Source organism: Dendrobates tinctorius, unplaced genomic scaffold, assembly GCF_039654945.1.
Source record: "Dendrobates tinctorius isolate UK_male_01 unplaced genomic scaffold, ASM3965494v1 ptg000003l, whole genome shotgun sequence".
Classification (NCBI taxonomy): Eukaryota; Metazoa; Chordata; class Amphibia; order Anura; family Dendrobatidae; genus Dendrobates; species Dendrobates tinctorius.
The window spans coordinates 50,167,342-51,138,587 of NW_027361671.1; the positions used below are offsets into that span (position 1 = coordinate 50,167,342).

Here is a 971,246-nt window from a genome sequence, read left to right on the forward strand (position 1 = left end):
AGGATTAATAATGGATAGGTGTCTTATTGACACCTCTTTGACACCTCTCCAATATTAACCTGGACTAATGTCACATTCCAATAGCAAGGGGACATTAACCCTTTATTAACCCATGAGCCACCTCTAAAGGCAATGGGACTAGACGGGCTAAGTGCCAGAAAAGGCGCATTTTATAGATGTGCCTTTTCTTGGGTGGCTGGGGGCAGATATTTTTTTAGCCGGGGGGGCACAAAAGCAATGGTCCCTCTCATGGCTATTAAAATATGCCCTCATTCACTGGCTTTCCCTCTCTGGTGGTGAAAATACGGCGGGAGCCCATGCAATTTTTTTTCAACGAATTAACCTGTTAAGTGAACACCTACATGTACAAAATTTTACACACAAACCCTAATCTAATTATTAGTCAAAGACCTATAAAAAAAAAACCTAAATGAAATGGTTTACTGTATGTAAACCATGTGTCATTTCATGTTGGGTTTTGTAATATTTTTACAGAAGCCGGCAATTGATTTAGCGGCTATTATGCTATGTAGAACTCTGAGATATAAATATATATATGTGTCTCAATGATGTGTGTGTGTATATATATATATATATATATGTATGTATGTATGTATATGTATGTATTTTATGTGTATATATCCTTTCGTTTGTGTTTTAAAACCTGTCATTGGGATCCATTATATGTCCATTTTGCAAGCCGGCGAGAAAATCTCGGCATAGGGATGCAATACGGATGCTTACATGCGCAAAAATCGCATCCTAGCCTTGCCAACGGATGACATACGGATCACTGTTCAGAGAACGTTTCTGCATATTTCAACCATAAAATACGGACCATATTTTTATATGTTTTGTCTGTAATCAGAGTGCCTGAGCCCTGGAGCACGAACATATCATTAACTGAAAACTACAAATAAAGATAAAACAACCACCACAAGATGGATTTCATCAACCCAGGTATCATTGTAATCAGTATAACGGTACCGATCTGACACTGTGTGTAGATCACTGTGCACAATCCTGCTGACAGGTTCCCTTTAACTTGTAGCTGTTGGCTCCACCCATGTTTTTTTTAAATCTTCAATATATAATTTTGTTTTGATTACAGAATGGTCATGCCTTAAGCCTGCCATTATGGATTGCTGTGCCTCATTAGAAGAATCTGTACCTACCGGTTACAGATTTCTCTGCACTGAATACAACCCCTGGCAAAAATTATGGAATCACCGGCCTTGGAGGCTGTTCATTCAGTTGCTTAATTTTGGAGAAAAAAAGCAGAGCACAGACATGGCACAAAACTAAATTCAGTTCAAATGGCAACTTTCTGGCTTTAAGGGCAGTTTCACACATCAGTGTCTCCGGTATGTGTAGTGACAGTTTTCTCACGTACCGGAGACACTGACACACGTTCTATGCAGATGTCAGCGTGTTTTCACGGACCGTGTGTCCGTGTGCAAAACACGCTGACATGTCCGTTTTTGTGCAACAGCATGGATCACACGGACTCATACAAGTCAATGGGTCCGTGTAAACACGTACCGCACAAGGATGCTGTCCGTGTTCGATCCGTGTGCGTTTTTAAAAGTCAAAGGGTTAACATTAAAAATAATTTTTCAAAAACACGGACAGCACACGGATGGTACACACAGACATACGGATAGCACACGGATGTCACACGGACACGGATGGCTCCAGTACCGTTTTTTCCGGTATCTGAATTATCTGGACATGTGAAACTTCCCTAAGAAACACAAAAAGAAATCGAGAACAAAAAATGTGGTAGTCAGTAATGGTTACTTTTTTAAACAGAGCAGTGGGGAAAATTATGGAATCGCTCAATTCTGAGGAAAAAGTTCTGAAATCACCCTGTAAATTTTCATTCCCAAAACTAACACCTGCATCAAATTACATCTGCTTGTTAGTCTGCATCTAAAAAAGAGTGATCACACCTTGGAGAGCTGTTGCACCAAGTGGACTGACATGAATCATGGCTCCAACACGAGAGATGTCAACTGAAACAAAGGAGAGGATTATCAAACTCTAAAGAGGGTAAATCATCACAAAATGTTGCAAAAGATGTTGGTTGTTCACAGTCAAATGTGTCTAAAATCTGGGCCAAATACAAACAACATGGGAAGGTTGATAAAGGCAAACATAGTAGTAGACCAAGGAAGACATCAAAGCGTCAAGACCGGAAACGTAAAGACATATGTCTCCAAAACAGGAAATGCACAACAAAACAAATGAGGAACGAATGGGAGGATACTGGAGTCAACATCTGTGTCCGAACTGTAAGAAACCGCCTAAAGGAAATGAGATTTACATACAAAAAAAGCTAAACAAAAGCCATCATTAACACCTAAACAGAAAAAAGCAAGGTTACAATGGGCTTAGGAAAAGCAATCGTGGACTATGGATGACTGGATGAAAGTCATATTCAGTGATGAGTCGCGAATCTGCATTGGGCAAGGTGATGATGCCGGAACTTTTGTTTGGTGCCATTCCAATGAGATTTATAAAGATGACTGTCTGAAGAGAACATGCAAATTTCCACAGTCATTGATGATATGGGGCTGCATCTCAGGTAAAGGGAATGGGGAGATGGCTGTAATTACATCTTCAATAAATGCACAAGTTTATGTTGATATTTTTTACACTTTTCTTATATCATCAATTGAAAGGATGTTTGGGGATGATGAAATCATTTTTCAAGATGAGAATGCATCCTGCCATAGAGCAAAAACTGTGAAAACATTCCTTGAAAAAAGACACATAAGGTCAATGTCATGGCCTGCAAATAGTCCGGATCTCAATCCAATTGAAAATCTTTGGTGGAAGTTGAAGAAAATGGTCCATGACAAGGCTCCAACCTGCAAAGCTGATCTGGCAACAGCAATCAGAGAAAGTTGGAGCCAGATTGATGAAGAGTGGTGTTTGACCCTCATTATTAATAGTCCATGCCTCAGAGACTGCAAGCTGTTAGAAAAGCCAGAGGGGGTGCAACAAAATACTAATGATGTGTTGGAGTGTTATTTTGTTGGTTTGTTTCTCATGATTCCAGAATTTTTTCCTCAGAATTGAGTAATTCCATAATTTTTCCCCTGTGCTTGGTTTAAAAAAGTAACCATTACTGACAACCACATTTTTTGTTCTTGATTTCTTTTAGTGTTTCTTAAAGCCAGAAAGTTTCCATATGAATTGGCCTTAGTTTTGTGCCATGTCTGATCTGCATTTTTTCAACAAAATTAAACAACTGAATGAACATCCTCCAAGGCCGGTGATTCCATAATTTTTGCCAGGGGTGGTACTAATCAATGTGGTGAGCTCTCAAACTCCCCTTTTGTTTCAGCACTCAAGTCATTGTGCAATAAGCCGAAATACCACACATGACCTGTGGACCAATGTGGAGCTGCTGTTAAGGCCCCGTCACACTAAGTGACTTACCAGCGATCCCGACACCGATATGAAGGTGTCAGGATCGCTAGTAAGTCGCTATGTGATCGCTGGTGAGCTGTCACACAGACAGCTTCACCAGCGATCAGCACAGTGATGCCGAGCGCCCGGCATCGCTGGCCATCGCTGTAAAAAATAGAATCAAAATAAAAAATATTGTTATATTCTCACCTTCTGACGTCCCGTTCAGCCATCCGGCCTCTCTCCACGCTCCGGTCCCAGTGATCCTTTGTGAGAATGACTGCGAGATGTCACGGTCTCGAGGGATAACAAAGTCTCGCGGTCATTTGTGCAAAGGATCACTGGGACCGGAGCGTGGAGAGAGGCCGGATGGCTGAACGGGACATCGGAAGGTGAGAATAACTATATTTATTTTATTTATTATTATTTTTTACACCTGATCGCTGGTCTCTCGCCTGTCACACACAGCGATGCGTGCTGGCCAGCGGGAGACCAGCGACCAAAGAAATGTCCGGAGGTTTCTTGCAGCGATCGATACCGGCAGGGGGGCCGCTCGCTGATCGCTGTCACACACAGCGATCTCGCTGGTGAGATCGCTGTTACATCACAAAAGTTGTGACTCAGCAGCGATCTCGCTGGTGAGATCGCTTAGTGAGACGGGGCCTTTAGAAGAACGCAGCCATGGCTTTTTCATTTAATGCAGATTTATCGTTTAAAAATGTGAAAATGTGTTAAACGCTTTGTAACAATGCCTGAGCTCTTCTGATTCTGCGCTGCCTCGTTCCATTGCAGAGATACTCGCATTTTTGCATTTGAAGTACAATATGTGAAATCTCTGTTTCTATTGCAACTAAGCGATTTTTCAGCTATCTCTGGAGGTGGCTTTGGTGATTTTCTCATATCAGTCGCTGTCAATTACTGCTTAACAGTGACTGCTGGATCTGCTACTGAGCTGTGAGTGGTAGTGTAAAGGAGAGTGAGGTGAAGGCATGCTCCCAGAGCAGACTGAAGAAACAACCAGTTGCACTTCAAGCTGAGATTTCACATACTGCACTATAAAAGAAACAAATGTGAATATCTCTGCAATGGAATGACGCAGTGCGAAACGGAAAGGGGCCCCTTTCTGGTACAATGTCCCTATCCTGGGCCCTTTCCCTTTTCTCCAGATTTAAAAAAAAAAAAAAAATGATTATTCTGACCCTCTCCCACGGCGGGCAGCGTCCTCTTCTGTAGCCAGAGCTGACAGCGGATGACGTCACTGGCATGTCGTCTTTGGCTGGCCTCTGATTGGCTGACAGTATGCATAGCTGCACAGGGGCCTGAGGGTCTCTACATCACATTACATGTCACCTGTGTGGCCTGGGACACAGTGACTGTTACCCCCTCCGCTGTGTGCAGGAGCCCCACCCCCTCTCCATCCTGTCACTTTCTTCCTTGTATATATTTTGTATGGCAGCCTTTGTCACATGTACACCGTGCTGGGGCTTTATACACAATAATACCGGGACTGCATACAGAGACACAGGTGACCGCACTATCATAGCCGCTCCATACCCGGCGGCCCTAGGACCGCGCGATATACACTCCCCCCCCCCCCGTTCCTATTGGTCGTCTCTTATATACAATCAGCCAATCTACAATGACTTATTGCGCGATGCTCATATCGAGGCGTGAAGCGCAGGCGTGCTCCCATTGGCTGTAGCCAGATGCAGGGGATGTGTTTCCGCTTCCTAGCCCTGACTGCCCGGAAACGCCAGTCAGCAGCAGCTGCCCAAGAGAAGGTACGGTGCGGTTTGCGGGTTACGTTATTGACGAGGAGCCGGCGTAGCAGCCGCTTGGTACCGTACACATTGGCCTTATGGCGCCTGCAGTGAGCTCCGGCTTCTCACAAAGCTGCGGGGTTGGAGCTCCAGTGCTGGCAGACAGCTGTTCTGTAGTAGGTTCCATGGGAATCATTAGGCAGTGACTGGACTAGTGGTCTCCGAACTACAGACCCCAGCGTGCCAGCCTCAGTAGGCCGGTGCTGCAGCATGTGCCCCGAGTGCGGCTCCTGCCCCAGGATGTCCCGGTCAGTGCCAGCTCTAATATGGCGCTGGCTTGTCTTGCCTTTCCAAGGACTCTGTCAGTGAGCTCCAGTCCTGGTTGTGCGGATCCGACACGGGTGCAGGGAAGAACTGATGAGCGGTGCTCCATGGATACAGCCCCATTAGTATAGAAATGTAATGTGAATGCTGCCGGCCACAAGGGTTTCCCATAAATGATATTTCCACAGCACAGATAACTGTCTGATCGATGCCCCCCCCAATCATTAGCACAGTGACCCCCACCACCATTCATTAGCACGGTGACACCCCCCCCCACCATTCATTAGCACGGTGACACCCCCCCCACCATTCATTAGCACGGTGACCCCCCCACCACCACCATTCATTAGCACGGTGACCCCCCCACCACCACCATTCATTAGCACGGTGACACCCCCCCCACCATTCATTAGCACGGTGACACCCCCCCCACCATTCATTAGCACGGTGACCCCCCCACCACCACCATTCATTAGCACGGTGACCCCACCACCACCACCATTCATTAGCACGGTGACCCCCCCACCACCACCATTCATTAGCACGGTGACCCCCCCCACCACCACCATTCATTAGCACGGTGACCCCCCCCACCACCACCATTCATTAGCACGGTGACCCCCCCCCCACCACCACCATTCATTAGCACGGTGACCCCCCCGCCCCCACCACCATTCATTAGCACGGTGACCTCCCACCACCATTCATTAGCACGGTGACCCCCCCACCACCACCATTCATTAGCACGGTGACCTCCCACCACCATTCATTAGCACGGTGACCCCCCCACCACCACCATTCATTAGCACGGTGACCCCCCCACCACCATTCATTAGCACGGTGACCCCCCCCCACCATTCATTAGCACGGTGACTCCCCCCCCCACCACCATTCATTAGCACGGTGACTTCCCCCCCCCCCCACCACCACCACCACCACCATTCATTAGCACGGTGACCGACCCCCACCACCACTATTAATTAGCACGGTGACCCCCCCCCCCCCACCACCACCACCATTCATTAGCACGGTGACCGACCCCCACCACCACCATTCATTAGCACAGTGACCCCCCACCGCCACCATTAGCACGGGGGCCCCACCTCTTCAGTCTCCTTTGAACTAACTGTCATGGTCACACATGCAATGTCATGAGCCTTGGCTGAACACACGGGTGGCTGTTTCTGTTAAGTCTCATGGACATTGTTAGACACGGGACTGGTGACCGCCAGTGATATCACTATAACTTTGGCGCCAGGGTATTAATCCGGCATCCGGTGATTTGACCAATCCAGCACTTACCGACACTGCTAAAATGTAATGTACAAGATGTCACCCTCATGCTTTACTGTGACCGTGCCGTCATCCAGGATGCCCCCTCCCCAGCTCTCCTAACATTTCACTGGTGATTGACTGCTTTGTTCTATTGCAGGTTTCCAACTGTAATGTGACCCGAGCCCACCATGGCCGCCCTGAGGAAGCCACACACAGATCCGGATAGGTAACTTCAGATAATTGGTAAAATGTGTGGTGGGTAAATCTGTGACAACACTGTATGTAATCAGATACAGACCGGTGCGTCAGCGCACTGTGGTTCATGAATTCATGAACTCCAATATTGCTGTAGATATTAAATTGGGGGGGGGGGGATCAATAGATCTTGGAATAATAATAATTCCCACAATTGGATGTCTTTAATAAAAATGTTCCTGTGCTGAGATAATCTTATAAATGTGCCCCTGCTGTGTACTGTGTAATGGCTGTGTCTGACCGTACAGGAACACGGTCTGATCATACCACAGCTTCTGGGTAGAAGAGGAAGCAAAAGATTATACATACATTATAGCAGGAGATCACAGATGATTCTTTCTGTGAGGTAAAATATTTCCTTTCCTGCTTAAAACAATGTTTTACCTCAGAAAGAATCATCTGAAACATCAGAAAACTGTGATAGGAGAGCAGCCCACCGTGTCCGCAGCCACCACACACATCCGCCAGCAGGGAGCCGACATAAAGGCACTTGCCACATATGAAACCTAATGAGAGTTCCCATGTGACCGACATCTCTTGCATCCAGTCAAACCAAGCACAAAAGCTTCTTTTACTAAAACTGACCTTAATTAAGCTACCCGTGGCTGCCTGACCTAGTGTCATCTGCAGAGTGCTCCATAAAGCTCATGATGGTGGCTGTTAATAATCGAGTACATTACAGATATTGCCTCCATATAACAGGACTGTCCTTTCTGGCATCTATATCGAGTGGTTCTGCAAATCCGTATGTGCACTTCAATATGGAAACATCACAGCTCCCTGTCTCCAGCACTGTGACCACGAAAATCAGAACCACGTCTAATGTCCAAACCAACTTATCGTTCTTCTCGCCTAATATGTTGCCAAACTACCTCACCATGTGCCAGACCAGCCTCATCTGAACGAGGAGTGAAAAGGAAACCGGGCATAGACCGCAACTAAAATTTTGTCTGGGAAGGATGCGTGGATAAGGGGGCTGAGCCCTGAAGGGGGCCACATGCCCCGATATCTACTACAAAAAAGACAAAATAGGGCCCACACACCTGTTAGTATAACATTTATGTACAGATGAACAAATAAGCTATGTGGCAAATATACAAGCACATACACGATGCATGAACTCCAATATTGCTGTATATGTTACAATATGTATGTAGTAGCCATTGATGCGACCAGCATATGGCTGCCGTGGTTATGGACACAGAAGCCCTGATTCATCAAAGAGTTTCATCCACAAATCTGGTGTAAAACAGTTTGATTAGTCTCAAAAAAATTGCACAGCTCAAGGCTGCACAATATTTATTTTTTTACTGTTTTTCCACACCAGTTTCACCTAGTTCTGATAAAATGAGCAGAATTGGAGCGCGATGCCATAGTCTAATTCATGACGAGCTGTGGTGTACCTTACTTCAGTCACTGACTGGAGTAAGATCTGTACCGAGGCGTACACTACTTACCATGCGTGCTGGATTCAGTAAGAGGCGTGCACCTATTAATGAATTAGGAGTGTCCAACGAACCCCATCATCAGGGCTGGCGATGGTCACACCGGTCTTGATGAATTGGGGCCAGAATTCTAAGGTGTAGCTTGATATTCTTGCTGGAGAACTGGCAGAATTGCATGGTTTTTTCCTCACTATTTTACCCTGCATTGACTTTTCTCATTAATTATTACATTTATGGTGACATAAATGGTGTGAAGACTCTACAAAGACCCTACTGCAGTTACTTAACCCTTTTTAATGGCTTATATCATGGCACATTTTTCAATCTATTCATTGTTATGATGCAAAGTTTGAAAACTTCCATCTTACCAATTCTTCTTTTTATCTAGATTTATCTGCATTTATCCTGCTTACATCAATAGTAAGAAGACGATTGCTGAAGGAAGGAGGATACCAGTTGAAAAGGTCTGTACCTGCAGGGAACCATATAGTAACTGCAGATCTGTCCTCTTTGGTCATATATGATTGTATACAGTATAATGTTGTGTAATCAGGTGAAAGATTGTAAAAGCTCCTTCATAATGCTGCTACTGTACTATTGGTGGACTTCACAGCAAATCTGCTGCTTATGAGCCCCATGTGGATTTACCCTTAACATGCCTTGTCAAACTGTAAAGCGTTGCGAAATATGTTGGCGCTATATAAATAAAGATGATTATTATTAGTCTTTTTCAGGGTAAGCCTTTTGCTCTCGGACAACTTTCACTGCTGTTTTTTATTATTTTGTATAAACTCTAAATATCCATGGTCAAAATCATCAATTTCTTCCTGATTCTGGGACCAGGCCTGACCAGCTGTATCCCTCAACCACGTCTGCAGGATTGGTTCTAATAAAGTAGCATTATTGGCTGTCCACTCTCTCCAGTCCCACAAGCTCGCTGCCTCGGGGTAATCCTTGACTCTGATCTCTCCTTCAAACCACATATCCGAACCCTTTCCACTTCCTGCCGACTTCAACTCAAAAAGACGCTAGTCCATGCCCTCATCTCCCGCCTTGACTCCTGCAACCTCCTGCTCTGTGGCCTCCCCTCTAACACTCTTTTTCTTCAATCTATCCTAAGCGCCACTGCCCAATTAATCCACCTGTCCCCCCGCTATTGTCCAGAGACTCCAGTTCAAAACCCTAACCATAGCATACAAAGCCATCCACAACCTGCGTCCTCCATACATCTGTGACCTCGTCTCCCGGTACTTACCTGCACACAACCTCCGATCCTCACAAGATCTCCTTCTCTACTCCCCTTTTATCTCCTCTTCCCACAATCGCATGCAAGATTTCTCCCGTGCATCCCCCTACTCAGGAACTCTGTACCCCAAAATATCAGACTCTCGCCTACCATGGAAACCTTCAAAAAGAACCTACCTCTTCTGACAAGCCTACAATCTGCAGTAACCACCGATCCACCAAACCAGCGCACAACCAGTTCTATCCTCACCTACTGTATCCTCACCCATCCCTTGTAGATTTTGAGCCCTCGGAGGCAGGGTCCTCTCTCCTGTACCAGTCGTGACATGAAATAAGTAATAATTATTATTATTGAGCGGGGTGTTCCAGTAATCTCCTGTTACCTGTAGGAGAACTCAAGAATATTTCTCCTGCAGCGCCTCCACCATGGAAATGAAGCATTGCAAAGTGTCCGTTGATGTCAATGGTTTGTGTGTGTAATGTACTCACAAGTTCCAGTCGCCCGGAGGGACAGAGCAATCTTTGTAATGCTTTCCTTCTGTATTACTAAATGGTAAACCTCCTGTAATTGCAGAATTTTATAATGCGGTATTTGGAAATGGGTTTTCTAAATTGTCAATCTCCATTTTTCAGTTAATCCTTTCCAGCATTGGGGCGCTAATAAATGGTCTGCAAGTGTGGAGGGGGATCAGGAGGTTAGCTCACGTGGCAGATGCCAGCTATGTTACATGGCCAGCATCTGTGCCTGATGGCTGTTAACCATTTACATGCTGCTGTAATTCTACATAGCTGCATTTAAAAGGAGTAGCATTTGCGCACACAGTGTAACTTTGCAGCGCTGTGGTCCTGGCTCAAATCCCACCAAGGACAACAGCTGCAATGTGTTTCTATGTTCTCCCTTGTGCTTGCGTGGGTTTCCTCCCACACTCCATGGACCTAGTGATTGGGAGTTCAGATTGTGAACCTCAATGGGGACTGCAATGTCAATATCTGTAAAGTGCTGTGGAATATAATGGCACTATTTAAGTAAACATAACATATTAAATTTAAGCCCCCACTCCCTGTTCAAAGTAAAGGGGTCAATATATTTTTTTTTTTTATCACTGTGCACATAAAAGTCTAATTTATAGAAACAGAAAATTGATTAACCCTTATAACAACCACTGTAAAGTCAGAATTACAATTTTGCTTCACACAACCTCCTTTAAAAAAAAAAGACAGGTTTACATATGATACTACAGTAAAGGAGAAACAACGAGTATATGTAGCCAAAAATGCAATGAAAATCATTATATTTATCCAAAGATTAGACTTTAATAAATATTTATAGTATAAACATCATATATTAAACAACATACATGGGCATATATCAGTGTCATGTGACTAAATCCATGGGTCAATATAATGACCAAGAGAAGTGGAACCCAAAATATGAATAACACATGTACTATTCAAAAAGAATTCATTTGAAAGAGTTATAGTATATTTAGCAACACATGTTATCCAATAATAGGGATTTAAATAACAATAAATACCCTAAAGCTCATAATTCCTATACCGCTAGGTAAACAACTTCCCATAGACACAAAAGAGCGCATTTAAAGTCCAGTGCACGGTAAAGAAAAAGTATATAATGAGATTAGTGTAAAGTAATTACCCATAGTGGTGTATGCGGGGTCCCGTCTGGACCTTGGGGTACATGACCAAGGTCCAGACGGGACCCCGCATACACCACTATGGGTAATTACTTTACACTAATCTCATTATATACTTTTTCTTTACCGTGCACTGGACTTTAAAGGCGCTCTTTTGTGTCTATGGGAAGTTGTTTACCTAGCGGTATAGGAATTATGAGCTTTAGGGTATTTATTGTTATTTAAATCCCTATTATTGGATAACATGTGTTGCTAAATATACTATAACTCTTTCAAATGAATTCTTTTTGAATAGTACATGTGTTATTCATATTTTGGGTTCCGCTTCTCTTGGTCATTATATTGACCCATGGATTTAGTCACATGACACTGATATATGCCCATGTATGTTGTTTAATATATGATGTTTATACTATAAATATTTATTAAAGTCTAATCTTTGGATAAATATAATGATTTTCATTGCATTTTTGGCTACATGTACTCGTTGTTTCTCCTTTACTGTAGTATTATATTGAGTCGCCTTGTAGCATGGGCATTTGTTTTTTTTGCTGGTATTCTCCGTTTACAAAGGTTTACATATGATGTTTAATTGATATCAATAAAAAAATGTCCGCTTGCCACGCAGCTCCCTCACTCGGCTCAATCGACAGAAACGTAAAAGCATTCCAGGTAACCATAAAATGGTGACACAAAGTACAAACATCATTTTTATACAAACTTGGAATATTTATCTATCACCTCAATAGAAACATAATTGGTGCAAGCTTGTTAACACCGTAATTGCACTGACTTTGAATATCATGTCTACAGGTCATTTTTACTGCCATTACACTTTTATTTTTTTTTTAACAATTTCATCCCTCTCAACTTTTTTTTGTTTTTTTTAACCTGCTTTCTACTTAACTGTATGACAAAATGAATGGGATGATTCAATTCTGCAGCTCATCCCTCCAAAAAGGAGCCTCATACCGATGTCAACAGGAAAGTAAAAAAGGAATGGTTCTTGGAAGAAGGGGTGGAAAAAAAGGTGAAAATCCTTAGTCATTAAAGGGTTAATAAACGTCTCCATTTCTCCCTTTGTTCTTAGGCTGTACCGAATCCAACATGTGTGGAAATTGCCGAGATATGCCGCGCCAACAAGTTAAACGTCGTTATTGAGGTGATACGTGGTTTCATGGTGGTTAGGGGGTTTTTTTTTGTCTGTTTCACAAGGAGTTTTTCTTATCCAAATTTTCTTTTCTACCTAGGGGGATAAGATGTACACACGTGAATGGAACCGGGATGCGCAGTACAGGGGCCGCGTGCGTGTGCAGCTCCGGAACGAGGACGGCTCGCCCTGCGTGGAGAAGCTTCTGTCCAGTAATTATGGCTTCGGCTTTCTTGCTAGTTCTGTGTTCTCCAAGGTTTCCTTTCCATGCAGTATAAGCACAATGATTTGCTTGCTAGAAGAGCCGATTTCCAACCCTCAATGGATGGCCTAATCTATCAGCACCCATTACCTCTAATATGACTTAGGGTCCCGTCACACCAAACGATGCACCAGCGATCCCGACAACGATACGACCTGGTCAGGATCGCTGGTGCATCGCTACATGATCGCTGGTGGGCTATCAAACAGGCAGATCTCACCAGCGATCAGGAACAGAGAGGACGCTGGTATGCAAGGTAAATATCGGGTAACTAAGCGCACGCGTTGCTTAGTTACCCGCTGTTTACCTTGGATACCAGCTCCCAGCACAAGCACACTGGTATCCAAGGTACACACCGGGTCACTAAGCGTTTCCTAGCAGCTATTTTACCATGAAGACCTGCTGCACAAAGTCTCCTCTTTACAGTTGTTGTAGAGATGTGTCTGCTGCGAGAACTCTGTGTGGCATTGACCTGGTCTCTATTCTGAGCTGCTGTTAACCTGCAATTTCTGAGGCTGGTGACTCGGATTAACTTATCCTCCGCAGCAGAGGTGACTCTTGGTCTTCCTTTCCTGGGGCGGTCCTCATGTGAGACAGTTTCTTTGTAGCTCTTGATGGTTTTTGCCACTGCACTTGGGGACACTTTCAAAGTTTTCCCAATTTTTCGGACTGACTGACCTTCATTTCTTAAAGTAATGATGGCCACTCGTTTTTCTTTACTTAGCTGCTTTTTTCTTGCCATAATACAAATTCTAACAGTCTATTCAGTAGGACTATCAGCTGTGTATCCACCAGACTTCTGCACAACACAACTGATGGTCCTAACCCCATTTATAAGGCAAGAAATCCCACTTATTAAACCTGAGAGGGCACACCTGTGAAGTGAAAACCATTTCCGGTGACTACCTCTTGAAGCTCATCAAGAGAATGCCAAGAGTGTGCAAAGCAGTAATCAAAGCAAAAGGTGGCTCCTTTGAAGAACCTAGAATATAAGACATATTTTCAGTTGTTTCACACTTTTCACATGTTAATTCATAGTTTTGATGCCATCAGAGTGAATCTACAATTTTCATAGTCATAAAAATAAAGAAAACTCTTTGAATGAGAAGGTGTGTCCAAACTTTTGGTCTGTACTGTAGCTCTACTGAGAATTGTGACTTTTGTGTCATGAGAACTTGTGGTCTGTGCCCATCTCTCGCTCCTCCATTGAACTTTGAAAGCACCAACTGCCATCTATATCAGTAATGGGAAAGCTGTGTTCACTGAATATAGATTTTTCCCATCAATTGAGAGTTAAAGATCAGTCCAGGCAAGGAAAGAAGCACATTTTTATGGGATATATAATGATTATTCATCATGTACCCCATTCGTTTATGAAATAAGTACTAATCATTGCTTTAAATTTTAAGTACCATATTTTGCTGGCTGTAAGACTCATTTTTTTTCCCAAAAATTTTTTGGAGGAAAGTGTGGGGGTGCATCTTGTAGTCTGGATGTCCCTCGCTGTCGGGGTAGAGGAGTGGGTTACAGCAGGCAGGACTGGCGCTAACATGTGTGCCTGCTATTAAAGACAATGAATATGCACTGCTCCCCGCGCCCAGAATCTCCTGTTGATATTATCCGTGTCAATAGCAGCCCTAAAGTCCGATAACAGCATCATGACAGTTTTTGCTTCAAATTTTTCTTTATTTTCCTCCTCTAACACCTAGGTTTATCTTATAATCTGCAAAATATGATGTCTTTTATTTTTCTTTGTCATATTGTTGAATATGTTTTGGTTTCTGTCTTTCTCTTATTGAATTCAGTGGAGTTAAAAAGCAAATGACCTGTGTTCTCCTCCCCCCCCCCCAATCCCAACCTCTTTAAATGACTAAAGTGGTTCTCTAGGTTGTAGCCAAATTTCTGCCATCTCTACGTGTGAGTGTAGATTAGGCCTGTTTCACACTTCCGTTTTTGTGTCCGCCAAACGGATCCGTTTCCGTTTTTTTGACGGAAACTGATGCAAACGGATCCGTTTTTTTGACGGATCCGCGGTAACCGTAATGGAAGTCTATGGGACAAAAAAAGGATCCTGCAAAAAATGGCGGATCCGTTTTTTTACGGAAAACAACGGATTTTGACGGATTTGAAAAAACGGAAGTGTGAAACAGGCCTTACCGAATCGTGCCTGCTGCAGCCTGCACACCCAATATCTTCCTGTATTCCTGGGTAGTGATGTGACCACAAGTATATGACTTCCCGACTAGATTATCCACGTCTCTCACTGTTCTATACAGTGATGGCAGAAATTTGTTTGTAGTATATATAATGTATGTGTCTATCAAGTTCAACCTGTAGCCTAAGATATCGATCCAGAGGAAGGTAATCACAGAATCTAGTTCCCTTAACCCGTAATATTGTTTTTTTTTTAAGGAAGGCATCGAGGCCCTTCTTGAATTTTAGTAGTAAACCAACCATTACGCATCATACGGCCGAGAGTTCCATAATGTCACTGCTCTTACGGTCTGGGATTATGAGTAAACCTTCTTCCTCTAGATGTAGAGGATGCCCCTCGTCACTGAGTCAGGCCAAGTAGTAAAAAGATCATTAGAAAGGTCTCTGTTCTGTCCCTTCATGTGTTTGTGCATTGTAATAAGATCATCCCTACGCCTCTGCTTTTCCAAACTGGCCTCGTTATTGAATGTACAGTTTGGCAGCACAATACAAGGTTTCTGTTCTTAGGCTTACTGGTAAGCTCCTTTGGCTGTGAATTGATACAAATCTTTTTTTCCCCCTGTAGGGAAGGCTGTGATGCTTCGTGTGGCAGAAGATATCCCCAAACTGAAGACTAGGACACAGAAAACTGGAGGTGGCGACCAAACTGTCCAGGTGGGAGAAGGAGGGAAGAAAAGCAAGAAAAAGAAGAAGTGATAAACTCGAAGTGATGAAGATGAACCAGAGATTTGGTTGATGGTGCCGGTTACCAGTCAAAATGAATGCATGAAGCATCTCTGGGCTCTCTCAGTAAATGACTTTGAAATGTAGTAACTCCAAACACAATGCTGAGAGATGATCAGTCACTGCTGGACGCATCCAAACAAGAGAAGAATTTTTCTCAATGTTATTTCTTCAATTATTAGTAAGAACTTGGCTACTTCTGTTTTTTTGTGTTGAATAATTGTTGGTTTAGTTTTTATTTTAATCTATTAAAGCTCCAGCATCTGACAAAATTCCATAGTCTGATCTTCCTGTTATTCCCTTCTCTGTGATGGATGATACAAGGTTACAATTAAACACTTGTTTGCTTTAATAAACTACACTAAAAATTTAAGAACCTTAACCAAGCTGTCTGTCATGCAGGGCTGTGGAGTCGGAGTCGTGGAGTCGGAGTCGGTATAAAATGGACCGACTCCGACTCCTAAAATATATAATAAATTGGGTACAGTAATTCAATGCAGGATGTGCTGAATATTTTTTTATAGGAGTTTGGGAAAGTTATGAAATGTCCTATAAATGACTGTTCTATTCCTGATCTAAGGCTACATTCACACACAGCGTTTTTCCTGTGTTGTTTGAGGATACGTTTTTCAGCTGCAAAAGCTGATCATCTTTTTAAAAAACTGCATCACCTGAAAGGTTTTTGAGCTCATAGATAATGTTTTCAATAGCAAAAGCAGATTAGAAATCTGCTCTATCCATCCATTTATCCATATCTGTCTATCCATATCGTATCTGTACCAAAAAGAATGAAAACCGGGTAGTACACCAATATATATTCTGTTCTAAATATCTTGATTATTGGATCATAAAAATGATTAAATGTCTGATGTTCACATTGTACTACAATAAATTTTTCACTTAAATATAAGCAATATGTGTGGGAGTCGGAGTAAGGGAAATTGAGGAGTCGGAGTCGCAGGTTTGGCTTACCGACTCCACAGCCCTGCTGTCATGTACAGTAGTTGGCATCACCGGTGTCTACAAACTTTAAATAGGCAGACTGCCTGATTATGAGGGTAATGTGTAAATCTAGAAGTGGGGGGGAGTGCGCAATAGGGTGACAACCCTATTGAGGTAAAGTATGACAGTGCTGGTTACACTGACAGGCACAACTCCTATGTAGGCATGAAGAAAAACAGCTGCTGCTGCCCTGTGACTGACTGGTGGATAAATCCTCCAGGAGATACTGGATCCAGTTGGATGAACATACAGGTGGGCTGCACTGCTGAAGTGAATACATTCTTCAAAAATGATGTTGTGAACAAAAAACCTGTTCATGTTTCAACTCCATACCGGCATCTTTGGCAAGTGGAAAAAAAAAACAAATGTTATTTATTTAGCTCTCCATTCTGCTGATGACCTGAGGATGGCATCCTCAATCAGAACCTCCCACTCCCATCTCCAAGACTATACACGTGCTGCGCCAATTCTTTGGAATGCACTTCCCAGGTCAATACGATTAGTCCCCAATCCCCACAAGTTTAAGCGTGCCCTGAAAACGCATTTATTCAGACTGGCCTATCGCCTCAACACAACCTTAATCTATCCCTGTGTGGCACAGCCAAAAGTTTTACCATAATCAGGTTCCCCGCATCATGTTCCCACATGCTTTATGCATGCATTAGCCCTCTGTGTCTGTACTGTTGCACACTTATTATGGCTGGTCCATACAATCAGGGCAACTGTTACCACCCACCTTTCATGTCTCCCTTTTTTTCCTCATAGATTGTAAGCTTGCGAGCAGGGCCCTCATTCCTCTTGGTATCTGTTATGATCTATGTGATTATTGTTATGCTGTAATGTCCATTGTCTGTACAAATCCCCTCCGAAATGTAAAGTGCTGCGGAATATGTCGGCGCTATAGAAATAAAATTTCTTATTATAAAAGTAGTCACTGTGCTGTTTGGCATCAAGGTGTGTACCACACTGCTCATGGACCAAAGAAACCAATGTAAAGGGTTGTTTCAAGATATTAATAGGAAAATAATTGACTAACACATTAAAGGTAAAGGCTATAAGACCATCTCTGAACATCTTGATGTTCCTATTACTACAGTTGCATATATTATTCTTTTTAGTGTTTAGGTCTATGTCCGTGTCTCCCTGGACGTGGCTGAAAGAGGAAAATTGATGACAAATTGTAGGAACGGATAACATGGCTGGGAACCGAAAAGCCTATATCTTCCAAAGAGATTAAGGGTATGTGCACATGTTGCAGATTTGCCGCGCAGATTGGCTGGTGATTTACAGTACAGTGTTATTCTAAAATAAACGCTGTGCACTTGCTACGGAAACACATCGGTTTATTTTCTGCAGCATGTCAGTTCTTTGTGCAGATTCCTCAGCGTTTTTACACCCATTCCATTATATAAATCCACATAAAAAAGAAAAACACAGATTTTGAACTGCAGGTTCTGCCAAAATAAGCAGATTCCACACAGCAATCCGCAACTTGTGCACATACCCTAAAGATGAACTCCCAAGCCGAAGTACATCAGTGTCAGATCGCACTATCTGTTGCTGTGCTGGTCAACCTGGAGCAAATCAAAAAAGTAAGACTGATATATGCCAAAATGCACATTGATAAAATTGGTTTTTATATTTGAGAAAGATGCTATAGTGAGCGGTGACTGTTCCCGGTATTCACACTAAGTAAACAGCATTTTCTGAGGTCTCCGCTTCCATATAAACTGTGGATCGAGCAGAATATTATTCCATGCTCCAGTTCAAAATTAGATTTTCAGTCAATTAATCCACTGGCATCAAGGAAAGAAAAACATTTCTAAGGGTATGTGCACACTTTGCGGTTTCTGCTGCGTTTCCACAGCGTTTTTGGCTCTGCAGAAACGCAGCAGATTCTGCTGCGTTGTACAGTACCTTTATTTCCTATGGAAATCAAAAAAAGCTGTGCACATGCTGCGTTTTTTTCCGCGCGGTTTTGCTGCGGTTTACAATCCGCAGCATGTCAATTGTTTGGTGCAGAAACGCTGCAGTTTTACACCTCATCCATTATGAGCGCAGGGCAAAACCGCAGGGCAAAACCGCAGAAAAAACGCAGCACTTTGTCCTGCGGATTTCCTGCGGTTTTCTCTACAAAATCCGCAGAGACTAAAAACTACGTGTGCACATAGCCTAACAAAATTAGGACGTGGCTTACAATCTGCTCGGATTACTTCTCTGTGCTAAACCTCAGTCTACATTATTTATATATGTCATCAATTAGTTGTAAGCAGCAGAAATGGCACATGAGGATTTGCTCAAAGTTTCCTGTTTCCTTGTATTATTGGAAGTGTTCACACTCTGCACAGCTGTATTTTCAGATACAAATAACACTTGATCCTGCAAAAGTGAACACTTAAATTTAAAAAACAAGTTTACATTAGTTAATTTAGAAAGGAAGAAGCATTATGGAGCGAAAAACACTCAAGCTCCTAAGCGTAGGATCACACAAAAGTAACAGGGTTTTTTATGGATACACTGCAATTTTTTAATATATGAAATGATCTAGAAGCATATTTCATATGAGGAAAAAAATCATCCAAATTTTTTGGAGGAAGTTCTGTTGACATAGACGGGCCGCTGCTCTCCTGACCTGACGGCTTCATATATTTCTAGATTTTACATTGACCTGTAAAATTACTCATCAGATCTCTCATGTTACCAGAAGAAAAATTTCCAATGTCACTGGGATCTATTAGCCATACACAGTATATGGACAGAAGTATTGGGACTGAATGTAAGACCCGAATTCACAGGTGTACTATTATCCAGCCCCCATCCATGCAGATCATTGTATTACAGGGCTAAGCTAAAATTCAGTGATGCCACCATTGTAACAAGCCAGTTTGTGAAATTCCTTCCCTCCCTAATTTTTTTAGCAATTTTTCAGGTGTTCTAGGCAGAATCCACCTGAAAAAAAAGTTTATCTGCAAATAGTCTAAGGCTATGTTCACACTTTGATTTTTAAGCAATTGAAAGCCTCTTTCTATAGTACCAGCAAAAACTAAGATTTCAGAAAACTTATGCATATGCTTCTTTGTTTTTTTTTTTTCTTGACTGAAATGGAAAAAACTGAGGCATTTCACTTCTTTCAGCTGTAGAAAGCAACGATCTACTTACTGCAAACAAACAGCAACAATGTTGACATCAGTATTTCCAGCTTTTTTAGGTGGGTGAAATGGGGGCAGGTTCAGCCGGATGCAAAACCCATTTAATTTTGTGATTTTCTCAAGTTTAAACCAAAATGTCTTGGTCTCCTCACCTGAGAATAGTAGTTCAGATTAACACAGTTTAAATAAGTGATGAGATTCTATTAAACAATGCCTGTCCATTTCAATGCCCGAGTCAAGTGTGAAAGTAAGCAATGTCCGACCAACTCAATGCACTGCCAATGTGTTAGGTAAACTATGCCTGACCAATTCAACCCTCCCCGCTACTTTTACATTTGCAATTGTGTATTTTTTTAAATCAATGCATTGTTATTCTTTAGAACAGTCACTATTTTTCAGACATATAAAGCTTTTTAAATTAAATTTGATCAAATTGCCCTTTTTTCCCCACAGACGTCTTGCATTGCTGACATAACACCTATTGTTTACACTTTGCCTCTTCATGCTTGCATGGTAGACACAAATATGAACGCTTGGATCCTTAAAAATGCCGCAAAAAAGCCAGCGAAACTTGTTTTGTTTTTTCTGCCAAGAGATGAGGTTTTGGCTGCAGAAAAAAGCAACATGTGAACATAGCCTAAGAGTTTAGAAATCACAGCTACAAAGTGGCAGACTATATAGTTATGGTATTCTAGTAAAAGGATCCAGCTCAACGGATATAAAATGTGTCTTTATTGGTAAAGTTTTAAAAGCATCTTCACATCCAGAACTGAGTCGATCAGCAACATCACCACATAGCACTCTGCCCAGTGTTATTCTATGGGGCAGCTCAGATCTGCAATTATTTGTTCATGCCGATACGGTGATTGGCAGCGAGACTCGGCTCACTCGCACCCATGCAAGTCTATGGGTGCGTTTGAAACATTGGATGGCACTCAGATATCACCCCAGTCCAGTCCGATATACGCCGTGACAGGCAATGAAGATGATGGAGAAAGTGCCTGTGTGGTGAATCATGAGAGAGGATTGGAGCACTGACACTTGTCTCCCACTGGCAGCAGAGCAGCAGCCAAGGGTCATTAGTTTATGGCAACCGATGTTTTGAGCTGCTGGGCTCGGCGCGCTTAACACAGCGGGAGAGCGGCTGGGTTCGGCGCGCGGTCCACAGCGGGAGAGCGGCTGAGCTCGGCGCGCGGTCTACAGCGGGAGAGCGGCTGGGTTCGGCGCGAGGTCCACAGCGGGAGAGCGGCTGGGTTCGGCGCGCGGTCCACAGCGGGAGAGCGGCTGGGTTCGGCGCGCGGTCCACAGCGGGAGAGCGGCTGGGTTCGGCGCGCGGTCCACAGCGGGAGAGCGGCTGGGTTCGGCGCGCGGTCCACAGCGGGAGAGCGGCTGGGTTCGGCGCGCGGTCCACAGCGGGAGAGCGGCTGGGCTCGGCACGCGGTCCACAGCGGGAGAGCGGCTGGGCTCGGCGCGCGGTCCACAGCGGGAGAGCGGCTGGGCTCGGCGCGCGGTCCACAGCGGGAGAGCGGCTGGGCTCGGCGCGCGGTGCACAGCGGGAGAGCGGCTGAGCTCGGCGCGCGGTCCACAGCAGGAGAGCCGCTGAGCTCAGTGAATAGATACAAGCTGTCGAAGTGACATCACCGCTGCAGCCAAAACAGAGAGGAGCAGTGGAGAAGAGCAGTCACTGGACCGAGTGAGGGAAGAGTATTATTTTTATCTCGTATCAGATGCCATAAGCTGAGGTCATTCCGGCCATAGAGTAAACCACCATGGTTACTTACCGGTAGCCGGTTTTTCCAGTACCCATGACAGCACCACATGAGAGAGAGGGATCCGCCCCGCCAGGACAGGAACCTACTGAAATATAAGGGGCGGCACCTCTCCCCCGCTTCAGTTGGTTACAGAGCATTGAGAGGACTTCCCGGTTAGTTACATGTTTATCCAACACCACATCACACAAATACACCCCGTTAACGTGCTCACCCATACAGTGAAAAAGGGGGGGTGATATACGGGTGCTGTCAAGGGTTCCAGAAAAACCGGCTACCGGTAAGTAACCATGGTGGTTTTCCCTTCACCCATGACAGGACCACATGATAGATTTTTGGAGACTTCGAATAGGGAGGGACCACCACTTGCAGCACCCTTCTACCAAAGGTTAAGTCAGCAGAGGAGGATAGATTTAATCTATAGGGTGAGGCCCAGGTAGCGGCCATACAAATTTGCTCAATGGATACCTCTGCTTTTTCAGCCCAGGAGGTCGCCACGGCTCTGGTGGAATGAGCCTTGATGCCGTCCGGAATTGGAACACCACTAGCTGAGTAGGCTATACTAATGGCCTCCCTAATCCATCTGGCAATAGTCCCATTCGATACTCCATAACCCTTCCTGGCACCCTGGAAGGCTACAAATAGGGACTGGGACCTCCTCCACTGGCTAGTTACTGATATATACTCAAAGAGGGCTCTTTTAACGTCTAGATTATGGAATTTCTCCTCTCCTGGGTTTTTTGGATTGTCACAGAAGGAGGGGAGGACAATTTCCTGGCTTCGGTGAAAATCTGATACAACTTTCGGTAAATAAGCAGGGTCTGTTTTGAGGACAACCCTGTCCTGGTACACCTGGGTATAAGGTGGATTAACTGAGAGGGCCTGTAAGTCACTCACTCTACGTGCCGATGTAAGGGCCACTAAAATAATGGTTTTTAGGGTAAGATATTTTACTGGTAGTTGTTGCACTGGTTCAAATGGCTCCTTCGTGAGAGCTTCTAACACAAGGTTTAAATCCCAGGGAGCTATTTTTGGCAAAGGGATTGGTCTAGACTTCTGGCAGGATTTAATGAACCTGGCTACCCATCTGTTTGGTGCTATATTGCAGTTATATAGAGCGCCTAGTGCTGAAACTTGTACTTTGAGTGTATTTACCACTAGGCCTAGCTGTAGTCCTGCTTGTAAGAACTCTAAGATGGCCTTGATCAGGGGTTCTTCGGTCTTCCTAGGAACTGCAGAAACTTATTCCATGTCCTACCTTATATATTAGTTGTTACTGGCTTTCTACTTTTCATCAGTGTAGCCACCAACCCAGGGGAGAACCCTCTATTTCTTAAAAGTGACCTCTCAAATTCCACACCGTCAGATGGAACCCCTTGACTTGCGTGTGGAATACCGGACCCTGAGCTAGCAGGTCTGGAATGTCTGGCAGCACCCATGGATCTGAGAGGGACATCATCTGTAGTAGTGAGAACCAGGGCCTTTTTGGCCAGAACGGGGCTATTAAGATCACTCTGGCCTGATCTTCTCTTATTTTCTTCACTACTGCAGGGATTAGAGCTACCAGAGGAAAGGCGTAACCCAGTTTGAAATTCCACGGAATTTGCAATGCGTCCACTGCCCATGGGTCTTCTTTTGGGTTCAATGAACAGAATCTTTTTACCTGCCTATTGTTTTTGTTGGCAAAGAGGTCTATTACTGGCTCTCCCCAAAGTTGTACTATCTTCTGGAACACAGTGATTTAGGGCCCATTCTCCAAATCAGATTTTATGTTCTCCACCCCTCTGATGTGTAAGGCCATTAGCGAGTGTAGGTGTCGTTCTGCTCTGCGAAAGATCTCGTTGGTTTCAGTCATTAGGGAGTGTGACCTTGTCACTCCCTGGTGGTTGATATAAGCCACTGTCACTTTGTTGTTCGACATGATCCGGACATTGCGGCCCTCTAGACTGGGGATGAATATCCTTAGGGCTTTGTTTACTGCCCTTAATTCTCTTAGGATGGAAGATGCGTTTTGTTCTTGGTGTCCCCAGGGCCCCTGGGCCTTCCGTCCCCTCAGGTGTGCTCCCCACCCCGAGGAACTTGCGTCCGTCAGAATCACATCGGATACTGGCCTGTGCCATAATGTCCCTGCTACTAGGTTTGTTCTGTCTAGCCACCATCTGAGAGAGGTTTTGACTTTTAAGGAAAGTTCAAGCCTTCCTTCTAAACGCCCTTTTAGCAATTTCTGTGCTGATAGGATTTCTGCTTGCAGTTGACGGGTATGAAATTGTGCCCATCTGACCGCTGGAATACAGGCTGTCAAAGTGCCTAGTAAGGACATCGCACCCTCTCAGGGTCGTGTGAGGTTGGTCTATTGCTGCCAGGGTCATATTCCTCACCTTTTCCACCTTGGCCTCTGGTAAAAGACATCTTTGCTGTTCTGAGTCCAAGATGAACCCTAAAAACGTTTGCTTTTTTAGGGGTTATAGCCTTGACTTTTAGACATTCACCATCCAGCCCAGTCTTTGTAGGGTATTTGTTACCCTTTCCACCTGTTCTGTGCAGTGGCGTTCCGAGTTGCCCACAATTAGAAAATCGTCTAAGTAGGGTATTATAATTGTGTTGTGGATTCGGAGGAAGGCTGTCATTTCTGCTACTACCTTCGTGAACACCCTCGGGGCTATGGATATGCCGAATGGAAGGGCTCTGAACTGAAAATGTCTTGAGGTTGACCTGGATGTAGAGAGCTACCCTTAAGTATTTTTGGTACTCTGGATGGATCGGGATGTGGTACTAGGCATCCATTAAGTCGACTACGGCCATAAAACAATTGTGGTGTAAGTTTTATGGCCGAAGTCACTGACTCCATTTTGAAGGTCTGGTTTTCTATCCATTGGTTGAGGCCTCTGAGGTTTATAATCGTCCTGAATGAATGGTCTGGCTTTTTTATTAGGAAGAGGGGTGAGTAGAAACCCCTTCCTTCCTGTTCGCTTGGAACCTCGATCAGAATATGTTTGTCCAGCAGACTTAGGATCTCTGCCTCTTGGGCCAACTGCTCTTCTAACCCTTTCCTGACGGGGGTCACCACAAACGATGCTTTCAGCCATTGGAAAAAAGGAAATTTTAGGCCTTTTTTTATGATGTTTAAAATCCAAGTGTTGGAAGATATATTTTCCCAGGCCTGATAAAAGAGCATCAGTCTCCCCCCTACAGGGATACCGGCGTCATTGTGGGGACTTCTTTGCGGATGAAGCGGCTCCCCCAAACATGAATCCAGACTCCTTTTTTGTCCTCTCATCTTTTCCGATCCCCCGGAGCACGGCCCCTATTGAATTTTCCCCTCCAAAAGGGCGGTCTTCTTTGATCTCCCGTAAATCTGGGGAAGCCCTTTTTCCTGTCGCCTGCTTTTTCCAGGATGTCGTCTAAATTTTTCCCAAAAAGAAATTGTCCATCACATGGAAGAGAGCATAATTTAGCTTTTGATTGTAGGTCTCCAGGACAGCCTTTAAGCCATAACGCACGCCTTGCAGCGTTTGATAATCCCGCTGCCCTTGCCGTCAATCTCATGGAATCGGCAGAGGTGTCGGCCAAAAAGGCGGCTGCTCCATGTAGAAGATACATATCTCCTAAAAAATTTTTCCTTTGACACCTTGGATGCGAGTTTTTCTTCTAGCTGCTGTAACCAGATCACTAAGGAGCGGGCTTTGCAGGTGCCGGCTAGCTATTGCTGGTTTCAGTCCCCCTGCCGCTGCTTCCCATGCATGTCTTAGGTAGGAGTCTGCTTTTTTATCTAGCGGATCTCTCAGCACTCCTGAGTCTTCTAGGGGCAGGGCCGACCTTTTGGATGATCTTGTCCCATATTTCCGTTTCTTTAGGCTCAAAGGGGTATCTCCTTTTTCTTTCGCTAGGGGGCTCTGGCATATAGCACACTCTATTATTCCTTTTGCTCCCTGCTTTTTTGCTTTTTCCCTAAGGAAAACAAAAATAACACACAAGAAGGACCCTATTAATATTGGTCTAACATTCTCGAAGATCACTCACCACCCACAAAGTCGGATACCCGACTCTGAGGCTGCGTTGGAGCATGCTGTCTGCGTTCTCTCGACCTCGAGGAATCCCTCGATCTGTGGCGCGGGCGGCTGCTGCTCTTGCCGTTTGAACGGCTCCAATGTTTACGTGCAGAGGTCTGCGCCGGGGGCGGAGACGGTGAACGCTCCTGCTGTGACCCCATTGTAACACCTGGCCGTCCTGCGCCTTGCCCTCCTTTTTGTAGGTGTTTCCGGTGAGTGGTCGGTACCCCTCCCCCCTGCAACCGCCGGCCGCTCTTCCTCTTGCTGCGGTCGGCGCCACACCAGGCACCATGTTGCCGTCGCGTCTGACGTCAGCCGGGGCACTCCCAGGGTGCCTCGCGGCCGCTGACGTCAGAAGCCGGAAGCTGCTCCGGCTTCCCCTGTCGTCCCCAGGAGAAGGATCGGGCGCGCGCAGGGGGAGGGAGGCACGGAGGAGAGCCCCGCTGCTGAGGCCGCCATTCCGTACCCGCACGAACCCGGGGCCTGCAGGAGGGTCCCCGGGGACTGCGCTTCCAGGCCACCGACGACCGGCGCTGCAGGTAAGCTGACCTGCTCTTCCCGCGCCAGGACGCCCCTGGGTCCATTTTCCCTGACAGGCACCGCCGCTGTCGGACTGGGATCCCGTTCCAGGACAGGAACCCAACTGAAGCGGGGCAGAGATGCCGCCCCTTATATTTCAGTGGGTTCCTGTCCTGGCGGGGCGGATCCCTCTCTCTCATGTGGTGCTGTCATGGGTGAAGGGAAAATTCTGGATGTTAAACCAAAAAACACCAAAGGGGGTAAAATATGAAAGCACAGCAATTTTACATATCAATGGATATAACCAAATTCCATGTATCAAGAACCCAGTGGTATCTTTGCTGGCCAACTAAATGGATAAGTTGAAGACAACAGGACAGTTGGCAAATTAAACAACAAAGCAAGGAAAGGACAAAACCGACCATAAGTCCAATGTTAAATAGGTGACACAAAATGTATTAGTATAGCAGGAAATTAATAATGAATGAAGAAAAATCAATGTGCACATAAAATCTTTATATGCTAATAAGAGCGCTAATATCCAGGAAAAAAGTAAAAATTCAATATTAAGATGTACTAAAAATCATGAAAATCACAATAATATGCATACAATATCATGTGAACAAAAAAAAATTGTAACCAACAAGTATATAAAATGTGCATATATGAACAAATGTGCAATGTAATCACTAATAAGGTAAAGAGTAAAGTGCAAGTGCTGAGGACACCAGTAGGTGTCAGTATGTATCAGGGCTGTGGAGTCGGTAAGCCACAGTTGCGACTCCGACTCCGGCTCCGACTCCTTCATAAATGGCCAATTCATAACAAATTTACTGTTGTAAAATATTAAACATCGTGCTTATTCAGTTTCTCACCATCATATAAGTAATCAGACCACTTAGAGCAAAAACTACATTTATTAGAATACAATTAGAATATAGCAAATAACTTTTACAAACTTTTCTAAACTGTAAGTAAATATGCAATAAATACTTTTATGCAGTTAATAAGAAGAAATCTATAAATTTGTCCTCAGAAAAAGTATTGCCTCTGTCAGATCCTCCTTCATGGATGCCCTCAAATCTGATCTAATTATTTTGAGAGCAGAGAACAACCTCTCTACACTAACTTGTGTTGGTGGCAAAGCAGTAACCACTCGGGCAACATCTCTGACAATGTCAGGATACAGAGGAATCGCTTGTTGCACTGTTATTTTTGATGAACGGTCAAATTTCTCAATTTCTTTTAGTGCACATGAAAAATTCTGCTGAAATGTACTGGCTGTGTTCCTTGATGGGGATGACTCTTCTTCTATGCGGGAACGCTTTGCACGGTCTTTGTGATCCAAATATTTTTCGAAATTAAATTCTTCATCAGTTGATGATGAGGGTGAAGATGTGGCAGGACGACCAAATTCTTCTTGTTCCTCCTGACTGTTCTGCAACCCTTTCATCCTTACTGCTATTTCAAACAGAGCTTCTTTTCCTTTACTTAGCTGTTGATCATCTAGAAGAATCCGATGCATTGGGTCTACATAAACAGCTGCCAAAAGAATGTTATTTTGTAATAGTAGCTCCTCTCTCCGTTTCATTGATGTAGCAATGCCACTTGCAATTAACCCTCCTCTTTGGGACAGGCGAAACATCAGGTTCTTCCACTCCTTTAAGAAAATACCTGGAGTTAAGTCCTCTGCTTGTAATTTTTTAGTCACTGTAAATGGGTGCTCTAGCAATTTTTCCAGCTCAGTCACCTGATTCCACTGACTTTCATTTAGCGTCAGTTGAGGGTTAGCCATGTCTACAAGAAAGGTTTTCAGTTCAACCAAGCGCTGAATCATTAAGTAAGTACTGCCCCATCGTGTGGCTTGATCAATAATTGCCCCTTTTCCAGCACGTCTCTTCAAAATTGAGTCAACTTTAGGGGTTCTGGCAACAGTAGCCAATTTTCTCACCTTGCCAATCAGTGCAGCAGCATGTCCTTCATGCAGACTGTCTCAGCCAGCTGTAGCGTATGCACAACACAGCGCATGTGATGAATGAAAGAACATATTGACACAGTTTCAACAAGATCATCTAAACTATCATGTTGCTGTTCATCTGAAGCAACTTCAGTTTGCTCCTCAGTTACAATACTGTCTTCCTCTATTTCAAACATTTCTGTGTCTGTGGACCCAGAATGTTCTTCTAGCTGCTGGTCACCATCATTACTCTCATTCATTAGCTTAATAGTACTTATCATATTTGAAGTATTGTCAGTTACGAGAGAAAGAACTTGCTCTTTTTTAAGTTCATAGTCTTGCAGAACCTTTTCCACCAAGACCTGGAGAAACTCACTGGTGTGATGAGCTTTGGTGTCTTTTACTGCCAATGTCTTGGTAACTATTTCATTTTTGTCACAAACAAATCGAACATTGATGGCAAAATAGTTCACTCTCACGTGTGCAGGCATCCATTTTAAGAAACAGAAAGCGTCCCTTGAGAGTTTTTTTAAGTTCTTCCTTTTGTTTAAAAGCTTCTTCGATTACTAATTTTCTAATACTCTCTCTCTCTCCAGAGAAACACCAAGCTTGCGGGCCATTTCCCCATTCAGACACATAAAAGCTGGTCGTGAAAATGATGAAATAGGCACACTATCCTTTACAAGCTCTATGATCTGTTTTTTAAATGTATCTACTGTCATTGTCACAGTAACTTTGTCACTGACAAAATATCTTGCAACTGATGGCTGCAAAGTTCTCTGCTCCTTTGTTTGGCTGGAAGAGCTGGGCACTGGTTCATTGGTTTGGATGCAGTCTCTCATCCACTGCTTTCAGTACTTCTGGATGAAAGCACTGTAAATGTCTCTTTAGATTAGAAGCTCTGGTAGGAGCATTTTTATCTTTGCCTGAATATGCACTCATCTTGGCTTCACAGCATTTGTTTTCGTCTGGATCATTTGTCATACACTGACAGACATAATGTTTTCTATCTTGAGTGATGGTGAAATGTTCAAATACAGCTGATTTAATGTGATGCTTCTTTGACATTCTCAGGTTTTTAATTCTGCATTCACAATCCAAATGACAATTGTTTTTCCTAAAAACAATTGTACAAAATTATTGCCAGGTCGTACAACTGATATAGTGGTCAGTAATACTGTTATTATTCCTCATGTACTCACAGTTAACTGATGCAAAGTTTGTTGAAAGGATAATACTTCTTACAGTCTTCCTCTTCTGAGTAGCAGGCAGCTGTGAGATGCTTGGAAGACACACACCTAGTATGATCTAGTCTAGAGGAGGAGCTTTACTACTAAGAATTTGCAACACATTTTCACTTTCAGTTTCATACATTGTAAGTAGGGGGGTTGGGGCAGCATGAGGTTAACCAAGTATAAGATTAGATAAGGGCAGTGGAGAACAGTGACACACAAGAAGTAAGAAATGTCTATCTCCAGCAGAACTGCTTATCACTGTTGTTCATAGTTTGATAGAACATATATATTTGAGTAACATTTATAAAATTCTTATGAAAGTTCAATTATGAAATATTAATACATTTTTTTTAAAAGCTGGAGTCGGTACATTTCTACCGACTCCGACCAAAACTAACTCCGACTCCACCTCCACAGCCCTGGTATGTATACATCATACACCTCAAGACCAAAGCAAAATCCACGTAATGAGACTAAAGAATATATAAATCCAAAATTATGAGATAACTTACAGTGTAAAATGCTCCTGGTCTCCTGGATGGGCGCCCCCACAACGCGCGTTTTGGCACGCTGCCTTCGTCAGCATGCCGCGTTTTGGTCTTCTCATCCAACATCAGTTCTGGACGTCACAAATGTTTTTTCCAACGTACACACTCCAAAATTTTGTGAAAGATTGGAAACTATTATAGCTGAAAAGGTGACAACCTGTTTGACTCTATATTAATACTTATAGATGTAGAATGGGAGGACAATCTGCAGGTGTAATGTGCGGTTGTCCAATACTTTTCTCTATAGTGCAGCTTCTTGACATATACTTTACAATGGCTCTGTGGCTGAAGCAGTAAGCCTTCGTTCTGCACATCTGAACAGGCCCTATGAATAATCATCAGCCACTAGTAATAATCTAGTATAAGACTCATGATGACAGGAAGAACAAATACAAACAGTTAAGGGGTGTTTAGTATGGCGACTGTTTATTCAGGTCCATTCAATGCGGGACAATACAATACATTAAAAGCCTTTCCCCCACTGATTTATTTCTGAAGCTTTGGACACTTAAATAAAAACGCCAACCTCTTCTACAGACAACAGCAAAATAGTACAGCAACGTTAACATATTTTTGTCTTCATATCAAAACAGGTTTTCAAGGCAACAATATTAATGCTCCTCAGCACCAGCGAGGACTGGAACACAGAACATCCCATGTGTCCCAGACCCCTGGGCAAAGGAGAAGTATAAAGGAGACCATTGTCCCCGAATAACACCAATGTGTTTAGAAGGGACTGAATCCATCCATATCTCCGGGATTAGGTGCTCTTCTTCTCATCACCCAGCAAATTCACTGTGGCCCGTTTAGCTAAAAAAAAAAAAAATAATAATGCTGTAGATTTTGTAAAGCAAGACATTTCTCCCATAGAGGAATATGCAAATTGTCTCTTCAGACAGGAAGAGGACTAGAACTTTAGTGCCACCTATTAGAAGTAGCAATCCTAAAAGTCAATGTCGACCCTTAAACACAGGGTTTCCCAACTCCAGTCCTCAAGGCACACCAACAGATCATGTTTTCAGGATTTCCTTAGTATTGCTCAGGTGATAATTGCTTCACCTGTGCAATACAAAGGAAATCCTGAAAACATGATCTGTTGGTGTGCCTTGAGGACTGGAGTTGGGAAACCCTGCTTTAACAAGCCTAGTTACATGACTTAGGATAAAAGCCAAAACCAGAATTTCAATTTGCAGACACTGTGTTTCGGGGTACTGCCCCTCGTCAGTGTAAAGTGTGAGATCTGGTTTGGCTGTGTGAGAGGCGTCTGACCGATATCCAACAAGTATTGTTTCTCCTTGCGGAGATTGACATGCTAAACATGCCGAGATGAGGAGACTTAAAGCCGCAATGCTCCTCTGGGAAATATGCAAATTGTCTCTTCAGAGAAGAAGAGGACTAGAACTCTAGTGCCACCTATTGGAAGTAGCAATCCTAAAAGTCAATGTCGACCCTTTAATGAGCTTCTCGTCACACACAGCCAAACCAGATCTCACACTTTGCACTGACAAGGGGCAGTACCCTGAAACACAGTGTCTGCAAATGGAGATTCTGATTTGGCTTGTTGGAAATCTCTCATAGAGGAGTAAGGGTTTGCGATGAGGGAACAAGACTGTCTACATTGGTAAGGCTCAACTCACAGCAAGCTGCACAATCAACAAATTACCTTCTTTGCCAATGGTGTCTGCAGTCTCTGAAGCCTTGTCTTTAATGTCCTTCACCAGGCGGTCCATCTGCATCTCATGTTTCAGGAAGAAGGGGCGGATGATTTTCTTGTACAGCAGCTCAGCACCATTGGATGGGCTGGGAGCCATACACCACAGGAGGAATGCACACTGCAATAAAGAAAAGGAAAATATTATGTACTGAAGCCAGTCTGGCACTGCCACTACTCATTGTGGTGGATCCATCATGCTGATCCTTGTGACCCATCATACCCACAGAGAACTTATGCGTTTCTTGTAATGTGGAGGTCTGCACCCCATGTGCAGTTTGACAATGACCCCACACTAAGCAGACAAACGCCAGGGACCAGAACCTACATTACTCATTCTGGCTATTTGAGACAACCTGTAAATACAGAAAGCATCTAGGGGAGAAATAGCCATCATGTCCGCCTTATATCTACCCGTGAGCAAGCTATAAAAACCATCCGTCTTGGTGTTTCACCACCACAGGGTGTGTATGGGCACTTGCGTTTAGCTTTTTGTACTACTGCAGCGGAGACATTACATTGACTGCAGTGGTAATACGCGTGGAGATCGGCGATGTCCGTAGCAGGAGAGCCGCTGAGCTCAGCGCGCGGTCCGTAGCAGGAGAGCCGCTGAGCTCAGCGCGCGGTCCGTAGCAGGAGAGCCGCTGAGCTCAGCGCCCCGTCCGTAGCAGGAGAGCCGCTGAGCTCAGCGCCCCGTCCGTAGCAGGAGAGCCGCTGAGCTCAGCGCCCGGTCCGTAGCAGGAGAGCCGCTGAGCTCAGCGCCCGGTCTGTAGCAGGAGAGGTGGTTAGATACAAGCTGTCGAAGTTGCATCACCGCTGCAACCAGAACAGAGAGGAGCAGCGGAAAAGAATAGTCACTGGACCAAGGTCCAGATTTGCAGAACACTAGCACATTTCCTTTAAAGAAAACTACCAATAGAGTATTTAGGAGTGCACATAAAAAAAATTGGAAAAGAAGCACTGCAACCTTTTTTTTTCCCTTAGCAGATATACTTACATCACTTATTCATAATTCTCTTCCCTCAGTTATTTCTATACACCCCCCTTCATTGTAGGAAGTTGGGTCTTGTGGTCTAAAGTCTAACAGCCAGTCCAGTACATGCGCTAATTTGTCGGCAGGATGTCAGCCTCTGAATTCCTGTGGCTGCGGCAGCTCTCGGACTCCTCCACCCAGCGTCATATAGGATACAAGGAGACTCTGCTGTATATACACATCACTCGGGGTACACCCAGACTTCGCTGGCTATATATCAGACAGGATACAGGAAAACTAAATATATCAGGTGACAGCAGCACTGTGTCACTGATCTATCAATTGCCACTGATAGACAGGAGCAAGAGAAATATGACAAAAATATTGTATCATAGGTCACTTAGTCTAAATGAAATGGAACCAGAGGGGTGAAGAAAGAATTAAGACGGCAGATAACCCAAATGGGACACTGAAACAGGGGTACACAAGACAAAATCCTCTAAATTATTCTTCCATAAGTATGCTGCACTACATACATGTATATATACAGGTTAAAAAGGGTCTTTAACTCACATATTATTCCCACAGCTCCTGAGTATTCTTTTTTCCCCGCTATATGGTCCTTTTTATCTACTGCTCACAGGATAATATTGCAGAGTAGCCTAAAGACCCGCCCCAGAGGATCCTGTGAGCCACAGCCCTTTATTAAGACCATAAAAAAATAAAACACTAAACACAAAAGGCCCAAATTCTTGGAAACATATGGTGGATTTTCTAAACAAAAAAAAAAACAATTGAATAGTAAGGAGAACAGGTGGAATAAAATAAGAGCAGAAAATTAAAATTGCAACTTTTGAGCTGGTAACAAGTCCTCTATACATTGTGTGCAGAATTATTAGGCAAATGAGTATTTTGATCACATCATCCTTCTTATACATGTTGTCCTACTGCAAGCTGTATAGGCTTGAAATTCAACTGCCAATTATGTAAATCAGGTGATTTGCATCTCTGTAATGAGGAGGGGTGTGGTCTAATGACATCAACACCCTATATAAGGGCAACTTCCTTTCCTTTGGCAAAATGGGTCAGAAGAGAGATTTGACGGACTCTGAAAAGTCAAAAATTGTGAGATGTCTTGCAGAGGAATGCAGCAGTCTTGAAATTGCCAAACTTTTGAAGCGTGATCACCGAACAATCAAGCGTTTCATGGCAAATAGCCAACAGGGTCGCAAGAAGCGTGTTGATAAAAAAAGGCGCTCACTAACTGCCCATGAATTGAGGAAAATCAAGCGTCAAGCTGCCAAGATGCCATTTGCCACCAGTTTTGCCATATTTCAGAGCTGCAACGTTACTGGAGTATCAAAAAGCACAAGGTGTACCATACTCAGGGACATGCCCAAGCTAAGGAAGGCTGAAAAATGACCACCTGTGAACAAGAAACATAAGATAAAACGTCAAGACTGGGCCAAGAAATATATTAAGACTGATTTTTCTAAGGTTTTATGGACTGATGAAATGAGAGTGACTCTTGATGGACAGATGGATGGACCCGAGGCTGGATCAGTAAAGGGCAGAGAGCTCCACTCCGACACAGACGCCAGCAAGGTGGAGGTGGGGGTACTGGTACGGGCTGGTATCATCAAAGATGAACTTGTGGGACCTTTTCGGGTTGACGATGGAGTGAAGCTCAACTCCCAGACCTACTGCCAGTTTCTGGAAGACACCTTCTTCAAGCAGTGGTACAGGAAGATGTCGGTATCGTTCAAGAAAAACATGATTTTCATGCAGGACAATGCTCCATCTAAAAGAAGAAAAAATAATGACATGGCCCCCTTGTTCACCTGATCTGAACCCCATAGAGAACCTGTGGTCCCTCATAAAATGTGAGATCTAGAAGGAGGGAAAACAGTACACCTCTCGGAACAGTGTCAGGGAGGCTGTGGTGGCTGCGGCACGCAATGTTGATAGTGAACAGATCAAGCAACTGACAATCTATGGATGGAAGGCTTTTGTGTGTCATCGTAAAGAAAGGTGGCTATATAGGTCACTGATTTTTTTTTTTTTTTGAATGTCAGAAATGTTTATTTCTAAATTGTGTGTTGTTATATTGGTTTACCTGGTGAAAACAAACAAGTGAGATGGGTATATATTTCGTTTTTATTAAGTTGCGTAATAATTCTGCACAGTAATAGTTAACTGAAAAAACATATCCTCCTAAGATAGCCAAATCTAAAAATAACCACTCCAACTTCCAAAAATATTAAGCTTTGATATTTATGATTCTTTTGGGTTGATTGAGAACATAGTTGTTCAATAATAAAAAAAATCCTCTCAAATACAACTAGCCTAATAATTCTGCATGCAGTGTACATACTCTTATGTAAGAACACTGTTTGGCTGTATATGGACGTCAAACAGCGGGGTACCTCCTAACATGGAGGGTGGGTAACAGATCGTTGCACTGTATGAGTGGCTCCTGTTCTCACCCACTCATACCATCTTTTTATAACAAGGTAATTGGACCGAATGGTTGCCATGTAAATTGTACAGTGCCTGGCTGCTCACACTTTCCTCTGGCTCGGGTTTCCAGGGCCGCTGAGCGGAGATGGAAGAGAACCCATTCTACTGAGCATTTCAGTGTAGGGAAGGTGACCTGACGGACGGACGGACTAGTCAGAGTGAAGAAAGATAGGTTTGCACAGTGTAGGTAGGAGACAGTGATTACAGTGGGGAAACAACTAGAAAAGTGTAGTGGACGTGCAGTACCTTGGGATGACCATTAGATGGCAGGGTGGAGTGTGAGCAAAGGACTTTACAGCAGCTTAGGGCTTTAGAAACCGTTGGTCATGGGGGGCGTGGTGACAGTTAGTGACAGTTTCAAGGAACCGGGGAAGTTATAAATTCTGAGGGAGGGTTCCAGAAGATTCCAGTCCCCAGGGGGAGCCCAGGTGACAGGAGGACTTCGCCAGTCTGTGTGCCCTGAGGAGAATCCGACCAAGGGGACTGAGGAGAGGGAAACGTCAGGGGGAGGTCCTGACAGAAAGATACCGCAGAAGAGACGAGGCAGTGAGTGCCGTATACCGTATTTGACACGACGACTGACCAGTGAAAGCGCTGTTGGTTATTGGGCCTAGGGCGGCCACAGTGGCGGACCTGGCAGGAGCGTCGAATAAGTGAAGGAGGGACAGTACGCATATGTACCTCCCTATTGTATAAGTACGGTGTGCAAACGGCTCTGGAAACGGAGGGCCGATAAGTGAAGAAACGTGCGGTGTGCTGCGGAGGCCGTCAGGCGGACGGCAAGCAAAGAAATAAACTTGGACCTGTTGCACCCAGAATCTGCCTCATCGTGTCTCTGTTATCATCGCTGCGCGGTTCAAAAGTAGGACCACCCCCCCCCCAGCTCGGCACCCCACCACCGACACTACATCAGCACATACAAGCAGTCCGTTGCCAGCTTTAAGTCCACGCTCTCTGCCGCAAAACAAACTTACTTCGCATCTCTCATATCCTCCCTGTCTCTCAACCCTAAACAGCTCAACACTTTCAATTCTCTACTCCGTCCCACAGCACCTCCTCCCCCTCCTCTCATTTCTGCTGAAGACTTTGCCTCCTTCTTTAAGCAGAAGATCGACACGATCAGACAAAACTTTGTCCCGCAGACCCCAATGCCCCTCTTAGCCACTCAGCCCTGATCTGCAAAAGCCAGCTTCTCCACCATGACAGAAGATCAGCTCTCCACCCTTCTGTCAAGATCACACCTCACCACTTGTGCCCTCGACCCACTCCCGTCTCACCTCATCCCTAACTTGGCCACAGTCTTCATCCCATCTCTAACACACCTCTTCAACCTTTCACTTACAAATGGTGTCTTTCCCTCATCCTTCAAACATGCCTCAATCACACCCATCCTCAAAAAGCCCTCCCTTGACCCATCCTCTAGGTCTATCGCCCGATATCTCTTCTCCCTTACGCCTCAAAACTACTGAAACAGCATGTATATCTTGAACTGTCCTCCCACCTCTTCTCCTGTTCCCTCTTTGACCGGTTACAATCTGGCTTCCGACCGCATCACTCAATTGAAACTGCCCTAACTAAAGTCACTAACGACTTACTAACCGCCAAGAGCAAGCAACACTACTCTGTCCTCCTTCTCCTGGACCTGTCCTCTGCCTTTGACACCGTAGACCATTCCCTCCTGCTACAGACTCTCTCATGTCTTGGCATCACAGACTTGGGCCCCATCATGGATCTCATCATACCTAACAGATCGAACATTTAGTGTCTCCCTCTCACACACCACCTCCTCACCTCGCCCCGTCTGTCGGTGTTTCTCAAGGCTCTGTCCTAGGACCCCTACTATTTTCAATCTACACCTTTGGCTTGGGACAGCTCATAGAATCCCACAGTTTGCAGTACCACCTCTATGCCGATGACCCGCAGATCTACCCATCTGGACCCAACCTCCCCTCCTTACTGACTGAAATCCCACAATGTCTGTCTGCTATCTCAGCCTTCTTCTCTGCTTGCTTTCTCAAACTGAACATGGACAAAACAGAATTACCGTAATCATCTTTCCCCCATCTCACTCTACCCCTCTACCAGACCTATCCATCAATGTCAATGGCTGCTCTCTTTCCCCAGTCTCGCACGCTCGGTGCCTTGGGGTGATCCTCGACTCTGCGCTCTTTCAAACCACATATCCAAGCCCTCGCCTCCTCCTGCCGCCTCAAACTCAAAAATATTTCCCGGATCCGCTCATTCCTCAACCACGAAACCACAAAAACACTCGTGCATGCTCTTATCTCCCACCTTGACTACTGCAACCTCCTACTCTCTGGCCTCCCCTCTAGCACTCTGGCACCACTCCGGTCCATCCTACATTCTGCTGCCTGACTAATCCACCTGTCTCCCCGCTATTCCCCAGCCTCCCCCCTATGCCAGGCCCTTCACTGGCTTCCTATTGCCCAGAGGCTCCAATTCAAAACCCTAACCATGACATACAAAGCCATCCACAACCTGTCCCCTCCATACATCTGTGACATGGTCTCTAGGTACCTATCCGCACGCAACCTTCGATCATCTCAAGATCTCCTTCTCTACTCCCTCCTTATCTATTCTTCCCACAACCGCATACAAGACTTCTCCCGTGCTTCCCCCATACTCTGGAACTCTCTGCCGCAACACATCAGACTCTCACCATCAACGGAAACCTTCAAGAAGAACCTGAAGACTCACCTGTTCCGACAAGCCTACAGCCTGCAATGATTCTCGGTCTACTGAACCACCGCACGACCTGCTCGACCCTCTCCTAGTGTATCCTCACCCATCCCTGTAGACTGTGAGCCCTCGCAGGCAGGGTCCCCTCTCCTTATGCACTTGTGTGTCCCTTGTCTTACACATGTTTATTATACTTGTCTATATTTCCCCTTTTCACATGTAAAGCGCCATGGAATAAATGGCGCTATATAAATGCATAATAATAATTCTGAGCCATCCATGTCAAGATTTTTATTTTTTATTTTACAGAACAACTAAAACCTTTAAAAAACACAGACTCACTGCTGAATGTGTGAGGTATGCAAATAATGAGACAACTGATCTAAACCAAGACTGGATTCTGAACCGAGAGGTCGCACCCAGCTGCCGGCTTTACAATACATACATATTTACAGAAGCTATGGGTGTGGGAGCAGTCTGTGGTCACAAAGGATTCCTGATTGAGCCACAAGGCCAGAATCTAATAAAGGTACATTCACAAAATCTCAGCGCATTCTTAGTGGTATGTAAAAGATAATACATTAATGATATATTGACTCTGCGTGGAGGGGGAATTAGTGGTAGTATTGGGGAGCCTGGCTTAGGGCCCCATCACACATAGCGACTCACCAGCGATCCCAACAACGATATGACCTTGTCAGAATCGCTGGTGTGTCGCTACATCATCGCTGGTGAGCTGCCAAACAGGCAGATCTCAGCAGCGATCAGGACAGCGACGGCGCGGGTAACAAGCGCGCACGGTGCTTAGAAACCCGCTGTTTACCTTGGTTACCAGCTCCCTGCACCAGCGCGCTGGTATCTAAGATACACAGCGGGTAACTAAGTGACGTGCGCCCTTAGTTACCCGCGGTTTACATTGGAAACCAGCGTCCAGCTCGCTGATTGCTGGTTTCCCGCCTGCCACATGCAGCGATGCGTGCTGGCCAGCGGGAGACCAACGTTCAAAAAAGGTCCATGGCATTCGGGCACGATCAGCGATACCCGGCGGGGGGGGGGGGGGGGGTCGCTGATCCCTGTCACACCCAGCGATATCGCTGGTGAGATCGCTGTTGCGTCACAAAAGTTGTGACTCAGCAGCGATCTCGCTGTGTGTGACAGGGGCTTAAGTCTCCACTGTAGACAGAAGTAGGGACAGATAAAACCATAGGAAAAAAAAAAAAAAAAAACTGTATGAACTCCAATCATTCAAAGTAAACTACACTACTCCCTAACTTCAGGCAGAACTTTTCTTCTGTTCTAAAATCAGACATCAGAACAGAATTTATCTAAACTGGACAAAATAACTACAAAATGGCAAAAATTCAACTACTCAAAATAAGTCTGGTCCTAAAGTCATCCCTTAAAGCTCGGATTCAGCAATGCATTTATTTTATAAAAGGAAACATGGGAGACCCTGCAACTTGTCTAGTCAAAAAAATGCTATAAACCTGCAGATATGGGGTTAATCTGCTGGTTACTAGTGTTCTGAAGCTGTGTGGCTGCCACAGAGCCCAGCAACTGGAAATAAATTAACCTTATTCCTGCCGACAGCCTCCAGCTTTCAGTCACAGAGGTGCAGCTTTCAGTCACTAATAGTATATAGTGAGTGGTGGCTGTGATCACACAGGCTCAGCAGTGCATTAGTACAGAGGTGGCTGTCCGTCAGTGCCGGGGCGTGGTACAGCTGCCGATTACTATGTACTGAGCAGAGACTTTACTGACAAAGCCGGAGGCTGTTGAGAGGAATAAAATTAATTTCCTTCTGGCAGTCGGGCTCTCGGTACAGTGGCTGAACAACTTTAGAACATTATTAACACACACAAACACACCAACCAATTAATTTTAGCGTAGAATTTATAAGTAGTGATTTATATGTGCTCATGGAAAAATCACAGAGCATTCAGATAAAAGGTGGGAACCAACAAGAAAACACCAAATAAAGGCCATGAATCCTTTACCTCCAAACATGTATTATTTTTGGTGCTAATCTTATTTTATTTGTACTCTAAAGGGGGCTTTCACATAGCGATATCGCTAAAGCGTCACCGATTTTGTGACGCAGCAGCGATATCGCTACATGTGATACTTACCTCCGACATGCTCACCCGCTGGCTATCGCTGATCGCGCTAGATCGTCCACGTCCATTTCTCGTCAGCTTCCCGCTGGCGCCGACGAGCGAGCTATGGACGCGGACGGAAGACGGCGGTCATCGCTTCGTCTGAAAGGTAAGTACGACCGCCGAGCATCGCTACATCGCTGGTGAGATCTGCCTGTGTGGCAGCTGACTAGCGACCATTTAGTGATGCACCAGCGATCCTGACCGGGTCGTATCGTTGTTGGGATCGCTGGTGCATCGCTAAATGTAAAGGGGCCTTAACACTCTTGCACTTTATGATATGTTTTCTGAATTCTTTAGCTTGTGCTCCTCTATTCTACTACCATTTTAGGTCTCCATAATATACCACCTTATATACACACCTCATTCCATTGTTTGAATTCTGGCATCCCTTATTATTTTGTCTTAGGCTGGGGTCACACTGCGTTAAGGAAGTCAGTTTAACGGATTGCATTACACCGCGGCATAGCGCTGTGTAACGCAATCTGTTAACGCTGCCATTAACCCCCATTGTCGGGCGCATCGCCAACGCATGCCATAATCGGCATGTGCTAGCGATGTGCCGTCATTCTGTGACGGACCCTCGGACGCAGGCTGCAGCGTCCAAGGGTCCATCACTGCTAGCGCAGATGAAGCATCTGCGCTAGCGGTATAGCATAACGCGATCACGTTATGCGATAGCGTTAACGCAGCCCGTCAATGCTATGCGTTGAACGGACTGCTTTAACGCAGTATGAACCTGGCCTAACTTACCTGATTTCTTGTTTTATTTCTTGTACTTTCAAACAATTTTAATCCTTTCTGTTTATATGCTCAGGCACCCCTTGCTTTCAGTGTCACCATTTCACCATGTATTTATAATAAAGATGTTCTAATATACTTAGCAACCTAGTAACAGCAAGGCCGAAAAAAGACATTTGTCCATCCAGTTCGGCCTATATTCCGTCAGAATAAATCCCCAGATCTACGTCCTTCTAAAGAACCTAACAATAACTGTAAGATACAATATTGTTAGGCTCCAGGAAGACATCCAGGCCTCTCTTGAACCCTTCGACTGAGTTCGCCATCACCACCTCCTCAGGCAGGGAATTTCAGATTCTCACTGCCCTAACAGTAAAGAATCTTGTTCTATGTTGGTGGAAAAACCTTCTCTCCTCCAGACGCAGAGAATGCCCCCTTGTGACCGTCACCTTCCTTGGTATAAACAGATCCTCGGAGAGATATACAACATCCTGGTTCACCTCTCTTAATTTATTCATGCCTTTCCTTTTGGCCTTTATTCAGTGTTTTCTTGTTGGTTTCCAACATTATTAACCTGCAGAGTAACCTCATACCAGGTTCCCTTTAACTATCTGATCTAAATGTAAATTACAATTACTGTGTGAAACAAAAAAAGTAAATTGTGAAACATAATATACATTAACCCACCTTGATAATGTAATAGAAGGGAAACCAGGACAGGAAGATATCAGAGAAGAACTCAATGATGCTGAATACTCCATACACCACCCAGTACGTCAGCCACTGGGTGTCATCATCCTTGCTGGGACTTTCAATGGCTTTAATTCTAGAGGGAAGAACAAGCTGTGGTTACAGGAGAGACACTTGCACAGATAATGCTGGCAGCTTACAGAGCCATGGGTGGGAAGAATAGATTGCACTGTGTCCGCATTGCTACACTGCTATTGTGCCCAGAAATGATACCTACCAGTTACCATTCTGCAGCTCCTGCTACATTGTGCAAAAGACCAAAAGGGAGGATCTCTGTTCTGACTTGTCTCTAAATGTCAGAAGACCATTTCTTATGCACTTTTAGATGTGCTCCCCATTAGTGGAAATACCAAGACGCCAGCACAACTATAACAAAGTGCTGGCAGAATGGGCTGCATTTTCATGGCTCCTTTAACTCGTTTTCCCAGACATTCATTGCTACTGAATTCCTCCCATTGCTGCTATGTTGGGGAGCTCTGCAGCACAGAAGTGCACAGGTTGGGCCACTAGCGTAACAATGCCGCTGGTCCAAACTGTCAATCAAGCAGGAGCCATGCAGAAGCCAGGAGAAAGATGAAAAAGAGATAGCACACACACTTTAAGGGCTTTTTCTTAATCAGATTGGCCAAGAGAAGTCACATGATCCATTTCAGGTCAGCTGTATAGCCATAAGCTTCAGAGAATAAAAATAGAAAAAGCACCTGAATACTTTTTGGCTTTCATCATAAGTCATATGGCAAGGCTCATTAAAGGGTGACTTGTAAAATCTCCACTCCCAATAGGTGGCGCTAGAGTTTAAGTCTTCTTCCTCGTTAAAGTGGCAATTTGCAGATTTAATTTCCCAGAGGAGCATGCAAGGCTTACAAGTCTCCTCACCATGGCATGCTGTGCATGTCACTCTCCACTAGGAGAGACGTTACCTTAGGTCAGCTGTATGACATAACAGCAATTCAGAGGGTGAAAAAGACAATGATTTTTCGTCTTTCACAACACCCAGCATCCAGCGCAACACTTTCCGCTAACATTAATAGTTGTTCTATTTACTGCTGCCATATGGTGATGTAAATCAGATCAGATGTATAATTCACATTAATGTCTAAGCTGTTTTTATTCCTTTTAATTACACTGGAATTGAAAATATGATTTATCATATGTTCACATGGCAGCATTTTATATCAACCCTTATGAAATCTGATGTGCAAGTTAGAAGTCCAGGTACGGAAATGGACAGTCGGAGCTTAAACTCTACAATAGGACAAACCACACAGACACAAAGCGATCTGCACTGCTACAGCACCTGTAACACAATGTCCAGAGTAAGGCTACTTACAGACTTGCGTTCTGAGTCACAGCACAGGACCGTGGCTAAGCTCTGCCCCCTGCCACGCCCCCTCCTGTCAGCTCCTCCTATGGGTGCATGACGTTACATGCGACCTGCGTCCCCTATATTTAGAGTTGGGTACGCAGGCTGTGCGCTGGTATGTTTTTGCGCGCCCTTTTGGCGCTGCGCCGAGCGCACCAAAATGCAACACGGTGCGTTTGGCGCACGCCAGCGCATGCGCCTGCAAAAACATACCAGTGCACAGCCTGCGTACCCAACGCTAAATATAGGGGATGCAGCGTCATGCGCCCATAAGAGGAGCTGACCAGAGGGGGCGCGGAGCTTAGCCGCGGCCCTGCGCTGCGCCTCAGAACGCAAGTATGAAAGTAGCCTTAGGGTGTGTGAACAAACTGCACATGCTGCGAAATGCTCTGCGGATTTAGTAAAATCCGCAGGTAAATCAGGTCAGAAGACCTGCGGTTTATCTGCGGATTAGCCTGCAGTTTATCATCTCTACAATGGAGCAGATGGCAAACAGCAGCGGAATCCGCAGAAAGAATTGACATGTCAATTCTTTCTGCGGTTTTGAAACCGCAGCAAATCCGTGCGGAAAATTCTGCAGCATCTGCACTGCGGTTTTCATTTTGCATAGAAAATAAGGAGGTACTGTACAACGCAGCAGAAACTGATGCGGATCCGCAGGGCCACATCCGCTGCGGATTCGCAGCAGAATCCGCAACGTGTGCACACACAGCCTTAGGCCTCTTTCACACTTCCGTTTTTGACCATCGGTCAAAATCCGCCAGGTTTTGAAAAAAACGGATCCGCCATTTTTTTTTGCGGATCCGTTTTTTTCACCATTGAGTTGCATTACTGGCGGATCTTGACGGATGGCCATCCGTTGGATCTCTTTTTGTGAGGATCCGCCAAATTTTTTTCATCCGCCGGCATGCCTGGACGGACCTTGCAACTTTTTTTTGTTGTTGGATCCGCATTTTCCATTGCGCATGCCTGGAGAAAGGAAGTCAGGGAGAAAATTAACCCTGAATTCCTTTCTGGCGGCCGATTCTCTCTCTCTCTCCTTTTCCCGGCCAGCGGTTCCTTTAAGATTCTTCATTCTGCGGATCCTGTGCCATCCGTTCACATCAGTTAGGAACGGTTCAGCTTTTCCGCCTTTTTGGCGGATTTTAACTGAAACGAAAAACTGAAGTGTGAAAGAGGCCTTAAGAGACCAAAAACGCTGCAGGCATGTATACCTGGACTCTCGGGTGCCCACCCAGAACAAAACAGTACTGGTAATCCAAGAAGAGGAGAAAAAGGGTGACACTCACCGGTCTGTAAAATCAAAAGTTTAGTGCAAATCTTAACATCTTCAGCAGGAAAATAGAGAGCGGAGTGTGAGGACGACGGCCGTTTCTCGCTATTGCGCGCAAAACGGCCATCATCCTCACACCCTGCTCTCCATTTCCCTGCTGAAGAGGTTTTAAAGATTTGCAATAAACTTTGGATTGTACAATAGGACAGCAAAATTACTATGCGACTCTCCTGCAGACTGATAAGACTGTAAACTAGCTGCACTTAAGCACATTTTGCTCCAAAAACTATTTTCCCCACACTGCCGGCCACTGTGGTCGCCCTGAGATGTCAAGCAATATCAGGTTTTAACACTAGAAAAGTTTAAATGCTAAAACCTATTTTTTTTTTTTTTTTTTTTTTTACATCTCTGTCTAAATTCTCATTAAAACTGTGTAAAGTTTTCAGAAATAAAAGTTATTCAGCATATAAATTGCAGAAATTTCTAACATGCTGAAAATACCTCAACTACTAATAAAAACACTTCACCCGTGGCGACCCCTTTATATGGTTATGCATTTAACCATGACGGATAACCCTAAGTGATGTTTATAGGTTCAGACAGTCAGGTTTTTAACTTTAATGGATAGTAAATTTGATGACATTACTAGTCATGTGATCAAAGCGGTCATCTGGTACAGGGGTGTAGTGTCCTCAACAGCAGATCAAACAGCACTTGCGCTATTAGAACAAATTGTTACCTCAGCTAATGAAATGGAGATTACCAGCCAGCACTGCCTCGGGCCAACACTTCCAGCCATAAAAACATGGAATATGGTATGGTCTGGAGCAACAGCGTGTCTGGTATAACAAGGCATCCATATACAGAAGATAACAGTTGTGATTGAAGCTCTCATTCACAATTTAGCATTCTGTCCAGATACAATGCAAAAACAGAATTTAAAAGGGGTTGTATAGTTTGAGAAACCCATGCTAAATACCCCTGTAGGGCATTCTGCGTGAATAGAAAGGAACCTCTCATTTAGGAATCTCCTCCACCAAAGAGCTGCAGTGAAGAGCAGCTACAATTGTCCATCACTCAGGAGGATCCGGCCAGTCCACACTCCAGGAAAACGGATCGTTTCCTAATAAATGCCTCTGCAGATTACAGCAGCAGGGCTCCCATCACCTTATTTTAGGGGGAAACTTCTAATGAATACAGAGTACCCAAAAGAGAACAATACTTAACCCTTTCACTGACAAAGTATCTAAAGAGTCACCTATAGTTTACTCTTTTCTGGTGAATATGTGAACATATGGGCATGTAGAATAGATACAGGAGTAGGAATTAAGTGGCATGAATAAATTCTGCATTTCTTAGACATTTAGTTTTTGGTGGAACTTGTCTATTTGGGTCAGGATTTTAACCACAAGAATTAGTTTGTATGCATTTCTTGCAAACTCTTACATCAGGATACAAAACTGACCGTGCCAATGAGTGTTAAAGCTTCATTCATACAGTGGTAACATCAGTGTGGAGTCCATGTGCACAGCGGACAGCACACCGATACTGAAGGCATTGTCTAGTCTTATTATATTAATGATCTATTCTTGGGATAGGACATTAATATCAGATTGGTGGGGTCCGACCATCAGCACCCTCACCGATCACCTGTCATTAGCTTTGGCAGCAGATCGACAAAAACAGCTCAACTCAAAGTGTCCACACTCACTGCAGCAAAATAAACCGATTTCCCATCTCTCATATCCTCCATGTCTTACAACCCTAAACAGCTATTCAACACTGAATTCTCTTCTCCGTCCCCCAGAACCTCCTCACTCTCCTCTCAGCTGAGGACTTTACATCAGAGAAAACTTTAAACTACAGTCCCCACAGCCTCTCCTCAACTATTCAACTCTCCTCCTCCAAAACAGCTTCCCCACCAGTACGGAAGATCAACGTTCCTCTCTACTCTCCAGATCACATCTCACAACCTGTGCACTTGATCTGATCCAATCCCACCTCATTCCAGCCCTAACCCGTCTCTTCAACCTCTCACTGACAATTGGAGTCTTCCCCTCTTGCTTCAAATATACCTCAATCACACTCATCCTCAAACTGCCCTCTTTTGACCCATCGTCTGTGTCTGCTATCACTCCATATGACTTCTCCTTTATGCTCTAAATTACTGGACGTTCATCTTGAACTGTCCTCCCACCTCTCCTCCCATCACGGACGGCTTACAATCTGGCTTCTGACAGCACCATTCCATTGAAACTGCACTGACTATAATCGCCAGTGACCTACTAACTGCCAAACACAAGCGACACTACTGTGTCTTCCTCCTCCTGGACCTGTCCTCAGCAGGGCTGTGGAGTCGGAGTCGTGGAGTCGGAGTCGGTGCTCATTTTGGTGGAGTCGGAGTCGGAGTTGGAGTCGGTATAAAATGGACCGACTCCGACTCCTAAAATATATAATAAATTGGGTACAGTAATTCAATGCAGAATATGCTGAATATTTTTTCATAGGAGTTTGGGAAAGTTATGAAATGTCCTATAAATGGCTGTTCTATTCCTGATCTAAGGCTATATTCACACACAGCGTTTTTCCTGTGTTTTTTGAGGATACGTTTTTCAGCTGCAAAAGCTGATCATCTTTTTAAAAAACTGCATCACCTGAAAGGTTTTTGAGCTCATAGATAATGTTTTCAATAGCAAAAGCAGATTAGAAATCTGCTCTATCCATTTATTCATATCTGTCTATCCATATCGTATCTGTACCAAAAAGAATGAAAACCGGGTAGTACACCAATATATATTCTGTTCTATCTAAATATCTTGATTATTGGATCATAAAAATGATTAAATGTCTGAGGTTCACATTGTACTACAATAAATTTTTCACTTAAATATAAGCAATATGTGTGGGAGTCGGAGTCGGAGTCGTGGAGTCGGAGTCGGTGTAAGGGAAATTGAGGAGTCGGAGTCGCAGGTTTGGCTTACCGACTCCACAGCCCTGGTCCTCAGCATTCGACACAGTGGACAAAATTCCCTTTTATTACAGATTCTCTCATCTCTTGGCATCACAGACTTCGTTCTTAGATCTCTTCATACCTTACAGACAATCAATGTCTCCCACTCACACACCACCTCCTCATCTCACCCAGGCAGTGTTCCCTACGGTTCAGTTCTAGGACCCCTGCTGTTCTCCATCTTTACTTTCGACAGCTCATAGAGTCCCACGGCTTTCAGTATCATCTCTATGCTGATGACACACAGATCTACCTCTATGGTCCCGATATCCCCTCCTTACTAACCAGAAACCCACAATGTCTGTCCACCATTTCATCTTTCTTCTCTGCTAGATTTCTAAAACTTAACATGGATTAAACAGAATTCATCATCTTTCCCCATCTCACTCAACCCCCCCCCCCCCCCCAACAGACCTATCCATCAAAGTCAATGGCTGTTCACTCTCTCTAGTCCTGCAAGCTCGCTGCCTCGAGATAACCCTTGATTCTCATCTCTTCTTCAAACCACATATCCAAACCCTTTCTACTTCCTGCCGACTCAAGACTAAAAAATATTTCCTGGATTCGTACATTCCTTAATCAAGATTCTGCAGAAACACTAGTGCATGCCCTCATCTCCTGCCTCCACTACTGCAACCCATTGCTATGTGGCCTCCCTTCTAACACTCTTGCACTCCTCCAATCTATCCAAAACTCTGCTGCCCAGCTAATCCACCTGTCCCCCCGCAATTCCCCGGCCTCTCATCTGTCAATTCTTTCACTGCCTCCCCATTAACCAGAGACTCCAGTTCAAACCCCTGACCACGGCATACAAAGCCACCCACAACCCGTGTGCAAGTGCACACAAGTGATTTTCCATAAAGAACCATGGGCCGTGTGAGAAGAGACATAGCATGCACCAGTCTGGTAACTTTTATGGGCCAGATGAATGCCTGTAATAGCAGATCGCTCCTGCCCTTAAAGATGTATTCACACATCCATGATCCATGGACTAGCTGTGGTTTTACTGACCTGAATTCAGCTGACTCATATGCATATACACAAGGCTGTCAAGACTCAAGACCAGTCCATGAATGGCGGTCACATGAGTGTGCGAATCTGGCTGGACCATAATGGGAACGAGCACATGGAACCAATAACGTCTGCAATATGTGAACATGACTGGTCTGATTTCAACAACGATAATCTGTTCTTGGAATAATAATAATAATCATCTTTATTTTTATATAGCGCTAACATATTCCGCAGCGCTTTACAGTTTGCACATATTTTCATCACTGTCCCTCATGGGGCTCACAATCTAAATTCCCTATCAGTATGTCTATAAAGCACTGGGTGGCACTCTCTACTGGCCGCTAAAGGATTCTGTAAAGGGAATTACTGTATATCAGTGTTACGTGTTACAGAACCACTCAGCACCCAGAATATGTTGTACAGTTATATGTATGTATAATAGGTTCCATGTGAGATGCATGTCCCTAATGCATCAGTTCATAGGCTGCGCCCCTGGGCAGAGGGGACACGATATTCTCCTTTTGTCCGCCCACCCCCCACCTTTGTAATTCCCACAGTAAACATCGGCAGGCTCCGGCCACCTGCGGCTTTTGTAATGTATGTCTGGCCTGCCGCTTTTCTATTGGCCGGCCCTCTGTATCTGTGTGATATATTCTGTGTCCTGTGAGTAAAGTGTTGTCAGACTGGAAATACATGGAGAAGCAGTGATCTTTTATATGCGCCCATGTAACCAAGGAATTCCAGCCAGCGTCATTCATTCAGACTCCAGCCAACGCAGAGCGGACCTCTGAAAACACGGGGTGGTACTGAAAGAGGTAACCCAGCTTGGTAGACCCCGTTACAATCAGTATACCTGAAAAGCTAGAGCGTCCAATGTAGCATGTCACCATTTGTTTTCTCTCATTAGGAATTCAGTTTTGAAAGAACCTGACCTTTCCTCCATATTAAGTCAGAGAAACTGACACGCTATGGGACTTATTGTAGCTCTATACAGAACTAAGCTGAAATGTGCTGGTATGCATAAGACCATACAATTTACATAACAGAGGCTGAAAAACTGGTTTAGGAATTGCAAAATTTATATTCACCTCAGGAGAAAAAAAATCCACACCTTTAAATCCCCAATTATACCATGGCAGGTCTGTCCTCCTATTAGAGAGCTGACCATGATGTAACAATGCAGGAGGCAGACGTTCACCGCAGCACATATGTCAGGACAGACTGAGGACGAAGGACTATGGGGGGGGGGGGGGGGCTCAGTGACTCACATGCACACCCAATGTACACAGATCATGGGACATTTACTGTTTGGGAGTGAGGAGACTTTAAAAGAAAAACAACAACTGCACACAATGTAGAGCATGACTCAGAAAACAGCCAGCCTCATTAACATGTGGAAATAGGCTGTGATATCTGCAGATTACAAAACATGACTGGAGGCACCATTTCATAATGGACTTCCCTGTAAGTCATTACAATTACGTTTTTCATCAATCTAATGAAGGAACATAAGCTGCATAGGATTCATGGTTTTCTATTTATTTGCAAAATATAAATATGAAAATGATGTGTATTTGTATTCAACCCCCTGTAGTCAGATACCCCTAAACAAAATACAGAGTAGCCAATTGTCCACAAAAGGCACATAATTAGTAGATTGACTCCACCTGTATGTAATTTATTCTCGGTATAACTACAGCTCATATTTGTTTGAGAACATTAGAGATCAAACAGCATTATGAAAACCAAGGAGCACCCCAATCAGGTCAGGGATAAAGTTGAGGAGATGAGTAAAGTAGGGTTAGGTTATTAAAAAAAAAAAAAAAAAAAATAGCCAAAGCTCTGAACATCCCACAGAGCACTGTTCAATCCATCATCTCAAAATGGAAGGCGTATGGCACAACTGCAGATCTTCCAAGACATGGCCGTCTACCTAAACTGACTTCTCAATCAAGCAGGAGAGGACTAATCAGAGGAGCAGCCAAAAGGCCCAAGGTAGAGATCCAGAGCTCAACCGTCAGAGAACCTCTCCACAGGAAGCCATGTATGGGACACAGCTAGTATGTAGAACGCAGTGTAGTCAGATGAGAACAAACTACATTTGGGGCTAAATGCAAAACAATAAAAAAAAAAAAATAAAAAAAAATTAACACTGCACATCACACTGAAAACACTACCGTTAAACATGACTGTCATAGAATCATGCTGTGGGGATGCTTTTCTTCACCAGGGAAAAACTGGTCAGAGTGGATGAGACGATGGATTAGTTAAATGCCGGGCAATCCTGAAGGAAAATCGCAGTTACTTACCGATAATGGTATTTCTCTGATCCCATGACGGAACCACGGAGAGAGGGATCCGCCCTCAGGGACAGGAAACCTACAGATGAAAAAGGCGGTACCTCTCTCCCACATCAGTTGGTTTACAGAGCATTACACAGAACTTTCAGCTGCAACTCAAATGGTTATTAAAAATCCAAAAGTTAATCAACTTAAGCTTAATAGAGGCACCGTGTGGCTAAGTACTAAAGCTAACCAACTCTAATGTGCACACCTGTGTGTGAAAAGGAGGGGATGTACGGGTGCTGTCATGGGATCAGAGAAATACCGTTATCGGTAAGTAACTACGAGTTTCTCTTTCCCCCATGACGGCACCACGGAGAGAATTACAAAGATTGTACATCTAGGGAGGGACCACCGCCTCCAGAACCCTTTTCCCAAAGGTAAGATCTGAAGAAGAGGTCAAGTCTAGAAGGTAATGTTTGAAAAATGTAACGGGGGAAGACCAAGTGGCAGCTCTACATATCTGGTCTATTGAAGCGCTGGCTTTCTCCGCCCAGGATGATGCCACTGTCCTGGTTGAATGGGCCCTTACGTCCTCCGGGATGGCTGCCCCACAGGAGGAGTAGGATAGGGTGATGGCCCCTCTTATCCATCTCGCCAGTGTGGCCTTTGATGCTTTTTGACCCTTCCGAGGACCCTGAAAACAGACAAACAGAGCCCTATCCTTCCTAATCTCCCTCGTGGTTGTCAAGTATTGGACCAGGCACCTAAAGTGTGTAATACCTCTTCTGTTTTGTTCTTGGGTTTGGGACAGAAGGAGGGTAGGGAGATTTCATGGGTCCTATGAAACTGTGATGATATCTTGGGGAGATATGCTGGGTCGGTTCTAAGAATTACCCCATCATCCAGTACTTGTGTGAAGGGTGAGTGGGCAGACAAGGCTTGCATATCACTAATGCGGCGGGCAGAAGTTAAGGCTACGAGGAGGGAGGTCTTAAGGGACAATATTCTTAAGGGAACCTCCGCTAGAGGTTCGAAGGGAGATTTGGTTAGTGCGTTTAGTACTAGGTTTAGATCCCAGGGGGATCGGCCTGGATCTACTTGAGGCTCTAATGAATCTCATAACCCATCTATTTTTGGCTAGGTCATGGTTATACAAAGCTCCCAAGGCCGCCACCTGTACTTTTAAAGGTGCTGGTAGCTAACCCCCTTTTCCAACCCCATCTGTAGGAATTCCAGAATTTTGTCTATTGGGATTTCTCCCGTTGGGTCGGAGCCTGACACTGACATGAATTTTTTCCACACCTTGCCATACGCTTTAGTAGTTACTGGCTTTCTGCTTTGTAGTAGCGTGGATATCAAGTTTGACGAGAAGCCCCTGTTGCTTAGGAGTTCCCTCTCAAAAGCTAAGCTGTCATGTGTAAGTTTTTTATGTGGGGGTGATACACTGGTCCCTAGCAGGTCTGGAGTTTCTGGTAGAACCCAGGGATCTGTTACGGACATTTTTCTCAGCCAGGGGAACCATATTCTCCGTGGCCAGAAAAGCGCTATTACCACTACCGTCGCCTTGTCCCCCCGTATTTTCCTCAGTACTAAGGGGATGTGAGATATTGGAGGGAAAGCGTAGGCCAGATGATAATCCCAGGGTATCATGAAAGCGTCTAGAGCTACTGGGCCCCCCCGGGGATCGATTGAGCAGAAGGTTTCCAACTTCCGGTTCTGACTGTTGCAAATAAGTCTATTTCTGGCCAGCCCCAGAGTTTCACAACTTGGTTGAAGACTGACTGGCTTAGCTCCCACTCCCCCTGTTTTAGACGTGTCCTGCTTAAGAAGTCCGCCGTTCGATTTTCCGAACCTTTATGTGAAGGGCTGTCAGGGATTCTAGATTGTGTTCTGCCAGGTGGAAGATGGACTTTGTTACCTCCATCAGAGCTCGAGATCTGGAGCCCCCTGGTGGTTTAGATATGCTACCACTACCTGGTTGTCTGAGAAGACCCTTGTGTGATGGGAGTGAAGTGAATCTAGAAAATGAATGAGAGCTAGTTTTACTGCCAGCAGCTCATTCATATTTGAGGAAGCTAACTCTCTTCCCTGGGTCCAGGGCCCTTGCGCCACCTGGTGGCCTAGATGTGCACCCCACCCCCAGGGGCTTGCGTCCATAGTTATGATCTTTGTCGCAGGCAATGCCCAAGGAACCCCCTTGGTTAGGTTGGCTGGATCTGTCCATCACGTTAAGGAATGTATTGTCTCTGGTGAGATGTCTAATTGCATGTCTAAATTCAGGTGTAGGGAAACGTCTGCGCCTAATATTTCCCACTGTAAGTCTCGAGTATGGCTCTGTTCCCACTGAACTGCTGGCCTGCAGGCTGTCATTGACCCCAATAGTGACATTGCTTTTCTCAGGGTAGTGGTTGGGGAAACTATCATTTGTGCCACCATCTGTGCCATTTTTTGAACCTTAATCGAACAGAAATGTTAACTTCTGCAGACGGAGTCCAGTATTATCCCCAAGTACTCCTGCACCTGACTTAGTACGAGTCTGGACTTGGGCAAATTCAGCATCCCTCCTAGTAGAGACCTAATGACCATGTCCAATTGTTGTTTGCAGTGGTGAAAGGTGACACCTATTATTAAGAGATCGTCCAGGTATAGGACTATCAGGATGTTTTGCTCTCTTATGTGGGCCATTACCTCTGACATTACCTTTGTAAATACTCTTGGAGCAATAGCTAGCCCGAAGGGGAGGGCTCTGAACTGATAATGTTTTATCTCCCCCTGGATTGTCACCGCCACCCTGAGGTATTTCCTGTGGTCTCTGTGAATAGGCACATGGTAATATGGGTCTCTCAAGTCTAATACAGCCATGAAGAAAGATGGGGGAAGCATTTCTATACAAGATTTTGTCTCCATTTTGATCCGTCTGGTTTCCTGCGAAGGAAGAGAGGGGAGTAGAAGCCTTTGCCTCTGTCTTGGTAGGGGACTTCTTGTAATACGCTTTTCTCTCTTAGATTCGTTCTTTCTTGTTGCAGAGCCAGCTGCTCGTGTGATGTCCTTTGGGGCGTTATCACAAAAGAGTTGTTTGGAAGGGTAAGGAATTTTAGCCTCAGACCTTCCTTTATTATGTTTAGTATCCATGAACTCGTGGATATTTTTTCCCAGGCTTGGAGAAAGTAGGATAATCTTCCTCCAACCCGGGGAGTACCTTCATTGTGGCTTCTTATGGTTGGGGGTTTTTTTTTAAACATAAAGATTTATTTTTGTTCCTTCTATCCTCCCATCCTTCTTTGTTCCCTTTTGGGGGCTTCCGTCGCATAAACCTTCTGTTCCGAAAAGGCCGTTTGTATGACTGGCTAGGGAACCCGGGAAAGGATTTTTTCTTGTCCCCTGCCTTGTCCAAGATGTCTTCTAGCGTTGGGCCAAATAAGAATTCCCCCTTGCACGGGATTGCGCACAATTTGGTTTTTGTTTGCAAATCTCCCGGCCAGCATTTCAGCCATAAGGCGCGTCTTGCGGCATTCGAGAAGGCCGCTGTCCTGGCTGCCAGCCTGGTTAAGTCTACTGACGCATCCGCAAGGAAAGCTGCTGCCCCCTTCATTACAGGAACTGATCTCTGTATTGTTTCTCTTGGGACTTTTTCCTTTATCTGAGAATCCAAGTGGTCCAGCCAGACCATTAGGGCACGTGCCATACATGTGGCTGCTATGGCTGGCTTTAGACCCCCTCCTGCCGCCTCCCAAGCATTTTTTTAAAAAGTTTCTGCTTTTTTATCCATTGGGTCCTTCAGGGTACCCATGTCTTCGAAGGGCAGGGCAAATTTTTTAAAAGCTTTTGCGGCCGCTACATAAGGAGAAGGCCGGGTCGTCAAAGGGGTATTTCCTCTTTGGAGTTAGGACTTTTTTGTCTGGCTTTTTCCACTCTCATTTGATTAAGGAGTGGATCTTCTCATTGATCGGAAAAGCCCTCCGTATTTTTTGCTTAAGCCCTCCGAACATTAGATCTTGGGCCGTTTTCTTAGGGCGTTCGTCTACCAGCCCCATGGTTGTCCTCACAGCTTTTACCAGGACGTCCGTCTCTTCAATGGGAAAGCAGCTGCGTTCCCCTTCTGAGAACGACGAAGAGGATTCGGAGGATGATGAATTACTTGAGTCTGATAGTTCACTTCCTGACACACTAACGCTGGACTCTGGGGATCTATGCCTGGACCTGCGTTTTTTCTTTGAGGTTCTGGCGCCCTTAAGGGCGTCTTCGACCTGGGTTTTTATTAGTGTTTTGAGGTCTAAAGCAAACCTCGGGGATTCCTCCTGTATTGTCTGTTCTATGCAAGCCGCACAGAGCTTTTTCTCCCATGTAGGGGGTAACTCCTCCATGCATATAGCACATACCATGTGTTTAGATTTGGTCGTGCATTTACGCCCCTGCAAAAGAAAAAATAATCGCACATTAGCGAGCGGGCATTCACAGAGATCACTCACCCTCCTGTGGAACGAGCGATACCGTCTCGGGTGTAGGGATTATCTCCACTGCTGAATCCACTTCTGGCTGTGCCGCCATGGTGGAGCTTTGGCTGCGCCGCGATCCCGTATGACCGCTGCTGCGCTGCTGGGAAGAGTCGCGCTGGCGCTGTTCCTGCGTTTGCTGTGTTCCCTGCTTCGGGGACCGCCGCCGTGTTTCCTTCTCCCTCTGCGGTTTCCCACTCATGGTGACCGCGTCTTTCTCCTTCAGCGGGGCTTTAAACATGATCTCATCATTTATTTTTTTTGCCGCCGCCCTCTTCCCAGGGATCCCTGCGCCCCACTGGAAGTACCGATGCATGCGCACCGCAAGATTACCCAGCGGTGCACCGCACCTCCCTTCTTCAAGGGAGCTGTGATAGCGTGCGCCCGCCTTACAGGCGTCCCGCGTGTGTCCGGCGCCGGTATCCTGCGCCCTCCTCTCGGCGCTCGATGTGCCCTGTTGCTCGCGGCTTCCGGTGGCTGATGCCGCCCCCACTCCGAGCTGCAGAGACCTGTGCGCCTCGCGGCTCCCGGTGGCCGCCGCTCCGAGGTCTGGCAGGCTCTGACTTGTGGCTCCCAGTGACCGCCGCCACCTCCACAGGCTGCCTCGTCCGGCGGGGCTCTCCTATAGTGACCGCCGTCACTATACTGCAGGAGGCAACCCCCCCTTTTTTTTCCTTTTTGGGATCGGCAGACTTCTCCTGCTCTTCACTGCCTCTCCCCACTCACCCTCAAGGACCGCCGACCCCGGTGGTGGTGCTTCGGGGGAAGTCCGTCCAAGGCCTCGACCCAGCCGAGGCAGGGAGCCCCGCTGCCTATTACAAGACTGGATCGGTCCCCGGAATCACGCGTCAACTGCAGGTACGTGTTGTAGGTTCCCCGTCAGGGACAGGAAACCAACTGATGTGGGAGAGAGGTACCGCTTTTTTCATCTGTAGGTTTCCTGTCCCTGAGGGCGGATCCCTCTCTCTCCGTGGTGCAGTCATGGGGGAAAGAGAAACCTCTTCGAGGCTGCAAACAACTTGAAACAGGGGCATAGATTCACCTTTCAGCAGTACAACAACAATAAATATGCTGCCAGAGCAACAAGCATCTATGGAAAGATTGGAAAATTGCTATTCACAGCAGGGCTGAGGAGTCGGTAAGCCAAACCTCAGACGCCTCAATTTCCCTGACTTCTGACTCCTCATTACTGCGCAAGTGCACAAAATGCAGCACAGATTCATCTCATCTAAAAGCCCAGATCCTCAGATCAGGAACAGAACAGAACAGACATTTATAGGACATTTCATAACTTTCCCAAATTCTTATGTAAACATTTACAGCACATCCTGCACTGAGCCACTGTACCCAATGTATTATATATTTTAGGAATCTGTCCATTTCAAACCGACTCCACAGGTCTGGTTCACAGATGCCTCCATCCATTCTCCCGCAGCAACAGATAGTTTGCAAAGAAGAATGGCCACAAATCTCACCTTTACATGTGCAAAGCAGAGACATATCCAAAAAGATTTGCAGGAGTAATTGCAGTGAAAATTGGTCCCATCGACTCAGGGGCTGAATACAAATGCACGTCACAATTTTCAGATTTAGATTTTTAAAATATTTGGAAGACCATGTATCATTTCCTTTATACTTCACAAATACTTGCTACTTTGTGTTGGTGTGTCAAATAAAATCTCACTGAAACACATTTAAGTTTGCAGGTATAATGTGAAAAAAATGTGGAAAATGTCATAGGGTATGAATAATTTTTCAAGGCACTGTATGTCACTATTGCTAGCTACAAGCAGGAAATACCTGTTACTTCCTTGCTCCAAGTCTTTACAGGTGTACATGAAGTGGCAGAGACTAATAATGACCTTTTACAATCAAAGAAAACGGAAATTGCAAAAAAAAAAAAAAATGTGCTAGTTTCAGGAAGTGAGAGAACCTATGCCAACGTCCTGTGGTCAGTAATGGCAGATCATCTCTATATATGCCAGCACACACTGGAGGCGGCATCTATCTAGACTCTAGATACAGGGATGTCAAACACAGAAGGCCACAATTAAAAGGACAACCGTGATATTAACAAAAAGGTCTACAGATGAGGAAGTTTTTCCATATTTAATAAGGAAACAAACTTAGAAGGGGTTGGCCACAAACAAACATTTTAATTAATAGATCTTAGAGATTAAAATATTGGAATATTATGTTATTTAAGAGCAGTAAAAAGCATATGACCCAATGGCCTAACTTAATCCCTTAATGACAGAGCAAATTTTGACCTTAAACCCCTTAACAACCGCAGATACACCTTTTAACGGCGGCAGTTAAAAGGTACTTTTGCCTCAGCGCCACTTTTTAACGGCGCTAAGTGTATAGCGCCCCCCAGAGTCGGAATTTCTCCGGGGTCTTGGATACCCCTGGTAGCCGAGACCCCAGAGAACATGATTCAGGTTTCAATCAATGATGGTTTGGGGAGCCATGTCATCTGCTGGTGTAGGCAGGGCTGTGGAGTCGGTAAGCCACAGTTGCGACTCCGACTCTTGGATTTTATCAGGCTCCGACTCCGGCTCCGACTCCTTCATAAATGGCCAATTCATAACAACAAATTTACTGTTGTAAAATATTAAACATCGTGCTTATTCAGTTTCTCACCATCATATAAGTAATCAGACCACTTAGAGCAAAAACTACATTTATTAGAATACAATTAGAATATAGCAAATAACTTTTATAAACTTTTCTAAACTGTAAGTAAATATGCAATAAACACTTTTATGCAGTTAATAAGAAGAAATCTATAAATTTGTCCTCAGAAAAAGTATTGCCTCTGTCAGATCCTCCTTCATGGATGCCCTCAAATCTGATCTAATTATTTTGAGAGCAGAGAACAACCTCTCTACACTAACTTGTGTTGGTGGCAAAGCAGTAACCACTCGGGCAACATCTCTGACAATGTCAGGATACAGAGGAATCGCTTGTTGCACTGTTATTTTTGATGAACGGTCAAATTTCTCAATTTCTTTTAGTGCACATGAAAAATTCTGCTGAAATGTACTGGCTGTGTTCCTTGATGGGGATGACTCTTCTTCTATGCGGGAACGCTTTGCACGGTCCTTGTGATCCAAATATTTTTCGAAATTAAATTCTTCATCAGTTGATGACGAGGGTGAAGATGTGGCAGGACGACCAAATTCTTCTTGTTCCTCCTGACTGTTCTGCAACCCTTTCATCCTTACTGCTATTTCAAACAGAGCTTCTTTTCCTTTACTTAGTTGTTGATCATCTAGAAGAATCCGATGCATTGGGTCTACATAAACAGCTGCCAAAAGAATGTTATTTTGTAATAGTAGCTCCTCTCTCCGTTTCATTGATGTAGCAATGCCACTTGCAATTAACCCTCCTCTTTGGGACAGGCGAAACATCAGGTTCTTCCACTCCTTTAAGAAAATACCTGGAGTTAAGTCCTCTGCTTGTAATTTTTTAGTCACTGTAAATGGGTGCTCTAGCAATTTTTCCAGCTCAGTCACCTGATTCCACTGACTTTCATTTAGCGTCAGTTGAGGGTTAGCCATGTCTACAAGAAAGGTTTTCAGTTCAACCAAGCGCTGAATCATTAAGTAAGTACTGCCCCATCGTGTGGCTTGATCAATAATTGCCCCTTTTCCAGCACGTCTCTTCAAAATTGAGTCAACTTTAGGGGTTCTGGCAACAGTAGCCAATTTTCTCACCTTGCCAATCAGTGCAGCAGCATGTCCTTCTTGCAGACTGTCTCTTATAGCCAGCTGTAGCGTATGCACAACACAGCGCATGTGATGAATGAAAGAACATATTGACACAGTTTCAACAAGATCATCTAAACTATCATGTTGCTGTTCATCTGAAGCAACTTCAGTTTGCTCCTCAGTTACAATACTGTGCTCCTCTATTTCAAACATTTCTGTGTCTGTGGACCCAGAATGTTCTTCTAGCTGCTGGTCACCATCATTACTCTCATTCATTAGCTTAATAGTACTTATCATATTTGAAGCATTGTCAGTTACGACAGAAAGAACTTGCTCTTTTTTAAGTTCATAGTCTTGCAGAACCTTTTCCACCAAGACCTGGAGAAACTCACTGGTGTGATGAGCTTTGGTGTCTTTTACTGCCAATGTCTTGGTAACTATTTCATTTTTGTCACAAACAAATCGGACATTGATGGCAAAATAGTTCACTCTGTGACGTGTGCAGGCATCCATTTTAAGAAACAGAAAGCTTCCCTTGAGAGTTTTTTTAAGTTCTTCCTTTTGCTTAAAAGCTTCTTCGATAACTAATTTTCTAATACTCTCTCTCTCTCCAGAGAAACACCAAGCTTGCGGGCCATTTCCCCATTCAGACACATAAAAGCTGGTCGTGAAAATAATGAAATGGGCACACTATCCTTTACAACAAGCTCTATGATCTGTTTTTTAAATGTATCTACTGTCATTGTCACAGTAACTTTGTCACTGACAAAATATCTTGCAACTGATGGCTGCAAAGTTCTCTGCTCCTTTGTTTGGCTGGAAGAGCTGGGCACTGGTTTATTGGTTTGGATGCAGTCTTTCTCATCCACTGCTTTCAGTACTTCTGGATGAAAGCGCTGTAAATGTCTCTTTAGATTAGAAGCTCTGGTAGGAGCATTTTTATCTTTGCCTGAATATGCACTCATCTTGGCTTCACAGCATTTGTTTTCGTCTGGATCATTTGTCATACACTGACAGACATAATGTTTTCTATCTTGATTGATGGTGAAATGTTCAAATACAGCTGATTTAATGTGATGCTTCTTTGACATTCTCAGGTTTTTAATTCTGCATTCACAATCCAAATGACAATTGTTTTTCCTAAAAACAATTGTACAAAATTATTGCCAGGTCGTACAACTGATATAGTGGTCAGTAATACTGTTATTATTCCTCATGTACTCACAGTTAACTGATGCAAAGTTTGTTGAAAGGATAATACTTCTTACAGTCTTCCTCTTCTGAGTAGCAGGCAGCTGTGAGATGCTTGGAAGACACACACCTAGTATGATCTAGTCTAGAGGAGGAGCTTTACTACTAAGAATTTGCAACACATTTCCACTTTCAGTTTCATACATTGTAAGTAGGGGGGTTGGGGCAGCATGAGGTTAACCAAGTATAAGATTAGATAAGGGCAGTGGAGAACAGTGACACACAAGAAGTAAGAAATGTCTCTATCTCCAGCAGAACTGCTTATCACTGTTGTTCATAGTTTGATAGAACATATATATTTGAGTAACATTTATAAAATTCATATGAAAGTTCAATTATGAAATATTAATACATTTTTTTTAAAGCTGGAGTCGGAGTAGGTACATTTCTACCGACTCCAACCAAAACTAACTCCGACTCCACGACTCCGACTCCACAGCCCTGGGTGTAGGTCCACTGTGTTTTACCAAGACCAAAGTCACAGCAGCCGTCTACCAGGACATATTAGAGCACTTCATGCTTCCCTCTATCGATAAGCTTTTGGAGATGGAAATTTCATTCTCCAGCAGGACTTGGCACCTGTCCACACTACCAAAAGTACCAATACCTGGTTTAACCCCCTTCCACCCCTTTTGACCTTAATGACCAGGCCATTTTTTGCAATTCTGACCAGTGTCCCTTTATGAGGTAATAACTCAGGAACACTTCAACGGATCCTAGCGATTCTGAGATTGTTTTTCGTGACATATTGGGCTTCATGTTAGTGGTAAATTTAGGTCGACAATTTTTGAGCTTATTTGTGAAAAAAAAAATTCAGAAATTTGGCGAAAATTTTGCAATTTTCAAATTTTGATGAATTTTTAATTTGTGAGTTATGTGACACAATATGGTTACTAAATAACATTTCCCACATGTCTACTTTACATCAACACAAATTTGGGAACAATTTTTTTTGTTAGGACGTTATAAGGGTTAAAAATTATTTTTTTTTTTTTTTTAGGGACCACCTCACATTTGAGGTCACTTTGAGGGGTCTTATTTGGCAGAAAATACCCAAAAGTGACACCATTCTAAAAATTGCACTCCTCAAGCTACTCAAAACTACATTCAAGAAGATTATTAACCCTTCTGGTGCTTCACAAACTAAAGCAACGTGGAAGGAAAAAATGGACATTTTAATTTTTCCAACAAAAATATTCTATTAGCATCAATTTTTTCATTTTCACATGAGCAACAGGATAAAATGGATCCTAACGTTTGTTGGGCCATTTCCTCTGAGTACTCCGATACCTCATATGTGGTCATAAACCACTGTTTGGGCGCACGGCAGGGCTCGGAAGGGAAGGAGCACCATTTGACTTTTTGAATGGAAAATTCGCTCCAATCGTTAGCGGACACCATGTCGCGTATGGAGAGCCCCTAAACATTGGAGCCCCCCCGCAAGTGAACCCATTTTGGAAACTAGACTCCCCCCCCCCCCCCCCCCAAGGAACTTAACTAGATGCATAGTGAGCACTTTGAACCCCCAGGTGCTTCACAAATTGATCCGTAAAAATGAAAAAGTACTTTTTTCACAAAAATTCTCTTTTAGCATCAGTTTTTTTCATTTTCACAAGGGTAACAGGATAAAAAGGATACTAAAATTTGTTGGGCAATTTATCCTGAGTACTCCGATACCTCATATGTGGTCATAAACCACTGTTTGGGCGCACGGCAGGGCTCAGAAGGGAAAGAGCGCCATTTGACTTTTTGAATAGAAAATTAGCTCCATGTTGAGTATTTAGAGCCCCCTGTGTGCCTGAACATTGATGCTCCCCCACAAGTGTCCCCACCTTGGAAACTAGACCCTACAAGGAATTTATCTAGAATTTTGAACCCCCAAGAGTTTCACTAAAGTTTATAGCGCAGAGCCATGAAAATAATCTTTTTTTTTTTTTTTTCCACAAAAATGATTTTTTTAGCAAGCAAATTTTTAATTTTCACAAGGGTAACAGGAAAAATTGGACCCCAAAAGTTGTTGTCTAATTTGTCCTGAGTACGCTGGTACCCCATATGTGTGGGGGGGGGGGAAAACACTGTTTGGGCACACGTCGAGGCTCGAAAGGGAATTAGTGCCGGTTTGGAATGCAGACTTTGATGGAATGGTCTGCAAGCGTCATGTTGCGTTTGCAGGGCCTCTGATGTGCCCAAACAGTAGAAACCCCCCACAAGTGACCCTATTTTGGAAACTAGACCCCCCTAAGGAGCTTATCTAGATGTGTGGTGAGCACTTTGAACCTTTAAGTACTACACAGAAGTTTACAACGCAGAGCTGTGAAAATAAAAAAAATCATTTTTTTTTTTGCACAAAAATTATTTTTTAGCCCCCAATTTTTTATTTTCCCCAAGGGTAACAGGAGAAATTAGACCCCCACAGTTGTTGTGCAATTTTTCCCGAGTACGCTAATGCCCCATATGTTTGGGTAAACCACTGTTTGGGCACACGTCGGGGCTCGAAAGGGAGGGAGCACTGTGACTTTTTGAATGCACAATTGGCTGGAATCAATGGTGGCACCATGTCGCGTTTGGAGAGCCCCTGATGTGCCTAAACAGTGGAAACCCCTCAATTCTAATTCCAACCCTAACACACCACTAACCCCAACCCTAAGCCTAACCGTAATCCCAACCCTAACCCCAACATACCTCTAACCCCAACACACCTCTAACCCCAACGAAAATAAATACTTTTATTTTTCCCTATCTATGGGAGTGATAAAGGGGGGGGTTATTTACTATTTTTTTTATTTTGATCACTGTGATAGGGTCTACCACAGTGATCAAAATGTACCTGGAATGAATGGGTGGCAGATCTTGGTGGGCACACTGCGCATGCGCCCACCATTTTTTTTTAACCGGAAGAAGATGGCGGCGCCCATGGGGGAAGGCCTGGAGACGGAGGGACATCAGGAGAGACACCGGGAGGGTGGTGGAATCGGATGGCGGGGGAGCGGAGGACAGGACGGAAGGGGAGGAAAGACTGACGGCGGCAGCAGCAGATCGCGGCAGTCAGTCGGTGGGGGCCGCAGATCGTGGTCTCCAGCCTTGGCCGATGATATTGCAGCATCGGACATGGTTGGATTGTAATATTTCACCAAGTTTCCTTGGTGAAATATTACAATTGCTCTGATTGGCTGTTGAAAGTGAAACAGCCAGTCAGTGCGAATGTAGCCACGGGGGGGCCTTTGGGGCAAAGCCACCCCCGGGGTCAAGTACAGGTCCTCCTGTACCTGCGGGTCAGGTGACATTTCAGTGACCTTGGTCAACCGACCCGCGGGAAGACGATCTCGCCATGACACCACACAGGAGTCACAGGTCGTATTGGCACTGACTTTCATGACGCCTACATGGCGTCACAGGTCAGGAAGGGGTTAAAAACAGAATCTATGCGGTATTGTCAAGAGGAAGATGAGAGTCACCAGACCCAACAATGCAGTCGAGCTGAAGACTTATCAAAGCAACCTGGACTTCCATAGCACCTCAGCAGTATCACAGACTGATCGCCTCCATGTCATGCCGCATTGAAGCAAAAGGAGCCCTGACCAAGTACTGAGTGCATTCACTGAACATACATTTCAGTAGGCCAACATTTTGGATTTTAAAATCATTTTTCAAGCTGGTGTTATAAAGTATTCTAATTTACTGAGAATGACTTTTGGGTTTTCATTGGCTGTAAGACATAATCAACATTAACAGAAATAAACACTTGAAATATATCTCTCTGTTTGTAATGACTATATAATATATGAGTTTCACTTTTTGTATTGAAGAACTGAAATAAATTAACTTTTTGATGATATTCTAATTTTGGGAGATGAACCTGTAAAAGTAATAAAAACTTTGTATCACATCCATCCATACAATTACAGTACCTTCATTAACATACAGTACAAACCAAAAGTTTTGACACACCTTCTCATTCAAAGAGTTCTCTATTTTCATGACTATGAAAATTGTAGATTCACTCTGAAGGCATCAAAACTATGAATTAACAGATGTGGAATTATATAATTAATTAACAAAAAAGCGTGAAACAACTGAAAATTATTCTAGGTTCTTCAAAGTAGCTACCTTTTTTGGGGGCGTGGCTATGTAGCGACGGAGTGAGGACGTGCTTTTCGGGAGCTCCTGCCATCCTGAAAATATCCGGCCATCAGACCCTCACTCCTGCAGCGTATTTACCTGTCCTCTGACCCCTCTGGACTTGGGGGCGCTCCTGGATCCCCGCGGGAGAGCGGGGCTAAATTCCTGAGTGCCTGCGGCTGTGGACATTCGGGCGGCCGGCGGGGCCTGCACGGGGCAGAGGCCATCTTGGAGGCACGCGCTCTGCCTGTGAGAGATGCAGCGCCGGGCTCCCTCGCTGCAGCGCTGGAGGAGCAGCAGGACGGTGAGCAGACATTCTGATTGAGAGGAACAGGCGGTGTGTGCCCTGGAAGATTGGGCCCCGCGTTCCCCTCTTTATTATATCGCCTGCCCTGCCAGCACCATCATTATAGGGACTCGGATCCCTCTCTGGCTGTTGTCCCTGTGGGGTCCTGGAGGTCTCTCCCTGGGCTATAGGAGCCCTCGTCTGCCGCCTGGAGCTGGACGCTGCCTCCCTCTGTGACGCTGCGGGTCTGTGCTGCTTCTGAGACCCTGCAGCCACCGTCTGATTATTATACCCCGTCTGTAACTCTGATTCAGGGGGCTTCAGAGTGCACTGTTTCTAATACCTGGCTGTGCCCTATTGTTACTAAAATGAGTCGCTCCAAGGGGTCTGGAACAGCGGCTGAAAAGCTAAAGGAATATGCCAGAGTACACCATGCTGAGGGCTCAAGATCTATTAAAAACAATCCCTCACAGGCTCAGCGTAAGAGCCGCCCCTCTGAGGGTGGGGAGGAGAGCGAGCAGGAGGAATTAACCCTTAAGCAGGCGTCTGAACAACTCATACAGGCCATCTCCTTAACCAGGACGTCTCTGTCGGGGAAGATAGAGAACGTGTACACCGAGGTGAGACGCCTCCGACAAGATATGCAAGCCATGAAGGGTCGCATTACGGAGGTGGAGACGCGGGTATCCCAGGTAGAAGACACCATCACACCCATGGAAGCTAAACTAACGAAAGTGGCAGGCTCCATGAACGCGTGGAGGCAAAAAGCAAATGACCTGGAGAATAGGACGCGTCGGAATAACATCCGAATTATTGGCCTACCGGAGCGATCGGAAGGACAATACCTGGAGCAATTCCTAGAAGATTGGCTTAAAACCACTTTGGGCGATGAATTCTCCCCAATCTTTGCAGTGGAAAGGGCTCACAGAGTCCCTACTAGGCCTCTTCCTCCTGGAGCCCCACCTAGACCCTTTCTGGCGCGCCTACTCAACTGCAGGGATAGAGATGTGGCTCTACGTTTGGCGTGGCAAAAGAGTCCTATCAAGTTTAACAATGCCACGATCTCGATTTTCCCAGATTTCTCAATGGAACTCCAGAAGCAGCGGGCGCAGTTTACGGAGGTCAGGTGATTTACCCGGCCCGGCTCCGGGTGGTCCATGATGGTTCTACTCTGTTTTTCACGAACCCAGCGGAGGCGGCGGAGTGGCTGCGATCCCATGGAAGGGATGCTGAAAAAGAATCCTAATGCATCTACTGCTAGTTGGTACTTTTCTATTAATCGGCTGACTGGAGCTTTACACGAAGGCGTCCAAGTTACCAACAATACCGGACACTGGGCTCAGTGATGGTATCCCCTTGTTTGTTTTGTGATGGGAGTACAGGACTCTGCTCCCACGTTGTTTGCTGTTTATTCACTTTGTTTTTTTTCCGTAGTGTTTTTTGGTATTTTTTAGGTAATAATCGCAGTCGACAGCAATTTCAGTCTCTAGGTGATGTCTCTAAATTTTGCCCGGGTAATAATATGCACCATGTTCAGCGGAGTAAAATATGGGGTCGGAGTTAATATGTATGACATGGAATGTGAGGGGAATAAAAACTCCTCGAAAAAAGATCAAGGTCTTCTCACAGGTCAGACATTATCGCCCTCACATTGCGGCCTTAGTGGAGACGCACCTGACTAGAGATACAGCGCGGTGCGTGCAGAAGCCCTGGGTACAATGGTCTGCCCATACCAGCTACTCGAGAGGGGTCTCGCTGTTGGTACACAAAGACGTCAGATGGGAAGCGATGGAGACTCAGAGGGATCCTGAGGGTCACTTTATTTTTGTCCATGCATTGATAAACACCAGGAAATATGTGGTCTTATGTATTTATAACCCCCTCCCCCCGGCTCGTATATCCATTCTGCAGAAGGCAATGAGTTTTGCCCTTAACTACCCAGACGCAGATGTTATTTGTATGGGAGACTTTAATATGGTCATGAACAACTGCCTTGATAAATTGAGGTTGGATGATGGAGTGACTGGGGGGTCCTCTCCGCCAACTACAACCCCGCTATCATCGTTTATAGGGGGTGGCGGGTGGTTGGATTTGTGGAGGGTGCGTCACCCTGAGTTAAGGAAGTACATTTGCCACTCATCCACTAAACGCTCTCTATCACGCATAGACTATATATTTGGTTCTAGCGGTCTGGCAATGTGGGTGGCTGATATAGAGCATGGAAGTAGGGGAATCTCAGACCATAGTCCGGTCATCCTTAAACTCAAATATGGGCAAGTAAACAGTGGAATAGCTTGGAAGTTAAATCCTTTCTGGTTAAAACTGATAGGGTCTCCAAACAGGACGATCGATCAGTTGAATTGCTTCATCGCATCCCACCTGAAACCTCAAGATATTAATTTATTTTGGGATGCCCTTAAGGCATACCTGAGGGGCTGTTTGTCCTCCACGATCTCTTATATTAAGCGGGTAACCGCAAGAAAGGATGATGAGGTGGAGCAACGACTGAAAGGCGCAGAGGCAACATATGTATCTAACCAAACTAGCGGGAACAGGACTGAGTGGCTGGCTGCCCAGAGGTTATATACTCAACATGTGGATACTAAATCTAAGCGCAAACTATTCTTCACCCGACAATCCTATTTCGAATTGGGGAACCAGACGGGCAAATTCTTGGCCTATCTGGTCCGTCAACATAGCACCTCTAATACGATATTACAGATTCGCAGGGTGGACGGTACATTGGTGTCTTCGACCGAGGAGATTCTTGGCTGTTTTCAGGACTACTACAGGTCACTATACGAATCTAAAAGTGACTGACACTTTGGGGTGTTTAGACTATTTGTCAGATATTTCATTCCCCACATTAGATCCTGAGCTGCGGGCCCTTATGGAAGCTGTGTTCACTGCAGAGGAGATAGATAATGCTATAGCAGACATGGCCTCTGGGAAGGCCCCTGGACCTGATGGGTTCCCTGTTGAACTATATAGGAAGTATCGAGATTTATTGACGCCACTTTTGGTGAAGATATTTCAGGGAATATGGGAAGGGAATTCTATGCCTGAGTCCTTTTATGGGGCTAATATAGTGCTTCGGAAGGAGGGGAAGGACCCTTTAGAATGTGGATCCCATCGTCCCATTTCGTTAGTAAATGTGGACTAAAAAATTTTCACCAAGATTCTAGCTACCAGACTGAATTCAATTATATTGAATCTCATACATCCAGATCAAACGGGCTTTATGCCTCGTAAAAGTAATTCTATTAACATCAGAAGAGTCCAGTCAATTGTCCAATATAGCTCCCTGGTGCCAGACAACAGTTGGGCATTAGCATCGTTAGATGCTGCCAAGGCTTTTGACTCTCTTGAATGGCCTTTTCTCTCCGCATGTTTGCAAAGGTATGGCTTTGGCAATAAATTTATAACATGGATCAAAATATTATATATGAAACCTAAGGCCCGTATTATAATAAATAACTCTATATCTGAGTCTTTCGCACTGCGTAGGGGAACTCGTCAGGGTTGCCCTCTTTCCCCGGCCCTCTTCGCCCTTGCGATTGAGGCACTAGCAATACGCATAAGGTCCTTCCCTAATATCCGAGGTATAGATATAGCAGGTAGGGTAGATACCATAGGCCTATATGCCGATGACATGGTGATATGCTTGAATGATGTGGAAGAAACTTTGCCACAGGTGATATCCCTTATAGATAGATTCAGTAAATATTCAGGTTTACATATAAATTGGGAAAAGTCTGCCCTGTTACCCCTTTCCCATGCCCCAGCTGGAGGCTCTCTCTTCACTGTCTATTGTATCTAGTTTTAAATATTTGGGCATCCACATCTCTAACAATAGTACGCTTGATCTACAACTTAATGTCCACCCATTGCTGGAACTAGTTAAAGCTAAATTTGCGTCTTGGAGTAGGCTACCATTATCTGTGGCTGGACGTATTAACCTGATTGAAATATTACTCCCTAAATTTGGCTACTCGCTCCAGCACAGTGCGGTAGTGGTGCCCAAGTCCTTTTTTGCTAATCTTAATTCTCTGGTCACGTCCTTTATTTGGGGGAAAACTAGGCCCAAACTTAAATTGTCCACTTTACAAAAACCAAAGAAGGGAGGTGGGGTGGCGTTGCCAGATTTTTTTCTATATTACTTAGCTGGGCAGGCTAAAGCTTTAAATAAATGGATGCCAGGTAATTGCCTCCCTAAATCTGAAAGCCACCTGCTTCACGCTGCACAAGCGGATTGCCCATTAGGTTTCCTTGAGTTGGAAAAACTAATGTTCCGCGTCTGCTACCCCTGCTCCGGCTGGCACGATTAATATGGAGACAAATCAAGAACGTAATAGGGTTTAAGGATGTTATAGTTGAAATGCCCCTGTGGAGTAATAACTATTCTCCGGAGTTACTGAATCACCCATCCACCGTTTTTTGGACTCAGTGTGGCATTTCTTCAGTGGGAGACTTGTACGACCAGGGTACCTTAAAGTCTTTTGAACAAGTACAGGTCACACATAATATTCCGAGATCTCAATTTTTTCGCTATCTGCAGCTGAGATCGGCTCTTCAATCACATATGAGGGATAGGGGTGTGGACCGTACTATTTCGTCTTTACCTCTGATTGGAATTCTTAACTCGCAAGGTCCCCAGGGTCTCATATCCTCTTTGTACACATACATGCTGTCAGTAGGGGCAGAATCGGCCATAAGCTCTATTAAGAAGAAGTGGGAACGACTCCTCCCTGATAAGCAAAGAGAGGAGTGGGAGGAGATTCTGGAGTCTCCAATTGGAGTATCACCATCTATTAATAACAGAATGTTACAATTGTATATAATAAATCAATCATATTTGACTCCGTTGCGACTTTTTAGGATGGGTCGGCTTCAATCATCAGAATGTATGCGATGTCACTCGCCAGATGCTGATTTTATTCATATGGTGTGGCAGTGTCCCATTATCCTACATTACTGGAAAGAGGTGAGTACACTACCGACATCCCTGGTGCAGGCCCCTGTCCCTCTAGAGCCATTGGTCTGCTTGTTTGGGGTATGGGAGGAGGAGATTTGGGATCGCTATACTGGGGTCTTCTTGCGCGAGACGCTGTTTATGGCACGGAAGGTGCTGGCATTGCAGTGGATGGGGGGCTCATGTCCTTCCCTTAGATTTTTGATCAAGTTGGTAAATTCGATTTTTCCATATTTTCGTTATACCAAAATAGGGGTTGCCCGGGTAAATTTGAAAAGATCTGGGAGAGGTGGAATTCCTCTCAACTCACTTTGCAAGGCTGAGGCATCACACGCGACAATACGATATAGGAAACCAGGCTGCGGAAATAGTAGTTACTAGTTGATATAGTTGTAGTTTAGGAATTTTAGTTAGATTTTACTGCTGCATGATATGACAAGGCTTGTGAAATTGCATAAGCAATTATCCTTTACATATGCTTGGAAGGAAATATACATATTACCTTGTCTATCTATAAGAGCAATTTCTTTGTATTATATTTTACAATGGACGGAAACATGTGTGCTATGTATAATGCCTGTTATCATAAGCCATTGTGTATGTTGTACATTCTTTGTGTCCTGATGTTTAATAAACGAATTAAAAAAAAAAAAAAAAGTAGCCACCTTTTGCTTTACTACTTTGCACACTCTTGGCATTCTCTTGATGAGCTTCAAGAGGTAGTCACTGGAAATGGTCTTCCAACAGTCTTGAAGGAGTTCCCAGAGATGCTTAGCACTTGTTGGCCCTTTTGCCTTCACTCTGCGGTCCAGCTCACCCCAAACCATCTCGAGTGGGTTCAGGTCTGGTGACTGTGGAGGCCAGGTCATCTGGCGTAGCACCCCATCACTCTCCTTCTTGGTCAAATAGCCCTTACACAGCCTGGAGGTGTGTTTGGGGTCATTGTCCTGTTGAAAAATAAATGATGGTCCAACTAATCGAAAACCGGATGCAATAGCATGCCGCTGCAAGATGCTGTGGTAACCATGCTGATTCAGTATGCCTTCAATTTTGAATAAATCCCCAAAAGTGTCACCAGCAAAGCACCCCCACACCATCACACCTCCTCCTCCATGCTTCACGGTGGGAACCAGGCATGTAGAGTCCATCTGTTCACCTTTTCTGTGTCGCACAAAGATACGGTGGTTGGAACCAAAGCTCTCAAATTTGGACTCATCAGACCAAAGCACAGATTTCCACTGGTCTAATGTCCATTTCTTGTGTTCTTTAGCCAAAACAAGTCTCTTCTGCGTGTTGCCTCTCATTAGCAGTGGTTTCCTAGCAGCTATTTTACCATGAAGGCTTGCTGCACAAAGTCTCCTCTTAGCAGTTGTTGTAGAGATGTGTCTGCTGCTAGAACTCTATGTGGCATTGACCTGGTCTCTAATCTGAGCTGCTGTTAACCTGCGATTTCTGATACTGGTGACTCGGATGAACTTATCCTCCGCAGCAGAGGTGACTCTTGGTCTTCCTTTCCTGGGGCGGTCCTCATGTGAGCCAGTTTCTTTGTAGAACTTGATGGTTTTTGCCACTGCACCTGGGGACACTTTCAAAGTTTTCCCAATTTTCCGAACTGACTGACCTTCATTTCGTAAAGTAATGATGGCCACTCGTTTTTCTTTACTTAGAATTTGTATTATGGCAAGAAAAAAAGCAGCTAACAGTCTATTCAGTAGGACTATCAGCTGTGTATCCACCAGACTTCTGCACAACACAACTGATGGTCCCAACCCCATTTATAAGGCAAGAAATCCCACTTATTAAACCTGACAGGGCACACCTGTTAAGTGAAAACCATTTCCGGTGACTACCTCTTGAAGCTCATCGAGAGAATGCCAAGAGTGTGCAAAGCAGTAATCAAAGCAAAAGGTGGCTACTTTGAAGAACCTAGAATATAAGACATATTTTCAGTTGTTTCACACTTTTTTTTGTTAATTATATAATTCCACATGTGTTAATTCATAGTTTTGATGCCTTCAGAGTGAATCTACAATTTTCATAGTCATGAAAATAAAGAAAACTCTTTTAATAAGAAGGTGTGTCCAAACTTCTGGTCAGTACTGCATGTATAAGAAAAAACTGTACGTCAGCTCAAGTGCAATAAAAATCTAGTACACCAGATGGAAGCTTAAAAAGTAACAAACAAGGAATGTTTCGGGTTGTAAAAAAGTAGTTTAACTCCTTAATGTCCAATGACAGACACAGTCCGTCATTGGACTTCTCCTCTGGTTTGATGAGGGCTCTGGCGCTGAGCCCGTATCAAAGCCGGGACATATCTGCTGTTTTGAACAGCTGACATGCGCCCGCAATAGGCGCAGGTGGAATCGCGATCCACCTGCACCTATTAACCCGTTAAACGCCGCTGTCAAACGCTGACAACGGCGTTTAACCGGCGCTTCTGGCCGCCGGGCCGGAAATGGGGTCATCGCTGACCCCCGTCACGTGATCAGGGGTCAGTGATGCTTTGACATAAACAGAGGGTTCTTGGAGACCTCTATGATTGTTGATGCCGCTTTGCTATGAGCGCCACCCGGTGGCTATGCAGCTATAGCTATGCAGTAATTCTGCTACATATAGGTAATCTGCTCATCGCCTATAGGTAGCAGAGCCCATCAAGTATGGCATGCTTCTAGCCTCCCATGTAAAATGTATTTTAAAAAATATGAAAGATAAAAAAAAATATAAAAGTTCAAATCAACCCCCTTTCACCCTATTCAAAATAAAACAAAATCACACACACACACACATATTTGGTATCGCCGCATTCAGAATCGCCCGATCAATAAAAAAAAAAACAAAAAAAAACGCATTAACCCGATCGCTAAACGGCGTAGCGAGAAAAAAAAATCAAAACCCCAGAATTATGTTTTGGTTTTTTTTTAATCTCTGTGACAATGCATTAAAATGCAATAACGGGCGATCAAAAGAACGTGTCTGCATAAAAGTGGTATCATTAAAAATGTCAGCTCGGCATGCAAAAAAATAGAATTAGACTTACCGGTAATTCGGTTTCTAGAAACCTTCCATGACAGCATAGGAGGTTGTCTCCACGCCCTAATGGGGGACAGGAAGCACGAGAGGTTAAAAGGTCCCTCCGACCTGTGACATAACTGATTACCATAGCACCGGTTACCTTAAGATTCTCAGAATTTGTCCAAGAATGCAGGGAGGGAAATAGTGGTGTCGTGGAAGGTTTCTAGAAACCGAATTACCGGTAAGTCTAATTCTATTTTCTCTAGCAACCTTCCACGACAGCATAGGAGGCATAACAACCTATACTGCACTAGGGGGGGGGGGGGGGACAACGGCCTGAAGAACTTTTCAGCCAAAGACTAAATCCCTCTTGGACATAAGGTCCAACCTGTAGTGTTTAGAAAAAGTATGTAAGGAGGACCAGGTTGCTGCCTTACAAATCTGCTCTGAAGATGCGCCTGCCCTCTCAGCCCATGAAGTAGAGGTAGATCGTGTTGAATGCGCTTTGATCCCTGTAGGGGGAGTGATGCTTTGCGCCAGGTATGCTTCAGAGATAGCCTTTTTAATCCAATTGTCAATGGTGTTTTTTTGCCACCTTCTTTCCTCTGTTTGGACCAGAGGTATGGATGAATAGGTTGTGGTCGATTCTATAAGGTTTGGTACATTCTAATTAGTGGAAAATTATTCGCCTTACGTCCAGCGTATGAAACACCTCTTCTTTAGGTTTTGCTGGGTTTTGACAAAATGAGGGGAGAATTATATTCTGTGATCTATGAAAGTCCGACACAACCTTTGGTCGAAAAGACGGATCAAGAGAGAGAACTATGGAGTCATCTCTGACTGTTAGGTAGGGTTCTCTGATTGAGAGGGCCTGTAGCTCTCCTATTCGCCTTGCTGAGGTTATTGTTATAAGGAAGGCCACCTTACAGGAGAGCAGCTAAGTACAGGATGGCAGGGGCTCCAAGGGTGGTTGAGTGAGTCCCGTAAGAACCACGTTCAAGTCCCATGGTGGAACCGCAACTAGCTTTTTTGGATGTAGCCTAGTGGCTGATGTAATGAATCTTCTTATCCACCTGTGGTTGGCCAAGTCACAGTCAAACATGGAGCTTAATGCTGATATCTGTACTTTCAGTGTGCTAGGCTTTAGACCTAGCTCAAGCTCCCTCTGTAGGAAATCCAGGATACGGGAAATGTTAGGGTTTCCTGGGTCAGGCAAATCTGGAAGACACCATGAGGAAAACTTTTTCCATATTTTGTTATATATAGCAATGGTGACCAGCTTCCGGGATTTCTGGAGGGTGTTTATTACTGCCTCTGATAGACCCTTGGCCCTCAAGATCTGGGTCTCAGTAACCAGGCCGCTAACCTCATTCCCCGGAGGTTTGGTGATGTAGCGGGCCCTGTAAGAGAAGGTCGTTTTCCAGGGGTAGGAGGACTGGCCCCTCTACCTGTAGCTCTGTAATTAGAGAATACCAGCTCCTTTTTGGTCATAGTGGAGCTACTAGGATGGTCTGGGTTCGATCCTCCCGGATCTTCCTCAGGGTTGCGGCAAGGATTGGAACTGGCGGGAAGGCATATGCCAGACAAAACCTCCACTTGTGGGCGAAGGCATCTACCCCCAGGGATCTGTCCCTGGGGTTCAGGGAAAAACAGTTTCTCACCCGAGCATTTTCTCTTGAGGCCAGTATATCCACCTCCGGGAGGCCCCACCTGTTGACCAGCTTCTGAAAGATTTTTTCGTTTAGGCTCCACTCGCCAGGCTGGATGCATTTTCGGCTCAGGAAATCTGCCAGAAGATTGGAGGTACCCTTTAGGTGGACTGCTGTTAGATACCGGAGGTGTCTTTCGGCCCAGCAAAATATTCGGCCCGACAGGCCCTCTAGACTGCTGGATCTTGTACCACCTTGGTGTCTGAGATGGGCCACTGTTGTTACATTGTCCAAGTAGACTCTGATATGATGGCCCTGAACTAGGTGTCTTGCCGCCAGGAGACCTTCCTCCACAGCCTTCAGTTCCCTAAAGTTTGAGGACTTTGTACTCACTCTCTGGCTCCACAACCCCTGGAATGGTTGTTGGGACACTACGGCTCTCCAGCCTTTTTTGCTGGCATCCGATGTTACCGTGACCAAGGGGATTTGGGACCAGTTGATTCCACTGCACAGATTTTTGTGGTCCATCCACCATGCTAGCGAAGCTTTCACTCTTCCTAGGGTCTGGACTCTTTTGTTCAGGCAGGTGTGATCTCTGTTCCAGTTTCCCAAGATATGGGACTAGAGTATTCTGGAGTGAGCCTGCGCCCAAGGTACCGACTGGATGCAGGAGGTCATTGACCCTAGTATGGACATAGCTGACCTGAGGGTCAGGGACCTCTGTTTCCTGAAGCTCGAGATTCTTGAAATTATGGACCTCTGATGTTCCTCCGGGAGGAAGGACATTTGTTTCCTTGAATCTAGGAGGATTCCCAAGAATTTTATCTGCTGGGAGGGTTGGATCTGCGACTTTTTATATTCGAGATCCACCCCAGTGATTGGAGAATACCCAGAGTTTGAGTCACCTGGTTTACCAGAGTCGCATCCTTCAGATCTATGGTTGCCATGAAGTAAGACGGCCCTATCAGAGGAATGGCGGTCTTTACCGACTCCATCTTGAATCTGCGACTGAGATATGTCGGTTGAGGCCCTTGAGATTTATTATTATTCTTGCCTCTCCTGTGGGTTTCTTCACTAGGAACAGCCTGGAATAATGCCCCCTTCCTTGTTCCTCCACAGGGACCTGAGAAATGGCGTTTGATTGCAGAAGGAGTCGAATGCCGGATTTTAGTGCTGTAGTCTCCCGAGGTGGTAGGGAGGTAACTCTTATACCCCGTGGGGGGGGGGGGGGGAGGATTCGAATTCTAGTAGTAGGCCCTCTTTGATGACACTGAGGATCCAGGGGCTGTCAACCGCCAAGAGTGAAAGAACCTCGAAAGCCTTCCCCCCACCGGGGTCGAGTCATTGCTTTTCTTGTGGCTGTTGCTGCTGCTGGGGGACCAGGATATTCCTGCCTCTCCCCTTAGCATAACTCCATCTTCCCGACTTTCCCTCCCCTCTCGGCTGGGATGGCTGAATCTGGGGGGCTCGAAAAAGCCGCTTTTTTGGAGTCCTCTGCTCAGGAAGTACCTTCTTTTTGTCTGTGGCCTTTTCAAGAATTTCATCTACGGCCGGGCCGAAGACATGTTCACCCTTGAAGGGCCCCACTTCATCCCCGCTCCACGTTTTAAGCCAGAAGGCACGTCTGGCAGAATTGGACTGTACCATAGCCCTAGCAGAGGTGCGGATCATCTCCATCTATGCATCCGCCAAGAAGCCTGTAGCTCTTTGTAGTATAGGAAGGGAGTTCAGGAGGTCACCACTTGAGGTTACCCGAGAAATATGACTCTCTAGTTCCTCTATCCATTGGAAGAGAGACCTAGACACGCATGTGGACGCAATCCCTGACTTTAAGGAAAAAGCAGAGGTTTCCCAGGCTTTCCTTAGGCGGCTCTCTGCTTTACGGTCCATCGGGTCTCTAAGCTGGTGGGACGCGTCATCAAAAGAAAGGACCGTTTTCTTCACCACCTGGACATCAACTTTCAGGATGTCCCATTTAAACTCCTCTCCCTCCAGGGGGAATCTATGCCCGAGTTCCGAAGGGGCTGAGTAGCGCTTCTCTGGGTACTCCCATTCCTGGGAGATCATATCTACTATGCTCCTATGTACTGGGAAACCTGTTCGCTTGGGTCCCTCGAATCCCCCGAACATGCGGTCTTGTGCGGACTGAGTAACAGGCTCATCCTCTAGGCCCATAGTGGCCCGTACTGCGCCGACCAGCTCCTCCACATATTCCGTGGAAAGGAGGTATTTCCTAGATTCGGCTGAATTAGAGGTTGCCGGTTGTTCCCAATTTTCGGAGCCTATATTATATGATTTTTCTGATTCAGACTCTGAGTCTTCCATCTGAATTTTCTGTTTTTTTGGGGGTGGTGAGCCCAAAATCAGAGGGAGTGGAGGGGGGAGGGGGGGGACACAGTGCGGCCAGGGAAGTCTGAACCTGGTGAGTAACCAGGCTGCGGATTTCGTCAATTAGTGACGGGTGTTCAGCCTTGACCACCCTGTCTATGCAAGCGTGACAATTTTTTCGCCCAATTTGAGGGGAGTTTTGCACTGCATATGGCACATTTGGCCGACTTGCTGGTGGTATTGGTGCTTTTGTGGGCAGACTTTTCTCCCTATAAAAAAAAAGGGGGAGAAGTATTTTGAGGACCTCTATCCCAAGATCGCACCACTAGGACCCACCCCAGTTACACTTACTGTGGCTGGGGCAGCGCTGGGCTCTGCAGACGCAGGGCAGGAAGAACCGTCCATACTGACAGGGGATTTGCCTTACCTGTCGGCGTCTTCCGTCGGGTTAATAAAGGGTTAACCCCACCCTCAGCGCAGTATTTTCATATCCCCCCCCCCCCCCCTCCTCCCTCGGTCCCAGGGCAGGCACAGCGAGTGCTGGCGAGCTCCACACGCTGGCAGCTAAATGGGGGCCGCCATGACAGGAAGTTGTCATACATACCCCGGAAGTGACTACACGAGACATCACTTCCGGGTGACCGCGCGTGACGTCACTTCCGGGTCACCGCACGGCGTGCAACAGGAGGAGGAGAGACCGGAGATCTGCGGGAGGCCTCCGGTCGGGGATTACTGGCCTGCTTTACTCCCCATAGGGGAGAGCGGGTGGGCCAGGAAGGTCCCGTGTTCTAATGAAGACGGGAGCAGTACGGAGGAGGGGAGGCAGCGCCGCCGACCACCACTGCCCGGCTTAAGAATTACAGGTACGCTGCAGCAACCGGCCACACAGCATACCGCACCTCTCCATGCCCCATGGGGGACAGGAAAGACACTGGTGAGAGGGAGGTGGGAGGGACCTTTTAACCTCTCGTGCTTCCTGTCCCCCATTAGGGCGTGGAGACATCCTCCTATGCTGTCGTGGAAGGTTGCTAGAGAAAATAAGCCCTCACCCGACCTCAGATCATGAAAAATGGAGACGCTACGGGTCTCGGAAAATGGTGGGTTTTTTTGGTTTTGTTTTTTTTTAGCAAACTTTGGAATTTTTTTTCACCACTTAGATAAAAAAGAACCTAGACATGTTTGGTGTCTATGAACTCGTAATGACCTGGCAAATCATAATGGTGGGTCAGTTTTAGCATTTAGTGAACCTAGCAAAAAAGCCAAGCAAAAAACAAGAGTGGGATTGCACTTTTTTTGCACTTTCACCGCACTTGGAATTTTTTTCCTGTTTTGCAGTACACGACATGGTAAAGTCAATGGTGTTGTTCAAAAGTACAACTCGTCCCGCAAAAAATAAGCCCTTACATGGCCATATTGACGGAAAAATTAAAAAAATTATGGCTCTGGGAAGAAAGGGAGCGAAAAACAAAAACGCAAAAACGAAAATAACCCCGGTCCTTAAGGGGTTAAAGAAGCAAATCGAATATAAAGTGTGACAAAAGCAGAAGTTGACAATAGAAGGACCTTGGTACCATACTGTACCTGCCCGGATAGATGACAGATTAAATGACATACAGAACAGACTCAGCATTGTGCTGTATGCAAAACACTTGGCCTCAGGAGCATCGGATCACACCGATATTACTGCCTCCAACACCACACATCAGGCAGATGCAAAGAACAGACTTATAGACAGTGAAATCGCTTCTACAATTATTTACATTCTTTTGTATTGCTCTTAACCCCTTAGTGACGGAGCAAATTTTTTAAATTCTGACCAATGTCACTTTATGTGGTCATAACTCTGGAATGCGTCAACAAATCCCATTGATGTTGAGATTGTTTTTTCGTGGCACATTATAATTTATGATAATGGTAAATTTAGGTGTATAAGTTTTGTGTTTATTTCTAAAAAGTTTCAGAAATTTGACAAAAATGTAAAAAAAAAATTGCAATTTTCAAAAGTTGAATGATTATCCCTTTAATCCAGATAGTCATACCACAGCAAAACATTAACAACATTTACGACATGTCTGCCTTACATCGGCACCATTTTTAAAACGCTAATTTATTTTATTAGCCTTTTAGGAGAAGCAATTTTTCATTTTTTCAAGGAAATTTACAAAAATTCTTTGAGGGACCTATCCAGGTTTGAAGTGACTTTGGGGAGTGCTATATATTGGAAAACCCCAAATATGATACCATTTTAAAAACATCACCCTCGACATATTGAAAACTTCTGTCAAATAGTTTATCCCTTCAGGTGATTTTCAGGAATTAATGCAAAGTGGTATAGCAGGAATGTTAAAGTGTTTGTTTACCACCTAAATGTCACTGACCGCTATAGCCGGGAGACTCTAAAGGCCATTTTACATTTAGCGATGCACCAGCGATCCGACCCGGTCAGGATCGCTGGTGCATCGCTAAATGATCGCTAGTGACTGCCAAACCGGCAGATCTCACAGCGATGCAGCAGCGACGCAGCGCACGATACTCACCTTTCACACACAGCGATCCTGACGTCCTCCCGCCTCCACGCGTCGCCACAACAGGAAGCCCCAGCAGGAAGCGGATGACGAGAAATGGAGCCGGACATTCTCACGCGATCAGCGATAACCAGCGGGGTAGCCGGTCGGAGGTAAGTATCAGACACAGCGATATCGCTATAACGTCACAAAATCGTTGAAGTTATAGCGATATCGCTATGTGTAAAACCCCCTTAAGGCCGCTATTTGGCCATGAACTGCTATGGCAAACATCAGGACCACACAATCATGATCTTAGTGTGCTAATTAAAGCAGAAGCCCCTACAATCTATTAACCATTTATTAGATGTAGTCACTTTTGACAGCAGCAACTAAGGGGTTAAACAGATCTGGATGGTGCCAACACTAATTATTTGTGATACAGCAAGCTGTCAGCTATGGTGTACAGCTATCAGCTGCTGGATTGTCACCTGTATGGGGATGCTATTTTCTTATATTTCAGGTGAGTAAAAAGACGTATTGGCTGTCATTAAGGGGTTAAAAGGGACTATGTCAGCAGGTTTTTTCAGCATAATCTGACAGTAGCATGATGTAGGGACACAGACCCTGATTCACAGTTTTCTCTATAGATCTGAGTTGTTGAGCTGTGTATAACCCTATCCACATCACAGCTTTCTGTGTACATTGTATAGTGACAGAGAGCTGCTAATCAGTGCTGGGGACAAGGTGAGACTAGCACCCATACAGCCAGATGTCCTGTAGTGATAATCTCCTGCTGATAAAACACTAATTGTATTATAATAGCAAAACATGGCCCAGTAAGTGACATCACTGTAATCAGGGTCTCTGCTCCTGCACTATGCTGGTCTTAGATTATATAGCAAAAATCTGCTGACAGATTCCTTTTAAGGACAGCCGTTATTGAGAAGGAAAGACCCGAAACATGCTGCATCCCAGCGGGCTTTGTTAGTTTTATGGGAAGTACAGACAGGAGGCAGCACAGTCTGCTCCTCTGTTTCTGTAATCTTAATAAAGGCCGGATTCCCTTTTCAGAATGCAAGTTTCCCTATCCGAAAGATGAAAAAAAAAAAAAAAAAGTGAGGCTACAATGGATGACGTCTGAAGCTACGAGCAGCGTAATGGAGAAAGCCTGTGCATTGTGCATAACATTCACACTTATGTGACCTCAAGAAATTACCCAACCCGAAAGTCTGGTTCTGTTTCTCAATCTCCTGCCACTGACAGTGTGTCTGAATTCCTTGCGCCAGTTGATACGTCTAGCTGCTACTGTGTGTCAGCTCTTTTGGACATACTGGAAATCGCTAAACTGTTTTGCCATGAAAATGTATGTAATATGGAAACAAAGACATGTTAACCCCATATAATATATTGATGAAGAATTGTGTTGAAAATTCAGGAAAATTGATTTTTTTTTTCCAGCTCAGCCGTGATGTGCAGGCTTAGAATATCTCTCAAAGTTGGAATACTTTAGGCATAAATTTAGTAGCATGACAATTTGGAGTAGACGAGCAGATAAGGCCGTTATAACACACACACAGACACTTACGAGATGTAGGCCGGATAGGCAAATCCAATCAAGTTGCAAAGCAGAGACGCCCCATAACCGAACACCAAGTAAACGGCCAAGATGCCAATGATTGCTGTTTGGGAAATAAAACAAATGAAGCATTAATATCAGTAGATATACAGAGTCTATGCAGAACAAAAGGCTGTTACATATCCAGGAAGAAAAAAAAAAATATCATTTACTCAACTTTTCCATTCCTTTTGGTGCCTGGAAGTGCGTGAGCTGCATGAAATCACTTCAATCTGGAGAGTTTATGGTAGTCTCTCAGTTTCCGATTAAGACCAGGGCACAACACAAAGGAAACAGAAACTTTTCTGTCTTGCAGCACTCAATGCTACAGGCGTATGGAAGTTTTACTGTGAAAACTCCGCTCCGCTGCTTACCTGCTGCAAGGAACCGAATCATCTTCCAGGGTGTTTGGCTGCAGCTTCCTATAGTGCACGTCAATGCTCCGGCTGCCAAGTCTGCCTCCTTCTCTCCCTCCTACACATGCAAATAACACGCATTCACATACGGCTCCAGCTGTCGCTGTGCGATTACTACATGGCCGCTCTCATTTTACACACGAGGCAGGATTTCATACCAGGACTGATCAGTATATAGTGAAAAGGGAGCAACATAGTATAGCATGGGTGAAAATAACGCCACTTAAACGCTATACAGCTTCCCGGAAGCGTTACTTCTATAAAAGTTATTTTAGGAGTTTCACAATACAAAACAACTAGGAGGATATAGGAAAGCGTTACTAGCCTATGAGGCCAATGGGGAACTGCCAGTATGTAGTCAACCCCATCTCCAATACAGCCCTACACAAAAATGGTCATCCATGGGGGTAACAATTGACTATTACAGATGGACAAAACTAAAAACGGAGGGATTGCATACAAGACCATATTCTATCTTCTGATATGATCCTACCTGACAGTGCATGGCCTATGGCCGTAGTGTACGGCTATACAGGCTTCATCCAGTGCCATGTGCAAGTGCTTCTCCCTATATTACAATATCATCAAAAAACTAATTTATTTCGGTTCTTCAAAATAAGAAGTGAAACTCATATTATATAGAGTCATTACAGTGTGATCTATCTCAAGAGTTTATTTCTGTTATTGTTGATGATTATGGTTTACAGTCAATGAAAACCCAAAAGTCATTATCTCAGTAAGTTAGAATAATTAACAAAAACACCCGCAAAGGCTTCCTAAGTGTTTAAAAAAGTCCCTTAGTCTGTTTGATTAGGCTCCACAATCATGGGGAAGATTGCTGACTTGACAGATGTCCAGAAGGCAGTCACTGACACACTCCACAAGGAGGGCAAGCCACAAAAGCTCATTGCTAAAGAAGCTGGCTGTTCACAGAGTGCTGTACCCAAGTATATTAATGGAAAGTTGAAGGGAAGGAAAAAGTGTGGTAGAAAAAGGTGAACAAGCAACCGGGATAACTGTAGCCTTGAAAGGATTGTTAAGAAAAGGCCATTCAAAAATTTGGGGGAAATACACAAGGAGTGGACTGCTGCTGGAGTCATTGCTTCAAGAGCCACCGCACATAGACGTATCCAGGACATGGGCTACAAGTGTCGCATTCCTTGTGTCAAGCCACTCATGACCAATAGACAACGCCAGAAGCGTCTTACCTGAGCCAAGGAGAAAGAGAACATGGACTGTTGCTCAGTGGTCCAAGGTGTTGTTTTCAGATGAAAGTAAATTTTTAATTTCTTTTGGAAATCAAGGCCCTAGAGTCTGGAGGAAGAGTGGAGAGGCCACAATCCAAGCTGCTTGAGGTCTAGTGTGAAATTTCCACAATCAGTGATGGTTTGGGGAGCCATGTCATCTGCTGGTGTAGGTCCACTGTGTTTTATCAAGACCAAAGTCAGCGCAGCCATATACCACGAAATTGTAGAGCACTTCATGCTTCCTTCTGCCAACAATCATTTTGGAAATGGAAACTTCATTCTCCAGCAGGATTGGCACCTGTCCACACTGCCAAAAGTACCAATACCTGGTTTAAAAACAACAGCATCACTGTGCTTGATTGGCCAGAAAACTCATCTGACCTTAACCCTATAGAGAATCTATGGCGTATTGTCAAGAGGGAGATGAGAGACACCAGTCCTAACAATGCAGACGAGCTGAAGGCTGCTATCAAAGCAACCTGGGCTTCCATAACAGCTCAGCAGTGCCAGAGGTTGATCGCCTCCATGCCACACTGCATTGATGCAGTAATTGATGCAAAAGGAGCCCTGACCAAGTATTGAGTGCATTAACTGAACATACATTTCAGTAGGCCAACATTTTGGACTTTAAAATCATTTTTCAAGCTGGTGTTATAAAGTATTCTAATTTACTGAGATAATGACTTTTGGGTTTTCATTGGCTGCAAGCCATAATCATCAACATTAACAGAAATAAATCACTCTGTTTGTAATGACTATATATTTTTCACTTTTTGTACAGAAGAACTGAAATAAACTTTTTGATGATATTCTAATTTAGTGAGAAGCACCTGTATTTGGAGACATTCTCCTTTGCCTCTAGTGGAGACTGTCAGTACTACATCCTCAGTCGCGTACGCGGATAGAGAATCATCTAGATACGAAGCAATAAAGTTGACATTTTCCTTCATTTTTATCTCTCCAAGGGGGTTGTCAGTCTGAAAAAAAAATATTTGTCGAGAAAAAGCAAGCCAACAATTTGTAGCTTCCTACAGTATTAAGGGCTCTAACCACTATAAAAGTATTGGGCTGACTAATGTCTCAATCCTGCTACTAGTCTAGCTGAACCAATATACTTACTTATATATACACACATATCAGAGCCCTTGTATTCTTGCCACATTCACTTGTCCCTTTGGGGCTTCTGTCCAAACCTCCCAAAAGCTACAAAGAGTGGAAAGCCGACAGATTTACCTATATTCCATGCTTGCACAACCTTACATTCATGTTGTTTCTCCACTTCCTTCCCTCTGACATAGTGAATAGTCTTGCGCTTTCTCATTGACTTGTTTTGGACACTGTATAGCATCTTCCAATGTTAATGTCAGAAGGATGCAAAGTCACTTCTTTTGGAGTCTTTAAACATTTTTGTTTCTTACTGTGTGCTGTCTATTTTTATAACTTTTTCACAGACCTACAGTAATCATTTGAATGGGCGATTTTCATCTGCAAATCAAATATTGTCCCATAGATTCCTAGACTGGGAACATGCAAAAATCACTAAACACCCTGGCATGTAAAAAGGAGAAAAAGAGTTGAACATTTACGCAACATTCACAATTTTACTAATGCAAAGTTAATTGTATTAATGAAAATATGAACTTTGTGGACAGTTTGAATGTTTTTTGTCCGTTTTTTGGGGTACTACTGAATTTAACATTTATGCTTTTAGTTTGTGAACCCTTTATTTCTTGATAAATGGTTTCCATTTCTTTGGTACATCCTTATAAAGATCGTTTCTATATAATGGGTACACGTTCTGTCTATGAAATTCACAGATATAGCTTGCATATGTAATAGGGATGTCAGAATAAGATATATAAGCTGAGTAGAGCAGGGAGTAGTTTACGATCTAGGAGTATATATGGGTGCGATGCCATCGTAAAGAGAGAAAGGCAATTACACCCTGCGCGACCTGATCAGGCACCAGCCAGCACAAGGCTGTATGGGTGTGAGGGAGATACTGAACTACACAGGCATCCTCTGCCCATTTTCATTATTCTCACGACTCTGCCCAGCTGAGGGTTTGCCATGCCCATATCATTGGCACTGCCATGTTACAATACAGCAGAGAAGAAAATATTAGTAAGATGTTGTGTCCTCATTATCTCTCCTGCGATTTGTTACCCCGCTGTGCAGGGTTTAATGTCAATGGGTAAACCATGATGAACAGAAGAGAGCAGAGTGGCCATATTCCTGCCTCCATGTGGGAGCCATGTACAAAGAGGGTTTTGAAGTTGAAGTCATACAACGGCCTTGTAGTGCAAATCCTCAGTCACACTTGCGTAATTTGGTCAGTAAGCGCTTGCCAAATCCACGAGAGGAACAGAAACACTGAAAATAGCAATAAGTGTAAAGATCTGAAGTTCTTCGGTGCATTTTGGACTCAATCTGGCTTTTCTTACAAAATCTGATGCAAGATGCAGAGCAATATACACGTGTAGCTGTACGAGGGCACAGGAATACCCGACACCAGCACCTCTGTACAGAAAGAAGCGGATCACCATGGTTTCCACGAGGATGTGAGGATACAACATGGTCACTTTTTAGTAGTTTTTAGGGAAGGAAAATGTAAGAGTTTTTCAAAAATTACCAGTCAGGGAGAAGTCAACTGGTGACCAGCTTTAGGACCCCACCACATCTCAGCTCGCTGGACCCTGGAATTGCCATACTGGAGGAACAGGTTATAACGGAGTACTCTGATAAGAGGATTTCTGAGTAACTTTGTGCAGTAGGAGATTTTTTTTAAATACTGTGCACCATGCTGACACCGAAAAATACTGTGGTTTGTCTACAAGCGAACATACTGTGGAAAATACAATGCATTTTCACCACCTGAATACGGATCCCGATAGACCTGCAAGTTTTCCTCCTCTTTGGACCGGATATGAACGTTACCCAGTAGTTCTACCGGGCCGTGAACAGAACATTTCTACTTTAGGTTATGTTCATACATCCGTCTCCATTTTTATAGCCATAAAAATAATGGTCCTTTTGTTCTGTCATCTACTTTACATCACTTTTTTCCTCCCTTATGTTTAGTAAGGTACACTGCGAGAACTTATTTCTCCATTGATGCTTAGTGATGGATTAGTTGGAAGCAAATGAAAAACTAATGGTAAAATGGGTGTATTCAGTTTTTCATCTATTTTTCTTGGATTCCCATAGACTTGAATGGCTGAGTCTGAGCTGAGGACAAGTGGACATGTGATGAGTTTAACAGGCTGGACGCACGGACCTGTTAGGTAAGTGGATGTGCGAATGGTTCCACAAAACTCTAGGGTCAGTGTGCTGCACATGAATGAGCAACACATTTGTGAGGGAGCCTATGCGTCCTAACACACCCACGAAACCGGACATGCGGCGGCGTCTTTATAGACCGCAGCATGTCTGTTTACCTTGCGGAGACACTCAGTCTCCGCAAGGTAAACTGCCTACTCTAAGTATACGATGCGGCAATTTCAGATGTGTTCAATGAGCACATCCAGAATCACCGCGCGTACAGAAGGGGGCGGCACTTTGGGAAGAGCGCAAGGAATGCGCTATGTGGAAACATACCCTTAAAGCGTATTTTTTGGTTAAGGAGAAATTGCAGCAGAATGTGTCTGCCTCTAGTTCCTCCCTCCATAAATTTTTATGAGCAGCAACTGTCATCTCCTCAGTAACAGAGAAAATCCGTATTCACTGAAGACAGATTTTACCACTGAATAGAATGCATGATGGGTCCAGGAGAAAGCAGTGGATTTCTCTGATCAGATATATTATAAAGTTGCTTATTTTCACATGTACTAATTATATATATTATTGTCAGTTATATATATGTTTTTGTAGAGGCTTTTTATGATGCATGGCTGACACATCATCCAGCCAGGCTGTTACCGAGCTGTCAGGCTCAGATTCAGATGACAGATATCCCTATGATGGGTTAAACGAAGAAATCACCTAGAAGAACTGATGTGCACTGCTCACCCTACCAGGACTTTAGAGCACATGCCAAATTCTGGCTCACAGGGCAAGTATTGTATATTTGGCCCGCAACGCCGCATAGGTCCCTCAACCAGCATTGCACTTTCAGCTATATAAGCATCCTGGATGACTGAACTGGATGGTTGAAAGCAATGATGCAGGAAGGAGCGTCAGCTGATGATCCCTCTCCCATCATTCCCCCTCTGTCTGATGTCTCAGCGCAGCGGCATGATGACGTCATTACAATGCGCCCACTGTGCCAAAGATCGGAAGACACCATGAAGACAGTGGGGGAAACTGGGAGAGGTTGTGGGGCCCTTTACTGTATGGAGCACTACGTGGGGCCCTTATGCTGTACGGAGCACTATGTGGGGTACAGTAGGGTTATGATGAAGTGCATATAGAGGGTACTGTAGAGGAATCCACTGTGGGGGGCACTTGTTGGCATTACACTTTATAATCTGTATTATTCAAAGTTTTTTATCCTTTGTTATTACACATATGCTTTTACTGCTCTTGCATAACATATTATTCCAATATTTTATTCTAAGATCTAGCCATTAAAATCTACTTTATTCGTGGGACAACCCCTTTAAGCTTGTTTCCATATGAAAAGGTTCATTGTTACATTTGATGAGAAGGAAAACTTCCACAATTGTAGACATTTTTATAAATATAAGGTCGACCAGCAACTTTGTCCTAGCTTTTCATTTTGGCCCTCTGTGTCATGGAGTTTGACATCCCTGCTCTAAAAGGCATGGATTTTAAAAAGGCAAGCTAAAAAAAAAAAAAAAAAAAAAAAAAAAAAGCTTCCGGGGAAATTCCTATTTTTCAGCAGCAGTCAGTGTATGTAGGAGCCGCCATGTTTCGTACATGTCGCCATGGAGAGCACTGGCTGTGAGAATTCGCTTTGTACTGTGTTCTTTATAAACGTCTCCTTACATTTCTGCATCACAACCTTATGTAGTTGGATGAGGGGAGCCCCATTCATTGCCTGACGAGGACGCTGCCATATGGTAGCTGGCAGCCGGGCGACCACATGGATCGGAGCAGGTGTTACACTGTTATTCCCTCCCACTGTACAAAAAGACAGCAGCACCTGGCAGGTAGAGATCAGCCGCCCGTCACTGCCTGTATACCACCAGCTCCAGTCGCCATCACTGCCTCCAGCCACCCGTATACCACCAGTTCCAGCCACCTGTTACTGCCTCCAGCAGCCCATATACCACCAGCTCCAGATGCCCATCACTGCCTCCAGCCACCTTTATACCACCAGCTCCAGATGCCCATCACTGCCTCCAGCCACACGTATACCACCAGCTCCAGCCGCCCGTCATTGCCTCCAGCCACCCGTATACCAGCTCCAGCCGCCCGTCATTGCCTCCAGCCACCCGTATACCAGCTCCAGCCGCCCGTCATTGCCTCCAGCCACCCGTATACCACCAGCTCCAGCCACCCGTCATTGCCTACAGCCACCTGTATGGCACCAGCTTCAGCCGCCCATCACTGCCTCCATCCACCCGTATACCACCAGCTCCAGCCACCTGTCATTGCCTCCAGCCACCCGTATACCACCAGCTCCAGCCACTCGTACACCACCTATAACGTGGGCTCTTATCACGGGGCCACAGATCCAGATGACAGTGACATCAGATAGGACAGCTGCCAGTGATCGTATTGGTTATCATCAGACATTTTCTTAGACATATTCCCACTAGTGTCTGGCACCGATGCGTGCAGGATCCCACCCTGTTTGCCCAGCACTCCTTGTGTTGTCAGCACTCGGCACACAATGGCAGTGCCTCCTGCGACAACACAGGGGTCTCATCACACAGGACTAACCACTGAGCTGCGACATTTCCCTGCACGGAGCCCCGTGTACAAAGGCGGTGACGGCAGAGAGCAGCAGCGCCCCCCAGCAGCTGCCTGCCCGCTCCTTTGTATGGGGCGCTGCCACAGCGGGTACAGACGCCGGCGGGCACGGCTTACCCAGGGCTATGTAGCGCCGGTTCACCCCGGTCTTGGCCTCGATCTTCTCCAGCAGGTCGGTGCACACATTCTTGTGGCTGAGGAACTTCTCGAAGCCGTCCTTCAGTGCAGCAGCCATGCCGAGTCCGGGCCGTGTGATGGCTGATGTGTGACACCCGCAGCAGAGCTCGGCCTGAAGATGGAGGAGGGAGGAGCCGCGGGCGGAGCTCAGCGCGGACAGCACTGCTCGTCAGCATAAGCCCGAGTCCCGAGACACGAGCCGTCAGCCCGCCCTCCCCTGCCTGCTGCGCCCTGCAGCCACACCCGGGGCTCACTGCAGTGTGTGCCCCAGCGCGGCCAGTGGGTGCGGGACTGGCGTGTACCGGAGTGCCGGGCGCAGCCAATCACATGATGGCTTACACAACTAGCACAGGGTCAACGGATGATAGAAAGGACACGATTGGTGGACAGGGTTACATGTGCAGGGAGAGTGCATGTGTCAAGAGACAGTTCTGAAGACCCCACCACCCCCACCTGCAGGGAACCCTGACCCTGACGTGTCCCTTTATGGCTTATTTTAGTCGGGGAGCCAGTTATTTTTGTTTCTATTATTAACCATTTAAGAACCAGGCCATTTTTGTTTTTCCATCTCTTGAAAGCTGTAACTTGAATTTTATTTCTGAAGGACACCATTAACCTCACCATATGTATATATATATATATATATAATATATACACCGGATTTCAAGTGGAGTAACACGGTGTAAAAGCTGCACACAAATCTGCCATTTTTCTGGGGGGAGGGGAGTTGCTTCTACCCCATTTCTTGTGCTGCAGCAGACGGTGTTCTCATATTTTAATGTTTATGAAATATTCAGCACCTTGTAGAGATAATGTTGTCGCCATTTTCTGAGAGACGAGAGTCTCTGTCCATGAGGCCTCAGTTTTGGGCTGAGCTGTACCTGTCGCCTTTTATTGATATCATGATGGGGATGTAAGTTAGAAACATTCAGTGAACGAAAAATGGCAGTGCTGACATTTCATTTTTTTTCCTGTCTTGTCAGCATTTAATGTTTGGTTTCAACAATTTTATACTTGACGTTTATGGACACAACACCAATTATGTTTTTTTCATATTTTAATATCTTTATACTTGAACGTGAAAAAGGGGGCGATTTAAATTTGTGTATATATTTTATATTTATTTAAGAAAAAAAACAACTAATTTTACTTTATTAGTCTGTAGGGCCCTTGAATCTTTGATCATTTGATCACATGGTATATTGCAGTATATACAGTAACTGCGGTCTTCTAGCAAGCACAGCTCCTAGATAAGCTTCACAGGAGGACTATGATGGCAGTCATGAGAGTCATTCAGCAGTCCGCAGCGTCAGCCGGGATCACACATGCGAGAAACTCGGACGAGTCTCTCATCTTAATACCCAGCACTGCCGCTGGCACTCGGGAGCGGAGCGTGTGGCTTCATGTATTTCTATGCAGCTGCACGCTCTGCTCTCAGAGAGATGGCCGGGCTCATTGTAAAGTCTATGAGCCCATACAGCTCTGTGCGCACTCATGCAGGAGTGATTGGTGTAGGTCTCAGAATCTGGACCCCATCTATCCGCAACGGGTTTTAGCACATTTAAGGGAACCGGTCATATCTACAAATGCTATTTACATATATATATATTCTGGAGGTTAATAGCGTTATAATGCTGTCCTTTTGCCTTAGTGAAAACTTTGATACTGGAAGAAAATTAACTTTATACTCGCCCATTAAGAGTGATGAATTTGGTCACTCCGCCCACTGGAGTCCAAAACCGAAAATTAACAGGATTTCAAGACTGTCTATAGACTGGACAACATTTTCCTGGTGACAGATAATCTTTAAATTAATGAAAGTAGAATGAAGTCCACTATACATTACCCTTATTACAACTTGGAGAGTAGCCTTTTAATAGAAGAGGAATTATGGATATATACAAGTGTTCTCTGCAGATTTGATTTTCCTCAGGGAGCCTATGTGGAATAATCTCTGCTTATAAGAACACTTTGAAGTCATATTGTTTGCACTAAGTTGGCTTCTGCCCAATGTCAATATCCGCATCTGTGTGCCTTTGTTCACCGGTTACATAGACTTGACTTCTAGTGTTACCTCCATCAGATGTCTTGGCTGCTGACCTACAGCTCTTCTCATTCTAAAGCACAAGTTCATCATGTCATAATATTTTGCAGTTAAGGCCACGTTCACACGTTCAGTATGTGGTCAGTATTTTACATCAGTATTTGTAAGCCAAAACCATGAGAGGAACAATCAGTGGAAAAGTATCATAGAAACACGTCACCACTTCTGTATTTATCACCCACTCCTGATTTTGGCTTACAAATACTGATGTGAAATACTGACCAAATAATGAAAGTGTGACCCTAACCTTATTGTATGAATTTCTTTTCAATGATTTTGATATGTTTACCTCAGTAAGGCCTGTTTCACACTTCAGTTTTTCGACATCAGTCAAAATCTGCCAATTTTTGAAAATGGCGGATCCGCTGTTTTTTTCCCATTGAATTACTTTAGTTTCGGATTTTGGCGGATGGTCTGCGTCAAAATGGCGGATCACGGCGGATCCACCGGGATCCGCCATTTAGCGGAATCCGCTTTTTCGCACTGAGAATGCTCAGAAAAAAAGATACTTTTCCAGACAGTCCAAAAACTATATAAGGTGGGCTAATTTCTCATTGTGCCCAGACATCCGGCACCAGCAGCAAGATACAAGAAGACAGAAGAGACAAAGTCTGTCATCACCTGCCCAGCACCAACAGCCTGCCAGCAAAGAGGCCTGCAATTGTGAGTATAAAACCTATTTGTGTGTGGCCTGCCTGTGTGTGTGTGGCCTCCCAGTGTTGCATGTCTGTGGTGTGTATGTATTTTTAGTATGCATTTTTTTTCATACTTTACTTGTTTTTCTGTTGCATGTGTACTGCATTTTATTTTCATACTACTGTAATTTTATTTGAATAATTTCAAGTGTGCTGTGATTGTGTGTTATGTGTGTATTGTATGTGGTGTGACTGTGGTATTGTATGTGGTGTCACTGTAGCATGTGTTAAGCAATTTTTTTTTCCATGTACTGTGGTATTTAAAATAAAGATCATAGTAGCTCCTACTTGTAAAAAAAAAAAAAATATATAATAAAAACTGTCTCCAAAAACTGTCCGTAGTATCATTGTAAAACCAGGTCACTTTAAGTGTGGGTATACGTACAATACCTAAACCAGGTCACTTTAAGTGTGGAATATGCTCACTGATCTGCTCTCAGTTAACTCTGCAGCAGGGAATTACTCACATGCAATACCAAAAACAGGTCACTTTAAAGTGTGGGTATACATACAATACTAAGGTTTTTTTTTCAGTTTTTTCTTTTTTAAAAGGGGAACACGAGATGTAGGGTTGGGAAGGTTGTGCATATCAACATTCAATGTTAACCGTTAAATTAAACAGGAGGGGGAAACATTCAATTAGTTAATATTTTTCTGTGTTTTTGGTAATTTTTTGGGGTGGTTTTTCAATCAAAACATATCTGAACCTGGGGGCGTGGCTATGTAGCGAGTGAGAGAGGACACTTGATGGGAGAGCTCCTCAGAATCCTGTTTTATCCTGGACTCTGGACCCTTTTTTTGCGATACATCTTGGATTGTCTGGACCCCCCCTGGACCCCCCGCAGGAGGACGTGAGCGGCTTTTGCGAGCAGGTGGCCGGGGAGACTGGAGCGGGCGGCTGATCCTCCACGAGGCGGCGGCCATCTTGGACGCGCGGCTCTGCCACTGAGAGCTGCAGCGTCGGCTCATACCGCTGCTCGGGCGGTGAAGACATCTGCTGACAAAACAGAGGGGAAACGCGGTGAGTGTCCTTAAAGATTGGGCCCTGCGTGCTCCTTCCCCTCCATTAATCACCGCACCGGCTGGTGCCATCACTGTGGGAGGCTCTGTACACCTCCCCCCCACTGCTGCTGTCTCTGTGGGGAGCCCCTCTCCCTCCCCTGGCCGCAAGGAACTCTATTGGCATAGTGCGGGTCATCGAACTCACAACTTCATGTGGCCCCCCCTTTCTGTGGCCTGAGCTATAATATCTATTAATAGTCCTGCTGTGCTCACCGTGCGCGGTGGGGCATTTCCGGAGCATATACCTTTAGCTGTCTTACTGAATCATACTGCAGCTAACCATGAGTCGATTTAAAGGGTCAGGAGCAGCAGCAGAAAAACTAAAGGAGTATGCAAGACCCGATCCCTCTGAAAGTGCACAGCCTCTTAGAAACACTTCCTCCCAAGTTCAACGTAAAAATCGTCCTTCTGGGGGTGAGGTAGAGACTGAGCAGGAGGAATTGACCCTTAAACAGGCATCTGAGCAATTGATGCAGGCTATCTCCCTAACCAGGACATCCCTGACTGAGAAAATTGAGGATGTTTACACGGATGTGGGGAGACTTCGTCAAGATATGCAGACCATGAGGGGACGCATTACAGAGGTGGAGACGAGGGTGTCCCAGGTAGAAGATATCATTACACCTATGGAGGCCAAATTAACGAAAGTGGCGGGCTCTATGAATGCTTGGAAACAGAACGCGGATGACTTGGAGAACAGAATGCGCCGGAATAATATCAGCATCATTGGTCTTCCTGAGTGCTCGGAAGGTCAGCATCCTGAGCAGTTTCTGGAAGACTGGCTTAAGGCCTCCCTGGGGGATGAATTCTCTTCAGTGTTCGCATTTGAAAGAGCACATAGGGTCCCTACTAAACCCCTGCCTCCGGGGGCCCCGCCTCGGCCTTTCCTGGCACGCCTCCTCAATTGTAAAGACAGATACCATTCTGCGTCTTGCACGACAAAAAGTCCCGTCAAGTTCAACAATGCTGCGATCTCCATCTTCCCGGACTTTTCCATGGAACTGCAGATGCAGCGGGCACAATTTATCGAAGTCAAGAAACGGCTCAGGGAAAGGAACATTGTGTATTCAATGATATATCCGGCCCGGCTTTGGGTTGTCCACGGAGGTACCTCCGTGTTCTTCACGGATCCAATGGAGGCGACTGAATGGCTGCCGTCCCATAGGGGATCCCCTGCAAAGGAATCCTAATGTGACGGCTGTTAATCTGGATCCTTTCAGTCAAAGGTCTAATTGGAGCTCTCTCGGCGAGTATCCATTTACCAACAATACCGGACACTGTACTCAGTGATGGTATCCCCTTGCTTATTTTTTGATGGGGGCGCGAGACTGTGCTCCTATATTATTAGGTTTTTGTTCTGTTCTTTTTCAAAGGTTTTATTATTTAGGTAAATGCCGCAGCCGATGCCAACTTTGTTATCTGGGTGATATCTCTGCATTCTGCTCGGGCACCACTATGCGATATATTCGGATAGGCGGGAATGGGTACTGAGTTGATATGTATGACCTGGAATGTAAGAGGTATAAAAACCCCCAGAAAGAAAATTAAGGTGTTCTCACAAATTAGACAATATCGTCCTCACATTGTGGCTCTGGTTGAGACGCACCTGACCAGAGATACAGTTCGGTGTGCAAAAACCGTGGGTACAATGTTTTATACACTGTGTTCCAAATTATTATGCAAATTATATTTTTCTCTGATTTTCCTAAATAGTCGGTACAAATGACAGTCTAATAAAAGTCATCACCCGTTAGAGTATACATCAAATTTTATTGAAGAAACCTCCCAATGATAACAGTATAATCTCCAAAATGACTAAAAACTCAAATTGCACTGTTCCAAATTATTATGCACAGTAGAATTTCTAAACATTTGATGTTTTAAAGAACTGAAAATGCTCATTTGTGGAATTTGCAGCATTAGGAGGTCACATTCACCGAACAAAAAAGCTATTTAACTCCAAAACATCCTAACAGGCCAAGTTACATGTTAACATAGGAACCCTTCTTTGATGTCACCTTCACAATTCTTGCATCCATTGAACTTGTGAGTTTTTTGGAGAGTTTCTGCTTGTATTTCTTTGCATGAAGTCAGAATAGCCTCCCAGAGCAGCTGTTTTGATGTGAACTGCCTTCCACCATCATATATCTTTTGTTTGATGATACTCTATAGGGTTGAGGTCAGGGAAAGATGGTGGCCAAACCATGAGTTTATCTCCTTTTATGCCCATAGCAGTCAATGACTCAGAGGTATTCTTTGCAGCATGAGATGGTGCAGTGTCATGCATGAAGAGGATTTTGCTCCTGAAGGCACATTTCTGCTTTTTATACCATGGAAGACAGCTGTCAGTCAGAAACTCTATATACTTTGCAGAGGTCATTTTCACACCTTCAGGAACCTTAAAGAGCCCTACCAGCTGTTTCCCTATGATTCAGGCCCAAAACATGACTCCTCCACCTCCTTGCTGACGTCGCAGCCTTGATGGGACATAGTGGCCATCCACCAACCATCCACTACTCCATCCATCTGGACCATCCAGTGTTGCTCGACACTCATCAGTAAACAAGACTGTTTGAAAATTAGTCTTCATGTATGTCTGGGCCCGCTGCAACCATTTCTGCTTGTGAACACTGTTTAGGAGTGGTCGAATAGTAGGTTTATGCACCACAGCATGCCTTTGAAGGATCCTACACCTTGAGGTTCGATGGACTCCAGAGGCACCAGCAGCTTTAAATATCTGTTTGCTGGTTTGTAATGGCTTTTTAGCAGCTGCTCTCTTAATTCGATGAACTTGCCTGGCAGAAACCTTCCTCATTCTGCCTTTATCAGCACAAACATGTCTGTGCTCAGAATCAACCATAAATCTCTTAACAGTACGATGATCACGTTTAAGTTTTGGGGAAATATCTAATGTTTTCATCTCTTGACCAAGGCATTGCACTATTTGATGCTTTTCAGCAGCAGCAGAGAGATCATTTTTCTTTCCTAAATTCCTTGAAACCTGTGCCCTGCTTAATAATGTGGAACATCATTCTTAAGTAGTTTTCCTTTAATTGGGCTCACCTGGTAAACTAATTATCACAGGTGTTTGAGATTGATTTCAGTGATCCAAAGAGCCATGATACACAATAGCATCTATGAGTTTATTTGAAAAACAAAAAATTACATCTTTATGACACTTAAATCCAATTTGCATAATAATTTGGAACACAGTGTACTTGCTTTTCACACCAGCTATTCAAGGGGGGTTTCACTGTTAATACATAAAGATGTTTGGTGGGAAACCAGGGAAGCCCGGAAAGATCCTGAGGGACGGTTTGTGTTTGTACATGCACTGATCAACTCTAAGAAATGTTATTCTGTGTATCTATAACCCCCCTCCGGCCAATATGTCAATTATTCAGAAAGCATTGAGTTTCGCCCTAAATTATCCAGATGCACACGTCATTTGTATGGGAGATTTTAATTTGGTCATGAATAATCATCTTGATAAATTGAGATTGGGTGATGGAGTACAGAGTGGGGCCCCCCCTTCGGGTACATCCCAGCTGTCAAAATTCATGGCGGGTAGCGGGTGGCTGGATCTATGGAGAATGCGCCATCCTGAGACGAGGGCGTATACTTGCCATTCCTCCACTAAATGCTCCCTATCTCACATAGATTACATTTTTGGATCAAGCAGCCTAGCGACATGGGTGGATGATATTGAACATGGCAGTAGGGGGATTTCAGCCCACAGTCCGGTTATTCTTAAACTTAAATACGGACCACTGAATAATAGGATAACATGGAAATTGAACCCTTTTTGGCTGAAGTTGATAAAACCGCCTGAAAGAACGATAGATCAGTTACGTTGCTTCGCCTCGCCCCACCCTGAACCACGAAATACGCCTGAAAGAACGATAGATCAGTTACGTTGCTTCGTCTCGCCCCACCCTGAACCACGAAATACGCCTGAAAGAATGATAGATCAGTTACGTTGCTTCGTCTCGCCCCACCCTGAACCATGAAATATTAATTTATTTTGGAACACTCTTAAAGCTTATCTGAGGGGTTGTTTATCCTCTACGATCTCTTACATTAAACGGGTGACATCGGAGGAGGATGGCGAGATGGAGCGACGTCTGAAAGATTCGGAGGCTGCCTACATATCTGACCAAACTAATAGTAATAGGGTGGAATGGTTGACTGCTCAAAGGTTATATACTCAGCATATTGACACTAAAACTAAACGTAAATTATTTTTGCCCGACAATCTTATTTTGAGATGGGGAATCAGGCAAGCAAATTTTTGGCTTACTTAGTGCGTCAACATAATACAAAAAAAGTGGTTTGGTACCGTGTTAGCCAGTAGAAAAAAATATATAAAGTGCTCTCAGTGAGAGAAACAAAATAGGAATCTTGTGGGTATGATACCTTTTAATGGCTAACAAATAATAGTGAATGTTGTTACAAAGCAAGCTTTCGGGACTGCTTATGTCCCTTCATCAGGCTGATATGACAAAATTTTTGAAGAAACCTTATTTATATACAGTTTAAAGCACAACATTTCAATAAACAAAAATTCAAGCTCATTGTTTGTTTATTGAAATGTTGTGCTTTAAACTGTATATAAATAAGGTTTCTTCAAAAATTTTGTCATATCAGCCTGATGAAGGGACATAAGCAGTCCCGAAAGCTTGCTTTGTAACAACATTCACTATTATTTGTTAGCCATTAAAAGGTATCATACCCACAAGAAACATAATACAACTAACAGAATCTTACAGATTCGCAGTTCGGATGGTACTCTGGCTTCTTCAACTGAGGAAATATTGAAATGCTTTTATGATTATTATAGCTCATTGTACAATTCTAAGACTGATGTTGATAGCCCGGGGTGTCTAAATTATCTGTCAGATATAGAGTTTCCCACACTAAGTCCTTCCCAGCGGGCTTTTATGGATGCTAAGTTTACTCTGGAGGAGGTAGAGGATGCCATAAAGGATATGGCCTCTGGGAAAGCCCCTGGACCAGATGGATTTCCTGTCGAATTGTATAGGAAATATCAGGAGATATTGGCGCCCCTTTTGTTGACGGTGTTTCGTGGGATTTGGGAAGGGGGATGCATGCCGGAATCCTTCTATGAGGCTAATGTAATAGTTCTAAAAAAGGAGGGAAAGGAACCTTTAGATTGTGGATCTTATCGGCCTATATCATTAGTAAATGTGGATTATAAGATCTTTACGAAAATTTTGGCCAACAGATTGAACTCAGTTACAGTTGTGGCCAAAAGTATTGACACCCCTGCAATTCTGTCAGATAATACTCAGTTTCTTCCTGAAAATGATTGCAAACACAAATTCTTTGGTATTATTATCTTCATTTAATTTGTCTTAAATGAAAAAACACAAAAGAGAATGAAGCAAAAAGCAAAACATTGATCATTTCACACAAAACTCCAAAAATGGGCCAGACAAAAGTATTGGCACCCTCAGGCTAATACTTGGTTGCACAACCTTTAGCCAAAATAACTGCGACCAACCGCTTCTGATAACTAACCATCAATGAGTTTCTTACAATGCTCTGCTGGAATTTTAGACCATTCTTCTTTGGAAAACTGCTCCAGGTCCCTGATATTTGAAAGGTGCCTTCTCCAAACTGCCATTTTTAGATCTCTCCACAGGTGTTCTATAGGATTCAGGTCTGGGACTCATTGCTGGCCACCTTAGAAGTCTCCAGTGCTTTCTCTCAACCATTTTCTAGTGCTTTTTGAAGTGTGTTTTGGTTCATTGTCCTGCTGGAAGACCCATGACCTCTGAGGGAGACCCAGCTTTCTCACACTGGGCCCTACATTATGCTGCAAAATTTGTTGGTAGTCTTCTGACTTCATAATGCCATGCACACGGTCAAGCAGTCCAGTGCCAGAGGCAGCAAAGCATCCCCAAAACATCAGGGAACCTACGCCATGTTTGACTGTAGGGACCAAGTTCTTTTCTTTGAATGCCTCTTTTTTTCTCCTGTAAACTCTATGTTGATGCCTTTGCCCAAAAAGCTCTACTTTTGTCTCATCTGACCAGAGAACATTCTTACAAAACGTTTTAGGCTTTTTCAGGTAAGTTTTGGCAAACTCCAGCCTGGCTTTTTTATGTCTCGGGGTAAGAAGTGGGGTCTTCCTGGGTCTCCTACCATACAGTCCCTTTTCATTCAGACGCCGACGGATAGTACGGGTTGACACTGTTGTACCCTCGGACTGCAGGGCAGCTTGAACTTGTTTGGATGTTAGTCGGGGTTCTTTATCCAACATCCGCACAATCTTGCGCTGAAATCTCTTGTCAATTTTTCTTTTCCGTTCACATTTAGGGAGGTTAGCCACAGTACCATGGGCTTTAAACTTCTTGATGACACTGCGCACGGTAGACACAGGAACATTCAGGTCTTTGGAGATGGACTTGTAGCCTTGAGATTGCTCATGCTTCCTCACAATTTGGTTACACAACTTAGAGAAGCATCACATGATTTTTCGAACAGTGCCAATACTTTTGTCCACCATCTTTTTTATGTTTGGTGTGGAATTATATCCAATTTGGCTTTAGGACAATTCTTTTTGTGTTTTTCCATTTAAGACAAATTAAATGAGGATAATAATACCAAAGAATTTGTGTTTGCTATCATTTTCAGGAAGAAACTGACTATTATCTGACAGAATTACAGGGGTGTCAATACTTTTGGCCACAACTGTATATTAGACCTCATACACTCTGACCAAACTGGCTTTATGCCTGGTAAGAGCACCTCCATCAATATTAGATGAGTCCAGTCAGTGGTCCAATATAGCTCTCTGGTGCCGGACAACGAATGGGCATTGGCATTGCTTGATGCGGCCAAGGCCTTTGACTCTCTTGAATGGCCTTTTCTCCGTGCATGTTTGCAGAGGTATGGATTCGGTGATAGATTCCAAAAGTGGGTAAGTATATTATACATGAAGCCTAAGACCCGGGTCATCGTAAATAGTTCCATATCTGAGCCCTTTTCATTGCAAAGGGGAACTCGTCAGGGGTGTCCCCTTTCCCAGGCCCTTTTTGCTCTTGCTATCGAGGCACTGGCAATTCGTATAAGATCTTCCCCTAATATTGCTGGTATAGAAATAGTGGGCCGGACAGACACCATAGGCCTATATGCTGATGATATGGTGATATTTATGGACAAAGCGGGGGGAAGCCCTGACAAGAGTGATTACTACTATAAATAAATTCGGTAAATACTCTGGCCTATATATAAATTGGGAGAAGTCTGCTTTGATGCCTCTCTCCCATGCTCCAATGCCACGACTTGAGACTCTCTCCTCACTACCCATTGTAACCAGTTTCAAATATCTGGGTGTCCATATTTCTCAAGGCTGTAAGTTTGATTTGCAACTTAACATACATCCACTGATGGAGATGGTTAAAGCCAAATTCGCGATCTGGGGTAAACTTCCACTGTCTGTGGCCGGACGTATTAATTTAATTAAAATGATATTACTCCCCAAGCTTAACTATTCTCTCCAAAATAGTACTGTCGTGGTGCCCAGATCCTTTTTTGCTAATCTGAATTCCCAGATCACATCTTTTATATGGGGGAAAACCAGGCCCAAACTTAAACTATCCACTTTGCAGAGACCCAAAAAGGGAGGGGGGGCTGCATTACCCGATTTCTTTCTGTATTATCTGGCCCGATAGGCCTAAGCCATAAGTACATGGATGCCCGGTGGTCATCTCCCTAATTCTAAAGGTCATCTGCTTCATGCCGCACAAGTTAGTTGCCCGCTCAGATTTTTGGAAATTAAAATAAATGTCCCACGGCTGTTGCCCCTGCTTCGTCTGGCACGATCAGTTTGGAAGCAGATAAAAAAGGTGGTTGGATTTGAGGATATTATAGCTGAAATGCCCTTATGGAATAATGGTTACCTTCCAGCGTTACTTGAACACCCATCCGCTGAGTTTTGGGCTCAGTATAATATTTTTACGATAGGTGATCTATATGATGATGGAACTCTGATATCTTTTGAACAATTACAAGTTCACCGCAATGTCCCGAGATCCCAGTTCTTTCGTTATCTACAACTAAGGTCAGCTTTTCAATCGCATATGAGATGTATAGGTATAGATAATGCTATTTCGTCTCTACCCTTGATAAGGATCCTTAAATCACAAGGCCCCCAAGGTCTCATCTCCTCTCTGTACACATATATGCTGTCAGTAGGGACAGAATCTACAATAGACTCCGTTAAGAAGAAATGGGAAAGGCTCATCCCAGACACACAGGGAGAGGAGTGGGAAGAAATCCTGGAGTCCTCAATCAGGGTATCTCCGTCTGTTAATAACAGGATGATGCAATTATATATTATAAATCAATCATATTTGACTCCCACTCGACTCTTTAAGATGGGCCGATACCAATCATCGGAATGTTTGAGATGCCATTCAACAGATGCAGACTTTATTCACATGATCTGGTACTGTCCTATTGTTGCACAATATTGGAAGGTGGTGACATCAGTATTAACATCTCTGGTACAAATTCCTGTTCCCCTTGAACCACTGGTCTGTCTGTTTGGAGTATGGGATGAAGAGACATGGGGTCAATATGTTGGGATTTTCCTACGGGAGATGCTGTTTATGGCACGAAAGGTACTGGCATTGCGGTGGATGGGAGGTTCATCTCCCTCTCACGGGTCCTGGATCAACTTAGTGATTCGATTATCCCATATGAACGCACCTTATATCAAAACAGAGGGTGCCCGGGTAAATTTGAAAAGATTTGGGAGAGGTGGAATTCCTCTCACCTCACCTTGTAGAGTGGAGATGTCACATAATAAATAGTTAATTGGGTTTTAGGAAGTTTCGCCCCCAGCAATTTGCCCCCAGCAGTTCGCCCCCAGGTACATTTCGCCCCCGCACATTTTGCCCCCAGGAGGATTCGCCCCGCACATTTCGCCCCCTACTGTTCGCCCCCGGATGTTTCGCCCCCAGATTTTTTGCCCCCAGCAGTTCGCCCCGGGATGTTTCGGCCCCAGCAGTTCACCCCCGGATGTTTCGCCCCCAGCAGTTCGCCCCCGGATGCTTTGCCCGCAGCAGTTCGCCCCCCGGATGTTTCGCCCCCAGCAGTTCACCCCCGGATTTTTCGCCCCCAGCAGTTCGCCCCCGGATGTTTCGCCCCCCAGATGCTTCACCCCTGGATTTTTCGCCCCCGGATGTTTCGCCCCCAGCAGTTCACCCTTTGGTAGTTTGCTCCCGGATGTGTGCACCCTGTTTTGCCCCCAGAATTTTGTGTTTGGATGTTTCACCAGTTTGTCCTTGTGGTTCATGAATTCCTGTCCGTCATCAATTCACATGTCACAAAGTACTGTACAGAGTGCTGTACTTTTGTGACATTTTAAATCAACTATTTCCATCTGTAAACCTCACAACTGATTGCATTTTGCCCGCAATTTTAACAAGACATTTTCCAAAAGGTTTCTAAAACGTTTTTGTGTTACAAAAACATACCACGAAAAAAATAAACGGATTCAAAAAATGTTGTGTGAATGAGGCCTGATTTAGGTGGGGAATGTAAACCACTCTAAACGCAAAACATTTTGTTGTGAACTTTTACCTGACTCAGCACGGTCAGTGCTTGCTTTTCTGCAAGTTTTGTTGCAGATGTAAAAATTTTCATGTCAGGTGTCCTGCAAGTTACATTAGACTAGCTTTTATTCCATCTTTACATCAGAATATAGCAGTGTCTAAAATCTCTACAAAGAGAGAGGTGTACAAAACCAGAGAAAAAGAGGAGCCAAACGATGATTACAAAAAATCAATAATTTTTATTTTTAAATAACATATGAAAAGTGCACAAAGTCATATTAAAGTGCCAATGTCAAGCAGATGAACGCACACCCGACACCTCATCCACCCAAGATGGAAATATTATCCTCATATACATGTTCTAGATATAATGCATAAAAAGTGAGAGCCCAAAAGTATGATGCCACCCCACAAAAGGTTAATAGCCATGTGGCTCAAATCGCTCCAAAAGCATTCCCTGAGCACAGCTCAAAACAGTAAAGGGAAACCTTGATAAAGCAGCCGTTCAGCGCCGTGAAATGCGCGTCGGGGGTCACTGCCCATCCTCTGGTAAGATCTTGAATCAACAATTATCTTTGTCTTTTACTGGTGATCGCCTTTTCTTGTGTTTAGATCCTCTGTACCCCAAGGACGCCTAGGTTTCCCTTTACTGTTTTGAGCTCTGCTCAGGGAATGCTTTTGGAGCGACTTGAGCCACATGGCTATTAACCTTTTGTGTGGTGGCATCATACTTTTGGGCTCTCACTTTTTATGCATTATGTCTGGAACATGTATATGAGGATAATATTTCCATCTTGGGTGGATGAGGTGTCGGGTGTGCGTTCATCTGCTTGACATTGGCACTTTAATATGACTTTGTGCACTTTTCATATGTTATTTAAAAATAAAAATTATTGATTTTTTGTAATCATCGTTTGGCTCCTATTTTTCTCTGGTTTTGTAACTAACTATTGGAGCTGATGTGGCTTACACCGTGGGTGAACAAATTGTTTTGACATCACCCATTGGCAATCTAGCAATTTACATGGGACTCCCTTCCACAGTAATTCACTTTCTACAAGTATGAATTCAGTTCTATCCAAACGTGGGAAGAAGTTGGTCTACGAGAATCACATTTACGTATTTTCCAAATGAACGGCTGATGATGTCTATTCCATCTGGGTGTGTGAAAAACGGTTGACTTGCAAGGGACGTGTTTAGACCAATGAAGCATCTGGTGAAGTGGTGAAAGTAACCAATCACCACAACCATGCAGCACAAGCAGCAAGACCTGAAGCAATCCGACTTGTCAATGAGGCGCTCACCAGGGCAAGGACAACACAGGAGACACAACAGCTTCTCCTAGAAGTCATTTCAGAAGCCCATTCTAATGTTGCAGCACTTCTCCCAAAGAAAGCATCACTGAAGAGAACAATAGGATTATCAAGGCAACTTGGCAATATTCCAAGGTTGCCCCAAACCCTTGATCAACTTGTTATTCCCCAGGACTTCCAGGGGATCAATATTGATGGTATCCAGCAGCAGTTCCTTCTGCATGACTCTGGTGAGCATTTAACATTTCCATTATATAGAATTATTGCAAAGTTTATGTTGCACAAATGTGAAAAATTATCTATTACAAAGTGCTGATATAGAATACTATGTGATTATTTTACCTTAAAGGGAAACTTTGAGGATAGTATAATGTAGGGTAAGGCCTACTGATTCCAACTATGCCTCACTTGTTTAGTTGCAGTCTGATTCTCTGCTCAGCTTCAAAGTAGAGGTCCTGCCTTTGAGATACAGTGGTCTGCCATGTTCATAAGCAGAGTGGTAACCTTGTCCACCAACCATGATTTGCAGGTATCCAGCCATTGTCAATCACAGCCAGAGGACAAAGTTGTTGCATCAAAATCGTATCACTAGATGTTAATTTTAGTGTAGAATTTTCTGCTATAAATTAGCTGCAGACTGTTTGCTGCAACTACTTAGTGCATGTGAATGGACCTTAAGGATTCATTAACGTCTCCTAACCTCTGCCCTGCCCATTTAGCCATGCCCCCTGCCAACAGCCTGAAATGAAGTTCCAATGCTGAATTAGTACTGGGAAGAGGGTACACCATGCCCCGGTAGGTGCCGGTCACTTACCGGAGCATGGCAGGGGGTTAATTAATATTCACCACCTGCTGCCACACGCTGCTTTGATACAGGACCTGGAATGAAGTATGCAATCATGTGATCACTCATGTCTCAGGATCTGCATCGAAGCAGAGTCAGGAAAGCAGCGCAGCAGCAGGCGGTATTAGTTTATCCTTGCCATGCTCCGGGAGGAGACAGGCACCTACTAGAGCATGATAGATCCAGGGGGCCCGCTATTCATGGGTGCATTACACCCCTTGGCGGCAGGCCCCTGACGGCCCGGGGGCAGTGACTTCCCCTGCCTACATGGTAGGTACGCCACTGCTGCACTGCATGTCATTTTTTTTAACTGTGCATTTTTTCATGAGCATGTGGATGGGATTTAGACATTTACGCTGCATATGACCCCGACCTAATGAACCGTTGAGTTAGTATGCTTTTTTCACAAATACTTCTTACACGTTTGCTCGTTTTTCCTGATGTAAACCTTTTATTATCATGGAGTTCTGCATTTTGCTAGTTTCTGCTGCCGTTATTCCTTTCACGAATTTAAAAATGTGACATTTTTGAAGCTTGGAAGCAGTTTTAAACTGGAATATATCATTTTTCACTGGGACAATACATGTCGTAGAAAAAACTATTGTTTAGCTCCTTCACACCAGATTTTGCTTCAATTTAACGTTTCTGTTATAAAATCAGAAAATCTGAAGCAAAATGTGAGTTTTTAATATGAGATATGAACAACGGATGCTTCTGATTAGGAAAATTTATTGTGAATTCATCCCAAAATTCTCTGTTGCGCATTCGCCCTTTTTGCGCTGCACCGAGCGCACAAAAATGCAACACTGCGTTTGGCACACGTCGGCGCAGTGCAAAAAGGGCGGATGCACTGGTAAAAGTGTACCAGCGCACGACCAGCGTACCCAACGATAAGTATAGGGTATGCTGATCGCATGCAGCATCATGCGATCGGTCGAGGAGCTGACCGGAGGAGGCACGGCCGGGGACAGAGCTTAGCGGCGGCCCTGCGCTGCGCCCAGTAACGCTAGTGTGAAACTAGCCTAAGTGTCCAAGAAAAAATATGCAACTCCAGGTAGAGAAAAGTTAATCCATGTGGCAGAAATGACCAGAGTACATATTAGAGATTTGAAGGCTAAGGTATAAGGAAGATCTATAAAAGAAAAAGTGTTGCTACATTACCTTAAGTAGTGGCGGTACCCCATCGCGCGTTTCGCATTTGCTTTTTCAAGGGGAGTGTGTTTTTTAATATAATCAGGTAAAATTACCTTTGGGTATCTCTTATACAGGGTGCCGCTACCTCCTGGACTAGCGTGTCTGCCCCGACGCGCGTTTCGGCTCCTTTCTCAAAGGGCCTGCTACCAACCATGTGTCTCCATTATTTATAGAAAGAACACTGTGAGCACAACTCAAGATGGTGCTAAGGTTAGGTTCCCAAACCGTTAAAGCAACAAATATGAACCTAGCACTCAACTTAAAGGTATTTGTAAGGCGGTTTATTGTAGTACACGAAAAAAGACGTTTCGGTCAATGTGACCTTCTTCAGTTACGTGTGGTATATAGATTGTGTAGAGCTTATAGGCATCTATCAGAAAGGATGGTGCTTTAGGCATTGAGGAGAATGATCTCTCTAAGGTAATGAGCTTGTCAGTATATAGGAGTGGGGCAAACGTGCCTCAAGATGCGGTGTCCACCGGCCGGTTATTGCCAGGCAAGCGGCATTGTTTTATGGTTGACATCTAGATCATAATCTGTGATATGGCCTATACAGCTTGCGATATAATTATTGCTATATTAATATTTGTAGTAGTTTATTATTAGGGCTTTTTCAGTTCTGCCCCTTGTAGCTGCAATTTATTGCTGGCAGTCCCTATGTCTATCCGTTTTCGTGGTAGCTGTCTCTTCCTGGATTTGCGCGTTTAATGAGTGACTGTGAGCAGTGAGTGTATCTGTACTCTCCTACTTACCCACTTTTGGCAGTATGGTTTTAATGAATTTGTTTCAATAAAAATTATATTTTTATACACACAAATAATTGCCTTGTGATCATCCTTTTTCCTATGGTTCTATGAGGTACCGACAGACGCGGAGGGTCCTCTTCAATCCTCTTCCATATTGTGTGAATATGTCATCGTACCCAGGGGAATCCCTTTCATTATTCCTAGCTAGGGATTCCCTTGGTTAAGAAGACTCTCCACACAGGTAGGGACCTCGACAAAGAGGAGAGAAGTGATTTTTATTTTCTGATGAGCAAACTCCAAACATTGCCTGTTTTGGGTCGGTGTGGTTGAACCCGAGCAGGCAATGTTCGATACGAAACCTGAACTTTCCAGATCACTAGATATAGTATGATATGTAATGGATGACAAAAAGAAGCCATTAAGTGTAACACCATTAGTACATGACAGTAAAATGATGGTCACTTGTCTTAGATCAGGGGTGTCAAACTCATATTCACCAAGGACCACACCAATTTAATGGTTGTCCCCAAATGGCCGTTTGTTACTGAAAGACCAGATGCACACAATCGAGTCCCGTCCAGAACATGCATTTCTCTGCACAGAGCAGTGCATGCCCCTGTATAAGGCATGTCACAGTGGATCAGCTCTTTACCAAGCGCTGTCACATCTTCCCTGGATCTCACTGAAATCATGGTGAGCTATGGCTGCAGCTTCCAGTCACTTGTCCTTGTCGTTGGTGCTCAAAGCTGCTGATAAACAGCTGGTTCAATGCAGAATACAACTGGACCCTATTCTTGGCCTAATCTGAGGAATGGGCATCAACAGAAAAAGGGATCCTGAAGTGAGAATACCACTTTTATCTGCTGCTTCATTCTTTGGTATACTGGCAGAGTGTTCTATGAGGGCTAATCCCAAAACCCCCCTTCTGAAGACCTGATAAAGAGGTTCTGTAGAAGCTGGTTAACCACCACTTTAGTTCAGCAAAGCCAATATCTCAGTTCTGCCGAGATGGTTGGTGGGATTAACCCTGTAGTCAGTCAACAATCCAGCTGCTTCCATACATAGCCTGCATTAAAGGGGTAGTCTCATGCCGAACAGCAAAATAAGGCAGCATGCTTTCAGCAATCATGTTGTAAGCATGCTGCCGATCTTCCCCTCCTGGTACTTACCTAGAGGTCTTCTGCTCATCTTTGCCTGATCTTCTCCTGACTGTGTGGGCTGGCGATCGCCATGCTGGATCCGGAGGCCACCACGAGTCCTCTCCTTCTTCCGCTTGATCTCATCATGGCACTGCGCATGTGCAGCAGTGTTTTGGTGACAGGAGAGGCATCCTGCCCCCTGGATTGACTGATGAATGGGGCAGGAGTGACGTCATGTCAGTGAGCGGCCAGGAGACATTCGGGCCCCACTGCCGCGGCATTCTTCATGCTTCATGGATCAGTGATCCAGGCAAGATGAAAAGACAGCCAGAAGCAGGAGAAGACATCACGGGGAACCACTAGACTGCACTCCGGGACCAAGAGCTGCAGCTGTGACAGGTAAGTATGTCAGTTTTTTTGTGTTCTAGGGTGAGAATACTCCTTTAAGGCCAGCCAATAGAGCTGCTGAAAAGGCAGCCACAAGAATCCCCAGCAATTGGGGTCCTGTATATTTTACCCCCAGGTATGTTCAGCCCTAGATGTTGACCCCAAAAGCTGAGGGTGAAACATCTGGGGTCAAAATGCTAGGGGCAAAACATCAGATGGTGACACTTCAAGGGACAAAATGCTGTAGGTGAAACATCCGGGGGCTAAATGCTGGGGGCGAAACATCCGGGGGCGAACTGTGGGGGCGAAACATCCGGGGGAGAACTGCTGGGGGCGAAACATCAGGGGGCGAAACATCAGGGGGCGAAATGTGCGGGGGCGAAACCTCCTGGGGGCCAAATGCTGGGTCGAAATGTGCGGGGGCGAACTGTACCCGGGGGCGAACTGCTGGGTGCGAAACATCCAAATCCCAGTTGTGTGGAAGTAGCCTGCAGAATAGTCTATGTTTATGTTCTTGTAGATGTAGGTAGTTTAGAGGTTAGGCATATCTCATCACTCAAGTAATAACACAAGACCATTATGATTTAATTGATATTGTATTTTGCTTTATTCTGTATACAACTGGTATGCACATTTTGCCTTATATTTCAATGTCGTATGAAACATATGTACACTTTGTATTATGTTTAACATTATATACCAGTATGTATATTGTACACCTGTTTATGGTTTAATAAACTAATTTAAAAAATATATATATATCTGTACATACATTTTATTTTTTTTTAATTATCTTTTGTATAGTAGCATTACAAGTGTGTTTTTATACTTGCAGATCCGTTCAGGAAGGACCCGCAAGCCAGGCCGCAGCAGAGAGAAAACACTTCAATTTTCCCAGTAAGTATAAAGGCCTGAAAGCTTTTTTTATCCTTTGTATAGTAGCTTTACAAGTGTCTTTTTATACTTGCAGATCCGTTCAGGAAGGACCCGCCAGCCAGGCCGCAGCAGACCCGCCAGCCAGGCCACAGCAGAGAGAGAAAACACTTCAATTTTCCCAGTAAGTATAAAGGCCTGAAAGCTTTTTTTATCCTTTGTATAGTAGCTTTACAAGTGTCTTTTTATACTTGCAGATCTGTTCAGGAAGGACCCGCCAGCCAGGCCGCAGCAGAGAGAGAAAACACTTCAATTTTCCCAGTAAGTATAAAGGCCTGAAAGGGGTTGTCCGGGCTTTTCACATAATCTCAGGGCAAATCTGGGCTGCAGAATTGTGACAATAAGTAATTTACTTTATGTCACTAGTTTGCACGGTTTTGTAGATATTCTTAACAGAACGTCCAAGGGGGGGTGTTATGGCATTGAAATGACAACTGGTCGTTTCCTCCTACTCTACTAAAAACATGCCCTCTGTAGCAACAACCCCACCCTCCATAGCTACAGGCCCTCCCCATCCACATAAAAAAGCCCTCCTCACACAGTAACAAATAATCCCCGCTGCTCCATTCCGCCCCATCCCCACGGTCCATTCCGCCCCATTCCCCCCGGCGCCATTCCCCCCACCACCACGCCGGTCCGTCTCACCCGGTCTTCACATTGCCGGTGAAAGTGCAGCAGGGAAGGAGCGGGTCATGTGACAGGCAGGCTGAAGTGACGTGCACAGAGCCTGTCACATGACCCGCCCCTTCCCTGCTGCACTTTCACCGGCAATGTAAAGACCGGGTGAGACGGACCGGCGTGGTGGGGGGGAATGGAGCGGCAGGGAGGATTTGTTACTGTGTGAGGAGCGCTTCTTTATGTGGACGGGGAGGGCCTGTAGCTATGGAGGGTGGGGTTGTTGCTACAGAGGGCATGATTTTAGTAGCGTACGAGGAAACAACCAGTTGTCATTTCAATGCCATAACACACCCCGCCTTGGACGATCTGTTAAGAATATCTACAAAACCATGCAAACTAGTGACAAAGTAAATTACTTATTGTCACAATTCTGCAGCCCAGATATACCCTGAGATTATGTGAAAAGCCCAGACAACCCCTTGAAAGCTTTTTTTTATCCTTTGTATAGTAGGCTTTACAAGTGTCTTTTTATACTTGCAGATCCGTTCAGGAAGGACCCGCCAGCCAGGCCGCAGCAGATCCGCAAGCCAGGCCGCTGCAATAATGTCTTCTTCTGAGAGCCCCCCCTCACAGCATCAGCGAACTGAGGTAATATAAATAAATTTTGTTTTTACTGTTATTTTCCAATTTTTTTTTTTTTAACCCTATATGCATGTATTCTGTTTTCACAGGAAGCTGAATCTGAGGAGCTTCCAGGAGGAGACATGCAGGGTGGAGAAGTGCAAGGAGGGGGCGTGCAGAGTGTAAGTTTAGAAGATACAAATATTGACATACATAATGCTACACTCACCACAAACATTCATCACAGCACAAACAATAACTATGCATCCATCCAAGCACATAATCATGTATTTTTTATAGTCTTCACAATCCGGTGCCCGCACTAGAGCGACTCCCAGGACATCCCAGCATCGTCGAGGTGATGCTTCCGGCGGTCGGTGAACAGTAAGTAACCCTTTATTTGGGTGATTGATTAATGAACCTGATGTGTCTGAATTTAATATTACATTTTTTTTTTTCACAGGTTTCACAGCGTGCTCCCGACAGACCAGTTGAAGAGGGGATCATAGATGTGGACACCCTCATCGAGGCTGTGCAACACCTGGAGCTGCTGTGGAACATGGCGGACCACCACCAGGGGTGGACTGGGACTAAAATTCAGCCCTGGCATTTGAAGTTACACAGGCCCACTAGTCACATGGTGACTATATAATATTTTTGTACACTTGAAGGTTACAAGAAGTGAGAGGAGATTAACACGACTATATAACATGTAGTCAGAGCTGTGCCCAGTATTTCAGCTCAGTCCTATTTATTGCTTTTAGGTACAGTACTCCTCCCAAAGCTCTGTCCCCTTTTGTACGCACGGTGACGGAATTCCTGGCAGAACTGCTATCCATTGGGCAACCAGACCCCCTGGTCATAGCTGCCCCTATCATACCTCCCAAGTTTTGAAGAAGGGAAAGAGGGACAAATACTTTAGGCCACGCCCCAGCCACACCCATTTTACAACTGGTCACACCCATGTCCACGCCCAACCACACCAATTTAGCACTGCTGATCACACTGACTGGTACTGAGGGCACAGTGGCTGGCATTATGGGCACACTGACTGGCACTAAGGAAGAGAGAAAACAGAGAGAGAGAGAGAAAAAAGAAAACAGAGAGAGAAAGAAAGGAGAGCGAGAGAGAAAGAAGAAAGAACAGAGAAAGAAAGAACAGAGAGACAGAAAGAAAGAAAGAAAGAAAGAAAGAGAAGTAAAGAAAGAAAGAACAGAGAGAAAGAGAGGAAAGAAAAAGAAAGAAAGAGGGGAAAGAAAGAACAGAGAGAGAGAAAGAAAAAAGAAAGATTAGAGAGAGAAAGAAAGAACAGAGAGAGAAAGAAAATGAGGGAAAGACAGAACAGAGAATGAGAAAGAACAGAGAAAAAAGGAGAGAGAAAGAAATATTCTATAAAGATACTATAGCAGCCCGGCTCCCATTGTAGTGCCCACCTGAGCCTCCCGATGCAAGACATATCATGATCCACTCACATGGCCGGAATCCCCGATTCCAAGGCGATCCTGCTGTCTGCGCTGTCGGAGGAGGACATGGTGATGGATCTGAAGCATTCCTAGTTCCGTCACAATCTCCTCATGAAATTACCTAATTTCCAGTCAGCTTCCAGCACATCACTACAGGTGGAACGTCATGTGCGAGTTTTAAAATGCTCCTCGGGGCTCCGCCGTGTACTCCTGTGTCCGCGGGAAAAGCCCACTTTGTATGCTTCGTACACACTTGGCTCCGCTCCACTCATCCTGTACACATATGGCTCCACTCCGTACACACACGGCTCCACTCCGTACACCTCGTACACGCGCGGCTCCGCTCCGTACACCTCGTACACGCGCGGCTCCGCTCCGTACACCTCGTACATGCGCGGCTCCTTTCCTTACACATACGGCTCTGCTCCGTACACATCGTACACACACGGCTCCGCTCCGTACACCTCGTACACATCCGGTTCCCCTCCGTACACCTCGTACACACACAGCTCTGCTACATCTATCCTGTAAACTCCTCCTGACCCCACACATACTTCCCTCATCCAGCACCATAACAACCAGCACAGCCGAGTCCTGCAGACACCAAGAGGCAGGGCTGTACGCACAGGACCTGTGATGAGGTCACAGGAGGGGCGGCGTCAGGGGTCACATGATCAGGGGTCTGGACAAAGGCTCCTGATCATGTGACCCCTGACTCCTCCCCTCCTGTGACCTCAAAGGTCCTGTGTACAGACAAGAGAGCAGGCAAGCGACGCTGTGAGTGGCTGCGGGGGGGGGAGGTCTCATGCTAGGGCGTGGATAGAGTGCGTGGGGGGAGCGTGGTGGCTCATCTCCCTGCAGTGCGGGATAGAAAAATCCCTGGAGGGTTGGAAACTATAACCGCCGTGCCCGCAGAGGGCCGGCGGTAGGAACAACAGCCAGGCCAGTGGCCGCATTAGCTGGCAAGCGACCAGATGATCAGGCGCTGCCACCCGCGGCCACATGACAGCGGCCCAGCGGGAAAATGCCCGGTTGGGTATATTACCAATCCGGGCCTGACTGCCACCATGCCGACCAACCAACCACCCGACGGCTTTGGGATGAAGTGTGCTTGGAGGTTATAGAGAACTGGGAGGAGCTCTATGCGAATGACAAGGATTTAGTGCGTAAGTATTCCAATGTCAGTAAGTTATATTACAGCGTGAAGTGTTGAATACTAACCCTTTGTTTTTTCTGCTTCACAGGTGACAGGGTTATCATATGGTGGCGGTCACTCAGGGATCGCTTCAAGAGGGACTTCAACAAGGAGATGCAGGCCCCGAGTGGGTCAAGAGGACGCAGGAGCAGCCGTTATAAATACTACAGAGCCATGTCGTTCCTCCGATCGATGATGGTGAGCAGAAGGTAATATTCCACACACCATTTCTGTAGTACAAATGTTTACATGTTTAACCTAATTTTTTTTTTCAGCAAGGCCAATGAAATATCAATATATTAATATTTTTTTTAATCTTTTATAGCACCATCTGCAGCACTCGGGAGCCTGCTTCTGAGTTGCCTCCCTCTGGAGGGATCCCTTCGGAGACCGCCACCGGGGACCACATCGAGGTATCCGACCCCTCTGTACCTTCCCTCTAGTGTCATCCCTCTGTCCCATCCACCAGCACTGGAGCAGCAGGGCAGTCTTCATCACATGAAGCTGCAGGTGACGATTTACAGTACCCTTTACCCCATCCCTCTGACACAACATCTCTACAACTTTTGGTTCTGGACGGCAGCGTCTGAGAGGTCAGGAAAGGATGACTTTGTCTGACTGTTTGAATCTGAAATCAACCGTCCAGAATGCATTCCGACTTTTAGGACAGCAGATAACTTCTGGGTTGAACATGATAAATCAAAATATCATGGAACTCAGAAGTTATATGGAGAGGATGAATTCAGAGTCAAACCAGGGGCCGAGACATATTTTTTTTCAATCAGTTGTCCGGCACATGGAAGATTTAAATCCTCACCTGCAGATGCATGTGATGCAAGCCTGTCACAATGCTCTAGTGCAGTCTCCCAGGCCTCCCAATCTACCTATTCCATCACCTTCTCATTCCACCGTCCATCCTTCCTCCGTCCATCCTTCCACCGTCCATCCTCTCACCACTCCTTCTCCTTTCTCTAATTCCCCATTCCAATCTTCCCAGTACCTTCCTTCCCCACTGCATTATACCCCAATGACCTCACCGTACCCACCCCCAGCCACACCTTCAATGTTCCCACAAACCTCCTCTGTCCATCAACTCCCGTCCCAACCTCATGTTTTAAACCCCCCTTCCACTTCTGATCCTCACCAACTCCGTTCCCAGTCCCCCCCCTTGATGTGGTCAGCCCTGTTAACCCCTCCGATGATATCTCCACCCAACAATACCGGCATCTGTAAAGAATTTGTTAAAAATTGTCAAAAAAAATAATTTTTTTTTTTTTGTTCAAAACAATTTTATTGTGTCGTTTAATTTTTTTCTTTAGTGTTAAGTAAAAAAAAAAAAAAAAAAAACACCGGTGGTGTTGAGGTTAAATACACAACACTTCGGTAAAGGTGGTAAAGGTACAAAAAGGTTCAAGGTACACCGGTGGTGTACAGGTAATACACAACACTTCGGTAAAGGTACAAAAATGTTCAAGGTACACCGGTGGTGTACATGGAAAAAACTCCACACTTATTATACAAAATTGGTGTAAAGGTACCATAACTCTGAAATAAAAAAAGGAAAAATTACAAAAAAAGTTTTTCTTATACAAAAAAGGAACCTTGGTATAAAATTTAAAAAAAAAAAAAATTATACCTTGTCATCTTACCAGTCAACTCTTCCTTCCGGTGACACAAAATAATCAACAAATGTGTCCCTCATTCTTGTCACTGACACAGTACTCCGAACACTTGTCTGCTGATAATCCCACAAGGTGGTTTCACAAGCACTTTCTTTAATGTAAACAGGTTCCTTTGAAATTACAAAATTGTGCAGGATGACACATGCCTTCACCACCTCATCCACAGTCTCAGTTTTCATTTTTATGGCAGTTAACCGTACTCTCCATTTTGATGTTAAAATCCCAAAAGCACACTCCACCACTCTTCGCGCTCTTGTCAATCGATAAAGATTTTTTCGTGTGTGTCAATCCGTGACTACCATATGGCTTCAGAAGATGTTTAGACAGTTGAAATGCGTCGTCACCAGCACACACAAATGGCATTGGTGGGCCTGTTGTTCCAGGGAGTGATCTTGGAGATGGGAATTCAAAATTTTCTCCATACATACGATGGCCCATTGCGGACATCTTGAATACCTGAGAATCATTGGATCGACCATACGCACCAATGTTGACCGCAATAAATTTGCATTTTGAGTCTGCAATGGCCATCAATACAATTGAGAAGAATTTCTTATAGTTGAAATATTCAGATCCGGATCCAACGGGTTTCACAATCCTTATGTGCTTCCCATCCACTGCACCAACACAATTAGGAAACTGCCATATTTCTTGAAAGTTTTCTGCGATCTCAAGCCACCTTTCCAGTGTTGGCTATGGGATGTACTCCTCCTTTAGACAATCCCACAATGCCCGGCAGGTCTGTTGTACTATTCCAGTGATTGTAGATATCCCAAGCCGGAACTAGTAATGGAGGGAGGTGAAGGATTCTCCAGTTGCCAGGAATCTGTTAAAAAAAGGGGAAAAAAGAAATTTAATACAAAATACAAGCAAGAACATGACAATAAAAGTCTGCAGAGTCAGAAAACTTTAAAAAAAAAGATAACTTACAGAAGGGTCACCATCAGACGCTCCGCCGGTGATATAGAAAAGCACATGTAGGTGTCCCTTCTCCGGATTTGCGCTCCGACACGCTCCACCAAAATCTCAAACAGGTCCTGTCTCAGCCGCACATAATTGAAGAAGTTTTCCGGGTTATCCCTCATTTCCAGATAAAGTGTAGAAAAAACTCCAAGGGTAAACCTCTGTGCATTTATAGGATGAATCCACTGCCGTCTCTTCTTTCGCCAACGCAGGATGTGCAGTCTTGTTTCCTCCCTCTGCCGAGCAATAATTGCCAAACAATTGCACTCAAAATCCACACAGATGCTATTAATATTCGCTATTACTCCTTCCATCTCTGCCACTAGCTCTACAACCTTTCAAAGATATTGTGTTAAAACACCCTAGATATAGTTTTCCCCTAGTTTCCAGGATCCAATTACGTTTGGGAGCAGTTTCCAAGAGCAAATCATATCTGGGAGCATCCCATTTTGGAGGTGTGGAAAAACGGATCCGTCAAAAAACGGACCCAACGGATGGCAAAAACGGATGCCAGCGGATGTTACGGATCCGTTTTTTGACGGATCTGTATAAACCCCCTGCATAGCGGATCCGTCAAAAAACGGATCCGTATCATCCGCTTGCATCCGTTTTGACACATTTATAGCGGATCTGTCAATCCGCCACGATGCCGGATCTTGACTGACGTCGAAAAACTGAAGTGTGAAACAGGCCTAAAGGGTAAGTTTAGAGAAAACTAGAGTTTCCAGGTGGAGTTATTTATAAATAATTTCTTTGGAATTGTAAAGCATGGGGGGTTGTCAGTAATTTGTAAATTCCTGGACTTTCTGTAAAAATAAGAGCGCTGTTTCCCACAGTTTGCTGAAAAAATTAGATGCATCTGTGATTTTTTTTTTTTTTTAACGCTAGAGCAGAGGTCCACAACCTTTCTTACTTTGAGAGTCACATTCAACTCTGAGAGAAGGTCGTGAACCACATCCAGGTCCACCCCCCATAGTAGTGACCATCAGAGTACACCATTACCAGTATGACAATAATGAAAGCTTCCCCACAGATAGCACATGGAGAACTTGTGCTCATGTAGGCAGAATAATTACATCCAGGAGTTCCCACTTTACCGTAGTTTGGTACTCTCGTATCAAGCACACCCTCCACACAGGGCCGTATCTAGGGGGGGGCAGCCGGGGCAGTTGCCCCGGGCGCAGCCAGCAGGGGGGCGCAGTCGGGCCGCCTAATGCAGCGGTCCGCAGTGTCTCCCCCCGGTGGCTGCGTTCTGCCGCCCCCCGGCCTGGGAGTCGGCGGTTCTCTGTGTCGGCTATCAAGCTGACAGCCGGCGCAGAGAAGGAGCGCGTGCCGGCTCCCAGGGAACAATTGTACTGGCGTCTATACAGACGCCAGTACAAATGAAGCTCTGACCGCCGGGCCAGAGCGACGTCAGCAGCGTGATCAGGTCATGTGATCACGCTGCTGACGTCACTCCCCGGCGCCCATAGCAAACGTTGGTGGTAAGTGTGCTCCACTGTGGAGCTGAAGAACCACCGAAGATGGGCGATGAGGGGGAGTTAATGAGTGGAGATGGGGGGGATTTGTAGAGGGGATGGCGGTTAAAGTGTGGGGGTATTTAGAGTGGGGATGGGGGTTAATGTGTGTGGGGGTTAATGAGTGGGGATGCCATGGGGTTAATGTGTGGGGGGATTTGGAGTGGAGATGGGGGTTATTTAATGTGATGGGGGTTAATGAGTGGGGATTGGGTTAATGTGTGCGGGGGTTAATGAATGGGGATGGGGATTAATGTGTGGGGGCGTTAATGAGTGGGGATGGGGGTTAATGAGTGGGGATGGGGGTTAATGAGTGGGGATGGGGGTCAGTGTGTGTGGGGGTTAATGAATGGGGATGGGGGTTAATGTGTGGGGGCGTTAATGTGGGGATGGGGGTTAATGTGTGGGGGTATTTGGGGTGGGGGGATTTGGAGTGCTGATGGGGGTTAATGAGTGGGGATTGGGTTAATGTGTGGGGGGATTTGGAGTGGGGATGGGGGGTTATTTAATGTGTGGCGGGATTTGGAGTGGCGATGGGGGGTACTCAATGTGTGTGGGGGATTGAGGATGGGGGGATTTAATGTGTGGGGAGATTTGAGGACACAAAATAAAGAGTATGTATGAGGAAACAGTATGGGGGATTGGTGCAGACAGTATGGGGAGCGAATGGGTTAATGTAAGTGGACACAGTATGGGCAGTCAGGGATATGTGTGAGCAGACAGTATAGAGAGTGAGGGGGTAAATATATGAGGAGACAGTATGGTGAACAGGTGGGATGCTAGAGGGGAATAGTGTGAGGCGACAGTATATTGCAGATATTTTTATTTAGGGGCATTATAATGACACTTCTATCTTTAAGGGCGTCGTGTGGAGATTTGCTGCAGAAGACCGGAGAAGATGGAAGTCTGCAGAGACGAGATGTGGATGAGAAAACTCATCATGGGGTCTGGACAAGAAGAAGAAAAGGAGACCGACTGCAGAGACGACGTCATATATAAGGTACCTGGATGTAAATGTTATTTGTGATACTGACTAATTCTCATGTTTTTATTTGTTAGGAACATTACAGGGGTTGTCCAGGTTTGTGCTGAGTCTGCAGTCATTCTATGTGACTGCAGACTTCTGAATTCTCACAGTGCTCACTGAACGCTGTTAGGATTCTCTCGTGCCGGTAATTTACATACATGTGGTCACATGCTGACTAGACGTGTGGCCTCACTCAATGAAAATGAACAGAGCGAGGCCGGGCACGTCTAGTCGGAATGTGGCCAGAAGTATAAAAATCACATACTTGTGCTGACATGACTGTACATCGGCAAGGGAGAATCCTAAAAGTGTGCAGTGCATTCGTTGTGAGAATTCAGAAGCTGCAATGTCAGAATTCAGCTCTGAAAGTTCCAGTGTCATCAGATAGACACTTCACTCATATGCGATTTTCATAGGTATGGTCCTGTGACAACGAGCTTCTCTTCCTGCTTCTCTCAGTTTTTTACTGAACATTGAGAGCATTAGGAAGAGCAGCTCGCAGGTACATGGCTAAGTGTGCAAGTCGCATATGTACTTGGCGGGGGGGGGGGGGGCGCAGAACCGAATTCTTGCCCCGGGTGCCAGAAAGCCTAGATACGCCTCTGCCTCCACAATATTACATCCTGCTTCAAGCTCCCCTCTATCTAACGGCATCATCCAATCTCCAGCAGAGGCCGGAGTCACACTATAGTATGAAAAATCGGTCCGAGTCTCCCTGCCGAGAGTCGCACGAGTGTAATGCAAGTGTCATGCGAATCTGATTTTTCACACCTAGCATCCGATTTACATCCGAATGCAGTGTAATTGCTGTCTGATTGCAATGCGACTTTAAAGGGAATCTGTCACCCCTTAATTAAAATATGAGCTGCTGGCAGTGACATCAGGGGCTTATCTACTGCATTCTGTAATGTTGTAGATAAGCCCCCAATGTAACCTGAAAGATAAGAAAAAAAAGAGTTAGATTCTACTCACCGGGGGAGGGGGGCGGTCCGGTCCTATGGGTGTGGCGGTCCGGTCTAGCGCCTCCCATCTTGCAGCGATGACATCCTCTTCTTTCCTTCCTGTCGTGGCTCCGGCGCAAGCGCACTGCTCTGCCCTGTTGAGGGCAGAGCAGAATACTGCAGTGCGCAGGCGCCGGACCTCTCCTGGCGCCTGCGTCCTGCAGGACTCTGCTCTGCCCTCAACAGGGCAGAGCAGTGCGCCTGCGCAGGAGCCACGACAGGAAGGAAAGAAGAGGACGGCATCGTATGAAGATGGGAGGCGCCGGACCGCGACACCCATCGGACTGGACCGCCCCCCGGCGAGTATAATCTCTTTTTTCTTCTCTTTCAAGTTACATCGGGGGCTTATCTACAGCATTACAGAATGCTGTAGATAAGCCCCTGATGTCGGTGCCGGCAGGGGTGACAGATTCCCTTTAATATGAGCTTTTACATACAGCAATTCTCTAGATCATTTACACATCATTTTCAAAGGAAATATTCATCATAACTCACACACATATATACAGTATATATATATATATATACTATAATAATAAATGCCCTAAGCAGCTTCCGGTTGTAACAACTTCCGTCCAGTTGTAACCGGTGACGTCACCACACACACGCACATGTTAACCCTCAACACACCACACCGCCTCAACACACACTCCTCTCACCTTTCACCTCCACTCACTCTTTCACTCCACATACGTTCCTTTCTCTCTCACTCCGTTTCTCATACTCACACCGTCATCGTTGCTGCCCCGACATCTTCCTCCGCCGCCGCGATCCTGGATCCAGACGTTCTCCAGGCCGCCGACATGTTCTTGCGGCGACGCCATCTTGGATTTCGTGAAATCCTGCGATATTCAAGATGGCGTCGCCGCAAGAACATGTCGCTGGCGTGGACGACTCGGGATCCAAAAAGATGGCGTCGGCGAAATCTCGCGAGATTACGCCGACGCCATTTTGGATCCCGATGTCGTCCACGCCAGCGACATGTTCTTGCGGCGACGCCATCTTGAATATCGCAGGATCTCACGAAATCCAAGATGGCGTCGCCGCAAGAACATGTCGGCGGCCTGGAGAACGTCTGGATCCAGGATCGCGGCGGCGGAGGAAGATGTCGGGGCAGCGACGATGACGGTGTGAGTATGAGAGATGGAGTGAGAGAGAAAGGGTCGTATGTGGAGTGAAAGAGTGAGTGGACGTGAGTGGAGATGGTGAAAGGTGAGAGGAGTGTGTGTTGAGGAGGTGTGTGTGTATTGAGGGTTAACATGGCAAGAGGTGTGTCACTATCCTCTCGATGCGATAGCATCGGGCCTTAATCTAGTATATATATATTAGAATAAAAGCCAGCAATTCATGTGCCGCGTGCAGTAATATCACAGAGTGACAGGTTAGAATAGATAGAATGTATACACATAGAATACATAGATATATAGATGTCAGTTACACACACACACATATACTGTATATATGTTGTATACATAGAAGAAAAGCCGGCAATTCAGCAGCCGCTTAGTATAAAATCACAGCAGGAGCCGAAAGGATAGAAGAGATGGATTACACACAGTAAAAGCAAATAGAATAAGTACATATACAGATATCTGTGACAAAATAAAATTAGTGCAGTGTGTGCAGCTTACTGTACATGTATTTAAAGATTATTTTTCCGAAAAAATGGCGTGGGCTCCCGCACAATTTTCGGAACCAGCAGAGGGAAAGCCGACGGCTGGCAGCCGATGTTTATAGCCTGGGAAGAGGGTAATACCCATGGAGCTTCCCAGGCTATTAATATACGCTTACAACTGTATACTTATTGTAACGCTGGTGTGTTTGTGCCTTGTTTCCCCGGTGTTACTCTGCATGTCTATGCTCTTACGCTTTGCTCCTTCCCCCTAATCAGCTGGGATACTGTTGTCTGTTACCTGTATGGATGCTGCTCAGTTCCCTGCTCTGCTGCTTAGCCGTACATGTGTTGTAGTCTTTGCTCCGCTGCATGACCATCCATGTGTGCGGTCCCTGGCTGCGCTGTGGAAGCTATCCGCGGGTTGCCAGGTCCTCTGCAGCTGGTGCATGACTTTCTACGTGTGTCCAGGCTTGCAGCCGCTGCCAGGTGCCCTAAGCCTCAGTTCCTATGCTGGCTATGCGGTATTGGTTTCTGTCTGCACTTAGGGTGTGCGCAGCTACACCTTCCCTGCTTTTATTAAGGGCAGTGTGTGTGCTTGAATAGCTGTCCCCAGCCTATTGCTGAGTGGCAGCTCCTATTTAAAGTTTGTCTTTCCTGTTGGGCATGGCCAGAACCTCTCATTAGGTTGCAGAACCTAGCCATGTTTGTTTGGGCTGCCATGTTGCTCTAGGTCTGCCTGGTCTTCAGCTCCTGTTCTGCCTGCTATCAGTTCTGGGAAAGCTGATGTCTTTGTCCCTGGACCCATCCTGTCTATGTGTTGGTACTATAGTCCTTGCTCTTGAATGTGAATTCCTGCTGTGTGATATTCCTGAAGTCCATTTGTGTCTTGAACCATGTAGCCAGTGACTGAGTTTCTTGACACCTGTGTCTTGAAAGTAAACCTGTGTTCATCTTTTGAAGATGGAGTCCAGTGTTCCTGCTAAGCGTCTACCACGCTGTGCTCAGCTTATTATGCGGGCTAGCTCCGTCCAGCTCCGGTCTAATCTTGCGGTGCTTGCAGCATACCGCTTGAGTTCCTTTCTAGGTCGTGTCTGGTGCCTGTAGGTCGTGTCTGGAGTCTGGCGACCGCTGTCTGGTGCCTGGAGGTCGAATCCGATGCCCGAAGTCTGGTGACCTCTGTCTGGTGCCTGGAGCTTGACAGCCGCTCTCTGGTGCCTGGAGGTCGTGTCCGGTGTCCAGAGTCTGGCGACCGCTGTCTGGTGCCTGGAGCTTGATTACCACTGTCTGGTGCCTGGAGGTTGTGTCCGATGTAGAGCCTGGAGACCGCTGTCTGGTGCCTTGAGCCTGGCGACCGCTGCTCAATGTTCTGGCAATGTCCTGATGTCTGGAGCCGTGTCTGTTGTCCGGAGTCCAGATGTTTTGCCTGTTTCCCTGGGGTCAATCCTGTGATGATGTCTGTTCGAGGGCAGTGTCTGCGGTCCTGAAATGTTCATCCTTGCCTGATGTGCAGAATCGGGAGCCTGGCATTATTATGTCTTGTTACTGTATGTGACTTTGTTTAAGTAAACTTTGTTTCTTCATACCTGAAGTTGTGCGGTGTCATCTAGTCCTGCATGCTACTACCTTGCTCACATGCTCAGCTGCCACAGATCCCGGTCGCTGTCCTTCCCTAGTCCGGGTACTCCCGGGTTCCCCCTCTGTGGTCCAATGGGTCCCCATTCTTTTAGCACCTGAGACGCACGCCCCACGTTGTCGTGGCCTGGCGACGTGGAAGCGTTGGCTTAGTAAGTTAAGCCGCGGCCGTCGTGACAGTTAGCCTTTACTGGCTATTAAAATGGGGGACCCTAAAAAAAATGACGTAACGTCCCCCTATAATTTATAACCAGAAAAGGCTAGGAAGGAAAAATTGTGGTAGACAAAGGTGCACAAGCAACTAGGATACCCTTGAAAGGATTGCTGAAAAAAGGCCATTCAAAAATTTTTGTGGGAAATTCACAAGGAGTGGACTGCTGCTGGAGTCATTGCTTCAAGAGCAACCACACACTGACGTATACAGGACATGGGCTACAAGTGTCGCATTCCTTGTGTCGAACTACTCATGACCAATAGACAACGCCAGAAGCGTCTTATCTGGGCCAAGTAGAAAAAGAACTGGACAATTGCTCAGTGGTCCAAGGTGTTGTATTCAGATGAAAGTAAATTTAGGATTTCATTTGGAAATCAAGGTCCCAGAATCTGGAGGAAGAGTGGAGAGGCCACAATCCAAGCTGCTTGAGGTCTAGTGTGAAGTAGCCAAAATCAGTGATGGTTTGGGGAGCCATGTCATCTGCTGGTGTAGGTCCACTGTGTTTTATCAAGACCAAAGTCAGCGCAGCGGTTTACCAAGAAATTTTAAAGCACTTCATGCTTCCCTCTGCCGAATACATCACAGTTTTGCCATCTTTATTGTTCTGCTAATCCAGGCGACACCCTCGTTCTCCTGTAATAAATAAAAAATGACAAACCAACAATATACCATACCTGTCCGCCGTTCTGTCCCTCGCCGTAATCCATATCTGGGGGATTAACAGTTTGCAACCGGAGCGGTGCTAAGATGCGACCGCCCCGGCTGCAAACTACTGGTGAATGAATGAGATGATCCCAGCGCTTGCTTCAGAGACAGGCGCTGACGACCTTGAGTCTGCCCTCCCTGCCGGCCTGACCCACGCTGAACTCTGGAGCGTGGGAGAATAAACTGGCATTTTCCCACGCTCAAGAGTTCAGTGCCGGTCAGGCTGTGAGGCAGCACAGCATCAATGAAGTCACCGCTAGTCACTGATGCTGCGCCGGCAGCATCTCATGCATTCACCAGTAGTTTACAGCCGGGGCGGTCGCTTCTTGGCACCATTCTGGTTGTAAACTATATATGGCCCAGATATGGAGTATGGCATGGAACTGAATGCCGGACAGGTATGGTATATTGTTGGTTTGTTATTTTTTATTTATTACAGGAGAACGAGGGCGTCGCATGGATTAGCAGAACAATAAAGATGGGAAAATGTGTGGTGTATGATTTCATTAAAAGACTTTATTCTGGATGTGTGTTTAACCCTTTAACAACTATAGGATTAGTAATGGATAGGTGTCTTATTGATTAATGTCACCTTACAATACAAAGGTGGCATCAACCCCCAACTATTCCCCCATATGCCACCGCTGCAGGGCAGTGGGAAGAGAGAGGCTAAGTGCCGGAATTGGCGCATCTCAGAGATGCACCATTTCTGGGGCGGCTGGGGGCAGATGTTTGCAGCGGGAGGGGGGGCAATAACCATGGTCCCTTCCTAGGCTATGAATATCTGCCCCCAGTCACTGGCATTCCCTCTCCGGCTTGGAAAATTTTGCGAGAGCCCACACCAATTTTTCCCCCGAAAAGATTCTTTTATTACATACATATATGTCCCATAATTTGTACACACACTATACTAATTATATCGGTCACTGACATCTACATATCTAACTATTCTGCACAGATTTACTGTATGTAAACCATGTCTTCTATCCTGTCGGCTCCTGCATTGATTTTACAGAAGCCGACAAATGAATTAAAGGCTTTTCTTCTATGTATCCGTCTATGAAATATAAAGACATATATATGTGTCACTGACATATATGCCCCCATAGAAGAAGCACTCTGCGAAACGGCGCTGTCGGGGTTGGAGGATATTCACTGGGAGCCCGAGCACACATGCACTTTAGGTATATCTCTATATGCCATTTTTTCTTTATGCTTGCTAAACATGCAGACTATTATAGCACACTGAAGCTCTTTATATTCATGCACTTGTCACTTTGAAATAATTTTTTTAAAGAGTTTTACAGACATATGCTTCATACTTATTAGTCTTTACAGCGCACTAAGGTTCTTTATATTCATGCATTTGTCACTCTGAATTTACTCTACCGGCACATAAATATGTGCCTAATTTAATCATTTAACTGCACGCAGTTGTTGCATTTGTGCACTGGACACCTTAGTATTTCATGATACATCATTTCACACCCCTTTTTTTTATGCAACAGGTTGCATGCAATTATACTCTGTTGTATATCAATGAAGAGTTTTTTTCAGTGTTTTTTTTTTTTGATTTTTTTTTTTGCATGATTTTTTCTTCACAAGTATGTGGTGGACACATCCATCATTACTGATATAATTTTTACAATTTTTATATCATTTAGATCATGTATTTTCACATGCAATATGCGCTTTTGCATTAAAATTTAAAAGAAAAAAAAAATGTTTTCATATACTTACCTTACATTTTGCCAGTGTTGTTCTTCATCATGTTCCATTAGCTTGATGTGTAAAAATATTTTTTACCTTTTTATTACACTTTATGAATAAAGATTTTTTTAATCTTGTATATACTTTTTGGCAATTTTTTCGTCTTACCTCCTAGTAATTTTCAGGAGGTTGTGTGTATATATATGCAAATTACTGACGTTTGTTTGCTTTATCCATTAATTATAAGACTGTGTTTATTAATTTATGAAATATAAAGACCTATACACTTGTGGCCAAAAGTATTGACACCCCATGCAATTCTGTCAGATAATACTCAGTTTCTTCCTGAAAATGATTGCAAACACAAATTCTTTGTTATCTTCATTTAATTTGTCTTAAATGAAAAAACACAAAAAGAATTGTCCTAAAGCCAAATTTGATATAATTTCACACCAAACATAAAAAAGAGGGTGGACAAAAGTATTGGCACTGTTCGAAAAATCATGTGATGCTTCTCTAATTTGTGTAATTAACAGCACCTGTAACTTACCTGTGGCACCTAACAGGTGTTGGCAATAACTAAATCACACTTGCAGCCAGTTGACATGGATTAAAGTTGACTCAACCTCTGTCCTGTGTCCTTGTGTGTACCACATTGAGCATGGAGAAAAGAAAGGAGACCAAAGAACTGTCTGAGGACTTGAGAAACCAAATTGTGAGGAAGCACGAGCAATCTCAAGGCTACAAGTCCATCTCCAAGACCTGAATGTTCCTGTGTCTACCGTGTGCAGTGTCATCAAGAAGTTTAAAGCCCATGGCACTGTGGCTAACCTCCCTAGATGTGGACGGAAAAGAAAAATTGACAAGAGATTTCAACGCAAGATTGTGCGGATGTTGGATAAAGAACCTCGACTAACATCCAATCAAGTTCAAGCTGCCCTGCAGTCCGAGGGTACAACAGTGTCAACCCGTAATATCCGTCGGCGTCTGAATGAAAAGGGACTGTATGGTAGGAGACCCAGGAAGTCCCCACTTCTTACCCCGAGACATAAAAAAGCCAGGCTGGAGTTTGCCAAAACTTACCTGAAAAAGCCTAAAACGTTTTGGAAAAATGGTCTCTGGTCAGATGAGACAAAAGTAGAGCTTTTTGGGCAAAGGCATCAACATAGAGTTTACAGGAGAAAAAAAGAGGCATTCAAAGAAAAAAACACGGTCCCTACAGTCACACATGGCGGAGGTTCCCTGGTGTTTTGGGGTTGCTTTGCTGCCTCTGGCACTGGACTGCTTGACCGTGTGCATGGCATTATGAAGTCAGAAGACTACCAACAAATTTTGCAGCATAATGTAGGGCCCAGTGTGAGAAAGCTGGGTCTCCCCTCAGAGGTCATGGGTCTTCCAGCAGGACAATGACCCAAAACACACTTTAAAAAGCACTAGAAAATGGTTTGAGAGAAAGCACTGGAGACATCTAAGGTGGCCAGCAATGAGTCCAGACCTGAATCCCATAGAACACCTGTGGAGAGATCTAAAAATGGTAGTTTGGAGAAGGCACCCTTCAAATATCAGGGACCTGGAGCAGTTTGCCAAAGAAGAATGGTCTAAAATTCCAGCAGAGCATTGTAAAAAACTCATTGATGGTTACTGGAAGCGGTTGGTCGCAGTTATTTTGGCTAAAGGTTGTGCAACCAAGCATTAGGCCGAGGGTGCCAATACTTTTGTCTGGCCCATTTTTGGAGTTTTGTGTGAAATGATCAATGTTTTGCTTTTTGCTTCATTCTCTTTTGTGTTTTTTCATTTAAGACAAATTGAATTAAGATAATAATACCAAAGAATTTGTGATTGCAATCATTTTCAGGAAGAAACTGTGTATTATCTGACAGAATTGCAGGGGTGTCAATACTTTTGGCCACAACTGTATATATGTGTCACTGACATATATATATACACATACATACACACCTATTCTATATGTATCTATCTATTCTATCCTATTCTATACTGTACGCGGCAGATCATTTGCCGGCTTTTAATCTATCTATTATATATGTTTTGATGAATATTTCATTTTAAAAAGATGTGTAACTAGCAGAGAATTGCTGTATGTAAAAGCTCATGTTAAAATCGCATTGCAGTCTGATAGCAATCGCACTGCATTCGGATGTAAATCGGATGCTAGGTGTGAAAAATGGCATTGTACTCGCAAAAAAAACGCATGACACTCGCATTACACTTGTCCAACTCTCCTGCATCAAAATCAGACCGATTTTTAAATTGCTATTGTGTCTTCAGCCTATGAATGAATTTTATATGTAGCACCAGCTCCACCTAGTGGACAAAGGTGTAAAAACAGCAAACATCATTAAAGAGCAGATATAAGATACGGCGACTGCCTTTCAGGGCTTATTTACAGTATTCTATAATGCTATATATAAGCCCCTGATCCGACCTGAAAGATAAGAAAAATAACTTATTATACTCACCCGGGGGAGGGTGGCGGTCCGATCCTATGGTGTCACAGGTCCGGGTCCTGCGCCTCCCATCTTATTGCGATGCCGCCCTCCTGTAGCTTCATTGCTCCCTGGCATTGCACTCCTGCGCAGGTGTACTTATCTGCCCTGTTGAGGACAGAGCAAAGTACTGCAGGGCTCAGGCATTGGGCCTCTCTGACCTTTCCCGGCGCCTGCGCACTGCAGTACTTTTGCTCTGCCCTCAACAGGACAGAGAAGTACACCTGCGCAGGAGCGCGATGTCGGGGAGTGATGAAGCAACAGGAGGGCGGCATCGCAAGAAGATGGGAGGCGCAGGACCCGGACCTGTGACACCCATAGGACGGACCGCCCCCTGGGTGAGTATAATAAAACTTATTTTTCTTATCTTCCAGGTCGGATCGGGGTCTTATCTACAGCATTACAGAATATAATAGCATTATAGAATGCTGTAGATAATCCCTGAAAGGCAGAGGCAGCATCTTACAGTGGCCAAAACTGCTGACAGGTTCCCTTTAAACCGTGGGATTCAGAATAAGCTCTCGGTACTAACTCTTAAGGTACTGTCACACTTAGCGATGTACCAGCGATCCCGACCAGCGATATGACACAGTCAGGATCGCTGGTACATCGCTAAGTGGTCACTAGTGAGCTGCCACACAGGCAGATCTCACCAGCGACATCGCTGGGGACGGGGGTCGCTACTTACCTGTCAGACTAGGCGATCCTGCGTCCTCCCGCCCGGCTCCACGCTCGTCTCTCCACAGGAAACGCCGCAGGAATATGACGACGAGAAACAGTCCAGGACGTTCTCGTGCAATCAGCGATAACCAGCGGGGGAGCGGGATGTTGGTAAGTATCAGACACAGCGATATCGCTTAGTGTGACAGGCCCTTTAGGCTATGTGTACACCAGGGCTGTGGAGTCGGTAAGCCACAGTTGCGACTCCGACTCCTGGATTTTATCAGGCTCCGACTCCGGCTCCTTCATAAATGGCCAATTCATAACAACAAATTTACTGTTGTAAAATATTAAACATCGTGCTTATTCAGTTTCTCACCATCATATAAGTAATCAGACCACTTAGAGCAAAAACTACATTTATTAGAATACAATTAGAATATAGCAAATAACTTTTATAAACTTTTCTAAACTGTAAGTAAATATGCAATAAACACTTTTATGCAGTTAATAAGAAGAAATCTATAAATTTGTCCTCAGAAAAAGTATTGCCTCTGTCAGATCCTCCTTCATGGATGCCCTCAAATCTGATCTAATTATTTTGAGAGCAGAGAACAACCTCTCTACACTAACTTGTGTTGGTGGCAAAGCAGTAACCACTCGGGCAACATCTCTGACAATGTCAGGATACAGAGGAATCGCTTGTTGCACTGTTATTTTTGATGAACGGTCAAATTTCTCAATTTCTTTTAGTGCACATGAAAAATTCTGCTGAAATGTACTGGCTGTGTTCCTTGATGGGGATGACTCTTCTTCTATGCGGGAACGCTTTGCACGGTCCTTGTGATCCAAATATTTTTCGAAATTAAATTCTTCATCATTTGATGATGAGGGTGAAGATGTGGCAGGACGACCAAATTCTTCTTGTTCCTCCTGACTGTTCTGCAACCCTTTCATCCTTAGGCTGTGTGCACACGCTGCGGATTTTGCTGCGGTTCCGCAGCGGTTTTGGCCGCTGCGGCCCCGCAGCAGTTTCTGCTGCGGTGTACAGTACCATGATTCCCTATGGGAATCAAAAACCGCAATGCAGACGGTGCGGAATTTTCCGCGCGGATTATCTGCGGTTTTCAATCCGCAGAAAGAATTGACATGTCAATTCTTTCTGCGGATTCTCCTGCGGTTTGCCATCTCCTCCATTTGAGGAGATGGAAAACCGCAGGGCAAAACCGCAGAGCAATCCGCAGGTAAAACCGCAGGTCTTTTGACCTGCGGTTTCACCTGCGGATTTTACAAAATCCGCGCAGATGAATCCGCACCTAATCCGCAGCGTGTGCACACAGCCTTACTGCTATTTCAAACAGAGCTTCTTTTCCTTTACTTAGCTGTTGATCATCTAGAAGAATCCGATGCATTGGGTCTACATAAACAGCTGCCAAAAGAATGTTATTTTGTAATAGTAGCTCCTCTCTCCGTTTCATTGATGTAGCAATGCCACTTGCAATTAACCCTCCTCTTTGGGACAGGCGAAACATCAGGTTCTTCCACTCCTTTAAGAAAATACCTGGAGTTAAAGGGAAGGTGCCGCAATTTTATATAATTTGCAAAAAAATAGTAAGTTACAAAACATGTTGTTTCAGCAAATGTTGTACTAACCAGGATTTACGGTTTGTTTGTAATAATGTTTTCATGTAGCCACTGGGCGCTGCCATCTTGATTTGCAGATCTGTGGAGGACTCATACAGTCTGCAAATATGGCCGTCCCTGGACATAGAAGACTGTGGTCGGCTCCCGACCCCACATTGCAGCCTCATTAGCAGTGAACTGGGCACGCCCCTGTGGGCTGCACTATTCACTGCTGTAGGTGTGGCTGGGCGCCATTTTACTGTAGCCCAGTGCTATCTGCTGAGCTCCACTTACCCTCTATCACAGGACCACTTGTGGCATAACAGGTCCTGTGTTGTGAGGAGAGGCTGAAGATATGGAGAAGGTGGTCAGCAGAGGAGAGAAGCGCTCACTGGAGCCGGAGGATGGAGAGTGGTGAGTGCGGGTGACTTTCCTCTATGCTCCTCTGTCCTGCTTACTCCAGGCTCGGCCCTGTGCTTCCTGCTCTACTGTGTTATTCTGCTCTGTCTCCTCACTCACAGCTCCAGTGATCTCCGGTAATCTGACACCTTTGCTTTTATGGCTGTCTGAGGAGGACAGTGACTTATACAGCCCATAGTCTTGTGTATAATTGGGGGGGGCTGGAAGTTTCACCAGTGTGGGCATATCTGTAATACAGTCTGCTGAGCCGTGTATCTAATCCTCTCCTGTGTGATACTGCCTGCTGAGCCGTGTATCTAATCCTATCCTGTGTGATACTGCCTGCTGAGCCGTGTATCTAATCCTCTCCTGTGTGATACTGCCTGCTGAGCCGTGTATCTAATCCTATCCCGTGTGATGCTCTCCTGAAATACTCTGTGCTGCTGTCACTCTGCTCCCAGAATCCTTGCTGCCTGCCATCCTCGGTGACCGAAGACCCCATTCCTCTCCTCAGATCCTGTCCTGGCGATGTGTGAAACCGAGGGGACAGGGGCCTGATGTATGGTGGAAGGAGCAGGGAGACAGCAGCACAGAGTATTTCAGGAGAGCAGTGTGCTGGTCTATGGGGGGCGCCCTGTTCGGTGCCAGGGATTGTACAAAGAGCGCTGTGTTTTATTCACATGGATGGACCGTCTGCTTGTCTGCTCCACAGAAATCCAGGAAACATGTCTGCTGATTGATGGCCTGTTCTGATCCAGACTTTACATGCAAAGACAGTCAGTAACTTTGCAAGCCCCATCAAAATGGCTGCTCACTGTGTCTATAGATGTCATAGGTTTTTGTGCCAGATTTCAGTAGCTGCTCCCCCTAGTGTTAACAAGTGGAAATGCCAAACTTTTTAAAATTATTTTTCATATTTTGCAAAATTAAAAACAAACGATAATATTTTTTAAGAAAATGTAAACATTAATTCTTTACATTTTTTCAATTGCTGAAAAAAAATTTTTTGGATGGCACCTTAAGCCTCTTTCACACATCAGTTTTTTGCCTTCAGGCGCGATCCGGCTTTTTTTTGTAAAACCGGATCCGGCAAAATGCAATGCCGGATCCAGTTTTTCCCCATTGACTTGCATTAGCGACGGATCGTGCCGGATGGCATTGCGTTTCATCCGTTTTTTGCCGGATCCGGCAACTTGTCTCATTCCGGCGTCTGGAAAAAACGGCTACTGTAACGTTTTTTGTCTCCGGCGAAAAAGCCGGATCCGGCGCTTCCAGCTTTTTGCTACAATGAAAGTCTATGGGCGCCGGAATGCGCCGGATCCAGAAAAAGACGGATCCAGCCACCGGATCCGGTTTTTTAAAGTCTGCGCATGCTCAGATCCAATTGGCCAGCCCCCAGGAACAGATATAACCTGCTAGACGGATCCAGCAAAAAAACGGATCCGTTTCTACAGTTCTCCAAAATTTATGCCGGATCCGTTTTTTCTAAAAATAGCCGGATCCTGCCTGACGGCAAAAAACTGATGTGTGAAAGTAGCCAAGTCCTCTGCTTGTAATTTTTTAGTCACTGTAAATGGGTGCTCTAGCAATTTTTCCAGCTCAGTCACCTGATTCCACTGACTTTCACTTAGCGTCAGTTGAGGGTTAGCCATGTCTACAAGAAAGGTTTTCAGTTCAACCAAGCGCTGAATTATTAAGTAAGTACTGCCCCATCGTGTGGCTTGATCAATAATTGCCCCTTTTCCAGCACGTCTCTTCAAAATTGAGTCAACTTTAGGGGTTCTGGCAACAGTAGCCAATTTTCTCACCTTGCCAATCAGTGCAGCAGCATGTCCTTCTTGCAGACTGTCTCTTATAGCCAGCTGTAGCGTATGCACAACACAGCGCATGTGATGAATGAAAGAACATATTGACACAGTTTCAACAAGATCATCTAAACTATCATGTTGCTGTTCATCTGAAGCAACTTCAGTTTGCTCCTCAGTTACAATACTGTCTTCCTCTATTTCAAACATTTCTGTGTCTGTGGACCCAGAATGTTCTTCTAGCTGCTGGTCACCATCATTACTCTCATTCATTAGCTTAATAGTACTTATTATATTTGAAGCATTGTCAGTTACGACAGAAAGAACTTGCTCTTTTTTAAGTTCATAGTCTTGCAGAACCTTTTCCACCAAGACCTGGAGAAACTCACTGGTGTGATGAGCTTTGGTGTCTTTTACTGCCAATGTCTTGGTAACTATTTCATTTTTGTCACAAACAAATCGGACATTGATGGCAAAATAGTTCACTCTGTGACGTGTGCAGGCATCCATTTTAAGAAACAGAAAGCGTCCCTTGAGAGTTTTTTTAAGTTCTTCCTTTTGTTTAAAAGCTTCTTCGATTACTAATTTTCTAATACTCTCTCTCTCTCCAGAGAAACACCAAGCTTGCGGGCCATTTCCCCATTCAGACACATAAAAGCTGGTCGTGAAAATAATGAAATAGGCACACTATCCTTTACAACAAGCTCTATGATCTGTTTTTTAAATGTATCTACTGTCATTGTCACAGTAACTTTGTCACTGACAAAATATCTTGCAACTGATGGCTGCAAAGTTCTCTGCTCCTTTGTTTGGCTGGAAGAGCTGGGCACTGGTTCATTGGTTTGGATGCAGTCTTTCTCATCCACTGCTTTCAGTACTTCTGGATGAAAGCGCTGTAAATGTCTCTTTAGATTAGAAGCTCTGGTAGGAGCATTTTTATCTTTGCCTGAATATGCACTCATCTTGGCTTCACAGCATTTGTTTTCGTCTGGATCATTTGTCATACACTGACAGACATAATGTTTTCTATCTTGAGTGATGGTGAAATGTTCAAATACAGCTGATTTAATGTGATGCTTCTTTGACATTCTCAGGTTTTTAATTCTGCATTCACAATCCAAATGACAATTGTTTTTCCTAAAAACAATTGTACAAAATTATTGCCAGGTCGTACAACTGATATAGTGGTCAGTAATACTGTTATTATTCCTCATGTACTCACAGTTAACTGATGCAAAGTTTGTTGAAAGAAGGATAATACTACTGAGCTATAATCAGAATTGCATGTAATAATGCAAAAAATACCATTAACCCTGCACTATTTCGTCCATGTGACCTGGGACGGAATAGTACGTAATATCCTTTAATGCGACACTGCGACTTAAGTCGCAGTGATCGCATTAAAATTTCAACACCATCTTATTTGTAGGAAGATGGTGTTGGCATTCCAGGCTGGGTCCCCGCCCACCCGGCTTCCCGATTTGCTGTGATTGGCTGTTCAATTCTGACACTGAAATAGCACAGAAAGAGGACTTAAAAATCCTCCAATAATAGAAAACAGCAAAAGAGCAAAAAGGTTAACCCGTCCAGGCCTCCAGACAAATGCACCATCAGGATGCAGTGGACTCATATAATTAAGATGGCAACACAGGTGCAAGAATACCGATGAAACAACCACTCACAGCCTACCAATACATGGAGGGGGCGGTTGCCTGGTATGTTAATGCACAATAAAAAACTTGCATGCGGCGCTGTTCACACTATGGCCATGCACAGCATCCAGGCCAGCCTAGTAGTGACACCCTTCTATTAGCTCAGGTGGGCTGGCCCAGCGCTATCAAAATGCATGCCATGTGAACAGACACCGCAGTTTACAAGACCAAATGGGCCCAACTGCACCCTGAATAAAAAGTGCAAAAAACACATTAAAAAATGTGGAGTATTAGCTGATATTTTGGCCAAAATACGTGAGCCCGTAACCTGCGCCAAAGGTCTCCACGTTTACGGGGTACCTAAAACTAAATCCTAACACTGAAATAGCACAATTCTGAACAGCCAATCGCAGCCTTTCTCAGGCAGCACGGTGGCTCAGTGGTTAGCCACTGAGTCCTGGGTTCGAATCCCACCAAGGACAACATCTGCAAGGAGTTTGTATGTTCTCCCCATGTTTGCGTGGGTTTCCTCCGGGTACTCCGGTTTCCTCCCACATTCCAAAAACATACTGATAGGGAATTTAGATTGTGAGCCCCATCGGGGACAGTGATGATAATGTGTGCAAACTGTAAAGCGCTGCGGAATATGTTAGCGCTATATAAAAATAAAGATTATTATTATTATTGTTTCAGTCAATCAGATTGGCTGGAACATTGAGGTCCCAGGATAGGATGGAGCACCGATGTGACCTCGCTGTGCCCTGCTGGTGACCTGCCTAGGATCGGAGTTGTGAGCTCCAATCCTAGGCTGTTGCCAGGATCACCAGGGAAAGCTCTGATTGGTGGGATCAATGTGATCTTCGATCTCCCTAATAACAGGTCACAGCAGCGGTATGACCGCTCTGTGACCTGTCTGTCACCTGTCTCTGACTATGTGTGACTGCTCTGCAGGTCCTCACACTAGGTGAGGATTCCTGCAGAAAAGTCACACTGCCAGATCTCCTCCTGTGCTGGGCCTTGTGGTGCTACAGAAGCCTTTAACACCACAATCCCTGCTGAAGACAGAAGAAAGAAGACCGAAGAAAGAAGAGAGACTACAACCATAAGTGTTGGTCCCTGATTGATCTCTCTTCATCCACTCCAATCCCCCCTTCCCTCCTATTTTTACCCCCCTACACCCCCCTTTGCGCCGCCTTCGCCACATTTAGCAGCTACCGAGCGTTGATTGGTGACGCAGTTCACCGATCAACACTTGTGCTCGCTTTTCTCTAACCCCCCTTTGCACTACCTCCGTACCCACATTTAGCAACAGCCGAGCATTGATTGGTGACGCAGGTTACCGATCAACATATATGCTCGCTTTTCTCTCACCCCCCCTTTGCACCACCGCCGTGCGCACATTTAGCAACCGCCGAGCGTTGATTGGTGAAGCAGTTCACCGATCAACAATTGTGCTCGCGTCCCCCCCCCTTTTGCGACACCTCCGTGCACACATCCAGCAGCTGCCAAACTTTGATAAGTGACGCCGTTCATTTATCAGAGAATGTGCCTGCTGTTTTACACTTTTCTTTTCACAGGCATGTTTTTCTCTTTTAGCTTTTTCTTTTCAGATAAAAGTTTACAACAATCACTACCTCCCCCACACATACACAGTTATAAATAAAGTATGCACAAAGCGCCATATTCACAAAAAAAGTCCATCTCGTCATGTTCGTTCCAACAGCGCTATTCATTGGATGAGGCATATGCTTTCCCAAAGATGAAGCTGAACCAGCGCACCCCACTGCGGACCCCGTATGGACCTCGCCCCCCCTGAAAATTACGAGCCACTGATTCCTGATTTTGTGGCAGAATTAGGAATCAAGTTTGACACCACCGGCCTCACAGAAATAGACTTTTTCAAAGTCTTTTTCTCTGAGGATTTTGTTAACCTCATGGTAGAGCAAACTAATTTTTATGATTTATATGATCGTCAATTTTTGGCACAAAAATTTTATACAACACTCCAGTGTTCCGAATGGTCATGGTCCGGACGCGTTTTGAGGCCATCCACAAATTCCTGCATTATACCGATAAAGCACAGTGTCCCCCAAGAGATGACCCCAACTTTGACCGTCAGTCAGTCATCGAACACTTCAACAAAAAGTTTGCTGAAGTGTACGTGCCCCAAAGGTACATCTGCGTGGATGAGTCCTTAGTTTATTTTAAGAGAAGGCTCGGATTCTGTCAGTACCTGCCCAGCAAGAGGGCCAGGTACGGAATTAAACTCTATAAGCTGTGTGACAGTACCTCAGGGTACACCCACAGGTTTAGAGCTTATGAAGGAAAGGACACCAGGAATGAAACTCCTGAATGTCCTGCTGTCCTGGGAGTGAGTGGGAAAATTGTGTGGGATTTGGCGTACCCACTGCTGGATAAAGGTTATCACCTCTACACCGATAACTTTTATACCAGCATCCCACTCTACAAATCCCTCTCTGCGCGAAGTACCGCAGCCTGTGGTACTGTCTGCAAAAATCACAGAGACCTCCCGAAAATGCTACTAGCAGATGCTCAGAAGTGGTGACAGCAGAGCCCAATGTAGCGACCACCTGCTGGTGGTCAAGCACAAGGACAAGAGGGATGTCCTTCTCTTGACCACCATACACGGTGATGGTAGCGCCCTCAGCACTGTACGAGGTACCACTACACAGGTCTGCAAACTGGACTGTGTACTGGGGTACAACAAAAACATGGGGGGCATTGATCTCTCTGATCAACTCCTCCAACCGTACAGTGCTTTGAGAAAGGCCAGGGTGTGATACAAAAAGCTGGCAGTGCCCATCGTACAAATGGCAATGCTCCACTCTTTCCTGCTGTCATAATGTGCACGCCACACCAATATGTCGTACCTTCAGTTCCAGGAGGTAGTGGTTAAGGCCCTGATATTTGGCAGAAGGAGCGGGCCCCGGTTCCTCCGGAACTGAAGGTGCTCGTATCATACCAGGTCAGCATTTCCCTGGGGAGGTCCCGCAAACTGGAGAAAGAGGTAAGTCGCAAAAAAGGTGCCGAGAGTGTTACAAAAGGGGAATACGCAAGGACACCATTTATCAATGCGATATTTGCCCCGAGAAACCTGGCCTGTGTATGAAAGATTAATAAAAAATAAATAAGAAACTGCTGATCAACTTTTAACCCTTATAATTTTGTAACAAAAAAAACATTATGTCGGGAAAATATGAGTTATTTCCTAATATCCTAGGTACACATCCAGGGCTGCATGTTGCCCTCTCCCCATTGGTTTGTGAAAGACCAAGCTTCACAAGAGATCCCCCTCGCTGCTGCAGCCCCCTCGGTCTGCCTCTGTGAAATTCTATCCACTCTCCCCTCCCTTCAGCAAAATGGTTACTTTTATTGCATCGGGCCGAGTTAGGCTAAGTGCACACGTAGCGGAACTCTCGCGGAAATTACCGCGAGAATTCCGGAATTCCAGTCCGCGGGAAAATCGCATTTTAAATTCCCGCGATTTTCCCGCGGAAAACTAGCATTTTGCAAGCGTAATTAGCTTGCAAAATGCTAGCGTTTTCCAAGCGATCTGTAGCATCGCTTGGAGAACTGATTGACAGGTTGGTCACACTCGTCAAACATAGTGTTTGACGAGTGTGACCAACTTTTTACTACTGAGGCTGCCTATGCGGCATCAGTAGTAAAAGATAGAATGTAAAAAAAAATAAATAAAAAACGGTGTTATTCTCACCCTCCGACGTCCAGCGCATCCGTTCCCAGTAATCCTTTGCGAAAATGCCCGCGATTACGTCAGTTCTCGCGGGATCGCGACGTCTCGCGGTCATTCGCGATGACGTCGCGCGAATGACCGCGAGACTTCGTGATCCCGCGAGAAGGGACGTCATCGCGAACATTTTCGCAAAGGACTACTGGGAACGAGAGCGTGAAGAGAAGCGGGAAGGCTGCGCGGGACGTCGGAGGGTGAGAATAACAATATTTTTTATTTTAAATTCTATTTTTTACAGGGATATGGTACCCAAAGCCCGGAGGACAGTCTCCTCTCCTCCGGACCATGGGTACCATCCGCAATTGTTCTGCTTACTTTCCGCATGGTGTGCACAGCCACATGCGGGAAATAAGCGGAACAATGCATTCCTATGGGTGCGGGATCGCCGCGATTCCGCAAATTAATGAGCATGCTGCGGTTTTTACCGCGAAGCGATTCCGCCGCGGTAAAAACCGCAGCATTAGCACAGCATTGCGGAATCCCATAGGAATGCATGGGATGCTTATTTTTCGCGTTTTCGCGGCAAAATCGCGCGGTTAAAACCGCCGCGGAAACGCGAAAAAAACGCCACGTGTGAACTCAGCCTTAAGGGTGGATTTTTTTTTTCCCCAAAAAACTTCCTTTGCCTACTCCAGGTCAAATGTAATAACTCAGTGTACCTAGAAACATGAAACTTGGGATCCCAGGAGCTGGGCACGTAGGCTACGCATGGCAGTGGATTGCGGCCTGTACAGCCATCAGAAACCTGGCAAATGAGTTTATACCCCCCTGTAACACGCAGACATGCCGTGTTTAGTCTCAAAAGAAAGGTATATTCGCAGGGGAAAATATAATGCCCCTGTCATCACCCTGTGAGCTCCCCAGCCGCAGATATGGAAAATAGAAGTGTTTTATAATTTTCCAAAAGAGGTGTTCCTACGGGAACAGCCCATATGTGAGGTCAACAGAAGTGGGAGTTCCTAAGTTTGTGGGCAAACCATAAAACAGAAACAACCCGTCCTCCGTGCTCCCTCCTGTCCTCCTCCGTGCTCCCACCCCGTCCCATCGCTGAACGTCCCTGCATTCTCCGTTGTCCCAGGGCTGGCAGCTTTTTCCTGTGTTGAGCGGTCACATGGCACTGCTCAATAAGGTAATGAATATGGACGCCACGCCTATGGGAGTGGAGTTGCATCCATATTCATTACCTTAATGAGCAGTACCATGTGACCGCTCAACACAGGAAGAAGCTGCCAGCCCTGGGACAACAGGGGATGCAGGAACGTTCAGCGATGGCACAGGAGGGTGAGTATGATGTCCCAGCCACAGGCTCCTGCTGCCGCTCCCCCTCCCCCGCTGGTTTCTGCACAATGACTCTGGATAAGCCAAGGGGGCATTTTCAGCACAAAAAAATGTGCTCAAAATCTCGGCTTACAAACGAGTATATACGGTAATCACCGTTTTATCAGCAGGGGATTATTATTAGAGGACTAGTAAACTTGCTGCCAGGTAGTCCTCCATATTCATGAGCTCTGTATAACCCCACCACTGACTCTGTGTGCACTGTACATGAGCAAAAAGCTGCCAATCAGTGGTGTGGGTGGGGTTATACAGAGATCAGCATTTAGAGAACTAATAGATCTGCAGGAATGCAAACAATTAGTTTATCAAAATGATAGCAAATAGCCAAGTAATACATAGCTGGAATCAAGGATTCTGCCCCTACAGTTTTCTGCTCTCAGATGGGTTTGCAAAAAACGCATATTTTATATAACAACTGCCAAAAAAAATCCTCTAAAATTGTGCCTTTTTGGTCACTTTGCCTCTGCAGGAAAAAACTGCTAAAAAGTGATCAAAAGTTGTAGTTTCCCCATTTTTAACAATAAAAACAAAAGTTTGCCCCACAAAAGAATAAACAGAACCTCATATGGTCCGATCGAAGTAAAAACAAAAACGTTATGGTCTTCAGAACATGGCAAACAAACCATTTTTTTTTAGAAGTTTTCTTTTTTGTTTTAAAGGAGTAAAATGTAAAAATACATGAATTTGGTATCGCCACAAAAAAATACATCAATTTAAAATCACTACATCTTGCAGAATCAATGACTGTAAAAGAAAACCTGAGCAATTCTATAAATTAAAAAAAGTATATAAATGACAAACACCAATTACAATATAAAAACCTGAGGGGACTCATTCTATCCCTGTTCAGTCTCTCACTCTTTTTCCGGAGGTTGGCACCCTAGACCTGCGCAGATGGCGCCCGCGCTCACCGGTGGCTGACCCTTCTTTCCCTGTTATACCCTGTCAGTGGGAGGGATCAGAAAGGTTGGTCAGAGGTGCTAATGCTGTTCATCAATATGTTCTATTAATATATGAAAAAGCGGAGAAGTATAATACCAAGAGATATACAGTTGAAACCAGAAGTTTACATACACTATATAAAGAGACATATATACATGTTTTTCTCAATATCTGACATGAAATCAGAAAAAAATCTTTCCCATTTTAGGTCAATTAGGATTACCATCTATATATATATAATCGTCTTATCATGTCTGTCTGTAACCGAAATCGCGGGTCGCTGATTGGTTGCGGCCGCCAGGCCCCCGCCAGGCTGCAACCAATCAGCGACAGGCGCAGCTGTTTGTAACGGTAAGCTGCGCCTGCCGCTGATTAGTCGCGGCCGACCAATCAGAGGCAGGCGCAGTCGGGCGCAGCGCTCAATCGGGCGCAGGCCTTAATCTGTAAAAAAGAGAATTAAAATAAAAAAAAAGGTTATTCTCACCTTCCGACGGCCTCCTGTCTTCTTTCCATGCGCCCGTCCTCGCGTTCCCAGTAATGCTTTGCGGCTTAGACCGCTGATGACGTCATTCTCGCGAGAGCGAGAAAGACGACAGACGTCACTCTCGCGAGAGCGAGAAAGAAGACCGACGTCATCAGCGGTCTAAGCCGCAAAGCATTACTGGGAACGCGAGGCAGGGCGCGTGGAAAGAAGATAGGAGGCTGTCGGAAGGTGAGAATAACTTTTTTATATTTTTTTACATGCTAGAGGGCCGCGGCAGTGATTGGTCGCGGCTACAGGGTCGCGTGTCTGATTGGTCGCGGACAGAGGCCGCAACGCTGATTGGTCGCGGCTACACGGAAAGGGGGGTGAGGGGACCATGCATACCAGGAAAGGGGGGGTGAGGGGACCATGCATACCAGGATTGGGGGGGGGGACCATGCATACCAGGAAAGGGGGGTGAGGGGACCATGCATACCAGGATTGGGGGGGGGAGGGGACCATGCATACCAGGATTGGGGGGGGAGGGGACCATGCATACCAGGATTGGGAGGGGAGGGGACCATGCATACCAGGAAAGGGGGGTGAGGGGACCATGCATACCAGGATTGGGGGGTGAGGGGACCATGCACACCAGGATTGGGGGGTGAGGGGACCATGCATACCAGGATTGGGGGGTGAGGGGACCATGCATACCAGGATTGGGGGGTGAGGGGACCATGCATACCAGGATTGGGGGGGGGAGGGGACCATGCATACCAGGATTGGGGGGGGGGAGGGGACCATGCATACCAGGATTGGGGGGGGGGAGGGGACCATGCATACCAGGATTGGGGGGGAGGGGACCATGCATACCAGGAAAGGGGGGTGAGGGGACCATGCATACCAGGATTGGGGGGGGGGACCATGCATACCAGGAAAGGGGGGTGAGGGGACCATGCATACCAGGAAAGGGGGGTGAGGGGACCATGCATACCAGGATTGGGGGGGGGAGGGGACCATGCATACCAGGATTGGGGGGGGGGGAGGGGACCATGCATACCAGGATTGGGGGGGGGAGGGGACCATGCATACCAGGAAAGGGGGGTGAGGGGACCATGCATACCAGGATTGGGGGGTGAGGGGACCATGCATACCAGGATTGGGGGGTGAGGGGACCATGCACACCAGGATTGGGGGGTGAGGGGACCATGCATACCAGGATTGGGGGGTGAGGGGACCATGCATACCAGGATTGGGGGGGGAGGGGACCATGCATACCAGGAAAGGGGGGTGAGGGGACCATGCATACCAGGAAAGGGGGGTGAGGGGACCATGCATACCAGGATTGGGGGTGAGAGAACCATACATATCAGGATTGGGGGTGAGAGAACCATACATATCAAGATTGGGGGTGAGAGAACCATACATATCAGGATTGGGGGTGCATTATTGCATTATTATTAAATCTGCAAAAATAAACTGCATACGTATTCTAGAATACCCCATGTGCTAGAATTGGGCCACCATCTAGTAATCTATAAATATAACCGGCTAAGCGTCACTGTCCGAAGCCGTTATAAACTGCGCAGTCTGGCTCCAGACAGAATGAGGCAGCGCGGTGAGGAGTGTGTATGGCGTCGGAGATGGTGGTACGCATACACACTGCATACCGCTATGTCCGGCGCCAGACTTACCTGACTGGGAGGAGCGTTGCCGCGGCGCTTCTTTTCAGCCGGAGACCGGGGCAGGAGTGCAGCCGGAATCGCGCATGCGCATAGCGCGATCCGGCGCCATTTTACTGAAGACACATTTGCAGTGTGTCTTCAGCAATATGGCGCCGGATAGTGCTATGGGCATGTGCGTACTCCGGCGCCAGACTCCTCCCCCGGCCTCCAGCAGAAAGTGACAGGCAGTGCTGGAGCACAGGGAAGAAGGGTGAGGTTTTTTTTGTATGTGTGAAGTTTAATAGGGGTGAGGGGGACCATATATATCAGGATAAGGGGAGTGAGGGGACCACGCATACCACGAAAGGAGGGTGAGGGGACCACGCATACCACGAAAGGAGGGTGACGGGACCATGCATACCACGAAAGGAGGGTGAGGGGACCATGCATACCACGAAAAGGGGGGTGAGGGAACCATGCATACCACGAAAAGGGGGGTGAGGGAACCATGTATACCAGGATTGGGGGGCGAGGGGACATGCATACCACGAAAGGGGAGTGAGGGGACCACGCATACCACGAAAGGGGGGTGAGGGGACCATGCATACCATGAAAGGGGGGTGAGGGGACCACGCATACCACGAAAGGGGGTGAGGGGACCATGCATACCACGAAAAGGGGGGGGTGAGGGGACCATGTATACCAGGATTGGGGGGCGAGGGGAAAATGCATACCAGGATTGGGAGGGCGAGAGGACCATGCATACCAGGATAGGGGGGTGAGAGGACCATGCATACCAGGATAGGGGTATGAGAGGACCATGCATACTAGGATAGGGGGGTGAGGGGACCATGCATATGAGGATTGGTGGTGAGGGGGCCATGCATACCAGGATAGGGGGGATGAGAGAACCATGCATACCAGGATGAGGAATAGGGTGCCATGCTTACCAGGATTGGGGGGGGGGTGAGGGTACCATGCATACCAAAATAGGGATGAGGGGTGCCATGCACACCAGGATAGGAGGGGGGCAGTACATACCAGGATGGGAGACCATATACCAATAAATATGCCCGCCACCCGGGCGTAGAATGGGTTCATAGCTAGTTATTAATATTTGCCAAATGCCAGAATAATGAGAGAGTTAATGTTTAAGGCATTTTTATTACTTACTGCAAAGTCAAAAGTTTACATACATTTCATTAGTATTTGGTACCAATACCCTTAAACTGAATGACTTGGATCAAACATTTGGGATATCCTTCCACAAGCCTCTAACAATAGAGAAATAAAGACTAACCCCATTACTACAATGTTCATCACCAATAACTATCAACCAAGTGTGTGTGTGTGTGTATATATATATATATATATATATATGTATATATATATATACACACACTGTATATATATATGGTCATGTATTAACACTTGGACTCCTGTAAGGATACAATTCAGCGCTAAAGAGGAGAAATGTAAGCATATAAAAGATAAACGCACACTAGGAACTATTAAATTACAAAAAAACTTTATTGACACATAAATCACAATTTATTGCATAAAACCAATTAAAAGGCAGCTGGGCCAATCTGCTCGGTAGCGAGCCAAAACCGTGGCACCACAGCCTGACAGAAAAAGTTATAATAATAGCAGCAAACAGCGTATGTCATGTGATAACTAGACAGCACAAAGATATCCTAGACCAAATGCATAGTATAGGGAAACCGTGCTGGCTAAAGGCTAAAGTGCATAGTGCATATAATCTCTATACAAGGAAGAGACCTATAAGAGTTGCCAATATATCATAGTGCAAAACGCTGTGCTGCAAGTTTTAAAGCATAATTTATCTGTACAACAGCGATGGTGCTACTTCCCCTACGCGCGTTTTGCCGGCGTGCCTTTGTCAGGAGCAGTGGCATCATGGCATCCACAATCTCATTAAAAGCACATCACAACCAATCACAGTCAGTATCCCAAAATGTGTCATGGGAGAGAGATTGGTTGCCGTTTGCTGCCATCAGCTGTAGAGGTGTGTATGGCTCACAATGTGGGATTGGCGCATGAAGTGCCGACGTCATCCAGATATACAGCGCAGCCAAGGGCGTCAACGGAGGCAGGCCGGCCACGTCACCCAGCGCCACCCACATCATGTGAGTGGAGCAGGGGATTCATGTACAGACCGCCAGCGTAGGGAGACACAGGAATAAGATAAGGATTTCAAAAATTCTGGGCTTCGTATACCATACTACATGTCACCATATACATGTCAGTCAGCATGGAACAGCGTTACAATTGAAAGTCATAATGTACAATAATTAAGAAGTGAGACATACAGTGGGTACGGAAAGTATTCAGAACCCTTTAAATTTTTCACTGTGTTTCATTGCAGCCATTTGGTAAATTCAAAAAAGTTCATTTTTTTTTCTCATTAATGTACACTCTGCACCCCATCTTGACTGAAAAAAAAAATTTGAAATTTTTGCAAATTATTAAAAAAAAAAAAAAACTGAAACTGTATAAGTAATGATGGAAATGATGAAATATGAACAGAGTAATCACTAACTTGCTGCAATGAGATTATAAAAAGTAATAACAAAGAGTACATATGAATAAGACAACAAACGAAAAAAAAATGAAATACAGTTGTGCTCAAAAGTTTACATACCCCGGCAGAATTTTTGCTTTCTTGGCCTTTTTTCAGAGAATAAGAATAACACCAAAACTTTTTCTCCAGTCATGGCTAGTGATTGGGTGAAGCCATTTATTGTCAAACTACTGTGTTTTCTCTTTTTAAATCATAATGGCAACCCAAAACATCCAAGTGACCCTGATGAAAAGTTCAGATACCCCATTTCTTAATAATACTGTGTATTGCCCCCTCTAGTTTCAATGACAGCTTGAAGTATTTTGTGGTAGTTGGGAGGGGTTCTTTATTTTCTCTGATGGTAAAGCTGCCCAAAAAGGCTAAGACTGTAGATAATAAATGTAAATAATACTAATAAAGGAATAATAGTATAATGTATAATATGAGATTGTAAATACAAATACATACAAAAAAATAATAATACCAAATAAAGAATATATACTGTATATAGTATAAAAAGTAAAAATTAAAAATAAAGAATAAGACATAAGTAAATAATCTCTATATATAAAAATGAATGTGTGTGTGTGTGTGTGTGTGTGTGTGTGTGTGTGTGTGTGTGTGTGTGTGTGTGTGTGTGTGTGTGTATATCACCAACCAATCACGAATCATCTTTCATTTCACCAGAGCTGGTTAAAAGAAGCTGAGCTGTGATTGGTTGCTATGACCAACAGTTTTCCCACTTGACAATACCTCAGCAGACACTGACATGGTGGGAGAAACATAGCATCTTCGGGAACATAAGCTCCCAGCCATTGTCTGCCCCCCTGAAAGGAGCACAGAGCATATGACAGAAATGAATCCCCCCTCCTGTGTCCATATACCATCACACATCCTCCATCCTATAGGTACATCTTCCCTCTTAAAGGGATCATTGGTATGGAAGTCAGAGCAAATCCATCCAGCGCTTTGATTTTGACCCCAGGCCTCTCTTAAAGGGATCCCAGGTATGGAACTTAGGACCGTTCCACTCAGCTCTGTGGTTCTGACCCCAGGGTCTCTTAAAGGGATCATTGGTATGGAATTTAGGGCAAATCCACTCTGCGCATTGGTACTGACCCCAGGCCTCTCTTAAAGGGATCCCCGGTGTGGAAGTCAGGGCAATTGCCTTCAAATGCTCTGGTACTGACCTCAGGCTCTCTTAAAGGGATCTCCTGTATGGAAGTTAGGGCAAATCCCTCGGCACTCTGATTCTGACCCCAGGGTTCTATTAAAGGGGTCATTGGTATGCAAGTCAGGGCAAATCCACTCAGCGCTCTGGTTCTGATCCCAGGCTCTCTTAAAGGGATCCCCGGTATGGAAGTTAGGACCGTTCCACTCAGCGCTCTGGTTCTGACCCCAGGCTGACGGGATGATGTGAGATATTAGGGGTAGTAGTCCGGTGGCTATGGCTGATGGGACGATGTGGGATAATATGGGTAGTAGTCCGGTAGCTCTGGCTGACGGGATGATGTGGGATATTATTGGTAGTTGTCCGGTGGCTCTGGCTGAAGGGATGATGTGGGATATTATTGGTAGTTGTCCGGTGGCTCTGGCTGATGGGATGATGTGGGATATTAGGGGTAGTAGTCCAGTGGCTCTGGCTGACGGGATGATGTGGGATATTATGGGTAGTAGACCGGTAGCTCTGGCTGACGGGATGATGTGAGATATTATAGTGAATGTGGCTATGCGGAGTGGGCGGGGCTCTACACTCAGCTATATATATACTGTATATATATATATATATATATATATATATATATATATATATATATATATATATATATATATATATATTCATTATAATTTGTTATAACTAACCGTAGTTACTATGCCAGGGCAGCGCCGGGCTCTTCAGCTAGTCTCTATATACTTTATACAAATGAATGTGTGTGTGTGTATCACCAACCAATCACAAAGCATCTTTCATTTCAACAGAGCTGTTCAAAAGAAGCTGAGCTATGATTGGTTGCTATGACCAACAGTTTTCCTTGCAACTAATCACTAAGCATCTCTCTTTTCACCAGAGCTGGTTAAAAGAAGCTGAGCTGTGATTGGTTGCTATGAGCAAGTTTTTAATAATTCATTAAAACCTGAGACATCACATAAACAACACATAAACAGACATAATAGTGCTCGTGCGTATCAGTGCTCATTTAAAAAATGGTTCGGTCTCACCATTACTCATGGACATAGACGCCCCGGCGTATTTTTCAGAGGTCCCCTGCCGGGTGTTCGGGTCCATATAGCAGCACAAGACAGCGTGTGGAAAAGGAGGTTAAAGGGTTACAGGTGTGCAGTTTTCCCTGTCCTCTGTCGTGCCCAAGTATTACTCCTGCCCTTACAAGGACAGGCCCCAAATGGACCCTATAGTGTCACCCCGAGTCGTCAGAAGGGGTATTTGCCAGGGCTGTGGAGTCGGAGTCGTGGAGTCGGAGTTAGTTTTGGTTGGAGTCGGAGTCGGTAGAAATGTACCGACTCCGACTCCAGCTTTAAAAAAAATGTATTAATATTTCATAATTGAACTTCCATATGAATTTTATAAATGTTACTCAAATATATATGTTCTATCAAACTATGAACAACAGTGATAAGCAGTTCTGCTGGAGATAGAGACATTTCTTACTTCTTGTATGTCACTGTTCTCCACTGCCCTTATCTAATCTTATACTTGGTTAACCTCATGCTGCCCCAACCCCCCTACTTACAATGTATGAAACTGAAAGTGAAAATGTGTTGCAAATTCTTAGTAAAGCTCCTCCTCTAGACTAGATCATACTATGTGTGCGTCTTCCAAGCATCTCACAGCTGCCTGCTACTCAGAAGAGGAAGACTGTAAGAAGTATTATCCTTTCAACAAACTTTGCATCATTTAACTGTGAGTACATGAGGAATAATAACAGTATTACTGACCACTATATCAGTTGTACGACCTGGCAATAATTTTGTACAATTGTTTTTAGGAAAAACAATTGTCATTTGGATTGTGAATGCAGAATTAAAAACCTGAGAATGTCAAAGAAGCATCACATTAAATCAGCTGTATTTGAACATTTCACCATCACTCAAGATAGAAAACATTATGTCTGTCAGTGTATGACAAATGATCCAGACGAAAACAAATGCTGTGAAGCCAAGAAGAGTGCATATTCAGGCAAAGATAAAAATGCTCCTACCAGAGCTTCTAATCTAAAGAGACATTTACAGCGCTTTCATCCAGAAGTACTGAAAGCAGTGGATGAGAAAGACTGCATCCAAACCAATGAACCAGTGCCCAGCTCTTCCAGCCAAACAAAGGAGCAGAGAACTTTGCAGCCATCAGTTGCAAGATATTTTGTCAGTGACAAAGTTACTGTGACAATGACAGTAGATACATTTAAAAAACAGATCATAGAGCTTGTTGTAAAGGATAGTGTGCCTATTTCATTATTTTCACGACCAGCTTTTATGTGTCTGAAAGGGGAAATGGCCCGCAAGCTTGGTGTTTCTCTGGAGAGAGAGAGTATTAGAAAATTAGTAATCGAAGAAGCTTTTAAACAAAAGGAAGAACTTAAAAAAACTCTCAAGGGACGCTTTCTGTTTCTTAAAATGGATGCCTGCACACGTCACAGAGTGAACTATTTTGCCATCAATGTCCGATTTGTTTGTGACAAAAATGAAATAGTTACCAAGACATTGGCAGTAAAAGACACCAAAGCTTATAAGCTTATCACACCAGTGAGTTTCTCCAGGTCTTGGTGGAAAAGGTTCTGCAAGACTATGAACTTAAAAAAGAGCAAGTTCTTTCTGTCGTAACTGACAATGCTTCAAATATGATAAGTACTATTAAGCTAATGAATGAGAGTAATGATGGTGACCAGCAGCTAGAAGAACATTCTGGGTCCACAGACACAGAAATGTTTGAAATAGAGGAACACAGTATTGTAACTGAGGAGCAAACTGAAGTTGCTTCAGATGAACAGCAACATGATAGTTTAGATGATCTTGTTGAAACTGTGTCAATATGTTCTTTCATTCATCACATGCGCTGTGTTGTGCATACGCTACAGCTGGCTATAAGAGACAGTCTGCAAGAAGGACATGCTGCTGCACTGATTGGCAAGGTGAGAAAATTGGCTACTGTTGCCAGAACCCCTAAAGTTGACTCAATTTTGAAGAGACGTGCTGGAAAAGGGGCAATTATTGATCAAGCCACACGATGGGGCAGTACTTACTTAATGATTCAGCGCTTGGTTGAACTGAAAACCTTTCTTGTAGACATGGCTAACCCTCAACTGACGCTAAATGAAAGTCAGTGGAATCAGGTGACTGAGCTGGAAAAATTGCTAGAGCACCCATTTACAAGCAGAGGACTTAACTCCAGGTATTTTCTTAAAGGAGTGGAAGAACCTGATGTTTCGCCTGTCCCAAAGAGGAGGGTTAATTGCAAGAGGCATTGCTACATCAATGAAACGGAGAGAGGAGCTACTATTACAAAATAACATTCTTTTGGCAGCTGTTTATGTAGACCCAATGCATCGGATTCTTCTAGATGATCAACAGCTAAGTAAAGGAAAAGAAGCTCTGTTTGAAATAGCAGTAAGGATGAAAGGGTTGCAGAACAGTCAGGAGGAACAAGAAGAATTTGGTCGTCCTGCCACATCTTCACCCTCATCATCAACTGATGAAGAATTTAATTTCGAAAAATATTTGGATCACAAGGACCGTGCAAAGCGTTCCCGTATAGAAGAAGAGTCATCCCCATCAAGGAACACAGCCAGTACATTTCAGCAGAATTTTTCATGTGCACTAAAAGAAATTGAGAAATTTGACCGTTCATCAAAAATAACAGTGCAACAAGCGATTCCTCTGTATCCTGACATTGTCAGAGATGTTGCCCGAGTGGTTACTGCTTTGCCACCAACACAAGTTAGTGTAGAGAGGTTGTTCTCTGCTCTCAAAATAATTAGATCAGATTTGAGGGCATCCATGAAGGAGGATCTGACAGAGGCAATACTTTTTCTGAGGACAAATTTATAGATTTCTTCTTATTAACTGCATAAAAGTGTTTATTGCATATTTACTTACAGTTTATAAAAGTTTATAAAAGTTATTTGCTATATTCTAATTGTATTCTAATAAATGTAGTTTTTGCTCTAAGTGGTCTGATTACTTATATGATGGTGAGAAACTGAATAAGCACGATGTTTAATATTTTACAACAGTAAATTTGTTGTTATGAATTGGCCATTTATGAAGGAGTCGGAGCCGGAGTCGGAGCCTGATAAAATCCAGGAGTCGGAGTCGCAACTGTGGCTTACCGACTCCACAGCCCTGGTATTTGCTCCCTATGCGTTTCCTCCCCAATAACGGGGATTCATCAGGGGAGTTAAACAAATAGATATAAGGGGGTTTAAATATATATGTCCATAAAGAAAAAGAGAAGGCCCCGCAATGGCTGGGTGCCACAACTAGCAGAGTGACTGTCCATATCACTGCCAAAAAGTAACCCCAGGCCTCTCTTAAAGGGATCTCCGGTATGTAAGTTATGGTAAATCCCTCAGCGCTCTGATTCTCACCCCAGGCTTCTATTAAAGGGATCATTGGCAGAGAAGTCAGGGCAAATCCACTCAGCGCTCTGGTTCTGACACCAAGCCTCTCTTAAAGGGATCCCCGATATGGAAGTTAGGACTGTTCCACTTAGCACTCTGGTTCTGACCCCAGGCTGACGGGATGATGTGGGATATTAGGGGTAGTTGTCCGGTGGCTCTGGCTGACGGGATGATGTGGGATATTAGGGGTAGTTGTCCGGTGGCTCTGGCTGACGGGATGATGTGGGATATTAGGGGTAGTTGTCCGGTGGCTCTGGCTGACGGGATGATGTGGGATATTAGGGGTAGTTGTCCGGTGGCTCTGGCTGACGGGATGATGTGGGATATTAGGGGTAGTTGTCCGGTGGCTCTGGCTGACGGGATGATGTGGGATATTAGGGGTTGTAGTCCGGTGGCTCTGGCTGACGGGATGATGTGGGATATTAGGGGTAGTAGTCCGATGGCTCTGGCTGACAGGATGATGTGGGATAATAGGGGTAGTAGTCTGGTGGCTCTGGCTGACGGGATGATGTGGGATATTAGAGGTAGTAGTCTGGTTGCTCTGGCTGATGGGACGATGTGGGATATTAGGGGTTGTTGTCCGGTAGCTCTGGCTGACGGGATGATGTGAATGTGGCTATGCAGAGTGGGCGGGGCTCTAAACTCAGCTTTATATATATATATATATATATATATATATATTCATTATAAATTGTTATAACTAACCATAGTTAGTTACTATGCCCGGGCTGCGCCGGGCTCTTCAGCAAGTAAAAAATAAAGAAGTAAAAAGTGCATATAATATAAATAATACAGCCTAAGGAGAAGGGGAGCAGTAGGCATTTGCCAAATGTGGGCCTGCATGAGAGGTATAGACCAAATAGTGTGGTGAACATGAAACTATATAAATAGTTATACAGATACTTTATTATGATTGTGAAAACATATATATGTCCAAAAAAGTATCACAAGACATGTGAAATAAATATGGGTATGTATGCATTAAGTGAGTAAAAAAGAACCAATGTGTGTGGTAGAGAAATAGGGTGCTTAGTACAAGTGTACATAAAGGGAAGAGCAAGATACCAGATGGGTCCCTATATGAGACAAAAATATAAACATTAAAAGAATACCTATAGTGGTATAAGAGTGCATAAGTGACCTGAGAGGTCTATACTAATATAAAATACGGAAATAGTGTAGACGAATATCCTCACTGGGGGTGAGAATATATGTAAGGTGTGATCCTTGTTACCACAAAAAGACCCTATTCAAAGTTACATTGGCAATTTATAAGCATATATATTTTTTTAGAATATATGTACATTGATATATCTGTTTCTAGGTGCACCCCCATCAAAAAGTTACGCCGTAATGTTTCTATATCTCAAATTCATATAAATATAAGATGTATTTTCATAAATATGGCTGTGATCAGAGACGGAAGTTGAGATAAGTCCATACTGACATCCAACATGAATTCTTAGTATGATTATATATATGATGGTAGCCACCATAGTGCTGTTCCATACACAAATGGCAATCCACAGGATGGAGAAGATGGATAAAAACTATGAGCAAGTGGTAATGGAAAACAATTAGAATCAATAACAAGTAAAAACACAAATTGAAAGCAAAATACCGTAAAATAAATACAGCATATATTATTAAAATGCTGAAAGAAGCCTTAGCCGATGTCTAAAGGAAATGAGCAAATCCCAAAGATTCGTTGAGGCCATGTGGTTGTAACCTTCGCAAGGTTCATATCCATCTAGACTCCTCCTTAGCTAGTAAACAACTAAGGTTTCCTCCACAGAGATCAAAGGAAGCCTGATGGATCACATGAATGAAACAATTTAAAATGTTTGGGGATCGTCTTTAACACGTCAATATTATCTTCTGTGGCAGCTGTGATAATGTAACGTACATGTTCATGTGCTCTAGTTTTTAACGCAAGTGTCGTCATGCCTATGAGAGCAATGAGCACAGGCATGTGGAATGGTAAATAACTGTACGCGTAGAGCATGTGATTGCATGCGTGGTCACAAAGGTCATTTCATCTGATGATGTGAACTCTTTGGTCCTTTCGATATTAGGGCAGGCAATACAGGAGCCACATGGTCTGCATCCCCAATTGTTAAAGTTGTTTTTTATTGTAATTAAATGCAATCATAGGTTGATTTGTGGGCGTATAGTAGCTCTTAACCAATTTTTCACGGAAGTTGCTACAACGCCAGGATGCAATGGCCGGTTTTTGGTGTTAAGTATTGCTCTGATCCGCCAGAAGAATTGGCTAATGTTAGTTGACAATATGGTACATTTTGTTCCACTGGGAATGGTATTGAGTGAACAATCTTAACACATTGGTTTTTGGGTTTTTCCTATCCGGGTGTACCAAATTCTGGCGGCTGAGATTTTTCGCTCTATTGTAAGCATGCTTGATACTGCGCCTACTATAGCCCTGATCTTTGAATCTGTTTTTCATATCCTGCGCCCGATCTTCAAAATCTGTATCTGTTGAACATATACGGCGAAGTCTTATAAATTGACTAGTGAGGACAGACTTAATGACATGACCTGGGTGTGACGCTGTCACATGTAAAATTTAATTGACGGACATGTCCTTCCAAAAGATATCCATTTGAAAGAAGCCCCCTGCATCCCTCTTAATGAGGACATCCAAAAAAATCAATTTGTTTGTAGTCAAATTTTTAAATTAGCCAAATGTTTATATCAATGGGGTTAATTTCCTGAAAACAATGACAGTACTTCCGATGTATGGTAACTTGCCAGATCATGAAGTCATCGTCAATGTACCGGGTCCAGAACATGACCTGGTCCATCGACGAGTGTTGATCCAACCAGAATAGGTCCCTCTCCCACAGCCACAGGAACAGATTGGCATAGGAGGGTGCGCGTGCCGCTCCCATGGCTGTATCCTGGAGCTGTAGGTAGAAGGACTCAACAAAACAAAAAAATTGTGCGAAAGGAATACCAAAAGCTGAAGGATAAATTGTTTTTCTTCAATTGTGAACTGCATCATAGATAGAAATTGGGATACCGCTAGTATCCCGTCTCAGTGACGAATGCTCATATATAGTGATTCCACGTAATAAGTGACGAGGATCATATCCTCGTCAATTTGCATGGAATCCACTTTTTGTAAGAGTTCTGGTGTGTCGCACAAGAAAGACAGGATAGTCTCAACCAAGGGTTTTAGGAAGGAATCAATATATTTGCTGATATTTTCCATGAGACTCCCAATCCCAGAGAAGATGGGCCTACCTGGTCGTGTATGGATATTCTTATGCACTTTCGGCAGTAGATATAGTGTTGACATTGTCAGTCCTTTAATCCATAAGAGATCCCGTATTTCCTGCGTGCCACGGCTTTTGGCTCACTACCGAGCAGATTGACGCACCTGCCTTTTAATTGATTATATGCAATAAATTGTGTTTATGTGTCCAACTTTTTTTGGTAATTTAGTAGTTCCTGGTGTGCTTTTTCCTTTCATATGCTTACATTAAGCTTCTCACAATAGTTGGTCAGAATTTGGGCCCATTTTTCCTGACAAAACTGGTGTAACTGATCCAGGTTTGTAGGTCGCCTTCCTCGCACGTGCCTTTTCAGCTTTGCTTATTTTCAATAGGATTGAGATGAGGACACTCCAAAACATTGATTTTGTTATCTTTAAGCCACTTTACCATTTTGGCAGTATGCTTCGGGTCATTGTCCATTTGGAAGACTCATTTCCGTCCAAGCTTTAACTTCATGGCTGATGTCTTGAGAGGTTGGTTCAGTATTGCCACAATCTTATTTTTTCATGATTACATCTATTTTGTGAAGTACACCAGTCCCTCCTGCAGCAAAACAACCCCACAACATGATGCTACCACCCCCGTGTTTAACAGTTGGGATGGTGTTCTTAAGTTTCCAAGCGTTTCCCTTTTTCTTGCAAACGTACCGATGGTCACTATGACCTAAAAGTTTCATCAGACCACAGGACATGTCTCCAAAAATTAAGGTCTTTGTTCCTGTATGCATTTGCAAACATTATCCTGGCTTTTTATGTTTCTCTTGGAGTAATGGCTTCTTCCTGGCAGAGTGGCATTTAAGCCCATGTTGATACAGTACTCGTTCACTGTGGCTATTGACACAATCTTACCAGCTTCCGCTATCATCTCACAAAATCTTTTGCTTTTGTCTTTCGGTTGATATGCACATGTCGGACCAAAGCACGTTCATCTCTGGGACACAGAACCTTCTTCCTGAGCGGTAAGATGGCTGGACATTGCCATCTTGTTTGTACTTGCGTATAATTGTTTGTACAGATGAATGAGGCAACTTCAGGTGTCCTGAAATTGTACTCAAGGGACTTAATAGTGAGCTACGTTAGGGTATGTTTCCACGGTCAGTAAATGCTGCGGGTTGGACACTGCGTACAGCCACAGCATCCAGATATTACAGCATAGTGGATGGGATTTCATGAAATCCCATCTCCACTATGCGTGGAGGGAGAACATCATAAATACTTTGTAAGAAGCCAGTAGAAGAGAGGGATTATTCCTTTTACTCAAACGCCCACGATGTTTACACAAGAATTGACTATTCTGAGACACCAGAACTTATCCCTGTTTCAAAAAGCAAATATAGATAAAATTTTCTTTTCAGATCACGCGTTGGTAAGTGGCACAGTCGCTATTCCGGCCTTTAGAGTAAAACATTGCCATTGATGTCTGAATGCATCTCTTTTAGACAACCCTATTGTGAGAACCAAACTACAGGAATCCTTGACATATACTTTGCGCTTAATGCTGTGGAAGGAGCGGACCCCTGTATTGTGTGGGAGGTGCACAAGTGTGTGATTGGGGGAATCCTCATTAAGCATGGCGCTCGTAAAAAGCGAGAACGTGCTCAGGAGATCACTGCTCTTTTGTGAGAAATTGAAAACCTTGAAAGATCACAAACAGCACACGTCAGACGATATCAGAAAGTCATTAATAATAAAACGTGAATCGTTATGCTCCCTACTCATAGATAAAGCAAAAGCCGATCTCACCAGCTGTCATCCTCATTATTATGAACATGGCAACAAAAATGGGAAGTCCTTAGCTAGAGCTCAGAGAACACAGGGAGCTAACACCTATATCCCATCCATCATCAATCACAACAACGCAAACACCTGCTACCCGACATTGCGGATAGGTTTAAAACCTTCTACGCGTCTCTGTACTCTGTAGACTCAACAAACCCCGCCACACAAAATTATAACTTCAAATTGCGTATCCAGAAATACATAAAAGTCTGGCCTTTCCTCCCTGTCTGGCACTGACATACTGTAACTTCCTAAGAGTTAACTGTGGGCCGCTGTAAAAGAAACAGTCAGGAAAGGCCACGGGCCCAGACAGATTTTCACAGCCCTACTATAAATTGTTCTTGGGATCTCTCTCTCCTCATCTGATCACTAGCCTTAATGCGATATCTAAAGGCACTGCTCTCCCAGGAGACTCCCTGCGAGCCCACATATCAATGATACATAAGGAGGGGAAAGACCCAGCACAATGTGCAAGTTATAGGCCTATATCCCTGCTCAACGTGGATATTAAGCTGTTTGCAAAAATGCTTGCGTCCAGATTGTCTCCACTTTTGACAGGGATTATCCACCCAGATCAGGTGGGTTTCATGAGGGGGAGAGAGGCCAGGGACAACACAACCAAGGCATTGAATCTAATACATAGAGCCAGAATTAAATATCAACCTCTTATGCTACTATCTACCGATGCGGAGAAGGCATCCGATAGAGTGAACTGGGTTTTTATGAATGAGACTCCGAGACTAGGCCTAAAATCCAACATGTTACACTGGATATCAGCATTATGCTCAAAGCCAATTGCCAATGTAAAAGTGAATGGGGCACTCTCCAAGGAGTTTGCTATACGCAATGGTACGCGGCAGGGATGTCCATTATCTCCTCTGATCTTCATATTTACACTAGGACCATTTCTGAGGAAAATCAGGTCTAATAAGAACATTGAGGGTCCTTGTGTTCAGGGTTCTCCATGTAAAATTGCGGCCTATTCATATGATCTGCTTTTTTTCATTAACAAACCAGCCAAATCTTTGCCTACTCTAATGGCAGAGTTCAGTACATATAACGACCACTCTAATTTTAAAATCAATTTAGCCAAATCGGAAGCCCTGAACATCAATAACCCTCAGTCTACACAGAATCTATGGATGGAAGGCTTTTGAGTGTCATCATAAAGAAAGGTGGCTATATTGGTCACTAATTGTTTTTGGGTTTTGTTCTTGCATGTCAGAAATGTTTATTTCTACTTTTTGTGTAGTTATATTGGGTTTCCTTGTGAAAATAAACAAGTGAGATGGGTATATATTTTGATTTTATTAAGTTGCCTAATAATTCTGCACAGTAACAGTTACCTGCTCAAACAGATATCCTCCTAAGATAGCCAAATCTAAAACAAACACTCCAACTTCCAAAAATATTAAGCTTTGATATTTATGATTCTTTGGGGTTGATTGAGAACATAGTTGTTGATCAATAATAAAAAAAACATCAAAAATACAACTTGCCTAATAATTATGCACACAGTAGCACCCCTAAAAGCAGCTTTTAGTTTTAAATGGGCCAAGTCCGCGATAAAGTATCTAGGGATATTACTACCAAGTGATACAAAATTGACTTATTACCTTAATTTCCCTAAATTTCCCTAAATTGCTCAAATCAGTAGAAGAGAATTGTTCAAGATGGACGACAAGTGCCTTTACATGGTTTGAAGACCAAAAAAAGAAAGCTGAATGTAGTCAGAAAGAGATAGAAACAATCAAATACTGTATATATTTGTGTATAAGCCGAGATTTTCAGCACTTTTTTGTGCTGAAAACGCCCCCCTCTCCTTACACACGAGTCATTGTCCAGAAAGCCAGCGGAGGAGGGGGAGCGGTGGAGCAGAAGCAGCAGTTGTAACTGAGAAAGAGAAATGAATACTCTTTTCTCTTATGGTCCCGATACACTAAACGATGCACCAGAGATCCCGACAACGATACAACCTGGTCATGATCGCTGGTGCGTCGCTACATGATCGCTGGTGCGTCGCTACATGATCGCTGGTGAGCTCTCAAACAGGCAGACTCACCAGCACTCAGGACCAGCGAGGACGCTGGTAAGCAGGGTAAATAGCAGGTAACTAAAAGCACGCGCTTAGTTACCCGCTGTTTACCTTGAATACCAGCTCCCAGCGCGAGCACGCTGGTATCCAGGGTACACAGCGGGTAACTAAGGGACGTGCGCGCTTAGTTACCCGCTATTTACCTTGGATACCAGCTCTCAGCGTCGGCTTACAGCGCTGGGAGCTCGCTGATCGTTCGTCTCCTGCTGCCACAAGCAGCGATGTATGCTGGCCAGCAGGAGACCAACAATCAAAAAATGACCCAGAATGTTCCTGCACGATCAGCGATACCCGGGGGGGCGGTCGCTGATGCGTGCCACACACAGCGAGATCGCTGATGCGTCGGTGACGCATCAGCGATTTCATTAGCGATCTCGCTTAGTGTGAAGTACCCCTTATAGCAGTGACAGCTGCAGCCAGAAGACTGATACTCACCCTCCTTGCGCCATCGCTGCATCTCCATTGTTCCCGCCGCCAGCTGCTCTTCCTGTGCTGAGGGATCATGTGGCACTGCTCATTAAGGTAATGAATATGCACGCATCTCCACTACCATAGGCGTGGAGCGCATATTCATTACCTTAATGAGCGGTGCCACGTGATCGCTCAGCACAGGAAGCGCTGCTGGAAGCTAGAATGAGGTGCTGCGCCTGCGATGGCATGCTGGAGGGTGAGTAGGATGTTTGTTTTTTTTTTGAAGCATGCATATCAGGAAAGTAGGGGGTGAGCCATGCATACGACGGGAGCGGGGGAGCCATGCCTACAACGACGGGAGCGGGGGAGCCATGCCTACAACGACGGGAGCGGGGGAGCCATGCCTACAACGACGGGAGCAGCGACGGGGGAAGCCACGCATACCAAGACAGGGCTGAGGGGACAATGCACACCTGGCTTATACACGAGTCAATAAGCTTACCCAGTGTTCCGTAGCAAAATTAGGTGCCTTGGCTTATACTCGGGTCGGCTCATACTCGAGTATATACGGTAAGTAAAATACCTTTATTATTGTATATCGTTGTAAGTTGTAGCAGCTTACACACAAGTACACACACGATTAAAATATGCATATGTGTCTTTATATAGTGAATGTAAACTTCTGGTTTCAGCTGTATGATACCTAGTGCAGCTCATCTGAAAAACCAATGAACAACAATTACATCATATTGATATCAATGCACAATAGTATACCATATAATGAATTGGTGGAGAAAAAAAAAAAAAAAAAAGAGTGATTCAGTATATCAGACCTTAGCAAACCTAGTTTGGTCAGCCAAACCTAAGATTGTAGTTTGCAGTTTTTAGTTTTTTGTATAATGGGTCAATTACACTCAGGGCTTCTTCTTTTTTTTTAAACCAGTTATTTTTATTTAGGTTTCAAAAGATTTTAAACAATAAACAGTGGATATCAATATACATGTAACAATTCACATATCTTGTAGTAATACAATCAAAGCCATCCCCCCTCCCCCAATACTCCTTATGCCGGGTATACTTGAGAGTCTTAGCAATCATATCACCGCCATCCAGGCGGACCATATTTTTTCGAAAGTGCTTTCACCATGCCTTCGCCTGTAAATGCTTGCCTCTAAATGCATTACCGTACGTGTCTGAGCAATAAATTCCCTCCTACACTCAGGGCTTCTTCACATGTACCGTAGTTCTAAATGAAGCCGATTCTCATAATTCTAAGGCTCATGCTCATATACAGTGCCTTGTGAAAGTATTCGGCCCCTTGGAACTTTTCAACCTTTTCCCACATATCATGCTTCAAAAATAAAGATACCAAATGTAAATTTTTGGTGAAGAATCAACAACAAGCGGGACACAATTATGAAGTTGAACGAAATTTATTGGTTATTTGAAAATTTTTGTGGAAATTCAAAAACTCAAAAGTGGAGCGTGCAATATTATTCAGCCCCTTTACTTTCAGTGCAGCAAACTCACTCCAGAAGTTCATTGTGGATCTCTGAATGATCCAATGTTGTTCCAAATGACTAATGATGATAAATAGACTGTAGACTGTGAGCCCTTGTGGGCAGGGTCCCCTCTCCTTATGTACTTGTGTGTCCCTTGTCTTACACATGTTTATTATACTTGTCTATATTTCCCCTTTTTCACATGTAAAGCGCCATGGAATAAATGGCGCTATATAAATGCATAATTATAATAATATAATCCACCTGTATGTAATCAAGTCTCCGTCTAAATGCACCTGCTCTGTGATAGTCTCAGGGTTATGTTTTTAAGCACAGAGAGCATCATGAAGACCAAGGAACACAACAGGCAGGTCCGTGATACTGTTGTGGAGAGGTTTAAAGCCGGATTTGGATACAAAATGATTTCCAAAACTTTAAACATCCCAAGGAGCACTGTGCAAGAGATCATATTGAAATAGAAGGAGTATCATACCACTGCAAATCTACCAAGACCCGGCCGTCCCTCTAAACTTTCATCTCAAACAAGGAGAAGACTGATCTGAGATGCAGCCAAGAGGCCCATGATCACTCTGGATGAACTGCAGAGATCTACAGCTGAGGTGGGACAGTCTGTCCATAGGACAACAATCAGTCGTACACTGCACAAATCTGGCCTTTATGGAAGACTGGCAAGAAGAAAGCCATTTCTCAAAGATATCCACAAAAAGCGTTGTTTAAAGTTTGCAGCAAGCCACCTGGGAGACACACCAAACATGTGGAAGAAGGTGCTCTGGTCAGATGAAAACAAAATCAAACTTTTTGGCAACAATGCCAAACGATATGTTTGGTGTAAAGGCAACACAGCTCATCACCCTGAACACACCATCTCCACTGTCAAACATGATGGTGGCAGCATCATGGTTTGGACCTGCTTTTCTTCAGCAGGGACAGGGAAGATGGTTAAAATTGATGGGAAGATGGATGGAGCCAAATACAGGACTATTATTGAAGAAAACCTGTTGGCGTCTGCAAAAGACCTGAGCCTGGGATGGAGATTTGTCTTCCAACAAGACAATGAGCTCAAACATAAAGCAAAATCTACAATGGAATGGTTCACAAATAAACGTATCCAGGTGTTAGAATGGCCAAGTCAAAGTCCAGACCTGAATCCAATCGAGAATCTGTGGAAAGAGCTGAAAACTGCAGTTCACAAGCGATCTCCATCAGACATCATTGAGCTCGAGCTGTTTGCCAAGGAAGAATGGGCAAGAATTTCAGTCTCTCGATGTACTAAACTGATAGAGACATACCCCAAGCGACTTGCAGCTGTAATCGCAGCAAAAGGTGGCGCAACAAAGTATTAACCCCTTTCCTACATTGGACGTAATATTCCGTCCATGTGACCTGGGCCCTAAGTCCCATGGACGGAATATTACGTCATGACATTCAATGCAACATCGCGACTTAAGTCGCGGTGATCGCATTAAAATGCCGACGCCATCTTACCTCAGGATAGATGGCCTCGGCATCCCGGGCAGTCTCCGCCCTGGCCCGCCCCGCTGTGAGCTGTGATTGGCTGTTCAATTCAGAACAGCCAGTCACAGTGCTTCTCTTTGTTTCAGCCAATCAGATTGGCTGAAACAACAGGAACCTAGGCTAGGATCGAGTACCGATGTACTTGATCCTAGGACCGATGCCTGGCAACGCCAGGCACCGGAGAAAAGCCCCCAGATTGGCGCGATCGCCGATCTAATCGATCGCGCCAATCGCAGTGCACAGCGGCGCAATATCGCCACTGTGCCCTGATGACCTGGCCATGACCTGCCTAGGAATTGGAGCTGTGAGCTTCGATCCTAGGCAGTTACCATGGTCACCAGGCAGAGCAGGGATTGGTGGGATCGATGTAATCATTCGATCCCACCAATGACAGGTCACAGCAGCATGTGACCGCTCTGTGACCTGCCCCTGACCTGTCTGCAGGGGTCCTCACTAGGGTGACCGGATCTCATATGGGGGGGGAAAAAATGTCAGAATCTTGTTCGTCTGGACCCCAAAAAACGATTCCCCTTTCCAGATATTGAGAGAGCCAAAATTTGAGCTCGATCAAACGACGTTAACCCGTGCCGCTCGTCGCTCAAAGTTTGAAAAAATCCAAATTGCTCAGTAGCACAGATGAACCATCAGAGCATGCTAACCTACATGAGTTGATAATTTTACATAGTTATCTAATCTATTCTAGAGCTTTTGTTAAAGTAGTTTTTGAAACGTCAGAATATAATGCTCGGCATTTGCTTACAACTTGCAGGACATATTGCTTTTGTTCTTCATCTTTTGTCAGAAGGTCGTTAAAGTCGGTTACTTCCTACCTCTTTTAATTTTTCTTTCCTAACTTATGGATTTACAACCCTAGCGTGCTCTGATGGTTCATCTGTGCTACTGAGCAATTTATTAGCCATTAACAACTTTTCATTGTCTGTAATGGTGGGATCAAAAAACGATAATACCACCAACTCTGCATTCAAATACCACAAATGGTTCAAAAATGTGGTCAGGGCTATTTCTGCAATGTTGTTGTCACATTCTTTATAGTCTAACAGACTATGCAAAATACCTAAATCTTAAAATACCTCAATTTGGATTTTTTCAAACTTTGAGCGACGAGCGGCACGGGTTAACGTCGTTTGATCGAGCTCAAATTTTGGCTATCTCAATATCTGGAAAGGGGAATCGTTTTGTGGGGTCCAGACGGACAAAATTCCGACATCGATTTTTTGCGGTCACCCTAGTCCTCACGCTAGCTGAGGATTCCTGCAGAGAGGTCGGACGCAGCAAGAGCTCCTGTGCTGGGTATTGTGGTGTCACAGCTTGTAGCATCACAATCCCTGCAGAAGAAAGAACACTACAACCGTAAGTGTTAATTGATCCCTGATCCCCTGCCCAATCTATCTTCATCCCCCCTCCACCCCCCCTTTTGCGCCGCCTCTGTGCGCAGCCGCCAAGCCTTGATCGGTGACGCAGTTCACCGATCAACACTCGTGCTCGCTTTTTTTTCCTTAGCCCCCTTTGCGCCACCTCCATACACACATCCCGCAGCCGCAAAACTTGGATAAGTGACACACGTCACTTATCCAAGCTTGTGCCTGCCGTTTTTCATTTTTTCACCCCCCCTTTGTGCCACCTAACTACAACCCTAACTGTTGATCCCTGCCCGATCTCTATTCATCCACCCCAATCCCCCCAGCCCCCTCTTTTTACCCCCCTTTGCACCGTTTCCGTGTGCACAATTAGCAGCCGCCGAATTTTGATAAGTGACGCAATTCACTTATCAAAGTTCGTGCCGGCTGTTTTCCATTTTTCTTTTTCACTTCCCCCCCCCATTGCGCCACCCCTGTGCACACATCCAGCAGCCACTAAATTTTGATAAGTGACGCCGTTCACTTATCATATCTAGGACCTGCTGTTTTAGACTTTTTTTCACAGGTATTTTGCTCCCCATTTCCTTTTAGCTTTTTCTTACAGGAGAGTGTGCATCAATCACTAGCCCCCCCCACCACATACACAGTTATAAATAAAGTACACCCAAGCACCATATTTACACAGAAAACTGTCCCGCCCATCACGTTCCTCCCAACAGCGCTATACAATGGAGGAGGCATATTCTTACCTTGCCTCCGACACTGATAGCGAGGATGACGATCCGACTTTTCTTTATTTTTCGGATTCTTCATCCTCTTCCTCTTCCCCCTCCTCATCTTTCTCCTCGGGTCCTGCGGAACCGCCACTCAGACGCTCCAGGACAGAAGATGAGGCAGCGCCCACCATGCCCGCAGCTGATTCAGCAGACCCTGTGTGGACCTCGCCCCCCAAAAATTACGAGCCACTGATTCCTCATTTTGTGGCAGAATCAGGAATCAAGTTTGACACCACTGGCCTCACAGAAATTGACTTTTTCAAAGTCTTTTTCGCTGAGGATTTTGTTAACCTCATGGTGGAGCAAACTAATTTGTACGCTCGGCAATTTTTGGAGCAAAACCCACGTTCATCCTATACTAACTGGTCTCCTGTGGACGCAGTTGAAATGACGAAGTTTTGGGGCCTGGTCCTCCACATGGGTATCCTGAAGAAGCCTGAAATTCGGCAATATTGGAGTGCTGATATTTTATACAACAATCCAGTGTTCCAAATGGTCATGGTCCGGACGCGTTTTCAGGCCATCCACAAGTTTCTGCATTATAACGATAATGCACAGTGTCCCGCACGAGATGACCCCAACTTTGACCGTCTGTTCAAAGTTCGGCCTGTCATCGAACACTTCAACAAAAAGTTTGCTGAAGTGTACGTGCCCCAAAGGAACATCTGCGTGGATGAGTCCTTGGTCCATTTTAAGGGCAGGCTCAGATTCCGTCAATACCTGCCCAGTAAGAGGGCCAGGTACAGAATCAAACTCTATAAGCTGTGTGAGAGTACCTCAGGGTACACCCACAGGTTTAGAGTGTACGAAGGAAAGGACACCAGGATTGAACCCCGAGTGTCCTCCTGACCTGGGAGTGAGTGGGAAAATTGTGTGGGATTTGGTGCACCCACTGCTGGATAAAGGTTATCACCTCTACACTGATAACTTTTATACCAGTGTCCCACTCTACAAATCCCTCTCTGAGCGAGGTACCGCAGCTTGCGGTACTGTCCGCAAAAATCAGAGAGGTCTCCCGAAGACGCTACTTGGGCAGATGCTCCGAAAAGGTGAGAGCAGGGCCCAATGTAGCGACAAGAGGGATGTCCTTCTCTTGACCACCATACACGATGATGGCAGCGCCCTCAGCACTGTACGGGGTACCTCTGCACAGGTCTGCAAACCTGAATGCGTGCTGGGGTACAATAAAAACAACTCCTCCAACCGTACAATGCTTTGAGAAAGGCCAAGGTGTGGTACAAAAAGCTGGCCGTTCACATCGTCCAATTGGCAATGCTCAATGCATTCCTGCTGTCACAATGTGCATGCCCCAGCGATACGTCGTACCTTGAGTTCCAGGAGGTAGTTGTTAAGGCCCTGATGTTTGGCAATCTGGAAGAAGCGGGCCCCAGAACTTCCGGAACTGAAGGTGCTCGTATTGTACCAGGTCAGCATTTCCCAGGGGAGGTCCCGCAAACTGGAAAAAGAGGTAAATCACAAAAAAAGGTGCCAAGTGTGTTACAAAAACGGAATACGCAAGGACACCATTCATCAATGCGACACCTGCCCCGAAAAACCTGGCCTGTGTATGAAGGATTGCTTCAAATTGTACCACACCTCAATGCACTACTAAATTACTTTACCGGAAACATTAGATTAGTTGGGGCACATCTAGATAAGTTCCTTGGGGGTCTAGTTTCCAAAACAATGTCACTTGTGGGGGTTTTTTTTTTTACTGTTTAGGCACATCAGGGGCTCTGCAAATGGAAAATGACACCCACAGACCATTCCATCTAAGGCTATGTGCCCACGTAGCGATTTTTAAGCGTTTTTGCCGCGATTTTCGGCGCGAAAACGCTTAAAAATCGTGTACAAAACGCCCCCCATGTATTCCTATGGCATTCTGCACATGCTGTGCTAATGCTGCGCTTTTTTCCGCGGCGGAATCGCATCGCGGAAAAAATCGCAGCATGCTCATTCTTTTGTGCGGAATCGCAAAGAATTGCCGCGATTCCGCACCCATAGGAATGCATGAGAATCGCTTACTTCCCGCATGTGGCTATGCCTACCATGCGGGAAGTTAAGCGTCTCATGTGCGGTTGGCACCCACGGTGTGGAGGAGAGGAGACTGTCCTCCAGGCCCTGGGTATCATACCCCTGTAAAAAAAGAAAAAAAAGAATAAAAAATAAAAAATCGGGGTATATTTACCTTCCGATGTCCCGCGCTGCATTCCCGGCCTAAGCGTTCCCAGTAATGCCTTGCGGCAAGGCCCTGTAATGACGTGGTCTCGCGAGATCGCTATAGCAACGCGAGACTACGTCATCACAGGTCTCGCAAGGCATTACTGGGAACGCTGAGGCCCGGGAATGCAGCGCGGGACGCCGGAAGGTAAATATACCCCGATTTTTTTATTTTTTTTGGCATTTTAACATCCTATCTTTTACTATTGAGGCCGCATAGGCGGCCTCAATAGTAAAAACCTGGTCACACTTGTCAAACACTATGTTTGACGAGTGTGACCAACCTGTCAATCACTTTCCAAGCGATGCTTCAAATCGCTTGGAAAGTGCTTGAATATCGCACGCGAAAATCGCGGCAAAATCGCGATCATAATCGCGGTGAAATCGCGCAGAAAAAAACGAGCGATTTCTGGGAAGGAGTCCGGTTTTTAGTGAGCGTTTTAAAACGCTACGTGGGCCCACAGCCTAAGTCTGCATTCCAAAACGTCACTCCCTTCCGATCCCCGACGTGTGCCTAAACAGTTTTTTTCCCCACATATGGGGTACCAGCGTACTCAGGACAAACTGGACAACAACTTTTGGGGTCCAATTTCTCCTGCTACCTTTGGGAGAATAAAAAATTGTGGACTAAACGATCATGTTTGTGGAAAAAATATGATTTTTTATTTTCACACCCGGGCGTTATAAACTCCTGTGAAGCCCTAGGGGGTTCAAGGTGCTCACCACACATCTAGATAAGTTCCTTAGGGGGTCTAGTTTACAAAATGGGGTCACTTGTGGGGGGTTTCCACTGTTTGAGCACATTGGGGGCTCGTCAAACGCAACATGGCGTCCAATCTCAATTCCAGCCAATTTTAGGTTGAAAAAGTCAAACGGCGCTGCTTCCCTTCCGAGCCCTGCCGTGCGCCCAAACAGTGGTCCCCCCCCACATCTAGGGTATCAGCATACTCAGGACAAATTGAACTACAACTTTTGTGGTACAAATTCTCCTGTTACCCTTGGGAAAATTAAAAAATTGTTGCTAACAGATCATTTTTGTGACTAAAAAGTTAAATGTTAATTTTTTCCTTCCATGTTGCTTCTGCTCCTGTGAAGCGCCTGAATGGTTAATAATCTTCTTGAATGTAGTTTTGAGAAGCTTGAGGGGTGCAGTTTTTAGAATGGTGTCACTTTTGGGTATTTTCTGCCATATAGACCCCTCAAAGTGACTTCAAATGTGAGGTGGTCCTTAAAAAAAAATCGGTTTTGTAAATTTTGTTGTAAAAATGAGAAATCGATGGTCAACTTTTAACCCTTATAACTTCCTAACAAAAAAAAATTTTGTTTCCAAAATTGTGCTGATGTAAAGTAGACATGTGGAAAATGTTATTTATTAACTATTTTGTGTCACGTAACTCTCTGGTTTAAGGGCATAAAAATTTAAAGTATGAAAATCGCAAAATTTTCTAAATTTTCGCCATATTTCCGTTTTTTTCATAAATAAACGCAAGTTATAGCAAAGAAATGTTATCACTAAAGTGAAGTACAATATGTCATGAGAAAACAATGTCAGAATCGCCTAGATCTGTTGAAGCGTTCCAGAGTTATTACCTCATAAAGGGACAGTGGTCAGAATTGTAAAAATTGGCTCGGGAATTAACGTGCAAACCACCCTTGGGAGTGAAGGGGTTAAGTTAAAGGGGCAGAATAATATTGCACGCCCCACTTTTCAGTTTTTGACTTTCCACAAAAATCTAAAATAACCAATAAATTTTGTTCAAATTCACAATTGTGTCACACTTGTTTTTGGTTCTTCACCAAAAATTTACATTTGGTATCTTTATGTTTGAAACATGATATGTGGGAAAAGGATGAAACGTTCCAGGGGGCCGAATACTTTCGCAAGGCACTGTATATAAAAAAATATATATATCAAAGCTCATTATCATACATTAAACTCAATGCATTTCCCTTTTTCACAAGGTTAATCAGGAGTGATACAACCTATAGAGCCCAGTCTCTATACTATGTCCCCTCGCCACACTCCCCCCTCCCTGCCTGTGACCTTACACTGTCCCCACATGCTGCGCCCCACACTACTCAGTCTTTATTCTGTGCCTCCTCACACTTTTCTTCCCCCATACTGTCTCCTCAGATTATTTCCCTCGATAGTCTCCTCACACATTTCTTTCCCTCCTCATGCTGTCTTCTTTCACATCCCCCCGCTAATCCCTTTCCATCTCCATACTGTGTTTGCACCCATACTCCCCATTCTGTGTCTGCACCAATCCACCCACTCACCATACTGTGTTGTTTGAACCCATCTCTCCCAATCACCATACTGTGAAGGAACCCATCCCCTTCATACTGTTTCCTCATACATACCCCCCATCTCCCCACTTGCTTCTCATGCTGTGGCTTCAAATCTTTCCCGCTCTCCATATTGTGTCTGCTGCACATGTCCCTCCTTTGCTTGCTCCCCAAACTTGTGACCTCAAATCTTCTCCCATTACACTGTCTCCCCCCCCCACAGAATCCTTCCCAACACAGAATAAATCCTCCCTCCCTCCACAGAATAAATCCTCCCCCATGACATCTTCGGTGTCTTCAGCTCCAGTGTGGAGCACTTACCACTGATGTTCTTTGCACTTTTAGGCACCGGTGAGTGACGTCACCAGTGTGATCTCGTGACCTGATCACGCTGCTGGGGTCGCTCTGACCCGGCGGACAGAGCCACAATTGTACTTGTGTTTGAACAAAAAAAGGTGGTTTTCTTTTGGTGCAGGCCGGACTGGGGGCATATACGCTGCATACGAGGGCTGAAATCTGCTGGCCGTATCGCATTCCTGCCAAATCTGGTGACCGGTTCCTTTTAATGCAAGATAAATTGACATGCGGGTTTTATAGGCCACGTTCACACCTTCAGTATTTGGTCAGTATTTTACCTCAGTATTTATAAGCCAAAACCAGGAGTGGAGCAATAATAGGAAAAGTATAATGGAGACCCGTCACCACTTCTGGATTCGTCACCCAGTCCTGGTTTAGGCTTACAGATACTGAGGTAAAATCCTGACCGTGGCCATATACAGCGCACCCACTTTGCTGAAACTGTAAGGCTTTGTTCACATGCAGCATTCTTGCAGGTTTTTATCTGCAGACAAAATTTGTTTTCTTGACGTTAAAAACGCTGAGTTCAAAGCAGCCGGGGTTCAGCACTCCCTGCAGCGCTTTTCTCTGGTGTTTGGGGTGCAGATTGCGTGTGCTTTATATAATATTCCTTTAATAAAGTTACTGTAGTTTTATTCATCGAAATCACTTGGTAAAAATGCCGCTGTTTTTAGGCTGAGTGCAGATGGAGTTTTGAGCCCTGCGGATTTTTCCGTGCAGAATGGAAGAAAACCGCAGGTCAAATGACCTGCATTTTTCCTGCGGATTTCTTCCATTTTTCACGCGATTTTCTTGCGGTTTTTGTGCGGTTTTCCATTGCGGTTCTCCCCCTGCGGATTTGGTGACAGGGGAGATGGAAAACCGCACAAAGAAGTAACATGCTGCGGATTTTGTACCGCAGGAAAACCGCGCGGAAAAATCCGCAGCGTCTGCACAGCGGTTTTTTTTTTTCATTCATTTTAAAGGTACTGTACATCACAATGCGGATATGCAACGTTTCTGCGCGGTAAAATCCGCTGCGGAAACGCTGCAAATCTGCATCGTGTGCACATGGCCTTACTGTGTGTTTTTTTCACTTGCTCATCGCTTCCTCCGGGTGAAACAACGTGTGCTGCAAAACACTGAAAGAACGGAGATGCTGCAGACCACTGAGGTGCTGAAAATCAGAACCCATGTGCGGGCGGTCTCTGACCCCTCACCGCTGCGGCTACTACTGGAGAAAGCAGCTTTTCATTAGCATATAGAAAAGTAGCAAAATAATGCTGCATGTGAACAGAGCCTTAGGCTAAGTGCACACACTGCGGATTCTGCTGCGGTTTTGGCCCTGCGGAACCGCAGCAGTTCTCCTGACATGGTACAGTACCATGTAACCCTATGGGTTTTAAAAACCGCTGTGCTCACGCTGCAGTTTTTTCCGTGCAGTTTTGCTGCGGTTTATAAACCGCAGCATGTCACTTGTTTGTGCGGATTCCACTGCGGTTTCACACCTTTAAGTAGAGGTGTGAAACCGCAGGTCACTTTACCTGCGGTTCCACACGGAAAAATCCGCAGACGATTCCGCAGTGTGTGCACAGAGCCTTAGCTGTTGTGTGTGGGGGGCGCCTGAAAACATACTGCGTTTTTAGTAACTTACCTCAGAAATGAAAACTGCAAGGAAACAGGGCTGAGCTGGGACAGGCTGCGGTCAGCTGCAGCACTAGGGAGTACAGTAGGGATATAACAGTGAACGCCCTGTCTCACTCGCCACTCGTGTAGTGCACTATACTGACATCACCCAGTCAAATAACGTAAACGTATAGCAACACTCCTCAACCAATCAGCTTACGCCTTGTTGCCAAGGGCAGCAACGGGATCTACTGAATGCCGAGCCCCGATTGGTCCAACACTTTCCCGTGACGTCTTCCCAGGTGGGCGTGGAGACACATGGGCGAGCTCCGTCGCTGATTGGTGGAACCTGTCCCGGTGACCGGGGGCCGTGCAGTTGGCGGCGGAGGTGACGCAGGGCCAGTGACTGGCGAGGAGCGGCGCTCTGCTTGTTATTGTTTCCTCTCCTCGCTCCGCCCCGCAGCTCCCGCTTATTTCAGGCTCCTGGATCGTTCTGTCTCCGGGATGTGCCTGTGGCCACCATGGAAGGCAAGCGAGTGGAGGTTCCCGATGGCGTCCTCGACGACCTGTGCAGGTGACTTCAGTGGTCCTGTACTAAACTTCCCCTTGTCTCAGCATGCACTGTCCCCCTGCTGGGACTCGTAGTGCACTGTGTGCTCTGAGCCATGGCTCGCCTCCATCCTTGCTGTGTGCCATGTACATCAGCCCCTGACGCTTTTATGGCAATGTTGATATTTGTGCAGTTGTCAGAGTATCATCTCCCCTCCCGGAGTGTGAGGCTTGTGCCCCTCTCCTGTCTGCTGGGGCGGCTGCCGGTGGGGTCTGACGCCATCCGAGGGGTCTGACACTCTGGACCCCAATACTGGCTAGGGCACAGTCTGACCCTGTGGGTGACAGGTGGTGGCCTCCTGCGCTGTTCTTTCCATGGCTTCAGCCTTCTGTACCCGGAGACCCCCTCGGCTGTCGCTGCTCATCGTCCGGACCCGTCCTATTCATGGCGACGCTTTATTTGATTAAATTATAGAACACAATGGGCAAAAGAAGCAAACAATCCTTTCCACATGAATCTCACACCACTATGGAGCGGGGCCCTGTGACCGCTGCTGTACACCGACCACGGCGCTCACCTTACACCAGTTACCCAGCGGCCATTTGTCAGGAGGTCATCACTGACGCAGAAAACATCTGAGGGTCTGTGACCGCTGAGCTCTGCGCCTTCTATTTTTATTTCTGGGGCTTTTTTTCATAAAATGTTTACTTGCCAGGCAGCACCTGTATACAGGAAGCCACACACAGTAGATCAATGTCGGCCATTTTTTTTTTTTTTTTTTTGCGGATCAGATGATGTATGGGGGTTGTGACTTCCTCGCCTGATTCCTGGGTAAGAAAGGGTTAGGTGTGATCAATATCATAGGAACAAATCAGTGTGGCCTCAGCTCCCCCCTCTTTGGAGACGGGTGTATCCAGCGCTCGTCCCCAGGGCCAGCCAAGCATTGCCGTCTATTAGATATATAACATATACAGGTGTGCAGTCGCACGTGTTACAAGCCCGAGTCCCAGGGTTCTTCATCAGAAGTGGCCAATTGTTGAGGCAGGATCACACATCATGTGGGATAAATCCGATGTGCAGTGACGTGCGCCATTGTTTTCTTAAAGAACCACACTGAGGTTTTTTTTTTCTATAATTCCAAATGAATCCATGAAGACAAATATCCCCCTCCATTGTATCTCATATTGCAGAGCGTCGCCTTGTGGTTTTCTCCTTTTTCAGTATTTTTTTTTTTTGTGTGTATCCCTGTATAATATCACAAGGCTGGCAACAATACATGCAGCGGCACTGACAGTCTGAGGCCGCCTTTACGTGTATGTGTGGTATCTGTTTTTTTTCACGTATGACTCATGAACCTGTTATAATCTATGGTGTTCACACAGTCCACACCACACAGAGACATGTCTGTCTTTTTTTTTTTTTTTCTTCCTGACAGCACGGATGACCAGGGCCAATACAAGGCTATGGGTCTGTGCAAAACACGTACAGCTCACGCGTCAGTGTGCTGTCCATGTTTAACACTGCACAGTATAGGAGAAGCTTTTAATTTCATTCTCTCTTTATCCATACCAGAAAAACACTGACACGCTGATCTGAAACACTGATGACACCGGTGCTAGGTTGTTCCGGTACCCAACAGAGGTGTCAATACAGACTGCAGACCCCCACCCTCCGGAGTGGTCAGCGGAGAGGTGGTCCCGTGCTTATTGCTCAGATCCTCTAGTGCTGGGGCGGCCGCCGTTCCTCTGACTAGAGCATGAGGTTTTGTGTCTTTTTGACTCCACTGTGATATAGTAACGACCTGTTTTTTCTCTTTTTCCACAGCCGATTTATCTTACACATTCCCAGCGAAGAAAGAGATAACGCCATCAGAGTTTGCTTCCAGATCGAGCTGGCCCACTGGTTTTACCTGGACTTCTGCATGCAGAACTTTCCAGGCCTGCCTCAGTGTGGGATAAGGGACTTTGCTAAAGCCGATATCCTTCTCAGTGTTTGCTGCTCGTCGTCTTACACACAGCACTAATATGCAGTTTGCTGGAAATTTTAGAAATCTTTTTTAGTCTAATTTTTTTATATGTCTGTATGAAGAACCACAGCAAAAATGTTCAGTGTCATATGGGGTGTCTTCTCCAGTGACGCGGGTTTACATTGGTCTGGCATGACATGATGGCTACTCCGATGATGGGCCAGACAGTGGGCTTACCTGCTGTGCCATTACTGAAAGATTCACATTTTGTGGGCCGAGTACAAACTCTGAAGTCTGGATGGGGAGACCCTCGGCTGGTCCATGCATCTCAGTCCGTTCTCGGCCCGCGAATCACGGATGTGGAGATCCGACCTTACACATATAATGCTAAGAAGCTACAAGACTGTTGATGATTTGCAAATACATATCCAAAGCCTGAAAATTGTGCTGGACAGCTGCTGCCTTCCATAAAAGAAAACTGTTATTAGATGTTCATCCTTTAGGTTTTACAGCATGAGGGCGTCATTAGATGCCTGGCGGATAATGTGTTGGAGGGGAAAGCTCTCCAGTCCTGGGGCCACTCCTAGTGAATGACTCCACTCTGGCGTATACAGGAGGTTACTAAATGGGAGACTGTTGGACATCCACACGAACAGGAGTTGTGTGTACAGACAACCCCTTTAAGAGATCTATGTTGTTAGTTTTCCTGTTGGATCTAGTTCTGCTCCCCTGTGATCCATTAGTTGTATGCGGGTGACTGCTCGCCCGTTAGTCAATCCTCCTCAATAACTCTTCAGAGGTGGTCAGTACACACTGCTCCTGCAGATATGAGGTGCCTGGGCCCTACTGATCATCGCTGACTGGCTCTCATTATATAGCACAATGATAGTTATCCAACACAATGGTTCATTTCCCAGCCCAAATGTGTATACACTAATTGTACAACTCATGGAAGTTCTTCTTCACCAGTGGAATTTCCAAGCCTTGTCCCACACTTTCCTTTACAATCCTTGCACTTTTCCAGCATTGCCCATTCTTACTTCCCAATGGTGAAGATGTACAAAGGGTCTTGGATGAATGGAAGGAATATAAGATGGGAGTACCCACCTATGGTGCCATTATTCTGGATGAGACGCTTGAAAATGTGAGTGCCAGAGCTAATTAGTTATACTGTAGATGGAAATGTGTTTTAATTTTTTTGGGGTGTATATTGGTAGATAATATTTCCCGTCTGTGTGGAATAGCGGACTCCACTGCTCCGCAGACTACAGTTAATATATAGGGAGCATGCCTCCAAAAACGACCTATATATTATAGAAATATATAAAAAAAAAAAAAAAAAAAATTTTTTTTTTTTTTAAAGCATGGTAACATATGGCCATACAGTGGCACTCAACAGAGACCTCCACCCCGGCTTATAACGTCCACATATCGGGACCTGCCCTTACTCTGGAAGCTCTGCAGTGTTCCGGCAGCTAGATACAACCTGACCCTATAATTCTACCCCATAATATGGATGTGTGGACACAGCCGCCCTCTCTTTATCTACTTCTTTCTTTCCAGGTGCTTCTTGTTCAGGGTTATTTAGCAAAGTCTGGATGGGGTTTTCCAAAAGGAAAAGTGAATAAAGAAGAAGCTCCTCACGATTGTGCCGCCAGAGAGGTGAGGCGCTGCTCCTTCTCGTAGACTTTATTCTCATCATTTCTCAATCTAGATATAAAGTCATACAGTCTGGCTTAGGCGAGGGATTCCCACATGGGTTAGCTATGGGGTGCATTTTGCAATGTAATTCGGGGAAAAAAATGTTTATTTTTAATTTTAGTTTTTGTTAAACATTTCTGTATTCTGTGTGCTACCATATCTGTATATGCCTTAGGTTACACCATCAGTATTGATCTGCTATCAGCGGTGTGTGGCATTAGTGGTGTTCTCACCATCTATCTTCAGGGGTGCACCGCTTGCCTGTCTCCTGGCATCCTGCTTGCCAGGTGCGTTGCTCCCCTGAAGATTGGTAATGGTTGCACCTTGGTCCAATCCAAACTGCACTCTCCCGTGCCGCCAGCATCAGATGACGAAAACCGGCCAGATCCCGTGATCCAACCAGCCTCACAGCAGCCGTTGCAAGTGCGTGCTCCTTGCCTAGGAGTCCGGCCACTGCTGCTAGATAGCAGAGTAGTAAACTATAAGATTTAGAAATATCTTTGTTCTTGAGAAGAGAGATCACTTTTGACGAGAGGTAAATTTGACCCATTACTTGTTTTTACAAGCACTTTTCGATTTTCCTCATTTAGCATGATGAGATCTCCTTTTAAGGATCCTTAACAATTGTGTATCCAGTACTAAACTGAAGACCTCTGCTAACATCGGTGTAGGGAGGTGTTGGTAAATGTAATGGGTGGTGATAACATCAGGCTGTGTTATAAGGCGTTACTTTCCATGTCATCTTCTTTTCCGCACATGCTGATCTGATTCTTCTATTTCAGGTACTTGAAGAGACCGGCTTTGATATCAAAGATCGTATCTGCAGTAATGATTACATTGAGCTGAGAATCAATGATCAGTTAGCGCGTCTGTATATCATTCCTGGGGTGTCGAAGGACACAAAATTTAATCCAAAAACAAGAAGAGAAATCCGAGTAAGTGTACTCTGCTCGGAAGGTGTACTGACTTTACTACTAAGGCCTCCTTCAGATTTTGATTATTTTTCTCATATGTAAAAAGAAAAATGTTTTGGAAATTTTCATCAGTGTTAACTTTACTCCATGTGTCAGTTGGTAAAAAAAATTACAAAAGATCTCGTGTGTATGACAGTATTAATCACAGACCGCACACACTGTATTCTGATGTTATCCGGGATTTTCCACAGATCCATAGACTTGTATGGTTAATTTAGATTTGTTGCACGGATCAAAAATGAATATATATATATATATATATATATATATATATATATATATATATATATAATATAATTTTTTTTTTTTTTTGTGTGCACCACTCAGTCTGGAAAAAACCATGGACACATAAAGTCCCACAGACTGATTGGCTCGTGTTCTAGTCATCAGAAACTCACAACACGTATGTCTGAATGAGGCCTAACTTCAAATTCCTTGTTAACCTATATTTCAGAATATGCCGCTGAAGTCTGAATTCTTGATCTTAATTTCTTTTTTTATGATTAATAAAATGAATTCACGAAACTGTGATTGCAGAAAACGGCATCTGACCTTCTTGTGTGTTTGTTTGTTTTTGGGGTTTTTTTTTGTCTTAGAACATTGAGTGGTTTCCAATTGAAAAGCTGCCATGCCATAAAAATGATATGACGCCCAAGTCAAAGCTAGGGCTGGCTCCGAACAAGTTTTTCATGGTGATACCTTTCATAAGGTAAGCAAAATGAGAAGCATGCCAGTAATAGAGCATTCGTGACTTGTCAATCAGACATGGGGATTGAAGGGATACAGGCGGGAGATGGTTGTACAGGGACTCAACCATGTCACTCGAGCACCCCCAGAACTCGCTGCATATCCTAACGCCCTCAGTAAACTCGAGTAACAAGCACTTGCGCTCATCACTAATTAATATAGCCGTGTCAAATGATTTTCTGTGTTGTGATGCAAGTATCTGCAAAAATGCAGACCTAATGGATTTTTGTGTAGGTCGCATGCGACCACTTACCTCGATTGTAAATCGCTTTGTGACCAAGCTGTAATTTAATTTTTTATTTTTTTTTTTTTCCGTTTTATATGTAGTCAAATGTACACTCTGGAATAGTCCCAACAGTTATCAAAGTTGCCATGAAGCCTTGGTCTTTCCCAGATTGCTCTAATCGCTTGTTTACGGTGTCCGCCTGCCCACATGTTTGGGATAGCACAATGGTTGTCATATTGGTTTTGGCTGTGCCATTGCTTCAATCCTTTCCTCTCTCTGAGAAAAGCAGCCTCTTTTCCCTCCACTACCTATGGAAGTAAACCTCAATTGAGTCGTTGTTTTCAATAAAAAAAAAACTTACACTGATTTCCTTCATGTTTCATATTCTCTCGGCTTGTCCTTAGACCATTGCGGGATTGGCTCCAGCGGAGACTGGGCGACTCGTCGGATAGTGATAATGGATTGCTCTCCGCCGGAAGTACACCATTAAAGCCAAACGCAGAAAAATCCAGGTAAGGTGCGATTCGTGGGGTGGTTTTTGTGTCTTTGCTGGGAGGAAGATGTGTGTACGTTAGTGATCTAGGCTATGATAGTGTACTTGTATGCTTTCTGGAATGATGGCTAATTTCTGAGCTCTGTATGTATCGGTGCCGAACAGAAACCACAAGCCTATTTTTGTAGAGCAGATGAAAGTGTGACTCCTTAAAACTTTGGTTCCTAATAGATGACAGGATGGTTACAAATCTTACAGTGATTCCTCTTCTGGACTACTCACCAAAATTTCATCAAAAATGGTCCTTTAGGGCCAACTATGCAAAGAATGGGATGGAACTGAAAGTCTGTCAAGGGAAATATGGTCTGAAAAAGCAGTGATTCTTTAACCCCTTAACACAAATTGATGTACATGTATGTCATTTGCGGAAGTGGGGTGATGCCCATGTGCAGAGAGGACTCCTGGAGCTGAGCTCTTTCCACGTGTGATAAATGTTGGCTAACCGCAGCGGCTGGAGTTCAGCTCTGAGTACTGCTGTTAACCATTTAAATACCGCTGTCATTCTTTGACAGTGGCATTTAAAGGGAATCTGTCAGTTGGATCAATTCTCCTAATCTGTCCATATGGGCATGTAGGCCATAGGAAGCTGAATAAAATTTATGACATCCAATGACTTTGTGAAGGATTAATACTAAAATCAGAGCTGAAGTTTCGTTTTATCCATTCTCTGTAAGGTTTCGTTTCTCCGTTTTTGTTGTTGCAAGATAAATTTTTATAATTGGCATGGGCTGTCATGAAACCAGACTGTTCCCATCTGTATAAGATAAGGGAGGTGGGAATGTAAAACTCTGAAGAATATGCCATTATACTACTTACTCTGTCGCCTTATTGGGGGACACAGAACCGTGGGTGTTATGCTGCTGTCCACTAGGAGGCGACACTATGCATAATCTGAAAAAGATTAACTTTGGTTCCTCCTCTGCAGTATACACCCCTGGACGGCGTCAGCCTTCTCCAGTTTTTGCTTAGTGTCGCAAGGAGGCACACCTTTTTTTCTTTTTTTCCTTTCGTCGGAACAGATGAAGAAAAGTGGGTCTCCAGCGAGACTCCCGGCATGGCTCCTTCCTTGGCCCCCTTTTTAGGGGTGCCCAGTTGAAGTAGAGATGGCGGTCCCCCATGTCGCTCCTTCCCCAGTCCCTCGGGTACTGGTCCGAAGTTGAGACCCCCCCCCCTCCTTCCCCAACCCCCTTCAGGGTCTGGGTTGAGGTTGAGGCAAGGATGAAGACCCCCTGACGGTGACAGACGCACCCTCCCTAATCCCCCGCAGGGGGCATTAGGTTGAGATGCTGCAGGTAGGGTCGGAGTACAGACAGCATTCTGCACCAGGGACCCCAGCCCAGCTGTGGGATCCTGCTGGGGCCGGGGGAGGGTGCAGGCAGACGTGGCACAGCAGAGACAGGGCTTTCTGCGCCCCTGCCTCTGCAGCAGCAGTGGCTCCATGGCGCTCCAGGGACCCCCCACACAGGAACCGCTAGCACTGCTGCCCCCACCGCTAGCCAGTCGCCCATTCTGGGGGGGTCCGGTGCAAATCCGACCCCCTCCCGGACTACTGCGCCGCTCTGGAGCCCTCCTGGGCATCAGGCCTCTAATTTAGACCGCGGCTTCGGCCTAGCCGAAGCCGCCGCCTTTTCCCCGCCCCCCCCCCCCCCCCCCCCCCCGATGACGAAAATGACACTGCAGTGTCATAGAAGGGGCGGATCGAGGCAGGAAGGGCGCGCTTTTACATGGCCCAGCGCGCCCTTTGCCAGCTCTCCGCCCCCTTCCCTCTCCACCTCAGAATCCGGTGGCCATCTTGCTGCACCTGGAGGAAGGCAGCACAGAGTCTCCGGGGGGCACAGGACATGGGGCTTATCAGCGCTGGACCTAAGGGGAGCACCGGTGGGGTAAGATCACAGCTGGGTCCTTGGTACTCAGCTGTGAATTCCTATAACCTATAGCGCTCTCCTACTCCTTTTTCCTCTGCGTAGATACCCCTGTAGGGTCTCTATTAATCAGCCTAGGTACTATGTCGGGCTCAAAGAAAAGAACCAGGCAAGACTGCTTTTATGCAGTCTGCACAGCCTGCAAGGCCACTCTCCCCAGCGGCAGCACGTATCCGCACTGCCGGGACTGTACCCAAAAAAACGGAGCAGAACCCCAAGAAGTCCCTACCAACGCTTCTGCGACCGCTACTGCGCTGGAATGGGCAACTCAGATGTCGCAGTCTATGACACAGTCTATAGATAACCTGACCTCCACATTACTGCAGGGTCATGTCTCCGCAATGAACGTTACCCAGCAAAGGTACGTCCGGTCTCATGATCAGGGCGCTTCCGACAGTTCGAGGCGTAAGCGGACCCACAGGTCGCGTTCAGCTGTGTCCTCACATAGCAATAGGTCTTCCCCCTCCAGGGAAAGACACAGTGGCCTCAGGTCACCGAGGCCGTCCCCTGATAGAGAAGGACAATGCGGATCTCCACAATGATCCCAGACTACGGGAAACCTCCGCTCTAGTTCGCCCGCTAGGGAGCTCCTTAGCGATGCGCAGGACTCAGAGGGCATATGTGACTCCAATTCAGATAACGAAACAGAGAACGCTTTGCTCCCTAGTCCCCCTAGCAATACTGCGATAGTTGAGGATATCGTCTCTTCCATCCTTCGGGTGCTGGACATTTCAGATCCAACCCCGGAAGCACCAGAACACAACATTTCCTTTGAAAGTGTTCAGAAACCATCGAAGGTCTTCCCTAATCACCCGGAATTCCAAAAAATCCTTTCTAAGCATTTTTCGCAGCCTGAGAAAAAATTCGCCAATCGCAAGTATTTGGAAGCAAAATACCCCTTTCCACAGAAAGACACCAAGGATTGGACAGATCCGCCTGAAGTGGACCCTCCAGTCTCTGGGCTGGCAGCACAAACGCTTCTCTCGCTGCCGGACAGATCAACCCTCAAGGACACGGCAGACAGACAAGTCGAACGCATGGCTCGTTCAATCTTTGAAGCGGCAGGTGCCTCTTTGGCTCCCGCATTTGCTTTAGTCTGGGCAGCCAAGGCCATCATGGCTTGGGCTGCTCTATTGCAAAAGGGCCTTCAAGCTTCAAATCCTCAGATGGCGGACCAGGCGGTGCAAATTGCAGTGGTGGCAGATTACATGGTCCTTGCAGCGTTGGACTCTGCTAGAGGAATAGCGGGAATAGCATCAAACGCCATTACAATCCGGCGTATTCTCTGGCTAAGAGAATGGAAAGCGGATGCGGCCTCAAAAAAGTCCCTAACAAATCTCCCGTACTTCAGTGGCCGTCTTTTCGGTGAAAAGCTGGATACAATGATATCCAATGCTACCGGGGGCAAAAGTACTTCCCTCCCTCAACTAAGACCAAAACGCACGTTTAAAAGGCGTAATCAATCTCGTTTCCGATCCTTTCGGAATTTCTTCGGGCTGGTCCGTCTCACGCCCAGCACAAAACCGTAATCGTTCCCCCCGCAGGGACAACACACGGCGGCACAGAGGCCGGACAGGAACTGGCAATCAAAGGCAAGCCAGGCAAAACCTAAAGGAGGAAAACCTCAGACTTTTCCCTCGTCCTGACTCATGCCCTCTCGAAGACACCCCACTTGTTGGTGGACGACTGCTACTCTTTCAGCAGGTCTGGCTGCCTATTACAGAAGACAAGTGGGTCAAGGAAATAGTGTCTTCAGGATACAAAATCGAGTTTACTACCAGCCCACCGCACAGGTTTTTTCCATCTGTCCCTCCAAAATCCCCGCTCAAAGCTCAGGCCTTCCGTCAAGCGGTTTCTTCCCTCCTGCGAGCAGGAGTCATAGTGCCAGTCCCAGCAGAAGAGCGCTTCCGAGGGTTCTACTCCAACCTGTTCGTGGTGCCCAAGAAGGGAGGCAGCATCCGACCCATACTAGACCTCAAGCAACTCAACAAGTACGTTCGAGTTCGTCACTTCCGCATGGAATCCCTCCGGTCAATCGTTGCGTCTATGGAAAAAGGAGAATATCTTGCCTCCATAGACATACAGGACGCATACCTGCATATACCAATTGCTCCCGCCCATCAGAGGTTTCTCAGATTCGCAATCAACCAAGACCATTATCAGTTTGTGGCCCTCCCGTTCGGTCTGGCCACGGCCCCCAGAACATTTACAAAGGTCATGGCAGCTACCATGGATGTTCTGCACTCCAGAGGCATAGTAGTCGTTCCATACCTGGACGACCTTCTCATCAAGGCCTCCACCCTCAAGGACTGCGAGGTCAACGTCTCAATCACGATCGACACTCTGACGCGCCTGGGATGGTTAGTCAATTTACAGAAGTCCTCGACTACCCCGAGTCAGTCTCTGACCTTCCTGGGGATGCTATTCGACACCTCCAAGGGTCTGGTGATCCTCCCCAGGGACAAGGCACTGGCTCTCCGTCTGGGAGTTCACACACTCCTCCGCAAGTCCCCCAGATCTCTCCGGTATACCATGAGAGTACTTGGCAGGATGGCAGCAGCAATGGAGGCGGTACCATTTGCCCAGTTTCACCTCAGACCCCTTCAACTGGCCATCCTCAAGTCCTGGGACAGGAATCCGTTCTCCCTCGACAGGGAGTTCCGGTTATCAGCAAACACCAGGAGGTCCCTGCACTGGTGGCTCAAGCCAACCTCGCTTGCAAGGGGAAAATCCTTTCCGGTCAATGGAAGGTTTTGACCACCAACGCAAGCCTTATGGGTTGGGGCGCGGTGCACCTACATCACAGAGCGCAAGGCAGGTGGTCACCAAGGGAATCGACCATGCCCATCAACATCCTGGAAATTCGGGCCATCTTCCTGGCGTTGCAAGCCTTCCATCACTTGCTGGCAGACTTTCATATCAGAGCCACGGCAGTGGCATACGTGAACCATCAAGGCGGCACCCGCAGCATCCAGGCGATGACCGAAGTAACGCGTATCCTACAGTGGGCGGAGGATGCAAGGTCGGTACTCTCCGCGGTCCACATTCCAGGCGTGGACAACTGGGAAGCCGACTATCTCAGCCGACAAGGAATGGACTCTGGGGAATGGTCTCTCCATCCCGAAGTCTTCGGTCAGATCTGTCATCGTTGGGGGACCCCGGACGTGGATCTGATGGCATCCCATCTCAATGCCAAGGTTCCCAATTTCATGGCCAGGACGCGCGATTCGCGATCGCTCGGAGCAGATGCCCTGGTTCAGGACTGGACCCAGTTCCAGCTTCTGTACATTTTTCCACCCCTCCCCCTGATCTCCAGTCCTGAGGAAGATCAAACAAGAGGGTGTTCCCACCATTCTGATCGCTCCAGACTGGCCCAGGCGTACATGGTACGCCGACGTCGTGCAACTCACAGCAGACGCTCCCTGGCGTCTCCCCACACGTCCCGACCTCCTGTCACAAGGCCCGTTCTTCCACCAGAACTCAGGGGCTCTCAATTTGACGGAGTGGCCATTGAGACCTGGGTTTTGACCCAAGCAGGTTTTTCACCGGACGTTGTTAAAACCATGATCAGGGCTCGAAAGCCAACTTCAGCCAGGATTTACTATCGTACCTGGAAGGTTTTTCTTCACATGGTGCGACTCTCGTGGGCAGATTCCACTTCCCTATTCTCTTCCAAAGGCCCTCGGGTTCCTTCAGTCAGGCCTGGACGCCGGGCTATCCCTGGGCTCGCTGAAGAGCCAGGTCTCAGCGCTTTCAGTGCTCTTTCAGAGGCGTATTGCTAACAAGCCGCAAGTGTAGACTTTTCTCCAAGGGGTTTCCCGATTGGTTCCCCCCTACAAACGTCCGTTGGAGACGTGGGACCTCAACCTGGTCTTGACAGCACTACAGTCACCTCCTTTTGAACCCCTTAGGGTGGTCTCACTCCGCTTTCTATCGCAGAAAGTGGTTTTCCTGGTGGCAATCACCTCGCTACGCAGGGTGTCTGAACTTTCAGCTCTTTCCTGCAGACAACCCTTCCTGGTTTTTCATCAGGACAAGGTGGTTCTCCGTACAGTACCATCCTTCCTTCCGAAGATCGGGTCCAGCTTCCACCTCAATGAGGAAATATCACTACCGTCTCTTTGCCCGGCTCCCGTTCATAGGGTAGAGAAGGCTCTGCATACGCTTGACCTTGTCAGGGCATTGCGTGTTTACGTGTCTAGGACTGCTCCTTTCCGGAAGTCTGATTCACTTTTCCTTCTTCCAGAAGGCGTTCGCACGGGCCTACCGGCTTCCAAAGCCACCCTTGCTAGGTGGATCAAGTCCACCATTCAAGAGGCTTACCGCCTCAACAATTCTCTTCCGGCCGGTATCACGGCACACTCTACGCGGGCGGTAGGGGCCTCTTGGGCCATTCGGCATCAAGCCTCAGCACATCAAGTGTGTAAGGCAGCCACTTGGACTAACCTGCACACATTTACAAAACACTACAGAGTGCATACCCAGTCCTCAGCGGATGCGAGCCTGGGTAGACGGGTCCTGCAGGCGGCAGTACTCCAAGTCTAGGGGACTGTCGGCACAATATTCGTCCACTGCTTCCCACCCAGGGACTGCTTTAGGACGTCCCACGGTTCTGTGTCCCCCAATAAGGCGACAGAGTAAAGGAGATTTTTGTGTACTCACCGTAAAATCTCTTTCTCTTAGCCTTTAATTGGGGGACACAGCTCCCACCCTGTAGCCCTTGCGGGCCGTTGTTACGGTTGGGTTCTCATATTGTTGTTTGAGCCTGTTTATAGTAGCCTTTTTTTTTTTACAGGCATGGTTATGTTTCTGGTATATTCCTCCTAATGCTTTTGCACAAAACTGGAGAAAGCTGACGCCGTCCAGGGGTGTATACTGCAGAGGAGGAGCCAAAGTTAATCTTTTTCAGATTATGCATAGTGTCGCCTCCTAGTGGACAGCAGCATAACACCCACGGTTCTGTGTCCCCCAATTAAAGGCTAAGAGAAAGAGATTTTACGGTGAGTACACAAAAATCTCCTTTTCTACGCTATCTAGGTACGGACATATATGTAGTTTCCGGTTTTCTTGCAATATTATTGGCTTATAAAGTGAAATTATGCTATTGGTACTTGAGAACCTTGCATAATTAAGCAAAAGATTATAAAAGATGTGACTAAAATAAAGGGGCTTAGCGATCTGCCTCGATCCTCCCGTACAGAGACCCCAGTCTCCGTGTGGTCATTTGAGTTGTTAGCAACACTGGAATAATTTGGAAATCATTGGCTCAACCGTGAAGGGTTAATTTAGCCCTCCCTAAATAGCTACCTCGACAACTTGTTCTAGAGAAATCCATGTTTTCCTTTATATATACACACGAGCTGTTAACCCCTTTCTGTCATGTGACGTACTATCCCGTCCATGTGCCCTGGGACTTAATTTCCAGCGACGGGATAGTACATCACAGCGATCAGCGGCGCCAACGTGGTGAGCGCCGCTGATCGCGGCCGGGTGTCAGCTGATTATCACAGCTGACACCCGGCACAGTGTGTCAGGGGCGGTCACGGACCGCCCCCGACACGTTAACCCCTTGCACACCGCGATCAAACACGATCGCGGTGTACCGGGGGTTAAAGGGAAGCATCGGCAGGGAGGGGGCTCCCTCCATGCTTCCCTGAGCCCCCCCACAGCAGCACAATGTGCTGCTGCAGGGGGCTTTTTTTTTTTCCCTGCAGGTCCCCGGATCCAAGATGGCGACGGGGACCTTCGGGGGCCTGCAGGGAGCTGGCTTCCTCAGTGCCTGCAAAGCACAGGCATGAGGAAAGCCTGTGCAGTGCCTGTGACAGATCAGTGATCTGTGATGTGACAGATCAGCGATCTGTCACATGACAGCTATGTCCCCCCTGGGACAATGTAATAAAGTTAAAGGTGTAAAAATAATTTTTAAAAAATCGCTAAATAAATTAAAAAAAAAAAAAAAAAATTCCCTAATTCATTTTTTGGAAATAAAAAAAAACAAAAAACAAAAGTACGCATTTGGTATCGCCGCGTCCGTAGCGAACCCCTTAAAAAATAAAAAACGATTTATCATACCGCCAAACAAAAAGTACAATAGCGCGCAATCAAAAAGACGCATATAAATATCCATGGTACCGCTGAAAACGTCATCTTGTCCTGCAAAAAACGAGCCACCACACAGCATCATCAGAAAAAAAATAAAGTTACAGCTCGCAGAATAAAGCAATGCAAAAATAATTTTTAATATAAAATTGTTTTCATTGCATAAAAGCGCCAAAACATAAAAAAAATCTAAATGAGGTATCGCTGTAACCGTACTGACCCGAAGAATAAAACCGCTTTATCAATTTTACTGCAGGCGGAACGGTGTAAACGCACCCCCCCCAAAAGAAATTCATGAAACGCTTGTTTTTGATCATTCTGCGTCCCAAAAATCGGAATAAAAAGCGATCAAAAGATGTCACGTGCCAGAAAATGATACCAATAAAAACGACAACTCGTCCCGCAAAAAATAAGACCTCACATGACTCTGGTTCAAAATATGGAAAAATTATAGCTCTCAATATATGGTTATGCAAAAGCTATTTTTACAATAAAAAGCGTCTTTTAGCGTGTGACAGCTGCCAAAAATAAAAACCCGCTATAAATAGTAAATCAAACCCCCCCCCCCGTTATCACCCCCTTAGTTAGGGAAAAATAATAAAATTAAAAGAAAATGTATTTACCGTATTTTCCGCTTTGTAAGACGCACTTTTTTTTCCCCCAAACTTGGGGGGGAAAATGGGGGTGCGTCTTACAAAGAGGATATACCTTATCGGGTGTAGGCAGCAGGGGTGTACGGGAGTCTGTCGGCGCTGTGGGTGTCGCCGGGTGCCCAGCCGTGTCTCCACGTGCCCAGCGGTGTCTCCGGTTCCCATCCCGGGGCTCTGCCGACATTTTGCGACAGGCCAGAGCCCCGGGGCTCCCTCTCGGTTCCCTCTGTATTGGCTGGCTCTGGAAATATGGCTGCCGCCGCCGGGGACGGCGCATGCTCTGATGGTGATCTCGGGACGAGATTTCAGCGCTGAAATCTCATCCCTCGAGATCTCAGTCCCGAGATCACCATCAGCGCATGCGCCGTCCCTGGCAGCGGCCGCCATATTGCCGGAGCCAGCCAATACAGAGGGAACCGAGAGGGAGCCCGGGGCTCTGGCCTGTCGCAAAATGTCGGCAGAGCCCCGGGATGGGAACCGGAGCCACCGCTGGGCACATGGAGACACTGCTGGACACCCGGAGACGCCTGGACACCCCTGCGGCCTACACCCGGTAAGTGTCGGCAGAACCCCGAGCTGCTGCACAAGCCCCCCTGCTAGCAGCACAGACCCCTGGCAGCAGGACAAACCCCCCCTGCTAGCAGCACAGACCCCTGGCAGCAGCATGAGCCCCCCCTGATAGCATCACGAGCCCCCCTGGCAGCGCGCTGCACATCGGAGCACCCTCTCATCCCTTCCTGCGGCCTGCAGTATCACCCCACTCCTGCCTCCTCCAGCAGAGACCCTGGGACCCCGCTTCACCGCAGCCACCACCCCCGGTAAGCAATAAGACACCTGGATTATAAGAGGCACCACCATTTTATTAAAAAAAAGTTTTTTCCTGATTTTCTCCTCAATTTGTGGTGCGTCTTATAATCCGGAGCGTCTTATAAAGTGAAAAATATTTCCATTTTCCCATTAGGGTTAGGGCTGAGATTAGGGTTGGGGGAGTCTTGGGGTTAGGGCTGGAGTTAGAATTTGGGATTTCCACTGTTTAGGCACATAAGGTGCTCTCCAAACGCAACATGGCATCTGATCTCAATTCCAGCCAATTCTGCGTTGAAAAAGTCAAACGGCGCTCCTTCCCTTCCAGGTTCTGCCATGCGCACAAACAGTGTTTTACCCCCACATATGGGGTATCGGCCTACTCAGGACAAACTGCAGAACAACTTTTGGGGTCCAATTTCTCCTGTTACCCTTAGGAAAATAAAAAATTGGGGGCAAAAATATCACTTTTGTGGAAAAAAATGATTTTTTTTTTTTATTTTCACGCCCGGGCGTTATAAACTTCTGTGAAGCACTTGGGTGTTCAAAGTGCTCACCACACATCTAGATAAGTTCCTTAGGGGATCTATTTTCCAAAATGGTGTCATTTGTGGGGGGTTCCACTGTTTAGGTACATTAGGGGGTCTCCAAATGCAACATGACACCCGCAGACCATTCCATCAAAGTCTGCATTCCAAAACGTCACTATTTCCCTTCCGAGCCCTGACGTGTGCCCATACAGTAGTTTTCTCCCACATATGGGGTATCGGCGTACTCGGGACCAATTGGACAACAACTTTAGGGGTCCAATTTCTCCTGGTACCCTTGGGAAAATAAAAAAATTAACTAAAAGATCATGTTTGTGGAAAAAATACGATTTTTTTTTTTTTTTATTTTATTTTCACGCCCGGGCGTTATAAACTTCTGTGAAGCCCTTGGGGGTTCAAAGTTCTCGCCACACATCTAGATAAGTTCCTGGGGGGTCTAATTTCCAAAATGGTCAATTTGTCGGGGGTTTCCACTGTTTTGGTACATCGTGTCCGATCTCAATTCCAGCCAAAAAAGTCAAATGGCACTGCTTCCCTTCCGAGCTCTGCCATGCGCCCAAATAGTCGTTTACACCCACAGATGGGGTATCAGCGTACTCAGGACAAATTGCACAATAACTTTTAGGGTCCTGTTACCCTTGGAAAAATAAAAACTGGGGGTGAAAAGATCATTTTTGTGGAAAAAATGATTTTTTTTTTTTAATTGTACCGCTGTACGTTATAAACTTCTGTGAAGCCCTTGTGGGTTCAAAGTTCTCACCACACATCTAGACAAGATCCTTGGGGGGTCTAGTTTCCAAAATGGGGTCACTTGTGGGGGGTTTCCACTGTTTAGGTACATCAGGGGCTCTCCAAACGTGACATGGCGTCCGATCTGAATTCCAGCCAATTTTGCATTGAAAAAGTCAAATGGTGCTCCTTCTCTTCTGAGCTCTGCCATGCGCCGAAACAGTGGTTCCCCCCCACAAGTCAGGTATCAGCGTACTCAGGACAAACTGCACAATAACTTTTGCAGTCCAATTTCTCCTGTTAACAAAGGAGGGAAAAAAAAATAATTTTTTTCGAAACATCAAAAAAAACCACCACTTGAAAGGTAACTCACCAAACCCTGACTTAAGCACTGGCAGGATGCAGCAGAGCCCCATTGATAAAGGCTGGGGCAGCACAGGTGCATTCCACTGATAAGGACAGCCAGTAACCCTATAAGGTCCGGCTGCCCAGTGGAAAAAGGCACACTAATAAGGCTTGCTTAAGACATAAGTCACACTGATAGGTGTGATGCAATGTGTCAGAGCATCCTATTGATGACGCCCAATCATCAATAGGCTGCTCTGACACATTGCATCACACCTATCAGTGTGACTTATGTCTTAAGCAAGCCTTATTAGTGTGCCTTTTTCCACTGGGCAGCCGGACCTTATAGGGTTACTGGCTGTCCTTATCAGTGGAATGCACCTGTGCTGCCCCAGCCTTTATCAATGGGGCTCTGCTGCATCCTGCCAGTGTTTCAGTCAGGGTTTGGTGAGTTACCTTTCAAGTGGTGTTTCCAATTTCTCCTGTTACCCTTGGTAAAAAAAAAAAATTGAATCTGAAGTATTTTTTTTGTGAAAAAAAGTTAAATGTTCAATTTTTTTTTTTTTTTTAAATATTCTAAAAATTCCTGTGACGCACCTGAAGGGTTAATAAACTTCTTGAATGTGGTTTTGAGCACCTTAAGGGGTGCAGTTTTTAGAATGGTGTCACTTTTGGGTATTTTCTATCATATAGACCCCTCAAAGTGGCTTCAAATGTGATGTGGTCCGTAAAAATAAAATGGTGTTGCAAAAATGAGAAATCGCTGGTCAACTTTTAACCCTTATAACTTCCTAACAAAAAAAAAAAACTTTGGTTCCAAAATTGTGCTGATGTAAAGTAAACATGTGGGAAATGTTACTATTAAGTTTTTTGTGTGCCGTATCTCTGTGATTTAAGGGCATAAAAATTCAAAGTTGGAAAATTGCAAAATTTTAAAAATTTTCGCCAAATTTCCGTTTTTTTTTTCACAAATAAACGCAAGTTATTTGAAATTTTACCACTAACATGAAGTACAATATGTCATGAGAAAACAATATCACAATCACCAGGATCCATGGAAGCGTTTCAGAGTTATTACCTCATAAAGGGACAATAGTCAGAATTGTAAAAATTGGCCTGGTCATGAACGTGCAAACCACCCTTGGGGGTTAAGGGGTTAAGATCTCTGGATCGGACAACGATCTTCTCCAGAATCTGCCTCTAGAGCGTATTCTAAATAAAAGGGGCGTTCCCAGTGTGAGACATGTAATGACTGACAGTCTGCTCTCCTGATCTCACTGCAGAGCTGTGTGTGATTATAACTATGCTGTGTAACCACCTTGACTATAATTCTGAGAACTAGTACAGTTTTACTTTATGACCATGGAGAATAATGACCTGACGGACAGTTGCAATCTGCTCTAAATTGTAAGTGAACATAAGAGGAGATATTTTCCTGTGTCCTCATGTAACCCATGTGTAATAATGGAGTCAGTAGTGAAGGTAACTTGTATGTCTATTAGGTCTATAAAATATTCAAAACCTAACATAAAAACAACGTAAGCAAATAACCTGCAGTAAATAAATAGCAATATTACATGAAAATATCATTGGGTGCTTTAGTTAACCTAATATTGCTCAAAAAACAGTAAAAGCCATCCCACCACCAGATCAAGGTGACCCTATTCGGGATGGTCATAATCTCTAGTATTAAAACCTTACCATATGTCAAATGACGTACCATGTGAATGAAGGCCAAGCAGGACCGAAACCCCGACTAATGGACACTCAGACATGGGGAGCTATATAAAAGTAATGTCCAGCTCAAAGATAAGGAAGGCCACATCCTTATTTGCACAGAGTGCAAAAGCCTGAATCAAAAACCTAAAGGAGATGAACTGGAATATAAATTGGTAAAAGGTTTTTTAAGCAAAATTATGTTAACTGAGCACCCTGTTATTTTCATGCACTGTTGCTGTTTATTTACTGCAGGATATTTGCTCATTTTGTCTGTTTAGTCGCCAGTGTGAACATGCGCCTACACATTGCATGGATATCAACTTATATTCCAGTTCATCTCTTTAGGTTTTTGTTTCTATAACACATTCAGTAGGGGTGTGTGCGTGATCGTTCACAGTCATCTATTCAATATCCCTTCTAACATTCATTCCCTTGTAGGCCCAGAATGCGTTGTATGCCTCAGTTTTCTGAACTTTCTCCAGGAGAATATTGGACAAAGCCGAAGGTACAACAATAGTCACGTAGTTACTTATATAATCTTCCATTGTCTGTTATAGTAGTGAGCTTTTATTATGTAGAGAACGGTGCACTACTCACTTATAAGAAAAGATTCTCAAGATTAGAGTTGAGCAAATTTGTTCGGGTTCCCTCTTATTCGGCAAGCTACAGTGCTTCCCGAATAAGCTGCAGAGGGAACCCGGCTTCCTGGATCGTGCCAGCTGATCAGCACCGCAGCTGCATGTGTCACCACTGTGTCACAGCACATGCATGGAGAACCTGTGTGTTGGGCTCTCCACGCATGTGTTGTGACTGTCACAAACCCGGGACACATGCGGCGCCAATCAGCCGGCGTGATCCAGGAAGCCGGGTTCCCTCTGCAGCTTATTCGGTAAGCACTATAGCTTGCAGAATAAGAGGGAACCTGAACAGATTCATCCAACTCTACTCAAGATCCAGACATATCAAGATTGGGGATCGCTTTGGACAAAAAGTTTTAATCATAATTGTCCCTCTATGATCAACTGATCTCATGGTTTCCTGCAGTTAGGCCGGGGTCACACTTATGATTGCAACTCGAAAAACTCGCGCATTAATACCTGGCACTGCCGCCGGCACTCAGGACAGGAGTGTGCGGCTGCATGTATTTCTGTATAGCTGAGCTCTGCGGTCCCGAGTGCCGGATAATGATGCGAGAGACTGGCACTACACTCGCAAGTGTGTCCCCGACCTTGGGGTTAATCTCTGGAGAAATCTTGTAGCAAGTTGTCAGTGTTTTGCAGGTCAAATGATGCATTACACAAATGCCATTGAAATTAATCTACTGTACATAGACATAAGGGTCTCATGACATGAGGGTTCGGAGCGGACTCTTGTAAGTGCCGGATACTCTCTTAGGGTATATGAAATTGTCTCTTCTAAACTGGTCAACCCCTGTGGAAAGCAGGAGGTTGCTAATATCTTAGTAATAAGGCGTGTGTGCGCTGTACATTAATTTTAGTGCATTGGGCGTATGTTAAAGTTTGTGTGTGTGGGGGGGTTTTTTTCCCTTTGGGGGGGTTTAGAATCAAAATCTTAAGACCAACGGTAAGAAGCAACATCAAGATTCTCAGAACCAAAAGAAAAAGTCAAATGGCATCAACAGTCCACAAGTCAAGCAACAGCCGCAGCAAAATACTATTCTGGTAGGTGCGACACCTATGAGCCGATCTTGTAGCCATCTTGACCTGTATCTTTAGGGCACATTTCACAGTAGAAAGACAGTGACCATGTTGTTTTTTTTTTGTCTTTGTAGAAATCTGAGCGAAAAATAAATCCTAGAAGTCTGAATGACACTTTTGATGAGGGTTTGTATATTTCTTATGATTTTAATATTTTGAATTTTTTTTTTCCCATTCTTTTAGAAATTGCTTAAAGGGAATCTGTGAGCAGGATTTCACCTCACAAACTATTTATTTGCACCTGTAGCTTTTTCAAGGACATTCGGCAATCAGTTTACATGACCAGTCCGTTCCTCTCCTACTGAGAAATCAATGTTTCTGTTGACATGCAAATTGGGCTTAAGAGCCATTTGCAGATCTGAAGCCTCTGTCACTCCGGCAAAGTGCAGCCTCCTCCTGCTTGACTGACTGCTCCATTGTCTGACATCACACAGCATAGCGGCTGACGGTCAAGCAGGAAGAGGCGGTGCTGGGCGACGAATAGAGCTGGAGTGACGGAGGCTTAAAATCTACAAGTAGTTCTTCAGTCTCACTTGCTTATCTATTGAAAAGCTGATTTGGCAGTTACAGTAGAACAGACTGGCCATGTAAAGGTATTGCTGGACTTGTCTTTGAAAGTACTACAAGTGCATATAAATAGTTTGGGGGAGTTAAATCCTGTTGACAGATTCCCTTTAACAAAAATGATTATTAACATTGAATGTTATGGTTCCTTTTACAAAGTGTTCTAGATCTACATGGCAGTCATGGAGTTGGAAGGTTTAGATCAGAGTCCCTATAAGTGCGGTAAAACTGTGAAACAGATTTCCCTCCCTCCAGCTTTGGGTTACCTTTTCAGACCACCTGCGCCAGTGACCCCATGGCTGCAAGGAAGCACCTTATGATCACTGCCCTGCTTTACAGTGATAGTTATTAATTAGGATACATTTTCTTTCCAGACTCAGTGTATGGTGTCCCCTCTGAAGGACAGCAGTATGACCACGCTGTAGCTGAAGCTTACAATGGTGCCCTAGAGTATCCCTTCTCTTCTAAAGCCTTCCTGGGATTCCGATTTGACAAGGACGCCATCATGAAATCCTTGGATTTCTGAGCCACCAGCAGCTGCACATGGTTCTGGAGCACTGCAGCGCCACCGCCAAGAGCGTGTTTTAATCAAGCCTTACCTTCCTCAGGTTTTTACAAGGATGTGCAGGGATTTACTGGGGGTGAGGAGAAGGTCTGTCCTATGGACAGGACTCGAGTCTGTTCATTCTATGTAATTGTTTGTGGGGGGTTCTTTCCGTCTTGCACTGTTTTTTTTTTTTTTTTGCAATATCGTCTTTTTTTTTTTTTTCTTTATTCTACACACAAGAACCTTTCAGTGTTGAAATCTCCTGTCCTACATATTCAGCGGGCATTGCCTAGATGTGGTTTATCTTCACAAACTGTCCTTGGTCGTCTCCTCCCTGAGTTAGTTGTGATACTTGGTTTACTTTTTGGCGTATCTCGAATGTAATATGAATGCATTGTTAATGGTGACGTCAGCCTTGCTGCACACCACTTGTTGGGGTTGGGGGTCTCTAGTTTTGTTGCCTTGTATTATATGCACTGCACATTACACAACATTAACCTCTTCAAGTCTGAAGTGGGCTCAGTTTTCAGGGTGGAAAGGTCTGCATTAGTGCATTTTTCTTTTTACTGTCTGTCCCTATAAATGCAGCATATATCTACTGTAGCATGTCTATGGTGACTGTGCGGATCCACACCTATAGCTGGAAAGGACACAATGGATATTCCTTTTAGCTTTGAATGTTATTTGGAAGCTTCACATTAATGTGAAAAGACACAAGCTTGCCCTGGATTTCCATCTTATGCCATTTTTTGCTGCTGCTCATTCATTTATAAATTAGCCTGAGATGTGAAGAACATTGAGGAATGTATTTACTAGGGGATCATGTACCTGTCTTTGGCATTAAGCAGCTGTAATGTAGCCCCCAATTATTTTGATGGTCCTTTAAACTGACTGTGAGCCGGTTCTCTGCCCCACCACCTCTCATGTTTTAATTTTTTTTTTTTTTTTTTTTCTTCACACCTTGTTTCCTTCATCACTATTTGTCCAATATAAATGCCACATCTTATGTATCCAGATCCCCAGCAAGGGTGGCAGGACCACTTTTTATTGCAGATCAGGACATTAGTTTACTGTACATCATTGTCTCTTATATTGGACATATGTGGAAGTTCTGCACTGATACACCATGTGCTTTCTGTAAGGAAAGTACTAGGAGAGCGTCATGCCCTTGAGGTCCCCTGGGCCGGCAGCGCTGGTTGTTGCCACGGGCCTGATCGATTTCTCCCCTCCACTCAAGAACAAATGTAAGGATTTTAAATACATGGCTGCTTTCTTCCAAAAACAATGCCCCATGCGTCTACCAGTTGTATTGCTGTTTATGGCAGTATCATGCGTAATGTATAGACAGGGGTGGCGCTGTCTTGGGGGGGGGGGGGGAGTGGCCAGTGTGTTTTTTTTTTTTTTTTTTTTTTATTTTTTTTTTTATTTTGGACAACCAATTTAATCATGTTTGGACTTGGTTGCGATACAAAGGTATAACATGTTATTTTCTGGTCCTACCGTGTGTGATGTATGCAAGCGAAAGCTGTAGTAGGGGCATGGCCTCAATGAACATGTCCATCTACCTAGCTAGTTTTGCAATCTGACTGGCCTATTATGCCAAAATCTAGCTTGATACTAGAAAAGTAATAATTAATCTTAATATGCAAAAGGACTAGGTAAGATCCTGGTGGGGTGGCGGGAGAGTTCTAGGACACAGGACTTCCCAGATGCCACCCGTCGAGCAGAAAGATCATTATTATAAAGACATGCAGCGACTTTTTTGTAACATTTTATAATGAATACGACAAGTTCCCTGTTCTTTACCCATTGTATGGCTTCTCACTGCTGTGAAATTGGGTTCAAAATATTTATTTTTTTAAACATATACTGTTTAATCATGAAGTAAAGTCCTCTTGTAATATTACCCTAATTTCTGCTGTGTAAATCAAGATCTTTTCATTCGGGTTAATGGGACTATGTCCGGGGCTTTGTGTATATGGAGTCGGCACAAATCCTCCTTGTATATAGACATACTGGATTACATGTGTGATGGCTGGTAACCTGGCTTGCTATACTCTTGCCAGTTTTTTTCCACCATCTTTGCCAATTATTGGCTTGGGACCTATCGTTTCTACAACGTCGGATTAGTGGCCCCAGATGGTGCTGCATTTACAAGGCACAAAGACACCTATGCTTCTAGAGCTAAGATAAAGATTAGATTAACTGTGTAGATGGTTTTGATATTTTTATTTTATCCCCATTTGTGTGATCAGCTCCTATACAGATGTATGTGTTTCCATGGTTGCAGACTACAAACCTACCTTGTGTTTCTCTTCTATTACTGTAGATAAGCAGAGGAACTCATGACTGCAGAATCGGACTAATCATTGTGCATTCCATTTATCAAAAATGTTCAAAAAGAAAGAAAAACATCTAATCTCAGCTATGTATTTTCCCAGAGCACTGAAAGCTGATCGCTGATTGGTTGCTGTGCGCAACTAGGCCAGTTTTGCGTAATAACCTTTGGTGTTTGGCTGTTACTATAGTGACACATGGGTCTGCATAGAATTTCTAGAATGATAATTGTATGATATTTTTAATTGAGTATTTGCAGTTCTTTAGGTTTTTTATTTTATGTGCACAGAGCCATTACCGAGAAGCCGTCACCTCTATGTATCTGGAGTAGATGTTTCTCTACTTTCGCTTTTTGTGTTCTGGACATGAATAAGCCGAGGCTGCGCGTGGAGAACGGACTGATCTTTCTGCCTCCATGAGCACGATGTTAGAGGACATATCTCCAGGTTTCAATACAAAAATGGTGGGGGGAACAAGAGGCGCAATAGTGCCCTATCACTAGTGACACTAGAAGTATGAGCGGTATAATACAGTTCCACTCACCTATTCCAGTTGTGTAACCCACAACTGGCTTGAGAGCATATCACAGAATCAGCTGCTGCAGGACCTCCACCAACCACTCGCACGTGGAAAAACCTTCAGAAAGTTGTGGGAAGCAGGGTGTGTTGCAGTCCGCGCTGCCGAGATTCACAAATCACCTGGATATTCCCTGAGGAAGGTGCCAGGAAGGGCGCCGAAACGCGTAGGAGGAAATAAAGGAGTACACTGCTACAACATCTTGCATCCCAGGTGATTTGTGAATCTCGGCAGCGCGGACTGCAACACACCCTGCTTCCCACAACTTTCTGAAGATATCTCCAGGTTTAGGACTCTCCATTAATGTGTGTGAATAATATCAGCAGCGCTTTACTGTTCACTGAATGAAAACCTCTATGGTTTGTCTGCATCCAGGGAACGGTGACATTAAGGCTGTGTGCCCATGTAGCGTTTTTAAACGCACGATTCTGCCGCGGAAATGCTTAAAAAAAGCATTCCATGCATTTGTAATAGAAAACGCACGTTGTGCCAATGGTGCGTTTTTTACCGCTGCGGAATCGCTTAGCGGTAAAAAAACGCAGCATGTTCATTAACTTTGCGAAATCGCCCGCGATTCCGCATACCATCAATTATATGGACAAAAACGCATATCAAAAACGCTTGACAGTCGCGTCAAAAACGCGTGTCAAAAGGCGCATGCGTTTTCCCTGGCAAGGGCATGCGTTTCTGCTCAGGAAAAAATCGCTTGAAAAACGCGACGTGGGCACATGGCCTTAGGGTTTAAGTAATGTAACTGAACAGTAAAAGAGCCTAATGACCGGCGGTGCTTGTCCGAGTGGCTGGAGGGCTTGAAAGTTTCCTTTCAATTTCATTCACCCTAAAGATGTGGGGTCCGGCTATGGGTCTGTGCACACCTCTTACAGACACTAGCACACATGCAGAAGACCGTTTAGGAAAACACCGGTGTCTTTCTAAGGCATCTTTGGCATATTCTCTGACTTTCTTGCGCCGACTTTGCCGTCGGATAGTTCCCCCCCCCCCCCCCCCCTATTTTAATTATTTTATTTCCTATACAAAATAGTGGCGGCTTCCAAGCAGAAGGTCCTGGAAGAGTGGAGCAGTCACAACTTAAAAGAAGGAACATGTGCACATGTTCATAATTTTTAATATTTCTGGCAGCAGGGCCGTATCTAGGCTTTCTGGCACCCAGAGCAAGAATTTGGTTCGGCGCCCCCGCTTTTCATTTGGGTTGATGGGACTATGTCCGGGGCTTTGTGTATATGGAGTCGGCACAAATCCTCCTTGTATATAGACATACTGGATTACATGTGTGATGGCTGGTAACCTGGCTTGCTATACTCTTGCCAGTTTTTTTCCACAATCTTTGCCAATTATTGGCTTGGAACCTATCGTTTCTACAACGTCGGATTAGTGACCCCAGATGGTGCTGCATTTACAAGGCACAAAGACACCTATGCTTCTAGGGCTAAGATAAAGATTAAGGCTGTGTGCCCACGTAGCGTTTTTTAAGCATTTCTGCAGCGCTTTTAGACAAGCGATTCTGCTGCAGAAATGCTTAAGAAAAGCATCCAATTGTTTTTTGTTTTTTTTTATGAAAAACGCACATGTTGTGCCAATGGTGTGTTTTTAACCGCTGCGGAAACGCTTAGCGATTAAAAACGCAGCATGTTCATTAATTTTGCGGAATCGCACGCGATTCCGCATACCATCAATTATATTGGCAAAACCGCTTAGGAAAACGTATGCAAAAACTCGTCAAACGCATGCGTTTTCCCAGGAGCAGGGTGTGCGGTTCTCCTCAGGTTTATTGTGCTTCAGAATTGCTACGTGGGCACATAGCCTTACTGTGTAGATGGTTTTGATATTTTTATTTTATCCCCATTTGTGTGATCAGCTCCTATACAGATGTATGTGTTTCCATGGTTGCAGACTACAAACCTACCTTGTGTTTCTCTTCTATAACTATAAGTAGAGGAACTCATGACTGCAGAATCGGACTAATCATTGTGCATTACATTTATCAAAAATGTTCAAAAAGAAAGAAAAACAATCTAATCTCAGCTATGTATTTTCAATTTCATTCACCCTAAAGATGTGGGGTCCGGCTATGGGTCCGTGCACACCTCTTACAGACACCAGCACACATGCTGAAGACCGTTTAGGAAAACACCGGTGGTGTCTTTCTAAGGCATCTTTGGCGTGTTCTCTGACTTTCTTGCGCCGACTTTGCCGTCGGATCATTCCCCCCCCCCGTTTAATTATTTTATTTCCTATACAAAATAGTGGCGGCTTCCAAGCAGAAGGCCCTGGAAGAGTGGAGCAGTCACAACTTAAAAGAAGGAACATGTGCACATGCTCATAATTTTTAATATTTCTGGCAGCAGAGGCATATCTAGGCTTTCTGGCACCCGGGGCAAGAATTTGGTTTGAGGCCCCCCCCCACCCCCCAAGTACATATGCGACTTGCACAGTTAGCCATGTACCCACGAGCTGCTCTCCCTAATGCGCTCAATGTTCAGTAAAAAACTGAAAGCAGGATGAGAAGCTCGTAGTCACAGGACATAACTATGAAAATCGCATATGAGTGAAGCGTCTGTGATGACACTGGAACCTGCAGAGCTGAATCCTGACATTGCAGGCTTCTGAATTCTCACAACTAATGCACTGCACACTTTTAGGATTCTCCCTTGCCGATATACAGTCATGTCAGCACAGGTATGTGATTTGTATACTTCTGGCCACATTCCGACTAGATGTGCCCGACCTCGCTCTGTTCATTTTCATTGAGTGAGGCCACACATGTCTAGTCAGCATGTGACCGCCTGTATGTAAATTACCGGCAAGAGAATCCTGACAGCGTTCAGTGAGCACTGTGAGAATTCAGAAGTCTGCAGTCACATAGAATGACTGCAGACTCAGCACAAACCTGGACAACCCCTTTAATGTTCCTAACAAATAAAAACATGAGAATTAGTATCACAAATAATATTTACATCCAGATACCTCATAGATGACGTCGTCTCTGGAGTCGGTCTCCTTTTCTTGTCCAGACCCCATGATGAGTTTTCTCATCCACATCTCGTCTCTGCAGACTTCCATCTTCTTCGGTCTTCTGCAGCAAATCTCCACATGATCCCCTTAAAGATAGAAGTGTCATTGTAATGCTCCTAAATAAAAATGTCTGCACTATACTGTCGCCTCACGCTATTCCACTCCCTCTTCATACTGTCTCCTCTAACATCCCCTCTGTTCACCATACTGTCTCCTCATATTTACCCCCTCACTCTCTATACTGTCTGCTCACACATACCCGACTCCCTATACTGTCTGCTCACATCCCATCACCCTCACTCGCCATACTGTCCACATACATTAACCCGTTCGCTCCTCATACTGTCTGCACCCATCCCCCATACTGTTTTCTCATACATACTCTTCATTTTGTGACCTCAAATCTCCCCACACACATTAACACCCCATCCCCAGTCCAAATCCCCCCACACGCACATTAAATCCCCCATCCCCACTCCAAATCCCTCACACACATTAAATATCCCCCCACACACATTAAATAACCCCCCATCCCCACTCCAAATCTCTCACACACATTATGTACCCCCCACTCCAAATCCCCACACACATTAAGTATCCCCCATCCCCACTCATTAACCCCCTTCCCCACATTAACATCCCCCATCTTCGGTGTCTTCAGCTCCACAGTGGAGCACTTACCACCAGCGTTCGCTCTGGGCAACGTGGAAATAACGTCAGCAGGGAGCTCACATGACATGTCACGCTGCTGACGTCGCTCTGGCCCTGCGGTCAGAGCTGCAATTGTACTGGCGTCTGTATAGACGCCAGTACAATTTGTTCCCTGGGAGCCGGCACGCGCACCTTCTTTGCGCCAGCTGTCAGCTTCACAGCTGACACAGAGGACTGCCGACTATCAGGCCGGGGGGGGGGCGGCAGAACGCAGCCGCTAGGGAGGACACTGCGGACCGTTGCATTAGGCGGCCCGACTGCGCCTCCTGCCGGCTGCGCCCGTGGCAACTGCCCTGGATGCCCCCCCCCCCCAGATACGCCCCTGCCTGGTTAAGGCTATGTGCCCACGTCGCGTTTTTCCAAGCGATTTTCCCCCCCCCCCCCGAGCAGAAACGCATGCCCTTGACAGGGAAAACGCATGCGCTTTTTGACGCGATTGTCAAGCGTTTTGACATGCGTTTTCCCATGCGTTTTTGCCCATATAATTGATAGTATGCGGAATCTCGGGCGATTCCACAAAATTAATGAACATGCTGCGTCTTTTACCGCTAAGCGGTTCCGCAGCGGTAAAAAACGCACCATTGGCACAACATGTGCGTTTTCTATTACGCTTTTTTTTTTTAGCGTTTCCGCGGCAGAATCGCGCGTTTAAAAACGCCGCGGAAACGCTTAAAAATCGCTACGTGGGAACACAGCCTTAATGTTTTATGAAAAGTTACATATCACTCCGGTGTGTGTGTGTGTGTGTGTGTGTGTGTGTGTGTGTGTGTGTGTGTGTGGGTGTGTGGGTGGTGAGTACATAGGGCCCTAGGGCTGCGTTCCCACCTTGAGCTTTTCATGTTGCAGATTGTCTGCACTTAAGTAAATGTTACTTATTTTTATTCATTGTATATTCTTACATGTGCTTTTGTCTCTTGTTGGGGAGTCATGTTTTAACCCCTTATTGACCAGGCTATATTTATAAAATCTGACCAGAGCCACTTTGTAGCAATAGCTATGGAATGTGTCAACATATCCCAGCTAGTCTGAGAATGTGTTTTGTTTTTTTTTTTTTTGTTTTTTTGTGGCACATTATAATTTATGATAATGGTAAATTTAGGTCAATATATTTTGTTTTATTTATAAAAAAAAAAATCAGAAATTTGACAAATGGCAATATTCAAACTTTGAATGATTATCCCTTTAATCTAGATAGTCATACATAGAAAAACATTAATAACATTTCCCACATGTCTGCTTTACATCAGCATTATTTGTAAAATGTTCTTTTATTTTGTTAGCCTTTTAGGAGGCTTAAAAATGTAGCAGTAATATTTTTTTTTTTTTTTTTTTTTCCCAAGGAAATTTACAAAATTTATTTTCTTGAGGGGCCTATTCAGGTTTGAAGTGACTTTGGGCGTCCTATATATTGGAAAACCCCCAAAAGTGATACCATTTTAAAAACCGCACCCCTCGACATATTGAAAACTGCATTAATTCCTGAAAAGCATCTGAATGGTTAATGAACTACCTGACAGCAAAGTGACATGACAGGAATGAAAAAGTTTGTTTTTACCACCTAAAGGCTGGTTTTACAATTACCGTGATTTTTGCGGTCAGTTTTTGCGGGCCATATCGCCGTATTTTTTTGTGTTGTACCGCAAAAATGTTTGCAGATCACCCTTTTTTTTTTTTTTTTTTTTTTTTTTTTTTTCTCTCAATACTATGGAAATTGTATTGGAGAAAAAAAACGGCGTTCCGCAAAACCGGAAGTGACGGCGCCACAAAAACAAACTTCTGGTTTGTTTTTGCGGCTCCATTGATTTAAATGGGCGCTGTGTCCGTACGCCGTGAAAAATATCGAGCAAGCTCAATATTTTTTCACAGGCCTCATGGCCGTAAGGCGCACCATTGAATTTTTGCGGGCCGATTTTTGCGGCCCCATAGAAAGCTATTGGGGCCGCAAAATTGGCCCGCAAAAATACGGTAAGTGTAAAAGCAGCCTAAATGTCGCTAACATCTGAACAGGTCACTGTAGCCGGCAGACTCTAACGCCGCTATTTGGTTGTGAACTGCCATGGCAAACATCAGGACCACACAATCAGAATCTCAGGGTGCTGATGGGGATAAAGAGGAAGCTTCCAAACTTGTTAACCATTTATATGTAGTCATTATTGACCGCAGCAACTAAGGGGTTAAACAGGTGTAGACAGTGCCAGCACTGATCGTTTGTGATACAGCAAGTTGTCAGCTATAGTGGACAGCCGACAGCTGCTGGATTGTCAACTGAATAGGGATGCCATTTTCTTATATCTCAGGTCAGTAAATGGACGTATTGGTGGTCATTAAGGGGTGAAACAGAACTGCATTGTTTCTCTAGCAACCTTCCACGACAGCATAGGAGGATGTCTCCACGCCCTAATGGGGGACAGGAAGCACGAGAGGTTAAAAGGTCCCTCCAACCTCCCTCTCACCAGTGACTTTCCTGTCCCCCATGGGGTATGGAGAGGTCTGGTGTGCTGTGTGGCCGGCTGCTGCAGCATACCTGAGGAAAGAAAAAGCCGGGCAGTGGTGGTCAGTGATGCTGCCTCCCCTCCTCCGAGCTGCTCCTGTCTCCTCCTGGATTCGGGACCGTTCCTGGCCCTCCCGCGCTCCCCTATGGGGAGTAAAGCGGGCCAGTGATCCCTGGCCGGAGGCCTCCTGTAGCTCTCCAGTCTCTCCTCCTCCCCCTGCGTGCAGTACGATACCTGGAAGTGACGTCACACGCGCTGGTCACTTCCGGGTTATGTGGAGGTTGCGCTGTCATGGCAGCCCCCATGCTGTTGCCGGCGCTTGGAGCTCGCCAGCGCTTGCTGTGCCTGCTCCGGGACCCAGGGAGGAGGAGGGGGAAATCGAATACTGCGCTGAGGGCGGGGTTAATCTGTTATTAACCCGCCGGAAGACGCCGACAGGTAAGATGAGAATCCCCTGTTAGCATGGACGGGTCTTCCTGTCCTGCGTCTGCAGAGCCCAGTGCTGCCCCAGCCACAGTAAGTGTCCGGGGATGGGTCCTAGTGGTGCCGTCTCTGGGTATAGGTTCTCAAAATACTTCTCCCCCTTTGTTTCATAGGGAGAAAAGTCTGCCCATAAGAGCACCAATACATCCAGCAATTCAGCTAAATGTGTGATATGCAGCACGAAACTTCCCTCAAATTGGGAGAAAAAGCTATGCCAGGCTTGCACAGATAAGGTGGTTAGGGCTGAGCACCCGTCATTAATCGACTAGATCCGCAGCTTGGTTACCCATCAGGTTCAAACCTCTTTAGCTGTCCTGCTCCACCACCTCCACTCCCCCCGATTGTGAGCTCACCACCCCCAAAAAAAACGGAAAATTCAAATAGAGGATTCGGAGTCTGAATCAGAGGGATCATACAAATCGGGATCCGAGAATTGGGAACAACCGGGAACCTCTGGGTCAGCAGACACTAGAAGGTACCTCCTCTCCACAGAATATGTGGAGGAGCTGGTTAGTGCAGTACGTGCCACTATGGGCCTAGAGGACGAACCTGTCACGCAGACAGCACAGGATCGCATGTTTGGTGGATACGAGGGGCCTAAACGAACAGGCTTTCCAGTCCACAGGAGTATAGCAGATATGATTTCCCAGGAATGGGAGTATCCAGAAAAACGCTACTCGGCCCCCTCAGAAATCCGACATGGATTTCCCCTGGAGGGAGAGGAATTTAAATGGGACATCCCGAAGGTTGACGTCCAGGTGGCAAGAGTGGTAAAAAAGATGGTTCTGTCGTTTGATGATGCATCCCAGCTTAGAGATCCGATGGACCGTAAAGCAGAAAGCCTCCTAAGGAAGGCCTGGGAAACCTCTGCCTTTACCTTAAAATCAGGAATCGCGTCCACTTGTGTCTCTAGGTCCCGCTTCCAATGGATTGAGGAGCTAGAGAGCCATATTTCTCGTGGTACCTCAAGAAGTGACCTTAACTCCCTCCCTATCTTGCAGAGAGCTACGGGTTTCCTGGCAGATGCCAGGGCTATGGTCCAGTCAAATTCCGCCAGGCGAGCCCTCTGGCTTAAAACATGGAGCGGGGATGTTACTTCCAAAGTTAAACTCTGCTCTTTACCCTTCAAAGGCGAACATGTCTTCGGCCCTGCCTTAGACGAAATTTTAGAAAAGGCCACAGATAAAAAGAAGGTGCTTCCAGAGCAGAGGACCTCAAGAAAGCGTCTTTTTCGAGCCCCCCAGAGTCAGTCATCCCAACTGCGAGGAAAGGGAAAGACTGGAAGATGGAGCTACGCTAAAGGGAGAGGCAGGAACATCCTGGTCCCCCAGCAGCAGCAGCAACCACCACAAGAAAAACAATGACTCGACCCCGGTCGGGGGGAGGCTTTCGAGGTTTTTTCCTGCCTGGCAGTTGATCTCCAAAAGCCCCTGGGTCCTCAGTGTGATCAGAGAGGGCCTACTGCTAGAGCTCGAATCCTCCCCCCCCCCCGCGGGGTATAAGAGTTGCCTCCCTACCACCTCGGGAGTCCCCAGCACTAAAATCCGGCATTCGGCTTCTTCTACACTCAAATGCCATCTCTCGAGTCCCTGTGGAGGAGCAAGGAAGGGGGCATTATTCCAGATTGTTCCTAGTGAAAAAGCCCACAGGGGAGGCAAGGATAATAATAAATCTGAAGGGCCTCAACCGACACATTGCATACCGCAAATTCAAGATGGAGTCAGTAAAGACCGCCATTCCTCTGATAGGGCCATCTTACTTCATGGCAACTATAGATCTGAAGGATGCTTATTTCCACATCCCCATACATCCTTCGCACAGGAAGTATCTAAGGTTTGCGATCCGTCAGGGTCCGGAAGTCAAGCACTTTCAATACAATGTGCTTCCCTTTGGAATATCCTCTGCCCCTCGAGTGTTTTCCAAAATTATGACAGAGGCCGTGTCCTACATCAGAAGCCAGGGAATATGTATTGTACCTTACCTGGACGACCTACTGGTAATGGGGTCATCCTACCAGGCCCTGGAAGACCAGGTAGCCCAGACTCTAGACATTCTCAAATCATTAGAGTGGATCCCGAATATAAAGAAGTCGCAAATCCAACCCTCTCAGGAGATAAAATTTTTAGGAATCCTACTAGATTCAAAGAATCAAATGTCCTTCCTCCCGGAGGAACATCAGACGTCTATAATGTCAAGAGTCTCATATTTCAGAGGACAGAGATCCCCGACCCTCAGGGCAGCCATGTCCATACTAGGGTTAATGACCTCCTGCATCCAGTCGGTGCCTTGGGCGCAGGCCCACTCCAGAACACTCCAGTGTCATATCTTAAGAAACTGGAACAGGGATCACACCTGCCTGAACAAGAGTCCAAACCCCGGGAACAGTGAAAGCTTCACTAGCATGGTGGATGGACCGCAAAAACCTGTGCAGGGGAGTCAACTGGTCCCAGATCCCCCTGGTTACGGTAACAACAGACGCCAGCAAAAAAGGTTGGGGAGCTGTAGTATCTCGTCAGCCATTCCAAGGGTTATGGAGCCAGAAAATGAGTGCAAGATCCTCAAACTTCAGGGAGCTGAAAGCAGTGGAGGAAGCTCTCCTGGCAGCAAGACACCTGGTCCAAGACCAACATATCAGAGTCTACTCGGACAACATAACAGTGGCACATCTCAGGCACCAGGGTGGCACAAGATCAGCAACCTGGAGGGCCTCTCAGGCTGAATATTTTGCTGGGCCGAAAGACACCTTCGTTCCCTGACAGCAGTCCACCTGAGGGGTACGGACAATCTTCAGGCAGATTTCCTGAGCAGAAAAAGCATCCAGCCTGGCGAGTGGGCCCTGAATGGAAGAGTCTTTCGAACACTAGTCAGCAGGTGGGGCCTCCCGGAGGTGGACCTACTAGCCTCAGGAGAGAATGCTCAAGTGAGAAACTACTTCTCCCTGAACCCCAGGGACAGATCCCTGGGAGTGGACGCCTTCGCCCACAGGTGGAGTTTCCATCTGGCATATGCCTTCCCGCCAGTTCCAATCCTTGCTGCAACCCTGAGGAAAATCCAGGAGGATCACACCCCAACAATTCTAGTAGCTCCGCTATGGCCAAAGAGGAGCTGGTACTCTTTAATAACAGAACTACAAGTAGACGGGCCATCCATCCTACCCATAAAAGACTATCTTCTCTTACAGGGCCCTCTGCATCACCCGAACCTCAGGGGAATGAAGTTAGCGGCCTGGTTTCTGAAGCCCAGATCTTGAGGGCCAGGGGGCTATCAGAGGCGGTAATTAATACCCTCCAGAAATCTCGGAAGCCAGTCACCATTGCCATATATAATAAAACATGGAAGAGATTCTCCTCATGGTGTCTGCCAGACATGCCCGACCCAGACAACCCTAACATTTCCCGTATCCTAGATTTCTTACAGAGGGGGCTGGAACTAGGTCTAAAACCTAGCACACTAAAAGTACAAGTATCAGCATTAAGCTCTATGTTTGACTGTGACTTGGCTAACCACAGGTGGATAAAAAAGATTCATGACATCGGCCGCTAGGCTACATCCAAAAAAACTAGTCTCTGTCCCACCATGGGACTTGAATATGGTGCTTACGGGACTCACTCACTCAATCACCCTTTGAGCCTCTGTCATCCTGTACTTCTCAGCTCCTCACCTACAAATTAGCCTTTCTTATAGCAATAACCTCAGCAAGGTGAGTAGGAGAGCTCCAGGCTCTCTCAATCAAGGAACCCTACTTAACAGAGACGATTCCATAGTTCTCTCCCTTGATCCATCTTTCCTACCAAAGGTTGTGTCTGACTTTCATAGGTCTCAGAATATAATTCTTCCTTCATTCTGTCAAAACCCAGCAAACCCCAAAGAGGAGGTGTTTCACACGCTGGACGTAAGACGAATAATTCTCCACTACTTGGAGTACACCAAACCATATAGAATCGACCACAACCCATTTATCCATACCTCTGGTCCAAACAGAGGAAAGAAGGTGGCAAAAAACACCATTGCCAATTGGATTAAAAAGGCTATCTCTGAAGCATACCTGGCGCAAAACATCACTCCCCCTGCAGGGATCAAAGCGCATTCAACACTATCTACCTCCACTTCATGGGCTGAGAGGGCAGGCGCATCTTCAGAGCAGATTTGTAAGGCAGCAACCTGGTCCTCCTTACATACTTTCACTAAATACTATAGATTAGACCTTGTGTCCAACAGGGATTTAGTCTTTGGCCGAAAAGTTCTTCAGGCCGTTGTCTCCCCCCCCCCCCTAGTGCAGTATAGGTTGTTATGCCTCCTATGCTGTCGTGGAAGGTTGCTAGAGAAAATAGAATTAGACTTACCGGTAATTCGGTTTCTAGAAACCTTCCACGACACCACTATTTCCCTCCCTGCTTTCTTGGACAAATTCTGAGAATCTTAAGGTAACCGATGCTATGGTAATCAGTTATAAGTCACTGGTGAGAGGGAGGTGGGAGGGACCTTTTAACCTCTCGTGCTTCCTGTCCCCCATTAGGGCGTGGAGACATCCTCCTATGCTGTAGTGGAAGGTTTCTAGAAACCGAATTACCGGTAAGTCTAATTCTATTTTTTGATATATCGGATATTTGGCTTAGACAAAATATATATATATATATATATATATATATATATATAATCTATCCTTGTGTTTTTTATGCATTTCCACAGTGTAAACGCACTAGATTCATGTGCGCATTTTACGCTTGGATTTTCCCCCTGTAATGTAAGTCTATGGGAAAAAATGTGCACATAAAGCTCAGCGCATGCACAAGAGAAATTGGCATGTTGCAGACTTGATACACGCACCGCAGGTCAGTTTACGCAGAGTGGGAAAAAAAAAAAAAAAAAAGCGCAGTGGGCCTGAGGTTTTCATTAATCCCATCCACTTTGCTGGCACTGTAACCTGCTGCGTTTGACACACTGTAAATATTCAGTGGCAAAAACTTATGGTGGGAACACTGCCTTATACAAGTTTTGCTTGGTGCTTTCCCTTTTTCCAGATGGTGAACCCAACATGCAGGCAGCTTTTGGAAACCACGGCTGAATGATCTGACTTTGGGAAAAGGAGTCGGGTGGCTGCTGTAAATTGTAGAGGCCACAGCAGGTTTTATGCCACAGTTAGTTCAGTGCAAGATTTTGTGGCACTAAGGCCACGGTCACACCTTCAATATTTGGTCAGTATTTTACCTCCGTATTTGTAAGTAAAATCCAGAAGTGGTGACATGTTTCTGTTATACTTTTCCTCTGATTGTTCCTCTCATTGTTTTGGCTCACAAATACTGAGGTAAAAAAACTCACCAAATACTCGACGTGTGAAGGTGGCCTAAGGGTTTGCTCCCTGTGCAGTGTTCCTGCGTTGATCAGTGCCTAAACCATCCTGGTCTTATCTTATGTAGAATTGCCTTTAACCATGTGATGTGATCTGTACTGTTGACGCTCCGTTCCGGCAGCTCTAACCATTGGAGTGTTTCTCTTGACTATAGTTCTACTGTGAAGTCCCTTTTACCCCATGGAGTGAAATCCCCTCTAAACATTTCTATGTGAACACTTCCGTGAGAAAGCTGCTCCGCACTGACATTGGTAGGCCAGCACAAGTATGGAAACCAGTTGACTTTTTTTTTTCTTTGGGATCCATGGTTGATTTTTATTAAATGGCCCCAATTACTCATTTATGCTTTTATTAAAATCGCTTTTTCTTGTCTTGTGATATTCAATGATGTTTTACACCAAATGCTGCATGTAATTCATGAATTGAGGGGAAAAAAGTTCTCCTTAATCAGGCCTTGCGACTCTTTAGCACCAAAAGTCACTATTCCTATGAACAGTCATTTGTCTAATTACTCTCCAAATTTAAAACTGCAACATAAATCTGACTCCAGGCCGGGACTGGAGTCAGAGACTGCAAAAAATGCACCATTTATTAAGTCACATTTCATGAATTGGTAAGGAAAACCAAATCTGGACAAGTTAAAGTGCACCTGTCAGCAGGTTTGGACGATCTAAGATGCGGCCATCATCTTTCAGGGCTTATATACAGCATTCTATAACACTGTATATAAATCCCGAACCTGACTGGGAAGAACTGAAAAATACGTTTATTATACTCACCCGCGGGGCGCTCCGGTCCGATGTGTGTCGCAGGTCCGGATCTGGCGCCTCCCATGTTCTTACGATCGCCGCCCTCCTGCTTGCTTGCTTCGTGTGAATGACTCGACCCTGCATTTTCCACACAGGCTCCCCGGCATCGCGCTCCTGCGCAGGTGTACTTATCTGCCCTGTTGAGGGTAGAGCAAAGTACTGCAGTGTGTAGGTGCCGGAAAAGGTCACTGAGCCTCGGCACCTGCGCACTGCAGTACTTTGTTCTTCCCTCAACAGGGCAGATCATTGCGCCTGCGCAGGAGCCGCGATGTCGGTGAGCCTGTGTGGATGATGCAGTGTTGCATCATCCACAAGAAGCAAGCAGGAGGGCGGTGATCATAAGAAGATAGGAGGCATCGGACCGGACCGCCCTGCTGGTGAGTATAATAAAACTTATTTTTCAGTTCTTCCAGGTTGGGGGGGCTTATATACTGCATTATAGAATGCTGTATATAAGGCCTGAAAGTTGATGGCTGCATCTTATATCGGCCAAAACTGGTGACAGGTTCACTTTATAGTGTCGTCCAATATAGAGAGAAGAAGGTGTAAATACTAAAGTAACGAAAAAAGAACAAATCAGAATCCAGAAAATTGGAGAAACCACAACAATGATGAATCTGGGCCAATGTATTAAGATAAAAAGGCCCTCTGACCGACACTTGCAATATTGGTGTAAATTGAGCCTTAAAGGGATGTCACACAACGTTTTCCTCATTTAGATGACAATGGGTGAAGTCACTGAAACAACTGACATGCTATGTTATACACAACAGGTAAAAAAAAAAGTGTGAGTGAGATTCTCATTCAATTGCTATTTGGTGTAAAAAGCTGCGTTTTTCCATGTGAAAAACATCATAAAAAAAATGCAACGTGTGACCAAGCCCTTAACATATATGAAGTCATATTGATTACTCATTGTGGTTTAGTTTGACTTGTGATGACACACTTTTATGCCATTTTTACTGTATTTGTCTTTCTGAAAGCTTATTTAAGTGGCATCTGCCCTTGAGGAGGTTTTACATGCTAAGACCTAAGGTTTTATTGCTGTAGATTTGTTTGTTGTATTCTGTCTAGAAATAACATATTGCTGGACAACAATAAACCAAACTTGTAAAAAAATGTTTCTATTTTGGAGTCTCTGTATTATTTTCCGTTGAATATGTGTAACCCATGTCAGACGTTCCTTGGTATAGTCACTGGACTTATATAGTGACCGACTCACCATGGATTGGCACTGTCCTGTCACGCCATGTAAAGCCAAACAAAGAATGGTCCGGATCAACCAATGTACAGTACAGACCAAAAGTTTGGACACACCTCATTCAAAGCGTTTTCTTTATTTTCATGACTATGAAAATTGTAGATTCACTCTGAACGCATCAAAACTATGAATTAACACATGTGGAAATATATAATTAACAAAAAAAGTGTGAAACAACTGAAAATATGTCGTATATTCTAGGTTCTTCAAAGTAGCCACCTTTTGCTTTGATTACTGCTTTGCACACTCTTGGCATTCTCTAGATGAGCTTCAGGAGTTAGTCACCAGAAATTGTTTTCACTTCACAGGTGTTCCCTGCCAGGTTTAATAAGTGGGATTTCTTGCCTTATAAATGGGATTGGGACCATCAGTTGTGTTGTGCAGAAGTCTGGTGGATACACAGCTGATAGTCCTAATGAATAGACTGTTAGCTGCTTTTTTCTTGCCATAATACAAATTCTAAGTAAAGAAAAACGAGCGGCCATCATTACTTTAAGAAATGAAGGTCAGTCAGTCCGAAAAATTGGGAAAACTTTGAAAGTGTCCCCAAGTGCAGTGGCAAAAACCACCAAGCGCTACAAAGAAACTGGCTCACATGAGGACCGCCCCAGGAAAGGAAGATTAAGAGTGACCTCTGCTGCGGAGGATAAGTTCATCCGAGTCACCAGCCTCAGAAATCGCAGGTTAACAGCAGCTCAGATTAGAGACCAGATCAATGCCACACAGAGCTCTAGCAGCAGACACATCTCTACAACAACTGCTAAGAGGAGGCTTTGTGCAGCAAGCCTTCATGGTAAAATAGCTGCTAGGAAACCACTGCTAAGGACAGGCAACAAGCAGAAGAGACTTGTTTGGGCTAAAGAACACAAGGAATGGACATTAGACCAGTGGAAATCTGTGCTTTGGTCTGATGAGTCCATATTTGAGATCTTTTGTTCCAACGACCGTGTCTTTGCGCGACGCAGAAAAGGTGAACGGATGGACTCTACATGCCTGGTTCCCACCGTGAAGCATGGAGGAGGAGGTGTGATGGTGTGGGGGTGCTTTGCTGGTGACACTGTTGGGGATTTATTCAAAATTGAAGGCATACTGAACCGGCATGGCTACCAGAGCATCTTGCAGCGGCATGCTATTTTATCCAGTTTGCGTTTAGTTGGACCATCATTTTATTTTTCAACAGGACAATGACCCCAAACACACCTCCAGGCTGTGTAAGGGCTATTTGACAAAGAAGGAGAGTGATGGGGTGCTACGTCAGATGACCTGGCCTCCACAGTCACCAGACCTGAACCCAATCGAGATGGTTTGGGGTGAGCTGGACCACAGCGTAAAGGCAAAAGGACCAACAAGTGCTAAGCATCTCTGGGAACTCCTTCAATACTGTTGGAAGACCATTTCCGGTGACTACCTCTTGAAAAGAATGCCAAGAGTGTGCAAAGCAGTAATCAAAGCAAAAGGTGGCTACTTTGAAGAACCTAGAATATAAGACATATTTTCAGTTGTTTCACACTTTTTTGTTAATTATATAACTCCATGTGTTAGTTCATAGTTTTGATGCCTTCAGAGTGAATCTACAATTTTCATAGTCGTGAAAATAAAGAAAACTCTTTGAATGAGGTGTGTCCAATCTTTTAGTCTGTACTGTACCTATCTGTGTTCATCAGCACATGAAATGCATTTATATTTGAGCAGCTTGAATTCTTGAAATTGCCTGCACCCCTGACGACCAATGTGCGAAAATATCGCACGAGCCAAGCTAGTATATAATAAAATACTGGCAAAACATCAAGAAAAAAATGAGAATTTAAATCCCTCCAAAGAGGTACACTATATAAAATGGTATAAAGTAATATAAACACGTCCTGTTAAATATAAAAAAAAAAATCACTTTATTAAATATTAATTTTTTTGACTAACAGGACATGACAAAATATGATGCAAAGTTACAAAAAATACAATACATGTAAACGGCAGCAACAGGCAAATAGTAATGCAGCCATGGAGGTAGCGCATCGTCCCCCCACCTCGATGCGCGTTTCACACCTCGCTTCCTCGGGGGGGGGGGGAACGATGTAATCCTTTATGATCAGCTCGTTTAAATAGGCCACTGTGTGTTGTGACATCCAAACAGCCACATTGTGTGTAAGGAGCGCACGGGGGCGGGGTATCCGGCGCCACATTGTCACTTCCAGTGTCGCGGACGCGATGCGTTCCAGGAGTAAAAACTCCAATGATGTAATTGGAACGCATCACACCGTGCCGACACCTTCCGGGGTGAGGGTCACCCAGGAGACACAGACAGCGTGCGCAGCACAAAGCGGCAAATTTAGAAAGAAAGCATAGCATATATAAACCCATACAGTGCCATATCATCCAGGGACATGTATATAGCCTGTGACAAAATAAAGCCATAACTAGACCATCCTGGTACTAATATATACTGATTTCAATGCACTGGCCAATTAAGTCCCAGGCTAATACCCACAAAGGTATTTATATAATGAGGGGAATTAAATAATGAAAAAAGGGGAATACATAATAAATATAAGGAATAATAAAAACAACATAACAAAACAATATAAATACATTTTTTGGATAGAAATATACATAAAAAATAAATGATAAGAAATAAAAACTAAACATTAAATTCTTTTGCTTGTTATTTATTTTTTATTTTGAAAAAAAACTAATAAAGCAATAAACATATAAATAACAATGGTGGCTCTAGATGTAGGCACTGCGGTGTGAAGATGGCATCTATCCAGAACAGCAAAGGCACTATAAACACAAAAAATATACATATTAAAATAAAAAGAATAAAAACCTCCAAGGAACATGATGAGATGTAAGGCTAGAAGTGAAGAAAATGGATTTTCTTAAATATTTTTTTAATAAAAAAACAAAGCACAGAGAGAATGCAATGTATAGTGGATCACAAAAAAGATGAGAAACTAAGTTTGTCATTTAATCCAGTGGGGGTCATTGTGCCCAGCTTTATGATCCATTTGCATTCGTGCTGAAACCATCTCTGTTTTAAATTGCCACCCTGATACCCCCATGGATACGGTCAATACCCCATACCCTGAGTAGATTGGGTTTTGCTTGCGTGTCTCAGCTTGAAATGGCGTGGAATAGTCTTCATGGAGGTCCAAAATGTCCCTCGCGTGCTCTCTTACACGTATATAATAAAATATTTACAAAAATGTGAGGGGTGTACTCACTTTTGTGATTTACTATATCCCCAAAGATCAGCTGTTATAAGCTGCTCTAGGGCCTGATCTGCATTGTCTGGTGATGACCGCTATACGTTGACTGGGATGACATATTTGAACTCTATTCAATATGTTTATATCAAACAGGAACTTATAATAGCTGATCAGTGGCGATGTACTCCCAAAATCATAATATGTATGTACAAAATTAAGATCATATTTTTGTGCATGCCAATGCAACTCATATTTAAATCTGCCTCTTTTAGCAAATCCCCCTCTTGTTGCCATCCCATAGCTCCAAGGCTGTCAGACAAGCATGCGCCCTGTTTTCTCTTTATTTCTCCATAGGCTTTTTGGCCAAGTATGAATGGTGACCTGACCTGAAGCACCAAGGAGAAGCTGTGTGCTTCTGGGAAATTAAACACTGGAAGAATAGGATGGTCCACTCAGCCCTGTTAAGCTGGATACAGAGGGACTGAAGGAGAATTAAAAGATGCAAAACAGAATTACCATGATGTTGGGTTGGTCTGTACAGGGTGGGCCATTTATATGGATACACCTGGGTGGGCCATGTATATGGATACACCTAAATAAAATGGGAATGGTTGGTGATATCAACTTCCTGTTTGTGGCACATTAGTATATGGGAGGGAGAAAACTTTTCAAGATGGGTGGTGAACCATGGTGGCCATTTTGAAGTTGGCCATTTTGGATCCAGCTTTATAAATGGCCCACCCAGGTGTATCCATATAAATGGCCCAACCTGTATATTAACAGTAATTATACAGACTTGCAGCTTTGTGTATAACATTGCCATTGGGGGAATGATGTCTTAAATGCCCAAACGCAGACAGACAACAGCAGATATATAAAACTGTTTCAGAGTCCATATTGACTACCATGAATTGTACCAGCTAGCAATAAGTTAGTAAAAATTTGCCGTACTAGAAATTTCAATTTTTAATATATTGCAGAATGAAGGTAAGACCCGGGGGTGACATGTAAAGAAAGAATCTTGTATACTCACTGTTTTAGATTTTGAAGCAAGAGAACAGGGAAACAATGAACTGATGCCTAAAAAATTAGATAAAAATAAGGTAACATGAGTGCTAAGAAAACCATCCTCCATTTCCAGAGATCTTATGATGAGTACACTCTACAAATATGTCCAGAAGACTCATGAAATATGAGTGATCTATTAAACTCCAGGGACAGTAGGCAAGTAGCACAGTTTATAGTCTGTCCTGGTCACTGACGGAATGAATGAAAGTGCCAGGTACTGCAGCTCGCACCATTCAAATGAATAAAACCGCCATTGATTATCTCTTTACCGACATTCACTATATATGTACGCTGCAAGTCGGTAGCTGCGGGTGCATGGAGCGGGTCCACGGGGTGAGCCCACCGCGTATCTGGCAAATAATGGCTGTGACACACAGCCAGAACCTACCTCTAACAGCCAAGACTGTTAACCTATTAAATGCCTCAGTCACACTCTGAGAGCTACAATAAAAATCAGCAATGGGGCGTATCACTATATGTGCCCATGTAAACTGATAGCAGGATGCCAATGAAGATCTCCATGCCTGTCATCAAGGAGATCCTTTGCGACACAGCTAGTGGCCGAGCTTCAAAGGTAATTCTGAGTATAGTACAAGTGATCAGACTATCACATGTTCAAGTCCCCTTAGTGGACTAACAAATACACTAAAATATAAAAAAAAAAGTTTTAAGGAAACATGGAAATACTAAAAAAAATGTTTGCATCTCTGCCTTTATCCTCCATTTAAAATGAAAGATAATGGAAAAAATATACACTGCACAAAAAAATAAAGGGAACACTCAAATAACACATCCTAGATCTAAATGAATGAAATATTCTCATTGAATACTTTGTTCTGTACAAAGTTGAATGTGCTCTCAACATAATCACACAAAAATCATCAATGGAAATTAAATTTTTGAACCAATAGAGGCCTGGATTTGGAGAGACCCCCAAAATGAAAGTGGAAACAAGTCAAGATGAAAATCAAAACAAGACAAAATTAAAGTGGAAACAAGTCAAAATGATGCTCAGTATTGTGTGTGGCCTCCACGTGCCTGTATGACCTCCCTACGACACCTGGGCATGCTCCTGATGAGGTTGCGGATGTTCTCCCGAGGGATCTCCTCCCAGACCTGGACTAAAGCGCATCCGTCAACTCCTGGACAGTCTGTGGTGCAATGTGACGTTGGTGGATGGAGTGAGACATGCTGTCCCAGATGTGCTCAATCGGATTCAGGTCTGGGGAACGGGCAGGCAAGTCCATAGCTTCAATGCCTTCATCTTACAGGAACTGCTGACACACTGCAACCACATGAGGTCTGGCATTGTCCTGCATTAGAGGAACCCAGGGCCAACCGCACAAGCATATGGTCTCACAAGGGGTCTGAGGATCTCATCTCAGTACATAATGGCAGTCAGGCTACCTCTGGCAAGCACATGGAGGGCTGTGTGGCCCTCCAAAGAAATGCCACCCCACACCATTACTGACCCACTGCCAAATCGGTCATGCTGAAGGATGTTGCAGGCAGCAGGTTCACACTCAGCACTTGTGACAGACGTGTCAGTGTCTGGAGACACCATGGAGAGCGATCTGCTGAATGCAATAATAAATGGCCGCTATCTGTGGAGTCAGATATGCACAGTTTTGCTCAGTACAGGTATACAAAATACAGGTTTACTCAGGATTCTCTGCGCTTACCTGCTCTTGGCGGTGGTCTTCTTTGCTTTGTTTTCGATGGTTTCTTCCCTAAAGTACATGAAACATATATTCCTGTAAGAGGTTTATTTTCAGGAGCAGGAAAGACAGAGGAAATTACCCAGTTTCTCACTTCAACCCAAATACTTTCTTAGCAAAATTTGTCCATTTCCTACATCAGGCAGATAAAGGGGTTTCCCAGGATTAGAATACTGATGATCAATCATTAGGATATTCCCCAATACCAGAAGGGGCCAGTGTTAGGTGCAAGCAAACTAGGTATTTTCTTAGTCACTGGCATCATAGATGGCGACACACTAAAAAGCAATGATGGAAGCTGCCTTTTACTGTATGTGGCTGCATTATACTCTATGGGAGTGGCATTATACTTTAAGGGGGCTGCATTATATTCTATGGGGCTGCATTATTCTCTGAGGGCTGCATTATAGTCTATGGGAGCTGCATTGTTCTCTAAGGGGTTGCATTATACTCTATAGGGGTTGCATTATACTATTTGAGGCTGCATTATATTATATGAGGATGCATTATATTTTATGGGGGCTGCATTATACTATATTGAGGGCTGCATTATAATCTATGTGGCTGCATTATACTCTATGGGTACTTTGGCATCACATTCCATCTCTTGTAATATAGTTTATTATGTACTCACTATAAATGTATGCATATCCTCAGTGTGCTTTATATCATGCCCTGATTTGGGAGTATGTCTTCAGATAGGATACTGGCTGAATGAATTACTTAGTTTCACTCTATTTTACTATTTCTATAATTGTACACCTTGGACTTTGCTATTGTCATGATCCAGACTGGTTTTTGAGTCCTGGTTTCCCTTTTTCCTGGTCTGGTCATGTCAAGAGTTAATCTTTCCCAGCCTCAGTCTGGGTTCAGGTTGGCTATTTATCGCTGCTGCTTCCTGGAGCCGTTGTCAGGTATAGTTTTTGCCTAGGGCTGCTGTAGCGGACTCTGATTGCTCTGATTTGTCCTGCTGCGTTTGCTGTCTGAACCCTTGTCTCTGTTTCCCTATTCCCGTCTTGACTCAGTGTTTTCTTTCAGTGTGCTGACTTCCTGATTTTAACGTGTATCCTGACTTGCTTTTGTCTCTTCTTAGGTATATCCGCTCCTGACCGTTACTGATCCCCTGGCTTGTATCTAAACCTGAGTTTGCTTATTCCTTTGGTACTGCGCTACAGTCTAGGATTTGACCGGATTTGTTTGACTTCTCTGCTGCCACCTGGTGGTAGTTTCACTGCTGCATTGCAGGCCTGTTTGTTTAGGTGCAGTCCTGCTTCCACTCCACTGCCATCCAGTGGAGCCTGCACCTACCTGCATTGCATCAGCGTGATAGCGATTTGATCTTTGATCAATGGAGTGCCATTCTATTATATATTATATACACACACGGTCAAAATTCTTGGTACCCCCTTGTTCAATGACAGAAAAACCCACAATAGTGACAGAAATAACTCGAATCTAACAAAAGTAATAAAAAATCAGAATGCTATGAAAATGAACAAATGAAAGTCAAACATTGCTTTTCAACCATGCTTCCACACTTTTTTTTTTAAAAAAAAACAAAACTCATGAAATATGCCTAGACAGAAATGATGGTACCCCTGAAAATAATGTGACAAAAGGGACATGTTATATCAATGTGTGTCCACCAATTAGCATCAAAGGTGTCTAAAATCTTGGAGTCAGTGAGTGGGCCTGTATAGAAGGATACAGATACTCAATGTGCTGTTTGGTGACATGTTGTGTATCACACTCAACATGGACCAGAGGAAGCAAAGGAAAGAGTTGTCTCAGGATATTAGACAGAAAATTATAGACAAACATGTTAAAGGTAAAAGTTATAAGACCATCTCCAAGCAGCTAGATGTTCCTGTGATTACAGTTGCACATATTATTCCGAAATTTAAGCTCCATAGGACTGTAGCCAACCTCCCTTAATGTGGCCGTAGAAGGAAAATTGATGACAAATCAAAGAGACGGATAATACGGATGGTAACAGAAGAGCCCAGAAAAACTTCTAACAGATTAAAGGTGAACTTCAAGCTAAAGGAGCATCAGTGTCAGATCGCACCACCCGTCATATGAGCCAACGTGAACTTCATGGGAGATGACCAAGGAGGACACCACTGTTGAAAAAAAAAATCATAAAAAAGCCAGATTGGAATTTGCCAAACTACATGTTGAAAAGCCACAAAGCTTCTGGGAGAAGCTTGGACAGATGAGACAAAAATGGAAGTTTTTGGCAAGGCACATCAGCTATATGTTCACAGATGGAAAAATGAAGCATATCAAGAAAAAAAACACTGTCCCTACTGTGAAACATGGAGGAGGCTCTGTTATGTTCTGGGGCTGCTTTGCTGCATCTGGCACAGGGTGTCTAGATTCTGTGCAGGGTACAATGAAATCTCAAGACTATCAAGGGATTCTAGAGAGAAATGTGCCCAGTGTCAGAAAGCTTGGTCTCAGTCGCAGGTCATGGGACTTGCAACAGGATAATGACCCAAAACACACAGCTAAAAACACCCAAAAATGGCCAAGAGGAAAACGTTGGACTATTCTGAAGTGGCCTTCTATGATCCCTGACCTAAATCCTATTAAGAATCTTTGGAAAGAGCTGAAACATGCCATCTGGAAAAGGTAACCTTCAAACATGAGACAACTGGAACAGTTTGCTCTTGAGGAGTGGGCAAAAATACCTGTCGAGAGGTGCAGAATTCTCATTGACAGTTACAGGAATCGTTTGATTGCAGTGATTGCCTCAAAAGGTTGTGCAGCAAAATATTAAGTTAAGGTTTCCATCATTTCTGTCCAGGCCTATTTCATGAGTTTTATTTTTGTAAGTCTGTAAAACGTGGTCCGAGTACAGACATCGATCACTGACTTCCCCAAACTTGACAGCCGTATAAGCAAGCATAAGACTGTTGAGACTGTGACATTTTCAGGAGAATATGTATAATTGCACCAAAATGGAGAAAATGGTGTAAAATAATAAAAGAGCCATTGTTCACATGATAAATTCTGCACTGCATCAATGAAGTCAGTGGCCACCCACATGACCATTGCAGCTAATCACTGTCCTTTTGCCATTTCCCATTTTTGGACAAATATTTTTATATTGGAAAACCACTGAAATGTAACTGATATGGGTTATGGAAGCGATGATCATTAGTGATGTGGGAAACTACGTTTCATTTCTTTTATAGGAACACATTTACTGTATTTTTCGCTTTATAAGACGCTCCGGATTATAAGACGCACCCCAAATTTTGAGGAGAAAAATAGGATAAAACTTTTTTTAATAAAATGGTGGTGCTTCTTATAATCCAGGCGTCTTATTGCTTACCGCTCTGTCCCCGGGGTGCTGTTGCCCACTCTGTCCCCGGGTTGCTGCCGCCCACTCTGTACCTGGTGCTGCCGCCACCGCGCTGGTTCCTCCGGATGCTGCCGCCGCGCTGGGTCCCTCTGGTGCTGCCGCCGCCACTCTGGCTCTCCCGGTGCCTGACACCGCTGGGCTCTGTCCTGTGCTGCGTGGGGGGCTCTGCCGTTCCATCCATGCCTGTGCGGTAGCTTGCTTCCTGGAAAATGGCCACCGTGCAAGTGCAGAAATCTCGTCTCCCGAGATTTCAGTTCCGAGATCTCCATCTGCGCTTGCGCGGCGGCCATTTTCCAGGAAGCAAGCCACCGCACAGGCATGGATGGAACGGCAGAGCCCCCCACGCAGCAAGGGACAGAGCCCGGCGGCGGCAGGCATCGGGGGACCTAGCTCAGCACCCGAGGGACCCAGCGCGGCGGCGGCAAGTAACGGACACCCGCAGCGGCAGCACAATAAAAGGTATGTTTGCATTGTAAGACGCACCTCTATTTTCCCCCCAAATTTTGGGGAAAAAAATTGCGTCTTACAAAGCGAAAAATACGGTATATCTTCTTATATTAACAGTAAATATCTGCACTTACCTAACTGCGATGTTATCATTCACTGTACCCTCCTCCTCCTCCATTATTTGTTCAGCAGTCTCCTCCCTATAGTACATGAAACAGATATCATCCTATATGTTAGGCGAGGGTTACATTGAGACTTTTTGTAATACTAATGATTGATTTTAAAGTGCTCCTGTCACCTGTTTTGGCCACTATAAGATGCGACCACTGCCTTTCAGGGATTATCTACAGCATTCTATATTGCTATTCTATTCTATATTGCTGTAGATAAGCCCCCGGTCTGATCTGCAAGATAAGAAAAATAAGTTTTATTATACTCACCCGGAAAGCGGGCCGAAGCGGTCCAGTCCGTTGGGTGGCACAGGTCCGGGTCTCATCTTCTTACGATGCCGGCTTGCTGTAGCTTCATCGCTCCCGGAATCATGCTCCTGCGCAGGTGTACTTATCTGTCCTGTTGAGGGCAGAGGACAGTACTGCAGTGCACAGGCACTGGGACTCTCTGACCTTTCCCGGTGCCTGCATACTGCAGTACTTTGCTCTGCCCTCAACAGGGTTGATAAGAACGCCTGCGCAGGAGCGCGATGCCGGGAGTGAAGAAGCAAGCAGGATGATGGCATCACAAGTAGATGGGAGGAGCCGGACCTGCGACATCCATCGGACTGCACCACTTCGGACCGCCCCCCGGGTGAGTATAATAAAACTTATTTTTCTTATCTTTCAGGTCGGATCTGGGGCTTATCTACAGCATTATAGAATATAATAGCATTATAGAATGCTGTAGATAAGCCCTGATAGGCAGTGGCAGCATCTTATAGCGGCCAAAACAGCTGACAGGTTCCCTTTAACTATATACTGTAAAATACACACTATATACAGTACTGTATACATATATACACACTATATACTGTATACATACACACTCTATACATATACACACTATATACTACATATATATATACACACAATATATACTGTATGCATAATTACTCTACATCCTGTTTATATACACACACTAATATACTGTATACATACACACACTATATACTGTGTACATACATATACACACCCTATATATATGCACACTATATACTATATATATAGAAACACTCTATATACTGTATACATACGTACACTACATGCCGTATACAAATACACACTAATATACTATATACTGTACATATACACACTGTATACATACACATATTGTATACATATAAATATACACACACTCTATACTACATATATACATATGCATTCTATATACTGTATGGCTAAGCACTCTACACATTGTATACACATTATATACTAGAGTACACACACAATATATGGGCCACATATATACATACACACTATATATTTTGTGTATACTGTGTGCACACTCATTTATTAGTCTTTGTTATATCTGCCGCTCTTCACTTCCAAGATCCTTCTGTATACACACTCATTGCAGGACAGTCGTGGAGGCGATGCCATCATGAAGAGGATGGGACGCAGTTCAGATAGGACTGAAGGCTGCTTTCTCTGTCTTGTCTACACACTGCTGTGTTGTGGACCCTTCCCCTCAGCCCACTTTTAGCTTCTGACACAATGTTGGTAGGAAGTTGAGAATGATGTGACAAGACAATGGAGGATGCACAAACTGTAAGTAATGCTGTGCATCCTCTGTTCTCTTCTTGGAGCAGACGCAGATTTTTGACACCCTTAACGCTGACTCTAAATAATAATAACTCCTGGAAAATTGTATTGTCCACCCCTATCAAAATGATTGATATAGAAGAGTATTTATTCCATATGAATAATATATATCAGTCATCTCTACTTACAGTTGGAAGTGGCTTTTTACAAAGCAGGCCCTTAATATAAATTCCCGAGAGAACGGATATGCTATTATTAAGTTGAGCCACTAGAAATAACCAGGGGGATCGCCTGTGGTGGTGACACTAGTGACTAACTAGAGAGTAATAGAAAGCACTGGACCATCGGGTGTTAGCAGTAAATAGCCGTACTCCACCAGTGAGTCAAGTGAAATCACAATCATATTTCCAGGAATAACATACGTACCGGATGGTTTTCAGGGATGGACACCAGATACACTTTGGATACTTGTATGGCCTGAAAGCTGATGGTGTCGTCTTAATTTTGTATAGCCATCTTCTGGAGAAGAAAAGAAAAGTAGTGACAAAGATTACACAGCAGCGAATGGATCACAGCGACCTCAGACCCACAATGATCCGACAAAGGTGACATATCGGAGAGACCGCCCCAATCAGGGTGTAGTGTGACTTCAGGGGAGCCACGATCTAATAGCAGCTTCCTCTACCTGCAGCTGTATTTTTACTGGACCATTTAATTTTCTATAGAATCTAAGGCTAAAATTTATCAAAGTAATGTAACCAGATTTTTGGCATAAATTGCCTTGAAAAGTTGCAAAATTTTGGCACAACTTGGAGTTGCTCCAAAATTTTGCAACTTTTGGCATTTTCTCATCAGTTTCTCCCAGCTCTGCCAAAATAGACATCGCTGTGACCAGATAGCGGTGCAGCGGGGACGTAACATCACAGCTTTGCTAATACATAACATGCTGTGGAATTCCCTACTCCAGAAATCTTACTCCGGTCTGAGACAAAAGTGCACGCCTCTTGGCAGATGCCCCTGATTCATGAAGAGTATGACCCCACCACGTCCCCTCATCAAGACCAGCTAGATGTATCAGGGCCTTAGTTTTTCTTTCCTAATATAACTGATAGAGTTTTTGTTGTATTAACACAAGTAACTGTTTCTTAAAGTTAAACCTAGTCACATGATTAAGGGGTTAAAATGCACTTAAGGCCCCAGAGTGATGCGCCCCCTATGTATACCGTGCATAGCTTCAAAGTCTACAATAAAAAGTGGCATTTGGGGTTTTCTTTTCCACTTTAATATTTGGAGTAAAGTAGAGCTGAGAATGGTTTTAGGCAATGACTGACTGTGTCATCTGCACTGGAGATTACATGTGGGGTCCGGGGCTCTTATCGGATCACAGTCCTATATCGTACCCCCAACTTTGAAAGACAGAAGAGAAGGTCATGTGTTGTTAGTGCACGTAGAGTCCTATCACAGGAGAATGCCCCCGTATATAACCCACCCCACAGTATAAAACCATATCCATATCAAAGAGTCAAATAAATAAAATCCATCTAAATCATGTGTCCTCTAAACCTAAACGGAGAAATGACGATCACACACTGACAACTATCGGTGTAGATATATAATATGTGCAGACAGGTTTATATCATCTATACCTGAAAAAAACACTTACAAAATGTCATCCATTGCCTCCAGTTCTTGGTTCTTCTCTTCCAGTGTGTTTTCATATGATTTTTTGTTTTCCTTCCTGTTGTACATGGAACATATATCATCATCTCATATGTAAGTGTATAATTATCGCAGTTTGTGGACCATTAGTGAACAATTTCCCCCTTGGGCTATATCCAAAATACTTTGCCAATATTTTTCATCTACATCACACAAATGATACAATTTTTTCTACATGGAGCTACCACTAGAGGGCGATCACTGTACATGGACGGAAGAAACCTAGAAGGCTGGCGGCATAAGTAGACCTCATGGTCCATGTGCCCAAATGATTTACTTTTCATATACACCTATCCCAGAGTAATTTCATGATATAATGACTGGTAAACTTTCTATTTTTGAGCCTTTATTTTTTTACTCCCCGTCTTCCAAGAGCCACGTCCTTTTATTTTATTGGTCTACATAGTCATTTGAGGACTTGATTTTTTGATGGCTCGAGCTGTAGTTTTAATTTACACCGTTCACTTTACCCCATAATACAGAGAAAAAGGCGAACAAATTCCAAAAGTGGCAAAATGGTGAAAGAAAACCACAATTCATTCCAGCATTCATTATTTGGTAAAAATGGCCGGCGGTATTCTTCTTTAGGTCAGTTAGATCACGGTGACAGCAAAATTATAAGGAGTTTTATTAAGTTTAGTGGTTAAAAATAATTTAAAACTTTATAAATAAAAAATTCGGCTAGTGCCCCCATGTTCTGAGACCTGAGCTTTCTTTTTCATGGATACCATTTTGGCGCACATGCGACGTTTCAGTTTATTTTTACTGCGCTTTTATGGGAGGTCCAACCACTGCTGGGAGGAAATTAACTTTATTCCCCCCGGCAGCTTTCAGAGATGGAGTAGCGCCGGCGGGGGTTCAGTCACTGCTCTGTGTTAAGAAATTTGTGTCTGTAACCACACCCCTGGCACTGATTGACGCTGGCGCAGGATTGGGGCCGGTTGTCAGTCAGGGCCAGGGCCTCGGTTACACCCTCCGCTCACTCTACACAGAGAGGGGACTTAAAACACGATGGCGCCGCCCCTATGAATGGAAGCTGATGCCAAGGGGAATAAAGTTAATGTCTTCTCAGCAGTTGAGCCCCAAGTGCCGGCGCCAGTTGGGTTCATAACGCTAGTAATCTGCAGATTAAAGAATACATTATAGGACCCAAATTAAACTGCTTGTTCCTCTCCTCCCTCATTTCTATCAGCCTACCCGCTCTCTACACTCCGCAAATGACTTTCCACTACCATCCACACTAATTCATACCTCCCACTCTCTGGTCAGAGACTTCTCTCGAGTTGCACCAATCCTCTGGAATGCTCTACCCCAAGAAATTAGTACTAACCACAATTTGCACAGTTTTAGGTGCTCCTTAAAACCACGTCCGTTTAGGGCGGCCTATCACATTCCCTAATTGAAGTCCTTTTATATATAGTCCATTCACTAATTTTCTGAGCACAATTCTCCTTCAAACTCCACCGCACCAAAAAGCTCCACACATCCTGGCTGTTGACTATCTCATGCAGCCTTTATCTGTCCTCCATTCCCTCAAGATGGCTGGCTTTAATTATTGCATTCTCTTTAACTGTGTTACAAAACACCGTTGTATATGAACCTCTGAATTGTAAAGCGCTGCGGAATATGTTGGCACTATATAAAGAAAGATTCTTATTATTATATTATTAGATTAACCCTGTATATATATATATATATATATATATCTGTCCTGAATACAGTGATCACACATTGGAGTAACCTCTACATCATGATGTCATCTACAAGGATTACTTATATTAGATCAGTCATTCTCTGCACTTACATTTTCTCTATCGAATTCTTTGTGAATTCTGCTTTCTTGGAGGCTCGACGCAAGCTGAACTGTCTGAACCATCTCAATATTTTAGATTTTCTTGTTCTGTAATAGAAAACAGCTTTAATACATGAGGCCTCGTATCATGAATCTCCCATTATACTCTATATTACAATATATCCATCTGATTTTCATTGTTGCATTGGTGGAAAAAACACCCAGGTCCATCAAGTTCAGCCTTTCTCCTCCAATTATATATTTTTTGTCACTAAATTATCCATAATCCACAATGTTCTGTGTACTGAGGAAATCGTCCGGCCTTTTTATAAAAGCTGTTATAGTGCCTGCCATTATCAACTCTTGGGGTTGGGCATTCCACAGTCTGACTGCTCTAACTGTGAAGACCCCTTTCCTATTTAGCTGCCACGTTACCACGTCAGCCATCCTCCACTCCTGTGGCACCAACCCTGTTACCAGAGAGTCTGAGAAGATGGGACACATCTACCAGTGCTCCCCCCACAGCTCCTGAGAGTGAGGGTCCGCAGTTCTGGTTTAGTGTCGCATCACCGTTATTATTCCAGGATTTCTCAGCCATGTCTGGATTGGGGGCAGCACTGCCTCATTCTCCTACATGGAGCGCTGTTGTAGCCCCCTGTATAGTCATTGAATCTTGCTGGTAACTATGGTTCTCCCCAGTCAGATTCTCGATGTAACTCAGTGTAAAGTGTAACGAAGCCCCCAGTATGTCACAGTCCAGAGTGGGAGGGGAGTGCAGACACTGGAATAATATAGATCATTTCTCATTTATAACGCTTGGTGTAATTAGCGCAATAAGTCTCAGCACTTACTGAGTCACTTCTAGGTTTTCCAGCTCGATTGTCCTCTTTTCAATTTTCTTTTGCAGGAAGTTTATGTTCTTCTCCCTATTGTACATGGAAAATAAATCTCATATTGAAATATACAAATACCAGTAATTATTAAGATGTTCCCAGTATTAGTGACCATGGCAAATGTGGTCAATTCCTCCCCTTCTCCCTCCATTCTAGGTGCTTTCTTTGCCAACAGTTTTACATTTTCTTTATTAAACTGTCAAAGAGAATCTGTCAGCAGGATTTTTGCTACTTAATATAGAAGCAGAATGATATAGGGTCAGAGACCCTGATTCCAGCGATGTCACTTACCGGACTGCTTGCTGTGGGTTCAATAAAATCACAGTTTTATCAACAGGAGATTATCAATAAAAGACCAGTAAACCTGCTGCCATGTAGTCCTCCAAACTCATGTGCTCTGTGTAACTCTGTACCCACCCCTGTTTAGCAGTCTTTTGCCTATGCACAATGTACACAGAAAGCGGACAATCAGTGGTGTGAACGAGGTTATACAGAGCTCAGCATTCAGAGAACTGCTAGATCTGCAGCAGATAAAAGTGATTGTATTAAAACTGCAGCAAGCAGGCCAGTAAGTGACAAATTGCTGGAATAGTTGCTTTTAGATGGGGTATCAAACACCTGGTGATATAGTCCCATTAATGCCATGGCCACATGGGAATCGGGATGATTATGCTAATGACACTCTGATTAAACTCTGATCTGAATGTCAGCATAGTGTTATCTGACTATCTTGAATGAAACAATTGGATTACACTGTGAGCAGAAGATGGAGAACAAGATTTTTCCATCTTTTCTATTGTGTCTGAAAATCGGACTGCACTCAGCTGTCATCCAAGTGCAGTCACATGATTTTCCATGCACCCATAGACTTGAATGGGTGAGTGGCATCTGATTTCAGACTGGAATCGTGGCATACTTATTATACATGACTGGGATCTGATAAATGGCAGCTACATGTATAGACAGATAATTGTGTGCAGACAGGTGACATTGTATCATCTCTACCTGAACAACATGAATCAGCCGTCAGAGATACGGAAACATCTCTATCATTATGGCATCTAGAAGGTTTTCTTAGATTAGATCATTAAATTTTTTCACTTACAATGTTGTGATCTCGTCAAGAAGTTTGCACGCCTGAGATATAAATCCAGTGTGCTCCCTATAGAAAAGGAAACATCAATGTGTATATTAGGACGGGTTACACTAGAACTTTTCCCAAAACCAGGAATTGATTTGAGCTATTAAAATAGACGTCCCAACTGAGTTCTCCCCTGTCCACAGTATAGGGAATAAGCTGCTGATCCCGGGGATCGGACCCTCCAGCTCTGAGACGCCCCCTATAGGATGGAGCAAGGTGGCGCACGCACACCGCACGCTGTACAATGAGAAGAAAGACTCTTACCTGTGATTGTCACCTGCAGCTGAAAAACAAACAACAGTTTAGGATTAGATTGACTTTTCGTCAATGCGCGGCCTCCGATTTTTACATTTTATTAGTCCATTTTTACCATCATTGTGTCATTCAATTCTCTTGTAGGCAAAAAAAAAAGCTGATGGAAACTTCCCAGGTGTTTCCCAGTAGTCAGTCAGTGGTGAGTGTGATCCACAATTCCCCCAATGCTGACATGTTACCAGCTCCATAGAATATGTGGCCAGTGATAAAGCTGGGACATCCCCAAACATGTGACTGAGCCCTTCCTTTACCCCCTGATTGTACAGAGACTTCCTTACACAATATCGGATCTGATCTGACTGTCAGGTTTGGGCTCTCCGGTCACGACAGGCAAGCAGGGGTCCTGGAGACCACACGGGCCGTGAGTCCTGGGAAGTGCTGGCTCTGATCCGCCATCACAATGTTACTATCGGCTTCCTGTACCACCATTGAGCCCCTGTGAGACTGAGACTCAGCGCAGCAGGCGCCATTACGTTACTAGATAGCGCCTGCTGTGGAAAGCCTCAGGCCCCACACTGCACAGACCGGAGGACGGCACTGGGGGGGACACGGCCGGGATAAATGCTATAAATGCCTGTGAGAAAGTCCATACTTACATGTGATGTTACTGTGTGCAGGCTGAAAGAGGAAAACAGAGAAGTGTAAAAGGTCCATGAAATAGTTCAGCTTCTTACATTGTAGTGTGCATCATATACTCAGGCTTCCATTACACTGGATAATGAATGGGTTTATAAGGTAAAGGGGTATTCTTATCTCCGAGATGCTATCCCAATATATAGTAGTTGCAATAATACTAATATTAGCAAATACCTCCAATTAGAAATTAGTATAGTTCTTCTGATTCGCTATGTCGCTTACCTCGTGTGCAGGGCATTGCAGTCCATAGTTACAACCACTAACAACTGTCACTATATGAGTGGTCATAACCATGGATACCTAAGCTACAGCAATGTCCTACAAATGGGGAAAGCGGCATAGCGAATCGGAAGAACTATACTACATTTCTAAATACAAGTATTAGTTAATTTTATTATTATAACTACTATATATTGGATGCATCTTGGATATGAGAATGCCCCTCTAATGTACAAGATAAATTTAATAATATGAGGGCAATCTATGAGCAGAGCGCCAGTCCGTACCCCATGCAGCATTCATGGATCATTACCATCACGCCTGGTATGTGACCCCTGCATCTCCTGACAACTGAGGGCGGCATCTCCTGACAACTGAGGGTGGCATCTCCTGACAACTGAGGGGCAGCCATCTGCTGATAACTCAGGGCGGCGTCTCCTGACAACTCAGGGCGGCATCTCCTGACAACTCAGGGCGGCATCTCCTGACAACTCAGGGCGGAGTCTGCTGACAACTGAGGGCGGAGTCTGCTGACAACTGAGGGCGGCGTCTCCTGACAACTGAGGACTGTGTATTGTGAATCTCCATTTTCTCCATGATTCCTTCTGGTAAAGATCGGGGGTAAACTGGCAGTTGGTGACAGCGGCATTGAAGCCTGACATGACCTCAGGAGTCGGGGGGCCATTATGACAGTTGGGGGCCGGGTAAACACCCCCGTCTCTGTCCTGTTTTCTCTCCTGTGACGTTCTGCCTGTGGTTGGCGCCATAGAAGTCAGTGATTTCTGCTATATACCGCAATATTGCTGTAATTATATGGCGTCAGGTAAGAGATCAGACGGCCGCAGATTCAAGTCCCCACATCATCAGACAACAGAAATTCCTTGCTATATACATGTATAGAGAGAACATTAGCCACTCCTCTGAATTACAGGACTTTTCATATTTCGGACTTACATGCATTCCTCTCCGATATTTGCTCATCATTTTTCAAATGTAAATAAGCGCAAAATCCTGAATTGGAGAAAGAGAGAAGTTTCCTTATACAGATCCTGATCTTAAATACCAACTGTATCAATAGTAAATATTGCCATAACGAGCTAATTAACAAATAGAAGGTTTTGTCATTAAAAATGTATGGAATATGAGAATTGGGAAATATCAGAAGCTTGTCATAAGAAATGAGAAACTTATATAGATATGAAATGGGAAATAATAAGGACAGACCAGGAGTGGAAGAAACGCATACTCACTCTCAACTCCTTCACTATAACCCTCAGAGGAGTTCCAGGTGAGCAGCCGCTTATATAGTTTTCATGATGTCATAATATCCCTGCAGAGCTCCGATTCTGTGATGTCACAGTGTTATAGAATGAGCTTAGAACAAGCCCTGCAGCCAATGATATTCAATATAATCACATGATAAAATATATACACCACATACATATAATATATTCATATAATATAGTTTTATAATGATTACAATATAATATTATTATAATCATATAATATAATTAGTGATGGGCGAACGTGCTCGCCACTACTCATTACTCGCCCGAGTATCACTGTATTGAGTGTAGTTGGCGAGCACTGAGCATTTCCGGTATTATTCGGAGAGAGCTCAGGTCTCTGCCCTGCGATTTTGGCAGTCTTTAGAGTGCCAATGAACATGCAGGGATTGTCTAGCATGCACTGTAATGCTGCAGACATCTTTGTTGTGGTGTTATAGTAATTGGCTGGCCGCACAGCGTCATCAGGTCTATAAGTGACCGGATGCCGCCCTGCTCGGCCCAGTCGCCTCCGGAATCAGATAGTGTAGGGAGAGCTGCTGCTGAGACAGGGAGAGATTTGTGCTTTTATTAGTTTTTTTTAATCAGATAAATTTTTATTAATGATAACAATTATAACATATATGACATCAAGCAATTGTTCACATATAATCATATATTTTTATGAACAAAACTGCCCCCCTTCCCCCCCTCCGAGACCCCTTCAGTGTCTTCCTCATTTCTTTTTTTTGTAAATTCTTTATTTTAGAATTTTTTAAGTTTTTGAACATCACCATTAAACACAACACCAATTCTCAGGTACAGTTGGCGACATATTAAATAGTGTCTGGTTTAGGGCGGGAAGGGAGGAGAAAATAAGGAAAAAATAGGTAGGGGAGGAAAGGAAAAAAGAAAGGGAAGGGGAAAAGGGAACATATTCATATACAATATCAACAACATTAACAATAACAACATGTGGTTGACAACATGAGCACAATCATTGCATGGGTGCACTTCAAAAAATAACGCTTCTCCATGTATTACAATTGAGCTATCTAATATGGGGTAGTAAGGCCAGGAGCCCCAAAGCAGAAGCCACCCAATTCAGTAGAGCCTAACAAAACAAAAAACTCCAGAATGTTCCTAAAGAGGATTGTCTTCTAAGTACCTATTCCAAGGGGCCCAAGTCGACACGAAAGCTTTATGATTATAAATTTCCCAGCTAGACAGCTCCTCTAAACGATAAATCTGATTTATTTTCGTATACCATTCTCCCAACGTGGGAGGAGCTACATCCTTCCAATGGGTAGCTATCAACTGTCTCGCCGCACTCAACATCAGTGGAAGAAGCCCATGTTTTTTTGGTAAAAAATCTTTTGACGGGCATGAAAGGAGAGCTTCCGTGGCTCCAAGATCCACCTTTATTAATCCTAATTTTTTGAGAACTAACTCAACTCCCTCCCAAAAAATTCGCAATCTAGGACATTCCCAGAATATATGCGTATGATGTCCTCTAGGATTGAGGCATCGCCAGCAATCATCATTATCCACGAGGCCTAACTGGAACAACTTAGCTGGAGTTAAATGCCACCTAGTTAATATTTTATAAGAATTCTCCTGCAAAAGTACACATCTAGAAAAACCCCTAGCATTTGACAGCATTTTAGATATTTGATCTTCTGTAAACGTGATATTAAGTTCAATTTCCCACGAGTGTATAAATGAGGGTTTAGAATGTACATTCGGAGAGATGAGATGTGAGTAAATGCGGGATATAATTTTCTGCCGTGGGGATGGAAGTTTAATCATAATATCTAGCCAGGACCAATTAGATTTAGACGGGAATCTCCTTCCAAACTGTAAAAGTATGCGTTTGATGTGTTGTTTCTGGAGAAAATTTGTTGGTTGGACCGATGCCCCCTGTGGCCAAGATCCCTCCCGCAAAGTGTTATTACTATAAAAACTATTTAACGTTTCTCTAGGGAGGTTGGACCATAAATTGTATGGATCCTGAAAGTCTTGCTCTAACAAATAGGGAATTGAGCCAATCGGTGTCAATGTGGAGGGGAAAGTATCTTCCGGGAACTCTCCCATTACCAATCTTTTAATACGCAACGTAGTTGTAGTTACATCATCCAACCTAAGAGAGGCCGGCGGCTTAGCCCTAGTCCAGAGATACGGCAAACCTCTCGGGCCCAGTAAAGCCCAGTCAACACTATCCCCCTCCTCCCTTTCAGCACAGGACACCACCTTTAACCATCTACTGAGATGGATAGCCTTATAATATAAAAGAAGGTCTGGAACCCCTAACCCTCCAAAAGAGAGAGGACGAGAAAGAAACTTATAAGGTAACCTAGCCCTTTTATTTTTCCATATAAATTTTCCAATAAGGGATTTTAATGTTCCAAAAAATGTCAGGGGAATCCGAATCGGAACCATGTTCATGGTATATAGTATAATGGGCATTATATATGCCTTAAACACATTAATACGACCCATCCAGGATAAAGTGGGTAAGCTATACTTCTGCATCAGGTTTTTGACCTTTTGAATTAAAGGAGTGTAATTGTCATGGAATAGGTTAGTGGGGTCTCTAGTTATCATTATTCCCAAATATCTAATAGAATTAGTGGCCCAAGAGAATGGAATCTGCGTACGAATGGTGGAGGTCTGAGAGTGAGGGAGACCAATGTTTAACACTTCAGATTTTGACAAATTGATTTTGAAATTAGAAAGGAGACCAAAATGATGAAAGGCTTGAAGAATAATTGGAAAGGCCTGGGATGGATTGGAGATAAGGAAAAGCAAATCGTCTGCGAAAGCTAGAGTCTTAAGTGACCTCTGACCCACCGTCAACCCCTCTATACGTTGATCTTGTCTGATGCTTTGTATCAAAGTTTCTATAACTAAAATGAACAAAGAAGGCGACAAGGGGCAACCCTGTCTAGTCCCGTTGCTAATCCCAAAACTATCTGACAGGGTGCCGTTGACTCTGACCTTGGCCGTCGGTTGTGAATAAAGCGAGAGGACTGCTGTTATATATTGAGGAGGGAAGCCAAACTTAATCATTACTTGTTCCATAAACCTCCAGCTCACTCTATCGAAAGCCTTCTCAGCATCCGTCGACAAGAGCATCAAGGGCATACCCCGAGTCTTAGCAAACATTATAGACTGAATGACTTTAGTAGAATTATCCTTCCCCTCCCTGCCTCTTACAAAGCCTACTTGGTCTGCATAAATTAGCTTAGGTAAGAAATTGCTTAATCTGCCCGCTAATATTTTAGCCCACATCTTGATATCTGCATTAAGCAGTGATATTGGTCTGTAGCTAGTGCACAGATTGGGATCTTTACCCTCCTTAGGGAGGACTGTGATGTATGCCTCCAAGGATTGTCTAGGGGGGAGCTGGCCTGCTAAATAGGAATTAAACAAAGACACTAGGTGAGGTAACAGTGGTTTTATAAACTTTTTATAATAGATAATGGGAAGACCATCTGGGCCCGGTGCCTTTCCGTTCGGAATAGTAGAAAGAATGTCTAAAATCTCTGTAGGGGTAACTGGGGCAGTCAATAAGGACTGACCTTCAAGAGTTATTTTAGGGAGATGTAACGAGGTCAAAAATTCTTTCATTTTTGCTAAGGCTGTGACTGGCTCCTGCATGCTATCAGGTGTATTTAAATTGTATAAATTTTCATAAAAGTCTTTAAACTCCCTGGCAATATCTGCAGTCCCGAGAATTGAAGAGCCATCTAAAGCTCTAAGTTGTCTAATAAACGTCTTTTCCTTTTGTTTCTTAAGTAGGGATGTCATAAGCTTACTACTCTTATTGCCATGGAGATAAAACTTCTGTCTACTTCTCATATAAATTTTTGCTGATTTAATGTTTAAAAGGTTTTTTAATGAGGTTCTCAGATCTGTCAGTTCTGACAATATTTTATTTACCTGAGATCTCTTATGTAACCTCTCGAAGGAACTGATTTGATGTAGAATAGACACAACCTTTTTTGATCGCTCCTTTTTCAAATATGAGCCTAGGGCTATAAATTCCCCTCTCATTACTGCTTTATGAGATTCCCACACCATAGGCAAGGGCGGGCCTGAGTGCAAATTATTCTGAAAAAAGAAGTCAAGAGTACTTGTCAGTTTTTCAATGTGAGAATCCGAGTCCAAAAGAGTTTCATTCAGTGACCACGACCCAGCCGGCCGTGGTAGAGTTTTTATCTCTATGTCAAGAAAAATGGGAGCGTGATCTGAGAGAGAAATGATATCTATATTAGCTTTTCTAACTAATTGGAGATTAGCTGTTTGTACCAGTAGGTAATCAATTCTGTGATAGCTATTATTCGGATGGGAATAAAAAGTGTAATCTCTGCCCGAAGGAAAAAGCGTTCTCCAAGGGTCTATCAGATGCAATTTTTGTAATGAAAGGTGTAATCGTCTCAGCGCCCTCTGAGAAAGAGCCGATCTGCCCGTTGAAGTATCTAAGGCTGGGTTCAAAGATACATTAAAATCCCCTCCCACCAACAACAGACCCTCAGTAAAAAGTTCCAGAACATTCAATGTTTTACACAGCCAACCTATCTGGTTCCTATTTGGGGCATATAAGTTACACAAGGTAATCTTAGTGTTAGCCAAAAAGCCCTTAATTATAATGTACCTGCCTTCTGAATCAGATAAACAATCGCTCAAAATAAAAGGAACATTTTTCTTTATAGCAATACTCACTCCACCCGACGCTGAACCGCCCGTACTGTGATACCAGGTCGGGTAGCGAGATCTAGACATATCTCGGACTCTCCCTTTTTTAAAATGTGTCTCCTGCAGGAAAACTATACTAGATTTCTTTGAGTGCAAAAGATTCATCACTTGGCTTCTCTTATTCGGAGAGCGTAAGCCCTTTACATTATACGAGGCCACAGTTATAGTGGCTAAGTTCACCTTATCACCCATAATTTGTTAAAGAAGGTAATAAAAAGGATTCCTCCGTCATCAAACCACAGAAATTAAAAGAAAAAAACAAAGAGATAAGAAAAATAACAAAAAACCTAAAAATTATTAAGATAAAACATGAGAAATACAACAAGAACCAACTACCTGTCTGTGGCAGAGGCAGGGGGTCAAAAATACCTCCCATAACAGAACAGGAAAAAACATTTCTGACACACGAGTGGCATATGTTAACTTATACGGCAATTGAATGATATCAACACCTGAATAAATGTCAAACTTAGCAAGCTAAAATAGGATAAAGCATGTCCGAACGGGCCGAGGGGTCCGGCTCCAGTGTGGAAAAAACAAATACAACCGGGAGAAGCACAAGAAAGTTCAGGGGGGTATCTCCTTTTCCGTTCCAGATTTCCCTCTTTTGGGAGTCGAGCGTCTCTTTCCCAAGACCCAGTCCCCCTGTCCTCCAGTAAAAGCATGAACAGGGGGAGGCGTACGATGATCCATGTCTAGAGGAAGCCAGGAAGGAATGTCCATAGGGGCAATGCCAAAAGCGTCCCATATTTTGGGTAAATCTTCAGGGGTCCGAACCATTATTTGCCTACCATCTCCTTGTATAGATATACCAAACGGAAACAGCCATTTATATAAGATTTTACGCGAGCGTAACACCTCCAGGAGGGGCCTTAGGACTCTTCTTTTTGCAAGGGTCGACGGCGCAACATCCTGATAAAGATGAATAGCAGATCCCTCATAAGAAAGATTTTTAATGTCTCTTGAAGCGGACAAAATAGCATTGGTATCCAAATAGCTCAGTAGGCCGCAAATCACATCCCTCGGAGGTTCCGTTGGTTTCGGCTTTGGTCTAAGAGATCTATGCACCCTTTCTATTACAATTCGGTCACATGTTTCTTGTGGAATTAAGAGGGCAAAGATCTCCTTAGTAGCTTTTTCCAATATCTCTGTGGAAACACTTTCAGGCAAGCCTTTTATCCGTATGTTCTTTCTGCGACTCCGATTTTCCTGATCCTCAAGGGCCAGAAAAGAGTTGTTAAGCTGTATTCTGTGATAATCTAGATGTTCTCTCATAGCATTGGAGTGGCTAATGATAGAGGACTGAGAGGACTCCAAAGACGCCACTCTATTACCAATGTGTAACAAGTCCGCTCTCATACCAGATATTTCATTAACCAATGGTTTCATAGCCTGTGCTAATAATTTTTTAAAAAACGATCTAGAAAGTTTCCCAGAGTCTGATTGAGTGACATCGCTGCCAGAAGCATCGTCACTGGAATCTGAGTCCTCGGCATGCTCCTCCTCCACAACTTCTACAGGGAGCCTTTTAGCATTAGGCTTAGACGTAGCAGATTTGTTTTTCAAAAATGTATCCATTTCACCTTGTTTGCTTCGATGCGCCTCCGCAGTCAGCGGTTTTGCACGCTCTTTATTAGTTTTGACCATTTTGCTCAATTGAAGCGTGCCTAAAATTTACCACCCGTGCGTCAAGAAAAGTCTAGTACAGCATTTTGCTATATAAAAATAACCCCATGTAACTTGGAGGGTGAGGGGTTAAAAATTGGAAACATCCGCGGGGATCCGCTGGAGCTGGCAGAGACAGGGTAGCGCCAACTCTCCACTGCTGCGTTTATATCAGCAGACAGCAGCACTTCTATGTGGGGGGAGCGATATCCCCCGCTCAGGCCTTGCAGAAAGTCTCAGCAACGCCGGGGGCCGTCAACAACCTGTCTGGCCCAGAGCCAGCACCCTCCTCCCCCTCATGCAGCTCATGCAGCGACAGCAATCCCCGCAGGCCACACAGACAGCACACCGGGGGTTTCCTCTCACCGCCTTGTGCTCCAACAGGCGAGACCGCTCCCTGCTCTGCGGTCTCACACCTCCACCAAGGGCCTCCTGCGGTCCGGATCTCCGGGTCTTGTACTCAGGGGGATATATAAAGATGGCGCCCGTCTTCCTCCAGCGCCGCAGCACTCTCCACGAGGCCGCTCAGCGCTCCGGTGCCGCGTCTACACACCACCCCTCATCTTCTTCCCCAAGCCCGGGGCACTCTAAAAATCTTTTTTGTCGCTTTTATGCCGCTTTTATCTGGGCCAAATAAGGCAATTTTGTGGCTAGGAGCGGGAGCTGCCATAAAACACGTCCTCCCTGTGTGAGATCCAGGCCACGCCCCCGTGTCTTCCTCATTTCTATTCCTACTCTTTCCCACATCCATATACAGTCATATGTTAAAGTTTGGGCACCCCTATTAATGTTAACCTTTTTTCTTTATAACAATTTTGGTTTTTGCAACAGCTTTTTCAGTTTCATATATCTAATAACTGATGGACTCAGTTATATTTCTGGATTCAAATGAGGTTTATTGTACTAACAGAAAATGTGCAATCTGCATTTAAGCAAAATTTGACCGGTGCAAAAGTATGGGCACCTCAACATAAAAGTGACATTAATATTTCGTAGATCCTCCTTTTGCAAAAATAACAGCCTCTAGTCTCTTCCTGTAGCTATTAATGAGTTCCTGGATCCTGGATGAAGGTATTTGTGACCATTCCTGTTTACAAAACAATTCCAGTTCAGTTAAGTTTGATGGTCGGCGAGCATGGACAGCCCGCTTCAAATCATCCCACAAATGTTCAATGATATTCAGGTCTGGGGACTGGGATGGCCATTCCAGAACATTGTAATTTTTCCTCTGCATGAATGCCTGAGTAGATTTGGAGCGGTGTTTTGGATCATTGTCTTGCTGAAATATTCATCCCCTGCGTAACTTCAACTTCGTCACTGATTCTTGCACATTATTGTCAAGAATCTGCTGATACTGAGTTGAATCCATGCGACCCTCAACTTTAACAAGATTCTCGGTGCCGGCATTGGCCACACAGCCCCAAAGCATGATGGAACCTCCACCAAATTTTACTGTGGGTAGCAAGTGTTTTTCTTGGAATGCTGTGTTTTTTAGCCTCCATGCATAACGCCTTTTTGTATGACCAAACAACTCAATCTTTGTTTCATCAGTCCACAGGACCTTCCTCCAAAATGTAACTGGCTTGTCCAAATGTGCTTTTGCATACCTCAGGCGACTCTGTTTGTGGCGTGCTTGCAGAAATGGCTTCTCTCGCATCACTCTCCCATACAGCTTCTCCTTGTGCAAAGTGCGCTGTATTGTTGACCGAAGCACAGTGACACCATCTGCAGCAAGATGATGCTGCAGGTCTTTGGAGGTGGTCTGTGGATTGTCCTTGACTGTTCTCACCATTCTTCTTCTCTGCCTTTCTGATATTTTTCTTGGCCTGCCACTTCTGGGCTTAACAAGAACTGTACCTGTGTTCTTCCATTTCCTTACTATGTTCCTCACAGTGGAAACTGACAGGTTAAATCTCTGAGACAACTTTTTGTACCCTTCCCCTGAAAAGCTATGTTGAATAATCTTTGTTTTCAGATCATTTGAGAGTTGTTTTGAGGAGCCCATGATGCCACTCTTCATAGGAGAATCAAATAGGAGAACTACTTGCAAGTGGCCGCCTTAAATACCTTTTCTCATGATTTGATACACCTGGCTATGAAGTTCAAAGCTCAATGAGGTTACAAAACCAATTTAGTGCTTCAGGAAGTCAGTAAAAAGTAGTTAGGAGTGTTCAAATCAAGAAAATGATAAGGGTGCCCATACTTTTGCACCTGTCAAATTTTGTTTAAATGCAGATTGAACATTTTCTGTTAGTACAATAAACCTCATTTGAATCCAGAAATATAACTGAGTCCATCAGTTATTAGATATATGAAACTGAAATAGCTGCTGCAAATACCAAAATTGTTATAAAGAAAAAAGGTTAACATTAATAGGGGTGCCCAAACTTTAACATATGACTGTATAATTGTTTATTATGAACATCATCTATATCATAATACATCCTCCCCACCAATCTAACTCCATTCTACCCATGGCTGCCATATCTTATGAAATACATCGAGTTTATTTTTCTTAGTATAAATACTTTTTTCCAATGAAATTATATGCTCCACCTGCGTAAGAAAGTCTCGTCTAGTCGGAGGCTCTTCTCTGATCCAGAACCGAGCGATCAACTTCCTTGCTATGAACAACAGTCTAGCAATCGCCAGTTTGACCATGGATACCGCTACTAATTCTTCCACATAATCTAATATACAGACCAAAGGGTCTCTGGGGATTGCACACCTATATATCAATTCAATCCGACTCAATACAACTGTCCAGTATGTAGACAATCTAGGGCAATGCCACAGCATGTGCAGCATGTCTGCCCGTTCCTGCGAACATCGTGGACACTCGGAATCGGACCTCAAACCCATCTTGAACATTCTATCTGGAGTTCTGTAAGCTCTATGAATTATGTATAGCTGAGACATCCTCCCAGGTTCGCTCATAGAGATCTTAGACACATATTCTAAAATAGATTCCCATCTATCGTCATTTATCTCTTCCAATTCAGCTTCCCATTTCACTCTAGACTTGATGGGATGTTTGACCAGAAAAGTGAATAATAAATCTCTATACACTTCTGAGATTGCCCCCCTTGTCACGCTGTTCTCCAAAATGGAGGCCAGCGTGATATCAAACTGGATCTCAATAAGTTTTTTCCGACATTGCGACCGATACGCATGCTGAATTCTTATTGTCAAGAATCTGCAGATACTGAGTTGAATCCATGCGACCCTCAACTTTAACAAGATTCCCGGTGCCGGCATTGGCCACACAGCCCCAAAGCATGATGGAACCTCCACCAAATTTTACTGTGGGTAGCAAGTGTTTTTCTTGGAATGCTGTGTTTTTTAGCCTCCATGCATAACGCCTTTTTGTATGACCAAACAACTCAATCTTTGTTTCATCAGTCCACAGGACCTTCCTCCAAAATGTAACTGGCTTGTCCAAATGTGCTTTTGCATACCTCAGGCGACTCTGTTTGTGGCGTGCTTGCAGAAATGGCTTCTCTCGCATCACTCTCCCATACAGCTTCTCCTTGTGCAAAGTGCGCTGTATTGTTGACCGAAGCACAGTGACACCATCTGCAGCAAGATGATGCTGCAGGTCTTTGGAGGTGGTCTGTGGATTGTCCTTGACTGTTCTCACCATTCTTCTTCTCTGCCTTTCTGATATTTTTCTTGGCCTGCCACTTCTGGGCTTAACAAGAACTGTACCTGTGTTCTTCCATTTCCTTACTATGTTCCTCACAGTGGAAACTGACAGGTTAAATCTCTGAGACAACTTTTTGTACCCTTCCCCTGAAAAGCTATGTTGAATAATCTTTGTTTTCAGATCATTTGAGAGTTGTTTTGAGGAGCCCATGATGCCACTCTTCATAGGAGAATCAAATAGGAGAACTACTTGCAAGTGGCCGCCTTAAATACCTTTTCTCATGATTTGATACACCTGGCTATGAAGTTCAAAGCTCAATGAGGTTACAAAACCAATTTAGTGCTTCAGGAAGTCAGTAAAAAGTAGTTAGGAGTGTTCAAATCAAGAAAATGATAAGGGTGCCCATACTTTTGCACCTGTCAAATTTTGTTTAAATGCAGATTGAACATTTTCTGTTAGTACAATAAACCTCATTTGAATCCAGAAATATAACTGAGTCCATCAGTTATTAGATATATGAAACTGAAATAGCTGCTGCAAATACCAAAATTGTTATAAAGAAAAAAGGTTAACATTAATAGGGGTGCCCAAACTTTAACATATGACTGTATAATTGTTTATTATGAACATCATCTATATCATAATACATCCTCCCCACCAATCTAACTCCATTCTACCCATGGCTGCCATATCTTATGAAATACATCGAGTTTATTTTTCTTAGTATAAATACTTTTTTCCAATGAAATTATATGCTCCACCTGCGTAAGAAAGTCTCGTCTAGTCGGAGGCTCTTCTCTGATCCAGAACCGAGCGATCAACTTCCTTGCTATGAACAACAGTCTAGCAATCGCCAGTTTGACCATGGATACCGCTACTAATTCTTCCACATAATCTAATATACAGACCAAAGGGTCTCTGGGGATTGCACACCTATATATCAATTCAATCCGACTCAATACAACTGTCCAGTATGTAGACAATCTAGGGCAATGCCACAGCATGTGCAGCATGTCTGCCCATTCCTGCGAACATCGTGGACACTCGGAATCGGACCTCAAACCCATCTTGAACATTCTATCTGGAGTTCTGTAAGCTCTATGAATTACGTATAGCTGAGACATCCTCCCAGGTTCGCTCATAGAGATCTTAGACACATATTCTAAAATAGATTCCCATCTATCGTCATTTATCTCTCCCAATTCAGCTTCCCATTTCACTCTAGACTTGATGGGATGTTTGACCAGAAAAGTGAATAATAAATCTCTATACACTTCTGAGATTGCCCCCCTTGTCACGCTGTTCTCCAAAATGGAGGCCAGCGTGATATCAAACTGGATCTCAATAAGTTTTTTCCGACATTGCGACCGATACGCATGCTGAATTCTTTTATAATGAAATAAATTTGAATGCGGTAACTGGAATTCTGTTTGCAGCTCCACAAATGACTTAAGTCTCCCCTGACCCATTAGCTGTCCCATCCTTCTGATTCCTGCCTCTCTCCAGGGCCCAAATCCTTTCATTTGCTCGAATTCTTGCAAATTTATATTATCCCATACAGGAGAGTATTTGGTAAGGCCCGTGACACCCCTAATCTGTTTAACTTTTTCCCATACCTTATGAATTAGGAGAACAGTAGGAAACCGAGAGCCTAATTTTAAAAACTGCCCCCCTTCCAAACTCTCTCCCAGAGGCCATTTTCCAAACAAATATCTCAAACTACTAGGCGATTGTCCCTGTCCCGTCTCCACCCCCCATCCTCCAATATGCTGGCATTGTGCTGATAAAAAATAAACCCAGGGGTTGGGAAGCGCCAAACCTCCTTCCTCCTTTGGCCTCTGCAAAGTTTCTTGTTTAAACCGCGGGCTTTCCCCCCCCCCATATTAGTTCACCAAACAGCGATTTAATTTTGCGGACCCTACTCTGCGAGATCCAAATTGGAGAATTATGCAGTACATATAAAAGCTGTGGCATCACAATCATTTTTAAAAGGTTCACCCTTCCAATTACCGAAAGATGTAATTTATTCCATGCCGATATTTTGGAACAAATTTTTTGTAGCAAAGGGCTAGATTAAGTTCTTCAAACCTAGTCAAAGGAAGGGCGATTTGTATCCCCAAATATTTAAATCCCGAAACTACCTTCAATTTTGCTGACCTTTCCACCTCCCCCATATCCCTATCTACCTCATCAATGGGCATTATGCACGATTTGTCCCAATTGATTTTGAGTCCGGAAAATTCCCCGAATTCCTTAATTAATGCCACCACGATATCCAAATTCTCCCCTGAGTCCTCCAAAAATAAAAAAATATCGTCGGCATACAAAGACACCCTTTCCGCCTTCACTCCATAGACAAATCCTTTTACTGTATCTCTTGTGCATCCCTTATTTTAGTGGCCAGAGGCTCCACGGCGAGGGCAAACAGCAACGGAGACAACGGGCATCCCTGCCTCGTACCCCTATGTAATGAGAAACTATCAGATAATTCATTATTCACTCTAATTTTTGCCGTTGGAGAGGAGTATAGCAACCCCACCCAAGATATAAACTTGGGCCCGAACCCAAGGCCCATCAAAACCGACCACAAGTACTTCCATTCTACACAATCAAAGGCCTTATGGGCATCCAAAGACACTACTACTCTCTTTCCAGCATTTTCGTCTGGAATTTGCATATTTAAATATAGCCTCCTTAAATTGATTGCTGTACATTTATTGGGCATAAATCCCGATTGATCTGGGTGGATTACTTTATCAATCACGTGGGTCAGTCTGTTGGCCAAGGCCTTCGCCAGAATCTTTACATCTGCCGTAAGGAGTGAAATTGGTCTGTAGGACTCCGGATTCAATGGGTCCTTATCAGCTTTAGGAATGACCACAACAATGGCCTCTCTCATAGATGTAGGTAACATTCCCCTCTCCAAAGACTCATTAAATACCTTCTCCAATTTAGTTATTACTTCTTCACTAAAAATTTTATACACCTTTGCCGGAATGCCATCCGCCCCCGGGGCCTTATTTCCCACCATGTCCGCCAGTGCCACCCTCAACTCCTCCGCTGCAAGCGGCCTATCCATCCATTCTCTGTCTTCCTCCCCTAATCTAGGAAGCTTAATCGCCCTCAGATACCTGTCCATCTCCTCTTGACCTTTATGTATCATTGAGGAGTATAGCTCACTATAAAATTGTTTAAATACATCCAAAATTTGATCCCCCTGTGTAACCACATTACCTTCCTTAGTTTTAATTGCATATACATGTGAGGATTCCTGTTGTGCCGAAGCTATCACTGAGAGCAGGTGCCCCACTTTTTCACCCTCCGCATAGAATACCTCGTTCTGAAATGCCCGCCGTCTCTCCGCCTTACGGATGTGAAGTTTATTAACTTCCGACTGGGCCACTCTCATGCGGGTCTGCGTAGCTTTAGTACACTGCGCACCCAATGCTTCCTCAGCCGCCCTTAATTCCTCCATCACTGCTTTGTCTAGATTTTGAGACCTAGTCTTATATCGAGACACTTCTCTGAATAAAATCCCTCTCAAAAACGCCTTCATAGTATCCCAGACTACATGACCCTCTGCACTACCTTCGTTTATCCTAAAGAATTCTCCCAGTTCCTCTCCTATCTTTCCCATATCCAGCAACCGTAACCAAAAGGGATGAATTTTCCATCCCATACCTGTCAACCTCCCCCGTTCTCCCAATTGTAGAGATATCACCAGTGGACAATGATCCGATAGGACTCTGGGCAAATATTCCACTTCCTGAACCAAGTTATCCATCCCCTCATTTCCCAAAGCCACATCAATGCGAGACAGGGATCCATACGTCGCCGAGTAGCACGAGTAAGTGTAGCTCTCCATATTCTGAACTCTCCACAAGTCTATCCAACCAATTTCCCTCATGTAGTTTCCAAAAGGTGTCACATTCCCTCCCTCTCTGCTCCCCGCATGTTTACCCTTATCCCAATGATCATTTGCAATATTATTCACATCACCTATTACAAGCAACGGGACCCCAGTCCATTTCCCGGATAAGTCCAGAATTTCCTGTATCTTTTTTCCAGAAAATGGTGGAGGGATATACAAAGACACAATACATAATAATCTATTCAATATCCTACATACAATAAACACGTATTGCCCATCCTTGTCTATTATAGCCTCCACTTCTTCATATGGAGTAGAAGTGTGGATCAACACCGACACTCCCCTAGCATAGGCTGAGTACGTCGAGTGATAAGCCTTCCTCACCCACCTTTTTTGTAACATAGCTACTTTGTCTTTTACCAGATGTGTTTCTTGGAGGCAAATCACTGAGGGCCTCAGCTTCAGCAGATATTGTAAAATTGCGGCCCGTTTTGTGACGTTAGCGAGACCCCTAACGTTCCAGCTTAGAATTTTAATTCTACCCCCCATGATATGTTGCAATACCAAACATTTGACACGTTATAACTGAAATCTCGGTCCTGAATAGCACACATCCATGTCTCGTAGTCGTCTTTTAACTTCTCCAAACGTCATCCGGAGCTTTTGAACCGCTGCAGAATAGTCTGGGTAGATGGAGATGCGATTGCCATCTATGGTAAGTTCCGCACAGGTCCTGGCTTTCCTAAGCAGAGTATCCCGGTCCCGATAATTCAGAACTTTGGCCAAGATGACTCTTGGGGCTGATCCTGGGGGCAGGGGTCTAGTGGGCACACGATGTGCTCTTTCAACGGAAAACATTTTAGTGAGACCATCCCCTCCTACAGTATTTTTCAGCCATGACTCAATGTACTCAGTGGGGTTATTTGTGCTTTTATTAGTTAGTGTGGGTCTACCATTGTTCAATCCACAAATCTAGCTAAACCAACAGTCCTTTTTAGGGATAATTAGGGGGTATATAGATAGGTTGCAGTGCTAGGTAGGCAGGGGAGTCTATGTGTGCATATCCACATTAGTGCAAGGCATGCAGGCACTGTATGTGAGTATATAGATCTCACTGCATACATCAAAAGGGTCCATTACTGTCTGCTGCTGCCTATCTAATATATAAAGCTCAAAGTGTGTATGTATGTGTATATGTATGTATGTGTGTGTGTGTGTGTGTGTGTGTGTGTATGTGTGTATGTCCGGGATAGACATCTGCACCGTCGCAGCTACAGCCACAAAATTTGGCACAGTCACTGTCTGGACCCCGAGAGCGTCCTAAGCTATGTTGGGAGGCGAAATTTTAACCCCGCGCGTTCCAATTCACCAAACAATTTTGCCCCCGTCTACATACTGGGGAAAAAGTGTGTGCGCGTCAAACCCCGCCCCTCATTATGATGTCATAATGCCCCTATTTGCATACTGGGGAAGGAGTGTGTGCGTATCAAGCCCCGCCCCTCATTATGATGTCACAATGGTTGCCATGGCGACGCTGATGTCATCAAAGGTTGCAAGCCCTGCCACCGCTCATTATGATGTCATAATGGTTGACTATGGAAAGGAGGATGTGTGATGGGTATATGGGCACGGGACTATGGGATGGAGGATATGTATGATGGGTATATGGGCACGGGACTATGGGATGGAGGATGTGTGATGGGTATATGGGCACGGGACTATGGGATGGAGGACATGTATAATGGGCATATGGGCATTGGACTATGAGATGAAGGATGTGTGATGGGTATATGGGCACTCGACTATGGGATGGAGGATATGTATGATGGGTATATGGGCACGGGACTATGGGATGGAGGATATGTATGATGGGTATATGGGCACGGGCCTATGGGATGGAGGATATGTATGACGGGTATATGGGCACTCGACTATGGGATGGAGGATATGTATGATGGGTATATGGGCACTCAACTATGGGATGGTGGATATGTATGATGGGTATATGGGCATGGGACTATGGGATGGAGGCTATGTATGATGGGTATATGGGCATGGGACTATGGGATGGAGGATATGTATAATGGGTATATGGGCATTGGACTATGAGATGAAGGATGTGTGATGGGTATATGGGCACTCGGCTATGGGATGGAGGATATGTATGATGGGTATATGGGCACGGGCCTATGGGATGGAGGATATGTATGACGGGTATATGGGCACTCGACTATGGGATGGAGGATATGTATGATGGGTATATGGGCACTCAACTATGGGATGGAGGATATGTATGATGGGTATATGGGCACGGGACTATGGGATGGAGGATATGTATGATGGGTATATGGGCACTCAACTATGGGATGGTGGATATGTATGAAGGGTATATGGGCATGGGACTATGGGATGGAGAATAATTATAATTTGCTATAACTAACCACAGTTAGTTACTATGCCCGGACAGCGCCGGGCTCTTCAGCTAGTTATATATATATATATACACCTAGCTGCGAGTATCCGTGGCTAGGATTAAAAATTTTTGCATCTGAACCTGCTAATTTAATTACAAAGTAATCCAGAGCCCCTTTTTTTTCTACATTTATTTGCTTGGTCACCCTGCAGACTACAGCCAGGTCATTTTAATACAACAGTGTGAAAAGCTAGCAATTTAAAACGGCTTTTTTTGTCCCAGGCATCAGATCTGAGTGCGCAGAAAATTCTGACCTGACTTAAGGATATGGGACGGACCCCCACTCCATCTTAAAACCACCATAACTACAGTAAACCAAGGCACTAGAATAAATACACAACACATTATTTTGGTTGTCAAAATGGCCACAGCTTTATTTAAATCACAGGATTAAAACAATCACAGTAGGAGTCAGGTGAAGTGCTAGTACATTGGGATTCACAAGTACTGTGATATCCCCAGCTGTCTGACATACAGAACCAGAACAGACGGCCATAAAGGGGCGGCACGCACTGGCTTGCCATTCAAGCAGAGCCAGTAAACTTTCAGGGCACTAATGACCCTATTATCCTCACTCCTGTGCTTAACCACTGTGCCTGCCCCTGATTGACGTTACCATTACAACGTCCTTGAGGCTGGCCACCAAAGCCAAGCCTGTTCACCACCATGAGGTTTTACATCCTCTATTAGTTAAAATGAGTCCACCTTAACTTGCCTGCAACTTCCACCTGACTCCTAAACCGCCACCAGAGAGGCCATTTGACACCTTAAATGGACTCGACCCCCATCAACCATGCCTAACAAAGCCATCTACCATTTCTACATGCTATGGAAAGTCTGTGCACACAAGTAATAAAATTAAAATTCCAGAGCTCCGACAGATTAATTTTATCAATGCCATGCTACCAAGTTATGATCGATAATACGGTAACTACAGCAAAATAGCAGTTGCTAAACATCCTGCAAGGAGGATCCCATAATGGGGAATGTGGAAAGTAAACCATAATTAAGGTTGTAGCCACAATCTGAATACCTGTATAATGACATCTGTCATGCCTCAAAAAACTATTATACCGCACGTATTGTAGCCAGCTCTAATAATTCACCAAATCACAGATTTTAGTTCTAGAAACCACCATTATTTACAGTAGCTGTGCAGTAAAATTTCTTAAACCCACTTACTACCACTACCCGAAAAGTGATGATCATATCAATAGAAAGATATTATAAATAGGGAGTAATTAAAAACTATACACAATATAACAACATTATAACCGACCATAAAATAACGTTCAGAATATCTGGAAGTAGTAATTTAAATAAACCTAAAGCAGAAAAAGTCTACAAAGGCATTATTAATAACTCTACCACGCCATTGTTAATTGTTTTTCATGCGCTTGATAACATTTACCTCTCCAACTGGGTCAAAGGCATTGGGAATAGGCATATTGCCCTTTGTGTTAATGCACTTGATTACTTTACCCTTAGTCACTCCCACTGACTCAAGGGCACACAGATTAGGTACATTGCTCTTCAGTTTCATGCACTAGATAACTGCATTGTCCAGACGACAACCTTGTTCTCTTCTCCCCTCCAGCTGCTGTTCCTGGCTCAGAGGAGCCAATTTCTTCTGTAGGCATGCAAAATATGATTGCCATGACCCCAGGGACTTTACCCTAAAATGGTCCTATAAATATAAATGCTTCTGGAGACCAGGGGGCCATACCGTGATGGTCACCCCTCCATACCAGGGGGCCATACCCGAAATGGTTACCCCCTCCACACCAGGGGCCATACACGAGATGGTTACCCTCCACACCAGGGGGCAATACCTGAGATGATTACCCCTCAAAACCAGGGTGCTATACCTGAAATGGTTACCCTTCCAAACCCAGTGGGGGTCAGCGGCCAGTTTATTAACAAATAACATAAACATTTACAATAAGTATTAAATACACAATCTTATACAACATGAGGGGAAGGTTCTTGGAGCCCCAACAATTCTGGCTAAATATTTGGCAAAAACACAAGAACTTAAAAATCCACGTTACCCTCAGCCGTAAACCACCAGCTCGAGGGCACCAAACATTCCATTCTGGGAAGTCCAACCACCAAAAGCTCCCGGGTAACACCCCGTCCAGAGTTACCCGTCCAGAGCCGTAACCAAAAGCCAGATCCAGAATTTTAACTTCCAATTCCTTTTCGCTGATTCAGCGTCAACTGCAAGAACCCCACCCCAGAGGCCCATACTTAATATGGTTACCCCTACTGACCAATTTATAAATAACTTCCAAGGACCCACTAAAAGGAAAACAAATAACTGGGTTTTTTTTAATTTTAAATTCATGTTCTTATTAAAATAAACATAAAATAAACATCAAAGCATAAATAACATTAACACGCTGGGGGGAGTCCTTGAAGTTCCCAAATCTGGTGATTACCAAACATAAAATGTACCAACAATTACTCCCAGCCGTTACCCCACTAGATCGGGAGCACCATAGCCACAAGGGTTCCAATGTTCACTTGAATTTCCTGGGGATCCGACAAACTCTTGCCGAAACTCCCCTCCACCTTTCACTAGGTCCAAACCATATTAACTTCCAAAAAGAGGAATCCATATCCCAATGTATCCCCCAGACCTATTTCTAACCAACTTCAAGGACCCCCCCAACCACCAGGCTCCAGGTAATCCACTCAGGCCTGTGCTATCCGCCATCTTAAGTAATATAAAATAAGCACCTGGTGGGTATACACTGATCCCTTTTTTTTTTTTATATAATTATTATTCACACCTTTATTAAAACAAACATACCATAAAACATCAAAGCATAAATAGTAACACGCTGGTAGGAGTCCTTGAAGCTCCCAAAAATCTCGTGATTACCAAACAAACATAAAATGTACCAACAATTACTCCCAGCCATTACCCCACCAGCTCGGGAGCACCATAACCACAAGGGTTCCAATGTTCACTCGAATTTCCTGGGGATCCGACAAATCCTTGCCGAAACTCCCCTCCACCTTTCACCAGATCCAGAACCATATTGAATTCCAAAAGGAGGAAACCATATCCCAATGGATCCCCCAGACCATATTTAACCAACTTCAAGGACCCCTCCAACCGCACAAGATATGGGATAAGTGAGGGTGAAAACCATGCAGGTTTACAACCAAGGTATACAACAGGTTAATAATGGAAAATATCCCATCGTAAGGTCCAGACATAGACAGAGATGCTGTGTTATATGCTGCAACAATAAATTAGAAGCCGCCTGCTCCTCTACAGCAGTTACAGACAGACTCTAATCACCAGCTGCCCATAAATGGTAAGAAATATGTAGGTCTAATATAAGCTGCCTGCAGCCATAGGTGTGTGAGCAGAAAACTGCAAGTTCTGTATCCCAGTCACTCTACTACATACAATTACAATAGACGAGAGACAGGGCTGAAAACTGGGCCCATGATGTGTCCTCCAGAGCAGTGTGCAGCCTCACACTAGGAGTGCCCACTCACTGCCCGCCATGTGCTGAGTTATTAGTGCCCACTCACTGCCCGCCATGTGCTGAGTTATTAGTGCACACTCAAATGTGCTGAGTTACTCCCCGATTATTTATTTTACACATGATAAAACATAATCCATTCAGGCCTGTGCTATCCACCATCTTAGGTAATATAAAATAAGCTCTTGGTAGGTATACTCTGATCATGCAATATACGAGGGGGAGGACTAAAGGCAGCAATAGCTACAGAAATCAAGCACTAAGCTGGAAGTCATGTCCAGATTATATGTACAGCCTGAAAAATAACCTGGAGACACAGGATGTCTATACCCAGCATGATCCGTATATAGCAGAGTGAGGAGTGATATCATGTATACAGACCTGTGGTACAGGTTAAATATACAGCACAGGAATAGAGCCTTTACACATATACCACATATAGTGAGTAACCTGGTTACACTGGATCTGCACACCCAGCCTCACAGTGTGTAACAGAGATGAGGTCACATACAGATCATCAGACTCCATACAGTAACTGGGAAGGGGGATAATCCGCACACAGCAGGGTCAGTATACAGTGCACTGACATGAAGTGCAGCCTCTCATCATCATACATATACCATCCCCGACTGCTCCTCTCACCAGTGTCTCTAATACATGTGGCTGCCCAGCTCCACCATAGTAATGGCAGACACTGTATGTGTCCCTGGCCTGTCCTATCATACATAAACCCAGAACTCATGAAGACTCTGTATAATACAGCAGTAATGTGGTATATCAGAAACGTCTGCTGGGAGGTCACACAAAAGCTGCCTCTGCAATAAGTGAGGGAACATGGCAGCTACATGAATTTCTGAGGTAATCTTGATCCCAGATATGATGTAGGAGCTGATACTACCCTAGTACACACTACATAATGTCTGAGGTGAATGCAGAGTAGTATATGAAACACGTCTGCAGGGAGGTCACACGGAAGCTCCAAGTCTGTGAGGAAAATGTAGCATGCACACGAGGGACATGGCAGCTACATGAATCGCTGAGGTAATATTGATTCCATACATAATGTAGGAGCTGATACTACACTAGTACATGATGTCTGAGGTGAATGTGCTCCTATCATCTGTAATGTGAGGTGATAACCCCAGTATTATACTCCCTGAAACTGCAGACATGCTTCCTCCTGTTCATACTGTGCAAGAAAGAGGGAGAGACACAGATTTCCTGTTCTATATAATCCCACCCTCCTCACAGTGACCCCCCAGGCACAGACATACTGGGCTTCTTCCTCTGAAAGCAACATCCCTCGTGCTTAAAATCTACACCACTATACCAAAAAAGCTGCAGGAGTAAAGGTCCACCCATCCCCAAGTCATGTCCTCCTCCGCCTATGGCTCCAGTGGTTTCTTTTTTTTTGGTACTGTAGTATTTTTTGGAGTGTCTTACAATATTTTTGGACACCGTTTTGCTGACCAAAAAATCTCTAGCTGGCCAAAAAATATTTAGTTACAGTTCTTATATTTATCACTGTGTTTTGTACACGCATCGCGTATCATTGCGCTAAATATTTTACAATTTTAGTACTCCAACAATTTATTTTAGTGTCATAGCCTACTTATTGACACAATTTTGGTGGGCCTAAAAAATTCAGGCCACATATTTAACAGTGTTCTATCTCCGTCAGACGCCAGATCTATCTACTTTTATTATGCTTTTATTAAAATCGCTTTTTCTTGTCTTGTGATATTCAATGATGTTTTACACCAAATGCTGCATGTAATTCATGAATAGAGGGGAAAAAAAGTTCTCCTTAATCAGGCCTTGCGACTCTTTAGCACCAAAAGTCACTGTTCCTATGAACAGTCATTTGTCTAATTACTCTCCAAATTTAAAACTGCAACATAAATCTGACTCCAGGCCGGGACTGGAGTCAGAGACTGCAAAAAATGCACCATTTATTAAGTCACATTTCATGAATTGGTAAGGAAAACCAAATCTGGACAAGTTAAAGTGCACCTGTCAGCAGGTTTGGACAATATAAGATGCGGCCATCATCTTTCAGGGCTTATCTACAGCATTCTATAACACTGTATATAAACCCCGAACCTGACCGGGAAGAACTGAAAAATAAGTTTATTAAACTCACCAGAATGCTGTATATAAGGCCTGAAAGTTGATGGCTGCATCTTATATCGGCCAAAACTGGTGACAGGTTCACTTTATAGCGTCGTCCAATATAGAGAGAAGAAGGTGTAAATACTAAAGTAACGAAAAAAGAACAAATCAGAATCCAGAAAATTGGAGAAACCACAACAATGATGAATCTGGGCCAATGTATTAAGATAAGAAGGCCCTCTGACCGACACTTGCAATGTTGGTGTAAATTGAGCCTTAAAGGGATGTCACACAACGTTTTCCTCATTTAGATGACAATGGGTGAAGTCACTGAAACAACTGACATGCTATGTTATACACAACAGGTCAAAACGAGTGTGAGTGAGATTCTCATTCAATTGCTGTTGGTGTAAAACGCTGCGTTTTTCCATGTGAAAAACATCATAAAAAAATGCAACGTGTGACCAAGCCCTTAACATATATGAAGTCATATTGATTACTCATTGTGGTTTAGTTTGACTTGTGATGACACACTTTTATGCCATTTTTACTGTATTTGTCTTGCTGAAAGCTTATTTAAGTGGCATCTGCCCTTGACGAGGTTTTACATGCTAAGACCTAAGGTTTTATTGCTGTAGATTTGTTTGTTGTATTCTGTCTAGAAATAACATATTACTGGACAACAATAAACCAAACTTGTAAAAAATGTTTCTATTTTGGAGTCTCTGTATTATTTTCCGTTGAATATGTGTAACCCATGTCAGACGTTCCTTGGTATAGTCACTGGACTTATATAGTGACCGGCTCACCATGGATTGGCACTGTCCTGGCACGCCATGTAAAGCCAAACAAAGAATGGTCCGGATCAACCAATGTACAGTACAGACCAAAAGTTTGGACACACCTTCTCATTCAAAGAGTTTTCTTTATTTTCATGACTATGAAAATTGTAGATTCACTCTGAAGGCATCAAAACTATGAATTAACACATGTGGAATTATATAATTAACAAAAATGTGTGAAACAACTAAAAATATGTCTTATATTCTAGGTTTTTCAAAGTAGCCACCTTTCGCTTTGATTACTGCTTTGCACACTCTTGGCATTCTGTTGATGAGCTTCAAGAGGTAGTCACCGGAAATGGTTTTCACTTCACAGGTGTTCCCTGCCAGGTTTAATAAGTGGGATTTCTTGCCTTATAAATGGGATTGGGACCATCAGTTGTGTTGTGCAGAAGTCTGGTGGATACACAGCTGATAGTCCTAATGAATAGACTGTTAGCTGCTTTTTCTTGCCATAAAACAAATTCTAAGTAAAGAAAAACGAGCGGCCATCATTACTTTAAGAAATGAAGGTCAGTCAGTCCGAAAAATTGGGAAAACTTTGAAAGTGTCCCCAAGTGCAGTGGCAAAAACCACCAAGCGCTACAAAGAAACTGGCTCACATGAGGACTGCCCCAGGAAAGGAAGATTAAGAGTGACCTCTGCTGCGGAGGATAAGTTCATCCGAGTCACCAGCCTCAGAAATAGCAGGTTAACAGCAGCTCAGATTAGAAACCAGGTCAATGCCACACAAAGTTCTAGCAGCAGACACATCTCTACAACAAGTGCTAAGAGGAGACTTTGTGCAGCAGGCCTTCATGGTAAAATAGCTGCTAGGAAACCACTGCTAAGGACAGGCAACAAGCAGAAGAGACTTGTTTGGGCTAAAGAACACAAGGAATGGACATTAGACCAGTCGAAATCTGTGCTTTGGTCTGATGAGTCCAAATTTGAGATCTTTTGTTCCAGCGACCGTGTCTTTGTGTGACGCAGAAAAGGTGAAAGGATGGACTCTACATGCCTGGTTCCCACCGTGAAGCATGGAGGAGGAGGTGTGATGGTGTGGGGGTGCTTTGCTGGTGACACTGTTGGGGATTTATTCAAAATTGAAGGCATACTGAACCAGCATGGCTACCAGAGCATCTTGAAGCGGCATGCTATTTTATCCGGTTTGCGTTTAGTTGGACCACCATTTATTTTTCAACAGGACAATGACCCCAAACACACCTCCAGGCTGTGTAAGGGCTATTTGACAAAGAAGGAGAGTGATTGGGTGCTACGTCAGATGACCTGGCCTCCACAGTCACCAGACCTGAACCCAATCGAGATGGTTTGGGGTGAGATGGACCGCAGCGTGAAGGCACAAGGACCAACAAGTGCTAAGCATCTCTGGAACTCCTTCAAGACTGTTGGAAGACCATTTCCGGTGACTACCTCTTGAAGAGAATGCCAATAGTGTACAAAGCAGTAATCAAAGCAAAAGGTGGCTACTTTGAAGAACCTAGAATATAAGACATATTTTCAGTTGTTTCACACTTTTTTGTTAATTATATAATTCCACATGTGTTAGTTCATAGTTTTGATGCCTTCAGAGTGAATCTACAATTTTCATAGTCATGAAAATAAAGAAAACTCTTTGAATGAGAAGGTGTGTCCAAACTTTTGGTCTGTACTGTACCTATCTGTGTTCATCAGCACATGAAATGCATTTATATTTGACCAGCTTGCTATTCTTGAAATTGCCTGCACCCCTGACAACCAATGTGCGAAAATATCGCACGAGCCAAGCTAAATACTGGCAAATACTGCCAAATACTGGCAAAACATCAAGAAAAAAATGAGAGTTTTAATCCCTCCAAAGAGGTACACTATATAAGATGATATAAAGTAATATAAACACGTCCTGTTAAACCTAAAAATTTCACTTTATTAAATAGTCAAAAAAATTAATAACAGGATATGACAAAATGTGATGCAAAGTTACAAAAAATACAATACATGTAAACCGCAACAACAGGCAAACAGTAATGCAGCCATGGCAGTAAAGTAGGGACTTTATAAACAAATAGGCACCAGAAACTTCCGTATAAATATATTAGAAGGTGGATATATTCTCAATCCAAGAGAGCGCCACCCATACAATGATAGTGGACAACACAATCAAGCCAGGACATAAATGTCCAATCTTCATCAATAGTTACAACCACCTTGGAAATAAGAAACAGGAGTCCCCTTACCCATAGGGAAGGTGTCCCCGCGCCACACAGACACCCCGATGCGCGTTTCACACCTCGCTTCCTCGGAGGGTGATATAATCTTTTATGATCAGCTCGTTTAAATAGGCCACCGTGTGTTGTGTCATCCAATCAGCCACATTGTGTGTAAGGAGGGCACGGGGTGGGGTATCTGACGCCACATCGTCACTTCCGGCGTCGCGGACGCGATGCGTTCCAGGAGTAAAAACTCCAATGATGTCATTGGAACACATCATACCGTGCCGACACCTTCCGTGGTGAGGGTCACCCAGGAGACAAAGACAGTGTGCGCAACACAAAGCGGCAAATTTAGAAAGAAAGCATAGCATATATAAACCCATACAGTGCCATATCATCCAGGGACATGTATATAGCCTGTGACAAAATAAAGTCATAACTAGACCATCCTGGTACAAATATATAATATATACTGATTTCAATGCACTGGCCAATTAAGTCCCAGGCTAACACCCACAAAGGTAAATAAGCCAACCAGTACACAAAAAATTTTTATATAATGAGGGGAATTAAATAATGAAAAATGGGGAATACATAATAAATATAAGGAACAATAAAAACAACATAACAAAACAATATAAATACATTTTTTGGAAAGAAATATACCTAAAAAATAAAGAATAAGAAATAAAAACTAAACATTAAAAAATAAATAACAAGCAAAAGAATTTATTTTGAAACAAAACTAATAAAGCAATAAACATATAAATAATAATGGTGGCTCTAGATGTAGAGACTGCAGGCACTGCGGTGTGAAGATGGCATCTATCCAGAAAAGCAAAGGCACTACAAACACAAAAAATATACATATTAAAATCAAAAAGGATAAAAACCTCCAAGGAACATGATGAGATGCAAGGCTAGAAGCGAAGAAAATGGATTTTCTTAAATATTTTTTAATAAAAAACAATAAAGCACAGAGAGAATGCAATGTATAGTGGATCACAAAAAAGATGAGAAACTAAGTTTGTCATTTAATCCAGTGGGGGTCATTGTGCCCAACTTTACGATCCATTTGAATTCGAGCTGAAACACTCTCTGTTTTAAATTGCCAACCCGATACCCCCATGGATATGGACAATATCCCGTACCCTGAGTAGATTGGGGTTGCATGCGTGTCTCAGCTTGGAATGGTGTGGAATACTCTTCATGGAGGTCCATGTCATCAATGGTTGAAGCTGCCAAAATGTCCCTCGCGTGCTCTCTTACACGTATATAATAAAATATTTACAAAAATGTGAGGGGTGTACTCACTTTTGTGATTTACTATATCCCCAAAGATCAGCTGTTATAAGCTGCTCTAGGGCCTGATCTGCATTGTCTGGTGATGACCGCTATACGTTGACTGGGATGACATATTTGAACTCTATTCAATATGTTTATATCAAACAGGAACTTATAATAGCTGATCAGTGGCGATGCACTCCCAAAATCATAATATGTATGTACAAACTAAGATCATATTTATTTGTGCATGCCAATGCAATTCATATTTAAATCTGCCTCTTTTAGCAAATCCCCCTCTTGTTGCCATCCCATAGCTCCAAGGCTGTCAGACAAGCAAGCGCCCTGTTTTCTCTTTATTTCTCCATAGGCTTTTTGGCCAAGTATGAATGGTCGCCTGACCTGAAGCACCAAGGAGAAGCCGTGTGCTTCTGGGAAATTAAACATTGGAAGAATAGGATGGTCCACTCAGCCCTGTTAAGCTGGATACAGAGGGACTGAAGGAGAATTAAAAAATGCAAAAAGATGCAAAACAGAATTACCATCATGTTGGGCTGGTCTCTACAGGGTGGGCCATTTATATGGATACTCCTGGGTGGGCCATGTATATGGATACACCTTGGGAATGGTTGGTGATATCAACTTCCTGTTTGTGGCACATTAGTATATGGGAGGGGGAAAACTTTTCAAGATGGGTGGTGAACCAAGGTGGCCATTTTGAAGTTGGCCATTTTGGATCCAGCTTTATAAATGGCCCACCCAGGTGTATCCATATAAATGGCCCAACCTGTATATTAACAGTAATTATACAGACTTGCAGCTTTGTGTATAACATTGCCATTGGGGGAATGATGTCTTAAATGCCCAAACGCAGACAGACAACAGCAGATATATAAAACTGTTTCAGAGTCCATATTGACTACCATGAATTGTACCAGCTAGCAATAAGTTAGTAAAAATTTGCCGTACTAGAAATTTCAATCTTTAATATATTACAGAATGAAGGTAAGACCCGGGGGTGACATGTAAAGAAAGAATCTTGTATACTCACTGTTTTAGATTTTGAAGCAAGAGAACAGGGAAACAATGAACTGATGCCTAAAAAATTAGATAAAAATAAGGTAACATGAGTGCTAAGAAAACCATCCTCCATTTCCAGAGATCTTATGATGAGTACACTCTACAAATATGTCCAGAAGACTCATGAAATATGAGGGATCTACTAAACTCCAGGGACAGTAGGCAAGTAGCACAGTTTATAGTCTGTCCTGGTCACTGACGGAATGAATGAAAGTGCCAGGTACTGCAGCTCGCACCATTCAAATGAATAAAACTGCCATTGATTATCTCTTTACCGACATTCACTATATATGTACGCTGCAAATCGGTAGCTGCGGGTGCATGGAGCGGGTCCACGGGGTGAGCCCACCGCGTATCTGGCAAATAATGGCTGTGGCTCACAGCCAGAACCTACCTCTAACAGCCAAGACTGTTAACCTATTAAATGCCTCAGTCACACTCTGAGAGCTACAATAAAAATCAGCAATGGGGTGTATCATTATATGTGCCCATGTAAAGTGACAGCAGGATGCCAATGAAGATCTCCATGCCTGTCATCATGGAGATCCTTTGCGACACAGCTAGTGGCCGAGCTTCAAAGGTAATTCTGAGTATTGTACAAGTGATCAGACTATCACATGTTCAAGTCCCCTTAGTGGACTAACAAATACACTAAAATATAAAAAAAAGTTTTAAGGAAACATGGAAATACTAAAAAAAAGTTTGAATCTTTGCCTTTATCCTCCATTTAAAATGAAAGATAATGGAAAAAATACATGGATTTTTGTGAGTACTCACCGTAAAATCCTTTTCTCCGAGACGCTCATTGGGGGACACAGAGACTGTGTGTGGGGTGTGTGCTACTGCCGTCTGGAGGCTGACACTAGGCATACAAAAAACAAGTTAGCTCCTCCTCCACCGCATACACCCTCGTCCCTATAGCGGGCGGAAACCAGTTTAGTGCAAAAGCAGTAGGAGGATATACAAAAATTAGCCTTAATGCAATAAATCATATGTCTGAAAAAGGAATAACCCTGTCTTAAACTAGAAAATATGTTAAATAATAAGTATGAGCCAACCGGCTATCAGGGTGGGTGCTGTGTCCCCCAATGAGCGTCTCAGAGAAAAGGATTTTACGGTGAGTACTCACAAAAATCCATGTTTCTCCTTCGTCTCATTGGGGGACACAGAGACTGTGGGACGTCCTAAAGCAGTCCCTGGGTGGGATAACACTCACCGATCCAAGCCGCATGCTTTCCTGTTTAAAGGTGTGCCACTGCTGCTTGGAGAATTTTTCTGCCCAGGCTCGCATCTGACGAAGCCTGAGTATGCACACTGTAATGTTTACAAAAAGTGTGCAGGCTGGCCCAGGTTGCTGCCTTGCATACCTGTTCTGCCGAAGCCTGGTGCCGAAGCGCCCACGAGGCGCCCACTGCCCGAGTAGAGTGCGCCCTTACTCCAGCTGGAACTGGCGTGCCTCTAATACGGTAAGCCTCCTGAATGGTTAGGCGAATCCATCTGGCTATGGTTGACCGTGAGGCTGCGAGGCCCTTCCTGCGCCCTTCGGGGATCACAAACAACGAATCCGTCTGGCAGAAAGGTGCTGTCCTCGACACGTATCTCCTGAGAGCTCTTACCAGATCCAATGTGTGGAGCGCCTTTTCCACCCTGTGAACTGGCGCTGGACAGAAAGAAGGCAGCACAATGTCCTCATTAATATGGAACGAGGACACCACCTTTGGTAAAAAAGGTGGCGGAGGCCTAAGGACTACCTTGTCCTTAAAAAAGGTCAGGAAAGGGGCTCTACAAGATAACGCTCCCAACTCCGATACTCGCCTAATGGATGTTATGGCTACCAGGAACACAACCTTTCTGGATAGATATGCCAATGAAACATCCTGTAGTGGCTCAAACGGAGCCTCCTGTAGTACAGACAGGACCAGATTAAGATCCCAAGCCTCCAATGGTGCTCTGAAGGGGGGTACTAAATGAACGACCCCCTGCAGGAACGTTCTGACCTGCAAATTGGTAGCGATCTTTTGCTGAAACAGGACCGACAGGGCCGATATCTGTCTTCTAAGGGAACTTGGCGCCAAACCTGCGTCTAGGCCAGACTGAAGGAAAGCCAGTATGTTGGGCACAGAGAAGGACAATGGCGGAACCCCGTGTTCCTGACACCACTGGAAGAAAACCTTCCAAGTGTTATAACAGATCCTTGCCGAGGCTGGCTTTCGGGCCCTTACCATTGTCGCGACTACCTCGCGCCCAAACCCCGCCTGGGTCAGCACCCAAGATTCAATGGCCACGCCGTCAAACGCAGGGCCCCTAAGTTCGGGTGGCAGATCGGTCCCTGGGACAGTAAATCTGGTCGTTCCCTGGGACAGTAAATCTGGTCGTTCCGGTAGCCGCCATGGTACGTCTGCGATGAGCTGTACCAGATCCGCGTACCATTCCCGTCGGGGCCAATCCGGGGCCAGCAGAATTGCCGGAACCCCCTCTGTCTTGATCTTCCTGATAACCCTGGGGAGAAGTGGCAGCGGCGGGAACAAGTATGGGAGCCGAAATTGGTTCCAGGGTATCACCAATGCGTCCGCTGCGATTGCTTGCGGATCCTGAGACCGGGCGACAAACACGCCCACTTTGGCGTTCTTCCTGGAGGCCATCAAGTCCACGTCTGGTGTTTCCCAGCGCTGGCAAATCTGCTGGAACACCTCGGGATGTAGTGACCACTCCCCGGCCGTGATGTCCTGGCGGCTTAGGAAATCCGCTGCCCAATTCTCGACGCCTGGAATGTGAACCGCTGAGATCATCGAGTGGCTCCTCTCGGCCCAGCGGAGCACATGTCCCACCTCGCGCATGGTTGCCCTGCTGCGTGTGCCCCCCTGGTGATTCACGTACGCCACTGCCGTGGCGTTGTCCGACTGAATCCGAATCGGGTATCCTGCTAGCACGTGTTGGAACTGCTGCAAGGCCAACCGTATTGCTCGAATCTCCAACAGATTGATAGGGAGATGAGCTTCCTGAGGCGACCACTACCCCTGTGCCGTGTGGTGGCGGAAGATTGCCCCCCAACCGGAGAGACTCGCATCGGTCGTGATCACTAACCAATGATCCGGAGGAAAGGGCTTTCCCTGCAGAAGCGACCGATCGCGTGTCCACCATTGAAGAGTCTGTCGGACCTGAGAGGACAACCTGCACGGGTGATCGAGTGAGAACGGGCTCCTGTCCCAAGCCGCTAACAGAGCATGCTGCAGGGGGCGGAGATGAAACTGAGCAAACGGGATTGCTTCCATCGCTGCCACCATCCTGCCCAGGACCCCCATAACGAATCGGATAGTATGGAGGCCTGGCTGTTGAAGTCTTCGAGCTCCCTGTCGGAGTGCCCGAGCCTTGTCCTGAGGGAGAATTACCAATCCCTGGGAGGTATCGAATATCATCCTCTGGGCCGGTGTGAGGAATGATTTCTTCCTGTTGATCATCCATCCTAGACGAGACAAGGTATCCAGTGTGATGGTGACACTCTCCTCGCACTCTGGACGGGACGGGCCCTTTACCAGAAGGTCGTCCAGGTATGGCAACACCACAATGCCCCGGGAATGAAGAGTGGCCATGGCGACCGCCATCACCTTCGTGAATATTCTGGGGGCCGTGGCCAAACCGAAAGGCAGAGCCACAAACTGGAATTGCCGTCCCTCGACCGCAAACCGTAGGAATCTCTGATGCGGGGGAAAAATAGGGATGTGTAAATAAGCATCCTGAACATCGATTGAGGCCAGGTATTCTCCCTTCTCCATGGAGGATATAACCGACCGGAGGGACTCCATGCGAAAATGCCTGACCCTGATGAACCTGTTTAGTAGCTTTAGGTCCAGAACCGGCCTTACCGCTCCATCCTTTTTGGGCACTGCGAACAGGTTGGAATAAAACCCTTGGGTTCTTTCGCTCCTTGGCACCGGAACGATGACCCCTTTGTGCTGCAGCACTTCGATGGCCCCCCGTAATGCCTCTGCCCGAGACCTTGACTTGGGAAGCTGGGAGGGAAAAAATCATGTTGGCGGACGTTTTATAAACTCTATCTTGTACCCGGAAGATACCAGCTCCGTCACCCATGCGTCGCGTGCCACCGCAGCCCATATGTGACAGAACCGGCGCAGACGACCGCCAATCCTGCTGTCCTCGGGTACCGCACTTCTCGAGTCATTTTGTAGAGGGCCTCTGGGACCTGGCCCCCCTTGATCTGGGCGGACGCCCTCGCATCCTACCCAGCGGGTTGGTCCTGTAGGTGACCTGACGCTCTTTGTCATGGTTATAGCGCGCAGGAGCGGGGGTACTGGCCGTTGCCGTCCACGCGGGGGCGCGAAATGCCCGAAAACGCGCCTGAGGCTGACGAAATGGCGTCCTTGTTTTCTGTTGTGGGAGAAAACTACTTTTACCCCCTGTTGTGTCCGAAATGAGTCTATCCAATTCTTCCCCAAATAGTCGGTTACCCTGAAAGGGCAGGGAAGTCAAGGATTTTTTAGACACCGAATCAGCCCGCCACAGCCTTAACCACAAGGCTCTCCTAATGGCGATTGCGTTTGCTGCTGCAAGTGCTGCGCTATTAGCTGCATCCAAGGATGCATTAATTAGATAGTCACCCGCCATTGCAATCTGACTTGTTATCTCGGCCACCTCTGCTGGCAACTCTCTATCCTGCAGGATCTCATTTAAAGAGTCCGACCAGGACATCATGGCTTTGGCTACCCATGTTGCCGCAAAGGAAGGGAAGAGCGCTGATCCTGATGCTTCGTACACCGAGCGCGCTAATCCCTCTATGAGCCGATCCGTGGGGTCCTTGATGGCCGAACCACTAGGCACTGATAACAGGGATCTTGAGGCCAGGCGGGATACCGGGGGATCCACCGCCGGAGACTCTGCCCATTTTTTACAGAGCTCTGGCGCAAATGGATATCTTGATCCTAGCGTCCTCTGTCCTGAAAAACGCTTGTCTGGCCGTTCCCGGTGCCGCTGCACTATATCCTCGAACTCAGGATGAGTGCTGAACACTCTCCGCGGCTTCCGGGCCTTTTTAAAAGACACCTTATGCCCTGCGGTTAGGGTGACCTCATCATCAATACCCAGAGTCTGGTTGACAGCCTCAATGAGACTGTCTACCGTCTCCCGGCACCCTGGGGTGTCCAGGTCCAAGGATTCTTCCACATCCTCTACTGAGCTTTGCTCGCTCCCTGAAAGGGGTGACGGCGAGTGTGATGCCACACTCGCAGATGCTGAGGCACCGGAGGGGCCTGGCGACACAGTATGGGTTCTCTTCCTATGTGCCTGCCTAGAGAGAGTGCGGCCCCTGCAGGCCGGTGGCTCATGTGAGGAGGCAGAACCCTCCCAACCAGGCGAGCCGTCATCTCTACCCCTATCCGGGGCCTGAAGGGTCTCAATTGCCTTTGTTAATGATACCATAGACCGAGAGAGGGATACCGCCCACTCTGGGGGTTCCGGACCCCTGGGCTCTGCTGCGGGGGAGGGCTCCTGGGCGCGTTCGGTGTCACAGGTTTCACAAAATTTACTGGTCTGCGCTCGTGGAAATCTAACCCCACAGGAAACGCATGCGACATAGAAGGATGTGTGCGCTTTACCTTTTCCAGACATACTGCTGGAATAGGCCAGAAAAATAAATAGATAAATAGATTCTCCTATATATATATATATATTTTTTTTTTTAAGGAGGGCGAATGCGGAGGAGAGGGGAGCCCTATATGCCCTAGCGTGGCCTTCAGGCCGGGGTCACACTTACCCCTCTGTAAGTCCTTTCCCGGCTCCTGCCGTGGGAGGCCCCTCCAGCTGCGTTGGTGGCGGTCTCCGGGGACTGCCGCGCTTTGTGCGGTAAGCTGCGCTTCCTGCGGCCTACCCCGGACTTCCGTCGGGGACTCCATTTTATCCGGCGGCCTAAATTACGATACCCCCCGCCCCGGATCCTGTAACGCTGATACCGGGGACAGGGGGCGCCGAAGCGACGCCGCCTAAGACGCGGCCGGAGCGCTGCCGCCCACTTCCGCCCGCGGCCTAGGCCGAAGCCGCGGGCTAAATTAATGGCGCTACCCACCTGGGGTCCAAACGCCGGGCTCCAGCGACGTCCTCTCCTCCACCTCCTGTGCAGCCACTGCCGCTCTGCCCCAGGTATGGGGGGGTGGTGGTGGTTGTTCCACCTGACTCTGCGCCCAGGGCCCTCCGCACCTGCTAGTCTCCTTCTTGGATGGTGCAGGCACCCTAACTCCGTCTGCCCTGTAGGGGCGAGGAGAGGGACCGTCCGCCGCCGTGTAGCACCGCCGTCAAGCGTTGGTAGAGCAGTGGGGGCGCACAGACTAGTCTTGTGCCCGTGTGCAAGCCCATGGTTTCCATACCTAGGGGTTGACAGGGCTAAGTCTGGCATAGTGTCCCACGTCGCGGGAGAGGAGACGTGGAGGGACTCTCGCACGTAGTCGCCCGTTGCTGGTTTGGGGAAATCGGATCCTTTCTATAGGATGCGTTACCCCTTCTCGTCTTCAAAAAATAACAAACACGAAAAATAGATGTCTGGGAAAAAGTCCCAGAGGTGTCCCTCGGTGCGGGAAAGGATACGCGGAGCGATGCTCAACGCGTGCTCGTCCGTTGATGGTTTGGGGAGATCGGACCCTTTCTATAGGATCCGTCGCCCCTATCTCCTCTTCATAGTGAGAACCGAAAAAGAAACCTAGTCTGGAGAAACCAGACTGCGTGTGCCTCCAAAGACACTAAGCAAAAAACTGGTTTCCGCCCGCTATAGGGGCGAGGGTGTATGCGGTGGAGGAGCTAACTTGTTTTTTGTATGCCTAGTGTCAGCCTCCAGACGGCAGTAGCACACACCCCACACACAGTCTCTGTGTCCCCCAATGAGACGAAGGAGAAATACACTGCTCAAAAAAATAAAGGGAACACTCAAATAACACATCCTAGATCTAAATGAATGAAATATTCTCATTGAATACTTTGTTCTGTACAAAGTTGAATGTGCTCTCAACATAATCACACAAAAATCATTAATGGAAATTAAATTTTTGAACCAATAGAGGCCTGGATTTGGAGAGACCCCCAAAATTAATGTGGAAACAAGTCAAGATGAAAATCAAAACAAGACAAAATTAAAGTGGAAACAAGTCAAAATGATGCTCAGTATTGTGTGTGGCCTTCACGTGCCTGTATGACCTCCCTACGACGCCTGGGCATGCTCCTGATGAGGTTGCAGATGTTCTTCTGCGGGATCTCCTCCCAGACCTGGACTAAAGCGCATCCGTCAACTCCTGGACAGTCTGTGGTGCAATGTGACGTTGGTGGATGGAGCAAGACATGCTGTCCCAGATGTGCTCAATCGGATTCAGGTCTGGGGAACGGACAGGCAAGTCCATAGCTTCAATGCCTTCATCTTACAGGAACTGCTGACACACTCCAACCACATGAGGTCTGGCATTGTCCTGCATTAGGAGGAACCCAGGGCCAACCACACCAGCATATGTTCTCACAAGGGGTCTGAGGATCTCATCTCGGTACCTAATGGCAGTCAGGCTACCTCTGGCAAGCACATGGAGGGCTGTGTGGCCCTCCAAAGAAATGCCACCCCACACCATTACTGACCCACTGCCAAATCGGTCATGCTGAAGGATGTTGCAGGCAGCAGGTTCACACTCAGCACTTGTGACAGATGTCTGGAGACACCATGGAGAGTGATCTGCTGAATGCAATAATAAATGGCTGCTATCTGTGGAGTCAGATATGCACAGTTTTGCTCAGTACAGGTATACAAAATACAGGTTTACTCAGGATTCACTGCGCTTACCTGCTCTTGGTGGTGGTCTTCTTTGCTTTGTTTTCAATGGTTTCTTCCCTAAAGTACATGAAACGTATATTTTTGTAAGAGGTTTATTTTCAGGAGCAGGAAAGACAGAAGACATTCACCAGTTTCTCACTTCAACCCAAATACTTTCTTAGCAAAATTTGTCCATTTCCTACATCAGGCAGGTAAAGGGGTTTCCCAGGATTAGAATACTGATGATCAATCATTAGGATATTCCCCAATACCAGAAGGGCCAGTGTTGGGTGCAAGCAAACTAGGCATTTTCCTAGTCATTGGCATCATAGATGGCGACACAATAAAAAGCAATGATGGAAGCTGCCTTTTACTGTATGTGGCTGCATTATACTCTATGGGAGTGGCATTATACTTTGAGGGGGCTGCATTATATTCTATGGGGCTGCATTATTCTCTGAGGGCTGCATTATAGTCTATGGGAGCTGCATTGTTCTCTAAGGGGTTGCATTATACTCTATAGGGATTGCATTATACTATTTGAGGCTGCATTATATTATATGAGGATGCATTATATTTTATGGGGGCAGCATTATGCTATATTGAGGGCTGCAGTATACTCTATGTGGCTGCATTACACTCTATGGGTACTTTGGCATCACATTCCAGCTCTTGTAATATAGTTTATTATGTAGTCACTATAAATCTATGCATATCCTCAGTGTGCTTTATATCATGCCCTGATTTGGGAGTATGTCTTCAGATAGGATACTGGCTGAATGAATTACTTAGTGTCACTCTATTTTACTATTTCTATAATTGTACACCTTGGACTTTGCTATTGTCATGATCCAGACTGGTTTTTGAGTCCTGGTTTCCCTTTTTCCCGATCTGGTCATGTCAAGAGTTAATCTTTCCCAGCCTCAGTCTGGGTTCAGGTTGGCTATTTATCGCTGCTGCTTCCTGCAAGCGTTGTCAGGTATAGTTTTTGCCTAAGGCTGCTGTAGCGGACTCTGATTGCTCTGATTTGTCCTGCTGCGTTTGCTGTCTGAACCCTAGTCTCTGTTTTCCCTATTCCCGTCTTGACTCAGTGTTTTCTTTCAGTGTGCTGACTTCCTGATTTTAACATGTATCCTGACTTGCTTTTGTCTCTTCTTAGGTATATCCGCTCCTGACCGTTACTGATCCCCTGGCTTGTCTCTGAACCTGAGTTTGCTTATTCCTTTGGTACTGCGCTACAGTCTAGGATTTGACCGGACTTGTTTGACTTCTCTGCTGCCACCTGGTGGTAGTCTCACTGCTGCATTGCAGGCCTGCTCTGTTTAGGTGCAGTCCTGCTTCCACTCCACTGCCATCCAGTGGAGCCTGCACCTACCTGCATTGCATCAGCGTGATAGCTATTTGATCTTTGATAAATGGAGTGCCATTCTATCATATATTATATATACACACGTGGTCAAAATTCTTGGTACCCCTCGTTCAATGACAGAAAAACCCACAATAGTGACAGAAGTAACTCGAATTTGACAAAAGTAATAATAAATCAGAATTCTATGAAAATTAACAAATGAAAGTCAAACATTGCTTTTCAACAATGCTTCCACACATTTTTTAAAAAAACAAAACTCATGAAATATGCCTGGACAGAAATGATGGTACCCTTGAAAATAATGTGACAAAAGGGACATGTTATATCAATGTGTGTCCACTAATTAGCATCAAAGGTGTCTAAAATCTTGGAGTCAGTGAGTGGGCCTGTATGGAAGGATACAGATACTCACTGTCCTGTTTGGTGACATGTTGTGTATCACACTCAACATGGACCAGAGGAAGCAAAGGAAAGAATTGTCTCAGGAGATTAGACAGAAAATTATAGACAAACATGTTAAAGGTAAAAGTAATAAGACCATCTCCAAGCACCTTGATGTTCCTGTGATTACAGTTGCACATATTATTCCAAAATTTAAGCTCCATAGGACTGTAGCCAACCTCCCTTAATGTGGCCGTAGGAGGAAAATTGATGACAAATCAAAGAGACGGATAATATGGATGGTAACAGAAGAGCCCAGAAAAACTTCTAACAGATTAAAGGTGAACTTCAAGCTCAAGGAACATCAGTGTCAGATCGCACCATCCGTCATATGAGCCAACATGAACTTTATGGGAGACGACCAAGGAGGACACCATTGTTGAAAAAAAAATCATGAAAAAGCCAGACTGGAATTTGCCAAACTACATGTTGACAAGCCACAAAGCTTCTGGGAGAAGCTTGGACAGATGAGACAAAAATGGAACATTTTGGCAAGGCACATCAGCTATATGTTCACAAATGGAAAAATGAAGCATATCAAGAAAAAAATACTGTCCCTACTGTGAAACATGGAGGAGGCTCTGTTATGTTCTGGGGCTGCTTTGCTGCATCTGGCACAGGGTGTCTAGATTCTGTGCAGGATACAATGAAATCTCAAGACTATCAAGGGATTCTAGAGAGAAATGTGCCCAGTGTCAGAAAGCTAGGTCTCAGTTGCAGTTCATGGGACTTGCAACAGGATAATTACCCAAAACACACAGCTAAAAGCACCCAATTATGGCCAAGAGGAAAACGGACTATTCTGAAGTGGCCTTCTATGATCCCTGACCTAAATCCTATTGAGAATCTTTGGAAAGAGCTGAAACATGCCATCTAGAAAAGGCGACCTTCAAACATGAGACAACTGGAGCAATTTGCTCTTGAGGAGTGGGCAAAAATACCTGTCGAGAGGTGCAGAATTCTCATTGACAGTTACAGGAATCGTTTGATTGCAGTGATTGCCTCAAAAGGTGGTGCAACAAAATATTAAGTTAAGGCTAGCATCACTTCTGTCCAGGCCTATTTCATGAGTTTTATTTTTGTAAGTCTGTAAAACGTAGTCCGAGTACAGACATCGATCACTGACTTACCCAAACTTGACAGCCGTATAAGCAAACATAAGACTGTTGAGACTGTGACATTTCAGGAGAATATGTATAATTGCAACAAAATGGAGAAAATGGTGTAAAATAATATACGAGCCATTGTTCACATGATAAATCCTGCACTGCATCAATGAAGTCAGTGGCCACCCACGTGACCATTGCAGCTAATCACTGTCCTTTTGCCATTTCCCATTTTTGGACAAACATTTTGATATTGGAAAACCACCGAAATGTAACTGGGAGCGATGATCATTAGTGATGTGGGAAACTACGTTTCATTTCTCTTATAGGAACACATTTACCGTATTTTTCGCCTTATAAGACACTCCGGATTATAAGACGCACCCCAAATTTTGAGGCGAAAAATAGGAAAAAACGTTTTTTTCAATAAAATGGTGGTGCTTCTTATAATCCAGGCGTCTTATTGCTTACCGCTCTGTCCCCGGGGTGCTGTCGCCCACTCTGTCCCCGGGGTGCTGTCGCCCACTCTGTCCCCGGGGTGCTGCCGCCCACTCTGTACCTGGCTCTGTCCTGTGCTGCGTGGGGGGCTCTGATGTTCCATCCATGCCTGTGCGGTAGCTTGCTTCCTCCTGGAAAATGGCCGCCACACAAGCGCAGATATCTCATCTCCCGAGATTTCAGTTCCGAGATCTCCATCTGCGCTTGTGCGGCGGCCATTTTCCAGGAAGCAAGCCACCGCACAGGCATGGATGGAACATCAGAGCCCCCCACACAGCACGGGACAGAGCCCGGCGGCGGCAGGCACCGGGGGACCCAGCGTGGCGGCGGCAGCACCGAGGGACCCAGCGCGGCGGCAAGTAACGGACAACCGCAGCGGCAGCACAATAAAAGGTATGTTTGCATTGTAAGACGCACCCCTGTTTAGCCCCCAAATTTGGGGGAAAAAAGTGCGTCTTACAAAGCGAAAAATATGGTATATCTTCTTATATTAACAGTAAATATCTGCACTTACCTAACTGCGATGTTATCATTCACTGTACCCTCCTCCTCCTCCATTATTTGTTCAGCAGTCTCCTCCCTATAGTACATGAAACAGATATCATCCTAAATGTTAGGCGAGAGTTACATTGAGACTTTTTCTAATACTAATGATTGATTTTAAAGTGCACCTGTCACTTGTTTTGGCCACTATAAGATGCGACCACTGCCTTTCAGGGCTTATCTACAGCATTCTATATTGCTATTATATTCTATAATGCTGTAGATAAGCCCCCGGTCTGATCTGCAAGATAAGAAAAATAAGTTTTATTATACTCACACGGAAAGCGGGCCGAAGCGGTCCAGTCCGTTGGGTGGCACAGGTCCGGGTCCGGCGCCTCTCATCTTGCGATGCCGGCCTACTGTAGCTTCATCGCTCCTGGAATCACGCTCCTGCGCAGGTGTACTTATCTGCCCTGTTGAGGGCAGAGTAAAGTACTGCAGTGCGCAGGCACTGGGCCTCTCAGACCTTTCCCGGTGCCTGCATACTGCAGTACTTTGTTCTGCCCTCAACAGGGCAGATAAGAACGCCTGCGCAGGAGCGCGATGCCGGGAGCGAAGAAGCAAGCAGGATGACGGCATCGCAAGTAGATTGGAGGTGCCGGACCTGCGACATCCATCGGACTGCACCGCTTCGGACCACCCCCCGGGTGAGTATAATAAAACTTATTTTTCTTATCTTTCAGGTCGGATCTGGGGCTTATCTACAGCATTATAGAATATAATAGCATTATAGAATGCTGTAGATAAGCCCTGATAGGCAGTGGCAGCATCTTATAGCGGCGAAAACAGCTGACAAGTTCCCTTTAACTATATACTGTAAAATACACACTATATACAGTACTGTATACATATATACACACTATATACTGTATACATATACACACTATATACTACATATATACATACACACTCTACTGTATACATAATTGCTCTACATACTGTATACATACACACACTAATATTGTATACATACAAACAATATATACATATACACAATATATACTACATATATACACACAATATATACTGTATGCATAAGTACTCTACATCCTGTTTATATACACACATATGCACACACTTTATATACTATATATATAGAAACACTCTATATACTGTATACATACGTACAATACATGCGTATACAAATACACACTAATATACTATATACTGTACATATACACACTGTATACATACACATATTGTATACATATAAATATACACACTATATACTACATATATACATACGCATTCTATATACTGTATGGCTAAGCACTCTACACATTGTATACACATTATATACTAGAGTACACACACACAATATATGGGACACATATATACATACACACTATATATTTTGTGTATACTGTGTGCACACTCATTTATTAGTCTTTGTTATATCTGCTGCTCTTCACTTCCAAGATCCTTCTGTATACACACTCATTGCAGGACAGTCGTGGAGGCGATGCCATCATGAAGAGGATGGGACGCAGTTCAGATAGGACTGAATGCTGCTTTCTCTGTCTTGTCTACACACTGCTGTGTAGTGAACCCTTCCCCTCAGCCCACTTTTAGCTTCTGACACAATGTTGGTAGGAAGTTGAGAATGATGTGACAAGACAATGGAGGATGCACAAACTGTAAGTAATGCTGTGCATCCTCTGTTCTCTTCTTGGAGCAGACGCAGATTTTTGACACCCTTAACGCTGACTCTAAATAATAATAACTCCTGGAAAATTGTATTGTCCACCCCTATCAAAATGATTGATATAGAAGAGTATTTATTCCATATGAATAATATATATCAGTCATCTCTACTTACAGTTGGAAGTGTTTTTTTACAAAGCAGGCCCTTAATATAAATTCCCGAGAAAACGGATATGCTATTATTAAGTTGAGCCACTACAAATAACCAGGGGGATCACCTGTGGTGGTGACACTAGTGACTAAGGCTTGTTTCACACTTCAGTTTTTCCTGTCAGTCCAGATCCGCCAAAATAGCGGAAAACGGATCCGCATGTGGACTGACAGGAACGTGTGTGAGTGGATCGGCGGATGAACGAATCCGCCGATGGTTAAAATTTGAAGGAACCGCGCCTGGGAAAAAAAAATGAAAAAAATGAATACTGTGGGATGTAGGGGTATCCGTGTGCGGGCATCTGCGGTGAGTAGCGATCTCGGGAAGAGAGTGGGCATCATCACGTGATATGGCAGCGATCGCGCGATGAGATCCGAGATGTCGCACGAGGTTGGAGGTAATGGCGCGATGCAGGGGGAGATCGGGCAAGGTGATCGCAGGCGGGCAGGAGATCGCGCAGGGATTGGAGGCTATCAGGAGGGAAGTCGTGTATGAATTTAATTCGGCACCCAAAGAGAATTGCGGGTTAAATCAGTGAATGGCGGATCCGCGGTCAAAAAAAACGTTGCATGGTCCGTCCAGTGATGTCAGCGGAGGCCAAAATCTTGGCGGATACAATGACATGCGGATACAATGGACGACCATCAGTCAAAATCCGCCAATAATGCTAGTCAATGGGGAAAAAAACGGATCCGCCAAGAAAAATGGAGGATCCGTTTTTTCTCCAAAACGGCGGATTTTGACTGATGGTCAAAAACGGATGTGTGAAACAGGCCCAACTAGAGAGTAATAGAAAGCACTGGACCATCGGGTGTTAGCAGTAAACAGCCGTACTCCACCAGTGAGTCAAGTGAAATCACAATCATATTTCCAGGAATAACATACGTACCGGATGGTTTTCAGGGATGGACACCAGATACACTTTGGATACTTGTATGGCCTGAAAGCTGATGGTGTCGTCTTAATTTTGTATAGCCATCTTCTGTAGAAGAAAAGAAAAGTAGTGACAAAGATTACACAGCAGCGAATGGATCACGGTGACCTCAGACCCACAATGATCCGACAAAGGTGACATATTGGAGAGACTGCCCCAATCAGGGTGTAGTGTGACTTCAGGGGCGCCACGATCTAATAGCAGCTTCCTCTACCTGCAGCTGTATTTTTACTGGACCATTTAATTGTCTAGAGTCTAAGGCTAAAATTTATAAAAGTAATGTAACCAGATTTCTGGCATAAATTGCCTTGAAAAGTTGCAAAATTTTGGCACAACTTGGAGTTGCGCCAAAATTTTGCAACTTTTGGCATTTTCACAACAGTTTCTCCTTGCTCCGCCAAAATAGACATCGCTGTGACCAGATAGCGGTGCAGCGGGGACGTAACATCACAGCTTTGCTAATACATAACATGCTGTGGATTTCTCTACTCCAGAAATCTTACTCCGGTCTGAGACTGGGGTAATTTTTCTGGGGTGGTGCACAGAAGTGAACGCCTCTTGGCAGATGCTCCTGATTCATGAAGAGGCAGACACCTCTTCATGAAGAGTCTGACCCCACCACGTCCCCTCATCAAGACCAGCTAGATGTATCAGGGCCTTAGTTTTTCTTTCCTAATATAACTGATAGAGTTTTTGTTCTATTAACACAAGTAACTGTTTCTTAAAGTTAAACCTAGTCACATGATTAAGGGGTTAAAATGCACTTAAGGCCCCAGAGTGATGCGCCCCCTATGTATACCGTGCAAAACTTCAAAGTCTACAATAAAAAGTGACATTTTGGGTTTTCTTTTCCACTTTAATATTTGGAGTAAAGTAGAGCTGAGAATGGTTTTAGGCAATGACTGACTGTGTCATCTGCACTGGAGATTACATGTGGGGTCCGGGGCTCTTATCGGATCACAGTCCTATATCGTACCCCCAACTTTGAAAGACAGAAGAGAAGGTCATGTGTTGTGAGTGCACGTAGTGTCCTATCACAGGAGAATGCCCCCGTATATAACCCACCCCACAGTATAAAACCATATCCATATCAAAGAGTCAAATAAATAAAATCCATCTAAATCATGTGTCCTCTAAACCTAAACGGAGAAATGACGATCACACACTGACAACTATCGGTGTAGATATATAATATGTGCAGAGAGGTTTATATCATCTATACCTGAAAAAAACACTTACAAAATGTCATCCATTGCCTCCAGTTCTTGGTTCTTCTCTTCCAGTGTGTTTTCATATGATTTTTTGTTTTCCTTCCTGTTGTACATGGAACATATATCATCATCTCATATGTAAGCGTATAATTATCGCAGTTTGTGGAGCATTAGTGAACAATTTCCCCCTTGGGCTATATCCAAAATACTTTGCCAATATTTTTCATCTACATCACACAAATGATACAATTTTTTCTACGTGGAGCTACCACCAGAGGGCGCTCACTGTACATGGACGGAAGAAACCTAGAAGGCTGGCGGCATAAATAGACCTCATGGTCCATCTGCCCAAATGATTTACTTTTCATATACACCTATCCCAGAGTAATTTCATGATATAATGACTGGGAAACTTTCTATTTTTGAGCCTTTATTTTTTTACTCCCCGTCTTCCAAGAGCCACGTCCTTTTATTTTATTGGTCTACATAGTCATTTGAGGACTTGATTTTTTGATGGCTCGAGCTGTAGTTTTAATTTACACCGTTCACTTTACCCCATAATACAGAGAAAAAGGCGAACAAATTCCAAAAGTGGCAAAATGGTGAAAGAAAACCACAATTCATTCCAGCATTCATTATTTGGTAAAAATGGCCGGCGGTATTCTTCTTTAGGTCAGTTAGATCACGGTGACAGCAAAATTATAAGGAGTTTTTTTAAATTTTGTGGTTAAAAATAATTTAAAACTTTATAAATAAAAAATTCGGTTAGTGCCCCCATGTTCTGAGACCTGAGCTTTGTTTTTCATGGATACCATTTTGGCGCACATGCGACGTTTCAGTTTATTTTTACTGCGCTTTTATGGGAGGTCCAACCACTGAAAAAAATATATTCTTGTGTTTTCGGTGTGGTGATAGCAAATGTGTTTTTTTTAATTCTCTTTTTTTAAATAGGAAAAGGTGACTATTCAAACATTTTATTTTTTATAAATATGTTTTAAAAAGTGACTTCGAAAATGGCGAAAAGCAGAATTTTTTTTTCAAAATTTACATTTTTTTTTCTACTACTTAAATAAAATAAAAACTATGTCATCTGGTCAGTGTGCTTGGGAAGTCTGAGACACTCCCCCTGCTCTGGGCTGGTCCATCTACGAGCAGGGGGGATTATCTCACTGCTGGGAGGAAATTAACTTTATTCCCCCTGGCAGCTTTCAGAGATGGAGTAGCGCCGGCGGGGGATCAGTCACTGCTCTGTGTTAAGAAATTTGTGTCTGTAACCACACCCCTGGCACTGATTGACGCTGGCGCAGGATTGGGGCCGGTTGTCAGTCAGGGCCAGGGCCTCGGTTACACCCTCCGCTCACTCTACACAGAGAGGGGACTTAAAACACGATGGCGCCGCCCCTATGAATGGAAGCTGATGCCAAGGGGAATAAAGTTAATGTCTTCTCAGCAGTTGAGCCCCAAGTGCCGGCGCCAGTTGGGTTCATAACGCTAGTAATCTGCAGATTAAAGAATACATTATAGGACCCAAATTAAACTGCTTGTTCCTCTCCTCCCTCATTTCTATCAGCCTACCCGCTCTCTACACTCCGCAAATGACTTTCCACTACCATCCACACTAATTCATACCTCCCACTCTCTGGTCAGAGACTTCTCTCGAGTTGCACCAATCCTCTGGAATGCTCTACCCCAAGAAATTAGTACTAACCACAATTTGCACAGTTTTAGGTGCTCCTTAAAACCACGTCCGTTTAGGGTGGCCTATCACATTCCCTAATTGAAGTCCTATTATATATAGTCCACTCACTAATTTTCTGAGCATAATTCTCCTTCAAACTCCACCGCACCAAAAAGCTCCACACATCCTGGCTGGTGACTATCTCATGCAGCCTTTATCTGTCCTCCATTCCCTCAAGATGGCTGGCTTTAATTATTGCATTCTCTTTAACTGTGTTACAAAACACCGTTGTATATGAACCTCTGAATTGTAAAGCGCTGCGGAATATGTTGGCGCTATATAAAGAAAGATTCTTATTATTATATTATTAGATTAACCCTGTATATATATATATATATATATATATATATATATATATATATCTGTCCTGAATACAGTGATCACACATTGGAGTAACCTCTACATCATGATGTCATCTACAAGGATTACTTATATTAGATCAGTCATTCTCTGCACTTACATTTTCTCTATCGAATTCTTTGTGAATTCTGCTTTCTTGGAGGCTTGACGCAAGCTGAACTGTCTGAACCTTCTCATTATTTTAGGTTTTCTTGGTCTGTAATAGAAAACAGCTTTAATACATGAGGCCTCGTATGATGAATCTCCCATTATACTCTATATTACAATATATCCATCTGATTTACATTGTTGCATTGGTGGAAAAAACACCCAGGTCCATCAAGTTCAGCCTTTCTCCTCCAATTATATATTTTTTGTCACTAAATTATCCATAATCCACAATGTTCTGTGTACTGAGGAAATCGTCCGGCCTTTTTATAAAAGCTGTTATAGTGCCTGCCATTATCAACTCTTGGGGTCGGGCATTCCACAGTCTGACTGCTCTAACTGTGAAGACCCCTTTCCTATTTAGCTGCCACGTTACCACGTCAGCCATCCTCCACTCCTGTGGCACCAACCCTGTTACCAGAGTCTGAGAAGATGGGACACATCTACCAGTGCTCCCCCCACAGCTCCTGAGAGTGAGGGTCCGCAGTGCTGGTTTAGTGTCACATCCCCGCTATTTTTCAAGGATTTCTCAGCCATGTCTGGATTGGGGGCAGCACTGCCTCATTCTCCTACATGGAGCGCTGTTGTAGCCCCCTGTATAGTCATTGAATCTTGCTGGTAACTATGGTTCTCCCCAGTCAGATTCGCCATGTAACTCAGTGTAAAGTGTAACGAAGCCCCCAGTATTTCACAGTCCACAGTGGGAGGGGAGTGCAGACACTGGAATAATATAGATCATTTCTCATTTATAACGCTTGGTGTAATTAGCGCAATAAGTCTCAGCACTTACTGAGTCACTTCTAGGTTTTCCAGCTCGATTGTCCTCTTTTCAATTTTCTTTTGCAGGAAGTTTATGTTCTTCTCCCTATTGTACATGGAAAATAAATCTCATATTGAAATATACAAATACCAGTAATTATTAAGATGTTCCCAGTATTAGTGACCATGGCAAATGTGGTCAATTCCTCCCCTTCTCCCTCCATTCTAGGTGCTTTCTTTGCCAACAGTTTTACATTTTCTTTAATAAACTGTCAAAGAGAATCTGTCAGCAGGACTTTTGCTATTTAATATGGAAGCAGAATGATATAGGGTCCGAGACCCTGATTCCAGCGATGTCAGTTACCGGACTGCTTGCTGTGGGTTCAATAAAATCACGGTTTTATCAGCAGGAGATTATCAATAAAAGACCAGTAAACCTGCTGCCATGTAGTCCTCCAAACTCAGGTGCTCTGTGTAACTCTGTACCCACCCCTGTTTAGCAGTCTTTTGCCTATGCACAATGTACACAGAAAGCGGACAATCAGTGGTGTGAACAAGGTTATACAGAGCTCAGCATTCAGAGAACTGCTAGATCTGCAGCAGATAAAAGTGATTGTATTAAAACTGCAGCAAGCAGGCCAGTAAGTGACAAATTGCTGGAATAGTTGCTTTTAGATGGGGTATCAAACACCTGGTGATATAGTCCCATTAATGCCATGGCCACATGGGAATCGGGATGATTATGCTAATGACACTCTGATTAAACTCTGATCTGAATGTCAGCATAGTGTTATCTGACTCTCTTGAATGAAACAATTGGATTACACTGTGAGCAGAAGATGGAGAACAAGATTTTTCCATCTTTTCTATTGTGAGTTTGAAAAGCGGACTGCACTCAGCTGTCATCCAAGTGCAGTCCCAGGTTTTCCATGCACCCATAGACTTGAATGGGTGAGTGGCATCTGATTTCAGACTGGAATCGTGGCATACTTATTATACATGACTGGGATCTGATAAATGGCAGCTACATGTATAGACAGATAATTGTGTGCAGACAGGTGACATTGTATCATCTCTACCTGAAGAACATGAATCAGCCGTCAGAGAAACGGAAACATCTCTATCATTATGGCATCTAGAAGGTTTTCTTAGATTAGATCATTAAATTTTTTCACTTACAATGTTGTGATCTCGTCAAGAAGTTTGCACGCCTGAGATATAAATCCAGTGTGCTCCCTATAGAAAAGGAAACATCAGTGTGTATATTAGGACGGGTTACACTAGGACTTTTCCCAAAACCAGGAATTGATTTGAACTATTAAAATAGACGTCCCAACTGAGTTCTCCCCTCTCCACAGTATAGGGAATAAGCTGCTGATCCCGGGGATCGGACCCTCCAGCTCTGAGACGCCCCCTGTAGGATGGAGCGAGGTGGCGCACGCACACCGCACGCTGTACAATGAGAAGAAAGACTCTTACCTGTGATTGTCACATGCAGCTGAAAAACAAACAACAGTTTAGGATTAGATTGACTTTTCCTCAGTGCACTGCATCCGATTTTTATATTTTATTAGTCCATTTTTACCATCATTGTGTCATTCAATTCTCTTGTAGGCAAAAAACTTCCCAGGTGTTTCCCAGTAGTCAGTCAGTGGTGAGTGTGATCCACAATTCCCCCAATGCTGACATGTTACCAGCTCCATAGAATATGTGGCCAGTGATAAAGCTGACGGCTGGGACATCCCCAAACATGTGACTGAGCCCTTCCTTTACCCCCTGATTGTACAGAGACTTCCTTATACAATATCGGATCTGATCTGACTGTCAGGTTTGGGCTCTCCGGTCACGACAGGCAAGCAGGGGTCCTGGAGACCACACGGGCGGTGAGTCCTGGGAAGTGCTGGCTCTGATCCCCCATCACCCCGACCTCCATCACAATGTTACTATCGGCTTCCTGTACCACCATTGAGCCCCTGTGAGACTGAGACTCAGCGCAGCAGGCGCCATTACGTTACTAGATAGCGCCTGCTGTGGAAAGCCTCAGGCCCCACACTGCACAGACCGGAGGACGGCACTGGGGGGGACACGGCCGGGATAAATGCTATAAATGCCTGTAAGAAAGTCCATACTTACATGTGATGTTACTGTGTGCAGGCTGAAAGAGGAAAACAGAGAAGTGTAAAAGGTCCATGAAATAGTTCAGCTTCTTACATTGTAGTGTGCATCATATACTCAGGCTTCCATTACACTTGATAATTAATGGGTTTATAATGTAAAGGGGTATTCTTATCTCCAAGATGCTATCCCAATATATAGTAGTTGCAATAATACTAATATTAGCAAATACCTCCAATTAGAAATTAGTATAGTTCTTCTGATTTGCTATGTCGCTTACCTCGTGTGCAGGGCATTGCAGTCCATAGTTACAACCACTAACAACTGTCACTATATGAGTGGTCATAACCATGGATACCTATACTACAGCAATGTCCTACAAATGGGGAAAGCGGCATAGCGAATCGGAAGAACTATACTACATTTCTAAATACAAGTATTAGTTAATTTTATTATTATAACTACTATATATTGGATGCATCTTGGATATGAGAATGCCCTCTAATGTACAAGATAAATTTAATAATATGAGGGCAATATGAGGGCAATCTATGAGCAGAGCGCCAGTCCGTACCCCATGCAGCATTCATGGATCATTACCATCACGCCTGGTATGTGACCCCTGCATCTCCTGACAACTGAGGGCGGCATCTCCTGACAACTGAGGGCGGCATCTCCTGACAACTGAGGGCGGCATCTCCTGACAACTGAGGGGCAGCCATCTGCTGATAACTCAGGGCGGCGTCCCCTGACAACTCAGGGCGGCATCTCCTGACAACTCAGGGCGGCATCTCCTGACAACTGAGGACTGTGTATTGTGAATCTCCATTTTCTCCATGATTCCTTCTGGTAAAGATCGGGGGTAAACTGGCAGTTGGTGACAGCGGCATTGAAGCATGACGTGACCTCAGGAGTCGGGGGGCCATTATGACAGTTGGGGGCCGGGTAAACACCCCCGTCTCTGTCCTGTTATCTCTCCTGTGACGTTCTGCCTGTGGTTGGCACCATAGAAGTCAGTGATTTCTGCTATATACCGCAATATTGCTGTAATTATATGGCGTCAGGTAAGAGATCAGACGGCCGCAGATTCAAGTCCCCACATCATCAGACAACAGAAATTCCTTGCTATATACATGTATAGAGAGAACATTAGCCACTCCTCTGAATTACAGGACTTTTCATATTTCGGACTTACATGCATTCCTCTCCGATATTTGCTCATCATTTTCCAAATGTAAATAAACGCAAAATCCTGAATTGGAGAAAGAGAGAAGTTTCCTTATACAGATCCTGATCTTAAATACCAAGTGTATCAATAGTAAATATTGCCATAACGAGCTAATTAACAAATAGAAGGTTTTGTCATTAAAAATGTATGGAATATGAGAATTGGGAAATATCAGAAGCTTGTCATAAGAAATCAGAAACTTATATAGATAGGAAATGGGAAATAATAAGGACAGACCAGGAGTGGAAGAAACACATACTCACTCTCAGCTCCTTCATTTTAACCCTCAAAGGAGTTCCAGGTGAGCAGCCGCTTATATAGTTTTCATGATGTCATAATATCCCTGCAGAGCTCCGATTCTGTGATGTCACAGTGTTATAGAATGAGCTTAGAACAAGCCCTGCAGCCAATGATATTCAATATATTCATATAATCACATGATAAAATATATACACCACATACATATATATTCATATAATATAGTTTTATAATGATTATAATATAATATTATTATAATCATATAATTAGTGATGGGCGAACGTGCTCGCCACTACTCATTACTCGCCCGAGTATCACTGTATTGAGTGTAGTTGGCGAGCACTGAGCACTTCAGGTATTATTCGGACGGAGCTCAGGTCTCTGCCCTGCGATTTTGGCGGTCTTTAGAGCGCCAATGAACATGCAGGGATTGTCTAGCATGCGCTGTAATGCTGCAGCCATCTTTGTTGTTGTGTTATAGTAATTGGCTGGCCGCACAGTGTCATCAGGTCTATAAGTGACCGGATGCCGCCCTGCTCGGCCCAGTAGCCTCCGGAATCAGATAGTGTAGGGAGAGCTGCTGCTGAGACAGGGAGAGATTTGTGCTTTTATTAGCTTTTTTTTAATCAGATAAATTTTTATTAATGATAACAATTATAACATATATGACATCAAGCAATTGTTCACATATAATCATATATTTTTATGAACAAAACTCCCCCCCCCTTTCCCCCCCTCCGAGACCCCTTCAGTGTCTTCCTCATTTCTATTCCGGTACTCTTTCACACATCCATATATAATTGTTTATTATGAACATCATCTATATCATAATACATCCTCCCCACCAATCTAACTCCATTCTACCCATGGCTGCCATATCTTATGAAATACATCTGTAAAATAATGCTTATCCTGTAAAATACTCAGGACTAGTTACCAGATAAAAATATAGTGGTTTATTTGGATTCTTCCATCAAAGAAAGGTTATTACAGAAAAACAGGTGAATAAAAATAGGTGAGAGATTGTCCATCAGTTCATAGCAAAGCAACGTGTATTCTTCTTTCTCTCCGGGATCTCACATGGCAAATGGCGTCTGTCTCTCAGTTCGGCTTCTTCGTAGTAAAGTAACATACCAGCTGTTATGTCATGTCATGGCCCAGAACAGATGACATCTTCGTGTCTGTCTCTCATGATGGTGAGGGAAGAAGAGCGACCTCTACAGTTAGCCATGAATTATATACATCTCCTAAAGCACGTGGTCTCTACATATATGGAGCTGTCTTTCTACCATGAGCCAAGCTTAAAAATAGCCTATGTCGTGTAAGCTAAAGCAATGTACAGAACTGAGTCTTATAAGAAATTAACGGATTATTAATATTTAACAATTCCCCCTTTTGAGGGAGACAGACATTAATTGGAACCCTCAAATATAACAAGATCTTTTTTCTTCTTTTCTTCTTCTTTGACAAAATAATTTAATATCAATAACAATAATAATATCAGATTACCGTTATAAGTACTCAATGACATAATTGATGTGAATTCATGTTATGGTAAGCCGTGAACAATATTCATATAAAATATGTATAATTATACTTCCCTAAGTCTAAATTGAAGCATCTCAGGTCCAGTCATCATCATCTGATGTCATCTGGTCTTCATTTTGATGTCTTCTGTCTTCTTCTTGGTTCTTTTAAAAACACAGTTTTTCTATAGCATATAGATGTTGTAGAAATTGTGTTGTGTATCAAATCAAAGTCCATAAATTCAAATGTTAATACGAAAACAAAGTCTATGCAGCTTTAATATCTGTGTAGTGTCACCTTTAAAAACCTGGGCTTACATTGGCTCGCCTTGGATATTCTGGAATCCTCCATCGGCACTGGTCTTTGAACAGGTGTGACGTCTTTGGTCAGCAAAGCAAGGGTTAAAATGACTCTTCCTTGCTAAACATAGCACCATAACCAGTCCTTGTCCTAATGCACAGGACATATGTCAGGGTTAATTACCTTCATTGTTCACCAGCTTTACATTGAAGCTTTACAGGTGATTGAAAACCTCTGGAACTTGATAAGAACGTGATAACACAGTTCACATCAGCATCATAGGATCATCGTCCTCTGGTTGTCAGGTTAGACACTTTAATCGTGACCGTCAGTGGTGGATACTGCACTTGTGACTGTCAGTGGTGAATACTGCATTTGTAATTAACACAGTCTATTTCTCAGAAGTCATAGCTTTGTTACCTTCTGGGACTTCTGGATAGCGACATTCTTCTTCTTGCAACTGATAAGAATCAATGAAGTTTAGAAATGTGAAAAGTCTTTATTAACATAATTTCAGTATCTTGCTTGAAGTCTTCATTCCCTATTCTATACCAAATCTGGTAATTTTCCTATCCTATAATATCACAGCGTACCATAGCAATCAGTAATATCCATATAATTATTATCAGAATTTGTACCATATATGGATTTCAATATTTGAAATAATAAACCAATAATAAGTGATAATACATTATTATCCATTTTTTTCATGTGATAGAACATTTTTATGTCATAGGTGTAATTACCTTTTTCAACCCATAGGTGTCACTGTGTTTTATGTAACCAGTGTTTTCATCTTTATTAATAAGGAATATATTTATTATACTAATAATATGTAGGAATGTAAAGCCATGAACCAAAATAAGAATATATGAGTGAGCGAATGAATGAATAAAAGAATTGTTGCATATAACTCAGAAGTGAAACATTTCCTTAGTAATAGAACCATATAATTGCTATATTTAATGAAGCAATATTCTCAGTAGATATTACTTTACTAAATATTGGTGAAAGAATTAAAAATAATGAAAAATAAGAATAAAAATAAAAATAAGAATAAGGCCTTTATGTTGATGCAGAGTAGTTATGTCTTCAGTAACATATACCCTTAATATTTCCATGATCTGGATTATTTCATAATTGTCATAAACTTGTGTTACCAAAATATTCAAATTATGCAACTTTGCATGTAATTCCTCTTAGTGTAAAGAAATGACTCTTTATAATACTTGTTATTATACCCAATACTTATACCATTGTACCTTATTAATATTTTTTCCTATTAAAATGTGTGAAGAAGAGGTATTAATCAAATGTGATGATGTAGTCAGGATCAAAAACATATTTTCCCCCTTAATACCAAAAAATATTGTTCTATGAAATAATTCATTTATCAAAACCAAAATTAAAAATAATTAATGTATAAATTATGTGAATTTATACTTGCTTATACCATTATTTGTCTGAAGATGTGTAACCATCAAAATTAATTTGAATATCATAAAATTATCATTTGGAAAAATTAATTTAAATGTAGATTTTCTTCATAAACCATTTTGATGTGCGATTGCACTTTGCACTTATCCACAATTAACTAAATCAAGAAATAATAATTACTATAGAAATATAGAAATATATGTTGTATAGATAATATTTCATTATATATCCTAATATTCTAATAATTTAACTGATCTGCATATTTCTCCTAAAGATAAAGGCTTTTGGGTTTTTTTTTTTCCTTTTTTTTTCTCTCATTCAGAATCCTGAGGCCTCACAAACATATCACATTACTCGCTCAGCAGCTGCTCATCCACTCAGTCACTGTCATTCAGACTGTGTCACATATTTAAGTTTAAACCAAATACCTCACATACGAAGGTGTGATGAATACACGTATTTTAACCCAAATTATCCTAATTATCAATGCATTGTAAACTATTTCAATTTAGTCTCTTAATATTTCTTTGAATATTCCCCAAATACACATGACATAAATATATGTTGTATAGCTATACTTGACATTTAGGCCTGGAAAAAAAAATTCCATTGCTTTGCAAAAGCTGAGACCCCTTTAAAAATTCTTTCCCTAAGGAACAGGGACATAGTATACTGGTCTGGTATACTTATTATTAGAACAAGGTACAAATTACACATGCTGTGGTAGTCATTCGAACCATGCAGTGAAGGCACACATACAGAACATATTTTAAAATGCAATTAGTTATTTCCTTTCAAGGGTTAGATATATGAAATCATGCAATTATTGCAACTTCCTGTGTAAATAAAGGCATAAATCCTTGGAAGAGAATTTTTCCCGATTAAGTCCTGCTTTGAAATGAAAATTCTAAGGAAACATAAAAGAGAAGGTTAATATCATATTCATATTCTAAATATTATTACTGATGTAGATTTTAATTTTCATTAAAAAATACAGTTCTACTATTTCTACTTCTACAAACACTCTATATATACTGTATGACTATGTATATATCCACAAACCATAAAACTACAGGATTATACTCTATAAAATAATTACATATAACTCACTAATTGTATAACACTGTTACACAAAATATATATATATAATTACTTTTTCTAGCCAATTCCTAAACCCATACTTATTTCTCTGCAAAAAATATCCTGAAAGGTTCTTGCCATTTTAAAGCTGATAGATTCTTGGAGCAGAGTATTCAGTTTACAGGCCATGATGTCACTCACCACCTGTTTCTGTCTGTCAAATTCGGCCATCTTGGTTACAGAAAGAAGATCAAAACTCATCATTTTTCTTAATTCAATTTGTGTCTTTTCGGTGTTCCTTTGCATCATTCCATATGGCTTATAACAAACATGTGATCTCCTTTGTTCTTCATAAATTTGATTTTGGGGAAAACTCATTTTAGAAGGTTTTGCTAATACAGGCTTCTGATAAGATTTTACTCTGCCTGTCTTTACAAAATTAGCACAATTTACTTTCCTTTCACGATTCTCGTGTTTTCTGGCAAAATCAAGGGATTGCGCACATTCAAACAATGAATCTTTTTGTGACGCAATAACACGAGATGCAGGATTTAAAAACCAAAATTTGCTTACAAAACTCCTTATGAGGGACGGTGTTTTGACATTCTCACTCAGCATTCTATACAAACGTTCATATATGGACATGAACGTAAAAATACATTCCTTCCGACCAATCCTTAATTTTTGAAGAATATCAATATCTGGATGATTTTCATTTGATGAACAAAAAATGAGAATTTTTAATCTGTCTTTATCAGTTAAATTCTCATGTATTTCACCAGATAACTTTAAAGACAATATCCTAGCAAAATTTACAGGGATCCACATTTTGAACAACTGATTCTACTCCTCGTTAGATAAATCAAATTTATCAACACAACTTTCAAAAACCTCAGAGTTTCTACAAACATGGATTTTGCTGTCATATGCAGGAATTATTTTGCATATCGTTAGCAAAGTTTTTCTTCGGATTTGGGCCTGTGAGTCGTCTATTTTTAGTGGTACGTCTTTCCCTTGTACGTCCTCTACGTCAGTTCTGAAGTCTCCTCCTACTTCTCCATCTTGTTCCACGTCTGCAAGGTCACCTTCAATGGCCGCTACAGACACTTGATTACAGTCAATCTCCCTAACTTTACAGCCAATCTCGAGAACATCACAACAATCATTTTTGGATTTCTCTGACACAGATCTATGAAATATATCTACCATCTGTAGAATATTTTTTAATCTCTCTCTTTCTCTATTGAAAAACTTAGAATCTAACCTCTGATTCTCGAGTTCACACTCGGCATATAAACTTAACCATAAAACTTCTGAATTAGAATTGTCTACAGACTTAAATTTCAATTTACTCTGCTTAGCAAGACAATTAATGACATCCATTTTATCTTACCTTGAAATGTCTCAGCTTGTTCCTTTGATGGACAACGCTGGGCTCCTGTCTTCACACGTCTTGGCTTCAGCACGTCTGGCACTTTGGCACTTGTAGTACTTCTCAATCCATCTGGCAATTCTTACTTCTAGGTTCTGTGTGATTCTTGTAAGTAGTGGAATTCCCGATAACTTGCACATATGATTTGACGTTAGCAAAGTCCAATCCCCCTTGTGGGCAAGTTGAGGGAAATCCGCAAAAAAGTACAAAAATTCAGATCTGGCTGGCTCTCCAATGTAAAATAATGCTTATCCTGTAAAATACTCAGGACTAGTTACCAGATAAAAATATAGTGGTTTATTTGGATTCTTCCATCAAAGAAAGGTTATTACAGAAAAACAGGTGAATAAAAATAGGTGAGAGATTGTCCATCAGTTCATAGCAAAGCAACGTGTATTCTTCTTTCTCTCCGGGATCTCACATGGCAAATGGCGTCTGTCTCTCAGTTCGGCTTCTTCGTAGTAAAGTAACATACCAGCTGTTATGTCATGTCATGGCCCAGAACAGATGACATCTTCGTGTCTGTCTCTCATGATGGTGAGGGAAGAAGAGCGACCTCTACAGTTAGCCATGAATTATATACATCTCCTAAAGCACGTGGTCTCTACATATATGGAGCTGTCTTTCTACCATGAGCCAAGCTTAAAAATAGCCTATGTCGTGTAAGCTAAAGCAATGTACAGAACTGAGTCTTATAAGAAATTAACGGATTATTAATATTTAACAACATCGAGTTTATTTTTCTTAGTATAAATACTTTTTTCCAATGAAATTATATGCTCCACCTGCGTAAGAAAGTCTCGTCAAGTCGGAGGCTCTTCTCTGATCCAGAACCGAGCGATCGACTTCCTTGCTATGAACAACAGTCTAGCAATCGCCAGTTTGACCATGGATACCGCTACTAATTCTTCCACATAATCTAATATACAGACCAAAGGGTCTCTGGGGATTGCACACCTATATATCAATTCAATCCGACTCAATACAACTGTCCAGTATGTAGACAATCTAGGGCAATGCCACAGCATGTCTGCCCATTCCTGCGAACATCGTGGACACTCGGAATCGGACCTCAAACCCATCTTGAACATTCTATCTGGAGTTCTGTAAGCTCTATGAATTACGTATAGCTGAGACATCCTCCCAGGTTCGCTCATAGAGATCTTAGACACATATTCTAAAATAGATTCCCATCTATCGTCATTTATCTCTCCCAATTCAGCTTCCCATTTCACTCTAGACTTGATGGGATGTTTGACCAGAAAAGTGAATAATAAATCTCTATACACTTCTGAGATTGCCCCCCTTGTCACGCTGTTCTCCAAAATGGAGGCCAGCGTGATATCAAACTGGATCTCAATAAGTTTTTTCCGACATTGCGACCGATACGCATGCTGAATTCTTTTATAATGAAATAAATTTGAATGCGGTAACTGGAATTCTGTTTGCAGCTCCACAAATGAATTAAGTCTCCCCTGACCCATTAGCTGTCCCATCCTTCTGATTCCTGCCTCTCTCCAGGGCCCAAATCCTTCCATTTGCTCGAATTTTTGCAAATTTATATTATCCCATACAGGAGAGTATTTGGTAAGGCCCGTGACACCCCTAATCTGTTTAACTTTTTCCCATACCTTATGAATTAGGAGAACAGTAGGAAACCGAGAGCCTAATTTTAAAAACTGCCCCCCTTCCAAACTCTCTCCCAGAGGCCATTTTCCAAACAAATATCTCAAACTACTAGGCGATTGTCCCTGTCCCGTCTCCACCCCCCATCCTCCAATATGCTGGCATTGTGCTGATAAAAAATAAACCCAGGGGTTGGGAAGCGCCAAACCTCCTTCCTCCTTTAGCCTCTGCAAAGTTTCTTGTTTAAACCGTGGGCTTCCCCCCCCCCATATTAGTTCGCCAAACAGCGATTTAATTTTGCGGACCCTACTCTGCGAGATCCAAATTGGAGAATTATGCAGTACATATAAAAGCTGTGGCATCACAATCATTTTTAAAAGGTTCACCCTTCCAATTACCGAAAGATGTAATTTATTCCATGCCGATATTTTGGAACAAATTTTTTGTAGCAAAGGGCTAGATTAAGTTCTTCAAACCTAGTCAAAGGAAGGGCAATTTGTATCCCCAAATATTTAAATCCCGAAACTACCTTCAATATTGCTGACCTTTCCACCTCCCCCATATCCCTATCTACCTCATCAATGGGCATTATGCACGATTTGTCCCAATTGATTTTGAGTCCGGAAAATTCCCCGAATTCCTCAATTAATGCCACCATGATATCCAAATTCTCCCGAGTCCTCCAAAAATAACAAAATATCGTCGGCATACAAAGACACCCTCTCCTCCTTCACTCCATAGACAAATCCTTTTATCTCTTGTGCATCCCTTATTTTAGTGGCCAGAGGCTCCACGGCGAGGGCAAACAGCAACGGAGACAACGGGCATCCCTGCCTCGTACCCCTATGTAATGAGAAACTATCAGATAATTCATTATTCACTCTAATTTTTGCCGTTGGAGAGGAGTATAGCAACCCCACCCAAGATATAAACTTGGGCCCGAACCCAAGGCCCATCAAAACCGACCACAAGTACTTCCATTCTACACAATCAAAGGCCTTATGGGCATCCAAAGACACTACTACTCTCTTTCCAGCATTTTCGGCTGGAATTTGCATATTTAAATATAGCCTCCTTAAATTGATTGCTGTAGATTTATTGGGCATAAATCCCGATTGATCGGGGTGGATTACTTTATCAATCACGTGGGTCAGTCTGTTGGCCAAGGCCTTCGCCAGAATCTTTACATCTGCCGTAAGGAGTGAAATTGGTCTGTAGGACTCCGGATTCAATGGGTCCTTATCAGCTTTAGGAATGACCACAACAATGGCCTCTCTCATAGATGTAGGTAACATTCCCCTCTCCAAAGACTCATTAAATACCTTCTCCAATTTAGTTATTACTTCTTCATTAAAAATTTTATACACCTTTGCCGGAATGCCATCCGCCCCCGGGGCCTTATTTCCCGCCATGTCCGCCAGTGCCACCCTCAACTCCTCCGCTGCAAGCGGCCTATCCATCCATTCTCTGTCTTCCTCCCCTAATCTAGGAAGCTTAATCGCCCTCAGATACCTGTCCATCTCCTCTTGACCTTTATGTATCTTTGAGGAGTATAGCTCACTATAAAATTGTTTAAATACATCCAAAATTTGATCCCCCTGTGTAACCACATTACCTTCCTTAGTTTTAATTGCATATACATGTGAGGATTCCCGTTGTGCCGAAGCTATCACTGAGAGCAGGTGCCCCACTTTTTCACCCTCCGCATAGAATGCCTCGTTCTGAAATGCCCGCCGTCTCTCCGCCTTACGGATGTGAAGTTTATTAACTTCCGACTGGGCCACTCTCATGCGGGTCTGCGTAGCTTTAGTACACTGCGCACCCAATGCTTCCTCAGCCGCCCTTAATTCCTCCATCACTGCTTTGTCTAGATTTTGAGACCTAGTCTTATATCGAGACACTTCTCTGAATAAAATCCCTCTCAAAAACGCCTTCATAATATCCCAGACTACATGACCCTCTGCACTACCTTCGTTTATCCTAAAGAATTCTCCCAGTTCCTCTCCTATCTTTCCCATATCCAGCAACCGTAACCAAAAGGGATGAATTTTCCATCCCATACCTGTCAACCTCCCCCGTTCTCCCAATTGTAGAGATATCACCAGTGGACAATGATCCGATAGGACTCTGGGCAAATATTCCACTTCCTGAACCAAGTTATCCATCCCCTCATTTCCCAAAGCCACATCAATGCGAGACAGGGATCCATACGTCGCCGAGTAGCACGAGTAAGTGTAGCTCTCCATATTCCGAACTCTCCACAAGTCTATCCAACCAATTTCCCTCATGTAGTTTCCAAAAGGTGTCACATTCCCTCCCTCTCTGCTCCCCGCATGTTTACCCTTATCCCAATGATCATTTGCAATATTATTCACATCACCTATTACAAGCAACAGGACCCCAGTCCATTTCCCGGATAAGTCCAGAATTTCCTGTATCTTTTTTCCAGAAAATGGTGGAGGGATATACAAAGACACAATACATAATAATCTATTCAATATCCTACATACAATAAACACGTATTGCCCATCCTTGTCTATTATAGCCTCCACTTCTTCATATGGAGTAGAAGTGTGGATCAACACCGACACTCCCCTAGCATAGGCTGAGTACGTCGAGTGATAAGCCTTCCTCACCCACCTTTTTTGTAACATAGCTACTTTGTCTTTTACCAGATGTGTTTCTTGGAGGCAAATCACTGAGGGCCTCAGCTTCAGCAGATATTGTAAAATTGCGGCCCGTTTTGTGACGTTAGCGAGACCCCTAACGTTCCAGCTTAGAATTTTAATTCTACCCCCCATGATATGTTGCAATACCAAACATTTGACACGTTATAACTGAAATCTCGGTCCTGAATAGCGCACATCCATGTCTCGTAGTCGTCTTTTAACTTCTCCAAAGTCATCCGGAGCTTTTGAACCGCTGCAGAATAGTCTGGGTAGATGGAGATGCGATTGCCATCTATGGTAAGTTCCGCACAGGTCCTGGCTTTCCTCAGCAGAGTATCCCGGTCCCAATAATTCAGAACTTTGGCCAAGATGACTCTTGGGGCTGATCCTGGGGGCAGGGGTCTAGTGGGCACATGATGTGCTCTTTCAACGGAAAACATTTTAGTGAGACCATCCCCTCCTACAGTATTTTTCAGCCATGACTCAATGTACTCAGTGGGGTTATTTGTGCTTTTATTAGTTAGTGTGGGTCTACCATTGTTCAATCCACAAATCTAGCTAAACCAACAGTCCTTTTTAGGGATAATTAGGGGGTATATAGATAGATTGCAGTGCTAGGTAGGCAGGGGAGTCTATGTGTGCATATCCACATTAGTGCAAGGCATGCAGGCACTGTATGTGAGTATATAGATCTCACTGCATACATCAAAAGGGTCCATTACTGTCTGCTGCTGCCTATCTAATATATAAAGCTCAAAGTGTGTATGTATGTGTGTATGTATGTATGTGTGTGTGTGTGTGTGTATGTCCGGGATAGACATCTGCACCGTCGCAGCTACAGCCACAAAATTTGGCACAGTCACTGTCTGGACCCCGAGAGCGTCCTAAGCTATGTTGTGAGGCGAAATTTTAACCCCGCGCGTTCCAATTCACCAAACAATTTTGCCCCCGTCTACATACTGGGGAAAAAGTGTGTGCGCGTCAAGCCCCGCCCCTCATTATGATGTCATAATGCCACTATTTGCATACTGGGGAAGGAGTGTGTGCGTATCAAGCCCCGCCCCTCATTATGATGTCCCAATGGTTGCCATGGCGACGCTGATGTCATCAAAGGTTGCAAGCCCTGCCGCCGCTCATTATGATGTCATAATGGTTGACTATGGAAAGGAGGATGTGTGATGGGTATATGGGCACGGGACTATGGGATGGAGGATATGGATGATGGGTGTATGGGCACGGGACTATGGGATGGAGGATGTGTGATGGGTATATGGGCACGGGACTATGGGATGGAGGATATGTATAATGGGTATATGGGCATTGGACTATGAGATAAAGGATGTGTGATGGGTATATGGGCACTCGACTATGGGATGGAGGATATGTATGATGGGTATATGGGCAGGGGACTATGGGATGGAGGATATGTATGATAGGTATATGGGCACAGGCCTATGGGATGGAGGATATGTATGACGGGTATATGGGCACTCGACTATGGGATGGAGGATATGTATGATGGGTATATGGGCACTCAACTATGGGATGGTGGATATGTATGATGGGTATATGGGCATGGGACTATGGGATGGAGGCTATGTATGATGGGTATATGGGCATGGGACTATGGGATGGAGGATATGTACAATGGGTATATGGGCATTGGACTATGAGATGAAGGATGTGTGATGGGTATATGGGCACTCGGCTATGGGATGGAGGATATGTATGATGGGTATATGGGAACGGGACTATGGGATGGAGGATATGTATGATGGGTATATGGGCACGGGCCTATGGGATGGAGGATATGTATGACGGGTATATGGGCACTCGACTATGGGATGGAGGATATGTATGATGGGTATATGGACACTCAACTATGGGATGGAGGATATGTATGATGGGTATATGGGCACGGGACTATGGGATGGAGGATATGTATGATGGGTATATGGGCACTCAACTATGGGATGGTGGATATGTATGAAGGGTATATGGGCATGGGACTATGGGATGGAGAATAATTATAATTTGCTATAACTAACCACAGTTAGTTACTATGCCCGGACAGCGCCGGGCTCTTCAGCTAGTTATATATATATATATATATATATATATATATATACACCTAGCTGCAAGTATCCGTGGCTAGGATTAAAAATTTTTGCATCTGAACCCTGCTAATTTTATTACAAAGTAATCCAGAGCCCCTTTTTTTCCTACATTTATTTGCTTGGTCACCCTGCAGACTACAGCCAGGTCATTTTAATACAACAGTGTGAAAAGCTAGCAATTTAAAACGGCTTTTTTTGTCCCAGGCATCAGATCTGAGTGCGCAGAAAATTCTGACCTGACTTAAGGATATGGGCCGGACCCCCACTCCATCTTAAAACCACCATAACTACAGTAAACCAAGGCACTAGAATAAATACACAACACATTATTTTGGTTGTCAAAATGGCCACAGCTTTATTTAAATCACAGGATTAAAACAATCACAGTAGGAGTCAGGTGAAGTGCTAGTACATTGGGATTCACAAGTACTGTGATATCCCCAGCTGTCTGACATACAGAACCAGGACAGACAGCCATAAAGGGGCGGCACGCACTGGCTTGCCATTCAAGCAGAGTCAGTAAACTTTCAGGGCACTAATGACCCTATTATCCTCACTCCTGTGCTTAACCACTGTGCCTGCCCCTGATTGACGTTACCATTACAACGTCCTTGAGGCTGGCCACCAAAGCCGAGCCTGTTCACCACCATGAGGTTTTACATCCTCTATTAGTTAAAATGAGTCCACCTTAACTTGCCTGCAACTTCCACCTGACTCCTAAACCGCCACCAGAGAGGCCATTTGACACCTTAAATGGACTCGACCCCCATCAACCATGCCTAACAAAGCCATCTACCATTTCTACATGCTATGGAAAGTCTGTGCACACAAGTAATAAAATTAAAATTCCAGAGCTCCGACAGATTAATTTTATCAATGCCATGCTACCAAGTTATGATCGATAATACGGTAACTACAGCAAAATAGCAGTTGCTAAACATCCTGCAAGGAGGATCCCATAATGGGGAATGTGGAAAGTAAACCATAATTAAGGTTGTAGCCACAATCTGAATACCTGTATAATGACATCTGTCATGCCTCAAAAAACTATTATACCGCACGTATTGTAGCCAGCTCTAATAATTCACCAAATCACAGATTTTAGTTCTAGAAACCACCATTATTTACAGTAGCTGTGCAGTAAAATTTCTTAAACCCACTTACTACCACTACCCGAAAAGTGATGATCATATCAATAGATAGATATTATAAATAGGGAGTAATTAAAAACTATACACAATATAACAACATTATAACCGACCATAAAATAACGTTCAGAATATCTGGAAGTAGTAATTTAAATAAACCTAAAGCAGAAAAAGTCTACAAAGGCATTATTAATAACTCTACCACGCCATTGTTAATTGTTTTTCATGTTTTCATGCGCTTGATAACATTTACCTCTCCAACTGGGTCAAAGGCATTGGGAATAGGCATATTGCCCTTTGTGTTAATGCACTTGATTACTTTACCCTTAGTCACTCCCAATGACTCAAGGGCACACAGATTAGGTACATTGCTCTTCAGTTTCATGCACTAGATAACTGCATTGTCCAGACGACAACCTTGTTCTCTTCTCCCCTCCAGCTGCTGTTCCTGGCTCAGAGGAGCCAATTTCTTCTGTAGGCATGCAAAATATGATTGCCATGACCCCAGGGACTTTACCCTAAAATGGTCCTATAAATATAAATGCTTCAGGAGACCAGGGGGCCATACCGTGATGGTCACCCCTCCATACCAGGGGGCCATACCCGAAATGGTTACCCCCTCCACACCAGGGGCCATACACGAGATGGTTACCCTCCACACCAGGGGGCAATACCTGAGATGATTACCCCTCAAAACCAGGGTGCCATACCTGAAATGGTTACCCTTCCAAACCCAGTGGGGGTCAGCGGCCAGTTTATTAACAAATAACATAAACATTTACAATAAGTATTAAATACACAATCTTATACAACATGAGGGGAAGGTACTTGGAGCCCCAACAATTCTGGCTAAATATTTGGCAAAAACACAAGAACTTAAAAATCCACGTTACCTTCAGCCGTAAACCACCAGCTCGAGGGCACCAAACATTCCATTCTGGGAAGTCCAACCACCAAAAGCTCCCAGGTAACACCCCGTCCAGAGTTACCCGTCCAGAGCCGTAACCAAAAGCCAGATCCAGAATTTTAACTTCCAATTCCTTTTCGCTGATTCAGCGTCAACTGCAAGAACCCCACCCCAGAGGCCCATACTTAATATGGTTACCCCTACTGACCAATTTATAAATAACTTCCAAGGACCCACTAAAAGGAAAACAAATAACTGTTGTTTTTTTTTATTTTAAATTCATGTTCTTATTAAAATAAACATAAAATAAACATCAAAGCATAAATAACATTAACACGCTGGGGGGAGTCCTTGAAGTTCCCAAATCTGGTGATTACCAAACATAAAATGTACCAACAATTACTCCCAGCCGTTACCCCACTAGATCGGGAGCACCATAGCCACAAGGGTTCCAATGTTCACTTGAATTTCCTGGGGATCCGACAAACTCTTGCCGAAACTCCCCCCCACCTTTCACCAGGTCCAAACCATATTAACTTCCAAAAAGAGGAATCCATATCCCAATGGATCCCCCAGACCTATTTCTAACCAACTTCAAGGACCCCCCCAACCACCAGGCTCCAGGTAATCCACTCAGGCCTGTGTTATCCGCCATCTTAAGTAATATAAAATAAGCACTTGGTGGGTATACACTGATCCCTTTTTTTTTTTTATATATATAATTATTATTCACACCTTTATTAAAACAAACATACCATAAACCATCAAAGCATAAATAATAACACGCTGGTAGGAGTCCTTGAAGCTCCCAAAAATCTCGTGATTACCAAACAAACATAAAATGTACCAACAATTACTCCCAGCCATTACCCCACCAGCTCGGGAGCACCATAACCACAAAGGTTCCAATGTTCACTTGAATTTCCTGGGGATCCGACAAACCCTTGCCGAAACTCCCCTCCACCTTTCGCCAGATCCAGAACCATATTGAATTCCAAAAGGAGGAAACCATATCCCAATGGATCCCCCAGACCATATTTAACCAACTTCAAGGACCCCTCCAAGCACACAAGATATGGGATAAGTGAGGGTGAAAACCATGCAGGTTTACAACCAAGGTATGCTGTGTTATATGCTGCAACAATAAATTAGAAGCCGCCTGCTCCTCTACAGCAGTTACAGACAGACTCTAATCACCAGCTGCCCATAAATGGTAAGAAATATGTAGGTCTAATATAAGCTGCCTGCAGCCATAGGTGTGTGAGCAGAAAACTGCAAGTTCTGTATCCCAGTCACTCTACTACATACAATTACAATAGACGAGAGACAGGGCTGAAAACTGGGCCCATGATGTGTCCTCCAGAGCAGTGTGCAGCCTCACACTAGGAGTGCCCACTCACTGCCCGCCATGTGCTGAGTTATTAGTGCCCACTCACTGCCCGCCATGTGCTGAGTTATTAGTGCACACTCAAATGTGCTGAGTTACTCCCCGATTATTTATTTTACACATGATAAAACATAATCCATTCAGGCCTGTGCTATCCACCATCTTAGGTAATATAAAATAAGCTCTTGGTAGGTATACTCTGATCATGCAATATATGAGGGGGAGGACTAAAGGCAGCAATAGCTACAGAAATCAAGCACTAAGCTGGAAGTCATGTCCAGATTACATGTACAGCCTGAAAAATAACCTGGAGACACAGGATGTCTATACCCAGCATGATCCGTATATAGCAGAGTGAGGAGTGATATCATGCATACAGACCTGTGGTACAGGTTAAGTATACAGCACAGGAATAGAGCCTTTACACATATACCACATATAGTGAGTAACCTGGTTACACTGGATCTGCACACCCAGCCTCACAGTGTGTAACAGAGATGAGGTCACATACAGATTATCAGACTCCATAACTGGGAAGGGGGATAATCCGCACACAGCAGGGTCAGTATACAGTGCACTGACATGAAGTGCAGCCTCTCATCATCATACATATACCATCCCCGACTGCTCCTCTCACCAGTGTCTCTAATACATGTGGCTGCCCAGCTCCACCATAGTAATGGCAGACACTGTATGTGTCCCTGCCCTGTCCTATCATACATAAACCCAGAACTCATGAAGACTCTGTATAATACAGCAGTAATGTGGTATATCAGAAATGTCTGCAGGGTGGTCACACAAAAGCTGCCTCTGCAATAAGTGAGGGAACATGGCAGCTACATGAATTTCTGAGGTAATCTTGATCCCAGATATGATGTAGGAGCTGATAGTACCCTAGTACACACTACACAATGTCTGAGGAGAATGCAGAGTATTATATCAAACATGTCTGCAGGGAGGTTACACGGAAGCTCCAAGTCTGTGAGGAAAATGTAGCATGCACACGAGGGACATGGCAGCTACATGAATCGCTGAGGTAATATTGATCCCATACATAATGTAGGAGCTGATACTACACTAGTACATGATGTCTGAGGTGAATGTGCTCCTATCATCTGTAATGTGAGGTGATAACCCCAGTATTATACTCCCTAACACTGCAGACATGCTTCCTCCTGTTCATCCTGTGCAAGAAAGAGGGAGAGACACAGATTTCCTGTTCTATATAATCCCACCCTCCTCACAGTGACCCCCCAGGCACAGACATACTGGGCTTCTTTCTCTGAAAGCAACATCCCTCGTGCTTAAATTCTATACCACTATACCAAAAAAGCTGCAGGAGTAAAGGTCCACCCATCCCCAAGTCATGTCCTCCTCCGCCTATGGCTCCAGTGGTTTCTTTTTTTTTGGTACTGTAGTATTTTTTGGAGTGTCTTACAATATTTTTGGACACCGTTTTGCTGACCAAAAAATCTCTAGCTGGCCAAAAAATATTTAGCTACAGTTCTTATATTTATCACTGTGTTTTGTACACGCATCGCGTATCATTGCGCTAAATATTTTACAATTTTAGTACTCCAACAATTTTTTTTAGTGTCATAGCCTACTTATTGACACAATTTTGGTGGGCCTAAAAAATTCAGGCCACATATTTAACAGTGTTCTATCTCCGTCAGACGCCAGATCTATCTACTTTTATTATGCTTTTATTAAAATCGCTTTTTCTTGTCTTGTGATATTCAATGATGTTTTACACCAAATGCTGCATGTAATTCATGAATAGAGGGGAAAAAAAGTTCTCCTTAATCAGGCCTTGCGACTCTTTAGCACCAAAAGTCACTGTTCCTATGAACAGTCATTTGTCTAATTACTCTCCAAATTTAAAACTGCAACATAAATCTGACTCCAGGCCGGGATTGGAGTCAGAGACTGCAAAAAATGCACCATTTATTAAGTCACATTTCATCAATTGGTGAGGAAAACCAAATCTGGACAAGTTAAAGTGCACCTGTCAGCAGGTTTGGACAATATAAGATGCGGCCATCATCTTTCAGGGCTTATATACAGCATTCTATAACACTGTATATAAACCCCGAACCTGACCGGGAAGAACTGAAAAATAAGTTTATTAAACTCACCCGCGGGGCGGCCCGGTCCGATGTGTGTCGCAGGTCCGGATCTGGCGCCTCCCATCTTCTTAAGATCGCCGCCCTCCTGCTTGCTTGCTTTGTGTGAATGACTCGACCCTGCATCATCCACACAGGCTCCCCGGCATCGCGCTCCTGCGCAGGCGTACTTATCTGCCCTGTTGAGGGTAGAGCAAAGTACCGCAGTGTGTAGGTGCCGGAAAAGGTCACTGATCATTGCGCCTGCGCAGGAGCCGCGATGATCATAAGAAGATAGGAGGCGTCGGACCGGACCGCCCTGCTGGTGAGTATAATAAAACTTATTTTTCAGTTCTTCCAGGTTGGGGGGCTTATATACTGCATTATAGAATGCTGTATATAAGGCCTGAAAGTTGATGGCTGCATCTTATATCGGCCAAAACTGGTGACAGGTTCACTTTATAGCGTCGTCCAATATAGAGAGAAGAAGGTGCAAATACTAAAGTAACGAAAAAAGAACAAATCAGAATCCAGAAAATTGGAGAAACCACAACAATGATGAATCTGGGCCAATGTATTAAGATAAGAAGGCCCTCTGACCGACACTTGCAATGTTGGTGTAAATTGAGCCTTAAAGGGATGTCACACAACGTTTTCCTCATTTAGATGACAATGGGTGAAGTCACTGAAACAACTGACATGCTATGTTATACACAACAGGTCAAAACGAGTGTGAGTGAGATTCTCATTCAATTGCTGTTGGTGTAAAACGCTGCGTTTTTCCATGTGAAAAACATCATAGAATCATAGAATCATAGAATCATAGAATCGTAGAGTTGGAAGGGACCTCCTGGGCCATCTGGTCCAACCCCCTGCTCAAAGCAGGATTCGCTAAATCATCCCAGTTAGATGTCTGTCCAGCCTCTGTTTGAAGACTTCCATTGAAGGAGAACTCACCACTTCTCGTGGCAGCCTGTTCCACTCATTGATCACTCTAACTGTCAAAAAGTTTTTTCTAATATCTAATCTGTGTCTCCTCCCATTCAGCTTCATCCCATTGCTTCTAGTCTTTCCTTGTGCAAATGAGAATAAAGTTGATCCTTCTACGATATGACAGCCCTTTAGATATTTGTAGACAGCTATTAAGTCTCCTCTCAGTCTTCTCTTTTGCAAACTAAACATTCCCAAATCCTGCAACCTTTCCTCATAAGACAGGGTTTGCAGACCGGTCACCATTCTGGTCGCTCTTTTCTGAACTTGCTCCAGTTTGTTGATGTCTTTTTTAAAATGTGGTGCCCAAAATTGGACACAATATTCCAGATGAGGTCTGACCAAAGAGGAGTAGAGGGAAATAATTACTTCACGTGATCTAGACTGTATGCTTCTGTTAATACATCCTAGAATTGCATTTGCCTTTTTTGCTGCTGCATCACACTGTTGACTCATATTCAGTCTGTGATCTATTAGTATACCCAAGTCTTTTTCACATGTGCTGTCACTTAGCCCTATTCCTCCCATTCTATATATGCTTTTTTCATTTTTATTGCCCAGATGTAGTACTTTGCATTTCTCCCTGTTAAAAACCATTCTGTTAGTTGCTGCCCACTTCTCCAGTTTATTTAAATCTTTTTGAATCCTCTCTCTCTCTTCTCTAGTATTAGCTATCCCTCCTAGCTTTGTGTCATCAGCAAATTTAATCAGTTTACCCTCAATTCCTTCATCTAAATCGTTGATAAAGATGTTGAACAATACAGGGCCCAGGACAGAGCCCTGTGGTACCCCACTTGAGACATTCTTCCAACTGGATGTGCAGCCATTTACGACCACTCTTTGGGTCCGATCACTAAGCCAGTTATGAATCCACCTAACAGTTGCCTTGTCCATTCCATACTTAGTCATTTTTTCAATAAGGATTGTATGAGAGACTTTGTCAAATGCTTTGCTGAAGTCAAGATATACTATATCTACAGCATTTCCTTGATCCACCCAATCAGTAATACCATCATAGAAGGAAATTAAATTAGTCTGACATGACTTATTAGTTACAAACCCATGCTGACTCTGTTTAATCACTTCATTCATAAAAAAATGCAACGTGTGACCAAGCCATTAACATATATGAAGTCATATTGATTACTCATTGTGGTTTAGTTTGACTTGTGATGACACACTTTTATGCCATTTTTACTGTATTTGTCTTGCTGAAAGCTTATTTAAGTGGCATCTGCCCTTGAGGAGGTTTTACATGCTAAGACCTAAGGTTTTATTGCTGTAGATTTGTTTGTTGTATTCTGTCTAGAAATAACATATTACTGGACAACAATAAACCAAACTTGTAAAAAATGTTTCTATTTTGGAGTCTCTGTATTATTTTCCGTTGAATATGTGTAACCCATGTCAGACGTTCCTTGGTATAGTCACTGGACTTATATAGTGACCGGCTCACCATGGATTGGCACTGTCCTGGCACGCCATGTAAAGCCAAACAAAGAATGGTCCGGATCAACCAATGTACAGTACAGACCAAAAGTTTGGACACACCTTCTCATTCAAAGCGTTTTCTTTATTTTCATGACTATGAAAATTGTAGATTCACTCTGAAGGCATGAAAACTATGAATTAACACATGTGGAATTATATAATTAACAAAAATGTGTGAAACAACTGAAAATATGTCTTATATTCTAGGTTTTTCAAAGTAGCCACCTTTTGCTTTGATTACTGCATAGTGTGAACTGCATCATATAGTGTGAACTGCATCATATATTGCCAGATATTTTTATGGTAATTCATTCCATCATCCATGTGTGCTGTCTGACAAGTGTGAACTGCATCATATATTGCCAGATATTTTTATGGTAATTCATTCCATCACTCCTGTGGTGGGTCTTTCTTTTTTTATCTATTTGGTTTGTGCTTTGAAGTGTAGAAAGGTGTTTTTTTGTTTGGTTTTTTTTTTTCCCTTTCTCTGTTTGATGGCCTTGTCCAGCATTAGTTATTTACCCTGCATAGTAATGCCTGCTCTGGCCTTGTGCTAATTGGTTAATTACTGATTGTGGCCTTTTGGTGGCTGAAGCTAGCAGACATTTCATTTCATATATATTTAGCTCTGGCTGGGATAGCACGCGTGCAACAGATATTAAGTGCAACAGGATCAAGTGTTTTGCAGTTAGACAATGCAAGACAATGCAATGGACAGGGTAGGAGACAGGTAAGGTGCATAAATTTTTCATGCACGCATGCTTCTTGGTCAGTCGTACTACATATGCATTGATCATATCAACCTGCTGCTTTTTTGTCTTCACCTCTGCTTTCTAAAAACTCGCCTGCCCTTTTACACATTCTGTGCACTCTCTGCATATCCACCCCTCCCTTTTCCCCTCTCCCATGTATAACTCTGAGGCTCTATTGACATTTCTTACCCACACCAAACCATCCAAAACCACCATGCAGCACTCCAAACGTGCATACAAATCATCCCACCACCTGCTTTTTCTGTTTTTTCTCCTTTTAATAGCTGCAGGTGACATCTCCCCCAACCCTGGGCCTCCCTCCACCAGCATACGTTACTCTCCTCCAGCTGCATATAGAAACCCTGCTAATCTTATTAACATTCAGTGCATGCCTTCTCCTCTCACTTTCCAATGTGCTCTCTGGAATGCACGGTCTGTGTGTAACAAACTGACTTACATTCACGATCTTTTTCTCTCTAATTCCCTTAACCTTCTGGCTATTACTGAAACCTGGATCCAGCATTCAGACACCACCGCTGCTGCCGCTCTCTCGTTTGGTTGGCTGAAATTTTCACATACCTCCAGACCTGAGAACAGACAGGGTGGAGGTGTTGGTTTGCTGCTTTCATCACAATGTGCTTTCCAGGTCATCCCCCCGGTTCCCTCACTTACATTTCCTTCCTTTGAAGTACATGCCGTCAGACTCTTTAAGCCTTTCTCCTTATGAGTGGCGGTTGTTTATCGCCCTCCAGGCTCCTCCCGCCAGTTTCTAGACCACTTCACCACCTGGCTTATTCACTTTCTATCCTGTGACATTCCCACCCTCATCATGGGAGACTTTAACATCCCCATCAATGATCCGCTCTCCCAGTCTGCCTCTCATCTTCTTTCTCTAACTTCTTCATTCGGCCTCTCACAGTTTACTAATTCTCCTACACATGAGGACGGGAATACTCTGGACCTGGTTTTCTCCCGTCCCGGCTCGCTGCACGACTTTACTAACTCACCTCTCCCGCTCTCGGACCACAACCTTCTTTCCTTCTCTGTCAAGAATTGTCTCCTCACCCGGGACACCCCCACTTACCACACTTATCGGAATACACGTACCATTAATACCCAACAGCTTATGGACAATCTCCACACATCTTTAGCCCCCATCTCCACCCTCTCCTGTCCAGACATAGCATTGTCACACTTCAATAATACACTGAAGAATGCCCTAGATGAAGCAGCACCTTCTATACACAGAAAGACCCGACACAGACAACGGCAGCCCTGGCACACAACGCAAACACGCTTTCTTCAGCGCTGCTCGAGGTGTGCAGAGAGGCAGTGGAGAAAATCTCTCTTAGCAGAAGACTTCATCCACTATAAGTTCATGCGCAAAACCTATAACTCTGCCCTTCATCTGGCCAAACAATCCTACTTCACCACCCTCATCACCTCACTATCCAACAACCCAAGACGACTTTTTGAAACCTTAAATTCCCTCCTGAAACCTAAAGTACAGGCCCCCATCACCAACCTCAGCGGTGAGGATCTGGCCACTTATTTCCTAGAAAAAATCAACTACATACATCAGGATATCTCAGCCCTATCTCCTCAGTGCCTGGATCCCCTTCCCTGCCGCACCTCAAGCTCACTAGACATCTTTGAGCCTGTTTCAGAAGAAGAAGTTTCCAAGCTCCTCGCTTCTGCTCGGCCTACAACCTGCAACAGTGACCCTATTCCTTCACAGCTCCTGCAGTCTCTCTCACCAGTGGTCACCACTCACCTGACTAAAATATTTAACCTCTCTCTTTCTTCAGGTATATTTCCCTCCTCATTTAAACATGCCATCATAACCCCTTTACTTAAAAAGCCATCCCTGGACCAGAACTGCACTGCTAACTACAGACCTGTCTCTAACCTTCCCTTCATCTCTAAACTCCTGGAACGCCTGGTCCACTCCCGTCTAATCCGCTATCTCTCGGATAACTCTCTTCTCGACCCCTTACAATCTGGTTTCCGCTCTTTACACTCTACTGAAACTGCCCTCACTAAAGTCTCTAATGATTTAATAACAGCTAAATCGAAAGGTCATTGCTCCCTGCTGATTCTACTGGATCTCTCTGCCGCATTTGACACTGTGGATCACCAGCTCCTCCTCACTATGCTCCGCTCTATAGGCCTCAAGGACACAGCCCTCTCCTGGTTCTCCTCCTACCTCTCTGACCGCTCCTTCACTGTATCTTTTTCCGGCTCCTCTTCCTCTTCTCATCCCCTTACTATCGGGGTCCCGCAGGGCTCAGTCCTAGGCCCCCTCCTCTTCTCTTTATACACTGCCCCTATTGGACAAACAATCAGCAGATTTGGGTTCCAGTATCATCTCTATGCTGATGACACCCAATTATACACTTCTTCCCCTGACATCACCCCTACCCTAATTCAAAATACCAAGGATTGTCTGTCTGCTGTCTCTAGCATCATGTCCTCCCTCTATCTGAAACTAAATCTCTCTAAAACTGAACTTCTTGTGTTTCTCCCCTCTACTAACCTCACTCTACCTAACATCGAAATAACCCTGGAGGGTTCAACCATAACTCCCAAGCAGCATGCCTGCTGTCTTGGGGTCATATTCGACACTGAACTTTCCTTTACTCCGTACATCCGATCACTCAGTCGCTCTTGTCACCTGCATCTTAAAAACATCTCCAGAAACCGACCTTTTCTCACCTTTGAAACTGCTAAGACTCTTACTGTCGCTCTTATTCATTCTCGTCTGGACTACTGCAACTCTCTTCTGATCGGTCTCCCTCTTACCAAACTTTCTCCTCTCCAATCCATCTTGAATGCGGCAGCCAGGGTCATATTTCTGTCCAGCCGCTTCACCGATGCCTCCATCTTGTGCCAGTCATTACACTGGCTACCTATTCGCTACAGGGTCCAGTATAAACTCATCTCTCTCACCCACAAAGCTCTCCACTGTTCTGCACCGCCTTATATCTCCTCTCTCGTCTCTGTCTATCGCCCTACACGTGCCCTCCGTTCTACAAATGACCTAAGACTAACATCCCCCGTAATCCGAACCTCGCACCTCCGTCTCCAAGACTTCTCTCGTGCTGCTCCAGCTCTCTGGAATGCACTTCCCCAGACGATCAGACTGATACCTAGCCCTGACCTATTCAAGCGCGCTTTGAAAACCCATCTCTTCAAACAAGCCTACCACATCAACTACTCAGCAAGCTAACTTTGCCCTGTTCCCTCCTTCCAAATATTATTCTGAATCTGCACCCTACTATTCATCTGTCTCCACACCCTTCATGCACATGATAACTGCATTTGATACTTGTCTATTGCACTTAAACACACGGGCTGATGACCGGATCATGCAGCTTTATATGAAAATCCCTATTATAATTGCCAGACCTGAATTAACAAGCATTTCTCACCTACTGTGTCCCCCCATTTCCTTGTAGATTGTAAGCTTGCGAGCAGGGACCTCACTCCTAATGTCACTGTTTGAATTGTCTTAACTTGTATTGAATTTATTGTCTGTACATGTCCCCGCTTAATTGTAAAGTGCTGCGGAATATGTTGGCGCTATATAAATAAAAATTATTATTATTATTATTATTACTGCTTTGCACACTCTTGGCATTCTCTTGATGAGCTTCAAGAGGTAGTCACCGGAAATGGTTTTCACTTCACAGGTGTTCCCTGCCAGGTTTAATAAGTGGGATTTCTTGCCTTATAAATGGGATTGGGACCATCAGTTGTGTTGTGCAGAAGTCTGGTGGATACACAGCTGATAGTCCTAATGAATAGACTGTTAGCTGCTTTTTCTTGCCATAAAACAAATTCTAGGTAAAGAAAAATGAGCGGCCATCATTACTTTAAGAAATGAAGGTCAGTCAGTCCGAAAAATTGGGAAAACTTTGAAAGTGTCCCCAAGTGCAGTGGCAAAAACCACCAAGCGCTACAAAGAAACTGGCTCACATGAGGACTGCCCCAGGAAAGGAAGATTAAGAGTGACCTCTGCTGCGGAGGATAAGTTCGTCCGAGTCACCAGCCTCAGAAATAGCAGGTTAACAGCAGCTCAGATTAGAAACCAGGTCAATGCCACACAAAGTTCTAGCAGCAGACACATCTCTACAACAAGTGCTAAGAGGAGACTTTGTGCAGCAGGCCTTCATGGTAAAATAGCTGCTAGGAAACCACTGCTAAGGACAGGCAACAAGCAGAAGAGACTTGTTTGGGCTAAAGAACACAAGGAATGGACATTAGACCAGTCGAAATCTGTGCTTTGGTCTGATGAGTCCAAATTTGAGATCTTTTGTTCCAGCGACCGTGTCTTTGTGTGACGCAGAAAAGGTGAACGGATGGACTCTACATGCCTGGTTCCCACCGTGAAGCATGGAGGAGGAGGTGTGATGGTGTGGGGGTGCTTTGCTGGTGACACTGTTGGGGATTTATTCAAAATTGAAGGCATACTGAACCAGCATGGCTACCAGAGCATCTTGAAGCGGCATGCTATTTTATCCGGTTTGCGTTTAGTTGGACCATCATTTATTTTTCAACAGGACAATGACCCCAAACACACCTTCAGGCTGTGTAAGGGCTATTTGACAAAGAAGGAGAGTGATTGGGTGCTACGTCAGATGACCTGGCCTCCACAGTCACCAGACCTGAACCCAATCGAGATGGTTTGGGGTGAGCTGGACCGCAGCGTGAAGGCAAAAGGACCAACAAGTGCTAAGCATCTCTGGAACTCCTTCAAGACTGTTGGAAGACCATTTCCGGTGACTACCTCTTGAAGAGAATGCCAATAGTGTGCAAAGCAGTAATCAAAGCAAAAGGTGGCTACTTTGAAGAACCTAGAATATAAGACATATTTTCAGTTGTTTCACACTTTTTTGTTAATTATATAATTCCACATGTGTTAGTTCATAGTTTTGATGCCTTCAGAGTGAATCTACAATTTTCATAGTCATGAAAATAAAGAAAACTCTTTGAATGAGAAGGTGTGTCCAAACTTTTGGTCTGTACTGTACCTATCTGTGTTCATCAGCACATGAAATGCATTTATATTTGACCAGCTTGCTATTCTTGAAATTGCCTGCACCCCTGACAACCAATGTGCGAAAATATCGCACGAGCCAAGCTAAATACTGGCAAATACTGCCAAATACTGGCAAAACATCAAGAAAAAAATGAGAGTTTTAATCCCTCCAAAGAGGTACACTATATAAGATGATATAAAGTAATATAAACACGTCCTGTTAAACATAAAAATTTCACTTTATTAAATAGTCAAAAAAATTAATAACAGGATATGACAAAATGTGATGCAAGGTTATAAAAAATACAATACATGTAAACCGCAACAACAGGCAAACAGTAATGCAGCCATGGCAGTAGAGCAGGGACTTTATAAACAAATAGGCACCAGAAACTTCCGTATAAATATATTAGAAGGTGGATATATTCTCAATCCAAGAGAGCGCCATCCATACAATGATAGTGGACAACACAATCAAGCCAGGACATAAATGTCCAATCTTCATCAATAGTTACAACCACCTTGGAAATAAGAAACAGGAGTCCCCTTACCCATAGGGAAGGTGTCCCCGCGCCACACAGACACCCCGATGCGCGTTTCACACCTCGCTTCCTCGGAGGGCGATGTAATCTTTTATGATCAGCTCGTTTAAATAGGCCACCGTGTGTTGTGACATCCAATCAGCCACATTGTGTGTAAGGAGGGCACGGGGTGGGGTATCTGACGCCACAACGTCACTTCCGGCGTCGCGGACGCGATGCGTTCCAGGAGTAAAAACTCCAATGATGTCATTGGAACACATCATACCGTGCCGACACCTTCCGTGGTGAGGGTCACCCAGGAGACAAAGACAGTGTGCGCAACACAAAGCGGCAAATTTAGAAAGAAAGCATAGCATATATAAACCCATACAGTGCCATATCATCCAGGGACATGTATATAGCCTGTGACAAAATAAAGTCATAACTAGACCATCCTGGTACAAATATATAATATATACTGATTTCAATGCACTGGCCAATTAAGTCCCAGGCTAACACCCACAAAGGTAAATAAGCCAACCAGTACACAAAAATTTTTTATATAATGAGGGGAATTAAATAATGAAAAAAGGGGAATACATAATAAATATAAGGAATAATAAAAACAACATAACAAAACAGTATAAATACATTTTTTGGAAAGAAATATACCTAAAAAATAAAGAATAAGAAATAAAAACTAAACATTAAAAAATAAATAACAAGCAAAAGAATTTATTTTGAAACAAAACTAATAAAGCAATAAACATATAAATAATAATGGCTCTAGATGTAGAGACTGCAGGCACTGCGGTGTGAAGATGGCATCTATCCAGAAAAGCAAAGGCACTACAAACACAAAAAATATACATATTAAAATCAAAAAGGATAAAAACCTCCAAGGAACATGATGAGATGCAAGGCTAGAAGCGAAGAAAATGGATTTTCTTAAATATTTTTTAATAAAAAACAATGAAGCACAGAGAGAATGCAATGTATAGTGGATCACAAAAAAGATGAGAAACTAAGTTTGTCATTTAATCCAGTGGGGGTCATTGTGCCCAACTTTACGATCCATTTGCATTCGAGCTGAAACACTCTCTGTTTTAAATTGCCACCCCGATACCCCCATAGATACGGTCAATATCCCGTACCCTGAGTAGATTGGGGTTGCATGCGTGTCTCAGCTTGGAATGGTGTGGAATACTCTTCATGGAGGTCCATGTCATCAATGGTTGAAGCTGCCAAAATGTCCCTCGCGTGCTCTCTTACACGTATATAATAAAATATTTACAAAAATGTGAGGGGTGTACTCACTTTTGTGATTTACTATATCCCCAAAGATCAGCTGTTATAAGCTGCTCTAGGGCCTGATCTGCATTGTCTGGTGATGACCGCTATACGTTGACTGGGATGACATATTTGAACTCTATTCAATATGTTTATATCAAACAGGAACTTATAATAGCTGATCAGTGGCGATGCACTCCCAAAATCATAATATGTATGTACAAACTAAGATCATATTTATTTGTGCATGCCAATGCAACTCATATTTAAATCTGCCTCTTTTAGCAAATCCCCCTCTTGTTGGCATCCCATAGCTCCAAGGCTGTCAGACAAGCAAGCGCCCTGTTTTCTCTTTATTTCTCCATAGGCTTTTTGGCCAAGTATGAATGGTGACCTGACCTGAAGCACCAAGGAGAAGCCGTGTGCTTCTGGGAAATTAAACACTGGAAGAATAGGATGGTCCACTCAGCCCTGTTAAGCTGGATACAGAGGGACTGAAGGAGAATTAATAAATGCAAAAAGATGCAAAACAGAATTACCATCATGTTGGGCTGGTCTCTACAGGGTGGGCCATTTATATGGATACTCCTGGGTGGGCCATGTATATGGATACACCTTGGGAATGGTTGGTGATATCAACTTCCTGTTTGTGGCACATTAATATATGGGAGGGGGAAAACTTTTCAAGATGGGTGGTGAACCATGGTGGCCATTTTGAAGTTGGCCATTTTGGATCCAGCTTTATAAATGGCCCACCCAGGTGTATCCATATAAATGGCCCAACCTGTATATTAACAGTAATTATACAGACTTGCAGCTTTGTGTATAACATTGCCATTGGGGGAATGATGTCTTAAATGCCCAAACGCAGACAGACAACAGCAGATATATAAAACTGTTTCAGAGTCCATATTGACTACCATGAATTGTACCAGCTAGCAATAAGTTAGTAAAAATATGCCGTACTAGAAATTTCAATTTTTAATATATTGCAGAATGAAGGTAAGACCCGGGGGTGACATGTAAAGAAAGAATCTTGTATACTCACTGTTTTAGATTTTGAAGCAAGAGAACAGGGAAACAATGAACTGATGCCTAAAAAATTAGATAAAAATAAGGTAACATGAGTGCTAAGAAAACCATCCTCCATTTCCAGAGATCTTATGATGAGTACACTCTACAAATATGTCCAGAAGACTCATGAAATATGAGGGATCTACTAAACTCCAGGGACAGTAGGCAAGTAGCACAGTTTATAGTCTGTCCTGGTCACTGACGGAATGAATGAAAGTGCCAGGTACTGCAGCTCGCATCATTCAAATGAATAAAACCGCCATTGATTATCTCTTTACCGACATTCACTATATATGTACGCTGCAAATCGGTAGCTGCGGGTGCATGGAGCGGGTCCACGGGGTGAGCCCACCGCGTATCTGGCAAATAATGGCTGTGACACACAGCCAGAACCTACCTCTAACAGCCAAGACTGTTAACCTATTAAACGCCTCAGTCAGACTCTGAGAGCTACAATAAAAATCAGCAATGGGGCGTATCATTATATGTGCCCATGTAAAGTGACAGCAGGATGCCAATGAAGATCTCCATGCCTGTCATCATGGAGATCCTTTGCGACACAGCTAGTGGCCGAGCTTCAAAGGTAATTCTGAGTATAGTACAAGTGATCAGACTATCACATGTTCAAGTCCCCTTAGTGGACTAACAAATACACTAAAATATAAAAAAAAGTGAAACATGGAAATACTAAAAAAAAGTTTGAATCTTTGCCTTTATCCTCCATTTAAAATGAAAGATAATGGAAAAAATATACACTGCTCAAAAAAATAAAGGGAACACTCAAATAACACATCCTAGATCTAAATGAATGAAATATTCTCATTGAATACTTTGTTCTGTACAAAGTTGAATGTGCTTTCAACATAATCACACAAAAATCATTAATGGAAATTAAATTTTTGAACCAATAGAGGCCTGGATTTGGAGAGACCCCCAAAATGAAAGTGGAAACAAGTCAAGATGAAAATCAAAACAAGACAAAATTAAAGTGGAAACAAGTCAAAATGATGCTCAGTAGTGTGTGTGGCCTTCACGTGCCTGTATGACCTCCCTACGACGCCTGGGCATGCTCCTGATGAGGTTGCAGATGTTCTTCTGCGGGATCTCCTCCCAGACCTGGACTAAAGCGCATCCGTCAACTCCTGGACAGTCTGTGGTGCAATGTGACGTTGGTGGATGGAGCAAGACATGCTGTCCCAGATGTGCTCAATCGGATTCAGGTCTGGGGAACGGACAGGCAAGTCCATAGCTTCAATGCCTTCATCTTACAGGAACTGCTGACACACTCCAACCACATGAGGTCTGGCATTGTCCTGCATTAGGAGGAACCCAGGGCCAACCACACCAGCATATGTTCTCACAAGGGGTCTGAGGATCTCATCTCAGTACCTAATGGCAGTCAGGCTACCTCTGGCAAGCACATGGAGGGCTGTGTGGCCCTCCAAAGAAATGCCACCCCACACCATTACTGACCCACTGCCAAATCGGTCATGCTGAAGGATGTTGCAGGCAGCAGGTTCACACTCAGCACTTGTGACAGACGTGTCAGAGTCTGGAGACACCATGGAGAGTGATCTGCTGAATGCAATAATAAATGGCCGCTATCTGTGGAGTCAGATATGCACAGTTTTGCTCAGTACAGGTATACAAAATACAGGTTTACTCAGGATTCACTGCGCTTACCTGCTCTTGGTGGTGGTCTTCTTTGCTTTGTTTTCAATGGTTTCTTCCCTAAAGTACATGAAACATATATTTTTGTAAGAGGTTTATTTTCAGGAGCAGGAAAGACAGAAGAAATTCACCAGTTTCTCACTTCAACCCAAACACTTTCTTAACAAAATTTGTCCATTTCCTACATCAGGCAGGTAAAGGGGTTTCCCAGGATTAGAATACTGATGATCAATCATTAGGATATTCCCCAATACCAGAAGGGCCAGTGTTGGGTGCAAGCAAACTAGGCATTTTCCTAGTCATTGGCATCATAGATGGCGACACAATAAAAAGCAATGATGGAAGCTGCCTTTTACTGTATGTGGCTGCATTATACTCTATGGGAGTGGCATTATACTTTGAGGGGGCTGCATTATATTCTATGGGGCTGCATTATTCTCTGAGGGCTGCATTATAGTCTATGGGAGCTGCATTGTTCTCTAAGGGGTTGCATTATACTCTATAGGGGTTGCATTATACTATTTGAGGCTGCATTATATTATATGAGGATGCATTATATTTTATGGGGGCAGCATTATGCTATATTGAGGGCTGCAGTATACTCTATGTGGCTGCATTACACTCTATGGGTACTTTGGCATCACATTCCAGCTCTTGTAATATAGTTTATTATGTAGTCACTATAAATCTATGCATATCCTCAGTGTGCTTTATATCATGCCCTGATTTGGGAGTATGTCTTCAGATAGGATACTGGCTGAATGAATTACTTAGTGTCACTCTATTTTACTATTTCTATAATTGTACACCTTGGACTTTGCTATTGTCATGATCCAGACTGGTTTTTGAGTCCTGGTTTCCCTTTTTCCCAGTCTGGTCATGTCAAGAGTTAATCTTTCCCAGCCTCAGTCTGGGTTCAGGTTGGCTATTTATCGCTGCTGCTTCCTGCAAGCGTTGTCAGGTATAGTTTTTGCCTAGGGCTGCTGTAGCGGACTCTGATTGCTCTGATTTGTCCTGCTGCGTTTGCTGTCTGAACCCTTGTCTCTGTTTTCCCTATTCCCGTCTTGACTCAGTGTTTTCTTTCAGTGTGCTGACTTCCTGATTTTAACATGTATCCTGACTTGCTTTTGTCTCTTCTTAGGTATATCCGCTCCTGACCGTTACTGATCCCCTGGCTTGTCTCTGAACCTGAGTTTGCTTATTCCTTTGGTACTGCGCTACAGTCTAGGATTTGACCGGACTTGTTTGACTTCTCTGCTGCCACCTGGTGGTAGTCTCACTGCTGCATTGCAGGCCTGCTCTGTTTAGGTGCAGTCCTGCTTCCACTCCACTGCCATCCAGTGGAGCCTGCACCTACCTGCATTGCATCAGCGTGATAGCTATTTGATCTTTGATAAATGGAGTGCCATTCTATCATATATTATATACACACACGTGGTCAAAATTCTTGGTACCCCTCGTTCAATGACAGAAAAACCCACAATAGTGACAGAAGTAACTCGAATCTGACAAAAGTAATAATAAATCAGAATTCTATGAAAATTAACAAATGAAAGTCAAACATTGCTTTTCAACAATGCTTCCACACATTTTTAAAAAAAACAAAACTCATGAAATATGCCTGGACAGAAATGATGGTACCCTTGAAAATAATGTGACAAAAGGGACATGTTATATCAATGTGTGTCCACTAATTAGCATCAAAGGTGTCTAAAATCTTGGAGTCAGTGAGTGGGCCTGTATGGAAGGATACAGATACTCACTGTCCTGTTTGGTGACATGTTGTGTATCACACTCAACATGGACCAGAGGAAGCAAAGGAAAGAATTGTCTCAGGAGATTAGACAGAAAATTATAGACAAACATGTTAAAGGTAAAAGTAATAAGACCATCTCCAAGCACCTTGATGTTCCTGTGATTACAGTTTCACATATTATTCCAAAATTTAAGCTCCATAGGACTGTAGCCAACCTCCCTTAATGTGGCCGTAGGAGGAAAATTGATGACAAATCAAAGAGACGGATAATATGGATGGTAACAGAAGAGCCCAGAAAAACTTCTAACAGATTAAAGGTGAACTTCAAGCTCAAGGAACATCAGTGTCAGATCGCACCATCCGTCGTATGAGCCAACATGAACTTTATGGGAGACAACCAAGGAGGACACCATTGTTGAAAAAAAAAATCATGAAAAAGCCAGACTGGAATTTGCCAAACTACATGTTGACAAGCCACAAAGCTTCTGGGAGAAGCTTGGACAGATGAGACAAAAATGGAACATTTTGGCAAGGCACATCAGCTATATGTTCACAAATGGAAAAATGAAGCATATCAAGAAAAAAATACTGTCCCTACTGTGAAACATGGAGGAGGCTCTGTTATGTTCTGGGGCTGCTTTGCTGCATCTAGCACAGGGTGTCTAGATTCTGTGCAGGGTACAATGAAATCTCAAGACTATCAAGGGATTCTAGAGAGAAATGTGCCCAGTGTCAGAAAGCTAGGTCTCAGTTGCAGTTCATGGGACTTGCAACAGGATAATTACCCAAAACACACAGCTAAAAGCACCCAATTATGGCCAAGAGGAAAACGGACTATTCTGAAGTGGCCTTCTATGATCCCTGACCTAAATCCTATTGAGAATCTTTGGAAAGAGCTGAAACATGCCATCTAGAAAAGGCAACCTTCAAACATGAGACAACTGGAGCAGTTTGCTCTTGAGGAGTGGGCAAAAATACCTGTCGAGAGGTGCAGAATTCTCATTGACAGTTACAGGAATCGTTTGATTGCAGTGATTGCCTCAAAAGGTGGCGCAACAAAATATTAAGTTAAGGCTAGCATCACTTCTGTCCAGGCCTATTTCATGAGTTTTATTTTTGTAAGTCTGTAAAACGTGGTCCGAGTACAGACATCGATCACTGACTTGCCCAAACTTGACAGCCGTATAAGCAAACATAAGACTGTTGAGACTGTGACATTTTCAGGAGAATATGTATAATTGCAACAAAATGGAGAAAATGGTGTAAAATAATATACGAGCCATTGTTCACATGATAAATCCTGCACTGCATCAATGAAGTCAGTGGCCACCCACGTGACCATTGCAGCTAATCACTGTCCTTTTGCCATTTCCCATTTTTGGACAAATATTTTGATATTGGAAAACCACCGAAATGTAACTGGGAGCGATGATCATTAGTGATGTGGGAAACTACGTTTCATTTCTCTTATAGGAACACATTTACCGTATTTTTCGCTTTATAAGACGCTCCGGATTATAAGACACACCCCAAATTTTGAGGCGAAAAATAGGAAAAAACGTTTTTTTAATAAAATGGTGGTGCTTCTTATAATCCAGGCGTCTTATTGCTTACCGCTCTGTCCCCGGGGTGCTGTCGCCCACTCTGTCCCCGGGGTGCTGTCGCCCACTCTGTCCCCGGGGTGCTGCCGCCCACTCTGTACCTGGCTCTGTCCTGTGCTGCGTGGGGGTTCTGATGTTCCATCCATACCTGTGCGGTAGCTTGCTTCCTCCTGGAAAATGGCCGCCGCACAAGCGCAGATATCTCATCTCCCGAGATTTCAGATCCGAGATCTCCATCTGCGCTTGTGCGGCGGCCATTTTCCAGGAAGCAAGCCACCGCACAGGCATGGATGGAACATCAGAGCCCCCCACACAGCACGGGACAGAGCCCGGCGGCGGCAGGCACCGGGGGACCCAGCGTGGCAGCGGCAGCACCGAGGGACCCAGCGCGGCGGCAAGTAACGGACAACCGCAGCGGCAGCACAATAAAAGGTATGTTTGCATTGTAAGACGCACCCCTGTTTAGCCCCCAAATTTGGGGGAAAAAGTGCGTCTTACAAAGCGAAAAATATGGTATATCTTTTTATATTAACAGTAAATTTCTGCACTTACCTAACTGCGATGTTATCATTCACTGTACCCTCCTCCTCCATTATTTGTTCAGCAGTCTCCTCCCTATAGTACATGAAACAGATATCATCCTAAATGTTAGGCGAGAGTTACATTGAGACTTTTTCTAATACTAATGATTGATTTTAAAGTGCACCTGTCACTTGTTTTGGCCACTATAAGATGCGACCACTGCCTTTCAGGGCTTATCTACAGCATTCTATATTGCTATTATATTCTATAATGCTGTAGATAAGCCCCCGGTCTGATCTGCAAGATAAGAAAAATAAGTTTTATTATAATCACCCGGAAAGCGGGCCGAAGCGGTCCAGTCCGTTGGGTGGCACAGGTCCGGGTCCGGCGCCTCTCATCTTGCGATGCCGGCCTACTGTAGCTTCATCGCTCCTGGAATCACGCTCCTGCGCAGGTGTACTTATCTGCCCTGTTGAGGGCAGAGTAAAGTACTGCAGTGCGCAGGCACTGGGCCTCTCTGACCTTTCCCGGTGCCTGCATACTGCAGTACTTTGCTCTGCCCTCAACAGGGTTGATAAGAACGCCTGCGCAGGAGCGCGATGCCGGGAGCGAAGAAGCAAGCAGGATGACGGCATCGCAAGTAGATTGGAGGCGCCGGACCTGCGACATCCATCGGACTGCACCGCTTCGGACCACCCCCCGGGTGAATATAATAAAACTTATTTTTCTTATCTTTCAGGTCGGATCTGGGGCTTATCTACAGCATTATAGAATATAATAGCATTATAGAATGCTGTAGATAAGCCCTGATAGGCAGTGGCAGCATCTTATAGCGGCGAAAACAGCTGACAAGTTCCCTTTAACTATATACTGTAAAATACACACTATATACAGTACTGTATACATACAGTCATATGTAAAAGTTTGGGCACCCCTATTAATGTTAACCTTTTTTCTTTATAACAATTTTGGTTTTTGCAACAGGTATTTCAGTTTCATATAGCTAATAACTGATGGACTCAGTTATATTTCTGGATTCAAATGAGGTTTATTGTACTAACAGAAAATGTGCAATCTGCATTTAAACAAAATTTGACCGGTGCAAAAGTATGGGCACCCTTATCATTTTCTTGATTTGAACACTCCTAACTACTTTTTACTGACTTCCTGAAGCACTAAATTGGTTTTGTAACCTCATTGAGCTTTGAACTTCATAGCCAGGTGTATCAAATCATGAGAAAAGGTATTTAAGGTGGCCACTTGCAAGTAGTTCTCCTCTTTGATTCTCCTATGAAGAGTGGCATCATGGGCTCCTCAAAACAACTCTCAAATGATCTGAAAACAAAGATTATTCAACATAGCTTTTCAGGGGAAGGATACAAAAAGTTGTCTCAGAGATTTAACCAGTCAGTTTCCACTGTGAGGAACATAGTAAGGAAATGGAAGAACACAGGTACAGTTCTTGTTAAGCCCAGAAGTGGCAGGCCAAGAAAAATATCAGAAAGGCAGAGAAGAAGAATGGTGAGAACAGTCAAGGACAATCCACAGACCACCTCCAAAGACCTGCAGCATCATCTTGCTGCAGATGGTGTCACTGTGCATCGGTCAACAATACAGCGCATGCATAACGCCTTTTTGTATGACCAAACAACTCAATCTTTGTTTCATCAGTCCACAGGACCTTCTTCCAAAATGTAACTGGCTTGTCCAAATGTGCTTTTGCAGACCTCAGGCGACTCTGTTTGTGGCGTGCTTGCAGAAACGGCTTCTTTCGCATCACTCTCCCATACAGCTTCTCCTTGTGCAAAGTGCGCTGTATTGTTGACCGATGCAGAGTGACACCATCTGCAGCAAGATGATGCTGCAGGTCTTTGGAGGTGGTCTGTGGATTGTCCTTGACTGTTCTCACCATTCTTCTTCTCTGCCTTTCTGATATTTTTCTTTGCCTGCCACTTCTGGGCTTAACAAGAACTGAACCTGTGTTCTTCCATTTCCTTACTATGTTCCTCACAGTGGAAACTGACTGGTTAAATCTCTGAGACAACTTTTTGTATCCTTCCCCTGAAAAGCTATGTTGAATAATCTTTGTTTTCAGATCATTTGAGAGTTGTTTTGAGGAGCCCATGATGCCACTCTTCATAGGAGAATCAAATAGGAGAACTACTTGCAAGAGGCCACTTTAAATACCTTTTCTCATGATTTGATACACCTGGCTATGAAGCTCAAAGCTCAATGAGGTTACAAAACCAATTTAGTGCTTCAGGAAGTCAGTAAAAAGTAGGAGTGTTCAAATCAAGAAAATGATAAGGGTGCCCATACTTTTGCACCGGTCAAATTTTGTTTAAATGCAGATTGCACATTTTCTGTTAGTACAATAAACCTCATTTGAATCCAGAAATATAACTGAGTCCATCAGTTATTAGATATATGAAACTGAAATACCTGTTGCAAAAACCAAAATTGTTATAAAGAAAAAAGGTTAACATTAATAGGGGTGCCCAAACTTTTACATATGACTGTATATACACACTATATACTGTATACATATACACACTATATACTACATATATACATACACACTCTACTGTATACATAATTGCTCTACATACTGTATACATACACACACTAATATTGTATACATACAAACAATATATACATATACACAATATATACTACATATATACACACAATATATACTGTATGCATAAGTACTCTACATCCTGTTTATATACACACACTAATATACTGTATACATACACACACTATATACTGTGTACATACATATACACACCCTATATGCATATGCACACACTTTATATACTATATATATAGAAACACTCTATATACTGTATACATACGTACAATACATGCGTATACAAATACACACTAATATACTATATACTGTACATATACACACTGTATACATACACATATTGTATACATATAAATATACACACTATATACTACATATATACATACGCATTCTATATACTGTATGGCTAAGCACTCTACACATTGTATACACATTATATACTAGAGTACACACACACAATATGGGCCACATATATACATACACACTATATATTTTGTGTATACTGTGTGCACACTCATTTATTAGTCTTTGTTATATCTGCCGCTCTTCACTTCCAAGATCCTTCTGTATACACACTCATTGCAGGACAGTCGTGGAGGCGATGCCATCATGAAGAGGATGGGACGCAGTACAGATAGGACTGAATGCTGCTTTCTCTGTCTTGTCTACACACTGCTGTGTTGTGGACCCTTCCCCTCAGCCCACTTTTAGCTTCTGACACAATGTTGGTAGGAAGTTGAGAATGATGTGACAAGACAATGGAGGATGCACAAACTGTAAGTAATGCTGTGCATCCTCTGTTCTCTTAACGCTGACTCTAAATAATAATAACTCCTGGAAAATTGTATTATCCACCCCTATCAAAATGATTGATATAGAAGAGTATTTATTCCATATGAATAATATATATCAGTCATCTCTACTTACAGTTGGAAGTGGTTTTTTACAAAGCAGGCCCTTAATATAAATTCCCGAGAAAACGGATATGCTATTATTAAGTTGAGCCACTAGAAATAACCAGGGGGATCACCTGTGGTGGTGACACTAGTGACTAAGGCTTGTTTCACACTTCAGTTTTTCCTGTCAGTCCAGATCCGCCAAAACAGCGGAAAACGGATCCGCATGTGGACTGACAGGAACGTGTGTGAGCGGATCGGCGGATGAACGGATCCGCCGATGGTTAAAATTTGAAGGAACCGCGCCTGGGAAAAAAAAGAAAAAAATGAATACTGTGGGATGTAGGGGTATCCGTGTGCGGGCATCTGCGGTGAGTAGCGATCTCGGGAAGAGAGCGGGCATCATCACGTGATATGGCAGCGATCGCGCGATGAGATCCGAGATGTCACACGAGGAATGGAGGTGATCGCGCGATGCAGGGGGAGATCGGGCAAGGTGATCGCAGGCGGGCAGGAGATCGCGCAGGGATTGGAGGCCAACAGGAGGGAAGTCGGGTATGAATTTAATTCGGCACCCAAAGAGAATTGAGGGTTAAATCAGTGAATGGCGGATCCGCGGTCAAAAAAAACGTTGCATGGTCCGTCCAGTGATGTCAGCGGAGGCCAAAATCTTGGCGGATACAATGACATGCGGATACAATGGACGACCATCAGTCAAAATCCGCCAATAATGCTAGTCAATGGGGAAAAAAACGGATCCGCCAAGAAAAATGGAGGATCCGTTTTTTCTCCAAAACGGCGGATTTTGACTGATGGTCAAAAACGGATGTGTGAAACAGGCCCAACTAGAGAGTAATAGAAAGCACTGGACCATCGGGTGTTAGCACTAAACAGCCGTACTCCACCAGTGAGTCAAGTGAAATCACAATCATATTTCCAGGAATAACATACGTACCGGATGGTTTTCAGGGATGGACACCAGATACACTTTGGATACTTGTATGGCCTGAAAGCTGATGGTGTCGTCTTAATTTTGTATAGCCATCTTCTGTAGAAGAAAAGAAAAGTAGTGACAAAGATTACACAGCAGCGAATGGATCACGGTGACCACAGACCGACAATGATCCGACAAAGGTGACATATCGGAGAGACCGCCCCAATCAGGGTGTAGTGTGAAGCCACGATCTAATAGCAGCTTCCTCTACCTGCAGCTGTATTTTTACTGGACCATTTAATTGTCTATAGAGTCTAAGGCTAAAATTTATAAAAGTAATGTAACCAGATTTCTGGCATAAATTGCCTTGAAAAGTTGCAAAATTTTGGCACAACTTGGAGTTGCGCCAAAATTTTGCAACTTTTGGCATTTTCATATCAGTTTCTCCCAGCTCCGCCAAAATAGACATCGCTGTGACCAGATAGCGTTGCAGCGGGGACGTAACATCACAGCTTTGCTAATACATAACATGCTGTGGAATTCCCTACTCCAGAAATCTTACTCCGGTCTGAGACTGGGGTAATTTTTCTGGGGTGGAGCACAGAAGTGAACGCCTCTTGGCTGATGCTCCTGATTCATGAAGAGGCAGACACCTCTTCACGGAGAGTCTGACCCCACCACGTCCCCTCATCAAGACCAGCTAGATGTATCAGGGCCTTAGTTTTTCTTTCCTAATATAACTGATAGAGTTTTTGTTGTATTAACACAAGTAACTGTTTCTTAAAGTTAAACCTAGTCACATGATTAAGGGGTTAAAATGCACTTAAGGCCCAAGAGTGATGCGCCCCCTATGTATACCGTGCATAGCTTCAAAGTCTACAATAAAAAGTGGCATTTGGGGTTTTCTTTTCCACTTTAATATTTGGAGTAAAGTAGAGCTGAGAATGGTTTTAGGCAATGACTGACTGTGTCATCTGCACTGGAGATTACATGTGGGGTCCGGGGCTCTTATCGGATCACAGTCCTATATCGTACCCCCAACTTTGAAAGACAGAAGAGAAGGTCATGTGTTGTGAGTGCACGTAGTGTCCTATCACAGGAGAATGCCCCCGTATATAACCCACCCCACAGTATAAAACCATATCCATATCAAAGAGTCAAATAAATAAAATCCATCTAAATCATGTGTCCTCTAAACCTAAACGGAGAAATGACGATCACACACTGACAACTATCGGTGTAGATATATAATATGTGCAGAGAGGTTTATATCATCTATACCTGAAAAAAACACTTACAAAATGTCATCCATTGCCTCCAGTTCTTGGTTCTTCTCTTCCAGTGTGTTTTCATATGATTTTTTGTTTTCCTTCCTGTTGTACATGGAACATATATCATCATCTCATATGTAAGCGTATAATTATCGCAGTTTGTGGAGCATTAGTGAACAATTTCCCCCTTGGGCTATATCCAAAATACTTTGCCAATATTTTTCATCTACATCACACAAATGATACAATTTTTTCTACGTGGAGCTACCACCAGAGGGCGCTCACTGTACATGGACGGAAGAAACCTAGAAGGCTGGCGGCATAAATAGACCTCATGGTCCATCTGCCCAAATGATTTACTTTTCATATACACCTATCCCAGAGTAATTTCATGATATAATGACTGGGAAACTTTCTATTTTTGAGCCTTTATTTTTTTACTCCCCGTCTTCCAAGAGCCACGTCCTTTTATTTTATTGGTCTACATAGTCATTTGAGGACTTGATTTTTTGATGGCTCGAGTTGTAGTTTTAATTTACACCGTTCACTTTACCCCATAATACAGAGAAAAAGGCGAACAAATTCCAAAAGTGGCAAAATGGTGAAAGAAAACCACAATTCATTCCAGCATTCATTATTTGGTAAAAATGGCCGGCGGTATTCTTCTTTAGGTCAGTTAGATCACGGTGACAGCAAAATTATAAGGAGTTTTTTTAAATTTTGTGGTTAAAAATAATTTAAAACTTTATAAATAAAAAATTCGGCTAGTGCCCCCATGTTCTGAGACCTGAGCTTTGTTTTTCATGGATACCATTTTGGCGCACATGCGACGTTTCAGTTTATTTTTACTGCGCTTTTATGGGAGGTCCAACCACTGAAAAAAATATATTCTTGTGTTTTCGGTGTGGTGATAGCAAATGTGTTTTTTTTAATTCTCTTTTTTTAAATAGGAAAAGGGGACTATTGAAACATTTTATTTTTTATAAATATGTTTTAAAAAGTGACTTCGAAAATGGCGAAAAGCAGAATTTTTTTTTTCAATATTTACATTTTTTTTTCTACTACTTAAATAAAATAAAAACTATGTCATCTGGTCAGTGTGCTTGGGAAGTCTGAGACACTCCCCCTGCTCTGGGCTGGTCCATCTACGAGCAGGGGGGATTATCTCACTGCTGGGAGGAAATTAACTTTATTCCCCCCGGCAGCTTTTAGATATGGAGCAGCGCCGGCGGGGGATCAGTCACTGCTCTGTGTTAAGAAATTTGTGTCTGTAACCACACCCCTGGCACTGATTGACGCTGGCGCAGGATTGGGGCCGGCTGTCAGTCAGGGCCAGGGCCTCGGTTACACCCTCCGCTCACTCTACACAGAGAGGGGACTTAAAACACGATGGCGCCGCCCCTATGAATGGAAGCTGATGCCAAGGGGAATAAAGTTAATGTCTTCTCAGCAGTTGAGCCCCAAGTGCCGGCGCCAGTTGGGTTCATAACGCTATTAATCTGCAGATTAAAGAATACATTATAGGATCCAAATTAAACTGCTTGTTCCTCTCCTCCCTCATTTCTATCAGCCTACCCGCTCTCTACACTCTGCAAGCGACTTTCCACTACTATCCACACTAATTCATACCTCCCACTCTCTGGTCAGAGACTTCTCTCGAGTTGCACCAATCCTCTAGAATGCTCTACCCCAAGAAATTAGAACTAACCACAACTTGCACAGTTTTAGGTGCTCCTTAAAACCACGTCCGTTTAGGGCGGCCTATCACATTCCCTAATTGAAGTCCTTTTATATATAGTCCATTCACTAATTTTCTGAACATGATTCTCCTTCAAACTCCACCGCACCAAAAAGCTCCACACATCCTGGCTGGTGACTATCTCATGCAGCCTTTATCTGTCCTCCATTCCCTCAAGATGGCTGGCTTTAATTATTGCATTCTCTTTAACTGTTTTACAAAACACCGTTGTATATGAACCTCTGAATTGTAAAGCGCTGCGGAATATGTTGGCGCTATATAAAGAAAGATTCTTATTATTAGATTAACCCTGTATATATATATTTATATATATCTGTCCTGAATACAGTGATCACACATTGGAGTAACCTCTACATCATGATGTCATCTACAAGGATTACTTCTATTAGATCAGTCATTCTCTGCACTTACATTTTCTCTATCAAATTCTTTGTGAATTCTGCTTTCTTGGAGGCTTGACGCAAGCTGAACCGTCTGAACCTTCTCATTATTTTAGGTTTTCTTGGTCTGTAATAGAAAACAGCTTTAATACATGAGGCCTCGTATCATGAATCTCCCATTATACTCTATATTACAATATATCCATCTGATTTACATCGTTGCATTGGTGGAAAAAACACCCAGGTCCATCAAGTTCAGCCTTTCTCCTCCAATTATATATTTTTTGACCCTAAATTATCCATAATCCACAATGTTCTGTGTACTGAGGAAATCGTCCGGCCTTTTTATAAAAGCTGTTATAGTGCCTGCCATTATCAACTCTTGGGGTCGGGCATTCCACAGTCTGACTGCTCTAACTGTGAAGACCCCTTTCCTATCTAGCTGCCACGTTGCCACGCCAGCCATCCTCCACTCCTGTGGCACCAACCCTGTTACCAGAGAGTCTGAGAAGATGGGACACATCTACCAGTGCTCCCCCCACAGCTCCTGAGAGTGAGGGTCCGCAGTTCTGGTTTAGTGTCGCATCACCGTTATTATTCCAGGATTTCTCAGCCATGTCTGGATTGGGGGCAGCACTGCCTCATTCTCCTACATGGAGCGCTGTTGTAGCCCCCTGTATAGTCATTGAATCTTGCTGGTAACTATGGTTCTCCCCAGTCAGATTCTCCATGTAACTCAGTGTAACGAAGCCCCCAGTATGTCACAGTCCACAGTGGGAGGGGAGTGCAGACACTGGAATAATATAGATCATTTCTCATTTATAACGCTTGGTGTAATTAGCGCAATAAATCTCAGCACTTACTGAGTCACTTCTAGGTTTTCCAGCTCGATTGTCCTCTTTTCAATTTTCTTTTGCAGGAAGTTTATGTTCTTCTCCCTATTGTACATGGAAAATAAATCTCATATTGAAATATACAAATACCAGTAATTATTAAGATGTTCCCAGTATTAGTGACCATGGCAAATGTGGTCAATTCCTCCCCTTCTCCCTCCATTCTAGGTGCTTTCTTTGCCAACAGTTTTACATTTTCTTTAATAAACTGTCAAAGAGAATCTGTCAGAAGGATTTTTGCTATTTAATATGGAAGCAGAATGATATAGGGTCAGAGACCCTGATTCCAGCGATGTCACTTACCGGACTGCTTGCTGTGGGTTCAATAAAATCACGGTTTTATCAACAGGAGATTATCAATAAAAGACCAGTAAACCTGCTGCCATGTAGTCCTCCAAACTCATGTGCTCTGTGTAACTCTGTACCCACCCCTGTTTAGCAGTCTTTTGCCTATGCAAAATGTACACAGAAAGCGGACAATCAGTGGTGTGAACGAGGTTATACAGAGCTCAGCATTCAGAGAACTGCTAGATCTGCAGCAGATAAAAGTTATTGTATTAAAACTGCAGCAAGCAGGCCAGTAAGTAACAAATTGCTGGAATAGTTGCTTTTAGATGGGGTATCAAACACCTGGTGATATAGTCCCATTAATGCCATGGCCACATGGGAATCGGGATGATTATGCTAATGACACTCTGATTAAACTCTGATCTGAATGTCAGCATAGTGTTATCTGACTCTCTTGAATCAAACAATTGGATTACACTGTGAGCAGAAGATGGAGAACAAGATTTTTCCATCTTTTCTATTGTGAGTCTGAAAATCAGACTGCACTCAGCTGTCATCCAAGTGCAGTCCCATGTTTTCCATGCACCCATAGACTTGAATGGGTGAGTGGCATCTGATTTCAGACTGGAATCGTGGCATACTTATTATACATGACTGGGATCTGATAAATGGCAGCTACATGTATAGACAGATAATTGTGTGCAGACAGGTGACATTGTATCATCTCTACCTGAAGAACATGAATCAGCCGTCAGAGAAACGGAAACATCTCTATCATTATGGCATCTAGAAGGTTTTCTTAGATTAGATCATTAAATTTTTTCACTTACAATGTTGTGATCTCGTCAAGAAGTTTGCACGCCTGAGATATAAATCCAGTGTGCTCCCTATAGAAAAGGAAACATCAATGTGTATATTAGGACGGGTTACACTAGGACTTTTCCCAAAACCAGGAATTGATTTGAGCTATTAAAATAGACGTCCCAACTGAGTTCTCCCCTCTCCACAGTATAGGGAATAAGCTGCTGATCCCGGGGATCGGACCCTCCAGCTCTGAGACGCCCCCTGTAGGATGGAGCGAGGTGGCGCACGCACACCGCACACTGTACAATGAGAAGAAAGACTCTTACCTGTGATTGTCACCTGCAGCTGAAAAACAAACAACAGTTTAGGATTAGATTGACTTTTCCTCAGTGCACTGCATCCGATTTTTATATTTTATTAGTCCATTTTTACCATCATTGTGTCATTCAATTCTCTTGTAGGCAAAAAAAAAGCTGATGGAAACTTCCCAGGTGTTTCCCAGTAGTCAGTCAGTGGTGAGTGTGATCCACAATTCCCCCAATGCTGACATGTTACCAGCTCCATAGAATATGTGGCCAGTGATAAAGCTGACGGCTGGGACATCCCCAAACATGTGACTGAGCCCTTCCTTTACCCCCTGATTGTACAGAGACTTCCTTACACAATATCGGATCTGATCTGACTGTCAGGTTTGGGCTCTCCGGTCACGACAGGCAAGCAGGGGTCCTGGAGACCACACGGGCGGTGAGTCCTGGGAAGTGCTGGCTCTGATCCCCCATCACCCCGACCTCCATCACAATGTTACTATCGGCTTCCTGTACCACCATTGAGCCCCTGTGAGACTGAGACTCAGCGCAGCAGGCGCCATTACGTTACTAGATAGCGCCTGCTGTGGAAAGCCTCAGGCCCCACACTGCACAGACCGGAGGACGGCACTGGGGGGACACGGCCGGGATAAATGCTATAAATGCCTGTAAGAAAGTCCATACTTACATGTGATGTTACTGTGTGCAGGCTGAAAGAGGAAAACAGAGAAGTGTAAAAGGTCCATGAAATAGTTCAGCTTCTTACATTGTAGTGTGCATCATATACTCAGGCTTCCATTACACTGGATAATGAATGGGTTTATAAGGTAAAGGGGTATTCTTATCTCCGAGATGCTATCCCAATATATAGTAGTTACAATAATACTAATATTAGCAAATACCTCCAATTAGAAATTAGTATAGTTCTTCTGATTCGCTATGTCGCTTACCTCGTGTGCAGGGCATTGCAGTCCATAGTTACAACCACTAACAACTGTCACTATATGAGTGGTCATAACCATGGATACCTAAGCTACAGCAATGTCCTACAAATGGGGAAAGCGGCATAGCGAATCGGAAGAACTATACTACATTTCTAAATACAAGTATTAGTTAATTTTATTATTATAACTACTATATATTGGATGCATCTTGGAGATGAGAATGCCCTCTAATGTACAAGATAAATTTAATAATATGAGGGCAATCTATGAGCAGAACGCCAGTCCGTACCCCATGCAGCATTCATGGATCATTACCATCACGCCTGGTATGTGACCCCTGCATCTGCTGACAACTGAGGGGCAGCATCTGCTGACAACTGAGGGGAGCATCTGCTGATAACTGAGGGTGGCGTCTGCTGACAACTGAGGGGCGGCATCTCCTGACAACTCAGGGCGGCGTCTGCTGACAACTCAGGGCGGCATCTCCTGACAACTCAGGGCGGCATCTCCTGACAACTGATGGGAGCATCTGCTGACAACTGATGGGAGCATCTGCTGATAACAGAGGGCGGCGTCTGCTGACAACTCAGGGCGGCATCTCCTGACAACTGAGGGCAGCATCTGCTGATAACTGAGGGCGGCATCTCCTGACAACTGAGGGCGGCATCTGCTGATAACTGAGGGCGGCATCTGCTGACAACTCAGGGCGGCATCTCCTGACAACTGAGGGCGGCATCTGCTGATAACTGAGGGCGGCATCTCCTGACAACTGAGGGTGGCATCTCCTGACAACTGAGGGCGGCATCTGCTGATAACTGAGGGCGGCATCTCCTGACAACTCAGGGCGGCATCTCCTGACAACTGAGGGCGGCATCTGCTGACAACTCAGGGCGGCATCTCCTGACAACTCAGGGCGGCATCTCCTGACAACTGAGGGCGGCATCTCCTGACAACTGAGGGCGGCATCTCCTGACAACTGAGGGTGGCATCTCCTGACAACTGAGGGCGGCATCTGCTGATAACTGAGGGCGGCATCTCCTGACAACTCAGGGCGGCATCTCCTGACAACTGAGGGCGGCATCTGCTGACAACTCAGGGCGGCATCTCCTGACAACTGAGGGCGGCATCTGCTGATAACTGAGGGCGGCATCTGCTGATAACTGAGGGCGGCATCTCCTGACAACTGAGGGTGGCATCTGCTGATAACTGAGGGCGGCATCTGCTGATAACTGAGGGCGGCATCTCCTGACAACTGAGGGTGGCATCTGCTGACAACTCAGGGCGGCATCTCCTGACAACTGAGGGTGGCATCTCCTGACAACTCAGGGCGGCATCTCCTGACAACTCAGGGCGGCATCTGCTGACAACTGAGGGTGGCATCTCCTGACAACTGAGGGCAGCATCTCCTGACAACTGAGGGCGGCATCTCCTGACAACTCAGGGCGGCATCTCCTGACAACTGAGGGTGGCATCTGCTGATAACTGAGGGTGGCATCTCCTGACAACTGAGGGCGGCATCTCCTGACAACTGAGGGTGGCATCTCCTGACAACTCAGGGCGGCATCTGCTGATAACTGAGGGCGGCATCTGCTGACAACTGAGGGCGGCATCTCCTGACAACTCAGGGCGGCATCTGCTGATAACTGAGGGCGGCATCTCCTGACAACTGAGGGTGGCATCTCCTGACAACTCAGGGCGGCATCTCCTGACAACTGAGGGCGGCATCTGCTGACAACTGAGGGCGGCATCTCCTGACAACTCAGGGCGGCATCTGCTGATAACTGAGGGCGGCATCTCCTGACAACTGAGGGTGGCATCTCCTGACAACTCAGGGCGGCGTCTGCTGACAATTCAGGGCGGCATTCATGGTTCATTACCATCACGCCTGGAATGTGACCCCTGCATCTGCTGATAACTGAGGGCGGCATCTGCTGACAACTGAGGGCGGCATCTGCTGATAACTGAGGGCGGCATCTGCTGATAACTGAGGGCGGCATCTCCTGACAACTGAGGGCGGCATCTCCTGACAACTTAGGGCGGCATCTCCTGATAACTGAGGGGCGGCATCTGCTGATAACTGAGGGCGGCGTCTGCTGACAACTGAGGGGCAGCATCTCCTGATAACTCAGGGCGGCATCTCCTGATAACTCAGGGCGGCATCTCCTGACAACTCAGGGCGGCATCTCCTGACAACTCAGGGCGGCATCTCCTGACAACTCAGGGCGGAGTCTGCTGACAACTGAGGGCGGCGTCTCCTGACAACTGAGGGGCTGCATCTCCTGACAACTCAGGGCGGCATCTCCTGACAACTCAGGGCGGCATCTCCTGACAACTCAGGGCGGAGTCTGCTGACAACTGAGGGCGGAGTCTGCTGACAACTGAGGGCGGCGTCTCCTGACAACTGAGGACTGTGTATTGTGAATCTCCATTTTCTCCATGATTCCTTCTGGTAAAGATCGGGGGTAAACTGGCAGTTGGTGACAGCGGCATTGAAGCCTGACGTGACCTCAGGAGTCGGGGGGCCATTATGACAGTTGGGGGCCGGGTAAACACCCCCGTCTCTGTCCTGTTATCTTTCCTGTGACGTTCTGCCTGTGGTTGGCGCCATAGAAGTCAGTGATTTCTGCTATATACCGCAATATTGCCGTAATTATATGGCGTCAGGTAAGAGATCAGACGGCCGCAGATTCAAGTCCCCACATCATCAGACAACAGAAATTCCTTGCTATATACATGTATAGAGAGAACATTAGCCACTCCTCTGAATTACAGGACTTTTCATATTTCGGACTTACATGCATTCCTCTCCGATATTTGCTCATCATTTTTCAAATGTAAATAAACGCAAAATCCTGAATTGGAGAAAGAGAGAAGTTTCCTTATACAGATCCTGATCTTAAATACCAACTGTATCAATAGTAAATATTGCCATAACGAGCTAATTATCAAATAGAAGGTTTTGTCATTAAAAATGTATGGAATATGAGAATTGGGAAATATCAGAAGCTTGTCATAAGAAATCAGAAACTTATATAGATAGGAAATGGGAAATAATAAGGACAGACCAGGAGTGGAAGAAACACATACTCACTCTCAGCTCCTTCACTTTAACCCTCAAAGGAGTTCCAGGTGAGCAGCCGCTTATATAGTTTTCATGATGTCATAATATCCCTGCAGAGCTCCGATTCTGTGATGTCACAGAGTTATAGAATGAGCTTAGAACAAGCCCTGCAGCCAATGATATTCAATATAATCATATAATCACATGATAAAATATATACACCACATACATATAATATATTCATATAATATAGTTTTATAATGATTCTAATATAATATTATAATCATATAATATAATTAGTGATGAGCGAACGTGCTCGCCACTACTCATTACTCGCCCGAGTATCACTGTATTGAGTGTACTTGGCGAGCACCGAGCATTTCCGGTATTATTCGGAGGGAGCTCAGGTCTCTGCCCTGCAATTTTGGCGGTCTTTAGAGCGCCAATGAACATGCAGGGATTGTCTACCATGCACTTTAATGCTGCAGCCATCTTTGTTGTGGTGTTATAGTAATTGGCTGGCCGCACAGCGTCATCAGGTCTATAAGTGACCGGATGCCGCCCTGCTCGGCCCAGTCGCCTCCGGAATCAGACAGTGTCGGGAGAGCTGCTGCTGAGACAGGGAGAGATTTGTGCTTTTATTAGTTAGTGTGGGTCTACCATTGTTCAATCCACAAATCTAGCTAAACCAACAGTCCTTTTTAGGGATAATTAGGGGGTATATAGATAGGTTGCAGTGCTAGGTAGGCAGGGGAGTCTATGTGTGCATATCCACATTAGTGCAAGGCATGCAAGCACTGTATGTGAGTATATAGATCTCACTGCATACATCAAAAGGGTCCATTACTGTCTGCTGCTGCCTATTATATATATACAGTCATATGTTAAAGTTTGGGCACCCCTATTAATGTTAACCAATTTTCTTTATAACAATTTTGGTTTTTGCAACAGCTATTTCAGTTTCATATATCTAATAACTGATGGACTCAGTTATATTTCTGGATTCAAATGAGGTTTATTGTACTAACAGAAAATGTGCAATCTGCATTTTAACAAAATTTGACCGGTGCAAAAGTATAGGCACCTCAACATAAAAGTGACATTAATATTTCGTAGATCCTCCTTTTGCAAAAATAACAGCCTCTAGTCGCTTCCTGTAGCTATTAATGAGTTCCTGGATCCTGGATGAAGGTATTTGTGACCATTCCTATCTACAAAACAATTCCAGTTCAGTTAAGTTTGATGGTCTCCGAGCATGGACAGCCCGCTTCAAATCATCCCACAGATGTTCAATGATATTCAGGTCTGGGGACTGGGATGGCCAATCCAGAACAATGTAATTGTTCCTCTTCATGAATGCCTGAGTAGATTTGGAGCGGTGTTTTGGATCATTGTCTTGCTGAAATATCCATCCCCTGCGTAACTTCAACTTCGTCACTGATTCTTGCACATTATTGTCAAGAATCTGCTGATACTGAGTTTAATCCATATGACCCTCAACTTTAACAAGATTCCCAGTGCCGGCATTGGCCACACAGCCCCAAAGCATGATGGAGCCTCCACCAAATTTTACTGTGGGTAGCAAGTGTTTTTCTTGGAATGATGTATTTTTTAGCCTCCATGCATAACGCCTTTTTGTATGACCAAACAACTCAATCTTTGTTTTATCAGTCCACAGGACCTTCTTCCAAAATGTAACTGCCTTGTCCAAATGTGCTTTTGCATACCTCAGGCGACTCTGTTTGTGGCGTGCTTGCAGAAACGGCTTCTTTCGCATCACTCTCCCATACAGCTTCTCCTTGTGCAAAGTGCGCTGAATTGTTGACCGATGCACAGTGACACCATCTGCAGCAAGATGATGCTGCAGGTCTTTGGAGGTGGTCTGTGGATTGTCCTTGACTGTTCTCACCATTCTTCTTCTCTGCCTTTCTGATATTTTTCTTGGCCTGCCACTTCTGGGCTTAACAAGAACTGTACCTGTGTTCTTCCATTTCCTTACTATGTTCCTCACAGTGGAAACTGACAGGTTAAATCTCTGAGACAACTTTTTATATCCTTCCCCTGAAAAGCTATGTTGAATAACCTTTGTTTTCAGATCATTTGAGAGTTGTTTTGAGGAGACCATGATGCCACTCTTCATAGGGGAATCAAATAGGAGAACTACTTGCAAGTCTCCACCTTAAATACCTTTTCTCATGATTTGATACACCTGGCTATGAAGTTCAAAGCTCAATGAGGTTACAAAACCAATTTAGTGCTTCAGGAAGTCAGTAAAAAGTAGTTAGGAGTGTTCAAATCAAGAAAATGATAAGGGTGCCCATACTTTTGCACCGGTCAAATTTTGTTTAAATGCAGATTGCACATTTTCTGTTAGTACAATAAACCTCATTTGAATCCAGAAATATAATTGAGTTCATCAGTTATTAGATATATGAAACTGAAATAGCTGTTGCAAAAACCAAAATTGTTATAAAGAAAATAGGTTAACATTAATAGGGGTGCCCAAACTTTAACATATGACTGTATACACACCTAGCTGCGAGTATCCGTGGCTAGGATTAAAAATTTTTGCATCTGAACCCTGCTAATTTTATTACAAAGTAATCCAGAGCCCCTTTTTTTTCTACATTTATTGGCTTGGTCACCCTGCAGACTACAGCCAGGTCATTTTAATACAACAGTGTGAAAAGTTAGCAATTTAAAACGGCTTTTTTTTGTCCCAGGCATCAGATCTGAGTGTGCAGAAAATTCTGACCTTTTTTGGTACTGTAGTATTTTTTGGAGTGTCTTACAATATTTTTGGACACCGTTTTGCTGACCATAAAATCTCTAGCTGGCCAAAAAATATTTAGCTACAGTTCTTATATTTATCACTGTGTTTTGTACACGCATCGCGTATCATTGCGCTAAATATTTTACAATTTTAGCACTCCAACAATTTTTTTTTAGTGTCATAGCCTACTTATTGACACAATTTTGGTGGGCCTAAAAAATCCAGGCCACATATTTAACAGTGTTCTATCTCCGTCAGACGCCAGATCTATCTGTGCTCTACAAATTGTTACTTTTCAGGCCTACATTCCACTTTTTTGTCTCTCTGCTACCCTAGGTCTATACAGTATTTTGGTGTAAAAAAAGAATAAAAAAAAACTCCAGGCCACATATTGAACAGTCTGTTATCTCCGTCAGACGCCTGGTGTATCTGTGCTCAGTGGCGTAACTACAAAGTTATGGGCCCCGATGCGAACTTTCAAATGGGGCCCACCCATGCCAAAATAAATGGGTGAATTAGAAATGGAGACACGTGAAAGCGTCCTCTGTGTTAGTAATGCATGCATCATTACAGAATTAGTTGTAGGCTGGGTTCACAAGAGAATAATTATCATTTATATTTGCAAATTTATTTTTTCAAACTTTTTGGTTATGCTACTAGCATGTGAATCTACTTTTTAATTTATGATACTAAACCTATTTAAGGCCATGTAGATCCAGAGGAAGGCAAAAACCCCCTATGAGGAATGGGCCAATTGTCCTTATATTGAGGGGAAAATTCCTTCCTGACCCCAAATATGGCGATCAGATTAAATCCCAGGAACAAAAGCTGATCTGTGTACTATATCTATGTGCTGAAAGGTGCTATGTGTGGGGGCCTATACAGTTACTGATCATGTAGTGTGGGTGATGTGATGTGTGATGGGTGCAGAACTTACCAGGCCTGTGTTAAGGTGGTTTCAGGGATAATGGTCGCTCTGGTACATTTTGCTGCTCGGCAGCCCCAGGACTATTGTTCCTGAACTCACCAGATGGAAACTTAACACAGGCCGCTCCTGAGGGTAGAAGACCTTCGGGCTGCAGGGATGTCAGATACCAGCCCAGGATTGGAGGAGACCAAGTCAATGGTCTGGGGCAGCAAAACAATGGCAGTGGTCCGGCATGAAGATGGTATAGAGAGGTGATGTTGAAGGGCAGCCAAGGTGACATACAGCAGCAGAGACGAGGCACGTGTTAGGAGGCAATTAGTTCTGGGCAGTTGGCACGGGCTCATCCTGCAAGATAGAAGAGGAAGATGTGAATTCTTCTATCTACCGGATCTTCTGTTATACCAGGGGAATGGTCTTTATAATGAACCATTCCACTATGTAACAACACATACATTGTACTGATATAATAGGTGGTATGTGTGTACAGCGGTTTCTCACCAGATGGTCGTGGATTCTTTCACAGTCCATATCTTTTCATCCACCTAAAAAAACACCAGAGTCATTGTCAGAAATAGTGAAAAAAGACAAGATGATTGATGACGATTAAAACAATGTAAGAACAACAATCCTTACCGGCCCAGCTAGGTGACACATACGTAAATCTGACCACGGAGTGAAGGAATTTTTGCTCCAGCCCCTGCAGATGTTGGTTCTCCAGAACTGGCCTGAATGGTGTAAACGGTGGCTCTGCTCTCCTTTCCTCCAGATCCTCCCAGCCGATGTTGGTAAAGAATGGATGCTCTCGGATGTTCCCGTACGCACCCAACCGAATCTGAGGGAGTTTGCGCAGCAGTTTCTTGATTAGATGTTTCACGTCAGCATCAAGCCAAGATGGAAATTTTGGCTTTTCGTTGACGATGACTTTGAAAGCTTGATGGGTAAAAGAGAAATGCAGGATTCTACATCTAGGCAAGAAAAATTAAAAATACATCTACAATATGTGAGGAATAGAACTAAGCAACAGCACATGTGAAAAAGACTTGGGTATACTAATAGATCACAGACTGCACATGAGTCAACAGCGTGAAGTAATTATCCCCCTCTACTTTTCCAGGCCTCATCTGGAATACTATGCCCACTTCAGAGCAGCACATTTAAAAAAAAATTGAAAAACGAGCAAGTTCAGAGAAGCGCTATCTGCGTACTGCAAAGTATGTCCTACAAGGGACAGTTAAAGGATCTGGGAATGTTTAGCTTGAAAAAAAGAAGGCTAAGCGGGGACTTAATAGCGGTTTCCAAATATCTGAAGGTATGTCACATGTAGAGCGATCATCCTTATTCTCATTTGTACATGGAAACATGAGAAGCAATGGAATGAAACTGAGGTATGCAAATTTTCCTGCTATAGTAATTTTGCTAATTTTTTTTCAGCAGGGTAATATTATACGGCATTTATGCTGCGCCAGTTGTGCATCAAAAACATACAGCCAGACTTGGTTGGTTAGCAATAGCATCGCTATTTTGCTACTGCTGTGTGACAAGTCCATCTGAGGTGGGAAAGTTTTCCTGCGATACTAATCCTGCAAAGTTATTTTTAGCAGGGAAATATTATATAGCATTTAAACTGCACCATGTAGTGTGTCAAAAGCATACAGCCAGACTTGGTCGGTTGCAATAGCATTGCTATATAGTGCAAGTAGTAAATCAAGTCCATCTGAGATGGGCAAGTTTTTCTGTGATGCGATCCTAATCTTGCAAATTTTTCAGCAGGGAAATATTACACGGTATTTATACTGTGCCAGTTGTGCAACAAAAGCATACAGCCAGACTTGGTTGGTTAGCAATAGCATCGCTATATTGCTACTGCAGTGTAACAAGTCCATATGAGGTGGGCAAATTTTCCTGCAATACTAATCTTGCAAACATTTCTGAACAGGGATATATCATTGTAAATTATGTGGGCGTAACAGAAGATATGCTCCAAACAATTTCATATTCGGATTTAGCCTGCTGTATCAGGTTTTAAACCCCCCATTTATATTTTATGTGCAAATGCTCTGCACCCACAACAATTTCACCACCACAAAATTGCAACATGGGATATGGCGGGCTGTATCATGTTTAGCAACAGAAAAATATATTTTTTTTAATGTGTGTCAGGTCTGTAGACAGCTTAATTTCATCCCCAAAATATTACAACGGGGAATATGGCAGGCTGTATCACGGCTAGCAACAAATTTTTTTTTTATCTGTATGATCTATACAGACAGTGGAATTTCACCACCACTAAATAACAAGGTTAGATATGGTGGTGAATCACGGTAGCAATTGCCCCCCAAAAAATTTTTCATGCACAACAGTAGCTCTCTAAACTCTCTGATTAATAAACAACCGCCTAGCTAACTAGGTAAAATCTAGCATCAAACAGTCCCACTATCAGGAGCAGCCTCTCTGCGCTATTATACTGTCAAAATTGATCTAAAATAAGTTGTCCGCTCTATGTATGGAGCGGGACATGTGATTTCAGACGCCAATGACACAAGATGTTGTGTCAGGACATTGTGGGTGTTTCCTGCACCCTGATCAGCTAGTTGCAATGTGCACACACAAAGTTTCAAAAAAAAAAAAAAAATTACAGTTTTCAAGCACGCCGCGCCTCTGAGCTCTGCAAACCCCCAACCACGTGCCCCACGCTCATCAGACACCACCATTATCATAGCCAAAGTGCATAAAATACTTCACTGGCAACGCAAATATTTTCCCGCATTTTTTACCAAATGTCTCCAATTGTTTGAGATTTTATAAAATTTTGCTCATGTTTCCGATCACAAATTTGAATGTGCCATATTTGTGCCGAATTTATGTTTGGCACTCATTTTTTGAAGAAATTCGCTCATCACTACTCAAAATGCCTCACTTGGGGTCACATGTGAAGATCAGCTCTACTTCTGATGACGTTCTGTCTTTCACAGGTGCCTTGTTGCCGACTATACAGCACATCATCTATGATATTACCTACAGTAGCTTGCAAACGTATTCACCCCCTTGTTATTGTCATTTTTCATGTTTTGTTACCTATCAACTTGGAATTTCACAGTTTTTATTGAGGCTTTGCAACCTACAAAAGACAAAATGAGAAAAACCCTGCTGTAATAAAATAAATAAAAAGCAAATGTGCATTTAAGTAATACAGAGTTCTTAGTAATACTGTATTTGATCAAGTATAGCATAAAAGCTGTCCCCACCATCGACAAGGTGACTCTGTGATCGGGGTGCTCCCACACTAATATTAAAATCCTTATCATGTGTCAAAGCTGACGTCAGTGTGTGAGTAAGGGCAGACAAAAGGAGCGGGGTCCCAACCAGTGAACACCAGTCAGGGGAAGCCTTTAAATACAATTTCCAGCTCAGTAGAGGGAGGCCACACAAACACAAAAATTGAGCTTGCTTTGAGTTGGTATACATGCAGCACATAAACGCATGTTCACATTGGCCATAAAGCATACAAAACCTACAAAAGACAAAATGAGAAAAACCCTGCTGTAATTAAATAAAAAGCAAATGTGCATTTAAGTAATACAGAGTTCTTAGTAATACAGTATTTGATCAAGTATAGCATAAAAGCCGTCCCCACCATCGACAAGGTGACTCTGTGGTCGGGGCCGTCCTACACTGTCTAATATTAAAAACCTTATCATGTGTCAAAGTTGACATCAGTGTGTGAATAAGGGCAGACAAAAGGATCGGGTCCCAACCAGTGGACACCAGTCAGGGGAAGCAGACTATGCAGCACATCATCTATGATATTACCTACAGTGGCTTACAAAAGTATTCACCCTCTTGTCATTTTTCATGTTTTGCTACCTACCAACCTGGAATTTCAGTTTTTTTGAGGCTTTGCATCAGTTTATGTAAAAAAGACATAGAAGACAGTGCGGTGCTGGCAATTTGACTGGAAGCATTATGTGCTATCCATCCAACAACCTTTATACACTACAAAGTGGGACAGGAAGCTAGGTCGACATTATGTGTGTTTGTTTTGTTCCCACAGCAAGCATAGTTCTAGTTTGCGCATTGCCTCTGCTCTCACCATCTGCATCACGTCCACTTCCCTGTACCTTACCAGGCGCCTTGCCCATTTTAAATTACGTATGATATATCCCTGTTGAGAAAACTTTGCAGGATTAGTATTGCAGGAAAATTTGCCCACCTCAGATGGACTTGTTACACTGCAGTAGCAATATAGCATTGCTATTGCTAACCAAGTCTGGCTATATGCTTTTGTCGCACAACTTGAAAAAAGGTGAAGTGTCTAAATCTGCGCTGCTGAAGAATCCAGGATATCAACGGCTTCTTTAAAAGTTTTATTCAAAACAGGGTTAAAAGTCAATACTAGAGTTGAGCGAAACGGGTCGAAAAATTTCAAAAGTCGCTGACTTTTGGCAAAGTCGGGTTTCATGAAACGAAACCCGACCCTAGGATGAGGTCGGCCACGAGGTCGGCGACTTACGCGCCAAAGTCGCGTTTCAAAAGTTTGTTTTGCGCTCTTTTTCAGCCAATCAGGATCCACGGACACTGTGGGCAACGTGATGACATAGGCAGGGGTCACCACCATCTTTCAGAAGGGCATGCAAGTGATTGGCTTGCTTTGGTGGGCGTCACAGGGGGTATAAAAGGGCGTGCACGCCGACCGCCATCTTACTTCTGCCGATCTCAGTATAGGGAGAGGTTGCTGCTGATTCTGTAGGGAGAGCGTTAGGCAGGGAAGAAGACAAAAAAACTGCTTCTGCTGCTAGCGATTTGGCCTGCACAACACACCAGTCACTGTGTGTGCAGTGCAAGGGGAGGCTATATAGTGGTGTATCAGTGGTGTTGGTTGTTGGGCTGCCTTCTAAGGCTTCCTGACATTCCTGCATTGCTGTTTACCCACTGCTCCGCAAACTACTTTTTTAAAAGCAATCCCAATTTTTTATTTTTGGCCTCCTGAGAAGAAAAAAAACTGCTTCTGCTGCTAGCAATTTGGCCTGCACAACACACCAGTCACTGTGTGTGCAGTGCAAGGGGAGGCTATATTGTGGTGTATAAGTGGTGTTGGTTGTTGGGCTGCCTTTTAAGGCTTCCTGACAGGCTGGCATTGCTGTTTACCCACTGCTCTGCAAACTGCTTTTTTAAAAGCAATCCAATCTCCCTTATCCTCTAGTCACTTTTGTCACAGCTGTGCCATCGAGCCTGTCACATAGCGCTCAGATATTCATTGGGCCTCACACAATCCAAAAGTGTCCAGTGTCCAAAAGTGTGTGCAGAGATTCAAAATCTCCCTTATCCTCTAGTCACTTTTGTCACAGCTGTGCCATCGAGCCTGTCACATAGCGCTCAGATATTCATTGGGCCTCACACAATCCAAAAGTGTCCAGTGTCCAAAAGTGTGTGCAGAGATTCAAAATCTCCCTTATCCTCTAGTCACTTTTGTCACAGGCAGCTGTGCCATCGAGCCTGTCACATAGCGCTCAGATATTCATTGGGCCTCACACAATCCAAAAGTGTCCAGTGTCCAAAAGTGTGTGCAGAGATTCAAAATCTCCCTTATCCTCTAGTCACTTTTGTCACAGCTGTGCCATCGAGCCTGTCACATAGCGCTCAGATATTCATTGGGCCTCACACAATCCAAAAGTGTCCAGTGTCCAAAAGTGTGTGCAGAGATTCAAAATCTCCCTTATCCTCTAGTCACTTTTGTCACAGCTGTGCCATCGATCCTGTAACATAGCGCTCAGATATTCATTGGGCCTCACACAATCCAAAAGTGTCCAGTGTCCAAAAGTGTGTGCAGAGATTCAAAATCTCCCTTATCCTCTAGTCACTTTTGTCACAGCTGTGCCATCGAGCCTGTCACATAGCGCTCAGATATTCATTGGGCCTCACACAATCCAAAAGTGTCCAGTGTCCAAAAGTGTGTGCAGAGATTCAAAATCTCCCTTATCCTCTAGTCACTTTTGTCACAGCTGTGCCATCGAGCCTGTCACATAGCGCTCAGATATTCATTGGGCCTCACACAATCCAAAAGTGTCCAGTGTCCAAAAGTGTGTGCAGAGATTCAAAATCTCCCTTATCCTCTAGTCACTTTTGTCACAGCTGTGCCATCGAGCCTGTCACATAGCGCTCAGAAATTCATTGGGCCTCACACAATCCAAAAGTGTCCAGTGTCCAAAAGTGTGTGCAGAGATTCAAAATCTCCCTTATCCTCTAGTCACTTTTGTCACAGCTGTGCCATCGAGCCTGTCACATAGCGCTCAGATATTCATTGGGCCTCACACAATACAAAAGTGTCCAGTGTCCAAAAGTGTGTGCAGAGATTCAAAATCTCCCTTATCCTCTAGTCACTTTTGTCACAGCTGTGCCATCGAGCCTGTCACATAGCGCTCAGATATTCATTGGGCCTCACACAATCCAAAAGTGTCCAGTGTCCAAAAGTGTGTGCAGAGATTCAAAATCTCCCTTATCCTCTAGTCACTTTTGTCACAGGCAGCTGTGCCATCGAGCCTGTCACATAGCGCTCAGATATTCATTGGGCCTCACACAATCCAAAATTGTCCAGTGTCCAAAAGTGTGTGCAGAGATTCAAAATCTCCCTTATCCTCTAGTCACTATTGTCACAGCTGTGCCATCGAGCCTGTCACATAGCGCTCAGATATTCATTGGGCCTCACACAATACAAAAGTGTCCAGTGTCCAAAAGTGTGTGCAGAGATTCAAAATCTCCCTTATCCTCTAGTCACTTTTGTCACAGCTGTGCCATCGAGCCTGTCACATAGCGCTCAGATATTCATTGGGCCTCACACAATCCAAAAGTGTCCAGTGTCCAAAAGTGTGTGCAGAGATTCAAAATCTCCCTTATCCTCTAGTCACTTTTGTCACAGGCAGCTGTGCCATCGAGCCTGTCACATAGCGCTCAGATATTCATTGGGCCTCACACAATCCAAAAGTGTCCAGTGTCCAAAAGTGTGTGCAGAGATTCAAAATCTCCCTTATCCTCTAGTCACTTTGGTCACAGCTGTGCCATCGAGCCTGTCACATAGCGCTCAGATATTCATTGGGCCTCACACAATCCAAAAGTGTCCAGTGTCCAAAAGTGTGTGCAGAGATTCAAAATCTCCCTTATCCTCTAGTCACTTTTGTCACAGGCAGCTGTGACATCGAGCCTGTCACATAGCGCTCAGATATTCATTGGGCCTCACACAATCCAAAAGTGTCCAGTGTCCAAAAGTGTGTGCAGAGATTCAAAATCTCCCTTATCCTCTAGTCACTTTTGTCACAGCTGTGCCATCGAGCCTGTCACATAGCGCTCAGATATTCATTGGGCCTCACACAATCCAAAAGTGTCCAGTGTCCAAAAGTGTGTGCAGAGATTCAAAATCTCCCTTATCCTCTAGTCACTTTTGTCACAGCTGTGCCATCGAGCCTGTCACATAGCGCTCAGATATTCATTGGGCCTCACACAATCCAAAAGTGTCCAGTGTCCAAAAGTGTGTGCAGAGATTCAAAATCTCCCTTATCCTCTAGTCACTTTTGTCACAGCTGTGCCATCGAGCCTGTCACATAGCGCTCAGATATTCATTGGGCCTCACACAATCCAAAAGTGTCCAGTGTCCAAAAGTGTGTGCAGAGATTCAAAATCTCCCTTATCCTCTAGTCACTTTTGTCACAGGCAGCTGTGCCATCGAACCTGTCACATAGCGCTCAGATATTCATTGGGCCTCACACAATCCAAAAGTGTCCAGTGTCCAAAAGTGTGTGCAGAGATTCAAAATCTCCCTTATCCTCTAGTCACTTTTGTCACAGCTGTGCCATCGAGCCTGTCACATAGCGCTCAGATATTCATTGGGCCTCACACAATCCAAAAGTGTCCAGTGTCCAAAAGTGTGTGCAGAGATTCAAAATCTCCCTTATCCTCTAGTCACTTTTGTCACAGCTGTGCCATCGAGCCTGTCACATAGTGATCAGATATTCATTGGGCCTCACACAATCCAAAAGTGTCCAGTGTCCAAAAGTGTGTGCAGAGATTCAAAATCTCTCTTATCCTCTAGTCACTTTTGTCACAGGCAGCTGTGCCATCGAGCCTGTCACATAGCGCTCAGATATTCATTGGGCCTCACACAATCCAAAAGTGTCCAGTGTCCAAAAGTGTGTGCAGAGATTCAAAATCTCCCTTATCCTCTAGTCACTTTTGTCACAGGCAGCTGTGACATCGAGCCTGTCACATAGCGCTCAGATATTCATTGGGCCTCACACAATCCAAAAGTGTCCAGTGTCCAAAAGTGTGTGCAGAGATTCAAAATCTCCCTTATCCTCTAGTCACTTTTGTCACAGCTGTGCCATCGAGCCTGTCACATTGCGCTCAGATATTCATTGGGCCTCACACAATCCAAAAGTGTCCAGTGTCCAAAAGTGTGTGCAGAGATTCAAAATCTCCCTTATCCTCTAGTCACTTTTGTCACAGCTGTGCCATCGAGCCTGTCACATAGCGCTCAGATATTCATTGGGCCTCACACAATCCAAAAGTGTCGAGTGTCCAAAAGTGTGTGCAGAGATTCAAAATCTCCCTTATCCTCTAGTCACTTTGGTCACAGCTGTGCCATCGAGCCTGTCACATAGCGCTCAGATATTCATTGGGCCTCACACAATCCAAAAGTGTCCAGTGTCCAAAAGTGTGTGCAGATTCAAAATCTCCCTTATCCTCTAGTCACTTTGGTCACAGCTGTGCCATCGAGCCTGTCACATAGCGCTCAGATATTCATTGGGCCTCACACAATCCAAAAGTGTCCAGTGTCCAAAAGTGTGTGCAGAGATTCAAAATCTCCCTTATCCTCTAGTCACTTTTGTCACAGGCAGCTGTGCCATCGAGCCTGTCACATAGCGCTCAGATATTCATTGGGCCTCACACAATCCAAAAGTGTCCAGTGTCCAAAAGTGTGTGCAGAGATTCAAAATCTCCCTTATCCTCTAGTCACTTTTGTCACAGGCAGCTGTGACATCGAGCCTGTCACATAGCGCTCAGATATTCATTGGGCCTCACACAATCCAAAAGTGTCCAGTGTCCAAAAGTGTGTGCAGAGATTCAAAATCTCCCTTATCCTCTAGTCACTTTTGTCACAGCTGTGCCATCGAGCCTGTCACATAGCGCTCAGATATTCATTGGGCCTCACACAATCCAAAAGTGTCCAGTGTCCAAAAGTGTGTGCAGAGATTCAAAATCTCCCTTATCCTCTAGTCACTTTTGTCACAGCTGTGCCATCGAGCCTGTCACATAGCGCTCAGATATTCATTGGGCCTCACACAATCCAAAAGTGTCCAGTGTCCAAAAGTGTGTGCAGAGATTCAAAATCTCCCTTATCCTCTAGTCACTTTTGTCACAGCTGTGCCATCGAGCCTGTCACATAGCGCTCAGATATTCATTGGGCCTCACACAATCCAAAAGTGTCCAGTGTCCAAAAGTGTGTGCAGAGATTCAAAATCTCCCTTATCCTCTAGTCACTTTGGTCACAGCTGTGCCATCGAGCCTGTCACATAGCGCCTAGATATTCATTGGGCCTCACACAATCCAAAAGTGTCCAGTGTCCAAAAGTGTGTGCAGAGATTCAAAATCTCCCTTATCATCTAGTCACTTTTGTCACAGGCAGCTGTGCCATCGAGCCTGTCACATAGCGCTCAGATATTCATTGGGCCTCACACAAACCAAAAGTGTCCAGTGTCCAAAAGTGTGTGCAGATTCAAAATCTCCCTTATCCTCTAGTCACTTTGGTCACAGCTGTGCCATCGAGCCTGTCACATAGCGCTCAGATATTCATTGGGCCTCACACAATCCAAAAGTGTCCAGTGTCCAAAAGTGTGTGCAGAGATTCAAAATCTCCCTTATCCTCTAGTCACTTTTGTCACAGCTGTGCCATCGAGCCTGTCACATAGCGCTCAGATATTCATTGGGCCTCACACAATCCAAAAGTGTCCAGTGTCCAAAAGTGTGTGCAGAGATTCAAAATCTCCCTTATCCTCTAGTCACTTTTGTCACAGCTGTGCCATCGAGCCTGTCACATAGCGCTCAGATATTCATTGGGCCTCACACAATCCAAAAGTGTCCAGTGTCCAAAAGTGTGTGCAGAGATTCAAAATCTCCCTTATCCTCTAGTCACTTTTGTCACAGCTGTGCCATCGAGCCTGTCACATAGCGCTCAGATATTCATTGGGCCTCACACAATCCAAAAGTGTCCAGTGTCCAAAAGTGTGTGCAGAGATTCAAAATCTCCCTTATCCTCTAGTCACTTTGGTCACAGCTGTGCCATCGAGCCTGTCACATAGCGCTCAGATATTCATTGGGCCTCACACAATCCAAAAGTGTCCAGTGTCCAAAAGTGTGTGCAGAGATTCAAAATCTCCCTTATCCTCTAGTCACTTTTGTCACAGGCAGCTGGGCCATCGAGCCTGTCACATAGCGCTCAGATATTCATTGGGCCTCACACAATCCAAAAGTGTCCAGTGTCCAAAAGTGTGTGCAGAGATTCAAAATCTCCCTTATCCTCTAGTCACTTTTGTCACAGCTGTGCCATCGATCCTGTCACATAGCGCTCAGATATTCATTGGGCCTCACACAATCCAAAAGTGTCCAGTGTCCAAAAGTGTGTGCAGAGATTCAAAATCTCCCTTATCCTCTAGTCACTTTTGTCACAGGCAGCTGTGCCATCGAGCCTGTCACATAGCGCTCAGATATTCATTGGGCCTCACACAATCCAAAAGTGTCCAGTGTCCAAAAGTGTCTGCAGAAATTCAAAATCTCCCCTGTCCTATAGACACCTTGTACCTTGTTTTACATTACTATATAGTTTGTTGGATTTTGTCTACATTTCTACCAAAAATGAGGAAGGCTGGTGGAAGAGGCCGAGGAATTGGGCGGGGGTTGGCAGCTGGTAATGATGGTGTTGGTGGTGGATCTGATGGTAGTGGCAAGAGCAAAATAGGACCGAATGCAGGAGGTGTTGAGCCTGCGTCATAGTCTGGCTACATAAGGCCTCGAACGCTTAGTTTTCTAGGAGTTGGCAAACCACTTTTAAAGCCAGAGCATCAGGAAAAAGTTTTGTCTTACATTGCTGACTCAGCCTCCAGCTCTATCGCCTCCTCTTCTTCAGTTGTAAAAAGTAAAAGCACTGAGTCGTCATTGGAGGCTCATGTTCATGAACCACACCTTTCCTTGTGTCCTTCACCCCAACCAAGATTGAAGGATGACGCAGGCCATACTACTGATTACTCCATGGAGCTGTTTTCACATACCATGCCTGGATTATCAAGTCAAATGGTGAATTACCCAGGCCAAGATGAATCTGACATGGAGTGCACTGATGCACAGCCGCTGATGGATGATTCTGCTGGTACATTCACTCAGAGCACTACATTGTCCTCGCAGTGTACAGAGCCAGATTCTGACCCTGATGAGACTCAGGTGCCCCTTCCCGCACACTATACCACCATACACGGTGACACAGAGGAAGGTGCACATGACATAGAAGAGGAGGTGATGGATGACCCAGTTGTTGACCCAGATTGGCATCCATTGGGGGAAGAGGGTGCTGCTTCCAATAGCTCAGATGAGGAGCATCCACAGCAGACATCGACATCGCAACAGCTGTTATCTGGCAGGCCCGGAGCACTCCAAAGACAGGTTCCAAACATCAAAAGAGTTGCTGGACAGCTTGTCCAGAGGGTCAAAAGATCACAGCGTGCTAGGCCGCAAAATGTCTGCCAAAGTAGGAAGAGTGCAGTGTGGCACTTTTTTGAACAAAATCCTCATGATCAGGCCAAGGTTATCTGTAAGAAGTGCGCAAAGACCTTTAGCCGAGGGAAAAATCTGAAAAATTTGAATACCAGTTGCATGCTTAGACATTTAACCAGCATGCACTTGCAAGCGTGGACACAACACCAAACCTCAAGTGCCACATGTGCAACTGATCACAACGAAGGTAGTCAGCAACGCTACATTGTTTCCCCCACTGTAAGCCCACCGGTTAGCACAGCAGCAAATGTTGAGGTGTCGTTGCAAGGCCACAGCAGTCAGGGAATCCCACTGTTATATCAACGAAAGACTGATTCTAGGCCATCAGAAAGAACACCAACTCCATCACCATCATCAACCCTCTCTCATTCCGCCCTGTCCACCGCTACTTCCACCATATGCAGCTCTCAAGTCCAGCTCACCCTCCCAGACACTATGAGTAGGTCAAGAAAGTACTCAGTCTCTCATCCGCGTACACTGGGTTTGAACGCCCACATTGCCAAACTAATCTCGTTTGAGATGATGCCCTTTCGGTTGGTGGAAAGCACAGCTTTCCGCGAACTCATGGCCTATGCAGTACCACGCTATGACCTACCCAGTCGCCACTTCTTCTCTCGCAAAGCCATCCCAGCCCTCCACCATCATGTGAAAGACCGCATTGTCCATGCACTCAAGCAGTCAGTGAGCGGAAAGGTGCACCTCACAACTGATGCATGGTCCAGTCGGCATGGCCAGGGCCTTTACGTGTCCATCATTGCGCACTGGGTTAATGTGGTGGATGCAGGGTCCACAGGGGACAGCGGTGGTGGGACAGTGCTGCCTAGCCCACGGTATAGGAAACAGTTGGCTGTAGGCGTTCGACCCTCCTCCTCCTCCTCCTCCAGAAGCGAAAGCTCGTCCACAGAGCGCAGTCGTACGAGCACTCCATCTGCAGCTGCCACTGTTGCACACGATGTGTCCCCCTATCGAGCAGCTAGTGGAAAGCGTCAGCAGGCTGTGTTGCAGATGATGTGTTTGGGCAACAGACACACCGCCGAGGTGCTGGCCGAGTACTTGAAGCGACAAACTGAGTCATGGCTGGGCAGTGTACATCTTGAGGCAGGCAAGGTAGTTAGTGATAACGGCCGTAATTTTGTGGCAGCCATAGCCCTTTCAAAACTCAGCCACATACCTTGCTTGGCTCACACCTTGAACCTGGTGGTGCAGTGCTTCCTCAAAAATTATCCGGAGTTAACAGCCCTGCTCCAGAAGGTGCGAAGACTGTGCGCGCACATCCGCCGGTCGCCTGTACACTCCGTTCGTATGCAGAAGCTGCAGCAATTGCTTCACCTTCCCAACCACCGCCTCATTATCGACATTGCAACAAGGTGGAACTCCACCCTGCACATGGTGGAGCGGCTGTGCGAGCAGAGGCAGGCCATAATGCATTTGTGGGAGGATACACGGCCAGGCACTTTGAGAGCAGACATGGAGTTGACAGGTGTGCAGTGGTCGAAGCTGAAAGACCTCTGTAAAGTCCTTCAGTGTTTTGAGGAATGCACACGGCTGGTAAGCGCAGACGACGCCATCCTAAGCATGAGCATCCCACTTATGCGTCTGCTCATGCAAACTTTGACGCACCTTAAGGAGCAGGCGTCTGCAGCCAATGTTGATGAGGAGGAAGAGGAGGAGGGAATCCTTGATGACATTCAGCCATTGTCTGCTCAGGGACCTCTCCTGGACGAGGTGGAGGAAGAAGAGGAGGAGGAGGAGGAGGATGATGGGGATGATTACTTAGGGGAGGAGGATGCATCTCGTGGGGCAAGTGAAAATGTTGGCGTGGCAAGGTCTGGTACAGGGTTTGTGCGTGACTGGAGGGATGTGGATTTGCCAGAAAGTGCTCCTCCACCCAGCACTCGCAGTGCATCATTGACACCGGGAACATTGGCCCACATGTCAGATTATGCCTTGCAGATCCTAAAAAGGGACCCACGCATTGCCAAAATGATGAACGATGACGACTACTGGTTGGCCAGCATCCTGGATCCACGCTATAAAGGCAAATTACAAAACATCATGCCACAGGAGAACCTTGAAGTAATATTGGCTAATAAACAAGCAACTCTGGTAAATCGGTTGCTTGAGGCATTCCCAGCACACAGCAGCGGTGATGGTTCTCACACGAGCCGTACGGGCCGGGGGCAACTTGGCAGAGGTGTTCGTGGTGCACACAGCAGAAGTGGCGTTGGAGACAGGGGTTTCATGACAATGTTGTGGACTGATTTTTCAAATACCGCTCACACAACTGGTAATACTGCATCGATGGAAAGTGACAGGAGACAGCAGTTGTCAACTATGGTTACAAACTACTTTTCCTCCCATATCGATGTTCTCCCACACAGGTCATTCCCCTTTGACTATTGGGCCGCTAAACTGGACACCTGGCCTGAATTGGCACAATATGCCTTACAGGAGCTTGCTTGCCCAGCTGCAAGTGTGCTATCGGAAAGAGTCTTCAGTGCAGCTGGATCAATCCTGACAGAAAAAAGGACCCGTCTGTCAACCCAAAATGTGGATGATCTAACCTTCATTAAAATGAACCATGCATGGGTTTCCAAGGATTTTGTCCCACCTTCCCCTGATGACACATAGGGTGACAGAAAAATGGCTTGCTTTGGTCCACCTCTTCCTGAGACTTCACCTATTTCGCCTTTTGCATCAGCTGAATGTCCAACATCAACATATGCCACTTTCTAAAACTCCCTAACTGTGCTGCCTCCCCCCCATGGCCGGGGTCACCACCTAGCGCACGACACCGTGCGAGTGCCGTTGCCCTGGACAGGTGGGTAGGCCGACTCTTGGGCGCGGGCACTGGCACAGGGTCCCTCATAGTGCAATCAAGTGTCTCTGACGGTGGTGGTGCACACCCGCCGTCAGACACACCGCTGTACTATGAGGGTCCCAGTGCCAGTACCGATGCCCACAAGTGGGCCCCCCTTGCTTGGGCAGGGCCCCAGCATTTGCAATCTTTACCTCTCCCTGCTCCTCCGCTGTGTAATCTGGGCCGTCAAATCCATACTGTGCCTGACACCGTCTGAGCCTGCCTCCTGATGTATAGACATATATTTTGAATGTGTACGCTATCCATACATGTTATCCGGGGATACGGTACCCTTTCTAACCTTTGTGCAATCACGTGCAATCCATACTGGGCCTAACACCGTCTGAGCCTGCCTCCTGAGACATATTTTGAATGTGTACGCTATCCATACATGTTATCTGGGGATACGGTACCCTTTCTAACCTTTGTGCAATCACGTGCAATCCATACTGGGCCTAACACCGTCTGAGCCTGCCTCCTGAGACATATATTTTGAATGTGTACGCTATCCATACATGTTATCTGGGGATACGGTACCCTTTCTAACCTTTGTGCAATCACGTGCAATCCATACTGGGCCTAACACCGTCTGAGCCTGCCTCCTGAGACATATATTTTGAATGTGTACGCTATCCATACATGTTATCTGGGGATACGGTACCCTTTCTAACCTTTGTGCAATCACGTGCAATCCATACTGGGCCTAACACCGTCTGAGCCTGCCTCCTGAGACATATATTTTGAATGTGTACGCTATCCATACATGTTATCTGGGGATACGGTACCCTTTCTAACCTTTGTGCAATCACGTGCAATCCATACTGGGCCTAACACCGTCTGAGCCTGCCTCCTGAGACATATATTTTGAATGTGTACGCTATCCATACATGTTATCTGGGGATACGGTACCCTTTCTAACCTTTGTGCAATCACGTGCAATCCATACTGGGCCTAACACCGTCTGAGCCTGCCTCCTGAGACATATATTTTGAATGTGTACGCTATCCATACATGTTATCCGGGGATACGGTACCCTTTCTAACCTTTGTGCAATCACGTGCAATCCATACTGGGCCTAACACCGTCTGAGCCTGCCTCCTGAGACATATATTTTGAATGTGTACGCTATCCATACATGTTATCCGGGGATACGGTACCCTTTCTCACCTTTGTGCAATCACGTGTAATCCATACTGGGCGTGAGAACGGCTGGCGAGCTGTTAAGCAAGCTACAGCACCTGTGGTTTGCACACGTAAGTTTTTCATTTTTTCAGGAATGACGGTTAGGCCTAATTCCGGAACTGCGGTTGACCTGCACTTACTGGGAAATCATTGTTCGCGGGTAATAATTGTAATCAGTGATCCCCATCACTAACGTTGTTCAGCGGGTTATCTGCACCTGTAAGCGACAAACGCTGGCCTTTTCAGTGTAGCGCACATGCAGCCACGGACATGTAAGGGCATGACACACCAGTTATTGGCCAATCTCATGTGCCAGAGCCTCACGTGTCCCTCTAGTAAGCCGGACTCGGACCGCGGGGCATGACGGAGTCTCGTTCGTTAACGGAATTAAGCTTGCAATGTGTGCATCTGTTCTGTAGCTGGCATGGTTGAGGTTTCCCAGGTGGAGTCGAATTTAACCGTAGGCTCCACTCCTGGTGGTGCCCTTCTGGACATTCCTTTAAGGTTCAGCTTTGCAACCATACTGCCCACGTAAAACAAACACTTTGCCTTCATGAACGCTGTTTGGAGGGTCATGACTCGTGGGAATAACGCCGCCCAATCAGTTAACCTGCTAGAGAGATCCTTCGTTGCTCCCAAGCATGACATCACACTCCCTAGGAAGAAGGTAATGCCACTGTGGCGACCATACTCCTGGGGGCGACACAAGTGCACTGATGCCCAGCCACTGCTCGATGAATCTGCTGGTACATTGACCCAGACCACTACATTACCCTCGCACGCTACCCGGCCTGAATCTGACCCTGATGAAACTCAGGTTACCTTTCCCATATACAGTTCCATCTTACACGGTGACAAAGAGGAAGCTGCAGATGAAAGTGCAGGTTCGGCCCACCCGCCATCAGACACACCACCGTACTATCAGTGGCCCTGTGCCAGTGCCGTCGCCAACGAGTGGGCCCCCCCTGCTTGCCCAGGATCACAGCACTTGCAAAGTTGAAATACTGTGCAGTGAGATGGAAGATGGGGACGACGAGGAGTCTAGACTAGTACAGGGATTCCCTAGCGAGGAGACTTATTTGATTGTTTTCAATGTTGGGACAGCAATTTTTGGGGAGCACTATACTCTGGAGAATGATAGATGGGGCCCACCATACACTGGAACATTCCAAAGGTGGACATCAGACACTGGAGCAGCATTTACAGGGCCCATTATACACTAGAGCATTAGAAATGGGGCCCATTATGTTTGGAGCATTATTTGGGCCCATAAGACAGTGGAGCTTCATCCATGGGGACCAACATATACTGTAGCATTATGTGGAGCTCATCATATACTGTTTCAAACATTATATGGGACCAATGATTTTGTATGGAGAAATAGATGGGCCTCGTCATGAGATGTAAAAAGTGAAGTATTTTTCATTGTACTATACCGCTATTTCTCTGCCGTATCGGAGCATGATGAGTTGTGGCATGTGTTAAAGGGGCGCTCTTTCGCCCAGGGCACATGAAAACCTGCAGCCAGCCCTCCCCCCCCCACAACTTTAGCCAAATAACCCCCATTTTTCAGTGCGTAACTTGTATTATGAAGTTAATTAAGGTTGACAAGCTTAAGTAAGAAGAATTGATGCTTTTGGCATTCGAATGGGCACTGTAGGTGTGTTTCCTGTCCTCCTCTCACTGCCAACTTTTATTCCCCATTGACTTACATTGGGTTTCGTGACGACCCCGACTTTTCCCTATAATCGGACGATCTTGCTCGACCCGACTTTTGGAAAAGTCGGGTTTCACGAAACGAAACGCGACCCTAAAAAACCAAAAGTCGCTCAACTCTAGTCAATACGTTTCAAAGTCATTCCAGACTTCTTCCTCAGGTCACAAACCACATATACAGAAAGTGGAACGTGAACATATTTATACACATGATTTAGCAAAAAAAAAAAAAGGGTACTAGAGAGACACCTCACATGTCAAGTTATTTTTTTTCTTTTACTTTATTTAACCCCTTAACCCCCAAGGGTGGCTTGCACATTAATGACCAGGCCAATTTTTACAATTCTGACCACTGTCCCTTTATGAGGTAATAACTCTGGAATGCTTCCATGGATCCTGGTGGTTCTGACAATGTTTTCCCATGACATATTGTACTTCATGGTAGTGGTAAAATTTCTTTGATATGACTTGCATTTATTTGTGAGAAAAATGGAAATTTGGCAAAAATTTTGAAATTTTCCAACTTTGAATTTTCATGCCCTTAAATCAGAGATATGTCACACAAAATACTTAAAAAGTAACAATTCCCACATGTTTACTTTACACTGTGTTCCAAATTATTATGCAAATGATATTTTTCTCTGATTTTCCTAAATAGTCGGTACAAATGACAGACAGTCTAATAAAAGTCATCACTCGTTAGAGTATACATCGAATTTTATTGAAGAAACCTCCCAATGATAACAGTATAATCTCCAAAATGAATAAAAACTCAAATTGCACTGTTCCAAATTATTAGGCACAGTAGAATTTCTAAACATTTGATGTTTTAAAGAACTGAAAATGGTCATTTCTGGAATTTGCAGCATTAGGAGGTCAGATTCACTGAACAAAAAAGCTATTTAACTCCAAAACATCCTAACAGGCCCAGTTACATGTTAACATAGGAACCCTTCTTTGATGTCACCTTCACAATTCTTGCATCTGTTAAACTTGTGAGTATTTGGAGAGTTTCTGCTTGTATTTTTTTGCAGGATGTCAGAATAGCCTCCCAGAGCTGCTGTTTTGATGTGAACTGCCTCCCAGCCTCATAGATCTTTTGCTTGATGATACTCCAAAGGTTCTCTATAGGGTTGAGGTCAGGGGAAGATGGTGGCCACACCATGAGTTTATCTCCTTTTATGCCCATAGCAGCCAATGACTCAGAGGTATTCTTTGCAGCATGAGATGGTGCATTGTCATGCATGAAGATGATTTTGCTCCTGAAGGCACATTTCTGCTTTTTATACCATGTAAGACAGCTGTCAGTCAGAAACTCTATATACTTTGCAGAGGTCATTTTCACACCTTCAGGAACCTTAAAGAGCCCTACCAGCTGTTTCCCCATGATTCCGGCCCAAAACATGACTCCTCCACCTCCATGCTGACATCGCAGCCTTGTTGGAACATGGTGGCCATCCACCAACCATCCACTACTCCATCCATCTGGACCATTCAGGGTTGCTCGACACTCATCAGTAAACAAGACTGCTTGAAAATTAGTCTTCATGTGTGTCTGGGCCCACTGCAAGTTTCTGCTTGTGAACACTGTTTAGGGGTGGCCAAATAGTAGGTTTATGCACCACTGCAGCCTTTGAAGGATCCTAGACCTTGAGGTTCAAGGGACTCCAGAGGCACCAGCAGCTTTAAATATCTGTTTGCTGGTTTGTAATGGCTTTTTAGCAGCTACTCTCTTAATCCGATGAACTTGCCTGGCAGAAACCTTCCTCATTCTGCCTTTATCAGCATAAACATGTCTGTGCTCAGAATCAGCCACAAATCTCTTAACAGTACGATGATCACATTTAAGTTTTTGGGAAATATCTAATGTTTTCATTTCTTGACCAAGGCATTGCACTATTTGATGCTTTTCAGCAGCAGAGAGATCCTTTTTCTTTCCTAAATTCCTTGAAACCTGTGACCTGCTTAATAATGTGGAACATCATTCTTAAGTAGTTTTCCTTTAATTGGGCTCACCTGGTAAACTAATTATCACAGGCGATTGAGATTGATTTCAGTGATCCAAAGAGCCCTGATACACAATACCATCTATGAGTTTATTTGAAAAAAAAAAATTACATCTTTATGACAAATCCAATTTGCATAATAATTTGGAACGCAGTGTACATCAGCACAATTTTGGAACCAATTTTTTTTTTTGTTAGTAAGTAAGAACCCAGATTATATCTTAATTACCCAGAAGACTGTGTTTTTGCAAGCCAAGGGGAGTTGTTTTTTTTAATCTGTATATTGGCTTGTGGATTTAAGTGTTTATGTCTGGTGGGTCAAGAATATAGTCCTGCAAGCTGATATACTATTTATCATACTGTGTAAGTCTGTAATAGTGACTTGTACATAGTGCGTGTGTATCTGTGTTTATTGTGAGCTGATATGCTAATTGTGTATTGTATTCTACAACCAGTTTCTTGAGTATAGATAGGGAAAGACTGTGAAGGGCATGTCACACTAAGTGATATCGCTAGCAATATCGCTATAACATCACTGGTTTTTGTGACGTTATAGCGATATCGCTGTCTGATACTTACCTCCGACCGCTCCCCTGCTGGTTATCGCTGACCGCGCGAGAACGTCCTGGACCGTTTTTCGTCGTTAGCTTCCTGCTGTGATGACGAGCGACGCTTGGATGCGGGCGGGAGGACGTCAGGATTGCCTCGTCTGACAGGTATGTAGCGACCCCCGACCCCTGCGATGTCGCTGGTGAGATCTGCCTGTGTGGCAGCTCACTAGCGACCACTTAGCGATGTACCAGCGATCCTGACCGCGTCATATCGCTGGTCGGGATCGCTGGTACATCGCTAAGTGTGACAGTACCCTGAGGGTGTACTGAAGGACACTGGGTAATTGTAAAAATAGCTTACCTTTCTGGAGTATAAAAAGACCCTGAGATGGAGAGACCAGGGCTGACCTCATCTCATCACACAGAGAAGCTACCAGTCTGCACAACACTCAACGGACGAGAGACAGGACTGCAGCCAATTCATCATGGCATCATCACGAGGGACACAGATCTGATTCTAAGGGAAACAACCTAGGAGTGATCGGCTCCGGTTGGAAGGACACAGATCTGATCCAGTTATCTCTGAACCATGGATGCGTTTGGAGAAAGTCAGGTTATGGGACCCGCTGGTCGCCTGGTTCCATGGAGATGGGCGGATAAGCCAGGTGGTGATTCTCGTGTCAACTGGCTTTGGACCTTGTATGGACAGTATGGACTGTCACCTCCATACGCTTGTTGTTATCTCTTCTCTGTGTGTATATCATAGGTGGAATAGCGATCCTGGGAGCTCTGACATTGTGTCAACTGGCTTCAGACCTTGCATGGATTCTGTGGACTGTTCTCGGTCATTTCCCTACGCGTGTCAATATCTCTTCTCTGTGTGTATATCACAGGCGAAATATTGACCCTGGGAGCTCTGACGTAACATCTACCGTTATCCAGGCGAGTCAGCGGAAGGGTTAGGCCCTGTAATGTGCACCATGTTGGGGGTAATTGCTGGGATTGTTCTGTTTGCTATTGGGTGTTGTGGTTCAATAAAGCATTGCCACATTGTTTTACCCTAACCCTGCGTTGTCTGTGTAGTATGTTGCCCACAGGGAGATAGAGCGGGCGTTCAGTGGTATGAGCCCTGGTCCATGCAGTCTTGCTAAAGACAGCCGGGCCAGCGAACGAGAGCACCCACTGACCCCGTTTCTCCACACTAGGGTTAAAAGTTGACCAGTGATTTCTCATTTTTACACCATTTTTTTTTTTAGGGACCACATCACATTTGAAGTCACTTTGAGGGGTCTATATGATAGAAAATACCCAAAAGTGACACCATTATAAAAACTGCACCCCCTCAAGGTGCTCAAGACCACATTCAAGAAGTTTATTAACTCTTCAGCTGCTTCACAGGAATTTTTTGAATGTTTACAAAAAATGAACATTTAACTTTTTTTTGCAAAAAAATCACTTCAGGTTGAATTTTTTTTATTTCCCCAAGGGCAACATGAGAAATTGGACCCTAAAAGTTATTGTGCAATTTTGTCCTGAGTATGCTGATACCCCATATGTGGGGGTAAACCACTGTTTGGGAGCATGGCAGAGCACAGAAGGGAAGGAGCACCGTTTGACTCTTCAAAGCAAAATTGGCTGGAATTGAGATCGGACGCCAAGTCGCGTTTGGAGAGCCCCTGATGTGCCTGAACAGGGGAAACCCCCCCACAAGTTACCCCATTTTGGAAACTAGAGCCACCAAGGAACTTAACTAGATGTGTGGTGTGAAGTTTGAACCCACAAGTGTTTCAATAAAGTTTATAACGCCCGAGCATGAAAATAAAAAAATCATTTTTTCCACAAACATGATCTTTTAGTCCCCAAAAGTTGTCCAATTTGTCCTGAGTGCGCTGATACCCAATATGTGGGAGAAAACTACTGTATGGGCACACATCGGGGCTTGGAATGGAAGTAGTGACTTTTTGGATTGCAGACTTTGATGGAATGGTCTGCGGGCATCATGTTGCGTTTGGAGAGCCCCTGATGTGCCTAAACAGTGGAAACCACAAGTGACCCCATTTTGGAAACTAGACCCCCAAGGAACTTATCTAGATGTGTGGTGAGAACTCTGAACCCCCAAGTGCTTCACAGAAGTTTATAACGTAGAGCCATAAAAATAAAAAAATCATTTTTTTCCACAAAAATGATCTTTTTGCCCCCAATTTTTTGTTTTCCCAAGAGTAACAGAAGACATTGGACCTCAAAAGTTATTCAGCAATTTGTACTGAGTATGCCGATACCCCATATATGGGGGTAAACCACTGTTTTGGCGCATGGCAGAGCTCGGAAGGGAAGGACCACAGTTTGACTTTTTCAACGCAGAATTTGCTGGAATTGAGATCAGACGCCATGTCGCCTTTGGAGAGCCCCTGATGTGCCTAAACAGTGGAAACCCCCAATAGTAACTCCAACCCTAACCCCAACACACCCCTAATCCTAACTTTAACCTCAACCCTAACCCTAACTTTAGCCCCAACCCTAATGAGAAAATGGAAATAATTTTTTTACTTTATTATTTTCCCCTAACTAAGGGGGTGATAATGGGGGGTTTGAATTACTATTTATAGCGGGTTTTTATGTTTGGCAGCTGTCACATGCTAAAAGACACTTTTTATTGCAAAAATTAGTTTTTGCATCACATTTTGAGAGCTATAATTTTTCCATATTTTGGCCCACAGAGTCATGTAAGGTCTTGTTTTTTTGCGGGACGAGTTGACATTTTATTGGCACCATTTTCGGGCACATGACATTTTTTAATCGCTTTTTATTCCGATTTTTGGGACGCAGAGTGAACAAAAACCAGCAATTTATGAATTTCTTTTGAATAGTTATGACCATGTGATTTTTCAATTTTTCTTTTTAATACATTTTGCAAAAATGTCTACATTTCTGGATTTTTTTTCAGTCAATATGGGGTGCAGAGTGTACCACTAATGAGAAAAAAAAGAACTTTTTTGAATTTACCAAATGGCTGCAATGAAACAAAGAGTGAAAAATTTTAAGGGGTCTGAATACTTTCCGGACCCACTGTATACTGTGAGCTTTCAGGAATAAGGTTTGTTATAGGCATAGCAGACACAAGGGTCCCTTTTGATGCCTTGTATATACTTTTTTGCTCACTAGGTGGAGCTGTTGTACAAGTGGTTTACATGCTAATTCTATCATAATCATTTCAAAATAGTATGAACTTGTTACTGTGTCTTCTCATACAATATCAAGTAAACTGATATTTTATCATGATTGAAATTTTCTATCTAATGGATTATACATTCACTATTACTCACTATTATTCACTACTACTACTATTCATTACTACACTATTATTCACTGTACAAACTTACTCCCCCCCTTTTCTAATTTTAGTCTGTATGTGTTTAAATTGTTATATTTTATAAAGATTTTTATTCTCAATTTATTTTGGGTAGTTTAATCTCTGCTGGACCATGGAGAATCTGGTAAGTCACATACCAAAAGAACAAATTGCACCAGTATGCAATATCCCTGACCTATTTGGTGTGCTCCTTGGTTTTCATGATGCCACTTGATCCCTAATGTTCTCAAACAAACCTCTGAGGCCATCACAGAACAGCTGTAGTTATACGGAGAATAACTTTTTAAAAAATAATTAGAAAACCATTTATCATTACCTTTACACTTCACCAATACTTGCTACGTTGTATTGGTATATCACATAAAATCACAATAAAATACATACAAGTTTGTGGGTGTAATGTGGAAAAATGTGGAAAGGTTCATGGGGTGTGAATACTTTTTCAAGGCACAGAATCTTTCCAATGGATTTGTAAAATGTGTAGAGGATTATATGCTGTAAATGGTATAATTTTCCTATGAGTCAACTGTAGTTATGTAAAGTTGTTGTATACCCCTCATATGATTCTGCAGTCTGTTAAAGGGATTTTTATACCTTCCCCCTTGTTTACGGTTTAATAAAGAGAGACTGTATCTATCTCCTATTTTGATAACACTCCGATTTTCCTCTACATTAAAAAGGAAAAAAAAAGCATAAATCTAATTTAACCAAAGAATAATTCAGACTCCTTGTTTCCACGTATGAAGTATTTATTTTGAATATAAGAACATTTGTAAAATAAACGTATTATAAATTGCTCTGTATAAATAAATGGAGTTTCATTTTTTACATTTTTGTATCAAATTAACATAAAATGACAATCTGACAGAAGCAGGAGTTTCTGGAAAGACATTAAAACATGGTGGGTGGCAATGGTTGAGGAGTGGACAATATCATTTACAAAAACTACACAAAATGCCTGATACATTCTGACACTGGATTGAGTGAAAATTTGGTAGAAAAATGGCAAATGACAGAAGTCTTGTACAGAATAAATCCATGCAGTACCCCATGACACAAACAGCTCAATGATCAGATCCCACATAGACACAACACAGTGAGGATCTCAGTGATGGAAATTAATAAGTACATTAGCGGGTTCCTTCAAATTCTACAAGAAACAGTGAATAATCATAGCTGCAGACCTCATGTAATGGCGCCAGTCCTGCACCGAGACAATAATGCACGCGCATCATATCTTGAAGTTGCAGGAGTTTACTTGGTATACAGCTTAGACAGCTGGACTTTCACTCGCCATATCAGCAGCGGCTAGCAGAGGTAGGCAGGGGTTACATGGACAACTTTTGTTGCCAGACTGATGCTACATGTTTTCTCCCATTACTGGTGGAAATGGCTGCATATAGAAATATCCCCTTTAAAATGCCGGTCCTCGGGTTTACTCAATGTAAATTAAAAGCATCACCTTTAATGCCTCTTTTCCAGGAGTCTAGTAACCTGTATAGTAGTCCCCAATCTCTTCTGCATATCCCACAGAATACCTTTTATAATCTCACCGTAGAGCAGTTCGGTCCTTCTATATTGCCACAATCATCGTCCTTCTGCCTTACTTCATGCGAATCACGCGTCCTTTATCATCCACAGAACGCCCCCAATCTCCATTCTGTGTAGCACTGGTAATTAGCATGTGCCAGGAGAGGTCTAAGAGCGTCGATCACCCGGAAGTAAAGCTGAAGCATCTGCACTGCAGGACAGTGGGGAGTACGCGAGTGCAGGAGAGAGGAGAATACGCGAGTGCAGGAGAGAGGAGAGTACGCCTGTGCAGGAGAGAGGAGAGTACGCCTGTGCAGGAGAGAGGGGAGTACGCCTGTGCAGGAGAGAGGAGAGTACGCCTGTGCAGGAGAGAGGAGAGTACGCCTGTGCAGGAGAGAGGAGAGCACGCCTGTGCAGGAGAGAGGAGAGCACGCCTGTGCAGGAGAGAGGAGAGTACGCCTGTGCAGGAGAGAGGAGAGCACGCCTGTGCAGGAGAGAGGAGAGCACGCCTGTGCAGGACAGAGGAGAGTACGCCTGTGCAGGACAGAGGAGAGTACGCCTGTGCAGGACAGAGGAGAGTACGCCTGTGCAGGACAGAGGAGAGTACGCCTGTGCAGGAGAGAGGAGAGTACGCCTGTGCAGGAGAGAGGAGAGTACGCCTGTGCAGGAGAGAGGAGAGTACGCCTGTGCAGGAGAGAGGAGAGTACGCCTGTGCAGGAGAGAGGAGAGTACGCCTGTGCAGGAGAGAGGAGAGTACGCCTGTGCAGGAGAGAGGAGAGTACGCCTGTGCAGGACAGAGGAGAGTACGCCTGTGCAGGACAGAGGAGAGCACGCCTGTGCAGGACAGAGGAGAGCACGCCTGTGCAGGACAGAGGAGAGCACGCCTGTGCAGGACAGAGGAGAGTACGCCTGTGCAGGAGAGCACGCCTGTGCAGGACAGAGGAGAGTACGCCTGTGCAGGAGAGTACACCTGTGCAGGAGAGAGGAGAGTACGCCTGTGCAGGAGAGAGGAGAGTACGCCTGTGCAGGAGAGAGGAGAGTACGCCTGTGCAGGACAGAGGAAAGTACGCCTGTGCAGGACAGAGGAAAGTACGCCTGTGCAGGACAGAGGAGAGTACGCCTGTGCAGGACAGAGGAGAGTACGCCTGTGCAGGACAGAGGAGAGCACGCCTGTGCAGGACAGAGGAGAGCACGCCTGTGCAGGACAGAGGAGAGCACGCCTGTGCAGGACAGAGGAGAGCACGCCTGTGCAGGGCAGAGGAGAGCACGCCTGTGCAGGACAGAGGAGAGCACGCCTGTGCAGGACAGAGGAGAGCACGCCTGTGCAGGACAGAGGAGAGCACGCCGGTGCAGGACAGAGGAGAGTACGCCTGTGCAGGAGAGCACGCCTGTGCAGGAGAGCACGCCTGTGCAGGAGAGCACGCCTGTGCAGGAGAGCACGCCTGTGCAGGACAGAGGAGAGTACGCCTGTGCAGGACAGAGGAGAGTACGCCTGTGCAGGACAGAGGAGAGTACGCCTGTGCAGGACAGAGGAGAGTACGCCTGTGCAGAACAGAGGAGAGCACGCCTGTGCAGGACAGAGGAGAGCACGCCTGTGCAGGACAGAGGAGAGTACGCCTGTGCAGGAGAGCACGCCTGTGCAGGAGAGTACGCCTGTGCAGGACAGAGGAGAGTACGCCTGTGCAGGACAGAGGAGAGTACGCCTGTGCAGGACAGAGGAGACTACGCCTGTGCAGGACAGAGGAGAGTACGCCTGTGCAGGACAGAGGAGAGTACGCCTGTGCAGGACAGAGGAGAGTACGCCTGTGCAGGAGAGAAGAGACTACGCCTGTGCAGGAGAGAGGAGACTACGCCTGTGCAGGAGAGGAGAGTACGCCTGTGCAGGAGAGAGGAGAGTACGCCTGTGCAGGAGAGAGGAGAGTACGCCTGTGCAGGAGAGAGGAGAGTACGCCTGTGCAGGAGAGAGGAGAGTACACCTGTGCAGGACAGAGGAAAGTACGGCTGTGCAGGAGAGAGGAGAGTACGCCTGTGCAGGACAGAGGAGAGTACGCCTGTGCAGGACAGAGGAGAGTACGCCTGTGCAGGACAGAGGAGAGTACGCCTGTGCAGGAGAGCATGCCTGTGCAGGACAGAGGAGAGTACGCCTGTGCAGGAGAGAGGAGAGCACGCCTGCAGGAAAGAGGAGAATATGCCTGTGCAGGAGAGAGGAGAGCACGCCTGCAGGAAAGAGGAGAATACGCCTGTGCAGGAGAGAGGAGAGTACGCCTGTGCAGGACAGAGGAGAGTACGCCTGTGCAGGACAGAGGAGAGTACGCCTGTGCAGGACAGAGGAGAGTACGCCTGTGCAGGACAGAAGAGAGTACGCCTGTGCAGGAGAGAGGAGAGCACGCCTGCAGGAAAGAGGAGAATATGCCTGTGCAGGAGAGCATGCCTGTGCAGGAGAGCACGCCTGTGCAGGAGCGCGATGGGGACAGAGTGTGGGTGACGTAGGACTCCATATCCCCATCAAGCAAGAAGGAGAATGGCGATGCGGATACAGAGACAGTGCCAAGGCCGGTGATCACCATTGGATCATACAGCACCATACTGTAACAGGTATTTGTGGGATATACAGAGGGGGTTGGAGATTTATATACTAATGGCTCGACTACTGTAAAAGAGGCATAAAGGTGGTGGCTTTGGTTTATATTGAGAAAACCTGGTGACGGATTCCCTTTAAAGCTTAACAGTGGCTTTAGTTGTTATTTTATAAATCATTAGTAGAAATGAAAATAAGCAACTCTAATACATATTATTAGAGAAATCTGCCTAAATTGACCAATCAAAATTCTCAATTTTGGGGTGAAATCTGTATTCAGTGAAGAATGATTGTTACACTACTGTGAGAGGAGATGGCAGTGGCAGCTACTGATGAGATTCTATGTAGATAGAACTGAGATGAGGAGGAGCTCTGTCTCTGGCTATTCCTCATTCTATATACATAGAATTGATCATATACATATTTTTGCATATCTCATAACATTTCTGAGAAACCAAAAATTAATTGAAGTGACAAAATATATATATTTTTTTAAACTGAAAGGCCTTCCAGTCAGCACTAAGCATACCATAGCGGCACTAAGGTATTTCATCACATTTTATAAGATATTATAAGCTGAATCACTTGAGCTATACTCTCTTACTTTCTATCCCTGTCACCTTCTGCTAAATATTTAATAGGCATCTTGAAAATATATATGGTCATATAATGCCATTTTCAATTGCAGCAATACAGGGTTCAATGGAATATATAGTGTGACAATGTAGAAAAACAATTTATTTCTGAACTGTTGTATATGATATAAAGCTTAGCTTCTATGTGAACACCCTACTGTGAGGCAATAACACCATCTGATGGTTAATTAAGAATATAGTAATAGCTATACTTATACGCACCCTTGGAGATAGGATTGTAGCACCATTTTTCTGCATCAAGCACTTTAAAATCAGTTGATAATTAGTATAAAATTATATTACTATTATTACTATTTTTTGCACATGCACTTTAGATTGAGATCAATCTATACAATTTGATTAAATTGTAATAATAATTTTTGCATTCTCATTGCCGTCATAAGTCAATTTGTGGACTTTAGAAACAGCCTCCACTTTCCAGTACCTTTTGTTCCTGTATTTTTGAACATTTTCTTGATGAATTAATACATTTCAGTATTTTAAAATGATTTTTTTTTTTGTCACTTCAATTAATTTTTGGTTTTTCAGAAATTTTATGAGATATACAAAAATATGAGTACATAAGTCAGTTCGAAGAAGTGCAGCCTGTGAATAATGGGCAATTATTACATGTAAGGACTATTTGTTGCATTGAATTGTATTTGTAGCAGCCGCCATCTCCTCTCTCCGTGATGGGAAAGTGTCTGCACTGAATCCAGATTTTACCCCAGAATTGAGAATTTTGATAATGGCTGATCAATTCTGGCAGATTTCACTGATAATATGTATTACAGAGTTGCTTATTTTCATGGATGTTACTGATTTAGGCAATAAAACCGATGGCGGTTGGGCTTTAACGTTATGGACATCTTTTGAGGACATTTACTTTCTTACACTCACAAACAATAAATAATTGTAACTATTAGGTTTCATTAGAATGTTTGAACCGTTTGCCTGCTACAGCCGCTCTGCTGTACTGTCTATTGCTGGCTTCAGAATGAGTTACCTGAGAATCCATCAGTGAACTCATTCTCTTTTCTGTCTTTTTCTGAGCTCCTCTGTTCTGATTTATCAGGATTGACCACATCAAAGTTCAGCGCATCTCTGAGAGCCAAGAGAAGCTCAGAAAAACACAGATAAAGCAATGACAAACTTTCCTGACAGAACAAGACTACGGATAGATCGATAACCCATGGTGCAGCCAGAAATGTGCAGGAAACCGGAGAGCCTGGAAAAGCCAAAAGGTGTATACGTTTTAATGAAACCCAATTGTAAAACTGCTTTTTAACCCAAATTACATGTATATAAGTAAACAAGTGACCCCAAAGGTGCCCATATCTTCTACGTGAATCTTACAGTTAAGTCCCCGCTACACACAGCGAGATCGCTAGCAATATCGCTATAACGTCACTGGTTTTGTGACGCAGCAGCGATATCGCTATGTCTGATACTTACCTGCGACCGCTCCCCCGCTGGTTATCGCTGATCGCGCGAGAAGGTTCTGGATCATTTCTCGTCGTCAGCTTCCTGCTGGGCTTCCTGTGGCGTGGACGCGGGCGGGAGGACGTCAGGATCGCCTCGTCTGACAGGTAAGTAGCGACCCCCGACCCCTGCGATGTCGCTGGTGAGATCTGCCTGTGTGGCAGCTCACTAGCGACCACTTAGCGATGCACCAGCAATCCATATTGTTGTTGGGATTGCTGGTGTATCGCTTAGTGTACCGGTACCCTTAATGAACATGTTTAATCATCAGGTTTCATGCCGAGACAGTACAATATTATCCATTATCCAAGCACAGATTTCCAGTTTCCCTCAATACAATGTGCACACTGGATATTTGGGACACTTTAGAATAATCCTATTGCAGAACTCGCTCTCGTCCCTCTACCACAGATCTAATCATGGAGTCACTGGCCGGGGAGGCAGCGTGCAGTGTAGGCATGGATTGGGGACATAACTGAGCATCTGATAACACTTCATCTGTAAAACGTACTAAAATAAGGACCTTAATAAAGAACTTTTAAAGTGCATCTTAATTTTACAGATGAGCGCTCCTCGACACAGGAGCGGCCGAATAGGGAGTCCTATTATACAAACAGCTGCATTCACATTTCCACACAAGTCCCAACCTACCGCGAGCGACTGACCGGAAAGAGAGGATGATACTACTGTAGATTTATCCATGACGGGGAACAGGAAAAATAAAAGTGAACTCTGTGGTCCCTACTAACCATAACCAAAGCTGTTGTGTTATGTGTGTATATATAGATGGAAAGATAGATGCCTAAATAGATATACCAATCGATATTTATATATATATATATATATATATATATATCTCTCTCGATATTGAGATATGTATGTATGTATATATATATATATATATATATATATATATATATATATATATATATATATATATATATATATATATATATACACACACACACACAACACATATTTTGAAGAGAAGAGCCGGTCTTTCTGTAAATTCTGCGTTCCTCCTCTGACCCGGTCCATGTAAAGGCTGGCTGAGCTGGCTGTGTATAGCAGAGGATGATTATAAGAGAAGTGCTTGGTTTACACTTTAGCAAATACAATATAAGGTAGGTATAAGAAAGCAACACATAAAAAAATAGGCTATGGGTATATTTTGACAGCTCCCAAAAGAAAGAAAATCAAAGCACTTTAACTCACAGTGTACTAAGAAAAACAGCCTCTGCATCAGTTTATGTGAGCGGATTAAAGCTGTGGGGCGAGCATCCATCTGGCGGAGCAGATGCAGCGTGTCCATGTATTGGTTGAAGATACCGGTAACTGAATCTTATAGTTTTTGCTGGTAGTGACAGCACCTCGGAGTGCACAAGAATATGGTGAAAGTTTTCATACTCGATACAATAAAGGTGCCACTTGGCTCAGAGCATTCAGTTTTTTTCTGCACATCACACGGTGCGACGTGTATGAGCGTGGACATACATTTGGCACACTCTAATGTCTTACAACCGAGAGTATCTGAACCATCACAAGGATGACGCGTTTCCATGTCTTCTTGCCAGCAGTACGTGGCGAGCGAGTGTACAGTACATCCCATCACACCAGGGAGCACCTGAAGATGCCGAAGGTTCAGGAAAGAGGCCATCAGTGTGTATCACGGGCGGCTCACAGTGAGGTCTCATTAGTGTGAGGTCTAGAGTTTTCCTCCTCTAGTAAAGCTATCCTCTGCTTCAGCATCCGCACTTGTGTCTCATGTCTCTCCACCATTGCCATCATCTGGGACTCCAGCTTTTTCAGCTTATTCTGATGCTTCTTCTTTGCCTTTTCATAAGCTGCCACAAGATTGCTGCTCATGAGAGAAAAAAAACAGCACAAAAATTAAGAGGATCACAACGGTAACGGTAATTAGAGGAACTCTGCAAAAAAGGTGTTTGTGAGGAGAAAAAGTTCAGTTCTACTGTTCTGTGTTAGTTCTATGTCTCACACTGGAAACTCTCCTGTCATTTATAATAATCTCTGGAGGCAGATTCTCAGCGAGATCAGTGTCTGCCCACAGTTCTAAACAGCTCATTTACATATAAGAAAAACCTTGGTATCTCTAGAATAAAACATTGGATTGCAGATTTCAGGGTATCATTTTATTCAGCTTCCTATGACCTGCATGCTCAGACGGCTTAGGGGAGGGTTGAGCATACTAACAGATTCCCCTTTAGATGGATTTCATATTCATGTATGTGTAACAAGAGCCACTGTTAAGTCCCATTCACACGTCAGTGTTTTTCACATACGTAAAAAAACGGTCCGAGTGTCATCAGTGTTTTGGATCCGTTTGTCATCAGTGTTTTTCACATATGGATAAATACATTACAAAGCTTCTCCTAACCTTTGCAGTGTTAATCACCATTGCACATGGATGGCGCATCAATTCTATCCGTGTGCTGTGATTTTCACATACCCATAACCTTGTTTGTATGATTTTCATCAGTGCTTTCGGTAAAAAACAGACATGTCTATGTGATATTTGCCCAGACAAACAGTCCGTGAAAAAACACAGACATGTGAACTGCCCTACAGACTATAACGAATATGTATTATATCCGTGAAACCATGGATAGAAGACATATGATGTCTGAATGAGGCCTTATGCGATGTTCACATACAGCGGGGGTTTTTTTTTTTTTTTTTTCAGCATTTTATTCTGCCGCTAAAAACTGCTCTTTTGGCAGTAAAAATGCTTGTGCTTATTTTGCAGTGATTTTTGTGTGTGGATTACATGTGTGCTTTTCCTACAGTACATGTTTATTAAAGTTAGTTTTACTCACCAAAAATGTTCAAAAACTATACGAAAAACACCTAAAAAATATTTGTTGCATTTTTTTGCAGTATTTTTCACTTTCTCTATGGGTAAAAAAAAATTAACATGCTGCTGATCTAACAAATGATTTAGTTCTCAAAATCAGTAAGGAAAAAAACAAACTAGCCTGTTCATGAGATTGTGGAAATCTCAAAGCTTTCACCCCTACTGTAAAAAGCAGCTTTCAAATTTGCATAAAAAACAGTGCAAAACCGCTGCATGTGACCATGGCCTTAGGCACTGGTCACAGGCTCAATCTCATACAGACACTGAAAAAGCTTTTCCAGAATGGAGTGTTAAACAGAGGACAAAAAAGCAATGCGAACCCTGCCAAAAAAAGATCATTTACAGCAGCGATTGTGTTGAAAAGATTGTCTGCAGTGGCTCTCCATGTGGGACCCAGCACATCTGATCATGAGAGGTGCAGGACTATGTTGGCATCTCTCATGGTAATAAAGGATTGCTGGAAGTCCTGTCATCAGGATATGTTCCCTGATATATTACTAGCATACTTATTTCTCACCTATTCGCTCTCTTCAAGTCATTGACAAACTCTGCTGACTGCTGATGCCGGATTTCACTGCTCTTGGTGAGTCTTTCTAGGGCGCTCACCAGCTCTTGTGCCCGGGACTTTAACTTCTTTTCCCTGCAGAAGATAACAAATAATGAGAAGTTCTGTGCGATCATCAATAGTACTGGAATACAATCAGCAAATACCATCAATTCATGCAAATCACAAATTATATACATGACAAGTGACTAAGGAGCTGGACCAGGACTGGGGGCACAAGTGAATATTAATATACTATCTCTAGGTCTTTGCCCTGTACGATTGCAGTAAGGGACCCGCAGATTGGCACCATAAGTGTAATGTACAATACGGCCAGCAGGTGTCACCATCTCCATAGAGACTGCAGAACTGCTCATTTTACTACCAGCCATGATTTACAAAGTCACTGGGGTTGTGAAGATCAGAAAATAACAGAACTTCATATCCTCCAAAAATAAAAAAAAAGTGTTGCAATTGTATTTATTGGGCTAATTCAGACTCATTTACACAATTACATTGCCCATCATCTGATGGAACTTGTAGACAGCGAGGCCTGGCATGAACCAGAGATGCAAAAAAAAGGCAGCATTAATAAAGCAAGCATATTATAAAGTTTGGCCACTTATGAGTCAGCCTTTTAATACTACAAAAAATAACCACAGGGAAGACTGCAGTGTCGGAATTGTACTTTAGGGAGTATAGGGCTATGTTTCCACACAATGAAAATACAGCAGATTTTCTACCATAGATTGTAAGCCTGCTAGGGCAGGGTTCTCTCCCCCTCTGTACCCGTCTGACAGTCTTTTTACTTAAAATTTGTTACATGTTATGAATGCAATACATTTTTTACCCTGGGATTAGGGGGTGCTTTAAAAATAAATAAAATAATAATACTGTGTATTATCTTGGTGAAAATCCAGAGCATTTTATAATGCATAGTAAAATAGCAAGGCCGAAAAAAACATTTGTCCATCCAGTTCGGCCTATATTCCTTCAGAATAAATCCCCAGATCTACGTCCTTCTAAAGAACCTAACAGTAACTGTAAGATACAATATTGTTACGCTCCAGGAAGACATCCAGGCCTCTCTTGAACCCCTCAACTGAGTTCGCCATCACCACCTCATCAGGCAAGGAATTCCAGATTCTCACTGCCCTAACAGTAAAGAATCCTCTTCTATGTTCTTCTATGTAAAGAATCCTCTTCTAATCCTCTTCACTGCTATCAGAGAAGTGAATGAGAAGCTAATCCGCATGTGACTGCAAGTAAACAGTTCGCATACTGACCTTCGCGTCACGACCGCTCGAACTGGCAAGAAGTGTTGAACCTAACAGCGAGAATATTACCGTACTTCTGTTAGTAATCAGCAAGTCCTGGGGTGGAAAACCCCTTTAAAATCTGCACCATGTCAATTTATGCTGTGGATGTTCGTGCGAATTTGTAGATTGTTAAAGTTCAAGTAAAGTGAATCAGATTTACATAAATCTCATACCCACTAAGAGCGGAAATTGACTTACGATGCAATTTTGAAATCGGAAGCAGGTCAATTCCTCTTGTGGTTAATATGCATTTTTGAGTGTGGTTTTCTCTCATTGACTTGAATGAGATGTGGAAAATTCAAATATAAAAAACATACCGTATTCGTTTTGATTGTTTCTGAAACTAATTCAAAACGAATGTATTCTGCACCTGCCTAGCAATAAATTTTTAGGAAAGTCAGGTAACTGCGCATACCGGAATTATCCAAAATATAACCATTATAGCTAAAATAGTTAAATTTTTCACTCTTTGTTTCATTTCAGCCATTTGGTAAATTCAAAAAAGTTCATTTTTTTCTCATTAATGTACACTCTGCACCCCATCTTGACTGAAAAAAAAAACAAATGTCGAAATTTTTGCAAATTTATTAAAAAAGAAAAACTGACATATCACATGGTCATAAGTATTCAGACCCTTTGCTCAGTATTGAGTAGAAGCACCCTTTTAAGCAAGTACACAGCCATGAGTCTTCTTGGGAATGATGCAACAAGTTTTTCACACCTGGATTTGGGGATCCTCTGCCATTCTTCCTTGCAGATCCTCTCCAGTTCCATCAGGATGGATGATGAACGTTGGTGGACACAATTCTGTCTCTGAGCTCCCTGGCCAGTTCCTTTGACTTCATGATTCTCATTTGGTCTGACATGCACTGTGAGCTGTGAGGTCTTATATACACAGGTGTGTGTCTTTCCAAATCAAGACCTATCAGTTGAACCCCTTTACCTCAAGGGTGGTTTGCACGTTCATGACCGGGCCAATTTTTTACAATTCTGACCACTGTCCCTTTATGAGGTAATAACTCTGAAACGCTTCCATGGATCACACTGATTCTGACATTGTTTTCTCGTGACATATTGTACTTCATGTTAGTGTTAGTGGTAAAATTTAATTAAAATAACTTGCGTTTATTTGTGAAAAAAAACGGAAATTTGGCGAAAATTTAGAAAATTTCGCAATTTTCCAACTTTGAATTTTTATGTCCTTAAATCACAGAGATATGGCACACAAAAAACTTAGGTAACATTTCACATATGTTTACTTTACATCAGCACAATTTTGGAACCAAAATTTTTTTTTGTTAGGAAGTTATAAGGGTTAAAAGTTGACCAGCGATTTCTCATTTTTGCAACACCATTTTATTTTTACGGACCACATCACATTTGAAGTCACTTTGAGGGGTCTATATGACAGAAAATACCCAAAAGTGACACCATTCTAAAAACTGCACCCCTCAAGGTGCTCAAAACCACATTATTAACCCTTCAGGTGCTTCACAGGAATTTTTTGAATGTTTAAAAAAAACAAAAAAATGAACATTTAACTTTAATCACAAAACAATTACGTCAGGTCCAATTTTTTTTATTTTACCAAGGGTAACAGGAGAAATTAGACTGCAAAAGTTATTGTGCAATTTCTCCTGAGTATGCTGATACCCGACTTGTGGGAGGGAACCACTGTTTCGGCGCATGGCAGAGCTCAGAATGGAAGGAGCGCCGTTTGACTTTTTCAATGCAAAATTGGCTAGAATTCAGATCGGACGCCATGTCACGTTTGGAAAGACCCTGATGTGCCTATACAGTGGAACCCCCCAACAAGTGACCCCATTTTGGAAACTAGACCCCACAGGGAACTTATCTAGCTATGTGGTGAGAACTTTGAACCCACAAGGGCTTCACAGAACGTACAGCCATACAATTAAAAAATCATATTTTTTCCACAAAAATGATCTTTTCACCCCCCAATTTTTATTTTCTCAAGGGTAACAGGACCCTATAATTTATTGTGCAATTTGTCCTGAGTACGCTGATACCCCACATGTGGGGGTAAACGACTATTTGGGCGCATGGCAGAGCTCGGAAGGGAAGCAGCGCCATTTGACTTTTTTGGCTGGAATTGGGATTGGACGCCATGCCGCGTTTGGAAAGCCTCTGAGGTGCCTAAACAGTGGAAACCCCCCACAAATGACACCAGATGGAAACTATACCCCCCAAGGGACTTATCTAGATGTGTGGTCAGCACTTTGAAGCACCATTTGACTTTTTCAACGCAGAATTGGCTGGAATTGAGATCAGATGCCATGTTGCATTTGGAGAGCACCTGATGTGCCCAAACAGTGGAAACCGCCCAATTCTAACTCCAACCCTAACCCCAACACACCGCTAACTCTAGCCATAACCCTAATGGGAAAATGGAAATAAATACAATATTTAATTTTATTATTTTTCCCTAACTAAGGGGGTGATAAAGGGGGGTTTGATTTACTATTTATAGTGGGTTTTTATATTTGGCAGCTGTCGCAATCTAAATATATTGTAAAAATAGTTTTTGCATCACCACATTTTGAGAGCTATAATTTTTCCATATTTTGACCCACCGAGTCAAGTGAGGTCTTATTTTTTGCGAGAGGAGTTGACGTTTTTATTGGTACCATTTTCGGGCACGTGCCATTTTTTGATCGCTTTAATCCGATTTTTGCAACGCAGAATGAAGAAAACCAGCGTTTCATGAATTTCTTTTAGGGGGTGCGTTTAGACCGTTCCGCGTGCGGTAAAATTGATAAGGCGGTTTTATTCTTCAGGTCAGTACGATTATAGTGATACCTCATTTGTGTCGTTTTTCTATGTTTTAGCACTTTTATGCACTGAAAACAATTTTATATAAAAAATAATTATTTTTGCATCGCTTTATTCTGCGAGCTATAACTTTTATTTTTTTGCTGATGACGCTGTGTGGCGGCTCGTTTTTTGCGGGACAAGATGACGTTTTCAGCGGTACCATGCATATTTATATGCGTCTTTATTATCGCGCGTTATTGTACTTTTTGTTAGGCGGTATGATAATAAAGCATTATTTTTTGCTTTGCTTTTTTATTTTTTAAGGGGTTCGCTAAAGGAGTTAACTAATGAGACAGTTTTATAGGGCGGGTCGTTACGGACGCGGCGATACTAAATGTGTACTTTTATTGTTTTGCTTTTTTTATTTCCAAAAAATGAATTTATTAGGGAATATTTTTTTTTTTTTTTAATTTATTTAGCGATTTTTTTTTTATAAATTATTTTTACACTTTTTTTTTTTTTTTTTAAACTTTATTACACTGTCCCAGGGGGGACATCACTGTCATGTGTGAGATCGCTGATCTGTCACATCACAGATCGCTGTGACAGATCAGCGATCTGACACAGGCACTGCTGGAGGCTTCCTCATGCCGGCGCTTTGCAGGCAGTGAGGAAGCCGCCTCCCTGCAGGCCCCCGAAGGTCCCCGCTGCCCTATTGGATCCGGGGACCTGCAGGGAAGGAGGTCACCGCAGCATCGCTGCACATCGTGCTGCTGCGGGGGTCTCAGGGAAGCAAGGAGGGAGCCCCCTCCCTGCCGATGCTTCCCTAAACCCCCGGTACACTGCGATCGTGTTTGATCGCAGTGTGCCAGGGGTTAACGTGTCGGGGACGGTCCGTGACCGCCCCTGACACATAGTGCCGGGTGTCAGCTGTGATAATCAGCTGACACCCGGCCGCGACCAGCGGCGCTCCCCCCGTGAGCGCCGCTGATCGCGCTAGACGTCCTATCCCATCCATGGGCATAGGGGCCCGGGTCCCATGGACGGGATAGTACGTCAGATGGCAGAAAGGGGTTAATTAAACACAGCTGGACTCCAATGAAGGAGTAGAACCATCTCAATGAGGATCACAAGGAAATGGACAGCATGTGACTTAAATATGAGTGTGAGCAAAGGGTATGAATACTTATGACCATGTAATATTTCAGTTTTTCTTTAATAAATTTGCAAAAATTTCTACATTTCTGGGGTTTTTTTCCCCAGTCAATATGAGGTGCAGAGTGTACATTAATGAGAAAAAAATGAATTTCTTTGAATTTACCAAATGGATGCAATGAAACAGAGTGAAAAATTTAAAGGAGTCTGAATATTTTCCGTACGCACTGTACAAATACACACACATGTAGAAGCTTGGACACCCTTAGTCAAAATTACTGTTATTGTGAACAGTTAAGCAAGTTGAAGATGAATGATCTCTAAAAGGGCTAAAGTGAAAGAATACACATTTCCTTTTTTTTTTAGGCATAAAATATATATATTTTAATTTTTTACATTTTAAAAATTACAAAAAGTAAAATGGGCTGATGCAAAAGTTTGGGCACCCGTGGAGATTTATGTGGTCAGATAACTTTGACCAAGGTTTCAGATCTTAATTAGCCTCTGTTAGTGTTTTGGCTTGTTTACCATAATTGTTAGAAAAGGCAAGGTGATCACAATTTCCCAGCTTTATAAATTCCAGCGTTCTCCAACTTTGTGCCAAAAACCAGCAGCTATAGGTTCACCAAAGCAGCTGCCTAGCACTCTGAAAACGAAAATGGTAGAGGTCCACAAAGCAGGAGAAGGCCATAAGAATATAGCAAAGTGTCTTCAACTCGCCCTTTCCGCAGTTCAAAATGTAATTAAGAAATGGCAGTTAACAGGAACAGCTGAGGTCAAGATAATGTATGTAAGACCAAGCAAAATTTCATTGAGAGCAGCTCGTAGGATTGCTAGAGAGGCAAATTAGAACCCCTGCTTGATTGGAGTTTTGGTACATTGCTCGACTATTCAGAGACACTGGCACAAATATGGCCTTCACAGAAGAGTCATCAGAAGAAAACCTCTCCTGTGTCCTTACCATAAAATTCATTATCAGAAGTATGCAAAATAACATTTAAACAAGCATGATGCAATTTGGAAACAAGTCGTGTTGACTGATGAGGTTAAAACAGAACGCTTTGGCCACAATGATTGAAGTTTTGTGCGGAGAAAAAAAATGACAATTTCAGGAAAAGAACTTCTCGTCTGCAAACTTAACACCATATGTAAAAAAGCTGAAGTTGCAATAAGATGGCTTTTACAAATGAATAATGATCCTACACACAAGTCAAAATCCACAATAGACGACCTCAAAAAGGCTAAGTTGAAAGTTTTACAATGGCCCTCACAGTCCCTAAATCGGAACTTCATTGAAAATCTGTGGCTAGACCTCAAAGTAGCAGAGGATGCAAGACGACACAGGAATATCACAGTACTGGAAGAATGGATGAAAATCCATGAAACATGAATGGAAAGACTCTTGTCTGTCTGCAAAATTGTTTACAAGCTGTGATACTTTCAAAAAGGGGGTGCTACTAGGTACTAATAACGCAAGGTGCCCAAACTTTTGCATTGGTCCATTTTCCTTTTTGCAATTTCAAAAATGTAAAAGAGGACAATGGCCTAAAAAGTTACTAATAGTCGCTGAATTCCTTCTGCTACAAGCAAGGCTGATGCTTCAGCCAGTGAAGACCAGCTCTGGGGTAATCAAATTCCCTTCGATCACCCATGAAGCAAGATGACAAATGATAAAGCCACAGACTATGGAGTGCAGGTACCGGTGTAGTCTTTTAACCAGCTGTAGAGCAGCCACTGGGAATTGTTCCGCTGCAACAAATCTCTATAGTGTGTTTCATAGGGTTACAAAGAAAAACATCATGCAATCAATCTAAGAGCGGTGTCTAGCGTGCTCATATTCATAATCTGAACTATGTTATTACAAAGATCCAGTGTAAAGAAGATACAAAGCATGGCTGCTTTTATGACTCAATTTATCAAGAAGTAAAGGCATTTATTATTCCCTCCCAATGATGGCTATTTAATGACACCTATGAATATTAACCTCTATTAAAGCGTGGCGTTAGACACATTAAAGTGCCAACCGTAAGACCTAAACGATCACTCCATGCCCTGTGACCCCTTCCTGCTGGAGATCAGGACCAGCTTGCCTGCTACGGAGCAGACTCCACACAGCAGAAGTGATGGCGCCTGGGCTTACGTGGCAGATGTGTGCAGGGCGCAGCGTGCAGACATTGTCGTCGTATTAATTACACAAATTATTACTGAAGCAGCATGTGGGAGAGTTCATCACATTTACAGATGACACTCATTGTGCTGCAATGCCAGACGGCATTTATTTCATGCAGGCGGCTGCTGTGCTGATACACAAACTAAGAGATGTAGTGTGAACCATTACCAAGTCAGACAGAATAGAAACCGTTCACTGTATAAATCCACCCAACAAAAGCACAGAAGGCATTGGGTATTGTCACGAGCTCAGGCTTGTTCTACATGTGGCGCCAGTAAATGTATTGCTATATACCACTGTATATTAATCATCACACTGTACCACGTCCAAAAACTAATCTACCACTTCATTGTGGCCAATTTCCTATGACAATGAGAAGGGTCTAAACCCATGGACCACTATTCTGTCCCAGAAAGAAGTCCTGGTACACGGCAGATATACGTAGGGCAGATGAGGACAAGATCTGATGATGGCAGCAGGAGGCGAATAGGACGCCTGAAAATGTTATTTCCGCTTGGGGGATAAAATATTATACAGAAGCAATAAAACAGTGGACGCAGCAAGTTGTGGAATTGAGGTACAACATATTTCATGATAAGTATGCCACGTCTCCCCGTCACTGGATACAACGCTTACTACAAGCAAGCAAAGTACTGTAATCTACAATTCATTGGAGAGGAAGAGCGTCCAGCGACAGGAACAAGATTTCACATTACATTTCATCGAGAGAAAGAAAAATGGGATTTCGGTCTCCAAATAAGAACCTGAAACTCCGCAACAACTTTTCTCAGAAGCCCACCACAGGACTCCGGACTGGGGGCGTCCAGTGTGTGAACTGTCAAATTGCTTCCATCAGAAAAAAAAAGTGGAGGTACCATCGATGTAGTATAATGACAGAGCTTTTCTTCATCAGCGGTTATGTTAGATACCATCAGGTACAGTGAGGTGCACAAAAACGTTACTTTTATTTGGGTCAATAAGGGTATGTCCCACGGTCAGGTTTGGCTCAGTATTTGCTCAGGGTTTGACGCAGGTGAAAGCTGCACCAAATCTGCATCTGAGGTCACTGGCAGGTCAACGGCGTTTTTGATGCGTTTTTTCACTGCATGCGTTTTTTTTTGTCACTTGAAATAAAGCTAATTGAAAGTTGGCTCCTGGGAAGGAAAAAAAAAAAGAGTGATTTCCTGTTTGCAGATAGATTGGGGTATGTTCCCACGGTCAGCTGGATGCTGCATACATCTGCAATGTCCTACCTCCAGCGTCCAGCTGTTACAGCATAGTGGATGGGATATCAAGAAATCTCATGCCCACTATGCGTGCACCGATGCCCGCGGCTCACCCGCAGAGACGGACATGCGGTGCATCTTTCCAGACCGCAGCATGTAAATTTATGCAGCGGAGACGCTCCGTCTCTGCAGCATAAATTACCCATACACTTTCATTATAGATGCGGTATAACCGCATTATCTTTCGAGTCACATGTGTATTAAGTGTATGAAAGCAGCTTACACTTACATGTGTACTAATTTAAATAATGGTGAATCTTGTGACACAGCCATGACACACGAAGTGGAGGAAAGCACAGAGATAAATAAATAATTGAAAAAAAATAGTGTGGGGTCCCCCTATATTTGTTAACCAGCTTGAGTAAAGCAGACTACTGGGACTGGTATTTCAAACTGGTAAGGATCCAATTTACATGAACCTTACCTGCCTGATAATACCAGGCCACAGCAGTCTGCTTACCTTGGATGGTTAGCAAAAATAGTGGGATCCCTCCAAAAAAAACCAGCGTGGGGTCCTCCAATTTTTGTTAACTAGCCAAGGAAAAAGCAGACAGCTGCAGCCTGGTATTATCAGGCATGGATTTTGGCCCTCACCAGCCTAACAATAGCAGCCCGCAGCCGCCCCACGATTGGCGCATCCAAAGATGAGCCAGTTGTGGCACTTTACCTGGCTCTTCCCTTGCCCTGTAGTAGGTGGAAAGTGGGGTAATATTTGTGGGGTTGATGTCACCTTTGTATTGTCCGGTGACATCAAGCCCACGGCTTAGTAATGGAGAGGCGTCTGTAAAGCCCCCGTCTCACAAAGTGAGAGCGCTAGCGAGATCGCTGAAGCGTCACCGAATTTGTCGACCTCGCTACATGTGACACGCAGCGGCGACCAGCCCCCCTGCTGGATATCGCTGATCGTGCTCGAATGTCCTCGGCCATTTTTTCATCATTGGTGTGCCGCTGGCCAGGGCGCATAGCTGTGTTTGACCCGACGAGTGACCTCGTTGGCGACACAGAACTCAGGGATGCAGGCTGGAATCGTTCAGAAAAGCTGCTGTGTGACAAGGTACCAACGACAGCCAAGGATCGCTGGATGGTTGCTGCATCGCTGAAGAGATCTGCCTGTTTGGCAGCGTACTAGCGACCATTTAGCGACGCACCAGCAATCCTTACCAGGTCGTATCGTTGCCGGGATCGCTGGTGCGTCGCTAAGTGAAACGGGACTCTAACCTTTACTAATTCAATAGTTGTATTGTAAATAAAGACACAGCCAGAATAAAGTCCTTAATTTAAAATAATGACACAGACTCCTTTAATAATCTTAATTGAACCATACTTACTGAACGCCTAATTCCATCGAAGCCCTCGATTTCCTGTGAGAGAAAAAAAAAGCAACAATATACCAAACCTGTCCGCCGAGCAGATATACATACTGTCCCACGACGAGTCCAGCTCTGCTACATCTGGATGCCTTTGGCTGAATGGTGGCATTATGCCACCATTCAACATGAGATCCAGACACAGCGGAGCTTGTAGATGACCACCGGAGATAACTCGGTCTCCAGCGGTCACCTGCACTGCAGTTCTCATGAACAGCTGACTGTGAGAACTTGCCTAGTGACCGGAGATAAATAACCCTGGCGGTCATGTGCACAGCAGTTCACGCGATCAGCTGAGCTCATGGCGAGAACTGCAGTGGACGCAAACTTCTGGCTGTGGCACAAGGTAAGACATTATTTAAATTAGTTTGCATGCGTAGTAAGCTGCTTTCCTGCACTTAGTACGCATGTGACTATAAAGATAATGCGGTTTAACCGCATGTAATGATAGTCTCCGCAGAGTAAATTTCCCATAGACTGAGCGTCTCCACAACATAAATAGACATGCTGTGGTCTGAAAAGACGTGCCACATGTCCGTTTACATAGGGATGCCGCGGGCGTCTCTGAACGCATAGTAGAGATTGGATTTCTTGAAATCCCATCCACTATGCTGTAACATCTGGTAGCTGTGGATGTATGCAGCATCCAACCCGCAGCGTTGGGAACATACCCTTAAAGCCCACAACAAAACCAAACACCGCTCCTGTGCTGGAAATAAGAGGTGAGCTGCAGGAATCCGAGCCTTCCACTCTCCTGCCCCACCATCGCTGGCAAATGGCTTACAGCAATGATAGAGCGCACAACCGGTCACAGACCACTCTTTCCTGCCCCATCAATAGCGATTATCAGCACTTAAAACTATACAGCTGTTCTCAACTTGTTCTTTTAGAAGAACTAATGTTTTGCTCCTGTGACTATTAGAATCAATATTCTCTCCCTCTGTGTTATTAAGCACAGTTACAGCATTACTGAAATATCTGGATACCCTTACAATATCCTCCCTGTAAAATCCTAGCTATGGAGGAAACAATTGAGGGTGCATTTGGTGAGGCGGCAAAAGGGGCAACGGTTGGTCTTTCCAGGACCGGTACGACAGACAGGACAGAGGAAGATTTTCAGTTAAAAAGTTATTCCCAAATCACAATGTGGTCTTATAATAATGTACACCTATATTCATATGTGCCAATCTAATGCAATTTCAAATCTCCCCCATTTTGCACATATCACCCTCCACAGGAAGCCTCTCCTGGTAGCCCTCCCCCGAATCATATGTAGGGGGGGATCTCGTGGGAACACGGACCCAGGTTGTTTCGTTATTTATATCTAATTTTCAGTCATGCTCATACTTAGAATGGCGGTCAGTTGCTTTTCTTTAAGGTCCAAAGGTCGCCTGTGGCAAGCTGTGAGGTCACGAGCCGGTTGGTACTGGATTTTTACAGTTGTCTTGGCGCCTTTTTTGTTAAATTTGATTGGCCCGTTCTAAAAAGACCAGAAATATTTTATGTATATTATATACCCCAGTTATCTGGTCATCTCCTTCATTCATTAAAGAAGAAAGACGTTCCCGCCCTCCTTGAAATTAATTTCCGTTGTTGTGCTGTTATATTTGAGGGGAAAATCGCTCAGTTATCTGGGCGGATTGGTTGGTTTACATTTATTGTTATATGGCTTTGAATTTATATAATTTATTAAGAATAACTTTTAAGTTACCCTGAATAAAAACACCATGACCATTGTTTTCCACACTTACATGTGTCCGTGTATTATATATTTAACCAATGGGTTTTGTGTTCCCATGGCCCTATTTGCCCTCCAGTTGCCAGTGGAATCGTCCTGCTGTAGTTCCACAGCTCCTAGATGATCATGCACGGTGCCGGTTTTCTCATCTGGCTTCCTGCCAGCATAGTTCTGCTCTGGGACCTTCCTTGAACTGAATTGTTCCTGAGAGATGAGGTCACGACCAAAGCCTCCTTCATCACAGAGCGGAGAGCTCATACTAGGAAGCAGCAGTGTGCGATTGTAACTAGGAGGAAAGATACACTGCAGTATAGGGCTCTATACAGGGGACTGTACACTGCAGTATGGGGCTCTATACAGGGGGATGATACACTGCAGTATGGGGCTCTATACAGGGGGATGATACACTGCAGTATGGGGCTCTATACAGGGGGATGATACACTGCAGTATGGGGCTCTATACAGGGGGATGATACACTGCAGTATGGGGCTCTATACAGGGGGATGATACACTGCAGTATGGGGCTCTATACAGGGGGATGATACACTGCAGTACGGGGCTCTATACAGGGGGATGATACACTGCAGTATGGGGCTCTATACAGGGGGCTGTACACTGCAGTATGGGGCTCTATACAGGGGGATGATACACTGCAGTATGGGGCTCTATACAGGGGGATGATACACTGCAGTACGGGGCTCTATACAGGGGGATGATACACTGCAGTACGGGGCTCTATACAGGGGGATGATACACTGCAGTATGGGGCTCTATACAGGGGGATGATACACTGCAGTATGGGGCTCTATACAGGGGGATGATACACTGCAGTATGGGGCTCTATACAGGGGGATGATACACTGCAGTATGGGGCTCTATACAGGGGGATGATACACTGCAGTAAGGGGCTCTATACAGGGGGATGATACACTGCAGTACGGGGCTCTATACAGGGGGATGATACACTGCAGTACGGGGCTCTATACAGGGGGATGATACACTGCAGTATGGGGCTCTATACAGGGGGATGATACACTGCAGTATGGGGCTCTATACAGGGGGATGATACACTGCAGTATGGGGCTCTATACAGGGGGCTGTACACTGCAGTATGGGGCTCTATACAGGGGGATGATACACTGCAGTATGGGGCTCTATACAGGGGGATGATACACTGCAGTATGGGGCTCTATACAGGGGGATGATACACTGCAGTATGGGGCTCTATACAGGGGGATGATACACTGCAGTATGGGGCTCTATACAGGGGGCTGTACACTGCAGTATGGGGCTCTATACAGGGGGCTGTACACTGCAGTATGGGGCTCTATACAGGGGGATGATACACTGCAGTATGGGGCTCTATACAGGGGGATGATAAACTGCAGTATGGGGCTCTATACAGGGGGATGATACACTGCAGTATGGGGCTCTATACAGGGGGCTGTACACTGCAGTATGGGGCTCTATACAGGGGGCTGTACACTGCAGTATGGGGCTCTATACAGGGGGATGATACACTGCAGTATGGGGCTCTATACAGGGGGATGATACACTGCAGTATGGGGCTCTATACAGGGGGATGATACACTGCAGTATGGGGCTCTATACAGGGGGATGATACACTGCAGTATGGGGCTCTATACAGGGGGATGATACACTGCAGTATGGGGCTCTATACAGGGGGATGATACACTGCAGTATGGGGCTCTATACAGGGGGATGATACACTGCAGTACGGGGCTCTATACAGGGGGATGATACACTGCAGTATGGGGCTCTATACAGGGGGATGATACACTGCAGTATGGGGCTCTATACAGGGGGATGATACACTGCAGTATGGGGCTCTATACAGGGGGCTGTACACTGCAGTATGGGGCTCTATACAGGGGGATGATACACTGCAGTATGGGGCTCTATACAGGGGGATGATACACTGCAGTATGGGGCTCTATACAGGGGGATGATACACTGCAGTATGGGGCTCTATACAGGGGGATGATACACTGCAGTATGGGGCTCTATACAGGGGGATGATACACTGCAGTACGGGGCTCTATACAGGGGGATGATACACTGCAGTATGGGGCTCTATACAGGGGGATGATACACTGCAGTATGGGGCTCTATACAGGGGGATGATACACTGCAGTATGGGGCTCTATACAGGGGGCTGTACACTGCAGTATGGGGCTCTATACAGGGGGATGATACACTGCAGTATGGGGATCTATACAGGGGGATGATACACTGCAGTATGGGGCTCTATACAGGGGGCTGATACACTGCAGTATGGGGCTCTATACAGGGGGCTGTACACTGCAGTATGGGGCTCTATACAGGGGGCTGATACACTGCAGTATGGGGCTCTATACAGGGGGCTGATACACTGCAGTATGGGGCTCTATACAGGCGGCTGTACACTGCAGTATGGGGCTCTATACAGGGGGCTGATACACTGCAGTATGGGGCTCTATACAGGGGGATGATACACTGCAGTATGGGGCTCTATACAGGGGGCTGTACACTACAGTATGGGGCTCTATACAGGGGGATGATACACTGCAGTATGGGGCTCTATACAGGGGGATGATACACTGCAGTATGGGGCTCTATACAGGGGGATGATACACTGCAGTATGGGGCTCTATACAGGGGGCTGATACACTGCAGTATGGGGCTCTATACAGGGGGATGATACACTGCAGTATGGGGCTCTATACAGGGGGATGATACACTGCAGTATGGGGCTCTATACAGGGGGATGATACACTGCAGTACAGGGGGCTGTACACTGCAGTATGGGGCTCTATAAAGAGCTGATACACTGCAGTATGGGGCTCTATACAGGGGGCTGTACAATGCAGTATGGGGCTCTATAAAGGGAGCTGATACACTGCAGTATGGGGCTCTATACAGGGGGCTGTACACTGCAGCATGGGGCTCTATACAGGCGGCTGATACACTGCAGTATGGGGCTCTATACAGGCGGCTGATACACTGCAGTATGGGGCTCTATACAGGGGGATGATACACTGCAGTATGGGGCTCTATACAGGGGGCTGTACACTGCAGTATGGGGCTCTATATAGGGAGCTGATACCCTGCAGTATGGGGCTCTATACAGGGAGCTGATACACTGCAGTATGGGGCTCTATACAGGGGGATGATACACTGCAGTATGGGGATCTATACAGGCGGCTGTACACTGCAGTATGGGGCTCTATACAGGGGGCTGTACACTGCAGTATGGGGCTCTATACAGGGGGCTGATACACTGCAGTATGGGGCTCTATACAGGCGGCTGTACACTGCAGTATGGGGCTCTATACAGGGGGCTGATACACTGCAGTATGGGGCTCTATACAGGGGGATGATACACTGCAGTATGGGGCTCTATACAGGGGGCTGTACACTGCAGTATGGGGCTCTATACAGGGGGCTGATACACTGCAGTATGGGGCTCTATACAGGGGGATGATACACTGCAGTATGGGGCTCTATACAGGGGGATGATACACTGCAGTATGGGGCTCTATACAGGGGGATGATACACTGCAGTATGGGGCTCTATACAGGCGGCTGTACACTGCAGTATGGGGCTCTATACAGGGGGATGATACACTGCAGTATGGGGCTCTATACAGGGAGCTGATACACTGCAGTATGGGGCTCTATACAGGGAGCTGATACACTGCAGTATGGGGCTCTATACAGGGAGCTGATACACTGCAGTATGGGGCTCTATACAGGGGGATGATACACTGCAGTATGGGGCTCTATACAGGGGGCTGTACACTGCAGTATGGGGCTCTATACAGGGGGATGATACACTGCAGTATGGGGCTCTATACAGGGGGATGATACACTGCAGTATGGGGCTCTATACAGGCGGCTGTACACTGCAGTATGGGGCTCTATACAGGGGGATGATACACTGCAGTATGGGGCTCTATACAGGGAGCTGATACACTGCAGTATGGGGCTCTATACAGGGAGCTGATACACTGCAGTATGGGGCTCTATACAGGGAGCTGATACACTGCAGTATGGGGCTCTATACAGGGGGATGATACACTGCAGTATGGGGCTCTATACAGGGGGCTGTACACTGCAGTATGGGGCTCTATACAGGGGGATGATACACTGCAGTATGGGGCTCTATACAGGCGGCTGATACACTGCAGTATGGGGCTCTATACAGGGGGATGATACACTGCAGTACAGGGGGCTGTACACTGCAGTATGGGGCTCTATAAAGGGAGCTGATACACTGCAGTATGGGGCTCTATACAGGGGGCTGATACACTAAAGTATGGGGCTCTATACAGGCAGCTGATACACTGCAGTATGGGGCTCTATACAGGCGGCTGATACACTGCAGTATGGGGCTCTATACAGGGGGGTGATACACTGCAGTATGGGGCTCTATACAGGCGGCTGATACACTGCAGTATGGGGCTCTATACAGGGGGATGATACACTGCAGTACAGGGGGCTGTACACTGCAGTATGGGGCTCTATAAAGGGAGCTGATACACTGCAGTATGGGGCTCTATACAGGGGGCTGATACACTAAAGTATGGGGCTCTATACAGGCAGCTGATACACTGCAGTATGGGGCTCTATACAGGCGGCTGATACACTGCAGTATGGGGCTCTATACAGGGGGATGATACACTGCAGTATGGGGCTCTATACAGGGAGCTGATACACTGCAGTATGGGGCTCTATACAGGGAGCTGATACACTGCAGTATGGGGCTCTATACAGGGGGATGATACACTGCAGTATGGGGCTCTATACAGGGGGCTGTACACTGCAGTATGGGGCTCTATACAGGGGGCTGATACACTGCAGTATGGGGCTCTATACAGGGGGCTGATACACTGCAGTATGGGGCTCTATACAGGGGGATGATACACTGCAGTATGGGGCTCTATACAGGGGGCTGTACATTGCAGTATGGGGCTCTATACAGGGGGCTGATACACTAAAGTATGGGGCTCTATACAGGGGGCTGATACACTGCAGTATGGGGCTCTATACAGGGGGATGATACACTGCAGTATGGGGCTCTATACAGGGGGCTGTACACTGCAGTATGGGGCTCTATAAAGGCGGCTGATACACTGCAGTATGGGGCTCTATACAGGCGGCTGATACACTGCAGTATGGGGCTCTATACAGGCGGCTGATACACTGCAGTATGGGGCTCTATAAAGGCGGCTGATACACTGCAGTATGGGGCTCTATACAGGCGGCTGATACACTGCAGTATGGGGGTCTATACAGGCGGCTGATACACTGCAGTATGGGGCTCTATACAGGGGGATGATACACTGCAGTATGGGGCTCTATACAGGGGATGATACACTGCAGTATGGGGCTCTATACAGGGGGATGATACACTGCAGTACGGGGCTCTATACAGGGGGATGATACACTGCAGTATGGGGCTCTATACAGGGGGATGATACACTGCAGTATGGGGCTCTATACAGGCGGCTGTACACTGCAGTATGGGGCTCTATACAGGGGGCTGATACACTGCAGTATGGGGCTCTATACAGGGGGATGATACACTGCAGTATGGGGCTCTATACAGGGGGCTGTACACTGCAGTATGGGGCTCTATACAGGGGGATGATACACTGCAGTATGGGGCTCTATACAGGGGGATGATACACTGCAGTATGGGGCTCTATACAGGGGGCTGATACACTGCAGTATGGGGCTCTATACAGGGGGATGATACACTGCAGTATGGGGCTCTATACAGGGGGATGATACACTGCAGTATGGGGCTCTATACAGGGGGATGATACACTGCAGTATGGGGCTCTATACAGGGGGATGATACACTGCAGTATGGGGCTCTATACAGGGGGCTGATACACTGCAGTATGGGGCTCTATACAGGCGGCTGTACACTGCAGTATGGGGCTCTATACAGGGGGATGATACACTGCAGTATGGGGCTCTATACAGGGAGCTGATACACTGCAGTATGGGGCTCTATACAGGGGGATGATACACTGCAGTATGGGGCTCTATACAGGGGGATGATACACTGCAGTATGGGGCTCTATACAGGGGGCTGTACACTGCAGTATGGGGCTCTATACAGGGGGCTGATACACTGCAGTATGGGGCTCTATACAGGGGGCTGTACACTGCAGTATGGGGCTCTATACAGGGAGCTGATACACTGCAGTATGGGGCTCTATACAGGGGGATGATACACTGCAGTATGGGGCTCTATACAGGCGGCTGATACACTGCAGTATGGGGCTCTATACAGGGGGATGATACACTGCAGTACAGGGGGCTGTACACTGCAGTATGGGGCTCTATAAAGGGAGCTGATACACTGCAGTATGGGGCTCTATACAGGGGGCTGTACACTGCAGTATGGGGCTCTATAAAGGGAGCTGATACACTGCAGTATGGGGCTCTATACAGGGGGCTGTACACTTCAGTATGGGGCTCTATACAGGCGGCTGATACACTGCAGTATGGGGCTCTATACAGGCGGCTGATACACTGCAGTATGGGGCTCTATACAGGGGGATGATACACTGCAGTATGGGGCTCTATACAGGGAGCTGATACACTGCAGTATGGGGCTCTATACAGGGAGCTGATACACTGCAGTATGGGGCTCTATACAGGGGGATGATACACTGCAGTATGGGGCTCTATACAGGGGGCTGTACACTGCAGTATGGGGCTCTATACAGGGGGCTGATACACTGCAGTATGGGGCTCTATACAGGGGGCTGATACACTGCAGTATGGGGCTCTATACAGGGGGATGATACACTGCAGTATGGGTCTCTATACAGGGGGCTGTACATTGCAGTATGGGGCTCTATACAGGGGGCTGATACACTAAAGTATGGGGCTCTATACAGGGGGCTGATACACTGCAGTATGGGGCTCTATACAGGGGGATGATACACTGCAGTATGGGGCTCTATACAGGGGGCTGTACACTGCAGTATGGGGCTCTATACAGGGGGCTGATACACTAAAGTATGGGGCTCTATACAGGCGGCTGATACACTGCAGTATGGGGCTCTACACAGGCGGCTGATACACTGCAGTATGGGGCTCTATACAGGCGGCTGATACACTGCAGTATGGGGCTCTATACAGGCGGCTGATACACTGCAGTATGGGGCTCTATACAGGGGGCTGTACACTGCAGTATGGGGCTCTATACAGGGGGCTGATACACTGCAGTATGGGGCTCTATACAGGGGGCTGATACACTGCAGTATGGGGCTCTATACAGGGGGATGATACACTGCAGTATGGGGCTCTATACAGGGGGATGATACACTGCAGTATGCGGCTCTATACAGGGGGCTGATACACTGCAGTATGGGGCTCTATACAGGGGGATGATACACTGCAGTATGGGGCTCTATACAGGCGGCTGATACACTGCAGTATGGGGCTCTATACAGGCGGCTGATACACTGCAGTATGGGGCTCTATACAGGCGGCTGATACACTGCAGTATGGGGCTCTATACAGGCGGCTGATACACTGCAGTATGGGGCTCTATACAGGGGGCTGTACACTGCAGTATGGGGCTCTATACAGGGGGCTGATACACTGCAGTATGGGGCTCTATACAGGGGGCTGATACACTGCAGTATGGGGCTCTATACAGGGGGATGATACACTGCAGTATGCGGCTCTATACAGGGGGCTGTACACTGCAGTACTGGGCTCTATACAGGGGGCTGTACACTGCAATACGGGGCTCTATACAGTGGGCTGATACACTGCAGTATGGGGCTCTATACAGGGGGCTGTACACTGCAGTATGGGGCTCTATACAGGGGGCTGTACACTGCAGTATGGGGCTCTATACAGGGGGCTGTACACTGCAGTATGGGGCTCTATACAGGGGGGTGATAAACTGCAGTACGGGGCTCTATACAGGGGGCTGTACACTGCAGTATGGGGCTCTATACAGGGGGCTGATACACTGCAATACGGGGCTCTATACAGGGGGCTGTACACTGCAGTACGGGGCTCTATACAGGGGGATGATACACTGCAGTATGGGGCTCTATACAGGGGGCTGTACACTGCAGTATGGGGCTCTATACAAGGAGCGGATACACTGCAGTATGGGGCTCTATACAAGGAGCGGATACACTGCAGTGTGGTGCTCTATACAGGGGGCTGACAAGAGTGATATACGGCATGATGGAGCACTTTAAAGGAGTGATGTAGGAGTGATATATAGCAGTATGTTTTATATAATGGGTAAAAGAAGTGATATACTACATGGTATGGTTGTGCACAGAGGGTATGAAATGAATGAGCTGCTGGATGGCACTGTATAAAGGGGCTAAGAGGAGTGATATTCTGGAGGATGCTTCTGTATATAGAGGGGCTGTGAAGAGTGATATTATGCGGGATGGGGCTGTATATAGGGAATGGAGAGAAGTGATATAAAGTAGGATGAGGCTCTATACAGAGGCCTGAGGGGAGTGTTATACTGCAGAATGGGGCACCATAGAGGGGGATGAGATGAATGATATATTGCAGGATGGGACTATGTTACAAAATGATTTAAAAAAAAAAGAAAAAGAAAAAATATTCAGCTCTCCCTCTTATTTGCTTGCATTCACAAGAAACGGTGAACAGAAGATTGCAAGGTGGTAACAGATACAGCACATGGGAATACGGTAGATTAAAATATTGTCTATTCCAAAACTGTTAAAAACATCTTATCAGTGTATATTTCGTAAAAAGATTATGCAAGAAGGCTATAAGACATGGGAGTTGTTATTCGTTTTGAACCTTTGAACTCACTGATTCTTAGCCAGAACTCGTCACTGTAAGTGAAAAATTGTGGTTTTATAGCATCCGGGATATAAGTGTGGTTCATCAACCCCACGTATTCAAGAATGAGACACATTTCACTTGACTTTTTAGATCACACATTTAAAAACAAAATGGTCATAGTAAAAAAAAAAAAAATTTATACACAATATATGCCAATACCCTTAAAAGGGTTTTCCCATGAACAAAAGTTCATTTTAATCAATACATCTTGGACTAATGATGACTTCTACAATTGGATGCGTTTACATTTTTTTTCCTGTGCTGAGATAATGTTAGAACTGTGTTATTACTCTGTTATGTACTGTGTAATGGCTGTGTCTGACCATACCACAGCTCCTGGGCAGGTGGGGCTGGTGGAACAAGAGAGCGTATACAGACATTAGGGGGTCGCAGCTGATTCTTTTTGAGGGGTAAAACATTTCACTGCCTGTTTTCAAACAATGTTTTACTTCAAAGAAATAATTATTTGCGATCCCATGATGTAATGTCTGTGCCGCCAATCACTGTGTATCATTGTAGTAGCTGCACCGGGTAGACCACTATAACGCAGTCACTGGGTGCTAGGATGAAGAAAGTTCTCGCAGCAACCACACTTTCAGTAAGGCCGGACCAATGTAACACTGGTAACCTGCAGATTAACTCTATACATGAAGGTTAATAGCATTTGGGGAGATGACAGGTTTCCATTGAGTTGATTCTTTCTCTCTGACAGACCCCTTATTTCTCTGTAATTTTCTTTACACTTTAGAAGAACACCCCCTCTATTCCACAGTAAAATCTATTAGAAAGACAAGTTCCACTGGAAAAGTATCTAAAAGAATAATATCCAAGATTCTCTACAACTACAGCCACTGTTTATTCCTGTATTTCTATCTACGGACAACACAAACATATTAAGCCGGCTTTACATTTGCGGCTGGGCGAGCTGCGCACGTCCTCCGTGAAGCTCCGCCCACTGCTGCACCTCCTTTGGTCAGTTCCACCTACGTCTGCATGCGGCCTGAGTACATATCTTTATCATTGGGTAGGCAGGCCGTGCGGATGTATGCGGATGCCTCCACATGTGCCGTTTTGACGATGTGGCGACCCGCGTTGAACGCAACCTGTTGTAATTTGATGCGGTCGCCGCATCGTCAAAACGACGCATGCGGAGGCATCCGCATGGCCTGCGTACCCAATGTTAGAAATAGGTACGCAGGCCGCAAGCAGATGTAGGCGGAGCTGACCGGAGGAGGTGCAGCAGTGAGCGGAGCTTCACGGAGGAAGTCCGCAGCTCTGCCATCCGCAAATGAGAACCTAGCCTTAACTGTGTTACAGTAGATGAGAACAAGACGTGCTCAGTATTTTACAAATGCATGTCAGAAAAACTTTATATGCTTTTAACTTCACATTTAATTTTTGGTTTAAAATTATCACCTTTATTCCCCATTACTGATAAGCGAGTGTACTCATTTCTGGGGTTTCCCCGAGCATGCTCGGGTGTCCTCAGAGATTTAGTTTGTGTCGAAGCAGCTGCATGATTTATGGCTGCTGGACAGGCTGAATACATGTGGGGATTGCCTGTTTATTAGGAAATCCCCACGTATATTCGGGCTGTCTAGCAGCCTTGTAAATCATGCAGCTGCTTCGACAAAAACTAAATCTCCGAGCACTTCCAAATACTCGGGAGGACACCAGAGCATGCTCGGGAAAACCCGAGCAACGAGTATACTCGCTCATCACTATTCCCTATCTATTTAGGCAGAAACAGTGGGTATGATTTTATTATGGTACAGGGACCAAAACCCCCACACTTCACACATGTAGGATTCCCTTTGACAACGATGCACTATAAATAACTCAAGACAATGTAAGAATTCACTCCGTCTATTGAGGACACTTTGCTCCCACATGTTGATACCAAGCCAGGATTGTGAATGTGGTAACTTCGCTCGGCATGAAGCAGACATCGGAGAGACATAGAAGCCAAATGAAACATCTCTATACGACCTGCCAACTTCTCACTGAGCTCAACTGCAGAAGCAGATGTTGCGATTCCTTCCCAATGGCCCAGTGTATTACCGCACACGTTTAGCAGACAATGCAGCGGTGGACACATTCTGATTAAAGGTTTTCTCTCGTAATATGCAATTGTTCAGCTGTCATTGCTGGCAAATCGCTGTTAAATGTCCACATAAAACAATAACTGTAGCAGCAAATGGAGGAGATAAAGCAGTAATCTGAAACATGTGCTCTGCTCATTACATATGTGCTGATGAGGGAAAAAAAATTTCATGGAATCCAGCTGCGATCTCCAAGCCCCTCATTCAAATGTAAACTTTGTTCCGTAGAATACTACCACCTTTATTCCTCACTTATAACCTTCGCAAGGTCTTCTCGTGAGAAACTCAAAATTGCCTGAAATAAGGAGTGAGGGTGTAAATCTGGTCATACACATTAGATGGCTGTTGGCTGAACGATGCTTGGGCCGACGGCCATCTCAGCCGGCTCTCCCATAGACAGGAGCGCACCACGTTCCACCAAGCAATCCTGTGTTATCTAAAAGAAAGCCAAGACGCTAAGACATACAGGTGCATCTGACAAAATTACTTTATCATCACAAAGTTAATTTATTTCAGTTCTTCAATACAAAAAGTGAAACTCATATATTATATAGAGTAATTATAAACAGAGTGATCTATTTCAAGTGTATATTTCTGTTAATGTTGATTATGGCTTACAGCCAATGAAAACCCAAAAGTAATTATCTCAGTAAATTAGAATACTTTATAACACCAGCTTGAAAAATGATTTTAAAATCCAAAATGTTGGCCTACTGAAATGTCTGTTCAGTAAATGCACTCAATACTTGGTTGGGGCTCCTTTGGCATCAATGCGGCGTGGCATGGAGGCGATCAGCCCGTGGCACTGCTGAGGTGTTATGGAAGCCCAGGTTGCTTTGACAGCAGCCTTCACCTTGTCTGCTTTATTGAATCTGGTGTCTCTCATCTTCCTCTTGACAATACCCCATAGAATCTCTATGGGGTTAAGGTCAGGCGAGTTTGCTGGTCAATCAAGCACAGTGATACTGCTATTTTTAAACCAGGTATTGATACTTTTGGCAGTGTGGACAGGTGCCAGGTCCTGATGGAGAATGAAATTTCCAACTCCAAAAAGCTTGTCGGCAAAGGGAAGCATGAAGTGCTCCAAAATTTCCTGGTAGACGGCTGTGCTGACTTTAGTCTTGATAAAACACAGTGGACCTATAACAGCAGATGACACGGCTCCCCAAACCATCACTGATTATGGAAATTTCACACTAGACCTCAAGTAGCTTGGATTGTGTCCTCTCCACTCTTCCTCCAGACTCTGGGACATTGATTTCCAAAGTCTAGTGTGAATTTTCCCCAATCAGTGATGGTTTCGGGAGCCATGGCATCTGCTGGTGTAGGTCCACTGTGTTTTATCAAGACCAAACTCAGCGCAGCAGTCTACAAGGAAATTTTAGAGCACTTAATGATTCCCTCTGCCGACATGCTTATTGGAAATGGAAATGTCATTCTCCATCAGGACTTGGCACCTGTTTACACTGCCAAAAGTACCAATACCTGGTTTAAAAACAACAGTATCACTGTGCTTGATTGGCCAGCAAACTCGCCTGACCTTAACCTCATAGAGAATGTCTGGGGTATTGTAAAGAGGAAGATGAGAGACACCAGACCTAACAATGCAGACGAGCTGAAGGCTGCTATCAAAGTAACCTGGGATTTCATAACTCCTCAGCAGTGCCACAGGCTGATCGCCTCCATGCCACGCTGCATTGATGCAGTAATTAATACCAAAGGAGCCCCAATAAAGTATTGAGTGCTTTTACTGAACATACATTTCAGTAGGCCAAAATTTCAGATTTTAAAATCATTTTTTGAAGCTGGTGTTATAAAGTATTCTAATTTACAAAGATAATGAATTTTGGATTTTCATTGGCTGTACGCCATAATCATCAACATTAACAGAAATAAACACTTGGAATAGGTCACTCTGTAATGACTCTATATTTAGATTGTGAGCCCCATCGGGGACAGTGCCAATAATGTCGGTAAAACACTGTGGAATTAATGGCGCTATATAAATGAGTAAAGTAAAATAAACATATAATATACGAGTTTCACTTTTTGTACTGAAGAACTGAAATAAATTAACGTTTTGACGATATTCTAATTTTGTGAGATGCATCTGTACCTATGTATGTAAATGTAGGCTGGGAAGTATTCCAATGCCATTATACCTGATTAAATTATATCACATTGCCCTCTTAGTGCAGGTAAGATGTTGCATGACATTACCATCATACAGAGTTACAGTACTCTCATCACAGGCACATTTATTACTATTCTTTAATAACTCATGCTGGATCTTACCTTTTCAGTGCACTTGTGAGCTCTGTTGCTAGTTCACCATCGTTGTAAGTTCTCAGCTCACTCAAGGATGTTCCATCTATGGAATCCTATGGGGTAAAATTTATAAGGATTTACAAGGATTTTTCTTCGTTTGTTCTTTAGTTATGATAAACCCTAAGTATAACTAAGGCCTCATTCACACACCCGTGCTGCACGTATGTGTTATATCCGTTTTTTTTTTTCCCAACACATATCCATTTTAATCTACAGTGCTACTCATACGTCCAAGTTTATCACGGAGACATGTCAGGTTTTTTTCAGCAGCATAGATGACCAGGGCCAACAAGTTTATGGGTTCGTAAAAAACACGTATCGTTCACGGATTGAATCTGTGTGCCATCCATGTTTAACATTGCAAAATATAGGAGAAGATTTGTAATGAATTTATTGGTCCATCAAAGAAAAACACATGATAAAAATGGACACGCAGATATCACACCGATGCAAAACACTGATGACACCAGCACCGATTTTTCATGTACATGTTTAAACATGGACGTGTGAATGAGGGATAAAGAGATACACACATCAATCACTAACACCCCAATCCGTCAGCATGTAACTGAAGTCTATAAAACACGACTAAATGAAAATGTTAAAAGCTCATGTGGACTGCATATATGTGAAAAATATATGATAATGAATATACAGTTGTGGCCAAAAGTATTGACACCCCTGCAATTTTGTCAGATAATACTCGGTTTCTTCCTGAAAATGATTGCAAACACAAATTCTTTGGTATTATTATCTTCATTTATTTGTCTTAAATGAAAAAACACAAAAAGAATTGTCCTAAAGCCAAATTGGATATAATTCCACACCAAATATAAAAAAGAGGGTGGACAAAAGTATTGGCACTGTTCGAAAGATCATGTGATGCTTCTCTAATTTGTGTAATTAACAGCACCTGTAACTTACCTGTGGCACCTAACAGGTGTTGGCAATAACTAAATCACACTTGCAGCCAGTTGACATGGATTAAAGTTGACTCAACCTCTGTCCTGTGTCCTTGTGTGTACCACATTGAGGCATGGAGAAAAGAAAGAAGACCAAAGAACTGTCTGAGGACTTGAGAAACCAAATTGTGAGGAAGCGTGAGCAATCTCAAGGCTACAAGTCCATCTCCAAGACCTGAATGTTCCTGTGTCTACCGTGTGCAGTGTCATCAAGAAGTTTAAAGCCCATGGCACTGTGGCTAACCTCCGTAGATGTGGACGGAAAAGAAAAATCGACAAGAGATTTCAGCGCAAGATTGTGCGGATGTTGGATAAAGAACCTCGACTAACATCCAAACAAGTTCTTGCTGCCCTGCAGTCTGAGGGTACAACAGTGTCAACCCGTACTATCCGTCGGCGTCTGAATGAAAAGGGACTGTATGGTAGGAGACCCAGGAAGACCCCACTTCTTACCCCAAGACATAAAAAAGCCAGGTTGGAGTTTGCCAAAACTTACCTGAAAAAGCCTAAAGCGTTTTGGAAGAATGGTCTCTGGTCAGATGAGACAAAAGTAGAGCTTTTTGGGCAAAGGTATCAACATAGAGTTTACGGGAGAAAAAAAAGAGGCATTCATAGAAAAAAAACACGGTCCCTACAGTCAAACATGGCGGAGGTTCCCTGATGTTTTGGGGTTGCTTTGCTGCCTCTGGCACTGGACTGCTTGACCGTGTGTATGGCATTACGAAGTCTGAAGACTACCAACAAATTTTGCAGCATAATGTAGGGCCCAGTGTGAGAAAGCTGGGTCTCCTTCAGAGGTCATGGGTCTTCCAGCAGGACAATGACCCAAAACACACTTCAAAAAGCACTAGAAAATGGTTTGAGAGAAAGCCCTGGAGACTTCTAAGGTGGCCAGCAATGAGTCCAGACCTGAATCCCATAGAACACCTGTGGAGAGATCTAAAAATGGCAGTTTGGAGAAGGCACCCTTCTAATATCAGGGACCTGGAGCAGTTTGCCAAAGAAGAATGGTCTAAAATTCCAGCAGAGCACTGTAAGAAACTCATTGATGGTTACCGGAAGCGGTTGCTCGCAGTTATTTTGGCTAAAGGTTGTGCAACCAAGTATTAGGTTGAGGGTGCCAATACTTTTGTCTGGCCCATTTTTGGAGTTTTGTGTGAAATGATCAATGTTTTGCTTCATTCTCTTTTGTGTTTTTTCATTTAAGACAAATTAAATGAAGATAATAATACCAAAGAATTTGGGTTGGCAATCATTTTCAGGAAGAAACTGAGTATTATCTGACAAAATTGCAGGGGTGTCAATACTTTTGGCCACAACTGTAGCACAGTGCACTATGTCCCTGTCACCTGTAAACCATTTAAAGGGAACTGGTCACTAGGTATTTCCCATACACAGTATGGCCAGCACCTGTAAGCCCTATGTGACTGCATTCTAGAATGCTCTATACATGTCCCCAATGTGCTCTACATAAGACAAAAAATAACTTAATATACTCGCCTACGGGACGGTCCAGGTCCAATGGGCATTGCAGTTCTTGATCCAGCGCCTCCTCTCTTCTGCCTTCGGCAGGGCAGAGAACTGCGTCTGCACAGGGGAGCACTGCACAGAACACTGTGTGGATGACGTAGAACGCGTCAACAACAAGACGCAAGAAGAGAGGAGCAGCCAAATCAAGAACAGCGACGCCCATCTGACTGAACTGCCCATTAGGCAGGTATAATAAAAGCTTTTTTTTGTTTTAAGGAGAAAGCATTAGGGACATATAGCCAACATTCCAGTAAGCTGTAAATGAGAGCTGGCTATTTGGGAAAAACCTGGTGACAGGATCCCTTTAAAATATTCTAATTACAGTACTGTGCAAAAGATTTAGGCATGAAAAGATGCCGCTACAAAAGAATGATTTAAAAAAATCTTGTGTTTATCAACTAACAAAAGGCAAAGTGAATGACCAAGAGAAAAATCTAAATCAAAATGAACCCCTTCACCCCAAGCCTGTTTTCACCTTCATGACCAGGGCACATTTTACAATTCTGCCCACTGTCACCTTATGAGGTTATAGCTCTGAAACGCTTCCACGGATCCCACTGATTGTGAGATGGTTTTTTCGTGACATATTGTACTTCATGATATTGGTAGAATTTGCTTGATATAACTTGTTTGTGAAAAAAAAATAAATTGGAAATTTGGCGAAAATTTAGCAATTTTCAAAAGTTGAATTTTTATGCCCTTGAAGCAGAGAATTATGTCACATAAAATAGTTAATACATAACATTTCCCACATGTCAACTTTACATCAGCCACAATTTTCCAACGCTGAATGTAGAAATATCCCATATGTGGCTGTACAGTACTGCTTAGCCACACGGCGAGACTCGGGAGGGACGGAGCGCTGGGTTGAAGCTTTTCGAAGTAACACTTCTTACTCATAATATGGAGTTTCAGAACCTGATTATGAGTAAGAAGTGTTATTTCCAAACACATCAACCCAGACCTTAATTCTTCTTGGGACTTTTTCCTCGGATGCTTTAGCTGTACAATTGATAATTTGGACTCCTTTTTCACACACGATTTTAATGTTGGAATAAAAATGTTGCATTTTATCTGAAGTGTTGGATCAACCTCTATTTGTGGAATGTCATCTGACTGCTGCCCCAATTAGAGGCTACTGTTCAGCTCCAGCATTCACGCTTATGCTCAATGCTATTCTTCTGCTTGGACAGACTTGAGAAGGCTGCAGTCAATTATCAGCCACATAATTGGTGGCAGCAGTATTAATTTGACATGGTTTAAGTCGGGAGAATGGTGGGAACATCGGGTTAAGAGCCGGTGGAGTGGCACCGGATCAGGAGGCAAGACTCTTTTTTTTTAAAATTTAAGCAGCCTTCCCCTAGTTCATTAATACAAAGACGTTCATTAATGGACAACCCCTTTAACATTTTGTGAGCGTGGCACGACATTAGTTACAGACTTGCATAATTTTTGGCACAGCCACAAGTTGTTGTGTCTCGTATAGTATTAGTCGTGCCTAACCGCCATATTTTACGGTTATATGTGCTTTGATTGGAAGGCTAAAGTGAGCCTGATGACATCCCCACCTTTCCCATCTTGTCCTTGCCACTGCTGCTGGTTGAACTCAGCGACCGCATCCTCTGCTCTTTTTGCTCTTCCACCTCAGATTTGAGGTGCTCAATGTGTACAAGGTAGGCTTGTTCCTGGGCGTCTCGAGTACTTAATTTAAGTTCCATTGCTTTCTTCTCTTTCTCCAGCAGGTACAACTGGGCCTTCAGCTCAGCCATTTCTTCCTGACAACAAAACACAATCACAAGGTTAACTTCACAGCAATAAGTGAGCCATTCGTACTTTAATGGAAAGAGTTTGGGAATCAGCCATGTTAGTAAGGCCGAGATGGGGGCCAGCTGCTCCATAGGTCACATGCAGCACTGGATGTGCAATATTCTCAGGAACCTCACATGGTTTATATTCAGTGTATGATAGGCGTCATAGTCCGTGTCAATAAAAATCACTGCTGACATACACATCCATAGAATTAGTGCATGCTTGGGAAAACCAGCACACAACGGTTAATACCCAGCGCTCCTCAGGATCTTGGATCAGGGACTGAATTGATATGAAGTGAATTATCACAAGTCCCGCTTGTCTTTATTAAAATAGAAAACAGTCTTTTGAAGAAGTAAATGTCTGCTTCCAAGCTGCGAACCATTAGATTAGCATTACAGATATTGCATTGTGCGCACGCTTCGTGTTCGGTTTATATGTAAAGAGCGATTGTGATGGACCAGGTCGGCTAAATGGATCCCTGAAAAAGCGAGATCTCAGTGAATGAAAGCAATCGTTCAGATTAGATATTACATGGTAATTAATGACGAGCCGAGCCTACCAATGTATATCTGAAGTGCCTCTTTCTGTACCTTTAGTCATTCTTCTCCCATCTCTCTCAGACTTGTGAACTAACCTTTCTCTCTACCGATGAGATTCTTTTTTTTTTTTATTGTCAGTGCTCCACATCCTTTGATAATAATACCGGGGAGCTTGGAGATCAGCGCCTGTCCCCCCTAGCTATTGTCACACAGACCTCAGAGGTAAAGTAATGATACAGCTTACCCTACATGTTAGAAGCAGCTGCTAAGCAAATGTGGGAAGCTGCCATTGGCTTTTCTAGCATGGCATCATGACTGGCAGCTGCCGCTCCACTGAGGACCATCCATTTCCCAGACTAGTGTTTGCAGCTGGACGTCAGGCTTTGCAGCAGCTGTGAACGGCACTGCTTTAACGCTTTGTCTGAGTGCTTCTTGTTCTGCCTATATCTGCAGAATTAAAAGCGGTGCTCAGAAGACGACGCATGGCCACTTATTAAATGCTATTGAATAAACATCACTTACACGATGTGCTTCTAATAAAGACTCTATTAGGTAGGGGAGGCTTGCTAGAACAAATGAGATAGACAGCTGTGCTCAGGAAGTATGGCAGCTGCCATAAATTTTCATTTCATGTTACAGGATAGGAAGGAAGGCCATCTCCGAGATGTACTGTGCCTTTTATAGTGCATTATGCTATAAAGAGCCCTGTGAATCAGATACGGACAATGCTACAAGGTCTATGTCACTTGTAAATAACATCCCGCTAATGCTGAGCTACATCTCCTCCATTCCTATTGTTAACATAGATCTGGACGGAGAAGTCACTAAATACTAATGCTTATGTGGACACACATGAATTCTAATTAATGTGTGTTCAAGCGCATATATACAGTATATTTCACAAACAAAGGATCAGTACCGGGCTGAGATGTAGTAACAGCTGCCAGCATTTCTTACACTCTCAGGACTATCTGGTGGCTGCAGTTAATGCAGTCTAGATAGTATCTGCAATCAGAAAGCATCAGATTATATACTGCAAATTCTGCCTACTTCCAAAATGACTACAGACGTTTACTATTGCCCACTTTCCTTTTATATCTATACTTGGGTATTTGCATTTGTTTCCTATATTGTACCGTTTGTATTTTAATAACATAGCTGTAGTTTTCCAAAGCAACTAGTGTCCTGAAAAAACATTGGTCACTTTCATGCATTTTGCTTGCCATGTTTGATTATATTCTTTATATTATTACATAGAATTATTATTACATACTGCATAGTGAGTGCTGCTCATAGAACCAGAAAAATGGGTTCAGATTTCTGATGGCAGCTTGTACTATAATTTAACACCGCTTACGAGAAATCCACAATCTTCTCCAACCCCATCTGCCTCTCTACTAATATAACAGTCATGATACATTGCCAGATACCGAGCAGCCCAAAACCATCTAAATTCCTTCAACCACAATATAAATCCAACTAGGCATTTGTAAAAGGTACATAAGATACGTGACTACAATACTGTGTAAATGTTTTAGGCGGACGAGGAAAAATGCTGAAAGGAAGAATAATTTCAACAATAGAAGTGTTAATAGTTCATTTTTATCAATTAACAAAGTGTAAAGTGAATGAACAAAATCTAAATCAAGGCAATATTTGGTGTGACCACCCTTTTCCTTCAAAACCGAACTTACAATTGATGTATAAACACAAACAGGGGACTATAATCTGTTTCAAACTACATATGAAAATCAGTCATTAGTGAAACTAGCAGCTGCATGGACCACCTAAAATGGGTGAGGAATAGCTACATTCTGCTACAAAGGTGATGCTGTGGAAGACAGCTTCATGGCTCAGGTCATACGCCATAGCAAAAATAAGCACAGCAGCAAAACACAAGGCAGTTATACTGCATCGGCAAAGCTCTCAGAGACAAATAATTTTAAATAACACTAGGATTTCAAGATGTGCTTTTCAATCTCTTGAAGAAGTACCAAGAAAAGAACAATAATGATGACCATAGATGCAGTGATCAACCAACAAAACTTAGTGCAGCATCCATGCTTCTCTTTGAATTAGGAAAATGTCCAGCAGTGCCATCAGCTCAGAATAGGTAGTAACCAGTGGGACCAGGCTACACTTATCTAATGTTAGGAGAAATGTGACCATAATTCATCTTCATGGAAAAATTAAAGCCAAAAAGCAATTCCTTGGGGATTTGGTCAAGATTAAAGGGTTTATTCAGGGTTAATATGAAAGTCTGCATTTTTTCTATGTGACCGCAAACTTTTGTGCATCTTTCATGGTGATATCAATGCAGAGAAATACAGGCAGATACTTATCCATCATGCAATACAATCAGAGAGAAATAGAAGAAGGATGGCTTATTCTCCCCCTCCCTGCTCTCCCCACACAGGCCAGAATGTCAGTTACGCTGCTGTGGGTGTGATTCCGCTGCACAGTGGTACTGATTAACGAAGGTAAATAGCAAAGGGACAATTAAACTTAGTTTTAAACACATATATTTAGCATTTAGGGCTAATACTTGCATCATTAAGGAGGGTATTTGGAGGCTGCTAAAGTATTACTAATACTTTTACTTTCTGGGGTATATAAGGAAGTGGAGGTGCTGCCTCCGATGAAGATAGTAAGTTGGTATATAATGGATTGCATAGTTTTTAATGTCATTTTGTCTGTTAAGTAATATGTATTTACTCAGTTGTGTACAGATAGAGTTAATAGTTGGGGACTAACCCAGAATAGAAGGGTCTATGTGAGAATACAGGAGACAACTTCCTGGTAATGACTGAGAAAGGGCCTAGTAATGAAAGAGCTAAGGCTAGTTTCACACTAGCGTTCTCGGGCACCGCTTAGCTCCGCCCCTGGCCGCGCCTTCTCCGGTCAGCTCCTCCGTGGGCTGGTATGATTTTGCTGGCGCTGCGCCTTTTTGGCGCTGGGCCCAGCGCACAAAAATGCGCTGTGTTGCATTTTTGTGTGCTGGGCGCAGCGCCAGCAAAATCATACCAGCGCACGGTCAGCGTACCCAACACTAAATATACGGTTTGCTGATCGCATGCAGCATCATGCGATCCTAGGAGGAGCTGACCAGAGGGGGCTTGTTAGTATTGCCCCAGCTGCACTGACCTGAAGAACCATCTTGCCAGGTTATTAGCACTACTGAGTGAACACGGTAAAAACAAAACCCAAAAAAGAGCAGCAGAATTGCGTGTTTTTTGTTTTTTATTTTTCAATTTCACAGCACTTAGATTTTTTTTCCTTGTTTTCCTATGGTAAAATAAATGATGTCAATCAAAACTACAACTAATCTAGCAACAAACAGGCTCTCATATGGCTAGATCAATGGAGCAGAGACATGGTGAACCCGCTTACACTTTTCTCTATCAGGTCTTTATGAATACCATTTATTTAATTGTATAGGGAAAGAATGCACCTATAGAAAAGTTTTTTTTGTTGGTTTTCTCGAAAGACAAACTAAGATAAAGACAACTAAGCGTCAAATAAAAAAAAAGAATCACTACAGAACTGACAAATGTGGACAACTCGGGCTGCCATTCAGGAGAGATACTGGTAAGTAATGCCATGTTTTTTCAGCTTCTACAGCGGTGTCAGACCTGATGGATCAAGAACTCTGAGCTTTCAAAGAGCAGACAGGAACATCATCAAACTGACAGAGCGGCAGCGCTGGGGACTAATACGGCTGATGCACTCCACATGCTAATGAAGCAGAGAGGGAATAATGCTGGAAATGCCCGCTCCACCTCAGGTGTACTGCACGTGCCAAATGAAGACACATAACACCTATACGCACGTCTCAGGGTAACTCAGGCAGTTTACTTCTGTAATTAGTATATAAACCTGTCAGGACCCTGGGGCACAAAATGTTTAGTTCTATAACCTGGTATTCATGATAAAGTGGTGTTTAGCATTATACCAGGCACGCTCTCCTGTCTTACAGGGGTTTTCCAGGAAAATGAAATTGTTTTAAAGGGTTATTTCTTAACAAGTTATCATGCATCCACAGGACAGATATTTTCTTATAGGACTGCCCTTAGACAGTACGCCAGCATGGCCATCGCGCCACTTCACACTCTGCACATAAGTGCTATATTGAGAAATAAAGGCATCGGAAGTCTTTGAACAATACATTCCAGGAATTCCCTAGTCCCTGCTAGTCGTTGCTTCCTACTTCCATCCTTGAGACTTTGGAAATAGCCAGAAATTGCAAATCCGGCAAATATTGGCCACAGCAATGTCTCAGCTCAGCCAGTGATTGGCTTAATGGGAACTTCAGGTCTGGCGAAAATAGGAGCTGGAAGCAGAAACTAGTAGGTACCAGGTAAGCATATTAGAATGGGAGCTGCAAACAGCAATAACACAATATAAACGGAGCCTTAGAAAATTACGTCACAAACCAACATTTTTATTTACTTTTTTAAAACCTTCCAAATTTTCTTTCACTACTTAAAAAAAAAAATAAAAATATAAAAATAAAAATGCAAGTTTGATATTGCCATAATTGTACTGACCTAGAGAATCAGGTTTGCAGGTCATTTTTACCAGACAATGCATACCATAAAAAGAAAACCTAAACACTGCGGTGGCTTAGTGATTAACACTGTTGCTTTGCAGCAGCCACTAACAACAACATTTTCAAGTATGTTCTCCCCATGTTTGAGTCGGTTTCCTCCAGGTACTGCAGTTTCCTCTCACCCTCCAAAGATATATTGAAAGGGAATTTAATTGTGAGCCCCAATGGGGACAGCAATGTTAGTGTCTGTAATGCGCTGTGGAATTGATGGTGCTGTATAAGTAAGCTAAATAAATAATATATAAAAATGGTGGGATTTCTTTCTTTTCATGATTTCATCCCATTTATTTTTCCGATTTTTTAATACATTTTATGGAATAATTAATGGTGACCTTCAAAACTACAACTCGCTTTTTACCGCAGGTCACAGTAACAACACGATCCCGCAGCGCTCTGACTGACAGTCTTACCGGTGGTAGTGTTACCGCTGATAAGAACCTCCTTGCCGATGGCAGATGACAGTGTGGGAAACACCATAGGAAGCCGGTAAAACGCAAAACGAAAACTCAGCAAATCTGCAAACATTTTTACACCTCCATTTTTACTGCGGATTTGACTGACTCAATTCAAGTCAATGAGTGAAAAACACTGCAGAAACGCACAAAATATTGACATGCTGCAGAAAAAAACCGCACTGCAAACACTCTCAAAGGAAATTTACTGATCATATGCACAACACTTCAGGATTGTCACTCGATTAGCCTGCATAAGGATTCCATAGCGGTTTTGACCCATTTCCGCGCAGAAAAACTGCCGCAAAAACATGCACTGTGTGCACACAGCCTATCTGTTCTTTACCCTTATGTGCGCTCATTCTGACATGTAAAAAGTGAAAGACTTGACCAATAGGCTGGTAGCGAAAATGTATAATCCTTGCATAAGAATCCAACCTTCTGCAGCTGTGATATTGGTCAAATGTTACAACTAATAATGCAATGGATGAAAATGTTCAAAAATTGTCTAATTTTCAACACGCTAAATGTATGTATAAAATGACTTTACTTTATTTTAGCATTAATACAGTATTACTATTAATAGTGAGCAGATTGTTACAGGCCAGAGAAGCAGAGGATCGGAGTGTGAGCAATACGTTTAACTATCAATAGCAGCAGCAAATTGCAAAGTGGAAGAATATTTGGCTGCTTATTTTACCTTCATGGCCATAAGCTCTTGCATCAAGACCGCGTTCTCCAAATCTAGTCTCTGGTTGTCTCCTCGTGGCTTTACATCATAGCTCAGAGGATCAATGTGGATGCTTTCCAGTTCCAGCATAGTGAGTTTCACTGCAGCCCGATCATTCTTCAGCTGCTGAATGTAATCCTTCAACCTCTGCTCATCCTCTTTCGTAAACTCTGTGTCACAGCTACTGGCTGTAGAACTTGTGGTGCTGCAAAGACAATGGAAGAAAACAGGAGAGTGTAAAATACTGTTCAGTAACAGTATACACCATATATCAGCCATAACATTAAAGCCAGCAGAAGTACTTAAAGGGAATCTGTCGGCAGGTTCTTGCTATTTAATCTGAGAGCAGCATAATATAGGGCAAATAAGCCTGATTTCAAGGATGTGACACTTACTAGGCTGTACTGTAGTTTCAATACAACCACTGTTTAATTAGCAGGAGATTATCACCACAGGACTAGGTCTCACATGCATAGCAGTCAAGCTAATCTGTGTAACCCCACCCCCACCATTGATTGTCAGCTTGCTCACAAAGTACAATGTACACATGAAGATGCCAATCAGATATGCGAGTGCAAAACTGTGTATATCCTGTGTATATCCCCAATCTGAGCACTGCTACATCTACAGCAGTGAAAACAAGGATTCGAACAAAACTGCACCAAGAAGTCCAGTAAGTGATAAATCGCTGGCATTAGGTTCTCAGATAACATAGCAAAAACCTGCTTACAGATTCCCTTTAATATTAACTATCCTGTGAAAATGGCACCTGTCCGGGGGTGGGGTGTATTAGGCATCAAGTGCAGTAAGTTAATGAATTTCATGTGTTAAAAATAAGGCTAGTTTCACGCTAGCGTTTTGAGGCGCAGCGGACGCCTGCAATGAAGCTCCGCCCCTTGCCACGCCTCCTCCGGTCAGCTCCGCCTATGGGCGCATGACGCTGCATGTGACCTGCGTACCCTATCTTTAGCATTGGGTACGCAGAGCTGCGCAGGTATGCTTTTACCGGCGTATGCGTCCTGTTGATGGTGCGCCGGCCGCACCAAAATGCAACACAATGTGTTTGGCGCACCATTTTTAATTTTAATTATTTATTTTACAGGGTTATGGTACCCAGGGCCTGGAGTAGAATCTCCTCTCCTCCAGACCCTGGGTACCATCCGCAGTTTTTCCGCTTACTTTGCGCATGGTGGGCATAGCCACATGCGGAAAGTAAGTGGAATCCCCGCGATTCCGCACAAAAAATGAGCCTGCTGTGTATTTGTACGCGAGGCGATTTTGCCGCGAAAAAATACGCATCATTAGCACAGCATGTGTGGAATGCCATTGAATACAATGGCTTGCTTATTTTATGCGGCAAAAACGCATAAAATACACGGAAATTCCGGACAGGTGCACACAGCCTTACAGTTACTTGTGCTACCAAAAAAAAAATTGTTGAAAGACAAATAGCAGTATTTCTCTCAGAAAATTATTGCAATTGCATATGTTGTGCTATACACATGTTTCTTTCCTTTGTGTGTATTGGAACACAAAAAAACGAAGAAAAAAAGGAAAATTGGACATAAATCTCACAAAACCCCCAATATTGTTGGCACCCTCAACTTAATATTTAGATGCACAGCCTTTGGAATAAATAACTGCAATCATTCGCTTCATATAACCATCAACAAGCTTCTTACACCTCTCAGCTGGAATTTTGGACCACACTTCTTTTCAGTGGCATAACTAGAGACTGAAGGGCCCTGGTGCAAGATTTGGACTGGGCCCGCCCCCATCCCGATTATAGATATGCCCCCCCATCCTGGTATATATATCCCTCAACCTGGCCCCATTCTGGTATATATAAAACCCATCCTGGTACATGTCCCCCATTATGCTGCTATTCTTTAATGTATAGAAAAAAAAATAACCCATTATACTCACCAGGGGCACACATAGAAGGCACGGGGCCCCATAGCAGAAGTATAATGCACTCCCCATAGTCCCCCATATAATATAAAGCACAGCCCATAGTCTTTCATACAGTATAATGCACAGCACGTAGTCCTCCATGCAGTAAAATGCACCCCATCGTCCTACATAAAATATAATGAACTCTCCATAGTTCTTCATATAGTGTAATGCACTCCTCACAGTCCCCAATATAGTATGATGCAGCTCCAAATTAGTATAATACACAGCCCATGTTATATATATATATATATATATATATATATATATATATATATATATATATATATATATATAATTGAATGTATGTGTGTATCACCAACCAATCAAGAAGCATCTTTCATTTCACCAGAGCTGTTCAAAAGAAGCTGAGCTGTGATTGGTTGCTATGAGCAACAGTTTTCCCACTCCACAACACCTCAGCAGACACTGACATGGTGGCGGAAATCTAGCATCCCCGGGAACATAAGCTCCCAGCCATTGTCTGCCCCCCAGAAAGGAGCAGAGAGCACATGACAAAAATGACTCCCCCTCCTGTGCCCGTATACCCATCACACATCCTCCATCCCATAGGCACATCTTCCCTCTTAAAGGGATCCCTGGTAAGGAAGTTAGGGCAATTCCACTCAGCGTTCTGGTTCTGACCCCAGGTGTAGTTAAAGGGATCCCAGTATGGAAGTCAGGGCAATTGCCTTCAAATGCTCCGATAGTGACCCCAGGTTCTCTTAAAGGGATCTCCTGTATGGAAGTTAGGGCAAATCCCTCAGCACTCTGATTCTGACCCCAGGATACTATTAAAGGGATCATTGGTATGGAAGTTGGGGCAATCCCACTCAGCGCTCTCGTTCTGACCCCAGGCCCCTCTTAAAGGGATCCCCGGTATGGAAGTGAGGCAAATCCACTCTGCGCTCTGATTCTGACCCAGGCCCCTCTTAAAGGGGTCCCCAGTATGCAAGTGAGGGCAAATCCACTCTGCGCTTTGGTACTGACCCCAGGCCTCTCTTAAAGGGATCTCCAGTATGGAAGTTAGGGTAAATCCCTCAGCGCTCTGATTCTCACCCCAGGCTTCTATTAAAGGGATTATTGGTATGGAAGTCAGGGCAAATCCACTCAGCACTCTAGTTCTGATGCCAGGCCTCTCTTAAAGGGATCCCCGGTATGGAAGTTAGGACCGTTCCACTCAGCGCTCTGGTTCTGACCCCAGGTTGATGGGATGATGTGGGATATTAGGGGTAGTAGTCCGGTGGCTCTGGCTGATGTGGGATATTAGGGGTAGTAGTCCGGTGGCTCTGGCTGATGGGATGATGTGGGATATTAGGGGTAGTAGTCCGGGGGCTCTGACGGAATTATGTGGGATATTAGTTGTAGTAGTCCGGCGGCTGTGACGGGATGATGTGGGATATTAGTGGTAGTTGTCCGGTGGCTCTGGCTGACGGGATATGGGATATTAGGGGTAGTAGTGTAGTGGCTCTGACGGAATGATGTGGGATATTAGTGGTTGTAGTCCGGTGGCTCTGGCTGACGGGACGATGTGGGATATTAGGGGTATTAGTCCGGTAGCTCTGGCTGACGGGATGATGTGGGATATTATAGTGAATGTGGCTATGCGGACTGGGCGTGGCACTACACAGCTGTATATACAGGGTGGTCCAAAAGTATGTGGACAGTATGTGTAATAGGGTTATGAAGGGGGAGATTTATCAAACATGGTGTAAAGGGAAACTGACTCAGTTGCCCTTAGCAACCCAAAACAGCTTGTACAGAAAATAATAAACAACTTGCTGCTGAAACATTTGTTCATAGTCCAAAAAAGTCCACCAGAAGAGTCTCTTTAGAATTGGGAATTTCACGAGCTTCCATCATGCGAATCCTGAAATCTATTGGGTTTAAAGCTTATCGTCCACAACTAATTCATGGTTTATTGGAGGATGATCCAGACAGGCGGCTGCAATTTAGTGAGATTATGCTTAATGAAATTGAAGAAAATCCAGTAATTTTAGATAACATTATGTGGAGTGATAAAGCTTCTTTCAAATTATCTGGCCATATTAACAGACATAATTGTATTTACTGGTATAATGAGAACATGCATTTAACATTAGAGCAACAACTAAATGAGCCTGGTGTCAATGTTTGGGGTGGTATTTTCAAGTTTTGTTGTTTTTGGCCCATTTTTTTTTTTTTTTTATGGAATAGTCACAGGAGATAAGCATCTCGAAATTCTAACGAATCAAGTTGTTCCCCAGTTACAGCAACAGCCTAATTCAAATGACCTTTATTTTCCATCATATGGGGCCCCTCCACATTATTCAAGAGTAGTCCGCGAGTATCTTGATGAAACATTTGCTAATAAATGGATTGGCCGAAGAGGCCCACTTGATTGGCCAGCACGTTCACCAGACTTGACCCCAATGGATTTTTTCTTTTGGGGAGTACTCAAGGACAAAGTTTATAGTCGAAAACCAAAAAGTGTCAGCGATTTGAAAAATTCTATAAGAGATGCATTTCAAGAAATTAATACCCAAAGAGACTTGTGCAAAAATGTTTGTCAAAGCGTAAGGCTAGTTTCACACTAGCTTATTTTCCACGCAGCCCCGCCCCCTGCCCGCCCCATCCGGTTATCGCCGCCTACTATCGCACACGGCTGCATGCGATCTGCGCACCCTATCTTTAGCATAGGGTATACAGACCGTGCGCTAGTAGGATTTTAGCGTCCGCTGCGCACTTTTGAAGGTGCACCGAACGTACCATGTTGCATTTTGGCGCGCACGGCGCACCTTCAAAAGTGCGCAGCGCACGCTAAAATCCTACTAGCGCAGGCCAGCGCACCCTATGCTAAAGATAGGGTGCGCAGATCGCATGCAGCCGTGTGCGAACGGCGATGACTGGATGGGGCGGGCAGGGAGCCGGCGGGGGGGGGCTTAGCGGCGCCGAGCGCTGCGTGGAAAATAAGCTAGTGTGAATCTAGCCTAAGAGGCAGACTTCAAAGCCATGCAAATTGTGATGGAAAACAGTTTGAGCTCCTGCACTGATAACATTTAAGGGCTTTTGTATTATTGTTCAGAATAAAATTTAATTGTCAATGTTATGCTTGTGTTAGTAAATATAATTTTATATATAAATCAAAATAAATATTATTTTCTGTCCACCTACTTTTGGACCACCCTGCATATATAGATATAATCATTATAGTTTGTTATAACTAACCATAACCAGTTAGCTATTATGCCCAGGCAACGCCAGGCTCTTCAGCTAGTATAATATAGTGCTCAGCCATAGTCATCCATGTAGTATAATGCACAGTCCATAGTCATCCATGTAGTATAATGCACAGCCCATAGTCATCCATGTAGTATAATGCACAGCCCATAGTCATCTATGTAGTATAATGCACAGCCCATAGTCATTCATGTAGTATGGTGCACATCCCATAGTCATCTATGTAGTATAATGCACAGCCCATAGTCATTCATGTAGTATGGTGCACATCCCATAGTCATCCACGTAGTATAATGCACAGCCCATAGTCATCCTTGTAATATAATGCACAGCCCATAGTCATCCTGTAATATAATGCACAGTCCATAGTCATTCATGTAGTAATAGGGCAATTGTCTAACTCACTTAAAAAAAAAAAAAAAACAAAAAAAAAAACACCCTCCCCTCTGCTCCCTGCCGCGTGGCATCCTCTTCTGGAGCCGGCAGCTGACATTAGCGTGCAATTGACTGGAGTGCATGATGTCACTGCCATGCTCCCCTCCTCCGATGTCAGCTGCTGGTCTCTGACTGGCCGCCAGCCAGTATTGCTGCGGGTCTGTGCACCGTAGTAAACTTCAGCTGATTGTGCTTCCGAGGATGCATATCCAGTTGAAGCATTTGTTGGCTTCGGCAGGTCTCTTACCCGCCATGCCTAATTGCTGCAGCGACCACGGTAGTTACGCCCCCGCTTTTTGCAAACTGATACAGGTCTCTCTTATTTGAAGGGTGCCTTCTCACAACAGTAATTTTAAGATCTCTCCACAGGTGTTCAATGGGATTTAGAACCGGAATCATTGCTGGCCACTTCAGAACAAGTGAACAAAGCTAGAAAATAAAAAACTAAAAATATTCTTTATTTAAAAAATCGTTAAACTTATTAGGAATAAATAGACAACATGAATAAGCATACACAAATTATGGCTGAGGTTAAAGAGTAAAAAATATGCTCTAAAGTTCCTAATGGAACTCTAGTTTTACCCCTACCTGTCTGCGGAGGTTGGCATAATATAAGCAATATGACACCCCCGCTCAATGTGGACTGACCCTATTGGTCCCTATAAAATCCGAATTCTAAATTGAGCAACCAAACATGTATCAAGAAATTCACATCCATTGGATCCATTACTGCAGGTTATGATGCACCTCTGTACCTTACCCCTATTCCCTGATGAATCCTTAGAATGGAGAGGGGGGGGGAAACCAGTTGGGAATTGCTTCTTATTGAGTATGCAGATAAGCAGATAACTTTATATTAATGTCACTGTGCATCAACTGATATTAAGGGATATTGTGTGTGATCAAAGAACAGCTGTTATTGCCATTGTGTGATAGAGGGATTAATATTAGTCCTTTTTCTGACTCTCAAATTTAGCATCGTTAAGATTACTGTATATGGGGTATCTTTAGCTATTGCTCCTGTTTTTCATAGTTTGAAAATTTTACATGTACCGTACTTGGTGTAGTAACATTATTGGGATAATTTTTAATTTATTTACTACTAGCTGAAGAGCCCGGCGCTGCCCGGGCATAGTAACTAACTGTGGTTGGTTATAACAAATTATAATTATCCTCCATCCCATAGTCCCGTGCTCATATACCCATCATACATATCCACCATCCCATAGGCCCGTGCCCATATACCCATCATACATATCCCTCCATCCCACAGTCGAGTGCCCATATACCCATCACACATCCTCCTTCCCATAGTCCAATGCCCATATACCCATCATACATATCCTCCACCCCATAGTCCCATGCCCATATACCCATCATACATATCCTCCACCCCATAGTCCCATGCCCATATACCCATCATACATATTCTCCATGCCATAGTCCCATGCCCATATACCCATCATACATATTCGCCATCCCATAGTCGAGTGCCCATATACCCATCACACATCCTTTGTCTCAGTCTCATGCCCATATACCCATCATACATATCCACCATCCAATAGTCCCGTGCCCATATACCCGTCATACATATCCGCCATCCAATAGTCCCGTGCCCATATACCAGTCATACATATTCTCCATCCCATAGTCCAGTGCCCATATACCCATCACACATCCTCCATCCCATATTCCCGTGCCCATATACCCATTATGACATCATCATCACCATGGCAACCGTTATAACATAACCGTCACCATTGCAACCTATTAAGACATCATTGTCACCATGACAACCATTGTGACAGCATCTTCACCATTGCATCCTATTATGACATTAGCGTCGCCATAGCAACCATTATGACATCATAATTAGGGGCGGGGCTTGCAACATATGATGACATCAGTGTCGCCATGGCAACCATTATGAAATCATAATGAGGGGCGAGGCTTGACACACACACACACTTTTTCCCCATTATGTAGATAGGGGCAAAATTGTTTGGTGAACTGGAACGCGCGGGGTTAAAATTTCGCCTCACAACATAGCCTATGACGCTCTCGGGATCCAGACGTGTGACTGTGTCAAATTTTGTGGCTGCAGCTGCGACGGTGCAGATGCCAATCCCGGACATACATATACACACACACACACACACACACACACATACACACCCACACATACACACCCACACTGAGCTTTATATATTAGACTAGCTGAAGACCCCGGCGCTGCCCGGGCATAGTAACTAACTGTGGTTAGTTATAACAAATTATAATTATCCTCCATCCCATAGTCCCGTGCCCATATACCCATCATACATATCCACCATCCCATAGGCCCGTGCCCATATACCCATCATACATATTCTCCATCCCATAGTCCCATGCCCATATACCCATCATACATATTCTCCATCCCATAGTCCCATGCCCATATACCCATCATACATATTCGCCATCCCATAGTCGAATGCCCATATACCCATCACACATCCTTCATCTCATAGTCCCATGCCCATATACCCCTCATACATATCCTCCATCCCATAGTCCAGTGCCCATATACCCATCACACATCCTCCATCCCATAGTCCCGCGCCCATATACCCATCATACATATTCTCCATCCCATAGTCCCGTCATACATATCCTCCATCCCATAGTCTCGTGCCCATATACCCATCATACATATCCTCCATCTCATAGTCCCGTGCCCATATACCCGTCATACATATCCTCCATCCCATAGTCCAGTGCCCATATACCCATCACACATCCTCCATCCCATAGTCCCGTGCCCATATACCCGTCATACATATCCACCATCCCATAGGCCCGTGCCCATATACCCGTCATACATATCCTCCATCCCACAGTCCAGTGCCCATATACCCATCACACATCCTCCATCCCATAGTCAACCATTATGACATCATAATGAGCGGCGGGGCTTGATGACATCATAATGAGCGGCGGGGCTTGATGACATCAGCTCGCCATGGCAACCATTGTGACATCATAATGAGGGGCGGGGCTTGACACGAACACACTTTTCCCCATTATGTAGATGGGGCAAAATTATTTGGTGAATTGGAGCACGCAGGGTTAAAGTTTCGCCTCACAACATAGCTTAGGATGCTCTCGGGGTCCAGACGTGTGACTGACAAATTTTGTGGCTGTAGCTGCGACGGTGCTGATGCCTATCCCGGACATATACACACACACACACACATACACACTTTGAGCTTTATATATTAGATTAGCTGATACATGGTTGGGTGCTCAACGTAGAATTAGGGTTCTATAGAGATCAATAGGGTCAGTCCACGTTGAGCGGGAACGCCATATTGCTTATATTAGGGTGCCAACCTCTGCTGACAGGAAGGGGTAAAAATAGGGTCCCATTAGGAACTTTAGAGTAGATTTTTTTACCCCTTAACCTTAGTAATTATCTGTGTATAGAAATTTATGTTGTCTATTTATTCCTAATAATTTTAACAATTGTTTAAATAAATAATATTTTTAGAAGAATATTTTTTTTCTAGCTTTGTTTACCACTTCAGAACTCTCCAGCGCTTTGTTTCCATCCATTTCTGGGTGCTTCTTGAAGTATGTTTGGGGTCATTGTCCTGCTGGAAGACCCATGACCTAGGATGCAAACCTAGTTTTCTGACACTGGGCACTACATTGCAATCCAAAATCTTTTATTAATTTTCAGATTTCATGATGCCATAAATACACAGTCAAGGCACCCAGTGTGTCAGAGGCAGCAAAACATCTTTGAACCTCCACTATATTTAACCATAGGTATTGTGTTCTTTTCTTTACAGGCCTCACTCACTGTTTTCGGTTAACAGTAGAACAATGCCCTTTACCAAAAAGCTCTATCTTGGTCTCATCTGTCCACAAAACCCTTTATCAGAAGGATTTTGGCTTGCTTACATACATTTTGGCAAACTGCAGTCTAGCTTTTTTATGTCTCTGTCACTAGTGAGGGTCTTCCTGGGGGGGTCATAGCATTTTTTTTCACTTAAATGTTGACAGATAGCATCAAAATGGCATTAGTGATTGTAAGCCAGCATATGCTATTACTCTAATGCCCTTTCCATAACATTCATGAAGATATGCCTCTCCTGTACGTCGGTACACGCTCAACAGCTGTTGGCGAATACTCGATGGGCCAACAGCTATTGCTCCAGACCCCATACACTAGCATGCTTAGAATAGCAGAGTGTACATGTATTTTTAATATGGTGACTCTCGAGGAAGAACAAAAGGTTCAGATACTGAAATTCACTATGCTTCCTTTCCCTGACTTCATCTGTTGGGGAGGGGAATTATTGTGTGCCCCAATACACATTAGATGGTCAGCTGTTTTTTTTGTTAAGGATTGTATCCACTTTCACTTATTTTTTTTCACGTTCAGTCATCGAATTATCCTCAATCTTCTATTGAGCAAACGCGTAATAAAACGGTCTAAGAGTGATCAAGAAACACTTAGGTAGCTAAACGTTGAGAGAACTTTTTATTTAAACATTTATTTAATTGAAATGTTTCTAAAATCTTCATAATGGTGCATATACAGGGATCCTTTCCTGGCATTACTACCTCTACACCAAAAATCCTGTAGTTACAATAATCGCTTAATGCCAGTTATGGACAGTCCTTAGTTTCCCGCTGATCCTGACCTAAGCGCATTGTTCTCCAACCTTCACACTTTTCAGAGACGCTTATCACATTACCTTGATGCATTGTTATCTGTCTTTTGCACCTTTTCTCCACACTGTAGCACACTACCATTCACTGGATAATCCAATACATCTTCCACGTGGTGTCTCTAAACCGCTTAATTCTAATCTATTCATATTCTTGCTAATATTAACTGAAAGACATAATTCCGGAAATGAAGGTGCATTGCATATGAAGCTGTAGACCACTACACTGGAATATGAACCCTGGGACAGACTTTTGTCTGTGACAGAATTGTTTAATAATAATTCCATTCTGAATTTTAGAAACTGTTCCCTGTCCTAATTATTGCAGCGTTCACAGAAAAGCATCCCTTACCAAAGATGCCAGCAAAGCCTCCTGAGAGTCCTGACACAAGGCGGGAAAAAAGAAACTTCTGCTCCGCTCCGAGCTAGGCCAATGGCTGTCAATCTGTCAACAAGGAGAACCAAGAAACATGTGGAGAATAGAATTAACAAAGCCCTGAATCACGGGGAAGAATATAATTGTGTACGGTCACATGCAGATCTCTGCAGACGCTTTCCCTGCTGAATATGCAACGCTCTGCCAACCAAAGAACCGCTGGGGCATAAATCAGCAGAATGGGCAAACTGGCTGTAGGGTATCCGTCTCGTCTGCCGCGTGTTCACACTGGCTGCAGGTCCCCTGCTCTCACGCTCATCCACAATGGCAGGCTTCGCTCCAGATTTCAATCTGCTAGCTGTGCCTGACTGATATTGAGCGCTACTAAAATATGAGGCTGTTACTAATTATTTGGCGTCAAGCATCTAATAGCACCCGCCAAGGTGAATGGCTGTGTAAAACCTTTAGGATAGGGCTTCTGACAACATAATATTATGGGTTTTCTGATAAAATTAGGAAAGACATATCTTTGCACCGTGTTAGCCAGTAGAAAGAAAAATATTTAGAATTGAGAGTCCTCAGTGGTTGATACCAGTCACTGAGGACTCTCAATTCTAAATATTTTTCAGATATAATTCAGTAATTTCCAACCAAATCACACACAGGTTTGGGCTATTAAAGAGTCATTGCTGTTTTACTTCTACATTTAGAGGAAATGTTACATCTCTCTTATAAAGGCATTAAAAGGACAAACAGATTTAATTGTACACACAGGATCAAAAAAGTTGCATGAAAATACTGGAGATGTGCAGAAAAAAGAACAGAATACTCACTGATACCCCGACGCTCCTACTGGGCCTCCTGCACGACGCACGTGTCCGAGCTTTCTCTGCTGCTGGGGACGCGCATGTTCTGGCTGCAGCCAATCACTGACCACAGCAATTATGCATTGTACACTGCTGCAGCCAATGATTGGCCGCAGTAGTCGCATGCCCATCCCCACCAGCAGAGGACGCTGACAGACCGGTGTGATGTGGGTATCACTACAAGTCTCTAAGTTTACTCTGTCATCGCGGTCCCCATTGGGTCTCACAATCTAAATTCCCTATCAGTATGTCTTCGGAGAGTGGGAGGAAACCAGAGGACCTGGAAGAAACCCACGCAAACAAGGGGAGAACATACAAACTCCGTGTTTTCTTTGGTGATTTGAACCCAGGACCACTGCAAAGCCACAGTGTTAACCCCTGAGCCACCGTGCTGCCCAATTGTCCCCATTGACATTGTTATAGTTTTTGTGGGAGTGAGACAGATCTCAAAAACCTGAGCGACATGTGATGGTAATGTGTCATCAGAAAATTACCTGTTTAAATCAATTTTACATATAGTATATCCAAGAAGTATCGTTTCTCCTTGCGGAGAATGACATGCTGAGCATGCCGAGATGAGGAGACTTAAAGCCGCAATGTTCCTCTGGGAAATATGCCAATTGTCTCTTCAGAGAGGAAAAGGACTAGAACTCTAGTGCCAACTATTGGAAGTAGCAATCCTAAAAGTCAATGTCGACCCTTTAACAAGCCTTGTTACATGACTTAGGATAAAAGCCAAAACCAGAATCTCAATTTGCAGACACTGTTTCGGGGTACTGTCCCTCGTCAGTGCAAAGCGTGAGATCTGGTTTGGCTGGGTGAGAGGCGTCTGATATCCAACAAGTATAGTTTCTCCTTGCGGAGAATGACATGCTAAACATGCCGAGATGAGGAGACTTAAAGCCGCAATGCTCCTCTGGGAAATATGCAAATTGTTTCTTTAGAGAGAAAGAGGAATAGAACTCTAGTGTCACCTATTGGAAGTAGCAATCCTAGAAGTCACATACAGTATATATAACTTATTAACAACTGTTAGCAGAATTGTTATTATTTTCCATAGTAGTCATAGAGAGAAAGAGAGAGAGAACATACTACTATTGCAACTACTGGGAATTTACGTTTCCAAAGCTAACCTGTTTAGTCATCAAAATTTCTTGTATCTACTAAAGGCAGTAATTCTAACATTACATTTAGGCTAGGGAATACATGTAAAAGCAATTCCAAAGTACATAACCATAAATTCCCCAAGGTGAACCTCTGCTCATTAAAGTAGGAAATTAAATTGTAATCTCCATAGCAACTGTGTATATATTAGGAATCTGAAACTAAAATCAACATTTCCAGTTTACATACAGTATATATTATAGAGCACATGGAAATTAAAGGGGACTTTCAGACTAAGGCCGGAGTCACACTAGTGTATAGCATCAGATGCGATATGCCAAAGACCCTCGGCTCCTGCTCTGCTGCGAGCGTGATCCAGTGTCAGTGCTCTGGGCTCCGAGCCTCTCGCATGAGAGAACAGAAGGAGCACATCACGTGTGAAGGAGCCGGAGGAAGTAATTGCTTTCTCTCCTCTGCTGTCGGCATGGGAATCGCACTGCACTCGGGTGACATCCGAGTGCTCTGAGATGTTTCACTCAAACTTGTAGACTTATATGTGTGTGAATGAGCAGAGTCTCGCTGCCGATCACAGCATGCTGCCATTGTTCTCTCAGGCTGAATCGGCATACCCTCCTGGATACCCACTGTTTACCTTGGAAACCGGCGTACACGCTGGTTTCCAAGGTAAACATCGGGTATCTAGGAGCTGCTCGACTCCTGGATACCCGATGTTTACCTTGGAAACCAGCGTGTACGCCGGTTTCCAAGGTAAACAGCGGGTATCCAGTAGCCGCGGCTCCTGGATACCCGATGTTTACATTAGAAACCAGCGTCGCTGATCTCTCGCTGGCCAGCGGGAGACCAGCGATCGAAAAACGGCCCTGGCCAATGCTGCACGATCAGCGATAACTGGCAGGGGGGCCGGTCGCTGATCCCCGTCACACACGATTTTGTGATGTGTCACAAAATCAGCGAGATCGCTGTGTGTGACGGGGCCTTAACACAGATTACACAACAACCACAAGTTGGATTTCTTCACCCCATGTATCATTTTAATCAGTTTAACATTGCCTACCTGACAGTGTCTGTAGTTTCCTTAGCAAAATCCTGCTGACAGACTAACTTTAAGCTTACTGGCTTACTTCTTTTTACTAGCACAGGTTGAAGAAAGATCAGTTGCCAATACCGACAAAATAGTGCAGATGATGCAACAAATTTATCTTACTCAGTCATAGAATTGGTACATGATTGTAAGTTAGTAACTTATTTTTGAAAGTTTAACACCCCCCACCAAAAAAATAAATAAATAAATATATATATATATATATATATATATATATATATATATATATATATATATATATATATATATATATACCACATGTAAAACAATTAACATGGTACATGTCATGCACCCAAATTTTTACATCTTTTGAAACTAACATCAGTGTTTGTGCTGGGCCTAAGTAACAAAAAGGTTTTAGGCATCACAACAAATGAGATCCCATCCTAGGAGTTATCAGATATATTGCAATGTAATACTAAGAAGCCCGTGTCGGCAGTGAAGGGGTTACAAGAGCAGCTTATATTTCTCTATATGTATTGCATTAGAAAACAGCCTCCTGGATCTCAGGAGGACAGCTAATCATCTGCTGGTTGAGGGTTAGGTCATCCATTAACATGTCTGCCTGGAATGTTGTATGATCTCAGTTATCAGCCAGGGAATAACATCCCATCATGTATTGTATTAAGTTGCACAGCTCGTCAAGCATTAATCAGCAGCCGCTGTACTGCTAAAGACAAAAAAGCCTAATTCTTCCACTTGGCATGAAGTTACCATTATGAAATATTGATGACGACTATTTGCTAACTTAAGATGGTGAAACAAATAATTTTCGCATAAACTTTTTACCCAACATAAAACTACATCTCCCATTTAAGTAACTGTTTAATAACCTGCATCATTTCTGAATATGAAAAAGAATAAGCACCGCCAGTTATTCACAAAAAGTAACTAAAATATACAAAATACCGTACTTCTCTTTTTTTTGTTGTAAATAATGCCATTGGGGCTGCAAGGATTCCAGGTTTTTAATAGAAATAAAGAGCAAACCCAAAGTACATGTGTCGGCTACTATGCAAAAGAAAAAGTAATCAACTTAAGAGCCTCATTAACTAATTAGTAATTCTTCATATCTTTCTGATAACGCACTCCAGAAATTAGATCAGTGACTCGGCTAAAAGGCAATTAAATAAAATGGCATTGTGATCTGAATGGTACGCTATTGGATAGTATAACAATTATACAATTTCTCCATTGCATGTTATTACTGGTCTAGTGAACCATTTTTATTTTGTTTTTCAAAAATTTTTATTATATTTTTAAAGGGTATAGTAGGGGGAGAGGGAACAGAAAAACAAGGAGGAAGGGGGCAGGAGGGGGGTAGGGAGAGGGAAGGATGGGGAGGGAGAATTAGAGAATTGCATAAGTACAAGGGATAATATGACAATATTAACTCAAGTAAAGTAACAACGTCGTCATATGCAATAGGAGATATGATTAAACCTGGAAAAACATAAGAACAGCTGATACCAGAGTATAATCTAAACAAACTTAATAAATTGGGGTCTTCAATATCAAGGAGCAATAAAAAGACCGGTATAAAATAACAAGAGTAGTGAACCATTTTTTATAATGTCTTCAGAGAAGTCCCGGCCCTGCGCCTGACAGCATCACAAAACAGTCATATAATCTAGTATAAGACACTAAACTGTACCTATATATTACTGTAAGGTGCCTTCAATGCAAACCAATAAAATGACTATGAGGATGACGTGTCATCTTTCCTGTCTCAGTAGTTGGTGTACATATCCTTTAACAAATCAGAACCCCAGCTGAAGTGGTAGCAGCACTGGTAGGCATCATGCCTCTATGGTTCTGACCAAGGGATGCTGGATGCCCTATTATTGTTGAGACCAACTGAAAAAATAGAAGTAGTGCCATTACGAACCAAAGGGTTACAGCAGTATGGGACAGTTATGGCAGATCCCTGAATTATCAGTGGAAAGATTTCATGATTGACATCATTGATCTGATACTATTAAAGATCTATCATTCCCTTTTATTCTCTCCTATCACAACCTCAGGAAACGGACTGGAACAGTGGCTAAAACAGATGAAAATGCAGGAATGAATCAGACAGGGTGCTTAGATTTTAAGCACCACTCTAGCGGTAAAAAAAAACAAACAAAAAAAATGCTGGAATGGCGCTTTATGTACCTGGTTGCCAGTCTGTTAGACGGCTTTGTCTGTTGCCTACTGGTTAGCTGATTGATAGAACATATTTCTCTATTTATACATACAACCAGTGATCAAGATCCTTAGACTTCTGTCCTGTGTTTGCTCTATCAAGCCACAGTAATTCTTTACCACTGGAAGGCACGAATACCACAAACAGTGGCGACATTTATAGGACAAGTCAATCTTCTAATCAGGTTCAAGAAATGTGTGAAGGTCAACCAAGAAAGGAGTGTTTTATATTACTAGGACTCCCATATTTCATTAAAGGGAACCTGTCACCCCCCAGGCGTTTTTAAGTAAAAGAGCCACCTTGTCCAGCACTAATGCTGCATTCTGTCAAGGTGGCTCTTATTTAGCGTCTCTTCCACTGCAGAAATAAGCGTTTTTAAAACTGGTCAGACATACCTGAAGTTTGACCGGGGGGCAGGTCTTTCCCCCTCGGACACAGACGCTTCACATCCATCAGTTATGTCCTCCTTCAGTCTTTGCTCCGCCTCCTCAGTGTTCATTTCAAATTCTGGCGCCTGCGCTGTACTATATTTTCTTGGGCATGCGCAGTTAGCGCCGCCAGTGCTGTGACATCACATCATATCCTTCCTATCGCGCCTGCGTGGACACGCGGCCAGAGATCCCGCCCCGCAGTCTCTTCTGATTTATTCACACTGCGGGGCGGGATCTCGGGCCGCGCGTCCACGCAGGCGCGATAGGAAGGATATGATGTGGTGTCAGAGCACGGGCAGCGCTAACTGCGCATGCCCAAGAAAATATAGTACAGCGCAGGCGCCAGAATTTGAAATGAACGCTGAGGAGTCGGAGCAAAGACTGAAGGAGGACATGACTGATGGATGTGAGGCGTGTGTGTCCGAGGGGGAAAGACCTGCCCCCCGGTCAAACTTCAGGTATGTCTTACCAATTTTAAAAACGCTTATTTCTGCGGTGGAAGGGACGCTAAATTAAAGAGCCACCTTGACAGAATGGAGCATTAGTGCTGCATAAGGTGGCTCTTTTACTTAAAAACGCCTGGGGGGGGTGACAGGTTCCCTTTAATATCCTTGTGATGCTATATTTGGGGGAAAAGCTAATTTCTTTTAGGCGCCAGTAAATTCTTTAAAGAAAAAAAAAGGGTGTGAAACTATCAGCAGAGTCACTGAAATCTCATTTTCCACACTGTTAAGATTTGAGACATATCCATACAAACATGTAATTGAGATAAGCATTGAGAGAGTGTATATTAAATCCTACCTTGTATGGCTATTGGACGACAGACTTTCCCATGGCTGGACACTACATCCAGTGACCGCGAAGGCACCGCCACAGCTGCCATCCAGCTTCATCAGAAGAGCTTTTGCAGCATTCTCTGCGGTTTTCCTACAATCGTGTGCCCTTTTCAGCATCTGGGTGATGTTCTCATCCCCGGTTTGTTCAGCTTCATCATATAATCAGAAATATTAATTGGATAAATAACCATATTGCTATACCAGGTGATCAAATTGCATTACATTATACCTCCATGCTCATAACTGTTTGGCTGGGTGAAGGACCTGTTGGAAACTGGGCAACTTTGCAAGTGATTGATTGGGCCTGCGAAGCCTGGGCCTGGATGGCAGGTGTATGGACATTTCTGCTTGTTTCTTTTTCCGTTACATGGAGTTTTTTCTAAGTTAAATAAAACTTACTTTGAACGAAGAAGTTTCATGACTGTGTGAACTCTACCCAGCTACCAGTGAAAGAATCCCTACTGTATATATACACACACACACGTAATATATAGAAACAGGATGCCTATCTGGATGTAACTGTAATGAGTCCGAGTCCCCAAGCCTCAGTAACCTTTATTTTCCACTTTAGCTCTCTTTCAGCCCCCTGGAGTCATCCTTGTGCTTGGTTATTATCCTAAACTTCCTGCCAGCTCTTCCTGAGTCTTTAAACTACATTTCCCAAGAGGCAAACCTGTATGTGTCGCATAGTTGACACTCCCACTTCTCAGTACTCATCCACTATAAATAGGAAGCACCATCTTGAGACTCCTATACCGTTTGAAGATGGATAACTTACTGCACACAGTGATTTTTCATTTCAATATCCCTCCCACTTCATGTAGTGTGTGCTATCCCGCGAGTCTCCTGTATAGTAAGTAATGTTACAGGTGCTTTCACTGGTACCACACAGAGTCGGTGTGCTGTAGGGGATCAATGAGACATAATGTAGTAATTTATTCTACTGTAATCCAGCATTCTGGACGCCTAGCGCCATTGCCTCTGGATAAAGTTACAAGCTGATAAGGTTACTTATTCTGTGTGGCGCCTGCAATGTCTGTGTCCTCTTTTTGCGCACATCTCCAGTCACTCACAGCTTGCTGAGTATCACAGTCCACGCCAAGAAATAAGCATTCAGAGCGAATGGCTGAGCCATTCAAAGCACAGACAGGAAATTATGTGTTTCCAACTACTGCAGCAGAAGTATGGCAATAACACATAAGACTGCTGAGAAAAACAGCAAAATTTTAACAGCATGTAAATTTTGAAGCTTCTTCATTTCTGGATTTACAATGTTTTAATAATCCATGTGCCCAGAAAATCACTTGGATAATCAAATATTCATAAACATATATTAATTTTAGATATAAGGATAGAAAACCTCCAAGAAGACAACACAAAAGATCGTTTAAACAAATACTAAAAAAAAATAAAACTATTTTTAATTAGAAGAGTATTATAAATGCTCAGATTTTAACCATAGGAGCTGCAGACGTGTTTGACCATGACACGGTTGATTAAAATAATTGTGATGTAGATGCAACACTAGTGAGCTGACACATCAATATGCATTTTACAAAAACGACCAAAAGAAAAACTATTTCAATATTTTGGGTTTTTTTCACAGATAATTCTTTGTAATGACAGTGGGTGTATGTTATATAGTTTGTGGTAGGCTTTACAAGCTGCAGTTAACATTACAATTTTAATTCAATGGTACAAGATTTCTGCAACATCGTATTGCTGGATTATAGTTAACATATGATTCTGCAGCAAAGAATACTCAAGTGTGGCCTTCCTCGTTTCACTACCACTATGTGTATGGGGACTATGGATCAGGTCCCATTAGAAAGCATGAACCCACTGGACCTTTTTTTATTCCAGGCATATGCCACTTCATTTATTGAGCTGTACAATGAATGCAAATTGGTAATCCCAAGGCTATACATTTACATGCCTATGTATAAAGGATATAAAGACCCAACCCAATGGGACACCTTTATTTCTGTCAATTGGAGCATGAATTATAACATGTCAATGCTTTGGCTGGCTGCCATATGTCAGATTCAGACAGAAAGTGAGTCACAGCCAAGGAAATGTTGTGCAATAGGCCATAAATGTTGGAGCATGAAGGTGCACAATAAATAGTATGTTATCTGACAATAATTTCAGGTTTGTGATGGAGAATAATTCTTACCCACAGTTCCAACTCCAGCAGCTCTGAACTGTCCCAGAATGAGAGACTGCTCACTTTCTGCAAGCGCCAGCAATAATTCATACGCCTCGATACACTGCTCACTAAACCATAGGAAGAAGGGAAATACCAGATCAATATCTTAGACCAGCTACTGTACATCATCTTAAGACAAACACGGAGGATCTTGACATCTCAAAGGTAGCACTTAATTCTCTGACCCATTGCCGACCTTAAATCTCTGCTGCGTTATAAAAGTTGATCGGTATTACATGTCATATGTGATTAAACTTGAGAATAAAGGAGATATAAAAAGAAAAGGACCTGTAACGAAAAGGATAAGCTTGCGTGTTCTCTACGTCGAAGAAAATAAACAAAATCCCTGTGACATAGATCACCGACGTTAGATTTCAGAAAACATGACATATGCTAGCTGGGGCATCATTCTCCTCTTGGATTATTATACAACGTCAAAAAGGTGAATGGAAAAATTAATCAGACAAAGGTTATCTTCAGGCCAAGGGCAAAATAAAGGCACATATATTAATGAATTTAAAAATCTTGGGGCTTCTGAAGAGAATGTGCAGAGTTGTAAAGACACCTGCACACAACATGGCTTCTAACATAGCGGAGTGGCCATAGCTACCCAGAGTGTCAACTGAAAAAACGTCCTCAGATACATCAAAAAGATAAATATCTAATAAAACATTAATAACATTTGATGCTATCACAACCAACTATCAAAAATCTAAATTGGTTTGTGAATGCAGGCCTGTCCCCTTATAGCCTTGGTTGTTCAAGATACCAATCTATTTTTCCAATTATCAACACTATAAACTTTAGATGGCTGTCAGATGAGGTTGCTTGGTAGGCATCTCCCATAAACAGGACAGCTCACTTTGCCGAGGCGGTGGCTTAGGGGTACCTCACACATAGCGAGCTCGTTAGCGAGATCACTGAAACGTCACAGGTTTTGTGATGCAACAGCGACCTCGCCAGCACATGTGACACATAGTGGCGACCGGCCCCCCACTACGATATCGCTGATCGTGCTCGAATGTCCTAGGCCATTTTTTGATCATTGGCATCAAGCTGGCCAGCATGCATCGCTGTGTTTGACACCATAACGACGAGCGACCTCGCTGAAGCACACCTATCGAGGTCTGAGTTGTCAGAATAGCTGCTGTGTGACAAGGTCCCAACGACCGCCGAGGTCGTTATACGGATCGCCGTATCGTTGCTGCGTCGTTGAGCAGATCTGCCTGTTTGACAGCTTACTAGCGACGTACCAGTGATCCTTACCAGGTCGTATTGTTGTCGGGATCGCTGGAGCGTCGCTATGTGTAACGGGACCCTTAGATGAAGAGATCCTCAGGATCGGCAGCATAAAACCAGACATGCTGGCTCCTTATCTCTCAGACAATCATCTGTTGGGAGCCCCATAAACATAAAGGTACTGTCACACTTAGCGATGTACCAGCGATCCTGACCAGCGATATGACGCGGTCAGGATCGCTGGTACATCGCTAAGTGGTCGCTAGTGAGCTGCCACACAGGCAGATCTCACCAGAGACATCGCAGCGGTAGGGGGTCGCTACTTATGTGTCAGACGAGGCGATCCTGACGTCCTCCCGCCAGCGTCCACGCGTCGCTCGTCGTTACAGCAGGAAGCCCCAGCAGGAAGCTGACGACGAGAAACAGTACAGGAAGTTCTCGTGCAAACAGCGATAACCAGCGGGGGAGCGGTCGGAGGTAAGTATCACACATAGCGATATCGCTATAACGTCACAAAAACCAGTGACGTTATAGCGATATTGCTAGCGATATCACTTTGTGTGACAGGCCCTTTAGACTGTCAGCCAAACACATTGATAACATTGAATTTGGCCAGTGTTAATCTCATGTGTATGGAGGAACTTAACAGCTGACATCTGAAGTACTGAGGATTGTATGATATCAGGGTATATCGCTCACATATCATACTGGTTACACTAGTAATCTAGAGTAATAGGTAGTATTACACCGTTCTCCACCCCATAGTGGCTCAGTCTTCCATTAACAGGTTATCTCCTATACATAGTTTAGTGCAGGGGTCTCCAACAAGTGGCTCGGGGGCCTCAGATGTGTTGCTCGCGGCTATCTGCAGCTTGGTGAATTAGCACTAGGTCAAAGAGCAGATCTCCAAATGTTTTGTGAGTTGTCCCACACAGAAGAGCAAATCTGAATGCACATATTGGGGGTTTAGCGATAAATATAGTAATCTAGGGATAGCATGATGCTTTCAGTAGAAGGCGGTGCTTAAATTGGATGTGATAGTGTTATGGGAGTGCTTGATGTGAGAATACTGAATCGTGGTAAGGTAAGGACCCCTGGATGCAAGTATACTGCTCAGTGTGATTTTTGTGGGAAAGTTTTGGCTGTTGTCATAATGGCAAAGGGGACTTTGGGTACATCTACTTTAGGTGGTCGGAAGCAAGGGGTCTGGATGTGGCTCACGACCCTTTCTGAGAGCTGAATGTGGCTCTCTGGGTAATAAAGGTGGGGGAGGGTCACTTGTATAGTGAGTAGTTTAGAAATCGCTGTGAGCCAGGCTCTGTAGAGCCCTATCTTGGACAGAGTGGAGGTGCACATACTCCAAGTACAGCGCTGTTTCAGGCAATCCCATAGACAATTAATGAAGCGGAAGTTTAGCATATTCACCTCCATTTTATTAAAGACAGGGTTGTGCAGAACCCAGTTCTGGGTTTCAAAGCCCTGTTTTCTGGACAGGAGGAATAAGAGATAAGTTACACATTTGTGAATAACCATTTCAATGACACAGCCAAAAACCATGGATGGAACCAAATGCCAGCTTGGATTCAGTAAAATATAGTAGTTCAGATATATGTTACATGGTCCTAAATGGACTTGTGTACAATCCAAGATATAAAGTGACTTTTTTTAAATACCACAAAATGGACTCTAGTTTGCACCTTTTAAATCCTGATCTGTTTGCTTTAGAGATCTAATATAAACTTGACTTTTAAAGCCCTGCAAACATAGTTATATTTCTACCCGAGTGACATAGGAACAGGGTAATTGGTGTGCGGTACGTACCTGTACTGTAGAGCCAGCCTCAGGGCCGTAGCGTTTGACTCGTACTTCCCCACCAGCATGCTCATTCTTTCGGCATTGCTCTTACACTCCTCCAGTGTTATCGTCAACAAATCATTCTGGGATTTTAAGTGCTCAATTCGACTGCAGAGAAAAGATCAATATTTTTATCCTGCCATGTAAATCACAGCTTGTTTTTCTACTTTTCCAGAAGACTGCACTGCACTGAGAGCAATAAATATAGCCGAGTATGCTGAACCTGAGATCAATAAGCACTTAGGTGCAATAATCATAATTATATTGGCCTATTGTTGAGGCGCACAGTTTAACAAAATCTCTGGAAAAAGAATGCTTTGCTATTGTACATTTTCTCCTCTCATATAATATTGTGTTATGATTAATGTTAATGTGTGGTTTTTTTTAGCATAAACCATCTAAAAACAATAACTGGAACTCGGGAGATCTTGTTCTGGAGTTAAATACCCAACAACAGGTCATACGTTACACAAGAAAGCCTGGGGATACCAGTTACAGTCATTAGTCAACGATCTTACAATAGATGTTTCTCAATAGCTCCATCTAAATAAAAGAAAAGTGACCGGCATATTTACTGATGAGCGCCACATAGTAAATACGCTATTGTGTACTGTAGTCTATGGCTGGCGCATCATGACTGGCTGCCACGACTTCTTTAGCGCTGCAGCTCCGTCGTGAAAGAAAGCACAAAAAAACAGCTAAATTCCAAATACGTGGCATGCAACGTGCACTGAAGTCTGTGATAAGCGAGTCAGGTGCAACTTGCAACCAGCAAATCAAGCAGATTTGGAAAAATATGATTTCCTGTGTTGCAACGCAGTCGCAACTCAGGAACTACTTAGATGCAATGTCACAAATTCAACACCAAAATCTCAATTTTGCGTGACATACATTGCCAAGTAGCCCAAGCATAATTGTTGTTTGAAAAATATCCAACAAAAAATTGCCTGTAAAAAAAAAAAAAAAAGTTGAATTCCATCCCAGCTCAACACATGCAGAAATGTCAGTGTAAAGAGCCAAAGTTGCCTTACCCAATGCCATCTGACCCTAGTTAATATATGGGTCATGTTCTTACTCATCCCTCAATTCAGCTTCTTACACCAGACAGTGTGGATACAATAAAATCTGAGGTCTCTAGCTCCCCCAAATCTAGTATGTATGCGGGGTACTGGGCAGTGTGGTCTGTCACTGTGACATTACCAATATGGCGATCACTGGTGGCTAAGGGGTCACGTAAATGTTCATCAGATTTGTTCAGGTCATTAATTGATTTCTAGTTACTGCCGGGGTTTCTACCGGTATTTCCCTTTTGGGGGTTTTGGTTACATAATTAGTATTATTATCTTTAGTAAGAGTTCTATTAACTTTCCATGAATCTATTTTATTTAGCAACTTATTTTGTGTTAAGATGACCCTTTTCCCCCTTGTTTATTGGGGTTCACTTTTCATGAAATGTGCATTATTTGTAGCTAATTGTTTTGTATGCCACAATGAGACTCTATATTGGCTACACTGTCCCCGTTTTGGGGTGTTTTTATTGGTTTTGTGTTCTTGAAATTCAATTTATTTTTTTTTTACTTTGATAAGTTATTTATAAGTTCGTAATATTTATATGGGTAAGGATATAATGGCTTGTCACTTGCAATAGGTTTGGTCATGATTTTTCAAGAAAATTTATGAAAGCCCAGACTGACATTTAATTCCAGTTTTACTGTAGCTTTTACTAGAACATGGAATAAATTCAAGGTGCCGTTTACACTAACTGGAAAAACAAGATGGCACTACCCAAGTGAGCAGACACCTGCCAACGTTTCCGTCTCTTCTGCAGTTGGCATGGTTTGGGGCACTGCTCAATATGTTCTCCTTATAAGAACCCTGCCATATCAATTATACAAGCTGTGCAGGAGTTAGAGCTCGCCCAACTCCTACAAATAATGCAATAGCCGCACACACTCTGTATAGTCATTAGCTCTCTTCTGAGGATAAACCTTTAAATCTTCTCATTTCTTCTCACCGGTAACCCAGATGGTAAGAGTGATATGCTTCTCACTGACAGATTAGGGGCAGATTTATTGCTGCTCAAGAGAGCTTTTCGGATGTTCTCTACCTGTATATTAATGATTGCTAGACATAATAGCTTGTTGCAAACGGTTCCATCTGGAATGCGTGCAAAGGTTTCCAAAGAAGCGGCTCTCTGGGAATAAGGGCGCAGTGTTTTTCCCTTTACAGTTACATTTTCTCTCTCCAGTAAACTGAAGTGATATTACTCCTACCGCAGAAAGCAACAGACCTTCTCGGCAATCACTGGTCATATTTCTGCAGTATAAGGGAAAATCTGTGCTCGCTAAATGTCATTCGAGAATGTATTTTTTTTTTTCCAAACAAACAAATATTTTCAGGTTGACATTCTTTCCAATATTGCAATTTATTAAAGCACATACGCCCAGGCCAGGAATAAAGAGATATTGCTGTATTCTCTTAAGAATGTAATTTGCCAACAGATTGAAAAAATGTATTAAGGTGATTTTTCCAGTTTACGACCAGGGGTCTTAAGCCCTCCTGGCACTTATACTGGCACAATTGTTATGTTTGTTCCAGTCGTAGGAGAAGAAGTATTACAGCCGCACACAATTTCAGTGAACATCACCAGGTACATCCAACAGAGCACATATTCCCCATAAGGTGAGTGCGAAACTGCCTTGTATGTTTCGCTGTTCTTCTCGCACACCAGCATTTCTACTGTCATACTAAGGACCAGGGTAGACATTTTATTATAAGTGTAATTGTCATTACATATTAATACCCAACAGCTTAGGGACAATCTCCACACATCTTTAGCCCCCATCTCCACCCTCTCCTGTCCAGACATAGCATTGTCACACTTCAATAATACACTGAAGAATGCCCTAGATGAAGCAGCACCTTCTATACGCAGAAAGACCCGACACAGACAAAAGCAGCCCTGGCACACAACACAAACACGCTCTCTTCAGCGCTGCTCGAGGTGTGCAGAGCGGCAGTGGAGAAAATCTCTCTTAGCAGAAGACTTCATCCACTATAAGTTCATGCTCAAAACCTATAACTCTGCCCTTCATCTGGCCAAACAATCCTACTTCACCACCCTCATCACCTCACTATCCAACAACCCAAGACGACTTTTTGAAACCTTAAACTCCCTCCTGAAACCTAAAGTACAGGCCCCCATCACCAACCTCAGCGGTGAGGATCTGGCCACTTATTTCCTAGAAAAAATCAACCACATACATCAGGATATCTCAGCCCTATCTCCTCAGTGCCTGGATCCCCTTCCCTGCCGCACCTCAAGCTCACTAGACATCTTTGAGCCTGTTTCAGAAGAAGAAGTTTCCAAGCTCCTCGCTTCTGCTCGGCCTACAACCTGCAACAGTGACCCTATTCCTTCACAGCTCCTGCAGTCTCTCTCACCAGTGGTCACCACTCACCTGACTAAAATATTTAACCTCTCTCTTTCTTCAGGTATATTTCCCTCCTCATTTAAACATGCCATCATAACCCCTTTACTTAAAAAGCCATCCCTGGACCAGAACTGCACTGCTAACTACAGACCTGTCTCTAACCTTCCCTTCATCTCTAAACTCCTGGAACGCCTGGTCCACTCCCGTCTAATCCGCTATCTCTCGGATAACTCTCTTCTCGACCCCTTACAATCTGGTTTCCGCTCTTTACACTCTACTGAAACTGCCCTCACTAAAGTCTCTAATGATTTAATAACAGCTAAATCGAAAGGTCATTGCTCCCTGCTGATTCTCCTGGATCTCTCTGCCGCATTTGACACTGTGGATCACCAGCTCCTCCTCACTATGCTCCGCTCTATAGGCCTCAAGGACACAGCCCTCTCCTGGTTCTCCTCCTACCTCTCTGACCGCTCCTTCACTGTATCTTTTTCCGGCTCCTCTTCCTCTTCTCGTCCCCTTACTATCGGGGTCCCGCAGGGCTCGGTCCTAGGCCCCCTCCTCTTCTCTTTATACACTGCCCCTATTGGACAAACAATCAGCAGATTTGGGTTCCAGTATCATCTCTATGCTGATGACACCCAATTATACACTTCTTCCCCTGACATCACCCCTACCCTAATTCAAAATACCAAGGATTGTCTGTCTGCTGTCTCTAGCATCATGTCCTCCCTCTATCTGAAACTAAATCTCTCTAAAACTGAACTTCTTGTGTTTCTCCCCTCTACTAACCTCACTCTACCTAACATCGAAATAACCCTGGAGGGTTCAACCATAACTCCCAAGCAGCATGCCCGCTGTCTTGGGGTCATATTCGACACTGAACTTTCCTTTACTCCGTACATCCGATCACTCAGTCGCTCTTGTCACCTGCATCTTAAAAACATCTCCAGAATCCGACCTTTTCTCACCTTTGAAACTGCTAAGACTCTTACTGTCGCTCTTATTCATTCTCGTCTGGACTACTGCAACTCTCTTCTGATCGGTCTCCCTCTTACCAAACTTTCTCCTCTCCAATCCATCTTGAATGCGGCAGCCAGGGTCATATTTCTGTCCAGCCGCTTCACCGATGCCTCCATCTTGTGCCAGTCATTACACTGGCTACCTATTCGCTACAGGGTCCAGTATAAACTCATCTCTCTCACCCACAAAGCTCTCCACTGTTCTGCACCGCCTTATATCTCCTCTCTCATCTCTGTCTATCGCCCTACACGTGCCCTCCGTTCTACAAATGACCTAAGACTAACATCCCCCGTAATCCGAACCTCGCACCTCCGTCTCCAAGACTTCTCTCGTGCTGCTCCAGCTCTCTGGAATGCACTTCCCCAGACGATCAGACTGATACCTAGCCCTGACCTATTCAAGCGCGCTTTGAAAACCCATCTCTTCAAAGAAGCCTATCACATCAACTACTCAGCAAGCTAACTTTGCCCTGTTCCCTCCTTCCAAATATTATTCTGAATCTGCACCCTACTATTCATCTGTCTCCACACCCTTCATGCACATGATAACTGCACTTGATACTTGTCTATTGCGCTTAAACACACGGGCTGATGACCGGATCATGCAGCTTTATATGAAAATCCCTATTATAATTGCCAGACCTGAATTAACAAGCATTTCTCACCTACTGTGTCCCCCCATTTCCTTGTAGATTGTAAGCTTGCGAGCAGGGACCTCACTCCTAATGTCATTGTTTGAATTGTCTTAACTTGTATTGAATTTATTGTCTGTACATGTCCCCGCTTAATTGTAAAGTGCTGCGGAATATGTTGGCGCTATATAAATAAAAATTATTATTATTATTATTATATCTATTACACATTCATAGGTACACACACACATATAATAATATATTATAAACACTGCAATTAGTGGACCAGTAGGAGGTCCGGATCCCGAGCTCCCAACCATTAGTGGAGTACTGGATCAATAGTAGGTCTACGTTACGGTACATATAAATAAATATACACACATTTATATCTTTAATGACAGTCCCACTTCAAGGCTACGTTCACACGACCGTATTTTCCGATCCAGGGCTCTCCGTGACAAAATGGACAGCACTCGGACCAATGTTATTCATTAATGCAGTGCAGATGAGCGATTTTTTTTTTTTTTTTTCAATGACCGAATCTGTGTTTGAAAAATATGGCCGCATGTTCTAGTTCCTCCCAGGTGTCTGATGAGACTCACCCATTCAAGTCTATGGGTGCGCAAAAAAAAATCTGATTGCACATGGATGAAAAATGAGAAAAAAATAATTTTTTATATAGTCGTGTGAACCTGGCTTACGACTCGTACAAAGAACTGGCGTAAAGTAAAAACTAAGATATAGAGCTGCTAGTATGTCTGAATTCTTAAAAGGTGGCACAATTCTAATCAGGTCTTACAGGTTCATCGGTACTTTGAGCTTGGTACACGTTTGCTTTACTTTTCTTGTTATATATTTGGGTTGCATGATATATTTGACTCATAGGCAGAAAAGTGCGGACACACACACTTATCTCCTATAAATGTAGTGTATGCTGTATGGTACTGAGGGACAGGCACATAGAACCAAAGCGTGGCGTGTGGAAACTGTTTACTCAGCTACCCCACTTTAAGACTATTGTGATCTCTGAGGAATAAAGATGTGGGGTCTAAGCTACGGGAGGGTGTTCAGTAAAGTTGCCCTATGCAGTGGCAGAGAGAAGTCCATTAGGAAAAAAACAAGTAAGAGGAGATATAGTATTACTTACAGCAGGAGGCAACGGGAAGAAGTGACCAGGCAGAACACTGTCCTTTAGACTAAAAGACGCAGAACGTCCCATCCTCACACCTTCCCTCCTGCTTTTCTCTCTGTATCTCTTCTGGTTTTCTCTTTCTCCTTCTAAACTTACTCATATGTTGATGTTGGATCACTCTGACTATGAGATTATATTTGTGGACATAATATTCTATATTCTGCCTTTAGTATACGTTTTATGTAAGGTCCAAGACTGTGTGCAGGATTCTTGGAACTGATAACACGGTCTAGGGTTACTACTTTCTCAAGGTAATTGTTTTTAATTTTGGCCTTGTGATTTCAGGGCTCGATCACATTGCCGTTGATTCTCACATGGCAGATTATGCTAAGGCGATTACGCAAGTATCATTTTAGTGCGATCAGATTCTCTTGCATGAGAAGTTTGTCTTCTCCTCACCTGTGCTTCAATTCTAATTTCTCCATTGTCTATGTCCGCGGTTGTCGGACTGCACGTTGATGATATCAGAGTGCAGTCCGATGTTTCACAGGCACCCATAGACTTGTATGAGTGTGCGTGATCTGAATATCAGAGTTAGGCTGGAGTCACACTAACCTGCGCAAAATACGGTCAGTATTTTACATGCGTAATACGGATGACAGACCCCTAAACAGTGCTCCGTATGTCATCCGTAATCAAGGTGTGGTCGCGTATTTTGCGCATGTCAGCATCCGTATGTAATCCGTATGGCATCCGTATGGTGAGATTTTCTCGCAGGCTTGCAAAATGGACATATAATGGAGCCCTATGACAGTTTTAATAAAGAAATGAAAGAATAGATATAGACACATAGAATGCATATATATATTATATATATATATATATATGTATTCTATGTGTCTATATCTATTCTTTCTATCTTTATTAAACCTGTCAGTGTGAGTTTACTGTATCGCGCACTGAATTGCCGGCTTTGCTCAAAGACACCTGGTGCGTATTTCTCGCAAGTCACATGTGTGGTCCGTGTGTAATCCGTATTTTTTGCGCACCCATAGACTTGCATTGGCGTATTACGGGCGTAGTACGCTGACAATCGCAGCATGCTGCGAGTGGCACGGAGCGTAGAATACGGATGAGAAATATACGGCTGGTGCGAGGGACCCCATAGAGAATCATTTGCCCGTGTCTAATGCGTGCTTTTTGCGCCTCTCACTCTCCCGTATTCCTCGCCAGTGTGACCCCGGCCTTACTCGCAGTATGCTGCGATTGATTTCTAATGCCAAATTAGTATGAGAAAATAAACACAGATTTGCATTGCGCCATAGTGTAACATTGGGCAGAGTGCGATCTGATAAAACATTGGATAGCATTCGGCTGCATAATACGCTAGTGTAAGTGGGCCCTTGAACTGTAATTACACAGTGTGGTCAAGGTATTTCTTTTTTTATTCAAAAACTCTGTTTAGCTGCAAATATGTCTCCCCCTCTCTCTCTCTCTCTATATACATACATATACACACACACACACACACACACACACACACAGTATGTCAGTATGTCCGTAAAGTCATAGTGCACTTTTGCCCAGTTACTGGAAAGCAACAAGAGACGATAGAAATGTGAAATTTGCGCTAAATAAAAGAAAAACTCTCCCAGCTTCATACCTATTCAGTGCAGTTTGATGTGGGCTCCATTTGTTGCCCTACACACATCCAAATGATAGTGAAATTCTTGCCACACACGGGTAAGGACGTCTGTGTAACAGAGTGAATAACGTCTGGGATTCTCTGTATACACGGTGATAGGTCTTCATCTGCGCATGTGCACATGCTGCCACATCATCCTACAGAAACTGGGAGGGTTTTCCTTTTTATTTGGTGCAGATTTCACATTTCTATCGTCTTTTGTTGCTTTCCTGTGACTTGTCAAAAGTGCACCAAGACTTTACGGACGCAATGTGTACATGTGTGTGTAAGTATGTGTGTATATATATATATATATATATATATATATATATATATATATATATATATATATATATACACACACACACACATACATATAGGCACACAAACACATACACTGCGGCTGCTTCTTTCCTGTGCATGAACGAGCATATAGACATTTAATTGCGCTCTTTTTTGCTTCTTACCTGTTTAGCCTCTCAGTTTCTACCTCAAACTCTCTAATTTTGCTCTCAGATATGGCAGAACCATGTGAGTAAAGTGTCTGGAAGATCTCTTGGATATTGGAGCAATCTTGCAAGGAATGGGCCAGGTGTTCAGCCACACTGCTTGACACCTGCAATACATAAGATTTTATAGAAATGGTTATATAAGCAGATGTACTATGTAGTAGAAAGAACAGCATTGATTTTGGGGGATACTGTCACCCTATACTCACCCCTATGCTGCTGATCTCTGAGCCAAGAATCGGTCTCTCTGATGAGGAAGATTCTGACCTGGTCTTTGACAACTTCACACGCTCTGCAATCTTCAAGAGAAATTGACATATACCATTATTACATACACAGCAATGTACCTAAATGGTAAACAGATTGTTCTCAAACGTGTGGTGCATACACCTGAGATAACTCTTGTCCAAGTGAATTGTATTTTCAATGGAGAAAGTGGAGTAAGCCATTGTCAGATGATCCTGGCAGTGGCTCATCTATCGTAGGAACACAATGGCCCTAAATTCATCAAAACCGGTGTTGTTCACGCCACTCTTGATGAGGGGGTGTACTGGAGTCATTAAGAGGTATATGTCACTTCATGAATCAGAAGCGTCAGACGAGTGGTGTGCACCTCTGTGTATGCCTCGACAAAGAACCTACTCCAGCCCTTCCTGGGGTCCAGAGTTAAAATGCCACCTAGGACAACATCTGCAAGGCGTTTGTATGTTCTCCCATGTTTCACTAGGGTTCCTCAGGGTTCTCTGGTTTTCACCCACACTCCAAAGACATACTGATAGGGGATTTAGATTGTGAACCCCAATGTGAACAGTGGATGATGATCATGTCTGTAATGCGCTGTGGAATATGATGGCGCTATATACGCAAAGCATAATAATAAGGTACACAATATCTATACATTACATAGGCATTTAAAATAAATGTGCATGGAGCAGTCCCAAGTTATCTCTAAATATGACTCTGCGCCATAAGAGAACATTTTAATTTCTCAGATATCTACGAGTGTTTTTCAAAGTAGAGTAGAAGGAAAAGAGAAAAGACGGAAGACGGAAAAAGAGAGGGTGGAGGGTGACAATACTTCTCTTTGTGACGAAGATCTAATATCTAATTAAGATTATAGTCAATTAGGATGGGGAAGTCAGATCAGATTTGAGCAAGCAACAAAAACTTTAGTTCACCTTTGTTCTCTTCAGCAATTACATTTTGCATGCACATTCATTTACTTTTTCTGCTCAGACCCAGTGTCTCATTTGTTTCATTGTGCATTCTGTGCATATAAGGGTGTGACCGCCCTGTTTCTGAGTTGGAAAATCCATCCTGTCTGGCCTATACTATTACTGGTGGTTCAGTCCCTCTGTCCTTGTTCACATTCACGTCACTTGACAAGTGGAAAGGTTTTAAATACAAGAGTTAGGACTGTCCCACAAGGGTTGCCGTGACGTGGCGGGATGGCTTCTACATTATTTTGATCAAAATTATGTTAACTAAATACCCTTATTATTACTATTATTACTACCTTCATGCAATTTTTGCAACATATTTTTTTACTTTTTTTTACTTTTTTATTCCAGGATATTTGTTTTGTGTTTTGCTTTTGGTTTTCTCTGTGTAAAGGTCATGTGTTCATATGCAATTACATTTTGCATGCACATTCATTTACTTTTTCTGCTCAGACCCAGTGTCTCATTACATAGGCATTTAAAATAAATGTGCATGGAGCAGTCCCAAGTTATCTCTAAATATGACTCTGCGCCATAAGAGAACATTTTAATTTCTCAGATATCTACGAGTGTTTTTCAAAGTAGAGTAGAAGGAAAAGAGAAAAGACGGAAGACGGAAAAAGAGAGGGTGGAGGGTGACAATACTTCTCTTTGTGACGAAGATCTAATATCTAATTAAGATTATAGTCAATTAGGATGGGGAAGTCAGATCAGATTTGAGCAAGCAACAAAAACTTTAGTTCACCTTTGTTCTCTTCAGCCACATGAGTTTCCATGCACATGACAATCTATTCCCTCGATTTTCAATGACGTGAGATTACTGTTGTGTACTTGCCAAAATTGTCTCGAACTCCGTATTTTTTTAAACTACTATTGGAGTCGATCCAGGAATCAGGGATAAAGGAGCAACTTGATGAGTGGGTGTGATGCAAGCACTAGAGACCTGGGGGTAAGTTTTAAACTGATCCTGCCAGTGGACGCAAAGCTGAACACTAGTCTCCACATTGCAACTCGAGTTTATGTGCAATACATTTGGAAAGAATTTGGGCATCTGTATCATCTAAAGAGCATTTTAACATTTTCCATGCAGTTTGGCAAAAACTCTAAGTAAATTCAGAAGGAATGGAAAATATAAAATGGAAGAACCTCCTCCTACTACTGGATCCACTTCTGGCATTTGCAACAAATCCGCACTAAAAACTACAATGATTTTTTTGTGGCTTATTTTTCACCAAAAAACTGACACACACACTATATACTGTGTAATGTATGTAATTAGGACAACTGAAAAATTCCTGTCTTATCTAGTAACAATAGCTCTGCACAAGAGACCGACGTACAGGCTTTTGCTGTCTCAGGGTATGTGCGCATGTTGAGTATTTGCTTGAAGAAATTTGCAAGGTCTCTGCATCTCTTCGCAGCAAAAATTCAGCAGCAAAAATGCGTGTTTGCTGCTTTTTTGTGAGTTTTGCGGACAGAAGAGTATATTATTTTTGATTGTTTACAGGAGACAAGGGCATCGGGGATTTGGTGTTAGGTGAGTATAATGTGTTCTATATTTTATTTGCATATGTATTTAATTATTTTACATGTGTGTTTTTTTTTTTTTTTTTAAGTTTGAGCACATGCGCCAGCTGACAAGAGACTACTTCTCCCATCAGCGGCTCCTGCTATCACTTATCATTGACAGTAGACATAGCATGATGGGAGGAGTAGTCTCTTGTCAGCTGGCGCATGTGCTCAAACTTAAAAAAAAAAAAAAATACTACCATTAGCAGCATAGGTTGCTGGGAGTAGAACTCCCATCAGCTAACGCCTCTGTGACCGATGGTAAACTGCTTTTTACCGCTGGTTAGGGATGTTGGCTCATGCGGTCATCTGACAGCATGGGAACCGCAGTTCTCTGACCGACAGTAATAATCTCACTGCTGATCAGAGCCACTGGTGTTTCTCATGCTGTCATGCAGAGGATAGTATGGGAAACACCTGATCAGTAACACTGACTTACTGGAGAAGTCAGTGTTTGGGGTCTGTGCCCGAACAGTAGGCGTTCAGTACGGACCCTGAACTTTTGAACTTTACCGCTCGAGTTCGGCCATCACTAGTTATAACGAGTAAGAAATAAAAAATTCCAAAAGGTAAAAACTTATTTTTAACACAAAGTGAATGTCATAAAATCAAAACCTAAAAATATTCAACAGTGGAACTATACAATGAACTTTCTTACATTTTCCAATACATAATATGGTTGAATAAAACTTGTCCCACAAACAACAAGCTCTCATTTGGCTGTCAACCAAACAAATAAAAATAGTTATGGTTCTTGTAAAGCAAGAATGAAAAAACTAGAGCACTAAATTGAAAAAAGCTGTTTAACCAGTTCATGACAGGGACATTTAACCCCCCTTCCAGACCAATCACATTTTTGGCTTTTATAGCACATGTCCTAATAATGACTTTTTTTCATTCGAATATTAAAAATAATTTTTGACTCTTTATCCTGCAACACATGGGGCCTAATTTTTATGGGATTTTTATATTCCTTTTTGCTGATATTGAGGGGAAATGTAAAGAAAAATAGGAGACCTGTCTATTTTCACTTTTTTATGGCCACAAAGGACCACTAAAAACATTTCAAGTTGCATCCACCTTTATATAGAAATTATATATATATATATATATATATATATATATATATATATATACACATACACACATACACACACATACATATACATTGTCTGGGTTTCCTAGGACTAAGCAGATCCTGTTCCCGTCCTACACCCATTGATTACATGTTCACTGGGTCCAGAAAAGGAAGCAGGGTAAGTAGATCCTAATCTATATAAACAGAGCTAGTACAGTGCTGTGTATACATACATGGGAAAGGTAAACATGGTAATAAGCTGGTTATCTTTTGAATGGAAAGTATAGCGGAGTTTAACAGCGGCTTTCCTACCTTTCAATTTTGTGAAAGCTGCTTAGACTACATTAACTGTTTATATAATGTCAATTCAGGGACTGCTTGGATGTATAGTCTATAGTCCGTCCAGAAGCAGTTAAAAGGCTATCGGTTGACATACAGATATTCAAATATTAATTAGGCTTAATAATATACTTTAAACTGTGAAATTTTTGAGTGCTGGTCCAATGGTACCAGAAGCTCCACATCAAAATTCCCCCTATATGTATATCAGTTATATACTTACATAGGGGGTATCTGGCTTTGTTCATTAGCCAAGCCTGACCCCCATTTCCATCACCTTTAAACCCCCCCTCCTGCCCCATGACATACTATTATGTCATGGAGCAGGTATATAGAGCTCCACATAGGGCAGATGCTGGCTGTGTTTTACAGTCAGCCCCTGCCTCTAACAGGAGCAATCGGAGCTAGGTATGATCACTGCATTTAACTACTGTCAAATTATGATGAAAACTGGAAAGATAATGAGTGCAATAGGGTATTATCCTGGTTAAAAATGAGAAATAAAAGCAAATAATATGCTAACCTTCAAGGGTTATGAAAGGCACAACCCCTGTAATTGCTAAAGAATCTGGTTGCTGCAAATCCACAGAAGGGGATGCCATGTGGAACTGGAGAAAGTGAAGCGAAAGCCACGCTGCCAGTAGTATAAGATGCAGTAGAAAAGCTATGATGGTACAAATGTGTTTTTTTTTTTATTTATCAATGCGTTTCGAACCACACCTCTTTCTTCCTCAGGTTAAACCACAGAAGTACTTCTCCCCTGCTTAAAATATCACTGTAGCATAAACTTTTTCTTTTTTCCTTAAATTTTGCCTGAAATCCAAATAACCCTAACTTTTTGTGAGTAGTGTATATTAATGAATATATAATAGTAGACTTACTTTAACACACTAAAGTTATGGAGATGCAGAAAATTATCAATTTAATAGAAGCCATTGAATAGTTACACTTTTTTGCATTGTGGAATCTGTCATTTTAATAAAGGCTACAATCTATCATCAGAAATGCTACTTTATCTGCAGCTTTAATCCCACAGAGCAGGTATGGTAATGGCAGACACACAGGCTCTCACCTTAGCTATAGGAATGTCATTACTGCTGCTGCTTGTGCTGAGCTCCCCAGTGCTTGGGTTGACTGGTCTATTCGCAGACGTGAGCCGACCAGGACTGGAGGGACCTGTTGCTTGAACACTCTGTAGTCGCGTCTGTAGCTCCCGAACCTAAAACACAAGTTTATATTGTGTCACATTCATGCAACTCGCATTTCCCTTTAATAACTTAACAACGAGGTCTTTTCATGGGTTACATTTGTCCATTACAAAACTCTATAATTTCTTTAATTTCAGTCTGTATACATCCATGTAATATACTGGAATAGTAATTTCTGGAAGATATTTTAGAGAGCGAGAGGCGCGTATGGTATAAATGTCCTTTTTTTGTCCATGCCAAATAGTGGTTGCTGCACACTGTACCTTCATTAGGGTCACTAGGTTTCAATCCAGCAACACAAATTGACATTCAAAAAATAATTAAAAACCTATGTTGAAAAAAATAGAAAGGAAAAACATGGAAGGAGAGAGGGTGATAAAATCACATGATGAGGTGACGAGTTTGGGACTGCATGGTTCCCTTCATCAGAGTGTATGATTAAGAAACCATGTGGATCGAAACTTGTAACCTACTCGTGTGATTTTAACACCTTCTCTCCTTTCCCATTTTTCCTTCAACATTGCTTTTAATTATTTTTTAAATAACGCTGTAATTTTTTTCCCTGTAATTGCTGGATTGAAACCTTGTTACCCTAATTATTGCCACCACCTGGAAACCAGATGGGATTTGTCATCTGTGCATTTTCTTTTGCTCCAAAATATTGGCAACATTGGATCAAAAAGTCAGCAAAACGTAGAGTGAGCGGATAAGTTTACTTTTTCTTTACATTTTTTCAAGCTACGCCTTTCTAGTACAGCCCAGCTAGATTCTGTACATCAAGTTTCGGTACTGGGAAGGATACAGTTTGTTTGTTCTTTACGTCATTTTCTAGCATAATCCTAGAAGTGGCGTTGTCCAGGATTTGTGTCAAAATCTAATTAGTCGGTTTCGGTCTAGTCCTGGAGGGCAGTATATATACGCTAGTGTAATACATAATCCTCTCTCCTCATTAGACAGGTACTCATTACATTTTATATGCATATATTTGGTTTCTGTATCGCTCCCTGTGTGCAATCATAAAAGGTCTATGCATTATGTATAGTTTCGCCTGCCTAGCTTTCACATTTATATCATTTTATTTCCCAGACCCCAATTGACTCTTAATTATTCATTAGTTTGCACAGTAAATTTCCAGTTGTGGCATAATAAGAAAATATGATTGCATTTGTAGTCATGTGTTTGCCAAGGACAGAAAATCAGTATCCACACTGAATGAGTATGCTGCAGATACCCACTGACATAATACAGATAAGGAGGCAGAAACAAAAGACTGAGGCAGTACCCGGAGCAATTAGCCGGCTTCAGATGCTGATTAGAATTACCGCTCCTGACTTTGCACTTGTGTGTACCTTCACCTCTCATCAGTCACAGGAGCCCCTGTGATAAGAGACTGGCAGGCAACCAGAAAGCCCAGCCTGAGGAGATGTGATTGATGACAAGCAGAATGGACGCTAATCTTATAAGTAATGGATCACAGCCAAGAAACAGAAAAGGGAGTCTTAAAAAGATGCTAACAGACAGATGGAAGAAATTCTGGTCTCCTAGTAGTACACACCAAAAATTAAAAAAAGAGCTCTCTTGATATTTCGGCTTTTCTTAATTTACGAAATACAAGCCGTATAAATTGCATTTTCATGTAATTAGTATAATAAATCCCCCCATTCAACAGATCTTAATTTTAGAAGTATTTTCCAACCGGTGGCTTATGGGTTCCTGAATGTGACTCTCTAGCTGCTGTCGGTTACAGGTACGAGGTGATTTTGGACTCTACTCCTGCAAAGATCACTCCAGAATATTCATGTCTCAGGTACAAGGAAAAGACGTTCGAGTTGGCTCAGTTCCCCCGGGAATACAGATGTAGCAAAGGGTTTTAATCCATTTATTTATTTATACTATACAATACATGTCTGACAAAATAAAAAACACAAACACACCAACAGGTTTCAAGCCTACAATCCACATTTATGACACACTAGATAGCTAAATCACTGCCTTTAGCGCAGGGCAAATAAGGGAGGGACATTCCAACACTAAATATGGTAGCAATTAAAAATCAGAAAAAATATGACTCACTGTTAAGACTGTTTTCAATCTGAGCAAACGCAAAGTGTTTGACGGTGGATGTTTTACTGTATTGTATAAATAACAAAATTAAAACCTTTCAACAATCCCGAAAGATACCGGAGTACACAGGTATATGTCCTCTTAAATAAACACAGTAAATCCTGATGCAACATATTAAATGCTAAACTCACCACTATGTGACAAAGGATGATCACTAATCCTAAATATTCCCAAATAATATAAAAGTAACAATTCTTACGAGGTTGGGAGGACGTTTGGGAACTATTAAAATAACTAATTAAAATAAGCTCTGATACTTTAATGCAACTTGCAACAAAATAGTCTAGGGGAAAAAGGGGCATATCAATAAAATTCAAAACTTTTCAATGAAAATAGGCCAATTAGTTATTCAGAGCTAATCTGCAGGAAAACGGGCATCAAATGATAGAATCCAAAAATATCTCCAATTCTAACAGTCTCCCTCTCTGATCACCATATCTTATTGAGGTCTAGGATGATTTGTCTTGGTGAACTCTGTCTGCATTAATATTTTACGGGTCTTTTGACCACCAACTGATACCGCTCCAACCTACTCTGTTCTTGGGAATAACATGATTCCCTCATTTATTTGCAATGCCAAGAGTTTATCTGAATGCCTAAATAGGCACTAATCCGACTGCCAGCCTGCTTACTTTAATGATAGGGTTGCATGGTGAGTTGAAGTTGCGCAACATAAGATGGCAATAAATTATTACATCGCAACTAATGATTGTCAATGTGATCACTGCGCCTCCAAACACAAGGGAAGGATTAAGTAGCAATCAGAGGAGAAAGTCCAGGACGTTTCACAGTCTGAAAACTCCTGTGGCATACTTGGCATAGCACCACATACAGGACTAAAAATTCACCTTGTCCGCTTTGTGGATACTAAGAACATGCATAAAGGTATGTTTAAACAGGTTTCCAGAACTTTTATCCAGTGCTGTCTGCAGATTTGCAAGGTGGTAACTGGTGACAGACTCCCTTTAAACTGGTCTGTATAATAACATTATAAATTATGCATATGGTATTCTTGGACAAGACATTGCTTGCAGGCAAAAATGGGTAAGCATAATCGTTATCATGTCTTTACAACCCATTTGTTCTGTATCTGCTTTTTAAACTACCAACTTCTTCAGTTTGACTCCATAAATAAGGGTCAATTGAATTCCTTATTGGTTCTTCATTCAGCAAATATTCTTCAGGAACATTCTGCACCCTGATTTTTAACGTCACTTTTTTAGGGTGCCACAATGCTACGATCAGATAGGTTTTCGACATTGAAGATGAATGACCCTCTGCAGATTATTGGTTCACCCCTCCGCTTAATTTGTCAGGTTGATATATTCAATAGGTCATCTGGCTTCCACATCTTTGTTTCGTGTCTCATTCGTCCTCATTCTCCCTATATCCCTAAACTTTCTACTTTCAATAACATCAGTGTTTGTTCACACGTGGCATTTTTCCTGCATAATTTATGCAGCGTATTTGGTGCAGAAAATACGTAGCGTCTTATAACAGCAAAATCAATTAAATCTCTGAAATCATGCTGCTTTTTTTCATTCAGCGCATACAGGTGCTTCTCACAAAATTAGAATATCATCAAAAAGTTAATTTATTTCAGTTCTTCAATACAAAAAGTGAAACTCATTATATAGAGTCATTACAAACAGAGTGATCTATTTCAAGTGTTTATTTCTGTTAATGTTGATTATGGCTTACAGCCAATGAAAACCAAAAAATCATTGAAATCAATTGTAAACTCCAATAATAAAGTGGGTTTGTCCAGCTCGATTCCAATAGGTTAAAATTAGTACTTTATTTCAATCATTTAAAATCCATATAACAGTGGTGAGTAGAGATGAACGGACGATTCAAGAAACTTCTGTTCTAGTGTCTAGGTCAGTGGTACCCAACGGCTAGACTGGAGACTTGCAATTCCTGGAAAAGTCCCAGAAGATTGGAGAAGGGCAAATGTTGTCCCTATATTCAAAAAAAAGGAAAGAAGATGGAGGCAGGAAATTACAGGTCAGCGGAGTCTTACTTCTATACCAGGAAAAATCTTTGAACAAATTATTAAACAGCACATAGTAAGTACTTGTATAAGAATACAGTAATTAACCAGAGCCAGCATGGGTTTGTAGCAAACAAGTCATGCCAGACTAATCTAATTTCCTTCTATAATGAAATGACTAACTGGGTGGATCAGAGAAATGCGGTAGATACAGTATATCTTGAGTTCAGTAAAGAATTTGATAAAGTATCTCATACTATCCTTATTGAACAAATTACCAAGTGTGGTATCGACAAGGCTACGGTTAGGTGGATTCATAACTGGCTCAGTGATTGCACTCAAAGAGTGGTAATAAATGGTTGCACATCCAACTGGAAGAGTGTTTCAAATGAGATACCAAAGGGCTCTGTCTTGGCCCCAGTGTTGTTCAACATTTTTATATATGATCTAGATAAGGTAGCAAAGTTAACTAATCAAATTTGAAGACGATGCAAATTCAGGAGGGAAAACTAACACTAGAGAAAGACAGAAAAAGGATTCAGAAGGATCTAGATTGAACAATGGGCAGAGACTAACAGAATGGTATGGTTAACAGGGAGAAATGCAAGATTCTCCATCTGGGCAAGAAAAATAAAAATTAAATCTACAGAATGGGAGGAATAGAACTATGCAACAGCACTTGTGAAAAAGACTTGGGTATACTAATAGATCACAGACTGCACATGAGTCAACAGTGTGACAGCAGTAAAAATAAGGCAAACCCAGTTCTGGGATTTATACAAAAAGAATAGAGTCTAGATCACGTAGATTAATTATCCCCATCTACACCTCCTTGGTGAGGCCTCATCTGGTATACTGTGTCCAGTTCTGGGAACCACAATTTAAAAAAGACTTTGAAAAACTGGAGCAAATTCAGAGAAGTGCTACCAGGATTGTTATGAATGAGTCACCGTAGGAGGCAAAAACAGGAATACTAACTAAGTCCAGACAACCAGAGAAGTTGGCAGCTATCGGATTGCAGACCCCTGAACCTATCAACAACAACTAGCAGTAGCCGTGGGGGGTTCCTACGGTGCCCTAGACCCCTCGATCAAAGCCGGAGAACTAAATAGCCTAAAGACAGAAAGGGAAATCTAAACTGCTCCAGAGCAGACCCCAAAGCAATAAGCAGCCCCCAACATATAATGACGGTGAAGCAAGATGAAAAAACACACACAGATAGAAAGATAGGCTGAGCAAATGATGGGGCCCAAGCTAACTAAATAGGACAGGACAGAAAAGCTGCTGTCTGCAATCCGCCAAAACCCTATCAAAACAAGAGCCAACAGACTGATAGAGAAAAAAGCCCTGAAGACGCTAGGCTTCAAAAAGACTATATCAGTACTCAGGTATTTTCTGAAGACAGAGCAAAAAGGAATTCAGCTCACCCCAGCAGGGAATGGCAGAAATCCAGAGAAACAAGGCAAAACAAAACCAAAACACAAATGCAAAAAGCAGAGCAGAAAACTTAGCTTTTGAGGAGCAGGAATCAGACTGGTCTCCTAGAATCCCTCGGAGAAATCACCAGCAAGGCAGAAGGGCGTCGGCTTCCTTATATCCAGTCAGCAATTCCAGTCACCCAGTCATCATCATCCTGCTCAGGTGCTTGGTAATCAGCCTCACTACCTTCCTTCACCAGAAGAGGGAGTTCATCAGAGCTCAATGGTGAAGGGGAAAATGAACTCAAAACACAGGATGGTGAGCGGACTGCAAACTATGTCCTACAAGGAATGGTTAAAGGATCTAGATGTCATGATCCATGCTGGATTATGACAGATAAAAGCACTAGTAACCTTTTTTTTTTTCCTTAAGCTGGTGGTTTCAGTTCTAGTTTTGCCCCCGGTGGCCGTTAGGGTCATTACACTTGATGTTTTCTTTGCTTTACCTTTTGCCCCCGGAGGGGATTATAGCAGCTTTTGGCCCCTGATCATATGACCATTGCCTTTTCCTATATAGGGTCACATGGTCTATGAGCAGGTGTTGGTGATATTGCTCATTTCCAACCAAGACTGGTGAAGGAAGGAACTACAGAGAGCAGCTCAGGGGAGGTCTGGTGTAAAGTCTGGTGAAAGAAGGAATTACAGAGAGGTGTTCCTTGCAGCTCTGACAAAGCTTGGAGAAGTAGCAGCTATTCTGGAGGAAAGCTGCTTTCTGGTTGTGGACTCTGTTGCTGGGAGCAATAGCAACAGAGCAAAGCTAAGTGGTGTTTCCCGGTTTGTATTTTTCCCTGGTGTGTATTAGTACAGCGGTGGGGCCAGTGCCTGCACCACCCAGCTTCCTAGCAAGGGATAGGTGTAGGGTGTGCTAGGGTGACAGGTTCCAGCTCAGCGACACGTGAGGAGCCTGTAAAGGGAACGTTAGGAGTGTGAGGGACACTGACTCAGGGGAGTGTAGGAGGTCTCCACGTCCTCGTTCCCTATCGCAGGGCCCACTGCTGTAGCTGTTCCCCTTCCCCGTGCCTTGTTGTGTTAGTTACCGGCCTGCGGGTCGTGTCACACAGGACAGTTACACGTGCCATGTCTTGTTGTCTTAGTTACCGGCCTGCGGGTCGTGTCACACTGGACGGGTCCACGTGACATTATCACCAACCTTACATTTTTGTACTGCTGAGCCATGGACCCAATGCAGACCTTTGCCCAAATGCTGCAAATCTTTACGGATGAGATTAGGGGGCTGCACGTTGAGTTGGTGCAGCAACTGCAGCTGTTGGTGGGCTTTGGGGGCTTGGTTCAGAGACAGGCTCAGCCAGAAACCAAGATATCCCTCCCTGACAGATTTTCTGGAGGGAGAGATCAATTCTTGGTGTTTCAACAAGCCTGTAAATTGTATTTCAGGCTGCGCCCTTGTACATAAGGGTGTGAAGAGCAATGGGTGGGAATCATTATGTCCCTTCTTAAGGGGGATCCCCAATCCTGGGCCTTCTCCCTGCCGGACGATTTGCCATCATTAGAGTCTGTGGACGAGTTTTTTGCAGTTTTGGCGCTTGTGTATGGGGATCCTGATGGCGTCTCCCTTTGCGGAATCTCGACTCCGTAGGTGTAAACAGGGAGCCCGGGTTGCTGAGGAGTACTGCTCAGAGTTTAGGAGGTGGGCCACTGACACTCAGTGGAATGACCCTGCACTTAGGAGTCAATTTGTGCTGGGTCTGTCTCCAAAGTTGCAGGATACTCTGGTGCAGTACGCCGCCCCCAGGTCGCTGGAGGCCGCCATGTCCCTTGCCATCCGGGTGGATAGACGCCTTAGGGAGAGACATACACAAAATGTGCCCCCTGTTGTCCTCGCTAGGGAGGAGGACCCATCAGTGCGGACAGAGGAACCGAGACAGCCCGGTGTTGGAACAAAAAAGGGGGTGTCTGCGGCTCGTGGTGGTGGTGGGGTATGCTTTTCCTGTGGGAAGCCGGGCCATTTCATGAGAGTCTGCCCAGTGCGTGCCAAGTCTCCAGATGAACCTATGCAAGTAGGAGGAGCTAGTTTGTGTTCAGGCCTGCCTACGGTTCAGGGAGTGGTGGAGGCATGTTTTTACTGTGGGCAGACTGGTCATGTCCTTAAGGCTTGCCCAATGCGCGCCAAATTATCTGTGCCATCTTAGAAGCCGCATTCCCCTGGTCGCTCAGAGGGAGGCGACCAGGGAGTGTATATTTTCACCATTTTGCCCTCCCAAGGTACTATGTCAGCAGAGGTGTTGGCTGGCGGGGTACGGGAGGTGATACCGGTGCTTGTGGACAGTGGAGCAGGAGTCAGTCTGGTGGATGCTCGCTTTATCCAGACTCATGGCCTGAGGTGTAGGACGCTAGCCCAACCTATAAGCATCCAGGCCATAAACTCTATTCCACTGAACCAGGGGAGCTTGACCCAAGTCGTAGAAAATATCTGTCTACGTATAAGACATCATGAGGAGTCCTTGTCATGCTACGTCTTGGAGGGAATGCCAGTACTTATCGTTTTAGGCCTCCCTTGGCTTAAAAAACACAACCCGGCAATAGATTGGCGGGCGAGGGAAGTGGTCAGCTGGGGGCAGTCGTGTGAGGGCTGCTGCCTAGGGACTACTGTCTCTGCCGTCTCTCTTCAACCAACCCCTTTCTCTCCAGTGAGAGCAGCAGATGTGTTGCAGGAGAGTAGGGGCAAGTATCAACCCTCGCTATTAGCCAACCCTGGGAGGCGCAGACCTCGTGGTGGAAGGGGTTGGAGGGTGGTGTACCCCGTGGTGAATTGCAGGGGTGTGAGTGTGGTGACACAGGGGGACGCCTCTGTTGTCAATCCCAGAAAGAGTTCACCGAATTGTGACAAACGAATGTGTGGCAATAAACGTTCAGGTCCGGACCTGTGTGTGAACGAGCATGTATGGGTGGCCACCAAAAAACATCCAGTGGAAGTGTGATGCGGAGTCTTAGCAGCACAAGTTACCCCCAAACACACACATACACAACTCGTTCCCCAGGGCGGCACTTCGGAGATGTGTGGTGCCTCCAGAACATACATTGCCAGCGGTGCTCGTTTGTCATAAACCTGAAGTGCAGGTAGTTGCTGGGGTGAACTCTGGACCTGGGCGTCGCCGCTGTAGGTGGTTCCCTTATGAGGAGCGGTCTTGAGGGTCCGGAGGCCCCTCATTAAGGGAGGGTACTGTCATGATCCATGCTGGATTATGACAGATAAAAGCACTAGTAACCTTTTTTTTTCCATAAGCTCCTGGTTTCAGTTCTAGTTTTGCCCCCGGTGGCCGTTAGGGTCATTGCACTTGATGTTTTCTTTGCTTTGCCTTTTGCCCCCGGTGGTCACTGGGATTATAGCAGCTTTTGGCCCCTGATCATTTGACCATTCCGTTTTCCTATATAGGGTCACATGGTCTATGAGCAGGTGTTGGTGATATTGCTCATTTCCAACCAAGACTGGTGAAGGAAGGAACTACAGAGAGCAGCTCAGGGGAGCTCTGGTGTAAAGTCTGGTGAAGGAAGGAATTACAGAGAGGTGTTCCTTGCAGCTCTGACATAGCTTGGAGAAGTAGCAGCTATTCGGGAGGAAAGCTGCATTCTGGTGGTGGACTCTGTTACTGGGAGCAATAGCAACAGAGCAAAGCTATGTGGTGCTTCCCTGTTTGTACTTTTCCCTGGTGTATTAGTACAGCGGTGGGGCCAGTGCCTGCACCACCCAGCTCCCTAGCAAGGGATAGGTGTAGGGTGTGCTAGGGTGACAGGTTCCTGCTCGGCGACAGGTGAGGAGCCTGTATAGTGAACATTAGGAGTGTGAGGGACACTGACTCAGGGGAGTGCAGGAGGTCTCCACGTCCCCGTTCCCTATCGCAGGGCCCACCGTTGCAACTGTTTCCCCTTCCCCCGTGTCTTGATGTGTTAGTTACCGGCCTGCGGGTCGTGTCACACAGGACAGGCCCACGTGACACTAGGAATGTTTAGCTTACAAAAAAAAAGACTAAGAGGAGACTTAATAGCGGTTGTAAGGTAGCCCCCAGTGTTCATGTTGAGGGACACTCACTCGGCAGTGGATTAACCACGTCAGGCACGGGTTGTTCACATAAATCAGTCTATCTGGTTTATTGTGCAGCATAAACCATGTAGCAGCAACAGTCTTAAATCAGACCAAATGAAGATTCAATGTAGCGCTCCGCTCTCTTAGCCCTGTGGTCACACGGGCTGCACTTTGTCCAGTAAACAGGCTCTACAGTCTCTCAGGTAATTCCCCCTGTCCGGGGTTACCTCTTAGCTGCTTCTCAGCCCTGACGTCCCTTCCCTCCTGGGGACTGTCCAGTACTCACAGGCTATTACACACAGGTCACACACAGTCAGCGGTGTCCACATGTGCGCTTCAGGAAGGCAGCACACCTTCTAGCACGCCGGCCCTCCTGGACCTTCCACACGGACCAATCAGATCCAGGCATTCACTCATGTGACCTACCCTGGTCACCTTATATGGTCCGTAGCCACACCCACAGCATCACATGGCTATGACCTCATTGCAGGTCCTTCAGATTCACAACCACACACATAGGCTTTACTTCAGACACACGTCCCTGGGTGGGTTTGTAGGTGACTGGTTCCACCCGTCTCACAGCCACCTGAAAGCCTTCCCTGATACACTGTACCAAAAACCTCAGCAGTACCTCTGCTGATTAACACACATTCAAGCTTCCATCCCAGGGCCACCCACCCTGGGATACATAACAGTCATTTACCATCCTGCCGTTCATCCTATTTCCATTACTACAATGGACATGCCTGTATGCCTATCCTAGGGCACCCACACAGCGCCCCCTAGTGGACACAGTGGTTACTGAACCACACGGTCTACAAATATACGAAGGAATGTCACAGTGTAGAGGGATCATCATTATTATCATTTGCACATGGAAACGAGAAGCAATGGAATAGAAGTGAAAGGGAGAAGATACAGATTAAATATTAGAAAAATCTTTTTGACAGTGAGGGTGATCAATGAGTGGAACAGGTTTGCCATGAGAAGTTGCAAGTTCTCCTTCCATGAAAGTCTTCAAACAGAGGCTGGACAGACATCTGTCTGAGATGGTTTAGTGAATCCTACATTGAGCAGGGGGCTGGGCACGATGACCCCGGAGGCCCTTTCCAAATCTAACACACGATGATTCTAAAATCTCTTAATTCCGACGTCACCAAAGTGGCATTTGATTTGTCATGGTTGGTGCAACGTAACGTCTAACACGTGAAGTCGCACCAGCCCTCAGTCATCAAAAGCTGTGTCAGGGACATCAGATGTTAAGACATTCGCAGGCCTCTCATCTAGCCGCCAGGCACCACAGTCCTGGAGGCTGAACCAGAGTCCGGTGTACCGACCCACTCAATTATAGTAGTGAGTGGATACTGATCATCAACACGTTTCAAATACCATCATGAGTAAGAATGTATATAGCATTTGAAACGCGTTGAGATTGGTATCCACACATCACTCTTCTATGGATTTTAAATGCTTGAAATAAAGTTATAATTTTAAACTAATTGGATCGAAACAGACAAACGCATCTCCTTTTTCCAATTGATCGACTTCTTCTACTCCAGGCTCTCCAAAATCTAAAGCTGGAAATAGGTGAGCAGGTGATTTCCTTTTTCACATTATAAAAGTGTAAAAATGCTTACAAAATGCAATATAAACCTTTGTGCAGCATTTTTAAGAATATTTGCAGTGGAACGCGGATCCTAATGTTTTTTTTTTTACTAATTATTTAACATATTCTGCAGACAAAAGGACAAATGAAATCCATCAGGAAAATGCACAAAAAACATGTAAAAAGCTACAAATTTTAGAGTTTAGTAAGCAGCATTTTTCCTGCCATGAGGGAAGGTTTGTCGTACAGAAAATAATGTAGCCAAAGCGCCACATGTGAACATAGCGTAACAGGACAAATATGCCTTTCTTTATAACGTGATACCTGGTTTTTACTATGCTACAAATGCCCCGCAATAGTTAGGTGTGATTATTACCGTCATATGTAGCACTGGCAATACTGTGTCCGTAATGACAGCTGTAGATATAGTTGCATACATTTATATCCATTCTGAAAGCAGACTTTTCAGAAAATGTGGACTAGATGGCTCCTATCGGACGTGAACTTCACCTAACCTCATTAATTTGGCAAAGTGCCTCACAGCGACTGCATGAAAAAAAACCCTAAAGTTTATAATTTCTTTGTGGATTATTCTATTACTAAACAGCTGAAATATTTTGGTTTATTCCTATGATCTAAGATATTTCTTCACAATTGGTTCCTGGAGAAATTGTTCCTTAAGGCCCCTTTACATTTAGCGATGCACCAGCGATCCCGACCAGCGATATGACCCAGGATCGCTGGTGCATCGCTAAATGATCGCTAGTGAGCTTTCACACCTGAAGATCTCACAGCGATGCAGCAGCGATCTAGCGGTCGTTACTTACCTTTCACACGCAGCGATCCTGACGTCCTCCCGCCCGCGTCCACGCATCGCTCGTCGACGCCAGCAGGAAGCCCAGCAGGAAGCAGAAGACGAGAAATGGAGCTGCGCGATCAGCAATAGCCAGCGGGGGAGCCAGTCGGAGGTAAGTATCACACATAGCGATATTGCTAGCGATATTGCTGCTGCGTCACCAAATCGGTGATGCTTTAGCGATATTGTTAGCGATATTGCTATGTGTGAAACCCCCTTTAGGGTATGTGCACACTTTGCGGTTTCTGCTGCGTTTCCGCAGCGTTTTTGGCTCTGCAGAAACGCAGCAGATTCTGCTGCGTTGTACAGTACCTTGATTTCCTATGGAAATAAAAAAAAGCTGTGCACATGCTGCGTTTTTTTCCACGCGGTTTTGCTGCGGTTTTCAAAACGCAGCATGTCAATTGTTTGGTGCAGAAACGCTGCAGTTTTACACCTCATCCATTATGAGCGCAGGGCAAAACCGCAGATAAACCGCAGCACTTTGTCCTGCGGATTTCCTGCAGTTTTCTCTACAAAATCCGCAGAGACAAAAAACTATGTGTGCACATACCCTGAGTGTACAAGTTTACATAGTCAACCATAACACACCGCTCTCCTTCACATAATCCGGCGGGAGGGGGGTGCACGCAAGAAAAAGCAATCAGCCTGACCATTTACCATTTAATTATCCTTCCAGACAGCACTGCTGGTTTGGAGCTGGATGGAGGATCACATTTCTTTATACTGTGACCAAGTGTTTCTGTCAGCTGTAATTCATTATAGTATCTGCCTAATTCAATAATGCCTTAAAGGGAATCTGTCACCCCTTTTTTGAGATATCATATAATGATATCATTCAATTGTGTGTCACATAAGGATTCTCTTAGTACTTTTGCTTCCCCCTGACCCCGCACCTTTCATGCATAAATACCTTGTTTATATCGGTTCAGATGTATGTAAGCTGCCGCAGTCCGGTCCGCTGGGCGGGGCTTATTCACCTGCTCCCCCCTTCCTGTCTTGCTCTACACAAGAAGAAATGCGTAGAGGAAGACAGAAAGGGGGGAGCAGTTGAATAAGCCCCGCCCAGCGGACCAGACAGCGGCAGTTTACATACATCTGAACCGATATAAACAAGGTATTTATGCATGAAAGGTGCGGGGTCAGGGGGAAGCAAAAGTACTAAGAGAATCCTTATGTGACACACAATTGAATGATATCCATTATATGATATCTCAAAAAAGGGGTGAAAGATTCCCTTTAAGTGTCCCTTGCCTCAGGACAAGTTCACACGGGAGAATTTTTCTTACAGAAAAAAAAAAAAAAAAAAAGCAGACGTTTCAATACATGCATTCAGATTTTGTAACTAGTGTCATATTTTAAAATCTTATATATGTCATTCTATGCGTTAAGAAAGTCCTGACATTGAATCTGCTTAAAGGGAATCTGTCACCAACTATTAATATTATTGCAAAAAAAGGGGGAGACAAAAAAGCGCAATAGGGTCTTATCCACGTTACAAAAGACAGTATATCATGAAATATGCTCACCTGGTTAGGATGAGATAAGAGCGTGTAGGTAGCGGCTGCTGCAGATCCACAGGTCTTCAGTGACCAAAGAAATGATGAATCCAAAGGGAGTTTGTAGCTATATTCCGCGCTGCCGCTTTAGACAAATTCCAGGAGAATGCTGTATGATTGCAGTGGTTTTATTCTACGCGTTTCAGGGGTCTCATGCCCCCTTCATCAGGAAATACCACCGTAAACGCGTAGAATAAAACCACTGCAATCATACAGCATTCTCCTGGAATTTGTCTAAAGCGGCAGCGCGGAATATAGCTACAAACTCCCTTTGGATTCATCAACTATTAATATTGGCATACAGGTTACAGACTGCTGAGGAGAGTGATACCGGTGTGTCTCATATCCAATGCCTTGTTATTGAAAAATCATCTTTTATCACTTTGTATAAATAATCTCTTCCAGGTGAGGATGACACTGCCTGGAGAAAACTCTGCCCCAAGAGATTATTATTAGTGATGAGAGAATGTGGTGGGATAAGGTGTTATCCAACATGCTCATGTGTAAGGCTACTTTCACACTTGCGTTCCTTGGAGCTGCATCGGGCTGTGCACAGCCGCCACTAAGCTCCGCCCACGGCCGTGCCTCCACTGGTCAGCTACGCCTATGGGCCCATGACGCTGCATGCGGCCTGCATACACACTGCCAAAAGTACCAATACCTGGATTAAAAACAACAGTATCACTGTGCTTGATTGGCCAGCAAACTCGCCTGATCTTAAAGCCCCCGTCACACTGAGTCACAAATTTTGTGATGCAACAGCGATCTCACCAGCGAGATTGCTGTTTGTGACACTGACCAGCGACCTGCCGGTTATCGCTGATCGTCCTGGAATGGCCAGGACATTTTTTTGATCGCTAGTCTCCCGCTGGCCAGCACGCATCGCTGCGTGTGACAGGCGGAAGACCAGCAATCAGCGAGCAGGAGCTGGTAACTAAACTAAACAGAGGGTTTCTAAGCGGCGCGCAGCGCTTAGAAACCCGATGTGTACCTTAGTTACCAGCGCACTGATGCAGGGAGCTGGTAACCAAGGTACACATCGGGTTTCTAAGTGCCGCGCGCCGCTTAGAAACCCGATGTGTACCTTGGTTACCAGCTCCCTGTACCAGCGCACTGGTAACTAAGCTACACAGTGGGCAACTAAGCGACATGCGTCGCTTGTTACCCCCGTGTCGCTGGTGCTGATCGCTGGTGAAGCTGCCTGTTTGGCAGCTGACCAGCGATCATGACACCAGCGATCCTGACAAGGTCATATTGTTGTCGGGATCGCTGGTGCGTCGCTATGTGTAATGGGGCCCTAACCCCATAGAGAATCTATGGGGTATTGTCAGGAGGAAGATGAGAGACACCAGACCCAACAATGCAGACGAGCTGAAGGCTATCAAAGCAACCTGGGCTTCCATAGCACCTCAGCAGTGCCACAGGCTGATCGCCTCCATGCCACGCCGTATTGATGCAGTAATTGATGCAAAAGGAGCCCCAACCAAGTATTGAGAGCATTTACTGAATATACATTTCAGTAGGCCAACGTTTCGGATTTTAAAATCGTTTTTTCAAGTAGGTGTTATAAAGTATTCTAATTTACTGAGATAATGACTTTTGGGTTTTCATTGGCTGTAAGCCATAATCATCAACATTAACAGAAATAAACACTTGAAATAGATCACTATGTTTGTAATGACTCTATATAATATAAGGTTTTCACTTTTTGCATTGAAGAACTGAAATAAATTAACTTTTTGATGATATTCTAATTTTGTGATAAGCACCTGTAGGTCTTATGCACACAAGGATGTATGAAGGCAAAAACTACAGACTACAGAGCTATGAGCACTGAGTGTTGGATTCACATAAAATCCAAGCCCAAAGAATAACATACAAGGAGAGTTCAGCCCATAAACGGGCAACTTTGGACTCTATACAAGTCTATCACTAATCCAATCTTTCTCCGTACAGAATGCAGGTTGTCGGCAGCACATCTTCTATTACACAGGGCGATGTGCTGCCAAAACTAATTATTATTTAAAGGCCATATGAAAGATTCAGTCAGGCCACAAATTAACATTTTGTTTCTTTGTCAGATGATAGGCAACTTGTCTATACAGCTCGATGATTAAAATTAAACGTTTTTATGAATGCTCCTTTGCCGATCATGCAAATAGGCTTTTGTTCTAAAAGGCTGCATGCACTTACATGAATGCTGTAATATTGAAAACCAGTGTATGGCGCTGTAACACAACCATATGCAATGGCTTTTTTGGAAAACAAATCCCAATTTGACCTATAACGCTGTAGACTATATGACAGAATATATGTAATATTACAAGTAATTGTTAAGGATTAAAAGTTTACATTTGGATTATCTAATAAAAATTGGAATATCTTCTAGTGTGATGAATGCTATTAGTGACAATATGGTTGAATCATAGTCAGTATCATTACATATCATATTACTCAAAATCATTGCACCATGTTCAAGACTGACCAAGGCTACATTCAAACATAAGTATTCACTGCTGATGATGTATACGCCTAATACAAGGCTCAATCATATACAGTTAGGTCTTGAAATATTTTGACAGTGACACAAGTTTTGACATTTTAGCTGTTTACCAAAACACATTGAAGATACAGATATAATTAATATGGGCTTTAAGTGCAGACTCTCAGCTTCAATTTGAGGGTATTCACATCCTAAATACAGTAAGGGTTTAGGAATTACAGCTCTTTAATACGTAGCTGTCTCTCTTTAACGGTACCAAAAGTTACTTGACAATGATCTCAAAGCTCTTTAATAGGCTGCATGGGCCAATCCCTCATTAATACAACATCAATTAAGCAGGTAAAAGGTCTGGAGCCGATTTCAGATGTGAACTGACAATATGTTGTGAAAGAAGCTTTCAATGGAAGAGAAAACAGACCACAATGATGGTAACAAGACAATAGTCTTGGAACGGGTCATAATCAAAGCACACCACATCCCTCTGTAAAACATGGTGGAGGTAGTGTGAAGGCATGGGCAAGCGTAACTCCCAATGACACTGGGTCACTAGTGTTTTTTTGATGATGCGACTGAAGTCAGAAGAAGCTGGATGAAATCTGAAGTGTACAGGGCAAAACTATCTGCTCAGATTCAACCAAATACAGCAAGGTTGATTTGACAGTTCTTCCCAGTACAGATGGACAATAACCCAAGACTGAGAAAGCAACCCTGGAGTTTAAGGCAAAGAGTTAGAATATTCTGCAATGACGAAGTCAATCACCAGTTCTCAACCCCCATCGAGCAGCAATTCACATTCCTAGGCCGGGATCACACATGCGAGAAACACGCATGTTAATACCCGGCACCTCCGTCGGCACTTGGGAACGGAGCGTGTGGCTCCATGTATTGCTATGCGGCCGCACGCTCCGATCCGAGTGCCGGGTATTAACATGCGAGACTCGGCCGTGTTTCTCGCATGTGTGATCCCGGTCTTAAAGTGGTTGTCCCATGAACAAAGTTCATTTTAATCAATAGATCTTGTAATAATTATCACAATTGAATGTCTTTAAAATAAATGTTCCGGTGTTGAGAAAATCTTATAGATGCTATTTACTGTGTAATGGCTGTATCTGATCATACCAAATCTCTTGGCCAGGGGATGAAGGAAAAAAAGTGTACACACATTACAGCATGGGATCGTAAATAATTCTTTGAGGTAAAACTTTAAAAAAAAAAAAAAAAAAAAAAAAAAAAAAAAAAAAAACAGGCTAAGGCTGGTTTCACATTTGCGTTTTTTTGCGCTGGAAAAAAACGCATACCTGCGCATGCGTTTTTTCCCCTATATTTAACATGGGTGCGCATACCTGCGCGCTGGTAAGCGCACGTATGCGATTTTCATGCGCTGCGTTTTTTTGGGGTGTGCGTTTGTATTTTCCAGACGCAGCATGTTGCATTTTTTGGCCCTGCAAAAAAGCGCATGCGCACGTATGCGCACGTTTTGCGCTAAAAATGGCCATTATAGCCTATGGATGCGCATACGTGCGCACTGGCATGCTCATGTATGCGTTTTTTTGCACATGCGTTTTTTTTTGTTAACCATGGAATTTAGGGGTTTGGGTTAGAGTCAGGCCGGTTTCACATTAGCGCTTTTTAAGCGCACGCACGGCCGGGGGTAGCTCCGCCCCCGAGCCGGCTCTCTGCCCGGCGTGCCCGCCCCTTGCTTGTAGCGCCGCCTCCTAGCGGACAGCGGCGCCTGCGATCGGCGCACCCTATCTTTAGCATAGGGTGCGCAGATCGTGCGCAGGCCGTGCGCTAGTTGCGCTTTGACCTGCGCTGCGCACTTCTGACGGTGCGCCGTGCGCGCCAAAATCCGAAAAGTTCGATTTTTGCGCGCACGGCGCACCGTCAAAAGTGCGCAGCGCAGGTCAAAGCGCAACTAGCGCACGGCCTGCGCACGATCTGCACACCCTATGCTAAAGATAGGGTGCGCCGATCGCAGGCGCCGCTGTCCGCTAGTAGGCGGCGCTACAAGCAAGGGGCGGGCACGCCGGGCAGAGAGCCGGCTCGGGGGCGGAGCTACCCCCGGCCGTGCGTGCGCTTAAAAAGCGCTAATGTGAAACCGGCCTCAGGGTTAGTTAAGGGGGTTTAGGGTTAGGGTCAGGGTTAGGGTTAAGTATGGTTTGGTTAAGGGTTAGGGTTAGGGTTAAGTATGGTTTGGTTAAGGGTTAGGGTTTTAGGGTCAGGGTTAGGGTCAGGGTTAGGGTTAAGTATGGTTTGGTTAAGGGTTAGGGTCAGGGTTAAGTATGGTTTGGTTAAGGGTTAGGGTCAGGGTTAAGGTCAGGGTTAGGGTTAGTTAGGGTTTGGGTTAGGGTTAAGTATAGTTTGGTTAAGGGTTAGGGTCAGGGTTAGGGTTAAGTATGGTTTGGTTAAGGGTTAGGGTCAGGGTTAAGGTCAGGGTTAGTTAGGGTTTAGGGTTTGGGTTAAGTATGGTTTGGTTAAGGGTTAGGGTCAGGGTTAGGGTCAGGGTTAAGGTCAGGGTTAGTTAGGGTTTAGGGTTTGGGTTAGGGTTAAGTATGGTTTGGTTAAGGTTTAGGGTCAGGGTTAGGGTTAAGGGTTAGGGTTAGTAAAGTCATGGTTTGGGTTAGTGTGAGGGGCCACCTAATGTTGGAAAAAAACGCAAACGCTGTAAAAACGCACTAAAAACGCATACAAACGCTGCGTTTTTTTCATGCATGCTCATAAAAATGCTTGAAAAAAACGCAGCAGTTGTATGCTTTTGTATGCGTTTTTTCAATGCTTTTTTTGCGGGAAAAACGCGCTGCAAAAAAAAGCAAGTGTGAAACTAGCCAAAGAAATGCTTTGTCACCCCAAAAAACAGCTGTAATGTCTGCATCCTCTTTTGCCTTCCCCCCCTGCCCAGGAGCTGTGGTATGATCAGACCATGTCCCTGCATGGTCAGACACACAGTACACAGCAGGGACACATTTATAAGATTATCTCAACACAGGAACATTTTAGTTAAACACATCCAATTGTGGAAATTCTTACTATTCCAATATGTATTGATTAAAATCAACTTTGTTCGTGGGGAAACCCCTTTAAGAGAAAACTTAAAGGGAATCTGTCACCACATTTGACTAATCTAAACTATTTACGTGGGCATACCGGTTATAGGCAAACGAAAAAAAATCCTATCTGTGTGTTTGATATCAGATGTGTTGCTGAAAAATCATCTTTTATCACTTTATATAAGCGACCATTTCCAGGCTCTGGGGAGGACGCTGCATGGAAGATAACTCTGCCTCCAGAGCTTGTTTTACATGAAGGGGAGTTACCAGTGAGGTAAGAAACGAACAAGAACAGGGGAAGGTAAATTTGTCTTCCTGCATAAATACTTTTTGCTCCTCTCTCAGCTCTGCTGTATTACAACAATATTGCTGCCCTGTCTGCCTGTGAGCTGCAACCTGCAGATGTACCAGGTATAATCACACACAGCTCTGCAGAGAGATCTGTAGAGCAGAGAGCGGCCATTACACACCACACTGATAACAGTGGTAACCTTTAAACATCACACTGGTAACAGTGGTAACCATTACACACCACAGTGGTAACCATTACACACCACACTGGTAACCTTTACATATCACACTGGTAACAGTGGTAACCTTCACACATCACACTGGAAACTCCCCTTCATGTAAAATAAGCTCTGGAGGCAGAGTTATCTTCCAGGGGTCCTCCCTGGAGCCTGGAAGAGGTAATTAACAAAGTGATAAAAGAGGATTTCTCAGCAACAATCTGATATGAGACGCACAGGAAGGACAGTTTTCGGCATTCTATAACCTGTATGTCCATATTAATAGTTTAGATAGGTCAAATGTGAATACACATTCCATTTAGGGCAGAAAGAGCCACAAATAAGCAACAACTGATGTCAGCTGCAGTAAAGGCTTGTAAAGCTTCACAAAGGAACCCAAGGCTTCCATACTTCAGGCAGTCATTGCCTGCAAAGGATTCTCTACAAAGTATTAAAAATGAACTTTTTATTTATTGTAAAGTTAATTTGTCCAATTACTTTTGAGACCCTGATATGACTTTGTAGAAAATTGGATTCAATTACTAAATGGTTTCACAGGATATTTTGGTTCAACCCCTTTAAATGTGAAATTCTGGACTTCAAATGCATCGCGTTTGTTTCATTCTAAATCAAAAATAGTGGCCTGCAGAGCTGAAATCGCAAAAATTCGGTCACTGCCCAAATACTTCTGGATCTAACTGTACAGTACATACAGCAAAACAGATGCCAAAAAGACTGGAATAGAGCCCTTTGGACACATCTAATGCACAGATACTGCTTTAATGTAATCTGAACTGAGCCTCAACTTACTGCTTTAATGCACAGGTAAAACTTTTTTACTTTCTACTTTTTGCAATCCTCTTAACGCCACCGAGAATACTTCTCTTTAGCTTTACATTAATGCTGGGGTCCCACTTGAGAGTGCAATGCGAGGAACTCGTCTCAATACCCTGCACTCGGGACCGGAGTGTGCGGCTGTATGTCTTTCTATGCAGCTGAGAGGCTCGTGTGAGTTTCTCGCATTGCACTCGCAAGTGTGACCCCGGCCTAAGGATTGGTTGTCAAGAAAAATTTGTCGGAAGCACAGGTTGCACAACCAATAAATTGCTCTATTCCGCTACAACACAGCATAATGCAAATGAATGGGGTCGCGTTGTGACCCACGACTAGTAAAATCACAAAGAATCCAGCTTGGTCCTACTTTTTGAGGCTTCACCTGCAATGTAGCCGCATAGAGTGATCTGTGGCCGCATGAGATGGGTTATGGCCGCAGTGACCCTGCAGCCCCAGCCTAAACCATGCAAACAATATGTAGCACATAAAACCATTGCTACACAAAATACTCTCTGCAGTATAGCTATAGCAATTATTACTACTTATATAGCACCATTGATTCCATGGTGCTGCACATGACATTTAGCTAACAAGTTTGACAAGGAAGGTTTATAAATCTAGTAGGTGAATTACTAGTTACCACTAGCTGAAATGTGTGAATCTAAACCATTTAATATTCACAATTTAACATCAAATGGTTTATTTAAAAAAAAAAAAAAAATAATAATAGTAATTTGCGACTCACTATATGGTGACAATGATAAAGGTGTTCAGCAGTAAATGAACTCCAGTCAATGAGGAGGCTCCTCAGGGGGTTGCACATTACTGGGTATGTCAGCATTTACCCAATGCCACCATCACGTGTGCTCTATGAAGGAGCGCCGCCGTCACTAAATCACTGTCGCTGCGTATCACTGCTCCCACTGAGCAAGCAGACTGGCACAGGCAATATACGCAGCTAAAAATGGATAATTAACAAAACTCCCATGTTTCCAAAATGTTCTACTTTGGTGGATTTGAACATCAAAGAGAAAGGCGACCGCATGAGAAAAGCACTTAATGAGAACAGTTATATTTTCATTCATATCAAAGATCTTAATCATAATCTTTCCACAATCGTACTGTGCCGATCATTATTCATACGGGCTGTGCGCCATAATCAAGTAGTTACTGCTATTATGCGCTGTCCTAATGCAACCAGCATACAGGCACACAAGAAATACTCATTATATCTGTACAAAAGAAAAAATGCAGACAGGAAAGGATTTCATGGAAAGGGAGTCTATGCAAAAATAGATTGTAATCATTTCAATGTTCAAGAGGTCTATTCTGTGCATTCCCTGCATTATATTTCACCTGTGCCATCTGTGGGACATTAGGGCGACTGATCTCTTACGCATTTCTTCTGGATAAACTAGCCAATCATTAGAGCTGCCGACATGGAATAGCTGATTTCTGCCGCTACAGCTTTCCTGCGGCAATCAGCTGAAGTGCGCCGCCTTCACCTCAAATACAGTGTTCAGAAGAGACAAGCTTTTTATAAGTACCCTATAGGCCGCGTTCACACATCAGTATTTTACATCAGTATTTATAAGCCAAAACCAAGAGAGGAACAATCAGAGGAAAAGTATAATAGAAACCACTTCTGTATTATCACCCACTGCTGATGCAGACTTACAAATACTGACGTAAAATCATGGCCAAAGGTTGTATTCACACAATGCAATTTGTTATAGGGTTTCCCAAACTTATGAGAAAAATTCAACTTTTGGCCGGGGTCACACTTGCAACTGCAATGCTAGAAACTCGCACGAGTCTCGCGCCTCGATACCCGGCACTGACGCCGACAGTTCAGACCGGAGCATTCAGCTGTATAGAAATAGATGCAGCTGCACACTCCGGTCTCGAGTGCCGGAGGCAGTGCCGGGTATTGAGGCGCGAGTTTCACGCATTGCACGTGTGACCACGGCCTTTGTCATAATTTTTCAAAATCATAGCAAAAAACCCTGCAACATTTTCAGAAAACTGCAGCAAAAAAAAAAAATCACATTGCAGCCGAAATTGTTGAACACAGCCTAAAGATATCTTATGTGGTGGCCGGCATCCTTACATGAAATTGCACAGAGCATCGGCAACTGCTGGTTACATAAACATCTAGATCTATGGAAGAGTGCTAAAACTGATCCAATGGAAAACTGCATCATGATTGATTGGGCGCTTTAGTCTGCAAAAAAAATAATAATAATAATAACTAGATGTGTATTTCCTGAAGGAAGTACAGATAGTGCTTTGAAATGGTGCCCGGGCTGCCCCTTTAAGAGACTTGCCTGCTGCCCCTGCAAGACTTTCAAATCAGGATCCGTTTTAACTGTGGGTGCTTCTCAGGGGCCACTTTGGCCTCAGGGTCTGATTTGGTGGGTGGGGCCCCTCAGGATCAGACTCGGTGGCCTGGGCTCCTCAGGGCTTGAATTGGTGGCCGGGATCCCTCAGGGTCCGATTTTGTGGGTGGGGCCCATCAGGGTCCGATTTTGTGGGTGGGGCCCCTCAGGGTCCGATTTTGTGGGTGGGGCCCCTCAGGGTCCGATTTTGTCAGCGGGGCCCCTCATGGTCCGATTTGGTGGGCGGGGCCACTCTGGGTCCGATTTTGTGGGTGGGGCCCCTCAGGGTCCAATTTGGTGGGCGGGGCCCCTCAGGGTCTGATTCGGTGGGCGGGGCCACTCGGTCAGATTCGGTGAGCGGAGCCATTCTGGGTCCGATTTGGAGGCCAGGGTGGCTCAGCCTCCGATTTGTAGGCAAGGGTCGATCAGCCTCCGATTTGGAGGCCGGGGTGGCTCAGCCTTCGATTTGGAGCCTGGGGTCACCCAGCTTTCGATTTGGCGCGCCGGCCCTTTAAGACTGATTTCGGTGTGCCGGCCCTTTAAGAATCACTTTGGCGCATCTGCCCTTTAAGAGCCAGTTTGGCTCACTGGGCTTCTAAATCCACTTTGGCGCACATTCTCTCTCAGGGGCATGCGTCATGTGATGAAGCTAGATTTGTATTTGTGCTGTGGGTTTCGCTTTAAGAGCTGATATTATCTGCCAGAAACTCTGTCCTGGGGGGTCATGTGAAGTTCGTAGGCGTTGGCATAGTAACTGGGTGTGCCTGCGCATATCAATGAGCTTAACTGTCATTTGAATCGCCTCAGGGCATGTTTTCTCTGTGGCAACATTTTCCCATTGAAATGCATTGAGGAAAATGTTATTTCAAACGCAAATTGCGCAAAAACTACAAATCCAATCGACACGAAAATTACTTAGCACACCACTCGTGGACGCTGGCTTCGAAACGACACCTCAACGGAGTCTGTGCGTGTAGCGGTTTGGGCCGCATTAATTGCGGAAAATCAACTGAATAACAACAAGAAGAAGCAGAAGAAGAAAAAGAAGAGGTTAGCAGCGTTCAGATTACAAGATTTTTTCAAGCACTATAATTACATTTTCAGACGTGGTAGCCAAACTGTGGTTTCTCCATCTGTTGTGAAACAGTCATCTCCCAGTATAGCTTGTCAGAGAAGGTCATGCCATGCTGGGAGTTGTAGTTTTCCAAGAGCTGGGACATCACCAATCTTGAGTGACAATGCAGTAAATTACAACGTTAAGAAGTGTAATTAGAACAGGTACATGTGAAAGAACAATAAAAAGTTGTAGTGTAGTGTTCTCTTGGATACTGAAAAAAATAATTTAAAAAGATTAAAGTAGCTCACTTAATATAGAAATCACTCAATTAGCTGCAAGTTGGAGAAATTACCATGTGAATACAAGAAGTCAACAAACCCTGCAAGCTAAAGGCCCCTTTACATTTAGCGATGCACCAGCGATCCCGACAACGATACGACCCGGTGAGGATCGCTGGTGCATCGCTAAATGGTCGCTAGTGAGCTGCCACACAGGCAGATCTCACAGCGATGCACCAGCGATACAGTGGTCGTTACTTACCATTCAGACGCGGCGATCCTGACGTCCTCCCGCCTGCGCCCACGCGTCGCTCGTCGGCGCCAGCAGGAATCGCCCGACGAGAAATGGAGCTGCGCAATCTCGCGTGATCAACGACAGACAGCGGGGGAGCCGGTCGGAGGTAAGTATCACACATAGCGATATCGCTAGCAATATCGCTGCTGCGTCACCAAATCGGTGATGCTTTAGCGATATTGCTAGCGATATCGCTATGTGTAAAACCCCCTTTAACCCCTTCATGACCCAGCCTATTTTGACCTTAATGACCTGGCCATTTTTTGCATTTCTGACCAGTGTCCCTTTATGAGGTAATAACTCAGTAATGCTTCAATGAATCCTAGCGATTCTGAGTATGTTTTTTCGTGACATATTGGGCTTCATGTTAGTGGTAAATTGAGGTCGATAATTTTTGCGTTTATTTGTGAAAAAATGGAAATTTGGCAAAAATTTTGAAAATTTCACAATTTTCAAATTTTGAATTTTTATTCTGTTAAACCAGAGTTATGTGACACAAAATAGTTAATACATAACATTTCCCACATGTCTACTTTACATCATCACAATTTCGGAAACATTTTTTTTTGTTAGGAAGTTATAAGGGTTAAAAGTTGACCAGCGATTTCTCATTTTTACAACAAAATTTACAAAACCATTTTTTTTTAATGTTAGGGACCACCTTACATTTGAAGTCACTTTGAGGGGTCTATATGGCAGAAAAAAACCAAAAGTGACACCATTCTAAAATCTGCACCCCTCAAGCTACTCAAAACTACATTCAAGAAGATTATTAACCCTTCAGGTACTTCACAGGGACTAAAGCAACATGGAAGGAAAAAATGGACATTTTAATTTTTCCAACAAAAATTTTCTTTTAGCATCATTTTTTTCATTTTCACATGGGTAATAGGATAAAATGGATCCAAAAATGTGTTGGGCAATTTCTTCTGAGTACACCGATACCTCATATGTGGTCATAAACCACTGTTTTGGCGCACGGCAGGGCTCAGAAGGGAAGGAGCGCCATTTGACTTTTTGAATAGAAAATATGCTGGAATATTTATCGGTTGCCATGTCGCGTTTGGAAAGTCCCGGTGTGCCTAAACATTGGAGCTCCCCCACAAAAGACCCCATTTTGGAAACTAGACCCTCCAGGGAACTTATCTAGATGCATAGTGAGTAGTTTGAACCCCCATGTGCTTCACAAATTGATCCTTAAAAAAAAAAAAAAAAAAAAGTACTTTTTTTTCACAAAAATTTTCTTTTAGACTCAGTTTTTTCATTTTCACATGGGCAACAGGGTAAAATGGATCCTAATATTTGTTGGGCAATTTCTCATGAGTACACCAATACCTCATATGTGGTCATAAACCACTGTTTGGACGCACGGCAGGGCCCAGAAGGAAAGGAGCGCCATTTGACTTCTTGAATGGAAAATTAGCTCCAATCGTTAGCGGACACCATGTCGCGTTTGGAGAGCCCCTGTGTGCCTAAACATTGGAGCTCCCCCACAAGTGACCCCATTTTGGAAATCATACCCCCAAAGGAACTTATCTAGATGTGTGGTGAGCACTTTGAACCCCCAAGTGCTTCACAGAAGATTATAACGCAGAGCAGAGAAAATAAAAAAATATTTTTTTTTCCACAAAAATGATTTTTTAGCCCGCTATTTTTTATTTTCACAATGGTAACAGGAGAAATTGGACTCCAAAAGTTGATATCCAGTTTGTCCTGAGTATGCTGGTACCCCATATGTGGGGGAAACCACTGTTTGGGCGCACGGCAGGGCTCAGAAGGGAAGGAGAGCCATTTGACTTTTTGAATGAAAAATTAGCTCCAATCGTTAGCGGACACCATGTCGTGTTTGGAGAGCCCCTGTGTGCCTAAACTTTGGAGCTCCCCCACAAATACCCCCATTTTGGAAACTAGACACCCCAAGGAACTTATCTAGATGCATAGTGAGCACTTTGAACCCTCAGTTGCTTCACAGATGTTTATAACGCAGAGCCGTGAAAATAAAAATATTTTTTTCCCATCAAAAAATGATTTTTTTTAGCCCGCTAATTTTTATTTTCACAATGGTAACAGGAGAAATTGGACTCCTAAAGTTGTTGTCCAGTTTCTCCTGAGTATGCTGGTACCCCGTATGTGGGGGGGACCACTGTTTGGGCACACGTCAGGGCTCGGAAGGGAAGTAGTGACGTTTTGAAATGTCGACTTGATGGAATGGTCTGCGGGCGTCATGTTACGTTTGCAGAGCCCCTGATGCGCCTAAACAGTGGAAACCCCCCACAAGTGACCCCATTTTGGAAACTATACCCCCCAAGGAACTTATATAGATGTCTGGTGAGCATTTCGAACCCCCAAGTGCTTCACAGAAGTTTATAACGCAGAGCCATGAAAATAAAAAATCTTTTTTTTTCCACAAAAATAATTATTTTAGCCCCTAATTTTTTATTTTCCCAAGGGTAACAGGAGAAATTAGACCCCAAAAGTTGTTGTGCAATTTTTACTAAGTACGCTGATACCCCATATGTGGGGGAAAACCACTGTTTGGGCACACGTCGGAGCTCGGAATGGAGGGAGCACTGTTTGACTTTTTAAACGCAAAATTGGCTGGAATAAATGGTGGCGCCATGTCGTGTTTGGAGACCCCCTGATGTGCCTAAACAGTGGAAACCCCTCAATTCTAACTCCAACCCTAACCCCAACACACCCCTAACCCTAACTACAAGCCTAACCCTAATCCCAACCCACCCCTAACCGTAATCTTAACCCTAATTCCAACTCTAACCCTAATTCCAACCCTAACCCTAATGGAAAAATAAAAATATTTTCTTTATTTTATTATATGTCCCTACCTATGGGGTGATAAAGGGGGAGTTTATTTACTTTTTTTTATTTTGATCACTGTGAGAGTTTCTCACAGTGATCAAAATAAATGAATGAATCTGCAGCCGGCGCACTGCGCCCGCCATTTTCCAAGATGGCGGCGCCCATGACGCAGGACACCGGGACGGCCAGAGGGACAGGAGGTACCGGGGCCGGTGGGGGGGGGGGAGCGGAGAGAAGGGGGAGGGGACCTGATGATGACTGCGGCGTCCGATCGCTGCCGTCAGTCGGTGGCGGCAGCTGATCGGCGCCATCAGTCGGTGGGTGAGGGGTCTGATTGCTGTCTCCAGCCATGGCCGATGCTATTGCAGCATCGGCCATGGACCAATTGTAATATTTCACCAAATTTAATTGGTGAAATATTACAATCGTACTGCGCATGCGCCCGCCATTTTCAAAGATGGCAGCGCCCATGCAGGAGGGACGGCGGGACACCGGGAGCCGGAGCGGGACGTGACAGGTACCGGGGAGGGTGAGGGGGGGATCGGAGGGAAGGGGAGGGGGGGCAGATGGTGACAGCAGCGGCCCATCGCTGCTGTCAGTGCATGGCGGGGGCCGATCGCCCCCGCCAGCCGGTGTGTGGGGGGGGGGTTTAAATTAGTGTCTCCAGCCATGTCCGATGCTACTGCAGCATCGGCCATGGCTGGATTGTAATATTTCATCAAATTTCATTGATGAAATATTACTATCGCTCTGATTGGCTGTTTCACTTTCAACAGCCAATCAGAGCGATCGCAACCACGTGGGGGCTAAGCCACCCCCCTGTGGTGAAACATAAAGGGTCCTTTGTGTGCGGGTCGGGTGACCTTTCATTGACCCCGGTCACCCGACCCGCAGAAGCGCTATTTATAGCATGACGCCTACGGGGGCATCATGGGTCGTTTGGGCACGACTTTTCATGACGCCTACGTAGGCGTCATGGGTTGGGAAGGGATTAAGCAGGGTTTCCCAACTCCAGTCCTCAAGGCCCACCAACAGATCATGGTTTCAGGATTTCCTTAGTATTGCTCAGGTGATATTCACCTGTGCAATACAAAGGAAATCCTGAAACCATGATCTGTTGGTGGGCCTTGAGGACTGGAGTTGGGGAACCCTAATCTAAAGGACTCAAAAATCCAAACCATTTTAGTCTTTTTGCTGCGTTTTCAGAGTAGAAACTGTGCAGAAACTTCAATTTTTGCATTGTTTTGAGATTGAGAATTTCTGCTCAGTTTCTGAGTCATAAACTTCTGAGCTGCCAATATGAGGAGACTTGTAAGCCTTGCAACGCTCCTCTTGGAAATGAAATATGCAACTTACCTCTTCAGAGATGAAGAGGACTAGAACTCTAGTGCCACTTACTGGAAATAACAATCCTAAAAGTTAATATTGACCCTTTAACAAGCCTTGCCACATGACTTGATAAAAGCCAAACCAGAATCTTAGTTTGCAGACACTGTTTCGAGGTGCTGCCACTCATCAGTGCAAAGTGTGAGATCCGGTTTGGCTGAGTAAGAGGCATTCAAAACCAAAGAAAAAAAAATGTGTGGATATACCCTAATGAAAATAAATAAGTAAAAAATCAAATGCATTAAATAACATAGGGTACTTGGTAAACACTGTTTTGGTCAAAAAAGTATAAAGCTGTCCCATGACAGCAAGGCGTACCCATTTAAGACAGTAACTACACTAACGGTAAAACCTACCTAGTGTGAATAGTGGCAGAGTGAGAGGCATTGCAAGGCTTAAAAGTCTCCTCATATTGGCATGCCAGGCTTGACATCTCACTCTCCATAAAGAGAACTGTTACCCCTTAGACTTCAATCAGACGCCTCTTACCCAGCCAAACCAGATCTCACACTTTGCAACGATGAGGGGAAGCACCCAGAAACACTGTGTCTGCAAATTGATATTCTGGTTTGGCTTTTACCCTATGTCATGTTGCAAGGCTCGTTAAAGGGTCAATATTAACTTAGGATTGCTACCTTCAATAGGCAGCGCAAGACTTCAAGTCCTCTTCCCCTCTGAAGAGGTAAAATATCTGTATGCACATAGCCTAAAGGGCCTGTCACACTAAGCGATATCGCTATAACTTGTGACGTTATAGCGATATTAATAGCGATATCGCTGTGTGTGATACTTACCTACAACCCGCTCCCCCGCTGCTTATCGCTGATCGCACGAGAACGTCCTGGACTGTTTCTCATCGTCAGCTTCCTGAGGCGCTTCCTGTGGAGAGACGAGCGACGAGCGTGGAGCCGGGCGGGAGGACGTCAGGATCGCCTGGTGTGACAGGTAAGTAGCGACCCCCGACCCCTGCGATGTCGCTGGTGAGATCTGCCTGTGTGGCAGCTCACTAGCGACCACTTAGCGATGCACCAGCGATCCTGACCGCGTCATATCGCTGGTCGGGATCGCTGGTACATCGCTAAGTGTGACAGTACCTTATGAATACTGACGGCTGGGGTGAATTATCCAAGTGAACCTCGGTGATTCAAGTCCGTAGTGCTAATGTAATGATCCAAAATTAGAGGCAGAATATGGTTTAAATACATTTATTTTTTATGGGTTAAGTTTCATTTTTTATTAAAAAAAAAAGCTTGATTTAATTTGAATACTGCATTTTAGGAACATTCTTCATACTGTAAAAGCCTAATAAGTCAATAACAATCCTCCCACGATACCATTTCATACTGAACGACTGTTTTTATCCTAACAAATAAAACACAAATAATCTGAGAGTGCTTGGAATTCGGATACTACCAGATATGATTATCTCGGTGACTAATGAGCCATGAGAAACACAGAATCAGTATCGGGCGCGCAGGTTCTTAGCCACCACTCCTAAAACCTTCACAATCTGTTAACGGAATACATTAAACACCTAATTTAATTACATCTGCAAGAAGAAGAGAACCTATTGAGAGCACTTTGTATGATTACAGACATAAGTGAAAGGAACAGACCTATTGATCCGATCAACTCCCAATTTACCTCCACACTGCTGATGGATGCCGCCTCAAATATATATTTAGCTGCAGCTTTTTCCTCGTTGAATTCTTAAAATGGTAAAATTATTGCAAAAGGTTTTCAGCTCTTTAAAGGAAGCCATCAACAAAAAAAGACTAATTATTTAAATCAGCTTTTTGTGTTACATGTATTATCTGAGAGCAGCGTAATGTAGGCAAACAGCCCCCTACTCCAATGATGTATCACTTAGATTACTGGGTGCAGCGGTTCTGACACAATCATAGCTTTTAAAGTTAGAATGAAGCAGAGCTGAGAAAGCTAACTCTGCCCACACCACATCTAACCCGGTCCACACCAGACTCTGCATGTACAAAGTCTATAGACAGTGAGCTGCTCATCACAGGAAGGAGCGTTGCTGGACTATTCCGGCAATTTAAACATCTTAGTGATAAATCCTTCACAGTTTGTAAACTACAGCAGCACTTTGAAAAGTGACACATTCCTGAATTCTGTGTTTCGGCCTCTATCTCCTGCGGACTTCAGATTACACAGAAAAATCCTGCCGATAAATTCCCTTTAATACAGATTGCGATATGAAGGTATAAAAATATTGCCAAAACTTAAAAGGAGTGGTCAGAAACTAACACTGATTTAATCCTAAATATCTATTTAATGTAACAATCTAATCGCTTTTCTAATGAGCTTTGATTAAAGTCCATATCGTTCCCTCTCTGCTTTATTCATTCTTTTTTTTACCTACGACCGGGTTTGATGACATTTCATTTGAGAATCCCCAGTGAGTACTGGGTTACTTAAATGAGTGTATTACCAAAAAACAAACCCTTTAAAACTAGATATTTTTTCAGATTATGATAATAATTAAGACATTCTCCCGCACAAGTGAGTGCTTAGTATCTCACTTAGTACCAATTAGATCCATAGAAGATATCACTAATATCTATAACAAACATGAGGAACACTTTCCCTGTTAATCCACTAACAAACTTTTCCTACCTGGCTGAGCAGGTTGGTGCAATAATCAAAGCGATAAACGAATGCAATATGCGATATGGCGCTCCCGCTCACTGATGGCATGAAGTAGCTTAGGCATCCATGGTTACGACCACTCATATAAAGAGTTAGTTGTTTGTGGTCATAACCATGGGTACGTATACTACTGCAATGCCCTGCACATGGGGTAAGAGACATTGCGAATTAGAACTATACATTTCTATCTGGAGGTATTTGCTAATATTATTACACCTACTACATATTGGGATAGGATTTTGGAGATGGGAATACCCCTGTAATGGCACCTAGTACATGACTGATACAGGTAAGGCTGGTTGCGGACAAGCGTACAAAAAAATCATCCAATTCTCATTGAAAAAACTTGTATGACTTTTTCGTAACTTACATCCAATTTTCATCCGTGTGTCCGCTTTTTGCGCCCGTGTGATGACTGTGCAAACTGTTTTCATACAACCACCCTCACTGTACATGATCAAATAGAGTTTACAATGTTTATAATAGAAATGTATCCATAAAAATCGTATCTTCAGAGAGGGATTTCTTTTTATGCACCCATAGCCTTAAATGAGTGAGATTCGCAAGAACGTAGTGCACGTAGCGGGTTTTTTTTTTTCTCTCACCGACAGTGGGGCTGAGAAAAAAAAATTGTTCATTTGATTAGCTCTATTGATTAATGTCGGTCAGTGTGCTAAAAATTAGATAGCCTATGTCTGATTTACACGCTCGTCTGCGCGAGCTTTAACACATATGTGTGTTTTCAATTTTTTCTCTTTCTTAAGATATAAAAGTTATATTTTATATTCACTTTTGCTTTTTCTAAAGGGGGCTTTACACACAGCGATATTGCTAGCGATATCGCTAAAGCGTCACCAATTTGGTGACGCAGCAGTGACATCGCTATATGTGATACTTGCCTCCGACCGGCTCCCCCGCTGGTTATCGGTGATCGCGTGAGATCGGCCTGGTCCATTTCTCGGCAGCGGCTTCCTGCTGGCACCGACGAGCGACGCGTGGACGTAAGACGACATCATTGCCGCGTCTGAAAGGTAAGTAACGACCGCTGCTACGTCGCTGCATCACTGTGAGATCTGCCTGTTTAGCAGCTCACTAACGATCACTTAGCAATGCACCAGCGATCCTGACCAGGTCGTATCGTGGTCGGGATCGCTGGTGCATTACTAAATGTAAAGGGGCCTTAACACTAAGGCTATGTGCGCACGTTGCGTATTTGATGCATTTTCGCTGCGGTTTTTGTCACGCGTAAATAGTACAAAAACGCAATGGAATGCTTATGCAAGATTGTTCAATGATCAGTAAATTTCTATCTGTAGTGCGTTTTTTTCTGCAGCATGTCAATTCTTTTTGCCCCATTGAATGCACAAGAAAAAAATGCATGCAAAAACGCACCAAAAATGCAGCGTATTGTTCCGCAGCGTTTTTGCTGCCAAGAGATGCAGAAACCTTGCAGAAATTTCTACAAGCAAATACGCAACATGAGCACATAGCCTAAAGTTTTGCCATACTTTGGAAGGGGTGCACATCAAATGCGAGTAGTGTAAGAAAGAGAGAACAGAGCGCCTCTTAATAAACAATCTCGCAATCTCAGATGCTCTTCTGCAGCAATAGATGAACCTTTCGGACACGCTCCTAAGGGCCTTTCTCATATAGCGAGATCGTTAGCGATATCACTAAGGCGCCACCGATTTTGTGACGCGCCAGCGATCTCGCTTTGTGTGACACGTACCTGCAACTGCCCCCCCCCGCTGGATATCGCTGATTGCGCTCGAATGTCCCAGGCCATTTTCTGATCGTTGGCGTCCCGCTGGCCGGAATGCATTGCTGTGTTCGGTGCTGACCAGCGACGTCGCAGAACTCATGGACGCAGGTGGAAGTCGTCAGAATCGCTGCGGTGTGACAGGTAACAGCGACCCCCGAGGGATCGCTTATTGCTGCTGCGTCGCTGGAGAGATCTGCCTGTTTGGCAGCTCACTTGCGACCATTTAGCGATGCACCAGCGATCCTGACCGGGTCTTATGGTTGCCGGGATCGCTGGTGCCTCGCTAAATGTAACGGGACCTTAACACAGCAGATACATTGCGCATTTCCTGCAATAAATGTTGTTATAGTAGCAGTAGTTTGGGTGACATTGTACCAAACCTATCCATAAGATGGATGGAAATTCTGCAGAGTAAATGTAGGCGTTGTGCAGATTTTACAATTGTTTGATATAACTTTTATGCTGCAGATTTATGATCTGGTGCAGATTGTCCCCTTGTGGAAAGTATACAGTGAATCAGTGATGAGGGAATAGACACCATGTCAAACAACGGGGTTTTGTTCCTACATCTAGTAGTCATATATCCATAGCATGGACAGCATTCAGGAAACTAATCAAGGTCAATAGTGTCTGAAGCAACTGTAGAGGTAAGTTCCCACAATTAGTTTATTCACGCTGCTTATGTTTGCTGCTCAAAAAACGCAGCGCCTTACATTACCAGCAAAGTGGATGGGACTTATAGAGATATCACGCTCACGGACCCGAGACTGGGCCTCCGCAGTCCCGCAATGAACTGACCGGAGATCTGCTCCATTCATTGTCTACGGGTCTGATGGAAACAGCAGATGTCTGTGTCTGGCAGTGCCATAGACAATTAGGAGGGTGCCCCACAGCACTACATTCAGAATGGAGTTGCAGCGCACCATTTTCAGGATTGCTGGGGGTCCCAGCATTCGGACCCCAAATGATCTGCATGCTATCCCCTATTAGCCCCGCCCATGGATCGGTGATAGCTTGTATTTTTGGGATAACCCTGAAAACATAAATGATATGCTGAATTATTATGTTGCTAAGCTGGTCCAAGGTACCCGTCCAAGTGTTAGACCAGGAAAGTGATATGTGAACTGGTTCCTGTGGCTAAGCAGAAATCTAAGAGGTTGCTATGGAAAATGTCTCCACTTTTCCTTTACCCCTGTTTTCATCGATAGGCCCCCGTCCATTTTCCTATAGTGGCAAATCTCCAGCACAGTGTGACACAATGAGATGAAGTGTTAAGGTGCAGTGAATATCGAAGCCGAGGGTGATCCGCCGAGACGAGCTTTGCTGCCAAGGTATAAACGACCTGATGTAATACAGACGGCAACAACAATCTGTCTGCTGGAGAACGCCAATCACAACTACTGTACCATCATGCAATGAAACATTCTGCATTCAGGCAGCAAATTAACTGATAGCAGCCGAGGGGCAATCAATATCCCTGGCAGGGACACAACCTGCTACAAGTGCCAGAGCCCATGCTACAAGCAGCTGGAGAATTCTACAATTTGTGGTTATTTATGAGCAGTTTTACAAGGAAATGTGCCGCACATTTTAGCACCAAAAAGGAAGAAAATTGTTGCTTACGGGAAAAGCCAATTTACAGATGTAACCCAGCGGGCGATGGCATGACTGGTGGCATGGGCAAATCTACTTGAAGGTCAGTCAGCAGTTTTACTAATTCAGCATGAAAAGAAATGGCTGCGGTAGGGCTCTACAATGGAGCACAGCAGCGTCCACGCTGAACACAACCATCCGACTTTTGTACAGTATATGGATTCACAACAGGTCTTCACTGTAAGCTATGTTGGGACTTTCAGAGATTTTTAGAAATTTTCTGAAGAAAGTGGAATGGTTATAAAAAAAAAAATTAACTACTATTCATCTGTTAAAAAGGTTTTCCCACGAACAAAGTACACTGTAATCAATAAATCTTGGATTAAAAATAATTCCACAATTGGATGTGATTAAAAAAATGTTCCTGTGCTGAGATAATCTTATAAATGTGCCCCTGCTGTGTACTGTGTAATGGCTGTGTCTGACCGTACAGGAACATGGTCTGATCACACCACATCTCCTGGGCAGGGGAGGAAGGAAAAGAGAGGATACAGACAGGACAGTACAGGATCACAGCTGATTCTTTTTGTGAGGTAAAACATCTCCCTGCCTGTTTTTAAACAATATTTTACCTCAAAGAAAGAATGAGCTATGATCCCATGCTGTAATGTCTGTATACTCTCTTTTGAATCCTCCCCTGACTATGAGCTGTGGTATGATCAGACCATGTTCCTGTACGGTCAGACACAGCCATTACACAGTACACAGCAGGGGCACATTTATAAGATTACCTCAGCACAGGAACATTTTTTTAACATATCCAATTGGGAATTCATTTTATTCAAAGATCTATTGATTAAAAAGTACTTTGTTCGGGGGAAAATCCCTTTAAATTCTCTGGAATTTCTGGGATGCTTCATTGATCGGTTTTCAGAAATGACTTCTCGTATATCATTGATGTGACTGCTGCAGCCAATCACTGGCTTCCACTGTCACATGCAAGTGTCACTGACGCTATAGGGAACTTTAAAAAAAAACCAAAAAACCTCTGACCCCGCCAAAATAATTGTTAGGACACTATATGTGGAATCTGTACAAAAAAACCCCCTCTATGCCTCAGCATGAAATTGTACAGTGGGGTCTCACAGAAGCCTATTGCTGTGTGGTTATTGCTCTGAACAAGCTTCTCTTGCTACCAAAAATTCTGAAACCGAAATGAACCAGACAACACGATCCCACGATGTCGCAGAAGGGTCTACCGTGACACTGGTCGAGACACTGAAGACGGACAGAAGAACCAGCTGTTCAACAAGCTGCAGCTCATAGAAACCAGCTCCATTTATCTGTATGTTCAGCAGTGGCGTACCACCAGTGACAGCAGGCCACGCAACTGCTATGAGGCCTGTAAGCCAGGGGAACCCGGTGTCAGCGCCTGCAATTTGTCCGTCAGCTCTGGCACCGGGCCATCCCTCCAACCGTCAGAGCCCGCATTCCGCCAGTTAGCACCCAGAGCGGGCTCCCCCTCCGGTCATCAGCGAGAAAAATGATGATGATGGAGGAAGCATCAGCAGATGCTTTCACCCCCATCTTTCTTCCTCAGCGTGTGATGTGTCAAAGCAGCGGTCTTGATTACGTCATTACAGCGCGCCCGCTGTTCTAAAATGTGCGGCGCTTCACACCACACGCTCAAGAGACCAGAGTATCGGGTGAAATAAGGAGAGGTGAGTATTGTATTTATTTTTTTTAAATCAATGACTAGTGGTCATAATAGAGTATGGAGGACCATGGGCAATATATTATATTGTATGGAGAACCATGGGCGATGCATTATATTGTATAGCGGACAATGGGCGATGCATTATATTGTATAGTGGAAAATGGGCAATGTATTATATTGTATGGAGAACCATGGGCGATGCATTACATTGTATAGCGGACAATGGGCGATGCATTATATTGTATAGTGGAAAATGGGCAATGTATTATATTGTATGGAGAACCATGGGCGATGCATTATATTGTATAGTGGAAAATGGGCGATGCATTATATTGTATGGAGGATCATGGGCGATGCATTATATTGTATGGAGAACCATGGGCGATGCATTATATTGTATAGCGGACAATGGGCGATGCATTATATTGTACAGCGGACAATGGGCGATGCATTATATTGTATGGAGGACCATGAGCGATACATTATATTGTATGAAGGATTATGGGAGGTGCATTAAATTGTATGGAGAGGACCATGAGGAGTACATTATACTATATGGAAGGCTATGAGGGGCCATTATAATATTTGAAGGTCCTTGTGGGGGGCATTACACTGTATGCAAGCAATTATACAGTAAGAAGGTTTGTGTGGGATTCATCATACTGTGTGGAGGGCTGTATGGGAGTCATTATAAGGTGTACTGCATTATACTGCATGGAGGGCTCTGTGAGGACCACAGCTGGGTATCATACCGTGTTGGGGTCACCATACTTTGCCTTGGGAGTTTAGGTGGGATACAGTGGGGTCATTATACTGTACATGTGGAGACTAATGTAGAGGAATTCACCATGGATGTAACATACTGTGTTTGGGGGGCACTTTTGTTGGCATCATATTTTATGGGGGCAATGAAAAAGGAATCTAGGACTTCAGCAGGAGGAAAATTACTATGTAAAGGCTGGAAAGTTGTGAGATATGCTCTTCTGTGACCCCAAGTATTTATTTTTTTTTTGGGGGGAGGGGGGGGCCTAGTGAGAACTCCTACCCCCTGATGTTCAGCACTGGTGGTCACCGGTTTCACAGACCAGTATTGTGCTGAAGCTGTTGATGATCACGCAGATGCTGCCATGTGTGATCATTGTACGTCGAGTTGAGGGAACCTAGTCACACTTTAGCAGCAGACAGTAAAAAACATGGAACTAAAAGCAGTCATACCCTTCGGCGCAGTCTATCCCTTTCTTCTCGGATGGCATTCATAGTAGACTTAGTCCTATTAAGATCTTCCTCTTTGCTGCAGAGCATGGCAGTCAGGCTTTCATTTTCTTCCCGCAGACCAGCCAGCTCTTTCTCCCATCGCGACCTTTCTTCTGCCAAATTAGGATATAATTCACGACCCAGAACACCCTCTATTTCTTCAACCGTCTGGCAAACAAAAAGCACACAGTATTATTACAACAGACAATACGAGCTCAAGCAGTTTATACAGATACACATTATATTCAGTAGACATGTGGACTAAAAAGCCAAAAGCTGGAAAAAGGGAGGTTTATGCCTGATCCTTTTGTCCTTAAAGGGAACCTGTTAAATTAAAAATAGTATCTGATCTGTAGGAAGGATATTAAAGAGCTGGAGAAGCTGATATATCATTTGTGGGAAAAGTTTCAATAAAAATTGCATTGTATTCATTGAAATCCCTGGTGTTTGTATGCCTGTGAGTCCAGTGGGCGGTCCCTGCATGATTCTACATAGAGATAGCGGTCAATGACTGTGCAGGACCACCCACTGGACTCATAAGCATACAAACACCAGGGATTTCAATGAATAAATAACAAGTTAACCTGAATCCTTTCAGACAAACCTGTACAATCATTCAGCTCAACTTTTCTTTGTCTATATGTTACTAGCTGAAGAGCCTGGCGCTGCCCGGGCATAGTAACTAACTGTGGTTAGTTATAGCAAATTATAATTATCCTCCATCCCATAGTCCCGTGCCCATATACCCATCATACATATCCACGATCCCATAGGCCCATGCCCATATACCCATCATACATATCCTCCATCCCATAGGCCCGTGCCCATATACCCATCGCACATCCGCCATCCCATAGTCCTGTGCCCATATACCCATCATACATATCCTCCATCCCATAGGCCCGTGCCCATATACCCATCACACATCCGCCATCCCATAGTCCTGTGCCCATATACCCATCACACATATCCCTCCATCCCATAGTCGAGTGCCCATATACCCATCATACATATCCAGTGACTTACTTCCCCTCACCCTATGGAGAACACATGCACGCCTGACTGAGCTGAGGATGCATGAAGGCTCGGGAGGAGCAGCCGTAGACTGAACACGTGCTCAATTACCGTGTATAGCCACATTTACATTCATCATGTCAGCCCCTGATGTATGAAAACATTTCCTGTAAAATTCTATAAAGTATTTTTTCACAGTGTGTAGACATATAAGCGTGTTACCTTAATAGCCAGGTCACAGTGTTCACTAGCTGTTGTGAGCTGCTCGATGTGCCTATCGACGTCCACCACTGACAGATTGCAGCTACTCTTTTTCCTCCCACAGACGACATTTTCTAGGCCTGTCAGTACTCTCTGCAGCTCAGAGTTCAGGTCACTGCAGGTGTCTACAATGAAAAAAATAAAAAACAGATTAAAATAAAATGAAATCTGAAGTTCCAATGTAACACTGATCTAGAAGAGTCTGGCTCAAACCCCTGTACGACCGAGACAAATTTTGCAATTCTGACCACTGTCACTTTATGAGGTTATAAGTCTAGAACGCTTCAACAGATCCCGGTGATTCTGAGACTGTTTTCTGTGACATGTTGTACTTCATGATAGTGGCAAAATTTATTCCAGATGAATTGCGTTTGTGAAAAAAAAAAAAAGAAATTTGGCCAAAATTTTTCAATTGTCAAACTTTTCATTTTTATGCCCTTAAATTAGAGCATTATGTCACACAAAATAGTTAACATTTCCCACATGTCTACTTTACATCAGCACAATTTTTTAAATTTTATTTTTGGTTAGGAAGTTATAAGGGTTAAAATTTGATCAGCAATTTCTCATTTTTCCAACAAAATTTACAAAACCATTTTTTTTAGGGACCACCTCACATTTGAAATAACTTTGAGGGGTCTTATAATCAATCAATCAATCAATCAAATTTATTATCGCCAAGTACATATTACATATATACAAGGAATTCTTTGTGGCAAAGAGGCAACATAATATATAACAACAGATACAACAAGTAACATCTAACAAGACAGATACAGTATATAGTCTACACATGACGATTTAATTGTTGAAGTCTTTTCTCTTGTGCTGAGACGTTACTCTTTCCCATCATGCCTGATCCCGCCAAGTCTGCTCCAGCTCCCAAGAAGGGCTCGAAGAAAGCCGTGACCAAGACTCAGAAGAAGGACGGCAAGAAGCGGAGGAAGAGCAGGAAGGAGAGCTACGCCATCTACGTGTACAAGGTGCTGAAGCAGGTCCACCCCGACACCGGCATCTCCTCCAAGGCCATGGGCATCATGAACTCCTTCGTCAACGACATCTTCGAGCGCATCGCAGGGGAAGCCTCCCGCCTGGCTCACTACAACAAGCGCTCCACCATCACCTCCCGGGAGATCCAGACCGCCGTGCGCCTGCTGCTGCCCGGAGAGCTGGCCAAGCACGCCGTGTCCGAGGGCACCAAGGCCGTCACCAAGTACACCAGCGCCAAGTGAGATCTGCTCCGCCAAAAATACCCCAAAATGACACCATTCTAAAAATTGCACCCCCTCAATGTACTCAAAACCACATTCAAGAAGTTTATTAACTCTTCAGATGCTTCACAGGAACTAAAGCAATGTGGAAGGAAAAAAATGAACATTTATTTTTTTTCACAAAAAATTTTACTTTAGTGTATGTGCAGACGATCCGGAATTGGCAGCGCTTTGGACACAGTGTATGTTCGTTGCGTCAAAAGCGCTGCCGTCTATTGAATGAAGGTGAATCCGCATGTGTTCACTGAACTGTGCGGATTCAGCACATCCAGTACATTGTATGGTTGAAATTTCTCTTGCGGAGAAGTTGACATGCTACCGTCTGGAAAGACGAGCTACATGTCCATCTCCGTGGGTCAGCCTTGGGCTTCTCTGGATGCATAGTGGACATGGGATGTCTTAAAATCCAATCTACTATGTTGTAACATCTGGACGCTACAGGTTGGATGCTGCATAAGTACGCAGCACTCAACCTGCAGCGTTTACGGATTGTGTGCACATACCCTTAAGACCCTTTTTTATTTTCACAAGGGTAACAGGAGAAAATGGACCCCAAAATTTGTTGTGCAATTTCTTCTGAGTATGCCAATACCTTATCTGTGGGGGAAATCTACTTTTTGGGTGCACGGCAGGGCTCGGAAGGGAAGGAGTGCCATTTGACTTTTTGAATGTAAAATTTGCTGGAATAATTATCAGACGTTGTGTCGTGTTTGGAGAGCTCCTGATGTGCCTAAACAGTAGAAACCGGCCAGCAGATCTCTGCGGGAGCACTGCGTATGCCAATTTTTATTTTCCAGGAAGAGGACACCAGGCTGGGGGATGGAACAGGAGGGTCCGGGATATGCAGAGGTACCGGGATGTCTTGGGGGGCATCATATTTCTCTCCTCTGACATGTATATGATGTCAAAAGAGAGAGATCATTGTAACAGTGGGAACACTTTTTTTTGTGATCACCACTATTCCGTGAATAACGGCAACCACGTGATCAGAAAATCTGGCCCTGATCAAGTTCTCCGGGGATTCAGCTACCCCCGGTAGCCAAGACCCTGGAGATTTACAGACTCTGGGGGGTGCTACAGCTTTATTCACGATTGCAGTTTTATAGCGGCAAAGAGAGAATAAGTAGCTTTAGCAGCCGCGGTTTTAATATCTTTTGGCAGTTGTTAACCCCTTAACCCCCAAGGGTGGTTTGCACGTTCTTGACCAGGCCAATTTTTTACAATTCTGACCACTGTCCCTTTATGAGGTAATAACTCTGGAACGCTTCCATGGATTCTGACATTGTTTTCTCGAGACATATTTTACTTCATGTTAGTGGTAAAATTTCATACAAATAAATTTCGCAATTTTCCAACTTTGAATTTTTATGCCCTTAAATCAGAGATACGGCACACAAAAAACTTACCGTATATACTCGAGTATAAGCCGACCCGAGTATAAGCCGACCCCCCTAATTTTGCCACAAAAAAACTGGGAAAACTTATTGACTCGAGTATAAGCCTAGGGTGGGAAATGCTCCATAGATTATTCCCCCATATGGTGTCCCCAGAAGAAGCTCCATAGATTGTTCCCCCATATGCTGCCCCCATTAGAAGCTCCATAGATTGTTCCCCCATATACTGCCCCCATAAGAAGCTCCATAGATTGGTCCCCATATGCTGCCCCCATAAGAAGCTCCATAGATTGTTCCCCCATATGCTGCCCCCATTAGAAGCTCCATAGATTGTTCCCCCATATACTGCCCCCATTAGAAGCTCCATAGATTGTTCCCCCATATACTGCCCCCATAAGAAGCTCCATAGATTGGTCCCCATATGCTGCCCCATAAGAAGCTCCACAGATTGTTCCCCCATATACTTCCCCCATAAGCAGCTCCATAGATTATTCCCCCATATACTGCCCCCATTAGAAGCTCCATATTGTTCCCCCATATACTGCCCCCATAAACAGCTCCATAGATTATTCCCCCATATACTGCCCCCATTAGAAGCTCCATATTGTTCCCCCATATACTGCCCCCATTAGAAGCTCCTTAAGATTATTCCCCCATGTGCTGCCGCTGCTGCAGCATGTAAAAATAAAAAAAATGACATACTCACCTCTCCGTCGCTGGGTGTCAGATACTCACCTGTCCTGAGTCCATGGCTGCTCACCGCTATCTGCCACGTCAGTCAGTGACGTTCAGACTGAAGGGGGCGTGGCACGCACTAACCACGTCACCGCGCCCTCTGCTGTCTGAAGTCACTGACCGATGACAGACAGAAGCAAGCAGCCATGGACGCAGGACAGGTGAGTATCGCTATACTTACCCGTCCTGACGCTGTCGCTTGAGCCCCCAGCTTCTCCGCACTCTCTCTTCCTGCGTTCAGCGGTCATGTGATACCGCTCATTAAAACTCATGAATATGCGCATATACATGAGTTTTAATGAGCGGTACCACGTGACCGCTGAAGGCAGGAATAGAGAGCGCGGAGAAGCTGGGGGCTCAAGAGACAGCGTCAGGACGGGTAAGTATGACCTGACACCCCCGCCCCCCCTCCCCCTCCGACCCCCCGGTGTATATGACTCGAATATAAGCCGAGAGGGGGACTTTCAGCTCAAAAAAACAGGCTGAAAATCTCAGCTTATATTCGAGTATATACGGTAAGTAATATTTCACACATGTTTACTTTATATCAGCACAATTTTGGAACCAAAATTTTTTTCGTTAGGAAGTTATAAGGGTTAAAAGTTGACCAGCGATTTCTCATTTTTGCAACACCATTTTATTTTTACGGACCACATCACATTTGAAGCCACTTTGAGGGGTCTATATGATAGAACATACCCAAAAGTGACACCATTCTAAAAACTGCACCCCTTAAGGTGCTCAAAACCACATTCAAGAAGTTTATTAACCCTTCAGGTGTTTCACAGGAATTTTTGGAATATTTAAAAAAAAATAAAAAAATGAACATTTAACTTTTTTTCACAAAAAAAATACTTCAGGTCCAATTTTTTTTTATTTTAGCAAGGGTAAAAGGAGAAACTGGACTGCAAAAGTTACTGTGCAATTTGTCCTGAGTACGCTGATACCTGATATGTGGGGGGAACCACTGTTTCAGCGCATGACAGAGCTCAGAAGGGAAGGAGCGCCGTTAGACTTTTTCAATGCAAAATTGGCTGGAATTCAGATCGGACGCCATGTCACTTTTGGAGAGCCCCTGATGTACCTAAACAGTGGAACCCCCCCCACAAGTGACCCCATTTTGAAAACTAGACCCCCCAAGAAACTTATCTAGATATGTGGTGAGAACTTTGAACCCACAAGGGCTTCACAGAAGTTTATAACGTACAGCCGTACAATTAAAAAATCATTTTTTTTTCCACAAAAATGATCTTTTCACCCCCAATTTTTATTTTCCCAAGGGTAACAGGACCCTAAAAGTTATTGTGCAATTTGTCCTGGGTACGCCGATACCCCATATGTGGGTGTAAACGACTATTTGGGCGCATGGCAGAGCTCGGAAGGGAAGCAGCGCCATTTGACTTTTTGGCTGGAATTGAGATCGGACACCATGTCGCGTTTGGAAAGACCCTGATGTACCAAAACAGTGGAAACCCCCCCCACAAATGACACCATTTTGGAAACTAGATCCCCCAAGGAACTTATCTAGATGTGTGGTGAGCACTTTGAACCCCCCAGTGCTTCATAGAAGTTTATAACGCCCTGGTGTGAAAATAAAAAAATCGTATTTTTTCCACAAACATGATCTTTTAGTCCCCAATTGTTTTATTTTTTTTGTTTTATTTTCCCAAGGGTAACAGGAGAAATTGGACCCCAAAAGTTGTTGTCCAATTTGTCCTGAGTACGCTGATACCCCATATGTGGGAGAAAACTACTGTATGGGCACATGTCAAGGCTCAGAAGGGAAATAGTTACGTTTTGTAATGAAGACTTTGATGGAATGGTCTGCGGGTGTCAAGTCGCGTTTGGAGAGCCCCTGATGTACCTAAACAGTTGAAACCCCCCACAAGTGACCCCCATTTTGGAAACTAGACCCCCCACGGAACTTATGTAGATGTGTGGTGAGCACTATAAAACCCCCAAGTGCTTCACAGAAGGTTATGATGCCCGGGCTTGAAAATAAAAAAAATCATTTTTTTTTTCCACAAAAATGATTTTTTGCCCCCAATTTTTTATTTTCCTAAGGGTAACAGGAGAAATTGGACCCAAAAAGTTGTTTTGCAATTTGTCCTGAGTAGGCTGATACCCTACATGTGGGGGTAAAACACTGTTTGGGCGCATGGCAGAGCTTGGAAGGGAAGGAGCACCATTTGACTTTTTCAACTCAAAATTGGCTGGAATTGAGATCAGACGCCATGTTGCGTTTGGAGAGCACCTGATGTGCCCAAACAGTGGAAATCCCCCAATTCTAACTCCAACCCTAACCCTAATCTCAGCCCTAACCTTAGCCCTATCCCTAATGGGAAAATGGAAATAAAAAAATGTATTTTTTATTTTTCCCTAACTAAGGGAGTGATAACGGGGGGTATGATTTACTATTTATGGCGGGTTTTATGTTTCGCAGCTGTTACACGTTAAAAGACGCTTTTTATTGTAAAAATAGTTTTTGCCATCACCACATATTGAGAGCTATAATTTTTCCATATTTTGACCCACTGAGTCATGTGAGGTCTTATTTTTTGCGGGACAAGTTGATGTTTTTATTGGTACCATTTTCGGGCACGTGACATTTTTTGATCACTTTTTATTCCGATTTTTGGGACGCAGAATGAACAAAAACCACCGTTTCCCTGCCGATGCTTCCTTTAACCCCCGGTACACCACGATCCAAGATGACCACTGATGGAGCATGTATTGGACAGAATTGTGTTTTTTTAATGAAATAGACTGAGAACCTCCTTTCACTTTGGGTTATCGTTCTGAAACAAACCCCTTTAAGTATGATTACCATGGGAATAATCCTTCACTTTGTAATGGAACACACTGTAGAGAATACAGCTGGATTCTAGGTTCTATGTAATATGTTTCTTCAGTGTCCTGCTGCTTGCTGAATTTCACAAGTTTCACAGCTTTCTCTTTGGCGTTTCATATTATTGCTTTATCAGACGTCTCGCCTGGGAGAGGAGGATGCTTGCTACATTTTACCTCTTCAGCCAATACGTGACATTCACATAATAAGCAGAGGTCTTACTTTGAAAGGGATGATTGCGAATGCGGAGTGTGTTCAGTTATCCCAGAAGGGATGCTAGATACTGATAGATTATGTCAAACTCCACTTTATGCTCTTTAGTGGCAAAGGAGACTCCATTTAGGTATTATTACTCCGGGGTTTAATAAATGAAATGAATAGAAATATACACACTATTACAGAAAGCAGCAACTTAGCAGTAAGAAGTACAGGTACGTGTCTAAGAAACAAAGTGAGTTACAATGACAGGCGTAAGAAATAATTTTTTTTTAAATGTATTTTACTTCTGTTTAGCGGAAACGATAACTTATATATAAATATAATAAATCCAATATCCTCAATGCTTATTTATAGCCAATCTGTCATTAGATGTACCACTCTGGCACCATGTCTGAACACCATATCCCACCACACAGGAGTCTCTGCCGGTTTATGCTCTGAGCTTGGAGACAGGGAACCTAAACAAGGTGTTTAACTCCACAATGGAGATTACTATATTGGGGGTTGCATTGCATGTCTTGTATACTAATGAAGACTTGTACTTCTAATGATGGAATGTCTACATTTTCAAATATATCAACAATGAAGGTAGTGGAATATGCTGCTTGGTTTTATCCAGTCTGCAGTTGAAACTATTAGGACGCCTATACAGAGCAGGGAACTTGATTGGAATTATAAGAGAATTATCAGGTAAAGGAGGAAACATGGACCACAGATCAATTTCTCTCAACTCCACGGCACATGAACGTTCATCTCGGACGAGCGTTTAAAATGGGGAGAGTGGAGAAAGCTGCTGCCAGAGGCCTGGCCGCTGTTTATTTCTCCAGAAAACACAAGCATCCAGAGTCAAAATCTCAACAATGCAGGCCCAATCCTCCCAATCTTACATCTGGAGATGATCAGGATGCCCACATTCCAGCCTCAGCAAAATCAGAGTTTCTTCAGAGGACATTCTATTATGTATGAGGGCTTTTACTTGAAATCAAATGATTTAGAAAATATACGGCTGAATCTCCAGTTCCAATGCTTCCGAAGGTTAGCAGCTGCAGAGAGGCAAGGTGTGTAGCCAATAGCTTCAGGTTCTAGCACTCAAAGGGAAGTTCAGTACCTTGAAAGGATTAGTGCCAAGATGTGACTTTTCCCTCTATCCATAAAGTAGGGAATAACTTCCTGATCGCTGGGTGTTCTGCTGCTAGGACCCCCACTGATTGCAAAAAAGGGTTTGCCTGAATGGAGTGGAGGCTGAGCGTGCCCACCTTCAATCCATTCACTTTTAACGGGTCCCCTGGAGATGACAAAATACATCACGTGGCTATCTAAGGAGCTCCCACTGAGAATTAAATGGTTATCCCCACAATGGTAATTTTTATTTTATTTTTACAAACCACAGTATCTAAACAACTATTGTTCATATACAGTACAAGCCCAACAAAGTTTCTTTTATCTTGTGTCTATTGTCATCTCCTTTTGTCGCAAATTTCCTAGCAACACTCTGCTTCTCCCCAGTGCTGCAGGCCCCTCTCTCTGCTCTCCTGTGTACTTCCTGATAGAGAAACAAAGATCTTAACATAAGCATATTTATTTATTTGGATGAGGAGACCAGTGATAGCTGTATTTGACAAATATTCATTTCTATTTACAATATAATCCACGTTTAACTGGTAGTACCTGGGGATCTTCCTGGCGATCTTCAAAACATGATAAAGTGCTTCCCTGCAAGCATAGCAGAGCTGAGCATAAAATAACTGAGCTGTGTTACAACCCAGCTGTTAGAGCAATGAGGATATGATGATATGAAAGGGTCTGAGCTATGTTTTATCAGCATAGGTGCATCTGTTTTTAAATTAAGACAGGATCATTAGGTGCAAATGCAGCAGGCATAATAGGTATCATAGCGCAGCTGTGCTGTTAGATGTTGTATTAAACAGGGTCATTAGGTGCATCTGAGCATGCTCAGCAAACAGTATTAGAACGACTAGAGTATGGATCCAGTGGAAACCCCTTAATGGTGCGGAAGGTGCACATGCTTGAGCTTCAATTTATTCAGATGCCACTTCATAGGCCATTCTTGAGATTGTGGGAGTCGCTGCGGTCAGGCCCTCGGCAATCAAGTCGTCATTATTCTATCCTATGGATTGGGAATAACTTCACATCTTGGTAACAACTTTTTAAGCCCAACAACTGTAATTATTGCTAATGGCTCATTAGACTACATTTCTATTAATGTTCTATAAGTGTGTGCTAGAAGTGTGAAGATTAATTTAAGAATTAAAACCAGAAGGATGTATACAGACTGTGCCCTGCTACCTGCCACCATCGCACTCTAACAAGCATCTCTATTCTTCCGACAGGTATGTCCATCCACCCAGCTCTCCTGCTCTCCTGCTGTCTGTCTATGAAGGACACACAGTGCATCACCCAGCTTTGCCCATAGACTTGCCTCTGCACCTAGCATTCACATGGTATGTCCATCCACCCAGCTCTCCTGCTCTCTGTCTATGAAGGACACACAGTGCATCACCCAGCTTTGCACATAGACTTGCCTCTGCACCTAGCATTCACATGGTATGCCTTTCAGCTAACCCCAGCTTACCCCAGTGTTATTTATGACCTTGTTTACTCTGGCTTGATCATATACATCTGGTCCACTCTTAATTGTCTGACCAAAATGAGCAGAGACCACGCCTCTCTGCTTCACACCTGACTGCACTTAGTTGTACATATATTGCAGAGCACAAGTCTGCATTGTGATTGCTATAAGTGTGTGCTAGAAGTGTGAAGATTAATTTAAGAATTAAAAGCAGAATTGAACCAGAAGGGAACTGAAGGTAACTGGACACAGTCACTGTAAACAATGTTTCTGTTTGTTTTCACTTTCACCCCAATAATCCTTCACTTTCTGCTAATTCCCCTAATCCCTACTCCTAGTAAGGAACTGTTCATCTCTTCTTCAATCCTCCCCATCCACCTCACCTCCGCCTCAAAACTGTTCCTTAACATACAATCCTCTGTCTCCAAACACAGACAGCCCCCTCATGCCCTCTCCTGCTCCCACCTGCTAACACTTTCTCTGCTCCTTCTCACTGCTGGCGATATCTCCCCAAATCCTGGTCCTCCTCACCACATTCCCACAGTCATTTCTACCTCCCATCCACACTCTATCACAACCTTCCGTAACCTCTCCAACCTTATACCCATTCACCCAGCCCCCGCTTCCCCAGTCCCACTAACAGGAGCTCTGTGGAACGCTCGCTCTGTCTGCAACAAGCTTTCCTACATCCATGATCTTTTTGTTACTACCAAACTCTCCTTCCTTGCCATCACCGAAACCTGGCTCACCCCTTCTGACACAGCCTCTCCTGCTGCACTTTCGTATGGCGGCTTCCACCTTTCTCACACCCCCCGCCCCAGCAGCAAACATGGTGGAGGAGTTGGTTTTCTCCTGTCAGATACCTGCTCCTTCACCCCAATCCCACTGCCACCCTCTGTTACCCTCCCTTCCTTTGAGGTGCACTCTGTGCGCATCTACTCCCCCTCCAACCTCCAACTGGCTGTCATCTACCGCCCCCCAGGGCCAGCCACCACCTTCTTTGACCACTTCACCACCTGGTTACTTCATTTCCTTTCCGCGGACATCCCTACTATCATCATGGGCGACTTCAACATCCCCATCGACACTTCCCTCTCAGCTGCCACTAAACTTCTATCTCTCACTTCCTCCTTCGGCCTCACTCAATGGTCTTCTACAGCCACCCACAAAGATGGCCACACACTGGACCTCATCTTCACCCGCCTCTGCTCCCTATCTAACCTCTCTAACTCACCTCTTCCTCTCTCTGACCACAACCTGCTCACATTCTCTTCCCTCTTCACTCCATGTCTACAATCCCCACCCCACAAACTTTCACACCCTCGCAGGAATCTTAAACACCTTGACCTACACTCATTCTCTGAATCCCTCCTCCCTCTTACAGATATAAGTTCCTTACACAATGCGGATGACGCTGCCGCTCTATATAACACCACAATAGCTGTAGCTTTGGAATCCGCTGCCCCACTTACACATACCAAAACTCGCAAAATCAACAGACAGCCCTGGCACACCAGCCTGACCAAAGAGCTGAGGCGAGCTTCCAGGGCTGCTGAGCGCAGATGGAAAAGATCCCACTCCAACAAGCACTTCATCGCATTCAAACAGTCCCTCACTACTTTCAAGACCACACTCGCCACAGCTAAACAAACCTACTTCTCATCTCTCATATCCTCCCTGTCTCACAACCCTAAACAGTTATTCAACACCTTCAATTCTCTCCTCCGCCCCCCAGCACCTCCTCCCTCCCCACTCATCTCAGCTGAAGACTTTGCCTCATTTTTCAAGCAGAAAATTGATAACATCAGGGACAGTTTTGGTCAACAACCCCCAGAGCCCTTCCTCCCGACTTCCCAGCCCTCCACCTTCAAAACCAACTTCTCCACCATTACAGAAGATCGACTCTCCACTCTACTCTCAAGATCACATCTCACCACCTGTGCACTCGACCCGATCCCATCCCACTTCATCCCAAACCTCACCACAGTCTTCATCCCAACCCTAACCCATCTCTTCAACCTGTCACTAACAACTGGTGTTTTCCCCTCAAGCTTTAAACATGCCTCCATCACACCTATCCTCAAAAAGCCCTCTCTTGACCCATCCTCTGTATCTAGCTATCGCCCTATATCACTTCTCCCATACGCCTCCAAGCTACTGGAACAACACGTCTACCTTGAACTGTCCTCCCATCTCTCTTCTTGCTCCCTCTTCGACCGCTTACAATCTGGCTTCCGGTCACACCACTCCACTGAAACTGCCCTTACTAAGGTCACCAATGACCTCTTAACTGCCAAGAGCAAGCGACACTACTCTGTCCTCCTCCTCCTGGACCTGTCGGCTGCCTTTGACACAGTGGACCATTCCCTATTATTACAGACCCTCTCATCCCTCGGCATCACAGACTTGGCCCTCTCCTGGATCTCATCATACCTAACAGACCGGACATTCAGTGTCTCCCACTCACACACCACCTCCTCACCTCGCCCCCTATCTGTCGGAGTCCCACAAGGTTCAGTCCTTGGGCCCCTGCTGTTCTCTATTTACACCTTTGGCCTGGGACAGCTCATAGAATCTCATGGCTTTCAGTATCATCTTTATGCTGATGACACACAGATCTACATCTCTGGACCAGATATCACCTCCCTACTAACCAGAATCCCTCAATGTCTGTCCACTATTTCATCCTTCTTCTCCACTAGATATCTGAAACTCAACATGGACAAAACAGAATTCATCATCTTTCCCCCATCTCACATGACCCCCCCTACGAACCTATCAATTACAGTAAATGACTGCCCACTCTCCCCAGTCCCACAAGCTCGCTGCCTCGGAGTAATCCTTGACGCTGATCTCTCCTTCAAACCACATATCCAAACCCTCTCCACTTCCTGCCGACTTCAACTCAAAAATATTTCACGCATCCGTTCATTCCTCACCCAAGAATCTGCAAAAACCCTAGTCCATGCCCTCATCATCTCTCGCCTTGACTACTGCAACCTCATGCTCTGTGGCCTCCCCGCAAACACTCTCGCACCCCTCCAATCTATTCTAAACTCTGCTGCCCGACTAATCCTCCTGTCCCCCCGCTATTCCCCAGCTTCTCTCCTCTGTCAATCCCTTCACTGGCTCCCAATTGCCCAGAGACTCCATTACAAAACCCTAACCATGACATACAAAGCAATCCACAACCTGTCTCCTCCATACATCTGTGACCTCGTCTCCCGGTACTTTCCTGCACGCAACCTCCGATCCTCACAAGATCTCCTTCTTTACTCCCCTCTTATCTCCTCTTCCCACAATCGCATACAAGATTTCTCTCGCGCATCACCCCTACTCTGGAACTCTCTACCACAACATATCAGACTCTCACCTACCATCGAAACCTTCAAAAAGAGCCTGAAGACCCACCTCTTCCGACAAGCCTATAACCTGCAGTAACCACCGATCGACCAAACCGCTGCACGACCAGCTCTACCCTCGCCTACTGTATTATCACCCATCCCTTGAAGATTGTGAGCCCTCGCGGGCAGGGTCCTCTCTCCTCCTGTACCAGTTATGACTTGTATTGTTTAAGATTATTGTACTTGTTTTTATGTATACCCCTCCTCACATGTAAAGCGCCATGGAATAAATGGCGCTATAACAATAAATAATAATAATAAATAATAATAATGTTAAACAAGTTATTATTTAGCACTATACTATTACTATTTTAGGATATTACTACAGGTTTTTTCTATAGTTTTGTTGTCATAGGGCACAGTCAAACACTGAAATCATAAATCATAATACCGTATATACTCGAGTATAGGACGACCTGAGTATAAGCCAAGACATCTAATTTTCCTATGTTTAACTGGGTAAGCTTATTGACTCGAATATAAGCCTGGTATGCATTGTCCCCTCATCCCTATCCTGCACTGTGTGGCCCCCCCTGTTCTATGCATGTCTCCACCGGTCCCCTCGTTGTAAGCATGGCTCCCCCGATCCCCCGTCCCATCTTGTATGCATAATTTCACTCGGCTCCCCCTCCCCCGTCCTTCTCGCGCCGTCGCTGCATGTCCCTACATCTCCGTTGTTCCGGCGCCGCAGCTCTTCCAGTGCTCAGCGGTCAGGTGGTACCGCTCATTAAGGTAATTAATATGCGCTCCACGCCTATGGGAGTGGAGACGCGTGCATGCATAGTCATTACCTTAATGAGCTGTACCACGTAACAGCTCAGCACAGGAAGAGCTGCGGCGCCGGGACAACGGAGATGCAGGGACTTTCAGCGAGGGCACGAGGAGGGTGAGTATGATGTCACAGCCGCCGGCTCCTGCCGCTGCTCCCCCTCCCCCGCTAGCTTTCTGGACAATGACTCGTGTATAAGCCGAGGGGACATTTTCAGCACAAAAAAAATGTGCTGAATATCTCGGCTTATACAGGAGTATATACGGGTATATATTTTTTCAATATGACCTACCGTGTGAGCGGCGTTGCAACTGCAAACGCAAAGGAGACTGCTACTGCAGCGCGGCGTGGACACTGCCGCCAAACGACAAAGGCAAGGAGCAAGCGCAATGTCTGACGCTAGCAGCTGTGGATGTTGCAGCAGAGGAGCGCTGGCGCTGAAACTAACTCAGTCGCTATTCACATCCGTAATATCAGAGGGAAGGGGTTTTATAATGAGTCATTCACCAGAATCATGCATCCGTCCTCATACACACAGCAGCAAGTGTGACTATACTAGCGCATGGCGGAACAGCCATGTGCGCCTTTTATAGCAGCTGGGACCTTCTGCACGCTTCCAGATCTCTGAGATGGACCAATGAGAACTGGAGCGGAACCTGAGCACATGACTCCCGATCTCCAATGGGAGATCGTCCCATGAGTATGCCCAGTAAGAGGACAGAAGGACTTTGCCTCAGGAGAGATTTGCTGCAAGGCAATCTCTTCTGCAATCTCCTCTGCAGTGGCAAAATAGGAGGAGAGTGCAGAATGTGAGGGTCTGGATCCCTGCTGAGTAAACGCAGGAATCCGACTCCTAACAGTTATGAGGACGCAGGCTAAGCCATGCAAGGTTTGATCCAGTCATCGCTGTAGATACTGTTGGAATAGAGCTGTGATATTGCTACTCAGATTTGTGTGTGACATAACTGAATAATTGGAGGTTATCAGTTCTACCTGAGGACATGCAATTAGTCAAAGATAATGCTACTTGGAAAAACTGATGCAAATCTGTTGGCAATTGCTATTTTGCAGCTCAAAAGCCATTGTCAGCCATTTTGTTCAACATATTTGCATCAATATTCAAGAAAATTAAATTCATGTTGACTTCATTTTCAATCCAGATGTACAAATGTATTGTGCGCTGCAGAAGCACAATCACCAAACAGTTTATGGAGCTGGAAAGAAGAAAGGCTTCTAAAGCTCTTTAGAAAAATTCCCACTGCACATATCCTGTCCATAGAGCGCGCCGAGATGTTAAACTGACCTTGAAGCGCTCAGACGCATACAACCTAGTATTAGAATTTACTACCGCAGAAGACTTCACCAAAATACACCACTGGGAAAGAGAGAACCACAAAACCAGTCAGCTCGGAGAAGTTCACCGCTCCTTCACCCAATGTGGAACATTTACCATGTTTTGTTTTTTTCATATCATACTATTAATAAACAGATTAAGAATAATTATCTGCCATTTGGCTTTGTGATATATAGTGCAAAAAGCTACAAAAGTACAACTGTTACACATGAAACTTTTATTAATGATGCATAAATAGACCTATAAACATTAGGCAGTAAAGAATTATTTAGCCCCATGTAAGCGTATATGCAATGTACAAGAAGGAAGAAATTAGATCATTCAGTCTTTCTGCATAACTAAAGACAAAAAAGGGCTGTATGGCTTATACATGGTAACAGCTAAGAGATCGGGGACCTACTAAAATATCGAGCAACTGCATTAAATGCAATTCCCTGAACACCTCTTAGTGCAGCTTTATGGTTTGTCCATATGGTGCCATAAAGCGTAAAGAGGAGTCGGACACTGCGATTAGGACACTGTGCGGAAGACACATTAAACAGGCTAAGAATATGGAGACATGAAGAGGCCACCGGCAGGGAACACAGAGTTGACATTCGGTTTAACTACAAACCAATGCAGTTATATAATGATTATTACAGTCCGCATCATTGTTTTTTGGAAGTGAACAGCGTTGCTAAACAACAACAGTCCATTGGAAATCTGTGGTAAATGTACACGACAGCTCTGCATTTGTCCAAATTGTGTGGCCATTGGTCCAGTTGTACTGGAAGATTAAAGAGAATGAGCATTCCTAGGACTCTTGTTCTCAATAATCTTGCAGTCTAAGACAGGCTGCTGATCACCTGATGAATAAGAATGCTTGTTCGTCAGGTGAACCTATCTTTAGTGTTGCACAAAAAAAAAAAAAAATCAGTTTTCAGCAGCTCATCGTGATATATAAAAAGGGTACCATTGTTCTCTGCAGCACAGATCCTATGTACAGTGGACCATCTACTACAGATCAGAAATCCACTCCATGCCTGTGTAATCAGGTAATTAAAGGAATGTTGAATAGCAAACAAGTTGGATGTTGGTCCACCACTGATCTGATATTACTGACTTACCTAAAGAACATCAATACCTAACTACTTACCTAACATCATCAATATGTTAGAGTCATAGAAAGGTAGAGTTGGTAGGGACCTCCAGGGTTATAATTTCCAACCCCCTACTCAAAGCAGGATTCACTAAACCATCTCAGACAAAAGTCTGTCCAGCCTCTGTTTGAAGACTTCCACTGAAGGAGAACTCACCACCTCTCATGGCAGGCTGTTCCACTCTTTGATTACCCTCACTGCCAAAAAGTTTTTTTTCCTAATAGCTAACCTGTGTCTTCTCCCTTTCAGTTTCATTCCATTGCTTCTCGTGTTTCCATGTGCAAATGAGAATAAGCATGATCCCTCTACAATGTGACAGCCCTTCAGATATTTGTAGATAGCTGTTAAGTCTCCTCTTAGCCTTCTTTTTTGCAAACTAAACATTCCTAGATCTTTTAATCGTTCCTCTTTTCTGAACTTGCTCCAGTGTTTCAATATCTTTTTTAAAATGTGGCTCCCAGAACTGGACACAGTATTCCAGATGAGGCCTGACCAAGGAAGAGTAGATGGGGATCATTATTTCACATGATCAAGACTCCATGTTTCTCTTAACACATCCTAGAACGGTGTTTGCCTTTTTTGCCGTTGCATCACACTGTTTTTCAAATGTGTTGTTGCTTAGTTCTATTCTTCCCATTCTGTAGATGTAATTTTCCTTTTTCCTAGCCAGATGTAGAATATTGCATTTCTCACTGTTAAATACCATTCTATTAGAATGACTCATGTACTGCCTTAGATCCAGGCAACATCTTTAACCCCTTACTGCCAGCTGACAGAATAGTATGTCAGCTGGCAGTATCCCCCGCTTTAATGAGGGCTCCGGCGGTGAGCCCGCATCAAAGCCTGGACATGTCAGCTGTTTTGCGCTTCCGCCGGAAATACGCGCACCACTGACTCCGTCACATAATCGGGGGTTATTGGTGCGTCAGCATAACAACCAGAGGTCTCCTTGAGCCCTCTATGGTTGTTGATGCCGGATTGCTGTGAGCCCCACCCTTTGGTTGTTGCTCAGAGTAATGCTGTCATTCTGCTACATAGAGGCGATCTGAGCAACGTCTCCATGTAGCAGAGCCGATCAAGCTATGGCAGCTTTTATCCTCCCATGGAGACCATTGAAGCATGCCAAAAGTTAGAAAGAAAAAAAAAAAAAAAGGTTTTCAAAATATTAAAAAAATAAATAAATAAATAAAAGTTTAAATAACCCCCCTTTCGCCTCATTCAAAATTGAACAATAAAAATAAAATCAAACAGACATATTTGGTATCGCCGTGTTCAGAATCATCCGATCTATAAGAAAAAGGATTAATCTGATCGCTAAACGGCGTAGCAAGAAAAAATCGAAACGTCAGAATTAAAAAAATTTTGTTCGCCGTGACATTGCATTAAAATGCAATAACAGGTGATCAAAAGATTATATCTGCACAAAAATAGTATCAATAAAAACGTCAGCTCGGTGCGCAAAAAATAAGCCCTCACCCAACCCGAGATCAGGAAAAATGGAGATGCCACGGGTCTCGGAAAACTGCTCAGTTTTTTCTTTTTTGGAATTTTTTTCACCACTTAAAAAGCTAAACAAATAAGTGTGGGAAAGCACTTTTTTTGCAATTTCACGGCACTTGGAATTTTTTTTCCTGTTTTCTGTTACACGACATGGTAAAATCAATGGTGTCGTTCAAAAGTACAACTCGTCCCGCAAAAAATAAGCCTTCACATGGCCATATTGACGGAAAAATAAAAAAGTCATGGCTCTGGGAAGAAGGGGAACGAAAGACGAAAACACAAAACTGAAAAAAAGCTCCGGTCATTAAGGGGTTAAATAAGACAGAAGCCAAAATAAGAGACTTCCTAAAAAGAAAAAGTTTAAGCTGTACAGATAGATTAAGCTATTCACAGACTCAAATATAGAGTTGAGAAATATTTGAGATGTAAATATTATGCATGAGCTAATAAAGGTTTTTTTTTTGTTTTTTTCTATAGCTATGTATTTTAATCATGCATAAAATAACTATGTGACAATATACCTGAATGGACAAAGCATATTTAATGTTGTCAGAGACACAGTACAGTGTGTGGTCTTCTTCCAAGAAAACAATATAACGCAGCATCAACTGTTATAAATATTGTAGTATTCTGTAGTGAAATAATTGCCCTTTACGGTGCACTCAAACAAAGGGAGTAATTCAATGCAATCCGAGGTTTTCTCGTGCTCTTCTCATATTCCCACTCTGTCAAGACAGACATCTGTGCTGTCTCCTGTGCCCTTTGCATTTTTGCTGTACTATACAAGATGCTACTAAGCTTTCCTATGCAACATGTATAATGCAAAGCTCTGCACACGGCATCAGCCTAGCTGTCATCACTCTTTTCCTTCTGCTCCACTTTTAATCTGAAGCAGGGTGGCCCAAACCAACATGATACGACGAGTAATAACCTCACCCCGGCTGCCAAAACAGTGCACTGGAACCTCGGCATGACAGGGCTTGTGCTAGAACTAATTATACACTTACCTTTCATTGACAAGAAAGAACAGATCAAAGGCGAACATGTTCCTCACAAGGAATGCCAGCTGAAGAGGCAACCAACCAGAAGAGTACACCAGGCATGGACAAGGCACATGTTACTGGCTCTTTTCCTACAATAGACATTAGCTAATAGCTTATAACTAATAACCGTATGTCATGCGATATCATAAATCTTACATGTTGCACACATTTATATCAATTTACAATATTCATTGATGACCTCATTTTACACTACGTAACTCATGGCTTTAATAAAGAAGAAGTGCTCAGACTAAACTCCCCGCCAAAGGACAACGTTCCAGCAAAGTTATGGAGTGTATTTCTTTCTGACTAAAGTAAGGACTCATGCAGATGTCCGTGGATCTCTGTCCAGTCACAGACTGATAGTGCACAGACCGACCAAAGCGCGCCTGCATCATACAATATATGAAGCGGTCATGTTCCAGGCGGGAGACCCGCAGCCAGTCCGTGCATTGTGGTTTGTGATCGAACAGAGATCCACAGATGTTTGCATGCGCCCTAACATCTGCTATTCAAATTATTTCACCCTGCACAATTAATGGATACAACAGTTGCTAAAAGCACTCGTGTCCCAAAACTCATGCAGTGTAAATGGGTGAAATTATTTTTTGGTTGTCTCAAAAGATCATTGTTCTTGGCAGCACAGTGTCCTACGTAAGGCTATGTGCACACACTGCAGATTTACTTGCGGATTTTTATCTGCAGAACCGCAGGTAAAACCACAGGTAAAATACCTGCGGTTTTACCTGCGGTTTTGCCCTGCGGTTTGCCATCTGGACAATGGAATAGGTGGCAAACCGCAGCAGAATCCGCAGAAAGAATTGACATGTCAATTGTTTCTGCGGTTTCAAAACCGCAGCTTTTCCGCAGTTAAAAATCCGCAGCATGTGCACAGCAGAATGTAAATCCCATAGGATAACATGCTGCTGTACACTGTCTGCAGAACTGCTGCAGTTCTGCTGCGGTCAAAACCGCAGTGGAACCGCAGCAAAAACCGCAGCGTGTGCGCATAGCCTAAAAAGGATCTGTGCTGCAGAAACCAATGGTACCCTATGAGCACTGAATGATCTATTATGGTTCAGGGCACATCAGAAGTGCAGTCTGCATAGTGCCTCGGTCAGTGATGTTGGCACTTTTTTGGAGAGCACATGTGACATGTGTATTTTTAATATGATCTAATAAAGAAGAATTTTTTACACAGCTGGAACTTACAACTCTTTTGATACAATTCATTTACACGTCTGTCTATACGGAGTTCCGTGGATCTGCGGAGGTTACTGGTGAGCTGGCTTACTTTCTATTTGTTTCATCACAACTACAATGCATGTGGCTGTATTTGCTGTAGTCGTGATGTCACTTGTGCTGTATTCGCTGTAGTCGCGATGTCACTTGTGCTGTATTCGCTGTAGTCATGATGTCACTTGCGCTGTATTCGCTGTAGTCGTGATGTCACTTGTGCTGTATTCGCTGTAGTCTCGATGTCATTTGTGCTGTATTCGCTGTAGTCGTGATGTCACTTGTGCTGTATTCGCTGTAGTCGCGATGTCACTTGTGCTGTATTGGCTGTAGTCGTGATGTCACTTGCGCTGTATTGGCTGTAGTCGTGATGTCACTTGCGCTGTATTCGCTGTAGTCGCGATGTCACTTGTGCTGTATTCGTTGTAGTCGTGATGTCACTTGTGCTGTATTCGCTGTAGTCGCGATGTCACTTGTGCTGTATTCGCTGTAGTTGTGATGTCACTTGTGCTGTATTCGCTGTAGTCGCGATGTCACTTGTGCTGTATTCGCTGTAGTCGGGATGTCACTTGTGCTGTATTCGCTGTAGTCGGGATGTCACTTGTGCTGTATTCGCTGTAGTCGGGATGTCACTTGTGCTGTATTCGCTGTAGTCGCGATGTCATTTGCGCTGTATTCGCTGTAGTCGCGATGTCACTTGCGCTGTATTCGCTGTAGTCGCGATGTCACTTGCGCTGTATTCGCTGTAGTCGCGATGTCACTTGTGCTGTATTCGCTGTAGTCGCGATGTCATTTGTGCTGTATTCGCTGTAGTCGCGATGTCACTTGTGCTGTATTCGCTGTAGTCGCGATGTCACTTGTGCTGTATTCGCTGTAGTTGCGATGTCATTTGTGCTGTATTCGCTGTAGTCGCGATGTCATTTGTGCTGTATTCGCTGTAGTCGCGATGTCACTTGTGCTGTATTCGCTGTAGTTGTGATGCCACTTGTGCTGTATTCGCTGTAGTTGTGATGTCACTTGTGCTGTATTCGCTGTAGTCGCGATGTCACTTGTGCTGTATTCGCTGTAGTTGTGATGCCACTTGTGCAGTCTGTCAACAAAGACTAAGGCAGGAATGAAAGGAGGGTGAGAAACACCTGAGTTTATTATTTTACCTAGTGTGAGCCAAGGGGGAAGGAAAACCACATTTTTTTTTTTTAAATTAAGTAATTTTTAAAGTTTTACATAGAGAAACAACACACACAAAACATATTCCCACCATCCCATCCCTCCTCCCACTGACCCAATGTCCTGTTCCATTATTTCATATACAGTTACAGGTAACGAATTATTGCCAACAACTAGTGATGAGCGAGTATACTCGTTATTCGTGTTTTCCGACCATGCTCGGGTGATCGAGTATTTTGGCGTGCTCGGAGATTTAGTGTTTGTCGACGCAGCTCCATGATTTGCAGCTGCTAGACAGCCTGCATACAGTACATGTAAGGATTTCCTAACAAACAGGCAATCCCCACATGTATTCAGCCTGTCCAGCAGCCGCAAATCATGGAGCTACAGCGACACAAACTAAATCTCCGAGCGCGCCAAAATACTCGGAAAACACCCGAGCATGCTTGGAAAGTCTCGAGTAACAAGTATACTCGCTCATCACTACCAACAACCTATATATTGTATAGATATATACTGACTGTGTCAGAGCGTGTTTATTCATATGGCAGACTGATTATCTTCCATTCAAAAGTAGCTCAATTATAGAGCGAGACATCATTATCATCCCTGATTATTGATCTAGTGGCAAAGCCTGGCGTGTCTAGCCAAGGAGACCAAAAGTTTCTGAAATCTATTCACTATTTCATTTGTCAGTAAAGTAAGAAAATCCCTTTAATATACAGTACAATTTTTCTTGCAAAACGTTAAAATTGTGATTTTAAATTTTCACAATAGTGTACTAAAATATGAGATACTTGTCAGATCTGGAACACAACACATCAAAGTTTTTTCTGGACTTTGGGCTGTGCAAATTGTCTATCTTTCACACAGGCAGGTGTAAAACGCAGTCAGGCCCAGGTCCCTCTCTGCTCCCCATTTATTCTGAGGTCTCCTGGAACAAAGCGAGGTTAGATACTACAGTTAGGGACCATCCCGAATGGGTACAACTTGTCGCAGTGGTACGTGGTATGGCTTTTACACTTTTTTCGTTAAAAAAAAGTCAAGTATCCTGTGTTTTACTTACTACAGTGTATCTATTCATTGTTTTTATTCTAAGTTTTTTACACACTGAGGGCCTAGCCTTTGGGTTGACCATCAATATCAGATAGGTTGAGGCTTACCTCCCAACAACCTTACCTTCATTGTTTACAAGGCAAAGACCTGTACATTTTCTAACAGAACATGGAAAACAGCCGCTACAATATGGACGGAGCTGAGACTGGTAAACAGTGAAGGGGACGCATGCCCTTCAATCAGCTGAACACTGGTAGTGCCAGGAGTAGAACCCGAGCCAATCTGATATTAACAGACAATCCTAAGGCTAAGTCACCAATATTCAAGTGCCTGATAACCTATTCAAAGGGTTATTTCCATCTCCAACATCTATCTATCCAAAGTGTAACACACATCTATCTGAAATTTATGGCCCATCTCGTGGAAAGATTGAAAAACCCCTTTTAAAAGGACCAGAGGACCAGCAGAAGTAATATACTGAAACAGAAAATATTACTTTTTTCTATCCAGCTGATGGCCACAATTACTTTTCTCTGGCCACCAGAAGACGGTGCTGTTTTTAGACTAGAAAAATGAACTGGGCCATCAGAATTTTTACCATAAAGGAAGATTATATATACAAGCTGGTGTTATAAAGTATTCTAATTTACTGAGATGACGACTTTTGGGTTTTCATTGGCTGTAAGCCATAATAATCAACATTAACAGAAATAAACACTTGAAATAGATCACTCTGTTTGTAATGACTCAATATAATATAGGAGTTTCACTTTTTGTATTGAAGAACTGAAATAAACTAACTTTTTGATCATATTCTAATTTTTAGGAGAAGCATCTGTATTTGTTAGGAGCCAATACTCGACAAAGTAGTGTTCTTAGAAACCCCCATTTTTTACGAATGGCCTTTCTAAACAAGCTGGCAATTACCTGACCAAAGTGCCTAAATGCTAAAAGTCCTAGTTATCGGCAGCACATCATTCTGCATAATCAGGTGATGTGCTGCTGATAGCATGAAATTCTATGGACAAGGAACAATCATATTATGTATCAGCCTGTCTAATGGGGCTAGTAGTCACAAAAATCTCTACACAAACAAGTTGCTTCAACCATAAAAAACACATTTTCTAAAACATACCAAACATGAAGAAAGCAAAGAATAAAAGCCTGGTAATTGTTACTGATAGCTTCCATCAGTGCGCAAGTGTGAACTGATTTGTTTGGGAGGTTCTAGAAGCAAGGTCAGGATGGATTGAGCACCAGTTGTAGAGACATTTAACACAAGTAATGGGAAGGCAGGCTTTGCCATCACCCCGCTGATGGCTTGATGAACAGTTTAGGTAGGCCAGGTGGTGAGGTTTATAGCACACAGCCAGCCATCCCCCAAAGGACCGAGGCATTAATGTGAAAGGCTTCATGATTTCGATGATGGTTTAAAGTAAATTGTAATGTATCAGGTTTTGCTTGGTGGTTGCAAAATGAAGAAAATCTGCAGCGTGACTTTCACCCTTCAGAAAGCACAGCATATATTTGATATGGGTTTGAGGTTTCAGACATAGACTGTGAAATAGACGCTCGTAGCGGAGGGTGGGTTGGGAGATTTAGCTAAATAAATAGAGCAAGATCCTTTGGTAATGGCAGTTTTGCTAAATCGTCAGCTTAGCAGCTTCAGAAAAGCCCAATTTATGATGACTTTGTGGTGTCGGCTTAAGAAAATAAACATGAACTACACTTTAAGGTCTGCTACAGAGTCAGTGCTGTCATTGTGCAATTACGTGTCTTTCGATTTTCTCCACCACTTGGTGCCAGTAATTTACTACATACTTTCTACACTACAGCCAAAATACGCAACAAATAACCACGGCCCATAACCACTGAGAGCACTGCAGTGATGTCATCTAGATCAGAAATCTCTCTGAAGGAGGAAAACGTCCGTGCAACGCCATCTCATCTCAGGAGGTGCTAACCTTTTTATTACCTAGCGGCAGTAGGATAGTAATCTGGAGTAAGCGAGCGATCGATAACACATAATAAACAAGCTGCTAATAAACTCTACATCCTGCCAGACACAACAGCTACTTACATAAAGGTATACACTTTAATATCATGGCTCATGACGTCTGTGCGGAGGAGGAAAGGGTACTCATGAAAACGGGGTGAAAGGATTTCAGTAGGAGGGTAAGATAAACATATGTGATTAAAGGTTTCTAAATTAATAAATTAATATTATTGAGACTGCAGGGTCCCAACATACTCTGGCCAAGAGGATACTCTTTTAGAATACATTTGCCCAATTAATTCTATGGGCAGTGATGTGTAAATCAAGAAATGTTTCTTGTAAATACCAGAAAAAAAACCTGCGAATTTAGCATTTTTGTTTTTTTACACATTGAAGTGGGAACAGATCATTTCATGCTGCCTTGAGCCTAAAATCAGCAGATGGAGGCCAAGAGAAGAGTTCATCCTACAGTCATCTCCTACGTGAATGAATGGCTGGATTAGTCAAGTTGGTTAGGAAATTTGTACAAAGGACTTTCTAACTGTAGAACTTCCAGAATGGAAATTCTGTAGCTAAATCCACAGCAGCAAAAAAAAATTCAGAAATGCACTGTGGAGGGTGAACTACACGAGGATTGCCCAAAAATAAATTATTAAATAGGTAATTCACAGGATGAAACTTTGTGAGTTACAGTAATAGGACGCTGAACTTCAGATGAAAAATCCAATGCATATACACGTAACCTTCCTAAACTTGGCACCACTACATTTATTATTGCCGTGGCTCTCCAATCATTGGATGTTCCTGGGCTCACAGTTCATTAGTGGCTTTCCTTTCAGCTTGTACAGAAATATGGAGAAACACTGAACATATTGACTCATTCTCTGGTAGACCAGAAAGCACGTTACATGTATGCCCACTGATATCAATGGAATATGTATTCACAGCTAATTAGCATGGGCTCAGCAGCTAAAACTCCAGGCAAATGACTATCTGCTGGATCTTGGGGTGACCAACAGTTTGCCATTGTGGCTTTTTAAACAGAAAGTGTCATCCAGTTTAGCCCCCTCCTTTACCTACAGTATAAAGTAGTAGTCAAAAAAAGGTTACAGTCAGAGAACGCTCATTAGAAAATATAACTATATAAATTAATAGTCCCACATTCTACTTTTTTTAAAAATGAGACATTAGTGCATAATAAATGTAATTATACAAGCCAACAAAAGTCTAAACCTAAGAATAGAATGTGGGTCGTTTCGTGGGAGCGTTTATTGCTTACCGGACAGAATTCATCACTCGATAAAAGTACAACGTGACAAATAGTTCAATATGCGACAGTAATGTAAAAGTCATGCACATATGCTCAGCATACGGTCTTATATTAGACAAAAGCAGAAACATACTTTCCACAATGGAAACATTCAGGAAAATAGATGATGTGGTGCCAAAAACCACAGTAACCATATTAGTCAACAGCAACGATGGGTGACAGTGATACTTTGGAACATTTAGCTGTGCCATATGTAAAGAAAGAGAACAGATTGTAATAATATCCTTCATTTACATGTTTGGAATGTAGAACTGTTCATGCATTTGGAAACAGGATCCTCAAAGCACCACTCCAGCGTTATTTGTATATTTATTCAGCACTGGAGTGGTGCTTCTAACCTAAGGTACCCGCCCGCAGTCTTATACTTACCCGCCAGTGTCTTCACCACCTTTTATAGGCGCTGCTCCGGTCTCATGGTGCCATCTTGGTAACGCTGCCTCTGCTCGCAGCTTTGGAGAGTGCACACTTGTGGCCTGTGGCATAACAATGCCGCCATCCCAAAATGTCAATCATCAGGCGCACACCGCCCCCGCCTCCCAACAAGTAGGAAGCAGCGCTCTCGTTAAGACTGATCAGGGAACCACCCTGTTAACTTTCCTTTACCGTTTGTAGATCTCTAATTGTCACTGTAATGGGGATGACGATGCATGTATGTCCCCTATCTGCCTGCTATGTGGGAACAGCTACCTTTGTTACCAGGTTCAAGGGGTCCCCCATCCCAAACACTAATTGCTAATTTGCATAAAAAATAAATTTGGAAATGTTATCATCTCAGTTATACTAAATGTAGTGAGATTGTTACAGTTTTTGTATCTAACACTTGACAATCACACTTCCAAGCCATCAGCAGACAAGAGCAAATAGCTTCCAGTATATGGAAAACAGTTATTAAGACTGACATTAAGAAATCGGAGCAAATCACTCGGTGACAGCTGTCACTCAAACACTACGAGACCATGTCAGAGAGGAGACGGACACAAAGATCACATTTATTCTACGGGTGAAGAAATAGCAAATATGGAAAAAAAAAAAAAGGAACCAACAGGAGAAATATCATGTGCAGCTGTTATATGTGGGGGGCAGCATAAAAGGTAAGAGTTAGAGGGGTCGTGCCAGCTAGGGAACACCAGGAGTGGAGAGGTAAAGGCATGGGCACCGCCACTCCAGATGTGGCAACTGAATGCGCTGGCACAGATGCCAGCCCGGCTCAGTTTCACAGCAGCATATTGATTTTTCAATCATGATACGTTGCATTTGGACGCATATGCTTCCTGAGGTTAAAATGATCGTTTCCTCATAATTAATTCTCCTTGGACATTTGTATTAAAAGAAATGACATATCTGTCCCTATATGAAGAAGCTGGCACTTTGACAAAGTGCAGCAATTCTGAGTATCTAAACCTTGAACATGTCCTATACCTGTTTGATAAGTATGTGGCCTTCCCCTGTAATCTGATCACAGACATTAGAATTCAGGGAAGCGTAAAGTAAAAAATAGATATAGATAACCCTCCCCAAGCCGTGACCGTGTGAAGGCACCTTTATCAGAGGTAAAAGCCTTGAGGGATGGGCGCAGTGTGGAATCTACCTCGGATGCCAAATAATTTGCCGTGCCATTATTAATATTCATCAGAATATTTAATGAGAAGCTGTCCTTGTCAGGAGGAGTGCTTTACAACAAATCCCAAAATCTTCATCTCCCAACATTAGCAGACTATAGTATAGAGCAATTTCTGGGTGTTACCTATTCAAGGTCCGAGAGCAATAAAGGCGTTTTTTTCTCCTTCTGTTGTTCAAAAATGTGATTACTTCCATTTACTTTATAACAGCACACAGAGCTACTAAAAAAATTTTTTTCATTCTGTCCTCAATTGCGGTACACTTTGTACATAAGTGGGCTACAGTTTTTGGTTGTCAGGGGTAAGTGGCCGAGTGGCATTTTTTTGTCTTCCAACATGTCCAGTAGCTCCGAGCTGCACTCTACTCCACATTCGGCCATGTAGTTATTGTACAGTGCCAGTGACTACACTTCCCTGAGCGCCAATCATCCGACTCTGAACTAGAAAGGAACGTATGGCGATATCAGTAAAACTGCGCCCGGGGCTGTGGAAATCTATGGATTGTAATACAGCTTTAATTCAGGATCTATAAGCAATAAGCAAAGAAATTGTACAACTCTTTATTTGGAATATCTGAAGAGTGGTATAGGAATATTACTGTATACGATTACACAATAAGCATATTGAACATAAAGGCTAACCTGTTCCCGACCCTGGATACTGAAGCATTACCCTGCCTCGCTGTTACACCAGCATATGCCCGCCATAGCACAAAATATTCTCCACTCATTTTCACTATGACCTTGTGTTTTGCACTCACCCATATCCACTGTGACCATCGTGGACTGATTCTCTTGCACAGAGACGGAGGTCTGGTCCTGGTCCATGCTGCGTGAGTCATCATTGGTTTCAAGCTGGCTGTGACTGTGCTCTGACCGGAGCTCGGAATACTCATCTTCTTCTCTGCAATAGAAAGAGCGCACATCACAGCTCATTCCTCACAGCAGGAGACACTTTCACAAAGATGTTCAAGGTGGAAAGTCTCCTTCGAGCTGAACCAATGATTACCATGAATAAAACAGGCTTTTTTTTCCTAAGTGAACCAATTTACAAACCTTGCAGCTATGTTCACACGGCTGAAACTTAAAAAAAAATTCTGCCTCACGCCTACCCCAAAATCGGCATGTATTCTGCCTCCTGTTATTTTCCATGGTAGCCTGCAGTGTAGTTTCTATGGCACAGAATTTTCCATCACGGATTTGAAAGTTGATCGGGGCTAAACCCTGTGCAGAGACCCCCAGCGTAAACCCCCAGGGTGTCAGCAAATCTCGGAGAGAATGCAGCGCTTGATGACAGTGTATATGTCCAATGTGCTCTGATAGATAAACCTGGTGCAGATAAACTTCAATGCACTTAACCTGAACACAGCATACAGTCTAAGTCGCCATACACTGGCATCTTGCACAGTGATTCCACTGGACCCATTTCCATTTTTTTCCTTTCATTAGATGGGAAGAATATATATATATATATATATATATATATATTTTGCATCGCTTTTTTTATTATTTTATTTTTTACTCATAATAGGTCCAGAATATAGTAATAAAACTGGTTTACCCTTTGGCAAATTGCATAACATGGTGAGGTACTGTAGCTAATAGTTGCAGTTGTAAAATACATTTGTTATTAAGTATACACAAACAGGAAATTATTGTTATTGGAAGAACTCGCATTACAATAACCTTTCTGATTTATCCACAGAATTACGTAGCATTTGCCAAAAAATGTTATTGGAAAATTTATTTTTTTATGACATTATTTATAAAAATAAAAAAAAACAACAGGTTACATTTTTCCAGTTTTCAAAAAGCCTACTGAAGTAGACTCAAAAGGCGGACTCATTTTGTTGTCAACTTTGCTGTGTGGATGGAGACCTGGTCAGCGGAGACATATATATGGTCAGGATAGCATCAGACCACAGACTGTGTATCTATCTCTCCGGAACTCCATGCTTTATGGGGGAGAAACCTGTGGATAATTACGATCTCAAAATTATCACTATTTTACAAAGTTCTGACCATTAACAAGTTGTTTACTACTTGGTCAAACCCTTATTTATTAAAGAAGCACTCCCATCACAGTTTTTATCCTCCTAATATACTGCATGCATCACATTTTATAGCACTGTGTACTTACAACTGCTCATTTTCCCTTTCTACCCAGGTAATTCTTGTAATTTCTCTTCTCTACATACAAACAGAAAGTCTCCTGTCCCTGCATTTATCATCCCCCACTTCAGCTCCTGACCCAGTGGCTCCCTCCTCCCCCATGATAGGACTTTTGCAGTGACTGATGACTCACACAGGGAAAATTGACCTCATGTTTCTACATAGAGCTTAGAATGATTTAGCTAGTCAGTTTTTAATCACGTGATGTCATAGACCTAATAGAAAAGAGAAGAATTAGCTGGGTAGAAGTGAAAATGAGCAAATGTAAGTACACAATGCTATATAATATGATGACTGTAATATAAAAAGAATAATAATTTTGATGGGAGGCGTACTTCTTTAAATACTATATTCCCTAATGTAAAATAAAAAATACCATATCACATAATGTAATAGTGCCATTCCAGCAATGTCAGCGCTGGACCTCCTGAGGCTCACGTAGCATTGTTATGCCACATGAACCCTGCAGCCAATCAGCAGCCTCTATTGAGCTGCTGTGCTCACAGTTCCATCAAACCTCAGACACCTGGGAAAATGTGAGCACAGAAGTCCAGTAGCGGCCATTGATTGGCTGAAAGTGGCATAATAACGCCAAGTGAGTCCTAGGAAATCCAGTGCCAGCATCACTGCAATGGCGCCAGCATGGGAGGTGTGTACAGGGCAGGGCTGTGGAGTCGGAGTCAGAGTCGTGGAGTCGGTGCTCATTTTGGTGGAGTCGGAATAAAATTGACCGACTCCTAAAATATACAATAAATTGGGTATAATAGTTCAATGCAGAATGTGCTGAATATTTTTTCATAGGAACTTGGGAAAGTTATGAAATGTCCTATAAATGGCTGTTCTATTCCTGATCTAAGGCTACATTCACACACAGCGTTTTTGCTGCGATTTTTGAGGATACGTTTTTCAGCTGTAAAAGCAGATCAGCTTTTTAAAAAAACCGCATCACCTGAAAGGTTTTTGAGCTCATAGATAATGTTTTCAATAGCAAAAGCAGATTAGAAGAACACCACACAAACTGACATGCATATTCAGCCCAAAATCGGATCCTCACTTAATGTGTCTGAATGTCATATCTTGAAACCCATTGACTTTGCTGGGATGCCCAGAGTCACTGCATTTTACTGCAAAAAACGGATCCGCAAAATCGCTGTGTGTGAATCATGGCCAGAGCCAGCAAGGGGCAGGGGGGCAGCTGCCCCTCCCCAGAAGCAGGGGCATGCACCTATCAAAACTCGCTTGTATGCTGCAGTGCTCCCGTCCTGCACCGGCTCCAGACTGCAGGGGGCAATCTCCCTTCCTCTGTCCAGTCTTCTGCCGTCTTCACCAGAGAGAGGAGGGGGAGGGGTGCCTGCCTTGCACAGGATCCGATTCCTGGGCCCCGAGCTGGAGAAAGTTGTGCACACGCTGCAGCTGGCAGTAAGAGATAGTCTGCAAGAGTTACATGCTGGAAATCTGATTGGAAAAGTGAGGAAATTGGTTATTGCCACCAGAACCCCTAAAACTGATTCCAGCTTGAAGAGACGTGCTGGGAAAGGGGCAACTGTCGATCAAGCCACTCGGTGGGGCAGCACTTATTTAATGATTGAGCGATTGCTTGAACTAAAACCGCTTCTTATACATATGGCGAACCCTCAGGTAACCCTAAATGAAGGTCAATGGACACAGGTGGCTGAATTGAAGGAATTGCTTAATCACCCATTTACCGTGACTAAAAAATTACAAGCTGAGGATTTAACTCCTGACATTTTCATAAGGGAGTGGAAAAACTTGCTATTTTGCCTGTCCCAAAGAGGAGGTTTAATCGCAGATGGCATTTCTGCTTCAATGAAATGGAGAGAGACACAGTTATTGGAAAATAAAATATTTCTGGCAACTTTTTATGTGGTCCCAAGCAATTGTATACTGCTTTATAATCAACAGCTTACTAAAGGAAAAGAAGCTCTGACTGAGGTAGTTAGGATGAGTGGCCTACAGGAGGACTGCCAGGCGCAAGAGGACTTGTGTCCTGACAATGCTACTGCTGCCATATCTTCATCCTCATCAGATGAGGCGTTTGACTTTGACGAGTATCTGGATGACATGGAGCAGGCAAAGCATTGCTGCAAGGAAAAAGATTTCACTCCGTCTCCTATAACAAGCAGATTGACCATATTTCAGCAAAATGTTTCATTTGCTCTCAAAGAAATAGAAAAATTCAACCGTTCATCAAAACTGACAGTGCATGAGGCAATTCCTTTATACCCAGAAATTGTTAGAGATGTTGCCCATGTGGTTACGGCTTTGCCTCCAACCCAAGTTAGTGTAGAGAGGTTGTTCTCTGGCCTTAAAATTATTAGGTCAGATTTGAGGTCATCTATGAAGGAGGCTCTGATGTAGGCAATTGTAATTCTTAGAACAAATTCATAGACTGCACAAGTGTTATTTAGTATGTTTTTGTTGAAAACTGTTTTTTGCCACTTACATAGTTTACTACATAGTGATATAAATATATATACACACAGTGGGGCAAAAAAGTATTTAGTCAGTCAGCAATAGTGCAAGTTCCACCACTTAAAAAGATGAGAGGCGTCTGTAATTTACATCATAGGTAGACCTCAACTATGGGAGACAAACTGAGAAAAAAAAATCCAGAAAATCACATTGTCTGTTTTTTTTTCATTTTATTTGCATATTATGGTGGAAAATAAGTATTTGGTCAGAAACAAAATTTCATCTCAATACTTTGTGATATATCCTTTGTTGGCAATGACAGAGGTCAAACGTTTTCTGTAAGTCTTCACAAGGTTGCCACACACTGTTGTTGGTATGTTGGCCCATTCCTCCATGCAGATCTCCTCTAGAGCAGTGATGTTTTTGGCTTTTCGCTTGGCAACACGGACTTTCAACTCCCTCCAAAGGTTTTCTATAGGGTTGAGATCTGGAGACTGGCTAGGCCACTCCAGGACCTTGAAATGCTTCTGACGAAGCCACTCCTTCGTTGCCCTGGCGGTGTGCTTTGGATCATTGTCATGTTGAAAGACCCAGCCACGTTTCATCTTCAATGCCCTTGCTGATGGAAGGAGGTTTGCACTCAAAATCTCACGATACATGGCCCCATTCATTCTTTCATGTACCCGGATCAGTCGTCCTGGCCCCTTTGCAGAGAAACAGCCCCAAAGCATGATGTTTCCACCACCATGCTTTACAGTAGGTATGGTGTTTGATGGATGCAACTCAGTATTCTTTTTCCTCCAAACACGACAAGTTGTGTTTCTACCAAACAGTTCCAGTTTGGTTTCATCAGACCATAGGACATTCTCCCAAAACTCCTCTGGATCATCCAAATGCTCTCTAGCAAACTTCAGACGGGCCCGGACATGTACAGGCTTAAGCAGTGGGACACGTCTGGCACTGCAGGATCTGAGTCCATGGTGGCGTAGTGTGTTACTTATGGTAGGCCTTGTTACATTGGTCCCAGCTCTCTGCAGTTCATTCACTAGGTCCCCCCCGCGTGGTTCTGGGATTTTTGCTCACCGTTCTTGTGATCATTCTGACCCCACGGGGTGGGATTTTGCGTGGAGCACCAGATCGAGGGAGATTATCAGTGGTCTTGTATGTCTTCCATTTTCTAATTATCGCTCCCACAGTTGATTTCTTCACTCCAAGCTGGTTGGCTATTGCAGATTCAGTCTTCCCAGCCTGGTGCAGGGCTACAATTTTGTTTCTGGTGTCCTTTGACAGCTCTTTGGTCTTCACCATAGTGGAGTTTGGAGTCAGACTGTTTGAGGGTGTGCACAGGTGTCTTTTTATACTGATAACAAGTTTAAACAGGTGCCATTACTACAGGTAATGAGTGGAGGAAAGAGGAGACTCTTAAAGAAGAAGTTACAGGTCTGTGAGAGCCAGAAATCTTGATTGCTTGTTTCTGACCAAATACTTATTTTCCACCATAATATGCAAATAAAATGAAAAAAAAAACAGACAATGTGATTTTCTGGATTTTTTTTTCTCAGTTTGTCTCCCATAGTTGAGGTCTACCTATGATGTAAATTACAGACGTCTCTCATCTTTTTAAGTGGTGGAACTTGCACTATTGCTGACTGACTAAATACTTTTTTGCCCCACTGTATATACACACACACACACACACACACACACACACACACACACACATATATATATATATATATATATATATATATATATATATATATATATATATATATATATATATATATACACACACACACACAATATAAATATGTAATCAACATTACATAGTGTATTACATATTTACAATTTATTAGTTTTTTGTGTTTTAAAGTTGTATTCCAATAAATATATATGTTCTATCTAAATATCTTGATTATTGTATCATAGAAATGATTAAATGTCTGATGTTCACATTGTACTACAATACATTTTTCACTTAAATATAAGCAATATATATGGGAGTCGGTGTAAGGGAAATTGAGGAGTCGGAGTCGCAGGTTTCGCTTACCGACTCCACAGCCCTGGTACAGGGTACTTTTATTTTACGTTGGAGAATATACACCGTGTGCAGAATTTTTAGGCAAGTTGTATTTGAGAGGATTCTTTTTATTATTGAATAACAGCTATGCTCTCAATCAACCCAAAAGACTCATATATATCAAAGCTTAATATTTTTGGAAGTTGGAGTGGTTTTTTTTTTAGATTTGGCTATCTTAGGAGGATATCTGTTGGTGCAGGTAACTATTACTGTGCAGAATTATTAGGCAACTTAATAAAAACCAAATATATACCCATCTCACTTGTTTATTTTCACCAGGCAAACCAATACAGCAACACAAAATTTAGAAATAAACATTTCTGACATTCAAAAACAAAACAAAAAAAAATCAGTGACCAATATAGCCACCTTTCTTTATGATGACACTCAAAAGCCTTCCATCCATAAATTCTGTCAGTTGCTTGATCTGTTTACGATCAACATTGCGTGCCGCAGCCACCACAGCCTCCCAGACACTGCTTGGAGAGGTGTAATGTTTTCCCTCCCTGTAGATCTCACATTTTAGGAGGGACCACAGGTTCTCTATGGGGTTCAGATCAGGTGAACAAGGGGGCCATGTCATTATTTTTTCTTCTTTTAGACCTTTACTGGCCAGCCACGCTGTGGAGTATTTGGATGCATGTGATGGAGCATTGTCCTGCATGAAAATCATGTTTTTCTTGAAAGATACCGACTTCTTCCTGTACCACTGCTTGAAGAAGGTGTCTTCCAGAAACTGCCAGTAGGTCTGGGAGTTGAGCTTCATTCGATCCTCAACCCGAAAAGGTCCCACAAGTTCATCTTTGATGATACCAGCCCATACCAGTACCCCACCTCCACCTTGCTGGCTTCTGAGTCGGAGTGGAGCTCTCTGCCCTTTACTGATCCAGCCTCGGGCCCATTCAAATGGCCCATCAAGAGTCGCTCTCATTTCATCAGTCCATAAAACCTTAGAAAAATCAGTCTTAAGATGTTTCTTGGCCCAGTCTTGACGTTTTATCTTGTTTCTTGTTGAAAGGTGGTCATTTTTCAGCCTTCCTTAGCTTGGCCATGTCCCTGAGTATGGCACACCTTGTGCTTTTTGATACTCTATTAACGCTGCAGCTCTGAAATATGGCAAAACTGGTGGCAAATGGCATCTTGGCAGCTTCACGCTTGATTTTCCTCAATTCATGGGCAGTTATTTTGCACCTTTTTTTTTTTTTATCAACACGCTTCTTGCGACCCTGTTGGATATTTGCCATGAAACGCTTGATTGTTCGGTGATCACGCTTCAAAAGTTTGGCAATTTCAAGACTGCTGCATCCCTCTGCAAGAAATCTCACAATTTTTGACTTTTCAGAGTCCGTCAAATCTTTCTTCGGACCCATTTTGCCAAAGGAAAGGAAGTTGCCTAATAATTAAGCAGACCTTATATAGGGTGTTGATGTCATTAGACCACACCCCTCCTCATTAAAGAGATGCAAATAACCTGGTTGACATAATTGGCAGTTGGCTTTCAAGCCTATACAGCTTGGAGTAGGACAACATGTATAAAAAGGATGATGTGATCAAAATACTCATTTGCCTAATAATTCTGCACACAGTGTAGTATTTAAGAAGTCGTCGTCTGAATGGTGGACACGCCCTTTAAGGGTAACAGCAGCCACCACATGCCCAGGAAGTCTGCACTTTTGTCTCTCCATAATATAAAGATTTGAAGGCTTTCCTGCTGGGATGGGTGGTAACTTACCTTATGTCAACTGGTTAATTAATGGAATAGCTTATGGCAATCAGAAAATACCTTGTTTTGATTATTTTTTTTTACATTTTTGTGCTATAAATATAATGCAACAGAACAACAATGCTAGTGTGAAAAAGAATAACTTCATATAGTGCAATTTGATAAGATTTCAGGCAGTGGTAGAGGAAAATAAAATATTAAAGAACACAATCTAAAGAAAAGTCTGAAAAAATGTTATGAGGAGCTCCAGAATTACAGGGTATATTTCAAGAAACAGGAATCAGATGACGCTTCCATTAGACTATTTTGGAAACTTTTCGACTTTTTATCCTAAACTGTGTTTTATACAATAACCTCAAGGTTCATCCCAGTCAAAAGGATGCCTGGAAGCTACAAAGAAACACATGTACATTGCCCTTTGATGTTCTAATGAATATCATCCTTCTTTCTCTTCGGGCACAAACAAAGACAAAAATGTATCTCTAAACTCCAAGATGCCGGTTTATAGGGTCTCCCAAGTATCTCTAATAGAAATTAAAGTTCTTCTTTAGAAAAATTTTGCTTAGGCAAATATACCCATCAGCTGCGGAACCTCATAACTCACATCTGACAGCATAATCTCTAAGAGTGGGAGCTGTCAGGCTATAGTTTCTGGATCTTTAGGCTACTTTCATTTGCATTTTTTTCTATGCAATTAAAAGCTGCTTTTTTAATTCCAGCAAAGGTTATGATATTTCAGAAATTTCATACACATGCTTTTTTTCCCAGGGTGAATTTGAGAACTGCAGCATTTTCAATATCTGCATCCTGTCAATTGTTTCAACGTTTTTTCACCCTTAGAAAGCAATGACAAAAAAACACTGCAAAAGCACCAAGCAACAACCATTTTTGCTGCATTCGATCAAAAAGACGAATGTGAATAAAAATGGTATAGCTGAAAACGTCATCTTTTCCAGCAAAAAACAATCTGCTATACAGCTCAATTAGTGGAAAAATTAAAAAAAAAGTTCTAGATCTCAGAATACATCAATGCAAAAACGATTTTGCTCTATAAAAATAGCTTTTGTTATGTAAAAGCGCCAAAACATAAAAAAATTATATCAATGAGGTATCGCTGTAATTGTCAAACCCGATGAATAAAACTGCCTTATCAATTTTACCAGTCCTGAATCTCTGTTTTTTGTTTATTCTGCCTCCCAAAAATCAGAATAGAAAGCAATCAAACATTAGGTGACCGAAAATGGCACCAATAAACGCGGCAACTCGTCCCACAAAAAAAATAAGCATTGTTGTCAGAAATATGGAAAAATTATAGCTTTCAAAATATGGCGATGCAGTAAAAAGCTATTTTTATTGTGTGACAGCAGTCAAACATTAAAAAAAAAGATATACATCTGGTATCACTATAATTGCATCGACCCGAAGATGAAAGTCGTCTAATCACTTATACTGGAGGAGAAACGGTGTAAAAATAATAAAACCAATTCTTGACCTGCTGCTGATTTTTTCATTCTACCTCCCAAAGATTGCAGTAAGGTTATGCTCACATTTATCCTACGCTCTACGCTGAGCACTTACATCGGGATTTCCGTGTAAGGGTATGTACCCACGATAAGTAATTGCTGCGGGTTCAACGCTGCGTGTTTATGGGGCATCAATGTACTCAGGAGAATTTGCACATTTTGGGGTCCATTTTCTCCTGCTATCTTTGTGAAAGTGAGAAAATATGGGGCTCAAACAACATTTTTGTGGGAAAAATCAAACTTTTTCATTTACACAGTTCAATGCTGTAAAATTCTGTGAAGCAACTGTGGGGTTCAAGGTGCTCACCACACATCTAGATACATTCCTTGAGGGGTCTAGTTTCTAAAATGGGGTCAACGTCTGGGGGGTTTCTACTTTTTAGGCACATTAGGGGCTCTCCAAATTCAGTATGCTGCCCGCAGACCATTCCATCAAATTCTGCATTCCAAAATATCAATCCTCCCTTTTCTAGCCCTGTCGTGCACCAAAACAGTAGTTTTCCCCCCACATATGGGGTACCAGTGTATTCAGGAGACATGGCACAACAAATTTTGGGGTCCATTTTCTCCTGTTAACTTTGTGAAAAAGTTATAAACTTCAGTGAAGTACCTTGGGGTTCAAGGTGCTCACCAAACATCTAAATTTCTTGAGCGGTCTAGTTTCCAAAATGGGGTAATTTGTGGTGGTTTTCAACTGTTTAGGCACATCAGGGGCGACATGGCATCCGCTCATGATCCCAGACAATTCTGTGTTTAAAAAGACCGAACCCTGACATGTGCCCAAATAATAGTTTCCCACCACATATGGGGTATCGGCGCACCTAGCAGAAATTGTACAACAAATTTGCGGTTCATTTTCTCCTGTTAGCCTTGAGAAAATAAAAAATTTGGGGCTAAAACAACATTTTTGCAAAATGTTCCTTTTTTCCCCTCCACATTGCTTTAACCCCTTTATCAAGGGTGGTTTGCACGTTCATGACCGGGCCAAATTTTACAATTCTGACCACTGTCCCTTTATGAGGTAATAACTCTGAAACGCTGCCATAGATCCCACTGATTCTGACACTGTTTTCTCGTGACATATTGTACGTCATGTTAGTGGTAAAATAACTTGGGTTTGTGAAAAAAACGGAAATTTGGCGAAAATTTCGCAATTTTCCAACTTTGAATTTTTATGCCCTTAAATCACAGAGATATGGCACACAAAAAAATTAATAAGTAACATTTCACATATGTTTAGTTTATATTAGAACAATTTTGGAACCAAAATTTTTTTTTGTTAGGAAGTTATAAGGGTTAAAAAGATGACCAGCGATTTCTCATTTTTGCAACACCATTTTATTTTTACGGACCACATCACATTTGAAGTCACTTTGAGGGGTCTATATGATAGAAAATACCCAAAAGTGACACCATTCTAAAATTTAACTTTTTTTCACAAAAAAAATTATTTCAAGTCCAATTTTTTTTTATTTTACCAAGGGTAACAGGAGAAATTGGACTGCAAAAGTTATTGTGCAATTTCACCTGAGTACGCCGATACCTGATATGGGGGGGAACCACTGTTTCGGCGCATGGCAGAGCTCAGAAGGGAAGGAGCGCCGCTTGACTTTTCAATGCAAAATTGGCTGGAATTCAGATCGGACGCCATGTCACGTTTGGAGAGCCCCTGATGTGCCTAAACAGTGGAAACCACCCATAAGTGACCCCATTTTGGAAACTAGACCCCCCAAGGAACTTATCTAGATACGTGGTGAGAACTTTTAACCCCCAAGGGCTTCACAGAAGTTTATAACGTACAGCCGCACAATTAAAAAATAAATATTTTTTCCACAAAAATGATCTTTTCACCAGGACCCTAAAAGTTTTTGTGCAATTTGTCCGGAGTATGCTGATACCCCATATTTGGGTGTAAACGACTATTTGGGCGCATGGCAGAGCTTCGAAGGGAAGCAGCGCCATTTGACTTTTTTGGCTGGAATTGAGATCGGACAACATGTCGCTTTTGGAAAGCCCCTGATGTGCCAAAACAGTGGCAACCCCCCACAAATGACACAATTTTGGAAACTAGACCCCACAAGGAAATTATCTAGATGTGTGGTGAGAACTTTGAACCCCCCAGTACTTCACAGAAGTTTATAACGCCCGGGCGTGAAAATAAAAAAAATCATATTTTTTCCACAAACATGATCTTTTAGTCCCCAATTTTTTTATTTTCCCAAGGGTAACAGGAGAAATTGGACCCCAAATGTTGTTCAATTTGTCCGGAGTACGCTGATACCCCATATGTGGGAGAAAACTACTGTATGGGCACACGTCAGGGCTCGGAAGGAAAGTAGTGACGTTTTGGAATGCAGACTTTGATGGAATGGTCTGCGGGTGTCATGTCGCGTTTGGAGAGCTTCTGATGTGCCTAAATTGTTGAAACTCCCCACAAGTGACCCCATTTTGGAAACTAGACCCCCCACGGAACTTATCTAGATGTGTGGTGAGCACTTTGAACCCCCCAGTGCTTCACAGAAGTTTATAACGCCCGGGCGTGAAAATAAAAAAATCATTTTTTTCCACAAAAATGATATTTTTGCCCCCAACTTTTCATTTTCCTAAGTGTAACAGGAAAAATTGGACCCCAAAAGTTGTTTTGCAATTTGTCCTGAGTAGGCCGATACCCCATATGTGGGGGTAAACCACTGTTTAGGCGCATGGCAGAACTTGGAAGGGAAGGAGCACCATTTGACTTTTTCAACGCAGAATTGGCTGGAATTGAGATCAGACGCCATGTTGCGGTTGGAAAGCACCTGATGTGCCCAAACAGTGGAAACCCCCCCAATTCTAACTCCAACCCTAACCCCAACACACCCCTAACCCTAACGGGAAAATGGAAATAAATACATTTTTTTTAAATTTTATTATTTTTCCCTAACTAAGGGGGTGATAACGGGGGGGGGGTTTGATTTATTATTTATAGCGGGTTTTTATATTTGGCAGCTGTCGCACACTAAAAGACGCTTTTTATTGTAAAAATAGTTTTTGCATCACCACATTTTGAGAGCTATAATTTTTCCATATTTTGATCCACCGAGTCATGTGAGGTCTTATTTTTTGTGGGATGAGTTGACGTTTTTATTGGTACTATTTTTGGGCACGTGACATTTTTTGATCACTTTTTATTCCGATTTTTGGGACGCAGAATGAACAAAAACCAGCATTTCATGAATTTCTTTTGGGGGGGTGCATTTACACCGTTCCGCGTGCGGTAAAACTAACAAGGTGGTTTTATTCTTCGGGTCAGTACGGTTACAGCGATACCTCAGTTATTTTTTTTAATGTTTTGGCGCTTTTATGCAATGAAAACAATTTTATATAGAAAAAATAATTATTTTTTGCATCGCTTTATTCTGCGAGCTATAACTTTTTTATTTTTTCGCTGATGACGCTGTGTGGCGGCTCGTTTTTTGTGGGACAAGATGACGTTTTCAGCGGTACCATGGATTTTTATATCCGACTTTTTGATCGTGCGTTATTGCACTTTTTGTTCGGCGGTATGATAAAGCATTTTTTGCTTTGTTTTTTATTTTTATTTTTTAAGGGGTTCGCTAAAGGGGTTAGCTAATGTGACAGTTTTATAGGGCGGGTCGTCACGGACGCGGCTTTGCTAAATATGTGTACTTTTATTTATTTATTTTTTCTATTTCCAAAAGCGATTTTTTAGAAATAAGTTTTACACTTTTTTTTAACTTTATTATACTGTCCCGGGGAGACATCACTGTCATGTGTGAGATTGCTGATCTGACATCACAGATCGCTGTGACTGATCAGCGATCTCACACAGGCGCTGCACAGGCTTCTTCATGCCTGCGCTTTGCAGGCACTGAGGAAGCCTGCTCCCTGCAGGCCCCCCGAAGGTCCCCGCCGCCATATTGGATCAGGGGACCTGCAGGGAAGGAGACCCCTGGAGCAGCGCTGCACTTCGTGCTGCTCCGGGGGGCTCAGGGAAGCACGGAGGGAGCACCCTCCCTGCCGATGCTTCCCTAGACCCACGGTACACTGCGATCGTGTTTGATCGTAGTGTGCCAGGGGTTAAAGTGTCGGGGGCGGTCCGTGACCACCCCTGACACATAGTGCCAGGTGTCAGCTGTGATAATCAGCTGACACCCGGCCACTATCGCCGCTGATCGCTATGATGTACTATCCCGTCCTAGGGAATTAAGTTCCAGGGCACATGGACGGGATAGTACGTCATATGGCAGAAAGGGGTTAAATACCCATGAAGCACCTGAAGGGTTAATAAACTTCTTGAATGTGGTTTTGAGGACTTTGAGGGGTGCAATTTTTAGAATGCTGTCACTTTTGGGTATTTTCATATAGGCCCCCAAAAGTCACTCCAAATTTGATGAGGTCCCTCAAGAAAAAGGTTTTGTAAAGTTTGTTGGAAAAATGATAAATTGCTGATCAACTTTTAACCCTTCTAGCTTCCTAACAAAAGAAAATTATGTTTCAAAAATTATACAGATGTAAACTAGAAACGTGGTAAATGTTACTTTTTAATTATTTTGTTTGACATAATTCTCTAGTTTAAAGGTGTAACAATAAAAAGTTTCAAAATTGAGAAATTTTTGCAAACTTTCAAATATTTTCACAATATTTTCTCAGAATCACTGGGATTCGTTGAAGCGTTCCAGAGTTATTACCACATAGTGACACTGAATAGTACAACACCAATAAAGACTAGCTCCAAATAATAATACGCATACTGGATATTCACTTACAAAAATCATAGTGACCTACTCAAACTTAGTGAATAAACCAAATGAAGAAAACTGTAAAATATATGATTTTTATTAACAACTAGCTGAAGAGCCTGGCGCTGCCCAGGCACAGTAACTAACTACGGTTAGTTATAACAAATTATAATGATTATATCAATATATAAAAAGCGGAGTGTATAGCCCAACCCACCCCGCATAGCCACAGTCACTAAAATATCCCACATCATCCCGTCAGCCAGAACTACTGGACTACTACCACTAATATCCCATATCATCCCATATCGTCCCATCAGCCAGAGCCACCGGACTACTACCCCAAATATTCTACATCGTCCCGTCAGCCAGAGCCACCGGACTACTACCGCTAATATCCCACATCATCCCGTCAGCCAGAGCCACCGGACTACTACCCTTAATATCCCACATCATCCCATCAGCCTGGGGTCAGAACCAGAGCGCTGAGTGGAACGGTCCTAACTTCCATACCGGAGATCCCTTTAAGAGAGGCCTGGCATCAGAACCAGAGCACTGAGTGGATTTTTCCTGACTTCCATACCAATGATCCCTTTAAATAGAAGCCTGGGGTGAGAATCAGAGGGCTGAGGGATTTACCCTAATTTCCATACCGGAGAGGCCTGGGGTCAGAATCAGAGCGCAGTTTGGATTTGCCCTCACTTTCATACCGGGGATCCCTTTAAGAGGGGCCTGGTCAGAACCAGAGCTCTGAGTGGAATTGCCCTAACTTCCATACCAATGATCCCTTTAAGAGAGACTGGGGTCAGAACCAGAGCGCTAAGTGGATTTGCCCTGACATGCATACCAATGATCCTTTTAATAGAATCCTGGGGTCAGAACCTCAGCTCTGAGTGGAACAGTCCTAACTTCCATATCGGGGATCCCTTTAAGAGAGCCTGGGGTCAGTACCAGAGCATTTGAAGTCAATTGTCCTGACTTCCATACCGGGGATCCCTTTAAGAGAGCCTGGGGTCAGAACCAGAATGCAGAGTGGAACTGCCCTAACTTCCATACCGGGAATCCCTTTAAGAGAGGCCTGGGGAGAGAACCAGCGTGCTTAGCGGAATTGCCCTAACTTCCATACCTATGATCCCCTTAAGAGACCCTGGGGTCAGCACCACAGCTCTGAGGTCCTAATTCCATACCGGGGATCCCTTTAAGAGAGGCCTGGGGTCAAAACCAAAGCGCTGGATGGATTTGCCCTAACTTCCATACCAATGATCCCTTTAAGAGAGGCCTGGGGTCAGTACCAAAGCGCAGTTTGGATTTGCCCTAACTTCCATACCGGAGATCCCTTTAAGAAGATGATGTGCCTATGGAATGGAGGATGTGTGATGGGTATATGGGCACGGGAGAGGGGGGATTCATTTCTGTCATGTGCTCTCTGCTGCTTTCTGGGGGGCAGACAATGGCTGGGAGCTTATGTTCCCGGGGAAGCTAGATTTCTCCCACCATGTCAGCGTCTGTTGAGGTGGTGTCGAGTGGGAAAACTGTTGCTTACAGCAACCAATCACAGCTCCTCTTCTTTTAAACAGCTCTGGTGAAATGAAAGATGATTAGTGATTGGTTGCAAGGAAAACTGTTGCTCATAGCAACCAATCACGGCTCATCTTCTTTTAAACAGCTCTGGTGAAATGAAAGATACTTACTGATTGGTTGGTGATACACATATACATACATTCAATTTTATATATATATAGATATCAAAATATAAATGAAATAAAAAATAGGGGAAGCCAAAATATGCAAAACCACAGTGCAATTATCGTAGTGGGTACTAGGACATAAATACAACCTTATATTAGAAGCACATCCCATAACAGCCTAAACATAAATTGAAATAAATCTTGCAAGCATGCATTATATGTTTAAAAGAGGCAGGAGGGAGTAGAGAAAATACATGAAAAACCACCATGGTTACTTACCGGTAGCCGGTTTTTCCGGAAACCATGACAGCACACCTGAGAGAGGGATCCGCCCCGCCAGGACAGGAACCTACTGAAATATAAGGGGCGGCACCTCTCCCCCGCTTCAGTTTGTTACAGAGCATGAGAGGACTTCCCAGTTAGTACATGTTTATCCAACACCACATCACACAAATACACCCTACTAGCATGCACACCCATACGGTGAAAAGGGGGGGGGGGGGGGGAGATATACGGGTGCTGTCATGGGTTCCGGAAAAACCGGCTACCGGTAAGTAACCATGGTGGTTTTCACTTCACCCATGACAGCACACCTGAGAGATTTTTGGAGACTTCGAAACACCTTAGGGAGGGACCACCGCTTGTAGCACCCTTCTACCAAAGGTCAAGTCAGCAGAGGAGGATAGGTTTAATCTATAGTGTGTAAAGAAGGTTGATGGTGAGGCCCAGGTAGCGGTCTTACAAATTTGATCAATTGATACCTCTGCCTTTTCAGCCCAGGAGGTCGCCACGGCTCTGGTGGAATGAGCCTTGATGCAGTCAGGAATCGGAACACCACTAGCTGAGTGGGCTATACTAATGGCCTCCCTAATCCATCTGGCAATAGTCCCCTTTGACACTCCATAACCCTTTCTGGCACCCTGAATGGCTACGAATAGGGACTGGGACCTCCTCCACTGGCTAGTCACAGATATATATTCTAGCAGGGCTCTCCTAACATCCAAATTGTGGAATTTTTCCTCCCCTGAATTTTGGGGATTTTCGCAAAAAGAGGGAAGGACAATTTCCTGACTTCAATGGAAATCTGATACTACCTTAGGCAGATATGAGGGGTCTGTTTTTAATACAACCCAATCCTGAAATACCTGTGTATAAGGTGGATTTACTGAGAAAGCCTGCAAGTCACTTACTCTACAGGCCAACGTAAGGGCAACTAGTATAATCGTTTTTAGGGCAAGATACTTTATGGGTAGTTGTTGAACAGGCTCATATGGTTCTTTTGTAAGGGCCTCTAATACCAGGTTTAGATCCCATGGAGCTATTCTTGGTAATGGAATAGGTCTGGACCTAGGGCAGGATTTCATAAATCTAGCTACCCATCTGTTTGCTGCCAAATTGCAGTTATATAGCGCGCCCAGTGCGGAGACTTGAACTTTAAGGGTATTTACAGCTAACCCCATCTGTAATCCTGACTGTAAAAATTCCAAGATGGAACTAATCGGGGGCTCTTTCTCTAACGGCTCACCCAAGAACTGCAGGTATTTATTCCATGTTCTGGCATAGATATTAGTCGTTACGGGTTTCCTACTTTTTAGCAGGGTGGCCACTAACCCCAGAGAGAACCCTCTATCCATTAGAAGTGACCTTTCAAATTCCACGCCATCAGATGGAATCCCTTGATCTGAGTGTGGAATATTGAACCCCGAGTTAGCAGGTCTGGGATTTCCGGCAGAATCCATGGATCTGAGAGGGACATCATCCGCAGCAGAGAGAACCAGGGTCTTTTTGGCCAGACCGGGGCTATTAAGATCACCCTGGCTTGATCTTTCCTGATTTTTCTCACTACTGTTGGGATCAGAGTCACTGGGGGGAACGTATAGGCTAGCCTGAAGTCCATTTGCAACGAGTCCACCGCCCACAGTTTTTCCCTTGGATTTAATGAACAGAATCTCTCCACTTGCCTGTTGTATTTGTTGGCGAAGAAGTCTATCACCGGTTCCCCCACAGCTGTATTATCTTTTGAAAAACGGACCGATTTAGAGCCCATTCCCCTTGCTTTAGTATATTGCGGCTCAGAAAATCGGCTTCTATATTCTCTACCCCTTTCATATGCAATGCTCTGTGAAAAATGTCGCTGGCCGCCTTCATTAGGGAGTGTGATCTTGTACCCCCTGGTGATTGATGTATGCCACTATTAGTCTGTTGTCCGACATGATACGGACATTGCGGCCACTGAGGAGGGGAATAAAGTCTCTTAGGGGTTTGCGCACTGCCCACAGTTCTCTCAAGTTGGAAGATGCGTCCTGTTCTTGAGGCCCCCAGGACCCCTTGGCAGCATGACCCGTTAGGTGCGCCCCCCACCCTGAGAAGCTCGCATCTGTCAGAATTATGTCGGTCACTGGTTTGTCTCATAGCATCCCTGATGTCAAGTTTGTCCTGTCTACCCACCAGTTGAGAGAGTTCCTGACCTCTAAGGAAATCTCCAGTCTTCCTTCTAAACACCCTCTCAGCGATCTTTGTGCTGATATAATTTCCCCTTGAAGCTGTCGGGCGTGAAATTGTGCCCACGTGACCGCCAGGATACAGGGATTTTTGTGATAAACTCACCGTAAAATCCTTTTCTTCGAGTCGCTCATTGGGGGACACAGATACTGTGGGTGTATGCTTCTGCCGCTTGGAGGCTGTCACTAAGTGAAAAAAAGAGGTTAGCTCCTCCTCCGTCGTATCAAAATCAGTTTGGTGCCAAAGCAGTAGGAGGACAACAAAATCAGCCTTAATACAGGTACAACATGTCCAGAAAAAAGACCACCCTTATATCACAAATTAATGCGTATAAATTAAACAAAATAGAAGCCAACTTGGCTAATAGGGTGGGTGCTGTGTCCCCCAATGAGCGTCTCGGAGAAAAGGATTTTACGGTGAGTTTATCACAAAAATCCCTGTTTCTCCTTTGCCTCATTGGGGACACAGATACTGTGGGACGTCCTAAAGCAGTCCCTGGGTGGGAGATTGACTCACCGATCCAAGCCACATGCACCTCTTGTTTAAAGGTGCGCCACCGCTGCTTGGAGAATCCTTCTACCCAGGCTCGCATCCGCCGAGGCCTGAGTATGGATATTATAATGTTTGGCAAATGTGTGCAGGCTGGACCAGGTTGCTGCCTTGCAAACCTGTTCAGTCGACGCCTGGTGCCGAAGCGCCCAAGAGGCGCCCACTGCCCGAGTGCGCTCTGATCCCTGCTGGAATCGGCGTGCCTCTAATGCGGTAGGACTCCTGAATAGTCCAACGAATCCATCTGGCTACGGTCGATTTCGTGGCAGCGAGTCCCTTCCTGCGCCCTTCGGGGAGCACGAACAGCGTGTCCGTCTGACGAAAGGGTGCCGTCCTCGACACGTACTTTCGGAGGGCTCTTACCAGGTCTAATGTGGAAGAGCTTTTTCCACACGGTGCACCGGTGCTGGACAAAATGAAGGCAAGACAACATCCTCATTCATGTGAAATGAGGACACGACTTTCGGCAGAAAAGGAGGGGCTGGTCTGAGCACCACCTTATCCTTATGGAAAGTGAGGAACGGAGCTCGGCAGGATAGGGCCGCCAGCTCTGAAACCCGCCTGATAGAAGTGATGGCCACTAGGAACACCACTTTCCAGGAAAGGTACCTCAAAGAGACATCCTGAAGTGGTTCAAATGGAGCTTCCTGCAGAACACTTAGGACCAGGTTAAGGTCCCAGGCGTCCATAGGCGCCTTATAGGGAGGTACCAAGTAGGAGACTCCCTGGATGAGTCTTAACCTGCAAATTGGTAGCAATCCTGCGCTGGAACAGGACGGATAAGGCCGATATTTGTCTCCTGAGGGAACTTGGAGCCAAGCCCGAGTCTAGGCCCGACGGGAGAAAGGCCAAGATGTTGGGTATCGAGAATCTCAGTGGAGAAACACTCCGGCCTCGACACCAAGCAAAGAACACCTTCCAGGTGTGGTGGCAAATTTGTGCTGAAGCCGGCTTCCAGGCGCTAACCATTGTAGCGACCACCTTGCTCCCAAACCCTGCCTGGGTTAGAATCCAAGATTCAAAGGCCATGCCGTCAAACACAGGGCCCCCGAGTTCGGGTGGCAAATGAGCCCTTGAGAAAGTAGATCTGGGCGCTCTGGCAGTTGCCAAGGAACGCCGGTGAGCAGCTGCATTAGATCTGCGTACCACGCTCGACGGGGCCAGTCCAGGACCAGCAGACTCGCCAGAACCCCTTCCGTCTTGATCTTTTTGATGACTCTCGGGAGTAGTGGCAGTGGGGGAAATAGATATGGGAGGCGGAACTGGTTCCATGGCAGAACCAACGCATCCAACAGCGATTGCTTGCGGGTCCCTGGCCCGAGCGACATATGTGGGCACCTTGGCGTTCACTCTGGACGCCATCAGGTCCACATCCGGAGTTCCCCACCATTGACAAAACTGCTGGAAGACCTCGGGATGTAGTGACCACTGTCCGGACGCAAGACCCTGCCGGCTGAGAAAGTCTGCCGCCCAGTTTTCCACGCCCGGGATGTGGACTGCTGAAATCACCAAGTGGTTTGCTTCGGCCCACTGAAGAACGTGCCCACCTCGCGCATGGTTGCCCTTGGTGATTTATGTAAGCCACCGCCGTGGCATTGTCCGATTGGATCCGGACAGGGCGGCCTGCTAAGAAGTGATGAAACTGCTGCAGAGCCAGCCGAATTGCTCGTATCTCCAATAAGTTGATCGGGAGGCGTGACTCCTTTGGCGACCACCGTCCCTGGGTCGTGTGGTGGCGAAACACTGCTCCCCAGCCGAGGAGATTGGCGTCGGTTGTTATCACCAACCAATGGTCTGGGGGGAAGGGGTTCCCCTGGGTCAGAGAGGAATTGGTTATCCACCATCCGAGCGACTGCCTGACTTGAGAGGACAGTCGGCACCGCCGATTGAGCGTGAAAGGATTCTTGTCCCAGGCTGACAAGAGAGCGTGCTGCAGGGGTCGAAAATGGAACTGGGCGAACGGTATTGCTTCTGTTGCTGCCACCATTCTTCCTAGAATCCTCATCCCGAAACGAATGGTATGAGGGACTGGTTGGCGAAGAGTCCGAACTCCCTGCCGGAGAGCTAGGGCTTTTTCCTGAGGGAGAATCAACAACCCTCGGCAAGTGACAAAGACCATTCCTAAGAAGGAAATACTCTGAGCTGGCACAAGGGATGACATCTTCGAATTGACCAACCACCCTAAGCAGGCAAGTGTATCTAGTGTGATGTTGACATTTCCCTCACATGCCCGTCTTGAAGGGCCCTTGACCAATAGGTCGTCCAAGTAAGGCAAGACGACTATGCCTCGAGAATGCAATATGGCCATGACAACTGCCATAACCTTTGTGAACACTCTGGGAGCCGTGGCTAACCCGAGAGGTAGCGCCACAAACTGAAAATGTCGACCGTTGATGGCGAAACGCAGGAACCTTTGATGAGGAGGAAAGATGGGAATATGCAGATATGCGTCCTGGATGTCGACCGAGGCCAAGTATTCTCCCTGCTCCATGGCCGATATGACTGAACGGAGAGACTCCATCCGGAAATGTCTGACCCTGATTAATTTGTTCAGAAGTTTGAGGTCCAAAACAGGTCTGACAGACCCGTCCTTTTTGGGAACCCCAAACAGGTTGGAATAGAAGCCCTGAGCCCTTTCGTGCTCTGGCACGGGAACAATGACCCCGTTGTGCTGTAGCGATTCGATGGCTCCCAACAGAGCTCTTGCCTCGGTATCCACCCTGGGAAGACGAGAAAGAAAAAAACGATTTGGAGGGTTTCTGACAAACTCTATTTTGTAATCCGAGGCCACCAACTCCTTTACCCATGCGTCGCCTGCGACACTGAACCAGACGTGGCGAAACCAGAGTAGTCGGCCGCCCACCTTGCTGGTGTCTGGTAAACGCCTCGAGTCATTTGGCTGACGATCTTTGGGATCTGGATCCCTCGATCTGGGCTGGTGAGTACGCATTCTCCCCAATGGGTTCGTTCTATATGAGACTTGCCGCTCCCTATCCTGGTTGGGGAGGCCTGAAGCGGTGGAATTGGCCGCTGTGGTCCACCCGGGGTTGCGAAAGGCCCGAAAACGTGCCTGAAAAGGGTGGCGAAAAGGTGGTTTGATCTTTTGTTGAGGGAGAAAACCGCTCTTTCCTCCTGTGGAGTCAGAGATAAGTTGATCTAACTTCTTCCTAAATAGACGGCCACACTGATAGGGCAGGGAAGTCAAGGACTTCTTGGAAGTAGAATCGGCCATGTCCTTAACCAAAGAGCTATTCTGATAGAAATTGCGTTAGCGGCAGCAAGTGCCGAGCAATTGGCCACATCCAAAGATGCATTGATTATGTAGTCTCCGGCCATCACGATCTGACTCGCAATCTCCGATATCTCTGCAGGTAGCTCTTGCGCGACCTTGTTTAATGATTCTGATCATGAGATCATGACCTTGGCTACCAAAGTTTCAGCGAACAAGCGAGAGAGCGCTGATACGGATGCCTCATATACTGAGCGAGCTAAGTTCTCTATGAGGTGATCCGTGGGATCCTTAATAGAGGAACCACTAGGTATGGATAACAGTTTTAGTGGCTAGGCGTGACACCAGTGGGTCCACCATCGGAGATTCCGTCCATTTTTTATGGAGGTCCGGGGAAAATAGATACCTTGCTTCGAGTGCCTTTTGACCCGAGAAACGCCTGTCTGGTCGATCCCTGTGTCGCTGCACTATGTCCTCAAACTCAAGGTGAGAGGAAAAAATTCTGTGCGGCCGCTTCACTCGCTTAAACGCCACCTTATGCCCTGTAGCCGCTGCGGGATCATCCTCAATCCCCAAGGTCTGATTGACGGCTTCTATGAGGCTATCCACTGTCTGACGTGACCCTGGAGCATCCAGGTCAAAGGGCTCGTCTGAGTCGAAATCTGAGGTCTGCTCGCTATCAACCACTGGCGACGGGGAGCGAGAAGCAGAACTCACGGATGCCAAAGCACCGGTTGGACTGGGTGACACCGCGTGGATTCTCTTCCCCCGGGTCTGCCTGGAATGAGAGCGGCCCCTGCAGGCCGAAGGCTCTAGTGAGGTGGAGGTTTCTTCTAAGGCCGGTGAGCCACTGTCCCTGCCCCTATCTGGGGCCTGAAGGGACTCGATTGCCCTCGTAAGCGACGCCATGGACTGTGACAGTCATAGGGCCCACTCCGGGGGGGTCGGTACCTCGGTTGCAGGCGCAGGGGAGGGCTCCTTGGCACGTTCGGACTCGCAGGCTTCGCATAATCACTTGCTCTGTGCCCGCAGAAATGCAGCCCGACAAGAGATGCATGCAGCGTAAAAAAAGTGTGCGTCTTTGCTTTTTCGGACATGCTGTATCTGTCCGCTGCTGGGGATGGGGGGAGGAGGTAGCACCTCGTTTTCCCTGTAGCGTGGCCTCTCGGGCAGCACTTACCCCAGTCCTGTGCCCCCACTTTCCTGGATGCCTCCACACTAAAATCACGCGCCACCAGCTGTGGGGCGGGCCGCCAGTATATGAACCGCTCCAGGGGTGGTACTTCCGGCTCTGTGGCCTAGCCGCGCTCCGAAGCCGGGAACTAAATTTATCCACCGCCACCCAGGCCTGGGGAGCGGGCCGCCGGAAGTGACGTGTGGCCTTTATCCCCTGCCCGCGACGGGGGGTGCGCGCGGACCTTCCGTGGCGCCGCAAAAATTGGAGCTACTTACTGGCGCGGGCTGTTCTGCACCGCGCTCTCCATCTGCAGCCACGCTCAGCCAAGAATGGCCGGTGGCATCAACCGGCTAAGGGCTCCAGCCCCGGATCTTCGCCGCAGGAGCCCTCCCAGGCCCTCTCCTCACTGACGATCCTCTTCGGCTTCCCAGCTCAGGTATGTGAGGGGGCCTTGAAAAATAGGACGGTGCAGGCACCCCAGCTCCATCTAACCCCTTCAGGTGGTGAGGAGAGGGACCGTCCACCGCCTTGCAGCACCGCAGTCTAAGCATTGGTGGAGCAGTGGGGGCTGCATGGACTAGTCTTGTGCCTCTGTACAGCCCATGGTTTCAATACCTAGGGGTGGTCAGGGCTAAGCCCAGCATCGTGTCCCACATCGCGGGAGAGGATACGTGGAGGGACAATCGCACGTGCTCGCCCGTTGTGGGTTTGGGGAAATCGGACCCTTTCAATAGGATCCGTTGCCCCTGTCTAAACATAGTTTTGAAGGCTGACGGAAGACCTTATGTCTTCATGGAAAAAGTCTGGAGCAAAAAAAACAGACGTGTGCCTCCATGGACACTAAGCAAAAAACTGATTTACGCCCGCAATAGGGGCGAGGGTGTATACGGCGGAGGAGGAGCTAACCTCTTTTTTTCACTTAGTGTCAGCCTCCAAGCAGCAGAAGCATACACCCACAGTATGTGTCCCCCAATGAGGCGAAGGAGAAACAGGACATCACGTTTCTCAGGGTCATGTGGGGTTGGTCTAGGGCAGCCAAGGTCACATTCCTCACCTTTTCTATCTTGGCCTCTGGTAGTAGACAGGCTTGTTGCTCGGAATCCAAGATAAACCCTAGAAAAGTCTGTTTTTTAGGGGCTGTAACCTTGATTTTTTGACGTTTACCATCCACCCCAGTTTCTGTAGGATGTCGGTCACTCGTTTCAACTGTACAGTACAGTGGTCTTCTGAGCTGCCCACTATTAGGAAATCGTCCAAATAGGGTATTATGATCATGTTGTGAATTCGGAGGAAGGCTGTCATCTCCGCTAAGACTTTGGGAAAAACTCTTGGGGCTATGGATATGCCGAAGGGAAGGGCTCTGAATTGAAAATGCCTGAGAATGCCCTGGATATAGAGAGCCACTCTTAAGTATCTTTGATAACCTGGGTGGATGGGGATGTGATAGTATGCATCCTTTAAATCGACTACGGCCATAAAACAATCGTGATGCAGCAGCTTTATGGCTGTAGCTACCGACTCCTTCTTGAAGGTCTGATTTTTTTATCCACTGATTGAGGCCTCTGAGGTTTATGATTGTTCTGAATGACTGGTCCGGTTTTTTTTTTTTTTTTTTTATCAGGAAGAGGGGCAAGTAGAACCCTGTTTTCTCCTGTTTGCTCGGGACTTCAGAAAGAACCTGTTTGTCTAGCAGACTTAGGATTTCCGATTCCAAAGCCAACTGTTCTTCTATCATCTTCCTGATAGGGGTGATGTGAAAAAGGAATCTTGAGGCCTTCCCTTATGATGTTTAGGATCCAGGCATTGGAAGAGATGTTTTCCCAGGCCTGGGAAAAAAACGCCAATCTCCCCCCCTACCGGAATACTTGCGTCATTGTGGGGATTTCTTGGAAGTGGAGGTGGCTCCACCAAACATAAAACCGGACTCCTTTTTCCTTTTATTTTCCTATCTCCTTCCCTTCTATCCCCCGGGGGACGGCCCCTGTTGAATTTTCCTCTCCGAAAGGGCGGCCTCCTCTGATCCGCTGGAAACCTGGGGAAGCCTTTCTTTCTGTCACTTGCCTTCTCTAGGATGTCATCTAGATTTTTTCCGAATAAAAACAGACCATCACATGGGAGAGAGCACAGCTTAGCTTTAAGGCCCTTTTACATTTAGCGATGCACCAGCGATCCAACCAGCGATCCGACCCGGTCAGGATCGCTGGTGCATCGCTAAATGATCGCTAGTGAGCTTTCATACAGAAAGACCTCACAGCGATGCAGCAGCGACGCAGCGGACGATACTTACCATTCACACACAGCGATCCTGCGTCCTCCCGCCCGCGTCCACGCGTCGCTCATCGTCACAGCAGGAAGCCCAGCAGGAAGCGCCCGACGAGAAATGGAGCCGGACATTCTCGCGCGATCAGCGATGAGCAGCGGGGGAGCCGGTCGCTGGTAAGTATCACACATAGCGATATCGCTAGCAATATCGCTATAACGTCACAAAACCAGTGACGTTTTAGCGATATTGCTAGCGATATTGCTTAGTGTAAAACCCCCTTTAGACTGTAGATCCCCTGGACAGCCCTTAAGTCACAACGCCCGCCTTGCGGCGTTTGACAATCCTGCCGCCCTAGTTGTCAACCTCTTGGAGTCAGCCGAAGGGTCCGCTAAAAATGCTGCCGCCCCATGCAGAAGATACATATCTGCCAGTATTTTTCTCTTGAGAATTTTGAAGCCAGTCTCTCTTCTAATTGCTGCAGCCAAATCATTAGGGAATGCGCCGTGCAGGTTTCGGCTATTGCAGGCTTCAATCATCCTGCTGCTGCTTCCCATGCATGTCTTAAATAGAAATACGCCTTTTTATACAGCGGGTCCCTAAGTACCCCTGAGTCTTCCAAGGGCAGAGCCGATTTTTTGGATGACCTGGACACCGCCGCATCAATCTTTGGGACTTTGTCCCATATTTCTGTGTCCTTATGCTCAAAGGGGTACCTCCTCTTAGAGGAGGAGGAAAGAGCTCCTGACCTCTCAGGCTTCCTCCATTCTCTCTCAATGAGTGCCTGGACCTTTTCATTGACTGGAAAGGTCCGTTTCTTCCTCTCTTGTAGTCCCCCGAACATGACGTCCTCCAGGGACTTAGCCGTTTTTTCCTCCTGTAGGCCCATTGTCACTCTGATGGCCTTGAGGAGAGCATCCGTATCTTCTACTGGGAAACACGGTTTGCCACCCGTGTCGCTATCTGAGGAAGAGGAGGATGGGTGTTCGGCCTGAGATAAGGCTAAGGAAGAGTCTGAGATAGAGCTAGGGAAATCCTTCCTACTCTTTTTCCCTTTTTTAACAATGTTTTAAGCGAGCCTTCCATCTCCGACCTGATAACTGATCTAAGGTTGGTTGCGAAACTAGGCGCTTCCTCTGCCATGGTTCGCTGGATGCAGCTGGCGCAAAGGTCCTTCTGCCAGTCTCTTGCTAGGGGGCTTTTACATATGGCACAATCTCTATTGTTCTTGGGTTTTTCCTAAGGAATTTAAACATACAAAAGAAGGCCCCTATTAACAGCTTGCTAACATTCACAAAGATCACTCACCACCCGTAATCAAGGGTACCGGACTCGGAGGCTGTGGAGGAGCACGTGATCTGTGATCTCTGGATCTCGAGGAGTCCCCCGACCTACGACTGGGGTGACTGCTGCTTGATCGGCTGCCATGCTTGTGAGCGGAGGGTTGTGAAGGAGGCAGAGACGGTGGAGACGGCTGCTCTGACCCCATGGTTACCCGGCCATGTTGACCGCCCTCCTCTTTTAAATAGCCTCGTCCCGGTGAGCGTTTTTCCCCTCCCCCCTGCGACCGCCGGCCGACCGCTGCAGTTTCCTGAGAAAAAGGCCGGCGTGACACCGGGCGCCATGTTGCCGTTGCCTTACTGACGTCAGCCGGCGCGCTCCCAGGATGCCCTGCGCCGCTGACGTCAGCGGCCGGAAGACGCCCGCGGCCCTCCCACGCTAGGCATTCTGAGGGAGAGAGACCGCTGGCACGCGCGAGGGGAGGGAGGAGCGGTGGAGCCTCCAGGAGCCGCCACCCGTGCCCGCACGAACCCAGAGCCTCAGAGAGACCCCGGGGACTGCGCTACCAGACGCCCAACGGCCGGCGCTACAGGTGAGGTAACCTGTTCTTCCCGCGCCGGGACGGGCCTGGGTTCTTTCACCTATGACAGGCACCGCCGCTGTCAGTGTGGGATTCCCTTCCAGGACAGGTACCCAACTGAAGCGGGGGAGAGGTGCCACCCCTTATATTTCAGTAGGTTCCTGTCCTGGCGGGGCGGATCCCTCTCTCAGGTGTGCGGTCATGGGTGAAGGGAAAATATACCAATAGTCCGTACCCTGTGGCTCCTATGATTCTGACGCACGTTTCGCCTGGTGGCTTTCTCAAGGAGTGTGTAATGTCCTAGTACCCACTACAATAATTGTGCTGTGGTTTTGCATATTTTGTCATTTTGACTTCCCCTATTTTTTATGTCATTTATATTTCAATATTATTAATAAAAATCATATATTTTACAGTTTTCTTCATTTGGTTTATCCACCTGGTGACACTGGTCAGAATTGTAAAATTTGGCCTGGTCATGATGGTGAAAACAGGCTCGGGTGGGCGGGTTAAGGAGTTAGGCGTTGCACTAGATGGTGCCACTTGAAGCAAGAGGCTCAACTGGCGGCATGGCAGGTGGCAGATTCGCCCCCTGAGCACCAAACTACTCACTTATGGTCTTATAAAGGGAGTGGTTCACCCTTATTACACATATCTATTATTACAAATTTCCTGCACTTCGTTTCCCAGATTATCAACCATTAGTAAGAGGGGAGTTGTCCGTGTCACGCAGGATGTGCAGGGATCTCCCAGGTGTCTGTGTATATTAGCACACAATTGGTGTCTCTATTAGCCTTAGTTTATCTTCTAGGTGAAGTTCACACTCCTCCCTCCATTTTCCTCTTAGACTTCTGTAAGAACTAGAATTAGGAATGACAAAATAACATTTCAAACAAACTGAAACAAGAAACAGCAGAGGAAACTCCCTTATAATTATCTTCACGGTTAGATTCCTTTCCTACGTGTACGGTCCCCACACTGTACACAATGACACTTTGTGGGGCACATCAATAATATACATTAACCTGTTAGTCATATAGGAGATGCTCTGTTACTGGCTGCACACAAAGCACCATTCTGTTTAACCTTACGGTATAAAACACAGGCAAGATGACAGGCTCATTTTTCTTTTAATATACCAAAAGCTTAAAGGGAACCTGTCACCAGGTTTTTTCAACACCAATTGAGAGCAGCATGATGTAGGGGCAGAGACCCTGATTCCAGTGATGTATCATGTACTTGGGATAGGTGATAATATACTGATCATTGGGGGGTCCAAACACTCGTTCCTGCAGTGATAGGAGGAATGTAGCTGCAGCGGCAGTGCTAATGCTTCACTGCTGCCATCTGCATCCACAGAGAATTAATGGAGTGGGTGTTGGGCATGCACACTGCTGCTCTATTCTAATGGGCATGAAAGTACCTTGTTGTCTATTTGTGGTAGTCCCAGCAGTCGGATACCCACCAATCAAAAACTTGTCACCTATCCTCAAGATTTGTGTTAACTTGTATTTGTCGGAGAAGCCCTTGCATGCAAGTTTTTTTTTTTTTTTTTTTTTTTTTCTGGTTATACAATTTGAGCAACTTCTTCCATAGAAGACAGGCGTCAAGAACTGATATCCTTGATGTAAAAAATACTGAAAAATTTGATGGAGTAGAGAGAAAATTTCTAGATATGGGAATTATTGCAAAAATATACACCCCTATGAAAGACAATAAGTGGGAAGAGTTTATAGACATGAGCAGTCTAAAGTCCAAGGATGTTTTACACCATTTTAGAAACACATTTAGCAACTAAGAAAGGGTAAATGAACAATACCTAATTGTTGTCCCTTGGAGGCGGTCGATTTTCTTGTTTAGCTCGGCGATAATGCTGTGCAGCTCAGTGATTCTTTCTTCATACCGCAATGTTGTCCTCTCTTGGACATCCTCATGTTCCCGCATCAGATGAGACTGTTCACACTAGTAGAAGTAAGCACACCGTCGTCACAAAAATAAAAAAAAACACAGAAGAAAACACGAGGCAGAATTACCAGTCTTCTCTAATTTATTTCATGTTCAGTCTAGCCTGAATATAAAATGTCTAAAATTAAATATAACATTGGCTCATGTGGTTTTGAAAACTGCCGTCCATCTTCCAATCGTCTAGTCCAGGCTTACACCTCCCATCGCTTGGCTTCCTTTAGGCTGAAACGCGGGTCCTATATTTCACAAGGTTCCCCTTCCTGGGAAACTAAGCCCCATCTCAGTCTAGGCCACTCAACAAGTAAAGCAGAAAAAAAAGACAAAACCAATAACTGATGTAAGGCACGTGCCGGATTTCTGACGCACCGGGATTGTGGCGCATTCAGCTTTGCCATTCGGCCCTATTATCTGACGGTATAGATTATAAGGTCAGAGCAAGGAAGAGCGCTAGTCATTTTATTAATGTTCCCTTTTTTTTTCCTCTGCCCCACCGAAAAGTAAAAATACAAAATATGATCATGTATTGTATGGTAGAAAAGTATTCTCGTGACAAATTATAGTTGGTGCCAAAGAAAATCAATATTTTGCAGTACAGAATGCAATGGATTCTCACGGAGAACGCTCCTATGTACATAAGCTGTAAGTACCATAAAAAGGACAGAAATGAAACCATCCCTTTATGCAATGATGTCACAACAGTGACCCGATGCTGCCCATGGGTCCTGCTCCTCGCACACACATCTGATTTTGTCAGATGAAGCCATGAGTATCCAGGATGGCCTCCAGCTGCAACGTGTAGCATTACATAGTGACCATGAACGGCTATCTGAGCAATACAGCCATGGCTTGAGCCCATCAAAAGGGGAGTCATTCCTGCATTCTGACTTACCTCCTCTCCCTCCCCCAACCCCTCCTATAACGGGTACCAACCAAGTGTGGAGACCATCCAGATGCCTTCATTGGGCTTATAGACAGTGGTGTTCTTCATGTGATTACCACTTAAAACTGAATCTGTCACATTTCACAATACAAACTGAATGCATTAATAGGTCTCTTGGACCTGATGAGGTTTGTATACTTACTATAAAATAATCTTGGCATTAAAATTATCAATTTAGGAGGCTAGCTAAATAGTGTGAGAGCTCATGAGTCCAAGTGCGGTATATTGAATCTCTGCCTACACAGCCTGACAGCTGCTTCTTGTACTGAGCAGTGAGAATTCTCAGCAGCAGCAGGGAGGAGGGACACTGAGGAGCTGTCAATCAGCCAAACGTGGGCATAGATTGAGTTTATACATTCATGATTATAGTGTTTCTTACAGATATTTATAAAGTAAGTACACTAATAGACCTATATAATAAATGCAGTTTATATTGTGAAATTTGGTGACAGATCCGCTTTAAAAAGAGGTTTTCCCAATATAATGATATTGATGACTCACTTTTAGGTCACGTTCACACATTCAGTATTTGGTCAGTGTTTTACATCAGTATTTGTAAGCCAAAACCATGAGAGGAACAATCAGTGGAAACGTATAATAGAAACACGTCACCACTTCTGGATTTATCACCCACTCCTGGTTTTAGCTTACAGATGTACAATACTGACCAGATACTGAGCGTGGATTTCCGACAGGTCATCAGTATCATATAGGTGGGGGTCCGACACATGGCATTGGCATGGATCACCTGTTACCAGCTCCAACAGTCGCCGAATGTGAACAGCGTACCGAGTGTACCGTGTCACCAGACTACTTAGCGGCTGCTCCCAGGTATTGCTGATCAGTAGCTTTTCCGGTATGATGGGCGCTGAAGCCCCGCCGGTCTGATATTGAAGAGCTATGTTTTTAGTGGGAAACCCCTTTAATTCGGAGAGTGAGGCTACATGTAATTACACTATACTGGCAACGTGTGACCATGGAGAGAATAGGAATCGATAAAATCCTATGGACACTACGCCTTGCAGAGATGAGAACTCATTATTATTCTGGGAGACTTCTTATCAGGGTTACATTATGCGTAAAGATGATGGAAAAGGACATGTTTGCAAAATGTTCTGTCAACATTTCTCCCACTGACTAGCACTCTGCGGTCCCAAATGGCTGATAATATTTTAGCACTGTCCACAGAATAATTGCTGGTTGTTTAATAAGCTCGGGATATTAATGCCGCCTAATATAACAAGACACTAGGTCCGCTCTTACAGCTATGTAGCAATTAATAATTCATAGGTTCTCACAAGCACTAATCGTAACAATGGATAAACCAATTCCGCCATTTTCATCGTCAGCTAGTCAATAAAATACGATGAACTTAAGAAAAATGCAGACCTAACTAAGTGGGGACACCGTAAGACAATCAAGAACTGCAATACAAACTGACACAGAGACGCCGCTGCCTCACTCTAATCATATGTATGCATCTGGGTAATGGCCGACCCCAGTTATTAGCGCTGGGGATCTGAGATATTATGGCTCTTTGTCAACATGGAGCAGCACAAGCTACACGCGGACTGATGTAATAAAGTTATATGTCTCAAAGCATTAAATGTTCTTAACGGCTTTAGGCAAAATACAACTCAAACATGAAAAGTAAAAAAAAAAATTAACAGTTGTTTTAATTTTTAGTTCATAAACATATCGTATAAATCTTCTCTCTTATTGTCACAATGTAAAAGTCTGTCTTGCAATGTAGAACACAGCCGGGATCAGCAGTTGTGATAGAGTCACAGTTTTCTTTACAGATCGGAGTTGTTGAGCTGTGTATAACCCCATCCACACCACTGCTTTTTGTGTGCATTGTATAGGGGCAGAAAGCTGCTAATCAGGGCTGGGGATGTGGCTGGACTAAGAAGCACGAGGTAGCTTGTCCTGGTATGATAATCTACTGCTGATAAAACACTGATTGTATTGAAACATCAAAACATGGTCCAGTAAGCGATATATTGCTGGAATCAGGGTCACTTCCTGCAACTTAGTGCTCTCCAATTATATAGCAAAAAACTGCTGACGGATTCCCTTTAAACAATGGCAGCTTATTTGTTGTGCCAAGAACAGAAGCGCAGGCCCAAAATGTGATCTGTTGTGTCATTCAAGCCACAGGATACCAGCAACCGTTACTGAGCTTTCACAGCAGTTGTACCTACACATCCCGCTCAGGTGAGGAGATTACCCGGATCTTTTTATAAAGGTATCACCCTGGTTTCCCTACAGTGTTTCTCTGTCTCCCTAGACATGGCGGCCAATGTCTACGGAGGCTATACAGCTCTGGGCTAATGAGCAGTTGTCAGCGGTGAGCCAATACTGGCCATGGTAGCGAATTATTTGCCCAGAAGGTAGCGAAACCATGATGATTGGACGTCACAGCTCTCATTGTGAGATCGCTCATCCTAAACCCTAAAAGCACACAACTGCGATATTTCCAGGTCCCTGTATTTCTTTTTTCTTCTCCTGTTTCCATTCCTATGGTTTAACCCGGCCTGACTCAGGGCCCTGGATATTCCATGTACTAAACCCAGCCTGACTTTCTGATCCTGCGATCCAATACTAATTTTGGACCCGACGTTAACATGCCTGTTGCAGCCTCGGATCTATGTCTTTAGACCACTGTCCTGTTACCCTTCTGACACGTCTTTTGGAGGACAGAGACCCGAGTACAGGAAATACAACAGCTGTACCGAGAATCAGCCCTAACCAGAGAGAAGACATACAGGTCATGGTACTGGCCTCGCCCAACACATGTATACACGGCTGCCGACATGGTACTAGCCACCTGGGCTCCCCGTGTGTCCGGGCGCTCCAGACAAATCACGTCCAGTGCCAGCCAACTGCTATACAAATAACGATGGTGACCTGAAGATTAATAGAGACACCACATCATTTCACTTCACAATCGGCAGTAAAAACCCAACTAGCTGCAGGTCGTCTTCTGTGACAATTTATAGGTATGTGGTGTGACAGCTCCGAAGATGAATGCTGCACTTTTTCTCTGCTATGGCCTTGTACACACTATAAAAACCCAACTTATCAGCCATTATTACACCACAGCAGTCAGTATCTTCCGGTCAGAGGGGAGATTTATTGCAGTGCACCCCACACGTGATGATTGAAGTAGGAGACGGCAGGGATTCTATTGTATCACAGAGCAATAGCAAACATCCACAGCAATCATTCCACTCTTACAGGAAGCTGAAGCGCACTAGTAAATATCTTCCCCTTCAGACACTCATTCTTTGGTACAGGGCGAATATTTTTACAGTCAAAACACAAATACGTTTTCATAAACGAGTGATTATAAAGAACATTTTACTAATATGCGAGGACATCAGTCACTAAACCAATATCTCCCTGCAGTTCACAGAATATCTGGTAAAAGGTTTCCTGAAATTTGGTAAACCATTCCGCGCAAAGTTGTATGAAAATCAGTCACAGTATGGAAATGTCCAGACACAAGAGGGATCTAATGTAGAACATGCAACTAAGAACTAAAGGAGCTGAACACTTCTTAGCGGTCTGACTTATGGAGAATCCGTCAGCAGGTTTTTATGTCATCTGAGAGAAACATGATGTAGGGGCAAAGAGCCTGATTCCGGCGATGTATCACTTACTGGCCTGTGTGCTGCAGTTTGGATAGAATCCCCATTCTTTCAGTCCGGCGACCAGGCAGCTTTAGAATGCTATTAGAGAAGCACTCACAAAGTTTGTTTTTTTTAATCAAGTCTATGTCGTGCATGTAGTGTAATGTGGGTGTTAATACGGTCACCTACCACGATCTTCTCCGGTTTCCAGTACTGTTCTGCTTCTCTTCTGAGTGACATCACTGTCCTCCAAGTGACACCGTGTTTTGTGTGACCTGGAAGTGACTATTACAGTGTAGAGCGTCAGAATGAGGCAGAGAACGAGACTCCATGGGCTTATATTGTAAGAAAGACTTCTAGCTCACGCACAGAGTGTGACCCGGAGAGTCTGACGAGTGGGGACGTCCCTGAGAAAAGGGCAAAGCAGTGCTGGAAACCGGAGAAGACAGCGGTAGGCAAGTAAGTTATCACACACAGGTTTATTTAAAAAAAACAAAAACGTATCTGCTGGTTATTAACGTTTCAAAACATGACAAGTTCCCTTTAATCAACATTCATCCTGGCAGGAGACACAGCAGAGGAAAAAAGCATGTGGAAATGCAATTGCTACTTTTTAGGGACATGTCCCTTTGTCAGGCAGCAACCCTCTGAATAGTCCTCAGTCTCAAAAATTAGAATTTCTGGGGTGCTGATAGTTTTTCCACCAGCCTGTGTGACTGTCACCGCAGCGGGCGCAGTGATGTCATTAGAGTGTACCTGCTGTGGAGCCTTAGTGAGTAGAGCAAGGACTGGAGCAGTGCGGGGGAACGGAAGTCAGGTGAGTAGTGTGTGTTTGCTTTTTGCCATTCACTTGCAGGGTTGTGGAGTCGGTAAGACAAACCTCCGACTTCTCAATTTCTCTGACTCGGACTCCGCAGCACTACTGAGCATGTACATAAAGAGCTGCACAGATTCATTTCCACTAAAAGCCGAGATCCTTAGATCAGGAACAGAACAGACATTTATAGAACATTTCAGAACTTTCCCAAATTCTTATGAAAACATTTACAGCCCATCCTGTACTGAGCCACTGTACCCAATTTATTATATGTTTTAAGAGTCAGAGTAGGTGCATTTTATACCAACTCCACCGACTCCATGGCCCTGTTCACTTGTAGCAGGAATATAAGCACGCACCATTATGTGTTTGGGGACTGTTAGGATCACACTGTGGAGGTCCTGATTCTGTGTTGAGGCTGTGGGGATTTTCACTCTCTGTTGGGGGGGGGGTCATACTGTGGGGATCATTCTGTGTTTGTTGGAGATCATACTGTGTTGGGGGTGAGATGGGTCCATAATTGTGTTTGAGGGTTGTGGTGGATAATATTGTATGAGAGGACTATAAGGGCATCATACAATTTGGAGGCTGTGGTGGCCATCATAATGTATTGGTGCTGCGGGGTGGTCATCAATCTGTATATATTGAGTTGTAGGGTATCATACCTCATGGGTGCCATCATTCTGTGTAGGATCATACTTTTTGTGACTGTGGAGAGCGTTATGCTGTGTGGCGAGCTGTGAGAGCCATCATATGTGTTTGAGGGCTGTTAGGGATCATACTGTGTGGGGGCATTCATACTTTCTGAGGGCCATCAAAATGTGTCTTGTATCATACTTTTAGTGGGAGAGTGTCACACCGTGTGTGGGCCAACATTCTGTATATGGGGGGGGACTGAGGGTTCCAGTATATTGTTTGGGGAACTGTGGAACCATTATACTGTGAGTGGGGGCTGTCGGCACATGAATAAAAGAAGCCTTATCATTTAATGTTCTTGATAAACCCTATAAAAATCAGCAAATTATAAAGTTTGATCTGCACAATAATAGGCAGTAAAAAATAACAATGTTAATGACAATAATGCATAGAATTAATTTCAAAGTATTGGTTTGGCCCTCCGTGTCAGTCACTATCTGTCAAGGGGCCCCATGGAAAAATTAATTTACAGTTTTGGAAACAAATATTGTAGATATCCAGGAAAGGATGAAGACAGTCTTGCCGAAACCACTGGTGTGATCTACTGACATGTTGCTACACATCCAAAATCACAACACTTAGCTCCACAATACAAATCACTGACTCTTTATACCAATACGGTTACATCCAGGGGCACAGGCTGAGTGAGAACCACGCTGTATCGGGGACATACAGAAGCACTGGATTTTGGGGGTTGCCGATTTGGAGACCTGCATTGAATTACATTTTGATCCCCGTATGTGCGCTTTCTGTGGCCCTGGCGCTGCCGTGTCTGCCTGTCCTGCAGATGACTCTTCACAATGTCATTACTTGTCGATGTAGGGGAATTACGTCTACACAGGATTCATGAGATCTAGAATTTCTCAGCATAAAACTAGCTTAGTTGTGAGATGCGATTCCGGGGCAGGGACAGACGATCTTCATTCTTCCTGTCTAGAAGACACAATGGGTGGCTTTCAGTAACCTCTTCTTCCAGGCACACCTTCCTGCTCAGAAGCAATTGCACAAACCAATCTTACACTTTCTTCAGAATGCCAGATCTCATGAAACTCTTACTGAAAGAGCCTGCTGTAATGTTTGCAAGAGTGAGAACATCTGCCGGAAGCTGACACCCATCAGTATCAATCACTCGCACTAGTGGCACTATCTGCCACTTTGCTGCTCACCAGTTTTTATAAATATTTCCCACAGTCAGTAATCACATTGGGGCATTATATGGACGTTTTAAAATTAAAAAATTTAAGCGTAACAAAAAACAAAAAAACAAACAAACAAAGGACCTCCCCATGCTTCAATCAGTAAACTTGGAAATGGACAGAGCTGGAAGGGCACAGACGGGTGAGAGGTGCAGAGAGTTTAGGTCTTTACTACACCTACAGCACTGGACGGCACATTAGTTAGGTCTCATTCAGTTTACTTGTACATGTGCTATACGTATTATTCATGATAGAACCCATTACAGCCTATGAGGCTGATCACACGTCTTTTGTCAGACTGTAAATCAGCATAAGATTCATGAAGACATGCCTGTTTTTTATCAGAGTCATGGATTAAATGTACCCATCTGCAAGTGTATCTGCAAGTCGGCTGCCTTTGACACAGTGGACCATTCCCTATTATTACAGACCCTCTCATCCCTCGGCATCACAGACTTGGCCCTCTCCTGGATCTCATCATACCTAACAGACCGGACATTCAGCGTCTCCCACTCACACACCACCTCCTCACCTCGCCCCCTATCTGTCGGAGTCCCACAAGGTTCAGTCCTAGGGCCCCTGCTGTTCTCTATTTACACCTTTGGCCTGGGACAGCTCATAGAATCTCATGGCTTTCAGTATCATCTTTATGCTGATGACACACAGATCTACATCTCTGGACCAGATATCACCTCCCTACTAACCAGAATCCCTCAATGTCTGTCCACTATTTCATCCTTCTTCTCCACTAGATATCTGAAACTCAACATGGACAAAACAGAATTCATCATCTTTCCCCCATCTCACGTGACCCCCCCTACGAACCTATCAATTACAGTAAATGACTGCCCACTCTCCCCAGTCCCACAAGCTCGCTGCCTCGGAGTAATCCTTGATGCTGATCTCTCCTTCAAACCACATATTCAAACCCTTTCCACTTCCTGCCGACTTCAACTCAAAAATATTTCACGCATCCGTTCATTCCTCACCCAAGAATCTGCAAAAACCCTAGTCCATGCCCTCATCATCTCTCGCCTTGACTACTGCAACCTCATGCTCTGCGGCCTCCCCTCACTCTCGCACCCCTCCAATCTATTCTAAACTCTGCTGCCCGACTAATCCACCTGTCCCCCCGCTATTCCCCAGCTTCTCCCCTCTGTCAATCCCTTCACTGGCTCCCAATTGCCCAGAGACTCCATTACAAAACCCTAACCATGACATACAAAGCCATCCACAACTTGTCTCCTCCATACATCTGTGACCTCGTCTCCCGGTACTTTCCTGCACGCAACCTCCGATCCTCACAAGATCTCCTTCTCTACTCCCCTCTTATCTCCTCTTCCCACAATCGCATACAAGATTTCTCTCGCGCATCACCCCTACTCTGGAACTCTCTACCACAACATATCAGACTCTCACCTACCATCGAAACCTTCAAAAAGAGCCTGAAGACCCACCTCTTCCGACAAGCCTATAACCTGCAGTAACCACCGATCCACCAAACCGCTGCACGACCAGCTCTACCCTCGCCTACTGTATTATCACCCATCCCTTGAAGATTGTGAGCCCTCGCGGGCAGGGTCCTCTCTCCTCCTGTACCAGTTATGACTTGTATTGTTTAAGATTATTGTACTTGTTTTTATGTATACCCCCCTCACATGTAAAGCGCCATGGAATAAATGGCGCTATAACAATAAATAATAATAATAATAATAAGTGTATGGACCTGTCAAAATTGCGGTCAGCACATTGGACCCTTCTGTGTGCCAACCATTTCTATAGGGAAGTCAATCAGAAAATTAACTATTGTTTAAACTAGGTAATCCTGTTAAATCTATTTTTCACATTTTTAGCATCTTTTTTTCCATATCACAATCTGTATTGAGAATAACACTAGTCACTGGGGGGGCTTTTTAGACTCATGGTTCCTGTTGTGCACATGGACGTTAGCCACAACTAGGATTCCAACCCTATAACCCTCTCTTTTTGTATTGAAGCATCTAATGCGCATGTGCAAAGGTCATTATGAATGGAGGGGGAGCAGGTCAGCTGTGACATCACCTACTGTGATTGGTGGATCCTGTATTATCAGCTGTGCATAGAGGTGTTACCTGTCACTGTAATACTGCCTCTGATGATAAAGAAACAGTTGAAAACTCTTTGTGAAAGGACACTTAGTACGAATCTAAGGAGGAAAACTCCAGCGGCCACTGTGAAATTTGCAAGATTACTCATTTTGATTTTTAATAAAAAAAATTGCCTTTTTATTATTTTTTTAAACAAGTAACAAAATCTTGCATTACTCAGTAGGTCATTTTCTGCAGACAGCTTACCTTTAATATCATAATAACTAGAAGAAGTTATTATTTATTATTATAGCGCTATTTATTCCATGGGGCGATTTACATGTGAGGAGGGGTATATGTAATAAAAGCAAGTACAGTAATCTTCAACAAAACAAATCACGACTGGTAGAAAAGAGAGGACCCTGCCCGCAAAGGCTCACAATCTACAAAGAGTTGATGAAAAAGTGAAGGTAAAAATGGACATACTGAGGAAACAATGAAATAAAATCTGATCCAAAATCCTGATGAGAAATCAATTTTTTTTTTTTCCACGTACCAGAAAAAAACACGGATGTCTGAATGAGCCTTTGGAAAATATGTCTTTAAAAAGGGAAAAGGGGGGGGGGGGGACACAAAAAAGACTTGTCATGCGGTATCTGTGTATGGGATAAGAAGCTTTTGGGGAGAAGCGGAGTAGCAGTAACAATCATTTCATGGGCACCTTCTGCAACCACACTGTAGTGTTTTGCTGCAGGCTCCAACAGCTCTTGGCCTCCCCTTCGGTGTCCTTGGTAGGAATCCTGCCAAGAGCTTGTCCCACACAGAGGAAGCCTTCTCCTGTCCCAGTGGAATCACATTTGTGGATTACTACATCATTCACAACACTGTGCATTAAGAAAATTAAAATCCAGCGCAGAGCAAAGGAACATTTCTCAATCTGAAGGACAATTCCTTATCCTGATCGGGTTTAAAGGATTTTAGATGCTAAATGTGAGGACTAACCTGAGATTTTGCAAGCTTCTTCTCCAAGACGTCCCTCTCCCGCTCCGTTTGCTGAAGGCGCTTATTTAGCTCCACTATGTCTCCTTTTAAAGAAGCCAGGGCTGCTAGATGGAGCTGAAAAATAAAGGAGGCAAGAATGACTATCAAATGTGTGGGTTTTTGGCCATTTTATATTTTCTAAAAAACAGTATCATTTATATATTTAAATACACTATAATAATGGACATAAAACCAAGACGACATGGAGACATGGAGTTGGGGAGTTCTAAATCTACATTTTTGCTTTTATCTAGAAAACAAAGGCCAATTTTCATCTGTATGGTCATCCGCATTCCATCCATGTATCATTCAGGGCTTGTGCACACACTGCAGATTTGATAGCAAAACCTGATGCAATGCTGATGCCAGGAAAGTGAAGGAGAAACCGGACCGGTCACGCACACGTAGCGTATTTGTGACTTGCAGATTGGGTGCAGAAAGTAATCTACAGCATGTCAATTCTCTGTGCGTTTTTCATTGACTTAAATCAGACAAAAACGCACGATTATTTCAGCGGCGGTTTTCCTGCCTAGAGATACAGAAATGGTGCAGAAATGTCTGCATCCATTTACTGAACGTGTGCACGAGTCCTCGTAGGGCAATTTTTCACATCCATATGGCATCCATTTTTACACATAATCAGTAAAGATAATTCCCAAGACCTAATCCATTTTCCTATGTAAATAATGGCAGAGTGTTGGTGAAAAGCAGATGAAATACGGATCATCCGTATAAGATCCAATTTTCTGCGTTCCCATAGAATAGAATACGCAAGTCTCAGGTGAAATTCGGAAGAGAATAGTGCCTGCTATTCGTCTATGGGAAAACTCTACCATCTAGACCCTCGTTTTCAGTAACAATGGTCAGTGTGCAGTCCGTGTAGTATTTGGTTACAACATGGACAGTACATGCAGGTATAATAACTCATCTGAATGAGCCTATACCGTAATCATTTACTTCCCAGATCAAATTGATGCATCTGTATTTAATCCAGGATGTGGGTGCAACATAAACGCCACGCGTGTGCCAGATACTGACCCATTTATAGACATGTACGAGTAAGGTCCACCGTTTCTCGCAGACCATCGGTGAATTTGGCCTTATTCTATGTAACTGCCAAGATTGTTTTCTTTCTTACGGATGAAGAATTCAGCAATTTCCAATGAATGTAAACTATCTTTCACAATATTTAATCATTATTAATAATTATCTATCCATGTAAATATTGCATAAATCCTCAAGAAAGCAAAATCCTGACAACTCATGAGATTGTACCAATGCATGTGCGCGTAGCCCGTTTAAAGGCTACAAGACGAAGGACAAAAATTAGGTCTATGTTGGAGATATCATCTGATTTTAGAAGAGTCTGCTGACAATCTAATGCATATGAAGGTGTCCTGACTTTCCCACGACGGCAGTTGTTGGAAGGTGCCGAGTGTGCATAATGGAGGCAGGAGGATTAGCTGCCAGCCCAAATGTACAGCTATCTATGACAGACAACCTTTACATCAAATATGCTCTTGAACTTTCCTTCACTCTTTGCCTGCACCAAAACTTTTTTCATTTTCCTTAAAGGGCATAATTGTAGCGCTGATTAATTCTGCACTGATCATATGAAAACACCATAAATCTTCCCATGAGATAGCAGGTGGTGGCCTTCACGAAGATTCCCCCATAACAAAATTAATTTGCGAGCTGATGTTGTGGCTTGTAAGCGAAGGACTTTTCTTTCTATAACTTCATTCTATATCAGATTCAGACGATGCCCGGCGTCACTCCCACTCACAGGACACTTATCTTAAAAGGCCAAGTGAAGCAATCAGAAAAGACATTTATTTTGGTAATCGTGTTGTTCCAGAGGCATAAGCACATCCAATCAGAGTAAATGTGATGTATTACTTGAGTAGGAAAAGTATTTTTCTGGCAATCAACCATTTCATCTTTACCTGGGCACTAAGACATCTCCATTCAAACTCCATTTACTGGTTAAAAATGCCAAGGGCCTGGTATACAGATGGATAACATCCAAATATAGACCCGAAATGATCAGCTCTGTGATTGCGGTTTGTATTTCATAGATTAATAAGTAGGAGAGACAAATATTTTGCTTGTTTTTCACAACAGAAAAATGGATAAGACATGAATTGTAAAAACTAACAAATGGCTAGAAACTAATCCAGAGCAGAGTGAAAAATGACAGAGAAAAAAAAAACATGGATCGTTGTAGAGAAGAAAAAAAAAAAAGGGAATAGCCACCCACAAATGTATGAAACTGGTATTCCCAGCAAGGAGAACTTGGCCAACACAAAGCTCTGCAGAAGGCCCCCTATAGGATAGGTGGAACATCATCAAAATGCAACACAAATGTAGAGGTCACAACCGTCTAGTATCAGTTAGGAAGTGCCAATGTCTGTAAAGCGCTATATGAGTAAAAATAAATAAGCGCTCCTATCTATATATTTTTGTGTGCATATATGCATGTAATAATGTAATGTTGGTGTAATAATGTACTCCCCTACTGCCGCTCTCACCGGTGTCCAGGGGAATGGTGGCTGGACTCCTAGGCAAGAGGAGCAACCTTGATAAGCTCCTTAAGGGTATGTGCACACGTTGCAGATTGCTGTGCGGAATTTTCGGCATGGAATCTGCATCTTTATTGCGGATTTTGTGCAGATTTCACCTGCGTTTTTACACCTGCGGATTCTTATAATGGAATGGGAGTAAAAACGTTGTGGAATCCGCACAAAGAATTGACATGCTGCGGAAAATAAACCGTTGCGTTTCCACGCGATTTTTCCGCATGTGCATAGCGTTTTTTTCCCCCCATAGAATAACATTGTACTGTAAATCACTAGGAAATCTGCAGCGGATCCGCAGCGGCAAATCCGCAACGTGTGCACATACCCTAATATAGAGCCAGCAAGTGCCCCTTGGATGCTGACGAGGCAAAGCAGCATCTGCTTGCAGCAACAAAGTGCACAGTTTGGGCCGTTGAATGCAAGAAGGAAGCAGTGAGTTCAAAGATTGAAGATTCTACACAACCCCCTTAATTTTTGCAGCCCGTTACATGTCCACACAGATACCTTGTCATAATCAATCAGTAAAGACCAATTTAAACAGTCCTGTCTGCAGCACAGCCAGTTAAGGCTAGGTTCACATTAGCGATTGAGTCCGCAGCGTATCATCCGCATGCGCAAACGCATGCAAAACACATGTTTACGCAGCGCTTTTTATGCGCATCATCTTACGCATGACGGAAAAAACCGCTGCGTGAGCATGCGTTTTGAGATGCATTTGCATTATGTGCATGCTATAGATGACACCAGACAAAAATGGGTGTGTCTCATGGGATTTCTATATATATTTTGAAGAACGCATGCGCATCGAACACATGCGTACGCATGTCCTTGTGTACCAATGCATTCCCATAGACAGTAATGCGTTTTTTGACGCACGCATCCGCATGCCTGCACATATTTGACGGATTTTTGATGCCTCAAAAAACGCAACATGTTGCGTTTGCCGGACCCAGCGAAACGACGCATGCGTACGCAAAAGAACTTTTTTGTGATGATCAAATTTACATCATCTTTTTGACCTTTATGAGTAAGAATCAATTGCATCACTATCCTCTTAAGTTCAATGCACTTTTTGTCCACTTGGATGTTTTTTACCTTCAACTTAAAGCACCTAGCACTTTAAGGTGTGAGTCTAATTGGATTACTCTGTTTGATAAATAGGTCTTAGGACCATTTAAATAAGGATTGTTGATTGCTTGACTACTTGATTTTTGAAGCATTATTATACCAACAGTAAATGTCCTTGAGTTTTGATTTTTGAAGCATTGAACACCATAAGTACTGTCTTGATATATGTAAGAGTTTTGATTAACTTTTTTTTTTTTCTTTTTTTACAAAGTCTTTTCAACATTTTTGGTATACCTAACCTCTGTAATTGCAGCTCCTTTTTGTATATTTTCTGTCTCCTATGACATTTTTAATTCAAATACAATGTCTGTTTAATAAAGATTCATATCATTTAAAAAAAAAAAATATGGCATGTGCTTCTTATGTTTATAGGTATATAATTATAGTTGTGGAAGTGCCACTAAAAAGCTAGGCCACCTTGCTTGGTTATACTGTATATCAAAGGGCCTGCAAGCCTAGTGGGGCTTGGATAGGAAACCAGCTGCTTTTCCATGTCAACATTCATAATAAAAAACAATACAAAAGAAAACACAAATATGTTGATAATGCCAACAGATTCGAAAAAAAAAAAATATGTACTAATGTCTGCAAATTATCACAAAAGCAGTTTACAACATGTTGGAAAGCAATCGGGGTATATTTCTAGCAATGAGAGGATGCTTATGACGGGGCTAGAAGAAAAGCCATTCTAGATTTTCGTCCATGTTCCTTTTATAGGAATGTTTTATTCAACTTACGGCAGCTAAGTAATTTCAGAGTGTGGACTCCTGTCCTAATTGCTTTAAAAGCTCATTGACCCCACCACAAGTGACGGTTTTATATAAATGAACCGATTATAAGTGGGCCCATATAACAACCCAGTGTCGGAGAATGTTCATTCCCATCAGTCGCTCATTTAAACATGCTACTGAACTGATGAGCCAACGAGCAAGCAAAATGCTGATATGATAATTAACGGATTTTTAGTAATAAACTGGAAAAGGTTTTTGTTTTTTTTGTGCCCCTCTGTTCCAAAATTATGCCCACGGTAATAATTGTGCAAACTTTGTCTTCAACCAACTGGGTGAAAACCACAGAACTTCTGCGGACGTTTGGCCAGTATGAGAAAAGGAAATACAACACAGCCCACAAAGGTCTGTGACCAGATGTTAAAGGGAAACTATGCATCTTTTTTTCCAGGGGGCATAACCTTTGAATGGAGGGGGGGGGTTGGGGCAAAAGAAAACTAAGTGAACAGAAAAAAAAAAAATACGGTAATCAGTGGAGCAGCCCAAATGGAGGAATAACTCAATTTAAATAAAAAAAATCCAGTTAAAGGTCCTCCATAATGCTGCTGTGCTCCTTTGATGCTGCTCAAGCCAAGCTGCCTCTACTTACAGCATCAGAATCCAGAATTCAGGCCAGAAGCACGACCATGCGGCCGGTCCGGACTGTCAATTATCGAGGAGCATAACGCAGCCTCCTACCAGCAATCTGCGGGGCTGGAGAGCGGTGCGCTCCTAAAGAGAGATCTTGAGAACAACCTTATAAAAACTAGGTCTTTTCTGCTGAAACATTCCCTGTAAAAACATTACGGGGATACAAAAGTTACATTTCAGATTTTGGCTAAATCAATTGCTTTAAATTACAGAGAGTTTTGCTACATTGGGTACAGTATTAAGAAAAAGGTTTAATAATTTAGATTCATTATTTTGGAAGAGAAAAATGGTTCAGAATCTTTGTGAAACATAGATAGAGCATTAAATAGATGGGAGATCAAGTCTTCGTTCTGTCCCATGATTTATGAGCAGACAAATCACTAGTGTACGTATAACCCGCATACCTTATTCAGGTCCCTGGATAATACTGTAACAATGCTGGAAGAAAAAGCAGAATGGAATGGCATTTCAGGGGAGGCTGTTCCACTGATTGATTCTGATCACTTTGTGCTTAGCATGATTTAAGTGAGGAACATGTGGTGTCAGCCGCGCTACTCGCACAGAATGTCAAATGTACACCAGCCGGAAAACATTCACCGCAAACTTACATAAATCATGGAAACACGCCTGCGAAATTACACAGGATTCCGATGTCTCTGATAGATATTACAATATCTAAGAAAGTGTCACTCTGCACTAGAACGTGAATCATTAATGAGACTCGACTAATACTATACCGGAACATATTGGCAAAGGCTCAAGGTGACTTACTGGCCGGCACACATCAAATTTCCTGCTTCACGGCCCTGTAACATAACGGGCAGCATCTCTGCCATTCGCACATCAGAACTCTGCCAGGCATCTTAAGTGGCTTTTTTATCTTGGTAAATTTCCAAAATCTGCCTTAAGAGATATCACTATAACGAGTTTATGACCCGAGATAGAATCGCAGGAAAGTATTTCAAGGTTTGGGGGCTATTTTCAGTCTGGTTTCTTATGGGTTTCGCTCATATAAACTGCAGCTTTATTGGTGCATAATGTCAGGGTGGATCAGACATGTTCACACGACAGCATTTCTAGTCCGTGTGATACTCATTTTAGAAATTGCACACGGGCCAACGGAGGTTGGAAATATTCACACACGTTTCTTTAAAACATAAACATATCCATTCAAAATTTAAAAAATATACATTTTTTCTAGAATTCAATCGCCATATCCATTAACTGCTCCAGCTTCTCCACTATACAGTGCATACAGAGCTGTCAATCAGTCGGAGGATTGTGGAGCCACAGCTCATAGTATCGAGGACTCCTGAGCTCCCACACAGCCTTCAGCGGACTACAACTCCTAAATTGGGCTGCAAAGTGTTAAAACAACTGCAAGACATCTGATAAGTGACCTGGCGCTATAATCAAGGTCTCTGTTGGTAATTGGGCTCCTGTCAGAAAGTCCGATTCGGTTTATAATCACACAAAAAAAGAAAAAAGTGTCAGCATTGAGAAATCAAGCTTTGACCGGACAATGCAAATTAGCCTGGACATGTACCGACGTACATATTTTCAGTAGTAAAATAATCTTGACAGTATGATTTTACACCCGAGATTACTGCTGTCTTATAAATATGAAAAATATCTTCATGCATTGTAATCGGGGGTCAGCCTTTGTGCTTGATAAAGTTTGACAATGGATTTCGGGCAGTTTATATTCTGAGATTTGAGGTCAAGGACTCTACAGAAGATGCTGTGAATTATAAATGGCCGTATCACAGCGCTGGTAATGATGCCAATCGTTGATTCCTCCAGTAAGAGGCAGGTTCAGACTCTAAAGAAGATGCTGTGAATTATAAATGGCGTATCACAGTGCTGGTAATGATGCCAATCGTTGATTCCTCCAGTAAGAGGCAGGTTCAGACTCTACAGAAGATGCTGTGAATTATAAATGGCCGTATCACAGCGCTGGTAATGATGCCAATCGTTGATTCCTCCAGTAAGAGGCAGGTTCAGACTCTACAGAAGATGCTGTGAATTATAAATGGCGTATCACAGTGCTGGTAATGATGCCAATCGTTGATTCCTCCAGTAAGAGGCAGGTTCAGAATCTACAGAAGATGCTGTGAATTATAAATGGCGTATCACAGCGCTGGTAATGATGCCAATCGTTGATTCCTCCAGTAAGAGGCAGGTTCAGACTCTACAGAAGATGCTGTGAATTATAAATGGCGTATCACAGCGCTGGTAATGATGCCAATCGTTGATTCCTCCAGTAAGAGGCAGGTTCAGACTCTACAGAAGATGCTGTGAATTATAAATGGCGTATCACAGCGCTGGTAATGATGCCAATCGTTGATTCCTCCAGTAAGAGGAAGGTTCAGACTCTACAGAAGATGCTGTGAATTATAAATGGCGTATCACAGCGCTGGTAATGATGCCAATCGTTGATTCCTCCAGTAAGAGGCAGGTTCAGACTCTACAGAAGATGCTGTGAATTATAAATGGCTGTATCACAGCGCTGGTAATGATGCCAATCGTTGATTCCTCCAGTAAGAGGCAGGTTCAGACTCTACAGAAGATGCTGTGAATTATAAATGGCGTATCACAGCGCTGGTAATGATGCCAATCGTTGATTCCTCCAGTAAGAGGCAGGTTCAGACTCTACAGAAGATGCTGTGAATTATAAATGGCGTATCACAGCGCTGGTAATGATGCCAATCGTTGATTCCTCCAGTAAGAGGCAGGTTCAGACTCTACAGAAGATGCTGTGAATTATAAATGGCGTATCACAGCGCTGGTAATGATGCCAATCGTTGATTCCTCCAGTAAGAGGCAGGTTCAGACTCTACAGAAGATGCTGTGAATTATAAATGGCGTATCACAGCGCTGGTAATGATGCCAATCGTTGATTCCTCCAGTAAGAGGCAGGTTCAGACTCTACAGAAGATGCTGTGAATTATAAATGGCGTATCACAGCGCTGGTAATGATGCCAATCGTTGATTCCTCCAGTAAGAGGCAGGTTCAGACTCTACAGAAGATGCTGTGAATTATAAATGGCGTATCACAGCGCTGGTAATGATGCCAATCGTTGATTCCTCCAGTAAGAGGCAGGTTCAGACTCTACAGAAGATGCTGTGAATTATAAATGGCATATCACAGTGCTGGTAATGATGCCAATCGTTGATTCCTCCAGTAAGAGGCAGGTTCAGACTCTACAGAAGATGCTGTGAATTATAAATGGCCGTATCACAGCGCTGGTAATGATGCCAATCGTTGATTCCTCCAGTAAGAGGCAGGTTCAGACTCTACAGAAGATGCTGTGAATTATAAATGGTGTATCACAGAGCTGGTAATGATGCCAATCGTTGATTCCTCCAGTAAGAGGCAGGTTCAGACTCTACAGAAGATGCTGTGAATTATAAATGGCTTATCACAGCGCTGGTAATGATGCCAATCGTTGATTCCTCCAGTAAGAGGCAGGTTCAGACTCTACAGAAGATGCTGTGAATTATAAATGGCGTATCACAGCGCTGGTAATGATGCCAATCGTTGATTCCTCCAGTAAGAGGCAGGTTCGGACTCTCAGCTATTGTAATGTTTTATTGCGGTTCAGTCTATTGTGAAAATATAACAGAAGAGGTGATTTTTATAACGCAGGCGGTGAAATGAGGCGTCTCTGGCCATTTCTCGGACAGAAGCGGAAATCATAACTTGAAATTGCAGTCATATAGCCTGAAATCGGTTTGCAACAAGAACAACACATGAGGAAAGTAGGGAGGGCTCATCTGACTTTCACTCCAAGCTCAATGCCGAACCGACAAAGCAAACAATGAAAAGTTTACAGCTTCGCAATGAAGAATTCAATTATCTTCAGTTTCCAAACATAAATGCTATCAATATGTCTGTACTCCAAAGACCAGTCACATGAGCCATATAATGGCAGGGAGCGGGTGCTGCACAGGTTACAACACCCAGCAACATCTGGAAAGAATCATGTTACTCCATGCCATCACACAGTGGCTCCCAAAGAAACACCTGCATGGTTCTTGTCTCATCTACGGGCTTGTGGGATCCCCTCTGAGCATTCCAGCTTATTGCAAAACAGATCTACTCAACAAATGTGTGGAAAACCAGGGGAGTAAACAGGGAGAACAGGCGATGCATCCGTGCAGGGAGCAGTCAATAGGGAGGCGCTGCTGAGCTGCTTCAGCCATGAGGCAAGATTAGCATCTCACCTCATGTAGTGGTCTGATCAAACCAACAGGCGGGGCAGATAACCGGTATATCGCTGGCTCCCTACTGTTCACTGTACCTTTCAGTGTGAGCATGGTGTGCAGTGTAGAGACTGGGCAGTATGTATTAGGAGGGGGACAGAATGGAGAGGTGGTAGTGTGGGGGTGATAGGGTAAGGGTACAGTATGGAGGGGACAATACGCAGAGGGGGTAAAAAAAGTTATAGAGGTCACATTATATAGACTGGGTAATGTGAGGGCACAGTAAAGAGATTAAGCAGTATGGGGGGGGCACAGTGTGAGAGGAAACTGTGTGGACACAATATGGAGCTAGGGCAGTATGGAGGTTATAGCAGATAAGGATGGTCAGTGTATATATAGCTCGCAGTCTGAGGATAGCTGTTAATAACAACAACACCGAGTATTTCTCTACCATTTTTAAAGACATACTAGGAGTTGTAGGTTAAGGGGACACAAATGTATATGGGGTTGACATAACATTGCAATTTATTGCTGTACTCAGTTTGGAGATTTATCCATGCAACCATGGTGGTTCTGGTCCTGTATATTTGCCCTGATGGATGAATCTTGTGATCGTCAAAACGACGCATGTGGACGCATCCGCATACATCCGCACGGCCTGTGTACCCAATGTTAAAGATAGGGTACGCAGGCTGCATGCGGCCGTAGGTGGAGCTGACTGCAGGAGGTGCGGCCGTGGGCACAGCTTCACGTAGGACGTCCGCAGCTCGCCCAGCCGCAAATGTGAACCTAGCCTTAAAGATAGGTACACAGGACGCATTCGGAAGTAGGCGGAGTTTAAGGACAGAAGTCTGCAGCACCACGCTGCGGACTCAAATGCGAATGTAAACCTGGTCTAAGGAAGAGAAATAATTGCCTTTAAAAGAAAAAAAAAAAGGAATCCAGTGGAATTTAACACACTGACAGGCGTTAGACTATGTGTCAGAGGTTTTCTGCTGAGGCTCAAGGAGGGGGGTCTTCTATGACATCCACACATCCGACCTCTGCCCTTTACACTAATATAAGAGCAGAGTCATTGGTGGTGGCCTGCAGGTTAGCGGGGTCACACGCCAGCAACATAATGTCTGCCACTCAGGGTAAGTGAAATTCTCTGGACAGTTGTTTCTAATGCTGCCCTCAATATTATTAAAGACCCAAGGCTTAATTTATTGGTACTTTATTGTCCCTAGCCCAATATGTATTCCCACCGCACACTGGATGAAATATGTGGTCCCGTCCGAACATCAATTTCACCTACTGAATTCCATTAAAGGCAGCTTTCAATGTTTGCAGTTTGTCTGTCAAAGATATTGAAGGAAACCACACAGCCGATACCTTCCTTCCTTGGATTGCCGTGTATAAGAAAGTAGCTGCACAATTTCAGCCATTTATGTTGACACACACTCAAAGAAAAACATCGTTAATAGCCGCCGGGGATTGAGCCATGTGGGAGACCAGTCAGGAATGAGGGTCCCTGGGGGCTACTTTCTCCCCACGGCCCTGGAGTGACAGGTGTCTCCCTAAACGTGCTTGAATTTAACAAGCAAGGGTCGCCATGTCCCAGCTCTGCCCATTCTGCAGGAGCAGGGCGAAAATGGCATGGAAACACCAAAAGTTAAACAATTTGTGACTCGCCTCTTGTTGCGTCAAAAAGTTGGAAATTTTCGCTGCTTTTTACTTTAATATTATACCATAAAAACTTTAATAAACCAGAACTAATCTGTTTTATTGATGAAGGTATGTTCCCACAGTCAGTAAATGCTGCAGGCTGGATGCTGCATACATCCGTGCATGTGACCGCCAGGGACCAAGCTATCTCCAGTGATCACCTTCAAGCTTCGCTGTGTTCTAGATGTCAGGTTGAATGGTGGCATAATGCCACCGTTCAGCCAAAGGCATCCAGATGGAGCAGAGCTGGACTTGTCGTGGGACAGAATGCATACCTTCTGGGCGGACAGGTAAGGATTTTGTTGCTTTTTTATATTAGTTCTCTTCCAGGAGACAAGGACATAAATAGAATAAGCGATGCAACAAGTATGGTATAATTAAGATATATTAAAGGAGTCTATGACACTATTTCAAATAAAAGACTTTATTCTGGCTGTGTGTTTATTTACCATGTAACTATAGGATTAGTAATGATAGGTGTCTTTTAGACGCCTCTCCATTACTAATCAGTGGGCTTGATGTCACCTGACAATACAAAGCAGACAAACCCCACAAAATATGAACCCCACTTGCCACCGCTACAGGGAAAGTCAGAAGAGCCAGGTAAAGTGCCACAATTGCCTTTTTTTGGATGTGGTAATGGTGGGGAGGCTGCGCGCTGCTATTTTTAGGCTGGTGAGGGCCAAAATCCATGAGCCTTGCCAGCCTGAGAATACCAAGCTGCAGCTGTCTGCTTTTTCCTTGGCTGGTTAACAAAAATAGGGGGACCCCACTATTTTTGGTAATCACCCAAGGTAAGCAGACTGCTGCGACCTGGTATTATCATGCATTCAGGATGGTAAAGTTCATGGCTATTGTATCCTTACTATCCTGAAATAGCAGTCCCAGTAACCTGCTTTTCTCTGGCTGGTTAACAAATATAGGTAATTATTGTTTATTAAAAAAAAGGAGGAGACCTCTCTCTGTGCTTTCCTCCACTTTGTGTCATGCACTTCTGGCTGTGTCACAAGATTTACCATTATTTAAAATTAGTACACATGCGTAGTAAGTTGCGTTCCCAAATTTAACACATGTGACAAGGATGATAATGCGGTTTTACCGCATCTAATAAAAGTGTATGGGTAATTTACACTGCGGAGACTGAGCGTCTCATACCCCCAATATATCTGCAAACAAGAAATCACTTTTTTTTCCTTCTCAGAAGCCAACTTTTCAATTAGTGACAAAAAAACGCATGCAATAAAAAAACGCATCAAAAATGCCTGTAAAAATGAATCAAAAATGCAGGTGACCTGCCAGTGAAATCCGCTATATACCTTGTATATTGCTTGTTGTGGTACTTTCAAATATTCAGAAGAAGAATAAATAACTCTACACACACTGCATACCCTGTACTACGTTTTTCTTTTTTAATAACAAAGCCATAAAATACGTTACTTACTCATTCATCTCTATGCAATTTGACTTTCTTTGCAAAGATAAAAGTTGAGTTACGTGCGATTTTTAAAGCAGATAAACAAATTGTGCTTCAAATTGATTGCAGACTTCCCCCTTTGTATTGCAAAGAGTTAAATCTATTGTAACAATCTGTGGCTTTTGTACAGAAGAATAAATGTGTACACTCACAAATCCTCAGCATGATTTGATTTCCATGTGGAATTTTTTTTAATTTTTTTTCAATACGTTAATAAGTCATAATTGAGGTCATGTTGAAGATGAACACATTATTACATTAAAAAAATATATATAAAAATCTCAATTGTTCACGTTCATACAATTTTATTTGAAAGCTACTTTTGCAGTCAAAAAAAAAAAGCCAGGACAATAAAACAAAAAGTGAAACTGCTCCATGAGTTATCGACGAATGATGGCAACAACATTAATAACCTTATTAGATTTGTATAAGAAAACCCCCAAGAATATAGTCAGGATACATCACCTTGTCACGATAAATAACTATCATAGAAAATTGAAAGTTCACACTCAGAATATTACTGTCCCCAAACACCAGAAGGCGGAAAATAAAATTTGCTTTGTATACTTTCGTCTGAAAAAAGGAATCAGAAGAAAAGCGGCATACAACCTTGAAATTCGAAGAATTAATCAAGGCTGCGATTAGCTGTCAGGAGAAGAACATGGTAGCACTCAGCACCGGCCGTCATGTCCTACTAGGGATATTACTCATTTTCCTGCTGATTTTCATCAACATATAAATAACCCTGATTTTCATCTCGCGGGAAATCTTCTATAGCATTCGGCGTTAAATGGTGGTTTATTACAGGCTTTGGGAGAATCATTACCACCCAGTGTAATATAATAGTACCTGTTACACATAATATCACATTCCGGAATATCAATAAAATTTAAAATTCAGATCATGGCGTTAAGATGAATGGAAAGTCACAAATTTTACAGCAATCTTAAAGGAAAAATCCAGCACAAGAAGACAAAGGCCTCGATTAATAAAGACCGGGAATTTGCACGCCAGTCTTAGGCTGTGTGCACACGCTGCGGAAAAGGTGCGGATTCATCCGCGCGGATTTTGTACAATCCGCAGGTGAAACCGCAGGTCAAAAGACCTGCGGTTTTACCTGCGGATTGCTCTGCGGTTTTGCCCTGCGGTTTTTCATCTCCTCAATGGAGGAGATGGCAAACCGCAGGAGAATCCGCAGAAAGAATTGACATGTCAATTCTTTCTGCGGATTGAAAACCGCAGATAATCCGCGCGGAAAATTCCGCACCGTCTGCACTGCGGTTTTTGATTCCCATAGGGAATCATTGTACTGTACACCGCAGCAGAAACTGCTGCGGGTCCGCAGCGGCCAAAACCGCTGCGGAACCGCAGCAAAATCCGCAGCGTGTGCACACAGCCTAAGGCCTCCTTCACACGTCCTGCTATTTCCGGTACTGGAAAAACGTGTACAGGCGATATCCGTGTTCGTGTATTTCATATGGGTGGCAACGTGCGACACATCAGTATCACAAGTACCGGCGCATGAGAAAAGCCTGTACAGTTCGTGCTGTTCTCAAGCGCCAGGTGTTGAAGACTGCTCACATGATGAGATTTCTCACGGTGAACTGCGATGATCTCACTGAGGTCAGCGCAGCTCATGGACCCGCTCTCGCTGCAGAGATACATTCTCCCCTGCTTTTCAGCATGAGAAGTCGCCTCAGGCCACCGTTCATGCTGATGAACTAATGTCACACAGATGGACACGTGAGGGATACTGTTTTTTTTTTTTTTAAATTATTTTTACATGGGACAATGGCTTCAAGGGTTTATGTGTTAAAGTCAGTATAATGCGCATTTTAATTTTATTCTTCATTTTACACTCTATGCAGATAGCAGGGGCTGAATATAACTCTCAACATTGTCCTCTGCTCCAAGATGATCTCAGTGCAAGCAGGGGACAATGATGAGAGCCAACTTCAGCATCTGGCGATCAGGGCGAACAGTACTGCTGATTCCTAGGCACCGATACTTGTCACGCTGATGACACACAGATGTTTTGTGGCCAGTGTTGCTGATGAAAAACGGACATGTCTGCATGTTCTGCCCGTGGAAACACACTGACATGTGCACAGACCCATTCACTTGATTGGGTCTACATGTGTGTCTCCTGAACGTGTGAAACCTGTGACCACATATATCGGACACACAGACAAGTGAAGGTGCCCTTAATGAAGGGTCCACTTTATTATGGGTCCATTTACACTTCAAGATTATCATGAAATAAGTGTTTCTAACAAACAAGCTGCCGCTCACCACATAAACAAGCAAAAAGATCATTTGTTGGGTGAAATGATCTTTTATGCAGCACGAAAAAATCATTGTTCTCAGCAGGTGATTGTCCTGTGCAAACAGGGACTCAGATGCCAAGAACAGTGGCAGCCTATGTGCACTGAGCATCCTATTACAGATCATTCAGTGTGCACTGTCTACCGTGGCCTGGATAAGCAGGATAACAAAACGAATCTGTCACCAAGTTTGTGTCAAACCATCTGAAAGAAAATAATGCAGGGGCAGGGACGCAGATTCCAGTGATGTGTCACTTACAGAGCTGATTGCTGTCACTTTGATAAAATCATTGTTTTTCTGCTGCACATCTAGCAGCTCTCTGAATGCTGAGCCCTGCATAACCCCGCCCACTCCCCTGATTGTCAGCTTTCTGTGTACTCTGTACATGAGCACAAAGCTGCCAATCAGTGGTGGGGTTATACACAGCTCATGAAAATGGAGAACTACTCGGCAGGAGGTTTACTTGTCCTCTAGTCAAACCCCTGCTGAGAAAACAGTGATTTAACAAAATGTCACTAAGCAAACCAGTAAGTGACAGATCACTGGAATTAGGGTCACCATCTCTAGATTATGCTGCTCTCAGATTAGGTGGCAAAAAAACCTGTTGACAGATTTCCTTTAAATGGTTGTCGATCAGTAAATAGTTACTGATCAGTCATGATGCTGTGGGCATGAACACAACGAGCTGTATAAATGATTGACAGCTATCCCTGACTAGTCCGCTGCCCTCAGGCAGGGAAAGAATGTAGGATTTACCATTCTTAAACACATACATAATAAAAAAAAAATGGTTTTGGAAGGCTGATAAGCACTCCTAACCTTGCTTTAGGGCAATTCTTGCTGTTAGGTTCCCTTTAAGCAAAGCATCATTGATTTTAAAATAGCCTTTTCCAGTAACGAGGGGCAAAACTGTCATTTTTTTTGCTTTAGTGTTAGAAACCTGCAAAGCTGGTACTTAAACCAAACCAATGTAATATATCTGTGGCACATCACGGGAGAAACATTAGTGTCTGCGTCCCATTTTCATCACAAAACCTTATTTAAAATACAAATTTGATTTAATTCCTACGTATGGAATAGACCTCATTACTATTACCGTTTTTATTCCCGCTGCTCCACTGAGTATTGATATTTTTTTTGTTGGTGATTTTCTAAGTCCCCGTATGGTTTCAGAGACATGGGTTATTTTCATTGGTCTCTGCCACTGCTCCAAGGTGTCTGATGAGATCTGCAGAGCTGACGTCACATTGACAGCGCTGCAGCCAATCGGTGATCTCAGCAGCTTGTGCTGTCAACGTGGACAAAGCCGATGAGCTCACTGTTCGGTATTGAGGGGGAAGAGTACTTTTTTTTTCTACAAGTGTAACTTGGGACATGGCTTTTCTGATAATTAAAAAAAATACAGTTCCTCAAGTTTCAGAATTTATTTTTTTTAATATGAGATTGATTACACTAAATCTGCCAGGATACTACTGTAATTTGAATCACAAATGGTCCAAAAAAGAGGTCTTGCCTTACTGAAAAACGCGTGGTTTCTCAAGCAAGGTGTGATCCAACGTGCAAAACGGTGCGCCAAAAATGCACCAAAATTCTATTTTTGGCACAAAGTAAGCCAAAATAAAGTAATTAAGAAGCTGAAAACTTAAGACTCTTAAATCTTGCGAATCAAACATCATGAACCACTGTGATAAATGTCTCACATTGTAAGACTGACTAGTCTAAGTTTGCCCTGTCTAAGTGTGAGACCTCAATGATAAATCTGCCACTTAGTGCCAAACTATAAGATTATTTGCTGGCACTGGAGTAGTCTGCTGAGCTACGTTCACGCCTTTGTCCCATTTCTGGCCAACCAATAAAATACAAAATATTTTCTCCAGTAAAAGGTGGAAACCCGAAGAACCCCATTATATTCAATGGTGTCTGACTGGAGTCAGATGCAGAACAGCTGTCAATCTTGGTGTTCTAATCGTATGAGTGACCGTAATGAAGGCAGATGTGACCAGAGCCTAACAGCTGAATCCAGGACAAGATACGTTGTTCAGTCCCTTTTGCACTAGTAAGATAAAATGTGGCTTTGGAGGTAATGTTCTTCCATATAACTGCACAGACAGATAGTTACAAAAAAGGTTTATATCTGTTGATCTGAACAATATGACTGGCCTTGTGCTAGCTGTATAATTGTGGTATTAAATATCTTCTTACTCGAATAGTTATGAGAATGCCAGAGGGTCAAGTTTCACAAGCAAATAGAATCTAGGCAGCATTCTTCCTGCGGTGAGACCACAGCAGACATGCCTGGCAAGAACAGAGAGCAGCTCTGATCAACAATTCATCACTTTCCTCCAAGCAAACTCTTCACGCACTGATTTGAGCTACTGACATTTTTGTTCCAAAAATGTAGATTGATAAGATTTACACCAAGTGATCCACTCACAGAGACACTGCATTTATTTTTCGGTTTCTCTTCGGTGTCTCAGATATATGTAAATGCCAAGGCTGTGGAGTCGGTAAGCTAAACCTGCGACTCCGACTCCTCAATATCCCTTACACCGACTCCGACATATATTGCTTAAATTTAAGTGAAAAATGCATTGTAGTACAATGTGAACATCAGACATTTAATCATTTTTATGATACAATAATCAAGATATATATATATATATTTATTGGAATACAACTTTAGAACACAAAAAACTAATAAATTGTAAATATGTAATACACTATGTAATATTGAATATATATATATATATATATATATATATATATATATATATATATATATATATATATATGAGGAAGGAATCCGCGCTATTCCGAAACTAGTTGGAATTTTGGCTCAAGCAGCACTCTTGTTATCAGACATCACGTGATTGCGCGCCTCTCGTGATCTGGATTATCATCGCAGGTCCTGCCAGATTCACACCACGCTGACCGCGGGTGTCTACAATCTATAATGCGGCTGGTATGCTGACCGCCGTTGGACTGTGTCTACTTTGGTGAGCGATCATTTATGCTCTTTTCCCTGCTCTCACGCCATTCACGCGGGATCTATCACCATCGGAGAATTATCGGACGTTTGCCAGCACCTGGAGCCTGTTACCGGCCGGAACAGAGCTCGGTGTTTTATTTGTTTTTTTTTCTACTGATTGAGAGACTTCCTAAACGATTAGCAAGTATATGCCGCTGGCTTCTACCGCTCAAAAGCAAAAGTCCGCTCACAGCGGTGAATCTACTGTTTAAACGTCTGTTCACATTAGTGAACCATCGGGCGTTTCCCACTGCACTCCTATTCAGAGGTAATAGTCACAGTGGGGGTATGTGCAAGGTACATATATAGCACTTTATGGTTCCCCCAGTGTGTTTGTTTCTGTTTTTATTTATGTCTGTATAGTTATATGATAGGTGCTTGTAATTAACTATTAGAACGCAATACCGACCATGCTCTTAGTCACTAGAGTCTAACCCGGACACTTCACACTTTTTTTTTTTTTTATGACTTTGCATTTTCAGATTTAAAACTTATGCTTTGTTTTGTCTTTTTGTAGTTTGATCCATCAATACTCAGTACCCTCTAACATCTAATGCTTATGAGTTTATTGCCTTGATCCTACCTACAGGTAAATATATATATGTGTATTTTATTCTCCATTGATTCATAGCGCGAGTATCATTTTGTTTAAATTATATATACATATATATCTATATATATATATATATATATCTATATATATATATATATATATATATATATATATATATATATATATATATAGAGAGAGAGAGAGAGAGAGAGAGAGAGATATATATATATAGATATATATAACACTATGTAATAAACTATGTGAGGGTGGTTTCACATTAGCGCTTTTTAAGCGTACGCACGGCCGGGGGTAGCTCCGCCCCCGAGCCGGCTCTCTGTCCGGCGTGCCCGCCCCTTGCTTGTAGCGCCGCCTCCTAGCGCACAGCGGCCCCTGCGATCGGCGCACCCTATCTTTAGCATAGGGTGCGCAGATCGTGCGCAGGCCGTGCGCTAGTTGCGCTTTGACCTGCGCTGCGCACTTTTGACGGTGCGCCGTGCGCGCCAAAATCCGAAAAGTTCGATTTTGGCGCGCACGGCGCACCGTCAAAAGTGCGCAGCGCAGGTCAAAGCGCAAATAGTGCACGGCCTGCGCACGATCTGCGCACCCTATGCTAAAGATAGGGTGCGCCGATCGCAGGCGCCGCTGTCCGCTAGGAGGCGGCGCTACAAGCAAGGGGCGGGCACGCCGGGCAGAGAGCCGGCTCGGGGGCGGAGCTACCCCCGGCCGTGCGTGCGCTTAAAAAGCGCTAATGTGAAACCAGCCTAAGTGGCAAAAACAGTTTTCAACAAGAACATACTAAATAACATTTGTGCAGTCTATGAATTTGCTCTAAGAAATAGAATTGCCTCCATCAGATCCTCCTTCATAGATGACCTCAAATCTGACCTAATAATTTTAAGGCCAGAGAACAACCTCTCTACAGTAACTTGGGTTGGAGGCAAAGCCGTAACCACATGGGCAACATCTCTAACAATTTCTGGGTATAAAGGAATTGCCTCATGCGCAGTCAGTTTTGATGAACGGTTGAATTTTTCTATTTGTTTGAGAGCCAGTGAAACATTTTGCTGAAATATGGTCAATCTGCTTGCTATAGGAGATGGAGTGAAATCTTTTTCCTTGTGGCAACGCTTTGCATGCTCCAAGTCATCCAAATAATTGTCAAAGTCAAACGCCTCATCTGATGAAGATGAAGATATGGCAGCAGTAGCACTGTCAGGACCCAAGTCTTCTTGCGCCTGGCAGTCCTCCTGTAGGCCAACTGATACCTCAGTCAGAGCTTGTTTTCCTTTAGTAAGCTGTTGATCATCAAGCAGTACGATGACTTGGGTCCACATAAACAGCTGCCAGAAAAATTTTATTTTCCAATAGCTGTGTCTTTCTCTGTTTCATTGAAGCAGAAATGCCATCTGCGATTAAACCTCCTCTTTGGGACAAGCAAAATAGCAAGTTCTTCCACTCCCTTATAAAAATGCCAGGAGTTAAATGCTCAGCTTGTAATTTTTTAGTCACTTTAAATGGGTGATTAAGCAATTCCTTCAATTCAGCCACCTGTGTCCATTGACCTTTATTTAGGGTTACCTGAGGGTTCGTCATATCTATAAGAAACGGTTTTAGTTCAAGCAAATCGCTCAATCATTAAATAAGTGCTGCCCCACCGAGTGGCTTGATCGACAATTGCCCCTTTCCCAGCACGTCTCTTCAAGATGAAATCAATTTTAGGGGTTCTGGCGGCAATAACCAATTTCCTCACTTTTCCAATCAGATTTCCAGCATGTCCCTCTTGCAGACTATAGGCCCCGTCACACACAGCGATATCGCGGATTTTGTGACGCCACAGCGATCTCGCCAGCGACATCGCTGTGTGTGACATGGATCAGCGACAGGCCCCCCTGCCGGGTATCGCTGATCGCGCTCGAAAGTCCTGGGCCGTTTTTCAATCGTTGGTCTCCCGCTGGCCAGCGCGCATCACTGCATGTGGTAGAGAGAGATCGCGACGCTGGTTTCCAAGTCAAACAGCGGGTAACTAAGAGCCGCGCGGTTCCTAGATACCCACTGTTTACATTGGAAACCAGCTTGCTCGCTGGCCCTGATCGCTGGAGGGGCTGTCTATGTGATAGCTCACCAGCGATCAGCTAATGATGTCCCAGCGATCCCATCCACGTCGGATCATTGGTGGAATCGCTGAGACATTGATACGTGTAACGGGGCCTTATCTCTTATTGCCAGCTGCAGTGTGTGCACAACACCGCACATGTGATGAATATGAAAGTGTTTTGAAGCACCTTCAACAAGATCATCTATTTCTACAGTATAATTTTGCTGTTCTTCTGTTGTAATATCTGTTTGTTCCTCAGTTACATGAACAGCACTGTGGCCTTCCATCTCAAACATACTGAATCCTAAATTTTCTTCTAGCTGTTATTCATTACTCTCATTTATCAGTGTAATTGTACTTATGTTAGAAGCATTGTCCGTTACAATAGCAAGAACCTGTTCATCAGGAATAGCACAGCCGTTTATAGAACATTTCATAACTTTCCCAAATTCCTATGAAAAAATATTCAGCACATTCTGCTTTGAACTACTGTACCCAATTTATTATATATTTTAGGAGTCGGAGTCGGTCCATTTTATACCGACTCAGACTCCACCAAAATGAGCTCCCACTCCACGACTTCAACTCCACAGCCCTGGTAAATGCACTTAATTTTTACAACGATGCCTTGCTGTTCCTCAATAGAGTTCTAGCGCTCTTTGTCTCCGAAGAGGCAATTTGCATATTAAATTTCCCAGGGGACAACTGCATGGCAAATAAGCCTCCTTACCTTGAGATGTCAGAGTCGGTATGTTACTCTCCACAAATTGAGATTCTGATTTGGCTTTTATCCTAAAGAGATGTACAGAGTCTACATCACATGAAGTAATTACTCCCCTTTATTCCTCCTTGGTGAGGCGCCATCTGGAATACTGTGTCCAGTTATGGGCACATTTTAAAAAAAGACACTGAAAAACTGGAGCAAGTTCAGAGAAGAGCGGACTGCAAAGCATGTCCTACAAGGAACGGTTACAGGATCTGGGAATGTTTAGCCTGCAAAAAAGAAGGCTAAGAGGAGACTTATAAGCTGTCTACAAATATCTGAAGGGATGCAACAGTGTAGAGGGATCATTCTTATTCTCATTTACACATAGAAACATGAGAAGCAACGGAATGAAATTGAAAGAGAGAAGATACAGATTAGATATTAGAAAAAAAACCTTTTTGACAGTGAAGGTGATTAATGAGTGGAACAGGCTGCCACGAGGGGTGGCGAGTTCTCCTTCAATGGAAGTCTTCAATCAGAGGCTGGACAGACATGTGTGAGATGGTTTAGTGAATTCTGCATTGAGCAGGAGGTTGGTCAGCATGACCCTTGAGGTCTCTTCCAAATCTAACATTCTATGATTTTAAGTCATATTATAAGACTCACTAAAGCAGGGGTGGGGAACTGTGATTTTTCATGTGACCCGCGGGAAGGTCCCCAGGGTCTGCAATGCTCAGGCGGCAGCCATATCCTGCCAGCTGCCGGCCCATTAACCCCCAAGTGCACGGTACGCAGCGTTCATTACAGAACGCTGCCTGCACATGAAAGAGGAAGTCATCGGAGTGGGCGGGGTTAGCGCCCAATGCGCTCCCATCCTCCTGTCCCAGAAGAGGAGCTGCTGCCAGAGAGTCCAGAGTGATCTCTGTGCCGGCAGCTCTGTGCCTGTCTGCAGGTGATCTTTGCCCCTCAGCTATGTGCCCCCTGTGATCTGTGCCCCCAGCTATGTGCCCTAATATGATCTCTGTGCCCCTCCAACTATATGCCTCCCATTTGATCTCTGTGCCCCATAGCTATATGTCCCCCTGTGATCTCTGCCCCCCAGCTATATGCCCCCCTGTGATTTCTGTGTCCTCCAGCTATATGCTCCCCCTGTGATCTCTGTGCCCCAAGCTATGTGCACCCCTGTGATCTCTGTGGCTCCAAGCTTTGTGCGAGGTGTTCTATGTGCCCTCCCGTGATCCCTGTGCCCCCCTGTGATCTCTGTGCCCCAAGCTATGTGCCCTCCTGTGACCTTTGTCCCCCCCAGTGATCTCTGTGCCCCCCTGTATGTACCCTGTTATGAATAGGTCACCTAGGAGGATAGCAGGAATAGGCTAGGCCACCAGGAAACCAGAAGAGTTGGTAACTCAGCGGATTGCAGACCGCTGATCCTAACAACACAACTAGCAGTAGCCGTGGGGAGTACCTACGATGCCCTAAACGCCTCGGCACAGCCGGAGAACTAAGCTTAAAGCAAGAAAGGAGAAATCTAAACTGCCCCGGAGTAGAACCCCAAAGAAATACGGAGCCCCCCAAACATATATTGGCGGTGAGACAAGATGAGGCTCAAACACAGGCAGAAAATAGACTGGGCAAATGATGGGGCCCACACTGTCTAGATAGGATAGGAAAGGAAAGACACTGTCTGCAATCACGCAAAAAACCCTAAAAAATCCAACACGTCTCATGTACAAAAAACACTAAGGTCTCAGGACCTCTCACCCACTTTATCAGCATTCTGGTATGAACTGGCAGCAAAGCAAAAGAGACTAATATAACAAGGGACTGAACAAACTGACACAAGCTGTAACATATGGAGCGGGGTCCAGCGCAGCCCCAGCAGGGAGCACGCGGAACCTTCACAGCAAAGCAGAAAGAGGCAAAACCAGATCAGATGCAAAGGATTAGCAAATGAATAACTCAACTGAAAAATGCAGGATCAGGCAGGAGACAGCAGACCTCAAAATGCACATGAAGAAACAAATCACCAGCAGCAACTGAGGGAAGCCTGCTCACTTATATCCTCCCAGTCAGTAACCCCTGATTTGCAATCATCGTCGTCAGGTGGTAGACTCCTGTCAACCCGGCCAGCTCCACTATCTGCAGTAACCACCAGAGGGAGCCCCGACTCAGAAGTCAGATCAAGAGAATCCACAACAGTGCCCCCAAGTGATATCTATATTCCCCAGTGTTGCATTTACCCCAGAAGTGCTGTATATCCACCCCCCCCCCCCCGAGTACTGTATATCCCCCACCATTTGATGTACATATTTTTTATGCTTTTTTCCCTGTGCAGTATTGTCACAAAAATTGAAGGATTTTGTAGTATCAGCAAAGTGAATGAGATTCCTGAAGTCTCATGCAGACGTTTCTTTTTTTTTTCCCTGCAGTAATTATGGTAAATCTGCAGGATGTCAATTCTTGCAGCATATTTCACCCATACTAATGAGTGGAGAATAATAAATAAAATGCATGTAAAAAAACACATCAAAATCGCGTGTATTTTACGCAGGGGTTTTGCTTCCAAAAGATGCCTAAATTTCATCTGGAAATACCTAACCCTGTTGTAAAGGCGGTTGGTAATATGTAGCACAGGGTTAGATATGGAGAACAGACTTCTTCCATGTATCTACTCTGTCAACGCGTTTATAGTAAGGGTCTACTGTGAAACTCAGATAATTGACAATAGAACTGAAGATCTGCACATAGTGATAGTCATATATGACGGAGTGAAGTGCTCCGAGCGTTGGGTCACTGTTTGGGAATGGCGGGGCTGGGCATGTCACTCAGCGCTGTAAGAACCGTTCTAAAGAACTGTCATTTGATTCCATCCATCAACAGCACTCAGCTCTGGATGATCTAAGCAGTTCTTAGCCGCCAGCCTCAGGTATTCTATTAACTATGTTTTATTATTTAATACTTTGTAGTGTTAACCTTCTGCCAACCACCTTGCTGGCTAGAAATCCGGTTTCATTGCTCCATAGCCTGCAGCCACAAACCTCACAGTAACATTAGAGCGGGCCCTGAGGCAAAAAAAAAAAAAAAACACACAGAGGGAGTCATCAAGTCTAAACCCATCTGGTAGATGGCAAAAAGTACCAAAAACAGTCATAGGGGCAGTAGCGAGAATGCAGAAGCCATATTTCAGCGGCAAGCGTACGTTGCCTATAGTAATTAACTACCCATTTCCCATGCCGAACTGCTACCGGGCATAATCCGGCAGAGGACACGCTGAGCCACCATTGTCTGACGAGCATCCCGGGAGCTCAATGCAGGAGCAGCTTTAAAACAGATCCATACATGTGGACATGAAGAATACCGAATGCCCTGTGTGATAATGCTGGTAACGATTTCATACAATCAATGCGAAGCATCTACATTTTACATGATATGTCACTTAACGGTTCATATTAATCACACGCATGTCTGTAGCCGTGGCCGGACAGATTTTGCAGCCCTCATTTACAAAAAGATGACATTAGATTACAGTTAGATCGGGGTTTGTAAATCACTTGGTTGATGATGTTTATAATGATAAAAGCATGAAACTAAAGGCAGATATAAAAAACAAAAAATATGCACTTCCATTAAAATTTTTAATAGCTAAAGCTGTGTAAATGTATATGTATGTAGTGCAGGTGCATCTATTTACTACATAAGTCACTGTTACAAAGCAAGTCTATGCAGCGTCAGAACAAGGCACCATAGGCTTATACTGTAAAAGTGACTTTATGCTCACAAAGAGCGCCGTGTGATGATCCAGCAAGTCAGAATCGCTGTAACATGACCCAGAAGAGGACCAGAGCGGCGCTGTGTACCAGGGAAGATGGCCAGCAGTGAGTAGTCACTATATTACATATATTTACACCGGTTTAGCCAATAAGACGTGGAATGGAAGAGCTTCACTAAGATCTAGCTGCCATGAGAAGGTACAGGTTTGGTATAGCTATATATATAGTATGATCTGCTCCAATAAAAGTTCTATCCTGAGGTTGGGGTTTAGTGGATGAATAGCACTCAGCCTGATCATTATCTGTACTGTAATATTTCTGAAATCTGGTAGGCTTTGCTGATACTGTAAAATGCAGCTGAAAATTAGCATTAAAAAAAACGGCAAAAACACCTAGTGTGAACATAGCCTAGAAGGATTTGTATACAGTGATTTCACTGTGCTGTGACATCACTATCACAATCTTTGTTCTGTGATATTACTGTGTACATAATTCTTTCAGTATTATAATACTGTGTTATAATCCAGGCATTCACCAGGTTCTGTAACATCACGGTGAACACGGTCCTCCTACTGTGACATCACAGTGTTTATAATCCATATTGGGTGACATCACTGTTTATTATCTGCATAGGATGACATCAACATGTGTGTTACCCATATACAGTGACATCACAGTGATTGTTATTAGTGATGGGCGAGTATATTCGTTGCTCGGGTTTTCCGAGCATGCTCAGGTGGTCTCCAAGTATTTTGGCGTGCTCGGAGATTTAGTTTCTGTTCCTGCAGCTGCATAATTTGTTGCTACTTGACAGTCTGAATACATGTGACAATTCCCTAACAGGCAATCCCCACATGTATTCAGGCTGTCAAGTAGCCGCAAATCATGCAGCTGCAGGAACAGAAACTAAATCTCCGAGCACGCCAAAATACTCGGAGACCACAGAACAATGAGTATACTCGCTCATTACCATCCATACACAGTGACATCACAGTGTTTGTTATTATATACGGTGACATCACAGTGTTTGTTATCCATACACGGTGACATCACAGTGTTTGTTATCCATACACGGTGACATCACAGTGTTTGTTATCCACACACGGTGACATCACAGTGTTTGTTATCCATATACGGTGACATCACAGTGTTTGTTATCTATATACGGTGACATCACAGTGTTTGTTATCCATATACGGTGACGTCACAGTGTTTGTTATCCATATACGGTGACGTCACAGTGCTTGTTATCCATACACGGTGACATCACAGTGTTTGTTATCCATATACGGTGACATCACAGTGTTTGTTATCTATATACGGTGGCATCACAGTGTTTGTTATCCATATACGGTGACGTCACAGTGTTTGTTATCCATATACGGTGACATCACAGTGTTTGTTATCTATATACGGTGACATCACAGTGTTTGTTATCTATATACGGTGACATCACAGTGTTTGTTATCCATATACGGTGACGTCACAGTGTTTGTTATCCATACACGGTGACATCACAGTGTTTGTTATCCATATACGGTGACATCACAGTGTTTGTTATCTATATACGGTGACATCACAGTGTTTGTTATCCATACACGGTGACATCACAGTGTTTGTTATCCATATACGGTGACATCACAGTGTTTGTTATCCATATACGGTGACATCACAGTGTTTTGTTATCTATATACAGTGGCATCACCGTGTTTGTTATCCATAAACGGTGACATCACCGTGGTTATTATCTATATACAGTGGCATCACCGTGTTTGTTATTCCTATTTTGTGGCATTATTTTACACTCACTCCTGCCTACTTTATTGCCAAAGTTACAAAAGCACAAACCGAAAGCTTCTGTATATATATGTGACTGAAAGAATATTTGTGTCTCTCACAAGTATCCAGGAGGTAAAAGATGTCATTCTCGTAAACGGAGGCCCTTGTGGAGTCTCCACAACATGTAAACAGAGCCTTAAAAAAAAGCCTCTCTCAGTCGACTATTCTAAAAGCTCCAGAAGTGCAGTTACCAAGCAGGTCTGGTACACAGGATGACAGTATGCAGACGTGGTTATGCAATATAATCAGCTGCTCCATTTTATATTCATGAAATTAGCAGCACCACATGCATCCTTCCCATCGCCAGCCTAATCTCAGACAAAAAGAGAATGTGATGATGAGCACAAGCTAAATAATTGCATATACTTTCCGTATCATAAAACGCAAACATGGCCCCTTATAAAGCAAGTTAATTTGATGCCGTAGACTGAGATTTCATAGATTCTAAAATAAGCATTCTGCATAAAAAGTCTAATTTACAAAACTGCATTGTTTATTATTGAAACTGGTACATTAATTTCAAGTTCTTGAACTGAATATAGAACCAGAAATCTGCAGTAACCATCCAAAGCCGGACCCCGGTATCATTACGGTCATCTGTAGCCTCGCTGCACTAGCGGGGGCGCAGCAGTGATGGAGACGGCCAGTCTGTGGCACAGATTGCAGGGCATCACATTACATCACCGTTTCATTACAATGTATTCGTTAGTGAGGAATCTTTTTGTCTTTTGCCTGAACCAGCTGAACACCTAGTATGTATAGGTACAAAAACATCACTTCGCAGAAGAAAGCAAACATTGGGCATACGGCATTTTGATAAACACAATCTTTTCTTCTCATGTCCAATACGGAGTACTCCTCGGAGGTCATCTGAATCAAAAAGGTGAATGTCATCATTTTTTACAATTGCCAATTAATTTAAGAAATTAAAAAAAAAAAAAAATGGAATTTTTTTTTTTTTTTTTTTGGAGGGGGTCAGAACTACATTTCTCACTATTCATAGTTTTGAAGAGAGCAGGTCAACAGATTAACGCTGTTAGTCATTCCAGTCCGGTACATTTTAGCCTAAAAATATGTTGTGTTTCAGTGAAAACAAACGTAAAACCCGGTCTGTGTATGTGTATATAAAGAAAGACCTGTCACTCACAGCAGCGGGGCGGGGAGAAGCTGCCAAGCAACAGCCTCCTGGACTAGTGGCCTGAGCTGAATGAGCACAGGATAGATCTGAAATATATGTGGACGAGCCAAATGTGTTTTTTTTTTTAAATTACATTCCTGACTGGTTAAGTCACCACCTACAATTAAACACTTATTGCATATTATTTTGTGTGGGTAAAACAAGGATAGTTAAATAAGTGATGTGAAGAAATAGGCCAGTCTAAAATAATTTAGTTTTTAGGCCACACTTAAAACCGTGGGTATTGGAAATTAATCAAATTGCCCTGGATAATACATTCCAAAGAATTGGGGCAGCACGTGAAGTCTTGGAGACGGGAGTGGAAGGATGTTCATTTTAGGTCATTAGCAGAACAAAGGGCACGGGTATGGTGGTAGACGTAGACTGAAGAGATGTAAGGTGGCGCTGAACCATGGAGAGCTTTGTGAGTGAGAGTGATACGTTTATATTGAACTCTGTAGAGGATGGGGATCCAGTGCAACGACTGGCACAGGGTAGAGGCATTGGTGTAGCAGCTGGAAAGGAATATGTTCCTGGCTGCTGCATTAAGGACAGATTGGAGAGGAGAGATTTTAGTTAGAAGGAGACCAATTGGTAGAGAGTTGCAATAGTCCATATGAGAATGATTAAGAGCAACATTAAGAATTTTTGCAGATTCAATGGAAAGAAAAGATTGAATTCTAGAGATGTTTTTGAGGTGTAGGTCGCATGAGTGGGCGAGTGATCATATGCGGGGAGTGAAGGAAAGATTTGGGTTGAATATGACTCCAAGACAGCGGGCATGCCACTGGGGAATAATGGTAATATCCGGCAAAAGTAGGTTTAGGCTGTGTGCCCACGATGCGATTTTTAAGCGTTTTTGCCACGAAAACGTTTAAAAATCGTGTACAGAACGTACCCCATGCATTCCTATGGTATACCGCACATGCTGTGCTAATGCTGCCCTTTTTTCCGTGGCGGAAACGCATCGAGGAAAAAAATCACAGCATGGTCTTTCTTTTGTGCGGAATCGCAAAGAATTGCCGCGATTCCGCACCCATAGGAATGCATGAGAATCGCTTACTTCCCGCATGTGGCTATGCCCACCATGCGGGAAGTTAAGCGTCTCATGTGCGGTTGGTACCCACGGTGTGGAGGAGAGGAGACTGTCCTCCAGGCCCTGGGTACCATACCCCTGTAAAAAAAAGAATAAAAAAATCGGGGTATATTTACCTTCCGACGTCCCGCGCTGCATTCCCGGCCCAAGCGTTCCCAGTAATGCCTTGCGGCAAGGTCCTGTGATGACGTGGTCTCGCGAGATCGCTATAGTAACGTGAGACCAACGTCATCACAGGTCTCGCAAGGCATTACTGAGAACGCTGAGGCCCGGGATGGCAGCGCGGGACGTCGGAAGGCAAATATACCCCGATATTTTTTTTTTATCATTTTTAACATTCTTTTACTATTGAGGCCGCATAGGCGGCCTCAATAGTAAAAAGCTGCTCACAGTTGTCAAACACTATGTTTGACGAGTGTGACCAACCTGTCAATCACTTTCCAAGCGATGCTTCAAATCGCTTGGAAAGTGCTTTAGAAAATCGCGGTGAAATCGCGCGGAAAAAAACGCGCGATTTCTGGGAAGGAGTCCGGTTTTCAGTGTGCGTTTTAACACGCAACGTGGGCACATGGCCAACAGGATGTAGAAAACACAAGGAGTTCAGTTTTTGACAGGTTCAGTTTTAGACAGGAGGACAATGTTAGAGACAGAGGAAAGTCAAATCATTGGTATTTTGTAACATAAGGAATAAGAGTATTTTCTAAAATAAACAAATCAGTAAAGATCACAGTTTTTTTCTTTTAATGTAAAAAGATATTGGGACCAATTCATTAAGACTGGTGTATCATATGCCAATCTTGAGATGTGCCAAATTCATCATGTCTCTGAATGAAAGCTATGGATGTAAATGATGGTGAATTTATTGGGCGCACCCTCTACTGGCTGAGCTCCTACCACTTTTGAAAAAGTTGCCAGGAGCCGGAGGACAAACGGCAAAAGTCTCAATTTTTGCGCAACTACGAGCTTTCCAAAAGTTTTGTAACAGAAAACGGACGCCTACTGCTTAATGAAATGGACTTATTGAATTGAATCTTTACTCATCTGCCCTGACATCCCCTTTTACACGTGGTTTATTACAAAGTTGAAAGGAGAATCTAGTTTGTCCAATTCTTTTTTCCTTAGATGTCGGGGAAAGTTAGGATGATGCCCCCATAATAAATTGAAATGCTGGCTGCTAATGACACATTGAGCAGTATCAGACTACTTATCTAAGCTAGATTGTTATCTCAGTAATTTACATGCACAAGCACAACTGCATCCTGCCAGGCTTCTCCTAGCCTCACTCTACACTGGGTGCAGAATTATTAGGCAAATTAGTATTTTGATCACATCATCCTTTTTATACATGTTGTCCTACTCCAAGCTGTATAGGTTTGAAAGCCAACTGCCAATTATGTAAACCAGGTGATTTGCATTTCTGTAATGAGGAGGGGTGTGGTCTAATGACATCCAAACCCTATATAAGGTGTGCTTAATTATTAGGCAACTTCCTTTCCTTTGGCAAAATGGGTCAGAAGAGAGATTTGACGGACTCTGAAAAGTCAAAAATTGTGAGATGTCTTGCAGAGGGATGCAGCAGTCTTGAAATTGCCAAACTTTTGAAGCGTGATCACCGAACAATCAAGCGTTTCATGGCAAATATCCAACAGGGTGGCAAGAAGCGTGCTGATAAAAAAGGCGCAAAATAACTGCCCATGAAATGAGGAAAATCAAGCGTGAAGCTGCCAAGATGCCATTTGCCACCAGTTTTGCCATATTTCAGAGCTGCAACATTACTGGAGTATCAAAAAGCACAAGGTGTACCATACTCAGGGACATGGCCAAGCTAAGGAAGGCTGAAAAACGACCACCTTTGAATAAACATAAGATAAAACGTCAAGACTGGGCCAAGAAATATCTTAAGACTGATTTTTCTAAGGTTTTATGGACTGATGAAATGAGAGCGACTCTTGATTGGCCAGATGGATGGGCCCGAGGCTGGATCAGTAAAGGGCAGAGAGCTCCACTCCGACGCCAGCAAGGTGGAAGTGGGGTACTGGTATGGGCTGGTATCATCAAAGATGAACTTGTGGGACCTTTTTGGGTTGAGGATGGAGTGACGCTCAACTCCCAGATCTACTGTCAGTTTCTGGAAGACACCTTCTTCAAGCAGTGGTACAGGAAGAAGTCGGTATCTTTCAAGAAAAACATGATTTTCATGCAGGTCAATGCTCCATCACATGCATCCAAATACTCCACAGCGTGGCTGGCCAGTAAAGGTCTAAAAGAAGAAAAAATAATGACATGGCCCCCTTGTTCACCTGATCTGAACCCCATAGAGAACCCGTGGTCCCTCATAAAATGTGAGATCTACAGGGAGAGAAAACAGTACACCTCTCCGAACAGTGTCTGGGAGGCTGTGGTGGCTGCTGCATGCAATGTTGATCGTAAACAGATCAAGCAACTGACAGAATATATGAATGTCAGAAATGTTTATTTCTAAATTTTGTGTTGCTCTATTGGTTTACCTGGTGAAAATAAACAAGTGAGATGGGTAGATATTTGGTTTTTATTAAGTTGCCTAATAAATCTGCACAGTAATAGTTACCTGCACAAACAGATATCCTCCTAAGATAGCCAAATCTAAAAAAAAACCCACTCCAACTTCCAAAAATATTAAGCTTTGATATCTATGAGTCTTTTGGGTTGATTGACAACATAGTTGTTATTCAATAACAAAAAGAATCCTCTCAAATACAACTTGCCTAATAATTCTGCACACCGTGTACGTGATGGTCTCCGGGACACCCTTTCAAACTATGCTTTCTCTGAAATGTCACAGTGTTACAGGGTAAAACATCCCTGCTTGTAATCGGGCAGCCATTCTCTGACTCATGCCTCCCGTGGTTCAGGTATGATGAATCTAGTGACAGGCCTCCTCCAATGATGCCCACCCTGCCTTCAAAAACATGCTTTAAAGAGTATTTAATTTTACCCAGTTTGTGTTTTGAATGTATATTAAATAAACAGTGTATAACACACTACGTTGTCCAGGGAGTAATATGAGCGAGGACCTCATTAATCACTCCGTACCTCCAGCCTATTGTTACGTAACGCACTGACAGCCAGTCGCACTCATTCTCCAGAAAACACACCCTATTTATGGGAATCTGCTAGAATATCTCTACCCAGGCTCAAAGCAAATGTAAGCACAACAAAGTGATCAGATACAGAAATTAATTTCATGAAAGAGAAAAAACGCATTACAGCTAATCTTAGAACAATTCTACAGGTCAAGGACAAAGACTGAAGGCTGGACAGGAAAGCCAGGGGTCTTCTCAAGATGATAACAAATCCACTTTTATGCGCCACATTTATAAAACTCTTAAGAAGGCCGAAGGTACAAGCATCTTGTATAAAAAAAAGTGTCTGTATAATTCAACAGGGATGAAGGCCAAGTGGCAGACATGAATCCTACCACCTGACGCGGTCAGGATCGCTGGTGCATCGCTAGGTGGTCGCTAGTGAGCTGCCACACAGGCAGATCTCACCAGCGACATCGCTGGGGACGGGGATCGATACTTACCTGTCACACTAGGCGATCCTGACGTCCTCCCGCCCTCTTCCACGCGTCGCTCGCCGGCGCCACAGGAAGCCCAGCAGGAAGTGACCGACGAGGAATGGTCCAGGAGCTTCTCGCGCGATCAGCGATAACCAGCGGGGGAGCCGGTCGGAGGCAAGTATCACATGTACCGATATCGCTAGCAATATCGCTGCAACGTCACAAAATCGGTGACTTTACAGCGATATTGCTAGCGAGATCGCAGTGTGTAACGGGGGCTTAAGATAGCGGATTTCACTTATTTGGCTGAACGCAGACAGCTACTCCTACTGATCCTTCCATACATCCGTGAATTGGGCATGTTAAATCCCACATGCATGGTTCTTCACTATCCTCACTTTCTGCCACTGGGGGTAAAATTGGGACATTCCTACCAAAAAAAGGAGGTTCTGCCACAACTTTGTATATGGCACGTTAAGGAAGAATAAGGGGTTGTACAAAAAGAGAAAAAAAAAAAAAAAGGATATTTTACTTTCTTACAAAGACAGTCTTTGGATAGTACATTGTGATACAGGAAATGGATCAACGCTTGTTGAAGGGGTTGTCCAGTATTATCACCTATCTACATGGTAGGAAATAACTTGCTGATCCGATGGGGGGTTTTTATCCCTGTTACATAATGGCATGGCAGGCCAGGCACCCGACCACCGCTCCATTCATTCTGTATGGTGCATGCCTGAATAAGCCAAGCACAGTGCTCATAGCCCTCTGGTGAATGATGGAGCGGCGGCTGCATAAATGCATTGCCATTCCATTCTGACGGGGATAAAAGTTACCCATTCTGCCAGTGGTGGTAGTCCCAGCGGACGGACAACCACCGACCAACAAGTTATCATCTATCCTATGGGTAGGGCCGCATAAAAAATACGATTCATCACTAAACAAGAATTTGCTTGTTTGCCAACTAATTGGGCAAGTTTACATGGGAGAGTAAGGGTATGTGCCCACGCATGCAGAAAATTCCTGACTGAAAACTGGACTTCTTCCCAGAAAACGCGCTTTTTTTCCACTTTTTTTATGCGTTTTTTCCGGAGCGTCCCCAGTCTCATAGAATCTAGTTAGAAATGCGGATTTGTCAGCGAAATTAATGAGCATGCTGTGTTTTTTACGCGGAAAAAAAACATCAATATGCTTAAAAAACGCTTGTGTGTGCACACACCCTAATACTGAATGTGCATTCCTATTAACAGGCCTTTGCAAATTAAAATATTGCCTTATACTGATCACTTTTGTTAAAGATTAAAGGCATAACAAATAAAAGAAAAACAGCACAGAACACTATACCAAGGACAATACCGCAGGAAATATGCCGATATCCAAGAACACCATATTACTGTATATACACATTGCACAAAACCAACACCCTTTCCCTTCCATCATTTATGCCTCGATTACTGTAGATCAATGAACAGTTGCGCATGTGATTTCCAAAATCAATCAGCGTATTCAGAAAATGCCAGGCTAACCCATTGATCTCTGCTTGTCTTTACTGCCACTATCCTATTAACAGACTCAATGTGTCATCAAGCAATTATTTCCTTCAATATAGCGATTAGGCTGCGATTCCATTTTCAAGGAACATCTGGGTGTAAATACATTCTCAACATACTGTGGCCTCTGCTTGGTATTTATTGGAACCCGCTCATGCCCACAGGACATTGATTGCGAGGAGAAATCAAGACGTAATTAAAAAGCATGGCTATCCACAAAATCACCTGCGCGGAAAACATCAAGATACCGTCAGAGCATACAATGGATTCAGCTGGTACCTTACAAGGTAATTTGGAGATAACTTGGGACAATGGCGGAGGCCAAATCAGAAATATGTAAATGGAAATGAGCATCATGAAATGTAATGGAGATTGGAGCTACCTGGTGCCACATTACACACGTTTATGTCTGGGAACCACAGAACAAATGTAACAGATAGGATACAAACCTACAATTTTTGCCGTACATGCAGAGAACTGTATTTGTGCGATGATTTCCATCTTCAGACTATGGCTGTGGTCCACAGCAATTTCCAGTCTAAGTGCAGAGTGGAAAATCCTCCTTTCAGCAAGGACATAGCGGAGCCGCCATATGCCCCACAGATCCCCTTTCTACAGTATATACTTGGTGACTGTACATCACATACATGTGGCCCATATAATGCAATAGTACCACACTGAATGATCATACACAGCTGTAGACAAAAAAAGTCAGTATAATGTTCAAATCACAGTATATAGTGCAGATGGCCGCGATCAGCACACGCACTACTGGTAACTGAATGTGCCGCCATTCATTGCCCAACTGCAGGCAAATTTCCAACATAACAAGTCTGCACTTGGTCGTGTGTAACAAAAAGAATTTTTAACACATTAGACCCAAAATATCAAAATAAATGCATTGAATAAACGTTTTCAGCAGATAACTACAAAGACATAAAAGGCTGTGATTTTCAGTAATAATCTTAACACTATGGAAGGTAAACCTTTCAAGAAAAATACAAATCAGCCTGACCTGGAAGGCTAGTAGACCCAGAGCAGGACCCTGGGACTAAAATCTATTATTAATGACTGATACACTAGCGTTATCCTGTTTTACAATTTAAGAGTTAAAAGTGAATCGGTCACAAGTTTTTCAGTCTATGAACAAATATCACCCACCTCCACCACCGCCTGGGCTGCATTCCTCAAAGCTGTATATTATCCCCTGACTCTCCCTGCATACACCCCAAAAACATTTTCAATTGCTTGCGCCTGCACAGGGAAATCACCGCCTCGTGCAGGCGCACCTTGCTCTGCCCTACTGCAGGTAGAGCATAAAACACATCTGCGTGTGTGGAGCATGCCGGTGTATGCACAGTTATGGGTTATGCTCTGCCCGCTGCAGCCAGCAATCTCCCTGCACAGGCGCAAGATTTTGCTGGGCTATGTGGATGACAAGACGCGTCCATACACATGAAAGCTGGAGGACGGTGATTAGTAATGTAAAGGAGGGATAGACGCTGCAGGAATGACGCACATCGGACCAGACCGTCCAGATTTGCATTCACGGTGGGAGCAATTCAAAAGTGTTTTTGTGGGTATACAGGGAGTCAAGGGATAACATACAAATTTGAGCAATGCAGCATAGGCGATGAAGGTGGTGGATTGTCTATACACGAAAAAACTGGTGACAGATTCCTTTTAAAAATTCTTGAACTGTTTGACACGGTATGGTCCATCATTTGCCACTCCCAAATGGCATTTATTTACATGGCTGCATCGGTGACGTCATGACAGCACAAGACTGCTGAGCCTACTGATTTGGCTGGCGCCTTCAGGGTGATGTGACTGTTGCAGCCATGCCGCCATGTCAACAAAGATCGACTGGGAGTGGTGCATAGGTAGTGCGGTTAGTGGGCGAGTAATGCGAAAATTGTTGTTTACACAAATTTCAATCCATCGAGGTAATGACAATAATTTGAAAAGCTAGTAACAAGTTTGCTTGGTTTTTTGTTCTCTCTTATTACCTTGCATTATGCAAAAGAAAAATCCTGAACGTTTAATTTCTGTAATTGGCTTTAATTATAAACCTTTGTAGTCACTTTTCTTCTGTAGCTTATATGCATTACAATACACTGCAAGCTGCTCAATGCGGCTCAGTGTCAATGAAGTCAGCTACGCCTCCTATCGGCTCAGACTCAATACATATATAAAAAGCACTACAAACAGTGCATTTTTGTGCCATTGTTTAGCACATTATTCAAGTTTTTGGGATCCCTATCTAAGTGAAATGCCGCAACAATAATGCAGCCAGTGTATGATGCATGCTGTCCATTGTTTGGGCAGCATGAATCTGCTGACAGGTTCCCTTTAAGTCAACTCATTCAAAATTGCTATATTATAGCAGACACCTAATGAATGCTCTAAGTAGGATCAAAGTGGAAATATAAGCAGTGCAGGTAGAAGAATAAGTCCTGGCAGTCTTTATTGAACCCACACAGAACCAGACATGGTCTAAAGCCTGTTTCTACACAATTACAGACCCTAAATACCATTCATTATACTGAATAATGTACACGAGGCTGTAAAACCAGATAATAAAGAGAGGGTTAAACTCAATGTGTTTGGGGCTATCACATTTGCAGAGAACAAGGAGAAAAGTGTAAAAACTCTCACGATAAATAAGATAGAAATGATTTGTCTGACTATAGCACAACGGGAAATAATGACTCCAAGAAAGAAATCATTAAACCTGCCTGGCACAGTGAGGCCAGAGGACATGACAGCATCCCTCTGTGTCTAGACTACTCAGTATTACAGAGGGCCCTGGGGTGATGGATGCAGCGCTTTGACATTTCACAACACCACTCCATCAGCACAGTTTAGCTGGGAATTTGTGATCGTTTTATCACTTTAAATAGATGGCGACTGATATACTATGTGGCAAAGTGAACAATATGAAGTCCAAACACTCTACAAGAGAGACATTATTACTACATATTATATTACGCTTAGTTACTTCTTGTTTTTTTCTTCTGTATTTTAAATAGAAGTGTCCAAAGTGCGGCACATAGGGGGACTTGTGCTTCGGCAGACACGAACCATCTTTGAAAGGTTGTCCATTTCCCATAATCGTGTGTTTTATCAGATGAGGTTTCCCCCAGTAGAACAGCTGAATGTGTGGTAATCATCTGATTGTCTTATGACGAAAACCCTTTTTGGAAAAGAAGACATTTAACCAGGGGCGGACGCTGACTGCTGCAAAAGGCCCCTGTGCAGGACTTGTGTCTGGGCCCCCTAAGAGCCCCGTCACACATAGCGACTCACCAGCGGTCCCGACAACGATATGAACTTGTAAGGATCACTGGTGTGTCGCTACATGATCGCTGGTGAGCTGTCAAACAGGCAGCTTCACCAGCGATCAACACCAGCGACGCCGAGTGCGCGCATCGCTGTGTACCTTAGATACCAGCGTGCTGGTGCAGGGAGTTGTTTACCTTGGTTACCAGCTCCCTGCACCAGCGCGCTGATATCTAAGGTACACTGTGGGTTTCTAAGCACAACGCTTAGAAAACCCGCTGTTTACCTTGGAAACGAGCTGGGAGCTCGCTGATCGCTGGTCTCCCGCCTGCCACACGCAGCGATGTGTGCTGGCCTGCGGGAGACCAACAATCAAAAAAAAGTCCAGGGATTTTGAGCATGATCAGCGATACCCGGCAGGGGGGGGCGGTCGCTGATACCTGTCACACACAGCGATATCGCTGGTGAGATCGCTGTTGCGTCACAAAACTTGTGGCTCAGCAGCGATCTCGCTAGCGATCTCGCTGTGTGAGAGAGGGGCTTTAATCAAGCTGTGAGTTTTAGTACCAGGACAGACACCACTTAAAAAAATAATTAACTGGTCTAAGGGCGGATACTGACAGCTTGGGGCCCCTGTGCAAGAAATGTGCTTGGGCCCCCTCCCTGCCGAGTACGCTGCTTGTGATGAGGGCACTCTGGCAATGGAACCTCTGGAGCCTCGGGCTACGAGAAACAGGCCAGATCGCTATATATATATATATACATATATACACATATACATATACACACACACATATATATTATATATATATATATATATATATATATATATATATATATATATACACACACACACACACACACACTGTGTTCCAAATTATTATGCAAAAAGAGTTTAGGAGTGATAAGGTTAGAATTTTTTTTGTTTGTCATTTAAACTCATTGATGGTGATGTGTGTCAGGGCTCTTTACATCACTGAAAGCAATTGCAGATACCTGTGCAAATTAGTTTGGCAGGTGTGTCCAAATAAAGGCAAGACTACTTAAGAAGGCTGTTCCACATTATTAAGCAGCCTACATTTTTGGCCAAAATGGGAAAGAAAAAGGATGTGTCGGCTGCTGAGAAGCAACAAATTGTGGAGTATTTAGGTCAAGGCATGACTACAATCAACATTGCCAAGACACTCCATCGTGATCATCGCACAATCAAGAAGTATGTAGCTGATTCCCAGCACACACGTGTGCGTGCTGATAAGGAAAAATTGAGGACTCTTTCCAACAGGCAATTGCGTCAGGTTAAAAGAGCAGCTGCAAAAATGCCTTGTCATAGCAGCAGACAAGTTTTTGAAGCTGCTGGTGCCTCCAATGTCCCCCGAACAACAAGATGTAGGGTCCTTCAGAGGTTTGCAGCTGTGCGTAAGCCATCCTGTCGACCACCTCTATCCACTGCACACAAGCAGAAATGGCTCCAGTGGGCCAAACAATACATGAAGACTGACTTCCAAACTGTTCTGTTCACTGATGAGTGCCGTGCAACGCTCGATGGTCCAGATGGATGGAGTGGAGGATGGCTGGTTGATGGACACCCCATGAAAACACAGCTAAGGCGCCAACAAGGAGGAGGTGGAGTAATGTTTTGATCATGGGGAGAGAGATTGTCGGCCCCTTTAGGATCCCTGAAGGGGTAAAGATGAACTCCATAATCTATGTGGAGTTTCTAAAACAGCACTTCCTGCCATGGTTCAAGAGGAAGAACCGTGATTTCCGCAGCAAGATCAATTTCATGCATGATAATGCACCGTCTCATGCTGCAAATAACACATCTGCATCTCTGGCTGCTATGGGAGGACAAACTTATGGTGTGGCCACCATCTTCCCCTGACCTCAACCCCATTGAGAATCTCTAGAGCATCATCAAAAGGAGTGTCTATGATGGCGGGAGGCAGTTCACACCTAAGCAACAGCTCTGGGAGGGTATTCTGTCCACATGCAAAACAATTGAAGCACAAACCATCCAAAAACTCACATTCAATGGACGAGAGTTCAGAAGCTTCTTTCGAACAAGGGGTCCTATGTGCAAATGTAACATCACCTAGAATAAAGTTTTGACTTGAAAACTGTTTGATTTCATTTTGTAATAAGCTGATAATGCTTATAATTTCACAATTGACCATTATTTTTGTTCAAAATAAAAATAAAAAGGTTGAAAACTCTGCTGTGCATAATAATTTGGAACATGCATTTTGAGTGTTTCTTATTTTTAAAAACATACTGTTTTCATAGGCAGTTTGTTCAAAAACATTGCAATTATACTAGAATATTAGATGACTGGAAAATAGCAATGACTGCAATTCATATAGGTAATTTAGAGAAAATATGAGGAAATATTTTTTGCATAATAATTTGGAACACAGTGTATATATCCTCATTAGCATTCGGTTCTGCTGGTTCCAGAGCAGTCAGACTTGCAGTCAGGTGACAACTAGTGTCCGCTGTCAGTGAATGGAACGCAGCGGACGCTCTAGTTGGCAAATAACAGCAAGAGTGCAAAGTTCATCCTCGTGGTTACATGATTACTGCTGGAACCGGCAGAGCCCGACCATGTACAGTATATATTATATTACAGCATATGTCTGGTATCTGTATCATCTGGTATCTGCTCTATTCATTGTCTGTGGAACTGATGGAAATAACCGAGCCCAGCGCTCAGCAGCTCTATAGATAATGAACAGAGCAGAGGCCGAGCGTTTGCTCCATCTAGGACGAGACTGCAGACCCCTATTCTCAGAATCTCTGGTTGGGCCCAGTGGTCGAATCCCCCCAGTGACCATTAAGTTATCCATGATCCAATGGATCACACCAACATCGTACATATACCATACAAACACCATACATTCACAGTACATATATACCGTACATGCATACACACACATAGTATACACATACCGTACACACACATACATGCACATATACCGTATATACACACAGATACACACATATACAAATACTGTATATACACACAAATACACACACATACACTGAACATACATACACACAACAGACACATACATACAAACACACAAATACCCACACATATGTACAAACACACATACTAGTCTATGACCTCAGGTGATCAGAGGAGCCTTGCAGGAGGTCAGTCACAGTGCAGACAGCTGGTGAGGACTGCAGACCCCACTTTGGGGGATGGGGACACAGCAGAGAGGACTGGTATCACATCCCTGCTGCTGCCATTGTCCTGTGCAGTGAGCCTCCTCTCCTGACCTCTTCCCTGTGTGATGCTGCAGAAGAATCCCTGCTCTTCCTTCACTGTTGTCACCTGTGTGGCCCGGGAATCCTGACTACAGGTGAATACTCACCATTGGGAGGCGCCATGCAGGAGGACAGAGACGGCAGCCAGTGAGCGCTCTCCTCAGTCTCGTGGGGAAAGCGTTTATTGGCCAGCGTCTCTCCCTGCATGACACACCCTCTTTTTGAACTCCTGCACTCTGCGCTGCGCTCTCTCCCCTGCTCTGGGTAGTCATGATTACGGGAGGGAGTGAGAGGGGCCCGATGCTGCATGACACCAGGCACCTCTCACTCTCGCCCATAATCTTGACTTAGTGACCCCATAGCGGCTGCATACTCTGCTGCTATGAGCAGTACTCCCCTGCCTGCAGGGGCCCCCTCCACCTTCAGACCCTGGTGCAGTTGCACTGGCTCTATGTCCGCCCCTGCATTTAACCCCATCCCCAAACTAGGTGGTGAAGATTAGGAACCCCCCATTCCTCCATGCTGCCGATTGTAATGAAGAGAACCAAGAATGGATAGGCTGTCAAGCATGAACAGTGCTGCTCCAGCTCTAGTGATTGTGGTGGTCCCAGTGGTAGGACCACCTACAAACATTTATCATTTACACTGTGGATGAAATACAAAAGGTCGATTGCATGAACATCGTTCCCTTGATGAGATTTTGATGTTGCAGACGTTTTGCAGCATTTCGGTTCCTCATCCTTTTTTCATTGCATCTTTAGTGTGTTTATCACGTCTTTTTGATGCTGTAGTTTTTGTCTCTTTTTAGTTTGTCACAATAAGTTGAGCTGCTTTTTATATACCATACTTCTTGGTATTTGGCTTTTAAAAAACTTTATTGGTACAGTCATGGGTGGATTACTTGCGTTTTCGCAATGGACATGAAACAAAATGCATGTGCACTTTTCAACTACAGGTTTTCCGCATCAAATGCAAGTCTATGGGAAAACTTTGCTCATAAAACTCTGCATACCCACAAGAGCAATTGCCATGCTGCGGATTTGAAACCTATACTGCAGGTCAATTTACGCTGAGTAAAACAGAAGCGCAGTGGGCCTGAGGGTTATCTTAATCCCATCCACTTTACTTCAAGGATAAGACGCTGCATTTTTTAAGCAGCAAAAGTACGCGGAGTCAAAAACTCCCCAAAGCTCAACGCAGGCACACGGCCATAGGGCTGATTCAGACAACTGTGATCATAGGTCCGATCTTGGATCACAATGCAAGGACTGGCCATGTGTCTCCCGACCCCGAGCGTGACAGCTTCATGCTGACAGTCCATGCATTGTGATCAGAGACTGGAGAAATGATCATGAATACCTGAAAAGCCCTCAAGATGTCACAGTAATTATTCTATCATTACTGAGATCCTACTCAAGACTCTGCAACAGAAGCAGTTGTGTCTGCAGTGGCTAATGCAAGGAGCGCAGAGTGGGACACATCCTCCATGGCACCCCAAGAAGAGAGGTGAAATCCTTTGTCATGACAGCTCACCCGCGAGCTAGGTATTATGTCTCTTTGCAAGTCATTGACATTAGCCGATACAAAGGCACAATTAATTATGACAAATAATAGTTCTATAGGAAAAGTGTTAACTTACTGATCACCGAGGACCTGACTGCTAGGATCAACAGCATCCTGAGGATGGGGGTCACTTAAATTGAGCGGAGGTGCAATCAATAAGTTATTCCCTAATCCTCCATCCCATGGATCTGAGATGCCGTAATTTACAATTCTTGGCAAAAACCCTTTAGTCTGGCATGATAACTAAAAACACACTGCTCATTTTTAAATTGTTTTGTCAAAACTAATTTTTTTGGTAAAACTTTATTTTCACATTTTTTAAGTCTGAAAGTATTATACAATATTAAGGAAGAAAAGCAAAATAAACAATGAGGCCAGTCTGAATAAGCACAGCGAAAAGGCATTTTCTCTCATCCTTGACAAAGCGTTTCCATGCAGCCGAGCACTTCGCTTGTCATGTAGTGTCGGCTGATAGTCATTTTTTAGCTCCTGTTGTTTTACTTCTACATCTTTGTTTGCCTGCAGGCAAAGAAAACCTTCTGGTAATAAACTCCCTTTTGTTTCAAATCCCACAAGAGCACTTTTGATTACACAAAAAAAAACAAACAAAAAAAAACAAAACTTTGCAGTGTATATAATATAGGTGCCTGCTGCTGGAAATTGGCACATCTGTGGAAGAAAAGCTAATCATTACACAGGAAAAATTACACAGCACACGGTGTGAAACCAAATAAAATCTTAGGATGCATTTAAGCTGGCCGATAACTGGGAATGAGGTTTAAACAGGACATCAGGGCAAAAGATCATTCGTCAAGTGAAATGATTTTCCATCTTCGGTAAGTCGTTAATCAGCAGCACATACTCCATTGAATACAGTGTATGTGCTGCCGAGAGAAATTATGGTATATCCTGTGTGCACAGAACTATTTTTCTGCACACATGGAAATGTGCTCGGCCTGATAAAAACGGCTAGTAAACATCAGCAGATTGACATGTAGCCGATCGGCTGACATCTACCAGACACTGAAATATTTCCTAAATATCCTACTGCTATAGTCAATAAATCCACCAGCGATGTTCAAATCAGAAAAATCGATGAAATGGCAGAACATAAAGAGGGTACCCATTCCCTTTAGGTAGCCATCTTTTGGCCTCATACATGTTACTCGCTACTCCCTGAAACACAGATAATATGCATAGCCGAACATGTGATTTCAGTGGGGAGAGAGGAGTAAGCAGCTGCTGAAACTTCTCCAGGTAACTTATTTCCTTAGGAGCACAAAAGAAACGGCCAGAACCTTCCTTCCCTGAACATTTGCCAACAGGGGAGATTCAAGGCACCACCACAACATTAGATGGTAGGCCAGTCAATGAGTCAACGTTCACTTTCATGTTCAGAGATCATCAGTGGTTAAAAAAAAATCATTTGAAGTCATCTTACTGGATTTTTTAGTTTAAGCAGAGTTCTGCCACCACTTCCAGCAACTGCACCGATAATGAAACATTATTTCTGTACCCCTCACCACTCCAGTGATTGTTTTTTTCTTTTCAGTGGCACTTTAAATGTAAGCCCTTTGCCTCCAGTCATACACTCACCTTCCGGCGTCTTCACCTTTTACCGACGCAGCTCCAGTCCTGCGGCGCCATCTTGTGACAGTAGCGTCTGAATGGCCGGAAGTCAGTCTATGTGAGCCAGAGCGAGGCTCTCATAGACTTGTACTGAAAAGCGACCTTCGAAGCGCACCAGCTGACACTGAAGAGCGGCCGGCAAGTCACTCTGCACTGGAGACTGACGGGAGAGACATTGGAAAAGAATGAAGGGGACGACAGGAGAGTATGTGACGGGGCAGGGGAATTACATTTAAAGCGCCACTCCAGTGTCAGTCAGCTGGGAGTATACAACACAACTTTTTCTCTGGGTGTTTGCTTTTTTTTTTTCATACAAGTTCTTTGGTACATCTTCATTATTGGGAGATAACGTTGGAAAAGTGGGGGCAAAGAAAAAAGAAAACTATTCCAGATTCTGTGGAGCGGCGCTAGTTGAAAGAAGTACTCAGTTTAAATATAAAAATCTAGTGAAAGGTCCTCTTTAAAGAAGCACTTGCACCAAAATTTGTATCCTCTTAATATATTGCAGTCATCATATTATATAGTGCTGTGTACTTACAATTGTTCATTTTGCCTTTCTATCCAGTTAATTCTTCTCTTTTCCATTAGGTCTATGACAGGACGTAATTAAAAACCAACTAGTTGAATACTCCTTCTAAGCTATGAGTGGAAACAGGAGTTGAAGGGGGGATGATAAATGAAGACAAGAGGCTTTCTGTGTCTACATAGAGAAGAGAAAATACGAATTATCTGTGCAGAAAGGCAATCTGAGCAATTGGAAGAACACAGTGCTTTATAATATGATGATTGTAGTATATTAGGAGGATAAAACGTCTATCTCCTGCCAACTTATTGATAATGAGTAGTGTGATTGTGCATTTACCAAGCCTTGGATCTATTCAACTATATTACTTCAGATTTCGGACTCACCATTGATGGGAGATCAGTGCGCCGCAAAGATAAGAATAACCTTTTTAGTACTACCACTCCCTAAAGAATAATATATATACATATATTCTGCATTATGCTAACTTAGGCCACAATAGCAGAATTTGTCCAACATGCCAAATTTTTTTTGTTTATGCAAACAAGCCCAGCAAATCAAGGTCAGTGCTGTGAATGCCCAAATATGTAGAATCAGTCTATGCATCATCCACCAACCCTTATTCCCATGTAAGGCAATGACTATGCGAGTCCAACCATAAGAATGAATGTGTTAAAAACAGGCGGTATAATAAAAACGGGTTATATACCCTCATGATCACTTAGGGGTTTTTTTTCTGACTTTTCTTTAGGAAATAGTTTTTTTTTTATTCTTCAAGTCACCTCAAGGATTCATCATCCAGGCTATATAAGTAGCCAAGGGAGACAGCTCTGATAACACAACAGCTTTCACAATGACCCATAGGAGCAAAGACAAAGCCGCACCATCACTTAACTGACCTGACCAAGACCTGTTCCTTTGTCATGTCATTGTCTTATTAAGATAAATGGCGATGTGCGGGTTCCCATGGTAGAACAGAAGCTTATTACAACTTACAACCTGACAGCAATTCATGTACAGTGCAGAGCGGCCTTTGCTGTCCAAAGTGGAATATTTCCAGACTACGTCATGAGAGAATGAAGTGTCTTAAGAGATTCCACAAGGAAGAGAAGGTCTACTGAACGCCCAATTACACTGCAAGATTATCTGATTGTTTCACAATCATCTTGTAGTGTAAACCGCTGCCGATCACCAGAGCAGAGGCATGAGCAAAACGCTTGTTCTTTGGATGAAACAACCTGAAAAGCGGTCAGGAGACATGATCCTCTGTTCTGCGCAAAAGATAATCGTTCTAGGCTGCAAATTATCCTGAGTAAATAGGACCTGAGCTGTCGAGAACAATGGCAGCCCATGTGCACTGAATGATTACTGATCATGCTGGGTGCTTCTGAAGAGTGGGCTGCCTGTGTAACCAATTCCCTATTAAAGGGAACTGGTTATGTCCTTACCTACAGATATGGGTTTAATACCATTCCATGTCTACCCAGAGGAATGAACTTTACTCCTCCCGCTTCCAGCTTTAAGTCAGAGGTGTGACTGACAGCCATCTCTGTACCCATACGCTGCAGAGATGGATGTCCGTTAGGCTGTGTTCACACGTTGCGTTTTTTTCGTGTTTTTCCCGCGAATTTACCAAAAAATCCGCTCAAAAAACGCCTAAAAGAAGCTTCCCATTCATTTTAATGCATTTTGCACTTTTTGTGCGTATTGATGCGTTTTCTACATCGAAAAAAACGCTTTGCAGTAAAAAACGCAGCATGCTCACTAATTTTGCGGTAAATTCCGCTTTTCTGGCTATTTTCTGTGTGTCTGGGGACGCTCCGGAAAAAAATTGCGGCAAAAACGCACAGAAAGAAAAGAGCGTTTTCTGAGAAGGAGTTCGGTTTTCATGCAGAAATTTTCTGCATACATGTGCACATAGTCTTAATGTGCCAGGGCGTGCTTACAGCTTCTGCTCACTGTACACCGAGCAGTAACAGTGGCCGCTCAGGCTATGATGAAACAGGAGGCTGCCGAGAGGAATAAAGTTAACTTTCCCCAAGCAGCCTGGCTTTCAGTGCAGCGCCCATACAGTTTTGGGAACACTATTAACCTGCAGATTATCACTATATCTGCAGATTAAAAGCACTTGGGGACATGACAGGTTTCCTTTAAACTCCCACCGATGAGCTATTTGTTGGCTGCTCTTCGATCATTTAGACCACTCTTCGGATTATTTCACCCTACAAACAAGTGTCTTGCTTGTTCGTCAGGTAATCAGCAGCTTGATTAGATTGCAAGATTAACATGAAACAACGCTCATTGCCGATAGTTTTGCAGTATAAATGGACTTTAACCCCTTCACCCCCAAGGGTGGTTTGCACGTTCATGACCGGGCCAATTTTTACAATTCTGACCACTGTACCTTTATGAGGTCATAACTCTCGAACGCTTCCATGGATCCCGGTGATTCTGACATTGTTTTCTCGTGACATATTGTACTTCATGTTAGTGGTAAAATTTCATTCAAATAACTTGCGTTTATTTGTGAGAAAAACGGAAATTTGGCGAAAATTTTGAAAATATCGCAATTTTCCAACTTTGAATTTTTATGCCCTTAAATCACAGAGATAAGGCACACAAAAAACTTGATAACTAACATTTCCCACATGTTTACTTTACATCAGCACAATTTTGGAACCAAAATTTTTTTTTGTTAGGAAGTTATAAGGGTTAAAAGTTGACCAGCGATTTCTCATTTTTACAACACCATTTTATTTTTAGGACCACATCACATTTGAAGCCACTTTGAGGGGTCTATATGATAGAAAATACACAAAAGTGACACCATTCTAAAAACTGCACCCCTTAAGGTGCTCAAAACCACATTCAAGAAGTTTATTAACCCTTTAGGTGCGTCACAGGAATTTTTTTGAATATTTAAAAAAAAATGAACATCTAACTTTTTTTCATAAAAAAAATACTTCAGGTTCAATTTTTTTTATTTTACCAAGGGTAACAGGAGAAATTGAACTGCAAAAGTTATTGTGCAATTTGTCCTGAGTACGCAGATACCTGATATGTGGGGGGGAACGACTGTTTCGGCGCATGGCAGAGCTCAGAATGGAAGGAGCGCCGTTTGACTTTTTCAATGCAAAATTGGCTGGAATTCAGATTGGACGCCATGTCACGTTTGGAGAGTCCCTGATGTACCTAAACAGTGGAAACCCCCTACAAGTGACCCCATTTTGGAAACTAGACCCCCCAAGGAACTTATCTAGATATGTGGTGAGAACTTTGAACCCACAAGGGCTTTACAGAAGTTTATAACGTACAGCGGTACAATTAAAAAATCATATTTTTTCCACAAAAATGATCTTTTCACCCCAATTTTTATTTTCCCAAGGGTAACAGGACCCTAAAAGTTATTGTGCAATTTGTCCTGAGTACGCTGATACCCCACATGTGGGGGTAAACCACTATTTGGGCGCATGGCAGAGCTCGGAAGGGAAGCAGCGCCATTTGACGTTTTTGGCTGGAATTGAGATCGGACACCATGTCGCGTTTGGAAAACCCCTGATGTACCAAAACAGTGGAAACCCCCCACAAATGACACCATTTTGGAAACTAGACCCCCTAAGGAACTTATCTAGATGTGTGGTGAGAACTTTGAACCCCCATGGGCTTCACAGAAGTTTATAACATAAAGCCATACAATTAAAAAATCATATTTTTTAAACAAAAATGATCTTTTCACCCTCAATTCTTATTTTTCCAAGGGTAACAGGACCCTAAAAGTTATTGTGCAATTTGTCCTGAGTACGCTGATACCCCACATGTGGGGGTAAACCACTATTTGGGCGCATGGCAGAGCTCGGAAGGGAAGCAGCGCCATTTGACGTTTTTGGCTGGAATTGAGATCGGACACCATGTCGCGTTTGGAAAACCCCTGATGTACCAAAACAGTGGAAACCCCCACAAATGACACCATTTTGGAAACTAGACACCCTAAGGAACTTATCTAGATGTGTGGTGAGAACTTTGAACCCCCATGGGCTTCACAGAAGTTTATAACATAAAGCCATACAATTAAAAAATCATATTTTTTCCACAAAAATGATCTTTTCACCCTCAATTCTTATTTTTCCAAGGGTAACAGGACCCTAAAAGTTATTGTGCAATTTGTCCTGAGTACGCTGATACCCCACATGTGGGGGTAAACCACTATTTGGGGGCATGGCAGAGCTCGGAAGGGAAGCAGCGCCATTTGACGTTTTTGGCTGGAATTGAGATCGGACACCATGTCGCGTTTGGAAAACTCCTGATGTACCAAAACAGTGGAACCCCCCACAAATGACACCATTTTGGAAACTAGACCCCCCATGGAACTTATCTAGATGTGTGGTGAGCACTTTGACCCCCCCAGTGCTTCACAGAAGTTTACAACGCCCGGGCGTGAAAATAAAAAATTCGTATTTTTTCCACAAACATGATCTTTTAGTCACCATTTTTTTATTTTCCCAAGGGTACCAGGAGAAATTGGACCCCAAAAGTTGTTGTCCAATTTGTCCTGAGTATGCTGATACCCCATATGTGGGAGAAAACTACTGTATGGGCACACGTCGGGGCTCGGAAGGGAAGTAGTGACGTTTTGGAATGCAGACTTTGATGGAATGGTCTGCGGGTGTGATATTGCCTTTGGAGAGCCCCTAATGTACCTAAACAGTGGAAACCCCCCACAAATGACACCATTTTGTAAACTAGACCCCCCAAGGAACTTATCTAGATGTGTGGTGAGCACTTTGACCCCCCCAGTGCTTCACAGAAGTTTACAACGCCCGGGCGTGAAAATAAAAAATTCGTATTTTTTCCACAAACATGATCTTTTAGTCACCATTTTTTTATTTTCCCAAGGGTACCAGGAGAAATTGGACCCCAAAAGTTGTTTTCCAATTTGTCCTGAGTACGCTGCTACCCCATATGTGGGAGAAAACTACTGTATGGGCACACGTCAGGGCTCGGAAGGGAAGTAGTGACGTTTTGGAATGCAGACTTTGATGGAATGGTCTGCGGGTGTCATGTTGCCTTTGGAGAGCCCCTAATGTACCTAAACAGTGGAAACCCCCCACAAATGACACCATTTTGTAAACTAGACCCCCCAAGGAACTTATCTAGATGTGTGGTGAGCACTTTGACCCCCCCAGTGCTTCACAGAAGTTTACAACGCCCGGGCGTGAAAATAAAAAATTCGTATTTTTTCCACAAACATGATCTTTTAGTCACCATTTTTTTTATTTTCCCAAGGGTACCAGGAGAAATTGGACCCCAAAAGTTGTTTTCCAATTTGTCCTGAGTACGCTGCTACCCCATATGTGGGAGAAAACTACTGTATGGGCACACGTCAGGGCTCGGAAGGGAAGTAGTGACGTTTTGGAATGCAGACTTTGATGGAATGGTCTGCGGGTGTCATGTTGCCTTTGGAGAGCCCCTAATGTACCTAAACAGTGGAAACCCCCCACAAATGACACCATTTTGTAAACTAGACCCCCCAAGGAACTTATCTAGATGTGTGGTGAGCACTTTGACCCCCCCAGTGCTTCACAGAAGTTTACAACGCCCGGGCGTGAAAATAAAAAATTCGTATTTTTTCCACAAACATGATCTTTTAGTCACCATTTTTTTTATTTTCCCAAGGGTACCAGGAGAAATTGGACCCCAAAAGTTGTTGTCCAATTTGTCCTGAGTACGCTGACACCCCATATGTGGGAGAAAACTACTGTATGGACACACGTCGGGGCTCGGAAGGGAAGCAGTGACGTTTTGGAACGCAGACTTTGATGGAATGGTCTGCGGTTGTCATGTGCGTTTGGAGAGCCCCTGATGTACCTAAACTATTGAAACTCCCCACAAGTGACCCCATTTTGGACACTAGACCCCCCACGGAACTTATCTAGATGTGTGGTGAGCACTTTGAACCCCCAAGTGCTTCACAGAAGTTTATAACACTCGGACGTGAAAATAAAAAAATCATTTTTTTTCCACAAAAATGATATTTTTGCCCCCAATTTTTTATTTTCCTAAGGGTAACAGGAGAAATTGGACCCCAAAAATTGTTTTGCAATTTGTCCTGAGTAGGCTGATACCCTACATGAGGGGGTAAAACACTGTTTGGGCGCATAGCAGAGCTTGGAAGGGAAGGAGCACCATTTGACTTTTTCAACTCAGAATTGGCTGGAATTGAGATCAGACGCCATGTTGCATTTGGAGAGCCCCTGATGTGCCCAAACAGTGGAAACCCCCAATTCTAACTCCAACCCGAACCCCAACACGCCCCTAACCCTAGCCCTAACCCTAGCCCTAACCCTAGCCCTAGCCCTAACCCTAGCCCTAGCCCTAGCCCTAACCCTAGCCCTAACCCTAACCCTAGCCCTAACCCTACCCCAACACACCCCTAGCCCTAACCCTAGCCCTAACCCTAATGGAAAAATGGAAATAAATACATTTTTTTTATTTTATTATTTTTCCCTAACTAAAGGGGTGATAACGGGGGGTTTGATTTACTATTTATGGCGGTTTTTATGTTTGGCGGCTGTCGCACGCTAAAAGACGCTTTTTATTGTAAAAATAGTTTTTGCATCACCACATATTGAGAGCTATAATTTTTCCGTATTTTGACCCACCGAGTCATGTGAGGTCTTATTTTTTGCGGGACGAGTTGACGTTTTTATTGGTACCATTTTCGGGCACGTGAAATTTTTTGATCGCTTTTTATTCCGATTTTTGGGACGCAGAATGAACAAAAACCAGCGTTTCATGAATTTCTTTTGGGGGGGGTGCGTTTACACCGTTCCGCGTGCGGTAAAATTGATAAAGCGCTTTTATTCTTCGGGTCAGTACGGTTACAGCGATACCTCATTTAGGTCATTTTTTTATGTTTTTGTCGGTTTTATGCAATGAAAACTATTTTATATAAAAAATAATTATTTTTGCATCGCTTTATTCTGCGAGTTATAACTTTTTTATTTTTTTGCTGATGATGCTGTGTGGCGGCTTGTTTTTTGCGGGACAAGATGACGTTTTCAGCGGTACCATGGATATTTATATGCGTCTTTTTGATCTCGCGTTATTGCACTTTTTGTTTGGCGGTATGATAATAAATCATTATTTTTTGCTTCGTTTTTTATTTTTATTTTTTAAGGGGTTCGCTAAAGGGGTTAACTAATGGGACAGTTTTATAGGGCAGGTCGTTACGGACGCGGCGATACCTAATATGTGTACATTTATTGTTTTTTTTTATTATTATTTTAAAAAAATGAATTTATTGGGGAATATTTTTTTTTTTTTTTACTAATTTATTTGGCGATTTTTTTTAATTTATTTTTACACTTTTTTTTAAATTTTTTTTTACTTTATTACATAGTCCCAGGTGGGACATCACTGTCCTGTGACAGATCGCTGATCTGTCACATCACAGATCACTGTGACAGATCAGCAATCTGTCACAGGCAGTGCACAAGGCTTCCTCATGCCTGCGCTTTGCAGGCACTGAGGAAGCCAGCTTCCCCAGGCCCCCGAAGGCCCCCGTCGCCATCTTGGATTCGGGGGCCTGGAGGATAGGAGTCCCCCGCAGCAGCGCTGCACATTGCGCTGCCGTGGGGGGCTCAGGGAAGCACGGAGGGAGCCCCCTCCCTGCCGATGCTTCCCTTTAACTCCCGGTACACCGCGATCGCGTTTGATCGCGGTGTGCAAGGGGTTAATGTGTCGGGGGCGGTCCGTGACCGCCCCTGACACATAGTGCCGGGTGTCAGCTGTGATAATCAGCTGACACCCGGCCGCGATCAGCGGCGCTCACCACGTGGGCGCCGCTGATCGCGGTAGACGTACTATCCCGTCCCCGGTCATACGGGCCCGGGTACCGTGGACGGGATAGTACGTCTCATGTCAGGAAGGGGTTAAGGCTGCGTGTCAACGACCAGGAACAGCAGCGTTTTGGATGCAGCGTAATTTCGCCAAGCACATGTTCTACACTGTAAGCAGTGGATGGGATCATGCCCACTGTACTTCTATTTAAGACTGCATAAACTCACCCGTGGTTTGGGTTTACGAGTGGCAGAATGTGAATATCTGTAGTGGAGATGCTAATCTCTGCTGTGTATTTTCCGTAATAGAAAGTCATTACATGCGGTAAATCAGCATGTACCTAAACACAAGTGCGGTAATTAGAACGCAGCGTTTTGGATGCAGCAAAAATATGCTGCATCCAAAAAAAACCGCTACTGTTCCTTATCGTCGGCACGTAGCCCAACATTGGGGCACAGGAACGTCAAGTCAAGATTTAACTTGTTATTGCTAAACTGGTGTTTGCAGCGATTTTATTATTGTTGTTTATTCATATAGTGCTAACTTATTCCACAACGCTGATTTTACCCCTTGAAATTCCTGAGTGTCCATTATTTGGAAAGTTGGATAAAACTTTGTCGAAGATATCAATTGAGTGAAGTGGAATTGGTAAAGCTTGCCAACGCCTCAGATTCTGAAGAAGATATCCAACTACAGAAAGTGTCCAGTGAGGAAGACCACATAAGTGGCGGGGAAAGTGATTATGAAAATTCTGAAGTTAAATTTGATGAGGTGCGATGCTCAGACAACTAATCTGCTGCAAGCAATTCAGTCTAAAAACAAAAATGTGATTTGGTACTTGCCCAGGGAGGAAAATTACATCAGATAATTTTCTAATAACTAGCAGCTATTAGAGAAGTTTGGGGTTTATGGATAGAGATTCTTCCAAAATTATACAATACTGGTGAAAATGCCACTGTAGATGAACAACGTGTGGCACTCCGAGGTAGGTACCTGTTCATACAATATATACAGAGTAAGCCAGCAAAGTACGGCATCAAGATATGCACACTGACAGCAGCAGTTCATACGCTCAGGGACATACAGGAAAAAAGCCTGGAGTAAAACCTGAAAAGAATCTGGGTATGCGAGTCGTTTCATATTTGACGCACAGGCCCACCCCGGAGCATGAGAATCCCATTCACTGAAAATAAAGATTACACAACAACCACAAGATGGATTTCATCAACCCAGGTGTCACTGTAACCAGTATAACAGCGCCGACCTGACACTGTCTGTAGGTTACTGAGCACAATCCTGCTGACAGGTTCCCTTTAAGTGCTGTAATAGCTTTTTTCCCTCTTTCATCTCGGGAGTGGTGGTGGGATAGTTGATGTAGATTCCCAAAAAATACAATTAAAATTAATCAAATATGGTATTAATAATAATTGTCATTCATTTTAAGAATAAAAAGTGCCCATGAAGGTCTTTTAACATTAACAAAAAAAATAAAATACAGATCTCATAAAATTACACAGGTTGGTATTGCTATAGATGTACTGTCGTGTAGACTGAAATTACCGTATAAGTGTCCTGGACAAATAAGTAGTAAGGTGCAGTCTGGAATGACAAAGAAGTCATGTTACTGTATCAGTACAAAAAATAAAACTTCCTGAGACTGAAACCGCATGAGATGACCAAAGGACTGCAAGTGACAGACAGGAAGGATTGTGACGTCACTACATACGCCACACTGCATATGCTTGTGAATGTAAAATCTGAGAACAATTTTTTTTTTTGGAGTCTGTGACCTATATGATTTTCTGCAACACATTCATATGACCTACTTATTGCAAACACTTAGGGAAAACAAGCAGAAGACATTGAAATGATGTAGGTGAGCGCTACCATCTGCTCAAATGGGGCACACATATGTCGGTCTGTGCAACTGTCGGAACAGGCTATAAAGACATGCCGCCTAGCTAGAACAATGCGCCACATATTAACCAGCCAACAATCTGCTAGACAATAGCTGTTTTTTACTTCTTCTAGAAATAAACACTTTTACATATGCAGTGTTACTTATAGTCATACATAGGCTTACAATTACAAAGCCCTCTAGCCCTGTGGACCTACTCAGAATAACTGTACTAGACCGGCTGGCTATTTCGGCTTTTTAAATATCATATGTTGAGGACATATAGATACCAATTATTTTCTGTTTGTAAGCATGTTGTTAATGAACATACAACCAATCCTAGTTTTGGTATAATCCATGTATTTAGTAACATGTCACCAGTCTTTGGGAAAATCTTCATTTGGACAAAATTGATAACTTTGTTTGGCATGGACTACCTTGGCAGGTATAGGACTGTACAAACTTTAAGGGTTAAACTTGTTTATTTAGTTTATTGTGTTTGTACTGTAATGTGTAATGTATGTAATTGTTTATAAAAGCAAATAATCAATAAAAATCATCTGATTTTTTTTTTTTGTAAAAAGCACTCTAGCCGCTAAATAATGTCGCTATTTACAAAAGTGTATTAACATTAACCACATTAACTCAAGGGGTAGATTTAAATTGTAATCTGGGACTGACAATATGGAGTTCACCTCAAAAGTAAGCAAGATTTACCCATCCGCAGATCGGAGAATGCATGACTATAAGGCCAGGTTTGTATAAGGTTTGTGATTAATTCCTGATGAAGAAGTTGGATAAGACCTTATTGTGCTTTTTGTGCCTAAGGGTCCCGTCACACATAGCGATGCACCAGCGATCCCGACAAAGATATTACCTTGTCAGGATCGTTGGTGTGTCGCTACATGATCGCTGGTGAGCTGCCAAACAGGCAGCTTCACCAGCGATCAGCACCAGCGACACGCGGGTAACAAGCAACGCACGTCACTTAGTTAGGCCTCTTTCACACTTCCGTTTTTTACAATCAGTCACAATCCGCCAGGTTTTGAAAAAAAACGGATCCTCAATTTTTTTTGAGGATCTGTTTTTTTCCCATTGACTTGCATTAATGGCGGATTGTGACGGATTGCTGTCCGTTGCATCCGTTTTTTGTGAGGATCCGCCAAAAGTTGCTGTCCGTCACCATCCTCAAAAATTTCAAAACGGAGCTTGTAACGTTTTTTCCTCTGGCGGATCCTGCAAACACTGATTTAACCCGAATTTCTTTCTGGGTGCCGGACAAAACAAGAAAAAGAACTCACTCTCTCTCTCTCTCCCCCCGGCCAGCGATTCCTTTAAATTTCTTCATTTTCAGGATCCGTCTGAAAACGGATCCTGTGCCATCCGTTCATATCAGTTGAGAACGGATCCGCTTGTCCGCCTTTTTGGCGGATTATAACTGATGCAAAAAACTGAAGTGTGAAAGAGGCCTTACCCACTGTGTGCCTTAGTTACCAGTGCGCTGGTGCAGGGATCTGGTAACCAAGGTACACAATCGGGTTTCTAAGCAGCGCGCGGCACTTAGAAACCAGATGTGTACCTTGGTTACCAGCTCCCTGCACCAGCCCACTGGTAACTAAGGTACACATCGGGTTTCTAAGCGCTGCACGCCGCTTAGAAACGTGACGCTTACCTTAGTTACCAGCGCGCTGATCGCTGGTCTCCCGCCTGTCACACGCAGCGATGTGTGCTGGCCAGCGGGAGATCAGCGATCAAAAAAAATGTCCTGGCCATTCCAGGACGATCAGGGATAACCGTCAGGGGGCCGGTCGCTGGTCAGTGACACACACAGCGATCTCGCTGGTGAGATCGCTGTTGCGTCACAAAACTTCTGACTCCGCAGCGATCTCGATAGCGAGATCGCTGTGTGTGACGGGGGCTTTAGATTTTTCTAGAAGGCCAGTCTAGAACGCGAAATGTGATCGGATTGGAAAACCCGCCCCAACTACCAGGTCACCGGATCGAACTGCCTCATAGGTATGTAATTAATACGCAATTACTTCAGTGGGGAAGACCTGGCGGTCAGGCCAGTAAATGTGATCAGAGCACAGTCTGTGTGAAAGCAGCCTAATTAGACATTTTTTTCCCCGTAACACGGAGATCTATTCATATACAATCAGATAAAACAGATTCATATATTAAAGTACTATAAGTGATACATTGTTTTTTTATCATAGAGTAGATGAAATATATATGGTTTACTGAGCAAAATGACTCAAAGCAGCATGGAGGATGCAAGATGGCCATAAGATGGAATTTTGCCAAAACAATGGGATTAACTGGTTATTGCTCTGCAGCTAAATTGACTTACTGCAATATATCTTAAGGGGCAGTTTTTTCACTTGCATGTTTTTGGGTTAAAAAAAAACCATTGCAATAATGTTTCTTTGAAAAGTTGAACCATTTGTCTTCTACAGCCTCCATGTATCACTGTGCATAGCTTGCTGCAGTGAATTAGTGAGAAATCTCATTGTGAAGGCAGAGTTTATCTTTAGTTTTCTTCTGAACTTTCCTACTAATGGATTAATAACTGGCCTGAGCTGAAGACAGACAATTACTCGGGTGGAATGTGGGCAAAATAAAGGCCCACATACACAGACTCTTGAGTTGGCTAAATCTGCCGAAATCAATTGGTTTGACTATCAGTGTAATGTGTATGGGGACTGATGGTCGGGTGAGATGTTGATCACGCATGTGCAATTTTGGACTGATAATCACACTGTTCTTCCAGAGAAAAGGTGCAGTCTGATATGTCAGTCATCAGGTATCTCACAGAGTACACAGGTGCGCTTAGCCAGTAAATCGGAGATGAATTGTAGGATACTCAGGTCACATGGGCGTGCACAGCACACAGATGAAGAGATTAAAAGTTTCTTTGTTTATTGAAATCCACAACGCGTTTCGATATACTATAATTAACAAAAAAGCAACTGAAAATATGTCTTATATTCTAGGCTCTTCAAAGTAGCCACCTTTTGCTTTGATTACTTCTTTGCACACTCTTGGCATTCTCTTGATGAGCTTCAAGAGGTAGTCACCGGAAATGGTCTTCCAACAGTCTTGAAGGAGTTCCCAGAGATGCTTAGCACTTGTTGGTCCTTTTGCCTTCACTCTGCGGTCCAGCTCACCCCAAACCATCTCGATTGAGTTCAGGTCTGGTGACTGTGGAGGCCAGGTCATCTGGCGTAGCACCCCATCACTCTCCTTCTTGGTCAAATAGCCCTTACACAGCCTGGAGGTGTGTTTGGGGTCATTGTCCTGTTGAAAAATAAATGATGGTCCAACTAAACGCAAACCGGATGGAATAGCATGCCGCTGCAAGATGCTGTGGTAGCCATGCTGGTTCAGTATGCCTTCAATTTTGAATAAATCCCCAACAGTGTCACCAGCAAAGCACCCCCACACCATCTCACCTCCTCCTCCACGCTTCACGGTGGGCACCAGGCATGTAGAGTCCATCCGTTCACCTTTTCTGCGTCGCACAAAGACACTGTCGTTGGAACCAAAGATCTCAAATTTGGATTCATCAGACCAAAGCACAGATTTCCACTGGTCTAATGTCCATTCCTTGTGGTCTTTAGCCCAAACAAGTCTCTTCTGCTTGTTGCCTGTCCTTAGCAGTGGTTTCCTAGCAGCTATTTTACCATGAAGGCCTGCTGCACAGAGTCTCCTCTTAATACAAATTCTAACAGTCTATTCAGTAGGACTATCAGCTGTGTATCCACCAGACTTCTGCACAACACAACTGATGGTCCCAACCCCATTTATAAGGCAAGAAATCCCACTTATTAAACCTGACAGGGCACACCTGTGAAGTGAAAACCATATCCGGTGACTACCTCTTGAAGCTCATCAAGAGAATGCCAAGAGTGTGCAAAGCAGTAATCAAAGCAAAAGGTGGCTACTTTGAAGAACCTAGAATATAAGACATATTTTCAGTTGTTTCACACTTTTTTGTTAATTATATAATTCCACATGTGTATATTCATAGTTTTGATGCCTTCAGAGTGAATCTACAATTTTCAGTCATGAAAATAAAGAAAACTCTTTGAATGAGGTGTGTCCAAACTTTTGGTCTGTACTATATATACACACACAAACATTTTTTTGAACCAAAGATTTTTTATTATATTCAAATGCCGTTTACATTACATGCAGGCAAAAGCCTATGCAAAATCCAGAACATATACAAAAAAAAAAAAATATACGACATTCGAGTTACCCCCTCATAAGAAAGCCCCCCCTCCTCCCTCGCCCCCCCAGCCTAATTGCCATAAGACATTCTCAATAAGGTTGACTCTACTGCAACCACTTAGACCAAAGTTTTTCAAAATGCACCTCTTTGTGTCGTCGTCTATAAACTCTTTCTTCTAACCGAACTACATTGTTCACTCGTACAATAAATTCCCCAACCGTCGGGGGCTCGGCATCGATCCATTTTTGTGCGATCAGTTTACGGGCAACATATAAAAGTTTTGCTATAATTGGCTTATATGCATTTCCCACAGACACTTCCTCCACATACCCCAACACACACGTTATGGGGTCCCTTCCCACTCCACATTGGTATATCTTCTCAATTTGTTCAATAACCTCCCCCCAATATGAAGAGAGTCTTGGGCAGGACCAGAGCATGTGTAACATTCCCGCGGGTTCAACTCTACATCTTGGACATTCCGCATTGTCCCTCAGGCCCATTTTTTCCATAAGTTCCGGGGTTTTATACGTTCTATGTATAATGTACAGCTGCGATATCCTACCCGGTTCACTCAATGAAAGTTTGGGTATATATTCTAATATAGTGTCCCATATTTCATCTTCTATCTGTCCCACTTCCCTCTCCCATTTAGCTTTTGCCTTTAGGGGAAACTTAATCATGTGGGAGTACAATAGGTCCCGGTAAATGGTGGAAATAACTCCCCTCGTACCCCCAGACGAGCACACATAATCCAACACAACATCTTTTTGTACCGTCATATGTGTCATATGTTTCTGTGCCTGGAATGCATGCCTGAGACCGAGGTATCGAAACTCCCCGCTGCTCGAGAGCCCAAACTCCTCTTTTAATACAGAAAATGGCTTGATTTCCGTCCCCTCCAGTAACTGCCACATATATTGCAATCCTTTCCTCTCCCAATCACCAAAATCCTTCAATTTACACAGTTCTGATAGGCTTGCATTATCCCAAATAGGCGTGTATGTCGTCAATTCCCCAATTCCTCTGAGACTCTTAATATTTTGCCATATTTTATGCATTAACCTAAAAGTAGGTAGTCCTTTTCCATGACTCACAAAGCATCCCGCCTCCAGACTCTGTATTAATATTTTTTTATTGGTCAGTTGGGCCAAAATTTTTCCCATAACATTTAAATTTCCCTCCTCTTGCCAACCTCTGAAGTGCTGCCCTTGCGTTGCTATAAAGTATATCCATGGGTTTGGTGCCGCCAGCCCTCCTTCCTCCTTCCCCCTTTGGAGCACTTCCAGTTTAAGTTTTGCTTGTTTTTTCCCCCAAATTAGTTCCCTAAAAATAGTATTAATTTTATAAAATCTTCTCTTTGGGATCCACACCGGGGTATTATGGAGAATATACACCAACTGAGGCATCATTATCATTTTAAGTAGGTTCGTCCTCCCTACTATTGACAATACTAGTTTACACCATGCTGTCATCTTGGCTTTAAGTTTAAGGCCTCTTTCACACTTCCGTTTTTTACAATCAGTCACAATCCGCCAGGTTTTGAAAAAAAACGGATCCTCAATTTTTTTTTGAGGATCCGTTTTTTTCCCATTGACTTGCATTAATGGCGGATTGTGACGGATTGCTGTCCGTTGCATCCGTTTTTTGTGAGGATCCGCCAAAAGTTGCTGTCCGTCACCATCCTCAAAAATTTCAAAACGGAGCTTGTAACGTTTTTTTCTCTGGCGGATCCTGCAAACACTGATTTAACCCGAATTTCTTTCTGCTCTCTCTCCCCCCTTCCCGGCCAGCGATTCCTTTAAATTTCTTCATTTTCAGGATCCGTCTGAAAACGGATCCTGTGCCATCCGTTCACATCAGTTGAGAACGGATCCGCTTGTCCGCCTTTTTGGCGGATTATAACTGATGCAAAAAACTGAAGTGTGAAAGAGGCCTAACTAATAAAGGATCCAGGTTTAATTCGAGAAATCTAGATATAGGCATTGATACCCATATTCCGAGGTATTTAAATTCATTAACTACTTTCAGCTGTCCATCCACCCCACCTATATGTGGACATCCCAATTCCCGGTCAATCCCCATGATACATGATTTGTCCCAATTAATTCTCAATCCGGAAAAGGATCCAAATCTTTCTATAAAGGCCATAACCTTAGTCAACGAATCTCCCCCATCTTGCAGAAAAAGGAGTATGTCATCTGCATATAGGGCAATCTTTTCCTCCAGATTCCCATATCTGAAGCCCTGTATTTCTGTGGAGTTACGAATTTTAATCGCTAATGGCTCCATCGCCACCGCAAATAGCAACGGCGATAAGGGGCATCCCTGACGAGTTCCTCTGAACAACCCAAACGACTCCGAGGTCTCCCCGTTAATCCTAATGTACCCCTTTGGATCCACGTATAATAATTTAATCCAGGAAATAAATCTATGTCCGAATCCCATTAACTTCAATACTGCCCATAGATAATTCAACTCTACCCTATCAAATGCCTTTCGTGCATCCAGCGAGGCCACCACCCTTTCCCCTTCATTATCTGCCGGGAGTTGTATATTTAGAAAGAGTCTACGTAGGTTAATGGCGGTAGATCTATTTTGTAAAAAACCCGATTGGTCTGGATGTATCAATTTTTGAACAACCCCAGACATTCTTATCGCCAACATTTTAGCTAATATTTTAACGTCTGACGTCAATAACGAGATGGGTCTATAGGATTCAACGGATGAGGCATCTTTCCCCTCTTTAGGAATAACCACAATTACGGCCTCCCTCATAGACATCGGCAAAGCCCCTCTCTCCGCTGCATCTTCAAATACCTCCTTAAGTTTAGGTGCTACGACCTCTATTAGTTCCTTATATGCTTCTCCCGGGATACCGTCAGAGCCAGGTGACCTATTATTTGCCAATGACAGAATAGCCTTCTCCACTTCCTCTACAGTAAATAATTCTTCCAGATTCTGTTTATCAGTATCATCTAACTTAGGTATCTCTATCTCTTGTAAGTATCTATCCATTTCTTGTTCTCTAACCCCCAATTCTGAGGTATATAATTTTACATAGTATTCCCGGAAACATTCCAATATCCCAGAGGTGGCTTTATGAGTTACCCCATCCTCCTTGACAATTTTATATATCTGTGTGGACCCTTTCTGCGCCGCAGATATCACTGACAGTAAGTGTCCCACCTTTTCCCCTTCGTCATAGAACAGTGCTCTCTGGAATGCCCTTTTCTTGTCTATCCCTTGTAAATATAACTTATTTACTTCTTCTTGTGCTTCTTTTAATGCCTTTTTAGTGGCGATACTGGGCCTACGTATCATTTCCTCCTCTCCCCTGCTCAATCTGTCTGTAGTCTCTTGGTTTACCTGTCTCGTTTGTGTCTTACGTCTCGAAATATCTCGTATGAATAGTCCCCTTAAATATGCTTTCATGGTATCCCACACTATAAGTGAGTCAGCAGAACCTTCATTTAATTGGAAGAATTCAATAAGATCTTTTTTAATAATTTCCATATTCAGACATTTGAGCCATTCCGGATGTATTGTCCCCCCTACTCTCCTCCTTTTTCCCACTCCCAGTCTCAAACTAACTTCAATTGCCTTATGGTCGGAGATAACTCTCTGTAAATATTCCACCGTCCCAACTATTCCGTCCATGCCCCTGTTACCTAATGCTAAGTCTATGCGCGATAAGGCATGATACGAGGACGAATAACACGAAAAGCATTTGTTCCCCTCATTCCGCACTCTCCATAAGTCTATCATACCCATCTCACTAACATATGTCCCGAATGGAGTCATCCTATCCTTCCTGGGGTTAATTCCCCCGATTCCCACACGATCCCAATACTCGTTCATGACATTGTTAACATCCCCTAATATTAACACCGGACATTCCCCTCCCCTCCCCCGTCCACTCAAAAATCTCTTGTAGTTTCTTTTTCGAATATGGGGGTGGAATATAAAGTGCCACTATGATCACACATACACCAGAAATTCGGCATCTCAGGGAAACAAACTGCCCATCCCTATCTACGCAAGATTCAATATCCTCGTAGTGAGCATGAGAATGTATCAGTACAGAGACTCCCCTCGCATAGGCCGAATACATATAGTGATAAGCCCGGGTAATCCATTTTTTCTCTAGCCATTTTTCTTTTCCTTTAATCAAGTGAGTTTCTAGTAAACACGTAATAGCTGGATTGTGCTTTCTAATTTCTGCCATGACTGCCGCTCTTTTACATGGATCTGAAACCCCCCTCACATTCCAACTTAGAATTCTTGTATCACCACTCATTATGTCCTATGAACATCAGTTGTAGTCGGTCTCTTGTAGTCCCTTTATCACATTGCATTATGAAAACTCTCCCACAACATATCCCCCCCTGATCCCCCCCGCCCCCCCTCTCCCCTCCTTCCCCGTATAACAGATTCTCTCTCTCCAACGAGAGAGGGTGCAACTGGCACCTAGCTACTGTGAGCCCTCGAATAGCCACTGAACCTCCTTCACTTGGGCGTACATCGCTCCCACCGTCACATACAAACATGCCCAATAGGCCACATAACTTTTTCTAACATGGATAATTCAATAAACATAAAAAAAAAACCAAAAAAAAACCCAGGATCTACGACCCAAAAATAGACCTGAGTACCCAGGCGACTCGGGGCACAGATTCAAAAATAGAGAAAAAATGTCCGAAAAATTCTTCTTCTTCAGCCTTTTCCTTCTTTCTCAGCCCTTAGTTTGGAGTGGTTGATTTCCATCCACTTGACGGCCTCCTCTGGGGTTGGAAAAAACTGAACAGACCCCAAAGCTGCTACTCTCAGTTTGGCGGGATATAACATAGAGTACTTCACTCCCAGCACTCTCAGTCCTTTCTTGACCTCGCCAAATTTCATCCGCATTTTCTGAACCTCTGCTGAATAGTCCGGATATATTTCAATACGGCGTCCATTAAATATGAGGTCCTCCTTCTTCCTAGCCTCCCGGAGGATAGTCTCTCTATCTCTGCAGTTAAGTATCCTGGCCAACATTGTACGGGGGGCACTACCCGGAGGGAGGGGTCGCAGGGGAACGCGGTGTGCTCTCTCTACCGCAAACACCCTGGAGAGTGTGTCTCTGCCAATTTTAGATAGGATCCATTGCTCAGTAAAGTCAGTGGGGTCGTTACCCTCTACTTTTTCCGGGAATCCCACAAATCTAAGATTGTTTCTCCTAGATCTATTTTCTAGATCATCTTGTTTTAAGTGCACTTCTGAAATCTTTTGCGTGTGCTGGTTCTGAGTTTTCTGCATTTTATTTACAGTGTCCTCAGTGGTGCTCACTCTCTCTTCCACAGCACCCATCCTAGCATCCGCCTTGTTTAGTGCCTCTTTAATTCCAATAATTTCTTCCTTAATATTATCAACCCGGCTGCTCAACTTAGTCAGTGTTTTTTTACAGAACAATACCACCAGAAAAACATCTTTTAAAGTTGGTTCCCCTTCAGGGCCCTCCTTGTCAGCTTCACTATCCTCCTCTTCAGATGCACACTCAGAGACAGTGACTCCCCCTCCCCCCTCCTCCCTGCTTTCAGCCTCTCCTGCAGCTTCGTTGCTCATTCTCTCTCCCTCCAGCACAGTACCTTCTCCGGTGCCCCCCTCATCTTCCCTTGCAAAGCGCTGCAGCTTCTGGATAATTTGTGACCTTCTGCCATAGTTCTCAGTCAGTCTCTGTGCCTCCTCCACTCTCCCGGCGCCATCTTGTGCAGCCACACTGCCGTCCTCCCCGACGTCTTTCTGCCTCCTCCTCCCCATCTCCGCACTCTTCTTCACTCCCGGTGTCTCCACTCGGCACCCACCACAGCAGTAAGTGTGCACGGGTCTCTGTTATGTCGGCCTATTAAGGATTATTCTTCAGAATGACAGTGGAGCTCCTCAGCCTCACGTCCTCTCACATACGCGCCAGGCCACGCCCCCCACACACAAACATTTTAGATAAACAGCCTGATGCTTTGAAAAAAATGTCCAGTTTTAATTCATAAAATTCATTGAATTTTCTATTTAGTAAGAGCAAATGGCCAAGGATTGTTCTACGCTTTTGTATATACTGCATAAGTTAAAAATAGAAAACTAATTTTTTAGTTTATTCTAAAGCCTCATTCAGACATTTGATTTGTATTTCACCTATGTGTTTTTGTATGCATAGACCACGTACCCATTAGGGTATATGCACACGTTGCGGATCTGAGCAGATTCTTCTGCGGTGTACATTACCATGTTAACCAATGCAAAATAAAAACCGCTGTGCACATGCTGCGGAAAATTCCGCACAGAAAAGCAGCGGTTTATTTTCTGCAGCATGTCAATTGTTTTGGCAGATCCGCAGCTGCGTCTCTCTCTCCAGAAGAACAAGGGTCAAAGTTTTGCATAAATACGCACTAGAATCCAAAAAATTCACAGGAAAACAGCATGTGTTTTACTCTGCATTTTCTGCCAAGAGATGCGGATTGTCTGCAGAAATATCCGCAGGATAATCCGCAACGTGTGCACATACCCTTACAGTCTATGGTGCTGTTCAAATGTTCATTTTTTTTTTTTTTTTGCGCATGTGTCCACACAAAAAAAAAAAAAATCTCAGAGACATGTCCGTTTAAGACTTTAGCAATTGAATAAAATCACAGACAAAACACCCATGTGCAGTCCAGTTTTAACCTTGTATTGGGTAGGAGAATCTTTGCAACTTTTTTTTATTCTTAAAGGAATTGTCACCTATTTTATCGTATATAAGCTGCAGCCACCGCCTTCAGGGGCTTATGTACATCATTCTGTAATGCTGTAGATAAACCCCAGATGTAACCTGAAAGAGAAGAGAAACAAGTTAGATTATACTCACCGGGGGGCACAGTCCGGTCCGATGGGTGTCGCAAGTCCGGGGCCTCCCATCTTCTAGTGAGGATGTCCTCCTTGCTGTCTGCCGCGGCTCCTGCACAGGCGTACTTTATCTGCCCGGAAAAGGTCATAGAGGTCCAGCGCCTCCCATCTTCATGCAATGACATCCTCTTCTTTCCTTGCTGCCTGTCGCGGTTCCTGCACAGGCGTACTTTATCTGCCCGGGAAAGGTCAGAGAGGTCCGGCGCCTGCGCACTGCAGGACTCTGCTCTGCCCTCAACAGGGCAGATAAAGTACGCCTGCGCAGGAGCCGCGGCAGGCAGCAAGGAAAGAAGAGGATGTCATTGCATGAAGATGAGAGGCGCTGGACTGGACCGGACCGCAACCCCCATCAGACCGGACCGCCCCCCGCTGAGTATAATCTAACTCATTTTTCTTATCTTTCAGGTTACATCTGGGGCTTATCTACAGCATTACAGAATGCTGTAGATAAGCCCCTGATGGCGGTGGCTGCAGATTATATACGAAAAAATAGGTGACAGATTCCCTTTAAGGGGGAAACGTGTAATGAAACACTGTTGACAAAACACTGATGAAAACCTGATCCACGATTGATTAAAGTCGTCATTTTTTTCCGCAGATTAAAAAAAATCCATAAACATCTCAGTGAGACAAAGGGGTTATCCCACGAACAAAGTACATTTTAAAGTTGATTTTAATCAATACATCTTGGAATTATCTCAGCACAAAAACTTTTTTTTTTTTTTTTTAACACATACAATTGTGGAAATTATTACTATTATTATTCCAAGATCTATTGATTAAAATGTACTTTGTTTTTGGAAACCCCCCTTTAACTCAGACATTTGCATGTCACACAAACAATTCAGGGTGTGAGAACTACTTCACACTTCAGTATTAGGGCACAGTCAGACGGCTGTATAAATTTGATCAAAATGCAATGCTCGGACTGGCCGGCGGCTCTCCCAAGCAGATCGTGACAGCAGCACAGAAATACATGAAGCAGTCGGCCAGTCCGAGCATTGCGTGCCAGTCACCGTTCAATTTACACGACCGCCTGACTGCGCCCTTTAGATCAGCATTTTGCAATACTATTTTTAAGCAAAATGGGAGTGAGTTAAAAATACAGAAGAGGTAGAAATATTCCTATTATAGTTTTCACTTCTGATTTTGGCTTCATTATACTGATGCAAAATACTAAAACACTGTCAAACGACAAAGGCTCATGTTTAACAAGCGAAAATTGAGTGAAACAGGTTGCCCTTTACTTAGGACAGGCCCTGACCCACCACTACTTTCCATCATGAATGTTATGCGTCATCCATTTAGCTAAGGATCAATTATCCCTATTTTAAGCGCTTTATTTCTTTGACCATATGGTGAATGAAACAGGTCAAACAGGGACAAACATGTCAGTGTGCTTCTAAACTCATGACGAGGTATTGGACAATACATTGCAGTTGCTATTTCGAGATAAAACAATTCGTCATAGGCTTTTTGGGGAGATTTTTATTTTGCTAATTGTGTTTGTGCTGGCATTTTTGAAGTTCTATACATATGTTGATAGGAAATTGCTATAAATCAGTAATCTGATTCTTGAAGATAAAAAAAAAAAAAACATCTATGTAAACTAGACTTAAAATGGCTTATATCTATCTAAATGACGTAGCTTTCCCAAGTAGAACCTGCGCCATATACAGTCTTGATTCATTATCTGGTGATTTGTGGTCCCATCACGTGCTGCACAACACGCAGGATGCAGAGATTGGATTTGATTTCATTGATGCTTCAGTGGGATCAGCTGACCATGTAATATGAATGGGGGCCTTTCTGACATCGTCTGAGCACATAAGCTTTTTATCTCAGATCTGCTTCAAAAACTCACATAAAAAAATAAATGAAATACTATTCGATGGGGATTTCGAAGTGGTTCCACTGTAAGACACATACGCACACATCCAGTTATTTGAGTATTTTGAAGCAGGTCCGTGCCAAAAAAAGGCCTGAAAAATTGCTCCAAAATGCTTATTTATTTCTATTGAAAAATTACTTGCTGTTCATACGTTCAGCTGTTTTATATTTTGCAATTCGCTTCATGTTTTCAAGCGCTTAAAAGTGAATGTCACCTCTATGTCTATGTAAATGATTTGGGTCCGTCCGAAGGGCGGTGTTTTGGGTCCTTTCCTCCACCCCTATTTGGCCACTGTCCGCAATATTTCAGGGAATTTCCATAGTTGTCCTCCACAATACGCGCATGCGCATTGCAATCTTGACTCTCGCATGCGCAGTATACTTTGCCCAACTGCGGGCAAAAGCATTAGGGCGCATGCGCCGGTGAACTATAAGTCAATGAGAAGAAAATCATCCACACCCAAAAAAAAAACATTTTATAAAATACACTTAAAAACATTAACAGAAAATGAATCAAAACACTATCTTAGTGGGGGAATAATCCAAAGAAAATGCCACAAAGAAGCATTTCCTGAAGTTGTTAACACATGAAGAACTTTGGGCCCCTGCCTCCCTCACTACTTTGTCCATATGCTGCCCTAGCTGGATGTGTTATTTTGCTTAGGCGCATGTCTCCATTCTCTGGGCTCAAGTTGTATTGGGCGTCTTGTCTTTTTGCACTCTTGACCTGCACTTTTTATATTTTGTATTAAGCAGAATGACTTTTGACTGCCTCTCCTCAGCCCTGTAACATATGCAGCACCTGTTTATATACATTCATGTGAATCTGTGGGATTTGTCTTCATCAATTCAGTCATTGTTATATGATTTGAGTGTTACCTATCTTTATCTCTCACAGTCTACTCTAGTGGTGGGTTTTGGCAGGGGTCTTTTTAACCCTATTTTTGTACTCTCCTTATTGCCTCTTGTGCATTTTTAATGTTTTTAATGCTCTCTGTGTTTTGCAGTGTTTCAATAAAAGATAATTTTTCACTCTATTATAGTCTAGTGATCCCTGTTATGTACATGCCCCTTCCCCCCTTTTTTTGCCTCTTCTGTCATTAGCATGTACGGGTGATCCCGGGCAGTGGTGCCCTCCAGCCTCTTGTGTTCATCACATGAAGAACTTGCCGCTTTCACCGCCTCAAAAAAAACTCTAAGGTTAGGGTGGTTTGTATGCAAATCCCTTTGTCTCAGAGATGAGCTCCTGCCAAAGGAGCCTAGCAGCGGCTTTCTCCTCTCTCCTCATTGAAGGGAGAGATAGATGTTGGCTGAAGGAGTACCAACATTCTCAGCAGCACTGTACATCCGTGGCAATCATTCAGATCAGTTCCTGTCCAGGATTGCCAATTGTCCAGAAATTCTTTAACATTCCAGAAAAAAGGGGCATATTACCCTCACCCGCCCCCTCACTATCCTCTATATAAAACAGAAAAAAAAATAGATGTCTGTGCAGCTGGAGAAACTTGTACAGCTTCTTATGACTAGCTATCATTTTACAGATCACAAAGAATGCAGCTGTTTTCATATCCTTACTTTTTACAATGGACAAATGTCACTTAGGCCAGTTTCACACTTGCGTTCCTTGGAGCTGCGGAGGGATGCGTACGTCCTCCGTGAAGCTGCGCCCACGGCTGCATCTCCTCCGGTCAGCTCCTCCTCCATCGGCATGCGGCTGCCTGCGTACCCTATCTTTAGCATTGGGTACGCAGGCCGTGCGCAGGTACGGCTGGTTTCACATTCGCGCTTTTTAAGCGCACGCACGGCCGGGGGTAGCTCCGCCCCCGAGCCGACTCTCTGCCCGGCGTGCCCGCCCCTTCCTTGTAGCGCCGCCTCCTAGCGCACAGCGGCGCCTGCGATCGGCGCACCCTATCTTTAGCATAGGGTGCGCAGATCGTGCGCAGGCCGTGCGCTAGTTGCGCTTTGACCTGCGCTGCGCACTTTTGACGGTGCGCCGTGCGCGCCAAAATCCGAAAAGTTTGATTTTGGCGCGCACGGCGCACCGTCAAAAGTGCGCAGCGCAGGTCAAAGCGCAACTAGCGCACGGCCTGCGCACGATCTGCGCACCCTATGCTAAAGATAGGGTGCGCCGATCGCAGGCGTCGCTGTGCGCTAGGAGGCGGCGCTACAAGGAAGGGGCGGGCACGCCGGGCAGAGAGCCGGCTCGGGGGCGGAGCTACCCCCGGCCGTGCGTGCGCTTAAAAAGCGCGAATGTGAAACCAGCCTAAGCGTTTGCCGCTGCATGCGTCGTTGTGACGGTGCGGAGACCTGCGCCAAACGTAATGTGTTGCATTTTGGTGCACTCGCCGCACGTCAAAACGACGCATGTGGCGGCAAACGCATACCTGCTCACGGCCTGCGTACCCAATGCTAAAGATAGGGTACCCAAGCCGCAGGCAGACGCGTGCCGACGGAGGAGAAGCTGACCGGAGGAGATGCGGCCGTGGGCGGAGCTTCACGGAGGACGTATGCATCCCTCCGCAGCTCCAAGGAACGCAAGTGTGAAACTGGCCTTAAAGAAGCACTCCTCCCATCAAAGTTTTTATCCTCTTGATATATTGCAATCATCACTGTGTACATTCAATTGCTAATTTTGCCCTTCTACCCAGATAATGCTTCTCTTTTCTCTGTTCTATGTAGAAACAGCAAGTCTCTTGTCCATGCATTTATCAACCCCTCTTCAACTCCTGACTCAACTGCGCTGCTCCTCTCCCCTACCAGGGACTGTTGCAGTGATGACTCATGCAAGGAAGAGAGACTTACTTTTTCTACATATAGCTTGAAAGGATTCAGCCACCTGGAAGATAACTCTGCCTCCAGGGCTTATTTTATATGAAGAGAGGTGTTATTACTCAGTGTGATGTCTAATGGCCGCTCTCTGCTCTCCTGATCTCACTGCAGAGCTGTGATTATACCCGACTCATCTGCAGCTTCAGCTTCTATGTCAGAGTGATGCAATATTGTTACATTTTTGCAGCTCTCGAGCTCTGCTGTATTGTATTTGCAAGAATACAAATTTACCTTTCCCTGTTCTGTGTTCGTTTTTTACCTCACTGGTAACTCTCCTTCATGTACAGTAAAACAAGCTCTGGAGGCAGAGTTATCTACCAGGCAGCTTCCTCCCCTTAGCCTGGAAGAGGTCACTTATATAAGGTAACGAAAGATGATTGCTCAACAAGACATCTGACATGAGACACACAGGTAGGATTTCAGCACTCTATAACCTGTATGCCCATATTATCAGTTTAGATAGGTCATATGTGGTGACAGATTCCCTTTATATAACTGTAGAAGTTTATGGAGTTCAATAAAGCTCACTCTGCTTTGACACAAGGATCCGATGCCTGTGTGAACGCTAATGTCTACCTGGGAGCGTGACTATCTACAATATATGCACACACATACTTAAGGTTTAGTTACTCTTTAGAAGAAGATTCAGGAACAGATTCTATAGGTGACAGGAAATATTTTCTTAAAGAAACCTTGCACTAATTCCCTCTTTTCCCTAATGAATACATTAACACAAAAGAGAGAAGCAATAAAAACTCTACATTTGAGGACAGGAAAGATGTATATCTTTGTACCGTGTTAGCCAGTAGATAGAAAAATATTCAGGATTGAGAGTCCTCAGTAGTTGATACCTTTTAATGGCTAACTGAAAAGATGGTAATACATTGCAAGCTTTCCAGACTACTCAGCTCTCTTCATCAGGCTAGACTAATACAAAATCTGCCTTATCTATTGCATTTTTTCTAGGCTGTATTGTGCATAAATATGTGACTTCAGATTTTGTATTAGTCTAGCCTGATGAAGAGACCTGAGTAGTCTCGAAAGCTTGCAATGTGTTACCATCTTTTCAGTTAGCCATTAAAAGGTATCAACTACTGAGGACTCTCAATCCTGAATATTTTTCTACATTTGAGGAAGTTCTTATTCCCAAGCTGAGTGCCATAATGAGTGATGCAGCTGTCCCCTGCTTAGAACAGTATACATTTATTGCTTTTCATTACATTACGGGTCATTTGCATTGCTTCAATAAAAATAATGTAAAACAAAGTAGCAGCCTACAAATGCAGAAGAGAACTATCCAGTCATACAGTGGCACACAATAAAATACTGTATACAATAGGATATTAGAGCGCAGCAGTTCCGGAGAAACATGTTTTGGTTCACAATGAAGCACTTCATCACGGATTTCTAGAATATTTGAGTAAACAGACAGTAATAATGCCTCGGATGCTTTTTAATCCAAGTACACCGAGGACCCAAGAACGTTTTACAATTGCTTTTACAAGACAATAAATCGTATGTTCTTAATGCAATGGTGTTAAATTATGTGACCGTAAATGACACATAAAATTTGAAGCTTTGCATGTCATTATGAAGATTGCTGCTGGATTATAGGATAATAGACATACGGAGACACTATTCCCTAATATACACACAAAGGTCATGTAGGAGAGGCTGAGCCTCAGAAGTGCGAGAAACCTCTAAGCAACGACAAGTCCGGGATTCCTGTATCTACATCTAAAACTAAAGATTTATTTCCTATTTGAATAGATTCCTTGAGAATTACATAAAGTTGACACAAAAATTTAAAAAAAAAATCAATTTTTCATCAAGAAAAAAAAAGACGATATTTCATCTGTATGGTCATCCATATGTAATCCATATAGCACATACATCAGTAGTTATTAAAATGTACAAGAATAAATACAGTTCTGAGAAAGAAATGCAAAGTATTCGTAAAAAGCGGATCTAGGTTTTTTTTGCGCATCCATAGACTTGATTAGGCGACTCTCAGCCAAAATATGAAACATTAGTGTATGCTATATACTGAAAGGGGGTTTTCAACTACTAGGACAACCCCCTTCTTGATAAAACTGTTTGGTCCCAATAACAATAAAGTTTATACTCCCCTCCCTTGCCGACGCTGTTCCCGCGGTGTTGGCACTCGCTCTCCCCGGGGTTCTTGTGTGGTGTGGTGCAGTGACATGTGACCCTTGCACCCAATCAGCGCTGTTGTCCTTGTCCCCGCCTTCGGACAAATCGAACATGAAAAGGAAGTCAGGGCCTCCAACTGATCCCGGACTTCCTCTTCATGTTTAATTGGACGCCGGAGTCACATGTCACAACACCGTATGAGAGCCCCCAGGAGAGCGAGTATTGACATTTTGGGAACGGCGCCAGCATGAGATGCGAGTAGAGGTTTTACTATGTTATTGAGGCCAAACGTGGGCTATGACAAGAAGTTGTCCAACTAGTGGACAACTTCATTAATTGTAGAAAAAAAAAAATATGGACCGAACATCCTCTCAGTGGGTTCCATTAATTGTAGAAAAAAAAAATATGGACCGAACATTCTCTCAGTGGGTTCCTAATTTTTTCCTGACCTTAAAAAGTGTGGCGCAATGCGCCAACCACAGTGATGGGACAGTACCCTAGTAGGCTATGCAAGGCTCATTCATTTTTATAGGAGATACTAGATACTAATCTTTTTGACCAAATGATTAGTTATTGCTAAAATAAAATGTTCCAGGTAAAAAAGTAAGTTGGTAAATTAATTCTCATTCCACTATGTGTAAATGTAGCTGTGACTATATGACTGACTGTCTATGAAAAAAATATAGTTTATGGAGGTCATTCATCCAACGCAATGACCCAGTCACACAGTGAAAGAGGAATGTAGCATTTCTGGGGAAGCCGAGCAGGGTCAGGCATCAACTTGAACTATGAGGTCATCAAACCCACAGGCAATAAACCCACTTTCCTTCCCTTTTGAGAATACTGCCTGTTAAAAAAAAAAGTTGAATGCAAAAACGGCCCGTATTGGTGAACTAGGGGAACTTAATTTTGTTACCATAGTAAAGAATTGAACAAAGGAGCATTCATCTGTCAACCGCTTGACAAAACTGCAAAAAAAGTAGAAGCAAACTTATTTCCCTATTATAGCTGAGCTAATATACATCTACCATACATGGTCATTGCCCATGCATACTTAAAATATATATATATATATATATATATATATATATATATATATATATATATATATATATATATGTATATATATATAGTGGCCCGATTCTAACGCATCTGGCATTCTAGAATATATATGCAGTTTATTTTTTAAGATTTAACCCCTTTACCCCCAAGGCTGGTTTGCACGTTCATGACCAGGCCAATTTTTACAATTCTGACCACTGTCCCTTTATGAGGTCATAACTCTGGAACGCTTCCATGGATCCTGGTGATTCTGACATAGTTTTCTCGTGACATATTGTACTTCATGTTAGTGGTAAAATTTCATTCATATAACTTGCGTTTATTTGTGAAAAAAATGGAAATTTGGCGAAAATTTTGAAACTTTCGCAATTTTCCAACTTTGAATTTTTATGCCCTTAAATCACAGAGATACGGCACACAAAAAACTTAATAAGTAACATTTCACATGTGTTTACTTTACATCAGCAGAATTTTGGAACCAAAATTTTTTTTTGTTAGGAAGTTATAAGGGTTAAAAGTTAACCAGCGATTTCTCATTTTTGCAACACCATTTTATTTTTAGGGACCACATCACATTTGAAGTCACTTTGAGGGGTCTATATGATAGAAAATACCCAAAAGTGACACCATTCTAAAAACTGCACCCATCAAGGTGCTCAAAACCACATTCAAGAAGTTTATTAACCCTTCAGGTGCTTCACAAGAATTTTATGAATGTTTAAAAAAAAAAAATGAACATTTAACTTTTTTTCACAAAAAAAATTACTTCAGGTCCAATTTTTTTTTATTTTACCAAGGGTAACATGAGAAATTGGACTGCAAAAGTTATTGTGCAATTTGTCCTGAGTACGCTGATACCTGATATGTGGGGGGGAAACCACTGTTTCGGCCGCGACCAATCAGCGGCAGGCGCAGCTTACCGTTACAAACAGCTGCGCCTGTCGCTGATTGGTCAGCTGCCCATGATTTCGGTTACAGACAGACACGATAAGGCGTATATATATATATATATATATATATATATATTTTATATATATATAACAAGTCCATGGCATAGGTTTCTAAAGTTTGCACAGTGTAAAATAAAGTTTGCTTCCACTTTTATACAGGTGTCTCAAACAGATGTCAGATGACTGATCCTTTTTACACCATTATTTACTGATCTAACAATTATATTAGACTTTTTGCTTAACAGATATACATCTAAAAACCTTTAAAGTCATTGCCTATGTTTATTAAAATAAAAAATGTGTGGTGTGGCTGATAATTACCCCCAAAACGTATAGCAAAATGACAGCAATGTATGATCACGTCACCAGGCATCTTAATAAGCCATTGTATGACAGCAGTTCCATAGACCATTGAATGAATAAGTGGATCTACTGACCAATACTATATGCTGTTCTATTAGCTCAAATTCACACACAGCGGTCGCACTGCGGCACAAGACAGCCCAGTGCCACTTCAGTCTTTTCACACTTTTGCTGTGCATTCACCAAATCACAAGACCATGCGACCAATCCTAATGGCCCCTCTAGTTTTGCAGATGAAACAGCGGCTTTCCAGTACGATTAAGCGACTGTGCAGGGAAACAGTATTCAGCCACAACATTACCGCTGAGTGTGAATGCAGCCTAACGGTTACATGATGGATGACTATGTGCCCAACATAGTGACAGCGCAGGAGGGAACCATAGTGAAAAACTTTACAGTGTGAATCAGCCCAAGAGCTTACTGGGAAAGGTCAACATTTCTTTTTAATACAAACTGAAGGATAGAAATGCAATTGAAAAATGTCTGCACCCCATCTAGAACACTCTGAAGCCAGAGACAAGAGAGCGGGGTTGTAAAAGTCACAGGTGCCATCCTACGACTTACTGATCTAATAAACACTGTGCCCCCAGGTCAGAATGTTTGCTGGCAGCAGAGAGGACACAGGGGCCACTTGTGATCCACTGACTTACAGGACCCTTCTCCCTACAAAAGGACTTCCCAGGCAGAATATAAAATCACAGCTATGACACAACGCAAGTAAGTACCGATATAATAAAACCATTCTTAACTCCAGGAATATAGAAAAATAAATCCCACTTTGTAAAAGGTATACCATTTGGGAGAGGGGCCACAAGCTGCCATTCGCACAGGGCAGTTGTATTCTTGGGAACGTTGAGCACATGGGTATCTAACCTTAGAATTTACTATCCCTCATAAAGGGAATCGGATAATAACAAGATCACCGGTTTTTGCCATGGAGGATTATACTATTAGCAGATGATTAGAGATTCATTTGCAGTACATCACTAAGTGGGATCACCAGTCACACAAGTCTATAAATCACTCACTAGGTGTTACTGTAATATGACTACATCTTATTAATAATGCATATGATGCTTCATAAAATAGGTATCTTGCCAACTTTGGAATTTTCTACAACACTTGAGTGACCTGAAACACACTAAAGCGTTAACGACCGAAATGCTTGTGGCATCCATCTCTGCTCTATAGGGGGGCTCATGGTTGGGAATATGCCATGGATGACTAGTGGCGTTTTCCCTCACGATCCACAGACCCACACATGAGATTTCACACCTGTACTTATTATTCTACACTTACCTTGGGCTTCATGTAGGTCTGAACACGTCCTTAAAAGAGGAAACGGTTTCCCAAGTCCATACAGTAAAGTAAATCACCCGACACGGTAACTCTAGGAAGAGTGAGAAGACAGAACTTTCTCACAGTCGCCTCTCTCCACTGTACACTTAGTCTGTGTGAAGCAATCAGTCTCCAACACCCTACAGCCAACTTCCTAAAAGGAAATCTGAGACGTCCCACCCTGAATCTTAGTAATCACAACCTATCCTACATGAAGAACAGAGTCCGGCCCTGGTGCACACAGCATGGGGATCTGCTCCGGGAACTGAGCCCGAGCCACAGGCTCCAAGTAAGAAAAGGTGACAGCTGCTCCTGGGAACGGAGTCCCTGGGCTCGCTGGTAATAATGTGCACAACCACCACAAAAGGGAAAGACAATTACTACCAAACCCAGAACATAAAACAAATACTCTCAACAAATTATAAGAAGACAGTCACCCTTTGTTTTACACTTTCTTCTTCATGGTCTATTAGGCTCCTGGGGGAGATTTATCCAGACTACTGCAAGGGAAAGGTGGAAGCATCATGAAAGCATTCACTCCTATCACAGAGTACATTTTCCAAGACCGATGAGTTTAAGGGGGGGTTGTCTCATCATAAATGGGTAAAATTTAAAATTGTAAGAACAAACTACATTGCAGTTTAATGCTTATTAAAAATCCTTAAGAATAAAATGTTCTCAATAACAGAGGAATTTTTAAATCTGTTCTGAGTTGCCAATTGCCTAAGTTACCAGCCACCTCTCCAATCTCTTCAGAGGTAGTCGAATTCCCAGACAAAGTGTGCGCTTACAATCTCTTTGTTTTACAATTTGAAAGCACTGCTCTGAAGGGAGAGTGCACAGTTTGGGACAGCAGCACAGCCTTCCTCGTCACCCTGAACGGCCAGACATCAAGAGCACAACGCAATCCCTGGTAAGCTGTGGAGCGGTGCGCTCCTGAAGAAAGAAGATGCAAAACCCGCTTTAAATTAGGCAACTCTCTACTTTTCCGATACACTGTTCTGGTAATGCTCTCACAATGCACACGCATCATTCTGGGACCACATTATGTTTATTTCACCAATGGAAATGGGAATTCAACTAGCTTTAAAGGGAATCTATCACCCTTTTTTTTTTTTGACTATTTTCTGCCGGCACTTCCATCAGGGGCTTATCTATAGCATTCTGTAATGCTCCAGATAAGCCTCCGATGTAACCTGAAAGAGAAGAAAAACACGTTATATTATACTCACCCGGGGGGGGGGGGGGGGGGGCGGTCCGGTCAGATAGATGTCGCCGTCCGGCGCCTCCCATCTTCATACGATGCTGTCCTCTTTCTTTCCTGTCGTGGCTCCTGCGCAGGTGCACTGCTCTGCCCTGTTGAGGGTAGCGCAGAGTCTTGCAGTGCGCAGGCGATGGGAGAAGTCAGAGAGGCCCGGCGTCTGAGAGCATTACCAGAACAGTGTATCGGAAAAGTGACAGATTCCCTTTAAATAACCAGAAGGGTTTTTGCCCATTTTATAAGTATAATGAGGGCGAGATCCGCAGCTACACATTCAGTTTAGTGTGGTGTATAATTAATACCAACAAAAATGGTGAGAATGGGTAAAGACCACATACAGAGACACACTGTAAGATAACAAACACTAACACACAACAACAGTGCTAGCAAATCTCATAAAATATTTTATTTAATCAAAATATAAAAACAATGCAAGGTAAATAAAGATTCAAATAAATGCAAGGTATCCAAAAAAAATAGGGGTCACAACTATACATAAATAACATGAAGAAAGTGTACAAAGAACACAAACAACAACGTACGGCAAGAATTTTAACAAATAAGATAGTATGCACTAAGGAAAAAAAGGACCACAGAGCAGGCACAATACTTACATCAAGTGATGCCCCGAAATAGGGTAGTGTATAGTGTGAATCACCAGCCCCAACGTGCGTTTCACCCAAGCTTCAGAGTCCTGGCCGGCACGTTGTTGTCTGTGCATTTTGTACATTTTCTATATGTACTTCATGTATAGTTGTGACCTCCATTTTTTGCATACTCTGCACTTATTTGAATCTATATTTACATTGCACTGTTTTAATATTTTCAATAAATTCTATACTTTATGAGATTTGCTAGCATTTTTTTTCTTATTTAGTGTCGTGTATAGTACAGAGGAACTCCTCCACCACTTGCATTATAGGACTGAAGAACCTGGCCAAAAGTCAACTACACAGGGGAAAACAGAAAAAAATAAAAAGCCTTCACAATAGGAACTCCGGACAAAGCAGTATGCCTGGCATTTCCCAGTTTATTTCCCTCTTCCTCAGCTCTAAAGAAGAATGTCATGCTGAGGAAAAAGCATTTTAGTAATAAATTAATCTGGAAGACAAAGTGACCACACTCAAGTACTTCACATGTTCGCACAAATGCCCCAGATTTATAGCTGTCCATTAGTCCACAGCCATAAGAGTAATGTAGCAGCATGTGACAGCGCTATTCCACTCTTCTCACTTCCGTACCCATCGTCAATGTTACCTGTCACATCTGGAAACACAGGACAAAGAGTGGCACTTCTCAGAAAATAGGGCCAGTCTAGTGCCGGTATCCGCAGCATTTGTAATACACAAATATAGAATATACTACATTATTAAACGGAATCTGTCAGCAGGTTTTTGGTATGAAATCTGAAGACAGCAGGAGATAAGAGGCAGAAACACAGAAATCAGGGATGCGTCACTTGTAAAAATGCTGCTGTAGTTTACTAACGGCAAAGAACTTATAACTAAGAGATTAACATTGCCAGACTTATCCAGCAATTTAGCACCTCAGTGTCTTTGAACTTTATACATGCAGAGCTTGGGGTGGGCGGAGTTAGCTATGGTATGGGGGGGTTACATGTGGTGTGGGCGGAGTTGGCTTTCACAGCTCTGCTTCATTCTAAATCTAAAAGCTGGGATTGTGTCAGAACGGCTGCACCCAGTAATCTAAGTGATAGATCTTTGGATTAAGGGTTTCTTTTCCTACATTATGCTGATCTCAGAAGAGGTACCTAAAATCTTCTGACAGATTCAGTTTAATGCCGAAATACTATGCACGGTCAGTATAGCGTTTTTCACACTAGTGTATATAGATGTAACACCGCGCACATGCACAATCTGTATGAAGAAGTACGGAGACCCTGTGGGTCTTTTCTTTGAAGTCAGAAGCACTGCACTTGCTGCTGTGTGCCAGCTCAATACAGGAGTGTGTTAGGCTGGTTTCACATTAGCTTGCTTGTAGCGCCGCCTGCGATCGGCGCACCCTATCTTTAGCATAGGGTGCGCAGATCGTGCGCAGGCCGTGCGCTAGTTGCGCTTTGACCTGCGCTGCGTACTTTTGACGGTGCGCCGTGCGCGCCAAAATCCGTCAAAAGTGCGCAGCGCAGGTCAAAGCGCAACTAGCGCACGGCCTGCGCATGATCTGCGCACCCTATGCTAAAGATAGGGTGCGCCGATCGCAGGCGCCGCTGTGCGCTAGGAGGCGGCGCTACAAGCAAGGGGCGGGCACGCCGGGCAGAGAGCCGGCTCGGGGGCGGAGCTACCCCCGGCCGTGCGTGCGCTTAAAAAGCGCTAATGTGAAACCAGCCTTAGACACATCCAGAGAAAAATGACTGATGTCATAATTTGTTGGATACAGAAATAATTTGTCAGGAAAACAACTCCATATACAAATTGGCTCTTTCCCAGAAGGAATAGGTGGCAAGAAAGAGGCAATTTTCTTCTGTGAAAGAGACAATTTGTGTACTTTTGCGAAGGAGCATTGCCTTTATGTACCCCCCAACCCCAGAGCTAGGCATCTGTACAAAATCAGGGGCATAGAAAATCACAGCAAACGCTCCCAAAAAATTATTAGCACCTATTATGGATTCTTAAAATGCTCAGGATGTAAAAAGCAGTAACATGGTAGTATGCACAATACATATATATACTATGTAATGGGTACAGGGTGTCCTTCATATTCGAACACTACCAGCAATGCAAGTGTTACGCCCGCACTACAAGCACAGTATGGCGGCATAATACATTATAGTGTAAGTGGCTTTTGCTGACACCAGTAATTCCTAAAATCACCCATTATCATGGCGGGATTCTGTATGAGGCCTGGTTTCATGTTCAGGATCACACCAGCAGCATGTTACGGGAACTGGGAGACATTAGCCACTCGTGTTACTGTCTACTGTATCACTCTCAAATATGCCAGACAATATTACATATAGGAATTCCATGACTTCCACATTACCTCAACAAATGTTTCACAAATTTCATCTGTGAGTGTGAAAAAAGAAATCACAGTCCCTCCGCAGTTTTCTTCTGCCTTACTTAAGCTGAAACATTTGTATTGGACATCCAATTCTCTGGAATTCTTTGCCCCAACAAGTCCGACTATCAACCACATTTCGATCCTTCAGACGAAACCTGAAAACCCACCTCTTCAAGAAAGTCTACAGCCTGCAATGACCCCCGCTACCTCCTTCTCTCTCACCACTACCGGAGATATCACCTCAACCAACACCGGAACTGCTGCAACCCCCCAACCTACTGTCTCCTTCCCCACCATCCTGTAGCATGTAAGCCTGAAAGGGCAGGGTCCTCTCTCCATTCTGTATCAGTCTGTCATTGTAAGTTTGTTTACTGTAAGTGATATCTGTAATTTGTATGTAACCCCTTCTCATGTACAGCACCATGGAATCAATGTTGCTATATAAACAATAAAAATAATAATAATAATTGGAAGAATGTTTTAAGTGGGGTACCACAAGAGTCTGTCCTGGCCCCAGTGTTGTTCAACATTTTTTCAAATGATCTAGAGCAGGGTTCCCCAAATCCAGTCCTCAAGGCCCACCAACAGATCTTGTTTTCAGGATTTCCTTTGTATTGCACAGGTGATGCAATTATCACCTGAGCAATACTAAGGAAATCCTGAAAACATGATCTATTGGTGGGCCTTGAGTTCCCCAACTCCAGTCCTCAAGGCCCACCAACAGGTCATGTTTTCAGGATTTCCTTAGTGTTGCCCAGGTGCTAATTGCATCACCTGTACAAATCAAGGGAAATCATGAAAACATGACCTGTTGGTGGGTCTTGAGGACTGGAGTTGGGGAACCCTGATCTAGATAACCTTGAACTGTGGGCAGTGATTACTAGTAGGGTATTTAACGCAATATTCTAAATCTGGACAAGAAAAATGTAAATTATATCTATAGCATGGGAGGAATAGAACTAAGCAACAGCACATGTGAAAAATACTTGGGTATACTAATAGATCAAAGACTGTATATGAGTCAACAGTGTGATGCAGCAGCAAAAAAGGAAAACAGTTCTATGATGTATAAAGAGAAGCATAGAGTCATTACGTGAAGTAATGATCCCCCTCTACTACTCCTTGGTCAGGGCTCATCTGGAATGCTGTGTCCAGTTCTGGGCACCACATTTTAAGAAAGACATTAAAAAACTGGAGCAAGTTGGAGAGAGCTACCAGGTTGGTAGACAGTCCACTTCCGAGACAGGTTGCTGTGGGTAACTGCATCGTGTACGCTGTGGGTGCCAGGCCTTTTGGCTCCGCTTGCCTGTGTTGCCTCAAACAGGTGGAGTTCTGCAGAGCCTTCTGCTCTGCACACTTGCAAAACCAAAACTGACACACCCAACCCTTTGCTGCAGTGGTTTTAACAAGGAACCTGTGGCCTTAGGCCACATGGAAAACATGGCCGGGAAGGAAATTGACTGCCCCACTACCATCCTGTAGTCCATTTTCAAAAATAAAAGCCCCTGGCAGGTTTTCCTAAATCTACCTTGGACAAATAGCTTGCCAAAGACTAACTCTTTTATTTTGCATTGTAAACACAGCAATGCTTGTGACTGCAATGCACTCCCAACGGCCTCAATATGCTACTGTGCGCATTCTGGGGGACACAGAGTGACCCTCGCATCTGACCCTGGTCGCTGCCTCACACAATCTACAATAAAATTCGTAATACAGCTAAAAGCAAGCAGCTTTATGGGACTGCTGAATAAATGCTTGCTTCTGAATTGTGAGACTCCTAAATATCCATTAATTGCTCAATTGGTACCAATATTTATTGATTTTCTCCCCTGGAAATAATAAATGAAAGTGTTGAGAACATCCTCCAAAATATTGGAACAATGGGTTAGGGCACAAACAGGTCTAGTAATATTGCCCTATGTAACCAGAAAATAAAATAATCATAATTGTATGATAAAAAGTTATAACTTTTTATAAGTGGAAGACTTTTTCATGAAAACTTCTTCAAAAACAATAGGGCACCGAAATTCAATGTTAATTAAAAAAGTCTACCTTCCTTATGGTGAACGGAGCACGGCTACATGTACAGCATTTATACTTGCCATCACCTTAGAAAAACATTTCCACTTATCTGATTTTTTTTTTTTTAATGCCACACCAGAAGGAAGCTGATGTGAGATCGTAGCCCATAATTTGCCATGGTCAACTGTTACGCTCGGACATTCAAGGAGACGGATCAGAAAATTAAACATTGCATTTTTCAATCTGACTCACCATTTCTGCAATAGAAACTGATGAAAACTTGTTGACAATTGACACCAATTTGACATCAGTTGTTAACTGAAGCACAAGAAAACTGATGCAGATGGCACAAGCCGCTGAGCTCAGTGATGGGCTGCAGCGGTGTAGACATAGTTACCATTGCAGCTTAGTGCACAATCGCCAGAGTAGCGGTGGAGACACAGTGTTGGACCTGAGTGGTGGGAGTACTGGCTGATTTTGGCATTTTTGTCACAGATAGCATGTTTTTTTTACAAAAAGATGAAACCACTTTAACTGTGTCTGCAAAGTTTCTGACATACGAATATTTGCATAAAGAGGCTTTTTCCTGCAGCTCCTGTGAGAGTAGCCATTATCGCTTAGTTTACCCTCAATCTACAATTTTATGTAACTTTTACTCAAGACTGGTGGGTATATAGAACATTTTACAAACTATAAAAAATATTAATACTTTGCTTGTCAGAAATATAAAGTTAACCATTACCATATATTAATGTAATTACCGTTCAGCCTGCAGGCTGGCTTCTGCTGCATTATACGACTTGTCAAATAGAACAGATCAAAAAAGTGTATTAGCTGGAAATGCTCTGTATATAAATACTCATCACAAGCTGGGACTGCCCAACAACCCGACAACTTGTGTTTCAGCACTGATGAGACAAAATCGAGTCAGACACAAGACAGGAAAATTCATCTGAAGAGCATCAATTCCATGATGGCTGAATCCTACAGATCATTGTTGGCGGACGCCCTGCTTGGTATCATTGATCATCTCGAAATTAACTATGCTTGCAGACACACTGACAGCAATACTGAGGTTTCTGGTTCCTCGTCTGTATGCTTTATAACAAATCAATGAATCAATTTTAGGTGGCGCCAAGGACACTGGGGAATACATCGTTTACTGGGTACAGACAGAGAAGCAGGGACCAACAATAACCACGTCTTCATTACACAACAAAACAAATCCCAGGAAGAATGCAGACAGATATGTCTGTCACAGTCAGTGGTAGGTTTCTCCGAACTGCTGGCAGAAATCTGCGAAAGTGAAATAGGTTTCTTAGTCGGAGCAGAGATTCTCTTTGTTTGGAAACTGCTGGCTCTAAGGGGAACAATGCACGGCTGGATGGAAACAGGTACTACATACAGTCTCCGTATTAAATTCAGGCAGAGTACTGGCCTCGTCTGATACTTGTGAACTAAGCCGGAGCATGGGAATGAACAAAAGGTAGAACATATGCAACTAAGTTCCTAGTGAGAAGATAGTCAAGTATTAATTAAAAAGGTTGTCCACTACTTTAGCATTGATGACCTATCTTTAGAAAAAGTCATCAATGTCTGATGGGTCAGGGTCTGACAACCGGCACCCCCGCCGATCAGATCGGTGTCGGCAGACTGAAAGACTCACTTGCAGAGCTGGTCATCTTCTGGTAGAGGCTGCTGCAGGGTGCTACACATCAGGCTCCTATCGGCAGCAATGTCCGTTCCCGACCGAACAGACGTTGATGACCTATCCTATTTGACCTATTTAAGCTATTAAGGCTAGTTTCAGACTAGCGTTCAGAGGCGCAGTGCAGGGCCGCTGCTAAGCTCCGCCCCCGCCTCCTGTGTTGCATTTCTGTGCGCTCGGCGCAGCGCCAAAATCAGCCCAGTGCACGACCAGCGTATACAACGCTAAATATAGGGTACGCTGATCGCATGCAGCGACATGCGATCAGAGGAGGAGCTGACCGGAGGAGGCGCGGCCAGGGGCGGAGCTTAGCGGCGGCCCTGCACCTCCGAACGCTAGTCTGAAACTAGCCTAATATGGGCATACAGGTTATAGACAGCGGAATGAAATCCTATCTGTGCGTCTCATGTCAGATGAGTTGTTGAGAAATGATCTTTTATCACTTTATGTAAATTACCGTACCTCTTCCAGGCTCTGGAAGTTAACTCTGCCTCCGGAGCTTGCTTAAAATTTAAGGGGGAGTTACCAGTGAGACATGTAATGGCCGCTCTCAGCTCTCCTGATCTCACTGCAGAGCTGTGTGTGATTATAACTGACACATCTCCAGGTTCCTCTCAGCTTCAGCTTACAGCTCACCGGCAGAGACAGGGTAGCAATACTGCTGCCGAACACCAGAGATGAGAGAGAAGCAAAAAATGTGTTTGCAAGAAGATTAATCTAATTCCTCCTGTTCTGTTACATGTCTCACACTGGTGAATCCCCCTTCATATAAAATAAAGTCTGGAGGCAGAGTTATCTTCCAGACAACATCCTCCTCAGAGTCTGGAAAAGGTCACTTATATAAAGTGATAATAGATGATTTCTCAGCAACACCACATCTGATATGAAACACACGGGTAGGACAGTTTTCAGCATTTCTTAAGACTGCATGCCCATATTAATAGTTTAGATAGGTCAAATGTGGAGACAGATTCCTGGGTTGTCAAGGCTTTTTTCTTATTCTGTGTGTACCTAAGATGCAGAATGCCGAGTTTGTAATATACCGCACTCCCTTGTCAGTATTCTGCAATGTTGACGAGATACCACAGTTGGGCATGTAACCATCTCTCCTTGTTCTGGAGTAGCTGCTCACACCCAGTCTTGAGGTTTCCCGACAGAGACTGGAGACATAACGTCACAACAGACATCACACCCCCAGTCTCTGCCAGCCCTCCCCCTGCCTCCAGCCTCACTGTACTGTCACACAGTGTAGGTCAGAAGTGGCAGGACTCTGCTGATTGCACTGCTTAGTCCAATCAGCTGTTAGCAGAGAGGTGGAGAAATTGAACGTGGACCAAGGAGCTGAAAGCTCCTTCCTCCACCAACTGAAGATACTGCCAGGACCTTGGAACCACATGAAAGTCGTGACTAGAAAAAATAGAAAAAAGCTGCTGCAGAACACCTCATGAAGGAAATGGCTTATACATAGATGAGTATAATGTGCTGTGCGTGTGTGTCTATTATCTACACTACCATTCAAAAGTTTGGGGTCACCCAAACAATTTTGTGTTTTCATGAAAACTCATACTTTTTATTAATCAAATGAGTTGCCAAAATGAATTTAAAATTTAGTCCAGACATTGACAAAAACTATTTTATTTGAAATAATTTTTTCCTTCAAACTTTGCTTTCGTCAAAGAATGCTCCCTTTGCAGCAATTACAGCACTGCAGACCTTTAGTATTCTAACAGTTAATTTGCTGAGGTAATCTGGAGAAATTTCACCCCATCCTTCCAGAAGCACCTCCCACAAGTTGGTTTGGCTTGATGGGCACTTTTTCTGTACCATACGGTCAAGCTGCTCCCACAACAGCTCAATGGGGTTGAGATCTGGTGACTGCGCTGGCCACTCCATTACAGATAGAATACCAGCTGCCTGCTTCTTCCCTAAATAGTAATTGCTTTGGGTCACTGTCCTGTTGTAGGATGAAATAGGCTCCAATCAAGCGCTGTCCACAGTGTATGGCATGGCATTGCAAAATGGAGTGATAGCCTTCCTTATTCAAAATCCCTTTTACCTTGTACAAATCTCCCACTTTACCAGCACCAAAGCAACCCCAGGCCATCACATTATCTCCACCATGCTTGACAGATGGAGACAGGCACTCTTTGAGCATCTTTTCAGTTGTTCTGCATCTTACAAATGTTCTTCTGTGTGATCCAATCACCTCAAACTTGGATTTGTCTGTCCATAACACTTTTTACCAATCTTCCTCTGTCCACTGTCTGTGTTCTTTTGCCCATATTAATCTTTTCCTTTTATTAGCCAGTCTCAGATATGGCTTTTTCTTTGCCACTCTGCCCTGAAGGCCAGCATCCCGGAGTCGCCTCTTCACTGTAGACATCGACACTGGTGTTTTGCGTGTACTATTTAATGAAGCTGCCAGTTGAGGAACTGTGAGGCGTCGATTTCTTAAACTACAGACTCTAATGTACTTGTCTTGTTGCTCAGTTGTGCAACGGGGCCTCCCACTTCTCTTTCTACTCTGGTTAGAGTCTGTTTGTGCTCTCCTCTGAAGGGAGTAGTACACACCGTTGTAGGAAATCTTCAGTTTCATGGCAATTTCTCACAAGGAATAGCCTTCATTTCTAAGAACAAGAATAGACTGTCGAGTTTCACATGAAAGTTCTTTTTTTCTGGCCATTTTGAGAGTTTAATGGAACCAACAAATGTAATGCTCCAGATTCTCAACTAGCTCAAAGGAAGGTCAGGTTTATATCTTCTCTAATCAGCCAAACTGTTTTCAGCTGTGCTAACATACTTGCACAAGGGTTTTCAAGGGTATTCTAACCATCCATTAGCATTCTTACACAGTTAGCAAACACAAAGTATCATAAGAACACTGGAGTGATGGTTGTTGGAAATGTGCCTCAATACACATATGAAGATATTGCATTACAAACCAGACGTTTGCAGCTAGAATAGTCAATTACCACATTAACAATGTATAGAGTGTATTTGTGCATCATTTAATGTTAGCTTCATTGGAAAAAAACTGTGCTTTTCTTTCAAAAAAGGGAAATTTCTAAGTGACCCTAAACTAATGAAAAGTAGTCTGTTATGAGCTCATTTTCTGCTCCTCCAGTTGAGAGTTCTCCTTCCGTTCTCCCTCTGGTGGTGACAGGAGGTAGTGAGGTTGGTTTAAGTGGTAGTGATCTGCCACCTGATGAGAAGAACAACGATTGGATCTCTGGAGTATCAGACTGGATATAAGACAGCCGACGCCCTATCCTGCTGCTGGTGATTCAGTCTGCTTCTCAGGTCTTGAACTTCAGCTCTCTTCCAGTCTTCTTAAGTTTGATTTTTGCTAATGTTCACACTTGTGCTTGTTGGTCAATTCAGTTTCTTGTGTGGTCAGCTTGCCCCTGCTGGGGCTATGCTGAACTTCCACTCCTATTTATCTGTATTTGCCAATTTGCCTTTTTGCCCCTTATTAGATTGGCCTCTTTTTGCTCTGTTTCAGAATATTTCAGAGTGCTTATACAGTGGGAGAAGTCTAGTGACTTCAGGGTTAATTTTGCTATCAGACGTGTTGGACATTATTTTTGGTAGGGTTTTTTTTGGCAGATTGCAGACAGTGGCTTTCCTTTCCTGTCCTTTCTAGTTAGTCGGGCCCCATCGTTTGCTCAGCCTATTTTCCTGCCTGTGTATGTGTTTTCATCTTGCTTCACCGTCAATACATGTGTGGGGGCTGTCTTTTCCTTTGGGGTCTGCTCTGGGGCAGTTAGTTTTCCCTTTTCTTGCTTTAGGTTTATGTAGTCCTCCGGTGGTGACGAGGCGTCTAGGAACAACGTAGGAACGCTCCACTGCTACTGTTAGTTGTGTGGTTAAGATCAGGGATCTGCAATCTGCATAGTGACCAACCTCTCTGGTTTTCTGGGACTTAGCTTTTTGTTGTTCCTCCTCGGTGACCCATTCATAACAGTAGTCTATATATCCATGATTTCCATATCTATTTATCATCTATCTCCTATTTACCATCTATCATATATCTTTCCCATAGCCATCTATCCCATTTATATCTATTCCACCCCTTTCTATGTATCTATCGCACATGTGCCCATCTAGCTATTATCTATCTATTCGTCCATTATCCATCTGTCACGCTCACACCCTGACTGGTGGGCGTGAAACCAGGGGGTTGTGGCCCCACTGTGCCACAAACCAGACTACCCTGGAAGGGGCGTGACTAGGACAGCTGCCTTGGTTTTCACTGGAGCCTCTGATGGTGAGGTCAGGCTTGTGCGGCAGGCGACTGCCAGGTGCCACGCCAGGGTGGTGTCTGGCTGTGGCTGCTGATCCCACTTGGGGAGACGGGGGGACGGCCGAGACACAGGGCAGGCAGGCACGGCCGAGACAAAGGGCAGGCAGGTACGACAGACAGGGCAGGCAGGTGTGGTGTATGAAGGAAAAGGTGACCTGTTCACACAGAGGGTACTGGTACAAACAGGAAAGAGTGGAGTATGATGGAACAAGTTTCAACCTGTTCACACAGGAGGAGAAACGCAAGGCTGCGGAAAGGAATAGTAGAGCAGCAAGAGGTTCTGCAGCAGCAGAACTGCAAGAGTACAGAGAACAGGCAGAGCCTGAAGAGTACAGAGCAGGCAGAGTCGCAAAAGAGCGGAGCACGAGCAGAGACACAAGACTGCGGAGAAGAGTAGTAGAGCAGCAAGAGGTTCTGCAGCAGAACTGGAACCTAGCAGAACCGCAAGAGTATGGAGCACAGGCTGAGCCTAAAGAGTACAGAGCAGGCAGAGTCGCAAGAGAGCAGAGCACGAGCAGAACCGCAAGACTGCGGAGAAGAGTAGTAGAGCAGCAAGAGGTTCTGCAGCAGCAGAACCAGAACCAAGCAGAACCGCAAGAGTACAGAGCAGGCAGAGTCACAAGACAGCGAAGCAACAACAGAGCCACAAGAGTGCGGAACACAAGCAGTCAGGGAGCACACAAGGAAAGACTCAGCAGGGAAAGAAGCCAAAGACAGGGAGACAGAGGTAGAACAGAGTTCAGACAGGGCAACAGTACGAGACAGGACCAATGACACAGGGACCAAAGTATACACAGGTACAAGGCAAGACTAGAACAAAGACACAGAGACCAGGATATTGTGCCTCCTGGAGGGCAGACAGAGGAGCACCAAGCAAAGCTAGGAGTAAAGCCTCAAGAAAGAGAAGGAGGAACACAGAGCAAGACCTGACAGCTCAGTAGCAAGACACTGAGTTAACACATTGCACAGGCAAGGTTCCAGTGGGTGGAGCTGCCCTAAATACTAGAGGGCTCGTGGTAATTGGCCAGGGTCACACTTAGACAGGTGCACCCTGATTCCATAAGAACCAGAGTTCTGGCACCATCCCCCTATGCATACAGCCAGGGAACATGCAGAGAGCAGAAAGGAAGCAAGCGGCATAGAGCATGGAGCTGGCAGCAGACAGCAATGACAGCATGACCTGGAGCAGTGAGTAAGTTTGTGTGTGCGGGATGGGAGGTTATGTATTGATGCCAGCAGGGTTGTTACACTATCTACTGGACCGAACTCTCCCTCCAGTCCAGGTCTTATAAGTGACCCATGTCCACGTCTTTCATTTTCAGTTAATGTTTGGGTGTGTCAGTTTGTGCTTGGATTTCACATGTAGCAGAGCTGAAGGTGCTATGAATGTATGCCTGGCTGTGTAAAGCTAACAGATCACAGCCAGCGACATAGGCAACCACGATAGCACCCGAAAACCATACGAAGGTGCAAGTGCCAGCGGCAGAGGACTTTATGTACGTATTGCCGGTTGCTATCCGTCCTGTGTGCAGTATTTGGACAATAAAAGATGTTTTACTTAACTCGTCACTGTCTCCCTAAATCAGAGGTCTCAAACACGCGGCCCCTGAGGCAGGCATCTGCGGCCCGTGGTGTACCACATGTCTCACTCCCCGAGGCAGGTGGAAGGCACGCATTCAGGAGCGCGCGATGGCTGTTCTGTGTGCACAAGACCTGGGATGAGGTCACAGGAGGGGGAGGAATCAGGGGTCACATGATCAGGGACCTCAGTGTATGCAGGACGCTGCTGTCTGTGCTGGACTGGTTGTCATGGTGCTGGATGAAGGTAAGTTTCTGTGTGGGGTCAAGAGGGGTTTACAGGGTTGATGTAGCAGAGCTGTGTGTGTACGGAGCGGAGCCATGTGTGTACAAAGTGTATGGAGCGCAGCCGTGTGTGTACGAGGTATGCGGAGCAGAGCCATGTGTGTATGAAGTGTACAGAGCGGGGTGTACAGAGCGGGGCCGCGCGGACGGAGCGGAGCCACGCGTGTACGAGGTGGACGGAGCGGAGCCACGCGTGTACGAGGTGGACGGAGTGAAGCCGTGCGTGTACGAGGTGTATTAAGTTTGAAAGGAACGCTCTGTGTTTTTATGTGCGGTCCATTTACTCTGCCGAGTTTGAGACCCCTGCACTAAATTCACTGGCGGAAACACTGCTTCCTTGCAATATATATTTATATCTATATATATATACACACACACACACACACACACATATACACATATACTTACACTCAGGCCTGTGGAGTCGGTAAGAGAAGAGGGTGGGGCTTGGGCACATACTAACAGCCAATGAGTGTGCAGTAGGCGGGAAAAAAGCGTGGCTGAGGCAGATACTACAAATCAATGAGGGTGAAGAGGGCGGGGCTGGACACTGAGTCCAGGGGCGGGGCTACCTCTGGCTGTGAGCTTAGAAATAAAGTCCAGGAAGCAGCCTAGTCTGGAGAGCCAGATGAAACCATACTGGGTGTAGGGAATGAAGGGAAATTCAGGTATAATGAAAGGTAGAAACAAAAAGCAAAGTGTAAAGGGGTGTTGTGTATAACAATACAGCACAGATTAGCTAAAGAAAGAAAAATTGGATTTTGGCGTTGGACAACCTTTAAGTCTAGTGTCCTTATGTGGTACTTCCTCTCTATTGTCAATTCTACTCATCAACATTCAGCCTATGAGTTCATATTTAGAAGATGGGAGAAAAGCAGCACGACCCGAAAATACTGTATGGATGTGGCCACGGTGGGGACCCACAACCCCAGCGGCACCACCCCTGTCACTAAACTCAAGAGGAAGCCTGTACAAAAAATGTGCAGCAGATAGACCACTTCATGGCGCGTAGTTCCTACTTGAACATATATGCCGAGGCAGCCACATATGCGAACTGTCGTATCATGCCCATCTATTCATCCTCTTCGCTGATTGCACATATCTATGCTATCCATCCTGTAGTGTCCTCTTCTCGCTGACAGATGGCTTGTCGGCAGATACTTATTACACTGCCATGATGTCCGCACCACACACAATTATACAGGGAAACCTCAGCTCTACTTATGTGCCAGCACTAGCACAAAATTTTACCTTATGGAGATTTTTTAAAAATGAAAAAAAAATCTAAAGTGACCTGCTGACAAACTGACCCGCCCTGCTGAATATTTAGGAGAAATTTGCGTAAAAGTCGTTGGTTGTTTCTTTTTGCCACTAGAACATTTGCATATACGGGTGACGAAGGACGAGCATCCGAAACGTGCATCGGGGCAGACGTGCGGATCCTGGTAGCTCGGGGTGTGCCACTCACTTGAGGTAATTATATACAGGTTGGCATGTTAACCAATGCGATACTATGTTTATGACACTTGTCTATTTGAACCTGGTAGTTTAATGGGTATCATGGCTTTGTATGTTGATTACAGTTATGATAGATAGGAGTATGGGGATATGTTGGTCACATTTTTTTATGGCTGATTTTACCATCTACTTCTATAAAATTCCCATAATGTGGATTTGACTTTATACTTTTTTGCAATGGCCCTTTTAATTACACTGGTCAACAGCATTTTTGGTGCCAAAGATATTTCATCGAATTTAGGGTATTTTTGGGGTGCTGATTCTGAATATGTCATCAGTTTTGCCAGATTGGCTCAAGTTTTTGAGATTTTTGGTATCTTATTTATAGCACTTGTTGGTAAATGCGACGCATCATCTCATTAATTTCTTTGGATTAGTACTTGAACTGAGCAGTTCTCAATATAGTTTTGTGTTAATTAGTGTTCTAAAAGTTTGTTCATAGCTTGATTTTTGCACTAACTTTATGTTGTTGTCTGTTTTCCAGTGAAAAGCATGAACTCATCAAGAAGAAGTTGTCTTAACGATCCAGACTCATTCTGTTACATTTGTGGTGAATACACACTGCCAAAACATAGAAGAAACATAACAGACTTCGTAAAAAAAGTGTATTTTGCCTATTTTGGGGTTATGCTTGGGGACCAAGACAAGTTTTGGGCACCACACATAGTGTGCAAAGCATGTATCGAATTATTACGAAAATGGAGCAAAGGACAAAGAAAAAGCTTCAAATTTGGTGTTCCAATGGTGTGGAGAGAGCCAAAAAATCATCATGATGACTGTTATTTATGGTAAACACAGGTACAGGCACATCTTCACAATGAGGGACAGGCCTTCTTGCAGATTCCATGTTACTCCCATTTTCGTTTCTTATGCTTATTGAATCCTTGCACTTGCACTGCACAGAAATAACAGTCATCATGATGATTTTTTGGCTCTCTCCACACCATTGGAACACCAAATTTGAAGCTTTTTCTTTGTCCTTTGCTCCATTTTCGTAATAATTCGATACATGCTTTGCACACTATGTGTGGTGCCCAAAACTTGTCTTGGTCCCCAAGCATAACCCCAAAATAGGCAAAATACACTTTTTTTACGAAGTGTGTTATGTTTCTTCTATGTTTTGGCAGTGTATATTCACCACAAATGTAACAGAATGAGTCTGGATCGTTAAGACAACTTCTTCATGATGAGTTCATGCTTTTCACTGGAAAACAGACAACAACATAAAGTTAGTGCAAAAATCAAGCTATGAACAAACTTTTAGAACACTAATTAACACAAAACTATATTGAGAACTGCTCAGTTCAAGTACTAATCCAAAGAAATTAATGAGATGATGCGTCGCATTTACCAACAAGTGCTATAAATAAGATACCAAAAATCTCAAAAACTTGAGCCAATCTGGCAAAACTGATGACATATTCAGAATCAGCACCCCAAAAATACCCCAAATTCATTAAAATATTTTGGACACCAGAAAAAAAAATTTTTTTCGTTGACCTGTGTTATTATTCTATGTGCAATGTTCAGACTCCCTGGGTCAGAGTGTTCTTTCCCATAGCTGCGCGGTTGTGTCCGTGCCCGTACCATTTTTGTCACTGTCTGTCTTTAAAGGGAATCTGTCACCCTATTTTTCGCCTATCAGCTGCCGGCACCGCCATCAGGGGCTTATCTACAGCATTCTGTAATACTGTAGATAAGCCCCCAATGTAACCTGAAAGATAAGAAAAAAGAGTTAGGGTACTGTTACACTAAGCGATGCACCAGCGATCCCAACAACGATACGGATAGCTGGTGCATCGCTAAGTGGTCGCTAGTGAGCTGCCACACAGGCAGATCTCACCAGTGACATAGCAGCGGTCAGGGGTCGCTACTAACCTGTCAGACGAGGCGATCCTGACGTCCTCCCGCCCGCGTCCACGTGTCGTTCGTCGGCGCCACAGGAAGCACCCGACAAGAAATAGTCCAGGACCTTCTCGCGCGATCAGCGATAACCAGCGGGGGAGCCGGTCGCAGGTAAGTATCAGACATAGCGATATCACTAGCGATATCGCTGCTGCATCACAAAACCAGTGACGTTTCAGCGATATTGCTAGCGATCTCGCTGTGTGTAACGGGGGCTTTAGATTATACTCACCCCGGCGTTCGTTCCGGTCCGATGGGTGTCGCCGTCCCGTCCGGCGCCTCCCATGTTCTAACGGTGGCGTCCTGTTCTTTGTCGCCTGTCGTGGCTCTGCGCAAGCGCACTGCTCTGCCCTGTTGAGGGCAGAGCTGAGTCCTGCAGTGCGCAGGCACCGGAAGAGGTCCGGCGCCTGTACACTGCAGTATTCTGCTCTGCCCTCAACAGGGCAGAGCAGAGCTGCACAGGAGCCACGACAGGCGGCAAAGAAGAGGACGTCACCGTTAGAAGATGGGAGGCGCCGGACTGCAACACCCATTGGACCAAGACAGGACCGCCCTCCGGTGAGAATAATCTAACTCCTTTTTCTTATCTTTCAGGTTACATCGGGGGCTTATCTACAGTAATACAGAATGCTGTAGATAAGGCCATGATGGCAGTGTCGGCAGCTCATAGGCAAAAAATAGGGTGACAGTTTCCCTTTAACCTATCTAAAGTTGTTTGAATAAAGATTTATACTTTTTTAATGATGGATTTGTGGTCGTTTCTTGTGGTGCTTACACCACCTCTCTCTCATATACTGGTGAGCGAGGTCTCCAATTGGCTGGATGTACAATGCTCATCTGCAGCCATCTTGTAGATGGGAACGTCATTCCTATTGGACAGGTCGGCTGAAAGAGGGACATGGCGGCACATATTAAGTACACAGGGCCCGATTTTCCACTAGACACCGCAAGGAGGGCGGCAGGATGCCGTGTCACTATGAATAAGTAAAAAAAAAAAATAATAATTTCCCCCTGCTTCACCGCCGGACCAAGTGTTAGCTTCATCAAATAAAAGCGAGGATACTATCTAAATATCTATTTCCCTATCGATTTCATATCTATCTAAATGCTTATTTCCACACCAGCCATTTACAGAAGAGACAAGAATATCAGTCCCTCATCACCAGCTACGGAAACTGCCAAGTTCAGCCATGCTCCACTGCTTCTGCAGCACCACCTTCAGTGGGAGGCGATGAGGGACTGATCTAACCATCTCAGCCAAACCAAAATGGCTGTTTAATCCTTTCTGAATTTCTTCTAACTGAACTCCGCTTTTGAAAAAGGATTATACAACAATTCTGATGCTTTCAATGTAAATACATGAGCCTCATCAGGTCCAAGAAATCTTTTAAATAAAGTATGCAGCTTAAATTGTGTGAAATCTGTAGCTAGATCTCCTTTAAGTAATCTGCAGTCTGGGCGGACATCTAATGAAGTAATATTTTTGTATATGAACAGATCCCAATAGATCAACCTGGCACAATTTTTTTCAAATATATCATCAGGTAAGGCTTTATCAGACAAGAAATTAAAGATGTCTTGCTGATTTTGCTTCAAGAGCGCTGCACTTATTAACAGATACAATATGACCTATCAAATTTTGCATGTAATTTTTCATCAGTCCTCCAGGGAATGATGCATTCGAGAACAAGACTGTAGTATTTTAGTCTATTATACGACTGTTGTAAAACCCATTTACTTTTGGGAAAGAAGGTTGGAAAACACATGACAGCGAGGTACCAGTGTAGTGGACGGCTAGGCACCACATAGTAGATCCATATGTCCTTAACCAAACCCTGCTGCACGTCTTCTGTGGTCAACAGTTATTTTGGCCACCTTAGGAGTCTGGGGGCCACCGGTGATGGCTTCCTCATTTACCACACCTGGGTAGTTTAGCCCATGTTCTTTTAGGGCTCGTCCTGATACATCCGGTTCTGGAAAACAAAGTATTGGAGATATCAGTGTCCATATGTTTAATACTGTGGCATGCGAACACCGCCTCAGTATTACATTTATTGGTGACTGGGAATCAGAGGTACAGTTCGTGACGTTCCCCAGCATCGGGTGCTGAAGACAACTCTCATCATTGTTGTCACGTCTCCGTCAGATTTGGGGCCTGCTGTTCCGGTCGCAGCCACTAGGAGGCGCCGGACCGCCACTTCGCCGTCAGACTCGGGGACGGCTGTTCCTGCCTCGGCCACTGGGAGGCGCCGTGGTCCACCCATGAGTTATGGTGGTGACAGAGAAGTGGCTCCTGCTCAGGCATCTGGTGAGCGCAGGCTCCGCCCCTCTGTCAGTCATCAGGGGGTTACTGCATCACCGTCTGGCCTGGTCCTGGGGGCGGCCCTAATGACATCACCAGTCCAGGAACCTGTGAGGGATGACCTGATCCCTCAAATACCTTGGGACTGGTCTTGCAAGCCGCCGGATATATTCTTGGTTCCCCTGTGTGCTACTTAGTGATTGATTTCTGTTTGACTCTGACCTCAGCCTGGATTTCTGACCCCTCTTTTGCCTGACGATTCTGTACTTCTGCTACTCTTCTGGTTTGTGACCTTGGCCTGGATATTCTGACTCTGCTACTTCCTAACGATTCTGTACCTCTGCCGTCCTCCTGGTTTTTGACTCTGACCTTGGCCTGAAATTGACTCTGCTATCGCCTGCCGTTTTTGTACTTCACTCTGACGACCGTCCTGCTCTGGCCGCTGCTCATATTCAGACAGCTACCTCCTGGGCTCTGTTGTAAATCCAGATCCCTGTATAGGGGTAAAGGGTATCAGTGTTTCTCGGGGTGTTGCATGGCTGCAGCCCAGAACCGCAGACGGACGTTACAATTGTCCGCTGCTCGCGCTGCGATCAGTGCTAGCAGATGACAATGTTGTGAGTCGTATTCAACTGCTAACAGCAAGAGAAGACGGCAGACGAAGGGAGAATTTATCAGCCGCCGCATGAGCTATCTATATAAAAAATATATATATATATATATATATATATATATATAAGTGTGTGTATGTATGTATGTATGTATGTATGTATGTATGTATGTATGTACGGATGGAGAGCAGGGTTTCAGAGGGAAAGTGAAGAGCGCGGATGAAGAGCGGAGCTGCGAGTGAGACATCGGGACAAGGATGGAGAGCGGCACTGTGGAGGGAAAGAGTGGGGCTGTGGAGGGAGAGCGTGACGGCGGGTGGAGAGCAGGGCTGCGGAAGGAGAGCAAGTGACGGCGGGTGGAGAGCAGGGCTGCGGAAGGAGAGAGCACGTGACGGCGGGTGAAGAGCAGGCCTGCGGAAGGAGGGAGCACGTGACGGTGTGTGGAGATCAGGGCTGCGGAAGGAAAGAGCGTGACGGAGGGAGAGAACGGGAGCTATGGAGGGAGAGGACGGGGGCCGTGGAGGGAGAACGGGTGTTGTGAATTCACTTTCTGGCCTACCTCTGGTTGCTAGTGAAGGTAGTGGAGCTGGTTGTATTGACAGAGGAGTCGCAAGTTCTCTTTCCGGGCTCCCTCTGGTGGTTACAGGAGGTAATGGAGCTGATCTAATTGACAGAGGCCTGCCACCTGATAATGAGGACGACGATTGGACATCTGGAGTCTCTGACTGGATTTAAGACAGCCGACTCCCTCTATCCCTGCTGGTGATTTTTCCTGCCTCCTGAGGTCTTAGTTTCCAGTTCAGTCCCTGCATGCTCAAGCTAAGTGTTCTTTGCTATTGTTCACATTTGATTTGGTTTTGTCTATTCAGTTTTGTGTGGTCAGCCTGCCCCGGCTGGGGCTGTGCTGAATTTCCATCCTTATGTTACTGTTTGTGCCAGATTGTTTTTTGTCCCTTATTAGATTGGCCTCTTTTTGCTCTGCTTTCAGAATATGCCAGAGTGCTGATATTGTGGGTGAAGTCTAGTGACTTCAGAGTTTTTTGCCATCAGAAGAGTTGAACATTTTTGCAGGGTTTTTTGCGTGATTGCAGACAGTATCTTTCCTTTCCTGTCCTTTCTAGTTAGTGTGGGCCCCATCGTTTGCTCAGCCTATTTTCCTACCTGTATTTGTGTTTTCATCTTGTCTCACCGACAATATATGTTTGGGGGCTGTCTATTCCTTTGGGGTCTGCTCTGGGGCAGTTTAGATTTCCCCTTTTCTTGCTTTAGGCTTATTTAGCTTTCCAGCTGTGTCGAGGAGTCTAGACTCATTGTAGGTATGCTCCATGGCTACTGCTAGTTGTGTGGATAGGATCAGGGGTCTGCAATCCGCTTAGTTACCAACCTCTCTGGTTTTCTGTGGCTTGGCCTTGTTTTCCTCGGTGACCCAATCATAACAACGGGGGCTGTGGAGGGAGAGAACGGGGCTGTGGAGGGAGAGATGCTGTGAATTCCCTTGCTCAGATTTCTGAGCCAAAGCTCCCTCTGGTGGTTACTGAGAGAAGTGGAGCTGGCCAGGTTGATGGAAGTTCCCCACCTGACGACGATAATTGGGAACCTGGGATTACTGGCTGTGAGCATCTAATTGAGCTGGCTGCTCTTGGCGATTGCTGGTGATTTCCTCCTTGTGCATTTGGAGTTCTTTTGCCTGATCTGCATGGTTCAGTTAAGTGATTCTTTTGCTAATCCTTTGCATCTAATCTGGTTGTGTCTTTTTTTTTGCTGATTTGTTGCTAGGGTTCAGCGTACTCCCTGCTGGGGGCAGCGCTGGGCCCAGCTCCATATGATACAGCCTGGGTCAGTTTGTTCAGTCCCCTGTTATGTTAGTATTTTTTGCTTTGCTTCCAGTTTATACCAGAGTGCTGATCTAGCGGGGGTGAGGTTGTGTGGCCTCAGGTTTTTTGTATTCAGAAGTGTTGGATTTTTTTAGGGTTTTGTGCGTGATTGCAGACAGTATCTCTTCTGTCCTGTCCAGACAGCTGGGGCCCCACCGTTTGCTCAGTCTGTTTTCTGCCTGTGTTTGTGTCTCATCTTGTCTCACCGACAATATATGTTTGGGGGCTGTCTATTCCTTTGGGGATCTGCTCCATGGCTGTTTAGATTTCACCTTTTTGGGTTTAGGCTTACTTAGTTCTCCGGCTGTGACGAAGCGTCTAGGGCAGAGGTCTCAAACACGTGGCCCCTGAGGCAGTCATCTGCGGCCCGCGGTGCACCACATGTCTCACCCCCTGAGGTAGGTAGAAGGGGGAAAGCACGCAGCTATCCAGGAGCGCGCAATGGCTGTGTGTTCTGTGTGCACAGGGCATGTGATGGTCACAAGAGGGGGTGGAGTCAGGGGGTCACATGATCAGAGGCCTCAGTATATGCAGAACGCTGCTGTCTGCGCTGGTTGTCATGGTGCTGGGTAAGTTTCTGTGTGGGGTCAGGAGGGGTTTACAGGGTGGATGTAGCAGAGCCGCGTGCGTACGAGGTGTGCTGAGCGGAGATGTGCGTGTATTTTGGCATGGGGTGGGCCCCATTTGAAAGTTTGCACCAGGGCCCATAACTTTGTAGTTACGCCACTACTCACGCTAGAAGAGAGGTGCTGTGTAATGACATGACGCCAGCGCGCAGAGAGCGGAGGCGTGACTTTCCCCCCATTGCTGGATTTTGCAGGTGACTGTGGCTGTGCATGTACAGTAAGATGATAGCGCCGGCTCACATGCAGAGCCGGCACTATCATCCGCTGAGGTAAGCTGTACATCGCAGCTGACAACCTATTTGAACGGCCACGATCGGTATTAGCACCGATCGTGGTCGTTTAACCCCTTAGATACCGCTATCAATTGTGACGGTATTAAGTTTGAAAGGAATGCAGCCCGCCAGCTTAAATTTTTTTTTTATGTGCGGCCCATTTACTCTGCCGAGTTCGAGACCCCTGGTCTAGGGCATCATAGGAACACTCCACGGCTACTGCTAGTTCTGTTGATAGGATCAGGGGTCTGCAATCCGCTTAGATACCAACCTCTCTGGTTTTCTGGTGGCTTAGCCTGTTCCTGCCATCCTCCTCGGTGACCCATTCATAACAGAGCGAGCGGGGCTGTGGAGGGAGAGAGCGGGGCTGTGGAATGAGAGAAGGGGGCTGAGGAGGGAGAGAGGGGCTGCGGAGAGATAGAATGGGATGGCACGTGGAAAGCGGGGCTGCGGAGGGAGAGAGCGTGACGGCGGGTGGAGAGCGGGGCTGCAGAAGGAGAGAGCGTGACGGCGGGTGGAGAGCAGGGCTGTGGAAGGAGAGAGCGTGACGGAGGGAGAGAGTGGGGGCTGTGGAGGGAGAGAACAGGACACGTGTGGAGAGCTGGGCTGCTGAGGGAAAGAGCGGAATGGTGAGTGGAGAGCAGGATAGTGAGTGGAGAGCGGGACAGTCAGTGGAGTGTGGGGCTGCAGAAGGAGAGAGCATGACAGTGGATGGAGAGCTAGGCTGCGGAGGGAGACACCGGGGCTGCGGAGCGAAAGCGGGGCTGCGGAGCGAAAGCGGGGCTGCGGAGCGAAAGCGGGGCTGCGGAGCGAAAGCGGGGCTGCGGAGCGAAAGCGGGGCTGCGGAGCGAAAGCGGGGCTGCGGAGCGAAAGCGGGGCTGCAGAGCGAAACCGGAACTGCTGAGGGAGTGAACAGGAAGGTCAGAGGAGACAGGGGTTGCAGCGGGAGAGAGCGGGACGGTGGATGGAGAGTGGGGCTGCTGAGGGAGAATGCGGGAAGGCTTGTGGAGAAATGGGCTGGCGAGTGGAGAGCGGGGCTGCGGAAGGAGAGAGAGGGACGGCCGTTACTATGCATGGGCAACGCCGGACTCTTTAGCTAGTAAATAAATACAAAAATTGCCGTGGGTTCCCTTGCACTTTTTATAACAAGTCAGGCAAAACTGACAGCTGTGGGCTGCAAACCTAAGCTGTCAGCTATAGCAAGGCTGGTTATCAAGAACAAAGCAGTCCCCATGCCATATTTTTTAAATTATTTAAATAATTAAAAAAAACGGTGTGGGATGCCCACATTTTCAAGAACCAGCCAAGCTAAAGCAGGCAGCTGGGGGCTGGTATTCTCAGGCTAGTAGGGAGCCATGGATAATGGCCCTCCCAGACTAAATAAAGCAGCCCACAGCCGCCCCAGAAAAAGCGCATGTACTAGATGAACCAATTCTGGCACATTGCCAAGCTCTTCCCACTTGTCTTGGGACAGTGTCAAGTGGGGTTCAAATTTGTGGGGTTGATGTCACCTATGCATTGTCTGGTGACATCAAGCCCATGGTTTAGAATGAAGACGCGTCTATAAGACACCTATATTCATTACTAATCCTATAGTTGTATTGAAAATAAACACAGTCAGAATAAAGTCCTTTATTTGAAATAAAAACAAAACACACTTCCTTTTTTATTTAAAAATGAACACAGTTATACTCACCTAACCTCACTTACGTCCATTCCATTGAAGCCTTCGTCAACTGTTAAAAAAAAACAACAACAAAAAAAACATCCCTCAACTGTCCGATGTTCTGTCCCACGCCGTAATTCATGTCTGTGGATAAACAGATTTCAACCTGGATGGTGCCAAGATGTCACCGTCCAGGCTGAGAACCACTGGGGAATGAGCTGCTGCGAGCGCAGAATCAGTGACCAGTGGTGACGTCATCGAGGTTACCGCAGGTCACTCAGGCTGCATTTCCAGCCGTGCCCCTGAACTGTGGTGACCTCAACATTGTGAGAAAAAGTCTCACGGTGCAGCGCTCAGCTAAGTGACTTCACTGCAGTTCAGCCCCATGTGTTCACAGCCGTTCACTGTGAATGGTGCCACTTCATGTCACACTGATGACACACAGATGTCATCAGTGTGAAAGGGTGCGGGACGTTTTGCGGCCCGTGTGGCTGTAAAAAAACTACGTCAGTGTGTTTCCACTTGCTGTGTGTGCGTGGGCATAACACGCTAACATCTCATTTTTTTACAGCGCCACGTTCCACTGATGCCTGTTCACTTGAATGGGTCTACGTGTGTGTCTCTGGTACATGTGAAAACTGTCACCCCATGTACCGGAAACGCTGACATCTGAAAAAGCCCTTGACTTTGGACTTGTGTACTCGGCTTCCAGATGTATCTCTAGGAACATCCAATGCCACTGCTGTATTTTTACTTTATTTTCCTTGTTAGTGCAAACGCATCATTTCCTCTCTTGCTTGGCCATATTTCTATCATGCAATCAAACATCAAAGTGAACAAAACCCCTAGCTATTCCAGGTGTTGGATGTGTTTTATTCTCAAGCACAAGTCATGAAGCTAAGGAAGCCATGGACTGTTTCAGCCAACACCTGATCTGTTAATCTGTGCTAGGGATTGTAATCAGGGGTTTAACAATTCTGAGACTGCAATATATAGTAAATTTGGCATCAAAAGAGCAATTTTGGCCTCAATTTATTAAGATTGGCATTTCTAGTGAGGGGATTGCAGAAATATGATGTGCTGAATTCATTTGAAGGCACCCACCACTCAATGAATTTGGCGCATCTTATCAGGAGCAGGGACTGTAGTCACATTTCTGGTGTAAGAAACATTACCACTATCCATGAGTTTAATGGGTCAGTGTAGTTGATACCTGCCCCCGGCTTCTCCCCAGTTTTGTCAATTTTGGTGGAGCTACTTAAAATTGGCGTGAAAACAGCAAAAGTCGCCACATTTTGCACAACTTCATGTTGTCCAAAACTTTTAACAATTTTTTGAAGTGCTTTACAACAAACACTTTGATGAATTGGGGTCAAAGTCTTGAATTTGAAGAACTCAATTTTGGTTTATTGCAAAGAGTTTGTAGATTTTGCCAACAAGCCTAATTTGCAATGGGGGGTGAATAATTTCGATTACAACTGTAAATACTATATACACATACTAAATGGAGGCAATTGGGTCCTCCTGTGACCAGCTTGTGGCTTTCTGAAGCAGCAGAGCCATGTAACTAAAGATCTTGTTATAACTTCATAATGGTGTTTTGATGTCACATGCGTTTTTATACATCAGAGGCTTCACGTTAAATGTAAGTTATGGGAACCATTTCAAATACGGTATATACTTTATAGCTATAGGGAGAGGTCAAAGCCCAGAGAATATCTGTGCCACTAATCTGCTAATCCACTGTTTTACATGCAAATTTTGTTGTAATGCATTGAAAAGTCTAAAATCATTAGAAAAATATGTCAACATAACATGTGGACGAGAGTATAAAATCTCATCCGTCTTCAATGTAGGACAAGATGAATTTTGAAATGGAAAGTAAAAAAAAAAAATGTGTATTTATGTGTATCTTGTGTGAACAGTGTGGTTGGTCGACTCACTAGACACAAAAAAAAAATTCTACTTTAACCCCTTAGTGACAGAGCAAATTTGGTACTTAAAGGGATTCTGTCACCCATTTTTAGTGATATCATGTAAAGGTATCACCCAATTGTGCGTCCCATAAGGATTCTATTAGGACTTTTGATCCCCCCCGACCCCGCATCTTCACGTGCAGGACACACTTCCGGGGCATAAACCACGCTGAAAAATACCGGCGCATGCGCAGTACCGATTATATGCTTTGCCCACGGTTGGGCAAAGCATGCTGCGCAAGCGTCGAAGGCCTTTTCAATGCTCAAGAGCGGAAAACTACGGCATCTGTGATATTCACAGATGAAGGTACGTTCAAGCAAGCCGAGGGGATGGGGGAGGCAAATAAGCCCCGCCAATCGAACCGGACCGCGGCAATTTCCATACATCTCCACCAAGATAAAAAATGTATTTATGCATCAAAGGTGCGGGGTCGGGGGGAATCAAAAGTCCTAATAGAATCCTTATGGGACGCACAATTGGGTGATATCTTAATATCTTTACATGATATCACTATATATGGGTGACAGATTCCCTTTAATGACCAGGCCATTTTGTTTCAATTCTGAACACTGTCACTTTATGAGGTTATAACTCTGGAACACTTTAACGGATCCCACTGATTCGGAGATTGTTTTCTCATGACATATTGTACTTCATGTTAGTAGCAAAATTTCCTCGATATGACATGCGTTTATTAATGAAAAAAAGGAAATATGGCGAAAATTTGTAAAACTTCACAATTTTCAAACTTTTCATTTTTATGCCCTTAAATCAGAGAGAAATGTCCCACAAAATAGTAATAAATAACATTTCCCACATGTCTACTTTACATGAGCCCAATTTTGGAAACAAAATTTTATTTTGTTAGGAAGCTATAAGGGTTTAAAGTTGACCAGCGATTTCTCATTTTTACAACAAAATTTACAAAACCATTTTTTTTTTAGGGACCATATCATTTGAAGTCACTTTGAGGGGTGTACATGACAGGAAATACCCAGAAAATACCCAAAAGTGACACCATTCTAAAAACTGCACCCCTTAAGGTGCTCAAAACCAGATTTAAGTAGCTATTTAACCCTTTACGTGCTTCACGAACTGAAGCAATGGGGAAGGAAAAAATGAACATTTAACTTTTTTCACAAACATTTTACATTTGTGAAAATAAAAAAAAACTGGTTCGGAAGTAAAAAAAAAAAAAAAAAAAGAGAAAATGAACAACAAAATTTGTTGTGCAGTTTCTCCTGAATATGCCGATATCCCATATGTGGGGGTAAACCACTGTTTGGACGTACGGCAGAGCTCGGAAGGGAAGGAGCATCGTTTGACTTTTTCAGTGCACAATTGGCTAGAATTGAGATCGGACGCCATGTCGCGTTTGGAGAGACCCTGATGTGCCCTAAACAGTGGAAACCTCCCACAAGTGACACCATTTTGGAAACTATACCCCCAATGAACTTATCTAGATGTGTGGTGAGCACTTTGAACCCCCAACTGCTTCACAGAAGTTTATAACATAGAGCCGTGAAGGCTAACAGGAGAAATTAGACCCCCAAAGTTGTTGTGTAATTTGTCCTGAATACGCCGACACCCGATATATGGGGGTAAAACACTGTTTGGGCGCACAGTAGATCTTGGAAAGGAAGGAGCACCATTTTACTTTTTCAATGTAGAATTGACTGGAATTGAGATCAGATGCCATGTCGCGTTTGGAGAGCCCCTGATGTGCCTAAACAGTGGAAACCCGCCAATTCTAACTCCAACCCTAACCCCAACACACCCCTAACCCTAATCCCAACCATAACCCCAACCCTAACCCCAACACACCCTTAACCCTAATCCTAACCACAAACATAACCCTAACTCCAACCCAAACTCTAACCCCAACCCTAATCCTAATCCCAACCGTGACCGTAATCTAAACGTTAACCCTAACTCCAACTCTAACCCCAACTTTAGCCCCAGCCATAACCCTAACTTTACCCCAACCCTAACTTTAGCCCAGCTCACATCCTAATGGGAAAATGGAAATAAATACATTTTGTTTATATTATTTTTCCCTAACTAAGGGGGCGATAAAGGGGGGTTTGATTTACTATTCTTTTTATTTTGATCACTGTGATAGGGTCTATCACCGTGATCAAAATGAACCAATAGAAAAAAATCTATTGTTGGCGGCAGGCAGATATTGGTGAGCGCACTGCACATGCCATTCTCTTACTGGAAGAAGACGCTGGCGGCCGATGGGGGAAGCAGGGGGGCCCAGGGACACCGGAAGGTACCGGGGGGTATCAGGAACCCTATTTCGCTCTCCTCTGATGTGCGATTACATCAAAGAGAAATTAAATGGCAAATCGGATTTTTTTTTGCGGTCGCCGTTAAACCGTCAATAACGGCGATTGCATCCCTGGGGTCGGTAAAGACCAACCCAAATCATGTTCTCTGGGGGGCGCTATATACTTTTTCCTCAGTTAGTTAACGGCGCCGTGGTTTAAGTACCCTTAACTGCCGCCGTTAAAAGGCGTATTGGCGGTCGTTAAAGAGTTAAGTTCGCCTGCTTTATTACAGTCCTGATAAACCACATTACCAGAAAATGTAAATACAGTCTTTGTCCGGCAGAAGGTAAAACAAAGTAAAAAGTCCATACAATAGTGCTGGTTAGCCCACCTGGCTTAGATTCCAGCTTCCATGTCCTTTAGCAAAGGACATTCAATCCAGGAGATCTGTCCAGCTTTCTGTAACAACAGCACATCTCTAGAGCTTGCACCTCCATAACCATCCACACACAAATGCTCTAGCAAGCTAGGCACTTATCCTCTGGACTCCTCCCACTCTACAGCTGTTCAAGCACTAAACATGGCTGATTAACCCCTCTCATCACTTAGTGTGCTGGATGATTTTTCCTAGGTTTATATTACTGAAGTTAACAACCTTAGTGCTACATATCTCCCATCTAGTACTTTGCCAGTGACTTTGTCACAACAGTCAAAAATATAAATGAACAAAAAATGGCTAAAAAAAGGTAAAACAAAAAATATATATTTGCAGTGTTCTATTCCCACATAGTAAAATAAGCCCTTATTAATTTTCCCTTCTGCCAGCTTTTCTGACCGTGGATAGATCTGCATTGCAATAAACAGAATGTGCCTTTACCATTTTCACAACCCTATCAGGGAATATTTAGAGGAAAGCCTCCTAATTAAGAAACATTATAACCAGCTCTGTCAGAGATCAGTGGAGCTTCACATATAGCCCTGGTCAAGGCGCGCAGCACTAGATTATAGCCGCTGTCCCACAGGAACAAAGAAAATGCTGAGTGAAGGGATAGGACACTTGGGCTCTGAAGTAATGAAATGACTGTAAAGTTGCAAGGGCTTACACTTCAAAAGCAGCGCTGCCATCAGCTTGACCATTCACATGGCTGATAAACATGATTTAAAAAATAAAATCTTCTAGCAGCCGGGATGCTGTGGTCAGCGGATTTCCTTGGCGGCAGCTCCATCCTAACTGCATACAATACAGCAATTACTTCAGGACGCACATTTTTCATATGTGGAAAAATGGATTTTCAATGACCAAATCTCACTTATGAAATCACAAAGTGTTTAACTTACTCATCCATCTAACAATTAGTATCACAGACCCACCAAACAAGAATCATAAGCTGTAGATCCACATGAAAGCATCTACTTTTCCGGGCCTCTTACATGAGGTGATGATCATCCAAATTAATGCTTACAGGAATGTTCATTTGCGATCACTACTCAGCAGTAACAAGCCCTACACTCAAATGACAAGTGAAAAAGGTCTGTTTTATGATCACATATTCTATAAAATTATTATTGCTTCCACTTGTATAAACAGAAGATGTGCTGCCGACAATAATGTAAAGGGTTTTATATACACGACCAAACAAAACCTCCCAATAACCGCAACATGTAAAGGTTATTACATCATTAACCAGCGCTCATTGCTGCCACCTTGACTGCTAGTGTAAAAACTCCTATAGTTACTAATACCCCTGTGGGGAGACTGGTCTGGGGTAGATGGCTAATCTTGGTCCAGCGCTGGTTAAACGGCTAGAGTTGGGTTAATGGGGCGACTAGCTTCTACAACCGGCAATAGAGAGGCAGCTTTCTATATTCAGGAGGACACAATTTGCAGGTTAGAAAGCTTGTGAATAGGGTCATACACGTACAAGTATAGTTTATATTCAAAACTGTATTGTATCGCTCTGTACTTTTACTAACTCCATTTATTCGTGATTAAGGGGGGGGCAACAGGGCGACATTGGTTGTGACGATTGTTTAGCAGCCTAAGTTTTGTACATGTCGCTCAATGAATGAGGTTTCTCAAAACTGCAAACCCGGGGACACTGCGACAAGTCACAAGATGTCCACAACCACATTGCGGATTGCCTTTCACAGTACCCTAGGGGTTGCAACGCGACTCCATTCACTTGTAATCCGCCCAAAATCAAAATCATTATTCATCTCTGACCTGGGATCGGATTGTTGCCGGCTCATGTAGCCGCTTCCTTTCCCTTTACTTCAGCAGTTGAAAGCTGAAGCCAGAGCCCTAGTGATTTTTAATAAACTATTATCAATGCTGGATCATCAGAAAAAAAATGATACCTTGGTAACAAATTACCTAGGGGGCAGAAATACATGTCAAGCCAACATATGAGCATGAAAATGTAGTGACTGCTCCAGGAATGCCGTAAAGGAGAAAGGCATGATGATATATGCATGAATCACTGACTGCAGGCCATCGTCATCACTCTGTAGTCTGATGTCGTCATCTGCACCGAAGAACACGACTATTCACAGGAAAAACCAAATTAGACAACAAAACACAAGAACTGCATTACCTATGCACTAGCAGGGTATGAAATGGGCTCTATTGCCGACGTTACATATAGTACACATAGTACTGTTGTACAAATTTTATGTACCCCATGGCGGACTTTTTTACATGCATAAAATATATAGCTTTAGGTGGTGGTTGGTCTGCACTGTTAGACTGTGTGCCCACGTTGTGTTTTTTAACCGTTTCCGCGTTTTTGCCGCTGCGGAAACCCTTAAACGCTAAACACATTCCCGTGCAATCCTATGGGAGTCCGCAGTTGCTGTGCCAATGTGGCGGATTTTTCCGCTGCGGAATCGCATAGCGGTAAAGTTCGCAGCATATCCATCATTTCTGCGGAATTGCCGTGATTCCGCCACCATAGGATTGCACTGAAACACTCACTTTACGCATGTGGCTATGTTCACCATGAGTAAAGTGAGCGCTTCATGTGCGGATGATACCCAGGGTCTGGAGGAGAGGACAATTCCGCAGCATTTCTGCAACGTGGGCACATAGCCTTACTGTCAGAAGAGAGAACAATAAATCCTAAAGCCGCTTTTCAGATATCCAGAGGAAGAGTAAGGCCATGTTTACACGTTCAGGATTTGGTCAGTATTTTACATCAGTATTTGTAAACCAAAGTCAGGAATGGGTGATAAATCCAGCAGTGGTGACGGGTTTCTAATATACTTTTCCTCTGATTGTTCCTCTCCTGATTTGGACTTACAAATACTGATCTAAAAAAACTGACCAAATACTGATAGTGTTCTGACCATGGTCTCATAGTTTGTTTGTTTTTTTATTATTTGTTAACTAGACTCCCTGGAAGTTGCCCTGGCTTATATTGTCAATTTTTGCCATGCAAAGATAAAAAAAACTAAAATACTGAGTAAGATATGAACGGGTCTTGTGCATTCTATGAACAGATTACTTTATTTCAGGTTAATAAAAATTGCTCAAAACAAAAAAAAAAAAACAAACCTGCAAAGAAAAATTCTATTTTTAAATGTCGCCATATTTAAATATGATTTTAGAAGCACCAAACTGAAATCCATGTAAGAAACAAAAACAACTATAATCTGAATGTCAAGTACTAAGGAAAGAAAACATTTTAAAATATTCATCGCTTGCAAATTATTGGTCACTTTTCTCTTTTTGCGGTGTGGCATTTGCTAATATCTTATGAGTCAAATTCTAAAAAATGGCACACGTGGATCATAAATTTGGTGCAAAAATCAAATACTATTTTAGTATTTTCTTTTCTTTAACCAGCTTTTGCGACTTTTTAGCACCAAAAGTTGCAAATTCTTTGGGGAAAAAAAAAAAAAATCACAAAAATGGGTCAAACTGAAAACTCTTCCAGAAACATTAACATAAAAAAGAGAAAACTTCAAAAGTGGTGAAATACACGTAGAGAATAAGGAATAACTGCCAAAGCCAAAAAAAAGGAGCACAGAAAAACCAGAGAATCAGCAATGATGAATTAGGGCTTTAGTTTCCTGAGCATTTATGGTCCAGCGATCTGACTGCTACATTAATGCGAATGTCTTCTATTGTGGATTCTAGAACGTTTGTTGGAGCAGTACACTTCAAGATACAGCAACCGAAACTGTGATGCACCCTATTACGCGCAGAAGTCAATAAATCTGTTATCATTTAGATCTGTTGTATGATGGATCTAGAACAGCAACATAGATCCAGTTTTCTAAGGTGTATACATTTAAAGTGGTATTCCCATCTCCAAGATCCTATCCCAATATGTAGTAGGAGTAATAATTATATTAGCAAATATCTCCAATTACAAATGTAGTATAGATTTTCTGATTCACTGTATCACTTTGTATTCATTTTCTGTCTTTCCTCATGTGCAGGCATTGCAGGACCTTAGGCAACAATGGATACAACCACTAGCAACTAGCTAACGGTCACTCGATTGGTGGTTGTAACCATGGATACACAAGGTCTTGCAATGCCTGCACATGAGGAAAGACGCAAAGAATCAGAAAAGCTATACTACATTTGTAATTGGAGGTATTTGCTGATATTTGTACACCTACTACAAATTGGGACAGGATCTTGTAGCTGGGAATACCCCTTTAAGGCTCCTTCACAAGGCATCACGTATAGCACTGGCACCTATGAGAGTCTTGGGGAATAATTCACAAGTACAATTCTGTCTTCTGACAGAGACTTGTCCAATATTAATCTGACTGCGGGATTAAACTAGCCAATATAAATCTATGGATCCGTGAAAAAAATTGTACAGCACTCGGTGCGCAGTTCGTTTTTCCCAGACAGCGCTTGAGTAACCTTCTCCAGCAGTTTCTTCCATTTGAGAAAAAAATCATGACACTGTCCAAACTCTGATGGTAACAACCGATCCACTGACCAGACTGATAACCCTCTGATCAAAAACACTGATAAAACGCACACTTTTTATATTTTTACACACGAGAAAAATCAGTAAGGTCTGAATCAGCCCTTATCGCTTGTTAACAGAGGGGATCTTTCCACTCATCATCATCATGAGAAGCTGTCACACACGCACTTCCTTCCAGACAAACAAGGACAGTAACATAGTTATTGCATATCTTATAAACCTGGTAAATGGAAATGCTATACGGTAAAAAGGAGCATTAGCGGGTAACACGATGGAAATAGGCAGAGACCTTACAGTTTACAACTTTGTGATTTCAGTAAAATGTTCCGCATTGGCTCCTGTGATGGATGGGGCAGCTTTGCTCTTCTTATCGATCACCACCCTGATGGCTGGGTGACTGCATGAACATTAATTGTACATAGTGAGCCAGCTCCTGACTATACAGGACTGGATTATTGCTCTTTACTTTCATCTACTTGAAAAGAAAGAAAAAGGAAAAATCAATGCTATTTAACGTGTTCAGACTCAGTACCAGAAACACATGTTTGCGGGACGTATTATACCTTGAAAACTAAGGGCTACACTAGGAAAGCAATGGTATATGTGTAAGCGTGCTCTTGTGTGCAGGTTCTGCTGGGCAAAGTTCACAAAGGAAACAAAAGCTTAGAATGTAAAAAAAACTTCAAACACTTGTGAGCACAGGCCCCGAGACCCTCAGAGCAAGGAAACAGAGCACAGAAAGGGGGGCTAGCCAGATGTTACACTTACTCCTCTAAACAATCCCTCCTGAACCCCCAATATACGGCAGGACAGAGAGCGGCCGGTAACAGCACATTTACCCCAACACATTAATCACTGCAAGAACGTACAATGACTGCTGTAATCACCCCAACGCCAATTCGTTAAGGACATTTACACAGTGCAGAAAATCAATAATATTCCCAGTGTCCGGATCGCCAGCAACCTGGATATACGGCGTCTAAGTCATCTAATCAGAAGGTCACTTTTCTGAAAAACATTACCTAGGAAAGACTGGATCCCAAGAGACCAGGAAATAAACACTTCAACCCAAGGTAGATGAAGTAGAAAGGTGATTTATATGATAATGGGAGTCAGTTAGCGGGTGCCACAATGCCCTCACAGAGTCAATTATTACAAGTTATTCTGCGCATCTCCGGGTGTTCAGGACGAATTGACAGACCCGAACCTTAGCATATTGGGGTTGCATGAGCAGGATGTGATCTCTAACAGGTTACAACTTTACCACCTGGTCACAAATATGATGGGCTCCATTTACCTTCCATAGGGCATGTTCACACTCAGCTGCATATTGCATATCACTGCTATGCAATAATACTGCTTGCTAATATATGCACTGCTATTGCATATCATACTGCATATCACTGCTATGCAATCGCATTCACACGTCGCCAAGAAGAGCCACAGTGTAAGTTGATGGAATAACCGCACTTTGTCCTGCGGATTTCCTGCGGTTTTCTGTACAAAATCTGCAGAGACAAAAACTATGTGTGCACATACCCTAAAGCGCCGCAGAATATGTTAGCAATATATAAAAGTAAAGATTATTATTATTACATAGCAAAACTAGGAAGTTGTAAAGACAAAACAAGCGCACACCAAGTCATTTTTACATCACTATGAATGTGTGAAATATTTTTTTTTTACATTTATTGAGCGCTCTTTTAGGCAGGTTACAGGTGGAATCCGCCTGGAAAAGTCATTAGGTGCACATAACCCAACAGATGGTTTTCTTGAAGGGTCCATGAACGTATGAATGCTTTAGGTTTAATTACTGGTGTTACCATTAACCTCTTCAAAACAGAAGAAAGCACGTGCAATATCCACAAGGCAAAGGAGTAAGTAGCTGGGGACATGGTGGAAACTCCGACCCTCAAATGTATAATTAGCACTATTGGCTACTAGTGGATATTCATGAATTCCATCATGTGAACGGCCTTCTTGTAGTTCTACCTCATCCTTATAAAGGCCAATGGATTGAGAATGATTAGCAGACAGCCATTTTCAACAGACTTCTTCCCATGCTCCACATTTGCTAGGATCTAAAAACCCAGAGGACGCACTAGAGAGCTTGTGCACTAAAAAAATCATCTTTATATATGTGTACCTAATACAAGAATGTATAATAAAGTTGTCCTGAACTTCAGATAATCGGCAGTGCTTCTATGTAAGTGGTTAGCACAGCAGCACTGGGGTTCAGGGTTCAAATCCCACCAAGGATAACATCTGCAAGGAGTTTGCATGATCTCCCCGTGTTTGCGTGGGTTTCCTCCCATAATCCAAAGACATAGTGATAGGGAATCTAGATTGTGAGCCCCAATGGGGACAGCGATGATAATGTCTGTAAAGCGCTGAGGAATTTATGGCGCTATATAAATGAGTAAAATAAATAAATAGTTAAACCAGCCCCTCTTATGGCAGATACAAAATCACAAGTAACCTGGCCTAGCTATTAAAAGGAGTCATTCAGGCCTCTTCAGGCATGGTCACCGTGAACAGGAACACAACCCCATCTGGTAATACAGTTAATTTATTCATACATTTCTAGTAAAAATAACAGAGGAACAACACAATTCAATAAAACATGCTCCACATTTGTTTTATATGAGCAATACATTTATTTATAACACAGAATAGTCGACTCGTCCTCTTGAAGAAAACCACAAAGCTCTTGAATGATGCTTTACTACAAAAACATCTAATACCTCCTAATTATATTCCCATCCCTTTAAAAGCATACAATTTGTCATGGTACTTAAAGAAAACTGTGAGCATAACAAATCCTATTACCCTAAGGATGCTGAGACATTGTATATTCACCAGAAACAAGAAAAAACACATCCTAGAGTGATACTGAATTGTTTAGGCCTTCTGTGCACCAGACGCCATCATCCGACGGTCACTTTAAGCAACACAAAGGGGCCCACTTCATCATTTGCAATTTCTTTAAGTCACTTTTAGGCTATGTGCACACATGCAGATTTTTTGTGGAATTTATGCGTTTTTGCCACGTTTTTTCGCTGCGAAAACGCATAAAATAAGCAAGCCATTGAATTCAATGCCATTCCACACATGCTGTGCTACACCTAACAAATGATCAACAAAGCCAGACGTTCTCAACCAGAAGTGACCACTGAGCTTAAAAGTGCACAGAGCGATGCAACAGAGATCCAGAGAGACTGGAAGTCTCAGCAATACATAGAAGTGGATGTCCTTTGGCCATATCCAACACTGATGACCGCTTCATTGTGAACAATGCCCTTTGGAATTAGATGATTAATGCCACACAACGCCAGGCACATTTGAGGGAGGTGAGTGGCACCCAAGTGTCATGTCAGATCATCTGAAACAGTTTACATCAGTGTGGTCTACATGCTAGACAACCTTCATGGGTACCAGACCATACCACCAGGCGCAGGCATCAGCTTGCATGGGCTAGGGAGCATCTACGTTGAACAAGTGACCAGTGTGCTTCACTGCTACTCCATGAAGAAAGTAGATTCGCGCTGAGCAGAAATGAAGGCCGAGAACTACGTTGGATACGTCAAGAAGAGCGTTATGCATCAGCCACTGTTATCGCCGGACGAGCCTTTGGTGGTGGTGATATTACAGTGTGGGCAGGTGTATCTAGTCAATACAGGACTGCCCTATACTTTGTGAATGGTACAGTGACAAACGCCTACTACTTGAATCACATCATTAATCCAGTCATTGTGCCTCTGAATGAACAATACAGGCTTAATTTCATCTTCATGGGCGACAATGATCCAGCTCATCAGGGAAAGGCTGCTGGACACTGGGGTATCTCAAATGGAGTGGCCTACACTTTCTCCAGACCTGAATCCCATAGAAAACCTATGGAATCAGTTGAGTCGCCATGTAAAGGCTTATAACTCTGTACCTCAGAACCTCAATGACCTGAGGGCCACCCGTTAAGAACAGTGGGATGCCATGCCTCAGCAGATAACTCCACTTATGTTCAGCATGTGAAGTCATTGTCGAGCTGTAATTGATGATCAAGGCCACAAGTTATTGAGACACTGTCTTTTTTCTTTTTTTTTTGGGGGGGGGGGGGTATACCAACCACTGTTGTTGGTTTTTGTTCAATAAATTGTTAAGATGAGGAAAATCACCTCTGCATGCTTCCACTTAAATGCCCTACTTTCATGATAAAATATCAATGTAGTGTGAACTTTTTACATTTTCCATAACTTTCACCCGAAAACCTAACTTTTTGTGAGCTGCGTATATTGTAGGAAAGCTAGGTAGGCTAGGGTTAAATCCTAGCACTACAGGTCCGTCTTAGGTGCACCTGGATAGCTATGACTAGAACCAGGACATGTGTTCACTGGTCAGTCAGCTGGGGGAATCTAAAGACGGACAGGACAGAATTTCCCTGAGAAGAGTCTGCACAGGCCATGTGCACCAAACTAAGTTTCCATGGACAATAAGTGTGACCTAACAGAAACTAGCTCAGCCGTGTGAGTAGCCAGGGTCTGTATCGTTTAGTTAGTGCCTGGACAAGGTCAGGAAGCGTGTTTGTTTTTTCTTTGGTACTGCGCAACCAGGGGAAATAAACCTTATTCTGTTTTTTAGATAAACACTGTGGCGTTGTGTTTAGAGATGAGCGAATATTTCATGCTGGGTTCAGATTACGACCGACGAATTAACAATATTCGCCGATTTATCAAATATTTGCAGAACATAAGCGAATGCCACTGAAGTCAATGGGAGGCAAAAACAAATGCTTACCACACACCATCAAACTGCCCCAAAAGCTGCCAAAATACATCAAATTAGGAGCAGACACCAGCAAAGAGGCCTCAATTCACCCACAGTACAGATTTTAGCATGGCACTGCAGCAATCAGCCAGGCATGAGGTATCAGGGTCTGGGACTGCATTTACAGCTTTACAATGAACGTCACAGTAAGAGGAGGTGGGTGAGGGATCAGTGTAGACCCCCTTTGCTGGGAGCCCTGATACCACATGCAACACCTCTACCTGCTTTCATGCTGAGCCACACTCAGGTGGCACAAATATCAGTTTTCTAGATTACCATTGTCAGAAAACACTAAGGATATAACACGGGTAGTTGACTCCAAGGCAGTGAAGGACTGTCTTGGAGGCCTACACTGCTACAGGCAACACACATTGTTTTCCATTCCGTTCTTTGGGAGGAATAATGGAAAAAAAAAAAAAAACAGCAATTCAGGAATTGTTTTTTGGGGTTTTTTATGCCGTTTCTTGTTTCTTACAATTGATAAGGCAGCTTTATTCTTCAGGTCAGTGCAACTACAGCGATACCACATTTATATATATTTTTTAACTTTTGGCACTTTTACGCAAAGAAAACTATTTTCATAGAAAAAAAATTATTTTTGCGTCGCTTTATTCTGGGAGCTAAAACTTTTATTTTTCTTCTAACTAACTGAGATGTATGATGGCTTGCTTTTTGTGGGACAAGATGATATTTTTAGAGATACCATTTTTATTTACATTCGCTTTTTTAATTGTGCTTTTGTCAGGAACACCGCACTGTACTTGCTCACTGAGCCAGTGCGCGTGTCCTGAGTGTCAGCGCCGGCGTGCAGCCTCCGCTGAGCAGTGACTCACCCGCAATGTAGGGGTACCGGGGTCAGGTACAGCCAGAAAGTACCGGTGAACAGGACCTGTGGATGCTGAAGTTTAGGAAGCCAGCATAGGACCTATGGTCATGTGAATGGTCATGTGACTGTAAGGGGGCGGGGCTTAGCATCCTGCACACAGAGAAGGAAGAGAACTCAGAGTCCAAGCAAAGCAGAGGTTATGCACAGTACAGTCCAGCGAGGTACAGGAGAGATAAACAGATGGGAGGTCAGACAAAGCCAAAGGTCATACACAGGATCACAGTACAGTACCAGGGAGGAGACAGAGCGGATAATCAGGGCCAAGCAGAGATCAAAACCAAACAGACATATAAGGTACCAGGCAGAATCCAAAGCGATATCCAGGGAACAGACCGAGTCATACACAGAGAATCAAGTAACCAGAACACAGCACAAACACACTCAGGGGTCACCACACAATGCCAAGGGCGAAAGTATAACTGACAGGGATGGGAGCGTCCTGAGGCTATAAGAAGCCTCCCCCAGAACCAGGGAGAGGCCACAATCATAGCCCCAGGTGTGCAGGTAAGCCTGCACTGGGATCACAACCTTTAACCCCAGAAATGCCAGTCATCAGCACTGGTTCCAAACATTAACCCCACGTGTGCGAGTCAAACCCGCACTGAGATCATGACAGCTTTATTCAACTTTTTGTTCTGCGATATGATAAAGAATAGCTTTTTTTTTTTTACGGTGTTCATTGAAGGGGTTAAATAGTGGGAAAGTTTTATAGGGCGGGTCGTTCCAGACGCAATACTAAATATGTAAACTTTTTATGTTTATTTTTACATAATATATTTTATTTTTTTCTGGTTTTTTTTGTTTTATATTTTTACAATTTTTATTAACTTTGTTACATTGCCTGCAATGCTTTTGCATTACAGAGCTAATATTAGATCAGCGTCTCATATGCAGGGAGGAGACATGTCAGCTCTGAGGATATCTTACAGGCCACAGTCCCTGGGTGACACTGTGGCCATCTTTTGGCCTGGGGTCGCTATGGAAACCATTGGCACAATGCAATCGCGTTGTGCCCATGGGATGTCATGATCCATTTTTGGATCCGTGACAGATCTGGATTTTCACATATAAACTTTTTTCCTTTCGGGGGTTAACGTGTCTTCCACCCACCCCCGATGGCCGCTGGTGTACGCTGCTGAATTTGCTGATGCAGGTGGTGACCACTCCCACCAACCTTTAAGGTCACCTGTTTATGGTGTATCTGTATCGTGATCCTGCTGTGCGGTGCTTTACAGCAGAAGCTAAGTGTTGTATTTTTGTTACCCTGATCCTTTTACTGTCTGTCTATCCTTACCTTGTGTTGTATTAGTGCAGCAGTGGGACCAGTGTCTTCACTTGCCAATTCCCTACTTAGAGATAGGTGCAGAGCAAGCGAAGCCTAAGGTAACCTGCTCGGCGACAGGTTGAAAGAACCTGTATAGGGACGCTAGTAAGAGCAGGGCATATCCTCAGGAGTGTGCAGGAGGTGTCCATTTCCCCGTTCCCTATCGCAGGGCCCACCGTTGTAATTGTGTCCCCAGTGTTCCATTGTTTGTTTGCTTTTTGGTGACTGACCAATCGTTGGGTCGTGTCACACTGGTCAGTCACTCCGTGACATTGGAGCAGAGAGTGAGCACTCTTCCTCTATGATGCCCCATGATGTTGCTGCCACTACCGACAGCGGCATCAGAGGGGTTAAACGCCCACGATCGGTGCTAACAGGGTGTCAGCCTTCGTATAGAGCCGACACCCACATTTGATCATGGCGTCGCTTAGCGTGAGCCCTTGCGATCATCACGCCATATATACAGCTCTGGAAAAAATTAAGAGACCACTGCAAAATTTTCAGTTTGTCTGATTTTTCTCTTTATAGGTATATTTTTGAGTAAAATGTAAATTGGTCTTTTATTCTATAAACTATTGACATGTCTCCAAATTTCCAAGCACTAAATTTTGTTTTTATTTTCAGAAAATGAGAAATGGTCAAAATAACAAAAAATGCAGTGCTTGCAGACCTCAAATAGTGCTAAGAAAACAAGTTCATAATCATTTAGAAACAACAATACTAATGTTTTAACTCAGGAAGAGTTCAGAAATCAATATTTTGTGGAATAACCATGGATTTTTAATCACAGCTTTCATGCGTCTTTGCATGCTTTCCACCAGTCTTTCACACTGCTTTTGGGTGACCTTATGCTACTCTTGGTACAAAAATTTAAGCAGTTCTTCTTTGATGGCTTGTGACTAACCATCTTCCTCTTGATTACATACCAGTGGTTTTCAATGGGGTTCAGGTCTGGAGATTGGGCTGGCCATGACAGGCATTTGATATGATGGTCTTTCATCCACACATTGATTGACCTAGCTGTGTGGCATGGCGCATTGTCCTGCTGAAAAACCGGTCCTCAGAGTTGGGGAACATTGCCTGACCAGAAGGAATCAACTGTTTTTCCAGGATAACCTTGCATGCGGTTTGATACATATGTCCTCGCAAAAATTAACCTGCCCAATTCCAGCCTTGCTGAAGCATCCCCAGATCATCACCGATCCTCCACCAAATATCACAGTGGATGCAAGACACTGTGGCTTGTACGCCTCTCCAGGTCTCCGTCTAACCATTAGACGACTAGGTGTTGGGCAAAGCTGAAAATTAGACTCAACAGAGATTACCTTACTCCAGTCCTCTATGGTCCAATCCTTATGGTCTTTGGAAAATTTCAGCCTGGCTCTTTTGCTTCTCATTGATGAAAGGCTTTTTTCTGCCTTTACATGACTTGAGCCCTGCCTCTCTAGGAGCCTGTTATGAATGGTTCTTGCCGTGCACTTCATCCCAGTGGCCATTTGCCGTTCCTTTTGTAAGTCACTTGATGTCATCCTGTGGTTGCTGAGTGACATTCGAATAAGATGATCGTCATCCCAGTCAGTAGAGTGTCGTTTTCATCCTCTGCCGGTCTGTAACTTTGTTGTACCCAATGTCTGCGGCTTGACATTGTTGTAATGGACTGTCATCTTAGAAATTTTAAGGATGGAGGTACCATGAAGCTCACTGTATCCATCTGCTAGTAAAGCCAGAAATGAGTCCTTCTTTTCCTTACTCAAGACTTTTCTTTTCAACTCCTTTGGCATCGTTAAAAGTTATTTTTTCATTCCTATTACTTTTGGGATATTACTAGCACTTGTTTTGCCATCCAGCTTGTCCTATTGCAAGAGGATTGTGAACACCACAGCAGGGTTTTTTATACTTTCCTTTGTTAAATAAGATTTGGTTCAGGTGATCAACTAATCAGAAGCACAATAAGTAGAATGAGGTGTACTGTGATTGGAATTCAACTGACACTGCAATGGAATGGCTGTCAGACATGTAAAGAAGCGGATTTTTAGAAAACTGTGCAGTGGTCTCTTAATTTTTGTCAGAGCTGTATATGACTATTTGGGGGAACGCAGCACTCGCAGCATACTGCAAATGTCGGAAATGGGTTAAATGATTAGTGGGATCGGCTGTGTATGGGCTCTACTGACTCTCCCCGACAGATTCAGTCAGGTGAAAAATGCCTCAGGCAGTATCAATTTTAATGCCAGATACATTTGTTGTTCAAGAGATAAGCCACCATCAGAGCTCTTCAGCTGTGGCTTTCTCAGCTCTCCACTTTGAAAACACATGAATGCTCGGCCAAGCCAAATATTCATACATTTGGGGGAGCCAGGAAAGCCAAATGAGCGCTTATCAATATAAACACGGCACTCATACAGCATGAAGTATTGGGGCTCAAGTAGGGTATCCAGCCCATCTTATGAGCAGAGAGAGAAAACTTGGCACTCAAAAAAAAAAAAAAAAAAATTTTGCAGTAAAAGATTCCATTTATTAACATCCAGGTGACAATTATGTAAAAACGTTTTCGGTCCCAGATTGGACCTTTATCAGAACTGGTTCAGAGGACGGTTCTATATTCGCCTAGTGTAATGACACCTCAATGAGACAAGATGCCTGGATGTTGTCCTGGGATCTGAGCGCTCATCCACAGCGACAGAGGTCGCACTCCACACGTGGCGCTACTGCACAGAGATCCCAGGACAACATCCAGGCATCTTGTCTCATTGAGGTGTCATTACACTAGGTGAATCGTCCTCTGAACCAGTTCTGATAAAGGTCCAATCTGGGACCGAAAACGAGTAACATAATTGTCACCTGGATGTTAATAAATGGAATCTTTTACTGCTAAAAAAAATAATTTCTGAATGCCAAGCTTTCTCTCTGCAAATGAGCGCTTAGTCATCAGCCATTGTATGTGTATGACCAACTTCAAGGGAACCTGACATAAGAAAACTGCATATTAGTCTGACTCCATTCTCCCGCAAGCCAATAAATTTTTAATAATAATTTTGTTTCTAGCCAAGTTGCACGATTAATTGGTGTGGCATAGTCATAAAATTTTAAAAAAGTGTGCCTGCCTGTGAAAAGCCGTTGAGCCAAGTCATCTGGAACCTAATATGCTGGTGAAGTCATCACTGTAAACACGCCCATACTCCGACTAATCGTTCCATGGTATGGCGACATCAAAGCAGACAGTTCTGAAATCCCCGTGCCTGCTCTTTTAGGGTCCGGGCTCAGGAAGCCATGGTCAGTGGGTGTCTAGACACCCTAAGCTCACCAAGCTTTTCCAGATCAGGAGCAATGGTGGAATACACTGGACCTGCATGCAGTATAGATCTTGATCATGGGAAGTGAGCTTGTACAGGCTGAAGCATATAGGCCTCACTGCGCATGACATGAGCATGGGAACAGATTAAAATGTCGTTTGAATATGTCAGGATCCCTTTCGTATTTGTATTAAAAATGTACATGGATATCAAACGGATTGTCAATTGTCTTCAATAAACACATTTATGAATTTGGAGATCAGGGGATGCCATACACTTCCAGGGTAACTTAATAACAGGATGAAAAATGGATCATTTAAGACTTTGGGTCCTGCCAATCCTCTGGACAATGGACTGATTCTTACAGAAATTTTGTCTGTTCTAAAACAATAGCCAAAGAGTATTAATATGAGCAGTAATCTGGAATAGGAATGTTTTCTTTGTTGCATTGTTGTTACATCATCACCTTCACCATATCGAATAGTGTGTAATTTTAATAAAATAATTGAGATATGAGCTCAAACATGTTTTACGGGTGTGGCGGACTGCGCTTTGTTAAAATTCTTAAAGGGAGTCCAATAGAAAGATGGAGATACGTGAGGCAGTGAGGGTAAATACTCAGCTATAGATAATAAGTGTTGTGAAATCTGCCACATATCTTGTCTCTGCGTCAAAGTTTCTTAATCTCACATTTGAAATAGAAAAAGCAGTGTGCTAAGAAAATTGGGATCCTCAAATATAATACACCAAACAATGACCTATATGAATTTAAAAACATTTACCCCTTAGTGACCACTAGTGATGATTGACTAGCTTCGGATAAGTGCTTACCGAATAGCGGCATCAGGAACCCGGATACCTGGAGCGCTCCCGATGATCAGCTGTTCGGCTCCGCAGCTGCCTGTGTCGGGGCTGTCTGACAATCACAATACATTTATGGAGAGCCTATTTGTTGGGCTCTCCATGCATGTATTGTGACTGTCACACAGTCAGTAAGCACTACAGTCGTGGCCAAAAGTTTTGAGAATGACACAAATATTAATTTTTACAAAGTCTACTGCTTCATTTTTTCTAATGGCAATTTGCATATACTCCAGAATGTTATAAAGAGTGATCAGCTTAACAGCAATTACTTGCAAAGTCAATATTTGCCTAGAAAATGAACTTTATCCCCTAAAACACATTTCGACATCATTGCAGCCCAGCCTTAAAAGGACCAGCTAACATCGTTTCAGTGATTGCTCCATTAACACAGGTGTGGGTGTTGATGAGGACAGGGCTGGAGATCAATCTGTCATGATTAAGTAAGAATGACACCACTGGACACTTTAAAAGGAGGCTGGTGCTTGGCATCATTGTTTCTCTTCTGTTAACCATGGTTATCTCTAAAGAAACACGTGCAGTCATCATTGCACTGCACAAAAATGGCCTAACAGGGAAGAGTATCGCAGTTAGAAAGATTGCACCTCAGTCAACAATCTATCGCATCATCAAGAACTTCAAGGAGAGAGGTTCCCTTGTTGCCAAAAAGGCTCCAGGGCGCCCAAGAAAGACCAGCAAGCGCCAGGACCGTCTCTTAAAAGTGTTTCAGCTGCGGGATCGGGCTACCAGCAGTGCAGATCTTGCTCAGGAATGGCAGCAGGCAGGTGTGAGTGCATCTGCACGCACAGTGAGGCGGAGACTCTTGGAGCAAGGCCTGGTCTCAAGGAGGGCAGCAAAGAAGCCACTTCTCTCCAGGAAAAACATCATGGACAGACTGATATTCTGCAAGAGGTACAGGGAGTGGACTGCTGAGGACTGGGGTAAAGTCATTTTCTCTGATGAATCCCCTTTTCGATTGTTTGGGACATCTGGAAAACGGCTTATTCGGAGAAGACCAGGTGAGCGCTACCATCAGTCTTGTCTCATGCCAACTGTCAAGCATCCTGAAACCATTCATGTGTGGCGTTGCTTCTCAGCCAAGGGAATGGGCTCTCTCTCAGTCTTGCCTAAAAACACAGCCATGAATAAAGTTTGGTACCAGAATGTCCTCCAAGAGCAACTTCTCCCAACCGTCCAAGAGCAGTTTGGCGATCAACAATGCCTTTTTCAACATGATGGAGCACCTTGCCATAAAGCAAAGGTGATAACTAAATGGCTCAGGGAACAAAACATAGAGATTTTGGGACCATGGCCTGGAAACTCCCCAGATCTTAATCCCAGAACTTGTGGTCAATCATCAAGAGACGGGTGGACAAACAAAAACCTTCAAATTCAGACAAAATAAAAGCATTGATTTTGCAAGAATGGACTGCTATCAGTCAGGATTTGATCCAGAAGTTGATTGAGAGCATGCCAGGGAGAATTGCTGAGGTCCTGAAGAAGAAGGGTCAACACTGCAAATATTGACTTGCTGCATTAACTCATTCTAACTGTCAATATATCCTTTTGCTACTCATAATATGATTGCAATTATATTTCTTGTATGTGATAAAAACATCTGACAAACACACATAAAAACCAGAGGCCAGCAGATCATGTGAAAATATAATATTTGTGTCATTCTCAAAACTTTTGGCCATGACTGTATAGCTATTCGGATAAGGACTTACCCGAAGTTATTCGCTCATCACTAGTGACCACCCATACGTCTTTTTACTGACCCGCTATGTAGGAGACAAGCATCCACAGGGTGACAATCCAACACTAGCTACATCAGCCACATCAGTGTTAGTGCTAAATATGGCTGTTTAACTCGTTATATGCTGATATCAATAGTGACTATGGGATCTAGTGGGTTAAAAGTGTGGGATTACCTCTTCAACCCCATTTGTACCCCGATATCATGATTGTGTGGTCCTGATGTTTTCTATGGCAATATACGTCCAAATAACGACCTTAGAGTCTGCAGACTATAAATGGCCTGTCGGAAGTTATCAAAATTTAGGTGGTAAAAATAAACTTTGCATTAATTCCTGAAAAGCACCTGAAGGGTTAATAAACTACCTACCAATTTTTAATACATTGAGGGGTGTGTTTTTAAAATGTTATCACTTTTGGGGGAGGTTTCAATATATAGAACTGAAGAGATCCCTATAAAAATAAGATTTGTATATTTCCTTTAAAAAATAAGAAGTTACCGACACATTTTTAAACCTTCTAAAATGCTTTAAAGAAAAAAAAAAGAACATTTTACAAATGGTGCTCATGGAGACATGGAGACATGGAGGAAACGTAATTTATTATTATTTTTGAGTTGTGCGACTACATGGATGAAAGGGATTATCATTCATAATTTCAAAAGTGCATTTTAACTGTCAAATTTTTGATATTTTTATAAATAAAACCAAAACATAGCTTCCTAAATCTACCATTATTATCAAGTAAAATGTGTCACAAAAAAATCTAATCTCAAAATCAATGGTACACGTTAAAGCATTCCAGAGTTATTACTACTACGACATGTCAGATCAAAAAAAAAAAAATGGCCCGATCATTAAGGTGTTAAAAAGAAAAAACTGCTACAAAATAAATAATCCGTCGGGTTGGTCTAAAGGCCCCGTTACACGTTTCAATGTCCCAGCGATCCCACCAACGTTCCGACGTGGATGGGATCGCTGGGACATAGCTGATCGCTGGTGAACTGTCACAGACAAACTCACCAGCGATCAGGACCAGCGAGCAAGCTGGTAACCAAGGTAAACAGCGGGTATCTAAGAGCCGTGCGGCTCTTAGACACACGCTGTTTACCTTGGAAACCAGCTCCCAGCGTCGCTGATAGTTGCTCTCCCGCTGCCACACGCAGCGATGCGCGCTGGCCAGCGGGAGACCAACGATCCAAAAAATGGCCCAGGACGTTCGAAGGCGATCAGCGATACCCGGTGGGGGGGGCCGGTCACTGATAGATGTCTCATACAGCGATTTCGCTGGCGAGATCGCTGTGGCGTCACAAAATCCGCGATCTCGCTGTGTGTGACGGGACCTTAACACCCTTCCTACAGTGTCCACTACCAATTATACTACTATAAAATGGGAATACAAACAGGAAACCATGTAACGATGTGATAAGACTAAGTCATGTTGTCCCAATTATGGAAGCAATCGCACCGCTTACAAAACTCATACAGCAGTAACTGAAGTAATGGGGGAATTCTCCTCCGGCCTGAGCTACATCATCTTCTCCTGGGTGACCCCTCATCGTGGCCATCTTACAATGATCACGTGTCGCCTGTTCGGAGCTATGGTGCGGCGGGGGCTCTTCTTTCATCAGTGAGTTGCTGCCTGTCTGACTGACAGGAGGACACTTGCCCAGCTGCTGTGATAACCCTTCGGCACCCCATAACTGCGTTACAAGGGGTCCGTGTGTGCACCTGCAATCACATTAGTAAAATGCCAAGGTCAGCGATTGGCAGCAGCGATTTAAATGGTTTAGCAACAGCTACTGGAGCATGCTCGGTTTGTGTTACATAAAATGCTGGCTGTGAAACACTGCCTGCATCTGGTGGGTATGGTGCTTGTTCACATATAGGTTATGTCAGGAAGAGGTTAAAGGTACTGTCACACTAAGAGATATCGCTAGCAATATCGCTATAACTAGTGACGTTATAGTGATATTGCTAGCGATATCGCTCTGTGTGATACTTACCTACAACCCGCTCCCCCGCTGGTTATCGCTGATCGCGCAAGAACAGGCTGGACTGTTTCTCGTCGTCAGCTTCCTGCGGCGCTTCCTGTTGTGACGACGAGCGACGCATGAAGCCGGGAGGGAGGACATCAGGATCGCCTAGTGTGACAGGTAAGTAGTGATCCCCGTCCCCAGCGATGTCGCTAGTGAGATCTGCCTGTGTGGCAGCTCACTAACGAACACTTAGCGATGTACCAGCGATCCTGACCGCGTCATATCGCTGGTCGGGATCGCTGGTACATCGCTAAGTGTGACAGTACTTTAAGTCTTGCAGCATGACTGGAGATAAATACCACGCCAGAAACTAATGCTCTGATAGGAGTATTGCCTGCGAGACTCCATATTCAGCTGGTCACTTTAAGGAGAACCAGTGCTTCCCCCTCAGTTTTCATGGCTACATTTCCAAACCATGAGCCAGCTGAGGAATGCTGAGACGTACAATCTCCTCTTCACACAACTGTTCATTGCTGGTGGCTCCACACATTCCAGGATCAAAGACCATCAATATGTGCTTTACACGAGGACTGGAGCATGAACTATGGTAAAGTTGGGAAAGAAGAGCAGATGAAGCATTCTTTTAATCGTACACAATAAAGAACACAAGTGTCACAAGGTTCTTAAAAACTAAATAGAACTCACAAGATACAAAGAATCTAAGTCCTGCTGCCCTAGATCTATTAGCAGTGTAGACAGACTGCGGCCTTCCCACAAGATTTGGTTCAGGGTCACCTGCCCAGGTGTAATCTGAAATGTCCTTTTAAAAATCGCATCTCGCCTAATATGAAAGACTTCGCACACCTTCTCAGAGGGTTTCTTTTATTGATCTTCATATTGTTCATTGTTTCTTCAAAATTAAGAAACTTTGTAAACATTGATCTTCAAAACTTTTCTACCATTTTGCTGCTGCTGGGTCTGCGCTAGTCCTTTATCTAGCTGCATGCTTTGGTAAAATGGATTAAAATTTATCAAAGCTCCTAGTCAGATCTTACTGCTTTGTTTCTTCTTTCTCTCAATGTTAGAGATAATAGGAGGGACCTCAAAAAAGAAAAAAAAGGAAAGATCAACAGTATCAGTGTACAAGTAAGGATGAAAGCAAATGTTGAGGAAACCAGTGCAGGATAGAAGCTGTGCTTGGTATATGAGTTAATGAAGACAGCAGCAGCCTGGATGAACACGGACATAATTTCCGCCTACCTATATTCCGACTACCTATAAGGGTACTGTCACACTTAGCGATGTACCAGCGATCCCGACCAGCGATATGACGCTGTCAGGATCGCTGGTACATCGCTAAGTGGTCGCTAGTGAGCTGCCACATAGGCAGATCTCACTAGCGACATCGTTGGGGACGGGGGTCGCTACTTACCTGTCACACCAGGCGATCCTGCGTCCTCCCACCCGCATCCACGCGTCGCTCGTCGTCGCCGCAGGAAGCAGACGACGAGAAACAGTCCAGCCTGTTCTCGCGCGATCAGCGATAATCAGCGGGGGAGCGGGTTGTAGGTAAGTATCACACACAGCGATATCGCTATAACGTCACAAGTTATAGTGATATTGCTAGCGATATCGCTTAGTGTGACATGCCCTTAAGACATTTCCAGAGGAAAATCTGAAACTTGAATCAGTCTCCAAAACGGAATATGGGGAGTTTGAAAATGGATGAATGAAAACTGCAGACCACTTAGTGGTTTCATAGGATGGGTAATCAGTGTCACGTTGGTGATGTGATGACTCTGGGCACCCCCATGATCGTATGTTATCACTTTCAGCTGGGGGTTGATGTATATAATGTAGAGAGAGTGGAACGTCTCGGCTCCGCCACACTGCTTAGTGGCTGTTACAGAGTACTGCAAATGAGCTCTTAGTCAAATAATAGGTTCTGGTCTGCAGTACTGAGCAGCAGCCACTAAACACTGAGCGAGCAATGGTTGGTTTTCTGCCCTCTCTACTTAGTATAAATCCAGCTGCAGCCCTAGCTGATCAGCGGGGGTGTCGGTACTCCAATCTGATATCAATGTGGTGGAAAATCTCTTTAAGGATGTCCAAACACAAAAGATTAATATCGGCGCATACAGTGGGAGTCACCAACAAAAGCAAGCTCTATATATAAAACTGAATGTATGTATGTATGTATGTATGTATGTACAGTGCCTACAAGTAGTATTCAACCCCCTGCAGATTTAGCAGGTTTGATAAGATGCAAATAAGTTAGAGCCTTCAAACTTCACACAAGAGCAGGATTTATTAACAGATGCATAAATCTTACAAACCAAAAAGTTATGTTGCTCAGTTAAATTTTAATAAATTTTAAACATACAAGTGTGGGTCAATTATTATTCAACCCCTAGGTTTAATATTTTGTGGAATAACCCTTGTTTGCAATTACAGCTAATAATCGTCTTTTATAAGACCTGATCAGGCCGGCACAGGTCTCTGGAGTTATCTTGGCCCACTCCTCCATGCAGATCTTCTCCAAGTTATCTAGGTTCTTTGGGTGTCTCATGTGGACTTTAATCTTGAGCTCCTTCCACAAATTTTCAATTGGGTTAAGGTCAGGAGACTGACTAGGCCACTCCAACACCTTGATTTTGTGCCTCTTGAACCAGGCCTTGGTTTTCTTGGCTGTGTGCTTTGGGTCGTTGTCTTGTTGAAAGATGAAATGACGACCCATCTTAAGATCCTTGATGGAGGAGCGGAGGTTCTTGGCCAAAATCTCCAGGTAGGCCGTGCTATCCATCTTCCCATGGATGCGGACCAGATGGCCAGGCCCCTTGGCTGAGAAACAGCCCCACAGCATGATGCTGCCACCACCATGCTTGACTGTAGGGATGGTATTCTTGGGGTCGTATGCAGTGCCATCCAGTCTCCAAACGTCACGTGTGTGGTTGGCACCAAAGATCTCGATCTTGGTCTCATCAGACCAGAGAATCTTGAACCAGTCTGTCTCAGAGTCCTCCAAGTGATCATGAGCAAACTGTAGACGAGCCTTGACATGACGCTTTGAAAGTAAAGGTACCTTACGGGCTCGTCTGGAATGGAGACCATTGCGGTGGAGTACGTTACTTATGGTATTGACTGAAACCAATGTCCCCACTGCCATGAGATCTTCCCGGAGCTCCTTCCTTGTTGTCCTTGGGTTAGCCTTGACTCTTCGGACAAGCCTGGCCTCGGCACGGGAGGAAACTATCAAAGGCTGTCCAGGCCGTGGAAGGCTAACAGTAGTTCCATAAGCCTTCCACTTCCGGATGATGCTCCCAACAGTGGAGACAGGTAGGCCCAACTCCTTGGAAAGGGTTTTGTACCCCTTGCCAGCCTTGTGACCCTCCACGATCTTGTCTCTGATGGCCTTGGAATGCTCCTTTGTCTTTCCCATGTTGACCATGTATGAGTGCTGTTCACAAGTTTGGGGAGGGTCTTAAATAGTCAGAAAAGGCTGGAAAAAGAGATAATTAATCCAAACATGTGAAGCTCATTGTTCTTTGTGCCTGAAATACTTCTTAATACTTTAGGGGAACCAAACAGAATTCTGGTGGTTTGAGGGGTTGAATAATAAATGACCCTCTGAATAAACTTTTCACAATTTAAAAAAAAAATTAAACAAAGAAATAACATTCTTTTTTGCTGCAGTGCATTTCACACTTCCAGGCTGATCTACAGTCCAAATGTCACAATGCCAAGTTAATTCCGAATGTGTAAACCTGCTAAATCTTGCAGGGGGTTGAATACTACTTGTAGGCACTGTATGTGTGTGTGTGTGTGTGTGTGTGTGTGTGTGTGTGTGTGTGTGTGTGTGTGTGTGTGTGTGTGTGTGTGTGTGTGTGTGTGTATCACCAGCCAATCACAAAGCATCTTTGATTTCACCAGAGCTGTTCAAAAGAAGCTGAGCTGTGATTGGTTGCTATGAGCAACAGTTTTCCCACTTGACAACACCTCAGCAGACACTGACATGGTGGGAGAAATCTAGCATCCCTGGGAACATAAGCTCCCAGCCATTTTCTGCCCCCCAGACAGGAGCAGAGCACATAACAGAAATGAATCCCCCCTCCCGTGGATCATTGGTATGCAAGTTAGGGCAAATCCACTCAGCGTTTTGGTTCTGACCCCAGGCCTCTCTTAAAGGGATCCTCGGTATGGAAGTCAGGGTAATTGCCTTCAAATGCTCTGGCACTGACCCCAGGCTCTCTTAAAGGGGTCTACTGTACGGAAGTTAGGGCAAATCAATCAGCGCTCTGATTCTGACCCCAGGGTTCTATTAAAGGGATCATTGATATGCAAGTCAGGGCAAATCCTTCCAGCGCTCTAGTTCTGATTCCAGGCTTTCTTAAAGGGATCCCCGTTATGGAAGTGAGGGCAAATCCAATCTTCACTTTGGTACTGACCCCAATCCTCTCTTAAAGGGATCTCCAGTATGGAAGTCAGGGCAATTGCCTTGAAATGCTCTGGTACTGACCTCAGGCTCTCTTAAAGGGATCTCCAGTATGGAACTTAGGACCGTTCCACTCAGCACTGTGGTTCTGACCCCAGGGTTCTATTAAAGGGATCATTGGTACACAAGTCAGGGCAAATCCACTCAGCGCTCTGGTACTGACCCCAGGCCTCTCTTAAAGGGATCTCTGGTATGGAAGTTAGGGTAAATCCCTCAGCGCTCTGATTCTCACCCCAGGGTTCTATTAAAGGGATCATTGGTATGGAAGTCAGGGCAAATCCACTCAGTGCTCTGGTTCTGACGCCAGGCCTCTCTTAAAGGGATCACCGGTATGGAAGTTAGGACTGCTCCACTCAGCGCTCTGGTTCTGACCCCAGGCTGACGGGATGATGTGGGATATTAGGGGGAGTAGTCCGGTGGCTCTGGCTGACAGGATGATGCAGGATATTAGGGGTAGTAGTCCGGTGGCTCTGGCTGACGTGCGATATTAGGGGTAGTAGTCTGGTAGCTCTGACGGGATGATGTGGGATATTAGGGGTAGTAGTCCGGCGGCTGTGACAGGATGATGTGGGATATTAGGGGTAGCAGTCCGGCGGCTGTGACGGGATGATGTGGGATATTAGTGGTAGTTGTCCGGTGGTTTTGGCTGGCGGGATGATGTGGGATATTAGGGGTAGTAGTCCGGTGGCTTTAACGGGATGATGTGGGATATTAGTAGTCCGGTAGCTCTGGCTGACGGGATGATGTAGGATATTATAGTGAATGTGGCTATGCGGAGTGGGCGGGGCTATACGCTCAGCTATATACAGTACAGACCAAAAGTTTGGACACACCTTCTCATTCAAAGCGTTTTCTTTATTTTCATGACTATGAAAATTGTAGATTCACTCTGAAGGCATCAAAACTATGAATTAACACATGTGGAATTATATAATTAACAAAAAAGTGTGAAACAACTGAAAATATGTCTTATATTCTAGGTTCTTCAAAGTAGCCACTTTTTGCTTTGATTACTGCTTTGCACAATCTTGGCATTCTCGTGATGAGCTTCAAGAGGTAGTCACCGGAAATGGTTTTCACTTCACAGGTGTGCCCTGTCAGATTTAAGGATTTCTTGCCTTATAAATGGGGTTGGGACTATCAGTTGTGTTGTGCAGAAGTCTGGTGGATACACAGCTGATAGTCCTACTGAAAAGACTGTTAGAATTTGTATTATGGCAAGAAAAAAGCAGCTAAGGCTGGTTTCACACTTGCGTTTTTTTGCGCTGCTTTTTAGCGCAAAAAAAGCATGCTTTTTTCTCCTATACTTTAACATGGGTGCGCATATGTGCGCACGTACGCGTTTGTTTGCGCATGCGTTTTTTTGCAGTGTGCGCTCGGGCACACAAAATGCATCCTGTTGCATTTTTGTGCGTCCGACTTGCCCCAAAAAAACGCATGCGCACGCAATGCGTTTTTTTTTTTTTTACAGCAAAACACCCATTAAAGTCTGTGGGTGCGCATACGCGCAAAAAAACGCATGCTTTTTTAAAAAAAATGCAACAAAACCCGCAAAAAAAACGCACACAAATGCATGATGCGCTAGCCTAAGTAAAGAAAAATGAGTGGCCATCATTACTTTAAGAAATGAAGGTCAGTCAGTCTGAAAAATTGGGAAAACTTTGAAAGTGTCCCCAAGTGCAGTGGCAAAAACCATCAAGCTCTACAAAGAAACTGGCTCACATGAGGACCGCCCCAGGAAAGGAAGACCAAGAGTGACCTCTGCTGCGGAGGATAAGTTCATCCGAGTCACCAGCCTCAGAAATCGCAGGTTAACAGCAGCTCAGATTAGAGACCAGGTCAATGCCACACAGAGTTCTAGCAGCCGACACATCTCTACAACAACTGCTAAGAGGAGACTTTGTACAGCAGGCCTTCATGCTAAAATAGCTGCTAGGAAACCACTGCTAAGGACAGGCAACAAGCAGAAGAGATTTGTTTGGGCTAAAGAACACAAGGAATGGACATTAGACCAGTGGAAATCTGTGCTTTGGTCTGATAAGTCCAAATTTGAGATCTTTGGTTCCAGCCACCGTGTCTTTGTGCGACGCAGAAAAGGTGAACGGATGGACTCTACATGCCTGGTGCCCACCGTGAAGCATGGACGAGGAAGTGAGATGGTGTGGGGGTGCTTTGCTGGTGACACTGTTGGGGATTTATTCAAAATTGAAGGCATACTAAACCAGCATGGCTACCACAGCATCTTGCAGGGGCATGCTATTACATCCGGTTTGCATTTAGTTGGACCATCATTTATTTTTCAACAGGACAATGACCCCAAACACACCTCCAGGCTGTGTAAGGGCTATTTGACCAAGAAGGAGAGTGATGGGGTGCTACGCCAGATGACCTGGCCTCCACAGTCACCAGACCTGAACCCAATCGAGATTGTTTGGGATGAGCTGGACCGCAGAGTGAAGACAAAAGGGCCAACAAGTGCTAAGCGTCTCTGGGAACTCCTTCAAGACTGTTGGAAGACCATTTCCGGTGACTACCTCTTGAAGCTCATCAAGAGAATGCCAAGAGTGTGCAAAGCAGTAATCAAAGCAAAAGGTGGCTACTTTGAAGAACCTACAATATAAGACATATTTTCAGTTGTTTCACACTTTTTTGCTAATTACCGTATATAATTCCACATGTGTTAATTCATAGTTTTGATGCCTTCAGAGTGAATCTACAACTTTCATAGTCATGAAAACAAAGAAAACTCTTTGAATGAGAAGGTGTGTCCAAACTTTTGGTCTGTACTGTACATTTAGCTGAAACTGAGCAGAAATATTCATGGACCCGTAGACTTTGTATGGTAGATTCATTATAATTTGTTATATCTGACCGTAGTTAGTTACTATGCCCGGGCAGCGCCGGGCTCTTCAGCTAGTATGTAATAAAGCAAAGTATCTAAAAGTTAAGGCTGGAATGAACATTTATGAGAAAACTGGATGAAGACGACGACCAAGTGATCGCAGCCATACTGGTTGTGAACAAACTTACAACAACCTGACAAAAGAAGACATCAAGCATTTTTATGTATGTGTTATGTCTCATTACAGAATTTGCCTAAGATGCAGAAGCCAGGGGCAAACTTAATACTTAGGACATTTGAGAAAATTGGACTTTACATCTATAAAATTCTCATTTGCAAACTACTAAATAGGTAAAAGGTAGGAGATAGTTTTGATTTTCCAAAGAGGCAGGATGGGTGTAAAGGTAAGGTCACACTTAGCGATGAACCAGCGATCCCGACCAGCGATATGACGCGGTCAGGATCGCTGGTGCATCGCTAAGTGGTCGCTAGTGAGCTGCCACACAGGCAGATCTCACCAGCGACATAGCAGGGGTCGGGGATGGCTACTTACCTGTCACACCAGGCGATCCTGACGTCTTCCTGCCCGCGTCCACGCGTCGCTCGTCAGCGCCACAGAAAGCCCAGCAGGAAGCTGACGACGAGAAACGGCCCAGGACGTTCTCGCGCGATCAGCGATAATCAGTGGGGGAGCCGGTCGGAGGTAAGTATCACACATAGCGATATCGTTGCTGTGTCACAAAAACCTGTGACGTTATAGCGATATTGCTAGCGATATCGCTTAGTGTGACAAGCCCTTAAGTGAAGTCTTGTATGTAAGGCCCTCTTCACACCTCTGTTTAAACCTGTCTCAGAAAACAAAGGCCCCAATATCATCAGTATTTTGAATCAGTGTGCCATCAGTGGGCCATTTGGTATGAATAAAGAAAGAAATGACAAAGCTTCTCCTATACTTTGCAATATTAAACATGGACAGTGCACTGATGCGAGCTGTACGTGTTTTTCACGGATCCATAAACTTGTATTGGCCCTTGTAACCTGTGCTGCCAGAAAAAACAGACATGTTTGAGTGTTTTGCACGGACACACGGTCTATGTAGAAACATGGAAATGTGCAACATAGGTTATGATGGATGTGTGTAATATCTGTGCAAACAAAAACAGATGCTATATGTACCCGAAACACATACATGTGAAGGAGGCCTATGGCAGATTTTGTGCTTTCAAGCGTAAATCAAGTAGAGAAAACCGTACTGTGAGCCCAGCCATTGGCATCAGTGTTTGGGTACAGCTCCTCATGGGCTTGGCATTTTATTTCTAAGCAGGCCAGACTGCCGCTCTCACTGTAGTAAATGCCGCATACGGTCTGAAGGGGAGAGACCACAGCAATGTGTCTGAGCACATACACTTTCAGCTAAGGGTACATGGACACAGAATTAATCCATCGCAAACTATCAGCAACAGAAAGTCTGCAAATTTAACCCCTTGTGTTGCATTGCATATGAGGAAATCTGCAGTGAAAATTAGCATGCATGATATGACATGATGCCCATTCCATATCCTCAGCGGCAGCGCTTTGGACATCTCAGAATATCGTGCACACATACAGGGTACTGTCATATGCAGCAGATTGCAAATGCAAAACCCAATGCCCCAATGTACCCATAAAGAGCTTGTCCCATTATTAAATATCAAATGATACTGAGGTTATATAATTTTAACGGCATGTTCACAAGATCCGTTACCAATCCCTTTTTTTTTTTGCTATAACTTTCCCGAAGCATGGCAAAGATCCTGCGAAACTGCAGCAACAACAAAAAAAAAAAGAAGAAGGAAAAAGGATCATGAATTCATCATGTGAACACACTCTTATAGTGCTTGCTGATGCTCTCTTCATTGCTTCTCAGAATGCCTTAAATGCTGATGATAAAAAGGTGCTGCGCCAGTGTGTACAGGCCGAGTATGTCAAGATCCACAGACTCTGCCATATCATCAAATCCAGGTACTGTGAGCTACTGAGCAGGTGTGACCACTTCCACAGAGAGGGCATCAAAAACCAACAGGGGGCGACATAACAAGTATGGACCACTAACAGACACTGCAGAAATTTTGTCCAATGGTTCGACAAGCCCTTCTGAAAGGTAACATCAGAATGTTTTTAGACCTCAAACTAACATCATCTGCCATCTATGTATAGTCCCAGTAATGATGATTATGTCCATAAGTTTGATTGCTATAAACAGACACGGACTTAAAAAAAAAAATCAAGATTGTATTGTATGTAAATGTGCTGCAGGTGCTTGTCCTGTACTTACAGCTCTCCAGCCTCTTGCCCACTTTCTCCGCGCCGCCTCTGCCAGCAGTCGTGACACTGTTCTGCCATGTGAGACCTGTACCCAATCATCGGCTGATAGTGGAGGCTTCACTCACACCTCCCCTAGATGTCTGGGTTTCAGCCATTCACAGCAGCTGATCTGCAGCACTTGCAAGACAAAATGTCACATGTACTGGCAGACGCAGTGCAGGCATCGCTAGAACAGTGCCAGTCCAAGAGGAGCGTATAAGGCCATGTTCACACGCTGTGTTTTTATGCAAATTTTAAGCTGCGATTTACAGTACCCGAAAAAGCTATGAGACTTCAGACATCTCATGCACACATTGTCTTTTCACTGACCCATTCAGAAAACTGCTGCATTTTTGCTAACTACAGCATGTCACTTCTTTCAGCGTTTTTTCACCCATAAAAAATAAGAGAAAAATTCAGCAAAAAACGCAGATATCAGATTTTGCTGTGTTTTCGATGCCAGAAGCTTAAGAAAGTTGGATTATGATTTTTTTTTTTTTTTTTTTTTAGGGGGCACTACACTTTATCAGGATGCACAAGAGACAACAAAAATGCAGTAATACGCAGCAACACCTGTTTTTTGCAGGCAGCTTCTCTACTGCCAAGAGAGCAGGTTTTGACTGCAGTAAAAAAGGCAGCAAAAACGCAACGCGTGAACATAGCCTAAGAGGTTTTTTGTTTTGTTTTTTTTCAATGGGACACTGTTTCAGTCGATCAAAGCCGCATACTATTTGTGACAGAAACCTTTAACTTTTTTTTTTAAATAAGACACTACTCAAAATGTAAAAGCAAACAAATGTGCCAAAGCTCCAGGAATGTTGCTGTTTTATCCTCACTTCATCCCCCTCTGACTCCAAAATTAGATTTTTTATGTAAAAATATTAAGCCGCTGTGTTCTTGACTATTCAGAATGCAGATCACAATCACAGAACAACATAGTAAAATCTGAAAACTCCAGGGATGTGCAGTTTCATTGATTTTACAAGATAAAACTCATTTTTGAGTCATTTGTTGGAGGCTAGGCACCCAGAGGCTTGTCTTTGAAATGTACACAGCAGCCCTTACTTCCACATAAGACACCAGGAATGTGCTCAGGAGCGACCTGATCTGCATTGCTGAATGCTAGCTCATCCACTATGCCGCTGCTGCACGAGACAAGCATACAATACTTATCATATTCCACTTCTCTTCAGATAACAATGCTGTATCTGTATGTAGCGTCTATAAATAAGGTCCTGTAATAAAAGTGAAACAGAAGTACAGTGTTCCCAAGGAATGTCCTCCAGCCATCAAATATACTCAGAAATCAGGTATTTTTTAATATGTGCGACTCTCTATTTACTCCTTTTAGTTAATAATAATAAATAATAATAAATTTTATTTTTATAGCGCCGACATATTCCGCAGCACTTTACATTTCAGAGGGGATTTGTACAGACAATAGACATTACAGCATAACAATAATCACATACAGTAGATTATAACAAATACCAAGAGGAGTGAGGGCCCTGCTCGCAAGCTTACAGTCTATGAGGAAAGAGGTAGACACGAAAGGTGGGTGGTAACAGTTGCCCTGATTGTATGGACCAGCCATAATGTTAAGTGTGTAACAGTACAGACACAGAGGGCTAATGGATGCATAAAGCATGTGGGAACATGATGCTGGGAACCTGGTTATGGTAAAATTTTTGGCTCTGCCACACAGGGATAGGTTAGGTTAATGTGTTGAGGCGATAGGCCAGTCTGAATAAATGCGTTTTCAGGACACGCTTAAAATTGTGGGGACTGGGGACTAATCGTATTGACCTGGGAAGTGCATTCCAAAGAATTGGCGCGGCACGTGTAAAGTCTTGGAGACGGGAGTGGGAGGTTCTGACTATTGAGGATACCAACCTCAGGTCATCAGCAGAACGGAGGGCGCGGGTAGGGTGGTATACTGAAACAAGGGAGGAGATGTAGGGTGGTGCTGAGCCATGGAGGGCTTTGTGGGTGAGGGTAATAAGTTTATACTGAATTCTGGAGTGGATGGGTAGCCAGTGTAATGACTGGCACAAGGTAGAGGCATCGGTGTAACGATTGGTGAGGAATATGATCCTGGTGCAGCATTCAAGACAGATTGGAGAGGGGAGAGTTTTGTAAGAGGGAGACCGATTAGAAGAGAGTTACAATAGTCGAGACGAGAATGAATAAGAGAAACAGTAAGAGTTTTTGCAGAGTCAAAAGTAAGAAAAGGTCGAATTCTAGAAATGTTTTTGAGGTGCAGATGACAAGAGCGAGCCAGTGATCGAATGTGGGGGGCAAAGGAAAGCTCGGAATCAAGTATGACCCCAAGACAGCGGGCATGTTGCTGGGGAGTAATAGTGGAACCACAGACGGAAATGGCAATGTCGGGTGTAGGTACATTAGTAGCGGGAGGAAACACAAGGAGTTCAGTCTTTGATAGGTTCAGTTTCAGATATAGTGAGGACATGATATTAGACACAGCGTTTAGACAATCGCCAGTGTTTTCTAGAAAGGCTGGCGTGATGTCAGGAGAAGAAGCGTATAATTGGGTGTCATCAGCATAGAGATGGTACTGGAAACCAAATCTACTGATTGTTTGACCAATAGGGGCAGTGTACAAGGAGAAGAGGAGGGGGCCTAGAACCGATCCTTGAGGGACCCCAACAGTAAGGGGAAGGTGAGAGGAGGAGGAACCGGCAAAAGAAACAGTAAAGGAGCGGTCGGAGAGATAGGAGGAGAACCAGGAGAGAACGGTGTCCTTGAGGCCAATGGAACGGAGCATAGTGAGGAGGAGCTGATGATCCACAGTGTCGAATGCTGCAGAGAATTAGTTCACCAATTTATTACATGTACACACAAGTATTATACAGTGGTGCTTAAAAGTATGTGAACCCCTGTGAATTTTCCATGATTCTGCATAAATTTGACCTAAAACTACACTAATCCTAAGGTCGGGGTCACACGACGTATGTTATCTCGTGCGACACAATCGGGACGTTTATGCAAATGATACTCGGCTCAGACTGTCTGACTGTGATCCGAGCGTCAGCGCTCTGTTGAGTTTTGCAGGGATACAAAGTCAGTGAAAAAAAAACACTAATGTGTGAACACCCTTATAGACAATAATGGGTGTGTGTTGTAAAAAAAAAAAAAAAAAAAAGCATGTATAGAACAAGTACGTAGCATGGATGTGTGAACGAGGCCTAAAGAGTTCAGATTGTGTACAAATGGAGGAAATTCAACACCATTATTACCCTTCCCAAGAATAGTGGACCAGCATAGATTACTCCAAGGTAACCCTGTCACTTTTCTCACATTAGCTAATGATAATGCTCATGAGTTCACTGTGTTCATGGCAGGTTTGCAAGGAAAGAACCGGTAAAGTCCATCTTGACAACCAAGGCGGCTACTGGAAGGATCATTAATTGACAAGTCTGACTAAAATACAGCTTTTTGGTTTAAAAGAGCAGAATTATGTATGGAGAAAAAAAAACACTACATACAGTAAAAAAAACTCATATCTGTGAAGCATGGTGGTGGTAGTGTCATGATTTGGGCCTGTTTTGCTACACGTGGGACAGGATTGCTTGTCATCACTGACCAAACAATGCTGACATTAATCAGCAAATTATAAAGGAAAATCTCAGGACTTCTGTCAATGAGCTAAATTTCAAGAGAATCTGGGTCATACAGCAAGACAACAACCCAAAGCACACAACACATTCTACAGAAGAATGGTTACACAGAAATAAAATTCAAGTTTTGCAATGACAAAGTCAAAATCCTGACTGTAATCGCATAGAAATGTTGTGGACTGAACTGATGGGAACAGCGGATGAGGAAAAAAATTCACCAACATAACAGAGTTGACGCTGTTTTGTATGGAGGAATACATTTCCTCCACGCCGATGTGCACGGCAAACCAACAACCACTGGAAACTTTTAGATGCAGTTACAGCTAGTTTTCCTCAATAAAAAAAAACTGCAAACTCTAATATTTTTGACTCAACGAACAATGTCACATTGATGCCAAAAAAATAAATAAGACCAAACTAGAATATTTACACAATCAAAATCAATTAGGAAACTGCAACAGTATTGGCCTGATAAGCACATGACCCCATCTGAGGCCGGATTATTCATTAGATAAGCAGATGACCTATGCTCTGATATATTCCATTCTCTACAACCCCAAGAGAACAAATATTTGCAGCAAATGCAGAGAGAAGCGAGAGATCTCAAATCAACTGTGAAACATTTGGGATGAAAAAGTTCAGTGGAATTCTTGTCTTGTGCACAAATGTGCTGAAAATCCACAGAAAGTCACGCCACATTGGACTTGCTTCTGATATTACTGTAAGTAAGAAACTTTGGCTAGTCTCAGATCTCACAGTCATCAAAAAAACTATTTCTTGTCACCTGCAGAGGTGTAGCAATCCCTTCCTGTACAGAGAAGGACTGGTAAATGAAGTATAGTGCATATATTTTTCTTTGGGAAAGACTTGCATCATCTGCCAGGATAAGATCTAAATCTACCCAAGTGCGATACTGAAATGGACCCAACTTCTGCAAGAAACGGACATACAAATATCTCCACAATGGGGCCTGGTTGTGCTCTGGAGCTGATGAGACGTGCTTGAACGGAGCTGCTATAATCCTGTCTGTTATCCTGGGGGGAATCCGCTTATTACAAGAATACGCCCTAAGGAGCCTGAGGGAGAGAGGAAGTAATGGGGGCGGGAAGTAGGCTCTGTGGGGGCCTGAAATTTGGTTAGGAGCGCTCTTACTAACCCCAAAGCTGCCACACGCTGGGGAAAAACCAGTGAAGGAGAAATATTTCCACAATTACTTTACTGAATTCCGATATAAACCCCCAGTGAACAGCTTTGTCTGGGAGTATGACACGAGCAGTGGGTGAGCGGAGAGGATTTCTTGTGCGCTTGTTTTTTTGTCCTCGATTTCCTAGTGCAAATTGACTGCACTTATCATTTGTCGCCGGCTCCCTGCTTTACCTTACTGGGAAACTTGACAGATACTTATTCAGTTATTGCCATTTTGCACAGATTTTCTGCTACTGGCTCCTGTTGTACTTGTGTAGCTCACCCACCATGCTTTTTTGTGTGTCTGTTTGAGTCGTATGTTTATAAATAAAGCAATCACAAAAATATTTATGTCCACATTTACCAGTTGTTTTTTTATTGTTGTTGAATTAGTATGAAAAAAATAAAAGAAACAGAATGCGTTTGGGAAAAGTTCTGGAAATCCCACCAATCATTATGTAACCCCTTATCGCGCCGTAATCATGGCCTGCAAACAGTTCTTCATGCCAGGAACTCTTGTATATTTGCTTTAGGTTTGCCAGTTTTGGTGGAAAGTGCACAGAGAAATCATTCCAAATATATGCACAGCCCCCAATTACCAAAAATTAAGAAATTGCCCTGAAGGAATATACTAGTAGTTAGTAGTAAGTGCAAACCAAAATATGCCATCTACTGCCAAGCAAATGCCTATGCACACTGACTTATTTGTAAATTAATAGGGTTTTCCCCACAAACTACATTTGAATCAATAGATCTTGGAATAATAATAATTTCCACAATTGGATGTGTTAACAGAAAATGTTCCTGTGCTGAGATAAGCTTATAAATGTGCCCCTACTGTGTAATGGCTGTGTCTGACCGTACAGGGACATGGTCTGATCACACCACAGCTCCTGAGCCGGGGGAGAAAAAAAAAAAGTAGTCAGACGTTACAGCAGGGGATCACAGGTGATTCTTTCTGAGAGGTGCAAGATGGTCAAAGGGAACCCGTCATGTAAAAGAACGCTACTAACTTGCAGGTATGGGGTTAATCTTCACATTAACAGCATTCTGACACCATACGGCGTCCGCACTGAGCCCTGCCATCAGGAGCAAATGAACTTTAGTCCCCCAACAGCATTCGACTTACAGTCATAGGTGTGGTGCCAACATGGTTTCAATCACCGCACAGTGTATACAGATCAGAGGCTGAATCGCACCCCCAGCACTGACTGACAGCCGGCTCTAGATCAGCGGTGACAGAAACCGCGGTGATGCCACCCCCTACAACAGGAAGACGAACACTGACCGGGGGGGGGGGGGGGAAATCAATTTCCTCCTGGCAGCAGGGCTCTCAGTGCGGGCGCAGAACGGTGTCAGAACACCATTAACCTGCACATTAACGCCATATCTGCAGGTTAATAACGTTCGTTTACATGGAGGTTCCCTTTAAATTCAGGCAGCGAAATGTTTTACCTCACAGAAAGAATCTGCTGTGACCACATACTATAATATCCGTTTTCAGTTGTGCTATCTCCCTTGCCCAGAAGATGTGGTATGATCATGTTCATGCATGAACAGAGACAGCCATTACACAGTAACATGTGTATATCTATATATAATACACACACACTCACACTGTGTACGTAAAGTCATGGTGGACTTTTATAGCTTACGTTTTGGCGCCCTTTCTGTGGCCCAGTCATATCAAACCTGTTCATGAGGAGAGATAAGAACCAGTCAAACAACACAAACTCATTTAAGCTGTTTCTGAGCCCCCAGTCAGATTAACCCCTGATAAACTTAACTCTGATTAATATACTGCCAGGTCTGTGACATCATGCAACTACAAGTTTGGATGTGTGTAGGGCAACAAATGGAGCCCACATCGAACTGCACTGAATAGGTATGAAACTGGGAGTTTTTCTTTTATTTGGAGCAGAATTCACACACAGCCCTGCAAAATGACCTCCAGCAGGCCACAAATGTGCATGTGTCTGCACAAACGGTTAGAAATCGACTCCATGAGGATGGTCGGAGTGCCCGACTCCCACAGATGGGGGATGTGCTCACAGCCCAACACCGTGCGGCCCTCCAAAGAAATGCCACCCCACACCATTACTGTCCCACTGCCAAACCAGTCATGCTGAAGGATGTTGCAGGCAGCAGATCGCGCTCCACGGCATCTCCAGACTCTGTCATGTCTGTCACATGTGCTCAGTGTGAACCTGCCTTCATCTGTGAAGAGAACAGGGCGCCAGTTGCGACTTTGCCAATTCTGGTATTCTTTGGCAAATGCTAAGCGTCCTGCACAGTGTTGGGCTGTGAGCACAACCCCCATCTGTGGACGTCGACCCTCACACCATCCTCATGGAGTCAGTTTCTAACCGTTCTTGAAGACACATGCACATTTGTGGCCTGCCGGAGGTCATTTTGCAGGGCTCTGGCAGTGCTCCTCCTATTCCTCCTTGCACAAAGGCGGAGATAGCGGTACTGCTGCTGGGTTGTTGCCCTCCTACGGCCCCCCTCGTCTCCTGTGTACTGGCCTGTCTCCTGGTAGCGCCTCCAGCCTCTGGACACTACATTGAGACACAGCAAACCTTCTTGCCACAGCTCGCATTGATGTGCCATCCTGGATGAGCTGCACCTACCTGAACCACTTGTGTGGGTTGTAGAGTCTGTCTCATGCTACCACAAGTGTGAAAGAACAACCAACATTCAAAAGTGACCAAAACATCAGCCGGAAAGCTTTGGTACTAAGAGTGTCTTGATAATTGCCAATAATTTCCATCTGTTGTCTATTCCATTTGCACAACAGCATGTGAAATTAATTGTCAATCAGTGTTGCTTCCTAAGTGGACAGTCTGATTTCACAGAAGTTTGATTTACTTGGAGTTACAGTATATTCTGTTTAAGTGTTCCCTTTATTTTTTGAGCAGTATATATGTATACAACACACACACTAGCTGTTGAACCCGTTTTTATTGGTATGTGGTCTCCCATCCTGGCATGTGCTGCCCCCCTCCTATCCTGGTATGCATGGCACCCCTCATCCCTCTCCTGGTATACATGGCCCCCTCATCCATATAATGGTATGCATGGCCCCTCATCCCTATACTGGTATGCATCGTACCCTCACCCCCCCAATCCTGGTATGCATGGCACCCTATTCCTCATCCTGGTATGCATGGTCCCCTCACCACCCTTTCGTGGTATGCAAGGTCCTCTCACCCCCTTTTGTGATATGCATGGTCCCCTCACACCCCTTTTGTGGTATGCCTGGTTCTCTTACCCCCCCCATCCTAGTACACATGGTCCCCTCACCCCCTAATCCTGGTATGCATGGTCCCCTCACCCCCCTATCCTTGTATGCATGGTCCCCTCACCCCCCAATCCTGGTATACATGGTCCCCTCACCCCCCTTATCCTGATATGAATGGTCCCCCTCCCCCCATTAAACTACACACATACAAAAAAAACATTTATACTCACCCTTCTTTCCTGTGCTCCAGCGCTGTCACTTTCTGCTGGAGGTTGGGTGGCGCCGGAGTAAGCACATGCCCATAGCGCTGTCAGGCGCCATATTGTTGAAGACACACTGCAAATGTGCCTTCAGTAAAATTGCACCGGATCACGCTATGTGCATGTGCGATTCCGGCCGCACTCCTGCCCCGGTCTCCGGCCAAAGAGCAGCGCCACGGCAACGCTCCTCCCAGTCAGGTAAGAATGTAAGTATGGCGCCGGAGATAGCGGTATGCAGTGTGTACGCGTACCGCCATTTCCAGCGCCACACTCCTCACCGCTGGATGCCTCATTCTGTCTGGAGCAGAGTGCGCAGGCGCGTCGCGCTTGCGCAGTCTATAAAGGCTTCGGACAGAGTGACGCTTACAGCACTATAATTACAGATATATATATATATATATACACATACACACACACACACATAGCTCTGGCAAAAATTAAGAGACCGCTGCACAGTTTTATAAAAATCAGCTTCTCTCCATGTCTGACAGCCATTCCATTCCAGTGTCAGTTGAATTCCAACCAGAGTATACCTCATTCTACTTAATGTGCTTTTGATTAGGTGATCACCTGAACCAGAACTTATTTAACAAAGTATAAAAAAAAAACCCTGCTGTGGCGTTCACAATCCTCTTGCAATAGGACAAGCTGGATGGCAAAACAAGTGCTAGTAATATCCCAAAAGTAATAGGAATGAAAAAATAACTTTTAACCATGCAAAAGGACCAAAAGGAGTTGAAAAGAAAAGTCTTGAGTGAGAAAAAGAAGGGCTCAATTCTGGCCTTACTAGCAGAGGGATACAGGGAGCGTCATGTTGCCTCCATCCTTAAAATTTCTAAGATGGCAGTCCACTACAACAAGGTCAAGCAGCAGATATTGGATACAACAAAGCTACAGACCCGCAGAGGGCGAAAACGACTCAGCACTAACTGGGATGACCATCATCAAGCATGACATCAAGTGACCTACACAAAGGAATGGCAAATGGCAGCTGGGGTGACGTGCATGGCAAGAACAGGTCATAACAAGCTCCTAGAGGCAAGACTCAAGTCATTTAAAGCTAGAAAAAAAGCCTTTCATCAATGAGAAGCAAAGGAGAGCCAGGCTGAAGTTTGCCAAAGACCATAAGGATTGGACCATAGAGGACTGGAGTAAGGTAATCTCTGATGATTCTGATTTTCAGCTTTGCCCAACACCTGGTTATCTAATGGTAAGATGGAGACCTGGAGAGGCGTACAAGTCACAGTGTCTTGCGCACACTGTGAAATTTGGTGGAGGATCGGTGATGATCTGGGGATGCTTCAGCAATGCTGGATTTGGACATATTAATCTTTGCAAAGGACGTATGAATCAAGCCGCATACAAGGTTATCCTGGAAAAACAGTGGTTTCCCTCTGCTCAGGCAATGTTCCCCAACTCTGAGGACTGGTTTTTCCAGCAGGACAATGCGCCATGCCACATAGCTAGGTCAATCAATGTGTGGATGAAGGACCACCACATCAAATCCCTATCATTGCCAGCCCAATCTCCAGACCTGAACCCCATTGAAAACCTCTGGAATGTAATCAAGAGGAAGATGGACAGTCACAAGCCATCAAACAAAGAAGAACTGCTTACATTTTTGTATGATGAGTGGCATAAGGGTCACCCAAAAGCAGTGTGAAAGACTGGTGGAAAGCATGCCAAGACGCATGAAAGCTGTGATTAAAAATCATGGTTATTCCACAAAATATTGATTTCTGAACTCTTCCTGAGTTAAAACATTAGTATTGTTGTTTCTAAATGATTATGAACTTGTTTTCTTAGCATTATTTGAGGTCGGCAAGCACTGCATATTTTGTTAATTTGACAATTTCTCATTTTCTGAAAATAAAAATAAAATTTAGTGCGTGGAAATTTGAAGACATGTTGGCAGTAGTTTAAAGAATAAAAGAGCAATTTACATTTTACTAAGAGAAAAATCAGACAAACTGAAAATTTTGCAGTGGTCTCTTAATTTTTGCCAGAGCTGTATACATACACACACACACACACACACACACACACACACACATACATATGTATATAGATAAATGTGTATATATTATATACATTGTATTATACTTTAATAAAGAATAATGGTAATGATAGGTCATGTTTTGTCTCCTGCACAGATCACTCTCACAAATTGCTCAAATTTGTGTATAGTTCTGTCCTCGATTATAGATCAAATTACGGTAGGTCTTTGGTCTGTGCAGGGGATGGAGAATGGAGTTGGAGGGAAACATGAGCACAGGCTCACAGCTGAGGATTTCGGGATATTGAGATAAACTACTAAGTATGCAGAATACAAGTAATGGAATTATTCCTCATGTACACAAATGACAAAATCTGAAAAGTCTCCCAAAAGTGTAATTACACTTTAATGAAAATGTACTAAAAGCAGGAATTGTGAAATTAAAATGTCATGAGCGAGCGCTCCTTCCACATCACCTATCGAGTCTGCTGCATTCTTTTTTTTGCCATTTTGGCTAGTACGAGGACAGACTTCTCTGATGCTTTACGTAAGGGTAGGTTCACACGTGCATATAAAAAAATTTTCAGTTTCATTAAGAAAATTGGGACGATTTTGTTTTTGTTACTTGTCATAAATGTGCAATCCGTTTTTTTTTTATAGCAGCAGCCATTAATCACTTACAGGACCATTTACACATGTGGTCACAATTGTTGGTACCCATCATTTAATGAATCTGACAAAAGTAATAATAAATCAAAAATCTATCAAAATGAACAAATGAAAGTCAGACTTTGCTTTTCAACCATGCTTCCACAGAATTTTTGTAAAAAATAAAAAAAATCATGAAATAGGCCTGGACAAAAATGATGGTATCCTTAACTTAATATTTTGTTGCACAACCTTTTGAGGCAATCACTGCAATCAAATGATTCCTGCAACTGTCAATGAGAATTCTGAACCTCTCGACAGGTATTTTTGCGCACTCCTCAAGAGGAAACTGCTCCAGTTGTCTCGTGTTTGAAGGTTGCCTTTTTCCAGACGGCATGTTTCAGCTCTTTCCAAAGATTTTCAATAGGATTTAGGTCCGGGCTCATAGAAGGCCACTTCAGAATAGTCCAATGTTTTTCTCTTATCCATTCTTGGGTGTTTTTTTTTTTTTAATTCGTTTATTAAACACCAGAGTACAAAGGATGCACATCATACACAATGAGTTGTGATAACAGAATACAAAGAAATTGCACACTCTCACAAATAAACAAGGTAATGTGTACATTTCCATCCGAACATATTTAAAGGATAACTGTTTGTGTTTCCCCATACATATATCACTTTAATTTAAATTTCACAAACCTTGTCATGTAACAGTAAGAGCTAACTAGAACTCCTAAACTACGTCTACCACTATCTCAACTAACATCTACTATTTCCGCAGCTTGGTTCCTAGATCACGTTGTGTCGTGCGTGATGTCTCAGTTTTGTAGAGTAAGGTGAGAGGAATTCCACCTCTCCCAGATCTTCTCAAACTTCCCCGGGCATCCCCTATTGTGATATAACGTGCGCTCATATGGAACAACCGAATTCACCAACTTGATCCAAAATCTAAAGGAAGGATCTTAGCCCCCCATCCACCTCAGTGCCAGCACTTTCCGTGCCATAAACAGCGTCTCGCGCAAGAAGACCCCAGCATATCGATCCCAGATCTCCTGCTCCCATACCCCAAACAAGCAAACCAATGGCTCTAGAGGGACAGGGGCCTGCATCAAGGACGTCAGTAGTGTGGTGACCTCTTTCCAGTAGTGTAGGATAATGGGACACTGCCACACCATATGGATAAAATCAGCATCTGGCGAGTGACATCGCATACATTGTGATGATTGAAGCCGACCCATCCTAAAAAGTCGCAACTGAGTCAAATATGATTGATTTATTATATACAATTGTATCATTCTGTTATTGATAGATGGTGATACTCCAATCGGAGACTCCAGAATCTCCTCCCACTCCTCTCTTTGCGCATCAGGGATGAGACGTTCCCATTTCATCCTTGTAGAGCTTATGGCCGATTCTGCCCCTACTGACAGCATATATGTGTACAAGGAGGATATAAGACCCTGGGGACCCTGCGAGTTAAGAATTCCTATCAAAGGTAAAGACGAAATAGTACGGTCCACACCCCCATCCCTCATATGTGACTGAAGAGCCGATCTCAGCTGCAGATAGTGAAAAAATTGAGATCTTGGAATATCATGCGTGGCTTGTAACTGTTCAAAAGACTTTAAGGTCCCCTGGTCATACAAGTCTCCCACTGAAGAAACGCCATGCTGAGCCATTCTTGGGTGTTTTTAGTTGTGTGTTTTTGGGTCATTATCCTGTTGAAGACCCATGAACTGCAACTGAGACCAAGCTTTCTGACACTGGGCACATTTCTCTCTAGAATCCCTTGATAGTCTTGAGATTTCATTGTGCCCTGCACAGATTGTAGACACCCTGTGCCAGATGCAGCAAAGCAGCCCCAGAAAATAACAGAGCATCCTCCATGTTCCACAGTAGGAACAGTGTTCTTTTCTTGATATGCTTCATTTTTCCATATGTGAACATAGAGCTGATGTGCCTTGCCAAAAAGTTCCATTTTTGTCTCATCTGTCCATAGGACATCCTCCCAGAATTATGATTTTTTTTTCAACAATGGTGTCCTCCTTGGTCGTTTCCCATGAAGTCCACTTTGGATCATACAACGACGGATGGTGCGATCTGACACTGATGTTCCTTGAGCTTAAAGTTCTCCTTTAATCTGTTTTGTTACCAATAGTATTATCCGTCTCTTTGATTTGTCATCAATTTTCCTCCTGCGACCTCGTCCAGGGAGGTTTGCTGCAGTCCCATGGAGCTTAAATTTCTGAATAATATGTGCAACTGTATGTAGTCACAGGAACATCAAGCTGCTTGGAGATCGTCTTATTACTTTTACCTTTAACATGTTTGTCTATAATTTTCTGTCTAATCTCCTGAGACAACTCTTTCCTTCGATTTCTCTGATCCATGTGGAGTGTGATCCACACCATGCCACCAAACAGCACAGCGAGTATCTGTAGCCCTCTATACAGGCCCACTCACTGACTCCAAGATTGTAGACACCTGTGATGCTAATTAGTGGACACACATTGATATAACATGTCCTTTTTGTCACATTATTTTCAGGAGTACCATCATTTTTGTCCAGCCTATTCTGTGGAAGCATGGTTGAAAAGCAATGTCTGACTTTCATTTGTTCATTATCATAGATTTTTTATTTATTATTACTTTTGTCAAATTCAAGTTATTTCTATGACCATTGTGGGTTTTTCTGTCATTAAACGAGGGGTACCAACAATTTTGACCACGTGTGTACTGTCCTATGTAACAGAATTGCAATGTATTCGTAAAAATTGGATGCTATACTGTGGCTCTGTATGGTATCCAATTTTATTTGCGCACCCACAGACTTGAATGGGTGAATCTCATCCAATTTATGGAAGAAACAAGTTCATACTGCAATCTTTTTGGCATACAGACTCAATCACTGAAACAAAATCTTTCATCTACAATTCCTCATTAAATAACATCGGTCTGAGTAATGCCCGATTTTTTGCACGGACAGTACTCGGACCAAAAATACGGTCATGTCAATGAGCCCTAAGACAGATCTGCTTTAACCTGTGTTCAAGATTATCTTCAAAACGTAAATCCTAGGTTACAAGAACTGGATGCAGCCGCTGCAGTCACAAAGTGCCTTACAGAAATGCAATAAAAATCCACTCCAGACTTGTCCTTCCCCACATGACTTATGTAACCAGTGTCTAGCCCATCCCTACAGTCGCCTGACAATAGTAAAGGTCACTCTGCATGCAGGTCTATGGCGAGTGCACCCTCTTCCAGCAATTTCACGTTGCACACTATCACTGCCTGTCCCAATGCTTCACCTGTAAATGAGCATTCAGCAGCCAACCAGAACCTCGTGCGTCATTCCCAATGTCACCCAGCAGCGCTGCCGACAAGATATCCTGTAACCATCTGGAAATAACAAAAGGAATGTACTCGGTCCTAAACCATTTACTTTCCATTTTCCACTGTACTATTCCACAGCTCGTGCAAAATGGAGCTACACGCTGCACATCATCACGTTACCGATCCCACTCAGGACCTGATACACACTGAGAACACAGCAGGACTGGTCATTCTCATTGCCAATCCATCTCCTGCTACATCAAGATGTTGTCCCGTCCTTCCTCCATGCTTTTCACCGCAGCTCTGCTTGATAATGCTAGCGGATATCCACAATTCGTTAGAGGGTCACTGGAAGCATAAACAGATGGATTTCCATTGCAGCAAAGATAAAATGATGAAATATGAACAAAGGACTTAACCAGAGGAAAAAAAAAAAACAAGATCCACTGCTGCTCATAAATGATGTAAAAATATAAGGGAGATGTCCCTCACTCCAGGAATGTGTGTTATATAAGGTGGGTTTTCTTTGAAAAGTTTAATCTCATTTTACTTTAACAGCCAGCCTTAAAGCTAGGACAGCATGGCGACTTTTGTTGGCGGCAAAAATCATAATAACTACACGGTAATTAACTATTTGTAGAACCACACAACTTCATCAACTACAGTGGCCGCAGCGGGGGATTCACATGAGTAGGCATGAACGCGCAGTACCCGGCTGTGGCCACTATAAAGCTGATGGAGCTGTGCAGTTCCGCTCTGTAACTGAGCACATCCAGCTGCTCCATTACTAAGGGCACCGACTGGGCGCAAACACCGCAGACATTCCAGCCCCTGCTTTTTACAAGATCAATGCAGTCTATGAGATCTTACAACATCTCATGCACAAGGTGTAGAGAACAGTTGTGGAGTGCTGCTGGTAAGGATGGAGTCACACTAACCGTATAAAAAAGTCCGATTCTCACTGCCGAGAGTCGCACGACTGTAATGCGAGTGTCATGTGAGTACAATGCGATTTTTCACACCTAGCAACCGAATGCAGTGCAATTGCTATCTGATAAAGAACGAGTTTACCTCCAAAAAGGTAAGGTCCAGCCATGTACCAAGAGCACGTTTAGCCCATGGGCAGGGACTCTCCCCACAACTAGTGCTGGACATACCTCTTTTTGGCTGGATGTAAATACCAATTTTTCTTGATCTTTACACCCTTCTGTAATAGGGTATTATATATACACCTCTGGCAAAAATTAAGAGACCACCACATCAAAACCCTGTCATGGGCAGCCCATTCTCCAGACCTGAACCCCATTGAAAACCTCTGGAATGTAATCAAGAGGATGATGGATATTCACAAGCCATCAAACAAAGAAGAACTGCTTACATTATTGTGCCAGAAGCAGTGTGAAATACAGGTGGAAAGCATGCCAAGACGCATGAAAGCTGTGATTAAACATCATGGTTATTCCACAAAATATTGATTTCTGAACTCTTCCAGAGTTAAAACATTAGTATTGTTGTTTCTAAATGATTATGAACTTATTTTCTTAGCATTATTTGAGGTCTGAAAGGACTGCAGTTTTTTGTTATTTTGACCATTTCTCATTTTCTGAAAATAAATACAAAATTTAGTGCTTGGAAATTAGGAGCCATGTTGTCAGTAGTTTATACAACCCCTGGCAAAAATTATGGAATCACAGGCCTTGCAGGATGTTCATTCAGTTGATTAATTTTGTAGAAAAAAAGCAGATCACAGACATGGCACAAAACTAAAGTCAGTTCAAATGGCAACTTTCTGGCTTTAAGAAACACTAAAAGAAATCAACAAAAAAAAATGAGGTATTCAGTAATGGTTACTTTTTTAAACCAAGCATACGGGAAAAATTATGGAATCACTCAGTTCTGACGAAAAAAATATGAAATCACTAAATTCTGAGGAAAAAATTATAGAATCATGAAAAACAAACCAACAAAAACACACTCCAACAAATCATTAGTATTTTGTTGCACCACCTCAGGCTTTTATAACAGCTTGCAGTCTCTGAGGCATGGACTTAATGAGGGTCAAACACGACTCTTCATCAATCTGGCTCCAACTTTCTCTGATTGCTGTTGCCAGATCAGCTTTGCAGGTTGGAGCCTTGTCATGGACCATTTTCTTCAACTTCCACCAAAGATTTTCAATTGGATTGAGATCCGGACTATTTGCAGGCCATGACATTGACCTTATGTGTCTTTTTTCAAGGAATGTTTTCACGGTTTTTGCTCTATGGCAGGATGCATTCTCATCTTGAAAAAGGATTTCATCATCCCCAAACATCCTTTCAATTGATGGGATAAGAAAAGTGTCCAAAATATCAACATAAACTTGTGCATTTATTGAAGATGTAATGACAGCCATCTCCCCATTGCCTTTCCCTGACATGCAGCCCCACATGGAAATTTGCATGTTCTCTTCAGACAGTCATCTTTATAAATCTCATTGGAACGGCACCAAACCAAAAGTTCCAGCATCATCACCTTGCCCAATGCAGATTCGCGATTCATCACTGAATATGACTTTCATCCAGTCATCCACAGTTCACAACTGCTTTTCCTTAGCCCATTGTAACCTTGTTTTTTTCTGTTTAGGTGTTAATGATGGCTTTCGTTTAGCTTTTCTGTATGTATATCCCATTTCCTTTAGGCGGTTTCTTACAGTTCGGTCACAGATGTTGACTCCAGTATCCTCCCATTCGTTCTTCATTTGTTTTGTTGTGCATTTCCTGCTTTGGAGACAAATTTCTTTACGTTTCCGGTCTTGACGCTTTGATGTCTTCCTTGGTCTACCAGTATGTTTGCCTTTAACAACCTTCCCATGTTGTTTGTATTTGGTCTAAATTTTAGACACAGCTGACTGAACAGCCAACATCTTTTGCAACATTTTGTGATGATTTACCCTCTTTTAAGAGTTTGATAATCCTCTCCTTTGTCTTGACATCTCTCGTGTTAGAGCCATGATTCATGTCAGTCCACTTGGTGCAACAGCTCTCCAAGGTGTGATGACTCCTTTTTAGATGCAGACTAACGAGCAGATCTAATTTGATGCAGGTGTTAGTTTTGGGAATGAAAATTTACAGGGTGATTCCATAATTTTTTCCTCAGAATTGAGTGATTCCATAATTTTTTCCCTGTGCTTGGTTTAAAAAAGTAACCATTACTCACTACCACATTTTTTATTCTTGATTTCTTTCGGTGTTTCTTAAAGCCAGAAAGTTGGCATTTGATTTGGCCTTAGTTTTGTGCCATGTCTGATCTGCATTTTTTCTACAAAATTAAACAACTGAATGAACATCCTCCAACGCCGGTGATTCCATAATTTTTGCCAGGGTTGAAGAATAAAAGAGCAATTTACATTTTACTCAAAAATATACCTATAAAGAGAAAAATCAGACTCGCAATAAAATTTGAGTACACCACGTTCCACTAAGTCACGTAAGTGGTGATGTTATACATCAATGTGCTTACCGTATTTTTTGCTTTGTAAGACGCACTTTTTTTTCCCAAAAATTTTGGGGGAAAGTGGGGGTGCGTCTTACAAAGCGTACATGCCTTACCATAGGCCGTGATCAGGGGGCGTCCGGCGGCTGCTGGACGGTGCTGCGGGAGTCTCCAGTGCCCAGCGGTACTGTGGGTGTGTTCGGCGCTGCCCGGGGCTCTGCCGACACTGTGCGTCAGGCCAGAGCCCCGGCATTCCCACGGTTCCCCTGTGTGTGCGGTAGTTCCGGTAAAAAATGGCCAACGGCGCTTGCGCAGATGGGATCTCGGGACCCAGCTCTTGAGAGATGAGATCTGTAAAGCGGACGCTAAAATTCAAACGGATCCGTCAAAAAAAAAAAACGCATGCAACGGATGACCATCAGTCAAAATCTGCCGCTAATGCAAGTCTATGGGGGGAAAAATGTATCTGCCAAAAAAATGGCAGATCCGCTTTTTTTTATAAAAACGGCGGATTTTGACTGACGTCAAACAACTGAAGTGTGAAAGAGGCCTTAGATTTCTGAAATCTCAAAGCTTTTGCTGGTCCTGTAAAATGCAACATAAAATTTACATACAAAAGTAGCAAAATCGCAAATGTGAACATGGCCTTAGCTGAAAAATCCACATCCCAGATGTTGCTGTGGATGTCATATACATAAGCAGATATTTACATCATGCAGATTTCAGATCTACACCGTGCATCAATCTACATGCATATTCAGCTTCAGGTTTTTTATGAAGTGCATGGGTGAGATATGTTAAAATCTTACTGTTAAACTATAGATTTTCCTCCAGGAAAATCTGGCTGGAAATTTCCACAGTGTATCCCTACTGTGTGAACAACCCCTAAGGAAACATTGGGGGAGTGGGGGGGGGGGGAATTTGACCGTCTCACTTCACCAGTTTTCTAGTATTATAGAATTGAAAACTTTATTACAACATTTTGCCCTTTAACCCAACATTGGTTATTTCTAGTTCTAAGTATGGTAATTAGTAAAGGCACGTGGCCAATTGTAGCACAGCAAATCTACTTCAACAAACTCCACAGAATGTATAAACTATAGCTGAAATCTACGCCAGCGCATAGCAACCACATATTACACAGCCAACAGATGCACCACATTATTTTGGGGTACTTCTTAATAAATGTTGTACATTTTCAAGTCTTCCCTACAATAAAAATTATTCTCTGTTCATAAGACGAGAGATATTTACTGATCGCTGGGAGCATTTCCACATTTATCATCTTTCTACAGAGCATCGTGTGAGTGAAGCGCCCATCAAGCATTGTCTATGGAACTGCTGGAAAAATTTGCGCTCTGTCCTCTGCTTTCTACGGGTGTCCCATAGACAATGAATGAAGAGGAGTAATACTCAGAATCAGTAAATTATCTCCAATCCCACAGATGGGTAAACTTAAGAAGTTTCCCCGATATTAAAAGATATTCCCTGACATGTCTCCAGTCTAGCTTATAGAAAGCAAGTCTTGGTAAAGGTTACTGTTAATCTAGTCTGGGATTTATAGGTTTTATGTCTCGGCTCTGCATTTTTAGTGAATTCTGTAACGCAGTCTAACACCAACCTAAAGGGGTTGTCACCTATATTAAAGCGGCACAAAAAATATATCTTTACTTATGGCAAAAGTGGTGAAGCGAACGACATCCCTATTGACTCCTAGGATAACTACCGCACTATGTGACTGTGGAGGCTCGGGGTATGGGTGTTAGCAACACCACAGTGAGCAGATAAATGTGCACTCAAGAGGTTCTGCAGTCCTTCTCCCTATAGGGGACACATGCTCCTAAAGTTCAACTCCAGTCAAACACTGTCAGGGACTCCTCACAAATTAGTACACCCATATACAGCCTCTGATCTGATGGAAAGCATCACTTTCTCTGTGACCTTGAGCAGATGGTGACACATTATTGCAGGGGTGGGGAATCTTCTTTCTGCCAAGGGCCATTTGGATATTTATACCATCTTTCGGGGGCCGTACAAACTCCGCCCCCAAAGTACATCCTGACTCTGGCACTGGTTTCATGACTTAATCTTTCATTGCATGCCCTTCAATGTTCAGTAGTGAACACTGCGTGTGTGTGCTAACAGAGCAAGAAGAAATTAGTGAGCTTGTGGCAATCACAATACAGCTCCCTGCCCAAGAATGCAGTCCCTGAGAATCTGCCCGGGGGCCTGATAAAAGGTCATTGAGGGCCGTAAATGGCCCTGGGGCCTGAGGTTCCCCACCCCTGCATTATTGGCTGACGCGTCAGCGGAGCAGCAAGATTAATGCCAGATCTGAGGAATAAGTGGTCATTACAGCCAGTGCCCAGCCACGGCACCCCTGATACATGGTGTCGGACCTCGCCGTGCACCATACATGGCTGCCAAGGTTATCCTAAGATTGTGAGAAAGAAGCCGGTGTAAGGCTGTGTGCACACGCTGCAGATTTTGCTGCGGTTCCGCAGCGGTTTTGGCCGCTGCGGACCCGCAGCAGTTTTTGCTGCGGTGTACAGTACCATGATTCCCTATGGGAATCAAAAACCACAGTGCAGACGATGCGGAATTTTCCGCGCGGATTATCTGCGGTTTTCAATCCGCAGAAAGAATTGACATGTCAATTCTTTCTGCGGATTCTCCTGCGGTTTGCCATCTCCTCCATTGAGGAGATGAAAAACCGCAGGGCAAAACCGCAGAGCAATCCGCAGGTAAAACCGCAGGTCTTTTGACCTGCGGTTTCACCTGCGGATTGTACAAAATCCGCGCGGATGAATCCGCACATAATCCGCAGCGTGTGCACACAGCCTCAGGATCAGAGCCCGGATATAAGGAGCAGCGCTTCCCTGCTGTCAGAGGAGGCACATAGCGGGCGGACGACAAGGCCTGAATTATTCCACATCTAGGAACTTTACAGTAGAAACAATTCACAGTCCGCTTATACTAATGAAGTCCCAGCTGCACAGATACAGGAACCGGCGCTGCACTCTCCGCACACGTCCGGTATGGGAGCTAAGAGGTCACCGGGGGCCACGTGACGCCCCTGCGGAGCACTCTGCACATCACCGACTGTCACATCCAAGGAACGCATAAAATCTGGAGAGATGAAGGCACTCTAATATTCCAGAGACTAAAACTTCCCCAAGGCACCAACTTCCGTTCCCTTCCCCCAGATCCCCGTCCTCTCTGGTCAGGGCTGGAGTCCATGTGTGCGGTACTTGTACAGCTCAGTGCAGACGGGCAATGCACGGAGGACTGGGAAGAGTTCTAGGGTCTCTCTCTTGGAGAGCACAGTGCCGGGTACATGGAGCACAGCCATTGTGGGGGTCTCATTAGTGACATGTACCTGGGAGCCACCCAGGACCCTGCAGGGCACAGTGACAGCAGCGGGGGGGCGCCATAAGGCTACACACACTGGCCAAGTCCCCAGCACTGCCATCACTCACAGAGGCAGCACCCAGCTGAGGAGAGCACTTACCTCACTCACCTCGCAGTCGTCCCCATAGGGGAGCTCCAGCCCGGCGCTCATGGCTGCAGCCAGACTTCCTGCCTCTATGGCAGCGCACACATGGGAGAGCAGCAGGACGAGCCGCGCACATCCCCCGCGCCAGCCCCGCACAACTTCTGCCGCCGGCCGCACACATGAGCCCGCACTCAGCACACAGCGGCCGGCTCCATGCACTGAGGACCCGCTCCTGCCGCCACCGCAGAAGGGAAACTTTCACATAGCTGTGTGCGGTGTGAGGAGAAGCGGCCGTCTGCTGCCCGCGGCCCCGTGTAACGAGAGGCGGTGCAGGGACACGGGGGGAGGAGGAGGAGGGGGCTGCACACACTGGCAGGTCAGGTCCTCCGCCGAATCCTGCCACTCCACGGTCACACACGGCTGTGGGTACTCCCAGCATCACCATCATCTCTATATACTCCCATCACCATCTCTATATACTCCCATCACCATCATCTCTATATACTCCCGGCATCACCATCATCTCTATATACTCCCATCACCATCTCTATATACTCCCATCACCATCATCTCTATATACTCCCCATCACCATCATCTCTATATACTCCCATCACCATCTCTATATACTCCCATCACCATCTCTATATATACTCCCATCACCATAATCTCTATATACTCCCATCACCATAATCTCTATATACTCCCCATCACCATCTCTATATACCTCCATCACCATAATCTCTATATACTCCCCATCACCATCTCTATATACTCCCATCACCATCATCTCTATATACTCCCATCACCATCATCTCTATATACTCCCCATCACCATAATCTCTATATACTCCCATCACCATCTCTATATACTCCCATCACCATAATCTCTATATACTCCCATCACCATCTCTATATACTCCCCATCACCATAATCTCTATATACTCCCCATCACCATCTCTATATACTCCCATCACCATCATCTCTATATACTCCCATCACCATCATCTCTATATACTCCCATCACCATCATCTCTATATACTCCCATCACCATCATCTCTATATACTCCCCATCACCATAATCTCTATATACTCCCATCACCATCTCTATATACTCCCATCACCATAATCTCTATATACTCCCATCACCATCTCTATATACTCCCCATCACCATAATCTCTATATACTCCCCATCACCATCTCTATATACTCCCATCACCATCATCTCTATATACTCCCATCACCATAATCTCTATATACTCCCCATCACCATAATCTCTATATACTCCCATCACCATAATCTCTATATACTCCCCATCACCATCTCTATATACTCCCATCACCATCTCTATATACTCCCATCACCATCTCTATATACTCCCATCACCATCATCTCTATATACAGTGCCTACAAGTAGTATTCAACCCCCTGCAGATTTAGCAGGTTTACATATTCGGAATTAACTTGGCATTGTGACATTTGGACTGTAGATCAGCCTGGAAGTGTGAAATGCACTGCAGCAAAAAAGAATGTTATTTCTTTGTTTAATTTTTTTTTAAATTGTGAAAAGTTTATTCAGAGGGTCATTTATTATTCAACCCCTCAAACCACCAGAATTCTGTTTGGTTCCCCTAAAGTATTAAGAAGTATTTCAGGCACAAAGAACAATGAGCTTCACATGTTTGGATTAATTATCTCTTTTTCCAGCCTTTTCTGACTATTTAAGACCCTCCCCAAACTTGTGAACAGCACTCATACATGGTCAACATGGGAAAGACAAAGGAGCATTCCAAGGCCATCAGAGACAAGATCGTGGAGGGTCACAAGGCTGGCAAGGGGTACAAAACCCTTTCCAAGGAGTTGGGCCTACCTGTCTCCACTGTTGGGAGCATCATCCGGAAGTGGAAGGCTTATGGAACTACTGTTAGCCTTCCACGGCCTGGACAGCCTTTGAAAGTTTCCTCCCGTGCCGAGGCCAGGCTTGTCCGAAGGGTCAAGGCTAACCCAAGGACAACAAGGAAGGAGCTCCGGGAAGATCTCATGGCAGTGGGGACATTGGTTTCAGTCAATACCATAAGTAACGTACTCCACCGCAATGGTCTCCGTTCCAGACGAGCCCGTAAGGTACCTTTACTTTCAAAGCGTCATGTCAAGGCTCGTCTACAGTTTGCTCATGATCACTTGGAGGACTCTGAGACAGACTGGTTCAAGGTTCTCTGGTCTGATGAGACCAAGATCGATATCTTTGGTGCCAACCACACACGTGACGTTTGGAGACTGGATGGCACTGCATACGACCCCAAGAATACCATCCCTACAGTCAAGCATGGTGGTGGCAGCATCATGCTGTGGGGCTGTTTCTCAGCCAAGGGGCCTGGCCATCTGGTCCGCATCCATGGGAAGATGGATAGCACGGCCTACCTGGAGATTTTGGCCAAGAACCTCCGCTCCTCCATCAAGGATCTTAAGATGGGTCGTCATTTCATCTTCCAACAAGACAACGACCCAAAGCACACAGCCAAGAAAACCAAGGCCTGGTTCAAGAGGGAAAAAATCAAGGTGTTGGAGTGGCCTAGTCAGTCTCCTGACCTTAACCCAATTGAAAACTTGTGGAAGGAGCTCAAGATTAAAGTCCACATGAGACACCCAAAGAACCTAGATAACTTGGAGAAGATCTGCATGGAGGAGTGGGCCAAGATAACTCCAGAGACCTGTGCCGGCCTGATCAGGTCTTATAAAAGACGATTATTAGCTGTAATTGCAAACAAGGGTTATTCCACAAAATATTAAACCTAGGGGTTGAATAATAATTGACCCACACTTTTATGTTTAAAATTTATTAAAATTTAACTGAGCAACATAACTTTTTGGTTTGTAAGATTTATGCATCTGTTAATAAATCCTGCTCTTGTGTGAAGTTTGAAGGCTCTAACTTATTTGCATCTTATCAAACCTGCTAAATCTGCAGGGGGTTGAATACTACTTGTAGGCACTGTATACTCCCATCACCATAATCTCTATATACTCCCCATCACCATCTCTATATACTCCCATCACCATCATCTCTATATACTCCCATCACCATCTCTATATACTCCCATCACCATCTCTATATACTCCCCATCACCATCATCTCTATATACTCCCCATCACCATCTCTATATACTCCCATCACCATCATCTCTATATACTCCCCATCACCATAATCTCTATATACTCCCATCACCATCATCTCTATATACTCCCCATCACCATAATCTCTATATACTCCCATCACCATAATCTCTATATACTCCCATCACCATCTCTATATACTCCCATCACCATCATCTCTATATACTCCCATCACCATAATCTCTATATACTCCCCATCACCATCTCTATATACTCCCATCACCATAATCTCTATATACTCCCATCACCATAATCTCTATATACTCCCATCACCATAATCTCTATATACTCCCCATCACCATAATCTCTATATACTCCCCATCACCATCTCTATATACTCCCATCACCATAATCTCTATATACTCCCCATCACCATAATCTCTATATACTCCCATCACCATAATCTCTATATACTCCCCATCACCATCTCTATATACTCCCATCACCATCATCTCTATATATACTCCCATCACCATAATCTCTATATACTCCCCATCACCATCTCTATATACTCCCATCACCATCATCTCTATATACTCCCATCACCATCTCTATATACTCCCATCACCATCTCTATATACTCCCATCACCATCTCTATATACTCCCATCACCATCTCTATATACTCCCATCACCATCTCTATATACTCCCCATCACCATCATCTCTATATACTCCCCATCACCATCATCTCTATATACTCCCCATCACCATCTCTATATACTCCCCATCACCATCTCTATATACTCCCATCACCATCATCTCTATATACTCCCCATCACCATCTCTATATACTCCCCATCACCATCTCTATATATTCCCATCACCATCTCTATATACTCCCCATCACCATCTCTATATATTCCCATCACCATCTCTATATACTCCCCATCACCATCTCTATATACTCCCATCACCATCTCTATATACTCCCATCACCATCTCTATATACTCCCATCATCACCATCTCTATATACTCCCATCACCATCTCTATATATTCCCATCACCATCTCTATATACTCCCCATCACCATCTCTATATACTCCCATCACCATCATCTCTATATACTCCCATCACCATCTCTATATACTCCCATCACCATCATCTCTATATATACTCCCATCACCATCATCTCTATATATACTCCCATCACCATCATCTCTATATATACTCCCATCACCATCATCTCTATATATACTCCCATCACCATCATCTCTATATACTCCCATCACCATCTCTATATATTCCCATCACCATCTCTATATACTCCCCATCACCATCTCTATATACTCCCATCACCATCTCTATATACTCCCCATCACCATCTCTATATACTCCCCATCACCATCTCTATATACTCCCATCACCATCTCTATATACTCCCATCACCATCATATCTATATACTCCCATCATCTCTATATACTCCCAGCATCAACATCTCTATATACTACCACCATCATCTCTATATACTCCCCATCACCATCTCTATATACTCCCGTCATCACCATCTCTATACTCTATATACTCCCATCATCACCATCTCTATATACTCCCGTCACCATCATCTCTATATACTCCCATCATCATCATCTCTATATACTCCCATCATCATGAATATACTCCCATCATCATCATCAACATACTCCCATCATCACATAATGCTCCATGCAATATAGTGGGCCAAATATACTTGGGAGACTCGCCAGACATCGTGGGCAAAATATACTCACCCTTTGGGCCAGAGTTTGAGATATGTTAGCTAGACTATAAGGCCATGTGCACGTTGCAGGTTCTGCTGCGGATCCGCAGAGTTTTTGGCCCTGAGGATCCGCAGCAGTTTCTGCTGCTGTGTACAGTACCTCTATAGTCAATGGAAAATGAAAACCGCAGTGCACACGCTGCGGATTAGCTGTGGTTTTAAATCCGCAGCATGTCAATTCTTTGTGCGGAATCCGCAGCGGTTTTACACCTACTCCATTGTACAGGTGTCAAACCGCAGGGGAAAACCGCAGGCTAATCCGCAGGTAAAACGCAGGTCTTTTGACCTGCGGATTTTTCCAAATCTGAGCGGAAAAATCTGCCGCACAATCCGCAACGTGTGCACATGGGCCTAAGGGTATGTTACCACGGTCAGTAATGGCAGCGTTGCCGGCTTTTGTACGTGCGGTGATTTCGCATGTGTTCATTGAACTGTGCGGAATCACTGAGTCCTATACATTGTATGCGTGACTTTATCTTGCGGAGATTGAGCGTCTCCGCAAGATAAATAGACATGCTGTGGTCTAGAAAGAAGCGCCGCATGTGCGTATATGTAGGGAAGCCAGAGGTGTCCCTGTACGCAGAGTGGAGATGGGATTTCATAAAATCCCATCCACTATGCTGTAACATCTGGCCGCTGCGGGTTGGATGCTGCAGCAGTACGCAGCCTCCAACCCGTAGCGCTTACTGACTGCTTTTGTGGAAACAAACCATTAAAGTGAATCGGTTAGCAGATTTTAGCTGCTTCATCAGAGAGCAGCATGATGCAGGCAAAGAGACCCTGAATCCAACAATGTATCACTTAGTTTACTGGGTGCAGCGATTCTAACACAGTTTTTTGATTTAGCTATGCAGCAGAGCGGAGAAAGGTTCCCCAGTCCACGACAGGCTTTCAGTTCATAGTGTCTATAGACTGTGAGCTGCTTATCACAGGAGGAGGCAGAGTCAGACTAGCATGCACACCCTGCTCTAGCTGATATAGTCCAAGCAATGATAATCACCAAGTAATAAAACCTTCATTGTAAGTAAACAAAACCCCACAGCCCGACACGTGACATCACTGAAATCTGTGTGTTAACTCCTTCCTTATACTGACCTCATATTACACAGCAACAACTTGCTGACACCTTCTGTTTAACCCCTTAGTGACAGGCCAAATAAATCTGACCAGTGTCCCTTTATGTGGCAAATACCGCAACTCTGGAACGCTTCAACAGATCCAAATGATTTTGAGAAAGTTTTTTTGTGACATGTTGTACTTTATGTTAATGGTAAATGTATGGCTATATGTTGTGTTTATTTAAAAAAAAAAAAATTCAGAAATTTCACAAAAATCTATAAAAAAAAAATTGCAATTTTAAATCTTTGAATTATTATCCCTTTAACCCAGATAGTCATAACACACAAAAACATTAATAAATAACATTTCCCACATGTCGGATTACATCAGCACCATTTGTAAAATGTTATTTTATATTGTTAGTCATTTAGGAGGTGAAGGCTGTGTTCACACGTTGTGGTTTTTTTCGCGTTTTTACCAAAGAAGCTTCCCATTCATTTTAATGAATTCTGCATTTTCTGTGCATATTGATGCATTTTTTTCCGTGAAAAAAAGCATCGCAGAAAAAAAACGCAGCATGCTCATTAATTTCGCGGAAAATTCCGCATTTCTAGCTATTTTCTATGTGACTGGGACCGCTCCAGAAAAAAACGCATTAAAAATGCAAAAACGAGCAGAAAACGCACGGAAAAGTCGCAGAAAAAAACACGCCTTTTCTGGGAAGGAGTCAGGTTTTCAAGCAGAAATTTTCAGCTACATGTGCACATAGCCTTAAAAATGTAGCAATAATTTTTCAAGGAAATTTACAAAACATATTTTTTTCAATGAACTATCCAAGTTTGAAGTGACTTTTGGGCTCCTAGATATTCAAAAACCTCCAAAAGTGAAACCATTTTAAAAACAGCACCCCTGACATATTGAGAACTGCTGTCAGGTTTTTTATTAACCCTTCAAGTGATGTTAAGGAATGAATGCAGTGACATAACAGGAATGAAAATATGTGTTTTTACCAAATAAATGTCGGTAACTTCTGAACAGGCCGATATAGCTGGGAGACTAACGCCGCTATTTGGCCATGAATTGCCATGGCAAACATCAGGAGCACACAATCATGATCTCAGGGTGCCGATGAATTTAAAGAGGAAGCCCCCACACTCTGTTAACCATTTATATGATGTAGTCATTATTGACAGCAGCATCTAAGGGGTTAAACAGTGGCTGATACAGCAAGTTGTCAGCTATAGTGTACAGCCACAGCTTCTAGGATTGTCACCTGTATGGGGATTAGTGTAATGACAAAAAAAAAATTTTTATGAAACCATGTGCAATGGAGGAACTTTTATGGGTTATTTAAGAATAATTATTGCTTTTTTTTGTTTTTTTAAAAAAAGTTCCCCCTTTCATTCAAATGAAATAAGGCAAAAATTGTTTTTCCCCCCCAAAAAAGGACATGCAATTTTGCATTATTGAAACGATAATAGTAATAACTAAGCAACTTATTATTCGTTTTTTAACAAATACGGTATAAAACAGTTAATTATAAGTACAATATGTACAAAAGAAGTGTTTAAAAATTATTTTTTCCTATGAATTTTAGATTCAAAAATTAAATTTTTTTCGATTTCGCATGTAGTTCCTCCATCAGTTTTACAGCACGGTCAGCATTTTGGTTAGATCTGGGAATGTCAATTAATGACTCCTCGACCAACTAGTGCGCCTTCAAACACTTAATTGCCTTCTTGCACTTTGTCTTGGTGAGTGAGGTTAACAGTTCATTAAAGGATGCTTCGTTGTAGTGTTGCGACTGGAACCAGGCATTTGCCCATTCATAGCAGATGAAGTCGCATGCTATACCGAGGACACGGCGCCACTCTGGTATCAGAAAAAATGCTATAACAGCATATACGGCTCGCGAGTTCCATCTTCCCATGTGCAGGTTTGGGAGTTTCTTCCAACTGATTCGAGGCCAACGTGATGTTGTTTTGTAATGACGATATGCCTGACATAGTTCATATAAGAACTTGAAATCATCTCGCCATCCAGGATTCTCGCCTGTGTTGACATCATCTGTTGCAACTTGGTGGTAATCAATCTGAAGTGAGGCATAGTTTTCTGTTAATTTGTCAATGAACAAATAATTGAGTTCTGGTTTCTTCGTTGACTCTGGAATAAGGAAATTCATGACGTGCTTCAGTAGGAGGTCGAGTACATGGTGTTGACAGCCAATGTATTGTGGCTTCTGAAAGCCCTTTCTCAAGACATCATCCTGTATCAGCGTTACAATCCCGTTCAAACGGCCAGTATTTACTGCTGCCGTGTCGCAGATTATCATGCGAATATTTTCCCAAGCGTCGTATTGTAGTTCCTTGTGAATAGCTGTGGCAGAACCATTCTCACATTTCAGAATACCGAGTTTGATTTCGGTTGTGGTATTTTTCAGCAGAACTACTTGATACTCTTCCCCTTGGATTCTTTTACCATCGAAGTGGAGACAATAGGGATCTTTGCTTTGAAGTTTTTCAAAAATTTTGGTTTTCATTTTCTGTCCTTCTGAGATTGTTCGTCTCCAGACACCCGACTGACTTGGAACCGGTACATCATGACCTTGTTCAGCAATGGTTGCAAGCACTTTGCTTTATGTGTAGAAATATTGTTTTTCAGTACCAGTAAACTCGCTGTTGTAGTGCTTGCTCTTTTGTATTTCGGTGTGCGTTCAGGAGAAGATGACGCGGAAGAAGAGGTTGGCTTTGGAGTCTCGGGTAAAGATTCAGAGACAGTATCATGTGTGGGTTGCGATTGCGAAGTGCTGGCTTGAGCTTGAAATATTGATAGTCGGATTCGTTTTCTTGGATGAATTGATTCCAAAGGAGCTATTTTGAGCGTCGAAAAACCAACCTTGCCTCCACTCTCAACTTGCCTCAGGTAGAGCTCTTTATCCTCCGAGTTTTTCCATTCTCCATTAACGTTGGTGACAAATAACTGAGAAAGTGTTGCAGTGAATTTATCAGAAGGTTTCTTTTTGTTTTTGTCATTTAGATCAATCAGACGATTGAGTTTCTTTCTGATGAGTGCACTGGATAAAAGTGGGAAGTCTAGAGTTTCCCTCCAGAGCAATTCTATATCCATTATTATATTTTTTATTCGATCCAGTCGCCGTTTCTCGCTGTTGAACAGAAAACTGAAGTTTCCAAGAATTTGGCAGTTCGTTGGCATCCGTGTGAGATTGGAGAGCTTTTCAACATATGGAATACTTGGATCCCTTTTATGTTGAGAATAGGAGGGCAGATTCCTCGTCCAGATAGACCTGTTTGCCTTTACACTGTTGCTGGAATTTCTAGAAGACATTTTCTGAATGACCTGTCCTGCACTTCTTGATGAAAAATCTTTTTTTTTAAATTTTGAAATGAAAAAGAGGGGGAACTTTTTTGAATATTTTACAAATTTGATGATACTAATGTCATTTGAATGCAATTGTTCCTCCAATGTAAGGGGTTTCATTTTCGTTTTGCAAAATTTTTAAAATAGTCATCACCCTAATGGGGATGCTAGTCTCATTTCTCAGGTCAGTAAAAAAGACATATTGGCGTTCACTAAGCGGCTAAGAGTCAATGGTTAAAAAAAGAAGTTTAAAGGGAACCTGTCACCTGTTTTGGGCCGCTATAAGACACGGCCACCGCCTTTCAGGGCTTATCTACAGCATTCTATAATGCTATTATATTCTATAATGCTGTAGATAAGCCCCAGATCCGACCTGGAAGATAAGAAAAATAAGTTTTATTATATTCACCCGGGGGGGGGGGATCCTGTCTGACGGGTGTCGCGGGTCCGGGATACCCCATCTTCTGGCAATGCCACCTTCCTGTAGCTTCATCATTCCCTGGCATCGCGCTCCTGCGCAGGCGTACTTCTCTTCCCTGTTGAGTGAAGAGTAAAGTACTGCAGTGCGCAGGCATCTCTCTGACCTTTTCCAGCGCCTGCGCTCTGCAGTACGCTGCTCTGCCCTCAACAGGACAGAGAAGTACACCTGCGCAGGAGCGTGATGCTGGGGAGCGATGAAGCAAGCAGGAGGGCGGCGTCGCAAGAAAATTGGAGATACCGGACCGGTAATAATCGGATAACTGCTAGCCATTGTTTTTGACGAATAGCACTCGTCCCAGTGTTACCGATTGAGGTATAGCATATAGCAGATTTTTTAATGGCATGATTTTCTATGAATCAGAGTAGCCAAAAGAAAGGGGCACTATTCATTGAGGCTTTTATACAAATATTTTGACGTAAAAAGCTTTGGAAAAAAAAAATCACAGTTTAGCGCATTTTGAGGCTGCGCTAATTTTTTTTTTTAAACTATTGGCGTTCACTCATCATTTTTGCCGAACTCAGTAAAAGTGGGCATTGCAATCACCGATTGTCAAATTCATGAGGATCAGTGGTGTTTGCTACGCCACAAATCTTACTCCAACAGAGACTATAGTAAGATTCGTGGCGTGCCGCACACAGAGGCCCATGTCAGGGTTTCTTAGTGAACCAGGAACCCTGCACTCCACCCCGACCTTTATCAAGACCGGATTGTAAAACCAACAGCATGCCACCAAAGGAGCCAAAAGGGTGATAACCTGGGCCGGCCAGGACACAGTGTATGGGTTTTTTTTTCCCAAATTGGATATCACTGATATGCTGACTATCCTGTGCTCTTTTGTGAGTATGCCAGTTATGTTTTAGAACAAAATTTTACTATTATTGTCTTATAGAGAATCGCTCAGTTTATTTGGAGACATTTTAGACATTAAAAACACCGGACAAGTGTAAAGCAGAAATCGAACATCTATCCTAGTGGATGCTGCCTGACTAGAAGATCTGCCAGGAGCCTGGACAAAGCATCAATTCATAAGCCGATGGTGTGCAAGTTTTTTCTGACACCATTTTAGACTGTGATAGTGTTGAACGCCCTCCTACTCATTTTATTGTGTGTGTTGAGGGGATCTCTTTTCCCACATATAGCCAGCTCCACTGAAAATTTGATGAAGAGGCTTTTAGTGGGACAGTATTCTATTATATATTTTGGCAGGTTTTTTTTTTTTCTTTTTTTTTTTTTAATTGTGCTCCGAATATTTTATAATCCAATTAAAGCTGTTGGATTGACCTTAAGGTACTGTCACACGCGGTCAGGATCGCTGGTGCATCGCTAAGTGGTCGCTAGTGAGCTGCCACACAGGCAGATATCACCAGCGACATAGCAGGGGTAGGGGGTCGTTACTTACCTGTCAGACAAGGCGATCCTGACGTCCTCCCGCCCACGCGTCGCTCGTCGGCGCCACAGGAAGCCCAGCAGGAAGCTGACGACGAGAAACGGTCCAGGACGTTCTCACGCGATCAGCGATAATCAGTGGGGGAGCCGGCCGGAGGTAAGTATCACACATAGCGATATCGCTAGCAATATCGCTGCTATGTCACAAAAACCAGTGACGTTAAAGCGATATCGCTTAGTGTGACGGGCCCTTTAGGATAGGTCATTAATGTCTGAGCAGTCTGGGGCCGACACCCGACACACATGCCGATCAGCTGTTGTCTCTGTAGTCATCGGTCTCCGGGAGGAAGTACTCAGTTGCGGATCAGCTCAGTCTTCTGGCCATCGCCATTGTAGGGTACTGCACATCTGACTCCTATTGATTTGAATATGAGGCTTTGTGTAGTACCCAGCCCCGGCCACTATCAAAAGGCGGCCAGTTTCACTAGCGAGCACATTTGGCAGGCAGCCGAAGTCGGCATGATGACAGCTGATCGGCAGGGGTGCCGGACCCTGACCTATCAGACATAGATGACCTATCCTAGGAATCAGTGTTAAAGTAATGGATAACCTCTTTAAATACTCAGCAGTAGTGTTTTGTTTTTCTTTTTTATCTGACAATGTTGACTCTAAGGCTGTGTGCCCACGTTGTGTTTTACGCGTTTCCGCTGCGGAAACACTTAAAAAACGCTAGCTAAAAACACATCTCATGCAATCGTATGGGATTCCGCAGTTTGTGCCCATGCTGCGGATTTTTACGCTGCTGAATTGCTTTGCGGAAAAATATGCAGCATGTCCATTAATTTGGCGGAATTGTGGCGATTCCACCGCCATAGGATTACATTGAAACGCTCACTTTACGCATGTGGCCATGGAAATATGGAAAAATTATAGCTCTCAAAACGTGGTGATGCAAAAACTAATTTTTACAATAAAAAGCGTCTTTGAGCGTATGACAGCTGCCAAACATAAAAACCCGCCATAAATAGGAAATCAAACCCCCCCCTTTATCACCCCCTTAGTTAGGGAAAAATAATAAAATTAAAAGAAAATGTATTTATTTCCATTTTCCCATTAGGGCTAGTGATAGGGTTAGGGGTGTGTTGGGGTTAGGGTTGGAGTTAGAATTGGGAGGTTTCCACTTTTCAGTCACATCAGGGGCTCTCCAAATGCGACATGGCGTTTGATCTCAATACCAGCCAATTCTGCGTTGAAAAACCACCATGGTTACTTACCGGTAGCCGGTTTTTCCGGAACCCATTACAGCACCACCTGAGAGAGGGATCCGCCCCGCCAGGACAGGAACCTACTGAGACATAAGGGGCGGCACCTCTCCCCCGCTTCAGTTGGGTTACAGAGCACTGAGAGGACTTCCCGGTTAGTTACATGTTTAATCCAACACCACAACACTCAAAAAACACCCTACTAATTGTGCACACCCATATGGTGAAAAGGGGGGGGGGGAATATACGGGTGCTGTCATGGGTTCCGGAAAAAACGGCTACCGGTAAGTAACCATGGTGGTTTTCCCTTCACCCATGACAGCACCACCTGAGAGATTTTTGGAGATTCGAAACACCTTAGGGAGGGACCACCGCTTGCAGCACCCTTCTACCAAAGGTTAAGTCAGCAGAGGAGGATAGATTCAACCTATAGTGCTTAAAGAAGGTTGAAGTTGAGGCCCAGGTAGCGGCCTTACAAATCTGTTCGATCGATACCTCTGCTTTTTCGGCCCAGGAGGTCGCCACGGCTCTGGTGGAATAAGCCTTGATGCCATCAGGAATCGGGATACCACTAGCTGTGTAGGCTACACTAATGGCCTCCCTAATCCATCTAGCAATAGTCCCTTTTGAAACCCCATAGCCTTTCCTGGCACCCTGAAAAGCTACGAATAGGGACTGGGACCTCCTCCACTGGCTAGTCATAGATATGTATTCTACGAGAGCTCTCTTAACATCCAGATTATGGAACTTTTCCTCCCCCAGATTTTTTGGGTTCTCGCAGAAAGATGGAAGGACAATTTTCTGGCCCCGATGGAAATCTGATGCTACTTTGGGCAGATAAGCGGGGTCTGTTCTTAACACTACCCTATCCTGAAAGACTTGCGTATAAGGTGGATTTACTGAGAGAGCCTGTAAATCGCTTATCCTGCGGGCTGACGTGAGGGCCACTAACAGGATTGTTTTTAGGGTCAGAAACTTTAGGGGTAGCTGATGTAATGGCTCATACGGATCTTTTGTAAGGGCCTCTAGCACTAGGTTTAAATCCCAGGGGGCTATCCGGGGTATTGGGATAGGCCTAGCTCTATGGCAGGATTTAATAAATCTGGCTACCCATCTATTTGATGCCAATTTGCAGTTGTAGAGCGCCCCTAGTGCAGACACCTGAACTTTAAGTGTGTTCACTGCTAACCCCATCTGCAACCCCGATTGTAAGAACTCCAGGATGGCATTAATCGGGGGATCTTTTCCTAACGGCCTACCTAAGAACTGCAGGAACTTATCCCATGTTCTGCCGTAGATGTTAGTCATCACTGGTTTCTTACTCTTTAGCAGGGTGGCCACCAACCCGGGGGAGAACCCTCTATCCGTTAAAAGCGACCTTTCAAATTCCACGCCGTCAGATGGAATCCTTTGACCTGAGCGTGGAATATTGGACCTTGAGCTAGTAGGTCCGGGATCTCTCATACGTGGTTGGTTTTGGCCCGTGAAGGCCAGATTCTGCACCTTTTCTATTTTGGACTCTGGGAGCAGACACTCTTGCTTTTCTGAGTCTAGTACGAATCCTAGGAAGGTCTGTTTTTTTAGGGGTTGTAATTTTGATTTTTTGAAATTGACTATCCACCCTAATTCCTGCAAGGTGTTGATCACCCGGGTCAACTGCGCTGTACAGTGGTCCTCTGAGCTGCCTACTATGAGAAAATCGTCCAGGTATGGTATTATGACCGTGTCGTGAATCCGGAGAAAGGCAGTCACTTCCGCTATGACCTTGGGGAAAATTCTCGGGGCTATAGATATGCCAAACGGAAGAGCCCTGAACTGAAAGTGCCTTAGTGTGCCTTGAATATAAAGTGCTACCCTCAAGTATTTCTGGTAATCTGGGTGGATAGGGATGTGATAATACGCATCCTTTAAATAGACTACGGCCATGAAGCAATCTTGGTGTAGCAGCTTCACCGCCGTAGTTACTGATTCCATCTTGAAGGTCGCGTTCCTTATCCATAGATTGAGCCGTTTGAGATTTATGATTGTCCTGAATGTTTGATCGGGTTTTTTATCAGAAAAAGGGGTGAATGAAACCCCTTCCCTTCCTGTAGGCGTGGTACCTTGTCCATCAGGCTCAGGATCTCTGTTTCTAAGGCCACGGATGACGACCACGGATTTTGGCTGACAAATGAAGGGAATTTTCAGGCCTTCTGTTAGGATGGTTAGGATCCAGGCGTTGGAGGAGATCTTTTCCCAGGTTTGGAAAAAGAGTGCCAAACCCCCCCCCACTGGAATACTGGCGTCACTGTGGCGACTTTTTTGAGTTGGAGGTACCTCCACCAAACATAAATCCCGATTCTTTTTTTCTTTTATCCTCCCATCTTCTCCTGTCAGCGGGAGGGCGCCCCCTATTGAATCTCCTCCTCCAAAAGGGCTGTCTCCTCTGATCCATAGGGAATCTGGGGAAGCCTTTTTTCTTATCGCCTGCTTTCTCCAGTATATCGTCCAAGTTCTTGCCGAACAAGAATCGACCGTCGCAGGGGAGAGAGAGCATAATTTGGCCTTGGACTGAAGGTCACCCGGACAGCCCTTAAGCCATAACGCGCGTCTAGCAGCATTTGATAGTGACACTGCCCTGGCTGTCATCCGCATAGAGTCCGTCGAGGTATCGGCAAAAAAGCTGCTGCCCCATGCAAGAGATACATCTCCGATAAGATTTTCTCTCTTGGGACCCTTGAAGCCAGCTTTTCTTCTAACTGCTGCAGCCAGATCATGAGGGAGTGTGCCATGCAAGTGCCCGCTATCGCCGGCTTTAGTCCTCCTGCTGTCGCCTCCCATGCGTGCCTCAAATATGAGCCCGCCTTCTTGTCTAGTGGGTCTCTAAGAACCCCTGAGTCTTCCAGGGGCAGGGCCGACCTTTTGGAGGACCTGGACACTGCTGCATCTATTTTGGGAAATTTGTCCCATATCTCTGCATCCTTATGCTCGAAGGGATATCGTCTCTTAGAAGTGGATGGAAGGGCCCCCGATTTTTCGGGCTTTTTCCACTCTTTCTCAATAAGTGCCTGGATCTTCTCGTTTACTGGAAAGGTTCGTTTTTTCCTCTCCTGAAGCCCCCCAAACATAACATCCTCTAGGGTTTTAGCCTCCTTTTCTTCCTGTAGGCCCATTGTAGCTCTAATGGCCTTTAGGAGGGCGTCTGTGTCTTCTACAGGAAAACATGGTTTACCCCCCATGTCGCTGTCTGAGGAGTCTGAGGAGGATCATTTTTCCGCCTGATATGACCTTGACGCGGAATCCGAGGGGGAACTAGGGGGATCCTTCCTGGTTTTTTTCCCTTTTTTCAATAGGGACTTAATTGAGCCTTCCATTTCTGACCTTAGGGCAGATATCAGATTGGCTGCGAAACTAGGCGCTTCCTCCGCCATAGTCCGCTGAATGCACGCAGCACAGAGATCTTTTTGCCAATCTCTTGCTAGGGGAGATTTACATATAGCACAATCCCTATTGTTCTTCTTGCATCCCGCTTTTCTAGGCCTTTCCTACAGGGTGAAGCATACAACAGAAGCCCTATTAACATAATGCTAACATTCACGAAGATCACTCACCACCCGAAATCAAGGGTACCGGACTCAGAGGCTGCGTCGGGGCACGTAACCTGCGTTCTTTGGATCTTGATGAGTCCCCCGACCTGCGGCTGGGGCGACTGCTGCTGGAATGGCTTCCATGCTTTCTGCCAGAGGGCTGAGAAGGAGGCAGGGACGCTGAACGTTCCTGCTCTGACTCCGTGTTGCACCGCCTCTGCTGCCGCCTTCTCTCTTTAATACCGCGCCTCCGCTCAGGTGAGCGTCTCTCCCCTCCCCCCTGTGACCGCCGGCCGACCGCTTCAGAAAGCCGGCCGGCGTCGCATCCGGCGCCATTAAACCGTCGCCCTTCTCTGACGTCAGCCGGCGCACCCAGCATGCAATGCGCCGCTGACGTCAGCGGCCGGAAGAAGCCAGCGTCTCTCCCCTGCTATGGGGATAGAGATGCGGCGTGCGCGAGGGGAGGGCGGCGCGGTGGGGGCTTCCCGCAGACCCCGGGGATCCCACCGACGCCCGCACGAACCTGGAACCCCGGAGGGCCCGGGGACTGCGCATCCAGCACCCGACGGCCGGCGCTGCAGGTGAGACACCTGTTCTTCCTGCGCCGGGACGGGGCTGGGTCCATTTTCTTCGCCCATGACAGGCACCGCCGACAGTGGGGTTCCTTCCAGGACAGGAACCCAACTGAAGCGGGGGAGAGGTGCCGCCCCTTATGTCTCAGTAGGTTCCTGTCCTGGCGGGGCGGATCCCTCTCTCAGGTGGTGCTGTCATGGGTGAAGGGAAAAGTCAAATGGTGCTCCTTTCCTTCCAAGCTCTGCCATGCACCCAAACAGTGGTTTACCCCCACATATGGGGTATCAGACGTGACACCCACAGACCATTCAATCAAAGTCTGCATTCCAAAACGTCACCACTTCCCTTCCGAGCCCCGACGTGCGCCCATACAGTAGTTTTCTCCCACTTATGGGGTATCAACTTTTGGGGTCCAATTTCTCTTGTTACCCTTGGGAAAATAAAAAAATTGGGGACTAAAAGATCATGTTTGTGGAAAAAATATGATTTCTTTATTTTCATGCCCGGGCGTTATGATCTTCAGTAAAGCACTTCCTTGGGGGGCCTAGTTTCCAAAATGGGGTCACTTGTGGGGGTTTCCACTGTTTAGGCACATCAGGGGCTCTCCAAATGTGACATGACACCCGCAGACCATTCACTACTTCCTTTCCGAGCCCCGACATGTGCCCATAGAGTAGTTTTCTCCCACATATGGGGTATCAGCGTGCTCAGGACAAATTGGAGAACAACATTTGGGGTCCAATTTCTCCTGTTTCCCTTGGGAAAATAAAAATTGGGGGTGAAAAGATCATTTATGTGGAAAAAATATGATTTTTTAATTTTACGGCTGTACTTTATAAACTTCTGTGAAGCACTTGGGGGTTCAAAGTGCTCACCACACATCTATATAAGTTCCTTGGGGGGAGTCTAGTTTCCAAAGTGGTCACTTGTGGGGGGGTTTCAACTGTTTAGGCACATCAGGGGATCTCCAAACGCGTCATGGCGTCCGATCTCAATTCCAGCCAATTTTGCGCTGAAAAAGTCAAACAGCGCTCGTTCCCTTCCGGGCTCTGCCATGTGCCGAAACAGTGGTGCTCCCCCACGTATGGGGTATCAGCGTAATCAGGACAAATTGCGCAATAACTTTTGCAGTCCAATTTCTCCTGTTACCCTTGGTAAAATAAAAAAAATTGAACCTGAAGTAATTTTTTTGTGAAAAAGTTAAATGTTCATTTTTTTTTTTTTTTAAACATTCAAAAAATTCATGTGAAGCACCTGAAGGGTTAATAAACTTCTTGAATGTGGTTTTGAGCACCTTGAGGGGTGCAGTTTTTAGAATGATGTCACTTTTGGGTATTTTCTATCATATAGACCCCTCAAAGTGATTTCAAATGTGATGTGGTCCCTAAAAAAAAAAAAAAAATTATTTTGTAAAAATGAGAAATCAATGGTCAACTTTTAACCCTTATAAGTTCCTAACAAAAAAAAAATTTTGGTTCCAAAATTGTGCTGATGTAACGTAAACATGTGGGAAATGTTACTTTTTAAGTTTTTTGTGTGCCATATCTCTGTGATTTAAGGGCATAAAAATTCAAAGTTGGAAAATTGTGACATTTTCAAAATTTTCACCAAATTTCCGGGGTTTTTTTTCACAAATAAACGCAAGTTATATCAATGAAATTTTATCACTAACATAAAGTACATTATGTCACGAGAAAACAGTATCAGAATCACTGAGATCCATGATATTGTTCCAGTGTTATTACCTCATAAAGGGACAGTGGTCAGAATTGTAAAAATTGGCCCGGTCATTAACGTGCAAACCACCCTTGGGGGTAAAGAGGTTAATAGCTGTTAACAGTGTTAAATCAGCTGACATGTGCTGAAAAAGTTGCAGGCTCATCACCGGAGCCCGCAGCAAACAGGGGGAGGACACCTTAGATGTCTAAGGTTAGAAAGGGATTAGTATAGCACTTGACTCTACCTGAAAAAAATAAAGTATCTTGTACCATATTTACTATCAGTTGGCAAACATAATAGAGTCCATATGGTAAATGTGGTTCCCTTACTGACTCTAGAGGGGGTGCTGGACTAATTCATCCAGTGCAGTGCCCCAATTCATCCAGTGCAGTCCAAGGGGGCACTATTGGCCTTGTACACCCTGGAACATTCCTATTTGAGTAGCCATTGCAAAAGAAAAATAAAATCACATGGTATACATTTTGATAAACCCATACGGTATGTCTTTCCTTAGAGGTATGCCGTACCTTATAAGCGTAAACCTCCTACATAGGCTGAGTATACGGAGGCTGTCTCCACCCAGGCAGCCAGCTATTGCACAAAATTCCTAAATAATTCACTAGTGTTCTGGGAACACAGCTGATCCCATTCTTTATTGTACAACTATTATGTAGAGCAATTACTACAGATTATGTAGTGCAGTTACTACCGAACGCTTCTGTAAATCACACCGGCAGGTGTCCCATTCTTCATGAAGCATTGTTGTTTTTTAGTCAATTGCAAAACAATTAGTGCAACTTTTAGTATTATTTTGAGATTTTGTTTATTTAAAAAGGAGAAATTTTATCCAAAAGTTTTGTCAAATGTTTTTTTTAGTAGTTTTTAATTACACTTTTGAAGGCTTAAAAAAAATATACATCTGCTTCCAACTTATTATTCAAGTGTACAGATGGTGCATAATGTACCGTAGTAACAACACTTAGCATTGTGACATTATATAAACCACTGTGCATCATATGCCCCACGAGGAAGGTCAAGGCTTCACACAAATCTACTATGTAAACAGGTCACCAGAGATATACCCTCCCGGTCTGGTAAAATATTATGGCTATTAATAGGATATAAATAACATTTCTTCAAAATAAACAAACTAATTCCTAAATATTTACTTCTGTCAAAATAAAACTTATCATTCCTTCCTATTGTGAAACACTATGGCTGTGCAGTTCAACCCTTAGGCTCCAGGTACCCAGACGTATTTAGGTTATGTCAAAAAAGATGTGCGCTGTATATAGAACCAAGAACAGGATGGAGCTGAAATACAGTCCTGGGACTACAGAGAGCCAGCCAAGGTCAGGTTCTTTGATGCCACTGCACTCATGTAAAAAAAACAGGGCCAGGGCACGACTTTAGTTGCTAAATGCCAGTAATCATGATATAAATTTCCACAAAATCACCAAGGCCCACTATTTAAATGGGTTTTCCAACTCCAGAGCTGAAAAAAGGGGCTAAAAAGTGGAAAAAAAAAGAGAAAAAAAAAGTCCCATTTCAGTGCTTACCTGGTCCTGTGCTCGACACATCAGAAATGCCAACTCAACCAACCTCTGGCAAACAGTGGGTCACTGGGGATCGGTGAGGGTGGGTATCATTTGTTTTATTATATTTAACCGGTCTGAGCCCTTTCTACAATCGACTAGCTGAAAACACTTAAGATGCAAACAAGAGCCCTGTCCGATTTCTACCAGTCATCTCACTTTCCCAGACATGCCATGGGGGCAAAGCAGGTATATAAGCTTTTCCATTAAATGCTATTCTATAAATGCACCCTTATACACAGCACGGCTTCTTTTTATCAGAATACAACCTATGTAGACGTAATGGAATGGAGATTTCCTGCACAGAAATAAGAACACAGTGGTGAAAATGAATGGAGAGGTCTGTAATTTTTATCAACTGTGAGGCAGAATCTAAAAATAAAAAACAGAAAATCACATTGTATTATTTTTACATTATTTATTGCATTTTATTACAAGAAATAAGTATTTGATCACCTACCAACCAGCAAGAATGCTGGCAGAATGCTGGCTCTCCCTAGACCTGATTTTCTTTAAGAAGCCCTCCAACTCTGCATTCATTACCTGTATTAATTACACCTGTTTGAACTCGTTACCTGTATAATAGACACCTGTCCACACACTCAGACTCCATCCTCTTCACCATGGCCAAGACCAAAGAGCTGTCTAAGGATACCAGGGACAAAATTTTAGACCTGCAGAAGGCTGGGATGGGCTTACAGGACAATAGGCAAGCAGTTTGGGGAGAAGTCAACAACTATTTGCACGATTATTAGAAAATGAAAGAAACACAAGATGACTGTCAATCTTGCTCAATCTGGGGCTCCATGCAAGATCTCATCTCATGGAGTAAGGATGATTCTGAGAAATATCAGGAAGCAGCCCAGAACTACAAGGGAGAACCTGGTCAGTGACCCGAAGAGAGCTGGGACCACAGTCTCAAACATTAACATAAGTAACACATTATGCCCTCATGGATTAAAATCCTGCAGGGCACGCAAGGTTCCCCTGCTCACGCCAGCACATGTCCAGGTCCATTTGAAGTTCATCAATGACCATCTGGATGACCCAGAGGAGACATGGGAGAAGGTCATGTAGTCAGATGAGACCAAAATAGAATTTTTTTTAGTTTCAACTCCACTCGCTGCGTTTGGATGAAGAAGGATGAGCACAAGCCCAAGAACATCGTCCCAACTGTGAAGCATGGTGGGAAAACATCATACGTTGGGGGTGCTTTTCTGCAAATGGGCCAGAAAAACTGCATCGTTTTGAAGGGAGGATGGATGGGGTCAGGTATCGCGAGATGTTGGCTAACAGCCTCCTTTCCCCTCTTCATGGTATTTACCTTTTGGATTCATTAATTTTATATTTTACAGATGTGATGATTCAACTATAAACAGGTGAAAGAAGTATTTAACACAACTTAATTTATGGACATCTATAGTTTGATTTTTGCCTGTGCACATTTGAATTGAGAATTTCATAACAATAGCAACTTTAGAAATATATTTACTTAGAAAATTGGTAGCATGCTCAAAACTTATTTCACCCACTGTAAATATTTTTTTAATTTCTCTAATGTTATTGAGAAAAGAGAAGAGAGAATGATTTGCATTAAAAAAAAGTTTTGTTTTGTGTTTTGTTTTTAAGTCAATTTAGTGGTCTTAAACCTGCAATTCTCTATTTATTTACACCATAAACTGCAATATAGTATAAATGGCCGCCTACTATGAAGCTCAGCCTGTGGCTGGTCTTCACAGTAGTAATAAGACAGCAGCCGTGGGGGCTTTCAGCAATTGCCCGGCTGTTATGGTAACCCATCAGTGCCTTATGAGAAAGCCACAGGGAGCATGCAATGGCAATCTGTCAGACTGACAGCGGTATCTAAATGGTCTACAGTTACAACTGGAGTTTAGCTCTAAAAGCTATGGTTAGAGACAGATGCAGGCAATGCAACAAAGCCAGCATCTGCCTTTCATGGAGGGAGGTCTGTTGTTGAGATCCCTCCACACTTGCTGACCCCAGCATTAATATACAAACAGTAATTTTGCACTAAGGGGTTAATAATGATCATAAAATGAATGAATAAAATAAAAAACATTGCCAAGATTGTTAAAAAAAATATATAATATAGATATACGTATCTATTTGTAACACGAAAACCTGATCATTTTCTGATGTTCACTTCCTTTTAACTAAAGTTCCTGCATACTGTGAAAAATAAAGTAATAGGTCAGAACGTCCATAGTGTCTCTATGTAATGCTCAGAAAAAAAAACAAAAGAAAACTACGTGGCGGAAAAGAAAATCTTAACCTTCTGATTAGTTCTCAACAGGGAATGCTCATTAAGAAGGCAGAAAATATTCAAACAAATCTGTTAGGCTAGAAATATAAAATAATCTCTGCAGTAGTGACTTCATGGCTACAATCTGTTCACAATCCTCTCTGGAGTGGTGGTATCCTATGATAGTTGTCACATCTCCTGAACATACAAAGTTTATGTTATATGATGGATTTCAGATCTTGGGGTGGAATCAGGAATGTGCTCAGAACTGTAAAGCAATACTAAAAGCATGCTATCTACAACAGAATCATTTGGCACAAATGTAATAATATACACATCATATAGGAAACAATGAGAGTGCTGTTGTACGTCACATAGGAGACACAGCAACTTCATGTTTTGTTCAGAGTAAATATACAGTACTTTGAAAAGCCTGCCAATGCAGTCCCTGGCCAGCTTCTACCCATTCTGCTGCCCATAGCTGAAAGATCCCTCACTGTATGTACATAGATAACGACATGTCAGTTGTGAGAATTGGGGTTGGGGAAAGGCCACCAAGGACTGTATCAGACTAGTCAGCAGATACACATTGTCCTCAGTTGGATTTTTAAAGTATAGTCTGATACACCACAGCATTTCAGATTTAAAAAATACCTTTATATTAACCGATTCATGCTTCAGGCAGCAAAAAAAAAAAAATCTGATGACAGGTTCCCTTTTAGATATGCAAGTTATTTTATCTCTTTCTTATTATCTTTCAATAAAGACGTTAAGAGTCCCCAAATGCAGTACCAACCGCCATATGAACAGCTTCTATCCACTCTCTGTTCAACAATTAAATCGTCATGTGTAGACTATATACTGTATCTGTCTTGTTAGATGTTACTTGTTGTATCTGTTGTTATATATTATGTTGCCTCTTTGCCACAAAGAATTCCTTGTATATATGTAATATGTACTTGGCGATAATAAATTTGATTGAATTTGATTGTTAAAGCACATTTAGACAAGTCGGTAACCAGGAACAAGAATTTCTAAGAATGTTTGTTTTCAGATTATTGGCCTGTCTAAATAGGCCAGCAAGCAAACTTAAAAAAATCTTTGTTTTTGGCAGCACAACGTCCTGTGTAAACTAGACATATGCTGCCGATATGATATTCTGTGCACCGATCGTCTTCTAAATGGGCCCTAAAGAGCTCCAGTACATAAAGACTTCTTCATACTCAGCCCCATAAATTATTGAATGAAGTGGGTATAGCTTACTAAAAGGTAATAACCAACATAGAGCACTCTTTTTTTTTTTTTTTTTTTTTTTTTACAGGCAGATTAGCAACATACATTTATTCAATACAGTGAACAAGGGTTACGTGACTTCTCTGCAAAATGAAGTGGCCATTGGCCATGTGGTGCAGCTTCCGCTCAATGCACCTGCTGCAGCCTGGAGGCCCGGGCTAAAAGCCTTCCCGCGGATCACTGGAGGAACTCGGAAGTTTTCTCCTACTTGCAGGCATGGGTTATAAAGCATTTCGGGTTGGGAAGCAGGACTTTCCCTGCCTGTATAAACTGAGCAAGCAGCTATGATGGACAGGTATAAATATTTATAAGACGCTATTGTCTATGATATGGATGGAGACTTGATGATGAAGCATCCAGAGACCGGTGTGCTGGGACTATTAAACTGTGACGGAGAAAACATTTACTTATGAAAAATGCGGTTACCGCACGTCTGCTCTAAATTACCCTCCATTTACTGAACGAATACACAAGTGCCAAGAACCTCAGGAAATGTGTGAGAAGCTCTCATGGAAGCCCATCTTCAATCATTGATACACAGAGCAGCCGGCTAGAGATGTGACACACTGTCATGGAGAGCAGGAGAGAGTGGTGTCCATTCAGTCACCTACTGCACTGTGCATCTACATATACAATTTAGATCTTCAAAGAGAGATCATTGTGCAGAATCATGTCAGTATTATGGATGCTCCTAAGAAGAGAAATCAGCATTATAGGAACACATCTAATACATCCACTTAGAGGGTCGCTAGATTTGATATCTCTATCATAAAGAACATTTTAGCTGATAGTAAACGAAGGCTGTGCCAAATAACTTTAAGGAGTTAAATACATTAGAGCAAACGCATCCTTGCATCAATCTTCATCAAAATTTTATTAAACAACCGAGCCCTTACTATCATATCTAGTGTTTCCCATGAGGTCATATGGAACTGCCAAATAAAAACGGAGGCACCGCACCACAGATTTAAAGCCCTGTTCATCCAGAGCCTCCTAGTTCATTACAATACTGCCAAAGTAATACAACAGCTAATGCTGTTGGCGATAAGAGCAGTAGGAGAGATGGGGCAGCGGCGATGCAGCATTAAATACCACTATCTGTAACAGGATCTGGGGAAAGCTAGGTGACTATGACAATAAATGCACTAATGGCTCTGATTTTTTTTGTCACCCACTGTTGTAGGCCTTGTACTGTACTAGACAATTCAGACATTTTAAAATGATGAAAAAATAAAAAAGGTCAGTTACTACCAGAAAGCTGGCCTTACATTATCGTAAAATTTTTAAAATTTTTGAAACTTTTCATCTTTATGCCAGATCCTAATGTGGCCTGACATTCATTATAATTTAATATACACCAGAAAAGTGGATTAAATTATCAAAGAAATATACTCTAATCCATTTCTGTCTATGATGGGCGACAGAGGAGCACATCTATTAATGAATTAGGTGCTTCTTACTCCAGCGGTCGCTGCATTAAAGATTGTTGTACAAAAAACTAGTCCTGGTGAATCCGCCTCTAAGAACCTCTATTTAGATCATCCTCAGTATAACGGTCCATTAAGACAAGGCGATAATCGGCTAGATCGTTTATTAGAACGCCCGTTCACCGGCTTGTGTAAACCTGCCCGTAATCACCTGACGATCCAACATCAGCATTAAAATCGTTATCGGTAGCACATTGAACTTTATGCTCTGGATGTGAGGCCAATAATGAATCATCAATATCAGCCTCACATCCAGAGTATAAAATACAATATGCTACCGATAACCATTTTAAAGATCATATTAACAATTGTTCTGTGCACACAGAATTTTGCTCGGCCGGTCTAAAAGGACCACTAAATAACTGCAGATTGGGTTGAATATAGTCAGCTGTTTAACAAACATAGGCGACAGGTATACAGTGGCATGTAAAAGTTTGGGCAGCACTTGTCAAAATTACTGTTGTTGTGAACAGTTAAAGGGAACCTGTCACCTTGTTTTTGGCTACTAAATTGGCCCCAGTGTGCTGCTAGTGATGCAGTGTGCATGACTAACATGTTTTTTGTCAAGCAAAAGCATTAAAAAAAAAACTTTATAACATTAGATGACTCCCTCACATACCTTTTGTTTCAGTCATAGGGGTGGTGACTATCTTTTCAGTTAGGGATCATTCATTGTACTTTTGAAATTAAGCATGCCCACAGCATTGTGTTTGATTGGGCACCCTTGGAGATTTGCAAATTTCCCAGCTTTATAAAAACCCAGCCTCCTCCAACCTTGTGCCAAAAAAACAGCAGCCATGGTTTCTTCTAAGCAGCTGTCTAACACTTTGAAAATGGAAATGGTGGAGGTCCACAAAGCAGGAGAAGGCTATAAGAAGATAGCCAAGAGTTTTTTAAGTTGCCCTTTCTTCAGTTCAAAATGTATTTAAGATATGGCAGTTAACTGTAACAGTGGAGGTCAAGAAAAGGTCTGGAAGACCAAGCAAAATGTCAGTAAGAGCTGCTCGCATGATTGCTAAGGAGGCAAATCGGAACCCCTGCTTGAAAGCAAAAGACCTTTGGAAAGATTTATCAGACTCTGGAGTTGTTGTACATTGTTCTAGTATTCAGGGACATCTGCACAAATATGGCCTTCATGGAAGAGTCATCAATAGAAAACCTCTTCTATGTCCTCACCATAAAATTCATCATCTGAAGTATGCAGAAGAACATCTAAATAAGCCTGATGCATTTTGGAAACATGTCCTGTAGACCGATTAGGTTCAAATAGAATTCTTTGGCCACAATGATCATGGTTATGTGTGGAGAAAAAAGGGCACAGAATTTCAGGAAAAGAACATCTCACCAGCCATTAAGAATGGGGATGGATCAATCATGCTTTGGGGTTGTGTTGCAGCCACTGGCAAGAATTCTTGATGCAAACATAACGCAATCTGTAAAAAAAAAACCTGAATTTGAAAAGAGGATGGCTTCTATGAATGGATTATAATGCTAAAACATACGTCAAAATCCACAATAGACTACCTCAAAAGGTGCAAGCTGAAGGTTCTACAATGGCCCTCAGTGCCCTGATCTGATCATCATTGAAAATCTGAGACTAGACCTCAAAATAGCAGAGGATGCAAGATGACCTAGGAATCTCACAGAACTGAAACAAGAAATGAAAGACTCTTGTCTGGCTACAAAAAGAATTTATAAGCTGTGATACTTTCAAAAGAGGGTGCTACTGAGTCTAACTATGCAGGTTGTCAAAACTTTTGCATCGGCCCATTTTACTATTGGCATTTTTTAAAACGTAATAGATAAAACTATTTTTTTTTGCCTGAAATACAAAGGAAATGTGTCATCTTTAACTTTAGGCCTTTTAGAGATCATTTCATCTTCAGCTTGCTTAACTGTTCACAATAAAACACTAATTTTCACGAGGGGTGCCCAAACTTTTACATGTCACTGTAAATATATTCTTTAGGGAATGTTTACATGGAGTTTTTTTTAGTTGGGGTATCTTTTTTAAGGTGAACAAATCATACCTGGTTTTCATGAGAAATCTATGATGGGACTCTGTGGTATATTTATTTTTTATAAAATTTTCAGAAGTGATGCGGTTTTGAAAAGGGTTTTTCTTTCCCCACAAGACTTAATTTGTGGTCATTTGACTTGACCGTGTCATGTATGGAGCAGTTTTCATTAGGGTTGGTTTCTGCACAGCATTTTTGTTGCGTGTAAAAAAAAAAAAAAAAAAAAAAACACAACCTGTTTTACAGTCCAGCAGATCTTTGAAGGCTCATGCTGCTTATTTTTTATTTTGTTTTTTTTTTCCCCGCCAAGTCTGCTGCATGCCAATTTTTTCATTGTTTTTGAAGCAGTGTTCAACCACCCATTCAGATAAAAAAGGGGGAAAAAAGCGCACGTAAAAATGCATAAAAAGCTAATGCAAAAACGTTGATATTTTCTGCAATATTCCTACTGCAAATAATCAGTGTGACCAGTCGCTTCCTTTTTTTTCCCCCACTCATGAGCTTTTCTTCTATCAAGGTTTTGAAAACTTTACAAAGAAATCTGCTGTATTAAAACGTGGATTTCCCAATGTAACAAATTAAAGGGTATTTGTTGCATTTTTGTATGTGGATCTGATGTGAACATACCCCTAGAGGAAATGATCTATTTGCGATACGGCGTGTTTTCTCATGTTTACTGGCCATAAAATAAGAGATTTCCTTTATATGCTAAACGTGTGCCGCGCATACCACTCGTGAAGGATGACATTGGCTATGGGCGGCACGGTGGCTCAGTGGTTAGCGCTGCAGCCTTGCAGCGCTGGGGTCCTGGGTTCAAATCCCACCAAGGACAACATCTGCAAGGAGTTTGTATGTTCTCCCCGTGTTTGCGTGGGTTTCCTCCGGGTACTCCGGTTTCCTCCCACATTCCAAAGACATACTGATAGGGAATTTAGATTGTGAGCCCCATTGGGGACAGTGATGATAATGTGTGAAAACTGTAAAGCGCTGCGGAATTTGTTAGCGCTATATAAAAATAAAGATTATTATTATTATTCTCGGCGGATGGACAGTTTAACAGCAATGTCATTTATTTCCCACATGGTATAAACAGATGCTCTCTTCAGAACAACAACACACTTGCTAAATTCAGCATTTATGTTCCAAATTACCATAAAACAAACCTCGTACGTGAAAAAAGCTCAGCGACAAAATACATGGGCTACAGCCGCCAACAAATTTGACAAGAGGCGCCTATTCACCTTGTCCCATTTCAGCAGACGACGGACCCTTTCCATTTCACTACTCTCACTCTTTTCATTGACCCCGGTCTGCTTTCGTCCATTTGGCAATGACTACTTCGAACGCTGCATCTCAAATCAAATGGGTAAATTCCCAGATATCCAGTTCAGCTTCTAACACATTAAACTCCAGAGTGCCGTCATAAACCATCCCAGTGTGTGAGGACAATTCACGTCACATTTTACTACACAAACAATTTGTGAAGTGCTCCTTGGCAGCAGAGATTGGGAGCATCGTATGGGAAGTGTCTCTCCAGCGTATAGCGACTTTGGCACCATGTCCTCAGACTGCCAATGGAGAGAACAGTGAAGGCGGCTGTGCTGGGGAAAATCTGGGCCATTAATCTGTCTGAGAACTCCCCCTCATGACCAGTCATGGAAACGCAAAGCAAAAGGCACCAGCAAGCTGCAAATATACACAAGCAGAAGGTTCATCTCAGAGGCAGGAAAGATATTCATCTCAGAGGAAACACTTTTCCTAGCACAAATTCTCTACTCTACGAAGCGTGTAAATACGGCACTAATAGTATAAGCTAGCCATTAATGAGCAGCTCCACTTCAATTAGAAAAGTCACCACTACATGAGCTGTTGGCTCATCACTTAGGTTATCCTAATAAGTGGATTCCTTAATATACCGGTGAAAACTTGGGTGATTGATCGGTTTGAAGATAAAAATACCCTTACTGAACAAAGTGGTAAACGGCAGCGCTACAAGCAAGAAATGTGCCGCACTTAAAGTGGCCAAAAAAAAAAAAAGAGTAACAACATACAATAAAGAGGGGTCTGCGCCGCACTTTGACCGCGGACCACACACGTATACAACTTTGTTCAATAAAGGTATTTTTATATTCAAACCGATTGTTCCACATTTTTCCTATTAGATCATAAATTTGGGGTTCTCTTTTCGGTTTCTAGTAATCTTCCAAATGGTCTACCATTCATCCACTAGCAAATATATGTCACCTATTCCACAGTTGCTAATCTATATTCCTTTCAAAGTTGATGTGCAGTATTTGCTATGTTCAGTATGTGTTTATTTTAAAGTTGGGTGATTGTAGATTTGCACAAAAACATCTCATCTACACCAGCGAAAACTTCATACAAATTCAACTCAACTAGTAACATGCTTTGGGAATACAGGAGAAAATGTTAACAAGAAAACCTAATGAGACATGGGGAGAACAATGCCCCTGTACACCCAGACCACACGTTGCAAAAAATGATGACTAATCTCAGACTAGAAATGTACATTTTTGTATACGTTATACGGTAAGCTGTTTCCATATATGCTGTTACATAGGAGACACAAACTACTGTTTATATATCACATAGGAGACACTGGGGCTGGTATGCATACATCACATAGGAGACACTGAGGCTTGTATACATACATCACATTGGAGACACTGGGGCTTGTATACATAAATCACATAGGAGACACTGGCGCTGGTATACATGCATCACATAGGAGACACTGGGTCTGGAATACATACATCACATAGGAGACACTGGGTCTGGTATACATACAGTAAAGACTAAAAATTTGGACACACCTCAAAAAGTTTTCTTTATTTTCATGACTATGAAAATTGTAGATTCACTCTGAAGGCATCAAAACTATGAATTAACACATGTGGAACTATATAATTAACAAAAAAGTGTGAAACAACTGAAAATATGTCTTATATTCTAGGTTCTTCAAAGTAGCCACCTTTTGCTTTGGTTACTGCTTTGCACACTCATCTGGCGTAGCACCCCATCAATCTCCTTCTTGGTCAAATAGCCCTTACACAGCCTGGAGGTGTGTTTGGGGTCATTGTCCTATGGAAAAATAAATGATGGTCCAACTAAATGCAAACCGGATGGAATAGCATGCCGCTGCAAGATGCTGTGGTAGCCATGCTGGTTCAGTATGCCATCAATTTTGAATAAATCCCCAACAGTGTCACCAGAAAAGCACCCCCACACCATCACACCTTTCCCTCCATGCTTCACGGTGGGAACCAGGCATGTAGAGTCCATCCGTTCACCTTTTCTGCGTCGCACAAAGACACGGTGGTTGGAACCAAAGATCTCAAATTTGGCCTCATCAGAACAAAGCACAGATTTCCACTGGTCTAAAAATGTCCATTCCTTGTGTTCTTTAGCCCAAACAAGTCTCTTCTGCTTGTTGCCTGTCCTTTGCAGTGGTTTCCTAGCAGCTATTTTACCCTGAAGGCCTGCTGCACAAAGTCTACTCTTGACAGTTGTTGTAGAGATGTATCTGCTGCTAGAACTCTGTGTGGCATTGACCTGGTCTCTAATCTGAGCTGCAGTTAACCTGCGATTTCTGAGGCTGGTGACTCGGATGAACTTATCCTCCGCAACAGAGGTGACTCTTGGTCTTCCTTTCCTGGGGCGGTCCTCATGTGAGACAGATTCTTTGTAGTGCTTGATGGTTTTTGCCACTGCACTTGGGGACACTTTCAAAGTTTTCCCAATTTTTTGGACTGACTGACCTTCATTTCTTAAAGTAATGATGGCCACTCGTTTTTCTTTACTTAGCTGCTTTTCTCTTGCCATAATACAAATTCTAACAGTCTATTCAGTAGGACTATCAGCTGTGTATCCACAAGACTTCTCCACAGCACAACTGATGGTCCCAACCCCATTTATAAGGCAAGAAGTCCCACTTATTAAACCTGACAGGGCACACCAGTGAAGTGAAAACCATTTCCGGTGACTACCTCTTGAAGCTCATCAAGAGAATGCCAAGAGTGTGCAAAGCATTAATCAAAGCAAAAGGTGGCTACTTTGAAGAACCTAGAATATAAGACATATTTTCAGTTGTTTCACACTTTTTTGTTAATTATATAATTCCACGTGTTAATTCATAGTTTTGATGCCTTCAGAGTGAATCTACAATTTTCATAGTCATGAAAATAAAGAAAACTCTTTGAATGAGAAGGTGTGTCCAGACTTTTGGTCTGTACTGTGTGTATATCTATCTATCTATCTATCTAGGTTTCTAAAGCTTGCACAGTGTATAATAAAGTTTTCTTCCACTTTTATAGTCATGAAAATAAAGAAAACTCTTTGAATGAGGTGTGTCCAAACTTTTGGTCTGTACTGTACATCACATAGGGGACACTGGGGCTGGTATACATACATCACATTGGAGACACTGGGGCTACTGAACATACATCACATATGAGACACTGGAGCTGGTATACATACATCACATAGGAGACACTGGAGCTGGTATAAATACATCACATAGGAGACAATGGGGCTGGTATAAATACATCACATAGGAGACACTGGGGCTGGTATACATACATCACATAGGAGACACTGGGGCTGCTGAACATACAGTACATCACATATGAGATACTGGGGCTGGTATACATACATCACATAGGAGACACTGGGGCTGGTATACATACATCACATAGGAGACACTGGGGCTGGTATACAGACATCACATAGGAGACACTGGGGCTGGTATACATACTGTACATCCCACAAGAGCAGGATGGGAGAACAGAAAGCACCAACTCCGCCTTCAAAGAACGTCCTGACACAAACTAGCCAGCGTCAGAATGTATTCCAGCACTGCATGCACCACAGCATTCAGTAGTAAATGATCAGTGAGCATGTCCGTACTTTAGGGAGAAATTAAAGGACCAACAGATCAAGGACCAACAGAACAAGCATTGTCACACAGAAGTCATTTATCTCGACTTCTCTAAAGCATTTGACACTGTCCTACATAAAAGATTGGTAAGTAAGATGAGAAAGCACGGGCTAGGGGAAAATGTGTGTAGATGGGTAGGTAGCTGGTGGTGCTCAAGAAAGACATTACTGAACTTGAAAGGGTTCAAAGGCGGGCTACTAAAATGATTAATGGAGTTGGTTCACTACAATACCCAGAAAGGATATCAAAATAAGGTCTATTTACTCTAGAAAAGAGAAGACTTAGGGGAGACCTAATATATATGTACAAGTATATCAGAGGGGAATACAGAGATCTCTCCAATGAACTGTTTGTACCAAGGACTGTGACAAGAACAAGGGGGCATTCTCTTCGTTTGGAGGAAAGACAATTTCTGCACCAGCATAGAAGAGGGTTCTTCACGGTAAGAGCAGTGAGACTCTGGAATTCTCTTCCTGAGGAAGTGGTGATGGCCAACTCACTGAATGAATTTAAGAAAGGAATGGATGCTTTTCTTGTGAGTAACAGTATAGAAGGTTACGAATAACATAATATTACAGGTAGATGGTTGACCCAGCTTAGGGGAAGGAATTTTTTTCCCTATGGAGAAAATTGGCTTCTACTCTGTGGGTTTTTTGCCTTCCCCAGGATCAACAATGCAGAACAGCTGCACTAAAAATAGGCTGAACTAGATGGACATAAGGTCTTCCTTCAGCCTTCAAAACTATGTTACTATGTTACATCGCAAAGCTGGCCGAGGGTTGGAGCAAAGAACGCTGCGTGTTTTATGTGTTACATATTTTTGCAGTGAATTTCACACTTTGTAATGCAAATGTGAATGTAGCCAAAAGCCAACTATATTCACTAGAGCTCTTGACCTGACCAATGCATTGGCCATTTTTTTTGTCTGATATCCATCTCAGCCGACTAACACAACACATACACAGGAGCGCTTACTCAGCCAAGTGCTCATGTGTTCCCTATGAGAAAGCTGCCAACCGACACATCGGTCATCGGCTTATGCTGGGAGAACATTGCAATGGACAGCCCAAAATTGGATATCCCTGGTCGACATCTCCCCTGACCAATCCGTCGGCACCCCCATACACATTAGAATATCTGCTGAACCTATCGCTAGCGGCTGTTTCGATTTACATTACTCTAATGTCTACAGAGGCCTTAATGCGTATCTCACAAATCCTTAAAATATGAAATGTTCTCGCATTGAAAGAGGGTCTCCCAAGATGAGCTAACTGCTTTATAAATGCCTATGAGACACAAGGGTCGAGCGGGGGTTTTGAATGGAAAAACAGTCCGCTCTCGACAGATGTGTGAAACCAGCCTAAGACTACTCATTGTTTTCAGTCTGAATGCCATCTACCCCTTATACATTAGATTATAATAATAATTATCAGCCGATAACACCAAATCCACAGTTTCAACTGACATTAACCCAACATGTATGGTCTATGCACCGACTTTGGCTTGGAAATATTGTTTTAGGATAAGTTAACAAACCTCAAATTTCTTTCACATTTTTTTGTGACCTATTCATCTGAATGTGGCTTTCCATAAATTCAAAATCAGCCATTGAAATGTATGCTACAGGTTTTATTCTTCTGCAACATATTTGCCACATGTGAACTTACCTTTAAAGTAAACATATTATGAAGTCAAAAGTGTAAAAGAAGAATTATCCTCTAAAACGTGCCCCTGAACCCACAGACTTCTAAATTAGATTTGTTATTTTTAATGACGCTGCAGGGATGAATAGGGTAAATGAGGCTTTGAAAGGATATTTTCTTATTAAACAAAGGGAAAGCTTTTCCCACCCCATTCACGGCATAATATTTCTACAAAAGGAAATTGGATATTGGAGAACACTAGAAGTGGCTTATTAACATTGGAGAAGGCACGGCTCCAAAGACAGCTGCACTGCAGTACGGAGAGACTTCATACACTCAACAATCATCTAAAAATGTATATTGTGCACTGCGCCACCCAATGCAATATTAATCAGCCTGGTAATTACAGGAGAGATTTTTATGATTAGCAGATTTATAGTAAAAGGTTTACAAGCCATAAAAACAGAAAAAGCTCCTCTGGTTATTTCATGATAACAAGATGGCAGCTTATTTTAATTAAAACTATATTTTCTGCATGTCTTTAAAAAGGAGAACAGCAACAGGTCCTTCTACATAAAATGTAGCTACAGCACCTTCTCAGTCACCATGTTTCCCCCTAATAAAATAGCATCTATCTGCGCCTTCCGTGCAGGTGCCTTCCAGCAGCTCCCACGCCCTGCAAAGGGCAGGGGAAAGTGAAGTGGCCGCTGATTGTTACGTGATGCGATTCTGCTGCAGCCAATGTAACGCGGGCCTCGGTGAGCGTTGACGTTAACACCGTTGGAACGGCGCCCACTCCCAAAGGGAGCATAGGTTTGATTTTATAAGGGTAAACATGGTGATTGAGAAGTAGTGGCTGATCCCTTGAAAACGGTTAGTCTAAATTGTGAGGGGGGGATATTTTAATTTTATTGTTTACTGCTCGTTTCGAGGTTATCGTTGTCCACCAATGCCATTTATGATTGGACCAGGAGAGCTGCGCTTACAAGCCCTCTCCAGCTTGTAAGTGCTGCTCTTAAACTTAAGCTTCAGTGTCCCTGCACTCCTTTGATGATGCAGAGAAAAGGTTGACACTCTTTCAGCATTGGAAAGTGTTCGGTTCAGGACAGCTTTCCTATGATGCCGGTGGCCTGAATTGTTAATCTATCAGGAGCATGGGAGTGTTGTTCTCCTGCAGAAGGAGCATGGAAAAACCACATTACATGGACCTGTTATTTTAGTAGAGGGGGTAAATCTGTGAACCTAATAAAGGGCAAGGTAAGTGGCTTCATTTGTTTGCAACAGATCTCATTGTAATTCCACAGACAATTGGTGGAGATTGCAATGCAGATTTCCATACATACTAACGGGGATAACATTTGCATCATTTTCACACCATAATGAGAATTATCTTTATTTTGTGCAGAATTTTTCTGATACATGTAGATAGCATTTCCAAAACCACATATTCATACTTTTTCTAGTAATTTATGTCAGATTCTGAACTACACATGCACAGCAAATACTCAGAACATGGTCCAATTGGTAATAAAATTCTACGCCCATACATTGCTCTGGGAATTACTAAATACGCTTTTTTATTTTTTAGTTTCTATTGCTTACTTATAGGGGTTGGCTACTAGGACAACCACTTCTTGATCTAAAATGTTTGGCACCGATAAAATAAAAACACTTAAGGTACTGTCACACTTAGCGATGTACCAGTGATATGACGCGGTCAGGATCGCTGGTGCATCGCTAAGTGGTCGCTAGTGAGCTGCCACACAGGCAGATCTCACCAGCGACATCGCTGGGGACGGGGATCACTACTTACCTGTCACACCAGGCGATCCTGCGTCGCTCGTCCTCACAGCAGGAAGTGCCACAGGAAGCTGACGACGAGAAACAGTCCTAGACGTTCTCGCGCGATCAGCGATAACCAGCGGGGGAGCCGGTCGTAGGTAAGTATCACACACAGAGATATCGCTAGCAATATCGCTATAACGTCACTAGTTATAGCGATATTGCTAGCGATATCTCTTAGTGTGACATGCCCTTTAGGCCAGAGTCACACTAGCACTACCGTAGAATGTGGCCGAGTACTATATGCGATAACATCACATAGCACTGGGCCCAGTGTTAATCTATGGGGCATCTTACAGCAGCATTTTTTTTCTCATGCGTGTTTGACATGCTCATAACATGGCAGCAAGCTGCGATTGTAAGCGTATATTGCCTGAGACTCGCCAATACAAGACTATGAGTGCGAGAAAAACTCAGACGCCACATGGACCATGCAAGTGCTGTCCAATTTTTACGCACCAATGTACTTTGAAAAGCCGGCAATTCTTCTGCTGCGTAAAGTAAAATCGCAGTGGCAGGTTATAATAGAATAAATACACATAGAAAACAGATATATAGATGTTAAGTTAAAGTTAATTTATTTCAGTTCTTCTATACAAAAAGTGAAACTCATTATATAGAGTGATCATTTCAAATGTTTATTTCTGCTTAAATATGTTGATGATTATGGCTTCCAGTCAATGAAAACCCAAAAGTCATTATCTCAGTAAATTAGAATAATTAACAAAAAAAAACCTGCAAAGGCTTCCTAAGCATTTAAAAAGGTCCCTAAGGCTAGTTTCACACTAGCGCTTTTGAGCGCAGCGACGGCCTGCGCACGGCCGCCGCTAAGCCCCGCCCCCTGCCACGCGTCTGCCGGTAGCTCCGCCTACCGGCGCATGACGCTGCATGCGTCCTGCGTCCCCTATCTTTATCACTGGGGGCGCAGGCCGTGCGCAGTATGCGTTTGGCGGCGCATGCGCCTTTCTGACGGTGCGCCGGCGCAACCAAACTCCAGCAGGTTGCGTTTGGCGCAGGTCGGCGCACTGTCAAAAGGACGCATGCGCCGCCAAACGCATACTGCGCACGGCCCGCGCCCCCAGTGATAAAGATAGGGGACGCAGGATGCATGCAGCGTCATGCGCCGGTAGGCGGAGCTACCGGCAGAGGCGTGGCAGGGGGCGGGGCTTAGCGGCGGCCGTGCGCAGGCCATCGCTGCGCTCAAAAGCGCTAGTGTGAAACTAGCCTTAGTCTGTTTCAGTAGGCTCCACAATCATGGGGACGACTGTCGAATTGAGAGATGTCCAGAAGGCAGTCACTGACACACTCCACAAGGAGGGTACGCCACAAAAGGTCATTGCTAAAGAAGATGGCTGTTCACAGAGGGATGTATCCAAGCACTTTAATGGAAACTAAGTTGAGTGGAAGGAAAAAGTGTGCTAGGGAAAGAAAAAAAAAAAAAAAAAAAAAAAAAGAGTACAAGCAACCGGGCTAACCACAGCCTTGAAAGGATTGTTATGAAAAGGCCATTCAACAATTTTGGGGAGATTCAAAAGGAGTGGACTGCTTCTGGAGTCATTGCTTCAAGAGCCACCACACACAGACGTATACAGGACATGGGCTACAAGTGTCGCATTCCTTGTCAAGCCATTCATGACCAATAGACAACACCAGAATCATCTTACCTGGGCCAAGGAGAAAAATAACTAGAATGCTGATCAGTGGTCCAAGGTGTTGTTTTCAGATTAAAGTAAAATTTTGCATTTTTATTTGGAAATCAAGGTCCCAGAGTCTGGAGGAAGAGTGGGAGAGGCCACAATCCAAGCTGCTTGAGGTCTAGTATGAAGTTTCCACAATCAGTGATGGTTTGGGGAGCCATGTCATCTGCTGGTGTAGATCCAATGTGTTTTATCAAGACCAAAGTCTGCACAGCCATCAACCAGGAACATTTAGAACACTTCATGCTTCCCTCTGCCAACAATTTTTTGGGAATGTAAATTTCATTTTCCGTCAAAACTTGGCACTTGTCTACACTGCCAAAAGTACCAATAGCTGGTATAAAAACTATAGTATCAATGTGCTTGATTGGCCAGCAAACAGCATTGACCTTACCCCCATAGATAATCTATGGCGTATTGTCAAGAGGAAGAAGAGAGAGACTTCAGACCCAACAATGCAGACAAGCTGAATGCTGCTATCACAGTAACCTGGGCTTCCATAACACCCCAGCAGTGCCACAGGCTGATCGCCTCCATGTCACACTGCATTGATGCAGTAATTGATGCAAAAGGAGCTCCGACCAAGTATTGAGTGCAATAACTGAACATACATTTCAGTAGGCCAATATCTCGGTTTTTAAAATCATTTTTAAAGTGTTAAGGTGTTATAAAGTATTCTAATTTACTGAGATAATGACGTTTGGGTTTTCATTGGCTGTAGCCATAATCATCAACATTAATAGAAATAAACACTTGAAATAAATCACTCTGTTTGTAATGTCTATATATATTTGAGTATATACGGTATAAGCCGAGATTTTCAGCCCATTTTTTGGGGCTGAAAGTCCCCCTCTCGGCTTATATTCGAGTCATATACACCGGGGGGTGGGAGGGGGAGGGGGTGTCAGGTCATACTTACCCGTCCTGATGCTGTCTCTTGAGCCCCCAGCTTCTCCGCGCTCTCTCTTCCTGCCTTCAGTGGTCCCGTGGTACCGATCATTAAAACTCATGAATATGCGCATATTCATGAGTTTTAATGAGCGGTATCACATGACCGCTGAACGCAGGAAGAGAGAGAGCGGAGAAGCTGGGGGCTCAAGAGACAGCATCAGGACGGGTAAGTATAGCGATACTCACCTGTCCTGCATCCATGGCTGCTTGCTGCTGTCTGTCATCGGTCAGTGACTTCAGACAGCAGAGGGCGTGGTGACGTGATTAGTGCGCGCCGCGTCCCCTACATTCTGAACGTCACTGACCGATGACGTGGCAGATAGCGGTGAGCAGCCATGGACGCAGGACAGGTGAGTATCTGACACCCAGCGACGGAGAGGTGAGTATGTCATTTTTTTTATTTTTACATGCAGCAGCAGCGGCAGCACATGGGGGAATAATCTAAGGAGCTTCTTATGGGGTCAGCATATGGGGGAATAATCTAAGAAGCTTCATATGGGGTCAGCATATGGGGGAATAATCTAAGGAGCTTCTTATGGGGTCAGCATATGGGGGAATAATCTAAGGAGCTTCTTATGGGGTCAGCATATGGGGGAATAATCTAAGAAGCTTCTTATGGGGTCAGCATATGGGGGAATAATCTAAGGAGCTTCTTATGGGGTCAGCATATGGGGGAATCATCTATGGAGCTTCTTATGGGGGCAGCATATCGGGGAACAATCTATGGAGCTTCTTATGGGGGCAGCATATGGGGGAATAATCTATGGAGCTTCTTCTGGGGACACCATATGGGGGAATAATCTATGGAGCATTTCCCACCCTAGGCTTATACTCGAGTCAATAAATTTTCCCAGTTTTTTGTGGCAAAATTAGGGGGGTCGGCTTATACTCGGGTCGGCTTATATTCGAGTATATACGGTAATATAGGAGTTTCACTTGTTGTATTGAAGAACTGAAATAAATTAACTTTTTAATTATATTCTAATTTAGTGAGAAGCATTTGTATATGTATATATAGTACATAGATAGAAGAAAAGCCAGCAATTCAGCAGCCATTTAGTGTAAAATCACAGCATGAGCCAATAGGATAGAAGAGATGGATTACATACAGTAAATACACATAGAATAGGTAGATATACAGATGTCAGTGACAAATACAATTAGTACAAAGTGTGTGCAAATTACTGGAAATGTATTTACTTAATAAAAGATTATTTATCTGAAAAAAATGGCTTGGGCTCCAGCGTAATTTTCTTAACCAGCAGAGGGAAAGCCGATGGCTATGGGCAGATGTTTATAGCCTGGGAAGGCGGTAATACTCATGGAGCTTCCCAGGCTATTAATATCAGATCACAGCAGTATACTTAGCCTTTACTGGCTATTAAAATAGGGGACACTAAACAAAAAAAATTACAAGGGTCCCCCTATAATTTTTTCCCATGGCGCTCACGCTAACGTCAGAAAGGTGATGTGAGTTCACTGGCTATGAACCGGTCTGATGGCAACGCGAGCAGGAGAACTTTCTCATGCTCATGGTGCCCTCAGACAGGGAATAGGAACACTGAGCACATGCTGCTCAGTGTCTATGCCGGATGGCAGGCTGTATTGTCGCATCATGCAACCATGCAGCCTGCCATCTAGATGTAGCTGAGCTAGACCAGTCATGGGACAAATGGATTATCATCATCTCTGCAGAAAGGTGAGGAATATTGTTGTTTGTTTTGAACTCTTTTGCAAACGACAATGGCATCTGTGAAATGGGAGGGGTCGCAAGTATAGCTGAATTAAGATTTGTTAAAGGAGTTTGTGTCTTTCAATTAAAGGACTTTATTCTGGGTGTCTGTGTATTTATACGATATGATTATGGGGTTAGTAATGAGGGCGTCTTATTGACACCACTCCATTACTAACCTCGCGCCTTGATGTCACCTGACAACACAAAGTTCACATCAACCCCCACCCAGCCATCACCCCACTTGCCACCGCTACAGGGCAAGTAGGAAAAGTGAGGCCAAGTGCCAGAATTGGCACATCTTAGAGATGCGCCTTTTCTGGGGCAGCTGAGAGCTGATGGTTTGAGGCTGTGGGGGGTAGTATCCATGGCCCCTTTCTAGGCTATTAACCCCAGCCTGCAGCTGTCTGCATAGCCTTTGCTATGACCCTACGTCATTTTTTAGGGTCCTTCATTTTAATAGCTAGTAAAGGCTAAGTATACCAGTTGTGAGCTGATATCAATAGCCTGGAAAGCTCCATGGGTATTACCCCATCCCCAGGCTATAAACATCTGCCCTCAGCTTTCCTTCTGCTGGTTAAGAAAATTACACGGAAACCCACACCATTTTTTTCAGGTAAACATTTATTAAATACATGTACAGTAAGCCACCCACACTGTACTAATTGTATATGGCACTGACATCTGTATATCTACCTATTCTATGTGTATTTACTGTAAGCAATCCAATGAATCTATGCCGCCGGCTCGTGCTGTGATTTTACACTACGAGGCTGCTGAATTGCTGGCTTTTCTTCTATGTAATACATATATATACCGTATATACTATTGTATAAGCTGAGTTTTTCAGCACATTTTTTTGTGCTGAAAATACCCCCCTCGGCTTATACACAAGTCACACCACCACTGGGAGGGGGTGTGGTGGAACAGCGGGTCACAGGAGACCTGAGTCGGCGGCTGTGGCTGTAGCTGTGCCCGCTGCTAAAGAGAAATAAATATTCACTGCACTGGCAATGAATAGTCATTTCTCTTATAGCGCGCACAGGTTGCAGCTGTCAGCTTCCAGCAGCTGTTAAAAAAAAAAAAAAACCTCCTACTTACCTTTCCAGAGCGCCCTCACAGCATGTTGTCCAGGCTTCCAGCAGCTCCTGCGGTCGCGCAATCATGTCCTGCTGAAAGGAGAGAGGTGAATATTTATTACCTTAATGAGTGACGACGCAGGTGCTGCTGGAAGCCGGAAGAAAAGATGCTGCGAGGGCGCACAGTGAAGGTATGTAGGTTTTTTACAAAAAAAATAAATTTTCATGCTTCTCTCATGGGGTGCACGCATACAAGGATAGGGATGAGGAACCATGCATACCAGGATGGTGCTGAGGGGATAATGCATACCAGGCATTTATATATATATCACACTGACATCTATATATCTATCCTATGTGTATATATCTAATTGTATCACAACCTGTCAGTGTTTTTACTGTAGTAATATACTGTGTGTGTATATCTGTTTTGAAGTACATTTCCTTCGAAAAAAATGTGTAAATGATTTGGAGAATTGATTTATGTAAACGCGCATATTAAAATCTGATATGCCGCGCTCAGCAGGAGGCAGGGCTTCGGTCCCGACATCACTCCCTCCGGTACGGCGGTCAGTCGGGTGCGCACTCGCAGCTCTCGTCCCCGGGTCTCCTCCATGTCACGTGTGTGCTTGCGCGCTCCTGTCAGTGCTGTATAGGGCTCGGTCCTCTCTATGGTAATGGAGGACCTGACCCAGAACCTGTAGTGGTCATGTGCTTTCTGGCTAGGTCCTGACCCGGAACCAGTAGTAGTCATGTGCTATATCAGACGACCTCCCCTTAGGGGAGGTGCCTGATTATTGTTGTGCTTCCTGGCTGGGTCAGCTGTGTCCCAGCCTGGCTGTGCGCTTTTCTCAGGTCCTCTGCTCTGCCTGCTATTCTGTGGTGCTCCTAGCACTTGCTCTGAACCCTTGTTGCTTCGTGCTCAGTTGTGCCTCCTGGCACATCCTCTTGTATCCTGTCCCTTGTTTCTTGCTCAGTCGTGCCTCCTGGCATTCACTCTATTCCTGTGTTCCGTTACACCTCCTGGCACGACTGCTGCCTCATTCTGAACCCTGTCGTGCTCCTTGCACACGTCCTGCTTTGTCTACCTCCGGATGTGTTACTCGCTACATGCCTTATGTGCCCACGTGTACCCGTCTTGCACTATCCTGTATTCAGCGCACTCCCGTGTATTCTCCTGTGTTCCCTAGTATACTGCACCCTCCAGTCACACAGTCTCGTATCTCCTGTGAGCCGGCCGCCTGGTGCCAGCAGTCATGGTATCGTATCCCCTGGGGCTTGCTCCTGACACTCCCTGTATAGGGGGTGGTCCTCACTAGGCTAGCTCGCCCGGGAGGGTTGGTGCCGCGACCTAGAGGGTCCACTCCAGGAGTCGCTAACACTATCACTCTAACAAAATTGCATTGCAATCGTATAGCAATTACACTGCATTCATATGTAAGTCAGATGCTAGGTGTGAAAAATCGGACTGTACTCACATGAGACTCGCATTACACTTGTGCGACAATCGGCAGGGGAGACTTGGACCGATTTTTCATGCGTTTAATGTGACTCCGGCCTTATACTCACGTCCTATGCTGGCGCCGTTCCCATGATGTCCAAACAAAAAAGGAAGCACACTGTAGCGCCATAACATGCAAACATGAAATATGAAAAATAAATTGCATTAGAAGTATGAAAAATTGAGAAAGTTTAGCGCATAAAATGGCCATTTTATGTGTACCTGGAAGCCACGGTAAGGCATTTCTAGTTTTCCAGGACTGAAGTCTTCATCTGAATGGGAACCTATGTAAATCTTCTCCTTAAGACTGAAGTCTATATCTCTGTGGAGGGGTAGTGGCCCTGCTTTGATTAAAAACACCTGCGGCTAACAGGTGGAGTGCTCAGTCAGAAGGTTAATGAATACAAATTTCAAAAACTGACCGTCACATCCAAGTATAAGCATAGTGTGAACAGGTGCTTAACCTAGAGTCACCAACTCTCATACATTCAAACAAAAAAGGAAGCACACTGTAGCGCCATAACATGCAAACATGAAATATGAAGAATTATATGCATTACTGCATTAGAAGTATAAAAAAATTGAGAGTGGTTGGTTAGTGCATAAAATGGCCAATTTATGTGTAGGGTTCAGACAGGTTCTCAGGATGCAGCGACGAGACACAAGACTGAGTGTGATTAGTAAAATAAACGTTTATAAATTAGTGCCGCTGGGGCTTTGCTGAACAAACCAAATAGGCAAAAACAAACTGTCCTCGCAGGGACTCAATAACATTTACAACACTTTATCTTATATTAAATACGACTAATCCGGCTAGCCCGGGTGTTGCAGGTCACGTACGGCCGAACTAAGGGTCCTTATTTCCTATGGACAACATATCCTTCCAGGCGTCGTTCAGCATCGCAGATGCGGCCGCTTAGAGATCGTTGATGCGGCTGTCTTGACGCCTCGGTATCCCGGGAAGATTTGGGCTCGACAGGCCCTGAAGAAACGATGGCGGTGGGGGCGCAACAGGCCCTGAAGAAACGACGTTGGTGGGGCGCAACAGCCCCTGAAGAAACTGTGCCGGAGGGGCGCAACAGGCCCTGAAGAAACTGTGCCGATGGGGCGCAACAGGCCCTGAAGAAACTGTGCCGATGGGGCGCAACAGGCCCTGAAGAAACTGTGCCGATGGGGCACAACAGGCCCTGAAGAAACTGTGCCGATGGGGCACAACAGGCCCTGAAGAAACTGTGCCGGTGGGGCGCAACAGGCCCTGAAGAAATGGTGCCCGTGGTGGTGCAACAGGCCCTGAAGAAACTGTGCCGATGGGTGCGACAGGCGTCTCCTTGCGACTCTCGTCTCACAGCGGAGTCATGACGCAGTCTCTAAATATTACCGTTCACCAACCTCTGCTCAGAGTCCCTCAGCAAACCGGACGGGGGCCTCTACGGCCGCCTGTAGCGAGGTGTCGCCCCCTGGGGCCGGTGATGACAGGGCCGCAGCTGTGGGAGGAGGCAGGGGGGCAGTGTCCTGACCGCTGTAACCGAATGATCTGTAGTCGCAGCGGTCACTTGAGGTAGCGGACTTGTCACAACAGGGCGGGAAACAGCGGGAGTGGCTGTATGCAGGGAGTAGCCGCCGGTGAAAGTCTCTCACGTGTCACTTGTCGGTGAGTGCGTAGCTTTCCCCTCACAGACCCCTGCCGGCCTCTCCAAAACACACTGTCCGCTCCCTCGGTCCTCTCTATCTCACACGGCTTCCTGTCTGTTGTCAGGCTCTCTGTCAACTGCCACTTCAGCACGCCCCCTGCTCCTTTTATCCTTGCCCCGCCCCCCTTTTTCCCTGACAACTTCAGTCAAGTCTCTCCCTTTACTGTCCTTCCAGTATCATTCCCTCAGGAACCCTGATGGCGGTCCCCTGGGTACCTGCCCGGTCACTGCCTGGGAGTCCTCCTCCCCACACTCCCCCACCCTGTAAGCTCGCCAGTCCTCGGGTGAGGGCCTTAGTCTATTGAGATCGGTCTGTAGGGGTTTCAATGTTCATTGCCATATGAATTGATCTTGCTCATATCGTTCAGGGGGTTTGCCGGCTGTTGACCGCTCAGAGCGTCTAAGTTCAACTGGGGTAGAGTCGTCTGGAGTGGTGGACATCGGTGGGCTGATTGGTGCGGGCGGGCTAATTGTGTCAGATGACTCATTACTGAGTGGAGGGCCTCTGTGTCCTGGGAGACAATCTTCGTCGTTGTCCAGGTCCCAACATACGGAAAGCGGTACGGATGTCGACAGGGTAGGCTCCGGTTGCTTCGGGTCGGAGGAAGTACATGGGCGTAGCATATTACGATGCACAATATGAGTGGGCAGTGTTTCATTCTCCTCAGGTCGTAAGACGTACACCGGTACGTCTGGACGGATACAGCGTAAGACCCGATAAGGACTTTCTTCCCAACACGGCTCCAGTTTGTTCGGGGGGCGTTGATCTAGTACAAGCACCCGATTCCCGCTTTGGAGGTGAGGAGGTGGGGTTGCATTCTTCCCTGGGTGCTCCCAGTCTCGGAGCTTGGTGTGTACAATTCGGTGAAGAGTTTGCAGCCGGTGACGATGATTTCGGACCCAAGACGACACTCCAGTCCAGGGCTGAGGCTCTTCGAGGTCTAACTCCACCTCCGTGATCCCTTTACCTTCTCGTCTGAACAACAGAGAATAGGGGGTATAGCCAGTCACTCGAAGTACCCTACTGTTATAGACCCAAACTAATTCAGAAACATATTCGGGCCAACAGGCCTTCTTGTCACTCTCCAGAGTGCGCAACATCTGAATCAATGTCCGATTAAATCGTTCACAAGCCCCATTCCCTTGCGGGTGATATGGTGGGGTCCGGGATTTGTCAATTCCATAGAGGTGATGTAGTTCTTCCATGACTTTTCCCAAAAAACATGCTCCCTGACCAGAATGTATTCATTGAGGACAGCCGTATACTTGTATAAAGTTTCTGCAAATTGCGGAGGCAGCTGACTCTGCGGTTTGATCCCGAGTGGAGGTGACCACAGCAAACTTGGTGAAATGATCTACCATAACCAGACAGTGTTCGTATCCCTGAAATGCGGGCCAATGGTCAGATAATCCACCGTCAGGAGCTCAAGGGGCGCTGAGGTCACAATAGTCTGTGTTGCGGATCGCTGAGCGGGTGGTTTGGCTAATTCACACAAGCGGCAGGTCCGACAAATTTCATCCACAACAGCCGGCAAGCGTGGGTGGTAAGCTTTCTGCTGCAGCCATTGCAAAGTTTTTTTTGTTCCGAAATGGGCCCCTCTTTCGTGAGCCTCCCGAGCCAGTACGTGAAGTTGGGCTCCTGGCGTAACCACCTGCCAAACCGTCATCAAGGTTGTTTGTGATGTTATTTTACGATACAATAATCCCTTTCGGATAACCAACCTCTACCATTGTCGCAGCATAAGCAACAGGCCTTGCGTCAAATTTTGCCGTTGAGAGTCAGTGGGTAATTGCCCAGCGGCGACCCATGTCCTGATAAGGCCAATCTCTTCATTTTATTGTTGCTGTTGTATCCACTTATCCCGGGATTGTTCCAATATGCCCCTTGGGGTCTCAGAGGAAGATATTTTTTTATTGTCAGTTGTGAGCACGGCAGCAGTGAGAGCGAACGGTATTTCCTCTCCTTCTAATTCTTCGTCTCGATTATGTCCTGGAGTTGTATGTCGAATCCTGGAGAGGGCGTCTGCATGGACATTCTTGGCCCCTCTTTTGTAGATAATCTTATAATTGTACTTCGCCATCCGGGCCACCCATCGCTGTTCAAGAGCCCCCAATTTGGCGTTTTTTAAATGAGCCAGCGGGTTGTTGTCAGTTCGCACTACCACCTCAGAGCCCGCTAGGTACTCTGCGAATCTCTCCGTCATAGCCCACACCACTGCGAGGAGATCAAACTTAAAGGAGCTGTAATTGTGAGGGTTACGCTCAGAATCATGGAGTGAGCGACTTCCATATGCGATCACCCTCTCCCGGCCATCCTGAACCTGTGACAACACAGCCCCCAACCCGTGAAGACTCCTGTCAGTGTGCAAGATGAACGGTTGAGATAAATCCGCATAAGCCAACACTGGGGCATCCAAGAACGCAGCCTTGAGGTCTCGGAAGGCCTTTTCCTGAAGGTGCTGCCACTGGATTTTTCGCCCATTGGCCCCAGCGGGAGCCCCCTTCAGCAGGTCGTGCAGGGCTCGAGCTTGACATGCAAAATTCTTTACGAAGCGACAGTAATATCCGGTTAACCCCAGAAAAGCCCGCACATCTTTCACCGTCTCGGGGGTAGGCCATTCCTGGATAGTGGCAACCTTCTCCCGGGATGGCCTCACACCCTCTGCCGAAACGACATGACCCAGATACTCAATCGGAGAGCGAAATAGGTGGCATTTCTGAGGCTTCACCTTCAACCCGTACTTTTGCAACCGGCTGAGTACCTGTCCCAACCTCTTCAGGTGGTCCTCAAAGGTGGCGGCATAGACGATGATGTCATCCAGATAGATCAACGTAGCCTCAAAATTGAGATCTCCCAGACACCGCTCCATCAATCGCTGAAAGGTCCCGGGGGCGTTGGCCAGCCCAAACGGCATCAGATTAAACTCAAACAGTCCCATGGGCAATCTGAACGCCGTCTTGGCTCTATCTTCTTCTGACATGGGCACCTGCTAGTACCCACTGGCCAAGTCCAGCGTTGAAAAATATGTTGCTTTTCCCAAGGCGGACAGGGATTCTTCTATGCGGGGCAGTGGATGTGAGTCTTTAATAGTGCAAGCATTCAATTTATGATAATCCACACAGAATCGTAGTGTACCATCTTTCTTCCGGACCAACACGATTGGGTCCGCCCAGGGGCTTTGACTTTCCCGTATCACTCCTTTTCGCAGCATCTGGGCCAGCAAAGTTTTCACCTCCTGGTAGAGTTGTGGAGGAATCTGTCGATATCGCTCCCGGATAGGGGCCGCTCCTGCTGTGGGGATTTCGTGAGTGATGGCGGTGGTACACCCAAAATCTTCTTCATGACTAGCAAATACTTCATGGTACCGTCCAAGCAATGTTTTTATTATCTGTGAGAGTTGGGCTAAAGTTAACCCGGAAAGTTCGGCCCGCATCTGCTCCAGAATATTTCGACCCTTCTCCTGAGCAGAGACTTCAGTGGCCTGTAGGGTTCGAATCGTTACTTCCCAAGGATCCTCGGAGTGTACTCGCAATTGAACCGCGGAGGCTGGCAGCACTTCCTCTAAAGGCTTTACTAGTTTGGCCAGTTCAGTCCATGCTTTCAGAATGGTGTCTAGGTCTTCAAGGTTAACGCAGCGCACCAGGACAGTCCCTTTTTCCACTGTAGCCAGGGAGCGGGCCACCAGTATGCCAGGAGGTAAGCGCTCCGAGTGGCACGGCTCCACCTGCACCTCCACGCCCTCCAAGGGTATCGGGGCCCGAATTGGCAGGGCCACCACGGTCTGACCAGGAGGTAGCACAAGCAGGGGAGTCACTGGTGTGATGACCTTGCCCAGAGCCTCGCCTTCCTGACGGTCCTGATGTACCCGTGCTCCCCGCACCAGCTGCTGGAATACCTGTCCCTGAGCCGTGTGAGAAACCCACTGCTTCAGAGTCTTCTGTGTAAGATCATTTAGCAGTAGGTTACCGAACTCTCATAATACATTCATGCCTAGGGTGACGGGGTGCCGTTTATCATCAGTTTCTCCTTGAGTTAGTACCACCCTTCTGCGACCAAGGGATTTGCCACACAGCGTCACCTGCACCCACACCACCCCGGCAACCGGGACCAGCAGTTGGTTGGTGGCTATTAGTCTGATCATGGGCCCCCACTGAGGTCTTGCTGCCTCCGGGAAGTTTTGTTGAAAGTATGTTGCGGGCATAGTGGTTACTTGTGACCCCATGTCCACCAGGCACCGGACGGCCCAGCCCTCCACTTCTGCCCAGACCACTGGACATTTTGCTACCAAATCTTCGGGACTTCCACCACCCCTAGTTGTGGTTTTCGGCTCCGAGCGGCGTCCCCCCAGCACAGAGCCCTTTAGTTTAATGGCCGCCGGGAGTGGGTATCTCCCACGCCACGGACACTCTCGGGCGAAGTGGCCTGGTTCTCTCATAACACCGGGCCTGTGCAGACTGACCACCCCGCGGGGGGCGTAATCCCCATGGGCTGGAGTTAAAGCTAGGTCGTCCAGTCCCGGTCCTCCTCTTTACTTCAGCCAACTCGCCCTTAATATTCTTCAACTCTTGCTTCATCTCCTCCACCCACTGAGGCTCTTCGATTACATTCACGGAGGCCTCCACACCTCGTATCTTCCCCACGGGGACCGCCATCCCCTGCTCTTGCTCTCAAGCCCGTGCCTGACTTCCCTCTTCTGAAAAGTCTATTTGGGGATTCATTCTGATCGGCTCCCGTAATGCCTGCTTTATTAATGGATCCCGCAGTCCAGTCACCAGTAGGTCGCGTAGGGTAATGTCAACAGGTCCTACCCCTACCCCGTCCTTTCTTTCAATGACCGTATGCAATTCTTGGAGGACATTCATATACTGAGTGATTGTCTCCCCCTCTCCCTGCGTCCTACTGACAAGCGGGTCCTTAACTTTCCCACATTAGTTGGGTCCCCCATGGGTCTGTTCTACTATCTGTAAAACTTTATCAAAAGTGTTACGGTGTCCCGGAGGTTTCAACATCACTAACCTCCTCACTTCCCCGTCTAGTGCCATGACAGCCACTTCAGCTTCCAGATCGGAGGTCATTGGGTGCATCTGATAAAGCCCCCGCACCCGCTCTGTCCAGCTCCAGAGCATAGTACTGGAGCCGGAAAATCTAGGCAGGTTGTTCAGCATGGCCCCCAACGAAATGCTGGAACGGGGACCCTCATTATTTGTTGTGTTCACAGCTCTGCACTGATCTGGGACACCACTGTCCGTGCTCGGAGACTGCATCTTGCCAACTACGCCAAGTGTAGGGTTCAGACAGGTTCTCAGGATGCAGTGACGAGACACGAGACTGAGTGTGATTTGTAAAATAAACGTTTATAAATTGGTGCCGCTGGGGCTTTGCTGAACAAACCAAATAGGCAAAAACAAACTGTCCTCGCAGGGACTCAATAACATTTACAACACTTTTTCTTATATTAAATACGACTAATCCGGCTAGTCCGGGTATCCGGGTGTTGCAGGCCACGTACGGCCGAACTAAGGGTCCTTATTTCCTATGGACAACATATCCTTCCAGGTGTCGTTCAGGATCGCAGATGCGGCCGCTTAGAGATCGCTGATGCGGCTGTCTTGACGCCTCGGTATCCAGGGAAGATTTGGGCTCGACAGGCCCTGAAGAAACGATGGTGGTGGGGTGCAACAGGCCCTGAAGAAATGATGCTGGTGGGGAGCAACAGGCCCTAAAGAAACTCTGCCGGTGGGGCGCAACAGGCCCTGAAGAAACGGTGCCGATGGGGCGCAACAGGCCCTGAAGAAACTGTGCCGATGGGGCGCAACAGGCCCTGAAGAAATGGTGCCCGTGGTGGTGCAACAGGCCCTGAAGAAACTGTGCCGATGGGTGCAACAGGCGTCTCCTTGCGACTCTCGTCTCACAGCGGAGTCATGACGCAGTCTCTAAATATTACCGCTCACCAACCTCTGCTCAGAGTCCCTCAGCAAACCGGACGGGGGCCTCTACGGCCGCCTGTAGCGAGGTGCCGCCCCCTGGGGCCGATAATGACAGGGCCGCAGCTGTGGGAGGAGGCAGGGGGGCAGTGTCCTGACCGCTGTAACCGAATGATCTGTAGTCGCAGCGGTCACTTGAGGTAGCGGACTTGTCACAACAGGGCGGGAAACAGCGGGAGTGGCTGTATGCAGGGAGCGGCCGCCGGTGAAAGTTTCTCACGTGTCACTTGTCGGTGAGTGCGTAGCTTTCCCCTCACAGACCCCTGCCGGCCTCTCCAAAACACACCGTCCGCTCCCTCGGTCCTATCTCACACGGCTTCCTGTCTGTTGTCAGGCTCTCTGTCAACTGCCACTTCAGCGCGCCCCCTGCTCCTTTTATCCTTGCCCCGCCCCCTGTTTCCCTGACAACTTCAGTCAAGTCTCTCCCTTTACTGTCCTCCCAGTATCGTTCCCTCAGGAACCCTGATGGCGGTCCCCTGGGTACCTGCCCGGTCACTGCCTGAGAGTCCTCCTCCCCACATGTGTACCTTACCGTGGCTTCCACCATATTCATATTTAAAGACAATATCAGTATGTACACTCCACTATGTACGGTCAAAAACCTCTGGTCTTCATTTCAGGTACACATGGCGTTACACAGATTTGGCTGTGGATCCATTGGTACCTACCCGCATGCAACCTTCGATCATCTCATGATCTCCTTCTCTACTCCCCCCTTATCTCTTCTTCCTACAACCGCATACAAGACTTCTCTCGTGCTTCCCCCATACTCTGGAACTCTCTGCCGCAACACATCAGACTCTCACCATCAACGGAAACCTTCAAGAAGAACCTGAAGACCCACCTGTTCCGACAAGACTACAGCCTGCAATGATCTTCGGTCTACTGAACCACCGCACGACCTGCTCTACCCTCTCCTACTGTATCCTCACCCATCCCTGTAGACTGTGAGCCCTCGCGGGCAGGGTCCCCTCTCCTTATGTACTTGTGTGTCCCTTGTCTTACACATGTTTATTGTACCTGTCTATATTTCCCCTTTTCACATGTAAAGCGCCATGGAATAAATGGCGCTATATAAATGCATAATAATAATAATAATAATAATAACAACAATAACAACAACCATTTCTCGAGAGTCCCAGATAGTGGAGCATTTTTTCCATACACATATGACATCAGGCAGCATGTCGCTTATACTACAGTGTGCAGCCTTCGTGACCTAAACGTACTACCATGGACTGCGTCGTCTCTTTTGTCTCCCATTGAGCACATCAGGGAGATAATTGGTTGGCAAATGCTGTAAGCAGCGGATGTTGAGGATTTGTGTGCCCCAGTGCGGTGTGTGTGGCTGAACATTCCTCAGACAACCATTAATAACCTCAGGATGTAAGGATGTAAGTGCCTGGATTTCTGCATGTGGCGCTCATGCTTGATGCTGAACAAATCAAGATGTTTTGAAATTTTGTTTCCATTTTTCATAATTAATATGTCTATTTATCCTGTGATTTCCATAAATTTACTACTCATCGTTCCTGGTGTTGCCATTTCAATGTTGAGACATTTATGCAAGTTACCCAATAGTCTTTTCCACCCAATTGGTTGAGTAGTCTGTAACTTAAATTCATTCTTTGTAGCAATAGCAATCACCTTTCCTTACTCAGACTGAGCTTATCCAAGGCTCAATGTGAACAGACCACCACCATTAGGTAATGCCCCTAATCACATGACCTAATGGTATAATTTTAAGACGTTGTTTTCTTAAGATGTTCTGAAGTCATATTTAAAGTGAACCTGTCAGCAGTTTTGGCTGCTATAAGATGCTGCCACTGCCTTTCAGGGCTTATCTACAGCATTCTATAATGCTATTATATTCTATAATGCTGTAGATAAGACCCCAATCTGCCCTGAAAGACAAGAAAAATAAGTTTTATTATACTCACCCGGGGGCAGTCCGGTCCGATGGGTGTTGCAGGTGCGGGTCCAGAGTCTCCCATCTTCTTATGATCGACACCCTCCTGCTTGTTACATGGCTCCCCGGCATCACGCTCCTGCAGAGGTGCACTTATCTGCCCTGTTGAGCGCAGAGCAAAGTACTGCAGTGCGCAGAGCAAAGTACTGCAGTGCGCAGGCACCGGAAAAGGTCAGAGGGCCAGCGTCTGCACACTGCAGTACTTTCCTTTGTCCTCAACAGGGCAGATAAGTACGACTGCGCATGAGCGAGGTGCTGAGGAGACTGTATGGATGACAAAGGGGCGCATCATCCACACGAAGCAAACAAAATCTTAGGAACAGTGTACATATTAATAGAGGTGGCCTTAGACCAAAAAGACCACCCCACCACATGCAATAGCCATGGAATCACTCCCAGAATACTGTATACAACAAGAAAATGGAGTAAAAAATCCACCAAAAAGAAATAAAATCAGAATAGTTTTATTTAACTCAAATTATGAGACACCAAGACAAAAGTACATAAGACAAGGTCACATCAGTACAGAGTTCCAGTTTAGAAGAGAATTCAGGTGCAGAAAAAACACACATGCACAAGCCCCTGGGGCTACACGTTCGGTGTACTCTGCTGCCATGGGTAAGAATTACTAAAAAATTGTGACCTCGATTGTTTTTTTTATGCCAATATGTGTGCTACTATGCTGGACTAAATACTGTGTTTAACTGGCTTTATACTGGGTTACTAAATTATCTTTTGGATAGGACTTCAAGCACTGTCACTTTACTATAGTCTATATATCCTATAATTTACTCTTGCCAGGTTTTTCGGTGCAGCTGCATGTGTGTTTTTTCTGCACCTGAATTTCTCTTCTAAACTGGAACTCTGTACTGATGTGACCTTATCTTATGTACTTTTGTCTTGGTGTCTCAATTTAGGAGTTAAATAAAACTATTCTGATTTTATTTCTTTTTGGTGGATTTTTCACTCCATTTTCTTGTTGTATACACAATCCACACGAAGCAAGCAGGAGGGAAGCAATCATAAGAAGATGGGAGGCGCCAGACCCGGACCCGCGACACCCATCGGCCCGGACTGCCCCACAGGTGAGTATAATAAAACTTATTTTTATCATCTTTCAGGTTGGATCGGGGGCTTATCTACAGCATTATAGAATGCTGTGGAATTTTTTTATATTGGCCGAAATAATACCTCTCAAAATATGATGCCTAGTTTTGAAAAAAAAAAAAAAAAAAAAAAAAAAAGCATCTTTAGTGAGTGACAGCAGCCAAAACCCAATATAAATTTGGCATCGCAGTAATCACACAGACCCGAAGAATAAAGTTGTGTAATCACTTATACCGCACAAGGAATTGCGTAAAAAAATAAACAAATTCTTCACCTGCTGTTGATGTGTTCATTCTGCCTCCCAAATATCTGTGCTCTTCGCTGAGGGTTTCCGTGTAAATCTCTGAAATACGTGATTCAGATGGATCCCACCATCCCAGTGTGAAATTGCAAAAATTGGGGCTAAAACTAAACTTTGGTGGTAAAAATGCAATTATTTTTTTCTTCACTGCCCAGTGGTACAAAATTCTGTGACCCACCTCCTAAGGTGTCAATATGATCACTGCACGCCTAGATGAATTCATTGAGAGGTGTAGTTTGTAAAATGGATCTCTTATGGGTGGGTTCTGCTGTTCACCCTTAAACTAGTGCAGCAAAATCAGATCTTCAATTTGCCGTTTCTAGCCTTCTGAGCTTTGCACTATGCCTCAAAAGTAGTTTTCGACCACATATGGGGTATCAGCATACACAGGAGAAATTGGACAACAAATTTTGGTGTGCATTTTCTCCTGTTAATTATAGTACAAAAGAAGCGGGCGGCACCGCTGTTACCGTGCTAGGATCCGTGACTTGCAGCCGGCGGTGAGCTCACATCCAGGATCCCGGGTGCTTGACCTCGTAGCAAACAACTAGGACAATCCAGAAGAAAAGGGTCGCACTCAACGGGATTAATGTGAATATTTAATGACACATAGTTACATGTCACGTCGGGTATGTGATATCATGAGTGTCAAAGGGCTGACAACGGCCGTTTCGCGCTACTCGAGCGCTTCCACGGGTCAAAGTGCAGGGGGAAATGACGGATTCTTATGCTGACCATGTCATCCAGTCACACCTCCAACACCTGCCGCTGTTAAGTAACAATGAAATAATAAACTACACAAATGCTCAGTGCAAACATATAAAATGAAAATACAAATCACCGCTTCAGCGGGAAAAACAAGTACATAGAAAGATAAATATCACAATGACTGCTTAATCATATAAATCGTACAAAATTATCCCTATTATTAAGTTAACCCTTCAGGGTGATCAAATCTGAAAAATCTACTATTTAACTGTACATCTAGGGACTACCCAGCACTGGATCTATAACAAATGTGTGCCTCCATAAATCGTGATCTATTCAATATATATATCTTTATAATAGTATCTTGGCCCCAACATTAGGAATTAATCACTACCATCTGTATTTTTTAACCCATTAAGCCATGCTGATGATCATAATAAATGATCATTTTCTCGCTTTAACCGGTATTTAACCAAAATGTGGATCGTAGGTCAAAATTAACCAATTGAAAACCGTATCCAAATATGTACGTATCAAACACTATATATTGTTTATTGCCAAAAAGACACGATGTCATCTAGACATGATCTAATTAATTCCATATCATATTTAAACCAGTTATCATAAAAAAATGGCCATATCTACTTTATCATTAAAACCTACAGGACCAGTAGCTCGTGTATCCATAATCCATTTGGATTCTCGCTTCAACAGTAATTTATGCAAATTCCCCCATTGTGGGGGTAACGTCACTTTTTCAATACCCGCAAAGGAGAGGACACCTGCATCCATCCCATGTACACTCCTAACGTGGTTAATAAGCCGTGGTACTCCTTTACCTGTTTTTATCGACTTGAAGTGCTCTCGAAATCGTACATAAAGCGGGTGTATTGTCTTTCCTATGTAAAAAAAAATCGGCATGTACAGAAGATGACATAAACCACATAATCAGTCTTACATGTGATTAGACTGGACACAGTGTGTCTAACTGGACCTAGCTGTAGTGTGCGGTCCGTACAGTGATACCTACAATAGGAACATTGTCCGCATTTGTAATTTCCTTTAGGGATTCCTGAATTCAACCATGTGTCACGTTGAATTGTTAATCGATTTTGAACTAAAACATCCCTAATCCTTGCACTTCGTTTGTTAGAAATAAGAGGTCCTCTCGACACTATATCAATCAGTTCCCTATCTTGTTCCAGAATGTGCCAATGTTTCCTGATAACCGATCTAATCTGTCTGTCCATCGGTCCATAGTGGAAACAAAAAGTAAATCTCTTTTCCTTGTTTTTAAGTTTGTTCTGTTGATACACCATACATCTCCTATTGTCATCCCATTGTGATTTCACTTTTTGAACTGTGGTATCCAACAATTTATCTGAATATCCTCGTTGTCTCAATCTATCATATAATTCTCTAACTTGTCGTTCCCGACCCTCTACTGTGTTGTTCAACCAAAATATTCTTAAAAGTTGGCTGTATGGTACTGAATTAACGGTATGTTCTGGATGATAACTATCAAACCGCAATATGGAATTGGTTGCTATTGGTTTCCTAAAAACCGATGTACAAATAATGTCATCTTTCATTTCCAAAAGAACACCGAGAAACTCCAATTTCACACCTCCAAAATTATGTGTGAATACCATATTCATTTGATTTACCTCAATCAAGTAGTTAACAAACTCCACAAATGTTTCTTTTGTACCCTCCCAAATTATGAACATATCGTCCACATATCTGAGGTGTAATCTGATATGTCTGAAATATTTCTGCGTGTTATAAGTGTATTTCTCCTCAAAAGCCCCCAAGAACAAATTCGCGAACGTACAGGATACTGGAGTACCCATCGCGGTTCCCACATTCTGACAATACCACTTTGATTCAAATGTAAAAGCATTATGTGTTAAAATAAAACTCAATGCGTCACAAACGAAATCAACAAAACCTTGTTCTTTTCCTACGGTACGTAATATCTCCCTAATAGTATCAACACCCAATTGTTGGGGAATTCTTGTATAAAGACTTTCTACATCTATTGATGCTAAGAAAAAAACAGGTTGCCACACAAACTCATGTATTACTTTTAAAAAGGCTTTCGTGTCTCTTATATACGACGGAATCTGGGTTAACAACGGTCGTAATAGCCAATCTATATATTGTGACAACGCCTCCGTAACTGAGCCTATCCCAGACACGATGGGGCAACCTGGAGGGCAAGATAGGGATTTATGTATGTTTGGCACTTGATACCAATGAGGGCGCATTGGAAATTCAGGTAATAATTTTTCTGCCTTTTTTTCGGAAATGATATTTTTTATAACATATTGCCTGAGTAAGGACCTCAAATCTCTTAAAAATCTGGGGGTAGGATCCCCTCCCAATTTAGTGTATGTTCCTGTATCAGACAATTGTCGGTGGGCTTCTGCCAAATACATGTCTCTAGGCATCAACACTGTGTTCCCTCCTTCCTCAGATGCTCTAACTACTGTGTCTGCCCAGTCTCTGATTGTTAGTGAGTGTCAGCAGCCAAAACCCAATATAAATTTGGCATCGCAGTAATCGCACGGACCCGAAGAATAAAGTTGTGTAATCACTTATACCGCACAAGGAATGGCGTAAAAAAATAAACAAATTCTTCACCTGCTGTTGATGTGTTCATTCTGCCTCCCAAATATCTGTGCTCTTCGCTGAGGGTTTCCGTGTAAATCTCTGAAATACGTGATTCAGATGGAACCCACCATCCCAGTGTGAAATTGCAAAAATTGGGGCTAAAACTAAACTTTGGTAGTAAAAATGCAATTATTTTTTTCTTCACTGCCCAGTGGTACAAAATTCTGTGACCCACCTCCTAAGGTGTCAATATGATCACTGCACACCTAGATGAATTCATTGAGAGGTGTAGTTTGTAAAATGGATCTCTTATGGGTGGGTTCTACTGTACACCCTCAAACTAGTGCAGCAAAATCAAATCTTCAATTTGCCGTTTCTAGCCTTCTGAGCTTTGCACTATGCCTCAAAAGTAGTTTTCGACCACATATGGGATATCAGCATACACAGGAGAAATTGGACAACAAATTTTGGTGTGCATTTTCTCCTGTTACCCCTTGTGAAAGTTAAAAATTTGGGGCTAAAAGAAAAATTGTGTGGGAATAATGTGACTTATTTTCACGGATCGTCGTTATAAACTTCTGTGAAGCACCTGGGGGTTCAAGGTGCTCATCACACATCAACTACAATCCTTGAGGAGTCTAATTTCCAAAATGGGGTCACTTCTGGGAGGTTTCCGCTGTTTAGGCACATTAGGGGCTCTCCAAACGCAACATAACACCTGCTTCCATTCTATCAAAATCTGAGCTCCAAATTGTCACTCCTTCCTTTCCAGTAGTTTTCCTCCACATATTGGGTATCACCGTATTCAGGAGAAATTGCACAACAAATTGTATGGTGGAATTTCTCCTGTTACCCTTACGAAAAAGCTAAGTTTGGGGCTAAAAAAGAAAACAATTTCTTTTGGGAAAAAATAGCTTTTTTTCATGGCACAATTTTATAAACGTCTGTGAAGCACCTGCTCACCACAGATCTAGTTAGGTTACCAAAGGGTTCTAGTTTCCAAAATGGTAACACTTATGGGGGGGGTTTCCACTATTTAGGCACATCAGGGGCGCTTCAAACTTGAAGTGGTATCCACTAATTATTCTAGCAAATTTTGTATTCAAAAAGTCAAATGGCGCTCCTTCCCTTCTGAGCCCTGCCTTGCGCCCAAATAGTGGTTTTCCCTCACATATGGGGTATTGGCAAGCTCAGAAGAAATTGCACAACAAATTTTGGGGTCCATTTTTTCTTGTTACTGTTGTGAAAATGAAAAAATAAAATATGTCTAAATTAACATTTTTGCGAATAAAAGTAAATGTTTATTTTCTTCCACGTTCTAAAAATTCCTGTGAAGCACCTAAAGGGTTAATAAATATCTTAAATGTGGTTTTGAAGACCTTGAGGGGTGTAGTTTTTAGAATGGTGTCACTTTTGGGTATTTTGAATAAGTGCATTTGTGAGGTCATCCGTTACAAATAAAATGGTTTTGTAAATTTTGTTGAAAAAATGAGAAATCGCTGGTCAACTTTTAACTCTAAGGCTGCGTACACATCGATTTTTTCGTGTTTTTTGCGGAGTTTTTTAACGCGCGATTTTGCCGCTAATACGCAAAAAAACAGCATCCCATGCATTCCTACAGGATTCCGCAATGCTGTGTTAATGCTGCGGATTTTCCCGCAGCAGAAATGCATAGCGGAAAAATCCGCAGCATGCTCATTGTTTTGCGGAATCGCGGGGATTCTGCCCACATAGAAATGCATTATTCTGCTTACTTTCCGCATGTGGCTGTGCCCACCATGCGAAAAGTAAGCAGAACATTTGCAGATGGTACCCACGGTCCGGAGGAGAGGAGACTGTCCTCCGGGCTCTGGGTACCATATTCCTGTAAAAAATAGAATTAAAATTAAAAAATCGGGTTATATTCACCTTCCGATGTCCCACACAGCATCCCCAGGCTTCAGCGATACACGTGGCAGGTCCCGTTCCCAGTAATGCATTGCGATAATGACCTTTGCTGACGTCGCTGTCTCGCGAGACCGGGACGTCATCAAAGGTCATTGCCGCAATGCATCACTGGGAACGGGACCTGCCGGAGAATCGCAGAGGCCTGGGGACGCTGCGCGGGACGTCGGAAGGTGAATATAACCCGATTTTTTTTTTATTTTTAACATTATATCTTTTACCACTGATGCTGCATAGGCAGGCTCAATAGTAAGAAGTTGGTCACACTCATCAAACACTATGTTTGACGAGTGTGACCAACCTGTCAATCAGTTCTCCAAGTGATGCTACAGATTGCTTGGAAAACATTAGCATTCTACAAGCTAATTACGCTTGCAAATCGCTAGTTTTTCGGCGGGAAAATCGCGGGAATTTAAAATGCGATTTTCCCACGGAATGGAATTCCGGAATTCTCGCAGTAACTTCCGCAGGAGTTCCGCTACGTGTGAACCCAGCCTAACTTCCAAAAAAAAATCTGTTTCACAAAGTATGTTGATGTAAAGACATGTGAGAAATGTTATTTATTAACTATTGTGTGTGACATAACTCGCTTTAAAACAAAGCTTAAAATTTGGAAAATTTTACAAAATTTTCACCAAATTTCCTTTTTTATCATATGGGAGAAATTTTACCATCATCATAAAGTACAATATGTCACGAAAAAATAGCCTCAGAATCACTGGGATCTGCTGAAGTGTTCCAGAGTTATTACCACAAAGTGACACTGGTCGGAATTGCAATATTTTGGCCTAGTCATGACGGTGAAAACAGGCTTCTGGGCTGAAGGGGTTAAGATCTCAGATCAGGACAAGCGCCTCATACTGCACATCAGCAGGTAAACCGATTTCAATACAATTGCATCATAAAACACGGTGGTACAAGGGACATGGACTGTTGTAAAAAGCCCACCTCTACAAATGGGCTAACAAGGAAACCGGTTAGAAAAGGGATCATTTGTAACAGTCCTGTTTGGACAAATGAGGTCTACATGATAAGCTGACATATAAACGTAGATACAGAAAGGATCATACACCTCTGGAAAGTTTTATTGAAAGTCATCTAAAGCCGGCTGCTGCTTTATGACACAGTATATATGCAGGAAACATAGCAGCTATTCCTTCCCCTTCCCAGAACACCATAGTGGGCTGAAATCCATCATAATCCGTGTAATGGGGTCACCCCGGAGATCGCTGGATGATAGGACAGACATTAATACTGACAGGAAGATGAAAAGGAAAATTTACAACACCACATACTTTTTGCCTTCTTGACTTCAGTCTGGCAATTACTATCTGTTCTTTGTTAATTAGACTTCTGGCACATATAAATTAAAGCTGCAGTCTTCAGGGAATCACAGATGAATTTTAACTCAAGTCCTCAAAAAGACTTGTTCATTATAATTTAAATATGTCCAAAAATGTACACTGTGGAAAATTACTCCCATCACTAAAACAAATCCAAAGCTCAGCACTACATGCAGAATTTAATTTCATTTCTTTTTGCTTAAAAGGTTTTGTTATGAAAACATAACAGTCCATGTGACAAAGTGCTTTATTCTATACACCAGTGAGCATATGGCTGCACTTATCCAATGATTATTGATATTTAAATGCATTAAAATCGATAAACTTGTTTTAATTATTTGTGGTCACAAACGGAAAATACCTCTCTAGAATGAATCTGTCCAGTATCTAATAAGGATAAGGTCATGCATAGCAGCTGACCAAAAGCTACAATATCTACAAAAATATAAAAATACATTAAGAATTTCAAAATAAAAAGGAGTAACAGTTTGAATTGGTAAGCATTGCCACATTCTTTTTTTTTAATAAAGCCTCCCTTAAAAAGGTATGCTCAAGTTGTCTCTTAAAGGGAACTTGTCAGCAGGATTGTGCACAGTAACCTACAGACAGTGTCAGGTCGGCGCCGTTATACTGATTACAATGATACCTTGGTTGATGAAATCCGTCTTGTTTAACCCCTTTACTCCCAAGGGTGGTTTGCACGTTCATGACCGGGCCAATTTTTACAATTCTGACCACTGACCCTTTATGAGGTAATAACTCTGGAACGCTTCCATGGATCCCGGTGATTCTGACAATGTTTTCTTGTGACATACACTGCGTGCAGAATTATTAGACAAGTTGTATTTGAGAAGATAGTTGTTATTCATTAATAAAAAACCACCATGGTTACTTACCGGTAGCCGGTTTTTCCGGAACCCATGACAGCACCACCTGAGAGAGGGATCCGCCCCGCCGGTACAGGAAGCTACTGAGATATAAGGGGCGGCACCTCTCCCCCGCTTCAGTTGGGTTATAGAGCACTGAGAGGACTTCCCGGTTAGTTACATGTTTAATCCAACACCACAACACTCAAAAAAAACACCCTACTAATTGTGCACACCCATATGGTGAAAAAGGGGGGGGGGAATATGCGGGTGCTGTCATGGGTTCCGGAAAAACCGGCTACCGGTAAGTAACCATGGTGGTTTTCCCTTCACCCATGACAGCACCACCTGAGAGATTTTTGGAGATTCGAAACACCTTAGGGAGGGACCACCGCTTGCAGCACCCTTCTACCGAAGGTTAAGTCAACAGAGGAGGATAGATTCAACCTATAGTGCTTAAAGAAGGTTGAAGGTGAGGCCCAGGTAGCGGCCTTACAAATCTGTTCGATCGATACCTCTGCTTTTTCGGCCCAGGAGGTCGCCACGGCTCTGGTGGAATGAGCCTTGATGCAGTCAGGAATCGGGATACCACTAGCTGTGTAGGCTACACTAATGGCCTCCCTAATCCATCTAGCAATAGTCCCTTTTGAAACCTCATAGCCTTTCCTGGCACCCTGAAAAGCTACGAATAGGGACTGGGACCTCCTCCACTGGCTAGTCATAGATATGTATTCTACGAGAGCTCTCTTAACATCCAGATTATGGAACTTTTCTTCCCCCAGATTTTTTGGGTTCTCGCAGAAAGATGGAAGGACAATTTCCTGGCCCCGATGGAAATCTGATGCTACTTTGGGCAGATAAGCGGGGTCTGTTCTTAACACTACCCTATCCTGAAAGACTTGCGTATAAGGTGGATTTACTGAGAGAGCCTGTAAATCGCTTACCCTGCGGGCTGACGTGAGGGCCACTAACAGGATTGTTTTTAGGGTCAGAAACTTTAGGGGTAGCTGATGTAATGGCTCATACGGATCTTTTGTAAGGGCCTCTAGCACTAGGTTTAAATCCCAGGGGGCTATCCGGGGTATTGGGATAGGCCTAGCTCTATGGCAGGATTTAATAAATCTGGCTACCCATCTATTTGATGCCAATTTGCAGTTGTAGAGCGCCCCTAGTGCAGACACCTGAACTTTAAGTGTGTTCACTGCTAACCCCATCTGCAACCCCGATTGTAAGAACTCCAGGATGGCATTAATTAGGGGGATCTTTTCCTAACGGCCTACCTAAGAACTGCAGGAACTTATTCCATGTTCTGCCGTAGATGTTAGTCGTCACTGGTTTCCTACTCTTTAGCATGGTGGCCACCAACCCGGGGGAGAACCCTCTATCCGTTAAAAGCGACCTTTCAAATTCCACGCCGTCAGATGGAATTCTTTGACCTGAGCGTGGAATATTGGACCTTGAGCTAGTAGGTCCGGGATTTCTGGCAGAACCAATGGATCGGAGAGGGACATCCTTCGTAGCAGAGCAAACCAGGGCCTTTTTGGCCAAAATGGAGCTATTAGAATCACCCTGGCCTGATCGTTTCTGATTTTTCTGACAACTGTTGGGATCAGAGCCACTGGGGGGAACACATAAGCTAGCCTGAAGTTCCACTGGATGTGCAACGAGTTCACTGCCCATGGATTTTCTCTCGGGTTTAGAGAGCAGAACCTCTCTGTTTGCCTGTTGTGTTTGTTGGCAAAGAGGTCTATCACCGGTTTCCCCCAAAGCTGAGTTATTTTTTGAAAAATGGACCGGTTTAGCGCCCATTCCCCCTGCTTCAGGGTATTGCGACTCAAGAAGTCTGCCTCTATGTTTTCTGCCCCTTTTATATGTAAGGCTGTCAAGGAGTGTAGGTGTTCTTCTGCTCTGCTCAGAATGTCTGTCGCTGCTTCCATTAAGGAGTGTGATTTTGTCCCTCCTTGGTGGTTGATGTATGCCACTACTACCTTGTTGTCTGACATGATGCGTACATTTCGACCCTGGAGTAGCGGAATGAAGTGACTTAGGGCCTTGCTCACTGCCCACAGTTCTCTCAGGTTGGAGGATGCTTCCCTTTCTTGACGCGTCCAGGAACCCTGACTTATGATGCCCCTTAGGTGTGCCCCCCACCCCGAGGAGCTTGCATCTGTTAAGATTATATCTGACGTCTGTCTGTCCCACGGTATTCCCAAGGTCAGATTTCTCTTGTCCAGCCACCAATTGAGAGAGTCTCTGGTTTTTAAGGAAAGCTCGAGCTTTCAAACGCCCTCTTAGCGATCTTTGTGCTGTTAGTATCTCCCACTGGAGTTGCCGGGTGTGAAACTGAGCCCACCTGACCGCCGGAATACAGGATGTTAGGGTACCTAGCAGGGACATTGCTCTTCTTAAAGTCATACGTGGTTGGTTTTGGCCCGTGAAGGCCAGATCCTGCACCTTTTCTATTTTGGACTCTGGGAGCAGACACTCTTGCTTTTCTGAGTCTAGTACGAATCCTAGGAAGGTCTGTTTTTTTAGGGGTTGCAATTTTGATTTTTTGAAATTGACTATCCACCCTAATTCCTGCAAGGTGTTTATCACCCGGGTCAACTGCGCAGTACAGTGGTCCTCTGAGCTGCCTACTATGAGAAAATCGTCCAGGTATGGTATTATGACCGTGTCGTGAATCCGGAGAAAGGCAGTCACTTCCGCTATGACCTTGGGGAAAACTCTCGGGGCTATAGATATGCCAAACGGAAGAGCCCTGAACTGAAAGTGCCTTAGTGTGCCTTGAATATAAAGTGCTACCCTCAAGTATTTCTGGTAATCTGGGTGGATAGGGATGTGATAATACGCATCCTTTAAATCGACTACGGCCATGAAGCAATCTTGGTGTAGCAGCTTCACCGCCGTAGTTACTGATTCCATCTTGAAGGTCGAGTTCCTTATCCATAGATTGAGCCGTTTGAGATTTATGATTGTCCTGAATGTTTGATCGGGTTTTTTTTTTTATCAGAAAAAGGGGTGAATAAAACCCCTTCCCTTCCTGTAGGCGTGGTACCTCGGAGAGTACCCGCTTGTCTATCAGGCTCAGGATCTCTGTTTCTAAGGCCACCTGCTCTTCGGTCACCTTCCTGATGGGTGTGATGACGACCACGGATTTTGGCTGACGAATGAAGGGAATTTTCAGGCCTTCTGTTAGGATGGTTAGGATCCAGGCGTTGGAGGAGATCTCCCAGGTTTGGAAAAAGAGTGCCAATCTCCCCCCCACTGGAATACTGGCGTCACTGTGGCGACTTTTTTGAGGTGGAGGTGCCCCCACCAAACATAAATCCCGATTCTTTTTTTCTTTTATCCTCCCATCTTCTCCTCTCAGCGGGAGGGCGCCCCCTATTGAATCTCCCCCTCCGAAAGGGCTGTCTCCTCTGATCCATAGGGAATCTGGGGAAGCCTTTTTTCTTATCGCCTGCTTTCTCCAGTATATCGTCCAAGTTCTTGCCGAACAAGAATCGACCGTCGCAGGGGAGAGAGAGCATAATTTGGCCTTGGACTGAAGGTCACCCGGACAGCCCTTAAGCCATAACGCGCGTCTAGCAGCATTTGATAGTGACGCTGCCCTGGCTGTCATCCGCATAGAGTCCGCCGAGGTATCGGCCAAAAAAGCTGCTGCCCAGTGCAAGAGATACATCTCCGATAAGATTTTCTCTCTTGGGACCCTTGAAGCCAGCTTTTCTTCTAACTGCTGCAGCCAGATCATGAGGGAGCGTGCCGTACAAGTGCCCGCTATCGCCGGTTTTAGTCCTCCTGCTGTCGCCTCCCATGCGTGCCTCAAATATGAGTCCGCCTTCTTGTCTAGTGGGTCTCTAAGAACCCCTGCGTCTTCCAGGGGCAGGGCCGACCATTTGGAGGACCTGGACACTGCTGCATCTATTTTGGGGATTTTGTCCCATATCTCTGCATCCTTATGCTCGAAGGGATATCGTCTCTTAGAAGTGGATGGAAGGGCCCCCGATTTTTCGGGTTTTTTCCACTCTTTCTCAATAAGTGCCTGGATCTTCTCGTTTACTGGAAAGGTTCGTTTTTTCCTCTCCTGAAGCCCCCCAAACATAACATCCTCTAGGGTTTTAGCCGCCTTTTCTTCCTGTAGGCCCATTGTAGCTCTAATGGCCTTTAGGAGGGCGTCTGTGTCTTCTACAGGAAAACATGGTTTACCCCCCATGTCGCTGTCTGAGGAGGATGATTTTTCCGCCTGAGAGGACCTTGACGCGGAATCCGAGGGGGAACTAGAGGGATCCTTCCTGGTTTTTTCCCTTTTTTCAATAGGGACTTAATTGAGTCTTCCATTTCTGACCTTAGGGCAGATATCAGATTGGCTGCGAAACTAGGCGCTTCCTCCGCCATAGTCCGCTGAATGCACGCAGCACAGAGATCTTTTTGCCAATCTCTTGCTAGGGGAGATTTACATATAGCACAATCCCTATTGTTCTTCTTGCTTCCCGCTTTCCTAGGCCTTTCCTACAGGGTGAAGCATACAACAGAAGCCCTATTAACATAATGCTAACATTCACGAAGATCACTCACCACCCGAAATCAAGGGTACCGGACTCGGAGGCTGCGTCGGGGCATGTGACCTGCGTTCTTTGGATCTTGATGAGTCCCCCGACCTGCGGCTGGGGCGACTGCTGCTGGAATGGCTTCCATGCTTTCTGCCAGAGGGCTGAGAGGGAGGAAGGGATGCTGAACGTTCCTGCTCTGACTCCATGTTGCACCGCCGTCTGCTGCCGCCTTCTCTCTTTAAATACCGCGCCTCCGCTCAGGTGAGCGTCTCTCCCCTCCCCCCTGCGACCGCCGGCCGACCGCTTCAGAAAGCCGGCCGGCGTCACACCCGGCGCCATTAAACCGTCACCCTTCTCTGACGTCAGTCGGCTCACCCAGCATGCAATGCGCAGCAGACGTCAGCGGCCGGAAGAAGCCAGCGTCTCTCTCCTGCTATGGGGATCGAGATGCGGCATGCGCGAGGGGAGGGCGGCGTGGTGGGGGCTTCCCGCAGACCCCGGGGATCCCACCGACGCCCGCACGAACCCGGAACCCCGGAGGGCCCGGGGACTGCGCATCCAGCACCCGACGGCCGGCGCTGCAGGTGAGACACCTGTTCTTCCTGCGCCGGGACAGGGCTGGGTCCATTTTCTTCGCCCATGACAGGCACCGCCGACAGTAGGGTTCCTTCCAGGACAGGAACCCAACTGAAGCGGGGGAGAGGTGCCGCCCCTTATGTCTCAGTAGGTTCCTGTCCTGGCGGGGCGGATCCCTCTCTCAGGTGGTGCTGTCATGGGTGAAGGGAAAAGAATGTTCTCAATCAACCCAAAACACTCAAATATCAAAGTTTAATATTTTTTTGAAGTTGGAGTGGGATTTTTTTAGATTTGGCAATCTTATGAGGATATCTGTTTGTGCAGGTAACTATTACGGTGCAGAATTATTAGGCAACTTAATAAAAACCAAATATATACCCATCTCACTTGTTTATTTTCACCAGGTAAACCAATATAACACCACAACATTTAGAAATAAACATTTCTGACATTCAAAAAAAAATCAGTGACCAATATAGCCACCTTTCTTTACGATGACACTCAAAAGCCTTCCATCCATAGATTCTGTCAGTTGCTTGATCTCTTTAAGAACAACATTGCGTGCCGCAGCCACCACAGCCTCCCAGACACTGTTCCAAGAGGTGTACAGTTTTCCCTCCCTGTAGATCTCACATTTTATGAGGGACCACAGGTTCTCTATGGGGTTCAGATCAGGTGAACAAGGGGGGCCATGTCATTATTTTTCTTCTTTTAGACCGTTACTGGCCAGTCATGCTGTGGAGTATTTGGATGCATGTGATAGAGCATTGTCCTGCATGAAAATCATGTTTTTCTTGAACGATACAGACTTCTTCCTGTGCCACTGCTTGAAGAAGGTGTCTTCCAGAAACTGCTAGTAGGTCTGGGAGTTGAGCTTCACTCCATGCTCAAACCGAAAAGGTCTCACAAGTTCAACTTTGATGATACCAGTCCATACCAGTACCCCACCTCCACCTTGCTGGCGTCTGAATCACAGTGGAGCTCTCTGCCCTTTACTGATCCAGCCTTGGGCCCATCCATCTGGCCCATCAAGAGTCACTCTCATTTCATCAGTCCATAAAACCTTAGAAAAATCAGTCTTAAGATATTTCTCGGCCCAGGCTTGACGTTTTATCTTATGCTTCTTGTTGAAAGGTGGTCGTTTTTCAGCCTCCCTTACCTTGGCCATGTCCCATAGTGTGGCACACCTTATGCTTTTTGATACTCCAGTAACGTTGCAGCTCTGAAATATGGCAAAGCTGCTGGCAAATGGCATCTTGACGCTTGATTTTCCTCAATTCATGGGCAGTTACTTTGCGCCTTTTTTTATCAACACGCTTCTTGCGACCCTGTTGGCTATTTGCCATGAAACGCTTGATTGTTCGGTGATCACGCTTCAAAAGTTTGGCAATTTCAAGACTGCTGCATCCCTCTGCAAGACATCTCACAATTTTTGACTTTTCAGAGTCCGTAAAATCTCTTCTGACCCATTTTGCCAAAGGAAAGGAAGCTGCCTAATAATAAAGCACACCTTATATAGGGTGTTGATGTCATTAGACCACACCCCTCCTCATTACAGAGATGCAAATCACCTGATTTACATAATTGGCAGCTGGCTTTCAAGCCTATACAGCTTGCAGTAGGAAAACATGTGTAAAAAGGATGATGTGATCAAAATACTCATTTTCCTAATAATTCTGCACACAGTGTATTGTACTTCATGATAGTGGTAAAATTTCATTGATATAACTTGCGTTTATTTGTGAAAAAATGGAAATTTGGCGAAAATTTTGAAAATTACGCAATTTTCCAACTTTGAATTTTTATGCCCTAAAAAAACACAGATATGGCACACAAAAAACGTAATACCGTATATACTCGTGTATAAGCCAAGATTTTCAGCCCATTTTTTTGGGCTGAAAGTCCCCCTCTCGGCTTATACACGAGTCATATACCGGGGGGGATCGGCAGGGCAGGGGGAGCGGGGGTGTCAGATCATACTCACCCTTCTCTGCAGCTCCCCTGCTTGTTCCATGTTGTCGGCGCTGCTCTCTTCCTGCTTCAGCTGTCAAATGGTACCCACTCATTAAATATGCGCATATTTAATGAGCGGGTACCATGTGACCACTGAACCAGGAAGAGAGCAGCTCCAACAACATGGAACAACAAGCAGGGGAGCTGCAGAGACAAGCGCCAGGACCCGGTGATTATGAACGCGGGGGGTTGGGAGGCATATTCACCTGTCCCTGCGCTCTGCTGTCTTGCGTCCTCTGCAGTGACCTTCAGGTCAGAGGGCGCTATCGCTCTCTGCCTGCACAGTCACTGCAGAGCGCAACGCTGATGAGCAGGGGGCAGCGACTGAGGCGAGCATACAGGTTTTTGGTTTTTTTTGTAAGGGAGGCAGTGGCAGCAGCAACATGATGGGGCCACACACTGTGCAGAAAAGCTGGGGCCACTCACTGTGCAGAAAAGCTGGGGCCACTCACTGTGCATCATAACTGGGGCCACTCACTGTGCAGCAAAGCTGGGGCCACTCACTGTGCAGCAAAGCTGGGGCCACTCACTGTGCAGCAAAGCTGGGGCCACTCACTGTGCAGCAAAGCTGGGGCCACTCACTGTGCAGCAAAGCTGGGGCCACTCACTGTGCAGCAAAGCTGGGGCCACTCACTGTGCAGCAAAGCTGGGGCCACTCACTGTGCAGCAAAGCTGGGGCCACTCACTGTGCAGCAAAGCTGGGGCCACTCACTGTGCAGCAAAGCTGGGGCCACTCACTGTGCAGAAAAGCTGGGGCCACTCACTGTGCAGAAAAGCTGGGGCCACTCACTGTGCAGAAAAGCTGGGGCCACTCACTGTGCATCATAACTGGGGCCACTCACTGTGCATCATAACTGGGGCCACTCACTGTGCATCATAACTGGGGCCACTCACTGTGCATCATAACTGGGGCCACTCACTGTGCACCCTCGGCTTATACACGAGTCAATAAGTTTTCCCAGTTTTTTGGGGCAAAAATAGGGGGGGGTCGGCTTATACTCGAATCGGCTTATACTCGAGTATATACGGTAAATCGAATTTCCCACATGTTTACTTTACATCAGCACAATTTTGGAACCAATTTTTTTTTTTGTTAGGAAGTTATTTGGGTTAAAAGTTGACCAGTGATTTCTCATTTTTGCTATACCATTTTATTTTTAGGGACCACATCATCACATTTGAAATCACTTTGAGGGGTCTATATGATAGAAAATACCCCAAAGTGACACCATTCTAAAAATTGCACCCCTCAAGGTGCTCAAAACCACATTCAAGAAGTTTATTAACCCTTCAGGTGCTTCACAAGAATTTTTTGAATGTTTAAAAAAAAATGAACATTTAACTTTTTTTCACAAAAAAATTACTTCAGGTCCAATTTTTTTTATTTTACCAAGGGTAACAGGAGAAATTGGACTGCAAAAGCTATTGTGCAATTTGTCCCGAGTACGCTGATATGTGGGAGGGAACCACTGTTTTGGCGCATGGCAGAGCTCAGAAGGGAAGGAGCGCCGTTTGACTTTTTCAATGCAAAATTGGCTGGAATTCAGATCGGACGCCATGTCACGTTTGGAGAGCCCCTGATGTGCCTAAACAGTGAAAAAAACCCACAAGTGTCCCTATTTTGGAAACTAGACCCCCCAAGGAACTTATCAAGATATGTGGTGAGAAATTTGAACCCCCAAGGGCTTCACAGAAGTTTATAACGCACAGCTGTACAATTAAAAAATCATTTTTTTTCCACAAAAATGATCTTTTCACCCTCAATTTTTATTTTTCCAACAGTAACATGACCCCTAAAGTTATTGTGCAATTTGTTCTGAGTACGCCGATACCCCATATGTGGGGGTAAACCACTATTTGGGCACATGGCAGAGCTCGGAAGGGAAGCAGCGCCATTTGATTTTTATGGCTGGAATTGAGATCGGACAACATGTAGCGTTTGGAAAGCCCCTGATGTGCCAAAACAGAGGAAACCAGCCACAAATGACACTATTTGGAAACTAGACCCCTCCCAAGGAATTTTTCTAGATGTGTGGTGAGAACTTTGAACCCCCCCAGAGCTTCAAAGAAGTTTATAGCGCCCATGTGTGAAAATAAAAAAAATCATATTTTTTCCACAAACATGATCTTTTAGTCCCCAATTTATTTTTTATTTTGCCAAGGGTAACAGGAGAAATTGGACCCCAAAAGATGTTGTCCAATTTGTCCTGAGTACGCTGATATCCCATATGTGGGAGAAAACTACTGTATGGGCACACGTCGGGGCTCAGAAGGGAAGTAGTGACGTTTTGGAATGCAGACTTTGATGGAATGGTCTGCGGGTGTCATGTTGCCTTTGGAGAGCCCCTGATGTACCTAAACTGTGGAAACTCCCCACAAGTGACCCCATTTTGGAAACTAGACCCCCCAAGGAACTTATCTACATGTATGGTGAGCACTTTGAGCCCCCCAGTGCGTCACAGAAGTTTATAACACCCAGGTGTGAAAATAAAAAAAATCATTTTTTCCACAAACATGATCTTTTAGTCCCCAATTTTTTTTATTTCCCCAAGGGTAACACGAAAAATTGGACCCCAAAAGTTTTGTCCAATTTGTCTTGAGGACGCTGGTACACCATATGTGGGCGAAAACTACTGTATGGGCACACGTCAGGGCTTGGAAGGGAAGGAGCACCATTTGATTTCTTCCTCGCAGAATTGGCTAGAATTGAGATCAAATGCCATGTCGGTTTGGAGAGCACCTTATGTGCCTAAACAGTGGACACCCCCCAATTCTAACTCCAACCCTAACCCCAACACACCCGTAACCCTAATCCCAGCCCTTGCCCTAGCCCTAATGGGAAAATGGAAATAAATACATTTTTTACAAAATTTATTATTTTTCCCTAACTAAGGGGTGATAAAGGGGGGGGTTTGATTTACTATTTATAGCGTTTTTTTTTATGTTTGGCAGCTGTCACACGCTAAAAGACGCTTTATATTGTAAAAATAGTTTTTGCATCACCACATTTTGAGAGCTATAATTTTTCCATATTTTGACCCACAGAGTCATGAGATGTCTTATTTTTTGCAGGATGAGTTGACATTTTTATTGGTACCATTTTCGGGCACGTGACATTTTTTGATCGCTCCTTATTCTGATTTTTGGGACGCAGAATGAACAAAAACCAGCGTTTCATGAATTTCTTTAGGGGGGTGTGTTTACCCCATTCCGCGTGTGGTAAAATTGATAAAGCGGTTTTATTCTTCGGGTCAGTACGATTACAGCGATATCTCATTTATGTCTTTTTTTATGTTTTGGCACTTTTATGCAATGAAAACAATTTCATATAAAAAAATAATTATTTTTGCATCTCTTTATTCTGAGAACTATAACTTATTTTTTCACTGATGATGCTGTATGGCGGCTCGTTTTTTTGCAGGACAAGATGATGTTTTCAGCGGTACCATGGTTATTTATATCCATATATTTGATCGCGCGTTATTGCACTTTTTGTTCGGCGGTATGATAATAAATCATTATTTTTTGCTGTTTTTTATTTTTTAAGGGGTTCACTAAAGGGGTTAACTAATGGGACAGTTTTATAGGGTGGGTCGTTACGGACACGGCGATACTCAATATGTGTACTTTTATTGCTTTTGTTTTTTTTTATTTCCAAAACATGAATTAGGGAATTTTTTTTTTTTTTATTTATTCATTCAGCGATTTTTTTTTTTTTTTTTTACATTTTTCTTTTTTCCTTTTTTATTTATTTATTTTTTTACTTTATTTCATTGTCGCAGGGGGGGACATCACTGTCATGTGTCAGATCGCTAATCTGACACTTCACAGCGCTGTGTCAGATCAGCGATCTGACAGGCGATACAGAGGCTTCCTCACTGCCTGCTCTCTGCAAGCACTGAGGAAGCCGCCTCCCTGCAGGCCCCCGAAGACCCCCGCGGCCATATTGGATCCGGGGACCTGCAGGAAAGGAGGCCCCCAGAGCAGCGCAGCACATCGCGCTGTGCTGGGGGTCTCAGGGAAGCACAGAAAATCAGCTGACACCCGGCTGCAATCAGCGGCGCCCCCCCGGAGCGCCGCTGATCGGGATGACGTACTATCCAGTCACCGGTCATAGGGGCCCGGGTACCGTGGACGGGATAGTACATCAGATATCAGAAAGGGGTTAATCTTTATATTCAGTTTTGAGTTAATGATATGCTCGTGCTCCGGGGCGGCCTGTGTGTGTGTGTGGGGGGGGGGGGGTTCTTCATGTGGTGCTCTGATTAGGTATTCACCAGTATGACTTCTGACAGGTCACTGATCCTTCACTGACCTGCCCCCTAGTTTACATAATGAATATTATAATACTGAAAAAAAACCAAAAAAAAACCTTCTGCAGGCAGGTGACAGCCGTCGCGCCTGTGCTGCAGCATAATATGTGCTGTGTATATAATTAATGTGGATGGGGTTATCGTATTATTTAAAAAAAAAAAATCCATTTGAAAATGGCGCCCTGCTCAGAGGAGGACATTTTTTCTTTCTCTAGCAAGAAGGCGCCGCCTGCGCAATAGCAGCTATCGGAATATATCTATATACACCGATAGCTGCTACTACGCAGGCGTGGTGGGCGCCTTTTTCAAATAGATTTTTTTTTTTTTTTTTTTTTAATATCAGGATAACCTCAACCACAAATGAATTATAAACACAACATACATGTGATTTTGCTGCAGCGCAGGCGCCACGGCTGTCACCTGCCTGCAGAAGGGTTTTTTTTTCGCTTTTCAGTAAGTACATATAATAATATGTAAACTAGGAGGCCGGTCACTGAGGGATCAGTGACGGGTCAGCATTCTTCATTATGAATAGCTAATCAGAGCACCAAGACGGATTTCATCAACCAAGATATCATTTTAATCAGTATAGCAGGGCCGACCTGCCACTGTCTATAGGTTACTGTGCACAATCCTGCTGACAGGTTCCCTTTAAGCAGCTCAGTACAAGGCAGTCTCCTTACTTACTGGTTGCGAGGGGAGTGGGGTTGGTCATTACTCCTTGAATGACAGTTCGGGTGAGCAGCTTCATCCTCTTACTACACAAACAGTGCCAGTGTTTGCTTTGTGTCTACACTTATCACAATATTTACATATAGAGATAACCGGGTCTAAAGGGCCTTTTACACATAGTGAGAACGCTAGCGATATCGCCAAAGTGTCACCAATTTTGTGACGCAACAGCGATATCGCTAGCGATCTCGCTACTTGTGACACGCACCTCTGACCGCCCCCCCCGCCCCCGCTGGATATCGCTGATCGCGCTGGAACGTCCTGGGCCATTTTCTCCTCGTTAGCGCCGACGAGCGACGCATGGACGCAGGCAGAAGTCGTCATCATCACTGCCGTGTGACAAGGGAGAAGCGACCACTGAGCATCGCTGGATCGTTGCTGCGTCGCTGGTGAGATCTGCCTGTTTGGCAGCTCACTAGTGACCATTTAGCGATGCACCGGCGATCCTGACCACGTCGTATCGTTGTCGGGATCGGTGGTGCATCGCTAAATGTAACGGGACCCTTAGAACAAACACACAGCTCAGGAAAGTGAGAGGCGTGATTAAGAGTACCGTTACGCACCAGCGATCCCGACAACGATACGACCTGGTAAGGATCGCTGGTGCGTCGCTAAATGGTCGCTAGTAAGCTGTCAAACAGACAGATCTACTCAATGACGCAGCAACGATCCGGCGATCCGTATAACAACCTCGGCGGTCGTTGGTACCTTGTCACACAGCAGCTATTCTGACAACTCCAGCCTGCGTCCATGAGGTCTGCGTCGCCAACGAGGTCGCTCGTCGGTGTCAAATGCAGCGATGTATGCTGGCCAGCGGGACACCAGCTATCAAAAAATGGCCCAGGACATTCGAGCACGATCAGCGATATCCAGTGGGGGTGAGGGCGGTCACCGCTATGTGTCACACATGGCAAGATCGCTGTTGCGTCACAAAATCGGTGATGTAACAGCGATCTCGCTAACGATCTCGCTATGTGAGATGGGGCCTTAAGAAGTGCTCTAGAAACTGCCAATGCTGGTGGCAGGGAAAGTGTAATTCTAAAGGACTGATAGAAGCAGATAGGTTAGGAGTGAGGGGAAAATGAGCAGTTAACTGTGGTATCGAAATCAATAGGCTCAAGAGAGCTGAGTGGGATCTTAGGAGTTAGCTCCTCTGCAGGAAAGTAACTAATGCACACATTCAGCCAGATTCTGGTGGCCAAGCTATTTGCAAAGAAGCTGGACACTATGTAAGATAAAAGCTCTCATTGCAGGAGAATAAAAATAGAAAAACAAGTCAAATGAAAACATGCTTATCGTATTTTCATGTTGTTTAACTAACTAAAATAGCTTAATAAGAGAATAACCCTTTAGCTATCTTTTTTACAATCAACGTTCAATGGGCATGTGTGATAAATGCATACAGCAAAAGTATATACTTTTCCAAAATATTTCACTACAAGTGGCAAATTATTGCAAAAAGCAGTGATGAGGCAACCAATGCAAAATCTTAATGGGCAAGAACAATTTTAATGGTATACTGTACATAGATTTACTTAAAAAATAGATATTTCATGCTCCAGACACATATCTATGAAGTAGTGTATAGTGATGACAGACAGTTCCCCTACTCAGTAGCCTTTCACCCATCAACTAAAGCCAACGGCTATTTTTGTGAGGCTTCCAAAGACAATACAGAACCAAGTGGAACCAAACCCGAAATTATTTCATCTGACGGCTCATAACGTTTACATTTCCCATCAACTTGTTTTACATTGAAAGTTTGTGTGCAGAAATGGTGGATTGTAGATGTGTGTACATTTCACCCTCTGCAGTAAGGTAAAAATCAGTAACAGAATCCACATTTTTCATCGCATCTAAAACCGCCCACAAGTTGCAACATTTAACAAGAAATCACATTAAACAGATACGTAACTTACAGTGTTAGCAAGCTCCAGGTAGCTCCCCCCTCCATTGCTGGTAAGAGACGAGCTTTGAGAAAGAAGTTTCTGCAGGGCTGCCTGAGTGGTGGCCTTACCACCAAACGCTAAAAATTTCTGCATAACGGAATGGTTCTGTGGATTTGGACTTTGTAGATCGCGTGCTCCAGAATCATATTCCCAGCTTTGCCGAGCTCCAGATAAGGCACCTTAGGGATGTAAAGTAAAATCAATGCAATTTTCTTTATTGCGAAATGTCCACATTAATTTCTAGTCTTGTATGTGAGCAGAGGAGAATTTATAACACCCAATGGAGCCAGCACATCGCATAAAGGAGAGCAGGCCTGTCCAGACACGAGGAGCTTCTATGCAGCAGCACTCCGAGGAGTGGTCCCCAACAGAGAGGACTGCAGCTAAGTGGGGCAAATGCCCACAGAGCCATTAGGACTGAGCTTAAAGGGGCTGTAGCATAGCCAGAACCACTGTCAAGAGTTACATCAGCCACCCGCCACATTTACAAGTTAGTAGAACACTACAAAACCATTGTGGTGGGGTACAACGTTCAATTTATGAAAATTCTGGCACTGTCCCAATACAGTAGCAGTCATTATTATTCAACTGCCATTGCAAATTAAGGCTATTAGCAAAATGTACACATTTTATAGAATTCAACACAATTAATATTAAAAACTGCCACTGCAGTCTCCCAAATATCATCTCCCTTCATGACAAGCATCCTTAGTGTCTAGTAGAGCACCCTTGGCTGTTATAACCTGCTGCGAATGCAGAAATCTTACCATGGGAAAAAGCCTTCAGTCACCAATATTCTTAGTTTGAATGATTGAAACCATCTTTCAAAAGGTTTCTTGAAGACACTCGAGGGACTTTGATTACCTGCCTCGTCAAGTGGCAGCAGATTATCGCTTGCTCTTTCTATCACGGGTAGTGCAGCCGGTGTTACCATAAGACCGCATTCACAAATACTGAACGTGTGAACATGGCCCAAGTGTGGAGTCTGCTTCCAACTGCATTTCTAGAAACATTCAATGCCTTTGCTATCTTTTTCTATCTGTCTGGTTTGTGCACAGGAATGATCTCTTACTTTCTTGCACCACGCTCTTGACTAAGCGAGTTTCTACACTGCACGAGTATCAGGAACGCTTATTTGTCAGACGAAATGATCTTTCAACAGGCCTAAAAAAAAAAAAAAAATCATCACTTTCTGCACTGCATCATCCTGTGTAAACAGGACATGTGCTGCTGAAAATATCTGACAGCAAGTGCGCACAAAATGATCTATGAAAGACCATTCTTTTTGCACTGGAAGCCTGTCCAAACAGGCTATCAAGTGACCACTAATAAATCAGTAAACATGTAGCCCATCAGTAGTCAAAGAGATTCTGTCAGCAGGATTTCCACCCCCTCAAACGTTTTATATACGCATGTAGCTCTTGCAAAGAAAAGTTTATCTATACCTTTAAAGGGAGTCAGTCGCCCCCAAAAAAGAAGTATTTAGACCTTCATTAGACTGTATAAAAATTCTACTAGATTTTAGTAAATGTATTTTATTACAAAATGTATACGAAGGGTCTTCGGTGCACCCTTCGCGTGACCAAGGGCTCATTCCACCTTTCTGCCCCTCAATTACAATGATCCGCCCGTCCTCTGACAGTTCCTTTACTTGAAGTCTAACAGCAAAGGAGCTGTCAGTCAGGCCGGGGTCAGACTTGCGAAAAACTTGGACGAGTCTCACACGTCAATACCCGGCACTGCCACCAGCACTCAGATCGGAGCGTTCAGCTATATGCATTTCTATACAGCTGAGCGCTCCGGTCCCGAGTGCCGCCGGCAGTGCCGGTTATTAAGATGCAAGACTCGTGCATGTTTCTCGCATGTGTGACTTCGGCCTCAAGCAGAATGTGGTGCTAGATGGGGAATAAAGCTGTGGGAGCAAAGGCTTGGGAAGAGCTTCCACCAACCCAAAGCACTTAAGCCTCATTTGCACATTAATTCAAATAGTAATCTCTCGATAACGGAAGAACAAACTGGTTATTTAAAGGTCTAGATAGATTTCACTTTGCAAAAACTACATACACAAACAGTTTGGTCGTGGTGCAGCAGGGGTGTGTGAAATCATGCTGACAGATTCCCTTGAACGCCGCAGGACATCCAATGCAAATAAGCCCTTAGTTGTGTTGGGATATTAGCTTTATCTTTGATTAATTTATTACAAACTGCAGAAAGTATGTAGATATTGCTAACAAACCTAATTTGCAATGGAGTTTAATAATATTGATTTTATCTGTACTTCTGGTGAACCCGACTGTACTTTTATGTTGTAAATACCTCTCTGTTTAAAATTCTTAGAATTCAGTCTCTTTTTTAATGTTAAAACAACCATATCCTAAACGGATATCAAGAATGTGTGACAAATCATATCATTAGAATCAATTTATTTAGCCAAAATTAAAACAGTACATAAGAGTGCTCACAGATTAAACAGACATAGACATTGTAGTCATTAGCAGTGGTCAGGGGCTGCCATTTTTGCGGCTTTAAAGTGATTTTGTTTGTATAAGTGCAATATAATTATGAACATTTATTTGAGATATAAATGAGCTCTTTCCACATCATGTAGTGCTTTATATACCAGCAATTTTTTCTGGGCGATTGTGTCGGTTCCCAACCGTTTCTGTTTGATCTGTGAGCACTCTTAACATGTACTGTTTTGATTTTGGCTAAATAAATTGATTTTAATGATATGATAATTTGTCACACATTCTTGATATCCGTTTAGGATGTGGTTGTTTTGTCACTTATGTGGGATGTGACCCTTTGAAGAGGTCAAGGACTATCATGTTTAAATCTTTTTTAATGTTATTGCATACAAACTATTGGTGATAGACGAAAAAAAAAAAAAAAATACAAATTGCCATAGTCTCCCCTTCAGGAATCCTCACCTGCACCAAGTGACACACACTGACCAGCCAGATCTCACAGAGGAATGCACTGAAAAGGTAACAAAGTCAACACAGAAGACTGTGTGGTCCTGCTAGTCACAATGCACGTCACGCGATATAGGTGTGGACAGGAAAGGTGTGGATAACAAGAGTACCATATTTTTTTAGACTATAAGACTCACTTTTTTCCTCCAAAAATTTGGAGGAAAATGGGGGGGTGTCTTATAGTCACGGATGTATCTTAGTCTAGCTGTGGCTGAGGGGGTAAAGCGACAGCGGAGAAGGAGCAAGTCACAAGAGGCAGAAGTCGACTACTGCAGCCAACATGTGTGCCTGCTGATAAAGGGAATGAATATTCACTGCTCCCCACACCCATAGTCCCTCCCACCTCTATATACTGAAGCCCATGCTGAGAGGTGGGAGGGAGTATTGGAGTGGAGAGCAGTGAATATTCATTATCTTTAATAGCGGGCATACGTGATCGCCCAGCCGCAGCAGGAAGCCGGCAGCTGCGGCTAACAGTGTGCTCGCTATTAAAGATGATAAATATTCACTGCTCTCCACTCCCATAGTCCCGGGCGGAGGGAACAGTGAATATTCCAGCATCTGAACTCGGCGTGTGAGGGGGTGCATTGCAGTAACTTTATGCACTGTTGCACACATAAATCAGCTGCTGGCATCTTAACAAGATGCCACACGGAGAGGGAGAGGAAGGAAGGCAAGTAGAATTGCTTATTTTTTATGAGTGCAGTTTCATAGGGGCCATGTAAACCAGAGTGAGGATGGGGGAGATTATGTATACCTGGATGGGGGAGGCCATGTATACCTGGATGGTGGAGGCCATGTATACCTGGATTAGGGGACCATGTATACCTGGATTAGGGGACCATGCATACCTGGATTAGAGGACCATGTATACCAGGATGGGGATGATGGAACCATGTAAACCAGGATGGAGATGAGGGGACGATGTATACCAGTATGGGGAAGGGGGGCCATGTATACCAGCCACGATGGGGGCATATATATACCTGGATGGGTACATATACATCAGGATGGTGGGTGAAGCATATATATACCAGGATGGGGACATACCAGGATGAGGGATATTAGTACAGAATTGGGGGATATTACCCCTATAACAGTGTCAGCAGTAGATAACCACCCCCATAACAGTGCTTCTATTTTACTCCTTTAAAACCTAGGTGCATCTTATTGTCTGAAAAATACTGTAATTTTTTGAAAAAGCAAGGGAAATTAAGACAAATAAGGTTAAATGCAGTCTTTACAAAGAGTTGTCAACTACTTGGACAACCCCTTCTCAATCACTGTTTCACCCATGAAAAATAATAACAGCCTTTACTCACCTCCGATGTTGGCCCCTTTCCAGTGAAGTTGGTGCCTGCTCTCCTTGGGCTCACATGAAAGAAAACTGTCACTTAAGCCCTGCCGCCAATTGGCAGCTTCCTCACTCTCACCTCCTTCAGACGTAATTGACATCAGGAGACAGTAAGAAAGTAACAGCAGTTGTCACTAGAGCGAATATGTTCAGAATAGGTTGCCGAATCTGATTTTGCCATTTTCGTGCCATATTGGTACCCTATTCGTGCAGAATTTATGTTTGACAATAGATTCCGAACATATTCGGTCATTTCTACTCCCATTGACTCCAATGACGTTTGGCTGTGTACGGCGAATATTGCAAATCCAATACTTGCTGCCGATCGTAACTGGAATCAAATTTTCATAAATTCGCTTAATTCTAGTTGTCACTTCTACCAGGTGTCAGTTTTGTTTGAAGGAAGTCAGTGACGCAGGTGCTGATTATGTAACGTGACACCTGCAGTCAGTGTCTCACGAGCTCCAGGAGACATTGTTGGAATGGTGTCCATCAGCGGAGGCAAATATAGCCATTACTTTAGATGGGAGGAAATATAGTGATAAAGAAAAGGTTGTCCGAGTAGTGAAGTACCCTTTTAAATAATATCTGATGAGGCTGACATTAACTGCAATTTAATGAAGTCTCACCTAGGCTGTGGTCACTTCCAGTTGGCCAAGAAGTTACTCTGTGGTGCAGCTTTTTGTTCTTGCATGAGTCATCAGATAAATCCACTTCTTCCTTTCTGATCTCTCGCACAAGTTGCATACGGCATTTGGTAAAATCATGAAATGAGATCTTTCCACTCTCATCAGCACCAAGTTGATGCATAATTTCAACTACAGAGTCCTCCATGTTTAGCTGCCGGCAAACCATTAACAGATCATTCCTGAAAACAGAATGAAATGGATGTAATACTTGATGTATACAAGTGCTGAACACTTCAGTGCATGCCCCCACACAAGAGTGTGTTGACCCTATAAACCTCCAGTGGTACCTAAATACTTATACCACAAGCAATAGAATCAAATCAATTACAAATAAAGTAGAAAATACATTTAATTAGAAAATTGCAAGATTGGATCTGCCATTATCCAATTACCATTTTCCAAGACAATGTACCCAATCGCTATCTACAGTTGTGGCCAAAAGTATTCACACCCCTGCAATTTTGTCAGATAATACTCAGTTTCTTCCTGAAAATGATTGCAAACACATTCTTTGGTATTATTATCTTCATTTAATTTGTCTTAAATGAAAAAAACACAAAAGAGAATAAAGCAAAAAGCAAAACATTGATCATTTCACACAAAACTCCAAAAATGGGCCAGACAAAAGTATTGGCACCCTCAGCCTAATACTTGGTTGCACAACCTTTAGCCAAAATAACTGCGACCAACCGCTTCCGGTAACCATCAATGAGTTTCTTACAATGCTCTGCTGGAATTTTAGACCATTCTTCTTTGGCAAACTGCTCCAGATCCCTGATATTTGAAGGGTGCCTTCTCCAAACTGCCATTTTTAGATCTCTCTACAGGTGTTCTATGGGATTCAGGTCTGGACTCATTGCTGGCCACCTTAGAAGTCTCCAGTGCTTTCTCTCAAACCATTTTCTAGTGCTTTTTGAAGTGTGTTTTGGGTCATTGTCCTGCTGGAAGACCCATGACCTCTGAAGGAGACCCAGCTTTCTCACACTGGGCCCTACATTATGCTGCAAAATTTGTTGGTAGTCTTCAGGTCCCTGATATTTGAAGGGTGCCTTCTCCAAACTGCCATTTTTAGATCTCTCCACAGGTGCTCTATGGGATTCAGGTCTGGACTCATTGCTGGCCACCTTAGAAGTCTCCAGTGCTTTCTCTCAAACCATTTTCTAGTGCTTTTTGAAGTGTGTTTTGGGTCATTGTCCTGCTGGAAAACCTCTGAAGGAGACCCAGCTTTCTCACACTGGGCCCTACATTATGCTGCAAAATTTGTTGGTAGTCTTCTGTCTTCATAATGCCATGCACACGGTCAAGCAGTCCAGTGCCAGAGGCAGCAAAGCAATCCCAAAACATCAGGGAACCTCTACCATGTTTGACTGTAGGGACCGTGTTCTTTTCTTTGAATGCCTCTTTTTTTCTCCTGTAAACTCTATGTTGATGCCTTTGCCCAAAAAGCTCTACTTTTGTCTCATCTGACCAGAGAACATTCTTCCAAACGTTTTAGGCTTTTTCAGGTAAGATTTGACAAATTCCAGCCTGGTTTTTATATGTCTCGGGGTAAGAAGTGGGGTCTTCCTGGGTCTCCTACCATACAGTCCCTTTTCATTCAGACACCGACGGATAGTACGGGTTGACACTGTTGTACCCTCGGACTGCAGGGCAGCTTGAACTTGTTTGGATGTTAGTTGAGGTTCTTTATCCAACATCCGCACAGTCTTGCGTTGAAATCTCTTGTCAATTTTTCTTTTCCGTCCACATCTAGGGAGGTTAGCCACAGCTTCATGGGCTTTAAACTTCTTGATGACACTGCGCACGGTAGACACAGGAACATTCAGGTCTTTGGAGATGGACTTGTAGCCTTGAGATTGCTCATGCTTCCTCACAATTTGGTTTCTCAAGTCCTCAGACAGTTCTTTGGTCTTCTTTCTTTTCTCCATGCTCAATGTGGTACACACAAAGACACAGGACAGAGGTTGAGTCAACTTTAATCCATGTCACCTGGCTGCAAGTGTGATTTAGTTATTGCCAACACCTGTTAGGTGCCACAGGTAAGTTACAGGTGATGTTAATTACACAAATTAGAGAAGCATCACATGATTTTTCAAACAGTGCCAATACTTTTGTCCACCCTCTTTTTTATGTTTGGTGTGGAACTATATCCAATTTGGCTTTAGGACAATTCTTTTTGTGTTTTTTCATTTAAGACAAATTAAATGAAGATAATAATACCAAAGAATTTGTGTTTGCAATCATTTTCAGGAAGAAACTGAGTATTATCTGACAGAATTGCAGGGGTGTTAATACTTTTGGCCACAACTGTATCTTCACCACTTGACCTGCTTGCATGCAGACTATTTAGGCTTTTATCGGAGAAGCATGTTGCTGGTTTGACAATGATGCCCTTAATTCTAGAATATTTCCACTAACACAAAAAATAACTTTTTAACAAAATTGTACTTAATTCGACCCCTATCATTGTTTGCCAAACTGGGTGACCAAATGTTCAGTCTTCATAAAGAGGTGTCAGGGGCACAGGACCACCATCCTAGACTCAATGTGTAAAAGCAGGGCATGCTGCTATGTGGATTAGACATGTCCACCACTTAATTCTGGCAGCCATAATACTGCAGTCAATTATTATGGTTGGCTGTGGCCTTATTAAAGGAAATATGTCTGTTGGATCAAACCTCTTAAGCAATCTATATGGTCATGCATGTCAAAGAAAATTGAATAAAAGGATATCTTGATATCTGCGATCTGGCGTCTTATTCCAGAAAAATCCACAATTTTCTTAAAATGTAATTGAGCTATCAAGATCAATGGGCTGGACATAGATCTCCCTGAGAATCTGCCGCCAGAGATTATTTTAAATGAAAGGGGGAGTTATTAGTGTGAGACATGTAATTACTGACAGTCTGCTCTCCTGATCTACATGTCTCACACTAGTAATGCCTCCTTTCATTTAACCCTACTGTACTGTTTGGGTTTATTTGAAAAAAAGTTTGTTTAACTGAAGATTTAGGCAAATTTGTTTATGGGTTTGTGTTATTGTGCTATTTTTTTACTTTAAATTTTTTGTATTGGCACAGTGGCTCAGGGGTAGCACTGCAGCCTTGCACCGCTGGGGTCCTGGGTTCAAATCCCACCAAGGACAACACCAGCAAGGATTTTCTATGTTCTTCCCGTGTTTGCGTGGGTTTCCTCTAGGTTCTCCGGTTTCCTCCCACACTCCAATAAAACATACTAATAGGGAATCTAGATTGTGAGCCCCATTGGGGACAGTGATGATAATGTATGCAAACTGTAAAGCGCTGCGGAATATGTTAGCACTATATAAAAAGATTATTATATGAAATAAATGTTACATATGTATCGATCGTGCTTTATATAGATCTCCCAACATATTTTCAGTCAAATAAATTATATATAATATCATTGTACAGGTCTGTGCAAGCCTGTTTCACTGTAGTATATAAGCTCTTATTGTGGTTAACCCCAGAGCCAATTTTGACCTTACTCAATGACCAGACCAAATTGTACAATAATGACCAGTGTCAATTTATGAGGTAATATTTCTGGAATACTTCAACATATCTCAGCTAGTCCGAGAATGTTGTTTTCGTGCCATATTGCAGTTTATGATAGTGGTAAAGTTTTTTTTATACTACTTGTGTTTATTTATGAAAAAAAACAGAAATATGGTAAAAATTTTGAAAATGTTGCCATTTTCATTTTTGTACTCTTAAATTAGAGTTGTGTCACACAAAATAGTTCATAAATAACATTTCACACATGTCAACTTTACATCAGCACAATTTTGGGAACATTATTTTTTGTTAGGAAGTTAGAAGGGATAAAAGTTGATCAGAGACTTCTAATTTTTCCAACAAAATCTACAAAACCTTTTATTTTATTATTTTTTTTAGGGACCACATGACATCTGAAGTCACTTTGAGGGGCCTATATGACAGAAAATACCCAAAGGGACACCATTCCAAACACTGAACACCCCCCCCAAGGTGCTCAAAACCACATTCAAGAAGTTTATTAACCCTTCAGGTGTGGAAATTGCATCAATGAACATTTAACTTTTTTTCACAAAAAATTTATTCACATCCAAACTTTTTTACTTTCGCAAGGGTAACATGAGAAAGTGGACCACAAAATTTGTGTTGAAACTTCGCCTGAGTGCGCCAATACTCCATATGTTGGGGAAATCTATTGTTGTGCCGCACAGCAGGACTCGGAAGTGAAAGAGCATCATTTGCCTTGTTAAACAAAAAATTGGCGGGAATCGAGAGCGGACGCCATTTCGCGTTTGGAGAGTCCATGATGTGTCAAAAGCATGGAAACCCCCCACAAGTGATACCATTTTGGAAACCACACCCTTCAAGGATTTTATCCAGGGATATAGTGAGTATTTTGAACCCACAAGTACAACACAGAATTTGATAACATTAGATTGACATATTGAATATATCATCATTAGTGTTGAGCACAAGCGCTCCCTACTCCAGTTTCCATCGGGTGCTTGGTATGCACCAAAAATCGCAGGTGCTCGAGTCCCTGTCCTGCATGTTTTGCTGCTGTTAGACACCCAAAAAAAAGTATGCGGGTATCTGCAATACTTCGTGCATACCCGAGCACCCGATGCAAACTCGAGTAGCGAGCACTTGCACTGAACACTAGCCGTCTTTTTTTTTTTCCTTTTAAAAAAAAAAATAATAATAATAATAATTCTAACTCCAACCCTACCTCCAAAGAATGGAAAAAATTTAATTTTTGAAATAATTTTTTTCTAACTAAGCAGGTGACAGGGGGATTTGATTTACCTTTTTTTTCTCATGATCACTGTGACAGGGTCTATCACAGTGATCAAAAGGAACAAATAGGAAAAATTCCCTATTGTTGCCGAGCACTGGCCAACAGATCTAGGCGGGGGCACTGTGCATACACTCGTCATTTGTTTCCAGGAAGATGACACAGAGGGCCGGGGGACAGAGAAGGAGGGTCCGGGGATGTTGGAGGTATCGGGGGACCCAACGTCTCTGTTCCTCTGATATGTTAGATCATATCAGAGGAGAGATAAATTAATTTCAAAAATCAGACTTTTTCTTTTTTTTTTTTTTTAAATGTGTCAGACATCCTTTGCGTGAAGCTGAATTGGAAAAGCTTCAGATTCTGAAGATATCCAACTGGAGAAAGTGTCAGAAGATACGAATATAATACAACCAGTGGCGCTGCGTTTAGGGATATACAAGCTGCAAATTATCAGACAACACCACCTTTTTGTCTGACCGATAAAACAATTAAAATATTAAAAAATAATTGCGCTAATATAACCCACTAGAATACAGTTTATCACTCAATAGCGATCCATAGTAAAATTAACCAAATAATCTCAAAGAACAGAACTATCTCCCAGAAGTTTATGTGGATAGCGCAAATCCACATAAATCTCTTACTACAATCATTAAAAATAATAAAAAAAAATCTTCTCAAGATTTTATCAAGATAATAATGATAATAATAATGCCAGCAACCGAGGGTCTCTTAACACGAGTAGACAATTTAAATGACCGTCCAGGTCACTGTTCACAACACGTGCGTTATTAAAAGTTCAACTTGCACAAATGTTTCTCATACCTTACCTCTATAGGCTGGGATGATAACGCATTCCACAATGCCAATGCTGTGTTTGTAGAAAATTCAATAATGTGTGAATAGAGATTTCAGCTGGCGGAGAGACGCTCTCCTCCTGTGCTCCTGCGTGCTGGAGCGATGGTACGTTCCCAAATGGTGACGATCACATAGATGTTTAGGAAGTAGCGGATAAGAAATAATGAGGATAAAGAGTGTCCACCTCAGATGTGAGTAGGTAATGGGCAATGCTCCGGCCGGTAGCAATAGCCCAAATCTCCAATAGTAATCGCCGGTAAAGAGCGGGTCCAGCGGCGGGAGATATGGAAAAAGCCGGCAAGGTGCAGGACCTTGTGTGACGTCACTATCCACTATTTTTTAATATTTTAAGTGTCAGAAGATGACTAATAACTAGCCGCTATTACAGATGTTTGGAATAAATAGGTAGGGACTCTTCCAAAATTATACAATACTGGTGAAAATGTCACGGTGGATGAAAACGTGTGGCACTCCGAGGTAGGTACCCGTTCATACAAAATATACAGAGTAAGCCAGCAAAGTACGGAATCAAGATATGGACAGTTCATACATACAATCTAAATGCTCAGGGATATACAGGCGCAAAGCCTGGAGAAGAACCTGAAAAGAATCAGAGTATGCGAGTCGTTTCAGATTTGATGTATGGACTGAACAAAATGTGACATGTGACAACTTTTTTACATCGCACCAACTGGGGCAGCTGTTACTAAAACGAAAACTGTAATAAAAAGCAAGCCTGAACTGCCGCAAGGTATCATTGGCATAAGAAATGCTCAAAGTTCAACATTTTACTTTACTGAAGATATGACAGTGGTTTCTTACATTCCCAAACAGGTCATCCTGATGAGCACGAGGCACCATGACAATGCAGTCAAGATAAGTAGCTGAGATGACATTAGATTATAATTCCACCAAAGGGGCAGTTGATACACTAGATAAACTAATACCTACATACACAAAACCAATCGGTGGCCAATGTATCTGTTTCATGGCGTGAAATAAACCCCGATTGGAACGCCAATAGACTGCATAAACATGGAACAATTAGGAAAGTCGCTCGTAACATCTATTTTAGGAAGAAAAGTAAAACCCCAAAGTGAAGGTGCAGCAGCCTTAGTAACCCGTATCCAGCAGCATGCTCAACTACGTGAACCCACGATCTCCACCAGCACTGGAAAAGGCCTAAAAAAGAAGAGATGCCGCATTTGTCCATCTTCCTGTGATAAAACAAATTACATGTTCTAGTTGTAGTAAACATTTTGTAAAGCACATGCGAGTTATTTCTGTGCAGAATGTTAGAATGCCTGAATATAGTAAAACTGAAATTTTGATTTTTATTTTTCATTTGTTTTTGACGAACTATGCTCACATTCAGTTAAATAATGCAATTGGTATTCAAATAATACGCTTAGAGCAGCTAAATGGCAAAATTAACAGACTTTAAAAGGTTGAACAGTACAATTGTAAAGCTAATACGAACAGAACAGCAGGGCTAAAATAAGCACTGTAGAACTATGTCCAGCCCATAGATCTTAACAGTAATTTAACTATTAAGAAAAATGGATTTCTCTGGAATAAGGCTATGTGCACACGTAGTTTTTTGCCTCTGCGGATTTTGTATTGAAAACCGCAGATAAATCCGCAGGACAAAAGTCCTGCGGTTAAGGCCTGTTTCACACTTCCGTTTGTCACCATCAGTCAAAATCCGCCGTTTTTAAAAAAAAACGGATCCACCATTTCCCTTTGCGGATCCGTTTTTTTCCCCATTGACTTGCATTGTGGGCAGCTTTTGACTGATGATCATCCGTTGCGTCCGTGTTTGTGCGGATCCGTGAGAATTTTGGCGTCCGCCGAGATCACTGAACGGAGCCTGTAACGTTATTTTGCTTCACGGATCCGCATTTTCCATTTTTAACCCTGAATCTTCTCTGGCTGCTGGAAGAAAATATTCAGATTTTTTCTCTCTCCTTTTTACCAGGCGCGGTTCCTTTAAATTTTTACCATCGGCGGATCCGTAATCCGCTGTCCCCCGTTTCTGTCAGTCCGCCTGCGGATCCGTTTTCCGCTATTTTGGCGGATTTAGACTGACAGAAAAAACTGAAGTGTGAAATAGGCCTTATTTGCGGTTTTGCCTGCGGTTTTATACCTCATAATGGATGAGGTGTAAAACTGCAGCGTTTCTGCACCAAACAATTGACATGCTGCGGATTGTAAACCGCGGAAAAATCCACAGCATGTGCACTGCGTTTTTTTATTTCCATAGGAAATAAGGTACTGTACAACGCAGCAGAATCCGCACCGTGTGCACATACCCTAAGACATCGGATCACAATTAGCATGGTGTAATTGTATACAGCTATAGGTACAGCTATAGGTGGATTGATATCCCACTGACAGACTCCCTTTAAGTAAGCACTAGGGTAAATATTATTGCTGTAGTTCCAACAAGATATATACCATATTTTTCAGACTACAAGATGCACTTTTTTCTCCAAAATTTTGGAGGAGAGTGGTGGTGCGTTTTATAGTCCAGATGTACCTTAGTTCGGCTGTGGCTGCGTGTGGGATGGGGGTGGGGGGAAGAGGTTTGGGTCAAAAGGAAGCAGGAGTCAGCGGCTAAAGCAAACGTGTTCCCGCTGTTAAAGACTATGGATATTCACTGCTTCCCACGCCCATAGTCCCTCCCACCTCTATGCACTGAGGCCAGCGCCGAGAGGTGGGAGGGGCTATAGGAGTGGAGAGCAGTGAATATCCATAGTCTTTAATAGCGAGCACACGTGATCGCCCAGTCACTGCAGGAAGCCAGTGGCATCAGCTAACAGTGTGCCTGCTATTAAGGATTAATATTCACTCCTCTCCTCTTCCATAGTCCCATGCATGGAGAGCAGTGAATATTCCGGCAGCTGACCTGGGCATGTGGGGGCACATGGCAGTGATGTCATGCACTGCTTACAGTCTGAAATCAGCTGCTGGCATCAGCACAGGACACCGCACTGCGAGGGAGTGGAGAGACGGCAAGTAGAGTTGTTTATTTTTGTTTTAATGTGTGCATCGTGATGGGGGCCATGAATACCAGGATGGGGATGTCACGGATGTGTCAAAGGCTGAAGACCGTTGCGTTGCACTGCATCTGGCTGCAGTTTGCTTTGCAGACTTCGGACTGGTCCTTTGACGCTAGGACCCAGTGGCCACCTCCCCAAGCCCTAAATGGTGTCACTTGGATCTGGGTGTTTATAACTCCCAACTTCTTGTTAGGGAGCTGCAGGTGATATTTTCTGTTTGCACTTTCCTGCTGAGATTTGGAGCTGTAGCAGTCTGCTATCGTCTTCTTTGCAGTTTTGGAAGATGTCGGTGTTTCTCTCTGAGGCTACTGAAGCTAAGTGTCCCCCTTGTTTCATTTATCCTTGCTGTCTTTATTGTTAGTGGGATTGACAAGTGCTCATACTGTCCTTCCCGATGCAGGGCTTATTGCCAGAGTCAGGCATGGATTAGGTATCCTGCTCAGCGATGGATGCGGACATATATAGGGACGATAGGGCAGACAGGGTGACGTTAGATCTGTCTAGGGGTCTCCACTCCCTCCTAGTGTTTGGTTCCCTTTCTCTTATCCCTTCGGGTTAAACTTAGCCTTTCCTACACTGTGCGTGACAGGGGATGAGGGACCATGCATACTAAGATGGGGATGAGGGGACCATGTATGCCAGGATGGGGATGAGGGGACCATATATGGGGCTATATATTAAAGGATGGGTATCATAAAACTCGATGGGGACATGGGGGCGGGGCAAATATACCATAATGGGGACAAATACCAGGATGGGGGATATTAGTACAGAATTGGGGGACATTACCCCTATAAGAGTGTCAGCAGCAGATACACCCCCCCCAATAACTGTGTCATGACCAAGTATTTTACTTCAATTTTTTTTTCTATTTTCCTCCTCTAAAACCTAGGTGTCTTATTGTCTGATGCATCTTATAGTAGCATACCAATACACACAAGCATGTGTGTATATAAATATATACCGTATTTTTCAGACTATAAGGGTATGTGAGCACGTTGAGTATTTGCTTGCAGAAATTTGTTCAAGGTTTCTGCATCTCTTGGCAGCAGAAATGCACAATTCTGCCGCACTCTTGTACAGCAATGAATACTCTTTGCAGCTAAATAAGGATACTTGAAAACAGGAAAAAAAAATTGTGGTGTAATTTCCTTGTATAACCCTTTTTTAATCATGCTTATTTGCCCCAGCCCAGACGAAAAATACCAGCCCTCAGCAGCCCCAGAAATGGCACTTAATATTTGAAGCGCCAATTCTGGCACTTAGCCCAGGTTCTTCCCAATGTCCTGATGCAGTCGCATCAGGGTAATGGGATTAGGGGTTGGTGTCAGCAGCTGTCACTGACACCAACCCCTAGTGTTATGAACTGGTCACCGAGAAGGATGGCAGGAATAGGCTAGGCCACCAGGAAACCAGAAAAGTTGGTAACTTAGCGGATTGCAGCCCCCTAATCCTAACACCACAACTAGAAGTAGCCGTGGGGCGTACCTACGATGCCCTAGATGCCTCGGCAGAGCCGGAGAGCTAACTAAGCCTAAAGCAAGACAGGTGAAATCTAAACTGCCCCGGAGTAGAACCCCAAAGGAATAGATAGCCCCCAAACATATATTGTCAGTGAGACAAGATGAGACACACAGGCAGAAAATAGACTGAGCAAACGATGGGGCCCAAACTGACTAGATAGGAAAGGAAAGACACTGTCTGCAATCATGCAAAAACCCTAAAAAATCCAACACGTCTGATGTACAAAAAAACACTGAGGTCTCACGACCTCTCCCCCACTATATCAGCATTCTGGTATGAACTGGCAGCAAAGCAAGAGAGACTAATATAACAGGGGACTGAACAAACTGACACAAGCTGTAACATATGGAGTGGGGTCCAGCACTGCCCCAGCAGGGAGCACACGCTGAACCCTCAAAGCAAAGCAGAAAGAGGCAAAACCAGATCAGATGCAAAAGATTAGCAAATGAACAACTTAACTGAAAAATGCAGGATCAGGCAGGAGACAGCAGACCTCAGAATGCACAGGAAGAATCTAATGACCAGCAGCCACTGAAGGAAGCCTGCTCACTTAAATACTCCAGTCAGTAACCCCAGATTTCCAATCATCGTCGTCAGGTAGCAGACTTCGGCAAGCTCCACTACCCACAGTAACCACCAGAGGGAGCCCCGACTCAGAAGTCAAATTGAGAGAGTTCACAACACCCTAGGTTTAGTAATGAAGAGGTGTCAGCCAACCCTTAGGTTTAGTAATGAAGAGGTGTCAGCCAGACACCCTCATTACTAAATCTGTAAGTAAAGAGTTAAATAAATACACTCTGAGAATATAGAATTGTAGCATGCTGCGATTGTCCTCATATATCGGACAAGACTCCCCAATGCAAGTCAATGGGAGAGAGGAAAAAAACGCACATCACTCGGATCATTCGAGTGCAGTCCAATTATTACAAACTCGACATTTCATCTGCCGTGTACCATAAAACTACAGTGTGACCCGACAAAGAGTAGATAGAATATATGGTATACCTCGTACACATAATAGATAAATAGATAAAGATGTCAGTGACATATATAAATTACTACATTGCGTGTGCAGCTTACAGTACATTTAATGATTATTTTTCTGAAAAAAATGGCTTAGTCTCTTGTGTAATTTTCATAACCAGCAAAGGGAAAGTATTTCTTCCAGAAAATTGTTACAATTACACGTGTTGTTATACACATGTTTACCGTATAAACTCGCGTATAAGCCAAGATTTTCAGCCCATTTTTTTTGGCTGAAAGTGCCCCACTTGGCTTATACGCGAGTCATAAACCGGGGTCGGCGGGGGAGGGGGTGTCAGATCATACTGACCCCCCTGGCGCGGTCTCTGCAGCCCCCCTGCTTGTTCCATGATCTCAGGCACCCTCCTTCAGTGGTCACGTGGTACCGCTCATTAAAGTCATGAATATGCGCATATTGGTCCATCGCTGAGCGCCGCTGTCCTCCGCGTCCTCTGTCAGTGACAGGCAGGCAGCAGAGGGGCGCGATGACGTAGTTAGTGCGCGCCCTATGCTGCCTGAACGTCACTGACAGAGGACCCGGAAGACAGAGCGAGTGCAGCGATGGACCGGGGACAGGTGAATATCGCAGGTGCCAGGGCCCTGAGCCAGCGGTGACACCGGCACCTGTCCCCGCCTGCTCAGGACACCGGCACCTGGCCCCCAGCGACGAGATGCGAGTATGTCTTTTTTTATTTGCAGCAGCAGCATATGGGGCAAAATCAATGGAGCATTTTATGGGGCATCTTATGGGGGCATAATCTATGGAGCATCTTATGGGGGCATAATCTATGGAGCATCTTATGGGGGCATAATGTATGGAGCATCTTATGGGGGCATAATGTATGGAGCATCTTATGGGGGCATAATCTATGGAGCATCTTATGGGCCCATAACCTTTATGGAGCAGCATATGGGGCATATAATTCTATGGAGCATCTTATGGGGCCATTATTAACCTTTGTGCAGCGTTATCTGGGGTGTATTTTGTATGGAACATCTTATGGGGCCATTATTAACCTTTGTGCAGCGTTATATGGGGTGTATTTTCTATGGAGCATCTTATGGGGCCTGTTACGAATGGGTCATGGAGGATAGCAGACCCAGGCTAAGGCACAGAAAACCAGAGAGGTTGGTAACTAAGCGGATGCAGACCCCTGATCCTGTCCACACAACTAGCAGTAGCCGTGGAGCGTACCTACGATGATCCTAGATCCTAAAGCAAGAAAGGGGAAATCTAAACGGCCCCGGAGCAGACCCCAAAGGAATAGATAGCCCCCAAACATATATTGTCGGTGAGACAAGATGAAAACACAAACGCAGGCAGGAAAATCGACTGAGCAAACGATGGGGCCCACACTGACTAGACAGGACAGGAATGGAAAGACACTGTCTGCAATCATGCAAAAAACCCTGCAAAAAGTCCAACACGTGTAATGCACAAAAACACTGAAGTCGCACGACTTCGCCCTCTACTATATCAGCACTCTGGTATATTCTGAAAGCAAAGCAAAAAGAGACCAATATAAAAGGGGACAAAACAAACTGGCACATGCAGTAACATATGGGCGGTGATTCAGCACTGCCCCAGCCGGAGACAGCAGAGATAAACAAAACCAGATCAAATGCAAACAGAATAGCAAATGAACCACTTAGCTGAACATGCAGGGAAAGAGCAGGAGACATCAGACCTCAGAGGCACAGGAAGAAATTCACCAGCAGGGATAGAGGGAGTCAGCTGCCTTAAATCCCAATCAGAAACCCCAGATCTCCAATCGTCTTCCTCATTATCAGGCGGCAAGCCTCTGTCAATCAGATCAGCTCCACTACCGCCAGTAACCACCAGAGGAAGCCCAGAAAGAGAACTCTCACTCTGACCAGCTCCACTATCTTCCGTAATCACCAGAGGGAAGCCAGAGAGAGAATTCACAACAGGGGCCATCATTGACTGTATGGAGCACTTTATGGGGCTCCTGACTCAATATGGATATTCAAAAACATTTAACCTACTGATGTCTCTCTCAATTAATTTTACTTTTGTTAGTATCTATTTTTATTTTTGAAATTTACCAGTTGCTGCTGCATTGTCCACCCTAGGCTTATATGCGAGTCAATAAGTTTTCCCAGTTTTTTGTGGCAAAATTAGGGGGGTCTGCTTATACACGAGTATATACACGGGAATTTCCTTTGTGTATCTTGGAACACAGAGAAAAAAAAAATCAGCGAAAAAAAGGCAAATTGGACTTAATTTCATACAAAACCCCGAAAATGGGCAGGATAAAATTGTTGACACCCTCAACTTAATATTTAGTTGCACACCCTTTGGAATAAAAAACTACAATCAATCGCTTTTTATAACCATCAACAAGCTTCTTACACCTCTCAACTGGAATTTTTGACCACTCTTTTGAAAACTGCTCCAGGTCTCCCATATTTGTAGAGAGCCTTCTCCCAACATAAATTTTAAGATCTCTCCACAGGTGGTCAATTGGACTTAGATCTGGACTCATTGCTGGCCACTTCAGAACTCTCCCGCACTTTGTTTTCATCCCTCTCTGGATGCTTCTTGAAGTATGGTTTTGGTCATTGTCCTACTGGAAGACTCATGATCCAAGACACAAACCCAGCTTTCTGACACTTGGCTCTACATTGTGACCCAAAATTCTTTAGTGCCAGATGCAGCAAAACAGCCCCAAAGCATCTATTAACCTCTTCCATATTGTCTATAGGTACTGTGTTCTGTCATTGCAGGCCTCATTATGTTTTCGGTAAATTATGTGCTTTATCAAAAAGCTCTATCTTTGTCTCATCTGTCAACAAGTTGGTTTCCCAGAAGGATTTTGGATTACTCATGTACATTTTAAATAACTGCAGTCTAGCTTTAATATGTCTCTGTCTTTAGTGTGGTCCCCCTGGGTCTCCTGACATAGCATTTCATTTCATACAAATGTCGACAGATAGGGTGCATCAGTGTCAACGCAAACTGAGTCTGCAGGACAACTTGAATTTCTTTGGCACTTGATTGGGGCTGCTTGTCCACCATCCAGACTATCCTGCGCTGCAACCTTTCTTCAATTTTTCTCTGTCGTCCACGTCCAGGGAGATTAGCTACAGCGCCATGAGTTGTAAATTCTTTGATTATGTTGCGTACTGTAGACAAAGGAACATCTAGATCTCTGGAGTTGGACTTGTTACCTTGAGATTGTTATTTTTCAACAATTTTGATTCTCAAGCCCTCAGACAGTTCTTTTCTTTCTGTTCTCCATGCTTAATGGAGAACACCCACAATGCAAAGTGAGTTAACCTCTCCCTTTTTTATCTGGTTTCAGGTGTGATTGTCATATTGCCACAGGTAAGTGAACGAACATTACATGCTTGAAACAAAGTTGTATACCCACAATTTTGGAACCATTGTGCCCACCCATTTTTGTTATTTTGTGTGAAATCATGTTCCAATTTTCTTTTTATTCTTATGTCTTTTTTTGTGCTGTTCCAATACTCACAAAGAAAATATACATGTGTATAACAAAACGTTTAATTGAAATAATTTTCTGCAAGAAACACTTCCATTTTCTGCAACAATTTCAAAGGTGCCAACACTCTTGGCCATGACTGGGAGGTTGTGTATGTATGTATGTATGTACGTACCATATAAAATAAATACATTTCCTGATTTCCTATTCTTTTGCACGTTTGTCATATGTAAATGTTTCAGATCACCAAAGTTAAGTATTAGAGAAAGATAACACAAGCAAACACAAATACAGTTTTTAAATGAAGGTCTTTATTAATAAGGGAAAAAGAAATTCAAACCGAGAGGGCCCTGCATGAAAATGTGTTTTCCTACCCACCTCCCCCTTAAAACATAAATTAAACGGTGGTTTATCACATCTTTAGGAAGCTGAATTCCCATTCCCTAGCCACACCTGCTCTCAATCAAGAGATCACTTAAGTAATAAAAATCCTCAAAAACTAGACATCATACCGCGATCCAAAGAAATTCTGGAACAAATGAGAAACAGAGTAATTGAGATCTATCAGTCTGGAAAAGGTTTTTATAAAGCCATTTCTAAAGCTTTGGGACTCCAGCGAATCATAGTGAGAGCCATTAAAGGGAATCTGTCACCCTTTTTTTTGACTATCAGTTGCCGGCATTGACATCAGGGGCTTATCTACGGCATTCTGTAATGCTGAAGATAAGCCCCCGATGTAACCTGAAAGAGAAGAAAAACACGTTAGATTATACTCACCGGAGGGGGCGGTCCGGTCCGATGGGTGTCGCAGTCCGGTCCGGCACCTCCCATCTTCATACGATGCCGTCCTCTTCTTCCCTTCCTGTAGTGGCTCCGGCGCACTGCTCTGCCCTGTTGAGGGCAGAGCAGAATACTGCAGTGCGCAGGCGCCAGACCTCTCCCGACGCCTGCGCACTGCAAGATTCTGCTCTGCCCTCAACAGGGCAGAGCAGTGCGCCTGCGCCGAAGCCACTACAGGAAAGGAAGAAGAGGATGGCATCGTAAGAAGATGGGAGGCGTCGGACAGGACCGTAACACACATCGGACCGGACCACCCCCCGGGTGAGTATAATCTAACGTGTTTTTCGTCTCTTTCAGGTTACATCGGGGGCTTATCTACAGCATTACAGAATGCTGTAGATAAGCCCCTGATGTCAATGCCGGCAGCTGATAGTAAAAAAAAAAAAAAAAAAAAGGTGACACATTCCCTTTAACCACTAATTGCAAAAACATGGAACAGTGGTGAGCCTTCCCAGAAGTGGCTGGCAGACCAAAATTACACCAAGAGTGCAGAGACAACTCATCCAAAAGGTCACAAAAGACCCCAAAACAACATCCAAAGAACTGCAGGCCTCACTTGTCTCAGTTAAGGTCCGTGTTCATGGCTCCAGCATAAGAAACACAATGAGCAAAAATGGTCTTTATTTTTTATTTTATTTACATCTAGAGGATGTGGCCTTCCCTAAAATATCCATTTAATTTCGAGTCTTTCTATTCAAACATTTCTAAGCGGCAGAGATGAAGGCATAACTGTTTTCTGCCATGTGGATACTAGTCCAGGAAGACATGTAAGAGGCATAAAAAGAATTTCTTAACACACATTTGACAATGCAAAGTAAACCTTTTATCTTTACAGTCACTACACCATCCAGCAAAAACGTGTAGAACATGCTGCTGCCACCACTCTGTAAGGCACATTAACACTTTGGTGCCAATTTGCTTGCAGCAACAAAATGAAGGTATTTAAGGCATCTTCCCTGCTGGGAACCTCACAGGGCTACTAAATCCTCGGTATATAATAGAAGTAATGATGCAAACATTTGCAAATTCCAAAGCACAAAGGCAGCGGCACAGGGAATGTTCAATTTTGAGTAAGCAGAAGCATAATAGTTACATAGTCATCTGGAAGGAAAGATATAAGGAAGATTTTAGTTCAGACGTTCTATCTAGAGATATTTACATACATACATAGATAGATAGTATCTATATATGTGAGATGTAGGATATAAACTGTGGCAGTTTGAAAGGTTTGATTCTCACTGTCATTTTCAGTGGCTTTTTTGGAAATAAAAGAATCACAGACTCCATATAGTTAGTAAAATGGTCGAAAAGTTGCCAATTGACGCTAGCTGCTTGCAATAAAGCAGTCAGCTCAATACCCCTTAGGTAAATGTAGGGAATAAGAAGATGGCAAACTCCCCCTGCCCTTCTATCCCTTTACAGCAGAGTAGTCTTGAAACCTCACAATCCTTACAGACATTAGCTGAGGCAAGTCAGCTGGAGGCATCTACACCAATATATGGGAGAGAGGTGACACAGGATTAGCGGCATGGGGGCTAGGAACCCACAACTGAAGAAACTTGAGGTGGAAACTCCAGATCTTGCCTCACTTTCAGGTTCTTACAGATTAGCTTTTTTTCTGCCCTATTTTTGAGAATTACATTTTAGCTTGCAGTGTGTGGAGCTACTTATGCTTGTGAGATTAATGGCTGAGTGAAGCTCCTGTGCAACAGGTTTAAGACACTTACCATGATTCCATCCTGTTTTAATAATTTAAGGACAAATTTCACACAACTCAAATTTAGCTCATTACTCCGTCAGGGGTGTCAGTTTGAATCCCCAAAAACATGCATGCCCAACAGAGCCTCTAACTTCAATGAGACAAAATATGAAACTTTGTGCTCGGTTTGAACTTCTCTCCAACAATGTCATTTTTTTTGTTTTGGGCTACAATAGTGAAGGAGACTACTTAAATAATTCAGAAGGAAACCATAACTGTCTAATGAATAGGGGCTCAAGTGTGGTATAAATCTGGCATAAGGCTACATGTAGTCCCCAGCCATTGCCCTAAACGCAGCAGAAACCAAGTGGATCTGCCACAAATCAGTGCAGTCTACAAATGCGGATTTTGAGCCCTAAACGGTGTTCCATATTATTATGCAAAAAGAGTGTAGGAGTGATAAGGTTAGAATTTTTTTGTTTGTCATTTAAACTCATTGATGGTGATGTGTGTCAGGGCTCTTTATATCACTGAAAGCAATTGCAGATACCTGTGCAAATTAGTTTGGCAGGTGTGTCCAAATAAAGGCAAGACTACTTAAGAAGGCTGTTCCACATTATTAAGCAGTCTACATTTTTTGCCAAAATGGTAAAGAAAAAGGATGTGTCGACTGCAGAAAAGCAACAAATTGTGGAGTATTTAGGTCAAGGCATGACTACAACATTGCCAAGACACTTCATCGCGATCATCGCACAATCAAGAAGTATGTAGGGGGGCGTGGCGATGTAGTGAGCCAGGGAGGACGCGCTGAGACGGAGCTCCTCGCATCCTGTCACTTATCCTGTTAATCCTGCAATTCTACTGGCTCTTACTTACAGGCGGCTTATTCATCTGGCCCCCGGGGGTCGTCCGGTGCCCGGGGGGACGTGGTCCGCGGCCTGGGTGAGGCGAGCTCTGAAGATATCGGAGGGGGTGCGGGACCTGGAGAGGACGGCGGCCATCTTGCTGTGCGCTCCGACGGGAGGGAGGCACAGGTCTGCAGCTCCTGGCCCCGTGGAGCTGCTGGAGCGGCGCGTCTTTCCTCAGGCAGTGAGAGCTTTGGAGCGGGAGCCCCGCGCTCCCTTATTAACGATAACCCCCTGGTGTTTGTGCCGGGCGCTCTCGGACCCCCCACCGTGGAAGGACGCCGCTGGACTCACGTTTGCTGACGGCGGCTGGAGGCAGAGGCAGCAGCCATCTTGAAGCACACACGCTGCCTCTGAGACGTGGTGCAGTTCCCCATAGCTGCAGCGCTGACGGGCAGGTGAGCGTATATCCTCTAAGGACTGTGGAGGACAGGCGGTGAGTGCCCTGAAAGATTGGGCCCCGCGTTCCTCCTCTTTGTTAAGTCACTTGACCTGCTGGTGCTATTACTTTAGGGGCCTGGGTCCCTTCCTGGCTGCTGTCTCGTGGGGTGCCGTGGTCTCTCCGCCCCCCATCCCCAGGTTATAGGGGCCCTCGTTTGCTGCTTGGAGACGGACAGTTTTCCCGCGTGGCCATGTGGATCTGTGTCACCTTTGGGGCTTTTCTGCTACTATATGAGAGCCCTGCTACGCCTATAATAGAGGCCTCCAGTGGACTGTTTTTAATAACCAGCTGTGCCATATTGCTGTTAAAATGAGCCGCTCAAAGGGGACAGGAGCAGCTGCGAGGCTGAAAGAATATGCTAGAATAGATCATCCGAACGCCTCAAGACCCCTTAAAAATAACCCCTCGCAGGCTCAGCATAAGGGCCGCTCTTCTGGAGGCGAGGAAGAGATTGAGCAAGAGGAGTTAACCCTTAAACAGGTGTCTGAACAACTGATGCAGGCCATCTCCTAAACCAGGACATCTCTGACTGGGAAGATTGAGGACGTGCACACTGAGGTGGGACGCCTCCGACAAGATATGCAAGCCATGAGGGGCCGTATTACGGAGGTGGAGACGCGAGTTTCCCAGGTAGAAGACAACATCACACCCATGGAGGCCAAGTTAACGAAGGTGGCAGGCTCTATGAATGCATGGAGGCAAAAAGCGGATGACCTGGAGAACAGAATGCATCGGAATAATATCCAAATTATTGGGCTCCCGGAGCGGTCGGAGGGTCAACACCCAGAGCAATTTCTGGAAGAATGGCTCAAAACTACTTTGGGAGACGAATTCTCTCCAACATTTGCGGTGGAGCGGGCCCACAGAGTCCCCACTAGGCCTCTTCCTCCCGGAGCCCCACCTAGACCTTTTCTGGCACGTCTCCTTAACTGCAGGGACAGGGATGTGGCTCTGCGTTTGGCGTGGCAGAGGAGCCCCATTAAGTTCAACAACGCCACGATTTCGATTTTCCCAGACTTCTCCATAGAACTTCAGAAACAGCGGGCACAGTTCATGGAGGTCAAAGAGAGCCTCCGGTCGAGAAATGTTATGTACGCAATGATTTATCCGGCCCGGCTTCGAGTGGTTCATGGGGGTTCCACTCAGTTTTTCACGGATCCGGTGGAGGCGGCAGAGTGGCTGCGGTCCCATGGGGGGTCTGCTGCAAAGGAATCCTAGTGCATATTTTGCTAGCCAATACCATTGCATCAATGGTCTGATTGGAGCTCTATCCGCATGCGTCCAATTACCAACAATACCGGACACTGTGCTCAGTGATGGTATCCCCTTGTTTGCTTCATGACGGGAGTACAGGACGTTGCTCCCATACTGTTTGCTGTTTATTCACTTTGTTTTTTCTTTGTTGTGGTTTTATACTTTTTTTAGGGAAAATTCGCAGTCAACGACACTTTTCATTTTTAGGAGATGTCTCTAAATTCTACCTGGGTAATGATGTGCCCCATATTCAGCGGAGTAAAATATGGGGTCTGAGTTGATCTGTATGACATGGAATGTGAGGGGTATCAAAACTCCTCGAAAAAAGATTAAGGTTTTCTCGTAGGTAAGACCTTACAACCCTCACATTGTGGCCTTGGTGGAGACGCACCTGATCAGGGATACGGTTCGATGTGTGCAAAAGACTTGGGTACAACGGTCTGTTCACGCATTCCATACCAGCTACTCTAGAGGAGTTTCATTGTTGGTACATAGAGATGTTAGATGGGAGGCCAAGGAGACTCGGAGGGATCCTGAGGGTCGTTTTGTTTTTGTGCATGTACTGATAAATGCTAGGGAATATGTAATCCTATGTGTCTATAACCCCCCTCCGGCTAGTATGTCTCTTCTTCAGAGGGCAATGAGTTTTGCCCTGGATTATCCAGATGCGGATGTTATTTGTATGGGAGATTTCAATATGGTTATGAACAACTGCCTTGATAAATTGAGATTGTATGGTGGGGTGACGGGGAGGGGGGCCTCTTCGCTGACCACAACTTCGCTGTCAGTTTATGGGGGAGGACGGGTGGCTGGATCTGTGGAGGATGCGTTACCCTGAATTAAGAGAGTATACCTGTCACTCGTCCACTAATCGCTCTCTATCGCGCATAGATTACATATTTGGTTCCAGCGGTCTGGCGATGTGGGTGGATAGCATAGAGCATGGCACTAGGGGGATCTCAGATCATAGCCCGGTCATCCTTAAGCTTAAATATGGCCTATTAAACAAAGGGATAGTTTGGAAGTTGAACCCTTTCGGGTTGAAGTTGATAGTGTCCCCCGATAGAACGATCAGTCAATTGCATAGTTTCGAGTCTCATCCGGAAACCTAATGACATTAATTGATTTTGGGATGCCCTTAAGGCATACTTGAGGGGTTGCCTGTCCTCCACGATCTCTTATATTAAGCGGGTAACCTCAAGGGAGGATGAGGAAATGGAGCAACGATTGAAAGACTCAGAGGCTACATATGTATCTAACCAAACTAATGGCAATAGGATTGAGTGGTTGGCTGCCCAGAGGTTGTACGCTCAGCACATAGACACTAAATCTAAGCGAAAACTATTCTTCGCCCGTCAATCTTATTTTGAACTGGGAAACCAGGCAAGTAAGTTTTTGGCCTATCTGGTGCGCCAGCACAAAACCTCCAATACAATACTGCAGATTCGTAGGGCGGATGGTTTACTGGTATCTTCGACCGAGAAGATACTTGGTTGTTTCTATGACTATTACAGGTCACTGTATGAATCTAAAAGTGACTTTGATAATTTGGGATGCCTGGATTATTTATCAGATGTGACATTCCCTACATTAGATTCTGAACAGCGAGCCCTTATGGACGCTGCGTTCACTGCGGAAGAGATAGAAAATGCTATAACGGACATGGCTTCTTGAAAGGCCCCTGGGCCGGATGGGTTCCCCATTGAATTATACAGGAAATACCGGGATGTGTTGATACCACTTCTGATGAAGGTATTTCGTGGAATTTGGGAAGGGAGGTCTATGCCTGTTTCTTTTTATGAGGCTAATATCATAGTGCTTAGGAAGGAGGGAAAGGACCCCATGGAATGTGGATCTTACCATCCTATTTCACTAGTGAATGTGGACTATAAAATTTTTACTAAGATCTTAGCTACCAGGCTGAACTCAATTATACTGAATCTTGTACATCCTGATCAAACGGGTTTCATGCCTGGTAAGAGCACTTCCATTAACATCAGACGGGTCCAGTCAATAGTCCAATATAGCTCCCTAATGCCCGACAACAAATGGGCATTAGCGTCATTAGATGCCGCCAAGGCTTTTGACTCTCGAGTGACCTTTTCTCTCTGCGTGCTTGCAAAAATATGGCTTTGGTGACAAATTTATAAAATGGATTAAAATATTGTATATGAAACCCAAAGCCCGTATCATAGTAAATAATTCTATATCCGAGTCTTTTCCATTACATAGGGGGACTCGTCAGGGCTGCCCTCTCTCCCCTGCCCTCTTCGCTCTTGCAATTGAGGCACTGGCAATACGCATAAGATCTTCCCATGGCATTAAGGGAATTGAGGTAGCGGGTCGGGTGGACACTATAGGTCTATATGCTGATGATATGGTGGTATTCATGGATGAAGTGGAAGAAACTTTGCCGCAAGTGATAGCCCTAATAGACAGATTCAGCAAATATTCAGGCTTATACATAAATTGGGAGAAGTTGGCTCTGTTACCCCTTTCTCATGCCCCGATGCCGCAGCTAGAGGCTCTCTCCTCACTGTCTATTGTATCCAATTTAAAATATTTGGGTGTCTATATATCCAGTGATAGTGCGTTTGATTTACAACTTAATATCCACCCACTGCAGGAATTAGTTAAAGTTAAATTTACATCCTGGAGCAAGCTTTCGTTGTCTGTAGCCGGACGCATTAATTTGATTAAAATGATATTACTTCCCAAGCTTAGCTACTCCCTTCAGCACAGTGCTGTGATGGTGCCCAGATCTTTCTTTGTGAATCTCAACTCCCAGATCACATTGTTTATATGGGGGAAAACTAGGACCAAACTTAAATTGTCCACCTTACAAAGACCCAAAAAGGGAGGTGGAGCGGCGCTACCAAATTTTTTCCTGTATTATTTAGCTGGGCAGGCCAAGGCTCTATGTAACTGGATGCCGGGTAGCTGCATCCCCAACTCTGAAAGTCACCTGCTTCATGCTGCACAGACTAATTGCCCACTGGGTTTCCTTGAGTTAGAAAGAACTGGTGTCCCTCGTCTGCTGCCCTTGCTTCGCTTGGCGCGATTAACATGAAGGCAAATTAAGAAAGTGACTGGGTTTCAAGATTTTATAGCCGAAATGCCCCTGTGGAATAATGATTATTTTCCAGAATTGATAAACCACCCGTCCACTGAATTTTGGATTCAGCATGACGTCTCTTCGATGGGGGACTTATATGATCAGGGGACCTTGAAATCTTTTGAGCAATTACGGGTCGCGCATGATATCCCAAGATCCCAATTTTTACGCTATTTACAACTGAGATCAGCTCTTCAGTCGCATGTGAGATGTAAGGGTGTAGGCCGTACTATTTCATCTTTACCTCTGATAGGAATCCTTAAATCGCAGGGCCCTCAGGGTCTCATCTCCTCTTTATACACATACATGCTGTCAGCGGGAGCAGAATCTGCCATAATTTCTATCAAAAGAAAGTGGAAACGGCTCATCCCTAATACGCAGGACGAGGAGTGGGAGGGGATTCTGGAATCTCCGATTTGAGTATCACCATCTATTAACAACAGAATGATACAATTATATATAATTAATCAATCGTACTTGACTCTGACACGACTTTTTAGGATGGGCCGATACCAGTCATCAGAATGCTTACGGTGCCACTCTTCAGACGCGGATTTTATTCATATGGTATGGCAGTGTCCCACTGTCCTGTATTACTGGGGAGAGGTGACATCATTACTGTCATCCCTAATACAAGCCCCGGTCCCTTTAGAGCCACTGGTCTGCTTGTTTGGGGTATGGGATGAGGAGATCTGGGATCGATATGATGGGGTCTTCCTGCGTGAGATGCTATTTATGGCACGGAAGGTACTAGCATTACGGTGTTTGGGAACTTCATCCCCCTCCCTTAGAATTTGGATTGACTTGGTGAATTCGATTGTTCCGTATGAACGCACATTATACCAAAATAGGGGATGCCCGGGTAAATTTGAAAAGATCTGGGGGAGGTGGAACTCCCCTCATCTTACCCTGCAAGGTTGAGACATCACATACGAGATAGTATTCTGTAGGATACTAGGCTGCGAAATAGTAGACATCGGTTGATGTAGTGGTAGCCGTAGTTTAGGAATTTCTGATTAGATTTTCTTATCCGAAGAATATGTTAAAAGACTTGTGTTTTGTTCGATATACATGTTTTATGTTATATAGCCAACTGTTCTTTGCGCATACTGGGAAGGTTATGTACAATGCTACCTTGTTCTTTTAAAATAATTGTGTGCAATTTCTTGGCTTTATATTTTTATATTTTCAATAATGGATGGAAACATGTATGCTCTGTAGAAAATGTTCATTAACATGAGCCAATTGTATGCTGTGCATTTTTTTTTGTATCCTGAAGTTCAATAAACGAATTTAAAAAAAAAAAAAAAAAGTATGTAGCTGATTCCCAGCACACACGTGTACGTGCTGATAAGGAAAAATTGAGGACTCTTTCCAACAGGCAATTGTATCAGGTTACAAGAGCAGCTGCAAAAATGCCTTGTCATAGCAGCAGACAAGTTTTTGAAGCTGCTGGTGCCTCCAACGTCCCCCAAACAACAAGATGCAGGGTCCTTCAGAGGTTTGCAGCTGTGCGTAAGCCATCCTGTCAACCACCTCTATCCACTGCACACAAGCAGAAACGGCTCCAGTGGGCCAAACGAGACATGAAGACTGACTTCCAAACTGTTTTGTTCACCGATGAGTGCCGTGCAACTCTCGATGGTCCAGATGGATGGAGTGGAGGATGGCTGGTTGATGGACACCCCATGAAAACACGGCTAAGGTGCCAAGGAGGAGGTGAAGTAATGTTTTGGGCTGGAATCATGGGGAGAGATTGTCGGCCCCTTTAGGATCCCTGAAGGGGTAAAGATGAACTCCATAATCTATGTGGAGTTTCTAAAACAGCACTTCCTGCCATGGTTCAAGAGGAAGAACCGTGCTTTCCGCAGCAAGATCATTTTCATGCATGATAATGCACCGTCTCATGCTTCAAATAACACATCTGCATCTCTGGCTGCTATGGGCATAAAAGGGGACAAACTTATGGTGTGGCCACCATCTTCCCCTGACCTCAACTCCATTGAGAACCTCTGGAGCATCATCAAAAGGAGTGTCTATGATGGCGGGAGGCAGTTCACATCTAAGCAACAGCTCTGGGAGGATATTCTGTCCACATGCAAAACAATTGAAGCACAAACCATCCAAAAACTGACAAATTCAATGGACGAGAGAGTTCAGAAGCTTCTTTCGAACAAGGGGTCCTATGTGCAAATGTAACATCACCTAGAATAAAGTTTTGACTTGAAAACTGTTTGATTTCATTGTGTAATAAGCTGATAATGCTTATTTCACAATTGACCATTTTTTTGTTCAAAATAAAAATAAAAAGGTTGAAAACTCTGCTGTGCATAATAATTTGGAACATGCATTTTGAGTGTTTCTTATTTTAAAAAATATACTGTTTTCATAGGCAGTTTGTTCAAAAGCATTGCAATTATACTAGAATAGTAGATGACTGGAAAACAACAATGACTGCAATTCATATAGGTAATTTAGAGAAAATATGAGGAAATATTTTTTGCATAATAATTTGGAACACAGTGTAGATCTGCAGGACACTATGTATGGTCTCCTCTTTAAAACTGGACAACAAAAAAACACTTCATACTTCCTGACTGATAAAAACAAGCACAAGACCCAGAAAGAAAATCTAAACCATACTTGCACACAAATCTTTAAATGTAGATAAATGTCTAGTGAAAGCCTGACAGGCTCCCAGATGCAACTCTATAATCAGTGTACACTTCTCCAACACTCAGATCCCGTAAGTAAAACTCCACGTGTCATTTGGTGACTCGCACTACCTCAGTTGTCAAGGTTTGCTTGTAATTACCCTACATACTGTAAACAGCTAATGTCCGTGAGGTTTTATTGTAGGAAAATAATTACAATTAAAAAATGTTTTATAATGCAGGATAATTGTAAATCAGAATGAACAATGTAAAAAAAACCAAAACGCTTGTTTTACGATCATCTTACTATGTAAACAGGCTGCTGATCACACGAACGAGCAAAACGTTCTTCCTCAGGTGAATTTTCTTTTATGCAGAAGAAAAGATCATTGTTCTCGTCGATACATCGTCCAGTGTATTCATGGCTCAGTGCGCATCACTTGCTTTGGTCTGTGTAAACAGGTATTTCGGTAACTTACCGATCGGCGGACATAATGTGCCTTCGGTAGGACTGTGTAAATGAACCCTTATGCAAAAATATGTTCAATCATATATGGGTAATAAAATAATGGGAAAAGGCCACAAAAAAACTACTGATAGCTAGTAAAAACACATTAAGCTGCATTTACACTGGCCAATAATCAAAATATGTATACAGTCCCCAACATTGAAATGCCAAAAAACAAAAAGAAAAAGTTGTGAAATTATGGAGACCATAGGGTGTATAGGCATGTAAATGATATGCAAATGATGGAAAAATTAAAAAAAAATTTAAAACATCTTGTTTTATTTAGTCAGGAGGTCCGTTGCCTAAGGTGGCAGGTGGCAGGGGACAGCGTCAGGGTCAAAATGAAAAGAAAAAAATGAAACCACCTGGCTCATTCATTTGGGATTGTGCTGTATGGAGAAATGGGGGGGAAATCAAGGGAGGACTCCACATTGAGAACATGGGGGGGAATCAGAGGGGAGGGATTGCACTGTATGGAGAACATGGGGGGTGGGGTCAGGGGAGGAATCTATATTGAGAACATGGGGGAGTAACTCTACATGGAGAACATGGGGGTGGAGACTCAGTATGTATGGAGAACATGGGGGATGGCACTCTTTATGGAGAACATGAGGGGTGGGGTCAGGGGTGGACTCTATATTGAGAACATGGGTGCAGTAACTCTGCATGGAGAACATGGTTGTGGTGACTCGGTGTGTATTGAGAACATAGGGATGGGACTGTATGGAGTACATGAGGGGTGGGGTCAGGGGAGGACTCTATATTGAGAACATGGGGGCAGTAACTCTGCATGGAAAACATGGGGGATGGGACTATTGAGAACATGAAGGGGGCTGGGTATGGAGAGGATAATGTGGTCGGAATATTTTATAGGAGATAATAGTGTGGAGACCATGTACCATAAGTGAGCCAGTGTGGGGTCATTTTTTGTACAGGGAGCACAGTAAGGGACAATTATTTATTTAGAGGCACAACATAGGGTTATCTAGGGCACAGCATGGGTGGTTATTTTTAATGTTGAATCTATTTTATTGAAAGAACAAATAAGCAGGGGAAACATACAAAATGAAGACATTATGCAAGTTATACACCCTTCTGAACATCGTTACATCATAAACAGTCACTTATACATCTATCACATCTATTCAAGATGAAATCTTGTAATTTCTCAGTAGAATGTGTATTAATGATTTGCATACCCCTGTTACTGACCAACTCTAACCGAGTGACTAACATTAGGTATTGGTTCACCCATCTACATAGGACATACCAAGTATTTGCTCCTTAATTCTTATTATCACATGTGGGTAGGTTCATTAAACAATGGTCGTAATTATTCAGAATATGTTTTACATATTTCAGTAGGGGTGTATTATGTAGGAAAAGGGAATGTAGAGAAAGAAGAAAGAAAACATAAGAAAATTTAGACTAGAACGTTGAGGAGTGGTAGGGGAGGGGAAAAGAGAGAAAAAAGGGGGGGGGAGGGATGAACGGTCCCCAAATCCCAAACCAGCCCCTAGGAAGCCACCTCAACCAGTTGTGATAACCCGGCAGTTTCTTTAAACAAGATCCAGGGATGCCAGACTCGGATCAGGCGGGTGTTGTCCCCCTCCAACTCAGCCACCAGCTCCTCCATCCGAAAGATATCTGCAAATTCCGCCACCCATTCCACCATAGTTGACGGCATTGCTACTCTCCAGTGGCGTGGATTTACCATACGTGCTGCAGTGATACAAAACCTTAAAAGGCTCCGTTTCTGAGCGGATATGGAACCTGTAAGGATCGAGAGGATAGCAGCCTGCGGAGAAGGGGGTACAACATCTCTGATAAGTGTGGTTATTTTGATTTTAATAAATGGGTTTCATATACTGCTGTACTTATTTTTTCATTACTCATTGCTTTCAATGGGTGAAAAATACTGAAAAGATGCTGAAAAAGTGACATGCTCTGTGTACATGAGATTTCTGAAATCTCATAGGCTTTGCTGGTACTGTACAACGCAACTGAAAATTAGCATAAAAAACGCAGCAAAAACACCTAGTGTGAACTTAGCCTAAGAGGTCTTTTGAGCAATGCGTGGGGGTCTCAGGTTCCTCCCCATGATGCCGCTTCTCCACAATGAGCCAACTTCAGATTCACTCCAATCTGCTGAGAATTAATGGACCCAACACATCTAAGAGATCTTCCAACATTTAAGTTACTCTTTAAATAGTATAAGCCGACCCGAGTATAAGCCAAGGCACCTAATTTTGCCACGGAAAACTGGGTAAGCTTATTGACTCGAGTATAAGCCGGGTATGCATTGTTTCCTCATCCCTGTCCTGTTCTTTGTGCCTCTCCCCCCTCCCAGTATGCATGGCTCAGCTCCCCCATCCCATCCTTCTATGTATGGCTCAGCTCCCTGTCCTCCCCCGTCCTCCTCAGTGCTTCCCCCATACTCCTCAGTGCTTCCTGTTGTGAATTCGCCTTCTGGCCTCCTTCTGGTTATTACTGAAGGTAGTGGAGCTGGTCTGATTGACAGAGGGGTTGCGAGTTCTCTTTCTGGGCTCCCTCTGGTGGTTACTGGAGGTAATGGAGCTGATCTGATTGACAGAGGCTTGCCACCTGATAATGAGGATGACGATTGGAGATCTGGGGTTTTAGATTGGGATTTAAGACAGCCGACTCCCTCTATCCCTGCTGGTGATTTTCTTCCTGTTCCTCCTGAGGTCTGATGTCTCCAGCTCTGTCCCTGCATGTTCAGCTAAGTGGTTCATTTGCTATTCTGTTTGCATTTGATCTGGTTTTGTCTATCTCTGTTTTGTGCGGATCAGCCAGCTCTGGCTGGGGCTGAGCTGAATCACCGCCCATATGTTACTGCATGTGCCAGTTTGTTTTGTCCAGTTAGATTGGTCTCTTTTTGCTTTGCTTTCAGAATATACCAGAGTGCTGATATAGTAGGGGGCGAAGTCGTGCGACTTCAGTATTTGCGCATCAGATGTGTTGGACTTTTAGCAGGGTTTTTTGCGTGATTGCAGACAGTGTCTTTGCTTTCCTGTCTAGTCAGTCTGGGCCCCATCATTTGCTCAGTGTTTTCCTGCCTGCGTTTGTGTTTTCATCTTGTCTCACCGACAATATATGTTTGGGGGCTATCTATTCCTTTGGGGTCTGCTCTGGGGCAGTTTAGATTTCCCCTTTTTTACTTTAGGCTTAGTTAGCTCTCCAGCTGTGCCGAGGCGTCTAGGATCATCGTAGGTACGCTCCACGGCTACTGCTAGTTGTGTGGATAGGATCAGGGGTCTGCAATTCGCTTAGTTACCAACCTCTCTGGTTTTCTGTGGCTTAGCCTGGGTCACCGAGGAGGAGAGCAGACCCATTCATAAGAGCTTCCCCCGTCCTCCTCAGTGCTTTCCCCGTCCTCCATCATCCTCAGTGCTCCCCCAGTCCTTCATATGCCTCCACACTTATGGGAGTGGAGTTGCATCCATATTCATTACCTTAAATGAGCGGTACCATGTGACCACTAAACACAGGAAGAAGCTGCCATCCCTGGGACAACGGAGGATGCAGGGACGTTAAGCGATGGCACAAGGAGGGCAAGGATAGTGTCCCAGCCACTGGCTCCTGCCGCCGCTCCCCCTCCCCCGCTGGCTTTCTGCACAATGATTCATGTATAAGCCGAGGGGGGGGCATTTTCAGCACAAAAAAAATGTGCTGAAAATCTCAGCTTATACATGAGTATATATGGTATTTAATAAAGCTCCTGCCTAGGACCAAGCAGCACTGTGGTTCCAGTATGGTCCACAGTCTGATGATCGCTGGTAACAACAACTACAAGCATCACCTTAGCATTGTTAAGGACATACTGGGAGTTGTAGGTTAATGTGATACAATTGTAAATGGGGCTAACCTGACACAAATTGATTGCTGTACTGAACTTGGCAATGTATTCATGTAGTGATGGAGATTCTGGTGATGTACTAATATACTGTCGGCGGTTGTGGTGGGTGATGTATTACTGTATTGATGGTGTTTCTGATGATTAACTGCACTCACAGTGGTTCTGGTGATGCAGTACTGTATTGATGGTGGCTCTGGTAGATTACTGTACTGACAGTGGTTCTGGTGATGTGGTGATGTATTGCTGCACTGATGGCGGATCTGGTGATGTATTACTGTATTGACGCAGGTTCTATGTGCACATACCCTTAGTATATCAGTAGGGGCATGGCCACTTAAATTGCCTAAAGCATCATGAATGTCAAATACGGCTCTGTATTTACAGTAGTACTTAGTATTTGAACAGGGCACATAAATCCCCGCACTTGGACACCTTGGCTGCACTTTGGCAAATCATCAAGATCCGTTGCCGACAGTTCCCTTTATAATTGCGGACCAATGACGTGCCATGTGTTTGTGATTGGAGACAGTTCCAGAGAAGCTGCAGGCCATGGTAGCGCATTTAGGCTACTCCAGCAGCTCATAGTAACACGTGTAACATGTGGCCAGATGATGTATTGGAAACAGATTGTGGGACACAATGGAGAAATGGGCATTACAGCATGGTCCAGTTAAAGGCTATGGGCAGCATATTACAGATTTGTGATATGGTCATGTGCATGAGAGCAATAGGTTTTTATTACACAATCCCTTTTTACTTAAGGGCAGGTTGTGATTATATACAGCCAAAGGGCGACATATGGTGCATTACTTCTTCATACAATTACAGATATATTTAAAATTATTCAAGGAAAAACGCATCAATCTCCAAGATACTAAGCTCAAGATTACAGTGATTATTAATGATTCCTCTGGTACACCAAATTAGAACAGTGCCTGCATTAAACAGATAAAGTTACCGATAACGTGTGATAATGTTGAAAGTCTGCTGCACCAAATTTGACAAATGGCTTGTCCTTAGCCCTTGATCATGGGAGACGTGGGGTAGGTTAGCGAGGACAAGAATTAATTCATTAGTCAGTCATTCTTATGAATATATAAATTAGCACTTGTATTTTCTTGTCAATAATATCAAAGACACATCTTGAATTAAGACCACTTAGGACCAGAGCCCATGACATAAGCAGAGCCTTAGGACCTGCCACCAAGTTATAGACCTGCTGGCTCCATTGCAGATTCTGACAAAAATGCCTGGCAAAATAGTGCTGCACCATATAAGTAAAATGCAGGGCCCCTTAATGAAATCCCTCAAAGCCCATTATGGTCCATGATGACCAGACAATAGTTGTATTTCTGACATGTCTTTTGTCCATTTTTTGAGCTGTTACAGTTTGTTTACCGGAGGTTTCAGCAATTTTGTGAAAAAAAAGCAAGTCAATAAAATAGAAAAAAAAATTACACAAGATGTTACCTATTTAAATGCCTATTTAACAGGATGAAATATGAATTCAGTATTGTAATATGAACCTTACAATTAACATGATTTGTCTCCATTAGTTTATAATTAAATGCAAATTATGTTTTAATAGACCTGACCTTTTTTGTTAGTATGCCCTATCCTCTGAGGACATCATCTACTGCCTCAGACTTAGCAGCACAGCCAGGAAAGTCGTCCCTACAGTATATTCAGCAGACGAGTATATGAGAGAAGGAAGCATCTACACGATGTCTGCAAAATAAGATTCTGGCTTTTGGCTCGTTGAAGAGTCGATATTGACTTTTAGGATTGCTGCTTCCAATAGGTGGCGATAGAGTCCCTCTTCCTATCTGAAGAGACAATTTGCATATTTAATTTCCCAGAGTAGCATGCATGGTCTTTCTGTCTCCTCAATCTGACATGTCAGGCTTAACATGTCACTCTCCACATTTATGCAGGTTACAGCTTCCTGACACTTTTCAGTAAAGGAATAATAAATAAAAGTTTTTAGTGATGGACCAAATTCTGCAGACTTTTGGTGCCAATCAGGTAATTCCAGGGATGTATATTTTTTAAAAGCCTATTAATAACTGCATGTCATTTATTACTGGATTCACTTGTGAGGTTTGCAGCATTAGGACAAAGGGACATTTTCATCCCCCCGTGGCGTTCAATGGTCACCCGTGTGTGTCCAAAGACATTGCACCCACTACAGTTACACCTAAGTTATTAAAAATACCTATTGGCATAAAAAAAAAAGCTTAGCCATCAGTGTATAGCTTCTTGGTGCACTCACTATATCACTCTTGGGATCTGTCGAGTCCTGACTGTTACGCCGGAGGCAGCAAGCACCAAGAGTGGACCCACTGGATCGTGATACCGAAACTCCCCCAAAGGAGCACAACAGGTTGAACCAACCCCTATACAGGGATCGTTAGGAGGCAAGCCTAGGGACCTCTAGTACCACGGATGCCAGGACCAGGGGTCGGCTCAGGGACAAACACAAAAACGGAGACGAGACAGGGTAGCGGGAAGAGAACTAAAGACAGAGCAGGGAAGGTGCTGGGGAGGCATGGAGATGGGAAACCACGAGGTGGAGAGGTTAGGAAGGCTGGGAAGAACGGAGGTGGAGATCGAAGGAAACACCAGGATGACGGCCGGCTGGAGCAGACTCTGGAAGAGACAGAAGGAGAGAAACAGGGTAAGGACAAAGCTTAGCGTAGTGATAGCTAGTGATGGCTAGACAGTGCCTAAGTACAGAAGTAGAACTCAATAATCAGGCGCCTCTACTAGGGGAGGGCGGCCTGAAATACCCGGTGCCTGCCCACTATTGGCCAGGCTGTACTGCCGGGTTAGGTCCACGCCGGAGGCACATGTGTGAGCAGACAGTGCGCGTGGCCGGCAGCAGAGGAGGAGCGCGCCGAAGCGTCTGTGCAGGCGAGCGCCAGAGGACTGGAAACGGGGAAACCTGAGGCAGCGTGGAAGCGGCAGCAGAGATGGAGGCAGGAGCGGTGAGCGTGGCCCCAGCAGTGGCAGACCCGGGCCCAGTGGTGGTGAGAACAGTGCTAACACTGACACATACTCAAAAACATAGCAGAAAACATATAAAGTTGCATATTACAGCAAATGTCATTAGGAACGATCTTCAGCATAATGAAGAACAAGGAGTCCTAGAAGTGATGATCTGGCCCCGCAGAGCCCTGATCTCAACAGCATTGAGTCTGTCTGGGCTTACATAAAGAAACAGAAGGCTTTGAACAAGTAAGGCTACTTTCACACATCAGTTTTTTGCCCTCAGGCAGGATCCGGCTATTTTTAGCAAAAACAGATCCGGCATAAATTTTGGAGAACTGTAGAAACGGATCCGTTTTTCTGCCGGATCCGTCTAGCAGGTTATATCTGTTTCCTGGGGGCTGGCCAATTGGATCTGAGCATGCGCAGACTTAAAAAAACGGATCCGGTGGCTGGATCCGTCTTTTTCTGGATCCGTCGCCCATAGACTTTCATTGTGGCAAAAAGCCGGAAGCGTCGGATCCGGCGCTTCCGGCTTTTTCGCCGAAGACAGAAAATGTTACAGTAGCCGTTTTTTCCAGACGCCGGAATGAGACAAGTAGCCGGATTCGGCAAAAAACGGACGAAACGCAATGCCATCCGGCGCGATCCGCATGACCATGCGCACGTCAGCGTTCCCATAGACTTTAATGTGTGTTTGGGTGATTTCCATGCGCATGCGTTTTTTAGACAGGTTGGACGAACCAAAAATGCAACAGGTGCATTTTGTGCGCCTGGACGCACACTACAAAAAAAACACATGCGCATACAAACTCGTACAAAGGCATGACAATGCGCACCCATGGTAAATATAGGGAAAAAACGCATGCGCATGTATGCGCAAAAACGCAGCGCATAAAAATGTAAATGTGAAACCAGCCTAAGCTCCTTCAAAAATGGTGTGTAAATGTACCTAGAAGAACTGATGCTGTTTTGAAGACAAAGGGAGGTCACACCAAACATTGATTCGCTTTATTCATTCACTTTAGATTTCATTAACAGAAATTACCATAACTAACACCTATTTTTGAATGCAACAATCTTTCCACAACTGCCTAAGACTTTTGCACAGCACTAATAAATACACCCACTCCATTAGGGTCAATGCTTCATACATATACTGGCAATCTGTGCTGGAACCTATACAGGCTCTGTATACTACTGTATGCTGCCTGCACATAACATCTAAATTACAGAAACATCGTCCCTTGTAAATCAAGGACAAAAATGTATCTAAACATGAATTAAGGCAAGCCCAGAGCTAAGGATCACTAGAAGTTATTTTTTCTATAGCCACTCCAGTCATTTCAGAGATCTCATGCATCTAAAAAGGACATTTCTGATAATGACAAAACTGCAGATTGCTTATTTTTATTTTTTTTATTTAAAAACCAGATATGCACTATAACATTACCTAGGGGAACATCTGTGATACAATAGCAAGTAGGGTTTATTTGATTACACAGTCCGCTGCACAGCTAAACACAGGCCAGAACAACAGGCACTTCAAATCTAGGAACGCCATCAGAATGTGCCATGTGGGTAGCACATGAAAGCAAGGCTCATCACACCTCATCACACCGGATGAAAAGAACCAAGTGAGAACTGGCCCAATAGAAAAGAAACCTGGGCAATGAGAAAACAACATAGAATAATTCACTTCTGACTAAACATAGTTACAATAAATTTCCTTCTTGCAAAGAAATAGTCGTCTCAGGCTGTAATTCAATAATAGAAAAACAATAAAAAAAAACAAGACTAGAAAAGTGATTTATTCTTAGAAAGCCTATTAACTTCTTTCATCTCCGAGAGGGTCAGAACATAGCACTGCTATTTCTAGGTTTTTGGATGATCACAAGTAATCCTTCCCTGGCCAGTCTCATGTCTAGTTAAAGGGAACCTGTCAGCAGGTATTTAGAAACCTTAACCCCTTAGTGACAGGGCCAATTTTTTTAATTCTGACCAATGTCACTTTATGTGGTAATAACTCTGGAACGCTTCAACAAATCCCTTTGATTTTGAGAAATTTTTTTCGTGGCACATTATCCTTAATGATAATGGTAAATTTAGGTTGATACGCTTTGTGTTTATTTATAAAAAAAATCAGAAACGTGACAAAAATGTAAAAAAATTGCAATTTTCAAACTTTGAATGATTATCCATTTAACCCAGATAGTCATACCACAGCAAAACATTAATAAATAACATTTACCACATGTCTGCCTTACTTACATCAGCACCATTTTTAAAACGCTAATTAATTTTGTTAGTCTTTTAGGAGGTTTAAAAATGTAGCAGTAATTTTTCATTTTTTCAAGGAAATTTACTAAATTTATTTTTTGAGCGACCTATCCAGGTTTGAAGTGACTTTGGGGGTCCTATATATTGGAAAACCCCAAACGTGATGCCATTTTAAAAACAGCACCCCCGACATATTGAAAACATCTGTCAGATAGTTTATTAAAGGCCCCTTTACATTTAGCGATGCACCAGCGATCCCGACCAGCGATATGACGCGGTCAGGATCGCTGGTGCATCACTAAATGGTCGCTAGTCGGCTGCCACACAGGCAGATCTCACCAGCGATGTAGTGATGCTCGGCGGTCGTAATTACCTTTCAGACGAAGCGATGACTGCCGTCTTCCGCCCGCGTCCATAGCTTGCTCATCGGCGCCAGCAGGAAGCTAACGACGAGAAATGGACGTGGACGATCTCATGCGATCAGCGATAACCAGCGGGGGAGCCGGTCGGAGGTAAGTATCACATGTAGTGATATCGCTAGCAATATCGCTGCTGCGTCACAAAATCGGTGACGCTTTAGCGATATCGCTATGTGTAAAGCCCCCTTAACCCTTTCAGGTGATTTTCAGGAATTAATGCGAAATGGTATAGCAGGAATGAAAAAGTGTTTACCACCTAAAAGTCGCTAACTTCTGAACTGACCGCTATAGCCGGGAGACTCTAGGCCGCTATTTGGCCATGAATTGCTATGGCAAACATCAGGACCACACAATCATGATGTCGGTGTGTCAATTAGATTAAAGCAGAAGCCCCCACAATCTATTAATCATTTATTTGATGTAATCACTTTTGACAGCAGCAACTAAGGGGTTAAACAGATATGGAGGCTGCCAACACTGATCATTTGTGATAAAGCAAGTGGTCAGCTATGGTGTACAGTTGACAGCTGCTGGATTGTCACCTGTATGGGGATGATATTCTCTTATATCTCAGGTCAGTAAAAAGATGTATTGGCTGTCATTAAGGGGTTAAACCGATGTCAGCTATGTGAAGCATCTGAAATGTTTTCTATACCTTTGTACCAGTTTCTCAGCCTTCTACAACATGGCCTTCATTTATAACTCACCAGCTTCTTTATCCTCCCGTTGGCAGCCTCCTGTCAGTGACTTGCTCCCCTGCCAGAGTTCCCACTCAAGCATCACCATTCCAGATTATTACCTTACCAAGATGAGGAAGATGATAATAATCTCTATTTATATAGCGCCAACATATTCCGCAGCGCTTCACAGTTTCAAAACACAAGTTATAAGTAACAACGTTAACAATACAATAATTAAAGCAAAATAAGACGACCCTGCTCGTGAGAGCTTACAGTCTACAATGAGGTGGGGGACAAGATGAGGAGGAAAGGAGGAACTGGAGGAAGAGCCAGAGGCATACATAGAAATCATTGGGCCCTATATCAAACGTTCTAACTGCCCCCACCAAAACAAAAAATTCAAAAAATATATATACCCATACATACATAATAATAATTAATAATATTCAACCAACGGGATCACAGAGGAGCATCTTTCACAACTTTTGCCTTTACAAAGTAATTTTCCTTCTGCTAAGGCCCTAGATTCCCTTTTCATTGCACCCATAAAGATGCCAACAAAAATGCCCCACAAACACTGCATAATACCCCAAGAGTAAATTTGTCCACAGTACCCTCTACACACAGTATAATGACCCCACTGTACCTCAACCTCATCTCCACCAGCAGAGTATGTTGATACCAACATATAGTATGATCCATCAACTGTGACCCCCACACATCCCTACATACAGTATTAATGGCCCTGACACAGCATGATGTACCCAAGACAAACTTTCACACTGTATAATTGTTTGCATACAGTATAATGGCCCCCACATAGTCCTCCATTTAGTATAATGAACTCACCGATGTCCTCCTTATAGTATAATGCTCGCTCCATAGACTTCCATATAGTATTATGCACTCTATTGTCCTCCATATAGTATACGCCACTGGGAAGAGCTTCTCCCTTCTCCTTCTGTCTGTATATAATCATATCAGTATTAACTGTCCTATCATAGTAATGTAATAATCTGAGAATTTTGAATAAGTCCAGGAAGAGAAATAGCCAGATTTCTATAAGATATATTACAAAGTTGCTTATTTTCACACTACTATTAATTTATGAAATAAAAATCAAAACAAGGGTTATTTTTTTACCCTCTTACCAACATGAGGTACAGTTAGTGTAATGAGCCAACTCCCTGATTTTAATGCGGCATTTACAGAGTGCCAGAGGGGGGGGGGCATGTGGTGCTTCAGTTTATGAACAGTTCAGCAACCCTGTGACACTTTCGTGGGGAGCTGATTAGCTGCCATGACAGTGGAGGTCTGCTGATGATCCCCCTGTCTGACAGGACGGTTCTCCTGTGAACGCCAGTTTCTGGTTGGTGTTCATAGGAGTGAGTGACATTGGCTATATACAGCAATATTGTGTAGTGCTGTATACAACACTAGCGATCGTATGATTGCAAGTTCAAGTCCTCTAAGAGGACTAACAAATACAGTGAAAAATATTTTCTATATATTTTTTTCTCTTTATTTTTAATGAGAAAAAGGGAGGAGTGTGTGTATGTATGTATACAGGTGCTTCTCAAAAAATTAGATAATCAAAAAGTTAATTTACTTCAGTTCTTCCATACAAGAAGTGAAACTCATATACACTGCTCAAAAAATAAAGGGAAAACTCAAACACATCCTAGATCTGAATTAATGAAATATTCTCATTGAACAATTTGTTCTGTACAAAGTTGAATGTGCTGACAACAAAATTGCACAAAAATCATCTATGGAAATCAAAATTATTAACCAATGGAGGTTTGGATTTGGAGTCACACAACAAATTAAAGTGGAATGTAATGTCTTTAGAACAAGTCAAAATGATGCTCAGTATTGTGTGTGGCCTCCACGTGCCTGTATGACCTCCCTACAACGCCTGGGCATGCTCCTGAGGGATCTCCTCCCAGACCTGGACTAAAGCATCTGCCAACTCCTGGACAGTCTGTGGTGCAATGTGACGTTGGTGGATGGAGCGAGACATAATGTTCCAGATGTGCTCAATCGGATTCAGGTCTGGGGAACGGGCGGGCCAGTCCATAGCTTCAATGCTTTCATCTTGCAGGAACTGCTGACACACTCCAGCCACATGAGGTCTGGCATTGTCCTACATTAGGAGGAACCCAGGGCCAACCGCACCAGCATATGGTCTCACAAGGGGTCTGAGGATCTCATCTCGGTACTTAGTGGCAGTCTGGCTACCTCTGGCGAGCACATGGAGGGCTGTGTGGCCCTCCAAAGAAATGCCACCCCACACCATTACTGACCGACTGCCAAACCAGTCATGCTGAGGGATGTTGCAGGCACCAGATAGCTCTCCACGGTGTCTCCAGACTCTGTCACGTCTGTCACATGTGCTCTGTGTGAAGCTGCTTTCATCTGTGAAGAGCCCAGGGCGCCAGTGACGAATTTGCCAATCCAGGTGTTCTGTGGCAAATTCCAAGCCTCCTGCACAGTGTTGAGCTGTGATCAGAACCCCCACTCAGACCATCCTCATGGAGTTGATTTCTAACCTTTGTGCAGACACATGCACATTTATGGCCTGCTGGAGGTCATTTTGCAGGGCTGTGGCAGTGCTCCTCCTGTTCCTCCTTGCACAAAGGCTGAGGTAGCGGTCCTGCTGTGGGTTGTTGCCCTCCTACAGCCCCCTCCACATCTGACACTACACTGACAGACACAGCAAACCTTCTTGCCACAGCTCGCATTGATCTGCCACATCTTGGATGAGCTGCACTACCTGAGCCACTTGTGCCGGTTGCAGAGTCCGTGTCATGCTACCACGAGTGTGAAAGCACAACCAACATTCAAAAGTGACCCTACAGCCAGAAAGAACTGGTACTGAGATGTGGTCTGCGGTCCACACCTGCAGAACCACTTTTATTGAGGGTGTCTTGATAATTGCCAATAATTTCCATCTGTTTTCTATTCCATTTGCACAACAGCATGTGAAATTGATTGTCAATCAGTGTTTATTCCTAAGTGGACAGTTTGATTTCACAGAAGTTTTGATTTACTTGGAGTTATATTCTGTTGTTTAAGTGTTCCCTTTATTTTTTTTTGAGCAGTGTATTATATAGAGTCATTACAAACAGATGATCCATTTCAAGTGTTTATTTCTGTTAATGTTGATGATTATGGCTTACAGCCAATGAAAACCCAAAAGTCATTATGTCAGTAAATTAGAATACTGCATAACACCAACTTGAAAAAATATTTTAAAATCCGAAATGTTGGTCTACTGAAATATATGTTCAGTAAATGCTCTCAATACTTGGTCGGGGCTCCTTTAGCATCAATCACTGCATCAATGCGGCGTGGCAACTGCATCAATGCGGCGTGGCATGGAGGCAATCAGCCAGTGGCACTGCTGAGGTGTTATGGAAGCCCAGGTTGCTTTGATAGCAGATTTCAGCTAGTCTGCATTGTTGGGTCTGGTGTCTCATCCTCCTCTTGACAATACCTGTGGGGTTAAGGTCAGGCGAGTTTGCTTGCCAATCAAGCACAGTGATACTGTTGTTTTTAAACCAGGTATTGGTACTTTTGGCAGTGTGGACAGGTGCCAAGACCTGCTGAAAAATGAAATTTCCATCTCCTAAAAGCTTGTCAGCAGAGGGAAGCATGAAGTGCTCTAAAATTTCCTGGTAGACAAATGTACTGACTTTGGTCTTGATAAAACATAGTGGACCTACACCAGCAGATGACATGGCTCCCCAAACCATCACTCATTGTGGAAACTTCACACTAGACCTCAAGCAGCTTGGATTGTGGCCTCTCCGCTCTTCCTCCAGACTCTAGGACCTTGATTTCCAAATGAAATGCAAAATTTACTTTCATTTGAAAACAACATCTTAGACCACTGGGCACCAGTCCAGTTCTTTTTCTCCTTGGCTCAGGTAAGACGCTTCTGGCGTTGTCTATTGGTAATGAGTGGCTTGACACAAGGAATGTGACACTTGTAGCCAGGGGTGGATTAAGGGTAGCCAGGGCCCGGGGCAGTTCAGACTCTGTGGGCCCCCCTCGTCACGTGACGGGGGTCACGAATCGTAGAGCCACACTCTACATAGAGAATAATGGGGCCTCCAGCACCGACCTCCACCCGCAGAGCCACACCCTACATAGAGAATAATGGGGCCTCCAGCACCGACCTCCACCCGCAGAGCCGCACTCCACATAGAGAATAATGGAGCCTCCAGCACCGACCTCCACCCGCAGAGCCGCACTCCACATAGAGAATAATGGAGCCTCCAGCACCGACCTCCACCCGCAGAGCCACACTCCACATAGAGAATAATGGAGCCTCCAGCACCGACCTCCACCCGCAGAGCCCCACTCCACATAGAGAATAATGGGGCCTCCAGCACCGACCTCCACCCGCAGAGCCGCACTCCACATAGAGAATAATGGAGCCTCCAGCACCGACCTCCACCCGCAGAGCCGCACTCCACATAGAGAATAATGGGGCCTCCAGCACCGACCTCCACCCGCAGAGCCGCACTCCACATAGAGAATAATGGAGCCTCCAGCACCGACCTCCACCCGCAGAGCCGCACTCCACATACATGGCTGCTCTCAGTGCTGTGCGCACAGGACCTGTGATGAGGTCACAGGAGGGGAGGAGACAGGGGTCACATGATCGGGGGCCCTGACACCTTACCTCCTGTGAGCTCATCACAAGCCTTTGCACGCTACCAGCAGCATCAGCGTTCACGCTACTTGTAGATGCTGCTGGTAGCAGAGCACATAATGCCGCCCCCACGGTCACTCACTTTTAGGTGGGGAGAAGATGGAGTGCCATTGCAGCAGCCAGCAGGAATGTGGTGGGGGCCCCCTTAGAAGCTCTTGTGGTGGGGGCCCCGGGGCTGAAGCCTCACCTGCCCTGCCTATAATCCGGCCCTGCGCGGTGGCGGATTATAATGGGGCAATTTACTGGCCTGGGCTGTGGGCCCCTTAACCCCACTGGGCCTGGGGCAACTGCCCAAATTGACCTCATTATAATCCGCCACTGCTTGTAGCCCATGTTATGGATACGTCTATGTGTGGTGGCTCTTGAAGCAATGACTCACAAGGAGTGGACTGCTTCTTGAATCTGCCCCATATTTTTGAATGGCCTTTTCTTAACAATCCTTTCCAGACTGCAGTTATCCCGGTTGCTTGTGCACCTTTTTCTACTACACTTTTTCCTTCCACTCAACTTTCCATCAATATGCTTGGATACAGCACTCTATGAACAGCCAGCTTTTTCAGCAATGACCTTTTGTGGCTTACCCTCCTTGTGGAGTGTGTCAATGACTGCCTTCTGGACATGTCAAGTCAGCAGTCTCCTCATGATTGTGGAGCCTACTGAAACAGATTAAGGGACCTTTGCAAATGCTTAAGAAGCCTTTGCAGGTGTTTTTTTGTTAATTATTCTAATTTACTGAGATAATGACTTTTGGGTTTTCACTGGCTGTAAGCCATAATCATCAACAATAACAGAAATACCACTTGAAATAGATCACTCTGTTTGTAATGACTATATAATATATGAGTTTCACTTTTTGTATTGAAGAACTCAAAAAAATTAACTTTTTGATATTCTAATTTTGTGAGAAGCACCTGTATATACACATACCGTATATACTCGAATACAAGTCGAGATTTTCAGCCCAAAAAATTGGGCTGAAAGTCCCCCTCTCGTCTTATATTCGAGTCATATACAAAGGGGGTCGGAGGGGGGGGGGGGGGGGTGTCAGGTCATACTTAACCGTCCTGATGCTGTGTCTTGAGCCCCCAGCTTCTCCGCACTCTCTCTTCCTGCCTTCAGCGGTCACGTGGTGCCGCTCATTAAAACTCATGAATATGCGCATATTCATGAGTTTTAATGAGCGATACCACGTGACCGCTGAAGGCAGGAAGAGAGAGCGCGGAGAAGCTGGGGGCTCAAGACACAGCGTCAGGACGGGTAAGTATAGCGATACTCACCTGTCCTGCGTCCATGGCTGCTTGCTGCTGTCTGTCATCGGTCAGTGACTTCAGACAGCAGAGGGCGCGGTGACGTGATTAGTGCGCGCCGCGCCCCCTGCAGTCTGAACGTCACTGACTGATGACGTGGCAGATAGCGGTGAGCAGCCATGGACGCAGGACAGGTGAGAATCTGACACCCAGCGACGGAGAGGTGAGTATGTAATTTTTTTATTTTTACATGCAGCAGCAGCACATGGGGGAATAATCTTAAGGAGCTTCTAATGGGGGCAGTATATGGGGGAACAATCTATGGAGCTGCTTATGGGGGCAGTATATGGGGGAACAATCTATGGAGCTTCTAATGGGGGCAGTATATGGGGGAACAATATGGAGCTTCTAATGGGGGCAGCATATGGGGGAATAATCTATGGAGCATTTCCCACCCTAGACTTATACTCGAGTCAATAAGTTCTCCCAGTTTTTTGTGGCAAAATTAGGGGGGTCAACTTATACTCGGATCGACTTATACTCGAGTATATACGGTACACTGAAATGCCTCCCTTTTTCTCATTAAAAATAAAGAGTATATGTGATGAGCGAATGTGCTCTGATATCGTCTTATCCAAGCATCTGGTCGTGCTTGCATATTATGTTAGAGTCTCTGCGGCTGCATGATTTGCGGTTGTTAGACAGCCTCATATGGGGATTGGCAGTTTGTTAGGAAATCCCTAGGTGCTGAGGCTGTCTAACAGCCACAAATCATGCAGCCGCAGAGATTCTAACATAGTATATAAAATCGTACTGATGCTCTGATTACACCAGAGACTGTTCAGATAAGATTTTCGCTCATCACTAGTGGTATTGTTACATCCGTAAAAGTCTAATCTATCAAAATCTATTATCCAGTGGTAAATTCATGACAAAAAAAATGTAAACACTAGAATTAAGTTTATTCTGCTGCCATAACACCTTATGAAAATGGAGTAGCAATAAAAGTCATTTTTACCATATAGTGAAAATGTCAAATAAAAAACACCAAAAAAAAACAATTGTGGAATTGCTACAATTTTGCAGCACTTGGATTTTTTTTCCCGCTTTCCAGAACATCACTTGATAGAATGAATGGTGTAATTCAAAAGTACAACTCATCACACAAAAAACAAGCCTTCTTATGGCTATGTCAATAAAAAATTTAAAAAAAAAATATGGCTCTTAGAAGAAAAAGAGGAAAACAAGCGGAAATACAAAAACAGAAAATAGCCATGAGAAAAAGTGGTGGGAAGTGCACCTCTGGTTTTAGGTTATTGTTTAGAATAATCCACATCTATCCAAATTGGATGGATTGTTACTTTCACCTGATGAGAATGTCATGTCAATAGCACCTTTAGAAATATATTCACTTAGAAAATTAGTGAAGTGATCAGTACTTATTTCACTCGGTACCTGCATGTACATTAGTGGGAGGAAGGACAGATTGCAAGAATCCCATTATCAGTAGGCACAATACAGGAGAATGCAAGAGTATGAGGAAAATATCCTCAGGCAACTGTTTCTGCTAAATGGCAGAATCAGACTTCAAACATCAAAAAGCCTCACTAATAGTGACCCATATACAGATCTTACATAATCCTTCAGCGGGGAATACTTAAAGTTTCATTTTATTTCATTCCTGGGTATTTTTCACAGACTTTGCATGTAATTTATATTTCAATTTTGGCCAAGTGCAGATATCTGTACATTTTTTTATGCAGAAAACTGCAATTTGCTCTATGACCTCCCACAGTCAGTGGCCTGTATTCATGAAAGAAAGGTCACATCAGACATCCATGGTATAGCCATAGAAAATGCCATAAGATGCTGGGACTCACATCAATCTTGATAAAGGAGCCCCAAGCAACCTGCTGAGAAAGGAGAGGTGGCCAAGCATGTGTATGTAGTTTGTATGCGAGTTCTAATAATTGCCAAGCACGCTTGGTTTGTACACAGAATGCTCCCAATCCACAGTCTTTTCTATGAAAAAATAAGCAAGAATTGAAACCAATTTGAATATTCTTGTGGATTTTTGAAAATTAGCAAATATTTTTTTCTGCTCCATGTCAAGGGAGTTACAAATCCCCCATGTACTGCATGCAGAATATCATCCAGGCCGAAATTTGTCAAACTTATAAAACACTGCTCAAAAAAATAAAGGGAACACTTAAACAACAGAATATAACTCCAAGTAAATTAAAACTTCTGTGAAATCAAACTGTCCACTTAGGAAGCAACAGTGATTGACAATGAATTTCACATGCTGTTGTGTAAATGGAATAGACAACAGATGGAAATTATTGGCAATTGTCAAGACACCCTCAATAAAGGAGCGGTTCTGCAGGTGGGGATCACAGACCACATCTGAGTACCAATGCTTTCTGGCTCATGTTTTGGTCACACTTGAACGTTGGTTGTGCTTTCAAACTCGAGGTAGCAAGAGACGGACTCTACAACCCACACAAGTGGCTCAGGTAGTGCAGCTCATCCAGGATGGCACATCAATGCAAACTGTGGCAAGAAAGTTTTCTGTGTCTGTCAGCGTAGTGTCCAGAGGCTGCAGGCGCTACCAGGAGACAGGCCAGTACACCAGGAGACGTGGAGGGGACGTAGGAGGGCAACAACACAGCAGTAGGACCGCTACCTCAGCCTTTGTGTAAGGAGGAAGAGGAGGAGCACTGCCATAGCCCTGCAAAATGACCTCCAGCAGGCCACAAATGTGCACGTGTCTGCACAAACAATAAGAAACCAACTCCATGAGGATGATCTGAGTGCCAAACGTCCACAGATGGAGGTTGTGCTCACAACAGGTTAATAATAGTAAACAGATAATAGCAGATTACTAATAGTAAACCATTAAAATCGGCTGGATAAGGGCATCAGAGAACCATCCAATGACACAAGATTATAATAAGACAATTATAGAGGACAAAGAAAAGGCTGAGATAATAAACAGTCACTTTTCATCCATCTGCTCCAGGGATCTTTCAACAAGGCAAAGATCAAACTTCACCACCTGATATAACTAGTTTAAACACAAGAAGTACGCCTGGGTCTGAGGAAACTACACATTGACAAATCCCCTGGCTCAGATGGCATTCATCCACGAATACTGAGTGAATTGAGCTCAGTAACTGACAAATCGCTGTGTCTCATCTTCTTAGACTCTCTTGTTATATAGTTGGTGCCACAGGATTGGAGGACGGCTGATGTGGTACCAATATTTAAGAATGGTAAGAAGGTGGATCAAGGCAACTATTGTCCAGTAAGCCTGACATCAGTAGTGTGTGGTTTTTGAGGGCATTATAAGAGATGACAAGTCGTGTCTAACCAACATGATCAGTTTCTACAATTATGGATGTTTGTAATGACCGGAAACAAAGAATCGTCATAAACTGTACATTCTCTAAATGGGATATAGTCAGCTGTGGGGATCGGAGTGATCTGTGCTAGGACCGATTTCTTTTTAATGTTTTTATTTATGACTATGTGGATGGAATAGAGAGTAAAAAGTCAGTCTTTGCTGATGACACCAAACTACCGTATATACTCGAGTATAAGCCGGCCCAAGTACAAGCCAACCCCCCCTAATTTTGCCACAAAAAAAATGGGATAACTTATTTACTCGAGTATAAGCCTAGGGTGGAAAATGCAGCAGCTACTGGTAAATTTCAATAAAAGTAAAATTAATTGAGACAACAGTAGATTAAATGTTTATGAATATCCATATTGAATCACAGTTCATGATGGGCCCCATAAGAGGCTCCATACAAAATACACCCCATATAATGCTGCACAAAGGTTAATAATGGCCCTAAAAAGATTCTCCATAGAATATGCCCCATATGCTGCTCCATAAAGGTTATGGCCCCATAAGATGCTCCATAGATTATGCCCCATATGCTGCTCCATAGACTATGTCCATTTGCTGCCCCATAAGATGCTCCAAAAAAAAAATAAAAATGACATACTCACCTCTTGTCGCTGGGGACCAGGTGCCAGTGTTGCCGCTGGCTCAGAGCCCCGGCACCTGTGATATTCACCTGTCCCCGTTCCACCGCCACGCGCCACTCTGTCTTCCGGGTCCCTCTGTCAGTGACTATTCAGGCAGAGGGCCCGCACTAACTACGTCATCGTGCCCTCTGACCTGAAAGTCACAGAGGACGCAGAGGACAGAGCAGCACGCGGCGGTGAAACGGGAACAGGTGAATATCGCATATACTTACCCCCTCCTGGCACAATCTCTGCAGCCCCTGCTTCTCCCACAGTCTCCGCCAGCCCTTCTTTTCGTCAGTGATCAAATGGTACCACTAATTAAAGTCATGAATATGCGCATATTCATGACTTTAATGAGCGGCACCACGTGACCGCTGAACACAGGCGCCGGAGACCTTGGGAGAAGCAGGGGGCTGCAGAGACGCAAATGGAGGGGGTAAGTATGATCTGACAGCAGGGCCGGCTCCAGGTTTTTGTGGGCCCCGGGCGAAAGTGTCTCAGTGGGCCCCTTTAACACGTACCAGAATTCATGATGCACAGATACAGCAAAGAAATATAGGTATAGGACAATGCCAAAGATATCACTTACTTCTTACATTTCATGAGTGATATCTATTGTAAATTCTACAATAACTTAGAAACCAGCAAATCCTCGCAGAGTTTTCATTTAAGACCAGACAGTATAGAACTCCATACAGTATTCTGGGCATCACATAGTCTTCCATACAGTTTATTGGGTCCCATATATTGCTTCATACAGAATAATGAGCCTCATAATTCTCCATACAATATAATGAGCCCCATATATTGCTTCATACAGAATGAGCCTCATATAATGCTCCATACAAAATAATGAGCCCCATATATTGCTTCATACAGTATAATGAGCCCCATATAATGCTCCATGCAGAATAATGGGCCCCATATAATGCTCCATGCAGAATAATGGGCCCCATATATTGCTTCATACAGTATAATGAGCCCCATATATTGCTTCACACAGAATAATGGGCCCCATATATTGCTTCATACAGTAAAAGGGTCCTCATATAATGCTCCTTACATAATAATGGGCATCATTTAATGGTCTATACAGAATAATCGGCTCCATACAGAACTCCATACAGAAAATGTGCCTCATAATGCTCCATACAGCATAATGGAAACCATATAATGTTCCATACAGAATAATGGGCCCAATATAATGCTCCATACAGAATAACAGGCCCAATATAATGCTCCATACAGAATAATGGTCCCCATATAATGCTCCAAACTAGAAAATGGGCCCAATATAATGCTCCATACAGGATAATGGGCCCCATATAATGCTCCGTACTGGATAATGGGCCCCATATAAAGCCCCATGGAGAATAATAGGCTCATCTCCCCCGCTGGGCTCATCTCCCCTCACTCTCATCTCCCCCGCTGGGCTCATTCCCCCCCCCCGCTCGGATCACTCTCAACTCCCCCAGGGGCTGGGCTCAATCTCAACGCCGCTCACCTGAGTCCAGGCGCCGGTAACGCTTTCCTGTGAGAGCGCGCGGTCACGTGGTACCGCTCATTAAGGTCATGAATATGGGCGCCACGCCTATGGGAGAGGAGTGGCGTCCATATTCATGACCTTAATGAGCGGTAACATGTGGACCGCGCGCGCTCTCACAGGAAAAAAAGATAGTGGTCAGTATGATGTTGGGCGAAACTTGTTCAGGTGCCGAGTGGGCCCCCCCGTCTCGCCAGGGCCCCGGCACTTGCCCGGGAACGCCGGGTGCTGACGCCGGCCCTGTCTGACACCCCGCCGACCCCCTGGCATATAACTTGAGTATAAGCCAAGAGGGGGACTTTAAGCCCAAAAAGTGGGCTGAAAATCTCGGCTTATACTCAAGTACATACGGCATGTAGGATATTAAAATCCGACCATCACATTAGAATATTGCAAAACGATCTGGATAAGATGTCTGAATGGACAAACACTTGGCAAATGAGATTTAATGTAGATAAATGTAAAGTAATGCACCTAGGATGGAGTAATCCTATTGCTGCATATACAGGAGAAGGACTTGGGTATTCTGGTTACAAGTAAGCTGAGCAGCAGTACTCAATGTCAAGCAGCAGCCGCAAAAGCAAACAAGATTTTAGGATGTATAAAAAGAGAAATAAAATCTTGCAATCTCAACGTATTGCTACCCCTTTATAAGTCACTGGTGAGGCCATATCTAGAATATTTTGGGCTCCACATTTTAAAAAGTATATTCAAAAGTTAGAATCAGTTCAAAGGCGGGCAACTAGATTATAACAAGGGATGGAAGGCCTCTCATATAATATGACAGCAACAACATTGGAGGAACACTTCAGGTGCACTACCTCTGCCCACTAAACTTTTTTGCCCTAATGAGCCTTAACAGACACATGAGAGTTTTTATTAAGGTCATCAGACCGCAATGTTAGGCCATTCATAGGGGAAAACTTGCCAATTGCTGGAGGCCCTACCACTGGGATCCCCCAGCCATCGGTGCTTTAGAAACCGAAAAACTATACTCTGCATGCGCGTCTTGAACAGAGTGGAAGAGCACATGCCCGACCCCTTCTCCATTTATTATACGACTGTTGATGTAAATGTAGGGCCGCTGTCAGTGTGATACAACCACTTCAACTAAAACACAGACCAGAGCAATGGCAGAGAGATGGAGCTGGACCCATGGAGGGCCAAGTAGCTGCTCTGTCTGTTACGTTACATGTTTAAAAATCATTTAGGGACTACTTTTCATAAAGTGGAATAACCCTTTAAAAATCATAGTGCATTATAAACAGGGCTGTGGAGTCGGGGTGTGAGTCGTGGAGTCGGAGTCAGTATCCATCTTGGTGGAGTCGGAGTTGGTATAAAATCAGAGTCGGACTGGCCCACCAGAGAACCGGAGGATTCTCCGGTAGGCCCAGGCTCTGACACCTGCTGGCATATTGGTCAGCAGGTGCCTGGGGCCCCCACTTCTCCAGGGGCCCCCAGCCAGTGGTGTGTCGCTAATAGCGGCACACCCAGCTGCTATGGGGCCCCCGAGTCAAGGGGGGCCCTCCCGCTGCCAGGAGCAGCAGCTGGAGACAAGCCCCTATCCCCGATGCTAAAGACAAATGAATATTCATGCTTCACCACGCCCATGGGGGCATGGAGAGGTGTGAATACCATTTCTCTTTAATAGTGGGGATAGGGGCTTGTCAAAGAGGAAGCTGCCGGGATGTGATGCGGTGCACCTGGAAAGGTGAGTGTGTGAGAGAGAGTGGTGCGGTGATATCTGTGTGTGGTGCTGTATGTGTGATGGTATGGTGTGGGGGAGGCAATGATGATGGTGAGGAGGCAATGGTAATGGTGGTGGGGAGGCAATGATGATGATGATGGTGGTGGGGAGGCAATGATGATGATGATGGTGGTGGTGGGGAGGCAATGATGATGATGATGGTGGTGGTGGGGAGGCAATGATGATGATGATGGTGGTGGTGGGGAGGCAATGATGATGATGATGGTGGTGGTGGGGAGGCAATGATGATGATGATGGTGGTGGTGGGGAGGCAATGATGATGATGATGGTGGTGGTGGGGAGGCAATGATGATGATGATGGTGGTGGTGGGGAGGCAATGATGATGATGATGGTGGTGGTGGGGAGGCAATGATGATGATGATGGTGGTGGTGGGGAGGCAATGATGATGATGGTGGTGGTGGGGAGGCAATGATGATGATGGTGGTGGTGGGGAGGCAATGATGATGATGGTGGTGGTGGGGAGGCAATGATGATGATGGTGGTGGTGGGGAGGCAATGATGATGATGGTGGTGGTGGGCAGGCAATGATGATGATGGTGGTGGTGGGCAGGCAATGATGATGATGGTGGTGGTGGGGAGGCAATGATGATGATGGTGGTGGTGGAAGGCAATGATGATGATGGTGGTGGTGGGGAGGCAATGATGATGATGGTGGTGGTGGGGAGGCAATGATGATGATGGTGGTGGTGGAAGGCAATGATGATGATGGTGGTGGGGGAAGGCAATGATGGTGGTGGGGGAAGGCAATGATGGTGGTGGGGGAAGGCAATGATCGTGGTGGGGGAAGGCAATGATCATGGTGGGGGAAGGCAATGATCATGGTGGGGGAAGGCAATGATCATGGTGGGGGGAAGGCAATGATCATGGTGGGGGGAAGGCAATGATCATGGTGGGGGGAAGGCAATGATCATGGTGGGGGGAAGGCAATGATCATGGTGGGGGGAAGGCAATGATCATGGTGGGGGGAAGGCAATGATCATGGTGGGGGGAAGGCAATGATCATGGTGGGGGGAAGGCAATGATCATGGTGGGGGGAAGGCAATGATCATGGTGGGGGGAAGGCAATGATCATGGTGGGGGGAAGGCAATGATCATGGTGGGGGGAAGGCAATGATCATGGTGGGGGAAGGCAATGATCATGGTGGGGGAAGGCAATGATTATGGTAGGGGGAAGGCAATGATCATGGTGGTGAGGAGTCGATGGTAGTGGGGGTGAGGCAGTGATGGTGAGGAGGCAATGATGATGATGGGGAGGAGATGATGGTGGTGGGAGGAGGCAATGATGATGATGGGGAGGTGATGATGGTGGTGAGGAGGCAATGATGATGATGGGTAGGTAATGATGGTGGTGGGGGAGGCAATGATGGAGGTGTTGGAATGGGGGTGTTGGGGGAGAAAGCAATGATGGTTGTGGTGTAAAGGACAATGATGGTAGTGGGTAAGGAGGAAATGATGGAGGTGGTGATGAGGACAATGGTGGAGGGGTGCTGCATAATACCCTTTGAGGGGGGCTGCATTATACCTTATGAGGGGGGTTGCATTATATTCTGTGTGGGGGCTGCATTAAACTATATGAGGGGGGCTGTATTATGCCATATGAGGGTGCTACATTATATTCTATGGGGGGGCGGCATTATAACTTATGAGGGGGTTGCATTATATTTTGTGGGATGCTGTATTATATCCTATGAGGGGGCTGCATTATATTCAATGAGGGAAGCTACTTTATATTCTATGAGGGGGATACCCCAAACCGTGCTACATAATTAAGACATGTACTACCATATACTATACCCTGATTTTAGCGCGTTTTAATTGGTGGTCTTGTATTTATTTCTATGTAGCTCCATAGTGGGCCCCAAGAATGATTTTCTCTGGTGGGCCCAAGGTGCTCCAGTCCGACGCTGTATAAATGGACCGACTTCAACTCCTAAAATATATAATACATTGGTACAGTACCTCAGTGCAGGATGTGCTGTAAATGTTTTCATAATAATTTGGGAAAGTTCTGAAATATCCTATAAAGGTCTGTCCTGTTCCTGATCTAAGGATCTCGGTTTTTAGTTGAGAGGAATCTGTACTGCTCTTTGTGTACATGCACAATAGTGAGGTTCAGGCCTCGCTCTGAGTATACAGCGTGGCACTGTAACCACGCCCCCGGCCCTGACTGACAGCCGGCTCCAATGCAGAGCCAGTATCAATTAGTGCCGGGGGTCGCGGTTACAGACGCTGCTCTCTCTACTCAGAGCGGTTACCGAGTCCGCACCGGCACCACACCTGCATTCGACTACATGCAGGTGCCAGGCAGGTTAGCAACGCAATTAACCTGCAGATTATCCCCATATCTGCAGATTAATTGCATTTTTTCTATAGACAGTTTCTGTTTAAGAGGTTAAAAATAAATAACAAAAGACTGAACATGTGTGTAAGGAGGAAGACCGGGCTGCGGGTACCTGTGTGGAGCCGGGTCCGGAACTGTTGAGGCTGCATCCCTTATTTCCCAGGGGAAGGCAAAAAGGACCAGACCGAGGCTCTGACCCGGAAGCTAGGGAAGTGGTTTTAAGAAAAAGCATGCGCAGTGTTGGGCAGTTTTCCGCCAGCAGTGACAGAGGCAAGGCGCGTGCACAGTGGGCTCCGGGGGATGCGCAGCCGGGACGCAACAACATGCGGCCGATCCGATGCTGGGACGCTGCCAGAGCCCATCGCAGTAATAAGAAAAGAGCCGGGAGCCCTGTTCAGCTAAGCGCTGCACGCCAGCCTAAGAGCCAGGGCATAGTTCGGGACTGTTCGCTGCTGCCCTCATCGTTGGATCGTGATCTGCAGGACCTCGTTGGAGAAACATCGCCCCAGCTGTTGTCGGCGCTTCAGTCTTGGCGGGAATAGGCAGCGCGCAGCACAGAGAGAGGAGTGCAGCGCAACTGGTAGCTGGTGGAGAGCGAGGTGCCATGTGCTTCGTTACCGTGAGTACAGTGCACGTGCCGCAAAGAGATAATCGGGTACGGGACAGAAACTTGCGCTCTGATTCTGCCAGTGTATATTTGCCGAGCCACATTGGGTTAGTACAGTACTGTAGCCCGCACTCTTGTCAGCCACTGTAGCATATGGACTAGGGGCTCAGCGGATGGTACCGGACACCAACCGCTGCTGCCAGAAGGCGGAACATCGTTACTACAGGACCCCACTGCTCCGTAATTGCCACGGCCTGGAAGATGACTGACAAGCTAACTTAATCTAACACGAAATGCTACTATATTTTCCCTTTTTTTCATTGATTCTGCACATCTTTTTGCATCTGAGCTGTTTTTGTCTTCCCTTTAACTGTTTCCCTCTCTGCGTGGAGTATTCCCGTTAAGTAAAACTGTTAACCCTTGCTCTGCCTCTTGTCTGTCACTGCATCCCACAACCTTCTCACACATGCATACAGCTATGCTGTTTTTACATTGACGTACATTATGTTCACTTTTTGTGGTGATTTTGCTACAATTTTTCAGGCAATTACCCTTAGGAGACAATGCTTCCACTTGCTGGACTTTCTTGGGTGCCCTGAAGCCTTCCTCACAACAACTGAATCTCTATCTTAGAAGTTTTTGATCATTCGATAAATGGTTGATTTAGGGGCTATCGTAGGACCCCAATACACATGAGGCTAATGTCAGCTGAATCCAATATCAATGAGTTCAAGCAGTGAAATCTGTATTGTGGGCACTGGCTGACTGATGGTTGGGAGCAATGTCGATCGCATTGTTTTGCTTGAGATAAACCACTGGCTGCCGGTATCTAATGTGCATGGCGAGCCTAACGCATTAAAATCCTTGGCTGTAAAGCTCTTTTGATCATATCAATGATAAATACATGTTTCCTTGAAGGTAATCATGGTTAACAGAATAAGACAATGATTAAAGCAACAGATCTGCTCTTATAATCAGCATGACAGAGTGATATCACCGGCTTTGTCCCTGTTACACTTTCTTATGAGCTACGGTAAGATGATGATCACTGTAATGATGTAAGCATATCATTTTGGTCAGGGATGAATTTCTGTGGAAAAGGTTTTTTGTGATAAAGTTAATTTTCATAGCAAGTAATGACTGCAACTTTTTTTGCTGTTCATCTGATCACTTCAGAGAAATTTGTGTCAATCTTAAAACGTTTATGTATACGTTACATGCATTCCTGAAAGGGGAAAGCCACCATTCTACATTAAAAGTTTATTTGGGTTTTTCTGTTTTGTTGTAGCTCCTGTAACGGGCATGCAGAGACGCTATTGCACCTTGGTTGAGACAGTCATTGTCAAAAACCATGTTTAGATGTCCGCCAAGAATCATACAGAACAGCCCTTGCACAAACTCTTTAATATTGTAAACACACAGTCAAGAGCTGCATTCATAGTTCTGCAGAGCATAAATCCTCCCCTCTCCAGATGCAGAAGTGGTGTTGTATTTATTGCTCCAATTTACAATACACCACATATGACCAAGCCAAGTTCTCACAATGCCATTAGTCATTTTTTTTTTTTATAAGATTACACTATAATGTCTGGCATACCATTCATTTTTATCCCAGTTCTAAAAACAAATGCTGTGCATGTTTGCTTCCAATTTTAGCAGCCACCTCTCCACTAAAAATTTGTAAGAGGGCCTAGGTCTTCGGGACACACATGCAAATAGATCTATTGCAAAATCCATTGAATAAGCTATAATTGTACAAGAGGCATATCTAAAGAAGCTGATTTGGTACTTTGGAAACTGGCATATGTAATGATATATCCGGTCACATGGAGAGAGATTACTTTTTAAATGCTCATGGGGAATGATTCATGTCAAAGAAGGGATCCTTGCCATGTTCCCCTGAGTATGCCATTAGTTGGCAAAACACGTCAGGAAGGCTTAGTGTCTAACAGTTTTTACATTATTGGAATATCTGGTTAGTAATTGATACTTGTAGGTGGGAGCGATCCAGTATTTTTACTGTCTGCACAAAAGTGTCAGACATGGTGACCAGTGACAACCTGAGATAACAAGTGTGTACAACGTCACAAAATAGACTTATGTAATAAAAATTGTCAATATGTAGCATGTAATATATCACAACTCTAAGACTAGGTTCACACACACACAGTGCCCTCCACTGAGCACTATGTCAGGGCTGAAGTCCAGAAAAACAGGTGCCTGAGGGGAATCGCGAATGAGCTATTTAACCCCTTCATGACCCAGCCTATTTTGACCTTAATGACCTGGCCATTTTTGGCAATTCTGACCAGTGTCCCTTTATGAGGTAATAACTCAGGAACGCTTCTAATAATAAAAAATTTTTATTTCTATAGCGTCGACATATTCCGCAGCACTTTACATTTCAGAGGGGACTTGTACAGACAATAGACATTACAGCATAACAATAATCACATAGATCATAACAGATACCAAGAGGAATGAAGGCCCTGCTCGCAAGCTTACAGTCTATGAGGAAAAAAAAGGTAGACACGAAAGGTGGGTGGTAACAGTTGCCCTGATTGTATGGACCAGCCATAATATTAAGTGTGTAACAGTACGGATGCAGAGGGCTAATAAATGCATAAAGCATGTGGGAACATGATGCGGGGAACCTGGTTATGGTAAAAAACTTTTGGCTGTGCCACATAGAGATAGATTAGGTTAATGTGTTGAGGCGGTAGGCCAGTCTGAATAAATGAGTTTTCAGGGCACGCTTAAAATTGTGGGGATTGGGGACTAATCGTATTGACCTGGGAAGTGCATTCCAAAGAATTGGCGCAGCACGTGTATAGTCTTGAAGACGGGAGTGGGAGGTTCTGATTATTGAGGATGCTAACCTCAGGTCATCAGCAGAACGGAGGGCGTGGGTAGGATGGTATACTGAAACAAGGGAGGAGATGTAGGGTGGTGCTGAGCAATGAAGAGCTTTGTGGGTGAGGGTAATAAGTTTGTACTGGATTCTGGAGTGGATGGGTAGCCAGTGTAATGACTGGCACAAGGTAGAGGCATCGGTGTAACGATTGGTGAGGAATATGATCCTGGCAGCTGCATTCAAGACAGATTGGAGGGGGGAGAGTTTGGTAAGAGAGAGACCGATTAGAAGGGAGTTACAATAGTCGAGACGAGAATGAATAAGAGAAACAGTAAGAGTTCTTGCAGAGTCAAAAGTAAGAAAAGGTCGAATTCTAGAAATGTTTTTGAGGTGCAGATAACAAGAGCGAGCCAGTGATCGGATGTGGGGGACAAAGGAAAGCTCGGAGTCAAGTATGACCCTAAGACAGCGGGCATGTTGCTGGGGAGTAATAGTAAAACCACACACGGAAATGGCAATGTTGGGTATAGGTACATTAGTAGCGGGAGGAAACACAAGGAGTTCAGTCTTTGATAGGTTCAGTTTCAGATATAGTGAGGACATGATGTTAGACACAGCGTTCAGACAATTGCCGATGTTTTCTAGAAAGGCTGGCGTGATGTCAGGAGAAGAAGCGTATAATTGGGTGTAGTCAGCGTAGAGATGGTACTGGAAACCAAATCTACTGATTGTTTGACCAATAGGGGCAGTATACAAAGAGAAGAGGAGGGGGCCTAGGACTGATCCTTGAGGAACCCCAACAGTAAGGGGAAGATGAGGAGGAAGAGCCAGCAAAAGATACAGTAAAGGAGCGGTCAGAAAGATAGGAGGAGAACCAGGAGAGAACGGTGTCCTTGAGGCCAATGGAACGGAGCATAGTGAGGAGGAGCTGATAATAATAATAATCTTTATTGTTATATAGTGCTAACATATTCCGCAGCGCTTTACAGTTTGCACACATTATCATCACTGTCCCCAATGGGGCTCACAATCTAAATTCCCTATCAGTATGTCTTTGGAATGTGGGAGGAAACCGGAGTACCCGGAGGAAATCCACGCAAACACGGGAAGAACATACAAACTCCTTGCAGATGTTGTCCTTGGTGGGATTCAAACCCAGGACCCCACTGAGCCACCGTGCTGCCCTGAATGATCCACAGTGTCGAATGTTGCAGAGAGATCCAAGAGAATTAGCATGGAGTAATGACCATTTGATTTAGCTGTTAGTAGATCATTAGAGACTTTAGTGAGGGCAGTTTCAGTAGAATGTAAAGAGCGGAAACCAGATTGAAGAGGGTCGAGAAGAGAGTTTTCTGAGAGATAGCGGATAAGACGGGAGTGGACCAGGTGTTCCAGGAGTTTCGAGATGAAGGGAAGATTAGAAACAGGTCTATAGTTAGCGGCACAGTTTTGGTCGAGGGATGGTTTTTTAAGTAGTGGATGTATGATGGCATGCTTAAATGAGGAGGGAAAGATACCAGAAGAGAGAGAGATGTTAAATATTTTAGTTAGGTGAGGGGTGACAGCAGGGGAAAGGGTCTGGAGTAGATGTGACGGAAATGGGTCACTGGTGCAAGTGGTTGGGCGGGAAGATGCAAGGAGCCTGCTTACTACTTCTTCTGTGACTGGTTCAAAGTCAGAAAGTGAGCTAGATGCAGTGGCGGAGGGAGGACAGTGCATGGTATGAGGTGATTGGGAGATAATTTCCTGTCGGATCTGGTCAATTTTTCTTTGAAGTAATGTGCCAAATCGTCAGCTCGAAGCTCCCTGGTAGGGGCCTGTACTCTTGGGTTGAGTAGAGAATTAAAAGTGTCAGAGACGTTTAGGGTTATTGAACAGTGAAGTGATGAGGGTGTTGAAATAGGTTTGTTTTGAGAGGTGAAGGGCAGTGTTGTATGTTTGAAGCATAAACTTATAAATCTTCGGGTAGGTTGGATTTTCTCCACAGACGTTCGGCGCACCTTGAGCACCGCTGCAGGAAACGTGCTTGCAGGGTGTGCCAGGATTTTCGCCGTCTGTGTTGTGGTGTTCTATGTATAGGAGGAGCAAATTCATCCAGGGCACGTTGAAGTGTTTCATTGTAATGCTTCAATGCAGAATCAGGGCATGAGAGGGAGGAGATAGGGGCCAATGAAGACTGCAAGTTCTTCATAAGTTTCTGGGTGTTAATGGCCTGTATGTTTCTATAAATATGGACAGTGGGGGTGACCTGAGCAGCCTGGCAGTTCTTGATAGAGAATGAAAGAAGGTTGTGGTCAGAGAGCGGGAGAGGGGAGTTTGCAAAATCATCCACTGCACAAAGCCGAGAGAAAACCAAGTCGAGGGAGTTCCCGTCTTCATGCATTGGAGAATTAGTAAGCTGCAAAGGCCAAACGAGGAGGTTAGAGATAAAAGGTGAGTAGCAGATGGGGAGAGGGGAAGAGCAATGGGGATGTTGAAATCTCCCATGATGAGGGTAGGGATGTCACAGGAGAGAAAATGTGGAAGTCAAGTGGCAAAATGATCCAGGAACTGATGGGAGTGGCCAGGAGGACGATATACCACCGCCACTCGCATGGAGAAGGGGGTGTAGAGTCTGACGGCATGGACCTCAAAAGAAGGAAAGACAAGTGAGGGTAGTTGAGGGATAACCTGAAAGGTACATTTTGATGATAGGAGCAGACCAACGCCTCCACCTGCTCTACTGTCTGATCTTGGGGTATGAGAGAAGTGTAGTCCCCCGTATGAAAGAGCAGCAGCAGCGGTAGTGTCTGACTGCTGGATCCAGGTATCAGTAAGAGCCAGGAGGTTAAGAGAATTAGAAAGGAAAAAGTCATGAGTTAAGGAGAGTTTGTTACACAATGAGCGAGAATTCCAAAGTGCACAATTAAGAGAGACAGATGGCATGCAGGGAATATTAATAGGATTAGAGGGGTTTCTGAGCTTAGCAGTTGGGGGGTTTGACTTTCTATAACATGTCTCCTGCGACTAGGAGAAGGAGGATAGAAAGAGTGAGCAGATGGTTAAGTGATTTGTGAGAGCGTCTCTGATGTTGAATGGTGGGACTGAATGGATCTGTGCAATTTAGCAATGTGAAAAGAGCGTGAGTGCTAAATACCCAATATGTGGGGGTAAACCACTGTTTGGGCACACGTCGGGGCTCAGAATGGAGGGAGCGCTGTTTGACTTTTTGAACACAAAATTGGCTGGAATAAATCGTGGCGCCATGTCGCGTTCGGAGACCCCGTGATGTGGCTAAACAGTTGAAACCCCTCAATTCCAACTCTAACCCCAACACACCACTAACCCAACTCTAACCCTAACCCTAATCCCAACCCACCCCTAACCCTAATTCTAAACATAATTCTAACCCTAACCCCAATTCTAGCTCTAACCCTAATTCCAACCCTAACCCTAATTTTAACCCTAAATGGAAAAAAATATATATTTTTTTATTTTGTTTGTGCCTGGCTATGGGGGTGATAAACGGGGGGTGTATTCACTTTTTTTTTTCATTTCGATCATAGTGAGAGTTTATCACAGTGATCAAAATGAAAACTGAATGGGCAGCCGGCAACTTCATGGGCTCCGCCATATTGGACAATGGCAGGGCGGGCGCATGATCCGGACGGCGGGACACCGGGAGCCACAGCAGGACATCGGAGGTACCAGGGGGGAGTCATAAGGTGGGGGGAGCGAAAGGAAGGGGAGGGGGTGCAGATGATGACGGCGGCGACCGATGCCAGTCGGTGTGGAGGGGGGGGGGTCGGTGTCCAGCCATGTCCGATGCTATTGCAGCATCGGCCATGGCTGGATTGTAATATTTCACCAAATTTCATTGGTGAAATATTACAAATCACTGATTGGCTGTTAAAAGTGAAACGGCCAATCAGAGCGGTCGGAGGCACGTGGGGGCTAAGCCACACCCCCTGGGATTAACTATAGAGTGTCCTCTTTGTGCGGGTCGGGTGACCTTTCAGTGACCCCGGTCACCCGACCTGCAGGACTGTGATTTATAGCATGACGCCTACGTAGGCGTCATGGGTCTTTTGGGCATGACTTTTCATGACGCCTACATAGGCGTCATGGGTCGTGAAGGGGTTAATAAAATAGATAGAGTCACACTGGACACTGGCAGGAGAGGACACAGACAGAAGAAGACACCCGTACATGATCAGTAAGTGGGCCCTTTGCAGTCCAACAGTTCATCATAATTAGAGTTGAGTGAATTTGTTTGCGTTTCCTCTTATTCAGCAAGCTATAGCGCTTACCAAATAAGCTGTAGAGGGAACCTGGCTTCCTGGATCGCTCCAGCCGATCAGATGATGGGCGCCTCAGTTGCATGTGTCTCGGCTGTGTCACAGTCACAACACATGCATAGAGAACCCAACAAACAGGCTCTCCATAAATGTGCTGTGATACAGCTGAGACAGATGCAGCTGCGGCGTCAATCAGCCGGAGCGCTCCATGTAGCTTGCCGAATAAGCCGAATAAGCGGGGACCCAAACCAAATCGCTCAACTCTATTCGAGACTCCGCGGCTGCATGTGTTGCGGCTGTGTCAGTCACAGCACATGCATGGAGAGCCTGTTTGTTGGGTTCTCCATGCATGTGCTGTGACTGTGACACAGCAGCGACACATGCAGCTGCGGCGGGCGGGATCCAGGTAGCCGGGTTCCCTCTGCAGCTTATTGGGTAAGTGCTATAGCTTGCCGAATAATAAGGAACCCGAACAAATTCGCTCAACCGTAATCAGAATGCACAATTCCTCCTGTTTAGGAGATAGCAGTAGGTCCTCTTACCGCTTGGGCCCCTACGCAGCTGCACAGGTACCACAAATGTTATGTCCACCCCTGGTCTGGCCTCTGTTTGGGAAATCTTTTTCAGACATGCACAAAAATGTGGTATGCCACATTTTTGAATATATATATGACAAAGACTAATATTGCAAGGATTGAGGGCATACAGTGTCCAAAGTGACTCGGTTGGCTTTATTGAAGTGAATTGTTCCACCAGGGTTCCTGTCAGTGTATAGCTTTTCGGGGATTCTGACAGCTCAGTGGAGAGCACTGTATAGTTATTTGTAAAATAATAGTATGTTTTAAACAACTGAGAAAAAGCTCAATTCTCATTATAATAGCATTTATTTCCATATTCACAAAGGCACTGGGAGCTGCACAGTCAATTCCAAATGAAAACATGAACAAAATATTAATTTTTAAACTGAAAATGAAGAAAAAGGAATAACAGGCTGCTCATAACATAGCAATATCTGCATTTACAAAACAGAATATTTACAGTATAAACTGAAATGTGTTTACAGACTTAGCTTTCCTGTAATCACTGAACTAATATTTAGTTGCATCCAGGGCTGTGGGGGTTGGTGTTCATTTTGGTGGAGTTAGTATAAAATGGACCGCCTCCTAAAATATATAATAAATTGGGTACAGTAGCTTCTTACAGGATGTGCAGTAAATTTTTTCATAATTTGGGAAAGTTATGAAATGTCCTATAAATGTGTGTTCTGTTCCTGATCTAAGGATCTCGGCTTATAGTGGAGATGAATCTGTGCTGCACTTTATGTACATGCTCAGTAGTGAGGCAGGGCTGTGGGGTCAGGAGTCAGGGAAACTGAGGAGTCAGAGTCCGTGGTTTGGCTTACCAACTCCACAACACTGGACTTGTATCACCTTTATTTGAGATAACTGATTTACATCTGTGCGGCATGGAGTCAACTAACATCTGACACCTGCGAACAGATATTCCAGCCCATGCTGACTGGACTACATTCCTCAGTTATTTTGCATTCCCAGGTTCCCATAGGGTGGCACTCATAGCGATCCGTTAATAACGACCATAGGGGTCTCCTGCAGAACCTGGGTTGTTATGCCAAGCTGATTGGCGGGGTTTGTGATGCGCTTCCAGCGTGAGCATATTAAATACCACTGTAAGAGACTGACAGCGGCATTTAACATCTTAACAGCCGTGGGAGGATCGCGATTCCACCCGTGACTGTTAGGGGCATATGTCAGCTGACATGTGCCAGAAAACATGCCGGCTCAGCGAAGACAGCATGGAGTGCGGGGACACAACCTTTGAAGTATATACACGACAAAGTTTGTTAAGGGGTTAAACAAAGTCGAAATGAGAAACCAAGCTTTTTATCAATTTTTTTCCTTCAATATACTTTATTGGAAAGTTTAGCCTAATTCTAACGGCAATTTAATAAGTTACATTTTATTCACTGCCATTTGGTGGAAAGGAAGGTGTTCATTAAAGGGGTTTTCCCACAAACAAAACTTCATTATAATCAATAGATCTTGGAATAATAATTAGTTCCACAATTGGATGTGTTTAACCCCTTAACGACCGCCGATACACCTTTTAACGGCGGTAGTTAAGGGTACTTAAACTACAGCACCATTAATTAACGGCACTGTGGAAAAAGTGTATAGCGCCTCCCAGCGTCAGATTTTCTCCAGGGTCTCGGCTGCCGGGGGGGAACATGATTCAGGTCGTTTTTAACCGACCCCGCTTTTGCGATTGCCGTTATTAACCGTAAAGTAAAAGTACTGCAGTGCGCAGGTGCTGGGCCTCTCTGACCTTTCCTGATGCCTGCGCAGTGCAGTACTTGGCTACGCCCTCAACAGGGCAGATCAGTACGCCTGCGCAGGAGTGTGGCACGAAGCAAGCAGGAGGGCGGCATCGCATGAAGATGGGAGGCGCCAGACCTGGGACCTGCGACACCCATCAGACCGGACCGCCCCTGGGTGAGTATAATAAAACTTGTTTTTCTTATCTTTCAGGTCAGACTGGGGGCTTATCTACAGCATTATAGAATACTGTAGATAAGCCCTGAAAGGCAGTGTCCGAATGAGGTGACAGGTTCCCTTTCAGGAAAATTAATGTCAAGATGGATGGTCTGTCGCTTGAGACAGCCTGTTGTGAGCCAGAACAGAGGACTGACGGGTTTGACCTGGACAACCATTCACATAGATGCCTGCTATGTAATGTTATGCACCCCCTACAATAGGTGATAGCTATCTTATCTGATGTGTTGGGCCAGTTTTAGTAGAAGTTTCTTTTTTTGTCCATGTCTTCTGTTATTTGCTTCTGCCAGTAAGATAACTTACAGGAAATTTTGGCTATGTTCACACAGACTTTAATAAGGCGTTCAAAACAGACAAGTTTTTCAAGTGGAAACCACTTCAGTAAGGGCCCCGTCACACATAGCGACTCACCAGCGATCCCGACAACGATATCAACTTGTCAGGATCGCTGGTGTGTCGCTACACGATCAGCACCAGCAACGGCGAGCGCTGGCATCGCTGTGTATCTTAGTTACCAGCGCACTGGTGCAGGGAGCTGGTAACCAAGGTAAACAGCGGGTTTCTAAGTCCCGCGCGGCGCTTAGAAACCCGATGTTTACCTTGGTTACCAGCTCCCTGCATCAGCACGCTGGTAACTAAGGTACAAAGAGGGTTTCTAAGCGCCCGGGGGCGCTTAGAAACCCGCTGTTTACCTTGGTTACAAGCTCCTGGTAGCCCTCCACCCATTAATATATGGGTGAGGACTCATGGGAACATGGACACCATATTATGTATTTGGGTTTTTATTTTTATGTCATGAAAGGTCTATGTTTTGGTGTTCTGTCACTGACTGAAAGTTCAAAGGTCAAAGTTAGTCAGCTGTGTAAGCACGAGCAAGTTCATTCTGGTTCCAGTTAGGTTTTTTTTGCGTTTTTTTTATGTGTTTACTGATTGGCTATTTGAAAAGTGCGGGAATACTGTGGATATAAATAGCCCTGTCACCTGTCAGTTACCTCAGTCATTCCTGAGGAAAGAAGCTCAACAGGAAGCAGGATTATGGAGAGCCTTATTCAAAGTCTTATCCAGAGAGCCGGTGAAGATGGGTTAGAGTGGGCTAACATCTGTCTGGCTTTAAAACCTGCCCTGACAGCTCCAGCTATCTCTCCCTCCCTCCATGCCCAGCTGGTAGATTTACCTCAACCCGATCCGGAGCCCGAAGTTGCCCAGAGGAGGAATCGGCGGTCGCGGGTCTCCTATTCTCCGCCAGCCGACCATCGCCCGTCCGGAAGCCGCGTACGAGTAGTGTGCGCGAAGTCTTCTGTGCCGGGATCCAGGAAGTCTCGCAGCCCGGTCCGGGATTCCCACAGGCGTCATCATCCAGTGCCGGCCGCGACGTCAGTCCCTGCCTCCGTGTCATATAGCCGCCGCGGCCGTAAAGGCGCGGCGGGAGCCCAGGGAGCTAAGACGCCGAGCACTAGCTCCGATGCTTGGCGTCAGGATCATCAGGCGCCTGCACCGCCTTCTGCCACATGGAGGTCTCCGGATTCCAGCTCTGAGGATGAGCTTCTCCCTGTACACCAAGTTAAAACCCTGCTTTGCTCGCCCTCCCCGTTGGGCTCGAGCAGAAGTCTTCACCTGGATCAGGACTCTGCAGCGTCAGGAAGGGGTAAGACTGTCAATATTACCCTGTCTGTTTCCCAGCTTGAGCTTAAAGCTTTGATTAATTCCATGCTTACTGAGGCCCTTGATAGCTCCTCCAGGGCTAAGTCGGTCCCTGCTAATCTGCCTCCTAAGGTCTCCAATCATAACCCTCAGGGTGTTCCTCATAGTTTTCTGAAGGAGGCGATTACCTGTGAACCGTCGCCTTTGGGGTTTCACTTAAGCGCCTCAGTTAAAGAGTCTATTTGGAGCAAAGGTTTTATTGACATTTTTTCTCTTCTCCCTATCCAGAAAGAGGGTGATGAGAAGAAGCCTAATACTCCTAAATCATTTAATAATTGGCTACAAGCATTTTTGATCTACGCTTCAGTATTAGGAGAAAAACACCCTCAGCTTTGTTGCGGTCTGCTTCAGCATTATACAGTAGATATTTTAGAAGCATACCGTAACTTTGGTGGTTTGGCATGGCTCTCTTATGACGAGGCCTTTAGACATAAATTATCAGTCCATTCTAATGTCTCTTGGGGCCTTAAGGATGTAGGCTTGTAGCTAAACCTAATGCTCCCTCAGAAGCACTCCTCCTATAAGCAGCCTTCTGCCCTTGTTACCAGCAAAGGTGTTTGCTTTGCCTACAATGAAGCCTCCTGTAAATGGCTTCACAATTGCTGCTTCAAGCACGAGTGGTCCTTCTGTGGTGGGCTTCACCCTTTGATCAAATGTTTCCAGAAACAGGCTTTGGGTTCTCATTCAGGCCCAGTTAAAGAAACCTTTCTTAAAAGCTCCGACGCCGGTGACGTTGGAAAAAATAGCACCATGGTTAAAAATTTACCCAAATCCGGTGAATAGGGAGTTACTTTTTAAACGTTTTTCCTCAGGTTTCATCATTCCCCCATTTTCAGGCTCTGGTTGCATTCTAGTTAAAAATTTACCGCCTTTCAACAAATTCCCTGAGGTAGCTAGAGCTAAGATTTTTAAGGAAATTCAACTTTTGAAGGGTCGCAGGCCCCTTCGATCACCCCCGTTTGTTAATTTTCGCATACCTCCCCTGGGTATAGTGCCGAAAAAAGAACCTGGATTTTTAGGCTCATTCATCACTTGTCTTATCCAATTGGCTCATCTTTAAATGATGAGGTGGATAAGTCTTGTGTTTCAGTCCATTACTCTTCATTCGACACCGCTTTGGATAATTTGAGGGTCTGTGGTGAGGGCTCTCTTTTATCAAAATCTGACAATCAATCTGCGTTTCGCCTGCTCCCTATTAATCCCGTCAGGTTTTAATTCTCTTGGTTTTTGTTTTGATAACAAATTTTTCTTTGATAAATGTTTTCCGATGGGGTTTTCCCTCATGTTTTTATTTCAAATCATTTTCTTCTTTTCATCATTGGGTTGTACAGTCTAAATTTGCCGAAGGTGGCATAGTTCATTACTTATATGACTTTTTGTTTGTAGGCCCCCCTGATTCTCCCAATTTGCCAAGGCCTTCTAGACACATTTTGCTTGGTATGCTCTGATTTTGGAGTACCGTTAGCTCTGGACAAAACTGTTCAACCTTCTGTTTCCTTGGAATTTTTGGGTATCTCCATCGACTCTTCTAAGATGGAATGCAGTTTGCCCATGGAGAAAATTTTGAAGCTCCAGAATTTGTTATCCTTAGTCCTCAAGAGGGAGAAAATCACTCTGAAGGAGCTGCAATCGCTGCTTGGGTCTTTAAATTTTGCGTTGCGAATCCTTCCCATGGGGAGGGTTTTTTCCAGACGCCTTTATGATGCGACTAAGGGTCTCAATTCTCCTGGATCGCATGTAAGGGTGAACTCTGATATGAAGGACGATAGAGTCTGGCTTGATTTCCTTTTCAATTTTAACGGAATATCTTGTTTGCAGACCCAGTTTGTTCATTCTAAATCAATTCGTCTATTTTTCATGGCTGATAGTTCTTTTGGGTTCTCCCTGTTTTGTTTTTCCCATTGGTCTTGTCATCCTTGGCCTGTTTCTTGGGTTTCTTCCAAAGTATCTAACGATAAGATGGTTTTGGAGCTTTTCTCGATTTTGCTCTGCATCGTTTTATGGGGACATGCATTACAGAACAGCAGATTGCTTATCCCTTCAAGCCGGAAGAGCGTTCTCTTTTCCATTAATACTCTCTCCTCGAAGAATGTCTAAGCAGCTAAGATTTTGAGAGCTTTAGTTCTTAATTGTTTAAAGCATAACATCTGGATAAAGTCCATTTTGGGTGAGAGCGATTAATAATTTGTCGTTCCATTTGTCATCAGCAGTGGTCTCTCTTTCATCGATTGGTCCCAGTTGCAGATAAAGACCGAACGCCTTGCCCTCAGATTCTTTGGGACATTTTTCAAGTGTAACTTCCCTTGTAATAAAGAACTCTTTAGCCTCGAAAACATGGGCTGATTACTCAGTCGCATGGCCTTATTGGAGGTATTTTTGCTTAATGTATAATTTTTCGACTTCAGCTCCTTCTCCTGTTTCAGCTTTAAAGTTTGCTGAGTTTCTTCTACGATGAGTAAATATGTTTCAGGGGTATCTTTCTTCCTTAAATTAGAAGGGGCTCTGCCTCTGTCCAGTTTTTTCTCAGCTCAACAATTTTTTAAAAGGCCTTAAAAAGAAAAACTTCAAAAGTGATGCGAGACGTCCAATCTCATTTCAATTGCTGAGGGACATTTGTAATACTTTAATTCTGGTATGTAATGACTCTTTTGAGTCTTTTCTTTTAAGGTCCGCATTTTGCATCGCGTTTTTCGCCGCTTTACGAGTTAGTGAGGTAGTTTCATCCAACAAATCTGAACCTTCTGGTCTTTGGATTTCGGATGTTTTATTGAAAGATTCTTCCATTGTTCCGTTTATAAGGAAGTCTAAAACCGATCAATTAGATAAAGGAAGCAGTGTTCGTTTGAATTCCATTTCTGATTCTACAATTTGTCCGGTTTTTAACACTGCCAAGTGGGTTCAACTTAGACCTAAGCTGATGGGTCCTTTATTTATTCATTCCAAAGAAGAACCAGCAACAATTTTTCAATTCAGTGCTATTCTGAAAAAATGTTTAGTTAAATTGGGTATCGGTCATTTAAAAATTTCCTCCCACTCATTCAGGATCAGTGCTGCAACATAGGCAGCAAGGTCGGGTTTTAAAGAAGAAAGTATAAAGCAGTTGGGTAGATGGGATTCTAGAAGATTTAAATCCTATATTCGTCATAATCTTTACTCTTTTTAATGATTCATTTTTTTTTTTCAGATTCGTTAACGGTATGGATTGTGGGGCATTCGTTCGCTTTCTGGGCCAGGAATGAGAGCTGAACGGAAAGTGTATTCTGAGAATTTATTGTTTGACCCTGCTCAAGTTAAAATTTTCTGGCATAGCATTAGAGGGATGTGCTGGAGGGAGTTAGTTAATGAATTAATTCATCTATCTTTTGTTTTTCCTCTTCCTGATCTGGTAATCGTTCACCTGGGGGGCAATGATCTTGGAAAGCGCAAAACTTTAGATTTGTTAGCTGAGATGCACAAGGATTTTTCGAATTGGAAGCTTAAATTCCCCTTAGCTTCTTTTTTGCGTTTTCTGAGATAATTCCTAGTCTTCTACGGTCCAATCCTAATCTTTTTTTGAACAGAATTAGGAAGCGGGTCAACAAAGGAATGGAACACTTCATGCTTTTAATTCAAGGCTTCTCTTTTAGACACCTGGAATCGGAGGGCTTTCCCCCTGGCCTTTTTAGGGATGATTTAGTCCATTTTTCCAAAATTCTTGACATTTTTAACACTGATCTCCAGTCTATAGTGGAGCAATGGCTGCAGTGTTTGGGGGGGGTCCATGTCTCTGTGAGCCATGGCGGTTGGGAAATCGCCCAATCAATTTGGGTGGATTGAGTTGATGAAAGTATTTATTTATTGGTATATGGTATGATATGAATTTTGGTCTTCATGTTTTATTATATTTCAAGTTACCCTGAATAAAAACAACTCGGCCATTGCTTTTCCACATTTAAATTTTGTCAGTGTGATTATTTATTCTTTGTTTGTGTACTGTGTTCCCATTGTAGCCCTCCACCCATTAATATATGGGTGAGGACTCATGGGAACATGGACACCATATTATGTATTTTGGTTTTTAATTTGATGTCTTGAAAGGTCTATGTTTTGGTGTTCTGTCACTGACTGAAAGTTCAAAGGTCAAAGTTAGTGAGCTGTGTAAGCACGAGCAAGTTCATTCTGGTTCCAGTCAGTTGCTTTTGCACCTTTTTTATGTGTTTACTGATTGGCTATTTCAAAAGTGCGGGAATACTGTGGATATAAATAGCCCTGTCACCTGTCAGTTACCTCAGTGATTCCTGAGGAAAGGAGCTCCCGTCCACCCTCCCTACTTCTTTGTCTTTGATCTTCTCTCTTTTCTCTGTCGGTTGTGATGGTGTGATGTTATGTGGATGTCATTTTTTGTATATTCCTATTTTTAACAATTCCAGCTATTTTCATAGTGTTTTTCTTATTACATTGTAAGCCTACAGCCTCACTGTATCTGTCTCTTGATGACCCCCTGTAGTGCATTAATCCCTAAGGCCCTTTGTTCTCTTCTGGGAGGCAACTTGTTTGACTACCCCAGAACAAGGAAGGGGGTGGGGGGGAAGAACGGCAGCTGGACAAGTCAGTTCCGGTAGAGACAAGATGATGAAAAGGCTGCATTTCAGAGAGAAGGACCCATTTTTATCCTCTGGATGCTTGAGTTGTGGAATCTCATTTCCCTGGACATTTTATCCTGATACTGGACTATCTTATCCTTTGTGTGGTGGACTGAATATGGACCTTTTCGTATTTTTGCCTGAATAAAGATCTTGGAATTGTTCACTCTTCGCTTGCTCTGTTGATTGTGTGATACCAGAGAAGGACCCCGTGACATCGTGTTGTTTTGTTCGAGGGGAAATCGCCCTATCAATTTGAGTGGATTGAGTTGATGAAAGTATTTATTTATTGGTATATGGTATGATATGAATTTTGGTCTTCATGTTTTATTATATTTCAAGTAGAGTTGAACGAAATGGGTTGGTCAAATTCAAAAGTCGGCGACTTTCGCTGAAGTCGGGATTCATGAAACGAAACCCGACCATAGCGTGAGGTCGGCCACGAGGTCGGCGACCCGAACGCCAAAGTCGCGTTTCAAATGATGCTTCCAGCGCCCTATTACCGCCAATGATGGAGGACGCACACTGTGGGCAACGCGATGACATAGGCATCGGTCACCACCATCTTTGAGAAGGGCATGCAAGTGATTGGCTGGCTTTGTGTGGCGTCACAGGGGCTATAAAAGGGCGTGCACGCCGAACGCCATCTTACTTCTGCCGATCTTATCATTAGCGAGAGGTTGCTGCTGCTGAATCAGAATAAGGGAGAGCGTTAGGCAGGGAAGAACCAAAAAACTGCTTCTGCTGTTAGCGATTTCCACTGTACAACACAACAGTTTGTGTGCAGTGACAGGGGAGGATATATTTTTGTGCATCAGCTCTGTTGGTTATTAGGCTGCCTTATAAGGCTCCCTGATAGCTGCATTGCTGTTCGCACACTGCTGTGCAAACTGCTTTTTTAAAAGCAAAAACACTTTTCTTCCTCTTTTCTGCGCAGTTACCAAGCGTTCATTTTTCCACCCTTTTGTGTGTGCACTGTGCAGCAGTCCTGCTTATTAGGCTGCCTGCGTCCATACTTGGACTGAGAGCATCATTGTCAGCCTCCTAAAATCTCTAGTGAGATCCAAATTCTCACCAATACTATATACACCTTCCACCTTGTCATACACCATCCAATTTCAGCCTGTTACATTGAGGTGTAATCTCTACTGAGCCTGAGACAATAGTTCAGCATCCTCAAATCTCTAGTGAGTTTCAAATTCTCACCAATACTATATACACCTTCTACCTTGTTTTACAGTACCATATAGCTGGTGGTATTTTGGGTACATTTTCACAAAAATGAGGAAGTATGCCAGCTGGTCCTGATGGTGGTGGTGTTGGTGGTGCATCTGTTGGTAGTGGCAAAAGCACAATAGCACCTAAGGCAGGAGGTGTTGAGCCTGCATCATCGTCTGGCTCCACAAGGCCTCGAAATCTCCCTTTTCTGGGAGTAGGTAAACCACTATTAAAGCCAGAGCTTCAGGAACAAGTTTTGGCTTACATTGCTGACACAGCCTCCAGCTCTCTCGTCTCCTCTTCTGAAGTTTCAAAAAATAAAAGCCCCGAGTCGTCAGTGGAGGCTCCTGGTCAGGAACAACACCTTTCCTTGTGTCCTTCACCCCTACCAAAAGTGAAGGATGCGGCAGGCCACACTACAGATTACTCCATGGAGCTCTTTTCACATACCATGCCTGGGTTATCAAGTCAAATCGTGAATTCCCCAGTCCAAGATGAATCTGACATGGAGTGCACTGATGCACAGCCACTGCTAGATTTTTCTGCTGGTACATTCACTACATTGTCCTCGCATTGTACTGAGGCAGAATCAAACTCTGATGAAACTCAGGTGCCTCTTCCTGCATACTATACCACCTTACACAGTGACACAGAGGAAGGTGCACATGAAATTCAAGAGGAGGTGATGGATGACCCAGTTGTTGACCCTGATTGGCATCCATTGGGGGAAGAGGGTGCCGCTACCAATAGCTCAGAAGAGGAGGATCCGCAGCAGGCAACGACATCGCAACAGCTGTTATCTGGCAAGACCGTAGCAGTCAAAAAACGGGTTACAAAAACCAAAAGAGTTGCAGGACAGCTCGGCCAGACGGTGCAAGGCCTCAAAATGTTTTCCATAGTAGGAAGAGTGCAGTGTGGCACTTTTTTGAACAAAATCCTAATGATCAGGCAAAAGTTATCTGTAAGAAGTGTGCAAAGACCTTTAGCCGAGGGAAAAATCTGAGAAATTTGAATACCAGTTGCATGCTTAGACATTTAACCACCATGCACTTGCAAGCGTGGACAGACTACCAATCCTCACGTACCACATGTGCACCTGCTCCGAATGAAAGTCAGCAACGCTACATCGCTTCCCCCACTGTAAGCCCACCGGTTAGCACACCACCAGCAGAAAATGTCGAGGTGTCGTCGCAAGGGCAAATCACTCATGGAATCACAATGTTACTGCTACGAAAGACTGAATCTAGGCCATCAGCAACACCACCAACACCACCATCACCAACCCTCTCTCAGTCCGCCTTGTCCCTCGCTAGTTCCACCATATGCAGCTCTCAAGTCCAGCTCACCTTACCAGAGACTCTGAGTAGGACAAGAAAGTACTCATCCTCTCATCCGCGTACACTGGCTTTGAACGCCCAAATTGCCAAACTAATCTCGTTAGAGATGATGCCCTACCGGTTGGTTGAAAGCAAAGCTTTCCGCGAGCTCATGGCCTACGCAGTACCACGCTATGACCTACTCAGTCGCCACTTTTCGCGAAAAGCCATCCCAGCCCTCCACGTGCATGTGAAAGACCGCATTGTCCATGCACTCAAGCAATCAGTGAGTGGAAAGGTGCACCTCACAACAGATGAATGGGCCTGTAGGCATGGCCAGGGCTGTTATGTGTCCATCACTGCGCACTGGGTTAATGTGGTGGATGCAGGGTCCACAGGGGACAGCGGCGGTGGGAGTGCTGCCTAGCCCACGGTATAGGAAACAGTTGGCTGTAGGCATTCGACCCTCCTCCTCCTCCTCCAGAAGCGAAAGCTCGTCCACAGAGTGCAGTCGCACGAGCACTCCATCTGCAGCTGCCAGTGTTGCACACGAGGTGTCCCACTATCGAACAGTTAGTGGTAAGAGTCAGCAGGCTGTGTTGAAGATGATGTGTTTGGGCAACAACAGACACACCGCGGAGGTACAGGCCAACTATTTGCAGCGACAAACTGAGTCATGGCTGGGCAGTTCACATCTTGAAGCAGGGAAGGTAGTTAGTGATAACGGCCGGAATTTTGTGGCAGCCATAGCCCTTTCAAAACTCAGACACATACCTTGCCTGGCTCACACCTTGAACCTGGTGGTGCAGTGCTTCCTCAATAATTATCCGGAGTTAACAGCCCTGCTCCATAAGGTGCGAAGACTGTGCTCGCACATCCGCCGGTCGCCCATACACTCCAGTCGTATGCAGAAGCTGCAGCAATTGCTCCACCTTCCCAAGCACCGTCTAATTATCGACGTTGAAACAAGGTGGAACTCCACCCTGCACATGGTTCAGAGGCTGTGCGAACAGAGGCAGGCTGTAATTCATTTGTGGGAGGATATACGGTCAGGCGGTTTGCGGGCAGACATTGAGTTGTCTGGTGTGCAGTGGTCGAAGCTGAAAGAGAATGCACATGGCTGGTAAGCGCAGATGACGCCATCATAAGCATGAGCATCCCACTTATGCGTCTGCTCATGCAAACTTTGACAGACATTAAGGAGCAGGCGTCTGCAGCCGAGGAGGAAGAGGAGGAGGGAAGCCTTGATGACAGTCAGCCATTGTCTGCTCAGGGAAGTCTCGTGGATGAGGTGAAGGAAGAAGAGGAAGAGAAGGAGGAGGAGGATGTTGGGGATGATTATTTAGGGGAGGAGGATGCATCTCAGGGGGCAAGACAAAATGTTGGTGTGGCAAGGTCAGGTACAGGGTTTGTATGTGACTGGAGGGATGTTGATTTGCCAGAAAGTGCTCCTCCACCCAGCACTCACAGTGCATCATTGACACCTGGAACACTGGCCCACATGTCCGATTATGCCTTGCAGATCCTAAAAAGGGACCCCCGCATTGCCAAAATGATGAACGATGACGACTACTGGTTGGCCAGCATCCTGGATCCACGCTATAAAGGCAAATTCCAAAACATCATGCCACAGGAGAACCTAGAGCTAATATTGGCTAACAAACAAGCAACTCTGGTAAACCGTTTGTTTGAGGCATTCCCAGCACACAGCGGCGGTGATGTTTCTCCTACGAGCCGTAGGGGGCACATGGAAGAGGTGTTTGTTGCGCACACAGCCGAAGTGGCATTGGACACAGGGGTTTCATGACTATGTTGTGGACTGATTTTTCAAGTACCGCTCACACAACTGGTAATACTGCATCGATTGAAAGTGACAGGAGACAGCAGTTGTCAACTATGGTAAACTACTTCTCCTATATCGATATTCTCCCTCACCGGTCATTCCCCTTTGACTATTGGGCCAGTAAACTTGACACCTGGCCTGAGTTGGCACAATATACCTTACAGGAGCTCGCTTGCCCTGTTGCTAGTGTGTTATCTGAAAGAGTCTTCAGTGCTGCTGGATCAATCTTGACAGAAAAAAGGATCCGTCTGTCGACCTAAAATGTTGATGACCTAACCTTCATTAAAATCAACCATGCATGGGTTTCAAAGGATTTTGTCCCACCCTCCCCTGCTGACACGTAGGTTGCCAGAAAAATGGCTCGCTTTTGTCTTCCTCTTCCACGGACTTCTCCAATTACTCTATTTGCAGTTGCTGAATGTCCAACATATGCAATTTTTTCCACCTCCCTAACTCCCTAACCTAGGCCGGGGTCACCACCTGGTGCACGCACCCGTGCAAGTGCCGTTGCCCTGGACAGGTGGGTGGGCCCACTCTTGGGCAACGGCACTGGCACAGGGTCCCTCATAGTACAATCAAGTGTCTCTGACGGTGGGGGTGCACACCCGCCGTCAGACACACCAGCGTATTATGAGGGGCCCTGTGACAGTACCACCGGCCACGAGTGGGCTCCCCCTACTTGCTCAGGGCACCAGCACTTGCAATACTTACCTCTCCCTGCTCCACCACTGTGTAGTCTGGCCTGTTAAATACTTCACTGGGACTGCCAATACAAATTTGGTGAAATGATAGATGATGGTTAAGACGTAGCTATGCCCTGTCCTGCTGGGCTCTATCTCCAGATGATCAATGGCTTCCATTTGTTATGGACGTCGACTCACAATGAGATGTAGTGGTGGTTTATCATCAGCTTTCACGGTTTTCCAACTCACAGACGTTTGACATTCCTGTCCACATTTTTAAATGTGTCCTCTCATGCCAATCCAATAGAATCGCCTACGGCCTGTGGCTTGTGTCTTTTGCAGTCCAAAGTTACCTGACAGATCATGATAGGCAGTGAGGACAATGTCTACATCTCTCCCTGTGATCACAATTTGATGGAGATGAGTAACGGTGATGGCTTCCACGGTACTGCGATACAGCAAACATTTCCTCACAAGAACTGTTTTCGCTGTCCCACAGACAAAGTAATTGAGGGTCAGCATCGCCTCTGAGAATTCTCCCGGGAGTTTTTCCCGTTCTTAGTAATTCCAAAATTTCTGCAAATCACTAGACTTTCCGTCTGTACTTGTATCCATCTCGTTTCCTCTTGCGGAGAATCTGGACTGTCTTACTGAGACTGAAATATATATATGAAGATTGAAAAATACCCCAACAGTGTATACTGGTGTACGCTTCGAATACGCAACCCTTTTTCTACTTTTTAGGTTCTTGTCTAATCCACACTGAAGCTGAGTGTCTTTGCCGGACTCCGGAAATATACACACACATATATATACACACACACAAACATACACACACATACCTGTTATCCGGTGATACTGTACCCTTTCTCAACTTTCTACAATCTTGTCGAATCCATACTGGGCCTGAGAATGTCTGAGTCTGCCTCCTGATTAGAGATGAGCGGTGTTCGAGTCGACCTCTTCGCCAAGTTAAAATTCCAGCTGTTTTGGGCGGTGTTCGAGCCGTTCGTCGAACTCGAACACTGTGCTTAAAATTTGGCAGTTCGAGGTTCCGTTCACCAAAAGCGTAGTTTCATTTTCACATCAATAATGGTTTTCAATGTTAATAGACTGTTTCATGGCATAGTAGCGGCGTGTGGTAGCAAGCGGTGTAGTGCACCTGTCAAGGAGCTACACTGTGTGTGTGTTTCTAATAATTTTTTACCGCATCTTTTCCAGAAAATCCTTTAGGGCCTTGTAGCACTGTCTGCTACTCAGCAGAGGAGCCCACCCGTGAACCAAGCTGTGCCGCCTGTTTATGCAAGAATTATTTTTTAACTCCATTTAGCCCAGTGAATACTTTGGGACTAGAACCGGTGTCTACTGCTCAGTAGAGGAGCCCACCTGTGAATCTAGCTATGCCGCCTGTTTATGTAAGCACTGTCTGCTACTCAGCAGAGTTGCCCACCGGTGAACCAAGCTATGCCGCCTGTTTATGCAAGAACTATTCAGCAGAGGAGCCCAGCTGTTAAGCAAGCTACAGCACCTGTGGTTTGGACACTTAATTTTTTCATTTTTTCTGGAATGCTGGTTAGGCCTAATTCCGGAATTCCGGTTGACCTGCACTTACTGGAAAATCCTTGTTCGCGGGGAAGAATTGGAATCCCAGATCCCCATCACTAACGGTGTTCAGCGGGTTATCTGTACCTGTAAGCGACACACGCTGGTCCTTTCAGTGTATCGTGCATGCAGCCCCGGACATGTAAGGGCATGACAGACCCGTTATTGATCAATCTCGCATGCCAGAGCCTCGCGTGTCCCTCTAGTAAGCTTGACGCGTACCGCGGGGGCATGCCGGAGTCTCGTTCGTTTAGGGAATTAAGCTGACAAATCGCTAGCAAAACTAAAAACGGACATCCACCACCACCCACAGAATCAACAAAGCTTGCAATCTGTCAATCTTTTCTGTAGCTGGCATGGTTGAGGTTTCCCGGGTGTTGTCGAATTAAGCCGCAGGCTCCACTCCTGGTGGTGCCCTTCTGGACATTCCTTTAAGGTTCAGCTTTGCAACCATACTGCCCCCAGAAACCAAACACTTTGCCTTCATGGACGCTGGTCGGATGTTCGTGGGAATAACGCCGCCCGATCGGCAGTTGGCATAATTTATGGTGGGAAGTCCGACGGCATATGATCGTCTTCGATTTCAGATTTTTATTTATTTTTTTGTATTTTACATTTTTATTCCAGCCTTTCTTGACTTCATAAGGGCATGACATGCCTATATCTGTGTCTCCTCCTCCTCCTTTTACTCCTCCACCTCTTTTCTATATGTAGTCGCCCTTTTCCATATGTTATTTTTGTATTCTGAGCATTTTGTCTGCTTTGGGACACCTTTCAAGGTGTTTTGTAATTGTTTCCTATGTGTTAGAATGTGTTTGCCTGCCATTGTTTTCAATGGTGTTCGACGGTGTTCGACGAACATTCGACGAACTTGCCTCCTGTTCGACGAACCAAAACGAACTCGAACACTAGCGGGGTGGCACAACACTACTCCTGATATATAGATGTACATTTTTAATGTTTAAACTACGCTATATATACACCTGGTATCTGGTGATACTGTACCCTATCTGCCAGGAAGTCCTCCTCCACCCACCACTCTAAGTGTATCACTGACACCTGGAACATTGTCCCACGTGTGATTATTTCTTGTGGATCTTCTTGTTATATTGTGGTGTGATCCATCCTGAGAGTGTGACAGTCTGTGGGTTACTCCTGCAATTTAGATGTACATTTAAAAATTACCCCAACACTAGTGTATACAGCTCTACGCTTGTGATACATCACCCATTTCCTGCTTTTTATATTCTTGTCTAATCCAAACTGACCAAGTGAGAGTTATTTTCTGACTGTGGAAATAAATACGGAGAGTGACAACAATGACCCCTACACTGTGTACAGCTGTACTCTTCAGTTCCATTACCGTTTTACGGCTTTTTATATTGTGTTGTAATCCATACTGAGCCTGAGAGCGTCTGTGTCTGCCTCCTGAAATATTTACGGAGATTTAGAATGTTTAAACTATACTATATATACCTATCTGATGATACTATACACTTTTTCTACTTTTTATATTCTTGTCTAATCCATAATGAGCCTGTGAGCGTCTCTGTGTGACTGATGGAATATATAGGGATATTGACAATTATCCTTTGACTGTATAGAGCTGTATGCTTCTGATACAGTACCATATATCTGATGTTATTTTGGGTTTATTTTCTGCAACATTTTGAAGTTTGGTGGAAGAGGCTGCGGATGTGGGCGTTGGGGCGCCAGCTGGTGCTGATGGTAGTGGCAAAAGCATAATAGCAGCTAAGGCAGGAGGTGTTGAGCCTGCGTCATGGTCTGGCTCCGGAACGCCTGAAGGCTACCTTTTCTGGGAGTAGGTTAACCGCTTTTAAAGCCGGAGCATCAGGAACTGGTTTTGGCTTACATTGCCGAAACAGACTCCAGCAAATATGCCCTCCTCTTCTGAAGTTTCAAAAAATGCAAGCACTGAGTTGTCAAGTGCTGGCTCCTGGTCAGGAAGAACCCCTTTCCTTGTGTCCTTCACTCCCACCAAAAGTGAATGATGCAGCAGGCCACACTTCACATTAGTCCATGTAGCTCTTTCTATCATACCATGCCTGAGTTATCAAGTCAAATCGTGAATTCCCCAGTCCAAGATGAATCTGACATGGAGTGTGGGTGGCCAGCCAGGGCAGTGGGGTTAATCGGTACCCGGCCGGTGTCTCAGAGGGATGTGTCACGTTGGTGGTGATGACCCATTCCGTGGCCCTGGGCGTCCATGCAAAGGGGTGAATAACGTTTAAAGGTGAATGATACGTGACGCCACCTGTGGTTTTTGATCAGATTGACCCGCGCTGCAGTGTCGCTTCTCTAGTACAGATGTTGTGGTGCAGCTAAGTTGTAGAAGCCCTGCACAGGTAGGGCCGTAGTCGCAGGGCAGATGAAAGAGTTGATAGATGGTGTGCAGTGCAGGATGTAGCAGAGCCGTGCGCCAGGCGCAGGAGAAAGATGACAGACACAGTCGTGCAGTTCCTTTACCTGTACTTGGTAAGTGCCATCCAGGACCCAGAGTACAGTTGCAGAAGGAGTTGGTCAGCCTGGAAGCAAATTTGGAATTTCTTTCTGCAGATAGGTAGTGTGGCCTCCGTTCTAGCGCTTATCTGAGGTACTCGCAGTACTGAGTTCACTGAAGTTCCCCTGTTGACTCTCTTTTGGAACTTTCTCGTATGGCAGGTAGCCATAGCCTTTTCCTTCTGGCTCACACACGTCGCTGCTGGGGCCTCCAAGCCTTAGTTGGGAACAGAGCATTTACAGCTGCTACTTCCTCCGGTTTCTGCTGCAGGACCGTCAGTGTCCCTACAAACTCGGAGACCGGAATCCGGACCATGCACTCCAGCTAGGAGTGAGCCTTAACTCTGCTCATCCTCCAGCTCCCCTTCCCTTCACAGACTGCCCTAACTTACCTCCTCCCGAACACAGAGAGCAGCTCCTCAGCAGTCATGTTCAGAGGTCTCCCTGCTGGCATGGAGTGGGAACTGTGTTGTGTGTTGGTTTAACTGCTAGAGAGATCCTTCGTTGCTCCCAAGCATGACATCACACTCCCTAGGAGGAAGGTAATGCCACTGTGGCGACCGTACTCCTGGGGGCGCCACAAGTGCACTGATGCCCAGCCACTGCTAGATGATTCTGCTGGTACATTGACCCAGACCACTAAATTCCCCTCGCACTCTACACAGCCAGAATCTGACCCTGATGAAACTCAGGTTCCCCTTCCCACATACTATACCACCTTACACGGTGACAAAGAGGAAGGTGCAGATGAACGTGTAGGTTCCTTGAGCAGGTGGGCGGGGGGCATACTCATGGGTGACGGCAAAAGTGTCTCTGCCGGTGGAAGGGCCCACGGGCCCACCCGCTGTCAGACACACCGCCAAACTATGAGGGGCCCTGTGCCATCGCCAACGAGTGGGCCCCCCCTGCTTGCTCAGGTTCACAGCACTTGCAAAGTTGAAATACTTACCTCTCCCTGCTCCACCGCCGTGACGCCTTCCGTGTTTCCTGACAGTGACATTCTGGTCAGAGAGCGCGATGACATCACGTCTGTACGCCCTCTGTCTAAACAGTCCAAGTGCAGTGAGATGGAAGATGGGGACGACGAGGAGTCCAGACTAGTACAGGGATTCCCTAGCGAGGAGACTTATTTAATTGTTTTCAATGTTGGGACAGCAATTTTTGGGGAGCACTATACTCTGGAGAATGATATATGAGGCCCACCATACACTGGAGCATTCCAAAGTTGGACATCAGACACTGGAGCAGCATTTACAGGGCCCATTATACACTGGAGCATTAGAAATGGGGCCCATTATATATGGAGCATTATTTGGGCCCATAAGACAGTAGAGCTTCATCCATGGGGACCAACATATACTGTAGCATTATGTGGAGCTCATCATATACTGTATGGAACATTATATGGGACCAACGATTCTGTATGGAGAAATATATGGGCCTCATTACTCTGTATAGCGCACTATGCGGTGGCCATAATACTGTATGGAGTAATATACTGTCCGTTTTTGGAGCTATTGGAGAATTTAAAATGGATATCAGTCATGATATGTAAGAAGTGAAGCATTTTTCATTGTACTATACCGCTATTTCTCTGCCGTATCAGAGGATCATGAATTGTGGCATGTGTTAAAGGAGCCCAGTGACACTCTTTGGCCCAGAGCCCACAAAATCTGGAGCCAGGCCTACCCTCCCCCCCCTACTTTAGCCAAATAACCCCCCAGTTTTCAATGCCTAACTATTATTATAAAGTAAATTAAGGTTGACAAGCTTAAGTAATAAGAAGTGATGTTTTTGGCATTAAAATGGGCACTGTAGGTGTGTTTCCTGTCCTCCACTCACTGCCGACCTTGGTTCCCCATTGACTTGCATTGGGTTTCGTGTTTCAGTCGGCCTTCGACTTTTCACGATAATCGGCCGATTGCATTCGACCTGACTTTTGAGAAAGTCGGGTTTCATGAAACCCGACTCGACCCGAAAAAAGGCAAAGTCGCTCATCTCTAATTTCAAGTTACCCTGAATAAAAACAACTCGGCCATTGCTTTTCCACATTTAAATTTTGTCAGTGTAATTATTTATTCTGTGTGTGTGTACTGTGTTCCCATGCTCGCTGATGCAATGTGTGCTGGCCAGCGGGAGACCAGCGACCAAAAAAGTGTCCTGGCCATTTCAGCATGATCAGCAATACCCGGCAGGGGGGGCCGGTCGCTGATAGGTGTCACACACAGTGATCTCGCTGGTGAGATCGCTGTTGCGTCACAAAACTTGTGACTCAGCAGCGATCTCGCTAGCGAGATCACTGTGTGATGGGGGCTTTAGGGCTCACAAGACCGCTACATTATCACGAGACCGCGACATCATCAAAGGTCTCGCAAGGCATTACTGGGAACAGAAGCATGGCTGAGGTCCGGGAAGGCTGCGCGGGACGCCGGAAGGTGAATATAACACCATTTTTAATTTTTTTTAAATTATTTTTAACATTATATCTTTTACTATTGATGCCGCATAGGCAGCCTCAATAGTAAAAAGTTGGTCACACTCATCAAACACTATGTTTGACGAGTGTGACCAACCTGTCAATCAGTCCTCCAAGCGATGCTACAGATCGCTTGGAAAACGCTAGCATTCTGCATACTGATTACGCTTGCAAATCGCTAGTTTTTCCGCAGGAATTTAAAATGCGATTTTCCCACGGAATGGAATTCCGGAATTCTCGCGAGAGTTCCGCTACGTGTGCACATAGCCTAACTCTGCTGCCCGACTAATTCATCTCTCTCCTCGCTACTCCTCCGCTCTGCAAATCTCTTCACTGGCTCCCATTCCCTCAGCGAATCCAATTCAAATTACTAATACTCACTTACAAGGCCATCTATAACCTGTCTCCTCCATATATCTCCGAACTAATCTCCCGATATCTTCCCTAACGTAATCGCCAGTCCTCCCAAGACATCTTTCTCTCCTCCACACTTATTCGCTCCTCATCCAACCGCCTCCAAGACTTCTCCCGAATAGCCTCCATCCTCTGGAGTACTTCGCCCCAACACGTCCGACTATCAACCGTTCTCGGATCCTTCAGAGAGAACCTGAAAACCCATCTCTTCAGGAAAGCTTACAGCCTGCAATGATCCCCGCTGCCGCCTCACCACTACTGGAGCTACTGCCTCACCATCACTGAAGCTGCTGCAACCCCCCAAACTACTGTCTACTTCTCAACCATCCTGAAAGGGCAGGGTCCTCTCTCCCCTCTACATCAGTCTGTGAGTGTTAGTTTGTTTACTGTAAGTGATATCTGTAATTTGTACCTAACAACTTCTCATGTACAGTACCATGGAACCAATGGCACTTTATAAATAAATAATAACAGCCTTAACACGTTAACGAGCGACAATACCCCTTTTAATGGAGGCAGTTAAGGGTACTTATTCCTCAGCGCCCTTCTTTTACGGAGGTGAGAAATAAGGGTATAGCGCCCTCCAGCGTCAGAAAATCTCAGGGGACTCTGCTACCAGAGGTAGCTCAAACCCCGGGGAACATGATCAGAGGGTTGTTTTTTATGGTCCTGTCACATGATTGCCGTTATTCACCAAATAACGCCAATAACAAAAAAAGGTCAGGTTTAAAATTAAATTTCTCTCTCCTCTGATGAGACCTAGCATATCAGAGGAGAGAGAGAGGAGGTCACCTGGTCGCCCAGTACCTCCGCCATCCCCGGGTCCTCCTGATCTGTACCTGGCCCTCTAGGTCATCTTCCTTGAAAATAATGGTGGGTGCATGCTCAGTGCGCCTGCCGTGGTCTGCCGGCAACAATAGGGAATTTTTCCTATTGGCTCCTTTTGATCACTGCGATAGACCCTATCACAGTGATCAAAATAAATAAATTGTAAATCAGACCCCTTTTGTCACTCCCTTAGAAAAAATATATAAAATAAAAAATGTTTAATTTTTTTCAATTCTTTGCAGCTAGGGCTGTGGCTAGGGCTAGTGTTGGAGTTAGAATTGTTTTTTTCAAAAGTAAAATAAGTGATGACAATATGACAGCTAGTTTTGAGAGCAAGCGCTCACTACTCTAGTTTGCATCGGGTGATTGGGTATGCACAGAGTATCGCAGATCTCCGCATGTTTTTTTTGAGTGTCTATCAGTCATGAAACATGCAGGGCACGGACTTGAGCATGTCACTCAAGTACCCGTGATATTTAGTGCATAGCCGAGCACCTGATGCAAACTAGAGTAGGGAGCACTTGTGTTCAACACTATTGAAGATATATTCAATACGACCAAATATTATCAAATTCTATGTTGTACCTATGGGTTCAAAATCAACACTATACCCCTGGATAAAATCATTGAAGGGTGTGGTTTCCAAAATGGGGTCACTTGGGGAGGTTTCCACAGTTTAGGATAATCAGAAGCTCGTCAATCGTGACATGGTGTCCGCTCTCGATTCAAGCCAATTTTGTCTTTAAAAAGTCAAACGGTGTTCCTTCCCTTCCAAGCCCTGTCGTGCTCCCAAACAGTGGATTTCCCCCCAGATATGGGGTATCGGTGTATGAAGGGGAAATTGCACATCAAATTTTGTGGTCCATTTTGTCTTGGTACTGTGAAAATAAAACCAAGTTTGGGTCTAGAGTAAATTTTGAAAAAAATTAAATATTAATTTTTTCCTTCCACATTGCTTTAGTTCTTATAAAGTAAGTGATGTGTTAAACTTCTTGAATGTGGTTTTGTGCACCTAGAGGGAAGCAGATGTAAAGGTGTCACTTTTGGTTATTTTCTGTGATATAGACCCCTCAAAGTCTCCTCAAATTTCAAGTCGTCCCTAAAAAAATGGTTTCGTGAATTAGAAATTGCTGGTCAACTTTTAACCTAACTTACTAACAAAAAAAATAAATAATGGTACCAAAATTGTGCTGATGTAAAGTAGACATGTAGGAAATGTTATTAACTATTTTGTGTGACATAACTGATTGAAGGGCACAATTAAAAGTTTGACATTTTCAAAATTTTTGCCAAAATTCAGTTTTTTTTCATAAATAAAGAAGAAATTTTAGCACTGTCATGAAGTATAATACGTCACGAAAAAAAAAACCTTAAGTGGGATACGTTGAAGCTTTTCATAGTTATCTCACAAATTGACAGTGGTCAGAATTGTAAAAACTGGCTCAGTCAATAAGGGGTGAAAGGACTGTTCAGGCATCTACAAATGACGTTTTCCAACATCTTTTTCGGGAATCAGCCAAAAATTGCAGAAAAAAATACTTATAAAACAATCAAAACATTGGTCCTATGAATTTATTTGGGATAATGACTTGCTGGAGATATATTCAGGCTTCTGGACATCTTTTAAAAGCTTTCAAATATACTATGCCTTTAAAATAAGAGATCTGTCCATTATTCTGATGGATTACACTAAGAAAACACTCAGGGGAAACTTGTCATGTCCCTCAAACGCTATTAGTCGGTAGATGTGGGGTTAAGCCACAGGTTAGGCTATGACCCCACGATCAGGATATAGCAGCACTTTGTACGCATCCAAAACGCTGCCTTCTAATCATCCAAGTAAATCCGCATGTGTTCACTGAACCATGTGGATTTACCGCATCAAATGAATGACTATGGCCACATGCACCCATTGAGTATTTGGTGAGTTTTTTACCCCAGTATTTGTAAGCCAAAACCAGGAGTGGGTGATGAATGCAGAAGGGGTCCAAATGTTTCTATTAAGCTTTTCCTGTGACCGTATACTGAGGTAAAAAACTCTCCAAATACTCAATGTGTGCACATGACCTATGGGTGAGAGTACGCAGACTAGCATCTCCGCTGCAGAAAATCGACATGCTGCGGCTCGTAAACCCGCGCCACGGGTCAGTTTACGCAGTGGTAAATAGAAGCACAGTCGGCATGAGATTTCTATAAATCCCATCCACTGTGCTTGTAATGTAGAACGCAGCTCTTTGGACATACTGAGCGACGGCTGTGACCACGCCACGGCACTGACTGAAAGCCCTCTATGACTGAAATCCAGCAGCTCCTGGGAGAATAATGTTCATTTTCTCCCGGCAGCCGGGCTTTCATAACAGCCACTGGGCAGCTAGAAAGATATCAACCAGCAGATGATTAACCCCATATCTGCAGATTAATATTATTTGGGGATATGAGAGGTTGCCTTTAAAATATAATCAATGGGAAAGTTAAAAAGACGTCAAGATCAAGAAGTCTTTTCAAGCGTATGTCAGTGCTTTGGTGAAAAGCTACTGTTTTCTGATTTGTTAGAAGAAAAAAAATTTTTTTTAAAGTCCATCGAATGTCAGTAAGACGCTCCCCCCGAACCCTCAAAGAAAAAACTCCAGCAAGAATAAAGGGCTGAAAAGGAGCTCGGGTAAAGTCCAGAAAATACTAATATAAGGGAGGTTTTAGGTTTACAAAACCCAAGAGAAAAGTAATGATTCCTGAAGAGTTTTCCTCTTGCAGGACATGTTCACATAGCGAGGTTTCGGCAGTGTTTTACAACTCAAACTGGTGCTTTTTTTTTTTTTTTTTTTTTTTTTTTTTTTTTTTAAGATTTTCTACTGCAAAAACTGAGAAAAAACACCTGAGTGTGAGAAGACCTTACAGATTGTCTCCGCAGCGCAGATTTCCATATGAACTTCCCACAAATCGCCCCCACAATCTCCAGTGGGTAATCTGCGCTGCTCGTCATTCCGGGGGATTTTTTAACCTGTGACATGTCACCTAGTGAACAATCTACCTGGACACCACAGTGGGTGGCCGTACACAACAGGATGGGGTATTCCACCCAAAGCCCCACAGCGAGCACCACAGGGTCAGCCCCAGATATTTTTGCTTCAGATTCTGGTGCCTTTACACCAAGGGTATGTGCACACGGTGCGGATTCTGCTGCGCATCCACAGCGTTTCTGCAGCAGATTTAGGTGCGTTGTACAGTACCATTGTTTTCAATGGTAAACTGGAAAACGCTGTGCACATGCTGCGGATTTTTCCGCGCGGTTTTGTTGCGGTTTACAATCCGCAGCATGTCAATTCTTTTGTGCAGAAACGCGGCAGTTTCACACCTCATCCATTATGAGGTGTAAAACTGCAGAGCAAAACCGCAGGCAAATCCGCAGGACTTTAGTCCTGCGGATTTATCTGCGGATTTCACTCCAAAATCCGCAGAGCCAAAAAACTCCGTGTGCACATAGCCTTAGTGTGAACATGGCCTTAGGTAAACTAAGATGTGACATAGCTGCCATTTATCCTGGCTAAGTGCACACGTGGATTTTCCTCCTGCGGATTTTTCCGCGCAGATTTGAAGAAATCCGCAGGTCAAATGACCTGCATTTTTCCTGCGGATTTCTTCCTTTTTATTGCGGTTTTCCCCCCTGCGGATTTGGAGAATGGAGCAGGTGGAAAACCACACTAAAGAAGTGACATGCTGCATTTTTTGCACTGCACAAAAACCGTGCGGAAAAAACCGCAGCGTCTGCACAGCGGGTTTTTTTTTCCATTAATTTACATGCTACTGTAGATCATTATGCGGATCTGCAGCGTTTCTGTGCGGTAAAATCTGCTGCGGATCCACAGGAAAAATGCATCGTGTGCACATAGCCTAAGACTGAGCCCAAATGTCACATCCCGGGATGTCTCATGTGCCAGCGCTGTCCTTCATAAACTGTTCACATGGGCACAAATGTCAGGAATTGCTAGAACTCCACTTCTTAGGGCAATGGGCGCAGCTGACCCTGCCAGCAGATTCCCCCTGCTGTACCCAGGAAAGGTGGGCACAGGAGGGACATGTGCTGTACCAGGGCACAATGAGTGGAGCCCCTTGTGCCCCCAGGGCCCGGAGGGTGGCATCAGCAGTGGGCACAAGGGCTCTCAGCCCGGCCTCCTGCACTCATAGGGGGATCAGTGCCCCCTGCAGCCAACTATTCAGGAGTAGTTGGAAAGTTGCGCCCCCCATACCTGCTGATATAGCCGTCGCCGTCCCCATCACAGGTCTGGAAGAGGCGCCTCATCCTCTCCTCCTCGCCGGTGCTGGAGGTGTCGCTGCTCCCGCTGCAGCTGCTGCTCCCGGTGACTTCCACAGCCGCCGCCATAGTGCACAGCTGGGCGTCCAGAGACTGCCCACTGCTGGATGAGGAACAGCCCGGAGCCAGCTGCGGACACAGCCACCGGTTCCCCGCCCAGCTCTCCTCTCTCTCCCGGGGGCTGTTCCTTCCCCGCTCCCCTCCCACACCCTCCTCTCATTCCCTGCTCTCAGCAGCTCCCCCGCTGAGGTGAATAGTGAGGAGGGAGAAGTTCACGGCAGGTCCGTGAGGTCAGAATGCCAGGCTGTGCCCTGATGTCAGACTGTGCCCTGGATACCAGGCTGTGACCTGTCAGGCTGTGCCCTGGGTGCCAGGCTGTGCCCTAATGTCAGGCTGTGCCCTGGGTGCCAGGCTGTGCCCTGATGTCAGGCTGTGCCCTGGGTGCCAGGCTGTGCCCTGATGTCAGGCTGTGCCCTGGGTGCCAGGCTGTGCCCTGATGTCAGACTGTGCCCTGGGTGCCAGGCTGTGCCCTGATGTCAGGCTGTGCCCTGGGTGCCAGGCTGTGCCCTAATGTCAGGCTGTGCCCTGGATACCAGGCTGTGACCTGTCAGGCTGTGCCCTGATGTCAGGCTGTGCCCTGATGTCAGACTGTGCCCTGGGTGCCAGGCTGTGCCCTAATGTCAGGCTGTGCCCTGGGTGCCAGGCTGTGCCCTAATGTCAGGCTGTGCCCTGGGTGCCAGGCTGTGCCCTAATGTCAGGCTGTGCCCTGGGTGCCAGGCTGTGCCCTGATGTCAGACTGTGCCCTGGGTGCCAGGCTGTGCCCTGATGTCAGACTGTGCCCTGGGTGCCAGGCTGTGCCCTGATGTCAGACTGTGCCCTGGGTGCCAGGCTGTGCCCTAATGTCAGGCTGTGCCCTGGGTGCCAGGCTGTGCCCTAATGTCAGGCTGTGCCCTGGGTGCCAGGCTGTGCCCTGGGTGCCAGGCTGTGCCCTGATGTCAGACTGTGCCCTGGATACCAGGCTGTGACCTGTCAGGCTGTGCCCTGGGTGCCAGGCTGTGCCCTAATGTCAGGCTGTGCTCTGGGTGCCAGGCTGTGCCCTGATGTCAGATTGTGCCCTGGATACCAGGCTGTGACCTGTCAGGCTGTGCCCTGGGTGCCAGGCTGTGACCTAATGTCAGGCTGTGCCCTGGGTGCCAGGCTGTGCCCTGGGTGCCAGGCTGTGACCTAATGTCAGGCTGTGCCCTGGGTGCCAGGCTGTGCCCTGATGTCAGACTGTGCCCTGGATACCAGGCTGTGACCTGTCAGGCTGTGCCCTCGGTGCCAGGCTGTGCCCTAATGTCAGGCTGTGCCCTGGGTGCCAGGCTGTGCCCTGCTGTCAGACTGTGCCCTGGATACCAGGCTGTGACCTGTCAGGCTGTGCCCTGGGTGCCAGGCTGTGCCCTAATGTCAGGCTGTGCCCTGGGTGCCAGGCTGTGCCCTAATGTCAGGCTGTGCCCTGGGTGCCAGGCTGTGCCCTGGATACCAGGCTGTGACCTGTCAGGCTGTGCCCTGGGTGCCAGGCTGTGACCTAATGTCAGGCTGTGCCCTGGGTGCCAGGCTGTGCCCTGGGTGCCAGGCTGTGACCTAATGTCAGGCTGTGACCTGATGTCAGACTATGCCTTGGATCGATGCCATGCTGTGCCCTGGATGCCAGGCTGTGACTTGATATCAGGCTGTGACTTGATATCAGGCTGTGCCCTGGATGCCAGGCTGTGACCTGGGGCAGTCTATGGGGCATCCACTGAAATCAGAGAAATGCCCAGGAAACAAGAGCTCCTCTCTGATGCTTAATAACTTGTTACCAATATTCCAGGTCTAGGGTATACATTTGTCTGACCCTGGGAAAGCTGGGCACAACCTCCAGATATAGACAGGATTGTAGGGTTTATTCACATCTTGCTTTTTGTCTCAATTTTTTTTTTATGCAAGTTTTGCCTTAATTTATGAAGATCATGTGGCATGCAGATGACAGATACAAATAATTATTTTTAGGGCAGAAAATACCCTGCATATATGCACATGTTGCAGATTAGCTCTTGTAAAATTCTGCGCGGATTTTTCCTCTCGGCAGAAAACGCAGTTGAAAATCCACGCGGTTTTGATGCGGATTTTCATGCGATTTTCTCTGCGGTTTGTAAGCTATTTAACCAAAAAAAAAAAACAATTGTGATATCATTTCCTTGCCCAACCTCTTCTTTTCCGTGATGAGCGAACGTGCTCGCCACTACTCGTTACTCGCCCGAGTATCACTGTACTCGGCGAGCACCGAGCATTTCCGGGATTACTTGGCAGGAACTCGGGTCTCCACCCAGCATTTTTGGTGGATTTTAGAGACCCAATCACGCTGCAGGGATTGTCTGCCAGGCTATGAAACGCCGCAGCCATCTTAGTTGTCATCGTGCAGTGATTGGCTGGCCACACAGCATCATCATCGGCGCGTTCAGCTGTGTTGTGAGAGAGTGTAGGGAGAGCGGCTGCCTTGATAGGGTCAGAATTGGGGATTTCTTAGTGTGGGGTCTACCATCCTAAATACTCATATCCAGCTAAACCAACAGTCCTTCTAAGTACTAATTCCGGATTATATAGATTACAGTGTTAGGCAGGCAGGGTAGTGAACGTCGCTGAATACACATCAGAGGGTCCATTCCCTTCATGTGTTCTGGTGCTGCTGCTGCTACCTGTGGGATATATTAGCCGTATATAGCTAGCCCCAGGTGTAATTGGAATACAGGCCACACATTTTGTGGTGTGGTATCTCCGTGCCAGCTCATATCTGTGCTTGCTAAAAGTTTCGCCAGTTTACGGCTTTTTACTCTTTTTTGTCTGGCTGTTAGTTTTGGTTAAATACACCAGTATTTATCCAAAAAAAAACATACAGGCCACACATTTTTTGGTGTGGTATATCCGTGCCAGCTCATATCTGTGCATGCTAAAAGTTTGGCTAGTTTACGGCGGTTTTCTTTTTATGGCCTGGCTGTCGCTGTCGTTATACCCAGCAGTATTTTGTATCAAAAAAATAAAAAAAATTAATTCGGTCTGTATTATCTCAGGCTGAGGCCTGGTTTTAGTGTGGTGTAAAAATCTTTGCTTCGCAGACATAGTTTGCATAGTTCTGTCTGCTAGCCTTGTTCTACTCATTATTTTGTCTTTTTAAAAAATAACACCAAACCCCCCAAAAAAATAATACAGTCTATTATCTCAGGCTGAGGCCTGGTGTATCTCTGGTAGAAAAATCTTTGCTTTGCAGGCATACTTATCACATCTAAATTTTCTCCAAATAAATCCATTTGTATTAAGCTTTTCAAATATTTCATTAGTAAATTTAAAATGGGCAAGCAAGGGACGGGGAAGTGGACATGATGCTGATGGTGCATGCAGAGGACGAGGCCGTGGCCAAGCTGAAAGTGGGCCACAGCAAAGACACACATCTTCGCGCTCGACCTTCCTGTCCCAGTTTCTAGAGGACCGCACCACACCACTATTGAAGTCCGAAAAGTGTGAATCGGTTGTTGGTTGGATAGCGTATAATGCTTCCAGTCACTTAGCCGCCACCATCACCACCATGTCTTCCACACGGTCAAGTCTGAGTAGCCGTGAGTGTGGACCGGATATTACTCACCCTGATCCTCCTTCCTACAACCATGCCGAGTGCCCTGAGACAACTGATCCCACACTCGAACACTCCGAAGAGCTGTTCAGTTTCCCATTTGGACATTCGTGCCTCTCGCCCGCTCCACTTGAAGCGAGGCAAGATGATATTCCATGTAGCAATGCACAAATCTTTGAGCTGCCACGGTCACAAAAGGTAGACGATGATGAGACCCAATTGCTGGAAAGTCAGGTGGAGGAGCAGGGTGCGTATGTGGATGTCACTCTCACGCCCTGACTGGTGGGCGTGAGTCAGGGGGTTGTTGCCCCACTGTGCCACAAACCAGACTACCCTGGAAGGGGCGTGACTAAGACAGTTGCCTTGGTTTTCACTGGAGCCTCCGATGGGTAGGTCAGGCTTGTGCGGCAGGCAGCTGCCAGGTGCCACTCCAGGGTGGTGTCTGGCTGTGGCTGCTGATCCCACTTGGGGAGACGGTACGGGCGACAGGCACGAGTTAGCAGACAGGCAGGTGAGCACGGCGGGCACAGCAGAGACACTGGAAGGCGGGCCCGGCTGAGAGGCAGGTGGGAACGGCTGAGACACAGAGACGGACCTACTGTAAAGGCACAGGGACATGGGCAGGAAGGAGTGGTGTATGGAATAGGTAGGGTCCTGTTCACACAGCGGGTGCAGGTACTGGTACTGACAGGAAGGAAAGGTGTATGGAGGAACAAGTAGAGACCTGTTCACACAGCAGGTACTGGTACTGGCAGGAAGAAATGGAGTATGAAGGGACAGGTTTGGACCGGTTCACACAGGAGGAGAACTGCAAGGCTGCGGAGAAGAGCTGTAGAGCAGCAAGAGATTCTGCAGCAGCAGAACCAGAACAAAGCAGAACCGTAAGAGTGCGGAGCACAGTCATAGCCGCAAGAGTACGGACAACAGTCATAGCCGCAAGAGTACGGAGCACAGGCAGAGCCGCAAGAGTACGGAAGCAGGCAGAGCCGCAAGAGTGCGGAGCACAAGCAGTGCCGCAAGAATGCGGAGCACAAGCAGACAGAGAGGACACAAGGAAAGACACAGCAGGGGAAGGAGTCACAGATAAGGAGACTGACAGACAGAGGAAGGACAGAGCTCACACAAGGTAACAGTGCGAGACAAGGTACAGGACCAAGGACACAGGGACCAGGATATTCTGCCTCCTGGTTGGCGGCAAGGACAATTATGAGACAAGGTCAGGAGCAATAGCACAGAGACCAGGATATTCTGCCTCCTGGAAGACAGAGGTACAAGGCAAGGTAGGAACAAAGACACAGAGACTAGGATATTCTGCCTCCTAGAGGGCGGACAGACAGGTACAAGGGAAAGCTAGGAATCAAGCCTCCAGAGAAGGCGACACACAGAGCAGGACCTGGCCACTGAGAAGCAAGACACTAACTGAGTAAAGACATTGCACAGACAGGGTCCAATGGGTGGAGCAGCCCTAAATACCAGAGGCCTCTTGGTAATTGGCCAGGGACACATTAGACAGGTGCACCCTGATTCCATTTGAACCAGAGAGTTCTCCCGCTGCCCCCCTATGCACACAGCCAGAAAGCATGCAGAGAGCAGGCAGGAAGCAAGAGGCACAGAGCATGGAGCTGGCAGCAGACAGAAGTCACAGCATGGCCTGGAGCAGTGAGTAAGTTGGTCTGTGGGGGATGGGAGGCCATGCAGTGATGCCAGCAGAGTTGTTACAGTGGAAGACGAGGTGGTGGATGACATAGTGACTGACCCAACCTGGCAGGAGGACATGCAGAGCGAGGACAACAGCACACATGGGGAAGGAGGCATGTCACCCCAACAGGCAGGAAGAAACAGTGTGGTGTCCGCAGACAGAAGGTGTGGATCCGTTCCCCGTAACACCAACAGGACGGAAGTTGCCATTCCAACTGTTAGATCTTTCCAAGTCTGGTTATTTTTATAAGACTCTGCCGATAACCCCGAACAGGCCATTTGCAGCACTTGCCATGCCCGCATCAGCAGGGATAGCAAAACTACCAGCCCGACCACCACCAGTATGATTAAGTACATGGCAGCAAAGCAGCCGACTTTGTGGGCCGAACCCCAGGCTCCAGGAACACTGTCTGCAGGTGACAACACTGCTTCTTCCAGCTAATTGAAACTAATCAGCATAGATGACAAACCGCACAATGCAGAACAGTTGTGGACAGCGCTGAGAGAGCAGTCATATTTGGATGACACCGCTGAACATACAGCCAGGCATGGTCGTGTGTGACAATGGCCGGAACCTGGTGGCGGCTCTGAGGCAAGGTGAGCTCACACAAGTACCTTGCCTGGCCCATGTGCTTAACCTCGTGGTTCAATGTTTTCTCAAAAGCTACGCGGAGTTGCCGGATCTGCTAGTGAAAGTACGCGTCTGTCTGCCCATTTTAGAAAGTCAGCCACAGCTTCAGCCGCCCTTGACGTGCTTCAGCAGCGTTTGCAGCTTCCTGCTCACCGCCTGGTGTGTGATGTCCCCACACATTGGAACTCTACACTGCATATGTTGGAAAGGATTTGTGAGCAGAAGAGGGCAGTTGTTGACTACCAGCATAAACAAGGCCGTCGAGGTTCAGTTCAGATTCCACACATAAGACCTCAGGAGTGGACATGGATGTCAGACATATGTACCATCCTCCAGAACTTTGAGGACTGCACCAAGATGGGGAGCGGCGTTGATGCCATAATTAGCTTCACCATCCCGCTTCTTAGCATTCCGAAAACCTCTCTGCTCACAATTAAAGAGGATGCATTGCAGGCAGAGCACGAGGACATGGAGCAAGGAACCATTTTTTAGTTATTTGTTTTATTACAGTATGATTTATCATTATGTCTCCTCATTCTCCACCACTAGATCACCAGGGTTAACGGGTTCTGTGCTGCTACAGCCAGTCCAATTTTTGGCAAAGGTGTCTATGATGCCCATAAAATATTTTTAACAATTTTACTCCCCCAGGGGGATATGTTTGTCAGCCCATGCACTTAGTGTATGGGCATTACAAGTCTAGGAGACCCGCTCCTTTTTAATGGGAGAATATTTGTGAAGAAACCCTCCTACATGTTTCTTCCAAGGAGGGATTGGGGTTAATTGGGTGCATATGACTTGGTAGCAGGGCAGGCTTTGCAGTCAATCTATAAGAAAACAGAATGGGAGTACAAAATGAATAATGTGAAGTGGATTTGCTTGTGCCTATCCAGAATGTGGGTTCAAAGGCTTATTGGGGTACATATGACTTGGTAGCAGGGCAGGCCTTACAGTCAATGCCACATTTTTTAGGGTAGCCCTCCTGGACATCTCGTGAAAGGGATATTGGGGTGCATCATAATGCTTGGCAGCCCATCCACTCACTGCATAGTATACAACAGTTTAGGAGACCCACTGTTTAATAATGGCCCTTTAAGCAGATTAATGCTGACTGATGCCCCTGTAAAAATAGGCTCTGTGACTTTAAGAGTCCCTCCTTCATAAATGAATCCAGGTATGTCTGCTTATGTGTCACACACCACATGGCCAGCTAGGGTTGGTAAAGGTTACAATTACATTTCCAAGTGAATGCATTTGTTTTGATTGAAAGCAATGTTAAAGTTGAAAAACGCTTCAAAAACGCGGCGTCTGAACGTAACCCAAGTGGGGGAGGAACATTTTGGTCTGGGGTTATTTATTTTGCTTAAGATTAACACACTGGCGCCAGTCCACTTGGACAGAGAAGGAAGGTCCACTATTCCCAGATGCAGCTGGTGAATAACAGGCTCTGTGCTGGTGCCTGTTTAAAAGAGCTAAAGCTGATAAGAAAAGAAATACACCGCGCTATACTGGGAACTGAAAAAATAATATAACTGAGTACTTACTTGCTGGTGTGTGAAAAAAATCACGTGGTGGTGGATGTATAGCAGTATTCTGAGACTATTCACCTTGTCATAGATGTATATTGCCTTGCATTTGGATGCCAAAACTGCTGAGTAGATAATATAGGGTTAAATGGGGGTGAGCCCATTAGTGTGTTTCAGAGGGAAAAAAATAAAAAATAAAATAAAAATATGAACTAATCTTGATTTACTCACTTAAGGAAATCAGAACCATATAAAATACATGCTGTAAATGTAGCCATTGCCAGGTATTAAGGTTGGAATGTTGCAGCCTGTTTCTGATGTAAAAAAAAAATATAATAGTTGAAAAATAAAATGAAACAAAAAACAAAAAAAAAAAGGAGGGGGATGAATAGATGTTTGAGATGATAACTGAATGCTGACCTTACTGCATGCCAATTTCAACAGGCGAAGTCAGAATGATTGATCCTGTGCAAAACAAATGATGGCACAGTTCCTGCAAAGTGAATGAGCGCTAGTGACAGCTTGTCAGGGGTGGATTAAGGGTAGCCAGGGCCCGGGGCAGTTCAGACTCTGTAGGCCCCCCTCGTCACGTGACGGGGGTCACGAATTGTAGAGCCACACTCTACATAGAGAATAATGGGGCCTCCAGCACCGACCTCCACCCGCAGAGCCGCACTCCACATAGAGAATAATGGAGCCTCCAGCTCCGACCTCCACCCGCAGAGCCGCACTCCACATAGAGAATAATGGAGCCTCCAGCACCTACCTCCACCCGCAGAGCCGCACTCCACATAGAGAATAATGGGGCCTCCAGCACCGACCTCCACCCGCAGAGCCGCACTCCACATAGAGAATAATGGGGCCTCCAGCACCTACCTCCACCCGCAGAGCCGCACTCCACATAGAGAATAATGGAGCCTCCAGCACTGACCTCCACCCGCAGAGCCACACTCCACATAGAGAATAATGGAGCCTCCAGCACTGACCTCCACCCGCAGAGCCGCACTCCACATAGAGAATAATGGGGCCTCCAGCACTGACCTCCACCCGCAGAGCCGCACTCCACATACATGGCTGCTCTCAGTGCTCTGTGCGCACAGGACCTGTGATGAGGTCACAGGAGGGGAGGAGACAGGGGTCACATGATCGGGGGCCCTGACACCTTACCTCCTGTGATCTCATCACAAGCCTTTGCACGCTACCAGCAGCATCAGCGTTCACGCTACTTGTAGATGCTGCTGGTAGCAGAGCACATAATGCCGCCCCCACGGTCACTCACTTTTAGGTGGGGAGAAGATGGAGTGCCATTGCAGCAGCCAGCAGGAATGTGGTGGGGGCCCCGGGGCTGAAGCCCCGCCTGCCCTGCCTATAATCCGGCCCTGCGCGGTGGCAGATTATAATGGGGCAATTTACTGGCCTGGGCTGTGGGCCCCTTAACCCCACTGGGCCCGGGGCAACTGCCCAAATTGACCTCATTATAATCCGCCACTGCAGCTTGTGCCCACTAGTGGAACGGGGTGCTTGATTCTGGTGCACTTAGTTGCAAGGCCAGTGCTCAGTGAGGCAGGCTTTGGTGCTCAGCGTGGGGGCTGGGGCTGCTGCTAATCCGTATGGACGTGGAGACCGCCGCTGCCTCGCGCGCTCCGGCCAAGAGCAACGCTGAGGGACTCAGCGTGTGGTGGGGCAGGGCTAGCGTGACGTCACACTGGGGGTAAGACGGTGGCTCAAAGGCAGCACAATACCGACATGTTTCGAGAGATAGCTACTCTCTTCATCAAGGTTGTGCCTCTTAGTGTGCAGACCGTCAATTTATAGCAGACTGAGCCTGAATTAAGTGATCACCTGACCCAAATGCCTTATTGAGCGACTTAATAAGATGTAGTACAAAGTAATGGTGTGTCTACATGAAACTAAATGATTGCGGGACCCTATCATTACCAATGTGCCACAGAGATGGGTTAAATTTTAACCCTATTTGGTCCAAAAATTCCTTATGAGAATTAAAAAGTGAAAAAATTAAAAATGAAAATAAAAATCAAAATAAAACATAACCTTAAGGCCGGTTTCACATTAGCGCTTTTTAAGCGCACGCACGGCCGGGGGTAGCTCCGCCCCCGAGCCGGCTCTCTGCCCGGCGTGCCCGCCCCTTGCTTGTAGCGCCGCCTACTAGCGGACAGCGGCGCCTGCGATCGGCGCACCCTATCTTTAGCATAGGGTGCGCAGATCGTGCGCAGGCCGTGCGCTAGTTGCGCTTTGACCTGCGCTGCGCACTTTTGACTGTGCGCCGTGCGCGCCAAAATCCGAAAAGTTTGATTTTGGCGCGCACGGCGCACCGTCAAAAGTGCGCAGCGCAGGTCAAAGCGCAACTAGCGCACGGCCTGCGCACGATCTGCGCACCCTATGCTAAAGATAGGGTGCGCCGATCGCAGGCGCCGCTGTCCGCTAGTAGGCGGCGCTACAAGCAAGGGGCGGGCATGCCGGGCAGAGAGCCGGCTCGGGGGCGGAGCTACCCCCGGCCGTGCGTGCGCTGAAAAAGCGCTAATGTGAAACCGGCCTTATTTACATAAATGTATAAAAAGTGTTATTAAAATTGTGCATAAAAAATCTGTTTAAAAAATGACAATGAAAATGTGCCAAAGCCCAAAATCTACCGATGAGGTGCCTCTTTAGATGTTTATTTCATTATACTCAAAGGGTTCATAGGCTTACATGACGGCCAAATAAATGCACGATATTGGGGTCTTATTCAGCATAGTGGCATGATTATGATTAGTACCATATCCTCCTACTAAATTGATTCCAATAAATGAGATATACTTAGGTGTTAAAACAAAAAAAAAAAAAAACAAAGTAAAAAAATGGTTTTAATTCCTGCTCTTGTTGTATCAGGGAAGATTTTTTTTTTTTTTTTTTCTCTTTCTCCCTTTTCTTTCTCTCTTTCCCTTTCTGTCTCTTTTCCTCTTTCCCTTCCAAATATATTATAAAATATAAAAAATATGGATCATTAAGAACTGAAAAAATTATACATGAATAAATCACCATTTGAGTGTACTAAAAGATAAATAAAAAAAAAAAAAAAGGAGGGGGGCTAGAATGCATACAGCTCAATTTCATGATTGAGGCCCTTTGGAGCCAGACTGTCCAGAGTGTAGATCCACCTGGATTCTACCCGGGACATTGCTTTAAGGTAGTCGCCCCTTCTTGGGTTTGACCGAACTATTTGAATGCCCAAAAAGGAAACTCCTTTGCATGATCGATTATGAGTATCCAAAAAGTGACGGGATAATGGATGTCCCTTATAGCCTTTTCTAATATTATCTAGATGCTCCTTAATCCTAACCTGAAGGGGTCTCTTAGTTCTCCCTACATAAATCTTACCACAGGGACATTTTAAAATATAAATAACGCCTGATGTTTGACACGAAATGCTATCTTTGATATAGTAAGTATTATTGCTAGATGAATCCGTGAAATGATTATGTAATTGTTTAGACGTTGCTGTTCTGATGCAACAATCACACTTACCACATGATTGAAAGCCTGGTAGGTTTGAACTTGACCGGGCTAATTGGTTGACACGATTAATAGAACTGCGCATGTTAGTCGTGGGCGCCAATAATAGGCCTAAATTTTGCGCTTTAGTGTACACGAACCGAGGTCTTTTGGGAAGCAAGTCGCCTACATACTTGTCTCCCTGTAAATGTGACCAATGTTTACATATGATTTTGTTAAATACCTTATGGCCTGCATGAAACTGAGTAATAATGGGTAAATTTTGAATTTGTTCTTGGATAGTAGGTGGGTTATTAACTGTGGGAGGTTTGTGGATCAGAGGAGATCTTGGCATGGATTGTACCTCCTGCCTGGTCCTATTGAGAAGCTCTATATCATACCCTTTGGCTACAAATTGATTTGTTAAATATTGTGTTTCCTTTTGATAGTCAATAGTGTTTGTACAATTACGTCTAATTCGCATATACTGGCTTTTTGGAATATTAATTAGCCATGTGGGTAGATGGCAGCTACTAGTATGAATATAACTGTTGGAGTCTACCTCTTTATGGTAGCTTTTTGTAATTAATTTGCCTTGTTCAATACAAATGCTTAAGTCCAAAAAATTTATGTTGGATCTACTAACCGTGGGTGTAAACTCCAGTCCAAAATCATTGATGTTTAATCTAGAAATGAATAAATTAAGGTCTGATAATGGGCCGTCCCAAATGGACAAAATATCATCAATGAAACGGCGCCATAATTTTATATTCTTATGTAAGGTGCCATTGCTGTAAATATGTTCATGTTCCCACATGCCTACATAGATGTTTGCGAAACTAGGCGCGAATCTCGTGCCCATCGCGGTGCCGTGGGTCTGAATATAGAACTGGTTTTCGTACGTGAAATAGTTGTGTTTCATGATAAAGTCAATACTGTCAAGGATGAATTGGATCTGTAGAGGTTTGTAAGTTTTTAAAGCGCCAAGAAAAAATTGTGCTGCCGCCTGACCTTTAGAAGGGTCAATGACCGTATATAATGATTTAATGTCCAGAGTTGCTAAAATAAAATTGTCATTCCACTCCAATGGTTCCAGGACATGCAAAGTGTGAGTGGTATCTTTTAAATAAGCTGGCAGCAAGGACATACATTTTTGTAGATGGTTATCCACATATTTAGATAAGTTAGCTGTAAGACAATTTATGCCTGATATAATAGGCCTGCCTGGTGGATTTACTGCATTTTTATGAACTTTGGGAATGTGATAAAATACTGCTATTGATGGCGTTTTGTTATTAATAAACTGATACTCTTTTTTTGTTAGAATGCCTAAAGATTTACCTTTAAGGGCTAGAGAATTGAGTTTATTAAGAAATTATTCTGTTGGATCTGCGGGGATTTGTTTATAAGTGACAGGATCACCTATTCATCCCCCTCCTTTTTTTTTGTTTTTTTTTGTTTTTTGTTTCATTTTATTTTTCAACTATTATATTTTTTTTTTTACATCAGAAACAGGCTGCAACATTCCAATCTTAATACCTGGCAATGGCTACATTTACAGCATGTATTTTATATGGTTCTGATTTCCTTAAGTGAGCAAATCAAGATTAGTTCATATTTTTATTTTATTTTTTATTTTTTTCCCTCTGAAACACACTAACGGGCTCACCCCCATTTAACCCTATATTATCTACTCAGCAGTTTTGGCATCCAAATGCAAGGCAATATACATCTATGACAAGGTGAATTGTCTCAGAATACTGCTATACATCCACCACCACGTGATTTTTTCACACACCAGCAAGTAAGTACTCAGTTATATTATTTTTTCAGTTCCCAGTATAGCGCGGTGTATTTCTTTTCTTATCAGCTTTAGTTATTTATTTTGCCTTATATACAAGTCATTAACCTCGAAAGGATGTACCTTAACATATTTCTCAGCAAAATCCGTTTTGGTGTGTTTTTTGGTGCACGGGTAAAAATGGCATGAAACACTGAAAACATTGTTTACAGCTGTGAACTAGGAGTCAGAAATACTTAGAGGCAATCCCCATGTTGTTCCTGCATCATTTGAGCAGTGTTTCCATCATTTTCTGACGTTTTTAGACCTTAAATGACCCCCAGGGGGATCGTGGCAAAAATGTTCGGGTCTGCCATAGACTTACATTGGGCTCGTTGTTCTGTCCGAGTACCCGAGTATTACAATTTGCTCGACCCGAACAACGAGCACCCGAGCATTTTAGTGCTCGCCCATCACTACTTCTTTTACATTCTCCATTGAAGACCATGATATCATTTCATACCATGTTCAAATATATTGTTTACACACACAAAACAAATATAAGTGAATATAATATACAGGGTGGGCCATGTATAGGGATACACCTAAATAAAATGGGAATGGTTGGTGATATTAACTTCCTGTTTGTGGCACATTAGTATATGGGAGGGGGAAAACTTATCAAGATGGGTGGTGACCATGGCGGCCATTTTGAAGTGAGCCATTTTGGATCCATTTTTGTCAATGGGAAGAGGGTGTTATGAGCTCATTTTCTCCTTCACCTTTGATGTCCGATGAACTCCCTCTGCTGGTGAAAGGAGGTAGTGAAATTGATTTGGATGGGAAAAACCTGTCATCTGAACAGGTGGAGTGTGATTGGACATCCGGAATCTCCGAGTGGATATAAGGCCGCCTACGCCCTGCTGGGTTGCTGGCGATCCTCTCTGCTCTGAGCTCTGGCCTCCAGTTTAGTCCTGTCTATACTAAAGCTAAGTTTTTGCTCTGCTATTGTTCCATGAGATTTTGTCTGGTTTACTTAGTGTTTGTGTTCAGCCATCCCTGGTTGGGACTGGCTGAACTCCATTTTTGTCTCTGATCTCTGATCAGTTGATCTCTTTGCTCTGTTTTCAGAATATACCTGAGTGCTGATATAGTGATTTTGAAGTCTAGTGACTTCAGGGCCTTTTCTATCAGACGTGTTGCACATTATTTTTGGCAGGGTTTTTGCGTGATTGCAGACAGTTGCTTTTCTTTCCTGTCCTATCTAGTTAGTGAGGGCCCCATCGTTTGCTCAGCCTGTCTTTCTGTCTGTGTTTGTGTTTTCATCTGTTTTTACAGTCAATACATGTTGGGGGCTGTCTATTGCTTTGGGGTCTGCTCTGGGGCAGTTTAGATTTCCCCTTTCTTTCTTTAGGTTTATTTAGTTCTCCGGCTGTGAACGAGGTGTCTAGGATCACCATAGGAACACCCCACGGCTACTGTTAGTTGTTGTGAATAGTATCAGGGGTCTGCAATCCGCTACCTACCAACCTCTCCGGTTTTCATAACAAGAGGGTCAATGTGACACATCAAACTTATTGAGAATTTCACAAGAAAAACAATGGTGTGCTTGGTTTTAACGTAACTTTATTCTTTCATTAGTTATTTACAAGTTTCGCTTTGTTTACAGCCGTTGACATGTCGCAGAGGTTAACACGTGAGGAGCGGATAGAAATTGTGTTGATGTCTGGTGAACACAGCAGATTTCAATGCAAGACACCCTACGCAAGAAAACTGTCACCATTCCCATTTTATTTAGGTGTATCCATATAAATGGCCCACCCAAAAAAGTTTGCCTCATCGCTGAACATACACCATGTGCAGAATTATTAGGCAAGTTTTATTTGAGAGGATTCTTTTTATCATTGAATAACAACTATGTTCTCAATCAACCCAAAAGACTCATAGATATCAAAGCTTAATATTTTTGGAAGTTGGAGTGGGTTTTTTTGAGATTTGGCTATCTTAGGAGGATATCTGTTTGTGCAGGTAACAATTACAGTGCAGAATTATTAGGCAACTTATTAAAAACCAAATATATACCCTTCTCACTTGTTTATTTTCACCAGGTAAACCAATAGAGCAACACAAAATTTAGAAATAAACATTTCTGACATTCAAAAACAAAACAAAAAAAATCAGTGACCAATATAGCCACCTTTCTTTACGATGACAATCAAAAGCCTTCCATCCATAGATTCTGTCAGTTGCTTGATCTGTTTACGATCAACATTGCGTGCCACAGCCACCACAGCCTCCGATACACTGTTCGGAGAGGTGTAATGTTTTCCCTCCCTGTAGATCTCACATTTTATGTGGGACCACAGGTTCTCTATGGGGTTCAGATCAGGTGAACAAGGGGGCCATGTCATTATTTTTTCTTCTTTTAGTCCTTTACTGGCCAGCCACGCTGTGGAGTATTTGGATGCATGTGATGGAGCATTGCCCTGCATGAAAATCATGTTTTTCTTGAACGATACCGACTTCTTTCTGTACCACTGCTTGAAGGTGTCTTCCACAAACTGCCAGTAGGTCTGGGAGTTGAGCTTCACTCGATCCTCAACCCGAAAAGGTCCCACAAGTTCATCTTTGATGATACCAGCCCATACCAGTAACCCACCTCCACCTTGCTGGCGTCTGAGTCGGAGTGGAGCTCTCTGCCCTTTACTGATCCAGCCTTGGGCCCATCCATCTGGCCAATCAAGAGTCGCTCTCATTTCATCAGTCCATAAAATCTTAGAAAAATCAGTCTTAAGATATTTCTTGGCCCAGTCTTGACGTTTTATCTTATGTTTCTTGTTGAAAGGTGGTTGTTTTTCAGCCTTTCTTAGCTGGGCCATGACCCTGAGTATGGCACACCTTGAGCTTTTTGATACTCCAGTAACGTTGCAGCTCTGAAATATGGCAAAACTGGTGGCAAATGGCATCTTGGCAGCTTCACGCTTGATTTTCCTCAATTCATGGGCAGTTATTTTGCGCCTTTTTTTTATCAACACGCTTCTTGCGACCCTGTTGGATATTTGCCATGAAACGCTTGATTGTTCGGTGATCACGCTTCAAAAGTTTGGCAATTTCAAGACTGCTGCATCCCTCTGCAAGACATCTCACAATTTTTTACTTTTCAGAGTCCGTCAAATCTTTCTTCGGACCCATTTTGCCAAAGGAAAGGAAGTTGCCTAATAATTAAGCACACCTTATATAGGGTGTTGATATTGTTAGACCACACCCCTCCTCATTACAGAGATGCAAATCACCTGATTTACATAATTGGCAGTTGGCTTTCAAGTCTATACAGCTTGGAGTAGGACAACATGTATAAAAAGGATGATGTGATCAAAATACTCATTTGCCTAATAATTCTGCACCCAGTGTAATGTTCTGTGTAAACTGAGGATCCTGTTCCAATTTCTGTTTTGCCCATTCTGCAAATTCAGTGCACCAATCTGGGTCATCCTCGTTGAGATGCTGCAGCAGCTGGATTTTGTAAGGGTGCCATATGTGAGTAGCTAATATCCAGCGAAGGGATGTTTGACTGATGCCAGAATTTGCAGAATGGGCAAAACAAAAATTGGAACAGGACCAATATACTGCCATATACTGCTCACATAAAAATTGTGTGGGCTCCCGCATAATTTTCATAACCAGCAGAGGGAAAGCCGACGGCTGAGGGCTGATATTAATATTCTGGGAAGGAGCTAATAGCCATAAAGGTTCCCAGGCTATTAATATCAGCTCACAGACGTTTGCTTAGCCTTTACTGGCTATTTTACAGGGGAACCACAGAAAAAAAATTGGCGTGGGGTCCCCCTTTAAAGTCAAACCAGCAAAGGCTAGGCAGACAGTAGCGGGCTAATGTTAATAGCCTGGGAAGGGGCCATGGATATTGGCCCCCCAGGCTAAAAACATCAGCTCTCAGACGCCTCAAAAATCGTGCATCTTATAGATGTGCCAATTCTGGCACTTAGCCTCGCTCTTCCCACTTGCCCTGAAGCAGTGGCAAGTTGGGTAATATTTGTGGGACAAATGGATTTCTACGGAAAGGTGAGGAATACTTTTGTTTGTTTTTTTACCTCTTGCAGATGATGAGAGCATCGGGGGAATAGGTGAGGTTTTAAGTATGGTTTAATTAAGACTATTAAAGGAGTCTGTGTCTTTCTTACAATTAAAGGACTTTTTTCTGGGTGTCTGTGTTTTCTTACAATGTGACTATGGGGTTAGTATTGGGAACATCTTATTGATGCCTCTCTATTACTAACCTCAGGGCTTGATGTCACCTGACAATGCAAAGGTGACATAAAACCCCTCAACTATCACCCCACTTGCCACTGCTACATGGCAAGTGGGAAGAGCGAGGCTAAGTGCCAGAATTGGCGCATCTTAGAGATGCACCTTTTCTGGGGTGGCTGAGAGCTAATGTGTTTAGCCTGGGGGAACAGTACCCATGGCCCCTTCCTAAGCTATTAATATCAGCGGGCAGCTGTCTGCATAGCTTTTGCTGGTTATTAATTATAGGGGAACCCCACATTTTTTTTTAGGGTCCCCCATTTTAATAGCCAGAAAAGGCTAATTATACAGCTGTGAGCTGATATTAGTAGCCTGGGAAGCTCCATGTGTATTACCCTCTTCCCAGGCTATAAACATTGACCCCCAACAGTCGACTTTCCTTCTGCTGGTTACGTAAATTGTGCAGGAGCCAATGCCATTTTAAATGCATGTACAGTAAGCTGCACATACACTGTACTAATTGTATTTGTCACAGACATCTATACATCTACCTATTCTATTCGTATTTACTGTATGTAATCCATCTCTTCTATCCCGTTGGCTCCTGCAGTGATTTTACAGTACACGGCACACAAATTTCCAGCTTTTCTTCTTTGTATCTATGTAATATTGTAACAACCCTGCCGGCATCACTGCATGGCGTCCCATCCCCCACCTGCCTTACACATCAACTTATTCACTACTCCGGGCCATGCTGTGAGTTCTGTCTTCCGGCTCTATGCTGGGTGCCTCTTGTCTCCTGCCTGCTCTCTGCATACTTCCTGGCTGTGTGCATAGGGGGGTGGCGCCGGCACTCCCTGGCTCTTATTGAGTCAGTGTGCACCTTCCTAAGGTGCCCTGTTGTGAACTCTTTTTCTGGTCTGCCTCTGGTTTCTGGTGAAGGAGCTGGTTGTGCTGACAGAGGAGTTGTGAGTCCTCTTTCCGGGCTCCCTCTGGTGGTGGCAGGAGGTAGTGAAGCTGATCTAATTAACAGAGACCTGCCACCTGATAATGAGGAAGTGGATTGGACATCTGGAGTCTCAGACTGGATATAAGACAGCCGACTCCTTATTCCCATGCTGGTGATTTTTTTCCTGCCTTCTGAGGTCTTAGTTTCCAGCTCAGTTCCTGCCTTCTCAAGCCAAGTTGTCTTTGCTAATGTTTACATTTGATTTGGTTTGGTCTATTCAGTTTTTTGTGTGGTCAGTCAGCCCCGGCTGGGTCTGTGCTGAATTTCCACTCTTATGTCACTGTATGTGCCAGTTTGCTTTTTGTCCCTTATTAGATTGGCCTCTTTTTGCTCTGTGCTGATATGGTGGGAGAAGTCTAGTGACTTCAGGGTATTTTTTGGCTATCAGAAGTGTTGGACATTTTTGCAGGGTTTTTTTGCGTGATTGCAGACAGTATCTTTCCTTTCCTGTCCTTTCTAGCTAGTGTGGGCCCCATCGTTTGCTCAGCCTATTTTCCTACCTGTGTTCGTGTTTTCATCTTGTCTCACCGTCAATACATGTGTGGGGGCTGTCTATTCCTTTGGGGTCTGCTCTGGGGCAGTTTTAGATTTCCCCTTTTCTTGCTTTAGGCTTATTTAGTCCTCCGGCTGTGACGAGGTGTCTAGAATCATCGTAGGTACGCTCCACAGCTGCTGTTAGTTGTGTGGTTAGGATCAGGGGTCTGCAATCCACGTAGTTACCAACCTCTCTGGTTTTCTGTGACTTGGCTTGGTCTTGTTTTCCTCCTTGGTGACCCAAAATCATAACAGTGCCCCCTGCCAATTGTCAAGAGGCCTCAAGTACTTAAGGCATCCCTGCCCATAGGATGATGCCTGAGCAACTGTTTCCCTCAGTCAGTGTCTTGCTGCTGAGGTGCCAGGTCCTGTCTTGTTTCCGCCTTCTGTGGGGGCTGCACTCCCAGACCTGTTACCGTGCACTTTGTGTCTTTTTTCCGCCTTCTCTGAGGGCTGAACTCCCAGACCTATTACCATGCGCTTTGTGTCTTGTTTCCGCCTTCTCTGGGGGATGCATTCCCAGACCTGTTACCGTGCGCTTTGTGTCTTGTTTCCGCCTTCTCTGAGGGCTGCATTCCCAGACCTCTTACCATGCGCTTTGTGTCCTATGTTTCCACCTCCCTGAGGGCTGCATACTCAGGCCTGTGTCCTTGTCCAGTATCTGTTCCCATGTCTGTCCTTGTCTATATGGTGTCCTATTCTTGTATCCTAGATCCTGTCCCTGTTCCTGTACCTGACCTTGTCTGAACTCAGCCCTAACCTGTACCTGTTTGTATCCTTGTCTGTGACTTCCTTTCCCTGCTGTGTGTATCCTCATGTTTACTCTGTCTGCCTTGCTCTTGCTCTGCACAGTTATACCTGCTGCTGTCTCGCCTGCTGCTGCCTCTGCCGCCACACCTGCCGCCTCCACCGCGCTACCCCCTGAGCCCCAGCATGCTCACCTCTCCCGGCGCGTTCCTGGAGTGAGCGCGCGTCACCCGGCCCCCTCACTTCCTGTCCTGCGGCTGGCTTCTGGGACTCTTCGGGTGCACATGCGCACCTCGCACCATAGACTCTGCGGCACACTTCCTCCAGGCTAAACAGCAACCGCTCCATCCCTTTCCTCTATGATCCTGGAGGTCTCTGACCCGGAAGTCCTACAGCGCGCGCTCTATATCAGGTAGCCCCGCCCCCTGCTCTGTGCCTGACTATCACTTGTGTTCCACGTTTGATTCAGGTCCACAATTCCCTGCATTCTCCTGCCTTGCGCCCTGGCCTGCACCCTGCGCTGCCGTACCTCTCCTTGTGACCTCCCTGTGTTCCTTTCTAGTGCCTGTCTGTCCCAGCCCGTGCCTGCCTCCTCCTGTGTCATCAGTCCCTTCTCTTCAGCTGCCTCCTTCCAGACCTGCAGCAGTCTCCCTTGTGGTCGCCGGTTGCTCCTGCCTGTCTTCCAGTCCGCCACCCGCTTGTGTCTCCCTCCATCTGTCTCCGGGCATCAGCTTCCATGGCGATAGTCTCCTCTGGGCCTGCCCCTAATGCTCCCTGTATAGGGTTTTTTAAATCAATGCCAGCTACACTTTGAGCTGCTGCCACAGCAATACCCCGCTGATTGAGCCAATGTGGCCTTTGTCGTGTCCCATTTAGAGGGGCAGGCTTTAGCCTGGGTAAACCCTCTATGGGAACAAGATGACCCCTTAGTCTCCCAACTCTCCACCTTTCTAGACATCTTTCGTAAGGTGTTTGACGAGCCGGGCCACCTAGCCTCTACTACCGAGTCGCTTTTTAATCTTCACCAGGGCACGCTCTCAGTAGGTAAATACGCCATTCGGTTCCATACCCTGTCCTCCGAGCTGGGTTGGAACAATGAGGCCTTGGTAGGAGTCTTTTGGTGATGATTCTCGGGTCGAATCAAGGACGAGCTGGTGGGTCAGGACACTCCAACCTTGGAGGATCTGATTTAACTGGCTACCCGCATCCACTTGCGCTTTCAGGAGCGCTCCCGAGAGGCCGCTAGAGAGAGAAGATTTCCTCGCCTCACCCCAGCTACCCGCGGTCCTCCCCGCTCGCACCCTGTGACAGCTTCTGCGGCCCCTGCAACGGAACCTATGCAAGTGGACCGACTCAAGCCGGTGGAGCAGCGCCGGAAAGAGAGGCTCACACAGGGTCTCTGCTTCTATTGTGGGAGTGCATCCCACTTCTTGCATTCCTGTCCCGAGCGGCCGGGAAACACCTCCGCTTGGACAGGTAAGAGAGACCTTCCTAGGTACCTGTGATTCCTCTCTACCCTTGACCCTTTCTATTCTTTTGCTTCTGGGATCCAAGCGTTTTTCTGAATGGGCTTACGTAGATTCTGTTGTGGCTGGAAATTTCATTCAGCTTGAGGGGGTTAGGAAGCTTCGGATCCCTGTCAGGTCCCTGGAGATTCCTCGGCAGATAGCTTCGGTCGAAGGCCAACCCCTGCGGGTGTCCATTACTCAGGTCACCGAAGAGCTGGAACTTCAGATTGGAGCCCTGCACTGGGAAAGGATAGCCTTCTACGTGCTGCCCTCGTTATCTCATACCATCCTTTTGGTATTTCCTTTGGTTGAGAACACACGAGCCTATTCTAGACTGGTGGTCTGGGACAGTCCTGCCAGAGTAAGTGTTTGCTTTCCGTCCAGCCAAAGAACTCCTCACGACCAACTTCGGTGTCTCCAGATTTACCTTCTGCCTATTGGGCCTTTGTGGACCTCTTCAAAAAGAGGGAGACAGAGAGCCTGCATCCGCATCTCCCATATGGCTGCCCGATCAACCTGGTTCCAGGCTCCACTCCGCCCTGGGGTTGGATTTATCCGCTGTCCCCTTCCGAGACCCAAGCCATGAGCGAATATGTCCAAGAGAATCTGGCCAGAGGCTTTATTCGAAAGTCTTCTTTGCCCCCAGGTGCGGGTATCTTCTTCGTCAAGAAAAAGGATGGGTCCCTTCATCCCTGCATTGACTACCGGGGTCTCAACGATATCACAATTAAAAACAAATATACGCTTCCTCTCATTCCGGAGCTGTTCGACCGTCTGCGTGGGGCACGAATATTCACAAAATTGGATCTTTGTCGGGCCTATAATCTAATCCGTGTTCGCCCCGGTGATGGGTGGAAGACCGCTTTCAACACCCGTGACGGCCACTATGAGTTTTTGGTCATGCTCTTCGGCTTGTGCAACGCCCCCGCAGTGTTCCAGGAATTTGTCAATGATGTGTTCTGAGATCTACTCTATTCCTGTGTGGTGGTGTACTTGGACGATATTCTTGTGTTTTCTCCGGACCTATCTACCCACAGAAGAGACGCCCACCAGGTGTTGTTACGTCTGAGAGAGCATCGTCTTTATGCCAAGCTCGAGAAGTGCACCTTCGAACAGTCTTCTCTACCGTTTTTGGGTTACATAATTTCTGACTCAGGCCTACGTATGGACCCGGGAAAAGTGTCTGCCGTACTCAACTGACCGCGTCCCCAGGGAGTTAAGGCTATCCAGCGATTCCTTGGTTTCGCTAATTACTACCGGCAGTTTATCCCACACGTTTCCACCTTGACCGGCCCTATCTCCACTCTGATCCGTAAGGGGGCCAATCCTCACCTCTGGTTACCTGAGGCCGAGAACGCCTTCCGGTTCTTGAGACAAGCCTTTGCTACAGCTCCCGTACTCCATCGTCCTGAAGCTAACAAGCCCTTCATTCTTGAGGTGGATGCCTCTGCCACCGGGGCCAGTGCGGTACTTTCTCAGAGGTCTTCCTCCGGACGACTGGTCACCTGCGGCTTCTTCTCTAAGACATTCTCCACCTCGGAGAGGAACTATGCCATTGGTGACAGGGAGCTGCTCGCTATCAAATTAGCATTGGAAGAGTGGCGGTATCTCCTGGAGGGAGCTATACATCCTTTCAAGATCTACACAGACCACAAGAACCTGGCATACATCTGGTCAGCACAAAGGCTTAATCCCCGGCAGGCCAGGTAGTCGCTGTTCTTTGCTCGGTTCGATTTTGAGCTTCATTTCCATCCCGGCGATAAGAACCTCAAAGCAGATGCCTTAATCAGATCCTTTCTGGTCACCGATAGTGAGGAAGAACCATCGCACATTGTGGATCCTAGCAAGGTCATCATGGTTGCTCCTGTTAATCTGCCTTCTTTAACTCCGGGTTAGACTTTTGTTCAAGAAAGCAATAGGAAGCGAGTCTTACACTAGGATCATGCCTCCAAGCTGGTAGGCCATGTCGACCTCAAGAAAACCCTCTCTCTCGTCTCTTGTTACTATTGGTGGCCCTCTCTTCAAGATGTCCGAAGTTTTATCGCCTCCTGTCCATCTTGTGTCAAAAACAAAGTCCCTCGACACCTACCCTCTGGTCTCTTGCACCCGCTTCCGGTTCCTTTGGCTACCTGGCAACATATTGCAATGGACTTTATTACTGATCTGCCTCGGTCTTCGGGTCATACAGTCATCCTTGTGGTCGTAGATCGATTTTCCAAAATGGCTCATTTCATCTCTTTGCCAGGATTACCCTCTGCTCCCGAGTTGGCAAGAATTTTCATCACCCATGTTTTCCGGATTCACGGCTTTCCTCAGCATATTGTTTCGGATAGAGGAGTCCAGTTCACCTCGCGGTTTTGGAGAGCCCTATGCAAACTGATGGATGGAACGTTAGACTTTTCCTCTGCCTACCATTCCCAATCTAATGGTCTGGTAGAACATATGGATCAAATCCTGGTAACTTATGTCCGTCATTTCTCCAACGTCCACCAGAACGATTGATCCAGCTTGCTCCCTTTGGCCGAGTTTGCCTACAACAACCACACCAGCGAATCTTCATCCAAGTCGCCTTTCTTTATCGTCTAGGGGCAACATCCTGGTGTACCTCTGCCGGTACCCCCTGTCTCGGGTCTGCCGGTGGCCAATCTTCTGACCGAGGAGTTCTCCAGGGTCTGGCAGGAGACCAAAGCCGCACTTGTATGAGAGCGGGAGGATAAAAAGACATGCCGATAAGAAGCGCCTGGATCCCCCGTTGTATCATCCGGGGGATAAAGTATGGCTGTACTCCAAATTTGTCCGTCTTAAGATCCCCTCGCATAAACTAGGTCCCCGGTGCATCGGTCCTTTTTAGGTCTTCGCTCGTATCAATGATGTTGCCTACAAGTTAAAGCTCCCCGCCTCGCTACGAATTCCCTATTCTTTCCACGTTTCCCTCCTGAAACCTGTCATACTTAACCAGTTCCACGCTTCTACTGGTCGCTCGCCTCAGCCTCACAGGATGTCTTTGAAGTTAAAGACATTCTTGCTATGAAAAGGTCTAGAGGAAAAACCCTCTTTTTAATTGATTGGAAAGGTTTTGGTCCTGAGGTAAGGTTGTCACAGGGTCCTTCTCCGATACCACACAATCAATAGAGCGAGGGAAGTGTGAACAATCCCAAGACCTTTATTATAGGCAAAACTAAAAGGTCCATAAACAATCCACCACACTGAGGATACAATAGTCCAGAACACGAATGTAGTTCAGTTACAGGATGAATGTCCAAGGAGATGAGAGTCCATGTTGTGAACACTTGTGACCTGACTTCTGAGTTTGGGCTACCTCTGGTGGTTGCTGCGGGTAATGGAGCTGGTCGAGTTTACAGAAGTCAATTGTGACGGACTCAGCTCCTGCTGAGCCCATTTTTTGAGTGGACCCTCTGGGTCGTGGCACCCACCCACCGAGGGCGAGCTGACCTTGTGAGAATCCACCCCCTATACAGGGAGTGTCAGGGGCAAGACCAAGGGGGTGAGCCACCACGACTGCTGGGACCAGACGGCCGGCTCAGGGGGACACTATGGGAGTGTTTGACGACCAGGGACAAGCAGGAACCAAGACAAGACATAACGTAAGTGCAAGGTATCTTCATTAAGATCTTCAGGATTACATTCAGTGCAAACGTGAAAACAAGCAAAACGTGCAAGGTGCGCGCATGGGCACGTCAAGGTCCATAGCATAGTACGTGCCAGGTGGCACACCTAGGTACAGGTAAAGGCACAATGGCAACGGACTCCGGACCGCTGGCGACGATCGACATGATCTAGGCATCAGGCTGCGGACATCAGCTCCGGACATCAGGCCGCAATCATCCAGCTTACGATCTCTGGCAGCGATCGGCAGGTTCCGGCATCCGGCAGGCAAACCAGGGTTCAGGCAAGGAGGCACGACAGATATCCAGGCATGGTGCGTGTTAGGGAACACGCCAAGGTCCAAGGCTAGGTACGTGTGTAGGGGAAACGCCAGGGTTCAAAGCTAGGTGCAAGGCAAGGTGCGTGTGTAGGGGACAGGCCAGGGTTCACAAAACGAGACAGGGTGCGTGTGTAGAGACATGCCAAAGCACAAGGTACAAGACAGAGTGCGTGTGTAAAGACACGCCAAAGCACAAGGTACAAGGTACAAGACAGAGTGCATGTGTAGAGACACGCCAAAGCACAAGGTAGAAGACAGAGTGCGTGTGTAGAGACACGCCAAGGTCAGGGTTCAAGGCAGGGTGCGTGCTAGGAGCCACGCCAGGGTTCAAGGCAGAGTGCGTGCTAGGAGCCACGCCAGGGTTCAGAGCAGGACGCGTGCTAGGAGCCACGTGGGACGCACACCTCACTGGCCAGTGCACACGGCTGTAACGCCAGCACGAGGCACGACCTTGGCACAGGAGGCGGGCAAAGGAACCTTCGTGCTAGGAGCCACGCCAGGTTCAGGGCAGGGTGCGTGCTAGGAGCAACGCCAGGGTTCAAAGCAGGGTGCGTGCTAGGAGCCACGCCAGGGTTCAAGGAAGGGCTGCGTGCTAGGAGCCACGCAGGAGGCACGCCTAACTGGCCAGTGCACACGGCTGTACACAAACACGAGGCACTTACCACGGCACAGGAGACGGCCAAGGGGAACCCACGCCGGGGTTCAAGGCAAGGAACAAGGCAAAAACAGAGCCAGGTCAGAGTGAGGACAGAGTCTAGCAGCGGAGCGTAGGCCGAAGCCCAGAGCCGGGCCAAGGGAAGACCTTGGGACTAGACATGGAAATGTGCAAGAGAGCACCATAGGACAGAGTACGGAAAACCAGGCTGAAACAAGAAACATGAGAAGTACTAAAAGGCTCAGAATAGCCAAGACCAGAGATAGCGAAACAGGCAAGGCAGAGAACAGAGGAAGGAGTACAAGTCAAAAAATAGCTAAGGCGAGACATAGCAAAACAGGCTAAAGCAGAGAACAGCGGAAGGACTACAAGGCAAAGCAAGGCAAAGACAAACATGGCACGAGAGACAACACAAGACATGGCACGAGACAAGAGGCAGAGTACGAGCACAGAGCGTGTGCAGAGACGCACTACAGAGCAAAGTGCAAGGGCACAGAATAGAGGGAGCAACCCCACAGACCAAGAGCCATGCAGGGAAGCAACACAATAATCAGGCCCTGAGCAAAGGAAGGGGTGGTCTGATATAGGGCATAGCACCTCCTCTTCCGGGTCAGGACCAGGGGAGAACTTCCTAGTTCAGATGCTCCAGGATCACAGAGTGCAGTCACATGATCAGGGTTTCAGACATGACGAGATGATCACCGAACCAGACAGTGCAGGATCCTAGGAAGGACACATAATCAGGGATTCTAGACATGACGAGATGATTGCAGAATCAGACAGTGCAGGATCCTAGGAAAGGTCACATGATCAGAGTTTCAAACATGATGAGAAGATTGCAGAACCAGACAGTGCAGGACCTTAGGAAACATCACATGATCAAGGTTTCAGACATGACGAGATGATTGCAGAACCAGACAGTGCAGGATCCTAGGAAACGTCACATGATCAGGGAATCTAGACATGACGAGAAGATCACAAAAGGCAAAGCAGAAACGCAGGCATCTTGCAGCTCAGCAGACATGAGGTGAGTGTGCACACTGCTCTAGGGAACAAGCAGGATAGCAGACACAAGGTGAGCGTGCACACCGCTCCAGGGGTTCATGAGGCAAAACGGACATGGCGGACGTGACATCAATCACCTGAAGAGGATGATTGGAGGTCAGGTGTTACAGACTGGGAAGATTTAAGTGAGCAGGCTTCCCTCAGTTGTTGCTGGTGATTTGGTTTTCTTCCTGAGCATTTTGAAGTTCACTTGCCCCCGGCTTGGTCCTGCATCGTTCAGATAAGTTATTTGTTTTGTGACAGAGTCAGCTTACGCTGAGTCGTTTTCTTTAGAGTGGACCATTTTTTGAGTGGACCCTCTGGGTCATGGCACCCACCCACCTAGGGCGAGCTGACCTTGTGAGGAACCACCCCTATACAGGGAGTGTCAGGGGCAAGACCAAGGGGGTGAGCCACCACGACTGCTGGAACCAGACGGCCGGCTCAGGTAGACACTAAGTACGAGTGTCTCATGACAAAGGACATGCAGGAAACAAAACAAGACAAGACGTGAATTCAAGGTATCTTCATTAAGGCAAACTCAGGGTAACATCAGGTGCAAAACGTGATAACAGGCAAAACACAGCAAGGTGTGTGAGTGGCACACCAAGGTCCATGGCATGGTACGTGCCAGAAGCTAAGCCCGGTTACCGGCAAAGACACGATGGCATCGGACTCCGGACAGCTGGCAAGGATCAGGGCATCAGGCTGCGGACACCAGCTCCAGACATCAGGCCGCAGTCTTCATGCTTACGATCTCTGGCAGTGATGGCAGGTTCCGGGAATCCAGCAGGCAAACCAGGGTACAGGCAAGGAGGCACGACAGATCTCCAGACATGATGCGTATTAGGGAACATGCCGAGGTCCAAGGCAAGAATCCAGGCAGGGTGCGTGCTAGGGGCACACCAGGGTCCAGGGCAAGGTGCAAGGTGCATGTGTAGGGGACACGCCAGGTTCAACGTGCAAAGTACGGTGCATGTGTAGGGGACACGCCAGGGTTCAAAGTTCAACATACGATACAGGGTGCGTGTGTAGAGACACGCCAGGGTTCAAAGTCCAAGGCAAGGTCCTGCGCGTGCCGAGGGACGCGCCAGGGTCAGGGTACAATGCAAGGTCTTGCGCGTGCCGAGGGACACGCCAGGGACAGAGTTCAAGGCAGAGTCCTGCGCGTGCAGAGGGGCACGCCAGGGTCAAGGTTTAAGACAGAGTCCTGCGTGTGCAGAGAGGCACGCCAGGGTCAGGGTTCAAGGCAGAGTCCTGCGCGTGCAGAGGGGCACGCCAGGGTATAGGCTAGGACCTGTGCGTGCTAGAGGGCACGACAGGGTACATGGCAAGACCTGCACGCACTTTTACAGAAGTACGGGGAGGTATGCCACGGGGCAGGCGAGGGCCTGCGCGTGCTAATAGAGGAGCACGCAAACACAGTGCAGAGACAGCGTGGGTGCAAGGAAGCACAGAGAGCACGGCTGGGGCACTGGCTAGCTGGTCGGGCTGCAGCACAGACAAGCGGGCAAGACTCCAGCGAACCCGGCTGGGGCATAACAGGTGACACAGCTGTCACTGGCCGATGAGCACGGCAGAGGCACAAGCAGGCGGGCACGGCTAGGGCGGGCACAGCTAGGGCGGGCACGGCTGAGGCACAAACAGGAGGCTAGGAAGGCCAGGCGCATGCAAAGAGCACACGAAGAAACAAGGCAAGGAAACGCAAGAAACAAGGCAAGGCAAGGCGAGAAACAAGGTAAGACAAGGTACAGGGCAAGGAGCAGAACGTAGGCAGAAACACAGAGTCAGGTCAGAGCGAGAACAGAGCTAGCAGCGGAGCGTAGGCCGAAGCCCAGAGCCGGGTCAAGGGGGAGACCTTGAGACTAGCCCCGGAATGTGCCAAAGAGCACAAAGGGTAAGAGAGGAGGAATGGTGCGTGTGCCAGGAGGCACAACAGAGCACCATAAGTAAAAGGAGAGAAATGGTGCGTGTGCCAGGAGGCACTACAGAGCACCATAGGTAAGAGCAAGGAAGAACAAGCAAAGACAGAGAACATAGGAAGGACCACGAGGCAAAGCATAGCAAAGGCAAGACGTGGCAAAGCAGGCAAGGCAGAGAACACAGGAAGGACTACAAGTCCAAGCATGACAGAGACAAAACATGGCACAAAGGACAAATACAAGACAAGGCACGGGACAAGAGGCAGCGTACAAGCACAGAGCGTGTGCAGAGACGCACTACAGGGCAGAGTGCAGGGGCACAGAATACAGGAAGCAACCGAGCAGACCAAGCAGCCATGCAGGGAAGCAACAAGATACTCAGGCCCCCACCATAGGAAGGGGCGGTCTGATATAGGGCATTAGCACCTGCACTTCCAGGTCAGACCAGGGGAGAACTTCCGGTTCAGATCCTCCAGGATCATAGAGAGCGTTGCTAGATCAGACTGGGCTGGACCATAGAGAAGGTCATATGATCAGGGGCTCCAGGAATACAGAGAGGATTGCAGAATCAGAGCAGAGATGGATGGTTACCTAGCAACGGCGTGCAGCCATTAGGTAAGGTGCGCGTGCACACTGCTCCAGGCATCTTGCAGCACAACAGTCACGAGGTGCGTGTGCACACTGCTTCCAGGGATCTTGCAGCATGAGACATAACGGGCATGAGAATTCAGTGCACGTGCACACTGCTCCAGGGGTCATGCGGCACAACAGACATGGCGGGCATGACAGGCATAACGGACATGGCGGGCATGACATGTTTGCTGGAATCTTTTTGCATTTGATCCAGTTTTTGCCTTTCTCTGGTTTCTACTTTGCTGTGAGGGTTCAGCATTGTTCCCTGCTGGGACCAGTGCTAGACCCCGTTCCATATGCCACAGCTTATGTCTGTCTGTTCAGTATTGCTAGTCCCCTGTTATATCAGTATATTTTGTTTTGCTTTCAGTTCTCACCAGAATTCTGATCTAGTGGGGGAGAGGTCGTGTGGCCTCAGTATTTTTGCATATCAGACGTGTTGGATTTTTCTTAGGGTTTTTTGCGTGATTGCAGACAGTATCTTTCCTGTCCTGTTCTATCTAGACAGTTTGGGCCCCATCATTTGCTTACTCTATTTTCTGCCCGTCTTTGTGCTTCATCTTGTCTCCCCGGCAATATATGTTTGGGGGCTATCTATTCCTTTGGGGTTCCACTCCAGGGAAGTTTAGCTTTCCCCTTTCTTGCTTTAGGCTTAGTTAACTCTTTGGCTGTGCAAAGAGGCGTCTAGGGCATCGTAGGTATGTCCCATGGCTAATTCTAGTTGTGTTGTTAGTTTTAGGGGTCTGCAATCCGCTTAGTTACCAACCTTTCTGGTTTTCTGGTTCCCTAGCTTATTCTCCGGCTATCCTCCTTGGTGACCTAGTCATAACAAGTCCAATAGTCCAGCAGACAGAGGATAAAATGGGTCCATATGTTTCTCCTTCTCTCTGACGTGCTGTCTTGACACGATCATCACCACACAGGGTCTCACTTGTACAGCTCCTGTCCTCCCCAGCCCCCTCCTTATGTCAACGGGTAGTCAGAAAGGTGGGGCGGTTTTCAGGCCTCCCAGACCTGACAAAGGTACCTTGGGGATTAAGGCACTACAGGGGGTTCATCAAGAGGCATAGATACAGTTAGGCTGCAGACAGTAAGTGAGCTAATTCAATTATCATACTTTTGGAGGATAACTGAGACTCTAGACAATATGGGGAATACACTGAATGATACAGGGCAACAAGAGAACACTATGGAAATCCGTAAAATGTAAATAGACACAAAATGATACCCACATAGCATATCACACCATCACAAGGTTTTGGGAGCCCCAGGAGAACATCCAAGCTCCCGGAGTGAGCGCGCGTCACCCGGCTCCCTCACTTCCGGTCCTGCGGCCGGCTTCTGGGACTCGTCGGGTGCACATGCGCACCTCGCACTATAGACACTGCGGCACACTCCATCCAGGCTAAACAGCAACCGCTCCATCCCTTTCCTCTATGATCCTAGAGGACCCTGACCTGGAAGTCCTGCAGCGCATGCCATTTATCAGGTAGCCTCACCCCCTGCTCTGTGCCTATCACTTGTGTTCCACTTTTGGTTCAGGCCCACACTTCCCTGCATTTTCCTGCCTTGAGCCCTGTCCTGCACCCTGCGCTGCCATACCTCTTTGTGACCTCTCCTTGTGACCTCCCTGTTTTCCTTTCTAGTGCCCGTCCGTCCCAGCCCGTGCCTGCCTCCTCCTGTGTTGTCAGTCCCTTCTCTTCAGCCGCCTCCTTCCGGACCTGCAGCAGTCTCCCCTGTGGTCGCCGATTGCTCCTTCCTGTCTTCCAGTCCGCCACCCGCTTGTGTCTCCCTCCATCTGTACCCAGGTATCAGCTTCCATGGCGGTAGTCTCCCCTGGGTCTGCCCCTAACGCTCCCTGTATAGGGGGTTGTCCACTTGGCGAGCCCGCCCGAGGGAGGTTCATCATCACGGTCCTGCGGGTTCACTCCTGGATTCTCTCAAGCATCACAGTATCACACGCATCTTGTGGTTCTGCTTTGCTCTCGCTCCGCACCTTGCGGTTCCACTTTACTCTCACTCCGCACCTTGCGGTTCCGCCTTGCTCTTGCTCCGCACCTTGCGGTTCCACCTTGCTCCGATCCTTGTGGTTCCGCCTTGCTCCACTCATTGCAGTTCTGCCCTCCTCCGCATACCTGCGGTTCTGACCTGCTTCGCATACCTGCGGTTCTGCCTTGCTCCGCTCCTTGCGGTTCTGCCTTGCTCCGCTCCCTGCGGTTCTGCCTTGCTCCACTCCTTGCGGTTCTGTTTTGCTCCACATACCTGCAGTTCTGCCCTGCTCTGCATACCTGCGGTTCTGCTCAGCACTTGCTCTGCAACCTTGCGGCTCTTCTCTGCTCCGCAACCTTGCGGTTCTGCTCTGCTTCCATTCTGCATCCTGCGGACCTTTGTCCTACCAGTCTGTACTGGTTCCCAAATCAGCTCCAGTTTCTCCAGTCTGAACAGATCCCTACTGTTAGGGGTTGTGACGTCTCGTGGCGAGACGAGACGTAACTCTTGGAGTGGACCCTCTGGGTCGTGGCACCCACTCACCTAGGGCGAGCTGGCCTAGTGAGGACCACCCCCTATACAGGGAGTGTCAGGGGCAAGCCCAAGGGAGTGAGCCAACACGACTGCTGAGACCAGATGGCCGGCTTACAAAAGACACGGCTGAGACGGGTGCGTGCAGAGGGCATGCCAGGTACAGTTGTGGCCAAAAGTATTGACACCCCTGCAATTCTGTCAGATAATACTCATTTTTTTCCTGAAAATGATTGCAAACACAAATTCTTTGGTATTATTATCTTCATTTAATTTGTCTTAAATGAAAAAACACAAAAGAGAATGAAGCAAAAAGCAAAACATTGATCATTTCACACAAAACTCCAAAAATGGGCCAGACAAAAGTATTGGCACCCTCAGCCTAATACTTGGTTGCACAACCTTTAGCCAAAATAACTGCGACCAACCGCTTCCGGTAACCATCAATGAGTTTCTTACAATGCTTTGCTGGAATTTTAGACCATTCTTCTTTGGCAAACTGCTCCAGGTCCCTGATATTTGAAGGGTGCCTTCTCCAAACTGCCATTTTTAGATCTCTCCACAGGTGCTCTATGGGATTCAGGTCTGGACTCATTGCTGGCCACCTTAGAAGTCTCCAGTGCTTTCTCTCAAACCATTTTTTAGTGCTTTTTGAAGTGTGTTTTGGGTCATTGTCCTGCTGGAAGACCCATGACCTCTGAGGGAGACCCAGCTTTCTCACACTGGGCCCTACATTATGCTGCAAAATTTGTTGGCAGTCTTCAGACTTCATAATGCCATGCACACGGTCAAGCAGTCCAGTGCCAGAGGCAGCAAAGCAACCCCAAAACATCAGGGAACTTCTGCCATGTTTGACTGTAGGGACCATGTTCTTTTCTTTGAATGCCTTTTTTTTCTCCTGTAAACTCAATATTGATGCCTTTGCCCAAAAAGCTCTACTTTTGTCTCATCTGACCAGAGAACATTCTTCCAAAAAGTTTTAGGCTTTTTCAGGTAAGTTTTGGCAAACTCCAGCCTGGCTTTTTTATGTCTCGGGGTAAGAAGTGGGGTCTTCCTGGGTCTCCTACCATACAGTCCCTTTTCATTCAGACGCCGACGGATAGTACGGGTTGACACTGTTGTACCCTCGGACTGCAGGGCAGCTTGAACTTGTTTGAATATTAGTCGAGGTTCTTTATCCAACATCCGCACAATCTTGCGTTGAAATCTCTTGTCAATTTTTCTTTCCGTCCACATCTAGGGAGGTTAGCCACAGTGCCATGGGCTTTAAACTTCTTGATGACACTGCGCACGGTAGACACAGGAACATTCAGGTCTTTGGAGATGGACTTGTAGCCTTGAGATTGCTCATGCTTCCTCACAATTTGGTTTCTCAAGTCCTCAGACAGTTCTTTGGTCTTCTTTCTTTTCTCCATGCTCAATGTGGTACACACAAGGACACAGGACAGAGGTTGAGTCAACTATAATCCATGTCAACTGGCTGCAAGTGTGATTTAGTTATTCCAAACACCTGTTAGGTGCCACAAGTTACAGGTGCTGTTAATTACACAAATTAGAGAAGCATCACATGATTTTTTGAACAGTGCCAATACTTTTGTCCACCCTCTTTTTTATGTTTGGAGTGGAATTATATCCAATTTGGCTTTAGGACAATTCTTTTTGTGTTTTTTCATTTAAGACAAATTAAATGAAGATAATAATACCAAAGAATTTGTGTTTGCAATCATTTTCAGGAAGAAACTGAGTATTATCTGACAGAATTGCAGGGGTGTCAATACTTTTGGCCACAACTGTACCTGTTCCCATAAATCCACCAATCTGAACAGGCCCATACCTGTTTCCATATACCTGCCCGTATTCCTGTCCCTACCTAGTCAGTACCTGTCCTTCAAGAGTGCCAGCCGTGCCTGTGCCTATCCTACCAGAGTGCCAGCCATGCCCGCCTGCCAGTGTTTCAGGTGTTTCAGCCATGTCCGCCTCAGCCGTGCCCACCTGCCAGTGTCGCAGCCGTGCCAGCCTGCCAGTGTCTCAGCCGTGCCTGCCTGTCTGCCAGTCGAGCCCGTTGCCCGTTCCTGCCCTAGCGTCCCCCAGTGGGATCAGCAGCCACAGCCAGACACCACCCTGGAGTGGTACCTGGCAGCTACCTGCCGCACAAGCCTGATCTCACCATCAGAGGCTCCAGTGAACACCATGGTAGCTGCATAGTTACGCCCCTTCCAGGGTAGTTTGGTTTGTGGCACAGTGGGGCAACACCCTCCACGCTCGCGCCAACCTGTTAGGGTGCGAGCGTAACAGTTTGCTCAGGCCATGGTCCTCGCTGAGTCCAATGTCCTTTCGCTCTCAGAGCAATTTTTTTCTGGCCAGCATGAGCAACTGGATAATTTCTTTACCCGGTCTGAAATCCGGTCCTTCACTGCTCCACCCACAATTGTCATCTCTAATGAGCTAATCGATCGACTTGAAGCTTGTGAGCATAACAAATTATATATATATACAGTACAGACCAAAAGTTTGGTCACACCTCATTCAAAGAGTTTTCTTTATTTTCATGACTATGAAAATTGTAGATTCACTCTGAAGGCATTAAAACTATGAATTAACACATGTGGAATTATATAATTAACAAAAAAAAGTGTGATACAACTGAAAATATGTCTTATATTCTAGGTTCTTCAAAGTAGCCACCTTTTGCTTTGATTACTGCTTTGCACACTCTTGGCATTCTCTTGATGAGCTTCAAGAGGTAGTCATCGGAAATGGTTTTCACTTCACAAGTGTGCCCATGGTCCGAGTGCTGTGCGATTTTTTTTTTTTCTCGCACCAATAGGCGTGCATTGGTGAGTCTCAGCCGAGTCTTGGTGACAATTGCAGCATGCTGCAATTTTACACGCACACTGCATATGCCCGAAAAAATAAACGCGGATGTGAGCTACTCCATAGATTACCCCTGGGCTGAGTGCTATATGATGTTTTCTCGCATATCACTCGGCCGTATTTTATGGTAGTGTGACACAGGCCTAAATCTCCAAGTGACGTGACAGATGAAACCCCAGATGGATCCATTCACTATAATGAGGAAGCAGAGTTACTCTGGACTCCGTCTGGCCTCTGTTCAGCAGTGTTCTTCTTTTCAAAAGTGTACAAAACTGTGGCCGACGGCAACTCTAAAAAGACATACACCACCAGATTACAGGTGTCATAATCCAGACCAGGGTTGCAGTCCTGCTTTCCCTTTTTCCCGGTCTGATCATGAAGAGGTTAACCTTTTTCAGCCTCTTTCTGGGTTCAGGTTTGCTATTTATTGCCGCTGCTTTCTGCAGGCTATGTCGATTATAGTTTTGCCTATGGCTGCTGTAGCTGACTCTGATTGCTTTAATTTGTCCTCCTGCGTTTGCTGTCTGACCCCGTGTCTCTGTTTTCCCCCATTCCCGTTTTGACTCAGTGTCCTCCTTTAGTGTATTGACCTCCAGGTTTGGCTTGTATCCTGACCGCTACTGACCTTCTCGGCTTGCCTCTGACCCTGAGTTTGTTTAATCTGCTTCGTACTGCGCTACAGTGTGTTGCTTGACTCGGCCTGTCTGACTAATCTGCTGACACCTATGGTAGTCTGGCTGCTGCATTGCAAGTCTGCTCTGTTTGGGTGCAGTTCTGCGTCCACTCTATTGCCATCTAGTGGAGCCTGCACTTATCTGCATTGCAACAGCCTTACATTATAACCGACCAGAAACAGCCATTTTTTTTTCTCTGCTCTGCTTTCTATGGATCCGCTCCATACCTTGGCAGATCAAATGGTTAGTTTGACACAAATGATGCATTGTCTGTGAAACATAGGGTCTTGGCCTCGTCTCATAACCACCTGCAAAGGGAACTTTCTGACTCGGTAAAATCTTTGCAGGGATTTTCTTCCCAGTCTTTCTGTAAGTACTCTAATACTGATGTCTCATTGCACTGTCCTGAACCTACAGTCAGGATCCCAGATACCTTCTACAGGGAAAAGAAGAGGTTCCGCACGTTTAAGGAGAGTTGCAAGCTATTTTTTTCTTAGACCTCGATCCCCTGGTGATGAGAGTCAGCGGGTGGGGATAATCATTTCCTTCGGGAGGGACCTCAATCGTGGGCTTTCTCTTTACCCGCTTCTGCCCCTGAACTTGAGTCTGTGGATAAGTTCTTTGAGGCCTTAAGACTTATTTTTGATTAGCCTGACCGGGTCAAAGTGGCAGAGGACACAATCATGAGTCTTTCAGGGGAAGCTCTCAGCTAAATGGTATTGCTCCGAGTTCTGTCGATGGTCCACTGAGGTGTCCAGGGATGACTCTCCGCTGGGATGTCAGTCAGGGCCGGACTGGGACTGAAAATCAGCTCTAGCACACAAACCAAAGCAGCCCACATACAAGTCGCTCTTCTTAAATAGTAAATAAATGTATCTTCCATGCAACCTTTTCTGTACAGCTTGTAGGTGAGAACAGTAAGGCCTCTTTCACACTTCAGTTGTTTGACGTCAGTCAAAATCCGCCAGGTTTATAAAAAAACGGATCCGCCTTTTTTTTGGTGGATCCGTTTTTTTTTTCCCATAGACTTGCATTAGCGGCGGATTATGACTGATGGTCGTTGCATCTGTTTTTTGACGGATTTGTTTGTTTTTTAGCATCTGCCATCTGGAGTAGGCAGACTAGGGAACGTTTTTTTCAGCGGCGCACTCACTATTTTAAACTGCGCATGCCCAGAACATTTATTCTATCATGCATTTTAACCCCAAATGCCGTTCTGGCAGTGGCGAATCTCTCTCTTCTCTCTCTCTCTTCCGGTGCATTCTTTTTTTGCATAGCGGAAAAGGATCCGTTTTTTCACACTTTGGGGGTTTGCAACTGACGTCAAACAACTGAAGTGTGAAACAGGCCCAAGGGAATTCAATAGGTGAAAAATGACTTTTTCTTTAAAAGTTGGGAGATACAGCATTCTGTGACCGCGCCTATGCCCCGTGACCCCGCTGGCAATTTTTTGTTTTGGAAGGGGGAATCATAATTAAGACGTCTTCAATGCCTTCCCTAGGTGTAGGAGGACCTAACGTCACTACATATTATTTATACACTCAGCCCATACTCCAACATTGTTAAAGGGGTTTTCCACCCAGTGAACGTTGTTAGCAGTGCAGCTTGCTGAACACTAAAAGAGTGTAATGTTGGGATTCGGCTTTACCAGGTGGTGCAGACAGTTGTTACGTAACCATAACTTTGTGATTTGCCAAACACATTCTCATTACTTCTCCTCCAATTCTCTTACTTTTCTATTGATGGAGGCAGACGAGAACTTGTTTGGCGCAGCAAGGGCTCGCTCACACTGGCGTATAATACGGCAGAGTGCTGTGTGATGTTTTATCAGATAGCACTCAGCCCAATGTTATACTATGGGGCAGAGCAGATCTGCGTTATTTTCTTCAGTCCAAATAGGTCTGAAATTTGCAGCATGCGGCGAGTGACACATTGGACTTCACTCTGACGTCATTCAACTACAGTCTGATTTAAGCTGACGTAGACAATGGAGAAGGGGGCAACATTAAGTTCTCCGTCTCCTCCACACCTGTGATACCCTCTCATTCGAGAGAAGCAGATCACAGTAAACTGATACTGATCAGACGCGGATCAGAGTGTGACCAAAGTCATTACCATAATCCATCTGATTCTCTCGTGATCAGCAATCATGTGAACAAGCCCTTAATGATATCACCACAAAGAAAACTAAAGCAGTTGTCGCCCTACTAAAAACGGACAGTCCTCCAGCCAGACCTCCACCAGGAGCTTATTTGGCCTAAAAGATCTGATTTATATACGGACTGATAGTCCAGCACTGATAGAAATCATATGTTCTTGGCCAAATAAGCTCCTGATGCAAAATGGTTGGAGGATTGGCCATTTTAGAAGGGAGAAAACGTAATTATCATCAGCACCAAAAGTTAGCGACGAGCCAGGTTTGTACCAGAGGAGGGAAACATGAGTATTTAAAGGGGTTGCCCACTACTTTAACACTGATGACCTATCCTTAGGACAGGTGATCAATGTCTGACCGGCGTTGCTGCGACACTTGGCACCATTGGCAGATCAGCTGTTCTCAGTGCCGGCGGGAACTGCACAGCGAAGCTCAATCTGCTGTAAAGTGGCCACAACTGGGTTCTGCACATCCGCCCCTTATTGATTTGAATAGGTCACGAATGTGCAGTACGCGGCCAGTATACAGTAGACAGCTGTGCCGTAACTGAGCAGTTCCAGCCATCACCGAGAACAGCCAATTGGCAGGGATGCCAGGAGTCACACCCACACAGTTCAGATATTGATGAGATAAGGATAGGTCATCAATGTTAAAATAGTGGACATTCTCTTTAAATTTACTAAATTTGTCTCTGGGATGGCATAGAATCCTAACTCATCCAGTGACCCAGATTGCTGCAGATTCGGGCAGGAACAACAACATACTGTGGCTAACTGATGGTCTGGAACTACATGGGGTCCCAGAGCAAAAGTCCTAATAGCCCTGCAAATACTGTGATAGTCCCAAATATAATGGCATCACATACAGTACGATGGCCCCACATATAATGGCATCACATACAGTACAATGGCCCCACCTGTATTCTCCCAAATAGTATACTGGCCCCACCTGTAATCCCCCATATAGTAAGCTGGCCCCACCTGTAGTCACCCATATAGTACGCTGGAGCCACCTGTCATCCCTCATAAAGTACACTGGCCCCACCTATGTCATCCACCATATAGTACGCTGGCCCCACCTGTGTTGTACCCCATGTAGTACACTGGCCCCACCTGTGTTGTACCCCATGTAGTACACTGGCCCCACCTTTGTCATGCCCCATACAGTACACTGGCCCCACATGTCATGCCCCATACAGTACACTGGCCCCACATGTCATCCACCATACAGTACACTGGCCCCACATGTCATGCCCCATACAGTACACTGGCCCCACATGTCATCCCCCATACAGTACACTGGCCCCACATGTCATGCCCCATATGTCATCCCCCATACAGTACACTGGCCCCACATGTCATCCCCATACAGTACACTGGCCCCACATGTCATGCCCCATATGTCATCCCCCATACAGTACACTGGCCCCAAATGTCATCCCCCATACAGTACACTGGCCCCACATGTCATCCCCCATACAGTACACTGGCCCCACATGTCATCCCCCATACAGTACACTAGCCCCACATGTGGTTCCCTACATAATACTGTTTGATTCATAAAAAAAAAATAAAAAAAAAGACACTCATCTGATTCTTGTTCCCTGCTGCTCTGGCTCGGCCACGGCTGCAGCGTAACCAGGGCCGTGGCTGCAGCATCACCAGGGCCGCACCGTCGCTGACTCGCCCACGCCACGCGCTCAAATTAAAAATGGCCGCGGCTGCAAGATTTCTTCCTGCTCCTGCTGCGGTCCGGGGGCGGGGCCTTGTCGACCGACGACGACGTCGTCACCACGTCGCAGCACGTTTTTAACCCCCGCCGCCTGCCACCTTGCCAGAAAATTTAAAGGGCCGGCGGCAGGAAAAAGAGGCCGACTGGCCGCCGCCGCTGACAGCGGCCCATAACCTCATGAAAATGGCGGCCCAGTGGGAAAATGCCCGGTTGGGTAAGTGGCCAATCCGGGCTTGATGTCAGTTCACTAGAGGACTGTTGGATCACCTATGGAGGTGGGGGCAACCAACCTCAAGGAGAAGGAAAGGAGACAGCGACGTGATGGAAAGCTGTGTTTTTACTGCAGAGAACCCGGACATTGGAAAAAGGACTAACCCTCCTGCCCACTGACTAACAAGCAGCTGAGTCTGGGTGATTGTAGTGGAGGTCACCCAGACTCTAAGGTACCTTTTTCCTCATTTTCAAAAGTATTGTTGGAAGTGGAACTTAGTTGTGGGAGTTACTGAATGCCCACTTCTGCTTTCGTGGACTGTGAGTCGTCCATGAACTTTATTGATTCTAACTTGGTGGCCAAGTGTAAGTTAGGGACAGTTAGGCTGGAGACTCCTATTCATGTTGTTGCCATTGACAAAACACCACTGGCTAAGAATGGCATCAAATTTGTCTCAGAAGAGTTTCTCCTTAAAGTGGATCCCTTGCACCAAGAACGTATTTCATGTTTTGTTCTGGACAAACTTCCTGCGGGACTGGTGTTGGGGTTCCCCTGGTTACACTTATATAATCCTGTGATAGACTGGGAATCTCGGGACATTGTTAAATGGGGTCCTAATTGTAGTAGAAGTTGCCTTACTACTGTACTTGTATCCTCCATTAATCTGGAAGGTATTCCGGAGTACCTGAAGGATTTTGAGGATGTTTTTCCAAAAAGTAGGCCGAGGTCTTACCACCACACCGCTCTTTTGATTGTACTATCAATCTGATTCCGGGTGCTAAATTGCCCAAGGCTCGTCTGGAGCGAATCGCTATGAAAGAGTATATTTCTGAAAGCGAACGTAAAGACCACAGCCTTCCCTCTGTCTTTCCTGTGTTGGCTGGATTATTTTTTGTTAAAAAAAGATGGTGGTTTGTGCCTGTGCCTCGATTTTCGAGAATTGAATTGGATCACAGTGAGAAACACCTACCCCCTCCCGCTCATCCCTGATTTATACAACCAATTGTCGGAGGCCACATGTTTTTCTAAATTGGACCTCAGGGGGGCATATAATCTTATCCGTATTCGGGAGGGAGATTTGTGGAAAACGGCATTTCTCACTTCCGAAGGGTTATTTGAGAATTTGGTTATGCCCTTTGGTCTCACCAATTTACCAGCTGTTTTTCAGAATTTCATTAACCATGTATCTTCTGATTTTATTGGGCTCTTTATGGTGGTGTATTTGGATGACATCCTCATGTTCTCATCTAACAAACAGGTACACATGGATCATCTACGGGCAGTTTTCCAGAGGTTAAGGGAGAATTCGATTTTTGCAAAACCTGAAAAGTGTACATTTTTTGTCCAAGAATTGTCCTTTCTGGGGTTCATTCTGTCTGACAAAGGGTTTCATATGGACCCTGAGAAGGTACGGGCCATTGTGAATTGGGTGCAACCCAGAGACTTAAAGGGTCTTCAACGTTTTCTGGGGTTTACAAACTATTATAGGAAATTTATTAAGGGGTTTTCACAAGTGGTCAAGCCCCTTACTGATCTGACTCGTAAGGGTGCTGATATCAAAAACTGGTCAGCTCCGGCTGTGGAGGCGTTTGCTTTATTAAAGAAATGCTTTATGTCTGCCCCTGTTTTGGTCCAGCCTGATCCGTCTAAACCGTTAATCGTTGAGGTGTACGCATCGGAGGTGGGGGGGGCGGTGTTGTCCCAAGTACCTGCCACTTTGAGTAACCTGAGGCCCTGTGCCTTCTTCTCGAAAAAATTCTCTCCTGCTGAGAGAAATTACGATGTTGGGAATCGGGAGCTTTTAGATATCAAGTTGGCCTTTGAAGAATGGAGGCACTTTTTGGAAGGGGCTGTTCATCGGATCACGGTGATTACGGTCCCCAAGAATCTGTCTCATATTGAGTCGGCCAAACATTTGACTCCCAGACAGGCGAAGTGGTCGCTTTTTTTTTTCACGTTTTAATTTTTCTATCACTTTTCGGCCTGGTTCCAAGAATGTTAATGCAGATGCCTTATCTCGCAGCTTGGATCCGATATCGCCTCCCGAACCTCCTTCCTCCATTCTTCAGCATGGGGTGGTCGTGGCAGTGGTGTCCTCAGAGTTGGAGCGGGAAATTTGTGAGGCTCAGTCTCTTGCTCCTCCGTCATTGCCTGACAACAAGCTCTTTTCCCGGTTCAGTACCGGTTGAAGGTGCTCCAGGAGTTCCACAATTCTGCTCTTAGTGGGCATCCTAGAATCTCGGTCACTCGAAAACCTATTGCTAGGCTGTTTTGGTGGTCCTCTATGGCCTCTGATGTCGCCATGTTTGTGTCTGCTTGTGATACTTGTGCCCATGCTAAGAGCTCCCATAACCGGCCGGCCGGGGAATTGGTGCCATTGCCAATTTTGGATTGACCTTGGACTCCTTTGTCCATGGACTTTATCACTGATCTCCCTCCTACCAATGGCAAAACTGTGGTCTGGGTGGTGGATAGATTCAGTAAACAGGTACATTTTGTACCTTTGGTGGGACTGCCTAATGCTGAAACTCTTTCTAGGTTGTTTGTTAAGCACGTGGTGCGATTGCATGGTGTGCCTTTGAATGTGGTTTCAGATAGGGGGTACAATTTATGTCCAAATTTTGTAAAGGGTTAGGTATTACTTTGGCCTACTTCTTGGAGTATCATCCTGAAACCAATGGTCAGACGGAGAGGACCATTCAGTCTCTTGATAACATTTTGCGGTGTCTTGCCATGTCCCAGCAGGATGATTGGTGTTCTTTGTTACCAGTGGCTGAGTTTGCCTTTAATAATAGTATTAATCAGGCCACGGGTACCTCTCCGTTCTTTTGTAATTATGGTTTTCATCCCCATTTTGTTGAGTTTTGCAGGTTGGATTTGGGGTGTCCTGGAGCTGATTCGGTCATTCAGCAGCTGAGTGAGGTATGGACGGAGGTCTAGACGAACATTGGGGAAGCTCAGGGCAAACATAAATAGTTTGTGGATAAGCAACGATCTACAGGACCCATGTTTCTGGTGGGAGATAAGGTATGGTTGTCTACCAAGAACATTCGGCTGAAAGTTCCTTCCGCTAAGCTGGTTCCCAGGTTTATAGGCCCTTATGAGGTTATTGAGGTTGTCAATCCAGTTGTCTTTCGCCTACGTCTACCTCCGTCGCTGCAGATCCCCAATGTGCTCCATAAGTCTCTCCTTCCTCTGCTGGGTCTCCATCCTCTCCGCCTCCAGTTTCTGTGGATGATCAGATGTAGTATTAGGTGGCATGGATTGTAGATTCGCGTATGGTCCGCAATTCCCTGCAGTATTTGGTCCATTGGAGGGGCTACGGTCCTGAGGATTGATCCTAGGTCCCGGCGCGATCAGTTCATGCTGATTGATTGTTTCCGGTGTTTCATGCGAGATATCCTGGGAAACATGAGGGTCCGGTGGCCCCCCTTGAGAGGAGGGTACTGTCATGATCCAGAATGGGGTTTGAGTCCTGTTTTCCCTTTTTTCCCGGTCTGGTCATGAAGAGGTTAACCTTTCTCAGCCTCAGTCTGTGTTCAGGTTTGCTATTTATTGCCGCAGCTTTCTGCAGGCTATGTCGATTATAGTTTTGCCTATGGCTGCTGCAGCTGACTCTGATTGCTTTAAAGGGAATCTGTCACCCCTTTTTTGAGATATCATATAATGATATCATTCAATTGTGTGCCACATAAGGATTCTCTTAGAACTTTTGCTTCCCCCTGACCCCGCACCTTTCATGCATAAATACCTTTTTTATATCGGTTCAGATGTATGTAAACTGCCACGGTCCAGTCCGATGGGCGGGGCTTATTCAACTGCTCCCCCCCTCCCTGTCTTGCTCTACACAAGAAGAAATGCGTAGAGCAAGACAGGGAGGGGGGGGAGCAGGTGAATAAGCCCCGCCCAGCGGACCGGACAGCGGCAGTTTACATACATCTGAACCGATATAAAAAAGGTATTTATGCATGAAAGGTGCAGGGTCAGGGGGAAGCAAAAGTACTAAGAGAATCCTTATGTGACACACAATTGAATGATATCATTATATGATATCTCAAAAAAGGGGTGACAGATTCCCTTTAATTTGTCTTCCTCCGTTTGCTGTCTGACCCCGTGTCTCTGTTTTCCCCCATTCCCGTTTTGACTCAGTGTTCTCCTTTAGTGTATTGACCTCCAGGTTCTGACTTGGCTTGTATCCTGACCGCTACTAACCTTATCGGCTTGCCTCTGACCCTGAGTTTGTTTAATCTGCTCCGTACTGCGCTACAGTGTGTTGCTTGACTTGGCCTGTCTGACGAATCTGCTGCCACCTATGGTAGCTTGGCTGCTGCTTTGCAAGTCTGCTCTGTTTGGGTGCAGTTCTGCGTCCACTCTACTGCCATCTAGCGGAGCCTGCACCTATGTGCATCGCAGCAGCCTGACAACAGGTGGTGGGGGAGAAGGCAATGATGGTTGTGGTGGAAAGGGCAATAATGTGGTGGTGGGGGAGGCAATGATAGAGGTGTTGGAATGGCCAATGATGGTGGTGGTGTGGGTGGAGGCAATGATGGAGGTGTTGGAATGGGCAATGATGGAGGTGGTGGAGGAGAAAGCAATGATGGTTGTGGTGGAAAGGACAATGGTGGTGGGGGAGGAGGCAATGATGGAGGTGGTGGAATGGGCAATAATGGGGTGGTGGGGGAGTGAGAGCCAGATTTATATCGGGTTTTTATGTTTGGCTGTTGTCACACACTAAAAGACACGTTTTATTGAGAAAACTCTTTTTGCATCAACATATTTTGAGAGCTATAATTTTATAATAGTTCGGCCGACAGAGTCATGTGAGAGCTTGTTTTTTGTTGGACGAGTTGATGTTTTTATTGTCACCATTTTCGGGCATATGATATTTTTTGATCGCTTTCTGATTTTTGGGAGACAGAATGAACAAAAAACAATTCAGGAATTGCTCTTTTTTTATACTGCTCTGCATGTGGTAAAATTGGTAAAGCAGCTTGGTTCTTCGGGTCAGTATGATTACAGCGATACCACATTTTTATAGTTTTTTATGTTTTGGCGCTTTTACACAATAAAATCTGTTTTATAGAAAAAATAATTATTTTTGCATCGCTATATTTCGAGATCTATAACTTTTTTATTTTTCTGCTGATGGGGCTGTATGGCTGCTATTTTCTTTGCAGACAAGATATCATTTTCAGCGGTACCATTTTTATTCACATCCATCTTTTTTATCATGTTTTATGGCCCTTTTTGTTTGGCAGTATGATGATAAAGCATTGTTTTTTGCCTCGTGTGTTTTTTTTTTTACGGTGTTCACTGAAGGGGTTAACTAGTGGGACAGTTTTATAGAGTGGATAGTTTTGGGCGCGACAATACCAAATATGTGTAGTTTTACTTTCATTGTTTATGTTTTTATTTACATAAATGTATTTATTGGATCAATATTTTTATTTTTTTAGGAATTTAAAAAAATATTTTTACTTTTTTATATTTTTGTTTACTTTTTTTACATTGTCCCATCCTGTGACATCACTGTACAGTGTCAGATCGCTGATCTGATACTCTGCAATGCTTCTGCACTGCAGAGTATCACATCAGGATCTGACAGGCAGGGAAGGAGGCATATCAGTGTCTGCTCTCAGCAGGTGCTCACAATCCACCTTCCCTGAAGGACCCTGAAGGACCCAGTGGCCATCTTGGAGCTGGGGGTCTCCAAGGACACCATCAGTACAATGCTATCACATCGTGTTGTCCTGATGGAAACAGGCAGGGAACTCATTCCCTGCGCGATGCTCCTCTATGCCGCTGTCAGGTTAAATGCCTACGATTGGTGGTAGCACTGATCGTGGGCGCTACTGAGGGGTGTCAGCCTCAGCATGAGGCTGCGTGATTGCCACGCCATATATATACTGCTGTTTGCGGGAACGCAGCTCCTGCAGAGCAGTATATGTACAGTGCATGTCGTTAAGAGGTCAAAATGCAAAAAAAACCCACCAGTGTTTTATATTTGCATTTTAATAAACCATATTGAAGAATCCTGGAAGTGCCCATTTCTTGTATTTCTTCTACAAATATTCAATAGAGTCTGCAAGTCTTCTTCTTCAAGGCTATCTGAAATGCTGGATCTGGCTAGTTTCAATGTTACTCCTCTCCTCCGATGCTGCAGAAGACAAACCTGTTTGGACCAGCAGATCGATGATGCTCGTGGGATGAATTGTCAATCAATCAGAAGTGCACTTTTTTCCAGGAAGCAGGAAATCGGTAGTCAGCGGAGAGGTGCGCTCCTGAAGAATGAAGATGATGCAATTGTTTTAAGATAAATTACACTTCTAACAATAATAATAAACAAATTGTAACTATAATGATTGTGTCTTCAGTGGCTTTACTAGGCCCAGGGACACATGTTCTTTGGTCTGGATCCAACACCAGTTGGTGATAAGCACTTTCTGCAGATCACAGTAGTTGTGTAAGTTTCCACTTCAGACTTATAGAAAAAGTGATCACAGCTACAATATCTCATAGAAAGACTGAAGCCAGTCTGTAAAAGATAAACATATGCTGGACTTTTTAATAGCAGAAGGTACTTAAAGATGGCAATGGGACAATATGTGATTGTCTTGGGATGTCTATGGAGAAAAAGAAAAGAGCAAAAAATGCCTGATTGGCAGAGGTGCATTAAATCTGAATAAATTAATACCTACCTGCCAAAATATTGTAGCAAAGTTGATGCAAAGATTTATCAAAGATGCACCTACTGCAACCATCTTACAGACACGTCCAGGGCGACAGAAATTACCAAAACATAAACATACATCTAAGGCCACTGCTGCATTTTTTAATAGGTTGAAAGTGATTCAGTGGCCAAGTATGGATCCGGATCTAAACCAAATTGAACACCTATGGGGAATCCTAGAGATAAGTTGATCATAACTCTCCATCCAGCATCAAGGCTTTAAAAGAGGTCATTCTTGAAGAATGGAAGAAGATAGATATTGTAATATTTTGACGACTTGTTCATTATATGCCTAGAAGACTTGGAGCTGTTCTTAAAAATCATTGAGGTCATACAAAATACTAGCTGTAGTACTTTTAGGTGTGGGGTGTATTAATTTGTGCATCAACTAATTTGTACTGAAGATTTTGTAATGAAAGTTAAATTATTCACCTTACTTTCATGTTATGAGTTAATAAAGTATTCTATGAAACTCCGTCTGGTCAAAATTTTGGAAACCACTCCTATGTTCAGAGAGATATTGATTAAAATCCATTTCAAATGGGGCGTACTAATTTATACTGAGCAATATATAGTATAAAAGTGATGTCAGCTTTTTGGTGGAGGGCAACACATTATTGGAGACACGAGTACATCTACAGCATCATAGCAAAAATGAATAAATACCACTAACAAATGTACTTTTGTATGTTAAAACTCTTTTAAGTTACAAAAAAAATCTGTGGATTGTAAAAATGTCATTTTCTAGAGATTATCTCAGCACAGGAAGATTTTGTAAAGACATCCAATTGTGGAACTTATTATTATTCAAAGTTCTATTGATTAAAATGAACTTAATTGGTGAAAAAACCCCTTTAACCCCTTTCTGACATCTGACGTACTATCCCGTCCACGGTGCCCGGGCCCCTATGACCGGGGACGGGATAGTATGTCATTGTAATCAGCGGCGCCCTCAGTGGGGGGCGCCGCTGATCGCGGCCGAGTGTCACACTCTGACACCCGGCACTATCTGTCTGGGGCGGTCACGGACCGCCCCCAGCATGTTAACCCCTGGCACACTGCGATCAAACATGATCGCAGTGTACTGGGGGATTAGGGAAGCATCGGCAGGAAGGGGGCTCCCTCCGTGCTTCCCTGAGCCCACCCCCCGAGAAGCGTGATGTGCTGCGCTGCTCAGAGGGTCTCCTTCCCTGCAGACCCCCAGATCCACAGTAATGTCCCCCCCGGAACAAAGTAATAAAGTAAAAAAAAAAAAGTGTAAAAATAATTTATTAAAAATCACTAAATACATTTTATAAAATAAATAATAATCCCTAATAAATTTTTTGGAAATAAAAAAAAAACAATAAAAGTATACATATTTAGTATCGCCGCGTCCGTAACGACCAGCCCTATAAAACTCTCCCACTAGTTAACCCCTTTAGTGAACTCCTTAAAAAATATAAATAAAAAACAAAGCAAAAAACAATGCTTTATCATCATACTGCCGAACAAAAAGTGCAATAACGCGCGATCAAAAAGACGGATATAAATAACCATGGTACCACTGAAAACGTCATCTTGTCCCACCACACAGCGTCATCAGCAAAAAAATAAACAAGTTATAGATCGCAGAATAAAGCGATGCAAAAATAATTATTTTTTATATAAAATTGTTTTCATTGCATAAAAGTGCCAAAACATAAAAAAAGACATAAATGAGGTATCGCTGTAACTGTACTGACCTGAAGAATAAAACCGCTTTATCAATTTTACCACACACGGAACGGTGTAAAAGCACCCCCCAAAAGAAATTAATGAAATGCTGGTTTTTGTTAATTCTGCGTCCCAAAAATCGGAATAAAAGCGATAAAAAATGTCATGTGCCAAAAAATGGTACCAATAAAAATGTCAACTTGTCCCGCAAAGCTCGGGACGACTCGGTGGGTCAAAATATGGTAAAATTATAGCTCTTAAAATGTGGTGGTGCAAACATATTTTTACAATAAAAGGCATCTTTTAGCGTGTGATAGCTGCCAAACATAAAAACCAGCCATAAACAGTAAATCTAACCTCCCTATATCACCCCCTTAGTTAGGTAAAAATCATAAAATAAAAAAAAAAAATGTATTTATTTCCATTTTCCCATTAGGGTTAGAGAGATTAGGGGTGTGTTGGGGTTAGGGCTGAGATTAGGGTTAGGGGTGTGTTGGGGTTCGGGTTGGAGTTAGAATTGGGGGTTTCCACTGTTTAGGCACATCAGGTGCTCTCCAAACGCAACATGGCATCTGATCTCAATTCCAGCCAATTCTGCGTTGAAAAAGTCAAATGGTGCTCCTCCCATTCCAAGCTCTGCCATGCACCCAAACAGTGTTTTACCCCCACATATGGGGTATCAGCCTACTCAGGACAAATTGCAAAACAACTTTTGGGGTCCAATTTCTCCTGTTACCCTTGGGAAAATAAAAAATTGGCTGCAAAAATATAATTTTTGTGGAAAAATATATGATTTTTTTATGGCTCTACGTTATAAACTTCTGTGAAGCACTTGGGGGTTCAAAGTGCTCACCACACATCTAGATAAGGTCCTTGGGGTGTCTAGTTTCCAAAATGGGGTCACTTGTGGGGGGTTTCCACAGGTTAGGCACATCAGGGGCTCTTCAAAGGCAACATGACACCCGCAGAACATTCCATCAAAGTGGGCATTCCAAAACGTCACTACTTCCCTTCCGAGCCCTGATATGTGCCCATACAGTACTTTTCTGCCACATATGGGATATCAGCGTACTCAGGACAAATTGGACAACAACTTTTGGGGTCCAATTTCTCCTGTTACCCTTGGGAAAATAAAAAAATTGGGGACTAAAAGATCATTTTAGTGGAAAAAATATGATTTTTTAATTGTACGGCTGTACGTTATAAACCTCTGTGAAGCCCTTGGGGGTTCAAAGTTCTCACCACACATCTAGATAAGTTCCTTGGGGGGTCTAGTTTCCAAAATTGTGTCATTTGTGGGGGTTTCCACTATTTTGGCACATCATGGCGTCCGATCTCAATTCCACCCAAAAAAGTCAAATGGTGCTGCTTCCCTTCCGAGCTCTGCCATACGCCCAAATAGTGGTTTACCCCCACATATGGGGTATCAGCGTACTCACGACAAATTGCACAATAACTTTTGGAGTCCTGTTACCCTTGGGAAAATAAAAATTAGGGGTGAAAAGATCATTTTTGTGGAAAAAAATATGATTTTTTTTAATTGTACGGCTGTACGTTATAAACTTCTGTGAAGCCCTTGGGGGCTTCAAAGTTCTCACCACACAGCTAGATAAGTTCCTTGGGGCGTCTAGTTTCCAAAATGGTGTCATTTATGGGGAGTTTCCACTGTTTTGGCACATCAGAGGCTCTCCAAATGTGACATGGCGTCTGATCTGAATTCCAGCCAATTTTGCAATGAAAAAGGGGCTCCTTCCCTTCTGAGCTCTGCCATGCGCCGAAACAGTGGTTCCCCCCCACATATAAGGTATCAGCGTACTCAAGACAAATTGCACAATAACTTTTCAGCCTAATTTCTCCTGTTACCCTTGGTAAAATAAAAAAAAGTAATTTTTTTTTTTGAAAAAAGTTTAATAAAATGAACATTTAACATTCAAAAAATTCCTGTGAAGCACCTGAAGGGTTAATAAACTTCTTGAATCTGGTTTTGAGCACCTTGAGGGGTGCAGTTTTTAGAATGGTGTAACTTTTGGGTATTTTCTATCATATAGACCCCTCAAAGTGACTTCAAATATGATGTGGACCCTAAAAATAAAATGGTGTTGTAAAAATGAGAAATCGCTGGTCAACTTTTAACCCGTATAACTTCCTAACAAAACAAAAATTGGTAACCAAATTGTGCTGATGTAAAGTAAACATGTGGGAAATGTTACTTATTAAGTTTTTTGTGTGCCATATCTCTGTGATTTAAGGGCATAAAAATTCAAAGTTGGAAAATTGTGAAATTTTCAAAATTTTCCCCAAATTTCTATTTTTTTCACAAATAAACGTAAGTTATATCAATGAAATTTTACCACTAACATGAAGTACAATATGTCACGAGAAAACAATGTCAGAATCACCGGGATCCATGGAAGCGTTCCAGAGTTATTACCTCATAAAGGGACAGTGGTCAGAATTGTAAAAATTGGCCCGGTCATTAACGTGCAAACCACCCTTGGTGGTTAAGGGGTTAATTGCCCTAATTTTAACTACTGCAAGACTTAAGGCCCTTTTACATTTAGCGATGCACCAGCGATCCGACCAGCGATACGACCCGGTCAGGATCGCTGGTGCATCGCTAAATGATCGCTAGTGAGCTGTCACACAGGCAGATCTCACAGCGATGCAGCAGCGACGCAGCGCACGATACTCACTTTTCACACACAGCGATCCTGGCGTCCTCCCCGCCCGCCTCCACGCGTCGCTCGTCGTCACAGCAGGAAGCTCAGCAGGAAGCAGACGACGAGAAATGGAGCCGGACATTCTCGCGCGATCAGCGATAACCAGCGGGGGAGCCGGTCGGAGGTAAGTATCACACATAGCGATGTCGCTAGCGATATCGCTATGTGTAAAACCCCCTTTATATGCAACATCAATGCCCTAGATGTACATTAGAAAGCTTCTTCCCAGCACTTGGTAGCTAAAGAGTTCCCTCTAGTGGTTAAATTATAAAACAAACCTGGAATAAGTATATAAGCTAGATGAATTCTATAGTAAAACTTGAGGTCTAAGGCCGGGGTCACACTAACCGACGCAAAATACGGTCAGTATTTTACATGCGTAATACGGATGAATGGCCCCTAAACAGTGCTCCGTATGTCATCCGTAAGCAAGGTGCGGTCGCGTATTTTGCGCATGTCAGCATCCGTATGGCGAGATTTTCTCGCAGGCTTGCAAAATGGACATATAATGGAGCCCTATGACAGGGTTTCTAACAGAAACCAAAGAATAGATATGGACACATGGAATGCATATATATATATATGTATTCTATGTGTATATATCTATTCTTTCGTTTCTTTATTAAAACTGTCAGTGTGAGTTTACTGTATAGCGCACTGAATTGCCGGCTTTGGTAAAAGACACCGGGTGCGTATTTCTCGCAAGTCACATGTGTGGTCCGTGTGTAATGCGTATTTTTTTGCGCACCCATAGACTTGCATTGGCGTACTACGGCCGTAGTACGCTGACAATCGCAGCATGCTGCGATTGGCACGGACCGTAGAATACGGATGAGAAATATACGGCTGGTGCGAGGGACCCCATAGAGAATCATTGGTCCGTGTCTAATGCGTGCTTTTAGCGCCTCTCACTCGGCCGTATTCCTCGCCAGTGTGACCCCGGCCTAAGGGTTAAGGTTTCTCGTTGTGGAGAGTGACATGCCAGCTCTGGCTTGTAAAGGTAAGGAGGCTTATTCGCCGTGCAATGCTCCTCTGGGAAAATAATATGCAAAATGCCTCTTCAAGAAAAAGAGGACTTGAACTGTATAGCGCCACCTGTTGGTAGTAGCGATCCTACAAGTCTCAATCAACCCTTTAACGAGTCTTGTATTATGACTTAGGATCGCTAATACTACAGGTGGCGCTATAGAGTTCAAGTCTTGTTTTTGTCTGAGGAGGCAATTTGCATATTATTTTCCCAGAGGAGCATTGCACGGCGAATAAGCCTCCTTACCTTGACAAGCCAGAGCTGGCATGTCACTCTCCACAACGAGAAACCTTACCCCTTAGACCTCAGTCCAGAGCCTCTCACCTAGCCAAAGCAGTTCTCATACTTTTCACTTTCGAGAGCCAATAGCTTGAAACACCGTGTCTGCAAATTGAGATTCTGATTTGGCTTTTATCCTAAGGCCTCTTTCACACTTCAGTTTTTTGCATCAGTCAAAATCCGCCAAAAGGACGGATGCTGGATCCGTTTTAGAACTGATGACAACGGATGCCACCCATTCGTTTTTTTGACGGATCCGCAAAATGAAGATTTTTAAAGGAATCGCAGCCTGGAAAAAGAGAGAGAGAGAGAGAGAATGAGAGAGAGAATGAGAGAGAGAATTTCGGGTTGAAGGAGTGTCTGGAGGATCCGCCAGAAATAAAAACGTTGCAAGCTCCGTTTTGAAATCTTTGAGGATGGTGACGGACAGCAACTTTTGGTGGATCCTCAAAAAAAAACGGATGCAACGGACAGCAATCCGTCACAATCCGCCATTAATGAAAGTCAATGGAGAAAAAAAACGGATCCTCAAAAGAAAATTGAGGATCCGTTTTTTTCAAAACCTGGCGGATTGTGACTGATTGTAAAAAACTGAAGTGTGAAAGAGGCCTAAGTCATATTACAAGACTCGTTAAAGGGTTGATTGTGACTTGTAGGATCGCTACTACCAATAGGTGGCGCTATAGAGTTCAAGTCCTCTTTTTCTCTGAAGAGGCAACTTGCATATAGTAAAACTTGAAAGCGCACTCGTAGCTTTGTCCAAAAACCTTGAAGAATCAGATGAGACATTGAAATATGTAGACAAGACAGTAAAAAATGTTAATGGTTTGTAACACAATGAACTGTGTACAATCCATGACTGTACAAGTCATATAATTCCTAGATAAATAGACAAGTGAAATGTGTTTCAAGATAAACTCCCGGTTATGGGCTCACCTGGTGGATTCCCTAATGTGATAGGTCAATGTGAGCAACAAAGTCTGATGACAATGAAGCAGCACTTGTCAGACAGCAATGTGGATCAACAAACACCAGGACAGTAGCATCGTCAGACTGGAGCACCTTGGGCCCACCAGAGAAAATCATTCTTGGGGCCCTCTATGTAGCTACATAGAAATAAATACAAGACCACCAATTGTGTGGTAAAACACGCTAATATCAGGGTATAATATTATAAGGTAGTACACGTCTTAACTATGTAGCAGGGGTTGGGGTAGCCCCGTCATAGAATATAATGTAGCCCCCTCACAGAATATAGTGCAGCCCCCCCATAGAGTATAATGCAACCCCTCATAAGGTATAAAGCAGCCCCCCATAGAATGTAATGTAGCACCCTCATAGGGTATAATGCAGCTCTCCTTATATAGTATAATATAGCCCCTCCACAGTATATAATGTAGCCCCGTAATATGGCATAATGCAGCCCCCCTCATATAGTATGATATAGCCCCCCTAGAATATAATGTAACCCCCTGATAGAATAATGCAGCCCCCCACGGAATATATTGCAGCCCCCCACATAATTTTATGTATCCCCCTCAATGTATAAAGCAGTCCTACTTGTAGGGTATAATGCCCCCCATCATTGCTTTCTCCCCTACCACCCTATCATTGCCAATCCCCACCTCCATCATTGCCTCCCCCCACCACCATTGTCCTTTCCACCACTACCATCATTGTCCTTTCCACCCCAACCATCATTGCTCTCTCCCCCACCACCTCCATCATTGCCCATTCCAATACCTCCATCATTGCCCCCCACCACATCATTGTCTTTTCCACCTCAACCATCATTGCCCATTCCACCACTTCCATCACTGCCTTCTAACCCACCCCCCACCATTGCCTCCCCCCACACCACCACCATCATTGCCCATTCCAACACCTCCATCATTGCCCCCACCACATCATTGTCTTTTCCACCTCAACCATCATTGCCCATTCCACCACTTCCATCACTGCCTTCTAACCCACCCCCCCACCATTGCCTCCTCCCCCACCACCCAATCATACTTTCCACCACCAACAACATTTCCTTCTCCCCCACCATTCCCATCACTGCTCTCTCATCACATCCACATCATTGCCAATCTCCAATATACACATCTCCAATACACACACACAAACAGCACCGCACCACATACACGCACGCAGACACACAGCGCCACTCACCTCTCCGCATGTTCTGCACAGCCGCAGCACATCCCTGCAGCATCTTCGTCACTGGAAGCTTTCTCTCTGAAACAGTCGTGCTGAATGATGACATCATCCAGCCGCACTGTGCCGGGCAGGAAGCAGGACAGCATCAGATCCCTGCAGCTCCGCTCCGGTGCCAAAGTGCAGGGATCGCTCCCTGTCCGCCGATTGCCCCCATTGTTAGCTGCCCTGCAGGAGCCCACCTCCGAGGCCCCGATGCATCAGCTTTACATGAGGGCTGTTACAGATCTACAGATAGACGATAGTCACCGGCCGGGACTACGTCTTCTTTCAACACCTTGCTCACCTTTGATTCAAGGTTGTTAATTTTATCTCACTGTGGAATTTTCATGAGAAGGACCTTCTGACTCCCTGTCTGCTAAACACCGTTCTTGGAATTCCAGCGTCATTATACCAGTGCCTGCCTGAAAGGTAACACATCCTTTATCTCAGTCTAGTTTGAGACATTAGTCTTGGCATATAAAAACTGGTTTGGTGGAATTTAACCCTTAGTTATACACTACAGCGCAAGTTTTTATAGCTTTGCTTTTTTTTGTTATAAATAATCTGCCGGCTGGACTGGTACTGGGTATGCCTTGGCTTCAACGTCACAATCCTACTATTGACTGGGTCACGGGGGAGATCATTCAGTGGGGTTGTATGGCTAACAGTCTATGTTGTAACTTGACAACACTTGTCACCCCAGTAAAATCTGTGTCAGTGTCGTCTGTCGATCTGGAAGGTATTCCGGAGTACCTGAAAGATTTTGAAGACGTATTTTCTGAAAGTGAGGCTGAGGCGCTACCACCACATAGACCCTTTTATTGTGCCATTAATCTAGTCCCAGGAGCCAAGTTACCCAAGGCTCGCCTGTTCAATTTGTCTGGGCCCGAACGTCTAGCCATGAAGGAGTACATTACCGAGAGTCTCCGCAAAGGGCATATTAGGCCTTCTGTTTCACCTGTGGCAGCGGGCTTCTTTTTTGATAAGAACTTAAACGGTAGTCTGCGGCCGTGCCTCGACTTTCGGGAATTAAACAAAATTACTGTGAAAAATACATACCCTCTACCCCTAATTCCGGATCTATGTAACCAACTCACCGGGGCCAAGTGGTTCTCTAAACTGGATTTACGTGGGGCATATAACCTTATAAGAGTCCGGGAAGGGGACGAATGGAAAACAGCATTCCTGACGACTGAAGGGCTGTTCGAAAACTTGGTTATGCCCTTGGGTCTCACCAACGCTCCTGCTGTTTTTCAGAATTTTATTAATGCAATTTTCTCTGATTTAATTGGTCGTTTTGTGGTTATCTATTTGGATGACATTCTGGTGTACTCGGTGGACAGTCAATCTCACTTGCACCATTTGCGGATGGTTCTCATGAGACTGAGGGAGAATCATTTGTATGCCAAGTTAGAGAAATGCTCATTTTTCATGCAAGAAGTATCCTTTCTGGGGTTGATTGTGTCAGGGGAAGGGTTCCGCATGGATCCTAAGAAGGTCCAGGCTGTTACGGAGTGGGTGCAGCCTCATGACTTGAAAGGGTTGCAGCGATTTTTGGGCTTTGCCAACTTTTATCTGAAATTTATTAAGGGCTTCTCGCAGGTGGTAAAGCCTCTAGCGGACCTCACTCTCAAGGGAGCTGATGTAAAAAATTGGTCTGTAGCTGCAAAAAATTCTTTCATGACATTAAAAAAGTGCTTTTCTTCAGCCCCTGTATTGGTACAACCTGACCCGTCAAGACCTTTTGTCGTGGAGGTTGATGCCTCGGAAGTAGGGGTGGGGGAAGTTTTGTCTCAGGGCCCTCCTACCCTTACTAATCTGAGGCCTTGTGCCTTCTTCTCTAAAAAATTTTCCTCTGCCGAGAGAAATTACGATGTCGGCAATAGAGAGTTGTTGGTGGTGGGTAAAGTTGGCTTTTGAAGAATGGAGGCATTTCCTGGAGGGGGCTGTTCATCCCATTACAGTCATCACTGATCACAAAAATTTGGCCTATATCGAGTCTGCCAAGAGATTGACCCCCAGACAGGCTCGGTGGGTGCTTTTTTTTTTCTCGATTTCAGTTTACCATCACATTCCGCCCGGGATCTAAAAACATCAAGGCTGATGCCTTATCCCGAAGCTTTGATTCGGTGTCCCCTCCAGAACCTCCCTCCTCCATTCTTCAGCCAGGAGTAGTGGTGGCCGACATCTCATCTGAGTTACAGAGAGGGATTTTGGAGGCCCAGGCTCGGGCTCCCGGTGGTAAACCCCAGTGTAAATTGTTTGTACCGGAACGTTTCCGTCTCGGACTTATGCAGGAATTTCACGTTTCTGTGTTGAGTGCTCATCCTGGGATTGCAGTTACCCGGGGGGCAATTGCGAGGGATTTCTGGTGGCCCTCTATGGTAACAGATATTAAAAAGTTTGTGACTGCATGTGGGGTGTGCGCTCGTTCTAAAAGTTCTCAGGTCCGACCGGCTGGGGAATTGGTGCCTTTGCCAATTCTGGATAGACCATGGACACATTTGTCCATGGATTTTATCACAAATCTTCTTCCTTCCAGGGGCAACTCAGTGATATGGGTGGTGGTGGATAGGTTTTCAAAACAAGCTCACTTTGTACCTCTCCCCGCGTTACCATCTGCTGAAACCCTGGCCCGCTTATTTATGCAGCATATAATTAGGTTGCATGGAGTGCCTATGAATGTGGTGTCAGACAGAGGGGTACAGTTTGTAGCCAGGTTCTGGAGGGCTTTTTGCAAAAAGCTGGGGATTTCGTTGTCCTTCTCCTCTGCCTACCACCCATAGTCTAATGGACAGACGGACCGCACGAACCAATCGTTGGAGCAGATTCTGAGATGCTTGACCTCTTCCAGGCAGGAGGACTGGTGTGAGGTATTGCCCATGGCAGAGTTTGCATTCGACGGTCGTGTGAGTCAATCTACTGGGAAGTCTCCCTTTCAGGTCAACTATGGGTTTAACCCACATTTTGGAGAGTTTTCCGGCATGGATTCAGGTTGTCCTGGAGCTGAGGGTGCGACACAACTTCTTAGAATTCTTTGGAGGGAGGATCAGAGGAATATTTCCAAGGCCCAGGAAAACTATAAGCGGTTTGCTGACAGGAGGAGGGGGCCAGGTCCAGCATTTGCAGTAGGGGAGAAGGTGTGGCTATCCACCCGCAATATCAAGCTTAAGATACCATCTATAAAGCTGGGCCCCAAGTTTATTGGCCCATACAAAGTTGTGGAGGTTGTTAACCTAGTAGCCTACCGACTGCGGCTGCCCACCTCCTTTAAAATTTCTGATGTCTTCCACAGGTCCCTGTTAAAGCCTGTGGGGACGGTGAGAGAGGATCCCTCATCAAATGCTCCGCCAGTGCTGGTAGAGGGGCAGCTGGAGTATGAAGTAGGGCGCATTCTTGACTCCCGGTGGGTGCGCCGGAGACTCCAGTATCTGATACACTGGAAGGGGTACTCTCTGGAGGATCGGTCATGGGTTCCGGCCAGTTCAGTGCATGCCGATCGTCTGGTGCGGGCTTTCCACGCCAGATACCCAGACAAGCCTGGGGGTCCAGTGGCCCCCCCGTTAAGAGGGGGGTACTGTCATGGTTTGAACAGGGTTCTTTCCCTGCATTCACAGGGTTAAGTGTTCGTGGCCTCTTTCTGGATCTGGGAGGGGTATTTATACTCACTCTTTACCAGGGTTCTCTGTCAGCTATACTGTTGTTCTGGTGTGTCTGACCCCTGGTGTGCGTGTATTTTGCATTGCTTGTTTGCTTCCCGTGTATGATCCGACCTGTTCCCTCACTCTGTACTCAGTCTCTTGCTTTGGTACTATTGTCTTCTCCGGTTCTGACCTCCTGGCTTGGCTATCGTTACTCCGTTACAGTTTGTCCCTATTGTACCATCTATTGCCCGTTCTGGTTTTCTGACCTATTGCTACGTCCTGACTATTCGCTCTGTCTATCCCTTTGGTACTGTATTGCTATCTTGTGCTTTGACCCTGGCTTCATCTGGTTTCTGTCTCTGTCTATGCCCCTTGGTAACATTGTCCTGTAGTTACCTTTCTAGGAGTTTCCCTGCAGCTCATAGATATGTGGAGCTTAAGTCATGTGCTTCAGGTCCTGATACTCTGAAGCATGCATCGTCACCGCTGCTGAACTGCTCCACAGGTATCTTTGAGCACTGTTTTTGTGCTCAGGACACCCGCACTGGCTCACTGATTAATGCTGCTGGAACTGCTTACACACCATGCAGCTCCTCACTCTCCTCAGTGAGGCCCAGCAGCAAATGCTCACAGGTCTGAACATAGCCCGAGGCTCACCAGAAAAAAAAATGCATGGGTTGGTGATAATGTCACGTGCCCCGTCCTGTGTGACACGGCCAGCAGGCAGGTAGCTAATACAACAGGACATGGCACGTGTAATTGTCCAGTGTGACGCTGCCCGCAGGCCGGTAACTAATACAACAAGACACAGGGGATAGGGAAACATTTACAATGGTGGGTCCTGCGATAGGGAACGGGGATGTGGAGACCTTCTGCACTACCCTGAGTCAGAGTCAGTGTCCCTAACACTCCTAACGTTCCCTATACAGGCTCCTCACCTGTCGCCGATCAGGATACCTGTCACCCTAGCACACCCTACACCTATTCCTTACTAGGGAGCTGGGTGGTGCAGGCACTGGCCCCACCGCTGTACTAACACCAACATGAGGAAAAGTGACAAACAGGGAAACACTTAGCTTTGCTCTGATGCACTTGCTCCAAGCAACAAAGCCCAACACCTGAGTGCATCTTCCTCCCACCGTGTCCAACACCTGGGTGCAGCTGTCCAGTAAGGAAGTCCAGCACCTGAGTGCAGCTGTCCAGCAACGGAGTCCAGCACCTGAGTGCAGCTTCCAGCAAAAGAGTCCAGCAACTGAGTGCAGCTCTACACCATAGCTGCCACTCCACCTTGCTTTACACGAACTCCTCGCTGACCCCATAGCTGCCACTCAAGGACTCTGACTGAGCTGTCCTGGACTCTCCTCAGCTCCTTCCTTCACCCAGCATGGTTGGAAAAGACCAACAATATCACCAACGTCAGTGAGCACAACTGATACACCTTTATTGAGTAAACACACCTGTTAGTGATTCCCGTGCAATTACACTAACCACCACCGGGGGCAAAACAATCTCTAAAAACACCAGTGCAATGACCATACTGGCCACCGGGGGGCAAAACTATCTCTAAGCATAAAGCTTAGAGAGAGGAAAAAAAAAAGGTTACCAGTGCTCTTATCTGACATGATCCCGCATGGATCATGACACCAGGCACTGACACCTGATGGCATACTGGCCAGCAGCTGCCTAGGGCCCCCACTGCTTCAGGGGCCCCCAGCCAGTGGCGTGTCGCTAATAGCGGTACACCGAGCAGCTATGGGGCCCCTGAGTCAGGAGGGCCCACCTGGTGCCAGCAGAGCAGCAGCTGGAGACAGGAGCCTGTCCCCAATGCTAAAGACAAAAGAATATTCACGCTTCCCCATGCCCCCATGGGCGTGGAGAGGAGTGAGTATTCATTTCACTTTAATAACAGGCAGTGTTAGCTGCAGGCTGAGGCTATCACTGCCCTCATGTAAAGCTGATGCGGATGCATCGGGGCCTCGGAGGTGGGCTCCTGCAGGGCAGCTAACAATGGGGGCAATCGGCGGACAGGGAGCGATCCCTGCACTTTGGCATCGATCAGATTAATAGAAGAACCACAGTCAACAAAAGTTCCACCGGAAGCACAATTTTAGTAAGTGAGGAAAAGGGTACCTGGGAGTCTGGGCAACCTCCTCGATTGTTACCCAGACTCAGTCGTTTTCCTGACGGCTTCACTGAAGAAGGGCAAGAAGGACAGTTCCTTCTCCAATGTCCAGCTTCTATATAGAAATGTCCTATTGGGTCTGTTCCTGATATATCAGCTCCTTTGATCCCTCATCTTAGGGTTTTTTTTTACAGTTATCAGTAGCTGATTACAATTATTCTAATTTGTGTAAGGGGAGGTATCATACCGCCGCTTGCGCCGCCGCCCCCTGTGTCCCATCATACTTACCAGGCCGCAGCTTCCCGGCGCGTCTCCGTCCTCACTCCTGCTCTGGTAGCGGCGACCGCTCCTTCTTGGGCGCGCGATCACAGCAGGCCTCGCCGCGCACGCGCACTTCGCTCCTTGTAGGCTCGGCCGCTCCTCCCGATAATCTTTATGATCTGGAGGTCCCTGACCCGGAAGCACCTCCTCACCTTCCTATATCAGGCCGCCTCTTCCTATGGACGCTGCCTGATCGTCACTTGTATTATTAGTGATTCTGGCCCCACGCTTGCCTTTGTCCTTTGCTCCTCCCGCTGCTTCCTTCAGCTTCCTGTTACCTTCACCGTTTACCTGTGCTCCTGTGTTTCAGCCGTGTCAGCCTGTGCCTCCATCCTGCCAGTGTTCCTGTGTTTGTGCCGTGCCACTCTGTGTCTTCGCCCTGCTTGTGCTCCTGCGTTCCAGCTGTGCCACCCTGTGTCTCCATCCTGCCTGTGTTCCTGCCATGCCAGCCTTTGTCTCCGTCCTGCCCGAGTTCCTGTGTTCCAGCCGTGCCTGCCTGTATCTCCGCTCTCTCCGTATTTCCTGATTCTTGTCTCGCCAGTCTACCCGGCTGTCTTGCCTGCCACCTGTTACGTCTCCTGTGTCTGCCCCGGGTACCAGCTGCCGCGGTAATAGTTTCCCCTGGGCCTGTCCCTAACGCTCCCTGTATAGTGGGTGGTCCACCTGGCCCGCTCGCCCAGGGGAGGTTCGTTGCCGTGGTCCAGTGGGTTCACCCTTGGGTATCCTCACAGCACGATCAGGCCATGGACCCCGCTGGTACCTCAGCAACCGCCCAAAAGGAACCGTTCCTACGGTAGAATCAGGCCTTCCAGAAGACCATGGAGTCTCGGCTATCTGCATTACAGCCCTCCGACCCCGGGACTGCGTCCCAGCTGGCCAGCCTCCAGCAGTCGCTCGCCCAGCAACGCGATACTCAGGCTCATATTTTAAATTATTTGGCCTCGGTGGATAACCGACTCCTCTCTCTCCAGTCCGCCGCCGCTGCCACTGTTCAGGCTTCTGTTCCACACCCTCCGCCCCGTTTAGCTAAGCCTCCGCGGTATGACGGAGACCCCAGATTGTGCTGGGGGTTCTTAAATCAGTGCCAATTGCACTTTGAATTGCTGCCTCAGCAATACCCCACTGAACGAGCCAAGGTGGCCATTGTGGTATCCCACTTGGAGAGCAAAGCGTTGGCCCGGGTAAACCCCCTCTGGGAGCAAGACGATCCGTTGGTCTCCCAGCTCTCCACTTTCCTAGAGACCTTTCGCAAGGTTTTCGGCGAACCTGGACGCCTGGCCTCTACCACCGAGTCTCTTTTTAATCTCCGCCAGGGTACTCTTTCAGTGGGCCAGTAAGCTATTCAGTTTCGCACCCTCTCCTCTGAGATCGGGTGGAGCAATGAGGCTCTGGTGGGAGCATTTTGGCGGGGTTTGTCTGCTCGTGTCAAGGACGCGATTCGGCTCTACCCCCGCGGCCTCGGCATCTGAACCTATGCAGGTAGATTGTCTCAAGCCGGCAGAGCAGCGCCGTCAAGAAAAGCTCGCCCAGGGTCTCTGTGTCTACTGCGGCAGTTCCTCCCATCTTCTGCGCTCATGTCTGGTGAGGCCGGGAAACGCCTCCGCCTAGGACAAGTAAGAGAGGCCTCCCTAGGTGTTAGTGATACCTCTCTACCCTTGACTTTCTCTGTCCTGTTGAATCTCGGTTTCACCACCGTCTCTGAGGTGGCCTATGTAGATTCTGGAGCTGCCGGGAACTTCATTCAGCTCGAGGCGGTCAAAAAGTTGCGGATACCTGTCAGGTCCTTGGAGTCTCCTCAGCAGTTAGCTTCGGTCGACGGCACTCCCCTGCGGAAGGTCGTTACCTTGGTCACCAAAGAGGTGGAGTTACAGGTCGGAGCCCTGCATCGTGAGAAGATAGCCTTCTTTGTACTGCCCTCGCTATCCCATACGCTCTTCTTAGATCTTCCTTTGTTAAGGACTCATGAACCCGTCCTCGATTGGCGATCAGGGGATATTCTCCGATGGGGTCAATCCTGCCAGTCTACGTGTCTACTTCCCGTTCAGCCAATCTAGCCTCCTGGGACTCGTGCGCTGCCCGCGGACTTGCCTTTGGCCTATTGGTCCTTCGCGGACGTCTTCAACAAGAAGGAGGCAGAGAGCCTGCCCCTGCATCGTCCATATGACTGCCCTATCGATCTCGTTCCAGGCTCTACTCCACCCCGGGGCCGCATTTGTCCTCTGAATCCTCTCGAGTCCCAAGCCATGTCCATGTACGTCCAGGAAAATTTGGCTAGAGGCTTTATTCAGAAGTCTTCCTCACCCGCAGGCGCAGGCTTCTTTTTTGTCAAGAAGAAGGACGGGTCTCTTCATCCTTGCATCGACTACCGGGGTCTCAATGATATCACTATCAAGAACAAGTACCCGCTCCCTCTCATACAAGAGCTGTTCGATCGGCTGCGGGGGGCACGAATTTTCACCAAACTAGATCTTCGTGGGGCCTACAATCTCATCCGTTTACGCCACGGTGATGAGTGGAAGACCGCTTTCAACACCAGAGACGGCCACTATGAATATTTGGTCATGCCCTTCGGCTTGTGCAATGCCCCCACAGTATTCCAGGAATTCGTGAATGATATTTTCCGAGACCTTCTGTACTCTTGTGTGGTAGTGTATCTGGACGATATTCTTGTCTTTTCTTGTCTGCCCATAGGAAGAGCGTCCGTCTTGTTTTGTCGTGCCTGAGGGAGAATTGCCTGTATGCCAAGCTGGAGAAATGCTCCTTTGAACAAACCTCTCTTCCATTCCTGGGGTACATCGTTTCTGATTCTTGCTTATGCATGGATCCAGAGAAGGTGTCCGCCGTGCTCAACTGGCCACAACCTCATGGAATCAAGGCAATTCAACGATTTCTGGGTTTCGCAAATTATTACCGGCAGTTCATCCCCCATTTTTCTTCTTTGACCGCTCCAATCTCCTCTCTGATTCATAAGGGGGGGCCAACCCTCACGTCTGGTCCTCAGAGGCTGAAAGATCCTTCCTTGCCCTGAAACAAGACTTTGCCTCAGCTCCCATCCTCCATCGCCCGGAGACTAACAAACCTTTTATTTTGGAGGTGGATGCCTCTGCCATCGGGGCCGGAGCCGTACTCTTTAAAAAATCCCCTTCCGGACGGCTGGTCACCTGCGGCTTCTTCTCAAAGACATTCTCCACTCAAGAACGGAATTACTCCATTGGAGACAGGGAGCTCTTGGCCATCAAAATGGCGTTGGAGGAATGGCGGTACCTATTGGAGGGAGCTGTACATCCATTTAAGATCTACACAGACCATACATCCGATCGGCACAGAGGCTTAATCCCCTGCAAGCGAGATGGTCCTTATTCTTCGCCCGTTTCAATTTGAACTGCACTTTCATCCGGGTAGTAAGAACCTCAAGGCTGATGCATTGTCCAGATCCTTTCTTGCTGTCGATATGGAGGAAGACCCCACGCACATCTTGGACCCTTCCAAGATCAGCACGGTGGCACCCCTCAGTTTGTCTACTTTACCAACCGGGTAAGACCTTTGTCCCAGAGACCAACAGGAGGCGAGTCTTGCGCTGGGGACATACCTCCAAAATTGCAGGCCATGTTGGGTTCAAAAAGACCCTTCTTCCCGTGTCTCGCTACTATTGGTGGCCTACTCTTCCTCAAGATGTTCGAAGTTTTTTAGCCTCGTGTCCATCCTGTGCCAAAAACAAAGTCCCCAGGCAATTACCTTCCAGTCTCTTACACCCGATTCCTGTCCCTTTGGCTCCCTGGCAGCACATTGCTATGGATTTTATTACTGATCTGCCTCGCTCTTCTGGATGCACCGTAATCTTCGTCGTTGTGGATAGATTCTCCAAGATGGCTCATTTCATCCCTCTGCCCAGTTTACCCTCGGCCCCTGAATTGGCAAAGGTTTTTATCCATCATATTTTTCGTGCCCATGGCCTCCTTCAACATATTGTCTCAGACAGGGGTGTCCAGTTCACCTCCCGATTTTTGGAGAGCGCTCTGCAAATTTATGAACATCACGCTGGACTTTTCCTCCGCCTATCACCCTCATACCAACAGTCAAGCAGAGCGTACTAACCAAATTTTGGTTAATTACCTCCGTCACTTCTCCAACGCTCACCAGAACGACTGATCAGACTTACTCCCAAGGGCCGAATTTGCGTATAACAATCATGCCAGCGAATCTTTGGCCAAGTCTCCCTTCTTTATCATCTAGTGGCAACATGATTTAGCGAATCCTGCTTTGAGCAGGGGGTTGGACCAGATGGCCCAGGAGGTCCCTTCCAACTCTACAATTCTATGATTCTAACATCCAGGCGTTCCTTTACTGGTCCCTCCTGTCTCGGGTATACTGGCCGCCGATCTTCTGTTTGGGGAGTTCTCCAGGATCTGGCAGGAGACCAAGACCGCTCTCGAACAAGCGTGTGTTAAGATGAAAAAACATGCAGACAAGAGGCGCTTGGACCCACCTCTCTACCATCCTGGCGACAGAGTGCGGTTATCCTCCAAGTTCATCCACCTTAAGATCCCTTCGCACAAATTGGGTCCCTGGTATATTGGACCCTTCGAGGTTTTGGCCTGCATCAACGACGTCTCTTACAAGTTGTAGCTTCCCGCCTCGCTCCGCATCCCCAATCCGTTCCGTTTCTCTTCTGAAACCAGTGGTTCTCAACCAATTCCATGCCTCTACTACCCGCTCTACACAGCCTGTTTCCTCCGATGATGTCTTTGAGGTTAAAGACATTCTCGCTATGAAAAGGCTAAGGGAAAAGACCTGTTTTTCTGGTGGATTGGAAGGGTTTTGGCCCAGAGGAGAGATCTTGGGAGCCCCGGGAGAACATCCAAGCTCCTCGGCTCTCGCAAGATTTCTTTCCAGCCTTGGGAGGGGGCATGTAAGGAGGGGGGTACTGTCATGCTGCCGCTAGCGCCGCCGCCCCGTGTCCCGTCTTACTTACCAGGCCGCAGCTTCCCGGCGTGTCCCCGTCCTCTCTCCTGCTCTGGCAGCGGCGTCTGCTCCTTCTCGGGCACGCGCTCACTGCAGGCCTCGCCGGGCACACGCACTTCGCTCCTTGTAGACTTGGCTGCTCCTCCCAGTCCTCTCTATGATCTGGAGGTCCCTGACCCGGAAGCACCTCCTCACCTTCCTATATCAGGCTGCCTCTTCCTATGGACGCTGCCCGCTGCCTGATCGTAACTTGTATTATTAGTGATTCTGGCCCCACACTTGCCTTTGTCCTCCGCTCCTCCTGCTTCCTTCAGCTTCCTGTTACCTTCACCGTTTACCTGTGCTCCTGTGTTTCAGCCGTGTCAGCCTGTGTCTCCATCCTGTCAGTGCTCCTGTGTTTCTGCCATGCCAGTCTGTGTCTTCTCCCTGCCTGTGCTCCTGCGTTTCAGCCGTGCCACCCTGTGTCTCCATCCTGCCTGTGTTCCTGCCGTGCCAGCCTGTGTCTCCGTCCTGCCCGAGTTCCTGTGTTCCAGCCGTGCCTGCCTGTATCTCCGCTCTCTCTGTATTTCCTGATTCTTGTCTCGCCAGACTACCCGGCTGTCTTGCCTGCCACCTGTTACGTGTCTGCCCCGGGTACCAGCTGCCACGGTAATAGTTTCCCCTGGGCCTGTCCCTAACTCTCCCTGTATAGGGGGTGGTCCACCTGGCCCGCTCGCCCAGGGGAGGTTCGTTGCTGTGGTCCAGTGGGTTCACCCTTGGGTATCCTCACAGGAGGTCTCCTCTCTCCTAATGAAGAGTCTGGCTTTTAAATCTGTGTAGCCATAAGGCTTATACCTATAGTCTCGGGCTGCAGTTGTTCATGCTGCGTTACGACAATCACACACATTCATCCCATCTGTCATTAGAGCTTATAACACATACATACTTATGTTACTCTGCTAGTTTGATAACTTGTTCCCTATCTCTGCATCCTTCATATAACAGACAGAAATCCACTAACATGGTAGCCTCCTGTCCTATTTCAAAAGTAAAATTTAAGGTCTTAAATCTGAAACCATTCTACCACCCTGGAGTTTCCTCACCTGCTGGGTCTATTATCCTCCAATCTCCCGTCACCATAGTTATGAAGACCATACATGTAACTAACCCTGATGTACACATCCTAGATCTGGCCGTCTTGTCCTGGTAGGGGAATAAACGGGAGACTTCACCAGTTTGAGACAAGCTTTCCCTTGTGAAAAACCTCCCTTTATAGCTGGACTATGACAATCAAGTCAGATCCTACTCTGTCCCTACCTGTCTTGTCAAGTTTACAGTGTGAGAGATGGATCCAGGAGGTGCGCTCAGCAATCTGACCACAGTAGGAGAAGTCAACAGGACTTGGTAAGGACCTTCCCACTTAGGATGGTGTTGGTGTCTCTTCTTTATCACCTTCACAAGGACCCAGTCTGCAGGTTTCACAATCTCAGGTTTTGTTAAGGTACTGTCACACTTAGCGATGCACCAGCGATCCCGACCAGCGATATGACGCGGTCAGGATCGCTGGTACATCGCTAAGTGGTTGCTAGTGAGCTGCCACACAGGCAGATCTCACCAGCGACATCGCAGGGGTCGGGGGTCGCTACTTACCTGTCAGACGAGGCGATCCTGACGTCCTCCCGCCCGCGTCCACATCGCTCGTCATCACAGCAGGAAGCCCAGCAGCAAGCTGACGACGAGAAACGGTCCAGGACGTTCTCGCGCGATCAGCGATAACCAGCAGGGGAGCGGTTGGAGGTAAGTATCAGACATAGCGATATCGTTATAACGTCACAAAAACCAGTGACATTGTAGCGATATTGCTAGCGATATCGCTTAGTGTGACAGGCCCTTTTGTGGGTTTCCTGGAACAAAACTAGGAGTCTCCAGGATCCAAAAATGTATTTTGCGCAAACAAAAATAGACATTTTTTTTAGAATTTCTTATGAACATTCTCCATCATCTGAGGACAATCGTATGGAAAGCAACATCTCTCTGGCAGATATTCTCAGCCATGTATTCCTCTCGTCCCCTTCAACTTCAAAGATATAAAAATACTTCTTTCTTTTCATGTATTACAGTCTCTTTGGTGGTTTTACCCAAAGAAAGCAAGTCGATCCTGTAATATTGACAACATGACCAGCCTTCTGGGTTGTGTTGGACACTTGGCTCCACATCTCTTTCAGGAGTCTAAAAAATATAAATATAAAAAATACACAAATTTGTCTAAAAAAAGTACCCTACCATCAAAAAACTTGTTTGGTATCACTGCATTCAAAATGACCGATATAAAACTGTACCATCATTTATCCCAGATGGTGAATGCTGTAACGAATAATACATATGAAAAACGTTTCCAGATATTCTGTTTATTCATCTTGCCTCACAAAAATTGTTTAAAAATGGTAAAAAATTCATATGTATACCAAAATGTTACCAATTAAAATTATAGCTCGATGCGCAAAACAAAACCCTATGTGAGGCAGCAACTGGTGTGATTTGCGAGGGTCGCTATGTGTCCCCCAGGATGCGCTCAGAAGTATATTAGATCTGCTAGAGTGCCTTGTGGTTACAGCAGTGGGCCTGTGAGTCACAAGTCAGAATAAAAGTGCGAACTTGGTCAAGTTATTTAACAAAGGAGTTGTTTAGGAAAACCTGGTAAGGGCTTTAATTTTTTAAACGGACTGCAGGACAGTAGTGGGGCCAGTCCGTTTCCTCCAGCCCAGTTCTTAGAGGTGGCCCATAGCCACAGGATTGAAGAAAGGAAAAAAAACCTTCAGGAAGCATTTGGGCAGACAGAGCAGTTGGTCTGCAGAGCACTCCCTGTGTGAGGCAACACAGGGCCAAGTAGAGCTAAAAGATCTGGCACCCCCTGCATACACGGCAGTGCGGTCACTCACGGCAACCGTTCCCGGACTGTGTTTTGTTTTCGCGGCTGTGATCCGGAGGATACAGTGTGCTGTGCACTGTCATGATCCAGGTTGGATTATGACAGATAAATGCACTAGTAACCTTTTTTTTTCCTTAGGCTAGTTTCACACTAGCGTTTATTCCACGCAGCGCACGGCACCTCTAAGCCCCGCCCCCTGCCCACCCCATCCGGTCATCGCCGCCTACTATCGCACATGGACGCATGCGATCTGCGCACCCTATCTTTAGCATAGGGTGCGCAGATCGTGCGCTGGCCGTGCGCTAGTAGGATTTTGGCGTGCGCTGTGCACTTTTGAAGGTGCGCCCGTGTGCGCCGAACGCAGCATAGGGCGGGGTTTAGCGGCGCCGTGCGCTGCGTGGAATAAACGCTTGTGTGAAACTAGCCTTGAGCTGTGTGCTTAAAGATAGTTTTGCCCCCAGTGGACATTAGGGTCATTGCACTCTGGATTCTTTAGTTTAGTGCACGTGATTATAAAGCAGGTGTGATTGCTCTGGCTCTGCTATAAAAGAGTGTCAGGTGTTGCAATCACTGTTGGTGATAATGTGATGGTCAACGTGTGACTGGACACACCGCCTCCAGCAGGGCAAATTTCTATGGCACACGTGACCCTGGATACACCGCCTCCAGAAGGGCGAATTTAAATAATAAGGGGAAACACCAGGGAAACCGATACAATGGAGGGCCCTGCGATAGGGAACGGGGACGTGGATACCTCCTGCACTCCCCTGAGCCAGTCTCTACACTCCTAACAGTCCCTATACAGGCTCCGCACCTGTCGCTGAGCTGGAACCTAAGAACCCTAGCTCGCCCTGCACCTAGCCCTTTCTAATGAAATGGACGGTGCAGAAACTAATCCCACCACTGCACTGAAACACACATAAGGGAAGTCACAAACAGGGATAACACCACTTAGCTTTGCTCTGTTGCTCTTGCTCCCAGCAACAGAGTCCACCACCAGAATGCAGCTTTCCTCCAGAATAGCTGCCACCAAGCTCTGTCAGAGCTGCAAGGAAATCCCCTCTGTGACTCCTTCCACACCAGGACTCTGACTGAGCTGCCAGGAACTCTCTCTCTAGCTCCTTCCTCCACCAAGGATGGTTGGAAATGACCACTATCACCAACAGTGATTGCAACACCTGACACTCTTTTACAGCAGAGTCAGAGCAATCACACCTGCTTTATAATCACGTGCACTAAACTAAAGAAGCCAGAGTGCAATGACCCTAATGGCCACTGGGGGCAAAACTATCTTTAAGCACACAGCTTAAGGAAAAAAAAAAGGTTACTAGTACATTTATCTGTCATAATCCAACCTGGATCATGACAGCACTGTGTGAGTTTTTTTGGAAATTAAACACGTTTTGTTTTTGAACTTGCTTGGGTCACTGCCTCATCAATGCACAGCGTGGACATCGCTGGACTACATATGGTGGAGAATGGGGGCAGTGTGAATTGAGGCATACCCCAATGCCAGCTGCATGTCTGTCATTTGGCCTGCCACGTTGCAACCCAGGCTTGCAGACAAAATGGAGGAGATCCTGAGGCAGCTGGTCCTCACACAGCAACAACAGCAACAAATTAATAACCTGTTGCTGCAGCAAATTGCAGCACTGCCCAAGACAAGGTCCGCTCCGCATGGAGGAAACTGAGTTCGGATGACATGGAAGCTTTCTTCCCTTTCCTCCTATGAGCACATGACAGAGCGGGAGAACCTGCCAACGTCTCAGTGGGCCGAAGTGATGGCTCCATTATTCCTGAATGGTCATGCGCTAAAGGCCTACATTGACCTCAGTCGGGAGTACGTCCAAAACTACACCAAGCTAAAAGGTGAGATCCCTGCCTGACTGGGGGTTAATACCTACGTGAGAGCCCAGCGGGTGTTTTCATAGACTTTTGTGGAAGCCCAGCCTGCCTGGTTTCAGGTTTATGACTTGCTGCAGCTTGTGAAATGGTGGTTCCAACCTGAGACTTTAACCCCACTTCAGAAAGTGGAGAGGGCTCTGCCAGCAGCCATACAGTGTTGGGTGGGGCAAGGGAACCCGGGCACTCTGAACCAGGTAGTAGGACTGATAGAGTGGTATACAGCCACTCAGGACTTTATATGGGACACTGCTCCACTGCGGCAGTCACTTAAAGCCCCACCAGCTCAGGAGCCTGGGAAAAGTCCCTGAATCTCCACTGGGGCCAATACGGATCGTGCCTGTACCGAGGGGATATCTCTGAAGGAGAGTGACAACAGACCACTGCCGGTACCGAACGTCAGCTGTGCAAGGTACTTGTTAATGGGTATGTAAGTCCGAAAGGGCAGGGTCCTCTCTCCCCTCTATTTCAGTCTGTGATTGTTAGTTTGTTTACTGTAAGTTATATCTGTACTTTGTATGTTACCCCTTCTCATGTACAGCACCATGAAATCAAGGGTGCTATATAAATAAATAATAATAATAATAATAATAATGGGTACCAGATAGTTGCTCTCTTGGACTCAGCCAGCTTGGTGACTATGGTACACAGGTCTCTGGTTGCTGGGGATAGTCCTAATGGATGGAAGGTGTGGGTGGTGTGCATATATGGGGACCTCCGAGAGTACCCGACTGCAGAGGTCACGTTCTCCACCCCGTGTGGGGAAATAAAACATGTGGTGGGAGTGGTAAAGTCTCTTCCACATGGGACTGTATTGGGAAGAGACTTACCCCTGTTCTGGTCCCTGTGGGAGACCAGGGTTAACCCTCTGAGGGACAATGGTATTACGGGCGCCGAACCCGAAGATCAGAGTCAGGGATACCTGCTGTAGGGGGTCGCCAACCTAGGGACAGAGTGTAACCCTGATAGATTTACTTTAGAGGTATTGTCAGGAGAGGTCGAGGAATCCACACCGATCCCTGAGCTGGAGTTGTCCTCTGGTAGGTTCGGGACAACTCAGCTCCAGGATCCCACTTTGACACGGGCACGGGAAAGAGTAATCGAGGTAAGGCCTCTTTCACACATCAGGTTTTCGCCGTCAGGCGCGATCCGGCGCTTTTGACAAAAACCGGATCCGGCGAAATGCAATGCCGGATCCGGTTTCCCCCCCATTGACTTGCATTTGCGCCGGATCGCACCGGATGGCCATGCGTTTCATCCGGTTTTCGCCGGATCCGGCAATGTGTCGCGATCCGGCGTCTGGAAAAACCGGCGTGTCCGGCTTTTTCAAACAATGAAAGCCTATGAGCGCCGCAATGCGCCGGATCCGTTTTTTTTGGTCTGAGCATGCTCAGTAGTTCTGCCCACAAGACACATATATAAAAGCATGACAGTGGGACTCTCAGCCACACCCAACATGCCACCCAAGACAGCAACCAGGCGCAGGAGAAGGCAGGTGTTCTGCTGTAGAACTGAGGGGAACCGGAAGTGAACCCGCAGGACCGCGACGACGAACCTCCTCGAGGCGAGCTGGCCAAGTGGACCACCCCCTATACAGGGAGCATCTGGGGCAAGCCTCGGAGAGACTATCGCCGCGGAAGCTGGTACCCGGGGACACAGTAGGGAGAGAACAGGGATAGCCACAAGGTTAGGTTAGGCAGGTACGGATCCAGGCAGACAGAGGTAGACCCTGCGGCGGGAGCTGGAGACCGGTGACGAAGCAGACACTAGGGAAAAAACAGAGGGAGCAATCACAAGAGGAGACTGGGCACAGAGGAAACAGGACAAGGCGCTAGGCAGGAGAAGTGCAGAGCAGAGGGGACCTGAATAAGCCGTACTAGGCACAATGGATAGTCAGGCACCGAGCAGGAGGCGGGACTGCTAGATATAGGGCGGCAAGCAGCGCTTCCGGGTCAGGAGGGGACAGGAGGTGGAGCAGTGAAAGCAGGATTAGTGGCGCGCAGTGCGCAGGCGCACCCGGCGGGCACGGAAGGCCGGCAGCGGCGGCGGAGGAGAGGACGCAGGAGGATGCGCGCGCCTTCCGGGAGCGCGCCGGGAGAGGAGAGCGCGCCGGCGCTCGTGAGGCGGAGCAGAGGACGCGGCCACGAGCGGCACAGGGGGAGCAGCGGGGAGCGTGGCAGCAGGTGATGTAACAGTACCCCCCTCTTTACGCCCCCTCTTCTTGCGACTGGCAAGGAACCTGGCAAGAATGCGGGGAGCCTGGATGTTTTGCCGGGGTTCCCAAGACCTCTCCTCGGGACCAAAACCTTTCCAATCAACTAAGAAGAGGGTCTTCCCTCTAGATCTCTTTACGGCCAGGATGTCCTGGACCTCAAAGACATCCTGGCCAGAGACTGGCTGGGGAGAGTGACCAACAGAGGCATGAAACTGGTTAAAAATGACAGGTTTCAGGAGGGACACGTGAAAAGAATTGGGGATTCGCAGTGAGGCGGGAAGTTTTAGTTTGTAGGCAACGTTATTAATGCGAGCCATGACCTCAAAAGGCCCGATATACCGAGGGCCTAGCTTATATGAGGGGACCTTGAGGCGAACAAACTTGGAGGACAGCCACACTTTATCTCCGGGATGGTACAACGGAGAATCCAGACGCCTTTTGTCTGCGTGTCTCTTCATTCTATCCTGCGCTAACTCGAGTGCAGACTTGGTTTCCTGCCAGACCCTGGAGAACTTCTCGGTCAGAAGATCGGCTGCCGGCACACCCGAGACAGGGGGTACCGGCAGAGGTACACTAGGATGTTGCCCGTAGACGATGAAGAAAGGAGACTTAGACGAAGACTCGTTGATGTGGTTGTTGTAGGCAAATTCGGCCCACGGGAGCAGGTGGGACCAGTCGTTGTGGTGGGCGTTGGAGAAGTGGCGAAGATAGTTTATCAAAATCTGGTTCGTGCGCTCAGCCTGACCATTAGTTTGAGGATGGTAGGCTGAGGAGAAGTCCAAAGTGACATCCATGCGTTTACACAGGGCTCGCCAGAAGTGTGAAGTGAACTGAACTCCTCTATCCGAAACGATATGCTGAGGAAAACCGTGAATCCGGAAGACATGGGAAATGAAGATTCTCGCCAGTTCAGGAGCGGAGGGCAACCCAGGCAGGGAGATGAAATGTGCCATTTTGGAGAATCGATCTACAACCACGAGGATGACTGTGTGACCCGAAGACCGAGGTAGATCGGTAATAAAATCCAACGCGATGTGCTGCCAGGGAGCCGAAGGAACCGGGAGCGGGTGAAGAAGACCAGCGGGTAAGTGTCGGGGAACTTTATTCTTGGCACAAGACGGACAAGAGGCGACAAAACTTTGGGTATCTTGAGCAAGAGAGGGCCACCAGTAATAACGAGAGACGAAGGAGAGGGTTTTCTTGAGACCACCGTGGCCAGCTAGTTTGGAGGTATGACCCCACTGTAAGACTCGCCTCCTATTGTTCTCTTGAACAAACGTCTTACCCGGAGGCAATGAAGTTAGGTTTACAGGAGCAACCACCATGACCTTGCTAGGATCCACGATGTGCGAAGGCTCTTCGTCACAGTCGGTAACCAAAAAGGACCTGGATAGGGCATCTGCCTTGAGGTTCTTATCGCCGGGGCGAAAATGGAGTTCGAAATCGAACCGAGCGAAGAACAGAGACCACCTGGCTTGACGGGGATTGAGTCTTTGCGCCGTCTGGATGTACGCCAGGTTCTTGTGGTCAGTGTAGATCCTGACGGGGTGGACCGCTCCCTCGAGGAGGTACCGCCATTCCTCCAAGGCCAACTTGATGGCGAGCAGTTCTCTATCGCCAATGGTATAGTTTCTCTCCGGGGTGGAGAAGGACTTAGAAAAGAAGCCACAGGTGACCAATCGACCAGAGGGTGCCGTCTGGGAGAGTACTGCACCGGCTCCGATGGCAGAGGCATCTACTTCCAGAGTGAAGGGTTTGTTGACCTCTGGGCGATGGAGTACGGGAGCCGTTGCAAAAGCTTGTTTCAGGGAGCGGAATGCATCTTCGGCCTCAGGAGACCAGAAGTGGGGATTAGCCCCCTTACGGATCAGAGCGGAGATAGGGCTGGTCAGGGAGGAAAAGTGTGGAATAAACTGCCGGTAGTAATTGGCGAACCCCAGGAATCGTTGGATGGCCTTCACTCCCTGGGGACGCGGCCAGTTTAGTACGGCCGACAATTTTCCCGGATCCATCCGTAGACCAGTATTAGAAATGATGTAGCCCAAAAACGGTAGAGAAGACTGTTCAAAGGCGCATTTTTCAAGTTTGGCATAGAGACGATGCTCTCTTAGGCGCGACAAGACTTGACGGACGTCCTTTCTGTGAGAAGACAGGTCCGAGGAAAATACCAGAATATCATCCAGGTACACCACCACACAAGAATAGAGAAGGTCCCGGAAGACATCATCGACGAATTCTTGAAACACGGCGGGTGCGTTGCATAAACCAAAAGGCATAACCAGATATTCATAGTGGCCATCGCGGGTGTTGAAAGCCGTTTTCCACTCATCTCCGGAACGGATGCGGATTAGGTTGTAGGCTCCCCGCAAATCCAATTTGGTAAAGATTTGCGCCCCTCGGAGACGATCAAATAGTTCCGGGATGAGAGGAAGCGGATATTTATTTTTAATTGTAATATCGTTGAGTCCTCGATAGTCAATGCAGGGACGCAGGGTTCCGTCCTTCTTCTTGACGAAGAAAAAACCCGCACCCGCGGGCGAGGAAGACGGGCGAATGAAGCCTTTGGCCAAGTTTTCTTGAACATATTCGGACATGGCTTGGGTCTCTGATGGCGACAGCGGATAAATCCGACCTCGGGGAGGAGTAGAGTCGGGAACGAGATCGATGGGACAGTCGTAGGAACGGTGAGGGGGCAGGGCCTCTGCCTCTTTCTTACTGAAGACATCCGCATAGGCCCAATAGGCCGAAGGTAAATCTGGAGATACCGAGGTTGGCCGAGAGGAGTCTCTTGGCTGGACGGAAAGCAAACACCCTCTGTGACAGAACTGTCCCCACAGTACGACGTCACCAGACCGCCAGTCCAAGATTGGCTCGTGTTTTCTTAGCCAAGGAAGACCCAACAGGATAGTGTGTGATAGGGTCGGCAGCACATAGAAGGCAATCCTCTCCAGATGCAAGGCGCCGATCTGAAGGTCCAATTCTTCGGTGACCTGTGTAACGGACACCCGCAGGGGTTGGCCGTCAACCGATGCAATCTGCCGAGGAGTCTCCAGGGATCTGACCTGAATACGAAGCCTCCTGACTGCCTCAAGCTGAATGAAATTTCCAGCCGCACCTGAATCTATGTAAGCCCACTCGGAGAAACGCTTGGAACCAAGGTGTAAGAGAACAGAAAGAGTCAAGGGTAGAGAGGAGTCGTTGGTACCTAGGGAGGCCTCTCTTACCTGTCCTAGGCGGAGGCGTTTCCCGGACGCACAGGGCAGGAACGCAAGAAGTGTGATGCACTCCCACAATACAGGCAAAGACCCTGAGTGAACCTCTCCTGGCGGCGTTGCTCCACTGGCTTGAGGCGATCTATTTGCATAGGCTCAGGTGCGGGGGATGCCGACGCCAGGGCAGGGCGTGAGCGAGGTGGGCTGCGGGCAGCGGTTGGAACACGAGGAAACCTCCTATCCCTGGCGGCCTCTCGAGAACGCTCCTGGAAGCGCAAGTCGATGCGTATAGCCAGGGAAATTAGATCCTCCAACGAGGTTGGAGTGTCCCGTCCTGCTAATTCATCTTTAATTCGACCTGAGAGGCCCCGCCAAAAAGCTCCTACCAAGGCCTCATTGTTCCATCCAACCTCGGAGGCCAGGGTACGGAAGCGAATGGCGTATTGACCCACGGAGAGCGAGCCCTGTTGCAGGTTAAAAAGTGACTCGGTGGCAGAGGCTACGCGACCCGGCTCGTCGAACACCTTGCGAAAAGAGTCAAGGAAGGTGGAGAGTTGGGAGACCAAGGGGTCATCACGCTCCCAAAGGGGGTTTACCCAGGCTAAAGCCTCACCCTCCAAATGGGACACGACAAAGGCCACCTTGGCTCTGTCGGTGGGGTACTGTAGAGGCAATAGCTCAAAATGGAGCTGACACTGATTCAAAAAACCCCTGCACGACTTAGAATCGCCACTATAACGCGGGGGTTTTGCCAAACGGGGCGGCGGATGGGATACCGCCGCCTGGGCCGGGGTCGAGGCTACAGACTGCAGGGCAAGGAGACGATTATCTATAGAAGCCATATAATTCAATATATGGGCCTGGGTGTCTCGCTGCTGAGCCAGCTCCTGTTGGAGACTGCCCAGCTGGGAGGCGGTCCCAGGATCAGAGGCCTGTAGAGATGACAAGCGGGTCTCCATGGATTTAAGGAAGGACATTATCCTTGCCTGATTCTCCCTTAAGAATAGGAGCTCTTTTTGGGTTGGGGTCGGAGCACCAGCGGGGTCCATGGCCTGACTATACTGTTATGCTGTAGAACTGAGGGGAACCGGAAGTGAACCCGCAGGACCGCGACGACGAACCTCCTCGAGGCGAGCTGGCCAAGTGGACCACCCCCTATACAGGGAGCGTCTGGGGCAAGCCTCGGAGAGACTATCGCCGTGGAAGCTGGTACCCGGGGACACAGTAGGGAGAGAACAGGGATAGCCACAAGGTTAGGTTAGGCAGGTACGGATCCAGGCAGACAGAGGTAGACCCTGCGGCGGGAGCTGGAGACCGGTGACGAAGCAGACACTAGGGAAAAAACAGAGGGAGCAATCACAAGATTAGACTGGGCACAGAGGAAACAGGACAAGGCGCTAGGCAGGAGAAGTGCAGAGCAGAGGGGACCTGAATAAGCCGTACTAGGCACAATGGATAGTCAGGCACCGAGCAGGAGGCGGGACTGCTAGATATAGGGCGGCAAGCAGCGCTTCCGGGTCAGGAGGGGACAGGAGGTGGAGCAGTGAAAGCAGGATTAGTGGCGCGCAGTGCGCAGGCGCACCCGGCGGGCACGGAAGGCCGGCAGCGGCGGCGGAGGAGAGGACGCAGGAGGATGCGCGCGCCTTCCGGGAGCGCGCCGGGAGAGGAGAGCGCGCCGGCGCTCGTGAGGCGGAGCAGAGGACGCGGCCACGAGCGGCACAGGGGGAGCAGCGGGGAGCGTGGCAGCAGGTGATGTAACAGCAGGAGACCACTGCAGCAGCACCATCAGCACCACCACCACCCCAAATGGAGCAGCATGCTGAACAACGGGAGGGGAGTCCAGCAGCAGATGAGAGACGGTAATTATCAAATCCCCCATTCCTCCAAACAAGGGCCATGGAATATCAAGATATTCATTGCCCCTTTGTTTCTCTTTATTGAACAGCCGCCCAAGAGATGCAGCAGCAGCAACAGTGGCAGCACTGGAAGCATTGGCAGCAGCAGTAACACCACCCACAGGCATGGAGTCTGGCCAGCAGGAAGACAGCACATCTTCTTCTGGGAGCCCTCCCTCGCATCGTCAGCGTTTGACGGTAAGTTTTTATTTCCAAAATCCATCATCTCTGTAATATATGTCTATTCATTGCCTTTTATTTCAAAACAGGAATCACAAGATGAAGAGGAGCTCCCAGAAGAAGAAGGAAGGGGTGGACAGACACCTGGAGTGGGCTCACAATTGGTAAGTTTTTTGCATCAAACGCAGAAACACAACATCACACTACACACAACACATAGAAAACAATGTTCTGCAGACCACACACAGCAAACAAATGCCTACATCCAAAGACATAACATTTTTTGTTTTCTTCTCTAGTCTTCCCAATCTGGTGCTCGGCCAAGAGGTCCATGCAGTGCCTTCCAGGGTCGTCGGCGACAGCAACGCGGCGGTCACTAGCGTGTAAGTATAAATATTTTTGCTTTGTTTTTTTGCACTTTTTATTTCATTTCTTTTGTGGAGGCAAATTATGTTATTTTTGTCTTTTTCTTTAACAGCCTTCACAGCGTGCTCCCGACTCTGACGGTGAGGATGGAGGGATTGATGTGGACCACCTCATCGATCTCGTCAGAGAAAGGGAGCAGCTATGGAATATGGCTGACCGCCGCCATGCTGACCTGATCGTTACCCGACGACTCTGGGAGGAAATCTGTTCGCTCCTTGTGGACCGCTGGGAGGACCTCGATGCTCGGGCCCAGATTAAAGAGCGTAAGTATATACAGTACCGGTTGCTTGATGTAAACCAGTGTTTCCCGAACTCCAGTCCTCGTGGTCCCCACGGATCATGTGTTCAGGATTTCCATTTACTATGGAAATCCTGAAAACATGACCCCTGGGGACCATGAGGACTGGAGTTTGGGAAACACTGATGTTGTATACTAACCACTCCTTTCTCGGTTCAGGGGACAGAATTGTGAAGCGGTGGCGGTCTGTGAGGGATCGTTTCAAGAAGGAGTTCAATAAAGAGATGCGGGCCCCGAGTGGATCTGGAGGACGCAGGAGCAAGTACAAGTACGCACAAGCCCTGTCGTTCCTCCGGGAAACAATGGTCACCAGAAGGTAAATATTACACACCACATGTGAAAAAAAATGTTTAGATGTAACTTTTTTTTTTCAGCCAGGGCCATACCATGTCACTATTTTAATTGTTTTTTTTTCTCTTTATTCCACAGCACGGTGAGCAGCACTCGGGAGCCTGCACGATTGGACCCTTCTGAGGCGATCCCTGAGGAGACCGGCACCGAGGGACACTTCGACCGCCCCGGTACATCTGCACCTTCCCAGCCTTCCCACACATTCGACCCATCTGTCCCATCCACCAGCACAGGAGCATCGTGGCCGCCTACATTACATGAAGCTGCTGGTGAGGAGATCGATTTCCCTTTACCCCACCCTTCTGCCCCTGCCACCTCTAGTACACCTGCGGGTACTGGGCGGCAGCGGCAGAGGGGTCAGGAAAAGACTTATGCGCCAGAGTTCTTGCATCTGAATGCATCTTTCCAGAACTGTCTAAAAGTCTTGTCAGAGCAAATATCCGCAGGCTTTCAGCAGATCAACTCCAGCATTCTGGAGGTGAAGACACTTCTGCAAACCATGCATTCAGAAGCAAGATCTTCGCCAAACCACACCTTTTTCAGGTCTGTTGTGGAGCGCATGGAAACGCTCTCTCCTACCCAGCAGATGCATGTAATGCATTCATGCCACGGTGCTCTCCAGCACGTTACCTCCCAACCTCCTCCTCCCACCACAGTAGTTCCTCCACCTGCACCCCCTCCAGCCACTTTCCATCCTCTCCCTCCTATTACATACCATCCACCTCCCCAGCACCAGCCACCTCCCCAGCACCAGCCACCTCCCCAGTACCAGCAACCTCCCCAGTACCAGCAACCTCCCCAGTACCAGCAACCTCCCCAGTACCAGACATCTCCCCACTTCCAGCAACCTGCCCCGTACCAAACTCCTTCCACGTACCAAACTCCTTCCCCATACAACTTGCCATCAACATCATCTGCTCCTACAGTCCCTGCCCAACCCTCCACTCCACCGCCCACCACCTCTTCTGCCTCCCACATGTCCACCCATTCTGTAGCTTTTTCCACACCTTCACCTCTAACTGTTCCTTCCCCACCACGATCCCAGTCCTCTCTCCACACTCCCAGTGTCGAAGTGTCCCGCAGCCCCTCCAGCACTATTTCCACCCCACACTACACCGAGTTATAATGTTTTTTGTTGTAATAAAAATGCCCATTTGGTTGGTTTCAAACATTTATTAAAAAAGTTTTTTAAACTTTAAAAACATTTTACAAAAACAAAAATATTTTAAATAAAAGTTAAATTATCGTTTTACAATGGTTGTCTGTCATTTCTTTCTGCGGCGAACTATGTTTAAAAAAAAGGTTAAATACAGGGTATTTCAAAGGTAAAAAGGTATTCAAAACCAGGTATATAACTGTGGGTAAATTTTACCTTTTTGCCACAGTTGTGTTCCTGGTTGTGTTTGAAGCAAAGTATTTCACCTAAAAAGTTGTGTTTATTGTTGGTGATTTCCTAACAATGTACACAACTTTTGTTACAAGGTGAAATACTTTGCATAAAACACAACCAGGTACACACCTGTGGCCTAAAGGTAAAAATAGACCATGACAAGATAGCCAACTTTGGTTGGCAAAGGTATATACTGTTGGTACAGAAGGTACACAAGTTTGGTTAAGGGCACAAATCTTTCACACTCTGTCATCCTGCCAGTGTACTCTGCCTTGAGGTGACATAAAGTATAGGGCAAAATTGTCCCTCATTACTGAAACCGTCACAGAACTTCTAGTGGTAATGTCATGGTAATCTTGCAAGGTGGTTTCTTCAGAGGTGTCCTCAATGGAAATGGGTTCCTTGCAGCTAACAAAATTGTGGAGTACCACGCAAGCTTTGATCACCTCGTCCACAGTTTCTGTCTTGAGGTTGATCGCAGTCAATAGGACCCGCCATTTGGCTGTCAGAATACCAAAGGTACATTCAACCATTCTTCTTGCTCTTGTGAGGCGGTAATTACAAATGCGTTTTGTTCTTGTCAATCCTCTGCTAGAGTACAGTTTCAAAAGGTGTTCTGACAGCTGGAAGGCTTCATCCCCTACACAGACAAATGGCATAGGTGGATCAGATGTTTGTGGCAGCGGTCAAGGGGGTGGGAACTGGAAGGTGTTTCCATACAGTTTACGCCCCATGGCAGACAGTTTGAAAACTTGAGAGTCATTGGAGTGGCCATAGGCCCCAATATCAACAGCAATAAATTTGTATTCCGCGTCAGCGATGGCCATGAGGACAATTGAAAAATATTTCTTGTAATTGAAATATTTCGATCCCGATCCGGCTGGCTTTACAATGCGGATATGTTTCCCGTCCACAGCGCCCAAGCAGTTCGGAAACTGACATATCTGTAGAAACTTTTCTGAAATTTCAATCCACCTCTCTGTTGTGGGCTCTGGTAAAAACTCTTCAGCTAAGGAGTCCTACAGTGCACGGCATGTGTACTTCACTATTCCAGATATGGTGAAAATCCCGAGTCTGTACTGGAAATGCAGTGACGAAAGGGATTCTCCAGTTGCAAGAAATCTGTGGGGAATTAAAAAACAATCAATTAGTTTTAAATCACAGCATTACATACCAAAACTCAGCTATAACACTTGGAGATACAAACTACCACCAACAAGATTGCAGTGAAAGTGTGCTCTGATGCGAGCACATCCAATAAATGTGGCTTACCTTAAAGTCACCATCAGACGCTCTGCGGGTGAAACAGAGAAGCGACAATAGGTGTCCGCTTTTCTTATGAGGTGTGCAATGCGCTCCACCAAGTAATCAAAATTCTCCATTTTCATCCGAACATATCCAAAAAATTTATCCGGGTTTCGTCTAAGGTCCATGCAGAGTGTAGACTAGACCCCACGCGTCATTCTCTTGGCTGTGATGGGGTGGATCCACAAACGTCGTCTACGATGCCTGATGCACTGCTGTCTCGCTCTCTCCTTCTCCAGAACAATCACCCTCAAACGATTCGCCTCCGCTGTAAAATCCGCAAAATTCTTCAAAATATTTCCAATCACAACATCCATCTTCGCCAGTAACTTGCTCTTCTCTCCAACCTGCACTTTCTCCTCCACAACCTGTCAAAGAAGGGCTGTAGGAACACGCTATATATAGTTTTTCAGTAGCCAATCCCGTTCGGAAGGCCACAAGGGTCAATTTTAAAAACCGGATCCGGCGTAATCCGTCAAAAAACGGAACAAAAACCGGATTAACCGGATGAGACGGATCCGGTTTTGTCTGTCAAGAACAAGACGGATCCGGCAGAAAAACGGATCCGTCACATCCGGTTTTACGAAATATTTGCCGGATCCGGCGCTCCGGCACGACGCCGGATTGCGCCTGACGCCGAAAACCTGATGTGTGAAAGTAGCCTAAATGGGGTGGCTCAGCAACCGGGTGCGTAGACAAAGTTCTCACGAATGGTGATCAATCGGGAGTTACTGTACAGGGTTGATAAAATCCGGGGTGAGGTGGTAGAACAAATAGTAGTGCCTCAGTCCTACCGTTGGGCGGTGCTCGACATGGCTCACATTCACATGCTGGGAGGGCATTTGGGAGCCAAAAAGACGCAGGAGCGCATACAGCAGCGGGTTTTTTTGGCCAGGTGTCTACGCTGAGGTCCAAAGATACTGCAAGATGTGTGCGGAGTGCCTGCCAAATGACCTCACCCACCACAAACAATCGGAGTCCATTGATGCCTCTGCTCATTATAGAGGTACCTTTTGAGCGGACTGCTATGGATCTGGTAGGGCCAAGAGTAAAATCCGCCTGGGGTCACCAACACATATTGGTATTCGTAGACTACACCACCCGGTATCCAGAGGCGATACAACTCCTCCACACCTTGGCTAAACTAATAGCCCGTGAACTATTTGCCATGTTTTGTCGCCTTGGGCTACCCAAGGAGATCCTGACAGATCAGGGAACTCCTTTTATGTCTACGGTGACCAGGGAGATATGCAAGTTGCTCCAGATTAAACAGTTACGTACGTCGGTGTTGGTGGAGAGGTTTAATAAGACCCTCAAGGCCATGCTCTAAAAGGTGGTCTCCAAGGATGGGAGGGATTGGGATATGTTACTGTTAGGAGTCGGATTTCTGCGTTTGCTCAGCAGGGATCCAGATCCTCACATTCTGCACTCTCCTCCTGTTTATCCACTGCAGAGAAGATTGCACAGGAGATTGCCTTGCAGCAAATCTCTCCTGAGGCCAAGTCCTTCTGTCCTCTTACTGGGCATGCTCATGGGATGATCTCCCATTGGAGATCGGGAGTCACGTGCTCAGGTCCCGCTCCAGTTCTCATTGGTCCATCTCAGAGATCTGGAAGCGTGCAGAAGGTCTCGGCTGCTATAAAAGGCGCGCATGGCTGTTCCGCCATGCGCTAGTATAGACCTACTTGCTGCTGTGTGTGTGAAGACGGATGCATGATTCTGCTGACTGACTCATTTGAAACCCCTTCCCTCTGATATTACGCATGTGGATAGGCACTGAGTTAGAAACAGCGCCAGCGCTGCTCTGGTTCCACAGCTGCTAGCGTCCGACATTGTGCTTGCACCTTGCCTTTGTCGTTTAGCGGCAGTGTCCACGCCGCGCTGCAGTAGCAGCCTCCTTTGCGTTCGCAGTTGCATCGCCGCGCACACGGTAGGTCTAGACGGACGTAGTGCCGCCATCTTGGGCTACTCCTGTGACCTTATACCGTGTGTGCGTTTTTTACTGAGTACTGTGACTACAACAGGCTCAGCCATTTGTGTTTGTACTTTTGGCATCTCTGTGAGTTTTGACTGAGATTGCTCTGTGCACCTGGGTGAAGTTTAACCCTGTGTGCATTTCCGCCATATTGCTCCTGCCACTACTTAGCAGTGGTTATGTCACCTACTGCACGGTGGACCCCGAGCGGCGAACGTACTTTATTATTATTTTTATTTAGTGCGTTCCGCCGTTCCTAACATTATACTAGCGCCAGGGTCTGGCTAGTGATGGCAGAACAGCAGCAACTGTTACAGTGTATTCGGCAGCTTGAGGGCTGGCTGGCCACTCTTGAGAGGGCTCTCTCAGCTGCACAATCCACCGAAGCTGCTGTAAAGGCAATCACAGACGCGGTTTCCCGTATGTCCACGTCTTCTCCCGTGCCGACAGTTACCCGCCTCCCGTTGCCCGATAAATTTTCTGGCGATGGCGCCTCCTGTAGGGGTTTCATCAGCCAGTGCTCCATTCAGCTGGAGTTACTGGCTGCGCGATTCCCTACGGAATGGGCCAAGGTGGGGTTTATTGTTTCCCTGCTGTCGGGCAAAGCGTTGGAGTGGGCTACGCCACTATGGGAGTGTGGTGACCCAGAGGTCCGGACCGCTGCTCACTTTCTAACAGCTATTAAGCAGGTCTTCCTCGGTCCACGGGTCACGCACGATACCTCTATTCAGCTTCTTGCTTTGACTCAGGGTGCTCTCTCGGTTAGTCAGTATGCCGTCCGTTTTCAGACTCTGGCTTCCGAGTTGGAGTGGTCCGATAAAGCCCTCATCCCTGTGTTTTGGAGAGGTTTGGCGGAGCACATTAAAGATGCTCTCTCCACTAGAGAGGTTCCTGCCAGTTTGGAAGAGCTGATTGCCATTTCCACCCGCACTGACCTCTGTTTTTCGTAGCGCGGTATGGAGCGTGCTCAATCCAAACAGAAAGTGACTCCGGCTCCCAATTTTTTTGAGCCTCTGGAACTACCCGAGCCAGAGGTCCACTCCCAGAGCCCATGGAGGTGTCCCACGCTGTTCTCCAGGCGTGTCCGGCACAAGACTCCAGTTGCGGTCATATTTGTCAACACGCAGTGTCTCAGAACAACAGTGCCCCGCAACGGCCAAATTCTGTACCGCCGGGTAAGACCCTTGTTCATCCCCACCTTCGGCCAAAGGTTCTTGCCTGGGCAGACACGTCCAGGAGGGGTGGTCACTGTGGCTATATGCAGACCACAAAACTCCTGGCAGGGTCTTACTGGTGTCCGCACAGGGCTCGGGATGTTAAAAAATATATTCGGGCCTGCGTCTTTTGTGCTCGGAATAGCCTCCTTAAGCGAAGAGCGGAGACGCCTGCCAACACACGGTGGCGTTCCACTTTAACTTCCGCTCCCGCTGTCTCCCACGGGTCCCTTCTCAAACCTGGCGATCTTGCCACCCCTGAGACCTTCCACGTGTCCCGGGTCTCTCTGTCACCTACCGGGACATCAGACTTGCCTGCGAACGAGTCTGAGGCCTATATCTTTTACGGGCACAAGCTGGTGGAACATAAGGCTTAGAGAGGGGGGCCCTAGGGGGGGGGTAATGTTAGGAGTCGGATTTCTGCGTTTACTCAGCAGGGATCCTGATCCTCACATTCTGCACTCTCCTCCTATTTATCTGTGGCGCCCCCAGGGGTATGGTCGCCACAGTGGCTTTGCCTTCCTCCAGGGGAGGGTAATGCCAGGCTTGGAGGCAATGATGGGTCTCTTTCGCAGTCAATCTATGCATGCAACACAGTTCCACTCCAGGCCAGCAGGGGGAACTCTGAACCGGGATTAAGGGGAGGAGTGCTCTCCGAGGGCCAAGAGGAAGGGGTGGTTAGTTGGTTAGTCTGCGGAGGATGAAGTGTGCAGACGTGTGGAAGGAGCGCTGAGATAGAGCGGAGAGGACGAGCTCATCTCTGGAGAGAGCGCATGAACTGGAGCCTGGTCTCCACGGTTGTACGGATACTAACGGTCCTGCAACAGACACCAGAGGAGTAGGAGGCTGTAAATGCCCTACTCCCATCTAAGACTTGAGTGTTGTGAGTTCATTTTCCCCTTTGGTGAAGGAAGGTGGTGAGCCTGATTATCAGGCACCTGAGTCTAATGAGGATGACTGACTGAGTGGAGTCACGGACTGGATATAAGGCTGCCGACGCCCTTCTGCCCTGCGAGTGATTTCTCTGTGGACTTCTAGGACACCAGTCTGATTCCTGCTCCTCTAAAGCTAAGTTTCTGTTTTGCCTGTTAGCTTTTGGTTTTTTGTTTTCCTTGCTTTTCAGTATTCTGCCATTCCCTGCTGGGGTGAGCTGAATCTCCTTTTGCCTGTAGCTCTGTCTTCAGTATATTCCTGAGTACTGACATAGCTTTTTGAAGCCTAGCGTCTTCAGGGCCTTTTTCACTGTCAGTCTGTTGTCTCTTATTTTCATAGGGTTTTTCACGGATTGCAGACAGCAGCCTTCCTGTCCTTTTCTATTTAGTTAGCTTGGGCCCCTCTTTGCTCAGTCTATCTTTCTGTCTGTGTTAGTATTTTCATCTTGCTTCACCGCCATTATATGTTGGGGGCTGCCTATTGCTTTGGGGTCTGCTCTGGGGAAGTTTAGATTTCCCCTTTCTTTCTTTAGGCCTATTTAATTTTCCGGCTGTGATCGAGGGGTCTAGGGCATCGTAGGAACCCCCCACGGCTACTGCTAGTTGTGTTGATAGGTTCAGGGGTCTGCAATCCGATAGCTGCCAACTTCTCTGGTTTTCTGGACTTAGCTAGCATTTCTGTTTTTGCCTCCTACGGTGACTCAATCATAACACTTGAGGGCACAACAGCAGCTTGGATAGTGAGCCGGGACTCAGGAGAGAGGAGTCCCCGAGATAGGCTACAGCTGTCTGCCTTGCAAGTGAGGTTCTTGAGAACATCTGACAGGAGGAACTTCAGTGTAACTCGGTACTAGAAATCCCGAAAACAAGCGCTAGTAAGGAGACTGCACAACCCATCTGCTGAGAGAGAATCCCTGAATTGCTTCCAGGATAGCCTGCTCCAATACCATCTGTAATCAGGAACTGGACTGCAGTTATCAAGTAAAGGTACAGAAATTGCACCCCGCTGTGTCTTGTCTGCTTCCTACCTTTCCGGCACCACTACATCCCCGTGTCAACCACATCTACACTGCCCTGTGACTATAGCTTCACCTGTGGGGAGCTTTTACATCTTTGCTGCACCATACCATCAGTCCCAGCGGATCTACATGCAGCGTCGGCTTAACACCTCCCTTGCCGAGCACCACAGGTGGCATCACGAGCTATTCATCTAACTACATTTCACCATTCACATCTTCCTATTACTTGGGCGCCCAGGGCCACGGTCCGGGTCACCGCTGCTGTGACACATCCCACTTTTACCGGCCCGGTACCGAGTACCCCATAGCCCTGGGAGGGCGACCCAAGTTGGCGTCACGAACAGGATTACGGAGCCCGGTATGTGTGCCATAGACTGTGTTTGTGTAAAAGACTGTGTGTGAAATTGGCGCCAATTGCAGCCATTGCTGCGCTGGTTGGCGCGCGTGGGAAGAAGAAGGGGCAGGCCTTCGTGGGCGGAGCCTGTCACAGAGCGCGAAGAAGTGAAGTGCCGCGTGGGAAGAGAGGACAACGCACGAGAAGGGGAGGAGCTGAGGCCTACAGCCCGGAGCATCGGGCCTGCGAAGCGGTCGCCAGTGAGCTCACACAACCCCCGGCCCTGGCTAACGTTAACTAGTGGGAGGAAGAGAATGTCCGCGCCACATGGCAATGCAGCAGCGGACGCCGTTTCAAACCCCGCAGCGCCGCAAGGAGGAGCACCCGCCGCAGTGGTCCCCATAATGCCGCTGTCTATGCCCTACATACCGGGAGTGGCCTGGGTACCGCAGTACTCGGGTGAGTCACATACCCTGAGTGAATTTAAAGAGAGACTGTGCAGTTTGTTTAAAGTCTACCCTCTGTCTGAGAACCAGAAAGTGAATATCCTGATTGGACAACTAACGGGTGCAGCGCAGAGAGAAGTGAAAGCCTGGCAGGACACTGATAAAGAGACTGTTGCAAAGATCCTGGCCAAGCTGAGAAGCACCTTTGACACCTGCACTGCAGCTGAAATCAAGATGAGGTTCTTTGGCTGTAAACAGAAGGCGCAGGACAGTATAAGGGACTATGCTCTCAACCTGCAGGAGGCGGTGCGAGCAGTTAAGCAAGTTGATCCTGACAGTGTGAAGGAGGAGGATAAGCTGTTAAAGGAGCAGTTCATTGAAGGACTCCTATCCAGTACCCACAGAGGGCAGTTGCGTATCATAACCCTGCAAAACCCTGATCTGGACTTTGCTGATTTTAAGGACAGGGCTATTCGGGTACTGCAGGAATCAACTGACAGCCGCCCGGCGCCCCCTAGGCACCCAGTGATCACTTACCACCAGGAAGCAACATCTTTCCCTTCCATCCCTGTAGAGGCTGATGCACAGACTCTGGATAAAGATCCAACTGAGGAGTTGCGTCTTCAGCTCCAGGAGTTGACCAAAGGGATGGCTGCACTTACCAAAACTGTGCAGTCCCTGCAGGTGTCCTCCAAGGAAAAGATCCAGCTTGCTTCCAGTCCAGAGGATGTCCCGTGGCTCTGGAGGAGGAGAGCCCCGCCACTTTGAGGGAGGAACAACGATCGCTATGACCAGGACGGACGTCCTGTTAGCGCGGGTGGTCTGGAGCGGGAAACTCCGAGAGTGGACCCTCTGGACCGTGGCACCGAGGGGACCCGGGCGAGCTGCCAGGTGGAACCGACCCCTATACAGGGACCGTTAGGGGCAGGCCCAGGGGTTCGAGTACCACGGTAGCCGGTACCGAGAGGGGCGGCTCAGGATGGACCGGAGTAAGACTGAGACTGGAGTAGGACGGCAGGAACACTGAAGGCAGGACTGGAGTAAGACGGCAGGAACACTGAAGGCAGGACTGGAGTAGAGTAGGACGGCAGGAACACAAGGCAGGACTGGAGTAGGACGGCAGGAACACAAGGCAGGACTGGAGTTGGACGACAGGAACGCTGATAGCAGGACTGAGAAGCTGCTGTGAGGAGCAGCCGAGACTGGAACTGCAGGAGCAGAGTGTGCACGATGGAGCGAGGCCAGAGTGTCAGGAAACACAACGATCAGGCGCCTCCCTCAGGGGGAAGCGGCCTGATATGGCCCCGTCTGGTCAGCCATTGGTCCAAAGGTGCTTCCGGGTCAGGGCACAGCCGGAGCATAAGAAGCAGGAAGGAGGCGCGGCCGCGGCCTATGGCGCATGCGCATAGCATGCAGGGAAGGCAACGGTCGCGGACCTGTCTCAGGTGACCGCCGCGGCCGTCGGGTGGAGAGAGGCTGCGGCGTGGGAGCAGAGGGCGCCTGCGGTGTGGGAGCGGAGGCCGGGTGAGTATGGCGGAGCGGTGTAACAGTACCCCCTCCCCTAAGCCGCCCCCCCCGGAGGTTAACAAGAAACCTCTTGAGGATACGGGGAGCATTAATATTCTCCCGAGGCTCCCAGGATCTCTCCTCAGGACCAAAACCCTTCCAATCAACGAGAAAGAAAGTCCTACCTCTAACCCTTTTCACAGCGAGGATGTCCTGCACTTCAAAAACGTCGTCGGCACCCACCGGCTGAGGACCAAGATCAAGCGAGGAATGGAAACGATTCAGCACCACAGGCTTCAGGAGAGAGACGTGAAAGGTGTTCGGGATCCGGAGTGAAGCAGGCAACCTCAATTTGTAGGCGACTTCGTTAATACGTCCCAGAATTTCAAACGGACCGATGTAGCGTGGGCCCAACTTGTAGGAGGGCAGTTTTAATCGGACGAATTTAGAGGAGAGCCAGACCTTGTCGCCAACACGATACGGAGGAGAATCCAACCTCTTTTTGTCTGCATAGTTCTTCATCTGATCCGCGGATCTCTTGAGTGATGTGTTGGTCTCAGCCCAAATCTTAGAAAATTCCGAGGACAAGGCATTGGCCGCGGGTACCTCAGAGGCAGGAGTTATCGGAAGAGGAACACCAGGATGTCTGCCAAAAACTATGAAAAACGGAGACTTGGCCGAAGACTCACCAGCATGGTTGTTATAAGCGAACTCTGCCCAGGGGAGTAAGTTGACCCAATCGTTCTGGTGGGCGTTAGAGAAGTGACGTAAGTATCCTGTAAGCGTCTGGTTGGTACGCTCTACTTGTCTGTTGGATTGTGGATGGTAGGCCGAGGAGAAGTCGAGGGAAACGTTCATGAGCTTACAAAGCTAACGCCAGAACTTGGAGGTAAACTGAACCCCTCGGTCAGACACAATGCGTCGAGGTAGTCCATGAAGCCTGAAGACTTGATGAATGAAGATTTCGGCCAGCTCTGGCGCTGAGGGAAGACCGGGCAGAGGGATGAAGTGAGCCATCTTGGAAAAACGATCCACCACCACCAGAATGACTGAGCAGCCCGCAGAGCAGGATAGGTCGGTGATGAAATCCATGGCGATGTTCTCCCAAGGAACCGTAGGGACAGGCAACGGAAGCAACAAGCCGGAGGACGGAGATCTCCGTGGTACTTTGTTTTTTGCACAGGTTGGACAAGAAGCCACAAAGTCGAGTACATCTTGCCGAAGTGAGGGCCACCAGTAGTGGCGCTTGATAAGGTCAAGGGTCTTCTTAGTTCCGGCATGGCCGGCCAGTTTGGAGGAGTGCCCCTATAGAAGAACCTTTCGCTTGAGATTCTCTGGCACAAGCGTCTTGCCAGGTGGAGGAGTAAGCCAGTTCACCGGAGCCACGGTGATGATCCTAGTGGGATCAATGATATGCGACGGTTCCTCCGTGGATTCGTGTGGCTGGAAGACCCTGGACAGGGCGTCGTCTTTGGAATTCTTGTTGCCAGGACGGAATCGGAGCTCGAAATCAAATCGGGCAAAAAATAAAGACCATCTGGCCTGGCGAGGGTTTAGTCTCTGGGCGGACTGGAGATAGGCCAGATTCTTGTGGTCCGAGAAGATGACAAAAGGATGGACAGCTCCTTCCAGGAGTTGGCCCCATTCCTCCAAGGCCAACTTGATGGCCAAAAGTTCCCGGTCACCGATCGAGTAGTTACACTCGGATGGAGAAAAGGCCTTCGAGAAGAAGCCACAAGGGTGCAGGCGACCGGAAGCGGTTCTCTGGGACAGCACCGCCCCGGCACCAGTTGAGGAAGTGTCCACCTCGAGTACAAAAGGTCGATCGCTCTCAGGGCGATGCAGGACCGGAGCCGTGGAGAAAGCCCGTTTTAGGGTCAGGAAAGCCTCCTCTGCCTCAGGAGACCAATCCTTGGAAGTAGACCCTTTACGGGTGAGTACAGAAATGGGTCTTGTGATCGCGGAGAAGTGGGAGACAAATTGCCGGTAATAGTTGGCGAAACCGAGGAATCGTTGTATCGCCTTTAATCCGACGGGGCGAGGCCATTTGAGGATGGCAGACAGCTTCTCGGGATCCATCCTTAGACCAGCGTCGGAGATAATGTATCCCAGGAATGGCAGAGAGGTCTGTTCGAAGAGACATTTCTCGATCTTCGCATAGAGACGGTTCTCCCGAAGATGCTGAAGCACCAGGCGGACACTCTTTCTGTGGGACGAGAGATCCGGCGAGAAGACGAGGATGTCATCTAAGTACACGACCACACAGGAGTACAAGAGATCCCGGAAGATCTCATTGACAAACTCTTGAAAGACTGCAGGAGCATTGCAAAGACCGAAGGGCATGACCAGGTACTCGTAATGGCCATCTCGAGTGTTGAAGGCGGTCTTCCACTCGTCACCTGCACGGATACGGACCAGATTGTAGGCTCCTCTGAGGTCCAGCTTGGTAAAGACCCGAGCCCCTCTGAGACGGTCAAACAGTTCCGGAATGAGTGGAAGAGGGTACCTGTTGATGGTAATCTCATTCAAGCCCCTATAGTCAATGCATGGCCGTAGAGTTCCGTCCTTCTTTTTGACGAAGAAGAACCCGGCTCCCGCGGGCGAAGAGGATTTCCGTATAAAGCCTTTGGCGAGGTTCTCTCGGACGTACTCGGACATGGCGGTGGTCTCTGCGGGAGACAGAGGGTAGATTCTGCCCCTTGGAGGGGTTGTACCGGAAACAAGTTCAATTGGGCAGTCAAACGGCCGGTGTGGAGGGAGGACCTCCGCTTCCTTCTTATCAAAAACATCGGCGTAGGAGCTGTAAGCTGGAGGAAGGCCCGGGAGGTCTGGAGGCGACCGTGGAGCGGCCGCCAGGCGGACAGGAGTCAGACAGCGAGCTTGGCACGGGTGCCCCCAGCGGAGTATCTCCCCAGAAGACCAGTCGAGAACAGGCTGATGAGTCCTTAACCATGGAAGACCGAGTAGAATGGCGTGAGAGAGCTTAGGTAAAACGTAAAAGGCTATCTTCTCTCGATGTAAGGCTCCGATTTGCAACTCCACCTCTTCAGTGACCAAGGTGACGGTCACCTGTAGCGGTTTGCCATCCATGGTGGCAATCTGAATTGGGTTAGATAGAGTGACTACAGGAATTTGGTATTTGTCTACCTCTTCCGGTCGAATGAAGTTACCCGCTGAGCCCGAATCCACGTAGGCCACGTCGGAACCATGCCTCCCTCCTGAAACCAAAAGCACAGAAATCATAAGGGGTTGAGAGGAATCATCATCACCTAGGAAGGCCTCTCTTACCTGACCTAGGTGGAGTAGTTTCCCTGTCTCTTAGGACAGGTGCGGATATAGTGTGACGAATGACCGCAATAGAGGCACAGACCTTGTGCCCGTCTCTCTCTCTGACGTAACTCGGCCAACCTAAGATGATCTAACTGCATGGGCTCACCCGAAGAGAGGGAAGAGAATCCGACTGAACGGGAGCTGGCAGACTGGGTGAAAGGAGAAACTGACCTGGAGGAGCGCCTGTCTCTCACTGACTCCCGAGCGCGCTCCAGGAAGTGCAGGTCAATGCGGGTAGCCAGCGAGAAAAGATCCTCTAAGGTGGATGGGGTATCTCGACCTGCGAGTTCATCCTTTATTTTACTAGAAAGACCGCGCCAGAATGCCCCCACCAAAGCTGCGTTATTCCAGCTGAGCTCGGAGGAAATAGTGCGAAAGCGAATAGCGTACTGTCCGACCGTGAGAGAGCCCTGGTGGAAGTTAAAGAGTGACTCAGTGAGAGAGGCTAACCGACCCGGCTCATCGAAAACCTTACGAAATGTATCCAGGAAAACCGGGAGACTCGAAACGACCGGGTCGTCACGTTCCCAGAGGGGTTTACCCAAGACAGGGCCTCTCCCTCCAGATGGGACATGATGAAGGCCACTTTGGCCCAGTCCGAGGGATATTGCTGCGGCAGCCATTCAAAGTGGAGACTACACTGATTTAAGAACCCCCTACAGAGCTTGGGATCCCCGGTGAAACGAGGCGGCTTGGCGAGGCGGGGCGTCGGAGGAGCAGAAGACGCAGGGGGAGGAGTCGGCACTGCAGTGGCAGCCTGGAGGGCCGACAAGCGACTATCAAAGGAGGCCATGTAGGACAGAATGTGGGTTTGAGTATCTTGCTGCTGACCCAGCTCCTGTTGGAGACTGGCCAGCTGAGTGGCATTTCCAGGATCGACCACCTGTAAGGCCGACAAACGGGTGTCCATGGACCTCATGACTGACATAATGCGCCCCTGATTCTCCCGTAGGAATAGCAACTCTTTCTGGGTAGCAGCCGTAGTACCGGCGGAGTCCATGGCCTGATCGTACTGTTAGCGTGGGTGGTCTGGAGCGGGAAACTCCGAGAGTGGACCCTCTGGACCGTGGCACCAAGGGGCCCCGGGCGAGCTGCCAGGTGGAACCGACCCCTATACAGGGACCGTTAGGAGCAGGCCCAGGGGTTCGAGTACCACGGTAGCCGGTACCGAGAGGGGCGGCTCAGGATGGACCGGAGTAAGACTGAGACTGGAGTAGGACGGCAGGAACACTGAAGGCAGGACTGGAGTAGGACGGCAGGAACACTGAAGGCAGGACTGGAGTAGGACGGCAGGAACACAAGGCAGGACTGGAGTAGGACGGCAGGAACACAAGGCAGGACTGGAGTAGGACGGCAGGAACACAAGGCAGGACTGGAGTTGGACGACAGGAACGCTGATAGCAGGACTGAGAAGCTGCTGTGAGGAGCAGCCGAGACTGGAACTCCAGGAGCAGAGTGTGCACGATGGAGCGAGGCCAGAGTGTCAGGAAACACAACGATCAGGCGCCTCCCTCAGGGGGAAGCGGCCTGATATGGCCCCGTCTGGTCAGCCATTGGTCCAAAGGTGCTTCCGGGTCAGGGCACAGCCGGAGCATAAGAAGCAGGAAGGAGGCGCGGCCGCGGCCTATGGCGCATGCGCATAGCATGCAGGGAAGGCAACGGTCGCGGACCTGTCTCAGGTGACCGCCGCGGCCGTCGGGTGGAGAGAGGCTGCGGCGTGGGAGCGGAGGGCGACTGCGGTGTGGGAGCGGAGGCCGGGTGAGTATGGCGGAGCGGTGTAACACGTCCCATCTGTCGTCGCTGCTACAAGGCCGGTCATCTTGCAAGATTTTGTCCTTTAAACGAGCATCACCTGGGGCAGAGGGCCAACCCCCAGGAGTAGGACCACAAGGCCCAAGGAACTGGCGAGCCAAGTATGTGGGACGGAGACCGATCCTTCCTGTGGTGATTGACGGCATCCCCATGAACGCAAACGCTTTGCAGGACACTGGCTCCCAGGTGGCCACTATGCCGTACATTCTTTACAAGAGGTATTGGGCTGATTCAGAAGTTACCCATGGCCCAACTGATGAACTGACAGTAGTTGCCAGTAATGGTCAGTCTTTGCCGCATATAGGATGTAAAGAAATTACTGTTAAAGTGGGTCGGGTAGAGATAGAGTCTCAAGGTCTGATAGTTGTTGATATTGATCGATGTGAATGTAATCCCATGATGACTCTTGGTACAAATGTAATTGAAAACTGTCTGTCCGAGATTATTGTCTTGTTGCAACAGGTGGCTGAGACTGCTGGTTCCAGTGAACAACGAGTCCTGCAGAAGGAGATCAGAGCCCTGATGCAAAGACAACAGGTAGAACTCTCTTGCAGAGAAATTGGCAGTGTCAGAGTGAGTGATCCCTTCCCCATTGCAATACCCCCCAGATGTGAAATGTTGGTTTGGTGTCGGGCAGCTATAGGTCTTAGAGGAAGAGATTACCAGGCATTGGTAGAACCAGTATACTCCGATAGCAGGCCCACTGTTCTGACCGCCAGAGGGGTGGTTGATGTACAAAAGGGGAGAGTACCTGTATGCCTTTTGAATTGTGGGGAGGAGGAGGCCACGATACCTCGGTACGCCACTGTTGCTAAGCTGCTCACTGTCAATAACAACTCTTTGCAGGCAGCAGAGCCCTTGGTCTCATCCGATCAGGTTGAGGACAATGGCTCTGTGAAGCAGATGGAGGAGTGGTGCCAGCAACTGCAGGTGGGAACTGACTCTACGCCCTCTTACCAGAAAAATGGGGTATACAGAGTGACACAAGAGTATGAGCGGGTATTCAGCAAACACCCACTAGATTTTGGGCAGGCAAAAGGGGTTCAACATCATATCCCCACTGGAAACCGTCCACCCATAAAAGAGAGGTACCAACCTATACCCCCAACACAATACCAATGTGCTAAGAGTATGTTGAGGGAGATGAAGGAAGCAGGCGTTATCAGAGACAGTTGTAGCCCATGGGCAGCTCCCATAGTTTTTGTAAAGAAAAAGGATGGTACCATGAGAATGTGTGTTGATTACAGGAAAATTAACAGCATTACACATAAAGACACCTAACCACTACCTAGAATTGAGGAATCATTAGCTGCACTTAAAACTGCTAACTACTTTTCCACCTTAGATCTCACGAGTGGCAGGTTCCTGTGGCAGAGGCAGACAAGGAGAAAACAGCATTTACCACTCCAATGGGTCTCTGTGAGTTCAATTATATGCCATTCGGGCTCTGCACAGCCCCAGGAACATTTCAACGGCTGAATGAATGCTGCCTGGGACACATGAACTTTGAGACGGTCCTGTTTTACCTGGATGATGTCATTGTTTTCTCTAAAACCTATGAAGATCATCTGGAATACCTGGCTGAAGTGTTTGACGCTTTGTCCAATTTTGGCCTGAAGGTGAAGCCCTCCAAGTGCCACCTCCTGAAGCCCAAGGTGCAGTACCTCGGTCATGTGGTCAGTGCAAAAGATGTGGCACCAGATCCTGATAAGGTCACAGTCATCCGGGACTGACCGAAGCCCAGCAACCTTCATGAAGTATGCCAATTCCTTGGACTGGTAGGCTACTACCGAAGATTCATCAAAGGCTTTACTGAAATAGCCATCCCTATGCAAAATCTTCTGGTGGGGCAGTCCAAGAAGACCAAACAGAAAAATTCCACCTTTGAATGGACTGAAGCGTTGGAAAGGTCCTTCACCAGATTGAAGATGGCTCTCACAGGGGATGAAGTTCTGGCCTACCAAGATTATGACAAACCCTTTGTGCTGTACACTGATGCCAGCAACGTGGGACTAGGAGCAGTACTGTCGCAGGTACAGAATGGGAAAGAAAGAGTGATCTCCTACGCCAGCAGGAAGCTGCGCCCCACTGAAATGAACCCTGACAACTACAGTTCTTTCAAGCTGGAGTTCCTTGCCATAGTCTGGGTGTCACCGAAAAGTTCAAACATTACCTAGCCTCCGCCAAGTTCACTATCTTCACGGACAACAACCCGTTGACGCACTTGGACACTGCAAAACTAGGTGCACTGGAACAGCGATGGATGGCTCGGCTATCTAACTATGAGTTTACCATCAAGTACCAGGCAGGGCACAAGAATGCCAATGCTGATGCGCTGTCCAGAATGCCTAACCTACCAGATGCAGGAGAAGACCCTGAGGCTCTTGAAGAAATAGAGTTACCTCCCTTCCACCGGCCACTTGCGGCCCAGCGTGCTCAAGGAGTGAGAAACAGATGGTCTGGCTTGAAGGAGGTCACCCTGAATCCATTGCCCCATCATGTCTGGGCAGAAACGCAAGATAGTGACCCTGCAGTCCGCCTGGTGAAGGAGCTACTGTCCCAAGCTGACTCATGCCCAGAGTCGGATGCTCCTGAAGAAACCCAGCAGTTGTGGAAGGAGAGAGGCCGGCTGTTCATCTATGAAGGAAAACTGTGTCGGCAGAGTATCAATGCCCATACTCATGAGCTGGTCTGGCAGGTGGTAGTCCCAAAGAGAGAGGCATCAATGGTCCTAGAGGCATACCACAATGGAGCTGGACACTTTGGATGGAAAAAGTTGGAAGCATTGCTCCGGGAGAGGTTCTACTGGGCTGGTATGAGGAAAGCCATTGAGAGGTGGTGCCGGGAGTGTGGACAATGTAACCTGCGCAGTAAGGATCGAAACAGCCAGAGAGCTCCTCTACAGCCAATCATCACCAAACACCCCCTTGAGTTGGTAGCCCTGGACCATGTGAAGCTGGTTCCAAGCCGGTCAGGCTACATCTATGCTCTTACCATTGTGGACCACTACTCAAGATTCCTGGTAGTTGTGCCTGTCAAAGATCAGACAGCCAGGACAGCAGCCAGAGCATTCCAACAGCACTTCTGTAGACCACATGGATATCCTGAAAGAGTGCTTACAGATCAAGGTCCAGCTTTCGAGGCGGAAGTGTTCCAGGAATTCTGTAACTTGTATGGTTCTAAGAAGATCCGCACAACACCGTACCACCCACAGACCAATGGTATGTGTGAGAAGATGAACCAGGTAGTTATTGACCTACTGAAGACTTTGCCCTTGGAGGAGAGGAATCTGTGGCCAGAGAAGTTGCCAGATCTGGTGGACCTCTACAACCATATTCCAGTAAATTCTACCAACTGTACCCCAGACTACTTAATGAGAGCAAGACCTGGTAAACTGCCTATTGATTTGGACATGGGAATCCTTACGCCTGAAGTAACGTCACCAGATGTTGCCTGGGATACAGAAAGACTACAACAGTACAGAAGAGTTCAAGAATGAGTGGAAAAGAGTCTAGCCCAGGCAAGACAAAAGCAGGAAAAGCTTTACAATTAAAATGCACATGCTATTCCTTTGTCGCCGGGAGAACAAGTCTTAAAAAGGAAGAGAAGATTGCACAAATTGGATGATCAATGGGAAGCTGAACCTTATACCATTCTGCCTTCAAACTTTGATAATACCAAGGTATGCCTTATTAGCAAAGATGGAGGAGAAACCTCAGCAGCAATATCAAGAGATCACCTGAAACTATGTCCTGACCTGCTGAAGGAAAGAGTGGAAGAACCAGATAACATCCAAGCTATAGAGGAAGAAGAGAAGGTCAGCACAATACTTGGGGAATTCCCTGCGAATTGGACTAAAGTAAATGATGCTATAGTGGTGCCGGTGTTGACATTTCCCCAATTGGTAGCACAGGAAGACGTGACTCAAGGAAATCCTAAGGATCAGGAAAATCAGGCAGCAGATGCCACACCAGCAGTTGAGCCAGAGAACCCTCACCCTGCCAGTGGTGAACCTGTTATGCCCCTGGTGAGTCTAAGAGTTCGCAGACAATCTAGGATCCCTGTGCCATGCAGAACCCCCAGTAGTGTATCCAGTACATTACCCACTACACCAATATTACGCAGGTCTACCCGCATTACACAAGGGATACCACCCATCAGATATCGTGTATAGATAAATGTAAATGTTGAAATTGTATGTGTATATATGTAACTGTTTTTCAAGTTTTGTACCTACAGGTAACCTGTCAGAGTTTCCTTTGGATTTGCCAGTTTTGTTTTATGGACATTGTATCACAGGACTTGTGTGGTCAAAAACTTTCCTGTATATAGTTCACCATTTGCCCAGGAATGGACCATGTACATTGATGCTTGGACTTATCATCATAGGACCATTTTTGAAGCTCTTGGTTTTTGTAACTTTTTCATTTTTTAACTCTTGTACAATTATTATTGTTTAACTGTTTATATGTTTCATGTTTTTGTTCAGCCCAGGAGCACCCTAACTTGCACTAGGGGGGAGTGTGGCAGCTCCAGGGGTATGGTCACCACAGTGGCTTTGCCTTCCTCCAGGGGAGGGTAATGCCAGGCTTGGAGGCAATGATGGGTCTCTCTCGCAGTCAATCTATGCATGCAACACAGTTCCACTCCAGGCGCAAGGGGGAACTCTGAACCGGGATTAAGGGGAGGAGTGCTCTCTGAGGGCCAAGAGGAAGGGGTGGTTAGTTGGTTAGTCCGCGGAGGGTGAAGTGTGCAGACGTGTGGAAGGAGCGCTGAGATAGAGCGGAGAGGACGAGCTCATCTCTGGAGAGAGCGCACAAACTGGAGCCTGGTCTCCACGGTTGTACGGATACTAACGGTCCTGCAACAGACACCAGAGGAGTAGGAGGCTGTAAATGCCCTACTCCCATCTAAGACTTGAGGGCACAACAGCAGCTTGGATAGTGAGCCGGGACTCAGGAGAGAGGAGTCCCTGAGATAGGCTACAGCTGTCTGCCGTGCAAGTGAGGTTCTTGAGAACATCTGACAGGAGGAAATTCAGTGTAACTCGGTACTGGAGATCCCACAAACAAGCGCTAGTAAGGAGACTGCACAACCCATCTGCTGAGAGAGATTCCATGAATTGCTTCCAGGCTAGCCTGCTCCAATACCATCTGTAATCAGGAACTGGACTGCAGTTATCAAGTAAAGGTACAGAAATTGCACCCCGCTGTGTCTTGTCTGCTTCCTACCTTTCCGGCACCACTACATCCCCGTGCTAACCACATCTACACTGCCCTGGGACTATAGCTTCACCTGTGGGGAGCTTTTACATCTTTGCTGCACCATACCATCAGTCCCAGCGGATCTGCATGCAGCGTCAGCTTAACACCTCCCTTGCCGAGCACCACAGGTGGCGTCACGAACTATTCATCTAACTACATTCCACCATCCACATCTTCCTATTACTTGGGCGCCCAGGGCCATGGTCCGGGTCACCACTGCTGTGACACATCCCACTGATACCGGCCCGGTACCGAGTACCCCACAGCCCTGGGAGGGCGACTCATATCCACTGCAGAGGAGATTGCCTTGCAGCAAATCTCTCCTGAGGCTAAGTCCTTCTGTCCTCCTACTGAGCATGCTCATGGGACGATCTCCCATTGGAGATCGGGCGTCATGTGCTCAGGTCCAGCTCCAGTTCTCATTGGTCCATCTCAGAGATCTGGAAGCGTGCAGAAGGTCCCGGCTGCTATAAAAGGCGTGCATGGCTGTTCCGCCATGCGCTAGTATAGACTTACTTGCTGCTGTGTGTGTGAAGACGGATGCATGATTCTGGTGACTGACTCATTTGAACCCCTTCCCTCTGATATTATGCATGTGGATAGGGACTGAGTTAGAAACAGCGGCAGCACTCCTCTTCTTCCACAGCTGCTAGCGTCCGACATTGCGCCTGCACCTTGCCTTTGTCGTTTAGCGGCAGTGTCCACACAACGCTGCTGCATTAGCAGCCTCCTTTGCGTTCGCAGTTGCAACGCCGCGCACACGGTAGGTCTAGACGGACGTAGTGCCGCCGTCTTGGGCTACTCCTGTGACCTTATACCGTGTGTGCGTTTTTTACTGAGTACTGTGGCTCAGCCATTTGTGTTTGTACTTTTGGCATCTCTGTGAGTTTTGACTGAGATTGCTCTGTGCACCTGGGTGAAGTTTAACCCTGTGTGCATTTCCGCCATATTGCTCCTGCCACCATTTAGCAGCGGTTATATCACCTACTGCACGGTGGACCCCGAGCGGCGAACGCACTTTATTATTATTTTTATTTAGTGCGTTCCGCCGTTCCTAACATGTTACTGCCCTATCTAATGTTCACCATCTGCGAGGTACCGCAGGCGTCCATGGGGTTCTCCCCATTTGAGCTCTTGTATGGCAGGAACCCAAGGGGACTGCTGGATGTAGCCAAGGAGACGGTGGAACAGGAGCCCACTCCACATAAGAGTGTCATCAAGCATGTGGCAAGTATGCAGGACCGGATTGCGGCCATGCAGCCCATAGTAAAGGAGCATCTGTTGAATGCCCTGGCCACTCAAAGCCGCATGCATAATAAAAGGGCCACAGTCAGGACCTTTAAGGAAGGGGATCGCATGTTTGTCTTCGTACCCACCCCAGAGTGTAAGCTAATGGCCAAGTGGCAGGGGCCATTTATAATATGGGGGAAGGTAGGCAAAGTGAATTATAAGGTGTACCAGCCTGGGAAAAGGAAGCCTGAGCAACTGTACCATGTAAACCTGCTAAAGGCCTGGAAGGACTGGGAATGTTTGGTCACGGAGGCAATTTGTGCCTATTTTGCCCTGATCAAGGGTGGAGTCTTGTATCTCACCCTGTCATGGAACTACCTGTCTATCCTGATTATTTAAGTCCAGGCTGTGTGTTCCTCTTTGCCTGAGTATTTTGTTGCTGTTGGCTCCTGAGCTCCTCCCTGTCTGCTGGTGGACTCCCTGCGGCTGCTGATTATTCAGTGCTCTGCCTCTCTACGTTCTGCTGCCTACAGTCCTCTGTGCATCTCCCTGGTGCTGTCTGTGCTTAACTACTGTCTGAACTGCTATTTGGTGCTATTTGCTCCTAGAACTGCTGTGGCCAGTAAGGAATCCTGACATCATCATCTCCTCTAGGTCTGTGTTAGTCTGGGCTGCAGTGCTGGACTTGTGCGGGACTTTCAGCCCAAAAGGTACACAGTGACCTTCTCTGGTTAATGCCACTTCTATATATTGCTGGGTTTCTACATTTAAGTGCCGTGTGCATTTCCACCCTTATGATTGCTGGACTGCTACACTATTGTGCTGTGTGCATGCTCATTCCTAAATATTGCTGGACTGCCTCATTAAATGCAGTGTGCTTACTCACATACTGTCTGCCGGTCTTCTATGTTTAGTGCCTTGTACACACCTGCGTTATATTACTGTTGGACTGGTTATATTAGCGGTTGCGCCCCGCTCTTCAGTTACTCTGGACATTTCTATATTGAGCTGTGCATTCGTTACTATTGCAGGAAGTGCTCTGATAGTTTGGTCACACTTGTTAAATATACGTATTTGCACCAACTTTGGTCTCAGTTTCATATTATCCCACGCAATCAGATTCCGTAGTACCCATATAATTGTTACACAACTCCAGTCGTACTAACGGAGGTCCCTCTGGCCCTGGTGGAGGACGCAGCAGGGAGTTAGGTTAAGATAAATGATGCTCTCACCAAACAGCAGTGGCGGGAGGCTCAGGCCCTGGTGTAGCAGAATACAGTTATATTCTCAGAGCAGCCGGGACGGACCTCTGTGATGCAAAATGACATAGTCACTGATCCCCGAGTAAGGGTACAGATGAAACCGTACTGAGTGCCAGAAGCTCGAAGGCAAGCCATCGCAGCCGAGGTGAAGCAAATGCTCCAGTTGGGAGTCATTGAGGAGTCCCGAAGTGAGTGAGCCAGCCCTATTCTCCTAATTCCAAAACCAGACAGGTCATTACGCTTTTGTAATGTCTTCAGGAAGTTAAATGAGTTGTCAAAAATTTACCTCTATCCCATGCTACAGGTGGACAAGCTAATTGAGAGACTAGCGGAGGCCCAGTACTTCACCATGCTGGATCTCACAAAAGGTTACTGGCAGGTTCCCTTAAAAGAGTCAGCGAAAGAAAAGACCGCTTTTATAACCCCAGAGGGTCTCTTTCAATATGTCTTCTTGCCTTTTGGGATACATGGGGCTCCGGCCACATTCCAGAGGCTGATGGATGTCACGTCCGCCATGTCTGTTTTGCCTCATGAACCCCTGGAGCGGTGTGCACGCGCACCTTGTGTCTGCTATCCTGCTTGTTCCCTAGAGCAGTGTGCACACTCACCTCATGTCTGCTGAGCTGCAAGATGCCTGCGTTTCTGCTTTGCTTTCTGTGATCTTCTTGTCATGTCTAGAATCCCTGATCATGTGACGTTTCCTAGGATCCTGCACTGTCTGGTTCTGCAATCATCTCGTCATGTCTGAAACCTTGATCATGTGATGTTTCCTAAGATCCTGCACTGTCTGGTTCTGCAATCATCTCGTCATGTCTGAAACTCTGATCATGTGACCTTTCCTAGGATCCTGCACTGTCTGGTTCTGCAATTATCTCGTCATGTCTAGAATCCCTGATCATGTGTCCTTCCTAGGATCCTGCACTGTCTGGTTCGGTGATCATCTCGTCATGTCTGAAACCCTGATCATGTGACTGCGCTCTGTGATCCTGGAGCATCTGAACTAGGAAGTTCTCCCCTGGTCCTGCTCTGTAGTGCTTCTCTGCACACGCTCCGTGCTCGTATTCTGTCTCTTGTCTTGTGCCATGTATTGTGTTGTCTCTCGTGCCATGTTTGTCTTTGCCTTGATTTGCCTTGTAGTCCTTCTGCTGTTCTCTGTCTTAGTCTGTTTTGCTATGTCTCGCCTTAGCTATTCTTTGACTTGTAGTCCTTCCTCTGTTCTCTGCCTTGCCTGTTTCGCAATGTCTGGTCTTTGCTATTATGAGCCTTGTAGTACTTCTCATGTTCTTGCCTCATCCTGGTTTTTCCACACTCTGTCCTCTGGTGCTCTCTTGCACATTTCCAAGTCTAGTCCCAAGGTTCTCCATTGGCCCGGCTCTGGGTTTCGGCCTACGCTCCGCTGCTAGACTCTGTCCTCGCTCTGACCTGGCTCTGTTTCTGCCTATGTTCCGCTCCTTGTTCCGTACCTTGCTTCTTGCCTAGTCTTGCCTTGTTCCTTGCCTTGTCCTTGCCTTGAACCTTGGCGTGAGTTCCCCTTGGCCGTCTCCTGTGCCGTGGTAAGTGCCTCGTGTTTGTGTACAGCCGTGTGCACTGGCCAGTGTGGCGTGCCTCCTGCGTGGCTTCTAGCACGCAGCCCTTCCTTGAACCTTGGCGTGGCTCCTAGCACGCACCCTGCCCTGAGCCTGGTGTGGCTCCTAGCACGCACCCTGCCCTGAACCTGGCGTGGCTCCTAGCACAAAGGTTCCTTTGCCCGCCTCCTGTGCCAAGGTCGTGCCTCATGCTGGCGTTACAGCCGTGTGCACTGGCCAGTGATGTGTGCGTCCCGCGTGGCTCCTAGCACGCGTCCTGCTCTGAACCCTGGCGTGGCTCCTAGCACGCACCCTGCCTTGAACCCTGGCGTGGCTCCTAGCACGCACCCTGCCTTGAACCCTGGCGTGGCTCCTAGCACGCACCCTGCCATGAACCCTGACCTTGGCGTGTCTCTACACACGCACTCTGTCTTCTACCTTGTCCTTTGGCGTGTCTCTATACACGTACTCTGTCTTGTAACTTGTACCTTGTGCTTTGGTGTGTCTCTACACACGCACTCTGTCTTGTACCTTGTGCTCTGGCGTGTCTTTACACACGCACACTTTCTCGCTTTGAACCCTGGCGTGTCCCCTACACACGCACCTCGCTTTGAACCCTGGAGTGTCCCCTACACACGTACCTTGCTTTGCACCTAGCCTTGAACCGCACCTAGCCTTGAACCCTGGCGTGTCCCTACACATGCACCTTGTCTTGCACCTAGCTTTGGACCTTGGCGTGTTCCCTAACACGCACCATGCCTGGATATCTGTCGTGCCTCCTTGCCTGAACCCTGGTTTGCCTGCCGGATGCCCGGAACCTGCTGATCGCTGCCAGAGATCGTAAGCTGGATGACTGCGGCCTGATGTCCGGAGCTGCTGTCCGCAGCCTGATGCCTTGATCATGTCGATCGTCGCCAGTGGTCCGGAGTCCGATGCCATTGTGCCTTTACCTGTACCTAGGAGTGCCACCTGGCATGTACTATGCTATGGACCTTGGCGTGCCCACGCGCGCACCTTGCACGTTTTGCTTGTTTTCACGTTTGCACTGAATGTGATCCTGAAGATCTTAATGAAGATACCTTGCTCTTACCTCTTGTCTTGTCTTGCTTCCTGCTTGTCTCTGGGCGTCAGACACTCCCATAGTGTCCCCCTGAGCCGGCCGTCTGGTCCCAGCAGTCGTGGTGGCTCACCCCCTTGGTCTTGCCCCTGACACTCCCTGTATAGGGGGTGGATTCTCACAAGGTCAGCTCGCCCTCGGTGGGTGGGTGCCACGACCCAGAGGGTCAACTCAAAAAATGGGCTCAGCAGGAGCTGAGATCGCCACAATGGACATTGTGTTAGCACCTCATCGGGATTACGCATCGACATATTTGGATGACATAGTTATCTTTAGTACCGACTGGGATTTCCATCTGTCCCAGGTACAAGCGGTACTGGAGTCTCTCAGAGTCACGGGGTTAACAGCAAACCCAAAGATATGCGCGATAGGACTCACGTTAGGCCCGATACTCAGGGTACGTGATCGGCCGTGGGTTATCAAGTCTCAAATAAACAAGATTGAAGCCATTCAAAACTGGCCCAAACCCTTAAGTACCAAACAGGTGAGGGCATTCCTTGGCATCATTGGGTACTACCGCTGGTTTATACACAATTTTGCTGGGAAATCAGCACCCCTAACGGACCTGTTAAAAGATAAGAAGACAGTGATGGTCCGGTGGAATCCTCAAGCGGAGGAAGCATTCCAGTCCCTGAAGTCGGTGTTGTGTGGACAGCCGGTCCTTATCAGCCCCGATTTAAAAAAAAAAAAGCTTTATTGTCCAAACTGATGCCTTGGTGGGAGGTCTGGGAGCTGCGTTGTCACAAGAGGTGGACGGGAATGAGCATCCAGTCACCTACTTGAGTAGGAAATTGACCCCAGCAGAGAAAATTATAGTGCAGTGGAGAAGTGCTTGGCGATTAAATGGGCCTTTGATTCCGTATGCTACTATTTGCTCGGACATCAGTTTCGTTTGGTAACGGACCATTCACCCTTCGTCTGGATGAGAAACGCAAAAGAGAGGAATGCCCAAGTCACTAGGTGGTTCCTGTCCCTACAAAACTTCAGTTTCTCAGTGGAACATCGAGCGGGGAAATCAGAGGGGAATGCAGATGCCCTGTCACGGGCCCCCTGTATGGTGACAAATGTTCAACCCCACAAGTTTGAACAGAAGGGGGTATGTGAGGCAGTGACTGGGGTGATTTGCGAGGGTCGCTATGTATCCCCCAGGATGCGCTCAGAAGCATATTAGATCCACTGGAATGCCTTGTGCTCACAGCAGGATGCCTGTGTGTCACAAGACAGAATAAAAGTAATTGCGAACTTGGTCAACTTATTTGACAAAGAAGTTGTTTAGGGAAACCTGGTGTGGGCTTTTAATTTTGAAATTGACTGCAGGATAGTAGTGGGGCAGTCCGTTTCCTCCAGCCCAGATCTTAGAGGTGGCCATTCATAAGCTGAGGCACCTAATTTTGCCACGGAAAACTGGGTAAGCTTATTGACTCGAGTATAAGCGGGGTATGCCTTGTCGCCTCATCCCTGTCCTGCTATGCGTGGCTCCCCCGTCCTGTCCTGGTATGTGGCTCTCCTGTCGTGTCCTGTGGCTCCTCCATCCTGTCTTGCTATACGTGGCTCCTCCGTCCTGTCCTGGTATGTGGCTCCCCTGTCCGGTCCTGGTGTGTGGCTCCTCCTGTACTGTCCTGGTATGTGTGGCGCTCCCTGTTGTATGCATGGCTTCCCTGCTCCCGTCATTGTATGCATGGCTCACCCCCCTCCCATGGCTGTATGCATGGCTCACCCGCCATCCCATCGTTGTATGCATGGCTCACCCCCCGTCTCATTGTTATATGCATGGCTCACCCCCCCATCATTGTATGCATGGCTCACCCCCCCAGTCCCATCGTATGCATGGCTCACCTTCTCTCAGTCCTACTCGCCCTCCTCGCGCTGTCGCTGCATCTCTGTTGTCCCGCCGGCGCAGCTCTCCTGTGCTGAGCGGTCATGTGGTACCGCTCATTAAGGTAATGAATATGCGCTCCACACCCATGGCAGTGGAGTCACGTGCATATTCATTACCTTAATGAGCGGTACCACATGACCGCTCAGCACAGGAAGAGCTGCCGGCACCGGGACGCAGATGTAGCGACGGCACGAGGAGGGTGAGTATGAAGTCTTCTTGAAGCTAGAGGCTGCAGCTGCCACTGTGCCACAACCGCTGGCTCCTGCCACTGCTCCAGCTCCCCCACCGGCTTTCTGGACAATGATTCGTGTATAAGCTGAGGGGGGCGTTTTCAGCACAAAAAAAATGTGATGAAAATCTCGGCTTATACACGAGTATATACGGTACTTATGTAATCGGAAAGGTGGTTTGGCTTCTCCCTGTGTGTGTTCAGTATACAGGAAGAGACGTTAGTCACTGATAACGGGCAGGGAGAAGCCACTGTGGACCCTCCTGCTCGACTAGTCACCCATGTGGCTCAGTCCCTGGCAGCTCTTAAAGTTTGTTTTTTCTCTGAGACGCCACAAATTTTTAGTGTCAAACATACATGACTGAGATCCAGCCAGTGCCTGATATATGCTGCCCATAGATCAGACAGCATGTATCAGCTGTTAGGCTGTGTATAATGGGTTCAAACCTGCATTTGGTAATTGTGGTTTTAGGCACAAATTGATTTAATTTCCACAAATCATCTGTTGCATCTTTATTTATTATTATTTTTTTTTTACAATACTATCTGATGTGAAAAGGAGTCCTCCCGGCGACTGCGCACTGCAGGACTCTGCTCTGCCCTCAACAGGGCAGAGCAGTGCGCCTGTGCAGGAGCCATATCAGTAAGGAAAGAAGCGGACGGCATCGTATGAAGATGGGAGGCGCCGGACCGGACGGCAACACCCATCGGACCGGACGCCGGGGTTAGTATAATCTAACTCTTTTTTCTTATCTTTCAGTTTACATCGGGGGCTTATCTACAGTATTACAGAATGTGGTAGATAAGCCCCTGATGTCGGTGCCGGCAGCTCATATTCAAAAAAGGGGTGATAGATTCCCTTTAAGAGATCACCCCTACACAATGAAGTCATGAACGAGAACAATTACTAACACCAGTTCAATCACCGAAAACACTTTATTTAAATATGTGGATGAATGTAACTAAAAAGAGGAAAAATATTCAAAGAAGTCCACAAACACTAACCCAGGAGGCAGAGACTTTTGTGATGTACAGCAATATGTGCCAACTATACTCACTACATCCATATACCTAATTTGGACAAGTCCGTGTGTCTGTGCACAAGTCATCCACAGCCCAACCGTCTGTCTGGGCGCAATGAGTCATCCACAGCTCAACAGTAACTTAGGCATCCATAGTTGCTACCACTAGCAGCTAACTGAATATATGCGTGGGCGTAACCATGGATACCTAAGTACTGTAAGGCCCTGTATAGGAGTTAAGTGACATATCTAATAAGGAGAGCAGCTCTCCCTGGTGACGAGTTAAGGCATAAGCCTTTTTTGAACATTAGCCTGTGAGGCAACATTGTGAGGCAACACTTAGACAACAGTGTGAGGCAACATCGCAAAGATTGATCAAATGGATCGCGCTGCTGCACGTAGAGAAGTGAATCGCATAAGGATGCGTAACCTGCGTCTTAATGAAACAGAATACGAACAAAATTGTCCAAGAACTGCTGATGCAGCCTGACAGAGGGCGGCCAGAGCAAGAGAAACGAATGAAGTAACTAAATCACATAGAGCATCATGCAACGAGCAACACGCAATGCACAAAGTGATGCACAAATTTCACAAAGACAAGATAGACGACGTGTCCAAAATGCAAGAGCAACTCGACGACGGCAACTTACATTTGCCGCTAGAGGGCTTCTTATTCAAATTGATGAGACAAGTATTGAAGAACACTATGCTGGCAAACTGACATTTCAATTTCAGTTCTGCCAATCTAAAAATTTCAAAGACCAAATGGCGCATGACAAAACATTCCCTTCCTGCTGCAAGAGAGGGCGCATCTAATTACGTCCCATTCGTATGGATGATCAATTAGTCAAGTTAATGAAAGGAGAGCATCAGCACTCCAATAACTTTATGGCTAATATAAGGCAATACAATAGCTCTCTTGCTTTGGCATCAATGGGAGCACGAGTAGCGCCACCTCCTGGACATGGCCATACTGTTTTCAAATTCATGAACAAATTTACCACAGAACTGCCCCATTGCATCCCATTGTGGGTAGTACTCCCAAGTATGCCCAGATTTATATCTTTGACAGTGAAGAAGCATTAAGTACAAGAAGTCAAGCAAATAAAAAGTGCCTCCCAGCACTGCTGTCATCTCTTGGAGAGAAAATTAAAGCAATTAACCCACTCAAAAGAGCCTTCACAATAGCTTACGCTCAGGAACATTGAGGGATAGCGCTATCGGATAGCTCTACCCGTTCATTTCCTTTAGGAATAGTGCTATGGGATAGCTCTACCCATGCACTTTCTTCATGGATAGCGCTATCGAATAACTGTACCCGAACAGTATTAACTACAGAGCTTTTTCATACACAAAGTAGGAGTGGCAGGAGAGGTACACCAGGTAGTTATGTTTGCTGTTAGTCTGCACATACGCCAGTCTGATGCTTGGTTACACCCCATTGCGAGGTCAGTCTGATGGGCGCGCAATCACTCGTCTTTGCCTAATGGCGTACCTGAATAAACCAACTGCCTATTACCTGT

The 971,246-nt window shown here is 44.7% G+C and overlaps 6 protein-coding genes and 2 long non-coding RNA genes across 16 annotated transcripts; 3 read left to right on the forward strand and 5 right to left on the reverse strand.

Moving 5' to 3' along the window:
- The first annotated feature begins 5,051 nt into the window (after positions 1 to 5,051).
- SRP19 (signal recognition particle 19) lies at positions 5,052 to 15,997 on the forward strand. Its single transcript, XM_073551126.1, has 6 exons — positions 5,052 to 5,198; positions 6,934 to 7,002; positions 8,865 to 8,940; positions 12,467 to 12,538; positions 12,627 to 12,738; positions 15,568 to 15,997. Exons 2-6 carry the CDS (start codon positions 6,965 to 6,967, stop codon positions 15,696 to 15,698), a joined length of 429 nt encoding a protein of 142 aa, XP_073407227.1. The 5' UTR covers positions 5,052 to 5,198; positions 6,934 to 6,964; the 3' UTR covers positions 15,699 to 15,997.
- Positions 15,998 to 30,352: 14,355 nt separating this feature from the next.
- Positions 30,353 to 88,329, reverse strand: REEP5 (receptor accessory protein 5). Of its 2 annotated transcripts, none has more exons than XM_073551223.1 (5): positions 88,052 to 88,329; positions 80,365 to 80,458; positions 41,442 to 41,580; positions 31,617 to 31,785; positions 30,353 to 30,763 (listed from the first exon to the last, which is right to left on the reverse strand). In XM_073551223.1, exons 1-5 carry the CDS (start codon positions 88,167 to 88,169, stop codon positions 30,714 to 30,716), a joined length of 570 nt encoding a protein of 189 aa, XP_073407324.1. In that variant the 5' UTR covers positions 88,170 to 88,329; the 3' UTR covers positions 30,353 to 30,713. The 2 variants fall into 2 exon arrangements, with proteins under 2 accessions (XP_073407324.1, XP_073407379.1); XM_073551278.1 differs by lacking the exon at positions 88,052 to 88,329 and adding an exon at positions 80,769 to 80,805.
- An 80,370-nt stretch (positions 88,330 to 168,699) lies between these two features.
- DCP2 (decapping mRNA 2) lies at positions 168,700 to 192,638 on the forward strand. Of its 2 annotated transcripts, XM_073551389.1 has the most exons (11): positions 168,703 to 168,938; positions 170,739 to 170,890; positions 171,897 to 172,024; positions 172,444 to 172,542; positions 173,364 to 173,516; positions 174,152 to 174,264; positions 174,933 to 175,040; positions 188,336 to 188,402; positions 189,460 to 189,579; positions 189,690 to 189,741; positions 190,554 to 192,638. In XM_073551389.1, the coding sequence occupies exons 1-11, from the start codon at positions 168,886 to 168,888 to the stop codon at positions 190,703 to 190,705; spliced, it is 1,197 nt and encodes a 398-aa protein (XP_073407490.1). In that variant the 5' UTR covers positions 168,703 to 168,885; the 3' UTR covers positions 190,706 to 192,638. The 2 variants fall into 2 exon arrangements, with proteins under 2 accessions (XP_073407552.1, XP_073407490.1); XM_073551451.1 differs by lacking the exon at positions 189,460 to 189,579 and having other exon boundaries at positions 168,700 to 168,938.
- A 73,848-nt stretch (positions 192,639 to 266,486) lies between these two features.
- On the reverse strand, positions 266,487 to 270,596 carry LOC141089571 (uncharacterized). Its single transcript, XR_012232334.1, has 3 exons — positions 270,525 to 270,596; positions 269,241 to 269,333; positions 266,487 to 266,533 (listed from the first exon to the last, which is right to left on the reverse strand). It is a non-coding gene; the product is annotated as an uncharacterized lncRNA (long non-coding RNA).
- A 32,807-nt stretch (positions 270,597 to 303,403) lies between these two features.
- On the reverse strand, positions 303,404 to 359,797 carry LOC141080502 (uncharacterized). Its single transcript, XM_073565749.1, has 13 exons — positions 359,761 to 359,797; positions 358,620 to 358,841; positions 330,008 to 330,304; positions 321,690 to 321,708; positions 321,390 to 321,446; positions 320,242 to 320,316; positions 319,410 to 319,505; positions 317,267 to 317,341; positions 315,990 to 316,082; positions 311,576 to 311,638; positions 307,679 to 307,726; positions 305,970 to 306,016; positions 303,404 to 304,480 (listed from the first exon to the last, which is right to left on the reverse strand). The coding sequence occupies exons 1-12, from the start codon at positions 359,795 to 359,797 to the stop codon at positions 305,974 to 305,976; spliced, it is 1,125 nt and encodes a 374-aa protein (XP_073421850.1). The 3' UTR covers positions 303,404 to 304,480; positions 305,970 to 305,973.
- Positions 353,599 to 871,567, reverse strand: MCC (MCC regulator of WNT signaling pathway). 7 transcript variants are annotated; one of them, XM_073551638.1, is made up of 19 exons: positions 871,095 to 871,567; positions 776,633 to 776,871; positions 771,645 to 771,853; positions 540,597 to 540,710; positions 530,099 to 530,241; positions 501,102 to 501,244; positions 473,633 to 473,796; positions 472,358 to 472,564; positions 434,506 to 434,652; positions 429,437 to 429,526; positions 429,186 to 429,334; positions 420,785 to 420,925; positions 417,692 to 417,792; positions 415,481 to 415,664; positions 398,234 to 398,468; positions 391,690 to 391,896; positions 387,597 to 387,682; positions 362,485 to 362,607; positions 353,599 to 360,953 (listed from the first exon to the last, which is right to left on the reverse strand). In XM_073551638.1, exons 1-19 carry the CDS (start codon positions 871,178 to 871,180, stop codon positions 360,773 to 360,775), a joined length of 2,949 nt encoding a protein of 982 aa, XP_073407739.1. In that variant the 5' UTR covers positions 871,181 to 871,567; the 3' UTR covers positions 353,599 to 360,772. The 7 variants fall into 7 exon arrangements, with proteins under 7 accessions (XP_073407739.1, XP_073407668.1, XP_073407794.1 ...); XM_073551567.1 differs by lacking the exon at positions 871,095 to 871,567 and adding an exon at positions 862,543 to 862,798; XM_073551693.1 differs by lacking the exon at positions 871,095 to 871,567 and adding an exon at positions 817,565 to 817,602.
- Positions 474,428 to 474,903, forward strand: LOC141054883 (histone H2B 1.1). Its single transcript, XM_073551805.1, has one exon. It carries the CDS (start codon positions 474,523 to 474,525, stop codon positions 474,901 to 474,903), a length of 381 nt encoding a protein of 126 aa, XP_073407906.1. The 5' UTR covers positions 474,428 to 474,522.
- Positions 871,568 to 907,800: 36,233 nt separating the features above from the next.
- On the reverse strand, positions 907,801 to 929,715 carry LOC141089621 (uncharacterized). Its single transcript, XR_012232361.1, has 2 exons — positions 929,623 to 929,715; positions 907,801 to 908,087 (listed from the first exon to the last, which is right to left on the reverse strand). It is a non-coding gene; the product is annotated as an uncharacterized lncRNA (long non-coding RNA).
- Positions 929,716 to 971,246: the final 41,531 nt, after the last annotated feature.

Bases quoted from the DNA above. Each gene is read 5' to 3' on its own strand.
- SRP19 (XM_073551126.1), top strand. From the start codon at position 6,965: ATGGCCGCCCTGAGGAAGCCACACACAGATCCGGATAG. The intron at 12,539-12,626 runs GTGATACGTGGT...TTTTCTACCTAG, and splicing joins AGTTAAACGTCGTTATTGAG to GGGGATAAGATGTACACACG. The intron at 12,739-15,567 runs GTAATTATGGCT...TTCCCCCTGTAG, and splicing joins CGTGGAGAAGCTTCTGTCCA to GGAAGGCTGTGATGCTTCGT.
- REEP5 (XM_073551223.1), bottom strand. From the start codon at position 88,169: ATGGCTGCTGCACTGAAGGACGGCTTCGAGAAGTTCCTCAGCCACAAG. The intron at 31,786-41,441 runs GTGGGTTAATGT...TCTTTATTGCAG, and splicing joins CCTTCTATTACATTATCAAG to TGTGCATTCCTCCTGTGGTG. The intron at 30,764-31,616 runs GTAATTTGTTGA...TTTTTTTTTTAG, and splicing joins AGACACCATTGGCAAAGAAG to CTAAACGGGCCACAGTGAAT.
- DCP2 (XM_073551389.1), top strand. From the start codon at position 168,886: ATGGAAGGCAAGCGAGTGGAGGTTCCCGATGGCGTCCTCGACGACCTG. The intron at 170,891-171,896 runs ATATCCTTCTCA...CAATCCTTGCAC, and splicing joins AAGGGACTTTGCTAAAGCCG to TTTTCCAGCATTGCCCATTC. The intron at 172,025-172,443 runs GTGAGTGCCAGA...CTTTCTTTCCAG, and splicing joins TGGATGAGACGCTTGAAAAT to GTGCTTCTTGTTCAGGGTTA.
- LOC141080502 (XM_073565749.1), bottom strand. From the start codon at position 359,797: ATGGATAAATCTACAGTAGTATCATCCTCTCTTTCCG. The intron at 319,506-320,241 runs GTAAGTGCTGAG...TTTCTATTACAG, and splicing joins GAAAACCTAGAAGTGACTCA to ACCAAGAAAACCTAAAATAA. The intron at 316,083-317,266 runs GTAAGTGTTTTT...TTTCTTCTACAG, and splicing joins GAGGCAATGGATGACATTTT to AAGATGGCTATACAAAATTA.
- LOC141054883 (XM_073551805.1), top strand. From the start codon at position 474,523: ATGCCTGATCCCGCCAAGTCTGCTCCAGCTCCCAAGAAGGGCTCGAAG.
- MCC (XM_073551567.1), bottom strand. From the start codon at position 862,676: ATGGCGGCGGCTGTGGAAGTCACCGGGAGCAGCAGCTGCAGCGGGAGC. The intron at 429,527-434,505 runs GTGAGAGCCTGT...TTTCTCTTGAAG, and splicing joins ATGACATTCCTATAGCTAAG to ATTGCAGAGCGTGTGAAGTT. The intron at 420,926-429,185 runs GTAAGAAGCAAA...TTTTCTCTGCAG, and splicing joins GAAACTGAGAGGCTAAACAG to TCGAATTGAGCACTTAAAAT.